At 39.7% G+C, this 1,111,727-nt stretch overlaps 3 protein-coding genes, 7 long non-coding RNA genes, 2 other non-coding genes and 1 pseudogene across 20 annotated transcripts; 10 read left to right on the forward strand and 3 right to left on the reverse strand.

Annotated features, from left to right (window-relative positions):
- Window positions 1–29,489: 29,489 nt before the first annotated feature.
- Window positions 29,490–38,852, reverse strand: LOC122676875. Its single transcript, XR_006335652.1, has 3 exons — window positions 38,742–38,852; window positions 29,864–29,950; window positions 29,490–29,595 (listed from the first exon to the last, which is right to left on the reverse strand). It is a non-coding gene; the product is annotated as an uncharacterized LOC122676875 (long non-coding RNA).
- A 17,609-nt stretch (window positions 38,853–56,461) lies between these two features.
- Window positions 56,462–97,118, reverse strand: CTSC (cathepsin C). Of its 2 annotated transcripts, XM_043876390.1 has the most exons (7): window positions 96,863–97,107; window positions 94,626–94,771; window positions 74,764–74,930; window positions 69,691–69,846; window positions 65,919–66,034; window positions 59,393–59,524; window positions 56,462–57,425 (listed from the first exon to the last, which is right to left on the reverse strand). In XM_043876390.1, exons 1-7 carry the CDS (start codon window positions 97,032–97,034, stop codon window positions 56,923–56,925), a joined length of 1,392 nt encoding a protein of 463 aa, XP_043732325.1. In that variant the 5' UTR covers window positions 97,035–97,107; the 3' UTR covers window positions 56,462–56,922. The 2 variants fall into 2 exon arrangements, with proteins under 2 accessions (XP_043732325.1, XP_043732332.1); XM_043876397.1 differs by lacking the exons at window positions 56,462–57,425; window positions 59,393–59,524; window positions 65,919–66,034; window positions 69,691–69,846; window positions 74,764–74,930 and adding exons at window positions 85,554–88,041; window positions 89,699–89,783 and having other exon boundaries at window positions 96,863–97,118.
- A 102-nt stretch (window positions 97,119–97,220) lies between these two features.
- LOC122676870 lies at window positions 97,221–107,277 on the forward strand. The gene is made up of 3 exons (XR_006335651.1): window positions 97,221–97,350; window positions 97,879–97,975; window positions 107,220–107,277. It is a non-coding gene; the product is annotated as an uncharacterized LOC122676870 (long non-coding RNA).
- Window positions 107,275–111,109, forward strand: LOC122676864. The gene is made up of 3 exons (XR_006335646.1): window positions 107,275–107,337; window positions 109,388–109,499; window positions 110,724–111,109. It is a non-coding gene; the product is annotated as an uncharacterized LOC122676864 (long non-coding RNA).
- Window positions 111,110–140,374: 29,265 nt separating this feature from the next.
- On the forward strand, window positions 140,375–182,908 carry LOC122676880. 5 transcript variants are annotated; one of them, XR_006335656.1, is made up of 4 exons: window positions 140,375–140,434; window positions 140,669–140,774; window positions 181,628–181,720; window positions 182,588–182,908. It is a non-coding gene; the product is annotated as an uncharacterized LOC122676880 (long non-coding RNA). The 5 variants fall into 5 exon arrangements; XR_006335654.1 differs by lacking the exons at window positions 140,375–140,434; window positions 140,669–140,774 and adding an exon at window positions 174,998–175,370; XR_006335657.1 differs by lacking the exons at window positions 140,375–140,434; window positions 140,669–140,774 and adding an exon at window positions 177,220–177,592.
- A 132-nt stretch (window positions 182,909–183,040) lies between these two features.
- On the forward strand, window positions 183,041–185,197 carry LOC122705693. The gene is made up of 2 exons (XR_006344168.1): window positions 183,041–183,099; window positions 184,386–185,197. It is a non-coding gene; the product is annotated as an uncharacterized LOC122705693 (long non-coding RNA).
- A 1,599-nt stretch (window positions 185,198–186,796) lies between these two features.
- Window positions 186,797–186,900, forward strand: LOC122677631. The gene has a single exon (XR_006335868.1). It is a non-coding gene; the product is annotated as a U6 spliceosomal RNA (small nuclear RNA).
- A 91,297-nt stretch (window positions 186,901–278,197) lies between these two features.
- On the reverse strand, window positions 278,198–875,456 carry GRM5 (glutamate metabotropic receptor 5). Of its 2 annotated transcripts, XM_043876463.1 has the most exons (10): window positions 875,323–875,456; window positions 859,140–860,001; window positions 650,906–651,155; window positions 452,353–452,588; window positions 387,804–388,050; window positions 383,342–383,510; window positions 378,736–378,862; window positions 351,701–352,640; window positions 300,909–301,004; window positions 278,198–282,968 (listed from the first exon to the last, which is right to left on the reverse strand). In XM_043876463.1, exons 2-10 carry the CDS (start codon window positions 859,798–859,800, stop codon window positions 282,146–282,148), a joined length of 3,549 nt encoding a protein of 1,182 aa, XP_043732398.1. In that variant the 5' UTR covers window positions 859,801–860,001; window positions 875,323–875,456; the 3' UTR covers window positions 278,198–282,145. The 2 variants fall into 2 exon arrangements, with proteins under 2 accessions (XP_043732398.1, XP_043732406.1); XM_043876471.1 differs by lacking the exon at window positions 300,909–301,004.
- LOC122676914 lies at window positions 282,840–545,466 on the forward strand. 3 transcript variants are annotated; one of them, XR_006335661.1, is made up of 6 exons: window positions 341,355–341,418; window positions 362,222–362,314; window positions 516,807–516,934; window positions 540,688–540,931; window positions 543,771–543,945; window positions 545,250–545,466. It is a non-coding gene; the product is annotated as an uncharacterized LOC122676914 (long non-coding RNA). The 3 variants fall into 3 exon arrangements; XR_006335662.1 differs by lacking the exons at window positions 341,355–341,418; window positions 362,222–362,314 and adding an exon at window positions 510,902–511,661; XR_006335663.1 differs by lacking the exons at window positions 341,355–341,418; window positions 362,222–362,314; window positions 516,807–516,934; window positions 540,688–540,931 and adding exons at window positions 282,840–282,991; window positions 311,757–311,855.
- Window positions 478,776–481,047, forward strand: LOC122676905 (annotated as a pseudogene).
- Window positions 555,033–574,425, forward strand: LOC122676921. Its single transcript, XR_006335665.1, has 3 exons — window positions 555,033–555,111; window positions 563,058–563,207; window positions 574,063–574,425. It is a non-coding gene; the product is annotated as an uncharacterized LOC122676921 (long non-coding RNA).
- A 65,544-nt stretch (window positions 875,457–941,000) lies between the features above and the next one.
- On the forward strand, window positions 941,001–941,107 carry LOC122677592. Its single transcript, XR_006335849.1, has one exon. It is a non-coding gene; the product is annotated as a U6 spliceosomal RNA (small nuclear RNA).
- Window positions 941,108–972,297: 31,190 nt separating this feature from the next.
- Window positions 972,298–1,087,450, forward strand: TYR (tyrosinase). The gene is made up of 5 exons (XM_043876515.1): window positions 972,298–973,183; window positions 980,886–981,102; window positions 1,014,987–1,015,134; window positions 1,061,114–1,061,295; window positions 1,086,824–1,087,450. Exons 1-5 carry the CDS (start codon window positions 972,365–972,367, stop codon window positions 1,087,048–1,087,050), a joined length of 1,593 nt encoding a protein of 530 aa, XP_043732450.1. The 5' UTR covers window positions 972,298–972,364; the 3' UTR covers window positions 1,087,051–1,087,450.
- Window positions 1,087,451–1,111,727: the final 24,277 nt, after the last annotated feature.

A 1,111,727-nucleotide genomic window follows, 5' to 3' on the forward strand; every position in this document is an offset into this window, starting at 1 on the left:
TATTAAATTAAATATTGGCCTTTACATTTAAAAGATGACATCACCTCTCCCATTCAATTAATATTTTAATTTTAATAAAATGTTATATTTATATATGCTCTGTTGCTCAACCTTGCTCCATTCTTTGTGACCCTATGGACTGTCGTTTGACAAGCTCTTCTGTCCATGGGATTCTCCAGGCAAGAGCAGGCTACCATTTCCTCCTCCGGGGGATCTTCCCGACCCAGGGAGCAAACCTATATCTCTTGAGTCTCTTGCATTGCAGGGATTCTTTGCCACTGAGCCACCTGGGAAGCCCATATGTACATAACTAATCTATAAATGTGTTTTGATATTTTAGTTCTAAAAGAGCTAGTGAGTTTATACCTGTTCTTAAGCATATTTTATTAATGCTATAATAAAAATAATTTAAGACAACATTAGAAGTCCATGACAATATTTTCCTTTTAAGGGAGGTTTATAGTTTACTCAACCCACTCCAGTATTCTTGCCTGGAGAATTGCATGGACAGAGGAGCTTGATGGGTTACAGTCCACTGGGTCACAAAGAGTTGGACACAACTGAAGCAACTTAGCATGTACGACACATTTTAGTCAAGTTTGAGAAGCAATCTTACACAGAATTTTTCCTTAAGTAAACACGTTGCTAGAGGGCTTGCTTTACATTTCTGAAATTCTCAAGCCTGCTGGGGAAAGTACCAGAAGAAATGGAATTCAGGAGAAAGAGGTAGAAGAGAGTTATGAAATGGAAATATACCACCCAGAAATTCCTCACCCCTCAGGCAATTAATAAGAAACCCTCTGTTAATGAAGACAACTCAGGAGTCATTATGACTTTCATTCTACCCTAGACTTTAGGTGCTTTAAGGAAGCTTTCATATCTGATTCTTCACTACCTTGCATTCTCTTCTATTTCAAAAATCTGTGCTAATTTAGGTAAATTCCAAAATTAGTCAAAATTAAGGAAGTGGCAGATTAGTTTCTAAACCAAACATATTTCAGTTTAACAAAGTTTCTTAATTGTGTACCGAGAGCAGTTACAATGCTAGGTGTCGTGAAAATGAAATAATAAATCCTCATGAAAAAATAAGCACTAATGGAAATAGACATAAATAAATAGTAAAATAGCATGAAAAATTTAAATACGTATGTATACATGTATATGGGATTCCCTGGTGGCCCAGAGGGTAAGGAATCCACCTGTAATGCAGGAGACCTGGGTTCGATCCCTGGGTCAGGAAGACCCCCTGGAGAAGGGCATGGCAACCCACTCTGGTGCTCTTGCCTGGAGAATCCCATGGACAGAGGAGCCTGGTGGGCTACAGTCCCTGGGGTCAGAGTCGGACACGACTGACTAGCACTTTCACATACATGTATGTGTTTTAGATGTACACACACACACATATGTATCAGGGGACAGAAAGCTTAACTTCAGAATGGTAGCAAGAGTGTGTGAGAACAACAGGACCTAGGTTGGAATTTCAAGGAAAGGAGTGCCCTGGGAAAACGAGCTGATGATCTCCACTCATTTTCCCCGCCAGGGGCATCTGTGCGCTGTGACAGCAAGCTGAGGCCTGGGGTTAGCCCAAACCTATGCCTCTGCCGGGGAAAGAAACCAGAAAGCTTTCAGCAATCACGCAGGGCTGGTGTAAAGCAAACTGGGGATGTGAGGGCCCTCAGAGGCTGCAGGGATCTTGCCCTCCATCTCCAGTGTGCTGGGAGAATTGCACACAGCACCAATCCTCCGACACCAGCTGGGTGCCCTATTGCTTGCTTGCTAAGTCACTTCGGTCCTGTCTGACTCTTTGCGACCCCATGGGCTGCAGCCCGCCAAGCCCCTCTGTCCGTGGGATTCTCCATGCAAGAATACTGCAGTGGATTGCCATGCTCTCCTCCAGGGAGTCCTATAGTTCAACTCAGGCCTGACCTTGTCTACTGGGAGATAGCATCGGATCCCACTCAATCCCCAACCACCTTAATATCAAACAAATGACCTGATTAAAAAAAAGTCAGAGGGCCTGGACAGACATTTCCAGAGAAGACATACAGATAGTCAACAGGAAGATGGAAAAATGCTTAACATCGTTAATCATCAGGGACACGCAAATCAAAATCACAATTCATTATCATCTGACCCCTATCAGAATGGCTATTATCAAAAAGACAAGAAATAACAAGCGTTGATGAGGATGTGGAGAAAAGAAAACACTCATACACTGTTGGTTGGTACATTGGTACAATCGCTATGGAAAAGAGTATGGTGTTTCCTTAATAAAACTAAAAACAGAACTACCTTATGATCCAGGAATTCCACTTCTGGGTATTTACCTGAAGAAAATGAAACATCAATTTAAAAAGATGTATATACCCCTATTCAGCGCAGCACTATTTACAATAACCAAGATGGAACAACCTAAGTGTCTGTCCATAGATAAACGGGTAAAGAAGATGCGCTGTATACACATACAATAGACTATTACTCAACCATAAAAAAGAATGACATCTTGCCATTTGCAGCAACAGGAATGGACCTGGAGGGTACTGTGCTAAGTGAACTAAATCAGAAAGAGGAAACCTAATAGAGTATGATCACACTTACACGTGGAATCTAAAAAACAACACAAACACACAGAACAAATAGGAACAGACGCCTAGAGAACAAGCTAATGGTTGCCAGAGGGAAGGGGGCTGGGGAGCTGGAAGAAATAGGTGAAGGGGATTAAGAGGTACAAACTAATAGCTGTAAAATAAGTAAGCCACAGGGATACATACACACACATATATATTATAATTGACTACATAGGGAATACAGTCAATAATATTGTCAGAATTGTGTATGGTGACAGATGGCAACTGGTCTTACTGAGATGATCATTTCATAAGGTTTAAAAATCTTGAAACACTATTCTGTACACTGGAAACTAATATAATATGGTATGTTAATTATAAATCGATTAAAAATGGGAAACATAGGTTTATTAATAAATAGTGTTGTAAAAAATCTGAAGATGATGCCTAATGCACTAAGGTCTAATTCTTCCTCTTTCTTCCCAGTCAGAATGCAAATGAGTGAGCCATGACTTTCAGACAATCTACTCTGATTCATTTCTTAAAAGCAAATCATTCCTCAGATATTTTGCTTATTATTAAGCCAACAATATGTTAAGCTGATGATTTTCTCAGCAGAGAAACAATGCAATATATGTCAACACTCACTCCCCTAAAATTTCAAAGGAATTCAAACTACGTATGCAGATCTTGCGAACAATGTGACTAAAAGCCACGACCTCCTGAGATGAGGTTGAAGGACGAGAGCAATATTGAAGGAAAACAGTTGAGAATGTTATATTTTTTCCTCACCACTTGCTCTTCTATAAGGGAAAAGATGTGCTTCTCTTTATTACAGGCAGGTTGTGAAAGGTTTCAAGAAACCACTTAAAGGGACTTCCCTGGTGGTCCAGTGGTTAGGAATCCTCCTTGCAATGCAAGGGACGCAGGTTCCATCGCTGGTTGAGGAACTAAGATCCCACACGCCGCAGAGCCACAACTGCTGAGCCCATAACCAGAGAGTCCATATGCCGCGGTCATCCCACATGATGCAAGGAATTGCCCCGACCAAGACCCAACGCAGTCAAAGAAATAATTAAAAAAACAAAAACACTTACACAGCTTGGTCTGCATCCCTTTGGTCTTCCCTTGTGGCTCAGCTGGTAAAGAACCCGCCTGCAACGTGGGAGACCTGGGTTTGATCCCTGGATGAGGAAGATCCCCTAGAGAAGGGATAGGCTACTCACTCCAGGGTTCTTGGCCTTCCCTGGCGGCTCAGCTGGTAAAGAATCCACCTGCAAGGTAGGAGACCTGGGTTCGATCCCTGGGTTGGGAAGATCTGGAGAAAGGAAAGGCTACCCACTCCAGTATTCTGGCCTGGAGAATTCCATGGACTGTATAGTCCATGGGGTCGCAAAGAGTCAGACATGACTGAGTGACTTTCACTTTTATGTTCATGCATCCCTTTGAATAGGAACAAGACCCTATGCTCCCTGTCCTTCATGTTCTCTGCCTGCCTTCATCTGTGGAAAAATATTAATCAAAGAATAAGTTGAATCAGAGAAGTGAGAACATTCAGAAACAAAAGAAAACAGTCAAAGGAGACCAAATAATAGTAGTTTAGTCATCAAGCAAAGTCAAGAACCTCTAGTTCCTTCTCAAAGGCTGAGCCATATTCTCATATTCTGAGCCATATTCTGTGAGCTTTCTTGTAGATACTGGAACATCCATCAGGCAAAAAAACTAACTACATGATGATCAGGCTATAGCCACGACATACGCTGCCACAATTTTGAGAAATGGCCTCAAGAAAAGGAAACAAACTGATCTTGGGCCTGAAGATTAACTGTACCTAATCAAGATAATGTTGATCAGACAACTGCATGACTAATTTCAGGATGACTATCAGAGCTGACTGTGCTGTTTCTGCACGGAGCCCCCTCCCTCAGACTATAAAAGCTCTTGCCCACTGATGGTCAGTGGAGGGGGTCAGACTTTGGACAGGAGTCCACCCTTCCTCAGGCTGCCAGCATCCAAAATAAAGCCTACTTTCCTTTCTACCAGTTTTGCCTCATTCTTGAGCAGCAAGCAGCTGGACCCCACTTTGTGTTACACCTTGGAGTTTGCAAAGAAATGCCTGAGAAATCTAAAATGAACAGGCTGTGGCTATTGTCCTAGTGTCAGAATGAAATGTGTTATCTAGAATGGGAAGAAGCCTAGTGTCCACTGGTGTCAGAAGATTTGTCAGGAACCCAAGGAAGACTGGAAAATAGGGAGCCAGTCTGAAGGGTTCTTTTTTAAAAAAATAAACTGTCCAAGAGTCAGCCTCGTTATGAACATGTTTATTAGAGGCATAAACATAAGAGTAAGGTCAGACCTCCCTGGGGGTCCAGAGTTTAAGACTCTCCTTGCCAGTGCAGGGCACACAGGTTCTATCCCTGGTCCAGGAGGATTCTGTATGCCAGGGAGCAACCAAGTCCGTGCATCACAGCTACTAAGCCCAAGCACCCTAGAGCCTGTGCCCTGCAACCAGAGACGCCGCCACAACGAGAAGCCCACACACTGACCGCTGCAACTAGAGAAGGCCCGTGTGCAGCAAGGGAGGCCCAGCGCAGCCAAAAATGAGTAAATAAAGTTAAAAGCAAAACAAAACAGAGATGGGGATCATTCAGACAGCCAAGATGGAGATGTTACCAACACCAAGGGTGTGGATATCAAATGTCCTTAACTGGGAAATCTCCAAGGAACTCATAAATGTACTACATGAAGGGGGAAAAAAGATTATTAACATCTACCACGCCCAGAGAGCACTAGCTCCAGACTACGAGCATACAGTTAAAACCTGATATTCCCTGAGTGTATCCTCTTGGTTCTCTCTCTGTGCTGATCCTTGTCTCGGGAATCACAGCTAGTGAAGAGAAGTCCATCGTGTTTCCTGCCCCATACCTGGCTCCTCACCATGATGGAGATGCAGGATGGAAAGAGGAATACTTTAGTTTCAAATGGATTTCAGAGTCAGGCTGGACATTTCAACTACTAGACTGAGATTGTTCTTGGAACTAAAGTGATGCTTTATTATCTGGGAGTGACTGAAATAGTCAAGACATGATCTAGTTTTCAGGTGGAGCAGGTAAGAAATAGCTTCATAGAAGTCTTGTGGATTGATACCAGTCAAGGGGAGACTGTTGACGGGTCACAGACAAGCTAGAAGCTGATCAATTCCATTTCCTCTTCCAGGGAACACAAAAAAAGTAATCCCCAGCTTCTGTTGTTGAGTTGAGGTCATGTGACTGGCATCTGGCCAATAAAAATGTGAATGGAGATATACTATTAAGTCATTGTTGTTATTTACTCCCTACGTGTATTTGTCGCTCTGTTGTACCCGATTCCTTTGTGACCCCATGCACTGCAGCTCACCAGGCTCCTCTGTCCATGAGATTTCCCAGGCAAGAATACTGGAGTGGGTAACCGTTCCCTTCTCCACGTCATCTTCCTAACCCAGGGGTCAAACCCGGGTCTCCTGCATGGCAGGAAGACTCTTTACCATCTGAGCCACCAGGTTTAGTTGCTAAGTGGTGTCCGGCTCTTGGCAACTCCATGGACTGCAGTACGCTAGCTTCTTTGTCCTTCACTGTCTCCTGGAGTTTGCTCAAATGCAGATCCATTGAGTCAGTGATGCTATCCACTCACCATCCTTTGTCACCCCCTCTCCTCTTGCCCTCCGTCTTTCCCAGCATCAAGGTCTTTTCAAATGAGTCAGCTCTTCGCATCAGGTGGCCAGAGTATTGGAGCTTCAGCTTCAGCATCAGTCCTTCCAGTGAATATTCAGAATTGATTTCCTTTAGGACTGATTAGTTTGATCACCTTGCAGTCCAAGGAACTCTCAAGAGTCTTCTTCAGTGCCACAGTTCAAAAGCACCAACTTTTCAGTGCTCGTTCAGCCTTCTTATGGTCCACATCCATACATGCTCTCACATCCATACATGACTACATAGCTTTGACTATAGGGGTCTTTGTCTGCAACATGCTGCCTCTGATTTTTACTACACTGTCCAGGTTTGCCATAGCTTTCCTTCCAAGCAGCAAGTGTCTCTCTACTCCAGGGCTGCAGTGACCTTGCATGTTTGCTCAGATGCTTCAGTCATGTCTGTTTCTTTGCGACCTCATGGACTGTAGCCCGCCAGTGTCCTCTGTCCAAGGGATTCTCCAGGCAAGAACACTGGAGTGGGTTGCCATGCCCTCCTGCAGGGGATCTTCCCCACCCAGGGGTTGAGCACATGTCTCCTGCATCTCTTGTATTGCAGGTGGATTCTTTACCCACTGAGCCACCTGGGAAGCCCCTGCAGTCACCGTCCACAGTGACTATTATGTAACCCTGGCTGTAAACCACTCCAGTGATTGATTCGCGGTCTAATGCACCCATGAGCGTGTGCCAGGCGGGGAATCATGCTTCGTGACGGGAAACCAGTTAACCCTGAGTCACTGCTTGGAAGCCAGCACTTCCTCAAGATCTCCAGCAGATCGCCTGACCCTAGGCAGACGGCAACATGAGCAAAAAACAAACCTTATTTTTTTTTAAAACCACTGTGATTTGAGTTTGTTTTCCTCAGCAGCTAGAATTAATTACCCTGATGAATACACAGCACAACTATCTTTCCACAAAATTTTGATAATGTCAGTAATTACATGCAGTGTATTCACAACAGATCGTGATTAATCAGTGAATGGTTAACAGTAAGGAGAAAACGATATTTCCTCGGAGAACCAAGTATCCAAGAGTCTCTTTCCCTAAAGCCAGATGCGACTCACAAAATCTGTGCTTTGCTGGACAAGGCTAGGACTATGGCACCAGGCTGTCCTGTGCAGAGAGGAGTGTGTGTGTGCTAAGTCCATTCTGCCGAGTCTGACTCTTTGTGACCCCCCTGAACTATAGCCCACCGGGCTCCTCTGTCCGGGGGATTCTCCAGGCAAGAACACTGGAGCGGGTAACCGTGCCCTCCTCCGAGGGTCTGCCCGACCCAAGGATCGAGCCCAGGTCTCCTCTGTCTCCTGCACTGGCAGATGGGTTCTTCACCACCGGCCACCTGGGAAGCCCCGGAGAGAGGAGTAGTGTGTACCAATCCGAGGTCCACAGGAGTAGGTAAGACCACCTGAGAAAGTTAAACTCTAATGTCAAAGCTTAGTTATGCTTGGAAAGAACTTAAAGAGCAGCTGGGTGAGCATACTGATTCCAAAGTGAGGGGAACGGCCCTTTTCACAGGAAAGCAGGGTGCTTGCCTGGATAGCCCCGCTGCAGCAGGAACGGAAGCACCGGGAAAGGGCGCGACTCCCGGCGCTCGCAGCTCTCGGTGGCCGCGGAGCAACCAGAGCCGGAAGGATGTCGCAGCTTCCAAGGGCAGCGGGAGGGAAACCGAGGCTGCGGGGGACAGCGGGAGGGAAACCGAGGCTGCAGGGACACGGGAAAGAAGTGGAAGTTTGCAAGGACAGCGATCGGGAGGCAGCAACAAAACTAACAGATTCCAGAACAAAGGCCAGAGGCGGCGTTTCAATTAAGCATTCGCACAGTAATTTGAAGTGGAGGATTTATTTGGCAAAAACAGAACTACGTTCAGCAACATGGAACTGCACATTATTTTTCACCCAAAGTTAAATGCACGTTGTATTTCCTTCCTGACCACTTTCCCAGTCCCCATCTCTTCCAGACAGATAAGCTTCATCTAAATTATTTCCTCAGATTGATGATTGTCCTTTATAACTTTATTGCTACTTCTGTCTCAGGTATTCCTTGGGAAAGGTGTATGGATTCGTGACATATTCTAATGTATTGTCTATAGATTATAAGATAGAGTCAAGCAGGTATCTGCTGATACTTTTTAACTGCTACTGTAATTGTTGACCTGTTTTTATACTTAATAATGTCTCTTAATAGTAGGCTTACCTGGTGGCTCAGATAGTAAAGAATCTGCCTGCAATGCAGGAGAACCGTGTTTGATCCCTGGGTCAGGAAGATCCCCTGGAGGAAGGCATGACAACCCACTCCAGTATTCTTGCATGGAGAATTCCATGGACAGAGGAGCCTGGCGGGCTACAGTCCATGGGGTCGCAGAGTAGGACACAACTGAGGGACTATCACTCACAGGCTATCATAAAACAAGATTAACTCCTGGTTTCCCAGTGGGAAGAAGAAAGTAGTAATTGAGAAAAATTTGGTTAAGCACAAATGTCAGCTGAGCCTGGAGAGGTGAGTAGGATCTGATGACACAAAGAAGAATAGAGAGTGTATTCCTGGAAAGAAGTGCAGCCCAAAAATGACTGCAGACACAGGATGAGTGTGCTGCTAGGATAGAAAATGGACTAGTCATTAAACAAGATAGATTCTTATATTTGGACCATGGATATTAAGATCAAAAAAAGATGAAAAGGTGTACAGGAGAATTTTTAATAATAGATTAATAAGATAGCATAACTATTGGATGATTCCCAGGAAAGTATATTGAGAGCTTACTCTGTGCCAGTTACTGTATTAGGTTTATATTTCATCTAATTCTTATAATCCAGTGAGGTATGGCCTTTTATTAGTCTCATTTGATAGATGAGAAAACTGAGGCAGAGGAAAACAAAGTAATTTGACCTCAAATCATAAGCATAGTAAATATAACATCCAGTAATATTCAGACTCAAGTAGGCTGACTCTTGTAAATGCACTTAACCACTATAGTATATTTTTTAAATGAGATAGAATGTTAGAGGCAGTGAGTAGTAGAAAGAACTAACTTTGAAATCATAAAAATTGTGACTCGAATCTTTTCTCTGTTATATGAAATCTTGGGCACATAAAACGTTCTGAGTCTAAATGTTTTTTAATCAAGATAATATCATCTACCTTTACTTTTTAATTAAAGAGATCTCCTGTATACAGGGTAATATGTACAGTACATAGAGCACAATTAGATGGTTCAATACACAGTAGCTCTCATAATGCAATGTTATATAGGGTGGAAAGAAGACTATGTATTTAAATTCAAGGTACTTTTTATTTTGCAGTTAGAGAACAGAGATAAGCATGCCTAGAAATTGCCCAACAGATACTTGGTATTTAAAGTCAGCTTAATAAATAACAAGGCCCTAGTGTATCACACAGGGAACTATATTCAATATCCTGTGATAAACTATTATGGGAAAGAGTATGAAAAATAATATATTTGTGTGTGAGGGAATCACTGCTGTAAAGCAGAAATTAACACAATATTGTAAATCAACTATGTTTCAGTAAAGCTTTAAAAAATTAAAAAGCCAGTACAATCTGAATCTGATTTGGGATACTAGTAGGGCATTCAAGGGGCACTGCCTGATGACATTTACAGAAAAATGACGGGAGCTTGGGATAAAGGTGGGTGTTGAACCAACAGCCCCTCGTATAACGTGCTAACTGAGTTTCTTAACAGTGGGTGAGCTTTGTGAGAAAGAGGTGTAAAGTGAGAACACTAGTGGCTGTTAGGTTGTGAGAGATGAAATGAATCTAGGAAACAATGATTAGAGAAATAGTAACTGTGTTTTGTTACACACAAATAAATTAAAGTGTTTGAACTTCCTAAAGAGAAATGGGCTCTAACAAGGATTGCCTCTTATGGAATACCAAGTGTCAATATAAAAAGACTACTGAAGATGAAATATTTGTCACACACAATGCACCATGTGAGTTCACATGTGGGTAATATTTTTTAATGGTATTTTTAAATAAAAAGTTGTCTTTCTCTTTCCTTGAAAATAACTGGTAAATTAGAAATGTGGTTATTCATTCCTACTTGTTATCATGCAGACTTTTTAAAGAGCTTCTTGTGTTTCTATTGGACTTTTTTTCAGAATAGCAAAATGAAAAATAATTCTTTTCATGAAGAATTTAGCTTCCCAGTGGTAAAAAATCCACTTGCCAATTCAGGAGACACAGGTTCGAACCCTGCATTGCAAAGATCCTCTGGAGAAGGCAACCGACTCAGAATTCTTGCCTGGAAAATCCCATGGACAGAGAAGACTGGCAGGCTGCAGTCCCTGGGGTCACAGAGTCAAACATGATTTAGTGACTCAACAACAACCCACTCAAAAGGCAGGAAGAGATTCCTTTACTGCAAACCCAATGGCCACAAGAATCTAACTCATTCAAGATGGAAGAACTAATTCAGTTCCTAGCTGTTTATTTATAAGACTTTCCAAATTGTGATTTATGAAATAAATTAAGGTTTTATCCAATGATTAATACAGCATAGGGATAAACTGATCCTTGGCGTTTGGAGCAAATCTTTCTTCTCTTTGAAGAGTATCACAGATTTTTAAGAGTTTGTTACCAAGAGAATACAATAGAGGGAAAGTATGTGTGTGCCTAATAAGTCGCTTTAGTCGTGTCTGATTCTTTGCAGCCCTGTGGACTGTAGCCCACCAGGCTCCTCTGTCCATGGGATTCTCCAGGCAAGAACACTGGAGTGGGTTGTCATGCCCTCCTCCAGGGGATCTTCCTGACGCGGGAATTGAACTCACATCTCATTATGCTTCCTGCATTGGCAGGTAGGTTCTTTACCACTAGCACCACCTGGGAAGTCCAGCCCACAGTACACGTTTTGTTGAATCCTAGCTGTCTTCACTTACTGTCAGTTCTTGAGAGAAAAGCTTAGAGAAATCTTTGTCATGTTTTGTATTATCATTCATATAGTTTTTCACAATGCATACCACCAAGAAGCTATCAATTATTGGATAAGAGATTCAGACTCTAATTCATTTTTTAAAAAAGATTCCTTAGGAGACTCAGTCATATTTTAATAACAATGAAATAAGAATAGAACTTACTGAATTCTAATGATGTATCAGATACTGAACTAAAGGGTTTATCACACACCTCAAGTTTGTAGGCATCATGGTGTAATGAAAAGAGCTCAAGTTGTAGGGTTAGGGTCAGGTAAGTCTGAGTTCAAAACTGACTTTTGACTCAACTATCTGGATGCGTTGAGCAAGTTGCATATACTGTATGATTCTCAGTCCCTTATCTCTAAGAAAAGTACCAAAATATCTGACAGGTATTATATGTGTAAAATCTCTTCTAGAGCACTTGACACATAGTCAATAAATTTACAAGCCTAACCACAGACACACAAAATTTATCCATGCTTTGAATAACACTGTCCTAAGATTCCTCACCGCGAGGGCTTAGTTTCACAGAGGACAGACTATAAATGATTTTTAGTACACTAAAAGTTAGATTTGTGTACACATTAATGTTGAATCAAAAGATGGAAGTTACTGCTAATACCGTGCCTTGGTTATAGTTAAAACCTAAGTCAGGTGACCTGCTGCTCACCTTTGGACCCCCAGGGCAGCTACACATGCATAAATTCATCTGTTCTACCTGCCCTCTCCATTTTCTTCACCCTCTATCAGCTGCACTTTGAAGATCACTATCAACATTATCTTCCTTAGCTCCTCTGATGTTCGAGACACTCATAAGACATATCACAACCTTTCCTGCCAGACACGAACAAAGCCTTGAAATCAATGGCCATTTTTTCACAAAACTTTTTGGAAAACCAGCCTCTGATAAGCAATTAATAGGTTGTCTCCTGATTGGGGCTTGCATGCAACTAGGACTAATATTTCATGAGCATTTTTTAATGTTTTTGCTTTCAATCTGGATCTATCTAGTATATTTAGAATCTCTCAATAATGTTTCAAAGTGTTCTGTGTATAGGCAGGCCTTGTACATCATTCATTAGTTATGTAGTTTTAATTGTTTTTATAATCACTTTTTTGCTGTATTTAAAGTGCAAATTGATATTTGTATGCTGAATTTACTAAATTCACTTGCTAATTCTTATAAATGGTCTGGAGATCCTTTTGGATTTTCCACCTCTATAATCATGTTATCCACAAATAATGACCATATTTCTTCCTTTCCAGTACTCACGCCACTTGTCCAGACTGGAACTCCAGTATATTGTTAAGCAGAAGGGATGACAGTGGGCATCTTGATCTTGCTCCTGATCTCACGGTGCAAACTTCAAAGATTTTACCCTTAATTGTAAAGTATACAGTGAAGGTTTGATAGGTGCTCTTTAGCATATTAAAGAAGTTTCTTTCTAGTTCCAGCAGGCTAAGAGTTTATAATATGAATGAGTGAGGAGAGGTATCAATGCTTTTCTCTGAAACTATTGAGATTATCATATGATTTTCTCCTTTATTTTCTAACTATAGTGAATATTTTTTGAATATTGAAATAATCTAAAACAAACATACCTTAATCTCACTTGATTCAGTTACCAGCTAATATAGTTTAGGATTTTTGAATCTATGTTCATGAGAGATATTAACCTGAAATATTTCTTTATTATAATGTTTGCATCAGATTTTGTTATCAAGATTATACTGGCATTGTAAAATTGGAAGTATTCCCTCTTTTTTTATTCTCATAAAGTTTAGCAGAAGTTGGTGTTATTTTTTCCTTGAATGTTTGGAATAATTTACCACTAAACATATCTGTGCCTGGAGTTTCCTTTGTGGGAACATTTTTATTTTCAGACACATTTCTTTACTAGTATAGGACTATTCAATTTTTATAATACATTTGTGTATGTTACAATAAATTGAATTTTAAAGTAACTTACTCATTTTATCAAAATTTCACTATTTTTTAGCAAACAACTTCCATTATTTTTATCATTTTAATCTCTCATAGCAAATAAAGATGTCAGCAATTTTGTTTCTGATATGTGTGCTCACATTTAATCTTCATAACAATGCTAGGTAACGAGTATTATTATTTCTCACTTTTACAAAGGAGTAGCAGTAAAGGAATCCTGAAGACCTAAAACGCTGTCAGTGTTTAGTTACCTGGAAAGCACAGAGCTAGGACTCAAGGCAAGATCTGCAGCCTCAAAAGCCCATATTCTTTACAAACACATCATACCCCCTTCAAACACACATGGTAGTCATGGTTATACTGACTTCAGTCCTTTTAGAAAAAGAAAAGGCACATAAGGGCAGGGCTTTTGGTGAAGCAAATGAGACAGGAACAAGATAAATTTACTTTCCTCTGTCTGAACACTCAAACATTTGACATCAGTGCTGTGAATCACTTTCCACTTAACATGTGCAGTTACATGCTCTTCCATTTCTCTGAAGAGCTCCTCCCATCCTGTTAGAAAACACTGAATTGTCCTTTAAGCACCAGCCTCTATTCTGTGAAGGATTTTTTCCTACTCTATTCTCCTACAGGATTCTGTAGACATAAAATATATGTCTCTGTTATATTACAACTGTAGTTACTGGGAAAAAAAGCCTTTATTATAAATCTTATATTTATATTATATATATTTATAATATATATAATATCATGAATATGTTTATAAACATCTGCCTCTCCTCCTGACTTACCAGTCTCTTGAGGGTAATAAGAACCGTGTCTCCTGGATCTTTCTATGTCCCTTGGTCAACAAAGGAGATACATGGTGAAAACATCTGCATTATTTTATAGGACTAAGTATTTTGATGTGCTTCTCTTACCTCCCCTGTGAACTTTTCTCTCAAGGATTCTACCACAGCAGAACTCTGCTTGGAATGTGCTAACTGTGGTCTCTATGTATGAAATCTCTCCAAAGGAAGAACAGTTTACTCCAACATTTGAGGCTGCCGTTCTATACTGATGTGCGTGTTGTGTGGTAAGTCACTTCAGCCGTGCCTGACTTTGCCACCCTGTAGGGTGTAGCCTGCCAGGCTCCTCTGTCCATGGGGTTCTCCAGGCGAGAATACGGGAGTGGGTTGTCATACCCTCTCCCAGGGGATCTTCCCGACCCAGGGATCGAACCCTCATCTCTTATGTTTCCTGCATTGCATGTGGGTTCTTTACCACTAGCGCCACCTGGGAAGCATGGGTACAAAAACTGAATCACAGTTTAGGTAAACACATTTTAAGTCTTTACATTTAATTAATTAATGTGTGAACACAGACACTCACAGACTCAATAGATGGCTGACCTGTGTTGTGCTTAGCCGCGTCCAACTCTTTGCCTCCCTATGGACTGTCACCCACTAGGGTCTTCTGTCTGTGGAGTTCTCCAGGCAAGAAGGGGGTTGCCAAGGCCTCGTCCAAGGGATCTTCCCAACCCAGGGATGGAACCCAGGTCTCCTGCATTGCAGGCAGATTCTTTCTCAAATATTTTCCTTCTCCCCTCCTTCCTACCACTCCTGCCCATTCTCCCCTGTTTTACTAATTACGAACCTACTGTGTGATGGGCAACCCAAAGCTATCTGACGCGCCTCACCAAAGGCCTAAGAAAACCGGACAGAACTTAGAACCGCAATATGGGGCAAAGCCACTAGGTGGAGCCCCATAAAACACATGGTCGTCTCGGTTCAGTTCAGTCGCTCAGTCGCATCCAGCTCTTTGCAACCCCATGGACTGCAGCAGGCCAGGCCTCCCTGTCCATCACCAACCCCCGGAGCTGGTCATCTCGGGCCCCCATTAATCACTTTATCGCATGCTCATGCAGGAAAAGACCAAGGAAAGTGACAAGCCAACCCCTTCATTTTCACAGAGGGGCATCTGGGGGCCAATCAGGAAAAGAACTAAACTAGGTCACACATTCACCTTAGCGAAACCAGGCAGAACCCTGTGAGGCCCCGCCAGATATAGAAGCCCTTCCATGTACCCTGGCTCGTCTGTAGAAAATCCATAGCCTCCAGACCTCCCCTGAATCACAAAAGAGGAGGTTCCAGCAGTTAATGATTAGGACAACAGAGTCACAGAATCTCTAGTTCCTACTAAAGGACACAGATAACAGTGTCCGATGCACATGCCTGAGTTGCTTTGCAGATACTAGAGCCACCACCAAAGGGAAAACGCTAACTACACGGTGACTAGACTATAAACGTGACATCAGCTTCTCCATCTTGAGCAGTACTGGATCTATGGCTTGCACAATCCCAGGAACCGGCCTGAAGGAAAAGGGAACAAACAGACCCTAGAGTTGAAGGCTGCGTGTGCAAACTAAGTCGCTTCAGTCGTGTCCGACTCTTTGTGACCCCGTGGACTATAGCCCACCAGGCTCCTCTGCCCAGGGGATTCTCCAGGCAACAGTACTGGAGTGGGTTGCCATGCGCTCCTCCAGGGGATCTTCCCAGCCCAGGGACTAAACCAGCGCCTCCTGAGTCTCCTGCATTGGCAGGCAGGTTCTTTACCACTAGCACCATGTAGGGGATACACAGAGTTGAAGGCTAACTGTGCTTAAAACAGTCAAGATGATGCTGACCAGACCACAGCACAACCCGTTTTGAGATGATTATTGGAGCTGACTGCTGTTCTGCCCATGGCCCCCGCCTGCACAGCCCTGAGACTTCCTGCCTTTTGCCTATGAAACCCTCTTCCCTCTAACTGGTAAGAGGGAGCTATTTTAGAGGACAACAGTCCACCATTATCCCAGGTTGCCAGCTTCCTGAATAATGCATCTTGCTTTTACCATCAACCCTTGTCTCTCAAACGCTGACTTTTGAGCGATGAGCTGGGTTCTGACTCTGGCTGGTAACAGTAGCAGAAACCCCAAATTAGCACCCCGAGTCTGCATCATTGTGGGTCTTTGCATTTGCCACAGTAATCGTCTTATCACGAGAGTTATGGATGGAAAAGATGTTGCTGTTATTCAGTCGCTAAGTCATGTCTGGCTCTTTGTGATCCCATGGACTGCATCATGCCAGGCTTCCCTGTTCTTCACTATCTCCTGGATTTTGATCAAACTCATGTCCATTGAATCAGTGATGCTATCCTACTCGGAGAAGGCAATGGCACCCCACTCCAGTACTCTTGCCTGGAGAATCCCAGGGACAGGGGAGCCTGGTGGGCTGCCATCTATGGGGTCGCACAGAGTCGGACACGACTGAAGCGACTTAGCAGCAGCAGCAGCACCAGCTATCCTACTATCTTATCCTCTGTTGCCCCCTTCTCCTCCTGCCCTCAATCTTTCCCAGCATCAAAATATTTTCCAGTGGGTCAGCTGTTCTCATCAGGTGGCCAAAGTACTGGAGCTTCAGCTTCAGCATCAGTCCTTCCAATGAGTATTCAGGGGTGACTTCCTTTATGATTGACTCAGTCTTCTCCAGCACCACAGTTCAAAAGCATCAGTTTTTCAGTGCTCAGCCTTCTTTACAGTCCAACTGTCACATCCATACATGACTACTGGAAAAACCAAAGCTTTGACTGTATGGATCTTTGTTGGCAAAGTGATGTCTCTGCTTTTTACAGCTTAAATAAAAACATGATGCACACAATCAATCTCCTCAGTGGCAAGGCAAAACAGTATTGGCATAACATTAATTAGCTTGTGTTCTGCAGTCATATTCTTTTAGCCAAAGGAAGAGGGCTTCATGGTCAGTGCCTGCAATAGTGTGCCTTAGAATGAAGGCATCTAGGCGTCTCTCCACTGGATAATCAACGGGACCTGATTTCACCATTCTGCTTCAGCTGTGGAAAGGGGTTTGGGCCGTGTGTGGAAGGGACTGCCTGGAGCCCTTCCACTGACAAACATGTGTGTTCTCAGAGAAAAGTTTCCTGCCCTCTGCTTCCACGCGGGAAGATGGCGCAGACTGCTTTGCCTAATGGGCACAATCCAGACAAGAAGGTATGGGGATTTGGGATAAGAAGATCATCGGGGGTTATCACCAGTAGCTTCTCTGCCCTTCCAGTCCCGTCAGCTCCCTTTCCCCATGGCTGTCCTCATTCTACCATGCCTCTGTCCGAGAAAAGAACGGGACAGACAAGCCACAGTTATGCACAGCGATCTGAGGAATGGAAATAACACGACAGATAGGGTTGATCGTGACATTAGGGGAAAATGTGATTCAAACGTCTAGCAAAATCTCTTGCAGACACAGAAGTGTTAAAAGAATACCAGCTGCTCTTTTATGTTGCCTCATTCCTCTCAGACGTGCTTACATTTAAAGAAAAACTAAAGTGAGACTATCTTTTTATCTCTGTAACAGAAGAGATCTGTCTTCTGACAGAGCTTTTGTGTAAGCTAAATATTTGTACATAGCGTGTAATAACTACTCTAATTAGAGATGTTCCATACCTCCACGCATAAGGATTAATTAGACGCTGGCATCTTCATTTTTAAAATTTGTAAATTGCAAGTAAAAAGTAAATTGGAAACTTCCTGTAACATTCACAGAGGATAATGTGCAAAGCAGGTTGGCGCACCCATATTTTGTGTCATTCCATATTACAAAGAACATCTAAGAAACATTTTTATAATCTAGTAAAATTAAAATGTAAATCTAGTAATCTAGTAAAACTGAAATAACAAAGCACTTAACTTATTCCAGGCCCTGTTTCCATTACGATATATAAGGATTATTTTACCTATCCATTACAACTAAATTTGTTAGTTAGGTAGAATTACCCCAATATTTCAAAAGAAAATGCCAAGACAACAACAAAAATAAATTGTGTCACCGGTAAATGTCAGAGTTGGAATTTGATATTTCGTCTGTTTGGCTCCCAGACCTGTGCTCCTAAGTACTACATATTTAGGCTCATTATTTGTTTCCTTAGACTCAAAGCTAAGAAAATTAACTATGGAAAAAGCTACTTGCATATAAAGGTTTATTTATAACAGTGAAAAGTTAAAAGCAAGAGCATTAACTAGATTGGAGAACAGTTAATGTAGAAGGATCTAAGAATCTTGAAGAAGTCAACAACTTATCTTTCTACTCTAGATAAGAATGAGACCCCTTTATCTTCTCTTCACTTCCATTCTCAGAGTCTAGGGCTCTGACACCACACACACACACACACACACACACACACACAGAAATATTCCCACAGTTCCTACGTTGTAAGATCAGCTCTCCTCCTCTTAGATTCCCTCTTGCTATGATATCTACCCTGGCAGTGAACCATCTCTCCCCGACCCCTCCCCTCCTGACTTCTACACTTCTTTCCTCATACTTTATACTCCAGTAATTTGAAAGCATATGCATTTCTCCAAATACACCAGAACGTTCAGTAACTCTGTGCCTCCCTGCAAGCCTCACCTTTAAAAACCCTTTCTTCTTCCTTATCTCAAACTACATATTCTTCAGGTGACCTCTCCCCCTTCAGGCCTTCCCTACATCACACTCTCTCTCCCTACTAGAGAGAGCCTGCCCCATAGGGCTAAAAAAAAGAAGGGAAAAAACCCAACCTAGTACTGAACACAAATTCTTGAACTTGTCTTAGAGGAGGGCAGAGAAAGAACTTGCTGAAATCCTCTCTGCTTCTAACAATAAAACTGGCTGGAACCAGATGGACTACAGTGCGCTGTGCTGTGGTCAGTCACTCTGCCATGTCCAACTCTTTGCAAGCCCACGGGCTGTAGCCCACCAGGCTCCTATGCCCGTGGGATTCTCTGGGCGAGGATATTAGAGTGGGTTGTCATGCTCTCCTCCAGGTGGAGCCAAGATAACTAACTGGTTAAAATTTGAGCAGAATAAACCTGCTTGTCCAATGGGTGACCTGTTGAAATTGAGACAGGATGGGACCTGGAGCCTGGGATGCTTTCCCGCAGTGCCCGCACCTGGGCAAATGTCTCCTCAAGTAACAAAATACAAACTATAAGGGACTAAAAATAGCCATCTGTATGGGCAGTTGGGGCAAATTACAGACAAGATGCAAAGAGACCAAAAGGCCCAGCTCCCACTCCTGAACATCTAGGAGCAAAAGCGGGGTACTGAGTGTGCCCCTGCACCTCCACCCCCTAAGGGGAGCGCAAATCACCCAGGACGTCCTTCCTGCCCATCCCTGGACACACCCCTCCCCTAACCCCAGGTAAGTCTTGTGGTCCATGCACAGGATGGAAAATCATTTCCAGACACAGAGTATTTCAGAACATAGTGAAATTGATCAGAGGCTGACAGAGCCACTGTTGAATTAATGCCATTTTCAGCAACATGGATGGACCTAGGGATTATCATATTGAGTGCAGTAAGTCAGACAGAGAAAGAAAAATATTCTATGATATCACTTACATGTAGAATCTTTTAAAAAATGATAGAAATGAACTTATGTACAAAATAGAAACAGACTCAGACTTAGAGAACAGAGATGAGGGGGGAAGGGATAGTTAGGGACCCTGGGATGGACGTGTGCACACTTCTATGTTTAAAATGAATGACCAACAAGGACCTACTGCGGAGCTCAGCAAACTCAGTATTGTGTAACAACCTAAGTGAGAAAAGAATTTGAAAAACAATAGATACGTGTGTATTTATAACTGAATCACTTTACCTTTTACTGAAACTAACGCAACATTGTTAATGAACAATACTCCAATACAAAATAAAAAGTTAAACAACAACAACAAAAGAAAAACTTACCACTTCCTTAACCTTTATAACCACCACTCCCTCCCTTTTTCTTCACAGCCCTAGAACTCAGTCCTTAAATACTCACCTCATCTTGCCATCTGGGAGACAGATTTGGGAGTTCTTGCTTCCTGTCTCCTTGCTTGAACCCCCTGTAATAAAATCTTTCTCTCCCTACAAAAGACAGATATCTCCAGTTGTGGGGTGGGGCGGGGCGGGGGGAGCAACCAAACTCTGCTCAGTTGGGTAACACTAGTTGCATGTTCCATCCGTAAGATACTCTCAGAATCCCAGTGTAAAACCCCATTTTATAATGAAGTTATTTGTTTATATACCCATCTCTTCCCTTGGACTGTGAGCTCCTTAAAAGTAGAGACTCTTGTTTGACTTTATAGCTTTATATCCCAGCATGCAAAATAGATGTTCAATATCAGTAGCCGTGATGATATTGACAGCGATGACGCTGGATGGATGCATAGATGGAGAACAGAAAGGGCATGCAGCGACAACAGCTAAGACTTTCGAAATGTCACCAACCAGAAATCTACTCTGGAGCCCGGCATGGCGCATGTGCAAACCCCCGGTCCTGCTTTCCTTGGCTGTGAATCTGTGTGTATCGGGCTGCTCCGATGGGGTCCGCGGCCGGACCACACAGAGGGACCGGAAGACCAGAGGCTGCTCCAGACATAGGAAAGCCACGCAGTGTCAGAAATCAGCGATCTTGGATTCTGCTTCTCCGAAGAACCCTGCCTTAAATTCTTAGGCAAGATTCTGTCTTAAATTAGCCTGTGATCTTGAGCAAGTCTGTAATTTTCCTGAGAAAACTGTGCCTTCATCTACAAGGAGAATAGTTAAGGCCAGCCTGTATTTATTTCCAAGTGATGTGGTTAAGAAGCTGCTGGAGCCCGACGCCGGCCTGGTGCTGCCCTAACTGGAAACACAGTGGGTGGGAGCCGGCGCGGGGGGCGGCCGTGGAGGGACGCAGAGCCCGGCCGGGGATGCGGGGACGGGGGCTCCTCAGGGACAGGCCGTGCCCCCTCCTGCGCCCCTCCTGCAGGCCCTGCGGCCCTGGGCTGCCCCACGAGAGCTGACAGTCGGTCCCACTGCCACCATCAGCAGGCGTCTGTCGAGAAAGAAGGCTGCTTCCAGGAGCGCGGTGAATCCACCAAGACCCGTAGGCGCCGGACATCCTGCCTAAGAGTGAGGGCTCCTCACTGGATGGAAGGAGCGCCTGGGGTCCCGCCGGACCCTGTCTCCTCTCAACAACTTCTCCATCGAAGAACGTCCCTGATGAGGACCGGGAGACGGCGCCCAACTCCTGTGCCACAGCCGCCTGCCGCGGACGGCAGGCACCGCGTGGACCTGCCACGCGAACTCTGCGTGGGAAGGTGAGTCTGGGCCTCCGCCAGGCCGCGCTCTGAGGGCTGCCAGGCGCGGCGTGAGAAGGGGCGCAGACGGACACATTCTGCTTCTGCGGGCTGAGAAGGGCAGCACTCCAGGGCCGCTGGATCCAGCTGTGTGCGCAGACCCGAGGATGCAGGATGCGTGGGAACTCTGGGCGGAGCTCGGCCACAGCGTGGAGGGGCGGGGCCTCTGCTCCACGGGAACTCCGCAGAGAGTCCGCGGTCCTTCCTTGATGGGCATCCTCATTGATCTGGAGGCCCAATCACCAAAGCAGAATCCGGTTTTTTTTTTTTTAAAGATCAATGTAGTAATCATAAGAGATGATACAGAATCACCCAGTTCAAAAACGAAACAGTCCAAGTTGGTGTCTGGCGAAAGCTTCGCTCTCATTCTGCTCCCAGCACATCAGTGCCGTTCTTATGAGATTTCTTCGCGCGTGGACAAGCTCATTCAGAACATTTTGGGCTCTAATCTCCTTGTTTTTCCTTTTTTTACAGAAAAGGTGGCATTGTATGCAAACTGTTCTGAATTTGCTTTTTTCACTTATCTAAGGGAATCTTTCTGCTTCAATATATAGAGAACTGTGCAGCATATTTTTAAATAGCTACACATATATGTCACCAACTTACCGTTTAGCAGTTCTTTATTAATGGTGACGGGTGGGGAGTTGTTTCCGAACAATGCCACAATGTGCCTCTCTCATTTCGCATATGTGCAGTTAAATCTCTAAGATGAATTCTTAGAGGTAGGATTTCTGGGTCACAGAGAACATGCCCTTGTCATTTTGAGAAACGTTTTTATTAGGCCATGTCTAAGAGCATTCTCAGGCTTCCCAGGCAGCTCAGTGGTTAAGAATCCACCTACCAATGTAGGACATGCAGGAAATGCAGGTTTGATCCCTGGGTGGGGAAGATACCCTGGAGGAGGACATGGCAACCCTCTCCTGTATTTGCCTGGAAAATTCCATGGGGTCTGTCTGGCAAGCTACAGCCCACAAGGTCGCAAAGAGTTGGACGCAGCTGAACAAGTAAGCACACGTGCACAAGAGCATTCTTACAGCCTTGTTTTCAAATGCTGGGTTTTTTTTTAATCTGTGGAAAATAGCACCACAGGGAAGTTTCAGCTGACTTTCTCTTTCTTTGGGTGAATTTGAGTGTCCTTTCGTATATTTAAAGGCCGTGTCAGTTTCTGTATTGTCTGGTCACATCCTTTGTCTGTTTTTCTATTGGATGGTTGGTCTTTTTAATTTTTGCATGCACGCTGCATGCTAAGTTGCTTTAATCATCTCTGACTCTTTGCGACCCTATGGACTGTAGCCCTCTGTCCATGGGGTTCTCTAGGCAAGAATACTGGGGTGGGTTACCATTTCCTCCTCCAGGGACAGAACCTGCGTCTCTTACATCTCCTGCACTGGCAAGCAGGTTCTTTACCACTAGCGCCACCCGGGAAGACATTATTTTTGAAAGTTCCTTATATATTAGGGAGTTTAACCCTTAGTAATAAGTGGTGAATAATTTTTCCCCACTTTGTCCTTTTGGACCTGACTTTGAGATATACTCCTTTAGCTTGTCTATGAGATGAGGATTCAGCTCGCCCTCTGGACAACCTGAAAACAATGTCATCCAAGAGAACTTTCTGTCATGATAGTAATGTTTAATACGTGTGGTGTCCAAGAAGGTTGCCACTGGTCACATGTGGCTGTGGAGCATTTGAAATATGACTAGAACAACTGAGAAACGGAATTTTTATTTAATTAACTTATATTTAAATAGCCACTTATAGCTAATGGCTGCCCTTTTGAACAGTGCATTTCTAGAATGTATACAAAGCAATATCCCAAAATGTGTTGCCACAGTCTGTACTGTAATAATTGTTACATACCTTCCCAGAGTTAAAAATATATTCTCCTACCCAAAGAGAACAGAATTACCATCTCAAGTCACCTAGGTGTGACTCAGCTGAAAACTGGGATCAAATCACAGACTGCCAGTGAAAGCAAATTGAGATTGTAGGGCTGCTCAGTGGTCAAAACTCCCCATGCCGACGCAGGAGACACCGATTCAATCCCTGGGTCGGGGAGATACCCGTGGAGGAGGACTCGGCAACCCTCTCCTGTGTTCTTGCCTGGAAAATTCCTTGGACAGGGGAGCCTGGCCGGGTTCAGTCCATGGAGCTGTAAAGAGCTGGACACAACTGAGGGGCTGAGCAGGCTCCCCAGGTACACAGGCCTGAGTCTGGGCTGAGTTTTGAAGGATGGGTAGGAATTGAGCCCAGAGATAGGAAGGAGAGAGTGACTCCAGGAAAAGAGACCCGTATATGAGACAGCTTATTTTCCAGGAACCACAGGGGATTCTGTATCACCAGAAAATCAAAGGGCCAGGGGTCCTAGAAGTGCAAGCCTTGAAGCTGGAGAGCTCAACCAAGGCCTGGACTCCAGATGGAGACCTCCGCAGGGTCTGGCAGGCCGTGAGTCAACCTGAGTTTGTCACAGGATTGCTGAAAGCTTCAAGGGGGTGATAAACAGGAAATCCTTGATGCAGCAATACCTGGCACACAGTTTGCAAGCCCGAAAAAGGAGCAGCAGGGAGCAGGCAAAGCTTTTTAGTAGGCAAGAGAGCTGCCCTGGTTTCCAGTATAGTAAGATACCATGCCCTTCAGCATGGAGAATAGTCCCTTTCCTGAGACCTGGTGGGCTGGAAGAAGGGCTGAAGTCCCTACTTTCTTGTTTTTTTTCTTAGCAACTCTTGCTGCCACTGGAGAGAAATCTGCTGGGTCTGATCTGAGACCAAGCCTCAGATTTCTGACCTTAACTCAAGGGGAGACGTGAATAGAAACCAGCAAGAGGCAGGGGAGCACCGCTCTCTAGAGCTCTGTCCTCCCGACTGTCCTCTCTGCCTTGCTCCAGTGGCCCGAGGCACCAGGCTGCTCCTAGGGGGTGCTGGACAGTGGGGACGGGGCAGAGGACAGACAGGGGTCACACTGCTGGTGAGTCCTGGCCTGAAGACTGCAGCGGCCTCCCACTGGGCTCCCAGTGGCCACTTGTGTCTCCCCCAGAGGGCATTATTATTGATCCCCAAGGGATACATAAGAGTCCCTTGGCTAGCAAAATGAAACTATTCCATCCATCCTAAAGAAAATCAACCTGAAGATTCATTGGAAGGATTGATGCTGAAGCTGAAGCTCCAGTACTTTGACCACCTGATGCAAAAAGCTGACTCACTGGAAAAGACTCTGATGCTGGGAAAGACTCAGGTCAGGAGGAGAAGGAGGCGACAGAGGATGAGATGGTTGGATGGTATCACCGACTCAAGGGACATGAGTTTGATCAAACTCCAGGAGATCAGGAGATGGTGATGGACAGGGGAGCCTGGCGTGCTGCAGTTCATGGGGTTGCAGAGAGTCAGACCCGACTTGGCGACGGAACAACCAAGAGCAAAGGGATGTGACCCCTCAATGGGTCCTTTGCCAGAAGTCGCAAATGCCAATCAAACAAAACAGGACTCCATGTGGCAGAGCAGAAAGGTAATCATTGAACTAGGATTGGAGAAGGGAGAGCTCTGCCCTAAAAACACCTTGTTCCCAAAGGGAGGGGAGAAAGGGAATTTTAAAGGTGTAGGAGGCAGGGCTCAAGCAAAGGGGCAGAGATTTTCAGGGGCAGCCTGGGGCAGCTGGAGCACGCACAGTCTTCCAGGCTTCTTTGCACACAGCACGGATTGTGCCAAAAGAATACAAAATCCCACCTTGGGAGATCCTAGCATGGTAGTCAGCAGAAGTAACTTGCAGACACCTCCAGGCCTTACGTATGCAGACAGTTCTGTGGTCAAGTCAGAGCTGGGTCACGGATCACTGCATGTCTCTTTAAGAACAGCTGCAAAACATATCTGTCAAATAACAGGTGGTTTTGAAACAAACACAGAGGTACATCAAGGCAAAGATCCTCTAGCTCAAAGAGGCTGATACAGGTGACAGCATCTACACTGATATTCTTCTTAAAAGAAAAAAAAAAACCTTTATTTTGTAGGTTAACAATGTTATGATAGTTTCAGATGAACAGCAAAGGGACTGAACTATACATACACATGTATCCATTCTCCCCCAAACTCCCCTCCCATCCAGGCTGCCACATAACATTGAGCAGAGTTCCCTGTGCTATACAGTAGGTCCTAGTTGGTTACCCATTTTAAATGTAGCATACACTGATATTCTTTAAAACAAACAAACCAAAATATTTTATGTTACATAGAAACACACACACACTCAAAAGGGAAAGACACATTATATGGTTAGCTGTAGTCATTTCTAAATAGTAAAAATGGATATTTTTTACTTTCCATATTTTTGTAACTTCAGAAATGTTCTTTGATGATCATCTATTTAGTTTCATAATAGGAAAATAAATGTTTTTTAAAAGAAGGAAAAATGGGAGAGAGGGAGGAAGCAAGGAAGTAGAAAAAGGCAGATATTGCAGCACTGCACAATTTCAGAATGCTAAGTAAGTTATCCATCAGTTTAGAGAGCTTGCCTTTTTTCTTGTGTAATAAAAGTCACCCACATGTCTCCCATTTATAGCCAAACTCAGTTAATTACAGCATTGTTTGTGGTTGCTTCTGGGCAGGGTCAATATGGGTAATTAGATCGTTTACAATCTTTAGAAAGTTATTCTCATTCCTCGTGAAACATGGATGTCAGATGCAAATATGCATTAAGAAGGAAACACGGTGAGTAATGTGGACGAATAACGTGATCCCAAGGTCAGTGGAATGAATAACTTAGGCACTTAGAAAGATAACTCAGTCACAGTTTATCATCCCTGAATAACCAGGAACAATAACTTTTCAAGAATTATTTAGAAAAAAGTCTCAATTCTTAGGTCTAACAAGCTAGGTGCAGTAAAGAATCATACAGTCTTAGAGCTAGACGGACACTTGTTGTTGTTGTTTAATTGCTATGTCATGTCCGAGACTCTTTTGCAATCCCATGGACTCATCAGGCTCCTCTATCCATGGGATTTCCCAGGCAAGATCACTGGGTTGCCATTTCTTTCTCCAGGGGATCTTCCCAACCCAGGGATCAAACCCTCATATTCTGCATTGCAGGCAGATTGTTTATCACTGAGCCACCACGGAAACCCAGATGGACCCTTAGGAGTTGTCAGACTTTGCTCTAGCGCGGAAAGCTTTTCTTAAGTCAACTCTTAAATGAAAGCTCAATACGGTAACCTTTGGGTAGAATGCAGAAAAAGTAGGGGTTAGAAAACAAACTTGGGCTTGAATTCCAGTTCCATCATTGGGACGAGTAACTTGACCTGAACATCTGCTTGCTTATGAATAAAATAAGGATGATTAATACTGACTTCAAAGACTGGTTGTGAGAACAAATGAAATCACAGCCTCGATATGGCAGGTGATATTAGCAAGGGGGGAGGTGGTGTAGTTTGTTAGTCCTCTCAAGACCAAATACTATGGAAATGAATTTGCCCCTTGGAAATTAAAATTGGGGCTGACATATGCAAAATCACTGAACAAGTCTGAATAATTTACAGTCCGGCAGAATTGTTCCTGTCTGATTGAATTTATTAACATTTAAAGGAAGAATGTGAAGCTCAGAAGGAGGTGTTGAGTATCTTAGAGGCATTCCACTTGTAAACATTTTTCAGAGGAGCTTTGCATTTAGCCAATAATCTCCTCTTTGGAAAAGACTGCGATGCTGGGAAAGGTTGAGGGCAAGAGGAAAAGATGGTGGCAGAGGATGAGATGGTTGGATGGCATCATGGACTCAATGGACATGAGCCTGAGCAAACTCTGGGAGATAGTGAAGGACAGGGAAGCCTGGTGTGCTGCGGTTCATGAGATTGCAAAGAGTCAGACACGAGTTAGCGACTGAATAATGCACAACTCCATGTCCTACACATAAGGAGATCCCCAGTGTGGAAAGGTTGGAGGGGTTTTCTGCCAAGGAGTTTGAGATTCTGTTTTCACAGGCACTGTCGCCCTTACTTGCAGATGTGGGTATCAGGGTGTCTGAGACTAATGCCTTTAGACCTTGGGTGCCTCCGGCTCCCTTTGTCCTGATTCCATGCCATTCACGCAACCTCTGCTGCTTATTTGGAATCTCATGTGGGTCAGCCTCTGGCAACAGTATGCAGTGGTCACTTGGAGGTTGAGTATTCCAGTCCCTGTGGCCATTATTTCTAACGGTAAATTCATGAGTTGGTATTTAAGTTTTATCCATCTGTTCTATGAATGTACTAGATATGACCCTGCCCAAGAGATGAATCTGCTCTTTTTGCTGATAAGATCACCAAGGTCTTAGATTGGGAGAAATGCACCAGGGCAGTAAGTGGCCTCTAATGAGAGGGACCTTAGAGCCTAGCTGACAACCTCCTTTGGTGGGACAACTCAACATCACTGTGTGGCTACATTAAATATTCTTCAGTTTTATTAATAGTTTCCGTATTAGTCACTCATGAAGTGTTCATTACCTCCCTTTTCTATCCCAAGGAGTTGTCTGTGGTTGGATACTCCCTGAAGTAGTCTCTGAGACAAATACTTGTGTGCAAATAATATATTTGCTAGGTGGTTCTGGGAAACCCCAGTAGCAAAGTGGGGGCAGGAGACAGGAAATGGAAGGAAGCCAGTGAAGTTTACGATAATAAGCAGACCAATGTTGAGGGCAGCTGGGACTCTCTCAGTCCCAGTGGGAACTCAGAGAGTCAGTGGAGGGCGTGGAACAAGGTTCCTCACGCCCTGGTTCCTGGGGGCACGGGAGAGGTGACTTTATCCTCTCATTCCCCTCTCTCTTTGCCTGACGTTGTTTCCTGATGCATCAGCCCATGGCACTTCTGGTTGTTAGGGGCTGGAACCTAGAGAGTGCTTTCAAGTGGGAATCACAAAGGTTTCCAGTAGAACTGTGTAGGCATGTGCTAGACGGGGGGAGCGCCCAAAGGAGTGAGGGTGATGGATGGGGCAACCACTGGCATCTGCTACCGGAGGTGGGCCATGGAAGAATAAAGCACAACTGCTCACTCGCACACGCTGATGCTGACTAGTAGTAGAAGTTTGCGTGCTCAGTCATATCTCAGACTTTGCCACCCCAAGGGCCGAAGCCTGCCAGGCTTCCCTGTCCCTGGGATTTTTCCAGGCAGTAATACTGGAGTGGGTTGCCATTTCCTTCTCCAGGGGGTCTTCCTGACCCAGGAATGGAACCCACATCTCCTGCATTAGTAGGCGGATGCGGTACCACGAAGCCCCCAGGGAATTACAATAATGACTAGACGTCATTCTAAATGATAATCCAGTTCACTCAGAGCGGTAAAAGTCACGCAAGACTCTTCTCTGTTGATTAGGATATGGCTCCCCAAAAGACACCAGAAGGAAGGAAGGAAGGAAGGAAGGAAGAGCAAATCTGCTACTGATTTCCATTTCTCCGCATTCTCTGTGATTTGTTTCTTTGCACCTAACGATGAAAAGCTATTCTATCTCCTTCAAGGTATCCAGAAAGTGAAGCTGCATTTGGGGCACATTATACATGAGGAATGATCTGTATGCAATGAGTACAAAAATTAGCTGCAGACTTATTCCCCAAGTCCTTACCAGGTACTCCATTAGCAGTTCCTAATTGAGAGTAAAACATGGTTTGCCACACTAAAAGGCTAAAGGTGAAGTACGACAGAATTTAAACCAGCAGATATAAACGCAGCACCTAACTGTAACAAACAAATAAAAGAAAACGAAGACTGGAAAAATCAAATACTGAGGAAGAGCTGCCTCAAGCACATCTCACCTGAAGTGATGAGTGAAATGATGACTATAGCAAGTTACTCCCCCAAGCAATGCTAAATCACCATAGTACAGCCTCGTGTTCCATTAGCACCCCATTTCTGTGTCGGCAGAAATCAAAGCATGGGGGTCTGCCAGCTGACCCCAGTACCACGCAGGCAAGTTGATGGGTTTAGCACACACATCCAAACTTCTCAGTATTCAAAGGGCAAGTAGCATCGCATTTGTTTAAATGTTTCTGTTTTATTTAAGATCCACTAAAGACTTCCCCACCTACCCCAAGTCATAAGAAATCCAATGCCAGTTATTTGTTGACGTGGGTCCCTTTCTCTCTTCTCGTGTGTGATACAGAACACCCGCAGAGCAGGAGGGAGGGAGGCCGGGCTCATGGAGATCTGAAACGGTGTCTACCAGACGTCACAGTCTTGAGCCGGGGAAAGCGAGAGCGTTGTGGACCCGTCTTGGCTGTCCTTGCTCCTTCAGCTGTGTGACGCCTTGAAGGAGTAGAGGAGCCCCTTCCCATTCTGACCCAAACGATAGCGGAGTGTCCTTGTCCAGCTCTGGGCCCAGGAGGGCAGCTCTCTGGGGACTCCAGGACCTCAAAGCTAAACCGAGCCCTGATGCTTCACACAGCGGTCTCAGGTCACAATGCCCAGCCCTGCCCTGCTTTCCCTCCAACCTTTTCTCCCAGATCCTACTGGCTATGGGTTTCCCACCCCCACCCCACTCTCAGACTCAAAGTCAGGACTTCTCTTCACTCACCTGTTTTGGACAAGGCATCATTAAGACTCATTAGCCTCTTCTTTGGTTATTTCCACCTTCTCTCTCTCTCTTTTTTTTTTTTTTGGCCTGTAAATATGCATATATATAAACATAAACTCAGGATGAGAGGAGAAGTAGAGAAAGTGACTTGGTGATTAGGTGGTTGGAAGGGTCACACATTTCCAAAGTTACTCACCACAACTAAAAAGCACAGCAGGTTTCAAAGGCATCTGAATTATTAAAAGCAACAGAAATAAAATTTCCAGCCCAGAATCCCACCAGAAAGCTTCAGGAGTTTTTTCTGTGTATGCACAGGGGCCTCCGAGAAAATCGTCCTTGCCTTGATCTCCTTGGCTGTCAGTCTCATTTCATAGGCCTCTGATTTCAGTCAGTCTTTAAGTCCCAGACTGCCCCCCCAACCCTGATTCTCATCAGCAAAGATTACTTCAGTCAGACTATACCATTCATGTGATACTTAAAGACACAAAGAATTCACAGGGATTTTTCTTTTAGATGTCACGGCTTTGAAGTGTGTATCGTAGTCCCCCAAATCCACTCATTTTGGTTTATATACAGTTGAGCTCATTTTGATTTATCTACAGTGCAGAGAGTGATAATTCTGTTGGTTCTAAGATCATTTGAAGATTCTCATTGGAGGCTTTTCTGGTTCTCTGAGATAATATATATGTATATATATATATGTCAGCAATATTTAACATTTGTCTAGTACAATTATTTTCAAATGTCAGGGAAGAATTGCTAGAAGAGTGTGTTAAAAATCACAACCTAAGATTCTAATTCAGTAGGTCTGGTATGGGCCTCAGGAATCTATATTTGTAAAAGTGACTTTCAGATGCAGAGAGTTATAAAAAGATATACTTCCTGTAAAACACTTATTTGATACCTTCTATGTGTCAGACAATTTGCTAAAAGCTTTACTAGCCTTATTTTGTCAAACCATTACATCAATGCTGTGACAAAATATATTACTAGCCTCATTTTATAGATGAGTAAACAGGGGCTGAAAAAGAGAAATTGAAGCTCAAGGTTATTAAACAAGTATCAGTTAGATCAGAGATTCAAATTAAATTATACATCTACATGGTTACAAAACCCAAACTCTTTCAATTATATTATGTTATAAAGTAAATTCTAGTGTTAAAAGGATATTTCAATTCTAGCAAAAATGGCAGTTCCCTACTAATCTAATACTTTTTTGGGGGGAGAGGGAGCCCGCTGTACAGTTTGGGACCTTTTAGTTCTCCAACCAGGGATCGGACTCGGGCCCATAGCAGTGAAAGTACTGAGTCCTAACCACTAGACCACGAGGGGATTCCTCCTACTAATACTCTTAAGTTAAAAATTAATCTGTTCCTTAGCCATAATTTATGAATTAATCAAGTAAGGTTGCATGTATGCATGCTAAGTCGCTCCAGTCGTGTCTGACTCTTTGCCACCCCATGGACTGTAGCCCGCCAGGCTCCTCTGTCCTTGGGATTCTCCAGGCAAGAATACTGGAGTGGCTTGCCATTCCCTCCTGCAGAGGATCTTTCCAACCCAGGGACAGAACCCTCATCTCTTACGTCTCCTACATTGGCAGGCAGGTTCTTTACCACTGGCGCCATCTGGAAAGCCCCACATAAGGTTAGGCTATGATAACAACCAACCCCTGGAGAGCAATGACCTAATGAGGATTCCTTTTCACTTACAATCCACGCTCATCTTGAGTTGTGCTGGGGGCTCTTTTCCATATTGTCCTTACGCAGGGGCACGAGGTGGCAGAGCCACGAACATCTGGAAGGTCACTGCTCCCCGTGGCAGGAGGGGGCAGGAAGGCAGGAAGGAGCCAGCTCTTCTGAATCCATTCCATTAGCCAAAGCAAGTGACATGGCCATGCTTAACATTCGGTGGGTAGGAAAGTCTGTTCTGCTTTGTGTTCAGAAGGCAGAGAGCTAGAAACACGTGTAAACAGCATAAAGCATCACAGATGGACTGGAAACTACCAGACTTGGAGAAAGAAGAATTGAGTTCAAATTGTGACTTCATGATTTACCAACACTATGACTTTAACCAAGTGAGTAGATTTCAGTTCTTCATTTCTTAAACAGGTAGAATAATACTTACACCCTGTGGTGGTTGTGAGAATCAAACTAAATATGTATATTCAAACAATTTAATGCCTGAACCGTAATAAATAGTGCTTTCACTAAAACAACTGAGCTATCAGAGCTTCCCTTGTGGCTCAGCTGGTAAGAATCTGCCTGTAATGCGGGAGACCTGGGTTTGATCCCTGGGTTGGGAAGATCCTCTGGAGAAAGGAAAGGCTACCCACTCCAGTATTCTGGCCTGGAGAATTCCAGGGACTGTGTAGTCCATGGGGTTGCAAAGAGGCAGACACAACTAAGTGATTTTCACTCACTCACTCACTAAAACTAGTTGAATTAGAAAAGATCACTTTTCTGCCTACAGTTACATATCCACATACCAATGATGTTTGTGATTCAGAGTTGTTACTTTGTTTGCATGTTTAAATTCAGAGATGGTGTCTAATGAAACTTGGGAAATTGTTGCATAGGGCGAATTGAAGGCAGTTAGCTTGCTAGTGGGAGAAGCTATCCTTAGCTGGGTTCCTCAGTACACAGAGTCTGGGGTGAAGACTTGTTTGTAGGAATGGCACCCGAAAAGGGGTGAGAGAAATTGGATTGGGTAAGAGGAAGGCTGACTTGTGATGCAGGAATTACAGAGTGTCTGCCCAGCAGCTGGGGAGTTGAGATGGTCCTTCAGGGGCCTTCTGGATCGTGGCAAGGAAACCAGGCCTGACTTTGGCCCAGGTGGGCCCTTAGAGGGACATTTCTGGAGAGGGCTTAAGTAAGAGCTCTCACAGGGGATGCTCACAGCAGCTGGGGAAACTGGAGAACTCAGGGCTTCAGGCCTGAATCGAGGGCCCTAAGTAACATGCCGTGGGATCGACCTTTAAACGCCAGCCTGGAAATGGAACAGGCAGTAAAACCAGAAGACCCCCGACTATGACTTATTATTTCTCATTAAATTGTGGTTTCATTTGAATAGTGAGTTAGGTGAGGTTTTTAATGTTTAGTATTCTAATATATAAACAATGAACTTTATAGAAAAAATATGTCATTGGCATAGAACCTGAATCATTTTTCTCTGGCTTTTCTGTTGTCCTCATCCAGGAATAACTGGCCTCCCAGGGACCATCCCACCTAACATCAGAATGTTAGGTCTAATGTCAGAAAGGAGCTTATTCTCATGACAATCACCTCAGAAACAGCTCATAGAAGGCAAAAATTCTTACCTGGTCTATTTCTATCTTGGCTGAAATACTTTTCAAACTTGTACTTCCTAGACTGAATATCAGATTTCCCCCAAAACCTCTTAGAGATGTTTCCATGAAGCATAGACATAAGATAAATATGATACACCTTTTGGAGCATGGACATGGCTGGATGACTTGAAAAGGTGATAGGTAGGGGAGTAGACTTAATAATCTAATGCTTTTTCAAATAAAACAGCATGTATACTAAGGGTTACAAAACTGCACATCTTAAAGATAAAATAATATTCTTTAAATAAGATGTAAAGAAATGTTTATACTAGAGAATTCAAACCACATAGATATATAAGTTCATTCTGCCACACCTTTAAGGGGATGTCACTGGAAAAGCTTGAGAAGCTGACTCTAAACCGTTATTTACTGTTTTCCCATTATTGGCTGATCATGCTTTCAAAGTTCACAGTTTTTATCCTGAAGAGACATGTCGCCAGCAATTCTTTCCTTGTAAATAGAACAAATAAAGGAGGCTTGTTATTTCTGTAGAGGACTAAAGGTGAATGACATACTGTATCCTTCAAAGGGGCTTTCTGTTAGTAAACCCAATGACACTCCAAAGAGATAGGAAGAACTCTCCATCTCAAAGTGTCTTCCAAAATAGGATCACTGTGGAATGTAAGTGAGAATAAGATATGAAATAGTATTTGTCAAGCATTTTCCACAAGCTAAAAATTTTTTCACAGAAGTTATCCCCTGTCATCCAATTTTCAAGAAATATTTCTGACCCTGATCTGATGAATGAAACTGATGATCTGATGAAGAAACTGAGGCTTACAGAAGTTAAGAAAATGGGAAAGAGTTTAAACTTAACTTTGCTTGTTTTCAAAGCAACTTTGCTTGTCTTCAGCTCATGAATCCCTGTAAGCAAGCTGTTGGCAAAAACGTTAAATTCTTTTGACTAACACAGAAGAGGTAGGGGAAGTTGTCTGGGCTCTGGGATTTGACAGATGTTTAGATCCTGGGTCTATTGTGTACTAACTCTATGACATTTGGAAAGGACTTAATATTTTTGAACATCAGATTTTTTATCTAGAAAACGCAAAATAGCAGTGTTGAGTTGTTAGGATTAGAGTGATATATATAAGTGCACAGCAGAAATCAAGTAATAGTAATTTTGTTATATATTATATTTGAGATACCTAAAACAATCTTCTAGGAGATTCCACATGTAGTTTTATATAATTCTTTGCATGATGAATTCACTGAATGTGTCTAAATGAATGTGCTACTCCTCCTTGCCACTCAACTTAGAAAGAAACCTACTGGAACCTTGGCAGTCACTCGGGGACCCTGGGCAGGGGAGGGGAACATTCTGACTGAGAGACCCCGTGTCCATGTAATTCAACCTGCCCTGAAATGCCTACGCTTCTCTCAAGCAGTTGGTGAGAAACAGTTCATCAAGTATCCTCCTTTATTTTTCCTAAAGAAGACTCGGTAATAATAGTCCCAGTATGATGTTGCTGTTTCTTCCTCTTTTTTTTTTTTAATCTTCCTTTTTCACCTGACCCATTTTTGCATGGGATATTTTCTCTACCAATTGAGCCAGTTTTAATTAAAGCTGATAATTCTGGGGTGCCTTCCACATGTTCCCTGATGAGTGTGATATAAATGGGCACAATAAACAGACCACCTAATATTGATAGCGTCTACAGCTGCATCTGCTAATTAGGGCCAGTAAAGGCTTTGGGGGCAAGAGTTCCCATGTGACATTGTTTAATTAAAGCCTTTGTATGCCCTACTCGGAAGGGTGAAAAATATTCCACTTAAAATGTACTGAAAACAAACATAGCCTTTAGAGTGCTGAACATTCCATAACAGTCTCTCCTGGGCTCCGAGAAGGAAACTTTTAAGTCAAGGTAATATTTTTTCTTGATAATGCATATCATGCTGTTGTTTTAATTAAACTAGATAATTTATTCCATTTCCCAATGTGCATGTTTACAAAGAAGTAGGTCCAGCCAATAAGCTCTAAGTGGGGAATGGGTTCAGAGACAAGCCAGGAAGGATTGGGGCAGGGGTCCTGGGGCTTGTTGGCACCCTGAATGTCTTGTATTTCAGCCTGTGGATGATGAGCTGGCCTTGACCAACAATATACATGTTTGCTCTCCATAACAGGCTGAGCTGTTTACTGTGGATTTTTCGTCATCTGTTGTAGGTCAAGGAATAAGGTGCACTGTGCCAGGAGGACACAGGAAGTGTGAGATTGGAGATTAGGAGAGACAGGAAATGTGGATTTCGGTCCTGACTTTGCCTTGAATGTAGAAAATTATTCTTGAAATCTTAGTTGCTTTATCTTGAGAAATAGAAGCATGACTATTTGGGGAGGACTTTAATTTACTTGATTGTCAAGGCTTCCTTGCTTCCATTTCTTTGTTACACTTTCTTTGAGGGGATTTTTCCAAATGTGGCTCATACAGATTGTCAATTTTTAAGTAATCAAAGTACAAAAACTTATATTAACAATAAATTGGTAAATCGTGCTGTCACAATAGAGTCTAAGGTTTTTATCAAGCTACTTTCAATTCACTATGAAGAATGTAGATTATCAATGAAATGTAGATATAGGGAATGAACAAATAGAAAGTGTTGCCTATCAGAACCCTATACTAGGGGGAAAATGTTTTTTGCAGCATAGGTAGAAATCTCCCATCTATACAGCTGTCCCTACCTCATGATTCCATTCTATATTTGGCTAAAAACAATAAATACCACAGTGTCTTGATGCTAAGACCTTACTCCTTCTCCACATTTTAATGTTTCTGAAATCAGACACTTCTCAAAATCAAATCCAAAAGGGCTAAGCCTAGATTGTAACCTAGCTGTCATTATCTACAGGCCTTCCCAGGTGACGCTTGTGGTAAAGAATCCACCTGCCAAGGCAGGAGACAAGAGACACAGGTTTGATCGTTGGGTTGGGAAAATCTCCAGGAGCAGGAAATGGCAACTCACTCCAGTATTCTTGCCTGGAAAATCCCACAGACAGAGGAGCCTGGCAGGTCACAGTCCAAGGAGTGGCAAAGAGTCAGACACGAATGAGTGACTGAGCACATTATTTTTAGGTGCACAAATATAGCTCTGTGTGTGTATGTGTGTGACAGGAGATAACTTTTCATCTGACACTTATTTAAGTTTAGTTGCTTGCACTCATGGACTACATTTCAACTTTTAAATTTGGAACCCAATTGTTGCTAATGTATGTGTGTAGTCAGTCATGTCCATCTCTTTGCAGCCCCGTGAACTGTAGTCCACCAGACTCCTCTGTCCGTGGAATCTTCCAGGCAAGAATACTGGAATGGGTTGCCATTTACTCCCCCGGGGACCTTCCTGATGCAAGAATTGAACCCACGTCTCTTGCGTCTCCTGCTTTGGCAGGAAGAGTCTTTATCGCTAGTGTCACCTGGGGGCTCTGATAGTTAGATAAGGAGAACAAACAAATCTCTGCAGAAGAATTCTAAATAATTTATGCACATACTTCACCCTCAAAAAAGTGAAACGTAACTCCCAGCTCTTACGTGTGGGTCATGTGTATTTACCTCTCTCTGAAGAGTGAGGTATGAGAAGTGATGAAAAGAAGACCTTTACTGTGGACAGACCTGACCACCACGACCTCAGCCAGGCGGCCACAGTTACCAGTGATCAGTCATGATGACTGCGGACCCTCTGTATAATATCATGAAAATGGCAATTTACCCTTGGGATCTTCCTCCCCCAAACCCAAAACCCCAGTTTAGCCAGGAAAATATATCAAATAAATCCTGGCTGAGGGACATTCTATGAAATACCTACCTATACTCATCAAAACAGTCAAGGTCATCAAAACTAGGGAAGGCTTAGAAAATGTCAGAGCCAATGAGGGCCTAAGGAGACGTGATCACTTCATGTAACAGGAAAAGACATTGGGTAAAAATGAAGGAACTTTAACTAAGGAATTAAAGTATGAACTTTAGTTTATAGTAATGATCAATATTGATAAATGTACCATACCAACATGATAATAATAGGGGAAACTGGCTGTGGGGGTAGAATGAGAATTCTCTGTATTATCTTCATGATTTTTATGTAAGTCTGTAACTATTCTAAAGGGAAAAAGATTCATTTTAAAAGCGAAGTGCATCAAGGGTATTATTGTATTTTTGAAGTGTTTTTATATCCCAAGAGATATTTCCTAAAATATATTTCTATTTATTACATGTACACTTAATGTTGAGATGTTAGAGTCATATTTTTTAAAGTATTTTTTCAACTTCAGGATCTCTATTAACTGCCATCTGTAATAGGTGAAAAATTAATACAATTGTGTATTATTCCTTCTTCCTTTCTTCAAACCCATTTTTTTTCCAATGTTTATATTATTACACTTAAAGTATTTTGGGAATTCCCTGGTGGTCCACTGGTTCAGACTACAACCTTCACTGCCAAGGGCCAGGTTCACTCCCTGGTTGGGGAGCCAAGATCCCACAAGCTGTCCAGGACAGCCAAATAAATAAATTATATAAAAAAATAAAAGTGAAATATTTTATGTTTATAATATATAAATTCTGTCCTGTAACAATAGCCTCTACAGATGTTTAACTAAACTTCTGTATTTAAATAATTCAGTGCTAGCACTTTTATACTATTTTTTTCATTTTTGATATTTTTATTTTAAATACATCTGTACATACTCTAGATCTCATTTTCAAGGTTTTTTTTTGCTTGTTTTACAATAATAACTCATAGATTTCATATTTCCTGAGACCTGGGATGCTTAAAAATATCTCTGGGTAGTTTTATGTATCAAGAAATTATACCTAGAGATGAAATTGTGTTGCACTTTTTATCAATGCTTTTATCTATATATTTTTAATGCAAACCATATATGTGTGTGTTGCATTAAAAAATAAGCTTACATTATTTTCTTAACTGACTCTGTTAGCTTATTTGTATATATGTAGCTAAATAACCTCACCTTTTGCAGTATCACAGAGTTTAAGGGTAAGACTTTTTACATTCAGAATTCAAAAATCCTATTGAATCAATTTATTTGGAGTTTTATATATATATATGCAAAGATAAGACAGCTAGAATAAGGGAAGAGATAAAACAAAATAGGTGATATGAGGGGAAGTGAAAAACTCAAAAGAACATGACTTTGTTTTAAGTCACCAAGAATTATCAAAGAGACTAGTATTCAGTTTAAAATATGACTTTCCATATGAAAGTCTAGAAATTAAGTCTTCCTGACATAAAATTTGAGAACACTTTGTACGGGACCAAGCAGAACAAAGGTTTCTAATGGGAACTGGTAGATGAATACCGATAGAACATTTACAGTTACGACGGCCATTATCCCTGCCAACCAGGAGAACAGCCTCAGTGCCCCGGGACCCTGGCTTGTTCTAGCATTATTATGATTCTCTCTGAGACCTTATCAATTCTGTATATTCATCCCAGCATTTATCTCATCAGTAGTATGTGGCCCACCTATTAGGCATATGAATTAGTCATGCAGCACAATATTCCAGGGAGATAGAAATAAAAACTCACGTCTAGAATTGGAAGCTGCAAGTCCACTTCGAGTAAGTTTTCAGTATTATGGACAGAAATTTTTTCAGTAGCAGCTGCTCTATGTGTAAATATAAAGTGATCAGACTTCCATCATCCATTGAGGTAAGTGGTGAAAGATGAATAGGATCTCTTGAGGTTCAGAATAGGCTGTCCCTTTAAGTACCCTTTGGTATACAGAGCTGACATCTGTCTCTTGTCCTCTCCATTACAAAGCGAATTCCTTGTTCAAAGACCATCCATCACATCAACTCTGAGACTTTAATCCTCTGAATTCTCCCACACAGTTAAGTTAGGACTTTGTCCTTTATACAAAAAACATCATTTTAGACAAAGTGGGAATGTGCTATGAGGACACAGGGTAAATTAAGAGAAATTTTAGTGCTCCTCTGTCTCTAGAAGATGTTGGAGCCAAGATAGAAAACTAGATAGCCTGTCATCTCAGCTCCTGTTAACAGATATTCTCATTCTTGTTTTCACTCTCTCTCTCTCTCTAGCTTAATGTCCTGTGTTTACATCATCAAGTTCATATGAAGGAATTACTTGCTGAATAGAATTGGGAAAATATATGATGGAGAAGGATGATAATGAAGATGAATTTACTTTTTAATGTCTGAAAATCAGGATAATATCTCTCCAAAGGATTGTTAGGGATACTAGACAAAATTACGTGTGGAGAAATCCAGAAAAGCCCCTGAGACATACTAAATTGTTAATAAAAGTCAGGTAAGATCCAAGCATCTTTGGCAGCCATATTTTTGCAGCCAAGGATTCTTTGCAGCCAAAGATGGAGAAGCTCTATTCAGTCAGCAAAAACAAGACTGGGCTCAGACTATGGCTCAGATCATGAAATCCTTATTTCCAAATTCAGACTTAAATTGAAGAAAGTAGGGAAAATCACTAGACCATTCAGGTATGACCTAAATCAAATCCCTTACAGTTACACAATAGAAATGACAAACAGATTCAGGGGATTAGATGTGATAGACAGAGTGCCTGAAGAACTATGGACAGAGGTTTGTGACATTGTACAGGAGACAGTGATCAAGACCATCCCCAAGGGAAAAAAAAATGCAAAAAGGCAAAATGGTTGTCTGAGGAGGCATTAAAAATAGCTGAGCAAAAGAAGAGAAGCTAAAGGCAAAGGAGAAAAGGAAAGATGTACCTACTTGAATGCAGAGTTCCAAAGAATAGCAAGGAGAGATAAGAAAGCCTTCCTCGGCGATTAATGCAAAGAAATAGAGGAAAACAACAGAATGGGAAAGACTAGAGATCTCTTCAAGAAAATAGCTTCCCTGGTGGCTCAGATGGTAAAGCGTCTGCCCACAATGCAGGAGATGTGGGTTCGATCCCTGGATTGGGAAGATCCCCTGGAGAAGGAAATGGCAATCCACTCCAGTATTCTTGCCTGGAGAATTCCATGGACAGAGGACCCTGGTAGGCTACAGTCCATGGGGTCGCAAAGAGTTGGATACAACTGAGTGACTTCACTTTCACTTTTCACTTTCACTTTCAAGGGAATATTTCATGCAAAGATGGGCACAATAAAGGACAGAAATGGTATGGACCTAACAGAAACAGAAGATATTAAGAAGAGGTGGCAAGTATACACAGAAGAACTGTACAAAAAAGATCTTCATGACCCAGATAATCATGATGGTGTGATCACTCACCTAGAGCCAGACATCCTGGAATGTGAAGTAAAGTGGGCCTTAGGAAGCATCACTATGAACAAAGCTAGGGGAGGTGCTGGAATTCCAGCTGAGCTATTTCAAATCCTAAAAAATGATACTGTTAAAGTGCTGCACTCAATATGCCAGTAAATTTGGGAAACTCAGCAGTGGCCACAGGACTGGAAAAGGTCAGTTTTCATTCCAATCCCAAAGAAGGGCAATGCCAAAGAATGTTCAAACTACAACACAATTGCACTCATCTCACATGCTATCAAAGTAACGCTCAAAATTCTTCAAGCCAGGCTTCAACAGTAGGTGAATCATGAATTTTCAGATGTTGAAGCTGGATTTAGAAAAGACAGAGGAACCAGGGATCAAAATGTCAACATCCACTGGATCATCAAAAAAGCAAGAGAGTTCCAGAAAAACATCTATTTCTGCTTTATTGACTATGCCAAAGCCTTTGACTGTGTGGACCACAACAAACTCTGGAAAATTCTTCAAGAGATGGGAATACCAAACCACCTGACCTGCCTCTTAAGTAATCTGTATGCAGGTCAGGAAGCAACAGTTAGAACTGGACATGGTTCCAGTTCTGGCTCCAAATCGGGAAAGGAGTACATCAAGGCTGTATATTGTCACCCTGCTTATTTAACTCATATGCAGAGTACATCATGTGAAATCCAGGCCGGATGAATCACAAGCTGGAGTCAAGATGGCTGGCTATGTATCAATAACCTTAGATACACAGATGACACCACCCTTATGGCAGAAAGTGAAGAGGAACTAAAGAGTCTCTTGATGAAAGTGAAAGAGGAGAGTGAAAAAGCTGGCTTAAAACTCAACATCAGAAAACGAAGATCATGGCATCCAGTCCCATCACTTCATGGCAAATAGATGGGGAAACAAGTGAAACGATGACAGACTTTATTTTCTTGGGCTCCAAAATCACTGCAGATGGTCACTGCAGCCAAGAAATTAAAAGATGCTTGCTCCTTGAAAGAAAATCTATGACCAACCTAGACAGCATACTAAAAAGCAGAGACATTACTTACTGACAAAGGTCCGTCTAGTCAAAGCTATAGTTTTTCCAGTAGTCATGTATGGATGTGAGAGTTGGACTATAAGGAAAGCTGAATGTCAAAGAATTGATACTTTTGAACTGTGGTGTTGGAGAAGACTCTTGAGAGTCCCTTGGACTGCAAGGAGATCCAAGCAGTCCATCCTAAAGGAAATCAGTCCTTAATATTCATTGGAACCTGAAACTCCAATACTTTGGCCATCTGATGTGAAGAACTGGCTCATTGGAAAAGACTCTGATGCTGGGAAATATTGAAGGCAGGAGGAGAAAGGGATGACAGAGGATGAGATGGTTGGATGGCATTACAGACTCAATGGACATGACTTTGAGTAAGCTCCAGGAGTTAGCGATGTACAAGGAAGCCTGGCGTGCTGCAGTCCATGGGGTCGTAAAGAGTCAGACACGACTGAGCAACTGAACTGAACTGAACTGAAAGATCCAACCACCACCTACCCTGTTTCCTGGTTCAATGTTAAAGTCAGATACCATTCATTAAACATTTATTGTGTGCCAGGCACTTTTTTAACAGATGTAGGTAAATTAGCTTCTTTAATACTCTTGACAAATGTATGAGATGGATGCTATCTTTATACTCATTTTCCAGATGAGGAAATGGAAATACAGACAGGTGAGTAAGCATATAGAGTCTAGAATTGAAGCTAGCCAGTCTGACTTGAGGGTTTGTGGTTTTAACCTCGGTTACAAGGGTTTGTGACTCTTGCTTGAATTTTAACCCAGAGAGTGGTAATCTTGTGAAGGTTCTAACCAATGCAGGTTTAGAAACAATTTGAGACATATTTGGTTTTTATAAGAATCATTCAGATTATGAAACAGAAAAATAGTTCATGACACAAAGGTTAGCTTAGTATTGCTAGTAAAAAATAAACTTTACTGTGCAAAAAAAAAAAAAAAAGAAAGAAAAGAAATAGATGTGGCTCAAAATAACCCAGATGAATATATAACAGCTCTGAAATCATTTGATGATTTTAGAGTTTAGATCAAGGTCAACCTACATGCTGATTTTTCAAAAAGTCTAGTTCTCTCTCTTTTTTCTCTTGTGAGGCAAAATCTAGCTTCATGACAGGACTAAGAACTTTTGAGTTACAGATGGCATGCCAAGCCTTGGGATAAAACAACTTCAGATGCATGAAGAGATCATTCAGGTACCCAGCATTTCCAGGATCAGATTGCAAGAGAGCGCTAGCAGGAAGCATCAGGACTGATTTAAATAATCTGCAAACCACAGGCATGTAAAGGAAATATCCACATGGTGCAAATTCTACACCCGAACAATTGTAACTGGAGGAATGCCTTATCAACTCAAAATGTTTCATCCTCCTCTCAGGCACAGCCCAGTTTCCATTTGTAAGTTAATGATAAAAACTTCAAATTTCTCTTGGCAATTGGCCTTTCCTTCTCAATTTCTCTTCTCTCTGTCACACACACACATGTGCACCCCCACATATACATTAATGTATATATACATTCTTGTTGTTTAGTTGCTAAGTCATGTCCAACTCTTTGCGACCCCATGGACTGTAGCCCACCAGACTCCTCTGTCCATGGGATTTCCCAGGCAAGAATACTAGAGAGAGTTGCCATTTCCTTCTCCAGGGAATCTTCCTGACCCAGGGATTGAATGTGCAGTTCCTACGTTGGCAGGTGGAGTCTTTACCACTGAGCCACCTGGAAACATGTACATGTACACAGGTATATATATATATATATATATATATATATACACACATATATATATGTACACATACATGCATATTTTAGTGGTTAATTTTCCTTTGATACACTATGTAAGTCTGCTCAGAATCTACCTTAATAAATGGTAGATTCAGAGTAAGAAATAATGGCCTTTTTGTTTCTAGTAACCCAGGTATGTTTCATAATATTTAGGCTGCTTTTATAAGACATGAAGACATTGTTGTTCTCATCACAAGAAAAAGAAGTCCATCTTCTCCCTCCTTGGCAATAAGCCTATATTTTATAGGTGGGATGTGATCAGATCACTTCCCCTGACTACTTCCAGATGTTATTATGTTATTAACATAATCTCTAGATGACTTCCAAATATATCCCAAACCTTCACACTTCAGAATGTCTGTGTAGTTATCAGAGCTCAACAGAAGGTTACATGGCAATTATTCCCCACAGAGTCACTACCAAGACCCAGAAATAAAGCATGACTAAGGCACTGTAGTGAGGCAAGGTGAAAAGGTTTATTAGCCACGGCCAAGGAAATATGGAAATACTAGCGTATTTGTGCTTTGTTAGATTTTGCAGTCATATTTGGAACAAGTCATCCCAGAGTATCTCTGATGATCATAAAGACCTGCCTTATAGAAGGTCTTCTCCTTCTTTGCCCTTATTCACTGATGTCCAGCGAGTAGCTCAGCTGGTAAAGAATCCACCTGCAACTCAGGGGACCCTGGTTAGACTCCTGGGTCAGGAAGATCTCCTGGGCTGTCCTGGTGGGTCGGCTGGTAAAAAATTCGCCTGCAATGTGGGAGACCTGGGTCCAATGCCTGGGTTGGAAAGATCCCCATAGAAGTGAAGGCTACCCACTCCAGTATTCTGGCCTGGAGAATTCCATGGACTGTATAGTCCATGGAGTCACTAGGAGTTGGACATGACTGAGCAACTTTCACTTTCAGCAAAACAAAAAAATTCTATTTTCCCTTCATATTCAAGGACATGATATAACAGCGTGATTTTTTAGAATTTATTTCACTCTTTTCTCTCCAAAACAATATTTGGGTTTAAGCACAGATGAACTTAAACAATAATTTGAAGACTTATAATTAGCAGGTAGGACTATTCATATTATAAAACCAGCAAATATTTTGTGAACATCAAGTTTGCACCAACAATTGTGTTAAATATAGAAAATGTATCATCTGAGTCTGACATTTTCTTAGGATGTAGAAAGTTGGGGAGAATGTGTGTGAAGCAAGGTGGAGAGGTTTATTACCCACAACGAAGGAACTTGTGAGCTCTCAGTAAATACATGAAAGGAACAGCAGGGGTGTGAGGGGGTGGATGTGGAGATCTTCGTGCCACAGCATTTAAAGATTAATCAAAATTCCATCTAGTTCCTTCCTTAAAAAAAGAAAAAGAAAAACAAATTTTGACTGCACTGTGTCTTCATTGAGGTGCCCAGGCTCCCTGATGCTGTGCATGGGTTTAGTTGCCAAAATTTAGATCATGTTACGACTTCCACTGGGGCTTCCCTGATGTCTCAGTGGTAAAGAATCTGTCTGCCAATGCAGGAGACATTGGTTTGATCCCTGGGTTGGGAAGTTCCCCTGGAGAAGGAAGTGGTAACCCACTGCGATATTCCCACTTGGGAAATCCCCTGGACAGAGGAGCCCAGCCAACTACGGTCCCTGGTGTCGCAAAGAATTGGACACTACTCAGCAACTAATGAACAATAACAACCCCTAGGGAGAATGGCGTTGGCATGAAAATCAAGGAATACTACCCCCAAACTACTCCTCCCCCAGTGAATATCCCGCCCCTTCATTTCTGTGCCCCTCATAAGTGCTTGCCAAAGCAACCCAGAGCAGTAGATGGTCGCCTGTCTCCCTGCGCTCTCTCTCCGAGAGCATTATCCTTGTTTAAATAAATTTTCACTTTGCTTTCTTAACCTTTCTGCTTCTCTCCAAATTCTTTCACAACAAAGAATGAACCTTAAATTTACTGGCAACACCTAGATCATATCATCATGTTTCATTGAAATTTATATATTGGACTGTTGCTTCCTTTTATTCCACACCAACCCACCTCAGAGGCCCTAGATTATTGGACAAGCATTAGTTTATAAGGCTGCCCTTTTGACTCCTCCCTCATCAACTCCTGATTTCCCTTCTTTAAGAAAAAGGGCCTAGGGTGATAGGAAACAATATGCACAAGATTGAAATAACACAGAATTTCAATTATCTGATTAATTGAAAGACAGTGAATTAAAGCTATTGGGTTTTGACACAGAAGAGACAGGCTGTCTCATAACAAAGACCCCATTTGGAGGTCCCAAAGATTAAATGACATGTGGATATGGGTTAGAGGATGGTGAATTACAGGGAATCCTGGAAAAATAAATTTTCTAGGAAAAAAGAACATAGCTGATGCTAATTTATGGACCAGGACATATTCATTTATGGGCATGTTTGTAGACAACCAAGGCTATACCTGTTTTATAGTAATAGAGCCATCATGGGTAGGATAATTACCTTCAAAACTAGTGTAAAAGTACTAATGGTAAGGAAAGCATACATAATTCTCCAAGTCATTCTTTGGCTAAGAGGGGTGTATAATTTTAGTCAGGTACAGTTAAAGGAAGAATTATTATCTTAGTGCCTGATACATTGCACTTCAGAAAATAAGCATTGACAAGAATGTGGCAAAATAGAGAACAGGCGTATGTCTAAAGTTGTGGGCTCAAGTATTGGTTCTTACAAGTACTATGAGCCAGGCTTTTGATGTCACAGAACCTGTTATTATATCTATAAAATAGACTGCTAAAACCTGTCTTATCTGAGAGATTATTTATTTATTTATTTATTTGCTTTTCCTGGTGGCTCTGGTGGTAAAGAATCCGCCTGCAATGCAGGAGACCTGGGATAGATCCCCGGGTTGAGAAGATCCCCTGGAGGAGGAAAAGGCTACCCACTCCAGTATTCTGGCCTGGAGAATTCCATGAACAGAGGAGCCTGGTGGGCTACAGTCCATAGGGTCACAAAGAGTCGGACACGACTGAAACGACTTAGCACACACGCATATGAACAGTATACTTCCATTCAAAAGGTAGTTATTTCATTATTATAACCACTTGGACAGGTACAGTGACTCATAATCAGGTTAACATAATGATTCATTTTTGACATATAAATGGTCATTAAGCATTTTAAATCCCTTTTTTAACACAGGAGATTTGAAGATCAGCTTTTGAGGCCAGAGTTTTGGGCAGAGACCAAGATAATTCAGCTGCCAGCTGCAAAGTACTATAGTCAAGTGCCAGAAGCACTATTCATTTTTGCATGGGAAAATATTTCTGCCAAACCAAGTCTTCGGGGTTTTTATAGTTCTTTCCCATATGTCCCAATGAAAACGTTGTTTTTCATATCTCATTTTTGAATGGGGCTGTCAGGATAACAAGTGTCAACTGTTTTCCAGGCCTGGCAAGTTGGTCTAGCTAAACTGAAGTTAAGGAGGAAGAGTATTTTAGGGAATCCTGTGAGTTATGTCTCAAGGATAAGGACGACACATTAAAATAAGCTCAGGTGTTTGGTCTCCAGTTTATAGTTGGCTTACCGGGTCTGCTTCTGACAGAGAACTTCACAGACAGCTCTCAGACAGACATTCCAGAACTGGTACCAGCACCTTCTGGGGACAACAATTAGGAAAATATTTAACAGCCCATCATGTTATAACTCCTGGAGAAGGAAATGGCAGCCCACTCCAGTGTTCTTGCCTAGAGAATCCCATGGACAGAGGAGCCTGGTGGGCTGCCGTCCATGGGGTCGCACAGAGTCGGACACGACCGAAGCGACTCAGCAGCGGAAGCAGCAGCCATAACTGATTAGCAAGTGCCAAGTTCACTGCCAGCCATCCAATCCCATGGGGCCAGGGTAGAACAAGAGGGAGATTTAAAAGCAGACAACAACATCGCTGAATGCCAAGCAACTATAATCGAATATGGTCTGGGGAGGAATTAAGAGTTTGATCTGTTATGTGCAGGTCCTCGCCTTTGACCACGCAGGAACATTTTCCTGTCCTTATACTATCACCCTGTGGGCTGGCAGAGACTCTGAAAGATTCAGTCGTTGCAATAGTTAGGGCTGAGTTTCTGAGAACTCTTATGAAAGTTTTAGTAGACAAAAATGCCCAGAAAGTTATATGATTGGACTTTGTCATTTGATAGAAAATACCTTCGAGGAATTCAGGCTTCCAAAAAAAGTAATGTTTTAAAGAAAAATTGATGGCAGTTACCACAGACAGACACAACTGTTTTGACTTTACATCTGCCGTATTTGAGACACCACACTAAACCACTAGAATTCTATTTAATAGTTTCAAATAGAAAGCTATTTTCCTCATAATATTTGTCCCTCAAATGCTGTGTATCCCTACCAGCCAAGAAGATTTTGATGAGTTTAACTTTCTGTAGTCTGCATTATGAAAACTGCAGGTTTACTAAATGTGCATTTTTATACTATGAGCCTGTCTACCTTGAAATATGCCTGAACTGGGAAGCCATTAAAGATTTTAAACAGAGGTGTGACGTTGTCAACACTGCTGTGGGGAGGGCAAGGCTAGAAGCAGAAAGGTATACTAGTTGTGGTAACTAGTATACTAGGTAACTAGTGACATAAGTTACAGATCATGATGGTTTAAGGCAGACGTGTGGAGAGACAGATTTAACAGGTATTTAGAAACTGGAATTGGTGGGAGGTCACAACCAGAGCCTGGTGGGCTACTGTCCATGGGGTTACAAAGAGACACAGCTGATCATGTACAACTAACTGAATGTTGTGGGTGAGGAAGAGGAATAGATCAATGAAACTCCTAGGTTTCTGATTTTGGAAACTGGGTGGATGAGGGTGCCAATAACCAGAAGGATGAATATGAGCTTGCTTTGGGGATGGGAAAAAGATGATATATTCAGATTTTTGCATTTTGCACTGGCTAATGGGGTTTGTACATCTTGGTACAAGTTGGAAGGGAGATATTTGGTTTAAAGCTAAGGTAGGCATCATTATGACAGACCCAGTGATCTGTCTCCTGGTAGTCAGGCTTTCTGAAATACTCTCTCCTGGAGGAATTTGCTTCTGACCAATAGAATATGGGACCACTGAGAAGGTATTTCTTCCATGATTAGATGACAAAGATCGTGACTCCTACCTTGCTAATACACTTTCTCTAGTGCTATCATAACTTGCTATCATAACTTCGATGCGCTCCATCACATTAGAGAAGCTCATACAGCAAGACAGCAAGGATCTAATGCCTTTCATCCAAGAACGTGCAAGGAACTGAATCTGCCTACAGTTGCTGAGTGAGCTTTCCCCAGGTGATCTTTCAGTTGAGGCAGCAGAACATAGGCTGACAGCTTGATTGCAGCCTTGTGAGAGTCCATGAGGCACAGAATCCAGTGAGACTTCACCCACATTCCAGACCCACTGCAAATGCAAGATAATAACCCTGTGTTGGTTTAAACCACTAAGTCTTTCGGTAGTGTGTTAAGCCACAGTAGATAACTAATACATGAGCTCTGGAGATGGAGGCTAAATTGGCGTTATGCCAGCACATAGATAATATATACTAACTGTAAGAAAGCTCAACTTGAGATAAGATACAGTGATGTGGAGAAGAGGATTGTACAGAAGCTGGAGGAATAGTAAAATCAAGGACTGCGTAGAAGACTAGGAGCCTGAAAAGAAAACTGCAAAGAAATAGTTAGAGATCTGAAAGCTGAGAGGTGCAAAGTCAAGGAAGGCATGGCCAAATATCAAATGCTGCTATAAATACTGAAAACCGCTTTTAGTAACGCAAGGTGTTTTTTGCTTACCTTAATGTGAACAATTTCAAAGAAGTGACCTGGTGGAAGGCAGATGCCATTAGATTAAGGAGAAAACACATAACAAGAAGGTAAAAAAAAGTTTCTTTGAGGAAGCTTAGGTGTTGAGAGAAGGAAAAGAATAATGTGATATTTTTTGTAGGATGAAAAATTGGTGGCTTTTTTGTGAGTAAAAAAAGACTTGAGCGTATTTATGTGATGAGGGCTTCATGGCCATGCAAATTTTGATTACATTATCTGCTATTTATAACATAGCTGTTATAATCAACAAAGGAAACAACTTTAGCCATTCATAATCCTTCTGCCCTTTTGAAGGTGCTTATATGCCCCTTGCATTTTATGTAACAAAGCACAGTATCATTTTTTCTACATATTATAACATAGACATTCCTGTTACACTGGTAGCATAGTTATTTTTGATACTGTATAATATATCGTCAAGCATGTGTAGTATAAATGATCTATGTCCTATCTCCTGGACCTCTAGGTTGTTTCCAAATTCTTACAACTGTAAATAATGCTGTGATTAATTTTGCAAAGCTGCTCCAAAACAAAAACAGAGAGGCTTCCCCTAAGAGATGTTTTTCTGGACCCTTGCCAAAGCCAGCACTCTTCATGCAAAAGGGCTCTGAGCTGAATTCAATAAAAATTTATGCAAAAATCGCAGGAACCATTTTTTCTTCTCTTTTTACTATCTCAAACTTCAAAAGCCCAACAGCTAGGCAGCTCAAGCATATAGAAAGAGTCCCAGACTGGCTTTAAACTTGCACAGAACACACAAATGTGTTCTGTGAACCCATCCTGCAGTGATATGTTTTTGACCAACATTCCAAGGTACATGGAATACAGCAGAGAAGGCCTCAGTCATTTTTCGTCTATAATTAATTAATCAATTTTACATTGGAAAGACATTGTTACTGTTAATACCTTCCTTGCCATATGACTCCAAGTAATAGAATCCACTCTCCCTTGGAGGGCCAGATGCACTGCCAGAAAATATCTTCCATTTGAGCTTAGAGCTATTCTTGCAAATCTGCTAAACATGAGGTTTGCCAAATCCTGCCAGAGACTAGCTATCACATTTCTCCTGAGACACGTGTTGAAGAAGATTTCCCTGCCTGTGCAGTGGTCAGCTGAAATGCAATGTGTCTAAGACAGAGCGTGTCATCCCTTTCCCACCGTTACTCTCCTGACTTCATGTCTCTCTCTAAGATCACCCTTCTTTTTTTCATCCTGCTTTAAGATGCTGAAGGCATATATTTTTAATCTCTCAGGGTCTAAAATGACAAAAAAAAAAAAAAAAAGAGAGAATAGAACAGACCAGGGCCTGAAAAATCAACACACCACAAGGAAAAACACAGGAAAGACATCTTGAGGGAGGAAGTATAGAGTAGTTAAGCGCTGTAGTCCTACCGCGTAGAGACCTGGGTTCAAACAGCAACTAAAGGCTCTTTGTAAGCAAAAATACTACAACCTCTCTTGTCCTTATCTTGCTCAAAGGTCTGGTGGGTTGAAATGGTGTGTTCATCTTCTACAACAGAATTTTCTTACACACAAGGACCTCCAATTAGCATTCTATGTTCTCACTTGCTCCTCTCTTCCTTTTTTAGAATAAGGATTCATCCAATTTCTTCTCCATCAGTTAAGTTCCCACTGGAACTTATGGTTTCAGTGGGTTCCTATCAGGTGGGAGGTCCTCCAGAATACTATACCTCTTGATTCTTCAAAGTTTAGCTTGAGTTCTGGAAGCTTCTGGGATAATACTGGCCCTCAGAATTCTCTCCATCCTCCAGAGACTTTAACATTTGTTTTGTGGCAGGGAAGAAAGCATAAAGGAGTTGGCCTGGACTTTCTCAGCCTTGCACTGTGACATCTGGGGCTCGATAATTCTTCACTGGAGACTGCATCTCCTTCCCCAGTGTGACAACCCAAATGTCTACAAACGTTGCCAGATGTCCCCTGAGGAACAAAAGTCACTTCTGGTTGAGAATCAGTGTTGGAGTGGGAACCCCATGTATCAAGTGTGGACTTACATTCACAACCTAGAAATTGAGAGCTCTGTTTTATTCAGTGGGAATTTTTAGGACTTCAAGCCTAAGAGAGCATCACGAGTAACCATGAGAGAGCCGCTCCGGGGAGGTGAGGGGAGGAACCAGCTTCTATAGCAGCTTTGCAACAAAAGGGCAGGTCGTCAGAACATCAAAAGATTATTGTTAGAGAAAAGCCAAACAGCCCAAGTTAAGGAATTTAGCACTTTTCTGTTTATGGGAAGGTTCAAGTGTCTGGGCCCACTGAAATTGTCCCTTTGATATGTACCTCAGCTATCTAGGGCCAGTCTCCTGTGTTTTTGCGCCCTGAGTTTCCTCGGGGCTCACCCTAGAGAGTGGCTGCAGCTTGATGGCTAGTAGAGGGCAGGCGTTCTGTCCTTCCTGAGCTCCCGCAGGGCTGACCAGCTCCCCACTGCTGGTGGCAGCAGTGCTGATGCCTGTGATGTCCTTTGTTTACTGACATGGCAGGAAATATTCCACTTCTCACAGGTAATGTGCTGGACTCGGTACAGACTTTATTCACAGCCACATCCTACTTTTCCACCTTAAACTTCTTGTGGCTTCAGGTTGCTTGCTTATTTTAACTTATTGTATACTGCATCTTTTCCTTTGTAAAACACCCGAAACCTTAACACTTTTTTTTTTTTTTAACACAGGCAGGTAATATGTAAATACTCACAGCTTCTCTGAAACCTTGCCACAACCCTTGAATGTAGATATTGGCATCACCTTTTGTTTATTTTAATTTATTTCTTTGTTTAGGCCATACCTCATGGCTTGTGGGATCTTAGTTCCCCAAGCAGGGATGGAACCTAGGCCACGGCAGTGAAAGTTCTGAGTCCTAACTACTGGACCGCCAGGAAATTCCCTGGCATCACCTTTTAACAAGTGAACACTGAAGACTATAGATCTCTGTTCAGTGACTGGACTAAGGTCTAAGTAATAATCACTGGAGGAGCACAGGTTGTCTGATTCCAGAGTACATGATATTTTCAGGGCACAGTGTTATTTTGCTTTCTCTTCATAGACCTGTCCTTATTGCTCTGCTGAATTTTAGTCTGCAGAACTGGGATTGTGTCTACTATCTCTTGGGAATACTGTGCATTTCTTATGGTGGCATAAGAACAGTTATCTAGAGGGAAAACAAGCTTTTCTCTTAACTGTCCAGAAACCCCTCAAATGAGAGAATGGGGTGTAAAATCTGATACTAAAGGCATTCATTTTCTATCATTTATCTTATACTTCACTTGAAGCTGTTCAATACTTTTGAAGCTGCAAGAAATACCTTACAGGAAAACAAAACAAAACAAAACAAATCATCTCAATGATTACTTTAATGTAAAACCTTAGCTTCCTGGCATTTCCTTCATTTCCTCAGGGGAAGGTTATTTCTCCAACTTATTTCTTTCCAATGATTGCTAGGATTTCAATCTCTTTAGACCTTTTGCATTAGAGGAAGAAACACATCTGCTTTTTTCCCCCCCTCAACTTAGGGAGTTCGGAGTTCATCACAGTCTTTCCTTGTTTAACCACCTAAAGAATTTGAATTTCAAAAAACAAATTGCCTTTTAGGATAGAAAGTTCAAAATAAAAACATATCAGCTTCATATCCTCAAAACTGGAAAAGGAGAAGTTTAATTTTTTACTTCTGCTTTCTCTTCATGTAGGAAAAAGGGATCTTAATAAACGATCTTCTGAAAGGAAAAAGAAGACACCAATAAAGGCATGCATTGCACGTTCTGTCCAAGGAATGTTTTACCGCCTGCAACTTTGGTTTGCTGTCATCAAGAAGACATTGTGCAGAGCAGCCATAACGTAGGCTGAGGATTCAATTATTTCACAGTCTGGGCAATTTTAGGCAAATCCACTTTTAATCAGAACTACAGTTCAATGAGGTCAGTATTTTACAGCTGATGAAACTAAGGCCCAATCGCTAGCTAACCCATGACCAACATACAAATTCAAGTCCATGCACTTGCCATCAAGCTGAAGAATTTATGTCTTAAGCTCGCTTGTCTTGGTCAGGAAGTTTCTACTTAACCGTAGTCCAAAAATAAACCTTTGTTACAGTTAATAAATATAAATATTAACATCACTGTATTTAGAGGAAAACTGTTAAGATTAAACCTCCCAAGCTACCATGCATGGATTAGAGCTTAGAGCACTTGCCACCAAGGGTTCAGAATAGGATTTCTGAGAACTGGAAAGGATCTTAGAAATGATTTTACAGAACAAGGTCAGCTTGTCTCATAACATTTATATCTCTTTCTCCATTTTTCTCAATTGGGAGGCAGCAGGTACAGTAGAAAATCTGTGACACACGGGGGTCTAAATTTATCTTTATTAGCTAGGCACGTCCAGCTCACTAAATCCATTTTTATGTTAATCACAGAGGTGGAATAGATGGCATACCAGCTCTATTGTTACGTGAATCTGTTGCTTATTCTAACAGGAAAATCCTGATTAGAAAAATCAAATTGTTACAACCTTAGCTTAACCTTTAGACTTTCTTGCTTTAAAGTTGCTTGCTCTCAGCTGGGGCCTGATTTTCATCTCTGCTGTAGCCAACTACGCCTGATCACCTGTCACACTTCTTTCCACAAAGGCAGCAGGTGAGGCAGGGACGTGGTGGGAAATGTAAAACCTCGGTACCAGAAAATCAAAATCGTCTCCCTAAGTCACAAAGTTTTTGAAGATTTTTCTCTGTAGGTGTCTCTGTGCCATGTTCCTCTGTTTGTTCTTTACTCCCTTTAAAAAAACATCTCCGAACCCCCTCCTCTACCCTCTCAGTAGAGTTGAGCTTGTTTAACAGAAATACATCTCAGTTGCTTCCCCAAAGCAAAATATTATTTTACAATCTGAATTGGGAAAAAGATGACTTGAACAGTAACTAATAATCACATACTCCTGACTGGGTTCCAAGCACTGTTGTACATACTTTCCGTTCATGAAGGCATTTAACCCTCGGAGCTCTGAGTAGATGCATACATCCTTTACTACCCAAATCTACTCAGTTCCTGAGATCAGGTTAGAAATCAGAGTTCAGTAAGTCTTAAAGGTCAGAGAAACTTCATTATCTGAATTTATCTTCGTTTACCCGTTTGGGACGGGGTAAGGCCTGACCTTAAATAAAGCAAATAATGTCATTCAAAAGTGCAAACCCATCTGGTTCCTTTATTGTAACAGCAAGGGTTTAGGAAGCGTTCACACAGGGATAGATATTTATCCCATCATCCCCGTTTTATAAATGAGGAAACGGATGCACAGGCAGGTTGAGTAAGCTGCCCAAGGTTTCACAGCTTGTGTGGCAGAGCCAGAAATCTTTCCTAGGCACTAAAGCACCAGGGTCAGTATCAAGTTTGTGCTAGACTGCCCAGCTAAAGCTATTTTTTTCTTTGTGGCCAGTGGTATCTTCAAGGCACATTACCACTGGAGCTTTTCCGGGAATGTTTTTGAGGAGGCTTACCAGAATTCCCAAACTTTCTCAACAGACTTTGATGATATGTTCTGTTAGCACCAACATAAAGTTTTAGATAATGCAACTAGATACTCTTTGTAGTTTAATAGTTTAATGACATGGCTTGAGGAACCATGATGTTCCATTTAGTCAACATCTTGAATTAATTCCACCACTGCACATGAAATGGTGATATTTCTCCTGTAGAGTCACAGGAAAAGCAGACGTCCCACAGCAGAAAAATGCAAGTTGGAGGGCAGTGTAATTGGAGCTATCTGCAATCTCTGAAAACTTGGGGCCTCTTCAAACCATTGTTTGTCCTCAACTAACCATGCTTGTGAGACCAGACCATGGCTGTGTTTAGTCCTTTAATATTTCAAGTATTTAATGAATGATATGGGCAACAATTTTCCTTCAGAGCTCAGCCAGGGCCCTCATGAGATTATGCTAAAGCTTGGACATGCTCTCCCATGTGTCAGCTGACTGACGTCCAGATGAAAACCAAAGGATGGGCTCATGTTTACAGGTTAAAGAAAATCTTAGGTGGTAAGCTGATAGTGTCTTTATAAATTTTAGTGAAAAATGAACTCCTGCTTCATTGTGAGGTCTATTTACACATTCATGTAGCAACAAGGCTAGGCATAAAGTAGGATTATAATTACATTCAATCAGTAACAAAGGAAATATACCTCCTTGGAAGTCTTCCAGATAATAAGGACTCTGTTTACACCTGCCATTCCGAGCGTCTGCCTCTTTGTCATCATGTGGTAAAATGGTTAAAGGTATATGGCCATGTGCCAGGAGCCACCCTTTAAACACAAGGCAAACTCCTGGAATACACTTCAGTTTAAGAATAGTAAAAATGTCATTGAAGTGAATTGCAATGCAAAAAGGACATGAGGTTTAAGACAAAGCTCTGAGACTTAACACGTCAATGTGAAATTTCCAAGTACACACCTGGTATCCTTGGTGATTTTGGATCCTCTGGTGGAAAGTGCAGAGATTCAGTGTCTAAAGCACTCAAGGAGAGCCAGACTTCAAAAATCTAGGTTCTAGACAAGACTCATTTGACTTTGGATGAGTCACTTGCCCACTGAATGAGCCTTAGTTTCTTTTTCTGATTAAGAGAAAGGGGGACTGCATGATCTCTAGGGTGCCTGTCAGTTCTAGAAGGCTTGTGGTTCTTATTTATGGTTTAGAGCTTTGACTAATTTGCCTAATTTTGCCTAATCTATCATTTCTACTGGATCCTACCTGTTTACTCAGTGTGGAGGTTTCACATCTCTGAAATATCCCTTGCAGATCCCAAAGACCTGACCAAATCTAAACTGCTAAAATTCCACTTATTAGGCTATTACTGCTCAGCCAATGAAGACTAACCAATACCTTCAAGAGCAAGATACACCATAAAACATTTTAACCAATATCCAGACTCATCAAAACTCGAGTTTCTTTTCTCTATAATCCCTGGCTCCTCAAATATCCAGGAGGTAATTTTTCAGAGTTCATGCATGCATGCTCATTCACTAAGTCATGTACAACTCTTTGTGACCCCATGGACTGTAGCCCGCCAGTCTCCTCTGTCCATGACATTTCCCAGGCAATGATACTGGAATGAGTTGCCATTTCCTCCTCCAGGAGATCTTCCTGATCCAGGCATAGAAACTGCATCTCCTAAGTCTCCTGCATTGCATGTAGATTTCTTACCACTGAGCCACCAGGGAACAGTTCACTAGATTTTAATTGCATATGCCCCCTACTGTAAATTTCATAATTTTGTTGTTTTTAGTTGAAATGCCCTGAAATGAGTTTTCTTTTTCAAGTATTTACATACATGAAACAAATATAACAGAAGGAGTCAAGAGTAAAACTTCTCTTAAGCACATACATAAATTCCATAATACATATCACTTGAGTATTTTTAAAAATTTTTTAAATTTAATAACCATTGTCATATTTCCTCATGATTTATACAATTTAAAAATAAGCCTGTGCATTCAAATGTAGATTTTTTAAAATACAGCATGTGTTTGAATCACAAAATGATTAGCAAAATCCATTACTTCATCATTCACCATCCTCCATAAAAACCTCATTGAACAAGAGTACTGAGGAAAAAGCAGACTGCTGTTCAACGGGAAAGTATATTAAAATTAAAATCAAGGGCACTTTTAATTGTAAAGGCACAGATCTTCACAGGAAGCTATCTATCATCTTTTGAAACTGCAGGAGCAATACTGTAAACGTCTCCAGTCTGTGAACAAGGCATCTTCCCTTCCTGGCTGACGGCGGTCAGCATGAAACCCTGGGCGGTACACCCTACAGTTTCGGAATCGGGGTGGCCGCCAGCGCTATGCTTTCAATTGCACACTCGTCGGTTCCCCGGCGGATGCGGAAGTACCCGTCCTCACCCCAGTTAGTGCCCCAGCTGTTTTTCACAATCCAGTAATCCAGCCCAGAGGCCGCGTCGGTGCCGTAGCCGACGAGCAGCACGGCGTGATTGGTCAGCTCGAAGGGGTTGAAGGGGTCTCGCAGCCCCGTGTGCTGGTAGATGCCCTCGCGGTAGTGGAGGAAGTCGTTGTAGACCTCAAAGGCGACGGCCATGGGCCCGCGATGGACCAGCTCCAGCTTCATCAGGGCTTCGTTGCAGCCCCCGTAGAAGCCGCCCACGTAGTGGTACTCGGAGGAGTAGTACCGGAAGCAGCCCTCTTTCAGTCTGCAGGGCGAATCCGTGCCCGTGTAGGGGAAGCAGTCCTCTTCCACCAGCCCGAAGTCCTGGGCATACTTCCCTGCGATGAGGTAAGGGAAGCCGCCTTCACAGCCTGCGGGGGAGGAACACACGGGGTTACCACCGTCTGAGACAGGGCCACGGGAGAAACTGTCCCATTTCACCTGTTTCCTACCCCATTAATTCTTTTTAAAGATTTATTTGATATGTGGCTGTGATGGGTCTTCATTACGGCAAGCGGGGGCTCCTCCAGCTGCGGTGAGCCGGCTTCTCACTGCAGGGCCGCTCGGGTTGTGGACTCCCCTAGGTGTGGATCCTGGTCTTAGCTGTCCTGTGGCACGTGGGATCTTCCCGGACCAGGGATAGAACCCGTGTCCCCTGCATTGGCAGGTGGCTTTGTTATCACTGAGCCACCAAGGAAGCCCACTGATTATTCTTACGTCACCCCTGAAGTTGCTCTTTGCTTAAAATACTGCTCCATTCGCCCTTCCATCAGCCATCTAGCTAACTATCCTCTCATCCCCATCTATCTGACAGACATTTATTTGGCCCCTGATGTGGAAGGTAGCTTCATGGTTAAGTGGGAGGCTCTGAAGCCTATGTAGATTCGAATCCAATACTGAGTTGAGAATTTAATTTCTCTGTACCTCTGCTTACTTATCTGTAAAATATAGATAGCAATAGCACCTTCCTTGTAGGATTAAGTCATATAATCCATAAAAGCAATAGAACCTTATGATTACTGTCATTATTAAACAGGCAGACACTTCCTCAAGGAAGTCTTCTGTGACCATCTCCTGCAGAAAAGTCTGAATCGGGTGTCCATGTCCTTCCCTCCAGTCCTGGCCCTATTATATCTCACAGACACTGCAGGTTCAGTTCCAGACCACCACAATAAACCAAATATCATAATGAAGAAAGTCACACAAATGCTTTGTTTTCCCAGGCTATCTAAAAGTTATATTTACAGTTTACTGTAGTCTATTAAGTGTTCGTATTTTCCAAAAGAAACAATACACACACCATAATTTTAAAATGCTCTATTGCAAAAAAAACAAAACCCACTAACCATCACCAGGGCATTCAGTGAGTCATAATCGTTTTGCGTGGGGGAGGGTTGGAAGTATTTCAAGAATTACCAAAATGTGACAGAGACACGAAGTGAGCAGACGCTGCCGGGAAAACAGCGCCGACAGCCTGGCCCAGCGCAGGTCACCACAAACCTTCAATTCGTAAAAACACACTGCGTCTGAGAAGAGCAACACAAGCTATGCCCACATACACATCCGTAACCCTGTACTTTCTCTTCATTGTTCTCGTACTTACTGAATTTCCACTTTCCTCACTTCACTGTAAGCTTCATGAGGTTACTGTCTGGATACTTCAGAACCTTCAGGGCCCAGAAGTCACAATGGGGGTGTTTAATAAGTATTTCCGGAAGAATAAAAGGCTCACTGACAAATAACTATATACCAGCAGTTGCACCGGTGAACTGAGAAACTTTCAAGCAGCCAAATCTGGGGATGACAGCAGCAAACTTCAAAATGAGACGATTCCTCCCTGAATCCACCGGCTTTCTACATACCTTAGATATGCCCTGTTCTGAAAGCCTGTGTACAAAACTTTTACCTCCTTCTAGAGAGAAACCAGTGTTCATACGCTTTCAGTAAGAATTAGGTTTCAGAGAGACGCCTTGTTTGGAACTGAAACTCATAGTTAGAAGCTGGGAGGTCTTCGAAATCCTATAGAACAGCTTTGCATCTGTTCCTTGTCTCCATGCGGCGTAACAGCTGCTCCTTCAGGGTTCTGAGCACTGCCGGGTAACGTATCTAAGAGGCTCCAAAGAGCCCGTCCTTACTCACATTATAGCAATTACTGACACTGTGCTGGATGCTACAGTGAATTCCATGAGCAAGCACTAAGTAGTAAGGGGCAGGGCCAGAACTTGCACCCAGGTTTTCTGAGAGCAGACACTACGCTCTCTCGATCCCCCATCCTTATGGTTTTGCCAACAACGGCAAACTACACACAGCTCAACAGCGCCTGAAATGCAACACTTACCTTGAGCATACTGACTGCAAGACACAACCTCCTGAGGACTCAAGATTGGGGTCTGAGTATTGTTGGTTAGTATGCGGATTCTTGCTTCCATCATCCCCATAGAAGCAAACGAGTAGCAGCTTCCACAAGGCCCTGGTGATGGAAAAGGAAGACATATAACCTAAGAGACTTTGACGCCCTCAAGAAAAGCCAAAGGAAAAAAAAAAAAAAGCCAAAGAAAACCTGAGTGGATGACATACATTAATATAGCTTTATTGAGTGTTGCTGCTTTTGTTCATAAGGATTAGCACAATAAAGGAGATTCAGTCAACAAACGCTATTGACCTTACAGGCAAATACTAAGATTTCAGCTTTTTCACCGAAAGGCAAACATTACTACATGGGACTTTCCTTGAGACTGCTTTGGGAGGGAAAAAACCCCCTAGCTTCTGCAAAGTACTCGACAGTATTCTTAATAATGAAGAAATGATGTACTCACACATCTGCAATGTTCTGAGCCATGAAACTGAAAGAACATTAGGGAGGAATACATATGAACTGAGCTTCTAAATATCTCCAGAGAGGTATTTTCTAAAGGAACTTGTTGGGTGGAATTAACTCTAAAAATGGCTCAAGGATAGGTGTATTATTATAGAGAACTGGATACAACCAGTGAAAATATAATAAAAAGAGTAATCATTATATAATGACCAATATGGTATTTAAGGTATTCAATAAGGAAGTAAAGATATTAAAGCAGATGGAGGTACTGAAATTGAAAATAAATTGAAAAGTAGTTGGATGGAAGTAGGGGAGAAGGGAAAAGAAAACAGCTTAATTTAATATCTGAATGCTCTGGCAAAGACAAAATAAATTTATTAAGAAGTATATGCTAGGAATATAGTTGCTACTTCAAGAGAAGAAAAAATACTGTATTATGAGGTAATTTATATAAAGATATTTTTTATCTGCTTCTTCAATATGTGAGTAGAAGAAATATATACACAGAATAAAATATAGCATGTATGTAACAAAACTAGATTTCCACTTATTACAATTCCAGAAAGAAATGAACATAATTTTAATATCTCTAGTATAACATAGCCTCTTTTACCTCTGCCACTGATGTAAATTCTACATGGAGATATACTTATACCAACCCCCCCAAAAGTGAAAGCTAGTCACTCAGTCGACCCAGGGATTGAACCCAAGTATCCTGCATCCAAGGTCTCCTGCACCCAAGACACTGCAAATTAAATGAAGTTGATATATTATTCAATTTACTAATAACTTTAAAAACCCCAAAAAACTAACAAAACTCATTCTACATAAAGAGAATGCTGCCTTTGTTCTCTTTAATAAATCTGAATTTAGTAATTTAGTGACTGCCTAACTCAGAAAAATATTCATAACATTATACTTTAAAAATATGAGGGGCATCGTTTTTCTCTTCTCCAAGTAAATGTTCATTCATGTCCTTCCCTGAGAACAAAGGAAAGCCAGGATATTCTATGCTGTCTCCAGCGTGCTATGAAAGAAAGTCAGAGTGTTAGTCGCTCAGCTGTGTCTGACTCTTTGTGGCCCTGTGGACCGTAGCCTACCAGGCTCCTCTGTCCATGGATTTCCCCAGGCAAGAATACTGGAGGGGGTAACCATTCCATTCTCCGGGGGAGCTTCCCAACCCAGGGATTGAACCCAGGTCTCCCGCATTGCAGGGGGATTGATTACTATCTGAGCCACCAGGGAACATTCTAAACTCTACTTGAATTACTTAATACTGTTTTCCTCAAACTAAACTAGGAATTCTCTTGAGTGTTTACAGGAAATCTGTCTTCTTCACCTTGATGCAATGAAGGAACTCAGTGCATCTCTGTAGAAAGAAGTCAAATTATGAACAAGCAGACACGTATTTATAGCCAGGAAGGAAAGTTATTTCAATGGAAACAGTCAATATTTCCTTTGAGTCTGTTAGTGCCCTATCACCCTTTAACTGCTACCATTTCTGAGGGTTCCCCAAATTCTCCCCATAAACATCTTAGATTTATCCATACTGCTTTTGCTACTGAGGCATCACCTAAATTGTGACAATTAGAAGGGAAACGTTTGGAAGGGGGCCTTGGAATTCATCTAGTGTACAATCTACTCACTTGATAATGCATACACTGAGACTCAGAAAGAGGCAATGACCTGGCCAAAGTCACCAAACTAAAGGATGGCAGATGACAGCACCTAGCTGCCTGCTAACACAGGAATACCGTTTTCTTCCATTTACAGATCCATATCTACTTTAAAGAATTCTCAAATTTCCTTTCCCCATCTTCCAATTACTAGGTAGACCAAAATTAACTTGTCCATTTTGTTTTGGAAGCCATCTAAACAACACTACCCTTAGGATTCCTCTTTCACATGACATAATGTCAGAGAACTAGATGAGTGACAATAAATGGCAAAGCCAATGTTCCTTTCATGAGACATCAGTAAATCACAAGAGAGTCTAGAAACAATGCCAATTTGGCCATTTAGCAGTCTTGGCCCATGGGAGCTGCAGAAATAATTCTTTTGGTTTTAAGTATTTAACCTTCATTATCAGCCCATCCAGCATCGTGGGAGGGACAGGCCACATGTCCATTCCAGGACTCAGAATGTGCTATTACCAGAAAAATTACAAGGAGGAGGGAAGGAAATAACCTTCCTCAAGCCTCTGATGTTCCCAGAAGGCCAGCTGCCGAAGTAATTAACTTGTCTTCAAAAGTCAAGGCCAGAGTCTAGCTTCCAAAAGGACCGTTTTCTCTTAAGAAGATTATAGGGCAACAAAGAATGGGAGGGCTTTCCTGGTGGAGCAGTGGTTAAGAATCAGCTCGCCAATGCAGGAGATAAGAGTTCACTCTTGGGCTGGGAAGACCCCCTGGAGGAGGAAATGGCAACCCACTCCAGTATTCTTGCCTGGGAAATCCCGTGGACAGAGGAGCCTGGCGGGCTACAGTACATGGGGTCATAAGAGTCGGACAGGACTTGGCAACTAAACAACAACAACAAAAAGAAATGAGTGAGGAGGGGAGCTGGCCCAGGCAGAGTTCTGCAGTGATCAAGTTTCCACACTCTCAAATAGCTACTGTGATTGGCACACGGCTCAACGGCACTCAGCCTTCACCCTCTGGCAGCGGCGAGCACACCGAACCGGTAGTAAGGAGTCAGGATTCCTTTTTGCCCTTCCCGCTCACCCCATCACTCAGCTCTGTGGCTGGGCGACTCACGTGACCTTTCTGACACTTCATCTTGGGTGTAAAAGGAATGGGGTGGATCAGTTTAAGGCCCCTGCCTTCCAGCTTTAGTATAAACAGTAGTTAGAACAAGACTAATGAACTTGATTTTTAAAGTCAGGAAACCACTCTGTATTTCCTAATTAATGTGACCTGAAAGACACTCCCCTTCTCTCTTGACGACACAATAATAAAGACAGCGCAACTGGGAGATGAACAAGGAAAGTCGTCTCTTCCAATTTCTGACCTCTCCTCCCTCTCACACGCAAAGTAAACCTGAGCTATGAGGCTGGTGCTTAAACTTACCCTAACAAGTTCAGGGTAAATGTTTATCCCCCCACCCAGGACTTTTTTTTTTTTTTCATTACTCTTAATTTGCTCTCTGAGTAGAGAAAAGTTGTGAATTCCCTGAACTGCGGGTAATTTTGAATTCTATAGGACACTGGTGTATTTAAGTTAGTGGAAACTTCCAAGTAGCCCGGTTAGTAGGAAGAGAAAATATTTTTTTTTTCATAACCTAAAGTACAGAACACCACAAAGAAGTCAAAAGAGGAACCACTGAGTACATTATTTTCTCAGATACCTGACAAGATACCACGGATGAGGGATCAATTTAAAAAGCAATGAATCACTCAAAGCCCTCTGCTTTTAAATTGTCCATGTCTATACAAACCATATTTATAACACTCAAAGAATATGGAATATTACAGACAACAACAGCTTTTACTGAGCTACAAGAGAGATACTGTCAAAGAATCTGGGGTTAGAAAGTCTGATTTCCTTCGCATTATTATCTCATCACTAGTCAATCAAACCTTTTTGGGAAGTGAGCTGAACTAAATTTTTCTTCCAACCTTCTCTTAATGAATTTTTTAAACACCCTACTTAAAGCAGTTATACTGTATCTTAATATTTTGTTTGTAAATCTTGCTAAGCTGTAGTCTCTACAACAAAGGATTGTATCACATCACATCTTCACATCCTCAGCCTCTAAACAAAACTTCCTGACATGTTAGATATTCTATAAATACAACACAGTGGAAACAACTGTATCTGCTAAGCCCTCAACAGTAAACATGTAGTATCTACTTAATCCTCTCCAGTAAGGACAGGAAACCTATTTGATGACAGAATAAATTTTAATCCTCTCTTAACATCAAATCTTTTTAACTTATTTTCCATTCATTTCTCAATTACCTTTAAATTTCTCTCATTTCTAATCCCTGCTTTTCAAAGAAGCTGTCCCCAGGAAAGGTAGGGATGGATTTCAGGAGCCACACTTTCTCTGGAGCCAAAGAGCCCAAGAATAACTGGCACAAAGGAAAGACAAAGAGCTGAGATGTCTCTTTACCTCCAGGGTCAGATAAAGGACAGGAGCCCTGCCGCTGCAAGACTTGCCCAAAGCCCCATACATTCAGAACAGTCTCCAACAATGCAGTGGGGATGAATTGAAGGGGTGGCGGTGAATACTGAGAATGGGGAGAGGCTGATTACTGAATTTTTAGGAAACGGGAAGGAAAATTTATCTTTGGGTGCTATTAATTTTTAATCCTTTCAGGAGACACCAATCAGAATGTTTCCAGACAGCAAATACTACACCCACTTTATAGTAACAAATCAGTCCTGTGTACTACAATTGTCTTCCAAATGAGCTTAGAAGTAATAAACCTGAGCATTGTATAAATGATTCTCCAATCACTGTTGGCTAAAATTTAGGATAAGGTAATTTGCTCTCAAGTGCTATTACAGGCAATGTTATTAAATCTACTCATACTCTATCTAATTTTCAGAAACAACTGACAAAATGCAATTATAGTGATAATGCTGGTAAACATTCCACCAGGAAGCTGAGTTAATACTTACCATTACATGTCATATCCTGATATAAAGTTAATTGAAAGATCCTTACACAATTCAAAAAATCTACTTCATCAGCAAAAAAAAATATTAAGGATTTGTTTTCTGGGCTCCTACAAAATTAGACTGCAAGGAGATCCAACCAGTCCATCCTAAAGGAGATCAGTTCTGGGTGTTCATTGGAAGGACTGACGCTGAAGCTGAAACTCCAATACTTTGGCCACCTCATGCGAAGAGTTGACTCATAGGAAAAGACCCTGATGCTGGGAGGGATTGGGGGCAGGAGGAGAAGGGGATGACAAAGGATGAGATGGTTGGATGGCATCACCGACTCGATGGGCATGAGTTTGAGTAAACTCCGGGAGTTGGTGATGGACAGGGAGGCCTGGCGTGCTGCGATTCATGGGGTCAACAAAGAGTCGGACAGGACTGAGCAACCAAACTGATAATTAGACTAATGGTGGGGGAGGGGTGGGGGAAGAGTGAGTGGACACTTAAAGAAGGATTCCAGAATAAAGAAGATACGGTGTGTGCATACACACACACACACACACACACACTGGAATACTACTCAGCCATAGAAAAGAATGAAATAATGCAATCTGGAGCAACATGGATGAAGCTAGAGATTATCATACTAAGTAAATCAGCCATCCAGGCTCCTCTTTCATGGGGATTCTCCAGGCATGAATACTAGAGTGGGTTGTCACGCCCTCCTCCAGGGAATCTTCCCAAACCAGGGATCAAACCCAGGTTTCCCACATTGCAGGCATTCTTTACAGACTGGGCCACCAGGGAAGCCCAAGAATACTGAGCAGGTAGCCTATCCCTTCTCCAGGGGATCTTCCCAGCCCAGGAATCGAACCAGGGTCTACAAATAACATATGATATCACTTATTCATATCACATATTCAATATCTTAAACTATAATGGAAAAGAATCTGAAAAAATACATATAAACTGAATCACTTTGCTATACACCTGAAACTAATACACATTCTAAGTCAATTATATTTCAGTTAAAAAAATGAAAGATTCCAGCAAACCATCTGCAGAAGGAAGACAAGAAAGGCTAATCTGAGCTACAATTCTTTGTTTCTGTAGAAGTCTCTGTGACTTGGAGGGCAAATGAGTTTGGCTTATATACCACTCTAATGAATTTCACTAGCTATCTAGAACACATACTGAGAAGGACACCGAGGAAATGCTGGGCTCAGCTGGAGAGATTATGTATTACCAGTGTCTGTCAAGGATACAAAAAGAAGAAGTGAGTATTCATTAGCTATAGATTTTCTATTTCTTTACTAAAGTAGATCATACCAGTTTCATCTTTGTATCCCCAGAATGTGACAGCCTGGTACACAGTAAATGTTCAATAAATATTTCAGAATGAATTAATAAAAAAGAAAAAAAAATCAGACATTTTTTACCTTGGTTTCGAACAGGAGTAACAAAATTGATACCATGAACATTTCTCCAATCCCAGGATTTTGGCAAATGCAAAATCTTTTCCTGTATTTCAGCAGTTATTGGTGCAGGTTTGGGCCTAGGATGGAAATAGACACTTGACATCAATAGGTAAGTCTTTCCTTTGAGGATAATTTCCTAACCTTTAATCCCATAATTTCAACCACCTGGCTAGCTAGGATGTAGATTCAGATCCAAAGAACACTTGTCCATCATTGTTTCAATGTGTCTATTATACAAAAATGTGTCTATTATACAATGTGTCAATTATACAACTAAGTTATATAGATTGCCCATTTCTTTTTTTTTAAACTGTTACAATTATTTATTTTTCAATTTATTTATTTGGCTATGACTGGTCTTAGTCCTGGCATGCAGGATCTTTAGTTGCAACACGTAGGGTCTAGTTCCTTGACCAGGGATTGAACCCAGGCCTCCTGCATTGGGATCACAGTGTCTCAGCCACTGGCTACTGGGGAAGTCTCAAAATTACCCATCTATTTTTCAGGATCTAGTAATTTTCCCCTGTGAAACAATATTGGTTTTATATATTGCCATTGCTAGTTTTAGTATGCCTAAATAACAGCATTCTCTGACTTTTCATAGATTTTGACCCAAAAAAGTAGATATGGGAAATTGAAGATGGCCTACAAAGGATTTAGAGAAAACAGAGGAATTACTGATGTTTGACTCTACACAGGGTGGTGATGGTAGTCGCAAAAGAAGTGAAAGGCAAAGAAATACAGGATGTAAGTAGAAGAAGGCAGACCAGGTCAATAAACAGATGACAGTCAGACACAAAGACACCTACAATGGCTTCACCACTTCCTAGCTGTGTGACACTGGTCAAAGAACTTAACATCATAAATGGTATGTTTCTCTACAATTTCAGCAGCTTCGGTTTCAGAGATTCAGGTTAAGAATCTCTAAGACTTTCTATTATGTCATTGGATTCTTTCAACAGATCTAAAGGAGATCCGTCCTGGGTGTTCATTGGAAGGACTGACGCTGAAGCTGAAACTCCAATACTTTGGCCACCTCATGCGAAGAGTTGACTCATTGGAAAAGACCCTGATGCTGGGAGGGATTGGGGGCAGGAGGAGAAGGGGATGACAGAGGATGAGATGGTTGGATGGCATCACCGACTCGATGGGCATGAGTTTGAGTAAACTCCGGGAGCTGGTGATGGACAGGGAGGCCTGGCGTGCTGCAATTCATGGGGTCACAAAGAGTCGGACATGACTAAGCAACTGAACTGAACTGGACATATATACAAAAATGTTACTGAAAACCAGGCAGCTAGACCACAGTGTCTCGCTTCAACATTTCCCACTTCTATCTCCTTATCTTAAGCCTTCTATGGAGACTTATTAGCCTTGAAAACAGGGCTTCATAAATCTCTCCCTTCTCTAAAACCAAGGTGGCTGGGTGGAAAGAGAACAAAATCAAGTACAGGAGTTCTTCAGAAACGTGGCACCTGACCCGTGGCCATGCAGCTGTGTGCAGGAGCCCTGGGCTCCTCCCTAAGGCTCCAACACTGATCGCACCTCCTCCGGATGGCTATGAACAGCCCTCTACTTTCTGGCTCACACACACACAGAATGGCCCTTTCCCTTTAGTGAATCCGAGAAGAGATACAATATATTCCCTTTCTGAATTCTGACTAACCAGAACATCTCTTAGACTAGTCACTCCTTAGAATATGCTATGGGAAACATCATACAAGATTTTTTTTTTTTTTTTTTGAGACAGGGGTAGAATTACGAGAGAATGCAAGAGAATGCTATCAGTCAGACAGGAAAAAAAACTCCATACAGTCTCAGAGTAGAAAAATCTCAGATTATGATTATTAGTCTGCAGAAGAAAAACTTAGCAATGAATCTTATTGCTGTTGTTCATTTGCCAAGTTGTGTCCTACTTTGTGACCCCATGGCCTGCCAGGCTCCTCCGTCCTCCACTATCTCCTGGAGTTTGCTCAAATTCATTTCCACTGAGTAGGTGATGCTATTTAACTATATAATCCTCTGATGCCCCCTTCTCCTCCCGCCCTCAATCTTTCCCAGAATCAGGGTCTTTTCCAATGAGTTGGCTCTTTGCATCACGTGGCCAATGTATTGGAGCTTTAGCTTCAGCGACAGTCTTTCCAATGAATATTCAAGACTGATTTCCTTTAGGAGTGATCTCCTTACAGTCCAAGGGACTCTCAAGAGTCTTCCCTATCACCACGATTCAAAAGCACCAATTCTTTGGCATTCAGACTTCTTTATCATCCAACTCTCACATCTGTACATGACTACTGGAAAAACCATAGCTTTGACTATATGGACCTTTGTTGGCAAACTGATATCTCTGCTTTTCAATACACTGTCTAGATTTGTCGTAACTTTCCTTCCAAGGAACAAGCATCTTTTAATTTCATGGCTGCAGTCACCATCCTCAGTGATTTTGCAGCCCAAGAAAATTAACCCTTCTATTTGTCATGAAATGGTAGGACCATATGACATGATCTTAGTTTTCCAAACGTTGAGTTTTAAGCCAGCCTTTTCACTCTCCTCTTTCACCTTCATCAAGAGGCTCTCTAGTTCCTCTTTACTTTCTGCTATTAGAGTGGTAAATAGTTGATATTTCTCCCAGCGATCTTGATTCCAGCTTATGATTAATCCAGTCTGGCATTCGTCCAGCAATGTATTTTAGTTAACCATTATTCTATCAGTGGTCTGTTTAAACAAGAAAACTTGAACAAAGGACTCTATAGCTATTAAGAAACTAATCATTATAATCTCTGAATATTAGAAAATGCTTTGATATACTAAAAGAAAATAACCTAGCTACATAATTTATTGAGTCCCATCAGCTTTTCCAATTGGTTTTCCTACCCTTCAGTTACATCACTTTCTCCTGCAGCAAGGTACGGCATTACAAGAATGTCGTTGGCCATTTAATAAATGTTAAGGGACTACATATGCTAAATTCAGCTATAGTTTTCAGGAAATTAAAGTCTACGAAACTCCTGACTATGTAAATTCAAAGAATGATATAATTTCCCATCAGATGCATATCATGGGGTATGTAAACTAAGATGGGAAATGCCACTTCTGGCTGAAGGCAGGAGAAGTATATTGATAAATATGTAACCTCAAAACTGAGAAAGGATTTTGAGATTTTTACAGGTGGCAAATTTGATGGTTTTTATAGGCAAGTTCAGGGGTGTGTGAGGCAAAGAGAGTTTCATGAATGGCGGCAGATGAACGTTTTCAGTAATTTTTTGTCGTATTGTTTGAAAGCAGGTCAAGGAGGTAAACAGTTGTGGTCAAATTTAGATGGTTTTGATTACCAGGCTAAATTTACTCCTGAGACAACAGGTAGTAACCTGATCACAGCTGAATATAGTAAGATATACCTGGCAGTATTTCATAGAGTGGCTAAGCATGGGGACAGGGAGGGACAGAGATCAAAAGGACAGAAGGCAGGAAGCTGATCCATCATACAGGCGAGAGATGACAAGGCCCTCCAGCCAAAGTGGAGAAACGGGAAGAGAGCAAAGCCCATAAACAGGACCTGGAGAACATCAGAACACGTGTGAACAGAAGAGGGGCATGGTCAGAGAAAAGATGATATAAACATTGCAGCCGGGATGACCAATAAAGCAGTGAGCAACCCAAGGAGGGCTGGTTAGAAGGGAGGATATCAATCAACACAGATCTTTATTCATGATAGAGAGATGTGCTTTATTACCTTGGAATTCTCCGGCTGTGGCCACCACCTCTCCTGATCATCTCTTTTAGGGTAAGACTCTCATATTCCACATATGGGGCGGCAGTCCAAGACTTCTGAATGGCATTGATAGCTTTCACAAAGTCATGGTTATATCTGTAGAGCCTATTAGAATACCTGCCAACAAAAGTAAGATGGCTTCAGATACACTCTTTACTGATGTAAATAGATCCCATTAAAATAGGCAGTCATACTCCAGGCCTGAGTATAAAGTGATCTAATCTTTCAGGAAGGCAACTGGGAATATCAGTCTCTATATCTCTACATTTATATCCGCAGCCTAGAACTGGAATGTGTCCTATGAAAATAAAATTTAAGCGACCTAAGATAACTGTATAAGGATGTTCAGTGAAACACTTTTATACTAGTAATAGATTATAAACATAAATTCTAAAAGAAAGAATGGATTAAATAAATAATGGCACTTCATTTGCTATACAGTTTATTCAGTAAAAATGTCTGGAAGATTATTTAGTGATATGGGAGAATGTTCACACTATATTAGACAAAAAAGCAGACTATCAAAGAAGTTGACACAGCATGGATCAATTTTTGTGAAAGTGTACATTTATATTGATACTATAAAGTACATACAACCAAGGTTATCTCTGAGTGGTAACACAGAATCACACCTCTATTAATACAATTTCTACAATGTACCTTTTAAACTTGGCAATGATAAAAAAAGGTGGGGAAGACAGCAAAACTGTATTCAATGTGTATATGTGGCACAGTGGAAAAGAATCTGCCTGCTAATGCAGGAGGCAAAAGAAACTCAGGTTTGGTCCCTGAGTCGGGAAAATCCCCTGGTGGGGGAAATGGCAACCCACTCTGGTGTTCTTGCCTGGAAAATTCCATGGACAGAAGAGCCTGGAGGGATACAGTTCATGGGGCTAACAAGAGTTGGACACAACTGAGCACACACACATCATCTTTTAAATTTTGCAATAATAAAAGGGGTGGGGTGAAGTACAGCAAAACCATATTCAATGTATATATAGCAAGGCAAGTATTAGAACCACTTGATGAAAGAAAAAGTTGCTCCATATGGACAAGGTTTATATCCTTGTCACTCAGATTTGGTTCTTGAGCCAGTATCAGCAGAAGCACCTGGAGGCTTGCTAGAAATGCAGAATCTAAATGTCAATCCAGGCCACCTGAATCAGAATCTACATTTTAACAGGATTCCCAGATGATTCACAGCAACATTAAAGACTGAGAGGCACTGGTTTAACTGATGCCAAATGCTTGGACAGAAGTATAAACAAATCTAATACACAAAGAGCATGTTTACCAAGGCAAAAGATTGAGGGAGTTGATTATTCATTTAACTCAAACATGTGTTACACCTATGTGCCAGGTGCCAGGAATTACAGAATTCACCATGTTATTTCTACTAAAAAAAGGTTCTATGACTTAAGTATGACTCACTATCCATATAGTGTATGGATAACTTCATACACTATACATACATATAAGTTATACATATAGTGAATAAGTTATACTTATTATATGTTATATTATGTAAGTTGTTATATATTACATAACTTATTATATAAGTTATATTCACTCTAAGTTATACATATAGTGAATGTATAACTTCCATTAACATTCAGTTATACAAAGCAAGGTATACCTAACCTGAGTAACTTTAGGCATACTGTGAACTTTTCTTTCTCTTTTAATTCAGATGTTCACAGAGAGAGTATTGAGATATAACCAAACAACCTGGAAGCATTGGAAATAATAACAAAAATGTGCAATTACATTGATAATGTTTTAATCAAAGTACTTTCCCACTTTTTTCAAAGTGTGAAACCAGAGAGGTACATTTACTAAACATAAAACTCTCTGCATTCTATTTTTGACAAACTAACAAACAACAAAACCCAGTTACAGTTGTTTTTTCTTAAAACACAGGTTCAGTTCAGTTGATCAGTGGTGTCCGACTCTTTGAGACCCCATGAACTGCAGCACGCCAGGCCTCCCTGTCCATCACCACTCCCGGAGTTTACTCAAACTCATGTCCATCGAGTCAGTGATGCCATCCAACCATCTCATCCTCTGTCGTTCCCTTCTACTCCCACCTTCAATCTTTCCCAGCATCAGGGTCTTTTCAAATGAGTCAGTTCTTCGCATCAGGTGGCCAAAGTATTGGGGTTTCAGCTTCAACATCAGTCCTTCCAATGAATATTCAGGACTGATTTCCTTTAAGATGGGCTGGTTGGATCTCCTTGCAGTCCAAGGGACTCTCAAGAGTCTTCTCCAACACCAAAAGAAACATGTTTTAAGTTGTAAATATCTATCTTGAGATTTGATCATTAAGAGCTGAAAGAGACCTTGATGGTAACTTAGTCCTAAATGTTTATTTTACAAGTGAGGCAACATAGATTCTGAGCACTCTGGTTGTAGCTTCTTCACTAAATGAGGCAATGCTTGAAATATCAGAAAAGTACATAGTACACAGTATATCCTAAATGGTAGAGTGAAAAGTGAGCAGCTTCATAGGAAATGTGTCACTCAAGGGTTAAGCCAAGCAAAGCAACTTAAAATCTATGTTCAAATGGAGGGGCTGAATTGGTCTAAATCTTGGGGGGGTGCCTCCCCATACAAGAGCAATCTGTCCTCTTTGAACTCATATCCCCCTTTTCTGCTGTGGAGTCCTTCACTCCCTGTGTGGCCTGGCTTTGGGTGATCTGCTCATATACACTTTCAGGGGATTTCACAGTCAAATAAAACAGAAAATATCCTACCAATAATATTTTCTTTTCCTTCCAAACGAATAAAGTCTGAAATCTCTTGTGTGGTTCACAGTGGCTTACACTGGACCTGACTTAAGAAAAATATTAACTGTCCGTTATAAGCTAAATTCATGTGTTCACGTCCTAAACTTCAGTATATCAAAATGTGACTATATTGAGAGACATGGCTTTTAAGGGGGACATCAAGGTTAAATGAGGTCACACGGTTGGGCTCTATTCCAGTATGACTGGTGTGTGTGTGTGTGTGTGTGTGTGTGTGTGTGTTTGCTCAGTTGTGTCCGACTCTTTGTGACCCCATGAACTAAAGACTGCCAGGCTCCGCTGTCCCTGGGATTTCCCAGGCAAGAATACTGGAGCAGGTTGTCATTTCCTTCTCCGAGGGGTTTTCCCGACCCAGGATCAAAGCCAAGTCTCCTGCATCTCCTGCACTACCCGGTGGATTCTTTACCACTGAGCCACCCGGGAAGGTCACATGACTGGTATACTAGTAAGAAACGGAGATTAGAACACAGACAGGCTGAGTGTGTAGGGACAACGGTTAGCAGCCATCTGCAAGCCAGGGACAGAACCCTCAGAAGAAACCAAAGCTGCTGACACCGTGACCTTGGACTTACAGCCTCCAGAACTATGAGAAAATAAATCTCTGTTGCTTAAACCAGTCTGTGTGATCTGTTATGTTAGCCTCAGCAAACTAAAACATTACATAAATACTAAGAACTTTAAACTCAGTTATTTATTGCCTTGTTTAAGATTTATGTTCGATTAGTATCGCCTATATTTGATGCAAAATAAACGTATGTATCTGCAAGGATTCTGCAGCATCTCATTGTGCTGTGCTGAGCTAAGTCACTTCAGTCTTGTCCAACTCTTTGCAATCCCAAGGACTGTAGCCTGCAATCTGTCCATAGGATTTTCCAGAAAAGAATACTGGAGTGGGTTGCCATTCCATGCTCCAAGGGATCAAACCCCTGTCCCTTATGTCTCCCTCACTGGCAGGCAGGTTCTTTACCATTAGGGCCATCTGGGAAGCCTGCAACATCTTATTACGTGGCAATAATAAAATGATTTTTCTGTATTAGGATTAGTTCAGTCACTCAGTCGTGTCCAACTCTTTGTGACTCCATGGACTGCAGCACGCCAGGCTTCCCTGTCCATCTCCCGCAGTTTACTCAAACTCATGTCCATCGAGTCAGTGATGCCATCCAACCATCTCATCCTCTGTCGTCCCCTTCTCCTCCTGCCCTCAATCTTTCCCAGCATCAGGGTCTTTTCCAATGAGTCAGCTCTTCACATCAGGTGGCCAAAGTACTGGAGTTTCAGCTTCAGCATCAGTCCTTCCAATGAACACCTAGGACTGATCTCCTTTAGGATGGACTGGTTGGATCTCCTTGCAGTCCAATGGACTCTCAAGAATCTCCTCCAACACCAGAGTTCCAAAGCATCAATTCTTTGGCACTCAGCTTTCTTTATAGTCCAACTCTCACATCCATACATGACTCATGGAAAAACCATAGCTTTGACTAGATGGACCTTTGTTGGCAAAGTAATGTCTCTGCTTTTAATATGCTGTCTAGATTGGTCATAACTTTGCTTCCAAGGAGTAAGTGTCTTTTAATTTCATGGCTACAGTCATTATCTGCAGTGATTTTGAAGCCCCCAAAAATAAAGTCTGTCACTGTTTCCACTGTTTCCCCATCTATTTGCCATGAAGTGATAGGACTGGATGCCATGATCTTAGTTGGTAGTTTTAAGTCACCTTTTCCACTCTCCTCTTTCACTTTCATCAAGAGGCTCTTTAGTTCTTCACTTTCTGCCATAAGGGTGGTGTCATCTGCATATCTGAGGTTACTGATATTTCTCCCAGCAATCTTGATTTTAGGTTGTGCTTCATCTAGCCCAGCATTTTGCATGATGTACTCTGGATATAAGTTAAATAAGCAGGGTGACAATATACCGCCTTGACGTACTCCTTTCCTGATTTGGAACCCATCTGTTGTTCCATTTGCCTGCATAAGTCACTGCAATTCTATGGTCCTTTATATAAATATTCTTTAAAGCCCTCATTGCTCCATTACTTTTGAAGTATTTTGAAAAAATACTTTCTTCTCTCAGTTAAACCACTCAACGTATTTTTCCATTTTACATACATGGCTTGTGTTTCTAAGACAAATAAAGTTAATATAATCAAATTAAATTTTCCAAGTATTAATATAGACACATCCTTATAAACACCATAAAAAACTAAATGGATCTTTCATTGATGACAACTCACGTTTCCTCAAGACCCGCAAGGCGTGCTGTGTTCACGTTCACGTTCTCCGAGGTATTTCCTGTCTTCCTGCCAGTGAAACAGGCCCAGTTCCGGCCCAGCACGTCATGGACCCAGCCAGTCATGGTCTCGTGGCAGTAACTGGTTACCTTGCGGCCCTCTTCTTTATACTGCAATCAAACAAGAGAAGGAAAAGCCCCATGAGCCTGTTCTCTCTCAGGTCCGTTTCCTGGTCTCTCATTCACAGTAACGATGCCTCTTTTTCGTTTCACCTGAGGGGTCAGCCTCTGTCAGCCAAAACAAAAACTGAGAGGTTTCAGTCTGAGAACTATTCTAGAAGAGGAAGAGAAAGAAACACTTCTAGGATTAGCATCACTGACCACTGAGAAAAATTTGCCCAACCAACACTTCAAGAGAATGAAAGGCAGGTAAAGAAAATAATATTTTTAAGGCAGATGCATTCCAAGGCACTTTACCAAAGTTACCTCATTTAATCTTCATGGCAAGCCTCTGAGGAGATCGGCACTAATAACCCCAATTGACCAGTGAGTAAGCGGAGGCTCATCTCAGAGACAGCAAGCAGTTCCCACCTACGGTAACAGAGCTGTGATGGGGCAGAAACAAAAAAAGCCTGCTCACTTTCTCAGACCAGTCCACTCAGAGAAGAGGCACTCCAGCAAAATACAAAAACCTTCCAAAGAATTCAAATTTTTTCTTCTGTCAACCTCCCAACTTCTTAGCAAATTATAATCATGAGGGAGTTAAAATATCCTAATTATTAAATATTCTCTCCACTTTATTTCACTAACACAGCCTGTTGTTTTATACCAGTGTTGATACTGAAAAATAACTACAGCTGCTCCTTGAACAGTGCAAGGGCACCAATACACCATAGGCAAAAATCCACACATAATTTTTCAGTCATCCATCTGTATCCTGGGTGCTGCGTCCAAGGAATCAACCAACCTTGGCTCATGTAGTATACTGTAGTGTGTGTTTATTTTTTAAAAATCTGAATATAAGTGGACCTGTGCAGTTCAAACCTATGTCATTCAAGAATCAACTGTATAAAGTGATAGATCAATAACTCAGATACTTTGGCTCCAGAGCCTTAAAAAACCCCCATGTTTTAATATATCCTTATGGAGGAAGGATATATAATCTTGAATAAAAGTAGAAAGCATGGGAGGAGGAAAAAAATGCATGGTAAATTTTTTTAAGAAGGGACTTGAATACAGACAGTTTCAGGCACTGACTTCATGGAACAGAAGCACAAAAGCAGTCAAAGGCAACATAAACATAAGCACAGGCATCTGTGTTCAATGCTTTTCTTTACAAAGGCACACAGTAGGTTGGTTTCGGCCCACAGGATGTAGCTTGTGGACTCTTAATCTAACATAATGGATACTACTTTACCTGTGCTAGGTGGTTTGAGTAAGGGCCAAACAGTAAATATTTTAACATTTGCAGGTTATAAGGCTTCTTTATCACTCAACCCTGCCCCTGCAGTGTGAGAGGTACACCAGAAATACATAAAGGAATGAACCACAGTCTGTTCCAACTAAACTTCATTTACAAAAACAGACCCATGGTTTGCAAACCCCAAGTTTAAAAGAATGTATAAGCTGAACTACACTCAAAGGTAAAACTACCTAACTGCATCTGAATCTCTGAATTCAAATTATATTTAGGCATAGAGTAAGAAAGGCTTCCCTGGTGGCTCAGTAGTAAGGAGTCTGCCTGCCAATGAAGAAGACGTGGGTTTGATCCCTGCTGTGGGAAGAAGAAAATGGAAACCCACTCCAGTATTCTTGCCTGGAGAACCCCAGGGACAGAGGGGCCTGGTGGGCTACAGTCCGTGGGATTGTGAAGTCAGATATGACTTAGTGACTGTGTAACAACATGGTGTTTAAAATGCATGGTCTTAGAATCCACAAGAGCTAGGTCTGGATGCTGGGATTCACCACCCAGTAGGCTGCACTGGGTGAGTGACTGCGGGGTACTCACATGTACATTTTGCTCTGTCTTGGTGCTTCATGATACTGTGAAGCTCGCATCACTACCCCGAGCTAAGAATATCTCCACAAGCATAGGTTTGACTCACCATTCCTCATGTCCCTGCTAAAGCCCCAACTTAAGACAAAGGAACACTGAAATAAAGGTCTAGGATATGATCGGGCTGCAACTCTGGAGGGTATGTCACATGAAAAAGTTCATAAAGTTCCTATTTTTTATGCTGAAGTACCTGAAACTATTTTCATTGATTAAAGCCATCTAACGTTGGTAACCTCATATGATGCGGACAGGCCAGGCAGGGTTAGGCCACTGCTCCCCCCACCACTGCTGTAGAATTCAAAAAGACATGCACCCCAATCTTCATTGCAACACTATTCACAACAGCCAGGACATGGAAGCAACCTAAATGTCCATCGACAGATGAATAAAGAAGATGTGGTACATATATACAAAGGAATATTACTCAGCCATAAAAAGGAACAGTCAGTTCCAGTGAGGTGGATGAACTCAGAGCTTGTTATAAGGAGTGAAGTTAAGTCAGAAAAAAAAACAAATACCATACATTAATGCATATGTATGGAAACTAGAAAAATAATACTGGTGAACCTATTTGCGGGGAAGGAAATGGAGACACAGACATAGAGAACAGACTTGTGGATACATCAGGGGAAGGAGAGGGTGGAATGAATTGAGAACATAGCATTGACATGTATATACCCATCACTGAACATAAAATAGACAGCTGATGGGAAGCTGCTATATAACACAGGGAGCCCAGCCTGGCATTCTGTGATGACCTACAAGGGTTGGATGGGCGAGAGGAGGGAGGCTCATGTGGGGGGGCTTGTGGGCTAAGTCACTTCAGTTGTGTCTGACTCTGTGCAACCCCATGGACTATAGCCCGCCAGGCTCCTCTGTTCATGGGATTCTCCAGGCAAGAACACTGGAGAGGGTTGCCGTGGTCTTCTCCAGGGGAATCCTCCCCACACAGGGGTTGATCCCATGTCTCTTACAGGTCCTACACTGGCAGGCAGGTTCTTCACCACTAGTGCCACCTGGGAAGTCCCACGTGGGGAGGGGTTTTATGTATAAAATTATGACGATCTGCATTACTGTACAGCAGAAACCAATAACATTGTAAAGCAATTTTCCTCCAATTAAAAAAAAAAAGTAATCTGACCAGGCTTTAAGAGTTTTCCAGATAACCTTGTTGAAAGTATCATATGCACATGAATGAAAAAAAAAAAAAAAAACACTGAACACAGGAGGATGTTCATCACTGTGGAAGAGGCTGGAGAAGGCTGCTTGCTTTTATAAACAGCACTGCTGGAACTCAGCCAGCCTCCTTGTTTATCGTATCTTGACTCTGGCTGCTTCCGTGCAACAGAGCAGGAGTGAGGTGCTGCAACAGAGGCTGTAAGGCTCATAAAAACTATCTACTCTGCAAGAAAATGTGCTGACCTCTCTGTCTAGAACAATTTAAAAAAAAAAAGAGAGAGAACCTGGGAATTCCCTGGCGGTTCAGTGGTTAGGACTCCACACACCCACCACCGAGGGCCCAGTGTTGAGTCCTGCTGCAGTTCATGGGGTAACAAAGAGTCAGACACGACTGGGTGCCTGGACAACAACAACAGGGAAATAAAATCCTACAACTTCGCAGCGTGTCCAAAGAAAAAACAAAACAACCCAAGACCTATTAACAGGAAAAAAATGACAAGATGGTACTTAAGTGGAATGTAAATATCTAAAATTTTTTATTAATATCAAATATGGTTTTTAAAAAATGAAAGGTGAAAACAGCCTTTGGGTGGGATTTTCTTGGTTATTTATTTATTTTTTGTTTTTCTTGGTTATTTATACAAAATAGTTATATTAAAAAGTTATATAAAAACTTTTAACTTTATAAAGTTATATATTTATAAAAAGACAGATTTTGTAAAGCTCATCACTTTAAAAAAAATTCTCCTATTTCCTAAGAATGAGAAACATGCCAACAAAGTCCTAGAAAAAAACATCTATGAGGGATGGCCCAGATGTTGCTAGAATAACTTTGCTCTGGCTGGGATTATGGTTAAGTTTCTTGAAAAAAACAAACAAACATTATTTATATATCCTATTGGACTGCAAGGAGATCAAGCCAATGAATCGTAAAGGAAATCAACCCTGAATATTCATTGGAAGGACTGATGCTGAAGCTGAAGCTCCAACATTTTGGCTACCTGATGCAGAGAGTGGATTCACTGGAAAAGACCCTGATGCTGGGAAAGACTGAAGGCAGGAGGAGAAGAGGGTATCTCCAACTCAACGGACATGAATTTGAACAAACTCCAGGAGATGGTAGAGGACAGGAAAGCCTGGCGTGCTATAGTTCATGGGATCGCAGAGACAAAAGTGACTCAGCAGCTGAACAACAACAAGCCCTTTCACTTATATATCAAATACTTCTTGGTCACATGAGATTTCCCAGGCATCACGCTCAGTGCTAGCCATGCCCACACTGTATACTGATGTAGCTCCAGACCTTAAGACAATGGGAACTCCATGAAATATGCAAACATGTAATTAATGGGGTTATTTGTCTGAAGCAAAACCATGTGGTTCAAAGTTAACCATGCTTCGAAAAGCCTGGGAAATTTCCCCAGCAATTTAGATCATAGATGAAATGACTTTCCCAACATACCAAAAGTTCAAGTCATTCAAGTTAGAAGAAATGCACCCCATGTATTTCATCAGTGTGGCTTTGTTTGCCTAGTTGGCACAGTTAGTCATAGTTATAAACATGATCGCTAATACAAAATGAATTTCCCTTTGAGGGGAAGGCTGAGTTGTTACTTTGACTGGAGAAGAAAAAAAAAAAATCCTTGAAACATGACCAACTGTGCTAAAGATCTTTACCGTTCATATTGATCAATGACTCTATACCCTTCATTATCAATATTATGGAACTACAGGATCTTAACATTTACTTATCACATCATACTTTATATACATTTTACAGATTACTCATAAATCTTAGAGGTTCAACAGAACATAAAGGTATAGACTTGGGGGACAGAAAAGAGACCTAAAAGAGGTGGCTGAACTAGAATTTAGAACCAAGGACCCTAGAACCAAGTGTTCTTCCCAAATACCAGGCACCAACCACTTCCTTATACACTCCGTCTTCTCACAGAGTGCCAGAGAAACAAACATACAAGTCAATGGCCAAAAACACTGAGAGGAGATACCTAGAAACCACACAGGAAAGGCTGAAGTAATCTGCAAAGGGTTTTCGTCTATAGTATGTGTTTCAAAATGATTCTTTGGTATACTGTTCTCATGGGGAGAAAAAAAGAAAAAGGAGACTTTGTAAAGTTAAATAGAGAAGATATAATTAAAGTATGAGTTCAAATGTTGTAAGAATCATTGCTTTATTCATTATTTCCTTTAAAAAAAAAAGTTGGAAATTAACTGGCTCTCATGAGTCAGATTCAAATTGTTGCCCCACACATCTTAAGGGTCACCTAAATTCTCCATCCAAGGAGAGACCCACATGGCTAAAGGTCATCTAATTTCACCTAAATTTTTACCTAATTTTTAAATTTTTGTTTCACCTAAATGTTTGTTTCATCTAATTTCATCTAAGACCCACACATCTAAAGGTCATCTAATTTCACCTGAATTTTTGTCAAAGATTTTTGATTCAGAGCAGAAGTAGAGGACATAGTCTGCAGGCTTGACTCCTAAATGGCATCCAGTTCTGCCTCTCACAGGCTGTGTAACCCTGAGCAAGTTACTTACCCTTTCGCTAATTTCAATGTCCTCATCTGCAAAATCAGGATGGTATAACAGACTCAGCCTCACAGGCTGTATTTTATAAACACTAACCCCTTTAATTTCACAGTAGCCCATGAGAGCTATTCTTTCCACATAAGCACTGTTCTCACAGTGAACAGGATTTCTTGCTTCTTTGGACACTAGCAGTAGAAAGCAATTAGTTACTGGATGAGTGAATAAATAAATGAATAACAGAAAGAACAAGAAATGCCAAATTCTACTTAAACAGTAACACGAGAAACTCAGAAAAGTTTATAATTAAAAGTGTGATACTTTTATAATTACAAAGGGGTCGCAGAGACTCAAGTTCTGACTCCTAGTATGACGACAGGAATGTCAATTTTTCCTCTCCAAACCTGTTTCCTTACCTGTAAACTTAAGCTGACCTGAAAGTTCCAAAATATCCCTTCAAGTTCCCTAACTGCACAGTCTTTACATCTATGGTTTTCTTATTATTCAAAAGTAGGTAAATAAGTTAGACTCCCAGCTTACACAGAGCATCTATACATTCTCTAAATGTGCTTGTGAGTCGCTCACTTGTGTCTGACTCTCTGCAACCCCATGAACTGTATCCCTCCAGGCTCCTCTGTCCATGGGATTCTCCAGGCAAGAAGACTGGAGTAGGTAGCCACTCCCTTCTCCAGGGCATAATCCTGACCCAAGGATCAAACCCGAGTCACCTGCATTGCAGGCAGATTCTTTACCATCTGAGCCACCAGGGAAGCCCCATCTAAACATTCTAAGTGATCCAAAATAATCCTAAAAAACTGTAACTGCTTTCACTCAAGCAAATTACCAAGAGATGCTACATCCATTTATGTACAATTTTTAATACATTAATTTGATGGAATTATTTTCTATTTAAAATTTTTATTTTATATTATTCTGTAGTTTTCCCAACCTAAAATAATATGGTTTTCTTTTAGAACCTGAAATTGCCTTATGAAGGCAATACCACTATGCAGGACAGCTGTATCTTAGTAGAAAAGAGATATTTAACCCACCCCAGAAGCCAAGCACTCAGTACCTTGAGAGGACCATGCACTATGCCCCCATTATTTTCTTGAATATTCTCAGTATTGCTATCATTTTTTTTTTCTGCTCCTGTAAAATACATCTTATGTGATTTCTGAAAATATTACCCAGTAGGAAATTGAAGTTTTGGCCACACTATCCAGCTTGAAATGTAGTCAAAATTTTTTCTAACCATTTTCATTTATTTTGTTTATATCAATACTGACTTGCACAAATGAGATAATTTAAGTTTCTATTCATCGATGCCAGTTTCCATTGCAACACACAGATAATCACACAGAATCTGAAGAAATCACAAATCCTAGCACTTAAGTCTAGAAAACTAGTAGCATTCCGTAACTATCCATTTGCTTCTTCAGAATTATCGTGGAGCTGCCATCCTGAAAGCCGCCCTTCTTCAGTTTCCTGTTCATTTTATCAACTATTCACCTCCATCCAATTACCCAGCAATGCTAACCAACTGAAAAAGGAAAGGCTGGGATATTTTAGAACTTAAGTTCTTTATCCTGGATCTCTTTCTCAACTGCTTTTTGACACTAAGGGTGAGAAAATCACTTATACCTTTTGTTCCACTGTTTTCCTGATTACATTCGCAAATATTTGAAAACTTCCTTTATGTAACGCACTGGCTATAAGAAAAAACACTCTTTAGTAAAAAGGATTTTGCCCTTTAAATTCCCGTTCTTCCACTTATCATTTATGTAACATTGGACAAGTCACAATCAAGGAGCCTCAATTTCGCCAGCTGGTAACAGGTATGATAGCTACTTCATTGGATTCCTATCAAGGATAAAGATGACACTGATGTCAAGAGTTTAAAAACTTATAAAACACTAAACAAGTAACAATATAAACACTACCATCTGTTACATGGGGGATACGAAGCTGTTAAGGCTTTATTCATGTCATCAAAGAACCTATACTCTCAAACCCAACTCTCAATTGAGCAGCTGATAAAAGTTTTACTTTGTCAACCAGTGGTTTTCCAAAATGAGAAGATAATCCACTAAAATATTAGAAAATTTTATAATTTATATTTATATTTGTAATATAGAAATAAAACTGAAAACCAACTTCCACTATGATTTTATATACAAAGCAACACTGATATGCCCACATAGTTCCAGTGTCAGACGTTCACCTGTTAAATGCAGCGTGCTGCCTATAAGATGGCTAGAACATGGCATATTCCCACTCATGTGTGCCAGCTTAAATTCATGCACAGCTGATGTAATTAAACTAACTCACACAAAATGAACAAGTGGCTTCAAATAACACTTACAAGGAAAACAGGATTTGCAAATACTAATGATGTAATTTGGCTTCCCTCATAGCTCAGTTGATAAAGAATCCGCCTGCGATGCAGGAGACCTGGGTTCGATCCCTGAGTTGGGAAGATCCCCTGGAGAAGGGAAAGGCTACCCACTCCAGTATTCTAGCCTGGAGAATTCCAGGGACTGTACAGTCCATGGGGTTGCAAAGAGTCGGACACGACTGAGTGACTTTCACTCACTCAAAGATGTAAATATAAGAAAACATAAGAAAACAATAACAATGCTTACATTTGCCCTGATCCTGGAATGAGTTTTGCCAGCCACATTAAAAATTAAGTTTTTGAAAACAGATGTTTTGAAATGGTTACATCACTCCAATATTAACTTTTTAATCTGTTTTTCAATAAATCAAATATCTCAGTTTTAACATGTCCATTAAATTGCTATCACTTAACACTAAACATCATTTAAACACCACACAGTAATTCTTCTAAACTCTACCTGTGACATTTTCGTACTTTTAACAATGTGTCAAAGCTGAAATTCTTTACTTAAAAGACTCTAATTAGAAAATTGCTTCCAAATGTTGAAAACTGGCAGTAATAAAAATAATTGGTAACAGAAATCCTTACATTGCCTTTGACAACAAACTCATGACAATGAAACATACTTTTACATTGTTTCCAGAGAATAGTATGGTGAAGTATATTTTGGCAGGACAGGTTTTTACAACAATAAATACATCAAGTATTATTTCATCATTTAATATTACTTCATATGTTTGATAGCAAACATATTAGTATGGTAGTGCAGGTGTATGTATTCATACTGTGGGGGCTTCCCCAGTGACTCAGTAATAAAGAATCCCCCTGCCAACGCAGGAGACATGGGTTCAAGCCCTGAGTCGGGAAGATCCCCTGGAGAAGGAAATGGCAACCCACGGCAGTATTCTTGCCTGGAAAATTCCATGGACAGAGGCGCCTGGCAGGCTCTAGTCCGTGGGGTCACAAAAAAGAGTCAGACACATCTTAGTAACTAAACAACAATACATACTGTGGCCTAAACAACAAGACATACTGTGGAATATACAAGAAAAAAAAATCCGGACATGTAGGTCTAATCCATCAAGCACCATTTCAGAAAAGAATACTTTGTATGACGTTAAATGATTTGATGATGCACTGTACACGCAGAGAGATTTCCTTCCAGCAGTACGGAAGAACTGTGTTTACTCCATTTTCTGCCCTTCATGTATGGTGTCTGCCTCCGCGAGTGCAGATTAACTGTCTGCACAGGCCGTTGGTCTGGAGTGCCAATACAGCCTTTAGATGCCAACAGAGAGAGCGAGGCACACCTTCCTAAACAGGTATTTTGCCAACCATCCAGGATGGTCACATCTTTCACCAACAAACTTCCCTATGTCATTTCAAGGATTCCTTCTAGTTTTCTGCCCACCATTCCAGCTTGACCATTTATTTTAAAAGTTGAATTTTAATGAATTGCGAAACTGATAGGAAATTATAGCAGTGGTCGCAACCAAATAATTTCTACCATTTTACTTAAGGAATTGGCAATTAGATTTAATGTGAAAATGGAGGGTCACAGATTTATTTCCAGAGCTGAGAAGATGCCCCTTTAAACCAAAATGTAGGTTCCAGAATAGTTAAGAAAACAGCAATTTGATCCTCAGCAAGGTAACCAAAGTCCCTTGGCTCATTCCTCACTTACTTGCTCATAAACTCTTAAGATGTAAGGTTGAGAGAAATCTCAGAATTCATTGACTCTAGCACTGATGCTGAAGCTGAAGTTCCAATACTCTGGCCACCTGATGCAAAGAGCCAACCCACTGGAAAAGACCCTGATGGTGGGAAAGATTGAGGGCAGGAGAAGAAGCGGGCAACAGAGGATGAGATGGTTGGATGGCATCACCGACTCCATGGACGTGAGTTTGAGCAAGCTCCAGGAGACAGTGAAGGCCAAGGAAGCCTGGCGAGCTGCCGTTCATGAAGTCGCAAAGAGTCAGACACAACTGAGCTACTGGACAATAACAACCTTCAGCTGGTGCTTCTCAAGGGCTGGGGCACAGATAACCCACAGCATCCTAAGCAAATAAGAATCCTTGGTTATCTAGGCTTTGAGGAACCACTGTAGACACTAATAAAGCTCAGTACTTCCCGACAGCTAATTGCCATGCATGCTCAGTCACTCAGCTGTGTCCAACTCTCTGAGATTCCATGTACTAGAGCCCGCCAGGCCCCTCTGTCCATGGGATTCTCCAGGCAGGAACACTGGAGTGGGTTGCTATTTCCTTCTCCAGGCGATCTTCCTGACACAGGGATCAAACCTGCATCTCCTGCATCAGATTCTTTACCACTGAGCCACCTGGGAAGCCCAACAGCTAATTTAGTTTTTAGTAATTCGGAAAGTTATAAGTTTATTATTTTTAACTCTGGGTTTCATCTTAGCCTCTATAGTCTCACACAAAAAATAAAAAATGACAAATAAGCAGAATAAAATTTTAAGAGTCTCATCCCTTTTCTACAAAGTCATTCAACAAATATGGCTTCAGGGTCCACCATAGCTTCTAATGGACACAAAGGCAAAAATACTTTCAGAAACGCAACAATGAAACAGGAGAACAACACAATGATATATTATTCAATTTTCTTTCTTTTACAAATATTTATTGAAGGTCTATTATTTATCACACAGTGTGCTATACATACGGAATAAAAAGGTCAGTAATACAGAGTTGATCACTGCCCTCAAGGAGTTTAAAAATCAGAGAAAAGGACAAACAGGCAATTACAACAGAGAATGCTAACAGTAATCTATTACGGGTACTTCTAACACAGATACCTCCGACTCTGTACCCAGGTCTTCTACAATCAAAATAAACATTAGATGCAAAGTTACTCAAAGAAGCCACTTTGGGAAAAAAACACTTTGGTAGGGGTGATTTTAAATGCCTTACTAAATATATACACATTTGTTCCTTTCTCAGTATTTACATCCAGTCAGTTTGAAAATACACAACTCTTACAGAACACTGGAGGCATGTAACATGATATATTTTTTAGAACGGAGAACCAAAAATATAAACATAGCACCATTCCTGATTTGTGCTTCTAGAACCCTACAGAATTAATGTTTTGAAAGCTGGTATTACTTCTGAAGTCTTTGAAAAGACTAGAAAAATGTGGATAATTTTCCCAAGTTCCCGGATAAAGTTCTACATACATTAGAATCTGAAGACATACAGGCTTTCAGTCTGGAAGCAAATGACATGGTCAAGTCACTCCTTTCACAGCAGAACGAGTACTACCAGGTCAGAGATCCCTGCCAAGTACAACTGGGACCAACATAATGGCATCCATCCCAGTAATGGAGAGCTGGGGAACAGCACAGATGTGGCGCCAAGAACCTGAGTGATAAAGAATTTTCAGGATGGAAGAAAGTATCCAGGTAGCAGTTGGATGTACTGTTCCTTAGGTTTTATAAGACACAACCTTCCCAGAACAGCAGACCAGTGCCTCTCAAATGGCATAATTATCTGAACCAATAAAGTAAAGATGACAACCTACCATCTAGAGAAAGATTTCTCCACCCAAGGAGTAATTCAAGGGATGCAGAAAAGTCCTCCTGGGAAATATGAATTGGGTGGAGCCCCAGGCCTTTGGTTTGCCAAGGCTGATGTTGAATCAGCTCTAAACGGCTGAGGAGGAAGCCAGTCCATTGTCCAGCAGGAAAGAACTACAGGCGGCAAAGGCTCTGGACAACGGCTTAATGACGAAAAGTAAGCTTGGCAAGGGTACTTAATTCGAAGCTTGTAAAACTCTCCTTCAATTTGGAGAACTATAAAAGGGAGGAGAAAGTAAACTTTTGTCTTGCATAAAGGGACCTAGGCTTAGGAAAGACAATGAGTAGCCTCATGTGGTAAGGAAATCTAAGCTTCAGGCTAGTTCTTCTCCTAAAATTTTAACAAGAGCAATGCAGTGCATTGAACTAACATTTGGGATTCACCAGAAAATCTCCCCAAATGTGACTTGAAGTACCAATATTTTTTTCTGAAGCAAACTTGACAAATAGCCCGTATCATTTTACAATTAGAAGCTGTGTGGGACTTCCCTGGTGGTCCGGTGATGAAGACTCCACACTTCAGTACAGGGAGTGTGGGTTCGATTCCTGGTTGAGAAACTAAGATGCCACATGCACGGCCAAAGAAATTTAAAAAAATAACAAAATAAAAAAAAACAAAACAAACAGAAGCTGTGTGTTAAGCACTCTATGAGAGTAATTTTCCTTATCTGAAAACGGAAGCTAATAATATCTACTTCACAGGATATTTGTAAAGCATGTTAAGCTCTTAGCACAAGACTGGCATCTAAGTAAAAAAAAATACAGCCCGCCCCCCGCCCCAAATATATTAATCATACCATCTTTCTGGGCAGGGGCACTGCAGATCTATGATCTGCAAAAAGAGACCCTTCGGCAGTTCGGCTTATCTCAGAAAGCCCCCTCCCCCAGACATGTCTTCCCTGGGACCATCCTATAATGCATCTGTGCATCTCAAGATACTCTGAAGCTTGATTTTCTTCTTATAACATGTGTTGGGGCTCCTGAAGGTCATTAGAGAAAGAGAAGGCACGTGGGAAGACCATTTTAACTGTGAGTAAAATCTGCACAAAATACAACAACAAATTCAAGTCCTAAGCAGTTTGGGGAAAAAAAAAAAAAATCACTCCAACAAAAGGACATTCAAAAGAGAAAAAAATACAAAAGAACCAAAACCCTTGTGTTGCATATCATGGCTTTCATTCAAAGGCTGGAGGATAAAGCCACCTAAGACTTGCAGAACTTTCCTTTTTCCTGCTTGGTCTCTGGTTGCTCACATTCCAAAATGGCTGTGGCTGCTTTCCAAGGAAAGGATCGGAGGGCAGCTGCCTCGGAGGTAGGTACCGGGACTCCTCTGCACATTACGTGCCCTGAGAGACTCCAGAGGGACTGCGGCTGCCAGGGGCCTCCGCTAGCTGTCAGAGGGAGGCAGGTCCACTGTCGGCGCCATTCTGCCTCTTAGCCCCAAAGTCTGTTTTTGGCTGTGGTTTTAAAAGAGCCGCTCAACAGACGCTCTATTTAATAACTAAAAGACAATGAAAACTAGAGTTACAAGCCAACAAGGATCATACTGTCTCTTAAAAAATGCTTAAACATATTCATTTCTTTAAGTGAAAAAAAAAAATACCAGTACTTAGTATTTCAAATGCTGGTATTTTTTTTTTTTAATGTTATTTAAGACATTCACAAAAAAGCCACTGTTCTCAAAAGCTGAATGCTTAAGCAACACAAACTGTGCGTGCAGCCAACATGCTCAAGAAGCGCATGCAGATGAATTTCAAATTAAATGCTACCGAATAAGCCTAATATAGCTTTTGAATATAGATAAGAAACCGCCTAATCTAGCAACCTAGACATAATAACATGTATATCTTACAAATTCTAAATGTAGGCTTAATGCTATTTTGATCAATATTTCTAGGTACAAGGCTACTTATCCCATTTACAAAGTAAATACTAGGATCTATCTTTTCTACCGGTAGAAGCATCTCCCCAGTTAGGAGAAAGAATGAGAGCTTTAAGACAGAATTTTATAAACCGCATTCTGAAAATATCTTTTTTTTTTTTGAGGAAAATGTGGTAAACTTTGAAAAAATTTTCTATTGTATCTCCCTCCTCAGCTACAGCATAATAAAGATTCTGAGAAGTTCTGAAAAGAAGCTATTTAACACAGTCTACACTTACTCAACTACCAGAAATAAATTCAGAAAGAAGAGCTTATTGGTTCCAGCTCTAATTTTCACTTTGATCTGTTATTAGTGGTTGCCTGGAACCTTTAGAGCTTAACAAAACGAAATGACACAACTTAGGAACGATTTTTTCCTGGCAGATGTGTGGCCCACTGCTGGCCCATTAAACAGCCTGAAAAATGCTGACACAGGATAAGGCTATGGTGCTTTCAACACCTGCCCCAGTTCCCTTTTTCATATCTCATTTCCTTACTTAGGAGCTAAGTAAAAGAGGAAGGGAAAGGGGAAAGACTGTTACATAAAATGCTAGGGAGGGCAAGTCCCCATTAGCTTTTCTATCTCTCACCGCCTACTTTTCCATCAAAATTTTAGCCATTGAAATTTATAGATCCAGGGACAGCAGTGATTTAAGCATCTATTCTGAAAGTATGAGGAGAATTTACACAGTAAAAAAAGATCCTCTTCTCCCCAGCCAATAGTCTGTTCTGAGAAGGAACCAGTTTAAAAAGACACAGGTGATGTCTCATAGGGATGAGTGACAGGTATGTTAATTTCTTGGGAAGAGCCACCTTTTCTACCGGGAAGACACATCTAAAATGCCATGGTCTCACACAGGTCCCTCTTGAGTCATTTTAGGAAAAGAATGAGTAATCTCAGGCAGCACAGCTACTTCAAGGACGTGAACTGAATTCGGGCCATCCTCTCCTTCACTGGGTCTTTACCTTTTCAGTTTCATGTCCACTTACGAGCATCATGCTTGAGGACGCTAATTTGATGTGTGTAAACAGAGCATACTAAAGTGAAAACACTGCAGGCAGGTAAGAAGCGGCAAATAAGCAGGCTCAAGCAAGAGATCTGTAAGAAAACCATAATCTCTCTATTCTCCAGCTCCCTCTCCCTGATGAAGAAACAAACATGAACTTGCATAAGCCACCGGGGAGGAGGGAAGCTTGCACTTAATAAGAAAGTTAGAAGTTTTTCAATGGAGCTCACCCAGCTTGTTCCTCAGATGTGGAATATCATACATCCCCACAGTTCCCAGTTGCATGAAAAACTGACTGATAAGATCAGTGACATCCTATGAAAGGTTTACAATGGAAAACTTAGTCATTAAGTTGAGATAAAGCATCATCATGAAAGAAAACAAATGGCTAGGCGTCTTCTGATTCTTTTCCTCAACTGAAACACTTTTAAAAGTAAACATCAAATTATTTAAAAGAAAGACAAACACCTCATTTTGGTGTATTCAATCTATATTAAAGCAGGTAAATCTATCCCAATAATACTCTGAAAGTTGAATTGTTACATCTTAAAAATAAACCCAGAAGGCACAATGGAAAAGACCACACAGACTCCCAAATCCTTTGCTGTAGAAAACACATGATTTCTGGCTGTTGTGACAAGCTTGAAACTTACAAGTCACTAGCACACAAAATGGGCAAATAAATCCTCTGGTATGGATTTCCCAACATACTACCTTTGTTTTGAGTACCAAGCTGCTTTAGAAATATTCACGGTAGAGTATTTAGCTTACAGTTCTACTAAGACTGGTAGGTCCCAGACACAAAACTCAATTAGAAATCAGTGAACTTTGTTTTAACTATCACCAAATAAGCTTTTCAGCCATTCTGAGTCTAGCTTCTCTTCTATGTACTTTCTTCAGCCCTTGAATAGCTTAATCTTCAAAATATAAACTGAGTTCATTCTCTACTGCTCCCTTTTACAGCCTCAGAAAGTAAAAGAAGGAACAGCAAAAGGTTAGAAAGCCTATTCAACTGAAGGGTATTCTTTGGAGCTGGGTCTGTTTCACACCGCTTCCTTCCTTGGCAATCAGGTAGAGGACAGCGGAGAGGAGCGTTACACATGCTCATGGTAAAAAATGAACAAAGTACACAAAAGCATAAAGGAGAAAAACTAATCAATTACCTACCCATCACAAAGTCAGTCATAATTAAACATCCTTTATATTGTTTTGTTACATTGTGTGTTTTCATAAAAGAAGTTGGCTGTTTTTCACCTGCAAGTACTTTTCATTTGCAGATGTGTTGGACTTACAATCAAATGGCAATGCTATTAAAAGATGATAGTCTTAGAAACTGGCCTGTGGCCAGCACATTATTTTAAGGGAAAACTGAATTCAAATGTCTCTAGGAAAGTTTTCATTTCATAGGCCATAAATCAAATTACTCCTTACTGCTTCACATAAGGTTGTTTCAGATGCTTAGGTATCTGCCTAGGTGAGCCCTAAATTCATTTGAGTTTGTAACCCCCACAGAGTGTTCTGATAACTGAATCTACAGTGAAAGTTGAGTAGGAAAAAGTGTCTTTCAAAAATATAAACCTAGTGCTTCCTGCCTGACTCACACAGTGCATAAACTTTCAGCGTCAAGATTTCCTTCCAGACTTTTATCGAGCTTGAGATCATACATTTAAAAAAAAAAATCATCCTACTCCACTGCACATTTCTTAAGCAGTTAAAAACCAAGGGAAAAAGGGCCTAAGAACAAATCATGAAAAATTCTGCTTATTCTCCAGATGAGGCCTGAATAAGGAGAACTTAATACAGCAAGTTCCTGGCAATAAAAGTGGTACCACACGGCTCCAAAGTTGGCATGTAGGGAGAACGATGTAGAAGCTTCTGCTCTGAACTGCAGGCTGATCTGGGGGTTGAGGAGTAGGAACCTAACAGGATACCTTGCCTGCATCACCTGTTCAACAAACTCCAGCAGGAACAATCCTAAGAAACAATCTCATGAAAGCCTATCTGAAACAGGGCAAAAGGAAACAGTGGGAGAGTCTGTTTTGAGTCAGTGGAGAGACCTGAAATCCAACCGATTCGTAGACTAAACATCGGAGGGCATAAACAACAAACGTTTGTCAGATGTTCCTGCAACAGCAGTTACTTGAGTGGATTACAATAGCAGTTAGCTTATATAGGATAGTTGAACTTGAATAGTAAAATACGGCTTATATTTCGATAATTATTCTTTTCAAAAGATAATTTGCATTTAAAAGTTACTTCTAAAATCAGTAGGAAAAAAAAATCTCACATGCCTATTCATAAATAGGTGGCCTTTGTTGAGTCACACACCCAGCATCGTTTCCCCAGCACCACTGTAGGAAATACCCTAAGGCTTCGGGTAAAGTCCAGCAAGACTTTTATGTTAAAGTGTCCCCCCAAAAGTATTTGTCCTATTATGTAAAGTCATCTCCACTTTATGATTTTTTTCCTAAATTTGTTAAGCTTTGCTGCTCTCCCTTACTTTTCCGTTGGATTTGCTAAGAGAACATGGCATTTTATCACTCCAGAAAGCATGTTTCTCTGGAACTACTTGATTATGTTGAGAGAAAATTTAAAACCACATATCTTGTTAATGTTCTGCTCTGCTTACCGAAATTATGATACTTATCACATGACCTAACCACAGACTAGAGTGTCTGATTTTTCAGCAGGAAAAGAAAACACAGTCCTGATAATGGTTCTGGTCAAATGGACACTTTAAAAAATATACTGAAATCAGTAGCAGGAGAACACTCTTGTTATTTTTATTCCTAATGAGAGAATGCCATTCAGAAGCACATGATCAGGTAGGATTCTACCCTACAACACAGCATACAGTCACTTACCATTTATGGTTGAGAACACTTATAATCTTATTTGGCTTTAAAAAGCCTTTATTTGCCTGTAAAAAATGTTTTGAGGCTACAGAAAAGTGCGAAATCTGCTTACACCTTTGATCTAAAAAGAAATAGAGTTGACCCTTGAACAAAGGAACAACACAGGGTTTGGGGCACCAATCCTACAAGTAGCTGAAAATCCACCAATAATTAACAGTCAGCCCTCCACAAACAGGGTTCCACATCTAAGGTATCAACCAACCTTGGATTCCCATCTGCAGATTTAACTAACCTCAGATCGTGTAGTACTGCAGTCTTTACTGTCGAAAAAAGAAAAAATCTCTGTGTAAGTGGACCCATGAAGTTCAAACCTGTTATTGTTCAAGGGTCAAGTGCACAGAAAGTGTTCTGATTCCTCAGCTACCAGCCATACCCTCTGTCCCCACCACCTCTGGACTCCTATTCAAGCAGACAGCAGACAAACCGATAGGAAAATATTAATGGAGGGGAATGGCCCTTGCCTATTTCTGATTATATCTCGGGTAATTGACAGTGTCATCAGAAGTTTCACTACCAATTTCTCCAAGTCTACAGAAGTGAAGAATGAAAAGTCTTCCAAGCTAAATGGGTAAAACTATTTATTCATCTGTTTATATACTACATCCTATCTTACACTTAAATAATTCAGGCAACCTATTTCTCAACTGAATTCTACTTCACTTTCATGTTTTAAACAAATATCGAGTACCTAGTCTGTGTCCACAGAAGAAAAAAGGAAAGGGGGAAAAGGAGTGGCAAGAGGGAACACAGTAACAATTGATTTGAGTCTCTCTTTCATTGTGCATCAATTCCACAGGCAATTGACTCCCAACCTAAAAGCAATGAACTTTTAAAGGACTGTAACAGAGTACCTATAAGAGGTCTACAGAGCCCTAGGCCTATCAAAATGTAGACCAAGAATTATGTTCAGATGGAATCACATTTACACACTACCACTCTTAACAATTTTTAAAAATACACAGTATCTATAGGGTGACAGTATCTAGGGGTGATAATAAAAAATATTTAATAAATGGTCAAGCATGGGCTTCAACTAATAAAGCAGACTGCTGGCCTGCCAGTGGCCAGCACAGCTGGACTGGTTCCCACCAACTGAAAAGCAGATAGCCAATCCAGGGGAGAGGAGACAATTTTTCCTGTCTCTCTTTTCTTTTTTCATATTAAGAAGGGGTCCTCATAGTTAAAAAAAGAAAAAAAAAATTATTGGGCATTAGGATTCTAAGAAATTTGACTCAGATTACATCACAACCCACATGAGGAATCACAATAAATTCAGAAACTTGTCTTTTGCTGGTTCTTTGTCTTTCCTCATCTTTAACAGACTCATTCCCTCATGTTCATACAAAATCTGTAACTAGTTAACTCTTATCATTTGCTTGGTTAACTCTTACCGTATGTTTTAAAGGCTATCGACACTATCCCTTGAAAGAGTCTCTTTTTATTAACCTTTATTTATGATAAGAAACAGCTAGTCTCAGGCTGGTGGATTCAACTTAGTTAAACCATTTAATACTCTGCAAACAGGAAGGATATCTGGGATGGTTTGCAACTTGTGCTTGACTGTTTTACCCTAGAGTGTGTCTGCAATTAGAAGCAGTGTATAAGACTATAGGAATGGACATCCGTTCTTCCCCGGTGAGAGAAGAAAACCAGCTGGGCTGGCCGGGCTACCTTTTACTTTAGCCCAAGGGGTAACTCCGAAGCTCTCCATCTCTTTTTCTGAGCTTAGTCAAATAAGTTATTCACATTAATATATTTAGTCCATGACATTATTTCAATGAGTCATTCAGGTCAATTTCTAGAGCTAACAAACAATGATAAGAGGGACAGTATAATAACCTCAAGAAAAATTGATAAAATTCCTATCTTTCCTACAGATTCAGCATGAAGCCAAGTAACTAAAGCAACAATTAGAAATAAAGGTGTAGTAATAAACAAAATAAATTAAGATTTTAGTCATACTTACCAAAATGTAAATTTAAATACAGATGGATTGCACACATTCAAATATAGATTTGGTGTGTGTTTTTTTTTTAAACCAAAGTCATAATTTTAAATAAAGTGGAGAAATTACATCATCTAATTTCTCTTGGGAAAACTGGTACAATTCTGGTTATCTTCCTAATCTAAAGTTAAAATACTGAGGGTCTCCTCATTAGAAGAGGCTTCATTGATATCTCTCCTCATTAGAAGAGATATCAGATCATTGGAAATAATGAATGCATATTCCAACAAAACTTACCTTAAAAAAGGCGAACCACTTGTAGTCATTCAGCACAATCTCAAAGCCTTGATTGTAAATGATGGTGAAATGGCCCGAATTGCCAAAGTCATCATAAGCTGTATCCAACTTCTTGAGGTGCACCACTACTTTTTTTTCTGGTGGTCCTAAAGAAAAGAAAATACACAACAAAGTAAAGTTATTTGGACTTCAATGGGAGGTAGTCTCATCTATAAATTCAGTTATTTTTAAGCAGCTTTCCTTTCATGCTACTGAATTTGAGTGGATCTGGCCTATGAAGATATCAGAGTCCCTGTGTTGTGGCCTCTTTCTGAATAATCCCAGAGGGGTCTCAGGTAAGCCTGTGAAGTGAAGGCTCAAAAGATATACTAAGTAACCCATCAGGTAGAGACCCCCAAAAGTACAGCCACTACCTTCCCAGAGGATCCAAACACTGAAGAAATTTTTCCCTGAATAAAAGGAGAAATAGGGAATGCTGAAAATAACAGAAAGAGGGAGAAGACAAAATGGTAGTCAAAAAGTGGAAATATAAAAACATAAAAACATCTGGTATCAGGTCATAAGAACAAAGGACAATGATCTCTTCAAAGAAGAAATGGGGTATCTTTCTCCTAAACGGCTACAAAGCTCAGAATCTCAGAATCTAAGTCCTTCCAGTCTTCAGCAAACTCAAGGTTTTTATCCTACATAGTTAATTTATACTGGTAGGAACTAAACTTTTAACCTTCAGAAAATGGGGACTCAGATTTGTCTTTAATGATTAGGTTAAGGTCAAGGTATAGTATATGGGCAGAGGCTGCCTGAAAAGGATTCTGCCTGTCCACTCTGGAAGTTTCCAGACTGTGCACAAACTTTCCATGTTTCCTATTAATGCTCTGAAATAGGAGATTCCAAGGGCTTCTCAGCTGGCACTAGCGGTAAAGGCCAAGGCAGGAGACACAAGAGAACCAGGTTCCATCCCTGGGAGGGGAAGACCCCCTGGAATACGAATGGCAACCCACTCCAGTATTCTTGCCTGGAAAATTCCAAGGACAGAGGAGTCTGGCAGGCTACAGTCCAAGGGGGCGCAAAGAGTCGGACAGGACTGAGTGAGCACACACACAGGAGATTCCACGTGACAGAAGAAGGCAAATCCTCATCTCCACCTTGGGACCTCCAAGCTCAACTTTTCAAAGAGAAAATGACTGCAATGCCCCATTTTAGGAAGTGTCACACAGTCACTGGGAGTTGCACAGCTGAGTAAGCCTGTTTAGTGACAAACGACCTGGCAATCTTTGTTCTGTTAACAAGGAAATTGCGGCCAAGAGCTCCGCTCGTTCTGCAGAAGCCACAGAGAGGTGAGGGTCTGCGTAGAACACGGGTGCCTCTCCTGATCCAAGACTGTGTGTTTCCTCTCCCTTCACTGAACTTTGTCCTGGGGATAGCAGTATCTGAGAGCATATGAAATGTTCCAGTGTCTTCAAATGTTGTTCAGTGGCTCAGTCTGTCCGACTCTTTGTGACCCCGCGGACTGCAGCAAGCCAGACTTCCCGGTCCTTCACTATCTCCCTGAGTTTGCTCAAATACTAGATACTCACTGAGAGCCTTCCGTGAGCTACACACTCTGCTTGGCTCCCGGCATTTCAAATTACTGGATAAAGAGGTATTAAAAAAAAAAAAAAACCTTTTATATGCTACCTGCCCTGCAATACATGAAACTGGAGGGGTACCATCCCAGAAGCCTTCTCAGACCAGCAGCATCAACACAAGTCCAAATCAAAACCGCGGGGCATAAGGGCTCTTTTCCACAATCAAATAAAAGGAGAAAAATTAACAGCTACACTCTCAAGAGTCTTTGAGCTCATTTTCCACCGGCACAATGAAATGCTGAGGATTGGATGGGGAGATAAGATTGCCCAGTTTCACCTCTCTTCCAAACAACAACAAAAAAAAAAAACAAACAAAACCAAGAAACAAAACTCAAGGGAGAAAAAAAAAAAGTTCTTGCAGAAAGTGTTGAGGGCCCAGGAAATAATGAAGACCACGTGAAGTTAGAAGCGCTCAGCCTCTCCACTCTGACATCGCCGCCCTGGAGCGAGAAGGGGCGCCCGGGGAGGGGGGACGCCAAGTCCAGCCAGGACATCCCGGGCTCCCGCCAACGTGGGGGTTCGCTGCGGGGACAAGGGCACAGGGATCGAAGCGCAGGAGCCCCGGGCAGACCCAGGGAGGAAGCGGGTGCCCGGGCGCCAGCGGCTTACCCATCACCGAGCAGTTGACATCGCGCTGGGAGCCGCTGGGGCCCACCTGGAAGACCCAGGTGCCCAGCAGGTCGGGGTAGGTGCAGTTGGCAGGCGTGTCCCCGCGCACGGAGCCAGCGCCGCAGACGAGCAGCAGGAGAGCGGCGAGCCGCGAGCCGGGCCGGGGACCCATGCCGGCAGCCGGGCCGGGAGGAGGCGGGGGAGGGAGGGAGCCGCGGCGCGCCGGGCGGGACTGCAGCCACCGCGGCCGCGCGCGCCTTAAAGTCGGCCGAGGGGCCGGAAACGCGGCCCGGCGGGGGCGGGGTCTCGGGCGGGGCTGGGGGTCGCGCCCCGGAGTCGCTCCGCCCCGCAGGTGGGGCTCGGGGCGCGCGGGTCAGCCGGCGGCCGCCGGCCCTCGGGGTCGGTCGCCCGAGGACAGCTCTTCCAGGGGCGGGAGAGCCACCTCCGGTCCGTGCGCGCCCCGGACGCGCTCCTTCGCTCCTGGAGGGGTAACGGAGGGAGGGAGACTGAGAATAAAGAAGGGGAAAAAAAAAGGCGGTGGGGCGTACAGAGGCAGGCCTGCGGGCGAGGGGAGACTGAAGGTCAGAGCGAGGTGGCAGCCGGGGGCGGCGGCGGCGGTGAGGGGCTGGCGGCGTCCGGGCTGGGAAAGAGGTCCAGAGCGCGCGGTCTAACTGGGGCAGCTTTCCTCACTTGCTCGTCGTCCCCACCTAGTCCTCACTCTGCTAACTTTTTTCCCCTCAGAACTACTTTACATGCGACCACCAGCACAACCCCACCCCCACCCCCCAGCTGTTTGAAAACTGCTCTCCCTTTTCCCAAAACTTTTCACTGCCCTTTTTTTTTTTTTTGCTGGAGTTTGTGGGTTTCCTGTTAATGTTCGTAGCCTGTTGTCTACAGGAGAATTCAGTTTTGTGTATTAGTGTTTTGTTGTCCTCCTGCTAATTTTATAGGATTTAGTTGCGCGCGCGCCCGCAGACGCTTACAGGCACTGAAACCCTTGTTTTACAACTGAAAAGCTGCAAGCCCAGAGAGAGGAAGTAACTTGCCCTGGATGAGGAAGATGGGAGAAAGCCGGTCTTGTGATCAGGTTTCAGAGTGCCAGTCTGATCGCTGGTAATTATTAAGTAGCACGATTTGCAGATGCTTCCTCGTTCAGTTTAATTATCACCCTTTTCTGTGGGAACTGCTGTCTTTCCTGTCTGTTGTTGGAAGTCGGGGCTCCTTTCCTGCAGTGTTCTAGGCGTCAGGCTTCGAGCATCATTAAGGACAAGAGATGAAGAAGACAGACTTTCCTGTGTTCCTGCTAGGGCATGTTCCTTTTGCCCTCATTACACTGGTTTCAAATAAATATTTGTATGTCCACCTTTTTCACCAGATTGAAGGAAGCATGTCCAGATTATTCACCTTTGTCTCCCTAGATAATGGCTTGAAAAAACTAAGTGTCCTGAGGTGTTAAAATAAGTTCACTTAATAACCTTATCTTGGTTTCTAGGCCTGAAAGCCAATTTCCCTTTGGCAGGAGGCGTTGCCCTTGAAAGCTCAGAAATGAAAATGCTCTCTAATGTAGTCACAGACCGCAAAGGCATGGGTGGGGCTAACACCCTTGTAGGTTTTATTACCCTTTACTTAGCGTGAAAAGCTGACAGCATGAATTAAACTGGCCCATTTACTGTTCAGAGATAACTCGATGACAGAGAAACAGCATTCCTAAACTCTGAGAAAATGTGCCATTGGTTGTTAAAATACTAAAACTTTTACTAAATCATCAATTATGAGCTGAATAATCAAGTTGAAAATTTCTTTGATTGTGTAATCAAAGCAGCACAAACAATTGTGAAAATAGTTGAAAACACATCTCTAGCCAATGAATAAATAGGAAAGAATCTTGAAGACTTCTTAACCTAGTGGATTTGTTTTGCTATTTGGAAGTGAAGATCCAGAGATAACTTGATGAATGTCACATTGTCAGTTACTAACAGTTAGGAATAAACCTCAGGTACTTTGACTTTCAATTTAGTTTATTTCCACTATCTAATAATTCTCAAACTAGTTCTCTCTCCATTCACAGGGAGAAAAACTAGTGATTCTCAAATTGATCAGATGCAAAGTTTTATTTTTATAACATATTTTATAGAGCCTTTTGCTAATTTGAAATGAAATTCATATATAAGCTTACTTGAAAAGTACCAATAATACAAAAGACAAAAAGATACTTTAAAAAATTAAAATGAAAACAGAGGGAAAAAATCTGATTGATTTGACCTCAGAAAGTAAGGGGAAAAGGTGTAAATATTGAGGAAAAGATATTTTAGATAAAGTTTAATACAAAGACCAGTATTTCATTACCTAAAATGCTCATGTATGAATGTACTGGAGAATAGAATGAGATATTCAGATACTTGCATTTTATGTCTCTATGTAGAATTGTAAAATCACAGTAAAATTGACAGGTACCTTTTTTCTAAGAATAGAAATTATTTCAGTGAGTTTATGGCTCAAATACCCCTTAGTCTAGTGGATGTATTTTACTATTGGGCAATGATCCAGAGATGATAGTATCTTGAATGAATGTCACAGTTGCCTTATCAGATGTAATGCTAGAAAACTCTTGGTCAAGTTCCCAGCAGAACAAAGTCCTATTGATTTATCTAAAAGTTGCATTCCTGAAAATTTAGTATATTTCAAATGATATGAAGTAAAAGTCAATTTATGTGCAAACCACAGTTTGGTACTAGGCTCAGATCATTTTAACTAGGTTTATAAAGAAGTAGCATTGCTTATCAGACTTCCCTGGTGACTCAGATTGTAAAGAATCCACCTGTAAAGCAGGAGACTTGGGTTGGATCCCTAGGTTGGGAGGATCCCCTGGAGGAAGGCATGGCAATCTACTCCAGTGTTCTGGCCTGGAGAATCCCCATGGACAGAGAAGCCTGGCAGGCTACAGTCCATGGGGTCACAAAGAGTAGGACGCGGCTAAGTGACTCAGCACAGCACAGCATTACTTAGCAGTAATTCTCAAACTGCTGGATGAAAATGATCAGGTGCATATGCATCTCTTTGGAATTTGCTAGAAATGTAAATTCTTGGCCCCCACCCATGCCTACTGTATCAGTTCCCCACTATGTTTTGTTTTAACCCTTTCAAAGAATCCTCAAAGCTTGAGAATCACTTAGACTGTCAGAGATGGCTTAGAGATGACCAAGGACTTGTATCACACTGCCTAAGTTTGAAGCATGGTTCTGCTGCTCACCAACTATTAATATTTAGATCTTGAGGAAGTTATTTGACTTCTTTTTGTGCCTTAGTTTTCTCATCTATAACTTGTGCATAATTGGTAAAGACCTATGACTACCTCATCTAGTTTTGAGAAGACTGAAATGAGTTCATACAGATTCTACAGAGAACTGACTGCATTTATTACTGTATATATTACTACTAGAAAACTATCTTTATTAGACAGTAGACTCCAAATCCTGTCTCTCTGCTATAATCCTAGCACCCTGAATAATTCTGGCACACAGTACTCACATTTTTTGAATGAATGAATAGTATCATGGACATAAATATAGCTATATTTCATGTATTGGGCAAAAAGTACCTTGATTCTCATATTACTGGCCTTGTAAATAAGTTTGAAAGTCACTGTTCAGGAATGCATATCGAAACAAAGAAGGATCAAAGAAATAGAGATAAAATTTGACATATCAATGTAGAATACCATTTGGCATTCTACATATCTGGTATTGGAAGTCAGAGTAACAACCATAATAATTTCATTTATTTAGGACTTCAGTGTGTTAGTCATTCAGTCGTGTCTGACTCATTGCGACCCTGTGGACTGTAGCCCACCAGGCTCCTCTGTATCCATGGGATTTTCCAGGCAAGAAGACTGGAGTGGGTTGCCATTTCCTTCTCCAGGGTATCTTCCCAACCCAGGAATTGAACCGGGTCTCCGCCATTGCAGGCAGGTTCTTTACTCTCTGAGCCACCAGGGAAGCCCATTTAGGACTTTACATTTTATCATGGTAATTCACATATATCATCTCGTTTAATTATTATACAATTGTATGAGCAAGATATTACCTGATTTCTATTTCACTGGAGGCAGCTGAGGTTCAGAGAATCTATTAGGGGGTAATGAAAGAGAACTTAGAGAGGGAAGAGGAATAGGAAGGGAAAGTCTCAGACTCCAGTGTAGTTCTGACCTCTGTGAAAATGAAGCGGATCAATCTGAGAGAAAGAGACTCGGGAATACTACTCTGAGATAGTGTCAGCCGGTCCAGCGGGGACCCTTGTGCAATGATGCCCATCAGGAGCTTGTTGGGGAAAATGCCCAGGCCCAATGATCAGTTCATGGTGCACTTAGCCATTGTCCTGGACTGGAAAACTGAGGTGGTTCCTGAAGTCACTGCAGCTGGAGTCTCAGCAAGCTGCACTCCTGTGACACGCTCTCTCTTGAAGAGAAATAGGAGTAAAGTACCACCTTGGTGGCTACAGTGGGCCACTTCTATTTAAAATAAGTGGTTGAGCCACAAGAGTAAAAAGAGAGCTGAACTATTTATTCAGATCTTGTGATGCCCTAAGTGCAATACTCTGCATTTCTCCTTCTGATCTCCTAAGCAGATGTCAAAACTCTCTCTTCTGTTCCTGTGTTCACAGTTCACTATCATCATTTGATTGACTGCCTTTTCCACTAGAGTTAATGCTCTATAGGGACTCTATGGACTATATTATTTTTGTATCTCAAGAGTTTTGTCAGTTGGCCAACTCATTCATCCTCTCAATAAAATTCATGAAAGAAAGGAAGGGAGGAAGATAAGCAAGAAGAAAGGCAGAAGGTTTTGTACCTTTACAGAAGGTTTTACACCTTTACAGAAGGCAGAAGGATTAGCTTTCTGTGCATGGAAACTTAACTGATGAAAGCTTATTTGGGAAAGATCACAGGGTTGCTTAATAATGCTGCCTAGGCTGGTTGACTGCACTCTGCCAATATTTCACAGACTTTTTGTTCTTGGCATCCCTTTGTATTCTTAAAGATTATGAGAACTCCAGAGAGCTTTATATGGATTATATCTGGCAGTGTTTACTCCATTAGGATGAAAGAAAAAAAAACAAAACAAAATTAACAACTCACTTACTCAATAATAATAAAGTGAAAGCAGCACTTTAAAATATAGCAAGAAAAAATTAGAAGAGTTACATTGTTTTACAGTTTTGCAAACTCTAATGCCTGGCTTAATTGATGAATGCTGCATCATCTGTGCCTGTACTCCATTCTCTATGATACATTGTTTCGGTTGGAGTATGTGAAGAAAATACAGTATTATACAGACTTAATACTTGAAAAAGGAATAACCTGTCAACCCATGAAGGAGTCTCATGAATCCCCTAGCTCCTTGGACCACATTCTGAGAACTTCTTCACCAGAATAATTTTACATTCGGAGATTCTCTCACTGTCAACTATTGAAAAGTGTGTGCCCTTGGTCATGAGGTGAATAGGGACAAGCAGAGATGTGGTTATGTGACCACAAACACAATTCCAACCATGGAAAAAATCCACTCAAGCACATTCCAGTGTCATTTTCCAGGAGTAGGAATATACTAGGTTTATGTAGTTAAGATACAGAAATAGAAGGAGGCTACCTTGAATTTGATGCAATGTGAGCTGGTGAAGATAGAAAAATAACAATTATGCTTTCTCTTTGAATAGTGCATCATTATTTGCACAGTACGTTCACATGTTGTGTCAGTATGATGGTAATCTCCCAGACAGTATTACTCCCATTTTACTGATAAGAAAACTGGGACTTAGAAAGGATAAGTGACTTTTCTGTGGTCAAACTGCCACAGTGAGTATAGATCTGATAACCAACAAAAAGCCTCCATTTTTAAGTAAGAGTGTTAGAATGAAATTAAGCACGTGAAGCTTTGTCTGCTTTGATGAGAGTCAGATACAAAATTAAGAGAAAGAAAAGTTCTACAGCAGGTGCATGCTGATGCAGCTGTGAAACTAGGAATTGCTGAGCTAGTCTCTGCTGTTGATCCTGTTCCCAGTTCACTATTTCCTTCTGTTAAATGAATCATGTTTTTGAAATGAAAAGTTTGAGAAGCTTTACTTTTTACTAATACACCAGGATTATCCTATAGGTCAGGGGTCCACAACCCACAGGCCACAGACCCGTACACACAGCAGGAAGTGAATGGCAGATGAACACGCTGCACTTCATCTGTATTTACAACTGCTCCCCATAGCTCACATAACCACCCGAGCTCAAGAAAACAAGCTCGGGGCTCGCACTAATTCTGCACTATGGTGAGCTGTATAATTATTTACTCATCCATCACAATGTAATGATAATAGAAATAAAGTACACAATGCATGTAATGTGCTTGAATCATCCCGAAACCACCCCTCACACCGGCACATATGTACCCACACCACCCCACCCACATGGAAAGATTGTCTTCCATGAAACCCGCCCCTGGGGATGGCTGCTATAGGTCACTCAGAGGAAGAGCAACCCTAATGACCCAGTCAACTTACTGAATGTCTCCACTTTGCTCCTTTTCCGCCAACACCACTCTGGCCCAATAGGCTATCGTTTCTTCCTGGGCGATCAAATTTACCTTCTAGTTTCATCCACTATTTCTTGAATGTATGAAAGCCAGGAACTTAAGTGTGATCCTTGACTCATCTTTCCCCCCAGGGTCCCCACCCAAGCTGATCTGCCAATTTATCATACTAAGTTTGTTTTACTTGCACAATTAATTTTTATTGAAATGTAAACCATATCAAGGTACTCTCAATATTGACAAGTGGAATACTTCACAATAGGTTACTTTTGTCATCTTCGAATAAAATTCTATAAGACCCTGTACCAAAAAAAAAAAAAAAATTCTATAAGACCCTGTACAATATGCCCAACTTATTCCTTCATCCCCCTAATTGTGTCAGGAAACTCTGCCTTCTGTTAATCCTCAAACCTTCTAGATTTTCTGTCTCCATTACCTTTGTGCTTTATCGTCCTCTCTGCCTGAAATAATTTACTCAGCTTTCCCCATGACCTGTCATTCTTACTGTATGAAATTCTCACTGATAAATACTTTATCCCCGCAGGAAGGTATCCTATAATCATGCTATCTGAAGTGGCCTTCGGGCTCTTCGTTTTATTGCTCTGTTTCTATGTAACAATGATAAATGCCTATAGTTGTTATACTTTTTATTTATTATGTATCTGCCCCACTGGAACAGAAGCTCCATGAGGTTTGGGCCTTGTCTGTCTTGTTCACCACCATGTCACCAGGACATAATAGATGCTCAATAGATATTTATTAAATGTTGATTGAAATCACTTACTCTACAACTTTAACAGTCAGGTTTATGATCTCAGCTTATTTTCAGCTTATTGTGGTTTAAGTCACTCAGTCGTGTCCGACTCTTTGCCGGCCCATGGACTATACATTCCATGGAGTTCTCCAGGCCAGAATACTGGAGTGGTTAGCCTTTCCCTTCTCCAGGGGATCTTCCCAACCCAGGGATTGAACCCAGGTCTCCCATATTACAGGCAGATTGTTTACCAGCTGAGCTATCAGGGAAGCCCTTTCAACTTATTAAAATGAAGTCTTTTAAACATCCCCATATCATTACCAGGGTTAGTAATGTGATTCTTGGGAAATGAATGCAGTTTCTCAGCTTGGAGAAACTGATAGTCTTGACCTTTAGATCAGTCTCAAATTTTCATGGGGCAAATATTATGTCACTTGATAAATTTTTATATTTCTCATCTCATACTGTTCACTTTCAGAGATATTCAGCTTGTAAGGGACCAAATTTGCAGCCCCAGCAGTATCTGAAATTTTAAGTTTATATACCTATGTGGATTAGCTTTGAAGTTGTAGATGCTGACCTAGAACTATTTCATATGCTCTCAGTAAGTCAAGGTGTAAGCACATGTAGGACAAGAGGACCATATCCTGCTGTTGAGTCGCTCAGTCGCGTCCGACCTCTGCGACCCCGTGGCCTGCAGCACGCCAGGCCTCCCTGTCCATCACTGTCTCTCTGAGTTTGCTCACTTATGTCCATTGAGTCAGTGATGCCATCCAACCGTCTCATCCTCTGTCGCCCTCCTCTCCTCTTGGCACTTTATTTCCAAAGTTTTGCAGTTCAGTTTGACTCCCCTTTTTTCTCTAGGTTATTGCTAAAAGGGAAACAGGAAGTCAAGGTAAATTCTAAAATGGCAAACTGTAGAGAGTCTTGGCATGAAGACAGCAAAACCAGCACAGGGTGGCTGATTTAAAGGTCAAGACTATCAGTTTATTCAAGTTGAGAAAGTGTATTCCTTTACCAAGAATCACATTACTTACCCAGGTAATGATACGGGAATGTTTAAAATATTTCATTTTAATAAATTGAAAATAAGCTGATATTACTATTACTTTTTGCTTATTTAATTGACAAGATCAAACTGATTTATGCATTTCTCTCATCTTTTAAAATAATACTTAATACTTCTTTGAATTTAAAAACAGTTAAATATTTAAATAAATAACTTAAGTTCAGATTCAGTTACCATGTAACAACTTGAGCCACAAAGATCTCAAATTTATCATCATTTTCATTTGTTCCTACTCCTTTTTTTTAAAATCCCTTCTTCTTAATCATATTTGTGTTTTTATTATATGAGATAGTAAAACTCAATAAATTACATTAAATATATTTTTCCATTTGCTACAGATTTTTCCCCTACTTCCCCGTTTTCTTTCCATCTATACTCTGCCAAAAAAAGCAGCTTTTCTTCCCTCCCTGGTGTGAATACTTCCAAATTTTCTACTAAAATTACCCAGTCGCTTACAAATATGCATAAGAAGCAGGGCACATATGTTCAAGGATACAGATTCTAGATACAGAATGCCATGATTTGAATCTTAATATCACTGCTTACTATGTTTAGAAAAGCTGTTTATATTCTCTGACTCAGTTTCCTTGTTAGCAAAACTGGGATAATAATAGGCCCTACCTCATAGGGATGTAGTGACGTTTTGACTGAGTTAATATGTGAAATGCTTAGAACAATGGTGTCAACTAGCTTTCATTCTTTCTTTTGTTCTCATCAACCTCATTTCCTTCTTAATGAAATTCTTTCATTCTTAAAAATACATTAGAGAGATCTTTTCACAGCAAGAAATTGAATTCATTTTAAGGAAAATAGCTGCATGGTACTTCCCAGGTGACACAGTGGTAAAGAATCCGCCTGCCAGTGCAGGAGACGCAAGAGATGTGGATTTGATCCCTGGGTCAGTAAGATCCCCTGGAGCAGAAAATGGCAGCCCCCTCCAGTGTTCTTGCCTGGAAAATTTCGTGGACATAGGTGGTTGGCAGGCTGCAGTTCGTGGGGTTGCTAAGAGTCGGACATGACCGAGTGCACACACACACACGCACTGCTAAACATGATCCACAGATCCAAAATGGCATCACATGTGCTCAAAACCCACGGTACCAAACCTAGATTTAATACCTAACTTAATTGCAGTTTTGACCTTACTCCCAAATAAAACCTTAATCTACCAGTTTGGAAATTTCTGGTTAGAACCAATGAGTTATTCTGGGTCTTCTCCAATCTACTCCTCAGAGGAAGAAGAGGCAAACTTTTATTTATTTATATATTATTTATTGCTGATGACTTATTTGGGGGGAGGCTACAAAATCACTGCAGATGGTGACTTCAGCCATGAAATTAAAACACAGACACTTGCTCCTTGGAAGAAAAGCTTTGACCAACCTAGACAGCATATTAAAAAGCAGAGACATTACTTTGCCAACAAAGGTCCATCTAGTCAAAACTTTGGTTTTTCCAGTAGTCATGTATGGGTATGAGAATTGGACTATAAAGAAAGCTGAGCACCAAAGAATTGATGCTTTTGAACTGTGGTGTTGGAGAAGACTCTTGAGAGTCCCTTGGACTGCAAGGAGATCCAACCAGTCCATCCTAAAGGAAATCAGTCCTGGGTGTTCATTGGAAGGACTGATGAAGCTGAAACTCCAATACTTTAGCCACTTAATGTGAAGAACTGAATCATTTGAAAAGACTGTAATGGTGGGAAAGATTGAAGGCAGGAGGACAAGGGAACGACAGAGGGTGAGATGGTTGAATGGTATCACAGAATTGATGGATATGAGTTTGAGCATCTGGGAGTTGGTGATGGACAGGGAAGCCTGGTGTGCCGCAGTCCATGGGGTCACAAAGAGTCAGACATGACTGAGCAACTGATCTGAACTGAACTCCTTACCCCCACCCTCTTTTCTATAAAAGCCTTCCATTTTGTGGCACTTATCAGAGCTCTCTTCTATTTATTAGATTCATGGGCTTCCCTGGTGACTCAGAGGGGAAAGAATCTGCCTACATTGCAGAAAACCTGGGTTCGGTCCCTGGGTTGTGAAGATCCCCTGGAAGAGGGCATGGCAACCCACTCCAGGTAAGAACTACCTGGAGAATTTCACATACAGAGGAGCCTGGCGGGCTACAGTCCCTGGGGTCACAAAGAGTCAGACACGACTGAGTGACTAAGCACACACACACATCCTTGAATAACACCAATCATGTCTTCAAATTTACTCAATTGAATTTTGTTTTTAACCAATACTTCAGTTCAGTCTCTCAGTCGTGTCCGACTCTTTGCAATGCCATGGACTGCAGCACGCCAGGCTTCCCTGCCCATCACCAATTTCCAGAGTTCACTCACACTCATGTGCATCCAGTTGGTGATGCTAGTGGAGGTGATGGAATTCCAGTTGAGCTATTTCAAATCCTAAAAGATGATGCTGTTGAAATGCTACACTCAATATGCCAGCAAATTCAGAAACTCAGCAGTGGCCACAAGACTGGAAAAGGTCACTTTTCATTCCAGTCCCAAAGAAAGGCGATGCCAAATAATGTTCAATGCTTAAGGCATTGAATACTAAGCCATGTAACAAATCTATTTAACTATTGTTAAATGGTCATTTGAGCTGTTTCTAGGTATTAAGCGTTATTTTTTGCCAGTGCAAACAATATCGCAATAAGAAATTTTGAATACACATCCTTTCTATAGCTTCTTTTATTTCCATAGGAAAGTGATAACCATATCCCTTCCTTACCAACAATCTTTCCTGAGTTGTTTTAAGAGTTTTAAGTTGTTGTAAATTTCAATATTTTAAGTTGTTTTAAATTGACATTTTAAAATTATTGCCATTTAATTTTAAATATGTATTTTGGAAGCACCTAAGGTCTGCTTTTGTATACGGTATCATATTTTTATTTAAGGCAATGATGACAGTGCTGTTTATAAAATAAACCTTATTTTCCCTCTAAATTAAACACCAGATATGAATATATCAGTTCTTTAGATACTAGAACATTTCATTTTGTTTCACTGATTGATTTTAAAGCTGGTTTGCTTCCTGTTGTTCTTTTTCATATTTTCTTCAGCTCCCGGTCTGTATAAGTGTTATGATTGCTCTATTTGTTTTAAAATTTTTTATCACTTTCAAAATCGAATGCTTTTGCTACCCCCACTACTATTTTTTTAACTCAATGGAGCATTCAATGAAATTAAATTTGGGATATTACTTTCAAGTAACCAGTTTTGGGTATTTTTTGTTTGTTTATTTTTTAACCAATTTCATCTTTTATTTGGAATAATTTTTTGTTCCTACTTTATTTGGTTTGTTTTCCTTTTATTAAGGTGTTAATATGAGTACTTAGCACATTATTTTTAGTCTTTTAATAATAAAGGTGTATTAGACTCAGAGTTTTTTTTTTTGAAACAAGTTTTAACTGTATCCCACAAGATATAACATGGCATACTTATCTTTCTTTGTAATTTTAAAAGTTTATAACTAAGGTTTAATTCCCAGTTGATTCCATTGGTTATTTAGGATTCCATTTCTTATTTTAACTAGTTATATTTAATTTCTTTTTTTAAAATTAGATTATGTTCTAAGAATATAGCATATATAATATTAGCATTTAAAATTTTAGCAATCATTTCTTTATGGCGTAATTTTTATAAGATTAAACAGTAAAAATTATGTTTTCTCTACTCAAAAGAACTTTGATATATTATGACCATGCTTAATTTTTTGTCTATTTCTTCTTTCAGTTGTAAAAGATTGAAGTATCTCAAAGTAACTTCATTCTAATACATTTCTTAGTTATCTCATCATTTGTTCTTAATATTTTAATTGCTTTCTTATGTAGTACATTTGCATGTAACTGTATTATGTATACTTTGAAAAACATACACTTTTTGCCTATTCATAGATTTCCCACAATAATCCTCTCCTCTAGAATTTCTACCTAAACCTGCAATCTCAAAAGTAGTTCTAAGACTTGCCTCTGCTGGGTGTTGTCTTGTTCCAAGACCTAGTTAAGGTTGGGTTTAGAGGGAAAGAATGACTGAAATGCAAATTCACACTGCTATTAGGTGCTTTAGGCTTTTAATATCTAATATATTTTTTTCTTCCTGATTTTTATGATTTTAACAGGTCTCGTCAACAATGTAGAATACATAATACTGACAAGAGTATTAGTAGTAAACTAAGAAGAACAGAGAAATTGAATTAAAAGTGAGAAAATGGAGAGAGTCAAAATGCACAGGTATAATTGCTTTTCATGATAACAGTTATCATTTATTGAATGTCTTCTATGTGTAGACACTACGTACATGTGCTCACTCTATTCCCTACAGCTACACTATAAGGTTGGTATTACTCACTTTAGTTTAGAAATGAAAAAGTGTTTAGAACAGAGAGATTAAGTATCATGCTAAGTGTCATACAACTTGAGTGATTGAGCTAGAGAATTTGGCTGATTCCCAAAGTATGTCTGAGTTCCAGTGCCCCCATCTTTCCAGTGTACCACACTCCCTTACTTGTATGCAGACTTAAGGAGATATTCTGAATAAATAGTTGTCCATAAATAAAAAGCACAATACTTCTTTAGCCACAAAACTGTATTTATTTAATACATATTTATTCAACATGGTATAGTGTTGTAGCCACTAAGAGGAAGTGATGGTAGAGTAGGTGTTTCTGGAAGAAAGTAAAGACAAATGGAAGCTTCCCTGGTCGCTCAGCAGTAAAGAATCTACCTGCCAATGCAGGAGACGAGGGCTCAGTCCTGGGTCGGGAAGATCCCCTAGAGAAGGAAAAGGCAACCCACTCCAGTATTCTTGCCTGGGAAATTCCAAGGACAGAGGAGCCCAGCGCACTAGAGTCCATGGGGTCGAAAAAGAGTCGGACGCAACCTAGCGACTAAACAACACCAACAACAAAAACAAATGGAGACATCTACTTCAAGTTCCTGTGGGATAGCAGAATGAATATCTAATGATAAACTGGATATATTGCTGAAGGGCTCAAGGAAGGGGCCATTCAGTCATTCAGGTCAATGCAGATATTTGTCGGGCTTCTCTACTCAGGTATAGACAGGCAGTGAGGATACCTGCAGGGTATTCAGACTACTTTAGGTATTGACCGAATGCAGTTTTTATTAATTCTCACCAAATAAGTAAGAGCTGACATAGTGGTAGAGGTCACCCAAAGCAAGCCCATGGAACATAGAGGAAGTGGAGGGAAGAGGCTGAGGACAGCTTGACAATTACCAAAGTGTAAGGGCTAAGCTAAAGAACAGGAGCTCATGAAGGAAAAATTAAGAGAGTCAGAAGGAGGACCAAGAAAGTTAATGATACATTGAAACAAGGAAGAGGAAATATTGAGTCTAAAATTTAATGAATGAGTTTTTGCTTCAGCCGTCACTAAGTCAGAACCAATTCTAGCTTCTGCTTCTAGAACCACATACCAAATTGTTCTATTTCTTTAGCTGAGGGCAGAGATCCCTGTTCTTTGTGAAACTGATTCAGAAAGCTGGAGTTGATAGTCCTGAAGTCCTCTAGAGAACTGACAGCTATCTGAAACTGCAGCAGGGCCATTCCTGATGGACATGACTACAAGCACCGACTCATATTCTGTGACTCAGGATGGTTGAATGACATCACCGACTCAATGGGCATGAGTTTGAGCAAGCTCCAGGAGATGGTGAAGGACAAGGAAGCCTGGCGTGCTGAGGTCCATGGGCATGAATGAGCGACTGAACAACAAGAAGATATAGACTGAATAGTATCTTGAACCTGTCCTGTTCCATTATACCATTTTACTACAATGTGGCCATGCTTAGAGTTGCTTTAAAAAATAAATTTTTCATATCAAGCCATCATTTGTATATCTTTATGAAAGGATGCAGACACATTACCATAATTTGAACTTTCATGATTCTAGTCACTTAGAACCTGAATAAAATAGGAACAAACAGGGATTATTGCACCTTGTTGAATTTCTTTATTAATTTGTCTTTGAAAAACTTTGCCTGTAGACAACAGACTTGTTGCATAATTGCAAGAGCTAATGAAAAAGGCTCATTTGCACATGATTCACATGACATGTCTCAAAGTCAAAAAGAAAGTGTAATTTCATTTCCTGTACAATGTTAAGTTCAACATTCTGGCTCCCTAGAATACTGGGAAAACAATTCTTCACCTGATTTGGTTCAACTGAATCCATTAATTGGGAAATAATTAAATCAGAGACATTATGATATATCTCTACAGAAACGGTAATGTATTTAGAGAATCTCTATGATATCTCTAATTGAGATCTCAATTTGTCTGAGGTGTTTTATTTTTAATGATAAAAATATTCAAATATTTCTTGAAGCATTGATTGAACTTTTTCTAAAATCTCTACCAGAAGTCAGGAAAGCTGGGTTGAGATAATGTCTGGGCCACTAACTCACATGGTGATCTTGAGGAGATCAGTTCAAACTATGCCTGTGATTCTTCCTTGAAACTTCAGTGGATTGTTATAAAAATTGAAAAAGATTACTTGATTCAAGAAATGTGTGTTAAGTAATTACTGTATGTCAAGATCTGTTTTAGCACAAGGGATTCAGTGAAGAACATGCCAAATGAGATTGCTGCTTTCCTGGGCCTAAATTCAAGCCAAGAATAAAATTATTTAACAGTTACATGTGCATAAATAACACAAAGGAAAGTATTAGAGGTAAGGGTAGTGTGTGTTAGTTTGGGAGTTGGGAAAGAATTCTTTGAGAAGATAGCGTGTAAGCTGAGATCTGCAGGGTGAGAATTGTACATGTCAACACCATTCTATGTAGAAGGAAAAACACATAGAAAGGCTGGAAGTATCTGAGGACGTATGAAAAGTTCAGAAGAGCTATCATGATAAGTGATGGGGGAGAAGTGGAAGGTAGTTATGAAAACACATCGTGATGTGGCTAGTGAGAACGTAAATTGGTTTGAACATTTTGGAAAGTACTTTGGTAACATAAAAAATCTCAAAAAGTAGTTCTAGTCTTTGATTCAACAATTTGATATCTGGATGTATATTCTGCTAAAAATCATATGAAATACAGAAAAAAATTTAAGAACAAAGATTTTACTGTGCATTTATAACAGGAAAATCAGGAAAATGAATGACTACACAGAGATGAGCAAAAATATAGCGTGTGAAAATCAAGAAATACATACAGCTAACAAAAGTGTTTATGAAGAGTTTGTAATAATATTAAAAATTATATTATAAATTATTTTATAATACTTAAAGAAAGAAACCGGCACAGTGCAGGCACGGGTCCAGATAAACAATGCTCACACCATGGTCTGGATCACAATTGAGGAATTCTCAGATGAGGATATCCTGATCTCTGTAGGAGTTACTGGCAAATTGGTCTCACCTCTCATCTGCAGCGAGATACTATCTTGGTTGTCTGGACTGTCTCCGGGAAGAAGAGGGAATCATCTCGTGTTTACTGTCCTGGTCACCAAACAAGTCTGTTCTTTGACCTCTGGCATGGTGTGTGCATGCTCAGTCATGTCCAGCTGTTTGCAATCCCATGGACTGTAGCCCACCAGGCTCTTCTGTCCATGGAATTTTCCAGGCAAGAATATGGGAATGGGTTGCCGGATGACAATTTTTCCTCCAGCAGATCTTCCCAACCCAGGGATCGAACCCATGTCTCTTGCATCTCCTGTACTGGCAGGCAGATGCTTTACCACTTTTGCCACCTGGGAAGCCCCCTCTTTGACCTCTAGAGAGACACCATTTCTAGCTTCCAAGGCCTTCTGCTAAGAGAACAATCTTGAAAAGATAATCTCTCACAAGATGTGTAGAAATGCCATGGAAAATTGGTTCCTTAAAGCCCTTATTTTTATTTTTATCATTTTAACTGATGATAATTCTTAATGTTGTTTTAGTCAGGATTATTATAACAAGCATATAATATTCATAGTTCTGTGAAAAATGCAAAGTTGGCTACATATGACTCAGGTTTCCCTCCCCAGAAGTGTTAGCCAATCTAGGAAAGTTTTTGCCACTAACTAGCTGTAACACTTCTCTGGGCCCCAGTTTCTATTAAATGACAGTTCAAGACTTGTTGGCTGTCTAATCTCTGGTCTACTTTAAATTCTGTCCTTTTATTATTCCATATGTGGAGGAGGGGGACACGTATAACTTAGTGAATACAAACAGACTTAAATCACTTTATTTGAAGGAATTTGTCCAGTTGTAATCTCAATAGTATATAGTTAAATTAATCCAATCAAAGATCTAGTACATCTTCTGTGTGCAGAAATATAAATATATAGACTTATATAGATTTAAAATCAAATTCAAGTAGTTTTCAATGCACATATTAATTTCACAGGCTATTTCTATAGCAAAAACAGAGCTGTGATTTTAGAGATAGATATTAACAAGATGTGATAAAGACTATTGTAAACTTAAACATACAAGGAGAAGCAAGGAAACTAGAAAGCTGAAACATATGCCGCTTATTATTTTCTCCATTCACACCCAAGCATGATGTTCTCAATTTGTAAGGTGTTATATAAAGCATTTTGTCTCATTGTTCTGTTGTGGAAAGAACACTAGAATCAGAAGACAATTTTGACATCCACTCACTAGGTATATTATCTTGGGAAATTGCTCTGAGGTTTAGATATTCTTAATATAAAACAGAAACAGGTTTTACCATAAAGAGCTGCTATTAGGATCACGTGTTGATACAGGTGAAAGTGCTTTGTAAACTGTAACATCTACAATAGGAATGTAAAGGTTTATTTCTATTAAATTGGGTGGTGATGGTGATAATACAGAGAATTATCTGGTAAGGGATCTGTGGCGTGGAGAGAGGGTGACTGACCTAAGGAGAGCGCCTTGGGCAGAGGGAAAAAAATAGGCAAAGAGGTATGAAAGTTTCTATTTTGTTTGTAAAAAGTTTCGATGTGACAAGAAAACAGAGCTTAGCTTCTTGGTAGCAATTTCACTACTACTTTATCACTGATGTCTGAAAGTTCACTTTTATTTCACTTGTATGATTGATTCCAAGCCCTTCCTGTTATACCAACTATGCTTAACCATTCCTTCTTCTGTAAAACTGCTTTGTAACATACCTGCTTCCACCAACAGTTTCATTGTGTGCATACTTGCTCAGTCATGTCTGACTTTTTGCAACTCCGTCAACTGTAGCCCACCAGGCTCCTCCGTCCATGGAATTTTCCTGGCAAGAATACTGGAGTGGGTTGCCATTTCCTTCTCCAACTCAGAGGCTGGATCTTCCCAACTCAAAGACTGAACTCACATCCCCTTCATTGGCAGGAGGATTCTTACCTCTGAATCACCTGGGAAGCCCCACAGTACTCATTTAATTCATGTATTTGTCTGTGTTTCTGAGCATGCTCCTAGGGGCGGGCCTGGGGTGGAGGAAGGGCTGCAACTAGTACTATACAGGCTTGGACTCGGCTTTAATGAAGGGTTGTTGGATTGAATTGTCCCCAGTTAACCTGCAAGCCCTTTGGAGCACTACGACAAAATGTGCCTAAATCATGATCTCTCCACTAATAAAACTGAAAAATCGCTTGTAATTTCACTGTTGACTAAGACCCTGTTTCCTACACAACCCTTAGTGATACTAGAGAAAGGGGTAGATTCAGAGTACAGTGAAGCTCAGAGAGCATCACAGCAGGGGAGCCCGCAAGTGTGAGAGGTTTCCTGAGAGCTGGAGGGAGGAAAGGGGAAACACAGCAATAGAAGCGACACTGACCTTCCTCATATTTCTTCCTAGAATTGGCCCTCCCTGCCTTCAGCAAACTCATGTTCTTGAAAAAGAAGAAGTGTACTTCCACAATTTCCAAACATGGATCCTATGAAGTTATTTTGTAGGATATAAGGAGCAAAATGCATCAATATGTATGTAAATAGGTCATATGTCTCATATTCATGTGCATGGCTCTTTTTCATAGATATGTATTAGTAGGTCCTGTTGGATTAAGAAGATACAATTTTTTTTTAACTGAATTTTAATGTTTAAATCAATAAGCTGTAGTGTTTCAATATCATATGTAACACACACGGTATCAGAATTGAAAGGTCTTTACCTGAATATATTTTTGTGGTAGGCCCTCTCCATGACTTTCTTTTTGTTTTTATTTTTTTATTAGTTGGAGGCGGGCAATCCATAGAAATATTTAGTTAAAATGTGTGTCCTTTAGGAACTAACTTTAAAGGGAGAGCCATTAAGAGAGTAGTGAAATGGAGATAGTGATGTTTTAAAAATTATTTAAAGTGAAGATTTTGTATTTGAAAAAGTGGAAGGGACTACCACATACCATCTTTGAGGAGCAGCTTTTGGTATTCTCTGCCCAAGTGTCAGGAAAACTCGATTTCAGACCAAACTTAATCATTGAATACTATCTAGCTGGTGATCTTGGACAAGTCACTCTGCCTCAATGGATCTGCCTTGACTTCTCTGTTCTGTGTCTGTCAGATATGTCTCAAGGATAATCGGGAGAGTTGGAGAAGGAAATGGAAACCCACGCCAGGATTCTTGCCTGGAGAATCCCATGGACAGAGAAGCCTGGGGGGCTACACAGTCTATGGGGTCACAGAGAGTCAGACATGACTGAGCAGCTAAATAACAGCAACAACAATCAGGAGAGTATTTTGTAATCATGAAAGTTCCTGAATTAGATTTAGGAATGATAGTTCCCTGGGTAAAGACTTATCAAAATTCTAGTCATTTGAAATTTGGTTACTTGAATGTCAGCACAAATAGGATAGTGCCTGCTAATTCTGATATTTTGCTTTAATTTTTAACAGATGCAACCCTCATAAAAATATGAAATAAGTGTAACAATGTACAGGTGACCACCTTGCAGACAGCCCCCAGCTTATAAATCATGGTAAACATTCAACCCAGGTCAATGTCTAATCCCCATGCTCTCTCGTTGTACCATATGCCTTATGCACCCAAATTTTTATTGTATAAAAGTAAACTTTCCTATCCTCCAAAACCCAAAAAGTCAAACACTGTCTAACATTATTGTGAGCTTCTGTTTCCCTCTGTGTATTATCCCTTGAGAAACTTTTAACAGTTTAAGAAACATTTCTGTTGTTTAACAAGTATCTCTTTCATAGAGAAAACTTCAAAATCAGTCTGGCAGAGCTCCCCAGACCACAAGATCTCTGACTTTTGGGTGAGTTAGAGTCATTTTTAACTTCCTTTGTTTCGAAATGAGAGCAACTACCACCCTAATGGGGTTTCCCAGGTGGCTTACAGATAAATAATCTGCCTGCCAATGCAGGAGATGAAGGAGACATGAGTTTGTCAGGAAGATCCCCTGGAGGAGGTAATAGCAGCCTACTCTAGTATTCTTGCCTGGGAAATTCCATGGACAGAGGAACCTGGCAGGCTGCAGGCCATGAGGCTGCAAAGAGCTGGACGTGACTTAGCAGCTGAAACCACCACCACCCTAACAGACCCTGTGGCTCGCAGGGGTGTGCTGTGGCCGTGAGAGGCGCTGAGCAGCCCTGGAAGGGGTGTGATTATCCACAGGAGGAGTAAACGGACACTGCAGTGGCTTTAAGAAAAGAGGAAATGGTTTCTGTAGATGCTGGCAAAGCTCTCTCGTGTCCAGCTGGAATACGTATGCCACCCAAACCTGCGATGAATTTCCCTTTATTTTTCTCTTTTGCTTCATCTTTTCTTGTACAAAGGAAGGGTTTGAAAGAAAGAAGTAGGACGTTTTTATGTGGGAAAAGATTTTAAATTTTTTCTCTTACTTTCTTATCGCTAAAAGGAGAAGATTGGACTAAGTTTATTCTTTTAGTTTTGGTATGCTGAAATCACAGTTTTACATTTAGAAGCTTATTTTAGTTAGCAACTTATAAAACATTAAAAATTTTTAGGAATAGGCAGAAATAGGCTTATTTCTTCCAAATATAGAAAGGACCAAGCATTTATTGTGTATTTATGACAAAATGTACCCACATACATCGATAATGTTTTAACAGTAGTCAACTACTTGAATGCAAACCAGCTTCTCTGGACTGGAATGAGGGAAACAGGAAGGCTTAACCCAAAGAAAACATAACCAGAAAAGAGAAAAGCAATGCATGAAGTGTTTTCTATCAACTTTGCCAGATATTAATAAAAAATAACTAGATAAAATAATTATAGTTTAGGGACTATTTTTACCATCCTTAACGTTTGTTAATAATCCAAACGTGTTCACCAGCTTGGCACCTTGTCTCCACATTCTGCCAAGGTTTTCACCCACCTGCCTTATGCCCCTGCCTCTACTGAAGTAAAGGACAAGGGAAAAGAAGAATTATAGTTGTCTCTCTCCCCAGCTTGTGGGAATTAAGTCCCAACTGCTTTATCTTACAGTGTCCCTGTTAACTAGCAATCACCTATGAATAGATGAACTGACACCTCTTCAACCTGAAGAGGTGAAGAAGTATCTGAAACATTGATAGGCGCTTCCCTCCCCAGTAGAAAACTGAGGGCCCAGTCTGACTCCTAACCTTCTGCTTTGGGGGCTTAGATACTTGTTTTCAAGCACAAAGGATTTTCTTTACTTCTAGGGAGGGAATAAGAGCAAAGCTAGCTCTTGCTGTAATTGCCAAATTGAATCTTTTCTGCTTCCTTTCGGACTTTTCTTTACTCCCCAGCTGTAAATGATTTATTTCTCCCGGGTAAAAGACTTACATTTAGCAAGGCTCTTTAGTGATTTCATTTCAATCTTCCTTTTGAACAGATACACATTCTTCATTAATAATGAAAGAAAATTCAATAGAAAAATGAACCAGAAATATGAGTTAGCAGTTTAAGTGAAATAAAAATATTTTAATTTTTTCCAATTAATCCAAAATGTGTATTAAAGTGTGATATTAATTTTTGCCTATTACAGTGATAAAAATGTAATAAATAGACTGATCATATCCACTTTAGCTGAAGATGTGGGAAAATAGGTACCTTGCTACATTATTGATGAGCACAATAATGGAAATAGCCTTTCTGAAGAGCAATTGGCGATATTGATAAAAAGTTTAAGTACATCTAGTGCTTTGACTCTGCAATTCCATGGGTTCATTATAGCATTGCTTACAGTAGTGAAATGATGAGTAATAAAAGAGAGGTAAAGTAAATTAAAGAAAATGCATACTATGACATTTTTGGAGATGTTCAAACAAAGAATAAGGTAGACATTTACATATAGACATGGAAAGGTACATAATGCATGATATGAAAACAAATTGCCTGATAAAAGAATATGTGTAAATTCATGTTTATATATACAAGAAAGAAATTGTCTGAGATAATCAGAACACTCTGAACAATGGCTGCTTTGTGGTGGAGGGGTAAGGGGAGCAGTGGGACACAGGCACTGCAGTCTTCTAAATGAGCACTCAGCCTAATATTCTGTGAGGCAGTGGTGTTTATCACCCCAATTTTTATGTTGTAAACTCAAAGAAAATGTTGAAAGCAAAATTTCAACCTTAATACATTTAAGGTAACATGAAAATTTTCTCTATTTCTTTATTCCCCGCACATATATTATTTGAATATTTTATCTATGCCATGAATTTTGCCAAACAACTATAATATATATGCAAATACACATTGCACACACGCACACACACACACACACACACCTCTGCTCTCGTAGAGCTAACAGACTGTGTGCATACATGCTTTTCTTTACTCTTTCTTAGAACTCATACCTGCTATTATTTTTCCTATTCTATTACCTAATTTAGTAATTATTATTTTGAATATTCCATCAAAGAGGAGTCCCAAAATGAACATAATTATTGCCCTATAGATGAGCATTGAAGGTTACATATATCCTGTCTCAGTGGCCTAACACAGGGGACCCTAGAAGAAAAACAGTTACATTAATGCCTTCACTTCCTCTGTGCCTCTACTATCCAAGCACCTTATATATATATACCTACTTTCATCCTCACCATAGCAATATGGTATTAGTGTCCTGATTTTACCAATGAGAAGTTCAGAGAAATTTTGTAAGGAGTATATGAGTCACTGCCACTCTAAAGAAAAAAAAAAAAAGAAACTCCTTCTAAATTGCCTATTTCAGTTCAGGAGCTTGATTAATGGTTACATAATTATTATGTTTAATCCATGAAAAGCTGCAACTGGATACATATCTCAAATTTATATCTGAGGAAATTCAGAGAAAATAAAGTCTTAGTTCACATCAGGGACTAACCTACCAGGCTGTTAGCAAGGGTGTCAAGCAACAGTAGTGAGTGATCTCTCTCACCGTGGGAACGGACTCATCCCACCCGAGTGCAGGAGTCCGGGGAGGAGGAAGTCTCCGTTTCAAGTCTTGCTTGCTGTTGTTACCACCACACTGGACATCCTCAGCTAGTGCTCCTTGGGTGGAATTAAGTTATTCTTCCTCCTTCACATGTCTTCAAATTCCCCTTGACATTTTGGCGGAAACCAGAAGAATGAAAAGAACACAGGACCGGACTCCGCTGGTGGGGTGGTGGATGAGAACCTGCCCGCCGAAGCAGGTGACCCGGGATTGATCCCTGGTCTGGGAAGATTCACCTGCAGAGGAGCAATTGGGCCTGCAAGCCCCGAGGACTGAGCCCGCACACTGCAGCTACTGAAGCCCATGTGCCTAGAGTCCGCGCTCCACGGCAAGAGGAGCACCGCAGTGAGGAGCCGTGACCATGGTGAAGAGCACGCCCCACTCGCCGCAACTAGAAAGCCATGAGCAACAAGCAAGGCTCAGTGCAACCATAAATAAATACATGGATTTTTTTTTTTTTTTACGTGCAGGACCAGGCACTGCTGAGCTACTTGATGTGAGGGGAGCAAAGGCAAAGAGGAGGCCTGAGTTTAATGGAGAGGCTGCGAATAAGCTTTAACACTAAACGCTGGGAAGATCACCTCTAGACAGAAGCTTCCTTTTCTTACACGAAACACCACACCTTCTGCCTCTGAAGGACTCCTAATTGGAGGAGGTGTCCGCCTCTCCAGAGGTCATAGCCTGGAAGGCATGGTCTTTCCCCTTCTCTTCTGCAGAACCCACGGTGTGTTTTTCAGTCTACCGAAGAGGGTTCAAAGCTGCTTCCCCACATCATCTGGAATCTTGGAGTGAAACTCTGCATGTTTACTTATTAAAGGACAGACTTGTCATGCGTTTCAGTTGTGCCTAAGGATATTAGTATTAAGTTATGCCAACCTACTTTACTCCTCCAGAGGCAGGAGAGTAGTGGTTATGGGCATAGAACTTCAAGTTAAAAGGTTTTCATTACAATCACCAGTCTGCTCTTGATTAAATTTTGGCTAACTCTGAGCCACCCCTACAGTTCATGGGGTTCTCAGCAAGAATACTGGAGTGATTTGCCATTCCCTCCTCCAGTTGGGTGGTTGGATGGCATCACCAGTCAACAGACATGAACTTGGGCAAATTCCCAGAGATGGTGAGGGACAGAGAGGCCTGGCATTCATGGGGTTGCAAAGACTTGAACACAACTTGGCAACTGAACAACAACAATAGCAAGCTAGCTTTTATAAAATGACAAAGCTATTATTATATTTTTCATAAAATTGTGAATATTAAGTGTGGCTGGCCAGCATAGGAAACTCTCACTGTCATCATCATCACTGTCATTAATATTTTATAAGTCTAAAAACCATAATAATTTCCATGTTGGGTTATACTGTCCATTCTTTCTGACCCCAGGCTTGACCTTTTCTTCGACTGTGACTCATTTCTCCTCTCCCCTGTCTTCCCTGGGAGCGCTCTCAGTTCACCTGATGCTTGTCTAGCCTTTGGAACTATTAGGATGGCCAAAAAGTTTGTTCATTTTTTCCCTGCACAATAGCTCTAGTAGCGCTTAGCTGCCTTTAATTCCATTTGAAACATTTTTGTTAGATTGTGTTGTGACAGCTATCATGTTATTTTAGTCACCAGCTGTCACATCAATGTGCATTTAATAAAAAACTTACCAAAATTGGTAAATTTTTGTGTAGCCAATTTAAGATTGAGGGTGGAAGAAAAAAGCAACACTTTCATCACATTATATTATTTCACGAAAGGTAAAAATGAAGCTGAAATGCAAAGAGCCTTGTATGGAGAAAGTGCTATAACTGATGGAATGTGTCAAAAGTGGTTTGTGAAGTTTTGTCTGGAGGTTGGACAATGCCCCACAGTCGGAAGTTAAAGTTGACGGTGATCAAATCAAGACATTAATTGAGAGCAATAAATGTTATACCACATGGGAGATAGCTGAAATACTCAAAATATCCAAATCAAGCTTTGAAAATCATTGCACCAGCTTGGTTATGTTAATCACTTTATGTTTGGGTTCCATAGAAGTTAGGGGAAAAAATCCTTTTGGACCTATTTCCACATGTGATTCTCCACTTAAATATGAAGAAAACATTTCATTTTAAAACAAATTGTGGCAAGCATTGAAAAGTGAATGTTGTACAGTAATGTTGATTGGACTTCGCTGGTGGCTCAGACAGTGAAGAGTCTACCTGTAGTGCAGGAGACCCAGGTTCAGCTCCTGGATTGGGAAGGTCCCCTGGAGGAGTAAAGGGTTACCCACTCCCGTGTTCTTGCCTGGAGAATTCCATGGACAGAGCCTGACAGGCTACAGTCCATGGGAGCACAAAGAGTCAGCCATGACTGAGTGGCTAACACTTTGACTTGGGCTTCCCCAATGGCGCAGTGGGTAAAGAATCCACCTGCAGGGCATCAGACGTTTCACTTTCCCTTTCTTTCAATGGCACAGTGGGTAAAGAATCCACCTACCGTGCAGTAGACATAGGAAATGCAGGTTCAATCCCTGGGTCGGGAAAATCCCCAGGAGTAGGAAATGGCAACCCACTCCAGTATTCCTGCCTGGAAAATCCCATGGACAGAGGAGCCTGACAGGTCTCAAAGAGTCAGACATGAATGAACACATGATACACAATGTGGAATGAAAGAGATTGTGGGGCAAGTGAAATTAACCACAACCAACCACACCAAAGGCAGTCTTCATTCAAAGGTGATGTGTGTATGGTGGAGTTAGGAGGGAATCCTCTATTATGAGCTCCTCCCAGGAAGCCAAAAGATTAATTCCAACAAATACAGTTCCCAGTTGGGCCAACTGAAGATACTGCTTGAGGAAAAGTGTCTGGAATTAGTTAACAGGAAATGCGTCATCTTCCAACAGGATAACGCAAGACCACATGTTTCTTTGATAACCAGGTGAAAGCTATTATAGCTTGGCTGGGACGTTCTGATTCATCTGCTGTGTTCACCAGACATTGCACCTTCGGATGTCCACTTATTTAGGTCTTTGCAAAATTCTCTTCATGAAAAAATTTCATTTCCTTGGAAGTCTTTAAAAAAGCACCTGGAATAGTTCTTTGCTCAAAAAGATGAAAAGTTTTGGGAAGATGGAATTATGAAGTTGCTGAAAAATGGCAGAAGATAGAGGAACAAAATGTTGAAGATGTTCAACAAATTCTTGCAGAAAATGAAAAATGTATCTTTTATTTTTACTTTTAAAACTAAAGGAACTTTTTGTCCCGCCCATAGACAGTCTGTTGCTTCTTGACATCCTGGATGACAGTTCCCCTGTTGAGCACCAGTCAGGACCCATCAGAACAGGCTTCTGTTTCTTGCAGGTTGGCTAAGATAAGATTCCAAGAAAGCCTTTTGTATTTTCTGTGACTCACTGCACTTTCAAGCTTTCCCGAAACTTTAATTGTTGTCCTTAGTCTAATCTGACTTAAGAGTGATTTATGTGAAATTCTTTGAAAGTTATAAAGTGCTGTAGAAATGTTGAAATTGTTTTTGTTTCTGTCTTCCACTTAGCTGTTAGTAACTCTTATCACAAAATTCTGATACTATTGTACCTAAAACCCCGGGACTTCCCTGGCCATCCAGTGTTAAGACTCTGTGCTCCCAATGTAGGGGGTGTGGGTTCAATACCTGGTTGGGGAAGCAAGAGTCCCACATGCTATGCAGCCAAAAGGAAAACTACAACCCCCCCAAAATAAAACTAAAGCATCAAAAATCTTATTCACATTTTGATCTTTTTTGTACTTCTACATCTACAACAAAGTTACACATTTACTTATATTCTGAGGGAGAAGGTTTTACAACATCATTTTTTTGTTTGTAGAATACTTTTCCAGATATTTGAGGACTTATATAGCTTCTCAGTCTTTCAATTCAATAAAGCCTCCGTAGTTATGGAAAACTGGCAATAAAGTTAAGCTTATTTAAGATGTATTTAATTCTTTAAGAAAAATAGTTTAATTAGTTTCTATTCATAATCATAAGTCTATTAATCAAGTCTTGATCTAAGATCTTTAGAAAATTACTCTGATGAATATATATATATATATATGTATTTTACAACTTATGAAGCAAAACCCTTTTATGGGACAAATAATGTCACTATAATATTATTTAAATCACTCTTGCTCTGATATATTGTCATTCAATAACTGTCTTGCATATTAATGATAAAAGACAATCCTATAGAAAAATGGAGAATGACTGTGAATAGCCATTTACTAAGAGAAATACAATCAATAACAATTTTTAAATGATTGCAACTTGAATTAAAACATAAAATTTAAGATGAGGCCTTATTAAGTTTATTTTATTGCCCAAAATATAAAAGGTTTGTAATATCCAGTGTTAGCTGTTTTGAGCGGCATTATCCAGTAGAACTTTCAGGAGGAACAGATATCTTAGTTGTTTTTCTGAATGTGGGAAGATGCAAGAAATTAGGCTCATAAAATTTTCCCCTGAAAACATCCAACTCTCGAGAGCCAAATCTTTCAGTTTCTCAGGGCACAGGAGGCTCATCTTGACTTTGCTCTGGATTCCTTTCAGGTTGTCGCGTCAGTGATGGCAGTGGCTAGTGGCTTGGTCCTTATAGAGCCGGATGGTGTCAGCATTCGTTATTTTATAATTCTCTCCCTTTCGGTCTTAATTTTGACCCAGATTTGGCAGGCATTTCAAGACCAGTTTCTCCCTAAGAACGCTCATTCCTAGATCGAGAGACAATTTCATTAATATGTTACTCAATTTACTATTATTGGATGAGGCCCTGTTAACAGGAACTGAAAGCCTCTGGATCACCTGTCTCACTGGGCTGTTAATAGTCCAGAAAGTGATTCCATCTTATTCTTTTTCCCATCATCTTAGAGTTACACTATTACAGTTATTGATCTTATAGAACTATGTATTTGTTCAATCATTTAAAGTATCCAACCATCATTAATTTTTTCTGAGGTTCTGGCACACATTTGGTAATGCAGGCAACAATAATCTTATAAAATAGGCAGACTAGCATTGAAACATATACAGGACCATATGTAAAGTAGATGCCCAGTGCAAGTTCAATGCATGAAGCCGGGCAGCCAAAGCTGGTGCTCTGGGACAACCTAGAGGGGTAGGATGGGGAGGGATCAGGGAGGGAGTTTCAGGATGGAGGGGACACATGTATACCTATAGCCGATTCATGCCGATGTATGGCAAAAACCATCACAATACTGTAAAGTAATTATCTTCCAATTAAAATAAATTAGTTAATTTAAAAAGTAAAATAAAATAGGCAGAATACAAGTAATGGAGCTAGCAACGAAAGACCACATGTAAGTAAACTAAGAACTTTCATTAGACGCAGCGTGGATCCTCTCGAGTTGTCTGACCAGTCTGTTCAACCCCAATTGTTGTCTTCAGGGGAAATGATCTGTTGGCATTGTACATAAAGTTTACCAGAGATGTCTGCACGTACCAGATGAGTGATGGATCACTGTGACTACTTACAGGGTTGAGAAAGAAATGTTATCTTTTAAGGAGTTGCATGGCTGGTGTCAGAAGAAGAAAAATTGATCTTTATGGTTGAGCAAGTATTTCTGCCATTCAGGAGGCCTGTTAATGCTTCATGCAGATGGACAATGTACACTGGTGGGGAGGGAGGAATTTCAGACAGGCAGAGGAAATTTCATGTTTAATTTTTTCTTATCTTACCTTAGAATACGAATTTTTATTTCATCAAGAAGAAACTCAAAGAAGTATATCCTGTTTTATAGAGCCAAATTGTTCTGTAATGAGCATAACTCCAGTTCTCATTGGTGGTGAAATTCCTGGCCTTTGCTCAGGATACTTGGACCCCAATCCTCCTTTCCAAACATGCCGATGAATATTTTCTTTCAAATATGCCTCAGCCCCTGAGGCATGCTATGACTCATATTCTTCCCTATATTCAGAATGTTCTGCTCTCTCTCTTCAGGTTCAAATCCTACCCATCCTTCAAGAGCCAATTCACATTCTGAGGTTTTTCCTTACCCAGCTCCACTGGCAGCAGTGATCAGATTTCTTTTTCTCCATCATTTTTATGAATTTCTTCCTCTCCATCACTTCTTTTATCTGTACCTGCTATATAAAAATATATTTAATCTCTATATCTCTCTCAAATGAAGTCTAATATAATGCCTTGTACAAGATCCAGATTTCATATATTTTTCTTGAATAAAATAACTTTTAATATGACTTTTACTGAGTCATGCTTGAGACTGATGAAATAATTAGGATGGGGCTCAAAGGTCCATAGAGTCCCAAAGCGAAACTCTTTAGTAAAACATTAGTTTAGTCAGAGGTTCGATGTACTTTCATCATGTATATCATGTTTGCTCGCAATCTCTCCTAGCAAGTAATTGTGAAGAAATCGATAGACCTCCTATAACCACTCTTGGAGATGAAGAGAATAACCTCATAGAGTAGTACTTCAGTCCTTCCCTACCACTACACGTTCATCATGACAAAGATATCTATTTCCATTATTTTTTAAATTAAAATCCTAAAATTAACTTTTTTGCTTTCTCCACCTTGGAGTCTTCAGAAGTCTGTTTTGTTGAAACTGTAACTCTGCTCTCTACCTGTACCAGCTTCACATGATTTTAAATAAAATTTGGCTCTGCGGTCCAAGGAGGCATGGGTTATGAAATCTACCTATTTTTTCTGCATCTCCTTGAAAAAAAGTCTTGAAAGAACTGATTCAATCATGGTCTTCTTAAGAGTGTCAGTACCTTCCTTCTGACACAAAACTTTATTTTTTTAAAACTTAAATTTTCTTTTGACAAATTTGGAGGGCTTATATAATTCCTAATTTCAAAGCTGTGGAGATAAAGTATGTAGTTCAGGGGCCTGGATAGTAAATTATGATCCTGTCCAGTAAAGGCACAATGCTTTCAAGATTTGGTGTCTGCAGAAGTCCTGTTGTGATGCATAGAAAGAAAAACTAGTATGTGGTCACAGAATGAACTGCTACATTTGGCTGGCCACCTTGTGAATGTATTTAATCACAAGACTACAAAATAGGAAAACCATTGATCGTGGCTCAGTAGTTTCACTTTCATGAGGGAGTGATGAAGACTATTTGAAGTTAGGAAGAGCCTTCCTCCCCAACTTTATTTCTCACTGACAGCAAAGTGCCAAGATATTTCCACCTCTCTTTGAGTACAGGGCAGTCAACAAAGAAGAATGAAAAGAGCATGCTTGAATCAAGCACAACTGAAGTATTAATAGCTCCATTGAATTTGTGAAACAGCCACTACTTAGGAAGTCTAGCTGATGCATGTGATTCCTTAGGGATTCAGTCAGCAGAGTTGTGGGAGTGCCTCAGAAGACAAAACAAAGCAATCATCTCATCTACACCAGGGAGGATACCTCATATAATCATGAGAACGGGAACTATGTTGGCCTGAGGTCCACATTATGTCAATTGGTTTAGAGTGCCATCTAACTGATTCTGCACCAGTCAGCTTTTTGCTCTCCTTCCTCCAAGTTCTGTCTCTGTCTCTGCAGGATTAGTCACGTTGACTTTTCCGGTTCTGCAGTTTTTTCTTGAACCAGAACCAGGAATTTCTTACTGCCAGATAAGAGAGAGATAATTTCACTGTAATGTTGTCCTTTTTTTTTTTTTAATTTCTAAGAATTTCATACACATCAAATGTGACTGAAATGTGAGGTTTGCTCATGTTTTACTGGTGGTATTTGTTCAGAGGTGGAAGCATGGAGGAGGAAGGGCCTGGAATCCATAGCACGGTGAAAGAAGATCTATTCATTTGCCTGTTGTTGTCTAGTCACTAAGTCACGTCCAACTCTTGTGCTCCCATGGACTGTAGCCTGCCAGGTTCCTCTCTCCATGGGATTTTCCAGGAGAGAAGACTGGAGTGGGTTGCCACTTCCTTCTCTAGGGAATCATCCCAACCCAGGGATCAAACCCACGTCTCCTGAGCAAGAGGCATCTCCTGCATTGCAGGCAGAGTCTTTACCACTGAGCCACAGGGGAAGGCCAGTTCATTTGTCTGACTTCTCCCCAATCTGTACTCTTCCCCCAGAGCAGGATATATATTCCCACTTGCCGCTGTATTCCCAGTGTCTTTCTTAGTGTCTGGTATACCAGTGAATGTTACTAAAAAAAAATGAAGTGTACAGAAGAGGAAGATAAGTGATAGACTTTGAGATGTTTTGCAGAACATAAAATACCTAAAGGGATCATGAATCCCACCTATTGGTTTCTTAAGAGTGGACATTTGGAGTGGACTTGGGAGTGGTCTTCTCTGTGTTAACCATAACAGCAGAGTCCAGAGTCAGGACCAACAAGAATTTGTTCATGAAGAAAGATTTGTTTCAAGGGTCTAATGCTTTTTAAACTATCATCAAGGCTTAAATAGCAGCTACATCTGCGAATGTGAATGAAGAGGACACCAGCGTGAGAAGGTATTTTTATCCCTCATTTCAAGTAGACAGATTAGGTCATGCTTTTCTAGGACGGCAGGCTCATTTGTTCTGTGTAGCTTTCTCCAACCTTCTTCCCAGGTGGGATGAAATAACTCCTCTGTGTTAGGATAGCACTTCATAGATCTCTTAGCCCTGCTACTGTTATACACATTTCACTTGCAATAAATCAAGATCCTTGATGGAAAGGGAAATGGAAAGGAAACTAAGGGTTAATTGAGTCATTATTCCATCAGATACAATACTAGATTTTGAAAATATTCTGTGCCTCATTTTTTAAATAGTTCTGTTTTATTTATGTATTTATTTTTGGCCATGCTGGGTCAGGGCTGCCACACAGGCTTTTCTCTAGTTGTGGAGAGGGGGCTCCTCTCTAGTGGCAGTGGGTGGGCCTCTCGTTGCGGGGGCTGCTCTTGTGGAGCGTGGGCTCCGGGGTGTGCAGACTTCAGCAGTGGCCTGTGGGCTCAGTAGTTGTGACTCTCAAGCTCTAGAGCAGAGGCTCCCTAGTTCTGGCACATGGCCATGTGTTGCTCTGCAGCATGTGGGGTGGTTCTAGGCAAAGGATAAAACCTGTGTCTTCTGCATTGGCAGGCAGATTCTTTACCACTGAGCCACCAGGGAAGCCCTGTACTTCATTTTAATCTCTTAACTGTATAGGTACTATTTGCCTATTTTTCAGATGAAAAACTAAAGAGAGATGAACAGAACCTGACCAGGAGTCAGTGGTGTTTCCAAGATCCCTAAACCTTACTGTACCTATTTTTCCTTTATAGTTCATGTATCTCAGGAAACTTAATGTGGGGTGCCCTCCTTGTTACTCACTGACACTCAACAACCCTTTTCCACCTGTTTTTCCCCCAAAACACAAGCTCTCAAATGTCAGTTAATAAATGTGAAAGGGATGATGAACTTAGAAAAATTTACAGTAGGAGTAACAATTTCAGACAAGAGTCATCAAATGATGCTGACACTAGTGGACGAGCATTTCCATTTCTGCTTAGGATGTAGGAAGTGGCAAGCAAATGTCAGTGCTGTCTCAACAATGAGAGAAAGTTAGGCAATTTACAAAGTCATATATTTTCCTGAAACTGTTAGGTAGTTAGAATAGGAAAAAGGAGTCCAAAATGGCTGTGGCTAAACCCGTGAAAATAGAACAAAGGAAGGTCCAAGGACCGGAGTGAGAACCTCGGGTAGAACAAACAGCCCTCTTGGCTAGCCCAGTTTACATAGGACAGGCTTGGGAGGAGGAGAAAAAACGTATAAAAAGAGGAGCCAAAATTGAGCTGGAGGCTTCTCTTCTCTTCACATCTTTTGGGTCGACCTTCCCTAACATCTCGAGGATGTATTTTCCTTTGTTTTCTAAATAAAACTGAGCTGTAACATGAGGAAGTTACCCCGGGCTGTAACACTGCTCCAGCCATCCCTTCAAATTTTTGTTGTGATGAGACAGAACCAAGGAAATTACAAACTCCCCTGACAAAAGCATAGGAGAATTGAGACTTTAAGGCAATTTCAAGGAATTTCAATGAATGGCAAACATCTCTGAGAAGAGATGAGACAAAACTATTTTATCTTTGACAGAACAGTAGAGGAAAGTTTTCCTGTCATCAAAGCAGTTAAAGAGGAAATCAGCTCCCAAATGCTGAAAATCAGTGTGTAGGATAGCTTATCAGTTTAGAATGACTGCAAGAACCTGGCCTGTGGAATGGGACCTGTGTGTTAGCATGAACTCCCCTTGTGTCCAGGCCGCCAGAAGTGTTCCCGTGTAAGGCTGGGTGCAGGGCTGAAGATAGCACAGAGACTCCCCCTCAGTGAAACTAGTGTGCAGGTGATTAGTTAGTGATTGGTTGTCGCTGGGACAAAGTTGCAAATTACCTCCCATCTGCCTGGAAACGTATCTCACGTAAAACACAATTCTTAAGCCAACTGGGGGAGGGGTGGTACCCTCTCCAACATGTAAGGCCCAGAGAAAGGTCCTCTGTTTATGTGAAAGTGATGATGTGAAAACTATCCATTCCCAAGGAAGAATAGGAAACTCTCCCAGTCCTGGGACCCAGGGGGAAAAAAATCCTCTTCTCCTGGGAGAAGTGTTGCATTAAAAGCCCTCTGCCTCTGGGAAAGGTAAAAGAAAATCTCCTGGACCCTGGTTGCTGGACTGACACAGCAGAGTTCAGTTACTGCTGGGAGATGGCGAGGAAACTTTCCTGCCCAAGACCTGACACTGATAGGAAAAACAAAACAAAACATCTTGGAAAGGAGCAGGAATGCAGAAAAATTATGACTCCAAGGCCAGACATATAGGGCCTGCCTACGATGGAGGCATGAGTTTTATTTATGATGATTAACTATAGTAATGACATTCCATGTTATGATTCTTTTCTAATCACTTAATTCACATGATGTCCATATTGCCAAGTTGAAAGCCTTGATTGTGATGTTCAGAATCCATTAGACATGCAGAAGTTACATTCAGCATCTGTAATCACACTGACCCACCCTCAATCATCTTGTTTACATTCCACTCTACCCTACATGTGGAGCAGGAAATGACAACCCACTCCAGTATTCTTGCCTGGAGAATCCCATGGACAGAGGGCCACGTGTCCCATGGTCACAAGAGTCGGATATCACTGAGTGACTAACCCACCACCTATTCTATGGGCTTCCTCCTGGTGGCTCAGTGGTAAAGAATCCTCCTGCAAGGCAGGAGACGATACCTGGGTTGGGAAGATCCCCTGGAGGAGGCCATGGCAACCCACTCCAGTATTCTTGCCTGGAGAATCCCATGGCAGAGGAGCCTGATGGTCTACAGTCCATAGAGTTGCAAAGAATTGGACATGACTGAAGTGACTTAGCACGCATGCTTGCCCTACACTATGTAACACAAGTTCTAATAAGCCTTCTAGACATCAAACATCATATCTTCTGTGAAGAAGTCTTTCCTAGCACTCTAGGCTGAGTTAATTTTTCCATCTATTCTAGAAAATAAGACTATTTATCACAGTTCACAAAAATGTCATTAATTTTGCAAAGTTAAGGTGAATCCGAAGCCTATACATTTATAAGCTTTAGTATTCAAATACTACCCCACCACAAAAACACTTCCTGACTCTTGTAGAATTCTCATCCCCATTGAACTCATTTGGAACCACACATAAGCTAAGAAATAAAGGCAAGATATATTTATCTTCCTAGTGTTTTCACTTTGATTTCTTTGGGATCATACAGTAAGCTGGGCATCCTTTTGTGTCTGGTTTTTGCTATTCTAGACAAACTGAAATTACTTTGTCCAAATAAATAATGCTGTTAACTTATAAAATAAGAGTATATATTTTTTATACTGGTTGGACATTGATAGCCCTGGCCAGAAAACTGCCTACTGCAGCATGACAACAAGACATATGGAAACAAAAAGTCTAATAACAGATTGCTTAGAACAAATAGACTTGGAACAAAAGCAAAGTTTTTTGGCTCAGAGTGCTGGGTATTTTACTTAGACCAATGTTTCACAAACTCTGTCTGTGTTTCTCAAGCTGATGATAAGATTCCCCTGAAATGAATAATTTCCTGGTGAAATAGACTGGGGAAATGAGGCACAGTGTGATTTACAACACAAATGGAGAACTTAAAGTTTTTGAGAAGTCCTACAGAAAAGAAATCTATTATACTTAAACACCTATTTAGATATCTCTGATATCACTAACATTTTCAGATCATTTTGGGGGATTTTGACTTTGACTATTATCACAATGCTTTCGAGGCACATCTTCCTTTTGTTATTCACTGTGTCTGTTTGATTGCATAATACTGAATCCACTGTAGCTAATGCAAAGAGAAAGAGATTTACTAATCTGTGTTAAATGACCTAGAAAAATCTGGGGATAACTAATGTAACAGACTTCAGGCTGAACTTTCATCGGTGACCCCCAAAGCTTCAGCATAGAACTGTACTTCAGGACTTCCCTGGTGGTCCAGTTATCAGGACTCTGCGCTTCCACTGAAGGGGGTGACGGTTCAATCCCTGGTCAGGGAGCTAAGATCCCACACACCACCAAGGTGCATCCAAAAAATTAAAAAAAAAAAAAGAACCGTACATCTACAGGTGCTGCTTTTCCCATTGTAGTCAGGAATCTTCCTGTTAAATCAAGAAGATGCCGCTAGAGTCAGACCTATGAACTCTCTATTCTGCTGTAAGTCACATCAGCAGAACACATCCATCACACCGGGCCCTTCTCTCTATTTTATTGCTTGTGTGGGTGTGTTCAGTTGCTCAGTCGGGTCTGACTTTTTGTGACCCTGTGGACTGTAGTCTACCAAGCTCCTCTGTTCATGGGATTCTCTAGGCAAGAATACTGGAGTGGATTGCTACTTCCTTCTCCAGGGGATCTTCCAGGCTCAAAGATTGAACCTGTGTTCCTTGCATCTCCTGCATTGGCAGGCAGATTCTTTACCACTAGGCCGCCAGGGAAGCCTCTCCATTGTGTTGTGTGTTAGTCACTCAGGCGTGTCCGACTCTTTGTGATCCCATGGGTTGTACAGCCTGCCAGGCTCTTCTGTCCGTGGGATTTTCCAGGCAAGGATACTGGAGTGGGTTGCCGTTTCCTTCTCTAGGGGATCTTCCCGACCCAGGGATTGAACCCGGGTCTCCTGCATTACAGTCATATACTTTACCCTCTGAGCTACTAGGGAAGCCCTCCATTATATTAACCCAGTTTAAATTCAGGTTTCAAGCTTGTGCATCTGGTTGGTAAAACATAAACATAAACATGTGCAGAATCTTAGTGTCAAAGGAATATGGAAAAAGTGATTTTTCAGTTTTCCAGCCTCAACAATACTAGAAAGTGATTGAAGTAGATATAGAGATTGTCAATCCACAGGATACTGTCAACCCACAGTATCCTACACACCGTTGCTATTTTCTCCCAGCACACATGACATTGCAAAGTAATGAGATTTCTGATGATGCTATGAGATGAAATAATAATTTAAAAATTTTAAGAGTTAATTTTACAAAAGAAGGAACTACTATTAATACCAGTCTCTAGTTCCTTGATTGTCCGCTGCATTTCTCTGCTGACAATTATACCCTTGCCCTTTGTACGTAATTTACCTTGCAGAAATACTGTGTCTATGTAAATATCATATTTTTCCTCAAACTGTACCTGCTAGCTTTAGGATCTAGTGATACACTTTGCCCAAATCAATTATTATGATGATGCTTGATAAGTTGTAGTTTTTAATTCCATCATTCCTTATATATTCGTTTGGTGGCTTTCTACTGTAAGGAAGAACTTTCCTTATCCCCTTATATAGTTACCTATTTTATTTATATCAGGGAAGACTCATATATTCTTTATTCAAGCATTATAATCCTTTGCTATCATTGTTTTGATGTTTCAGCTTTTCATGATTTGGCCAGGAGGAACCACTTAAAGCTGACCCCTGTGCCCTTTTGACATGACCGATCATTGTTTGGTGGCTCAGCGGTAAAGAATCCATAGTCAGTGCATGAGACACAGGAGATGTGGGTTCAATCCCTGGGTTAGGAAAATCCTTTGGAGGAGAAAATAGCAACCCCCTCCAATATTCTTGCTTGGAAAATCCCATAGAGAAGTCTGGTGGACTAGTCCATGGGGTTGCAAAGAATTGACCTGACTTCATGACAGAGCATGCACACACACACACACACACATCATTCTTTAGTAACCTTACTTTCTGTTACCACTAGATGTTCTAGGAACATCTTTTCTTTTCCCTTGTCTGATTCTACAGCTAGTTATTTCTCTCTTGAGCACTTGTGCCATTTAGTGAAGTATGGTGTTTGGAGACCAAGAGATAGGCTATTGTTTTTAATCTTAAAAATAATACCTATAAACTAGCAGATGACATGAAAACAAATTGATATTACATTGTTCCTGGAGCATCACAGGCCTTCAATAAAAATCTATTGAATGAATAAGAGAAAAATTTTTAAAGTAGATTTTAATAAGTAATTTAACTTTGACAATTTCATCCAGTATTTCTGCTCTCCTTAAGTCATTTTGCAACTGTTGAATTTTATATCTGAATTTTATATCTAGATCTATCACTCATCTGTTCAAATACACAATCTCCTGTATTTATTCTAAACCTCTTGTTCTGATGATAAGGCCTGAGGCCCTAGGTCATGTGTAAGCATCCATGCATCTATTTCCTTTGTTAATCATGTTCCAGTGAAAATTTGCCAACAACCAAAGATGTGTTTCTCTGTCTCTTTTTCTTTCATATACTGTACCAATGCTTGAAAACTTACCTACCCTATCAAAAAAATGTTACTCATTCATGAAGCTTTCCCTGATTTCCCTCGCTTCAGGTGATTTATACTTTTTTCAGATTTGTCGAATTCTGATTGATTTATCTGAATTGTCTCATCCCTCACAATCATTTTATTTCAGAAGCCTACTAAATAGATTTGTCTGGAGAAGGACATGGCAACCCACTCCAGTATTCTTGCCTGGAGAATCCCATGGACACAGGAGCCTGGTGGGCTATGGCCCATAGTGTCACAAAGAGTCAGACAACTCATGTGTGTATATATATATACACACATATATACATACACAGACACACATGTATATATATATATACACACATCAGCATGTATACATCACTGTACTTCACCTGCTTAATGATTTAAAAATAGCCATAGCTATAATGTTTGCCATGATTCAGGTAGCACATAGTTTTCTAAGCATCATTGTTTCCAAAATATTAGATTTGTTTTAGAAAGAATGTGTTTGTAAAAATGTACCCTTTGTATGAAAGGATGAAGCCCATTAAACTATGTACAAAATATTATGAAAAGTTACATATTACTAGATAAAATATTAAATGAGATTAGCAATTCAAGTAATTTTTGTCAGAAAAATGCTTGTATCTCTAAAAGAATCCTTGAGTATTTCCGGAATTTGTCTTGATTATAATAAAGGTGAAATGCAATGATTAAAAGAAGGCAAATATTGTAATACAATGCTTTATCATCATTTTAAAGCCAATAAAAGCCTTTTAAAGGAATACTGGATAAAGACCAAACCCAGAGAATATATTTATAGCTCCATTCTTCCCAGGTTGAATGGAAAGTGCAGAAAGTTTCCTTAAGAGGATCCCCTTCCACCTCCTTTGCATTTACACGCAGACACACACACATTCTCCTGAAGCTCAAGGAAACTGCAGTGCCCCGTGTGAGACAGACTGAAAACATCTCTGCACTAGAAGGAACCATTAACAGGGCTTCAGGGGACCTGGATAAATAACAGTCTTTTTACCAGGACATTCATGATCTTAAGTTTTAAAAGTTCTCCAAGTGATTCCAGCATTTAGCTAGACTTAGGATCACTGGCCTCTAGATGAAACTGAAAGAGGAGAGTGAAAAAGTTGGCTTAAAGCTCAACATTCAGAAAACTAAGATCATGGCATCCCATCACTTCATGGCAAATAGATGGGGAGACAGTGGAAACAGTGGCTGAATTTATTTTTCTGGGCTCCAAAATCACTGCAGATGGTGATTGCAGCCATGAAATTAAAAGATGCTTACTTCTTGGAAGTTAAGTTATGACCAACCTAGATAGCATATTAAAAAGCAGAGACATTACTTTGCCAACAAAGGTCCATCTAGTCAAGGCTATGGTTTTTCCAGTAGTCATGTATGGATGTGAGAGTTGGACTATAAAGAAAGCTGAGCGCCGAAGAATTGATGCTTTTGAACTGTGGTGTTGGAGAAGACTCTTGAGAGTCCCTTGGACTGCAAGGAGATCCAATCAGTCCATCCTAAAGGAAATCAGTACTGAATATTCATTGGAAGGACTGATGTTGAAGCTGAAACTCCAATACTTTGGCCACCTGATGCGAAGAACTGACTCATTTGAAAAAACCCTGATGCTGGGAAAGATTGAGGGCAGGAGGAGAAGGGGACGACAGAGGATGAGATGGTTGGATGGCATCACCGACTCGATGGACATGGGTTTGAGTAAACTCCAGGAGTTGGTGATGGACAGGGAGGCCTGGCATGCTGCAGTCCATGGGGTCACAAAGAGTCAGACATGACTGAGTGACTGAACTGAACTGAACTGAACTGGGGATCACTGGATACATACCCTTAAGATCTCCTTAAATTGTATGGCTCTATTATTTTTTCCCCCAAATCTTTCATTTATCTTTTTTCTTCCTCTTGAGCGTCTTTCTTACTCTTCTCCCCACTTTATTTCTTTTCTCTTTTCTTCTCTTTCCTTTTTCTTCCTTTGCCTTCCTGAATAATTTAGGCCAGAAGCCATGAGATGGAGCCAATAGTAGGAAGAAGGCCTCTGTGGCATAGAGCGGGGATACAGAACTCGGGGTCGGGGTGGGGGTCAGGAGGGCATCTCTATGCGGGCATGCTACAGTGATGATAACAGAACAGAGGAGTTGGGGGACAGGGCCCCGCACAGGGTGCTAAAGCCAGAGCAGGGTGAAGAGGGCATCTGCTTGCTGGGGCCTGGAATCAACAGCTCTCAGGTCAGCCTGGGTACCCCAGCCTCCTGCACACCCTTCCTTGCCAAGTAGGTGCCTAACTCCACACAAGGTATGTGGTCCACATGGTCCACATTTCTCCTTGGAGAAATAGTGGTTCCAGGTCTGAGGACGGGAAAGTACAGAGTGATGCTGGAACAAATATCCTGATCTGATAGAAAGAAAGAAGCGCTGAAGGAGTGATGGAGACATGTCAAAATGATGCAGAAGCTAGCTAAAATGGGCTCCCACAGGCCAAAGGTGGGACAGTGTGAGCATCAGAATAAGAAAAATAATAGTAATGGATGAAAACCCATTGAATGAAATAGGAACCTATGAGTGTAGTGTAAACCCTGATAGTTATGTTTTTTTCTTTCCCTCTTTTTGGTGATCCACTTACCTGACTAAAGCCTTAATTTCTGAGATATCTTTTCCAAGAGGCATTCCCGTCAATGGGTACAGTAAATGTTAATTGATTGTGAAAGATTTCCTTTTAGTGCATATTGTTTTATTTTACTGTTTTGTAAAATATAGAATTGCTAATGCTTTGCCAAGTTCTTTCCATGTATTTTATTTCTTCTTAAAAGCTTCCACTGTATTTAGATATTTCATGATATAAACATTCATTCCTTCAATTTTGGTCAGTTTAATGCTGATCTTCTGTTCTACAATTATTTTTTTTTCCTATGTAAAATCTGAATCATCAGTATGCCTTATCTGTAAACCGTTTGTCTTGGGAAACAGGTATTGTTGAGTTGGAGGCCATTAAGTCAAGTGAGGTCAAAGCAGAGGTATATATGCATCAACACAGCTCTCTTTTCTCAGGTCATCTCCTTCACTGAGGACCTGTGGGTTGGATTACCATCTAGGAACTTAACAAATGACTTAAACCCATAAACAAAGTTTCTGTGTCTCTATTCTACTGGTATTCCCGGTAGTAAACCATTATTTTTATATCTCATGAGGTGCTACTCAAGGACCACTATCACTATGTTCCTTGTCAAAACTGAGTGAATTGTGCTGGGCTAGCAGAGAAAATTGAAGATTCCTAACAAATAACATTGGGGCTTCCCAGGTAACGCTAGTGGTAAAGAATCCACCTGCCAATGCAGGAGAGGCTGGTCCCATCCCTGGGTTGGGACCATCCCCTGGAAATGGAAATGGCAACCCATTCCAGTATTCTTGCCTTTGAAAAGCCCGTGGACAGAGGAGCCTGGTGAGCTACAGTCCATGGGATCGAAAAGAGTTATATATGACTGAGCGACTGAACACACAGCTCAGCACAACAAATAATGTATCCCAGGTCAGACTTGTTACTTATTCTTCTCAAGTGATATCTACTACTCAGGCTGGGCTATAACTCTCCTAGCACCTTCCTGCTTACTCTGTTTCCTTAGTAGATCCTGGTTTTCTAGGACCATCCACTCAGAGCTCAACTGGTAGGAATAGTAATGGCATTTAATAGAATACTGGTGGTAATGTAATTCAATCCCAATAAATTCAATCAAACAAGCTTCTGAATGTCTATTATAAATAAGGCACTCTGGTGGATTATAAAGATGAAAAAGAAATCAGCCCTTTTTCTAAACACAACTGAATGTCTTGTCACTTTTTTTGCATCCCCTATCTTTAGCCTAGTAACTAGCAGGGTGCTCAATAAATGTTTTTTTAAATTAATTAAACAAAAAGCACATTGAAAAATAGGAAGAAGCAGAGCTCTTTTATAAATGTGTTCCTCAAGAAATGAGGCGGTTTTTTTAAATAATTCTTTTAAATAAAATGCAACAAAAATGTCAAAATACAAAAACAAGTCAAAATTTTTTTTTCATTTAAAGGCCTCACTGAGAACATACTTATTAATGTTTAAATATCATGTACATTGCTTGCAGTTCTCTGCTGAAGGTAGGTTTATTTTGCACACTTGAGGCATCTAGACACTTGAACTGGCATATCTCCTTTGGAAAGGGAAGCAGAAATTAAATTTGCCCCAAAGTCAAAGTCCACAGGCAAGACTACAGGATGCTCAAAGTTAAGTACACTTGGTCTTCTGCATCCACGGGTCCCACCTCTACCAGTTCAACCAGCAGAACCGACAGATGTGGTTGGTTGAATCCAGGCGGTCAAACCAACAGATATTGAGGGCCAAGTGTACTATGCAATTATATATAAAGGACTTGAGAATCCAGATTTTTATATCCACAGGGAGGATGGGAGCACGTCCTGAAATTAATTCCCGACGGATATCAATGGACAATGGTAATCAGATCACTTTTAATCACCTCTCCTAAAGGCTGAGCATCAAAGAATTGATGCTGTTGAGCTGTGGTGTTGGAGAAGACTCTTGAGAGTCCCTTGACAGCAAACCAGTCAATCCTAAAGGAGATCAACCCTGAATATTCATTGGAAGGACTGATGCTGAAGCTGAAGTTCTAGTACTTTGGCCATGTGATGCAAAGAGCCGACTCATTGGAAAAGACCCTGATGCTGGGAAAGATTGAAGGCAGGAGAAGGGGACGACAGAGGATAAGATGGCTGGATGGCATCACCGACTCAATGGACATGGGTTTGAGCAAGCTCTGGGAGATGGTGATGGACAGGGAGGCCTGGCTGCTGCAGTCCATGGAGTTGCTAAGAGTCAGACACGACTGAGTGACTGAACAAGAAAGGCAGAAATATTTACATTCAAACTCTGTTTGTTCATTTGGGATGGTGTCTATATTCCCTGAAGGAATCATTCAAAAGCAACTAAAGACAAGTTTTAGACAAGAAGAATTTCCCTCAGAATTTTTTTTTTTTCCCTCAGAATTTTTGAAATGTCTCTATCCCTGTCTATCTATCTTGTTTCATGTAGAGTGTTTAAGATGGGGGTAATCTTCATGCCCATGAAGTGAAAGGTGTTCATCATGTCCACTCTATCATAGACTTCTGGTTGCTTCCTTTTGCCATTTCCTGAGACAGACACAGCTCTCTCAATGATTTTCCAGGACAAGAGAATAATTTAATTCCCTGAATCTCCCTAAATTCCTCTAAACAGATGTTCAAACTTGTAGTACTAGAATAACAACTTTACAACAATCATATGTACCTTCACAAGACTCTTGAATTTCCTGTAAAGCATGAATCAACTTTTACAGTGGTGGGTACAATATTCATTGTTTCTCAAGGAATTGCAGTTACCTGACATTAATCAAATGCACTGGGAAGAGAGATACAGAGAAATGGTTAGCAAGATACATACATATACACACACGTGTGTATGTGTGCTAAGTTGCTTCAGTTGTGTCCGACTCTTTGTGACCCCATGGACTGTAGCCCACCAGGCTCCTCTGTCCCTGGGATTCTCTAGGCAAGAACACTGGAGTGGGTTGCCATGCCCTCCTCCAGGGGATCTTCCTGACCCAGGGATTGAACCTGCCTCTCTTATGTCTCCTGCATTGCAGGTGTGTTCTTTACCACTAGTGCCACCTGGCAAGCCCTATACACACATACCTAAATGTAAACATATATATACAGAAATGGAGTGAGACCAAGAGTGAGAGAAAGAGAAATTCAAGAATCCATATGTTCTACTTACTGAGAGAGCAAGAGGAATGTTGGCTCCTTCATATAGTCTCTTTCCACATGCCCAGGATGATCATCTTATTGAACTGGAATTATTTCAATATTTAAGAATTTTCTTGCTTTGATAGGGCATGGTCACTAATGTAAGCCAGTTACTAGGCTGAATCATATAAACTTTTCATTTTTGCAGGTCAAAACTGTCGAATTTTAGCAATTTTCTATTGTTCCACTGTTTAGATCACCTCTGACTCATTCTGTTGGGAAGGAGAGATTCCCCTACCCTAAGTAATACAAGGTAATCAGACACAGGACACCCAACTCTGGACAAATGAGATCGACAGCTGTTTATTAGTCACATGCACCCACAGCAGGGGGAGGAGGACATTACTGGCCGTGCAGGGCCACAAGGGTCACACTTGGGAGGAGAGTGAATACGTAGGGGTGGTGGGAGGCAGGCTCTAGAGGATGAAGATAGGTACCCTTGGTTCCTGCAGGAGAACGTAACTGACTAGGTTGAATAATTTCCCAGATTACAGGAAGCAGAGCAGCAAGATTGAGGTAGCATGCAGCTGGTCCAGCCACCAGGGAATCCAGCTGAGTGAGGAGAGTTTCCTGCTCGGCAGGAGGCATATCAGGTAAGTGAGGAACTGCTAGACCCTGGGGACCCTCTGAGCCACGTCAAGGCAGTGAATGAAATTGTCAGTATTATAATACTTCAACTGCACTTCAACAGGTGTCCAACTGACAGAGAAAAGGGTTCTCTATTTTACTGGTGTAGAAAAGTTTGTTCTGTTGTATTCATACCTCTGACAAAGAATGTTCTCAGTGATCATTTTCACAATCTGATTTTCTGATTATGTGCTGAGATAGTTGCTTCTAGGTGTGAGCCCAATACTGGTCCTTCCCTTCTTCATTACCAGCACCACCTCAGTTTTATTCAGGATGACCATGTCCTCAGAAAATTTGATGTCACGATCTCCATTTTAATGCTAGTAGCCTGGCCAAGATTTTATTAGGAGGCTTCAGGGAGGATCTTCCCAGAAAGCAGTGTGTCCTTAATATAATGTAGCATGCTTATCTAGTGTACATCTTTGGTTCTTGGCATCTTCTTCTGTTTCCTTCCTTGCACCTAGGCATGAAGGGGCAACACCTGGAAATGAAGAATCATGACCGTGTGGATGATGTAATGTAATTTCACAATTACATGTGAAATTTTTCAGGCGTTAGTGTAGCATAATTTGAATCTTGGTTTCCACTCACAGCTATGTGAAAGTGTTATGTAAACTTTATGAGTCTCAGTTTTCTCACCATGTACTTTTCAAGATCCCTGTGAAAGTTTTATCAATACCATAAAACACTGGTACATTTATTTAAAAATATTTATTGTCAACCCCTTAGATCGTAAAAGTATGAAGAGCAAAATTAACACGGGAATGCCCCCTATAGAGTTTCTAGGGAGGGAAGTCAGAACCTTAAAAGGAGAGCATTGTCCTGGGTTATAAATTATTATGAAGTATAAGGATGGCTGGCAGTATATTATTGGAGACAGAAGAGGCAGTCAAGAAAGTTTTGCTACTTTCCTTCATCATTAAACTTTTCAAAATAGTTATTTATACTTGTCTTCATTCTTTGCCGCCTCCCCCAGTCACTTTCCCGTCTATTCTAATCTGTCTTTCCAGTTTCTACATTGTCACTGCCTGAAAACAGCACTGTTATACTCACCAGTAACTTCCATGTCTCTGTAATGAATGTACATTTTTTGGCACCTGGTTTTAATTATCTTTTTGACATCATCTGACCCAATTAAATTCTCCCTCTTTCTTGAAGGACCTCCTTCTCTTCTGTGACAACCCCCCCCCCCTTCCACTCCTCTATTTTTAATCCTGACCTCCCTGTCAGCCTGCCAGCTCATCCGTGTTTACTTTCTATCATATGTTGAAATTCCTCAGAGCCAGATCTGAAATCTCTTCCTATCTTTCTATATTCTTAATGATATAATTCATCCCTTGGGGTCAATAATAGTTATGTGTCACTAATTCCAAATTTTTATCTCCAGCCAAGATTACTCCTTCAAGTTACAGACTCAAATCCTGACAAATCCCTGCTACCACATGACAAATTATAGTTAAAATCTAACTCGCTTTTAACTTCCCACTATGGGAACCCTCTTTTCTTACTTGAGAAAATTAAGAGAGATAGCCCTTGTCCTGCAATAAGAGTTTAAAGTTCCAAATCCTTGTTTTTCCATATTTCCTGGTAGTGAGAAAATGGGGACATGTCATAGGATCCATCAACCTGATGTATCTGTCACAGACTTTGAATGGAGAACTGGTGACATAAGGAATCAAAATTTGTGAGACATTTCTCTGGCTGTGGTGTCAAGGGGAAAAATGATCTACCAGCTATGGTGGAGTTGGTGACAGGACTTCAGAACGTGTTCAGAGTTCATAAGGTCAAGGGTGCACTCGACAGTGTCCATAACTGGCTTCTCATGGACCAGTTCTATGGCATAGTTTTGGCCATTGTTCCTGAATCTGTATTCATGGACCTGGCTCTGTGCCAGAGTGGTGATTCTGTGAGCTACTAGATAACATTTTCTTTGCTTGTAAACTCTTTACTGAAACATAACACTGATAAAGACAAGTGACCAAATTCTAAGTGTATAGGCTTAATTGTCAGGAAGCATTTAACAGGAGGCTTTCTGTGTGCTGTTTTGGATCTGTCATAAATCCTCTGTTGCTTATTAATTCCTGAATATTCAGGAATTAAGAGGAGGGGCAAGCCTCTCCCAGGGCTGAGGAATCCAGGCATTTCCTTCATTAGTTTTTCAATACGGTGATAAGTACCCTCTTCCTTCTTATGAACCATATGGTAAAAGTGATTGTTTACAACTCTCTGTCTTTAATATGGATCGCCTTATGTTTTGTGAATCTGAAATTTTAATCTTCATCTTTGCTGAGAATAATTACCTGTAAGACAGTATATATGCCCACACCATGTTGATTAAAACACCTTTGCTCCATCAGAGCTTGGGTGTCCGTGTCTATCTTTCTTTCTTTCTCTCTCTCTCTCTATTTCTGGCTGATTCCCTCGAGCGTGAAAGCCAGCTGCATAACCCAGGGAATATCAGCCTCTTTCCTTCTTTCACTATCTCATCGTCGACTCCGGACCCAGGTTCCGGTCCATTAAAGGACCGACAAGTGGCGCCCGAACAGGGACTCTGGTACACGTGGCAGATTCAGACAGAGTGGGCCCAGAGGGCCTATTGAGGCCGATAAGTACTAAGACATAGGTCACTCGGCTGGAAAGCCCCCTCACTTTTCTACTTTACTTCATCACTCATTTAAAGTTCAGGGATTTTCTGTTTCACACCAGTGAATAGAGGCTTGCCTTCAGACAGTGGTTAAATGTAACCCTTGGTCCCCTGATGATGGTAGTTTTGATTTAAAATTTTGGCGTTGGGTACGAGCCATCAGACAGGGAAAAAATATTCCAATAGATTTCTGGTCCCAATGGGCTCTCATTGAAGCTGTGATTCTACCATTCCAAGGTAATTCTAGCCCTCCTGATATTTGGCAACAAGCAGAACACTTATTACATGAATATGAATTAGATGATGAAGCCTTACAAAAGGCCCAGTTAAAACAACATAAGATATTTCAAAATTTTCCTACTAACCCTGCCCCCATTGCTCCAAGCACTCCTCCCCTGCCAGTGGGCACAAATCCCGAAGTCTCTCCCTTGATAGAACCTAATGATTCTGGCAACGACTCCCTTAAGCCCATACTGTAATAAAAAAAAAAAAGAAAGAAAGAAAAAAGCTAAAAGACAACTAAAAAAAGTTACCTGTTTATGAAAATGCAAATCAGAAATGTCAAAGGGCTATAGCCCCAATTCATGAGAGAGGGACTATTTTTTATTGTGTGAAGGCTTGTGGCAATATAGGATCAAAAAGTCAAAAAGATGTAAATGCTAGCTGAAACAATGGTTGCTGCCTTAAAAATGGGAAATGAAGGTTGCCTTAGATGTAGAGATAAAAACCATTTAAAGAGAGGCTGCCCTAAGAAAGCTAAAAAAAAAAAACAAAAAAAAACAAAAACAAAAACAAAAAACCTCCAAAAGTCTGCCCCTGCTGCAATAAAAAAAAATACTTGGGCCAAAGAGAGTAAATCTAAATTTGACATTGAAGGAAAACCTATTCTGGAAAACTCTAAGCAAGAGACCCCCTCAGATCCCCTTCAACAAAAACCAGGGGCAAATTCCATCTTTTCCCTCAAACCCTAAACATCCGGCAGTGCTGCCGTTGATATACCAGCCCTAAATGACTTTCTCCTTTACCCTCGAGCAGTCCCCTCTAGAATACCTACCAGATTTTTTGGGCCCCTGTCCCCACAGACCTTTGATCTTTTACTTGGCCAATCTAGTTTGACTTAACAGGCAAAAAGGCCAGGGGTCTCCAAATGGAGAAAATAGGCTGCAAGTGTCAGACATTTTTATCTCTCTTAAGTGGCAAAAAAAACAAAAACAAAAACAAAAAAATGCAAAAAACAAACAAACAAAAAAACCTAGCGATATATTTTTTTCCTTCTCTATACAACTTTAAAAAGAGCTTTCTCTTAAAATACTGTGTTGCCATAATGACACCTGGTTTCACTTGAAGTTAACTATTCTCAAACCCTGAGTTAACCAATGCATTTTTCTCCTAAAAATATTTGTCTTAAGCTATGTTAATATGCTATACATTTACCCCAGACTCTGTCTTCAAGTCAGTTCCTCCTAAAGGCTCAGAACCTATCTGACAAACTAGTATGTTATACTCAGATATTGTTCCCCTAATCTATGTAAACAAAACTATTTATATGATAATCTGCCTTTCTTCAAGATTCATGTCACTCATTTTATGGCCCGGGACAACTCACCTGGTGCCAAGGTTATCTCAAAATGCATGTTGTGGGTGAGGGGCCTGGTGCTATTCTCTGAGTTTTGAGACATTTCCTTTTTCTAATTAGCAGACTGCTGGTAGTTATATGACATCTGGCTAAAGACTAGCAGGGGGACACTCTTTCCCTTCTTATTGATATCTGTCAGAAGCTTTCTCTATCTCCTTTATACTTTAAGAAAACTTGATTACAAATAAATCTCAAATTAAAAACACATTATAAACTTCTACCGATTTCCAAATAGCTTTTCCAAAATATTTTGTAGAAATTTCATTTCATTATCCTTCTGGTAAGCTGTAAAATTTCTTCAAAAATACTAAATTTATTATTTTCCACATATTATTTAGAAAATAAATTTTCTAAATTTATTATCAGCTCACAGCCTATACCACAAGCTGAAGATTTTTATATAGATGAGACTAAAAATGCCAAAGCTTCATTCTGGTCTCTTAAAAAATATAAAGTCTTTTATACTAAATTTCATTCTGCTCAACAAAATAAATTATATGTTCTTATTCAAGTTATTTGCCTACATCCTTACCCCATTAATATAGTCTCTGATTCTATATATTCAGTTTTTATATTAAAAAATATAAAAACCTCCACCATAAACTCCAATCAACTATTATTCAACAACTCTTTTTGAACCACAATTTGTTATTAAAAACTGCACTTCTCCCATTCATATTACACACATACGAGCACATCACAAACTAAAGTTACAAGTAAAAAAATTTAAAAAGGAGGAATACACAGGAACACTACTGTCTTCCTTATCTAAAGCAGACTTTACTAGATTCCAACATAAGATATTTTTTAAACCTATAACTATTGTTAATACAGCTTTATTTGTTTTAAATTTTTTAAACCTACCACAGGGAAATATTTTAACAAGGGCAGAAGGACATTTTGAAGAAATTGAAGGACACTTCTCTTCCTCTGCCCATTTGGTATCAAGACAGGTTCAATAAACAATGGAAATCTGGGAAATTAATCTTACAGGGAAAGGGATATGCTTGTGTTTCCCCAGATGGATTCAACAAACTTTTTCCTTGGAAAATTCAACCCAAGGGGGCCCCCGGGATTCAAAATGGAGACAAAACAACAAGAACCCCAGGAAGAAGAAATTCCAACACGGGCCATGGCGGCTCTAAAGATCTTCAGAAAGTGCCACCTTCGGTGGCAACAACCCTATGATCTCCCCACTTGGGGACAAATAAAAACCCTTACTAATCGAGCTGAAAATTTGTTCTCTCAGCAGGGAATGCCTCAGAGTCCTGAATACATTTTCCTGGCAATGCTCAGCCTGCTAGCCTGTGCCTCCCAAACTTAACTGGGCTTACTTACCCAACCCCCCTTTATTATAGGTCATAAAATGCATGGAGAAAAGACGGATCATATCAACCAATGACTCCAGCCATATGCCCCCTCTCTGGAACCCTTATACCCTGGGAAGGAGGGAAAACTAATTAACATTTCTTTAGGCTATGAAGTCCTTCCATTGCCTGGGCCCAGGAAAATTGTGCATAAACATTAGCCGACAAACTTGGGCTTTCGTCCTGCCTCCAAAAGAAGACTTTCGGACATTGCTGCCCTTTGTGAACCACGTTTACACTACTGAAAGTTTAGGGAAAGAGTTAGGGAAAGAACAAAAAACATTATGTAAAAGGTTACTAATAAAACATTACCATGACAAAGGGCTTCTTGGCTGGCTTGACAGTGGAATGACACCCCCTCCCCCTCCTCCTCCTCGAATCGTCCTCAGTAAACAAATTGGGCCTGAACAATGGGACATATGGAAACTTGCTGCCAGCACCGAAGAACTTGGGACTTAGACCGGACATTTCACAGAGACCAGTCTTGGTCATAGTATCTGTTTCTTTCACTATAATCAGTCATATTTTATACAGGCCTGTGTCCCATTTCCTTTTGTTATGGCCATAGCAAATTTACAATTTAATAAGACTTTACATTTTGTAACTTGCAAATTTTGTGTTGCTGCTGCTGCTAAATCACTTCAGTCCTGTCCAACTCTGTGCGACCCCATAGACGGCAGCCCACCAGGCTCCCCCGTCCCTGGGATTCTCCAGGCAAGAACACTGGAGTGGGTTGCCATTTCCTTCTCCAATGCATGAAAGTGAAAAGTGAAAGTGAAGACGCTCAATCGTGTCTGACTCTTAGCGACCCCATGAACTTCGGCCAACCAGGCTCCTCCGTCCATGGGATTTCCCAGGCAAGAGTGCTGGAGTGGGTTGCCATTGCCTTCTCCAATTTTGTGTGACTCCTGTTCAATTCAATCATAGTGCCTACAGCTGGGAACAAATCAAATTTCATTTACATGATAATGCCTCTCTGAATGTACAATTACTGCAAAATGAAATCCTTGAAACTTTTTCTAAACATCTGCCCTCTTCCACTAATTTGAAAACTTTAGCTAAACAGCTCGCTGATTGATTGTCTGGGCTAGACCCACAAGGATGGTTTCAAAGTATTACTCACAGCATCGGGTCTGGAACTGTAACTTTGGTGATTGTCTTGATAATTATATTTGTTGTTTATTGTCACCTTTCTATAAGATTGGTTAATACTAACCAAACTCATTTGGTCAATACTTTTTTTTTTACAAATATAATAAGATAAGGGGAATTGTCAGGAAGCATTTAACAGGAGGCTTCCTGTGCACTGTTTTGGATCTGTCATAAATCCTCTGTTCCTTATTAATTCCTGAATATTCAGGAATTAAGAGGAGGGGCAAGCCTCTCCTGGTGCTGAGGAATCCAGGCATTTCCTTCATTAGTTTTTCAATACGGTGCTAAGTACCCTCTTCCTTCTTATGAACCATATGGTAAAAGTGATTGTTTACAACTCTCTGTCTTTAATATGGATCGCCTTATGTTTTGTAAGTCTGGAATTTTAATCTTCATTTTTGCTGAGAATAATTACTTTGTAAAACAGTGTATATGCCCACACCATGTTGATTAAAACACCTTTGCTCCATCAGAGCTTGGGTCCCTTTGTCTGTCTTTCTCTCTCTCTCTATCTCTCTCTCTCTCTATTTCTGGCTGATTCCCTCGAGTGTGAAAGCCAGCTGCATGACCCAGGGAATATTAGCCTCTTTCCTTCTTTCACTATCTCATCGTCGACTCCAGACCACCAGGTTCCAGTCCAATAAAGGACCAACACTTAATGAAATGACTACAAACTAAAAAATAATGAAGATGTAATCGACACTCCTGGAAGCATCCTTTATGCCTACTTCCTTTCACAGCCTCTCTTACAAAGGTAAACGTAACCATGACTTGTGAAATCACAGATTTGAACTCTGTATGAATAGTTCCATACAATATATGTCCTTGGCGTCTGACTTCTTTCACATAACATTATATACTTGGGATTCACCCACATTTTTGCAGGTGGTTGTCGATTCATTACTTATTGGTTTATATTTACCATGAGGTGAGAATACACAGTTTATTAATCCATTTTCCTGTATACATCTGAGTAGTTGCCGGAGAGGAACTAGTTTGGTTCAGTTCGGTTCAGTCGCTCAGTCGTGTCCGACTCTTTGCGACCCCATAAACCACAACATGCCAGTCTTTCCTGTCTATCACCAACTCCTGGAGTCTACCCAAACCCATGTCCATTGTGTCGGTGATGCCTTCCAACCATCTCATCCTCTGTCGTCCCCTTCTCCTCCTGCCCTCAATCTTTCCCAGCATCAGGGTCTTTTCAAATGAGTCAGTTCTTCACATCAGGTGGCCAAAGTATTGGAGTTTCAGCTCCAACATCAGGCCCTCCAATGAACGCCCAGGACTGATCTCCTTTAGAATGGACTGGTTGGATTTCCTTGCAGTCCAAGGGACTCTCAAGAGTCTTCTCCAACACCACAGTTCAAAAGCATCAATTCTTCGGTGCTCAGCTTTCTGTATAGTCCAACTCTCACATCCATACATGACTACTGGAAAAACCATAGCCTTGACTAGATGGACCTTTGTTGGCAAACTGATGTCTTTGCTTTTTAATATGCTGTCTAGGTTTGTCATAACTTTCCTTCCAAGGAGCAAGTGTCTTTTAATTTCATGGCTGCAATCACCATCTGCAGTGATTTTGGAGCCCAGAAAAATAAATTCAGCCACTGTTTCCACTGTTTCCCCATCTATTTGCCATGAAGTGATGGGACTGGATGCCATGATCTTAGTTTTCTGAACGTTGAGCTTTAAGCCAACTTTTTCACTCTCCTCTTTCACTTTCATCAAGAGGGCTCTTTAGTTCTTCTTCACTTTCTACCATAAGGGTGCTGTCATCTGCATATCTGAGGTTATTGATATTTCTCATAGAGAGGGACTATGTCCACCATTATTTCCAACAGTATTGTTTTGAACTTGCCTGTATTTATCTTTTGGTGAAAATACGTATGTGATTCAATTGGATACATATTTATGAGTGGAATTGCTGAGTCATAGGGTTTTTGAATGTTCAGTTAGACATTTCCAAACAGTTCTCTAAAGTGATTATTACAATTCACTCTTTTGTTAAAGTGTATAAGCACCCCAGTTCCTGTGTACTGTCATCAACATTTTAAATCAACATTTACATTTTAGCCACTCTGGTGACTAGGTAGTTTTGTTGAATGAACTTATTTCAGATTTCCTCTATAAGCAATTGTCTTTGTTCCAACTGCTATAACAAAATCACCGTATACCAGGTGGGTGGCTTAAATGAAAATCATTTATTTCTCATAGTTTTGGAGGGTAAGTCTAAGATTATGGTTTTTGCAGATCCAGTGTTTGGGGAAAGACCACTTCCTGGCTTATAGACAGCCACTTTCTCCCTCTATTCTCACATGATTTAGAGAGGGGAAACAAGATCTCTGTCTCTTTATGAGGATGCTAATGCCGTAATGAAGGCTCCACCCTCATGAACCAATCGCCTCCACCTCCCAAAGGCCACATCTCCAAATACCAGCAAGCTGAGGATTAGCGTTTCAATAAACGAATTTGGAGGGGAGATATAAACATTTAATTTTTTAGCAACAGTGAAATTGAGCGTCTCTTCATTTGTATATTTTCCACTTGGATAGCCTGTGATCATGTCTCTCTTGAGAGCTCTCTTTTTCCCATTAATCCGTAGGTTTTCTTGTATATTCTGCACATATTGCTTTCTTAACACATGTATGTAACTATTTGTAGGTTTTTTAATGCTTTCTGGATATGATTCCTTTGAGATATATAATATCTTGTCTCAATCTGGGGATTGCTTTTATCTTTTCATTCTCTTAATGATGTCATTTTATAAAAAAAATTTTTAAAGAAGAGAATTTTCAAGTTATTCTGTATGTTCAGTGCTTTTTTGTCCTAATTAAGAAACAATTGAGTTCATGTAGATGTTTTTCCATATTTTCTTCCAAAGATTTTTTTCCCCAGCAAGTTATTTTCTGCATAAACCAGACAAAGCTTGCTTACTTTGCTTTCAACTAAGAATCCTGATATTTATAATTACTAGATGTCCCAAAGGTACCTCAGATCCATAAAAAATAAAGCAAAATTTGTTCTACCTTCAAAAATAGGTCATTCCCTCTATTATCTATAAAAGCATGTTAAACCAGCTATGCAAGCCAGAAATCTAGGAATTATCCTTGATAGCTCCATCTTTCTCAGTTACAATATTTAATCTGTCACCCTATTAATTATCTATTGCAGTGTAGCAAGTTAGTAGTTTAAAACAACAATAACCATATGTTATCTCACAATTTCTGTCATTCAATAATTCAGATGTAGCTTGGCTGGGCAATTCTGGCTTGGGAATTCTCGTAAGCACATAGTCAGATGTCAGCTGAGACTGCACTGATCTGAAAGCTTGACTGGGGCAGAAAAATCTCCTTTGAAGTTGGTTCATTCACATGGTTTGCAAGTTGGTCCTAGCTGTTGATGTGAAGCCCAATTCTTCTCCACATGGGCTTCTTCAAAGGGCTGCTTGAGTGCACTCATGGCAGAGTTGCTAGCTTTCCCCAGGAAGAGTGATCTGAGACACCAAGGCAGAAGTCACAGTGCCTTTTATGATCTAACCTCAGTAGTCATACATGGTCACTTTTGTAACATTCCATTGGTCATGCTGGCCAATTTGACTCAATGTGGAAGTAGCTTATAGAAGAGCGTGACTATCAGGAGGTGAGGTTCATTGGGAATCATTTTGGAGGTGACTCCGAAATCATTAAACCTTCTGTAGCTTCATTTGTTGTTATTAAAATAAAAATACAGAAAGCCTTATTGAATATTCTGATTATAAATGTTATATATTCTGATGGTAAAAGATTCAAACAATACAAAAACATTTAAAGAAGTAATTACAAATCATTGGAAATTTCATCTTCTATAGGTTATGGCCAATTTTTTAGATATCTCTTTATGCAAACCCTCTTAGTTTGACCTTAATAATACACACAGGCTCATAGTGCATACCTGTCTTGTTTGCACTCAACATGTTATAGACATATGTCCAGTTAATAAATATAGATGTATATTATTATTTGTAATCACTTCCTAGTAATCTACTGTAAGAATTACCAAATTTAACACTATAGATGGTCCTTTAAGTAATTTCCAGATTACTTTCTGTGTTATACAATAGTGTATTAAGCAACATTATACATAGATCAAGTCTTCTCTATTTTCGGTGAGAAATATCTCTCAACTCTGCCACCACTATGGTTCAAGAGACCATCATTATCTCTTGTTTAATATGCAGAGCTTCTCTGGACCCCCTCATCTACTTTCATCTCACCAGCATCCAGAGTGAGTTTTTTCAAAAGATAAACCTGAACTTTAGTCTTCAGTAGTTTTAAGAAAATGTCTAAAACCTCTCTGAAAGATGTATTGAGCCTTTCATGATCCGGCTCTTCCTCTGTTTGCTGAACTATCTCCTCACTAGTCCTCTTTCACTTTCTCAGTGCCTAGACACATTCAACTCGAGAGCTTCCTCCCAGGATACTGTACTCTCTACTCCCATTTCTTATTTGACCAACTCCTAATCATTCTTAAATACCCAATTGAAATGCTATTTTCTTAAAGTTCTTTTTTCCCCCTAAGTTCCCAAACTAAGTTAAACCTCACTGTTAGTCTCTCTCATAGGATATGATACCTTTCTTTTTTTTTTTTTCTAATGTATGCTTTATTATTTTTTTTTAATTTATTTATTTATTTTATTAGTTGGAGGCTAATTACTTCACAACATTTCAGTGGGTTTTGTCATACATTGATATGAATCAGCCATAGAGTTACACGTATTCCCCATCCCGATCCCCCCTCCCACCTCCCTCTCCACCCGATTCCTCTGGGTCTTCCCAGTGCACCAGGCCCGAGCACTTGTCTCATGCATCCCACCTGGGCTGGTGATCTGTTTCACCATAGATAATATACATGCTGTTCTTTCAAAACATCCCACCCTCACCTTCTCCCACAGAGTTCAAAAGTCTGTTCTGTACTTCTGTGTCTCTTTTTCTGTTTTGCATATAGGGTTATCGTTACCATCTTTCTAAATTCCATATATATGTGTTAGTATGCTGTAATGTTCTTTATCTTTCTGGCTTACTTCACTCTGTATAATGGGCTCCAGTTTCATCCATCTCATTAGAACTGGTTCAAATGAATTCTTTTTGACGGCTGAGTAATATTCCATGGTGTATATGTACCACAGCTTCCTTATCCATTCATCTGCTGATGGGCATCTAGGTTGCTTCCATGTCCTGGCTATTATAAACAGTGCTGCGATGAACATTGGGGTGCACGTGTCTCTTTCAGATCTGGTTTCCTCAGTGTATATGCCCAGGAGTGGGATTGCTGGGTCATATGGCAGTTCTATTTCCAGTTTTTTAAGAAATCTCCACACTGTTTTCCATAGTGGCTGTACTAGTTTGCATTCCCACCAACAGTGTAAGAGGGTTCCCTTTTCTCCACACCCTCTCCAGCATTTATTGCTTGTAGACTTTTGGATAGCAGCCATCCTGACTGGCGTGTAATGGTACCTCATTGTGGTTTTGATTTGCATTTCTCTGATAATGAGTGATGTTGAGCATCTTTTCATGTGTTTGTTAGCCATCTGTATGTCTTCTTTGGAGAAATGTCTGTTTAGTTCTTTGGCCCATTTTTTGATTGGGTCATTTATTTTTCTGGAATTGAGCTTCAGGAGTTGCTTGTATATTTTTGAGATTAATCCTTTGTCTGTTTCTTCATTTGCTATTATTTTCTCCCAATCTGAGGGCTGTCTTTTCACCTTGCTTATAGTTTCCTTTGTAGTGCAAAAGCTTTTAAGTTTCATTAGGTCCCATTTGTTTAGTTTTGCTTTTATTTGCAATATTCTGGGAGGTGGGTCATAGAGGATGCTGCTGTGATTTATGTTGGAGAGTGTTTTGCCTATGTTCTCCTCTAGGAGTTTTATAGTTTCTGGTCTTACATTTAGATCTTTAATCCATTTTGAGTTTATTTTTGTGTATGGTGTTAGAAAGTGTTCTAGTTTCATTCTTTTACAAGTGGTTGACCAGTTTTCCCAGCACCACTTGTTAAAGAGGTTGTCTTTTTTCTATTGTATATCCTTGCCTCCTTTGTCAAAGATAAGGTGTCCATAGGTTCGTGGATTTATCTCTGGGCTTTCTATTTTGTTCCATTGATCTATATTTCTGTCTTTGTGCCAGTACCATACTGTCTTGATGACTGTGGCTTTGTATTAGAGCCTGAAGTCAGGCAGGTTGATTCCTCCAGTTCCATTCTTCTTTCTCAAGATTACTTTGGCTATTCAAGGTTCTACCATAGTTCTTATTTCAGTCAACAACTCTTTGGGTATTTAGGCAACTATTTACTTACTATCTCTTCTACTGAAGTATTATGAGAAAAGGAATCATATCTATTTTGCCTCCCTTAAGAAAGAAAGGCCTAACTTAGAGTAAGTCAATACATACTTTGAACAGTTTTGAACAAGTGGATGGATGGGTGAGAGTGACTTAGTATCTAAAAGGCCAGATGAGCCGGTTGGTAGATTTAGCTGGCCATATCATTTCCCAAAACTACTGGTTCCAGAATGTCTGTTATAAAATTGTCTGTGTCTGGTGAGTGGTGGAGGGGCTGGGGGATTGCACTCTGGTCAACAGGCTCAATTTGTAAAGCACCTCTTAGCATTAGGTTTCACTCAGAGTGGGAGCTTAATAAGTCCCTGTTGTTACTGAAGGATTGCCAGTGCATGCATATAAAAGAGGGTGCACTCTGCAGACACATTTTGCCCTAAATGTGTTACTGCCAATTATCATACTCTACTTTAGCTAGATTATATAAACATTTCTGGTACTCTTGCATTTTGTTTAACTACAGAAGTCCCTAGCATTGGCAGGAGATCTCTAAATCTGAAAAGTCTCTGTTTCCTCCAATCTTTACTTAACCAGAAGCAACCTAGATTCCATGTTAGTTTAATGCTCTGTGGAATAAAATGGCAATGAAAGAAGTATTTTCAACTAGGGCCATAACTTGAACTCTTTCAAATAAAATGCTTCAAGGCTTCAAAAAATGAGGGCATGAAATATTTTTAGTTGTTGTCATTCTTTATTTGAGGCCCAGTTTTTAATTCCATGGGCTAACTTGATAACTTTTAGTTTCTTAGAAATACACAAGGAACAGCAATTTCACAGTTATAAATCAACTTCCTGAAAAGCAAATTTGGAAACAAGATCTATACAAAGATGAACATTACATACAATGCAAGGGTTTGCTATATTTATTTTTTTAGCTTCATGTGTGGTGGGAAAAAGCTATGTTGTTGAAATATACAGCATATGTTAAAGGCCACTTAATTTGCTGTGGACCCTCAATTTCTGAATCTTTTGTCAAATTTCTCTTCTGTTTACAGGCATAATCTGTCTCACTTTGAAGTTTTTCTATTTGCTTAAACCAGATATGCATGGGGCTTTCATGCGGTATTTAGGAAAGAAGAGTAGTTGCAGAATTTTATTTGCCTCCATCAAGCAATTTTTTGGTGGAAAATAACCAACAAGTTCAATTTCTCCCAAGAGGGAATCATTCTGCCTCACTTCCTGGGATGGAAAGCAATAAAATAGCAGTTATAAGCCAGACTCTTAATGGCAGCTGGAAAATATAAATTTTTAACTTCAATTTTATTCTACTTTGTAATAGTAATCCTTTGTAATCTGTGTAACATTATAGGGTTTTTATAGTATTTCCATGTTTACTGAAATATATTTTGTGCTTACTTACACTTTCTTGTTAAAGAATTTTTGTGTGTTTCTTATACTTAACATGTTAGCTTAAGTCTTTTCATCATCTCCTTTTAGGATGAGAATCCCAAAACTTTTTTGATTAAAACATATTTATTGGATCTGTGCCATGAATACATGTGCTCAGTACATTTAAGAATTCACACACACATACACACACAAGAAAAAACATGTGTTCATGATCCAAAATCCAATACAAAGCAAGGACAAGTACCTAGACACCAATAACACAAGAGAAATGTGGTAATATGTGAAAGGATTGATAAAAATGCCAAAAAGTTCTGAGCAGAAAAACTATCATTTAGGATATTTGAGTATCTATTATACACTAGCTATTTTGTACTTTTATATACCAGGTTTGAATAGTTAACCATTTTTATGTAAAACAACTCATTTTCTATGAATGAATGAAAAAAGATCCTTAAAGTTCTTGAGTTCACAAACCAAGAATAAAATAAATAAAGGGATGATTTAGAATCAAAAAGCATGTCTCTAGCCCAGGTACTTGTTTACGGAAAAGCTTCCTGGAGGATTGTCCTTTGAACTAAACTGAGCCTTGAAGGAAGAGTGAATAGAATTTTGAAAAGGCAAAGAAAACAGCAGAGGAAACCAACTACCTGAGCACAGGTGTGGAATGGATCTCTGTGGTGGGAGTGAACTCAAGCACAAAAGTGAGTTCTTGGCGCAGAGCTGAGAGTTGATGGAGGAACATGAACGCTAATGTACAACTAAGACTGCGACCAGGAATAAGATAAAAGGGGAGACTGGGCATTAAGTGAGAAGGACGTTAAGAAGGTGGAGGCATGAATCAGCTTTTCGGAGGAGAAATGAGAGATTAAGATGTAAAAATACATCACATCACTATATGAACTGAGCTTGAAAAATTCCTATGTCGCTATTTTTATCTCATACTGAAAAGCATTCTGGTACCTCATTTATGCCTTGTGTGTCAGAGACTTAAAATGGTCACCAGTAGCTTTATTATCCTCATCTCCAGGACGTATGATTTCTTTGTTCATTTCCCCTGGCACTTAGATAAAACCATTGATAAAGTTCTGGCCAGTGAAGTTTCAGTGGAAGAGATAAGTAGTAAGCACATCCAAGCCTAGCTCATCAAAGCCCCCCATGTCTAATCCTAGCATCTTTACTGCCTCACTGGATAAATAAAGAGAACTGAAAGACTTGCATGAGAGACAAGATGAAAGGATCTGGGTGCCCTAGTGATTTTATGGAGCAGAAACCATCCACAGACCTACACTTCCATGCCAAGTGAGAAACAAGTTCTATTTTGAGGTAAATCGCTAGAATTTGGGGACTACTTCTTTCAGCAGTTATTCTACCCTGATACCCCTTCCTGAATAATTTGCAATAATCATTATCCCTGACTTGGACTCTGATTGTCCACTGCTATTCCCAAGAGACTGAACAGTGTGGGAAAAATTGTTTCAACCCTGTTGAATACTGCCTCAACAGGACTCACAGTATTGCCATGGAACCCTGCATTCTACTGGTTACAAACTGCTCTTGTTCCTTTCATGGCCTAATTGGAAGGTTCATCTTTCTCCTTAGGATCTTCCTGCTCCTACTTGCAGCAGGTGAATTGGCTGTTTTGGTTTTAGTTAAGTGCTTATTCAAGAATCATGACCATCTTTGGCTTTTTTCTTATTAAGTAATTCTTTATGTACTAGAGATATAAGATCATTATAGATATAATATATAAAATGGCTACAATTTTAAAAGACTCACTATACCAAAAGTTGAAAAAGATGTGGAAAAACCAAAACTCTCATGTACTGTAGATGGGAATGTAAAATGGTACAATCAGTTTGTAAAATTTTTGGCAATTTTAAAAAAATTTCATCTATCGTATAATCCAGTCATTCTACTCCTGGGTAGTTATTCAAAGATCAGAGAGGAAATCCCCAATAGTATATGGCCAAGAAGAGGTCCTCCACTGAGGATTTTCTGTGGTTTGTGGTTGGAGTGACATGTAAACACTTTTCTCTATTTTTCCCTTGAAACCTTCAGTAAGGTCTATGTAAGTCACTGGTTATTGTATCAGTTGTTTTTTTTATGAAAAGACCGCTGATGATTTGGTTAGAATAGCAACATGTGTTGACCCTTTAACTTTGTTCAGGTACTCTAATACACACAGTCACATGTGTTATCTATTTCAAATCATACAGGCGTTTTGAACAGTAATTATTATTACCCTTTTAGAGATTAAAAAACATATGCTCCATACTAAACCTCAAATGAAACAGATAGCAACAGAAAACTTGCTAAGAATAACATACTGGAAGGTCCCAACATTTGCCCTCTACATTCCGATTAAAGATAAAGCTGGGACTTCCCTGGTGCTCCAGTGGCTAAGACTGCATGCTGTCCACGCATGGGGCCTGACTTCAATCTCTGGTCAGGGAGCTGGACCCCACATGTCCCAGCTAAAGGTCCTGCATGCTGCAAGTGAGACCTGGCGCAGCCAGGTAAATGAATAAAATAAATAAAAGGTAAAATAGATAAGTAAAATAAATGTAAAGATAAAGCTGCTTATAGACTTCCCTGGCAGTCCGGTGGTTAAGACTCCATGCTGTCGATACAGGGGCCATGGATTCAATGCGTGGCTGGGGAACTAAGATCCCGCATGGTGTGGCAAAAAACGACCAACAGAGCAACAACAGTAACAAAGTGGTAAATCTGCTTATTTTACCTCTACTTGGAATTTTTATCATATTTCTATTTTTGACCAGTCTCCAGGTAAGTATTAGTGAGAACCTATTGTGCACTGGGCTTGAGATTAAAAAGAAAAAAAAGGGGGGGGGGAGGGGGGCAGACTAAGAAGTGGTCCCTACATTTAGTGTTTGAAAGAAGATGGAGACTAACGAGATATTCCCTAGATGTCTACAGTGAAAGTCAAGACAGAGGCCAAAGAAACCCAGAGGCAGGGTCTCGAAGGTGTGAGAGATGCCAGTCTTTTCAGAGGAAGTGACCCTTAGCTGAGTCTTAAAGATATACAGAAGCAGAAGAAAGGTAGGGGAAAGGGGCACCAAGCCGCTGCTGGGGGAGGGACTGGATGGTACTAAGGCATTACAGTGAGGAACCCCAGAATCAGCAGAGAGCAGCAGTCCGGAATGGCTACAGCCTGCTGCAGGTCAGTACATGGGGCCCCGGGATGAGCCTGGGGGGCAACAACAGGCGATGCAATCTGCAACGCAAGCTCCTGAGAAACTGCTTCAAGCCTGGCAACCCACTGAACCCCAAATTGGACTCAATCTCCTGGACTCTACCCACAGGGATTTTCCAACCATTTTTCCCCCCTCTTAGATGTATAATATGGAACTCAGGACTTTGATTTTCATTTCTTTTTTAGTATGCTTATACTCATTTTAAGTGAGAGAACAAGTGATTTAATGGGGCAGGACTTCTTATGTGGACAAAGATTGGTAAAATAACCTGATTTCATCCACAATTTTGCAGGTTCTTTAATGTGACCTGATCACCTTCTCCAGGGATGAGCAGGCCTTAGAGGCCCTAGAGGACCATCTCATACTAAAAATACCTAACTACTGAACTGACAAATTAAATGGCGACTTATTCATTTATAACACAGGGATGACTCTCCATTATCCAGAAGTCCAGATCTGGACATGCTGAGTAAGGAGAATATCATTTAGTGAAGAACTACTCTGTGTGATAGTGGGCACTTCCTTGTATTATTTCAATCACTTGTCACCACAACTCTGTGATATAGTTCTTATTTTGTCCCAGTTTTATATATGAGAAACTTAGTGAGAAACATTAAAAGATCTACTTTGATCCCATAGCCTGTAAGTTTTGGAGCTAAGATTCAAGTGCTTTGATTTCTACCCCATGCAATGAGCTGAGTGTACCCACACTGGCTGAAAAAAAAATGATAATGATAATTATTTAATTAATGTAATTATAATTTATTGGATATTTTCTGCATGCATGCATGCTTGCCAAGTCTCTTCAGTCATGTCCAACTCTTTGTGACCCTTTGGACTGTAGCCCGTCAGCCTCCTCTGTCCTTGGGATTCTCCAGGCCAGAATACTGGAGTGGGTTGTCATTACCTTAAATAATTTGACATGCATTATCTTACGTAACCTTAACAACTGTTAAGTGAGAAACTATTTCCACTGAACAATGAGGAAACAGATGCTCAAAAAGTTTAAATAACTTTCTTGCCCTGGTTAAGTGATGGGGCAGATATTCAAACCAGGTCTCTCTGCCCACAAAGTACTTTTTACTGCCAGACAATGTTAAGACTATCTGATGAATAAAAATCAGAATGGAGAGAATTTGTTAATTGACAGAATATTTCATCAAGGGTGTGGTAAAGGATAGAAAACCACTGAAGTTCTCCTAGGAGGGACTGATCATGTTGCTTCATGCCATGATGCAACAGACACTGAATATCTAATACTATTATTTTTCATTCTCATTAATAATTCTTAGTAGTCACAAAAAACTCATCACTATCTTTTTTCATGATAGAGAGCATGCATTATAATTTTCAGTCTATATTATCTCACCTTTTTCTGAGGATAAATTTTAGGAATTGAAAAAGAAATGAAGTGTCCCAAACCTGAGGAAAAAGCGTCATTACTTTTTGATGACATACTTGAGCAATCTTTCTTTACTGAATTGGTGGTATATCTGATTAACTTCCGGGTCAGTGAAATTAGAATTTATCCTGCAAAATGAACGTACATATGATAGTTTTACAAGTTTAAACCCTTTGAGAAATCTTGGGACTAGAGCAATAAATTTTAACAGGTATTTCCTTCTAGCACCTCAACTTACAAACTTATGAAGACAGTGTTTTTGTTTTGCTTTGCTTCTCTTTGTGGAAGTAAGATTTGAATGGGCTTTCCCTGAAGTTGTACCCTTGTGGCAAGTTTGAAGTAAACCTAGACCTTTGCTCAGAACCAATGCATCTGAGAACTTTCCTTTAGCATCCCTTTGTTTCTTGAACCTGGACTCATTGAGAAAGGGTTTGTTTCTCTACACTGCAGCCCAGTCACCTGGTAGGAGGTTGGGTACAAAACAATGTGCTCTCCAAATGTCAGCTGAATAAATGAATATTTGAATAAATTCACCAACTATGGACTTCGTTTCATTTTTACCCTGCTTCCTTTTTTTGGAAAGATACTCAATTGAGTTTTCTCATCCATTCATTTTTATTCCTTTGCAAAGAGTATCTCTTGGGACGTCTTTGCTGGGAGCCCTAGCCTGTCCGGCTTGCTGTCTCCCCGACAGTCTGGGCGGACCCTGCCCCTCCCCCTGCGCCACCCCGCCCCCAAATCAGTTCACATCGTCTTTGAGGATGGAGTTTCCAAGCCACCTTCTACTATGCATGGTTTCCCCCTCCTGAAGTTGAACAGGCTGGTGAAAATCTAGGCAACATAGAGAATATTTAAAGCAAAAGAGAAGTAACGGAAGATTAAGGAAAGGTCACTAGAGTTAGCGAGAAGGGTGTGACTTACTAAAAACCAAAACCACGTTAACTGACAAAAAGCAAACCGGAAGAAAAATCAGGAGAACATTTTGGGTGGCTGACTGAGACAATACCAGAGCTGCAAGTGATGAGAGTGGGAAAGTCAATCAGAAAAGACTATGAGGTGAAGAAATTTTCAGGACTCTTGGAGGGAGGTCTATGCCTGGCTTTCCCCTGGCTGACTCTGTGACTTTTCTGTGCATATGACCCTCATTTTTAAAATAAGGATATTAGACCAAATGATACATAGGATCCTTTCCAATTCTAACATTTTATAGAGGACTAGAATTTTCTAGCAGATTAAATGGATTCTTTTTTGTTGTTGTTGCGCTGGGTCTTTTGTTGCCGTTTGTGGGTTTTCTCTAGCCTTGGAGAGCAGGAGCTCCTCTCTAGTTGTTCTGCGTGGGCTTATTGCGGTGACTTCTCTTGATACAGGGCACAGGCTTAGGCACATCGGCTCCAGTAGCTGCAGCATGTGAGCTCAGTAGCTGTGAAACACTAGCTTAGTTGCTCCCCACTCCCCCCCTCACCATGTGGAATCTTCCCGGACCGGGGATTGAACTTGTGTCCCCTGCATTGGCAGGCGGATTCTTATCCACTGAGCCACAGGGAAGTCCTAAATGGATTCTTGTTCAAGTCCCATATGTATATTTAGTCTGACATAATTTTTGAGTGCTCTTTGTATTTTCTTCCTTATTTAATCCACTTTTATTGAGTGGCCGCCTGGTATTTGACCAGTGTTTTAGGCAGTGGGCATACAAGATGGGGAAGATATTATCACTGCCATCTACCACCTCACAGGCTGGGCGGCCACTGGAGCAGAAGTGAGGGCTGGGGGAGGGAGGAAGGGATGGAGATAAAATGGAAAGGATAAGGGCAAGGGAGAACATTTTACAATTTCCTGAGATACAGATGGGGCCACCACTTTTAAAAAAGACAGTAAAAGATGGTTATGATTTTTACTTGTACTCCTTCATTTTATGAGGATGGTTAGTGCCTACTGTATGACCGTGGCTGCTTAGAAGGTTAGTGAGGGATTCACTGGACTTTCTACACCGCCTCTGAAGGAGATGGTTGGTTTTTGTTTTGTTGATGTGGCCACTACCAAGCCTACATGTTTGTGATAACTGCACAGTTGACTGCTTGGAGATACTGAAGGTTGCTCAGTGATTCCTCGTGGTCCTTGATGCTGACGTAGAAATTCAAATTGCAGATGGCAGTCCTGAGAAGAGAAGAGCCTAGCTCTGATTGGGGCGCTGCAAGTGGGCATCAGTGTGTGAAGCAGGTGGGCACATGTTACTGGCCAGTGGTGTGGTTAGCAATTAACCAGAATGTACCAGCTTAACCCCAAAACTGTGACTTTTGATCTCCAGTGCCTGGCACACTGTCGTATTTAACCAAAGAAGCTATTTTTGTTGTTACTGCTTATTTGCTTTTATCCCCCCTTGTTAGACAAAGGTATTTAAGTTGGTCAAATGTTAAATATTATTAGGATGATTGTTAGAAACAATGCTGGATTTAGAGCCAAATGTAGTATGAAATGGTTGGATGCCATCACTAACTCAGTGGTCATGAGTTTGAGCAAGCTCCAGGAGATAGTGAAGGACAGGGAAGCCTGGTATGCTGCAGTCCATGGGGTCGCAAAGAGTAGGACACAACTTAATGACTCAACAACAATAACAACAATATGGAATTAGTTGAAGGGGATTTTAAACATTTTTGAATTAAAATAGTAGATATAGAATACAGAAGTACATTAAAAATTGATATAGGAAAATACACATAAAAATACAAACTTAACATGCCGACCTTAAGAAACACATCATCAGCATCATAGAATGAGGAGCTGAGAGCTCCTCTCTAAAGATTATTTCTAACACCAGTTGGTAGTACCTGCCCTCTAAAGTCATCTGAAGTATAGATATGAATTATCTTACTTACTTCTCCATCAGATTGTGACAGGCATTAGTCAGGGAGTGGTCTTTTTCTCCTTGCATTTGTGTTACACTATTCCAGTGGCTCATAGGCTTCTGTAGGAGTTTGTTGAGGAGTTTCAGTGAATCAACTGAAAGACCCCAGAGCCCAAACATCTGTCTAATGAGGAGTCCCAGAAAAATCCAGTTTCCAGGTCACATCTCAGTTTCTGAGTTTATTTCTCAGATTGAGCTCTTTAGGTGTACTTAGAGCTCTCAGGAAAGAGGCATATTCTAAATTTAGTCTCTCTGGTTGAACATTAAAATATTGGAGTGGAAGAGTGAGGGTAGCAAAAGGGGTTAATTAGCATTTTGTGTGCATTAGCTAACACAGCTGCTTCCAATTCAACGGCCAACATCAGAGGTTCTCTAGAAATATGTTCCGTGGAAATTCCCATTTATGCTTGCTTAAGTGGGGTGTTGAGAGTTAGGTAAGCCAGTTGCATCACTGGGGATGAAATGGAGACAAGCACCAACAAAGAGTTTAACTCAAGTGCTTGCTAGTTGGCCAAATCATTGTGGGAAAAATCAGGGCAGGATCAGTTTTCTGGCAAGTAGCCCCTTTATTCAGTTCCATCTTTCTTTCACTGGATTATAGCACAGATCTTGGTACATGGCTTTTTCTTTTGCAGACCCTTGGGTTTAGCTTAGATATGCCTCTGATCATTTCAAATGATCCTTCTGCCAGTACTGTGCTGAAATGCTACTGAGCACCAAATGAAAGAGATCAGATTGTTTTATAAGATGGGGGTCCAGCAAACCATGAAGGCAGGGTGCACCAGTCAGTCTGGAAGCATCTGCAGGAGTTAGCAGATGTTTCAATTAGAAGAGAATCACAGGCTGAGTGAACAACAGAAAGAGATAAAGGATTAGATGACTCATCTCTGAGGAGATGAGAACATGAATGCTCATGGATTTTCCCTTGTTTTAAACACTGTGGTTGGATTAGGTATTTGAAATCAACTCCTTCATGCCCTATATATTTTTAAAACCTTTTTTTTTTCTGTAGGGGGAGGGGATTCGTGAGTCCTACTCAAGGATCACTGCCTTGCCTAGCAGGTTTCTAGTACCTGGGTTGGAAGAATGAGAGCAAGGCCATACCTCTATGTAGGCTGATGCCATGGTGGTGTGATTTCAAGGCCACCAGGAAAAACTTCACTGACATTTCTTTCTCCATCAAGTTTGTAATCTGGCCATGAAGGGTTCCTTCTTTCACCAAAATCAATCAGCATCTCAAACTGGGTTCTAAAATGCACATCCTGGTAAAAGGATTTTTATTAAAAGATAAAATTCTGTCTGAATCTCTCAGGGCCTGGGAAAAAGCTGTAATGACATGTGTCATTGATTCCTGAGAATGCAGCCCATCAGAGACTTCCCTGATCCCAGATTTTGAAATTCTAGCAACAAGCAGAAAAAGAAAGGCTTTTGCGGTAGATGTGTGCATGTGTGCTAAGTTGCTTCAGTTGTGTCTGACTCTTTGTGACCCTGTGGAGTCCTCTTTGATTAAGGACTGACTGAAGTTGGCTCAAGTTTATAGTTCATGGACATGATTTGATCAGTAATTTGAAAAGACAAGATTTTATGCTTTTGTTCTTTCCTTGTTCTTTAAGTAATTTGGGGGCAAAGTCTTTTTAGATATTATATTCCAGATTGCTCCCCTAGTAACAGTTGAAAAAACCCAAATTTTTCCTGCAAAGGGAGAGTAGTTTCATGTCAAATGTCCGTCAGTCTTGGCCCTACAAGCCTCTCGAAACAGCTCAGGGTCATGCACGTCACGTCTGTAGGCGGATGAGAAAAATAAGCATTATACTGTATGTACAGTGCCTAGCAGAGAGACAACAATCAGTGTGTGTTCATAACAGCCTACATACTAAACAATTTTAAGAGATGCTTTCCTAGGTTTGGGGAGACCACTGTATTTTATGTTGCAAAATTGGTTGCCGTTCTTTAATCACTGAATAAATAAAAGATGAACTGACAGGAAATTCAAATTTTAGGACACATTATATTTGTTTCTATGGGCACCCAGAACTGTTGTTACTACTGAATTATCAGTACATTGGATATTAATGTATTAATATCCAGCTTACCTGTTTAAAATAAAACAAAAACTGCGTGATTGGCTGACTGGAGACATTAGATATCATGCTTTTTTTTTTTTTTTCGTTACCACTTGGCACAGAGTCAGTTCCATGTATCAGTTTAGACTTTATCTGAAGCCGTTTTTCAGTCTGTCCCACTTGTTGAAGTACTGACTTTCAGAAGCTTGCTTCTTGGTGTGTGGACTAGGTCTTCTCTTCTTTTTCCTCTCCCCCTCTTCTTCCTTTTCTCTTTCTTCCTCCTCCTTTATTTTCTTCTTTTTATAGTAAAATTAACTGTCAAGCTTAAGTTAGCATTTCCTAGAGCTGATAGATTGAAATTCCTGAATTATGTTCACCTATTAATATGATCAGATTTGGGGAGTATTTTTAAGCATTTTGGTTGTCATCATCTACAGGCTGTTCACAAATATCACATTTCTTATCCTTTCTGTTATGTAGAGAAATTTTACTCCCCACCTACTTTAATATTGGGCATGTATGTGTGCTAAGTCGCTTGGGTCATGTCTGACTCTTTGCAATCTGTAGACTGTAGCCTGCCAGGTTCCTCTGTCCATGGGATTCTCCAGACAAGAATACTGGAGTGGGTTGCCACTTACTTCTTCAGGGGATCTTCCCAACCCAGGGATCAAACCAGCATCTCTTATGTCTCCTGATTTGGCAGGCAGGTTCTTTAATGCTAGTGCCACCTGGGAAGCCCAATATTGCGGACAGTCATATGATTTACTCTTCCCGTGAAATCTGAATAAAAGTGGCATATGCCAACTTCTGAGCAGAAATTTTAAGAGCCTGCGCTATTTGCCTCATCTTTTCTCCTATTAAAGTAATTGAAGATTAAGCCCCTATCAGAGTGGGTCCCTGAGTGACTAGTGTGAGCAGTGATGACCTGCAGTGGAAATGTACAATGAAGACAGGAATAAGTCAGCAGTTAAGATATAGAGAGTCAGAAGTTGTTGTTACTGCAGCATAATCTAGCCTACTGCAATAAGATGCAACCACGTTATAGATATTTAGTCTTATCTTCTCAGACTGAAAAGTTAGTTTCTAAAGATACTGTTCAAGTCAATGCAAACACATGCCATAAGTTCATGATAAAATCTTCTCATACTCTTGGCTAGTGAAATCCTGGCTTGAATCCATTTACTTTTTTCATCAGAATCAGTATTACCAATCATGTACTGAACAGTAAATTAGAGACTCTTAAAGGATAAAATAAGCTACCTAACAGTCTTATTTCAGAAAGGAGAAACTTCAGATTTTCGACGATAAGGAATTTATCTGGGAACATCCAGGTGGTTTTCTTTTAAATTTTAACCTGTAATATTTTCCTAGGTCTTTGTACTTTGTAACCTATTCCATTCATTTATTCACTCAATTTTTTAGGTTAAAATTTAACAAGTGACTATTTGCTCGTTAGTCTTAATGATTTTTTACTAAAGATCAGTGCTGTTTCTACATGTGTTTGTTTGCTAGGGCTGCCGTAGCAAAATACCACAGGCTGCATGACTTAAACAGAAATCCACTCTCATAGTTTCGGAGGCTGAAAGTCCTCAAGCTGTCAGCAGTGCTGGTTTCTTCTGAAGCCCCTCTCCCTGGCGTGCAGATGGTCGTGTTCGTGTGTGTTCTCACACGGTCTTTCCCCTGTGCACACGCTTCCCTGGTGTCTCTGTGTGTGTCCAAGTTTTCTCTTCTTATGAGGATGTCAGTTGGATTGGATTATGACGCACCCTCAGAGCCTCTTTTTACCTTTGTGTCTGGATTATGGGTTACATGTTTGCACACACACATATAGGTAAATGTAATATTGAACTATATTATGAGGATTATTTTCATCAGTAACTCCATAAAAATCAATGTTGTGTGTGTGTGAGTGTATGTGCGTGCATAGTTGTGTCTGATTCTTTGTAACCCACCAGGCTCCTCTGTCCATGGGATTCTCCAGGCAAGAATATTGGAGTGGGTTGCCATTCCCTTCTCCAGGGGGTCTTCCCAGACCCAAGGATCGAACCCACATCTCCTACATTGCAGGCAGACTCTTTACCACTGAGCCACCTACCTTAATCAGGTCTTTAAAAGTCCTGTCCCCAAATACAGTCACATTTTGAGGTACTCAGGGTAACAGTTTGAACACATCATTTGGGAGGCAGGACACAGTTCAACCAATAACGCAAAGATATGACAAATTGAAAGCAGTTTACACTAAAACAAAGTAAAAGAAAACATGATTAGATCCCCATCATGGTCTTCAGCAGCAGTGGTGTTCACGGAGTATGAGGTTGGTAGAGTTTGGCATAAAATATCTACTGGACTTTCTTATTATTTGTCCATCTTACCAAATACATTTAATCCCAGCACCTAGACCATACCCAGCTTGGTGCAGCTGACAGCTGAGATCCTTGTGCTAGTTCAGTTCAGTTCAGTTGCTCAGTCATGTCCTACTCTTTGTGACCCCATGGACTGCAGCACGCCGGTCTTCCCTATCCATCACCAACTCCCGGAGTTTACTCAAACTCATGTCCATTGCGTTGGTGATGCCATCGAGCCATCTCATCCTCTGTCGTCCCCTTCTCCTCCTGCCTTGTGCTAAGCCATCCACAAACTATTCATTTGACCACACCTCTGAAGGGAGATTCTCCCAGCTGCCAAAGCAAAGCCATTGTGCAGAATAATCTCACTCCCATGAATTATAGTCATAATAGGTTCTTTTCTCTCTCTTCTTCTCTCTCCTCCCTTTCCTTTTCTTCCATAAAACTCCTGTGAGTACCCTGCCAGTTTCTGTTTCCTATGCTAGGAACTGAATTTTGGTAAACCATAACCCTGCCCTGATCATGTCTAGGACAGCAGACAGACATGTAATTGCATGATTGTAGTATAACATAGTATGTATGATGCTGTAGACTCTGTAAAAGCTTGGGAGAGGATTTTCTAAGTTACATTTGGAGTGGGGGAAGAAACTTAAACCTTAAATTTCTACAATTCTTGCTTTTCCAAGGGTATTCCACTGTTCTATCCTGGGGGGAGATGGAGTATGTAGTACGAGGCACAGCTGCAAAGCCTGGAACTAATGTTCTAACTAATGAACTGGGAAATATGCTGCAAAACAAGACTGCCTCTTTAAAGTCACCCCCTGAGAGGCTTTGCACTAATTCCAAAGATGCTGCCTTTCATTAAAGCATTTTGGAATTTATATTCGGTCAGACTGTGAACTTGCCTAGACCACAACAAAGAACATATGATGTGTGCTTAAGGTTTATAGAACAAGTAAATTAATCCAGAGACACAGGAACATTTGAAATACCTTGACTGGTGGAGAATACTTGTTCCTGGGTGTTTTGGGTGTCTAGAGATTTAAGACAACCACATGCAGCAAAATCATGGTCTATGTTTGGAGTTCATGGTGAAGCATGGCTATATAGTAACAGAACTGGATTTATTGCAAACCAGCTCCAAAGAAAACCAGAATGAAAGTAAGAAGAAAAAAAAGCAGGGTTTGATGAATAGTAACGTCATCCTCAAATGTGAAGAGCACTGGGTGTAATGTAGGAGGAGAGTACTGTATACAACCATGAGGACTATCTCAGAAAAGCAGACTGTATTAGAGGTATAATTTATCTTGGGAACAAAAACACCATCCCAGGGTTACTCAGACCCTGTTCAGTTCAGTTCAGTCACTCAGTCGTGTCCGACTCTTTGCAACCCCATGAACCACAGCACACCAGGCCTCCCTGTCCATCACCAACTCCCAGAGTCCACCAAAACCCATGTCCATCAAGTTGATGATGCCATCCAACCATCTCATCCTCTGTTGTCCCCTTCTCCTCCTACCTTCAATCTTTCCCAGCATCAGGGTCTTTTCAAATGAGTCAGCTCTTTGCATCAGGTGGCCAAAGTACTGGAGCTTCAGTTTCAGCATCAGTCCTTCCAAGGAACATTCAGGGTTAATTTCCTTTAAGATGGACTGGTTTTATCTCCTTGCTGTCAAGGAACTCTCAAGAGTCTTCTCCAGGACCACAGTTCAAAAGCATCAATTCTTCAGTGCTCAGCTTTCTTTATAGTCCAACTCTCACATCCATACATGACCACTGGAAATACCATAGCCTTGACTAGATGGACCTTTGTTGGCAAAGTAATGTCTCTGCTCAGACCCTGTAGGCTCTTGAATAAGCAAAAGTAATTTAGAACTGAATTTGGGGAGTGGAACTTGATATCACTACATTATTCTCCAAAGGTTGTGGAGTTCCTAGGAGCAAGCCAGGAGGCCCGCCTGGAAGGAGAAGTAAGTGGGAAAGAGGAGGGGATGCAACCAAGATGAAGAAAGAGCAAATAACACCACTGTGTCCTGTGGGCAAAGAACAGAGGAGTCCTGGTTCAAATGGGTCATGGTTTCACACAGGGCTTTTGTTCTTTGCTCCTTACACTGTTGTTACAAGCATGAGAATGATACCAGCATGACTTGGTTAGTGATATTTATTCAGTTCAGTCGCTCAGTCATGTCCAACTCTGCAACCCCATGGACTGCAGCACACCAGGCCTCCCTGTTCATCACCAATCCCAGAGCTTGCTCAAACTCATGTCCATTGAGTCAGTTATGCCATCCCACCATCTAATCCTCTGTTACCCCCTTCTCCTCCTGCCCTCAATCTTTCCCAGCATCAGGGTCTTTTCCAATGAATCAGTTTTTCACATGAGGTGGCCAAAGTATTGGAGTTTCAGCCTCAGCATCAGTCCTTCCAATGAACACCCAGGACTGATCTCCTTTAGGATGGACTGATTGGATCTCCTTGCTGTCAAGGGACTCTAAAGAGTCTTCTCCAACACCACAGTTCAAAAGCATCAATTCTTCAGTGCTCAGCCTTCTTTACGGTCCAATTCTCACATCCATACTTGACCACTAGAAAAACCATAGTCTTGACTAGACAGACATTTGTTGGCAAAGTAATGTCTCTGCTTCATAATATGCTGTCTGGGTTGGCCACAGCTTTTCTTCCAAGGAGCAAGCATCTTTTAATTTCACGGCTACAATCACCATCTGCAGTGATTTTGGGGCCTAAAAGGTCAAGGAAAAGATTTTATTAAGGTCAAGGAAAAGATCTGAATTCCTATACCCAAGACAAAGTGTAAATTGGAGGCATTATGCAAGGAAAATGAAATAATCCTTCAACAGAGCTGATTTGTGGGAGTAGGAATTCAGAGCTAGACATGACATCGGACACCTAAGTCCACCAGGGATTCACGGAACTCTTAGAAACAGCTCTGATTGTAGCAGTGGAGTTCTGAGTAATCTTAATTCAAGGCATAGCGTTACCCCAGTTGACTTACGGATATTATGTCAATGGGCTTTTATGTAAATGGGCTTTTTTTTTTTTAAAGAATACTTGATTTGAGCAAACAGAAATATTTACTGTCCTTTTAATCCTTCTGTTTATTTTGTACAATTTGTTTTCCAATATAAATTGATCCTGGTAGAGATGTGATATCATTTGCAGAAAACATGGGACAAGCTCAACCTAAAATCTGAGCACCTCGGTTTTGATTATAGAAAGGTGATCTTAAAGTGTTTTTTCCCCAGAAACTTCCTCTTCTTCTTTCTTCCTTTTGCTTTATTAAGAAAATTTCCCACCCAGCTACTGCCATCATTGCAAAGTGGATCACAGCGTCTGCTGATTGTTCCGATCCCATCGTATTCTCTAGAAATGTCCATTTTAGCATATGCAAAATTTTAGACAGCTTATATCATTACATACACTTTTCTATCCCTTTAGGCTATGAGCTACTTGAGAGCAAGGAATGTATCTTATTTATACCTGTTTACTCTGAATCTATTGTTCATATCAAACATTCAGTGAATGTCTGTTGAATAAAAGGATGAATTAGTGATTAAACATATATATTCATAGTAAGTAAATAAATGACATGAGTATCTATGTTCATAGAATTTATAATCTAAACATAGGAAATTTTAAATAACAAAGTTCAAGTGAGGGGTCAAGTCAAACTGAAATCTTTCAATTGTCTAAAGGAGTTTTGGTGGACTTCTCTTTTAGAGACTTATTTTAAATAGAATTCATTTCCATGTCTTGTTCCTAAAATTTCTGTAAGCCATCACCAACACTATTAACTCCCATCCCCCCAAAAACCCCAAAAGACAAACAAGAAAACTTTTCTCTGAGAAACAAAAGAGGAAATAAGTGAAGTCAATTTGCATGTCTTGATGAATTTTTAGGATGAAAGAGTAACCTGTAAACACTTTCTCTTGCACTCAGCTGAACCATTTTTCCATTTTTCCAAACTTTTCTCTGAGAAACAAAAGAGGAAATAAGTGAAGTCAATTTGCATGTCTTGATGAATTTTTAGAATGAAAGAGTGACCTGTAAGCACTTTCTCTTGCACTCAGCTGAACCATTTTTCCATCTACATGTGAAAGTCACTCAGTCATGTCTGACTCTCTGCAACCCCATGTACTGTACAGTCCATGGAATTCTCCAGGCCAGAATACTAGAGTGGGCAGCCTTTCCCTTCTCCAGGGGATCTTCCCAACCCAGGGATCAAACCCAGGTCTACCCACATTGCAGGTGGGTTGTTTACCAGCTGAGCCACAAGGGAAGCCCAAGAATACTGGAGTGGTTAGCCTATCCCTTCTCCAGCAGATCTTCCCCACCCAGAAATCAAACCAGGGTCTCCTTCATTGCAGGCAGATTCTTTACCAACTGAGCTATGAGGAAATGACCCACTACCTAATTACAAGTTTGAAATATGGTTAGAAATGGAACAAAATCCAAAGAACCAATTACATCCCCAATCAGGGTTACTGGCAACTTGTTTAGCAGCTTGTGAGAATAAAGAGGAAGTTGCTAAACCAGAAGATGTAGTCAGTCTGTTGATCATGTGAGGGGAAGATCATAAGCTTTCTTATTACCAGTCTCACAGAGGCTCCATATCACTCAAACAAAGACAAGGGACCTCTATAAAGAGATCAAAGTTGATAACAGGAGTCCATGTGTTGGGAGAAAACTAGAAGTAACAACTTGTCCTGTTCCCGGCTTCTTCTGAGACCTGTTTTGAAAGCTGGCCAGCAGGGGTCAACTACTGTTGCTTTGCGGTTGACCAGAACACAGTCAATTACTGGAGCAAAAATGGTACCTGTGGGAGGGTACTCTTTTGTGGGCCCTAGATTGTTGCTGCACAACAGAGGACCTTGATGAAAGGAAACTGACTAGATTCAGCTGCTTTTTTTTTTTTTTAAAGGAGAATGCTTGATTTGAACAAGCAGCTCTGTAGCCTCCCTTAAATCCTTCTGCTTATTTTGCACTGTTGGTTTCCAAGGACCTGTGGTAAAAATTTGATCCCAGCGAGGGAAGTGATGTCATGTGAGCTGAAAAAGGCTTATATTAAGACATCATTTTAAGACTGAAAAAGAAATGGAGGGAGGAAGAAGGAGAGGATGTGGCTTAGTGGCGAGGAGAGAAGAGGATGTGTTAGGGGAGGGCCATGTGACATGTGAGATCTAGGAGACAGGAGATATGCTTGGGGAGGGAAGGGAAAGCTGTTTGTGTAGAGAGCAGGGCAGGGAAACCACTGTGGGAAAGGGGGCGATTACAGCTCTGGGCAGGGGACTGCTGCAGCCTACGAAACCTGAGCTTAGAGCCACGGAGACGCCGGTTTCATTGTTTTAATAGCTGGTGCAGGGCTGTGCCCATCTAAGGATGCTGTGAGTAACATCCTGTTTCTGACAAGTTCCCCTCCCTGGTATATATCAGAATTATTATTATTATTATTAATTTTTATTTTTAGTTGGAGGATACTTGCTTTCCAATATCGTGTTAGTTTCTGCCATACAACAACATGATATATGTATATATATCTATATATGTATGTATATACACATATGTATACACATATATATATACATATATCTTCTTCCTCTTGAGTTTCCCTCCCAACACCCCGCACCCTCCAACCCCTCTAGGTTGCCACTGAGCACCGTGCCGGGTTCCCTGTAGAGCAGCTTCCCACTAGCTATCTGTCTTACACATGAGTGCATATATTTCAGGGCTACTGGGTCAATTCGTCCCACCCTCCCCTTCCCCAGTTCTGCCCACAAGTCCATTCTCCATGTCTGCATGCATCTCTATTCCTGCCCTGCAGACTGAGTCATCAACAGCGTTTTTGTAGCTCCCATGTATACGTGTAACACACGGCCAGTGCCCTGACAGTGTATAAAGTCCTCCAGGCGACTTGACTGTGCTGCGCCATCGCGGAAGCACCCACTCCGCCTTGTAAAACCCCCGACGGTATTTCTGCCTCTTCAGCTCTAACGACAAGCTGCGGTGTAGTCACCTGCTGCCACCTCTGCCTCCCCGGACAGTGGCTTTCTATTTTAAGGTGCTTAGGAATTTCAAGGGTACCTTGTAAAAGAATGTCTCAAAGGCAGATTTTGACTTTGTGAATCTGGAGTGTTGACCTCCAATGTCAACATTCTAAGAGGTTCCCCCTTCTGAAGACACAGAGGAGCAAGGGCTCACCCTCCACCTACCCATGGGCCTGGTTCTTGGTTCAATTTTGGTGTCGTTTTTCAGAGTCCAGGCTGTAAGCTCAGACCACACTGGCTTCTATTTTGTATCTGCTGTTGAGTCTGGACATGTTTATTCACCTTATTACCTAGTTTCTTCACCTCTGACAAGAGAAATCAACACTAGGGCAGAGGTCCCCAACACTGTTGGCACCTGGGACCAGTTTTGTGGAGGACAGTTTTTCCACAGACTTGAGGAGGGGATTGTTTTGGAATGATTCAAACTCGTCACATTTATTGTGCACTCCATTTCTATAATTATTACATCAGCTCCACCTCAACTCTCCAGCATTGGATCCCAGAGGCTGGGGACCCCTGCGCTGGGGAATGCCTTAGTGATCCAGGGGTTAGGACTCTGCACTCTTACTGCCAAGAACCAAGGTTCAATCCCTGGTTGGGGAACTAAGATGCCACAAGCTGTGTTATATGGCCAGAAAGAAAAAAAAGAGAAAGAGAGAGAAATAAACAATAAAGCAAGCCAGCAGCTAGCTTTTTTTCTGATTTCTGTGGTATAAATACATCCACTATGGCCAATTTCAAGCTAGCAATATGACATCACTGAATAAGGAGTTAGGAAGAAATGAGCCCATCCATAAACAGAGTTTCCACCATAGAGATACAATCAATGACAGCAACCTCAAGAGAAAAGATAAGAGTGAATAGGTAAACGATAAATAACGAATGGTGAGTCTGATTATTTATTACCTCTTAAAAATAAAATTTATTTGACTATATACTTTCATTTTTAAAATAATATGTATGGTTAGCCTCTGGATGACAAAATGTCTGAGCGTTTAATGATAGCCCTTGTTAGTTGATACAGGCTGGCCCCAGCACACCGCTGACTTATGAAATAGATGCAGTCACTGCCCTCATGAAGCGTATAGTCCAGAAGTGAATGGGCCTGGTCCCCGTGAGGATACTACCCTAACAGAGTGACCAATGAGGTGGGCAGGCAGCAGACCCCCGTAACCTTCACCGTCTGGGTGTTATGCGATGAAAATGGTACATGGTGAAGGGACTTCGTAGACCTCATTGGTTTTATAAAGTAGAAGACCCAGAATTCCCTGGTGGTCAAGTGGTTAGGACTTTACACTTTTACTGTCAGCGACTCAGGTCCAATCCCTGATTGGGGGAATAAGATCCTACAAGTCATGGCGAAGCCAGAAAAATTTTTTTTTACATTTTAATTAGATGACCTTTAGACAGAGAGGTTATCCTTGGTTATCCAAGTGTGTGTAATGTAATCACATGAACCCTTAAAACAGAAGAGGGAGGCAGAAGCCGAAACCACAGAGGTTCAAAGCACAGGAAAGGTTTGATGCCTTGTTGTTTGTTTGAGGAGGAAGAGAATCATGTCACAGGGAAATGGCAACCACTGTCCTCTAACCACCAGAAACTGAATTCTGTCAATAACCAGTAAGTCTGAAAGAGGAACCTCAGCTGCCAGTGAGAACCCAGTCCTGGCCAATACTTTGATTTTAACCCAGTGAGACCTTAAGAAGAGAACCAAGCCACACCATTCCAGACATCTGACCTAGAGAAACAGCGAGGCTTGTGTAAAACTGCTACATGTGTGATAATTTATTACACATCAATGAAAAAGTAATGCAGTCAGTAAAGAAAGGATCAAAGTAATAGTTACTAAAGAAGAGCAGGGCGGGGAAGAATATGCCAACACTTTCAGGGATTTAGAGGTGTGTGGAATGTACAAGGGAGCTTCCCTGCTGGCTCAGCCTGTAACGAATTCACCTGCAGTGCAGGAGACTGGGGCTCCATCCCTGGGTCTGGAAGATCCCCTGGAGAAGGAGATGGAATGTATGAGAAGAAGAGAGAAGAGACGTGAGGATGAGATGAGGTGAGTCTGATCGTGAAGAGCCTCTGAAGCCGGGAGAATATTTTCCAAGAGCAAAGGGAGCCAGTGAGCTGTTTAACGCGCTTGTGTTTATGGAGCATGAGGTACATGGCACGGACTGGGAGCAGAGCATTTAGGAGCCCCTGCTTCGTCAGTCAGGGAAGCCGGTGTGGAGCAGGAAGTGTGGCTTGAGGGCGCCGAACCCCAGACGCTGACCAACATCTGCTGTTGGTTCTTTCTCCTCCACGCTCCTCGGTAACTCGCTGAACACAGCTATTCACAGGGCACCACGCCAGGGGGCAGGGACACCCACCGCTCCGAGCTCCCAGACCTCAGCAGGGCCTTTGTTATTGTGCTTGTTTTTCCAGAAGTCATGTGGAGTAAGATAAATATAGTTCATGGATTCCCACAACTAGTTCTGCCACTTATTGCGCGAACAAGCCAGGGCAAGTCATTTAACCTTTCTGAGTTTCCCTTTCCTGATTTGTAAATAACTATTATAGCTACTTCAGAAGGCTATTGCAGGAATCAAAGATAAAGTATATTATAAAAATTTTAAACATCATGAAAGCCCTGTTCAGATGATCCACTTTCCTCTCTTTGTCTCTCTACCTTCCATGTGCTCTAGTTCTTCTCATATTCTTTTTTTTCTTCCCTCTCTCTCCTTTCATTGTTTTCTTTATTAAATTAGCTCAACAAATATTTCTTGTGAGCCTGTGCTATTCATTCATCTAAATGTCTGTCCATGTTTGCCTTACACACACACTTTCCCGTCATGGAGCTTACTCTATGAACACTTGAGGATATATAACAAAGCTCATAATGTACTTTTAAGTGGAAAATAAAAGTGATTGCAAAATATGTTAGATTGCCAAGCAGGTGTTTTGGTGAATATGTGTGTGCTGTGTGCAAGGGGGCAAGAAACAAAAAGTACAAATATGTGCATAGAGCCAAAGACTGGAAAATATACCTCACATTAGTAGAGTACCTCTAGATGCTTTCATTGGGCTTTGTTTTCCCATTTTCCTGTATTTTCCAAGTTTTCTGCAAGAAATACATTTTATAAATAGTAAAGCAGTCCAACATGTTTTAAGAAAAATATAAGATGTCAAATGCTATGAATAAGTTATACATAGGATGTTATGCGAATGGATGTGTCTGAATTAAATGTTGGCTGGGTAAAATCTCGATGCTTAGCTTTAAAGGATAAAAAGGTCTTTAGGAAAGACCTTAGTGAGTGGTATTCAGGAGAAGGGCCCTGGAGTGGTCAGGAGACAAGTTACATGTGCAGTTCTTGTCACCTGAAGTGTGTCCTGGGTTGCACTAGGAGATGGGAATTAGATGCCTTGCTATGAATCTTAGCTTTCATCCTTTAAGTACAGGATTCGTATAGTCAGACCTTCATTTCTATAGATTACAGTGGGTGGCAGTGTGAAATGCATAGTATAAAGAGGTTAGAAGCAGGCAGGAAACACCAAAATTTGTCAGGACACTAGTGTCCAAGTAAAAGACAACAAAGGTCTGGACCAGAGCAATGTAGTGAGAATGGAGAGAAATATTTTAGGGATAATTAAGAATTGTTTAAGGCTTATTTCCCTTTCTGCCTATGTTAAACTATATTGTTAAATTAGCAACACTACAACTTATATAAGAGAGTATACTTAGGTGTCTATGTAATATGCCTGCATAATTTTCCAACTGGAAGAAAAGTATCGAAGAGCATGGGAAGGCTAAGACCCAAAGACCTTGGAAGATTTCATAATTTGGCTTGGGTCTCACTTCTGCAAGCCCAGAGGAGACAGTCAGAAAATGCTTCCCTCTGGCCCGAAACTAAGCTGTGGGGAGACGGGAAACAGCAGAGGGCCTGAGAGACTCTGGAGGAGGACCCACCACCGTTAACGGCAGACGAGACCAGATGAGCAGCTGTGGTCTCATGGGCAGTTAGAGAGCAGGCTGTGCAGTGATGTGACTTGGAAAGGAGAGAGGAGGGTTTTGTGTGTGTCTATGTGTGTGTGTTTGGCTTCTTCTGAGTCACGTTTAGTTTTTATAACAGACTTTCCAACTGGCATAACGACAGTCAAGAGTTAAGAAAGAAAGCAAAGCGCCTAAGCGTGTCTTGACAGCAGGATGCCAGCACAAGTTTGCTGGCAGTCAGAAGTAGCTCGGCTGTCCATGCTGAGGAGGACGTGGGCACAGGGAGGGATAAGTTCCCCAGCTCTTCTTTGGTCCGTGTTTTTACTTTGTTGACTTAAAAAATAATCAGAACCTAAAGACTGAGAGTTATGTTTTATTTGGTAGGAATTTTTAGGACTTCAATCCCAACAGACAGCATCTCAAGGAATCCTGAGAGAATTGCTCTGAGGAGGGGTGGGCAGGAAGTAAGGGGTCAGGTCCTACAGAAGAAGTGAAGTGAAGTCGCTCAGTCGTGTCTGACTCTTTGCGACCCCATGGACTGTAGCCTAACAGGATCCTCTGTCCATGAGATTTTCCAGGCAAGAGTACTGGAGTGGGTTGCCGTTTCCTTCTCCAGGGGATCTTCCCGACCCAGGGATCAAACCCGGGGCTCCTGCGTTGTAGGCAGACGCTTTACCATCTGAGCCAGAAGTTTGTAACAGAGGGCTGGTAGCCTGAACATCAAGAGATTGTTGTGAATTAAAGAAGACTAGATCTCTCAAGTTAAGGGGTTTAGCACCTTTTTATGTGTGAGAAGATGCAGCAGTCTGCTCACTGAAATCATTGCTTTCATCATCTCAGCTGGGGTGAGTATCCAGCTATTTTTCACATCCTGAGTTCTTCAGGACGCCCCACAGGGAGTGGCTGCAGCCTTACAGCTGCCAGATCTGTGCAGGTATTCTTCTCCTTCCTGAGTGTCCTCGGGGGTGGGAATCCCTCATGACTGTGAGCTCCTTGCTTACTGATCTGGTAAGAAGTACTCCATTTCTCAATCTCATCCAAGTTCTGCTTTATGTTTGCACCAAGTGAGTGAATGCTTTCCTGATGAAAATTTGAGGCTTTTTCTTAAACCCGTCTTTCTAATCACATTCATGGGAAGTGTCTAAAATCCTCCAAGTAAGGGACAAATCTTCTTTCATGAACAAACTGAATATTGTTATTGAAATCCAAGACAAGTTTTAGGTGCCCTCAGCCCTCTGGCTGGATGTAGGAGGGCACAAGAGAAGCCTTAATACAAGGAGTCAGGAACACAAGGAGGCTTCATGGTAGAGCGCAAAGAGCTGGGTTTGGAGATCTGGAGCCCTGACGTCATGCCCAGAGAGGGCCGCAGCATCTTTTCTCTGAGCTCGGCTGCGTGGTCAGGTCAGAAGGGGTTAGACAACCTCAGGGAATCCCTAAGGGTCTTTTCATTTGTATATTTAGAGTCTCTGGACCAGGAGGACTTAAAATAACAATTATTTACAGCTTTGCAGAAAATGAGAGAAACCTGTAAGAGTGAGCTTTCTACAACAGGATAACAGAGGATTTAGACTGAGCCAGCACACAGAGCCAGAGGTAGAACTCAGAGGAATACTCTTTTCCAGTGAGGTCTGTTCTGACTTTCAAAGGGATATGTCCCCCTCCAGCCCTATATTACAGTACACTTGGTGTCTGGGAGGGTGCTGTCTTTGTGTGCTGGTTTCTTTTAATGATAGTGAAAATTCTTTCTTAGGCAAAAAAGGCCCAGAGCACAGGAAATATAGTGAGGTGGCAGTGGGTGGTGGAGCTGGAGTGGCAGCCGTCGTCAGATTGGATACCAGGAAACAACCTGTCACATGACCTCCAAGAACCTGAAGGCTTGAGGAATCAATCACTCTTCTGGGAATACTTGTCTAGCAAACGCCTCACCCACAGCTTCCTCTAGCCAGTAAGTCCTAAAGCTCATGGGTTAGCAATGCAAGAGCATCTACTTGCCCTGGAGTCCCGCCCTCCAAAATGGCTCAGAGAAGCCAGCAGTTTCCTTTTCTGGAATTCTTTTCCCTTTTCCTATTGCATTCTACTTCACAGGCAATAGAATTATTGCCTATGAAATAGAATGACGGTTACTTTATAGTTTTAATTCTGGTTAGACCCACAGGGACATACAATCTAACATTTCTCTTGCTTTTTCTTTTTTTAAAATATTTCTTTGGACTGCACTTCTATGAGCTAGGTCTTGTTCTGGGAGTGGCTGAAATTGCCTGAGGGAGGGTGTGTGGATAGAGTAAGAAAATCTGAGTGGGATTCCTGCATTGATGAGCAGGTAAAATTTCTGGGTGTGTGTGTGTCTGTCTGTCTGTCTAACCTTTAGAAAAAGTTAATTATCATATTTCCAAGTACTCAAAGCAGAATGGATGATACACTGAACAATCTTAACGTTGCATTTTGATCCTCTGTTTGAAATTTCCCTGGAACAATGGCTCTAGGTCTGGTTTCTACATTGCCTCTGAGGGTCCCCTTTTGTGAAATGCTAAGGGCTGGACAGACTTGAAATCCTCAAATTACTTCCACTCCTCCACCTCCCTGCATTATCATTTCCCTATCATATTCTACAGTGAAAGAATGTCATCTAAATTTTTGAGAAAGATGGCTAGCTGGCAAAATATACCTCTTTCCTTCTCTGGGTTAGAGACAGATTCTGAGATCCTTCTCTATGTCAAAATGATACCTATATTTCAAAACACAGACAACGTACATTGTGAAGCCTCCTCTTATTCTTCCAAACCCAAAATTAAATGAAACAAACTATATGTATATATATGGCTTCCATGGTGGCTCAGTGGTGAAGGGTTTGACCCCGGGAGACAGGGTTTGATCCCTGGGTTGGGTTGGGAAAATCCCCTGGAGAAGGAAATGGCAACCGACTCCAGTATTCTTGCCTGGGAAATCCCATGGACAGAAGAGCCTGGCAGGCTACAGTCCAAAGGGCACAAAAGAATTGGACATGACTTAGCAAATAAATAAAAACAGCAACAACTATATATATATAAAAGGTTTCCCTCTCTTATACTTCCAAGTGCATTTAAGGGTGCATAGTCATGTTTTGTTAATCTATGATGAGAATTTAGTCTATATCAGGTGCTAGGTTAAGCATTTTACATGTATTAACGTTGTAGGAAATGTGACTTTTGACTCCATCTCATATCTGAACAAAGAGACCATGTGACTTGCCCATGGCCACTGGGAAACAGTAGAGTCATTTATTTCCTGTATTGATAGAGATAGTACTCCATCTTTTGCTAAGATTTTATTGTGTTTTACCTACCTTTTGCTTGCAAGAATAATTGACATTTGTAAGGGGATTAACATTTTACTATTCATCAGCTCATTAATGTCAGAAAATACTTCTGTGGTGTTGTTATTGCTATTTTCCCTATGTTTCACAGGAGGTATGTGGCAGAAATAGTATTTGGCCAGGTGATATTTCACCCTAACTCAGGCCACTGAGCTCCCCTGCCTGGCCTCCTGCAAGGCCAGCGTGCTGTTTTCATGGCCTTTGTGGGGCTAGAACTTTCCCTTCACCACAGCGACCAAAAGATCTAGTTATGGTACCAGGGCAGGAGCATGGCCCATAGTGGCCCAGGCTTAATCTAAGAGTACGCAAAGGAGACAGCGCTCAGATCTTTCTCAAGTTGTCCAGGTGGTCGTCTGTATCTGCAAGTTTTGCATCCACAGATTTGGAGAGCTGTCTTCATGGTACTATGCTATTTTATACAAGGGCCTTAAGCATCCGTGAATTTTGGTTATCAGTAGAGGTCCTGGAACCAGTCCCTCCCAGGGATAATGAAGGGTGAGCTCCAATAGAACAGTAGAGTTTCCCTTTATATTGGACTATTATAGGAGAATTATAGGATATAAGGGACCAGATCAATATGACCAGTGGCTCTTATCAGCTGAAATCTTCATATTGGTTTATAGAATGGGTACTGCTCTTCTCTGAGAATAGAATGAAGATTCAGGTCCATTTGGCCAGCACATATTAAGAAAAACTAAATTGAGTTAAAGAGTCCCTTAACTGAATCCCTGTATAAAGGGCATGTTACAGTTCATTTATCCTTTTAATGAGAAAATAATGAGCACTTACTATACACCAAAATATATGTGCATATTAGAGCTTTAGAAGTACAACAATTGACCAAGAATTTTTCCACACCTTTGGGATTTTGTCAGTCTAAAGAAAGAAGTAAACTAGAACAAGCTCCAATTACCAGAAATTGAGTTTATTTGGAAATAGCAGATGAACTGCAATTCAGAAAACATGTACTAATTATGATTGGACTTTTCTGCAGAATATATAAGCAGGAGACCTGAATCTGCTCGCAATAAAGAAGAAAAAGTTAAAAAAACAAAAAACAGAAAACATGTGCTGTAGCAAGTTACAGGTGAGTCCATGGGGATCTCGGAAGGCTGAATGTATGGGCGAAAGTGTGAAGACGGAGAAGTCCAGCGAGAGTCCAGGCAGGAAGTTCACCAGTTTTAGGATGGGAGACATTCTTAGCAAATATTCATTGGTCAGGAGGTAAGTCTTAGTTTTTAGTAAAGCAGGCATGTACCGAAATCAACCTCAGTTCTTAAGTTCCATTCTTCTGAGGGCACATGTATAAGATTTTCCATTTCGTATCATCTGGTTTCATTCTGAATTGGAATTCTTTCATGATTTCATAATCATATGAGAGAAACATGCAAAAAGGCAGTTACTGTGCAATGTGATGGTCACTCACAATGACAGAAGCAGGGGTCTGTGCAATCAGAAGAGGATTATTTATACTGTAGGGAGTTGGATAAGAAAGAAGGTGATGATGGAGGGGAGGGATATGATGGAAGGAGTGAGATTCAGGGGAGATACTCCTGGTGAAAGGAAGAGTGTGCACAAAAGAAAGAAAGTAGAACACAGCCAGGCTGGAGAGGCGGTGGTGGGAGTTGGCGTTCTTGAAATGCACTGGTATGCAGCAGGTCTGACTCTGTGTGACCCCAGGGGCTGCAGCCCACCAGGCTCCTCCTTCCATAGGATTCTCCAGGCAAGAATACTGGAGTGGGTTGCCATGCCCTCCTCCAGGGATCTTCCCGACCCAGGGATCGAACCCACACCTCTTGCATCTCCTGCACTGGCAGGCGGGTTTTTTACCACTAGTGCCAGCTCTGGGATGCAGTCTCCTTTCTGAAGACAGAGCAACTGCTGGCCTTTGAGGGTTATACTGCTTCTCAATGCACTCACCTAACAACATGTTAACAATCATTTCTATTCAAAGTGTCTACCTACTGCCTCACTTCAGAAATAAATCAATGGAGAAGAGTGTTCTGGTTACCATGCTGTGTAAGAAACTTCTAAAGGTAGTGGCTTAAAAGGACAATTGTTTTGTTTATGTGGGTCAGGAGCTTATACGAGTGTTGAGGAAGCCTGTCACACATCCATGTCCGAAGGTTATCTCCTCTTGAGAACAGAATTGGAGTGGGGCAACGAGGGAAATCAACCCTGAATATTCATCGGAAGGACTGATGCTGAAGCTGAAGCTCCAGCACTTTGGCCACCTGATGCAAAGAGCTGACTCATTGGAAAGACCTTGATGCTGGGAAAGATTGAAGGCAGGAGGAGAAGGGGGTGACAGGATGAAATGATTGGATGGCATCATCAACTCAGTGGGCACGAGTTTGAGGAAACTCCAGGAGATAGTGAAGGACAGGGAAGCCTGGCATACTGCGGTTCATGGGGTCACCAAGAATTGGACATGATTGAGCAACTGAACAACAACAAAAATCAAAGGTAAGAGCAGAACTATGTCTTATAGGTTTCTTTTTATAATTTTCACTTAAAAATGATTTACTTTTTTTTTGAATATGCAATTCATTCACAAAGATCAGAATTCTAAGATGAAAGCAGATAAATATCAAGAATCTCTTCCACATTGTCATGTTCCTCATAAATCTCTCCAGTTTTACTAGTGTAGGATCTCAGAATTGTCACTGAATTTTGACTGTCAATTCCTAGTCGAGTACACTTATCACAGGAGATGGATTTACTGTGCTGTCAGGAACCCTCCCTTGCTTGGGTCCTGTCTTAGCCTATTCAGGCTGCTGTAACAAACTATCGCAGACTGGGTGACTTACAAACAATAGAAATTTCTCCTAGTTCTGGATGCTAAAAAACTGGGCCTAAGGTGCCAGCAGGTTTGATGTCTGCTAAATCCTGCTTCCTGGTTCATAGTTGTCTTTTCAGCATTCTTAGCTGCGGCAGGGGAAGGAAACTCTCTGGGGTCTCTTTTAAAATGTTACGGATCCCATTCATGCAGGCTCCACCCTGATGACCCAATGACCTTCCAAAGGCGCCACATCCTAACTCCATTATATTGGGAGCTAGAATTTAACATATGAACTTGGGGAGACATAAACCTTCAGTCTATAGCAGGCCACTTCCAGGTCATCTTCTAGGAACATTATTTTTCTTCTTCGGTAATGAATTTTATTTTTAAATTTTTATTTTTTTTATTATTTATTTGACTGCCTCAGGTCCTCGTTGCAGCAGGCAGGATCTTTCATTGTGGTGTGTGGACTCTCTAGTTGTGGCCCTTGGACTCAGTAGTTGCAATACATAGGCTTAGTTTCTCTGAGGTATGTGGGACCTTACTTCCCCCACCTGGGATTGAACCCAAGTCCCCTGCATTGCAACCACTGAACCGCTAGGGGAGTTGTCTAGGCGCACTATTAACATGTTGCTATGCCTTGTAAAACTCACAGTACTAATACATTTTAACCACATGAGTTGCTTATTGCCTTTTTAAGCTCCAGAACCTACAGAACCAGTTATTTGCTATATAAAAGTGCTCTATATAAGGCACCAGTAACTGGACATATGTATGGAGGGAAAAAAACATTATTGTGGTGGAAGAGACAGTCTATTTAATAAGAATATTATGCTATTTTTCTAGGTTTTGTGATGGCTGTAGTATCTGTCATTGCTTTTACATTTGTCATTTTCCCCATTTCTTTTGCCATTTTCTAAACACTTGGTCACACGATTGTAATTTGCTATTTTCTGTCCTGTTTTCTTAGGAACCCCACACTAGGAGAACTTTTGGTCCCACAGAACTTTGGGCTTCTCCTTATAAACAGCCCAGCAGGGGTCTCACTACTTTGATTACTTGCGGTCTGCCTGTCTGTCCAGCGTGAAGGACCCAGACAACAGAAGGACGGGCCTCGCTTCTCACTGTGTGGTCTTACCAGACACAATCTCCATCATGACCATTAACAGCAGCGGGTTAAAATGCAACCATTACAAATCATCTACGCCAGCGCCTGAGTTGCTGAGTTAGAGGAGAAGAGGACAAACAGGAGAAATCTAAGGGCAAGGTGAGGTGGGCGTGGGAGTCAGCGTCTCCTTTTCCGCCCCTTCTCCAAAACCTTCCCTAGTTTTATTTGCCATTTGCTCAGTCGAGTGTTTTCACACTCTCCTTTACCTCGAGGGCTGACTGTTGGACACGCCCAGGAGAAGAACGTGAAGTCCTGCAGATAAAGCAGGCACTGACACATCCCAGAGTCCAGGTCACTGGTTTTCTCTGATGGGCTTCGCCAGGCTGGGTGGGAGAAGAGAAGCCCACCCAGATAGCGCGTGGCTCAGCGGGAGTTATAAGTCAGCTCTGCACTCCTCTGAGGATTTATATTCAACTGAAGACGTGTCCAATGCAGGACCTTATGTTTCTCTGTTTTCTTTCTGCTTACATGGAAAAATAACAGTTAATATAGCCAACTATCCCAAGGCAGAAGAGTATTATTAAAAAAGAATACTTTGCAACATTACTGATTTCTCAAGACACTGTCAGATATTTTAAGATTTGGATTTAATAAACCATAACATGATTTCTTTTATAGGATTTTTATGTTTTCCCAATCTTTATCACCCTGTGTGTTTCTTAGTTCAAAATGAGAGTATCTACTAAGATCAACTGAACAAATCCTGATCCAAGTTACAAAAATCTTTATGGCCACATTGTCGTTTTCCTCCACTTACCTCTTTCTGTAAGCAGATTTGTGGGGTGGGAGTCGTCCCTGGATAAAGAGAACCAGACCTGGCTTTTTTGACATAAGAGAAGCCATTTTTGGCCCAAGCCCTTGGTGATCTCAGCCTGGCCATAATGCTTGATCGTGAACAGGTCTCAGTGATAAATGGTCTTAAGGGAACAAATGAATGCATAAACAACGGACTGTTAACTGGCAAAAGAAATAACAAGAGCAAAAATATTGGATCTGTTGTAAAGACTCTCAGTTCTCTTTTGATGGTAAAGACTAGCCTAAAGCACGGTCTTGAGCCATTTTGCAGAATTTAAATGCCAGCAACTAGATCAACTGGAATCTGAAGGATAGTGGTATTGACCTTTACTGACCCTCTTGACTTCAATCAACTGAAGCTTGGACTCTGCCTGCCGTCCAGGCCCCTTCATGAATATACATGTACCAATAGCTTAAATTTCCCCAATTTTGCTGTTCAGAGAAAACACTGCTTTGGGAAAGATCCCTGGTGTTCTCCTCACTTGCAGTGAGTAATAAGACCGTCTGCAATTTGGCTTTTCTGTCTTTTGGCAATACCACCAAAAGGCAAACCCAATGTTCAGGTAACAATTCTACATGATTGAGCCTTCTTTATACTTATTCATATTTTTCTATATACACAGCACTTATTATACATACCCAGTATAATGTGGTCCAGTGTGTAAGAGGAAAGATTGGAGTAACAAGGATTCCTAAGCTGGTTTGGGGAGTGGGTAAAGCAAACTTGGTCTTCCCTGATAGCACAGATGGTGAAGAATCTGCCTGATTTCAGGAGACCAGGGTTCAGTCCCTGGGTCGGGAAGATCCCCTGGAGAAGGGAATGGCAACCCACTCCAGTATTCTTGCCTGGAGAATTCCATGGGCAGAGGAGCCCCGGTGGGCTACAGTCCATGACATTGCAGAGATGGACACGACTGAGCAATAACATACACACACAAAGAAAACTTAGAGAGTCCTCCAAGCTGGACTGTAATGCGCTTTAAAGAACGACCATGTCTGTCTGCTCTCCACTCTCTGCCTAGCACACGGGAGCTCCTCTGGTATGGAAAAGCATGTGGAAATGGAAAAAAGAAATTGCTCTGGGTAGAAATAATAGACATTGTTGTTATCATGTCTCTAAGTCGTGTCTGATTCTTTTGTGACCCTGTGGACTATAGACTGAGAGGTTCCTCTGTCTGTGAGGGTCTCCAAGCAAGACTACTGGAGTGGGTATCCATTTACTTCTCCAGGACATCTTCTTGACTCAGGGATTGAACCTGCCTCTCCTACATTGGCAGGAGGTTTCTTTACCACTGAGCCCCCAGGGAAGCCCAGAAATTAACAGACATCCTCAAAGGAGGAAGAATGACAGAGATTAACATTTACTTTTTATTAAGGCCCTAAAATGTGCTAAAAATGCAGATTAAAGACAAATCTGAGCGCTCGCTTCGGCAGCACATATACTAAAATTGGAACGATACAGAGATTAGCATGGCCCCTGCGCAAGGATGACACGCAAATTCGTGAAGCTTTCCATATTTTTAACCTATGGACACCTTATCTTCGACAAAGGAGGCAAGGATATACAATGGAAAAAAGACAACCTCTTTAACAAGTGGTGCTGGGAAAACTGGTCAACCACTTGTAAAAAATGAAACTAGAACACTCTCTAACACCATACACAAAAATAAACTCAAAATGGATTAAAGATCTAAATGTAAGACCAGAGACTATAAAACTCCTAGAGGAGAACATAGGCAAAACACTCTCCGACATAAATCACAGCAGGATCCTCTATGACCCACCTCCCAGAATATTGGAAATGAAGCAAAAATAAACAAATGGGACCTAATTAAAAGTTTTTGCACTACAAAGGAAACTATAAGCAAGGTGAAAAGACAGCCCTCAGATTGGGAGAAAATAATAGCAAACAAAGCAACAGACAAAGGACTAATCTCAAAAATATTCAAGCAACTCCTGAAGCTCAATTCCAGAAAAATAAATGACCCAATCAAAAAGGGGGCCAAAGAACTAAACAGACATTTCTCCAAAGAAGACATACAGATGGCTAACAAACAGATGAAAAGATGCTCAACATCACTCATTATCAGAGAAATGCAAATCAAAACAACAATGAGGTACCATTACATGCCAGTCAGGATGGCTGCTATCCAAAAGTCTACAAGCAATAAATGCTGGAGAGGGTGTGGAGAAAAGGGAACCCTCTTACACTGTTGGTGGGAATGCCAACTAGTACAGCCACTATGGAGAACAGTGTGGAGATTTCTTAAAAAACTGGAATTAGAACTGCCATATGACCCAACAGTCCCACTTCTGGGCTTCTGTTCTGAGAGAACAGCATCGAAACGTATATATTATCTAGGGTGAAACAGATCAGCAGCCCAGGTTGGATGCATGAGACAAGTGCTCGGGCCTGGTGCACTGGGAAGACCCAGAGGGATCGGGTAGAGAGGGAGGTGGGAGGGGGGATCAGGATGGGGAATACATGTAAATCCATGGCTGATTCCTGTCAATGTATGACAAAAACCACTACAAGATAAAAAAAAAAGAAAAAGACAAATCTGAGGAGTGGCGATTAGTTGCTAAGTATGCCCACACCTGGCAGCTTTGCAGTTTTCCGTTATATTCAAAAAGAGGTCATTTACTTGGAAAGAAGCAGATAGTTGGCAACATAATTGGGCTACAGCTGAAGCCCTCAAACCTCTAAACTCAATCTGTATGAGGAAATAAATTCCCTTTGTTATTTAAGCCAGTATCTGTTATTTGCAACTGAAAGCAGCTGAGCTTTATATCAGATAAGATAAAGGTTAAAAGCAGAAAAAAGTGACAAGGTCTCCCTGTTCTGCTCTAAGGTGGTCTAAAGAATGGTAGCATCACCTTGGAACTTGTTAGAGAAGCAATTTCTTGGGCCCCATCCCAGACCTACTAAATCCAAACCACTGCAGTCCACAGGGGCGCCTGATTTGCATTTCCAACAAGCCACAGGTGTGGCTGATGCCCTTGGAAGGCAGACCCACCTTTGAGTAGCTCCTCTGAAATACTCACCTGGGTGGACGATGAGGCTAAGGCTTCAGAGCTTTGAGGGATGAATACTAAGTTTTTCTCCTTACCAGAGGTAAGCTCTAACTCACTGTGAACTAATTCAAGCCGATTTCTTTCCAAAAGAGGAGGTGAAGCAACTGGGAGAATATTTCTTCTTTGTATCAGCATTTCAGTGATAAAGAAAAGTATATCCTGTTGTTGCCAAAAGTGGGGTCTGGCTGCTCCCAGCTCTAAAATCAATAAAGGGGCAAAGGCAGTGTTCCTCCTCCCAACAAGCGGTGGGCAAGAGCTTTTACATGGGATTTTAGGGGTGTATAGGTGGAGGGAGGGGGCTACATGCACAAAGAGCACAGTCAGCTCTGATAGTGACTTGAAATTGCTCATGCGGTGGTCTGACCAGCATCATCTTAGTTGTTTTTAGTACAGTTAATCTTCAAGGTCAGGTCTGGTTTGTTTCCATTTCTTTGAGGCCTGTTCTCGGAATTGCTGCAGCTTATAATGGCTACAGTCTGGTCACCATGTAGTTAATTTCTTCCACTTGGTGAGGGTTTCAGTATCTACAAAGCAGCTCAGAAATATGGCCCAGAATTTTATCTATGGTCCTGGAAGGGGTACTGAAAGCCCTTGACTTTTCTTAATGACCAAACTGTTATTAGTTTTTTTCTTGTTTGACTGCTTTCCTTGGCTTCTGCATGTTCTCGCTTCTCTGATGAAACTTATTCTTTGGCTCATGTTTTTCTACAGACAAAAGGCAGACGGAGGACATGGGGGAAGGACATGTGGGGGAAGAACCACAGGGTTGGGCTCCATTTCACCGTAGGTTCCTTGGCTATTTGCAATATAGGTCTCTAAAGATTTTAAATCAGGAGAATAGTGGACAGACTCTGCAGAGTTCACGGAGAGGAATCAGTGGACAGACTCTGCAGAGTTCACGGAGAGGAATCAGTGCAGCTTGTAGCACCAACAACGTGTGACTGTCGAGTGCTGCCGCTGGCTGAAGCCCTTACGTGCTCTTGTGCGTCCTTCCCAATAGAGAAGACAGACTGGCCTGGCTTTGGACCCCCTGGTCACCGTGTGTTCAGGAAAGAAGGGAACTCGTGAATAGCAGATTCACTAAAAATCACATCAATAGGGCAGCTGAGATACTGTTCTTCCAAAGGAGGAGTTGCCAAACCACAGAAACACAAATGTCCACGATAATGTTTCCAATACAGAAAAACAAAGAAAAAGAAGTACGTGTGGAATTAAAGATTCTATCAGAAAGCCAAAAGCTGAGTTAAGAGCATAGTTAAAAAAATGCCGCCTATCACATCAGTAAACAAAGGATGCAATCAGTCCCTGAGGCCAGCCCTGCGCTCTGCAGCCCAGGGGATTCAGGAGGAAGGAATCAGGATCCTGGCCCCAGAAAGTTAGGGTGCAAATCGAAGAAATGATTTCAAGGAGCCCAGACTCTTGCATCTTCCTGTATATAGAAAAGTACTAAATTCATTCATTTGAGATGCCTGGTTTTCTTTAATTAGCAGCAATCTTTGATGTTCAGCTACCCGACTGTTTGTTTGTTTGTTTGACTCCTGTATACCCTGCCTCCTCCCTTACCTCTCTGGAGCAGCCCCTCAAAGCCATCTGAGAGGCTGTCTTCTGGGCTTCCGTCCTCAGTGAGTCCACGGAGTAAAACATAATTAGGTTGTGAATTTTTTTTTTTTTTTCAGTTGATGTAAGAACAAAATTTGAGAAGCTATAATACTGATCTAATGGGTTATATATACTTAATAACAAAAATTTTTAAAGAGCATATGATAGTTATTGTGTATTCACGCAAGTGTGAGGCTTGTTTTATACAATAGACTTTCTCAGTATCAGTACAACTTATATTTATTCTCTGTGCATTGTAAAGTATTTAGCAACATCCTGGCCTCCACATAACAGGTGCTAGTAGTACTCCCAGTTCCGTTCATAACAATTACCAATGTCTCCAGACATTGCCAGTGTACCCTGGGTAAAAATTGCATTTGGTTTGGTACCACTGACTTAGAGATTTCAGATCTTTTGGAAAAGACATGATCCAGTAAGTATGATTTTCAAGCACTGTTGGGAAAAGGAAAGCTTGACATTCATCACAGGAGGCATGGAAAAGTTGGCATGGCTGTTGGTAACTTTCTACTGATTCATTTAGATGCAGATGAGTGTAAATATCCTCATAATTTAGGAGATGTGTTGTTTTCCCAAAGCATGTATCCTATAAGGGAAGAATAACTTTAGCAAGATGGCTAACCATTTCTCACTCTTGCTGACTCATCTCAGGATTAAAGACATTTGAAAATAGGATTCTTTTTGAAATGTTGGGTAGGAAGTCAATGGAAGGAAAGGGGCTAGGGATGCTAAGTGGTATTTTCAACATATTTTTCTATCCATAAGATTTTAGAAGAGAAAAACTGTCTTGAAGTCAAACATTTGGCTACACAGATGGTATTGGCAATCACTGGAATTTCTGGACAATAGCTGAAGATGTTGGAATAATGGGCTCTTGGATAATGTAGCCTGTCTCAGTAAAGAAGGAACATTATTTATTTATTTATTTTGGTCTGGAATACTACTTCTCAAAGGGTAGTCTGCATCAAAATTATTGCCTGGAATACCAATTCGTGGGCCCTACTGTAAACCTATGGATTCCATTGTGAAAGGGGGATTTGATATCATTGAATCTGCAACTCTAAATTCACCCTACAATTGCTTTTTATATACTGTGGGCTTTGAGTATTCATGGTCTATTAGATAGTTAATCTGTCAACTAAACAGCACCAAACCAGGGAGTCAGTGAGTGAAAATACATTGAGATAAAGTGAAGAAAGGAAAAAATATCAAGTATCTGTCAATTCTTAAAAAAAAAAGTAGTAAGCAAGATAAGACCATTTATATGTATATATTAAATTATGAAATTAAGATTATTACCTCAGATAGTAAATACTAATCTTATAAGGATTATTGAGACTTGCTGAGTTAAAGCTCAAGATTGGAATATGGTGATTTAAGTGTGAGTCTGATTTTTTAAAATGCTTCTTTTAACGTGGAATTTGGAGTTCTGTATATCAAGAGTGTATACAATGTGGAAATCTGCACATTAGATTTTAGAGTGTATTTTCGTGAGGATGGAAGGAGAGAAATAAGGGTGGTATCACAGTGGATGCCCACTATACATGAGGAACCAGCTACAGAAAAGAGCAACACGTCCTAACCAAGAAAACACACAGAGCCAACAGGTAACATTTGTCAAAACGCTCCTTTGGCTCAAAGAAGAGTTTCTGACAAATTCTTTACTGTATTTAGATAATTTAATCTGGAGAAGAAGATAAAATGTCTCAGGGAACCGATATTTGGGGCCTCACCATGAAGGGAAAGGAAAGAGATTGGCCTTGGGGTAGAAGCTGTTGTGTTTGCTAGTTGATCTCACAGCCAGAGAAAGAAAGGCCGAGCACAGTCTGAAGTTTGCTTCAAGAAGCAAATTTCGAGAAGTTCAGAGAGAAAAACAGTCATGACACAGCATCTGAAACATCTGGAAGGGAAGTCTACTAGAAAGATTGCAAAGTTTTAAAAAAGAAAAGCAATTTGCTTTGTACAGTTGCAAGTAGCCTCAATGAAAAACAACAGGACATGATTTTAAAAATCAGGGGCATTATATACAGTGTTGAAGTGACCAGATTTTTTTTTTTTAAGGAGCACGTGTGTGGCAGAATAATTTATCAAACTATTAATTTGTTCACTTATTTTTCCACTTCCCATTTCAAAAAAAAAGGTCAGGATGATTCATTTCCTCATGAATTTTTCTAAACTGGGAGACAGAAAACAATTTTTCTAAATTGGTCTCATGGTCCATAGTCTCATGTCCAACTAATTACAACCATCTAGGAAGTTCCCCTGACCACAAAGAGAATAATAAGGAATATATATCTAAATATGAGATATGTTTCATGTCTCTAAGTTATCCAAATATCCCTAACATTTTAGCATGTAATACTTTTTTTGTTTTTTTTTAATTTATTTTTTTATTGAAGGATAATTGCTTTACAGAGTTTTGTTGTCTTCTGTGAAACCTCAACATGAATCAGTCACAGGTATACATATATCCCCTCCCTCGTGAAGCTCCCTCCCACCTCCCTCCCCACCCCACCCCTCTAGGTTGACACAGAGCCCCTGTTTGAGTTTCCTAAGCCACACAGCACATTCCCACTGACTCTCTATTTTACACATGGTAATGTAGGTTTCCATGTTACTCTTTCCATATATCTCACCCTCTTCTCCCCTCTCCCCAACGTAATACTTTTTTTTTTATTTTTCGCCCCAAGAAGATTTGGGATATAATAATAAATTTTTTTAAATGGAATGAAAGAAAAAAAGCAATATGTCTTTTCTTTTATCCTGCCCGCCTATCTTGGCCAAAATAATCCAGATATTTTTCATGTTTTAGGCCTTTGTTAATATGTGCTGATAATAATTCCTCATTTAAATCTAAATTATAATCATAAAGTAATTCACATAGACCACTCTAAAGAAAAACACTATGGGCTTCTTATTTCTAATCATTTTCTAATGAAAATAATTTCATTTCTCAGTAGAATATTAATAATGATGACAAAGATAATAGTAACAATGATAATAACAAATTCTTATGGAATGGTCTAGTCAAAGCTATGGTTTTTCCAGTAGTCATGTATGGATGTGAGAGATGGACTATAAAGAAAGCTGAGCACCAAGGAATTGATGCTTTTGAACTGTGGTGTTGGAGAAGACTCTTGAGAGTCCCTTCGACAGCAAGGAGATCCAACCAGTCCATCCTAAAGGAAATCAGCCCTGAATATTCATTGGAAGGACTGATGCTGAAGCTGAAACTCCAATACTTTGGCCACCTGATGCGAAGAGGAAAAGACCCTGATGCTGGGAAAGATTGAAGGTGTGAGGAGAAGGGGACGACAGAGGATGAGATGGTTGGATGGCATCACTGACTCAATGGACATGGGTTTGGGTAGACTCCGGGGACTGGTGATGGACAGGGAGGCCTGGGGTGCTGCAGGCCATAGGGTCACAGAGAGTTGGACACGACTGAGCAACTAAACTGAAATGAATGGAATGGTCACTGTGTGTCAGACACTATTTTAAGCAATTTGTGTATATAAATTCATTTAATCCTCACAAAAATCCTCTGAATTAGGCACTACTCAACTCCCAAGTGAACAAACTATGGTAGCCAGGTCAAATATTAATCTTGCACAGAAGTCAATGCTAAAAGCATTTAGAAGAAATAAATTTGAATTCAAAAAAGAACCATACTTCTAAGACACATTCAGAAATTCAAGTGACCAAATGACCAAAGCCATAGAGGGACTTTTAACAGGAACTCCAATAGTATTTCATACCTCCCAATATTTTTATATTGCAGAATACAAGTCTAAATTGATCAGTTCTTGCCACTTTTCATAGGCTATTGCCATATGACAACATTAATTACTGTAAAGCTATATCAGAAAACACTAACTTTGGTTACCTTGAAATATGGTACTTAGCCCTGATGATATTTCCTTGGGGCTATTCCAGTGCAAAGGAACTGCAAATGCAGTTTTTGGATTTTTGTTTGTCTTTGATTGTGCTGTGAAGCATGTGATATCTTCTTTCCCAGACCAAGGATGGAATGCCTGCCTCCTACAATAAAAGCATGGAGTCTTAACCACTGGATCACCAAGTAAGTCCTTGGATTTTTTTTTTTTTCCAGTTTGATTCACTGATGCTTAAATTATGTAGATTAAAAAAAATTCTTCAGTTGATGCTAATTTCAAAGACAGTACCCATGCCTGATGACTGAAAGAGTCTTTTCTAATGTGGACTAATCATTTCTTGTTTGGTCAACTAAGTCATGTCCGACTCTGCAACCCCATGGACTGTAGAATGCCAGGCTCTTTCCATGGCATTGCCCAGGCAAGACTACTGGAGAGGGTTGCCATTTCTTTCTCCAAGGGATCTTCCCAACCCAGGGATCAAACCCATGTCTTCTGCACTGGCAGGTGGATTATTTACTACTGAGCTACCTGGGAAGCCAGACTAATAATAGGAACTACTAATTATTGAGTGACTACTCTCCAACACACAACAGTGCCAGATACCTTACAAACTTTGTCTCATTTCTTCCTTAAAACAGCCACGCAAATTGGTCTTTATACTACTCCTTTCACAGATGAGGAAAATTAGGTTTGAAGAAGTTTTATAACTGATCCAAATTTATATGTTTTCTGAGTGACTAAGCTGGGATTCAAAGACTCTGAAATTAGGGCGTCTCCCACACTACCAAACCTCTCTGATAAGAAAACAATTTGCATTTGGTTTTTAAATATTCCATTTTTGAGTTTTGCTGAAAATGTCTTCCTCTGAGGAATATGGACTTTTATATATGTGAGAAAGGAATTTACAGAACTGTATTAGAGGCTGTTTGTGAGAATCTCCAAGGGAATTTGTTTCATTTGATGACAATTTCAACTTTGTCATAAAGCTTTCAAAGAGAAGCTGGTTAGTGAGGGACATATTTTTCTATCTCACGGGATAGATGTTTAGATGTTTTATCAATTGATTTTTCCAATCAGATTGCCTAAGTTCATTTACTAGTTGTGTGACACTGAACAATTTCCTTATGTTCTCTGTCTCAGATTTCTCATCTGTTAAATGGGAACATTAACGGTACTGACTTTGTAGGTGTTTGTTAAAATAAAGTTAGGAAATACATGCAAAATCCATTGTAAAGCCCTAGAACACAGTAGATGGTCAGATAGACCTTTGCTAGCTGTTGTGTTTTTTGGCATGTAGGATCTTAGTTCCCAGACTAGGGATCAAACCCATGTCCCCTGCATTGGAAGGTGATTCTTGACCACTGGACCACCAGGGAAGTCCTGCTAGCTGTTACTTTAACATAAAATTTCATAATGAAGTCTACATAAATACAGAAGGTGTAAAAATCGAATAAAGTTGGGACTGTGGTAGCTGTTTTCACACATCTGATTCTTCTGTTCTATGGCAGATGGCATTGTCTTCCCAAGTCCATCTAGAAACTGTTTTCCTCTCCGTTTTGCTTTGAAAGCAGTGTCTGCCTCTCATGATAGATACTTGACATTCTGGACAGTCATGTTCAGCCACTCATGCATGTAGAGTGTGGGCACATCACCATTCCTAATGAATGGGACCTAAAGTAAATCTTCTTGGAGACCTAAAGCTAAGTTTTCCTCCTGGGAAAGAAAACTTTTTTTTTTTCCTAAAAGAAAATTAGCACTCTAGGAGAAATTTTCCTATTTTGGATGTGGCAGAATATAGTGCCTGAAACTGTAGCAGTTGTTTTGTGATTAGTGGAGGGATTGGCAAAAAGAATAAGGTTGAGGATGGCAGAGCTTCAACAATGTGTATTAATTTCCTAGTTATGAGCTGCTACAACTAAGTATCATAAACCGTGGGACTTAAAACAACAGAAACTCAAAACATAAAAGAATGAATTTGAGTTTCTGTTGTTTTAAGTCCCACAGTTTACAGTACTTAGTTGTGGCTTCTCACGACTAGGAAATTAATATACATCCTAATCTTATTCTCTTCTCCAATCCCTCCACTATGGTGTGTAAGCTGGTGGGAAGTTGCTGGGTAGCACAGGGACCCAGTCTGGCACTCCGTGATGCTCTAGAGAGGTGGAGTGAGGGGATATGTGTATAATTATGGCTGATTCAGGTTGTTGTAAGGGAGAAACCAACACAACATTGTAAAATTAAACAACAAACAGAAATTGATTGCCCCACAATTCTAGAGGTTAGTAGTCTGAAATCAAGGTCTCAGCAGGGCCATGCTGCCTCTGAAAACTGTACAGGAATCTTTCCTTGCCTGCTCCTAACTTCTGGTGTTTTCTTGGCAACCTTTGGCTTTCCTTGCCTTTTAGATACATTACTCTAGTCCTCTGTCTTGATAGGTGTTTGTTTACAACATATGTTTTCTCTATGCTTGTTTATAACATTTTCCCTCTGTGAATATTCACTTCTGTGCCCAAATTTCCATTTTTTTATAAGGACTGTAATCATCTTGTATTGGAGCCCACTTACTTTATCTTGATTCCCTCTGTTAAGACCCTATTCCCAAATGAAGTCACATTCTTAGGCACTGGGGATTACATCTTCAGCATATCATTTTTCGAGGCTACAATTTAACCCACAACAGAGTAGAAAGACATGGTCCTTGTTAATATCAGTGGGTCACAGCACTAATCCTAGTACCACCTCTTTTTGTGACTTTCTCTCTTGTGTGAGACATTTTGTTACCATATGGTTCAAGCCACTTTAGATGGGTAGTCTGTTACTTTCAGCTGGAATTACCTTCCCTGATCCATGTACCTTAGTTTTAAAATTTTTATTATAGCACCAAAATATATTACACAGAATAATGGAAGATTTGAGTTGTGAGCCCAGATCTATCTGGCTCCAAAGCTAAAGCATTTACTCATTCTTCTATATTGCATTATTCATTCATTCAAACGTGACTGCATCCATCCTTTATAATTCAAACTTAAAACAGTAACTTTTATCTCAGTACAAACCTAACGGCAATGCAGAACTGAATTTACTTAAAATGAATCCTTCTTTACAGTGAAATGCTCTCCTCATCCCAGAAAGATAATAAAACAATGAAAAAACTATCAACCTGAGATTTTTGATATTCATGTCTTTCAAGGTGCTTTCTCTTCCCAAACCCATCTTTCTAGATATGTAGCCTCACATCCCAAGGGAAATATTATTGTTATATAAGCAGTACTAGATCCAACTCCAGCTCCCTTTTCTATTTACTCAGCCTCACCCAAAGCAGGCTAAGTCACCGTTCTCTGGAGGCAGCCTAAAACCTTTGCTTCATGTCAATATGGTGCCAGAGACAAGTTGGAATCTACCCCATATCTTTAGAATTTTTATCTGAAGTCTGTTAGCTTCCTCTTCCTTTTCTTCTACGAAGGTCTCCCTCTTATGGGTAGAGGCAAAGAACATTTTTGGCATAGCTTTTAAATCAGAAGAAGACATTCCCTGAGGTTCTGAAGTCAGAAAAATAAAAATATTTAATAGAATTCCATTTTAGTTCTTTGGGTTCAATCAGTGAGAAAGAAAGAAGAGTGTCTTTAATGAGTCCTGGCTCTCTCTCACACATTTAGTGGATTGAATAAGACATATCCTTACTAGAAACTTGCACTCTAGTGTGGACACAGGCACTTTAACAAATATTTATAGCATGTGACAAGTGATATCTCCTAGGTATGTGCAAGTTCCTAACAAAACACAGAGAAGAAACAATGAATAGTCAGAGCCTGTAGGAAGGTGCACTCAGTTTTTGAAATCTCTGCCAGGTCTTGAAGGTTGAGAAATAGTTTGTTAGGCAGAAGAAAGAAAAGAAAGAAAAATCCCAGTGTGCTGTAGAGTGGGGCGAGTGTGAACAGAGGCGTGTAATAGACAGTGTTCTTCATTCTTCAGCATGCTCTGTTACCAGGGAGGAGAGCATGGTTGAAGCCAGCAGGAGTTTGAGGCTGGAAGGGGCCGTGGGGGTATCCCCCACCTCCTCACTCTCTCTCTGTGCCAGGGCAGACAGATGGCAGCCGGTGAACAAAGAGCCCCACCCTCACCTCACCCAGCCTCCTGCAGCTACCGTCCTCTGTACCACTGCCGTCTGTTCTGCTTCAGAGCTTTCTAACTGGGACTCAGGCTTTCCCCCCTCAACCCTTCAAATTCGACTCAAGGCATTTTTGCTAGTTTCTGCACACCTCCGTTTGTAGATGACTCCTGTTGTCTCTCCCAGGAACATTGCCGAGCATCCTTCAGGTAAGCACAATTCACAGTCCCTGCAGGCTTCCTCCTTAGCCCTGCCACTGGTGACCGTTCCTGGAAGCCATATTGTAAACGCTTTGTGCAACGTGCTAAGGAGTCTGGATTTTATTTTGAGGCCAGTGGTGAACATTTTATCATCTGCGAACAAAGGAGTGACAGGAGCAGATTTGTGTTCTGGGAACACTGTCTCCGGTTATGTAATAGGGAAGAACAAGCCTGACGCCATATTGGATCTATTCTTTTAGCTCCAAACCTTGTGCTCTGTCGCGTGTGCTAAGAATGACTAAAAGAATGCTGCCTATGGCCTGAAATGTGTATGCTATCCATTCTCCAGGCTCTGACTTTTAAAGGTGTAACACTGTTCCATTCATACAGAGATGAATAGTTGCAGGACAGAAAGAAGAAAGAAAGAAAGCGAAGTCGCTTCAGTTGTGTCTGACTCTTTGCAACCCCATGGACTGCAGCCTGCCAGGGTTGTCTGTCCATGGGATCCTCCAGGCAAGAGTACTGGAGTGGGTTGCCAACTTTTGTCTTGTTGGAGGTTTACAGTAGCTTTGTGACCAGAGCCCTGGTGGATAGGTATTAGAACAAAGGATTCCTGTATCAAGACGTTTACAACAAGCGGCCACTCTCTCCTCCCCTTTAAACGCTTACAAAAGAAGCCTGAATTCTAACTCACGTAAGACGGTTCTTTGGAACACTAGCCCCCCACCTTCCTGGTCTGCTGGCCTTCCCGATAAAGTCACTATCCCTTGCCCCAGCAACCTCACCTCTCAATTTCTTGGCCTGTCACACTGGGAGTAGTCTGAGCTTGGACTGACATGATAGCAGTTGCAGTGGAGAAACAAATTAGACGATAATAAGAATGGAAGCAGGAAAGTTCATGGACAAGTTTGAGATGGCTGAGACCACGACTAGTGATGGGGAGCTGATCAAAGGGGACAGGGAGGTGATGCTAGAGTCAGTCAATAGGTTCAGTATCATATTACCACCAGTCGCCGTGATGGACTTAGGTCAGTTTTCTCTTTTATTTCTTAAAAGGAACTCCCAATTCCTACACAGCTACTCTTATTTTATCCCTTAAATTCCTCTCCCCAATTAAAATAAGCAAGCAATTATTAATGCCCAGAAATAGACTTTTAGGGCTGACTTTGACATCATCTAAGGCAGTTCTCACATTGATGACCGAACAATTTTGGTCAAAATGAGGTCACATTTTGTAAGGCCACACGAAGAGCTGTTCCCCTGCCCTCTGTCCCCTTTTCATGCCATTACACAGGGGCTTTGGTTGTTCTTTCCACTCCTTATTTTCACTAAAATAAATTCTCAAACAGAAGCATGCACTGCTTCCACAATCCGCACCCTTTCTCCAGGGGTTGGGTAGGGTTGGAGAGATGTTGAGAGAGGGACAGGAAATCCATCCACAAGCAGCAATGGCCCTGCTTACCCGCTGAGCCCCATCCTAAGCCACCGGGCTGCAGAACCCTCTCCTGAGTTGTTCGGTTCTGCACGATAATCCTGCTTCCAGCCCAGTGGGTATGCCTCCCTGTGGAAAGCTCACACGGCTGTCTGTCTGGGGATGGCAGTAAATGGAATGTCACCCCAATGCTGCCTTTGTGGCTTTCCGTCAGCCTCTCCCGTTAAGTACAGCCAAGTGCGCCTGATGGCCTGTGCGAAAGAGGCGATTTCCCAATTATAAGGCATTCTAATGGTTTAACAGCCCCAAACCCTCTCAAACACGTCTACTGAAGGAAGATACTGCTTTTCAGCTTGTTACGGAATGTGATTCCCTGGGTATAATAGCTCTCTGTACTCCAGTATTAATCTTTAAAAGCCTGCCTGCTCCTCTCATATCACTAGCAGCTGTTGTTCAATTAAATTTCTAAGGAAAATAAACAATTCATCTTTGGGGGATTCAGGCCTAAAGAGTTTTGCAAATGTCAAATTACCTTTTCTGGGTTCACTCCAGGAAGGCTTCACTTCTTTTTATCCATTCTCTATAACTAATTCCAGGGTATGAAGATGTTTCAAAGTTTTGGGATGAATCTGTATTGTCTACATTCCATTGTCCTTGATGCACTTCAGCATTCCTGTAATCTCTCCCATAGAGGAAAAAAAATCCCCAGCCTTATTATTTTTCTCTTCCTGTGGGCTTTCTCCTTTGTACAAAATGAAATGGACCTTCAAACGGGTCTCAGTAAATAGTATTTCTCTTTCACAGCTGAATACATTTGCAGCCTTTTTAAAAAGGCAAACATTGTCAGCTATAGTGCATTTCCAGGCTTTATGATCTGGAAGGGACTTTTAAGTTTCCATGTCTGATATTTTGCAAACCAAATCATACTGCAGACTCAGTGGTCATCATCCACCAGATAAAATATAGAATATATGTCAGGAAGAAGGGAAATCTGAAACTTATACTCCCACAGAGATGACTGGTGAAAGAAATAGTCACTAAGGGGTAAACAATTTGCTGTTTTGGTCAGTGGATCAGTAGAATGGAAAACAGACCTAATTTGCAGAGAGTAAAATGAGATAAAGAGAGTAAAGACTTGCTCAAGGCTGCAGAGCTGGCCATTGGCTGTCTGAAGATGCAACCTTGAGGCTATTGGTTATGCTCTTCATATTTTACATCATAGCTGCTACTTGGTCCATTATTTAGATCAAGTGAGACTTTGCCAGTAAAAAAAGACTGAAGTACCTTTTTTTCCTTAAACACCAAAACAAACATCTATGAGAGTCTGAGAGGTCTAAGTTTGAATTCTTTCTTCTCCACTATGTAACTCAGGGTAATATGCTATAATAGCTTTCTAAGCTTCAACGGTAATACTAACAGTACATATGTACCATACCAGATTTACGTAATTATTAAATGATAAGTGCATGCAAATGTTTTCGTTGAAGCCTGACACTGTTGCAGAAAGAGGGACCCCTTGCAGGGCTCTTGAGCGGGTTTTGTCTAACACCCAGAAATGAATTACTTGAGGAGACACACGCGCCGACAAAGCAAGAGGCTTTACTGGGAAGGGGCGGCCGGGTGGAGAGCAGCAGGCTGGGGGAACCCAGGAGAACCGCTCTGCCAGTGCCTGCCGGGGTTTTATGCTGATGGGATGATTTCCCAGATTGTCTCTGGCCAATCACTCTGTCTCAGGGTCCTTCCTGGTGGCGCATGCATCACTCAGCCTTGGATTCCAGGGAGGGTCCTGGGAGGCAGCAGGGCCCCTGGTGCTTCCTTTTGACTTTTCTTGAACTCTTCCGGCTGGTGATGGTTTGTTAGCTCCATGTCCCTTACCAGGCCCTCCTGTCGCAAAGTGACTCAGGCAAACAGTTACTGTGGGGCCTGCCTCGCGGGCTGTCCCAGTCAATGTTTCCTCCAACAACACCATGCTCGACAAAAATTGTCACTGTTATTACGATGTGTAATTTGCCTGTGAAAGTGTGCATCAATTGGGGACTAAACGCCTGTGAGTCCTCTCCTCATTTTATCTGTCTTATAAGGTGGAAGACTTCCCTTAGGATCTTCAACAAATATTTCCCTTTCTACTCTCGCCTTGGGACTACCAAAAAAGCAGTCTTATTCCCTTGAGGGTCTCTGGTAATGAGAAGCCCCCACCATTTCCTATCCATCAGCCGTGACATTTTCCTAGAATGTAATCAGATATCACCACTCTGACAAAATATTGCCAGATGCCTACACCATCTTCTAATAATATGATCAATTGTCTTTATAATCACATTTCTGTCTTAAATATGAACAGAATATTTACAAAGCTTGGCAGGCAAATTTTTACCAATTTATCATCTTGAACTCATCTGTCACCAAGTCTTATTGATTAAGCCTTGAGCTCCGTTCCTCCAGAGCCCTTGTTAGAGTGTTGTTTCAGCCACGTTCCCTTTATCTCCAGGGGTTCTCCCTGGAAATCAGGCCTTCTTCACACTGGTACCAGAGTGGCTTTCATGAAGCACAGTGGTGGTCTCATCATTTCCTACTTCAAACTCTTCAGAAGGCATGGGATGGATCGTCTTATTGTCTACACTGCATGATTCACTGAAGGGTAAAGATCTACCCCTGTACTAAGACAAACCTTTCTGTCTGTAAGCCAGCCCGCAGCCACCTCTGCATACAGCCTTCTTTCCTTTCCCCTTTTCTGACAGCTCCCTTCCCGTCTGTTCCCCCATGCCTCCGCACTGATGCCAATTACATTTTCACTGTTTGAAATGCTCTTTTACGGCTCTGCTTATATCTGTGCTCCCCTCTCTGTCACTTTTGTTGTCTTTCACTTCTTTCCTTCTTCACATTTTAAAATCATCACTGTGGTAGGCAGAAATATTGGCCCTTCAAAGATGTTCAACTATTAATCCTTGAAACTTATCACCATAGGCATACCCTGGAAATATGGTAGATTCTGCTCCAGACCACTGCAATAAACTGAATATCTCAATAACCTGAGTCATACAAATTTTTTGTTTCCTTGTGCGTATAAAAGTTATGCTTATTCTATACAGTAGTCTACTAAATGTGTTATAGCACTATATCTAATAAAGATATATACCTGACTTAAAAATCCTTTATCGCGGAGCTTCCCTGGTGGCTCACTGGTAAAGAATCTGCCTGCCAATGCAGGAGTCACAGTTTCAATCCTTGGTGCAGGAAGATCCCACATGCCAAGGAGTAACTAAGCGCGTACATCACAACCATTGAGCCTGTGCTCTGGAGTCAGGACCCACAACGACCGAAGCCTGTGTGCCCTAGAAGCCGTTCTCTGCAACAGGAGAAGCCATGTCAGTGAGAAGCTTGCACACTGCAACTAGAGAGCAGCCCCTGCTCGCCACAACCAGAGAAATGTCTGCCCAGCAACGAAGACTCAGCATAACCAAAACTAGATAAATAAAGTTAAAGAGCATTACTTATTGCTAAAAAATGCTATCATCTGAGAAATGCACGGTTACCACAGGTACTTTTTCATTTTGTAAAAAACACAGTATCTGCGAAGCACAATAATCTAAAGTACAATAATATGAAGTTTGCCTGTATGTGTGATGGTCAATTTTCTGTGTCAACTAGGCCAGGTATTTGGTCAAGTATTATTTTATATATTATAAAAGTAATTTTTACATGAGATTGACATTTAAATCAGTAGATTTTGATTATCCTCTATAATGTGAGTAGACCTTAATAGAAAAAAAAAAAACCCACGAAAACTAACCTCCACTAATGAAGAAAGAAAAATACTTGTATATATGTATATATATGTATGTACATATATGTCATAGATAATACACAGATTTGTGTATTTATTTACATGTATATATATGTATCTGTGCATATATATATATGTGTATAACTTCCCAGGTGGTGCTCATGGCAAAGGGCTCATCTGACACTGCAGGAGACTTGAGACACGAGTTTGATTCCTGGTTGGGAAGATCCCCTGGAGGAGGGCATGGCAGCCCACTCCAGGGTTCTGACGTGGAGAATCCCATGGACAGAGGAGCCTGGTGGACTATAGTCCACAGGGCTGCAGAGTTGGACACAGCTGAAACAGCTTAGCACAACATACATATAATTGGTTCTTTCCGCCTCTTCAGAGAACCCTGAGTAATAAATACACTATGTTACATGAGCTGACAGAGCAAAAGGAGCTTGGTGATTAAGTTAGGAATCTTGTGATGGAAAGATTACCTTGGATGATCTAGAATATCTAGCATAATCACAAGGGAAGCAGGAGCAACAGAGTTAAAGAGAAGGTGAAGGTGCTACCTGACTGACTTTGGAAATGGAGGGAGGAACTCAAAGAGGCCTCTAGAAGCTGTGATAGAAAAAAACAGATTTTCTCCTAGAGCGTCCAGGGGAATTCAGCCCTGCTGACACCATGATTTTAATCAAATTAAATCTATTTTAGATTTATCACATTCAAAACTATAAGATAATAAATTTGTGTTAAGCCACTGTTTGTGGCATTTTCTTATAGAAGGAATAAGAAGTTAATATATATTTTGGTTCGTGGAAGTGGGGCACTGCTGGGTCAGTCCAGTACAGTCGCTCAGTCCTGTCCAACTCTTTGCAACCCCATGAATCGCAGCACGCCAGACCTCCCTGTCCATCACCAACACCCAGAGTCCACCCAAGCCCACGTCCATCGAGTCGGTGATGCTATCCAACCATCTCATCCTCTGTTGTCCCCTTCTCCTCCTGCCCCCAATCCTTCCCAGCATCAGGGTCTTTTCCAATGAGTCAACTCTTCTCATGAGTTGGCCAAAGTATTGGAGTTTCAGCTTCAACATCAGTCCTTCCAATGAACACCCAGGACTGATCTCTTTTAGGATGGACAGTTAGATCTTCTTGCAGTCTAAGAGACTCTCAAGAGTCTTCTCCAACACCACAGTTCAAAACCATCAATTCTTCAGTGCTCAGCTTTCTTTATAGTCCAACTCTCACATCTATACATGACCAGTGGAAAAACCATAGCCTTGACCAGATGGACATTTGTTGGCAAAGAAATGTCTCTGCTTTTTAATATGCTATCTAGGTTGGTCATAACTTTCCTTCCAAGGAGGATGCATCTTTTAATTTCATGGCTGCAATCACCATCTGCAGTGATTTAGGAGCCCCAAAAAATAAACTCTGCCACTGTTTCCACTGTTTCCCCATCTATTTCCCATGAGGTGATGGGACCAGATGCCATGATCTTAGTTTCCTGAATGTTGAGCTTTAAGCCAACTTTTTCACTCTCCTCTTTCACTTTCATCAAGAGGCTCTTTAGTTCTTCTTCATTTTCTGCCAGAAGGGTGGTGTCATCTGCATATCTGAGGTTATTGATATTTCTCCCAGCAATCTTGATTCCAGCTTGTGCTTCTTCCAGCCCAGCGTTTCTCATGATGTACTCTGCATAGAAGTTAAATAAGCAGGGTGACAATATACAGCCTTGATGTACTCTTTTTCCTATTTGGAACCAGTCTGTTGTTCCATGTCTGGTTCTAACTGTTGCTTCCTGACTTGCAAACAGGTTTCACAAGAGGCGGGTCAGGTGGTCTGGTATACCCATCTCTTTCAGAAATTTCCACAGTTTATTGTGATCCACACAGTCAAAGGCTTTGGCATAGTCAATAAAGCAGAAATAGATAGTTTTTCTGGAACTCTCTTACTCTTTTGATGATCCAGCAGATGCTGGCAATTTGATCTCTGGTTCCTCTGCCTTTTCTAAAACCAGCTTGAATCTCTGGAAGTCCACGGTTCACGTATTGCTGAAGCCTGGCTTGGAGAATTTTGAGCATTACTTTACTAGTGTGTGAGATGAGTGTAAGTGTGCAGTAGTTTGAGCACTCTTTGGCATTGCCTTTCTTTGGGATTGGAATGAAAACTGACCTTTTCCAGTCATGTGGCCACTGCTGAGTTTTCCAGGTTTGCTGACATATTGAGTGCAGCACTTTCACAGCATCATCTTTCAGGATTTGAAATAGCTCAACTGGAATTCCATCATCTCCACTAGCTTTGTTCATAATGTTGCTTTCTAAGGCCCACTTGACTTCACATTCCAGGATGTCTGGCTCTAGCTGAGTGATCACACCATTGTGATTATCTGGGTTGTGAAGATCTTTTTTGTACAGTTCTTCTGTGTATTCTTGCCACCTCTACTTAATATCTTCTGCTTCTGTTAGGTCCATACCATTTCTGTCCTTTATCAAACCCATATCTGCATGAAATGTTCCCTTGGTATCTCTAATTTTCTTAAAGAGATCTCTAGTCCTTCCCATTCTGTTGTTTTCCTCTATTTCTTTGCATTGATCACTGAGGAAGGCTTTCTTATATCTCCTTGCTATTCTTTGGAACTCTGCATTCAAATGGGAATATCTTTCCTTTTCTCCTTTTCTTTTCACTTTTCTTCTTTTCACAGCTATTTGTAAGGCCTCCTCAGACAGCTATTTTGCGTTTTTTTGCATTTCTTTTCCAGGTGGATGGTCTTGATCCCTGTCTCCTGTACAATGTCCCAAACCTCCATCCATAGTTCTTCAGGCACTCTGTCTATCAGATCTAATCCCTTGAATCGATTTCTCACTTCCAGTTTACAATCATAAGGGATTTGATTTAGGTCATACCTGAACAATCTAGTGGTTTTCCCTACTTTCTTCCGTTTAAGTCTGAATTTGACAAGGAGTTCATGATCTGAGCCATAGTCAGCTCCCAGTCTTGTTTTTTCTGACTGTATAGAGCTTCTCCATCTTTGTCTGCACAGAATATAATCAATCAGGTTTCAGTGTTGACCATCTGGTGATGTCCATGTGTAGAGTCTTCTCTGGTGTTGTTGGAAGAGGGTGTTTGCTATGACCAGTGCATTCTCTTGGCAAAACTCTGTTAGCCTTTGCCCTGCTTCATTCTGTACTCCAAGGCCAAATTTGCCTGTTACTCCAGGTGTTTCTTGACGTCCTACTTTTGCATTCCAGTCCCCTATAATGAAAAGGATGTCTTTTTGGGGTGTTAGTTCTAAAAGGTCTTGTAGGTCTTCATAGAACCGTTCAACTTCAGCTTCTTCAGCATTACTGGTTGGGGCATAGGCTTGGATTACCATAATATTGAATGATTTACCTTGGAAACGAACAGAACAAAAATTCTGTCATTTTTGAGATTGCATCCAAGTACTGCTTTTCAGACTCTCTTGTTGACCATGATGGTTACTCCATTTCTTCTAAAGGATTCCTGCCCACAGTAGTATATATAATGGTCATCTGAGTTAAATTCACCCATTCCAGTCCATTTTAGTTCGCTGATTCCTAGAATGTCAACATTCACTCTTGCCATCTCCTGTTTGACCACTTCCAATTTGCCTTGATTCATGGACCTAACATTCCAGGTTCCTATGCAATATTGCTCTTTACAGCATTGGACGTTGCTTCTATCACCAGTCCCATCCACAACTGGGTGTTGTTTGTTCTTTGGCTCCATCCCTTCATTCTTTCTGGAGTTATTTCTCCACTGATCTCCAGTAGCATGCTGGGCACCTACTGACCTGGGGAGTTCCTCTTTCAGTATCCTATCATTTTGCCTTTTCATACTGTTCATGGGGTTCTCAAGGCAAGAGTACTGAAGTGGTTTGCCATTCCCTTCTCCAGTGGACCACATTCTGTCAGACCTCTCCACCATGACCTGTCCGTCTTGGGTGGCTCCACACGGCATGGCTTAGTTTCGTTGAGTTAGACAAGCTGTGGTCCATGTAATCAGACCCCACGTCCAAGGAGTGGCAGCAGCGTGGGCACAGGAGGGCCGAGAGGAGCTACTCCGTGTTCATCAAGGTCAGGAGGGGCTCTGTAAGGAGATACCCCTCGTCCAAGGTAAGGAGCAGCAGCTGTGCTTTGCTGGAGCAGCAGTGAAGAGATACCCCACGTCCAAGGGAAGAGAAACCCAAGTAAGATGGTAGGTGTTGCGAGAGGGCATCAGAGAGCAGACACACCAAAACCATAATCACAGAAAACTAGCCACTCTGATCACATGGACCACAGCCTTGTCTAACTCAGTGAAACTTCTGGGTAAATGCCTAAAATATGGAACAAGTTTTCGAATTGGGCAGTAGGCAGAAGATGAAAGAATTTTTAGGCACAAGATAGAAAAAGACTAGATTGCCTTGAACAGACTGTTAGTTTAAAAGTGGGCATTAACCATTCTTCTAGTAAGGATTCACAAGAAAGTGAAAATCATGGTAAAGAAAACCTGTATTGTCTTAGTGAACATATAAATCACTATAAACAGATTGCTGGTGGAAATATGAGCACTAAAGATATTGCTGATGAGGGATCAAAACAAAATGAGAATCATGTTATTGGAAACTGGAGGAAAGGAGAGCCTTGCTGTATAGTGGCAGAAAACCTAGCCGAACTGTTTCCTACAGCTCTGTGGAAGGCAGAGCCTGTAAACAGTGAAGCTGGGTATGTACCCAGATACCTTTCTAGGCAGATCATTGATGGCGTAACTTCGATCATTCTTGCTGCTTAGTAAAATAGAAAATAGATTGAGGGAAGAACTTGGAAGCAAAAAAGAACTGTGACTTCATGATTTTGCAACGTTCTCAACCTATCCAGTTTGCAAAGGATGCAATGATTGGAAGATTCACTGTTAGGAATCTGTGCCCTGGACAGAAACCTAAGAATGTAGTTCAAGAGCTTTTTGTGAGTGGCTTATAAATATTTTTTTTAGAAAGTCAGTGTATTGAGTCATACAGAAGGCTCTTTGAAGAGACTGGTCCTGTGATTCCCTTCAGCTATCTAAATAGAAGCAAGAAATAGAGACGAGGTTACATGAGAAAGACGTGTGGAAGAACTTCTTGTTTAATTGAGTGAATTCTTGAAACATACATGGTCTCCCCCCAAATTCCTGAAAATGTTATAGCATCAGAAACACAGCATGGACTAAAAAATGAAAGTGTAAAGACAAAATAAAGGAAGACTTATAGATTCACAAAATTCTGTAAGAGAAACAGATAAATTGGAATTTGCGAAGAGTAAAAATTTAAAGGTTTGCACCCAAAAAATGTAGCTAAAGGTGTGAGGTGAAAAAATATACGTAATTTTCAAATTTTAAAAAGTGTCTGAAGAGGAATTAAAAAAGAGAAGATAGACACCTTTGAAACAGTTATTAGTATTTTGGAAGAAAAAGGAGAAATGACCAAACATATAATAAAATATAAGGAAATGATGGCAATGGGAAAAAGGACTTAAAAAGAAAACCCAGAGGATTTAACTTGTTCACAATGGGACTTTTAGAAGGTAAAGTGAAGGTCACTCAGTCGTGTCCAACTCTCTGCGACCCCATGGACTGCCAGTCTCCTTGGTCCATGGAATTCTCAGGTGAGAACACTGGAGTGGGTAGCTATTCCCTTCTCCAGGGAATCTTCCCAATCCAGGGATTGAACCCAGGTCTCCCACACTGCAAGTGAATTCTTTACCATCTGAGGCACCAGGGAAACCCAAGAATACTGGAGTGGACGGCCTATTCCTTCTCAGGGGATCTTCCTGACCCAGGGATCAAACTGGGGTCTCCTGCATTGCAGGCGGATTCTTTACCAGCTGAGCTACCAGGGAAGCCCTTTGAAGGTAAAGGAGCTGAAATAAGAGAGGAAACGGTTAAATGATAGAAGAAAATCTCACTGAATTTAAGAACATTTAATCATCTTATGTAAAGTCCTCATCATATTCCAGGCAAGATTGGGAGGACAAAGTTCAGTTCAATCACTCAGTCGTGTCTGACTCTTTACAACCCCATGAACCGCAGCACGCCAGGCCTCCCTGTCCATTACTAATTCCCAGAGTTCACCCAAACCCATGTCCATTGAGTCAGTAATGCCATCCAATCATCTCATCCTCTGTCATCCCCTTCTCCTCCTGCCCTCAATCTTTCCCAGCATCAGGGTCTTTTCCAATGAGTCAGCTCTTTGCGTCAGGTAGCCAAAGTATAGGAGTTTCAGCTTCAACATCAGTCCTTCCAACGAACACACAGGACTGATCTCCTTGCAGTCCAAGGGACTCTCAAGAGTCTTCTCCAACACCATGGTTCAAAACCATCAATTCTTCAGTGCTCAGCTTTCTTTATAGTCTAACTGTCACATCCATACATGACTACTGGAAAAACCATAGGCTTGACTAGATGGACCTTTGTTGGCAAAGTAATGTCTCTGCTTTTTAATATGCTGTCTAGGTTGGTCATAACTTTCCTTCCAAGGAGGAAGCGTCTTTTAATTTCATGGCTGTGATCACCATCTGCAGTGATTTTGGAGCCCCCCAAAATAAAGTCAGCCACTGTTTCCACTGTTTTCCCATCTATTTGCCATGAAGTGATGGGACCGGATGCCATGATCTTAGTTTTCTGAATGTTGAGTTTTAAACCAACTTTTTTCACTCTCCTCTTTCACTTTCTGCTATAAGGGTGGTGTCATCTGCATATCTGAGGTTGTTGATATTTCTCCCAGCAATCTTGATTCCAGCTTGTGCTTCTTCCAGCCCAGCGTTTCTCATGATGTACTCTGCATAGAATAAATAAGCAGGGTGACAATACACAGCCTTGACGTACTCCTTTTCCTATTTGGAACCCGTCTGTTGGTCCATGTCCGGTTCGAACTATTGCTTCCTGACCTGCATACAGGTTTCTCAAGAAGCAGGTCAGGTGGTCTGGTATTCCCATCTCTTTCAGAAATTTCCACAGTTTATTGTGATCCACACAGTCAAAGGCTTTGGCATAGTCAATAAAGCAGAAATAGATGTTTTTCTGGAACTCTCTTGCTTTTTTGATGATCCAGCTGATGCTGGCAATTTGATCTCTGGTTCCTCTGCCTTTTCTGAAACCAGCTTGAACATCTGGAAGTTCATGGTTCACATATTGCTGAAGCCTGGCTGGAGAATTTTGAGCATTACTTTGCTAGCATGTGAGATGAGTGCAATTGTGCAGTAGTTTGAGCATTCTTTGGGATTGGAATGAAAACTGACCTTTTCCAGTCCTATGGCCACTGCTGAGTTTTCCAGATTTGCTGACATATTGAGTGCAGCACTTTCACAGCATCATCTTTTAGGACAAAGGTATGCATACACAAATATCCTGGTAAAACACCTACATTCTAAAGGTAAAGATTTGTTTAAATATTAAAAGAATGATTAAAGTGTTAATTTTCGGGGGCCTGGGGAAGATTTGTTTTTAATTAAAATTATTTATTTTATTTGGAGGCTAATTACTCTATAATATTGTGGTGGTTTTTGCCATACACTGACATGGATCAGCCATGGGTGTACATGTGTCCCCATCCTGAACCCCCCTCCCACCACCCTCTTTATCCCATCCCTCTGGGTTGTTCCAGTGCACCGACTTTGACTGCCCTGTTTCATGCATCAAACCTGGACTGATGATCTAGTTCACATATGGTAACATGCATGTTTCAAAGCTATTCTCTCAAATCATCCCCCCTCACCTTCTCCCACAGAGTCCAAAAGTCTGTTCTTTATGTCTGTGTCTCTTTTGCTGTCTCGCATATAGGGTCATCATTACCATCTTTCTAAATTCCATATATATGCGTTAATATACTGTATTGGTGGGTTTTTTTTTTTGCTTTTCTGACTTACTTCATTCTGTACAATAGGCCCTAGTTTCATTTACCTTATCAGAACTGGCTCAAATGCATTCTTTTTAATAGCTGAGCAATATTCCATGTGTATATATACCACAGCTTTCTTATCCATTTGTCTGCCAACACACATCTAGGTTGCTTCCATGTCCTGGCTATTGTAAACAGTGCTGCGATGAACACTGGGGTACACGTGTCTCTTTCAGATCTGGTTTTCTCAGTGTGTATGCCCAGCAGTGGGATTGCTGAGTCAAATGGCAGTTCTATTTCCAGTTTTTTAAGGAATCTCCACACTGTTCTCCATAGTGGCTGTATTAGTTTGCATTCCCACCAACGGTGTAAGAAGGTTCCCTTTTCTCCATACCCTCTCCAGCATTTATTGCTTGTAGACTTTTTGATGGCAGCCATTCTGACCAGCATGAGATGGTACCACATTGTGGTTTTGATTTGCATTTCTCTAATAATGAGTGATGTTTAGCATCTTTTCATGTGTTTGTTAGCCATATGTATGTCTTCTTTGGAGAAATGTCTGTTTAGTTTTTTGGCCCATTTTTTGATTGGGTCATTTATTTTTCTGGTATTGAGCTGCATGAGATGTTTGTATATTTTGGAGATTAATTCTTTGTCAGTTTCACTTGCTATTATTTTTCTCCCATTCTGAAGGCTGTCTTTTTACCTTGCTTATAGATTCCTTTGTTGTCCATTTGTTTATTTTTGCCTTTTTTCCCATTACTCTGGGAGGTGGATCATAGAGGATCTTGCTATAATTTATGTCAGAGAGGGTTTTGCCTATGTTTTCCTCTAGGAAACTATAGTTTCCCATAGTTTCTGGTCTTACACAAAATGTTAAATTTTTCTGCAGAAAAACAAGTTACTTATAAAAAAAATTTGAGTATTATCAGATATTTCATCTGAAACAGTAGATCTAGAAGATGAAGAATATTATCTATAGATGACAGAGAAAAGAATTACTACACTAGACTGTTATAACCAATCAGTAGATCATTTATCTGTCAGAAAATGAAAATAATTTTATAGATATTGAAATATTTAGAGAATATATCTATTTGATAAAAATACTCCTTCAAGGTTTCTAACAAACCAAGAAATAAACCAGAGAGTCAATCTTTTTTATTTTAGTTTTTTTTTTTTTTTTTTTGTGGCCACACTCTGTAGCATGTGGGATCTTAGTTTCTCCACCAGGGACGGAACCCATGCCTTCTGTGCTGGGAGCTCCGAGCCTCACCCACTGGACCTCCAGGGATGCCCCAAACCAGAAAATCAAGATGGGAGAAAGTGAGGTGGTTAGAAATGACTCAATCTCTCTCTCATTCTTAACCTCTATGTATATGTCTGTAAATGTATAGTGATTGTCTATAAATGTAGAATAAAAATTCTAAACAGGGACTCTTTATTATAGTTATACTGCAAGCAAGGGAAAACTTGATAATCATCTTTGTTTAAAAATCTCTAATTTATCTGAAGGTGTTCAGGAAGTAGGTGCCAGGAGAGAAATCTTGAAACTCTAAATTTCTTATCCTGGAGTAAACCATGAGCTAGGGAAGCAAAGTACACTAACATATTTATCTTAACACAGTGGAAATAAAGCAAGTAAAGCAGGGAATTATAGATATGGAAAAAAGTTGGTATCATATAATGTTAAATGTATAGACTTATAGATGGATATGTAGATATGAGGTTGAGGAAATGGAGGGTAGACACAGTGGTTTGGAAGAACACCAATCTTTCATAAGAAAAAGGAGAAATATTGAGTAAATATTTAACAAAACCAAAATAAACTTTTTAATGAATAAAAAGGAAAACTTATATACTCAATACAAAGTAAAATGCGGAGAATAAAACCAAGCGTATCACTTGCTACAGCAAATGTGAGCTGCCTCTGCCCTTATTGAAATACAGAGCAATGGGGGAAAGACATCTCTTTCAATAAATGTTTTAGACAATTGAGTATTTGTAGGTAAATAAATAAAAGTGGATGCTTCCCACACATGAAACAAAAGCATTTACTTCAGAGAGTTTGTAGACCTAAATAAAAATGCAAAAAGCTATAATGCTTCCAGAAGATTACATGAGAAAATATCACCACCTAGTATTACGGAAAACTTGCTAAAGTGAAACAAAAAGGAAGAAAAGCTGTATGATGAAAGATTGTCTTCGTAAGCAAAGTGAAATGAGACAAAAGATATGAGTAATATATATATATACCTGGCAAAGGGCTTGTCTGAGAGTACTTTAAAATATCTGTAAAAACAATAAGACAGGAAACTCAACAGATTACTAAGCAGAAGACTTGAACAATTATTTCCTTCTATAAATAGGAAAGGCAAATGGTCACTAAACATGAAAAAAAAAGACAATTGTATCAGTACTCAGAAAAGAAAAATTAAGTGATACCACTATAGCAGAATGGTAAACAAAAATAGAAGAGTTTAAGAATACTAAATGTTATCAAGGGTATCAACCAAAAGATACCCTTAGTCACTGTTGGTGGTATTGCAAATTGACTCAGTCACACAAGAAAATGGGCATGTGTGCACCAGCTTGTTCACAATGGCCAAAACTAGAAAAAACACAAAAAGGCCATCAACAGGAGAATGGATAAGTTGCAGTATATTCATAAAAGAGAATTCTATACAGTTATGAAAATAAATGACCTATGTTCAAGAAAATGAATGAATCTTATAAATATACTGCTGGGTACAAAAAGGAGCAACTTGTGAAATCATGCATATAGCATAATTCAAAACTAGGTTTGCTGTTTGCAACTTGAGTGGTATCCCTGCCTTGGATAGTAGATTATCCCTCACAATTTTAATACACCTTAATTCCACATTTGCAAATAGTCTCCTGTAAACTCTTCTCAAAATTTATAATTTATGTATACCATCTCTGCTATATTCCTCTCTGATTCAACTCTTGAAATTATGGTGTATTTAGTTTGGAAATACTATTGTTGCTGACTGTATTTTCCAAAATCTGCCACAAAGGTCTTCCCATCATACATGCTCTTCCTACAATGACATTATTTCCGTAGGCAGGTGAGGTTTATGTCCTCTCCTTTTAAACTGCCTGGGCTTGAGACAGCTGAGTGATGCTATGTGACCTCTGAAGTTAGGTCAGAAAAGGTGACACATGAGTGCATGCTAAGTCACTTTAGTCGTGTCCAGCTCTTTGTGATCCTATGGACTGTAGCCTGCCAGGCTCTTCTGTCCAAGGGATTCTCCAGGCAAGAATACTGGAGTGGGTTGCCATGCCCTCCTCCAGGGGATCTTCCTGACCCAGGAATCGAACCTGCATCTCTTACTCTCCTGCATTGGCAGGCAGGTTCTTTACCACTAGTGCCACCTGCAAAGGTGATACAGCTTCCTCCTTATTCTCTTGGGACTTTCCCTCCCAGAACCCAGCCACTATGCATGATAAAGCCTGATCATCCATACAGAGCGGTCATTTTAGGTGTTTGTATGCAGGTGTAGGTAAGGCTATGTATGGTCTTCCTAGTGGTCACATATGGTTGTGAGAGCTGGACTGTAAAGAAGGCAGAATGCCAAAGAATTGATGCCTTCAAACTGTGGTGCTGGAGAAGATTCCTGGAAGTCCCTTGGACAGCAAGGAGATCAAATCAGTCAATCTTAAGGGAAATCAATGCTGAATACTCATTGGAGGGACTGATGCTGAAGCTGAAGCTCCAGTGTTTTGGTCATCTGATGTGAACATGTGACTCATTGGAAAAGTCCCTGTTGCTGGGGAAGATTGAGGGCAGAAGGAGAAGAGGGCAATAGAGGATGAGATGGCTGGATGGCATCACCGATGCAATGGACATGAACTTGGACAAACTTCGGGAGATGGTGAGGGACATGGAGGCCTAGCGTGCTGCAGTCCATGGGTCACAAAGAGTCAGACACGACTGGGTGACTGAACACCAACAACAATGTAGGTATGAGGTCCCAGCTGATAACCAGCAAAACCCACCACCCACGTGAGTAAACAGTCATTCAGATGACTTCAGATCTTACTTGTGGAGTCAACCCTAGTCACTTAACCTTGCTATCCTATGTTCCAGACATGTAGAGTAGAAACAACCTGTTCCCACAGTAACATTTCTGAACCCCTGACCCACAGCATTAAGGACTATAATAAGATGATAGCTGTTTTATGTCACTAGGTTTGGGGTTGTTATGCAGCAAAAGAGTAACTAGAAGATATTTGGGTACCAGAAGTTGTGTACTGCTATCACAAAAGCCTAAAATAATGATCTTTAACTTTGGAATTGTGCAGTGAGTGAGGGTCAGAGGACCTCATAAAGGAGTTATTCAGTGAAGCCAACAGTCTTGAGAAGGGCCATCAGTGAAGGCTTATAGGAAAGTGAGTAACATTTATTGGTAATGGGAGGAAAGGGGACCCTTGTTACTTAGTACAGAGAGTTTGGCAACACTGTCACATGCAGCAATGTGGAAAATAAGACATATATCTGATCAACTCTGTGATGTAGTCATGGAGGTTTCCAGGAAGACGAAAGTGTCACCTGACTTTCTCTTGCTGCCATAATAAATATGAAAGGAGACTGATGAGGTAAAGGGGTGAAAAAAAAAGTTACATATGAAGGATCCAGGACTTGCTGGATTCAAAAATGTAACTGCATCTCATTCCCACCTTCTCCAGATGCTGAAAAATTCTGAATTTATGAAATGAGTGCCAAAGATCAGAATTAGGATATGGCTGTGAGATCCTTTGTTAAGACACCAAAAACAGGCAAGACAAAGTTTCATAGAAGGTTGCAGACAGACAAAAGTGTCTGAAAGAAGGTGCTTTGGAGATCATCTCCAAGAGGCTTGTAGACTCACTGTGGCTAAGAATTTTCCCCAAGTGTTTGTTTTTTTCACTGCTTTATTATGTGAAACTGATTTATGTTCTTTAAAAGAAATTCTCCTCACTGATGACTGTACATCTTCCTTCTCTGAAACTGTAAATTTTAAACAGAACATGTGTGCCATCCTGAGAGAAACAGTAAATGCTTAACACTTTCAATTATTTTTTAACTTTAAAAAAAGCCTTGTTTTAAATGAATTTGTATTGAGTATGGTTGCTTTCACAAAGGCGTGTTGATTTCTTGTTGTAGGACAAGGTGAATCAGCTGTATGTATGCACGTACCCACTCTCTGTTTTGGATTTCCTCCCCATTCAGGTCATGACAGAGCTCTGAGGAGAGGTCCTTGTGTGGCACATGAGGTTCTCCTTAGTTAGTTATTCATAGATAGTAGTATATATATGCCAGTCCCAATCCCCCAGTTCATCCCACCCCTCACCCCCTTTGGTAACCTTAAGGATCCAGAGATTGTCACACAGAGTGAATCTAGTCAGGAAGAGAAGAACAAGCATCATTTACCATTTCTAGATACATGTTGACTTTTCACAGAACAAAAAATTATGCTAAGTGAAAGAGGTGAAACTCAAAAGAATAAATACTGTCTGATTGCATTTATATGGAATCTTCTAATTGGAAAAACTAGTGATAGAAAACAGATCAGTGATTGTCTGCACTGGAAGTTGCCTAACACTTTCAGTTATTAATAATGAAATTTTTGAGAGGGCACTTGCATCCAGCCTTTATGTTACTAGTATCAAGAAGTCGCTCATACTCCTGGTTAAAATAATAAATTAGTTTTTCTTACTCAACATACAAATTAATTTGTTTTTACTTTTTTAAACTAACTTTCACATCATCAAAAAATATTATAGGCTTTTCTAAATTTTGCACAGTATCAGAAAAATATCTAGACTGCAGTTCATTGTTAATGTCATTTTCTTCTCCTATACATTCGGAGTATTCATCTAAACACAGAAGTATTAGTCATAGCATAACTGAAGGATAATGATGAATTGGTACTTCATTTAAAGCACAAAGCGTTTCATAAACGATCTTTGGAGGAGCCTTGCAACTAATCATGATTTAGGCCAACTGGAAGGCAGTGTGAGTATTTCACCCACGCCACCATGGTGGGAGTCCTGTCCCCAAGCATCCTAAAACAATCACCATAAACCAATGAAATCATAGCGTTGATCATTAATTAAGCTTTCTGTGTACCACAAGAATTATTACATCAGTTACCAAGTGGTATGAACAAATTTCAATTAAAAAAACAAGAATGGCCATTTCAATACTGAAATGGTAAAATAAATTTTTGAGAACTTAAAAACCAAGATCATATAAAGGTGGAAGCAAGTAGATTTAGGTGGCTATTTTAAGAGTCCGAGCAAATGAGACAGGAAATTTATTCTATATGAGACGACAATACATGTTACAGTGGAAAAAAGGAAGCGGGACTGATGGGAGACATTGAGAGTGGAGTTTCCATTTCATATGGGAAGGGATAGTCAGTAGCAGTCATTCTTTTGTGATAATTCATGTGTGTGTGTGCGCGCATGCCCACACTCGGTCATGTCTGACTCTGCGACACCATGGGCTGTAGCCCACCAGGCTCCTCTGTCCATGGAACTGTGATCATTTAGAGAGCTGTAAACTCACGGTATGCACACTTTCCTGCTTGTGGTCATTATACTTCATCAGCTTCATCTGTTTCACTTGTCTTAGAAATGTACTTAAAACATAAAATTCATAACTTTGAAGTTATTTTTACGGCTTATGTTGATCGTGTGAACTGGAAAGGACATTATCTGAAATGATATGTCTAGCTTTATTATTTGTGACAGAAGAATGGGGTTGTTAAAAACTTTGAAAACCTTTCTGCAGATGGTAGAGTATAATATTAGAGAGAGAGATGGGAGTTTCAGCCAAGATTCTGAAAGTTTCCAGATGTTTTAGTTGGCACTGTCTCCAGATAAAAGTATCTCTTGATCTTGCAATAATTAAGAAAATCATTTCAATCTTCTTTTTTCAATAAATGCTACACTTACTCCTAGTCAACGTACAAACATCAAGGAGGATTAAATAATATGAGGAGCTAGAAACTGGAAATTGGAAGAATATAAGCCAAATTGGCCAGTTCTGTTCTAGCTAGTGAAGTGGTTTGGAAATGTTATCAGCCCTTGGATATTCAATTTGCTGAAAATTGTGAAATGGAAGTCATTAAAAATTTGAAGAATAAATTTTAAGCTAAATTTGGCTTTCCTAAATGCTGTTTTAACAAATATGCTATTTTTTTTTTCTTTTCACCAAGATCATTTGACAAAAAGAGACATATCCGTAATAAGCCTCATAGATTAATTTAATAAACAGTTAAAGTGACTGAATGTAGAAGTCAAAACAAAGAATCCATGAAAGAGAAGTGAAACTCTAGAAATGAAGAAAGATAACATACCATTTGAAACAAAACAAAGTAACAATTCCTAGGGGATTAGATTGCATAACAAGTTATAGGAAAATATGCTTAGAAGATGACAAGTAAGTTTTGTATTTCTTATAATTTATTGAGTTCTGAAAGTTGGCTCAATGATATCTGTAAAGCTCTGAGTAGTAAAATATAATTTAATTAAATTAAGGCAACAGATTAAATATGATATTCTAATAAATAATCTTCATCACTTCAGTTCAGTTCAGTTCAGTCACTCAGTCATGTCCCACTCTTTGTGACCCCATGAACCACAGCACACCAGGCCTCCCTGTCCATTACCAATACCCAGAGCCCACCCAAGCTCACGTCCATCGGGTTGGTGATGCCATCCAACCATCTCATCCTCTGTCGTCCCCTTCTCCTCCTGCCCCCAATCCCTCCCAGCATCAGGGTCTTTTCAAATGAGTCAGCTCTTTGTATCAGGTGGACAAAGTATTAGAGTTTCAGCCTCAACATCAGTCCTTCCAATGAACACCCAGGAACACCATCTCCTTTAGGATGGACTGGTTGGATCTCCTTGCAGTCCAAGGGACTCTCAAGAGTCTTCTCCAACACCACAGTTCAAAACCATCAATTTTTCGGTGCTCAGCTTGCTTTATAGCCCAACTCTCACATCCATACATGACTACTGGAAAAACCATAGCCTTGACTAGATGGACTTTTGTTGGCAAAGTTGTCTCTGCTTTTTAATATGCTGTCTAGGTTGGTCATATCAGTTAGGGATCCTTTTAACTGCACATATTAGAAAACCCCACTACAATGGATAAAAATAAATGCAATGTCAGCCTCAAAACAAGCATGTCCAAGGCAAGGGGGTTGCTGGCTTTAGTTCCATAGGTTAGAAAGTTCAAACCAGCAACTCTCCTGTTCCACAGCTTTTCTTTCAGGATGGTTTCTGCACCTCCAGCCCCCAAGGGTTAAAGTGTGATAACGATTAAAAGGGGCAAGAGTGCATCTCAACTAGCCTTCTGCTTATGTCTCCTGGACCAGTGTGATACCACTGCTCCTCACAAGGAGTGGGGAATTGAGGTAGGTAGTTTTATAGCCTCCAGAGTAGAAATAGGTGGCAAATTAAAATCAGACGAGTCAGTCTCTTGTAACTGCTATTATAAGCATAAATAGAGAAACTGCTCAAGACTTTGCAATGTAGGGCAGAGTGGCTTTTGACAGAAGAGAATTCTGTTTGGGAAAATTGTACATTTTTATTTATTTTAATTTTTTTCCCAATTATTTTTATTAGTTGGAGGCTAATTACTTTACAGTATTGTAGTGGTTTTTGCCATACATTGACATGAATCAGCCATGGATTTACATGTGTCCCCCATCCTGAACCCCCCTCGCACCTCCCTCCCCATCCCTTCCCTCTGGGTCATCCCAGTGCACCAGGCCTGAGCACTTGTCTCATGCATCCAACCTGGCCTGGCGATCTGTTTCACACTTGATAATATACATGTTTCAATGAAAAGGGACAAAGCCAAATTATGTAAAATAACCTAATGTCAAAATTGAGAGATCTTTGGAAAGATTTGGTTCCTGATGGTAATATGTTCATAAAAATCTGCCACAGAGTTCAGTTCAGTTCAGTCACTCAGTCGTGTCTGACTCTTTGCAACCCCATAGACTAGAGCACACCCAGCCTCCCTGTCCATCACCAGCTCCTGGAGTTTACTCAGACCCATGTCCGTCGAGTCAGTGATGCCATCCAACCATCTCATCCTCTGTCGTCCCCTTCTCCTCCTGCCCTCATTCTTTCCCAGCATCAGGGTCTTTTCTAATGAGTCAGCTCTTCACATCAGGTGGTCAAAGCACTGGAGTTTCAGCTTCAGCATCAGTCCTTCCAATGAATATTCAGGACTGATTTCCTTTAGGATGTTCAGATATCTTAATTAAAACTGAGAATTGGGCTGGGAGTTACTGTGGGCTGAACTGCACAGATGTGTGGAGGCTCCCAAGCCTGACACCCCTCCAGAGCTTGCTCTGCCCTGCCGCCAGCTCTTTCAATTCATATGAGGTTCCTGCCAAGTCTCTCTGCTCTAGAATACATCCAGTCTCTTCATTTTGATGATGGCTTCAAACCAGACAGGATGTGAGCAGTTGAAGCCCCCAAGCGCTGCTTCTTCTGTAGCTCTAATTTAGATCCCGATGGAAGAAAAGCTGATGATGAAATTGAAGTAGAGTTTACTGATTATGTACATCGATACCGGATTCAAATGGATATGGATTTGACCCCCTCCTCAGTGAACTGTTAACAGTGTGGTCTTTGCTAAAAAAATTTAACCTCCCTGAATCTTAGATACCACCCCTGCAAAATGTCTCCCACACAGAGCAATACAAGTATTCAGAATATTGGTTGGCACATAGTAACTGGTTAATACATTTTAGCTATAAATATTATGACTAAATGATGCTTATGAGCAACCAAATATCTTGTTAGGGATTTCCTCACAGCACAGTTTAAACCATTCAGTCATTTATTCAGCATCTTCTGTTGTGCTAGAAACTCTGGGACTCACCAAATGTGGACCTAATAATTATCACAAGTATTGATTTAAATAATACACACAGTGACCGTAAGGCAATTTTCTTTCTATATAAAAAGAAGGTGAAAATCAGATAGGCTAAGTTACTCACCCCAAACTAAAAGATCAAAGGTAGGATTGCGCTTCTCTATTCTATGTACACTACTTTTTCTCGAGACCTTTCCAAAAGTGGTCGTACATCAGAATTCCCTGGGAAACTGTTTCTTTAAATATCTTTTTGAAAAAAATCTGTTTACTTGTGGCTGTGCTGGGTCATCACTGCTGTGCTTTGACCTTCTCTCTCTGTGGTTGGGGGGCCGCTCATTGCAGCGGCTCCTTCGTTGCAGAGCACAGGTTCTCGGCCTTCTCTGCTCATTGCAGCAGCCCTTTCGTTGCTGAGCACAGGTTCTCGGGGCAGGGCCCTGGCTGAGTAGCTGTGGTGTCCAGGCTTAGTTGCCTATGGCATATGGGATGTTCCAGGACCAAGGATGGAATCCACATCCCCTGTATTGTTATTCCCAGGCATCTGCCCCCAGGCTGATTCTTCACCAATAAACCACCAGGAAAGTTCCAGGAAGGCTTCGAGACACAAAGCAGAGACGCCTGAAGCCCACTTACAAAGTTTTCCTATTCAGGGGCTTCAGGAGCCACCGCAATACCTTTACTGTCCAGGAGCCTGCTCACTAGTCACCTGCGGCTACTTACATGTGAATTAGAATCAAATCAAATTTAAATTCAGTGCCTCAGTCACACTGTCTGCACTCGAAGTGCTCAATAGCTACATACCACCAGGGCTTCCTGCGTCCTACCACCCAGATTGCAGAATATTCCCATCACCACCAAAGTCCGATTGGACACAGTGTTGCTTTTCTGTCTCATCCTTCTCTCTGGAATAGTCAGCGTAACTGCTTACAAAGGAAGAATTTTTGCTACCAAAAATTTATGCAGGGTGTGGGAGAAGCACTATGAGTTAGTCCTGGAGAACTTGCAGGTAAGATGTTCCTCTGAGAAGAAACCTGTAGAAACAAGATCATTTCACAGAAGTGAAAGGTCTAGCAGCAGCAGCTCCCCAGCCATTGGACTTAACAATAAGATCCTTGATTATAATAGCAGACTAATGGAAAGACCCTGATGGTGGGAAAGATTGAGGGCAGGAGGAGAAGGGGACGACAGAGGATGAGATGGTTGGATGGCATCACCAACTCGATGGACATGGGTTTGGGTGGACTCCGGGAGTTGGTGATGGACAGGGAGGCCTGGCGTGCTGCAGTTCATGGGGTCACAAAAAGTCGGACTCGACTGAGCAACTGAACTGAACTGAATGATGGACTTTTAGAGTAGCATTAGATCACTCACTAAAGATTAGGAAAGGAGAATCACAGAGGTACACTTTGGACCATGACCATCTAAGTACCACCCAAGGTACTTTACCAAGACCCTTTTCATCATGGTACTCCTACAGTAGCTTAGAGTATAATCTCATACAGCTATAGTTTTTTACTTTGCATTCTATGTAATTCCTCAGATTTTAATTCCACATGTTAAAATGATCAATATCTGACATCATTAATATCTGTCTTCTTGTGAAAGTCTGCCAAAAGAGAAAATATGATGGAATTTCTACTTCAAGTATTTAATTCTCATTGATTGTCATGTCTTGTTATAAATTAGAACATTGGAATTCTGTTCTTTTTCCTGTTTTATTCACTTGTGCACGTGAGTCTGACCCTGGGAAATGGATCCGTTTCCCCTCTGCCAGGGATGGGGGAGCCTGGTGGGCTGCAGTCTATGGGGTCGCACAGAGTCAGACACGACTGAAGTGACTTAGCAGCAGCAGCCGCAGCCACCCCTCTGCTGAGCCTGCAAGGCTGAGGTCAGACCTTGAGGCACAGTAAGTGAAACACACAAAGGAACAGTGAAACCGTAAGGAGGTTTCCTGGCACCCAGGCCCACCCTCTTTGCCGAGAAACCAATGACCTACCCAACCCGGTCCCTCGTGTGTTAGCAAGACTGATCGGCAGACTATGAAATAATTTCTTCCTGCAATAGCTCACTGATTTCCATCACAGAATCACAAAGATATTTTAGTGTAATTTGATATAAGGAAATCTAAAGTTCGGAGAAATATAAAGATTTGACCCAAGTCATGAAAATTATTTGGATAATTTCATAAGCATAAGCAAGCACCCAGTTTTTCTAATCCTAGCTAAGTTCTTTTCCCATTATTTCCTTCTCATTCCGTCAGGATTGAACAATAACCTACAACCCTGTCAAACCAGAGTTCTGTAGACTTCAAAATCTGTTCTGAAAATTAACTTTTAACTGATTTATCAAGCTCATTTAATCATCACAGTGCAGTGTAGTTTATTATTTCTCTGACGTCAATGCAGTAGAATTCTCTGATGTGTCTGTGGTTTGAGTGTGTTGGAGTCCATTAAGTAGAGAATTTGTCATTGTCTTATGCCACCCGGTTGGAAAATAATCATTTGGGAATTACACTACAGGCTAGTCAAGTGTCATAAACCCAGTGTCATTCATGTTTTCTTACAATAACAGATTGTTTTAACTTGGGGGTTAAATGGATCCTTGTTTTCCAGGACCAATGTTAAAATTATATTCCTGCCACACACATATTAGATATCTCTAATATACATTTATTGATGGATGCATGCACTCCATCTCCTTATACATAGAATTTTCTACCGATCACATCCCAAGCTGAAAATCATGCCCAATGACATATGAGACTCCTGACTCCAAAATCTACACCCCTCCTTGAATTCCTGAGTCCCATATTCTGTTTCAGGTTCCCAGCTGCCTATTTCATGCGAATATCCTTCCTATATCTTAAAATCCACCTAGCATGAATCAGACATGTTTCATGGTGTCCCTCGACAAACCTGATTCCCTTGCTCCTAGCTCTCATTTTAGTATCTTCTCTGTGACCCGAGTAGAAACGTCGGGGTCATCTTTACTTTCCTATTCTAAAGGCATCAAAGCTGTCCCCTAAACGCCCCACCAACTTTACCTCTGAAATGTCTCTTTCATTCGTCACAGCTTTATACCGCTTTTCCAAACACATGTAGTGCTTACTATACACAGATATTCACACATTTAACCCTCAAGAGACCCCAAGGAAGAGAGTTGATAGTCTTATCCTTCTTTTACAAATGAAGAAATTGAAGCTGAGCTTAAGTAACTCCCTGGGATCATGCAGCTATCAAACACAGGACTGTGTGTGTGTATGTGTGTGTGTGCTCAGTCGTTTCTGACTCTTTGAGACCCAAGAGAAGATTCAAATACACAAAAATAAACTCAAAATGGATTAAAGATCTAAACATGAGACCAGAAACTATTAAACTCCTAGAGGAAAACATAGGCAAAACACTCTCTGACATAAATCACAGCAGGATCCTCTATGGCCCACCTCCCAGAATGTTGGAAATAAAAGCAAAAATAAACAAATGGGACCTAATTAAAATTAAAATCTTCTGCACAACAAAGGAAACTATAAGCAAGGTGAAAAGACAGCCTTCAGAATGGGAGAAAATAATAGCAAATGAAGCAACAGACAAAGGATTAATCTCAAAAATATACAAGCAACTCCTGCAGCTCAATTCCAGAAAAATAAACAACCCAATAAAAAAATGGGCCAAAGAGCTAAACAAATATTTCTCCAAAGAAGATATACAGATGGCTAACAAACACATGAAAAGATGCTAAACATCACTCATTATCAGAGAAATGCAAATCAAAACCACAATGAGGTACCATTTCATGCCAGTCAGAATAACTGCTATCCAAAAGTCTACAAGCAATAAATGCTGGAGAGGGTGTGGAGAAAAGGGAACCCTCTTACACTGTTGGTGGGAATGCAAGCTAGTACAGCCGCTATGGAGAACAGTGTGAAGATTCCTTAAAAAACTTAGAACTGCCATATGACCCAGCAATCCCACTGCTGGGCATACACACTGAGGAAACCAGAATTGAAAGAGAGACGTGTACCCCAATGTTCATCGCAGCACTGTTTATAATAGCCAGAACATGGAAACAACCTAGATGACCACTGGCAGACGAATGGATAAGAAAGCTATGGTATATATATTCAATGGAATATTACTCAGCCATTAAAAAGAGTACATTTGAATCAGATCTAATGAGGTGGATGAAATTGGAGCCCATCATACAGAGTGAAGTAAGCCAGAAAGAAAAACACCAATACAGTATACTAACACATATATACGGAATTTAGAAAGAAGGTAACAATAACCCTGTATGCAAAACAGCAAAAGAGACACAGATGTATTGAACAGTCTTTTGGACTCTGTGGGAGAGGGCGAGGGCAGGATGATATGGGAGAATGGCACTGACACATGTATATTATCATATGTGAAATGAATCTCCAGTCCAGGTTTGATGCATGAGACAGGGTGCTCAGGGCTGGTGCACTGGGATGACCCAGAGGGATGGGATGGGGAGGGAGGTGGGAGGGGCGTTCAGGATGGGGAACACATGCACACTCACGGCGGATTCAAGTCAATGTATAGCAAAACCAATACAATATTGTAAAGTAAATTAATTAATTAAAAAAAAACAAATCCCCTATGGCTGATTTATGTTGATATATTGCAGAAACCAACACAATATTGTGACGCAATTATCCTTCAATTGAAAATAAATAAATTTTTAAAAATCCAAATCCAGGCAGCCTGGTCCTGGAAGCCGTGCCCTTAAAGACTGGCTGCCCCTTGGGCAGCTCTGTTTCCTGCCCGTCTCAGTGCTGCTAATCCCCCGAGGTGTGCCGTCTCCAAACCAGTCTTTCTGCATCTAGCAACTCCCCTCTTCTGAACCACTCCGGAAAGGTGAGAGGATGAGGAAAAGAGAAATTCTTCTGACATTATTTCATCTTCCTCTCTCTTAAAATCTTTAAAAACTTCTGTCACCTATGCCTCTCCACCCACTCTCACAATTCCCCCAATTTACAAATTTCCTCCACAGGATGGTCCCAGCCTCCTTGGTGTCACTTTCTTCTAGGGAGCTTGCCAGTTAGGCCAGCGTGCTCTGTCCTGCCTCAGAGCCTGTATTAGTGCTGGTGCCTGCTGTCTGGATGCCTTGATCCACATCCTGCCAGCATGCTTGATCCTATGAGGTCTCCAAAACCACGGTACCTTTGAAAGCTTTCCTTGGCAATCTCTTGATTCCCAAATGAAGTTACTTCCCGACCTTCTCTCTTTGTCTCTCTGTCTCTGTGTCTCTACTTCATTCTGGGAGGTGAATGAAGATAGGGAACATAAATTTAGAAAGAAAATTTTGAGGCATGATGTCCTGAAGTTTGGAATATCAGCTTTAGGGATGTTACCTACTTCAAACTCCTTATTTTATGGGTACAAACTTTTAAAAGATATGAGAGAAAGGGACTTATTATGAGTGGGTAGAAACTACTGACTCTGATTCCAGCATATTTAGTCACTACTATTAATAAGCCTCATCTATACATATAATGAAATGCTAAACAGGCATTTCATTATTGCAAAATTCAGACTTAAATCAAAGAGTAGGGAAAACCACTAGACCATTCAGGTATGACCTAAATCAAATCCCTTACAATTATACAGTGGAAGTGACAAATAGATTCAAGGGATTAGATCTGATAGACAGAGTGCCTGAACAACTATGGACAGAGGTTCATGACATTGTACAGGAGGCAGTGATCAAAACCATCCTCCAGAAAAATAAATGCAAAAAGGCAAAACGGTTGTCTGAGGAGGCCTTACAAAAAGCTGAGAAAAGAAGAGAAGTGAAAGGCAAAGGAGAAAAGGAAAGATATACTCATTTGAATGCAGAGTTCCAAAGAATAGCAAGGAAAGATCAGAAAGACTTCCTCAGTGATCAATGCAAAGAAATAGAGGAAAACAATAGAATGGGAAAGACGAGATTCCTTCAAGAAAGTTAGAGATATTAAGGGAACATTTCATGCAAAGATGAGCACAATAAAGGACAGAAATGGTATGGACCTAAGAGAAGCAGAAGATATTAAGAAGAGGTGGCAAGAATACACAGAACTGTACAAAAAAGATCTTCATGACCCAGATAACCATGATGGTGTGATCACTCACCTAGAGCTAGACATCCTGGAATGCAAAGTCAAGTGGGCCTTAGGAAGCATCACCATGAACAAAGCTATTGGAGATGATGGAATTCAAGATGAGTTATTTCAAGTCTTAAAAGATGATGCTGTTAAAGTGCTGCATTCAATATGCAAGCAAACTTGGAAAACTCAGCAGTGGCCACAGGACTGGAAAAGGTTAGTTTTCATTCCAATCCCCAAAAAAGGCAAAGCCAAAGAATGTTCAGACTATCACACAATTGTACTCCTCTCATATGTTAGCAAAATAATGCCCCAAATGCTCCAAGCCAGGCTTCAACAGTAAATACGTGAACTGAGAACTTCCAGAGATTCAAGCTGGATTTAGAAATGGCAGAGGAACCAGAGATCCAGTTGCCAACATCTGCTGGATCATCAAAAAAGCAAGAGAATTTCTGAAAAACATCTATGTCTGCTTTATTGATTACACCAAAGCCTTTAACTGTGTAAAACTAGAAAATTCTTCAAGATATGGGAATACCAGACCACCTGACCTGTCTCCTGAGAAATCTGTATGCAGGTCAAGAAACAATAGTTAGAACTGGACATGGAACAACAGACTGGTTCCAAATAGGAAAAGGCTGTATATTGTCACCCTGCTTATTTAACTTATGTGTAGAGTACATCATGAGAAATGCTGGGCTTGATGAAGCACAAGCTGGAATCAAGATTGCTGGGAGAAATATCAATAACCTCAGATATGCAGATGACACCACCCTTATGGCAGAAAGTGAAGAGGAACTAAAAAGCCTCTTGATGAAAGTGAAAGAGGAGAGTGAAAATGTTGGCTTAAAGCTCAACATTCAGAAAACTAAGATCATGGCATCCAGTCCTATCACTTCATGGCAAATAGATGGGGAAACAATGGAAACAGTGAGAGACTTTATTTTTGGGGGGCTCCCAAATCACTGCAGATGGTGATTGCAGCCATGAAATTAAAAGACAATTACTCCTTGGAAGGAAAGTTATGACCAACCTAGATAGCATATTAAAAAGCAGAGACATTACTTTGCCAACAAAGGTCCATCTAGTCAAGGCTATGGTTTTTCCAGTGGTCATGTATGGATGTGACAGTTGGACTATAAAGAAAGCTGAGTGCTGAAGAATTGATGGTTTTGAACTGTGGTGTTGGAGAAGACTCTTGAGAGTCCTTTGGACTGCAAGGAGATCCAACCAGTCAATCGTAAAGGAAATCAGTCATGAATATTCATTGGAAGGACTGATGCTGAAGTTGAAGCTCCAATACTTTGGCCACCTCATGCGAAGAGTTGACTCATTGGAAAAGACCCTGGTGCTGGGAAAGACTGAAGGCAGGAGGAGAAGGGGACAACAGAGGATGAGATGGTTGGATGGCATCACCGACATGATGGACATGAGTTTGAGCAAGCTCTGAGAGTTGGTGATGGACAGGGAGGCCTGGTGTGCTGCAGTTCATGGGCTCACAAAGAGTCAGACATAACAGAGTGACTAAACTGTACTACACTGAAGTTAGACATTTATCATGATAATAAAAATTTGAAATGATATCCATGGAAACTTGCAAAGAAGATTAATAAAATGTACATTACATGTGTATGAAGGATTATGTACATATGTACATATGTGTGTATGTGTGTGTGTGTTCATGTGTGTGAGCACATGCATAAGAGAGAGAAGGTACATGTGTACAGAGGACTGGTTATCAAAATTGCTAACAATGTTTTATGTTTAGATTATTGTTTCTATATAATCTTGATATCCCTTAAAATAATTGTGTCAAGAATGCATTGTTGCTTGTGATCAGTAAAAAACACAAAAAGGCTGAATTGATATTTACAGTGTAAAAGGAAATTACTTCCTGTAAAGTTTGCTTGGAGATACAACAAAGATTTTACTAGAGAGTCCCTATCATTTTATTTCCTTCTTAGTTTCCACTTTATGGTATTTTTAGGAAGAACTGTATAGCCAGGTAGTATAGATAGAACTGAGTAGTTTCTCTGCTCCTTTAAATTTAACTTAAGATGATGAAGTTGCTTTAGTGGCTTTTTTGTTGTTATTGTTTAGTCACTAAGTTGTGCGTGAGACTCTTTTGCAACCCCATGGACTGTAGCCCTCCAGGCTCCTCTGTCCATGGAATTTCCCAGGCAAGGATACAGGAGTGAATTGCCATTCCCTTCTCCAGATGATCTTCCCAATCCAGAGACCGAACCCACTTCTCCTGCATTGGTAGGCGGGTTCTTTACTAAGAGAATCCTGTTAGTAGCTTTATTCACAATTAGAAAAGAAAGAGTGCTATTTCTAATAAAACATCTTTTATTAGCAAAGCTCTGGTTTTTCCAGTACTCGTGTATGGATGTGAGAGTTGAACTATAAAGAAAGCTGAGCACTAAAGAATTGATGCTTTTGAACTGTGGTGTTGGAAAAGACTCTTGAGAGTCCCTTGGACTGCAAGGAGATCCAACCAGTCCATCCTAAAGGAGATCAGTACTGGGTGTTCATTGGAAGGACTGATGTTGAAGCTGAAGCTCCAATATTTTGGTCACCTGATTCAGAGAGCTGACTCATTTCAAAAGACCCTGATTCTAGGAAAGATTGAGGGTAGGAGGAGAAGGGGATGACAGAGGATGAGATGGTTGGATGACATCACCGACTCAATAGGCATGAATTTGAGTAAACTCCGGGAGTTGGTGATGGACAGGGAGGCCTGGCGTGCTGCAGTCCATGGGGTCGCAAAGAGTTGGACACGACTGAGTGACCAAACTGAACTGAACTAATTCTAGGACCATATTAGCCAAGAGAGTTGAAAATCTCCTCCATGTTTCATTTAAATCGCTGTGTGATGTTTCTATAAGTAATTTAAAAATACTCACAAAAGAGATACTAACAGACTGAAGGGTCACATTTGAATGAGGCCCCTTTTAAAGGCCACTCTCTACTGAGGGTGATCCTCCTGAGACCTTCAGTACACTGTAACTTTGAGCAGCATCCTCGATTGCCTCACTACCCATATTTTGCTGAGTCTCTTGACTGCTTATCATTACAGGGAAATGAGGATTCTACCAAAACAAAATGTTTTAACATTTTAAGAGCAACAGATTTTTTTTTTTCTTAACCCCATCCTTTGATGGTTTGTCCTGGTTTCCCCAGAGAGTACACACTTCTGCCTAGCCCCAACATCTCTCCCACCCACTTTGTACAGCTCACACTAGTCGCAGCTCCATGCAATTTTAACTTGGGCAACATCTGTTATTTCACACTGCTGTAGCCGTGCCAGGTGGTGTGGAGAGCATGGGCCTTGGAGCCAAAGAGACCTGGAACTGTGCTTTGGTCCTACTCACTGCCAAGTACCCTTGGCTAAGATGTTTAACTTCTTCTGAACCTCAATGTCTTCATGTGAAAGTGGGAGGAATGCTAAATCCTGCTTGCTGTGAGAATTTGGTGAGTCAGTGAATGTGTTTATAAAGTTCTCAGCAGTGAGTGGCATCCTGTAGATACACTATAATGTGTCTCTATAAAAAATTGAACTAAAATCCCTCTGGAACTTCCCTGATGGTTCAATGGTTGAGAATCTGCCTGCTGATTCTGGGGACATGGGTTCGATGTCTGGTCTGGGAGGATTCTGCATGCTGCGGGATAACTGATAGCTTACGGTGAATGGTGTCGGAATCATGGTCTCCAAAGAAGAAGATTTAGCTTCGGGCCCAGGGACCAGGCTTGATCTCTCAAGAGCTTTTGTGTAGCAGAGTTTGATTAAAGTATGAAAAGAGACAGAGAAAGCTGACACAGACGTCGGAGGAGGACGGAGAGTGCCCCCCCCCCCCCCCCCGCTGGTGTTAGCAAGGGAGTTATACAGTTTTTAAATTAGTCATTACAATACATCACATGAATGTCCCAAGGTTGTAAACATTTTACCAGACCCACTCCCATAATATACATTCTAAGATATCAGGATTAGTCAGAAGGTTTTCAAGAAGGAGAAACTGTCCTCAAGCAGGATACATTGCTGTTATATAATCCTTAGTACATGAGTCTGGAGTGAGGTTGGTCATACAAACACAGTTACTTACTTTTATATTTGAAATATATATAAACTTGAGTCTCTACTGTATGTCAACTCCCTTGCTAACACCAGCGAGGGGGGCACTCTCCGTCCTCCTCTGATGTCTGTGTCAGCTTTCTCTACTCTGCTACACAAAACTACATGGGCATGAGTTTGAGTAAGCTCTGAGAGTTGGTAATGGACAGGGAGGCCTGGCGTGCTGCAGGCCATGGGGTCACAAAGTCAGACACAACTGAGCGACTGAATTGAACCAAACTGAATCCCTAGTGCAGAGTTTAAACAGAGTAGTTTGTTGTGTGATCATCAGTTCCATGCTTAAAGAAAAATAAAACATTTTAGGTGACTGAGACTAAGGAATATAGAGAAAAGAAAGGCATTTGTCCTCCTCCTCCTCCTTGAGAATTTCAGACCCCTATCTCCTCTTCGTGAGCCACAGACCCCCCCTCTCCTTCTCGCGGACCCCGGACTTCCTACCAACCTGCCTAGGAATTGCCTCTCTCACAGCTAAGCCCGTGGGCCACGACCACGGAGCCTGTGCTGCGGAGCCCAAGCTTTGTGACAGGAGAAGTCTCCCAAGGAGAAGCCTGTGCACCGCGCCTAGAGAGCAGACTCCACTCACCGTAACTAGAGAAAGGCCCTGCACAGCAGTGAAGACCCATATAGCCAAAAATAAATAGCAAAAAAAGAAAACCCTCTGGCTTCTCCCCTAAGTGATGCCATAGTGTTTCTCTGTAGTCTTTTCTATAGTAAAATGAATCATTTGGATTTTTAAAGCATTTTATTTTACAAAGAACTTCTGCATGCATAATGTTACTACCAAAAGTCTATGTGGTATATATGTAAAATACCCCCATTTAACAGATAATAGTATTAAGGCTGGAAATGTTAAGCCTTAGGTAGGAAGTTCTGTTGTTTTTCAGTTGCTCAGTCGTGCCTGACTCTTTGCGACCCCATGGACTGCAGCACGTCAGGCTTCCCTGTACTTCACTGTCTCCTGGAGTTTGCTCAAACTCATGTCCATAGAGTCAATGATGCCATTCAACCAACTCATCCTCTGTCACCTCCTTCTCCTCCTACCCTCAATCTTTCCCAGTATCAGGGTAGGAATAGGGGAGATTAGTAATAAACCTCAAGTATTAAGAAATGAAGACAAATTTTCTTTATAGCACATTCATACTACTTCTCTGCTTTAACTGGTAATTTACAGTGATGGTCACAAGTCTGGAGTCAGGTTGGTCATACAAACACAGTTACTTACTTTTATATTTGAAATATATATAAATTTGAGTCTCTACTGTATGTCAAGCATACTACTTGGAATTTGCACAAATATCATGATTTGTAATCTGAGTTGCAACTCTCTGGACTAGGAATCATCTCCACTTTACAGATAAGGTCAGTTGACTTGCCCATGGGCACACCATCACTAAGTGTTCGTTGGATGCAAAAGTGTTTGAAAAATATTGGGCCAAATGGTCCAGACGTCCTATGAAGCTCTAAACTTTAAGCTTCTTTTCCCTTAAGACAATATTCATGTGAGATTCTTGTAAACTTTTTTCAATTTCAATATTTTATTCACATGAAAAAATTAGAAATATAGTAAGTGTACTATAGAAAACTGATCAAAAAATTAATTTGGGTTAATTAATTAGTTAAAAACTGGCTTAAAACAATATTACAAGATTAAGATCATGGCATCTGGTCCTGTCACTTCATGCAAATAGAAGGAGAAAAGTAGAAGCAGTGGCAGATTTAATTTTCTTGGGCTCCAAAATCACTGTGCATGGTGACTGCAACCATGAGATTAAAACATGCTTGCTCCTTGGAAGGAAAGCTTTGACAAACCTAGATAGCATATTAAAAATAGAGACATCACTTTGCTGACAAAGGTCCCTATACTCAAAGTTAAGGTTTTTCCAGTAATCATGTACAGATATGAGAGTTGGACTGTAAAGAAGGCTGAGCACCAAAAAACTGATGCTTTCAAATTATGGTGCTTGAGACTCCTGAGTCCCTTGGACTGCAAGGAGCTCAAACCAGTCAATCCTAAAGGAAATCAACCCTGAATATTCACTGGATAGACTGATGCTGAAGCTGAAGCTCCAATACTTGGGTCATCTACTGCAAAGAGCCAACTCATTGGAAAGGACCCTGATGCTGGGAAAGACTGAAGGCAAAAGGAGAAGGGGGCGGCAGACGATGAAATGGTTAAATAGCATCACTTACTCAGTGGACCTAAGTTTGAGCAAACTCCAGGAGATAGTGAAGGACAAGGAAGCCTGGTGTGCTACAGTCCATGGAGTTACAGTCAGACACGACTCGGTGACTGAACAACAACAAATGGGATTATTAAAGTAATTTCTTATCAAGGATTTACTGGTACTTGCATAATTCTCATTTAAATGTTTGTTCTCATTAATACAGAACCAAAGTGCTCTGAAAGTGAAAGTCACTCAGTTGTGTCTGACTCTTTGCGACCCCATGGACTGTATAGTCCATGAAAATCTCCAGGCCAGAATACCGGAGAGGGTAGCCTTTCCCTTCTCCAGGAGATCTCCCCAACCCAGGAACTGAACCCAGGTCTCCCACATTGCAGGAAATTCTTTACCAGCTGAGCCACAAGGGAAACCTGAGAACACTGGAGCGGGTAGCCTATCCCTTCTCCAGGGGATCTTCCTGACCCAGGAATCGAATGGGGGTCTCCTGCATTGCAGGTGGATTCTGTACTAACTGAGCTATGAGGGAAGCAAAGTGCTCTGAGGATCATAACAGTGAGGGCAAAAAAGAAAGATTATAATAGTGGGATGAAATATGTGCTATTTCTCCAGCACAGAGGAAGCTTCTAATTAATGATCTCTGAACAAGTAAATGAATATTTAAACAGTATGATTTCATTAATTTCTAACTACTGCATAATCCACTAACTGAAAATATGTGTTTGTGTACACAATGAAATAGTATTCAGCCTTCAAAAAGAAAGAAATCGTGCAACAGCATTTGGGGCAACATGGATAAACCTGGAGGACATTATGCTAAGTGAAATAAGTCAGACACAGAAAAATAAATACAGCATGATCTCACCTATATGTGGAATCTAAAAGAGTTGAACTCTTAAAAGTAGAAAGTAGAATGGTGGTTGCCAGGACTTGAGGTAGGGGTGGAGAGAAGTTAGGAGATATTGATCAAAGCGCACAAAGGTTCTTTTTGAATATACATTGTGGAGATCTAATGTCCAGCTTGATGGCTATAGTTAATACTGTATTGTATACCTGAAATTTGTTGAGAGATTTGATCTCAAGTGTTTTCACCGTACACACACACACACACACACTCCCACACACAAAAATCATAACTTTGTGAGGCGGTAGATATGTTAATTAGCTTGACTGTGGTAATCATTTCACAATGTTTTATATACATCAAAATACCACATTTTATACCTTAAATATATGAAATTCTTTTGTGTCAAGTATATCTCAATAAAGCTGGACCAGGAAAAAGTATAATTTAAAAATTTAGAAAATCTAATTATATATTAACTATTGCACATTTGATAGATGGGATTCTTCTAACCTTTGTAAGTGTTTTCATCATTTCTGAGAGCAGAAAGCTAAGCAAAAGAGTGCTAAACTAAACAGCAATAAGAATGACCTGCGTATGTTCCAGCCACATGGATGAATGTCACAGACAGTGTTAACTGACGGAAGGCAGACACAAAGAGTATTCACTGTTATCATCCAGCTTACACAAGTCATAGAAAGAGAGATCTAGAACCTGAGAAGCTGAGTGTCCCTCTTTCTGGGAGGCAGAGGCTAAAAGGAAGCATGAGGGTGGCTTCGAGGTTGTTGGTTACACATCTGTGCGTTCAGCCTGCACTACTGATATGCACTTTCTTATGTATTTACTATAAATACATGAACATATAAATATGTAAAATAAAAAAAAAATTCTAGGGACTCATGTTCTTAAAACCACAAAGCTGACACTCACTAGCTATTTTTTTCAAATATGGTCAGATGAGTTTTAGTCTGGGACCTCCCTTGGGTAGGCCTTGGAAACAGCACAACCCTAGGAATCAAGTAAGGATGGATTCATTTGAGTGTCTGGGGATACTGATGAAAAAAAAGAGAGAGAGAGGAATTCGAGCATAAAGGTGGCTTCTGCAGAGGCTCTGTATTCAAGGAGATGATGGTGGGGAAGGGAATTCGGTGATGAGGAGGAAAGCAAGGATGCAATCAGTGACTTCCAGCAGAGCCAGGACAGGAAGCAGATTCAGCTGCTTCCAGGCACAGGCTAATAAATGTCAGGAAACAGCCTCAAAGAGATTGAGGGTTCAAGCCTTGGACACATTGGTTTTGATTCTTAGCTGCTACATCAGGAAAAGCTACTCTAGCTCAACGAGCCTCATCCTCTTCCTTTCTAAAATGGGGATATTAGCACGGTGGCATTGGTGGGATTACGTGAGATAAATATGTTGCTGGTGAATTTAAGGTTCTTGCTTCACTGTGAAAGAATTCTGAGATGAAGTGATGGGTGAAAAGCAGATTTATTTAGAGAGAAACACACTCCATAGACAGAGTGTGGGCCATCTCAGAAGGTAAGAGAGAGAGAGACCCCTGAAGTATGGAGTGGTTTGTTTTTACAGGCTGGGTAATTTCATAGGTTAATAAGTGGGAGTATTATTCCAATTATTTGGGGAGATGGGGTGGGAATTTCCAAGAATTGGGCCACCACTCACTTTTTGACCATTTACGGTTAGCCTCAGAACTGTCAATGGCAGCCCATTCCAGTACTCTTGCCTGGAAAATCCCACGGACAGAGGAGCCTGGTAGGTTACGGTCCATGGGGTCGCAAAGAGTCGGACACAACTGAGTGACTTCACTGTCCTCTCAGAACTGTCATGGCACTAGTGGTGTGTCATTTAGCATGCTAATGTATCACAATGAGCATATGACAAGGCCCAAGTTCTACTGGAAGTCAAATCTTCCACCATTTTGGACCTAGTTGATTCTAATCAATTTTTATGTCCTACGGTTATATTGGGCTTCCCGGGTAGCACTAGTGGTAAAAAACCCACCTGCCAATGCAGGAGACTTAAAAGGTACTGATTAGACCCCTGGATTGGGAAGATACGCTGGAGGAGGGCATGGAAACCCACTCTAGTATTTTGCCTGGAGAATCCCTTGGACAGAGGAGCCTGGCAGGCTACAGCCCATACTATCGCACAGAGTTGGACACAATAAGTGACTTAGAATGTACACACGCATGGCTATATCATCCTTTAAAGGTTGTGCCCTGCCCTCTTCTCTTCTGTTTTAATTACACAAACTATACAGCATTGTGTCTGGAAGGTGGTAAATGGCAATTCTCCCCCTTTCCCCCATGTTCACACTTCCAATTTTAAAATAAAGATTGCATGTTTATATTTGAAATCAAGAGGTGAGTGTTTTCCAGACAGCAGGAAGAATATGAACAAACATGGAAAGATGGTAAGACACAGCCTGTGTACAGAATACAGATGAGGAATAATGATTGTGGGGTTGGTCTATGGAGAGTCTCAAGTAGTAAAGTTCATGCTTTGCCTTTCAGTGAGCTTGGTAAGGTGTTAACAAAGTTGCAGTTAATGGATACACTCAAGATGGATTAAGGTTGGAAAACCCCTGATGATGGAGAGACCACCTTGAATAGATTACTTACTTCACTCTAAGAATGAGATGGTATAAGAGGGAGGGCTTACTGTAAAGTGAAACATAATCACTCCCTAAACTCCATAAACTTCTTTACAGACTCAAGATCCCACTTGAGATATGTCATCCAAAAATTTGACATCAACAGGATTGAATTTCCCCTCTTTCAACAAGATTTATTTGGTGCCAGTCACAGCCTGTCATGTTTCCTGATTCTGTAAAAATTATTCTGTTCAAAAAGTAAAATTCCACTGACAGTGAGCTCCTGGGGCATGCATACACACAGCCCTGGTTGTCCCCAGACACTGCCTCTGGGATAGATTTTCTGGGTTAGGCTCTCTGGGAAGACACTCAACTCACTTTCCGGTGGAAAGCAGGGTTTTTACAATAGAGATCGGAAGGAACATGACATTACAGTCTTCTCTTTTGGCCAAAGAAAGAGGCTTAAAAATTGGAAACATTTGGGCTCAAGAAAGGTAGCATTTTGGCAGTGAGTAGCTCAGATGGTAAAGAATCTGCCTGGAATGCAGGAGACTTGGGTTTGATCCCTGGGTGGAGACAATCCCCTGGAGGAGGGTATGGCAACCCCGCTCCAGTATTCTTGCCTGGAGAATGCCCACGGACAGAAGAGCCTGGCGGCCTACAGTCACAGGGTCACAATGAATCTGACATGACAGAGCAACTAAGCAGACACACACAGTACACTTTCAATTTTTATTTTTTTCTAGTAAGTAAGACACTTCTGATTTAATTTTTTTCTAGTTAGCAGAAATGAACTTTTCTGCTCTAGTCTGGATATATGTCCTTGATGCTGTACTCTTGAAGCATGCCTTACCCTGTGGGTGAGCGGCAAACAAATGTTTCCTTTCAGTTCAGTTCAGTTCAGTTCAGTCGTTCAGTCGTGTCCAACTCTTTGCGACCCCATGAATCGCAGCACACCAGGCCTCTCTGTCCATCACCAACTCCCAGAGTTAACTCAAACTCACGTCCATTGAGTCGGTGATGCCATCCAACCATCTCATCCTCTGTCGTTCCCTTCTCCTCCTGCCCCCAATCCCTCCCAGCATCAGGGTCTTTTCCAATGAGTCAACTCTTCGCATGAGGTGGCCAAAATACTGGAGTTTCAGCTTCAGCATCAGTCCTTCCAATGAACACCCAGGACTAATCTGCTTTAGGATAGACTGGTTGGATCTCTTTGCAGTCCAAGGGACGCTCAAGAGTCTTCTCCAACACCACAGTTCAAAAGCATCAATTCTTTGGTGCTCAGCTTTCTTCATAGTCCAACTTTCACATCCATACATGACCACTGGAAAAACCATAGCCTTGACTAGATGGACCATTGTTGGCAAAGAAATGTCTCTGCTTTTTAATATGCTATCTAGGTTGGTCATAACTTTCCTTCCAAGGAGTAAGCGTCTTTTAATTTCATGGCTGGGGGTGGAGTAAAATGAGGCTGGCACTCATCCTAGGTAACTGGGCATTGTTCCCCACCCCTCTCACCTGCTCTGCCAGAGCCATTAGCTCAGTGTGATGGCCTCTGCTGAAAGGAGCCTGGGGCAGGAATCAATGTGCCAGAGAAAGGATCGTGTGTTCCAGAGGAAACAGCCAGCTGTCCCACGCAGGGACACTTCAACTCAGGGCAGCCTTCCTCTTAACAAGGACTTATAAGGGCCGTCTTGTCATTCCCCTAAAGATGTGAAGAAGCCTGACATTAGGCCTGTTTCTTTTCTCTGCATCCACTGGAAATCCTGTACCAAAAATGGGTTAGGAAAAAAAGTAGAAAGGAACAAGAAAAGCAATGCCCTGACCCATGTCATTAATGGAGGTGTAACTGGGGCTTTAAGGGCTTACTACTTTCTGTTAGCAACACATCACATTTAGGAGCCTGCCCAAACACACTCTTCCATCCAATTCCTCAGTCTCTGACCAGTCACCACCTCCAGTCATGACAGGAAGCGCTCAGAAGCATCACGGACATACCTTCTCCTGTCTTCTTCCTTTAGAATATCATCCGCGCCGGTCTTTTCCTCTCTGCGCTGTGCCAACACCCTGGACCAGGTCTCAGTAATTCATGCCTAGTCTGTGGCCATATTCCTCTGGCTGGCTTCTCCTGGCCATACGTCTCAGCTCAATTCATGTTCTTTAATCGCCAACTTCATCATTGACATTTCCTGATTTAGGCACCTCTGATAATTGTCTTTTTCCTACAAGTCTGTGGCTTGGCTTTCGAGTTCTCTGTGACACCCGCCCTCATCTCAATTTTGCATCTTCTTTTTTTCTAGCACCTCTCTCCTGTGTGCAGATTCTCCACCCATCCACTGATAAAGAATGGATGGCACACCCCTTCATATCTGCATTTCCCAACACAGGATCTGCCACATAAGAGAAGTCCAATTAATAATAACCTGTTGCATAAATGAATCTACAAATCACAGAAACCACCCCTTTCCCACTCTTTTCCTACGTGGAATGGCCTTGTTGTATCCCATTCCAAACACAGCAATCCTTCCAGGTCTAGAGCCTGGTCAGACTCCGGTGGGGAAACCTCTTATTCTACTCTGGTCATTTGACTTCATTTTCTCCAAGTTTTTATGCTATCTGCTGTTTTCACTGCATCATAAAGTGTTTTGTTAGTCAACCAATTTCTTCTTTAACTGTTTTATGATACTCCGATCATTCAAAACAAAGCTCAAATTTTGTGCAGGAAAATAATTTGCCTTGTGCAACTTTGCCACCTTTACATAAATGCTCAATTATTCATGGTTAGGGAATGGTATTGAATAGTGTATTGTGTCTACCCAGCCACAACCTTTTCTACTAGAATATGTTTGCCCACAGTTTTGGCTGAGCAAACACTTAAATATCCTCTTGGCAAACAGCTGTCTAGGTCAGGGTTTACACCTGTATCAAAGTTTGACCCTTCAATCTGCTGCACAAAGATAAGCTGTAGTTGAAATTTGGTTTATCCTGGACCTAGAGATTGTCATACTGAATGAAGTAAGTCAGACAGAGAAGGAGAAATATCACATGACATCCCTTATATGTGGAACTTAAAAGGAAATGATACAAATGAACTTATTTACAATACAGAAAGAGACTCACAGACTTAGAGAATGAACGTATGGTTGCCAGGCAGAAGGGATAGTTAGGGAGTTTGGGATGGACATGTACACACTGCTATATTTAAAATGGATAAACAAATAGATCCTACTGTATAGCACAGGGAACTCTGCTCAAAATTATGTGGCAGCCTAGATGAGAGGGGAGTTTGGGGAGGATGGATACATGGATATGCATGGCTGGGTCCCTTTTGCTGCTCACCTGAAATTATCACAACGTTTTTAGTTGGCTATGTTTTTGTGAAGTTGCCCGGTCATGTCAGACTCTTTGTGACCCCCTGGACTGCAGCATGCCAGGCCTCCCTATCCCTCACCATCTCCTGAAGTTTATCCAAGTTCATGTCCATTGCATTGGTGATGCCATCCAGCCATCTCATCCTCTGTTGCCCTCTTCTCCTTCTGCCCTTGATCTTTCCCAGCATCATGGACTTTCCCAATGAGTCGTCTGTTTGCATCAGGAGACCAAAATACTGGAGCTTGAGCTTTGTGAGCTTTGGAGCTTGAGCTCAGCATCACTCCTTTCAAGAGTGTTCAGGGTTGATTTCCCTGAAGATTGACTGGTTTGATCTCCTTTTTGTCCAAGGGACTTTCGGGAGAAAGTCCTGATTGACCTGATGACCGCATCCAATTTACCTTGATTCATGGACCTAACATTCCAAGTTCCTATGCAATACTGTTCTTTGCAGCATCACATTTTACTTTCATCACCAGACACATCCACAACTGATCATCATTTCCACTTTGGGCCAGCTACTTCACTCTTTCTGGGGCTGTTAGTAGTTCTCCTCTGTTCTTCCCCGGTAGCATATTGGACACCTTCTGACAATTCTGGGGGATGTGTCATATCTTTTTTTCCTTTTATGCAGTTCATGAGGTTCTCATGGCAAGTATACTGGGGTGGTTTGCAATTCCCTCCTCCAGTGGATTTTGTTTTGTCAGAACTCTCCACTATGTCCCATCCATCATGGGTGGCCCTACACAGCATGGCCGATAGCTTTATTCAGTTACGTGAGCCTCTTCACCATGACAAGGCAGTGATTGTGAAGGGAATTGGCTATACCCCAACCAGTTCAGTTGCTCAGTCATGTCTGACTCTTTGAGACCCCATGGACTGCACCACACCAGGCCTCCCTGTCCATCACCAACTCCCGGAGTTTTCCCAAACTCACGTCCATTGAGTCGGTGATGCCATCCAGCCATCTCATCCTCTGTCGTCCCCTTCTCCTCCCACCTTCAATCCTTGCCAGCATCAGGGTCTTTTCCAATGAATCAGTATTGAAGTTTCAGCTTCAACATGAGTCCTTCCAATGAATATTCAGGACTGATTTCCTTTAGGATGAACTGGTTGGATCTCCTTGCAGTCCAAGGGACTCTCAATACAAAATAAAAAGTTAAAAGCTTTGTTTTAAAAAATTCATTTCATCCTTATTGATGAAGCTTATTGCTTGACTTTCATGCCTCTCCATATCTCCTGGCCTCATCTCAGTTTTGCGTCTTCTACCTTGTCTATCATGTCTCTCCTCCTACGTATGCAGATTCTCCATCCCTCCATTCAGGTCTGCACATCCCATCACAAGATCTGCCATATAAGAGAGGTTCAATTAATACCTGTTGCATAAATGAATCTACAAATCAAAGAAACCTCCCATTTCCCACTCTTTCCTACATGGAATTAGTTAAATGCAGAAAAGAAAGAGGCAGACTGTGCCTACGATCACATTAGTGGTGGGCTTCTGGTCAACACTCTTGCTTTTTTCTCTGAGCTCCAGCCCAGTATCCAGGGGGCCTCTCCACCAGTCTTTGAGCCCCACTGTATCCTGACAACACCCTCACCCTTTTCTCTTCATTTGGCAGCTCTCCTATAAATAAAAGCATCTTGATTACTCTTTTTCGAGAAAGCATGTTCCTTTGGGAAATGATGACGATCCCTTCCCCTCTCTGGCTCCCTGCCACAGTCTTTTGGCTCTCTGCTCCTTGACTCAGTCAGTCTTTCCATTTTTCTCACGCTCTCCTTTCCTTTGGTCATGGGACTTTACTCTGGAACTAGAACTGAGTGAGGCCGAGGTCCCAAAGCAGCAATAAATCACATAAATTTTATGAACCATGATACTGAGCAAAACCAAAATTTCTGAGAGAGGCATCAAAATATTTATCACAAATGCCAAACACAGTGCTTCCCGAAAGATTCCCTTGGAATAATTTGAGCCAAAATTGAAAACATTTCTTTCCTGAGACTACCAAAATAGGACAATAGCAGAGTATGAAAAACTTGTATAAGCAAAGATCCAAATGCTCAATTATATTTCAATTGTTTGATCCTCTGGCCATAGCACTGTTTTTTGGCACTCAGATTCAGTGGTTGAGAGTAATGAGAGTCTCTTATGTCTGAGTCATGCTTTATTGATTTCTAAGTGTTGTCACATCCATGTTAGGACTTGTTGAGAACGTGGCCTCAAAAGCTGTATTACATTGCTCACAGCTGTATACTTGAGCAAGTTTTTCTTCTCTGTTTCTCAATTTCTCCATTTTTGAAATGGGAATAAATCAGCCCCCATCTCATAGGGTTAATGAGAGAGTGACGTCAATAATACGTAAAAGGCTTAAAATAGTGCTTACGTGTGATAAGAACTTAACTCGCCTGACCCTAGGAAGAGGAGAAGTTGTTCTGTTCAGCCCATCACAATCAACCTGTGAGTTGGGCTGGGCAAGGATATTTATGGAGACTTTAATTTTGAGGAAATCAAAACCCAGAGAGAACAAACCACTTGTTTAATGACGTTTGTGTAAAGCAGATCTAAAATCAGGTCTATTACATTTCAAGTCCAGGGATATTTGATGATAGAAAATTTTGGAACATTTTACAAGTTACAGTGATTGTTAAGAGATAAAATGCCTCTTATATACAGAGATGGTCCCTCAAGCCCTCCCAGACCCCAGTGACTAAATCACAATTGGGTTAGTCATTTACTGAATTTGTAGCTCAGTTAGAATTCTCTTTTTTAAAAATTTTATTTTTGTTAAGTTTTTTTCTTTAATGTGGACTATTTTTGAAAGTCTGTATTGAATTTGTTGTTTCTGCTCTGTTTTGCTTTTTTGGCCACGAGGCCTGTGGGATCTTTGCTCTCCCAATCATGGATCAAACTCACACCCCTGCATTGGAAGGCGATGTCTTAACCACAGAACCAACAGGGAAGTCCCCAGTCAGAACTCTTTTGCCAGGCATTTGGCGTCTAGAAAGAGAATAAGAGTAAAAATAAGAATAAAATTAAGAGAGAAAGAGCCAGAGACCCTAGAACTCGGTCATAACCTTGGGAACTGAGTAGACAGGTTCCTGCAGTATCCCCTTACTCCCCCAGGTGGCTATAAAAGATGTTGTTGTTGACAGTCCCTTAGTCATGTCTGCTCTGCAACCCCATGGACTATACAGTCCATGGCATTCTCCAGGCCAGAATACTGGAGTGGGTAGCCTTTCCCTTCCCCAGGGGATCTTCCCCACCCAGGGATCGAACCCATGTCTCCCACATCGCAGGAGGATTCTTAACCAGCTGAGCCACCAGGGAAAATATGAAGACCACTTTTTTTGCCATCCGTTTCCCTTCCCAATTTTCAGCCCTTCCTGAGAGCTGGCTGTATTCCTTCAGCAAAGGGGAGTATTCTGTAAGACAAGAATTAGCTGTGGGAAAGAAATGCTGACTAGAGCAAAGACTTTGGTCTAGGCTGTTTGAATTCAAATCTTACCTCTACCACTTACTGGCCATGTGACTTTGGTTCAAAGCTCTGGTGTCACTTTCCTCTTCTGTAAAATGGGGATGAAAATAGCCCCCAGCTCATCAATACTATTACGGATAGGAAGTGAGAAAACTAGTGCCTGGCCCTATGGATGCTCAATAACCTGTTAGCTGTTACTCTGCTTATAATAAGCTCACCTTGGGAGCTTATGCCAGGTCAAAATGGCCAGCAACTAAAGTGGTTTAGGACATCGCCATTTCTCCAAACAATCTAACTTGAATATTAGAGTCATCTGCCTTCCCTTTTTCTTTAATTTTCCAAATTCAGTCAGTTACTCAGTCCTACCGACTCTAGCATTGTTTAAGTGGTTTAGGACATCATCATTTTCCAAACAATCCAATTTGAAAATCAGAGTCCCCTCCCTTCTCTTTTTCTCTGACTTTCAGTTACTGAGTCCTACTGTTTCTAGTGCTGTGACGCTCGACCACTGCCCTCCACACTCCCTCATTCCGTCACAAGGCTCGTGAGATCGCAGATGTGTCTGTCTTCCACACTGCTTCTGGGGCAGGTAACTGTAGGCCCAGAACAGCACTGTAGAACAGGGCTGACCTGCCGTATCTGAGTAACAAGTGATAGTTATAAGTAGGGAATAAGCTGTCCTGTTCCCCACGCTCTCTACATAGAGAACGGTATCCAAGCTTACTAATCTAGAACCTGAAACCCTTCATGATCTGCTACATACACAGCATTCAGTTCTCATTTTCCAGTGTATGCTTGACATCACGTACACTCTACCTTCCCAAGACTGATTATTCACTTTCCTTAAAGTCATGTGGCTCTTCCTTATCTTGATAACTTCTTCCCTCCGGAATCTTTTCTGCCTGAGATAATCCTGTTTATTCCTTAAGCCGGAATCACAAACTTTATAGTCCAAGAAGCCTTTCAGAATGTCCCAGGCTGACTGGTGATGCTTCTGCTGTGCACCCACCTCTCACACACCCTCACCACGTCCATTCTTAATTCTCTTGGTACAGGGGCTACTTTCATATACCTCCCACAACTAAGCTATCCCGTAAGCTTAATGAGGCAACTAAGCCATCTCTCCTCCAGGAAGCCTTTCCTGACCACCCCCACCCCTGATTTCTAGATTTTCTCCCCTCATTGACTCTCCCACAGAACCCTGTGCATACTTCTAGCACAGACTTTTTTTGTGTGCTGGACAACATCTGTTCACATGTTCACTTTTCTAAACTGTAAGCTCCCTGAGGGCAGGGAATATTGTTTTACCTTTGTAAACCTATGCATGGCATATACTTACCTGTTTGCTGATTTAACTAAACTTGAGGGGAGAGATTGATGCTTTTGAACTATGGTGTTGGAGAAGACTCTTGAGAGTCCCTTGGACTGCAAGGAGATCCAACCAGTCCATCCTAAAGCAGATCAGTCCTGAATATTCATTGGAAGGACCGATGCTGAAGCTGAAGCTCCAATACTTTGGCCACCTGATGTGAAGAGCTGACTCATTTGAAAATGCCCCGATGCTGGGAAAGATTGAAGACAGGAGGAGAAGGGGACGACGGAGGATGAGATGGCTGGATGGCATCACCAACTCAATGGACATGAGTTTGAGTGAACTCCAGGAGTTGGTGATGGACAGGGAAGCCTGGTGGGCTGCAGTCCATGGGGTCGCAAAGAGTCTGACGCGACTGTGATTGAACTGAACTGAGAGGAGAGAGCCTCTTGAGACCAACTTGGCTGCTCCTTATTCAGCTACAGTGAACATCTGTAGGGTCCTTAGAACAACAGTTCCCAAAGTTTCCCAGGAAGCAGGATCAGTGTCACCTGCTACAGGACTCAGTAGAGATGTAAGTTCTCAAGCCTCCCTCCAGACTGACTGAATCAGAACTTCTGGGGATGAGCCACAGCAATTAAAGTTTTAGCAAGCCCTCTGGGTGATTCTGATTCCCACTGGGGTGTAAGACTTACTGCTTTCATGTTTACAACAGCTGCCACAAACATTGATTCCATACCTGACTTTGCCTGAGTCTAGCCCCCATATCAGCTTAAACTAACTTACCCGGGAGGGCGGGGCACAGAAAACCAGTGTCAGGGATGTTTCGATTCAGGTAGTGTTTTCCAGAAGGTAATTTATCTCATCATCAATCCTAAGAAGGGGGAGTCAAAGTAGAATCCCCAAGGACACTTTCGGTCAAAGGCTAGAAAAATTAAATATTGAATTAAAAAAATTAAATGGATGCAAAATCAGAAGACTCAGAAGCAAGCACGGGGGAAAAGGTGGGAGTGAGTAAAGTCAATTGTCTAGAACCTACGTAACTCACAGGAAAAATGCTTTTTAACATGACCCTGGTTAATCGCAATTGGTTGTGGATAGATCCACCGTTAGGTGTGCAATGTTTGTATAATTATGATTTTCCCACTTTATAGATAAGCAAACTGAGGTTCAGGGTGAATGCTAGAGTAAGTACCAAAACGTCTGAGACAGGCACTCAGCAGACCTGCAGGCCAAGCCTCACTATGACACCCAGGCCATTTCCATTCTGTCCTGTAGTTTCATTTGCCAATAAATAAATACAGACTCAAACTGAATGACCTGCAGGAAAAAACAGCATCCTCGTCCTTAGAGAGAGCTGCTATCTCGGAAGACTCCTCTGTGGGCAGTCTGCATTACGTCCCTCAGCATGGGGTTGATTACCTGTTATCCCATTGTTTTCTTTTTTTCTTTTTTAATGCATTTGTGGCCTCATTTTCTTGGCTTGCTACCAGCTAAGAGTAATGGTACCCATCTGAATGTCAAATGTCATAAAAATTCTTTCAGTTAGGAAGTGGCCTTTATTGCAGATAACATCAAAATAATCACTCAACAAATATTTATTGTGTGATAACTCTGGGGCTTCCCAGGTAGTGTTAGTGGTAAAGAACCCCCTGCCAGTGCAGAGACTCGGGTTTGATCCCTAGGTCAGGAAGATCCCCTGGAGGAGTGAATGGCAACCCACTCCTGTATTCTTACCTGGAGAATCCCTTGGACAGAGGAGCCTGGCAGACTACAGTCCATAGGGTCATAGACAGTCAGAAACGACTGAAGTAACTTAGCACAAATTAACACACAGCTCTGTGGTAGAGTCTAAAATCACAGTGATAAGTTGATAGGTAGACACAGCACATAAAAAACAAATTTCGATAGTGTTGAAGAATGAAAGTGAAGAGGATGGTAGCGGTCCTGTGGTTACTTTTTCACTCCATTCTACCCTAAACACTTTGTCTTGAGGCAATAATGGAGATAACCATAATCCCATTTCCATGCCAGTTAAGGTTTGAGGAGCCCATGTGAGAATAATTCAAACCCACCAGCTCTAAGGGAAGTCATCTACAGGCTCTGGGAAAGGGTTATCTGCAGAAAGAGGGCACTCCAGGAAGACACATTCCCTTTCTTCTTCTGGGCACTGGTGTATCTAGATGGCACACTTGGCTAAAGTCATCTTACTATTAATAATTATGCAAGGAGAAAATTCTCAGGGAGGAAGACGGCTCCTCAGAGAAGCTCACAGTCCCCTGGATGTCTTGCTGGGTAGGATCGTGCATTTCCTTCTAGTGTAAGCCATGTGGAGCTGACACCTGCCAGTGTTTGCCTTTGGCAGTATGCTAATGGACCAAGGGATAGACAGCTGTGGCAGGGGTGGTGGTGATGGTGCAGTGGCTCGATCATGTCCGACTCTCGTGACCCAATGGACTATAGTCTGCCAGGCTCCTCTGTCCATGGGATTCTCCAGGCAAGAATACTGGAGTGGGTTGCCATTTCCTTAGTGAGGATATTGCATGGAAAGATGTTTAAGGATCTCATTGGCCTGATTGGTGTCCTACAGCTAGTCCTCAAGCCTTGACTGGTCTGGGAATGGGATCACAGTCATTTTGATTGTTGCCCTGAAACTAAGCACGTAGGGTAAAATGAAGTTGAGCTCAGATCAACAAAAAGGCCAGTTGTGAGAGGTAAAAAGTGAGGAAAGCTGAGACCTACGTTGATATTTCTCATATGCTAAATTTAGTAATACCTAAACTGTGGTGTTAGAGAAGACTCTTGGGAGTCCCTTGGACTGCAAGGAGATCCAACCAGTCCATCCTAAAGGAGATCAGTCCTGGGTGTTCATTAGAAGGACTGATGTTGAAGCTGAAACTCCAATACTTTGGCCACCTCATGCGAAGAGCTGACTCATTTGAAAAGACCCTGACGCTGCGTAAGTTTGGGGGCAGGAGGAGAAGGGAACAACAGAGGATGAGATGGTTGGATGGCATCACTGACTCAATGGACATGAGTTTGGGTGGACTCCAGGAGTTGGTGATGGACAGGGAGGCCTGGCATGCTGCAGTTCATGGGGTCACAAAGATTCGGACACAACTGAGTGACTGAACTGAACTGAAACGGACAATCAGTGCTTGTTTAGGCAACACATATACTAAACTGACAATCATTTGGAGAGAATAAAATGGTGCCTAATGCTTGCCTTTCTTTTGCTGGCTTCTATATGCTCAATGGTAGACTGTAAAACTTTCAGGCATTAGACGGGTAGACTTCATCTCTCAGATAACATGCCTTTTGTTATTTGTTTAGTTAACTGGAATAAAATTGCTTTGCAGTGTTGTGTTAGTTTCTGCAGTATAGTGAAGTGAGCCAGCTATATATGTATGCACATATCCCTTCCCTTGGAGCCCGCCTTCTAGGTGGCCATAGAGCCCCGAGCTGAGCTCCCGGTGCTCTGCTGCACCTTCCAACCTCTGCCTATTTCTCACGTGGTAGTGCGTATATATCAGTCCCAGTCTCCAATTCATCTCCCTACCCGTGTCCATGACATGCTGCTGAAAGGCTCCAAACTGAAAGATTCGATATTGTTTAAACCCCATAACAAATTACAGAAGGAAGCTGCAAAGAGATGAACACCAGACAGTTGAAACCATGTAATTTTCTACTGAATAGAAAGACAAGGCTTTGTGCATCTTGTCATCTCCCGGTCAAATGCTGGTTCTCCAGAAAGAAACTGTAACTCAGACATGTTGAACAAAACAGTGATGTGAAGTGAAAATGCTTCCCACAAGGCATTAAGTATGTCATGATTGAATGATTGTCCCTGTCCATTTTCAAAAGTGTGGGTCTCATTCCATTACTTAAGGTCAACAGACAGTTGCAAACTGTCCTTGTTACATCTTGGAGAGGAACTATTTTCTTTATCCTTTATGTTGTGTCATGTAAATATTGTTCCTGAAATTTCAATTTTCACCCAGTCCTAGGAGGAAGATGGCATTATTATTTCCATTTTGTAGTTGATGAAACTGAGTATTAGGCAGATAAAGTAACTGGCCCAAGATTCCAGTTTCAGTAACCAACACACAATACTATTGAGTTGGCCAAAACATTCTTTGGGTTTTTCTGTCTGTAAAATGTTAGAGAAAAACCCAAACAAATTTTTTGGCCAAGCCCGAACCAAGTGAAGGGCTTCCCTGGTGGCTCAGTGGTAAAGAATCTGCCTGCCAACGCAGGAGATGTGGGTTCAGTCTCCGGCTTGGGAAGAATTCCTAGAGAAGGAAATGACAACCTGCTCAAATATTCTTGCCTGGGAAATCCCAGACAGAGGAGCCTGGTGGGCTACAGTCCATGGTGTCAAAAAAGAGTCGGACATGACTTAGCAACTAAACAACACGTCAACAATACTAAGTGGAAGAGCAGGGATTAGAATGCAGATGTGTCTGACTCCAAAGTATGTCTCACAGAGGTCCATCTTTGACATCTATAGTCTACTTACATCTAATATTCGGGTTCCATACTTAGAGGCCACATAATTAATATCTAAATTGGGATAATTTTGAGGGTGAAAGCGGATGCCGTCAAAGATTATGCTGAGTCAACAGGCATAAATCGGGACTGTTCTGAGGAAAATCAGGCTGTGTCATCCTGGTTATGTGTCTACTGGAGGCAGGAGCATAGACTCAGGAATGAAGCAATCTCAGAATTCAATTCGTTTTTAAAACCTTGATTTCCTCATGTCTAAAGTGATTATAATCAAATTCTTAAATGAGATATTTGTAGATCACCCAGTATCATAAAAGGGCTCCCCTGGTAGCTCAGTGGTAAAGAATCAGTCTGCCAATGCAGAAGATGCATGTTCGATCTTTGGGTCGGGAAGATCCCCTGGAGAAGGAAATGGCAACCTGCTCTAGTATTGTCGCCTGGGAAATCCTATGGACAGAGGAGCCTGGTGGGCTACACTCCATGGGGTCACAGGAAGTTGGACATGAGTTGTTGATTAAACAATAAGAGCAGCATCATAAAAACCCAGCATTATAACTAGTGCTCAAGGAGGCTAAGACCTTTTCTACTTTCCTCCTTTCCCATCATGTATTTTTTCCTCAGTCATACATTTGCATAAGTATCCATATCACTATTTAAATACTCTGAGGATGTGAGGTACAAAATCAGATTTGCCACTCACAGCAGAAGTAGGAAACTTTATTGGCATGCAGTATATATTTTATGATTTGATTATTGGGGAAATAGATGTCATGTAAAGTTTGACAATAACTATCTATTTTTGAAAAATGATTTATGTCTAGCCTTTCTTGTATACAAATAGGTTCCTTTCTATTTCTTTTTCTATACATTTCTGGTCATTCATATGGTCACTCTTCTACCTTGTTACCTCATTAGTGTCAATGGTATCCCATCAATTTCATCACAGTGCCATGGTCAGTAAAATAATAAAATAAAAGAGAGTAATACTCAGCGATCCTTGCTGCTGCCGCTGCTTAGCTGCTTCAGTCATGTCTGACTCTTTGCAACCCAATGGGCTGTAGCCCTCCAGGCTCCTCTGTCCATGGAATTCTCCAGGCAAGAATACTGGAGTGGGTAGCCATTCCCTCCTCCTCGGGGTCTTCCCAACGCAGGGATCAAACCCAGGTCTCCTGCATTGCAGGCGATTCTTTCCCACTGTGCCACCAGGGAAGCCTCCAGTGATCCTTTAACCACCTCAAATGTTCCTTCATATGGACTTCCAATAGACTGCATCAGAATCACCTGGATTCGATAAAAAATATGAGTTTTTTGAGTTCCATCCCTAGAGATTCTGGTTCCATATTTTTTGGAGTTAGCGCATGTGGACTTGGTTTCTTTTTTCTTTCTCTTTCTTTATTTCTCTCTTTCTTAAGCCCAACAGCTAATTCTGACTAACAGAGCTGCAAGTCATTTTTTCAGAACCTTCTTATAGCTCTTCTAAATAAGCCATCCCAGTAACTCATCAACAAAGAATTATGTATAATGCATATGGTGGGTACAAGTTGCAGAGAGAGGATAAAGCTGTGAATAAGACAGATACTGATTTCACGGCAACTAAGGACAGGAGTTTCTTTAAACACCATAATTTCTAGAGAGTTCTAATGCTAAGGATAGAAATACTAGTTGTAGGATAGACCCCTGCTATTCATAAGGGATGAATTCAGAGATTTTCACAAATTTCCAAAGCCTTGAAGAGAGAACAGCAAAGCCACAGGGAGGAAGGCTCATTCATTAGCTAAACTACAGAGACCATCAACTGTGTTGGGGAATAGTTGAAATCAAGAGTCAAATCTGTGGATAAAAGTTTCCATTACACTGACAACAAAATGAAAGGGTTTGTCATTGCCTCATTTCTCTAGTATCTGCTCTCAGGGTATCATGCAACCTCATTCAAGACATGAATATTTCTACAATTGCAATGTCTCCATTATTTTGTGTACTAAATTGATTACTATTTGTATCACTGTACTAGATGATCCTTGATGGTGACAACCGACAAGTTTCCTGTTCACCGTCACATACACAGGGTCTACCTTTATACCTTACACATAGTAGACAATCAAAACCATTTGCTGAATGATGAGTGAATGAAGTCGTGAGACTCTTGCCCTAGCCATCATCCTAAAACATTCACCTTATCGAGGGTTTCAAAGCACTTTCATTAGCTCCCTTGGGAAACTTCATGCTAAATCTAGCATTACCAAATCATGTCTGGAAATCTACAGAGCCTGCTGTGCATTTCATTAGATAAATATCTTCAGTGAAAGCAAATATTTATAATTTAAGAGTGGTTTTTATTTAAAGAAAGAGTCAAAGGTCATGGTTGATAAAATATTTGAAAAAATAAAAATATTTACATAGACAGTTTGGTCTGAGTTCTTGGGTAAATAGTAAGTCATTGCCAAAATTCTTGCTTGAGATGCTATGCATTTTATTTCCCCGCCCTCAGTAGGACTTGTTTAATTATCTTTTGCTTAACATTAAGATTTATCATTTAAATATGTTTGCTTGATGTGTTAGAAATGATTATTTATCATTGTATAATTCTTTCATTTCTCATAAAACTCAAATCTTTCCTATTTGTCATTTGTATTTCTTTTAATTTTTTAAAATAATCAAATATGTTGATTTTTTTCCCTCTTTGTGATATTTTCCTTGCTTCTAAGCTAAGAAAGTCCTGTTTTTAATCTCAAGTTTAAATACCATTTTTTTCTTTTTAAAACTTCAACTACTTAATTAATTACATTGATGTTTAACACTTCAATTGTACTTTAAGTATAACATGGTGTTTGGTGTTTCATAATTGTCTAGTTTCAGTTTTCACTTGCTGTATTTTTATGTGGCATGTATATGTTTGTGTTGTATGGGCATTTCTTCTTTATTTAACCTTGTAATATGAAGCTGCTGCTTGGGAAAAAGAGCCTTTCTCTTCCATTTTTCATTTCTTTCCTGTGGCAGGAGAGCTATTTATTTCTATTATCCTTTATCCTGTTTGCAATGGGTCTTAAGGTTCTAATACTGCTTCCACAGCAGGAGAGTGACTTTGAAAGGAAAGCCAAGGACAAGACCACGTTTGGCTTGTTTGAATCTCATGTCTGAGTGTTCATCAAAAATGAAGAGATCACTTTCTCCTGTGGAGCTGCCTGACTTGGGGAAACGATTGGCTGTAGATTGGCAAGTGCTCCCTGCCAAACTGTAGGAAAGATCTTTGGTTTTGGTTTACAGAGATGACAAAAAATAATAATAATAATTTAATCACCTAATTTTTAGATTCAGAGAAACCCAAGTTTAAAGAAAAAACATAATATATCTGATAATACCTAGCACAACGCCTGGCATATAAAAAGCATCAATGGATAACTAGTTTTCTTCTTCTATACCAAATACAAAAGCAAAATTTTCTTTTTTGGAGAACCTATAACATATATTCAAGAACATTGGCCTTAGAATCATACTGCCAGGTATTTCTGCTCAATACTCCCTAGCTGTGTAATATCAGATAAATTATATAACCTCTGTGTACTTGGGTTCCTAAATCTAAAATGAGAATCCAGTTCTGTGGCACTTCAGATTATGTTTGGCAACATAAAAATAGAATCCAAAATTATAGTGGTTTATTTCTTTCTTTTGTAAAAGAATTACAGAAGGAGACCATCCAGGGGATGTATAGTGTCTTCTAGTGTCAGGAACTCAGATGTTATTTCTATGTTGCCTCCTTGGCAAGTGGCTTCTTTCCTTAAAGTCCTTTTAGAGTCCAAGACAGCTGCTAGAGTTCCAGTCATTTTATATACACTCTAGGTATCAAGAACCTAACTTCAAAGTGGGGCTCTCTTTCTATGGACAAAGGAGAGAACAGTTAAGGTGTAGAAATCTGGCGGTATCTGCTATGTAACAACTCTTTTGCACGGTTAGTGGGATAATTGAACAGGAAAACGTATGTAAGATGCCAAGCACAATACCTGGGACTAGGAGTTGAGCATACAAGTGGTCCTTGTGAGTGACCAGTATTACAGAGCAAGCTGGCCAAATTCAAGACCTGTATCTAAGTTTCCAGATCTTCCCTATTGATCATTTCTCATGTATTAATTATATATGAATGGGTAAAAGGTGTTAGGGTACTTAGCGGTTTCCATTAGTTACTAATACATGGGTTTTGAATGAGGTGAAGCTCTCCCTGCTGCTGCTGCTGCTGCTGCTAAGTCACTTCAGTCGTGTCCAACTCTGCGACCCCATAGACGGCAGCCCACCAGGCTCCCCTGTCCCTGGGATTCTCCAGACAAGAACACTGGAGTGAGCTGCCATTTCCTTCTCCAATGCATGAAAATGAAAAGTGAAAGTGAAGTTGCTCAGTCGTGTCTGACTCTTAGCGGCCCCATGAACTGCAGCCTACCAGGCTCCTCCATCCATGGGGTTTTCCAGGCAAGAGTACTGGAGTGGGGTGCCATTACCTTCTCTAGAAGCTCTCCCAGGTCCTCTCAAAGCCTGGAGATTTTCAGGTTCAGAAACGTAATTTTGTTAACATAATGATAACAGATGTGTCTCTTAAAATAGACTCACAGTAAACAAGCCCACATAGGCTAATGTATAGTTACTGAGTGCTCAGTTGCTCAGTCGTGTCTGACTCTTTGCTACCCCATGGACTGTAGCCTGCTAGGCTTCTCTGTCCATTGAATTTTGCAGGCAAGAATACTGGAGTGGGTTGCCACTTCCTACTCCAGGGGATTTTCCCAACCCAGGGATTGAATCTACATCTCTTGCATCTCCTGCATTGGCAGGTGGATTCTTTACCACTAGCACCACCTGGGAAGCCATATAGTTACTAGGATGTCAATTTATTAATGTTTCCTGAGAAATATAACTTTCAAAGGAAAGAATATTGTAATATTTGGCCCACACATTCATTCCCTTGGTGACCTAAGCCCAAACCAAAACTTTTCCCCACCTCCAAGACATATCTAAATAAATTAATTAATTTAAAAAATGAAATGAGCTTCAATTGGAAAATCTATCATCTACCTAGATCACTTCTCTCTTGTGCCATGCTGGCATTTATAGTCCTCTTTTTTCCTCCTTAAAAATCTATTAAAATTCACCCCTAAGTTAGTTACTGCCAAACTTTGCTGATCATTTGAAGCTGAATCTTATACCTAGGTCCTGGCTCAGGGCCTTAATCTTAATTTGTACTTAATCTGAATTTGTAGGGACTTCTAGAGAAGTAGCTCAGGAGTCCAGGTATTCAAAATTTACCCAGATGATCCTGCTGGATGACTCTCCCTGACCTGCTTTGAGGAACTGCTGGTCTGATCTACAGTTTTCAACACCATAATAGAGTCGATGCCCTGAAATGACACGGGAGGAGGCAGGGCTGGGGTGAGGGCTCGAGGGGGAGGGAGGGACAACAAATCTCTCTCTGAAAAGGTATTTTACCCTACAGGAAAGTGTGGTCTTCTCTCATCACACTTTATTTTTGGGGTGGGGGGCGGCGGGGACGGTGGATGCATGCAGTTAGGTAAGAAGTAGACTTATTGAGAAACACACTCAACACTCTGTGGAGTGTGGGCCATTTCAGAAGTCTCATCAGCCTTGAATCCCCACTATGAAATTCTGAAGGATCTCTCCCCTACTTGCCTTGAGAATTAATGTTACAATGAGCCAATGTTACTAATTTTGTCTTCAAGAAAAGACAATCTATCAGTATTTAGCAGACTTACTCAGTAGTTTTAGAAGAGGAAAACTGAAAAGGAGAAATTTGGTGGGGGTGGGGGTGGGGCAAGGGAAGGAATAACCACTCTTGACTGGATAGGTTAGGTAAGGAGCCAGGAAGGCAGTGTTATACAAGGTCAGCCATGGCTAGTGGGCAGAATTTTGACAAGTGACAAATGAAAAGCAGCAGTACATAGACACAGGGGCCTGACACTGTAGTGTGGTCTCTTTGGAGTTCAGACTAGAGGTCAGCTCTGTTCTTTCCCTTGACTTGACTGTAAGGTAATACCCCTGAGCTTTGGAGGTATTCCATGTGGGTGCATGATGTCACCTGTGTTCAAAGGTTGGTTTCTAGAGCTTTGAGAGCTTGGTCCAAAGTCACGTCTTGTAATCTAACACAGAAATAATAACAGATAGGTCCCCTGGTCTGTAGCCTTTCTCTGTCCATGGAATTCTCCAGGCAAGAATATGGGAGGGGGTGGCCATTCCCTTCTCCAGGGGATCTTCCCTGACCTAGGGATTGAACCTGAGTCTCCTGCATTGCCGACAGATTCTTTACCATCTGAGCCACCAGGGAAGCCCAACAGATAGGAAACTGACTTGAAATTTGTCCAAACTCCATGGGAGGTTAAAGTTGGAAGTGAATGGTTTCATTGCCTCTTAGCTAGTCTTCAGAGACTGCAAATTGTTTTGACATATATGTTGTGATTTATTAGAAGGACAGCCTTAAAGGAATAAAAAGACTATGAAGGCTATTGTAAGTGTTTCAGCTTTTATTTTCAGTAAAATCAGAAGTCCCAGAAGGTTTTGAGTAGAAGAGTGTCATACTTATTTTGAAAGAAATTGGTTTGGCTATCGTGCTGAAAAGATTGGGCGGGGGGGGAGCTGGGAGGGGAAGGAGGTGGGAAAGAGGCAAAGGTGAAAGCAGAGATGTGTTGAAGGCTCTTCCTGAAACTCCAACAAGAGATGGTGAGCTTTTGAATGGGGTGGAAGTAGACTGGTTTCCCTGGTGGCTCAGATGGTAAAGAATCTTCCTGCAATGCCGGAGACCTGGGTTCGATTCCTGGGTCAGGAAAATCCCCTGGAGAAGGGAAAGGCAACCCACTCCAGTATTCTTGCCTGGAGAATCCCATGGACAGAAGAGCCTGGTGGGCCACATTGTATGGGGTCACCAAGAGTCGGGCATGACTGAGCGACTAATATACACACATACAGAAGGGTGTGAAGTGTTCTGATTCTATATGTATTCTGAATGTAGATCAAATGACTGCTATGAAGGTATGAAAGAGGGAGGAGGAAAATAAGAGAAGAGTCAAGGGTGAAGTTTTTTCTGATCAATTAGAAGAATGGAGTAGACAGCAGATGAGGAGAAACATTTTAGCATTTTGGTGCCTGCAATAACAGCTAATGGATAATCATTTTATAATTCTTTATAATGACAAGGGCATTTGTATATATTATTACATTATTTTCTCATCCAAGCAACCTTGAGATAGGCTTGGCATCATCATTATCCCTATTTTACAGAAAATGAAACCATGGCTCAGGGAAAGTAAATTACTTGGCCTAAGATCTCACAGCTAGTTGGTGATGAGACTTGAGTTTTTTTTTTGTCCAGATCTGTTGGACCCAAATCCAGGTCACAGTCTGTCTGTTTGCCTTTCAATTTGCTGTTTATCCAGTGTTTATTCAAACTAAAAGCACTTCTGTTTGCACATTGTTTTCTCATACTCCAAATTATGGGACCAAAGCAACTGACAGCTAATGCCATTCTGGGGAGATGCAGACACAAGGGGAAAGGTGAGAGAGAGGAATGCGTAACTGCATGACCTTGCATCTTGAGGGAATCGACACACTTAGCCATGCACACTTGTGACCTGGAAGTGCAACTTCTTTTGCAAATTGCCAAAATACAACAAGAGTTCAGTTAAAAGCAGGAGGCATTGGGATGTCACAGAGGCAGACCTGACATCAAGCCCTAAAGTTAGAAGACCTAGTTCAAGTTTTAGCATTTTAGCTGTCTGATCATGTTCCTTTCAAAAAGCTGATACAGAGCTTATTTAGAATGGGGTTTTATCTCATTAAAATTAATAATAGTAACTAACAACTCATGACTGACATTGATCACAAATATTATTTTGCTTCAGCCTCCACTAATCCTGCAAAGGAGGATGTCTTACTGATGAGAATTCTGAGGCTGTTAGTAAACAGTGAACAGAACTGAGGACACTAAGTCCATTGCTCTTTGCAGAAAACTTGCCATACATACTTAGTCTTCTGAAAACCTTGGGCCAACCTTCCATTTTATGTCTTTTATCTTCAAGAATTTTGGCTACAATTCATGAACTCTTGATCTATTGAACATTCTAAAATCAAAATGTTAGCGAAAAACTTGCTAAGCTTTGTCCTTTCCCTCTTCTTCGTCTCTTGCCATCCTTTGTCCAGACGCAGTTTGTGACTTCAGTCAGGACCGAGTGTACGGGTAGTGAGCTGCTCGCCTGGTTCAAACAGTCGCCTGTTTCTCAGCACTCTGGATGTCTCTCTGGATGCTTGGCGTGTCCTCCCTGAACAGCAGTGAAGGCAAAACTGGCTTAAAAAATTAATCACTGTGGTCCTGGGAGGCCAAGATGGGGTATAAAGCATAATCTTGAAAGAGGACCATTTCCCCATTCCCAGATGCTATTCCAGGCAGCTTGCCTATCTGTTGGCAGAACAAATTTTTAGCATATTGTCTACAGATGGATGATGTTAGCAGTGGCTACAATCCCTTGGCCAGGAGTTCTGAGCCAGAAGTGTGTGAGCCTCATCTCTGGAGAATGCTAAGGGAAACGCAGCTGTATACCATGTCTCATCTCTTTGATTCTAGTTAGAGATTGCATGAGCATATGATATTCTCTAGTTAAGAAAAGTAAGAAGTCATCTAGGACCATCCTAAATTACTCTCTCTAGGAAAGAACTGGATGGAAGAAAGATTTTCAAGTCTGATCCCAATATCCTCAAATCATTGAATCAGACTGCCTTTATGACCTTGGCCCGCCAGCTGCTCTGTTCAGCTCCTCCAGAATCCCATCCTTTATGACTTTCAAGCCACCTGTCACCATGGTAAACAGGAGCGAGGCTGCAGCAAGGGGGCAAATTAGATGTGAATGTCTCTGTCATTGGAAGGTGATGCAAGTACATGTTGAGTAAGTAGAATATGCAAACCAAAGAGAATCAGCGTGCTGGAGCAGGAAGCCTCTGGAAAGGGAGCTAAGAAGTAGGTTCCAGTTTAATTCACCAGGGCTTTTGTGTGGATTAAATGCTACTACGTATGTTCCATGTCCAGTTACAGTCACAGAGCAGATGCTCAATCTTTCCCTTTCCTGGTCCTTGTTCATGAATTAATTGTGGCGTTGAGCACATCAGCAACTCTGTGTAACCACATCTCCATTTAGACACTATGTTGCAAGCACTAGGATGGGTGTTTTAACACAAATGCTTTCATTTCATCCTCAGAACTTTTATGTTTAGGCATTATCATCATGAAAGACAAAGGAGACATCGAAGGCTCTGAGAATTTTAAATAATTGTCCAAGGTCATGAAAAACTTGAATTGACAGAGTTGGACTCCAATTGATATTGTGGGCTCCAATATCAAGGTCAATGAGAGAAGTGGAAGTAATGTTTCTCAAATTTTTCCTCGAGAAAGAGGAACATGAACACACAAACTCACTTTACATTTTCTGTTTTGTTCTTTAAAATCTATATGGACTTATTTGCATTCTACCCCACAATGTATGTGTGATTGTTTTATTGTAAAATGACTACCTTATTCATTTCAGTTCAGTTCAGTCGCTCAGTCGTGTCTGACTCTTTGCGACCCCATGAATCACAGCACGCCAGGCCTCCCTGTCCATCACCAACTCCCGGAGATTACTCAAACTCATGCCCATCGAGTCAGTGATGCCATCCAGCCATCTCATCCTCTGTCGTCCCCTTCTCCTCCTGCCCCCAAAACCTCCCAGCATCAGGGTCTTTTCCAATGAGTCAACTCTTCGCATGAGGTGACCAAAGTATTGGAGTTTCAGCTTCAGCATCAGTCCTTCCAAAGAACACCCAGGACTGATCTCCTCTAGGATGGACTGGTTGGATCTCCTTGCAGTCCAAGGGACTCTCAAGAGTCTTCTCCAACACCACAGTTCAAAAGCATCAATTTTTCAGCCCTCAGCTTTCTTCACAGTCCAACTCTCACATCCATACATGACCACTGGAAAAACCATAGCCTTGACTAGACGGACCTTTGTTGGCAAAGTAATGTCTCTGCTTTTTTTTTTTTTTTTTTAAACATGTGTTCCCCATCCTGAACACACCTCCCAACTCCCTCCCCATCCCATCCCTCTGGGTCATCCCAGTGCACCAGCCCCAAGCACGTGTCTCATGCATCCAACTGGGACTGGTGATCTGTTTCACACTTGATAATAGACAGGTTTCCATGCTATTCTCTCAGGTCATCCCACCCTCGCCTTCTCCCATAGAGTCCAAAAGTCTGTTCTATACATCTGTGTCTCTTTTTCTGTCTTGCATATGGGGTTATCATTACCATCTTTCTAAATTCCATATATATGCGTTAGTATACTGTATTGGTATTTATCTTTCTGGCTTACTTCAGTCTGTGTAATGGGCTCCAGTTTCATCCATCTCATTAGAACTGATTCAAATGAATTCTTTTAATGGCTGAGTAATATTCCATTGTGTATATGTACCATAGCTTCCTTATCCATTTGTCTGCTGATGGGCATCTAGGTTGCTTCCATGTCCTGGCTATTATAAACTGTGCTGCGATGAACATTGGAGTACACGTGTCTCTTTCAATTCTGGTTTACTCAGTCTGTATGCCCAGGAGTGGGATTGCTGGGTATATGGCAGTTCTATTTCCAGTTTTTTAAGGAATCACCACAATATTCTCCATAGTGGCTGTACTAGTTTGCATTCCCACCAACAGTGTAAGAGGGTTCCCTTTTCTCCACACCCTCTCCAGCATTTATTGCTTGTAGACTTTTGGATAGCAGCCATTCTGACTGGCGTGTAATGGCACCTTATTGTGGTTTTGATTTGCATTTCTCTGATAATGAGTGATGTTGAGCATCTTTTCATGTGTTTGTTAGCCATCTGTATGTCTTCTTTGGAGAAATGTCTGTTTAGATCTTTGGCCCATTTTTTGATTGGGTCATTTATTTTTCTGGAATTGAGCTGCAGGCGTTGCTTGTATATTTTTGAGATTAATCCTTTGTCTGTTGCTTCGTTTGCTATTATTTTCTCCCATTCTGAAGGCTGTCTTTTCACCTTGCTTATAGCTTCCTTTGCTGTGCAAAAGCTTTTAAGTTTAATTAAGTCCCATTTGTTTATTTTTGCTTTTATTTCCAATATTCTGGGAGGTGGGTCATAGAGGATCGTGCTGTGATTTATGTCAGAGAGTGTTTTGCCTATGTTTTTCTCTAGGAGTTTTATAGTTTCTGGTCTTACATTTAGATATTTAATTCATTTTGAGTTTATTTTTGTGTATGGTGTTAGAAAGTATTCTAGTTTCATTTTTTACAAGTGGTTGACCAGTTTTCCCAGCACCACTTGTTAAATTGGTTGTCTTTTTTCCATTGTATATTCTTGCCTCCTTTGTCGACGATAAGGTGTCCACAGGTACGTGGATTTATCTCTGGGCTTTCTATTTTGTTCCATTGATCTATATTTCAAGAGAGTACCATACTGTCTTGATGACTGTGACTTTGTAGTAGAGCCTGAAGTCAGGCAGGTTGATTCCTCCAGTTCCATTCTTCTTTCTCGAGATTGCTTTGTCTATTCGAGTTTTTTTGTATTTCCATACAAATTGTGAAATTATCTGTTCTAGTTCTGTGAAGAGTACCATTGGTAGCCTGATAGGGATTGCATTGAATCTATAGATTGCTTTGGGTAGTATACTCATTTTCACAATATTGATTCTTCCAATCCATGAACACGGTATATTTCTCCATCTGTTTGTGTCCTCTTTGATTTCTTTCATCAGTGTTTTATAGTTTTCTATGTATAGGTCTTTTGTTTCTTTAGGTAGATATACTCCTAAGTATTTTATTCTTTTTGTTGCAGTGGTGAATGGTATTGTTTCCTTAATTTATCTTTCTGTTTTCTCATTGTTAGTGTATAGCAATGCAAAGGATTTCTATGTGTTAATTTTATATCCTGCAACTTTACTATATTCATTGATTAGCTCTAGTAATTTTCTGGTAGAGTCTTTAGGGTTTTCTATGTAGAGGATCATGTCATCTGCAAACAGTGAGAGTTTCACTTCTTCTTTTCCTATCTGGATTCCTTTTATTTCTTTTTCTGCTCTGATTGCTGTGGCCAAAACTTCCAAAACTATGTTGAATAGTAGTGGTGAAAGTGGGCACCCTTGTCTTGTTCCTGACTTTAGGGGAAATGCTTTCAATTTTTCACCACTGAGGATAATGTTTGCTGTGGGTTTGTCATATATAGCTTTTATTATGTTGAGGTATGTTCCTTCTATTCCTGCTTTCTGGAGAGGTTTTAATCATAAATGGATGTTGAATTTTGTCAAAGGCTTTTTCTGCATCTATTGAGATAATCACATGGTTTTTATCTTTCAATTTGTTAATGTGGTGTATTACATTGATTGATTTGCAGATATTAAAGAATCTTTGCATTCCTGGGATAAAGCCCACTAGGTCATGATGTATGATCTTTTTGAAATGTTGTTGAATTCTGTTTGCTAGAATTTTGTTAAGGATTTCTGCATCTATGTTCATCAGTGACACTGGTCTGTAGTTTCCTTTTTTGTGGCATCTTTGTCAGGTTTTGGTATTAGGGTGATGGTGGCCTCATAGAATGAGTTTGGAAGTTTACCTTCTTCTGCAATTTTCTGAAAGAGTTTGAGTAAGATGGGTGTTAGCTCTTCTCTAAATTTTTGGTAGAATTCAGCTGTGAAGCCATCTGGTCCTGGGCTTTTGTTTGCTGGAAGATTTCTGATTACAGTTTCTATTTCCATGCTTGTGATGGGTCTGTTAAGATCTTATATTTCTTCCTGGTTCAGTTTTGGAAAGTTATACCTTTCTAAGAATTTGTCCATTACTTCCAAGTTGTCCATTTTATTGGCATAGAGCTGCTGGTAGTAGTCTCTTATGATCCATTGTATTTCAGTGTTGTCTGTTGTGATCTCTCCATTTTCATTTCTAATTTTGTTTATTTGGTTCTTCTCCCTTTGTTTCTTGATGAGTCTGGCTAACAGTTTGTCAATTTTGTTTATCTTTTCAAAAAACCAGCTTTTAACTTTGTTGACTTTCGCTATGGTCTCTTTTGTTTCTTTTGCATTTATTTCTGCCCTAATTTTTAAGATTTCTTTCCTTCTACTAACCCTGGGGTTCTTCATTTCTTCCTTCTCTAGTTGCTTTAGGTGTAGAGCTAGGTTATTTGTTTGACTTTTTTCTTGTTTCTTGAGGTAAGCCTGTCTTGCTATGAACCTTCCCCTTAGCACTGCTTTTACAGTGTCCCATAGGTTTTGGGTTGTTGTGTTTTCATTCGTTTCTATGCATATTTTGATTTCTTTTTTGATTTCTTCTATGATTTGTTGGTTATTCAGAAGTGTATTTTTTACTCTCCATATGTTTGGATTTTTATTTGTTTTTTTCCTGTAATTGAGATCTAATCTTATTGCATTGTGGTCAGAAAAGATGACTGGAATGATTTCAAATTTTTTGAATTTACCAAGGCTAGATTTATGGCCCATGATGTGATCTATTCTGGAGAAGGTTCCTTGTGCACTTGAGAAAAAGGTGAAATTGATTGTTTTGGGGTGAAATGTCCTATAGATACCAGTTAGGTCTAGCTGGTCCATTGTGTCATTTAAAGTTTGTGTTTCCTTGTTAATTTTCTGTTTAGTTGATCTATCCATAGGCGTGAGTGGGGTATTAATGTCTCCCACTATTATTGTGTTATTGTTAATTTCCCCTTTCATATTCATTAGCATTTGCCTTACATATTGCGGTGCTCCTATGTTGGGTGCATATGTATTTATAACTCTTATATCTTCTTCTTGGATTGATCCTTTGCTCATTATGTAGTGTCCTTCTTTGTCTCTTTTCACAGCCTTTATTTTAAAGTCCATTTTATCTGATATGAGTATTGTGACTCCTGCTTTTTGGTCTCCATTTGCGTGAAATATTTTTTCCAGCCCTTCACTTTCAGTCTGTATGTGTCCCTTGTTTTGAGGTGGATCTCTTGTAAGCAGCATATATATGGGTCTCATTTTTATATCCATTCAGCCAGTCTTTGTCTTTTGGTTGGGGCATTCAACACCTTTACATTTAAGGTAATTATTGATAGGTGTGGTCCCGTTGCCATTTACTTTGTTGTTTGGGCTTCATGTTCATACAACCTTTCTGTGTTTCCTGTCTAGAGAAGATCCTTTAGCATTTGTTGAAGAGCTGATTTGGTGGTGCTGAATTTTCTCAACTTTTGCTTGTCTGTAAAGCTTTTGAATTCCCCTTCATATCTGAATGAGATCCCTGCTGGGTACAGTAATCTGGGTTGTAGGTTATTCTCTTTCATTACTTTAAGTATGTCCTGCCATTCCTTTCTGGCCTGAAGAGTTTCTATTGGTAGATCAACTGTTATCCTTATGGGAATCACCTTGTGTGTTATTTCTTGTTTTTCCCTTGCTGCTTTTAATATTTGGCCTTTGTGTTTGATCTTTGTTATTTTGATTAATATGTGTGTTGGGGTGTTTTGCCTTGGGTTTATCCTGTTTGGGACTCTCTGGGTTTCTTGGACTTGTGTGACTATTTCCTTCCCCATTTTGGGGAACTTTTCAGCTGTTATCTCCTCGAGTATTTTCTCATGGCCTTTCTTTTTGTCTTCTTTTGGGACGCCTATGATTCTAATGTTGGGGGCATTTCACATTGTCCCAGAGGTCCCTGAGGTTGTCCTCATTTCTTTTGATTCTTTTTTCTTTTTTCCTCTCTGCTTCACTTATTTCCACCATTCTATCTTCTACCTCACTTATCCTATCTTCTGCCTCTGTTACTCTACTGTTGGTTCCCTCCAGAGTGTTTTTGATCTCATTTATTGCATTATTCATTTTTAATTGACTCTTTTTTATTTCTTCTAGGTCCTTGTTAAACATTTCTTGCATCTTCTCAATCCTTGTCTCCAGGCTATTTATCTGTAACTCCATTTTGTTTTCAAGATTTTGGATCATTTTTATTATCATTATTCTAAATTCTTTTTCAGGTAGATTCCCTATCTCCTCCTCTTTTGGTTGGCTTGGTGGGCATTTTTCATGTTCCTTTACTTGCCAGGTATTTCTCTGCCTTTTCATCTTGTTTAGATTGCTGTGTTTGGGGTGTTCTTTCTGTATTCTGGTGGTCTGTGGTTCCTTTTTATTGTGGAAGTTTCTCCCAGTGGGTGGGGTCCGACAATTGGCTTGTCAAGGTTTCCTGGTTAGGGAAGCTTGCATCGGTGTTCTGGTGAGTGGAGCTGGATTTCTCCTCTCTGGAGAGCAATGGAGTGTCCAGTAGTGAGTCTTGAGATGGATCTATGTGTTTGCTGTGACTTTGGGAAGCCTGTATGTTAACACTCAGGACTATGTTCCTGTGTTGCTGGAAATTTTGTGTGGTATATCTTGCTCTGGAACTTATTGGCTCTTGGGTGGTGGTTGGTTTCAGTGTAGGTATGGAGGTTTTTGGATGATCTGTTATTAATTAGTGTTCCCTGTAGTCAGGAGTTATCTGGTGTTCTCAGGTTTTGGGCTTAAGTCTCCTGCCTCTAGATTTCAGTCTTATTCTTCCGGTAGCCTCAAGACTTCTCCATCCATACAGCACTGATAATAAAACTTCTAGGTTAATGGTGTAAAAATTCTCCACAATGAAGGACACCCAGAGAGGTTCACAGAGTTACATGAAGAGGAGAAGGAGGAAGGAGATAGAGGTGAGCAGGAGGAGAAAAGGGGGACTCAAGAGGAGAGAGACAGATCTATGCAGTACTCTGTTCCTTAAGTGTTCTCCGCAGCCCAGAACACCCACAGAGATTCACAGAATTGGATTGAGAAGAGAAGGGGGAGGGAGGAAATAGAGGTGACCTGGGGGAGAAAACGGAGAGTCAAAAGTGGGAGAGAATAATTATCACACTCCTGAGTAAAAATGGGTACTGAATATTGGATTCTTAAATGTCCAAAATTGATATCAAATACTGAAAAACAAAGATTAAAAATCTAGAGTAGAGGTTAGACTCTTAAAAATACAATATTAAAAAAAAAACAAAAACACAAAAAATTTAAGAAATAGATATGACGTTTGCTTTAAAAATAGGGTCTTTTTTTTTTTGCAAGGTTAGAGTGGGTTATGAAAATGAAAATTAAGGAGTAATATAGGATTAATAGAGGACTTTAAAAAAATAAAAGAAAGAAAAAATTTAAAAAAAATTTTTTTACTTAAAAAAAATAGTAATAGTAAAAATATATCTAGGAATTTCTCTGGAGCTGTTGCGGGCAGTGTGCATTCAGTTCTGTTTCAGATAGTTCCTTGTTCCAGCTTATACTTCTCAATATCTATAGGCCCCTTTCAGTGTAGTCGGTGTTACCTACAGGGATTTTATCCTGTGGCACCTATTACTTCTGAAGTGGTTTCCTTCGTTTATTTGGCTTCTGTTTGCCAGTCTCTTCAGTGTCTAATTTCCACCCTGACACAAGCGGGCGAAGGTGGTCTCTTGTTTAAGTTCACTTGTTCAGTCGTGCTGTGAGGAGGGAGGGGCGCTGCAGACAAATACCACTGGCCTGTGTGGGGAGGACCCGCAGTGTTCAGGCCACACTGGGTTTGCTCCTGCTCACGGCGTGTGTGCTTTCCCCATCTATACTGCTCAGTCTCCAGGCTGCTCTCCAGGGAGCGGGCCCTGCGTGGCGTGCAGTTCCAGTTTTCAGGTATTTCACAAAAGCGCAGACTCGGTTGGGCCTGGGTTTTGTGCCTTCCCCAGCCCGAGCAGCTCAGGCTGCCAGGAGCTTGATGAGCGCACTCTCCCCTGGTGCAGCGCACTTTTTCCCCTCCGAGGTCCCAGCCTCAGTTTCTGCGCCGGTCAGGTGCATCTTGTGTCTCTTCTGGGGAGCTGATCTCTGGCTGCCACCCTCCCTGCAGATGTCAACCATCCAGAATCTCAAGAAGTCTGTGGTTAGAGACTGGAAGCCTGTTTGCAGTTTGGTAGGGGATGCCATCTCAGGGGCTGAGTTTGCCCCTTTCCCCTCCCCCCTGCCTCCTGTCTCTGGTGGGGGATGGGCGGGTCCACGGCCAGCTAGCTCTTCTCTGGGATTGCTCAGTCCTTCCTTTGTTTTGTAAATGGCCGGCAGGGCCGTCAGTTAGCGCTTTTCACAGGTTAATTCTCTCTCTCTCTCTCTTGCTATCTCACAGTTTAAGTTGCTATCTCACGTTAGCTCCCTCCAATTGCCTTCAGGGCATTCAGGCCCGGTCCTTACCCTAAGCAATGCCACCCACTCCTCTCCATTCAGCCCCCACTTGCTGGTGGTGGATGTGAGCATCTGGGGTACTTTTCTGTTGGGAGTTGCTTTTAAGCATGTATTCTGTGGGTTTTATTTATTTTTTCTACAGGTTAAGTTGCCCTCCGAGATTTGAAAACTTCCCCCAGACCCGCCAGTGAGAGGGTTTCCTGGTGTTTGGAAACTTCCTCTATTAACACTCCCTTCCCGGGGACGGGTCTCCATCCCTAACACTTTTGTCTCTCTTTTTATCTTTTATATTTTGTCCTACCTCCTTTTGAAGACAATGGGCTGCTTTTCTGGGCACCTGATGTCCTCTGCTAGAGATCAGAAGTTGTTTTGTGGAGTCTGCTCAGTGTTCAAATGTTCTTTCGATGAATTTGTGGGGGAGAAAGTGGTCTCCCCATCCTATTCCTCTGCCCTCTTAGCTCCTCCTCCATCTCTGCTTTTTAATATGCTATCTAGGTTGGTCATCACTTTCCTTCCAAGGAGTAAGCGTCTTTTAATTTCATGGCTCCGATCACCATCTGCAGTGATTTTGGAGCCCAAAAAAATAAAGTGTGACACTGCTTCCACTGTCTCCCCATCTATTTCCCATGAGGTGATGGGACCAGATGCCATGATCTTAGTTTTCTCAATGTTGAGCTTTAAGCCAACTTTTTCACTCTCCTCTTTCACTTTTATCAAGAGGCTTTTTAGTTCCTCTTCACTTTCTGCCATAAGGGTGGTGTCATCTGCATATCTGAGGTTATTGATATTTCTCCCAACAATCTTGATTCCAGCTTGTGCTTCTTCCAGCCCAGCATTTCTCATGATGTACTCTGCCTATAAGTTAAATAAGCAGGGTGACAATATACAGCCTTGACATACTCCTTTTCCTATTTGGAACCAGTCTGTTGTTCATGTCCAGTTCTAACTGTTGCTTCCTGACCTGCATATAGGTTTCTCAAGAGGCAGGTCAGGTGGCCTGGTATGGCCTTCTCTTCATCAGCAAAGCTTCATGAGTCTATACACACACACAAATTATGACTGCTTCTCATGACCTCCATTACCACCACCTTGGGCTCAAAGTCACTATTATTTTGTCTGTTTATTGCAATAGTTTCTTACTAGCCTCCCTGCTTCTAACTTTGCTTCCTAACAATTTATTCCAGGGCTTCCAGATTGATTCTCTTAAAATAAACCAGATATTTCTCTTTTACTCAAAATCTTCAGTATAAAAGCCAGCTTCCTTATACTGAATTCCAAGACTTTCATGAGTTGACGCTGGGCTTACTGAGATCAGCTCTGACTGCCCTACTTAAGGCTCAGTCCCTTTCAGCCACACTAGACTTGTTGCAGTTCCTAACTTTTCCAGATTTAGTCCTTCCTCAGGATCTTTGCTTTAATTATTTTTTATGCCTGCCATATTCTTTCCCCAGATATGTTCATGGTTTGTTTCTGTATTTCCTTCAAGTCTTTGCTCAGATATCATCTAAAAGTAAAATCTTTCTTGATAAATGTATTTAAAATTACTCCCCTTTCCAGAATTTATGTCTCCGTTACCCACTTTATTTTTCTCTTATCAGCACTTACCACTTCATAATGTATACTAGACTTTCCTCATGATTTTAGTTTCATTCATTGCTGGACTCCCTCAGATCTAGAAAATTGCCCTGGCACATACATAGCAGACACCCAGGAAGTATTTGTTATTTGAATAAATAATACAAAGGTAAATTTCAATTTTTTTTCTATTTATCAGAAAGCTCCTTGACAATTACTCTAAATTACATTCAGAGGCGAAAATCCTGTTTTGATGACAAAAGAAGGCTTTGGACCATTCCATGTGTGGTTTAAATACTGAATATAATTTAAGGGTGGGCTGATGACATTGGAGCTTTCCAGGTGGCTCAGTGGTAATGTGGGAGACATGGGTTAGACCCCGGGGCTGAGAAGATCCCCTGGAGAAGAAAGTGGCAACCCCCTCCAGTATTCCTGCCTGGAGAACCCCATGGACAGAGGAGCCTGGTGGTCTGTGGTCCATGGGGTCGCAAAGAGTCGACACTGTACAGTATGGCAGAAACACCTTGCTTTCATGATCAAATGTTACAGAATACATCTGGAGTTTAAAAAAAAATCATAAGTGAAAGAGGAGAGTGAAAAAGTTGGCTGAAAGCTCAACATTCAGAAAACTAAGATCATGGCATTCGATCCCATCACTTCATGGCAAATAGATGGGGAGACAGTGGCAACAGTGGCAGACTTTGGTTTTTTGGGCTCCAAAATCACTGCAGATGGTGACTGCAGCCATGAAATTAAAAGACGCTTACTCCTGGAAGAAAAGTTATGACCAACCTAGACAGCATATTAAAAAGCAGAGGCAATACTTTGCCAACAAAGGTCCGTCTAGTCAAGGCTATGGTTTTTCCAGTAGTCATATATGAATGTGAGAGTTGGACTATAAAGAAAGCTGAGCACAGAAGAATTGATGCTTTTGAACTGTGGTGTTGGAGAAGACTCTTGAGAGTCCCTTGGACTGTAAGGAGATCCAACCAGTCCATCCTAAAGGAAATCAGTCCTGAATGTTCATTGGAAGGACTGATGCTGAAGCTGAAACTCTAATACTTTGGCCACCTGATGCGAAGAGCTGACTCACTTGAAAAGACTCTGATGCTGGGAAAGATTGAAGGCGGGAGGAAAAGGGGATGACAGAGGATGAGATGGCTGGATGGCATCACAGACTCAATGGACATGAGTTTGAGTAAACTCCAGGAGTTGATGATGGACAGGGAAACCTGGCGTGCTGTAGTCCATGGGATCGCAAAGAGTTGGACATGACTGAGTGACTGAACTGAACTGAAAATGTTCACTATTTGTTTCTAAATTAAGCCTGACATATTTAAACCAATGTTAAGTTGAAAAATAATCAAAAGCAACCCAGTGCCTAATAGTGTTTAGTAGCCCAAATGAGGTATACTGAAGCCACAGGAGTCTCCTTCTTAGCTGCGAATCCTCCCTAGCCTTTCTCAGTGTGCATGCCATTTTTGTGACCTTCCAACACTAGAGTAAGGTTTTCTCCCAAAATGAGTATGGCTCTTGGCACCCTCTGGACTTGCCCCACATCCCAGCATGGGAGAATTGTGAAACTTCTCACAAGAAAATTGCCTCCCTGTTCCTTCCCACCTTTGTAGGTGTCCCTCTTGGTGACTGTTACTCTGGGTTTGATTCAGATTCATAAGATGTTCTGTAAGGCCCCAGTAGGCGTACTCTGTCTCCTGTCAGCCCGTTTTAGTTAGACTATGTCATGGCGAGGCTGCCAGTGCTTTTGTTTGAATTCTGTGACTCTACCTGGCCTACCTTTGGGTGAAATCCAGATAGTAGTGTCCTCTGCATTGGTTGTTTCCTGTGAAAAAGCTTGAGTTATGCATGATGAATAAATTCTAGAGATCTGCTATACAAAAATGTTGCCTACAATTAACAATACTGTAATGAACACTTAAAATACTTTTAAGAGGGTAGGTTTCATGGAAAGTGTTATCACCACAATAAAAAAAAGAGACAGAGAAATTAAAATGGATGTTTATACTGGCATAAAGGCTGTAGAGTAACTTTGAAAATCTTGGAAATGTTGATCTAAGATGGCTGTTGCAGCTTATAGAAGAAAGATCTATAAAAAGAGGCTTAAGTGACTGGAGGAGGCTTCAGAACTGAAGCAGGTGCTTGACCGAAGTTATACACATGTACTTTGTATATTTCTAGATCCTTTTTTTTTTCTCCCCAGTTTTAAATATGTCATGCCTTTGTTATATTTGCTGCATTTTTGTTATTATTGAGTATTATTTATTTAATTTTTATTAATTACTAACCATAGGTGATTTACTAATTTACTCTTCCACTTCATCAAATTTGATTATAAATATCAATATCAATTTATTTCTTGAATTTATTATAGTTCTGGTACTTGTTACAGCAAACAATTGTATTCACACGTGATCATGGGTGATTAGGATCCTTCTGAGTTCTGAATGGTTGAATTTAGTTGTGTTGTTAGAAAAAGATGCATATATGTTCAGGAATAAAAGTAGAATAACCAGTTTTACAAAGATGCATAATTACTCAACAGACTCAATGAACATGAGTTTGAGTAAACTCTGGGAGTTGGTGATGGACAGGGAGGCCTGGCGTGCTGCAGTCCATGTGGTTGCAAAGATCAGACGCGACTGAGCAACTGAACTGAACTGAATGATTACATGTTTTTCAGATTTTATGTAGTTTTCTGTGAGATCTAAGTATCTAGCACTGCCATTACTACAATGGCTAGTACTACTCCTATAGCATTGAAGGAACATATTCCGTGTGCCCAACACTGCATACTTCATGTGACTTATCTCATTTAATCCTCCCAAGGAGCTCTAGTTATTAAACTAATACTACTTCCCTGAACACTCTGTACACTTTCCTGTGTCCGTGGACAGGCTGTTTCCTGTGCCTGACTGTTTTCCTCGCTTGTATCTATCTGGTCAGCACCTACTGATCCTTTAAAATTCTATTTGGAAATCTCTTAGGGAAGTGTTCCAAGATCCTGCTTTCACCTACATTCTTCCCCTTTGCTTCCTTTTAATCAAGCACACTTTACTGTATTTTTGACAATTAAAAAATCATTAAGTTTTCCTATTACTTTAGCAGATCTTATAATGCTCATGAAAAACCCATGACAAGAAAATGCTTGCTCAAAGTCATGTAGCTCATCTAGTTATTTTTCTTTTTGCCCTTACATATCATTGCGTTGACGATTTTATTTTTATTCTATTTTGTACGATTTCATTTATTTACTTATTTTTGGTTGCTCTGGGTCTTCATTGCTGCACCCTTTTCTCTAGTTGCCGCGAGCAGGAGTAACTCTGCAGGTGCGGTGCACAGTTTTCTCATTGTGATGGCGCCTCTCTTTGCAGAGCATGCGCTCTGGGGCACTCAGGCTTCAGCAGTTGCGGCACGTGGGCTCCGCAGCTGCGGCTCCCAGGCTGTCGGGTACAGGCGCAGTAGTTGTGGCGAACAAGCTTAGTTGCTCCACTGCACGTGGGAACTTCCCAGATCAGGGATTGAACCCAGGTCTCCTGCATTGGCAAGCAGATTCTTTACCACTGGGCCACCAGGGAAGCTCTAATAATTTTCTTAATCTTAATATTTTAGTCTTTTATCTTTTGATTATTTTAGATTCTATAGGTTAATGGATCTGCTGATAGTAGATTTCTTTCTTTCTTTGAAGTATTAATATCTGTTTCTGCTGCTGCATCGCTTCAGTCGTGTCCGACTCTGTGTGACCCCATGGACTGCAGCCCGCCAGGCTCCTCTCTCCTTGGGATTCTCCAGGCACGAGTACTAGAGGGGGTTGCCATTTCCTCCTCCAGGGGATCCTCTCAACCCAGGGATCGAACCCGGGTCTCCTGCATTGCAGGCTGATTCTTTACTGCTGAGCCACCAGGGAAGTCCAGTAATATCTACTTTCTTTTTCTTGACTTAGAGTTTTATCTAGAACATCAAATACCATTTTATATAGTAGTGATTTAGAATGGGTCTGTGTTCTGCTTTGCCAGAACAGTGCAGGTATAAATGGTTGTCCCAAGAAAAGCCACTGTCTCAGTACAACGAATTCTTGCACTTTATTTAATTCTCAGAAAATGTGCTGAGAAAAACTGAAAATGAAAAATTTCATTATCAGTTTAGAATTGTGGATTTATGGAATACATCTTTCATTTCTGATTTAATGGGAATTCTGACATTTTTGTTAGTATGTTTGTCATAGATATATAATAGAAATTTTTCATCTTACAAAATTTTCCTTTTATTTTTGGTTTTTTATTTTAATCAGAAATTGTTTACTTGATCAAATGTTTCTATCTTATCTACTAGATAATTACATTTTAACGTAGCAAGCTATAGTAATTGATTTCCTAACATTGAGCAACATTTAAAATCCTAAACTGTACTTAGTCATGAAGTATTATTAGTTTATTAAATTTCAAAATTTGATGTATGAATAGTTTATATGGGATTTTAAGACTGATGTTTATGGGAATAGTTTATAACTTTCTTTATGTCCTTGCTTGTCTGATTTGTGTACCAAAGTTATAAAAGCTTCATAAAATGAGCTATAGATATTTCCCCATGTATATCCATATTCTATATCACGATGAAACTAAAATGTTTAAGCATATTACACTTAGAGTTAAATATTATTTTTTTTCCCATTTATTTTTATTAGTCGGACGCTAATTACTTTACAATATTGTAGTGGTTTCTGTCATACATTGACATGAATCAGCCACGGATTTACATGTATTCCCCATCCAGATCCCCGCTCCCACCTCCCTCTCCACCCGATTCCTCTGGGTCTTCCCAGTGCACCAGGCCTGAGCACTTGTCTCATGTATCCAGCCTGGGCTGGTGATCTGTTTCACCCTAGATAATATACATGTTTCGATGCTGTTCTCTCAAAACATCCCACCCTTTCCTTCTCCCACAAGAGTTAAATATTTTTAAATTCCTTTTCATGATACTCTATCATTATTGGTTTATCTGCATTTTTACTTGTTTTTGTATCAATTTGATAATTTATATTTTTATAGAATATTATTTCATCTACATTTTCAAATTTATTAATTGAAAACAAAGTTTTACTTAGTGCTTTCTTTTGCGTATCGTCTATATGTTTAGCTGTGTTTCTTTTCTCACAATAGTAATTGTGGTTTCTTTTTTACTTGATTAAGCTTGACAGATGTTTGTCAGTGTTGGTCTTTACAAGTTAAAAGACTGGTTTTAATGATCACTTAAATTTTTTGTTAGATGTTTGTTTTCTTGTATTAATCTCAATTTATTCAATGTTTTTTATATTTTCTTTGTTTTTTATTGTTTATTTTTCAACTTCTTCAACTGAATGTCTAGTTAATTTACTTTTAATTTTTTAATGTTTACATTTAGAGTAAAACATTTTCTTTAGAGTACTGTGTGCAGGGTTTTCAATAACTTCATTTCTATGTAAGATATACTTTTAGTTAAGTTTTCCTCTTCAAACAAAATTACTTTTAGAAGAGAGATCCCAAGTAATTTTTTTGGGTATCACCTTTTTTTTTAATTCAAAATTTTATGACTTTTAGTTGGTGAATATAGTCTATGTGATTTTTGCCTTTTGGAATGTGTTAAGGTCTTTTTTGTGGTCAAATTCAAGGTTAATGTTTATGAATGTTTCATGAAACATTCATGAAAACAATATCTATTCTCTGTTAAGTAGGTATAAAGCGCTACATAAATTTGATTATTCATTGTTTTGTTACTTGATTCCTTTAAATTTTGTTTTATTTTTTTGACTTCTTGATGTGTTTGTGTTTTAAGTATATTAAAGAGGTCCTTTGTGATTGTGGAATTTGTGTGTGTGTGTGTATGTTTCTATTAGTCTTTACTTTGTATGTTTTAAAGCCATATTTTAAAGCACATATTGATTCATGCTTATTTTATACTCTGAGTATATGTTCACCAATTTAAAATTGGCCATTTTAATAAATTTTAGTTTGTATTACTTCTTGCCAGACATCAATATTCCTACACCTACTTTTGTGTATTTTGCACTTGCCTCTCTGTGTTTTGCATATACCAGGGCTAGGTTAACTGATGGTGTTGCTTCAGTAAATAACATTGCTGAGTAACACAATTGCATTATTCTTTTTTAGGGCCTCTCAGGTTCCTTTAATTTATTCAGACTTTTAGTCTATTTATTAGCCTAGTCATTCTTACTAGCATTTTCCTAGGGTTCCTGACCACCACTTTATCAGTTAGAAATGGTTATATCTTAGCCTTCTCTTATTTCTTAAAATTAAATTTGGTGGTTTTTGTTACTATGCAAAGTATAAGAAAGTATTCTTGCTCTCATACTGACTGAATAGAACTAGTCAGGATAGTCTCTTGCTTTTTTTGCTGATTTGTCCTGGATTATTAGAGTGGGTATTTGCAATCCCAGAATAAGACCTTTTCTCTCTGTATACATTTAGAGTGTTCCATGCCTTCTTGAAGAGCGGGGTGAATGTAGTAGGACTAGTGATATGACTTGAGCTCTTTAGAGAGAGAAAGTACATGACAGAGAGTACCCCAGCATACAGGGAAGTAAAAGGTGGAAATCATGAACATGCTGGAGTAGAATCACATTAGTATGGTACATGTGTTAGATGTGGCCATGTACTTTTGACTACTTGGGTAAATTAGAAAACATGTGATAAGAGTTTCCAAAATAAGTTCTGGATAATACTCCCATAGCCGTTTACTGCTCTTGGAACTGCTACTATTTCATGTATGGCTTCATCCGAGGCTGGTAGAGTTAAGGAACCATCCAACATGTTGATTGAAAAAGAAAAAGAAAATCTTCTTCTTGATGGCTGGGAGTAAGTTAAAGTGCTGGTAGAGCTCTGAGAAATCAGAAGACAGGAGGAAAGTGTATAATAAAATGAAGTAAGGCATTCCATGATTCAGTAGAATGGATCTGAAAGTGATGATAGAATCTATGTTTTCTTCTCTGAAATCCTTAAGAGATCATCATGGAAATAGCAATTAATTTTCAAGATTGAAAGAAAAAGTTGTCTACAAATTATAAATTGTATATCATAGCATTTTTGACATTCATTCTATGAAGTTCTATTCTAAGGAGACTACTCATAAAAATAAAAGTAAGAATACTTCCAAGGTTAATGCGTATTAGCATATTTAAAGAAGAGTGGCAAATTCTGAGGTAAAGGCAGCCATTAAACTTGGAGTTATTATGATTTCCAAACATTTAAAACTCTAAAAACTATTACTACTTAGCAGTTCAGAAAAGCCAATTTATATGTTAAATTATAATTTTCATGGACATATAATTCATAAATTTATTATATAACATCTATCCTGTTACAGAAACATGCTAGTTACGTAGGCTTCACTTTATGTCAATGAGACAAAATACAAGTTATATATAAATAAGCCAAATGTGTCTGGTCTATGTACCATATATTTGTATAAATGTTCATACAAAAAGACTGACATGTCATGACAAAAATGAGTGTGTTTTGTCTGGAGTTAAAGCTAATTTAAATTATTTATTCTTGTGGAGGTTCAGCTAAGTTTTCCTGTAATACCTTTTGTTGTCTAAACATGTGTCTAAACATGGTCAGGAAACCTGAGTCTAAAGTTTTCTTCTTAAAACTTATCTATTGAAATTATTCTTAAAAAATAATGTAGTAACTGATTTCATATTTCAAAATACTTTGAGAAAAAAAAATGAAGATACTGTGTTTTTAAGGGGATAATAATGAAATTATATGTTAATGAAACATAATCCTATTTACCTACCTATCTGGGGCTTCCCTAGTGACTCAGCAGTAAAGAATCCACCTCAGTGAAGGAGCCGTGGGAGACACCAGTTCAAACCCTCGATCAGGAAGATCCCCTGGAGGAGGGCATGGCAACTCACTTCAGTATTCTTGCCTGGAGAATCCCATGGACAGAAGAGCCTGGCAGGCTAAGGTTCATAGCACGACAAAGAGCTGGACACAAATGAAGTGACTTAGCATGCACCTATCTATCTGGCTAGCTACCATAAAAAAGTAAATGTTTGAGAACTGTTAATTTTTACAAACTGATCATTTACATACTATACCCCCAAACTGGTTAGCATTCAGCATAGACTATAACAGAAGAAAATGTTCTTTCTGTGGTGCATAAGATCAATTTACTAAGTCATCCTAGATGGACAGTTCCAACCTCCATAGGCTTTCCCATGCAATGATACATGCCTAAAGTTGGACAAGAATTCGTTACTGCTCCACAAGTAATATTGGACTTAACATATCTAAGCTTCCTGCTGGATATTAACTGTATAAAAAACACTATGTTGCCATTGATAGCTATCACCTATTAAGCATTTACCACATACCAGGAATGCTGGAAATGAAATAAATCTCACAGATTATTGTTACTCATGTCTGCATTTAAATAATGAGCTGAGTTATAGAGATGTCAAGATTATTCATCCAAGATCATACGGGACAGGGCAGTAGAGAGTGACTTTTAATCCTATTTAATGCTATTTCTACTGCATCATCTGGTTTTATCTGACCTCCTGTGATTCTATGGAGTCTTACAAAACTCTTTTGATCTTTAGGAGATAATTTTCTGTATGGAGTCCAGGTATTTCATATCAACCTTAAGTTCACATAAACATATGCCCATTTGGATTACTTAGAAGAGACTGAATTAGAGAGTCTGACAAAAAAAAAAAAGGTTTTCTTTTGTTAAGTTCAAACATAGTTTGTATCAACTTATACATGTATAAGAATAAATGTGTATATACATATTAAATGTATACAAATAATACAGGGGAGTAGAAAGAAGATATATTTTAAAAATTTACATTGTCTTTCTTTTCCATACATCATTCATCTAGTCTACATTATGCTTTTGGGTTTTAGCTAATTTGTGTTCAGGGAGTGTAAATTTGCTTAAGAATCTATCAAAGTAAAAAGTGATTTAATAAGTAATTTTTTTCCAGAAAAATTATATAGATATGCCCATACATACACACATAAACATAAACATACACATAGAAAACTATATCGATTCGAAAATAAAATATCTATGTTGATGTGTGTAAGTCTGTGTACATATGCAGACACATATACGTATATATATACACACACATAATCTATATTATTTTTGTGATGCTACTTCTATCAACACAGATAACTGTGGAACTACACCTATAATTTGTATTGGTATTTTCAGACACACACGAGACTTTTATTCCCTACATGCTTCCTTGTTTAAACATAAGTATTTATTTATGTCTTGAAGGTATTTGCAGGTGCCTTTGGGGACAGCGTCTCTGGTGGTTTTGTGCTTAGTCGACATTTACATTTTAATCTACTGTCCGCAGGCTGCTTTGTAAACCCCATAACTCAAATGTGTAGATCATTCAGAATTTAAGGTGAATTAATAGTATGGCTCTTTGGGTCACAGAAAACACTATTACGACAACAATCTAAACATTTAAGGGGAAGAATCTTAAAGTCATATCATAGTTTCTTTTTTAATATTTTTCAAAAAGTAACTGACTTCACAAATACCAGCGCTAACATGATTTAGACAACTGAGAAACAGGCAAGTGTATCTTAAAGTACTAAAATAAAACACATTTATACAAGTACAAAGCAAAACAATGCTGATAGAAATGTTAAACTTTATGAAAAAATCATTTGCAATTCACATCAAAATAATTTAACATTCTCTATCATTTTAATAGCACAAGCTGCAACAACAGAAAAAAAAAGAAAAAGAAAAACATACACGCACACCATCTTAAAACCAAATCAGTTAAAGTGCAGAAAAAAGTAAGTACAAGCACTTGTAGCCCACACAAATCTTTTAGGATTGGCACCATCTCTCTAAAACATCTATATTCTATATAGATTTCTAATTACAACACCACCAGCAGCTGCCATTGAATTCTAGAAATACACACAATATACATAGTATATTTGTTCACATTGGGAAGATCAGTGAATTCAGCCAACTATTTTATACATGCCTCATTCTTCAACAGATAGCAGAGCATCTCTCAGGCTTCAGACCCTCTTTAAAGTGAATTCCAACTTATCTTTACAGTTTTCACTGATCTGTATATTTTTCACAGTATAAAATTGTAAATGGTAACTATTGAGATTCTGACAGCTTGAGGGTTATTAATAAGCTGTGGCTAAATGTGAACTCAGGTAATAACCTTTGAAGTCTCCGAAACACGTACATTTTGCTGGGAGACTAGCACAGGAAATTTTTTTTTTTTAAGAGTTTTATTCCTGGTTTGGAAGTCACAGAATTGCAGCAGAGCCATTATACAATTCATTGACAGTCAGAAATAGTTCCTAGTCTTTCTGATCACATGCTGGTAACAGCAGAAACTTGGGAAAGACTGTTACTGACAAGGATTAGCATATTCAGGGGTCTGCTTTTTTCTCTTTGCTTCAGTCAAATCTCACATGGTTTTTCTTTCCACACACCCTCTCTGTTCCCCACCCCTAACCCAGAGAGGTGGTTCTGCTTCTTCGCAGGGCAGATACGGTCTTCTTAGGCGGTCGCCACTGCTTCCCACAATACAGAATGCGTGGACTGCTCAGATAGTCTGTACAATTTGACCGAACCAGGTCTTCTCTTTTTAATCCTGAGACCAAACTGTCCTTATGGTCGCTTTTCTGAAACTCAGCATTTCACTGTACTTTCCCCTTCCCTTGAGTCATGCTGGTCCCACCTGAATTATCACTGGGCACCAGGAACAGATTGTTTTCTAGGAAATTCAATGAAAATAGGTACTCAAATGAATTGTGAAGTTCATATCCTAGCCCTAGAATGAATATTCAGTTCTCTTTTGTACTGTAGATTTAACTTGGAACCTGGTATTAGAATTGGCAAAGAGACAGAGTTAGTATCATTCCAAAATAAAAGATCCCAAGGATGCATTACCAATAATATTATATATTATACAATGTATTGAATGAAGTGGCAAAGGGTTATATAAATACACAGAAAAATACCTCTTGTTCTCCTCTAATTAGATGAATTATTTTTCTTATGTTGACTATTAATTCATATAGAATTATATGATGGCAATTTATTCACATTAAATTTTAATTTCTAATGAATTTTCTCATATGGTAGTATACTTTTAAAGGAAATATGTTACTAAAAAAATAGAAAAGGAATTTGATCATGGATAAAGTCTTAAAAATGTTTTCCTGTTGGTCAACACAGTGAAACTTGTATTGAGAAAACAGTGGAAAACAATATAAGGGTTCTTTGAAACAAATTTAAAAACTTAGATAGAGCATACTTAGAAGGTTTCAATGCCTAAGAAATCAAGACAGTAACCCCCAGGTGAATGCCACCCTTTTGATGAGAATCCAGGGATATTAATATTTACTTCAAAATATTTACATTTGTTTTTCAAGTAGAGGCAGACATTTGCCTTCAATGAAACCACAAAACTTAGCTAGATTGACTGTTTCAAGAGTCTCATAATATTTGGGAACAAGGGGCTCCAACGATGCTATTTTCAAATTTGCACGGGAGGTTTGATTTTTTAAAAAATTATATTTTAGTAAATTAACGTTAGCTTTTAATGTTTTATATTGGGAGATTTGATTTAATATAATTTAATACGAGAATAGTTATCAGGAAAGGTAAAACAGTGTATTTTAAGGTTTAAAAGTAGAGAATGATAAATTATGCTAATAAATATATTTTCATTTCTCAATTCCTTCTTTTAAGTAGATGTGAAATAAAAAATACCAAATAAGGATATTGAGCAAAAGGAAAAAGGTTTTTATTTATTTTTCTCTCTGCTAAAAATATACTTCTGCCTCATAGCAAATCTTTCTCATAAGGCTATCTTTAGTATAAGGCTGGGTCAACTGGACTTTAAATTTATAGGATACATCCTCCTTTTATTACTATCCTTATTTAAAAATCAGAAACATTTGGCACCTGAGGATAGCTGTAATGGGAGGAAGAAAGAAATGACGGTGGATGCAGGCCTTGAGCTGAATTCTATCTACAGGAGCCTATCAGAGCACAGATATGTCTACTATAACTTTAAACCTCTTTTCTGCAGTTTTTAAAAAGTGACAGTAAGTATGAAGTGCACAAAATTATATTCATAATTATTTTAAAAAGGAAAATATTAATAATTGCTTTGCCTCTTTTTGGAATGGCTAAGAAAGATTGTGTGGTTTGTATCTGTTAAGGTTCCTCTGTTTTAGTTTTCTGTATTGCTTTGAAAAATCTACATGTGTCATAGTTCATAGCTGCCCTGTTTAAGCAGCCAAGAAAAGTTAAAATCACTGCTCACTGGCATAGCTAAATCTCTGCTAAGCCGACTTGACAGTTGAAAGTCTCCAGTGTATTAAGATTGTGTTAATTTTCTGAACAGTCCCTCCAATCACGACAGTGTCTTCATTGGGTCTACGGACCACTCTTCCAGTGGTGGGACTTGAAAAGAACAGAGGAGCTCTTTGTGCATCAGGTTCTCAAAAGAAAGGAATGAAGAAGCCCAAATGCATATTTTAAATATTTTAGCTGGCAATGCATTCATAATGAGTGGCCACATTTCATGAAAGAGATAGCCAAGCTGGAGCTCAATTATTATTATTAGAAAGAGAATTTCCAGCTACACAACGCACCCCAGTGAGGGAATTACAAAACAGTATTCCAGAAAATATTTTTTGCTACTCCAGTATTGATTGGCAACATGGTGAAATAGTCAAGAAATCTTCCACTGGTTTTCTTGGTTAATGGAGGTGAACTGAAATAACTAGGTGGAATCCAGGATGCAGGCTTTTGGAAGAGGAGGTCACAACCAAATTGGAAAGTGTCTGGTAAAAGCCCTACATACATCAGCGTGGCCCTCATCACACAGTTGCATGTTGCCCATGGGACACACTCATATCAACGCCTCAGCAAATACTGGGCCCAAGTCTCCTTTCCAAGGTCTTAAAAGAAAGAAAAAGAAAAAAAAAAAAAAAAAGAAGAAGAGAAAGGTTGATGTTTTGGTCCCAGATTTTGAGTTTGTTAGAAAATGTACATTCATGTTTGGTGAATCAAAGAATCTTCTGGGAAAAGAATTAAAGTAAACAAACAAAAAAAAATTTTTCTTTTTTTTACAGTTGCTTATTAACTATGCGTTTTCAACCCTCCATTTTGCTGTTTCACACTCCTTGCTTCCCTAGAGCAAAGCACTTGGGATGTAACTGGTTCAACAGACTCCTCGTGAGCCCTCAAAAGTAGAATCGGTGTTTCTTAAAAGCCCATGTTTTCTAAGGCCACTAGAAGAAAATCTGCCGAAAGATTTGTGGTTGGTGTCTTCGTCGGTGGATGGTAGATAGCACTCTTGATCTCGTTTCCACTGCGGGTGTACGCGATGTCTTCCACCTCGGGGTCTTAAGCAGGCGCCCAGGCCTGTCCTTGCTGTCTGTGGGGACACCGGAGGGTCTCGGCTCCTGGGGGCGGCGGGGGACCCCAACGTGGTTTCCCAGGACATTCACAAGGACGAGGAGCTCTGGGTGTAATCTCTGATGATAAGCGTGTCGTACTTGGGAGACGACGGGATACACAGGGCCGACTCGGACACCGGCGAGTTGGGGGTGGTGCTCCCAGAGTCCACCGAGTCCCTGAAGGGGGACGGCGGCGTGAGCGCCACCAGCTCCTCCAGGTCCGCCTTGCCGGCCGCAGCCTCGGGCCCGGCCGCCGCCGCCGAGGGGGAAGGCTCCCGGGCGGCGCCCTCCGCCGGCTGGGCCTCGGCGGCGGGCGGCGGCTGGATCTCGGCGAACGTGGTCATCACGGCGGCGGGCAGCTGCATCTCCGTGGGGATCAGGTAGGCCGAGCAGAGCGCGGCGCCCGCGCCGGGCGCCCCCGGGGCGGCCAGCATCATGGAGTTGAGCTCGCTGATGTTGGCCGTGAAGCGGGTCACCACGCTGCTGATCTGCTCCAGCAGCGAGCCCTGCGACGAGCTGCTGCGCGCCGCGGGCTCCGAGCGCAGCGAGCGCGCGTCCTCGTCGTCGGGGCGGCCGCCCGCGCGCCGGCTCAGCGTGCTGATGGGCGACGGCGCGCGCGGCGCGGCGCTGCGCTCCTCGGCCTCGGCCGCGGCGGGGCGCGCCTTGGGGCCGGCGTCCGGGGGCTCGGGCCCGCCGCCGCCGCCCGCGGCCCCCGCGCCGCGGCCCTCCGTGCTCTTGGGGAAGGGCTTGATGACGGCCGTCTGGTTGGGGTTCTCCTTCTTGTTGATGTGCACCGACAGCCTCTGCCACAGGTGCTGCCCGCGGCTGCTCTTCTCGTTCTGCGCCCAAGTGACCGACTTGCCGTTGGAGCTGCGGAGAGAAGGCAGAGAGAGGTGACTGCGCGCTCCCCCGTGGTGGTGGTGGGGCTGGGGGCCTGTGGGACTCGGTCCGGGGACAGGAGGCATCCGAGGACACCAGGGGAAGAGATCTGGGAAGGGGCTTTTGCTGCCTTTGGGTTCAAGGCTGCTTTCTTGTCTCCGGCCTTCCGTTCATCATTACCGCGAAAGGATGTCGAAGGGGATACTAGGAAGGTTAAAGGGGTTGTTCATGGGAACCCTGGAGGAGGAAATGGCAACCCACTCCGTTTTTCTTGCCCGGGAAGTCCCATGGACCGAGGAGCCTGGCGGGCTGCAGACCACCGGCTCGGAAAACCATCCAAGAGGACTTGGCGACTAAACAATATTGTCAGTTCCGCCGTAGTTCTAGCCTAGCCTGGAGTGTAGCAGTTGGTTAAGTTGCAAACCTAGAAGCAAGGGCTTACAGTATTGTGGTTGTATGTAGACGTGCCCACTACACAGCCCGGGCTTCCTAAAGTGGGGAGCCTCTGAAAGGAAACGTTAGAACTAGGAGCACCCCTCAACCTGATCATCAGAGGGGACCGTAGAGGTAGGAGTCAGGGGTCACCAGGAAGGAGATAGTGGTTCCAATTCAGTTTTTATTCTGCAGGCCAGTGGTTGGTGCATTTAACTAGGGTTTACTGTAAGAACTCCTGACTGGGAACACGGTTTTACTTAGTCTGACTTATGGGGTGGAAAATACAAATTCAGTGAACAGGTACACTGATTTATAATTAGAACTTTTTTTTTACCTCCTAGAAACTTTCCTCACACATTTATTTTTAGGCCTAAAAGTTGAATAACAATTCTGCCAGGGAGCATGCAGTATTATTGCCCTTGGCAGCTGGCATACTATGTTCAAATTAGGGTCTTGATGAGTATTGTCTGACTGACATGGTTTCTTAGAGCCTTTCTCCTGCCTCTCTTTCCCAAGTAGTCCTTTCTGGTCTCCCCTCTGGGAACTGAAATCTGCTCTGCTGAAAAAAGCCTCTAATGAGTTGATGCTTCAGCCTTACAGACAGCCAGCCTGTACCCTCCTTCCCTCTAAAAAAAAAAAAAAAAAATGAGACAACTGCCTCTCAGAACACAGACTTTCTATCAAGAAGTTCACCTATGTTCAGAGGATGTGGCCTGACCTTCAGGGAGGTGATAATGGAGAGATCCTGGTGCGATTTACCCCCAGGAAGGAATGTGAGCGCTCTGTAACTTGGGGGTCTGTTATGTCTAGACAGCTCTGTTCTAGGTGCTGTGGACCAAGAGATAGCCCCAGGCAGTCTCTAAACAAAGGCTTTAGCCACCTGATTTGATTATCTCAGCTGGTGGTTATTAAACTTAATAGCATATGGGACTCACCTGTGGTATTTGTCATATACCTGGGCGGGACCCCAGAGATTCTGATTGTCTAGATTGGGTTCCATGGATCCATGCATTTGACAAGCACTCTGCTTCCCTAAAGTGATTCTGCAGCTGGTGTTTCACAGACTAAGAGACTCTAACAAGAAGTTATCCTTTTTCTCTGAGTTCCTGTTGTTCCATTGGCCTCTTGGCTGAAGAGCTGGCTGGCTTTTGCCACTGAACTGTGTTTGGAGCCCACCTGCCTTGGGGCTGCTGACTGCAACTTTGAGAGCCTCTCTTGCTTGAGACGTCCACTCGGTTGATAACAGACCACTGATTTTACAGCCCCTATGACAAGCATACTTCCTGCCTCTTTGCCACACTGCTTCCCATGTCTTCATCTGTCCCTTTCCACTCTGTGGTCTTCCTGTTTTTGCTCTTTCTACTGAAATCCCAGTCCATTTAATCTAGCCTGTATTTTGCCACCTGGTGTCCTTCAAAATTCTGGAATATGAGATTTCCCCCCAACCCTGCCCCAATGGACATTATTTCCAGGTATAGAAGGGACCCTGCTAACCCGTAAACTTTCCAGAGAGTTTCAGGTTTTCTTTTTTTTTTTGCATGAACCTGACCTGCCACCCTGTATGTTTTCAGTGCCTCACTTTTCTTCTTCCCAAGTGTCCACTAACTTCTAGAACATGGCCCAGGAGAAATGGCCAAATGATGTATGGGATTTGGTTGGGAACACGGTGGCCAGCAACGCCGTTTCTCTCCTGCTGGCAGGATATGAAACAGACAAGTCTGGAGGGACAGTTAGTCTTTCGGGGAGCTGAGGCCACTTTTGCTACAAAGCTCAGATTAGCAGCTAGAAGTATAACTGGATTCACTCTACCAAGCTTTACCCTAGGGAAGCTCTTGCCCCCAGACCACAGAGGTTTTGATGGAACGTAACCCTAACAGTCCTGGGTGTTCATTGGAAGGACTGATGCTGAAGCTGAAACTCCAGTACTTTGGCCACCTCATGCGAAGAGTTGACTCATTGGAAAAGACCCTGATGCTGGGAGGGATTGGGGGCAGGAGGAGAAGGGGATGACAGAGGATGAGATGGCTGGATGGCATCACCGACTCGATGGACATGAGTTTGAGTAACTCTGGGAGTTGGTGATGGACAGGGAGGCCTGGCGTGCTGCAATTCATGGGGTCGCAAAGAGTCGGACATGACTGAGCGACTGAACGGAACCCTGACAGTGGCAGTCACTGGAATCCCAGGTAGCCAGGCTCCAAGACCCCAGAGCAGGTGAAAAACCTTTGGGTGAATGTGTGGGAAGGAAACAGTCCCCACCAAGTGTAGGGAAAGAGCAAATTAGCCAAGATGGGATGGTCAGGCTCTCTCGCCCCACCGCACGTTTGGTAAGTAATGGTTATGTAACAGCTGCGCTCGCTTAGGGCACTGTGCATGTGCCTCAGGAGGCAGTCACTTGCCCACAGGCTGCTTTTGTTGTGTAGGTATATAGAAAGTGGAAGTGAAGTCGTGTCCGACTCTTTGCGACCCCATGGGTGGTAGCCCACCAAGCTCCTCCGTCCATGGGATTTTCCAGGCAAGGATACTGGAGTGGGTTGCCATGCCCTTCTCCAGGGGATCGTCCTGACCCAGGGATCGAACCCAGGTCTCCCACATTGTAGGCAGACTCTTTACCCTCTGAGCCACCACGGAAGCCCCAAGGTATAAATAAGCTCCACCTTAAGAAGCCCTTGGGGCCATGTTAGGGCTGTTCTATGGCTCTGTTAGGCTGGTGAGGCTGCGGAAGGGCTGTGTCCGCTGGGTCAACCAGGAGAGAATACAGCGTGTCTGCCACTGCTACAGCCGCGGTGCCCGCACCCAGAGAATAAACGTGTCTGCAGTTCTTCCGGCTCCTCGCATTTTCTTCCAGCCTCTTAGCTCGCGCCTTGCTCACCACGGGTTCAGTGAACAGTGCAAACAGTGTGATCAGCGAGATGGTTGGCATGGCCGGCAGGATCAGCCAGACACCAGGCCGCCTGTGCAGGGGACCGCCGCCTTTCCTGGCCGTGTCTCTGCTCACAGAGTGGGGGCCTGTGGTCACACACGAGAGAGCGCCGCAGGCAATCTGAATAACTGGAAACGGACACAGGAGACGCCGGAGACACGAGTCCCTGACTGGACACTTCATTGCCTTTCTTGGGTCATGGGGTATTTTTTTTTCCTCCAAAGCACATAGGAATTAAGAGAAAGCCGACCCTACGACATTAATCAGTTTACTAGTAGAATGTGGTTTCCATGACCTTATCTGTCTTGTTCTTTGGCGCACAGCAAGATCTTAAGGGTTTGATGGAAGGTTAGGATTTTTAAGCCAACGGGGCCATTGTGTGGTGTCCTGGAAAGTACAGTGGACAAAGGATTCTAAAATCAGTGTTCTAATTCTGGATCTGTCATTCTGGATGCTAACAAAATAATAATCTCCTTAAGTCTCAATAAAAAAGCAGGTGGTGTAGACTTCATTTGGTGAAGACAGTTCTAAGGATTAAAGGAAACAACGAAAGTAAGAAGGTATCTAAGAAGTTATTTTTTGCATTCTATGTGAATGCAAAGTTTCAAGAAACAAAAATAATATCTACAGTTGGCCCTCTGTATCTGCGGTTTCCCGTCCCTGGCTTCAACCCAAAGCAGTCGGGTCTGCTGTTGGTTGAATCTGTGGATGCGAAAGCTGAGGATACTGAGTGCCAACTGCATTCATTTCACGGTGCCGTTTATGTCAGGAGTGTGAGCAGTTGGGCCTTTGGTCTCCATGGGGACTCCTAGAATCCATGACCAGGGGATATGGAGGGCCCACTCTTCCCTGTGCTGTCTTGAGCTCTGCTTGAGGAAGCGAGAATTCAGTGCAAAGTCAGTATTTATGGTGATGCCATAACACATTTCTGGCTGTTCTTCCGTAACCTGACCGACTGTACCCAGCTGTGGAGTTACATAGGGCTTTATCTGTGGCATGCCTTTCCTCATCCTAGCTGTCTCCTTGGGTGACCACCTCTACTCCACTCGATTCAACATCATTCCACTTTCAAAGTTTACTTCTTCCTGCTCTTTCATTTGCACTCCCGCCTCTGCCTTTTTCTTCCTTTTTGCCTAAATAGTTCCTTTTCTTTTTTTTGAACTTTACCTTCATTGCTGCTTCTTGAAGGAAGATTGCCTGACGCCGTCCCTGACCGGGTTAGATTCCTAGAGTCCCTGCCTTAGGCACTGAGTAACTCTGTGGTGTGTCCATCTCATCCTCTGTCCATGAAATTCTCCAGGAAGGAATACTACAGTGGGTTACATTTCCTTCTCCAGTGAATCTTCCTGACCCAGGGAGTAAACCCATGCCTCCTGCTTAGCAGGCAGATTCTTTACCATGGAGCCACCGGCAAAGCTCCATTGCCTGCTCAGTAATATTTTTTGGCTCATAATTGAGTGGATAAATCCTTTCCATTCTTAAAAAGTCATACATTCATAATTATTTTTGTTAGAATTAAGTTTTAAGAATTTAATATTAATGAAATTTTATTTGTTTTGTCATATGGACTCATCTTTTTATATAACTCACTGTAATCATTAGTACTCAGTGTATACAGAGAAAAGATTATTTCATAAATGAAGTAAAAAACACAGATCTTGATATCCATCATGAAATACACAAAGGAAGTGTTGATTTCTTTTTTGTCCTTCTTGTATCTGTTTGAGAGAAACTTCTCAGTGATGAAAGTTTATTGAGGCAGTATGATAGGAGACCCAAAATGTGGCTACAAGAGCTGGCCCCGACTGATGTTGGGCAAATCACTTAATACCTTTGAGCCTCTTTGCTTAGTGGTAAAAAATAGAAGAACCACTCTTCCTCATCTCACGTGATTTCTGGGAGGAACCAAAAGTGTAACTATATATTAGGGTACTTTATGAAGCAGAGCACCTCTGCAAGGGGTTAGCACCATCAAACCTTCCACTCAGTGGAGGTAAAATGTTGTTTATCATTAATAGTATTTAGACTGATATATTTTACATGTGTGTATATATATTGTTGCGGTTCATGGGGTCAGAGAGTCGGACATGACTTGGAGATGGAACAACAACTATATATATGTGTGTGTGTGTACACATATAAAGTATCAGGATTATACGTTTGTCCTAGCACGTGAGGTAAGAGAAAGGACTGAGGTTTCTTTACTTGTCTATGGCACTTCACTTTCTCAGGTAATTATTTTGGGCATTAGCAAAGGAGGAAGAGGAAGGAGGATTGGAGGGAGAGACAGAACCAGTGTTTTGCTGCATCTGGGAAGGAGAACACACTGGCCACAAAAAAGAAGAGAAAGCAAGGACCTTGCTCTTCGCAGGCCCGAGTTAGCCCTATTGCCATATGTGATACTGTCTAGTCTGTAGTCTAATGTTCTCTTTTTTATGATGATTTGGTCTTTATCTCTGGAGAAAGAAAAACAGCAAAATTCAACATTTCAATAATGTTATTAGAGGTTTGGGTTTTTTGTTTGCTTTCTTTTTGTTTACATTCTGGGGCTGCCAAAATAACCCTTTCTACTTTTATTCTCAAAGTTTGTTCTCCCAACTTCATCTCTTCCATGTGGGACCCTTGAATAATTTATTCATTTCAGGCAGGCTCTGAATGTCAGCTCAATGACCTCCCGATTCCTTGATTCATCTGCCAAAACCTGCAGAAATTAGAGCACACTGCCATGGTGCGCCATCATTAGGAAGCAGAAGTTAATAAAGAGAGAGTTTGACTGTCAATAAAGGCCATGAAATTTAGAATTTTTGTGTTCATTTTAAATGGCTGTTGAATAGTCTGATTTTTTTCCCCCTCAGAACTCATTTAGTTTTATTAATGGCATGTAAGCAATTAAAATTCTCGGACTGTTTTACTAAATTAAAAAAACTGGGCCTTTATCCCCTCCTTTGTTATGTGGTTTATTAACACTTTCCCGAGTTGCACAGTTGTAGGGCATAAGAAAAATTAAATATTGAATATATCCTCTGAAAATCCAAACATTCTTGTTATGAAAAACCTATCATTACTAACCTCTCTTGTTTGTGATTTTGAATTCAGGGGTAGCTGAGAGAGAGGTATAGTAAGGTTATACTTACCATATATAAAAAAGAACTTCCTAATATAAAAATGTATTCAAAAAATACAAAAACCTTATAACATCATTAGCAAATATGTCTTTAGAGTTATATTAGACAACATTAGATCAATAAAATAATTTCATTACTATTATAAGCAGGAAATTTGTAATTGCAGTTCCATTTTCTGAACATTTTCTTAAACTTAAAAATCAGTATTTTGCTTTCAATAGTTTTGAATTACAAAGTATGGAAATACAGTTTTTTTTTTTAAAATACTGAGGAATCTGATATTGTTTATATTCAGACATTCTAAATTATATGGAAGAATTTCTTTCTGAGCTTTGCCTAAAACCTGACATCTTGATTTTGACAGTTACACTGAGAAACGCACTATAATATATAAGAAAATGGCAGAATCATCTATATAAATTTACCCAGTTACGGCGTAAATGGATGTAAATAGCCGGCTTGCTGTCAAGAACAATTTAAATGGCCAGGGTGATGTATGCATTAGAGATGCACGTATAGAGAAAAACACTTGAGTAAATGGAAATGAAGTCAAGGACTAAATTACCTGATAGAGACGTAATAATCAAAGCAATAACATCTATTTTCATAGTGCTTTATAAAGCACTTTTAGAAACACTGACTGTCAGAAGTTGATAGGATCAAAGTCTTTATCTTCCTTCCAAAAATAAGAAAATCAGGGCTCAAGGAGATTAGGTGATTTACCCAAGGTTACACAGAAAGTGGCAAAGTGTGGACTAATATGTCATGATTTTTCAAGTCCATTTTCCATGACAGTACATTGCCAGATTTGCTTTCTGAAGTGACCTGTCCTTATTCCATGGAAGAGCGGCCTCAGATGTTATCTGGTGATGATATGTGTTTTTAAGGAGATAAATTATTGATTTATATTCTCTTTTATTTACCCCATATCTCTTTACTTTTCATGTATTTTCCAATTTCAAGAAAACACCCTGCATATCTCTTTGGTGCTAACTCAAATAGCACAGGTTGATTGAGCACCTGTATTGGTCAAGGATAATGATGAAGGCATTTGAAGCTTGCAACCATATAAGTTAATATTATCAGCCTTTTTTTTTCCCATGCTGTAATTCAACAAAAGACATTGTCCTCTATATGCATAGATGCATGCTAAGTCACTTCAGTCGTGTCCAACTCTGTGGCCTGTAGCCTGCCAGGCTCCTCTGCCCACGGGATTCTCCAGGCAAGAATACTGGAGTGGGTAGCCATTCCCTCCTCCAGGTGTACTCTCTATAATATGCTTATTTTCTCTCTGACTTATTTTGAAATACCAGTAAATGAGAGGGGTATAATGTCAAGGATAATCTTAAATCTGCACTGTTTTGAAAATTTTGATATTTCAACTAATATTGGTAGTAAGATCTTTGTGATACATTTGCCAATGATTTTGATTCACCTGAGCTTTTTATATTGTGGTTGGGGGTTCTTGATATGAGACTTCCCTCAAAAAGGGTATAAGTGAATTCAAGAGAGAGCACACTTATGGAAGAAGGCTAGCACTGTGAGTTACAGGATTCTCTGATGGAGGTTGTTTTTCTTTTCCCTAGGACCTTGAGATGAGGAAGCAGATGGACAGAAGGAAGGATGCTAAGCATGAGCTGAGTGAGGGATGGTGGAGTGTGGGGACAAGCGGTCAGTTTACTGAGCTGCTAGAGGGTACAAATCACAAGGGGTTCAAAACCTCACGGGAGGAAGAAACCATTTCCCATGGGAGGGGATTGGCCAGGGAATGCTGTCAGCGTACATGAGACAGAGTGCATCTAGGTTTTGATATATATTTATTTATTTATTTGACTGCATGAGGTCTTAGTTACAGAGACTTAGTTATAGCACATGGGATCTTGTTCCCTGACCAGGGTTTGAACCCGGGCCCCCTGCATTGGAAGCAGAGAGTCTCAGCCACTGAACCACCAGGGAAGTCCCTAGGTTTTGAATAATTTAGGTAGGTTATGGCAAGATCCAAAGAGAGAATGTCAGGAATTGCTCTTCAGAAAGGTTCGCAATGACGGAAGTCCAGGAATCCACAAAGAGCTTTCCAAGAGATAACCAGTAGTCCAGTTGGACTGTGTGGGGTAGAGTTAAGAAGTTAAGGAATCAGAAGGTAGTGTTTAGACTTTTTTGTCTGCTGTAAAAAGTCTTGGCCATCCCAGACCTACAAGAATCTTCTTTCTCCTACTTTCTTTTGCTCTTTTAATAACTCAGTAGTAATCAGCCTTGGGCTTATTACTAATAGTGTCTGGGATAGATGGGTGATCTGCTATATTAGGCCAGAGAGTTGCTCTCATTGCTAGGGTGTGCATGCTCAGTCTCTCCAGCTGTGTCCAGTCTCTGAGAAGATGATATGTTGGGACAGGAGGAAAGTAGAAAAGGTCTTAGCTTCTTTGAGCACTAGTTATAATGATGGGTTTTTATGATGCTGTTGCTCTTGTTCTGTCAACAACTCATATCTGGCTCTCTGTGACCCCCTGGACTGTAGCCCGCCAGGCTCCTCTGTCCATGGGATTCTCCTGGCAAGAATACTGGAGTGGGCTGCCATTTCTTCCTTCAGGGGGTCTTCCTGACCCAGGGGTTGAATCCGAGTCTTCTGCATTGGCAGGTGGATTCTTGACCAGTGAGCCACCTGGGAAGCCCCTCATTCTTAGATGCCCATGTAATCTACAGGATTGATCAATCAGTAAATGATTATATAAAGAAATACACATGGCTTTTCTGTGTTAAACTTCAAGTGTAAGAATTCCCTTCCGTCCTTTAATATTTCATGCATTTGATCTTCTTTCTTGAGCTCAACTAAAACAGTTGAACAAAGGAACCATGCATGCTGTAATCATCTTTAACCTTCACCACAGCTTCATCCATTGACCTTACTCCTCATCTGGTCCCTAGTCCTGGTCCTACTTCAGGAAAATATTCAAGCCTAATTAGTATTTAACTTAATCCTTCAGGCAGTGGGAAGAAGATTGATATAAAAAATAGTGGTAGCCAGGGTAGATTTAAGAGCTTGTTTTAAGAGGGTAGGATACAGTGTGAAGATGCTAACAGGTGTGGCCAAAATGAGGATAGAAAGGAACATGTGGATGTGAAAACTATTGTGGGAAAAAAAAAAAGACATTTGTCCTTATGTGTTGAGTTTTTCTTGTTGGTATTAGAGGAATTCAGAGAAAAGGTTGCTCATGGGGGAAGAAGCTCAAAGAAGGATTTGCAAATAAAGTGGAGCTTACCGAGGCCTGAAAGCCTAGGGAATGTTGAAATAACATGGATAAACAAAATCCAATTGATATGTGTCATGCATATATGGCAAAGAAAATAATTCCATGTGTTTAAGCCTATGCAGCCCTTCCAAGAACCCCGTGGTGGACTTCTGCCTCTCTTTTAAAGTAGTTGGAGCGAGAGCAGTGGCTGCATGCTTCTAGCATGGTTCTCTCCGAGGACATCTCTTAGTAAGCATTTAGTCCCTAATAAAACCCTGGTGGGAGGAGAAGCAGTCAGCCCTATTTTAAAGGTCTTTGGTCGAATAGCAACAGGAGGCCTTTTCAGTACATCCCAGGTCCATTCAGGTGGTTTATTAAAGTGCCTGATGGTCTAGTATTGCTGCTGCTTTTTTTAAAAAAATCTTTTAAATTACTTTTTATTGAAGTATAAATAGTTGATTTGCAATATTTTATGAGTTTCAGGTGAATGCCAAAGTGAGTCAAAATTTTTATAGATTATATTTCATTTAAAGTCACTACAAAATAATGGCTATCTTTTCCTGTACAATATAGCCTTATAGCTTATTTATTTTCCCCCTCCCCCCAGTTTATTTATTTTATACATAGTAGTTTATAGTATTGTGGCTTAACTGCAAGATTTTATAAAGAGGAAGCATCCAATCAAGGGCAGGCGAAAGTGTGTGCCAAGCAGAGGCAGTTTATTGAAAGATCACAGAGTTTTCTTTCTCAAGTTAAGCTGTTTCTTTCGATCCATAATTCAGTAACCTGGACTCTAAACTCCTCCTCATACTGAGATATGTGTTCTAGGCTTAGCTGAGGTGCTTCAGCTGAGAAGTTTTTTCTGAGATAGGAAATGATTTTTTTTTTTTCCTCCGAGCAATCACTGTAGTGCCCAGATTGCAACTGAGCAGAGAACAAAAGAAGATACAGCTGTCTGTGCCTCTGCTGCACCGTGCAGTCAGGAAGACTTAGCGGAAGAATCCAGCTTGATTTAAGCCTTAAATAAAATATGGGATTGGGATTGGTGGCGAAGGAGAGTCCTGTAATGATAACAGCTCCCATTTGAATAGAACTTTCTACTTCACAAGGTGTTTTTCCCTATGTTGTTATATTTGACCTTCTCAACAGCTGTTTGACATGCACTTAGTGACATAGCATTTTTCATGATAGGTCTGTTCCTGCAGTAAACCTGGAGCCCTCCTGGGCAGCAACTGCACGTATCTCCTGTGCTTAGGATGGTGCCTGGTACAGAGCAGGGGGCTGGGAGTCTCAAGACAAAGTGGAAGTGAAAGTGAAGGTGCTCAGTTGTGTCCGACTTTTTGCGACCCCATGGACTGTAACCTACCAGGCTCCTTCTTCCGTGGGATTCTCCAGGCAAGAAGACTGGAGTGGGTTGCCATTTCCTCCTCCCTTTCACTTTAAGAAGATGAAGTCAGTTCTTTCGCCTTGAATGCTTGGTATAGACAGGTTTTACTAACTTGTGTTACAGGTGCAAAAACTGAGGTTTATGGAACTTAACTAAATTGTCTAACTCAAAAGGCAGAACAGGGCCTCAAACATGACCCTAAATGAAGATCACAGCCACCACGCAGTATTGTCCCTGTGAAGGGCCAAGATGCATGCTGAACTGGGGGGCTGACAAGATATACCTTTGTGGAGCAGCAAGGGCAATGGCAGCGCCAAAACCTGCTGATAAATTCCAAAGCTCTGTATCGACATTCACCTGAACATCGCAGAGATGAGCATTGCAGAGATGACTCCTGAGGGACTGTAGGATAAGAGAACTTCCCTGGAATTTTACAGCGGTTGCTGAAAAACTAATTCCTTCATTTTTTTTTTTTTTTTTTGGCCACTCATTGTGGCATGTAAGATCTTAATTCCCTGACCAGGGATCAAACCCATGCTGCCTGCAGTGGAAGCACGGAGTCCTAACTACTGGACTGCCAGGGAAGTCGCCCAAACGGTTTCCATTTAGACAAAAGATTCCTTTTGACCTTAGTTGAAGCGCTTCAAGTAATGCGTGTAGCTTAGATCTGATGTGTGAAGAGTACTTGAAGTTCGCGGCTTGAATCCCTCTTGGACGTCTACCACTGACCTGCTTATTGTTAACATCTATAAAAGAGCTCCTCATTTAAGAAAGCAGTTTTTTGGATTATTTTTTCTTTTCACATAAAATGGACACATGCCACAGGTGGGAGGCACAGTTCCGGTTCCATTCCCTTTGGGATGCTTCACATGCTTCGTGATGTATGTCTGCAACCTTACCTCCCTCCCTCCCTCCCTCCCTCCCTCCCTCCCTCCTTCCTCTCTTCCTTCCTTCCTTGTATTATCGTAAGGACACTTAAAATGAGACCTACCCTCTTAAATTTTTTAGTGGACAACATAGTATTATCACATCATACCTGTTTGGGTAACTATTAAACAACAACAACAAAAACAAGAGATAATCAATGTTTCTAAGGATGTGGAGAAATTGGAATCCTTGCACATTGTTGGTGGGAATGCAAAACATCTGTGGACAACAGTATGGAAGTTCCTTAAAGAACTGAAAACACTGCAACCTGATCCAGCAATCCTACTTCTGGATATACATTAAAAAAAAAAAATTGGAATTAGGATCTCAAAGAGGTATTAGTACCTTTGTGGTCACTGAAGCATTATTCACAGTAGCCTAACAACCTAAATGTCCATTGATGGATAAATGGATAAAGAAAATGTGTCCTTTCTGAGGAGTCATTGTTGCAAAGAAGACATAAAAATGGCCAACAGGTACATGAAAAGGTGCTTATCATTAATTATCAGGGAAATGCAGGTCAAAACCACAATCAGGCCATGCCTGCTAGAATGGCCACTATCAAAAAAGAGAAGAAATGACGAGCCTTGATGAGGATAGGGAGCAAAGGGAACCCTTGTACACTTTGGTGGGAATATGAATGGATGCAGCCACTGTGGGAAACACTTTGGAGGCTGCTCAAAAAATTAAAAAATCACACTATCATATGAATCCAGCAATTCCACTACTGGGTATTAATCCCAAAGAAATGAAATCAGTATCTTGAAAAGATATCTGTACCCCCATGTCTGTTGTAGCAGTATTTACAATGGCCAAAATATGGAAGCAATGTAAGAGTCCATGGGCTTCCCAGGTGGCACTAGTGGCAAAGAACCCACCTGCAAAGGCAGGAGGTGTAAGAGATGTGGGTTCAGTCCCTGGGTCAGGAAGCTCCCCTGGAGGAGGAACTGGCAACCACGCCAGTATTCTTGCCTGGAGAATCCCAAGGACAGAGGAGCCTGGTGGGCTACAATCCATGGAGTCGCAGAGTCGGACACGACTGAAGCGACTTAGCACTAGCACTGAGTCCATTGGTGGACAAATGGATAAAGAAAATGTGGTTAAAAAATAATATTCAACTTATTCTATTTAGAAATAGAAGGAAATCTTGCCATTTATGACAACATGGATGAAATGCGAGGGCATTATATTAAGTGAAATAAGCTAGAGAAAGACAAATACTGTTATGATCTCATATGTCCCATGGAAAGGAAAAATATCTTGCTTATAATGTTTTTGTGAGAACTTGATGTATAACATTTGTGAAGGGACTACCAGTGTCTGATGCACAGTAATTACAATAATGGCAGCAATTGTTATTAGTTTTATTTGTTTTAGAATATCTCTGAATATGTTAGAATGTTAATTTGAAGTTGATGTTGGGGAGGAATGAAGACAAGACTATTGCAGCTATCCTCACCTATTGCTCAGCAACCAGCTGGCCTCTGCTATGCTGCAAAGCCGGACTCTCTCTCTTCTATGGGCCCTGAAGTTTTTCTTTATGGCTTTTGTTGTAACGTCTTTTTTCTGATATGAGTATTCGGACCCCTGTTTTTTTGTCATTTCCGTTTGCATGAAATATTTTTTCTAACCCCTTACTTTCAGTCTGTTTGTGTGCTCTGCCCCAAAGTGGGTCTCTTGTAGGCCACATGTTGTAGGCTTTTCTTTTTTAAACAATCTGCCACTCTATGTCTTTTGATTGGAGCATTTTATGGACTCTGAATTTTGTATAACTGTGTGTCTAGCCATTTCTGAACATTTATTATTATTTAGTTTCTATTACTCTTAATTCTGTTTGCATTGGCATAGGTTACTATTTATACTAAATGAGGAGTTAATCTGATAAATAATTATTTTTGGGGGGAAGAGTTCCACATTGCTTTGCAGTGATCTGTTTTTCTGACTCTGTTCCTCAGTGGACAGTGAATTTTCAAAGGCATTAGTCTTGACTTGGTCATCCATTCACCTTGAGTCTTGTCAGTGCTTGACTCATAGTAGAAGCTCAATAATGAGCATTATATGGAGGAAGAAATAATTGAATGAATGAAAGGCAAAAGAATCCTAGCACAGATATCATGTTTTGGGGTTACTTTCAAATCTGAGCTCCTTATTCATTTAATAATGACTCTTATGATGTCATTGTTACTGGATTCTCCAAGGAATTATTAGATATTTATACCCACTAATATTAGATGCTGCATCTACTAGGTGAAAATCAGTTAATCAACTGATTGGGGATTGATCTTTCTTTCACATAATTGATATCATGACATAACAACAGTAAAAATCACCCCTTACCACCCTCCTTCCCTCAAGCACTGAATGGGCTTTAGATCTATTTCATTTGTTGAAGGAGGGCCCTTTCTCAGAGACTGGGAGACTCAGAGTGGCTGTGCCTCTCCATCACGGAGTCTAACATGAGCACATCAGAATGCAGACTTAAGAAGCACAGAAGTGGAATCCCCCTGCTGAGACGGGCGGTGATGACATTCATTGTTGAGGTTCTAGTCATTCCTGGGGGTGAATCATCTCTGTATGAACTCCCACGTTACAGAGTTTAGAGAATTCCCCTTTCTTAGAGCATCTCCCTGTTTAGGACTCTCTTTCACTCCTCCTGCAATCAGGAAGATTACTCTGAAACACAGACTGTCCACTGTTAAAGTATGAACAAATGACAAATTATGCTACAGTCAGACGGAAAAAGAAAGTTCACCCAAAGGGAAAACAGCGACATAGTGTTTCAGGAAGCTAGACTGTTCTGGGGACATACAGCGTTCCGATTCCTTTCCAAGCGTGGGAGGGGATAGGAGGAGGAGGGAGGGGGAGGCGTTGTCTCCAGGCCCTGCCAGCGCTGCTGACAAGGTCACGCTGTTCTGCTGGGCTGTGACTGCATGCCTTGTACAATTGCTCCTCCTCTCCTGCTAAGCAGTGTGGCTCACAAGGACTGCCCTGGGCGTAAATTCATAGGATCCAGCCCACTCTGTAGTTTGTGAGTTGCAGGTTGACATTCCTGGTTTTCTGTGGTGGTTTGAGCTTCCCTTAGCCCCTCCCTGGGACTGGCTGGGCTTGATGGTGGCCACAGAATCACCCCCAGTGTTTGCAGAGTAAACATGATGCCTGCCTGTGACTCTGGGAAGCAACTGGGGGACGGAGTGGGAGTGGATAAGAAAGAGGGCTTATCAGCGGATACAAAACGTATCTACCAAAGTCTTGTGTAGGTATTCTGTTTCCAGCCCTTCCATTTCTATTTCTGAGCAAGCAACTTGAGATTAACTACTCTAACCCCTTATTTAGAAATAGTTTACACTGCAGTGGTCTTCCCTCTGGTATCTTAATATCTTTCTCTTAATATTCATGTTAAGCTTATTTCTTCTGGGTAAATATATTGGTGTGCATATTGATATGAACAACTATAAGGACTCCTTCCATAGACTCTTTCTCTCTGTCAGTTTTTACTTGATGCTAAAGAAATGAGAAGAAAAAGTAGGAAGGGAAGGTCATTTGTTTCTTCTTAACTGTTCTTAATCTGTGGGGCTAAGGTGTTTGCTCCAACGGAACTGTCTTTGGCGCAACGTACACTGTTCCCCTCTGCCTGCCAGGACATATCAGTGTAATAAGCCTCGCCATTACCTTGGCTTTATACAAACAAATGCTAAATGATGTCTTCCTATTGTAGGGAAACAGACCATTCCAGTGTAGACACCCTGCGTGGCTACCTTTGTAGATCTGGACCTGAACCAAGGAAGCTGGTGTCCCCTTACTCACGCTCTGTCTTCTCACCTGTTTTCAATCAAGGCAGCCTTGAGCAAATTAATCACTAGTCTGATCAGACTTGAGAGTTCGAGGCGCTGACCAAACCCTCTTGAGAATACTGCATGACAGAATTGAAACCTGATGTTTGCCATGAATAGCTCCACGTCATCTCGTACACAAATGGATTATTTCAAAACACAAGTTTATGGACTGACTAAATCAGAATGACCTTGGAAACTTGTTACACTACAGATTCCTAGGTTTTGCTTCAGTGTATATATATATATATATTTTAACTTTTTATTTTGTATTGTGGTAAAGCCGATTAACAATGTGGTGATAGTTTCAGGGAAACAGCAAAGGGACTCAGCCATACGTATACATGTATCCACTCGCCCCCAAACTCCCCTCCCATCCAGGCTGCCACATGACGTGGAGCAGAGTGCCCTGTGCTATATACTCTAGATCCGTGTTATCCATCTTTGCCTCAGTGTATTTGACAGGCAGTCAGGTTTGCTAGGTTTGGGAGGTCCATCCGAGACAGTGCTTCAAATCAGAAGGCACTTTGGACAGAGCCCCTGTGCTCGTCTGGGACAGTGTTTTCACCTTGTCCTGCCAACCCTGACACTGTCTGGATGGTTTTCAAGTACAGGAATTACACCACTTTCTCACATCTGAATGGAAGGACACTAGGAGCCCCAGTACCAGTCTGTTGAGTGACCCCCACAAAATGATCCATTGGTGGTTATCTTCCAGATACACTGGGATCTAAAGACGGCCGTATACAGGGGCATAAGGCCATCAGATACACCCGTGTGCACACGTACGTGCCTACACATACACATGCTCTCACTGTCTTGTGCTGGGAGCAGTGGATGAAGTCAGTCAAGCTCTTGACCAGGCTGCTAGGAACAATGACTCAGGCTATACACCGCACAGGTCAGGACACCATTTTCACAGACTGCAGTGTGAATGGCCTTCCAAAAGTTGTGCCAGTGTCCTTGTAGAAACTTAGGCATTATTTTGGAAACCAAAAGAAACCCACTGCCGCGGAATCGAACAGTGTTGGGGAGTGAAAGTTCAGTGGGATTGGATTCTCTCGTTGCTCTGCTCTCAGCACATGCACACACGTGTGTGCATACTGCACTCTCTGCACATCCCCTTTCCTTTAACCCAGGCCGATTTGCGAGAGCTTCCCTTCCACGCAACAGACAGATGGACTGGGAAATGCTATAACAAATTAGGGGTGGGGAGCTAGTTCGTGGTGATCAGTTTCCCAACTCAGGGCTCCTCCAGCCTCCTGGGACCATTTAATGCCAGCCTTGACAGTCTTTATCTCCAGAGCCCTCTTCTTTGAAACCCAGTCCCATGCAATAAAGCACGATTATTTCATGCAACACAGCTCAGTCGATGCTCATAATTCCAAGTACCCCCGTTTCCTGGGCACAGCTCGATTGGGAAGGCCTCGTGGGAAGGAACATGCAGAGCGCAGCAACACGGGGCGTTCACCACCAAACACAGAGGAGGAAGGGAGCTGCAAAGCTACAGTAGCTAGAGGAGGACTAGCTTTCCTGATGTCCGTTCACAAAGAGCCGCTGGCCTCTGTGGTTCGCTTGTTTGGCCTGGCGTTTGCCCTTGGCTATGAGTTGACTTTTGACTCAGTGCAAGTTAGATTAATTCCCAGGCTTGTGAGATCAGGGCTGAATCTTTCCCTCCATTGCAGTCCTTCCCTCAAAACCAGTCCTAGGTTTTTGCTGTTTAATTTTTGTCAAGCGACTGGATGGTTCTGAGTTTCCTCCCATCTCTTCCACTTTGCAAACTCCACAGAAGCGTTTGACCAGTACGTTAAGATCCACAGGGCCACTGACTGTGAGCTAAGGCTTCAGACATGCAAAGCGCACAGCCCTGGGGAACAGCAGCGTCTGGGACAGGAGGCTCCCGTCACTTCTTGTGAGGACGGTGTGGGTTTTGCAAATCAAACCGGGGCGGAGGCCCAGGTTGGACACACTGCCTGGGAGGCAGGGCTGGGCAAGGACCCGGGCCAGGGAGCCACCTGTTCCTGCAGCTTGCAGACACGTAGTTCACACCACCTCAGGCCACTCACGTTTTGCTTACCTGCTCATGGTTGCTCTCCCACCATTCCCCATACTCCCTTTGGGGGTGAAACACTCTATTTCCGACTTGTGCTGGGCCAGCCTCCTGTCTTTGTACCTGGTGAGCGTGAACAAGGACAGGAGCAAACAGAAAGATGTGATTGTGGGCTTCACTGGCTGGGCTGAGGGAGAGCTGGGCTCTGGAGGGTGGCCCCGCAGCTGAACGGGGCCCCTGCTTTCACCGTGGTGGCTGACTGGTGATGCTGTAGATGGTATGCGGATCACACTACAGGGCCATTTTGTTACTTCTTGGTTGAACCACATGCGGTCTACCCTTTTAAATTGCCTATTGATCATATTTAATAATCTATGGTAAAAGGAACATAATTCATAGCATCTAACGAAAAGATGAATGTCAGTAAATCAGAATTTACTTAATGTTTACCATGTGTCAGTCATGATGCTGGAATTTGACCTAAATGCAGTCCTGGCAACAACTCGTGGCAGAGCCTCTTTTTTTTTTTATTATTATTATATCCATTTTACCAAAGCAGAAACCTAAGATTATAAGGATTGAGCAGACTGATCAAGGATTTGAACACAGGAAGCTAAATTCAGAACCTGCACTTTTAGCTATTATAATGTGTTGCCTCCTAGTTTAAAAAGTCATCTGTGTCATTAATGAACCTTCACTGAGTACTACTATGTCTGTGTGTTATACTGGAAACTGGTGATGCCAAAAGAAAAGAGATGTTCCTTCCATGTAGGAGGTTTATACAACCTTTAAACTGACGTGTGACCGTCAGTACTCTGCTGCCTGCATTGTGGAGGGTGGTTCAAACAGCTTTTACATCAGAGTTGGCAATTCAGCGCACCTGGAAGGTACTAGAAGTTTCAACTAAAATTTGTGATTTCCAACATTTGTCAGCTACATGGTGCATCAAGATGAGCCCTTGTATTTGTATGCCAGTTTTCAGAGCCTACATGCTTTCACAGAAATAATCTCTCTTTTATTCATCAGTTTAAGCCTGTGGGGCTAATTAAAGAGGCACTGTTATCTTCATTTGCCAAATGAGGAAACAGACTTACTTAACTAACCTGACCAGAATCACAAGCCTACCTAGTTGAGAGGAATCGTCTGTAGAGCTTGTAAGGGTCCAAGACTCTTAAGATTTACTGTGTTTATTACATTTTCCCTCCTAAATCAGGAGCCTGACCTGGTGCCATGTCATCCATGTTCCTGGTATTCAGCAGGTAGTGATAGAGTGTCTTACTTTCAGAAGACTTGTTTGCCCTTGATATAGTTACATTTTAGAAAAGTTTCTTTTCCTTCTGTTTCACTATTAATATTAAATAAAACAATAAGCAGTAGAATTATCATCATTATTTGTCCTGGGATAAAGGCCTTCCTCATAACGCTGATTTCTTCTAAGATGTTAAAAGTATTTAGCATCTGAGTGAAAGTGAAATGGCCTATTAAATGAAGCAAAATAGATCACCTTCTTCAGTAGATGTTAGTTGAGCATCTATTAAATTCTAGAAATTGGGCTTTGTTCTGGGGATAGAGAGATAATTAACCCACAGGTGTTGCCTCGTAGAGCTCACCATCTTTTGGGAGAAGGAAGGAGAGAAGGCAGTATGTACTCAGTAACTTTAGGTCTAGGCCATAAAGAAGAGAGGAAAAGAACTTAAAGACTAGATTGAGCAGCCTTTACTGCACCAAAAAAGACACCTTAGAAGAGGATCCCCTGTGAAGTACCGATCATCAAAGGACATTCACACTGCAGTGGGAAGCTTTTTGTATTTATCTGTGAATTGAGTTACACGGCCAGAAAATGGCTTTGGAGATTAATTTAAGAGAATATTAATAGAATAGTAGAATTATTTATGATTCCTTACAAAGGGGTCCTTGAAGTATTTTTTAACATCTTCTGTTAGGCTAATTTCCAGTTAATTTAAATCTTTTAATAGATAACTTAGGACATCTACACTTCCTGTTCAAAACTCTTCTCTCTGTCTCGCTTATGTACACACACACACACACACACACACACACACACACACACACACACACACACACACACACACACACACACACACACACACACACACACACGCAAGTGCCCCTGCTTATGAAACAGATCCTAAACATTCTATTCTCTCCTAACCCATTCCGTTTTGATAAAAAAATTTATAAATAATATAAAAATAGAAGTCCCAACTTAATTCTAGTAAAGCAAGGGATACATTAGACTTATTTGGAACTTCCAAATAGTTCTTGTTTTCAGAGTAAGGTGAATTTACAGACTGTCACTTATAGACTGGGAAGCTCATCTTTGCTATCAGATGGGACCCTCCCTCTTCCTGTCTATAACTATAATTACAGCTTAAGTATGTTTACCAGATGCCTAAATAGACCACATTTTCATTCATTCACTTATGCGTTATTCCACTCAACAATAATGTACAGTTTAAAGTGGCTAATAATGCTTTTATAGTCTCTGCTGCAGCTGCATAATTCTTTCTATTTGGGCTTTTAAAAAATAAAGAAACATCAACTAAAAATAGTTGAAGCTCTTCAGAATGTATAATTAATAAAATGTCAGTGAAATTTATTTCTCTTATGTAATAAGTTCATTTATCTTTTAGGCACCTATTTAAACTTAGGTACACATGCACGTGTCCACATGTGTCCACACACATGCACATGCTTGTGAGGACTGTTTTAAGTACTTTACAAATATTGACTCACTTTTCAAATAAAATGCTTTGTAATTATTTTCAAGGTCACAATAAAAATAATAAGAACTATATATATATGTAAATGCCTTAATCGCTTTGTTATACACAAGAGACTGACACAATGTGAATCAGCTATACTTTCATTTTAAAAAGTTCTAAAAAGAAATAGTGATAACAGAATATTGAGTGTACCAGGTTCTTTTTGCTATATTATCCTCAGTTCTTAAAACTACCCTAAAGAGTAGGTGCTATTATCATCCTAAAGAGGGAGGCATTGAGAATGAACATGAGTAAACCCAGGCCCACATGGTTTATGAGTAGGGAACCCAGGATGAGAGTTTGTGCCTCTGATTCCTAAGCTCATCTTATATCCATTCAACCTCCATATAAGTAACAATGTCAATAATTTTAGAAACAAGACTATGACTTATTAACTTTACATTGTGTTCCCTTGTTTGGGTTTAATTTACAGCTTTCCTATTTACTGAATACTCTATGTGCAAGGGACTGTGATAAGGAGCATGTGGGTAACTCATTGATATGTTCACAATCTGGAGTGGGATGATGAATTGTAAACAGATAATTTTTAAAGAAAGTGAGAAGTTTTATTGTAGAAACATTCAAGAAGGACTCTTAACCCATACTAGGAGGACTGGAAAAACTTCAGCAAGATATGATCCTACAGTAAATCGTCAAAAATGAGAAGGAATACATTATGAAGAGAAAGGTAGGCAGTCAGAAAAAAAAAAATCCAGCACAAACATGTGAGAGGCTTAGCAGCATGGTGTAGATGGGTAAAACAGTGCTTTTTATTTTTTTTTCCCACTGTGATGGTGGTTTAGTTGCCAAGACCTGCCCAACTCATTTGTGACCCTCTGGGCTGCAGTTCGCCAGGCTCCTCTGTCCATGGGATTTCCCAAGCAAGAATCCTGGAGTGGATTGCCATCTCCTTCTCTGGGGATGTTCCCAACCCAGGGATCAAACCTGCAGCTCCATGTAAAATAAGACAAGGTAAAATGCAGGGTGTAGATGGATAGGGATATAAAACATAGTTTATGGATGAATTTATACTGTATGTTGTGAGATTCCACTGTGAGATCTTAAGGCTAAGGAAAAAAAAACCAAACAAACATAGAGTTGACATTTAGATAAAATACCGTGGACTTGAGATAGATTTGAGATAGACTACTTGAGATAGACTCATTCTACTGCAATAGTCGTGTGAGAGATGATGAGATAATTCCTTGCGGTGGTGATGATATGGAGAAAGAGTAGATAACAGTTTCAAGAATATATGGGAAGTAAAATGAGTAGGATCATTGATGAATTTGGGTTTCCCTTGTGGCTTAGCTATAAAAGAATTCACCTGCAATGCAAGAGACTTGTTTTCAATCCTTGGGTTGGGAAGATCCCTTAGAGAAGGGAAAGGCTACCCACCCCAGTATTCTGGCCTGGAGAATTCCATGGACTGTATAGTCCATGGGGTCGCAAAGAGTTGGACATGACTGAGCACCTTTCAGTTTCACTTTTCATTGATAAAGAGAGAAGTGTAGAATGCTACCTGAGTTACTGCCTTGGGTGGTGCACTTAACTAAGTTAAGAAAATATAGGAGAGGGTATATATTTGGAGGAAGAAATAAAAAGCTTCATTGTGGAATATGGGGCTGGTGGAACATACAATTGGACACATTTAGTAGGCACATGGATTTAAGAATCCAGAAGTTAGGGGACTCTTACATAGTTGGGAGTCATCAGCATACAGATGATTGCAGATACCATGAGGATGGTTGAAAGTACCCACAAAAAACAGATAAACTATGGGATGGTCACGGGAAGGGAATTATATACTCACTCAGTCTACCTGTTCAAGAACTTCTATAACACTGTTTATGTAAGCACTCCTGATAAAAACTTTTTGAGTACCTACTATATGTTAGATGCCGAATTCAGGGTTCTTCAATCTGCTATTTTTTTTTCTTCATATTCTTTAGACTTGTAGATCTGTGCTCAGTATAGTTTTGACACTCTGGTTTCTATGCCATAACTCTGGTATGAAAAACTGTCTTACTAGTTTTTAAATATTCAAGAATGAATTGTTTTGAAATTAGCTTTAGTTACCTTCTGTAAAGATTTATTTTTGTTGTTGTTCTTTTTGTATCTCCTTTGTTCAGGAAGCTCTAGTTCCTCTTAGATCTACAAGAGACCATGTTTATCTGGTGATAAAATTAAAAAATAAAAATTAGAGCAAAAGATAAAATTTAAAAATATGGGGGTAGGCCCTCAGGAATGGATAGTAAATGTAATTTGCCCATAATGATTTGAACAAAAATTCCATTTCTTTATTTCCTTTCCCCCATTTCTATCAGTGTCTACTAGACATTGGATTACTGAAATTTCTATACAGGCTGTGTGGTTCAAAATGGGTAAATGAATGCAGAATGAGACGAAAGAATAGAATAAAATGAATATATTCAAACAAAAGTGTGTATATTAGGTGAAATAGCAGATATTGTGGGGATGATTGCCTAAAGCTAGAAGGAAAAGAGAGTTTGATATTAGAAGTGACTATTACTTATGTGAGGGAGATTCAGGTAATAAATTTATCAGAAGTAGAATGACTAAAATGATGATTCTAATTGTATTAGAAGTTAATCATTACAACTGAGAAATGAGCCTATGATGATAGTTTGCCCTTTGTTGTTGTTTTGTCACTGAAAAGTCATGCCTGACTGTTTGTGACCTCATGGACGGTAGCCCTCCAGGCTCCTCTGTCCTTGGAATTCTCCAGGCAGGAATACTGGAGTGGGTTACCACTTCCTTCTCCAGGGGATCTTCCCAACCCAGGGATTGAACCTGTATCTCCTGCATTGGCAGATGGATTCTTTACCACTGAGTCACCTGGGAAGCCCTAGTTTGCCCTTTATATAGCCATTAAAGTAACTCAGAATGGTAGCAGAGCTTGCAGTAGACAGAAACTCTTTACCTAGAAGTTGGTAGTAGATGGTACTTTTAAACAAAGTTGAAGGATAGAGGGATAACTAGATGTCAGGAGCCTCAGAGAAGGAGATTTTTCACTTTTACGTTTCTACAGGGCATGTGGAATGTGTCTGGAGGCAGTATGGAGTTGCTAACTCCCAGTTGTGTGCCCTGAGGAATATGTGATGCTGAAGGATAAGTAACCTTCTATGAAAGGCCTATAGGGGGAGGCATGTCCTTAGACCCACCTTCATCTTCAGCCTCTTCACTAAACACACCATTTATTCTATTTTCTTTAACTCTCAAACCACACTAGGTATCATTCAGTTCAGTGAAATGCACAGGGAGATAGTTTATCCTAGAAACCATTGTATACATATTTTACTTTATTCTATCATCCTTTAAAATATTTAGAGGAAAAGAATCCAATGTAGTCTATCTTAGAAGTCAGTGAAAGGATTCAAGCTATTAATAACTCACTTATTTGATGTATATTTTCAACCCACCCACTGGAGCTCTTTTCCTGGTGATCTTGTGTAGTAGAAATGTTTGTTGAGTCCTCTTCATCAACACTAATGCCTTTTAATTACATTAGCATTTTCTACTGGAAAGCATTTGTTCCATGAAAACATTTGGCATCCCTTAATTAAGTTGTTGTTCAGTTGCTCAGTGGTATCTGATTCTTTGCGACCCCATGGATGCAGCACGCCAGGCATCCCTGTACTTCACCATCTCCCAGAGATTGCTCAAACTCATGTCCGTTGAGTCGGTGATGCCATCCAACCATCTCATCCTCTGTCGCCCCCTTCTCCTCCTGCCCGCAGTCTTCCTCAGCATCAGGGTCTTTTCCAATGAGTCGGCTCTTTGCATCAGATGACCAAAGTATTGGAGTTTCAGCTTCAACATCAGTCCTTCCAATGAATATTCAGGACTGATCTCCTTTAGGATGGACTGGTTTGATCTCCTTCCAGTTCAAGGGACTCTCAAGAGCCTTCTCCAGCACCACAATTCGAAAGCATCAATTCTTTAGTGCTCAGCCTTCTTTATGGTCAACTCTCACATCCATACATGACTACTGGAAAAACCATGACTTTGACTATATGGACAATTGTCAGAAAAGTGATGGCTCTGCTTTTCAATACACTGTCTAGGATTTCTATAGCTTTTCTTCCAAGGAACAAGTGTCTTTTAATTTCATGGCTGCAGTCGCTCTCCGCAGTGATTTTGGAGCCCAAGAAAGTAAAGTCTCTCACTGTTTCCATTGTTTCCACATCTATTTGCCAGGAAGTGATGGGACCAGATGCCATGATCTTAGTTTTCTGAATGTTGAGTTTTAAGCCAGCTTTGTCACTGTCTTCTTTCACTTTCATCAAGAGGCTCTTTAAGATCAATACAGCATACTAACGCATATATATGGAATTTAAAAAGATGGTAACGATAACCCTATATGCAAAACAGAAAAAGAGACTCAGATGTACAGAACAGACTTTTGGACTCTGTGGGAGAAGGCGAGGGTGGGATGTTCTGAGAGAATAGCACTGAAACAAGTATACTATCAAGGGTGAAACAGATCACCAGCCCAGGTTGAATCCATGAGACAAGTGCTCAGGGCTGGTGCACTGGGAAGACCCAGAGGGATGGGATGGGGAGGGAGGCGGGAGGGGGGATCAGGATGGGGAACACATGTAAATCCATGGCTGATTCATGTCAGTGTATGGCAAAAACCACAACAATATTGTAAAGTAACTAGCCTCCAACTAATAAAAATAAATGAAAAAAAGAAAAAAAATAGTAAAGGCAATCAATAAACATTTGTTGAACGAAAAAAAAAAAAGAGGTTCTTTAATTGCTTTTCACTTTCTGCCATCAGGGTGGTTTCATTTGTGTATCTGAGGTTATTGATAGTCCTTCCAGCAGTCTTGATTACAGCTTGTGCTTCATCCAGCCTGGCACTTCTCATGATGTACTTTGCATAGAAGTTACATAAGCAGGGTGACAATATACGGCCTTGATGTACTCCTTTCCCAGTTTTGATGCAGCCCATTGTTTCATGTTCTATTCTAATTGTTGCTTCTTGACCTGCATACAGATTTCTCAGGAGACAGATAAGGTGTTCAGGTATTCCCATCTCCTGAAGAATTTTCTGCAGTTTGTTGTGATCCACACAGTCAAAGGCTTTAGCATAGTCAATGAAGCAGAAGTAGATGTTTTTCTGGAATTCTCTTGCTTTTTTGATGATCCAACAGATGTTGGCAATTGGATCTCTGGTTCCTCTGCCTTTTCTAAATCCAGTTTGTACACCTGGAATTTCCTAGTTCACACACTGTTGATGCCTAGCTTGGAGGATTTTGAGCATGACCTTGCTAGCATGTGAAATGAACCGATTGTATGGTAGTTTGAATATTCTTTGGCATTGCCTTTCTTTGGGAATGGAATGAAAACTGACCTTTTCCAGTCCCGAGGCCACTGCTGAGTTTTCCAAATTTGCTGGCATATTGAGTGCAGCACTTTAGTAGCACCATCTTTTAGGATTTGAAATAACTCACCTGGGGAATTCCATCTCATCCACTAGCTTTGTTAATAATAATGCTTCCTAAGGCCCACTTGACTTTGCATTCCAGGATGTCTGGCTCTAGGTGAGTGATCACACCATCATGATTATCTGGGTCGTGAAAATCTTTTTTGTATAGTTCTTCTGTGTATTCTTGCCACCTCTTCTTAATATCTTCTGCTTTTCTTAGGTCCATACCATTTCTGTCCTTTATTGTGCCCATCTTGCATGACATGTTCCTTTCGTATCTCTGATTTTCTTGAATAGATCTCTAGTCTTTTTCATTCTACTGTTTTTCTCTATTTCTTTGCAATGATCACTTAGGAAGGCTTTCTTATCTCTCCTTGCTATTCTCTGGAACTCTGCATTCAGTTGGGTACATCTGTTCCTTTCTCCTTTGCCTTTAGCGCCTCTTCTTTTCTCAGCTCTTTGTAAGACCTCTTCAGACAACCATTTTGCCTTGTTGCATTTCTTTTTTGGGGGGATGCTTTTGATCACTGCCTCCTGTACAATGTTATGAACTTCCATCTGTAGTTCTTTAGGCACCCTATCATATAGAATCCCTTGAGTCTATTTCCACTGGATAAGCAGATGATATTTGATTTAAGTCATACCCGAATTGCCTAGTGGTTTACTCTACTTTCTTCAACTTAAATCTGAGTTTTGCAATAAATAGATAATTATTTGAGCCACAGTCAGCTCAGCTCTAGGCCTTACTGTTGAGTGGTTTGCTTTGGAAATGAACCAAGATCATTCTGTTGTTTTTGAGATTGCACCCAAGTACTGCATTTCAGACTCATATTGACTATGAGGCTATTCTGTTTCTTCTAAGGGATTCTTGCCCACAGTGGTAGATATAATGGCCATCTGAATTAAATTTCCCCATTCCCATCCATTTTATTTCACTGATTTCTAAAATGTCCATGTTCACTCTTGCCATCTCCTATTCGACCACTTGCATTTAACCACTTCCTTAATAACAATTTCCAAATGTCTTTAATCCAAAGAAAATACTTAAAGCTTATTTCCCTGTCTTATACATACCTGAAAAACAGGATGTGCATGTTTTAGGGATAAACTGCTTAACCATCTCTTGGTCTATTTATGTATAAGATTTGCTTTTTGAAGCACATATCTTATTTTAAATGATGCACAAACTGAAGGCATTAATAAAATTAGTAAGTCAGTGAAAGGATCATGGAAAATGTTGGAAATTTCACATATGCTTTCTGTGTAAATTCAATATGAAATGGACATCAGTGGAGCAGGAGAGGAGCACTGTACAGTTAGTGTGTAGGAGGGTGTTCTTTAAGGAAATCTCTCATTTAAATGATCATAAATGCATCCCATTTACAAAGTAAATTTAAATCTTATTTTTCTTCATCTATTTTCTCTTATTCAGGATAGACATATGTATGAGCTGTGCAAAATGATATGAGAGAAAAGAGTCTTTTTGGCCAATAAAGTACAGAAAAAATAAGAATTATTGGAGTAGTTATAGAACAAATCACTTCGAATGTCAGAAAACCCAATAAATGATTTTCACACCAAAATTGCTGTCAAGAAGGCAGAGTTTTGAGGCTAAGATTAAGTATAAATCTGGAAAACTGGAGAATTGAAAAAAATGATTAGAGTGAATAAAACTTGTGAATGAATATGTGGATGAATAAGTGAATAAAATGCAAAGGTAACTTGAGGGGTTATCAGATCCTCAAAGGGCTTTGTTGTTCGTTTTGCTTGGTTTTGTTTTCAATACATGGAAACTGAAGCAACTTTGTAGACTTATGTCAAGAGACCAAGAAAGAGAGAACAAATGAAAGATGTTTGGGGAAAGAGAACAATATAGTGTTTTGAGATAATTACAGAAAAAAAGGAGGAAAGAACACACTGTTTTCACTTATAATTCATCATTAACCAGTTGGCATATACCGCAGGCTTCATTTCCAAAACATACCCAGAATCTAGCCATTTTTAACCAGCTCCTCTATTTACTACTCTGGTCCAAGCCACCATTACTTTTATTATGAAAATTATAATAGCTTCCCAAACTGGTCCTGCTTCTGTCCTTGCTAACCCCCTTCTCTTATTCAACCCAACCCAACCTAGCCCAGCCCAACCCAATCTCTACACAGCAACCAGCATAATCCTTTCAAAGCAAATATACTTTTATATTACTTCTCCGTTGAAAGCTCTCAACTAGTTACCCATCTCCCTGAGTAAAATCTAAATTTATTATAATGGTTTACAAAGTTCTGTACAGTTCTTCTCCATCCTCTATTACTTCTCTGATCCCATAACTTACTCTTTTTTTCCTTCTTGCTCACTTTGTTCTCCTTGAAGACCCTGGGCATCCTCCCACCAAAGTGCCTTTGCTGTGGCCATTTCCTCTGCCTCTCGGGCTCTTCTCCCAAATATCCTGAGAAAGGATCTCTCTTAAATCTTTTCTCAAATGTTGCTTTTTCAATATAGCCCTGCCATGACTACTCAGTTTAAGAATGCAGCTGTGACATCACTCTTCCTACCATTTCCTGCTTTTCTCTTATCCAACATAATTTATATTTCTACTTCTTTGTTTTATTTACTGTCTATTTTTCCCAGCAGAATCGTCAAAAGAATGTGAACTCTGTGAAGTCATGGATCTCAGACTGTTTTCTTCACTGCCATCCTTCCAGTGCTGTGACATTGCTGAGCTTATTCCAGGTGATTAATTTGTTCAATGAATGCATGCATACATGAATGAATAAAGAAAAGGAGAAGCATGTTAGGGGAAAATGTTCAGGTGGGGAGGAGGAAAGAGTAGCAAGTTCATAAGAAATGACATTAGGTCTCTCAGAGTTGGAGTGACAATAAGAGTAGAGTGGTTGAAATTGGAGGTTTGTGAAAGTATGGGTGGAAAAGTGAAAGAGCCACTTTGGGCAGGAAACTTATGGAGTAGGCAAAAATGGAGGGAGAATGATTGGTAGGTAAAACACAGAAGATTGTGTAAGAGATCCGTATTTTAGAAAATGTTTTAGCCTCTGTTTCACATAATCCCATTCTTCACACCAAGCTGTCCCATTCTTTTTTGTGTGTGTGTGTGTGTCCCATTCTTACATTCGGGTTAGACTGAGATGATAATGGTAACCAATGTTACTCATCATTGTCAGCCAGTGGTCATGAAAGGGGGTATTCTGGAGATTTATGATGATTTTTTTCAGTCTTATCAATAAGACACTGGAAAACATGGCCCCTTTTGCTGTGGACGGTTGTTTGGATGTTATATCTGGCAATGTTACAATATGCTGGAGGATGAAACAAGTGAAGCCGACTTTCTAAAAAATGGTGGCATGGAAGATTAAATGAACGTAGGTCCTAGACAGTGTCTCTGAGCCACTGAATTAGCCTCTTGAACCTCAGAACTTTCTTTATGTGACGTTAGTTTCCTTATGAAGTAAGTCATTGTGAATTATCTTTTAGATACTCTGATGCCAGCACCCTCCTACCACTTACCTTGTTTCATTACTTTCTCTACCAAGGTTCAGTTAAAAATTTCTAAGGTGGTTTATGGCATTTGCTTATGTTTAGGTATTTATTAAGGAGTGTGTTTATATATATATTTATGAAAATCCTAAAGAAGCAAGTTACTACCAAATACTTGAGTCTTACCTAATCATTTGTAGTCTTTTAAATATTGTTCCTTTTTATACATATTGTTGTATATAAAAAGCATGAGAGTCTTCATAGAGTTACATTTGTACAGGAAACAAAAGCGGGAGATAGACTGAGTAAAAAGATGTATTGTGATCTCAGTAATCCAGATTTGGAAAATGCCTAATCAGTTGGTGCTCGTAACCATGGTACAAACACCGCTGTTCACTTATCAGAAGCTATGCTAATTACAGTTATAACCAGTACAATACCGTGATTTATAAGATTTCAGATCACCAAAATATGTGTTTCAAATACATTTGGTCTTCCTCCGCTCACAGCTCTAAAACCTCTTGGAATTTCCTAAGTACTGAGAGTGATAAATGTGTCTTCTGTGATGTTAATGAGGTGACTTTTGAAACTCAGCTAAGGATGGGGCTTGGTTGCCAGTAGACCCAACCCTGTAATTAGAGGGTTAGAACTTCCTGTCCCACCCTTTTGACCTCCAGGGAGGGGAAAGGGGCTGGAGGAGATGGATTTCGATTGCCAGTGGTTAGTGATTTAATCAATCAGGCCTACGTGATGAAGCCTCCATAAAAATCCAGAGGCTGGGTGGGGAAACTTTGGTGTCTTGTAGAGATGATGGGAGAATGCAGAGCCTGGATAGGGAATGGAATCTCTGTGTCTCTGACCACATACCTTGCTCTTTGCATCTCTTCTGTCTGGCTGTTCTGAGTTCTGTCCTTGTACAGTAAATTAGTGGTCTAGTAAGTACAGTGTTTCTCTGAGTCCTGTGAACCACTCTAGCAAATTTATCCAGCCGAGGAGGGGATCATGTGAACCTCTGATTTATAGGCAGTCAGTGAGAAATACAGATAACAGCTTGGACTTGGGACTGGCCCTGACATCCAAGGAAGGGGCCGTGGGAACCTGCAGTCTGTCATTGATTGATGATAGCTGTGGGGGGGAGGGCAGACTTGTGGGACTGAACCCTTAGCCTGTGGGATATGATGTTATCTTCAGGTAGGTAGAGTCAGAGTTGAGATGAATTGTTGGACACCCAGTTGGTGGTCAAAGAATTGCTTGTTTGTGTGGGGGGACCACCCCATAATTGGAACTGAGTCTAGAAACCCAAAATAACCAGCCAGTAACTATGTATTCATTGCTGCATTCTCAAACTGCTTTAACTAGTGGAACTATCACAAGTCCAAGAACTTATAAATACTTAGATAAATTTTTGGTCACGTATGTTTGCAGAATTGGCATTGGCCGGCAGGTCTTTTTCAAATATTTCCCTCAGTTACCTTTCAAGTGACTAGACTAGGAAAGTATCAACAAACACAAAATGAAGAAAACGAAGCTTAACGTGTCTGTGTGCTAATCCCTTACCCAGTCAGTTACACATTCACGTAAAAGAGGGCTTGGCTTTCCTCAGTGATGATTTTGGAATTCTTTGCTAAGTGTGAAAGTTGCTCAGTCATGTCCAGCTCTTTGCGACCCCATGGAACAGTCCATGAGTTCTCCAGGCCAGAATACTAAGAGGGGTAGCCGTCCCCTTCTCCAGGAGATCTTCCCACCCCAGGGACTGAACCCAGGGCTCCTGCATTGCAGGCAGATTCCTTCCCAGCTGAGCCACCAGGGAAGCCCTTTTCCAGGTACCATCTTGTTTGAGCCCAATTATAGTAAGTTTAGGAGCCAGTTTTATTTCTCAGTTCTTTCACTTTGCCTCCCTGCCTTTGGACAGGATGTTTCTGCCTTCAGTTTTCAATTTTAACTTTGGTCCAGTCATCGGCCCCACTTCTCCTGTCTACAGCCTTTATAACAGCTCTGGGCACATTCAACCTTCTTCCTACGTTGCTCCTCAAACACCAGGCTAGACCTCAGCTTTTAGACTCCAGGCAAAGTTTGGATCGATTGTACAGATATATGCTAGGTGATATCTGTAGTGATCACCCAGAAACACAGTTTCTACTTCTATTTTATTTTTTAAAAGTTGATTTATTTATTTTAAAAATTTTATTGGCAGGTAGTTGCTTTACAATGTCATGTTACAGTTTGCTGTAAGCATAGTGAATCAGTTATGCATATATCCCCTCTTTAGACTTTCTCACAGTTTCTAATTTTAAAATGAATGAGGCAGAGTATAAAACTGCATTTTATTTTTCAGATTTATTGCCATGTAACCTTTAGGATCATCCTAATTTTGGATCCTGACAGTGATAAAGTGAGGAGAGAAACTATGATATACGTTTGAATAGCAATTAAAATATTTCAGAAAGCTTCTCCTCTTCCATCTAATTCTCTCAATAAACTAATTAAAGTAATCATTATCCTCCTCCTTTAGATAAGGAATCTGTGGCTCAGAAAGCTTCTCCAGTCTGGCCATGGCCCCATAAGTGGTAAGGCACAGAAATGGGACTAGAAACCAGGTGTCTTACCTCCAAATAGCGTGCTCCGTATTAACACCTCACTTTCTTCATTTTATGCTGGAAAAAATGCCCTTATCTAAATAATTTGATAACCCATTTGAGGGACTGAAAAGGTCACACATGAGAGCAACGGTGTGTACTTAGTAGAGGGAGGTTTTGAGCACAATATAAACTTATTTTTCCAAAGGTCAAATTCGACTCCATGGTGGCCAGGTGGCATAAATCACCCTCCAGGGACCTGGTCATCCCTCTGACAGGAGTCTGCAGACCCAGGGCTACGCAGAAGTCTCAAACCTGTGACAGAGGCTTCCCTGAGAAGAGGACCAGTGTTGCTGCGTGGGACGCTGTGTGACCGCAGAGACAGGCAGGGGGAAGTGAGCCATCCCTTCAAATCGCATTGATCAAAGGAGAATTCTATACGTAAGTGGAAGGAGAGTCCTTATGAGTGAATCTTCAGAGGGGAAGGGTAAGGCCGAATCTGGCCCATTGTCACCGAGTAACACTGCAGAGTAATTCGCTACTTCAGCCTCATCCTTCCGCCCTCTGTGAGCCGCTACAGAAGTAAATACTTTGGAGTGCTTTACTACGCGTTCTGGCAGATCCTGTGGTCTCCATCTGCAGAAAAGCAGCGTTTGCCCAGACTTGAAATGTCAGCTTGGTCCATTCAGAGATTTCGATTAAAAACAAAAATTGAGCATGATTAATAGGCCCAGAAAAGAATGTCAGAATTGAATATGCGTTGCGAAAGTATTTGAGAGGCTGCCAGGGAGCATATGGCTCTATCCTCTATGAAATAAAAGGAAGTAGAAGTTGACAGGCGGGGAAGCAATGCAAATAAGTGCTTAAAATGTAAAGAATCAGCCATCGTGACCCAGTAATTCTATTCAGAGGAATTCATTCTAAAGAAATAACTCAACAGAAGCTCGAAGGCTTCTTGCAAAGACCTCTCTTCAGTGATATAGAAAATGGCAAAAAGCAATACAAAACAAGAACAAACCAACCTCTGGAGAACAGTTTAATAAATTACAGCAACAGTATGGAAATGTGTTAGATTTTGTATTGGGTAAAGCCTTTCATTGAGCTTCCAGAGAGTTCCCAGAGGATGTATTTTAATCCCACTTACGATGAGAACTTGTTTTCAGATATGAATCATCTTAAGTCGTTGCCTTTCCATTGTGTACTTTCCTTCGATGTTGCTGTTTGTTTCACAATCAGTAGAAACTCGGGAAGATACAGATTGTAAAACTAATTCTAATGTGCTTTACAAGCTTATGCAACATCTTCGAGAGGGAGGACTTTGCAAGGAGGGGCAAAATGTTGAGCAGAAGGAGGGTCTCCTTAGGAGAACGGGGTCAGTCAGAAGAAACTCGCAGTAGCATTAATTTAATATTGCTGGCTGCGATCTTCAGGTTGGGCTTCTCAGGTGATGTTAGTGGTAAAGAACCCACCTGCCAATGCAGGAGACATGAGAGACACAGGTTTAATCCCTGGGCCAGAAAGATCCCCTGCAGTAGGAAATGGCATCCCATTCCAGTATTCTTGCCTGGAAAATTCCGTGGACAGAGGAGCCTGGTGGGCTACAGTCCATGGGGTCACAAAGAGTTGGACATGAATTAGTGACTGAGTACATCTTCGGGTTGAGAAATTTTTAGACTGAATTATTTATTCTTTCTAAAGACAGATGAGTAACTTTCAAGGAGGAATTTTTCCTAACATTTTTGTGCATGGAAATTGGAAAGGCTTTGGAGTCAGACCAAGCTGGGTAATAATGACAGTGAGAGCCAATATTTACTGAGCACTTGGAATAGATCAGACACAGTCCATACCCCAATTTTTACTTATTTAATCATTGCAACAGCCCTTTGAACTAGATACTTCTATTATCCTTATTTTACAAATGAGAAAGAACTAGAACACAGGGAGATTAAGTAACTTGTCCCAGGTTACTGGATTGGTTAACCATGATGCATATTATCACTTAAATGCTGGTTATAGACACTAACTGGGCCATTTGTTGGGCTAATCTGTCTTTACATTATAAGTGGCTTAAGGTACACAGGTAACTGTGCTGTGCTTCAAACCCTTTCACCTTTTTCCTGATCTCCTGGCTTGAGTCACAGCCTTGCACTTTTTTGACCATTACTGCCCTAAAAGAGGGGCTTCCCAGGTGGCACTAGTGGTAAAGAATCCGCCTGCCAGTGCAGGAGATATAAGAGTCACAGGTTCGACCCCTGGGTTGGAAAGATACCCTGGAGGAGGGCATGGCAACCCACTCCAGTATTCTGCTTGGAAAATCCCACGGACAGAGGACCCTGGCGGGCTACAGTCCATGGGATGGCAAAGAGTTGGGCGTGACTGAAGCGACTTAGCACACACACGAACCCTGGGTGGTTGGAAGCCTGATCCCTTTTCAGCACTGATCTCAGCTGCAATTTGCCCTCAGCAACTTGGTTTTCTCCATCTGGGGTCTGTAGGAGCCCACACCTCAGGGTGTCTCCATGGAAGCAGATTGCTATGAAGCTGACGAAGGATCAGGGCCCCTCACTTATAGCAGTCCCTTGCAAGGCCCTGTTCCTACTTGCGTATTCATATTTTTCAAACTTCTTCTTAAATAGAGGCCCCCCGCCGCCAACCCCGGGATTGCATGTATTTGTCTCACAAATACAGTGGAAGTGAAAAATATATTCAAGGGATTATATCTGACAGTACAGAGTACTTCATGCAAAATGCCAGGCTGGATGAAGCACAAGCTGGAATCAAGATTGCTGGGAGAAATATCAATAACCTCAGATACACAGATGACACCACCTTTATGGCAGAAAGTGAAGAGAAGCTAAAGGGTTTCTTGATGAAAATGAAAGAGGAGAGTGAAAAAGTTGGCTTAAAACTCAACATTCAGAAAAGTAAGATCATGGCATCCAGTCCCATCACTTCATGGCGAATAGGTGGGGAAACAATAGAAACAGTGAGAGACTTTATTTGGTGGGGGTGGCGGGGGGGCTCCAAAATCACTGCAGATGGTGACTGCAGCCATGAAATTAAAAGATGCTTGCTTCTTGGAAGAAAAGTTCTGAACCATTCTAGACAGCATATTAAAAAGCAGAGACATTACTTTGCTGACAAAGGTCTGTCTAGTCAAAGCTATGGGTTTTCCAGTGGTCATGTATGGATGTGAGAGTTGTACCATAAAGAAAAGCTGAGCGCCATAGAATTGATGCTTTTGAACTGTGGTGTTGGAAAAGACTCTTGAGAGTCCTTTGGACTGCGAGACTCCAGTCCTTTGACTGGAGATCCAGCCAGTCCATCCTAAAGGAAATCAGTGCTGAATATTCATTGGAAGGCTTGATGCTGAAGCTGAAACTCCAGTACTTTGGCCACCTGGTGCAAAGAACTGACTCATTTGAAAAGGCTCTGATGCTGGGAAAGATTGAAGGCAGGAGGAGGAGACAATAAGAGGATGACCTGGTTGGATGGCATCACCGACTTGACAGACATGAGTTTGAGCAAGCTCCAAGAGTTGGTGATGGACAGGGAGGCCTGGTGTGCTGCAGTCCATGGGGTCACAAAGAATCAGACACGACTGAGCGACTGAACTGAACTGATATGTATTCCTATAGCTGATTCACTTTGCTATACAGTAGAAATGAATACAACATTTTAACTAAAAAACAAACAAACTCCTCCCTCCCACCCCTAAAAGACGCTATGTTATGTTAGGAGACTTGCTGATGCTTTCTGAGTTATAATTTCCATATTTGAAAAATGGAAATGTTGGGGATCAGGTGAAGTAATCCATGTAAAATTCTTGATCTTAGATGCATATTAATGTTACTCTATCTGTCATTCTAGTAACTTCTGTGTCCAGGCAGGTTTTCCCGGACAATTCTGATATAGAATACTTTGTCCTGTTTTCTCCACATGTTCCCCTAATGCTTATGAAACCATTGACCCTTCTACAGGGTATGACGTGTATCATCTCCATTAAATCTTGTGGTTTAATAAATCTTTGATTTTTAACACCATCCAGACCTGGTTCACATGCTCCTGCATGCCCTAACGTAGGCAGCTGTGATTGAGGCTGGATTTGAAAACGATCTGGAAACAGATGATGGTCTCTTTATTGTATCTCAGCCTATCACCCCTGTTAATCTGTATTAGAACCCTATTCTCCTCCTTCATACCCTCACTTCAAGTTACAAATAGATATTAGTTTGCTCATAGCCTGTAAACTTCATGGAACCAACGGCACATCTGTTCTTTTCACAGACATATAGTAGCAACTCAACAAATGCTTTTTTCTGTAGTTGGCATCTTCTTGCCATGAAGATGGTAAAGGCAAGAACATTTATCAGAGGTGACCCTGCAATTTATCCAAACGTGGCTCCACCTGCTCGGGCTCCCCCCTTCCGTCGTACACAGACGTTCACCAGTTCTTCTGTCTCAGCAGAGTTGTTCTGTTTGTCACCCTCCTCTCTTCCTCTAGTCCTCTGCCTTCACCTTGATTGTTCCCATCTCACATCCGCACACAAAATGTCCTTCTTTTTTCTCTTCCTCTGTCTTCTATGGAGGAACACACAAAGTATTTCCAAATATTGCAAAAAAAAAAAAAACCAAACCCAAAAGAACTTAGGTCCCATTTCACTCGGGTTTAAGGATTACTTGGTTTTTGACAAGACCAGGATGAAGTAGTGGTGGCCAAGGGAGGCTGGGGAGTTCCCAGCCCCTGTAGCAATGTGGGGTTATGAGGATGGGAGAGGCACCCTTACGTACAGTTACGGCGGCAGCGTGCGGACAGCACCCACAGAGAGGGAGGCGGTCTCTCTGCAAGTCCTCGGTCGGCTGAGCGTGCTCTTACATGAGCCAGAGAACCATCTCTGCTCCATGTTACCGGGCGCAAGATACTAATCACAGGTCTATGGCCAGGGACTGTCTGTCCACTTCCATTCTTCATCCCATTGTTTTAATAGTATCATTTTAATAAAGGGAATTATGTTTCTTCTGGATTTTAGGATAATGTCTTATGGTTTATTATAATCAGATGTAATTACAACAGAAGTATTTACTAATTTTTCCCTTTCTAAGCAGGGTCCTCATTGTTCAGTGCCTAATATCACAAAAACTCTAATTGAGATTGTTTTAATTTCATACTGGTAGATAAAGAAACATTACATAAAAATGATGCAATAAGGCCTTATCTTTAGAGTTTAGTCTCTTGTGTTTCTTAAGGACTTATGTACCAGATACTGAACTAGGAGTCGCATGGTGATCTAGAAATTCAGATAGAATGTAATAAAATAATTTATGCTATTATGCAGCATCATTATACTACATGTATAACGTATATACACACACTGCACATATATGCATACAAATATACAAATCTCTATATAATCATTTACAAATATACATGTATAGATAGATATACAATATTTCTCCAAATTTTTCTAAATGCACTGGGCTTGTTTGCTTGAGATAGGCTATGAATGTATGTATGTACATATGAGCGTGTGTGCTCAGTCATGTCCAATTCTTTGTGACCCCAAGGACTGGCAATTGAATGTATTGACTTTGGAGTGAATCAGCATGGGTTTTGTTCCTAGCAATACCAGTTACTTGCTATATGATTTCGGCTGACTTATATAGCTTTTCTTAAATTTCATCTTTGAATAGTGAGAGCAGTGTTTCTTAACTCACAACATTGATGTTTTACATTGGATTTTAGCATTTATTTTCACAAAGACACTATAAAGTTGGTACTGTTGTCATCCCCATTTTACAGATAAAGAAACTGAGTCACAAAGTAGTTAAATGACTTGCTCAGAGGTCAACAGGGGCAAAGTCAGACACATATCTGGGCCATTGAACTATAATGCTTGTACTCTGGGGCATTAGATTAAAGAAAATAACTGAAATTGCCAAAGGGATGACTACAAGAGAAAATAAACTCAATTAAAAGAATCAAGAAGAAGCCAAAGAATAAGAGGAAACATAAGTGCAAGGCACTGTTAGGAGTTTTTAGACATTGTCTCAAACATCCTTACAACCCTCGGGCGGGGTCGTGATGACCTTTTAAAAAAGAGAACTACAGTTCACAACTACAGCTGATGAAAGCTGATACTGGAATTCAACCTAGGTCCTTCTGATTATAAATGATACACTGAGCTACATCTTGTGCATCTCAATATATAGCGTAGTTCTGTAGTTGGCTTTAGACAAATACGTTTCACAGGCTCTGAGCTCAAGGAGCTTAGAGTCTAATGGGGATGACAGACATGGGTGCCACAAGCAAGGAAGCACAACATTCATGGTGAAGATAACAACACCCATTGTGTGGGTGGCTAGGATGGGGAAGATCCTAGAACACAAATGGAAGATGTCATGGTGGACCATGAACTTCCCCTGGACCGAGAGGCCAAAGCGTGGCACATCGTGCACAGTCCCTGTTTGTTGAATGCCTAAGTGATCAGGAGAGTTAAGAGAGAAGACATAGTTCTTTTCCTGTTGCCTTTCCTCCTCACACAGGACCTGTTAGCCTTCCCCTTCAACTCTAGAGAGAGGGCAGGAGGGGGGATCCCGCACGGGCATGCTCGCTGCCTTGCCAATTAATGCCAGGTCAGAGACCATGTCTGTATCAGTGCCCTCCACAGTGACTGGAGCCTGTAGGGCTCCATGAAGAAATGTGCTGGATGAATGAATAAATGAATGAGACAAAAAAAAAAAAGAAAAAAGATGGATTATTTCAGGGAAGACCTACAGAAATCAGAGGGGGAGGGAAAGAAAAAAATCACAGCCAGGATCCATACTTCTTTGAGGTTTCTCCCTTCCCCTCTCACATAATTATTTCCTTTTCTGTGTTCCTGCAGTCCTCCTACAAAGACTTAAACCTCCTCCAACCCTCTGCTGACATTGTTGGCTTACATCTCTGGCTCTACTGAGAGGAGTTATCTAGAGGGAGGAAGGTATCGTATTCATCTTTATATCTCTAGTGCCTAAAACACCATCTAGCTCAGCAGGCAACATGATGAATAATACATTCTCAGCAAAGAATTCCCCTTTATTATTGCTGTTTGGGTAATAAACAGCGCTGAGTGGAGAATGTTACTTTGCTGTGATTGACTTCTGCCCCAGTCTCCTCCTGCTAACTTATTTTTGTTGCCTGCTACACAGCTTACATTTTTCCACCTCTCAGATGACTGACTCCCTTTAATTCACTACATTTTTATTTTGAATCCATTCTCCATAAAAGTGTGTATTGCCCCCTTGTGTCTCCTTCAGTGGAACTGCCCACAAGCGTCCCCTTTTAGGCGTTTCTGCCCCCTCCTGCAGGACTCTGCTGCCCTCTAGGGGGCCTTGCTCTCCACATCCGTCTCCCGATCCTGTTTGCTCTGAGCTTGACCGTCCAGTCCTTGGTTGGGATTGCTCTGCTCATGGAAGGGCAGCTGGACTCCGAGGCTCCTTACCTGCTCCTGCGGCTCCCAGTTTATAAACCTGTGGCTGTGCAGTGTAATGGGCTTAGGAATATGAGCCTAGGGCATAAGCAAGCAAGGAAGCTGTCAAAAATTGAATCCCATCCCAAGAGGAGCTTGTGAGGTGGCAGCCACTGGGTCCTGCTGCTCTTGGTATCAACAGGATCCTCAGCTGTGAGTATCCCACCTGTATCTTGGAGAAGTGAAGTGAAGTGAAGTCACTTAGTCGTGTCCGACTCTTTGTGACCCCATGAACTGTATGTAGCCTGTCAGGCTCCTCTGTCCATGGGATGTTCCAGGCAAGAATACTGGAGTGGTTTGCCATTTCCTTCTCCAGGGGATCTTCCCAACCCATGGATTGAACCTGGGTCTCCTGCATTGCAGGCAAACTCCTTACTGGCTGAGCCATGAGCAAAGTATCTTGGTAGTCTGCATATTGTGTCAAAGTTTATTCTCTCGAATCCAGTATCCAACTAATGAGAGTGTTCTACCTGGTAAATGAATGATGATTCCCATCTTTGCTTGGGCCTCTGTGATATAAAGAACTTTCTCAAAGAACTGGGGCCTCAGTGGTTTTTTTGGTTAAACCAAACCAACATCTGGTTACCATATCCAATGGTGATGACTCGTAACTCTATCTAATTTGACTTCTCTGTAACACTGGAACCGTTGATCTCTCCGGTCGGATCATTCTTCCTACTTTTGTTTATCAGTTGTGTCTAGGTCTCAGGTGTACTTAATACTAATATTCAGGAATTTTTTGCCTGCTTATCAGACTTTCCTTTATCCAGTCTGGGCTGTTTGTCTAGAGGACCCTACCCTTTGCTTTTCCAAACTGTACTTCAGACACCGAACTCTCTAGTTCTGCAGGCCAGTTTTTCCAGCAGCTTCTTGGATGTGTTCACTTTGATGTCTCTTAGGATTCTCGAATTTAACAGTTCCAAAATGAAGCTCATTTTCCTTCCACCTTTCTCTTACCATCCTTGCTCCCAAATTTCTGCTCATTTAGTCTGATTATCATCCAATGCAAATGATTCCCCCAGCCCTTTTATTTTAATGTCCATCCTGGACTTTTCTGAGCTCACAAGACATTAATATTTCCAAAATTTCACGCTTCATTTTATCCTTCAAGAGTCTCCTCTCCAAGTCTGAATTATATAGGTCCCAATCCCCCGATTTTGATACAGGTCAAAAGCCTAGGACTCATCTTTTTCTCTTTCCTTCACATACACATAACAATGATCAAGTCCTATTGTTGTACTTTCTATTTGAAACCATCATAATCTCTAAGCCTAGACAGTCACAATGGACATGTAGCTGATTTCTCACTTCTCTTCTTTCCACTCTACATTCTGTTCTATCTATAGAAACCAGAAGGATCACTTTAACATACCAATCTCATCATGTAACTTCTCAAACCCGCCAAAGCATCCCATTACACTCAGGACAAAGTACAAAATCTGTATCTCGTGCCATCTGATCTCCAAGTGCTGGTCCACATTTCCCTCTGACCGTCATCGCCCCTTCTGAGTCTGCTCCACCCACAATGGATCTTGCTTGTCCCCCAGAATGATAATCTAGCTCCTGCCTTCTCACTTGCCGTTCCCTCCACCTCCCCAATCTTTATGTATCCTGTTTTCTCACTTCATTTTGCTCTCTGTTCAACTTACTCAGAGAGGCTATTCATGATACCATAATTTAAAATGTCTAAAATCACTCTATCCAGCACACTCTAGTTCTTCACTTTTCTTCATTATTTTTAATAGCAATTATACCTCTATAGGAGAAGGCAATGGCACCCCACTCCAGTACTCTTGCCTGGAAAATCCCATGGAAGGAGGAGCCTGGTGGGCTGCAGTCCATGGGATCGTGAAGAGTCGGACATGACTGAGCGACTTCTCTTTCACTTTTCACTTTCATGCATTGGAGAAGGAAATGGCAACCCACTCCAGTGTTCTTGCCTGGAGAATCCCAGGGATGGGGGAGCCTGGTGGGCTGCCATTTGTGGGGTCACATAGAGTCGGACACGACTGAAGTGACTTAGCAGCAGCAGTAGCAGCATACCTATATAGAATTGTTTTATTTGTTTACTTTTTATTGTTATTCTCTGTGACTGCAATCGAAGCTCTGTGAGGGTTGAGATTTTGTTTTCTTTACCACTTGATCCTCAAAGAGAGGATGATTCCTGGTACATACACAGCAACTTCTCAGTGAGTAATTGCTGGATGTAGTGGTGAGCAAGTCAGGGTATTGAAATGTATGCCAAGTTTTCTGTCACATCACTTTTGCTTTATCTTCAATGGGGACTATACATACATATATATATATACATACATATATATATATAATGTATATCTAATATATTATGTATTAGTATAATACTTTTATTGCAGTAGTTGAATGGTATAGTTTTTATACAAACATCTTTCTAAAAGGAAGAAAATTTTACCTAGACAAACTATAACCAAACTGCATTTTATTCCTTTCAGAAAGATGTTTGTATAAAAACTATAGCATTCAAAACTAAGAATTTTTTCTATGTACTATGAAGAATTCATAAAAATTAAAGGTATGGAAGAAATCTAAAATTTTTACTACAGAGATAAGATATCACACACATTATAATAGCTTAAATGATCTCTACCATATACATATATATATATATATATAATATCTCCATCTAAATGAATGGTGAAGTCATTAATAATGGGGTATATGTGTTTAGAACTTTTGTAGACTAGATGGTGAATAATGGCCTTATAAATGGCATAAGCTGGACCAGTAAATATGAGTGAGGGTGAATTAATTTCATGGTCAGTAAATAATGTATAGAAGCAGCGATGTAAAAGAAGTGTTTGGGGTCCATAGGTGAGGCAACTTGATTTATGCAGAAGACCAAAGCTCAGGCAGAGCAGGAAGGAAGGTTGGAAAGCTGAAAATATAACCTGAAGATGTTCTGAAGAGCCTTGAGTTGTCCCTGGTGTGTTTTTCAACATACAGGAACTTAGGAACTGAGGAAACATGGACAGTTTTTGAGAAGGTCAAATGTATTGGATTTCTCGCCATTGCAGTAGTTCAGATGTACAGAGATAAAGTAATGGGTTTGTGTAGCAGTGATGGAAATACAAATGAAGATAAAAAATGTTTGAAAAAACATTTTAAATAACATGTAATATCTCACCAGTATCTACTCTCTAATTAAATATGTTTCAGTTGAGGACAAAGACAAGTTAAGCATGGCTAACATTTTGATGGTGGGAAGTAGTACTTGTTACATTTAACAGAAACACAGAAAAAAGAAACCATTAAAGAACTTACTTGATATAAAAAAGTGAGTTTTGATATGTGTTGAGATGATGCTGGGTATGAAGATGGAGCTATCCAGCTGCCATCTGGCTACTCACTACTTGACCTTGAGATGTGAAGGCACGATGAAAGCTGAATTTTCTGAAGAAGAGAACACTGGGACAAAGGAGCCAGAGGCCGTGTTTTAACCTTAGTGACACAGAGGGCTGGGATTCAGGAAGTGCCCCAAACAGCCCTGACCTCTGAGCCTCTGTGTCTGCCATTATCTCCTGTGCAAACTTCTCTCCCCACCGAAGCAACTCAGACACTCCTACTTATCTTTCTTTTCAGTGTTACCTCCTTTGTGAGTCTCTTTAGCATGTTACTGAGCATTGAAAGTCTATGACTGATTCTCCCTTTGCAGACCCGCAGGAATCTTTTTCTGGCTTTGAGTAATGGAGGATATAGTAAGGCATTATATATATATATATATATATATATATATATATATATATATATATATAATGGGAGGAATGCTAGACAAATTGGGGCGGGGGGAGGGGGGACCAAACAACTCAGGAAAGGTAGAGAACTTATTTTCGCCGAGAAAAATTTACCAAGGGAATAGATTTGAGGGAGGAGAGGAATTGTTAACTCACAGATGTATGCCTGAGACATACTCTTTTTCTGGTATGTTCTACAAGAGATATGACTTGCATGCCCAGATATATATATTAGCCACACAGGGCTAATGCAGATAAAAGGAACATTTCTGGATACAGAATTTTGACAAAAATGCTTAGTTTACCCCATCGCCTAACAATTTATATCAGTTAATCAAAAACATTTTAATCAAATTCAAGTAGTAACAAATGAGACTACTAACATCACATGCAAATTAAACTTCACTGTAATCACAGCATTCAAAAATATCAATTGATTATACAAAGGGAGTGTTTTAGATGCAATTCATCAAAATCATCCAGACATAGTCTTTTATAGCTCCACAGATATACTTCAATTATTGCAGAGCCAAACCATTTAATTAATCATTTCAAAGCATTTCTCTTCCCCCGAGTTAAACACCTGAAACACGTTATTCATAACACTATAACCCACCAGACCTAAATCTTCTTAGTATTTGCTTTCTACGTGCCCAGTGAAAGACAAGTACATTTAAATGGTATCTCAGACAATGGTAGAGTGAGACTTAAAAAGTTGACTTATTAACTTCCTTGGTGGCTCAGATGCTAAAGTGTCTGTCTGCAATGCAGGAGACCTGGGTTCAATCCCTGGGTCAGGAAGATCCCCTGGAGAAGGAAATGGCACCCCACCCCAGTACTCTTGCCTGGAAAATCCCATGGATGGAGGAGCCTGGTAGGCTACAGTCCATGGGGTCGCAAAGAGTCGGACATGACTGAGCGACTTCACTTTCACTTTTTTATTCTTTTGGAAAATGAACTACCATTGAATGTTTATTCACTATTAGGGAAGGAACTGGGTCTTCACCAGAGACTACAGAAGTGAATTTTTGTTGCCTGTTCCTCACATTTTTACTGGAGGATCTGTTTAAAAGGCATTGTGTTGGTTACTGGTGATGGAGACACAGAAGTCAGTGCCTACAAGAAACTTAGTCTAGTAGGAATAAGGAGACACAAACAGCACTATCAGTCCAGGGGAAACACAGTTTTAAAGGAGGCGTTACATTTGGGTGAGAAACTGGAGGGTGAGAAGGTGTTTTCTAGGTGAAAGGAAGAGAGGTGAATGCAGAACTTAGTAGAGGCAGAAAGAATAGAATATACACAGCAGGAGTATGCCAAACAGAGGAAGGACTAAAGCGTGGAGTACTGGGGACTTATGTGCAGTCTGGCCTTCCTAGGATATGCAGTATGTGTCGGGAGGAGCAATGCTGGGGTGGTGGAAACGTTGGGGGAATTGGTGGAACAGACTGGGGACTGGGCCTCAGGTTGAGAAGGTCAAGTCTTCAAGGGCCAGGTCTTAAAGGGATTTGTGAGCCATGGGCAAGAGTTTTTGATGTTTATACTTTAAGACATGTTACCTGCCAATTTAAAGGCTGGGCGATGTGATCAGATTAGTACTTTAGGAGGGCAGCTGTTGAGACAGTGTGCTGCATGCATGCTTAGTCGCTAATTGTCCAACTCTTTGCAACCTCATGGACTGTAGCCTGCCAGGCTCCTCTGTTTGTGGGATTCTCCAGGCACGAATACCACAGTGGGTTGCCATTTCTTCCTCCAGGGGAATCTTCCCGACCCAGGGATCGAACTTGTGTCTCCTGTGTCCCCTGCATTGGCAGGCTGATTCTTTACCACTGAGCCACCCGGGAAGATTGTTGGGACGGGTATACATCAATCATAGTGATTTAGGACATTTTGTCAGTGGTTCAGACCGTAGTTGATGGTGTCCTGATCTACAGTAGTATCATTAAGAATGCAAAAGATGAAGTAAGACAAGTCAAAAAAAAATGCTTGAGGGAAGAGTCAAAAATGACACTGTGTTGGGCAACTAGGTTGAAGCTTTTATCTAGAGCGGAGGTATAAGAGGAAGAAGAACCTTCAGTGATAACTCCTTTTCCTTTTTGAGAAATGTTCATTTTATTCAATGTCAATTTTTTTTTAATATGCAAGATAATCCCAAACTTCCCTTTGGGGCAAGAAGAGTTAAGTGTTAAACCTAGTAGCTAGAAGTTCTAGTACTGGCCACCTAATGTGAAGAGCTGATTCACTGACAAAGCCCCTGATGCTGGGAAAGATTGAGGGCAGGGAGAGAAGGGGGCGGCAGAGGGTGAGATGGTTGGATGGTATCACCGATCAGTGGACATGAGTTTGAGTAGACTCTAGGAGATAGTGAAGGGCAGGGAAGCTTGGTGTGCTAGAGTCCATGGGGTCGCGAAGAGTTGGACATGACTTAATGACTGAACAGCAAATTGAAACTAGCACCCAGTCTCAAGTTGCAGAAACAACAGTGAAAAGAGCCATTTTTAAGGCAATTACTGCACGTAGTTTCTGACAAGTTCTTTCATTTAGCACTTTCACAACTAACAATGAAATCATTAATTTCTTGGTCAAAATAATACTTTCCTCTGATTACCTGTCTTACATGTTATAATTATCCAGGATGTCAAATACACTTAATTCTAAAAATTTGAAATATTTGCACCAAGTAGGTGCTAAAGAAATCTCTGATGAATTTCAACTGTATCTAGCCATTTGTAAAAGAACCCGTCACCATCTCAAATGTTTTTAAATGGACAACTTTAGAAATAGTCTTCATTTGAAGAATGGGAAGACAAAGTAATCATAAAAATAAATCATTTATATTTATAAATATATTATTTATAATATATTTCTATGTATTTTTATAAATATACATTTTTATATTTAAAAAATGAATCATAACTAAGAAATATGAAACCAAGTACTTAATCTGAATCTGCCTTTAGAAGATATATCCCTGTCCTTGTAGCAATTTAGTTCAAGTCAGCACTGTCTGCCTTTTGCAGACATTTCCACCAAGACACTGAAATGCCCTTCTCTTGTGTGTTTGCTTTAATGACCGAGCCGGATTGGCTCTGGGCCCTAACTGGACTGAAGCTCATAGAGTGATCTAGACCAGGGGTCCCCAGCCCCTGGGCCTCAGACTGGGACCCGTGAGGGGTCTGTCAGGAGCCAGGCCCAGAGCAGGAGGTGAGCGAGGGAGCCTTGCTCGTGTTTGCGGCCCCCCGACCTGTATTTACGGCGTCCCCTCCTGAGCGCCACCTCCTGCCAGAGCCGCGGCAGCTTTAGATTCTCACAGCAGCTCAGACCCCATGCGAGGGGGCTAGGTCGAGTGCTCCTTATGAGAACCATCCCGAAAGCATTTCCCCGCCCCCGTCTGTGGGAAAACTGCCTTCCTCAGAACTGGTCCCTGATGCCAGAAAGCTTGGGGACTGGTGCTCTCCACAGAGGCTGTGAGACTTCCAGAAAGAGGGCGGGTGGGAGAGAGACTCAACAGGGAGAGAATATGTGTGTGTGTGTGTATATATATATAAAACACATATAATATATATATAGGACTGATTTGCATTGTTGTACAGCAGAAACCAATACACTGTAAAGCAATTATCCTCCAGCTAAAAAATAAAAAATAAATTAAAAAAATCAAATTATGGTGACGGTGACGCACTCTCAAATGTCTTTCTTGATCCTGATGTTTTGTCGGTTCCTACTAACCCTTTACTGCTCTTTCAAATACAGCCTTCATGTTTATAATTGCCGCTGGTGAAGGCCACGGGCTGCTTGGATCAGAATTCAAGGTTCAGATCCTTTCCAGATATCTGTCCCTGGGCGGTGGGCTTTCCGGCTCTGTCTCCCAGTTCACTCATTGATGAAATGAGGCTGCTCACGTCGCCTCCTTCACGGGGCTGTCTCAAGGATTCAGTGGATGTTTGTGAGGAACTGATAATAGTGCCTGCCATGTGCTGAGTGTTCATGAAAGTAAGCTGTCGTCATCAGCGTCATCACTGTGATTGTCCTTTTTTCACATCCTACACGGCACCTTCCCTTCTCTAGGTCCTGCCTGTTTAAACCTTGAGCCGGCTTGCCTCCAGCTTGATTTCACATCGAGCAGCAGTGACTGCCTGACCCCGCCCGCAGCGTCCTTTCTCACCCCCTCCCACCCCAGACCCCCTCCCCATCTCACTTGCACTGAGCCCCAGATATGAAGGGCTGCATGCAGAATCTGACTCATTAATTTTCACTGAGGTCGAGGGCTGGGACCTGTCTCTTCACCCTGCCTTGCTCCTCTCCAGAAACAGTGGGACTAAGCATGTGACCCAGCAGACTGGCTTCTCAGGCTTTAGAGGAAGCCTTACATTTTGGGGTGTCTTAGGGCTGAGGTTCTTAACTGTAGCAACTGAGTTCAAACCCTGAGGTAGGCACTCGCCTTGGTGAGCAACTGTCTTTATCTCTCTAAGCCTCATCGGCATAGTGGGCATACTGACCCTCCTGAGCTGTAAGAAACATACTGGAAAGAAAAAAAAAGAAACATACTGGATAAAATAAATCTTACTCATGGGCACTTGGTGTACCCTCAGTAAATGGAAGCTTTTGATGGGAGTCAGTTTGATTCCTGAAGACTCAACACTGGTAACAGGATCTATGGGATTTGAAAGGCATTTCTGGTGGAAAAGTGAGTGGCAGGAGAATATTTAGGCAAGGCTCCTCTGTGATATGTGAGAATAATAGGCATGTTATAAAAATCTGGCATTCGTGTGCTAGGAAGTAATGTTGATTTTTTTCCCCAGGTTTTATATGCTATATTGTTTTTGTGGGTATAGAAATATGATAGCAACAATGACGAGGAAACGAGCGTGTTGGTGTGAGGAATCTCCTTCAGTTGGTACAGCCAGGAGTCAGAACATCTGCTGTTGGCAGTGCTTCCATAGGAGTTAGCGTCTGGCTCTGTGCATCAGGCTCTTTGCATGAGCCCATGGTGGTGGTTGCGTATCCCAGGTGCATAAGGTGAGAACTCCTATGGCAGAAACACGCTGTCCGTTCTTAGATGCCCAGAGTCCCCCCTGGCACCAGTGCAGGCGAGGGACCTGGTCCACTGACTGCGGGGGGTGGGGACGAAAGTTGCAGGGCGAGAAAGAAGGAAAGAAGGCGGGGCGTCTGGAAGCAGCTGACACCCAGAGTCTGGCCCTTCACCATCTCTCAGGATGGGTAGAGATGCCCTGGAGTTTAGAGGCTGTCTGCTCCTTTCAGCCCACAGCTTGCGCTCTGTCTGCACAGTTTTCCCTGGAGAAGCAGTCACAAAGCAGTGTCTGCACAGTGAATACAATTAAACGAAAGCCTCTGGAAATGTCCAAGGGGAAATTAGATAACCTGTGCCTTGATGCTGGGATCTGGAGTTTGAAGGTGAAACAGACAGGCCAGACGCCCGAGGTCTGTGCCCGCCCGGCCCCCGTTCGGCACATTAGCATCCTGCCACGGTGTCTTTGCACGCTCTCCACTGAAGTCGGTGTGCCTGGTTTTCCTCAAGTATCATCAGATATTGCAGACATCCTTTGGATGAAAACAAATCCTGGAGTTAGACTCCAGTTGTGAGGGGAGGTTGGAATTGATTTTTCCTTAGATTTTCATTAGTGAACTATCGAAAGGGAAAGGCGCTTGCTAGTCCGCTTGCGGGCTGGAACACTGGGCTCTGTTTGCTGCCCTGGCGGCCGCCAGCTCTGTGCCCGGAGGAGCAGAGCCTGCTTCGCCCGGGCCCATCCTTCCGGTGAGGGGCTGCACTCCGGGCTGTGCCCGGTGGCCGGAGAGTCCCTGTGAGACGTGTCTGCGGTCACTCTGGACTCGGGTCCCCCCTCATTTCCCTCAGATGCCCCCGCATTGTCACCGTGTGTCTGTCTGGGTCGGAGCACACTGTCCGTGGTGCCAGGCTCGCCCCAGTGAGTCAAGTGGGCCCTGCTTCCCTCGGCTGCTGACCAGGACTCCGCTGGGATCTGGAGTACCATGGACAGGACATAACCTCGGGAGAGGCTGAGATGGAATGGGTAGCACAGTGGGGCCCGTGGATACAGAGCAGCAAAGTCGGGGCTCAGTAGGGCTTTTATTTCCTCTTGGGACCACAATCACAATTTACTGACTTTCTGCTAGGGGTGATGAGAAACCTGGGGACTGAATAATTCAACCTAGGGATGAATAACAAGATGATCTTGTCTGAGTGATCTCTAGTTGCGTGTGTGTGTCTCACACTGAACCAGAATAAAACCTTGGAGAATGTCATGGAACTGCACAGGAGTTCTGTGTAAAGAAGATGAAAATCTCTTCTCTGTCTGCTTGAATCAAGGTATCTTTTCAGGAGTGTTGGTGCTCCAGATATTACAGAAGGTGTGTGTTTTCTACTGCTTCTATAATGAATGACCACAAACTTAATGACTTAAATTTATTATCTTACAGTTCTATAGATCAGGAATCCAATAGGGCTTCCATTAAGTTAAAATCACAGTGTTAAGAGGGCCTCATTCTTCCTGAACCTCCAGAGGATGATCCATTTCCTTACCTTTCCAGCTTCTAGAGGCTGCCTTCTCCTCTAGACCCTTCCTCTATCTTCTAGGTCAGAATCTTCAGTTCTCTCTGACTCTGATATCCCTGCCTTCCTCTTGTAAGCATGTGTACTCGGTCATGTCTGACTCTTTACGGCCCTGTGGACTATAGCCCGCCAGGCTGCTCTGTCCATGGGATTCTCCAGGCAAGAATACTGGAGTGGGTTGCCGTGCCCTCCTCCAGGGGATCTTCCCAACCCAGGGATCAAACCAGTGTCTCTTGTGTCTCCTGCATTGGCAGGCAGATTCTTTACCACCAGTTCCAATAAGGACACTAGTGATTACACTGGGCCCACTGGGATAATCCAGGATAATCTCTTCTCAGGATCCTGAACATAGCCACATCCTCAAAGTCCCTTTGCCATGGAGGCAACATACTCACAGGTTCCAGGGAACGGGGCGTTGCCATGTTTGGGAATCATTATTCTTCCCATCACAGCGGGCATCCATGCTGATACTGTTCCACCCTGTATCTCCTTGTTCTACCCGTGCCATCTAAGCCTGGAGAAACTGTCTTTGCTTGTCGGCTTTTACTCCTGTTGCTCTGGCAGTATTATGTGGTGACCGCATACTGGGATTCTGGCCAGTGTGTGCTCCAAGGCCTTTTCACATTCCCGCTAGCTAGCCATAGCCCCCAGCTGGCACTGAGGCGCTGCGTATCTAGACCTGCGTGTAGAGGAGTGGCTCCTGGTCTTGGACTCGCCATGGGGGGCACATGGGCAGGCCCCACCATCAAAAGTGGACAGAGGAGGAAGAACATGTTAGGGTCATTTCTGAGACTGCTGTGGCCTTTACAGGGTGAGCAGAGAGTATGCTGCAGAGGCCGGCCAACAGCCAGCCTCTTGTAACAGCAGGCAACGCCCTAGAGTTTAACGATTCCGCAGAGCAAAAGCCCTCACGGGGGGCAGACAGGAAGGGGGGACAATTACCCACTTGCTATATCCTCTTCAGGACTTATCAGTGATGCTGTTGTAGAAAAAACATGGTGTTTAGATTCAGAGGACCCTGTTTGAATACCATCCGTTTCTCTTAGCAGCTGTGCCGTCTTGGACAAAACCACCTCTTTACACTTGAGTTCTCTCACTTTTAAAACAAGGCAGAATAATAATAAAATACCATCTACTTCATGTGGTTGCTGTGAACTTGCCATATGGAAGTTGGTGCTTCTCAAAGCATGAGGCCTGTGTCGGCAGCATGTTAATCGGTATCGACCACTATTATCTCTCAATGGTGGTTGGGACTTGCTTAACAGACGTGGATCGTTCCTTCCCTTATCTTCCCTGGGAGCTTCGTTGGTTTTACCACGCTTTGTTTTCAGTTATTGTCTGTTTTTTGGAAGAGGAAGGTCAGTGCCCCATCTGTTTGTTTCCCAACTCGTGGTCTCTCTTTTTCTGTCCAGTTTAAACAGCCACGTGAATAACAGATTGGAGAAAACAGAGTGATTAGTTTGCATTTGGGGCTCCGCCATTTTAACTCAGCAGAGAGAGTTCCCTGGCAGCTCCCACCACCTGGGGTATCCGTTGTGTGCCCATCAGGGACGTGGTAACTCTTTCCTTCTACTGCTTTTTCTTTTTTGGTTAAACATAAGTGAATAATGTGAGCATGTACTTGCCTCACCAAACAGAGCTTCATATTATGTTATGTATAAAATTCACCACAGGGTTCGTCATCTTGTTTCTATACATTAGGTGAAGTGGAACTGCATGTTCTAGGCCAAGTTAAAAGTCCATTTTTTGTTTTTTTCATGAAGAAGTATAAATGCATTACCAAAACCACAAGGAGAATGACAAAAACGGCCAATTTCCTACAAGTCACCTTGAAACTCTGAGGAAGACCTGACTGCTAAAAAAGTAGTTTAATGGAAATTTCTTAATGCACCATTTAAGAATATGATGGAAATGTGGGAGTTGGGGGGGGGCGGGCAGGAGCCCCCAGGATATAGCAGTGATTGTCCAGTAATTCAGGCCAGATTTGGGCCTCCTAGGTGGTACTAGTGGTGAAGAACCAGCCTGCCAGTGCAGGGGACCTAGGAGACTTGGGTTCAGTCTGGGGGTTGGGAAGATCCCCTGGAGAAGGAAATGGCAACCCACTTCAGTATTCTTGCCTGGAGAATCCCATGGACAGAGGAGCCTGGTGGGCTACAGTCCACGGGGTCACAGAGTCGGACACGGCTGAGCGACTGAGCACACACTTACAGGCCAGATTTACATGGTCAAACATTTCTATTTCAGTACTTTCCCAATGAGTGATGTTACGGAGCCTCCTCATATTATGTCCCCAGAGCTGTGTATGGGGTCGACAGGAGCCAAGAAGGCCCCGTGATGAGGGGTCACATCTCATGAACCTGGACACGCTCCGTGTCATGCTCTCAATGACCCTGTGAGCTCAAAGCAGAGAGTGGTGTGTGTTATTGTCCTCACCGGCCAGAGGCTCCGGCTAAGACCCCAGCTCAGACATGGCAGAGCTGCCAGGACTGGAATCCATGTCTTTGCCGACCAGACTCACTTCCCCACACCACACTGCTTCTGCCAAGTCAGAACGTAAGTGGCACCAAAGGCTGCCTCGTTGCATGACGTCACCTCAGCTGATCTGTCTCTGTATCAAAAAAGGTCACCTTTGGGGTCATTTTCCTGGGTGTAAAATCAGGATCAAAATATGAATATTGTATGTGACAGAAATATGTTCACGGTGCCCGTATTTATGAACAACAACAATAACATGGGCTACATGGTTGAGAAAATGAATGTTTAATTCATATTAGAATGAAAAAAAAATCTATGGACTTGGGTTTGAATCCAAAACTTACTACTTATTAAATATGCACTAAATTAAAGTAGCTTCATCTGTACACATCTCTGTTGACTATGTTTTCTTACCCGTGGATGGGGATAATGCTTTCTATTATATAATATTGTGTGAAGACCCAATGAGACAATGTATGTCAAAGTGCCTGGCACAGTGTCTGTAGCAAAGTAGTTACACAGTAAGTGTTTGCTACCTAAAGGATGAAGCAGGAAATCAGTCCTGAGTATTCATTGGAAGGACTGATGCTGAAGCTGAAACTCTAATACTTTGGCCACCTGATGCAAAGAGCTGACTCATTGGAAAAGACCCCGATGCTAGGAAAGACTGAAGGCGGAGGGGAGAAGGGGATGACAGAGGATGAGATGGTTGGATGGCATCACTGACTCAATGGACATGAGTTTGAGCAGGCTCCAGGAGATGGTGAAGGACAGGGAAGCCCGGGGTACTGCAGTCCTTCGGGTCACAAAGAGTCGGCCACGACTGAGCGACTGAACTGAACTGAGATCACTAGTAATCAGTATTGTAGAAGCACAAATGAATCTGTCTGTTGTCTAGCAGGCAGAAAGGGTGGGGAGGTGTCCAGCTGATGTTGGAAGGTGGCTGCGAGTATGAGGAAATCAGACATCTTAGGTGGGTGTTAGGTACTTCCCTGGTTACCAGCGCAGGGGACATGGGTTTGATCCCCGGTCCGGAAAGATCCCACTGCTGTGGGGTAACTAAGCCTGGCACCCCAACTACTGAGCCCACACCCTAGAGCCCACGGCCCACAAGAAGAGAACCCACCACAGTGAGAAGACTGTGTGCCGCAGCTAGAGAGTGGCCCCCACATGCGGCAGCTAGAGAAAGGCCATGCATGGCAACCAAGACCCAGTGCAACCAAAATAAAACAGGTCAGTAAACACAGTGATAAGAAGAAATGAAGTGGGTGTTAAAGAGGTTATTGGAAGGTAATCGAGAGAGCAGGGAGGTGGTTGGTAGAGAGTTCCTCCGGCTACACCTCTTCCCCGCCTGCCTCTCCAGCCCACTCCTGTAAAGTGCTGGCCCACGTTTCACACCCTCTGAGTCCCTGCATGCACCGCTCGGCTCAAACCTCTGGGCTCTCAATCATACTCTTGCTCAGAACAGTGTACCCCTTGGTTTTCACCTGACTTGTGTCATCTTCCATCCATCGGGATTCAACCCAGGTATCACCGTCCTAGGAAGCCTTCCCGAGACCTTCAGATCGGGCAAAGTGCCCTGAGTGACCTCTGCTTCTGTGTGCATTCCTTCCTTTATTCCTTCATGAAAGTGAAAGTGAAGTCGTGTCTGACTCTTTGCGACCCTCTGTCCAAGAGATTTCCCAGGCAAGAATACTGGAGTGGGTAGCCATTTCCTTCTCCAGGGGATCTTTCCAACCCAGAGATCGAACCCCAGTCTCCCACATTGCAGACAGAGGCTTTACCATCTGAGTCAGCAGGGAGGCCCCTTATTCATATACTATAAAAATTAATGATTTGTGTATGGGTTGGTTTTCCCCACTACTCTGTGAGCTGCTCCTAAGGCCAGTTTGTGTCTTATTTATCTTTATACTCCTAGTTAGAACTCAGCAATGTGCCTGATATTAAGGGATTACTTTAAAAACACTGGTTGGAATTAAACTGAACTGGACCAAGCTGGGAAACATCAGGATTCCTTGCCTGTTTCATGAGATTTTATATGAGATTGTGTGTGTGCATGCTCAGTCGTGGCTGATTCTTTGCAACCCCAGGGCCTGTAGCCCTTCAGGCTCCTCTTTCCATGGGATTTTCCAGGCAAGAATTCTGGAGTGGGTTGCTATCCCCTTCTCCAGGGGATCTTCCCGACCCAGGGATTGAACCCACATCTCCTGCGTTTCCTGCATTGGGAGGTGGATGCTTTACACTGAGCCACCCAGGAAGCCCTTATATGAGATTAGACAGAGTAAAAGGAGGGTGGGGGGGGGAGAAAGGAGGAGAGGAAGGAGAACTATTATTACACATCAAAGTAGTATAAATCCTCATAATTCCTAGTTATAATAAAATGATATTATTAATAAGCATAATAAGTAGTAAAAATGGGTCAGCCAGATTTTTTTTCCCTCACAAGCAGAATCTATACAGATATTTCAACATCACCACTCATCGAGAAGATTTCAGGCAGCCCTTAAAGTTCAGATTTTATCTCACAGGCCTCTGTGTACATTATTCATATGCAGCATAAAAGTAAATCATGTCAGGCTCAGCTGAAGGTATGACCATACCCAGAAAATACAGTACAGAAAAGAAACAGGGAGCAGTTCTCAGGGAAGCTCCTTGGAGGAGAGTCCTTCTCCACGCCCATGCGGTCTTGTTTTTCCTAAGTCCAGGCCACAGTGTATAAGAACTGGAATGGAGAATATCTGTTTAGTAGTTAACACGCATAGACTCTGAAACTAGCCTGCTTTTCTCCTAATCCTGCCTTTTCTATTTAGTCTATGTGGATACGAGCAGATAAATTCACCTCTGCTTGCCTCAGTTTCCTCATCTGTAAGGATTAAAAGAGTTACTACTTGTAAGGGGCTTAGAGCAATACCTGGCCCATAGCACGTGCTCAGTAAATGCAATTATCCACTATCGTTAGTCCTTCTTTTTTCATTGTCAAATGCCAGTGTATCTCAGACATCATTTTTTGTTATCTGTCCATCCATCCAGCCATTCATTCGTTGATTTAACAAGTGTGTTTGCACACTGACTATGTGTCTGGTACTGTGTTGGGTGCCAACTACACAGAAAATGAGTAAGACATGGCTCATGTGCTTAGTCAATTCTTGATATTGTGTGTACACGTGCACACATGCATGTGGGTAAGGGTGTCACAGTTAAGCAGGTAATAATAACAAAGATGATAAATTCTGTGTAGGGAGAAGCTCATTTGGATTGTGAAGAGAGAGACCTAATGCCCCTGTAATGTCCCAGATGGTCAGGGCAGAATTTCCAGTAGAAATGAAACCAGATCTGAAAGAGACACATGCACCCCAATGTTCATCGCAGCACTGTTTATAATAGCCAGGACATGGAAGCAACCTAGATGCCCATCAGCAGATGAATGGATAAGGAAGCTGTGGTACATATACATCATGGAATGTTACTCAGCCATTAAAAAGAATTCATTTGAATCAGTTCTAATGAGATGGATGAAACTGGAGCCCCTTATACAGAGTGAAGTAAGCCAGAAAGATAAAGAACATTACAGCATACTAACACATATATATGGAACTTAGAAAGATGGTAATGATAACCCTATATGCAAAACAGAAAAAGAGACACAGATGTACAGAACAGACTTTTGGACTCTGTGGGAGAAGGTGAGGGTGGGATATTTTGAGAGAACAGCATTGAAACATGTATATTATCCAGGGTGAAACAGATCACCAGCCCAGGTGGGATGCATGAGACAAGTGCTCGGGCCTGGTGCACTGGGAAGACCCAGAGGAATCAGGTGGAGAGGGAGGTGGGAGGGGGGATCGGGATGGGAAATACATGTAAATCCATGGCTGATTCATGTCAATGTATGACAAAAACCACTACAATGTTGTAAAGAAATTAGCCTCCAACTAATTAAAAAAAAAAAAAAAAAAAAGGGGTCTGAATTGGCCAAGTGAGAGCTGAAGGTGAGTGGGGCCAGGTATACTTAATATCAATGGGGCCACCTTGATAGAGGCCTGAAAGCTGGAAACTTGTGAGCAGGTCAGTATGGAAAGTCAAGCGGGGAGGGGTGAGATGCAAGGCCGGCCAGGGAAGGGGTTGTGATATTAGCAGGGGCCTTCCCTGCCAGGAAGAGAGAGCCCTTCTCTGTCCTATCTTAGCCAGTAAAGAAGTCCTGAGGACATCTAAGTAGAGATTGAAATGTTTAAATAATTTTTATCATTTGAATTGGTTCCTTTGGAAAGTTTTGCTGATTCTTAACATGTACAATTTACTGCTGCTACCTTTGGGCCCCTCTGTTCCCCTGTAGACTCTTAGTAAGTACCCTGTATCCCTTTACTGAACTTCAGTCTATTCAGTTCAGTCGCTCAGTCATGTCCGACTTTTTGCGACTCTGTGGACTGCAGTACGCCAGGCCTCCCTGTCCATTACCAACTCGCGGAGTTTAATCAAACTCATGTCCATCGAGTTGGTGATGCCATCCAACCATCTCATCCTCTCTCATCCCCTTCTCTGAGCCTTCAATATTTCCCAGCATCAGGGTCTTTTCCAATGAGTCGGCTTTTTGCATGAGGTAGCCAAAGTATTAGGGTTTCAGCTTCAGCATCAGTCCTTCCAATGAATATTCAGGAAGTGTTGATTTCCTTTAGGATTTGACCGGTTTGATCTCCTTGAAGTCAAAGGGATTTCTAGAAGTCTTCTCTAACACTGCAGATTTGAAAGCATCAGTTCTTCAGCACTCAGTTTTCTTTATAGTCCAACTCTCGCATCCACACATGACCACTGGACAAACCAGAGCTTTGACTAGACGGACCTTTGTCAGCAAAGTCATCTCTGGGTTTTAATATGCTGTCTAGGTTTGTCATAGCTTTTCTTTTAATTTCATAGCTGCCAGTCATCATCCACAGTGATTTTGAAGCCAAAGAAAATAAAATCTGCCATTATTACCCTTTTTCCCCCTTCTGTTTTCATGAAGTGATGGGGCAGGATGTCATGGTCTTAGTTTGTTAAATGTTGAGTTTTAAGCCAGATTTTTCACTCTCCTCACCCTCATCAAGAGTCTCTTTTGTTTCTCTTCATTTTTTTGCCATTAGGGTAGTACCATCTGCATTTCTGAGGTTATTGATATTTCTCCCAGCAGTCTTGATTCCAGCTTGGGATTCATCTAACCTTGCATTTTGCATGATGTACTCTGCATAGAAGTTAAATAAGCATGGTGACAATATATAGCCTTGGCATACTCCTTTCCCAATTTTGAACCTGTCTGTTGTTCCAGGTCTGGTTCTAACTGTTGCTTTTGACCTGCAAACAGGTTTCTCAGGAGGCAGTTAAGGTGGTCTGGTATTCCCATCTCTTGAATAATTTTCCACAGTTTGTTGTGATCCACAGAATCAAAGGCTTTAATGTAGTCAATGAAGCAGATGTAGATATTATTCTGGAATTCCCTTGCTTTTTATATGATCCAGGGGATGTTGGTAATTTGATCTCTTGTTTCTCTGCCTTTTCTAAAATCCAGCTCATACATCTGAAAGTTCTTGGTTCACACACAATTGAAGCCTAGCTTGAAGCGTTTTGAGCATTACCTTGCTAGCATGTGAAATGAGTGCAATTTTGTGGTAGTCTGAACATTCTTTGGCATTGCACTTATTTGTAATTGGAATGAAAAACTGACCTTTTCCAGTCTAGTGGCCACTGCTGAGTTTTCCACATTTGAGGGCATATTGAGTGCAACATTTTAACAGCATCTTTTTTTTTTTTTTTTTAGGATTTAAAATAGCTCAGCTGGAATTCCATCACTTCCACTAGCTTTGTTTTTAATAATACTTCCTAAGGCCCACTTGACTTCACACTCCAGGATGTTGACTCTAGGTGAGTGACCACACCATTGTTGTTATCCATGTCATTAAGACTTTTTTTTTTTTAAAAACAGTTCTGTGTATTCTTGCCACCTCTTCTTAATCTCTTCTTCTATTAGGTCCTTACTTTCTGTCCTTCATTGTCCCCATCTTTGCATGAAATATTTCCTTTGTATCTCTAGTCTTTCCCATTTTATTGTTTTCCTCTATTGCATCGTTCCCTTAAGAAGGCTTTCTTATCTCTCCTTGCTATTCTTTGGAACTGTACATTCAGTTGGGTATATCTTTCCCTTTCTTCTTTGCCTTTTGCATCTCTTCTTTTTTCATCTATTTGTAAGGCCTCCTCTGACAACCATTTTGCCTTCTTGCATTTCTTTTTCTTTCAAATGATTCTGGTCACCACCTTCTGTACTATGTTATGAACCTCCACCCATAATTCTTCAGGCAATTTGTCTATCAGATCTAACCCCTTGAAACTATTTGTTACTTCTACTGTACAATCATAGCAGATTTTATTTATATGATACAGGAATGCCTTAGTGGTTTTCCCTATTTTCTTCAATTTAAGTCTGAATTTTGCAATATGGAGCTCATGATCTGAGCAACAGTAAGGTCCTAGTCTTGTTTTTGCTGACTGTATAGAGCTTCTCAATCTTCGGCTGCAAAGAGTATAATCAGTCTGATTTCGGTGTTGACTGTCTCATGATGTCCATGTGTAGAGTTGTCTCTTGTTTTGTTGGAAGAGGGTGTTTGCTAGGACCAGAGTATTCGCTTGGCAAAATTCTGTTAGCCTTTGTCTGCTTCATTTTGTGCTCCAAGGCAAAACTTGCCTGCTACTCCATATATCTCTTGACTTCTACTTTCGCATTCCAGTCCCCTAAGATGGAAAGGATGTCTTTTTTGGTGTTAGTTCTAGAAGGTCTTGTAGGTCTTCAGAGAACTGTTCAACTTCAGCTTCTTCAGTATTAGTAGTTGGACATAGACTTGGATTACTGTGATGTTGAATAATTTGCCTTAGAAATACACCAACTTTATCTGTCATTTTTGAGATTGCCCCCAAGTACTGCATTTCAGACTCTTCTGTTGACTATGAGGGCTACTCCATTTCTTCTAAGGGATTCTTGCCCACAGTAGTAGATATAATGGTCATCTGAATTACATTCACCCAGGGCTCTCAGGTGATGCTAGTGGTAAAGAATCTCCCTGCTAATGCAGGAGACGTAACAGATGCGGGTTTGACCCCTGAGTTGGGAAGATCCCCGGGAGGAGGAAATGGCAACTCACTCTAGTATCTTTGCCTGGGAAATACCATGAACATAGAAACCTGGTGGTCTACAGTCCATGGGGTCACAAAGAGTCCAACTGAGCAACTTAGTACATATGCATGTACCTCTTAAAAATAAATATGTGTATGCATGTGTATGTTCCTTTTCAGATTCTTTTCTGTTGTAGGTTATTACAAAACAGTGAGTAGAGTTCCCTGTGCTATACAGTAGCTACTTATTGCTTATCTGTTTTATATAGTGTGTATATGTTAATCTGGATACTTTTAATATCTCATTAGCTAGGTTATGAAACTATTGTGTACATACACAAAACAACCCTCATATCCCCAGGACCTAGCACAGTGCCTGGCAATCCTCAGTTCTCAGTAATTGCTTGTGAATAAATAATAAATGAAGAAGGAGTGAGGAATGCATGCTAAATGTTCTGAGTCCAGATGAGGGAAAGTCTGTGAGGTAGTTTAATCTCATAGGGTTTCATTGCGGAACCTGGGCCTTGGAAGATAAAAAAGATCTGGAGAGAGAGAAGGAAGGGGCAGACAATTCTAGAGAGGGAGAATCAGCATGCAAATCACTTCATCAAGACGAATCACCACTTAATGAAATCTAAGCAATTGGAAATCTTCAAAGCTCTGATAGTTGGATATATTGGAATTCACACAAGAGAGCCAATTTTCCGGGCAGACTGTAATTCCGGCGATGAATGTGAAAGGGCTTAGCTGGTTGCTTAGAAAATAGCCTAAAGTGGGCCTTCACGACAATGTTAATTAGACCAAAGTTAATTAGTTAATTAAAACAGAAGTGGCAAATGATAGTTTCTAAAATTAAGGTGGAGACAATGCTAATGTCTCTGCCACCTGACCAGAATCCCTGGGGAGGGTTTTACCTTCAGAGAAAATGTATCATTTAGGGCTCTAGGCCTCTGTCATTCACTTAGCCACGAAAGGCCCACTGCTTCTCACAGCCTCAGCTCCATGACCCTGGCATTTCTGACTGTTGAAGGGCCAGAACTTTAGACTCATCAGATTCAATGCTTTATTTAGGTCAGAACTGGCTTTGTGTTCATTTGTCAATTTGCAGCTGAAGTGACGGCCCTAAACAGAAGCATGGCATTATCTTCCTGACAGTGATTTGACGCTCACCATGTCGTGCTGGAAAATTAGGGTCTAGAACCAAAATGTTAATCACAGGGACCTCTATACATTGATGGCACAAATAATACATTTCTATATATAGAAAAAATCTGTAGTGACTCACTCTCTTTTAAATAAAAATCTCCCCTTGCTATTTCAGTGAACTGAATGACTGACTCCAGGCACTTTTGTTTTTTGTGCTCTAGGATGAGCCTATTTAACTTCTCAGGAAACTTCTCGATCTGTTAGAATTAGGCTCTCTTCTTCCCTTCAGTGCTCAGAGAACAAAAGTGATTCTCTCCATGATCAGAGGTGGAATTGGATCTTTCTAGCTCCTTCTCACTGAAGATAGGAACTATTCTTCAGGCCCCCTGAACCATTTCTTCTTCTTTGGTTATGGTGATGGTTTCCAAAGAGGATCCTGCTTGTAGTATCAACTCTCCAGAACGTTAAGAGAGTTACTTGAAAAAGTAGTGTTATGCTCAGTAAGCTTGGGAAGAAATGGAAAAGAATTAACAAATGAATGATTGGTGTAAACACTGCAAGGCTTCTCAGTGTTTATCTCCAGTAATAGAGTTTTTTCAAGCTTGTTTGACCAAAAACTTTTGTTCAGGGAACGGTTTGTTACACTAGCTTACCAAAGAATATATTCTGGGAAATTCTCTGCTCTGAAGCCAAAAAGCTAAGGCCTGAGTTAAAAGCTGCTCCATAACTTACTAGTCATGAGACTATGGGCAAGTGTTCTACCCACTCTAGACCTCAAATCCTTCATTTGAAAAATGGGAATAATTATTGCTTCTACTTTAAATATTTTGTGTTGTTGCTCAATCACTCAGTTGTGTCTGACTCTTCGTGACCCCATAGATTGCATCATGCCAGGCTTCCCCGCCCTTCACTGTCTCCTGGAGTTTGCTCAAACTCATGTCCGTTGAATCAATGATGCCATCCAACCATCTCATCCTCTTTTGCCCCCTTCTCCTCCTGCCCTCAAATCTTTCACAGCATCAGGGTCTTTTCCAGTGAGTCAGCTCTTTACATCAGGTGGCCAAAGTATTATGTGACCACTAGACAGTTCTATTAGTGTTACTCTGTGTGTGTGTGTGTGTGTGTGTGTGTGTGCACGTGCACGCACACGCTCAGTCACGTCTGACTTTTGTGACCCCATGGATGTAGCCCGCCAGGCTCCTCTGTCAATGGGATTTCCCTGGCAAAAATACTGGAGTGGGTTGCCATTTTCTCCTGCAGGGCGAATATTCCTCACCCAGGGATTGAACCTGCATCTCCTGCATTGGCAGGTTGATTCTTTACTTCTGAGCCACCTGGGAAGCCCATGAGTATTACTACTACTGCTAAATTACTAAGTGCTGCCACTATCCATGGTAGACACTACTCTTTGTATCCAACAAGCACCTAACACCTCCTCATTCCCTTTCAGTTTCCATAATAGAAGATGTGAAAACGAAATGAAACACATGCTTTCTTACACTCTCTTGCAGCTGCTGCTGCTGCTGCTGCTAAGTCACTTCAGTCGTGTCTGACTCTGTGCGACCCCCTAGACGGCAGCCCACCAGGCTCCGCCATCCCTGGGATTCTCCAGGCAAGAACATATAGAGTGGGTTGCCATTTCCTTCTCCAATACATGAAAGTGAAAAGTGAAAGTGAAGTCGCTCAGTCGTGTCCCACTCTTAGCGACCCCATGGACTGCAGCCCACCAGGCTCCTCCATCCATGGGATTTTCCAGGCGAGAGTACTGGAGTGGGGTGCCATTGCCTTCTCCACTCTTGCAGCTAGGGGTAGTTATTATATGAGATCGTCTAGGCCAATAAGACCTAAAGGCAATTCTTAGGGGACTCTGAGAAGAATACTGCTTTCCCTCATAAGGGGGTGCCATGCATGGAGCTCTTGCATGTACATCAGTAAGAGGCCTGAAGAGGTTGGCTTCAGCATAGGTGAGTGCTGGAGGAATGCCAGGAGCAGTCTAGCTTCATACTTTTTGTAACACGTGGAAATGAAAAGCAAACAAGCCATATAAGTCTCTGAAAAGCAAGTTTACTTGCAGCTGGACACTCTTCTAAAAGATTTATCTACCATCTATTGAGTGCTTTCCTTGTGTTCCTAGGAAGCATTTAATACATATGAATTTGGACACTCCTCACAACACTGTAATACCATCTCATAGGTGAGGAAGCAGACTCAAGTACCTTGTTCAAATTCACACAGAGGCTGGACTAACCTTTGGAAATGTAGTCACTATAACCTCAGAAGTTATTAATGTTTCTCACTTTAAATTGAGCTTCCCTGGTAGCTCAGACGGTAAAGCGTCTGCTGCAGTGCGGGAGACCCGGGTTCGATCCCTGGGTTGGGAAGATCCCCTAGGGAAGGAAATGGCAACCCACTCCAGTACTCTTGCCTGGAAAATTAAGCAGTTAGTGTCCTCTTTCAAAACGGAACCCATAAAAAATTTTTTTAAAAAAATAAAAAAACGGAGCCCTTACCGTCTGCCATGAGATGTGGAAGAGACATGTATAAGCCTTTTCAGAGACAGGGCCCACACCCAGTGCAGATTTACGGCAGCCTGTGTGGGTTTACGGCAGCCTGTGTGGGTTTACAGCAGCCTGCCTCTCCACACACCGGATGGAGGGGAGCAGAGCCAGGCAGGCCTATCATGGCAGCTTCTCCCCAGAGACTGACATCCACAGACTTAGGTTACACTGTTAAGCTCACTCTAGATCCCAGTAGTGGGCTCATTGGCATATTACAGGATGCAAACCTGAGAAGCGCAACTAATGAAGGTAATTCAGACTAAAATGTGAAAATATTTGGAGCACCCAAGTCCACTTGTTTGCCTATAATTAAGCCCCAGTGTGACAGGTAAGGTGATACACACTGGCCTCTAGAAAACTATAAAACGAGATAGAAATCCATACATAAGCAGTTATGTCTACAGTGTTCTGAACTATTGATTTTGGGCCACAGAGAAGGAATACTTAGTTCGAGGGCTCATGGGAGGTGCAGAGGAATTTTTGTTGATGTTTAGTTGCTAAGTCATGTCCAACTCTTTGTGACCCCATGGACTGTAGCCCACCAGTCTCCTCTGTCCATCGGATTTCCCAGGCAAGAATACTGGAGTGGGTAGCCATTCCCTTCTCCAGGGGATCTTCCCAACCCAGGGATGGAACCTGTGTCCCTGCATTAGTAGGTGGATGCTTTACCACTGAGCCACCAAATTTCAATTTGGATCTAATTTATTTCTTAGAATTATAGCTTCAAAATGGGGAGCTGCTGTGGAATATATGTGATGCAAGGGTATGCTAGCTTTCTCTGACTTTTCGTCTTCTTTATGTCAAAAGCAGATTCCAGCCTGAATATCTTGGTTAGTGACAGAAAAAAGTTTCTGTATAATCAGAGTGTAGCCTATCTCAGCTATAATCACATAGACAGACCAGCATTTGCCAAGACTGCATACAGAAAAGTCAACACTAGCCAAAGTTCCCTCTGTAACTTCTTTGATATACTAATACCCAGATGTACTGACTGCAAAATCTAATCATTAATAACTACATGACTCCATGGGGGAAACAAGTTAAAATACTGCCCCAAATCTTGAGAACTCCTATTTTGTATGGACTTCCCAGGTGGCACTGTGGTAAAGAACCTGCCTGCCAGTGCAGGAGAAGAAAGACGTGGGTTTGATCCTTGGGTGGGGAAGATCCCCTCGAGAAGGGCATGGCAACCCACTCCAGTATTCTTGTGTGCAAAATCCCACGGACAGAGGAGCCTGGCGGGCTACAATCCATGGGGTCGCAAGAGTCAGATATGACTGAAGCAATTTAGCATGCATGCATGCATTAGCATTATCAGTAAATTTTGTTGCTTTTGTTGCCATTAGAAATGAGATAGTTGAAAACAGTAATCTAATGTTACTAGAGGAATGTTAGAATTATAGCAAAACATGATATCTGTGGATGGGATTAATGATCCCAGTCTTGAGCAGAAACTGATGACCCTGGAAGTGAGCACAGAGGTTATCTGTAATACAGATCACTGCAGGCTTGAGCCTGCAGTTAGAAAGTTAGATCCACTAGGGGGCAGTAGTGTGCACACTTGAAGACAAGCCAAAAATAGCTACCACTTTACTACCTTCTCCAATCCATTCATTCAACAGACATACCAAGGAATGATTACTGAGTGTCTTCTATGTGTCAAGCACCCTTCTCAGTACTTCTAGGCACTGGAGGCACAGTGATGAACAAGGTAGACAAGGCCTCCATTCCCAAGCTTACCCTGCAAAGGCTGTGCTCTTTAGTCGGGCATGCAGCCGGACAAGGTGAAAACAGAGATACTGGCTGGAGCAGGCCCAGGCTATATAATCAGTATATCTATAGGTCTGTCCTGCCTTTTATGATGCTCTCTTTGTTATTAAGATTGTCCTTATCGCATACCCGACACAGACACTTCAGGTGTGGAAAAAGTTAAGTTAGTATACGCCATTAAAGTAATGCTCAAAATTCTCCAAGCCAGTCTTCAACAGTATATGAATCAAGAACTTCCAGATGTTCAAGCTAGATTTAGAAAAGGCAGAGGAACCAGAGAACAAATTGCCAACATCCGTTGGATTCATAGAAAAAGCAAGAGAGTTCAAAAAAAACATCTACTTCTGCTTTACTGATTATGCCAAAGCCTTTGACTGTGTGGATCACAACAGACTGTGGAAAATGCTTCAAGAGATGGGAATACCAGACCATGTGACCTGCCTCCTGAGAAATCTGTATGCAGGTCAAGAAGTAACAGTTATAACCAGACATGGATCAACAGACTGGTTCCAAATTGGGAAAGGAGCACGTCAAGGCTGTATTTTGTCATGCTGCTTATTTAACTTATATGCAAAATACATCCTGTGAAATGCTGGGCTGGATGAAGCACAAGCTGGAATAGCGATTGCTGGGAGAAATATCAATAACCTCAGATACATATATGACCGCACCCTTATGGCAGAAAACGAAGAAGAACTCAAGAGCCTCTGGATGAAAGTGAAAGAGGAGAGTGAAAAAGTTGGCTTAAAACTCAACATTCAAAAAACTAAGATCATTGCATCTGGTCCCATCACTTCATGGCAAATAGATGGGGAAAGAATGGAAACAGTGAGGGACTTTATTTTTGGGGCTCCAAAATCACTGCAGATGGTGATTGTACCCATGAAGTTAAAAAACGGTTGCTCTTTGGAAGAAAAGCTATAATCAAACTAGACAGCATTTTAAAAAGTAGAGACATTACTTTGCCAACAAAGGTCTGTCTAGTCAAAGCTATGGTTTTTCTAGTAGTCATGTATGGATGTGAGAGTTGGGCCATAAAGAAAGCTGAGCACCAAAGAGTTGATGCTTTTGAGCTGTGGTGTTGGAGAAGACTCTTGAGAGTCCCTTGGACTGCAAGGAGATCCAACCAGTTCATCCTAAAGGAGATCAGTCCTTTAGGAAATCATTGGAAGGACTGATGCTGAAGCTGAAACTCTAATACTTTGGCTACCTGAGGGGAAGAACTGACTCATTGGAAAAGACCCTGATGCTGGAAAAGATTGAAGGTGGGAGGAGAAGGGGACGACAGAGGATGAGATGGTTGGATGACATCACCAACTTGATGGACATGAGTTTGAGTAAGGTCTGGGAGTTGCTGATGGACAGGGAAGCCTGGTGTGCTGCAGTCCATGGGGTCACAAAGAGTCACACATGACTGAGCGACTGAATTGAATAATAATAGCAAACACTTCAGTAGTACTTGCTATTGTTGTTTAGTCACTAAGTCGTGTCTGACTCTTTGTGACCCCATGGAATGTAGCCCAGCAGGCTCCTCTGTCCCTGGTACTTACTGTGTGGCCAGCACTTAGGTATATTCACTCATTTAGTCTTACAACCGCGATATGTCATATGTGTCTCATTCATCAGAGGCGGAAGTCGAGGCACCACAAGCTCACGTGACTCGCCTGTGGTTGGTCACACGGCTGGTCAGCGATGCCGCTGCCCTTCAGTTCCGCGCTGCCCAGCTCTGCACTCCGCTACTCCCAGTAACGTGTCCACTGCCTGCCTGGCCTTTGCACACGCTATTTCTTTCACTCTTGACAATTCTGTGAGGTCGGTGATAGGATCTCAATATGGCAGAGGAAGAAACTAAGGCTCAGAGAGAAGAAATGGCAGTGCTCGTGTTCAAACTCAGGACAAGCTGGCTTCAAGGTCAGTGCTCTTCACCACTGCTGTACCCTCTCTCTAAGGAGCCTGCCCCAGTGAGTCTGGGGGTCCTTAGGTACAGACTCACAACTGTCCCTGCAGCAACCCGTTTCTTTCATCTATCACGATGCCCTGGGAGATTATATTTGAAGAGAGAGTTTAAAGAAAGGCTGATAAAATGAAACCTTGGCAAAATAAATTTTCTAAGACAAAATAAAAGGCTTATCATGCAGAGTTGCAGAACAAGAATGTTTGAGAGGAGTCAGGAAGGTAGACGGAACGTATGCCTGCAGTTAGATATATGGAAGGTCTTCTGTGTATAGACCATGGCATTTCCAGGATTTATTGAAGTAGAAGAGGTTATTTTTACCAAGGCTTGCAAGTTAGTTGAATTCCTTTCACAGTATACATGGAAAGAGATGAGAGGCATACAGGAATCATAAGAGAATTGAAAGAGGCAAGGAGGCAAGCTAACAATGCAAATGAGTTGGGCCGTGTGGATAAACTCCAAGCATTTTGTGAAATCTGTTTTAGTCCTCAGCAGACACAGTACCTTTACCATCACCCGTCATTCAGGCTTTGATGAATTAGGGCTGACTGGAAAGTAGGACTTTTCATGCTGGCTAAATGATGGGGTAAGAGAATTGTTCAAGGATTCGTGTTTAGCTATTTATCTTCCGTTTGAAAAGTATTTCTCTCCCACTTGTCTATCTAGATTTTCGGAAAATTCTCAAATCTCTGTAAGAGTTAGCGGATGATATTCTGACTGGTTCTTTTGAGATGTATTCTTAAATGTTATTCCCAGTAACAGTCTATGTAGCCTTTTTGACACCTCTAAAATAGTTCTCAAGCCACTAAGATGATCTCATTGCCTTTTGAAGTGCTTTAGTCCCTCATATTGGGGGGGATGGGGTGGGAAGCCTTGGCTGTTGGCTTCAGATTCTTTTCTGATGGCGGTTGGCCAATAACTGTTACCTGGGACACTGACCTTGGCAGGTGGGGTGGGACAGCAGGGAGTGTGGGGAACTGGCTGCTTGTTAAGGCTGATTATATGCAAAGCTACTCTATTCTTCTGCCCCTTTCAGCTCCTTAGACATGTCCCAGGAGTTCAAGTTTCCCCTTAAGAATAAAAAGACCAGTTCTACATTCTGGCATCTTACGGGACAGGCAGTGAAGGGTTCCTCTGGGCTCGAGAAAGAGTGAGACCCATGTAAGTGCAGACGTGTAAGGCTCTTGGTGTTCTGCTCTCTACACACTCTTTTCTGCTCCATTCCAGTGAATCAGAATTTAGTCCACAGTGGATCTCTGTCCGCCTCAGGACCCAGACACCTTACCTTGCCTTACTGACTTAGCTGTGCCCTCCCAGTCCTTCTGACCTCACTTCCCTTTGCCCTAAGTCTTTGCTTTTTTTTTTTCTTTATCTCAACTTTTAAGATTCTAGGCTTAGGCTAAGTCACCAGGTCCCATATCCATTTATAGGTCCGTATCCAATTCCTTCCAGGAAAACCATTCCAGGCGGATGTCCAAAACCCTTAAGCAGCACCCCGCCTCCCCTAGTTTTAGTTGCTCGGCTATTTCCCATGTAAAAGCCCCAGGAAGCAAAGGCCACTGCTTCGGCCACAGGTGCCAGGCCCCCCGCCCCCGCCCCCCGCGGGTTTTACCTTAGGGTTTCCCCAGAGGAGCCCCTCCTCTTCCACAGGTTGACCAGGCTGCTGGACCTGCTGGCGGCCGAGGAGGACTTGCCGTCGCCCACGTGCATGCGCACCACGGTGGACGTGGTGAAGGCGCTGCGCACGTTTCTCTCGGGCTTGGCCAGGATGATGTAGACCTTGGGCACGAACATGCAGCCAAGCGCCACCGTGGCGCTGAGGCTGACGGAGAAGCACATGGTGATGATCTTGTAGTTGCTGCCGAAGTAGATGGGCACAAAGGCCAGCCAAATGATGCAGGTGGTGTACATCGTGAAGGCGATGTACTTGGCCTCGTTGAAGTTCGCCGGGACGTTTCTGGTCTTGAAGGCGTAGAAGGTGCAGCTCAGGATCAGCAGTCCGTTGTATCCGAGAGGGGTGACGACCCCCAGGTTGGTGGTGTTACAGATCAGGTAGACCTCTCGGATGCTCGGGTAGTCGTGCATTATATCCGGAGGCTCCATGATGAACAGGGCGACGATGATGCCCAGCTGAATGCATATGAGGATGAACGCAATCACCAGCTGGGCGCAGGCACTCATGAATCGGGGCTTTTTGGTGCAGATCTTCTTCTTGCTGCCTGCCAGGATCCTCGCAATCCGATTGGTCTTGGTGACCAGAGCCGAGTAGCTCATGGCTGGGGAGAGACCAATGCCTATTCTTTGCAGGTAGCAGTAAATCTGTTTGGGCTTCGCAATGAGGCAGAAGGTACACAAGTAGCCCAGGCAGATGCCAGCGAGGATAATGTAGCAGAGTTCCCTGCTGGAGGACTTGACTACCGGCGTATCTCGGTAGATGATGAAGATCGCGGTGACAAACAGGGTGGCCAGCAGGCCCAGACAGGCAAACACCACGGCTGCGATGGGCTCGGGGTCACCCCAGCGGAGATACTGCACTGGGATCAAGTCACAACCTGCAGAGACACAGACACACATTCAAGACGAGGGAAGAAATGTGGATGTGGGTCACTGTGCCTAAGGTACAAGCAGGTGCTTGTGGCTCTTTCGGTTGGTCTCCAGTCGACCCTTTTAACTTCAGTATCCTATACTGCTCCTTTCCTCAGATATTCAGTCATCAAATATTTATCTTTGGATTATGAAATCCATACTTTGTGACAGGAGCTGTTCTGGGTTCTGACAACAAAATGATAACGTATTCCCTACACTTAAACAAACGTGGTGGGGAAGGGGGGCACTTTTAAAGACTCACAGGTGGGATAAGGGCCATGTTGACAAATAGCAAGGATCTTGACTCCATCTGTGAGTAGTAAAGCCTCCTTTAACAGGAATGAGCGAAGGAAGGCTTTGCGGTTTGGCTTCCTTTGTGGATTTGGTTGGTTTGGCAAACACAAGTCAACTGTACGGAAAGAGCTTGGGATCATGGGAGGAGGTCACACACAGTAATGTGATGAGTGGCCTAATATAAGCCTGGGATGTAGGCAGGAGGGGATCTTGGAGGGCAAAGAGTCTTAGATCGATGGGAAGTCATTGGAGGGATCTATGCAGAATAGAGGAATGAGGTGGTCAGATTTGTATGTGTGTGTTTTAAACATTCTTTGGATTGCTGTGTAGACTTTGGATGAGATAAAGGTGTAGAAAGATTTGAGAATTATTTGAAATGATACAAACTGTTTACGTGGATGAGAGGGTATGTGAAAGGTAAAGGCATCGAGGATGACCAACATTGGAACCATCTATGCTGTCTTTGACTCTGCTGCAAAAAAGTACAACAATTTGGCAACATTTGGGTTATGTGCCTTCTTTTAAAATGTCTTTAGGACAGTGATTCTCAAACTTGACTACACACTGTAATCACTTAGGTATTTTTTAAGAATACTGTGACTTAGGTTTCACTGCCAGAGTTTCTGATTTCACTGGCCTGGGCATCAAGATTTTTAAAAGGCACTCCAAGGGCTTCTAACTGTGCAGCCAGAGTTGAGAACCATTGCTCTAGAAGAATCATTCCTGTCAATTAGATTTTTAAAACAGAATTGAGATATTTTTATTGAGTGAGTAGGAGAGGAGTTGGTTTTCCCTGGTGGCTCAGTGGTAAAGAATCTGTCTTCAGTTCAGGAGACCGGGGTTTGATCCCTGGTTTGGGAAGATCCCCTGGAGGAGAGCATGGCAACCCACTCCAGTATTCTTGCCTGGAGAATCCTGTGGACAGAGGAGTCTGCATGGCTACAGTCCATGGGGTTGCAGAGAGCTGGAGATGATTGAAGTGGCTAAGCAGCCACAAGAGAGGAGTTAAGTAATCTGGAGCGTCAGACAGTTCAGCAGTGTAGCGGAGATTACTGCTGCTGCTAGGTCGCTTCAGTCCTGTCCGACTCTGTGTGACCCCACAGACTGCAGTCCACCAGGCTCCACCGTCCCTGGGATTCTCCAGGCAAGAATACTGGAGTGGGCTGCCTTTTCCTTCTCCAGTAGAGATTACTAACTGCCTGCAAATATCCATTCTCCCCTTCTTCCTCAGCAACTATCTCCAGTTTCATTTGAGGGGATAAAGGATGCAACTAAAATGCCACATTTGCCAGCAGCCTTTGCAGTCAGAGGTGCCATGTGACTAAGTTTTAGCCAGAAAAATATAAGTAGAGAACTCCTTAGAGGAAAGTGATTCATATTGGAAAGTACCTTTTGTGCCCTTCCCTGCTTTCTCCTTCTGTTGACTGGACTATACATGTGATGGCTAGAGCTCCAGCAGTTATCTTAGACTCTGAGGTAACGTTAAAGTCAGAAAACATGTTTTGGGATTTGGAAGAGAAAAATACAGGGAGTCTGAGTCCCTGTTAACCATGGGACCACTGGCTAGCTCTGGATGACGTATGTCATATTTATCTTATGTAAATTACTTTTATTTCCCTGATATATGCAGCCAATGGAGAAGGACATGGCAACCTATTTCAGTACTCTTGCCTGGGAAATCCCATGGCCAGAGGAGCCTGGCGGGCTACAGTCCATGGGGTCATAAAAGAGTCAGACACGACTGAGTGACTAAACAACAGCAACAATGCAGCCAGACCAAATCCTAACTGATATAGGTGTAACTTCCTGTATTTCGTAGTCAAGAATGTTGTATTAAGTGACTCTGAATGTCAATGGTTAATGGGAGCTAAGGGAGGCAGCAATAACAGTATGTAATGATGGTATAGGGGAGCAGAATTTGCTACCCCAAAATATGTCTCTTTGACATATTAATTATTTTAAGCTGGTTATTTTCCAAGAAACAGCAGACAAAGGAAAAACTCTGAAAACCAAATAGGAGGAGATGCCTTTTTGTCAGAAACATTTGCATTCATAAGCGAAAGCTCTCTTTGTAAGGGGATCTCCCTCACTGTATAGAAGAGGAGGATGAACAAATCTCTAGTAATTCTGATTGGTGGAGAAGGCAAAGACTTAAATCTGCATAATGACTTTTGTTCCCCTTATTACTGTGCTTTTTCTCTGCTAGCTGACTGTTGCCACCCATAACATCTTCTTTTGTCTTTAACTGAGGATGGTATTTAAGGTAAGGGCTTTGGCCATTTTGGTGAGTTCCTCATTTTTCCTGAGTCTCTCCCCTGTCTACAGGTTATTAAGCTCTTCGATTTCTCTTCTTAATGTCTCATGTCAATTTAATTCCTAGACCAGCCAGAAGAACATAGAAGGGCAGAGGAAAATTTCTTTCTCCTTGATAGTGACAAAGAAGTGTGTGGTTCTTTCAAAATATGTTAAAGGGCAGCTCTGTTGTAAAAAGGAATGGAAACATTCTTTTTCCTTTCCCTTATTTCTAACTTGCCAGTCTCTTTCTTCAAGATCTTAGGTTTTAAATAGTATTATTAGTTTATAATAAGATTCATTATGGGCTTAATAGAACTTATGAGTTAGCTTAGGATTCCCCAGAACACTTTACAAAATAGTTTCTGTGGGAAAATATATGCTTATTTAAAACACCTGTGCTTTTGACTTTAAAAACTGTGTATGTGGATAGCCCAGAGCAAATATGACAGTTATTTTATATAGTGTATAGAATTATAAATAAATGCATATCTCATTGCTGATGAATATGTGTGTTAGTCACTCAGTCGTGTCTGACTCTTTATGATCCCATGGACACAGCCCACCAAGCTCCTCTGTCCATGGGATTCTCCAGGCAGGAATACTGGAGTGGGTTGCCATTCCCCTCTCCAGAGGATCTTCCGACCCAGAGATCAAACCGGGGTCTCTTGTACTGAAGGCAGATTCTTTACCACCTGAGCCACCAGGGATGCCAGCTAATGAATATGCCTGTATCCATAGTCTAGGCGCCCAGGTTCACATACGCTGCTTATATGTAGGATTTCAGCTTCTGAGACTTTAGTATACCATAGGGTTTAGGTTCATATTTACAAATTTGCTCCTCATAGAAACTATTTTACAACAAGAAAATAGGGACCAATCATTCCTATCATTATTCTTCCCTAACAGTTTATAATAGTGATATGACAGTGAAATTTATGGTGTACTGTAGTTAATTCTCTAGGAGTCTATTTCCCCTGCTAGGTCTTGAGCTACTAAATGACCATAGTAATTTACTTATAGAGGAAAGATACTATGTGGTACATGAAACAGGAATCCCTTCATTAGCTAAAGAGAATCATTGTACATATATATTTCCCTGATGGCTCATTTGAAGACTCCACCTGCCAATGAGGGAGATGCAGGTTCAATCCTTGGGTTGGGGTGATCTCCTGGAGAAGGAAACAGCAACACACTCCAATATTCTTGCCTCAGTAACTCCATGGACAGAGGATCTAGAAGGCTATAGTCCATGGACTCGCAAAGAGCTGGCTGCGACTTAGCGACTAAACAACAACGAGGGCTTTCACTGGACTCCCTTCTTTTTGTTACCCCATGCTGTTTTATGGAATCTTAACTGTTTTTGTATAAATGTAATTAGCACACTAATTACTAAATGCCTTCTATATGATAAGATTCACCACTATTTTTATGTCAAATATATTCTTGAACTCTTCATGTGCAACCTGTTAACATCATGTGTGAACCTAAAGAAAACTCCACTAGATATGTGTTGGAAGAAATATGTGTAAGGCATGCCTCTAATGTGTTGTGACTATTTTCACAAACTTGTCAGAATTTATACATTCAGACGAGTGTTTTTTTTTTTTTTTTCATTTGACATGAACCACTCCAAAGACTTTATGTTGAGTTTAATGATGCTGCCATTGCAGAAAATATTTTTGAAGCTATTCTCTTGGAATAGCAAATTGGATTTTGATTAGAGTGTTATAATCACTGAATCTTATAATTGGATAAGATCTTAGAGTTTCCAAAAATGAATGTGCATCAGAGTCACTTGGAGAGTCTAGAAAAATACAACTCAGGAGTCTAAACTCGGGAGATTTTGAATCAGTACATAGGGGGTGGGACAAAGGAATTTTTCTTGAATAATAAGGCTCAATAACAGATGTGAGAGTTGGATCATAAAGAAGGCTGAGCACTGAAGAATTGATGCTTTCAGACTCTGGTGTTGGAGAAGACTCTTGAGAATCCCTTGGACTGCAAGGAAATCAAACCAGTCAGTCCTAAAGGAAATCAACCCTGAAATTCACTGGAAGGACTGATTCTGAACCTGAAGCTCCAATTCTTTGGCCACCTGATGTGAAGAGCTGTCAATGGAAAAGATCCTCATGCTGGGAAAGATTGGAGGCAGGAGGAGAAGGGGACTGCAGAGAATGAGATGGTTGGATGGCAGCACCGACTCAGTGGACATGAAACTGAGCAAACTCTGGGAGACAGAGAAGGACAGGGCAGCCTGGTGTGCTGCGGTCCATGGGTCACGAAGAGTCAGACACAGCTGAGCAACTGAACAATGGCAAAGTTCAGTGACTATACAACTGGCCCCGGGTTGGCAGCCCAGCCGTGGAGGTCATCAAGCTGACTTCTCATCCAGTATGTGAATGTCTTATATGATAATTCCCTAACCCTGCCTAAGGCTTTCTGTGAACTATAGTGTCTCAAGGCCAGGACTAGTAGGGGGGAAAGATAGATTGGAAATTCAGGAGGTCTGGATGGCGGATAGAGACTAGAGGTGAAATGTTTAGAAAGCTATCACAATAGGACTGTCAAGGGGTGATAGGGCAGTAACTAAAAGCCACTGTCCTGAGAACATTCAGCTGGTAAAGATATTTCAGGGCTAGTACTGAAGGAAATGATGAGGTAGATAGAGTCTGGATAGAGACTTCCAACCAAGTCAATGGCAGTCTATTAACTGAGAAGAGGGCTGTTAGAAGAAAAGGATCACAGTTTATAGGAATGACATCTAGTCTCAGTTTGGACGTGTTGTGTTTGAAATGTTTACGACCAGTGGAGCAGACAGAAGCAGAAGCTTAGGAGAGATATCAGGGTGGAAGTTATACCTTTAGGCATCATCTGTTTGTGAGTAGAAATTAGAGACATGGAAATGAATGTAATCAACAAGGAAATTCATGGATAATAGATTTAGAATTCTAGAGAGCCTACAAGTCTGATGTGACACTGACCTCAAGAAATGGCAGCGGAAGATGACATGCCAGGGAAGACATAAGCTAGATCAGCTAGAAGGAAGAAAGGATGTCAGAGGCCAAAGAAAAGTGGTTTCCTGGATGACCCACCATGCCCCTCCTCTAAAAATACAGTTTAAATTTTTTTTCTTTTTCTTTCTTAAATCCTCACCCAGAGAACTTGCACAGATCTTTGAGCTTCATTTTCCAGATATCTTTCCTAGTGGCATATCACTCTCATATTTACCCCCTTTCCTACACATGCCCCTGCTCAGTCGCTTCAGTTGTGTCCAGCTCTTTGTAACCCATGGACCGCAGCCCACCAGGCTCCTCTGTTCATGGGATTTTCCAGGCAAGGAAACTGGAGTGGGTTGCCTCCAGGGGATCTTCCCGACCCAGGGATCGAACCTTCATCTCTCATGTGTCCTTCATTGGCAGGCGGGTTCTTTACCGTGAGTGCCACCTGGGAAGCACCCTGCTTTTCCTACTGTTACATCTAATTCCTTTGAGCAAGGGGTGGTATCCTTCCACTGCTGTATTCCTGTCACGGGACATGTTCTATCAAATCTCAGAATCTTGAGATACTGTCAACCTTATTATACGTTTAGATTTTCATTGATTACTGTCCCCACTTTGTTTACAAACATCCGAATGCCCTGTTATTCTTCCTAAGTCTCTTCCTTACATTCTTCTGTGAACTACTGGGCCTTTTCTCCATTAATGGTTTTCTTTTCTTTTTTTTAATCCCTGTTTCATTCTTAGTATAATGGTAAATTATTGGCGGTGCTCAGTGTACCGGAAAGTCACGACCAGAAGGGTATGTAGAAGTTAACTAAGAATGTATGGAATATATGCTTTATATTTTATTATAAATTTAATCAACTTAGCATATGCTTTCATATTTTAAAGAATCTTGATCATATCAGTGACGTTCCCTCATAACAAGCATATTAGAGTTTCTCAGAAGATGCACAAGTATTTCCTTTCTGAAAAGCACAGGAGGCATAAATTACAAAATCAAGGCCTGTTTTCTGATGAAATTTATTTAGATAGGTCTCCATTTCTCACCAACCCCCCCACCACCGCCTCCGCTTTCACGCCTGATCTGTATTCTGTGATTCTCTAGCATAATCCATCCTTTCATAGCTTACAGTGACATATATTGGAGGTAACAAGGGTTTTTTCTTTTCCATTACAGTTTACTACAAGATACTGAATATAGGTCCTTGTGCCGCACACAGCACCTTGTTGATCTATTCCATGTGTAGTAGTTTGTGTCTGCTGACCCCTACATCCTAGCCGTACCCCTCCCCTGCCCCCTGCGTCCTAGCGTACCCCTCCCCTGCCCCCTGCGCCCTGGTGTACCCCTCCCCTGCCCCCTTGCCCCTTTGGTGACTATAAGTTTGTTTTCTATGTCAATGAGTCTGTCTCTGTTTTGAAAATAAGTGCATTTGTATCATTTTTTAAGATTCCAAATAAAAGTGATATCATATGATATTTGCTTTCCTCTGACATACTTCACTCAGCATGATAATCTCTAGGTCCATCCATGTTGCAGCAAACGGCATTATTTTATTTTTTATGGCTGAATAATATTCCATTATACATATGTACATATGTATGTATACATCTGTGTTGCATCTTCTTTTATCCACTCATCTGTCAGTGGACATTTAGGTTACTTCCATATCTTGGCTATTGTGAATAGTGCTGCTGAGAACATGGGTTCATGCATCTTTTTGAATTAGAGTTTTCCCCAGATAGACACCGAGGAGTGGGATTATAGGGATCATTTGGTAAGTCTATTTTTGGTTTTATAAGGAACCTCCATACTGTTCTTCATAGTGGCTGTACCAGTTTACATTCCCACCAACAATGTAGGAGAGTTCCCTTTTCTCTATACCTTCTCCAGCAGAAAATACAAGTTTTTTTTTTTTTTAAGGGCTAGTGAGGTGCCAAAACATTATTATGCACATTATCCTGTGATTCCACTTGTGTGCTGCCCATACATCTGATGAGAGATGGATGGCTCACTGATTTCCTGGACCCCTAAAAATGATGACTGCTTAGCAATGACTGGTACTCATGCTTACTGTTTGGGTATTAGTCTTACAGGATAAATATTCCCGTAGTTCATAGTTTCTGGACTGTTGAGTTTTCAAACCCTCCTCCAAGGTTTTGTTCAGGCAGAATGAATGAGGAGTCAGAGATCCTAGGACATGGGCCTGATGGTCTGTATGTTGACTTGGCAGGGAGTCCTTACTGAGCTCCATGCTTCCTGTATGATTTTGGAGGAAAGGAAGATGCTGCTGAGAATATCTGAGAGTCAAATTGTGCGTCCTTTGCTGTCAGGCAGGGCCTTTCAGGTGTACAAAACTCAGGCAGGGCTCTTGTGGGACTCTCCTTTGGCAGCGAGGAGCTGCCTGGGACTAACACCGTCAGGCCTGCTTTCAGCCGGTTCCACCAGCAGGCCACTGGTCTGCCTTTTCCTCTTTCTTTATGTGTCTGTATTTGGATCTCTCAGGGGCTGGCTTGAGATCACAGCATGATGCAGACTCAGAGTTCTTTCTGCATCATTCATAACCCTGATCATTTAATATTTTCTCATCATTTAGCCTAAGCTGGCGTTTTTCTGCTTTGATATTTGAGAAGAATTGGAAGTGGTGTGTGTTATATTTATTGTTGTTTAGTTGCTAAGTTGTGTCCAGGTCTTTGCAACCCATGGACTGTAGCCTGCCAGGCTCCTCTGTCCATGGGAATTCCCAGGCCAGAATACTGGAGAAGGTTGCCATTTCCTTCTCCAGGGTATCTTCTTGACCCAAGGATCAAACCCATGTCTCCTGCATTGGCAGGCAGATTCTGTACCATTGAACCACCTGGGAAGCCCATGTTCTATTTAGATGCCTTATTTTTCTTTCTATTACTATAAATACAATCTGTTTTGTGTGTATATATGTGCATATGTGGGGGGGGGGGTCTATCCGCTGTTCTTTACTATAAGCACCCTGATGTCAGAGACAACTTCGCCTCTTGCACACAAATGGAACCCTGTACTGAGCATAGTGCCTCACTCATATCGTTAGCATGGAAAGTACAAATTAATATGCAATACCTACTGTATAATCAAAGTATGTAATTATCATTGTGGTATATAGATCAAGTCATTCTCAGCAAACCTTTTTGTTGACTTTAGGAAGTCCCAAGTTACAGGACTGTTATGTACTGTTGTAGATAGAAATTTAAATTCAGTGTTTTACACCTGAATCTTAGAGTCAGGATTCTAAACCAGAGTGGGCAAAACTAAGTAAGCACCTAAGAGGCTTCCTTCTGCCTAGTGGCATGACGTGTCACAGTAGAAATGTTCCCGGTACTGACTTGGCAGTGATCAATATTTGTGCTTGACTGATTAATTCTGAGTTAATTCACTGGATCTGGGAATTATGAGTAGAAGTAAGAGGGTGGCAGTCACAGAAGTCATTCTTTAACAAGTATCATTTACTATAAGATTCAGATACACTGTTCCCCAAAAGGCTGTTAATTGCAACATTTTTTACTCTAGGCCAGAAAAAAGGCCCCCAGGTCCTCTTCAGGAAAGGCATATTCTAGAGTTGATTGATTTTCCCTTTCCTTTAGCATGAAACAAAACATACCATGAACACTCCCTCAAATAAAAATTTAGTCTCTATTCAAAGTGTTAGGTAGGTTTTAGGGATACTCACTCAGTGGGAAGCCACTTTATTCTTGTTTCTGTCAGCATTAAAAAAAGGAGAAACTAACATTTATTGAATGCCTACTAAATGTCAGGTGTTATCCTCGATATGTTAGGTAATTTTCATAATAAACAAGTGAGGTAAGCATCATTAACTCTATTTTACAGAGATGAAATGAGGTTTAATCTGACTTGGTGCTGAGATTAAAACCCTGTGAAAGTTTTTATTGATTGATTAACTGATTGACTCAGCTATTCCCTTCTCCAGGGGAATCTTCCAACCCAGGGATGAAACCCAGGTCTCCTGCACTGCGGACAGATTCTTTACCATCAGAGCAATCAAGGGAGCCAGACTGATGAGGTTAGTGGGAGGGAGAATCATGAATCATCAGCAGTGTCTGCCGTGGGCAGGGAGGGGTTGGTGGTGACATAGGTATTTGATGTTTGTTAGTAGTAGTGTTCAACTCTTTGCAACCCCATGGTCTGCAGCCTGTCAGGCTCCTCTGTCCATGGACTTCTTCAGGCAAGGATATTGGAGTGGGTTGCCATTCCCTTCTCCAGGCGATCCTCCTGACCCTGGGATCGAGCCCAGGTCTCCTGCATTGCAGGAGGTTTCTTTACATTGATATTTGTTATCCTGATATAAATCCATGCTCCCATCTGAGAAATCTCATTGGTTCAGAGTCTTCAGCAAGGTTCTCATCCTGGCTTATATGTTGTCCTGAGGGTTGCGAGCTAGACACAGATTAGTAAGTTAGTCCTTTTGTGTCCCTAAAGTTTTCTAGCATGGACATTTTTTTCTGAATGCGCACTCAGTACGCATAGCGCATGGGGACAAGAACTGTTGGTAGGACATGGCTAACATTGCCAGATAGGGGACTCCCAGCCACCCATTTGTCATTGGACCCAGCCTATTTCACGCCCTTCAAGGTTTAGTACATATTTTTTGTTTTAGATTCCCTTAAATAAAATTCCCTCAGAGAAACAGCATCTCAGGGCTATAGTTTTTATTTATTTATTTGCTGGTTTATTTTATAGGGGAAATTGAAATTGTATGCAAAGATTTATTTCACAATTAAGACAATAAAGAATCATTTAATAGTTCTGCAGAGTGCTGAGAGGGGGGATTATCACAGATGCACATTGGTAGGGAACAGCTTTGCAAAATATGACTTCTGGTCATACTGCAGATGAGTAAGAGAGGGAAAACACAGCATATGAATTTAAGTAAGAATAAAATGTGCTGGCTGGGATACTTCGCTCCATCTTTTCCTTTCCTCTCTCCCTCACTAGCTGACCCATCACTCTCTCATTTTCCGGCTCCTCTTTGAGCACGGCTTCTCTGATTCCTGGAGCGACAGGCTCCTCCCGTGTGGTCAGACAGCGCCTCCTGCCTGCCCTGTCTCTTGCACACGTTTTCCGCACATGATAGCACAGCGATGATGCTCATAGTGAGCTCGTCAGTCTTTCACGCAATAGGCGGAGAGACTGATCAGCAGGAGACTGCCTTTTGCTCTGCTGTGCCAGGCACTGTGGCCAGCACACAACAGGCCTAAACAGGTTTGAACAAATGAATGATTCTGCCAATTGCAGGGAGACCAGCTGAAGACGCGAGAGACACACACTTCACTTCTGGCTCGCACGCAAACACTTCCTGTGATTATGGGGGTCTTCCTCTGCTCATCTGCGTCTCCATTTTTCTGTACAAAAAATGGAAATAACGCAAACGTCCCTTCCCTAATGAAGATTTTAATATAGAGAAACCCTTGTAGAAGAATCTGCATATGAGAAATTTAAGACTGATTGCCTGAAAAGCCCAGTGAAGCAATTATTCAGGACTGGGAAAATAAAATACTTAAGACTGTTTTTGTATTTTACTAGAATAAAACATTGAGGTCATCAATGTTAAACCAACAGACGATGAATGGAATTTTACAGACATGATTTGAGCTATATAATTAATTTTATAATTAATTTCTATTTATGTTACTTTTCGGGCTTGCCAGACTTTTCAGGCTCCCTTTCTTCTCCTTTCAGTCAGAGTCTTTTTTTTTTTTTTTAACTTTTTACAAATAATCTGCATAGACAGTAAAAAAGCCTTTTCCTCTTGTGATTGTTCTTCCACCCAAATGTTCAAAGGGTTTCGGATTTTTGTGACTCAGAATTCTTGCTGCCACTCTCTAGGTTTGACGGTACTCCTGTATTTTCATAGACCCCGTTACACAGTCTTGATTTTTTTTCCCCCCTTTGAGATATACCAGACTGCTCTAGGGCTTGGGTTTACATTACCTTTCCTAAGACTGGCTGCACAAATTCAGTGCATACCCTGCCATGGGTTTTTACCTCCTGTTTCTCCTCCTCAGACTACAGTTTCTGAATTTTAAGTATTATCATATTATAAGGATTCCTCAGGTGAGCTACTGGTATATATTTAAGTAACAACAATGCTCACGTTTATTATAAAGTGAAAACATGAGAAACAAAGCCTCCATGTGAAGGTGCACTGAAAATTGTTCGCTGAGCAAATCTAGTGTGTTCCACTCCCCTCTTAGTTCAGTTCCCATTATTGAGGGTCTGAGTCTGCACTGTATCTATACAAAGGCAATTGTTTACTCCTTAAAATAGTCTGCTGGCGCAGTGCTCAGGCTCTGTGCTCTGCTGGGCACCACCCTCAGCACTGTACACTCATTTCTTCTCTACAATCCACAACCTTCTATGAAGTGGGCCCCTTGTTTCATGCATTTTCCATCAAGGAAACCGAGGTAGTAGGATTGGAATTGAGGAGCATTTGAAAAGGAAACATAGGAGGAGAAAAAGAGACAAGGAGGGAGAGAAAAAAAGTAAATGTGAAGGAAACAGCCAAAATTACAAGTCAGATGTACAGAGGAAGTCCTGTCCAGCACAGTGATAGACTGTCATGAGAGAATTATAATATTTCTGGGAAATTACTACTGAGAGTTCAGGTGGGAAACAGTAAAAGCTTTAGGAGGGAAGATAATAATGCCTTCCTGCCTACATCTCAAGGATTAGAGTAAGGACCATATAAAACAACCCATGACTTGAACAGTGGTGTAATAATTATGAAGTGTGAAAAAGGGGGGAAAGAGATGTATATACATAAAACAATACTGAGTCAACATCTGCTAAATTGCCTGTGTGTTTTATTGGATTGTGCTATGTTTTTCTGGGGAAAAGCCAGGCCTGTTTTATCTTTCTATCCTGTTTATAAATGCACAACCCAAGTAAATGGTGTTGTATTGTCTTAAGTTGCTTGTAAGTGCAAGGCAGCACATATGCTCTCTGAATTTTTCACTCAAAGTGATTTTTTAAGAGGTGGCAAGATAGGAGACATTTATCTACTTCATATTACTCATGTAATACACCAGTGCTTTATGAAGCATTTTCCAAGTGGGTTAGATAATGTAGTGGTAGGCACCATGTTATAATGTTTTATGTTCTTGGGGAGGGGGGCATGTGAGAATTTATTTTGCCTAAGCTATATTTATCAAAAGCTGAAATCAATGAAACCACAGTATTTCCTTCAGTCTGGTTCTATCAGAGTGGTTTTTGACCATGATGACATTGTTTTTAGCCAGGCCACAAATTTATCATTGTGAAGAGGAAAGTAATGCACATTTTTCATTGCTTCGTTTCTGGCAAGATGCAAAGTGGTTTAGGACCTCTTTAGGTCCTCTGAGGACCTGTTTCGAGCAGGTCCATTGAGAGAGGGCATTTTAACATTTATCTTTCCTGAAGGAAATGGTGTTTACATTTATAAGGATACCATCTTTTTGGCTGATCTGGTGGGATACATAAATTTATAAGTTACTGAGGAATGAGATTAGTAAGGAGCCATTTTATAATTTATCAATACACGAGCCCTGGCACCTCACTGAAAAAATGTTGTTCTTTTCAGCAGTGACTGAAACAACTTCATCAAATTCACTTATTTGAAAAAGACCACTGCACAAAATTTTTCACAGCATTTTAGTGATTCCTTTAGAGAGAATCCAGCAATTAATGGCCATTCTGTTGTTGCCTGCAGCTTCTGATTATCACGGATAAAAAGCATGAGTTTTCAAGGAACACTTTCACGCTAAGGCTTGAGCCTTACTCCTGCTACTTACTGTGTGATCACAAGGATGGGTTTTACATTTTTAACCTCAGTTTTCTGTAAAATGGAGAGAGTGATTCCAACTTTTCTGGATGAGACCTTTCAGTATAAGGGGGATTGGTGGCAGAACATGAAGTTCCTATTATAGCGGGTGACAGGCACTCAATACCTGGAGATTTCTTTCTTCTATTCTGTAATTTATTTCTTAGCAAATATTTATTGAGTGTCTGCTGTGTTCCAGAAGTCTGTTTTTCTCAAGTGGACAAAACATGCGACCCCCCACCCCCTCTCTTTAGCTTGTATTCTAACTGGGGAGACTGACAATATATGATCAGCAAAAATAAATGAGCACATTAGCAACAGAATAGAATAAAAGGTTATATGTGAAGTAGGGAAATTAAGAGGTGGAAGAGGCTAAAGAGGGACAACTGATAGTCCTAAGCAAGTTGGTCAAGGTAGACATGTGAGCAAGGACTTGAAGGAGGCAAGTGTAATAGCAGGATGGGTGTCTAGGGTGGAGCATTCTAGGCAGAGACCCCGGGATAAAAGCTTCCAGATATTTAACAGAAGAACAAAAGGACCAGTGTATCAGGGGACAGAGAGAGATGAAGTGAAAGGAAAAGTATCCAGATTCATAAGAAAGGGCCAGGTCTTATAGAACATAAATGTGACTTTGAATGAGGGGGAACTATTGTGTATTCTTGGACCATGGACTGACATGATCTGGCTTACTTTTTAAAAAGGTACCTTTGCCAAAAAAAAAAAAAAAAAAAAAGGTACCTTTGCCCAGGTTATTGAGAAAGCGGCTTTAGGTCAGGGCAAGGGTAGAATCAGGATGATTAGTTAGAAGGTTATTTCACTAGTAAAGGTGATTAATCATGATGACTAGGGCCTGGATCTATTTCTCCTGGGGGAGGTAGTGAGACATGGTGGACTTCTATATTTGAAGGAAGAGTCAATAGAACTTCCTGACCAATTGACCAAAGGATAAGAGAAAATTCAAAAGATGATTCCAAAGTTACTGGCCTGAGCTACTGAAAGAATGGATTTGTCATCCCATGAAATACAGAATGCTAAGGATAGAGCAGCCTTGGGGAATCAGAAAGTAAAGACCTGGATTTCAGTTTTGGAAATGTAAAATGAAATATCTATTGCACATTCAAATAAATATGTCAAGTAGGCAGTTGATATTCAAGTCTGGAGGTTTATGAGAAGTCTGGGCTATATATTTAAATTCAAAAATTTACTGCATATAACCAAGAATGAGACTGAGTAAGATCACCAGCGAAGCAAATGTAGGTAGGAGAGGATGAAGACTGAACCCCGGGACACTCCAGAAGTCTATCCTTAGTTCTGTTTCCACCACACAGTTAGATGTAAATGTACAAATACTGAAAGCAGTAGACGCTAGATCTCCCCTGAGAAGGTTAATTTTTTTTGCCATTGAGGAAAACAGAAAAAGCGAATAATGATTCTGTTATTATCCACTGAAACCAGAAAAACTTTTGTTCGGGGAGAGTGATTAAAAAAATAGATAGCAGGGGAAAAACAAAAATCTAGTTTCAAGCATCAGAGGAATCCAAACATCAGTCTTGGGAATAGATTTCAGTCTAGAATGGAAGACAAAAATAGGCACGTGTATGAAAATATGTTAATTTTAGTTTTCACATAATATATTTGTAATGAACTTTGGCAAACTGGAAACAACCAACATTAACAGAAAATAATAAATGTGGTTTATGTGTCCAGTTGTTAATTTACAGACAGTACTGCTTGTCATTCATGCATTGATAATGAAATAGCAGCAAAATATATTAATTAAAAAAAAAAAAAGCAGTAGAGACTGGGCACTGTAGCTGAGTTTATCAGCACTCCAGAATCTAAAAGAAATAAATAGGAAACAACAAGAAATTAAAAATAGAAAGATGGCATATGCTGTTTAGATTTGTGATAGCTCATGACTATGATATCTTTTTGGAGCTTCCAAATGACATTAACCTTGTGTAATCCATTCATTTGGAATCAGAAATCATTTGGAATCTTCTTATATTATCTAAGAAGATAATCTAAGTGCGGTTAAAAGAGAAGTTTATAATAGTTCAACAAATGCCAATTCATTGCCTGTCCTGTGCCATTTGCTGGGCTAGGCAATCACTGACTTAGAGGATATTACTTTAAAATGTGAAAGACATTCAATAGAGGTTGGAACTTTTCCCAGATTTTCTCATTTATTTTTAAATCAGTCTATCTCTATATTCATTTCTTGTCAGTATGTTTTTAAACCTAATTAACACTAGTCAATTAAGTGATGCTAGTGGTAAATAATCCATCTGCCAGTGCAGGAGAGGCAAGAGAAGCAGGTTCAGTCCCTGGGTCAGGAAGATCCCCTGGAGAAGGAAAGGGCAACCCAATCCAGTATTCTTGCCTGGAAAATTCCATGGACAGAGAAGCATGGCAGGCTACAGACCACATGGTCGCAAAGAGTTGGACCCGACTTAGCAACTAAACAACCACCACCACAAAAGAGTGATAATCATTAACATAATTGAGTTGTTAATAGGTACCAAACTGTTGTGTGCTATTCAATCTCTCCAGTAATTCAGCGACTAAACAACAGGAGTGATAATCATTAATATAATGGAATTGTTAATAGGTACCAAACTATTTGTGTGCTATTTAATCTCTCCAGTAATTCTATGAACTAATTACTACTGTTACCTATATTTTTTAGGTAAGAGGAAGCTGAAGCTCAGGGAAGGGAAATTTACATTTTCTTAAAGTCACACAGTGAGTCATTGATAGCGTGTGGATTTCAACAGGTTGTGTCTGATCCAAGCCTTTTGATTTAAACCACTGTTATTGGAAGATAATAAAGATGAATTGTTCCAGACGTGTTTCACAGGCAGTCAGAGATCTCAGCTATATTTTTTTTACACTACATTTGTCATAAATTTTGCCTTTCTTTCTTTTTCTTTTTTTTTAAATACATTTTGCCTTTCTTAGATAGCACTGGTGAGTCTATGTAACAAATGTAAGGGAAATCTATTAATAGAAATTGCTTAGGGATCCAGGAATTCTATTGTTAAAGTATTTTTTTTTTTACAACTAGTCACCATTATGATGTCTGATATTTAGAAAAGGATATTTTCCATAAATAGGCTTTGATAGGAAACTAAATGTGAAATAGTGATTCACTTGCTTCAAAATAGCTTGGTTATATTAGAAAAAATATTTTTGAATACACATTCCTTAGAAATATTCCTTAGAGTTTTGCTTTCTTCTTAAAAATTCTCCCTTTTACCTGGTTAACTTCTCGTTTTGACATGAACTTTGATTTGAACATGAAATTTGATTCCATTCCATGACCTGGTTAATTTTTTTCCCGTCAATGTGATCAGCACTTACTCTCACGCAAGCAGTTTTTGTTTTTTTTCTTCCACCTTCCTTCCTTCCCTTTGTAGTTCTGGTCATTCATTCATTCTTTCCCTTGTTCCTCCTCTCTCTCTCTTATTATTAGACAAACATTAGATTAGTTTGCATATGTGCATGGCATACGTAATGTATTGACATTGCTCTTTATCTGTGTGTGTCTGCCCAGGCCCTGGACCACTTGAGGGCAGGAACTGTGACTCCCTGATCACCGTGTGTCCAGTGTCCCGTGCTTTGTTTGAGCCACACTGGAGCTATTTGCTAGTGAGCATTTCTTTCCTTTGTGCCACCAATGCAAACTTAAGTATTGTATGTATTATATGTTGTCCTCTTAGTGCAGTTACTTAAGTCAGCCTTCTTCTACTGTGGATATCTGGTGCATAGAAATGGAAGGTCAGACACTTTACATGTTTATTTTAATCAAAAGAACCTAGCACAGTGTTGAAAACAGTGTAGAAAGTTGATTAACAAAAATAACTTTTGCTGAATGAATGAGTGATAGGATAGCCAGCTTGTATAGCATGTGTTTCTATTCAAATTATAACCTAACTTAGAAGCCAAGAAATTAGAGGTCGCATTATGAGAAACTATTCCATTTAAAATACTAACAGGAGCTATTTATTACCATTGTAATTATAATGGGAAATAGATGGGGAAACAGTGGCTGACTTTATTTTTTTGGGCTCCAAAATCACTGCAGATGGTGATTGCAGCCATGAAATTAAAAGACGCTTACTCCTTGGAAGGAAAGTTATGACAAACCTACATAGCATGTTAAAAAGCAGAGACATTACTTTGCCAACAAAGGTCCGTCTAGTTAAGGCTGTGGTTTTTCCAGTGGTCATGTATGCATGTGAGAATTGGACTGTGAAGAAAGCTGAGCGCCGAAGAATTGATGCTTTTGAACTGTGTGTTGGAGAAGACTCTTGAGAGTCCCTTGGACTGCAAGGAGATCCAACCAGTCCATCCTAAAGGAGATCAGTCCTGAGTGTTCGTTGGAAGGACTGATGCTGAAGCTGAAACTCCAATACTTTGGCCACCTGATGCGAAGAGCTGACTCATTGGAAAAGACCCTGATGCTGGGAGGGATTGGGGGCAGGAGGAGAAGGGGCCGACAGAGGATGAGATGGCTGGATGGCATCACAGACTTGATGGACATGAGTTTGAGTAAACTCCAGGAGCTGGTGATGGACAGGGAGGCCTGGCGTGCTGTGATTCATGGGGTTGCAAAGAGTAGGACACGACTGAGCGACTGAACTGGACTGAATTCTAAAAAATAAGCATATTTCTTATCTAAACTTGTAACAAATTTCCTCTAAAGAATCGGAAACACCTAATAAATGGAAAGAGGTTTTTTTTACCCTTCCCTCATCCAAAGTGAATTGTAATAATTAAATAGGCAGCACTTTTTACAAACATTTCAAATGAAAAATATCAGAGCAACCTGGAGATAATTAACATGTAACCAGTTTGAAAGCTGATTTTTTTCTCTTTCTATAATTTCCTGAAAAATACAGGGCTCCAAAGTGTAATTGTGAAGAGAGACATGTGGTGTAGCATAAAATGGTGGAATCACAGTGCCTGGGCTTGATTTTCCACTAGCTTTGTGACCTTGAGCAATTTATAGAATCTTCCTGGGTTTTAATTAATTCAGTTGTAAAATAATAGTATCTACCTCATAGGATTCAAAAGGATAATGCTTAAGAGAGTTAAAAATATTGGTGATGAAAAGCAATTCTTCCCATGTTTTTATTTACTCGTTAAAAAGTAAAAAAAAAAAAAAAAAAGTTCCGGGAAAAGCAGGGCACAGTGAGGAATGTAGATGAAGGCCACGTTTGTAAGAGAGCAGCTCAAATGCCAGAGCTTACAGCTTGTCAGCAGTTCTGCCTCCTTGGAGCTCACCCCCTCCACCCTGCCAGGGTTCCCACTAATTCCCTTTTGTTTGACTCTGTTCTCTTTTCTCCCCTTTAGTGCAGATACAAAGGTTCCAAAGCAATTAGGTAACTGAGGGAACCACAGGACTTCCTAGAGAATTTTCCTACTGACTTTAAAATGTAGCTAGGCACTGCGCTCCTTCCCATTTTACAACTTTGCACTTTAAGTTCTATTTCTTCATGAGTGAAAAGCAGGAGAGCATTCTTTCTGTCATAAAGCTTCCCACAACTTACTTCTTCAAAGTCATGTTGTTGTTGTTTTCTATGCTTTTTCCTTTTACTTGGGTTTGTTGGAAGGTTGCCAGAGTTGGCATACCCAACTGAAAGGGTTTCCCTGGATTTGGCTTTGGCCTGGGCAACTCATGATCTGCTACTTGTAACCCATCCTAAATTCTTTGAAGGAAAACAAAGATACTTTCTAGTACAATATTTGCATATATCTGGTGGGGAGTTGTGTTCAGTGAAAAAGTTGTCTTGGCGGAAAACTGAAGGGAATTTTCTGAGTGCCTAGCCCAATTGTTGCCTTCCACTATTTCTTCCTCCTTCCTCTTTCAAACAAGACCTCACTGAAGTTACATTCTTGTCTCAGGGCAACAGTGACCTCCTCGTATTGACTCTAATTTCTGATCTCTTCATTGCCCTTTATTCCCACTGCACCGTCACAGTCCAAACCACCAACAGGTTCACGCTGTGACTTGCAACATCTCATTCCCGTGGTTTTCTCTCCTCCTCCTTTCAAAGTCCCCAAATGGAGTCTTTATTTTAAAATTTTATCTTTTAATATTCAATTGTTTAAATAGCTCAAATAGTATAAAGTATTTTAAACAAATTTTAAACACGCAGGGAAGTGTAGAACAAACATAAACATCTGGATTCAACAGATATTGATATTTTGTCATTTGTTTCAAATGACATATACATACAACTTACAGATATAATTAAAACCTCTCTTGTAAATCCTACCAGACTCCCTCCCATCTGTTTCCAGATGAAACCACTATTCCGAAATCAATATCCTTTCTACTCATGTTTTTAAACAATACTAACGCTTTACATTGACTTATATGAATGATATTTATAAAGTAGTCCATCATGACTGCAGGTTTCTCTGGTGGCTTAGTGGTAAAGAATCTGCCTGCCAATGCAGGAGACTTGGGTTCAATCCCTGGGTCAGAAGAACCTCTGGAGAAGGAAATGACAACCCACTCCAGTATTCGTATGTGGTAAATCCCACAGACAGAGGAGCCTGGTGGGCTACAATCCATAGGGCTGCAAAAGAGTCAGACAAGACTTAGCGACTAAACAACAATAGTAACAACTATCATGATTGCACTTCCTTTTCTTATTCAGTTTTTGGATATTCCTGGAAATAATACTTGCTCTGTTTAAAACTATTCTCTTTGCTCTAATGTAGACATAAGGTCAGAGAATTTTATGTTTTGGTCAGACAAATGTTGACATTTTCAGTACTTAGAACATTGCCTGGGATAAGGAAGTGCTAGTTATGTAATTGTTGAATGAATGACTACATGACTGAATGAATATATATGATGACTCTTAATTTCCTGTAGAATAAACTTTAAAATAGTTACATGCCTTATGAAGCCCTGCAAGAGATGGCCTTTGCTTGGCTTACCTGTCTCATTCCCCTATGTTCTCAGTTCCTCCTCAGTTTTTGTATTCTAGGCCCCAGACACTCTTCTCTTTCATTTGAATTTGGCCAACTTCCATCTTTAATTCTTACATGGATATGCAGTTCATTGAGGAGGCAACTTTAAACCTCATCCCAGTAGCTTCCAATGATACAGGCTCCTACACCATTCTAGTCTTCTGTTGACACTCAGCATCTTTTTACTTGTCAGTATTTAGGAAGATAATCACTATGAAGGCAGCAATCTTGTTTATCCTATTCACTGCCAACATGGATACCTGAAGATTGTTAGACAAGCTACTTGCTGTCCTTAATGAAAGTGACTTGAATTAGAAATATTGTCTATGTTCTGCCCTCATCCTCCATTTAACATCTTTCTTTCTTTCTTTTCTTTCTTGTTTTTCTGCCAGGTTTCCTTTCTTTCTAATTCTTGTTTCCTGGTTACTTTCAGTTTATGATGGCTATTAAAAATACTGGTAGCCTGATACTGGGGCTTCCTCAGTGGCGCTACTGGTAAAGAATCCGCCTGGACCAAGAGATGCGGGTTCGATCCCTGCGTCAGGAGGATCCCCTAGAGTAGTGAATGGCAACCCACTCCAGTATTCTTACCTGGAAAATTCCATGGACAGAAAGGCCTGGTGGGCTACAGTCCATGGGGTTGCAAAGAGTCAGACACGACTGAGGGTGCATGCACACACATACACATTTATTTTAATGGAGTTATTGATGAAAATACATTCTCATAATACATTATTATATGCATCTGTATGTGTATGTGCAAAACAAGTAACCCACAATCCTACCTCTCATTAACATTTTTTCTTAACAATAGGTAACATTCATTTCAAACATCTTTCTGTGAATACATACAAGGAAATGGCTAAATATAATATAGATACTAATGTCTGCCTCGCCTAGTTGTTTTTATAGACAGTTATTTAATTCTAAGATCTCTTAACTGTGCTAACAATCTTACAGAGTTGTACCGGAATTAAATTAACATTTGTATGAGGCTTCAGCCAGTTCCTGGCACACAGGAAACATTATGTGTGTGTTAGTTGCCATTATCACAATGAGGGCACTGATCCAGAGTGATCTGAGTGGTCATGTTACAGGCCAGAGTCGGGCAACGGTAAGCCAAGTGGGTAGAGAAAGACCCAAGCATCTCTGTAACAAGCTCTGGAATAGCTGAAGCCATCAGAGCAGTCTTCTGACTTAGCTGGCAGTGCCAGGTGCCAAGTGACTTTGAATCAGAGTCAGTGAGATAGCTGCAAACAGCTATAAGCTCTTTGGAAAAGTGCTGTAGATCTTAATTAAAAGTTAAACTTCATGTACTGTCCGTGTGGAGCCCTTTCCAGGTCTAGCACTTATTCTCTCTTCTCCCCTCCCACTTTCTCCCCCATATCCCTGCATATACACACACACTCACACATATGCATGTAGCAAGAGGAAGGTCATTTCATGCTTCTGCTTGAGACACTTCCCTGGCCCCACACAGTCTATAGGATAAGGTCCACACTCCTTAGTTAAAGCTGTCTTCAGAGGATGGCCCTAATACTTTCATCTTCTTTTTTTTAACACTCCCCATCATTTATTGCAGATTGACACACACTTAATGGGGGCCTCCTCTGTGTCAGGCATGGTGTTAGATGCTAGGGATGCAAAGATGAGTGAGATACAGTTATGTCCTTGAGAAACTAAATGATTCAGCGGTGGTGGTGGGGGGGGGATAAGGATATAGGACCTTAAAATCCAGTTTGAAAATGATATAAAGAGGGAAGCAGAATTTGCTTTAGAAATACAGAATAGGGGACTTATCAGTGTCTAAGTACAGCAAAGAAAGTATCAGAGAGAAGGTGACATCTAGGCAGAGGTGAGCAGGAATTATTCTAGTAAATAAGGCAGGGAAGGTAACACATGTACGGACAGGGAGGAATAAAATAGTGTTGCGTGTAGATGAGAGTTACAAGCAGCCCTTGATACTAGAATGTAAACTGAGAATCGTGAAGTGGTGGTGAATGAAATTAGAGAGGTCGTAGGAGGGTGAGGGAACTCTGTATGCTCAAATACTTGGGTATATCCCATAGAGCTATGAAAACACTGGTAAGTGTTGAGCAATTAAATACAATGGACAGATCTGTATTCTGGATACATTAGCTAGTAGCAAGGTGAAAAAACAGACTTAGAGGCATGTAGCATAAATTTGGGAGTAGAGAAATAAACTGGGAGGTTACTGCAATAGTCAAATGTGAGATGCTAACTTAGCCAAGGGAGAAGTTTTACAAATGAGAGGAGAGGAGGGATAAAAATATCTATCAGTGCCAATAGGAGAATTTGCTGAGTGACTGGATATGGGTGGCCAGGAAGAGGGAAGTGTTTATGTGACTCACTTCTTTTTGTTTGGAGAAATGAGAATGATGGTGCCATTCCGAGCCTCAGTGCTGCATGCTCTTTCCAATATGATCTCCTTCACTTAAAAAATTTTTAATTTATTTTGTCTTTTTCTTTTGTGGCCACACCATGCAGCAGGTAGGATCTTAGTTCCCTGAATAAAGGGGGAATTGAGCAGGAATTGAACCTGTGCCCCCTGCATTTGAAGCCTGAAGTCTTAACCCCTGGACTACCAGGGAAGTCTTCGTCTTCACTGGTTTAAAAGTGAACTTAAAGACTATGCCTCAAGATTAAACCTTTAAAATTTCTCCAGGGGTAGGTGTGCCCTTCTCCATTTTTCCATAATACTCTGCTCATTCCTCCCCTGTAGCACGTGGTCGTGAATATACAGATGTAATTTTTTTGTCCTATGTTTCATAAAACTATCACAATGAACATGGTCTCCTTTTTCATTCAACAGAAAAGAATTTTATTATTACTATTTGGACTATAATAATGTGCTGGGAAAACTGGAGTTAAAAAACATAGTTCTTATTTAATTTACCATCTTGTTGGGAAAGAGATAAGACGCTTTCGCTTTCCCAGGAGAGGTGGTTATTGTTTACATGTTTTTCTCCCACTAGATTATTAAGTTTCTTGGAAACTTAGACTAATTTTATATTTCCAGTTTTTCTATTACATTTTCTGGTACACACTCAGGCCTTAATTTGTTAAATTAATTCATACTTGAAAATCTCAAAGACATCTCCAGCTGATCTTGTCTAAAACCAAACTTCTGATCTTTATCAAAAAAAGCATTTATTTCTTCAGTCCTCAAGGCAGAAGATTGGGCAGCCTTACTTAATATCCATTGCAACCAATCATCTGTATGTCCTGTTGATTCTACTCCAAAGTATATCTGAAATCTTCCAATGCACTATCAGCCCAAGACATCAAGAACTTTCGGTGTCTGCAGTGGCAACCAGCGTTAACCACCCCATCTATCTCCCTGGTTCCCCTTTCCATTTGTCTCCAAATTATCCTCCCCCACAGCAAACAGAATAATATTTTAGAAGTATGCATCCAATCATGTTTTCTTCTTCTACTATACTCCCTGCAAAGGTTTCTCATTGCACTTAGTATTAACCACGCAAATCCTGAACCTGTTCTATGAGGCTGTATCTGAACTAGGCTCTGCTATCTTTATGACCTCTTATCACATCGTTTTCTCATTGGCTTATCCATAAATAGACCTTTTTCTTAGCCAGAAATGCCCTTCTCATTATTTTTTGATAGCTATGTCTGTATTTATCACTTAGTTTTCTGCTAATTTTCACTTCTTTAGAGAGATCTTTTATGATCACAAATTTAAATTATGTCTCCCCTGCTATATTCATTTTCTAAAAAACTTATTCTTTTGCTTCATGCTCCTTAACACAATTTGTCTGTGCCTGTGTGTGTGGCACAGGGGAGGGAGGGAGAGGGAGAGAGTCCTCTCTCTCTCCCAACAAGATGGTAAGTTACTTAAGAACCATGTCTTATTTTTTAACCCTACTTGTATCCAGCACATTATTCTAGTGCAAATAGTAATACTAAAATACTTTTCTACTGAATCAATGAAAAAGAAGACCATGTTTCATTGTGATAGTTTTACAAAACATAGGACAAAAGTTTACACCGGTATATTCATGTTCAAGGGGTTTAGCCATGTAGATGCTTGAATCTGTGAAACAGTTGTTCAATTTAATGATAATCCATATTGAAATTAGGAATTATGAATAGAAAAGTAAAGAAATAGTATAAAGGAACAGATCACCAGTACTGATTTTTATTTCCCTCACAAGAGAACCAATCATGTTTTTTTTTTTTTCCTTTCTTACATTTTTACTGTATGTGTGTGTGTTTGCATTATTTCATCTGTTTAGCCAAGTTTAATAAACACTCTGTGTCCTGCCCTGATGTGGCTCTGGGCACACCAGGATTTATGAGTATCAGAAAGCTTATCATCTGTGGTGAAAATCGGACTCACATGCTGTCACATGCTACTTGGGTGTTTTATTAAATCAGAATTTTTAATTGTTTTTTTTTTTTAAGAAAAAGGAAGTTTTCTGCATAAATACCACTCACAGAAAACTAAGTCTTAATGTGAGCTGGTCTCAGAGGGCCCAGAATCACAGGATTTTTAGAACCAGGCTTTTGCAATAAGCTAATACAGCTACCATGGATAATCTCTTGTCCTGTGAGAAATCCAGTCAAACACAAATGATGTTATAATCTAGCCTCTAGGAGTTTGTGTTAAATCCACCTTAATTGTAAAATGACTAGATGACCTGACCTACCAAGTGGGCCCTCTTCCTGGAATGTCCTTTTCTCTTATTTTCCTGGAAAACTTAGTTTCACAGGTCCCCTTCTTATATTTTGTGTTCACAAATCTGCATCCTTAGCTTTATTGTAATCACACTTTTACTTTTTGCCTCTCTTATTAACTTCTTGACAATAGAGTGGCATGTCTTTATTTTTATATATTTCAGTGGTAGGCAAATAGGTGCATAATATGCATTTACTAAAGGTTTATTGAATAAATTGGAAGGAAAGATGGAAGGTATCATTCTGTTTTCATATTGTAAAGATTAGAAACAGCTATAAAATATCATTTTGAGAAGACAATGACAATAATTTCCTAACATGTTTGGAGGAAAAAACTCCTAAACCAAAACATCACGAAAACAATAACAAAAAACAACCCTCTCAAAGTACCCCCCAGACCAGGGAGAGATGAGTCTTACCCTGTGTTGACATTATTTGAAAACTCATTAGTTAGAGGTTTCTGGTTTAGGTTAAGGATAAGCACTAAGAGAAACATAGAGTTTTAGACCAAATTCTACCTAATTCTGTGCTATCCTTTGGTCCTTGGACCTGTCATATATTTTAGTCTCTTCCTGGCCAATGTTTCTCTCTCTATGCCTCAACTCACAGTTAACTGGGGTCCTTCCTAGCAAATTCTGGGAATATCCTGAAGATGGGCTGAAAATGCCCAGTAGACAACCTAAGGATTCTGATCCAGTTTAGCGGTGAAGGCAGGAATATAGGCTGATTTCTCTCTGAGATACAGGACTTTCATGATTAGCCCTGGTGTTGGGAAGGCTTCTGTTCCCAAGGGAATTCTTGGTTGCATAAACAGTTCCGCCAAGATGAGGACTGCTGGGAGACGTGCCCCCCTCCCACGTCTGTGTCCTCTGCGAGTTTTGAGGGAGGTGCCTGTGCTGACATTGCGATGCATGTACCTGTGAGGTCGTCGGTGGGCCAGGACCCCAGCTGGCACGCCTTGCAGGTGTACTCATCAAAGACGTACTCGTTCTCCTTGCAGGGCGTGCAGGTCCAACAGCAGCTCACTTCTCCCTTTCGGATCACCTACGGCAATATTGACATTTCTGATTATTTTTTTTCTCACATAGATACAAATACAGCAATTTTTTATTCAAATGTACTGCTTTACAAAGCAGAAAGGGGCTTTCACATAAATTATTTCAAATGTTTTCGGTTAGGCAGTATGAATATGGATATTCTCATTTTATAAAGAAACAGGCTGAATTTAAGCAACCAATCCAACATCATAAAACTGGCTGGAGACAGGGTCAACAATGAAATTAAGTGTAAATCTCTGGATAATTAGCTTTAGCTACCTGTATTAATGAAGTGACTGTATTTGTGCTCATAAGTAAATATGTATACATTTCAATATGTGTATATGTAACTGAATTTCCCCCAGAGTTTGTACCTTTCTTTGCTTCAAATTACGGATTTTTGCTTTCTGGACTTCCCTTGGCTTCCCGCCACTAGCTGAATAATTGTTAGAAAAAAAATGCCCCTCATGGTATGTCTATTAAAGTTTAAAAAAATCTATCTATATTGATAAAGCAATTAAGAATTTGTTTTGAATTCAGAGGCAGAAGATGCTTTTTCTGGAGATCACTTCTTAGACTGTTTCTACTAAAAATCTGGCTCAACAATTCATCCCATACCTTCCTATTCTAGTAGTTTTGATTTGCTTGGGATGAAGAGGGATAAGGTCACTGAGACTATTATATTCCTCTTCATCTGTTTGATTTTTTTTTAAGGCAATGGAAAATAATTGAAATAATTTAACAGCTGAAAGAGTCCCAGATGTTATTCTTTAGAAATGTGTCTCTCTTTTTTTTTTCCTCCCACCAACTGGTACATGAATAGCCTCTGTGGAATAGAGGCAGCATTCATTAAACATTCCTATAAATAATTAAATCTGTGATTAATAACTAGACACAGAAGTGATTACACTTCAGATTCCTTGTCTGAGATGCTGATTCTGTTAACAACCTTTGATAATAATGTCTGGATTTCTGTAGCCAAACACGGTTGTGAACTGGCATGCCTTTCTTCTATTCTGTCCTGTCCCTTGTGCTGACTTTTGGCACTCAGCAATACAAGTAGGAAATGATGACAAAAGGACCTGAAACATCCTTTCCCTAAAATAACCAGATAAATGAGGCAAAATTGCTAATCAGACCTGCTTCATTTATCCAAAGCTTCCTTCATAAGAATATTGACTGTTTACAGGTAATTTAGTGCATACCATATGGTGGCATCTCATTGAAACTTTGGAATAGCTCTGCATAAGGTAGCTAGTTTTATTTTATTCATTTTTTTGGGGGGAGGAGAAAACTAAAGCTTAGAGAGTTCGCACAACATGTGGGTAAATGAGAGATCAAATAATGTCTGTTGGACCTTGAGGTCATGCTCATAAATATTGAGCCTTATTGGTTTATATAAAGATAGGGTTCATGATATTTTGAAATAGGTGGAGGAAAGAGAATCAAGGTACCAAAGTTCCAGTCTTACTTATGGTGTTGTTCAGTCGCTCATTTGTGTCCGACTTTTTGTGACCCCACGGAACGGTAGCTCACCAGGCTCCTCTCTTCCTGTGAGTCTCTAGACAAGAATACAGGGTTGCCATTGCCTCCTGCAGGGGACCTTTCCAACCCAGAGTTTGAACCCAGGTCTCTTGCATTGGCAGGCACATTTTTTACCACTGAGCCACCAGGGAAGCCGTCTTACTTAGAGCCACTAAATAATTGTGTAGCCTGGAGCAATCTCCCAGCTGATTCTCTTTCTTCCAACCAAGACTAATGCTTTTCACTCTAAACTTGTGTTTAGAGTCCCCTGAGGATTAAATCCGTAGAGAAGGGAATGGCATTCTTGCCTGGAAAATTCTGAGGACAGAGAAGCCTGATGGTCTATAGTCCATGGGGTTGCAAAGAGTCAAGCACAGCTGAGCGGATCGAGTATCACGATGATTTGTAAACTGTGTGTGTGTTAGTCACTCAGCTGCATCTGACTCTTGCGACGCCATGGACTGTAGCCCGCCAGGCTCCTCCGTTCCATGGGATTCTCCAGGTAAGAACACTGGAATGGGGAGCCATTCCCTTCTCTAGGGAATCTTCCCAACCCAGGAATGAAACCCAGGTCTCCTGCACTGCAGGCAGATTCTTTACCATCTGAGATACCAGGGAGGCCCTTGTAAACTGTCGAATACTTTTAAATATTAACTATTTTATTAGTAATATACATATAAATACCCACATAGAGATACAGATTTCATTTTCAGGGTATTTTCAACCACACTTAGTAAAAAACTATCATTAAGACAGTTACTAGATTTTGTAATGCAAGGAGGCACATTTCAAATGCTGAAGGATTCTTAGCAGCCTGGCAAACAAAAGCACTTGCATTTTTCCTCTTAGAAATATGCTGACTTTCTGTGATTCAACTTGCATGGCTTTATAAATTTCAGTTTTTTACCAGAATAAGCTCATGACCTTTTCCAAGATTAATTCCAGTTATTGCCATCTTTTTTGAATTAATAGTGACAATGTAATGTCTTCTTCTGATCATTAAGAACTGATTTGTTTTACCTTTTTTCACTTGTTATATATGTTCTGTTTCATACTCATTTTGAATACAAGAGGTGGTGACAATTCTCTTTCAGACCAATTTCCAATCATTTTGAACACCTTGGAAGTAGTGTGCTTTCCTTATGATTAACAATATATAAAATATTTGACCCTTTGCCAGACTAAGTGTCCTTTCATGGACCCTAAATTAACAAATCTGATCAATGCTGTGAGGTGTTGAGATCATTAGGGAAGCTGTTCAATGACCATGTTAAGCCATATCAAGAAAGTGTAGTCAGTTATATATTTAATGGAGTGAAAATGAGATCTGGTTAGGAAAATAGAATTTGGGATTAAAAAAGACTACATAAACATTACAAGAAATTAACTAGTATTGAAAATATGGTAACAGGGAGTTAAGTTCTTCCACTGGGTAAGTTATTCCCATCCCAGGAGAAAGGGGTAGAAAATCATATATAAAGAAATCTCTTGAAACAAGATTCAACATTTTGAAGTTACAGGTTCAAACTGTATTGCTGTGAAGGATCAAAACAGACCACTTCCATGTGGTAATATTTACAAGCTAATCTTTATATGGGAAGGACTGGAAATTATGGACAATTGATATTTTAAGTGAGTCTAAAAAGAGTTTCACATGAAGAGTTTAATTGCAAGATGACTGGTTGGCCAAGATGCAGATGGTCACTGAATATTAGAAGTCGGCAACCTTTTTCTACAAAAGACCAGATAGTAAATATTTTTGGCTTATGGTTGATAGCCAGGGCTGATCAAGGCTACCTCAACAATGTTTCTTTCAAATACCTCCCCACCCACTTTCCATTCTCACTGTTTCTTCCATAATTCAGGGCCCTTGTCACCACGGTTGCAGTGTTCTGTTAACTTCTCTCTTCTTTCTTTATTCATTTCTCATAACTCTTCTCATGCATCTTCACTACTCAGACGGTAAAGGATCTGCCTGCAATTCAGCAGACTTGGGTTTGATCCCTGGGTCAGGAAGATCCCCTAGATCTCCAGTATTCTTGCCTGGAGAATCCCATGGACAGAGGGGCCTGGTGGGTCACAGTCCACAGTTTTGCAAAGAGTTGGACATGACTGACTAACACTTTGGCCTTCATATATCAGCATCTTGGACAAAATTTTTTCAGACTCCTGGTTAAAAGGAAGTTCAACCTGTTTAGTATGGTATCTAGAACTCTCCACAAATGTGGCTTCAATCTATCATTGCAGCTTTCTCTTTCACAGTAACCATTTGGAGCACTGCACCCTAGCTTAATTCACTGTTATTCCAGGACAATCTGACCGCTCCTGTACTTTTCCTGTTGTTCTTCTCTCTATACAATTGATGACTTCCCTGCATCCCTCTCTGATATCATATCCACTTTTCATGGTTCAATGTCTGACATTTTACTGAGAAGACATTTGTTCCTTTCTTCTGTAAGAACTTATTTAAGCTCCCTATTATTTTCTTTCTTTTAATGAAGTCATCAAATTTTATATAACATTACTTCTCTGTGCCCACACTGTTTTTCCTCATTGAGACTATTAATCTTGTGAGAGTAAATGTGTCTTACTTATTTTTGCCCCACGGATGTAAACTATTACATTAGAGGAGTTTGATAAATATTTGTTGTTAATTAGAAATTGATGTCAATTCCAGCTGTGAACTCTTTATTCCCAGGAAGCATGTCTTCTAAAGGCTTACATGAGTAGACAGGGTGTAAGCATGACTCATGAGCTGGTTCAGTCAGTCCAACTCCTAAGACTGTTCTGGGTTTTACTAAGTATTGAAAGGACTTAATAAGAAAAGAATTAAATGTTTTTGACATTAGAAGCTTACTGTGGAAAAGGCAAAACAAAAGTCTCAACTTGTTAAAAACATTCAGTGATAATGAATACTTTTGAACTTACAACAAAAATGAAAGAAACACAGGCTCTATTTTACCTTTATCTGGCCTTTTTCACATGGTTCGCTGCACACAGATCTGATGATGTGGCTTTTCTTGGCCCATACTTCATCATCATCCATTTTTAATTCTCCATTGTCCCAGCTTCCAACATTGATATAATCAAAATAATCTTTTCCCATTTCTTTGAAGTTCATTATTTCATACCTTAGAAACAAGAATATAATAATTATTCAGCTAAAATATAAACATTCAGCTATGAAAAAGCAGTAGATTTCTGTCCTCCAAAATGTACCTATTGTCATATTAGTGACACTGGAATTTTCCATGACAGCACACTTAGAATAACAAAAAGCCTGTCTGTTTCACTTTCTCTTCAGAGACCTTTTTTTTTTTTTTAAACTTTCAAGCTAACACCTGAAATAGAAAATAATCCCATGTGAGAAGGTGACTTGACCTCAGCATGATGAAAGACAGTTTTGGAATAACTTCAAGAAGTTTAAAGAAGTACTTCTTTAGGCTTCTTAAAAAGACAGCAAGGTTTTCATCTCCTCTGAAATAAAATGATAAATTTCCTTTGTTAACTAAGTGAGAAATTTGGTAAATCTTTAATCTTAGCTTCAGGTTTAGAGCATGTGGAGGTAATTTGGATAGGACCTGATCCTTTCATATTTTATCCTTTATCAATGGCTAAACTCATTGTATAAAGACACTTTAAGGAATGATGTTGAAAATAGTTCTGAAAATTGATAGCTTCTAAAGTACCTTATGCAATGTAGAAATGCTGGAAGGTACTAGTACCTTGTGAATTCTCAGCCTTTATCATCTATTGTTCTTAGGCCATGTTGTCTGTTACACATACTCATACTTACAAACCCCTACAATATAATGTTTATATTTTTGCTTTAAATAGTGCATTGTACTTAGTCTGATGTGGATTCTCCATGTCCTCTGCTCAGTTATGGTTATTCCCAGGCATCAACATGTGTGTGTGTATGTGTGTGTGTGTGTGTGTGCATGCATGCATGCGTGTGTGTGACTCTTTGCGACCCCATGGATTGTATCCCTCTAGGCTCCTCTGTCCATGGTATTCTTCAGGCAAGAATACTGGGGCAAGTTGCCATTTCCTCCTCCAGGGGATCTTCCCGACTGAAGGATTGAACCCAAGTCTACTGCCTCCATCTCCTGCATTGGCAGGCAGATTCCTTACCACTTGAGCCACCTGGGAAGCCCCAGGTGCAACAGGGCCTCTTAAACCTTATTTTCCAGTGGACTCCCTATTTACCTATTGGGGTCGGAAAACTTTGGCTATAAAGGGACAGATAGTAAGTATTTTAGGCTTTGTGAGACGGCTTCTGCTGAAACTACGCAACACTGTTAGAGCAGTGTGAAAGAGTCATAGACAGTATCTAAACAAATGAGACTTCTTGCTGTTATGTAGTTGCTAAGTTGTGTCCGATTGTTTGCGACCCCATTAGGCTCTTCTCTCCATGGAATTTTCCAGGCAGGAATACTGGTGTGGGTTGCCCTTTTCCTACTCGAGGGGATCTTCCCAACCCAGGGATCAAACCTGCATCCTCTGCACCAGCAGGCAGATTCTTTACCACTGAGTCACCAGGAAAGTCCAAAATAAATTAAACTGTGTTCCAGGAAAACCTTATTTACAAAAACAGCAGACCTGATTTGGCCTGTGGAGCACAGTTTGCCAAACTGTGATCTATCCCGTTGGTGGTAAATGGTAAAGGTCCATATTTCTTGTCTATAATTTTAAGATCCTTAGAGCTCTTAAAAACCATAAGTTTTTTCATAATGCACATGGCAGCAAATCATGACCCGTTCTGAACTTACCTAGTGACAGAACTTGACCCACAGTGTCATGAGACTATTTATACGTCATTTATCACACTTAACTGTGAATATGCGTATGTTTTGCAGTAGAAATATTAATGCATTGTTTAAGGAGTGCTGCTCCACAGTATGCTGGAGGCATTATGTAACTGTAAACTTGTAAATCAAAAATTCAGAATTCTGTAACACACTTGGCCCAAGGGTTTCATTGAAGAACTGTATACTGATAATAGTCTGGTTATGTGAGACTTAAAAACAATGATTGAATTTGAGTCTCTAACAATCTGTAATTATGTGTGCCAGACTAAGTTGTTACCTCTCCTAGCTTCCCCTGTTTAGGATCTTCCTCTCATGACCCCAGCATTTTAGGGGAACCCCTAATCACCCTAGTCTCCTCTGTTTTATAGCCCAGGTTGAAATGCCTTTGATCCAGCTGCAACTTTTACTCCAGAGAAATAACAATGCAGTGCCTACAATACATTTCCAGGAGAATAGGGGCTTTTTTATTTTGATACTGCAATTGGCAGGCTGTTGTATCAGGTTAGGAGTTGAAGTCCAGAAGATGAGTTAGAATCTTGACTCTATTGTGTATTAGGCTGTATCTTTGGGCAAGTCATTTAACCTCTGTAAGCCTCAGTTTGTGAGCCTTCGGCTAGAAAAGAGTACGATAATATTACCTACCTCATAGGATTAAAATGTAGAGGATTTAGCTAAGTGTTTGCCTCAGAACATACACTCAGTAAATATAAGTTGTAATTATCTTGTAACTATCACTGGATTCATTGGAAAAAACAGAAAATTTGCAAACCACTTTTTTCTGAGTTTGGCTTGTATGCTCAGGGGCCAATTCTGCTCATTTATTAGTAGATTACTGTAATATCCAACCTTAGTAATGAATGAGAAGTCTCTAAAGAACAGTGAGTTCCCAGAAATTGTTTGGAAAATATTATGGATATTGTCCATGAGAGAATACTTATAAATCTCATCTGAGTCTTAAAGAGATTCCTGTTCTGCAAATGATTGTGAATGAGACAGTAATGTTCAGATCTGTTAAGCTTTCCCACTGGAATGGAGCTGAGCCATCTGGGCTAGTTCTTCATTGTCTGGTTTCTGGAACTGACTTAGGTACATGTCATGAAAACTATTTGAATGGATGGAGCTGCAGTCCACAAAGGCTATGAACAAACCCCAAGCTGACGTCAGTGTTCCAGGGAGGTACACATGAATAATAAATCCACGGGGAGATGTCAGAGCCCAGCCTTGACCTGACCCCACAGCCTGAGCTCATTCATTGACCTGCCCTAAGAAGTTCTGGAGAAGGAAATGGCAACCCATTCCAGTATTCTCGCTTGGGAAATCCCATGGACAGAAGAGCCTGGCAGGCTACCGCCCATGGGGTCACAAATGGCATGACTTAACAACTAAACACCAAACACCAAGATGTCTTACAACAAATGCGAAGCTCTCTTTGGCCCCGAGTAAATGCTTACATTTCTGCCAAGTAGAAAACAATATATGAAAAGTCTTATCTTGGCAAACAGCTTGCATGGAGCAGTACTCATCAACTCGCTAGAACAGAGAAAGTATCCAGCTTTCCTCTTGGCTGCGTGACTTGGAACTGCTGTCATGTAGAAGTTCAGCTTGTGAGATAGTAACAGCTGCATCAGGGACAAACTCCAGCTCAGATCAGGCATATGGAACAAGCTAGACCAAGATGGCTGGTACCATGTGTGGGCACATGGCGTGTGAGTCATGGAGGGACTCATGGGACTTTCTCTTGGCAGGATTAGCTGCAAACAGAGTGTGAACACACCCTCTCCAGGCATACCTGGCAAGCAAAACCTGTGGCTAGAAAAATAGCAGGGGTTTTACAGTGGCCAACCCAAGGACCCTGACCGTCCTAATGCAGGGCAGGTTGAAGACTCAGCCCTGCTATAAGTCAGAATGTCACTTCAGTGACATTATCCCTGATGCATTAAAAGTCTCATGTGAAGAGTCACTTAAGAATTTAGAGTCTTAGATGTGAAAGATGGTAAGTTCTAGGTACTTAATGACTTCCCTGGAGGCTGGCCTATAATTATGAGTGAGTTCATATTTCTCAGGCTTCTCTCTATAAGTGAAATGTAAAATTTAAAGAAAAAGGCCATTTAGTCCTCAAGAAGGGAGAAAGTGTTCCAGGTGCAGGATTCTAAAAGAAAGTATGACTTTTAACTTACTGTACCTATAACAAACCATAGAATAACACCTCAATCCTGTTTCTAGATTACCAGAAATGGAATTCTTCCAGTTTCGTAATAGTTCTGTGACCCAAGAAGAGATCAGAATACGTAGAATAACAGGGCAAGTATATACAGAGAAACCATGAACTGGCTTTTAATTATCCATCTATACTGTGAGGCTCCTGCCTTTAAGTTTGGGTCTCTGAAGTGTGGTGATGGTTCCAAGAGCATGTTTTAGACATCAGCGTTCACACTTTTTCCTGGCCACTGGAAATGGGGCTTCCTCTCTCCATCTTTACTCACTCTGTGATGTCAGAACTAAGCAAACATGTCCGGGAAGCATAGATAAACCACAGAGGAGAGAAACAGGCCCCACAGGATCAAGAGACAGATCAATCAGGCTCTATTGTCTAGAGGAGAACTGTAACAGTACCTTCCTGGAGAGTCTCCATTCTCATCAAATAGGATCATGTCTCCAGAAACCCCAGTAAAATTGGTTTTCATCAGAGAGTCCAAAAGTTTCCGTCCATCAATTGGCTTCATGGCGTCACAGAGGCCCGCGTAGCCTGGACAGAGGGACATCTGCATGTTGTGGAGCCCATAGGCCATGGAATAGATTGCATTGATCACAAATCCCATTTTGGAGTCTTGCACATGATGTGTTCTCAGAGTCAGAGAACCTATGGGAAAACAAATTAGGGATTAACTTTGAGATTTAATCCTACTACAGCTCTTTATGGATTCTGAATAATTTGACAATGCATTAGAACAATTTATAAGAATTAGAACCAGAGGAAATGCCAAGAACAAGTGCTAAAATAGTATTCCTAATACTACTAGTATTCCTAATTCTCTTCTGTATTCACATTTTTTCCTAAGACCTTAAGGACCTGAATCCCCTCCAGTACCAAGATTCATTTCCTCTGTTACCAAATTCTGGGGATGGATGGAATATAGCACTCCATCAAATTCCACAAAATTTATCTTAAGGGCACATTAATCTACCAAGTACTTAGCTGTGATAGTATACTTTCTTTGTTTAGATATCCTCAATAAATCTCCAGTTTCCAAATTATTAAGTCTTAGCTGAGCAAAGCAGATACCCTATTATCTTGCCTCAACTTAACCAGTTGGATTTATCACCTACTATTTTCAACCTCAAAGTATATGTGCTCCATAAATTGACCTATTTGGAAATTCTGAAATACAGTATTTAAGCCCCACTAATTCATCCATTAATTAAATATTTACTGGAGCCTGAGTGTACATAAAGCTCTGTGTATAGTAATCTAAGGAAAATATAAAAATGAATGGAGATGGATTCTGCACTTAAGAGGAGACTTGTTCAGTAATAGAGACAAATTATGTAAAACTGAAAGGCAGAAGGTAATAAATCTATAACAGATGTGTAGTTAAAGTCCATTGAGGTCCAAAGTGGGGACAGTCACTTCCAATGGAGGGCCCTTGGGAATATTTCATTAAAGAACTAACATTTGGGATGAATTATTGGTTAAACAAATATGGAATGAGTGCCTGTTAGTTCTGACTACTCAGAACTTGCTGAAAGTGGGGAACATAATGTAGAGTAAAATAAACATGATTATTGTTCTTGTTTACTTAGAGTCTAGAGGGCAGTGAGCATCTAAGCAGCTGAGTGCTAGGGCAGGACTGAATAGGGAGGAGCGCTAGACCAGGAAACTCACTGATGGCTGAGCACTGTGGCTGAGTGTCTGCTGGATCAAGAGTTGGGGAAAGCAAGTTTGAAGGTTCACAGATGAGATCAAACACACTATGTTTGGGAAACTTTAAAAAGGTTGGAATGTTTGGAATGTAGGGTAGGAGGTAGGAGAATGAGGAGAACTAAAAGAGTAGAGGAAGGCAGGATTGCTTAAACCAGATTAAGAGCCCTAGGATCTTTTGTTCTGTTTAAAACAGGAAGAAACGTGATCAGATTTCTAATTTAGAAAGATCAATCTGACTACATTGGAGAAACATTTAAAGGGCTACAGGAGTGGAGTCAGGAAGACCCATTAAGTGGTAATGCAGTGATCCCAGGGACAGGTGAAAATGCCCTTGCTGAGGGCAGAGGTCAGTGATTATGGGCAGAAGTATCTAGGAGATGGAATCTACTACCAGGCCTGGTGATGGAGGAATGGAGAGGAGTGAAACATGTAGGAAGAACATGGGTATAACATAAAAGTAACAGATGAGGTAAAGACAGAACATTTCATATGGGGAAGAGTTTTTATTTAAGAGAGAGATATAGGAACTCTCTAAAGATGACATGATTTTTTATGACTGTCAAATGGTACTCAGGCTCCTGGGGAAGCCAGCATGGTTCATCCTGACATAAGTGTAAGATGGGTAATCTTGTTTCCATCTCAGGGCAAGACATTGGCCCTAGGCTACTTTCCAACCAAATCTTACAATTTCCTTTTCTACACAGACTTGATTCACACTTTGACATCTCACCTCATACCGCTGGAAATGCCATTGTTTTAGGTGCTAAGTCAATACTTGGGAGTCACTTTTAACTTTTTTTCTTTCCTTCATTCACTGTCTACTTTTATTTGATCTATCTTCAAAATATATCCAGAATTAAATTATTTGATGTAAATCTACTTCTGTCAGGTTCAAGATATATATCCTGTCTGGATTACAGCAATAGTCTTTTAACCAGATACTTTCTTTCCACCTTAAACTATTCTGAGGAGAAGGGGACAGCAGAGGATGAGATGGTTGGATGGCATCACCAACTCAATGGACATGGGTTTGGGTGAACTCCAGGAGTTGGTGATGGACAGGGAGGCCTGGTGTGCTGCAGTTCATGGGGTCACAAAGAGTCGGACATGACTGAGCGACTGAACTGAACTGAACTGATACCCACTCCAGTAAGTTTCTAATGCAATAGTTATAAAAATATTCTTAAAATAAGAGTCAGATTATGATACTCCTCTGATCAGACTTTCTAGTGGCTCCACTATTACTGAAAGAAAAAGCCAATGTCCAAGCCATGACTTCCAAAGACAAACAGGATTTTGACTCATGACAGTTCACCCCTTATTCTTCTGACTCCTAATACTCTTTATTTAAATTATTCCTCCCTGAATAGTTAGCAAGAAAGGGCAACTAATTACATACAATTAAGAATGTTAAAAGACAAATATTAAAATAATCTGTACCTATTAATACAATAAGGATTTGAGGGATACACAAAATTTAAAACTGTAAAATATGACATCAGAACCCTAAAATAGTGGGGGCTGGTGGTGGTAAAAGCATAAGCTTGTTAAAATGCATTTGAACTTATGATATCACTAACTTAAAATAGTCATCTATAAATATAGATTGTTATATAGGTACCTCATGGTAACTACAAACCAAAAACCTATATAATAGATACACACCAAAAAGAGAAAGGATTCTGAACATAACATAGCAGTTATAAAATCAGAAGAGAGAAAGGAAAAAGGAACAAAAGAGAACTATGGAACAACCCCAAAACAATTAACCAAAAGGCAATAAGCTAATTGCTGTTGTGGTTTAGTTGCTAAGTTGTGTCAGACTCTTTTGTGACCCTATGAACTGTAGCCCACAAGGCTCATCTGTCCTTGGGATTTCCCAGGCAGGGATACTGGAATGGGTTGCCATTTTCTTCTCCAGGGGATCTTCCTGACCCAGGGATCAAACCCATGTCTCCTCTATTGGCAGGCAGATTCTTTACCATTGAACCACCAGGGAAACCCAATAAGTGAATACTTATCAATAATTCTTTAAATGTAAAGGGACTTTAGTCCATATATGTTCCAATCAAAACACAGAGAATGAGTGGCTAGAAATACAAGACCCATGTATACATTGTCTATAAGAGATTCACTTCAGATCTAAAGACACATGGAGTGAAAGTGAGGGGATGGAAAAAGATATTCCATGCAAATGAAAATGAAAAGAAAGCTGAGGTAGCAATACTTGAATCAGACAAAATGGATTAAAACAAAGACTGTAACACTAGACAAAGAAGGACATTACTTAATGATAAAGGGATCAATCCAAGGTGAAGATATAACAATTATAAATACATATCTACTTAAAATAGAAGCATCTCAACATATAAAACAAATAACTGACACACATAAAAGGAGAAACTGACAGTAATTCAATAGTAGGAAAATGCTTTAAGACTTCACTTAAATCAATGGACAGATTATCCAGACAGAAAGTCAGTAATTATTGGCCTTAGATGATATATTAGACCAGAAGGATTTAATAGCTACATATAGAACATTCCATCCAAAAGCAACATTCTTTTCAAGTGCACAGGGAACATTACTTAGGATAGAACACACACTAGGCCAGAAAACAAGCCTTAATAAATTTAATATTTATTAGATAAATAAATAAAATTCTGACCATAACAGTATGAGACTAGAATTTGACTACAAGAAAAAACTACAAAAAAATACAAACAGCTGGAATCTAAAGAATATGAAAATAAACAACAGTCAATGAATAAGTCAGAGGAAATTATACTTAGAAATAAGTGAAAAATGGAAAATAACGATTCAGCTCTAAGGAACACAGCAAAAGCAGTTCTAAGAGGAAAGTTGATGATGATACAGGCCTACAACAGGAAACAAGAAAAGGCCAAGTTAACAACCTAAATTTACACCTAAAGTAACTAGAGGAAAAGGTCAAACAAAACCCAGAATTAGTAGAAGATACATAAGATCAGGATGAAAATAAATTAGAGACTAAGAAAAATAGAAAAGGTTAATGAAATTAAGAGGTGGTTTTTTAAAAATAAGCAAAATTGAGAAAACTTTATTCAGATTAATCAAGCAAAAAAAAGAGAAGTGGCCTAAATAAATAAAATATGAATAAGTTACATTTAACACCACAGAAATAGAAAGGATCACAAGAGATTACTATGAATAAGAATATGGCAATAAAATGGACAAACTAGAAGCAATGGATAAATTTCTAGAAATGAGCAATCTCCTAAGATTTAATAAAGATGAAATAGAAAATATGAACAGACCGATTACAGGTAATGAAACTGAATCAGTCACTAAATAAAAAACTCTTAAGCAACAAAAGTCTAGGACCAAATGGCTTGCCAGGTGAATTCTATAAAACATTTAAAAGAAGGATTAAAAACCTATCCTTCTCAAACTATTTCAAAAAATTTAAGAGAAAGGAACACTTCTGAACTCATTCTATGAGGCTAGTTTCACCCTGATACCAAAGCTAAAGACATGACATATACACAAAAGAAAATTACAGACCAATATCGCTAATAAACATAGATGCAGAAATCCTCAATAAAATACTAGAATGTAGAATTCAAAAGTACATTAAAGGGATTAAAGGGATATCATGATCAAGTGGGATTTATTCTAGGGATGCAAGGATGTTTCAATATTCATAATTAATGTGACAACACCACATTAACAAAGTAATATGATTGTCTTTATAGATGCAGAAAAAACTTGACAAAATTCAACATCCATTAAACTCCAAAAAGTGGTGTAGAGCGAATGTACCTCAACATAAGGGTCATATTGGACAAACCCATAGCCAACCTCCATTGACCATTTTATCTACTACTGTAGGGCAAGAATCCCTTAGAAGAAATGGAGTAGCCCTCCTAGTCGACAGAAGAGCCCAAAATGTAGTACTTGGATGCAATCTCAAAGACGACAGAAGGATCTCTGTTCATTTCCAAGGAAAACCATTCAGTATCATAGTAATCCAAGTCTATGCCCCGACCAGTAGTGTTGAAGAAGCTGAAGTTGAATGCTTCTATGAAGACCTTTAAGACCTTCTAAATTTAACACCCAAAAAAGATGTCTTTTTCATTATAGGGGACTGGAATGCAAAAGTAGGAAGTCAAGAGATACCTGAAGCAACAGGCAAATTTGGCCTTGGAGTACAAAATGAGGCAGGGCAAAGGCTAATAGAGTTTTGCCAAGAGAATGCACTGGTCATAGCAAACACCCTCTTCCAACAACAGAAGAGAAGACTCTACACATGGACATCAACAGATGGTCAATACCAAAATCAGACTGATGATATCCTTTGCAGCCGAAGATGGAGAAGCTATATACAGTTGCCAAACACAAGACTTGGAGCTGACTGTGGCTCAGATCATGAACTCCTTATTGCCAAATTCAGACTTAAATTGAAGAAACTAGGAAAAACCACTAGACCATTCAGGTATGATCTAAATCAAATCCCTTACAGTTATACAGTGGAAGTGGCAAATAGATTCGGATTAGATCTGATAGACAGAGTGCCTGATGAACTATGGACGGAGGTTCGTGACATTGTACAGGGGGCAGTGATAGAGACCATCCCCAAGAAAAAGAAATGCAGAAAGGCAAAATGATTGTCTGAGGAGGCCTTACAAATAGCTGAGAAAAGAAGAGAAGTGAAAGGCAAAGGAGAAAAGGAAAGATATACCTATTTGAATGCAGCGTTCCAAAGAATAGCAAGGAGAGATAAGAAAGCCTTCCTCAGTGATCAGTGCAAAGAAATAGAGGAAAACAACAGAATGGGAAAGACTAGAGATCTCTTCAAGAAAATCAGAGATACCAAGGGAACATTTCATGTGAAGATGGACACAATAAAGGACATAAATGGTATGGACCTAAGAGAAGCAGAAGATATTAAGAAGAATTGGCAAGAATACACAGAAGAACTATGCAAAAAAGATCTTCATGACCCAGATAATCATGATGGTGTGATCACTCACCTACAGCCAGATATCCTAGAATGTGAAGTCAAGTAGGCCCTAGGAAGCATCACTACAAACAAAGCTCATAGAGGTGATGGAATTCCAGTTGAGCTATTTCAAATTTTAAAAGATGATGCTGTGAAAGTGCTGCACTCTATATGCCAGCAAATTTGGAAACTCAGCAGTGGCCACAGAACTGAAAAAGGTCAGTTTTCATTCCAATCCCAAAGAAAGGCAATCCCAAAGAATGCTCAGAACTACTGCACAATTGCACTCATCTCACATGCTAGTAATGTTCAAAATTCTCCAAGCCAGGCTTCAGCAATACGTGAACCGTGAACTTCCAGATGTTCAAGCTGGTTTTAGAAAAGGCAGATGAACCAGAGATCAAATTGCCGACATCTGCTGGATCATTGAAAAAGCAAGAGTTTTCCAGAAAGACATCTATTTCTGCCTTATTGACTGTGCCAAAGCCTTTGACCATGTGGATCACAAAAAACTGTGGAAAATTCTTCAAGAGATGGGAATACCAGACCACCTTACCTGCCTCCTGAGAAATCTGAATGCAGGTCAAGAAGCAACAGTTAGAACTGGACATTGAACAACAGACTGCTTTCAAATCAGGAAAGGAGTACGTAAAGGCTGTATATTGTCACCCTGCTTATTTAACTTATATGCAAAATACATCATGCGAAATGCTGGGCTGGATGAAGCACAAGCTGGAATCAGCATTGCTTGGAGAAATATCAATAACCTCAGATACACAAATGACACCACCCTTATGGCAGAAAGCGAAGAACTCAAGCGCCTCCTGATGAAAGTGAAAGAGTTGGCTTAAAACTCAACATTCAAAAAACTAAGATCATGGCATCTGGTCCTATCACTTCTTGGCAAATAGATGGGGAAACAATAAGAGGCTTTTTTTGGGGGGGGGCTCCAAAATCACTGCAGATGGTGACTGCAGCCATGAAATTAAAAGACACTTGCTCCTTAGAAGAAAAGCTATGACCAACCTAGACAGCATATTAAAAAGCAGAGACATTACTTTGCCAATAAAGGTCCATCTAGTCAAAGCTATGGTTTTTCCAATAGTCATGTATGGATGTGATAGTTGGACTATAAAGAAAGCTTAGTGCCAAAGAATTGATGCTTTTGAGCTGTGGTGTTGAAGAAGACTCTTTGAGAGTCCCTTGGACTGCAAGGAGATCCAGCCAGTCCATCCTAAAGGAAATCAGTCCTGAATATTCATTGGAAGGACTGATGTTGAAGCTGAAACTCCAATACTTTGGCTACCTGATTAGAAGAACTGACTCATTGGGAAAGACCCTGATGCTAGTAAAGATTGAAAGTGGGAGGAGAAGGGGATGACAGAGGATGAGATGGTTGGATGGCATCACTGGCTCGATGGACATGAGTTTGTGTAAGCTCTGGGTGTTGGTGATGGACAGGGAGGCCTGGTGTGCTGCAGTCCAATGGGTTGCTAAGAGTTGGACATGACTGAGTGACTAAACTGATAGCCAACCTCATGCTCATCAGTGAAAAACAGAAAGTATTTCTTCTAAGATCAGGAAAAAACAAGGATGCCCACTCTTTCCACTTTTATTCAACATCATATTGAAAATCATAGCCAAAGCAGTCAGATAAGAAAAAGAAAAGTAATGCAAAAAGGAAAATGAATGTGAAAGTCACTCAGTTATGTCCTACTCTTTGCAACCCCATGGACTATACAGTCTATGGCATTCTCCAAGTCAGAATACTGAAGTGGGTGGACTTTCCCTTCTCTGGGGGATCTTCCCAACCCAGGGACTGAACCGTCTCCCCCACTGCAGGTGGATTCTTTCCCAACTGAGTCACAAAGTGGGAAAGAAGAAGTAGAATTTTCACTGTTTGCAGATGACATGATACTATATATAGAAAACCCTAAAGACTCCATCAAAGAAACTATTAGAAGTATTAAAAGTATTCATTAAGTTCACAGGATACAATTTTTCTGGAATCTGTTGTGTTTCTATATACTAACAAGATATGATTAGAAATAGAAATTAAGAAAGCAATCCCATTTATAATTACATCAGAAACAATAAAACAGTAGGAGTAAATCTAACCAAAGTAGTAAATATTTGTACTCAGAAAACTGTAAGATATTGATGAATTGAAGATGACACAAAGAAATGGAAAGATCCACCTTCCTCATGAATTGGAAGAGTTACCATTGTTAAAATGACCATATTCCTGAAGGAAATGTACAGCTTCAATGTAATCTCTATCAAAATTCCAATGGTATTTTTCATACAACTGGAAAAAATAATCCTAAAGTTTGTGTGGAACCACAGAAGATCCCAAATAGCTCAGGCAATCTCAAGAACGAACAAAGCTGGAAGAACTCTCTGAGTTCAAATGATAATACAAAGCTACAGTAATCAAAACAGTGGCACTGGCACAAAGACAGACACATGGATCGATGGTACAGAATAGAGAGCTCAGAAATAAACCCTCTCTCATATCGGCAGTTAATAATCTATGACCGCAGAGTCAAGGATATACAAAAACATTTTCTTCAATGAACAGTGTTGGGAAAACTGGACAGCTACTTTGAAAAATTTTAACTGGATCTCTTTTGTACACCATATGCAAACATAAACTGAAAACGTGGATGAAAGACTTACATATTAGACCTAAAAATATAAAACCCCTAAAAAACACAGGCAGTATACTCTTTGATAGTCTTAGCAATACTTTCTGTATCTGTTGCCTCAGGCAAGAGAAGCAAAAGCAAAAATAAACAAACGGTACTATATCAAACTAAAAAGCTCTTGTGTAGAAAAGGAAAACAGTAACAAAATGAAAAGGCAATCTATTGAATGGGGGAAGATATTTGTAAGCAATGTATCTGATGAGAAGTAAATATCCAAAATATATAAAGAATTGATATAACTCAACATCAGGGAAACAATCAAATTGGAAAGTGGTCTGAGAACCTCCATGGACATCCTTCCAAAGAATACACGTAGAGTGCCAACAGACACATGAAAAAATAATCAACACCACTAATCTTCAGGGAAATGCAAATGCAACCCACAATGAGTTACTGCCTTGCACCTGTCAGAATGAGTGTCATCAAGTGATATCAACTGGTGGAAAGGATATGGAGACAAGGGAGCTCTTGAGCCTTGTTGGTGGGGTCGTAAACTGGTGCAGTCACTATGGAAAAAGAGTATGGAGGGCCCTCAAAAAAAATAAAAGTCTCATGCTTTCAGCAGTTTCATGTCTGGGTGTTCAGTCAAAGAAAACAAAAACACTAACATGAAAAGATATATGCACCCCAATGTTCATTACAGCATTGTTTATAATAACCAAGACATGGAAGTAAGCTAAATTCCATAAGTAGATAAATGGATAGAGAAGATGTGGTATACACACACACACACATACACACACACACACACAGAAAATGGAATGTTATCCAGCCATAAAAAAGGAATCTTGCCATTTGTGACAACATAGATGGATATAGAGAGCATCATGCTAAGTGAAACAAGTTAGAAAGACAAATGCCATATGATCTCACTTACATGTGGTATCTAAAAAACAAAGAAGCAAAACAGAACAAAAATAGGCTCATACATATGGAGAACAAGTGGGTGGTTGCCCAAGGTTAGGGTGGTGGTGGGGTGTTGGATGAAATAGGTAGAGGAGATAGGAGGTATAAACCTCCAGTTCTAAAATAAACAGGTCATGAGGATATAATATACAGCATACGAGATGTGGTCAAAAATACTGTATTAACTTTGTATGAGAGTAGATGGTCACTGGACTTATTGTGGTGACCATTTCCTGATAAATGATTTACATGAATGTTGATCACTATGTGGTACACCTGAAACTAACATAATATTGTGTATTAAAATAGTTAAATCACTCAGTCAATCCTCTGCAGCTGCACCATCCTCCTCCATGATCCTCAAGCATTCCAGGCATGCTTCTGCCTCTGGGCCCTTGAATTAGGTTGGCCAAAAAGTTCATTTGGGTTATTACTGTTTTGGGAAAATCTGGACGAACTTTTTGGCCAGCACGACACTTGCTGTTCCTTCTACCTGGGGAATATCTGCCTCACAGATGTGCAGAGCTGTTCCCTCCCCAGTTCAGGTCTTTCCTGAAATATCATCTCCTCTGTGAGATTTCTCTGATATCACATCTAAATCTCATCTCTGTTCCACTCCCCTCCGCCCCCCACCACACACACACACACGCTCCCTATTTCCTTTCTCAACATTATTTTTCTCCTTACCACTTCTTAGAACAGTTCCCAGAACAATTCCTGGCACATAGTAGGCCCTTGATAAATATTTGTTAAATGAATTAAAGAACCAACTTGGACTATGCCTTCTGTTTTCTTTTCCTCCCTAACCCTACTAACCGCTAATCAGTGTTTCAAGACTCCAAGAGCACTTCCTTCCTGAAGCCACCACGGTTTCAGATAATAAAATTAATCCTGCTCTTCTGATCTCCCTATCATTTTCTCTATACAAGCATACCTTGTTTTATGCCTCTTTGTGGATATCATGTTTTTCATAACTTGAAAGACTGTCACAACCCTGTGTTGAGCAAGTCTATGGACACCGTTTTTCCCAACAGTATGCTCACTTCATGTCTCTGTGTCACATTTGGTAATCCTAATTTCACACTTTTTCATCATTATTGTGCTTGTTATGGTGATCACTGCAGATGGTGATTGCAGCCATGAAATTAAAAGACGCTTACTCCTTGGAAGGAAAGTTATGACCAACCTAGACAGCATATTAAAAGGCAGAGACAATACTTTGTCAACAAAGGTCCATCTAGTCAAGGCTATGGTTTTTCCAGTAGTCATGTATGGATGTGAGAGTTGAACTGTGAAGAAAGCTGAGCGCCGAAGAATTGATGCTTTTGAATTGTGGTGTTGGAGAAGACTCTTGAGAGTCCCTTGGATTGCAAGGCGTTCCAACCAGTCCATCCTGGGTGTTCATTATAAGGACTGATGCTAAAACTCCAATATTTTGGCCATGTGATGTGAAGAGCTGACTCATTTGAAAAAACCCTGATGTTGGGAAAGATTGAGGGCAGGAGAAGAAGGGGACAACAGAGGATGAGATGGTTAGATGGCATCACCGACTTGATGGACATGAGTTTGAGTAAGATCCAGGAGTTGGTGATGGACAGGGAGGCCTGGCGTGCTGCGGTTCATGGGGTTGCAAAGAGTTGGACACGACTGAGCGACTGAACTGAACTGAACTGATGGTGATCTGTGATCAGTGTTCTTTGCTGCTACTGCTATGACTTACTGAAAGAACAGATGATGGTTTTTATGTTTTAGCAGCACGGGATTTTTGAATGAAGGTATGTACATCTTTTTTTAGACATAATGCTATTGTACTATGTATGTATGTACTGTAGGCTACCGTTCAGTATCCAAACATAATTGTCATATATACTCGGAAACCTACAAGTTTGTGAGATATGGTTTTCTGTAGCAGTCACTTTATTGTGGTCATCTGGAACTGAATTTGCAGCCTCTGGTAGGTTGGCCTATACCTCTGTCAGGCACCCTTCCCAGCATGTTTTAGAAAAGTGGGCATACTTAGGGGGAGGAGGATTTGAAACATCCAGTTCCCAAGTCAGTCCAGCTCCCTTCCTCCATGTAGCTACCTAAATGGAGGTAGTTCCTCACCGGACTGATTCTCTTTCCAGGTAGCCTTTGAGGCCTTGCTTAAGGGCTTCATATTGAGCCTAAGCCAGGTACTACAACTCAGCCGCCTAACCCACTATCAGGGTTTAGCAGTAGGTGCTTTTGTGGCTAGTAAAAGGTGGTAGGTAGGGACTTTGATTCTCATTCTTTTGTTTTTCCTCTCATGAGCAGAAGAAAGGGATCTAGGTTCAAATTCCTGCTTGATGTCTTCGTAGCTCTGTGACTTGGAGAAGTTACTTGGATTCTCTTAAGATTCAGCTTAACCATCTGTTAAATATGGTGACCTTTATCTTGAAAAGGGGATGTGAGAATGAAATGTTACCTTGCGCACAGCCTGGCACAGGGTCGATACTTCATCAAGATTAGCTGTGCCAAGATGTAAATCATAACAACGTTTAGCCACTGTGTTTTGTGGTTAAGACTCTGGAGAAGAAAAGCAAGCCAAAGGTCTCTCCTGGTGTGATGCCCAGGAGAGCTCTCCAGCAGTCATCTTTCAGCTTCCCTTCCTGATTTTTCTTTGTGCCTCCTGGATAACAGACAGCAATTGGCGCAAAGGCCAGTTGGAGCCTTATTCATTTGTAAATCAAACCATAGTGCTCAGGGCCCGGTTACTGGTTACTGTACTGTTTGTTGAATTGAATGAAGGCAAGTATGAAAATCTGCATTTGTATGATACTTTAAAAAATAATTTTTGCATTCATTAGCCAGGTGCATCAATACTGTTTCCATCCTGTACAGATAAAGAAGCAAAGGTGCAGACAGGTCAAGTAGGTTTCCCAAGGTCACACAGATAATAATAATCAGAAGTAGACAAGGATTTCTAATGCCAAGATCAGTGTCCTTTTTGATATACTCTCTTTCTTTGCATTGGAAAGATGCGCTCCCTGAACAGTATTATTGTATCACCTTTTAAAAATATTCTGATTAAGATATAAAGTTAGGGAAAACAAACTGATAACAGGATCAGGTCTTTCCTGGAAGACCTGCCCATTAGTGCTGCCCAAGACCTGGGCCCGGACTCTGCAGAAGGAGCCGACCGAGAGCAAGTTGAAACGCAAGCAATACAGTCTGCCAAGTCCTTTGGTTTTGTTAGACATCTGGGAACATCTGGCCTCTTTAGGCAACATTAGGGTCTTGTAGATGTCCTGGTGACTATCTTCCCTTGTCACCCAAACATTCCAAATGATTACAAATTCAAAAAAAAGAAAAAAAAAGGAAAAAAATATGCCGGAAGAAAACCAGTAGAAGTGTAACCTTTGTAATTTCTTCTTAAGTCATTTTGATGCATGTGGTTTCCCACCCTCCTTCCCTGATTTTGTCTATTTTTAATGAAGTATAGTTAATTTACAATATTATATTAGTTTCAGATGTGAAGCATAGTGACTCAGTATTTTTGTGTGTGTGTTTTAAAGAAAGATATCTTAATCTGTTTCAGCATTCAGATGCAACAGGGGGTCAATTCAGTGCAATTCAAGTTTGAATTCTGCTTGCACCATTTCATCTCCTTTCTAGTCTTATCCCTCCATTATAAGAAGCAGCCACAGATGGGCTATGAACTTCAGGTTGCTAAGAAAGCTCTGTTGAAATGTGAGCTAACAAATAAGTGCTTTAAAAGCATTTAAATATCATAAGACTCAGGAAGCTAGGAACTATTTCCACTATAGATGAAGAAACTAAGGGAATGAAGATGACTGACAGTAGTCAACAAGCTTGTCTTTCTTTGCATGTAGGGGGGCATCTGGTATCCACATTTAAAAGTAATTTATGCAGTAGACTCAATATTTATATCTATTGGGGAGATATTGGCTTCTCAGGGGATTCTTATGCCTCTTATCTCTTTAGGCTTAGATCTCTGTCTATCTCCACCCCTCCCTAATGCCATTATATCTGAAGGGGGTGAATCTGCATGAAGTTGTCTTTGTGTTAAAGGGTGCAGGTCAGCTACTAAGAGGAGCAGAGTAAACAGGATGAGAGTACAGATTCTGGGACAAGGCAGCAGGTTAGAATTACGGCTCTGCTACTTACTATTCATGGCTGTGTGACTGTGGCGAAAGTCATTAGCCTCTCTGTGCCTGAAAAAAATGAGCTGAATGATAGTTTCTAACTAACAGATTTATACAAGGAATAAATGAATTTATAAAGCATTTGATAAATTGATCAATGTTACTTGGTTCTTGATCGATGTTACCCAAGTTCATCGTTTGTTTCTTCCTGTTCAAAATACAAACATCTGGAAGAAGTATGTTGCCAAGAAGAGACATTAGCTATTGCATTCTTTGAAGAAGAGAAGAAAGGCTGAAACAGTGAGGAAGGGGAAGAGAAGCAGGATTTGAGGTATGGCAGCCAGGCATGGCTGTATGGTATAGGTTTTGGGATTTTTTTTTTTAATCAGAGAGAGATCATGATCTCATTTTCATTTAAACATTTTTTTCATTGAGGATAGAAAATAGAAGGAGAGTAGAAAAAACTAGGGAATAATGAAATAGGATGCTAAGAGGTGATGGTGGCTTAATCCAGGGTAGGATTTTAATTATATATTGAAAGCAAGGAGAATAGGACTGGAGGTGGACTGGTTGTGAGTTGTAAAGGAAAAAGAAGAATGAAGAGTTAGTCCAGGTTTTCCTTTTTAAGCAATGGATTAGAATGACATTGAATGTGAGAAACAGGTTGGTGGGGATGTAGGATCAAAAGTGCTATTTAACCTGTTAAATAGCGAGGTCAGTGTCCAAAGGGACTGAGCAGACAAGGGGTATTGGTGGCTTAGATTAGGGTGATGGCGGTTCAGATGGTGAGAAGTGTTCAGATTAAGGACATATTTGGAAAATAGAACTGACATGAGTGACTGGATCTATCTCAGACACCAGACTTCTTTTTGAGTTCCTGATCACTCCTTTAAAATAAGCAGAAATGCTAGATTAATTTTACTGGCTATATAGTGTTCTCTTGTATGGATATATTTCTACTGGTTTCAGAATGTCTTAAAAACTCCTTGCTTGGGTTACTACAATAGCCTCCTAACTGACATCACTGCCTCTAATCTTGCCCTGCTCAAATCTGTGTGTTTCCAATGTAGATATATAGTGAGCGGTCTTTCTTAAGCACAAACATGATTTTGTTAGTCTTCTCTTGGAACCGTTCAGTTAATAAACAAATTATATCCTAAATACTTTGTCCTGACCTTCAAGACCTTTCTTCTCCTGCCCTGCATTCGCCTCTCTACTCTGATCCATCATACACTGTGCATCAGCTGTTTGGAACTTCTTGCATCTGCATAACAAACTCTTCTCTTCTGAATCTGGGCCTCTGGGCGTCTCACTCCATACATATGGAGCATACTTTATGGTAGATTTTCTACTTATTAATTTGTGTGTGTCTAGGAGTCACCTCCACTTAGAAGTTGTTTTGGGCCTTCCTCCAGTTCAGAATTAAGGTTTTTCTCTGTTCTCCTCTAGCCTTGGTGCTTGGTAAACATCTGATAAACATCCTATAAGGAAATTTCCTGCTTACATATCTGTCTCTAATATAGACTTAAGGTTCTGCTTCGTCCTCTCGTAGCACTGGTGATGACCTGTGGCTGATTTTTAGTACACAGTGGGCTCCCTGAGGACAAGGGTCCTATGCCTTTCACAGAGGTAGCCCTTGTGCTTACCATAGCATCTGACACATAATTGTCACTGTTAAAACATGTTAGGAATATGAATGAGGTCTGATGCTTGACCAGATGTCTCAAAGCAAGTCACCAAATACCAGGTCTGGTTTTCAGATTGTCAAGTTAGTTTATTAGAGTAATCATTGCTTTTCAGAATGGCACCAAACAAAACTAAACATCAATGTCAATTTACAACAGAATCTGCCAGATGATCCATACAATCCCAGTAAGCAATCTTCAGTGCTTTTACCATCTGATAACATTTCATGGGAAAAATTCTGGTCTAACCAAGGTGGAATAGGTCCCCTTCCTCACCACATGTTTCTTCCGTGAAGTCCAGTTGAAAATCCTGAATGGAATGATTGGAGCAGCTTTCTGAGCATTCTGAAGAGTAAATGGTAACAAGTGGATTGGGGAAAAAAAACAGAATTGAGAACACTACTGAGTCATGCATGAGATTTTTGGATCTTTTCCTTCAGAGTCTCCAGAGCTAGAGTCAAAGAAAGAAAGTGAAAGTGTTAGTTGCTCACTCATGTCCAACTCTTTGCGACCCCATGGACTGTAGCCAGCCAGTCTTCTTTGTCCATGGACTTCTCCAGGCAAGAATACTGGAACAGGTTGCCATTTCCTTCTCCAGAGTATCTTCCTGACCCAGGGATTGAACCCAGGTCTCCCGCATTGCAGGCAGATTCTTTACGTCTGAGCCAGCAGACAGCCCCAAACGTGGAACTGTGTACCAGACAAAAAGAGCTCTATGAGAGGTCCTCCTTTGTGGTCTGTGGAAAGGGGCACCCTAGAAGTCAAGGAGAGTGGGAGAAATTCCATTTTTGTTTTTTGTTTGTTTTCCTGTGTAAGTCCTGGAGCAGCCCTGCAGAGATGGTGGTGGTGAAGGCCACGGTGGCGGGCAGGCACCTGTAATTCAGGAAGGAAACTCTTCTCCATGACTTGAAGAACTGTCCCCCAAAGTATGGGGAAACTCCCCGTTGCTTTTTAACTTTCTCGAGCCTCTCCCCACTTGGGTCCCATGGCAGTCCAGCTGGGGAACAGGATGTGTGAGGCAGAGGTAGAAACTAAAGCCTTTGACTTTTGCCCAGAGGCCCAAGAACAGGATGGAAGAGACTGGGAGCTGGGAAGTTTCGGGAGACTATGAACAGGGCGGATCTCAAGAAAACGATCACACGAAATTGAATATGAACTCCTGGGCTCCCTGCTGAGTTGTGCAGGGATGGGTTTGACCCTGGTCAGCACACCAGAGTTCTGAGAAGTGAACTACAGGATAGAACTCTGCCTAAATCCCGGACTCACTCAATGAGGCACACCTTCAGTAGACTCTGATCGAACTACAAAGGCTCTGAAAACTGCACTGACAATGGGGCCACAGCCCACAGAAGGCAGGTATGAACTGACAGCCTAAAGCAAACCAGGCTGATTTCTAGTTTTTTAAAAATCAGTGTTCTCCGTAAGATAACATTATACCTGAAATATCCAGCACCATGAGATGACACTTGGAGCACAGGGACCATCTGTGATCACTGGGGTGCTGTCAGAGTCCCATCACCTTCAGTGACCTTCTGTCTGTATTCCCAAACGCTCTACTTCGGTTGGCCTAGGCTTTCTTTAGCTGTCTTAATAGAAACTTAGAATTATATTCCACTGTTTTTTATCTTGCTGCTTAGGCCCTAAAAAGAAATCCTGGCTTCTTAAGTAATTTATTTGTTGACTCAGAGATTAAGTTATTGATTAAACATTTATTAAGCCCTTACTGTAGGTCAGATATTATGCTGCAGGGGTCCCCAACCCCTGGGCGATGGACTGGTACTGGTCAGTGGCCTGTTAGGAACCAGGCCACACAGCAGAAGGTGAGTGACGGGCAAGTGAGCAAAATTTCACCTGTATTTACAGCTGCTTCCCATCGTTCTCCCTTTACCCGCAGATGGAACCATCTAGTTGCAAGAAGCTCAGGGCTCCCACTGATCCTACGTTATGATGAGTTGTATAATTTTTCATCATATATTGCAATGTAATAATAATAGAAATGAAGTGCACAATAAATGTTAATGCACTTGAACCATCTCGAGACCATTCCCACCACCCCTGTCTGTGAAAAAACTGTCTCCCATGAAGCTGGTCCCTGGTTCCAAAAAGGTTGGGGACCACTGTTTTTCTGGATGCTGGTGATCCCAGCATGAGTGACATAGTATCTCCTCAGAAACACTCAGCCTGTAAGGGGCTGGCCCAGGGATACAAGTGTGTGGTGGGCCCAAGGAGTTTCACCTTATCAGGCAAGGTTTAAAGTCAATTCTAAAGAAGTCAACCCTGAATATTCATTGGAAGGACTGATGCTGAAGCTCCAATACTTTGGCCACCTGATGGGAAGAGCTGACTCAATGAAAAAGACCATGATGCTGGGAAAAACTGTGGGCCGGAGGAGAAGGGGACGACAGAGGGTGAGATGGCTGGATGGCATCACCGACTTAATGGACATGAGTTTGAGTAAACTCCGGGAGATAGTGAAGGACGGGGAAGCCTGGTGTGCTGCAGTCCATGGGGTCACAAAGAGTGGGACACGAGTGAGCGGCTGAACAACAGCAAAAATCCTTGAGTGCTCATTTTTTCCAGGCTTCTTTCCTTATCCACTAGGTGGTAGGGAAGAGAGGCATGTTAATCAGTTGGCATGTTAATGCACAAAACAACTAGACTTCATTCAGCCGTATTTGCTTTGCTCAAGGATGAGGTTTTAGGGTCTCCTGGAGGCCAGGCCCAGGGTCAGCATGAACATTTGTGCAAACCTGGCCTTGCCAGCAGCTCCCCCAGGCGGGGTCTGTCCGTCAGCATCCGGGAGGGGAAGAGGAAGTGGGGCGGCATGCTGTTCCTGCTGTTTCTTCCTTCAGAGCTGGGTTCTCTGATTTAGAACACTTCACATTCCATCCTAATTTTACTATTGTTTAATCAAATCAGAAGGCCCCAAAGGGATAAGCAGAAACTGAAATCCTTCAATCTGTGATCACAATTTAATTTTACAGCACTCAAAGCCTGTTCTTTAATTCATCTGGGGAACTGGAACTTTGAAGTTGCTGTTAAACAAAGGGAAATCAGACTCTTAATGCAGAATCAGAGGAGGTCTGAGATCCAAGGGACATCGACTAGAGAGTGTCTAGTTCCGAAGCTGCAGAAAGCAAGCCCTTGGGCTGAATCTGGTCTTTAGTTATGTTTCGTTGGGCCTACATGCTATTGTGTGGAAATTTCACATAAAAATCGAGCTTTGTACACTCTCTGGGAAAAATCAGAAGTTATTACAATACTGGCATCAGATTCTGAAATGGCAAATGCTGACCTGTTTCTATCTCTTACATCGTCTCTTTGACGCTGTGCTCACTGGAGATTGGCACCTCATAATCTGGTCCAGCAAACTTACTGGAGGAAAATGAGGCCAAGAGATGGGAAAGTACATCCCTAAAGTCATATCTGTGGTTAGTGGCAGCTGGCCCCAGACCTTTTGTGTCCAACCTCTTGGACTGAAGCTGTTTTCATACGGGAGGCAAAGGAGACGGTGATTTAGCACTGTTTTCAGCAAGTGAATTTATGACCAGAGAGTAACGAAACCAGCAACAATTTATTTTTAAAAAATCCCAAAGTTGTTCTTTGTGTTAGCCCTTATACTAGATACTGAAATACTTTGGGATCATCTTCATTATTTCCTTTCTACTCACCCGTAGGGGAAAGATAGTAAAGGGAAGGAGGATATAAGGGAAAGGGTTTTGGGGGTGGGGGGCGGTGGAAAGTGAAAGTGTTAGTTGCTCAGTCGTGTCCAGACTCTTTGTGACCCCATGGACTGTAGCCTGCCAGGCTCCTCTGTCCATGGAATTCTCCAGGCAGGAATGCTGGAGTGGGTTGCCATTTCCTTCTCCAGGGCATCTTCCTGACCCAGGGATCTAACCTGGGTCTCCAGCATTGCAGGCAGATGCTTTACCATCTCAGCCACCAGGGATTCCAGGGAAGGATGTCATAAATCTACAAGAGTCCGTTGGATAGCACTGTAACATTGCAGTGAAACAAATTCTCCCTGCTCTCATTTATTTTCTCCTCATTCCTTACGCATCTGGCGAATGGATTCCATTTATACTCAGTGGATGAGACAATAATTTGTTTCCTGCCGTAACAGAAGGGCAGTGCATCCCCCTGGCCAGAATTAATCTTTTGCCATTACACGCTCCCACAGAAATGTGTTTATACCTCGATTACGACACGAAATGCTTTCTGCCATGCATTAGGGTTATCTATGTGCTTGTCTGTGCCCACCACAGAGTGTGAGCATTGTGGAGACTTAAAACTGTCTTGTTTATGCTGTATCCTCCACGGTTCCTAACACAATGGCATCGAGTGAACAATCCATTCTTTCACTTAACATTTACTAAGCACCTCTTTGGTGCAAAAGCCTCTATAAACATACCATGGGATTCAGGGATTAATTCAGAATAGACTTAGATTAGTTCAGAATAGTTCAGCTTTAAGCATATTGGGCCCACACTGATTGTGCATGTATTGCATTTCTTGTACCCAGATCAATGGTCATAATAATGGTTGGTTATATGAATGATGGACTTTCATCATTCACTGGTGGCGCAGTAGTAAAGAAACTGCCTGCCAGTGCAGCAGACATAAGAGACTTTGGTCCAGTCCCTGAGTCGGGAAGATCCCCTGGAGGAGGACATGGCAACCCACTCCTGCCTGGAGGATCATATGGACAGAGGAGCCTGGCGGGCTACAGTCCGTGGGGGTGCAAAGAGTGGGACACAACTGAAGTGACTTAGCCTGCATATAAATGATGAATGAATATGAACAGACTTACTGTACAGTGATTCAGACAGAGAAATGAATGTTATAATGAAGATGCAGGGAGGTTCTTGGGAGTGTAGGTTAAGATTAGTAAAATGAAGAACTGGTGAGGACCAGTTAGGTGATGTAGGGCTTGAACAGGGATTGGTGATGTCAAGGTGGAAGGCACAACCTACAAAAGGGTTGAGAGAAACTGATGACGTCATATAAATCATTCAGCCTTTATTCTTAACACTATATGTGCCTCTTCTGTGTCAGGAAGCATGGCAACACTGGGAACCCAGAGCTGTAGCCACAAGCCTAGAGAGACACTGGTTTGTAATATCTGTAGCTACTCCAATTTAAACTATGCCTGAAATACAGGCAGTTGACCCCTAAAATGTGCATATTGAAATGCAAATGAAGGCAGCATCTGCAGAGAGAAGACATGTCTTCAGGGAGCTACAGAAACTCAACAGGGATTGTACACTTCTATGTACAAAGCACCAAATTTTAAATTTAAATGATTCACCATGAAATGCAGGTTGGCAGCCCTCTGATGGATATGTTATTTCAGATAGCATATCCCTTTTATTCACATTACAGATTTTTGAGGAACTTCCATATGGTGTGTAAATGAAGGAAGAATTTCACAGGGATATGAAAGCTGGTGGTTATGATATTATTTATAAGACTGTGTTGCAAAAAGTCCTAACATTCCATTCTCCTTACTATACTAAGACCAAATTCCTAGGCCAGACCTTGCCTACTTGGCTGTACATCCTACTTGGTCCATCTTCATCACCACTATTCTTTTTCATTTTAATTGTGTTTCATAATATTTCCTGATGACTTGACTTTCCCATTTCTATTTGATGAGCTTCCTATCATATTTTAAAACATGGTTTAACGATCACTTTAGTGTGCAGCTTTGCTAGAGCTATTCATGTAGAATTCTTTTTCTAGGGCTTCCTCATTTGGAAAATAAAGACAATAATACCTTCTTTTAGAGTTGTGACAATTAAAGACAATATATTTAGAAGTTAAGACCCCGTAACGGGTACTTGCTGTTGTTTTATATCTAGTACAATTTAATACAAGAAGTCACTAGATTAGTGTAAGATATTTGTAAAATTAGCACTCCCACCTTTGAAAATTTCAGAATTACTATATTTTTTATTCACAAAATGTTCCAGAGTTTATGCTTCTGAAAATAAGTGATGCTAAAAATTTAAGTTCCATTAAGACTTTTACTTCTAATTAAAAATAACAAGCATGCTAAATGAAAACCCCATCTCATAGAATAAGCACTAGAAGTGAAGTAGAAAATTAAAAAACTACAGTGTAGTGTATAAACCTGTAAATAGTCCAAACACAAACACAGAGTTCACAAATTGTACACATGGAAGATTAATTATCATGTCTAATATAAGAAACTTGATTAGGGTAGAAGGATTTGTATAAAATGATAGACATTGAATCATTTTTATCAAAATGTTTTCATGAAGCGTCTTCTTATGAACATGCTACTTATGAGTGGCTACTACGCCACTTGCGCTGCTAAATCACTTCAGTCCTGTCCGACTCTGTGCGACCCCATAGACGGCAGCCCACCAGGCTCCCCCGTCCCTGAGATTCTCCCGGCAAGAACACTGGAGTGGGTTGCCATTTCCTTCTCCAATGCATGACAGTGAAAAGTGAAAGTGAAGTCGCTCAGTCGTGTCTGACTCTTAGCAACCCCATGGACTGCAGCCCACCAGGCTCCTCCATCCATGGGATTTTCCAGGCAAGAGTACTGGAGTGGGGTGCTGTTGCCTTCTCCAACGCCACTTGTACCAGCTTCTTTATTATAGAGGTTACTTTAAAATGACGATAATGTCACTTTCAACAATGACAATGATTATTTTCTATAGATGACTTTATTTTGACAAGTTCAAAGGCAGTCATTAAAGGAGAAGAGATGGGAGAAGAAAGTATCCCACACAGGCTAGATGCTGTGTGCTTGACATTCATTACCTTATTTAACCCTCACAGCAAACATAAAAGCTCGATAAACATTGTCCTCTGCCTTGGTTTAGATGAGAAAATTTGGACTCAGAGAGTTAAAATAAAATGCCCAGTAACACAAAACTAAAACTTAAGAGTAGAATTTCACACTCAGTATCTCCCCTTTTGATAAACGTAACAAGCTTACTTTTGTGACTATCATTTTCCTTCACTGGAAAACAAGAATAATCATCCCTACTAACTTCTGAGGACAGCACTTGAGCAAATAAATGAGAGGTTATATGTAAAAGATTCTGATTAATAGTAATGCGTATATTTATTGAGAAATGACTATTATTCTAATTTAGCCATTTCAAAAGCCCTGTAAGTAGTAACTACCATTAGTCTCACTATATTTTTTTTTAACAAGGAAATTGAGTTTTGCAGACATTTATTCACTTTTTCTAAGAACTCACAGATCGAAAGGGCTTCCCTGGTGGCTCAGATGGTAAAGAGTCCGCCTGCAATGCAGGAGACCAGGTTCGCTCCCCTGGGTTAGGAAGATCCCCTGGAGAAAGGAATGGCTAATCACTTCAGTATTCTTGCCTGGAGAATTCCGTGGACAGAGGAGACTGGTGGGCTACAGTCCACGGGGTCGCAGAGTCAGACACGACTGAGCAACTAACACTAGTACTACAGGCTGCTGCTGCTGCTAAGTCGCTTCAGTCGTGTCTGACTCTGTGCGACCCCATAGACGGCAGCCCACCAGGCTCCTCCGTCCCTGGGATTCTCCAGGCAAGAACACTGGAGTGGGTTGCCATTTCCTTCTCCAACGCATGCATGCATGCTAAGTTGCTTCAGTTGTGTCTGACTCTGTGCGACCCTGTGGACAGCAGCCCACCAGGCTCCTCTGTCCACGGGATTCTCTAGGCAAGAATACTGGAGTGGGCTGCCGTTTCCTTTTCTACAGGTTGAAAACACATCAAATTACTTGTATCTTGACTGAGCATTTTTCAAACACTGCAGCACTGTATTAACATAGAGAATCACTGAGGGACTATAAGAAACCATTCTTTGAAATACTAACGTTTTTATCTCCTAGACTCAGTCCCAACTTAACTCCATGCCATCATGTCACCAGACATGCCATCAGAGTGCCAGACAGACACAACACAGCCTGGGTCCTTTCCAGTGGATTGGTATCTAATACAATATATTAAAGTCAACACCCAATAACGTGGGGAGCACTAGACTAAATCTCCTTGAAACTACTCAGTGAGAGACTGATTTTCCTTGCTTTCCGTCATTCTGCGATTCCATGTTGGATTTAGTAGTGTCCTGATATTAGCAACTGGACAACCACTTGCTAATTACTGTACTTGAGTTCCAATTCAACTATGCATTTTTACAATAATTACAATTTTGGTTCTATCCAGTGTCCCATGGGTTTGTTTTGCATTTACTGAAGGCAACACAATATAATTAAAAGAATGTAATTAAAATAACATAGATTCAGATTTTAGCTCTTTATTTGTCCATTATATGCCCTTTCTTGGGCAAGCCAGGAAACCTCTTTGAGTTTGCTCATCTGTAAAATAACAACAATAATATCTGAGGATGAAGAGAGGGCCAGTGAATCAAAGAGCAAGAGGAAACAATGAACCATTTTGCAATTCTAATAAATTAGTGTTATTGTTTTCTAATCTATAGATCTGAAAAGAAGATCTCCAAAGAAATATTTGGCCTGTCTCATTCTGGTCTGATTACTATCTACAATGAAGCAGTTCACTGAGACCTTATTGTACTTTGAAAAGAACTTCTGACTTTTTAAGTCTAATTTTTGCTTAAGTCTTAAGCAAAATTTAAGTCTCTTAAGTCTAATTATTGCTGGAGGTTAAGGTGGAACCTGTCTTTGGGTATATTAACTGTGGCTCATCCATAGATGTCTGTCCAGTGTCTAAAATATTCTTCATTTCTTAGTCTCCAGGATCGATCCATTTTTTAAAAAGTGGAGTGGAAAACCATGGAGTTGAAGCATTAAATATTTACAAAGATATTCCAACTGTATACAATCTTTTATCTAAAAAAGCCATTTTTAAAAATATTATCATGTATAAGAAGTAAGCAAATATTGCTTAAATACACAGTTTATGGTATCATTATGAATATACATTTATTTCATTATAACTTGGACTTCAATCCTTTTGTTTCTTGGGATCACCAACTCAGCACAGGGTTCAGACTGCATTCTGGGGGGAACAATGAAGGGGAGGGGACACCTGTCTCTTGATAGGTGTTTTAGTAAATATGTAATACTGTTGTTGTTCAGTAGCTAAATTGTGTCTGACTCTTTGTGGCCCCATGGACTGCAACATGCCAGGCTTCCCTGTCCTTCACCATCTCCTGGAGTTTGCTCAAACTCATGTCCATCAAGTTGGTGATGCCATCCAATCATCTCATCCTCTGTCGTCCCCTTCTCCTCCTGCCCTCAATCTTTCCTAGCATCAGGGTCTTTTCCAATGAGTCAGCTCTTCACATAAGGTGGTGAAAGTATTGGAGCTTCAGCATCAGTCCTTCCAATGAATATTCAGGGTTTATTTCCTTTAGAATTGACTGGTTTGATCTCCCTGCAGTCCAAAGGACTCTCAAGAGTCTTCTCCAGCACCACAATTCAAAACCATCAATTCTTTGACACTCAGCCTCTTTTATGGTCCAACTTTCACATCCATACCCAACTACTGGAAAAACCATAGCTTTGACTAGACAGACCTTTGTCAGCAAAATGATGTCTCTGCTTTTTAATATGCTGTCTAGGGCTCCAAACTCACTGCAGATGGTGACTGCAGCCATGAAATTAAAATTAAAGCTTTTCTTCTGCTTAGAAGAAAAGCTATCACCAACCTAGACAGCATATTAAAAAGCAGAGATATTACTTTTCTGACAAAGGTCTGTCTAGTCAGAGCTATGGTTTTTCAGTAGTCATGTATGGATGTGACAGTTGGATCATAAAGAAAGCTGAGTGCCAAAGAATTGATGCTTTTGAACTGTGGTGCTGGAGAAGACTCTTGAGAGTCCCTCGGACTGCAAGGAGATCAAACCAGTCAATCCTAAAGGAAATCAGTCCTGAATATTCATCGGAAGGACTGATGCTGAAGCTGAAACTCTGATACTTTGACCACCTGATGTGAAGAATTGACTCATTGGAAAAGACCCTGATGCTGGGAAAGATTGAAGGCAGGAGGAGACAGGGATGACAGGATGAAATGGCTGGATGGCATCACCGACTCAATGGCCATAAACTTGAACAAGCTCCAGGAGTTGGTGATGGACAGGGAGGCCTGGCGTGCTGCAGTCCATGGGGTCACAAAGAGTCAGACATGACTGCACAACTAATTTGAACAGAGTTTTGTCATAGCTTTTCTTTCAAGGAGCAAGTGTCTTTAATTTCATGGCTTCAGTCACTGTCCACAGTGATTTTGAAGCCCAAGAAAATAAAATCCGTCACTGTTTCCACTTCCTTCCCTTCTATTTGCCAAGTAGGGATGAGACTGGATGTTGTGATCTTAGTTTTGTGACTGTTGAGTTTAGGCCAGCTTTTTCACTCTCCTCTTTCACCCTCATCAAGAGGCTCTTTGATTCCTCTTCACTTTCTGCCATTGGAGTGATATCGTCAGCATATCTGAGGTGGTTGATATTTCTTCTGGCATTCTTAATTCCAGCTTGTGAGTCATTCAGCCTGGCATTTTGCATGATGTAATATACATTTCTTTATTCATTCAACAAGTATTGAGCACCAACTGTATACTCCAGCTGTTCAAGCCGAGTTTTCAGCAGGTACTTGTTAAGCACCAGGTGTATTTAATAATCTATAAAATTGCCTAGTGGCAGCCGAGAAGTCAACTTCCTGTGTGTGCACATGCTTTAGCTTATTTGGAGTTACACAGCCTGAAGTTTGAGCTTGCTTTGCTACTTACTAGCTGTGTAATCTTGGGCAAGTCATTTAACCTCACTAAGTATTTTTTCTTCCATTTTTTTTTTCCATAAAAGAATGCTAAAGGTAGCTATCGCATAAGATTGTTGGGAGCTTAAAATGAGACAGAGTCTAGTAAGCAGATAACTGCTTATTAAATGTTAATTATGATAATGATGTTGGTAATGAAGCCACTTATATCATTTCCAATTACTGAATTAAGCAATAGTAAACTTCACTATTTGGTTGCCTAGAATCCAAATCCCTTCCTAATACTGATGAACTCCTCATTGTACTTAGATTCTAGAAGACCACATATTCCTTTCATTAGGGAAGCTGAAGTAGCTGTTTCCTCCTGCATTCTCCATGCCCTGGTTGCCAGGTAACAGGAATATAACCCAGGCTCAAGGAATTGGAAGCTTTTTCCCAGGAATGTGGAGAAAGTGAAGTAAATCAAAGCATGGCTGCTATTTATTAAAAATAAAGTGAGTGGATAGGGTCCAAGTACAGTTATACTCTGGCCAAACTGCTGAAAGCTGAGCTTCCTGTTTCATGGCCTTTGGGAACTGGTCCAAATTTACCAACTTAGTCCTCCAGCTACAGTAGATCCTGGGAGGCCACAATATTCTTCCAAATAATAGCATTTATTTATTTTTATATGTATTTATTTTACTTAAGAGAGCCAAGCTAAAATTGGTTTCCAGTGATTACAGCCCAAATCCTGACATGAGTCAGATTCTTGTTTGGAAAAGCAACCTGTTATCAGCTGGACAACTAATGACTAATTATTTGAATTCTAATTCTACTATTAATTTTTTGTAATTATTACTGGTTTTACTCTATTTAGTATTTCATGGGTATTTATATGGGTGCCTACAGTCCAAGAGAGGCAAATTATTTAATTTTATATTGAAGTAGAACCATGGACCAAAAGATTTCTGGAACTGAATTATTTGACAAAGAGAATGCAGACATCAAATTTAACTCACAATTCCTCATCTGGGATAGCAGATGCCTTGTACCCTGGAAACTGACCTCATGATGGAGAACATTCTCCTGTTACCTGTTACTATTTGAACCAGATAATTCAGTTTAGAAAGAATCAGCAGATGACTTTTCTTCTCTCTCATCACTAATTGAGGTTTAATTAAATATTGCCTGAGAACTTAAAAGGAAACCCTGGTCCATGCCTACTTCTTCACCTCCTCCAAAGAAACTAAGAGACATGGAAGGAAGAAAAAATAACATCAGATAAAGTGGGATCAGAGGCTTAAAATTTCAGGCATCAAGGGAACTCCCACAAAACAAAATTTGCCAGGTGCTTTTGAGGCAGTCAGTTCAAATACCAATTTTGTTGTCCCAAATCTCCCACATGATGTCCAATTACCCTTAGTTATCCAGAATTTTACAGAAACATCCACTTTGAAGGAATTTATTAAATGCCAAATAAAGTGTTTTAGAACCATTAAATACCCTTGAATAAGGTTTTTATATTTTGCTAGAATTTCCCAGATGCAACATACACCAATCCAAGCAGAATCTGGAAAACATTTTGACCTGGAATATTTGTGGAAGCAAGGGTTTGCACATGGTTCACAAATGCACAGACCTCTTGTGTTTCTACTGTACCCAGTAGAGGTCTGTGACTTACACTTGTTTGAGTTGCATTTATCATGCATTGTAAATTTTGGCTGAATTCTTAGAATCACATTCTTTTTTTATTGTTGTTCTTAGAATCACATTCTTGTATTTATTCTGAAATGCTGGGATTCGTAAGAAGCTCTATGAAATTTCTAGAGAAAAACACTGTGCAGAAGAAAAATGCTACTGGTGATATGATATTTTGAATTTTACTAAATGCTAGAGACTACGTGCCATGGACCGACTTGTGTCCCCTCAAAATCTGCATGTTGTGGTCCTAACTGCCAGTGTGTTGACAGGACCTCTGAGGGATATTTGGGATGGGGCCTGTGAGATCCGAGGGTGAGGCCCTCATCATGGGATTAGGGTCCTTATAAGCAGAGACACCAGAGAGCTCGCTCTGTTTCTCTCTGCCAAGTGAGGAGGTGGCTGTCTGCAAGCCAGGCAGAGGTCCTCACCACAGCCCAACCATACTGGCACCGTGATCTTGGCCAGGCTTAAATATCCCAGCCTACAGTATTTTGTTTTGGTAGCCTGAACTGAGGCACTGTTAAATGCTTCATAGGGACTAGTCTATGTTCTTCTCATAAGACCGCTATCAAGTAGGCATTTAATGTCATCCCAAACTTACAAGGGAAGAAAGTGTGGAAAGAGCATTTCAGTCACTTGTCCAGTGTTGTTGGTGTCTCATCATGAAGTCGTGTCTGACCCTTCTGCAGCCCCAGGGACTGTAGCCCCACCAGACTCCTCTGTCCATGGGATTTTCCAGGCAAGAGTACTGGAGCAGGTTGCCAGTGCTTCAGTACTTTCATTCTTCAGGGGATCTTCTCGATCCAGGGGTCAAGTCCAAGTCTCTTGCATCTCCTGCTCAGGCAGGTGAATTCTTTACCAGTACTCTGCCTGGGAAGCCCTTTGTCCAGAGTAGCAAAGCTACGAAGCAGAAAATTCAGGATATAAATGACTTTGGCATTTGACGGGCTAGTCCAATGCCAACAATTGCCTCCCTATGACGATGTCTTAACTTTCCACTTGTGCAAATTGACCACTCAAGAATCAGTCACATTTGTCATACACAATATATTTGTCACAATATATCAATTTACAATATATCAATCTCAGTTCTTTATGAAACATTTTCAGCTCTCTAAGGGTCCCTGATCTTCCTGCAGTTGCTGTCTGAAACGCAGATACTAAGGACAGTACTCATTTGCCTCGAGCTGTGAGTTCTTCCTGCTTCCAGGCTTCCAGTCTTCCGCTGACTGCCAGGCGCTTTGCCCCAGGGGCTCTCCGTTAGCGCTGCACGCCACTGCGGTACCGGCTCCACATCCCTTATTTGCTTCACACGTCTACCTGTGTAGCTTCACACTTGAAACATTTTGCACGAAACTCATCTTCTTTACTGTCGCCCTTTTCCCTGTTAACAAAATTTTCTCGAGAACCTACAGTTGAAATCTTGAAGTCACCTCTGACTCCTCCTCTCCCCTCAGCCCTGCGAACATCACCAAGGTCACACCAGTCTCGTGTCATTCGACAGCACATGCTGTTATACCCTCCGATTCCCAGTAGCTTCATGCAATAAAAGTTCATTTCTTGCTCACATCTAGTACTGACCTCTATTTCATCTGATGAGCTTCAAATGATACTGTCAGATTAAGGTTTTTGAGTGTGATTTTTATCACATAGTTTTCTTGCTCAAATGTTTTTGTCAATTACTTAAGATGTAGAAGAAAATTCCCCCTGTCACGGCCTAGCATACTTGGTCCTTAGGAGATCTTTTCCCACTGTCATGGCCCAGCCTTGTCTGTTGTTCCATGTGACACTTCCACTCTGGTTGAAAAAAGTTTACCCTCCGTTATCTGAACCGGCCTTGTATTTTCTCAGCTCCAGTCTTCCATTTTTGTAGTTTTCCAAGCTTGGAACACTCTGCCTCAAACTCTCCCTCTCGCAGCCCAACCAAACTTCAGGACTCACATGCTAACCATATCATGAAGCCCTAACATCCCCAGACACAAGCGTTTTCTACCTTTGCTAATGCCTAGAGCTCTTAAGGACCATTTCACTTAGTTTCTACTTAACATGTATAGATTTATCATTTTTTAATTAACTAATTGCTGGCCGTACTGCGGGCTTTCTCTGGTTGCTGTGAAGGAGGGTTACCCTCCTGTTGCGGTGTGCAGGCTTCTCATTGTGCTGACTTATCTTGTTGCGGAGTACCGGCTCTAGACGCCAGCTTCAGTAGTTGCGGGGCACGCACTTAGCTGCCCTGTGGCATGTGCGGTCTTCCTGCGTTAGGGATTGAACCCATGTCCCCTGCACGGGCAGGTAGACTCTCCACCAGGACCACCAGGGAAGTCCTGTGTAACCTTATTTTAAAGGTATCTCCAGGTAAATTATAACATACCTGGAAAGAAGAAGGAGATCAATTGCTAGCTAATCTTTGCATCTTCTCTTAACAACTCTTGAACGAAGTCACGAGCATGTTTAATGGAAGTTCAAAAACTGGTAATTGGGTAAAGAAGCTATAGAAGAAGTTTAATAAATGCCCTGAACTTGGATTAATACTTTATTTCTTGGAAAAGAAAGCACATGCCACTTCGGTCATATTTAATATCTGCTCTGATAGTCATGAAGCTTTGAATTAATCAGTAAATATTTTGGAAGCAGCAGCTCGGTGGGAGTTGCCATGGAAACGGATGCATCCTCTAATTTCTGTAGTCACTTTGGAGCGCTGGAGCATTTGTGCATCTCGATGAAAGCCTCGGAGCTGCTGCCCCTCAGCAGTCGTGGGAAGGTATTAATGTATAAAGCCAGAGTAGTAAATATACCGTCTGTGACAACCCTCAGATTTCTGCCAGCTTCATAAAAGTTTATTTCTTGCTCACACAACAGTCTGACGTAGATGGTGAAGCATTCTGTCACAGGACTTGTGGGTTGCGATCCTGTCATGATTGTCCCTAAACAAGTAGAAGCCCCCCTTTGTAAGGGACTCTTCTCCTCCAGCGCTGTTTTCTCTTTGCATGGGCTACTGTGGCCTGAGCCTTCCTCTCCACGCACCCACATCCCATCCAAGCTGTCCCTTCCAAGTCTCCTTGGATACCCTGATCCGTGGATCTGTGCTAATTTCTCCTACCCGTAGACTTCCGTGAGTCTCACTGATGGAGTCACATATCCCTGCAGTGCTTTGAAGCTGAGAGCCCTTGTGGCAGAGTGTGGACTCTGGAGTCAGGCTGAATTCAATGCGTGTGGTGCAGCTTATCTTAGAAAAGCTAGTGAACCTGCCCAAGCTTCAGTTTCCTATTGAACAAGATAGTTATACTACTACTTGTCTCCAGGCAAGAATACTGGAGTGGTTTGCCAGGCGCTCCTCCAGGGCATCTTCCCTGGGTGGGCAGGAGGAGAATCCCATGGACAAAGTCTGATGGGCTGCAGTTCACGGGGTTGCAGAGTCAGACATGACTGAGGCGACTTAGCACGCACTTAGCAGCATGTAGTCCAGGAGAACTACATGGAGAACAAATGATACAACTGTACATGAACCTCGTTTCACAGTGCCTGGTGTAGAGAAGAACTCAGCAAATGGAGGTTCCCTGTGTTTGACTTTCACTAATCAAAAATACCCATTGCTTCCACTGCCACCGTGTGGATCCAAGGCATGATATCTCATCCTGATATTTCAGTAGTCTTCTAATTATCTCTGTGCTTTCTTTTATGCCCACGCCTACTATCTGTTCATTTTTTGTTTAAACTTTTTATTGTGTATTGGGATGTTGCCAGTTAATAATGCTGCGATTGTTTCAGATGAACAAGAAAGGGGCTTAGCCATACATACACATATATTCATTCTCCCCTAAACTCCCCTCCCATCCAGGCTGCCACATAACATTGAGAGGAATTCATGTGCTGTACGTCTACCATCTGTTCTTAACATAAAGTGATCTTTAAAAAAAAAAGTCAGTGCAGGTCGTTCCTTTGCCCAGTCCTCTAAAGGTTTCACGTTTCATTTGAATAAAAGCCAAGGTCAATGCAGTGCCAGGCGACCCTACAAGACCTCCCCTCTGTGACCTCTTTGCCATCATCAGCTAGGTTCCCTGAACTCTGCTCCAGCCGCACCGGCCTTCCAACCGCTTCCTCAAATACGGCAGCCCGTGCCCTTCTCTGGACTTTGTACCTGTGGTTTCCCCCTCCTGGAATCATCTTCCTCCGTGTCCACCTGTTTCCCCCATGTTACTCCCTCATCTCCTCCTGGGATTTACCAAGTCACATCCTCAGTAAGATTGTCCCTGACCACACTATTTAATTGTGTTCTCTCTCACGTTCTAAATCCTGTTTCCCTAGTTTATCTTCCTCTTAGCAATTATCATCATCTAACATAGTATAACTTACTTAACTACTTTATTTTTTCCTGTCTTCCTCTAACAGGAATGTTAAGCTCCATTCAGGAAGATATTGAAATTTTTGTCTGTTTTGTTTCCTGCTATAGCCCCAGAACCTAAAAATAAATGAGGGGCACATAATAGGCATTAAGGAAGTATTTGCTGAAGAGAGAAACAAGTTGCTAGTTTTAATAGTACATCTTTTTATTCATTTATATGGATACCCTGAAGTCAAGTACCAGAGCATGTGTTTTCCCTGGATTCTACCCTGATGTTGTCAGGATGCAACCACAGTTTACTAATTCACATCATCTTTTAATGGTCATGTTCTTTCGCATCATTTTCTCAGTGACTGCATCTTTGATAGAAGCTCTCTTGTCACCTCAATGCCCATCACAGCTGTAGGGGACAGTAGCTTCTTTATTTAGTAGCCATATGGCCTGGGTGCCAGTTCTTGACAATTTTTAAAGGTTGCGACACTGGCAATTACTGAAATGTCAAAACTCCAGGCCAGGCATGTGGGCCGAGGCAACACTTATCCCACACAGTTGCCATGGTGATGAGGATAAACTCATATATAGCATCCGACACTGAGCAATAAGATTACAATTGAGATTTGCTGTCTATAGTGTCTCCAGGGAATGGCACTTGTTATAAGGCAAGTATACTAGACTGAAACACCCACGTTAATATGAACACTAGGGCCACCAGCAGGCAGAGGAACCCATCTGTTTTTTTTTTTATATTATATTCTAATAATATGCGGGCTTCCCAGGTGGCAATAGTGGGAAAGAGGCCACCTTCCAATGCAGGAGATAGAAGAGACGCGGGTTGAATCCCTGGGTTGGAAGGATCCCATGGAGGCGGGCACAGCAACCCACTGCAGTGTTCTTGCCTGCAGAATCCCCATGGACAGAGGAGCCTGGCTGTCTACAGTCCACAGGGTCGCAAAGACTCAGACACGCTGAAGTGACTGAGCACACATGCAAATCATCACCTGTAGCCATGAGATTATTAGAAAACATATTCAACCGTACCACCTGGTACATTTCTTCTTCACAATAATGTAAGCATAAGTGTTTTTAAAAGTACAATCTATTGTGATAATTTATAAGCATAAAGTATAACAGAACATTTCTAGAGATCCTTTTATTAGAATCTTTACCTGTACCATCTTGTTTTACCTTCATAATGACTCTGAAATATAAGTATTATTTACATTGTATCATTAAAGAAGGCAAGGCTAAGTGACTGGTCCAAGATTACAGAGCGAGTGAGTGGTGGAGCTGAATTGAACACAGCTCCTCACTCAGTAGCCTTCTGTCCATCACTCAGCACAGGCTCCTGAGTCAGCTCCACTCACTGGGCAGCCCAAAAGGGATGAGCTTAGGGATGAAAAGCAAGAGGGAAAAAATCCTTCTATAAAATCAACTTCTATTTGGCTCTGGGCATCAAAATCACAAGAGATATAAGAGAGAACTTAGTTATTTGCTAAACTTCTCTAAAGCCTGAGACAAAGTCTTGGAAAAAATGATACATTTTTATATAATATATATTTTATACCTATCCCAATATGGTATATTACTATAATTTGTATAAGACATATTGTTATATAATTTTTATGTAACACTTCCCAGGTGGCTCAGTGGTATCCTTTATTGAAAAGAATAGTGTTGCATGATGGAGAAGGAAAATAAACATATAATTTATGCTGCCACATGCATAATGGCAAATCCTCTATTCTTCCATCACCTAGAAATCATAATTCCAGTATCCTACCCTCTGAACAGGGGCTTCCCAGGTGGTCATTGATAAAGAATCTGCCTGCCAATGCAGGAGACCACAGGTTCGATCCCTGGGTCGGGAAGATCCCCTGGAGAAGGAAATGGCAAGCCACTCCAGTATTCTTGCCTGGGAAATCCTGTGGGTAGAGGATCCATGGGGTTGCAAAAGAGTCGGATACAACTTAGTGACTAAACAACAATATCAATATTATATGTACTTAAACACCTCTAAAGAGCTTTATTAGGATAAAATTGACATACAATGCACTACACATTTGAAATTGAGCAATTTGGTAAACTAAATTTTCATTTATGTTTTCTTTTGTGAAATCATTTCAACAAACAAGATAATGAATATATCCATCACCTCCAAGAGTTTCCTCATGGACTTTCTTAATGCCTCCCATCCCCTGATGGGATCTGATGCAACTACTAATCTGTATTCTGTGCCTGGAGATTACTTTGTATTTTTCTAAAGTTTCATAGAAATTGAATCATGCAGTGTTTATCTTCCTTTTCCTGGTTTCTTTCATTCAGCATAATTATTTTGAGATCTGCTACATAGGTATATCAACAGCTTTCTGTTGATGAGTTTCCAGTGAACTAATAGCTATCCAGATTTTCCAGTGCCATTTGTTAAAAAGCCTATCTTTGCATATGGCGGGTGCATGCTCAATCATGTCCAACTCTTTTCAACCCCATGGACTGTAGCTCACCAGGCACCTCTGTCCATGGAATCTTCCAGAAATAGAAAAAGAAATACTGGAGTGTGTTGGCATTTTCTTTTCCAGGGGATCTTCCCAACCCAGGGATTGAACTATCATCCCTTGCATCTCCTGCATTGCCAGGAGGATTCTTTACCACTTGCACCACCTGGGAAGCCCAATATTTGAATATTGAGTTCTTTTGAGTATTCTAGATCCTTTGCATTTCCATAAAATATATTTAATCAGTTTTTCAATTTATATTTCAAAAAGATTGCTAGGATTTTGATTAGAATTCTTCAAATCCATAGATCAATTTTGGGAGAATTGACATCTTAATGTTATCAAGTCTCATGATATGTGCACAGTGTATCTTAAACAACAAAAAAGTTGTTTAAGTCATCTTTAATTTTCTGAGCAATGATTTGTAGCTTTTATCATGAAGAGTTGCATATCTATTGCTAGATATACCCTGTAGTAATTCAAAGTTTTAATATTATTTTAAACAGTACTAATTTTTAATTTTACTTTCTGTTCACTGTTACTGTAGAGAAATAGAGTAGATTTTTGTAGGTTAATCTTGCAGACTTAATACACTCCCCAGAACTTTTTGTAGATACCACTGGATTTTTTTAGGCAAGAAATCATATAATTTGTTAACAAAGACAGTTTTATTGTTTCAAATCTGGGTGCATTTAATTTCCTTTCTTGATATATATTTCACTGACTAGACCCTCTTGTAGTAAGAGCTAATCTCTTTGCCGAGTCATAGGGGGATATCTTATTAGCTTGAGGAGATTTATATCTAATTCTAATTTACTGAGAATTTTTTTCAGAAATAAATATTAGGTTTCAACACATTTAACAGTTTCATAGGTTTTGTGGCACAGTTGGTAAAGAGTCTGCCTGCAATGTGGGAGATCTGGGTTCTATCCCTGTGTTGGGAAGATCCTCTGGAGAAGGGAAAGGCTACGCTCTCCGGTATTCTGGCCTGGAGAATTCCATAGAGTGTAGAGCCTATGGGGTCACAAAGAGTCGGACACAAGTGAACAACTCTACTCATAAAATTACATTGATGAATCTTTGACTATTTAATCACTCTTACATGTGGGGATAAATCACACTTGTTTATAACATAATATACTTTTTACATTTATTGGATATGATTTGCTAAAATTTTGTTTGGAATATTTATACCAATGCTTATGAAGCATCTTGGTTTGTAGTTTTCTTGTATCATCTTGGTCTGATTTTTGTACAAGGCAATGCCAGCTTCATTGATCAAACTGGGAAGTATTCTTGCCTCTTTAATTTTCTGGTAGAGTTTATATAGAATTTATATCAGTTCTTCCTTAAATATTTGGTGGCATTTCACCAGTTAAAACATAAAGCTTAGAGGGATTTGTGTGTGTGTGTGAGATAAAGTTTTTAACTACTACTACTTTATCATACTACTACTATGATAAAGTTTTAACTAAATTAAATTTAAATTGGATTTCTTTAAGAGATATAGGACTATTTAGGCTGTCTGTTCTTCTGTGAAGTCCTATAGTTTTTGAATTTCAAGGAACTTCTCTGTTTTAAGTTAACATTTATTAGATGTTTTAAAAAACATTTCCTTATTTTCCTTTTCATATCTGTAGGCGCTGTAGTGATGTACCGCTCTCGTTCCTGACAGTGGTAATTTGTGTTTCCTGCCTCTTCTTGATCAGTCTATGTCTTCAGTTTTGTTGATCTTTTCAAACAACCAAGCTTTAGGTTCACTGATTTGCTCTATTGTGTTTCTGTTTCATTTCATTGACTTTTCACTCTGATTTATTACTTCATTTCTTCCATTTACTTTGGGTTTAATTTTCTCTTCTTTTCCAAATATTTTTTTTTTCCTTAAGCTGGATCTGTGGTCACTGAGTTGAGATATTTTTCTTATCTAATATATCCTGTTCATGCTATATGTGCTGTGTATACTTAATCGCTCAGTTGTGTTTGACTCTTTGCAACCCCATGGACTGTAGCCCACCAGGCTCCTCTGTCCATGGGACTTTCCAGGCAAGAATGTTGGAGTGGTTGCCATTTCTTTCTCCAGGGGATCCCCCCAACCCAGGGACTAAACTGTCGTCCCTTGCCTCTCCTGTGTTGGCAGGTGAATTCTTTACCTCTCATGCCACCTGGGAAGCCCTTAGTGCTGTATGGTTTCTCTTAAGTATTGTTTCTGCCCAGTGAATTATAAGTTTTTCCATTCTGACTGCTGGGGACAGACACTGTTCTTGTCCCATATGGGTGCCAGGAGCGCTGATCTCTCTATTCCTTTGGGGTGGTTCTTTCTCGGGTCTCAAGTATTATCTTCACATGCACATAGTGATCAGTACTCAGCAGAATACTCAAAAGGGAGCCTGCACAGATCCGAGTTCTCGTTACATGGCCCTCTTTGTTCTGTGCTCTGTGACCTCTAGCTTTCATGGTCTCTCTGAACTCACAGTTCCATCTTCTCAACTCAGAGGGCTCACCTCATTTATTTCCTGTCTCTTAAGAATAAACTGCCCTCCACCTCTTGATGTCCAATATCTTGAAAACTATTATTTTTAGTGCTTTGTCTTATTTGTTGTTGTTATTTCAAGCAGGAAAGTAAATCCAGTGTCAATTATCTCGTTTTCATTGGAAGCAGGCATTTTCTTCCCACACACCATCCTATTTAATCTTCTCTTGAGTCCTGTGGGTTAGGTGTTGTTTTTAGTAATCATCCCCATCTTGCATATGAGGAACAGACTCGGGGAGATATAGTATCAGCTACTGGTTAAGTTTTCTTTATAGATCTTTGGAATCTAAACCCAGTGCCTCAAGTGACTGAGCAAACTGGTTGGTTTATTTTAAACGTATTTAATACATCTTGGATTTCAGTCCCAGTGTATTAGGAGTTTATAAGATTTTGCAGTTTTCTAATGCAAGGGCTTTCTTCAGAGGGTCTCTTGGAGTACTTTTGATGGTGGGTACTCATCATGGAAAATTACATGCACTAACACTTGGGTGGATAATTACTTTTATTTCTTAAACTCTGGAATTGAAATTAAAAAAAGTCACAGCTAATGTTTCTCAAAACTTTGATGTGTTAGTATCTGAGGTCTTGATCTGGCTCTATGTTCCATTTCCTTAAAGTAGACTCCAAGTTTTATTTACCCTGGCAGTGAGAAGTAGTGTCAAAGTGTAAAAAATCCAAGAACTATATTAAGCCAAAACTGTCATGTCAAATTTTAATTAACTTAAATCTTTGGCTAACAGAAAGACAAACATGGACTTCTGTTCAGCACAGACCCTGATTCTGGGAAAGACAGTACAGGAGGAGAAGGGGGTGACAGATGATGAGATGGTTAGATAGCATCACAGAATCAATGGATGTGAGTTTGAGCAAACTCCAGGAGATGGTGAAGGTCAGGGGAGCCTGGCATATGCAGACCATGGGATCGCAAAGAGTTGCACACAACTTAGCAACTGAACACCAGCAACAACAATAACACTAGTATAACGTGATGGAATTTCTTCATCAATGTATGGCTACTCATACTGTTCTGGGGTAGTCTTTCCTGAAGTATGTGCTAATCAGTATTATATAAGAAGATGAGTTCATACATAGTTAGACAAAGAAAAAGCAAGTGCTGGATTAAAGAAAGATAATTTTTTTTTGTTTCTACAAAATTTGACCTTTTTCAATGTGTTGGTGTATTTTATGACGAGAAATCTCTAATTCAGGGGTAGCTGTGACACTTAGTTTATTTTGTTTGGCCCTCATGATAGTTTTCCTTTAGTCCAGCTACTCTTACCAGACAGTTCTTTCCTCTCAACACACTGTTTTGGCTTCTCCCGTCATGCTTTCAGACTGCGAGATGCTGAAGGGTTTTGAGCAATGGCTAAACCATTAATAAGCTTTTTTTTTTTTTAAAGCAAACAAGGTAGTAGGAAGGAAATTCTGAGGCATGAGGAAGTTTCCCAACTAACCACCTCAAATCCTCGTGAGACATTTTTATCAGAGAAAAGGTGGACAGCTCCAGCTGGAAACATACTGTAACAGAAAGGGAAAAGAAACTCTGCCACACTAGTGGAACCAGCCTTTTTAAATAAAGAAAATTGTTCTAATGCCAAAAAATTTCATGCACTTCATAAATGTTATTTGTACTTTTAGTATTTTTTCTTACAGAAGACACCTAGTAACCAGAAATGACTGATTTCAGTCACTTAACAATTAATTTATAATTTGTTGACTGTAGCAGCTTGTGCATTAAAAATAAGGCACATGTATATATAAACACATACATGTTTATACAAGGAGATGCAAGGTATAATTCAGTATACTGACAGTGCTCAACCATATAAGAATTCTAGACCCAGTCAACAAGTCAGCGGTGACCCCTGGAACCTGCAGCCCACAGACTGGGAAGCACTGTTTTAGGTCTTCTAGCTATTGTAACCCCACCTAGGTCTGAGGGAAATAAAGTAATGTTTATTTAGCAGTATATTTCAAATACTTGCCACATACAAGGCATTGTGCTAGGAATTTGGAAAGCAGAGATAAGTAAGACATTGTTTTCTCCAGAAATCTATAGTCTAATGGAGAAAAAGGAACATGTTCATATACTGGTGTAACAATATGAGATTTCCACTTGTATGTTGGTGTAATTCAGTGGAAAAAATTACATTGCTGCAGTTGCATTATCCCCCATGGGGAGGGCATCATTTTTTTCCTCTGGGGTAAATGGCCGCCTGCGTGACAGAGTGACTTATTTATTTTCGTGTGTAGAAATACTGAGAAGAAAGGAAGTAAGGATTACAGAGAAAGCAAGGGAGAAGAATCAATCATCATGGTGGCAGAAATCTGGTTGGAGGCACAGGAGTGTGCAGGGGAGAGTGCTGTGAAGAAAAAACGTGGACTGGAAGAAATGTTAGACTGGGTATAGTGGTCATAGGACTTTTATCTGGATAGCGGGTTAAGGTGAACTCACAAAAACATTAACACAGGAAAGTGTAAAAATCATAACCATGCATTAGTTTTTCTCAAAACACACACATCCTGGCTCAAGAAATAGAGCATTACTAGAACCCCAGAAATGCCCTAAGGGCCAAAGTACTGTTTTTATTGTTCCCAACCTATGTATCTCATCCTCGTTTTGTTGGTGGTGGTTTGGCACACACAGATGCCTGTGTGAGTGGATGTGCTCGGCTAAGTCGCTTCAGTCAGGTCCGACTCTTTGGGACCCTACGGACCACAGCCCGCCAGGCTCCTCTGCCCATGGGGTTCTCCAGGCGAGAATACTGGACTGGGTTGCCAGGGATTGAACTCGTGTCTCCTGCATCTCCTGCACTGGCAGGGGGTTCTTTACCACTTGGACCACTTGGGAAGCCCGTGTGCGTGGTTACTTGGTGGCATAAAGCTAAGGAAGCGGAGAATCTGCGTTCAGTATCTAGATTGTACGTGACAAAAAGAAGACAAACATGCACAGGAAGTGAAATGTGAGGGAAATAGTTTCTTTGAGACTGGATCACTCGAGTTATTAGAAACCAGGAGAATGTGGGCTCAGTGGAACTGACCGATAACTCGAGGTAGGCTTTTCATGAGCAAGACTTAGCATGTGCGGAAGCTCAGGGACGTAGGTGGGCATGCCACTTTATTTTTTTTTTTCGTTTATTTTTATTAGTTGTAGGCTAATTACTTTATAATATTGTAGTGGTTTTTGTCATACATTGACATGAATCAGCCATGGATGTACATGTGTTCCCCATCCCGATCCCCACCTCCCGTCATCCTCCCCATCCCATCCCTCTGGGTCTTCCCAGTGCACCAGCCCCACACACTTGTCTCATGCATCCAACCTGGGCTGGTGATCTGTTTCACCCTTGATAGTATACTTGTTTCAATGCTGTTCTCTCAGAACATCCCACCCTCACCTTCTCCCACAGAGTCCCAAGTCTGTTCTGTACATCTGTGTCTCTTTTTCTGTTTTGCATATAGGGTTACTATTACCATCTTTTTAAATTCCATATATATGCATTAGTATACTGTATTGGTGTTTATCTTTCTGGCTTACTTCACTCTGTATAATGGGCTCCAGTTTCATCCATCTCATTAGAACTGATTCAAATGAATTCTTTTTAATGGCTGAGTAATATTCCATGGTGTATATGTACCACAGCTTCCTTATCCATTCGTCTGCTGATGGGCATCTAGGTTGCTTCCATGTCCTGGCTATTATAAACAGTGCTGCGATGAACATTGGGGTGCACGTGTCTCTTTCAGATCTGGTTTCCTTGGTGTGTAGGGCATGCCACTTTAAAAGGCAAGAGCACAATCAGTGAAGAGGCTGGAGCATAGATTTCATGTGTCTAAGGAATTAAAGAGGAGACATGAAAAATGTAAATGATGAAGTTGAAGAGTTTTGACTGGAGCAGAGGAGCTGGGATTCCTTTTTGTAGCAACTGCAGAACCAAAGATCTTTAAAAATGGAAGTAACGTGATAAAACCTGTTCTTTACATGGACAGTTTAAGGACTAGTTTTCAGCATAAAAGGCAGGAGGAAAAAGCCAGTATCAATCTAGAGGAGTGGGATGAGGTGGGAGGTGGCAGGGAGGTTCATGATGGAGGGGATATATTATACCTATGGCTGATTCATGTTGATGTATGGCAGAAACCAACACAATATTGTAAAGCAATTATTCTCCAATTAAAAAGACATACATTTAGGTTTTTTTAAAAAAGAGAGACGATTCAATAGGGAGCTTATTCTAATTCCTGAGGTGAAAGATGATGAAAATCTAAGCCACAGCAATAGTATAAAGATTTGAATTCAGGCAGCAATGTAAAGGAGGGAACAGATGTGGAAGGTGTTCAGATAGAAGAATTCTTAGTATTTGGTCACCAGTTGTTGGTGAAGATGACAGAGGGGATACAGGAGGATCCCTTAGTCCCACATCTTGGGAGACAGAGTGGATGAGTGTATCATCTACTTAAATTGGAGAGGCGAACAGAAGGAGCTCAAACTTTGGGGCCATGGTTGGAAAAGTTATAATGAGATTAGTTTTGGACACATAAGTTTGAGATGCTCTCAGGATATGGAGGTGAGAATGTTTGTGTGTTAATGTCATAACACCACTGGAAGTTACCAGAGTTGACAGGGAGAAATCATAGCAAGGAGACGGTAAATGAATGTGAGTGGGTGACAGAGTATAACTGTAAAGGAAATAGTCCTTAAATTGGTCCCAAAATAGAACAGCATACTGTTACTAGAAAACAGTTTTATTTTAATTCTCTAGCTCTTCTTACTGGGTTACTTAAGTGAACAACTAGGAGAATTAAATTATATTCTTAATGCTTTTATTAATATTCATTTAATTTATAATTTAACTGACATAATTATGCATTTCAAGTTTACTGAAATCAGGCTCACTGTTACCAGTAGATAAAGCTGTGTTCTAACAATACCATATAGTTTAAGTTTCTGAATGCTTAAAACAAAGTTGACAAAAGTATAAGCATTATAGACATTATAAGCTACAAGTTTTATTTAGACATCAAAATTGGGATGGGGTGGTCGCAATTAATAAAGAGTAGAGGAGGAACTTGTGGTGTTAGGTAGAATGGAGAAGAAAGCAAATGAACATTCTTTCACTGTTATGCAATACAATACAGTTACTGTGCAGTAATTTAAAAGGTCCAAAATGCAAAAACCAAAAAAATTAAAGGCAATGAGGATGTATAGAAGCAACAAAGTTCAAATGAACTAACAGAGAGGAAACCTGTAAAAGTGGACAGGGGTCACCAGTTGCTTTATTGTCTGAGTGTACTAAGTCGCTTCAGTTGTGTCCTACTCTTTGTGACCCCATGAACTGTAGCCCACAAGGCTTCTCTGTCTGTGGGATTTTTCCAGGCAAAAATGCTGAAACGGGTTGCCATTTCCTCCTCCAGGGGCTCTTCCCAACCCAGGGATCTAACCTCCTACGTCTCCTGCATTGGCAGGTGGGCTCTGTACCACTAGCTTCACCCAGGAAGCCTCTTTACTGTTGGAGAGTATCTGCAGATTCTGAACCCAGGCTGATGATCCAGCTTGGTTTAAATGAAGGGTCATTAGTTTCCTAAGTTTTCCATACAAAGTGCCACAAAATAGGTAGCTTAAAGCAACAGAAATTTATTCTCTCCCAGTTCTAGATGCTAGAAGTCTGACATCACAGGGGGAGCAGGGCCTTACTCCTCTGAGACTCTGCGTAGACTCTCCCTTGCCTCTCCTAGCTTCTGGTGGTGGCTGTTAATCCTTAGCATTCCTGAGCTTTTTGGTTGCATCACTCAAGCTCCCACTGTGTCTTCCCATGCCACTTTCCCTCTGTATCTCTCATCTCTGTGTCCCTTCTCTCTTTCTCTCTCTCTCTAATGATTTATTTATTGGCTGCATGTGGGCTTTCTTTGGTTGTGGCGAGTGGGGGCTACTCTCAAATTTCACTGTGAGAGCTTCTCATTGCAGTGGCTTCTCTTGTTGGGAGCATGGGCCCTAGGATGAGCAACCTTCAGTAGTTGCAGTGTGCTGGCTCAGCAGTTTGTCTCCCAGGCTCTAGAACGCAGGCTCAGAAGTTGTGGCGCATGGGTTTAGTTGCCCCATGGCATGTAAGATCTTAGTTCCCAGACCAGGGATTGAACCACTAACCCCTGCATTGGCAGGCAGATTCCTAACCACTGGACTGCCAGGGACATCCCTGTCCGTTCTCTTCTTTTTGTCATATTGAATTACAAGCCCATCCTCCTTCAGTCTGACCTCATTTTAACTAATTACACCTACAGTAACACTATTTCTAATGAAGTCACATTCTGAGATTCTGGGAAAGGATTTGAATTGGGGTTGAGAGAGGGGGAGGTATAACTGTACCTAGTATATGACACTACTGGAAGAAAGAAACTCAAAAAATGTTTGGATATTGAAATGATGTGATGTGTGAATTTGTAAACTTCAGGAGACCTAAATGCACGATAGTCATTTGACCTCATGCTTCACTTGCTGATTCTGGAAGCTGCATGAGAGGCTCATGACTTTGAAAGAGAAGAATGAAATCTTACACTGTTTTGTAATATTTGGAAGGAAAGCACCACTTGAGGAATGAAAACTGCTCAAACTTCCATTAGGTTTATACTCATGCTCTATTTTGAAACATTATGGTGTAGGAGGTTAGAGGACAAAACTAAAAAATATAAAAATCTAAGTCATCCAGGTTAGGGGATATGTTCACTAGTTGTTGTTGCTCAGTTGCCAAGTTGTGTCTGGTTCTTGTGACCCCTTGGACTGTAGCCCACCAGGCTCCTCTGTCCAAGGGATGCTTCAGGCAAGAATAATCGAGTGGGTTGCCATGCCCTACTCCAGGGGATCTTCCTGACTCAGGGATGGAAACGTTGTCTTCTGCATTGGCAGGCAGATTCTTTACCACTGAGCCACCAGGGAAGCCCTTGTGCTAGCCAGACTCTCAATTAAAATTCCATGCCAGCTGTCCTGTAACGATATTCTTAATAAGATGTTGATTGCTTCTGTCTTCTGCTGCAACCTACTCTATCTCAGTTACTTTGAATCTGGAAAAGGCAAACCATCACTGGGGGAAAAGTAAAATCCAGTCCATATGGTTACTTTATATTCAATATCTGGCATTTAAAAAAAATACTGTGATGGTCAAGAAGCATAAAAGGTAACCAGTAACTGAGAAAAATAAGTCAGTAGAAGTAGACTGACAGAAGATCTTGAATGTCATAGTTTGAAGAAAAGGACCTTAAAGTATAATCAATATGTTCAAGCAAACTGAGTAAAGGACTGAAAAATGAAGGAGGAGAACTTCAACAGAAAATTTGAAATTATAGAAAGAATTAAGTAGGCATTCTTGGATTGTAAAATGCCATATCTGAAATTAAGAAGTTTTTATTATGGTTAACAGCAGACTGGTCATAGGAGAAGACATGATCAGTGAAATCAAAGAAAGAAAAGCAGAAAAATGGCAAACTGAAACACAGAGAGAAAGAAAGAGAGTCCAGAGAAAATGTCACACGTGAGACAGTCAAATGGTCTAATGCAGGTGTAACTGGTACTATAAAGAGCAGAGAGAGAAATGTGGCAGAAGGAAAATGTTCCAGGGAACAATATCTGGTGGATTTTCAAAACAGATGCAAGTCTTTAATTCACAGGTTTAAGAAGTTCTAGAAACCCTAACAGAGAAATACATAATGGAAATCACAACTACTTTCATTACAGTCAACCAAAACATTTTTAAAAAGCCGTCTTAAAACCCTAGAGAAAAAGATATTTGCATCAGTGGAACAACACAAAGAATGGCAGCTAATTTCTCAATGAAATCATGAACTTAAGGGAAAAAAGGAAAGCTATTTTTAAAGGAAAAATAAAATTGAGAAAAACGTAAATGAGAAAACCTACCAATATAGCATACTATACTTAGTAAATATATCCTTCAAAAACAATACATTTTGAAATGTATAGAAATATCAAATATCAAATCAAATAGATCATATTTGTGGCTACCATGGGGGAGGAGAGGGGTTTGGATGATGGCAGTCAAAAGGTACAAACTTAAAGTTACAAAATAAATAAGTATAGGGATGTAACAGGCAAATTTGGCCTTGGAGTACGGAATGAAGCAGGGCAGAGGCCAATAGAGTTTTGCCAAGGGAACACACTGGTCACAGCAAATACCTTCTTCCAACAACACAAGAGAAGACTCTATGCATGGACATCACCAGGTGGCCAAACACTAAAATCAGATTGATTATATTCTTTGCAGCCAAAGATGGAGAAGCTCTATACAGTCAGCAAAAACAAGACCGGGAGCTGACTGTGGCTCAGATCATGAACTCTTTATTGCCAAATTCAGACTTAAATTGAAGAAAGTGGGGTAAACCACTAGACCATTCGGGTATGACCTAAATCAAATCCCTTATGATTATACAGCAGAAGTGAGAAATAGATTTAAGGGACTAGATCTGATAGACAGAGTGCTTGATGAACTATGGACAGAGCTTCGTGACATTGTACAGGAGACAGGGATCAAGACCACCCCCAAGAAAAAGAAATGCAAAAAAGCAAAATGGCTGTCTGAGGAGGCCTTACAAATAGCTGTGAAAAGAAGAGAAGTGAAAGGCAAAGGAGAAAAGGAAAGATATACCCATTTGAATGCAGAGTTCCAAAGAATAGCAAGGAGAGATAAGAAAGCCTTCCTCAGCTATCAATGCAAGAAATAGAGGAAAACAATAGAACAGGAAAGACTAGAGATCTCTTCAAGAAAATTAGAGATACTAAGAGAACATTTCATGCAAAGATGGGCTCAATAAAGGACAGAAATGGTATGGACCTACCAGAAGCAGAAGATATGAAGAAGAGGTGGCAAGAATACACAGAAGAACTACACAAAAAAGATCTTCATGACCCAGATAATCATGATGGTGTAAATCCTAAGAATTCTCATCACAAAGAGAAAACACTTTTTTCTATAAAGTATCTAAATTAGATGATGGATGTTTACTAAACTATTGTGGTAACTATTTCATAAGGCTTCCCTGGGACTCAGATGGTAAAGAATCTGCCTTCAATGTAGGAAACCCGGGTTCAGTCCCTGGGTTGGAAAGATCTCTGAAGAAGGAAATGGCACCCACTCCAGTATTCTTGCCTGGAGAATCCCATGCACAGAGGAGCCTGGCAGGCTACAGTCCATGGGGTTGCAAAGAGTCAGACACGGCTGAGTGACTAAACTTTTCATGATGTATATACATCAAATCATTATGTCATACACCTTAAATTTATGCAGCACTGTATGTGAATTATATCTCCATAATATAATGAAAATATATAGAAAAAATAAAGGGAAAATAAAGATATTCTGAGGAGAAAAAAATGATATAATTTGTTGACAGTAGCCTATGTTATAAAAAACACTAAAGGAAAATCTTCAGCCTGAAAGAATCAGAGATGAAAGCAAAGACATACCAGAAGGAATGAAGAAAAAGCATGAGTAAATCTGACTGTTGACCATTCAGAGCAATAATCATGACAAGTCAAATAAATCATAACAAAGTAGTATATAAAATACATATAAAATAAATTATATGGCAATAGCAAAAAAAAAAACAGTGAAAGCAGATAAATAGGTATAAATATTTGTAAGATTCTTGAATGTAAACAAGAGGCAACTTAACATAGTTTATATTAAGGATTCATTTATATTTATTGAAACTCAAAATGAATTGTATTGAGATGAAATAAAAATGTTCATAGAGTTGACAAAATAGGATAATTAAAAATGCTGATTAATTCAAAAGAAGGTGGCAATAAGGAAAAAAAACTAAAGAAAAATTGGATAAATAGGAAAAAAATAGCAAAGTAAATGGCAAATGAGAGAAATAGGAAACAGTAATAAGCTACACTCCAACTAGGTGATTTTCATGGTATATCTATCTAACAAAAGACTTGTATCCATAAGATATAGGAACTTTTAAAATATATATTAAGAAGTAATCAAGTCAAAGAAATATGCAAAAGTCTGGAAAAGATACTTTACAAAAGAGGATACCTAAGTTTCTAATAAGCATTTGAAATGGAACTTAGCTTCCTAATGCATAATGGAAATGCCAATCAAAATCATAAGATGATAATCCAACAGTAACAGAATGTTCAAAGTGAAAAAAGATAATACCAGCTGTTGTGAAGGGCACACAGAAACTTGACCTCTTACACATTTCAGTGGAAGTTTAAATTAGTTCAGCTAGTCTGGAAAGCTTCTTGATAAAATCTAAGAAAGCTAAGCATATGGTTAGCTTATAACCTAGCAATTTACAGGCATACAGTACATTTAACAGGAATTAGGATATGTGTTTGCCAGATGGTACATATAAGAGTGTTCATAAAAGCTTTACTTATAATACTTAAAACTGTGAATAACCTAGATTTCCATCTATAGGAGAACTGATACATAAATTTTGCTCTATCCATACAAAGGATCACTACACAATAATAACAAAGAATAAACTACTGATACATGTAACACCAAGGATGAACCCTACAACATTATTTTGAGGGGAAAAGGCCAGACACAAAATGTAACATATAATCCCATTTATATGATGTACAAGGGGAGGAGAAACTGATGGGCATGAAAAAATCTTATATTGGAGGAGAACAAGAAGGTGGAGGAGTAGGTGGACGTGGAGTACTTCTCTCTCCACGGTATATCAGGAATACACCTTCGGACGCAGATGTGTATGCAGAACATCAGCTCAGAGTGGACAGGAGGACCTGACCAGTGGAAAAGAATACATAGAACACGCAAAACTCAGTAGGACAAAGGAACTAGGGGGGAAAACGGGAGTGTTAGTAGGACTGGACCTGCCCTTGGTGGGTGGGGAAACTGAAGCCAGGGTCTGATCCCCACGTCAGGGCAATTGAGTCAGAGGAGAAACTTTTAAGGCTGAGAGTGAAACAGCTGATCTGTGGCAGCCTAAATGGAATGAGAATCAGACAGTCCTTGCTGCAGCCATACATACCCTGGGCAGGGACGCAGGTCCCCTAGAGGGCGCAGCGGCTGGGAGCTGGGGTTTAGGGATTGCAGAGCAATTCCAAGGTGAGGGCTGCTGTTGACTGTGGAGAGAAGGACTGAGGCGATCTGAGGGAGGAAATTGTAGTGGGAAATGCCTATGGAGGAAAGCCAGGCAGCCATGGAAGCAAGGCGATAATGTGAGTCACGCGTAGCGGGTGGAGCCATCACCTTAGCCTCTCTCTCCCCACATGCCAGCATTGGCAGCTGAACAATAGGCAGGCTGGCCCATCACGCGCCTGACATGCCAATCTACAGAATAGGACCCCAGCCAAGGGGGCCACTCTATGTGCCTGATGCACCAAACAACAAAGAAGGACCCCAGGCAAGGGAGCCCTCTAAGTGCCTGAGTGGGCAGAGCTACAGAGAAAGACTGGCCTAAGAGGCCTTCTGATCGCCAGCTATAAGAGACTGGAAGAAAGACTCTGATTCGGCCATAACTCCTGAAGTGGAGGCAGTCCGTGTCCCTGCACATTTGGCGCCACCAGGGTCCCCGCAAGCCAAGCAGCTGTGCCCCATTCACGCTAAACCCTCACTGGGGCAGACCTGCCACAGGCAAAAAAAAAAGCTTGCATCTATGCACGAAGGGTCACTTCGGTCATGTCCAACTCTTTGTGACCCTGTGGCCTGCCGGGCTTCTCTGTCAGGGGCTTTCTCCAGTCAGTAATGCTGTAGCGTATTTGTCAATACTGGTTTCCATACCCTTCTAGAGCACTATGTTTCTTACTGCCCTTGCTGCCAACCCCCTGAGTACCTGGTGCTGCCAGAACCCCTGAGACCCAAGCAGCTGCACCACCTCCACACCTGGCCCTCACTGGGGCAGACCCAAGTCCTCCAGGGCAGCCTCAGGAGCAAACCCCAGTGGACGACCCACATGCAGAGGTGGAAATAAAACCATAACTGAAACCCAGGGTCAGTGTGACTAAGGAAGAAGACCCAAAACCTTCCCATCAGTTGTACAAGCTGCCGATTAAATCCACACGATCAACTAGGCAGACTCTGTGTCTATGGAATATATAAAAGGCCTTTGAGAGCTCCTACAAAAGAAAACACACTAGCTCTGATAGCTGTGGACATTGGAGGCAAGAGCAGACAGGAGTAGGACCAGATTAGACTCTGAGCTGACACCACAGCGGGTCCAGAGACCAGTTCAGTGTTGGAGGGCATCCCGGGGAGGTGAGGTGGACTGTGACTCCCAGCGAGGGGAGGAACTCTGACAGCAGTGACCCAAGAGAAACATCTATTATTCTTATGTTTTGACTTGTTCTGTAGATTATTTTGGATGTTTTTTACTTTTTTCTTTTTCCTTTTTTTCCTCCCACCTCCATTGTAGTTGTCAATTTTATTGGCATGATGAACTGTAATTCAGCTTTTCAATTTTTTTTTTTCCACTCAGTCACATTTTTTATTGCTGTTATAAACCTCTGTCTCTACTTTGGGCTTTTTCAGTTCTGTGGAGTTCTCCTTTTTTTTTTTTTTCTTTCTTTCTTTCTTCTTCCCTTTTTTAAAAATTTTAATTTGTAAACCTATTATTATTTTTCTACATTTATTCCTTTGTTAACTTTTCTGCTGTTCTTTTCCCCTTGCAGTTAATCTTTAATGTATCTAAATGTTCCTCTCCCTCTATTTTCTTTGCATATCTATCCTTTCTTTCCATTCCTCTCCACATATTTGTTAGTTTTGTGTTCATTGCTTTATTCCACACTTGGCACCATGCTTTAGTTTTATTTTCTAGTTTGTGCATTAGTTAGTTTTGTCCTTAACTGGTATATGCAATTTTTGGTTTCCTTTGTTTGCTGGGTAAATCTATTGTACTTTATTTTTGTTGAACTATTTTGATTTTATTTATGGGTGTATATGTGTATATTCCATTATTTTAATTATTATTTGCCTGATTTGTAACTGCCGTGTGTCTGGGGTTCATCTTTGGTTTCTCATTTTTGGATATCTGACTTAAACTCACTTAATGCCATAACAAACCACTTGTGGAATCTTCATTCATGACCAGAGATCAAGCTGTGAGCCTTTGGAGTGGGAACACTGACTCCAAGACCCTAGATGATCAGAGAATTAACCCTAGGGAGTATCAAATAGTGAGAACTCACACAAAGGAAACCACTGAATACAAGACCCAGCATCACCCAACCACCATTAGCACCATTCAGGATGCCTCATCTAAACAAGAAACAAAACAAAAATACAAACCCAGATATCAGCAGACAGGACCACTTCACTCAGCCTTACCCATCAACAGAAACCAAGGGGAAGAAAGAACTCAACCTTGAAGCCTGGGAAAAGGAGACCTCAAACACAATAAGTATAAAAACAACAACAACAACAACAACAACAACAAAAACCCCAAAAAACAAAACATGAAAATGCAGAGAAATAACACACAAATGAATAAACAAACTAGAAACACAGAAGTCCAAATAAATTAAGAGGAAAGTACCTGAAAGAGAATTCAGAATAATGATACTAAAGATGATCAAAAACCTTAAAAACAGAATGGAGAAAATGCAAGAATCAATTAACAAAGATCTAGAAGAATTAAAGAATAAACATACAGAGACAAACAAAACAATTACTGAAATTAAAAATACTCTAGAAGGAATCAATAGCAAAATATTTGAAGCAGAAGGGTGAATCAGTGAGCTGGAAGATAAAATTGTGGAAATAACTTCTGAAGAGCAGAATAAAGTAAAAAGAATGAGAAGAACTAAGGATAGTCTCAGAGACCTCTGGGACAATATCAAATGCACCAATATTCAAATTATAGGGATCCCAGAAGAAGAAGAGAAAAAGGGTATGAGAAAATGTTTGAAGAGATTATAGTTGAAAATTTTCCCAACATGGAAAAGGAAATAGTCAATCAAGTTCAAGAGGCACAAAGAGTTCCATAGAGAATAAATCCTAGGAGAAACACAGCAAGACACATACTTATCAAACTAATGAAGACTAAACACAAAGAAAAAACATTAAAAGCAGAAAGGGAAAGGCAACAAGTAATATACAATGGAAACCCCATACGCTTAACAGCTGATCTTTCAGCAGAAACTGCAGGCCAAAAGGGAATGGCAGGATATAAAGTACTGAAGGGAAAAACCTACAACCAAGATTACTGTACCCAGCAGGGATCTCATTCAAAATTGATGGAGAAATCGAAAGCTTTTCAGACAAGCAAAAGTTAAGATAATTCAGTACCACCAAACTAGCTTTACAACAAATGTTAAAGGGACTTATATAGTCAAAAAATACAAGAGAAGATAAAGATCTACAGACTCAAACTCCAAACAATTAAGAAAATGGCAATAGGGACATATATATCAATAATTACTTTAAATATAAATGGATTAAATGCTCTAACCAAATTACACAAACTGGCTGAATGGATACAAAAACAAGACCCATATATATGCTGTCTACAAGAAACCCACTTCAGACCTAAAGACACATATAGACTGAAAGTGAGAAGATGGAAAAATATATTCCATGCAAATGGGAAGCAAAAGAAAGCTGGAGTAGCAATCCTCATATCAGACAAAACAGACCTTATAATAAAGAATATTACAAGGAAGGACACTCCATAATGATCAGGGGATCAATCTAAGAGGAAGACAACACAACTGTAAATATCTCTGCACTCAAAATAGGAACACCTCAATACATAAGACAAATACTAACAGACATAAAAGGAGAAATTGACAGTAACACAATAATAGTAGGAGACTTTAACACCCCACTCACACCAATGAACAGATCATCAAAACAGAAAATTAATATGGAAACACAAGTCTTAAATGATACATTAGATGAGATGGATCTCATTGATATCTTCAGGACATTTCATCTAAATGCAGAAGAATATACCTTCTTCTCAAGTGCACATGGAACATTCTCCAGGATAGACCACATCTTGGGTCACAAATCAAACCTCAGTAAATTTAAGAAAATTGAAATCTTTTTATCAAGCATCTTTTCTGACCACAACACTATGAAACTAGATATCAATTACAAGAAAAGAACTGTAAAAATACACAAAACACATGGAGATTGAACAATAAGTTTCTATGTAACACACACACACACACAATATGTTTCTAAATAACAGGTTATGGAAAATTCTGAAGGAGATGGGAATGCAAGATCACCTGACCTGCCTCTTGAGAAACCTGTATGCAGGTCAGGAAGCAACAGTTAGAACTGGACATGGAACAACAGACTGGTTCCAAATAGGAAAAGGAGTACATCAAGGCTGTATATTGTCACCCTACTTACTTAACTTATATGCAGAGTACATCATGAGAAATGCTGGGCTGGATGAAGCACAAGCTGGAATCAACATTGCAGGGAGAAATATCAATAACCTCAGATGTGCAGATGACACCACCCTTATGGCAGAAAGTGAAGAGGAACTAAAAAGCCTCTTGATGAAAGTGAAAGAGGAGAGTGAAAAAGTTGGCTTAAAGCTTAACATTCAGTAAACTAAGATCATGGCATCTGGTCCCATCACCTCATGGGAAATAGATGGGGAGACAGTGGAAACAGTGTCAGACTTTATTTTTGGGGGCTCCAAAATCACTGCAGATGGTGACTGCAGCCATGAAATTAAAAGCCGCTTAATCCTTGGAAGGAAAGTTATGACCAACCTAGATAACATATTAAAAAGCAGGGACATTACTTTGCCAACAAAGGTCCATCTGGTCAAGGCTGTGGTTTTTCCAGTGGTCATGTATGGATGTAAGAGTTGGACTGTGAAGAAAGCTGAGGGCTGAAAAATTGATGCTATTGAACTGTGGTGTTGGAGAAGACTCTTGAGAGTCCCTTGGACTGCAAGGAGATCCAACCAGTCCATCCTGAAGGAGATAAGTCCTGTGTGTTCATTGGAAGAACTGATGCTGAAGCTGAAACTCCAATACTTTGGCCACCTCATGCGAAGAGTTGACTCATTGGAAAAGACCCTGATGCTGGGAGGGATTGGGGGCAGGAGAAGAAGGGGATGACAGAGGATGAGATGGCTGGATGGCATTACCAACTCGATGGGCATGAGTTTGAGTAAACTCCGGGAGTTTGTGATGGACAGGGAGGCCTGGCATGCTGCGATTCATGGGGTCGAGAGTCGGACACGACTGAGTTACTGAACTTCGAACTGAACTGAAGAAATCAAAAGGGAAATCAAAAAATTTCTAGAAACAAATGACAGTGAAAACACAACAACGCAAAACCTATGGGATGTATCAAAAGCATTTCTAAGAGGGAAGTTGATAGCAATACAATCCTACCTCAAGAAACAAGAAAAACATCGAGTAGATAACCTAACTTTACACCTAAAATAACTGGAAAAAGAAGAAAAAACTCCACAATATTAGCAGAAGGAAAGAAATCATAAAGGTCAGGGCAGAAATAAATGAAAAAGAAAGAAACAATAGTAAAGCTTAATAATACTAAAAGCTGGTTCTTTGAGAAGATAAACAAATTTGAGAAACCTTTAGCCAGACTCATCAAGAGAAAAAGAGAGAAGAATCAAATCAACAAAATTGGAAATGAAAAAGGAGAGGTTACAACAGACAATGCCAAAATACAAAGGATTATAAGAGACTATTTTGAACAAATTTATGTCAATAAAATGGATAACCTGAAAGAAATGGACAGATTCTTAGAAAAGTTCCATCTTCCAAGACTAAACCAGGAAGAAACAGAAAGTAGGGACAACCCAGTTACAAGCACTGAAGTTGAAGTTGTGATAAAAAATCTCCCAAAAAACAAAAGCCCAGGACCAGATGGCTTTACAGTAGAATTCTGTCAGTAACTAGAGAAGAGCTAATGCCTATCCTTCTAAAACTCTTTCAAAAAATTGCAGAGGAAGGAACACTTCCAAACTCATTCTATGAGGCCACCATCACCCTGATGCCAAAATGACACAAAGACAACACACAAAAAGAAAATTACAGACCAGTATCACTGATCAACATAGATGCAAAACTCTTCAACAAAATTTAGCAAAGAGAATTCAGCAACACATCAAAAAGCTCATACACCAAGATCAAGTTGGGTTTATTCCAGGGATGCAAGGATTCTTCTATATACACAAATCAATCAATATGATACACCCTATTAACAAACTGAAACATAAAAAAACATATATTAATCTCAATAGATGCATAAAAAGCCCTTGACAAAATCCAGCACCCATTTATGATTAAAACTCTTCAACAAATGTGTATAGAAAGAACCTACCTCAACTTTTTTTTTAATACACCATAAAAAAAGGCCATATATGATTAAGTCTACAGCAAACATTATTCTCAATGGTGAAAGACTGAGAGCATTCCCCCAACATCAGGAAAAAACAAGGGTGTCCACTTTCACCCCTATTATTCAACATAGTTTTGGTTGAATCTGTAGTTTTTCTGCAATCAGAGTAGAAAAAGAAATAAAAGGAATCCATGTCAGAAGAGAAGAAATAAAGCTCTCACTGTTTTCAGATAATATGATACTGTACATAGAAAACCCTAAAGATAGTATCAGAAAATTACTAGAACTAATCAATGAATTTAGCAAAGTTGCAGGATACAAAGTCAATACACAGTAATCTCTTGCATTTCTATATACGAACAATGAAAAATCAGAAAGAGAAATTAAGGAATCAATCACACTCACCATTGCAACAAAAATAATTAAATATCTAGGAATAAACTTACCTAAGGAGACAAAAGAACTGTACACAGAAAATTATAAGACACTGATGAGAGAAATCAAAGATGACATAAAAAGATGGAGAGATAGTCCATGTTCCTGGGTAGGAAGAATCAATATTGCGAAAATGACTATACTAACAAATGTAATCTACAGATTCAATGTGATCCCTATCAAATTACCAAAGGCATTTTTCACAGAACTAGAACAAAAATTTCACAATTCATATGGAATCCCCAAAGTACCTGAATAGCCAAAGCAGTCTTGAGAAAGAAGAATGGAGCTGGAGGAATCAACCTTCCTGACTTCAGGTTATACTACAAAGCTACAGCCATCAAGACAGTGTGTTTCTGGCACAAAAACATAAATATAGACCAATGGAACAAGATAGAGAGCCCAGAAATAAACCCATGCACCTATGCAAAGGAGGCACGAATATACAATGGGGCAGAGACAGACTCTTCAATAAATGGTGCTGGGAAAACTGGACAGCTATATGTAAAAGAAAGAAATTATAACACTTCCTAACACTGTATGCAAAGATAAACTCAAAATGGATTAAAGACCTAAATGTAAGACCAGAGACTATAAAACTCTTAAAGGAAAACATAGGCAGAACACTCGATGACATAAATCAAAGCAAGATTTTCTATGACCCACCTCCTAGAGTAATGGAAATAAAAACAAAAGTAAACAAGTGGGACGTGATTAAACTTAAAAGCTTTTCCACAGCAAAGGAAACTATAAGCAAGGCGAAAAGACAACCCTCAGAATGGGAGAAAATAATAACAAATCAAACAACTGACAAAGGAGTAATTTCCAAAATATACAAGCAGCTCATATAACTCAATACCAAAAAAACAAACAACCCAATAAAAAAGTGGGAAAAAGACCTAAACAGACATTTCTCCAAAGAAGACATACAGATGGCTAATAAACACATGAAAAGATGCTGAATATTGCTCATTATTAGAGAAATGCAAATCAAAGCTACAATGAGGTATCACCTCGCACCATTAAGAATGGCCATCATCAAAAAGTCTACAAACAATAAATACTGGAGAGGGTGTGGAGAAAAGGGAATGCTCTTGCACTGTTGGTGGGAATGTAAATTGATACAGCCACTATGGATGATGGTATGGAGATCCCTTAAAAATACTAGGAATAAAACCACCATTTGACCCAGCAATCCCACTCTTAGGCATATACCCTGAGGAAACCAAATTTGAAAAAGACACGTGCATTCCATGGTTCATTGCAGCACTGTTTACAATAGCTAGAACATGGAAGCAACCTAGATGTCCATCCACAGTTTAATGGATAAAGAAGTTGTGGTACATATACATAATGGAATGTTATTCAGCCATAAAACGGAACACATTTGAGTCAGTTCTAATGAGGTGGATGAACCTAGAGCCTATTTTACAGAGTGAAGTATGTCAGAAAGAGAAAGATAAATATCATATACTCATGCATATATACAGAATCTAGAAACTTAGTACTGAAGAATTTATTTACAGGGCATCAATGGGAAACAGACATAGAGAATAGACTTATGGACGTGGGGAGAGGGGAGGAGAGGCTGAGATGTATGGAAAGAGTAACATGGAAACTTACATGACCATATGTAAAATAGAGAGCCAACAGGAATTTGCTGTGTGTCTCAGGAAACTCAAACATGGGCTCTGTATCAACCTAGAGGGGTGGGATGGGGAGGGAGATGGGAGGGGGTACATGTATGCCTATGGCTGATTCATGTTGAGGTTTGACAGGAAACAAAAATCTGTAAAGCAATTATCCTTCAATTAAAAAATAATTTAAAAAAATTTTATATTAATGGAGCATGTTATTGATTGGGATTGGGTATGAGAGAACTTTTTGATATTGTTGCTTTGGATGGTATTTACAGAGATATGTATATATAGATATAAAAATTCATAAAACATAAATTCACTTGAGTTGTATATTTTATATAATTACTATTAATATATATACATTATTCTATGACATACACACACCACACACATTAAAATGAAAATGCCTCAAAAATGTGTGTTGGGGGTGAAGTGTCCTTAAATAATAACTTGAAAACATTATTTTTGTCTTCTTTTTTTTGGATAAGAAATAACATATCATTCTGGAATGTTTGGAAAATACAGAAAGATAAAAGAAAGAACATTTGTATTTTTACAATTAATAATGAGAGTGAACTTTTCTCAATAATGAGTGAATTTTTCTAATGTTTATTAATGATTTCTAATTGTTCTGTGAAGCATTTGCTAATATATCCACTGTACATTTGTCTGTTTTTTTATTTTTATGTTTTAAAGTTGGATGGGTTATTCTTGTAAGAAAATAAATATTTAGACTGACAGATTGGCTTTTTTTCTCTTTTAACTTTATTATGTTTTTAACACATGGAATTTAAGAATTTTTATTTAATTAAAACCACCATGGAGAAGGAAAGGGCAACCCACTCCAGTATTCTTGCCTGGGAAATCCTATGGACAGAGGAGCCTGGCAGGTTACAGACCATGGGGTCACAAAAGCGTTGAGCACTAACTTAGTGACTAAACAACAGCAACATGGAAAAAAAAAACATGAAATATTCTCAGTCTCATATACTCTATCATTCTTTTTCTGAGTAAAACCTTCCTAATCTGTATGCAAGTCAAGAAGCAACAGTTAGATCTGGACACAGAATAACAGACTGGTTCCAAATTGGGAAAGGAGTACATCAACCCTATATATTGTCACCCTACTTATTTAACTTATATGCAGAGTACGTCATGTGAAATGCTGGGCTGGGTGAAGCACAAGCTGGAATCAAGATTGCTGGGAGAAATGCCAATAACCTCAGACATGCAGATGACACCACCCTTATGGCAGAAAGCAAAGAAGAACTCAAGAGCCTCTTGATGAGAAAGAGGAGAGTGAAAAAGTTGGCTTAAAACTCAACATTTAGAAAACAAAGATCATGGTATCTGGCCCCATCAGTTCATGGAAAATAGTGAAACAATGGAAACAGTAACAAACTATTTTCATGGGCTCCAAAATCACTGCAGATGGTGACTGCAGCCATGAAATTAAAAAACATTTGCTCCTTAGAAGAAAAGTGATGACCAAGCTAGACAGCATATTAAAAAGCAGAGACATTACTTTGCCAACAAAGGTCCATCTAGTCAAAGCTGTGGTTTTTCCAGTAGTCACATATGGATGTGAAAGTTGGACTATTAAGAAAATCTAAGCACTGAAGAATTGATGCTTTTGAACTGTGGTGTTGGAGAAGACTCTTGAGAGTCCCTTGGACTGCAAGGAGATCCAACCAGTCAATCCTAAAGCAAATCAGTTCTGAATGTTCATTGGAAGGACTGATGCTGAAGCTGAAACTCCAATACTTTGGCCACCTGATATGAAGAACCAACTCATTGGAAATGACCCTGATGCTGGGAAAGATTGAAGGTGGGAGGAGAAGGGGACGATTAAGATGGTTGGATGGTGTCACCGATGTGATGGATGTGAGTCTGAGTTGGCTCTGTGAGTTGGCGATGGACAGGGAATCCTGGCGTGCTGCAGTCCATGGGGTTGCGGGAAGTCGGATATGGCTGAGTGACTTATCTGAATTGAATCCCTCTACAGTGATTTCTTTTGTCTCCATAGTTTTCTTTTTCATACTTAACTATTTTGCTTATCTGGGTGTGTATGTGTATACATATACAAGTATGTGTGTGTATGTACATTGTGGTTTGAGGCTATATCAACTTTTTCCTTCTAGTTGTAGGAGTATCTGATTTCATAGGCATTATGGCTATTTAGTGGAAGTCCTCCAGGCACTGCCATTGTGATGGCTGCCTTTCTCAAAGATTGTTGTTACATGAGTTTTCTATTGTTTTACTTTTGTTATTGATACAGTCATCAATACTTTAGTGGGAAACCGGAAGAGGCTATATGAAAGACTGCTATCCAGGTGTTACTATAAATCATTAGTTTAAAGAAAAATAAACTGTCCTGGGAAAATTATACTAAGGTAATGTTAGTGGTTTTGCCATGATCATTGTGCTGTTAATATTAGTCACAATGGTTTTCCATCCAGATTTCTTTAAAAATCACCTAGCTGTAGTCTATTGGGATTTTTTTTTTAATTGTAGTGGTTTTTGTCATACATTGACATGAATCAGCCATGGATTTACATGTATTCCCCATCCCGATCCCCCCTTCCACCTCCCTCTCCACCCGATCCCTCTGGGTCTTCCCAGTGCACCAGGCCTGAGCACTTGTCTCATGCATCCAACCTGGGCTGGTGATCTGTTTCACCCTAGATAATATACATGTTTCGATGCTGTTCTCTCGAAACATCCCACCCTCGCCTTCTCCCACAGAGTCCAAAAGTCTGTTCTGTACATCTGTGTCTCTTTTTCTGTTTTGCATATAGGGTTATCATTAGGAGTTGGTCTCTAAGATGGCTCTGCTACTTATTCAGTGTTAAGTGTTTTCCTTAAACTTTCTGGTTACTCAGAGCTTTTCTTTAGCTCATTCTGTATAATGCTACTGCTAATTTTAGATTCAGATTCATCTACTTCTAGCACTTATATTTTGCCTTTCAGGAAGTTTCTTTAAAAAAAATGGCAGTTATTCAGCTATGAGTATTTCCACTCTTCCTAAAAAGTCATTTTGCTTTTTGAAGTATCTATTAGATTTGGATACTATAGAGAGTGAATACGGTGAAGATTTCTTGCCTGTCATGAATTGTAAACTGGAACTTACCTCTCCAACTCAAAAGTGGTTGTCTTATGCACACTGCTTGATGAAAGTATATTTTGGAACACGCTACTCATATTCAGTAGGGTTACAGAATAAACTACCTGGGGTCTTTTTGAAAATGTAGATTGGTGTACTGAAAGGACATTTGAGTAAATAAGGAAATATGGTCAAAAGTAGAGGTTACTGAATATTGAGGTATCTATTACTGCATTCCATAGTTATATACAAATAATCTTAATATTTATTTCTCTTTTTTTGTATTTTTGACCTATATGTTAACTATTATAAAATGCAAATTTGACCGTGATTTTTAAAACTGAAGTATTCTCTCTCTCTAGTGTAGCATGAATTTCCCTTGTGGCTCAGCTGGTAAAGAATCCACCTGCAATGTGGGAGACTTGGGTTCAATCCCTGGGTTGGGAAGATCTCCTGAAGAAGGGAAAGACTACCTACTTCAGTATTTTGGCCTGGAGAATTCCATGGACTATATAGTCCATGGGATCGCAAAGAGTTGGACACAACTGAGTGTCTTTCACTTAGTGTAGCATATAGGCTAAATATAAGACAAATATTTAGACAAATCTGAGTTTGATTCTCAGTTCTAGTGTTTTCCTGAGCAAGTTGTTTTATCTAATTCTTGGTTTTATTATCTTTAATGATAATGACAGTTCTTCTCTCATTGAGAAGAATAACAGAGGTATTACATATCCGTGTTCATCTTTATGTACAAAATGACACCTGTTGACAGATAAGATTCCACAGGGGTGGGACTAAAAGAATGCTTTTCCATAACTAGAGTGAGAATCAGCCCCTGAGCAGAGAAATCACATCAGGGTGCTCATGAGAAAGGCAGAGCTGTAGCAACAATTTCAAATGGAGAATTTTATAGAATAATTTCTATAGAAATAGTGTTTCCATGGAAATCAAAGAGTTTTTCAAGACTGTATGTCAAAAGGCCTCCAATAGGGGGGAAAAAATTAAGAGAAACAAAGAATTATTTCCTGAGAGGACATTTCAGACAAAAAGGAGTTGGGGAGGAAGAACATTAGTACAAAAGAGGGCGAAGACCAACGGGAAAAATTTACTTAGCCACACTGCTTGGGGGTTGTCACTAACTCCTCACTAAAGAGGAACTGGAAACAATATTGGATCTGCAGCTGACCCTCCAAAATGCCTCCAATGCAGCTACATAGAGTTATCTGTATACAATCATGGCATCAGTGCATAGAGGCTGTATGCTCCCCAAATCTCAAGGGAAGACAGAAGTTTGTGTCCTTCAGAAACTGGACAGACTTTTTGATGATGGCCATTCTGACTGTTGTGAGATGATACCTTGTTGTAGTTTTGATTTGCATTTCTCTAATAATGAGTGATGTTGAGCATCTTTTCATGTGTTTATTAGCCATCCATATGTCTTCTTTGGAGAAATGTCTGTTTAAATCTTCTGCCTAGTCTTTGATTGGATTATTTTTCTGGTATTGAGCTTCATGAACTGCTTGAATATTTTGGAAATTAGTTCTTTGTCTGTTGATTCATTTGCTGTTATTTTCTCCCAATCTGAGGGTTTTCTTTTTACCTTGCTTTTAGTTTCCTTCATAAGCTTTCCTTGCAAAAGCTTTTAAGTTTAATTAGGTCACAGTTGTTTATTTTTGTTTTTATTTCCATTACTCTAGGAGGTGGGTCATAGAGGATCTCGCTGTGGTTTATGTCAAAGAGGGTTCTGCCTATGTTTTCCTCTAAGAGTTTTACAGTTTTTAGTCTTACATTTAGGTGTTTCTTTAATCCATGTTGAGTTTATTTTTGTGTATGGTGTTAGGAGGTGTTCTAATTTTATTATTTTACATGTAGCTGCCCTCTGTTCCCAGCACCACTTTTTGCATTTAGGTTGGTTTGAATGTGGTAAACAAACCTAGAGCCTATTATACAAAGTGAAGTCAGAAAGAAAAAGACAAATGTTGTATTTTAACCATATATATGGAGTCTAGACATATGGTACTGATGAACCTATCTGTAGGGCAGCAGTGAAGATACAGACAGAGAACACGCTTTTGGACACAGTGGGGGAGAGAAGGTGGGATGATTTGAGAGTAGCATTGACACATATATATTGCCATATGTAAAGTAGCTGGCCAGGGGACATTTGGGCTTCCCTGATGGCTCAGACGGTAAGGAGTCTGCCTGCAATACGGCGGACCTGGGTTTGATCCCTGGGTGGGGAAGAGTCCCTGGAGAAGGGAATGGCAACCCACTCCAGTATTCTCGCCTGGAGAATTCCATGGATAGAGGAGCCTGGCGGACTGCAGTCCATGGGGCCACAAAGAGTTAGATGTGACTGAGCACACAGTGAGAATTTGCTGTATCACACAGAACCCAAAGCCAGTGTTCCGTGACAGCCTAGAGGGAGGGGTGGGATGGGGTGGGGACAGGAGGGAGCTTAAGAGGAAGGGGATGTATGTATACCTATGGCGGATTCCTGTTGATGTATAGTGGAAACCATCACAATATTGTAAAGTAATTATCGTCCAATTAAAAGTAAAATAAAATTTAAAAAAATTAAAAAAGAAACTGGATAGAACTATGAAAATATAAACTTGGGACAACCTAGATGCCCATCAGCAGACGAATGGATAAGGAAGCTGTGGTACCTATACACCATGGAATATTACTCAGCCATTAAAAAGAATTCATTTGAATCAGTTCTAATGAGATGGACGAAACTGGAGCCCATTATACAGAGTGAAGTAAACCAGAAAAATAAAGACCAATACAGTATACTAACACATATATATGGAACTTAGAAAGATGGTAACGATAACCCTATATGCAAAACAGAAAAAGAGACACAGATGTACAGAACAGACTTTTGGACTCTGTGGGAGAAGGCGAGGGTGGGATGTTTCGAGAGAACAGCATCGAAACATGTATATTATCTAGGGTGAAACAGATCACCAGCCCAGGCTGGATGCAAGAGACAAGTGCTCGGGCCTGGTGCACTGGGAAGACCCAGAGGAATCGGGTGGAGAGGGAGGTGGGAGGGGGGAACGGGACGGGGAACACATGTAAATCCATGGCTGATTCATGTCAATGTATGACAGAAACCACTACAATATTGTAAAGTAATTAGCCTCCAACTAATAAAAATAAGTGAAAAAAAATTGTGAAACAGAAATCACAGTCCTGTGTATTCATATTTTTTTCATGAAAATAAAACATAAAAACAAAGGACACGAATAAGCATCTGAAGATTCTGGACAAGAGTTAGCAGTAGTTAAAGCAGGAGAGAAGCAAATGTAGTCTCACACCAGGCTTCTGTGATTTCTGGATTTCACTGGGCAGTACCATCCCACACCCCCGCACTCCTCTCCACCATTGCTAGATTAGGAACTTACTGAGGCTGCCATGTTCTCATTTTTCCAAATACTGACATTTAAAAATAATCACAGATCAGCACTTACTACTTCATTCATTTCACAAAAGAAGGGACTGATAGAAAAAACATAGTATGGACGTGAACTCAGGAGATGCATTATAAAAAGTCCCTACATTGTTCCTATTTTCCTCATTTTGGTGCTGGTGACAGCTTCTCTGTAGACTGGAATTAGTTCGTGGGCTAGAATTTCAACCTTAACCTCATTGCTCCAGTACAGTCTTCTGTTCCAGCATCATGATAAAGGCATTATACCACCAACTACAACATTTCATTTCTTTGCAAATGCATATGAAGTGCTCGTTACACAATGTGGGATAAATCTGTCTTAGCAAACCCTTTATTGGTTTTAACAAATCTTAACCTTTGCACTTTGACTTACAGATCAATATTGACCCTATCTGGTTATTACGAGTCAAAATTCCCGTTGGATTTGCTACAAATAAAACTGACCAAGCGCTTTGTTTAAAATTCCTATTATGTCACTTACAACACCAAATTGCAATTTTTGTTGGCATTGTGATCTCCCTAACTAGACAATAAATCGCTTGAGGGCAGGATCTAGTTTTCCTCATCTTGTTACCCTTACAACTAAAGCAATGTTTGGTACATTGTGAATCCTCATAAAGAATTTGAATGGCTCAGCTTAGTTTATGTCTCCTGGAACATCATCATTATACATAGCAAATCCCTGCTGCTGTTTTATACTTTATTAATGGAAGTAGGAATTGGCTCCATCCTTCAGCATTCACTCATTCATTCTTCAGACATACAGGAAACCCTTGCTATGTGCCTTCCACTGTGCTAATTGTTAAAGATAATAAAAATAACCAGAATGTAGTTCTTGGCTTCAAAGATGTCAAGAAGAGTTCCTTTCTGGAGCTCACATTAGCTTTGTGGCAGACTGCCAATATCCTGAATGATAGAAACAGTTTGAAATCTTAATAGAGTGAACATTTACTCTCTTATGTGTTCTTATGTCTCCAAGAAGCAGCACCCACTGTACGTAACAGCCCTCCTTTCTCAGATGACAGCCGCTATCCTCATAACACAGTTTACTTAAATTGAAGCCTGAGCCTTACCCACTTGAAATGAAAGAATAAATCTGCTTACTATTGCAAGTCTTGTTGTATTTGCTGTTCTCCTGTGCAAACCCTTCCAGCCGGCACTGAAAGCGATGCTGCCAGAATTCTTGAAACCAAGGGTTTCGGAGGTTTGTTTCTGGCCGGAGCTTCAGATAATAATCATCAAACCACTTGACATCGGGAGACTGGAGCTTGATTGTGATTCCACCAACAGCTTCTCGTTGATAGCCATCTGTCACATCGTACCTGTCCGCCCAGCCGTCACTGTGGGGAAACAAAAACCCCTCCGCTCAGAACAGGTCTCGTTTGAGAAAACAATGCTGTTTGCTATCGTTTTGAAAACATTCGTCAGTAAATGGCACTCAGGCCACACTGTGGTCTTACATTATACTACGTGATTATTTTTTTTTTTTTTACGTGATTATTGAGATAGCAGCTTGGTAGGATACAAAGTGCAAAATACAGTGGACACTTTGCATCTAAGAATGCTAGAAGATATCAGTCTCACTTACCTTGAACTGCAGAGAATAACCTTATGGTTTTGGCAGAATTTCACTGGTTGTAAAACGTAGTATAAGCATGAAAGTTGTATATCACCGTTCACACTAATTACTGAATGTTTAATAGCTAGGTTAAATTAATTTTAAGTATATTTCTTTTCCTATACTTTATAATAAATCATGATAAGGATCATAAAGTAAAACTGAAAAATATTTCTAAAATATACCTAATGTTAATTTAACCATCCTATGATATTCATTTTTCCCTACATTTTACATGTAATGATGTGTGAGTGTGTGTGTGATCACTCGTGCATGACTCTCTCTGGCCCCGTGGACTGTAGCCCGCCAGGCTCCTCTGTCCATGGGATTTTCCAGGCAAGAATACTGGGGAGGGTTGCCATTTCCTACTTCAGGGGATTTTCCTGAGTGGTTAAACAAGAGAAACTCTCTGATTATGGTCATTCGATTAAATATTGATTCATCAGAGCCCAAACTGAAGTCCTTATAGTCCATATCCTCTTTCCTATCCCGTGGTACTTCTCTACTAAGGATACATGTAAAATACACATATTAAATCATGTTTTCTATTATCAGTATCAGTTCAGTCGCTCAGTCGTGCCTGACTCTTAGTGACACCATGGACTGCGGCATGCCAGGCCTCCCTGTCCATCACCAACTCCCAGAGCTTGCTCAAACTCACGTCCATCACTTTGGTGGTGCCATCCAACCGTCTCATTCTCTGTCATCCTCTTCTCCTGCCTTCAGTCTTTACCAACATCAGGGTCTTTCCTAGTGAGTCTGTTCTTCACATCAGGTGGCCAACGTATTGGAGTTTCAGCTTCAACATCAGTCCTTCCAATGAATATTCAGGACTGATTTCCTTTAGGATGAACTGGTTGGATCTCCTTGCAGTCCAAGGGACTCTCAAGAGTCTTCTCCAATACCACAGTTCAAAAGCAACAATTCTTTGGCACTCAGCTTTCTTTATAGTCCAACTCTCACATCATACATGACTACTGGAAAAACCATAGCTTTGACTAGACGGACCTTTGTTGGTAAAGTAATGTTTCTGCTTTTTAATATGCTGTCTAGGTTGGTCATAGCTTTTCTTCCAAGGAGCAAGCGTCTTTTTACACTAGAGTCACTGAAAGAACTTCTTAACAATAGGCTATCAATGATGGTGACAGGAATCATACTCCTCAACATTAATATCATTCTATGAACTGATCACTCAAAGTAACCTAGAAATTTCAAAACAAGAGTTTGAAATTGGAGAGTTTCTATTATAGCAGTGTAAGAATAAGGAAGAGTATTCTAAGCTTATTTGGAAAATACATGAGATAAAACTTTGGAAATAAAAAACATGAAAATGTGTTTCTATGAAATCTGGACACACCTTGGGACATTCAGGATAAAAGTGTCTGACTTCTCCCATCCTCCCTCTCGTTTGGAATATGCACAGCTTATGCTGTGTGTCTGCTGGGACCCAGTGGTAGCAGCCGTCCTTTAAAGAGGCACACGTGCCCTTTCAGGAGAAGTAAATAAAGTCAAGGGGAATTTAACAATGACAAAAGGGTAACCACCAAGAAAGAAGAGATGACATGGAGAGAGTTGAGGGGAAGAGCAGAATGGAGCTTCCTGAATGCACGGCAGGAACGGGTTTGGAGATAAGCTGGGTGAGGGGGAGTCGGTACTGGGAAAAGTTGAGTGAAAGGGTTTACATTAACAATCATTATTTATTTCACCAATATTCAGGTATTCCTATTTATTGGAATGTTCATTTCTTTCTATCTTCCTCCCAATGCATTTTTGTTTTTTATACTTTTTTATTTTGGTAAGCAGAGGGCATGCTCCAATATTTTGGATATAAAATCTGTGTATTATGTAAGGTATTATGTAAGTAATATGTAAGTAATAAATTAGAATAAGTTTAAAAAAAAAAAAAAAGCATGTACTTTTTTCACTGTGTTCTGGTATACTAACTCTGACTTAAAAATTGATAATGAGAGTTGTTCCAAAGGTCATAGATTACTCATTAAGATATCATAGGGGCTTCGGATAACTTGAGATTTTTTCCGAAGGCATCAGTGGGTGAAGGAAAAGGAGGAAAAATAAACAAACAGAAAAAATAAGCAATTTCTTCCTCTTAAGTCCTCCTTGACAAGAAAAGATTTTATTAAAAATGATCTGTGTTGAAATTTCAAAAACTTTCGTGGCAGATCAGGGATAAAAAAGTAATGGAATATGTTTTGTCCCCATGTTGAATGTGGTTACTTCACACATTGTCTTCCCTCAAGTTTCTCATTTTCAGCTGCAGAGATTTTATTTAAAGCTGACAAGTTGAAATGAAGTGGGCTTGTTTGCTTCATTTTCTCGCTCTGTTTTGGAGCGTTTATTATATCACTGATAGGAGAGTGTGGGTCTCACTGGCACTCGAGGAGATGCATGGGCGTGCTGCAAATGGGACAGGAAGCCCTGTTTGTCAGCCGGAGCGGCGTTCTCCAAGAAGGGGAAATTTAAATTGCTCCTTTTGTTAGTGCTAGCTTGCTCTTATGTAATACTGTGATTATGAGTATTACATAAGAAATGTTAAGATTATAATGGGTCCAATTTACCTTTCAGAATTCATTCACTGAATTTAATGGGGATTGTAAAAATCCTGTCTTGATAAACTTTTCTGGAGGTAATGTTTCCATTAAAAAGTCAGAACCAGTTTGTTAATTTACTCCTCTCTCATAACATTCTTCAGCTTTTTTCTTTTTTTTTTTCAGAAATTAATTTCTACATTTAATATAGTAAAAGATGATCTTTTTTTCAGTAGTATATAAGTAAGGTGATTTTAAAAACAGGTTTGTTCTAGGGATTTCCATTCAACAGCAAAATAAAAACTGTAACATAGTTTGTGTGTAAACAGAAAATTCTAGTATCTGTGGACAGAAAAGGGTTATTTTGTTTAAGCTTATCGGGGAGTATTTGCTATGTAAGTCTCAAGAAAGTTCAATCCATATTGCCTAAGTTAGATGGTGCTCTATTGACTTTAGATTATTAAATATTAACATTTTCATAAAAATGTGCTTTTAAGGTTTGCTTTAAGATGATAGGGTATCTCTAACTAAGGAATAATAAATACAAAAATGAATAGACAAGAAAAACTTGAGCTTACCTTTCTACTATCTAGTGCTTTCCATTGCATTATTAGAGTGGACTCTTAAGATTCTGGCATTACTGTAATGCTTTAGGGTGACCTGTGTGTGTGTGTGTGTGTGTGTGTGTGTGTGTGTGTGTGTGTGTGCATGCTAAGTCATGACTGCCTCTTTGTGACCCTGTGGACTGTAGCCTGCCAGGCTCCTCTGTCCATGGGATTCTCAAGAATACTGGAGTGGGTTGCCATTTCCTCCTCCAGAGGATGTTCCTGACCCAGGGATGGAACCCTTGTCTCTTGCATCTCCTGCACTGGCAGGCAAATTTTTTTTACCACTGCGCCACTTGGGGGAATAGCAAGGAGAGATAAGAAAGCCTTCCTCAGCGATCAGTGCAAAGAAATAGAGGAAAACAATGGAATGGGAAAGACTAGAGATCTCTTCAAGAAAATGAGAGATAACAAGGGAAAATTTCATGCAAGAATGGGCTCAATAAAGGACAGAAATGATAGGGACCTAATAGATGCAGAAGATATTAAGAAGAGGTGGCAAGACTACACATAAGAACTGTACAAAAAAGATCTTCACGACCCAGATAATCATGATGGTGTGATCACTCACCTAGAGCCAGACATCTTGGAATGTGAAGTCACGTGGGCCTTAGGAAGCATCACTACGAACAAAGCTCGTGGAGGTGGTGGAATTCCAGTTGACCTATTTCAAATCCTGAAAGATGATGCTGTGAAAGTGCTGCACTCAATATGTCAACAAATTTGGAAAACTTAGCAGTGGCCACAGGACTGGAAAAGGTCAGTTTTCATTCCAATCCCAAAGAAAGGCAATCCCAAAGAATGCTCAAACTACTGTACAATTGCACTCATCTCACATGCTAGTAAAGTAATGCTCAAAATTCTCCAAGGCAGGCTTCAGCAATACGTGAACCATGAACTTCCAGATGTTCAAGCTGGTTTTAGAAAAGGCAGAGGAACCAGAGATAAAATTGCCAACATCCGCTGGATCATCGAAAAAGCAAGAGAGTTCCAGAAAAACATCTGTTTCTGCTTATTGACTATGGCAAAGCCTTTGACTGTGTGGATCACAATAAACTGTGGAAAATTCTTACAAAGATGGGAATACCAGATCACCTGACCTGCCTCTTGAGAAACCTGTATGCAGGTCAGGAAGCAACAGTTAGAACTGGACATGGAACAACAGACTGGTTCTGAATCCGGAAAGGAGTATATCAAGACTGTATATTGTCACCCTGCTTATTTAACTTATATGCGGAGTACATCATGAGAAATGCTGGGCTAGATGAAGCACAAGCTGGAATCAAGATTGCAGGGAGAAATATCAATAACCTCAGATATGCAGATGACACCACCCTTATGGCAGAAAGTGAAGAGGAACTAAAAAGCCTCTTGATGAAAGTGAAAGAGGAGAGTGAAAAAGTTGGCTTAAAGCTCAACATTGAGAAAACTAAGATCATGGCATCTGGTCCCATCACCTCATGGGAAATAGATGGGGAGACGGTGGAAACAGTGTCAGACTTTATTTTTGGGGGCTCCAAAATCATTGCAGATGGTGACTGCAGCCATGAAATTAAAAGCCACTTACTCCTTGAAAGGAAAGTTATGACCAACCTAGACCGCATATTAAAAAGTAGAGACATTACTTTGTCAACAAAGGCCCAAGATGTCAAGGCTATGGTTTTCCCAATAGTCATGTATGGATGTGAGAGCTGGACTATAAAGAAAGCTGAGTACCGAAGAATTGATACTTTTGAACTGTGGTGTTGGAGAAGACTCTTGAGAGTCCCTTGGACTGTAAGGAGATCCAACCAGTCCATCCTAAAAGAGGTCAGTCCTGGGTGTTCATTGGTAGGACTGATGTTGAAGCTGAAACTCCAATACTTTGGCCACTTGATGTGAAGTGCTGACTCATTTGAAAAGACCCTGATGCTGGGAAAGATTGAGGGCAGGAGGAGAAGGGGACGACAGAGGATGAGATGTTTGGATGGCATCACTGACTCAATGGACATGGGTCTGAGTGGACTCCAGGGGTTTGTGATGGACAGGGAGGCCTGGGGTGCTGCAGTTCATGGGGTTGCAAAGGGTCGGACACGACTGAGCGACTGAACTGAACTGAACACTTGGGTGACAGAAATTTTACCAAATTAGATAGAAAACGTGGGGGGAGATAAGGAAAGAAACTGAAAGTAGCACATTTAAACAGTTTTATAGATTTAGTATCTATTCTTTCTTCCTTTCTGTCTATCTGTCTATCTCTCCATCCATCTGGACAGTTTCTCTCGCTTCTAATTGGTGGGCATTTTACCCATCTCCTTATAATCCATTTCATTACTTTCTTTCCAATTCTTTGATATACAGTCATTCTTCACTATTTGCAGATTCTGAATTTGCAAATTCATGGGTTTCCTAAAATTTATTTGCAACCCCCATTTCAATACTCCTGCCACCTTTATGGTCACTCTCAGACATACACAGGGTGGCAAAAATTTGAGTCTCTTGTGTGCATCTTCACAGCGGAAGCTGGACCAGGTGAACCTCTGCTTTCTTGCTTCAGTTTTGCTACTATAAAGACGTTTTCTTCATTGTCTATTAAGTGCCAAATTTTTGTATTTTGTGTTTTTAGCATTGAAACATATATTGCTGCTGCTGCATCGCTTCAGTCATGTCTGACTCTGTGTGACCCCATAGACGGCAGCCCACCAGGCTCCCCCATCCCTGGGATTCTCCAGGCAAGGAACATACACATTACCACATATAAAACAGACAGCCAGTGGGACTTTGATGTGTGATACAGGGCACCACAGCCAGTGCTCTGGGACAACCTGGAGAGGTGGAGTGGGCCGGGGGCTGAGAGGGGTGTTCAGGAACTGGGGGACACATGTGTACTAGGGCTGACTCATGCAGATGTCTGGCAAAACCCACCACAATACTGTAAAGCAATTATCCTCCAATTAAACTGAATTTAAAAAATGGTTTTGCTGTTTAAAATACCCCTAAGTATATAATACTGATATGTTATCTAGAGTTCCCAATGGCAAGAAATCTGTGATATGTCTTACGTACAAAGTCAGATGCATTCAGGCATGAGTACAGGGCTGTTTTTCTGTGAATTGAATATGAATTCATCAACTATATGTGTGTGTGTGTGTGTGTGTGTGTGTGTGTGTGTGTAAAGTAAAGTGTTTTTAGATTGGAATATCCATAAAATAAGGTTATCTATTGACTCAGTTCAGTTCAGTCACTCAATTGTGTCTGACTCTTTGCAACCCCATGGACTGCAGCACACCAGGCTTGCCTGTCCATGAGAAACTCCCAGAACTTGCTCAAACTCATGTCCATCGAGTTGGTGATGCCATCCAACCATCTCATCCTCTGTTGTCCCCTTCTCCTCCTGCCCTCAATCTTCCCCAGCAGTAAGGTCTTTTCCAATGAGTTGGTTCTTTGCATCAGGTGGCCAAAGTATTATGGAGCTTCAGCTTCAGCATCAGTCCTTCCATTGAATATTCAGAACTGATTTCCTTTAGGATTGACTGGTTGCATCTCTTTGCAGTCCAAGGGACTCTCAAGAGTCTTCTCCAACACCACAGTTCAAAAGCATCAATTCTTTAGTGCTCAGCTTTCTTTATAGTCCAACTCTCACATCCATACATGACTACTAGCAAAACCATAGCTGTGACTATTCAGACCTTTGTTGGCAAAGTAATGTCTCTGCTTTTTAATATGTTGTCTAGAATGGTCAGAGCTTTTCTTCCAGGGAGCAAGCAACTTTTAAATTCATGGCTGCAGTCACAATCTGCAGTGATTTTGGAGCCCCCCAAAAATAAAGTCTGTCATTGTTTCCATTGTTTCCCCATCTATTTGCCACGAAGTGATGGGATTGGATGCCGTGATCTTCGTTTTTTGAGTGTTGAGTTTTAAATCAGCTTTTTCACTCTCCTGTTTCACTTTCGTCAAGAGGCTCTTTAGTCCTCTTTGCTTTCTGCCAAAAAGCTGGCATCATTTGCATTTCTGAGGTTATTGATATTTCTCCTGCAATCTTGATTCCAGCTTGTGCTTCATCTAGCCCAGCGTTTCTCATGATGTACTCTTGCATATAAATTAAATAAGCAGGGTGACAATATACAGCCTGAAGTACTCCTTTCCCAGTTTGGAACCAGTCCATTGTTTCATGTCTGGTTCTAACTGTTGCTTCCTGACCTGCATACAGGTTTCTCAAGAGGCAGGTCAGGTGGTCTGGTATTCCCATCTCTGTAAGAATTTTCCACAGTTTGTAGTGATCCACACAATCAAAGGTTTTAGCGTAGCCAATGAAGTGGGAGTAGACATTTTTCTGAAATTCTCTTGTTTTTTTCTATGATCCAATGAATGTTGGCAATTTTATCTCTGGTTCCTCTGCCTTTTCTAAATCCAGCTTGAACATCTGGAAGTTCTCGGTTCACATACTATTGAAGCCAAGCTTAGAGAATTTTGAGCATTACTTTGCTAGTGTGTGAGATGAGTGCAATTGTGCAGTACTTTGAACATTCTTTGGGATTGCCTTTCTTTGGGATTGGAATGAAAACTGACCTTTTCTAGTCCTGTGGCCACTGCTGAGTTTTCCAAATTTATTAGCATATTGAGTGCATCAGTTTCAGAGCATTGTTTTATAGGATCTGAAATAGCTCAACTGGAATTCCATCACCACCCCTAGCTTTGTTCGTAGTGATGCTTCCTGAGGCCCACTTCACATTCCAGGATATCTGGCTCTGGGTGAGTGTTCACACCATTGTGTTTATTTGAGTCATTATGATCTTTTTTTTTTTTTGGTAGTTCTTCTGTGTATTCTTGCCACCTCTTCTTAATATCTTCTTCTTCTGCTAGTTCCATAGTGTTTCTGTCCTTTCTTGTGCCCATCTTTGCATGAAATGTTCCCTTGGCATCTCTAATTTTCTTAAAGAGATCTCTAGTCTTTCCCATTCCATTGTCTTCCTCTATTTCTTTCCATTAACCACTTAGGAAGGCATTCCTATCTGTCCTTGCTATTCTTTGGAGCTCAGCATTCAGATGGTATATCTATCTTTCCTTTTCTCTTCCGTAAGCTTCTTATCCTTATCCTTCAGAAGGCAGACAGAATGAAAAGCACAGTCACAGAAAACGAATCAAACTGATCACATGGACCACAGCCTTGTCTAACTCAATGAAACTATGAGCCATGTGATATAGGGCCATCAAAGATGGACCTGTTATGGTGAAGAGTTCTGACAAAACATGGTCCACTGGAGAAGGGAATGGCAAACCACTTCATTATTCTTGCCTTGAGGACCCCATGAACAGTATGAAAAGGCAAAAAAGACAGGACACTGAAAGATAAACTCCCCAGGTCAGTAGGTGCCCAATATGCTACTGGAGAAGAGGAGAGAAATAACTCCACAAAGAATGAAGAGACGGAGCCAAAGCAAAAACAACACCCAGTTGGGGATGTAACTGGTGATGGAAGTAAAGTCTGATGCTGTAAAGAATAATATTGCATAGGAAACTAGAATATTAGGTCCATGAATCAAGGTAAATTGGAAGTGGTCAAACAGGAGATGGCAAGAGTAAACATTGACATTTTAGGAATCAGTGAACCAAAATGAACTGAAATGGGTGAATTTAATTCAGATGACCATCATATCTACTACTGTGTGCAAGAATCCCTTAGAAGAAATGGAGTAGCCATCATAGTCAACAGAAGAGTCCGAAATGCAGTACTTGGATGCAATCTCAAAAACGACAGAATGATCTCTGTTCGTTTCCAAGGCAAACAATTCAATATCACAGTAATCCAAGTTTATGCCCCGGCCAGTAAAGCTGAAGAAGCTGAAGTTGAACAGTTCTATGAAGACCTACAAGACCTTCTAGAACTAACACCCCCAAAAGATGTCCTTTTCATCATAGGGGACTGGAATGCAAAAGTAGGAAGTCTAGAAACACCTGGAGTAGCAGGAAAATTTGGCCTTGGAGTACAAAATGAAGCAGGGCATAAGGCTAACAGAGTTTTGCTAAGAGAATTTAACGGTCATAGCAAACACCCTCTTCCAACAGCACAAGAGACGATAGTCTACACATGGACATCACCAGATGGTCAATACCAAAATCAGATTGATTATATTCTTTGCAGCCCCAGATGAAGAAGCTCTATACAGTCAGCAAAAACAAGACCAGGAGCTGACTATGGCTCAGATCGTGAACTCCTTATTGCCAAATTCAGACTTAAATTGAAGAAAGTAGGGAACACCACTAGACTATTCAGGTATGACCTAAATCAAATCCCTTATGATTATACAGTGGAAGTGATGAATAGATTCAAGGGATTAGATCTGATAGACAGTGCCTGATGAACTATGGATGGAGGTTCGTGACATTGTACAGGAGGCAGTGTTCAAGACCATCTCCAAGAAAAAGAAATGCAAAAAGGAAAATAGTTGTCTGAGGAGGCCTTACAAATAGCTGTGAAAAGAAGAGAAGTGAAAGGCAAAGGAGAAAAAGAAAGATATACCCATCTGAATGCAGAGTTCCAAAGAATAGTAAGGAGAGACAGAAAAGCCTCTCCTGGTAGGAGAGGTTGTAGATGAGTGTTAGAGAATCAAGTTAGAAGGTATGTGACAGTGGTTAAGGAGACTAACGGACGGTTGTACTAAAGGAGTAGCAGTGGGAATGAAGAGGTTATTTGTAAGGAATTCTCAGAAATCCAAGGACTAATTATGTGGAGAATAGTGGGCAGAGGAAGATGTTTATGGTTTATGGGAAACATTAATGATACTGTAAGTGACATTGTCACTCCATATCCTAGGTTAAAATATAGAAAATAGGTTTGAGTTTGAAAAAGGAGGAAAATGAATACAAGTAGGGGGTCTGCAATGATCCAATTTCCTTTTATATGTTCTCTAGCACTTTGTTTCTCCTGGATTTCTGTTCTTTGCATATAAAATTAATGAGTGTAAAAAAGTACAGGTTAAAAATTTTCTTTGCTGTGGTCCAGTACCATCTTAGTCCACTTTCTACTATTGTATTTAGCATTTTGTATGCTGAGAAATAGCTGTTTGCACTCAAAAAAAGATAAAACTAATGAAAATCATAGCACTCTACAGATCTGATGCTCTGTACAATTATATCCTTATAAACATTTTAACTTTAGAATTGTTATTTTAATTATTTTTATATTAACTAATAGATACTTAAAGGAGGCCAATGATCATGGCTGTAATATAATTACTGCAAGGTTTACAATCAGTAGATTTAATTGCAAAATATAATTCTGGAATGTGGAATCCCTTAAGGATCCATGGTAATAAAATATTATTGGAAAATTATGAAGGAGAAAGGTTTACTAATTATTGAATGTTAAACAGAGTTGCTCAATAATTTAAAAATTTGTCTCTCTTATCAAAATATAAATCTGTACATCACAGACAATATATTCTTTCTTTTCTTTCCTCATTTCGTATTAATATTTCTTTTTTTAAAAACTACTGGACCACAAGGGAAGTCCCCCGGCTTGTCTTTGTTTAATCAGTTAATTACTTTATTTCTGATTTTGCTTGTCTGGGTATTTGTTGCTGCGTGCAGGCTTTCTCTAGCTGCACCAGGCAGGGGCTGCCTTCTAGTTGCGGCATGCAGGCTCTGGAATATGTGCTCACTAGCTATGGCCGACGGGCTTAGCTACCCCATGGCATGTGGAATATTCCCAGACCAGGAATCAAACCCATGTGCCCTGCGTTGGCAGGGGGATTCTTAACTACTGGACCACCAGGGAAGATCCTCAATATATATTTTAAGTTATTGCTATGGAAAACAACAAATTGTGTAACACAGAAAGTTGAGCCAAGTGATCCTCCAGTAACAGTCTCCATGTCCTTTTTATTCCAATTAATTAATCTAATAAGCATGTGAATGCATATTATGCACATTCAAATTGCACAGATACTGTGGTAGCTTCCAATACATGCCCTCAAGGAGCCGGTAGTCCATTAGACACGGCCTGCTTGAATGGGCAATGCTGATTTCTAGCCCACTGGAAGTTTCCTCATTTATCCTTCAGACTGAACATCCTCTTCTCTTTTTACTCAATCTTCCTATTAACAGTACAATTCATTAGGTTCCCAGTCACTGAATCATCACTTACTGAAAATTGCATTCCGGTCCTGCCTTCCAGAGATTTATTCTCCCATCACCTCAATTAGTATTCTGGGTGTTCCCAAACTTAGTTCTTACATTTATTGTCTCTTGATTTATTTACATGGAAGGCTAATCACATACAATGGGTAAGGATTTCATTAGCTGAACTCTCAAATGGCAGCATGATTATTTAGTATAACTCTGCAGAGTTCTTGGGGAGACATCTGCCATGGGCAAACAACATAAACAAATCATCTCAAAGTGTCAGAAGGAGCAATACTAGACCAAAAATGTAGGAATCAGAATGACTATTCCTAGAAGTTGTGCTGTGCTTAGTCATTCAGTCGTGTCCGACTCTCTGCGACCCCATGGACGTTAGCCTGCCAGACTCCTCTGTCCTTGGGGATTCTCCAGGCAAGAATACTGCAGTGGATTGCCATGCCCTCCTCCAGGGGATCTCCCAACCCACCTGGTCTTCTGCATTGCAGGTGGATTCTTTAACATCTAAGCCCAAGAATACTGGCGTGGGTAGCCTATCCCTTCTCCAGGGGATCTTCCTGACCCAGGAGTCAAACCAGGGTCTCCTACGTTGCAGGTGGATTCCTTATCAGCTGAGCTATCAGGGAAGCCCACTCTGAGAAGTTAGTAGTCATTAAATTTGTGTCAGGTGTGCGTGTGTGTATTAGGGAGGTGGGGGTAGTGTTGGGTATGCCAGGCACATACAGTTATTCTTGATCACTGAACTCTTTAGTCCTACTTAGCATGATTATATTGGTACTGCTGAAGCTGTCACATGCATACTGTGTATTGGAGACACTGTACTTGATTCTTATTCCTCCAGTACATCAGACTTTCACACCTCCAAGCCTTTGAGTGTGCTGTTCCCTCTTCATGGAGAGTCACCCCTTCAACCTCTCACATTTTTCCTGATTTGATAAAGTCCAATTCATCTATCAAGCAGACAGACTGAACTTGAATGCAGCTTATTAAAACCTTTCTCAAGCTCCCGTTGGTTTAATAGTTCCTCTCTGCTTACAAAATTCTGTGACATTTATTTCTTATTCACTGAACAAGTATTGGGTAACAAATAACTTGTTAGATTTGTGGGAACAGAGAGGTCAACCAGACGACAAGATTTCTGCTCTCATAGAGGTAACATGTTGATGCTTTTCGTTTTGCATTTGTCATCATATTGAAATTCGGTACCTTTATTTATGTTTTCTCTAAATTGACTATAAATTTCATGTTTTGGACATCTTATCCTTATGTTTATTATAATGCCTTGAACATGCTAAATACTTAACATATGATTAACATAACATTAGAAAATTAGACTTTAAAAAACAAATTTCCATTTATAGAGAATTCTTTGCAGATAACTGCCTATATTCATTTGTGACTGAGAAAACAACACTGTTGGATGTGCCTTATAAAATGACTCTGAAGGCCTGAATCCATGCCCCCTCCAAACTCGTCCTCTCCTCTACCTGATGCTATTAAGGTTAATGAGTACCTTCATTAGGCTGCATCTAAGCACTCTTTTTTTTTCAAAATCTGTTCACAGCCCACAAAATTATTATGGAAACTGCTGTTCTACTCACGTGTAATCATCACCTTGCCAAATCTCTTACCAATAGCATTTTAACAGATATTTGGAGACTTTTTTTTCCTAATACTAGGAGTCTACTGACTGGTTATATAATATTCTTTGTATTCCTCTCCTGGGAGAGTAAGAGATTAGGATCCCTAAAAAACAGTGAAAACAAAGAAATATACTGAGCTTTTAAATGAAAGTTCTTATGAATGTACACCAGTTAACACTAATGAACTAATTCCAAAATGAATTGCAATGTAGACTTCTTGAGAAAATGGGTAGGTTATTGACTGAAAATCGCCTTTTCTCCAGGGCTTGTAAATCTTAGTTTTTTTCCCATTTCCCAGGATAAGTAGATGGGAATTGGAGGAGTTGTATCGGAACATGCAAAAGAAGGAAGAAATGTCAGGAATCTAGTTTGTGGACTTGTGTCAGTCAAGTGATTTCCATTACATTTGTGTTAGTCACTCAGATGTGTCCCACTCTTTGCGACCCCATGGACTGTAGCCCACCAGGCTTCTCTGTCCATGGGATTTTCCAGGCAAGAATAATGGAGTGGGTTGCCATTTCTTTCTCCAGAGGATCTTCCTGACCCAGGGATCAAACCTGGGTCTCCTGCACTGCCGGCAGATTTTTTACCACCTGAGCCACTAGGGAAGCCTGAATTTCATTATACTACTTTGCTAATTTTCTGCAGGCCTTAGAGGTAATAATTAGCTCTAGTTTTTACCATTGAGGACATTGAAAGTGAAAGTGAAGTCACTCAGTTGTGTCCGACTCTTTGCGACCCCATGGACTGTAGCCCACCAGGCTCCTCTGTCAATGGGATTTTCCAGGCAAGAGTACTGGAGTGGGTAGCCAGGGGATCTTCCCGACCCACGGATCACACCCGGCTCTCCTGCATTGCAGACAGGTGCTTTACCCTCTGAGCCATATTGAGGCTCCGAGGAATTAAATAACCAACTCAAAATCCTACAAATCTTTCTTACTCCAACACTGTAGCATTTTCCATACTGCCTAGAGCCTCCAAAGTGATGACAAACAGTGACAGTAGCTCTGAGAAATGTTTGTTAAGGGGATCATATTTAAGAGACATGGCAGAGGACAGCAAGCAGAGGGCAGAGCCAGGGATACATGAGTAAGATTCTCACGCTGGTGCAGTCACACCTTCTACTGCTTCAGTCAAAGACTAATCTAGATTGGTGCTGCTGGGAAGAGATCCTTAAAATATAATTAAGATCCCAAGGGGGCTTCCCAGGCGGTGCTCCTGGTAAAGAACCCACTTGCCAATGCAGGAGACGTAAGAGACATGGGTTCAATCCCTGGGTCAGGAAGATCCCCTGGAGTAGGAAATGGCAACCCACTCCAGTATTCTTGCCTGGAGAATCCCATGGACAGAGGAGCCTGGTGGGCTAGGGTCCATGGGGTCACAGAGAGTCAGACATGACTAAAGTGACTTAGCATGCAGACAAGATCCCAAGAAAAGTAGCCTTGAAATAGGGAGGTAAGTCTTAGTAGGTCTCACATAATCAGGAAAGCCCCTGAAAAGTGAATGGCTTTTCCTCACAAAAGAGATTGAAACATGAGTAGGATCTGGCAGGAGAAGGAGTTGGAGAAGGACTTCCCTGGTAGTTCAGCTGGTAAAGAATATACCTGTAATGCAGGAGACCCCAGTTGGATTCCTGGGTTGGGGAGATGTCCTAGAGAAGGAATAGGCTACTCACTCCTGTATTCTTGCTTGGAGAATTCTCTCGGACAGAAGAGATTGATGGGCTACAGTCTATGGGGTTGCAAAGAGTGGAATGGGACTGAGCGACTAAGCACAGCACCTAGCTGCAGGAGACACCCCAGTACTGGCTCTGAAGAGGGAGGGAGCTGCCCAGGAAGGAGTGCAGGTGGCCGCGAGGAGCTCCGCGTGCCCCTGGGTCATGCCAGCAAAGAAATGGAGACGCAAGCTGCATCTCAAAGGAGCTGAATTCCACCAAATTTGAATGAGCTTGGTAGCAGATTCTTCCACAAAGCCTCCAGAAAGGAATGCACCTTGGTTTCAGCCTGTTTTCCCCTGATTGGAGAACCCAAATATGCTCTACATAGACTCCTGATCTCCAGAACGTTCAATAGAATATTGAAAAATTGTTCTAAGTAGCTGAATATGTGGTAATTTGTCACACAGCAATAGAGAGTTATTACTCACTCTCCGCCTCTTGTCTATGTTTCCTCACTTGGAAGGGTTTGTTGTTGTTGTTCAGTCGCTAAGTCCTGCCCAACTCTTTATGACCCCATGGGCTGCAGCACGCCAGGCTCCTCTGTCCTTCATCATCTCCCAGAGCTTTCTCAAATTCATGTCTATTGAGTCGGTGATGCCATCCAACCATCTCATCCTCTGCCGCCCTTCTCCTCCTGCCTTCAGTCTTTCCCAGCATCAGGGTCTTTTCCAATGAGTTGGCTCTTTGGCCAAAGTATTGGAGCTTCAGTTGAGTCATTCCAAAGAACATTCAGGGTTAATTTCCTTTAGGATTGACCGGGTTGATCTCCTTGGAAGGCTAAAGCATGTTAATATCAGAAGTGCTATAATCCGACCTAATTCTGGGTTTGATTAGAGCAGACCGACTTCCGGAGACTTAGGGATCACAGAAAATGATGGAAGGTATTACATACAGAGTCCTTGGAACATCCATCCTGCCTCCATTTAGGATTTAAATTGAGGTAGGCATTTCCCTCTCTGGTTAAAAATTGTATCCCTCCATGGATGCTTCCTTACCATACACATCCTTCACAGAGAAGTTGAGAAAAATCATTGTAAATAGATTGAGAATTACACAATCTATTGTTTCTCTTGTCATATTAGAGCCATTTTGAGAATTGCAGAAATTGCAGCAATTGTGTAAAATGTGCAATATAGTGAGCGAAATGATTCAGTTAAATAGAGAAAGCATGTTGTGAATAAGCTATTGTACCCATCACTTTACATAACCTTCTTTTTTCCTGAAAGCTTCCTTATTTAGGGTAACCTTCCAGTTTTCAGTCTTCAAACCCCTTCCCACTGAATTGAGCTAATTTCTTCTGTTAACTGAGCACAATGTCCAGCTGGGTAGTCAATTATTGGACATCTATTCAATTCCAAGCAGTAAGGCAAACTTTATGTTGGTGATTAGAATTCCCAGCGTCCAATTTGTTTTCTTCTGCTTACTCCCTATAACAGGTCACAGAGGAGTTCATAATTTCAGATCTAAATGTTTTTCTCTTACTTTCTTCAACTTCCCCCAGTATTGGATACTGTTTTTTCATTTAGCTGAATCTTGTGACCAACACCGTACATGCCAATTTTCCTGCAGAGTACTGCATAGGAGGGATAAAGAAAAGAAAAACTGGCATTCCCTACCCACTCTTGAACATTAGATTCAGGCAAACGAATATATACAGAGTGATAACTAGTGTGGCCTTGTGAGGTAAATATTTTTACATCTTCACATTTCACTTGAGGCAACTTCAGCTTGAAAAGTAGGCGGTAACCCTGAGTTAAAGAGGATTCAGTAAGTTCAGCCTACCTAAATCTAGAAAACAAAACTGAACCAGTACAACATATCATTGTGTTCTTTGATCCAAACCAGTATCCAAACTTTTCTGATTTTGTCCATGAAAATGTAGAGGGGGATGTATTTTAATTTGTTACACACACACACATGCACCTTGGAATTCACTTCTTTTTTTCCTTTCTGAGACTATAAATAAAGAATTACCTAAATCACTGCATTCATCTTCTGATAAAATGCCCATCTTTGTAGTGTTAAAATACACTGGCAGAAGTATTAAGAATCTCTCTACTGACAAGCTAAAAGGCTATTAGCAGATGCTCAGGAGACTGATATCTGTACATAAACAGAAAGAACTCTCTTCGGTTCCCATTTTACTTGGAGGCAATATGTTCTTCACTGACCAATTATCCCCATGACAAGCACTGAAACCAAGTCCACTGTTAACTTCTCACACCTATCAGATCTGGTTTACAAATGAACACAAGCTGTAGAAGACCAGTAAAGAATCAAAGATTGTTCAGGGTGTGACATTAGGGTTTAGAAGTAGTCATTATGTAAGAATCCAGGTAAAAGTCACAGCCTGAAAGCCTGGAAAATGTAGATGTCACATGCCCAATAATTAATCCAAATAGACTGAAACGGTAAATCACATATTAGAAACTGAAGTACTTCCATTTCTAGCTACGATAGATTAGACAAACCTTCCTCTGAAGACAACTACAAAGGCTGGGTAAACTTAAATGTAGTTAAACTATCAGAAAGCTATTTAGACAGAACTCAAGTGACCAAAATCCTGGGGAGGAAAAAAAAATGATGTACTGAGGTAAGACATTCTCTTGAGGTATGTGACACATTTACTGAAAGACAAGGATGGCAGGTGAAGAAGTTGGGCCAAAAGCAGTAGGTGAGGCTCAAGAAATTATTCTCTCATACCTGAAACTCGGTACCCATGGAGCAGTAACTGCCCATTTTCCCCTTTCCTCCGCACCTGGCAAGTGCCACCTTACTTTCTACTTCTATGAACTTGACTGTTTAAGGTACTTCATATAAATGAAATTGGGCTTCCCAGGTGGCGCTAGTGGTAAAGAACCTGCCCGCCAATGCAGGAGACATTAGAAATGCAGGTTCAATCCCTCCGTTGGGAAGATCCCCTGGAGGAGGGCATGGCAACCCACTCCAGTATTCTTGCCTGGAGAATCTCATGGACAGTGGAGCTTGGTGGGCTACAGTCCAGAGTGTCCCAAAGATCTGGACATGCCTGAAGCAACCTAACACGTACATAAGTGAAATCATAGGACATTTATCTCTGTGATTGGTTTATTTCACTTAGGATAATGTTTTCAAAGTTCATCCATGTTGTCACATATGGCAATAAGGTGCAACTATCATTGAACAGAGTTTGGCATTTCCTAAAGCAGTTAAAATATATTAACATCTGATTCAGCAATCCCTTTTGTGGGTATTTATCCAAAATAATTAAAAACAGGATCTTAATGAGATATATGCACCTGCCATGTGTTTTAAGCCACAAGATGAAAATATCCATTAATGTCTATCAGTAGATGAATGAATAAAGAAAATGGAGAAAGGAAATTTGAGGTTTAATAGTTTAAAATCAACCAGTTTAACTTACCATGTTAACAAAATAATGAAGGAAAATATCTGACAAATTCAACATCGTTCTGATAAAAAGTCCTCAGCAAACTAGCTAAAAAAGAACTCAATCTGTGCATGAGTTTTTACAGTAAACATCATACACAAAATTGTTTAAAGATTTCTTCCTGATATGTAGAACTGAAGGATATCTTCTCGTACCTTTCTTCAATATTTTATTGAATCTTCTAAGCAATTAAGTAAGGAAATAAAAGGAGTAAATTGTTATTATTTAAGACAAGTCGGTTGTTTACATAGAAAATCTGAAATTGTATGGATAAGTTATTACAATAAGTAGTAAATGAATTAGAAAGTTGGTGAACATTATTGCAGCCTACATAAATCAGCTAATTTCTATATATCTGGAACATACAATTAGAAAACTGTTTTCAAAATACTACTAAAAGCCACCACATATCTAAGGAAGATAAATAACATTTCTCCATGCATGTAAGAGCAATTATGGAAGACTTAAATTAATAAAAGAAATGCTACATTCATAAATTAGAGGAGTCAATAAAGCACATTTTCCTGAAATTGATCTATAGATTCAATGTTATCCTAATCAAAATTCCAGCAGATTTTTTTGAGGGGAGGGAGCATTGGTGGAGACATGTGGAGGATATTTATAAAGAAATTCTAAAATTTTTGTGGAATTTTAAAGGACCAAGTATAGTCAAGATAATACTGATAAAGAACAAAGTTGGGGAAATTAACTATTGGGTAGTAAGACATTATAAAGATACACAATTTGTATATTTTCAATGATATACAATTTGTAGCGATAAATAGACTCATGGAACAGAATTCACAGGTACTTAGAGAATTGATTTTTGACAAAGGCAACACTACAAAGAAGTAGGAAAAACATTCTATTAAATAAATGATTCCAGGTAAATTTATATTTGGGCTTCCCTGATGGCTCAGGAGGTGACAAATCTGTCTGCAATGCAGGAGACCAGGGTTTGATCCCTGGGTTGGGAAGATCCCCTGGAGAAGGGAATGGTTACCCACTCCAGTGTTCTTGCCTTGAGAATCCCATGGACAGAGGAGCCTGGCGGGCCACAGTCCATGGGGTCACAAAGAGTTGGACGTGACTGAGGGAGTAACACTTTCACTTTCAAATTTATATTTGGGGGAAAATACATTGATAATAAAGGTTTCCCTAGCACATCACATAAAAGATTAATCATAAAGTCAAGCTCGTTAGGTGTATTTACAATAAGATTGATAACTTATTTTCATCAAGTGAGTTACACTGTTAACAGTTAAAATATTGGTTCCTTTTGATGAGTATGTTCCAGGTTTCCCACTTTTATGGATTTCTTGTTTCATTTCATTGCTGCATTTCTATTGTCTTGAATTCATTAAGACTTTTTATGGCCTAACATATGACCTATCCTAGAGAATTTCTGTGTACACGAGGAAAATGTATAATGTGCTGGTGTTGGAAGGAATGTTGTGTATGTGGCTGTTAGGACCCTTTGATCCATAGTGTTGTTCAGATTTTCTGTTTCCTTATTGATTTTTCTATCTAGATGATCTAGCCATTGTTAAGAGTCAGGTATTAATGTCCCCAACTACTAATGTTTTGATGTTTACTTTCCTTTGACTTCTGTTAGTATTTGCTTTATGTATTTAGGTGCATATCATAAATATTTAAAATTGTTATTTCTTCTGAGATTGAGCCTTTAATTATTTTATATGGAAATTCTTTGTCCTTTTTGATCATTTTTAACTTAGAATCTATTTTGTCTGATATAAGTACAGCTAGCCCTGCTTTCTTTTGGTTACCATTTACTTGAAATAGCTTTTCTATGACTTCACCCTCAGTTGATACATGCCTTTAAAGCAAAACTGAGTCCTTTGTCAGGAGCATATGTCCTTGGATTTTGTATTTTCTATTCATTCAACCATTCTATGTCTTTTTATTGGATGACAGGTCTCTTCAGTTGTATCCGACTCTCTGTGACCCTACGGGCTGTAGCCCGCCAGGCTCCTGTGTGTCCATGGGATTCTCTCGGCAAGAACACTGGAGTGGGTTGCCATGCCCTCCTTCAGGGAATCTTCCCAACCCAGAGATAAAACCACCATCTCTTATGTCTTGTGCATTGGTAGGAAGCTTCTTTAAGACTAGCACCACCTAGGAAGTCATTTTTATTGGATAATTTAAGCCATTTTTGTTTAAATAGTAATTGATCTGTAGAGATTTAACATTGTAGTTTTGTTGTTTTCTGGCTGTTTTGTAGACTTTGTTCCTTGCTTCCTCTCTTGCTATCTTCTGATATGATTTGGTCAACTTTTCTAGTCATATTCTTTGACCCTTTTACCAGACTTTTTTGTGTATCTACTACTGATTTTTCCTTTGTGGTTACCATGAGGGCTTCCTAGGTGGCTCAGTGGTAAGGAATCTGTCTGCCAATGCAGAAAACACAGGTTTGATCCTTGGGAAGGGAAGATCCCCTGGAGAAGGGCATGGCAACTCACTCGAGTATTCTTGCCTGGAAAACCCCAGGGACAGAGGAGCCTGGCGGGCTACAGTCCATGGGCTTCCAAAGAGTCGGACATAACTGAGCATGAACACATAGTACTATTAAGACTTACATAAAATGTTACATTTGTCACATCTTATTTTAAGCTGATAACAACTTTACTTTCAACATCATACAGTAATTTTAGACTTTTACTTCTCCCCCCTTACATTTTAGGTTACTAATGTTATAATTTCCATATTTTTATATTATGCATCCAATATCAAATCACTGTAGTTATGGTTATTTTACTGTTGGTTTTAAAACTTTTAACCTTGAGTTGTAAGTGAACTATGCACCATCATTACAGTATTAGAGAATCTGACTTTGACTATGCACCTACCATTACCAGGGAATTTTTCACATTCATATGTTTTTACAATGTTAATTAACATCTTTCTACTTAAAGAACACCTGTTAGCATTTCTTATAAGGCAAACCTAGTGGTGATGAACTTTAGATACTATTTTGGAAAGTCTTTATCTCTTCATTTCGGGTGGACAGTTTCCGCCTCTGATTAGAGGTCTCTGGCTGCGTTCCCTGGCAGGGCAGGGCCACTGCTGGATTTCTAGACTGGACGGGGCTGTGGGCTTGACTCGGTAATTTCTCCTGGTCATGTAGAATCTTAGGCTGTGATTCTCAACCATACGGTACCACTGAGTGACCTCTGTATAGGCAGGGCTTCATATTTGTTTCCCTGCGTGAGTGGGGCTTTAGAACAAGCTCCAAGGCCAGCATAACCCACTGTGACTTGAGCCAGGCTGAGCTGCCCACCGGGCTCCCTGAGCAAACATCGCGCCTGGCTCAGCTCTGCAGATGGACAGAGTGTCTGGGTGGACTCTCCACGGGGGCCCAGGTGCAAGGAGCAATGTGTTCTGCAGAGATCTGAGGACTAGTTGCTTCCCCAACCGTCCTTCTCAGTTTCTGTCTGATCCTCGGTGTCAAGTCGCACAGATTTCCCGGTAAGCTATGAGGACAGGACCCAAGTGTCCCTGCTGGGAAGTGTCCCACAACACTTAGGGAGCAGGACACCCCCCTCCCTGGGGCTCCTTCTTTCCCACTGGAGAAGCTATAGGCTCCGAGAGGCCCTCTCACTGCGGTTAGTACTCGCTTGTCTGCGGAAGAGGTGACAAAGTCAGAGTGTAACTGCTCCTCTTAACCTTCCCTCGGGGTCCTTCACAGTCTCTGTGCTCTGGGAAGAGGGGAGGACTTTAGCCTCATTCCTAGGCTCTAAGATTTTCACACTGCTGTCTTACCTATGGATAGTTGCTAATTGGGCTTCTTGGAGCACAACGGAAATAAAGAACTGCCTATGTCTCCATCCTGAGGTGACACTCTGGCCAGCAGTTTCGTTTCTATAGAAATTTTACATGAACATGATACAGTTCAATCTACAGTTTTGATAGATGGTTCTTCTCTAATGTAAAGAAAGGCAGGTAAACTTACTAGGAAGTCTCTGCAATAACTTAGGTGAGGACTGATGAGGGTTTGAAAAAAAGAAGTGATCACAGGGTGAAAAGTAATGGACTATGATTTTCTCCAGTTAGATGCCCAGGAGTGGGATTGCTGGGTCATAGTGTAATTCTATTTTTAGTTTATTAATGAACCCCCATGCTGTTCTCCCTAGTGGCTGTATCAATTTACATTCTCACCAACACTGAAAGAGGGTTCACTTTTCTCCACAAAAGAGCATTTACTGTTTGAAGATTCTTTTGATGATGGCCTTGCTGACTGGTGTGAGGTGATAGTCATTATAGTTTTGATTTGTATTTCTCTAATAATTAATGATGTTGAGTATTTTCTCATGTTCTTGTTGCCCATATGTATGTCTTCTTTGGAGAAATGTCCATTTAGGTCTTCTGCCCATTTTTTGATTGGGTTCTTTTTTTGTTATTGAACTGCATGAACTGTTTATATATTTTTGAGATTAACCCCTTGTCAGTTGCTTCATTTGCAAATATTTTCTCCCATTCTAAGGGTTGTCTTTTCATCTTGTTTGTGGATTCCTTTGCTGTGCAAAAGCTTAGGTCCCATTTTTTGTTTGTTTGTTTTCCATTACTCTAGGAGGTAGGTCAAAAAGGATCTTGCTGTGATTTATGTTCAAGAGGGTTCTGCCTATGTTTTCCTCTAAGAGTTTTATAATATCGGCCTTACATTTAGGTCTCTAATTCATTTTAAGTTTATTTTTGTGCATGATATTAGGGAATGTTATAATTTCATTCTTTCACATGTAGCTGTCCAGTTTTCCCAGCATTACTGATTGAAGAGACTATCTTTTCTCCTTTGTATATTCTTACCCCCTTTGTCATAGATTGGTGACCTTAGGTCCATGGGTTTATCTCTGGGCTTTCAATCCTTCTCCATTGATCTGTATTTCTATTTTTGTGCGAGTCTCATACTGTTTTGAGCATTTCAATTCACCCCAGTAGTTCACTGCAGCACTATTTACAGTTGCCAGGCATGGGAGCAATCTAAATATCCATCAACAGAAGAATGGATAAAGAAGATGTGGTATGTATTAATAATATACAATTATATTACTCAGCCATAGAAAGGAATGAAACGGCAATTTGCAGTGATGTGGATGGACCTAGAGACTATCATACAGAGTGAAGTGAGTCAGAAAGAGAAGAACAAATACTGTATAATATCACTTATATGCGGAATCTAGAGAAATGACACAGATGAACTTATTTGCAAAGCAGGCATAGAATCACAGATGTAGAGAACGGATGTATGGATACCGGAGGGGGTGAGAGGGGTGGGATGAGATGGAAGAACGGGACTGACATGCGTGCACGGCTGTATATAAAATACATGGTGAACAGGAACATACAGTACAGCCCCGGGGACTCTCCTCATTGCGCAGTGTGACCTAAGTGGGAAGGAAACCCAAAGAAGAGTGGACATATGTGCACACACAGCTGGTTCACTTTGCTGTGCAGCAGAAACGAACACAATGTTGTAAAGTAACTCTACTTCAATAACTTTTTTTTTAAGCAGGACATTGAGGTCCCAATGCTCCCTCTTCAGTCATGAGAACAAGGGAATGACACTGAGACAGAAAGAGACCAAGTAGGTTTATATATAACCACAGAAAGAGAACTTCACATAAGTCTTAAGATCAGTTGAAATAAATCTGACAGACGTTGAAGATTACATACTTTTGAATACATTTAGTTAAGTGGTTCAGAAACTCTATGTAAGAACAAAATAATTTAAAAAATCAAACATATTTCTAGCTGCCTGTGCACAATGGAGCCAGCAAGAGCCAGGAACTGGTGTTGTAAATGCTAACAGGTCAGAACAAGTTCAATACATTTTTAAAAACTTTGGCAAGATATAACATATAAACAAAGAAATAAAAGTTGCAATGGAATAAATGGAGGTAAATATATTTTTTAAAAGAAGAAAGTAATGGACTAAAGTAAGAAATACTATTTTAGAGGTTCAAAGAGACAGTGTTATTGATTAATATTCTTTGGAGTGTAAGGCAGGAAAAGGAGTCTAGAATGACCAGATTTTCTTACTTGAGTGATCAGTACCATTTACTATTGAGAAATGTGTGCTAGCGTAGTTCAGTTTTACATATGTTGACTTTGAATAATTTGTGAGACATTCAAGTGGATTATGTCAAGAATACAGTTACACATATAATCTGAAACTTAAAGAGAAATCTGGCCTGAGATATTTCATTTAAATGTTAACAAATCGATACTTTGTAGAACTAATAGAAGAAATGTGATCACCCAGTGAGAGTGTTCTGCATGATACAAGTTTAGTCATAAGTGTAGAAGTCCAGATAATACAAATACTTAAGGAATATGTAGGAAAGAAGATACTGTTTTAGGAACCTGATAAAGGAGAGGTGTAGAGGGGAGAGAATACGTGTGGAGAGTAGTGACGGGGAGCCGAGTGCTACCACAAAGCCAAGAAAGGCAAGAGCTTTACAAGGGCCAAGACCGCTGGCAATGTCAGATCTAGCAGAGGACACAGGGTTTAAAACTGCTTTTAGAATCTGGCAGCACGATTGGGAAGTTTTGGTGGAGAGGTAAAGACAGAAGCCAGATTTTACTGGAGGAGGCACTGGAAGAAGTGAGGAAGAAGACAGAGCTGATGCAGATCATGACAGAATAGAGCTGTATGTTTTTATCTAGTAATACTACACAGTTTAGAAATAGGGCTGCAGAGGTGAATTACAGAACAGATTTTGCTAAATGATCAGGTTTGTGAGAGATTTGATGATCTGGCTGAGAAAGTGGTTTGAATAATTAACTGTGGCATGGGATCCTTAAAGTCTGACTGGCCTGGGAAGAGCTGAGATACTGGAGAAAATGGAGAAATTGTAAAACAAGGGCATTCTCTGAGAGCAAGGGCATATAAAAAGGCAAATAAAATAAGAGATGGTAAAAGCAAAATCAAGAGTTGATAAAAGGGTGCTTATTTAGAGAGTTGTTGTCTAGTTGCTAAGTTGTGTTTGACTTTTTTTGTGACCCCATGGATTGTAGCCTGCCAGGCTCCTCTGTCCATGGTATTTTCCATGCAAGGATACCAGAGTGAAATTTCCTCCAGTAATTTCCTTCTCCAGGGGATCTTCCCAACGCAGGGATCAAACTGATGTCTCCTACATTGGCAGGCAGATTCTTTATCACGGAGTCACCTGGAAGCCCCTATTCAGAGAGCAGGATACTGCAATTATGATTTTTAGGTGATGCAAGAATTGAAGATGTGCCATTCCGCATGGGGCAACATAGATTGGACACTTATTTCCTTACCCATCATGCAACACTATTCTTTTCAATAAAATTTCACTTCAACAAATTCTCTTAAGCACCTATAGATTATGTTAGATTAACAGAAATTTTACTTGAACAGGCATAAGTAAGCAAGATTTTAATAACAAGGAAAAATTTTGTTATTATTCTTACTTGTTCATTTGTTGAGTTGTTTTAACCCAATCTGATGCTCATTTGATGGACAGAATATTTTTGTCTAACCTGGTATATGATCCTCTGGTCTTCTCTGCTAACCAAAAGCACTGATGGTATCTGTTTAGCAGAGCACTTGGGATTTTGCACAAACAAGCACACGCATTGATACACATACTAACACATGCAAACACAGTTATATACTTGCACATGCATACATGGATGTCACATACACTTTCATAAGGAAACAAAACCTGACATTTTCACCTCATTTGAGATATTATTCCTCATAGGATACTTTTTAAATGGGCAAACAGAAAATCATTGTTCCAAAGAGCTGGGACAACATGATGATCTGCAGTTGTGAAATTACTGGCAATGAGGAGTACAAGATTTTAGTCACAATCCAATACAGAAGGGTCAACAACAACAACCATGTAATCAACATTGTGAATTGAGGCAGTTTACTCATTTTGCGCTGGACCTGTGTCTCTTATTAAAGTCGCCCTAGAGAAGCCTGGCAACTTAAAAGTAATTTATTTCTGAGAACTAGACTCATTTCTTCCTCATCTTACCAAATTCATTTATTACAGATGTCTATTAGGTTAATGAAATCATTTTTCTAGCTTGCTATTGCCCCTAAATGGTTTAAATGTACTAGCTGTGCATGCCTGAATATCCAGTTAGAGCAGAAGTCATGTTTCAGAGGTAGAAAGGGAGGGGAAAAAGCATTCAGGGAAATGTTATTTTATGTTTAGTAGAAAATACGAATCAGACAATAAGAACAGAGAAGAGGTGGACAGGGCCAAATGGTTCATAATTTAATATTTGTAATTTCACACCAAGAAATACCACACTATTAAGACAAGGAGTGTAATTGTCAAGCATCTATGTGGGACTGTGTTGCAACGTTTGTAATAAGCAGATGTGAGGCCAGGATCATCTAGAGAGAAGCACTGGAGCGCGGCGGGCGGAGGGCCGGTCCGCGCCGGGTAAGCGGGCTGTGTCCTCCAGCGATGGCTGAGTGGGGCTGGGGCTGCAGGCGGGGCCGGGCCGCGTGCTCCGCGCTCCCGGGCTTCACAGCGCTCTGCCCACCGGAGGCGAGAGTCAGCGAGACTGCAGAGAAATCAGACATTCCTGTTGGCGCCATAAATACCTATGGATTATGGCAGGAAAAGTGAAGTGTGTCACTGACATCGAGGAGTCGGTGCTGATAAATAACTCTGAGAAGAGAGGATGGGTCCGTGACAGAAAACAAGGACTGGAATTTCTACTGGTGTCTGTCGCCGGGCCTCAGGAAGACTTGTACAAGGATGAGCGTGCAGACCATCCACAATGTCTTTAGTGTCGAAACTGGCCACTGGCTCTCAGATGATCAAATAGTCAACCATTTCCCGAACCACTATGAGCTGACACGGCGAGGACCTGATGGTGAAGAACATCAAGAGATACAGGAAGGAGCTGGAGAAGGAAGGGAGCCCGCTGGCGGAGAAGGACCAAAGCGGGACGTACCTCTACCTGGACTGTGTCCCCGTCACCTACATGCTGCCCGCCGACTACAACCTGTTCTTGGAGGAGTCTGGAAAAGCCCCTCGAGTACCTGGATTATGAAACCTTGTGGCAAAGCCCAGGGAAAGGGCATCTTCCTGGTCAACAAGCTCTTGCAGATCAAAAAGTGGTCCCGGGGCAGCAAAACATCTTCGTTCGAGACTCGGCCCACCAAGGAAGCCTACGTGATCTCTGTGCATTAACCACCCGTTACTGATCGGCGGCAGGAAGTCCGACCTGCGCCTGTAAGTCTGGTGTCTGCGTACCGCCCCCTGCGCTGCTCCATGTGTAAGCTTGGACTTGGCCGCTTCTGCGCAGTGAAATGCACCCCGAGCACCAGTGAGCTGGACAGCATGTTTGCCCACCTCACCAGTGTCGCCATTCAGAAACACGGGGAGGACTACAACCACATCCGGGGGGTGAGTGGACCGTGCACAACCCGCGGCTCTACCTGGAGAGCACCCGAGGCAAGGAGGTGACCAGCAAGATGTTTGAGGAGCTCCGCTGCATCATCGTGCAGCCCCCGAAGGCGGTGGCGCCCGTGAGGAACAGCGACGAGCACTGCTTTGAGCGCTACGGATACGACATCATCATCGAGGACAAGCTGGAGCCCTGGCTGATGGAGGTAAACGCGTCCCCGTCCCTCACCTCCAGCACGGCCAACGACCGAATCCTGAAGTACAGCCTGATCAACGACACTCTCAACATCGCGGGCCCTAACGGTGGAATTCCAGACTGTAAATGGAACAAGTCACCCCCAAAGGAAGCCCTCGACGATTATGAAATCCTGTAGGACGAGGAGCTGGCGAGGGCGACGGGGCTGACCGAGAGCTGAGAAGTCGGCTGAGCCAGTCGCTGGGGCCCAGAGGGAGCCGATTGAGAGATGACGGGAGGACCATCCTCACCACCTGGAAGTGACCGCCGGCAAGAGCAAGACTTACAGCCCGGACCGGTCAGAACCTGTCACCACGCTGGACTTAACGAAGACAAGAATTTTGGAATTTCCTTTTTCTAGAGCTTTTTTTTTTCTTTTCCTAAACCCTGTAGATAAATAAAGGCACTTCTTTGAAAGGTTAAAAGAAAGAGAGAGAGAGAGAGAAGCCCTGAGAGGACTCAGAGAAGTATGGGGGAAGCTTGTCATTCATATGGTGGATCTAAGAAATATCAGAGTGCAATGGAGACTCCTTCTGCACCGCATCGGGATGGGGAAGGGGTGCTGAGGGTCACTGACCTCTGCTGCACTGTAGACAGGTGACCACTTTCTCCTGGAACACCTCTTATCCTGTGCTAACATTCTCTTCCTGACCCACTCCTCACTGCCCCCTGCCTTCTTGATCCTCTGAGCAAGGCTTTCTGCTTACACCTCCACCTTACATATTAGTTCTCATTGGGGTTTTATCCTTTTAAATAGAGATATAATTGACATTATATTAGTTTCAGGTATACAACATAATGATCCAATACTTGTATTCACTGTGAAATGATCACAAATTCTAGTTATGTCCATCACCACACATAGTTACAGAGTTTAGTGTGTGTAATGGAAACTTTCAAGATCTATTCTCTTAGCAACTTTCAAATATGCAAAACAGTATTATAACTGTAGTCAAAATGCTATACATTATGCATTATACCCCCATGACTGACTGACTTTATAACTGGAAACTTGTACCATTTGACTCCCTTCACCCATTTCACCCACCCAAGCCGCCCCCACCTCTGGTGACCACCAGTCTGTTCTTTGTATCTATGATTTTCTGTTTAGATTCCACATTTAAGTGAGATCATATAGTGTATGTCTTTCTCTGTTTGAATTATTTCACTTAGCCTAATGCCTCCACGGTTCATCCATGTTGATGAAAACAGCAAATCTCACTCTTTTTTATAGCTTAATAATATTCCATTGTGTGTGTATGTATGTGTGTATATGCATATATATATATATATATATATATATATATATATATATATGTCACAAAAGACACAATGTCTTTTGTCTTTGGTATTTTTTACCTGTGCTTTATTTTCATAATTATTTATTTTTGGTTCTGTTGGGTCTTCGTTGCTGCATGGGCTTTTCTCAAGTTGTGGCCAGTGGGCACCAGTCTCTAGTTGCGGTGCATGGGCTTCTCACTGCAGTGGCTTCTCCTGTTGCAGAGCAACAGGCTCTGGGTTGTGCCAGCTTCAGTAGTTGCAGCACATGGGCTCAGTAGTTGCAGCTCCTGGGGTTTAGAGCAGCAGCTCAGTAGTTGTGGTCCAAGAGCTTAGTTGCTCTGCTGCATGTGGGAACTTCCCGGATCAGGGATTGAACCCGTATCTCCTGCACTGGTGGGTGGCTTATTTACCACTGACCCATCAGGGGAAGCATTATCTCTACTTTCAGATAGCCTCTCATTTACATTTCATGCTGTAACTTCAACTTCTGTTTTTTTTTCTAATTACTTCTAAATCTCTGAGTCCAACTTTATTATTCTTCCCACTCTCAATCAGAGGATTTCACACCTATGAGATAGGTGAACCCAAGCTTCCCCCAGTACAGCTTGACCCAAACTACAGTCCTCATCATTTCCCCCTACAGAAAGTGGTTGCCTTTTCTGCTGTGTGTCTCTAGATGGGTTCTACCATTATTCCTTCAGTTGTTTAAACCAGAGCCTTAGGGTGTGGGTAGTGTCACTGTTCCTTACCAAAGATCTTCTCCTTCCAGAGACAGAGTCATGGTGACTCCATGCCCTCACTATCTTGAGAATCTACTCCTTTTCCTATAATCATCCCAGAGATGAGTTTATTTAGGAATCCATCCTCTCTCATGGAATAGGTGCTGCATGTCTTCCTTTGCTGTTATCAGCGAGATTGATAAAACACACACTTAATAATACTACACCTCTATATGAGCATTTTCTTTGGCTCTCTTTGCCTTTAAATGAAGTGCAGACTCCTTGACAATCACCAGTCACATAAGATCTTTCATTATATTGTCTTTCCTTAGTCTCTCATCATTCTCCTGTTCTTTTTATATGCCTTGATTAAGGTCTCAGAAAACATCATGGTTTCTTGCTAATTCTCCCAACAGCTAGTTTTAATAATCATTCATGGTTGCTTAGTCACATTCTTCTTGCTTCATTTTATTAACTTCTACCTACCTGTTTTTCTAACCTCGTGTCAGAGCCTTCTCTTCTAAGCATTTTGTGACTCATCCAATCTGAAAGAAATATGCATTTTGTACCTTACACTCTCAGTGTCTAATTCCAATTTAACATGCATTGCATTGCATTGCATTTTTATATGCTTTTCTTCGAGAAATGGTGAAATTCTGAAGATGGTGTTTTAGCTCCATAAGTCCAGCACATAAGCCATTGCTTGTCACTAAAACAGGGACCCATAGTAGTGAGTAACAGGAAGGAGAATGGCAGTTGTTGAAGAAGGGCATTGTTGTCAGACGGAAAAGAGAGATACGCTAGCAATTTAAATGGATGATGATTTTGGAAAATAGATTGAGGTTTAAGGCCTTTGGGGGATTAAGAGAGGAAATCATATTTTCTGTCTTCAAGAAAATGAGTCTTCTTGGTTGATAGACTTTTGGTTCACAAACTAATTTAGAACAACCTAAGGCTATCTGTTGTGCTTCCCTGGCGACTCAGATGGTAAAGAATCTGCCCATAGTGCAGGAGACCCGGATTCAATCCCTGGGTCAGGAAGATCCCCTGAAGGGAATGGCGACCACTCCAGTATTCTTGCCAGGAGAATTCCATGGACAGAGGAACCTGATGGGCTACAGTCAATGAGACTGCAAAGAATTGGACACGACTGAGCAATTAACACACACAAGGCTATCTGTAAGCAAATGACAACTGTTATGATACACATTAAAAGAAAAGTTTAGCTTTTATTTCCAATATTCTGGGAGGTGGGTCATAGGAAGCTGTGGTACATATACACCATGGAATATTACTCAGCCATTAAAAAGAATTCATTTGAATCAGTTCTAATGAGATGGATGAAACTGGAGCCCATTATACAGAGTGAAGTAAGCCAGAAAGATAAAGAACATTACAGCATACTAACACATATATATGGAATTTAGAAAGATGGTAACGATAACCCTATATGCAAAACAGAAAAAGAGACACAGAAGTACAGAACAGACTTTTGGACTCTGTGGGAGAAGGTGAGGGTAGGATGTTTCGAAAGAATAACATGTATATTATCTATGGTGAAACAGATCACCAGCCCAGGTGGGATGCATGAGACAAGTGCTCTGACCTGGTGCACTGGGAAGACCCAGAGGAATCGGGTGGAGAGGGAGGTGGGAGGGGGGATCGGGATGGGGAATACGTGTAACTCTATGGCTGATTCATATCAATGTATGACAAAACCCACTGAAATGTTGTGAAGTGATTAGCCTCCAACTAATAAATAAATAAATAAAAGAAAAAAAATAAAAGAGAAGTTTAGCAATAGGGAATATTTACAGGAATAAGGATAGGTGAGGAAGGCTCTAAAGAAAAGAAAGGACTTGAACTGAGTCTTGACACATCCATAGGTTTTGCATAGGATGAGAAAAAAAATTTTTTTTCAGGCAAAGAGGCCATCAGGTACAAGGAAGGAGATTTTTATGGCATGTGTGAGTAGTGCTAAGAATTCCATTTTAACTATTACATTTATGAGGATCCAGATTCTCTCCAAAGATTCTGTCCCACAACTATAACTATTTTCCTGATGGTTCTATCTAGGTGTGTCCCATCCTCATCTGAAACTCTAGACTGAAACTCATCTTCTTTCTTTCCTAGTCAGTTTCTCTGTCTCGACTTTTGAGTCACCCAGACTTCAGAGCTTGGACCCATTCTCACACATCCCTGACAAAGTCAGGTAATGGTTTGGGCACATAACAGGCATTCTATAAATGCTTGTTGAATCAACAAAAGAATTGGGAGTCTAGTGTGGCCATGTGAAGGTTAAACACAGGGATGATGGATTGAGTTTGGAAATGCAGAAGGAATAGCTAGTCATAACTGAGGATCTGGACATCCTCACGTGCAAGAGAATCAAACAGTGTTTGGACAGAGAAACATCAGGTTCTGGGAACTGCAGCTCTGTTTTCAAGAACCCTTGGATAAAAGCCCTGAGGTTAATTATAACGAAGAACTTGGCAACTGGGCTCATTAGGAAAATCAAAGTATTTTATCCTTTAGGGAATTTACCAGCATTCCATAAAACTTAATTTAATGTCTTGAATTTTATCATAACACTCTCATAAAATTCAGTCTATCTAATTCAGTGTTTTATTCCCCTAATTGATTGGTTTTATAACCATGATTGACTGGAGTTCTACTCTAATCCCCTCCAGAAGAATTGAGTGAGCTATAAAATTCTCCAAAGGACATTATTAATTCATTCTTCAATGATTATATGTAAACTTAACAAACCTTTATTAGGCACTTACTATATATCTATGCTATCATTTGAATTACAATGACAAATAACACATTCATTATCCTCCTTCATTCCCACCCCACCCACACTTAAGTTCCTTGGGGACAGGTATTATATCTTTTTTATACTTATATCCCAGTATTTGACAAATAGTAAACAATAAATATATATTGAATTAACGGATGACAAATTAAGCATTATAAATGCTATGATTTATATATGCACAGGATGCAATAGGAAGTATAAGAATAATGACTTTTTTATTACTTATTTTTACTTATTACCTAGAATAGTGTATTTCAGAGAGCAGATTTTCAATTTAATTGGTATTTTTTAGATGAGTAAGTGAATGAAACACAGTGAAATCCTAAACTAAAATACTCCATTACTATCAAGCTGCTAGATAATAAATGTGATTAAAGTGGAAATTCATTAATTTAATCAACACCAATTTATTTTTTTTAGAACCTACTGTGTGCTAGGCAAAGCACTTAATGTGTGTGGTCAAGTGGTGACCAAGACATGGTCACTTTTGTTGAAAGAACTCAGTGGTTATTCATCTGAAATTATATAAAAGCAACATGTATTTGAGAAATGAAAATAATCTCTTCTCATTACCAAATTGCTTTAACACATACTTGAAATCTGTGGAAATGCAGTTATAATAATTGAGATAACAAGTTGCTATATAAGTTAATTAATAACTTAAAATTTTTTTTTGGTGGACAACCCATAGTTACATTTTTATTTACACTAATGTCCAATAAAGTTAATTTTACTATATGCATTTATGTGACTAGAGGCATGTGTGTGTGCACACGCGCACACACACACACACACACACACACACACACTGTCCTCTCTTTTTAGTCGTACGTTTGCAGCATTATTCAAAAGCCCTAACTTATAATGGGCAGTGTTTTCTTGTCACTATCACTCCTGTCCTCCCCTGTAACAAACACAACTCCAAGGTTATGTGCCTGTTGGTTTCCCTTGTTGTCACAGTTATTGATTGAGGTAACCTCAGTTAATATAATTAAACTTTATTTTTCTCCTTTGCTGGGAATTGTGGGATGCACACATTCTCTTTGTCCATGTGGACAATGTCACATGAGATTGTAAAGCTGCTAAATGTTATTCTTCCACCATGAGAAACAAGCCTGAGAGTGGAACTAAACTATGAAGGGTCCCTAAGAAAGAGAGTCAGAGTCCTGGTCACACCATACAAAGTCCTGACCACCTTGGACTTCTTAATTACACAAAATAATCAATCCTCTTTAATGCTGAAGTCAGTCTATGTTGAATTATGTGCTATTTGCATAAAAAACAAAAACATTAAATGCTACAAGTAGGTGTTACATTGAAACGTGGCTGTTAATTCTTCATTGATCATAAGACTGTGTCTTTGTGCTTGATTTGCTATGTTAAATGTTTAATTGGAAGAAAGAGAATTTAATTTTACTGAACACTAAAAATTGGCAAATTTTTAGATTAGTGGTGCATATTATCATGTTAGATGAATGTTATTACTGCTTCCAGATAATCAGCTACTGACAATTATGCTGTATATGTTTCAAACTATTAGAATTAACAAATAGCATTGATAATGAACTTGTGATCTGTACTAAAAGTACAACCCACAGAAGATTGTGGACTTAGAAACATGATGGTTTGTAATCGGTCTAGCAGCCCTTCCTGAACCTCCCCTTGTTTTTCCAGTATCACAGCCACACCATCCAAATGGCTGCTTCTTCAGTCTGCTATCAGCACTCATTTTCCAGCTTTTTTAATACATTTCAGCAATTGGCAAATTCTTTCCTCTCTATAATTTTCTCCTTTATCTATAAATTCCTTCATTCAACACATTTATTTAGCAGCTCCTAAATGCTATGCAATGAACTTACATACAAACACCCAATATAACAGAAAAGATATATTTGAGGCCCTAACAGTGAATACAAATATTAACATCAAGATCACATAATAATTTTTAATTACAAATTGATTGCAAGAAGGAAAAGAAGTACAATGAAGAAATATGAGAAGCTGACTTGACCCTGTCTCGGGAACAGGAAGACTTCCATAAAGCCAGTGTTTAATCTGAGCTCAAAAGATGAGTGATAATTAACCAAGTAATGAAATATGCCAGTAATAATTAGCCAAGTAAAGCCATATCCTAGGAAGAAGTATCCCATTTGAAGTCATTATTTGAAGTGCTTAAGATAGGAAGGAACAGGACTCATTCACAGAAATGAAGGATGGCTGTGGCAGAGGCAGACAATAGCACAAGATGCCAAACACCACATCCTAGGTCCCTCACAGGCCAGTTTAAAGATTTTAGTCTTTGTCCTAAAGACAATGAAAAGTCTTGCAAATAAGCAATGACACTGTCAGACTTGCATGTTAGATTTGCATCACTCTACATACTAGTTAAAATATGAAAAAACATTAGTGATGAGAGTTGAAAGTAGAAGACGCAGTTGCAAATGATGCAGTGAGAGGTCACCAGAGCATGGATGATGGTAGTGGAGATGCAGATAGAGAAGCGTGAAGGAATTTGAGAGACAATGAAGAATGGAATCATGGCATTTTCAGACTCATTGGCTAAAAGAAGAGAAACAGAGGATTCTATGATTTTCAGATCTCCTGCTTAAACAACTGGAGGGCTATTTGTAGCATTCATCGAGAAAAGGTTCACAGAAAATAATCAGTGTGGGAGAGAAGACTATAAATTCTATTTTAAATATGGTGACTTTCTAATATACAAGTGGAGATGTTAGAAATGCTAGTTTGGGATTCCAGAGATTGTGCATTAGAGACATGAATCTGAGAGTGAGGAGTCTTGACTTGAAAGTTATTAAAAAATAAAATACAGATTAACTATGTAAGAGCATGTATGTCTGTTGCCTTATGTTATTGAGAAGTCCACTTACAGAGTTAGCTTCATATTATCACTGTAAACTGGAACTCAAATTACTTTATTAACTCCTTTAATTTAGAAGTTGGGAGGGAAGCTGTATTAAATTGGCTTGAAAGCTATGTGGACGGGGAATAAATGGAAGAACAAGTGACATTATGCTGAGGAACGTCTATTGATGCCACTTAACTTCACCATACTTGATTTGCACTAATTAAATTCAGTAAAACAGAAGCCTGACCACAGATCCATATTAAGTAAGGTAATTTTTTACTTCAGAGTTCTTAAACTTGGAACTCACTCCCTCACCTCTGTATTTCATGACACTCTCCTTACTCTTTACTTTTTCCTTGACCATTTAATAAGAAATAAACCCCCAAAAGACCTGATAACTGCTACAATTTCAATGGTTAATACTTTACTTAAACAGGGCTCCCCTGAATCTGCCTGCAATGCAGGAGACCTGGGTTCGATCCCTGGGTTGAGAAGATCACCTGGAGAAGGCCATGGCAACCCACCCCAGTATTCTTGCCTGGAGAATCCCAGGGACAGAGGAGCCTGGTGGGCTACAGGACAGTCCACGGTGTCACAAAAAGTCAGACACGACTGAGTGACTAACACTTTCGCCTACTTACGCAAACCTCGCCTATTACCTTTCTCCTGGCTTCTCTGTGGATATTCTTTCTATGAACAGTCATTTCAGTGACATTCTTAGCATTAAATAAAAAATTCACACCTTCTTGATCTTTCGTCGTGTTTGCATTTCACTTCTATCATATCACCCTTACCATTTTCCTTCTTGAGCCTTCCTGAAAACCACGAGGAAAGAAGTGTATGAGGAAGTGAAGGTGGAATGATGACATGGGTCCCACTCCATCTAGAGGACTTCATGAGATAAAAGTCCCACTCGGCTCTCAGGAGGTCCTCGAAGAGGCTACTTCTTTACACATAAGGTTTTTTCCTAATCTAGAGTTAGACCAAGAGATCCCTTGAATGAAGAGGCCAATAACACTTAACAAAAAGGAAGAGAGTAAGTTGAAATAAATTTGGAAATCAGAAACCCATCATGGTGTCAAATATTATGTGATAAAGGTAGTTGAAAATTACAGATGCGATTACAACAGGAATTTTGCAAGATTCTGTAGCTTCTGTAAGATGTCATCATGACTAATTCTGAGTCTCATATTCAGTGTCCTTCATTGCATCTACATCTTAGACCACCCACTTCAAGATGCTTGAGTGGACTTGCTCTCAGAATCCTTGTCAGCATTTTAGCTTTTCTCTTCTTTCCTAAGATCTTCAAATTTGCAGAGGTCTCAACATCTTAAAAAGTACAGCTCTTAATTTGTCCCATCCCTGCCAGTTACAACATATTATAACTTTTTATTCACTTTCAAATATCTATTATGGAAACACACTACTTTTTAAAGTCATCTTCAACTCTTCCTCGAAAAATTGTTTTGTAAATAAATGTTGACTTTTTTCTTTGCAGTTTTTGTCCATTTTCCCTTGTACTTCTCTGGAGTCCTTTCTTCTTGAAACTCCCTTCTTCTCTTTAGTTTTGTGACCCAGAGCTATTTAACCTAGAACTACTTTTCCTGACTCCTCATCTTCCTTTTCATTTGTCCCCTGTATTTCCTCTCTTGCTCACAGACTAGAGGTTGACTACCTCTCTCTTTGTTAATCATGTCACATGTTCTTTCTCTTGAGAAATATTACTGTTCTCATGAAAATTGTGCTATTCACTGAATTATCCAAACTGTAGCCACCAAGTGCTTGTCAAATATTTATCTATGAAAAATCTAGTGTTCCAATTTTGTGGGTGCCAATATTGTGGGTTCCAATATGTGGGTTCTAATATTGTGGGTGCAATTTAAAATCGATGGTTACTGTATGATTTATATCCAATAAACTGATTTGAACCAGGAGTCAGGGCCCAAAATAGATAAGTTATATCCTGATATGTCAGTACATGTCTGCAGGGCTACTGGAAAGTTAGCAGAAGAGGCAGAACCTGAAAGATGCAAGCAATATCTTACAACTTTCTTGTGAATATAATATAAAAATTAGCAAAAATCTATTTTTGGAGAATAATTATTTTAATAAAAATCCTGAGCTTACAATTCAAATCAGTAAAAGTAAACATTGATTGTAATCAGGTCTGGTGTTATATACAATCATATGCTACATTAATATACATGACTGTGGACTACCTACTATTTAGCTCCATGGAAGCTGCCCCCATAATATCTATTAGTTATTCAAAATCTAAAAACGATTGTGTGTGTACCATCTCTCTTTTGTATGTAGGGCTTCCCTGGTGTGGCTTAGACGGTGAAGAATCTGCCTGCAATGCAGGAGACCTGGGTTTGATCCCTGGGTTGGGAAGATCCTCTGGAGAAGGGAATGGCTGCCCACTCCAGTATTCCTGTCTGGAGAATTTTATAGACAGAGGAGCCTGACAGGCTACCATCCATGGGGATGCAAAGAGTTATTTGTCCTTTAAGGACACATTCTGGTATTAATTACTTCCTAACACTTTATACAATCCTCCCTTCTGTCTCAATAATGAATTGGCTTTTTCATACACCTGCTTGTGATGTTTTGTTTGTATGCCTATTAATGCACTTATTTCTCATTAGAGTTGGACAGAGGAACAGTCCGATGTTTACTTGTATATACTCAATAATTTGTGATCTTCGTGAGTTCAAGGAGCCTTTCTTCCCCCATCTTTCCTACTCTTCCTCCTTCCTCCCTTTCTCTCTTTCATTCTTTCTTTGTATTTTCCCCACGTCTGCTTCATTCTAGCTGCTCAATAGCTTACCTGTGTTTAAATTGAGCAGTCTTATTCATTCACTGACATGTCAGGCAACCATTTTGTATCAACATTCTCCATGATGTCAATTTCATAACTAACTTAATTTCTCAACTCTGAAACAAAAGCAAAATACTTCCCTCCCAACTCATGTAAACATTAGGTTTTTCATAAAGTTTTGAGCCTGTGTTCAAGGTTCTTTTCCTCCCAGCAGTCTCTGATAGGGAGTCACAGCAGCAGGGCCACCACAGGCGGGTCTCGGGGGTCGTCACACAAGGCGGTGCATTGACATCACACCGTGGTTTATTAATGGTATTGGCAGTACCCCCATGAGGTATGGGTGTTTGTGAATCCCTGAGGTTTCCTGATTACTTGGCTTGCATTCTGTTCCTTTACCAAGAATGTCTTCCCACTAAGTTGTCAACAGGAAAAACAGTGCCTAATGGCATGTCATGTAGCTATGCACACAATCATCTTCTATTACCTTAGCATTTTATACTGTGCCTGTTAATTTTATTTATTTATTTTTCTTCTGCTGGACTAAAACATGTTAATGATTTTCTAGTTATAATGTGGTAAGTCATGCCTGGAATTATCAGAATGAGTCTGTCAGTTGACACTGTGCTCAAACTCATTAATACTTGTTCAAAATATCTTTAATAAGCTTTATTATTTGCAAATTCACTTTCTATATGTTAATTTATAATTGGTAGTGTAAACAGAAGAGTTTGTTCTTTCAGGCAAGATTCAATAACTATGTTGGATAAATGAAAACTGATTACATAGGACAAAATCATTCAACAGCTAAAAATATTTAATGAGACCTCTTACATACAAAGCATAGACTTAAGCACTGGCAAATCAGGGGAGAAAAGAAATAAGAAGGGTGACTTCTCTTATGGAGTGCCTTTCAGAGGGACTGGCAGAAAAAAAATTCAGACACACACAGATATATATATATATATATATATATATATAATAACTTTAGATAGCAATGTTTGCTGTAATAAAAGAGTAGAGTGCAATGGATTAAATAATATGGTGGAAGGAATTGTGGTACTTCCGCTAGAGTGATCAGGAAAGAGTTGATGGTATTTGAACTCAGACCTGAATAATGAGAAGGAAGCAGTCACACAGAAGTCTGGGAAAAGAATATTGTGGGAAGAGAAAATTCAAGGGCTCGAAATAAGCATTTTTGTTCCAAGAATAGAACGAAGAGCAATGTAGCTGAAGCATAATGAAAAAGGGAGACTGGGTTAGAGATTCCTTTGAAGATGCAGAGAGGGATCCAATCACATTGAACTTGGGGGCCATTTTGTTCTAAATGTGATGTGAAACCTTTTGGCTGTTTTAAGCAGAGGAATTACATGACTGATTTATGTTTAAAGATGATTCCAGCTGTTGTGAGGAGAATGCATTACAGGGAATCAAGAGTGGAATTAAGAGAGCTCAGTTGGGAAGTTAATATAGTAATCCAGGTAAGAGATGATGATGGCTTGTGACAGAGAGGTAGAAATGTTAGTAATATCAATAACTGCACACACACACACACATATATTTGAAGCTTAAACACAGTGTAACTTGCTGTTGGACTGGACAGGAGGAGTTATAAATAGGAATGAAGGGTGAGCCCAGAGTTTTTGACTTGAAGAATGCCTGGTAGAAACAGAATTAAAGTGGAGGCAGAGCAAGGTTTAGAGGCACAGATCAAGTTACCTATATTAATATGCTAAATATAAAATGCCTATTAGACATTCATAATGAGAAAACAGCTCAACAGATGAATCTGGAGCTCAAAGGGAGAGTTCCAGCCTGGAGAATTTGAGAGTCAGCAATATTTGGCCTTCAGATCCACAGGAAAAATGCAAATATGATGCAGGGAGCACAGGAGAGCTGCACTCTTCTTTGCACGAAGCCTTCCTCCCTCCCTTCCTTCCTTCCACCGCCCCAGACCCCCACACCCTTCACGATTGCTCAGCTAGAAGTGATCCTCCTCCAGACTCCCTTCAGTTCGTCCCTTTCCCATGTCGTGGCACTCTCACCGCACTGACAAGATTTTGCTTTCAGTTAATGGCAACGCACCCCAGTATTCTCGCCTGGAGAATTCCATGGACGGGGGAGCCTGGCCGACTACAGCCCATGGGGTCGCAAAGAGTCGGCCCTGGCTAAGGACTGACACTTCACGGCTGTGTTTTATCTTTGTCTCCTTTATGAGACCCTCAGTCAGGAGTCCCACATGGACGCTTCTGGTTTTCTGTTCACTTTGCTGGAAATGGTACTTCCTTTCTCCAGCCCTGCTCCTGCCCGAGCATTTTTATCTAGCCTTCACTTATTCTTTGGGCAGGGCCCTTCCTTCCCCAAACTTTCCCTAACCTCCCAATCTAAATGAGCCTCTGGCACAACTCCTGACTCAGAGTTTCCCACAAAAGGAAAGCCAGATCAGATATCCATCACTAAAAAAAATATGCATTTCACACCTGTCTACACATGACGGTGGGAAATGAATTATATCAGAACACACTGTGCATCTAAATGTATTCCTGTATAGTTTCACTAAGAAAAATGGGGATTTTTGATTCAATATGTGTATCTGTATGGTGGTTTATATTTAGAAGAGTCCCTTCACAAACATTATTTAATTAACTTCTTAAACTTCTCATACCAGTTAACTGTTCAGTTCAGTCACTCAGTCATGTCCGACTCTTTGTGACCCCATGGACTGCTGCACGCCAAGCCTCCCTGTCCATCACCAATTCCTGGAGCTTGCTCAAGCTCATGTCCATCGAGTCAGTGATGCCATCCAACCATCTCATCCTCTGTCCATCCCCTTCTCCTCCCAACTTCGATCTTTCCCAGCATCAGGGTCTTTTCCAGTGAGTCAGTTCTCTGCATCAGGTAGTGAAACTATTGGAGTTTCAGCTTCAGCATCAGTCCTTCCAATGAATATTCAGGACTGATTTCCTTTAGGATGGACTGGTTGGATCTCCTTGTAGTCCTAGGGACTTTCAAGAGTCTTTTCCAACACCACAGTTCAAAAGCATCAATTCTTTCACATTCAGCTTTTTTTGTACTCCAACTCTCATATCCATACATGACTACTGGAAAACCATAGCTTTGATTAGATGGACCTTTGTCGGCAAAGTAATGCCTCTGCTTTTTAATATGTGGTCTAGGTTGGTCATAGCTTTTCGTCCAAGGAGCAAGCGTCTTTTAATTTCACAGTTGCATTCACCATCTGCAGTGATTTTGGAGCTCCCCAAAATAAAGTCTATTACTGTTTTCATTGTTTCCCCATTTTATTTGCCATGAAGTGATGGGACCAGATGCCATGATCTTAGTTTTCTGAATGTTGAGTTTTAAGCCAACTCTTTCACTCTCCTCTTTCACTTTCATCAAGAGGCTCTTTAGTTCCTCTTCACTTTCTGCCATAAGGGTGGTGTCATCTGTGTATCTGAGGTTATTGATATTTCTCCCGGCAATCTTGGTTCCAGCTTGAGCTTCATCCAGCCCGGCATTTCACGTGACATACTCTGCATATAAGTTAAATAAGTAGAGTGACAATATACAGCCTTGACGTACTCCTTTCCCGATTTGGAACCAGTCTGTTGTTCCATGTCTGGTTCTAACTGTTGCTTCTTGACCTGCATACAGATTTCTCAGACAGCAGGTAAGATGGTGTGGTAGTCCCATCTCTTGAAGAATTTTCCACAGTTTGGTGATTTACACAGTCAAAGGTTTTGGCATAGTCAATAAAGCAGAAGTAGATGTTTTTCTGGAACTCTTTTGCTTTTTCTATGATCCATTGGATGCTGGCAATTGGATCTCTGGTTCCTCTGACTTTTCTAAATCCAGCTTGAATATCCGGAAGTTCATAGTTCACGTACTGTTGAAGCCTGATTTGGAGAATTTAGAGCATTACATTGTTAGCGTGTGAGATGAGTGAAACTGTGTGATAATTTAAACATTCTTTGGCATTGCCCTTATTTGGGACTGGGATGAAAACTGACCTTTTCCAGTTCTGTGGCCACTGCTGAGTTTTCCAAATTTGCTGGCATATTGAGTTCAGCACTTTCACAGCATCATCATTTAGGATTTGAAATAGCTCAACTGGCATTCCATCGCCTCCACTAGCCTTGTTCATAGTGATGCTTCCTAAGGCCCACTTGAGTTTGCATTCCAGGATGTCTGGCTCTAGGGGAGTGATCACACCATCGTGGTCATCTGGGTCATAAAGATCTTTTTTGTATAGTTCTTCTGTGTATTGTTGCCACCTCTTCTTAATATCTTCTGCTTCTGTTAAGTCCATACCATTTCTGTCCTTTATTGTGCCCATCTTTGCATGAAATGTTCCCTTGGCATCTATAATTTTCCTGAAGAGATCTCTAGTCTTTCCCATTCTATTGTTTTCTTCTATTTCTTTGCATTGATCACTGAGGAAGGCTTTCTTATCTCTCCTTGTTACTCTTTGGAATGCTGCATTCAAATGGGTATATCTTTTCTTTTCTCCTTTGCCTTTAGCTTCTCTTCTTTTCTCAGCAATTTGTAAGGCCTCCTCAGGCAATCATTTTGCCTTTTTGCATTTCTTTTTCTTGGGGATCGTTTTGATCACTGCTTTCTATACAATTAACTGTTAGTATGGTTATACTATGGGGCTTCCCTGGTGGCTCAGAGGTAAGGAATCCACCTGCAATGACACAGGTTCGATCCCTGAGTCTGAAAGATTTCCTGAAGAAGGAAACAGCAACCCTCTCCGGTATTCTTGCCTGAGAAATCCCATGGACAGAGTAGCCTGCTGGGCTGCAGTCCAGGGGGTTGCAAAACAGTTGGATATGACTCAGCAACTAAAACAACGACAACGATTACACTATGTGTGAGAAAAGTAAACGTTAGTAGACTTTAAAATTTTATCTAACTTATAAGATAGTAGCAGTACTGAGAGCCAGATCCAGAACTCTTCTACGATTGCAATTTTCCTTCCACCCTAACAACTTGTTCAGAAGTCTCAAATTTTCACTTTAGCCTTGATTTAATTTTTAATCCTCCTTCCTTTCACCACGTATATTTACATTCACACCTTCACAGGTGTTTGCATATACATACTCAAGACAACACCTACCTATTCCAGTATTCTGGCCTGGAGAATTCCAGGGACTGTATAGTCCAGGGGGTCGCAAAGAGTCAAACACAACCGAGCAACTTTCACTTTCACTCATTACATTAAGTGGTCAAACAGGCTAGACCATTTAGAAAAGTCGTAGATGAGAAGTGAGAAGGGCAGTATGACCTATAAAGTAAAGCTCTGTAAAGATCTACCTGAGGTACTGCACTCGAATATAAAAAGACTTAAATTCTGGGAATAAGATTGTACAAGCTAAGTCACTGCAGTTGTGTCCACCTCTTTGCAACCCCAGGACCTGTAGCCCTCCAGGTTCCTCTGTCCATGGGATTCTCCAGGCAAGAATACTGGAGTGGGTTGCCATGCCCTCCTCCAGGGGATCTTCCCAACCTAGGAACTGAACTCGGATCTTTTGTCTCCTGCTTTGGGAGGCACGTTCTTTACCACTAATGCCACATGGGATTAAGATCACTGGGTATTTAAATAAATGTCCTAAAGGTACTACATAGTGGGCAAAATAAAGTTTACATCTTAACACCTCATTGTTACATAATCTCTTTCAAGTTTCTTTAATTGCATTTAATTTTAAATCATTGTATTCCCAGTAGGTATAATTAAGGTACAGGTAGACAACAAACAAGTTATTTTCTGATGCTCAGGTTATAGGAGACCTAGAAAAGAACTCAGAATTATATTCTCCACATTTAGTACAAATCTTAAGAGCATTCTTAAAATATTGACCAAGAATGGGATGTCTTATATTTTAACAAATTTTGTTTTATTTCAAATTAAATATTGCCTAGTGAAAGTCAGTTTTTAAGGCACATAGAAATACCCAGATAGAAAACTTTTCAGTTATCGTGAGACTATTTTTTGTTTACTGGATAAATTCTAAAGGGAAAAATTTTACCCAGATATTTTATTCACTAGTCCCAAAGTCATCAAAAAGGGACACAATCTCTATAATTTATCTGTTACCAAGTAAGAGAATTATATTAATTATAACAAATATTCATAGATGCCTAGTAGAAAAAGGATTGACTTTGAATTAGACAGAGCTGAGGTTGATTTGATCTGCCCCCTCAACTTATTAGAAGACTAGCTTTTGAGTAGTTAATTTCCATGTAACTCACTTTCATAATTTGCAAAATGAGACAAAAGCACCACTTCTACACAGTATTGCTATAATTAATGTTAACATACAAAACGAACCATACAAAACAAGACACTATAGGAAAGGCTCATTGTGTAGATAAGATTAACATTCACAATATAATGCTCACAATATCTAGTATTTTACCTGGCCCCTAATAAGCCCTTGATAAATATTTGTTGAAGAAGGCAAACTGGTTGTCTAAGGAAGACTTAAAAATGGCTAAGAAAATAAGAGAAGCAAAAGGCAAGGTAGAAAGGGAAAGATAATACCCAAATGCATGCAGAGTTTCAGAGAAGAGCAAGAAGACATAAGAAAGCCTTAAGTGAAAAATGGAAATAGAGGAAAACAATAGAATGGGGAAGACTAGCGATCTCTTCAAGAAAATTAGAGCTATCAAGAGAACACTTCATGCAAAGATGGGCATGATACAGGAGGCATGATAAAGGACAGAAACTGTAAGGACCTAACAAATGTAGAAGAGATTAAGAAGAGGTGGCAAGAATTCACAAAAGAACTATACAAAAAAGAGCTCAGTGAGAGGGATAACCACGATGGTGTGGTCACTCACCTAGAGCCAGACATCCTGGAGTGTGAAGTCAAGTGGGCCTTAGGAAACATTACTGCACACAAAGCTAGTGGAGGTGATGGAATTCCAGCTGAGCTATTTTAATCCTAAAACATGATGCTGTTAAAGTGCTTCATTCAATATGCCAGCAAATTTGCAAAACTCAGCAGTGGCCACAGGATTGGGAAAGGTCAATTTTCATTCCAATCCCAAAGAAGGGCAATGCCAAAGAATGTTCAAACTATCAGACAGTTGTGCTCATTTAGCATGCGAGGAAGGTCATGTTCAAAATCCTTCAAGCTAGGCTTCAGCAGTATTAGAACCAAAAACTTCCAGATGTACAGTTAGTTCAGTCGCTCAGTCATGTCCAACTCTTTGGGACCCCATGAACCACAGCACACCAGGCCTCCCTGTCCATCACCAACTCCCAGGGTTTACCCAAACTCATGTCCGCAGAGGTGGTGATGCCATCCAACCATCTCATCCTCTGTTGTCCCCTTCTCCTTTAACCTTCAATCAATCCCAGTATCTGGGTCTTTTCCAATGAGTCAGTTCTTCACATCAGGTGGCCAAAGTATTGGAGTTTCAATTTTAGCATCAGTCCTTCCAATGAATATTCAGGACTGATTTCCTTTAGGATGGACTGGTTGGAACTCCTTGCAGTCCAAGGGACTCTCAAGAGTCTTCTCCAACACCACAGTTCAAAAGCAGCAATTCTTCCGTGCTCAGCATTCTTTATAGTCCAACTCTCACATCCATACAGGACTACTGGAAAAACCAAAGCTTTGATTAGATGACCTTTATTGGCAAAGTAATGTCTCTGCTTTTTAATATGCTATATAGGTTGGTCATAGCTTTTCTTCCAAGGAGCAAACGTCTTTTTACTTCATGGCTGCAGTCACCATCTCCAGTGATTTTGGAGCCCCCCAAAATAAAGTCCCTTACTGTTTCCATTGTTTCCCCATCTATTTGCCATGAAGTGATGGGACCAAATGTCATGATCTCAGTTTTCTGAATGTTGAGTTTTAAACTAACTTTTTCACTCTCCTCTTTCACTTTCATCAAGAGGCGCTTTAGTTCTTCTTCACTTTCTATAAGTGTTGTGTCATCTGCATATCTGAGATTATTGATATTTCTCCTAGCAATCTTGATTTTAGCTTGTGCTTCATCCAGTCCAGCATTTCTCATGATGTACTCTGCATTTAAATTAAATAAGCAGGGTGAGAACATACAGCCTTGACATATTCCTTCCCTAATTTGGAACCAGTCTGTTTTTCCATGTCCATTTCTAACAGTTTCTTCTTGACCTTCATACAGCTTTTTCAGGAGGCAGGTCAGGTGGTCTGGTATTCCCATCTCTTTCAGAATTTTCCAGTTTGTTGTGATCCACATAGTCAAAGGCTTTGGCGTAGTCAATAAAGAAGAAGGAGATGTTTGTCTGGAACTCTCTTGCTTTTTTGATGATCCAACAGATGTTTGCAATTTGATCTCTGGTCCCATCACTTCATGGCAAATAGAATGGGAAAACGTATAAGCAGTGACAGGTTTTATTTTCTTGAACTCCATAATCACCGTGGACTGTGACTGCAGCCATTAAATTAAAAAACAATTGCTCCTTGGTAGGAAAGCTATGAGAAACCTAGACAGCATATTAAAAAGCAGAGACATCACTTTGCCAACAAAAGTCTGTATAGTCTAAGCTATGGTTCTTCCAGAAGTCATTTGTGGATGTGAGAGTTGGAATGTAAAGAAAGCTGAGCATGAAGAATTGATGCTTTCCAACTGTGGTGTTGGAGAAGGCTCTTGAGAGCCCTGGACTGCAAGGAGATCAATCCAGTCAATGCTAAAGGAAGTCAGCCCTGAATATTCACTGGAAGGACTGATGCTGAAGCTCCAGTACTTTGGCCACCTAATGCCAAGAGCTGACTCATTGGAAAAGACACCGCCTTAGGGACTGAACAATTACAACAGGTATTTGTTGAATGAGTGAGTACTAGAAACTGCTAACTGCCATCCTGAAAAGACAACCCAGTGTTTCAACAGCTCTTCACATGAACAAAACATCCATCCCATTTCATTCAAGAACTGTGTGTATCAAATGCCTGCACTGTCTTAGGCACTGTGTGGGTCCAGTAGATATGTGTAACTTTCAAACAAGTCAGTAAAAGAGATCCCTGAATAGGCAATTTCCATACACTGTGATGAATTCAGTAAGCACAAGAATAATATGAACTTCTAGGAAGCTCCCAGCTCATTTTCAGGAATCTGTTAAGTCTTCTCCGAGAATGACTGAGATGGATGAGCCTGTACAAAAATGGCAGAAGAACTGGGGTGATGAAAGCATATTATAGGTGGAGGGAACATGTAAACACTAGAGAAAACCTGCTCATTATGGGCCTGCAGAGCTACAGTGAGGAAATTATACTCTGTTAAAACACGCTCATTTCCGTCAGTTTGTGTCACTCTCTGGATCCCTCAGCCACTATTGCTCTCACTTGCATCTGGACTGACCGTTAGCAGATCACCAGCTCTATCTGTCTTCTACCTGCTCAGCTTTGAGGTTGTGCCTGTTCCTGCAAGGAGGTCAATCCAGTCCATCCTACAGGAAATCAACCCTGAATATTCATTGGAAAGACTGATGCTGAAGCTCCAATACTTTGGCCACCTGATGTGAAGAGCCGACTCAGTGGAAAAGACCCTGATGCTGGGAAAGACTGAGGGCAGGAGAAAGGGATGACAGAGGATGAGATGGTTGGATGGCATCACCAACTCAACTGATATGAGTTTGCACAAATTCCGGGAGATGGTGCAGGACAGTGAAGCCTGGCGTGCTGCAGTCCATGGGGTCACAAAGAGTCAGACATGACTTAGCGACTGAATAACAAGGACTATTCCTGCTGTTGTCTGACATTAATTCCCTTCCTATGCACTGCTCTTGGCATGAAGACAACGGTTTGCCCGTGCAGGCTGGTGATACACTTGATCTTCAGACACCATCCCAGCCTAAGCTGCGGGGGTAAAAGTGGTCCTGATGCCCTTAACCTTGGAGCCTTTTTGGTTTTTTATTAATTGAGGAGATATGTTTGAAGTTCCTTTTTGATGTCAGACACCATCATAGATACTGGGGCATCAAAACAACCTGTCCTTCAGGAGCTCATTATCCAGCTAGGTAAAGGACATGAGAACAAATGAATAGCACAGCAAGAGAGGCACTGATGGAAATCTGTGCAAAGGTCTAATAACACAGAGACAAGGCTTATCAAACAGTCAGTTTACTAATGCAAACAAATGAGAGTGCAGTTGAGCATCTATACCACAAATGCCTGCATCAGGCATCACAGTGGTGGTGTTTTTTGTTTATTTATAGCTAAATCAACACTTTTATATTGCAGAATCAGTTTTGGCATGTAAGCAGCTTTCTTGACTCTGAATTTCAGGTAAATGATTCAGAATATTTGATTCTAACTTAATAACTCACATTTTATTTTTTGAACAGAACTCAATGTGTTGAGTTTTTCTTTTTTGGGGGGTGGGGGTGGGTGGCAGAGAAGAGAAACTCCATCCTTGTGGGAATGCATATGATAAAACTTGAACAAAAAACTGACATAAATCCATTCATTAAATGGATTCACTTAAAATCTGACATAAATCCATTCCTTAAAATAGGATATTGTATGCAATTTGCCAATGACATTTTCGTTCACATTGATTTATCTTTGTGAAAAAAAAATGACTTCTGGCATGAATTATAATTTATTTAGAAGAAATAGTTCCTGATTCACATGACTTGTCACCATTTGGCATTGGTGGATGAGTAGCTAAGTTCCTGTTTTGTCTTTGATGCCACCTGAGGTGCTGGTGGAGATGAAATGGATGGCAGGGCCCAGTCCTCAAGGGGCTGTCAGTCTGGTCACGGAGACTCAGGTTGTTCTGGTGCGGTGTGGCAAAGGGCTCCTCTAAGTCAGGCCGGGGCCGGCAGGGAGAGGGGCTCTGGAAGGTTTTCTGGGCCAGAGGACTAACCTGAATCGAGCTTCGGAAGCAAATTCTGCCGTTACTGAACCCACCTTCAATGTTGACCTCACATTTTTATTCATCTCCTCGTTCAGTGGTTTGGGGCAGCTTTAGGGGACTGGCATATGTGGAGTTTGGAAGTGAATCAGTTTGAAACCAGGGTATGGACACGTTCACCTACTCTGATGGGTGAAGGTCGTGGAACACAAAGAGGACTCTGCCCCTTTGGTTCTTCTTTAAATAAGGTGCCACTAATTCTTAAAGAGAAGGCTACAAGCGCAGTGCAGTTCTGCAGATGGCAGAGGTGATAGGATGGAACCAGGAGAGGATATTCTATCTCCAGTGAAGCTGAAAAGGGGCCTGGTCAATTCCTTCTCCTCTAAGCACAGTTTTTCTTTTTCCTATTACCAGAGAAAGGATCACATTTAATATTAATGTATCTTAACTACTGTCCTTATTCTTGTAGTCATTTTCCTACATTCCTGAGAATAATGTGTAGATCTGTAATAATTCTAGTGTTTGGTATTTCAAAAGAATAACAGTCTTTGCTCAGCCATACAGAAAGGAAGACCCAAGAGTGACCTGCTTATTATACTTTTAATTATAAGTAAGAAGCAACATCTGTGCAGTCAAAGCAATTAGAAATAGGGCTGCATGTAGAATAGATCCCACCTGCATCCATCTGCTAGTCGCTGCTGTCTATGGACGGGGCTATGTTATAGTTCCTGACCATACTCCTCAAGCTACTCACTACCGTGTCTGCCCACCACAACTTGGACATTTCAGACACAGCAGTCTCAGCATCTGCACGTACAACTCATTGCCCCAAACTTCCTTGTCATCCTATGTTTCATAATATTGTTGATAGATGCTACCACCCACCGAGGTCCTTAAGCCAGAACTTTAGGCGTTCCCACCTTCTCTTCCACTGCCTCTCCCACGACCTTTCCTATTAACTCCTAACAAAATAGGCATTGAATCAGAGCCAAGGCCTGTCTTTCCATCATAAATGTCTCTCAGACAAGTCTCTCCATCCTATTGATTCTGATTAAACAGGAATACTTCAAGCCTATCATCTAGTTCCATGGTTCCACAATTAAACTTTTATGGTGTGATCAGTGGCATCATCCTCCTGCTTAAGGCAGCTTCCTGTGAGCTATAGGACAAAGTCCAAAACTACTTACTTACTGACTATGTTCTGTGCTGCTCTTCCTAACCTGGTCCCAGCTCTTAGTCCTCATCTGCTCCCCCTCTTCCCAGAGGGAAAGTCTGCTCTGGAAACACTGGAAGCTCTGCACCATGTTTTCTTATCTCTGATTACTCCCTTAAAAGCCCTCGATGTTAGCTCAGACCTGATCTCCTTTAGGAAATTTTCCTGGACCCCAGGTTGATTAGAGACCCTCTTTCGTCCTCCTTTAGCACCCTACTCTCTTAGCCAGTGTGTTCCGATATTCCTTTTCTCATCTGCCCTTTCCTATGGGCTCCTTAACGGCACGAGTGATGGTTTGTTTTTATCTGTCTTTAGCACCTCCTGGACTTCCCAGGTGGTGCGAGTGGTAAAGAATCCGCCTGCCAATGCAGGAAATGTAAGAGATGCAGGTTTGATCCCTGGGTTGGGAAGATACCCTGGAGAGGGGAATGGCAACGCACTCCAGTATTCTTAACTGGAGAAACCCATGGAGAGAGGAACCTGGTGTGCTGTAGCCCATGGAGTCGCACAGAGTCGGACACGACTGAAGTGACTTTGCACACGTGCATGTTGGGTTTTGCACAGTACAGGTGCTCAGTAAGGGCTCTTTATGTTAAGGCACAGATGCATGAGTGGGTGGATGAATGAGTAAATGAAAGAACTGGATTATGATTAGCTGTAGGATGAACTCCAAGTAAAAAATAATGCTGAATACACAGAATTCAACCTTCACACAAGCTCCTGATGACATCCTAAAGGCTCCGTTACTGATGTTCCCTGTGATCGCTAATGAGTCACTTAATCTCTCATCTGTAAAGCTTAATTAGTGCTTCAGCAATAAGTGCAAGCCCATAAAATGCTAGGTGTTCAATTCATTGCTTCGGAAACACCATCACGCTCATAGTCATTTGGAATAAAACTATTAGATGGGCAACTATACTCCATTTTCAATTAAAAATGCTAGATTCCCTCTTCCCTGAAAGAGATTTAATGGCAGCTGTCTCCCGACTGTTCCTGAAGATGCCTCAGCTTCAAACATAGGAATATTACTACATCAGAGACACAAAGGCCTTTAATTCCACAGCAAGCTTCCATGATGCCTGCACCTGGGGGCGGGTGCAGGCTAAGTAATCAGAGTGAGTGAAGGGGGTCAAACAGGCAGCTCTCCTAATGGAAATAGTCAAGGGGCTGGTAGTCAGAAAGCCGGCAGTTTTACGGTTTCTCTGCTGGACCTGAATCATTGCACTGATGATTCCTCTCCCATGCAGAGGAAAGAAAATGGAGTGTGTACTTCCTACAGCCTTTAACCAACTAGGGAATTGAGGAAAGTGTACATTTTTTTAAAAAAGCTGAAAGCTACATATAGAAATGACATGGTATTACACTTCAGTTCAAGCCAATCCAACAAGCCTGTTTTCGAGGTCCTACTGTCTACGTTCAGTGCCATGGGAGGACCACTGATGAATGAATGAAAAATAGCTCCAAGCTTCTGCAGTTTCACGGAAGTAGAGGTAGAATGTGTCACTAACATAAATGAACCGGTTTTAATGGCTATATGAAAATACAAACTATTGTAGGAAGAGCAAAGATCAAAGTGATTTCTGACTTGAGATGTAGGGAAAGCTTTGCAGAGAGTGTAGAATCTAGTGGTCTGGGCAGGCTTCCAAGCTGAAGCCTTCATCACTACCTAATTCTGAAAAAAAAAAAAAGAAAAACTGAGAAATGACAATTAACAGTGTACGGCAAAGTGTCGCCGTGACGACTGAAGACCCTGAGCTGGAAGGTGAGTCTAACGAAGAGCTGTCCTGCCTCCACGGGGAACAGGCTGCCAGGTAAGATTTGGGAACTCACGACAGCTCTCACCCTAATGAGACAGATCACTCCCTGCAGACGAAGGTAAAGATGAGCTGATCCTCATTATTCCTCAAAAACTTACCAGTCAGAGAAGTCACTCTACATCCTCAGAGAGAAGCCCAGAACCACACTAATCAAGCTCCCTCTGAGGAAGGAACCTAGAGCCAGACATCCTGGAATGTGAAGTCAAGTGAGCCTTATGAAGGAAGCATCACTACGAACAAAGCTAGTGGAGGTGATGGAATTCCAGTTGAGCTATTTCAAATCCTGAAAGATTATTCTGTGAAACTGCTACACTCAATATGCCAGCACATTTGGAAAACTCAGCAGTGGCCACAGGACTGGAAAAGGTCAGTTTTCATTCCAATCCTAAAGAAAGGCAATCCCAAAGACTGCTCAAACTACTACACAATTGTACTCATCTCACATGCTAGCAAAATAATGCTCAAAATTCTCCAAGCCAGGCCTCAACAGTATGTGAACCGTGAACTTCCAGATGTTCAATCTGGATTTAGAAAAGGCAGAGGAACCAGAGATCAAATTGCCAACATCCAGTGGATCACTGAAAAAGCAAGAAGGTTCCAGAAAAACATCTACTTCAGTTTATTGACTATGCCAAAGCCTTTGACCGTGTAAATCACAACAAACTGTGGCAACTTCTTCAAGAGATGGGAATACCAGACCACCTGATCTGCCTCTTGAGAAACCTGTATGCAGGTCAGGAAGCAACAGTTAGAACTGGACATGGAACAACAGACTGGTTCCAAATAGGAAAAGGAATATGTCAAGGCTGTATACTGTCATCGTGCTTATTTAACTTCTATGTAGAGTACATCATGAGAAATGCTGGGCTGGAGGAAGCACAAGCAGGAATCAATACTGCCAGGATTATCAACAACCTCAGATATGAGATGACACCACTCTAATGGCAGAAAGTGAAGAAGAATTAAAGACACTCTTGATGAAGGTGAAAAAAGGACAGTGAAAAAGCTGGCTTAATACTAAGCATTCCAAAAACTAAGATCATGACATCCAGTCTCATCACTTCATGGCAAATAGAAGGGGAAAAAGTGTAAACAGTGGCAGATTTTATTTTCTTAGCCTCCAAAATCACTGCAGACAGAAACTGCAGCCATGAAATTGAAAGATGCTTACTCCTTGGAAGAAAAGCTATGACAAACCTAGACAGCATATTGGGCCTCCCTGGTGTCTCAGACTATAAAGAATCTGTTCATAATGTGGGAGACCTGGGTTGGGAAGATCCCCTGGAAAGGGAAAGGCTACCCATTCCAGTTTTCTTGCCTGGAGAATTCCATGGACAGAGGAGCCTAGCGGGCTGTAGTCCATGGAGTCACAAAGAGCTGGACACGACTGAGTGACTAACACAGAAAAAGACAGCATGTTAAAAAGTTGAGACATCACTTTGCTAACAAAAGTCCGCATAATCAAAGGTATGGTTTTCTGGTAGTCATGTACAGATGTAAGAGTTGGACCATAAAGAAGGCTGAGCACTGAAGCATTGATGCTTTCAAACGGTGGTGCTGGAGAAGACTCTTGAGAGTCCCTTGGACTGCAAGGAGATGAAACCAGTCAATCCTAAAGGAAATCAACCCTGAATATTCATTGGAAGGACTGATGCTGAAGCTCCTATACTTTGGCCACCTGATACGAAGAGCCAACTCACTGGAAAAGACCCTGATGCTGGGGAAGACTGAAGGCAGGAGAAGGGGGTGACAGAGGATGTGATGGTTGGATGGTGTCAGTGACTAAGTGGACATGAGTTTGAGCAAACTCGGGGGGATAGTGAAGGACAGGGAAGCCTGGTGTGCTGCAGTCCATGGTGTTGCAGAGTTGGACATGATTTAGCACATAAACAGTGGCTGATTCATGTTGATTTATGGCAGAAACCAACATAATATTGTACAGCAATTATCTTCCAATTAAAAATAAATACATTCTAAAAAATAAGAAAGAAGGAAAAAAAAAAAGGCTCTCTGGAGAAGGTGATACTGCATCTCCTTGTATGTGACTTTTCCTTTAAAATATCTTTCCTTCCAAGCCTGCCAGCTGCAATTTAAGTGCTTATTTTTTCCCCATTATTTCCGGATTGGCACAGGAGCTGATTTAGCATATAATTGGTGTCTCATGTGTATACAGTAGGTAGTGTATATCACTGCTATATATAGTATGTTTATAAAATGCTCATCATGGAGTCAGATCCTAAATCAGCAATTCTCTTTCACGTGCAGCTGCATCCAAATGACTCTTTCCCTGGAGAAGGAAATATTTTATTTTCCCTCCAAGGCCACACAAAGACAGGGACATGAAGAGGAGCTGAGAGAAGGCAGTTTTTCTCTCAGGGAGAGCTGCCTTTTCCCTGACAGTAGGCTGGAGCATCCTTTGTGTTTGGTTCTGTTAGGACTGATGTACCTTTGTATGGATTCCCAGAGGGAGGAGCATTTACGCTTTGTGATTCCCTGTGAGAATGAGAATAACACTTTGCAAGAGCCCACTCAATTGTTGTTATTGTTGTTTAGTCGCTAAGTCATGTCTGACTCTTGTGACCCCGTGGGCTATAGCCCGCCCTCCAGGCTCTTCCGTCCAAGAGATTTTCCAGGCAAGAATGCTGGAGAGCGTTGCTGTTTCCTCCCCCAGGGGATCTTCCTGACCCAGAGATCACACCTGGATCTCCTGCAGTGGCAGACAGACTCCGTATCACTGAGCCACCACCGGGGAGGAGCTGAGCCCACACACTCAGCATTCATTTGTTAGTCAAGTTCAGCTCAGTTCAGCTGCTCAGTCATGTCCCACTCTTTGTGACCCCATGAACCACAGCACGCCAGGCCGCCCTGTCCATCACCGACTCCCAGAGTCCACCCAAACCCATGTCCATTGAGTCAGGGATGCCATCCAACCATCTCATCCTCTCTCGTCCCCTTCTCCTCCTGCCCTCAATCTTTCCCAGCATCAGGGTCTTTTCAAATGAGTCAGCTCTCCGCATCAGGTGCCAAAGTATTGGAGTTTCAGCTTCAGCATCCGTCATTCCAGTGAAAACCCACGACTGATCTCCTTTAGAATGGACTGGTGGGATCTCCTTGCAGTCCAAGGGACTCTTGAGAGTCTTCTCCAACACCACAGTTCAAAAGCATCAATTCTTCGGTGCTCAGCTTTCTTTATAGTCCAGCTCTCACATCCATACATGACCACTGGAAAAACCATAGCCTTGTTAATCAAGTAAAAATAAAATAAATGGGTAACTGTTGCAGCCGTGCAAAGCCGTGTTCCCTATCTTTCGACTTTGGATGGTGCAGTGTGTAATTGACACACAGAACACACATAAAGATTTAGTATTTTTGACCTTAGATTCATGGGCTGCATAAATGTCATGTGCATTTAACTCTACATGGATTAAGCTGATCCAGAGACTACATGCAAAATTGTGAGTTGATAGGAAAGTGCTTTTGTCTGAACAGAGGTTTCATAACTTTCATCAATTTCTTATAGAATCCACAATTCAAAAATTAAGGACCATATTCAAAACCAAAGCTCTAAATTCATAGAATTCCACTCATCAAATACTTAATCACATTTTGTCTGGAAATGTTTCTATGTGTATATCTTGGCACTACTTCCATTCAGTTATAATAACCAAAAACCTAGAAGGTCATTGTAGACATTATTTCTCCCAGATGTAATCTAGCATCAAGTGCTGCAAGTTTACTGATTCCATACTTTTCAAATCCATTCACTTTCTCCAGTTCTACTAAGTCCCATCTACGCTCTCATCATCTCTCATCCGAACAGCTACAATAGCCCCATAAACTCTGTCATCATCCAGTCTTGTCCTCTGCCTATCCAGTCTCCACAGGGAAGTTAGGGGACCTTTTAAAGGTGCAAACCTGATTACATCCTTCCTTGATGAAGATGACTTCGTAAGTTCTCTCAAGTTAAAGACCAAAGTCCTGAACATGACCCTGTATGGTCTGACCTTTGCAGTCCCTCTCTGCTAAACACTCCAGCCAGAATAACCTTCTTTAATCCTCAGTATGTGCCAAGTCCTCGTCTGCCGAAGGGTCTCAGCACAAATTTTTCCCTCTGCCTTGAATACTCCTTTCTATTTTCTTTATCCAGTCACCTCTATTAACACTCCACTTCACGCAGTAGACATTTAGCAAAATTTTCTGTGTCCTCCACGGTTAGGTCAGTTCCACTCTATGCACCTTCATGGGACCCACCTTTCTCTATTTCAGAGCACTTATCACAATTAGAGGGTCTTCCCTGGTGACTCAGACAATAAATTATAAGTTTTATTTAATTTTTGGTTATTTAATAAATGTGAATCCTTCCAATTAGATTCTAGACTTCTTGAAAGCAAGTACTATTTTTTTTAAAAAAAATTTATTTGGCTATGCTGGGTCTTAACTGCAGCATGCAGGATCTTTAGTTGTGGCATGCAGAGTCTAGTTCCCTGACCAGGGGTCAAACTCAGGCCCCCGGAATTGGGAGCACAGAGTGTTAGCCACTGGACCACCAGGGAAGTCTCAAGCGAGTACTCTTTATTGTTGAATTTCTATGGCTTGGCATTCTGCCTGGTACAGAGGAGGCCTCAATAAGTTTTTACTGAGTGAATGAATGGATGGTCTCTTCTATTGAACTCTAAGGTTTTTAGAAGTAGAAATTATCACTGTGTAGTGGATTGAACAAATTGAAGGATTTCTAACCATCTGCCCTAAGATCACATGCCCTCTTCCTTTACTTTCTAGCTATGTGGTCTTGGGTCCCTTTGAGCCTCTCTGTTCTACAAGTAGTTACAACCTATGAGTAAGGAACTACTGTTATTTCAAGTTCACAGATGCAGAAAACCGAGGCTTAGTAACAGCAAATCAGCCATTCCTTGTATGTGTTAGTATCTTAATGTTACAAGTAAAAGAGCTGGCTTAGTTACTCTCTAAGGATCATTCTTGATTATGACGTCTAAAAGCTTTGGGGATGAAAGTTTCTGCAGCTTGAGATAGTCTATTATCAACATTCAGTAAGGCACCTTGGAGAGACAGACTTCAACCTGTAGATACAAATAGAAGTTCTGAATCTGACTTTATACTGAAGCTTCTTCAAGCATATAAATAAAAAACTCATTGTGAAATCAGACCCCAGGCAAGATTCAGAGTTACCAAACTTCCCTCATTTCCTTGGCTTTATCTCTGTCAATATTATCTTTTAACATATGGATAGTGGTTGCAGTGAGGTGCCAGGAAGGTCTCTCTCCAGGACCAAGGCATTCATTCTCTCAGCTGCCGGGAGTGTTGACTGCCAATGACTCACAACTGAGCCCTTTCCCCGCAGGTAGGTAGGTGGGTGGGTGGGTGTGGGTGGGTAGTCATTAAGTTGTGTCTGACTCTTTTGTGACCCCATGGACTGTAGCCACCAGCTCCTCTGTCCATGGAATTTTCCAGGCAAGAATACTGTGGGTTGCCATTTCCTACTCCAGGGGATCTTCCTGACTCGGGGATTGAACTCATGTCTCCTGCATTAGCAAGTAGATTCTTTACCACTGGGACCCTAGGGAAGCCCCCTCCCTCCAGGCAGTTGCCTCAGCCTAAGGGGCTCGGGAGCTGCCTCACCCAGGCACCCAGCATCCATGGGTGTTGCCACCTTCCAGTGACTGGTGATGTGGAGGTACAAAGGCAGACCCTGTTATTCCAAATGGAGACAATTCTCGTGGGTGAAGTAGCATTCTAGTGCAAGATGAGCCAGTGGTACATTTTGGATCAGGCACGAGCAAGGCCAGCAAGCACTTGTGTGCCAGATGTGTAGCTAGCCCAGACTCCATGTCATCCACCATAATAATAAATCAGTAATTCTGCTGAAGCTAACACCTACGGCTGCATGGAGAGTCTCTCTTGGCCCAATAACGGAAGAGCTTGTCTAATGGCTGAGCTAGTGAATGGGTCAAAGGCAAAACCGGGCTGTTGCTACACCACAGATCTCTTCAGGGTAGCCCTGAAAAGGAGTGGTGTGAGAAGCTCCTCCTAGCGGGCCAAAGTTTGGTGGATACCCATGTGTGTGCAAAGAAAAGGGGCCTAAAGTAGAATATATCTGGATTATTGGATGGTGTTGAATGGCTGGTTAATCAGCAACAAAGAGCTCTGTGGAAAAGACACATTATGGACCTGTGAGAGTGGCCACAGTGTGAAGAACTGTGTGTTGCACGTTAGAGCTTATCACAGAGCATCCACTACAGAGGAGGCGCCGAACAACCGCATGTTCCCAACCGTTCTCTGCCCCTGGCCACCCGTCTGCCGACACAGAGGCTCACAGAGAGGGCAGCTACTTATCAGGCCTGTGGCTAACATCATGGGCTCTCGTTCTCCAAGAATGGTCCGGTTACTGACAGGGTCTCAGGTTTAACCTGTAAGCAACAGAGACCGTGTCCAAGTTCCCAGTATGGCAGTATCACCCTATGAGACCCACAAGACACTGGGTGGCATGTCATCTGTGTTGTCCTCCCATCTTGAAATGAGCAATTTTCTCTGATATCAGCACATAATCCATTTATGGATTTACCTTTCCTGCCCACAGGGCTGACCTCACTAAATGATGATTTCACGAAACTGTCCGATCCACCAACACGGGGTCCTGCATAATTCTACACCAGAACAAGGGGCTCGCTGAGCAGCAGAGAGGTATGGGCAGCCACACACATCCACTGGATTCACGGGTCCCATCACACACCGCCCCTCCCAGACTCCGCCCACCTCACAGAGTCATGGTTGGGGGGCATCTTGAAGGCACAGCTGAGGTATTAGCTTAGCTACACCGAGTCCCCAGGGAGGCCTGCAATGAGGTCTTGAAGTGAAGTCGCTCAGTCGTGTCCAACTCTCTGCAACCCCGTGGACTGTAGCCCACCAGGCTCCACCATCCATGGGATTCTCCAGGCAAGAGTACTGGAGTGGGTTACCATTTCTTTCTCCAGGAGATCTTCCCGGCCCAGGGTTTGAACCTGGGTCTCCTGCATTGTAGGAGACGCTTTACCATCTGAGCCCCCAGGGAGGCCTGCAATGAGGTCTTAGGGGCTGCTTAATCCGATGGGCTGGTGTCCTTATAAGAAGAAGAGGTTAGGACACAGGGTGACACCTGAGTGTGCGTGCCCAGACGGACAGCCATGTGCAGAGGCAACAGTGGGTAGCCATCCGCCCCCCAGGGAGGGAGGCCTTGGAAGAAACCAACCCTGCAGCGTCCTGCTCTTGGGATTCCAGCCTCCAGAATGACCCTTTCTTTGTTTAAATGGGCCATTGTGTGGTCTTTTGTTATGGCCAGTCTAGCGAACTAACATATACAGGGATGTGTTCAATGAGAGGACTGCAGATCCTATTTGATTTAATCAGCATACATTTTCTCAAGTTGCGTCAACTTAAAATGGAGAATTCAGCCTAAAATCTTGCTGTATATAAACTCTAAAGCATAAGCACATGTCTGTATCCAGGAGAAAGATCTGAGTCCCCCACTGATAACCATTCCCTGCCACATGTTGTAACCTCTCACGGAACAATCAAGATCCCTAAAGCAAATATTTAAAGAAAGAAAGATGCCTCTTTTCAGTCATAATATTTCCTACTTGTCTGATTATACTCTAAGTAAAAATGGCAATCTCTAAGAAATGTATCATTTTGTATACAGGCCTGGACGCCTAATGAATGGGATAGGAAAACCTTGTATTACCTTAATATGACAAACCTAGACAGAGTATTATAAAGCAGAGACATCACTTTGCCGACAAACATTCATCTAGTCAAACCTATGGTTTTTCCAGTAGTTATGTGGATGTAAGAGTTGGACCATAAAGAAGGCTGAGAGTCCAAGAATTGATGCTTGTGAACTGTGGTGTTGAGGACTCTTGAGAGTCCCTTGGACAGCAGGGAGATCAAACCAGTCAATCCTAAAGGAAATCAACCTTAAATATTCATTGGAAAGATTGATGCTGAAGCTGAAATTCCAATACTGTGGCCATCTTATGCCAAGAGTCAACTCGCTGGAAAAGACCCTGATGCTGGGAAAGATTGAGGGCAGGCAGAAAAGGGGGCTACACAGGATGAGATGGTTGGGTGGCATCATTGACTCAATGGACCTGAGTTTGAGCAAACTCCAGGAGATAGTGAAGGACTGGGAAGCCTGGCGTGCTGCAGTCCATGGGGCTGCAAAGAGTTGGGCATGACTCAACAACAACAACATTACCTTAAAATGCCTGATTCCCACCCAGTCTTTGACCACAGTGGGACCACAGGCAGGCCTATAGGGCAGGGTCTGGAGCCCAGGAAGTCCAAGACCAAGGTGCCAGCAGATTCCCTCTGGTGGGGGGCTATTTCCTGGTTTACAGACAACTGTCTTCTCATGTGCTTCCATGGCTTTTCCTTAGCACAGGCACAGAGAGAAAGAGGAGGGCGAGGGAAGGGAGAATGCTTCTGTCTCTTTCTCTTTTTACAAGGGCACTAATCCCATGATGGCTTCCCTCGTGGCTCAGCTGGTAAAGAATCCGCCTTCAATGTGGGAGACCTGGGTTCCATCTCCAGGGAAGATCCCCTGGAGAAGGGAAAGGCTACCCACTGCAGTATTCTGGCCTGGAGAATTCCATGGACTGTATAGTCCATGGAGTCGCAAAGAGTCGGACACAATTGAGTGACTTTCACTAATTCCATGGTGAGGAATCTATTAATACCTTCATGCTATAATCTAATCTGAATTACTTTCCAAAGGCCCCACATCCAAATACTACTGTATTAGGGCCTCAACATGTCAGTAGGGTTTGGAGGGAGTGCGGGACAGGTCACACAAGCATTGAGTCCATAGACATATCCACTGTAAGGAATCTGTTGATAAAAGCAGTTAAGGACTTGGCCTCAGGTCACATGAGATTCATTTCAACAGGGCCTGCTTTTAAATCCAGAACTTATTCTCTAGTAAGGCCCCACTTTTATACATGGAGCATCAGTAAATGTCTTCCCTACACAGAGCATCAGACCTAGGACAGGGACCACCACTGATCCCTCTCCTAAAGAAAGCTGCTTCTGGCAGAAAGAGAAAGGCTGGGATATCAGAGGAACTGAACATTTTGAAAAGTATTTTCTCACCCCTGAGGCTGTTCAGAAAGATGTAATAGGCCTTCGAGAAAAAGTGAATGCGTGACTCTGCCCGACTTTTTTGCTCTCCTTCCATTCATTCCTTTCTTCCTCTTATGTATTCCTTAGCAAAGGCATGAAACTGGTTTATTTCCAAAGCGCTGCTCTCCATGCTGGGGGTGCAAGAGTGAACAAGACAGACACAACCCCTTGCTTTCATAGGACATTCTTTCTTATCTCTAGTCTTTTCTGTTCTCTCCTGACTCCTTTTTCTCTGCCTTCCAGAGGAAGATACCGGTATGCATAGCTTAGTAAACCCTGTCCACCCTGTGTCAGTGGAATGCATATGTGGTCTCATTTCCTTTTGTTTGCATAAATCTCTTCCTCTCTTGGTTTTCTTGTTTTTAAATTTTTCTTTTCATGTCTTATGTATTTTCCCAGTTTCTAGCATCGACATAATTTATTACAAAACATGATTTTATATTCAGTGTCCAAGAAGTTCTAATCTAGTTATAAATTCATGTGTGTGTGTGCACTCATGTGCTTAGTCATGTCCAACTCTGCAATCCCACAGACTGTAGGCCGCCAGGCTCCTCTGTCCATGGGATTCTCCAGGCAAGGATACTGGAGTGGGTTGCCATGCCCTCTTCCAGGGGATCTTCCTGACCCAGGGATCAAATCCACGTCTCCTAGTCTCCTATTCTCTTGCCTTGGGGGTGAATTTGCATTGGCATTATTCTTTACCACTAGCACCACTTGGGAAGCCCTATAAATTCCTTAGAAACAGTATTTACATATTACAGGTAAGACTGGTAATATGAGTGCCACCCACATTCTGAAAGAAGTTGGGGACTCACCTTCCCCACGTGTTCAGAGGAGGAGGCTGGCTGAGATCAGTGGCTGCTCTCTGCCGAGGCTGCCCATTACAGTCACCTGGGGAGCTCTGAAGACACATCAGAGCTCAAGTCCCACTTCCAGAGCCCCTTCCTTAATCGCTCAAGTGTGGGACCGGGGGCTTGGTGTTGTGCAGGATTTTAATAGTAGTCAGTGCAGACAACCACTGGACTGAAGGTTCTTTGCAGTTTTAACATTCAGTCACCCCTCGGTGAAACCTTTATAAAAACAGACGCTAAAGTATTGCTTTGCATCAAAGTATAACTGGCTCAAATTTCATCTCTACACCCCTAATTTAGTTAAGAAGCTTTCGTGGTAAGGATCTGCCTCCATTGTAGTGAAGGTTTTGACATGGAATTAGATGATGCTTCCTAAATGTTTCCTAAATAGAACAGGGGTGTTTTTCTCCTTCTTGTTGCCGCTCGTAATCTGCTGTGATAGAACTTTTCCTTCTGCCTCCTGCTAATCTCAACTCCAATTCATCCTCAACAAAGGAAAGATTGCCAAGAAAGATTCATCTTTAAAAATCCAGTCTGATCATATCACTCTTCTGTATGTCACTCCCTTCAATAATTGCTGTTTTCCTCAGGATCAAATGCAAACTCTTTGGGTATGTCACACAAGAAACGGCTCTCCTCTCCCAACTTATATTCACATGCATACACTCTACATATTTCAGTCTTATTAAACCAGTAAGAACCAATCTTTTATAGAACTTACTATATATCTAGAGGTTTTTATATGCATTAAATTGTTAGAGACTCACAACAACCCTAGACACCACTGATCTCCATTTTATCCATGAAGACACCAAGACTTGGAGAGGTTCAATAACCTAAAATCACACGGCTTGAATTTCACAGACCTGGGATTCAAAATCTGACACTTTGATTCCAAATTCTGTGCTTCTTGACCACTATGTGTTATCTCTCTAAATCTTATCAAACTTCATTTGGTGCTTCTCTATTTTGAGAGTTCATCTTTCAACAGATCCTTAGACGCTGATTAAAATTTTCAAAACTTTAACATGCAGCTAAAGGGTTTTCTCTTGAGAAACAGTCTCTGAGCCCTCACATTCCCTGCGACCTTCAGTACCTCTTCTCTACCCTCTAGGCACCATGTCTCAGCATCTCTATCCTGGCATTTGTTGTACTATATTATAATTTCCATGTGTCTCCCTCAAAGTGAAGTGAGATACACTTTGTGAAATCTTTGCAGGAGGTGGGGGGTGTCTTCCAGTCTGCCGTCTGTGTATTGCTGTCACTCGTCACAGTTGAGAGTAAAGTCCTGGATGGGTGTTTTTGGAGACAGAGTAGCTATGCCATTTATCATCCAACCCAGGACATTTTTGAGGGTGAAAGGGGGCAATGTTAACAGCTGTCCAGGGATTAATGGGTATGAACCTGGATGTATAATTTCCTCATTTTAAAAACTGCTTCCTACAGTGATTTCCCCCATGTCTTAATAGCAAATTCTTAGACAGAATAGATACATTGATCTGCCTTCAAGTAAATCCTTCTATTTTGCAAGAAAGCTTGTACAAATTCTCCAAGGTACAAGTGCTTTTAATTCTACAATGTCTATACTTTTTCTCATAGCTAAATTTAAATCAAAAATTAGTAGCTGTGTGTAGAATTGGTATCTCATTAATGGGCATGGTATTTAGCTCATGGTCACAAATCACTGGTGTTAAAAGTTCCTGAAACTGGTGGTCTTATAGTTGGAGAAATGCTGACTGACCTGGTATACAGATTGCAGTGTTTGAGGATGAATGAAGTGAATGAAGTTGAACCTTCTCTCTCTTTCTTTTATTCCCACTAGATGAGGTCCAAAGAATACTTCTGCATCTCGCTGTGTTACTCCTTTCCCAGTCCCTCAAGGGGAACACCAGTGGATGGTCTGACTGATCCTAGCTCAGTCAGTCACAAGATGATCACTGATGCCTGAAGGTCTGATGGTGACTCCTAGTTCTGCTGTTAGCTGTGTAATATTGGGGAAATTAATGTGCCTGAGTTTCCTCATTTATAAAATTTTAGTAGTACCTACCACATATAGTTATCATGTTACTATCTCAAAATACTCATATCAATGGGGCTTCCCAGGTCGCGCTAGTGGTAAAGAACCTTCCTTTCAATGCAGGGGACTTAAGAGACTCAGATTCAATCCCTGGGTCAGGTAAATCCCCTGGAGAAGGGCAGGCAACCCACTGCAATATTCTTGCCTGAAAAATTCCATGGACAGAGAAGTCTGGCAGGCTATGGCTCATACGGTCACAAAGAGTTGGATGACTGAAGTGACTTAGCATGCACATGTACTCAGATCAGTGCCTGCCATTTGGTACATTATATATAAGTATGTGGTAGATAAAAGAGCATTGTCATTGTGAGTATAAAAGCCATGCACATGAGGGTACTACTTGGCTAACCCAACCAGCCTGTGCATCGCCAACTACTCTACTCCGTGCATATATGACACCCACCCATATATATCCCTCTGCATCTTGCTGAGAATGCTGGCTATTACTTCAAATTTCTGTACTATGCAGCCTCCAGTAAGTGATGCAATCATGAGGCTTTGATTCTAGCTGAGGAATAAGGAGGACATTTAGGTCACAAACTCTAGCTGTACATCAGTGGTGCTATGGATCATGACCTAGTTAATAAATCACGGTATTTTTCTTCATGTGTAAATTCTTCAGGAGTCTTTGGAAAGGAAGAACATTTGTGAGTAGGGGATTCAAACATTCTTTGTGCTTTCAAACAACCTCCATATATCTTTGAAAATGTACTCCTTTACTGAGTTGATAAGAGGAGGCTGAAGAGCATTAAGTTATGGTGTGTGTGTCTGTGTTTACGTTTAGTCACTCAGTCATGTCTGACTCTGCAACTCTTGCAGAGTAGCCTGCAAGGCTCCTCTGTCCATGGAACTTTTCAGGCAAGAATACAGGAGTGGGTTGAAATTTCCTTCTCCAGGGGATCTTCCCAACCCAACGATCCAACCTGCATCTCCTGCGTCTCCTGTGTCTTTTGCATTGCAGGCGGATTCTTTACTCACCAAGTCATTGGGGACATCCATCAACGCAGAGGTGTAGCCTAACTGGACATGATTGCCTGCCCACTAGTGAGCAAAGCGAGAGTATCTATTTTATATGATCTAAAAGGACTGATCAAGAAAATGAAATGCAAAAAGGCAAAATGGCTGTCTGAGGAGGCCTTAGAAATAGCTCGGGGAAGAAGAGAAGCAAAAGGCAAAGGATAAAAGGAAAGATATACCCACCTGAATGGAGAGTTCCAAAGAACAAAAAAGAGAGATAAGAAAGCCTTCCTAAGTGAACATGCAAAGAAATGGAGGAAAAAAATAGAATGGGAGACTAGAGAGCTCTTCAAGAAAATTGAAGATTCTAAGGGAATGTTTCATGCAAAGATGGGCACAATAAAGGCAGAAATGGCATGGACCTAACAGAAGCAGCAGATATTAAGAAGAGGTGGCAAAAAAAAAGAAGAGGTGGCAGGCAAGAATACACAGAACTATACAAAAAAGATCTCAATGACCCAGATAACCATGATGGTGTGATCACTCACCTGGAGCCAGGCATCTCAGAGTGTGATGTCAAGTGGGCCTGAGGAAGCATCATTATGAACAAAGCTAGTGGAGATGATGGAATTCCAGCTGAGCTGTTTCAAATCCTGAAAGATGATGCTGTGAAAGTGCTGCATTCAACATGCCAGCAAATTTGGAAAACTCAGCAGTGGCCACAGGACTGGAAAAGGTCAGTTTTCATTCCAATCCCAAAGAAGGGGAATGCCAAAGAATATTCAAACTACTGCACAATTGCACTCATTTCACATGCTAGAAAACTAATGCTTAAAATTCTCCAAGAGAGGCTTCAATAGCATGTGAACCAAGAACTCCCACATCTTCAAGCTGGATTTAGAAAAGGCAGAGAAACCAGAGACTCAATTGCTAACATCCACTGGATCATAGAAAAAGCAAGAGAATTCCAGAAAAACATCTACTTCTGTTTCATTGACAGTGCGAAAGTTTTTGACTGTTTAGATCACAAAAAACTGTGCAAGATTCTTCAAGAGATGGGAATACCAGAATACATACAGGTTTTGCAGGAATGCCTGCAAAACCTGTATTCAGGTCAAGAAGCAACAGTCAGAACTGGACATGGGACAATGGACTGGTTCCAAATTAGAAAAGGAGTATGTCAAGGCTGTATATTTGTCACTCTACTTATTTAACTTATATGCAGAATACATCATGTGAAATGCTGGGCTGGATGAAGCACAAGCTAGAATCAAGATTGCTGGAAGAAATATCAATAACCTCAGATATGGAGATGACACCACCCTAATGGCAGAAAGCAAAGAAGAACTAAAGAGCCTCTTGATAAAAGTGAAAGGAGAGTGAAAAAGCTGGCTTAAAACTCAACATTCAAAAAAAATAAGATCATGGCATCTGGTCCCATCACTTCATGGCCAATAGATGGGAAAACAATGCAAACAGTGACAGACTTTACTTTCTTAGACTCCAAATCACTGCGGATGGTGACTGCAGCCATGAAATAACAGATGCTTGCTCCTTTGAAGAAAATCTATGAAAACCTAGACCACATATTAAAAAGCAGAGACATTGCCTTGCTGACAAAGGCCCATCTAGTCAAAACTATGGTTTTTCCAGTAGTCATCTATGGATGTGAGATTTAAACCATAAAGAAGGCTGAATATCGAAGAGCTGACACTTTTGAACTGCGGTGTTGGAGAAGACTCTTGAGAGTCCCTTGGACAGGAAGGAGATCCAACCAGTCCATCTTAAAGGAGATCAGTCCTGAATGTTCATTGGAAGGCCTGATGCTGAAGCTGAAACTCCAGTATTTTGGCCACCTGATGTGAAGAGCCAACTCATTAGAGAAGACCCTGATGCTGGGAAAGATTGAGGGCAGGAGGAGAAGGGGGCGACAGAGGATGAGATGGTTGGATGGCATCACCGACTCGATGGACATGAGTTTGAGTAAACTCCGGGAGATAGTGAAGGACAGGGAAGCCTGGTTGCTGCAGTCCATGGGGTTGCAAAGAGTCAGACACGACTGAGCAACTGAACAACAACAGGACTGAACGAGAAATGGAGTAGGATGAGATTCAGACCTATTTAATGGTTTTCCTTTGTATCAGTCTCTTGTAGACAGCTCACATTTTCGGATCCACTAGATGGGGGATGGAGGCTAAAATGATATAAAGGCTAATGACTTTGAATGTGAGTATTGGATTTGAAATGTGTCTCCGCTACTTAACATGGTATCTTTCAAACTGTATTCCTTTTATGAGCTTCCTTTCATCTGTAAATTTTTAAGACCACTTCTCTACCATAAAGATTAGTGACCATCACACTAGACTATGTATGTGAAAGATCCTCCCACACATAGCCTTGAACACTGAGGATGTTCAGGGTTGAGGAAATGACTTATTCTTTCCAGAGTTATATAAAAACTTTCATGGGAAAATTGACTTTAACCCCCAATTTTTAGTAGTGATAAAAACCAACTTTCTTAGCTCTATTGTGTATCACATCTGGACATGTTAGAAATATCACCTGGTTAACTACCCATAAAATCTCACATGCTTATTAAAGAACAGCAAACATTTACCAAGACCCCAGAATGAACCAGATATAATGGTAGGAGCTAATTTATGCCAAGGAATGATAGAATAGTTACCCTCAAAATATCTAATTGGAGAGGCAAGAAAATTGATACCATATTTTAACAATTCTAGTTCTCACAATATTTTTTTAACATTTTTGTGAATTGTGACTTTCAGTTATACCTTGTACACGATAAACATGGTAAGTACTGTTTTGGAAAGAAGTATAGAATACTCTGGGAAGGGTAGGCAAGTTCAGGGATCAGAGAAAGCTTCCCAAAGGAGAAGATACTGAGTTATGTGGAAGGATAAGTGGACTGAGGAAGGAGACTGGTGAGGAAGAGGGTGGCGTGTGCAAAGACACAGTCAGATTATTAATTATGTGCAGGGCCCTGCCAAGTATTGTATATGTCAGCCACATGAGGGGGAATGAAGAACTAAATGAAGAACTAATTGATCATGAGGCAATGGTTAGTTCTAGTTCAGGTCACATACAGCAAGATTAACTGATCTGGATTTTATCCGAGGAGCAATAAGGCATCTTTTAAACAGGGTCTCACAAGCTTGGATTTGCAATATTGATAGATTTTCAGGACTGTTGGCATAAAGAAAGTAGGCAATGACCTAAGGACCAGAATGAGGAAGGGCGTTCTTGGAAATGGAATTTAAATCCAGGTGTCTGTAGTGAGGTAACCAGAGAAGGGCTCTGGAAAAGAAGCTAGCTAAACGCCATCCTGACTGGTCAGCGCAGAAACCCGCATGTGCGGGTTGATTTGCCCAACCAACCCTTCGTCAACAGAGGCTGTACTTCCATGACCATTTCTAGGCAAGTGTGTGCTCCTGGCACCATCACCACGTGCCCTGGGGACACATTTAAATGGTCTTTGAATGTGTGAATGCCCCATTATATCTGAGTGTCTGAAAGTCTCTCTCCACAAACACGAACTGTACAAAAGGCATCTGCTCTCAATAGGAAACAACGGTGCACTGGAGCAGGCAGGACAAAGCTGGAAAGAAAGCAAGTAACAGCTCTGCTGCCTACCAAGCTGCCTCTTCTAGCTTCTTGCTAAAGGCCCCTTCCGTTCTCTCTCCCCCACCAACCAGGGGGAGAGTGCTGTGTACTCGCATTCATCAATCTAAACATTTCAAATTAAACTGCCCCAGGAGTTGAATTACCTCAGCTACTGTTTCCCAGAAATGTGGCACTCTGCAATCAAGAGGTTTCAAACAAGATTCCCTGAAGACAGTCATTGTTCCTTCATCTGTTCAGAAATAAAGCACTTGCAAAGTTACAACTGTGTTCACCACAGAAAGTGTTGTTTGGTTTCATAAAAATGGTGGGTGGGAAGAACATATTGGCAAAAAAAAAAAAAAAAGAAAGAAAAGGTCTGGAAAAGAATAGTTTTCAGCACATCCCTAAGAAAGGTTTATTGAAACCTTTTTATTTTTAGGATCTGAGAGAAACTTTTGCTGAGCAGGTGAGCAGGACGGGCTTGCTCAAGAGCCCAAGGAAGCAGTAATATCAGGACATGAATTCCCAGCAACTTGGGCTTATTATGGCTCTGTCACGTACAACTTGTAGTATTCTAGTCACTTAAGATCCTCAGAACTCATTTTCTTCACCCTTGCAGAATAAGTGTGGATGAAAATATAGCATGTTATTATAAATCACTTTGCAAAATATAATGAGCTATTATTTGACTCTAAAGGATCAAAATTATTTGCTAAATACTTGAAGAAAGCAGTCTTTTTTGATCCCTAGACCATTAATTAATTAAAGAAATATCATTGAAATTTTATGTGCTGGATGGAGACGAGATGGCAGAATAGAAGGTCATAAGCCTCACCCACCTCTTACAAAAACACTAAAACCACAACTAATTCCATAACAGCCATTAACAACAAAAAAAATGCTGGAACCTACCAAAAAAGTCCTACACCCAAAGACAAAGAAGAAGCCACAACAGGCCAGTAGGAGGGGCACAATCACTGTAAAATCAAATCCCACGCAAGCTACAAACTGGAGAATAATTATACCACAGACGTTCTCCCACAACATGGAAAGTTTCAAACCCCACCATCAGGCGCCCAAGCCTGGGAGTCTGGCAATAGGAGGAGGATCCCCCAGAGAGTCTGGCTTTGAAGGGTAGGGGGTCTGACCTCAGGAATCCCACAGGACTGGGGGAAACAGAAACCCCACATTTGGAGATCACACACAAGGTCTTGATACCAGGACCCAGGGTAAAACGCAGTTATCTCGTGAGAGGCCAGGCCTGCTAGTATTAGAGGGTCTTCTGTGGAGGCAGGGCACAGCAGCGGCTCCCTCCTGGGACTGAGATACCAGCATCACTAGTTCTGGGGAGAGCTTATTGGCTGAGCCCTCCTGGACGCTGCCACTTTCTCACCAAGACCTGGCACCACCCAGCAGCCTGTAGACTCCAATGCTGGTGTCAGACCAAACAACCACCAGGGAAGAAACACAGCCCTACCATCAGCAGACAGACCACTTAAAGTTTTCCTGACCACACAGCTCTTGACATGGCCCTGCCCACCTGAGGGACAACACCCAGCTCCACCCACCAGTGGACAGGGACCAGCCACTTGCACTAGGAAGTCTGCACAAGACTCTAGATCAGCCTCATCCACCTGGGGGCAGATAGCAGAAGCAAGAACTATAACCCTGCAGCCTGTAGAACAGAAACCATGATCACAGAAAATCAGACAAAATGAGACTGCAAAGGAGTATGTCCTAGATGAGGGAACAAGATAAAACCCCAAAAGAACAACTAAGTGAAGCTGAGGTATGCAATCTACATGAAAAATACTTCAGAGTAATGATAATAAAGATGATCCGATATCTCAGAAAAAGAATGGAGGCAGAGATCAAGAAGATACAAGAAATGTTTAACAAGGCAGAAATCAAGAAGATACAAGAAATGTTTAACAAAGACCTAAATGAACTAAAAAAACAAACAGATATGAACACTACAATACTGGAAAAGAAAAATACACTGGAAAGAATCAATACTAGAATAACTGAAGCAGAACAGTAAGTGATATGGAAGACAGAATGATGGAAATCACTGCCATGGAACAGAATAAAGAAAAAAGAATGAAAAGACTTGAGGACCCAGAGACCTCTGTGACAATATGAAACACACTGACATTCACATTATAGGTGTTCCACAAGAAGGAGAGAGAAAGAAAGGACCCGAGAAAGTATATTTTAGGAGACAGTAGCTGAAAACTTCTCTAAGGTGGGAAAAGAAAGTCATCTAAGCCCAGAAAGCACAAAGAGTCCCATGCAGGATGAACCCTGCTGAGACAAACAGTAATCAAATTGAAAAAAATTAAATACAAAGTATTGAAAATAACAAGGGAAAAGCAGCAAATTACATAAGGGGAATTCTCATAAGGTTATCCAGTGAAGTCTTTGCAGAAATTCTCCAGACCAGAAGGGAGAGTCACAATGTATTTAAAGTGAGGAAGGAAGCTACAACCAAGAATACTTTACCCAGCAAGGCACTCATTCAGATTCAACAGATCAAAAGCTTTACAAATAAGCAAAAGCTAAGAGAATCCAGCACCACCAGACCAACTTTGCAACAAATGCTAAAGGAACTTTTTCTAGGCGGAAGAGAAGAGGCCACAACTAGGCTTCCCTGGTGGCTCAGACTGTACAGAATCTGCTTGCGATGCAGGAGACTCAGGTTTGATCCCTGGGTCAGGAAGATCCCCTGGAGAAGGAAATGGCAACCCACTCCAGTATTCTTGCCTGGAGAATTCCATGGACAGAGGAGCCTGGCAGCTACAGTCCATGGGGTCGCAAAAGAATTGGACACGACTGAGCGATTATCACTTTCACAGAAACAAGAAAATTAAAAAATGGAAAAGCTCACCAGGAAAGGCAAACATACACTAAAGGTAGAAAATCATCCACACACAAATATGAGATCAAAACCAGCAACTGTGAGAAGAGGAGAGATAAATGCAGGATATTGGAAATGCATTTGAAATTAACTTATTATTGACCAGGGGATTTTTTGCAGAAACAAACTCCTGTGGCCAGCAATTTTTCTTTTGGCAGGCCAAGAATTAATTCTTTTATTTCACAAACACTTCATGAGTTATCACATTCAACAGTTACACCTCACACATGTATAAAGTCTTCTAATTTCCATGAAACGTTGTCTTCAATCCACTCTTCTGCAGAAGAACAGGAACATTCTCCAGCACTGTGAGTTTCATTTTCACTTTTCGTATCAGAACCAATCACTAAGAATTTTTATCTTTTCATTGGTCTAATATTCACATTGTCTGAATCAGAACTATATTCTGAAGAACTGTCATCTTCTGAGACACTAGTATATATGCTACGTGGACCGTCGAAGAAAGTATCATCATAAAATTCACCAAAAAATTCTTCACTTAAAATTTCATAATGTGTCATTTTTGAAAATTTTGCATTTATAATATACACAAGGTTGGAACAAAAGTCTAACAGAGCAAAATGTGAATGATAGTGACAATCACAAGTTGTATAATTAGCCCTTGATCAGTTTTAAGCTGTAACAACTTAGCACAGTGATGGTGATGTTAACAGTGTCACTCTTTAAAAATGTATTGATACATCTTTAGTCAATAATGTTAAGGTAACAAAAGACATGAGCAAGTGGGAAGAGTCCTGAGGAGTTGTGCTTAGAGGAACAAGGCTATTTAGAAGCAGGTGAAGTAAATGTGAAGACTGGCAAAGAGGTTGGAGAAGAAATAGGTCTTGGAGCTTTAAAAGTCAAGGAAGGAGAGAATTTCAAAGACAAGAGAAGAACTGGTCGGAGGGAAGGCAATAGCTTTAGAAACTTTTTTTTTTTTAATGTATTTAAATGCTTCTCTGAGAGGAACCAGGAGACGCAGGTTTGATCCCTGGGTTGGCAAGATCCCCTGGAGGAGGAAATGGCAACCCCCTCTAGTACTCTTGCTTAGGAAATCCTAAGGACAGAGGAGCCTAGCGGACTACAGTCCATGGGGTCACAAAGAGTCAGACATGACTGAAGCGACTGAGCATGAGCAACAAAAGACATATTAATGTGTCTTTTATTAATATGTCTCTGGTCAATAATGTGTTAAAAGATCAGCAACTTAAAACAATCTTGTTTATATATAGACTGTTTTATAAAAATCTCATGGTAATGGTAAAAAAATATCTACAGTAGATACACAAAAAAGAGAAAGAAATCTAAACACAACACTAAAATTAGTCATCAAATAATAAGAGTAGAAAGCAAAAGAGGAAGGGAAGAAAACAGACCTACCAAAACAAATCCAGAGCAAGTAACAATAAGGCAACAAGCACATATATATTGATAATTACCTCAAATGTAAACAGATTAAATGCCCCAAACCAAAGAGACAAAAGACAGACTGCTGAATGGATACAAAAATAAGACGGATATAAATACTGCCTGCAAGAGACCCATTTCAGATCTAGGGACACATACAGAATGAAAGTGAGAGAATGGAAAACGTTATTCCATGCAAATGGAAATCAAAAGAAAGCTAGAATAGCAATACTCATATAAGAATAAAAAGATTTTAAAATAAAGACTGTTATGGGAGACAAAGATACTATATACTAATCAAGGGATCAAACCAAGGAGATATAACAACTGTGAATATATATGCACGTGTGCTTAGCAGTAAAGAATCCACGGAGAACAGGTGCATCTTGGTAGGAGATGCAGGTTCGATCCCTGGGTCAGGAAGATCCCCTGGAGCAGGGAATGGCAACCCACTCCACTATTCTTGCCTGGAGAACCTCATGGACAGAGGAGCCTGGCAGGCTACAGTCCATAGGGTCGCATAGAGTCGGACATGGCTGAAGCAACTTAGCACGCAACTTAGGAGCACCTTAATGTATAAGGCAAAAACGAACAGTCATAAAAGGAGAAATCAACAGTAACACAATAATAGTAGGGTACTTTAACACCCCACTTTCATCAGTGGACAGATCATCCAGATAGAAAATCAACAAGGAACACGGCCATAGATGACATATTAGATGACATGAACTTAAGTGATATTACAGAGCATTCCATTCCAATCAAGATGGTGGAGTAGAAGGATGTGCACTCATCTTCTCCTATGGAAACACCAAAATCACAACTAGCTGCTGAACAAGCATCGACAGGAGAATGTTGGATAAAAAAGATATCCTGCATCCAAGGGCAAAGGAGAAGCCCCAACAAGACAGTAGCAGGGGCACAATGGTGTTTAAAATCAAATCTCAGACCCAAGAGGGATGCTCAGAGGGTGCAAACAAAACCCTGCACACACCAGGACTGAGGAAAGGGAGCAGTGACCCCCACAGGAGACTGAGCTAGACAGGCATTTGAGAGTTTGAGTGTCTCCTGCGGAGGCACGGGCCAGCAGTGACCTCTGTGGGGACAGGGGCTCTGGCTGCAGCAGACCTGGGTGGCCTGGCAGCGGGCGTAAGTCCTCTTGCAGGAGGTCACCATTAGCCCCACCATACAGCCGCCGAGCAGACGACCCATAAACTGGAGAACGATTATACCAAAGAAGTTCTCGCACTGTTGCAAAAGTTCTAGGGCCCACAACAGATTTCCCAACCTGGGGATTCGGCAAAACCATGGAGCCCCACCAGGGAAACAGACTCTTGGAGGCCACAACAAAACCTTTTGTGCAAACCAGGACCCAGGAGGAAGCAGCCGTGACTCTGCAACTGACTGAGCCAGGCTTACCTGTGAGTGTCTGGGCGTCTCCGGCAGAGGCGTGGGTCGACAGAGGCCTGCTGCGGGGTCAGGGGCACTAACTACAGCGGTCCTGGGGGCTGTGGTGTGCTGGCCTAAGTCCTTTGGAAGGAGGTTGCCATTACTCCATTGCACCTACAGGCCAAACTACAGGGAGAGAACACAGCCCCACCCATCAGCAGAAAATTGAATTCCATTCCAAAACAGCAGAATAAACATTTTTCTCACATGCCCATGAAAAATTCTCCAGGATTGGTCACATGCTTGGCCACAATGCAAACCTGAGTAAATTTAAGAAAACTGAAATCATATGAAGCATCTTTTCCAACCACAATGCTTTAGAAATCAACTGCAGAGAAGGAAACTATAAAAGACACAAAAATGTGGAGGCTAAACAATAAGCTACTAAATAATCAATGGATCACTGAAGAAATAAAAGAGGAATCAAAAAATACTTAAAGACAAAGAAAATGAAAGCATAGCAATCCAAAACCTATGTGATACAGCAAAGGCAGTTCTAGGAAGAAAGTTTATACCAGTCAATTTTACCTCAAGAAACAATAAAAATCTCAGACAACCAAGACTTGCACCTCTGCAACTACAGAAAGAACAAACAAAATCCAAAGTTAGTAGAAGGAAAGAAAATACAAAAATCAAAGCAGAAACAAATGAAATAGAGACAAAGAAAAGAGCAAAGATCAATGACACTAAAAGTGGGTTCTTTACAAAACTGATAAGCCTTTAGGGAAACTCATCAAGAAAAAAAGAGAGATGCCTCAAATTAGTAAAATTACAAATGTCAAACTGACGCCACAGAAATATAAAAGATCATAAGAGACTACTACAAGCAACTATATGCCAATAAAATGGATAACCTAGAAGACATGGATAAATGCTTACAAAAATACAACCTTCCAAGATAACCAGGAAGAAATAGAAAATATGAAGACAATCACAAAGTTCTGAAATTGAAACTATGATTAAAAATATTCTAACAACAAAAATCTTCCAAATCAAACAAAAGTCCAGGACCAGATGGCTTCACAGGAATTCCATCAAATATTTGGATAAGAGACAACACCTATCCTTCTGAAACTGTTCCAAAAAATTGCAGAAAAAACACTCCCAATTTCCTTCTATGAGGCCACCATCACCCTGATACCAAAACTGATCAAAGAGTACACACACAGAAACTATAAGCCAGTATCACTGATGAACATGCACACAAAAATTGCCAAAAAATGTTATCAAACTAATTCCAACAATACATTAAAATGATCATATACCATGATCACTGAGCTTCATCCCAGAGATGGAAGGATATTTCAGTATCCACAAATCAATCACTGTGATACACCACGTTAACACATTGGACAATAAAAACCATATGATCATCTCAAAGGCAGAAAAATCTTTTGACACCCATTGATCTTCAGCACCCATTGATGATAAAAAACTCTCCAGAAAGAGGGCATAGAGGGAGCGTACTTCAACATAATAAAGGACATATATGACAGACCTACAGCTAGCATCATTTCACTGGGAAAAGCAGATAGCATTTCCTCTAAGATCAGGAAGGACCTTGGGATGCTCACTCCTACCACTTTAATTCAACAGAGTTCTGGAAGTCCTAGTCATGGCAATCAGAGAAGAAAAAGAAGTGAAAGGAATTCAAACTGGAAAAGAAGAAGTAAAACTATCACTGTTATGGTCTTTATCTTTCTGGCTTACTTCACTCTGTATAATGGGCTCCAGCTTCATCCATCTCATTAGAACTGATTCAAATGAATTCTTTTTAATGGCTGAGTAATATTCCATGGTGTATATGTACCACAGCTTCCTTATCCATTCATCTGCTGATGGGCATCTAGGTTGCTTCCATGTCCTGGCTATTATAAACAGTGCTGCGATGAACATTGGGGTGCACATGTCTCTTTTAGATCTGGTTTCCTCAGTGTGTATGCCCAGCAGTGGGATTGCTGGGTCATATGGCAGTTCTAGTTCCAGTTTTTTAAGAAATCAGTATACTAACACATACATATGGAATTTAGAAAGATGGTAATGATAACCCTATATGCAAAACAGAAAAAGAGACACAGATGTACAGAACAGACTTTTGGACTCTGTGGGAGAAGGCGAGGGTGGGATGTTTCAAGAGAACAGCATCGAAACATGTATATTATCTAGGGTGAAACAGATCACCAGCCCAGGTTGGATGCATGAGACAAGTGCTCGGGCCTGGTGCACTGGGAAGACCCAGAGGGATCGGGTAGAGAGGGAGGTGGGAGCGGGGATCGAGATGGGGAATACATGTAAATCCATGGCTGATTCATGTCAATGTATGACAAGAACCACTACAATATTGTAAAGTAATTAGCCTCCAACTAATAAAAATAAATTAAAAAAAAAAAACTATCACTGTTTACAAATGACATGATGCTATACACAGAAAATCTTAAATATGCTACAAGAAAACTACTAGAGCTCATCAATGAACTCAGTAAAGTTGCAGGATACAAAATTAATACACAGAAATCTGATGCATTTCTACATACCAACAACTAAAGATCAGAAAGAGAAATTAAACAACCCAATTTACCACTGCATAAACAAAGAATACTCCAAAAACTCTAAGATTCTGATGAAAGAAATTGAAGATGACAGAAACGGCTGGAAAGATATACCATGTTCTTGGATTGGAATAATCAGTATTATTAATATGAATCTACTGCCCAAGGCAATCTACAGAATCAGTACACTCCCTATCAAATTACCAATGCCATCTTTCACAGAACCAAAACATTTTTTTTTTTTAATTTGTATGGAGACACAAAAGAATGGAACAGCCAGAGCAAGGTTGAGAATGAAACATGGAGCTGGAGGAATCAGACTCCCAGACTTCAGACTATACTGCAAAGCTACAGTTATATCAAAAGAATATGGTATTGGCACAAAAACAGAAATATAGATCCATAGAACAGGATAGAAAGCCCATAAATAAACCGATGCACCTATGCTCAGTTTATCTATAATAAAGGAGACACAACTCAGCAATGGAGGCAAGATAGCCTCTTTAATATGGTGCTGGAAACTGGACAGCTACATATAAATGTTGTTAGAACATTCTTTGATACCATTCACAAAATAAACTTAAAATGGATTAAAGAAGTAAATGTAAGTTTGGATATTATAAAACTCTTAGAGGAAAACATAGGGAGAACACTCTGACGTAAACTGCAATAGTATATTTTTCAATGTCCCCTAGAATAATGGAAATAAAAACAAAAATAAACAAATAAAACCTAATTAGAATCAAATGTTTTTCACAGTAAAGGAAATCATAAACAAAACAAAAAAATACAGCCCACAGAATGGGAGAAAATATTTGCAAACAATGTGACTAACAAGGAATTAAACTCCAAAATTTACAAACAGCTCATGAAGCTCAATATCAAAAAAACAAACATTCCAATAAAAAAATGGGCAGAAGACCTAAATGGACATTTGTACAAAGAAGATATCCAGGTGGTCAAGAGGCACATAAAATATGCTCAACATCATTAATTATTAGACAAATGCAAATCAAAACTACAGTGAGATATCACCTCACAACAGTCAGAATGGCCATCCTCAAAAATTTTAAAAACAAAAAAATGCTGGAGAGGGTGTGGAGAAGAGAGAACTTTCTTACATTGTTGGTCATAAAGTAAATTGGTACAGCCACTATGGAGAAGAGTATGGAGGTTCCTAAAAAATTAAAAATAGAGCTACCATATGATCTGAAATCCCACTCCTGGGCATATACCCAGAGTAAGAGATACTTCAAAAGGGTACATGCACCCCAATGTTCATTGCAGCGCTGTCTATAATAGCCAAGACATGGGAACAACCTAAATGTCCATCAACAGATGGGTGGATAAAGAGGATGTGGTACATATATACAGTGGAATAGTACTCAGTTATTAAAAAGAATGACATAATGCCATTTGCAGCAATATGGATGGACCTAGAGACCGTCATTGAGTGAAGTAAGTCAGAGAAAGACAAATATCATATGACATTGCTTATATGCAGAATCTAAAAAATGATACAAATGAACTTATCTACAAAACAGAAATAGACTCACAGCTTGAGAGAATGAATTTATGCTTGCCAGGAGAGAAGGGTTGGGGGGGTGGTGAGGGATGGATTGGGAGCTTGCAATTGACAGGTACACAGTGCTACATTTAAAATGGATAACCAACAAGGAACTCGGATCTAACACAGGGAACTCTGCCCAGGATTCTGTAATGCCAATGGGAAAAGAACTTGAAAAATATAGATACACATGTATGTGTAACTGAATCACCTTGCTATACACCTAAAACTAACATGACATTGTTAATCAGCTATGTTCTAATATTGAATGAAATATTTTTAAAGATGTTAACACTTCTTAACTACAATTTGTATGAAGAACATAAATTGTATGTAGCAGGTAGATTTATATAATTAGGTATAAATGTATGATGCAAGGAAAGAGAGGGGGTAGTATTAAAAAGGCAATATTCCAGGTAGGGGGAACAGGGTATGGACTATCCCTGCAAAAAAAACACCCAGGGAAGTTTGAAGATTTGAAAAGGCCCATATTACAGAAGCACTGAAAATTGAGATCGGAAAAAATAACACTATTCAGGGTGAGTTGGGGTCAGAGATGTTGATCATTTTGCACCTTATAAACCCAGTATATTCGTCTGCATCTCAGGAGCGAACAGATGGCACACTTAGATTAGGATAATTAGGAAAATTTGGGGAAGATTAATAAAGGGGCTGTTCATGAAGATGTAGGCAGGGTGTGCTGAAATCATTAGCGACACTGCAGTACCGGATTCTAGTCATAGTGGGGCCCAGTTACTGACCCTAAGCAAAGGAACACAAGGAGAGAGTTGTGACTTTACAGAGACCCGGGGATAAACAGGCCTGAGCCAAGATGGCCAAGGCAGGCGATGCCGGGAAAGGACGTAGCCGGTAAACCCACTGAAACGGCGTCGGCCAGGGGCATAAACAACCTGAAACCTTTCTCCTTCTTTCCATCAGCTTTTGGCTGGTGCCTCTCACGGCTGAATCTTTCTGCAGCCAGAGGCAAAAGAGCCCAGGACGCAGTCATGGGCATCAGCTCTCAGGGCATCAGGTGGTGCTAAGAAGAGGCAGCTGTAAATCCGGACTGATAATAGAAGGGGTGTTCCCTACAGAGGAATGTGTCTTTAACAGCAATGGAAGCTTCTGGGCTTAGAAGTTGAGTTCAGTCGCTCAGCCATGTCCGACTCTTTGTGACCCCATGGACTGCAGCATGCCAGGCCTCCCTGTCCATCACCAACTCCCGGAGCTTGCTCAGGCTCATGTCCATTGAGTCGGTGATGCCACCCACCCATCTCATCCTCTGTCGTCCCCTTCTCCTCCCACCCTCAATCCTTCCCAGCATCAGGGTCTTTTCAAATGAGTCAGTCCTTCACATCAGGGGGCCAAAGTATTGGAGTTTCAGCTTCAGCATCAGTCCTTCCAATGAATATTCAGGACTGATTTCCTTTAAGATGGACAGTTGGATCATACTGCAGTTCAAGGGACTCTCAAGAGTCTTCTCCAATACCACAGTTCAAAAGCATCAATTCTTTGGCACTCAGCCTTCTTTATAGTCCAACTCTCACATCCATACATGACTACTGGAAAAACCATAGCTTTGACTAGATGGCCCTTTGTCAGCAAAGTGATATCTCTGCTTTTTAATATTCTGTTCAGAATGATTATAACTTTTCTTCCAAGGAGCAAGCGTCTTTTAATTTCATGGCTGCAGTCACCATCTGCAGTGATTTTGTGGCCCAAGAAAATAAAGTGCGTCACTGTTTCCATTGTTTCCCCATCTATTTGCCCTGAAGTGATAGCACAGGATGCCATGATCCTAGTTTTTGAATGTTGAGTTTTAAGCCAACTTTTCCACTCTCCTCTTCTGGGCTGAGAAACCTTTGCCTTACAGCTCCCAAGGGTCGTCATTTTGGTGTGCACTCCTCCACTACAGAGGGGGATTATGATTGCCTGTGTCAAAACCTGGACCTCCCACCTGTTAGACCATGGGCAAATCACTTAATTTCTCAGTTTCTTCGTGTGTGTGTGTGTGCGCGTGCGCGCATATGCGCTCAATTATGTTTGACTGTTTGCAATGCCGTGGACTGTAGCCCACCAGGCTCCTCTGACCCTGGAGTCTCCCAAGCAAGAATACTGAAGTGGGTTGCCATTTCCTACTCCAGGGGATCTTTCGAATCCAGGGATCGAACCCCCATCTTTTGCATCTCTTGCATGGGCAGGCAGATTCTTTACTGAATTCTTTACTGAACCACCTGGGAAGCACCCTTCCCCTGGTATTAATAATAGTAATTTTTGATTATAACTATTGAAAGGATTAAATACAATTAATACATGTAAAGCATGTAGAGCAATATCTGGCAAATAGTAGGCATTACAAAATGCTTACTCTCCTGATTTATATTATTGATATTTCAAAGAATAAAGAATTGAAGTTTAGAGACTTTTTCAAAAATTGCACTAGTCAGTGACAGAACCAGGGGGCAGAGATTCCACGACAACACAGCAACTCTAAAAATGATGATCTAGACTTTTGCTTGTCACCGTCCCTCCCCACAAGACTGTAAATTCCTGAGGGCACGGATTATTTTGCATTTAAAAGCCCATCATAGTACATAATTTTTGCTCAATAAATGTTTGATGAATGAGTACATAGAGCACTGTGACAGAAGGTACAGAAGTAATTACTGGAGGAGAGAGGAGAGCCTCCCTTGCAAGCCTAAAGTCCTTTCCTCTTGTCCTATATAAATAATGCTATAAAAAACAAAATGTAACTTGGCTTCTTCAAGAAGGTACTGAGCTTTAGTCATAAATTATAAACAACTGACATATTGTATGCCTGCTCTGAAGTCCACTGCTTTGGTTGAAATATTTGAGTCACCATTTCCGAAGTCCTTCCCCTCCCCCATCCCGTGTATCAACAGGAAGTAGAGATGCTCTGTGATTGTAGGAACCCACTACAGCCAGCATTCTCTGCAGTCCAGGACTTCTGTTATGGTTTGGTGGAGGAATAATGCATTATTTGATGTATCATTCAATGAGACATTTTCTTTTTTAAAATTTATTTAATTGGTGGATAATTACTGTACAATATTGTGATGGTTTTCAATGAGACATTTTCAGTGGTCTCATTGGAGTTTTATTCATTTCATCTGGCTTTGAGGGTGGAGACAACCTGGACCTTCCCTGGGGAAATGAAGGCTTTAAGAGTAGAACCTTAGAGTTGTGATTTAAAGTCTTAGTTGTTTGGGAGTAACATAGGCATCTTAAATGATAACAGAGATCACTTAGTGATCTGAACTCTTAGAAGGAATCCTATTCATAGTTTGATGTCAATAAATACATAAGGAAAGACAGACTAGGAGTCAGAAGACTTATTATATCATTGACTGTTGGACAGGGAAATTTCACTAAATTATAAAATGAAAATACCTTGCTACCATCTCGGTGATGGCATTAGAATCAGATGCAGAATCTGTGAACATGCTGTGAATGACAGAAAAACCAAGGCAAACCTTTTTGTAAAAACTTTACAATTACATGGTGATTTGGGCAAATCTTAGGAGACAGTGGCAAAATCGGGGAACAACCAGAGTTTGCCATTACGTTGCAGAAAGCACAGTGCCACACTGTACCTCTCATTCACTCTGAACATTTACTCAACATAGCAAATATTTACTGAGCATGTATTAAGAGCCACTTGCTGTTAGCCAAGTGGGCTCTAAATAAATATTAACAAATGTCCTCTTTCCCAAGGGAAGTCATGGTTTATTGCAGTCTAGTGCAGCAGTTAAGAGCAAGAGCTTCGGGTAAGTAACTTGATCCTTTCTCTGCAAGCTTCCATTTTTGTCGTGTCATATCCCATGTCATGAGATAATAATTGTATCTATCCCTTCAGGTTGCTGTGAAGATGAAAGAGGTTGATAATTATGAAGCTTGGGTACAGTGTCTGTCACATTAGTGCTCAAGTAATGATGGCTTTTAAAATTTTTATTTGGAAAGGCACATAGAGAAACAAATCTTACCATGACATGTGCTACACAGTGACCAAACAGAGGTGGTGTGGTCATCTAGAGCGGGGGTCCCCAACCCCGGGCCATGGACCGATACCGGTCTGTGTGTTACCTGTTAGGAACCAGGCTGCAGAGCAGGATGTGAGCCACAGGAGAGCAACGTTTCACTGGCATTGATAGCTGCCCCCACTACTTGCATTACCATGCCCCCCACCCCCCAGTCTTTGGAAAAACTATCTTCCATGAAACTGGTCCCCATAAAGGTTGGGGACCACTGACCTAGAGAATCTTTGTATGTACATGCTCAGTTGCATCTGGCTCTTTGTGACCCCATGAACCGTAGCCCGCCAGGCTTCTCTGTCCATGGGATTTTTCAGGCGAGAACATTGGAGCGGGTTGCCATGTCCTCCTCTGGGGGTCTTCCCGATCCAGGGATTGAACCCGTGTTTCCCATGTCTTCTGCACTGCATGTGCATTCTTTACCGCTGAGCCACTGGAGAAGTCCAGTAGAGAATCTTCTGCCCATCTTCTTTTTCTGTCCTAGGGCACACACCCATTTTGCTCTATACTAAGGATTACAGTGTCAGAGCCATGGATGTGAGGTTGTGTATGTCCCATGGAAGGAAGAAGAGTAGTCCTTTCTTCCAGTAGGAAGGATGCAGCTTTGCCTCTGCAGGTTTGTGCAGCTTGGCTCAGGCACTCAGGCCCATCTTGGGAGACTTCGATTGATCCAGGGGACTAAATGTTTAAAATGCTACAGGAGACAAACACTTCCTTTTATTTCTAAAAATCCTCCAAGTTGCTGAGTCTCTATAAAACTTTTAAAAAGTTACCTTTTTTCCTTTCAGTTGAAAGCAGTGCATTTTTTAAGACAATACAGGGACAAGATTGACACTGTGAAATTCTAAGATTTATGAATCTTTAGGGTTATAATTAACTTATCAAAGATTTTTTTTTTTTAGATTTCAAATAGGTAGATATTTTTGTGCAAAGAACATGGATTTTAGTTTTATCTTTCAGTCATGGTTCCTAATTTGATACAGATCTAAGGGTTTTGTTTTATAGCTTCAATTAACTTGTGAAAGAGTAGCACAGAGAATCAACTTTGGAGAAATTTAGCAGGTGGAGGAGCCATCGTGGGTTGCAGGGAACTGTGGGAGGTTTTCTAAAAGATGTAGGTCATGAACTGGGTTTTGAGGGACAATTAGAACAGTGGTGGGTAGCAGGAAAGGCATTGGAAGATTTCTCAAAGAGCAGGAAAGGCATGCCTAATGTTAGGCATGCATGGAGATGCTGAGGTGGGACTGTCAGCTAGCAAGTCAGCTCGCAATGTGACATCAACATCACTGACTTTAGAAGCACTGTATTCATTCAGGGTGAAAATGGAGGGAAATTATACTGACACAGACACTCTGGGAAACAGTGATGAACATCTAGAGCATGTCTTACGGCTCACAGACAAGGCCATATAGCACTGAGGAGCCAGACAGTTTTATAAATCACTGTGGTGCCTTCTTCGAGATGCAGTTGCAGCCTGATCATCACCTAGATGGTCATCAGTTTCCCTCTGCTGCTTGCAAGTGCCACTGCATAAATTTCCGTGTGAACTAGAGTCTGATGAGCAAGGGAATGAGAATGGATGCGTGTTTCCTGTTGCTCTATACTGAATACATCTACATGTAGCTGCCTTGAGAACTCTGTGAAGACATGAATGCTTGCTGGCTCTTCCCCTGGGACCAGTCAAATTGAAAAATTCCAAAGGTGTCTGTAAATTCCAGTAATCCTCCGTGGAAGAAAGAGCCTAAATACAGATCAAGGGACTTTTTTGGGGGGGCAGGGGATGTTAGCATCTGCCTGATTTATCTTCAAAATTCAAAGTTTTTTGGCAAAGGGACAATAGGGAGAATTATTTTCTCAATGACATTTTGGGTTGTCCTATATGATCAGAAGAAAATCAAAGGTGGGGAAGAAAATTAACATTTATGAAATGTTTATGAGTATATGCATCCTTTGTGTACATTTCACCCTCATATTGATCCTCTGCAATAGGCATAATTATGCCTTATAGAATAAAAGCATCATGAGGGTGGTGATTCTTGTCTGTTTTGTTCCCCAAGTGCTTAAAACAGCATCTTACATAATAGATGCTGAAAAAAATACCTGTCAGATAAAAATGAATTAGGTTGAATCTTGTCATTGAAGAAATAGTGTAAAGAATGGTTAAATGCATTTCCCAGGACTTCAGAGCTACCATGGGCTAAGTGTGGGTGCAAAGAGGAAGATTTGAATGTAGGTTTATCTGACTGCATGACACATGATTTTTCAACTATGTCATAATACCTCTCCATGATAACACTTTACATGGAAGAAAAAATACATATGATTCTCAGTAAAATAAATGTTACTAATTTGAGAATTACACTTTATCTAGGAAGCAGTCAGAGCTGCTAATCCTTCTTGGATTATTGTACAATTGAATCCTTTCCGGATTCAGAATGGAGAGAGATTTTACATGAATATTTGTAAGATACCTTAAATCTTTTTTGAAACAAGGATGAGTAAGCACAATACACAAATAAGTAATTCCAAGGATATACTGCGGTTTCAAACTCATTTTAACAGGTATTTATTAAGTGCCAAGTATGGATTTCTGCACTGGATATGTACTATTAGGGATCAAAGACATAATGGAGGAAGGATACAATTCCTGCCTGAATTAGCTCATAGCTTTATTTTAGGTGGGAAGATTAGAGCAAATCAGTGTTTTCTAAACCTGGTTGTATATAAGAATAACTCCTGGAGCATATTAAACATACAGAATGCAGCTCTCTGGGATTGGGCCTGAGAATTTCTGTTTTGATCATAGCCCTAGATCATACTGATTCACAGCCAAATTTAGGAAGTACTGAATTAGATGCACATTAAAATCTCTTGCCAGTTTTATAAGTCTATGATTTTCTATCATTCTAAAAGTTTCTTACAAAAATAGTGATAAAAAATGCATGTTTCTGCCAGCAGAGCATTGCTCTAAGAAGGAACACAGGGGGAGAAAAAGATGTGAGTTGATGGTATAAGGAGCAGAGTTTGGTTTGGAAAGTCATGGGCGGCTTGGGCAAGCGCCAGCTCTGAGGCTGAGTGGCTCAGGCCAGAGGTTGATTCCCTAGACTGCTCAGGACTGGGCTAACTTAGAGTGACTCTGACCTTATGAAGGCTAAGCCAACCAGTTGCTTGTATTTCTGCTTCTTATTTAGAAAAGCAGCAGACCATCATGTAGGTCTGTGTCTTACTAGCCAAACGACACAATGCAACAGCTTCCTGTCTTCAGAGAAAAAGCACGCAGTACAAAAACAAGCTTCTGTTCCATAAACTAAGCCACTTAAATAGGAATCAGTCCTCTTTACCACAGAAAGCCAATATAGCCAATAATGTCTATTGAGTATTTTTACATACTAATGAAAAACACATGTTAATCTTTGTGTATATTAAGATTATTTTATAGATACTGAAACATTAAGAAAGAGATGTTAATGTTTTATTCCATATACTTATCAGATTTGTTGATACTGTTAACGATAGTAGTTAACTTATATTTATTGAACGTTTACTGACTCCAATCACTATGCTTTGAAACCGTTTTCCACAATTTATCTAATCTTCCTAAGAAACCTATGAACTAGATCCCTTTGTGATCTCATTTTAATGATGAGGAAATGGAGGTTTATAGAGACTGAGTTCCCTGAGACAGCCAGCAGGCAGATTCACAGTAAGGACTCAAGTGCACTTGTATTTGACTCCCCAGCCCATGTTTTTAAGCTCCAACCTAAATTATTTCCAAGTAAATAAATCAGATCTTCCCATACAACAGAATATTATTCTCTAGTCATTGTGTTCTTGAACAATATTTAAAGATGTGGGGAAATGTCCATGGTACATTCATATGATGTACACTAAAAACGTATACATCTAGGAAAATGCGTATCTGAGAAATATATCAAAATGTTAGCATTTTTTGTCTGTGCAGGCAAACTACAGATGTATTTGTATTCTGCCCAATACTTTGGTGTTTTTCCATAATTTCTATAATAACTATTTATAGTCAGAAGGATAATGATATGTTACCAATTAAAATAAAACCTATTAATGTATTAGAAAGATTATAAGGAAATTTATCAAAATATTGAGAAGAAGCCTGAGCCTGCTAGTACTTCCCTTGGGCCCAGTTTGCCTATCTTCCTGTTTTCCGCTTAACTTTTTTTTGTCTCTATCTCTACATATTTCACTGCATTGCAATTATTTATTCATGACCATTTCTCCTACTCTTACATGAAGGAGAGCACAAAGTCTAATTCACTTTTTACTCTAAAGACTTAACTTATAGTGTACATTCCATAATGGCTGAGCAGACACAGGACTCCTTTCCCAGATCACTCACACACTCTGGAAAAGACCTCACCCAAAAGGTGACATTGAACTAAATCCTTATCTGCTTCCAGTTGTCACTCCAAGGCAGCAAAGCATGCCTGGCCGTCCTGTTGGGATGGCATCATTCCCTGCCTCCCTTGTCCATCACTGTCTTTCCCTTCCCTGTTATATTTTTTTCTCCTTAGTATTTATTGCCATCTAACATGGTGTTGTTGCTGTGGTTTAGTCACTAAAGTGAGTGAAGTCGCTCAGTCATGTCCGACTCTTTGCAACCCCATGGACTATAGCCAACCAGGCTCCTCTGTCCATGCAACCCCATGGACTATAGCCTACCAGGCTCCTCTGTCCATGGGATTTTCCAGGCAATAGTACTGGAGTGGATTGCCATTTCCTTCTCCAGGGGATCTTCCCGACACAGGGATCAAACCCAGGTCTCCCACAATGTAGACAGACGCTTTACCCCTCTGAGCCACCAGGGAAGTGTTTAGTCACTAAGTCGTAGCAACTCTTTAGCAGCCCCGTGGACTGTAACCCACCAGGATCTGCTGTCCATGGGATTTCCCAGGCAAGAATAGTGGAGTGGGTCACCATTCCTTCTCCAGGGGATCTTCACAACCCAGGGATTGAACCCAAGTCTCCTGCACTGGCAGGCAGGTTCTTTCCACTGGGCCACCTGGGAAGCTCGCTAACATGGTACACACATTACTAACTCATCCCCTTGTTGCTTGTCTCTCCTTACTAGGATATCAGCCATATGAAGACTGGGATATGTGTCTGTTTTGTCCACTGCTTTATCCCCAGAGCCTGAAACAGGCCCTGGTATACAGGAGACATCCAGTTGATATCTGTAGAATAAATGAATGCCATGTACAAAATTATGACGAGACGCACAGGAGAAGGGGAGAGCAGCACGGCTCTGCTATACAAAATTGAAGGCGTTTTCTTGAGTATTGTCTTGACAACTAAGAAGCGGCCGTGAACTCAAGGTAATACTCTGCAAGAGCTATGAGCCGGAGTCTTTTATAGGGGCTGCTGAGTGCAGATCTCATCAGAACCTTACTTCTCCCTCGCAGACAGTTAAGTGAAGAGAAGGGTGAGCACCTTTTCATTAAATGGCTGATACATGTTGATGTTTGGTAGAAACCAACACAACAGTGTAAAGCAATTACCCTTCAAGTAAAAATTAACTAATTAGAAAAATGCAGATGACCTAAGAGACCACACCCAGCCTCTCATAAAAGGTACTTGCAGGAATATCTGCATGATAACCTGCTGTTCACCTTAAAAAAACTGCTTAGACCCTGCCTCTCTCACAATCAGATGGTTGAAGAAGGCTTTAAAGTTGTACCCCACAAATCAAAGCCAAAAGTGTGTTAGCTTGACATATACTTCATGCAGATGTTACCAGATACCCATTCTAGACAGGGCACAATCTCCACGAAGCCCTTTCAGAGCACATGGCTTCCTCCCTGCAGTCCCCCCCTGATAAATGGGATGAGAAACGGACAGACTTCACTAGCTGAGTACCTGGGCAACAGCCTGGGAGCAACAACAAAAGATGCATTTGTTTTAGACCATTTGCTTACCCTCTCTATTCCTTTTGGCAATATGAAGCTAATGGGACCTATTGGCTTGCTCAGACCTTTCCCATTTCTAGTTACTAAAACCAGACTGTCTGCTGTGAAAGGCCACTGGGCACTCTCTTCTCTGTAATGGGGAGACGCGCCAGTTTACTAAAAATGAAGCCAATACATCTTAGAAAAGCTAAAAAGAACGTTGGGAGCATTTCTGTTCAACCTCTCTGAAAATCCTTATGTGCCCTATCTTAAGACCATTCTATGGACTTACTCATGCAGTGTCTGTAGGACAATCATTTCTAGGAGAGAGAGTGTGTGTGTGTTTGTGTGTGTGCACGCCTGCATGCCTGTGTGTGTGGTGGGGTGTTCCATGTTGAGCTTAAAATCATTCTTGGCTCAAAACCAGTCCCTGTGGAGAGCAACAAATGTTCAGTAATGTCTGAAAAACCTCAGGTGTTTTTTTTCCATAAGGTAAAACAAATATATATTGGTTAATATAGGTTAGCAATGATGTAGCATTTTAGTGAAAGTGAAGTCACTCAGTCGTGTCCGACTCTTCGCGACCCCACGGACTGCAGCCTAGCAGGCTCCTCCATCCATGGGATTTTCCAGGCAAGGATACTGGAGTGGCAGTTTAGTCTATGGGTTCAAATCCTGGCATTGTCACTTTACCTCCAGTGTGACCTTAAGTACATAATTTAACCTTTTTGAAACTTTTTCTGCTTAGCTATAAATTCAATAATAAAAGAAATTCAATGTAGGATTGTTGGAAGGTTAAATGAGAATACACGTTAGATGTTTAGCATCATGCCTGTAACACAGAAGCATACTCAGTAATGGTTCACTATAATGGTATTTCTGTCATGGAAAGAACAACTAACTTTCCTTCTTTCTAGACTTTGAGCCTTATTTTGTCGTGAACATGGGGTTGAGAAAGGTCCATAGACCTTTGTAGTCTTTATAGCATCTGTTCATTACAGCCACCTCACCAACATTTGGGAATCTGAACATAAGAATCCTGTGTTTCACAGATCACCAGCCCAGGTGGGATGCATGAGACAAGTGCTCCGGCCTGGTGCACTGGGAAGACCCAGAGGAATCGGGTGGAGAGGGAGATGGGAGGGGGGATCGGGATGGGGAATAAGTGTAAATCTATGGCTGATTCATATCAATGTATGACAAAACCCACTGAAATGTTGTGAAGCAATTAGCCTCCAACTAATAAAAAAATTAAAAAAAAAATAAATAAATAAAAAAAATAAAAAAAAAAAGAATCCTGTGTTTCATATTTTCTTGATCTTATCAACTGAGGAGTAGAAAACTAGGAACTGTTCAAAAGTGGGAGCGGTCTTCCTAATTTAGAAAAATATGTTTAGTGCAAATTAGCAACTACAAGAACATAATTTAACATAGGTGTGGCACTATCTTTCATTGTATTGGCATTGATCATGTATACTTATACTTTTAAGATAAATATCAGCAATTATTCCAAACAAGAATAAACCTCCCCAGAATCATACTGTTACAAATGCACACTCAGTTTTATCATGGTCCATCTCAGTAACTGACAGTTAGTTACTGACACCCAGCCATTGACAGTTTGTTGGAAATGAATGCAGAGCATATATGAAGTCTCTCTTTGTAATGAAAAATGTATGCTTCCGAGGTTAATGTAGATGAGAATGTCCTATTGTACCAAGATTATCAAATATGTGAAAAGAAATTGACAAAGGAAAAGACAGCTCTTGTTCTTCACAATAGCATATGCAAATTTGAGAGACTGCTCACTTTTATGAAGACACACCTCATTGCTTTCTAATTTCTTCCCAGAAAAACAGCCTGGGAATGTAAGGTGTGATGGCATGACTGGTGATATCTAATTATCACAAGCTGAACACATGGCCCGTCACTGAGTATTGGGTCAATTCTCATTTCTAAATCAATTAGCAAAGCAATGAGAAAAAGCATCAAATAACTGAATATTCTCTGGGTCCACATTTAGTGAAGAGTATATGGCATGGTGAGAATCACTAGCAGTTAGCGCCTGTGCATTTAGCTTGTAAACATATTTGACGCTGTGTTTGTACCTTTCTCTGGTTTTGGCCTTTTTTCTGGGGGTGGGGGCAGGGTGTAGAATTGTAGAATGATATTAATAAGCCGCTTCTGTAAAACTGTGTGATAATTTGAGTTGGTGCTACCACCGAGGGCTCTGATGACCTGAAGTAACATCTCCCTCTAACATTTATAGCTTCCTGGGGAATCTGCTGGGCTTTTTGACATTGCTCCATCCTGCCCCAGAGCTCTTGCTGTGACCCTCTCAGACACATCGCTACGCGCTGAGCAGAAAGAAAACCCAGAAGCCTGAGGAATCACTTCATGGCAGCTTTTGTATTTTTCAGAGACTATAACATGCACAACTCCAGGTACGGTTGCTTCTTACTACCTCAATCTCTCACATTTGTCCGGGAGATACCGGCACAGTAAATCTCTCCGCCCTGAGACAAGGGAGAGCCCTGGGCAAAAAGCCAGAAATTTCCCATTGTTTGCCATATGACAGAATTCTCTGTTTAGTTTGGGCTTTCTAGCAATTCGTGGCGATGCCATGATTTATTTATATTTTTAAATTAATAGACTTTATTTTTTACAGCAGTTTCAGATTTATGGAGAAATTTATCAGAAAGGATAGATTTCCCATATATCCTCTCTGTGCACCCCCAGTTTCCCTTACTGTTAATGTACTGCATTAGCGTAGTGTACTTCTTACAGCGCTGATAGATTCTTATTGGCTAAAGTCCACTGAAGTTTACATTAGACTTCACTGTACTGTACATTCTGTGGGTTCTGACAAGTGCGTGATGACATGTGTCCACTATTACAGCATCTTACAGGACGGTTTATTGCCCTAAACATCCTCCAAAGTCTATTCACCTCTCTGCTCCTTCCCTCTATCTTCACCTACTAAAAGCATCTGCGTTCCTCAGGTCTGCACCAAACCCACCTTTTCCCAGGACACCGTCCCTGGCACTCTGCTCACGCTGGGCTCTAAAGCTACCAGCTTCCTAATACTCCATACTTTCTCTTCACGCTATGTCTCGTAATTATTATTTCATGGTAATCTATTTGAATTTATCCCATTCTCTAGACATTATGTCTCATGAGAGTCAGATTTTGTATGTATTTTACTCACTGCTTTATTCTTAGAGCCCATCACAATGATTGGGCATTGCAGAAAATCAGTAAGTAATTGATTGAGTAAGTAATTGAGTAAATGAATAGATAACAAACAAATAAATATTATACTTCCAGATAGTAACCACAAATTAAAAACAAAATCTTTATCAGTGCACTACTCCAAATAGAAACATATATTATCCAGAACGATTGCCCTCTTTTAAATGACTCCAAAAAGTTGGTATCAGTCACACATAGCTGCATATACACACTACTATGTATAAAATAACAATAAAAACCTACTGTGTAGCACAGAGAGCTATATTCAATGTCTTGTAATCAAATATAATTGGAAAGAATATGTAAAGAACACACACACACACATATATATACATATATTATACCTGAAACTAAGACATTGTAAATCAGCTATACTTCAGCATAAATAATGTGTGTATATCTGTGTTTACATGTTTGTGTGTATGAATTTGCTGACTTCCCCAACAGCTGATAGCATGTATATCTTCTAGACTAACAGAGTCCCTTTATGTCCCAGCTTCAGTCTAAACTGACCTCGGATCAAGGCTCCTGTTGCTAGACACCCCACAGAAATGAAACCAAAAGTAAGATCTGTCCAGGTTCTCTCAGACTGCATCCTAATTCTTCCTTCAGTGATGCCACAGTCAATATGCATCCATTTCCATTTTGAAATGTCCCTGTCTACCACCAAATTGGAGCACTCCTTCTGAGCTCCACCACACACTGTGCATGCCGCCGTCACAGCACTTACCAAGTTGTATTAAAATCGTTTGTTGAAATGTATGTCTCTCATGTTTGATTGCAAGCTCATTGAGGGCAGGACCCTGTTCCATTAGCCTCTAAATTCCAAGCGTCTGTTCCATGGACATAGCAATCCATATTTTTCAAATGAATGAACCAGTAATGTACAATGACCATATGTACAATAAGTAGAGTGCAGTGTTATGAATAGGTATTATACATATATAAAAAGCAAGAAATCCACTGGAAAAGGTTGAGGGCAGGGGGAGAAGGAGGTGACAGAGGATGAGATGGTTTGATGGCATTGTCAACTCGATGGGCATGAGTTTGCACAAACTCCGGAAGATAGTGGACAGGAAAGCCTGGCAGGCTGCAGTCCATGGCATCGCAAAGAGTTGGACATGAACTGGTGACTGAAAAACAACAACGAAGAAATCCACACTATTTTTAAAATACCATATCATGTCCAACACTGGCTCTGGGGAAGAACTGACATTTATTTGAATGTCTACTATGTATCATGCTGGGTTCTGTCAATATTACCTTGTTTCATCTTTATAATAGCCTGTCAAAGTAGACACAATCACCTTATTTTTCAGAAGGAGAAACATGAATTCAGAGGATGGGGTTATACATTTAAGAAACATCTAACACTAAAGTTGCCTTTCCTGCACTGAAAGACTATTATTTGTAGAGAAAAATATTCAGAATGGGAGAATCCATGGAGAAAGAAGATGAAGTAGTCTCTGATTAAGAGTCAAAATTAACCCTCCCCATGCAAAACTTTATTGATCTCAGAACACAAAGTCTCATTCCATCCCCTTCCTGGTCCCTGACAAGCCTCCCTGTATCTAAGCAAAGAGAACTCACACCACCCTACCAACCCTGGAAGGCCTGTCCCGGCAGGGTTTTCCCAGGACTGTGTGACATCAGAGATGCCTTAACCTAGGATCCCTGTCAAATAATCCTTCCAAAGTTGTGATTACTTAAGGGCATTTTTTTCCTGAATTTCTTGAACATTTTAATTTTAGTACAATTTATTGATCTTGCCAAATAGATTTCATTGGCCAATAAAACTATTTAGCAATAATATATATAATGCATGCATGCTAAGATGCTCGGTCATGTCTGACTCTTTGCTATTGCAAAGACTGTAGCCTGCCAGGCTCCTCTGTCCATGGGACTTCCCAAACAAGAATACTGGAGTGGGTTGCATTTCCTTCTCCAAGGGATCTTCCCCACCCAAGGATAGAACCCATGTCTTTTATGTCTCGTGCATCGGCAGATGGGTTTTTTTTGTTTGTTTGTTTGTTTGTTTTTACCACTAGCGCCACCAGAGAAGTCCATGGGATTTGCCAGGCAAGAATACTGGAGTGGGTTGCCATTTCCTTTTCCAGGGAATCTTCCCAACCCAGGGATCGAACCCTGGTCTCCCGCATTGCAGGCAGACGCTTTACCCTCTGAGCCACCAGGGATATACCTTGAGAGCCCAGCAAATTCTATGAGATTTTTCTCTTTCAGAGAAGATGAGAAATGCTGCCATCTATATATACATGGTACTCTTAGACACAATAACAAGTGAAAATTAAAAAGCTGGAAATAGCAAAGTTTTTGTGGATAGATATTAAGATTTCTGGGAGTTGACCCCACAGGACTGCAGATGTTTTTTTTTTTTTTTTTTCCTGCTTGTCTGTGTTACATAATAGCAGAGGAGCCTCTCAGGAACCAGAATAAATGTTATTATTGCAAATGTTTATGGTTCTGGGGAAGCTCAGGGGAATTAATACACTTTACAGAAGGCAACTGGCTTCTCTAAGAACAAAATGCAGTAGTGAAAGAAAAGTGCAGAAAATAAGAGTGCCTCTAACCAATCCTACTGACCCTGCCTTAGATGTTTCCCCACATGCTAAATCAGCCTCCTCCTGATGCCCATGCGCTCTGCATTTCTAAGACACTGGGTGAATAACGTTTAGCAAAGTACAGTGTGAAGACCACTGGGAATATACAAGATAATTTTTAGGTACTTACTGATGAATACTTTTATTTCAACAATCATGAATTTTTTTATGGTTAACTTGTAATATTGGATGATATCACTGACTCTATGGACTTGAGTTTGAGTAGGCTCTGGGAGTTGGTGATGGACAGGAGGCCTGGCGTGCTGCAGTCCATGGGGTCGCAAAGAGTCGGACATGACTGAGTGCCTGAACTGAACTGAACTGTGTTTATTAAAATGACTGCATTCTTCCATTTATAGAAGTAAAGCAAATTCTCCTTCTAAAATCCTTATTTCAATATAGAAATGGTTTGATTCAGAAACAGCACAGAAATTATTTCTGATAAGTGAAATCATTGTGACTGACATTTTAAGAAACACTAGGTTACAGAATAAGTTGACCAAAGTAGTCTTATCTTCCAACTTCTTTTTTTTATTTTTTAATTTTTTCATTTATTTTTATTAGTTGGAGGCTAATTACTTTACAATATTGTAGTGGTTTTTGCCATACATTGACATGAATCAGCCATGGATTTACATGTGTTCCCCATCCCGATCCCCCCTCCCGCCTCCCTCCCCATCCCATCCCTCTGGGGTTGGATGCCTGAGACAAGTGCTCAGGGCTGGTGCACTGGGAAGATCCAACTTCTTTTGCAAAATAAAAGGCCCTCTCAGTTGTGTTTCCTCAACCTGCAAACCTGATTTAAATTTGAGACTATTTGAATCCGTTTTAGTGGCACAAATGCTAGAAACCTAAAACAAAAGTTTTGTGAGTTATTTTTCTAAAAATCCCACAATACTTGGTAGAGTAGGTGCTAAATAAAAGCAGCCAATTATGCATTTTTAAAGAGCCTGTGTCTGATGATTTATACAGAAAATTGAAAACAGATTCCAGAGTTGTCATTGATAGGTTGTGGAAACCAGATGGCTGTACTGTGTGACCAGGGAGAGACATCATAGATGGAGTTTAGGTTCACTAAATTAAACATGTAATAAGGTAAGAACATGGGTTCCCCAGGTGGCCAAGTGGTAAAGAATCTGCCTGCCAGTGCAGGAGACGCATGAGACACGGGTTCAATCCCTGGGTCAGGGAGATCCCCTAGAGGAGGGTGTGGCAACCCACTGCAGTGTTCTTGATGGGAAAATCCCATGGATCCTGGCAGGCTACAGTCCCCAGGCTTGCAAAGTGTCAGACATGAGTGAGTGACTGAGCGCGCACACACAGGATAACAATATATGAAAATAAACTGTGTAATCTACTCCTAAACTAGTCTATTATTGAGATTCTGCATTTAATGTGCTCATTCAAAATAAACCGGTTTTAAATTATCACCGCTTTTGTAACACGAGTTATTCGCTCTAATGAAATCATCTCATTATGTAACTCTAAGCAATACATTAAATTTGGTGCTAGTTTTTTAAAACGTTGATATTCACCACATTCTCACCCCTGCCTCATGGGCTTTCCCTCCATTCTCCCAAAGATAACTGTTACTTTAACAGTGAAATGAAATCTCTCAGCTTCCCTGGCACTCTATGGTCAGGAAACTTAGCCTGAAAATGTAGTTTTGCTGGCATTCCATTTTGCTGGAAAATGAAATAAAAACAAGTTCTCAGGACACACATTTTCCATGGCCGTTAACTTGTTTAATTTCACCTGAGTAAAACTGTGTTACATGTCACCTCGCACCTGTTTCTATTCATGCCTGTCAGCTTTGTTTGCACACAGCAGTCTCGTTCCCCAGACCCTGAGCCAAGAAGAATCTGGAAGGAGGTTGGGTTTCCCTTCCCTTTAACAGGTAAGCAGGGTCTAAAATGTGTCTGCTGTCCCCACGCCCAATATTCTGGGTATGAAGACAGCCCGGGGCTATAATGAGCCGCACCTTCCCATGTGCATGCACACACATCTCTGTGTGCTTCTGTCTTTCCCCTACTATACAACTGGAATGCAGTTCATCACTTTTTCACCCTATTCTCAAATCTGCAAAGTCATGGTGTCCAGATGTCAGTCTGGGCAGGTGACACAGCCTGGGGAAATGCCATTCTCCATCCTTCTGACACCCGACACCCACAGACTTGGGCTCTGCCTCCTGATCCAGAAGAGGGTGCACTTGCAAAATCGTTTGATAACCAAATTCAAAGGAGACCATCATTACTTACTTTTATGCCTAAAGGAACCATAAAGGCTAGTTTTCCTGTGGTATTTCCTTTCATGCCTGTTCTCCCAGAGTAATAGTGCATTGGAGGTGCATCCAAAGTTGTACTGATTTAGACATCCATTGTGGTCACTCTATTTATGTCCTTACAAAAAACCTCTTCATCTCTCTTAGTCACAACCAAAGGAACTCAGCACTATGGTTTCTGAAGATCCTTCCAGTTTTAACTTCCGACAAGAAATAAGGCCCACCTTAAGCATGCAGAAAAATAAACAATTTTAGAAACCAAAATCAAAACAAAACTTTCCTAAAATCTACTATTCTGAGTAATAATATGAAATTTGCTTAAATTTTGGACTCATAGACTAACTTCTCCAGGGATTTTGTGTTTTCATGTGCAAATTGATCTTATATCTACCCAAGCTTACAGAGGTGAAGAAAGATAAGTTCTGATGGCCCTGGGAGGCTTATTTTTGGTCTGTCTCTTTCTTGGCATCACTTTGCAAGAAACTAGTTGCATGGTCTGAGTCAGTTCAAAGCCAGAACAGGCTGACTCCTGCAGCTTCACTCTGGAGGTCCCTATCCAACAAGGCTATTTCCTCAACTAAGACACCTGGTACTACATAGTGGAGCTGGGGTTCCCTGTCTTCCTTTCTAGCTTTCTTACAAATATGTGAGTTTGAAGAAAGCAGGGTCCCACTTTGCTAGCATTTTCCATGGTGCCTTCCATTTGACCCACTCAGGCATGTCTCTCTACAGGTTGTTCATGGATGGAGAAACTAAATTGTCTAATTCTCTTTCATTAAATCCCCTTTCATGGCAAGAACCATGACAAGATTAGAATAGTCATTTCATAGTGTCAGTAGCCATCCCATCAGGTGTACAAAATCATTTACCATCAGTATACCAAGAATGAGGTATCCCAGTTTAGCAAGAGTACTGGGCAACTCCTGGCCCCTGGCCCAAGGCTCCCATGTTAAGGCTGTGCAGCCTTGTGTAGCCTCCAAATCTGTCTCTTCATCTGGGAAGTATTAATAGATGCACTGGGTAGATCAAACTAAATTCTGAGTTATTAAGCTACTTAAATAAATAAATTGTGAATTCAAGGATTTTAAGAAGACGCCACTAGAGAAACAGATAATTTGAATCACAGATATTATGTCTAGATAGGATCCTGCATCTTGAAGCTCAAGTTTTGAAAAAAAAATTTAATGTCTACTAAGAGAATAATCAGTGTCCAGAAAGTGTTGCTTCCTATGTTCAGATACAAAGTTCAATGTCGATAGCTTTTTCTAACAGTGCAGTCATTAGCATTCACATCTAGGTCTCAGCCTTTTCGCAGACAGAGTTAAGAGTTGATTAGATCTGCATGACCAACCTCTAGAACTAAGCTGAAGTCAGGAATGGCATCTTTCTCAGGAAGCCCCAGTGTCTTATACCCAGAAGGTATTCAACACTTAAATGTTGATGAAAATTAATGAAATTTAGAGACTCGTAATATATATTAAACCTCCCTTATATGTTAAGTTCTCTCACATCTTTTCTTTTTTCACAAAAAAGCTGAGCCTTGGACATTTCATAATGCCTGTATGTGCTAGAGCAAGCATTACTGTTTGTAAATTGCATGTGTAGTTATCTGCCCTCCAGACCAATATGCCAGTACTGAGGCAGATCATACGAGCATGTCAGCAAGAAGAGAGCTACATCAGAGACCTGTACAGACGCTCTTATGGTATTTTATTCCAGGTCTATGGAAAACAAGGTGTGGATGGGGCATCTTGTCATGATTTTAGTCTCTAACTTTTATCATCAAGCGATTCTACAGTATCATTGTTGTTCAGTTGCTAAGTTGTGTCTGACTCTTGGCGAACCCATGGTCTGTAGCCTGCCAGGCTCCTCTGTCCATGGGATTTTCCAAGCAAGAATACCGGAGTGGGCCACCATTTCTTTTTCCAGGGGATCTTCCCCACCCAGGGATTGAACCCACATCTCCTGTATTAACAAGTGGATTCTTTACCACTGTGCCACCTGGGAAGCCCTTTAGATGGGCCCGATTTTACTTGTATCTCAAAGGACTATTATGGAGATTAAAATCACTCATCAAAAATGTAATACTGAATTGATATTAATAATTATTATCAAATGATACCTGGGTATGTTCTTCTAAAAGAACTTACTACACCAAAAATGAATGTTTTTGCCCATTTTCCCCTATAGGCTATAACCTTCTTGAGGGCAAAGATGGTTTTACTCATCTTAGTACCCAAGAGACAGCAATGATGATTTTGATTCATGGTATGCAATTAAACATGTTTTGAAAGAAAGGTTAAACAAAATGTAGGGACCTTAGGTTACTTTCCTATCTTTTGTATGAATTTGCTGCATATCTTTGGAAGATTTCCTTCTCTGGGTTTCAGAACAAACGTATTCATTATTTTAATAATTTCCATCAAACTGAACAATATTAATTATCAGTAATGAAAATTCAATTACAAAAGTGCCATATATATTTTTTGATCAGTGAAATAAACCAAATTTACTTTTAGGAACTAGAACATACGTCACTTTAGAAGTGTATGTTTCTGCTGCTCCTAGGTCACTTCAGTCGTGTCCGACTCTGTGTGATCCCATAGACGGCAGCCCACCAGGCTCCCCCGTCCCTGGGATTCTCCAGGCAAGAACACTGGAGTGGATTGCCATTTCCTTCTCCAATGTGTGAAAGTGAAAAGTGAAAGTGAAGTCACTCAGTCGTGTCCGACTCTTAGCGACCCCATGGACCACAGCCTACCAGGCTCCTCCATCCATGGGATTTTCCAGGCAAGAGTACTGGAGTGGGGTGCCATTGCCTTCTCTGTGGATGTTTCTAGATACTTACTATTTTTTATTTAGAAAAAAAATCTATTTATATGTAAATGGATATTTGTCCTAGCATTGCTTATAACAGTAAAAATAACCTGTATCTCCAGGAGTAACAGAATGGTTAGGGTAAATATGTTTAGCGACATGATGTAATATTTTGCAGTCATTGAAATCAACGCATAAGAAAATTACATAATACACAAAGTATTAAAAATGTTAAAGTGATAAAAGGTAGAATGTCAAATTCATAATTACAATATTTTTTGAAATATACATATGAAAATGAATAAACTAGAATGAAGTTGGAAAGTGAAAATAGATTTTAAAAATTCAGTTATTCAGAGAGTAGTTTAGAAGCAAAACACTGTTAGCTGTTACTAACATTTGAAATCACAAGGCATTTTTAAAATGTTTAAACTCATGTTTCTGTATTTTTACAGTGTTATTATTTTATTATTTGTATTTTAACATAGTTTTAAAATCTCTTCTGAAGAGAAAACATAAGAATAGATTATAAAAAGATTTATTATATAATGAATAGCTGGTAACCTAAGTATTATGTTCCAACATTTGTGCAATAAATGGGTATTTAGAAAATGTTATAGAAAAATCAATAGTCAAAACCTCAGTAAAATGGTGTCCTCAGGTTCCTGAATTACATTTGACATGCTTCCTTTCCTAAATTTGCATTATAATAAGATACTATTATTTTATTTATTATTTTTTAATTTAATTTTATTTTATTTTCATCTACTTCCAAGCCTTTACTTCAAACTGCCCTATCTATTGTTTGGGATAACTGAGCAGCAAATATGTTAGTGACAGACAACTCTCTTCAGTTCCAGCATCTGCCTCTGTAAATGTGAAGATCTCAAAGTTTACAGTTTTCGATTGGTCAATTTGAACATGAACAACTGTTTCACAGTTAAGACAGCAATGCTCATACTTGCAGACGACCTTTTTTCTCTGAATACTGTACCATCTGATTCTGCAATTCTACTCCTGGGCCTGTATCAGGTAAAACCATAATTTGGGAAGATACATACATAGCAACTTTCACTGCAGCACTACTTACAGTGGACAAGTCATGGACGCAAACTAAGTGACCATCAAAAGATGAATGGATAAGAATGTGATGTGTGTGTGTGTGTGTGTGTGTATGTGTGTGTGTGTGATGGAATACTACTCAGTTATATAAAGAATGAAACAGTGCCATTTGTGGCAATATGAATGGATTTAGAAATTATCATACCAAGTGAAGTAAGCCAGACAGAGAAAAGCAAACATCATATGATTTATATATATATATATATACATATATATATATATCTTCCCTGGTGGCTCAGATGGTAAAGAATCTGCCTGCAGTGTGGGAGACCTGGGTTTGATCCCTGGGTTGGGAAGATCCCCTGGAGGAGGGCATGGCAATCCACTCCAGTATCCTTGCCTGGAGAATCCCCATGGACAGAGGAGCCTGAAGGGCTGCAGTGCATGGGGTCACAAAGAATTGGACATGACTGAGTGCCTAAGTGCACACAGACACACACATGTGTGTGTGTGTGTGTATAACTGAATCACTTTGCTATACACCTGAAACACCACATTGTAAATCAAATGTATTTCAATAAAAATCTCATGCAAAATAACTAATAAGGCGGTCAGTGGTTTACACCATGGTCTTCACTTCCACCTCAGAACACAGTCACCCATGTTCCTTTGTACTTAATGATCATCATTTGTCCAAAATCCTTCCACGGCTCCTCGTCAATAACTGGAAGAAATCACGACATTTTGTCACTGTATTCAAGGCCCTTTTCAGTGAAACTCTAATACCTATGTCCCCTTATCTCCTACAAACAGCCCCCAAACGACAAACGTCAGTAACCGTGGCTATGATTCAGAGATGGGGAGGCAAGTGGGATTACTACCACATTTTTCCCCACCCTTCTCTCCCACAGAGAGAATCATGGATCTAAGGCATCTTCCTGCACAATCAACTTCATTTTTTTCCCAAAATATGTGTCATACTGACCTTAAGAAGCTTTAAAATAGATAACCAACTACAACCTACTATATAGCACAGGGAACTCTGTTCAATATTCTGTAATAACCTAACTGGGAAAATAATTTGAAAAAGAATTAATACATGTATATATAAAATCGAATCACTCTGCTGTACACCTGAAACTAAAACAACATTGTTAATCAATTATGGTCCAATATAAAATAAAAATTAAGAAAAAGAAAAAAGAAAAGAAAAAAAAAAAACAGCCGCATGCCCCACACTGACCCTCCCAGTGAAACTGCCTCCTCTTGGCTCTTTGGTGATGCCATTGCTGCACCCAGACCTCACTCTCCCTCTAAGTTTGCATGTTTTGATTCCAGATGTTACTCAAAGTGCAGCTAAAATGCTGTCTTGTTCATGAAGTATTTTTATTGCCATTAAAAGAAAGTTCTCAATTTCTAACCTTTACATAGAATTAAAATTAAATACTTCATAGTATTTAGCACTTTTTACATTGTTATTTTATATCTCTTACTAGACTATTAGTTCCTGGAGTATAAACCCCTATGTTTGCTTTATGGAACCATCACTGAATTGGAACTAGTACCTTTCTCAGCATATGGTAAGTTCAGATTTATAAAAATCCCACTAGTAGTACAAATGGTTCCCATGCAGCCATCAACCAGATTCCCCAAGTGCTAACAGGTAACATAGCAAGTATAATTTTCAAGACCGGGAACTGACTTCAATTCTAAACTGATAAGTGGTCTACTGAGTGTTTTCAGTGTTTTTAAGTTTCGCCACTAAAGGCCTTTCTGTGGACAAGGATCATATACAGCATTTGAACGTCACCCAACTTCTTTAAGGTGGATCTTCAATCTTTTATTTATTTTTTTCAGTCTTTTATTTTTGATGTCTGTCACTTTTGAAGAATACTGGCCAGTCATTTTGTAGCATATTGCTCAATCTGGGTTGGTCTGCATTTCTTCCTGATTAAATTTAGATTGCGTATTTTTGGTAAAAATGCCACAGAGGTTATTTTGAGCCCTCTGAGGGGACTTTATCAAGAGGCATATGATATTGATATGTCTCATTATTAATGATGTTCATTTTGATCACTTGGTTAAGATGATTTTTGTCTAGTCTCTCCAATATCAAGTTACTCTTTTCTCCTGGGTAATAGCTAAGTATATTGTTGAGAGATACTTTCAGAATATGAAAATATCCTATTTCTCATAACACACAAATTTTAGCATCTACTGATGATACATGCCTGAAACAATATTACTATGATGTTTATCAGATGATGATTTTTTTTTTTCTATTTTCATCACTTTCAACACCACTAATTCAAATTCTGCCATCAGGAATATCTTTCCACCTCATCCCTCATTTACTCATATTTAATCATGTAATTCTACTATTCTCTCATGAATATTGCCCACTTAATATTTTTATAGAATTAAATATATGTTGGAACAGCACATACACACACATACATATATATATATATTTCAGAAAATATAGGGTTAGGATTCAGTTGGGTACTGTTCTTAATGTTCCTATATTTCAACTCAGTAATCTTCAAAGTAATCTCAAGAGGTAGGTAGTGTACCACATTCACTTTAAGGCTGAGGAAATTGAGACACAGAAAACTTATCTGTCTTGCCCAAGTCATTCAGAGTTAGGATTAGAACCTCAGCAGACTGGCTCCAGAGCCTGTGGTTTAAACCAAAATAGATACATTTCCTCTAATAAGGCTTGGTGAGAATCACAGGAGTTTTCTTTTTCTCTCTCTTGTCATTCACATGTCTATAGCCATGATCAGTGAGTACAGAAGTCCTGCTGAGACTCATGGGACCAAGAGACAGAATTTGCTCACAAGGATGAAGGACTTGGAAGTTAGAAGAGAAAATCTAGCTGTCCTAGCAAGGATGATAAAGCAACAGAGACAGAACAGAGAGTGGTCTCATTGTGTCCCAAACACTGTCTATTGGTAGCATCTTCCTGCTGCGCTGCCTTAATCATGCTCGTTGCCGTAACTGGTCAGGAGTGTGTACCTGGGTGCAGGATGGATGAATGGCCACCCCTATAGCAGTTGCTGAGTCAGATCTAGAGGACAGACCAACAGTTTCCCTAGCTGGGAAACTAGGCAACAGCCACTTACACTTAGGAGGAGTTCAATGGTAAACAGCTAAAGGATATTTATGATGAGAAGAATTAAGATCCAAGTCTAGAAATAGGGCTAGTCAAAACCAGGTGAGACCAGTGGTCTGGGATTTCAGGCGAGCAGTCAGGCACACTAGTGAGTAGAGAATGAAAGCAAAAGTTCAGGCCTCACTCGGGCCGGCCCAAAAAGAAAAGGAGCATTGCAACTTGGAAGCCTCACAGCCTTCCAGGCACCTGTTTCTGGGAGGTGTCGCAGCAGTTTCACAGCCAGGGCTCAGCCTGTGGTGACTGGACTTCACACTGAACTTCTTTCGGTGGGGCTAAGACTGCTAAGTGCATCTGCCAGGAAAGTGTCTCAAGAACCGGACATAGTTGGACCTATTGATGGGGCTCTCTCATTTATTCTTACATCCACGCATTCGGTCCACGTCAAGTGCCTACAAAGAGCTGTGAATAAATGCAGGGAATAGACCATGATCAAGACATGATCTACATCCCCAGAACACTGATATTCTAGTGAGGGGGTGCTCCAGGAATAAACACGGAGTGCACCCAGGAGGGAAGAGAGACTCAAACCTGTGCTGGTGTGTCTGGGTGGGAGGGTTAACAGAAGATTTCACAAAGGAGACAGATTCGGCTCTGACGATAATCAAGGCAGAGAAGCTGAGACAGGCACCCACAGAAGCACATACTTGTTATAAATGCACAGACATTAAAACAATATGAAGTGCCCAGGATGACTACCTCAGTAAAGGAACATCAGCAGACCACCCCCACGACCGAGGAGTGTGGGAAATGGAAGGGAGGTTAGGCTGTGATAGAGGTATTTATAGAATAAGGCATGGCACCAAATGACGTTTGTGTAAGCCCTTTCCTAATTACAGGGATCAGAGCTGCAAAAGATCTAGGCAGTCACGGAGTTCCATCTCTGATCATTTCTACTTCTAGACAAGGTAGTATAATAATTATTTACATTTGCATAATACTTTATAAAGCACTTTCATAACCATTTATCTCATTTGATCTTCACAACAATTTGTGAGATAAGCAGAAACACTCTTATTAAAATCCTTCTTTCCCAGAAGAGGAAATTAAAGGAACTAGAAAATTCAGTGGCTGTAGAAGGAAAAGTCAGGAAAGAGAGCCAAGGCGCCATCAAGGTTTCTAATGTCTCATGCAGTATCTTCTCCGTAAAATCAACTCCTCCAATTTGCCAGTTAATCACGGGGCAGCTCATGCTTTGAAATGGAGAGTCTGATGATCCCTTTTAGCAACTCCCCATCTGTCTACCATCTCCGCTCTGTGGAGGGTTATGAGAAGGGGGAGTAATAGCATCATACAGAGAAAGTCTTTCAAAGGGTGAGCCCTCTGGAACACCTATCTGAGCTTCTCTTCAAGAATTTATGGAATAGTATTCTTATCCTGACTTCATCCTGGACTTTGAGACTCTGGGGGTGTGAGGAATGGATTTTCAACAAGCTCATCTGGGAATCTTGATGCACACTGAAATCTGAGAACTGCTTCTACAGAGATTTGGAAGAGCTGTCCTCAGAAATCTCCTCCACCCATCAGATAGATGACAGGAGAAAGGTGGGGAGGCGGCACTCAGCTTCTATCGGAGGGGCCTTGGCTCCTTCACAAATTCTATCGACCCTTTTGTTTGTCTCTTAAAAAAAAAAAATTGAGGGCTTCCCTGGTGGTGCAGTGGTGAAGAATTTCCATTGTTATGCAGGGGACACAGGTTCGATCCCTGGCCCGGGAAGACCCCACGCACCTCAGAGCAGCAACGCCCACAGGCCACAACTACTGAGCCCACGTGTTCTAAAGCCTGTGCTTGGCAACAAGGCTAGCCGCTTCCATGAGAAGCCCGCACGTAGCAACAAAAACCAGCACAGCGAAATAAAAAATACATAAAATTAAAAAAAAAAAATTGTGATGTAACTGGCATGCAACACTGTGTATGTTTAAGGTGTACAACATCTTAATTTGATGCATTTACATATGGCGATAGGATTACCATCACAGCATTAGCTAAGCCTCTATCAAGTCATATAATTATGTTTTGTAATGAGAACCTTTAATGAAGGACATAACTCATTATTGTCACCTATAATCACAATGCTCTGCATTAGGGATCTTATTTTTCTTCTGACTCTTAAGTCTGTACCCTCTGACCATCATCTCCCCAATATCTTCATCCCCTAGCCCCCAGTAACCACCATTCTACTCTATTTCTAAGGGTTCAGCTTTTTTGATTCCACATGTTAAGTGCCATCATATAATATCTGTCTTTCTGGCTGATCTCACTTAGCATAGTGCCCTCAAGGTTCATCCACGTTGTTGCAAATGGCAGGATTTCCTTCTTTCTCGTGGTTGAATAATAGTTCATCATATATATATATATACACATACACACACACACATATATACACATATGTACGTATACATATGTACATATACATGTACATATACACATATATATACATATACACATATATATACATATATACACCACATGTTTTTTATCCATTCACCTGTTAACCAACACTTAGGTTGCTCCCAAAGCTTGGCTATTGTGAGTAAAGCTGCGATAAGCATGGGGATGCAGATATCTTTCTGATCCTCTGTTCTTAACTCCTGAAGGGACATGTGAAAACATGATGCTTGCTCTGCAACACTGTTTAAGAAAGGTCTCCTAGGCTCTCCTTCTAATGAGACTGCCACCCATTAAACCCTACTTTTTACATAAACTCCATATTTGCTCCTGCATGGGCTATGACATCAGACCCAAGCTTTGCAGGGAAGAGGGTGAGGAATCATCTCACCTTCCCCACAGGACTCTGATAGTAAGGAAATATGCAGAGCTCTGAGGAATCCCCCAAAAGAAAACAGTCACCCAAGCCTCCACTGTTTGGCTCAGAATCTGGGTAACACAACGGATTTAGTGGCACACACAAAAGATTCTGGGGGAGAAAAGAGTAATGAGCAGATGATAATTTGATAACCTGAGTTTGTTAGACATTACCCCACTTCAGCTTTCAAGTATCTGGGACATGCGCACTTTATCTCCCATGGAAAACAGTTTGCTTCATGACTGCTGGATACTCTCACTGGAAATGCCAAAGCCTGGGTCATCCCCAGAATTTTGACCCTCAATGGCGACCTCTGCGAGTACATTGTCGTTTTCATTTTGCGGGCTACCCCGGTCTGGGCAGACTCGCAGGTGACGGTGAAAGAGAGATGATTACAAAGCCTTGGTAAGGCTGTGGGCCATTCTGCCTGGATGCAAATTATCAGTGAACACAACAGCCTGTCTGGAAGAGGCACGAGGCAAGGAAAATCACATTGCATCATATCAGAAACCTAATAACAACTTTGCACAACTAATCACTAACCAAAAATGGCAGATTGTAGCCCCAGACACAGCAGAGACTTCTAATTAGTTCTAGATGATTGACCACACACACTGATTTGAGCGTACATGCTGGAAGGAACTGCCATTAATTGCCAGTGGTAATGGAGCTTATATTGACTAGTTGGGCCAATATCAGAAGCAAAATTCAAGGTGCTTCAAGAAAAGATTGAAATGATACTGCAGATTGGTGAACAAGATAGCTGCTTGCAGATCTGTCAAATGAACATTAATATGAGAAACATACTAGTAAATTCTCTTCTGTATCATAATTACAAAAGGATAATAAGCATGCACCCTCCATTTACAAAGGCCTGAATTTATAAATCTAGGACCAGAGTTAGATAAATAAATTTGCACCTCAGTCTAGCAGAAAGCCAAATGAGAGCAATTTGATTTACATTAAATATTCCCAACTGAATAATATTAATGAAAGGCCAGAGGGGGGGAAAAAAGGACATGAAAAAATGATACTGAGACTTAATAGCAATGCATTACAAACAGACAGAGAGACATTAACAGCCAGACATTCTGGGCAGCAAACCATTATTTATGACAAGGTCACCTTGGCTATAAGTAGATATTCAGCAACCATTGAGTTATAGGCCAGTAGAGACCTGAAAAATAACAAAATCCATCCCCTTCATTTTCCAGCTTCTGCAGTTGGAGCCCGGGAATAAGGAATGGAAGAGAAAGGAAGAAACTAACAATTATTAAATATCTATCATGGAAAAGTGCACATTTCTGTGCTTTCTCCAGACCCCACTCATTCGATCCCTATATAAGCCCTGAAAGGCACGTGTCCCCATCCCAGGGCACAAAAGAGGAAACCGAGGCTTCAGAGAAGTGGCGGAGCTCCTCTGGGCACTCCACACTGCCCTTCAGGATGCAGTCACGGCTGGCCCATTTCCTGAACCAGTGCCACTGCTTGGCCTGAGCTCTGGCTTCAGGAGAGTGTTCATTCTTCACCCAGGAATCAGCCCGTAAAAATTCTATCAGAGACACTTCCTAGAATCTCAAAAATAGCGTCTGGGAAAATCTTGAAAGTGTGAGCATCTGACAGCCATTGGGTTTTAAGTCAAGGTTGTTGTTCAGTCGCTAAGTCATGTCTAATTCCCTGAAACCCCACAGACTGCAGCATACCAGGCTTCCTTATCCTTCACCATCTCCCGGAGTTTGCTCAAACTCACATCCACTGGGTTGGGGATACCATCCAACCATCTCATCCTCTGTTGCCCTCTTCTCCTGCCTTCAATCTTTCCCAGCATCAGGGTCTTTTCCAGGGAGTCAGCTCTTCACATCAGGTGGACCCAAGTATTGGAGCTTCAGCATCAAGTCCTTCCAATGAATATTCAGGGTTGATTTCCTTTAGGAGTGACTGGTTGGATCTCCTTGCAGTCAAAGGGACTCTCAAGAGTCTTCTCCAGCACCACAGTTCAAAAGCATCAACTCTGGTACTCAGCCTTCTTTATGGTCCATCTCTCACATCCATACATGACTACTGGAAAAACTATAGTTTTGACTAGATGGACCTTTGTCAGAAAAGCAATATCTCTGCTTTTTAATATGCTGTCTAGGTTTCTCATAGTTTTTCTTCCAAGGAACAAGCGTCTTTTCATTTCATGACTGCATTCACCATCTGTAGGGATTTTGGGAGCCCAAGAAATTAAAATCTGCTACTGTTTCCATTGTCTCCCCATCTATTTGGCATGAAATGGTGGGACCAGAGGCCATGATCTTAGTTGTTAGGACAGGGTAACTTCTTACTACTTCAGAATAGTCTCATGTCTATGGCCAATTTAGAATAAGCAAGCCCACTAGAGTACCTTGATTAACAATGCTGGCTCCCATGGACTGAATACCAACTATAAGCTTGGCTCTATAACAGCAATTTACTTTTACTAATACCTGATAGTATAAGTATTATTAGGTCTTTATGCTGATTAAAAAAAAATCAATGTATCACGAGTATTTAAGTGATTTGCACAAGGTCACATGGTCAAGAAGTGGCAAAGCCAAATTTTATACCCTGCCTAACCCACTCCAGTGTTCTTGCCTGGAGAATCCCAGGGACGGGGGAGCCTGGTGGGCTGCTATCTATGCGGTCGCACAGTCGGACATGACTGAAGCGACTTAGCAGCAGCAGCAGCAGCCATAGGCCCCAAAGCCCTGATTTTGCTTCTCTAACCACTCAGATCTCTTGAAATTCCCTAAATCTCCACTGAATTCCTATAGCATTCTCAGTCTGAATAATTCAATTGGATCTCAGTCTGACCAGTCAATTGGATCCTGTTATATAAACCTTTCCAAGGTTTTTGTCTGTGGCAGCCCTGTGTTCCCAAGAAGATGGCAAACTCAGATACCTCTTTATATTGCCAACACCAAGGATGGCTCATCACATGCTTCTGACACAGCCCATATTAGCAGTGATGTGCTCCGTTGTTCAGTCCAACTCTTGCAACCCCGTGGACTGTAGCCTGCCAGGCTCCTCTGTCAGTGGGACTTCCCAGGCAAGAATACTAGACTGGGTTGCCATTTCCTACTCCAGAGTCTCTTCCTGACCCAGGGATTGAACCTGCATCTCCTGCATTGGCAGTGATACCAGTGGCAAAGGACTTGCTATAGTCAAGCTCTGGGCAGAGTTCCCAGCATCTACCCTCAACCCTGGGTGTTTTATTTAGCTGATTTCCTCCCATGCTGAGAACTGTCTGAAGCATTCAAGAGGAAATCACTCTTAACAAATCTAGAGGAAGTGGCTGATGGGTAAACCATAGGGTCTGATAATATCCAGTTGACCCAGGACCTGCCTTTGCCTATAAACACCTCAACCTTTGTGGGAAAGATGGCAAGAGGAGCCAAGCAGCTTCAGCCAACTGAATCTCCCAAATGATCCTGTTTTAAAAAGACTTGTAACCTTTATTTATTTCCTTTCCTCTCCTTTCTCATAATCATATCACATTTCTCTCAACTTCGTTTTTCCTTTGCAGATACTTCACAACCCAGAATCCAGTCTAGAGGAAAAGTCAGTGACAGTGAGCTCTGGTCCCTGGGGAAGGCAACAGAACTTAAGAAAACACTTCAAAATGGAGAAGCAGCAGAGAGATCTTCCTCTGCTAATGAGACCAAAATGGAAAACTGTAAGTAGATAAGTACCTCATGACACCAAATCAGTGGTCTGAGAGCAAGGAACAATAACATTTAGGAATAGATTTAAATTCAGAATAAAATCAAGTTCATTCTGAGAAACAAGCTTGAAGAGAAACTTCCTTGAATTAAGTGATTTGAAAGATTATATTCTCCTTACTTTGGTTTTCCACTACGATTAGAAGCAGAATATTTGAAGGACATGACACTTTTCAAAAATTTTCCTTTTCCTCTTTAGTCTTGCATACAAAAATTTTGGATAATTTGACCTTGAAATATTCAAATATCATAAAAGTAATTGCATTTTTCTAGCCTTGATCAAAAATGGGTATTCTTAGCTCTAATAGTTGATATGCTTAATGGGTTTTAATATATGTTAAATAAGACTTCAAGTTACCTAGGTGAATTGAAATCTGTTGAACAGACACCTACTGTTTGAGATAAAATTACCCAACTCCATCACCAGTAAGCATAGAATTTGACATGAAACCACTTTTCTTTTTAACTTTTTACTTGTAGAAAGTTTCAGACATATTCCAAGTGACGGGATCACATAATGAATCCCCATTTATCCACCACTGGCTTCATTACTCTTCAGAATTTTGCCAATCATCTTGTCCCGCCTAAACTATCTCTCATGTTCTAGAATTTTAAAGTGAATCCTTGACATCAAGACATTTGACCTGCAAACACATTCGTATTTCTTTCTAAAAGATATTTTTAAAATTTATATTTCACAATATCATAATCACAGCTAATAAAGTATTAATAATCATGTATTAATATTATTTAATACTTATTTGATACTCAAAAGTTGGTAAAAGTGGTTTTCATTGTGAAATGTAGCTGGGACATCTCTGGTGTGGTAAGATGAGGAATTATCTATCATTAATGTGACCAGGGATGGCCAGACCCTGACTGTGAAGCATCTTTAGCTGCTTCTGTCTGGGACAGAAAATAGCTTTCTGACTGTGTTTCCACCTTGCTTTATTCTCTGTTTTCTGCGTTAATGTGTTCCTAAGTTCTAATTAACCACTGACATTTGACTTCCCCGTTTCTGACATACACTCCTGTATTAACACTTGTTCTAGACTGCTTTCTTGGTTCTAGCACTTCAGTTAACCTTGGATCCTGTTTTCTGTGGAGACAAATGATCAAATGCTCAGTCTCTGGCATTAGTTTATGTTAAACAAATTTTGGTTCCTCCCTTTACTACCTGTGTGACTTTGGGAAATTTTTTTAGCCTCTCTGTGTCTTAGTTCCTTCATCTGTAAAATGAATATAATAATACTATTTATCTCAAAGACTTGCTTGAGAATAGGAAATAACCCATTGCTGAGAGCCTGGTATACAGTAATCACTCAATAAGTGTTGACCACTATGGCCTCCTTTGCTTCCAGACTTTGATGTGAATTTGATAATCTTCAGATTCCATCCTCTCCTCTTTGGCCTCTTCAGTATGTCCCAACAGACACCTGCTTTTTCTCTAATTCTCAAAAAACTCTTTGAGATAAGAGTTTTTATTATATGCATTTTAAAATAAGTTTTCAAAATTCCAGATTTCTTGTTATAGCCAAAGAGAGTTTCTATTATGACTAAAATAACCATTTTATATACATTCACATATCAATGCTAATTTCAAGCAGAAAAATATATTTAGTATGTCAGCATTTGAGAATGAAGAATGATTGTTGATTTTGCCATAATAAAAAAATATTTTAACTGATAATTAAGTCAAGAAACCTAGCCAGAAAAATGCAAACTTTGCTAATCATATGTGTTAGCACCTATATTTTCCCTGGAATTTTCAGGTACAGAGATTATCCAACTTATTTTTTTAAATGCTATATATTTTTTTAAATTTAGAAATTAAAGATTTTTTAAGAGTAAATGTACAATCAGTATAACTCTGTGATTCCATAAGCAAAATACCCTCTTTAATATTTTTAATGAGAAAATCCCATTTGTATTCACTTTCTATTTCTCATTGAAACCACAGGCCCCTAAACTGGTTTCCCATTTCTTGACAGTGAAAAGGTAAGACATCAAAACTCTTTCCAAGAGAATAGGTACAATGTAGATTATAGCATCAAATGTCTCCCATACACATGTCCAAGAAGTCTTAGGGAAGTAACTTTTTTAAATAAAAATGAAACAGTAAAATTTGTAGTAGGCAGCAAAAGCAGACCTTAGAGTGGAGTGAATAGCATTGAATGCACATACTAGAAAAGAAGAACTATTTAAAATCAATAATCTAAACTTTTACCTTCAGATACCAAAGAAAGAAGAGAATTTAAATCTAAAGAAAGGAGAAGAAAAGAGGTAATAAAAGTTTTGCACATTTCAGTGAAATTGAAAGCAAGACTCACTAGAGAAAACTAATGAAACCAAAAAGCTGATTCTTAGAAAAGACTATAAAAATTATAAACAAGTACTCAAGCTAACAAATAAAAGATAAAGACACATCTTACTAACATCAGAAATGAAACAGGGATGATAACTGCTGATACCACAGATATTAAAAGGTAATAAAGGAATATTATGAACAGCTGTGTGCCCACAAATCTGATACCAAAGGGAACAGAACCAATTCCTTGAAAAATACAAAGAACCAAAATTCATGGAAGTTTATAGAAGGAGGCATACTTCTGAATAGGTTTATGACTACTTAGGAAATTGAATCAATAATTAATAACATTCCCCCTAGAAAAGAAGTTACCCAGCCAGATGATTTTCATGTATCCAAGGCTGCTATAATTCATCACATCAACTGATGCAGAAGAAAACTTATAATAGCTGTTATAAAGTATAGTTGTTATGTTTTCCTGATTAATTGACCCTTTTGTTATTGCAAATTTGTTATTTACTTGTTTTTATTTATAAATTTATATTTTATTTATAAATTTATTTGTTTTGCCATTTTTTTATTGTTAATTTTGTTATTTAAGAATAAAGAAAAATTTTGTTATTACATACTCTTCTCTGTCTCTTGTGATAGCTTTGCACTTAAAGCCTAATATATCTGATGTAAGTATAGCCAATTCTGCTCACTTTTGCTTACCATATACATGGAATATTTTTGTGTCCCTTTGATTTTAGCCTCTGTATGAAAAATCATGACCCAGATAACTACAGTGGTGTGATCACTCACCTAGAGCCAGACATGCTGGAATGCAAAGTCAAGTGGGCCTTAGGAGGCATCACTATGAACAAACCTAGTGGAGGCAATGGAATTCCAGTTGAGCTATTCCAAATCCTAAAAGATGATGCTGTGAAAGTGTTGCACTCAATATGCCAGCAAACTTCGAAAACTCAGCAGTGGCCACAGGACTGGAAAAGGTCAGTTTTCATTCCAATCCCAAAGAAAGGCAATCCCAAAGAATGTTCAAAGTACTGCACAATTGCACTCACCTCACACACTTGCAAAGTAATGCTCAAAATTCTCCAAGCCAGGCTTCAACAGAACATGAACTATGAACTTACAGATGTTCAAGCTGGATTTAGAAAAGGCAGAGGAACCAGAGATCCAATTGCCAACATCCACTGGATCATTGAAAAACCAAGAGAGTTCCAGAGAAACATCTACTTCTGCTTTATTGACCATCACTTCATGGCAAATATATAGGGAAACAATGGAAACAGTGACAGACTTTATTTGGGGGGCACCACAATCACTGCTGATGGTGACTACAGCCATGAAATAAAAAAGATGCTTGCTCCTTGGAAGAAAAGCTATGACCAATCTAGACAGCATATTAAAAAGCAGAGACATTACTTTGCCAACAAAGGTCCATCTAGTCAAAACTATGGTTTTTCCAGTAGTCATGTATGGATGTGATACTATAAAGAAAGCTGAGCGCTGAAGAATTAATTCTTTTGAACTGCGGTGTTGGAGAAGACTCCTGAGAGTCCCTTGGACTGCAAGGAGAGCCAGCCAGTCCATCCTAAAGGAAGTCAGTCCTGAATATTCATTGGAAGGACTGATGCTGAAGCTGAAACTCCAATACTTCACCTGATGTGAAGAACTGACTCACTGGACCCTGATGCTGGGAAAGATTGAGGGCAGGAGGAGAAAGGGACGACAAAGGATGAGATGGTTGGATGGCATCACCAACTTGATTGACATGAGTCTGAGCAAGCTCCAGGAGTTGGTGATGGACAGGGAAGCTTGGCATGCTGCAGTCCATGGGGTCACAAAGAGTCGGACACGACTGAGCGACTGGACTGAACTGAAGAAGGCTAAAGGAACGACACAGAAGTGCTGTCTGCAATCAGTGAAGCCGTTTACTTGGGGATACAACTAGTGTGATGACACTGATATAGAAGTATTCCTCCACTGAAGAATAAAGTAAATGGATAGCAGATCATGGAAGCCAGATTTCTTACTGTTGGGCTGAGATTATATAGATGAGCAAGGTGATTACCATTCTCCATCAAAAATAACAAGGGCTGCTTGGAAACATGGCTGATTCTAGGTGCAGAAAATATTTAAAGATGAGCCTGGAACATCCTATAGTATCATCATAAAGTAAGGAACTGCTGACAGACACACACATAGACACAAATTGATGGGGATATATCAAAGGGGCAGTTTCAGTTGGCTTCCAACTGAAAGGACTCCCAATGGACAAAGCAAAACAATCTGAATTTTAAAAAAAAGTATTATTAGATTATAATCTAAAGTATAGAATAAACAAGTTCATAATGATACAGTATAATAACTGAATAATAATTACCAACAAATCTCCTCTACAGAATAATTCCAAATAAATTATGTTAAGAATTCCATCATAAAGGTGGGGGAGGAAATCTCTACAATCTTAAAGTAAGAGTATGCATAGTGACTTTTTTCCCCAAAGAGTAAAGTGTGGAAGTCGGGGAAGGGACGGTAACTTTACAGCAGGGAAACCTGATAAACACTCCTTCAGCCAGGTGATCAAGGTCCAGATCAAGAGTCATAAATTGAATCGTGTTGACAGTTTGCATCCTTCATGTGATGTGATTAAAATGGCACTTTGCCTCTATGTTCTACTTTCCAAAAATCTATAACAGCAATTAATCATGAGAAAAACATCAATCAAATCTCAATTTGGGAATATTTTACAAAAGACCTGACCAATACTCATTGAAATTCTCAAAGTCATCAAAAACAAGGAAAGTTTTGAGAAACCATCACAGCCATGAAGAGCCTAAGAAGGCATGATGACTAAATGTAATGTGGTATCCTGGATGGAATCTGAGAACCGCAAAAGGACATCAGGCAAAAACCAAGGAAATCTTAATACATGGGCTTTACTTAATAATGATGTATCTATGTTTTAATTAAACAAATATACCATATTAATTTAAAATTAATGTATTATTTAAAGATGTACAGAGGGGAAATTGTGTATTTAGATGGTAATAAGGAATTTTACCATTAACTCACTTTTTTCTATAAATACAAAAACTCTGAAACATAGGCTATTCATAAGAAAATCTATTGAAAAAAACTCCTTGCTTTTAACTAATGGGTGAAAATTCCAAATAGTTTCTGTGTTAACATGGAAATCAGAGATTGTGTAGGCTTGGTTATGGATTTGTGTTATTACTTGGTGATTGATAGTTTGTGTCACTAAAGCTGAACAGAATTTTATCACATGAAAGAGTAACAAGAATATGCTTCCAGCAAAGAATGTATTCTTGACAGAAATTGATAAGGGTTACAGTTCTGGGGCATCTAATGATTTAAATCATTTACAACATATGTATTAGTAGAATCTGGCAGAGTGTTAATTTAAATATAATCATTTTATAATGTATTCAGTTCTAAAAAGAATAACAGAGGGACGTTTGTCACTTAGCCTCAGAATGGATTCCTGGACAGATATGACCATATTGCCACTCAGCAGTTGTTAAGCAATTTAAATATCCTTTTCTCATTTTTAACTCAGTGAAATCAGAATTTCATCCCTTGCACGGTAAACCCATGTGCTCATGAAAAATAATATTCAGTAATAATAACTTTTTAAAATGTCTACCTATGTAGTTAATACCACGGAATGAGAAATTTTTAGAGATAATCTAGCCCTGAGCTATTCAGAATAGTAGCCACTAGGCATATGACATGTCCCTGGTGGTTTGAATTAAGATGTGTTGGAAGTGTAAAACACACTCATGGTTTTGGAGACAGTACCAAGAAAGAGAAAGCAAAATAACTTGATAATTTTTATACTGATTACATATTGAAATGATAATATTTTAGTTATACTAAATACAATATTAAAATTTTCCTTTTCACTTTTATAATGTTTTCCTTAGAAAGTGTAAAATTATACATGAGGTTCTGCTGGACATCTTGTTTTTTGTATAAGGGAAGAGACTATGACCCACAGAACCTAACTATGATCAAATTCAAGGTCTTAGCTGGATATTTTTAAACAGAGATGTTTCTCTGTTAAAATGGGGAAAGGATTTGTTTCAAATCATGTGTCATTTAGGATATTTTCACTTAGCTTTCATGAAGCTTAAATATATTTTATATAACACATTCACTACTCTCTACTGAGACAAGATCTTGCCTGCTGCTCTTCTGGGTTAAATAAAGTGAGCTACCATTTCCTGAAGGCCTACTCTATCTAGACCAGCTCTGTGTTTTGTATAATAAATAACTTGCAGAATTTATGGAGTTTAATTCTCGCCAGAATCCTTGATGGGTAAAGAATTTAATGCTCAGAGAGCCAGTGAAGGAACCATCCTAGTCAGAAAGTGGTGGACAGGGTATTCAAATGGAGGTGTTCAATTTCAAGTTGTGTCCCATCCACTGTTTTCAACTGCATCCTAGAGACAAGGAGAAGTGTTTATCTAAGATGTTGGAGCTGAAAACGAGCCCTACAAGGATATTTTAGCCTTTCACGGATATTTGGGAGTAGAAGACAAGTTGAGATTCCTTCAACCTCATCTGGCTGAATCTAGCCATGGTGGCATTTGCTCTGAAGAAAATAAGTGTACCGTGTTTTGTTCTCCAGTGTCTTAAATTTGTCAGAGTGTGCTGGGGATAAAGGTTCACACTGCCACAGGGGCTAAGGAAACAGGAGGACAGCTTTGAGTTGGACTGATGTTCAACTCTCCTGCTATTTAGAAAACCCCCAATTTTCTGAAGGTTTCAATAACAGCATTTTGTTCTGTGCTCTTTCAGAAGAAAGAGGAAATGACATCAGAGCTTTCTAATTTCAGAATTAGAGAAATTAATATCCTCACACACCCACCTTCTTGCCCACCCACACATACAGCTCTGGAAAAAGTTCTTCACCCATGAAACTGCTCCTCCTCCTAACTTGTATATTGCAGTTACAAATTTTCTTTATCTGGTGCTTAGTCAATCAAAAGCAAAAGCCACATCTCATTTGCCACAACTCATCTTCCATGGCTTCGCATCAACCTCCTTCACTCTACAGGTCATCGATGTCCAGAAGTACCAACTCCACGATGTCTCTTTTCCTCTCCTCTCTCTTCTTGGGCATCAGGACTGCCCTAGTCATGGCCTTCATCAGCTCTTTCTAGACGTGCTGCAGTGCTTCCGCCTCTTGCTGTCCATTGCTAGTTACCCCGGGGTTTTCATTTCCTAGAAAATGAGCTGCTGCTCTCTATGCCTGGAATGTCCTCCCTACTCCTTCCTTCTCTACCAAAGTCTCACCCTTTCTCCAGGTTTCAATTTTTCTGCAGAATCCTTTCCTGCAGAAATAAGGGAGATTAGGAAAGTCTTATTTGAATAGGCTCTCATGTCATCCTGTGTATTTTCTTCATAGCATTTATAACAATTAATTATGCAGTTATATTTTAGCACTCGTCTTGCTTGCTGGAATATTCTTTTTGTTTTTTTTTTTAATTTTTATTTTTAAATATAAATTTATTTATTTTAATTGGAGGCTAATTACTTTACAATATTGTAGTGGTTTTGCCATACATTGACATGAATCTGTCAAGGGTGTACATGTGTCCCCCATCCTGAACCCCCCTCCCACCTCCCTCCCCATCCCATCCCTCTGGGTCATCCCTCTGCACCAGCCCCGAGCACCCTGTCTCATGCATCCAACCTGGACAGGCGATTCATTTCACGTATGACAACATACATGTTTCAATGCCATTCTCCCAAATCATCCCACCCTCGCCCTCTCCCACAGAGTCCGAAAGACTATTCTATACATCTGGGTCTCTTTTGCTGTCTCACATATAGGGTTATCGTTAAATATCATGCTAGGCTGTTTCTCCATGCTAGTATGCGGCTTTTACTAATAAAGGGCTTCCTGTACTATTTCCATCTTTGAAAACTTCCAAAACACTAGTAAAAGTACTAAGTGTTTTAGAATTCTTAAACTACCACTACAGATGGCTGTTAGCATGGTTTAGACTAATTATGACTTTAGAGTCCTTTTCTTAGTCTATCTAGATAGCATTGACCAAACTACTTCTCAGCCATATCATACTTGGAAGTTGTCTTAACTTCTTTGTGTTTCAGTTTGCTCATCTGGAACATGGGGACACTAATGGCACTGAATCTATTTTAGAGTGAATTCAGCTAATATATTCATGAAATACATAATGTCCATCAGTGCTATCCAATACCCAATATATCTGAATTTTCAGAATATCTATATATTTAGGAGGTATAAATATACCCCCAGATCAGTTCTTAGAGACACAGAAAACCTGGCAAGCTCTCAAAAATAAACTGCCATTACTGCTGGGAGCAAATCTCAAGAGTGAGAAACATTTACATCATTCTTTGAGCTATTCACACATCTCATTTCTGCAGCCATTAAAACCTGGAGTTTTTTGTTTTTCACTAGGAAATCTTAAAACTTCTTGAAAAATCACTTTAGGCTAATCCTGTTATTTCTAAGGAGTTGTGTATGGCATGAAGATCTGAAAAAACAAATTAATGGCATAGTAGAGAAGCAATCAAGCTATTGTGTTCTGATTTCTAAGCCTTTTGTGCAAGGCTTATTTTGAAGAGCATGTAGGGGATAGGGGTGGTTAAGAAAGGAAGCATGAGGGGAAGAAAAGATTCAACATTTTTAAGATCTGTCTCTCTGATTATCAGTACTATTTGCATCTGATGCCAAAGAATCCCCGAACAGTTCTGAACACTGGCAGCAGAAAACTGAAAACATTACGTAAACAGAGATGAACTTCACAAGATACATGTGAGTACTCAGTGTATAGGCAGGGCTTCCCAAGTGGTGCAGGGGTAAATAATCCTCCTGCCAATGGCAAAGACACAAGAGATGCGGCTTTGATCCCTGGGTTGGGAAGATCTGGAGTAGGAAATGGCATTCTGTTCCAGTATTCGTGCCTGGGAAGTCCCATGGACAGAGGAGCCTGAGGGGCTGCAGTCAATGGGGTCACAAAGAATTGGGCACAATGAGCACCCAGCAAGGTACAGGCTCACAGGTCATTTGTTCACAGATACATGCAGAACTCAAACCACTCTGTTCGTCCTTCTACACACACACTAGTATGCTGCTTGGACAGTTAAGTGAAGTAAAGGTATAGATCCCTTGGAATTTCCAAGCAGGTTGGGTTTTCCTGGCTATGATTCCAGCCGTCGTAACTACACTGATTCTCACGGTTGGTCCCCTGGTTGCTTCCATCCAGGCCCATTTGTCAGGCAAATAGTGAGCGTGTTCTGCTGCCCAGTGACTTTCAGAAGGGTCCCTGGATTCCTGCTAAGTGCGAACACAGAAAGGAGCCTTCAAGGTGCTGAGCATACCACAACCCAGGCATGGCATTCTGCACCCCAGGGGAACCAGCATCCTGGGGCTAATCGCCTCTTGGCTCACTGACACCTGTTGAAACTGACAGGTCGACAGAGCTGAGATCCCATGCTGTGTGGAGGAATTAGGGACACTCCCAGCTGCCAGCGACATTGCTCCAGGACAGCAGAAGCCTGAGAATCACATTGACACAGTACTGGATTTACAGACGTCATTTCTAAGTCTTCTTCATATGTTATCTCTCTCGGATAAAAATTTTGCTTTTATGCCCTGACAAAATATCATGATCCACAAAATTATAATTTTATTTGCTTAGATGTCTTACATATTTTCTCCTTATATCACATGATATTTATCAAATGCATTAGTAGGTCTAATTTCCCCCCCCAAACTAAGAAGAAACTGGTATTTTTAATAAGAAAACATCAATAATACTTGCAGTACATGTGTGCTCAGTTGCGTCTGACTTTGCAACATGATGGACTGTAGCCCGGCAGGCTCCTCTATCCACAAGGTTCTCCAGGCAAGAATACTGGAGTGGAGTGCCATTTCCTCCTCCAGGGGATGTTCCCGAGCCAAGGATCGAACCCACATCTACTGCGTCTCTTGCGCTGACAGGGAGACTCTTTCCCACTGAGCCACTTGGGAAACCCAATATTTGCAGGAGTGGTGGAAACAGTGGTAGCAGCAATAACAGCCACGTAATAGTAATGATACACATTCTGTGCCAGACCCTGCCCTGTCAGTTTTAAATGCACTGGCTCATTTAAGATTGTTTTTATGATAAATGCAGCTGTACCTCACTGTGCTCTGGGTACTGGAAAATGTTAGGTTTCACTATGCTATGGGGGAGAAATTGTTCTTGCTACCATAATGCCCAAATAATTACAATGTCAATTCAGATGATTCAAGACTGACCAATTTTGGTGCCAACAGCTTCCAAGGAAACATCAGTAGTGATACCAGCAGCACACACTCATGGACCACTCACTAAGCAGGCCAGGCCAAGTGCTGAGCCTTTGACAGACCTTGTTGGTTTTTATCTTTGAAACAAATTTATTAGTTAAAAATTAATATTGTTTTCATTTTGCAGATGACAACTGAGGTTTGAAGATATTTGCATGGGATCACCATGCTTGACTGTGGCAGAGCAGAGACCGAAATTAAAGTCTTTCTGCCTCCAAAGACTGGCGCTAAATCATGATGCTGACTCGTGCACAAATTATTTTCTAAATATTATGTCTGTTTGCACACTTTCCACATTACAGTGAGGGCATCTTTACATATAGTTAAGATAGAGATGCTGCCTGTTAGATTTAATGAAGTTTAACCATCCTTTTATAATAATTTGGAGCTATCTTCAAATTAAACTCAATGTAATAGACATGTCTATTTATGTATGCAGGTCATACTAATGTATGCAGGTCAGGAAGCAACAGTTAGAACTGGACATGGAACAACAGACTGGTTCCAAATAGGAAAAGGAGTCCGTCAAGGCTGTATATTGTCACCCTGCTCATTTAACTTATATGCAGAGTACATCATGAGAAATGCTGGGCTGGAGGAAGCACAAGCTGGAATCAATATTGCCGGGAGAAATATCAATAACCTCAGATATGCAGATGACACCACCCTTATGGCAGAAAACAAAGAAACACTAAAGAACCTCTTGATGAAAGTGAAAGAGGAGAGTGAAAAAGTTGGCTTAAAGTCCAACATTCAGAAAACTAAGATCATGGCATCTGGTCCCATCACTTCATGGCAAATAGATGGGGAAACAGTGGACACAGTGGCTGACTTTATTTTTCTGGGCTCCAAAATCACTGCAGATGGTGATTGCAGCCATGAAATTAAAAGACGCTTGCTCCTTGAAAGGAAAATTATGACCAACCTAGACAGTATATTAAAAAGCAGAGACATTACCTTGCCAACAAAGGTCCGTCTAGTCAAGGCTATGGTTTTTCCAGTGGTCATGTATGGATGTGAGAGTTGGACTATAAAGAAGACTGAGCACTGAAGAATTGATGCTTTTGAACTGTGGTGTTGGAGAAGACTCTCGAGAGTCCCTTGAACTGCAAGGAGATCCAACTAGTCCATTCTAAAGGAGATCAGTCCTGGATGTTCATGGGAGGGACCGAAGCTGAAGCTGAAACTCCAATACTTTGGCCACCTGATGTGAAGAGATGACTCATTGGAAAAGACCCTGATGTTGAGAAAGATTGAGGGCAGAAGGAGAAGGGGACGACAGAGGATGAGATGTTTGGATGGCATCACCGACTCAGTGGACATGGGTTTGGGTGGACTCTGGGAGTTGGAGATGGACAGGGAGGCCTGGCGTGTTGCAGTCCATAGGGTTGAAAGAGTCAGACACGACTGAGCAACTGAACTGAACCGAAATAAGACTTAGTTCAAATGATTTGCTCATTAGAATCATCCTTGAGTCTTTAGGATCCTGTAAACAGTGGGGCTTCCCAAATGGCACTAGTGGTAAAGAACCCACTTACCACTGCAGGAGATGTAAGAGATTAAGAGATGTTGTTTTGATCCCTGAGTCAGAAAGATCCCCTGGAGGAGGGCATGGCAACCCATTCCAGTATTCTTGCCTGGAGAGTCTCATCGTCAGAGGAGCCTGGTGGGCTACAGTCCGTAAGGTCACAGAGTCGGACATGACTGAAGTGACTTAGTGCACACGTGTGTACACCCACACACAATTCACACACAACCCAGCATTAAATATTGGGGCACTTCCTCATTGTCCATATACATTATGACTGAGCTTCTATTATATAACATTAGTCTGTTACCCCAGATGATGTCTGTATATCAGTAAAAGTTGACTATTTAAAATTCTCCAGGCTCTAGAACACCACAATAAGAAGGAAATAAGAATGCATGTAGGTAGGTGGGTCTCAGCAGAAATCAGAGTAAAAAGCAAAGATGAAGGAAGTGATGAAGCAGGATAGTAGTTTAAGCAGTGTGTCTATCCCAGAATTAGGTCTGAAGTGAAAGTGAAAGTTGCACAGTCATGTCTGACTCTTTGTGACCCCATGAACTGTAGTCCACCAGGCTCCTTTGTCTATGGAATTCTCCAGGCCAGAATACTGGAGTGGGTTGCCATGCCCTCCTCCAGGGGATCTTCCCAACCCAGGGACTGAACCCAGGTCTCCCACATTGCAGGCAGATTCTTTACCAGCTGAGCCACCAGCGAAGCCCACCCAGAATTAGGTCTACTACACAATAACCATGACTTTCCAGAAACCTGACTTCTAATTCTATTTTTTTTTTCCTTTTCCTCACTCTGAGTAAGGAGGACAATTCTACCCATGTTCATCTTGAATACTAGAACACACTTATGACTGAGGCAGCAGCTGATGTATTATGGCAGAATCGAAGGAGCACTTCTAGGTCATATATTTTCATTTGCACTCAGAATATATCTTAACCTTTGTTCTCTTATCTCTAAAATGTATAAAAACGCCCACTTTACAGGGTTTGGGGAACATTAGATGGGCTAGTGCTTGCAAAACACCTTACATGCGGGGCACGTAGGAAACACTATGTGATTCCTTTTACATTCTTTCTTTTCATCCCGTAAATCTGGTAGCAGTGAAGCCTTCCATACACAAAGGAAAAAATAATTCCCCATAATCGGTGAAGTGCTGTGCCAGCCTCATGCCAGTTTACAGGAGCCCATTTTGGTGCACATTTCTTCTCAAGTTCTTACAATGTTACAAACTGACTTGCCTCTGAGGTTTTCTCCCAGAAATCCATTTGTTACACATTCACCAGCACAACACACAATTTACCTTCCATGTTGTTCTATCTAGGAAATCATATAGCAGCAGGCAGGGTAGAAAGCAACTACTAGGAAGCAAGTAAGCAGATATCCTGTTTGGATTCACAACAACCTCATGCTCTGCTTAGGTGTCAAAGATAATATAGTGTCACCGAATCATACACCAATCCATTAGACAGGATGCCCGGGCACTCAGTGTAAAAGTCTGCTCATTCAGAACCCCCCATGGGAGCACATGTCTACTCTCCACTCTCATGACCCCTGGAGGGCTCTTTCCACTAAGCCCACTCTTACTTAGGTGCCAGATTTTGTGAATGTAAATCACCTTTAATTATGACAGTGATTTTTGTGCCATAGAGATTACCCTCCACTAAATGCAGAGGAGGAAAATTGGGTTCAGAGAGACCGAGGGAATAACCCAATGTCACAGAACTTGACTGGCTAGAACACAGGTCATCAGACTCCAGAGCTGGTACTTTTTATCACTTATTATACCCTCTCCCATCCTGCTGAATCACAACTCTGTTGACATGGGTAGACGTTATTCATCATATGAGTGAAGATAACAGAGGCATTAGGAAATGAGAGTTTTTAAAAAAATGATCCCGTAAATGCAGAATGCCATTTGTCCTTTCAGAATTATCCAAAATACAAGTCCATAAACCCGATTAGCAGATAAAGGGCTGTCCATCTTGGGGAATGTTAATCCCTGGTCACATGCTGAAAATATTTAACTGTTATCTCCATCACATAATCCCTTTTGGCAATTTTATCCTCAAACATTTTTACAGCTCCCTCTGTGACACATAATTTACAAGAAAAGACCCAGTCTAAGCTAACACGTTGAAACCGTTCTCAAGAGATCTTCAGATGTAAAATTCTATATTCAATTTATCACACTGTGGTAACTAACACACTGAAAAAGCAGAACATTTTGATTACTGGCATTAAACAGAGCTCTTAAAAGATTCCAAATGCATTCTGCAGAGGGTTGTCAGTGGAGGTGGAGTGTATGGGATTATCATTCTATCTCAACTGAAATGATTCCATGGTTAGCATGTGGTTACTTAGTAACATTAAAATTGCAATTATGTTCCCTTATAATTAACGACCTTCAAATAAATAGTTTTGTGAACAAATTACACACTTCACCAGAATTTTATTCTTTCTGTATTGGGTAGCTATTTCACTCAATTGCTAAATGTAGAGAGCATGATCTTCTCTAAAGGTTTTTCTACATTCTGAAGAAGAAAGGTTAGCTTATGCTAAAGCTCGATGTAGAGATGAACAGAGTGAGGGGAAACAGACTAAATTTTAAAAAATGGATTGAGAAGGATGCAATGAAGATTTACACTGTAGTATTCCCTGTGACTTCAAAACACCTACACTTTAAGAAAAAGAGTTAAGCACTTAAGGCAGCTGGACAATCATGTATAAAAATATCATGTGTAGTTATGTTATGAAAAACACAGTTTGGCAAATGATATATAATCCTCATACACACGACATTATGCAGTCAAGGCATTCAGCTGCTTGACCTAATTAGTCACTTTTACTAATGATATTTGCAAATAATACATGTCTAGGAAGGGCTTGCTATAACTGATGAAGTGAAGCCTCAAGTCGGTTTTTTTTGTTTGGTCTTCATTTATTTATTTGGCTGTACCAGGTCATAGTTGAGGCATGTAGGATCTAGTTCCCTGGGAACCCCCTGCTTTGGAAGTTTGGAGTCTAAGCCACTGAACCACCACAGAAGTCCCGAAGCTTCAATTTTTATTGACAATTTTAGCAGTAAGGAAATTAACAAGAAAAGAGTACCCGTATTTTTGTCTTTTTTTTTTTTTTTGTGACATGGCTAGCAACAGTGATAGTGACTGTGAACCATTTGGCTGAAGGCATGGTGAAAGGTAACTACTGGAAAGAAAAGTGAATATCGTGCTTTTATTGGAAGCACCTGGTGCTCTTCTCAGATTCAATACTAATGCAGTATCATCTAATCCTATATTGATAAGTTAGATGAGATGCCCGATCCCTTAGTTTGAAAATCTGCTAGTTCAGAAGCATCAAGAGCAAGCATTCATTTCCTAATCTGCACTCATGCCTATCTGTCCAAGAGACATCAAATATTTGCCATACACTGCACCAGGTTTTGAATATACAGACATGAATGTCTGATGTCTGATGACCTGTGTTCTAGTCAGTCAAGTTCTATGACATTGGGTTATTCCCTCGGTCTCTCTGAACCCAATTTTCCTCCTCTGCATTTAGTGGAGGGTAATCTCTATGGCACAGACATAAGTCTGTTACTAAGTCTGACTTGGTCTCCAGCACCAAGAAGCTCATGGCCAGAAGGAGATGATAAACATAGGGCATAATGAAGTGAGAATATATATAAGATATAGTGGCAGCATGAGGAGGCCACACTTGGGGTGTGATTGGAAGGATGGGTAGGAGCTTGATAGATAAATGAACATCATCTCAGCCACCATCTCCTCCAAGAACTCTCTGCTGCCTCTGGCCTCCCGGCATCATCCAGAATGAGTTGAGATGATACCCCTGGGCTCTGAGAATGACTAATGTATTGTGCTGCCATGTTTGTTATAATTAGGTACCACCACAAAATTCTCTCGGGGCCTCCCATGTTTTTAAAAGTAAAAGCCAAAGTGCTCACAATTCTTTCATTATTCAGTCCACCAGCTTTAGGTTTCTGTACTTTCCCCTTTCAACTCTTTGGATCATCCATCCCATGTCAGCCATCCGGGGCTTCTCACTGTTACTGACATAGGAGGAGCATCTCTACTTCTGGGCCCCTCTTTTTGTGCCCTCAGCATAGATAGCTCTCTCAGGTACCAGCATGACTCCCCCCACCCATCCTTTAAGTCTCCTCAGATATCACCCTCTCAGGAGTCATTCCTGACTGCCTTGTTAAAAGTACCGCCTTCACACGCAGTCTCCAAAAGTCCTTTTCCTGCTTTGAATTACTCGTCTCACATACTTTGCTTTTTGTGTTTATCATCTATTTCCCCTCCCTCCTGTTAGTTGGAGCAGTGAAAAGGATGTTTATGGATGAGCAAATCAAATTTTTATTCAATAATTCCATTTACCATAAATTAGGATGTGATTTCCATGAAGTCAGGGATTTTTGTTTTGCTCATTGCTGGGTCCCCATGGGCCATGAAGAGTTTTGGACACATGGGACACACTCTACAAATGTTTATAGGATAAATTAAAATGAAAATCATGCACCTATTTATTGAAAATACATATTAAGCCCTTACAATATTTCACATGCCCATTAGACATGACCTTTAGATGGAAAAGACTGACAATATACAGGTGGATGTATAAAAATATACATTGGAATTGATACAATAAAGAAAATAAAGATTTAGTTACATAAAAATAAAGTGCATGTGTGTGTTTTGATTGGGGCAGTAATCATTCTTGGAGGAGATGATATTTTAGCTGAGATCTTCTGTCTAAGATGGAACATAGAGCTGGTGAACAGGAATCAGTAGCAATCAAAATAAGGGATGAGACAAATATCAATGTCCAGGGAGCAAAGAGCTGGAAAAAAATTTTAAATGTCAGGACAACTGAAAAGATGAGGGTGGATGAGTAAGGCTATTGGTGGAGGCTACATCAGGCAGGGCTTTAGGAGACATGATAATGCACTGGGAGGTTTTAAAAGGTGTCAAATGGTTTCAGTTAAGACGGTATGATCTCTAAGTAGTTTTAAAATAAGCCTTCTGGATTCTTTGTGGTGAGTAAATGGGACTGCTGCAAGGATGGAGCTAGAAGGCTCCTACAGTTCAGATGGCTCCAACTGTTTGGGTTCGAAGGAGAACAGAAACAATGGTGAGAAGTTACATATATTTAAGACCTACTTTAATGATAAATTAACAGGTGTTTCTGGTGCATTGAATTTGAGAGTCGAAAAAAAGAGATGACCTTCCATTTTCTGGCCTTGGTCATGAAATAATATTATTTAGTAAAATGGGAACTCTGACCTGATTAGGAGGCGAGGAATGGAAATCTAGTTGTTTTGTTTGTTTGTTGATTTGTTGTTTTGACATTTTAAGTTTGAAAGGCCTGTGTAATGTCCAAGTGGAGATGTCAAGTAGATGGGTGGATATGTAGGTTCCAGCTATGCCTGTCTTCACCATTAAGCTGTGAATTTTTCAAGGGAAGACAGGTTACTTTATTCATCTCTGTGGCAAAGTGGGTGTTTTGTATGTTGCTGCAAAAACTATCCTCTTTCTATCCTGCTCTTAGCAGCTCAGGCTGCTGAATATTAGGTCTGAAAGAACCATTTCATTATAAATACGAATCTACAATCAAAGCTCTCCAGACATGAGAACAAAGATGAAAATAGCACAACGGCACAACTGACCTATGATGAAAAGAAAGTATAAAAAAATCCTTAAAATTATACTCAGTATCTTTGAGAGATTCAAGAAGATATTCATTTATAAATAATAATAATATTAGTAATAATAAATGTATACTCCAATACTGCTAAAGACATCATTAAATAAGGAGACTTTAGAAATTAAAAATGTTACTACCTCAATTGTTTTTTGTGTTTTTAAATTAATTTATTTTTTAATTGAAGGATAATTGCTTTACAGAATTTTGTTTTTGTCAAACCTCAACATGACTCAGCCACAGGTATACATATATTCCCTCCCTGTTGAATCTCCCTCCCATCTCCCTCCCCACCCCACCCCTCTAGGTTGATACAGGGCCCCTGTTTGAGTTTCCTGAGACAAACAGCAGATTCCTGCTGGCTCTCTATTTTACATATGGTGATGTAAGTTTCCATGTTACTCTTTCCATACATCTCAGCCTCTCCTCCCCTCTCCTCATGTCCATAAGTCTAATCTCTATGTCTGTTCCTCCACTGCTGCCCTGTAAATAAATTCTTAGTACCATTTTTCTAGATTCTGTATATATGCATCAGAATACGGTATTTATTTTTCTCTTTCTGACTTACTTCACTCTGTATAGTAGGTTCTAGATTCATCCAACTCATTAGAACTGACTCAAATGCCTTCCTTTTTATGGCTGAAAAACATTCCATTGTGTATATGTACCTCAACTTCTTTATCCATTCATTTGTCGATGGACATCTAGGTTGCTTCCATGTACTAGCCACTGTAAATAGTCCTGCAATGAACAATGGGATACATGTATCTTTTTCAATTTCATTTTCCTCAGGGTATACGCCTAGGAGTGGGGTTGCTGGGTCACAAGGTGGTTTTATTCCTAGCTTTTTTTTAAGGAATCTCCATACCATCTTCCATAGTGGCTGTATCAATTTACATTCCCACCAACAGTGCAAGAGTGTTCCCTTCTCGCCACACCCTCTCCAGTGCTGTTTGTAGACTTTTTGATGATGGCCATTCTGACTGGTGTGAGGTGACATCTCATTGTAGTTTTAATTTCCATTTCTCTAATAATGAGCAACATTGAGCATCTTTTCATGTGTTTGCCATCAGTATGTCTTCTTTGGAGAGATGTCTGTTTAGGTCTTTTTCCCACTTTTTGATTGGGTTACTTGTTTTTCTGGCATTGAGTTGTATGAGCTGCTTGTATATTTTGGAAATTAATCCTTTGTCTGTTGTTTCATTTGCTATTATTTTCTCCCATTCTGAGGGCTGTCTTTTCACCTTGCTTATGGTTTCCTTTGCTGTGCAAAAGCTTTTAAGTTTAATCAGGTCATACTTGCTTTCTTTTGTTCTTATTTCCCTTACTCTAGGAGGTGGGTCATCAATTTAGGTCTTTAATAAAGACCTTAGATTTAGGTCTTTAATCTATTTTGAGTTTATCTTTGTGTATGGTGTTAGGAAGTGTTTCATTCTTTTACATGTAGCTGTCTAGATTTCCCAGCACCATTTATTGCAGAGGCTGTCTTTGCTTTATTATATGTTCTTGCCTCCTTTGTCAAAAAATAAGGTAACAATAGGTGCATGGGTTTAATTCTGGGCTTTCTATCTTGTTCCATTGGTCTATATTTCTGTTTTTGTGCCAGCACCACACTGTCTTGATGACTGTAGCTTTGCAGTATAATCTGAAGTCAGGAAGGTTGATTCCTCCAGCTCCATTCTTCTTTCTCAAGACTGCTTTGGCTATTTGGGGTCTTCTGTGTTTCCATATGAATTGTAAAATATTTTGTTCTAGTTCTGTGAAAAATGCCAATGGTAATTTGATAGGGATTGAACTGAATCTATAGATTGCATTTGGTAGTATAGCCATTTTACAACATCAATTCTTCCTACCCAGGAACATATAATATCTCTCCATCTCTTTATGTCATCTTTGATTTCTTTCATTAGTGTCTTATAATTTTCTGTGTACAATTCTTTTGTCTCCTTAGGTAAGTTTATTCCTAAACATTTAATTCTTTACATTGTCATGGTGAATGGGATTGGTTCCTTAATTTCTCTGATTTTTCATTGGAAGTATATAGAATGCAAGTGATTTCTGTGTGTCGATTTTCTATCCTGCAACTTTGCTAAATTTACTGATTAGCTCTAGTAATTTTCTGACACTATCTTTAGGGTTTTCTATGTACATTGTCATGTCATCTGCAAACAGAGCTTTACTTCTTTTTCGATCTGGATTTTCTTTCTTTTTCTTCTCTGATTGCTGTAGCTAGGACTTCCAGAAGTATGTTGAATAATAGTGATGAAAGTGGACACCCTTGTCTTGTTCCTGATCTTAGGGGGAATGCTTTCAGTTCTTCACCATTGAGAATATTGTTTGCTGTAGGCTTATCATATATGGCCTTTACTATGCTGAGATAGGTTCCTTCTATGCCCATTTGTTGAGGAGTTTTAATCATAAATGGCTGCCAAACTTTGTCAAAGGGTTTTTCTGCATCTATTGAGATGATCATATGGTTTTTATCTTTCAATTTGTTAATATGGTGCATCACACTGATTGATTTGCATATATTGAAGAATCCTTGCATCCCTAGATTAATCCAACTTGATCATGGTGTATGAGCTTTTCGATGTGTTGCTGAATTCTGTTTGCTAAAATTTTGCTGAGGAGTTTTGTATCTATGCTCATCAGTGATATTGGCCTATAGTTTTCTTTTTTTGTGTTGTCTTTGTGTGGTGTTGGTATCAAGGTGATGGTGGCCTCGTAGAATGAGTTTGGAAGTGTTCTTTCCTCTGTAATTTTTTGAAAGTGTTTCAGAAGGATAGGCAGTAGCCCTTCTCTGAATGTTTGATAGAATTCTCCCGTGAAGTCGTCTGGTCCTGGGCTTTTGTTTTTTGGGAGAATTTTGATCACAGCTTCAATTTCAGTGCTTGTAATTTCCTGGTTAAGTCTTGGAAGGTCACACTTTTCTAAGAATCTGTCCATTTCCTCCAGGTTATCCATTTTATTGCCATATAGTTGTTCATAATAGTCTTTTATAATCCTTTGTATTTTGGCATTGTCTGTTGTAACCTCTCCTTTTTTATTTTGAATTTTGTTGATTTGATTCTTCCCTCTTTTTTTCTCCATGAGCCTGGCTAAAGATTTGTCAATTTTGTTTATCTTCTCAAAGAACCAGCATTTATTTTTTATAATCTTTACTACTGCTTCTTTCATTTCTTTTTCATTTATTTCTGCTCAGTTCATTATGATTTCTTTCCTTCTACTAATCTTGGGTTTTTTTTTATTCATCTTTATCCAGTTGTTTTAGGTGTAAAATTAGGTTGTCTATTCAATGTTTTTCTTGTTTCTTGAGGTAGGGTTGTATTGCTATCAATTTCCCTCTTAGAACTGCATTTGCTGCATTCCATAGGTTTTAACTTGCTGTGTTTTGTTGCTTGTTTCTAGAAATTTTTTGAGTTCCCTTTTGATTTCTTCAGTAAGCTGTTTGATATTTAGAAACGTATTGTTTATTCTCCATGTGTTTGTCTTTTTTACAGTTTTTTCTTGTAACTGATATCTAGTCTCATAATGTTGTGGTCACAGAAGATGACTGATATGATTTCAATGTTCTTAAATTTACTGAGGTTTGATTTGTGAGCCAAGGTATGGTCTATCCTGGAGAATGTTCCATTTGCACTTGAAAAGAAGGTGTATTCTTCTGCATTTGGATGGAATGTCCTGAAGATATCAATGAGATCCATCTCATCTAATGTATCATTTAAGACTTGTGTTTCTATATTAATTTTCTGTTTTGATGATCTGTCCATTGGTGTGAGTGGGGTGTTAAAGTCTCCTACTATTATTGTTTTACTGTCAATTTCTCCTTTTATGTCTGTTAGTGTTTGTCTTATGTATTGAGTTGCTCCTATGTTGAGTGCAGAGATATTTACAGTTGTGCTGTCTTCCTCTTGGATTGATCTCTTGATCATTATGCAGTGTCCTTCTTTATCTCTTGTAATAGTCTTTATTACAAGGTCTATTTTGTCTGATATGAGGATTGCTACTCCAGCTTTCTTTTGCTTTCCATTGAAATGGAATTATTTTTTCATCTTCTCACTTTCAGTCTATATGTGTCTCTAAGTCTGAAGTGGGTTTCTTGTAGACAGCATATATATGGGTCTTGTTTTTGTATCCATTCAGTCAGTCTGTGTCCTTTGGTTAGAGCATTTAATCCATTTAAAGTAATTATTCATATATATATTTCCATTGCCATTTTCTTAATTGTTTGGGGTTGATCATTTTTCTTCTCGTGTATTTCTTGACTATATAAGTCCCTTTAACATTTGTTGTAAAGTTGGTTCGGTGGTACTGAATTCTCTTAACTTTTGCTTGTCTGAAAAGCTTTTCATTTCTCCATCAATTTTGAATGAGATCCTTTCCGGGTACAGTGATCTTGGTTGTAGACTTTTCCCTTTTAGTACTTTAAATATATCCTGCCATTCCCTTCTGGCCTGCAGAGTTTCTGCTGAAAGATCAGCTATTAAGCATATGGGGTTTCACTTGTATATAACCTGTTGGTGCTCCCTTGTTGCTTTTAATATTCTTTCTTTGTGTTTAGTCTTTGTTAGTTTGATTAGTATGAGTCTTGCTGTGTTTCTCCTTGGGTTTATTCTGTATGGGACTCTGCACCTCTTGAACTTGATTGACTATTTCCTATTCCATGTTGGGGAAATTTTCAACTATAATCTCTTCAAAAATTTTCTTATACCCTTTCTTTTTCTCTTCATCTTCTGGGGCCCCTATAATTTGAATGTTGGTGCATTTTATATTGCCCCAGAGGTCTCTGAGACTATCCTCAGTTCTTTTCATTCTTTTTACTTTATTCTACTCTTCAGAAGTTATTTCCACCATTTTATCTTCCAGCTCACTGATTCATTCTTCTGCTTCAGATACTCTGCTATTGATTCCTTCTGGCACGATTGTGTTGTTTGTCCCTGTGTGTTTATTCTTTAATTCTTCTAGGTCTTGTTAACTGATCCTTGCATTTTCTCCATTCTATTTTCAACGTTTTTGATCACCTTTACTATCATTACTATGAATTCTTTTTCCGGTAGCTTCCCTATTTCCTCTTCATTTATTTGGACTTCTGTGTTTCTAGTTTTTTCTTTCATTTGTGTAGTATTTCTCTGTCTTTTCTTTTTCTTTTTTTTAACATATTGTGTTTGAGGTCTCCTTTTCCCAGGCCTCAAGATTGAATTCTTTCTTCCTTTTGGTTTCTGCCCTTCTATGGCTGGTCCGGTTGTTTTTGTAAGCTTGTATAGGGTGAGATATTTGTTGGGATTTTGTTCATTTGTTTGTTTTTCCTCTGATAGGCAAGGCTGAGTGAGGTGGTAATCCTGTCTGCTGATGATCGGGTTTGCATTTTTTGTTCCTTTGTTGTCCGGATGAGTCGTCCTGCAGGGTGCTACTGGTGGTTGGTTAGTGGTCTTGCATTTAAGTGGTTTCCTTTGTGTGAGTTCTCACTATTTGATACTCCCCAGGGTTAGTTCTCTGGTAGTCTAGGGTCTTGGAGTCAATGCTCCCACTCCAATAGCTCAGGGCTTAATCTCTGAAAAGTTCCACTCTGTGGTTTAAATTCTGTTCTTGGGCCTTCTCAAGAGTCTTTCCATCTCTTAGCCCTAGCTTCTCTCTGTGTTGTTTCCACTTGTGGTAGGTTCTCCAGCCAATTAGGTGGACAGAAGGCTGCTGACAGCACTAGACTCATGTTCCATCCTCTCAACAAATCCAGCTATTTTATTCGTCTTATCTTGGTTTGAACTTTTTGTATTTAGGAATGTCCAGTAATATTAGAAGTCCCACTTCCCCTAGCTTTACAGAACTCCTTGTACATCCATGCCCTTAGTGTGTTTCTGCAATTGCCGATCTTCCTTCATTTTAACCCTGCAATACCAGTGGTTAGATCACTGAATTCAGGCTCTCTCAGATGTAAAAGGGATTACAGCATGCTGCTCCAGCCATGGCACTGACTCTTTTTCTACCCTGCCACCTTCCCAGGTTTCTGCCTAAAATTTTTTATTTAATGGACAGCCTAGGAAAAATTTTGAGAAAATCTTCCAGAACACCATGAGAGAAAAAGATGCAAAATAAAGTAAAATATTGTGCTAGGAGACATAAAGGTATAATGCATGAGAGTCAAAGTCCATCTAATAAAATATCCCAAAAATGAGTATAAAGTATGCAAATGAGGAAATAAGAAATAAAGAAACTTCATCTTGATACATGCAGGACAAGCGCTCAATAAAATCCAACAATTCTTGATTTTTAAATTAATATATTAATGAAAACTTTTTTAACACAATAAAGGTATAATATCTATCTGAAAATAAAAAAAGAAACATCTCCTTACTCTACTTTACTCCTTAGACCAGAATAAATTTAAAAAATATTTTCTTTGTTTTATAAACTAACCCTGATGGGCCTTTGGTAATGCCAAATAAACCTGATGATAAATTTTTAGAAGCAACAAATCAGATCAAACATAGCAGTATAACTGTATGCATGAGAAAATGAAGCATTTTGAATGAGAGGACCTAAGACTGAACAAAAAAGAGTAAGAATAAAGAGGAGAGAGACCAGAGACAACGTGAGATGGTAAAGTATATTTAAAATGATGGGGTGGTGGAAAGGACAGTTATCAATAAGGAAGTCATATTTATGTAATAATTCTATCACTGAAAATACTGAAATGACAATTTTATATTGTGTTCCATGGGAGCTGTGTTTCGCAGGACATCTTTTCTAACTGTGAACAAGAGAGACATGGTTGAATTTGGCTGTAAAAGCAGTGAGAGTAAATTGTTAAAAATATCTTTACATTATTTGAGATCTCAGAAAATGTGTCTATGATAGGAACAGGTTAAATTTTTTTCTTAATTTCCAGTTCTGTTTAAAGAAACTGTGTAGTTTTCAAATTGTCAGTTGCTAGGGAAACTGGAAAGGGGGCTACTAAATTGTAAATGGAAAGCTATATGATTGCGAAATACAAGTGGAGATGTAAGCAGCTAGATATAACTTTTTAGAATCAATAAAATGCATAATAGCCTAAAGGAATGATGAAAGCTCCTATACAATCAAGATACACTGGCTTATAATGTTATGTAAGTTTCATACACACAATATTTTATGTTGACTTCTGTCTGACTGAGAAGTTTCTCCATCTCCTCCATCGCTTTTCCATGCTTCTTTGATGTTATTGTCAATGTCACTCACACAGCAGCCTTCACATGTTCCTTGATCCTGTCCTTGTTCTTTAGAATCATGCTGATAGTTGAATGATTCATGTTATAAGAATGAGCTCCCCTCTGAATTATTTTCCCTTTTGTTTCCATTGTTATTGTTTGACACTTAGCAGTACCAGCTACATCACCACAGCTTTTATGCTTGCTTCCAGACATCCTGGGCTGGAAATAAAGACACTGTACTACTGTATATCATAATGTACCATAAAGGACACAGAAGCAAACTACTTGTAGAGGGCGCACACTTGTGACGATGTACCCCAGACACATGAACAAACTTCCATGACGGGGCATGTGAATGCACGTTCATGTCTATGAACATTGGCAACCTGCCGGTTTGTATGCAGGGGACTTACTGTATATATACACACACCCCATATCTTTCCTCATTCATCCTTCAGTGGACACTTACGTCATTTCCTTATCTTGCTCATTGTAAATAATGCCATCATGAATGTAGAGGCACGTACATCTTTTTGCCTTAGTGTTTTGTATCCTTCAGATAAATACCTACCTAGTAATGGAGTAGCTGCAGCGTCTGGTTGTTCTATTCTTAAGTTTTTGAGGAACATCCATACTGTTTTCCATAGTGGCTATGCCAATTTACATTCCTACCAACAGTGCAAAGGGTTTACCCTTTTCTCCATATCCGTTGCAATACTTGATATGTGTTGTCTTTCTGATAATAGCCATCTAACAGGTGTGAAGTAACATCTCTTTGTGTTTTTGACTATTTCCCTAATAGTCAGTGGTGTTGAACATTTTTTCATGTGCCTGTTGGCAATCTGCCTTTTTTGAAAAGCATCTATCCTGATACTCTGCCCATTTTTTGATTAGGTTGTTTGCGGAGTTCTTTATGTGTTTGGGGCATTAATGCCTTATGAAACCCATGGTTGAAGATCTCTCCTCCCATTCATTGGGTTGTTTTTTCATACGATTGATGGTTTCCTTTGCTGTGTGGGAACCTTTTAGTTTGCTGTATATCAAAATGGATGTTCTGATGGAGATTCTTTGGCACCTTTACCATAAACTATCAGTATTTTTGTGGGCATCTGTCTTCTTATTGGCCTCTTGGGGAGGGTGATTAACTTAGAAGAAAAGCCAGGATCTTCTTGGATTAACAGTACTACTAGAGGAAAGATAATTGGCCTGAACCATGCTACAGATCAGGCCCAGATGTGAAATTAGTATTTAGTTATCCTCTCTGGTCTTCAATTACAACATCTGGATAATAATGAATACAGGACAAACAACTGCCAAAGTTCCTTCTAGCTATAATAATCTATGATTGACAGATGAACATCAACCTAAAAAGTAAAGAAGGATAGTATCCTTAATAAGAAGGAAATTGTGGGTAGTAAGATAAACTGTCAGAATTTAGAGGCAAAGTTCAATTTAAGTAGCATAGTAGCCAAAAAATATCTGTAAGTAAAAATTTAAGAATGAGTTATTTAGGAAAAGCTTATCTGTCAGTTAAGCTATCTGCCAAATATAATACTTTTCATTTTGTGTCATAAATTGAAACACCAAGTTTACTATATTTAGCCATTTAAAAAGATTTTTTAAATGAACAAGATAATTTATAAATATTTCTAAAATATTGTCATAAGTTCTATCTTTTGGGGTGATAGAAAACTCTTAACTACCTCCTTCTGTACAAAATCAAAAACACAACAGAAATTTTCAAAGTCTTCAAACCACATACCCGTGGTGTTCCCTAGTCTACAGAATAGCTATTAGACAAAATTAAAAGTTCACCAGATCCAGAGATCTTTACTCCATTTCTCCCTGTAGTAAGTTCTATGCTGGAGTGATATCGAAGTACTTACTGCTTCCCAAATAAATAATACTTTTTTTTTTTTTAAATTCCCTCATAGTTTTGCACATACAATTGCTCTGGCCTACAATTTCTTTCCTTGTATTTCCACCCAAACTGTACATATTCTTCAAAGTTTAGTTGTTATCACATACCAAATAAAGTCTTCCTTGATGCTATTAAAAATCACTCACCAATCAACTGAAATCATTAAACCAATTCATCTCACAATTATTTCTGACCATTTAGTATGTGCCAGGTAACTTCTGTGTGTTCTTGTAGACCTGCTATATGCTTTTTTCACTGTATTTTATTTTCCCATCTATATACATATTCAGTTCAGTTCACTTGCTCAGTTGTGTCCAACTCTTTGTGACCCCATGGACTGCAGCACACCAGGCCTCCCTGTCCATCACCAACTCTCAGAGCCTGCTCAAACTCATGTCCATCGAGTCACTGATAAAATCCAACCATCTCATTCTCTGTCATCCCCTTCTCCTCCCAACTTCAATCTTTCCCAGCATCAGAGTCTTTTCCAATGAGTCAGTTTTTCGTATCAGGTGGCCAAAGTATTGGAGCTTCAGCTTCAGCATCAGTCCTTCCAATGAATAGTCAGGACTGATTTCCTTTAGGATTGATTGGTTGAATCTCCTTGCAGTCCAAGGGACTTTCAAGAGTCTTCTCCAATACTACAGTTCAAAAGCATCAATTCTTCAGTGCTCAGCTTTCTTTATCTATAGTCCAAATCTCACATCCATACATGACTACTGGAAAAATCATAATTTGACTAGATGGACCTTTGTTGGCAAAGTAATGTCTCTGCTTTTTAATATACTGTCTAGGTTGGTCATAGTTTTTCTTCCAAGGAGCAAGTGTCTTTTAATTTCATGGCTGGAGTCGCCATCTGCAGTGATTTTGGAGCCCAAGAAAATAAAGTCTCTGTTTCCATTGTTTCCCCATCTATTTGCATGAAGTGATGGGACCAGATGCCATGATCATAGTTTTTTGAATGTTGAGTTTTAAGCCAGGCTTTCCACTCTTCTCTTTCATTTTCATCAAGAGATTCTTTGGTTTTCTCTTCACATTCTGCCATAAGGGTGGTGTCATCTGCATATCTGAGGCTATTGATATTTCTCCCAGCAGTCTTGATTCCAGCTTGTGCTTCATCCAGCACCCATATACCCATTAGTTCACTCATAATATATGATTCATATTATTTGCACACATGGGAAAAACAGCACACTGTACTGTACTTACCAATTTATGTGACCGTTTTCCTCATCAAACTCTAAATTTGTTGACTACCTAGATTCTGCCTTACACATCTTTATTGAATAAACAAATAAACAATAAACCTATACGTGAAATAACTCTTTTTTTACTACATCCTGTGGTATGCAGAACTTCCCTGACCAGAGATCAAATGTGAGGCCTCTGCAGTGGAAGCTCAGAGTCTTAACCACTGGACCACCAAGGAAGTCCACATGAAATAATTTTAAATATTATTATTCTGTAACAGCCACAATGATCAGCAATATTTGCTCCACTAAAAACCTTACCCTATGAGATTTATAACCAGATGAAGCATGAAACTTTCTCTTTTAAAATATTTTTAAAAAATCAATGGGAGATAAGGTGTAATTAGTCATTTTCAAAACTCACTTGTATGTGTGTGTTAGTCACTCAGTCATATCCGACTCTTCACAATCCTATGAACTGTAGCACACCAGGCTCCTGTGTCTATGAGATAAATCATTTTCAAAACATATATATGGGGTTAGATATCTATGACATGGAAATAGACTTTTAGGATAGAATGAGAAGACAGGATACCTAAGACGGAATAGAGAGAAAAATCATCAAGTAAAAATGAAGAATAAAGATAAAGGGAAAGGTCATTTTAGGTAACAGAGGTAACAATCCAGATATAGGGACTAATCTGATATACTCTGAAAAAGTGAAGCTGGAGTATGTGACAGCAAGGGTAAACATAGCAAACAATGGGTTAGAGAGGGTGGCAAGGGCTAGACTGTGCAGACCTCTAAATGCCGTGATAGATAATTTGAACTTTGGCAATGGGGGAGCCTCTGGAAATTGAGCAGCAGAATTAAATTTTAGAAAGATCACTCTGGCAGCAATAAAGAAGATGAATTGCAAGGGTGGTGAATGGAATGCAGGAAGACTAAATTCGAAACAACAACAATGGCCAGAGGTGATGAAGGTCTGAAAGCAGCAGGAGTGTAAAAGCAGAAGAATGAATATACAGGAATGAATTAGACAATAGGGTTAAGGTTTCTTAAAAAAAGTTTCTACAATGACTCTCATTTTTCAAGACTGAAACTTCCAAAGAAGGCAGGTGGAACTTTAGATGTTAATAACTTTGCCCTACTCTAGCTGAATTTGAGGTCCCTGAGAAAAATGAATTGAAAATTGCATGTGGGTGAAGATGTAGAAGAGAATTGTGGGTTGAAAACACAGATGTGGGAAAACATAATAAGATGCTTCATAAGAGCAATTTTGTCTTATTTTCTCTGTATTCTTAATTTAACATCTAAAGCCTAGAACCATCAACAAATGCTAAGCTGCTTTTGTTAATGTTGAGCTAAGACCATCACTGAACTCCAAGTTCTCTTGATTAGCTAGGTAATAGATACAAATCTCCTGTTACAAAGTAGGAGCTCAAGAAATGGCTATAATCATAGATAACTTGGACAGCTGAGTTTTTTCCTATTATCTCAATTTATGAAATATCAATATAATAAATGGCCATCATCACAATATACACTGAAGTATATAGGGGAATAATACTAATAAATAAAGAAGAGTTAAATTATTTTAAATTTAAATTTAAATCTGGACAAGGAAATGGCAACCCATTTCATATTCTTGCCTGGAAAATCCCATGGATAGAGGAACCTAGTGGGTTACAGTTCATGGGGTCTCTAAAGAGTTGGACATGAATTAGTGACTAAACAACAAATTATTTTCAGGCCTTATATCAATTTCAGGCCTTGTATCAGTCCTTACATGTAACTTCCCTGGTAGCTCAGACAGTAAAGCGTCTGCCTACAATGTGGGAGACCCAGGTTCAATCCCTGGGTTGGGATGATCTTCTGGAGAAGGAAATGGCAACCCACTCCAATATTCTTGCCTGGAAAATCCCATGGACGGAGGAGCCTGGTGGGCTACAGTCTGTGGGGTTGCAAAGAGTTGGACTGAGTGACTTTACGTTCTTTTCTTTATATCAATTATTTAAAAGCTTACAATTTAGGGGACTTCACTGGTGGTCCAATGGCTAAGAATCCACCTGCCAATGCAGGAGACACAGGCTCAATCCCTGGTGGAGGAGGATTCCACATACTAGGGGCCAACTAAGCTCATGTGCCGCAATTACTGAGCCTGCAAGCCTTACCACCCGTGCTCTGCAACAAGAGAAGCCGCCACAATGAGAAGTCCGTGTACCACACCTACAGAAAGCCTGCGTGCAGCAATGAAGAACCAGCACAGCCAAAGATAAAATAGTAATAAGAAAAAGAAAACAAACTTTAAAAAGCTGACAATTGTGTGGGATGGTCAGAAATGGAATTGACACTAATTCACGTTTAGTCTAAGGACAGAAATTTGTATTTCTTCAATTAATTCATGTTTACTTCGTGCCCTTGTAAACTCATTTGTTTTTCTCTGGGCTTTTCTGTCAGTTGTTTCCTATTAAATTCTTTGTAACAACCCATTTTAGCTTCGCTGGAAGGACAGTAAAGTGGATTAGAAGGCATCAATCAGGATACTATCTGATCATTTGCAAACCAGGCAGAAGGACATCTGTGGAAATCAAAGGAAGTTGGGAGAATAAGTCGGGTAGAATGGAGAATCCCAGGAGCAAGCTGACATTTAGGCTGCTTCATCTCAGCACCCAATTTCATTACCAAAAACCTGATCTTTTTTCTTATTCTTGTGGAGGCATTAGAGGGTTGATTCCTGCAATCAAACCAATAGCACTATTTACTTAGTGGGAGCCTGATAAATCTCACAGATATTTATGTACTAGAAATAGTCTATCTCATGGTTAGATGAGTGTGCATGTATGAATCTTACCTGGGCACAATCAGTCATGAGAAATTGAGACAATTGTTTCATTATTCTAATTTGAGCTATCTATGGGCCAGAATTACCATAATTGGTGCCACGTCTCAAAGAAAAAAAGAAATAAAGAAATGTGGAGGTCAGGGAAACTATTCTTCTTATGACTTACCATTAACATACTGTATTCAAAAAAAGTAAAACATTCCTATGACAGGACGTCTATAATTTCTGGTACTGAGCAGATGAGAGTGACATTGAAAGAGGAATTTTTAGATATCAGACTGACAAAGCTCCAACTCACATCTCTGTTGTAAGAAGGAAATTTGAAAGCCAAGATTTCTATCAAGAACTCAATCACTACTTAGCTGGTAACTAATATTTAGCCTGTCCTACCTGATATATTCTGATACTTTAGAAAAGGTAAGAAACTTATAAGACGTGGTTTTGATCATAAACTACTGCCATCTAATAATATTTTCTTGAAAAACAGTTTTTTAGTGGGCTCTTAGGGAATCATACCACATTGTATGAGAACTAAAAAAATTTCTCATAAACTTAATATATGTGCTCAGTTGCATCCAACTCTTTGCAACCCCATGGATAGCAGCCCACCAGGCTTTTCTGTCCATCGAATTTTCCAGGCAAGAATACCAGAGTGGGTTGCCACTTCCTACTTCAGGGGATTGTCTTGACCCATGGATTGAACCCCAGTCTCTTGCATCTCCCACTTTGGCAGGCGGATTCTTTATCACTAGCGCCACCTGGGAAACCTCTAAGAATATATGGATGAATTTTTTTTAATCCTTAAAAACTTCAAAGTGTCAATCATGGTATGGAGAAAAAAAATTAGCATATATTTCTGAGTAAGGCCTAGAATCTCTATTTTATCATATAGTCATTGTCTAATGTTTCAGGACCAGAGTTGAGACAAAACAATGAGGAGGGTCAACCGTGTTCACTAACTCTCGCACAGAGATGCATTCAGGCAGTGAGGCCAAAGGGAAGGAACCGAACTCGTTAGGAGCAGGGGGAAAAAGGACAGAGAAGGAAGAATAACTACCCTTGGAATTTTCACTGTGTCTGCAGCATGTCCATTTTTATGTGTTCATATCTGAACTAGCCTCCTTTGGGTAACAAGCATCTTTCACTTAGATTGATGTAACAACCTCCCAAACGGCTTATCTGCCTCTCATATTATTCAGTCTTTCTCTTTTCTATATTCAGTCCATTCTTTGCACTGAAATTAAAACCACCTTTCTAATAAAGCTATTTTATCCCTTTCTGTAAAAGGGGTAAAATATCTCTTCTGTTCATACTTTTTCTTTTCTCTCATTTTAAGTCAAAATTGTTTACCATGGCTTAAAATTCCTGGGCAAATCTGGGATAGTGTGGTGAGTCTGGGGCATCAGGTTGGGGCCAGATCAAAGACTTTTGGATGAATGATATTTTGAGAGGAATATTCTGCTAGAACTTTAGAAGATGAATCAAGGTGAAGACCCTCTGAGCTGAAATTAGCAGTGAAAAATGGATTACAATGAGATGTTAAGAACCTGAAGCAAAGGGAAGCAGTGGGAATGGATGTGAGAAGCATCAGGGAGGTAAGCGCAGTCAGACTTGAAAACAAAACGTATGGATATTCCAGGAGATCCAAGCCCGAACACTGAAGAGGATGCTGGTGCTATGAAGGGAGAGTATTAAGATGAGGAGTCACATCCTGTCACTGTAGTGTCATTGTGCCTTGTCTATTTACACAAATAAATGGGCCCAAAAGTACATTCTTATCCTCATGGGCCTGCTGTCTGCAGGGGCTACATGAAGAGTCCACATTCTCCGTAAGTCCCAAGCCCCGCTGGTAAGACAGCTAGGACCACTGTGGGTGTAAAGCCCAGAGACCTTGGATAGGGCCTGATTGCCACCCCCAATGTGCACGACCCGAGAAATCACTTCGGTTATGTGGCTCTCATGATGAAAACAATGACCAAAGACCAAACTGCCATGAGCAGAATTTATGAAAGTTTCAGGTCAGAATAAGCAAGAGCATTTTAATCCTCAGAGCTAGAGCATGTGGAAAGAGGGTAGGGCCCCTCACCCCCTGTTAGAGGAATATGAGAAGGGAAGGGATGGGGAACCCCAACTGTAGAATGTCACAAGAGAGGCAGCAGCAGGTTGGAGCTGAAGGGGCCTTTACTTCACGAGAGAAAGCAGCATCCCAGAGAAGACGTGACTTGGCCAGGGTTATACGGCTGCTGACTGTAGCAAATCCAGCGAGATGCACACCCCACGCCCTCCATACGACATAACAGCGGGTGCTCAAGTTCAAGCAGCAGTGCTGTGATTCCCACAGAGAATGCAGAGGGGAGGCTTGAGCAGGACAATGCAGCTGGAAAAGAAGGGGAAGTAACCTGACCATGAACACAGATAGTCCGTTAAGATGGAATATGCCATGTGTGTGCTCGGCCACTCAGTCGTGCCCGACTCTTTGCAACCTCATGGACTGTAGTCCACCCCGCTTCTCTGGCCATGGGGCTTCCCAGGCAAGAATACTGCAGTGGGTTGCCATTTTCTACTCCAGGGGATCTTCCTAACCCAGGGATTGAACCTGTGTCTCTTGCATCTCCTGAATTGGCAGGTGAATTCTTTACCGCTGCGCCACCTGGGACTCCCCGGAATATATAATAGAGAAAGGTAAATAAAATTTTTCATGGTATTACTATCAAGAAATCTATGAAGTCATTAGAAATAACTAATCACTGGTAATAATAACAATGATAATAATGATAGTATCTATAGTATTATACATTTATTTTGTTCAAGGCACTCTGATATGTTCTTAGCCTGGATATTATTCTATCTTTACAGCAATCTTATCAGTTATATATTTTATTACTCCTTGTTTTACAAATGAGTAAACAAAGGTTTAAAGAGACTATGTGACTTGCTCAAAATAATTTCTCTAGTAAGTGCAGGAACTGAGACTTGGAACTCAGTCCATGTTTTAGCCATTTTGTGATACTGCCAGTGTGCTTACCGTGGTGGGTCTCTTAGCCTGAGAAAAAATATCTTGTACTCTCGCATGTCCCTACTGCAGGGAAGGGCCCTAGAGAGACATTTCAAAAGCTTTCTTAGTAAAAAACAAAAACAATTAGCCAGTCTTCAGAATTGTTACTTATTTAATGAAATGTATTAGTAATTTGAAATGGACTACAATGAATTACTCAGAGAAAATGGGTTCAACTAATTGGTCCAGAAAATCATCTCAAGGATATAATTAAATTGCCTAGTGTACTATTACTGCTAACATAAACACTGTTACTGATCTTCAGGACTGCATGCATTTCCAGCATAATTAAAAATAAGTGGTGGGAAAGACAAGATCCATGAGCAAAATGTGGTTCAAGGAATCAGTCCTGTGGTTAGCTAATGAAAGCAAAGCAAGGTCATTATTTGAATTGTTTCCAGCAGTTGGGTTTCCTGCTATATATTTTAGTTCTTAGGAATCATCCATTTAAAATAAGCATCAAACTCTAAGGATTTTTTTCTTATGAGGGTTACCATCTTTTTGAAGATGTTGTTGGAATCAAAGTTGTTTAATAAACATATTTAAATAAAGAAATTTGATTTTTTTAAAGAAATATTTTCTTCCAAATTTTATGGAATACACAATTTGAAATACATATATGACACTTGCCATATTCATTAGTGAATTTAAGCTGCTTCATGCTAATGATAAAGAACTGGATCAGAAAATCATATATGGCTTCAATTCAATATTGTCACTTCTACAGAAATGCATGATGATAAAAAAAGAAGTCAGGTAACTAATAGTAAGGAAGGCAACTATTTTTTTAAGCACCCAGATGTTTTCCATGACTGATTTCCATTGTGCATAAGCGTTCACTAAAGAGAGATCAGTTGTGTTGGCCATGGGTCCTCCATCATGCATGCCTGATTCTGTGTCTCTGTGTGCAAGCTCAGTCATGTCTAACGCTGCACAACCTCATGGCCTGTATCTCATCAGGCTCCTCCGTCCACGGGATTCTCCAGGCAAGAATACTGGAGTGGGTTGCCATTTCCTACTCCAGGGGCTCTTCCTGACGCAGGGATTGAAACCAGGTCTCCTGTGTCTCCTGCACTGGCCAGCAGATTCTTTACCACTAGTGCCACCTGGGAACCATCTGCCTGATTCATAGCCTAAAAAAATTGAGCTTGGTAGATAGAAAACAATATCCTTGAGCTTTTAGTTACGGTCATACAAGTTTCTCTTTTATCACACATTATCTCCTGTGAGGGCCCACAAAACATGGAAAAGATGCAGAATATAACAGGTGCCTGCATCTCTTTTCCTGACGACTTAGGTGGAAAGAGAGTATACCTATACATTCAGGAAAGGGGCATAATTTTATTACACTCTTAGAATCTTGATTACTTCTTGGTACAGAGTAGGCAACCAAAAAATGTTTTCTATTGAGTTAATGAATGCCAAATTAATTCCAGTGGCATGAACATCATTTATGCAAAATTTAGGTGTTCAACATGAGAAGAGGGAAGTTTTCATTATCAAGTCAGTTAAAAAAAAAAGAACTAATTCCTGAGAAATGCCAAATATAACAAGTGTGTCTTAAGTGATCTAAGCAATATTCCAGAGGGTCTTATCATTGAATTCAAGAATTTTTTGAGACCATATCCAAAACACTGTGACCCACCAAATCTAAAACTTAATAAATCAAGCAACACTAATTTCACAACACTGATAAGAGACTCTTCCTTCTGGTTTTTAAAGTAGGTTTTACATGTTCTTGATTCTTCTGCTTGCTACAGTGTAGGAGCCTAGTATGGTATAAGACATTTGAGCCACGTATCAGGATACCTATTTTCCTATCGATTTTGAAAGTATAATTTACAGTATATACTTAAATGAATGGCTTCATGGATTGCTGTTGTTAACATAAACATACAGGCATGCTCTCTTCCTTGCCTTGCCCATGGCCCTACTTACCTTTAAATTTAATTGGTGATATGACATAACTATAGAAAATAATAAACCTAAAATATCACGGTGTATGATAAAATACCATGCTGTTCTCTCCTTCTGCACATTTTATAATATGGAGTTGGCCAAAAAGTGCATTAGGGTTTTTTCATAACTTTTTATCCTGTGCTTCTCTCACGCACTGAAATCCCATTTCCTTTCTTGCCTGCTCTTTCCTCTCTCACTTAGCAAATCACAAACTCTTATTCAGGCCTTACATCCCAGGTTCATATCAATTTCTGATGGAATTTTTTTTCTGCCACTTAAATGCTCTCTTTCCACTAAATTAGTGTCAGGTGGCTTTCAACTTTGCTCTCAAGCTTATCATCGACTATGACAACATCATTTAATTAACTTTTTTTCCTTCAGTTCTCATCAACTGTCTGAAAAATCATTTGAGGTAGGTACTATGTCTTACTATTTTCCATCCACTCATTCCAAAGACTTTTACTGAATATTTATTATGTACAGGGTACTGTATATGGAGCTAGAAATTCTTGACCTTAAGTTTAGTATGCTACACAGAACATAGTTCTCTGGAGTGAATGGGCAGGAACTTGTAGTAAATCAAGAACATTTTAAAATGCAGCTCACTTTAAATAAAAACTTAAATGGAAAGTCAGTCATTATGGGGTGACTGTCCAGGTAGGAAGGACAGAAAACAGCACTCTTCATCTCACATCATTGAATCTATTCTCTGTTCAACAGAAGTGAACTTTTTATCTTTAAATGTCACACCTTTCCTGCAGTTTTAACACCACTGGTACAGAAATAAATGAAAAAATATATGTGCAAGTTTTTAAAAAGCATACAGCATTGTAAAGTATTAACATAGTCCCATCATTTCATGGCAAATAGGGAAAAATGAAAACGGTGACAGGCTTGCTTTTCTTGGGTTCCAAAATCACTGCAGATGGTGACTTCAGCCATGAAATTAAAAGATGCTTGCTCCTTAGAAGAGAAGCTATGACAAACCTAGACAGCATATTAAAAAGCATAGACATCATTTTGCCAACAAAGGTGCATATAACCAAAGGTATAATTTTTCCAGTAGTCATATATGGATGTGAGACTTGGACTATAAAGAAAGCTGAGCGCTGAAGAATTAATGCTTTTGAACTGTGGTGTTGGAGAAGACTCTTGAGAGTCCCTTGGACTGCAAGGAGATAAAAACCAGTCAATCCTAAAGGAAATCAGTCCTGAATATTCATTGGAAGGACTGATGCTGAAGCTGCAGCTCCAATACTTTGGCCACCTGATGTGAAGAGCCGACTCACTGGAAAAGACCCTGATGCTGGGAAAGATTGAGGGCAGGAGAAGAAGGGGACAGAGGATGAGATGGTTGAATGCATCATTGACTATTTATGCCATTTGAGCAAAATCCAGGAGATAGTGAAGGACGGGGAAGCCTGGCAGGCTACAGTCCATGGCATCTCAAAGAGTTGGACATGACTGAGCAACAGAACAACAATTGTTTTATAGATAGGGATGTTTACAAAAGAGCTGGGATTTAAAATCCTGGCTTTTCAGTCAAAGTTGTGATTCAGTGCTCTTTCTTAATCTTATAAAACCATGAAAAAATACAATGTAGAACCCATCCTGTATGAAAAACTCAAGAAGACTCAAGAGGAATCAAAGGTGCAATCTTGACACTTGTTCTACGATAGCTCTGCATATATAGTAAATGAGAAAGATATCATATTAAAAAAAAAGGAGACTTTATTTTTCCCTAAAATTAATTGCTGTTCAGTATCCAGTGTAAACAAAGATGTGAAAACAGAGACCTAAATGTCCTTTTTTTAGGGCAAATTGGTAATGTGCATATGAGTTCTAAAAAGTAAGTAGTCTTTAATTCAGTATGCTGTTAGAAACTGGTGTTCAAACTGTCTGCATCTTTTTATATGAGAGTATTCATTACATTTATGTTTATACATTTATGTTTATAATTTGATGCAACCTAAATTTTCATATTGACATTCTAAATTCTTTGTGAAGATTTAAAGTGAACATTTAAAATAACCATTTACCATGGAAACTCTTCAGCAGTAATTAGGAACTACAGAGCAGTGTATTTTAGTGCTATCTCATTTTCATAAAAGTTTATGTGAATTTATATTTCAAGAGAATTACATATATTACATATATGATAAACAATGGTATTCATATGTATGTACACGGGAAATTCTTAAGTATAAGCTCCAAATTATTAGCCCAATTTATTTATTTATTTTTTTTTCTTTTTGGCCATGTAGGATCTTAGTACCCTGCCCAGGGATTCAACCCCCGTCTCTGGCAGTTGAAGCACAGAGTCTTAACCACTGGACTGCCAGGGAAGTCCCTAGCCCTATTTTTTTCTTTTTTTGAAGTTATGTGAGGTTATGGATAATATGGATAAACAGAAAGTGAAATAAATAATTAGAAGTGCATACCATAAAGACATTCCAAACATAAAATACAACACTCAGCACCTTTAATGGAAAACAGATATGATTTCATTCTCAGTTTGCAGATGGGCATATATGGCCACCTGCTCTGGGTTTCTCAGGAGCAATGTTGGCTCTCTTGTTTAACACCTATAATCACAGTAGTTTTAGGATAATAGAAGTCAAAAGATCTCTCAATCCACATTTTCTTATCCTTTACCTAGAGAAAAGAGAATGGCAAAGAATTGTTTAGAAAGTGCCCAGCTCAAACCAAATCCTGGATAATGCAGTGAAGTCCATATCAGTAACCCCAACTGAAACCGCCTGGGCTTTGGTCCCAGACCTCCTGGCAAACAACAGACCCTGTGGGTCGAGAGACAATGGGAATCAGAGCCAACCTCCCAGTGAAGAGACACTGACACCATGAATGAGTTCCTACTTGAAAAAAACCTAACAAGCAATTTCTGAAACAGCCCTTCAGAGAGTTTATGCACATCTGTGAGAAAAGCAAAATAGATAAAATAAAATAAAACCTTGGGGGCAGGAAAGGAACTTACCTATCATTTAGCTTAATTCTTTCATTTCACAGATGAAGAAATTGAGTCCCCAAAGAGGAAAAAGTTGACAAAGTCACTCTGTAAATTAGTTCTTTAAAATCAAATCTCCTAATCCCCAAATTAGTACAGTTCTTATCTGATAGGACTCCTAAACTAAAGGACTACTGGTTCTGTGGGTCATGTAATTATCTGAACAAAAGGAGATTACGTCACATCAAATCCTTTTCAGATCATCCCAGGCAGAGTTATGTAATATTTTGTGGTTATAATGTCCTCTTTTTAAAAACTTTTGTTACATTACTTGCAAAACACAATCACTTATTTATTTAACTGTCATTGAAAAGTAGGTGTTCCATGAGAATAAGGATCATATTTTATTCACCTTGAATCCCCAGTGCTAATAACACTGTCCAGAATATAGCAGGCACTCGGTAAATAGTTCATAAATGAATGAATGCTTTTTCTCTACTATACCTGGTGATGAGAGGAATGTTCAATGGGTTAACCAAGGGATATCATGATATGATGGAGTCAACTCTCATAGTTCAGAGCCCTGGATTTAAGTCTCATCTGTACCACTCCCTGAGTGCAAGATTTTAGGCAAGACTCTTAAGTACCCTGAGCAACATATTCCTCACCTATAAAATTGAAGACATGATATGTGCTGGCCACCTGATGTGAAGAGCCAACTCATTGGAAAAGACCCTGATGCCAGGAAATATTGAGGGCATGAGAAGAAGTCAGCGACAGAGGATGAGATGGTTGGATGGCATCACCATCTCAATGGACTTGAATTTGAGCAAACTCTGGGAGATACTGAAGAACAGGGGGACCTGGTGCACTGCAGTCCACAGGGTCACAGAGATCTGGACATGACTTAGGACTGAACAACAATGCTGCTTCCCCATCTAGCCACGAGGATCCAGTGTGAAACATCTGAAACTAAACATGCTGTGCTGTGCTGTACTCAGTTGCTCAGTCAGGTCCAAGTCTTTGCGACCCCACGGACTGTAGCCCTGCAGGCTCCTCTGTCCATGGGGATTCTCTAGGCAAGAACACTGAAGTGAACTGCCACGCCCTTCTCCAGGGGATCGTCCCAACCCAGGGATCAAACCCAGGTCTCCCATATTGCAGGTGGATTCTTTACCATCTGAATCATCAGGGAAGGCTAGAATTAAAAATACTTTTATTAAGAGCAAATTGTTACATGAATGGAAGGGACGTGGGTATTGGCAGGGGGCTTTTAACCATGGTCTGGCTTTTAAAGGATATGTCATTCAGATATGATATCAACTGTATATAAAATTCAATATTTAAGACTTCTACTGGTATATGACATATGTCTCAAGTATGCTCTGCTGTACAAGGTCCATGACATAGTACAAGAGGCAGTGATCAAGATGATTCCCAAGAAAAAAGAAAAATAAATGAAATCCCCAAGAAAAAGAAATGCAAAAAGGAAAAATGGTTGTCTGAGGAGGCCTTATGAATAGCCAAGAAAAGAAGAGAAGTGAAAGGCAAAGGAGAAAAGGAAATATATACCCATTTTAATGCAGAGTTCTAAAGAATAGCAAGGAAAGATCAGAAAGACTTCCTCAGTGATCAATGCAAAGAAATAGAGGAAAATAACAGAATGGGAAAGACTAGAGATCTCTTCAAGAAAATTAGAGATACCAAGGGAACATTTCATGCAAAGATGGGCTCAATAAAGGACAGAAATGGTAGGGATCTAACCGAAGTAGAAGAGATTAAGAAAGGGTGACAGGAATACACAGAAGAACTGTACAAAAAAAGATCTTCATGATCCAGATAATCATGATGGTGCGATCACTCATCTAGAGCCAGACATCCTGGAGTCTGAAGTCAAGTGGGCCTTAGGAAGCATCACTATAAACAAAGCTAGTGGAGGTAATGGAATTCCAGTTGAGCTCTTTCAAATCCTAAAAGATGATGCTGTGAAAGTGCTACACTCAATATGCCAGCAAATTTGGAAAACTCAGCAGTGGCCACAGGACTGGAAAAGGTCAGTTTTCATTCCAATCCCAAAGGAAGGCAATGCCAAAGAATATCCAAAGTACTGCACAACTGCACTCATCTCACACGCTAGCAAAGTAATGCTCAAAATTCTCCAAGCCAGGCTTCAATAGCAGATGAACTGTGAACTTCCAGATGTTCAAGCTGGATTTAGAAAAGGCAGAGGAACCAGAGATCAAATTACCAACATTCGTTGGATCATCAAAAAAGCAAGAGATAGTTTCTGGTCTTACATTTAGATCTTTAATCCATTTTGAGTTTATTTTTGTGTATGGTGTTAGAGAGTGTTCTAGTTTCAGTCTTTTACAAGTGGTTGACCAGTTTTCCCAGCACCACTTGTTAAAGAGGTTGTCTTTTTTCCATTGTATATTCTTGCCTCCTTTGTTGAAGATAAGGTGTCCATAGGTACGTGGATTTATCTCTGGGCTTTCTATTTTGTTCCATTGATCTATATTTCTGTCTTTGTGCCAGTACTAGAAACTATAAAACTCCTAGAGGAGAACATAGGCAAAACACTCTCCAACATAAATCACAGCAGCATCCTCTATGACCCACCTCCCAGAATAATGGAAATAAAAGCAGAAATAAACAAATGGGACCTAATTAAACTCAAAAGCTTTTGAATAACAAAGGAAACTATAAGCAAGGTGAAAAGACAGCCTTCAGAATGGGAGAAAATAATAGCAAATGAAGAAACAGACAAAGGATTAATCTCAAAAATATACAAGCAACTCCTGCAGCTCAATTCCAGAAAAATAAATGACCCAATCAAAAAATGGGCCAAAGATCTAAACAGACATTTCTCCAAAGAAGACATACAGATGGTTAACAAACACATGAAAAGATGTTCAACATCACTCATTATCAGAGAAATGCAAATCAAAACCTCAGTGAGGTACCATTACATGCCAGTCAGAATGGTTGCTATCCAAAAGTCTACAAGCAATAAATGCTGGAGAGGGTGTGGAGAAAAGGGAACCCTCTTACACTGTTGGTGGTTATGCAAACTAGCATAGCCACTATGGAGAACAGTGTGGAGATTCCTTAAAAAACTGGAAATAGAACTGCTATATGACCCAGCAATCCCACTTCTGGGCATACACACCGAGGAAACCAGATCTGAAAGAGACACATGTACCCCAGTGTTCATTGCAGCACTGTTTATAATAGGCAGGACATGGAAGCAACCTAGATGCCCATCAGCAGATGAATGGATAACAAAGCTGTGGTACATATACACAATGGAATATTACTCAGCCATTAAAAAGAATACATTTGAATCAGTTCAATGATGGATGAACTGATTTCATCCATCAATGAGATGGATGAAACTGGAGTCCATTATACAGAGTGAAGTAAGCCAGAAAGATAAACACCAATACAGTATACTAACGCATATATATGGAATTTAGAAAGATGGTAACGCTAACCCTATATGCAAGACAGAAAAAGAGACACAGATGTACAGAACAGACTTTTGGACTCTATGGGAGAAGGCGAGGGTGGGATGATCTGAGAGGACAGCATCGAAACATGTATATTATCAAGTGTGAAACAGATCGCCAGCCCAGGTTGGATGCATGAGACAAGTGCTCGGGCCTGGTGCACTGGGAAGACCCAGAGGGATCGGGTGGAGAGGGAGGTGGGAGGAGGGGATCGGGATGGGGAACACATGTAAATCCATGGCTGATTCATGTCAATGTATGACAAAAACCACTACAATAAAAAAAAAAAAAGAAAAAGCAAGAGAAAACATCTACTTCTGCTTTATTAACTATGCCAAAGCCTTTGACCGTGTGGATCACAACGAGCTAGGAAATTCTTAAAGAGATAAGAATACCACCACCTGACTTGCCTCCTGAGAAATCTGTATGCAGGTCAAGAAGGAGCAGTTAGAACTGGACATGGAACAACAGACTGGTTCCAAATAGGAAAAGGAGTACATCAAGGCTTTATATTGTCACCCTGATTATTTACCTTATATGCAGAGTACATCATGTGAAATACCAGGCTGGATGAAGTACAAGCTGGAATCAAGATTGCCGGGAGAAATATCAATAACCTCAGATATGCAGATGACACCACCTTTATGACAGAAAGCAAAGAAGAACTAAAGAGCCTCTTGATGAAAGTGAAAGAGGAGAGCCAAAAAGTTGGCTTGAAACTCAACATTCAGAAAACTAAGACCATGGCATCTGGTCCCATCACTTCATGGGAAATAAATGGGGAAACAATGGAAGCAGTCAGAGACTTTCTTTTCTTGGGCTCCAAAATCACTGCAGATGGTGACTGCAGCCATGAAGTTAAAAGATGCTTGCTCCTTGAAAGAAAAACTATGACCAACCTAGACAGCATATTAAAAAGCAGAGACATTACTTTGCCAACAAAGGTCCGTCTAGTCAAAGCTATGGTTTTTTCAGTAGTCATGTATGGATGTGAGAATTGGACTATAAAGAAACCTGTGCGCCAAAAAATTGATACTTTTGAACTGTGGTATTTGAGAAGACTCTTGAGAGTCCCTTGGACTGCAAGGATCCAACCAGTCTATCCTAAAAGAAATTGGTCCTGAATATTCACTGGAAGGACTGATGCTAAAGCTGAAACTCCAGTTCTTTGGCCACCTGATGAGAAGAAATGACTCACTGGAAAAGACCCTGATGCTGGAAAAGATTGAAGTGGGAGGAGAAGGGGATGACAGAGGATTAGATGGTTGGATGGTATCACCAACTCAATGGACATGAGTTTGAATAAACTCCGGGATTTGGTGATGGACTGGGAAGCCTGGCGTGCTACAGTCCATGGGATTGCAAAGAGTTGGACACGACTGAGCGACTGAACTGAACCGATGCCTTGCTGAGTAATCCAAAGGTACTTGTTACACAGTCCTGTGAGAATGGCAGTTCAAGGCCCGTCTGTCAACTCTGACAGTTGAGAATGATACATCCATGGATTTTGGGTTTCCCAGAAACTTGAAAGACTTTACATTCTATTTTTTTCCTAAAACACATAATATTTGCAAGCGGAAGATAAGAAAGGATGTTGTTATGCAGATAGCTGGCAACTGGCAAAAGGACTTTTTCCTCTATAACTTTGGATTGAGGACTCCTACTTGTATCTCGATACAGCAGTAAACTACTCCATACTGCAGACTGCTGGGTCCCCTTTTTCACAGAGGACATTTCACATGTTAAATTCAAGAACTTCAACATCACACGGTAAAGACAGAGACCAATGAAGTTCTTTGGAGCAAAGAAACCCGTTGTAAATAATCATTCATCCAAGTCCTATTGGAAGTAAAATTAGGGCTAAGTATACCAACCAACCTAAATTCTGTGAATTGATCTCTAAAGCCTCATTAGTTTTTTCTTAAATACCAAAGGTGGGTAGCAAGCAGATAATGGGGGGAAGAGTAAGGTGTAGGGCAAAAACCCATATATCAAAAATAGGAAAATTAGATTTCTTTCACACAGAGAGTAAATGTAGTGAAATAAAATGCACACTGGCTATAGAGACAGAGCTTTGTAGCTCTGGACTTAAATTCCAGTCCTGCCACTTACTAGATACATGTGTATGTGTGCTAAGTCACTTCAGTTCAGTCTGACTCTTTGCAACCCTACAAACCATAGTTGCCAGGCTCCTCAGTCCATGGGATTCTCTAGGCAAGAATACTGGAGTGGGTTGCTCTTCTCCAGGGGCTCTTCCCAACCCAGGGATCAAACTCGTATCCCTTACCCCTCCTGCACTGGCAGGCAGGTTCTTCACCACTATTTCCACCTGAGAAGCCCACTAGATATACAGTCCATTCAGGTTATAAAATTCAACTAGATATACAGTCCAGCTGACTTTTATAACCTGCATGAGGAGAAAAGCTCACATAGGCCATGCCAAAAGGAGCCAGGGATTTTGGTATCTGAGCAGAGCTTAAATCCTTCCCTGGTTGCTTCCGTGTGCGTGATACAGTAAGCTCCAGGGACATTCTCAGGCTGCAGAAAACCCCTTCTCTTGGTTGGCCAAGCAGGGACAATTGTGAGGAAAGGAAAAGTGGAGGATGACTGGGGATAATTCTTCTAAGCTTCAGGGAGACAAATTCTCTCCCTTTTCCTTGGTTTCCTTGAATTTTTTTTTTTCAACTTTTGCAATGAGAGTGATGAGATCATGGATCAAGACTTAAGAATACAGAGATAGAAAAAGGACCAAGAATAACATTTCTTCTGCATTTAGTCTAGGCTTTAAGGCTCTATGACATCCAACTCAGCTCATTAAAAAAACAGACACTCCAAACTGAAGCTGATGCTGAAAGCTCAATTGCAATAAATTCAGTATTTATTTTTTTTTGGTCCAGTGTCTTCCCTGTAAATGCATGCAGTGGAAGCCTAATGGGGACCATTGCAACCATTGGTAGGTGGCTTATTAAGAAGCTGGAGCCTGAAGCTCTCTTTTTATTTCACAAGCTTTTGAATGTATCAGCTCATAAGTGCTGGCATTTCTCTCTATACTGATAGGAAATAGAAAATTCTGCTGCTGTTTAATACACTCAGTGTTAGTTTCCAGAAAAATTGGGCAGGTTAACCACCTGCATAGCTTGATTTATGCAAAAGAGCGACTTCAAGGAAAATCAGACATTATTGATCTATCAATCTTTACACTTCCAGTAAAAAAATATTTTTATTAAAAAAAAAGAAAAAAAATAACTCTAAAACCCCAAAGAGGAAAGCCTAGGTAGGCTTCATCACTTGGCATCTCCTTTCTCTTGTTCTCAGGAATCAACACATAATAAATGCTCAGTAATGTTTATTACAGGCTTCTCTTTTGGCTCAGTGGTAAAGAATCTGTCTGCCAATGCAGGAGATGCAAGTTTGATCCCTGGGTCAGGAAGATCTCTTGCAGAAGGAAATGGCAACCCACTCCATATTCTTGCCTGGGAAATCCCATGGACAGAGGAGCCTGATGGGCTACAGTCCACGGGGTCAGAAAAGAGTCAGACATGGCTTAATAACTAAACAATAGTGACAACAAAATGTGTATTGCATGAGGGAATCCATCTCTCTACCTTGTTTTGTTCTAGTTAAGGAATCTTTGAAGTGTTGGGAGTAGTTTCTTCTCTTTGCTTTCCTGCATTATTGCCACTGCCATTTTAAATTTCTGATCAGAGTTTTTATTCTGTTATTAGTTTTGATTTGCTGGTTCTTCCCCCTGTCTCTAGAGGCAGTCCTTCACAGGCAGCTATTAAGTACTGCCAAGAGCACTGGAAAGAAAAATAACAATTTATATCCCAGCTCTGTCATTTACTAGCTGTATGGCCTTGAACAATGTACTTAATCCCTCTGGACCTCAGTTTCTTCATCTGTGCAATATACAGAATGAATTTTGATGGTGGTTCTTAACCAAGAAGGCACAAAGAAATCACCTGTGGGACTCTGTTAACATACACAAGTCCAGGTACTTCCATAGGGATTCTGAATCTGTAGGTTTAAGGAGAGGGCATTTCTAAGATGATTCACAAAGTTCTTTGAAAAGTAAGTTTGAAGTCCTAGAACTTTCACATTTTTCAATTGTGTGTCCAACAAGATTAATATAAATAACTGTATTTCTAAGATGATCCACAAACTTCTTTCCAATGTAAGTTTGAAGTCCCAGGACTTCCAGAATTCTCAATCATGTATTCAACAAGAATTTATGGAACAGGAATAGTGTTCTCTGTATTATTCTAAATATTCTGGAGGGAACACATTGGCTGTTTCAACATTAATCTAACCATTAATTTTAATTATCCTATTAATCATTAATTTTAATGGTCAATTTAATTATTAACAGATAAGTTATAATTTATTTGGTCTCTGCCTCTAGCTAATTAAGTTCTGGAGCCAAGGAGGCAATATGCAAAGTACAGTCTCATTTCAGTTGGCTTCCACTGTGAACACTAACTAGCTCCTGGGAATAGACTGATGGAGAGAATGCAGCTCTGTGGTTAGTACTCAGGTTACTTTAGATGGAGTTGAATATATGCCTACTTATGAGGTGGGTCAAATCCATCCACTCTGGTACCCTCTGTTACCTTCAACACTCTTGTCCTGAGTTTTCCCAAGGAAACAAAGTGTCGCAGGCTACCTGTCTGGTGTCCTATGACACTCAACCTGATTTCTTAGACCTATATTGATTTAATATGTCATGGTCCTAATATATCAACTGTTCTGCAGGGCCATGAATGGCTAGTTCTGTTCCCTGTCCTTTTCCTACTCTAAACTGTATCCTAGGGGGCTTCCCCAATGACTCAGCAGGTAAAGAATCCACCTGCAATGCAGGAGACACAGGAAACATGGGTTTGATCCCTGGGTCGGGAAGATCCCCTGGAGAAGGCAATGGCAACCCACTCCAGTATGCTTGCCTGAAAAATCCCATGGACACAGGAGCCTGATGGGCTATAGTCCCTGAGGTCACAAAGAGTTGGGCGTGACTGAGTGACTAAGCACGCATGCATGTTCCCTGACTGAATCTTAAAGGAACTTCAATACATCAAGATTTTCTTCCAATATTACTTCAGTGAAGTCTTCCCTGACTTGGCTTACCAAACCGAAGTTCTGTTTCCTCTGAGCCACCTCTGCATTTTATATGTTTTACTAATTATCTGTTGACATTGATTTCTCCCTTGACTGTAAGTCTCTCAGTGTTAAAGGCATTGCCTTTTTATCTCTGTATCTGTATGGGCTTCCCTGCTGGCTCAGACAGTAAAGAATCTGCCTGCCAATGCAGGAGACACAGGAGATTTGGGTTCCATCCCTGGGTGGGGAAGATCCCCTGGAGGAGGGCATGGCAATCCACTCCAGTATTCTTGCCTGGAGAATCCCATGGACAGAGGAGCCTGGCGAGCTACAGTCCAGGGGGTCGCAAAGAGCTGGACACAGCTAAGCAAGTAACACTTTCATTTTCACGTCCCTGCATTGCCAATCATAATTTCAGAACAGAGTCAGCATTCAAAAATTTCCAGTTGAACAAATGAATGAATGGATAAAATGAGACTTGCAGACAGCTTTCATGAACTTTCCTAAAACTCCAGGTACCCTTTAAAAGGGAACTTTAAAAATCCCCTCACAGTGGAGCATATTGGTAAATTTGTACTCTACATTTTCTGAAAGAAAGAAATTGTATCATCAAATGACTGGATTGTTAGGTAAAGACACAGCATCCATTCATTCATGCCTTTTTTGTTCAGGCCAACTGCATCTGCAATCCCATTCAAGACAGGCACTCTTAGATGCAGAGACGAGTCTGAAGTAAATTCTCCTTTCAAGTAATTTATGGTCTAGTGGGAAGAATAAAACACATAAATGAATAATGGTAATATAAAGTTGTAATTCAGGTACAGAGCACGTCTTACAATGATTTGGAGAAAGTGATTAACAAAGGGATTGAAGGAAAAATGAACTTGGATCCTGAAATAATGTAGTATTTGAATAAACAGAGAATTGGCAAGGTTATTCCAAGCTGAGAGAATACATATAAAAAAGCAAGGAAGGAAGTAAAACACGTATGGGGTTCACACATATTTCCAGTGGTGGAGAAAGGTTCGAAAAGGTGTAGAATGGAGGCACATCGTGTATAGCTCTGAGGGTGTGCAACTGAGTTTGAATTCTGTCTCCTGCATCAGCGGGAAACCACTGGACTTCTCATCAGGAGAAATGACATTATCAGAAAGAGAAAAACCTATCACATAAGATAAACCTAAATTCAATGATCAGATCTGCCATTTTTTAGAGTCATCTGCACAAGCAAGTTACCTAAACTCTCTGAGAGCCAGCTCGTAACTTGCTTTATTAGTTACCGTAAGGATTGAAGAAGTGTTCCCAGGATGGGGGACACATGTACACCCAAAGATGATTCATGTCAGTATATGGCAAAAAAAACCCAAAAAACACTACAATATTGTGAAGTAATTAGCCTCCAATTAAAATAAATAAATTAATTAAAAAAAAGAAATGATCCCTTTAAAGCACAGAACACTGTGCTTTGCTTCTAATACTCACTCAATAAAATCTTGTTGGTGTATTTTATTTTAGAAAGATTGTCCTGTTTACAGTGAGGATGCGATTGTGAAATATGAAGAGACAGGAAAGGAGACTGTTTAAAGGACTTTTGCTTAAACAGAATCCAATTAAGGCTAGGCTAGTGCTCTTGGGGGGCAAGACAAGGACACAGGTACCCCCGGTACTTAGTACCTGGGAAGACAATTAGGGCACTGTTCTGCTATTTTCATGTGAAACACTTCCCTGCTCTGCCAAGGGCTAATGTGACACTTACCATCAATCACCCACGACCAGAGAATACCACCACTCTGGTGAGCACTCACTGCCAGGCTCCTGAGCCAGGACTGATTGACGCCTGACACCCTTTTGAGAAACCTGCAAATTGCAGGTAATTATTGGCCATCAGGCTGTTAAGCAATTGTGTTGCCAAGAGAGAGATCTGATATGTAAATTCTTTGTAGTGTGTCCCAAAATACAGAGTAAGCAGAAAATTTCTTTTAATTTTTAAGAATTCAAAAGTTAGGAAATGCATGTACTTGAGCTAAGAAGTTAAAAGCCATGTCTCACTTGCCATGCGGAGAAGGCAATGGCAACCCACTCCAGTACTCTTGCCTGGAAAATCCCATGGACGGAGGAGCCTGGTGGGCTACAGTCCATGGGGTCGAGAAGAGGTGGACGTGACTGTGACTGAGTGACTTCACTTTCACTTTTCACTTTCATGCATTGGAGAAGGAAATGGCAACCCACTCCAGTGTTCTTGCCTGGAGAATCCCAGGGACGGGGGAGCCTGGTGGGCTGCCGTCTATGGGGTCGCACAGAGTCGGACATGACTGATGAGACTTAGCAGCAGCAGCAGCACCTGCCATGCAGTTCTTACAACAGGTTAGAACATTTATTCCTCAGTATTTGTTATCATTTGTTGAGTGCTGACATTAGTCCAAAAAAGGCATATTGGACATTTTGTGTCGTATATTTTGGTAAAATATTCAATTATAAATTTCTAGATTTGGGTTATTTATTCTATAATATGCATATCATTGCCATATATAATTTATTTATATTGGTTGTTACAGTATCTACACTATATACTGTCATTTATATTGCATAGATATATTTACAGAATATATATATATATAGGCTCAGTTGGTAAAGAATCTGCCTGTGATGCAGGAGACCCAGGTTTGATCCCTGGGTAGGGAAGATCCACTAGAAAAAGAAATGGCAACCCACTCCAGTATTCTTGCCTGGAGAATTCTATGAACACAGGAGCTGGGCGGGCTACAGTCCATGGGGTTGCAAAGAGCTGGACATGACTGAGTGACTAATTTTCACATTTTTCATATATAAATATGGAATGCACTTGGACATATATATTAAAGCCCTGCTATCTAATATCTGATATTTGAATTTTCTACTGGAAAATAAATTTTGGAATGATATCATTTTCTAATTTCTAATTATAACACTAAAAATTAGCAACATATGAGAAAATCTATACATTAGACACTGTATATGTTCTCTAAGATATATCTATATATCTCAATTCTTTATGGTCATATAATTTTAGATGTGCTACATAAAGTGAGTATTTACTATGGGCAAAGAGCTTTTTGAAAGAACATACAGACACACAAAGAATTGAATGGAAAACATACTAAAATTTTTTGCTGTATTTACAGTATTTTACTTTCTCTAAAAGGGAGAGAAAAACAGAATGGCATGAACTTTTAAAGTCCAGTAGCTGGAATTGTGAAAAATAGTTTTTATAAGAAAAAGTAAGTTTTCCTACACTTTATTAAGAGGTGACTGACTTCTGAAAACATATTTGAACACAATGAATGTGGAAAATGACACTCCTAGGTGTCAGCATGATATGCTGGAATCTAAATATGACTGCAGAAATACTACTAATAGTAACGGAATCAAAATTAAGTATTTTAACATCTCCTTTTCTTAATCTCTGAATCTTCCTGGATGAACCACTGGCTTGGCAGAAATCACTGAATTCTGTTCTAGCCCTGTTCATGAATACTAATGAAGTTCCTTGAAACATGATCCTGAACATGAATTCATTCTACTAGCCAGGACACAGTTTTATTTTTCACATTTCACAAAGATTTATGAGAAACAGTTCTTAGGCATTTATTGGCATCAGTGGTTTACTAAGTAAGGTTCTTGTGTATCCATGGAGGAGAATGGACACAGACTTACAATATACTTCCTTTATCTCTGAATAGCCTGTTTGTTCCTGTGTAAAGACTGTTAATTAGTTTAACCCCAAACTCCCTAAAAACATTGTTTTTAAAATTCTCAAGTCACTGAAAAGAAACTCTCAAATTAAGAACATTATTTCATATATTTCTTATGGGAACTACATGTAAAATAGTCTCACCATGAAGATTAGTGGAATATCCAACAGAAGGAAAGAAGGTGATGAGTATATATATTTTCTTCACGTCGGACTCTCTCACTGTGGGGCAGGTTACAAAAAGTCTTTATAACCAGCTGACTCAAGTTTAAGTTCCCAGTTTCCCCATGCGTTGGCTCTGTGATCTTAAGCAATCTAATGGGGGTGGGTGATGGCAGAGGAGTGCAGAGGCTACAGGTTTCATTTCATCGCTTGTTCACCTTTCTCTGTCAGGGAGTTTGTCTCATGTAGTTCGTCCCATTTAATCTTCGAAACCTCGTCAAACTGCTGTGCTGTTTCTCAGTCATGTCCGACTCTCTGCAAGCCCCTGGACCACAGCCCGCCAGGCTCCTCAGTCCGTGGCATTTGTCAGGCAAGAATACTGGAGAGAGTTGCCATGCCCTCCTCCAGGGGATCCTTCCAACCCAGGGGTCGAACCCTGGTCTCCTGCATTGCAGGCGGATTCTTTACCGTCTGAGCCACCAGGGAAGCCCAAGAATACTAGAGTGGGTAGCCTAGCCCTTCTCCAGGGGATCTTCCCGACCCAGGAATCGAACCGGGGTCTTGTGCACTGCAGACAGATTTTTTACCCGCTGAGCTACCAGGAAAGTCCAGTGTTTCTCTAACCCCTCAGGTTTAGTGCCTCCCATGAATGTTTATTGCTCTAAATATTATAGAAAATATCACTCATGAAAGTAAACAAACGTTATTTTCTGCTTAAAATATTCTTTTTCCCAATCATAAGGGTAAACTGAACAAACAATTTTTAAAAGGAACTTTCTGAGGAAAAAGAATACAGTGATTGAGTGGGAATGGGGAAAATAAATTAAGCTTATGTCAGCAACTGATTTTATAGCACAAACTCCCTAAAACAGAACTGAAACTGCATATTCATCAAAGCAGATGTAATTAACTCTGTTTAAACTAGAAAATTGAAACCAGGAGATAATAAACAAGTTAATAAGTGGTAAAGATAGTAACCATACACCTGGACAGCTCTGAGGAACCAATACGGGAATAAGCGTGATTTGAAAACAATGCAACATTACTGACGTGTAAGGTACTGCATCAGATGAGGTCCCTTATCAAGATTGATTGAGACCAGGTATCATTCCGTTAACATGTCAAATACTTTGGGAGCAATACAACTGCCAGATTTAGCAAATAAAAATATAGGGGTTTAAATCTGAATGGCAGTAGAATGACCATTTTTTTTTAAGCGTATTTCCCAGGAACTATCTGGCATTTTGTTGTTGTTGAGTTGCTAAGTCGTGTCCGACTCTTTGTGACCCCATGGATGGCAGCATGTCAGGCCTCCCTGTCCCTCACTATCTCATAGAGTTCCCCCAAATTCATGTCCATTTAATTGGTGATACCATCCAACCGCCCTCTTCTCCTTTTGCCCTCAGTCTTTCCCAACATCAGGGTCTTTCCCAATGAGTCAGCTCTTTGCATCAGGTGGCCAAAGTATCGGAGCTTCAGCTTCAGTCTTTCCAATGAATATTCAGGGTTGATTTCCATTAGGATTGACTGGTTCCATTTTGCTGTCCAAGGGACTGTCAAAAGTTCTCCAGCAGCACATTGTTGATACTAAACAAATGTTTCTTTTTCTTTTTTTAATTTAATCTGACGTTCAAATTAAAGTGAGTATCATATTTTATCCACCAGCCCTACTCACCTGGCTAACAAGAACTTTGCTAGTGAGGATAGAAACCACTGGAGGAGCTTATATGATTTCTATGTTTGAGTTAGACCTCTGATATGATGACCATCAATCTTAGAAAAGAGGCCCTAAGTATGAAGAAGATTCCAGGGCAAAACAGTTGGATAAAACCATGTGGATAAAACTGCACTTTGGATCAGCGTGTCTGAGTTAACGGACAAGTACTGTGTGTGGTGGTCTCACTGGGATCCAGGAAAGTCAGTAATTATGAGGTGAGGGTAGTTGAGAAAGGCTTTGGGCAGAATCTTGAATGATGAGTAGGATTTAGGAATATGAAGAGATATAAAGCAGGATCAGGCTCTCCCTGAAGTATTAGCAAAAATCAAAATATGAGACTGACTATTAAACATCGATGCCGTACTAATACCTCAGTAGCTCTGTAGGAAGAAACAGCTGAGAGTAAATGCCCATAAATAATAAACAAGCTAGAGCAGGGCTTTTGGAAAACAGGCTTTGAATCAGGAAAGAAGACTCAAAAGATTAATCAGGGGGCTGTTCCCTGGTGGCTCAGCTGGTAAAGAATTCACCTGCAATGAGGGAGACCTGGGTTCAATCCCTGGGTTGGGGAGATCCCCTGGAGAAGGGAAAGGCTACCCACTCCAGTATTCTGGCCTGGAGAATTCCATGGACAAGTCCATGGGGTCGCAAAGAGTCGGACACATCTGAGCGACTTTTGCACTTTCACGAGTAAGCATACTGCAGAAGGCAGCACTGACAAAATGAATCTTCCTCATTTCTCCAACAGAGACTGAACAAGAAGAAAAGAAACAACTTTTGCTGACCGTGGATATGTGTGTCATACTTTTAGATGTCGTCATAATGAAGGTCCTTATAAAGCATAATCAGTGTGACCAGGATTGCTGTGTATGAGTTTTTCCTAATCCATTTGTCACCAAGCAGCCAACCATGTTCAAGAAGGAAGTCTACTGACAGATGCTCTCCTTGTCCTTGAAGAGTTTACAAAATTATCTCAGTATTTAGGAGAATCAGAACAAGAGTCTGAAAACTTGACTCTGCAACTAACATATTAACAGTTATTTTTTCCCTATAAAATGTGAATAAAATTCCTTCAAGAAAGATCATGAAGATTAAGTTAGATGCGGTTTGAGCAAAAAGTACCTGAGCTCTAAAATTCTGGGTTTTCCCCTTTGAAAAAGTCATTGATCTAGAAATGATTTTACTGTTCTTTCCAAACAATGATTCTTTGAGCAATTAGGACAATTTAAAAGGAAGAACACCTAGAAGGATAACAATTCAATTATCCAAATGTGTCTCCAGCAGGACAAAGACCAAGCTGGTGTCTTAAGGACAAATAATGGAACATGTTTTCCAAAAAATATTCCAAATAAGTTTTAGTTGATTTTATGACAGACTAAAGAAAGAGGTTAGATAAAATAAAAGGCTTAAAATGAAATCTAGAATATAAAGAAACAAGGACATTGATAAACTGAATAGGGAATCATAAATTCAATTTTGAATATTTTATAAGAAAACAAGATCTTTTATGGAACCTGCAGTATTTTCTAGTATTCAGTTGTTGTTGTTCAGTCACTAAGTCATGTCCAACTCTTTGTGACCCCAGGAACTGCAGCACGCCAGGCTTCCCTGACCTTCACTATCCCCTAGAGTTTGCTCAAACTCCTGTCCACCGAATCAGTAATGCCATCCAACCATCTCATCCTCTGTTGCCCCCTTCTCCTCCTACCCTCAATCTTTCCCAGGATCAGGGTTTTTTCACCTCTTTGCATCAGATGGCCAGAGTAGTGGAGTTTCAGCTTCAGCATCAGTCCTTTCAATGAATATTCAGAGTTAGTTTCCTTTAGGATTGTCTGGTTTGATCTCCTTGTGGTCCAAGGACTCTCAAGAGTCTTCTCCAGCACCACAGTCCGAAAGCACCAATTCTTCGGCACTCTGCCTTCTTTATGGTCCAACTATCACATTCATACATGACTACTAGAAAAACCATAGCTTTGACTAAACAGACCTTTGTCAGCAAAGTGATATTTCTGCTTTTTAATACACTGACTAGGTTTGTCATAGCTTTTCTTCCAAGAAGCAAGTGCCTTTTAATTTTGTAGCTAAAGTCACTATCCATAGTGATTTTGGAGCTCAAGAAAATGAAATCTGACACTGTTTCCACTTTTCCCCATCTATTTGCCATGAAGTGATGGGACTGGATGCCAAGATCTTCATTTTCTAAATGTTGAGTTTTAAGCCAGTTTTATCCCCTCTCCTCTTTCACCTTCATCAAGAGGCTCTTTAGTTCCTCTTCATTACATGTAGAAAATTCTGATTTCTGGTCCTTCCAAACATAGAGGGAAGACAGGATTCCAGAAGAAAATGGTTTTGTCTGACATCAGCTATGGTGCAGTTCTGAAGATCAAATGGGCCTACTCTGCCTTGAAAAGTGAAAGTGGAATGGATTTTTCAGAGTTAGAGAGATTTACATCTCTAACAAAATACAGGCTTGTTGGGGGAGCAACAGGAGAAGTTGGGGGAGTAACAATACAAAATATGTGTGTGTGTGTGTGTGTGTGTGTGTGTGTATGTATGTTTGTGTTAGTAGATCAGCTGTGTTCGACACTATGCAACTCCATGGACTGTAGCCCACCAGGCTCCTCTGTCCATGGAGTTCTCCAGGCAAGAATACTGGTGTGAGTAGCCATTCCCTTCTGCACTGATCTTCCCAATCCAGGTATTGAACCTGGGTCTCCTGCATTGCAGGCATACTCTACCATCTGAGCCACCAGGAAAGCCCACAAAATATATTTACTTTCATATTATTGAGTGAGTTATCTTAAACAAAGCATACCACAGGCACACAATAAATGGTGATTTCCTTCCTCTTCTAACCAAATCTGTCCTTCAAGGCCCAATGTCTGTGCCCTCCCAGGGGTGCAACATGCAAACAAACAACAACAACAAAAACCCAGTACCCAGTGGTACAAATTTACAACATTTTCAGAGATACTGGTTAGGAATCACATGATTCGTTTCTGAAGAAAGTCTTTTTTCCAGAGTTTAGAGGGAGAATTAGGTTAGTTATATAAGACTCAACATTAAATGTGCACACGCTAAGCCACTTTTAGGAAATATCTAGGTGATACAGCTATGTGGTAATAAGAGGAAAGTTAATTTCCCTTGCTTCAGAAGTTATATGTTTTGTAAGCCTGAAGAGTGCAATATTATAATGTTAACCTACACACAATCTTAACCATTTTCTGCCAAAAGAAACACTATGTTTTAATAGTATTTCCATAAATATCCAAGAGAAATTGTCCCGATATTCATACATACTGCAGTTGGCTGAGCAGGAAGAGCCATTTCAGTGATGAGGCTCTGAAGTGTCCCCACAAACTTGAGATAATTACACGTGATACATCAACCTCCAAAAGCACATTGGTGAGAGCTGCTCAATTATGTATGAATAAGAATCTCAGAATTTTTGAATGCTCTAGTTGAGGAGGATCATTCCTAATGCATTCCTTGGAGAGATAAGACAACTGCTACCTGGAGATTGTTTGCTTAGGGTTGTCCTGCAAGTGGAAGAGCTCTTGACCTGAACCAGCTCTTGACTTATATTCTTGAGTCACTAGGGAAGCCCCATTCTTTCCAGCAATAAACTATTATTGATAATACAAATACATATGATGCTTTGTCTCTACTTTGAAGTTACTTATAAGAAGATGAAACAAAAAACCCTACTAAACCCTTTCAATAATAAAAGCCAAAATTACATTCTCCCTCAAACCTACATTTTAACACAGAAAGCTTTCAATTCTAGGAAGTAAAATATTCCTTTTGAAGTTAGAATAGAAAAATATACATCCACTTTTTCATAGAGAGAAATGGAAACACGAAATTTTAAATGTTTTGGACATATTTTCACATCTAGAGACGACTTGAATTCAGGGTTTCTGAATTTGTCTCTGCATTTTATAGCCATCATTTATATTCTTACTTACCTAGATGCTGGAAAAGTCCTACTTTCCTGTCCTACCTCTTTATTATCCTCATCCCCAACTTAATATAGTTATATTCAACATTTTGTTTTAACCACAGTGTAAGACTTTATGTTTAACTCACATTGATATGTCTTTTTTTTTCCTTGATTCAGTACATTGCATCAGCATTCTCAGTTCAGTTGACTTCAGTTGCTCAGTTGTGTCCGACTTGTTGCGACCCCATGGACTGCAGCATGCCAGGCCTCCCTGTCCATCACCAACTCCCGGAGCTAACTCAAACTCATGTCCATTGAGTCAGTGATACCATTCAATCATCTCATCCTCTGTCGTCCCCTTCTCCTCCTGCCTTCAATCTTTCCCAGCATCAGGGACTTTTCCAATGAGTCAGTTCTTCGCATCAGGCAGCCAAAGTATTGGAGTTTCGGCTTCAACCTTCCAGTGAATATTCAGGACTGATTTCCTTTAGGATGGACTGGTTGGATCTCCTCGCAGTCCAAGGGACTCTCAAAAGCTTTCTCCAACACTACAGTTCAAAAGCATCAATTCTTCGGTGCTCAGCTTTCTTTATAGTCCAACTCTCACATCCATACATGACTACTGGAAAAACCATAGCTTTGACTAGATGGACCTTTGTCAGCAAAGTAATGTCTCTGCTTTTTAATATACTGTCTAGGTTGGTCAGAGCTTTTCTTCCAAGGAGCAAGCATCTTTTAATTTCATGGCTGTAATCACCATCTGCAGTGATTTTGCAGCCCCCCAAAATAAAGTCTCTCACTGTTTCCACTGTTTCCCCATCTATTTGCCATGAAGTGATGGGACTGAATGCCATGATCTTAGTTTTCTGAATGTTGAATTTTAAACCAACATTTTCACTCTCCTCTCTTTCATCAAGAGGCTCTTTAGTTCTTTGCTTTCTGCCATAAGTGTGGTGTCATCTGCATATCTGAGGTTATTGATATTTCTCCCAGCAATCTTGGTTCTAGCTTGTCCTTCTTCCAGCCCGGCATTTTGCATGATGTACTCTGTATATAAGGTAAATAAGCAGAGTGACAATATACAGCCTTGATATACTCCTTTCCCAATTTGGAACCAGTCTGTTGTTCCATGTCCAGTTCTAACTGTTGCTTCCTGACCTGCATACAGATTTCTCAGGAATAGGTCAGGTGGTCTTGTATTCCCATCTCCTTCAGAATTTCCCACAGTTTGTTGTGATCCACACAGTCAAAGGCTTTGGCATAATCAATAATGCAAAAGTAGATGTTTTTCTCGAACTCTCTTGCTTTTTCGATGATCCAACAGATACTGGTAATTTGATTTCTGGTTCCTATGCCTTTTCTAAATCCAGCTTGAACATCTGGAAGTTCACGGTTCACATACTGTTTAAGCCTGGCTTGGAGAATTTTGAGCATTACTTTACTAGTGTGAGATGAGTGCAATTGTGCGGTAGTTTGAACATTCTTTGGCATTGCCTTTCTTTGGGATTGGAATGAAAGCTGACCTTTTCCAGTCCTGTGACCACTGCTGAGTTTTCCAAATTTGCTGGCATATTGAGTGTAGCACTTTCACAGAATCATCTTTTAGGATTTGAAAGAACTCAACTGAAATTCCATTACCTCCACTAGCTTTGTTCATTGTGATGCTTCCTAAGGCCCATTTAACTTCTCATTTAGGATGTCTGGCTCTAGGTGAGTGATCACACCATCATGGTTATCTGGGTCATAAAGATCTTTTTTGTACAGTTCTTCTGTGTATTCTTGCCACCTCTTCTTAGTATCTTCTGCTTCTGTTAAGTCCCTATCATTTCTGTCCTTCATTGTGCCCATCTTTCCATGAAATGTTCCCTTGGTATCTCTAATTTTCTTGAAGAGATCTCTAGTCTTTCCCATTCTAGTGTTTTCCTCTATATTTTTGCATTGATCGCTGAAGAAGCCTTTCTTATCTCTCCTTGCTATTCTTTGGAACTCTGGATTCAGATGGGTATATCTTTCCTTTTCTCCTTTGCCTTTAGCTTCTCTTCTATTCACAGCTACTTATAAGGCCTCCTCAAACAGCCATTTTCGCTTTTCACATTTCTTTTTCTTGGGGATGGTCTTGATCACTGCCTCGTGTACAATGTCACGAACCTCCGCCCATAGTTCTTCAAGCACTCTGTCTATCAAATATAATCCCTTGAATCTATTTTTCACTTCTGGTGTATATCCCTGCCTAACAAATTTACAAACCAAGACCAGTAAGCATCAAGCTTCTTTCAACTAACTGAACTTTATCCCCAAATAATAATGAATATCACACACACACACACACACAAAATACCTATGGAGGACAGATAGAAAAACAGGCAGCCAACACAAAAATAAAATTTACATTACCTATATTCCAATAAAAAGAGTTACCAGATATGCATGATAGTAGGAAAATGCAATCCATATGACAACAAAAAGATTAACCAATAAAATCAGACCCAGAATTGAGAAAGTATCATACTGTATCAAAGTGTCAATTGGACAAGTGGACTAAACATCTAAGCACCAAATAAGAGGACTTCAAAATACATGAAGTGAAAATCGATGGAGCTAAAGAAAAGACACAGAAGAATTTATAACTATAGTCAAGTGAAAATTTCAAAACCCCTTTCTCAATAATTGAAAGAGTAAGTTGGTTGAAAATACTAAAAAAAAAAAAGAAAAGAAAAGAAAATACTAAAGGGAGAGACGACCTAAGCTGAGTTAACCAACAGGAACTAGTTGAAACTTACAGAACATTCTACCCAAAAATAGAATTAATAGAATCAGCACTATTTTAAAGTATGGATGGAACATTTACAAAAACAGACCAAATACTTGGCCATAAAACAAACCTTGAGTGGGGAGGGCAACATAGGGATGGGCAAGTGGGAAGTATAAACTCTTGGGTGTGAGGTGGACTACAAGGATTACACAACATGAGGAATACAGCCAATATTCTGTAATAACTATAAATGCAGTGCAGCCTTTAAAATTGTATGAAAATTTTAAAACTCAACAAATTTATTTTAAATAATTTAAGCCATGCAAAGTATAAGTGAAGTTGCTCAGTCATGTCCAATTCTTTGCAACCCCATGGACTGTAGCCTTCCAGGCTACTCAGTCCATGGAATTTTCCAGTCAAGAGTACTGGAATGGGTTGCCATTTCCTTCTCCAGGGGATCTTCCCAACCCAGGGATTGAGCCCAGGTCTTCCGCATTGCAGGCAGACGCTTTACCATCTGAGCCACCAGGGAAGTATACTTTTGTCCAAAACTGAATTAATTTAGAAATCAATATAGAAGGATATTGGACAATCCTTCTTTATTTGAAAACACACTTAAAATAGTGCATCAAAGAAGAAATAATAGAAATTAGAAAATATTTTGAAATAAATAAAAATAAGAATATAGCATGAGAAATTTATAGATATCAGTAGAGAACTATTACATAAGGGGAAATTTAGGGCATTACATGCCTGTATTAGAAAAGACGTCACAATCTAAGACCTTATCTTCCATCTTAAGAAGTTAGAAAAACAAATGAAACTAAAAGTAAACAGGAAAAAGTAATAAGAGAGCAGAAATCAATAGAAGGCAGAAAAATGCCTGAGAAAATCAGTGAAACAAAACCTTTTTATTAGAGGTCAACAAAATTGATAAATCTTTGGCCAGACTGATCAAGGAAAAACAAGAGCAAGAAAAGACACAAATTACCACTTTGAGTTATGGATTCTACAGACATTAAAAGGTAATAAAGAAGCATTATTAATAATTCTATCCTAATGATGTTGACAAAATAGATGAGATGGAAAAATTCCTTCATATCTCATTCAAGGAGAAATAGATTAACTGAAGCAGATGTAGTGGTTTAAAAATGCATTTGTAATTTAAGACTTTTTCAGTAAACAAACAAAAAACAGCTCATTGCTTCACTGCTGGAGCTTATTACAGTAACTTGAGATTAGTTTAACATACAAAAATCAACACATTTAATAGTATATATTAACACAGTGAAAAAATATGATTATTTAAATAGACACAATAAAGGTATTTGGCAGACTCTAGCATCCATTCCTGATAAATTATCTCAGTAAACTAGGAATAGAAGGGATCTTATTCAACCTGATAAAGGGCATTTGCAAGAAAATTAAAGCCAGTATCATATTTATTAGTGAAAGACTGAATGCTTTCCTCCTAAGATGAGAATGAAGAAAAGGATGTCTTCTCTCCACATACCTATTCAGCATTATAGTAGAGGTTCTAGCCAATAAAATAAGAAAAGAAATTAAGGGCATGTAGATTGGATTAATCTCCGGGAGTTGGTGATGGACAGGGAGGCCTGGCGTGCTGCGATTCATGGAAAGAGTCGGACACGACTGAGAGACTGAACTGAACTGAGATTGGTTTAAAGATATGCTCATTTGTGTATTTTAAAACGTCCAGTTAATTGTATGTCAATTATACTTCAGTAAAGCCATTAACAAATATTACCAGGAAACACATACATGTGTGTATACAAAATAAATTAATGCCTATGAAATAAAAGAACAAACTAAACAACCAAATTATCAAGACAAAATTTATCTCTGTAATGCTCTATAGCTGTGGTTCACATAGATTGGTCCTAAGGATTGGAAGTGTATAGTAGGAAAACAGATTGGAATTTTCCACAAATAATTTTGAATATATTTGCTTAGTTCTGCCACTGAAGTGTAGTCAGTGTACAAAATATCCTCTTGATTTAAGAAAGTTTAATATTATTAAGTATATTAAGAAATTTTTCTCCCTTTTTTACCCATGGTTTTTTCTTGCTAGATGGTCTTAAACTTGTGACCTACCCAGCTTTCAGCTGTACTTAAAAACAATTCCCAAACCCTGAAGAATTAATTGGTGTCATTATATCAACTAGAGAGTATGAATATTTTACCATATTAAAAATTTTACATTGGATTCTAATTACATTATTGATGTTATCATAATAAGCATCCGTGAGCACAATGGAACAAGTGGTTCACTTACATTTCCACTATTTAAACAGATAAAAACCTCAATTCCTCTTTATTTTGCAAAGGGAGATCACTTCTGAAGCACGAACATACAGCCTACAGCAGGGGTCCCCAACCTCTGGGCCACAGACCACTACCTCATGTCAGATCAGCAGCAGCATCTGAGTAGAAATAAAGTGCATAATAAATGTAGTGCACTTAAACCATCCCTAACCACCACCTCCCAACCTGGTTCATGGGAAAAACTGGTCCCTAGTACCAAAAAGATTGGGGACCGCTGGTCTAAAGAATCTGTGATAGTCCTATCTTGATGATGCCTTGGAAGACAGATAGAATCCTGCACATCTAAGTTGGAAGAGCATGTTTCATTAACCTGCCATCATTATCTCTAGCTTTATTCAGCAACAGGTTGTATTTGAGATATTGACAGGGAAACACAAATTGGCCTTTGACATTCTGTAAATGCCTCTACTCTGCAGAAATATGGCGTCCCCATATTTTGAAAGTATGTTCATGAATGATGAATGTGTCTTTCAAATGTGATTAAGTCATGCTCTTTGTGATAACAGGATTAGACATAAATGTATGGCTACTTTGCTATTCATACAATTTTCTCATTGCTGTTAAATATTCATTACGTAGGAATTATTGTTTCCCGAATTGTAACAGAATAAAATATTCAACCTGTATGTAGGCAGTAGGCGTTATTCAACCCTAAATTGTTCTTCATCGAGTTCTCGAATTTCTCTCCTCAAAGTAGCTATAATCAATCAATGCATTTGAAGAACAAAGCTGACTAATAATCATTTCTCTCTAAATCATGGTTTCCTATACAAATATTCAATAAAAGCAGCAAAGTAGATATCAAAAGTATTAAACAAATAAATATTTCAATTCTATAAAGTAGGAAAGGAAATAAAGATAAAGCATTAATTATATTGACAAAAAATTCTTACAGTTGTGCATAGAACTTCAAGGTCACTGAATCCATTAATTGAACCTAATTGCTAGAGTTTATATTTACCTCTACTAAATTTCATCTAAGTTCAACTTCTCAGTCAGGAAGGTTTTTTCCTTCAGATGTGGATTCTGCCATTAGTCACATTAGTTGAAACTTGCCACTCTGTGTGAACAACAAATTTGATAAGCAACACTTCCGTGACTTCATACAAATCACGAATACAAATGTCTTCAGAGAAAGAGAGGCAGTCTATGTAGACAGAAAAGAACATAGATCTTGGAGTCAAAATACCTAGGTTTGAGGCTTGATGCCATCATTTCTGAGCTTGTGACCTTGGATAAAATGTATAACATTGTGAGTCACAGTCTTTCTCTCTGAAATAAAGATAATGTGAAAAAAATATGAAAATACCTCATCAACTGCAAATGACTATATAAATGTGCAGATGGTGTTTGTATCATACGGTAGGTATATTACTGAAGACATCTCTTAAACTGATAATAATCTATAAACATTATTTAAAAAATGAATTCATCTAAATTCATACTTATCAACTCATCCAAATCCATATTTTTATATCATTATTAATAATATTTGTACAGATATTTACCAGATATCTTGCTAATTTCAGTATGTCAATTGCCCTTTTTTGAAAGAATGATTGAAATAATGTATGTTATTAATGGCAAAATCATTAAAAATGTAATTAAAAAAATGATTACTTTTGTTTAAGTCATTCTTAGTGATTATATGTGAATCCTGTGCATCACATAGACCCAAAGTCAAGTTTTTGAAAATAAGCCAAAATAAACATAATCAACAGAATTAAAATTCCTATAATTTCCATTCTTCTCAACCATCTTCCTTTCAAAAATGAGGCATTCACTCATCTCTTGACTCATTTGCAGTTAGTTAGTAGGGAAAGAAGTTTGGAGTCTGAAAAACTATGATTTAAACCTGACTCTGACATTTATTATCCATGCAAGTAGCCTGGCTTTTCTGTGAATTGGCTTCTTCATCTGTAGAAATGCATAGCATTTTAAATTTCATTGTTCTGTATGAAAATTAAATAAATGTGCATTCAGTTGTATTTAATATCTGAGCCACACGAAATGTAACCCACCTTACATTCCCTCCTCCTCCCCCCCTCTCTTCTCTGAAAGAAATGAGATATTTCTGGGTATATCGTTTGGAGGCATGGTTTCCTAAATATATATTCTAACTAGGAAATACAGTGAACACTAAGGGAATGACTTTTCTAAAATTTGCATAAGCCAACAAAAGCACCAAAATTGGTATTGTCAACAGCCTTTTTCCTTGGGGCACCAGACAGTTTAGCCTCATACAGGAAAGGCAAAATTCTCTTTGTTCAGACATGTAGGATCTCATTTGAGAAATATATACAAATAGAGGGCACTGCCTGCAGACATGCATCACTGAAGTCAGGAAGTTTGTCAGCAAAGGTAATGATCCAACGGCCTCAGCTGAGTTCCCAAAAGGTCTCTACATCAGTGCTAAAATGGCCATAAATAACAAGATAATTAAGCATCTGTCCTGAAAATCCATTTGAAAAGGGCTGTTCTAAGCTTCCGAGAGTAAGTCATCAAAAGGAAAGAAGTGAAAGCAGAGTTTGGGCTCCTTAAATTTCCTGGCTTCCTGGTACCTATTTTAAAAGATGCTCGTAAGGCTTTTGAGTTGATTGCATCTTTGGGAATTTTCCTGAGGAGACAGAAAGAAAGGGAAGAATAAAGCAAGGGGCCATCAGGCACAGGGCTGAACTGCTAACCACCTGAGCAGGTAGCCCTCCGTTCCGGGATCAGCCCCAGAGCGGAAGAAGCTGTTTTCACTGCTCCCTCCCTCATGCTGCAGGGCTGTGATCCATAGCTTCTCTGCCCTCCCCTCAGTACCACTCTACCTCAGGCCCTCAGCAGATCCTGAATTACTGCAATGGTATCCCCGCTGATTACCCCCCTCTGTGGAGTCTGGCTCCCCATCTGATTCCCTTCCATTTCACTGCTGGAACGATCCTTAACATACCAAAACTGCTCCTGTATTTCCCCTGCTTAAAATGTTCCACAAGTCCACTGCCTTCAGGATGAAGTTTAACCTGGGGGTGAAATAGAACTCTAATTTCAACTTAGTATATCTTACCAGAATCTTCTGTAGCCACAGAGAAACTTGGACTTGAAAAGGTAGGCCCTTACTATCAAGTGTGAAACAGACCACCAGCCCAGGTGGGATGCATGAGACAAGTGCTCGGGGCTGGTGCACTGGGAAGACCCAGAGGGATGGGATGGGGAGGGAGGCGGGAGGGGGGATCGGGATGGGGAACACATGTAAATCCATGGCTGATTCATGTCAATGTATGGCAAAAAACACTACAATATTGTAAAGTAATTAGCCTCCAACTAATAAAAATAAATGGAAAAAAATAAAAATAAATAAAAAAACAAACCAAAAGAAAAAAAAAACTGGTAGTATTATGGAGTGGGAGTTTCCCAGGTGGCTCAGTGGTAAAGAATCCACCTGCTGATGCAGGAGATGTGGGCTTGATCCCTGTCTGGCAAGATCCCCTGGAGAGGGAAATGGGAGCCCACTCAGCATTCTTGCCTGGAGAACCCAACGGACAGAGAAGCCTGGCGGGCTTTAGTCCATGGGATTGCAAAGAGTCGGATATGACTTAGCAACTGAAGGACAGCAACAAAACAGTGTCCTCAGTAAAAATACAGTAAGGGGAACAACAATGAGCAACAGAAACCCGTCTCAAGAGAAAGAGTGGGCTTGATGCGGTTTAGACTCTAGGGTGACTTTAAAAGATAGAGAAACTATGTTAACTAAGATGAACGGTGAGAAAGTCCCAAGGCATGAAGGACATTCAGGTATGATTCTGAAGGAGGTAGACAGAGGTAGAGTTTGCATGAAATGACCATAGCATTTACCCACATACTTCACTTCTCTCCCACCAGGAAATCACTTGTCCTTCTTGGACATGGTAAGTCTATAAGAAATACTTGGCCATCAAAAGATGAATGGATAAAGCAGATGTGTTATATTTACATACACACAATGGAGTTTTACTCAGCCATAAAAAATAAAATAATGTCATCTGCAGCAACATGGATGGGCCTAGAGATTATCATACTAAGTGAAGTAAACCAGATGGAGGAAAACAAATATCACATGATATTGTTTAATATGTAGAATCTTTCTAAAAAGATATAAATAAACTTATTTACAAATCAGAAGTAGAATCACAGATATAGAAAACAAACTTATGGTTACCAAATGGGAAGGAGGAGGGGAGAGAGATAAATTAGGAGGATGGGATTAACATATACACACTATATAAAATAGATAACCAATAAACACCTATTGTATAGCACAGGGAAATATACTCAACATTTTGTAATACCCTAAAAGGGAAAAGATTCTGAAAAGAGAATATTTATATATATACATTCATTGTGCTGTAACCTGAAACTAACACAGCGTTGCAAATCAACTTTACTTCAGTTTAAAAAAGAAATACTTGGTGAAGAATGAGTTACTGAATAATAGATTTCCCCTTATTTGATACACAAATTTTATTATGAAGCAGCTTGTACCTAATGCTTTACAGAGGAGCTTGCCTTTTTGATGCCTCTTCTCATGGGAAACAATTTCAGAGGAAGTTGTTACTCAAGTATCTTTTGATAATTCCTCTCAGACTGTTTTTGGATCAAGTATTTAAGTGACTTCATATAACATATATTCTTTGATTGACTACTAAATGCCAGGCACTGAAAATGCATGGTAAACCATACAGACCTAATATATGCCCCATGGATTTTATGTCTTGCTTGGAAGGAGGATTACAAAAATAGGTAATTTCAGCAAGGATGATTCATGATTTGATAGGGAACCATAATTTGATAGGTGGTCCTAGCCAGAATACTAGGTTTAGTGGAGATAATCTTGTGAATAAACCTGAAGATAAAAATGCCAATTAATATATAATGACAAATTATACAAATGCAATGATTAAAAACTACAGGATCTTATATTAATAAGATCAAGCAACAAGGATGGAGTTATTTTAGGTAATAAGGTAAAAATTCATTGATGAAGTGGCATCTGTACTGACATGTGATGGATGCGTAGGAGCTAGCTGAGATGAAAACTATGAGAAGAACATTCAGATTGAAAGAATAGCATATGCCAGCATTCCGAGGCTTGTTATATTTTAAGAACTCAAGCAATTATAGCTCAGCTAGTACATGGTTAAAAAGCAAGGTAGCAGACAGAGTTGGAGTAGGATTACCGTCTTAAAAATATTGACTCTTCCAATTCCTGAATGTGGCATATCCTCTCATTTCTTTATTTTTAAATGTTTCTCAGTGATTCCTAATTCCTAATTTTTAGATTTTTCTTTCCTCCCCCACTTTCCTCCACTTTTTCATCTCCCTTTGGAAATGATATCTTTTCTCATTTTCTTTCCCCACTTACAGAAATTTGACAAAAACATACCTCAATATCAGAAGAGAAGGGAGAGATCAGGGATCTCTGTCGTGCTATTTAGAGGGCATTTCAATCCTGAAATTCATGTCCTTTTAGTTCTGGGAAATTTTCTTGAAAGAAAGAAAGAAAGAAAGTGAAGGCGCTCAGTCGTGTTCAACTCGTGTGACCCCATGGACTGTAGCCCACCAGGCTCCTCCATCCATGGAATTTTCTAGGCATCAGTACTAGAGTGGGTTGCCATTTCCTTCTCCAGGGGATCTTCCTGACCCAGGGATCGAACCCAGGTCTCCTGCATTGCAGGCCGACGCTTTACTGGTAATCTCTTTATTTTGTCTATTCTTTCTCAAACTTTTCTTATTTAAATGTTGGGGCATCCAGGATCAGTCATATAGTCTTCTTGTATGTTCTTGCCTATATCATCATTCTTTTTGCCTTTTTGCTTTACATTTTCATATATTTCCTCAATTTGTTTATTCATACATTTTTATTGTTTTATTTCTATTATTGCATATGCTTTTTTGCTTCTGAGTCTCTTATTCTATTCCTTTGTGCAGTATTTTCTTTTATTTTCAAGGATGCAATATTTTACCATGTCTTTGAAGATACTATGGTTCTTTATCTGAATTTGTCATCTCCCTGAAAAGTCCCTATTTCCTTCGAACGACCTTTTATGATGACTGGGTCTGTGCTCTGTCTTCCTTGTTAGAGGCTTTTCTCAGATGTTCAGGAGTGTACGATGGTCTTTTCATATTTAATGGTGGGACATCAAAAAAAAAAAAAAAAGGTTGGAGACTCTGTGTCTGAGTCTGTCTAGAAAGACTGCAGATAATAGTTGGGTTTTTTTAACAACTGAATTCTAATTGACATACAATACTATTTTAGTTTCAGATGTACAACATAGTGATATAATACTTATCAAAAACATCAGGAACTAAAGGGCTAGATTATATGATGCGTCTTTTCATCTCTTTGAACCTCCATATGCCTTGCCCTTCCCTGCACCAATCCATTTGTTATTTAGTCACTAAGTCATGTCCAATCCTTTGCAATCCCATGAACTGCAGCACCTCAGGTTTCCCTGTCCTTCACTATCTCCCAGAATTTGTGAAGGTCAAACTCATGTCCTTTTAGTCAGAGATGGCTTATTTTGTTGTTGTTTAGTCATTAGTCATTTCCAACTCTTTTGCAACCCCATGGACTGTAGCCCACCAGGCTTCTCTGTCCATGGGATTTCCCAGGCGAGAATGCTGGAGTGGGTTGCCATTTCCTTCTCTCCTGGGGATCTTCCTGACCCAGGGATCAAATTCACCTCTCCTGCATTGCAGATGGATTCTTTACCACTAAGTCACCTGGGAAGCCCAATGGTTTATTTAGAAAGCTCTAAATCGTTAACCAGTTTCAGCATGTATGTTTGGTTGGGTATACATGTGCATATGTTAAAATGGATATCCTTAATTACCCTTATTCTTCAGGAGTCATATATTTTTATTGTGTCTCATTTTCAGTTATAGATCTTACATGCATAACCATATGTGTAAACATTATATATGTTTTAATCTTTGATATATAAATACTTGGATTAATAAGTTCATGTGAAAACTACCATTTCTGACTATGAATGCAGTCAGAAATTTTGTACCCTACACAATTCTTACTGCCTTAGTCTGAAGTGTTTGTTTTTCCTTATATTTTCATCTGCAACTTTTTATTTTTATTACCTTTCTGTTAGTTATTCAATTCACCTTCAGGATATTTGCATACTTTCAACTAACAGGATAAAGATAATGAAGCTAGATTTTTAATCCTTTGTTTGAGTTAAGGTATGTTCTTTTCTTAATTATTGCTGAGTTTCTTCTTTCTTTACTTATTGTTTGTACCAGTGATAACAAGGTAAATACCACCCAAATGACGTTGAGAGGTTTTTGTTAAGTATGTTATCAGTTGTCTTTAGTTTTTCCATCCATAGGTATTATATTAGCACTAGCCCAACCAGTTCAAGAACACTAGAAGCAGTCTTATTTGCTTTATTTACCACTCTGTCATCATAATTATATTAATTCAGAAATGAGTTATGTCTTAAATCAGCAAATCAACCTTTCCTGTGACTTCTTTCAAGATGAAGGGCTGGATATCATTTGACATAGAGCCATAGGTATCTCTCACAATACCTCAATGATCCTTATAAAATGAGACTGACAACATAAATCATAAGCAGGGTGCAATGAATGTGAGACATCTGAAAAAGCTGCTTTGTGTTTTAAATAAGAATAAATCACTCAAAATGTGAATGTAGAAAGACAAGCTGGACTGGAATGAAGACAGCTTTTGGAATTAAGATTAATTAGGGCAAATGCTAGCTCTAGCCAATAGAAAGATTATTATGATTTTTATACATCTGAGAGCTGTAGAATTTGATGCTTTTGAACTGTGGTGCTGAAGACTGTTGAGAGTCCCTTGGATAGCAAGGAGATCAAACCAGTCAATCCTAAAGGAAATTAACCCTGAATATTCACTGGAAGGACTGATGCTGAAGCTTCAATACTTTGGCCACCTGATGCGAACAGCTGACTCATTGGAAAAGACCCTGATGCTGGGAAAAACTGAAGGCAAAAGAAGGGGATGACAGAGGATGAGATGGTTGGATGTCATCACCAATTCAATGGACATGAACTTGGGCAAGCTCCAGGAGATGGTGAGGGACAGGGAGGGCTGGCATGCTATGGTTCATGGGGTTGCAAAGAGTTGGACAATTGGCGATTGAACAACAACAACAAATATATATCTGAAGGAACACGGAAAGAAATTAAGGCAGCTTGGGTTTTAGTGTGAATGACACTACGTGCTTTCTTTGGTATTTCCATTCATCCTAAAGTTATTTCACCTTTAACACTGAATGACTGAAACAGTATTATAAATGCTAACCATACCCTGCACTTTAATTTAGAACACAAATATGTTGTATTTTGTAGATAGTTACTGGATTATACTCAATAAGTAACAATTACATTCATGTAAAATAAAAGAAAAAGTCACACAGAAGTTGCCAAGCTGGATCTCAACTCATCACTACTCCCTCTGGAATAATATCTTTAGTGGTATATGCACATCATGTCAGCCTTGAATGGTGGTTCACAAACACCATTGTGGTTACAAATTATTTTAGAGCCAACAGAACACTGGCAATTTAATTTTCTATTTGGAAACCTTTCAGCAAATTACCATTACTTATCATCATCAACTTAATATAAAAATGAATATTCTATTTCCAATAAAAAAAGATTTACTCACTGTACTTATTAAACTTTGTTTCTGCACAGCAAAAAAAAAAAATCAACATATTGAAAAGGCATCATATGAAATGGGAGAAAATATCTGGGCATCATCTCTCTGGTAAGGGGTTAATGTCAAACAGACATTTCACCAAAGAAAACATACAAATGGACAACAGTTATAAGAAAAGGTGCCCAGCATTATTAATCATTAAGAAAATCCACATCAAAATCAAAATTAGATATCACCTCATACCTGTTAGAATGGCTATTATCAAAAAACAAAGGATAATAAATACTGGCGAGGATGTGGAGGAATTGGAACCCTATATATTGTTGATAGGAATGTAAATTGATGCAGCCCCAAGGGAAAACAGTATGGAGGTTTCTCTAAGAGAAAAAATCAGAAGCACCATGTGACTCAGCAACCCCACTTCTGAGTGTATACCCAAGTTTACTGAAATCAGGATCTTGAAGAGGTCTCTGTGCCCTCATGTCCACTGAAGCATTATTCACAATAATTAAGATATGAATGAATGAGTGAAAGTTGCTCAGTCATGTCCAACTCTTTGTGATCCCATGGACTGTACCTGCCAGGCTCCTCTGACCATGGAATTCTCCAGGCCAGAATAGTAGAGTGGGTAGCCGTTCCCTTTCTCCAGGGAATCTTCCCAACCCAGGGATCAAACCTGGGTCTCCTGCATTGCAGGCAGACTCTTTACCATCTGAGCCACCCAGGCAGCCCAATCAAGAGACAGAAAACCTCAAATTTAATTTAACGCAATATTATTCAGTCTTAAAAAAGGAAATTCTGCCATTTATGACAACATGGATGAACCTAGAGAACTTTATGCTGAGTGAAATAAGCCAACCACTGCATAATTCCATTCAAAGTCGTAAAAAGAGAGAATAAAATGCTGGTTGCCAGGGTCTAGGAGATGGAGAAACAGGGTCTGTTTTTTCCAATGGGTATAAAATTTTACTTATACAAGATGAACAGGTCTAGAGATTTGCGGTAGAGCACAGTATATATTGTTAACAATGTAATATTGTGCACTTTGAAACATGTTAAAAGGTAGTTTTCTTACCAAATCACACACATACACATAAGAACACAAGGAAATTTTTGCAGGTGATAGATGTTTAGTACTTTGGTTCTGGTGATAGTATCACAGGTATATGTCCAAACTCATTAAGTTAAACATACTGAATGTGAGCAATTTTTCATAGATCCCTCGATAAAGCTAAAAATCATAGAATTAAATAATTTTTTGCTTACTTAAACCTTAAGCTGCAGAAGCACGGGATTATATTGGTCATTTCTGCTACATTATATTTAGTGTATAGTGGTGGGGAAGATTCCCTGCAGGAGGAAATGGCAACCTGATCCAGTATTCTTGCCTGGAAAACTCCAAGGACAGGGGAGCCTGGAGGGCTACAGCCCATGGGGTTGCAAAGAGTTGGACACAACGCAGCATATGCATTCACACCTATAATGTATTACCAAATAAACAGTTGTTGAAAAAATAAATGAAAATATCTTTTCTAAAAGTAAGGGCAGCCAGTAACTCTGCACATTCGTGGGTATATGTACAGATAATTGTCTGTTTATGTATTTATTTATCCATTTATTTAATTTCATTTTGGACCTTTGAAACTTTCATTAAAGCTTTCTAAGGGCCTATAAGCCTGCATTTGGTAGCCACTATTCTAGTGTTTATTTGGGTGGCTGATGTCCAATTTGGCCATCTGGACATATTTTTACTGATGACTATCATGCATTTACTGAACAAGGAGGATTAAATGGAATAATGTGTATAAAAGCATTTGTAATCTGTACAGCACCACAGAAATATAAAGTATTAGCATTGCTGTGGTATGATATTGCCTCAAAATGCACAGTAGTAAAGTCTAAGCTAAAAAAAAGAAAAGAAACTTCCTGTGTACTTAGAAATTAAGATTATGTAGCATTTTTAGAAATGAAATTTTCCCACAGGAGTTTCCACCACTGTCTTTTTTCAATTGTTTTGCCACATAAACTAGCTTACTATAGAAACTGCAAAAATATAAAAATGGAATTGTCAAGCTATAACCATCTCTTGAGATTACCGCAGTAAACGTAGATACATCTTTAAAAGTTTTGGGGCATATCATGTAAACTAAGATCCTGTTACAGAGAACAAAATGCTTTTCTGTAATGAATTAAAAAAATAATAATAATGCTCTTTTTCTCAGGCTGAGTGATTTGTACAATTGTCAACTGTCTTTTTTTTTAAATTATTTGTTTGGAATATGAAAATTCTTAATACTAAAAACACAGTGTCAGTCGTTCAGTCACATCTGACTCTTTTGTGACCCCATGGACTGACTGTAGCCTGTGTCTGCTATGTCCATGGGATTGTCCCGGCAAGAATGCAGGAATGGGTATCCATTCGCTTCTCCTGGGGATCTTCCTGACCCAGGGATTGAACCCGGGTCTGCTGCATTACAGGCAGATTCTTTGCCATCTGAGCCACCAGGGAAGACCAAAAACACAGAAACAGCAAATTCAGCATTTTATGCAGGTAACTTAATCAGTGACCTATTAGCAACATCACTCATCTCTACCTTAGTTCAGTCACTCTTTCCTAGGGCCACCTCTTGGGCCATGACCTGGACACTGCTCCACACCAGCATTGTTACATTTTCATACCCTAATCTTCAAAGACTCACACGATTCATCTCCACACACATCCTCATATTTCATGGAGATCTCTAGAACTCTTAATTTTTAACTTTCTCTTAAATGTATCAGCCCCCTCTTCCTAGCTAAGGCTTGTTTGGGGACAAAGGAAGAGTCAGATGGTCAAAGAGAGTTTGGGTGAGATGAGGATGGTGAAAACAAGAGAACTAGCTGAACTTTTCTGAGACCATAAAATTACACATTTGTTTGGGGATATGAAACTTGTTTCTTCTCCCAGCTCCACTATCTATGATTTCAGCTCATTCAGGATTTTAGCTTGGAAAACGTTTTTTTAAAAATCTTGCCTGCCAACATAGGGGTTAAAGGTTTTCCAGCTGCTTAAGATAATTTTGTTAAGCGCTTATTATGTACCAAGTATTTTTCCAGGGACAGACGAGAGAGCAACAAACAGATAAAACTTCCTGGAGTTTGTCTTCTAGCACAGACTATAGTGACAATAAATTGAGTGAATAAGAGAATTACATAGTGCATTAGAAGGTAATGTGTATTGCTGACAAATATAAAGTGGGTAGGGAGTAAGAAGTGTGGGTGGGAGTGCATGTTTCACGTTTAAAGGTAGTGTTTCAGGAAGTGTCATTGAGAAGGTGATGTGTGAGTGAAGACTTCATGATAAAGAATCCAGTGAGGAGGTACCTGCAGGAAGATTGTTTCAGGCTATGGAAATAGTAAACGCACCAGCCCTTAGGTGGAAATGGGACTACAATTTTTTGAGAAGACCACTGTGGCTGGACGGTAGTGAGAGAGGAGAGGGGCAATAGGACACGGGTGGGAGGGGGAAGTAATATACTTGGGAGTCCAGCAAAATATTATAAAGATTGCCTTTCATTTTAAATGAAATGGCAGGTCAGGTTAATGGATTTCTGAAGCAGGAGCAGGGGTAAACGTGCATGTTTAGATTGCCACCTTAAGCCAGAATCAAATTAATTTTTAAAAGAATTCCTGGTGATAGAGCAAATTATAAACACACCACTGAAGCTTTTAACTTCATATCCAATTTTATTTATTCTTGTTTGAGTTTGTGTGTGTGTGTGTGTATGTGTGTATTTGGATCTGAAGATGTGAACACCCAGCGTGACTAAAATAACAATGTAAGAAGAAAACAAAATAAGCAAATATGCTAAGGACAAAAATAGAATATTTCATTCTAAGTAGTAAAATAATGAACTAATCTCATTAAAATCAAGTACAGAAGGGATACTTATTATCACTGTAATTACAAAACAATGTCTTAGAGATTTTAGTCAATGTCATAGATTCAGGAAATGGCATAATTAGTATAAGTAAAGGAGAGGAAGTGACTCAGCTAATTTGCCTTGATAAAATTATTGCATATCTACAAAATCCAAAACTTCTGGAAAAAGCTATAAATAATTAAAAAGGAACTTGAATGATAAAAACATTAAGTTGCTGTTCTCTATACTAGCAATAGCTAGCTAGAAATTTAAAAATATGCTAAGAAAAACTACAAAGCAGAGTAATAATTGAAAAAACACACAATCTTTATAAAGCAGTCTATCTTTACGGAAAGATGCAAATATGTGAGTAAAACACATTTCCAATTTTTGGATTGAACATTTAATATCATTAAATTTCAATTTTCTAAAATTAGTACTTAGAAAACTAATTTTATAATTAGAAAATAAAGTTGTCTTTATAGACAAAAATATTTTAATAAAATAATAAAATTATAGAGATAAGAATAATTAGGGTGACATACCTTACCAGTTATTAAAGTATTTTAGAGAGACAGGGTAATTAAAACACTATGCTTCTATCATTAGAAAAACCAAATAAAACAATGGCATCAAAAAAAGACTCTAAAATTACATACTGGTATACAGAATATGTAGTTTTTAAAATGTAAAATTTAATATATGAAATATTGTTATTTCAATGTGAAAGGACTATTTATTTAATAAATTATCCACTCCAGTATTCATGTCAGAAAAAGCCCATGGACAGAAGGGCCCGGTGGGCTAAAGTCCATGGGGTCACAAACAGTTGAACATGACCAACTATGCATGCATGCATGATGGTTGATGCAGGCACATCTTTCTTACAGAAAATAATTTTGGCTTTCCCCTTTATGAATTTAATTTAAAAATTTCTGGTTGGATTAGATGAATAAAGGTAAAAAACAAACAATACTCTCCTGGTTTCAGAGATCAAGGAAAGAATTCCAGAAGCTATAAATAAACCATATTTAATGATGGATACAAAAACAAATTGCAAAGTTTAACATAATCAGAGTCAAAATCCCCCTACATTGGAGGGAAATATGTATGTCAATGATTATAAGACCAAGAAGAAATGTGAGACGAAAACAGCCAAATTATTCATGTTGGTTACAGGCTGGGGCTGGGGTGGAGGAAAAGAAGGGAGTGAGGTAGGGTGAGAAGGAAGATGTAAGGGAAAAAAAAGAAATACTGGAAAAACAGGAAAATAAGTACTAGTGTAATGTCTACTTACAAGTCTACTTACTACTACACGTTAAGATCAATGGCCGCATTTCAAAGCCTCAAATTTGAAAAAGTAAATGAAATAAAAACAGATATTTGGTTTTGAGACTGGATTTCAGAAAATATTCAGAAAGGGTGAATTTTTAATCCGTCATCAGTCCATGACAGCAAATGAAAGGAACAAACATAACTAGACTAGAAAGACTAACATTTATACCCAAACAGTATATTCCTTGTTAAATTTATTTTAGATAAAGTTAAATAATTCAAAACCGAGTGGATATTCAAAGGAGGTATTTCCAATGCACTGTATATTCCAATTGCTTTGGACATTGTGTTTCAAGATAGTCAGGAAAACTCCTTTGTTCTTGGTCTCCTCTCCACTGTTTGTTTTTGTTTGTTTGTTTTTAATTGGAGTTATGATTGCTTTACAACGTTGTGTTAGTTTTTGCTAGACAGTGAAGTGAATAAGCAATATCTTGACTCAACCAACAGTTCTATAATTTTCTGATCCCATGACCCAGCAGCCGCCATTAAACCTCAAGGAGAATTGAAAAGGAAGTGGAATGTATGTAGAAATCATGAGTGCTGCTGAATAAATATCCAAAGCCTAAGTCTTAACAAGCTGTGTAAGTAAGGAAAGCCAGATTCACAAAGAAAAGAAAAGAAAAGAAACCCTGTAGATCAGGGGTCAATGAATTTTTTTGCAAAGGGCCAGACAGTAAATATTTTAAGCTTTATGATACATACAGTCTCTGTTGCAATTACTCAACTGTATTATTGTAGCTCCAAAACAGTCATAGACATTGTATAAATGAGTGTGGCAGTTTTTCAATAAAACTTTATTTACAAAAATAGGAGGAGAGCTGGATTTAGCCTATGGCCCTTAGCTTGCCAGCCACTGGTTTAGAATGATTTATCACAGTGTCCTCCAATTAATAGAAACATGTACACAAGATGGTCACTCTACCAAAACATTTTAATCTTCTGGAAAACACTGGAAGAACAAATGAATTTCTACCTGGTTTCACCACAGAATAACATTTTATGTTTGCCTTCATTTCTGCACAGATGTTTGATCATTCTTATAAACAACTTTAAACTTTTCTCTTTCTTGAAAGCTAAATTTTACTAGAGTGTTTTCCTAATAAGTTGTGCATGGAAAAATAGTCATGCAGATTGAACAGCCCATCTCAGTTCAGTTCAGTTGCTCAGTAGTGTCTGACTCTTTGTGACCCCATGGACCGCAGCACATCAGGCCTCCCTGTCCATCACCAACTCCTGGAACTTGTTCAAGCTCATGTCCATCGAGTCAGTGATGCTATCCAACCATCTCATCCTGTCGTCCCCTTCTCCTCCCGCCCTCAATCTTTCCCAGCATCAGGGTCTTTTCAAATGAGTCAGCTCTTCGCATCAGGTGGCCAAAGTATTGGAGTTTCAGCTTTAACATCAGTCCTTCCAATGAAAACCCAGGACTGATCTCATTTAGGATGGACTGGTTGGATCTCCTGGGAGTCCAAGGGAACAACCCATCTAATCATTGAATTTTTCTCATTTACAGAAGGTTGGATTGCTCCAGGCTTTATTTACCTTACTTAAAAAAAGAAATCTTTCTTTTAGAATCATCTTTAATTGCTATTATTTTTTATTAAAGATGGAGAAAAATATTTTATACCATATGGGTCAAATATATATTGACATTAACGATTAGCAAAGATCTAGATAGTTTAGCACAGTGATTAAGCAAACAGTGCCCTCTCTGCCACTTCATGCCTTGTGATTTTGAGAAAATTCGTTGTCTGTGTTGCAGTTTCTTCAGCAATAAACTGATGTTAATAACAATAACTTTTAAATTGGAATGTTATGAAAAGTCAACAAACACATGAAAACCAACCGCTTAGAACAGTGTTTGCTACACAAAGAACATCCCATAAAGAGCTATTATTACCATCCAATTATTTTAAAAATTCATCTAAACAAAATTTTAGAAGAGCAATCAGCCTTAAAGCTACCAGACCCCTTCAGGATGCAGGTGCTTCCAGAGCACAAGCCCAAGCACTGAAAGCCTTTGAAGACATCGGTTAGTTTCATCTCTCACAGAAGAATTCTTCTCTGTGGAATAATACAAAGACCTTCTGTTCTCCTTCTGGGCATTTCCACTTGTCAGATTGATAGCACCTCACAAAACAATTGGTTTCATTTAAATTTCAGATGGTGACATTGATGAGACAAGGAATGTCTCTGAGCATCATAGTTTTCATTTGAAAGCAAGGTTAATATTATCTATCTGCTTCAGAAGGAGAATAAATCTCATTCTTTACACTTCAAAAAGGACTATTTCAGAGGACCTCCTCACTCGGCAGGGGTTAAAAAAAAAAAACACACATGGAATGAAGACATGCAGATTTTCTCCTCTATTACTCTCTCTTCTGCTCAAGAGAATGTCTGACATCTCTTTGGAGAGACTGGACCAAGTGCTGACCACTCAGTCTCTTTGCTGTGGAAGCAAACCATCCCTCTGAATCTTAGTGTTTTCCTACTGTCATCCTTAAGGCCGCTTCTGAAGGAGGGAAGGTCTGTGTGGTCCAGCCGCGCCAGGCCTCAGGGCGGTGTTTCTTTGTTGTCCCGTCACTCAGTCATGTCTGACTCTGAGACCCCCTGGCCTGCAGCTCACCAAGCTTCCCTGTCCTTCGCTACCTAGGAGGGAGGTCTGGTCCACCACAGACCTAAGACTTGGTCTCTAGTTAGCTAAGAGACACTAATCTCCTCGACTTGCTCCTCTTGGTTTTTAATTTGAGATCAAGGCTGTTGTTCAATCAAGCTTTAAAACCCTAACAGAGAGAACTCAGTACAATACTTGGTGTGACCATACACGTACAAATGTTAAATCTGTGGTTCTTTTCAGAACATGTCTTCATTACAGTATAACCAATCTTCTATCATTTATAACAAATGGAGTAAGAAAATGTAAAGATAATATATAAAACCACTTATCAAAAGTACAGTTTTCCTTTTTCTCCAATCTCTAGTGACAACTCCTCAGATCACTGGCACAAAACCCTCCTAACACACACTCTCTCTCTCCCTCTCCTTGTATCTGAATTTACAAAGGAAAGAGGGGATACTAAACGAGTTTCCTATTTTCAAACTTTTAAACATACCTACCTTTCCCCTGACATAAATTCTTTCCGTTCCAAATCTGGAGCTGACCTTCTCAGCTTCCGCCCTCCACCTACACTGTAAATGTCACTCATTTCCACATTTTTAGGGACTTGATACTATAAACTGTCCCCCCATTTATTATATCATCCTATTCTACCTGGATCCTAAAGTTAAACAACCCATTAAGAAAAATCTCTGTGACAGGCCTCTGTATGCAATATACAAATTGCAAGAGTCATAGAAGAAAAATGTGAAAAAAAATAGCTAAAGTATAAAGTTTGGTATTGTTCCAAATGCTGTAAGTAAAGTCAAATTAATTACAAGAGGGAAAATATCTGTTGCACATGTCAATAATCTACTTTTGTTAATTTATAAAGAACTTTTATATAAACCAATAACAAAAAATAAACCAAAAAAAATGGACTTGGTGCATGATTAGGTAGCTTGTAGAAAATATAAATATATATTACCTATTGAGTAAAATATGAAAGATGTACAATCTCATTCATAATTAAGGAATTAGGAATTAAAACATTATGATGCTAAGTTTCAGGTATAACATTAGTAAACACCAAAACATTTAATAATACCCTGTGTTGCTACAGATGTGAAAATAAGTGCTTTTAATTGTATAGCTTGTTTAAAATACTTTTCAGGATCATAAACTACAGTTTTGGAGAAAAAGTAAAATATTATGTTAAAAACCTCTCTCTTGACCTCATTTTGTCTCAATGTACAGTTCCATCATTCTTCATTCCTTAGTTTCACTTTCCAGAGCAGAGGCTTATATGCTTTGGGTTTGTTTTCTCACCTCCTACTCACTTCTTAGCTACTTCATTCTGATTGTTTTTATTTCTCCATTCACTCAACGCTTGCTAAACCCTCAATTACTTCCACTTCAGAAAAGGTCCTCTCAAAATTATTTGCACTTGTCTCCTAGAATCATTTGGCACTGGTGGCCTCTGCTTTGAACATGCTCTTCCACGGGTCACAGCACTGTCTGGGTTTTCCTCCCCAAAATCTGAATTTGCTTTTTCTCTATCTCCTTTATTGAGTTCATCTTTCTTCCAATCATTCAATGTTGAGATCCCTCAAAGACAATTTCTCATCCTTTCTGTTTTAATTCTACATATCCACATCTTCCATTAATAAAGCTAAATTTTTCAGATGCATTGCTTATTTTTATTTACAGCCTCTGTATCTCTTTTGGGGTTTCCCAGGTGGTGCCAGTGGTAAAGAATCTGCCTGCCAATGTAGGAGATGCAAGATACATGTGGTTTCAAGCCCTGGGTCGGGAAGATCCCCTGGAGTATGAAATAGCACCCCGTTCCAGTATTCTTGTGTGGAGAATTCCATTTGCAGAGGAGCCTAGCTGGCTACAGGCCATGGGGCCACAAACAGTCAGAAATGACTGAGTGACTGAGTACACATATTTCTCTTTTGAGCTCCAGATTTACAAGTTATTTTGCTTTCTTGGCTATTTCTATGTTTGAAATGCACATTAGGTCAACTTATCCAAACTGAACTCATGATCTGCTCTCTACCTCATACCTGGTTCTTATCCAATTGTCTTCATCTCAATAAAGGTAACATCATCTATCTTGTTATACACTTAATAATCTAGAAATCAGCAAGTGAAGAACTAAAGAGCCTCTTGGTGAAAGTTAAAGAGGAGAGTGCAAAAGCTGGCTTAAAACTCAACATTTAGAAAACTAAGATCATGGCATTTGGTCCCATCACTTCATGGCAAATAGATGGGGAAACAATGGAAACAGTGAGAGTTTATTTTCTTGGGCTCCAAAATCATTGCAGATGGTGACTGCAGCCATGAAATTAAAACACACTTGCTCCTTGGAAGAAAAGCTATGACCAACCTAGACAGTATATTAAAAAGCAGAGACATTACTTTGCCAACAAAGGACCATCTAGTCAAGGCTATGGTTTTTCCAGTAGGCACATATGGATGTGAGAGTTGAACCATAAAAAAAGCTGAGTGCCAAAGAATTGATGCTTTTGAACTGTGGTGTTGGAGAAGACTCTTGAGAGTCCTTAGACTGCAAGGAGATCCAACCAGTCCATCCTAAAGGAAATCAGTCCTGAATATTCATTGGAAGCACTGATGCTGAAGGTGAAACTCCAGTACTTTGGCCACCTGATGCGAAACACTGACTCATTGGAAAAAACCCTGATGCTGGGAAAGATTGAAGGCAGGAGGAGAAGGGGACTACAGAGAATGAGATGGTTGGATGGTATCACTGACTCGATGAACATGAGTTTGAGCAAGCTCCGGGAGTTGATGATGGACAGGGAAGCCTGGCGTGCTGCAGTCCATGGGGTCACAAAGAATCAGACATGACTAAGCAACTGAACTGAACATAGAAAACACCCTTGACATCTCCCTACACTCCTTATTATCCAACACTTTAGCAGCTCCTACATATTTTTTCAACTTCATTGAGTTGTGCATGATATACAAAAAGTTGCACATATTGGATGTATACATCTTGGTGAGCTTGGACACAGACATATATTCCTGATGCTATCATCACAAACAAGGTAATATGCACATTTTAATTAGTAAGGAGGGCATGGTCTATTGCTTTTTCATCACCCACACTGCCATAGTCCTTAATAGTGTAATTTTCATTAGAGATACTGTTCATCTATATGCATCTGACTTCATCTAATTCATAAGCCATATCCTGGGATTATCTTTAGAAAACAACACCTATCATATTCTCACACTCCTAAAAAAAAAGCCTTCTCCAATGATGGAATAAATATCAAAATACTACAAGGCTGAAAATACTGTCTCCTAGGTCACTCTCCAAATTTCTTCACACATACTCAGTGCTCAACCCCTATGGTTCAGAGAGTTTTTCATATGATCTGAGGCATGTGCATGTAAACAACAAGCTGTTTATATAGACTGAACATAATGTAATTCGCCTGGTCTTTCCAACTCAAATGAAGATAAGTAGCACCAGGCAAAGCAGGACCTAGTTTGGCTGACTTTACTTGCATTACAATTTCATCACAAAGTTTACAACAAGTTTTAAGGCATTTAAATTTACTAGGTTTATTTAATTTTAAGAGGATAACCTAAAACAACAAAAACAAAGCCAAATCAAATTAGATTGAAGTTATCATGTGCTGTGTTTAGTCACTCAGTCTTGTTTGATTCTTTGCGATCCCATGGACTGTAACCCTCCAGGCTCCTCTGTCCATTGGGATTCTCTAGGCAAGAATACTGAAGTGGGTGGCCATGCCCTTCTCCAGGGGATCTTTCCAACCCAGGGATCAAACCCAGGTCTCCAGCATTGCAGGTGGATTCTTTACTGTCTGAGCCACCCATAACCAGGGAAGTTATCATAAATATATAAACACTTCTGTTGCTAAAAGACTTCTCTCTTTGTGATACTTAGAACAGCCACTAGGATAAACTAGTGTGACCTTGTCCAGTCATTTAACTACACTGAGTAATCAATTGTCCATCAACAGATGAATGTTTAAAGAAGATTTAAACACACACATACACAATGAAATATTATACATAAAAATAATGAAATAATGCCATTGGCAGCAACATAGATGGATCTAGAGATTATTTAAGCAAAGTCTACAAGTAGCAAATACTGGAGAAAGTGTAGAGAAAAGTGAACCCTCCTACACTGTTGGTGGGAATGTAGTTGGTGCAGCAATTATGGAAAGCTGTTTGGAGCTTCCTCAGAAAATTGAAATTAGAGTTGCCATATAATCCAGCAATCCAACTCCTGGGTATATATCTGGATAAAACTGAAATTCATAAAGATACATGCACCCCTATGTCCACAGCAGAGCTATTTACAATGGACAAAACATGGAAACAACTTAACTGTCAGTCAACAGATGAATGGTTTAAGAAGATGTGGTATACACACACACACAATGGAGTACTACTCACACATAAAAAAGAATGTAATAAAAAGTCTAAAGTGAAAAAAAAAAAAAAGCATGTAATGATGCCACTGGCAGCAACATAGATGGACTTAGAGATTATCACCCTAAGTGAGGCAAGTTAGAAAAAGGAAGACAAACACCATATGATATTGCACATATGTTCAATCAAAAATGAGACACAAATAAACTCATCTGTGAAACAGACTCACAGACACAGAGAACAGATACCTGATTTCCAAGAGGCAGGAGAAGAAGGGAAGGATAAAGTGGGAGTCTGGGGTTAGCAGATGCAAACTAGTACACAGAGGATGAATAAATGACTATATTCAAATCCTGAGATAAACCAAAATGGAAAAAAATATGGAAAAAGTATATATATATATAACTGAATAATTTTGCTCTACAGCAGAAATTAACACAACATTGTAAATCAACTATACTTCAATTAAAAATAAATAAAAGCTAAAAACAGTAGCTTGAAATCAATAACCTCTGGGGGAAAAAAACACTGGTAATAATTCCAATGAGTCTTGAAACTTAAGTACATTTCCTCCTGTGTCCTGGTAATAATCAAATTCTTAATTCAAATAGCTAAATAGTTTTAGTTAATCATAGACAAGGTAAAACAATCTTTAAATTATTAATTTGTTGAAAATTGGTCCTTATTTCCAAGTTAACATTTAGGTTTTACAGGTTGTGAATAATACATCTCAAACAATATTTTCCCAAGTCAAGATCTAAAATACTGTATCCATTCTAGAAAAATAAGCCCCTTTGTTTCGGTTCAGATTACTGATCTCATCCTGCTGTCAAGGCTAAGGTGTTTAGTGAGACTATTTCCGGGACCCAGACAGGACATTTTTCTTGGCAATGAGACAACAGATTACCCAGAGCTCAAACGAGAAGACCCAGTGGCCAGGTCCATATCACTCTAACATTCTACAGATGAGCAGCACAGATGGTGAGATATATTGATTGATGAGGTTGTCTTGGAGGCAGAGTTATCTTAGACATGCCTAACATTTTAGTTGAATGACCTATTAAACAGGCCTGTCCCAAGGCAGCTGGATAGATTTTTAAGTAACTATAGTGGGTAAATGTGGAGCCCTGTAGGAAGTTCTGAATATAGTCTTTTCTCTTAATTTTGACTTCTTGTATCTAAGATCCATTTAAGTTTGAGTTGGGAGTAAGGGAAGGAAGGAGCATACAGAGAGACCAGGGAAGTACATACAAACAAAATTACCTTAAAATACCAGGAGTTACAGGGTGAGCTGGATGGGAGTTTTTAGGAGGGAACATTAATATAAAAATGCTAACTTCCATTGGAATCATCTAGAGTAGTTGGTTTTTTTTTTTTTTTTCCCCCCTACACCAAGGATCTATGAAGAACCAGGAATCTGCTATTAATTTATAACTTTTCCCCTTTCCTATTCTATAGGTGACAGGAGAAAAAAGTACAAGATTTTAAGTCAAGGTAATTGGGTTCCTGTGGGACTTTGACCATGTCATTCGAACACTTGGGTTATTCATTTCCGCATTTATAAAATGAGAGTGAATAGGTGATCTAAATTCTCTTTGTTGTTGTTTGTTGTTGGAAGTAGTAGAACACAGTGCTAACTGCTCAGTCTCTAGAGTTACACAGGCATTTGAAATTCTGCCTTATTATTACTATAACTTGGTATTGAGTCTTAAAATCCTTGTCTATAAAATGGAGATGAGAATGGTATTCATCAGGCAAGTTGTTCTTAGATTTTTTTCACAGCAGTTATTAACTTCTATCTTACTCATCATCTTGAAGGTCCACAAGGGTAGTGATTATTGTCTATTTTGTTCACTAATATAGTCCAAGCATCTTAACAGATACTATGTCTTAGTGCTTTCATCATGTCTGACTCCTTGCAAACCCGTGGACTGTGGACTGTAGCCCTCCAGGCTCCTCTGTCCATGGGATTCTCCAGGCAAGAATAGTGGAGTGGGTTGCCATTTCCTTCTCCAGGGGATCTTCTAGACCCAGGGATCAAACCTGGGTCTCCTGTAATGCATGCAGATTCTTTACCATCTGAGCTATAGGGAAGTCCCTAGCAACTTAATATTTGTCAAATTAATAATTAAATGAAACAATGCATTTAAATGGTTAGTGAAGAAACTGGCATACAGCAGTTGATAAATGATCCTATAAATGGTCCTTATAAATGGTCAGGACCCAAAGTGCCTTTTCACTATGAAAAAATAGGGATGGAGGAAGTAGAGATTTCCAAGGGAAGATGAAGGGGCCTAAGGATCAAACTGTGGTTTCCAGATATTTGAAAGAGTATATACAGCATATTACTTTCAAAGAGAAGAACACGATCCAAGATGTAGAAACTATAGAGAGATACTTCTAAAATTCAGAGAAAGGAAGACTTTTCTAACAGAATCGCTCAAAGATGAACTGGTGCTCAGGTAAATGTTGTATTATTATTAGCCAGTCAATGAGAGAACTAAGAAATCTAGTTAAGGCTATGAATTTATTATTTCATGAATGAAATGATTTGAAAAAAACTTATCAACAGCACATACAAATAAATTTTAAAATATACAAAATATTGAATTTTGGCCTTTGATACTATTGGCAAAAAAAAAATATAGATGGAAAAGGGCAAATATAGTACTTACCAACCTATTTTTCTTGGGTACATGTGATCAAAATACATTTGTTTGTTGACATAGCATATGGCTGATAAGCAAGTGCTTCGGATTTGTCTTATTTATGTTGGGAAAGCAGCAGACAGGAGCTGCAGAATCCCTTGTCTGTCTCCCTCCCATAAAGAAAAACAGGACTGTTTAAAGCCAGCTTCTTTCTTGTTCTTTTCATTCCACTGGTAACTCTGTACTTTGGAACATCAGAATATTGGCAGTGAGGACGTTCCTGGATTGTGTGAAACTAACTGATGCATCACTCTTTCCAACAAGGGATGATTTTAAACAAAACGTATGACACCGATGAGAAAGGAATCTCACTCATATCATTTTTATGAAGGATGGTTGGCCTCATATAAAACAGTCCCATCAATCTATTGCCATCAGCTTGGACAGAAAAGAATTAGGTACATAAACTGGCTGTCATAAAATGTAGCCAAGCAGGAGCTAAGTCTCATCACAGAAGGTCAGTTAAGCATTCGGAAAACAAAGGAAGCATGTTTTCTTTAATGAGCCATCAAAAGCTAATAACAAGTTAGCTGGCTTTTAATTTGGACAGTGACACAAAGAAAGATGGAGTGGTCCTGAAGGTTGTCTCTCTTCTTTAAATTGGCTACCTAGCGAGAAAAAGGTATACCTTTTTAAAGGTATGAAATGGTGAACTGTGTTCACCTTTTCAAACTACGGTGTTGACTTGGAATGTGATGGCTAACTTTATGTGACATCTTGATTGGGCCATAGGGTGCTGAAACATTTGGCCAAACATTATTCTGTCTACAAGGAACTTTCTAGATGAGATTAATACTTGTATGGGTAGACTGAGTAATGAAGCTTCTTGTCTAAGTTGGGTGGGCCTCAGCCAATCAATGGAAAATGTGAAAAAGGTTGAGTCAGAGGGAACTCCTCCTTCAAGACTGCTTGAGTTGGGATATTAGTCTTTTCTGGACTTCAGACTGAAACTGAAGCATTTGATTTTCTTGAGAATCACACCTGCCAGGTTTTGGACCAGAGCCGTGACTTTGATTCCCCTGGGTATCTCTTCTCACAGATATACATTGTTGTTTTGGTTTCTTTGCAGAACACTAACTAATATACTGATTCAACAAGATCAGGAGGAAACGAGATGAGTTGTGCCAATCAAGTATATCATCCAGATAATTAAAGTCAGTCTCTGTAGAAGTTCATCTTCTAGAAACTCATCTGGTAACAATGTGAGTGATCAGGCAATGTGTTAACACTTGCAAAATAAAATAATGGGCCAAATTACCAACGCCTTAAAATTAGTTCTAAAAGCAATTCCTCCCATTCCAGCCCCAAATTCTAAAATGCTGCGTTATAAAACAAGCTTACACAGCCATTCTTAGAATCAGTTTCAGAAGAGACTGCAGAAAGTTTGACATGTGTTTACTTACCAAGGGGGATTATGCAAGTTATTTTAAAAGCCTTCTCATTTCCTTACAATTCTTTTTTGAGGACTTAAGGATTCCTCATTTCCATATGTTGATTTCTGCTGTTATCAGTCATCAGTACAGGGCCTATCTACTTATTTTCCGTGATTATTTCCGGGCTCTAGTGTTTAGGATTTTTAAGCTCTACTTGCACTACAACAGATTAAGCTTCCAAAGCAAAAGTTACCCTCTGAAGCTGCCAAGTCCCTGAGGTTTTCACCTGCAGGTGGACTGTCTCCTGGCACTTACCTGCCCAGAAGCAGGAACTCTCCGGCCAGCCCCAGGCGCCGCATGGCCATCAGCAGCCCTCTCACGGTCATGCCCTCGCAGAAACAGGCCACCACCCGCGCCTTGGGCAAGTGGCTCGTGAGCTTCTTGAGCAGTTTATCGAAGCTCTGCTCCCCCGCATTGCTATAGATTTTGTAAGAATGAGCGATGCAAATCCCTTCCTTGGCGGACATATCTTTGAAAGCTTCCATCCCACTTTCTCCATAGTTGCCTGTAGGGAGACAGAAGCAGAGGAGAGAGTGTTGGAGTCACTGGGCAGAGCTGGATTGCGGTGGGGCTGGGAGTGTGCAGGTGGCCTGGGAGGGTTGGATTTGGAACTTGAAGACATGCATGAGATTCTGTTCTTTCACTGATTTGCTTATTTGGACAATATACAGTCAAACTACAGTAGGCATACACCCATTGATCTTTTAAAACTTTTCCGCTGAGAGAATATTACAGACAATACCTGAAATCTGGCTCCTCCTTTGATTCCAAGAAGTTTATATTCTATTGTGAGATGATAGAGAATATTTACTTGCTGTTTTTTCATTCTGTCTCACTTTCTCATCTCTGTTTCTCATTAGATGATCCTCTCACCCCACTGATTCAGATTTTTATGTTTAAAGCCATAATATACAAATGCAAAACATATACTTTAAGTAGAATAGATGTACAAATATCTTACTATTATTATACAGACTATTATCCATATATTTTATTACTAATCATAATAGTTTATGGTTTTATTGCAAGTGAAAATTCCAGATCCTTGATTGAGATTTTAGTCTTGTCACAGATAAAAGTATAAGTGAAGTTTTATACACCACTGGAAAGTTACTGATATGGGGGGAATAATTTCAAAGTATTTAGCAAAGTTCTGGGGTTAAGGACTGATGGTGATCTTTTAAAATTACAGAACATAGGGATCAATATTGATGACCACTTATCAGCCAGGAAGTGTATGAAGATATATGTGACCTCCTATAACTTTCAGAATAACATATTTAGACATATATTAGGACCTCCTTCCACAGATAAGAAAACAGATGAGGCAGTTAGGTTTACAGTTGCCCAGAGTTACTATCCCCAGGAAGTGGAAAGCTGCATTCCATTCACAGATCTAAGACTGAAGATTCTACCCCCTCCACTCTTCTACCATTGACTTTTAGGAGACTCAGAAGCCCAATTATATCTGCATTTCTCTTTCCAATTTAAAGGTCATGATGCTTCAATTTTAGATATTTTTGGAGCCTTTTGAGGCCCCATAAATCATGACAGGTTCATTTTTTGAGTTTTCAAAAGATAAGGTGGGGAAGGGTGATTAATTTGAAAAATACAGGAGACAGTTACAAGACAACCAAGCTGTGGGACCAAGCTGTGGGATGGAAATGGCCTAGCAATCAGGAGATAGAATTTCACCAGGAGGGGTAGATCTCAAAGGAATAAATGAGTACAAGTCATTCAACTGCATACATTTCACTATAAGATGATAAGAAAGATAACTCATAAATAACTATGCCCTGTAACATTTTGATGTATAGAAAGTTAGTTCATACATTTGAGCTCAATGCTCCTTACATGAATTCTGTGATAAAGGTACTAATGTTATAGCCACACGTTCCGGGAAACAAACTCACTCAGAAGGACAATGCCGATAGTGGAGTGTGGTTTATTACACCGGCGGGCCCAAGGCAGAGTCGCCTCTTAGCCAAGGACCCCAACCAGCATTTGTGAAAATCTTTTATACCCCATGTGTACATGTCCAAACCCACCACCCTTGAGAATTTTCCTTGAGACTTACATAAACAAAGGAAGGGTAAATACAACTACAATAACCCCATCATTCATGTGTTATGTGTTCAAACAGTTAATAATCAATAAGCCCACAGTTACATTCCAAACAGTTAATAATCAATAAGCCCGTGGTCACATTCCAACCAGTTAATAATCGATAAACCTGTGATTACATTCCGATAGATATGGAGAAAATTTATGAACTGTCCGGAGGCAGGGGTGATTAGGGTATGTTTCCTCTTAGGCGATGAGTAACCTGGATGTGATCTTCAAGATTCCCCTGCCCAGTGGGGGTCTTATCCTTCCATTGTCGTTCCCATAGGCGCTAAGCACAGAGTTCAGAGTCCACTGGAGAGGTGGCCACGCACGACCAGCATGGACAGGCCTGAGATGGAGTCCAGGCCCTATGAATTCCTTCTTCACTATTATCTGCCTTTTGCAGCTGATGCAACTGAAGTTTGCAATTAGCAGGTAGATGGCCGAGTCTGGGTTTGAACACCTATCATCTCCCACCTAGCCCTATGTGTGCTCTATCATAGCATGGGTGCCTTGCTGCAAATAAGAGCCTCAGACGTTGAGGGTGGGTTTTTGTGTAGCTTCATCCTCATGAACCAATTGTAAAGGAAAAGCAGAACTAGTCCCTTTATAGCAGCTTGAGCCCCAGCCAAGAAACACCAGCAGGCCATCTGCATGTTTCCTTCAGAATTAAAGCAAGAAGGAGCCTCGCTGATGATGGCAGGTAGGCAATTTAGTCATTTTTCAATTAACAACGTTTAAAGGGCTCTTCCTGAAAAATGTGCCCAGGGGGCTACATTATTAGTCTTACTAACCTGAGTAATCTGTTTTCCTCCGATCAATTTTAGCCAACTCTACTTTTCAATTGACTGTCTTGCACTTGATGGTTCTATTAATGCTGGAACATTTGCAAAAATAATTTGATATTAGTGCATAATGATTGTGATGGCAATAATGAAAATTCTCAATATATTTATAGTTAAATAGAAAAAATACCTTTACAAAGTAACAATCTTTAGCACTCCTTCTAACAGCCTTGTTTAAACATTGTGTGTTTATACAGTAAGTTATATAGAAGCAGCTTGTAATAGAGAACTTTGTTATTAGGTCTGGGTTCTAGTTTAGCTTTTATTGTCTCTAAGTCTCAGTTTTATCACCTGAAAATCATAGATAACACTGCCTAATATATGGGTTTTTGTATATCATAATTTATGAATGTGAAATATCTTATGGGCTTCTTTGCTGGCTCTCAGTGGTAAAGAATCCGTCTGCCACACAGGAGACGCTGGTTCTATCCCTGGGTTGGAAATATCCCCTGGAGAAGGAAATGGCAACCCACTTTAGTATTCTTTCCTGGGAAATCCCATGGACAGAGGAGATCAGCAGGCCACAGTCCAGAGGGTTACAAAAGAGCAGGACGTGACTTAACGACTAAACAACAACAAAATATCTTATAGGCAGCCTGAACCTAATAACACTTCATGTGTGCTGAGTCGCTTCAGTCACGTCTGACTCTTTCAGACCCTATGGACTGCATCCTGCCAGGCTCCCCTGTCCATGGGGATTCTCCAGGCAAGGATACCGGAGTGGGTTGCCATCTCTTCCTCCAGGGGATCTTCCCGACTCAGAGATCAAACCCGTGTCTCTTGTGACTCCTACACTGCAGGCAGATTCTTTACCCTGAAGCACCAGGGAAGCTCCAATAATTGCATACACTGGGGTTATAAAGAATATTCTAGTATAGTTAAGAGGCTCTCTCTTGGAGCAATGAAAATAAATCAAGGAGCAAATGGCATTAATCCTGAATATTAAACTAAAAAATAAGCTTAACTTGTGAGGGACATATGATTTTCTCAGAGCAAAGTCCAAGCAGTATTCCTTAAAATTAAAATAGAAAAGAGTTGTAATGTATGTTTAACATAAAAATTTTGCAGAATACTAATTTTAAGTTCAAAAAAGAAACCTACTATAAGCTGGGAATTAAAAAAAAAATGGGAGTATGTGCTCCAATAAAATTGGAAAGCTTGAAGTGTTTAGATTTTTCAGCAGTTGATACAATGACTATATTTTAGAATTGTATATTTAAAAATAAAGGAGAAACTAAAAAATTTCATAGGCTTCTTGAAGAAAATGAAATTGATTTCAAGCAGGCTACACAATGAGAAAAAGGTGAGGAAGAAAAGATTTATTTTTCCAAAAAGGAAACAAAGGTGACGGAGAAAGAAAGATGTGGTGTAAAATAAGACACTAGTCTGTGGCTTCATTTCAAGCCACTGGTTAAAGGAAGAAAGAATTCTTTTGACATTCTTTTTCAAGTAGCAGAGGCCCTATGGCTTGGAATTATGAGAAGAAAATGTAATCGTACGCCAGTTTACTTTCAGTCCACATTAGTTATAGTTGTAATGATGCAAATATCAGTTATTGATTTTCCAACTGTATAAATCTACACATACACAAAGTTAAGTTCAATTCAGTTCAGTTGGTCAGTCGTGTCTGACTCTTTGTGACCCCATGGACCGCAGCACATCAGGCCTCCCTGTCCATCACCAACTCCCGGAGCTTGTTCAAGCTCATGTCCATTGAGTCACTGATAAAATCCAACCATCTCAGCCTCTGTCATCCCCTTCTCCTCCCACCTTCAATCTTTCCCGGCATCAGGGTCTTTTCAAATGAGTCAGTTCTTCACATCAGGTGGCCAAAATATTGGAGTTTCAGCTTCAACACTACACAAGGTAGAAAACTTACTATGTAATAGAAAATACTATGTAAGCAATCTTTCCATTAAAAATTATGGAGAAAGATTATAGGTTGAGCTGTGGAAGCAGGGAGAACTGACCAAAAAGGGAAGGGTATGAAATATTCCACTCATTATTTGGAAGTCAAGATACACAGAAAACAAAAGAGGTGATTAACAGAATTATCTGAATCTTAATAAATGAGATTAATAATACAATTATACTAAGATGAAATAATATATGTGAATTAAGAGATGTCTTATGCTAAAGCTCCAATACTTTGGCCACCTGATGCAAAGAATAGACTCATTGGAAAAGACCCTGATTCTGGGAAAGACTGAGGGCAGAAGAAGGGGGTGACAGAGGATGAGATGGTTGGATGGTATCACCGACACAATGGACATGAGTCTGAGCAACTTCCAGGAGACAGTGAAGGACAGGAAAGCCTGGTGTGCTCCTTTTCATGGGGTCGCAAAGAGTCAGACATGACTTAGCGAATGAACAACAACAACAAGAGATGTGTATTTTCCATAAATTAAAAAGCAGGCTTTGAAAAAGCAAGCATATATTCATACTGCTTAGAAATATGAAGGTGAAAAAACAGAAAATAAAACCTAAAATTTTCTTTCTTACTTTAAGCCTTTCTGCACAATATGATTTTGAAAAATATTAAAGTACAAGTTTGATGAAAAAAGTTAAATAACATACTTAGAAAGTTACTGAAATTGGAGAGTAGATATGGACAATTTTAAATGGAATGCCAAGTGAATATCACTGAATAAAGAAAATCAGCCTGCTGATAGGATAAAATTTTCCTATAATTTCCTTGAATCAAACATAAAATAGTAAAGATTAATTATAACTTTTAGATATCCTGGCTTATTTCTGATAAGAGGCACTCATATGAAATTATTATGAAACAATCTCAGTAATAAAAATAACTTGAGAATCTGGGGGAAGCTAATTTTGTAAACAGTATTATTACAGAGCAAAACTGATCCGAATCAACCATTATCTCAAACAACTGCTTAGATATCATTTTGTTTGGCTTCCATGTTTCTATCACATCAGTTAGATTTTGCTACATTATTTTTCAAAACTTTAATTCGTATGCATTTTTTCCATGTCAACCACAGAATGAGAACCTAATGAATGAAACTGTAAAATAGGATCAAGATTATTCTTTTTCTTATATCAAGAAAGATACCAATCCTGAAGCCATGGCAGAATGCTTAATTCACATTTATTCTAAGAGCAGATGCTCTACTTAAAATCAAATGAGTCATTTCATTTCTAGTATGCTAGAAAAATTTTACAATTGAGATGGTTTCCACAAGATATTATACATCTAAATTAAAATAGAAAAGTCCAGTTAATTTGTCTCCCTCCTGTAAAACGACCTCTACTTACTGTTGATATCTGCTTACTTTAATATTAAGCTCAAGGAATTCTTCTGCAAATTCTTCCCAACCTATGTATCCCTGCATACATTCTTCATTCAGTCTTCCAATAGAGAATTGGTTTTACTTGTCTTTGCTCCAATAAGACTATATACCTTCAGGCCATGAATATTATTCTCTTTTGTATTCTTAAGTCCTTAAAGGGGCCTGAAAGATAGCTAGCACAAGCAGAATAAAAAAAAAAAAAGTGAATGAATGAGCAGGTACAAAGTTATCAACATCAAAAGGAAATCTGCCAGATGAAAATATTTGTAAAATTAATTATCCTACCTAAAATCAGAATTGCAACGGTTGTGTCTAGAATGTATCACGCTATTGAATATATTGAATATATTATTCCACTAAAAGTCTGAAGGACAGAATTGTACCACAGTCAAAACATCTAGATTATTTTCTGATAGCTTCGATATTCAGGTAATAAGAGATTCTAATATTTCACACTTGAATGTCATTTAAAGCTAGATGCTTTCACAAGTACTGTTTGACCCGTGGTGTTTCAGGTAGGATCTGGAAGCATCTGCCTCCATTTGTGCCTATAAAGTACACAGTGAAAACAAGACTTGCTAAAGAATGACTTTAAATCTTTCCTTAAACCTAAGAGAGATTATTTATTTGAAATTTGTGTTTAAAAGCATAGGCATGGAACAATTTTTTAGTATGCAATGCATAACCACAGATAACTACTAGCTCAGGAGGCACTAATTCACTGTTAGTAAAGACGATGGTACTGTGGCTCAAACATACTTCAGAAGAGATAATAAAGTATGGCGACATTGATAAGCTATATCTGGTAAATGAGGTTTTTTTCTGGCAAAACGTCCATTGGAGGTATTCAAATCATAAATCTGTGTATATTACAGAAACTGATTATAAGAATAAAAGTGAAACTAATAGAATCATACTAAAGAGATATAACTAATTTTCTCTGACAGTTGTTTCCTTTTTTCCATTGTAATTTTACTTCTCCCATCATAATCAGACCCTCATTATTACTTACTTGGAAGCATAACTTCTTATCATCTCCTATCTTTCATTTTGGGGATCTTACTTATTATGTTCCTTCATATGGAACATACCCCACATCTTCCCACTTAGTTTTATTCATGATGCTTTTTCTACTTGGAATACCTATTTCCCATTTTGCTATGCTGAAATCTTACCATTTCTCTATGTTGAATTCTTTCTGTTCCAACTCAACTGCCCAGGGTGTAACTTAAGATACAGACCACATCTCCCTAGTGCCATCCAGCAAATGCTTGTGGGACAAAACTGACCTGCTCCATCATGTTTTTCAAGGATCTCCCTAGAGGGACAGTATAGCCTAGATATTCATTTGACAAATATTAATTAATTAATTACATACAGGTATAATACTAGGCCCATGGTAGACTCTAGATATTAACACATTGGAGCCTGTTGATATATTTTATAACACGGAAGTGCATAATTTTTGCTATTTGTGATTGCTAGAAAAGTTTATAATTGTATTTCCTTTACTTTTTTCAGTTGGGGTGGGGGGTAGGGGGGTGGCTGCACCATGCAGCATGTGGGATCTCACTTCCCCATGGAGGATCTTAGTTTCCAACCAGGGATGAAATATATGCCCCCTGCATTAGAAGCACAGAGTATTAATTACCGGACTGCCAGGGAAGTCCCACTCAGGGATATTTTGAACACAAAGATAAAATTTTGGAAGAGTAAATTTATTTGTTCAAATATAACCATCAAGTGGATGCTAAAAAATGTAAAAACTGGACTTAGCTGGTGGTCCAGTGGTTAAGAATCTGACTGCCAATGCAGGGGACGTGGGTTCAATCCCTGGTCAGGTAAGATCCCACATGTGGTAGAATGGCAAGGCCTAGGCACCACAACTATTGAAACCTGCAAGCTCTAGAGTAACTAGTAATTCATTGTAACTAGAGAGTAACCTCTGCTCCCCGCAATTAGAGAAAGCCCACAAAGACCCAGTGCTGCCAAAGATAAATAATTTTATCTTAAAAAAATGTAAATCTATTCTTTCAGAAAGTATTCACTTTAGGAAATGTAATTCACTTAAAAAAAATACTGAGCTTGGCCTTCCACATTAAGAGATTTTTTTCCCCTTTTATTTGACCCAAATTATCTTTTTTCAAAAAGGAAATTAAGATTCTCAATATAAATAATAATTTATAAATACATTCCAAGTGATTTTTACTCCTAATTTCCTGTTGCTATTATAAACAGTATATTTTGTTGGCAACTACTGGTGAAGGAAAATGCTGCCGTTTTTCATGGGAGTTACTGCCTGGCACGATACCATCCCCCAAAATATGTATGGGCAGGATTAATCAGTGAGCGCCTAATCACCACTTCCTGTCCGTTCATGGGGCCATAAGCATTCATCAAGCGATCTTAGACAAAACTGCCCATATTGAGTGGGCTGAGTCTTGGTTAAGCTCGTGGTTAATTAAACAACCAGGCGCTAGAAAGGCCAGAGAGATAAACACCTCTTCTTATTTCATTACCATCTCATTTTGAAGTTGTTCCCCTTTTCAAAAATGTATGTCTTTTCCCATTACAGCCACATACACAAAGAGTAGAGCAATTTCAAACTCTCTATTGCACTCATTTGCTTCTGTTTACTTCCTGGCACAAGACAATAAAGTTCTTCAAGGTAGATGTTTTTCTCCTCAGAACTAAACAATGTAACATATACTCTCATCAAGACTCCACAAATTATGGCAAATGCCTTTGCTATGAAAACCTTTGCTAACAGATTTCCAAGTCTGGGCCACTTATTTCAAATCTTATCATGGAGTCTTTCAATGACATGACCCACAGAGCAGATTATTCACTGTGAGGCAGGACATTATTGACTCTCATCCAAGATGCTTTATTATTGGAAATACTAGAAGGATTTCATTCAGCAAATTCACTGGAGACATTATACTACGCATGGAGTATATAAGCAACATTTGAGCAATACTCCAATAGATAATTCAGAAAAATAAAGCTAGTATAGCATAACAGTAATTTGGATTTTGATATATACACAGAAATAATAATTATGAAATCCTATCCAGGGATATTAGAATTTGTCAGAAAAGTATGTGCCAAATGCATTGCTGAGTGGTATAATGTGTTGCTGAACTTTTTTTTTTTTTTTTGGCTACCAGGGATGGTGCTAGAAAAAGAAATCTGATCTTCAGAACAAAGGTACAAGTTGACCACACATATCCATACATGGCAGATGCCATGAAATCAAATAAATGAAATAAAAATATATGGGAATTGACTTGTATAAAAATCACACAATTCAATTATAGCCAGTGTGAGTGCCATCTTTGGTTCTGTAATGTGGGTTGCTGGGGGTTGGAATAAAAAATTGTGATAACTAGCCCTTCCAGTAACTCTAGTTCATACAACTGGGTTGAACTGAGATGGACAAAATTGAAAGAGAATCAAAGTTAGAAAAAGTATCAAGTTTCAGAATTTATTTTAAATTTATTTTTAAATTTCTGCCAAGTAGAAATGCCAAATTGGAAATTGAATGACATTCTGGCTCAGGAAAGAGAAGTTAAAATTGGAAGTATTTGAGATCATCAGAATATGGACAGCAACAGTAATAGATGAACGTGTAGGATGCAAAAGGAAGAAAGCTCTGATTACACCCTAAAGAATTCAAATATTTATGCATTAACTGAAAAGACAAAGCTATCAAAGACAAAGGAGAAGAAACCAAGAGAAAGCACGGCTTTGGGAATGAAGATAACAGCATGTTTTACTTTCTTCTGGACATTAACAGTGTGACTACTAAAATGAGATGCATATTGGAAAGAATCCACTGATTTTGGCAACACAGTCAAAGCTATAAAGGAGTAGACTGTGAGTAAATGGGAGTCAGAGAGTGAAGACAGTATATTTATACAACTTTTTTGAGAGATGCTTGGCAGTAAAGAAGAGCTAAGAAGTATGATGATAATTGGAAGAGAGTGTGGAAGCCCAAGGAGGGATTCTATTTCTAGATATGGGTACCTTGTATGTGTGTGCTAGGTTGTTCTGTCATGTACGACTTTTTGCAGCTCCATGAATTGCAGACTACCAGGCTTCTCCACCCATGGAATTTTCCAGGCAAGGATACTGGAGTGGGTTGCCATTTCCTACTCCAGGGAATCTTCCTGACCCAGGGATTGAACCCGTGTCCCCCGCATCTCCTGCCTTGGCAGGCTGATTCTTTACCACTAGCATCACCTGGGAAGCCCACAGGGTACCTTAGGGAAAGTTATTAGACCAGAACATGGGGCAAAGTAAGCACTCACAGTACATGACAGTTTTAATCATTATCAACAACATTTACCTAGAGCCTGTGGGATTAGCTGGTAAAAGCTTAATCAGTTCAGTTCAGTCGCTTGGTCGTGTCCAACTCTTTTTGACCCCGTGAATCGCAGCACGCCAGGCCTCCCTGTCCATCACAAACACCCGGAGTTTGTGACTCATGTCCATTGAGTCGGTGATGCCATCCAGCCATCTCATCCTCTGTCGTCCTCTTCTGCTCCTGCCCCCAATCCCTCCCAGCATCAGGGTCTTTTCCAGTGAGTCAACTCTTCGCATGAGGTGGTCAAAGTACTGGAGTTTCAGCTTTAGCATCAGTCCTTCCAATGAACACCCAGGACTGATCTCCTTTAGGATGGACTGGTTGGATCTCCTTGCAGTCCAAGGGACTCTTGGGAGTCTTCTCCGACACCACAGTTCAAAAACATCAATTCTTCAGTGCTCAGCTTTCTTCACAGTTCAACTCTCACATCCATACATGACTACTGGAAAAACCATAGCCTTGACTAGATGGACCACTGTTGGCAAAGTAATGTCTCTGCTTTTTAGTAAGCTATCCAGGTTGGTCATAACTTTCCTTCCAAGGAGTAAACGGCTTTTAATTTCATGGCTGCAGTCACCATCTGCAGTGATTTTGGAGCCACAAAAAATAAAGTCTGACACTGTTTCCACTGCTTCCCCATTTATTTCCCATGAAGTGATGGGACCAGATGCCATGATCTTAGTTTTCTGAATGTTGAGCTTTACGCCAACTTTTTCACTCTCCTCTTTCACTTTCATCAAGAGACTTTTAGTTCCTCTTCACTCTCTGCCATAAGGGTGGTGTCATCTGCATATCTGAGGTTATTGATATTTCTCCCAGCAATCTTGATTCCAGCTTGTGCTTCTTCCAGCCCAGCACTTCTCATTATGTACTCTGCATGTAAGTTAAATAAGCAGGGTGACAATATACAGCCTTGACATACTCCTTTTCGTATTTGGAACCAGTCTCTTTTTCCATGTCCAGTTCTAACTGTTGCTTCCTGACCTGCATATAGATTTCTCAAGAGGCAGGTCAGGTGGTCTGGTATTCCCATCTCTTTCAGAATTCTCCACATACTGAAAGAGGAACTCACCAGGTCCGTAGGTGCCAAATATGCTACTGGAGATGAGTGGAGAAATAACTCCAGAAAGAATGAAGGGATGGAGCCAAAGCGAAAACAATACCCAGTTATGGATGTGACTGGTGATAGAAGCAAGGTCTGATGCAGTAAAGAGCAATATTGCATAGGAACCTAGAATGTTAGGTCCATGAATCAAGGCAAATTGGAAGTGGTCAAACAGGAGGTGGCAAGAGTGAATGTTGACATTCTAGGAACCAGCAAACTAAGATGGACTGGAATGGGTGAATTTAACTCAGATGACCATTATATCTACTACTGTGGGCAGGAATCTCTTAGAAGAAATGGAGTAGCCATCATAGTCAACAAAAGAGTCCGAATGTACTTGGATGCAGTACTTGAATGCAGTCTCAAAAACAACAGAATGATCTCTGTTCGTTGCCAAGGCAAACCATTCAATATCATGGTAATCCAAGCCTGTGCCCCAACCAGTAATGCTGAAGAAGCTGAAGTTGAACGGTTCTATGAAGACCTACAAGACCTTTTAAAATGAACACCCCAAAAAGATGTCCTTTTCATTATAGGGGACTGGAATGCAAAAGTAGGAAGTCAAGAAACACCTGGAGTAACAGGCAAATTTGGCCTTGGAGTACAGAATGAAGCAGGGCAAAGGCTAACAGAGTTTTGCCAAGAGAACACACTGGTCATAGCAAACACCCTCTTCCAACAACACAAAACAAAAAGGTTAATAGTATGTGCCAAATACTGCATTAGTCACGTCAAATTAAACTAGTAATAATAACTCTTACTGCTATTATTTAAACCAACCAATCCTATGAGGTAGCTATTATTTCCCACATGTATATTACAGAGCATTTATGCTGAAATAGTTTCCCAAATAATTGATATCTAGTGAGTAGAAGAGCTCGAATTTCACCATTCATCTGTTAAATTTCAAAGTCATGCTCCTTTCCTTTAGTACATTATTGCCCTTAAAGCACTGAGAATTACTCAATTCAGTTCTGTGGCTCTTCCAAAGGCATTCACTCACCCACCACGAGCTGTTTCATCTGAATCCAATTCCAGATACTACCAAACAGAATTCATCTCAGCAAACATGTTATTTAACAAACAGAGCTCTTCTGCCCAATTTCTAGTAATATTATAGACATGTATTATTTAGTACTAAATGACCCACTCCACATCATTATGGGGAATTGGTGCTTAAATATCAGAGTCTTCCTACAAAATATACAATGCTTAACTATAGCTTTTCTATAGAAAAGACCTGGAAAATAAGAAGAGGTTTCTGGAAATAGACACGCCATCACACTTATTAAATACTTAACTAAATCTTCGTTGCAGAGGAAGGAATGACTTCAGCGGCACAGTGGGAACAGAAAAACCTGGTTCTGACGTTAAAAGGGATACAGTATTTTAATTGTTACCATGCTGCTCCTGCTGTTGTTTTAGTTACTGTCTTGTCTGACTCTCTGCAACCCCAAGGACTGTAGCCCACCGGGCTCCTCTGTCCATGCGGTTCTCCAGGCAAGAATACCAGAGTGGATTGCCATTTCCTTCTGCAGGGATTGAACCCAAGTCTCCTGCATTAGCAGGTGGATCTTTTCCACTAAGCCACTAGGGAAGCCCCAATTATCTTGTTAGTATAACTTCAACTGAGATCTGAAAGTGAAAACACATTAATTTATTAACCTTCTGAAAAAATAACAGTGTTTTTGCCTTTGTTCTTTTTCTGGCTATTCTTCCCAGAGGAAAATGAAAAGTTGAGACAGAAGCTATGACCCAGATTCCCACTGTAACCCTGCAGAACTCAACTGCCTTCTGCTTTCCTTGTAAGCTGTCAACTTCCCAGCTGAAACCTGCAGTGCATGTCTCATTAAGGGTGATTCCATTTCCACAGAAAGGACACATTTCTATACGGAACTGTGGTTCAGTGGGTTGGGTGGATTGGTGAGCTCTTCACTGTGCCTCTGTTTTAGCTCACTAGTCACCTCTGATCCTCGGTTCTAACTGGATCTAATGACAACCCAGAAATTCTCCCATCGCCAGATGAAGACAGAAAATCCTCTGCAGCACAGCCAAAACCGTTCAAGCTTGACAGCCTTTGCTGAAAAGAAGAAACGTCTTTGACAGCAGCTCCCTGGCCTGCTACCATCTTCTCCAGTGCAGATCTGTACTGTGTGGGCTCTGTGGCTGCCAGTTCCCCTCTGGAAGGACTCAGCGACTCCCACGGTGCTGAGAGGAGGAGCTCAGTTTGGAAATGTCTGTCTGTCCCATCATTCATGGCAGGATTCAGAAATGAGTAGAAAGGACTGAAGTGTAATGGCTGCGCTGCTGCAGTTGTTTCTGTGGCTAAATTCTAAGCTCCATTCAGGAGGGGGTCAACCATGCTGGATTCTGGGATTATGGCCCTGGTGACGGTCATCTCAAGTTGACATCTTTGTGTCCAATATCATAGCCACTGGCCACATGTGGCAAATAAGCATTTGACAAGTAGCTAATTCACACTGAGACACTGTCCGCATGAAACAAAATATATTTCACAGACAGTATTAAAAAAAAAAGACAATGTAAAATACAATATTGATTACATGTTGAAACGATAAATTTTTGGATGTATTCAGTTAAATAAAATATGGTTTAGACATTAATTTCACTTCTTTTTACCTTTTCTTAAAACCATACACATGGCTAGCATTATTATCTTTATTAGAGAGTAATGAATTATGTATATAAAGAGATTTATATCCTATATATTTCAGTGTAGAATCTAAATTTCTTAGGATACTCTGTGACATCCAGGAGTTTTTATTATCTAGCATCTAGCCTTTTTCTCCAGTCTTACTGCTTTTTTCTTTATGTATACACACATACTTCAGCCATACCAAAGAATATATAGACCACCAAATACACCATGCTCTCTCCCATATCTAATTTCACAACACTCCTTGTTACTGCAATATTCCTCTGTTTAATTCCTGTTCATACTTCAAAACTCAGCTGAAAGGGACAGAATTCTCGAGCACTTCAATTCAAAATAAATAACCTCCACTAAAGACCCTGATGCTGGGAAGGACTGAAGGTGGGAGGAGAAGAGGACGACAGAGGATGAGATGGTTGGATAGTATCACAGACACGATGGACATGAGTTTGAGTAGGCTCCAGGAGTTGGTGATGGACAGGGAAGCTTGGCGTGCTGCAGCCCATGGGGTTGCAGAGTTGGACACAACTGAGCAACTGAACTGAACTGATGCCTCAGTGGGGTCGCAAAGAGTAGGACACGACTGAGCAACTAGCAATTTCCCTTTCACTTTGTCTTCATTGCTGACCCCCACTGCAATGTCACAAGATTTTTCACGTTTTATTGAAATTATGTTTTTGTTTGGCTTTCCAAGATGCTGTGAGTTATTCAACAAAAAGGATTACATCTTAATTACCCATTTTTCTCCAGAGCCTTGGCAGCCTTAAGTATGTACTGAATAAGTGCATTTTGGAAAATGAGTATTGAGTTTTCCACCAGCTTTATAGAGATATAATTGACATATAACACTGTCTAAATCTTAAAGGTGTGAACATGATGATTCTTTATACGTATTTAATGCAAAATGACTACACAATAAGGTTAGTTAACATATCTGTCACTTCACATATTTACCAGGATTTTTTTTTTTTTTTGGTCAGAATATTTATCTCACCAAAAGATCTAGTCTCTTAGCAACTTTCATGTGTACAATACAGCATTGATAACTACAGTCACTATGTTGTATATTATATTCTGAGAACTTATTCATCTTATAAGATAAAGTTTGTATCTTGACCAACACCTCCCCATTTCCGCTCCTCACCCAGCCATGGGCAACCCCCAGTTTACTCTTTGTGTCTATGTTTTCTTTTGTGTTTTTTTCCCACAAATAAGTGAGATCACACAGTATTTGTGTTTTTCTCTGCTTGATTTATTTCACTCAGTGTAATGCCCTCGAGTTTCATAGACTTTCCATCCATAAATTATTATTGAGCATTGACTAGGAATAGCTGTGCAAAGCATCTCTGGTATTGAAGCTAATATGCATTCGTTGTGATCCAAAAGGGCTAGAGTTGGACTTAGATCTATGAGGAAGGGCAGCACCATTCAGTAACCTGTACCTTGGACAGAGTGAGGAGACAGTGTCTGAAATCTTGTTCTGCAGTGTATCACCCACATGGTCTCTGTATAATATGATATGTATAAGGTCCACAGAGTGGGATTTTACTCCTACATTGTTTTATTAAGTTGCAATGATTATAGAGAATTTCACTTTTTCTTACACTTTCTTCACATTTTTCTTACACTTACTTGCTCAAACTTCAATTTTCCATTTCTCAAGATCTACTCCATTTCAAATTCCATTTCCCATTTTCAATATACATTCCATTCTGCATTTCATTTTCCATTGCTCAATATATATTTTGAGCCCTGTGGGTAATTCCCAAGCTAAGTTTGCTTTGTAAAATTAAATGTTTCCAGAGGTAAAAATTCTACATAAAGCAGAGTCACTAGAAAGGTGTCTAGTAACATTAAGAAAACTACCATTCATTGAAGTGGGAAATTTTGTAACTTATATAACTACTCTTCATTCAATTATTTGTTCTACCTAATTTCTCAGACATTGAATAAAGTATTTGTTCGTCTTTTGAGATATCCTACCCTTTATAAGATCCACTTAGTATGATAAAGATTTTATTTTCCTACTCCATGGACTCATGTCAATTTGTTCAGTGAGTCCAACAATGGCAATAATTTTTCACCAGACACATTACATGTATTTTCCCCATATATATAAAGCCAAAGAAAAGAAAACCCAGTATATATATTTCTAAAAGAATTATAACTTTTGCTGATGATAATTGGAAACTTGTTAGGAAGAAACGTACATTTACTTGTAAATCAGATTCACCAGCTATTGTTTGTTTGCTTTTGCTGCTATTTTTTGTTTTTTCTGTTTGTTTGGTATTTTTTAATACCAATAGCTCAGATAATAAAGAATCTGCCTGCAATGCAGGAGACCTGGATTCAATACCTGGGTCAGGAAGATCCCCTGGAGAATGAAATGGCAACCCACTCCAGTATTCTTGCCTGGAGAAGTTCAAGGACAGAGGAGCCTGGCAGGCTACAGTCCATGGGGTTGCAAAGAGTCGGACAGGGCTGAGCGACTAACACGTTCATCCGTTCTAAAGCAAGGGGAATATCTCCCAGCCTGGGTCCAGAAAGGTTGTGATTTTGGCTCTCTTCTAGAAAGAAGCCAAATTTCAAGCATTTGTATGTTGACGCCAGGGTTTTATATACTTAAAAACACCACTAAAATTCTTGCTTAATCTAGGGAAAAAGTGGAATAGCTGGAGGAAGATTGATCAGTTTACTAGTTTCCTGATCTTAGGTAGTTTCCATTGACCTCAGATTCAACACCTTTAAGAGGAATCTCAGTCAATACCCAAGCACTTATTGAAATGAATAAAACAATAAAAACCATATGAGGCTGGGGGGTGGGTGGGTACATAAGTCTTTGTTCATATAATATTAATAAGTATATAGAGGGGGTTGGTATAAGAATGTCCATATACATTATAATGATAGGCATTTTATATATGTTTGCATACATATGAAAGATATTCATATTTAAATATGATATACACATATGTACATATGTATACATATATACGTATATACTATAATAAAGGTTCAAAATACTGGGTGGATATACGTGTTAGAATTCAAAGGAAGGAAAGATTACTTCTAACTGGACACCTCAGGTGATGAGACCTATACTATATCCCTTTTGCATCTTCTGTTTCCCTCTCCAATGATGTCTGGGTAATTTTAATTTTTATATTTGACATGGCAAATCACTTAGTTACACCCTATTTCAAAGGATTATTTCATTCAGGTGAAGGAGATGTTATCAAGCTTTTCTCCATCTGTCCCACACAATTATGAAGAGTACCACAGCCTTGGTCCTCCATAACACAAGGCTAAGGGAAATCAAGAGACACAGGGAAGCAGAGGAAATCAATACAAGAGTGGATTACTGAGGTTGCTAGATTGTTCATCTCATGGGAACATCTTTCAAGAGGCCATTAAGACTGCAACTGAAGGCTGTGTTGAGGAGGAAGAGAGAAGAGCATGTCCTCAGTCTCTTAACTGCCAATGGTTACAGACTGCCTCCACAGAATATGGATTCCCCTGTTCTTCCTTCTTATCATTAATTGGCTTCCAGCTGTCTTGGCAAGGTATTAAGGTAACTCCTGGACTTCCCTGGTAGCTCAGATGGTAAAGAATCCACCAGCAATGCAAGAGACCCAGGTTCAATCTCTGGGTCAGCAAGATCCCCTGGAGAAGGGAATGGCAACCCACTCCAGTATTTGTCTGAGGAATCCCACGGACAGAGGATCCTGGCAGGTTACAGTCCATGGGGTCGCAAAGAGTCAGACACGACTGAGCAACTAAGCTCACACATCACATGTAGGCAACTCCTAAGTAGAGAATGAGGAAGCAAGACATTACTGAGTTGTACCCATGTACAGTAATATTGAGCCCACGCAAAGCTGGTCACTGCAATATTGCTGTTCAGTCAATCAACTGTGTCCGACTCTTTGCGACCCCATGGACTGCATCACGCCAGGCTTCCCTGTCCTTCACCATCTTCTAGAGCTTGCTCAAGTTCATGTCCATTGAGTTGGTGATGCCATCCAGCATCTCATTCTGGGCCTTCTTCTCCTCCCGCTTTCAATCTTTCCTAGTATCAGGGTCTTTACCAAAGAGTCGGATCTTTGCATCAGGTGGCCAAGGAATTGGAGCTTCACCATCAGTACTTCCAATGAATATTCACAGTTGATTTCCTTTAGGATTGACTGGTTTGATCTCCTTACTGTCCAAGGGACTCTCAAGAGTCTTGAAGGCATGAATTCTTTGACACTCAGCCTTTTCTATTGTCCAGCTCTCACATCCATACATGACTACTGGAAAAACCATAGCTTAGACTATAGGAACATTTGTCAGCAAAGTAATGTCTCTACTTTTTAATATACTGTCTAGGTTTGTCGTAGCTTTTCTTCCAAGGAGCAAGCATCTTTTAATTTCATGGCTGAAGTCACCATCCACAGTGATTTTGGAGCCCAAGAAAATAAAGCCTGTCACTGTTTCCACATCTGTTTGCCATGAAGTGATGGGACTGGATAACATGATTTTTGTTTTTTGAATGTTGAGTTTTAAGCCAGCTTTTTCACTCTCCTCTTTCATCTTCATCAGGAGGCTCTTTAATTCCTCTCTGCTTTCTGCCATAAGTGTGGTGTCATCTGCATGTCTGAGGTTACTAACATTTCTCCTGGCAATCTTGATTCCAGCTTGTGCTTCAACCAGCCTGGCATTTCACATGATGCACTCTGCATATAAGTTAAATAAACAGGGTGACAATATACAACCTTGAAGTACTCCTTTCCCAGTTTGGAACGAGTTCGTTATTTCATGTCTGGTTCTAACTGTTGCTTCTTGACCTGCATACAGGTTTTGCAGGAGGCAGGTAAGGTGTTTTGGTATTCCCGTCTCTTCAAGAATTTTCCATAGTTTGTTGTGATCTACACAGTCAAAGGCTTCAGCGTGTCAATGAAGCAGAAGTAGATGTTTTTCTGGAACTCTCTTGCTTTTTCTATGATCCAACAGAATGTGGCATTTTGATCTTTTGTTCCTTTTCCTTTTCTAAATCCAGCTTGATGATCTGGAAGTATGCTGAAGCCTAGCTTGGAGAATTTTGAGCATAACTTTGCTAGCATATGAAATAAGCACAAAGGTGTGGTAGTTTGAACATTCTTTGGCATTGCCTTTCTTTGGGACTGGAATGAAAACTGACCTTTTCCAGTCCTGTGGCCACTGCTGAGTTTTCCAAATTCGCTGGCATGTTGAGTGCAGCACTTTAACAGCATCATCTTTTAGGATTTGAAATAGCTCAGCTGGAATTTCATTACCTCCACTATCTTTGTTCATAGTGATGCTTCCCTAAGATGCATTTGAAGTCACACTCCAGGATGCCTGCTCTAGGTGAGTGATCACACCATTGTCCTTACCTGGGTCATGAAGATATTTTTTGTATAGTTCTCCTGCGTATTCTCACCACTTCTGATTCTGTTAGGTCCATACTGTTTCTGTCCTTTACTGTGCCTACCTCTGCATGGAATGTTCCCTTAGTATCTACATTGGCTGGGGGTAAAATAAAGAACAAAGGTCTATAAATAAGTAAAGTCAAGATCTGAAGTGGTATATTAAATAATATCTGTGCAGGCGAGGGGAAAACACTGGGGTCATTTATACTATTTGCAAATATCTCTGTTTCATAGCTTTTGATGGAGTTTCCTTGACTACCAGAATATGAGGGACATCTGGTGGTAAATGTTTAACAACAACTTCTCTACAGAGGTGTATGTATGTGATATTAATTTTACTAATTATGAAATAAATGTAGCACATAATTTAGAAATAATAATAAAATACACAATCCTCTTTTTATAAAATGTCTTCACTGAATTTTGAGAAAATCTTGTGTCAGCAATCAATGTATGGTTACAATGGACTGATCAGTGTATTTCTGACATGGATGGTGACTGAAAGTTTTATGCTAAGATGTTTGATGAAATTGAAACCAAATAAGTTGTGTATCAGATCTTTGCTCACCAATCCATGGCACAAGTAACTCCTGTGCTAAATTGGAAAACAGTTTCAAAAAGTATAATATTCTTTTACATTCTTATATTGTGTTATTCCCAATATGATGGTTATAGACATGATACACTTACCATTTAATCTGAATTGTTAACAATTTCTTCATCACTTTCTTAAGTGTAGACAATAAAAATCAAGCCTCAAATTTTTAGCAATATTCTCACTACGACTAATTTCAAGCTACCAATATTATGTGACTGAATATGGTGTTGGAAATGGATGCATAGTAGCATACCAATATATAGTATATTGACCATATAAATACTATGGCTGTAAACAGCTTAAAGAGTATAGAAAACAATAAAATGTTGTCAAATGATTAGCGGTAATTTGTTTTTAATTACAATTTCCTGATATTTTACTTCTCTAAAATAATTTAATAAAATTTAATGTTTAATAATCATGCTTAACAAAAGACTTGAAAATTTAACAGTTCTCTGTGCATATTTCTATGAGCTATTACCAGCACCAACACTGGACTATGGCAATAGAATCTTCTAAGATTCTTCTCACCAATATCTGTCATATTTTCAGTTACTCCAGGACTTTGAAAGAGCAATTTTGCTTACAGTGATTACAATAGAGACTTCCTTTGTAAGAAGATCCAATACAATAAAGGTGAAATCTTGGTGGTGGAGAAAGGAAGATTATATAACTTCTGTTTGAATATGTCAGGAAAATGTCTTCCCATAAACAGAATTTTAGTTGGGTCTTGCAGAAGGAGTGGATTTTGACAATAAGGAGACGGTATTCTAGGGACTTCCCTGGCAGTCCAGTGGTTAGGACTCAGCGTTTTCACTGGTGTGGTCCTGGGTTCAACACCTGGTTGAGGAAATGAGACCTGCAACCTACATGGTACCGCCAAGGAAAAAAAGTCCAGGTTTTTTGGACTTCCTGCTGGTCCAGTGGTAAGACGCTGTGTGGTAAGACGCTGTGCTGGGTGCTGGGGTTTGATCCCTGGTCAGGGACCCAGACCCCACATGCGACAACTCAGAGTTTGCACTCTGCAACTAAAAGTTCCCCAAGCCGCAGCTTAAGATCCCACATGCCACAGCAAGGATCCAAGATCCTGCACGCCACAGTGAGACCCAGCACGGCAAATAAATGAATAAATATTTAAAAATATATTTTAAAAAGAAAAGGAGATGGCATTCCAGAAGAAGCAAACAGAATGGCACAGGCAGGCTGGGGTGGGTAAGTGTGCGGTGAAGATCCGGTTTTCCCCACCGCAGAGGTTACAAGATGGGAGGACCGGAAGTAGGCAGGGATCACTACGCGGAGGCCCTAACTTCTTAGACAAAGAGGTCCAAGAAGGGGTTTGAGAGAGCAGGTGACATGATGTGAAGTGTGCTTAAGAAAGAGAACACTAGCGATGAGACAAGAGAGGAGAGTGATGGTCCAGAGAGAAGCAAAAGGGGTTCATAATTAGAAAACTTCGAAGTCATAAGGGGCTGAACTAGGATGGGGACAATGGTAAGAAAGACACGGCAGTCTGCGGGGCCACTTGGTAACACTGCTCAGAGGGTGCTGACATTCACACGGAATACGGAGTGAAGGATGGTCTTGGGAATTACGCTTGGTGATCGTTTAAGAAAAAACACTGACATGTTATTACATCATGTGAGATTAGACAAGGGAGAAAGCAGGAAGCTTAGTTTGGAGGTTAATTTAGCCGTCAGGTGAGAGATGATGGTACCTCGAAAGTGGCGGCAGTGGACATTACACACCACACGGGCTGTTCAGTTTTGTTCTTGATCCCAGAGCACTGTTTGCCCAAGTTACAGGTTGAATTGTATGTTCTTCAAGCTGATATGTTGCGATTCTAACCTCTAGTACCTCAGAATGTTAATGTATATGGAGATAGGACCTTTAAAGAGGTACTTAAGGTAACATGAGGTCATATGGCTGACCCCCAAATTCACTATGATCAGTATTATTTTAAGAAGAGGTGATCAGGACATAGATATGCACAGAGGAAAAACTACAAGAGGACCCAGGGAGAAGATGACCATCCACAAGTCAAGGAGTAAGGCCCTAAGAAAGAACCAACACTGCTAACACACTGACCTTAGACTTTTGGTCTGCAGAGCTGTGAGGAAATAAATTTCTGTTTTTTCAGCCACCCAGTTTATGGTTCTTTGTTACTGCTGTCCAAGCAAATTAATATGGTCCTCTGCAGTTTACCAAAATCTTCAGTGATCAAAGGTACCCAAATTCTTAGGCAAGATAAAAACGAATACAATTTTGTTGTCATAGGCATCATGATATTTGGAAAGGACACTGGCTTTTGCAATATACAGACAAAGTCTGAATCTTAAATCTGCAAATAGATAGATGAGCCTAAATAACTTATTTAAATGTCTCTGAGCTTCAGTTTTCAAAATCACATCAGATACAGTAGGACGACCACCAGCCCAATACCTGGCACAAAATACATACTCAACGAAGGTTAGTTCCTTAGTTTTTCTATTCCAAAGAGGCAGCCACAAAATTGGCCTAAAAAATGACTCTAAAGTTAGATTAAGTTTAAATTTCATTTGAATTCATCAAACCTGGCTCCATCACTCATTTCAGCATTTGGGCATGTTGGTTAGACTTTCTAAGCCTTTGTTTCCTTATCTAGAAAATTCTCATAAAGTGGTTACAAGGGTTAAATGTGATTTTGTATGTGAAATGCTTAGAACAATGTCTGGTACATAAAAAAGTCTCAACAAGTATATCTATTATTAAGCATACACATATTTTTGTAAGTTCTTTTTGCTCATTCTATTTATCATCACTGTCTATGGCCAACTCTTAGTAGAAACTCTCCCTGTGGTGTTGTTTCTATTCTCAACTCTTCCACTAATACCTACAGCTTTCAATTTATAACTCCAGCCAAATACCTGGAATATGTTCATTCAACTACTGCCAAGCATTCTTCCAAAAAATGGAAAACTGAATCTGCTCATTAGATAGGGTGGTACACTGAGTGTAATGGTGTTAAAAAGTAATAACATTTTACTGTTTCTTAAAAACATGATCACTCCCCTTATTACTTAGGTAGGTACCTCAAAAAGCAAATTAGAACAGACATAACTTCTGTCAACAGGGAACTTAATAGCTAACGCATCTAGATTGGATTCACCCAGTGTTTTCATAATCACTCATGGTCCAATTCTCCTGTCCTCATTTTGCAGCTAATGAAATCCCAGGATAGTACCAAAGTGTTGGCTTTTTTCACTCTGTTGCACTAATGTCTGCTCTTTTCCCCACACTCTAATTCTTTAATCATACCTTTGGGATACTACAGTGGAGTAAACCATTTGGGATTACCTAACACATAGAAATTGCAAAGTCTCCTCTGAAGCATATGGAGGCTGTACATGTGGTTTATTTACTCCCTGTCCCTCAGGATATCTATGATTCTTCCCAGGTCTGCAGGGGGCACTTCTGGCTGAGAAATGTCCCTGATATGGGAGTCCTTTCTACTCCTAATGTTGCACTAAAAAGGCAAGTCAGTTTTAGAAACAATCCTAGGATTCAAGACTATGTTGGGTCATGAACTTGCAGCATTGTAGGCCACCTATGGAGAAAAGGAAATGACTGTGGTCATGCTTTAAGTTTAATAAGAACTCATTCTTGTTGATACCATCATGGTATTGGTCCTGCTTCCAAGAAGGGCCATGTATGGGCATAGTCCCTTTTCCTAGCAATAGACTCCCCCATCTCTCTGTTTGACATGAGTCGAGTCTACGGTCTAATTTACATTCACAGCTCTTTAGCCTCCTGGCCTCAGTGATTAGCCTAAAGAGGTAAAATGTTACTTGAGGTTCTTTTTGATTGTATGTTTTTTTAACTCAAGCTAACATAGCAAATCTCTTTATTCTCTGCAATAATGTAAGCCAAGAGTAGTCAGCAACCATGGTTTTAGACTCATGAAATAAATTAAAAGAAAAACAATGCCCCACTGAATAAAAGAGAAATTAAGAGGTGAAGGGAGAAGATCTGTCAATACGGGGCCCTACTTTTATGTCAGTTTCCTCTACTGCGTTCCTGGCTTTCATAATTATGCAAATAAATAAATAAATTCCCTTTATTGGTTAAGCTAACTTGAATTCAATTTCTCTCCATTTACAATGACAGTTTCCTGACTGGTGTTCCAGTCAAAGTCAGAAACAAGAATAAGATAAAGGAATGAATGATTTCATAGAGGTGTTAGAACTTAAGCCACAGAGAAAGGGCAGTAGAGAAAGTAAATAGTCAGTTTCAGAGAATTCCACATATGAAACAGAACCTTATATGAAGTTGAGGGGAGGGATAACAGACATGAATGATATTTGTAGTTGTCATCAGGCTTTTCTGAATCACAGAGTCTATGTGAGTTAACAATGGCAGAAAGCCCTAAAATGCAGAGGGGTATCAAAGCCAGGTAGAGAGCTTCAACCTAATGTAGTGGATGACAAAACCATTTATACATCAAGCAGGAAAGTTCCAGAATAAACAATGTATTAATTTTGGGGGGAAGATGTTTGTAGCAAAGATTGGAGGAAAGAACAGTGAGAGATCACATGAGAAGTTACTGAAGGAATTAGCTATACGATAACAAGAACCTGAAACAGGACACAGGCCACAGAAATGTAGAAGAATGAGGCACCCGTAAGAAGAAGATGATGTTTGGCATTGTAAAGAGTGGTGGAAAACAGAAAAGACTTCAGAGTACACAGGTAACGTGAGAAATAGGAGGTACAGAGAGTCTTTTTAAAATTTATTAATTTTTCAATTGGTGGAAAATTGCTTTACAACTCTGCGTTGGTTTCTGCCATACAACAATGCGAATCAGTCATCATTCCCTCCCTCGACTTCCTCTCCTCCCCCCATACCACCCCTCTAGGGACTGAAAATTCTAGTACGTACATGGGGTTGAAGGAAAGGAGGTAACCAACCTACATTAGGTAAATCAACACTATCAAGAAAGGTACTAGCGTATTAGGGAAGCTTTCATCCCTGTGATATTTTCATTCTTCAGAGTAATATAAAATGCTATTTACCAAAAAAAGACTTAACAGAGATTAAACCAAGGGCTAAAGTTTTAAACCAAATGACTTCACCTGCATTCTGCTGGTAGGTCAAGATATAGGAAACAATGCACAAACACAGTGTGATAATTCAGTCATTCAAGAATTATAATACCGTGAAATGATAGAAAGCAGGGATAGTTTAAAATCTATACTGCGTGGTGTGGGAGTGACTGTGAGGAGATACCGCATGTCCAAGAGCATAGGAGAAGCCCCAGCAAGATGGTAAGAGGGGCGAAATCGTGTTTAGAACCAAACTCCATTCCCGCCAGAGATGCTCAGAGGGCTCAAACAAATCTTGCATCACGTTTGTTTGCATCAGGACCCAGAGACCCCACAGAGACTGAGACAGAACTGTGCCTGAGTGTCTCCTGTGGAGGTACGGGTCAGCAGTGGACTGGTGCAGCAGCCCTGGGTATGACATAAGCCCTCTTGGAGGAGGTCACCATTAACCCCACCATAGAGTGGCCCAAACTTACACAGGACTGGGAAATAGACTCTTGGGGGGCCCAAACAGAACCTTGGGTGCACCAGGACCCAGGAGAAAGGAGCAGGGCTCCCACAGGACACTGACCCAGACTTGCCTGTGAGTTTCCAGGAGACTCCAGTGGAGGCGTGGGTGGGCGGTGGGCTGCTTCATGGTCAGGGGCACTGAGTGTAGAAGTACATGCATGGGACCTTTGGAAGGAAGTTATCATTATCTTCATTAGCTCCACCATAGTTTTGCCCCAGGTAAATAGCAGGGAGGGAACACAGCCCCACCCATCAACAGAAAATTCCATTAAAGATTTACTGAGCATGGACTGGCCCATCAGAAGAAGACCCAACTTCTGCCTCAGTCAGCCTCTCCCATCAGGAAACTTCTATAAGCCTCTTATCCTTCTCCATCAGAGGGCAGACAGACTGAAAACCACAATCACAGGAAACTAACCAATTTAATCACATGGACTACAGACTTGTCTAACTCAATGAAACTACGAGCTATACCATGAAGGGCCACCCAAGACGGACAGGTCATGGTGGAGAGTTCTGACAAAACGTGGTCCACTGGAGAAGGAAATGGCAAACCACTTCAGTATTCATGTCTTGAGAACCCCATGAGCAGTATGAAAAGGCAAAAAGGTAGGACACTGAAAGATGAACTCCCCAGGTCAATAGATGCCCAACATGCTACTGGAGATTAGTGGAGAAATAACTCCAGAAAGAATGATGAGACAGAGCCAAAGCAAAAACAACACCCAGTGGTGGATCTGACTGGTGATGGAAGTAAAGCATGATGCTGTAACAACAATATTGCATAGGAACCTGGAAGGTTAGGTCCATGAATCAAGGCAAATTGGAAGTGGTCAAAGAGGAGATGGCAATGGTGAACGTCGACATATTAGGATTCAGTGAACTAAAATGGACTGGAATGGGTGAATTTAACTCAGATGACCACTATATCTACTACTGTGGGCAAGAATCCCTTAGAAGAAATGGAGTAGGCATCATAGTCAACAAAAGATTCTGAAATGCAGTACTTGGATGCAATCTCAAAAATGACAGAATGGTTTCTGATTGTTTCCAAGGCAAACCATTCAATATCACAGTAATCCAAGTCTATGAGACTGACCAGTAATTCTGAAGAAGCTGAAGCTGAAGTTGAATGGTTCTATGAAGAACTACAAGACCTTCTAGAACTAACACCCCCCAAAATATGTCCTTTCCATTATAGGGAACTAGAATGCAAAAGTAGGAAGTCAAGAAATACGTGGAGTAACAGGCAAATTTGGCCTACGAGTACAAAATGAAGCAGGTCAAAAGCTAACAGAGTTTTGCTAAGAGAATGCACTGGTCATAGCAAACACCCTCTTGCAACAACACAAGACAAGACCCTACACATGGACATCACCAGATGGTCAATACCAAAATCAGATTGATTATATTCTTTGCAACCAAAGATGAACAAGCTCTATACAGTCAGCAAAAGCAAGACTGGGAGCTGACTGTGGCTCAGATCATGAACTCCTTATTGCCAAATTCAGACTTAAATTGAAGAAAGTAGGGAAAACCACTAGACCATTCAGGTATGATCTAAATCAAATTCCTTATGATTCTACAATGGAAGTGACAAATAGATTCAAGGGATTAGATCAGAGAGACAGAGTGCATGAAGAACTATGGACAGAGGTTCATGACATTGTACAGGAGGCAGGGATCAAGACCATCCGCAAAGAAAAGTAATGCAAAAAGGCCAGATGGTTGTCTGAGGAGGCCTTACAAATAGCTGAGAAAAAAAGAGAAGCGAAAGGCAAAGGAGAAAAGGAAAGATATACCCATTTGAATGCAGATTTCCAAAGAATAGCAAGGAGAGATATGAAAGCTTTCCTCAGTGATCAATGCAAAGAGATGGAGAAAAACAAGAGAATGGGAAAGACTAGAGATCTCTTCAAGAAAATTAGAGATACCAAGGGAACATTTCATGAAAAGATGAGCACACTAAAGGACAGAAATGGTATGGACCTAACAGAAGCAGAAGATGTTAAAAAGAGGTGGTGGCAAAAATACACAGAAGAACTATACATTAAGATCTTCATGAACTAGATAACCACAGTAGTGTGATCACTCACCTAGAGCCATACATGGTGGAATGTGAAGTCAAGTGGGCCTTAGGAAGCATCACTATGAACAAAGCTAGTGGAGGTGATGGGATTTCAGATGAACTATTTCAAGTCCTAAAAGCTGATGCTGTGAAAGTGCTGCACTAAACATGCCAGCAAATTTGGAAAACTCGGCAGTGGCCACAGGACTGGAAAAGGTCAGTTTTTATTCCAATCCAAAAGAAAGGCAATGCCAAGAATTTTCAAACTACCACACAATTGCACCCATCTCACACGCTAGTAAGTAATGCTCAAAATTCTCCAAGCCAGTCTTCAACAGTATTTGAACCATGAAGTTCCAGATGTTGAAGCTGGATTTAGAAAAGGCAGAAGAACCAGAGATCAATTTGCCAACATCCGCTGGATCATCGAAAAAGCAAGAGAAATGCAAACAAACAAACAAACAAAAACATCTACTTCTGCTTTGCTGACTATGCCAAAGTCTTTGTGTGGATCATCACAATCTCTGGAAAATTCTTCAAGAGATGGGACCACCACACCACCTGATCTGCTTCTTGAGAAATCTGTATGCAGGTCAGGAAGCAACAGTTAGAACTGGACATGGAACAACAGACTGGTTCCAAATCTGGAAAGGAGTGTGTCAAGGCAGTATATTGTCACCCTGCTTATTTAACTTATATGCAGAGTATATCATAGGAAATGCTGGACTGGATGAAGCACAAGCTGGAATCAAGTTTGCTGGGAGAAATATCAGTAACCTCCGATACACAGATGGCATGACCCTTATGGCAGAAAGCGAAGAAGAACTAAAGAGTCTCTTGATGAAAATGAAAGAGGAGGGTGAAAAAGTTGGCTTAAAACTTAACATTCAGAAAACTAAGATCATGGCCTCTGTTCCCATCATTTCATGGCAAACAGATGGGGAAACAGTGGAAACAGTGAAAGACTTCATTTTTGGGGGCTCCAAAATCACTGCAGATGGTGAGTGCAGCTATGAAATTAAAAGATACTTGTTCCTTCGAAGAAAAGTTATGACCAACCTAGATAGCATATTAAAAAGCAGAGACGTTACTTTGCCAACTGAGGTCCGTCTAGTCAAAGCTATGGTTTTTCCAGTAGTCATGTTTGGATGTGAGAGTTGGACTATAAAGAAAGCTGAGCACCGAAGAATTGATCTTTTTGACCTGTGGTGTTGGAGAAGACTCTTGAGAGTCCCTTGGACTGCAAAGAGATCCACAGTCCATCCTAAAGGAAATCAGTCCTGAATATTCATGGGAAGGACTGATGCTGAAGCTGAAACTCCACTACTTTGGCCACCTGATGCAAAGAACTGACTCATTGGAAAAGACCCTGATGCTGGAAAAGATTGAAGGTGAGAGGAAAGGGGATGACAGAGGATGAGATGGTTGGATGGCATCACCGACTCAATGGACATGAGTTTGAGAAAGCTCCGGGAGTTGGTGATGGACAGGGAGGCCTGGCGTGCTGTGCTGCAGGGCATGGGGTCGCAAAGAGTCGGACACGACTGAGCAACTGAACTGAACTGATACCTTTTCAAAATAAGAATTCTAAATAGTAAACTATTGATAATCTAATGTAAAGCTGCAAGTCTTTTCTCCTTCAAAATCTCTATATTTTATAAAACCAGAAATCATAAAAGTCCTAGAAAAAAACATAAGCAGTATACTCTTGGACCTTAGTCTTAGCATTTTTTTTTTTTTTTTTGTAAATGTCTCCTCACAAAAGGGAAATAAAAGAAAAAATAAACAAATGAGACCTCATCAAACTAAGGAGCTTGTGCCCAGTGAAGGAAACTATCAACAGAACAGAAAGGCCGCCTGTAGAATAGGAAGACTTATTTGCAAAAGAAACATCCTACAAAGAGTTGATATCTAAATTGTACAAAGAACTCAACTCGCACAAGTCAATCTCAAAAAGTGAATGATCTGATTTAAAAAATGGGCAAAGGACCAGAACAGATGTTTTTCTAAGGAAGATATATAGATAGCCAACAGATACAAGGAAAGATGGTCAACATCACTCATCATCAGGGAAATGCAGATAAAACCACAATGGAATATCATCTCACACCTGTCAGGATGGCTGCTATCAAAAAGAGAAGAAATAATAAGCACTTGCTAGTCCATGGAGACAAGGGTATTCTCATGTGCTATTGGTGGGATTATAAATTAGTACAGCCACTAGGGAAAACAGTATGGGGGTTCCTCAAAAAATTAAAAATAGAATAACCAGATGATCTAGCAATTTTTATTCTGGGTATTTATCTGAAGATAACAACCACTAAAAATAATTCAGAAAGATACATGTGCCTCTATGTTTGCTGCATCATTATTTACAATAGCCAAGACATGGAAGCATTCTAAGTGTCCATCTCTAGATGAATGGATAAAGAAGGCACAAGGCATACGCACGCACTCTTGCTGAAATACTACCCAGCCATAAAGAAGAACAAAAAATTGCCATTTGTGACAACATGGAGAGATCTAGAGGGTATTATGCTAAGTGAAATAAATCAGAGAAAGACAAAACCATATGATGTCACCCACATGTGGAATTTAAGAAGCAAAATAAATGAACAAACAAAACAAAAGAGAAATAGATTCATAGATACAGAGAAAAACTAATGGTTGCCAGAGGGGAGGCAATGGGATGTTGGGCAAAATAGGTGAAGGGGATTAAAAGGTAGAAACTTCTAGTTAAAAACTAAATAAGTCATGTGGATATAATGTATAGTGTAGAGAATAGTCAGTAATATTGTACTAACTTTTTACAGTGACAGATGGTCAGTAGATGTATTGTGGTGATCAGTCTGTAATGTTGTCAACATATTATCCCCAGTGATATTTTATATCAACTATACTTCAATTTAAATGAAATAAAAAACCTCTATATGTTAAATGAGGGAGCTTTTAGAATACATAAAAATAATTTCATATGGTAATTATATTCTGAGAATTAATGAAAGGAAAATAGACCATATAAAACATTCTATGGTAATCAAATCTACCTTTATAGGGCAAGGCATGCAATTAGAGTGCTTTAAAGACATCCATTAAATGACAATAAACCGAAAGATGAAATGATCAAAAACTAAACAGTAAGTATTTATTGAGCATTGACATTGGGAGGCCCTGGGCACTGAAATGGGTACACAGAACACTGAGATAGGCCATGACTTTGAGAAGCCTACATTACAGTAAAAAAAAAAAAAAAATAGTTCACTTAAAAGTAGAAATAACAATTCAATACAATATATGATAAAAGAAGCAGGCTGGAGATTTGGATACTAATTCATAAAACTTGAAGTTCAAGAAAGAAGCCACTGCAAATGAAGGGAGACAGACACAAAGATGAAGGGGCATAAGCTCATTTTGAATCAATAACATATTATCTAGTTTGGCTTAATGTGAAATAATGCCATAACACAAGAGAAGGTCATTAGACTGAAAATACAACTTAAAGGCAAATTACAGAGGATGTTGAGTATGTGTTGAGTAAATTAGCCCCAAACCAACTGGTCTGAGAATCTTTTTCCCTAATGGCCAGTTGTCACTTACATGTACATGGACCATTGAGAAGTAAAGAGATGTGTTCTGTCTACTCTACCTTTACAGGGTTTCTTACCTGGTCTCCATAGCCTCAAAGAGTCTACAGGTAGAATTCATCACATTCATGAATTTGGTTAGGCAAAATTTTATGAAACATACCAAAACTGTAGAATGCAGCATATCAATGCAGAATTATCATATCATTAGAAGGAAACTGATAGCAATAAATCCTTAAACTTGAAATGAAGAAAGTCTTAAATCAATAATTAAACCTTCAATCTTAAAAAAATAAGCTATGCTCCAAACTTAATAAGCTAGAGAAAGAGTGAACAAGTTAATCTCAAAGCAAACAGATGGAAGGAAATAACATGCATAAGAACAGATATTGACAAAATCTAAAACACAAAAACCACTGACAAAATAAATGAAACCGAAAGTTGAACCACCTAGCCATACTGACCATGATTAAAAGGGGGGGTGAGGCAAATCACAAATAACTGGGAATGAAACAAGGAGATCACTAAATACTCCACAGGTATTAAAACTATACTAACAGCTCTGAACAAAAATTTGACAACTTTGATGAAATGGAATAATTCTTTCAAAGTCACACCTATGAAAACTCTCTCAAGAAAAAAGTGGACAATTCCTATAGCTTTATTATTGGTAAAATAGTAAGTCAATATTTAAAATTCCTCCAAAAATAAAGCTCCAGACTCAGATCATTTTACTACTGAATTCTTCCAAACATTTAAGTTGGATATAATACCATTTCCATACAGTCTCTTTCAGAAAATAGGATAAGAGAAAGCAATTCACAATTCATTTTATAAAGCCAGAAATGTCCTAAACCAAAGTGTGAAAAGATATTACAAGAAAACTACAGACCTATACTCCTAATGAGCATAGACAAGAAAAACCCTGAATAAAATGTTAATAAATTCCATCAATATATAAAAAAACTCCACAGAGTATGACTTCTTACTCTAGGAATGCAAGACTAGTTCAATATTCAAAAACCAAGTAATATAAACCACCAAATTAACAGAATAAAGAAGAAATATAACATGGTCCTCACAATATTTGCAGAAAAACTTTAGGTAAGATTCAATATCCACTCATAATAAAACCTCTCAGCATATTAGAAATAGAATGACATTTAATCAACATGATAAAGGACATTTACTAAAAATATACAGATAACACAATGTTTCCTGTGGAAGACTGAAAACACTCCCTCTAAATCAAAGACAATGAAAGTGTGTCCTTTCTTGTCATTATGATTCAACATCATACTAACCAGTGCAATAAGACAGGAAGGTAAATAAAATAAATTTAGATTGGAAATCAAAAATAAAAATATCTCACCTCACCGGCATTGTTTCAACTTAATAGTCTAGGCAAAATATCCTTTGGAGTCTACAAAGATACCCTCTAGATGAAAAGTCTAGCAAGATCACAAAATACAGGATCATTTTACATAAGAAATCATATTAAGTATTAGCAATGAATAACTAGAATGCAGTTGAAAAAACAATGATATTTACAATAGCACCCCACACAAATTAAATACTTAGATACAAATTACACCTGAGCAAAACAGTGTTGGATTTGTATACTGAAAACTATGAAAAATGGATGAAAGAAATCATGGGAGGATGGATCAAGAGTGAGGGTACATCCGTATACGGATGGCTGATTCATGTTGATATATGGCAGAAGCCAACATGATATTTTAAAGCAATCATCCTCCAATTAAAAATAAAAACATAAGTTTTTAAAAAATGAACATGGAAAAATATTTAAACAATTAAAGATATATGTGTAGAAAAATGTTTATGAATTGGAAAACTTCCCTGTGGCTCAGAAGGTAAAGAGTCTGCCTGCAGTGCAAGAGACACACAGTTCAATACCAGGGTTGGAAAGATCCCCTGGAGAAGGAAATTGCAAACCACTCCAGTATTCTTGCCTGGAAAACACCATGGAGGAAGGAGTCTAATGGGCTAGAGTCCATGGGGTTGCAAAGTCGGACACAACTGAGCGACTTTCACTACTATTATGTTTATGAATTTGAAAACTCAATATTATTAATATTCCAGTTTCCCCCAACTTTATCCAGTGATTCAACAAAATCCCCATCAGAATTCCAGATTTGTTTGTAGATGGTGACAAGTTCACTTTAAGATTTATACAGAAAGGCGAATGTGAAAGCGGAAGTGTTAGTGGCTCACTCATGCTCCACTCTTTACACGCCCATGGACTGCACCCCACCAGGCTGCTCTGTCCATGGGATTTTCCAGGCAAGGATACTGGAGGAATTTGCCATTCCCTTCTCCAGGGCATCTTCCTGACCCAGGGACTGAACCCAGGTCTCCTGTACTGCAGGAAGATTCCTTACCAACTGAGTTACCAGGGAATAGTCAAAATGTTTTTCTTTTTTTAAAAATGGAGTACTCATACTGCCTGATATTAAGGCTTACTATAAAGCCACACTGATCAAGCATACTGGTCAAAGTACAGATATACAAATCAATAAATCAGAAAAGAACATACTGGTCATAGCAAACACCCTCTTCCAACACAAGAGAAGACTCTACACATGGACATCACCAGATGGTCAACATCGAAATCAGATTGATTACATTCTTTGCAGCCAAAAATGGAGAAGCTCTATAAGTCATCAAAAACAAGGCAAGGAGTAGACTGTGGCTCAAACCATGAACTCCACATTGCCAAATTCAGACTTAAATTGAAGAAAGTAGGGAAAACTACTAGACCATTCAGGTATGACCTAAATCAAATCCCTTATGATTATACAGTGAAAGTGAAAAATAGATTCAAGGGATCATACCTGATAAACACAGAGCTTGAAGAACTATAGACGGAGGTTCATGACATTGTACAGGAGGCAGTGATCAAGACCATCCCCAAGAAAAAGAAATGCAAATGGAAAAATGGTTGTCAGAGGAGGCCTTACAAATAGCTGAGAAAAAAAGAGAAGCTAAAGGCAAAGGAGAAAAGGAAGATACACACCTCTGCATGCAGAGTTCCAAAGAATAGCAAGGAGAGATAAGAAAACCTACCTCGGTGATCAATGCAAAGAAATAGAGGAAAACAATAGAATGGGAAAGACTATAGATCTCTTCAAGAAAATTATAGATACCAAGGGAATATTTCATGCAAAGATGGGCTCAATAAGGACAGAAAATGGTATGAACCTAACAGAAGCACAAGCTGTTAAGAAGGGGTGGCAAGAATACACAGAAGAGCTGTACAAAAAAGATCTTCATGACCCAGATAACCACAATGGTGTGATCACTCACCTAGAGCCAGACATCCTGGAATGTGAAGTCAAGTGGGCCTTAGGAATCATCTCTACAAACAAAGCTAGTGGAGGTGATGGAATTTCAGTTGAGCTATTTCAAATCCTAAAAGATGATGCTGTGAAAGTGCTGCGTTCAACATGCAAGCAAATTTGGAAAACTCGGCAGTGGCTACAGGACTGGAAAAGGTCAGTTTTCATTCCAATCCCAAAGAAAGGCAATGCCAAAGAATGCTCAAACTACCACACAATTGCACTTATCTCACACGCTAGCAAAGTAATGCTCAAAATTTTCCAAGCCAGGCTTCAACATTATGTGAACTTCCAGATGTTCAACCTGGATTTAGAAAAGACAGAGGAACCAGAAATCAAATTGCCAGCATCTGATGGATCATCGAAAAAGCAAGAGAGTTCCAGAAAAACATCTACTTCTGCTTTATTGACTATGCCAAAGCCTTTGTATGGATCACAACAAATTAGAAAATTCTTAAAGAGATGAGAATACCAGACCACTTGACCTGCCTCCTGAGAAATCTGTATGCAGGTCAGGAAGCAACAGTTAGAACTAGATATGGAACAACAGACTGGTTCCAAATCGGGAAAGGAGTACGTCAAGGCTGTATATTGTCACCCTGCTTATTTAACTTATATGCAGAGTACATCACGTGAAATGCTGGACTGGATGAAGCACAAGCTGAAATCAAGATTGCCAGGAAAAATATCAATAACCTCAGATATGCAGATGACACCACCCTTATGGAAGAAAGCAAAGAAGAGCTAAAGAGCCGCTTGATGAAAGTGAAAGAAGAGAGTGAAAAAGTTGGCTTAAAAATCAACATTCAGAAAACTAAGACCATGGCTTTTTATCCCATCACTTCATGGCAAAAATAGATGGGGAAAAAATGGAAACAATGAGACACTTTATTCTTTGGGGCTCCAAAATCACTGCAGATGATGACTGCAGCCATGAAATTTAAAGACGCTTGCTCCTTGGAAGAAAGGCTATGACCATCCTGGACAATGTGTTGAAAAGCAGAGACATTACTTTACCAACAAAGATCCGTCTAGTCAAGGCTATGGTTTTTCCATTAATCATGAACCGATGTGAGAGCTGGATTATAAACAAAGCTGAGTGCCGAAGAAGAAATGATGCTCTTGAACTGCGGTTTTGGAGAAGACTCTTGAGAGACCCCTGGAAGGCAAGGAGATCCATCCAGTCCATCCTAATGGAAATCAGTCCTGAATATTCACTGGAAGAACTGATGCTGAAGCTGAAAGTCCAATACTTTGGCCACCTGATGTGAAGAACCGACTCACTGGAAAAGACCCTGATGCTGAGAAAGATTAAAGGTTGGAGGAGAAGGAGATGACAGAGGATGAGATGGTTGGATGGCATCACCGACGCCATGGACATGAGTTTGAGTAACCTCCAGGATTTGGTGGTGGACAGAGAGGCCTAGAGTGCTGAAGTCCATGGGGTTGCAAAGAGTTGGACATGACTGAGTGGCTGAACAGACTGAAATCAGAAGAGACTAGAAACAGACCCAAAGATATATGGTAAACTGATGTTTGACTTCATTGCAAATGCAATTTAAAGGAGAAAGGACAGTTTTTAACAAACATTGCTGAAACAATTGGGCATCGATATGTAGGGAAATGCACCTCTAACCAAAACTCATACCTTATTAAAAAAATAACTCAAATGGGTCATTAAACACACAACCTAAATCTGTAAATCTTCTTAGAGAAAGAAGTAAAAAAAAGTGAAAAAAAAAAGAAAGAAGTGAGCATCTTTGTGATTGTGAGTATATAAATAATTCTTATGTGCCTTATCTGAGTGTGTTTGAAAAAAATTAAAGCAACATTGATATACTGAACTTCAGCAAAATGAAATATCTTTGAACTGTAAAAAATATTCTCAGGACTTAAAGAAGAGCCATCGACAGGAATAAAGTATTTGCTAACCAGAAGTCTGACAAAGGATTTGTATTTAAATATGGAGAATACTTTCAAGCCTCAACAACAGGAAAACAAATAACACCATTTTTAAAAATAGACAAAATAATTCAATTTGTAACTTACCAAAGAAGATATGTGAATAGTAAATTAGCACATGAAAAGATGTTCAACATCATTAGTCATTAGAGGAATTAAATTAAAAACAAAGAGAATTTCACACAAATATTAGAAAGGCTGAAATAAAACAAAATAACAATAAGTGCTAGCAAAAATGTGAAGCAAGAAGAATTCTCACACACTGCTGATGGGAATACAAAATGGTATAACCACTGTGAAAAGAGGTCTGTCAGTTCATTATCAAGAAACACATCATGTAACCCAGCAATCCTACTCTCTTTACCCAACATAATTGATAATTCATATTCACACAAAATTTACATAATGTTTGCTCTCACTGAGCATATATACATGCTAAATTTGGAAATAACACAAATATTCTTCAACATGTGAATGGTTCACAAACTAGGCCATGAATCTAAATAGTGGAAGACCAATCATTGATAAAATAGATCCAAGAATGAATACATGCAATGACTTGGATGGACCTCAAATATATTATATTAAGCAAGAAAACAAATTCAAAATGTTTCACAGTATACAATTCACTTAAGACTTCCTGAGAAAGATAAAGCTGTGAGGATGGAAATCAGATCAGTGTTTGTGAGGGACAAGGGAATGGTTGGTCACAAGCCAATGAGGCAAATTTTAGGGAGTGAAGAAACTTTCCTGTTTTGATTTTCATTATGAAAGTCTGGGTATTTTTCAAAACTTATAGGTCGATTTTTATAAAAATGAATATATTTACTGGATATAAATTTAGAAGACAGTATAGGATAAAGAGTATAATGTAAAATAGAAATAAAAATATGAAAAGTGAGGGAATTTTTTCCCTAAATATTTAACCGAGAAGGATGTTCTAGGTATAAGCCTAATAAAAAGGATAGTGAATAAAGTAGCGTAGATGGATGAATGTGTAAACAGTTCCTATGTTAAAAATAACATAGACTTCAATAAAGTATCTGAGAAACTATAAATATGACAAAAGACTTGTATCCAGAATACAGAAAGGACTCTCAAAACCACCAATAAGAAAACAAGTCAATTTTATAATTGGCAAAATTTTTGAATATATACACCAAAAAGTTTAAATCTTTAACTTAAAAATGTGCATCAATTCATAAGAAAAAATGTCCATGACAGTAGAAAAGTAGAAATGAAAAATGACAAATTTGTCATTTAGTCGCTAAGTTGTGTTCGATTCTTTTGAGACCCCATGGACTCTAAACCGTTAGGCTCTTCTGTCCATGGGACTTTCCCAGGCGAGAGTACGGGAGTGGGCTGCCATTTCCTACTCCAGGGGAGCTTCCTGACCCAGGGATCAATCTGCGTCTTCTGCATTGGCAGTCTGGTTCTTTACCACTGAGCCACCAGGGAAGCCCAATAACAAATTACAAAAGATAAATTGAAAGTAATAAATAAATGTAGAAAAAAACACACTACAGTTTTATTGAATGTCTAACAATATAAAAGTAAAGCAACCTTGAGACATATTCTTTTCTTTGTAAATTGGTCAAGACTTTTCTTTAATAAATTTGAAATTATTTTTCAAGATTTTTAATATTTTATATCTTTTTTTTGTTACTAGTAACCCCACTTCAAACATTGCTGTTAGCTTTTTCTGTATTTATAGGCATGTCAAGGACTTCTTTCTCATGGCTGGAAAATATTTTGTGTGTGTGTATCACATCTTTATCCATGTACCCACTGAAGAGCACTTAGCTTGTTTCTGTAACTTGGCTATGGTCAATAACTCCCAGCTGGCTCAATGGTGGGTTCAATCCCTGGGTCAGGAAAAGCCCCTGGAGAAGGGAATGGCAACCCACTTCAGTATTCTTGCCCGGAGAATTCCATGAACAGAGGAGCCTAGAGTGCTACAGTCTATGGGGTTGCAAAGAATCAGACACGACTGAGCACACATGCATGCACATGCAAATATTCTAATTGTCAACAACACTGCACTAAACATAGGGCTGCACACATCTCTTTGATATCCTATTTTCGTTTCCTTTTGGTACATACCCAGATATGAAATTGTTGGGTCATATTTTAATTTTTGAGAAACCTCCATACTGTTTTTCATAGTGGCTACACCCAATACATTCCCAGCAACAGTGCATGAGGGTTCCCTTTTCTCTACTTTTTTGCCAACACTTGTTATACCTTGTTATCTCAAGTAGAAAACACTTTGTTAAGGAATGGATCTAATCTTATATTTTTTCATCCATATATATGCACAGAACTTTGCAAAGTGTCTTGCATATAATGCTACTCAGTAAAATATATATGACTGAACAGGGGCTTAATTATTCAAAAATAAAACTTCGGTATTTTAAAAAAGGACAAATGATCATTAAAGACTTCTGTGTTGTCAGAGAATTTTAAGTTCTTTGAGAACAAATGTTGGGAACACTTAAAACTAAAATATTACAATGAAGTAAACATCTGCATATTAACAAAATTCAAATGACATTCTTCCAAATATTTCTTGGATAAAAAGTAAATTCTTTATATTTAAATTACATTATCACTTTTATGTCAGACAATTATTCTAATATATGGTAAAAATGGGATGCTTAAAATAAACATTTCATATAAATATGGATGCACCAAAATGTTAGAATTTGTGGATGTTGGTAATGGTGAAGAATTAGCTTTTAGTGGAGAAATTTGACATAAACAAATTTGAGATAGTCCCTTGGGATTAAGTATATAAAGAGTCAGTATTTTGATAAAAAATTTATTTTGAAAAAAGATTTCAGATAATTGGCAGATGTAAGTAATCATTAAGGAAAAATTGTTTAGCTTTAGCCATCATTATTGAATTAATGTCGCATCTTAGATTTCAACAGCACTAGCTGGTTCAGTTCAGTTTAGTGACTCAGTCATGTCTGATTCTTTGTGACCCCATGGACTGCAGCACACCAGGCTGCCCTGTCCATCACCAATTCCCAGAGTTTACTCAAGCTCATGTCCATTGAGTCGGTGATGCCATCCAAGCATCTTAACCTCTGTCATCCCCTTCTCCTCCCAACTTCAATCTTTCCCAGCATCAGGGACTTTTCAAATGAGTCAGTCCTTCGCATCGGGTGGCCAAAGTATTGGAGTTTCAGCTTCAGCATCGGTACTTCCAATGAATATTCAGGACTGATTTCCTTTAGGATGGACTGGTTGGATCTCCTTGCAGTCCAAGGGACTCTCAAGCGTCTTCTCCAACACCACAGTTCAAAAGCATCAATTCTTTGGTGCTCAGCTTTCTTTATAGTCCAACTTTCACATCCATACATGACTACTGGAAAAACCATAGCCTTGACTAGACGGACCTTTGTTGGCAAAGTAATGTCTCTGCTTTTTAATATGCTGTCTAGGTTGGTCATAACTTTTCTTCCAAGGAGCAAGCATCTTTTAATTTCATGGCTGCAGTTATTATCGGCAGTGATTTGGGGGCCCAAAAAAATATTCTGTCACCGTTTCCGTTGTTTCCCCATCAATTTGCCATGAAGTGATGGGACCAAATGCCATGATCTTAGTTTTCTGAATGTTGAATTTTAAGCCAAATTTTCACTCTCCTCTTTCACTTTTATCAAGAGGCTCTTTAGCTCTTCTTTGCTTTCTGCCATGAGGGTGGTGTCATCTACCTATCTGAGGTTTTTGATATTTCTCCCAGCAATCTTGATTCCAGCTTGTGTTTCATCCAGTCCAGCATTTAATTTAAATATAATTTAAATTTATACAATTTAAATATATATATACACCCTGTATTTTATTTAAATAAAATACACCCTGCATATAATTAAAATAAGCAGGGTGACAATATACAGCCTTGATGTACTCCTTGCCCAATTTGGAACCAGTCTGTTGTTCCACGTTCTAACTGCTGCTTCCTGACCTGCATACAGATTTCTCAGGAGGCAGGTCAGATGGTCTGGTATTTCCATCTCTTGAAGAATTTTCCACAGTCTGTTGTGGTCCACACAATCAAAGGCTTTGGCATAGTCAATAAAGCAGAAGTACATGTTTTTCTTAAACTCTCTCACTTTTTTGATGATCCAACAGATGTTGGCAATTTGATCTCTGGTTCCTCTGCCTTTTCTAAATCCAGCTTGAACATCTGGAAGTTCACGGTTCACGTATTGTTGAAGCCTGGCTTGGAGAATTTTGAGCATTATTTTGCTAGCGTGTGAGATGAGTGCAATTGTGCGGTAGTTTGAACATTCTTTGGCACTGCCTTTCTTTGGGATTGGAATGAAAACGACCTTTTCCAGTCCTGTGGCCACTGTTGAGTTTTCCAAATTTGCTAGTTCAGTTGATTAGAGCATGGTTTACTGGAGTTCAGATTCTCTGTGATCCGATGCTTTTTCCTTTTAGAATGCTCAGGGAGGTTTAAAACACTTCTTTGAGTATTGCCTTATTTTTTGGATACACCAGTGGTTCAGTGTACACAGTCTGGAGTCAGACAAGCTTAGATTTTAACCTTGGCTCACCATCACTAGCTGTAGTTACTTGCTCAAATTCCTTAAACTCTCTGAATTCGTATTTCTTATCTACCAATTTGGAGTAGTCATTGTCTAAGCAATGCTTTATATGTAAAACTCCCTGTACATTGTAGACACTCTAACAAGCAGTTGGTAAAATATTTTAAGATATCTTTGCTACTTTTTTTTTGCCCAGAGAATTCCAATTCACCCTTGAAGTCAAATTTTAACATTGTCCTAATATTTCTCAATTTTAGTTCTATTTCCTTCACAAGTCTATGGATAGAGGCATGCCATTTTAACCTCTACATCCCCTGAATCTAGCATAGTGCCTGACAGATGCAGTAAATATTTCTGAATTATATTTGATCATGCAGACCTCCTACACATGCTTTCTATAATAGATGTGAGAGATACATTACTTGTAGTACATGCCATTGAGCAGCAAATATTTTCACAGCAGAGACAATTTATAATAGTTCAGAATGTTGACAATGTTATTAATTAAAGGTTAGCACAGATGCCAAGAAAGCAAGTAAAAACCATACATTTTTCCCTCAGACTTGTCTCTGTCTATTGCTGCCCTGGATAATAGGCAGAGTAGCTTGCATAAAAGTAATAATGGTGAATAGTAACATTTTATACTCTTTATAACTCAAAAATGCTTCTAAAATCCAATTATAATAGTCAAAATATACTGTTACCTGTCCAAAATTCTTTAATGTATTATTTTTATTTGATCCTCATGGTAAAACTAAGATGGGTACAATTATCATCCCATTTGCCGACAAAGGTCTGTCTAGTCAAAGCTATGGTCTTTCCATTAGTCATGTATGGATGTGAGAGCTGGACTATAAAGAAAGCTAAGCGCCGAAGAATTGATGCTTTTGAACGGTGATGTTGGAGAAGACTCTTGAGAGTCCTTTGGACTGCAAGGAAATCCAACCAGTCCATCCTAGAGGAGATCAGTCCTGAATATTCATTGGAAGGACTGATGCTGAAGCTGAAACTCCAATACTTTGGCCACCTGATGAGAACTGACTCATTGGAAAAGACCCTGATGCTGGAAAAGATTGAAGGCAGGAGAAGAAAGGGACAGTAGAGGATGAGATGGATGGATGTCATCACCAACTCAATGGATATGAGCTTGAGTAAACTCTGGGAATTGGTGAAGGACAGGGAAGCCTGGCACGCTGCAGTCCATGGGGGTGCAGAGTCAGACACGACTGAGTGACTGAACTGAATTGAACTGATTGTCCCACTTTACAATGAAAGAAACAGCCATACTGAAGTTAAATAATATGCACAAAGTCACAACATTGCAGGTTGTGGTTCAAAATTCCAGTCTGCCTGTTGCCAAAACTCATTCTAAGTTCATCACTCCTACAACTTAACTGAGGAGTAGTTTTCAGGAAACCCGCACTTTATAGAAGATTAAAATACATCACAGAGTTTATCTGATAATTCTGCAGTATAAATCTCCCCAATCTAAAATCACTGGCATCTGCAAAGAATAAATCAGCTCGGTTTTTCTTTTAAATATTTTTGTGAGTTTTTTAAGTGGCTCCTGTAAGGCTTGCAATATACACCTTAACTCATCAAAATCAACTTCAAATTTATATTAACAACTTCCATAAGACATAGAAACTTTCCTTCCAAGGTAACATTATTGTCCACATTTATTTGGCTTTCAAATAAATATTATTTCACTTCAACTTTGGTTTGAAGTTTGACAACTCAAATCTGGAGAAATTAGAAAACACTTCTTTCGAATGAAACTAGAACACTTTCTAACACCATACACAAAAATAAACTCAAAATGGATTAAAGATCTAAATGTAAGACCAGAAACTATAAAACTCCTAGAGGAGAACATAGGCAAAACACTCTCCGACATAAATCACAGCAAGATCCTCTATGACCCACCTCCCAGAATATTGGAAATAAAAGCAGAAATAAACAAATGGGACCTAATTAAACTCAAAAGCTTTTGCACAACAAAGGAAACTATAAGTAAGGTGAAAAGACAACCCTCAGATTGGGAGAAAATAATAGCAAATGAAGAAACAGACAAAGGATTAATCTCAAAAATATACAAGCAACTCTTGAAGCTCAATTCCAGAAAAATAAATGACCCAATTCAAAAATGGGCCAAAGAACTAAACAGACATTTCTCCAAAGAAGACATACAGATGGCTAACAAACACATGAAAAGATGCTCAACATCACTCATTATCAGAGAAATGCAAATCAAAACCACAATGAGGTACCATTACACGCCAGTCAGAATGGCTGCTATCCAAAAGTCTACAAGCAATAAATGCTGGAGAGGGTGTGGAGAAAAGGGAACCCTCTTACACTGTTGGTGGGAATGCAAACTAGTACAGCCACTATGGAGAACAGTGTGGAGATTTCTTAAAAAACTGGAAATAGAACTGCCATATGACCCAGCAATCCCACTTCTGGGCATACACACTGAGGAAACCAGATCTGAAAGAGACACATGCACCCCAATGTTCATCGCAGCACTGTTTATAATTGCCAGGACATGGAAGCAACCTAGATGCCCATCAGCAGATGAATGGATAAGGAAGCTGTGGTACATATACACCATGGAATATTACTCAGCCGTTAAAAAGAATTCATTTGAACCAGTTCTAATGAGATGGATGAAACTGGAGCCCATTATACAGAGTGAAGTAAGCCAGAAAGATAAAGAACATTACAGCATACTAACACATATATATGGAATTTAGAAAGATGGTAACGACAACCCTATATGCAAAACAGAAAAAGAGACACAGAAGTACAGAACAGACTTTTGAACTCTGTGGGAGAAGGTGAGGGTGGGATGTTGCGAAAGAACAGCATGTATATTATCTATGGTGAAACAGGTCACCAGCCCATGTGGGATGCATGAGACAAGTGCTCGGGCCTGGTGCACTGGGAAGACCCAGAGGAACTGGGTGGAGAGGGAGGTGGGAGCGGGGATCGGGATGGGGAATACGTGTAAATCTATTGCTGATTCATGTCAATGTATGACAAAACCCACTGAAAAAATAAATAAATTAAAAAAAAAACAAAACAAAGTGAATCTCAAGTCACCTATAATAGAAAAAAAGAAAAGAAAAGAAAACACTTCTTTCACCTCTGTATTTGAGTTGGCACATAAACTTATATTCTGCCTGTGAAAGGCAGAATAATGGTCCTCAAATATGTTCATGCTATAATCCTTGTATCCAAGAAATGTTACCTTACTTTGGGAAAGAGACTTTGCGGCTGTGATTAAAGCTAAACACCTTGAAAGGGGGGACTTATTCTGGACTATTCAGATGTCTCAGGCAAATCACATGAGTCCTTAAAAGTGGAGAACCTTTCCCATGTTTGCAAACAACCAAACAGATAACCAAAAAAAGAAAGAAATGTATGTTCTAATTGTTCATACTGCAATCACAAGGCCCAGAACAAGCTATATATCTTATCAAATGCTCAAAAATGTAATAAAGATTAATGTTTTAGAAACTGTAATTTTTCCTATAGAATAGAAGGCAAATATAAAAATAAAACTTTATTCTTCAAATATTGATGAAAACTCAATACAATTAAGATGTCTTTTTTCTTCTGTAGCTTCATATATTAAGATATATTTCACATTGTTAAAAGAACAATACCCACTAGGGTAGTAATTAAGAATAGAGTTTGTTCAAAAAAAAAAAAAAAGAATAGAGTTTGTGATAATTTTTTCATCTATAAATTTATTTATATGTTAATTAAGCATTAATATTGCTAAATATTTGTATTTTAAAGAAAGACAAAAAATAAATCAAAATACCAAAACATAAGCATATATATTTTGTTTTTTATGTAAGGCATAGTATTAGTACAATGTTTGGGAATCCTAAAATTGTGCATATGCATTTCTATACATAATTATTATATATTTCTTTTGCCTGGTACCATAGAAGATTTTTTTAAAGTCTCCATATATGATTTTAAAATTTCTTCTGTTTTGGGAAATGAAACTGAGTAGGAGCATTTGGCTTTATCTAATTATCAACAATAATAAAGGGGAAGAAATTCTTCCCTTTCTCAGAACAATAAATCCTATACCTATTTCAGGACATTGAACACAAGCACGCCAATGATAAAAATTTTCTAGACTAGTTACCCCACAATCAACATGGGTTTTAAATTTGACTATGTTAGACTCTGAATAGGAAAATGAAATATATAGGTAGAGTCTGGAAACATTTGAGAAGTGTTCAGTAAAACACAGATAGGAAACCAGATGTCCCCTTACAAGGCAGGATGAAGTTGTCAAAGTTACGGCCTCAGGCAGTAAGTACTTGAGTGCTGCGTCTCAGGGAGCTATGACTGCCTGGAACGACCAGAAAATATCTTGTTTTTAAGCTCTACCATCCTGCATACCAGGCAACTGAGACCCCCCACCTTCATGAATTTAAAAACAAACAAAACGATAACTCCAGGGGCTAACAACCATGTTAGCTACCTGCTCAAATTAAACAGAGATCTTCAAGACAGAGCCGGTTTTATAGTTGGAATCATTTCTCAAAGCCTTTAGATTTAGCCTGAACTCACAGAGTTTTCTAATACAGGAAAGCACCTTCTTTACTTTTCCACCTTGAACTCATCCTTAAAGATATGGGTAAAAATCACTTCCTCTGTGTAGGAGGAAACGTGGGCTTTGGAGCCAGAAAAGGATGATTGTGAGTCACTAACTAGCCTTATGTTTTTGCCCAACTCTATTCGTTTCCTAGGTTGCCATAACAAAGTATCACACGCTGCACTCACAGTAGGCCAGTAGCCCAAAACTTCGGGGCCCTGATCTGCTGAAATCCTCAATTTCAGCATGAAATCCAGGCCTATTTCGAGCTTCCAGTGCTTTGACAGCAAACTTTGGCCTTTCCCTTTCTAATAAATGCATTACTCCAGTCCCCTATTTGGCATGTCTGTCTTCTCATCGTCTTCCTTCTGTGCATACTTGCCTCTGTATTCAAATTTCTTCCATTTATAAGAGTATCAGTCATACTGAAACAGGGTTCACCCTAATAGCCTAGGTTTAACTTGATTGCTTCTGTAAAGACTATTTCCATATGGTCACATTCTGAGACGTTTGGCGTTAGGATGTCAACATACCCTGTGGAAAGGACAAATTTGACCCAAACATCAACTTAGCTATTTTCCTTAGCTTCAGGTTCTTTGTCTGTAAAATGGAAATAATACTGTCTGCAGTATTATTGAGAAGAGTGGAAGAAATAAGCTAGAGGAAACCAACTAGCATAGCAGCTGGTGTATCACAGGTGCTCAAATATATACAATTTTCCCTTTTCATTTGCATTTCTCCCAGATATTTATATCTCCTAAGCATTCACACAAAGCACGATGTAATTTTATTTCCAAGTATTACATTCTATTGAAACTGCATATCTATTTGTCTAACTTGGTACTATTTTTGAGCTTAGAGACTGTCACAGTAATTTTTAGATACTTAATATACAACTTAGTCTACTGATTAAGGATTCATTGATTAAATAGAAGGAGAAATGAACAAATAGATGGATAGATTAAACGTGCCTAGACTTTACCAAAATTATTTCCTTTCAATCTTAATTTCTCTTAGTGGGTCAGAGTTTAGGTAGTTTCAAAGTAATCTAAGGAATATACATATTTTGTGTTGTTACTGCTTTCCTTGTTTTCTCATCTCCTGTTAGTTTCCTAGTTAGCTAACTGACATCTATAGATTTTTTCACTACTCCAGGAGCTTAGATTTTTAAAATCCTAATGATATCCACTGCAGTTTCCTGGGAGTTTCCTTTTAGAATATCTGTCCAAATAATTAATTGTTCTCTCAGGTTATTCCATCTTCAAATACATCAACACCCTGTGCAGGAGTGTATATGGGGAGAAATCTCGTAAGTAATATTCCTGGATATAATTCAGACATCTATCACAGTTAAATGTTATCTCACACACTCGGAGAAGGCGGAGATATGGAACCAATTTACATTTTGTAATAAAAATTATTTCTTTCCCATTTACTATATTTGGAAGAAAAATCTATTAGCTTCACTGATTATTTATGAGTAAAAGGACTGAGAACAGTATTGTAATAGAATTTTAAAACACACCCATATTCTTGAAGTAACGACAGAGGAAATGGACTGATTTATCACTAAAGACAGATTTATAATAAAGACCTGTAGTTCAAAACCCAGGCTCATTTAGGGACATGAACAAATTATTCTTAATACTGGGATAGCCTGAAATAATCTGGCTGCATACAAATCAGAAATTAAGGGGGAAAATCCACCCCTTTCCTATGTAAAAGGGTATAAAACAATCAGAGCCTTATACTTTTCAAAAAAATCCAAAGAAACATCTTAATTCCACATTTTTGGTCCAAATGAACAAGACCAAGAAAAGGTTTCATCAGGCTAATTAAATGCATCTCTACTTTTAGCAATATCAGTATTTTCTAGTTTCACAAAGTTTTTTTTTGCCCAGTTCACTAAACTGATTTACTCACAAAGCTAATCCTCTCAACTACTACTTAATAAACCTAAGCAACTTTAAAAGGTAAATTAGGAAAAGAGCAAGTTAGATATATAGCCTGTTTCCATATTAATTCACTATTTATTTTATGGGTGTCTGTTATAAATGCAAACAACTCTGCTGGGAATTATTTACAGGCATCTAGGTGGTATAAAGAATGAAATGGACTCAGAAAATTAGACACAGCTTTTACTTTAGATAGATAAAACACTAATGCAAAACTGCACAAATGATAGTGGATTTAGAATCCTATATTCAGTGATATCCTGATAAAGGTACAACAACCTGCTCTCTGGAAAATAAAAAGCCCTGATATATAGCATTTGTTGATTTCCATGGCATAAAATATTCCCATCATTGCCAATTTCAAGCTGTCAACATGAAGCTGCTGAACACTGAGCTGGGAAGAGAAGCACAAAGTTGGACCTTGTGAGTTTAGGTGAACAAACTGCAATGCACTGCTGCTTAGACATAAATGTGTACAGCGGATGATTATTTTGCTAGACACAATATTAAAGAATCTACGTGAACTTCAACTAAGACAGTAAACTCTATGCATCCAAAAGAAGGGTGGTCAAAATCATAATTTTGAATATAAACACTTGCATGTGCATGCATGCGTGCTCAGTCATGTCCAACTCTTTGCGACCCCGTGGACTATAGCCCGCCAGGCTCCTCTGTCCATGGGATTTCTCAGGCAAGAATACTGCAGTGGGTTGCCATTTCCTTCTTCAGGCGATCTTCCCAACCCAGGGATTGAACCCACGTCTCCTGCGTCTCCCACACTAGCAGGCAGATCTTTACCACTGAGCCACATGGGAACAGTCATCCTTTTAACTGATGTTATTAAATAAAACACAGTAATGACATCCTCTATGGAACATCTTAGGTTAATTTCAATTATATAGAATACATCCTATGTTTCTGACACCATACTATGAACAGATGATTCAGAGACGAGCTGGGCATTGCATCTGCCCTGACATCCCAGAGAGAGCCACCGGTGAGACAAGTAGTCCCAATAGGTCATGGAACCAGTAGTAACAAGGAGGTGAGCCCCAGTTCTGCGGGGTAGAGACGGATATTTAGCCTGGTCTGGTTCAGGATGGCTTTCTGGGAAAACAGTGCTTCCAGAGCCACATTATGAAACAGATTTTTATTTTAGAATCATTCTAGTATTGCCACCCACACCCGGCCCTCATATTTGAAGTGATCTCCGAAGACTTCCTTGAAGATGAAGCAAGTCCATGATTTTGTGAGGATGATAAACAGAAGCTGAAAACCGAACAGAAATGTAGGTCATTTATAGATCCTTAATGATCCTAAAGCCGTAAGGGGTGATGCTGAGATGGAGAGACCTGGTGGTAGGTTGGTAGACCAGGAAGCTAATGAATTCCGTGTCGGCTTAGTCATTTTTCCCTTACCTGTTTCCTTATCAGTGAAATAAATAGTTTGGGCTGGATAATAACAAAATAACAGCTGTTTTTATTGTGTGATTTCAATGGTGTTAAGTCCATCACATACATTAATTCTCTCCACAGACCCATAAGTGGATATCTTTATTTCCCTTTTTATATTCAAGAAATTTGAGATCATAGTAAGATACATAAAATCCAAATTAAAAATGGATGGAAGTAGAATTCTAATCTAGTTCTTCCTGACTCAAATCTGTCAGACATCTGCTGAGGTAATTCCTAGGGTGAATTTTCTTTTTTTTTTTTTAAATCTCAGAGCCACCCTGAATCACGTTCTCTTAATTGCTATACTGGCAGTACAGCAAAGCCGGGGGTAACCAGGGAGCCAGGCTGTGCTCCGCCAGGTATATGCATCTTTGTGAATAAGCTTGATGGCAGGGAATTTTGCCATCAAGTCTTCACATTAACTTTTCAGCAATATTCCCCAGTTTACTAATTAGGAGGGAGGTCTGTCTTCTCCTTGGCCTTTGAAAAAGTGATCATCCGCTTGATTGCTTTCATCAGAGATCTTCCCATTGCTTCTGATATTTTCTTTTCATCTCTTCTGGGTTGTTTATTTTTAATTACTTAACATTTTTGAAACCTCCTTTTCTGAATGCATCTCAAACCTGGGGCTAAACAAGCCAAATGCTTCAATTTGTTTCCCCATTTTCTATGCAAACAGCCAAAATGAATTCTGCAAATGAGCCGTGTTTTCCCACAACTCTGGAATTATGCAGGCTTTGTCCACTTCTGGGAGTGGTCTTATCCTTTTGCTCATTTTTTTACATAGCTTATTCTCTTTATTCTGTGTGGTTTCGATGATCCTCTGAGAGGCTCCCAGAGGATCCCCATTTTAACTCTGTTTTAATCCTTATCCTATTGTATTACATGCTGCTTTCTCCTTCTCTCATAAAGCTATCGGCTGCCTAAAAGCAGAGAAGCATTTTTATTAAACAAAAACAGTTTGGCTCCCGCACCTGGTAGAAGCTGAATGATGGTGGGGAATATAGGTGGGGAATATTAGGGGGAGAGGGTGGGCATGAGAGTGTGATAGACATTTCAGGCTTGTTGGCCAGGTAAGAACTGTGGATTTCATCCTGAGAGAGATGGAGAGCCATTTCAGAGTTTGGAGAGAGATTATGACATGAACTAACAATGCTTCAATTGAGAATAAAATAAATAACTGGGAAGAAGGGCAGTTTCAGATAGACAACAAAGTGTCTAGTAGCCAGCTAATAAAAAGGATGCATTAAAAGAGATGAAGTTTAGGAAATGGTGATAAATTGATGAATGAGATATTAACAGTAAAAGTAGACTGAACCTGTGTGAAGGAAAATTAAGACAAAGACACTGTGATCAGTGTAAGACTGAGTGTGTATGTTTGCATACCTGGGTTTAGTTATCAAGTCTCAAGAACCTTTGACCATTTATTTTATTTTGCTCTAGGAGCCCATACTTTAAAACATTCTATTCACCAAAAAGAACTTATAATTAATTCATCCTACCATACGTTATTCACCAAAGCCATAAAGTAACCATCAATTTAAACTTCTGACTCTTAGGAGCAAACCAATGTCATCCCCTCCCAGAATCACCATTCTAGCCAGGAGCAAATCCAAGCAAGAGCAAATGAATCTCCTATTTTCATCAACCTGTGTTACTTTATTGCAAGCATCATATGCTATCTCTTAGGTTCTTTTAAATATTGAAAATAACTTTATACACCATTTATTTCTTTGGTGGAATCCTAGGAATCTATGAACCATAGAGAGTAAATACTCATGCAAACCCACATATATATATATATATGTATACATATATTTATATAAACATATATAAATTTCTGTCTTGCATAAGGCATTATATATCTTAATTAATCATATGTATATATATAATACACTGTATTTCTAAAGCATATGTACATATTGTGTATACAATGCTTCCAAAAAAGGTAACATTCACAGGTCCTGGGGGTTAGGATGTGGATATATCTTTTGGGGACCACTTCTCAACTCCTACAGATATATATATAAAACTTCCAGTAGATAGACAGACAGACAGATGTAGATAGACATTGGAAAATGGATTGGAAAGGAGAGCTATCAAGCTGCATTAACTGTTAAGCGTCTAGAACTATTATGTTCACAATGTCACTTTTACTGGTATGTTTATTTGACTTAATCACAGGTTCCACAGGGACCGTGAATGTATCGTACACACATCTGCATCCAATCAGAAGATGCAGGCCTGTTGTGTTTATACACTTTTATCCATTGATCTTACAAAAACTCTCTGGGGGAAGAAGAACATTACCATTGCAGATAAACAATTTTCAGTTGGAGAATGATTAGAAGGTAGAAAACAGTGGGAAAAATATGTCTGGGTATATATTCCCAAAGACAGGACAATATTTTTAATAAGGGGCCTGAAAGCAGACCATGTCAGGAAGCAAAAGACAGGCTACAAGAACCAAGAAGACAATGTATCAGAGAGGTTCAGATCTCATTAGATTAGTTCTCCCGGAAGCCTGTCAGTATTGTCTGTCTTTGAGTGCTGGGCTCCTTTACTATCTCTCAAAAGCTCATTCTAAGAAGCATTTATTAGAAACCTAGTAAATGCCAGATACTGAGATGAGCAAATGAACACAACAAAGTCCCTTGCTCTGCATGCATGCTAAGTTACTTCAGTTGTGTCCAATTCTTTGAGACTCTAGGGACTGTAAACTGCCCGGGTCCTCTGTCTATGGGATTCTCCAGTCAACAATACTAGAGCGGGTTGCCATGCCCTCCTCCAGGGGATCTTCCTGACCCAGGAATCAAACCTGTGTCTCGTACGTCTCCTGCATTTGGTAAGCAGGTTCTTTCCCCCGAGCGCCCCCTGGGAAGCTCTAGGGTAACATAAAGCCTGGAGTAGGCAGGGCTGTAGGGGATGGTGGGGTCTTGGGGAGATGCACATACATTGACTGCATTCAAGAAATACAGTGTATGATATACATACATATGATTTAACAAGATATATAATCTTAGCATACTTTAATGTTTTCAGCATATCAAGAAGAAAAAAAAGGAAAGGTAGAAACAAAGAACATTAAAGACTGCTAAGAAATTTAAAAATACATCCATTTGCTGTTCCTCAATTGGTGTTCACTGGTTACAGTTGTCCACTGTCCCTTGACAATGAAATCATATATAATTTCACCCAGATATATTAAGAGATATATCTTCTTAAAATCATGCAATCATCAAAAGGCTCTCTTAAATATTAAGACTCTCCTCATTTCCCTCTAGTTTGTTTTCCTACTTCAGGGCATTGTCTCATATCCTTATTCAGATAACAGGTTTATAATTATCCAGCATTAGTAACTGCATACTGTATGCATATTTCTATTAAAATTATTAAAAAATAAAAATACATCAAAATTCTGAAGAACCCTTAAATCTACTTAATATACAAAAGAGTAGAAATTGAATTATACTGGCCCTTCATGTTCGCTAAACATGAATTAATTTGAAAGCATCTCTGTAAGGCAGGTAAAATAACTGATATTTATTCACGATAAATCAAAGACATTTAAGATTACTAGCTTGTTAATTTCAGATACTCTTGCCTCTGACATTCAAATTTCCAACATTAATACTGGGCCATTTTGATGAAAAAAATCAGGGCAGTGCAACAAGAGGGTCTCTCAAGTCATTTTTCTAGCAGGTGAGACATATTTCATTACTTTATTTGCTATTCCCAAATTTTGAGGATATTTATACATAAATCCAAGAGTTATCTTCAAGAGATGATCTCACTAGGTATTATGCTGGGGTACAGGCAGCACCATGAAATAATGCTTTTCCTTTGGGAGAACCTTCAGAAAAGCTTTTTCTGTCTGTTTTCATTTTACTTTCTAGGCAGAGGTGAACTTATATTCCTATGAAGAGCAGATGTCAGTAAGTTTTCAAGAAATTAATACATGCCAAAATACTGAAAATTACCTTGGTTAAAAATGACCAAAATCAGGGTATAATGCCTATAGCATCTGACTTAGAGTTGGGAAATGGGGCAGAAATTTTGCACTTTGTCACATGTTAGTGCTGTGACCTTGTGCAAATCATTTAATCCTACTTAAACACCTTCTTCCGCTGCTCAAAACTGAGTGCATCATCAGGGCACAGTTAGATGGGTTACAACACACTGCCACTTTTGCACGTGGATAGGAATCTGCACCAGATCAGGTTAAGGTTTAGGAGATGACCAGTTACTATTCTTCTTGAAAAGAAGCAGTAAGGAATTCCAGGTTCTCACTTCTACTTTGAACACTTATAACTGCCAGGAACTACCTTTATTTTGTCTGTCTGTTCTAGTAATTTAAGAGTTACTTTAAGGAGTTGCTGAACTTTGGCTGATGCGAGGAGAATGCTGGATTGGAAGCAGATGTCGGAGTTCAAGTTCTAGCTGTTCTATTTTTCCAGTTATGAGACTTTGCACAGGTTATTCAGCTCTTCTGCACTATAGTGACCTCAACTGTATAATGGGGATGCTTGTGAGGATTAAGTAACTACACTTACAGTGCCTACAGGCTTGGCTGGCCTATAGTTGTTGTTGCTTAGTCGCTAAGTCATGTCCGACTCTTTAGTGACCCCACTGACTGCTGCCTGCCACGCTCCTCCGTCCATGGGATTTTCCAGGCAAGAATACTGGAGTGGGTTGCCATTTCCTTCTCCAGGGGATCTTCCTGACCCAGGGGTTGAACCTGCATCTCCTCTTGGCAGGCGGATTCTTTTATCACTGAACCACCTGGGAAATCTAGTAGTCATGGGAGAATTAAACTAAAACCGTGCTAACCACGGGGAGGTCACGGGGGTCACGGGGCAGCATTCCACAAAAGCCCCACAGGGGACTCCTCCGCCTTCTGGGCTCCGAGTCCACCCAGGGCCTGCCGCTCCTGCCACGCATGGACACTGAGAGCCGCCGGGCAAGGGAAGACCAGGAGAAGATGGTGGAAAGAGAAGCAACGCCATTTCACTACAATAGAAGGCAGAGCGCTGGGCCACAGCTCCAGACCTGGCCTCTAGTGCTCCATTTTACCGCTAAATACTCGCATGACTTGAAAACGTCACAAGTTCTCTGCAGCAGTTCTCATTCACCTGTATATCTGAAGGTATTCTAGTTACATGGAGTGTTTGTAGGTTTTACCATGTAGGTTTTACTAGAGCCTTGGAATCAAACAGACGGATTAAATCCCAGTTCTGCTGTCTACTCCCTGTATAATCTGGGAGATTCACTTAAGTTCTCTATGCCCCAGTGTCTTCATTTGGAGAGTAGTAATTATGAACTGTTCCTCACGGAATTAGTCAAGATATAAAGAAACCTGTACACATACATATACCTAGTTACAGAGTCTAGTAGTGGAAAATTTGGCAGTGGTGGTCCTCACAGCTTCCAAAGCATTTGACACGCTCTGTCTGTTGTGACCTGTACCATCCTCATGTGATCCTGCTACTACTAGAATCACTATTATCTGAGCTAAAAGCAAAGTAAGATACTATTGATCAAAGTTTATTATGTAACAATACCACACATATACACAAAATAGAATATGTCCTAAAATACTAACCATAGCTATCAACATGAGATTAAAACTTGGGGGCAATGTTTCTCATTTACACTTTTTACATATTTTGTCATCTTTCTATGAATACTCTATTTTCAGTATTTGAGCAAATGGCATGTGCAATACAGATAACTGTGAAGAGAGTCGCACGTGAACACTGCCCATTTTTCAGTGCTGTTCAGAGTCAAGTAAACTTGCTGTTCCCTACCTTCTGCCTGGTAGCTGCAACAGGAGGGGTTTCACCTGAAATGCCTATGATGGCATGATAGGGTTTGAAAATAATAGTCATGATTCATCATCTCTCCTTACATGATGAAATAGAAAGCCAATTATTAGATTCTTTCCCAGTAACATGAATAACAATGATCATTTCGGGTCTGGTCAGTAGTGACTGGGCTTCCCTGATAGCTCAGTTGGTAAAGAATCTGCCTGCAATGCAGGAGACCCTGGTTCGATTCCTGGGTCAGGAAGATCCACTGGGGAAGGGATAGGCTACCTACTCCAGGATTCCCGGACTTCCCTGGTGGCTCAGCTGGTAAAGAATCCACCTGCAATGCAAGAGACTTGGGTTCGATCCCTGGGTTGGGAAGATCCCCGGGAGAAAGGAAAGGCTACCCACCCTGTATTGTGACCTGGAGAATCCCATGGACTGTACAGTCCATGGAGTTGAAAAGAGTCGGATACAACTGAGCAACTTTCACTTTCCGTTTTTTCACGTCAGTAGTGACTGCATCCTTGCTACCCTTCCTGCCATAGTCTTGTTCCTCTTTCATCTTTCACATATAACCCCTAGATCAGGCAATTATTTTCCTCTGAATTTGAAAATGATAGCCCAAAGCATAAAAGCTAAGAAGGCTAATTCTGGGGTCTATTTTTCAAAAGTAACATTACTTAAATTCCATTTTCAGCTTATCTTACTATACTTTCTTCTATGACCATATTCTATTTTCTAGGTATATATACATAAACATATGGTCATCTTCTCCCTCTGACTGGTACACATTATTCTTCTGTTATTTGCCTATGAAAATCGTTTCCATATCTCAGATTAATCTAACATGCCCCCACAGAGTAGATTCTAAACTGATTTAGATGTAGGTCAGATTTCAGGACACCCACTGCAAAGGTTGTATTAGAAAAGAGTAAAGTCACCCCAAAGCATGCAGTTGTCCATGCTCTCCACTCCTCACAGAATCCTATCAGCCTACTTTTCTTTGCCTTTTCTTACTCCCTTGGTGCTCAGGAACTCCCATCATTATAAACTTGGCAGCCAGATTTGGTTTGGTACGACCTGGACTTTGATGTAGGAAGCTTAGCTTGGGAGTATTGAGAGCAATTCACATGCTCCAATCCAGCTTTTTCAACAAGTTTCATTGGCAGTTATAGGCACTAGCTTAAGTAAAATTAAAGTGGAACTTTGATTTCTCATTATTCATTGTTCATTGAGGATATAATTACCTTGGAAGCCTCAAGGGGAATAGATTATTTATAAGACATGGTTCGAGCAATCCTGAGCTCTTCTGGCCAAATACAATTTAATAGAAATCTAAAACTCATCTTACACTTAACATATCACTGCAGCTGGCATCTTGCTCTTCCTCACCTGCCTCCTCTCTCAGTATGGATGGTGTGTGAGTTACACTGAGTCTCAAGGTCCACTCCTATTAGTATTATTCTTTCTTTATTACCTGCCATTACCATATGGCTGAATGGCTAGAGTACCTTGCCATTCTTATTTCCTCTGACTCTGAGTTTTCTATGACATTTGCTTTTACTCTGAACTATACATTTTTTTAGAAAGAGAAACTTGCTCCACCCTCATCCCCCCCCAGTACATGGACAACACAATCACGCCCTATTTCAATCCCCTGCTTTCTTTCCTTCATGGCAATTACTGCAACTTACATTTTTCTCTTTTTGTGTCTGTTTGCTTGTTGTTTCTGAGCCTTCCCCACTGGTGCATAAGCTCCAAGAGGGCAGAAGGCGAATCCTATCTTATCACCTCTACAACCAGAGCCTCCATAGCAATGCCTCACATAGATAAGGAGCACGATAATGATCAATCCATTTTCACCTGGTGTCCGGCATCCAGAGCCCTGCAGTGGGCAGCCACAGTTACCTCACTCACAGTCATCTTGCAGGCAAATAAGATTTTCCCTGGTGTTTCCTTTCTTATTCCTCTAGAGATGCTGGATGTACTTCGTTCTTTTCTAAACTGTGATATTTTTCATGAATTAAAGGTACAGCATTGTATAGTCATCCTCACCATCTCCAACATCTTTTGACCCCAAACAGAAACTCTTAACTATTAAACAACAATTTCCCATTCCCCCTTCCCTGTCCTTGGTAACCACTAATCTACTTTCTGTCTCTATCAATAGGCCTATTCTAGATTTTTCATATAAGTAGAATCACACAACATTTGACTTTTTGTGTATAGGTTATTTCTCTTAATGTTTTCAAGGTTCATCCATGTTGTAGCATGAATCAAAGCTTCATTTTTATGGCTCAGTAACATTACATTGGCTGGATATATAAACATTTGTTTATCTGTTCACTTGTCCATGGACACTTGAGTTGTTTGCACCTTTTGGCTATTGTAAGATAATGATTTTACAAATGTTGGTGTGCAAGTATCTTTGTGAGTTCCTGTATTCGTTACTTCAGGTACATACCTAAAAATGGAATATTTGGGTCATATGGAAACTCTGCATTTAACCTTTTGAGGTTCCACCAAACTGTTTTCCATGGCAGTTGCACTGTTTTACATTCTGGTGGGTGTTGTTTTTTCCTTTAACTGAGATTGTGAGGAGGGGATGGATTAGACAAAAGCTTAATACATTTTCTCATATATATGTCTAAAATTGTCAAGCAGTTAGACAAAGAAATATTGCCACTTATGGCATTTGAATCAGTGGCAGTTACAAGCAAAACTATGAAAAACAGCGGAGGTATTTAAAATCTATTTTAGGCAGGAACTCAGTAGCTGAAATATCCATTCACAGGAGATATATATATATATATGCCTGTGTGCTAGGGTGCTTCAGTCATGTCCAACTCTTTGACCCCATGGACTGTAGCCCATCAGGCTCCTCTGTCCATGGAATTCTCCAGGCAAGAATACTGGGGTAGGTAGACATTCCCTCCTCCAGGGGATCTTCCCGACCCAGGGATCGAACCCACATCTCTTATGTCTCTTGTATTAGTTGGCAGGTGGGTTCTTTACCACTAGTGCTATCTGGGGAAGCATATATATATATGTGTGTATATATATATAAAAACACACACACACGTATGAACATTTTATTTCAGTTTCAAATAAAAGTTCTAAAATTCCATGCCACTTGAAATCTAACAAATGCTTAGGAATTCCTGGTTTCTGTCCTTTTTGATGGCTAGGAAATGAAGAGGGAAAGGAAATTCAAATTTCTTGCACACTTTGAAGTATTACATCTTCTGTTGGTATGAATATACACCCGAAACTAACAAGTAAGCATCTGATGTTATATTGGAAACAAAATGATTTCCTTATAAATAGGAACATTATTTTTTTCCCCTAGCCACTTCATGATTTTTCCATGTGACACCCCTACTTCCAAAGAGATGAAAAAGATTAAAATCCCCAATACAGAGCCTAATAACAATAAAAGGTGACTGGTCGTTTTGTGCACAGCTCAGTTCCGGGTTCAGGGATAACTGGGCTGAACTCTCTGGAGACTCATAAAAACAAACAAAAAAAAGATTCATTTTTAACAAGTCATCTGCCTACTCAGTACTGTAATTGTGTAGCTTGTGTAGGTGTCTGTGTCTTTATTTATTTATCTATCCTGTTTCCTGCTCATTTCCTACTGAAAGAAAAAAAGAATGATGGCATAAGCCAGATAAAATTAACACAAGCAAATTAGAAGACATGTCGAAATGAGTACTCAAAGGTGAAGCGTTTCCTCTCTGTTAAAACACTCCAGACTCTTCCATCTGTATGATTGGCAGTCAGAGTAGTTCTCCATGTACCAACAAAAGTTTAGCCCCGGCAGCGTACTATACTCAAAAAAGCACTGAGGTTCACAGCCTTGGTTTTTATGCTGGTTTTGTTTCTAATGAGCTGTGTGATATTGAGTGAGCCACCAAATCTCTCTGAGCTATGTTCTTTATTTGTAAGCTAAGGAGGTTGAACTAGACTGTTGGTTTAGATGTTGGGTTATCCCAGAAGTTAAAATTAGATGTAAAGTGTTGGTAAACTGGTGAGGCCCTGGGCTCTTTATCTTCACTTCAAACATAGTGGTTTTACTTTTATTTGTCTCATACTTCTAGAGTCTGGGACAATTTTGTTTGAAAAGAAGAAAAAGTTCTCTTATTGGAGGCAGTAATGGGGAACCTACAAATATGAATTAGTCAGAAATAATAAAGTATCTGTTATCTAAATATGAATTTCTTTTAATAAATAAGTTTGTTTCTGTTTATTAAGTTTAAGTCAGTGTTAGTCATTCAGTCGTGTCCGACTCTTTGTGACCCCATGGACTGCAGCCCCCTATGGTCCTCTTTCCATGGAATTCTCCAGGCAGGAATACCGAAGGGGGGTTGCCATTCTCTTCTATAGGGGATCTTCCCAACCTAGGGATCAAACCCCCATCTCTTGTATGGCAGGCAAGTTCTTTCCATTTGAGCCACCAAGGAAGTCCTTATTAAGTTTAATTTAGTTTATTTAATTTAGTAATTAATTTAGTTTAATTAATTTAGTAATTTAATTTAGTTTATTATGTTAATAAAAACTTAATAAATACAAACCAGCTAAAATGACAGCATCAACCATTTGGGGGTGCTGATGAGCAGTAAGTTTTAAGCTATGCTGTAAGTACGCAAAGTTAGGTTCGCAGAAACATGTTTCTACATAACTTCCTAAAAGAGCCAAAATGAGTTGCAGACTGCTCAAAATTTAAGATTTTAGAATATAGGTTACACTTCTAATCTTCAATAGTTTGGGGTCTTTACTATATCAAGGTAACACATTTTAAGTTTACTTTAGTATAACTAAATGATAATGTTATATTGACAATTAACTGTCATCAAACAAATCCATGCTTATTATTTTTAAAAAGGGTCTCCCTTATCTGGAGGAACTTCTTTGTTCCTCATATTTTGTGGGAATAACTGTAGGCTGGGAATCAAGCTGCTATGATTCTGAATTTGGGTCCCTGAACTAAACATACAATCAAATGCTGGCATTAACCCTCCAAGCAATTATTCTGTATACTGTCACTTTTTTGTCACAGTGTAACAATATAAACAATATAAATGAAGAGATGGACCCAAAGCAAAAACAAGACCCAGCTGTGGATGTGACTGATGATGGAAGTAAAGTCTGATGCTCTAAAGAACAATATTGCATAGGAAATTGGAATATTAGGTCCATGAATGAAGGTAAATTGGAAGTGGTCAAAGAGGAGATGGCAAGAGTGAACATTGATATTTTAGGAATCAGTGAACTAAAATGGACTAGAATGGGTGAATTTAACTCAGATGACCATTATACCTACTACTGTGGGCAAGAATCCCTCAGAAGAAATGGAATGGCCATTACAGTCAATAAAAGAGTCCAAGATGCAGTACTTGAGCACAATTTCAAAAACAATAGAATAATCTCTCTTTGTTTCAAAAGCAAACCATTCAATATCACATTAATTCAAGTGTATGCCCCAACCAGTAACACTGAGGAAGCAGAAGTTCAACAGTTCTATGAAGACCTACAAGACCTTGTAGAACCAACAGCCAAAAAATATGTCCTTTTCACTATAGGGGACTGGAATGCAAAAGTAGGAAGTCAAGAGATATCTGGAGTAACAGGCAAATTTGGCCTTGGAGTACAAAATGAAGCAGGGCAAAGGCTAACAGAGTTTTGCCAAGAGAACGCACTGGTCATAGCAAACACTCTCTTCCAACAACCAAGAGAAGACTCTAACATGGACATCACCAGATGGTCAACACTGAAATCAGATTGATTATATTCTTTGCAGCCAAAAATGGAGAAGCTCTATACAGTCAGCAAAAACAAGACCAGGAGCTGACTGTGGCTCGGATCATGAACTCCTTACTGCCAAATTCAGACTTAAATGGAAGAAAGTAAGGAAAACCACTAGACATTCAGGTATGACCTAAATCAAATCCCTTATGATTATACAGTAGAAGTGACAAATAGATTCAAGGGATTAGATCTGAGAGACAGAGTACCTGAAGAATTATGGACGGAGGTTCATGACATTGTACAGGAGGCAGTGATCAAGATCATCCCCAAGAAAAAGAAATGCAAATGGAAAAACGGTTGTCTGAGGAGGCCTTACAAATAGCTGAGAAAAGATGAGAAGTGAAAAGCAAACGAGAAAAGGAAAGGTATTCCCATTTGAATACAGAGTTCCAAAGAATAGCAAGGAGAGATAAGAAAGCCTTCCTCAGCAATCAATGCAAAGAGAGAGAGGAAAACAGCAGAAGGGGAAAGACTAGAGATCTCTTCAAGAAAATTAGAGATACCAAGGGAACATTTCATGCAAAGATGGGCTCAATAAAGGACAGATATGGTATGGACCTAACAGAAACAGGAGATATTAGGAAGAAATGGCAAGAATACACTGAAGAACTATACATTAAAGATCTTAATGACCCAGATAACAATGATGGTGTGATCACTCACCTAGAGCCAGACATCTTGGAATGTGAAGTCAAGTGGGCCTTAGAAAGCATCACTATGAACAAAGCTGGTGGAGGTGATGGAATTTCAGTTGAGCTATTTCAAATCCTGAAAGATGATGCTGTAAAGTGCTGCACTCAACATGCCAGCAAATTTGGAAAACTCGGCAGTGGCCACAGGACTGGAAAAGGTCAGTTTTCATTCCAATCCCAAAGAAGAGCAATGCCAAAGAATATTCAAACTACCGCACAATTGCACTCATCTCACATGCTAGCAAAGTAATGCTCAAAATTCTCCAAGTGAGGCTTCAACAGTACATGAACCAAGAACTTCCATATGTTCAAGCTGGATTTAGAAAAGGCAGAGGAGCCAGAGATCAAACTGCCAATATCTGCTGGATCATCGAAAAATCAAGAGTTCCAGAAAAACACCTACTTCTGCTTTACTGACTATGCCAAAGCCTTTGACTGTATAGATCACAAGAAACTATGAAAAATTCTTAAAGAGATGGGAATACCAGACCCCCTGACCTGCCTCCTGAGAAATCTGTATGCAGGTCAAGAAGCAACAGTAAGAACAAGACACCAAACAACAGACTGGTTCCAAATAGGGACAGGAGTAAGTCAAGGCTGTATATTGTCACCCTGTTTATTTAACTTATACACAGAGTACATCATGTGAAATGCCAGGCTGGGTGAAGCACAAGCTGGAATCAAGACTGCCTGGAGAAATATAAATAACCTCAGATATGCAGATGACACCGCCCTGATTGCAGAAAGCAAAGAAGAACTACAGAGCCTCTTGATGAAAGTGAAAGAGGAGAGTGAAAAAGTTGAAACTCAACATTCAGAAAACTAAGATGATTGCAGCTAGTCCCATCACTTCATGCCAAATAAGATGGGGAAACAATGGAAACGGTGAGAGACTTTATTTTCTTGGGCTCCAAATTCACTACAGACTGTGGCTGCAGCCATGAAATAAAAAGACGCTGGTTTCTTGAAAGAAAAGCTATGACCAACCTAAACAGCACATTAAAAAGCAGAGACATTACTTTGCCAACAAATGTCCGTTTAGTCAAGCTTATGTTTTTTCCAGGAGTCATGTATGGATGTGATTGTTGGACTATAAAGAAAGCTGAGTGCCGAGGAATTCATGCTTTTGAACTATGGTGTTGGAGAAGATTCTTGAGAGTCCTTTGGACTGCAAGGAGATCCAACCAGTCCATCCTAAAGGAAATCAGTCCCAAATACTCATTGGAAGGATTGATGTTGAAGCTGAAACTCTAATACTTTGGCCACCTGATGCGAAGAATGGACTCCTTGGAAAAGACCCTAATGCTGAGAAAGATGGAAGGCAGGAAAATGGGATGAGAGAGGATCAGATGGTTGGATGACTTCACCAAATCGATGGATATGAGTTTGAGCAAGCTTCTGGAGTTGGTGATGGACAGGGAACCCTGGCATGCTGCAGTCCATGGGGTCACAAAGAGTCAGACAGGACTGAGTGATAAAACTGAATGAAACAATATGAATATGATAAATTAGAACAACTATAATAATGTGAAAGCAAATGTCTAAAGTATTGGCATCATGACTATATATAAAAAAGACCTACAAGATCTCTACATACAAAAAGACTGCTAAAAGCATATCTCATTGCTAATATCTATCTAGCTACCTATATCAACCTCAAATTAGTCTTCTCTAAATAGAATAATACATCATTTTCTGATAAAATTTTCACCAAAAAAATGTTAATCTATAATCCTTAGTGTTGGAAACATTCATATTGTTCAACATTTTACTTAATCCTTTCCATAACATCTCTGACAGATTGTAGCTAAACTCAGCACAGGCAATTCCAGCTTATAGGAAGGATCTTCTGGTGTTAAACAGATCAACTTAAAGAAAAACCGAGACCACCAAACAAACAGAGAATATTTGATAAAATGCTCTACCTCCGTTCTGGGTTGTACCGTCTTAAGATACATACTAAGCTTCACCTGTTGACCCCATCATCCACATGCCAGTCCTTCAAATGTTTGATGGAGTTAACATGTTCCCAAGGTTGCCTACATGGAGCATGGCTCAGAATGGCAACAAGCTTGGTTTAATCCTCTGATGTCACTGTCCTGACAGGCTTAATGATTTTTGAACACTGATCCTACAACTTTATTTTCCATTGGGTCTTACAAATTATATAGCCAATTCTGAATGTTTTCTCAAATCATGTATTCTGAAACTCAATAACCCCAGGTCCTATATTCACAATGACTTACATGAAATAGCTTTTTTTAAAATTTATTGGTTGGAGGCTAATTACTTTACAATATTGTAGTGCTTTTTGCCATACATTGACATGAATCAGCCATGGATTTACATGTGTTCCCCATCCCGACACCCCCTCCCACCTCCCTCCCCACCCCATCCCTCTGGGTCTTTCCAGTGCACCAGCCCCAAGCACTTGTCTCATGCATCCAAGCTGGGCTGGTGATCTGTTTCACACTTGATAATATACGTGTTTCGATGCTGTTCTCTCAAAATATCCCACCCTCGCCTTCTCCCACAGAGCCCAAAAGTCTGTTCTGTACATCTGTGTCTCTTTTACTGTTTTGCATATAGGGTTATCATTACCATCTTTTTAAATTCCATATACATGCGTTAGTATACTGTATTGGTCTTTCTCTTTCTGGCTTACTTCACTCTGTATAATGGGCTCCAGTTTCATCCATCTCATTAGAACTGATTCAAATGAATTCTTTTTAATGGCTGAGTAATATTCCATGGTGTATATGTACCACTGCTTCCTTATCCATTCATCTGCTGATGGACATGAAATAGCTTGTGTTTGTCTGTCTATGACCATATAAAGTAGTAGTGCCCAGAAAAAGCACAGGGTCCCAGGTATGGTCTGATCACTGAGAAAATTAGAAGTATAATTCTGTTGTATGGTGAATATCCACTGGGTCTCCCTGTTTCCCTTCACTGGAGTGCAAGGTCCAGTCTCTACATTTCTCTGCCCTGCTCTATGGTCTAGGCCCAAGAAGGCTGACCCCTAAATGGGGCAGTGGTAGGTGTCCCTTTTGCCCAGCTTTTAGTTGGGTTTGGCTAATGGGAGGCAATAGGGGAGGGGGCGTAGAAAAGTTTAGCATGTTTTTCTCTCCTCCCTTCCCATTTCAGAATCACATCTAGACTTCCCATTGGTGGGCCGCCTTCTGCAGCTTCCTATCTCCCTGGACTCATATTCCTAGTTCTCTCTCCTTGATCACAGCTCTAGTGGGTAGTATTGGTCTCCTGTTGCTGCTGGTCCCCAGCCTTAATTACACATCAGTATGGAGCCCTTTCATTAAAGTACCTTCTCTTGAACCTTATGGGGTAAATTCTTCCAAGACCCTAATGACAAGCCTTACAGTGGGAGGAGACCAGGCATCAATTAATGCAACCAGTTCGCATGTGTTTTTTTTTTTATAATTTCTCTGGAAGGCTGAAGTTAACTTTCTTTGATTCACCCAATAACTGATCTGTCTTCTTCCATGTTTTCAATCACTGCCTGCAGGTTGATAATACTCAAACCTCTAGCCTTAGAACAAACTGCTTCCAGAATTCATTCATTTAAACAAATGTGAAGAAACAGTTACCCTATGTCAAGGATTCTCCCAAAGCTGGGGACATAGTAATGATGGACGAAGCACATAAAATACACTCGTCCTAATGGAGCTTATATTCTTCCAAGGAGTGACAGACAGTAAACCAGAGGACCCTGAGAGGCTAAATGATACGACTGACACAATTTAGAACCATTCGGGTGGCTGTATTGAGAAAAGACTGCCAAGGCCAGGGGCAGAAGCAGGACAGACAGTTAGAAAAATCCCGGGTGAAAGATCAGGCAGCTCAGACCAAGGTAAGGGCAGCAGGATCACTAATGCTAATCCTAGACCTCAGCACCCCTCTTCCTGCCTCTATTGCCTTATTCCACTGAATCCTAAGGTAGGCTCCATATCCCATCTGCACGTCACTTATTCACTTCACACAAGGTATGAAAAGTGAAACTGTTAGTCGCTCAGTCGTGTCTGACTCTTTGTGACCCCATGGACTGTAGCCCGCCAGGCTCCTCTGTCCATGGGATTCTCCAGGCAAGAACACTGGACTGGATTGCCATTCCCTTCTCCATTCCTGATCCAGGGATCAAACCTGGGTCTCCTACACGGCAGGCAGATTCTTTACCATCTGAGCCACCACAGAGCAAGGTATGAATAACTGCATAATGGATTAAAGGTCGATAATGCACACTTCAGAAAGACAAGGAAAGTAATTTTCCTTTTTCTTAGCAATATTTATGACTCTGTCACTTCTCAAACATAAGAAAATGAAATTATAACTAGCTGCCTAAGGGCCATGACAAAATTAAAAATAAAAGGCAAATGAAAGACCTTTTATTGAATTAGTTATTGAATGTTGTCTAAAATGAAATAAAAAGAAGCTTATCATCTTTAATTGGTCTCAGTGGTCAGATAAGACAAAGAAAATATTCAGATAAAGTTTCTTCAATAAGATTTATAATAGCTTTTCAAAAACCAACTTTTAAGAAAAAGAGAGTGCCCGTATTTTTCAGGGGATAGAATAACTGATAATCATAATACATAGAACATTGGGTACAAATAGTACCACCAACTCTTTATAAAATAAAAAATTTAATCTTGAATTATGTTGCAAGCAAAAGAAATGTAAAAGAAGAAGAGGGAGGGGAAGGAAGAGTAGGAAAAGAAATATCAATTGATCTTCTTTGAAGCAGTTCTCCAAACTGCCTTGTAAAGCCTTTCTAAAGTAACCTCAGGTTGCGACTTCACACATAAATCACAGAGGAATCCACTCCTTAAGGGACCTCAATCTTGAGTGCACAAAAACAGAAGTTCCATGAGAATAGCTCCATGCTCTGTTCACTGTTGATTCCAACTCAAGAATGGATTTTAACCTCTGCAAATACTATATATACAATGAATAAGGGCATCTAGCCCTTCTGTTTGAAATAACTGTTTAGCACTTATATTTCAACTACTTAATATTTAATTAACAGTTAAGTATAATGAGGTGGCTATCAACATATTGAAACCTTTTACACTAAAATGGTATGAACTACTGCCTTCCTATTTCACACAGCTTTTTTAGCCCTTCTTTTCAGAAGGCTAGAACCTTAAGGCATACCATACTAATTGATTTTCAGGCTCACGATGTCTTGAATAAAGAAAGACCTCTTTATCACTCACTGGTTTGGAAGAGCTTAGCGGAGTCCACCAGGACAGAGGATGTACCAGAAGGAAGGAAGTCAGTATAGTGGTTCAGGAAGCTCTGGCCTCCTCTTGGCCCTCCCCCAGTTCGACCAGCTCTTTGCACAAAGCCAAATACCCCAGGATTGAAAATTCAAGCCCTCAGAATTTTTGGCAGCATGAATGTATTCTAGAAGTAAGACTTCAGTGTTAGCTTGGTTTGACTATCTGGGAGAAAGCATTATTTAGAATTTTCAATGTGAATGTTGACCCAAAAAAAAAAAAAAAAAAACAGATAAAAGGGAAAAAAGCCCTCAATTTGAAAGCTGCCCATATTCGTCATCATTTAGAAAGATAATTAAATTTTAAAAGGCCTAAATGTTTTAAGTAGAATTTTTCTGCCACAAAAGACAGCATTTTATCATATATCTGGCATTTGTCAGACCACTGAACATAATTTAAATGGGCCAAACTTTGTCTCTTGGCAACCAGAATCCACATGAATTGGTAGGCACTGTCTCTGGAGGAAGATCACGCTCCTCAATATTTATGAGCTACAGTAGTAACTCCTCCATCTTTTCTCGAACTAAAGGCTGTCGTTACTATTGAAACACCACAAAGTCAAGCCACCAATATAGTCAGGAAGGATTTTCTCTCTCTATTTTCTCTTGTTGCTTATTTTGTTTGTGTGTGTGCTCAATTAATTTTAGTGAAATAAGGTGTGAGATTTAAATTCCTTAAAGACATTCTCCAGGATACTATTTACAGCTCAAATGAAGCCTCTAATAAATGCATATTATATCAAGTGCTTCCTTTTAAAAATCAAGGGAAAATATACTTTAAAAATATAGTCCTGCAGCCTTCAGAATGGGAGAAAATAATAGCGAATGAAACTGACAAAAAATTAACCTCCAAAATATACAAGCAGCTCAATACCAGAAAAATGAACAGCCCAATCAAAAAGTGGGCAAAAGAACTAATCAGACATTTCTCCAAAGAAGACATACAGATGGCTAATAAACACATGAAAAGATGCTCAACATCACTCATTATTAGAGAAGTACAAATCAAAACCACAATGAGGTATTATCTCATGCCAGTCAGAATCAGTTCAGTTCAATTGATCAGTCATGTCTGACTCTTTGCAACCCCATGGACTGCAGCACACCAGGCCTCCCTATCTATCACCAACTCCCGGAGTTTCCTCAAACTCATGTCCATCGCGTCAGTGATGTCATCCAACCATCTCATCCTCTGTCGTCCCCTTCTCCTCCCACCTTCAATCTTTCCCAGCATCAGGGTCTTTTCCAATGAGCCAGTTCTTCGCATCAGGTGGCCAAAGTATTGGAGTTTCAGCTTCAGCATCAGTCCTTCCAATGAGTATTCAGGACCGATTTCCTTTAGGATGGACTGGTTGGATCTCCTTGCAGTCCAAGGGACTCTCAAGAGTCTTCTCCAACACCACAGTTTAAGCATCAATTATTTGGCCAGTCAGAATTGCTATCATTAAAAAGTCTACAAACAATAAATGCTGGAGAGGGTATGGGGAAAAGGGAACCTTCTTAACACTGTTGGTGGGAATGCAAACTAGTACAGCAACTAAGGAGAACAGTGTGGTGATTAATAACATACAGAAACATTTAAAAGCATCCCTCAATTCATATAGTTTTTGATCAATCAATACCACTGAAAAAAAAATGACAGTTAAGTGTGGGCTATGTCAAAACATACTGAAAGGGCTAGTCCAGATAACCACTTATCAGTAAGCATTTTATGACCTGGTAAAATTGACCTATATTTATCAATGAGACTTCACAGTTCTGTGTGAAAAAATAGGGTCAACTGATAACAAATTAAATGTATTTATCATTTGCTAGTGCTATAAATGTCTTCTAAATACATAATCTGATCAAAAGTATAAAAAAGAATTAAATCGAGAACAGATTTCCCCAGTTCATCTGGGCTGAATCACTATGTATATAAGTGATATATGCACTATTCTTATCCACTTCTGTTGTGCTTAAATACACCCAGGATCTTAGTTTTCTTTATTACCTGAGTTTTCCTAAAAATATCATTTGTATTACAAAGACATAAATTAATATATAAATAGCTGAGTGAAGTTGTGAGATACAAAGAAGAAACTGTGATCTCCAAATTTACTGCTGTCCATGTTTATCAACCCCTCCCCACCTCAAAATAAGACATGCCAAAGAAAGTTTGTCTGTGTTAACTTAGGAAAAGAGAAATGATGATTAAATGATAATCTGGCGCATTACACAAAGGAAAAGAAACACTACTTGGATTATATGACCTTCAAATATGGTTTCATGTCATATTCCTACTCCTTGAAGGCAAAGAACAAAAGGAAGTAGACAGGTAGACATAAGAAGTACTTCAATTATAGATAAAATAGTGGTAGTTTTTGCTAAAAGAAATGGTGAAGGAGTGTGGTTTCTGATTTAATTATTTCTAGCTGTGAAAGTTTAGGTCAAGTACATATTAATAAAAGTACAGAACAATATTCTAATGACAGAATGAAAAAATGCTATTATATATGCTACAGATGTGTAGATGTTCTGTCATAATACAGAGATGCTTTTCTTTGAAAACAGTCAAAGAAAAAATTGAAAACTTTTCCTGAAAACAATTCAGTTAAGAAAAATAAAAAACTTTAGAATATTACAGGCTACAAAAATAAGCATTGTAAATAAATGCTTATTCATTTAATAAGTTTATAAATTTAATTTTCCACAATTTATTTTATTAAATTATTTTATGGTTGATTTACAGTGTTGTGTTAATTTCTGCTGTACAAGAAAGTGATTCAGTTACACATACATGCTTATTCTTTTTCACATTATTTCCCATTATGATTTATAACTGTGCTACATGCTGTTTACCCAATCTACTTACAAAAGTTTGCATTTGCTAATCCCAAACTCCCAATCCATCCCTTCCCCAACACCTCCCCCTTGGCAAGCAGAAATGTTTTCTATGTCTGTGAGTTTATTACTATTTTGTAGATAAGTTCATTATTCGACAAATATTTTTAAGCATGTGCTTTGTCAGGCAAAGTTCTGGATATATTGCAAATGTGAATAATATAGATTCTACCTCCAGTGTCAGTAAGGATGTAGGGAAATATGTGTCATGAACTACTAATGGGGGTGTAAACTGGCATGAGATTACTGGACGATAATTTATCAATCCTATCAAAACCTCACTCTCTCTTTCTGATACAACAATAAAATAATGATGTTTCAATGGAATATGTGTTTTGACTCAGTTCTGCTTCTAACAACTTATCCCAAAGTAATGATTTAAGATGCATGAAAGAGCTGACTACAAAAAGTCATCTTATGTATATGCTGGATATACATCTATAAATGATACATGTATATCACAGTAAGTTTAGAAATAAATGCCTAGAGACAGCTGTGACAGAGTCATCTGTACCATGCTGACATATTCCTACTACAGATATTAATTTACAATGTATATACCTATAATAAATGATATGGAAATTTTCATGATATGTGTAAGTGGTGCTTAGCATTTGCATACAGTGAGCATTTGATCCTGCTTAGCTATTGTTACTTCTCTATTAGCAACAAAATGTAAAATATATAAACAGCAAGAAGCAAGCTTTATGTCTGTATATATAGAATGATCACAGAAAGATAAATAGTCATATAAATAACAACATGTTAGGTGTTGTTATATTTAGGTCATGATATTACAAGGATGTAATAATCGTTCTTTGTTTTACAAATAGGTGGTTCTCTCTATTTTTCTAAGGTTATCAATATATTTAAATCACATTGGCTGACTTCGGACTGAAATCCACTCTAGAAAAAACTGTTTCATGGAAGTTTCAGTGCCTTGTTGATTCCTTTAAAAGCTGATGTTACCAAAATGCCAGGTAGGCTTTTCTTAAACACCTCCTAAACTGTTAACATTTAATTTGCAATTACTTATCTACTTGCCTGACCCATTTATCTCTAAGTCATGTAGATGACCTTTTTATAAATCAATTTTATTTGGAAAAACATACTCTGAAACTCCTTTAAGTTGTCTCAGAGACAAGCCTTCCAAACAGGCAATTCAGAAAGGTCATTCATAGGTAATTAACATTTAAACTTTACATATTACTTCTTATCTTTAAATAAACTAGAAAACTTGGGAGATTTTCAGAAAATATCTCAACTCTTAAACTCAAATGTTTTTGGCTATTCTTTTTGCTAAGCATATGCTTTGGTTTGCCAGTTGAAAAGAAATGTGTCTTCTTTTTCCTCAACTAACATCTAACTAAATGTGGAATCAAGAATAAAAAATTAAATAACAGCACTGAATGCTGAAATAAAAGTCCACAAGCTGGTGTTTTTCTATTTGTGAAATGTCTTTGCTACCTTCTCTGTGACTTTCCCATCTCACTGTTAATTGCCAAACTTCTTTTTCAACTGTTCATACTTTCTCATTTCTCAAAATCCATGAACATGCTATTCTTTGGACATTTTCCTTCACTTTTAAAATTGTAAATACTTCCATTAATATTCTCATTTATCATCCCATGTCATATAGTCAATTCATTCTCACTTGTGGAATCTTGGGTCTTAAAAATCAATCCAACACCACACAGTCGCCTACGTCAAATTTGACATTTTTCCTAATCCCATTCATTACTTACTCTTGCATTAGATTCAAATCATGAGAACCTAGACATCATACATGCTTAAAAATATTATTTAATTCATTCATTTCCTTATACATAGGCTGCCTAAACTGCTCCTGGGAGATAAGAGTGAAGCAGCTTTGAAAATATTCTTCAGAGATTTAAATCACTATCCCTTCAGTAAATGACTTGGAACATCTATTACATATGCTAGGCATTAAAGGGAATATAAAAATGAACCAGACCTGGACCTATTAAAATAAAAATGTACCCTGAGATACAAAAAAAGGAAAGGGTTTTTCAGGTCTAGGGTAATGAGATTGATTTTTATCTTACTGATAATTTTCTTTTTCTTCTTTCAAGAGGGGGCTTAACATAATAAAAGTTTTGTTTCTTTCAGCATGACTGGAAAAAAACAAACCAAAAGAAAACCGCAACCCTTTACACTGCCTTGCAGCTTGCTTCTTGTCTATTTTTTCCTATCTTAATAACATCATCAAAACAACTACGAAAGGCTTTATTTTTTATTCTTGTACTGGTCTTTGAATAAGGAAGGATTTTCAAACAGTGATCTGCTATTCTTTGATAACAGGGCTCATAATGAAGTCAAACTTTGTCAAATTTTGTCAAACGTTGTCAACTGATTTCAAAGATAACCCAAAGAAATCAATAGCTCTTATTTTCTGGATAATTAATAGCCAAATACTATCGTGCATTTCAGTGGTCAAGCCACATCTAATTATTTACTGTGGGTTTTTTTTTTTGAGGGAAAAAGGTGACACAAGTACGTGGATAATGCATTTGCAAAAATTCATGTTGGATCAAACTTTGACCAAATGCACAAACAAAGGGTTTGGATAATTAAAGAACGGTAACAGGAGACTTGAGTTATAATATACAACAAGATAGAATCATGCTAAGTGCAAAATCATATTCAATGTTAAACTCATGTAGCACACTATGATTTAATTTCAGAAAAGTAGCATCATCAACCACAATAAATGAATGACTTTATTTGAATTTTATTGACTGTTAACTCATGTAAGCTTTATTTGGAAGTCTGCTCCGCTTATAATTGGATAGGCATTATAAACATGAGCATTTAATTCATAATGTACTGCTTTTATATTTTAAATATTGCTAATACAATTTTTAAAAATGTAAGTCAGTTTTGATTCCAATCCTAAAGAAAGGCAATGCCAAAGAATGTTCAAACTACTGCGCAATTGCACTCATCTCACATGCGAGTAAAGTAATACTCAAAATTCTCCAAGCCAGGCTTCAACAGTACATGAACTGTGAACTTCCAGATGTTCAACTGGTTTTAGAAAAGGCAGAGGAACCAGAGATCAAATTGCCAACATCTGATGGATCATCGAAAAAGCAAGAGAGTTCCAGAAAAACATCTATTTCTCCTTTATTGACCATGCCAAAGCCTTTGACTGTGTAGATCACCACAAATTGTGGAAAATTCTTAAAGAGATGAGAATACCAGACCACCTGACCAGCCTCTTGAAAAACCTGTATGCAGGTCAGGAAGCAACAGTTAGAACTGGACATGGAACAACAGACTGGTTCCAAATCGGGAAAGGAGTACATTAAGGCTGTATGTTGTCACCCTGCTTATTTAACATATATGCAGAGTACATCATGAGAAACGTTGGGCTGGATGAAGCACAAGCTGGAATCAAGATTGCCTGGAGAAATATCAATAACCTCAGATATGCAGATGACACCATCCTTATGGCAGAAAGTGAAGAAGAACTAAAGAGCCTCCTGATGAAAGTGAAAGAGGAGAGTGAAAAAGTTGGCTTAAAGCTCAACATTCAGAAAACTAAGATCCATGGCATCTGGTCCCATCACTTCTGGCAAATAGATGGGAAACTTTATTTTTTGGGCTCCAAAATCACTGCAGATGGTGACTGCAGCCATGAAATTAAAAGATACTTACTACTTGGAAGGAAAGTTATGATCAACCTAGATAGCATATTAGAAAGCAGAGACATTACTTTGCCAACAAAGGTCTGTCTAGTCAAGGTGATGGTTTTTCCAGCAGTCATGTATAGATGTGACAGTTGGACTATGAAAAAAGCAGAATGCCGAAGAATTGATACTTTTGAACTGTGGTGTTGGAGAAGACTCTTGAGAGTCCCTTGGACTGCAAGGAGATCCAACCAGTCCATCCTAAAGGAAATCAGTCCTGAATATTCATTGGAAGGACTGATGTTGAAGCTGAAACTCCAATACTTTGGCCACCTGATGTGAAGAGCTGACTCCTTGGAAAAGACCCTGATGCTGCGAATGACTGAAGGCAGAAGGAGAAAGGGACGACAGAGGATGAGATGGCTGGATGGCATCACTGACTCAATGGACATGAGTTTGGGTAAACTCTGGGAGTTGGTGATGGACAGGGAAGCCTGGCATGCTGCAGCCCATGGGGTCGCAAAGAGTCAGACACGACTGAGCAACTGAACTGAACTGAAGTCAGTGGCAAGGTTCCACTTTTCTTTTTAATGCTTTCCCTCTTAAAGGAGCTGAAACTTAAGTATGAAAAACACTGGGTTATAATAACAGACATCAATGTGCAAGATACTTTGCCAAACTGTACAATTTAAAGCTCTGAGGAAGGAAAGGGGAGCGGCAAACTAACCTATTCCAATTGTCGATTGTAGGCCTACTCTATGCCCAGCACAGTGCTAATTTCTACTGTAAATATCAACTGCATTTAATGTTCACATCAACAATGTACAACTGCAACTATTAATATCCCCATATGACAAAAGAGAAATTTGGAGTATAGAAAGACTAAGTGACTTCACCAAGGTCCCAACTTAGGAGATGACAGAGCTAAGATTCAGATTTTGATATTATTTTTTACAACCCCATATTTTATTCTTAAAGAACTGTGATGGCTGTCAATTTTCAGATTAGATGATGTCAAAAATAAAATAAATGTATATGATGACAGGTGTGAATAGAAGAGTGGAGAGAGATGATGACATACATGATAAGAAATTATATATACATTTATATATACATAAATTGTCATTCATTCGATCCTTGTAATGACTTCCCATTTTGCAAATAAGGAAACAAGGCTGAAAAAGCTACATGGTTATAAGACTTGGAGTCATAATTACTAATCACATTTATCTAGATCTAAAGTGGCACTCTAGTTATTATGAGCAAGTGAAAGTGATAGTTGCTCAATCCTTGTCCAACTCTGCAACCCCATGGACTATAGCCAGCCAGGCTCCTCTGTCCACGGAATTCTCTAGGCAAGAATACTGGAGTGGGTTGCCATACCCCTCTCCAGGGGATCTTCCTGACCCAGGGATCGAACCTGGGTCTCCTGCATTGCATGCAGATTCTTTACCATCTGAGCTACCAGGGAAGCATATGATTCCAAATAAACAGGAAGGAATTCTGCCAACTGTCAATGGGGTTTAGGCGTTAAGTTCACCCATTACTAAGGTGTGAAGGGCAGATGACCCTCCCCAAGAGCAAAGAGTAGATGGGTCTCAAGCCTCACTCCTTCACTGGATCAATGGCAGGGAAGATGCTCTTTATTCAAAAACATTCAAAGAAATAGAAACTTTATAGAATGAACAACCTTTACAAGTAAACTATAAGTTTCATGTTTTTCATATGCTATTTTCTGTTCATTATACTTCTTCTAAAAAGTCTTTAAATTGTACTTTTCCTAACAAGTTTAAAAAAAAATACATTCTATGATTCCTGCAAAGATATGATTGGCTGATTAGTTTAGTATATTTTGGGATAGAGATAATTAAAAACAAAAATAAACTCCAACTAATCCTGATCTCTTTTGACAATATTTAGCTGACCCAAAGATTACATCTATTTTAAGGTTTTGTTACATCTTCCTCCTTAAAGTGTACCCTACATTTCCTTTTTCTGACTATTGGCAGTTGGGAGGAACTGCTGATTATTAATAGATACAAACAGAAAGAGTGCAGGCAGCTATACAAAGAGTTATAAGAAAGATGGAAGACCAGTGTTCAAGTCCTATCTCAACTACCTAGTAGCTCTGTGACTTGATTACTTTATTTAAACTCCATAGGGTCTAATTTCCTCATCCAAATAGCCGTCCAAGTCATCCTTGCAGGGTGATTGCAGAGATTCAAATGACATATGTAAAGTACTTAACCAAGTGCCTGGAATTGGCAAAAAGTCAACAGATACTGACTACTGTTATTGGTCAGGAGACCATTATTTTAGGGCTTCCCTGGTGGCTCAGAAGTTAAAATATCTGCCTCCAATGCTGGAGACTTGGGTTCAATCCCTGGGTCGGGAAGATCCCTGGAGAAGGAAATGGTAACCCACTTCAGTATTCTTGCCTGGAGAATCCCATGAACGGAGGCGCCTGGGAGGCTACAGTCCACGGGTCGCAAAGAGTCGGCGAAGTCATCCTTGCAGGGTGATTGCAGAGATTCAAATGAATATGTAAAGTACTTCACCAAGTGCCTGTAATTGGCAAAAAGTCAACACATAGTGACTACTTTTATTGGTCAAGAGACCATTATTTTAAGCATAAGTCAAAACTTAATGATGAAAACCCTTGTGGAAGGTAGCGGACGCTTGGCTATCACGGACAGCAGCAATAAGGCACATCTGTCACCCAACGTTTTCTCACTATTGTTGCTCACACTTTCTTCTGTTTACTATCTTGTCAAAGGAAGAAATGAAAGTTGGGAAAATATGAAAAACAATGTGAAATAAAGCGGCATTTAACATACAACCAAGGAAAGCTGACAGATTAACTAGATAAGACATGGTAAGAACAAGTACTTTATACAAAGGATGAAAATGTGGATTTTTGGCCTTTATGGATATTAAAACTAGAATTAAAGATCCCACATGTAATATTTTAATTTGCTAATTTTAAACCATAATTATGAATGTTATAGAAACATCATTAATCCATTTGTTCACAATTAACAAGGCACTTAAACAGCTCAATCACTTCCTTCAATCAGTTTTATTTGAACCAACTAGACTTTTAAAATTTAAATCTACCATTGAGAGAAGGAGGTAGCTCAGATACAATTTATTAAACGTTAGTCAGTTTGATCATTATGGTACACGTAACTCTTGTAGTATTTGAAGTATAGGTGGAGGGAGTTGGAAAAGTTAGAATCCGGAATACTACTAAAGAAAGAGTGAACCACTACAATATTGTAAAGTAATTAGCCTCCAACTAATAAAAATAAATGGAAAAAAAAAAAGAGTGGGTCCAATCTTGGTCATACTATGATTTATAATTTATTACAGAAGATAATATATAAATGACATTGGTGTGAGTGGTTAAACATACTCATACACACACACATGCAGTGCGTCACTCAAAGTCAGTCTAAAGAGAAGAATGGTTATTTGGATCTGGAATCTGTAAGAAAGAAGATAAGTACTCAGCTTAATTTGAGCACAGAGGAACCAAGTTGTCTTGACCTTCATGCATGGAGATGTCATCAGGATTTCTTGTACTAAAGATGTTACTGCTCATACAGACTTGCCTTTAAGGTGCTTAATATCAAAGAGTAAATGACATTATCATAATATTCTCTGAGTAGAACAAATGAAACATGAAAGTAATCTGAGGATCTGATAAAGCAATATTTACATGTGCTGTTCTTTCTTTTAAATTTATTTTTAAATGGAGGATAATTGCTTTACAATGCTGTGCTGGTCTCTGCCATATATCAATGTGAATCACCTATAAGTATACCTATATCCTCTCCCTCATGATTCTTCCTCCCACACCCCCATTCCACTCCTCTAGGTCATACACTTGCTGTTCTTCACAGTTCTCTCCTTTCATCATTTATGATGACTTGGAAATCAGATAGACTGCTCATGTTTGACATGGACAGGGACAACAGGGCCTTCTTTATTTCTGATATCAATTCATATATCACAATTTATCAGTATATAATAAATGAACAGTAGGATAAGAAATTTACCAAATGAAAATAATTATAGTAATGCTTCTTTTATCTAGCATTCCTATGTCTCAAACTCTAAAATAAAGGAAATACACTCAGTAACTAGAAAAAAAAATGATTTCTAAACAAATTCTGTGCCACAAAACCCTTCAACTCTGTACACCTTTTTCAAGAGAATGTCCAGGACTCACTCTAAGTATATGTCCTCATATTTTATAAGCAGATCTTAAAGCAAACCCAGTCTAAGAATACTGTGGAATAGAAGCAAAAAATTAGAAGAGATGGTTGCTAGAGTCATACATTAAACCAATAAGCAAAGTAAATGAATATGTGGGAAAAAAAATGGAAAGTAATGAATAAAACTCTATGACACACAATCAGTGTCATTTACAATAGGGACAAACAGTTGCAATGATTCAAAAAAATTACACATCATGGCTGCAATAAAACAAAAATGTAATTACAAATAATCATAACAATGAGCTTTATGAATAAGATTTTAGCCTTTACTCTTTTTATTCATTTTAGGAAGATAGGCAAGTTTCAAATATGTTCTTTTGTCTTCTAAAAATAGACTGTTATTTAAATGGCGAAAACATATTTTTATACTTTTAATCTTTGAACATCCTTTATTTAGAAAATTTATCTAAAAGAGACTGACCTTCAACAAGAAAAATGATCATCACTAGGCATGTATTATATTACAGGTCTTATACAAATGCTTTTCACAAAATTTCTGATATAATTCATACAATATTATTGTGAGAGAATTTTTATTATTCCTTTTTTTAAAAGAAAAAAATGATGCCTCACTGAAGTCAAGTAATTTGTCTAATTCAGTAAGCTTGTGGTTCAGTCAGTAGGGCATGTCCAACTCTTTTGTGACCCCCATGGATGCAGCCCGCCAGGCTCCTCTATTCACTGGATAGCCCAGGCAAGAATACTGGAGTGGGTTACCATTTCCTTCTCCAGGGATCTTCCCAACCCAAAGAATGAACCTGCATCTCCTTCACTGGTAGGCAGATTCTTTACTGCTGAGTCACCAGGGAAGCCCTTTTTTTTTTTTTTTCAGGGAAGCCCTTAATTCACTAAGTGGTAGAACCAAATCCAGTCTTTCTGACTCTCAAGTACCTCTGTACGAAACTTACACTTACTGTTTCTTATCCCACCCATTCTTAAAGAGATGGGAACACCAGACCACCTGACCTGCCTCCTGAGAAATCTGTATGCAGGTCAGGAAGCAACAGCTACAACCCACATGGACCAACAGAACGGTGCAAAATTGGGAAAGCAGTGCGTCAAGGCTGTATATTGTCACCCTGCTTATTTAACTTCTATGCAGAGTACACATGTGAAATGCCTGGCTGGATGAAGCACAAGCTGGAATCAAGATTGCTGGGAGAAACATCAATAACCTCAGAAATGCAGATGACACCACCCTTGTAGCAGAAAGTGAAGAGGAACTAAAGAGCCTCTTGATGAAAGTGAAAGAGGAGAGTGAAAAAGCTGGCTTAGAATTCAACATTGAAAAAACTAAGATCATGGCAGCTGGTCCCATCACTTCATGGCATATAGATGGGAAAACAATGGAAACAGTGATAGACTATTTCCTTGGGCTCCAAAATCACTGCAGATGGTGACTAAAGCCATGAAATTAAAAGATGCTTGTTCCTTGGAAGAAAAGCTATGACCAACCTAGACAGCATATTAAAAAGCAGAGAGATTACTTTGCCAACAAAGGTCTGTCTAGTCAAAGGTATGGTTTTTCCAGTAGTCATGTATAGATGTGAGAGTTGGACCATAAAGAAGGCCAAGCACCAAAGAATTGATGCTTTCAAACTGTGGTGTTGGAGAAGACTCTTGAGAGTCCCTTGGACTGCATGGAGATCAAACTAGTCAATCCTAAAGGAAATCAACCCTGAATATTCATTTGAGGGACTGATGCTGAAGCTCCAATATTTTGGCCACCTGATGGAAGAGCTGACTCATTAGAAAAGACTGTGATGCTGGGAAAGATTGAAGTTGGGAGGAGAAGGGGATGACAGAAGATGAGATGGTTGGATGGCATCACCAACTCTATGGACATGAGTTTGAGCAAGCTTCAGGAGACGGTGATGGACAGGGAAGCCTGGTATGCTGCAGTCCGTGGGGTTGCAGAGTCAGACATGTCTGAGTGACCGAACAACAACAATCCCACCTGAAGCAAAACAGTGTGGCCATCTGGATATTTATTAGCCAACTTTAAACTTTGGTTGTGTTTTTACATGTGTGTGTTGGTATCAAATATATAGTTTAAATTCATTTTCGATTTCCTAAGTATACTGGCTTTTCATCTTAAAAACAAACCATCCCCATCAACACATTCCAACACAGATTCTAGTCCATATTCTCTTTTATCCTCATAACTTTGAATTTGTGCTGTGTTTGCTACCCTACTGATACTTGCCTAAAAATGCTTGATTGCACTATATTATAAATTCACAATTGCTCTCTTTTTCATCTCCTGCAATAATTTTCCTTGCATATTCTATATTTTTAGTTGATGACTAATTCATCTGTGGATGACTCAAGAATTCCTTTTTATTCTGGAACATCTGACATAATTTCTCTCCTCTTGAGATCACCACAACATGTATCCCAATTCCAACTGAGTGGCACCCAATGCCACTGCTAAGGCCTGAACTGTTTACTCAATTTTATTTTGCTTTGTTTTTAATCACCCAGAACCTTGCCGCCAGGTCTACCTACTTTAAAATCGTCTCTTTAGAATACAAAACAACTAACTTTCACAGCAAAAAGCCAAGGTTACCCATATTAGTTGTATTTTCATGAAGCTCAAACAAGTAAGATGGACCAATATTATGCTATCATGGCTCATGGGGATAGGCCTAGAGAAAAATAGGCCAAAAATGTATCAAAGGACAACTGAAGCTAAGGGTGTTTGAAACTTATAATTTGTGCATTTTATCTCAACATGCAAGCTACAAAGGAAGAAACTATGATAATTTCTCTTTGGTAATTTATACTTGGTTATTTAACAAAAAATTATTGGACACCCCCAAATGTTAGCATAGCTAGACCATTAAGGCCAGTCCTCAAGGAGCTCACAGTTTAGGACAAATAAACAAACACTAGACAAACTTACAACAATTGTGAGTCTGTCTGTCTTTGGCAAAATAAAAAGACCACACCTGGCATTAGTAGGCACGGGTAAGCACATGCTGAGAGCCAGGAAGGAAGCACAACATCTGCTGTCTTGTATTTAAATTAGTAGCTCCCCAGTTGAAAATAGTATACGTATTCTAAGCAATGGACAAAAGCAGAGAAATGAGAAATAAAAGGGTGTATGCAAGGACCAGGACATATGTCGGAGTGGCTTAATGGAAAGAACAAATAAGATAACATGAAGAGTCAAAATGCAGAAATAGAAGGAGCCAGATTGTAGAAGGTCTGGTATATTTTGACAGTCAGATTGACTTGGTCAAATACCATTCAGTGGGGTTTAGTAATTTCTCCCAGATCTGGGTGCCCTAGTTTTAAACTTGGAACTTCTTAACACAAAGTTAAATAAGCCTGTCTGGACACATCAGAACAGGCCCTATTAGTGGCTCAAGCCTTAGCTGATACACTCCAAAATTCTCCAGAATAAACTGATGGTGATTTTCTTTCTCCTTTGTGCTTTAGCTTCAACCTGCAACATTATTTGAGTGACCCTATTTTTCCTGATCTGACATCTCCCCATGCACTGTGACCTCGTCCCAGGTTTCTATCTTTTTGGATGAACTTTAAAAGCATTTCAACCTCCAGGGAGAGTCAGAAATTATTTTTCACTTCACTTGCTTGGGAAAAAGGAGAATTTTTTGATTGGAATAAGGGTAGGAATAAAAAACAGTTCCCTGAGTTAATAAGTTCATGTAGTTGTAACTTTAGAATAATGGAAAGAATCTAACTGTTCAAAAATAAAGTACATATATTAAGGAAACAATGGCTGTAAAACATATGTGAAATGTAACACAAGGATAAAAAGAACTGGAAAACAATCTTAAAGTTTGTTTAGATGATCTAAATTGTAGTGGAGTTGGCGGTCTAATCTGAAACCTTTTTGGGAACATTGTGAGATTAGAAATATGAGTAAACATGGATATTTTAGGAAGCAAGACTATTAGTGTAGGAGAGAAACATAAACATCAAAAGGAGGAAGGGGAGAAAAAACCCTGTGGTATTGAATTTCAGTGTGAACTATCAGTAAAAACACATTAATGCTTGTGCTCATGTGCATACACGTGTGTGCACGTTTGTCCCCAACTGAACCCTTGAAAGGGTTCAAAAGCTATAACACACCAAAGTAAATAAACATACAGAACTTAGATCTTTGTTTCTTTAATCATCATTTTCTAATAATAAAACCAGAGCTTCTTGGAGAAATGGCTGATTCCACTCTGGGGCAGAAAAAGGACAATATGAGCCTGGAACATCTTGTTGTGCCAGGAAATTAGGAGATGCTCATGTCTAATGGAGAAACAACAAAAGGACAAGGACATCAGTTTAAAGGAGATCCCACCATGAAAACTGGGACAAACTGAATGGCAAAAAGAATAATGATGATAATGGAATATACCATATTCTAATTGAAAACAGGAAGAAACCACGTGTACACAGCAGTGAGTGAGAGGCAGAGAGAGAGAGAGAAAAGAAGCAAGAGATGAGAAGGGAAGAGACTGAAGTTCTTATACAGAAAAATGCCAATATTACAAATGTAAAAACAATGTAATAGTAATAACGACTTTAGACAAGATCACTAAACCATAGATTGAACTGCTGCTAGGGAACAAGATATCAATTTTCATTTTATCAATACAAAATGGAAAAACTATCTCTGCAATGAAGGCATCTATCGATCCTCATCTTACCCAAGTAGGGGTACATCTTGTGCCTGCTCCATGCTGTGAGAGACACAACGTCACCAATAGTGTTCTTGCTTGAAATGTTTGCCGTAAGTTTACTCATGAGGAAAAATAATCAGGTGGACCTGGAGTAAGAGGTGTTCGAAGGACAACTGGCCTGGAGTTTTTTAGTAATTCAATGACACGGAGAAATGATGCGACTGAAAGAGACTGTTGCTTGATCAAGAGAGACTGATGAGAGACAGAAGGAACTGTGGTTGCCAAGGGGAAGCAGGGTGGAGGAGGGATGGATGGGGAGTTTAAGGTTTTCAGATGCAAATCAGTATATGCAGGATGGATAACTACAAGCGCCCACTGTATAGCTCAGGGAAGTATATTCAATGTCCTGTAATAAACCATAATGGAAAAGAATATTAAAAGAATATGTATGTATAACTGCATCATTTTGCTGTTTGGCAGAGATTAACAAAACATTGCAAATCAATGATATGTCAATAAAATAAAGAATACCATAGACTGAACAGCAAAGTGATGAGAAATGATGTGAATATATGAAACTCAATGGGATGCTATACATGAAAACAAAAAGAAAAAAAACACACAAGTTTATAAAAGCAAAAATTATAGCCATAAAGAAGAGTTCTTAGATGGGGAAATTTGTATAGACTGTGTATTGGTGATGTTATTGAATTAAGGTTGATTTCCTTAGTTGCTTCAAGGTGCTGTTGGCTGAAGTTGCTCATTCTTGAAATATGCATGCAGAAGTCCTTACGGGTGAAATGTTATATGACATCTGTCGACATTTTCAAGTGGTTTGACAAAAGAGAAGTGCAAGGCAAGATGTTAACAGATGATGAATTTGGTGAGAGATATATGAGCATATACAGTACCAACTTTCAACATTTTTTTAGCTATATTTTTAAGTGAAAAGATAAGTTAAAGACACTATTTGAACATTTAGTTCATCCTAATCCCAGAGTATATACTCATTATCTACTTCCTTCTCAAATGCTACCTGCACTAGATGTGGGCTGCTCCTCTCCCCCACAACCAGCTTCTAACACCCCTCAAAGGTTCTCTCAGGAGTACACATTCACAAATTAAATCTGAACACATCTCAGAACTATTGAAAACACTTGAAGGACTTCCGTTGCCCTACCGGACAACTTTTAAGCTTAGCACAGCATACAAGAGCTTCCATTTGAAGATCTGCTGACCTAGATATCTCATTTTTACTTTAAAAGGACAGTACTGAAATTCAAAAATATAACATGACACTGCTGAACTTTGAAATTACTTTGATGTTTTGAGTTTGACTTTTATAATATCTCAACAAATGGGTTTCAATATCATTGTCATCTCAGGCCTCTCATTTTCTTTGGTCTAATAAATTTCAGGATAGAAAGCAGAAACCTAAGTCAAAAGTTTTATTTTTTTTTTCAAAAGTTTTAGATTAATGCGTGTATCAGGCAAGTAACTCCAACTGCGCTACTCAAATGGCATCATTTCATGAATGCTTACAATCTCCTAGGAAGCAAGGAGCAAGTGGTCTCATATGAGCATGTTACAGCTGTTGTTACTAATAACTGCTACTACCTTGAGGTTTAGAGGGATTAAGTATTCTGATATGTCTTCCCATAGGAGTCATTAGTAAAGAATTCAAACTCTATGGATCAATATTATCCCTCCTCTCATATATTAGGTAATCACATTGATTCTATACAGCTCTAAAATTTATAGTAGTTATTTGATACAACCTAACTTTTGTTTGTGAAAATTACATGATGTGAAAATTTATCTGGACAACTAGATATCATCATAAAATGGATCTGGGTCTCTCTTCTCTATATTGCCTTCAGAATTAGCAGCAATTGGATAATCTCATCCATTTCTTCCAGCACATAAATGCATGATGGTGGTGGAGACAGTTGCACAACTCTGTGAATATATCAGAATGTGCGCATGCATGCTAAGTGATATTAGTCGTGTCCAACTCCATGTGACCCCATGGACTATAGCCTGCCAAGCTCCTCTCTCCATGGAATTCTCCAGGCAAGAATAATGGAGTGGGTTGTCCTTCCCTTCTGCAGGAGATCTTCCCGACCCTGGGATCGAACCCATGTCTCTCATATCTCCTCATTGGCAGCTGGGTTCTTTACCAGTAGCGCCATCAGGGAAGCACTAAATGGATAAATGCTACTAATTCTGAGTTCTGAGTATGGCCAATTTTCTATTGTCTGTATCCATCTCAACAACAGTATGCAATTGCTATTGTTAGGTGCGGGCTCAGTCATGTCCAACTCTTTGCAACCCCGTGGACTGTAGCCCTGTCAGGCTCCTCTGTCCATGGAATTTTCCAGGCAAGAATACTAGAGTGGGTTGCCATTTCCTCCTTCAGGGGATCTTCCCGACCCAGGGATCAAACCTGCCTCTCTTTGTGTCTCCTGCATTGGCAGCCGGATTCTTTGCCACTGTGCCACCTGGGAAGCCAGAATGGTATCCCTCACTGATATGATAATATTTCAAAATAAACATAAAGATTATTTTCTTCCCATGCAAATATCCTATGTTTTGTGATATTTTCATCAATGAATGATGTTTCACCAGCCTTCCAAGTGAGAATTCTTGATGCCCTCTGCCTCTATCTCACCCATTATGAGTGTAGAGGAAATAGCAAAATAATAGATATTGATAGATCTGGAATCACGTCAACAAATATGCACTCAACTTTTGTTGCATCTTGAACTGAGCCCACACCCACACTTGTTTCGGGCCTCAGATTCCTCTTTTCTAAAAAGAGGACATGACAAACTTTATTCAAGAAGTTGTTGTGAATAATAACTCTAAATAATGAGTGTCAAATGCTTGACACTTTGAGAGTGTTGGCCAGAGAACAAATGTTCCTAAAGTTGTGTAACCTAAAGCAAGACACATGTGAAGGTTAAACTGATCATTGCTGTGACCTCTTGAAAAGGCTTTTTTTTTTTTTTTCTTGGAGAGGGGCACTGTTTCATCCTTACAGGTTTATCTTCTGACAGGATGAGCAAGAAGTTTGCTTTGATAGGTGCAAAAGGTGCAGGGACGCAGAGGTGAAGCTGAAGCTGGAAAGACAGGGAGAGGCCAGATTATAAAGGAACTATAACAAACTCAGGATTTTGGATGATCGAGAACGAGTGAAGTTTTATAAGGGGAAGAAACACAATCAAGTTGGGTACATCTGTGTGTGTGCATGTGTGTCTTGGGTCACAGGGGGAGAATAAATTGTGTAATCATTCCTTTATGGTTTAAAAGAAGACAGCTGTGTGTTGCTTGTAGCTACATTTCTATTCTAGCAATTTTATAATTCCTATTAGCTATTTTGACCCAATTTCCAGGCAGAAAATGCTCTGGATAATAAAGAGCTAAAAAGAAAGACTGCAATTCACAAGGATGCTTAGAATTTATAAATTATCAGTTAACTAAATACAAACACCAAGTGGATGTGTGATGGTTTCCTTAAGTCTTCCACATCATCTATTCTGGTTTTGTCCATGCAAACAAAGTAATCAATTATCTGAGGCACCAAACTGTCATGAACTTTTCAAAAAATATCATTATGATTGTTTTAGGTTAGTTATTCAACCTGGCTCCTCTACAGGGTTCTGGGAGCAGATGAGAGCAGGATGGCATTCAAACTGCTGATGGACTGCCAATCAATGAAATATTATCACCTGGAGCATTCTTAATCTAAGTACTTTATTACTTCTTGTGCTTTAATAGAAGTGAGAATGTTTACCAACGGGAAAAGTCTCTACAAAGGTAGACTCACTGAAAAATTTTACAACTCCATCAATAAAATGCTCTTTGGCTTTAAAAACAGGTTGAACATACTGAATTTTTGACACAAAGAAATGGGAAACACATTACTGATAAGACTTTTAATAGGATAACTAAATGAGAGGTTTTAACTAGAATTCTGAAAAGTGATTCCCTGTGATTGCATCACTTGTGAAGCCTCATGTATGACTTCAATATACAACATTTATTATCCCATCTCCTGCATTAATGGCTTCCCTGATGACTCAGTGGTAGAGAATCCACTGGCGAGGCAGGAGACGCAGGTTCGATCCCTGGATCAGCACTTTCCCCTGGAGAAGGAAATGGCAACCCACTCCAGCGTTCTTGCCTGGGAAGTGTCACTGGACAGAGGAGCCTGGTGGGCTACAAGTCCCTGGGGTCACAAAGAGTCACACACGACTGGGCAACTAAACAACAGCCCAACATCCTGCATGAATATTTTTATGTTCTTGCCTATTAAACTTGATAGAAATCTCTATTTTGAGTATGCTTGTTCTTTCTGTTGAAAATGTTTGCTGAGTGAATATTGGTTAAAAAACTTTCTAAAAAAAAATGGTATATACTCACATGCCAGTGTCTCCCATACAGAGATGAATGTAAACTCCTCCTCAGGACAGTGAAGTCACTCACAGGTCTTTCCTCCTAACTGAATTCCTCTACTGATCAATGCACAGCACGCCAAGGAGCCTCAGCCATGTATAACGCGTTATTTTTACCTCTGTGCCCTTGGAACGGTGGTTCCCTTTTCCTAGTACCTCTTCCACACTCTTCCCTGGCTGAACTCACCTTTCAAGTCTCTGCTTTAACTTTAAAACACCATCTCTTGTTTCCAAGTTAGCTACCCATCCTGCTGTTTTGTGTGGTTCTGTTGAACAGATACATTAATATCAACCATCAGTAATGCAGAAAAAGACTTGCTTTTTCCTGGATAGCGAGGATGAGACACCAGGATTCATCACCTACTTTCTGAACAACCTTGTTCAGAGCTGAGGAAAGAGCAGCAAATGAACAGTCTACTATAAACCTCACTCCTATCCAAAAACTACCAATAACAATATCAATAATTTGCATGAGGGTCAAGCTGTCCCTTGGAAATGACTGTAATGTTAAGGGCTAACCTCTGGAGCCAAAACCAAAAAATTAGACTGTGCAGCCCTTGGCTTTCAAATGTGATCAGAAGAAACCTTGATTCCCTGCAAAAGCTCCGATGTGACTGGGAGACTGGGAGGAGGAGGCAGGCCAAAAAAGGGAAGGAGGAAAAAAGGAGGGGGCCTTTGGCAACTCAATTCCATCTCACCCAGAGCTGTTAAGATTCCCTTTCTAAAATGAAAGAAAAGGAGAAAACTGCTGATTTTTCTCTAATTTTGAAAATCACTGGTATTAACATTCCGCCATCCAGTATTAGTGGTTCAAAGCAGGAGGAACTTTATTCCCCAATTAATGAATCAGGTATTGGTATTCAAAGCAGTCTGAGTCAGGGGCCAGTTTCTCTAATTAAGCTCCCAGTGTGGTTCACAAAAGCCAGATGGCTACAGTCTCAGTGCTTTCGTTAAAGATGACACAGTGCTTCCAGTTTACACAACTCTCCAACGACCAGAAACGAAATCTTACCCATGACAGTACAAAAAGGAAACCTTAGTTATTCTTTCCTTCTTTTACACATTAATGAAATTCACCTGTCAAGGCAGAACGCATCAGATTTCTTGGTTAAATTAGCTTTAACCTGGCTGGACACAGAATTCAAGTCTCGAAGATCTCATATAAAGTTCTTAGAAGTTTTGAGTCTCTATTACATGGAGCAGATATTTTTTCAAAACTATGATTCACCCCTATGCCCTTTTGCTGCTCTTGCCTGTTAAAATTGATAGAAATCTTTATTTTGAGTATGTTTGTTGTTCAAATACTAATATGCACACACACTCTTCATTATAATTATTAGGAATAGACTAATTTCCAAAAGACAGGATGAATTCAAGAAATACTTATTGGTCTCCTATTATAATATATGCAAAATAACAGATCTTGAAGAGATAAGAGTTAATCATGTAAACCATCCAAAGAGCAGACTTAAAGGGGAAATAAGATTTGAACTTAATATAATACAAAAGAGAAAAAAGAATAATAAAAGCAAAGTACAAATAAAATGAAAAGTGAGTAAAGAGAACAACTGCTTTCAACTGGGGCAAGTGATGCGAAATGAAACGCGGCCACCTTCCCGTTTGTATACTTGGAATGACATTACTTTTGCTCCCAAACTAAACATCAAGACCAGAATGAGTTTTCTTTGCTCCTTCATTACTGTTTGGATGATGACTGATTTCCTGGCTGTCCCTTGAAGCTATCCCTCCTAGGATGTACAAGCAATCTCAGGCTACTATAATTATGGTTTTATAATAAAAATAACATGGAGCAACCAACAGACCTCAATTTAAATCTGAGTGATGTCCAGAGGGAACTCACCTTCTCTCATGCATGAGCTCACATTCTTCTAATTGTTTTCCCTTCCCGTTGCCCTCTTCTATCTTTGTGCTCCTTCAGCTCTGAATTTCTTCCATCAGTAAATCATCACACTATTGTAACTGGTGGCTTACTATGTCTCTTCCATTACCATAAACACGATGAGGAAAATATTAGGTTCTAGTTAATTTTAATTACATCCCCAGTGTGTACCCCAACTTTTGAACTGTATTAGGTAATATACTAGCTAAATATTTGTTAGATGAGCAAATTTTACCATAGAAAGTATAATCATGAAATATTATCCTAACTGAAGAAAAATTTCAAGCAACTGATGAGATCAATGGTTGACCCTGAGGCATTGTAACATGGACAATTCATAAAGTGCCAGTTAGATATTATAAATAATAAGACACATACTTTTACTTTTAAGAAACTTAAGGCTAACCTTAAGGAAACCTTTGAAACATAGTACTTTAAAAATAACTGTGGATGTGTTATAAAAGATATAAATGTGTTATATCCTTATCTATAAGGATATTCATTGCAACATTTAAAAAATAGCAATGTATATATGTGTGTGTGTATATATATATCTAATACATATACCCATACAACAATAGTATGTACCCATCAGAAGCAATATCTTAGAAACCTAAAATGGTGATTGTATTACTTATGATTAAGTATTTCTTCTGTTTGTTATCAACTGGACTCTGTTAGAATAACTACTCTTTCTCATTTACAACTGTAACTCTTCAGCAAAACTCCTGGTACCCAGTAGTAACTCACTTGAATCTCTGTAGTACTGTCAACTGAAAAAATAAATAACAGAAATTATTTACAAAAAGAACCTATTAAGAGGTATGTGATAAACGATGGGTGTACATAGAGTGCTATGTATATACACTGTGTAAGTCTGCGTGTGTGTGTAAAATGCACAGATACAGGGAGACAGAGGAACAGAGAAGGGGAGACAAAGTAATAACAAAAGAGTCAATAGCATAATTGTCCCTGGAGAAACTTTATTTTATTATTTTAATCAGAAATACCTTCTAAATTTCCTGCAATGAATATATTAATTTTAAGAAAAAAATTAAACACAAACCTTGAAACCAGTATTAGTGTTTATAAGGTGATATGCTTTGACACAGGACAATCTTTTTGCTAGAATGGCAAATAGAAGTACAAGACCAAGAAATCAGAAAAATACTAAGAAAAGGTATTGGGGATTCTACCATATAGTCAAAAATACCATCCTGTCCTATTACAAGAAAATTCTTCTTTTGGCATTATTCTCTTTGATCTTCAGAGTACCTAGCTAAAAAGCTACTTTGTAGCAAACCCCGCTCTATTGTGATCATTGAAGAGAATTTTCACCTCTCAAGTCTAACTCACATTCGATTCACAGGTCTATTGTTAAGATCAAAGGAGATGCTACTTGTGAAAGAAGCTGGAAATATCTAAGTGTACAAATGCACCCATGAATAACATTCCAGCTATTTGCCCATCACTGCTGGCAAAGAGACAGGGCTGAAACCAGAAAATGAATTTCTTTACTACAGAAAATTGGTCTAGGAATGTCTGCTTCACAATTTCTCCTCCTCAAATGGCAGACACGTTTGCGCCCATGTGTGTGAGAATAAGACAGACACAGAACAAGTTTATCTCATTTTTTAAACCAGTGAATAGATTCATATCTCTCTCTTTTCTCCTTTGCAGGTAAACTGGGTTGCATCCAAACCATCAATTCCATTTCCAGAACTGCTTCAGCTTTCAAATATTTTATTGAATAACGATGAGGTAAGAGCTAAGGTTTGAATGTAAGAAAATTATCTCTGGACTAATTGGGGTATTGAAAAATCAGATTTTGAGAAGCATGAGAAGTTAAAGGGAAAGAGCCTTTAACTTGCTCAGAAATTCAGGTTTCCCTGGATTAAACTGCCTGTCTCTGCCTGTTAGCAGGCTGATCCCTCTCTTCCATGTGTTGGGAGATAAAAACTGACTCATGCTGTGTTTGCCTTTCCAATCTAGCAAACCTCAATAGTGGTTCATATTGGTTCTCCTGGGTCAACACTTAATTAGAGAAGGACTGTGGTATATGGCTGACGCAGTATGGGGGGCTTTTAGTGAAGAGAGGCCTGTATCCCTCACTGAATAGAGAGGCCTGGGAAAGATGTGCTGTGAGCTTCACTACTCTCTGGACTACAAACAGGGATATCTACACTGCGGGAATTTAGAGAGGCTAAAGATGTGCAATTGCTAGTATACATATTAAATGCTCAATAACTAAGTGCTGTTATGATTACTGATGACAAATTCTGACCTAGATCTATGTCAGTATGTGTGTATTTACTCATCATTAAACAGACTATGTGTTACCTCATCTTCCAAACGTGGTGGGTTCATTCAATCCATTCAAATGTGATTGCTCTGTACAGACTCTTCCTGTCAGTGTTCAGTCAAGGAATAACAGAAGACACTTCTGGCAAAACGATCTTTCTAAAACGCAATTCTCTTCCTGCCACTCCCCTCATCAGAACTCACGAAACTCTCCCAACTGTCTTTGCATGCCTTTACAATAAGGTGATCTAACTTCATGGAAGGGCCTTTTGGTTACACCTTGCCAGTATCCTCAGTATAAGCTCTCAGCAAAGTCTACTCATCTTCCACCAACACACACACACACACGCACATACACACTCACACACACACTCACACACACATGTGGAATGCACCACATTCTTTGTTTTTCCTTTGAGCTCACTCACACTATCTTCTCTTCCTGGAACACCAATTTCTGCTCCTTCTCTGAAAAAATCTCCTGTTCATTTTTCAAATTTCTTCACTGAAGGCTTTTCTGACCTTCTAGATTCTTTAAGGGCCTAGACAGCTCCTGGACATCTGTTGTCTCTGCAGTATCATTGGGTGTACTGGATTATAACTGCGTGTTTAACTACACATCTCATACACAAGCCTTTAACCTGGACAAGAGCAGAGATTTTTCTCCCTCAGCCACCATTTAACTGCCAGTGAATTATACAGGCTCCTTCAGGGATCACAGCCTTGTCATGGCACAGGGGCTTGAATAACTCAATGAAGATATGAGTCATGCTATACAGGGCCACCCAGAACAAACGGGTTATATTGGTGAGTTCTGAAAAATTGTGGTACATTGGGGAAGGTAATAAATGGCAACCCACTCTGGTATTTTTGCCAGGAGAGCCTCATGGACAAACCCCATGACCAAAACCATCCCAAAGATAAAGAAACGCAGGAAAGCAAAGTGGTTATCTGAGTATACTTTGCAAATAAGCAAAAGGCAAGGGAGAAAGGGAAAGATATACCCAACTGATAGCAGAATTCCGGAGAATAACAAGGAAAGTAAACAATGCAAAGAAATAGAAGAAAACAATAGAAAGGGAAAGACTAGAGATCAAGAAAACTGGAGCTATCAAGGGAATATTTCACATTAGGTGGGCACAATAAAGAACAGAAAGTGATAAAGACCTAACAGAAACAGAAGATATTAAGAACAGGCGGCAAGAATACACAGAAGAACTGTACAAGAAAGGTCTCAATGATCTGGATAACCACGATGGTGTGATCACTCACCTAGAGTCAGATATCCTGGAGTCTGAAGTCAAGTGGGTCTTAGGAAGCATCACTATGAACAAAGCTATTGAAGGTGATGGAGTTCCAGCTGAGCTATTTCAAATCCTAAAAGACGATGCTGTTAAAGTGCTGCACTCAATATGTCAGCAAATTTGGAAATCTCAGCAGTGGCCACAGGACTGGAAAAGGTCAGTTTTCATTCCAATGTCAAAGACGGGCAGTGCCAAAGAATGTTCAAACTACTGTACAATTGTGCTCATTTCACATGTTAGCAAGTTCACGCTCAAAATCCTTCCAGCTAATCTTCAGCAGTATGTGATTCGAGGACTTTCAGATGTACAAGCTGGGTTTCAAAGAGGCAGAGAAGCCAGAGATCAAACTGCCAACATTTGTTGGATCAGAAAGAAAGCAAGGAAGTTCCAGAAAAACATCTACTTCTGCTGAGAAATACTGAAGATAGAAGGGAAGGGGCAGCAGAGGATGAGATAGAGAGCATCACTGACTCAATGGACATGAATTTGAGCAAATTCTAGGAGATAGTGAAGCACAGGAACGCCTGGCATGCTGCAGTCCATGGGGTCGCCAAGAGTCAGAATTGAACAATAATTTAAAACATATATTGATAGGAAATGAGGAAAGGAGGCGAAGAGCATGTTGTCTGCATCGTATAGATTGAGAAGACAGAGGAGCCTGGTTGCTACAGTCTGTGAAGTCGCAAAGAGTTGGACACTACTTAGCGACTGAACAAGGGCAACAGACTGTACATAGAATGGCATTGGGTATGCACTCAATGAATACCGGTTGAATGGGTGAACAAATACTCTAATACACAATTTATATTCCAAAACACGGTAAAAACTTCTACCATCAACTTCTCAGTCAACGACCTCCCCTAAATTTCATGGTAAGTGGGAGAAGGACCCCTGGGGATAGAGAGCTCTTCTGACCAGCAATTCTAGTCTGAGAAGGAACAGGGGCGCAGGTGCCGTCAGAATGTCTACTGGCCTATGGCTGCATGTGGCTAGAGGAGAAACAGACACGAGTATATTTCCAAAAAATAAATCAGAACAATTTCTTTTTTTTCATTGTCTATTTACCTTACTATTTTTTAATTTATTATGTATGTACTATTTTTTACATATGTACTATTTTTTAATTTATTACTATTTTTAAATTTATTTTTCAATTGAAGGATAATGTAATCAGCCATGGGTATACATATGTCGCCTCTCTTTTGAACCTCCCTCCCATCTCCCTCCCCACCCCACCCCTCCAGGCTGGCACAGAGCCCCTGTTTGAGTTTCCGGAGCCATACAGCAAATTCCCATTGGGTATCTATTTTACATATGGTAATGTAAGTTTCCATGTTACTCCTTCCATACATCTCACCAGAACAATTTCTCTCCAGTCTTGGGCATCTGTTTCCACGTCTTACGAGAGTAACAAAACAGAGGAACAGGTATCTACTTCTATCCGTTGCCCCATGACTGTTTTTATCTGTAAAACATCTCTTAATATGAATAGAGAGAAAATGGAAAGAAAATAAAATTGTAGGGGTCACTGAATTTGACTTTTAGGACTATGGATGACCTTTTTTTTTCTTCTGTTTTCTAAAGTTCCTATAATCTTAAACTGTCTTTATGGTTACACTGAAAACTGAAAGTGAAAGTTTCTCAGTCGTGTACGACCGACTCTTTGCGACCCCATGGACCATACAATCCATGGAATTCTCCAGGCCAGAATACTGGAGTGGGTAGCTTTTCCCTTTTCCAGGAGATCTTCCCAATCCAGGGATCGAACCCAGGTCTCCCACATTATGGTTATAGATAAAATGGATAGAAAGCACAGAAAACACCCAGGTTTCCAAATTGCCATTTCCCCTGTTAGAAATAAAATAAAACCCCTGGATGTTATGGATAAAATTCGTTGCAGACCATTAGAGCACTTTACAGTTGGTAGAAGTCTCTGGTTTACTGATTGAACATTATGAGAAAAGAGGAAGGATCAAGACACGAAGAGCAACATACCAGTTTCCAAAACTGATTTTATTCATTCACTGTGATGTACACACACACACACACACACACACACACACACACACACACACATCACTGCAAGTAAATTAAAAGTTACTCGCTTAAACTGGGCAGGGAACAAGTTCTCAAATGACAAGAAGAAACTAACCTGTTTTTTATATGGCAAAAGTCTATTGTATCATGTTTTTCTTCATTAATAGAGTATCTTCAAAGAAGTACAAGAGTGTTAAGCAGAGATATAACCTGGATGTATATATTCTGATGGTTCCTTAAAGTGACATGTTCTGCTCCCTCATAAGCCATTAGACTATATGAGCCTGCCCCTTTCATTTGCTTCCCTGTTCCCTTGTTAGTGGGTATTATTACAGGGCTCCATGGGATGTCCTGGCCCCTGAATAAATGTTGTCAGTCAGTCTCCATCAGGCAAGCACAATACTCAGAATCCTCAGTATCCACAGCGTCAACACTACCTAACGTGGCAACTTGATCCCAAATCTTTGCTGCTTAGTCATGTAAGTTATAGGAAAAAAATACAAAAAAATGTCATTTTATAGAGAAAGAAAAAGGTATGAATTCAGAGTGAGGCAGAAAATTACATAATTGAATGTTTCATCCTACTAAAGATATTTCAGCAGCGATTTGCATATGACCTTTGTAATGTGGCTTCCTGCTTACAAGGTTTCAAGAGTGTTTCACCTAAATGTGTGTGTCACAGAGCAGGGGCTTATGTAAACACCACTGAAAGAAACACACTCTTCCTCATGTTAACTCGGTCTTTAGGGTCACAAATGGTGTAGACAAAGTTAGTATTCAAACAACATAGTTATCAACATGCTGTTTGACTTTGTTAGGGTAGGCTCACATTTCAGCCATTTTTCAGCAGTTTGAATTTCAAAGTATGAATCTGTAGTTTAGCTAAAATGCTTTCCCTTCCCAGTTGAAGCCAAAATAAAACACAATAGCCAACCCGTGTTTTCCCTTTCATATTAACTTTACCAAAAATGTTCCATGTGAGATGTAATGATGTACTAAAAAAAATTCACTAAAAAGAAATGAGTGCTAGACTCAAAAACCTGCCATCAAACCCACGAGTCCCCCCACCATGATACAGTGAAACCTGACACTTTAGAGTGGCGTTTAATACAACATTGAGAGGGGCGTTAGCTAATATTTCTTTGTATTCTCCCACAGGTCATTAAAGCCAGTGTTATCATTTTATCATAATGTTACATAAAGAGAAGTGGTGCTCAGAGAGAAAAGATAATTGATGAGTAATTATTTAACGACTCAGTACCCCAGGCAGGCCTAAGGTTAGAGTCTAACACTGCCCCACACGACTTTCTGCAATGATGGAAATGTTCTGCAAGCCTGAGCGGTCTAGTATCACTGAGCACTCAAAATGTGGCGAGTACCAACTAAAGAATCAGATTTTTTATTTATTCAGTTTTAATTAATTTAAGTTTAAACAGCCACATGTGACTCACAGCAACTGTCCAATCCCTCTTTGATCAGTCCCATTATCAGCCAGTTGGTTCTGTTACCGCTGCTGGGAGCTCTGCTTGCTGGCAATGATGGTTCTTCACCCTCACCACCTCATAGTGTGTTTGGGGGAAAAGGCTCTGGTGGTGGAGGAAGGTTGGGATGGCAAACCCGAGGGATCAAAATTTAACAGGATAAACAGTAAGGATCCTTGAGTCCATTATCCCTTCCAAAACTGTATGCCTTCCAAAACATGTATCCCTATGCCAAAACTTCCAAAACGTATGCCTTTTCCATTCACCAAGCTTCTGAAAAAGGATGTGGACACATTTTATAATGATTTATGACCTTCCGCACTGGGCATCAAACCAGTCAGTGCTAAAGGAAATCCACCTCAAATATTCACTGGAAGGACTGATGCTGAAGTTGAAGCTCCAATATTCTGGCCACCTGATGTGAAAAGACCCTGATGCTGGGAAAGATTGAGGACAGGAGAAGAAGAGGGCGACAGAGGATGAGATGGCTGGATGGCATCACCGACTCAATGGACATGAGTTTGAGCCCTGGTGAAGGACAGGGAAGCCTGGCGTGCTGCAGTCCATGGTGTCAAAAGGTCGGACACGACTTGGTGACTGAACAACAACCACACTTTAACTGCACATTGACAACAACAGTAATAAGTCTACCAGAAAGTAATTTAATATTGCCTTCATACACATGTAAACTAAAGCTAAGCTAAGGGTCCTTGTTCAGGGATGTAACCACGAGGGGTACACTATCATGAGTCTTCAAGAACAAGAAGGATGGTGAAGAGTCTTTAAAAAATAGCTCTACAAAAAGTTTTGGACAATGCAGCATATGTTTTACAGTTGTATTGAGTTGGCCAATACAACCCATTTGGGTTGCTGTAACATCTTACTGGAAAAACCTGAACCAATTTTTTGGCCACCCCAATACATTGATCATTGCTGTGCATAAATGATGATACTGAGAAATTTCACTCCAAGTATTCAAGTTTCATAAGAACAGTATGTATGTTTAATTATTCTATCCTGTAAGCCAGTAAATTTTGTATGCCACATATATTGCCTCTTGATAACTAAAACTATATATATATATAATATGCAATTATAAAATTTTAAAATATCTGCATTTTCTGAGCACATAAGACATTATCTGCCACTCTTCTTCCTCTCCCCACAACTTCATTAGTTTAAAAACCTACCTACTCTCTAATCACACCTTGTTCCTCTCCATGTTCCAAATTTACCCGGAACTTTTCTTGCTTTTCTGCCATTATATATGGAGTTCCCTTCCCACCTGTCATCCACCTACAAAATCTTACATTTTTCAGCACCTACATCAGATGCCTCCCACCAATAGAAAGTCTTTTCCTTCATCAGAATTCATCACTCCCTCCTCAGTGTTTCCTTAGCAATTCTGACCTCAACATCATGTTTTGCACAATAAATAAATGTCTGAATGCATTTGCTACTAGTTAGTAGTTGAAAAGCACCTTGAGGTAAAGACTGTTTGAATGCCTGCCTATAAAATTGATTCTTACATAACAGCAGTTGTAAGGAATCTTTTAAAAATCAAGATGTGAAAACAGCACTTGAGATTCGCTTGTTTTTGTCTTACTGATTCTAGACCATCAGTTTCACAAAACAGCACCAAAGGAGATTCAAAACCTCCACTCAAGCATTCTTGATACTACTCATAATTGAGAATGCGGAAGTGCAAAGCTTAGCGTAGCAAGTTGACACAGGATCCCCTCAGTTTGTTAAATCTGTCAGAATAAATAACCACCTAACACTTTGCCTTAACAAGCCTTGCACATAAAAACCAGAGTATTCAGAATGCAACTCTCTTAACAGAATTCTTAAGTAAAGCAAAGAATAAATAAATCTTAGTGAGAGGTGACATGTATCATAAAACTTATTCTAATTAAGTGAGTTTCTTGGTTGCCCAGTTACTATCCTAAAAAAAATAAAAGAAATATTATTTAGCAGGACTTTCTTCATTTCTTTTATAAACACTTTCTTCATTTATTCCACAAATATTCATTAAGCATGCATTTATATGGTAAGCACTCTGCTAGGCTAGAGATTGGTTATAAATATTACATTGTCCCTATTCTTAAGAACTCAAAGTCTGGTAGGGGAACAAAATCACATAAAAGTTCAAAACATAACCTTAAGTACACTGACTTCCATTTATTTCCTGGCTTGATCAACTAATCATTTAATTTTGGGAAATTCTCTTTGCTCTACCTGAGCCCTCTTTATACTAAAAGAACAATCCTCATTGGGTTGTTATCTGCAGTAAGCCAAAGTATATAAATATATAGAATACTTCCTCCAATGTTTGCAATTTAATAAGTGCAATTAGTAATAATAATTGTAATTCAAGGCAAAAAGTGCTGTGACCAAGGAATACAGAGTCTGCTATGCAAATGTGAAAACACAAGGACCTCATTCTGTCAGAGCTGAGTGGAAGAAGCCTTCTCAGAGGGAGCGATGTTGAAAGTGAAGACTTGAAAGATGAGTAGGAATTTTCCAGGTGACATCACTGGGAAAGAGATGGCTGTTCTCCTTTAAGGAAACATACACAGGAGGCTATTCAGAGATCTGTAAGTAGCACGGGGAGCTGGAACGGAAGCCATGTGGAGAAGGGACCCTGGAGCATGGCAAAGGGAGCCAAGAAACATTCAGAAGCTCAGGGCTGGTAACAAATTTCCGTTTTACAAGGATCGGTATGGCCACACCTCACACACTTTAGGGGGCTGATGCTTTAAATTAGAAAATATGTTGGAAGGTTACTTCAATGATAACCAAGCCACCTATGACAAAGCTTCAAATTTCGTTACAGGCTACATAGTTAGAGGTAAGGGAGAGATGGGGAAGAGTCAAATGATGGTAACAGGAGTTGAGACATCACCACACTGGAGGAAAGTATATTCCTTAAATGAGCTATTTTTCGCCCATTTGCTATAATGAAAAGGCACACACAAATGCCTGAATGGTAATCTCCAACAGTAAGTAGTATAATTCAGTCATCGCTTGGGACCTAACCGCTGTCCGGTCACTCAGTCCTGCCTGATTCTTTGTGATCCCATGGATGGTAGCCGCCCCACTCCTCTGTCCATGGAATTCTCCAGGGAAGAATACTGGAGTGGGTTGCCGTTTCCTTCTTCAGGGGATCTTCCAATCCAGGGATCGAACCCTCATCTCCTGCATCTCCAGCACTGGCAGGCAGACTGTTTACCACTGCACCACCCGGGAAGCCTCTTGGGATCTGTCTGGATCATATTAGAAATGGTGGGGACAATTTAATCCAACAAGATGTGTGCTATTCTGACCAGGTTACTCTGTATGCTGCTGCGTGAGAATTTTCTCAAGTATTATATCCAAAGTAAGACATATTTCTGGGTTACCAGGACTCACATACTAAAAGTAACAAAACATTAACTAAGATTACTCAAAATAAAAATAAAAAGTAATACCATCCCCATGGGGGGAAACCTGTTAAAGCATTATCTAATCCTGTACTGCTCTTCTATTTTCTGATAAGCATTTATTTAAGACTCTATTTACGAACTGACAGAGTTTGGTGTAGTGGAAAGTGCATGATTTGGAGGTTTGAATATGTCAGTGATTACGAGGCCTTTGGGGATGCCACCTACCCTTTTTGTTCATTCATACAGAAATTGAGGATAATAATACTGACATGCTTAGATGGTTAAGAGGCCAAAATAACCTGCAAATTTACAGTAACTGGCATAGTCTGGCTATGTATTAGATGATAAATAAATGAAAGGCCATTTCCTACTACCATCCATTATAGAGATAATATGTATATCAGTAACCCCCAAATTGTCCCATTTTATCCTTGTTATCCCGGCGTCCTTGGTTTAGTTATTCCTCTTGGATTTTTTGCTTTTAAATAAAGTATTATTTTAATGATTGCATTAAAACCTCAAGGAAAATATTGTAGGGGTTTTTGGGCATAGTTATGCATAAAGTAAGATATTTAATTTAATATGGTTCTGAGACCTGGCTGGTGAGAATTCTTCTTTCCTTTGACAATGTAATTCATATCACTAGCACAATCTTGGTTTCAAGTAGTGAGTTTGTGGTATCCTCCCCATTACATTTCCTAGCCTATATTTCTTAATCTTACTTGCAGTTATGGGTATCCATGACTACAGTCTTTCAAACGGAGTACAAGCAGAAAAGAGGTACAGAGCTTCAGTATTACCTCTTTCAGAGGAAATTGCTTGTCCTGCTCAAATGTGAATGGTCATCATCACCTAGCTTCAAGCATGAGATGAAGGCAACACCCTAAGAGACTGGAGGGCACCCAGACAGACACAACCTATGGCCCTCTGTAATCTCACAGGGCAGAGCCCCTTGCTTGCTCTAGACTGCCTATCCACTTCTGAACATCCTTCTCATTTGGGGAAAGAGCCTATATTAAAGGAGTCAAGATTATTTATTAACTTTTTTATTTTATATTGGAGGATAGTTGATTAACAATGTTGTGATATTTTCATATGTACATTTATACTTTTTCAAATTCTTTTCCCATTTAGGTTGACACATAATATTGAGCAGAGTTCCCTCTGCTATACGGTAGGATCTCGCTGGTTATCCATTTTAAATACAGCAGTGTGTACATGTCAGTCCCAAACACCCTAACTATTCCTGCCCCCTACTCTTTCCCCCTGGTCACCAGAAGTTTGTTCTCTAAGCCTGGAAGTCTCTTTCTATTTTGTAAGTAAGTTCATTTGTATCATTTCTTTTTAGCTTCCGCATATAAGTGGTATCAAATGGTATTTCTCTTTTTCTGGGATGGTTTTGACAGATCTCTATTTTGTACTTCTACCTTTGTCCATAATCTCATCTAGTAAAGTGTTTAAAGAAACATGCAATTAACAGTTTCCACTTAAACAGATGGTTAAATAGGAAGGAAATGAGTTATTTTCTCCTCTGATGACTTCTCAGATACCATATAACTAATTTTCTTTCAAGGGTAGCACACAGGCGCCTTGCTGACAACACACAGCATTTTTTGACACGAGTAGCTAGGGACAGGTAACTTTTTCCAGTCTGAGGTGTTTGTAGCGGATATGTTTGATGCTATCTAGTATGTGTTGTGCCATACAGTCAGCCGCATCAAGGAAAGTGGAAAATGAGTAAGTTAAGTGTATGTGATGTGGAATATGTTCAGTAAACAGAGGTCAAGCAGTCAATGAGTATGAGAGAGTAATTTTAACTCTTTTACTTCAGTGGTTTGGTCACCTGAGGATGGGATCAATCTGCAACTATGCACACATTTGATTATACTGTAATGCTTTTTTATTTCATAAATAAACTGTTTCAGTAGCAATGACTTAAAAAAAGAGAGAAGTGCATGTTTAATTAAAAGTTACCATTCCCATTTCTATAGAAATTGATGTATAATATAAACAAACTTTTGTTTGGATGTTTACCATCCAGCATGACAGTCAAATCACTGACCAGATGAAAACTTCATGACAGAAACTTTCTAAGAAGCCAGCATCTGCTTCCCAAGTCAGTCATTCACTTTAGAACACTATGTCCAAACAGTAATGCAGCCCATATATAGAAACAGAAGGTGCGTGAATTTTCATTTAGATCAAATAACTGTGTTTTGTAGTAATTTTGCCCATTTTCATTTCAAGTCATCTTGTGCAGATAAGAAAAATAAAATAGCATGGTAAACAGGTTAACTGCAATAGTTTAATGATGCAGTTGACAATAGAATCATTAGAGGCGTCTTAATTTTTTCTTCCACTTCATGGAATAAACTTTTTGAAGTTCTTTCCACTGAAGGTAAAATATGGCAGTAAGGTGCATGAGATAATAAGTTCAGTTTAAAAGATAAGCATTTGAAGATAAAATAGTTTGTTTCTGTAACACTAATGAAGTTCTAATTTGGATGGAGCACAGTGCCATGGAAAAATAGTACTCTTACTATATAAAAAAAGGACCAGAAATCTACTTGCAAGCTGTTGTGATATAAACATCAATTATGAAAGCATGAAAACAAGCAGCTATATTCTACAAATTCAAGTACATATCTATAGTTGTCATAAGCACAACTACATATCTGAAGGGTGACTGAACTCTGAAATATTTGTAATGTAGCTGAGAGTGAAGAGAACATTTTTAAAGACTCCTATTTTAATTTTGGAAATTTACATTTTATAACTCAAAGGACTGATTGAATTTGACGAGATATAGAATTTTTCAGAATCTAAAATTGTTAAAATAATTTAAAAAATCATAGAAACAATCTGTTTGATGAATTTGTTTTACAAAAATTTTTTTAAAGATCATGCCTATAAGATTATTTCAACCTAAATATGTATGTACCTCAATATAATATAACTGAACATGTCCTTCACTTGGTAGAATTTATTCTTACGTCTACTGGGTATATTATTGAGTAACAAGAATGGCTTTTGTTTATGTGGGTGATATATTGACATTTACAAAATTAGAAATTTAAACAAAATGTTTATTTATTAATTTACTTAAAATAATAATAAAACTATTACATGTTACCATAAATATTTTGACAAAGATTGGCATATTTCTATAGAAAATTCTGTTTCAAAAAGTGGCTTCTTTTTTTACATTTTTCTTTTATAAAGTATCTGATTTACAGAAGACAGCTGGATTCTCATATTTGCTTCTGATTCAGTCTATTGTGATACCATATCAAGAGGCCTATAGAAAACTCTACCATGTATTCATGGGGAAATGAAAACCAAAAAGGTAATGATACATATATATTGATATATATATATGTGTGTGTGGTTTTGATCTCATGGACCCCGTGAAAAGATTTTTGAGACTCCTCTGAAGTTTTTGGACCATATTTTTTGGTAATTTCTGCTCTTCATTGAAAAGTCAATTGAAGGTATCAACAACTTAAATGTTAGTAACCTGAAATGCAGTTTTGAGATGATTGTAGCAATTTTACAGAAAAGTTAAAAACTGACATTGGATTGAAATAAATATACTCAGAAAAATATCAGTGACTCTATTAAAGACAGATATAACTGAGGCTGATAAAATTACATAAAATGCTACCACTAATAATTATTCAATTTATATAATTTTTAACGTTCAAGTACTCAATATAAACAGTTTTTAAAATTAGCTTTAATGTACATCTGCTATTGCTAAGTCACTTCAGTCATGTCTGACTCCTTGAGACCCTATGGTCTGTAACCCTCCAGGCTCCTCTGTCCATGGGATTTTCCAGACAAGAATACTGGAGTGGGTTGCCATCTCCTCCCCCAGGGCATCTTCCTGACCCAGGGATCCAACCTGCGTCTCCTGTGTCTCCTGCATTGCAGGCAGATTCTTTACCAGCTGAGCCATTTTTAGAAATAATTTTACATTGCACATGCATTTGAAATTTTAATTTTAAAATGTTAAGTCCCAGAGAAAACAGAGTTTTACAGCTATGAATTACCATACAGATACTCATTTCAAAACTGTATTTTCTTACAGCAGTTTTGAGAAATTCTTATTTCGGGAATGGATCAAAAGTCTAAACCCCGCCCCCCAACATGCACACACAGAAACACAGAAACACACACAAGGTTTACCTCTTATTTGGGAGAGTGTTGAGGTACTGACCATGGTTGAGTCAGCCAGAGACATAGAGCTCTAGGTTAGCACCATTGTCCAGCCAAGAAGGAGGAAATGTGATAAGAGGTCAGTGTACTGCTATTCATCATAATACTGACCTCTAAGCTTAGACAAGATGTGGTGGAATAAATCATGAAAGCCAGTGAAGTCTTCTTGATAGGAAGAAAATACAGTTGGAATTTGGAAAGACTGTCTTCTCTTATTTTATATAGAGCATGTTCAACTCAAAATAGCAATCAACAAAGGCTTTCCTTAATGATATTTGAGGAAACATATGAAGGAGGAGAGAGGAAACCAAGCAGACTGAGACAAAGTCTGCTGTGGCCGAGGAGACTTCACTTGAGAAGGATTTGAGGCAGGCGTGTGCTTGGAGTTTTTGAGGAAGACCAAGTAGACTAAGTTACCTAAATGGGTGAATGAGCGTAGTAAGGGCATGAGGTCAGAGAAGTACGAAGGGTCAGAATGTGCGAGTGGATTTACACTTACTGTGAATGGGTGTGGGAAATGCTGAGAGACTGTAAACAGAGCAGAGATAGTATCCAATAATTCACATACGACAATCACTACGTGTTAGGTAGGGCTTCCCAGGAGGTGACGGTGGTAAAGAATCTGCCTGCCAATGCAAGAGACGCGTGAGACGTGGGTTCGATCCCTGGGTCAGGAAGATCCCCTGGAGGAGGAAATGAAGACCCTCTCCAGTATTCTTGCCTGGGAAATCCCATGGACAGAGGAGCCTGGCGGGCTACAGCCCATGGGGCCACAAAGAGTCGGACACTCCTAATCACGCATGTGTGCACGCACACACACACATGTTGGGCACTATTCTAAGTACTTTATGTAAGCTTATCTAATTCTCACAACAACCCTAAGAAGGAGGTACAATAACAATGTTGATAAATTACTGCACTTTGTTGTCTAAGAGAGTAGAATTCAGATGCTCCTATCATCATAAAAGAGGTAATTATGTGAGGAGATTTATTAATTATCTGGACTTTAGTTATCATATATATATATATATAAATATAATCATTTTGTACATATGTATTGTACATCTTGTACATATATTATATATATATATATATATATATAAATCATCTTGTACCTCTTAAGTATGTACAACTTTTATTACAAAACAATATTGCTAAATACCAAAAGAGCTTTATAGGGTTCTTAAAAGTGCTTTCTAAACTATCTGTAGACCCAGGAAGTTTTCTAGAAAGGAACGTCCACTGCTAACTAAAGTTGAGTTTTGTTCAGTGCAACAGAACTAATTTTTAATGTAAAAGAACCAGACTGCATGTTGAGTATAAACAATGACAGAAAAAATGTGGAAGCAGGAACAAAATTTGGTAAACAATATTCAAGAATTTGGGGATAATCAGGAAACTGAGAGATAAAAATGTTTTGGTTGATTTATCCTAGATTCTTCATCACTGTTGGAGATCTAACAGAGTTAGCTGCATTTGATGGCACAGGACAAATAGAGCAGTAATGGAATCCGGGAGATCTAGAGATCTAAAGATCTAAATCCAAGTACTCAGATCCAAAACCCAATCTAAAACCAATCTAGAACCCCAGATCTACAACCAATCCTACAGGTTGTAGTTAGTATAAATGGTATGCCCAGAGTGGATGGAGGTAAAGTTACCTTTTATTTATGATTCCATTGGTGTATGGAAAACAAATATTCTAGACCCATCAGAGTAAGTGAGTCAACAGGGACAGGCATTTCTGTGATATTGAAAAGGACAGTGTTAAGGCTGGGAGAGATTAGGCAGTATATACTAAAGGACACATATCAAACAACTTATAAAATTTTGATTTGAATCCCTTTGGGTTAGACTTCAGGGCCTAAAATTACTGTTATATTAGATCACTAACCCCTTTATTTATAGTTGCAGGCACCTCTGAATCTCTGGGTGAGAACTTTTTCAGGAATAACCTAAGTAAATAACCTAAGTAAATAAATGCACTAGAAGCCTTGACCAGAGACAGGAGGTATAAAAGAACACTGAGACTAGGCAACATACCTGAATTTACTGTTTTAGAATATCCTTCATATTCAATATTTAGAATATCACTCTTATTAGAGTATCTGGTCAAGTAAATAAATGAATGAGTACAACGGATAAGCACCTCAGCTGTTCTCAGTGATTAACTTTTTAAAGTCACAACAATTCAGTCAAGTTGTCCTCTGAGAAATGTTACAGCATTAAAAAAATATTTTGCTTATTTTTTAGAAAACTGGCAAGTCCAATGAGATGCAGCAGCCAAGAACTGAGGTTGCCATTTGCAACTGCGCCAGGGTCAAAGTCACTGTTCGTCCTTGGGCTATTCATTCAACTATAGAGACCTCATTTTTTTTTAAAGTTAAATGAAACTCCTGCTACTTACTCATTTTTACTATTAGATTCTTGAGATAAGTGGAAATATAATGAGAAGTATGGGCAAGATGTTATCATCTGCTCTCTGCTAATTTAATCCTCCTTCTCATTACCTCCCAAACTCCAACATGACATTCCAAGACTCGCTTGACTTTTAATGATCTTTCTCTTTTTTCATTTCCTCATTAATTTGTCATCTGGCACTGAGTGTTCCCTTCATGTTAATGGTGGTTACCCTTTAATACATATGTCCTGTCTACTCAGAGGAACTGGGAGATCCTAGAAGGCAGAGCCAAAATTATATATACGTGTCCACATACGTGCAGGCATCAGTCAAAAGCTGCGTGTGAAACAAGTGCTGACTAAGTATTTGATGATGATAATGATGACTGCAATAGCAGCTGCTGCTTATGGAACATATGCTTTGCACCAATCACATGACATAGTGCCTTATTTCCCCTTCACAAAAAAACTTTCAAGGGACCTAATATAATTTGATTTCAGAGAGGAAGAAATTGAGATGCATAAAGTTTAAGTAACAGAAGAATCAGAGAGAAAGTGGCAGAGGTTTGATCAAAATCCAGGCTGACTTTTCTATCTCCCAAAATGATCCAATATGGCAGAAGGGTCAATTTAGATGTGTATTGTGAATTATTGTGCTTAGTCACTCAGTCATGTCCAACTATTTGCGACCCCGTGGACTGTAGTCTGCCAGGCTCTTTTGTTCATGGGGATTCTCCAGGCAAGAATACTGGGGTGGGTTGCCATGCTCTCCTCCAGGAGATCTTCTCAACCCAGGGATGAAACCCAGGTCTCCTAAATTGCATGTGGATTCTTTACCATCTGAGCCACCAGGGAAGCCTTTACGTATGTGTATATGTGCATGTGTGTGTATATCTATATACATATATATATGTATATATACAGAGAAGATGTATATAGATGTATATATATAGCTATATCTATGATTCATTCACCATTCACTCACCAATACATGTATGTATATGTATCCATTTATGCATCAATTTAATGATTCATCCATTCAGCCACTTTCCCGTCTATCCATTCATCCACTCATCTATTCATACATCCATTCACCCTGTCATTCATTCATTCATTCTTGTACCAACCAATCATCTAACCCATCCATTCATCTAACCATTTATGCACACACTAAATAATTAATTCATTAATCTTCTCACCCATCCAATTATTCCCGAACTCACTCATTAATTTCACCACTCATCTTTATATCAAAGCTCTTGAAAATCTGTCCATTTATTCAGTCACCCATTCATGTATTAAGTTACTTATTTCTAATCTATTCATTCATTCACTCACATCTTCATCTACTAATTAAAAATACATTCATGCACTACCATTATTAAACTCATTTACAGCATACCTTTGCTAGACACATAGAATACCAAAATGAGTAAGACACAGTCTCTGCTCTAATTTAAAGAATCTAGGAAAAAGTACTAGGTGGCAGAGGAGAAAACTATGCAAGGAACCTAGATGCCCATCAGCAGATGAATGGATAAGGAAGCTGTGGTACATATACACCATGGAATATTACTCAGCCATTAAAAAGAATTCATTTGAACCAGTCCTAATGAGATGGATGAAGCTGGAGCCCATTATACAGAGTGAAGTAAGCCAGAAAGATAAAGAACATTACAGCATACTAACACATATATATGGAATTTAGAAAGGTGATAACGATAACCCTATATGCAAAACAGAAAAAGAGACACAGAAATACAGAACAGACTTTTGAACTTTGTGGGAGAATGTGAGGGTGGGATATTTCAAAAGAACAGCATGTATACTATCTATGGTGAAACAGATCACCAGCCCAGGTGGGATGCATGAGACAAGTGCTCCGGCCTGGTGCACTGGGAAGACCCAGAGGAATCGGGTGGAGAGGGAGGTGGGAGGGGGGATCGGGATTGGGAATACATGTAAATCCATGGCTGATTCATATCAATGTATGACAAAACCCACTGGAAAAAAAAAAAATAATAATAAAAAAAAAATAAATTAAAAAAAAAAATATTCTCAAACTAGGTGACATACAAATGCAGTTTCAAAAGAAATATGAGTTGACAAGTTGGAAAACAAGGGAAACAATCATTTCAGGCAATGGGAAATATGAAGGCCAGGTAAATAGTTACATGAAATCAAATTTAAATTTTCCAACCTCTTTGGGGCAGTTAAATATTGCCACTTATATAAATTTTGATCATGGAATGTGAGCAGGAGTGATGTGTGCACTATCTATATTATGTTTTAAATGAAAAGAATCATATCTTTCTCTTTGTCTTCCTTTTGGCTGGAATGCCATTGTACTATTGAACCATCTTGAATCAAGCTGATAAAAGCAATCTGCTAGAGATGGCAGAGTAACAGGAGAGGAAAATCCAGGGCCTCTGATGACTTTGTGCTTTTGAACATCCCTTATCTTGGGCCTTTACCTTTTATTTCATACCACATGCAATCTATTAGTTCAGATTTTTTAAAGGTATGTGAAACTGTATTCTAAACAGTTTATATTTTGGTACCATATTATGAAATGTTCTCTAACAGAATATAAAATACATGGTATTGTCTTTGAGGTAGTTGAACAGGCTGTGAGCACACAGGTTAATACATTCTGGAAACTTGATAACTCTCAGTATGTTGTGACAAGTATTTGGTGAAACTTGTCCCAATACCTAGAAGGAAGACCACTTTCTGCAAGTCTATGCTGAAGAGGAAATGACTGGAAGTATTTACTGGTATTTACTGGGCTCTGATTTAATATTTTAGTAAAGGCCCAAGATAGATGGATGACACTAGGCTGGAGCTAAACAGCCCAGACTGATGACTATACAGATATGCTAAGTGAGGCACTCTGTTGTTGCAGCTTACAATCTGATTTGATAGAAAAGCTGGTAACTTGTGGCCTAAGGGGTTGGAAAGGTGAACTGATATTTTTATCTTAAACAGTCACATTAGGAAGGTTTAAAAAAGCACCTTAGTTGAGAAAAGAATGTGGCACCAGATCTTTTTGATTAAAAGTGTGACACACAGTAGTAAAAGTCAAACTAAGGGATTTGTTTTCCATCCAAATCTGTTACTCCAGATGACTCTGGGGTAGCTGCGCCATTGTAAGAGAGAGTACGATAGATAGAACTCATAGAGGGTTTTAAAATGCCAAATTTCCCAGATTTACAACTACAGTAAGTTCCATATTTTGCTCAAGGATGTCGAGGGCCGGAATGTGTGCAACTCCCAAACAACAAGAAAAAGCCAGGCAAACAGCAAGTTCACAAATTCTGTTGAACTCATCAAAGTGCTATAAGGAACCAACTGTCCCAAAGACTACAAACAGAGAGATACCTGCAGGGATAAGTGAAACATGATAATTGTCCAAAATTATTGACAGAAGACAAGTCACGAATCCAGGGAGCTCAGAATAAGCAGGATAACTACCAAAAAGATCATATTTAGGCACATAATATTCAAGCTTCAGAAAATCGTGGACAATTTCTTCGAGATAGGTGAAGAACAAAGTCAAATTATATTCAATGGAATAAGAATAAGAATTATAGGCATATCTTCAGAAACCAGGTATGCTGGAAGATGATGAAGTGACATCTTCAAAGTGCTGAAAGAAAACTGAAAATTCTCTTTAAAAAAAGTTCAGTTAACCCATGAGGAATCAGAAAAATAAGAAAAATCAAGCAAAGAACAGATGGAACAAATAGAAAACACTAGCAGATTTGTAGATTTTAATGCAACCATATTAATAAAGATAATATTAAGTGGGAATAGTCTAAAAATACCAGTTAAAAGAGTGTCAGATTAGATAAAAATTCTAAGGCATATGACTATACTATCTATAAGAAGCTCACGTTAAATATAAAGCTTTCTATATGGCAAAGTATATATGACAGCCCAAAATATAAAAATAAAAATGCTTATTACAGACAGGAGAAATAGAAAAATCTACAACTGTGGTTACAGACTTTCATATTCTTTTCAATAATTAAAGAACAAGTAGGCAAAAAATCAGGACACTCATAAAAGATCTCAAAAACACTGTAACCTACTTGACCTAATTTACACATCATAGAGTGCTCTACCCTCAAACTGGAGAATACACATTGTTCAAATACACACATGGAGCCTTTACCAGTATAGACCACAAACTGAGAAATTCAAGAAACCTTACATTTACAAAAGTAAAAATCATAAAATTGTATTATTGAACCCTAATAGAATCCAAGTAGAAATAAATAGCAGGAAGATATCTGGGAAATGTTCAAATATTTGAAAGTAAACAGCGCACTTCTAAATAACACGCTTTGACAAAGGCCAAAGAGAAAGTCTCTAGGGAAAAAAATTAACTGAATGAATATGTAAATAAGATATATCACAATTTGTAAGATGAAGTTAGACAAACTTTAGAGTGATTGCATTAAATGCATACCTTATAAAATAGTAAAGATCTTAGATCAGTAATCTAATTTGCAACTTGAGAATTTCGAGTATGAAGAGAGAATTAAACTCAGGATAGGCAGAAATAAGGAAATAATAAAGTTATAAGTAGAAATCACTGAAACTGAAAACAGACAAGCAATGAAAAAAAATTTAAACAAAAGCAGCATATTTGAAAAAAAATTTTTTTAATTGATAAAACTCTAGTCAACTGGTAACCAAAAAAGAGAAAAGATGCATATCGGAAATAGAATAAGAAATATCACTACATACCCTCAGACATTATAAGTATAATAAGGAAAACTGAGCAAACCAGCGTCCATAACTTTGAAAAGTGAGACGGCAGTGTGGCTGCAGCGGTCCTGGCCCCGAGTCCAGGGTCGCATTCTGGGTAGTGAGGGGTCCCTGGCTCGCAGAGATCCACGGCCAGAGCTGCTATAGTTGAGTACTCGTAACTTCGAGATCCTGAACTTCTAGTCAGGTGTAATAACTGGGTGAGGTCTTGAAGCTGTCTTTCTCGGCTGTAAGATGGATAATGTAGGAGGCAGTGTGCACAAACACACATGGGTGTCCGAGCTGCACACTGTGGCAAATGACGCTGGCTGTCCTTTAATTTGCAGTGTCCTCTTCTTTCACAGAATAAGATCCATGATTTTTAGTTGTGTGCATGGCTAACCAAGATAATAACTGTATGCCCCACCATCTTTTAAAGCTAACTGTGCCCATGAAGTTAGGCCAACAGAAGTGAAGAAATGATGTGCGGAGTTCAGTATCATGTTCTCTATCAGGCATAGGTCAGCTGTTAAAACAGAGACCAGTCTATCTGTTTTAATCAGAAGTGTCTTGCAGAATAAATTTGTTGCATAATGGTAAAATATCTGGGACGCCAAACACAAGGGATTTCCTTAAAAATCACAAACTATCCAAGCTCACTAAAGGAGATACAAGATGAATAGTCATACTACTGTTAAAGATTAGTGGTAGAAGGACACCACCACAACTCAGGAGGATAAAAGGGTAACAGGAAGATATCAGAAACCAGAGCTTCCTATTGACGGCTGCGTGGGAACCAAGAGAAATGGGAGAAATGGTGGTGAGCCCTGAGTTATGGCGTCCGGGTCATCTAAAACCGGAGCAAGAGGAAGAACAGCTGCTGTGGATGTCACTCACGGCAGACAGGGAGGGGCAGGCTGCCCTGCCTACAAGGTCATCACCCGGGTTACAGGAAGAACAGGAAAAGTAAGACATTAAAGACATCTTACGGCATTAAATGAAAGAAAGAAAAAGAAAAGAAAGTGAAGTTGCTCAGCTGTGTCCGACTCTTTGCAACCCCATGGACTGTAGCATACCAGGCTCCTCCATCCATGGAATTTTCCAGGCAAGAATATGGGTTGCCATTTCCTTCTCCAGGGAGTCTTCCTGACCCGGGGATCGAACCCAGGTCTCCCACATTGCAAGCAGATGCTTTACCATCTGAATCACCAGAGAAGTCCACAGCATTAAATGAATGACCAACAAATATACCTTAAAAGGATAGCTGGTCTAGCCCTTCCTTTGGGTTGGAATCAAGGTTGTGATAGGAAGTTATCTTTTGATGGTGGAACAGGAAGATAGAAAGAGCCTGAGCTAGTGAAAGCTTAATCAAGGCTTTTATGTAAAAATAAAATAAAATAAAATTAAAAAGTCCAGGTTTTTATAAGAAAAGGAAATACATATATGTCTTATTAAGCCATGGTTAATTTTGAATGCCTCATTCAATATTCAATCTATATTAACATGGTATTGTGTTACAATCAGAACTGCATAGATGGAAAGAAGGGTTTGAGAGATGGAGTATGAAAAAAAGGGAGTTTAAAAGCAGACAGGGACTTATTGTCTGGAATCCTATGCAATGACCAGAATTAGTAAATCTCCAGAGAAAGAAAGTAGATCAGTGGCTTCCAGAGACCAGGAGGACTGACTGCTAATAGGTTCAAGGTTTCAGGGATAGAAATGTTCTGGCATTGGTATGTAATGATTGTACAACTTTGTGAATATATCAAAGCTCATTAAATTATACATTAAAAATTTAAAATCAACTGAAAAACAAGTAGGCAAGAGGCATGTAATCAAAGGGCTTTTGTACTATGCCAATAAATATTACATTTCTTCTATAGGGTATGATTAGCCTTTGCAGGGGTTTTTAGAGGTAGTAACAGTCAGATCAGATATTTAAAAAGAAAACTCTAGCATCTATGTGGAAAGCATAAGACAATCTAAGAGGCAAGGTAGTTGGTAAGCCCAAGTGGGAAAAATGAGTACCTAAATTAGGGTAGCCAGTATATCCAATGGGAAGACAATGAACTCAAGACCAAGCTTTCTGCGGTCACAGTGAGGAGTTTGGTAACACAGAGACAAGACTGATGAAATGAGTCAATTCATTAAGGATAATGGAAGACCAATTTCTCACTACTGAAAATCAGATTTCTGAATATGGAAAAGAGATGATGTTGGAAAGCAATTGGAAGCATCAATGTGAAATATGATCTAATATGGCATAGCCCCAGTCAAACTTAAGGTAAGATATAGAAATATATAGATACATGCAAACACAGATATAATTTATAGCTTTTTCTTGTCTCAGTCTGTTGCAAAGGTATAGACTCAATGACGTTCAAGTTACAAATAGAATATAGAGTGTCCAAGTATTTGTTTATAAATACCAAGGATGAAGAGTTTCCTAAAGACATATAATTGACTCCAGGGCTAAAGCAGGAAAAATACAAGATAATCTGAGAACATCGTTTTGTGCCAAAAATACTCAATGGACAAAAATACTCACAGGGACACAGGGAACAGTGACTCCCACTAGCCAAGCCTGGGACAATTTGAACATCAAATAAATACTGATGATGACAGGCTGTAATCTTTTAAGTTAAATAAGAACCCACGAGACTGTATTGATATAATAACATAAATGGGTACACATATAAATGGGAGAGCACAGAATTCTCCCAGGCCAACTAATACATCTAAAATGAATTATGTAATTAGAAGGTTTGAATATCATTTGACAGTCATCATAGTGATAACTGATTTGGGCAAGTATCATCAGAGGATGCTAAATTTGGGGTGTGAGATTTAGACTGATGAGAGAGGATACTGGCCTGCTTTCAAAGTAACTTCTCAGAAGATACATTTTGGTTGTTTATTCATTAATAAATATCACGTGGTTACTAATGAATTTCCTAGTGAGAAAGTTTGACAGATCTCACTAACCCAGTGATAAATGCTAACGTCACTGATAATGACACAAATCAATATTGTGTGCCTTCTGATATGAACCCCTGAGCCCAGCACCACTTCTGTGGTCATCTCACACAGAATATACAAATCCTTTCATCACAACAAATATCAGACAAGCCCAAACGGCAGGACACCCTACACAGTAACTGGACTACATACTTTAAAAACAGTAAGACCATGAAAGGTAAGAAAAGACTAAGGAACTATTTCAAATTGAAGGGCATTAAAGAGATATGATAATGTAGAATACTTGATCCTGGATTTGCTGACAGACTTTAAAAAGGATGTATTTGGCATTACTATAAAAATCTGAACAGGGTCTGTGATCTAAGTAATATTACTGAATCAATGTTTACTTCTTCATTTTGATGGATATATTATGCCTAAGTGACAAAATGCTCTTATAAATAGGAAACATATATTGGAGAATCAAGGGCTATGGTAAACACAGAGAAGTGAAGATGCTCAGTTGTGTCTGACTCTTTGCGACCCCATGAACTGTAGCCCACCAGGCTGCTCTGTCCATGGGATTCTCCAGGCAAGAATACTGGAGTAGGTTGCCATTTCCTTCTCCAGGAGATCTTCCCTCCCTAGAGATCAAACCCAGGTCTCCTGCATTGAAGGCAGACTCCTTACCGGCTAAGCCACGAGGGAAGTTCATGGTAAACAGAATAATGATCTAAAGGAGTCAAGGGCCTGGTACCTACATCACATAAGTATCACCTTATAAAAGAGTTCTTTGCAGATGTGACTAATTATATTGAGATGGGGAGACTATTTTGTATAATACAGGTGGCCCCTGAAATGACATTACAGATGCTCTTATAAGAGAGCAGAAAGGGGAAATCTGACATAGAAAGGACAGTGTCACGATAGAGGCATTTACTGCAGCAATGAAGACACAAGCCAAAGGAAGCTCTTCCACAGCTGCTGGAAGAGGCGAGGAACTGATCTCCCCTAGAGCCTCTGGAGGGGCACTATCCCACCAACATCTTGATGCTGGCACATAGCACTAACTTTGGACTTCTGGCCTCTAAAAATGTGAAAGAATAAACTTCTGTTGTGTTAAGCTACCAAATTTCTGGTGATTAGTTATGGGCCCACAGCCAGCCACCCCACAAGGGATAAGAGGGTATCATATCTAAAACTTGTTCTCAAGTTTTTCAGAGTAAGAGAAATGCTAATGAAAAATCTAGGTTAAGAAATATGTAGGAGCTCTGTATACCTTTCCAATTTTTTAATAAATTTGAAGTTGTTTTAAAATTAAAAAAAAAAAACACTTTAAAAATTAGATGACTAATTTGGTATAGGCTAAGAGCTATGACTCAAGGAACATAAAATTGAGGAAGATAAAAATTCTAGAGACACCCAGACTCCTAAATTTCTACCATTTCATCCTCAGAATCTTGCCCTGTATCCTAAACTCTTTACTTCCTCCTTATAAGGTAGTTGTAATACTCACAAACATCACATTTGCCTTCAAGATCAGCAGTGACATAAAAGAGGAAAAGGGATCATCCCAGTTGAATCTGTTCTTTTTATCAAAAAGCAGAACTTTTCAAGCTATCCATAGAAAATTTCTGTTTCAATCTCAATAGCTAGAACTGTATCCAGCTGAAGAGAGTCTGTGGATATGAGCACTGACTTTCCCAGTTTCCTGAGTGGATATCACAATGGAGGAAAGATTGAAATGGTCAGTTGAGTTGGCTAAATAAACCATGTATCTTACATGGAATTGCTTACCTCCCCTTCTAGACTGTCAGCTCCTTGAAAGATCTGTGATTAAAGATCCTGCCATGATGCTTTAAATATGTGCTCATTAATTGCTTATAGAATTAATGTGCACATGTATGAATGAGTATGTGAATGAACAGATTAATGAATCTAATACTCCAAGAATGTTAACAATGTGAATTAATGTTAACAGTGTTAACATGTTAATGTTAATATGTTAACAATGTGAATAAATATCAGCTTTATTAGAACACAGTCCCCAATGCAGAATCATGTAAAAAGCATCAGTATTGTAAAATACTTGAACACCTATGCTGTCATTTGTCTTTTATTATGTAAGTTTTATATTGCATCATGACAATTTGTCTATAGATTCACCTTTTGTGCCCAGGATAGTTGTATAGACTAAAACTGTACTAAGTTCTTGTCCGAATTGTTGAAATAGTCTCTTAGCTTTTACTTTCTCAATGTCTTGTCTCTTACCCCATTAAATGAGGCCAGTAACGAGGCACATAAAGAAGAGGGGAAAATGGTAAAGGTAAATCTTGGTAAATGTTAAGTATAAGGGGTGGTTAATAAGGGACTCAACAAATACTCTGAAGATCCTGTCCTTGATAACTAAGTGGATGGGAATACTAAACACAAGAAAACAGATTAATTGATAAGAAACACATTATGTAAAATTGATGAATGATGTTGAGGCATAAAGTATGATTTGCTTGTGGGACATCCTTCTACAAATGAATAGTTAAGAACTAGACATTTGAACCTTAAACTAAGAGAAGTTAGAACATGAGATAAAAATTTGGCATTTTTCTGCATGAAAGTGATAGCTGAAGCTTGTGAACAGAGATCAAGAAACCATGTAAAATATATATGTACGGCTCAGTCAATTGCTATCCACCTGAAACTATCACAACACTGTTAATCAGCTATACTCTAATACAAAAAAAAGCTAAAAATATAAAAATTAAAAAAGGAAACCACGTGAAGTGTGAAAAAAAAGAAAACTATGAATAAAACCCTGAAGATTCACAAACCCTAATGGCAGCTAGAGAATAGAAAGAAAAATTATGAGGAATTATTACTATAACAAGAGCCACCATTTACCACCACATGCAAAGCACCATGATGCCAGGTACAGATCCTTTATAGAGGTATAGATCCTTTATATCTTTATATAACATACAAGATTATTGTCATCGTCTCAGTTTTACAAGTAAGGAAACAGAAGCCAGAAAGTGTAAGTCATTTGTCCCTGGTTAGAAATAAAGTTGAGAGTCTGCCAGCCATTGTTACTTGAACAAAGGAAGGAAGGCTAAAACACAGAAAGGCATGAATGTCACAACAAAAAAAGAGCTGAGCAGTTCTTAACCAATCAAATGGTGTGAGGGTGTTTCATAGGTTAAGGATGAAAAAGAGACCTTGGATCTGAAATTTGGAAATCATTGGTGATATTTGCCCATGAAATGTCAGCTGAAAATATGTGAAGAAGGGGTTTTATAAACTCTAAAAGGAATTTAAACGATTTCAGTTTTGAATGGGAAGAGAAGATGTAATGTATGGTCACAGATTTGATTGTGAAATACATTAGTTGGAACAATGATATATGATATGTGAGAAAAATGAAGACAGGGAGATGTTTTGTGGGAGTGGAAATAATGAGTAAGGAGATGCCTTAGGAAGAGAAAAGGCATGTGCCAAAATTCAGTTCAACATGTTTGTTCAAGAAAATCCTATTGCACACTAACTAAAATATCTCCAAATCAAATAAAGCCCATCATTGGAAGTAAGTATGTAGGTTCTGGTGAATGTGAATTTTTCTTTCTGGGTACCTGGCTATATTAAAAATGAGGATACAGCAAAATAATGTCATGGTGAAATTTACAGGGTCAGAATGTAATACAGGAAGAGAATCAGCTTGTAATATCTATGTTGTCCTTACTGTGATCGGTAAGAGAAGCGAGGGTTCTGAAATGATAAGAGATTTATATCCTAGATAAATATTTCAGATAAGAAGAGCTAGCACTTTCTGAAAGTTTACCATGTGCCACACTTTGTTAAACCCTTCCTATGGCTCATTTTCTATGGCCTTCAGAGCATCCTTTGACTGATTACTCTTCTCAAGCCTATGAACAGGTGAAGAAATTGATGCTGACAGGTATATAATAACTTGCCCATGTTACATAGCTTGTAGGTAGCATAACTTTGATTCTAACTCTGGCCTGACTGGCTCTTCTTAACGTATTCTTAACTACTCAGCAATACTACCTGCTGTTTATATTGGGACCTCATCAACATCTCTCAGAAGATAATAATCATAGATCAAAGTATGCACTTTCCTGAAGATGAGGGGAAAGAGCATAAGCAGGAAAAAGAAATTCAGATACTATAAAACAGAACTTAGAATTTCAGGGACATTGGAAATCATCTATTTTAAGCTTTCTTTCAAAGCAAGATCCCCTCAATGATATACATTCTCAGAGCATCTAACCTCAGCTTGAAGAATACCCCACTTAACAGGCAAGCCCATTTAATTTTTGGCCAGTCATCCCTCATTTTTGTTTTAATTACTCCCTGAACCACAGTTTACCTCCCTCCAACTTGGCCCCAGTTTTATATCAGTTTTTAAATATTCATTATCTTTAATCAGCCAGCATCTGCACACACTCAATGTATGTATTTTAAGTTGTAATTACCTAGGAATCAATCTATTTCCCTCTTCTTGAGGTTCAAATCAATAATCATTAGCTGGAATCATTTCACTTACAGCATCATTAAATTTACCAAATTAACTAATCAAATAGGTGGAACCAACATAACAAATAAGCAATTTCACAAGCAGTTCTGCAGTAGCTGCATCTTGAATATTCATGTACAAACGAATGTCAGACTGTTCAAATGGGGAGCTAGGCACGTTACAGTCGTAGCATTACTTCATTTTTAGAATAACCAAAAGAGGATGCTATGAAAAGTCCCCATTTTTCCCACGCAGAAACTATGGCTAGTGGAAGCTCAGTTCACTCCCGCATATTTGACTTCAAATCCTAATTTTTCACCCCACAGTAAGTTGGATTTAAAATAAGATCAATACTGCCATTTCAACAGATGAGAAAACTGAGGTCCTATTGAATTGAGCAATACCGTCTAGATTGCAGTGCTTGTCAAATTTTAACGCCCTTATAAATCACCTGGGGATAATGTGAAACTGTTGTTTCTGACTCAGTAGACCTGGGCTGGAGCCTAAGGTTTCACATTTCTAACTAGCTACCAGGGGAGGAGGTTACTGGCCCTCGGGCCACATTTTGAGGAAGCTAATCCAATTAGAGTCTTGAGATTTAAAGCTGGTTTCAGAAGGTGGATCAGAGTGATCTCTGAGACTTTCTTAGAAATTCAAGCTCTCTGATCCACTGAATTAAAATATCTGGGCATGGGACCTGGAAACCTATGCTCTCCCAGTGCTTCAAGGTAACTCATGTTCACACTAAAACTCGAGAAGCATTAACTTTGCACGTTGAATAGTATCAGAACAAGAAACTTTGTCACCTCACTCTTCTGAGCAGTGCTTTTTACTATCTATCAGACTCTTCCTCCCAAAGCTGGAATTAGCTGCACTAATCAAGCCATATTGGTCCACAAATGTTTCTCCCTAAAGTTGACCATGTGATGGTTTTAGAATTAGGTCAACAAATTCTTTGATGGGCTTCCCAGGTGGCACTAGTGGTAAAAGAACCCACCTGCCAATGCAAGAGACATAAGAGACGTGGGCTCTGTCACTGAGTCAGGAAGATCCCCTGGAGGAGGGCATGGCAACCCACTCCAGTACTCTTGCCTGGAAAATTCCATGGACAGAGGAGCCTGGCAGGCTACAGTCCATGGGGTTGCAGAGGCGGATATGACTGAAGCGACTTAGCATGCACGGGCACACACCCTCTGCCTGAATGCTGACTGGGCGACTGGGATGACTGACTAACAAGTAGAATGCAGCAGAAGCGATGATCTATCATTTCCGTGATTAGGATATAAAAAAGGTTAAAGCTCCCAACTTGGGCACTGTGTCTCTGGAAAACTAGCTGACATGTTCTGAGGGCATTCAGGTAGCCCATGGAGAGGCTCATGGTGTAAGAAACTGGAATCTCCAGGCACCAGTCATTAAAAAACAGGAAAAAAAAAACAAATATCGTATACTGACACATACATATGGAATCTAGAAAATGGTACAGATGAACCTATTTGCAGGGCGGGAGTCTGAGATGCAGACACAGAGGACAGATATGTGGACACGGTGGGGGAAGAGGTATGAGATGAACCGGGACTTGGGTTGACATATATATATATATATACTTGTTGTTTAGCCACTCAGTCAAGTCCAATTGGAGCCCGCCAGACTCCTCTGTCCACGGAATTTCCCAGGAAATAATACTGCAGTGGATTGACATTTACTTCTCCAGGGAATCTTTCCAACCGAGGGATTGACCCCGCGTCTCTTACATCCCCTGCACTAGAGGGCAGGTTCGTTACCGCTGAGCCACGAGGGAGGCCCCCATATATACTGTGCGTGCGTGCTAAGTCGCTTCGGTCATGTCCCCACCATGTGTAAAATAGATATCTAGTCAGAAGCTACTGCACAGAAAAAAAGAAACAGAGCTTTCAAGAAACACGGGTGGGCCTGGGAGAGACCGCTGCCTGTGCCAAGCCTTCATATGAGACTCATGAGAGACCCTTGGGCCTGAATCACGCAGCTGAGCTTCTCTCAGATTCCTGATCTATCTAGAGAAACTCAGAGGAAATATATATTTTTTATTGTAAGTTGCAAAATCAGAGGAAATTCACTACAGAGCAATAGAAAACTAATACAGACAACTCAGCAGTTGGTTTTCTTTGAAGGGATCATGATAACAGGCAACTCTTAAAACTTTCTATATTTTGAGCATTTCTTGAAGAAATAATCCATAGGACTTTTCCCCTCTTGCTGCTTTTAGTCTTCAGTTTTTACATCAGTTGCCTCAAAAAATGACCATATTTTAAGAGTGAATCAAAAAGTTGTATTCTGAATCTGTTAACCCTGAGGAATCAGTCAAATAAGGTTACAAGCCTTTTTGCCTACTACTATTATCAAAGCAAAACATACCATGCAAAACACCCCTGAGAAGTTAACAAGTCTCTGCCACACTAATGAACAGACTTATAGCACTGAATACATTACAGGATTCATCGGCACACTGCCAAGGCAATGGTGAGAGTCACCCACCTTGACTTCCCGTTGTCCAGCAAGGAATAGTCAGAGAGGGATATGGTTGGAGTGAGCCATAAAGGATGCTACCACTGGAAACATCATGCTATTTTGCTCTTACAAAGTTGAAAGTGAATGTTTATGTTGTCTCACTTTCTACTTTATTCTTGTCAGATGATCAGATTCTGTGTAAATACTTCAAGTGCTGTTACCCAAAGGCCTCTCATTCCATGTTTTGTCATTTTAACTGCTCAAAGATCGCAAGAGTTTACATCTAAACACAGCTTCTCTGAAGGTTCCCATCATCAGGTAAAACGCACAAAAGATGCTCAGGTTGGGATAATGATAGTAAAAGGATAGTGTCTAGGACAGGCTTTGCTCTAGGCATCTGGAAGGCTGTGTAGCCGGAGCCAAGAGCACAGGCCAGCTAAGGAATACAGGTCTGGTGAAGATCACAAGTGGACACCTGCCACGGGTCACATCAGAAAAAGTTCTCGAGAACTGGGCGAGCTGGCTCAGTCTACATCTAGTGGACGGACAAGTTTCAGGGTCTCATGAGGAAAGGGAGTTAGTAAACATGCTGGAAGAAGTGTTAAGCAAAGCTGACTGTAACTCAGTAGCTGTCGGCCTTCACTTGCCTCCTCAACTTTTATATTGCTTGAGGGAACTACTGCTGTTCTGGCTTAGTCACTAAGTCGTGTCTGACTCTCTGCGATCCCGTGGACTGTAGCCCGCCAGGCTCCTCTTCCATGGGGTTTCCTAGGCAAGAACACTGGAGTGGGTTTCCATTTCCTTCTTCAGGGAACCTTCCTGACCCAGGGATCGAACTCACGCCTCCCGCATCTCCTACACTGCAGGCGGAGTCTTTACCACTGAGCCACCAGGGAAGCCCCCTGAAGAAACTGAGGACAAAGCTAATATTAGAGAAATGCTCAAAGGTCTGATGGGTGAAGTCTGCCATTCCTTAAGGCAGAGGCCTTAAGGATTACTAATGACCACAAGATTATTAGTATTAATGATCACTGACGATGACAAGATTACTAAGGACGTCTTTGAAGGACAAGTTATTGAGTCAACACTGCTGGACCCAAGGGTATCACACTCATCAAATGTAATCTAGGAAGTTTCCCAAATTTTTTTGTTTTATGAGATTCAGTCACAGCCACTACTTAGAGTATGCATTGGCTTTTTTGTTTCAAGGATAAATATGTTCTGTAATAACCTGTATGTAAAATTTACAATATTAGATTACCCTTATGCCTCAGTTGAGGTTTTGAAATGAGTTTTACCAGGATTTCAAAATGAATCTATTTTAGTTTTAAAATATAAAAGGGACTGCTGTGTAAAATTTGTATTTTAATAATTCACTGCTATCCCCCATAATCTCAAGCTGGTCTACAATCTTATTCTAGACATACCCCTAGTATGTGTATTTGTGTGCACATGTGAGTATATGTGTGTGGCAATGTAAATACTGTATGTAAATGTGTATAAATTTTCAGAGGGAAAGTAATAGGAAGTAAGGCCATCTTGCCAATGCTTATTTACCCTCAAACTTTTCCTGTATTTTTGACAGTCATCTGCTATCTGCCTGATGTTTCCAGTAATGAGAAGCTCAGTACCTCCTGAGACAGTTCATTCCAATTCTCCAGACGTTCTTTCTAATCTTTAACTGAGTTAACTTACTAATGTTTGTGAGTCTCTCTTACAGCTCTGTACGAATCTTATGATACCCATTAATCAAGTCTTCTTTAAGCCAAATATCTCTAATTTCTTCAATTTTACCTAAGTGGCATAGTATTGAAACCTGTCAAGTTGCTCTTTTGTAAGACATTATCAGCTTGTTTGAGTCCTTCTTAAATACGAGTCCCTGAACTCAAAATGAGATACAATTATATTGGCTACTCAGGGCAAAAGACCATCATCATTATCATCATCACTACCATTTATTAATTGTCTCCCATGAACCCAGGTGTAAGGTGGACAGATCCTTTACAGAGTACATCCATTATATTATCACTCCTAGAGCCTTCTGTGGTTATCATGAAATGACCACCATATTATTCATTCATGTTTAATTTCCAATAAATTAAGGTCTTTATGATTGTTTTAATGAGAACTTTAGGAAGTCACAGACACCTTATTCTGTTCTTATTCAAGCATAGTATGTTTTAACCTAAAATTAAAAATAAATTATTTAAACTTGTAAAATTCCATCTCATTAGGGACAGTAAAATGTAACAGAAAGACCTGAGCTTTGGTGTGAAGACGATGAAGCAGATCTGGGCCTTTGTTCCCCAGGACTGCTATGACCTGGCTGTTTGACTGAAGGTCATTTTCTTGACCCTGTGTGTGTACTTGCTAAGTCACTTCAGTCGTGTCCAACTTTTGGTGACCCTATGACCCCACGAGGCTCTTCTGTCCAAGGGATTCTCGAGGCAGGAATATTGAGGTAGGTTGCTATGCCCGCCTCCAGGGGATCTTCCCAATCCAGGGATCAATGGCTCCCGAGTCTCTCACGTCTCCTGAACCTACAGGCGGGCTCTTTACCACTAGAGCCACCTGGGAAAGACTGAAGGAGGAGAAGGGGATGACGGAGGGTGAGATGGCATCACTGATTCAATGAACAGGAGTTTGAGCAAACTCCGGGAGATGGTGAAGAACAGGGAAGCCTGGCGTGCTTCAGTCTATAGTGTCACAAAGAGTCAGACACAATTGAGCAACTAAACAACAATGCCACCCGGGAAGCCACGGACCTCTCGGGGCCTTAAATCCTTCATGAGTAAAAGGAGGAAAATAATGCATACTCTTCGAGGTTACTGTGATGATTACAGAGAATGCATAAGAAGCATCTGGCATATAACTGGGGCTCAGCAAATGATACTATACTTTCATTTTTATTGTTAGTATTGTGTCTAATATGTCAGTGACAATATCTCAAAGGTTGGAATGATTTCAAGTTTCATCAGTCCTCTATCTCTGCCAGTATTCAAACCAATAATGCATATGTCCAGCAGGCCAAGAATGAGATTAGAGTTGATGATATAGAATTTGATAACTTCCAGGTTGTCCTAGATTATTTAATCTATCACAGTAAAATCTAGGACAAATGTGCAACAGCTGTTCAATAAGGGAGGTACCATAATGACTGCACAAAGAAACTGAGGCACAGTAAGGAGGGCAGATGTGAATCTAGAACCCAAACTCTGAACCACCACAGAATCTACACATTCATTAGCATCAGCAAACAAGTCAAAAATCCACCGGAACCCTCCATCTCACATTAGATGTCAGACTACTTTATCTTATTAAATTCCTTGCCAAACTCCAGATATAATGTGCCTATAGATTCTCATAACTTTGTATTTCTAAAATTTCCATTAAAAAAGGATATGAGCTTTATTGAAACTTTATTATTGTTTCATTACTGTTTCCCTTTCAGAGTTCTCAGAATGTCTTGAATAATAAGCTCTAAATCCCTGTTGAAATGTAATTCAGTCTTATGAGTCTTATGAATCTACTATTACCTCTCTTTTCTTAAACTCTATTTAAAAAAAAAAAAAAAAAAATAGGACTTGGCTAACCTGAATCTTATTTTTCGAAGACTTGGTTTCTTTATCTAATAAATGGGGATAATAACATCTAATAAATTAGGTTATTATAAGAAGTACACTTAAAAATCCAAGGGCTGAACACCAGGTTTGACACAAAAGGAATCAATAATAACTGTTATTATATAAATCTTACCCACAATAGATTTGTGAGGAAGTTGAGGATGCTAAGTTTTCAACACTATATTCTTTAAGATTAGTAGCACTCTATTATACATAGAAGCAACCCAACAATTGTTTGCTGACTCTTAATTCAGAGTAAGTTTTTATATTGTACCAGTGCAATTTAGCAGTAAATTGAAAAACATAAATTTCCCTTTATTCACACATAAAAATGGAAGTTCCTTTAGTGAACTGCAAGTGAAGACTTCCTCTCACTGAAGTTTTCCTACAAATACATCTAAAACATTTAGGTATTCTAATTTTTCCTCGAGGCTTAGCATATTTTCCTTGAATCATCCTGCTTAGAAGAGTAAATGTATAATTGCATCTCTAGTAAAGCAGTCACTGTTGGAGTACTCTTAGTTTAATTTTCTCAGAGATTGAATGAAACATTATTTCTGGGGTGCTGTGAAGGAGAGCCCAGCAAAACTGTATTTTCAAACAACAGATCCATCTGAAAATGTTAAAAACTCCCTGGTAGCTCAGATGGTAAAGAATCTGCCTGCAGTTCAGGAGACATGAATTCGATCTCTGGGTCAGGAAGATCCTCTTGAGAAGAGAAAGGCTACCCACTCCAGTATCCTTGCCTGGAGAATCCCATGGACAGAGGAGCCTGGTGGGCTACAGTCCACGGGGTCGCAGAGAGTCAGACACGACTGAGCGATTAACACTTTCACTTTCTTTGCCAAGTGAAGGAACATTTAAAAAAATTAATAAATGGAGAAATTCATCCCAGATGCTTTCAGTGTAAGACACCCTTAAATATCTGATAATTAATGATAGCTTAAGTCTTTTAAAAAAAAACTGGCCTTTTTTAATTTTAATACATTCAACCCAGAATGTACAAGTTTCAATTTCAAGGGTATTATCTCCTTGTTATCAGATATGAAGTAGTGCTGGAGGTTGGTACTAGCTCTAGTAAATGACCATAGCAGGTAAGAAGGGCACTTTCCACAGGTGCAAGATGGAGATATTAATTTAAGCTATCACACTGTGTCACCTTCAGAGTTTAAGGACAGGCCATTTGTTATGGAGAAAAATATTGAACAGGATGACATTTAATATGCACAGAATTCCCTCAACTCTTAGATTCTATATCAGCATATGATAGGAGTGTTATTTGACTTCAAAATACCCGGGTAATGACAGACAGACAGAAGGCTTGCTTTCTCTTGCCCATCGACATATCTCTACTGCCAAGGCATTCAATCTCACAGAAATCTTGCAAAGAATTTTTAACTTCCCCTGACATTTATCATTTCTGCTTATAAATCCTTAGATTTAAAACAATTTAGATCTGCTTTATCTATCACCATACAGAAAATTCTGCACATTTTCATTTGGAGCAGCTCTTTTTATTTGTACATATTTACATAAATTTGTTTGCATATTACAGGGGCTTCCTTGTTGGCTCAGATGGTAAAGAAGCCTCCTGCAGTGTGGAAGACCCAGGTTTGATCTCTGGGTTGGGAAGATCCCCTGGAGAAAGGAATGGCTACCCACTCCAGTACTCTTGCCTAGAGAATCCCACAGACAGAGGAACCTGGGGGGCTATTGTCAATGGGGTCACAAAGAGTCTGACAAGACTGAGTGACTAACAAAAACAGTTGCATATTATTATTAAAGTTGATATGAAAGTTTCAGATAGTTTCTTTTTTGTTTGTTTTAAATTTTTATTGGAGTATAGTTAATTCATAATGCTGTGTTAGTTTTGGGTACACAGCAAAGTGAATCAGTTAAACATGTGCATATATCCACCCTTTTTTAGATTCTTTTCCCATATAGGCCATTAGAGTATTGAGCAGAGTTCCCCATGGAATACAGCAGGCCCTCATTAGCTTCTCTTACACAGAGGAGTGTGCGTGTCAATCCCAAGTTCACAGTTTATCCCTCCCTGTCTCTCTTCCTCCTGCAACCATCAGTGTGTTTTCTACATCTGTGATTCTGTTTTGTAAATAGGTTCATTGCTATCCTTTTATTAGCTCCTACATATAAGCACTATCATGTGATATCTGTCTTTCTCTGTCTTACTTCACTCCATATGACAATCTCTAGATACATCCATGTTACTGCAATGACATTATTTCATTCTTTTAACGGCTGAGTAATAGTTCATTGTATACATGTACCATATATTCTTTAGCCACTCCTCTGGTGTTGGACATTTAGGTTCCCCTACATGTCCTAGCTATTGTAAACAGCACAGCAATGAACATTGCAGTGCATTTATCTTTTTTAAAAATCATTTTTATCTGAGCATGGCTGCTTTACAATGTTGTGTTGGCTTCCACTGTACGGCAAAGTGAATCAGTTAAATGAAACACATCTCCCCTCTTACTCTCCTCAGTTAAGTTCCTCCATTTATAGCAGATCAATCTTCTTCACAGTTCGTCTGCCCTAAAAGACTGATGATGGAGAGAATGAAGAGCTAATATTGTGAGTGTCTCGTATGTGTCAGTCGCCACAGGAGGAACTGCAGAGCTGTTACATCCTGGAATTCTCTCATCCTCTATTAGGAGTATATATCTCCATTTTACTGATGAGAAAACTGAGGCACAGAATGAGTAAAGAACTTGTTGAAAGCTGCCAACCCAGCAAGCGGAAGTTGAGATTCAGTGTGTGATTCCTAACTTCAATTTACAGGCCTTTAAAACTGCAAGACCTTTACTGCTTTAAAGAAGACAGAACCTTAATAGGGTGTCTCAAGGTCCTTCATGCACCTCCTGCTTGCTCTAAAAGAGTCCCAGTTCTAATAAAAATCCATTTTGCAAAGACCCAAAAGAAATTCACTTTCTTGCTCAGCAATGCAATTTCATCCCTGATGCAGCTAGTAACTCTCACATAATCTAAACCTAATGAATGACTTTCCGAAGGTGGCAGGAATCATAGGCGGGTGACAACAGGAAGACCCTGGGGTTCTGTGATGGATGCTCAGCTAACCCTGAGAGCAAACGGACTGCTAAAGCGACAGAAGCCGCCAGTGTCGCGGAGAGTCAAGCATCTCACCGCTGTGCTGGCACGGTACCTGGAGGATCTAACTCTTGATTCCAACAAATAAACTGGATAATTTCTTGAGATACAGGGACCGATCATTTGCTGGAATAAGGAGCTAAACACTTATTCTTTAACTTCATTATGAATATACACATCAAACATAAATGTTCTGTGAGTCTGATATAAATTTCCAAACCATTTCCTTACAGATATTTGAAAAAGTGATAACCCTTGCTAGGATATATTTTTATTGGGTTGACCTTCCTGTTTATACATGTCTGATCATTGCCAGTGATCTCTTGAGGTCCTTGTGCCATTTATACTGTCCGAGGGACTTTTCCACTATTGCAGAAAGGCCTTCCGGTTTGCTAGGAGTTGTCTTCTGGTTCATCTGCTAAACACTCTGGCTCTGCTCATCTTTGTTTTCAGTTCTGATGCTTCTGTGTATTCCTGTCTGTTGCTCTCGTGCATGACAGTATAGAGGAGTCATTTTAAACTCCTTCTGTGGGAAAACACACTTCCTGATAGGAGTCTGGGGTGAAACTGATGGGTAGCCAAGCAGACACATGGAGGTTTATAACAAATATGAATGTATTTTCCAATCCAACATCTTACTATGGAGCCCACATCAGCTCATCCATGGCAAAAAGCTCAAAAATCAAAGGCATTCTATTGTATGAGTTACAGCGTAGAGAGATGCTCCCCCTGTATAGAGGTGAGTCCTCCACACCTGTTATTCTATCCACTGACTAAAGGTTCTGTGCACATTTTGATAATTAACTCCTTCTTTATATCTTTAAAAAAAAAACCTAAAAAACATTGGAAACATTAATGACAAATAAAATATCTCAGTTGCCCACTCAATTGGAATAGTTAAGAGCAAGAATTTAAATTTAGGTAGATATTGTCTGGTTAACTAACTAGATCTTAATTATATTTAGATAAGTGATGTAATTGAGAGGATTCTTACTGAATTTGTTTTCTGAGCATTGAGTGGGGCAGAAAAGTCTTGACTAAACTGAAATGGCTGCTGGATGTGGATGAAAAATGAAAGTCTATAAAACACATCCCCAAAGAGTTATGTTGATAAAAGTAAAGTGTTCTTGCCTTTCCTAGTGGTTCCTACATTATAAAAATGATATGAACAGTAGTAGTTTAGTTAAAAATCCTGTACAATACTCTTTTATTGTTTTGACAAAAGTAAGATGCTAATATTAGGGGAAACTGGGTGAAAAGTATACCAGAATTTTATGTACCATCTTTGCAACTCTTTTTGTAAATATAAAACTATTCCCAAATAAATTAGTTTTATTCTATGAGTAGTAACTATCACTTACCCCCATTCTTTCATCAAAGATTAAGCTTTTTGTTTAGGAATACAAAGTAACCTGGGCTTCCCTGGTGGCTCAGAAGGTAAAGAATCTGACCACAGTGTCGGAGACCTGGGTTCAAGCCCTGGGTTGGGAAGATTCCTTGGAGAAGGGAATGGCTACCCACTCCAGTATTCTTGGCTGGAGAATTCCATGGATAGAGGAGACTGGTGAGCTACAGTCCATGAGGTCACTGAGATGGACACAACTGAGCAACTAACACACACACACACACACACACACACCCCACCCACCTCGGGATCCAGCTTCTACTTTCTTTTCAGCTCCATCTTACGTCAGTGGCTGCATGCTTTTTTTCCTAGTCAATGTGATGCAAGTGTGGATTCTATGCCCTTCACTTCATTAACATTTTAGATACATCATCTCATTAAAAATCTATAAGAACCTCATTACTAGCTGTATTTTACAGATATATTCAGTAAAGCATTAATATGTGTTAATGAGTTAAAATCCTAGATTCGAAACTGTCCATCTTGAAATGGTAATGAACCAGCATATCTTAAAGATGAATTTTAAAAATGGCATATATTTCATATGAAAGATTATTCCAGTTAATAATGATCTTTTACCAGTTACAGACAAAACACTGGAATACATTATCAAAGGATTGCTTTCCAAATGATGAACCAAGATAGTCATTTGTTCTGAATGATTTAGACATTTATTATTCTCAAACGGTAGGTAGAACTAACAACTTTCTCAAGTCACTGTGCCACCACATGCACACCAGGTTATTTTAAGATTACAGAAAGAAGAATTAAGAGAAGTTCTTATTTCCTAAGTGGATATGGACGTTAAATGAGATAAAGCAGGTGAAATGTTTAGAGAGAAACTGGTACCTGAAGGGCTTCCCAGGCAGTGCTAGTGGTAAAGAATCTGGCCTGCCTATGCAGGAGACACAAGAGACGTGAGTTCGATTCCTGGGTCAGAAAGATCCCCTGACAGGGAATGGCAACCGCTCCAGTATTCTTGCCTGGAGAACTCCATGAACAGAGGAGCCTGGTGGGCTACAGTCCATGGGGCTGCAAAGAGTCAGACACGACTGAGCGACTGGCATCTGGAAGGTCAAATTAAGCCTAAAAACAAGCTACATTCTACTACTGATCAGCCATGCTGGTTTCTTCTTCCCCTCAGTACACTTAAAATGCAAGACACATAGCATTTTCTCTCCTAAATTTACCGTGATATATTGCCCCAAGATGTAAAACTTTGGGGAAAGCAAGTAAAATAGCATTTCAAAATTGTGGCATTGCTATTGGGGAACCAGTACTTTGGCAAATCAAATGGATTATAATTCTCTGCTTTTATCAAAACTGAAGGAGGATTTATCAGCTCAGTTGGTTATTAAATACTTCCTTATGTTCATCATGTGGTTTTGGCAAATAATTCAGAAGGAGTTCAAAGAATTTACTGTCATTTGAATATCAGAACTTCTCTGAGCCCATCTCTTTATTTATGTAAACAGTATTTCTTAGTTCATATATTTATAAAATTAAAAAATAAGAAAAAAGTGACACATAAATCTTTTGCTAACCTAAGTCTCAATCCTAACATTAAGTAATATTTAGCCCTGGGTTTGTTAATAATAAGGGGGAAAAGCTTCATCCATCTGATAAAAAGTTAACATTTCCAATAAATAACTTTTGTATGTATAATAATTATATTTCATAATTTATAGCATATTTATAATGTTTCATAACATTTTCATAAATTGAATACTAAAATATTTATGAGAATAACTTAAACTTGGACAATTTTAATCACAGGAAACACATAATTTGTCTGCATTTCCTGTTGTTGTTTTAAGAACATACAATAGATTAGAAATAAAAATATATTAAGATAAAACTAAAAATAATGTTAAGACAAAATTTTGTGAAGGAAATAGAGTGGAAATACAAATTCAAGAGGAACTAAGAGCAATATTAATTTTATGGACATTAATAAAAATACATACTTGTATTTTTAAATGGCTCAATGCTGTATATTAAGTCACTATATGTTTTAGATTCCACTGATTACATTTAAATCAAGGACGTTATGGTATATTTTTTTATCATCATAGAAAAGTTCCTTTCTTTTTTAACTTTTTTATTTTACATTGGGGTATAGCCTATTAGCAATGTAACAGTTTCAGGTGAACAATGAAAGGACTCAGCCATATACATATACATGTATCCATTCTCCCCAAACTCCCCTCCTATTCAGACTGCCACATTGTTATGGTTTATTTAAAAATGTAAATACAATATAGTAGCAATTGCATCCTTTGCAACTCTTAAAGTTTATAATTAAACATTTCAGAGAACATAAACATGTTTAAAAGTTCGTGTATATATATGTATACATATACATATATATTGTGTATGTGTAATTCTTTTAGGGTCTATGTGAGCAAGAGTTTGAAAACAAATGAGATAGCACTCACCTGGTGCAATATGCTGGTTTTAAGCAACTAGTTCTGGGGCAATTTGGAAGAGTAAAGACTCGTGAGCCTACAGGGGAAGGACTCTGAAGATAGAAACTAAATCCATCTTACTTGCTGTTCTAGCCGTTGAAAAATGCCTAGAACACAGTAGGTACTCAATAAATCACTTTAGAATGAATGAATAATTTATTGTAGAGTTCATGTTAATCCACACTGCTTTAGGACATAGTTCTTCAATATCTTTCTCTGCTGATTTTCTTCTTCCAGAGAAGTAAAACTGTAGCTAACCTGCAGTTAGCTACATGGTTATCCTGCTTTTTCAATTCTTCTTTTGCAAGGCATTCATATTTACATTTTTAAGGGTATGCTGTTAACAGTAACTCTGCATTCAAATGGGTATATCTTTCCTTTTCTCCTTTGCCTTTAGCTTCTCTTCTTTTCATAGCTATTTGAAAGGCCTCCTCAGACAGCCATTTTCCCTTTTTGCATTTCTTTTTCTTGGGGATGGTCTTGACCCCTACTTCCTGTACAATGTCATGAACCTCCATCCACAGTTTTTCAGACACTCTGTCTATCAGATCTAATCCCTTGAATCTATTCATCACTTCCACTGTAAGGGATTTGATTTAGGTCATACCTGAATGGTCTAGTGGTTTTCCCTACTTTCTTCAATTTAAGTCTGAATTTGGTAATGAGGAGTTCATGATCTGAGCCACAGTCAGCTCCCAGTGTTGTTTTTGCTGACCATATACAGCTTCTCCATCTTAGGCTACAAATAATATAATCAATTTGTTTTCAGTATTGACATCTGGTAATGTCCATGTGTAGAGTCTTCTCTTGTGTTGTTGGAAGAGGGTGTTTGCTATGACCAAAGCATTCTCTTGGCAAAACTCTGTTAGCCTTTGCCCTGCTTCATTCCGTACTCCAAGGCCAAATTTACCTGTTACTCCAGGTATGTCTTGACTTCCTACTTTGGCATTCCAGTCTCCTATAATGAAAAGGACATCTTTTTTGGGTGTTAGTTCTAAAAGGTCTTGTAGGCCTTCACAGAACCATTCAATCAGCTTCCTCAGCATTACTGGTTGGGGCATAGACTTGGATTACTGTGATATTGAATGGTTTGCCTTGGAAATGAACAGAGATCATTTTATATTTGAAATTGCATCCAAGTACTGCATTTTGGACTCTTTTGTTGACTATGATGACTACTCCATTTCTTCTAATGGATTCCTGCCCACAGTAGTAGATATAATGGTCATCTGAGTTAAATTCACCCATTCCAGTCCATTTTAGTTCGCTGATTCCTAAAATGCCGATGTTCACTCTTGCCATCTCCTGTTTGACCACTTCCAATTTGCCTTGATTCATGAACCTAACATTTCAGGTTCCTATGCAATATTGCTCTTTACTACATCGAACTCTGCTTCCATCACCAGTCATATCCACAACCGGCTGTTGTTTCTGCTTTGGCTCTGTCTCTTCATTCTTTCTGGAGTTATTTCTCCCCTGATCTCCAGTAGCATATTGGGCACCTACTGACCTGGGGAGTTTCTCTTTCAGTGTCCTATCATTTTGCCTTTTCATACTGTTCATGGGGTTCTCAAGGAAAGAACACTGAAGTGGTTTGCCATTCCCTCCTCCAGTGGGCCACATTTTGTTAGAACTCTCCACCATGACCCGTCTGTCTTGAGTGGCCCTATGTGGCACGGCTCATAGTTTCATTGTTAGACAAGGCTGTGGTCCATGTGATTAGATTGGTTAGTTTTCTGAGATTGTGGTTTTCAGTCTGTCTGCCCTCTGATGGAGAAGGATAAGAGACTTATGGATGCTTCCTGATGGGAGAGACTGACTGAGGGGGAAACTGGGTCTTGTTCTGATGGGCAGGGCCATGCTCAGTAAATCTTTAATCCAGTTTTCTGTTGATGGGTGGAGCTGTGTTCTGTCCTGTTGCTTGACCTGAGGCCAAACTATGGTGGAGGTAATGAAGATAATGGTGATCTCCTTCAAAAGGTCCCAATGGCGCACTCACTGCCCTGATCCTGCAGCAGGCCACCACTGACCCACGCCACCACCGGAGACTCCTGGACACTCATGGGCAAGTCTGGGTCAGTCTCTTGTGGGGTCACTGCTCCTTTCTCCGGGGTCCTGGTGCACAAGGTTCTATCTGTGCCCTCCCAGAGTCTATTTCCCAGTCCTGTGTGGGTTCTGGTGGTTCTATGATGGGGTTAATGGCGACCTCCTCCAAGAGGGCTTACACCACACCCAGTCCACTGCTGACCCGCACCTCTGCAGGAGACACTCAGACACAGTTCTGGCTCAGTCCCTGTTGGTTGGGCACATGTTTTGTGTCCTTCCCAGGTTTGAGCATCTCCTGTGACCGGTTGCTTGGCGAGCGCACTGCCCCAGGTGGTCTATGCATCTTAATCACCTCCCTGGTCCCACAGCTCCATGTCCCGGGTGCCCCACGGGAGAACCATCACAAGTGTGCGTGTGTCTCCTCTGGGGGGCTGATCTCAGGCTGTGATCATCAGGATGATCAACCATCCAGGATCTCAGGAAGACCTGGTGAGCAGCTGGGAGTCTGCTCACAGTTTTGTGGAGGATGTCATCTCTGGGGGCGAGATTGCAACAGCCCCTGGCCTGCAGGCTCTGGCTGTCTCAAGCCTGCTTCTCTGTCTCTGGGCAGGGAGGAGCCAGTACACAGCCTGCTAGCTCTCCTTTGGTATTTGCTCAATCCTTTGTTCTGTGAGCCAGCCAAGCTGTGTCTTAGGTTGTCAGGTTAGAGCCTTTCAAGGGAAGGTTCTCTTTTCTGCAGTTGTAGTTAGGCATGGATTCTGGATTTAGAAAAGGCAGAGATCATACTGCCAACATCCACTGGATCATCAAAAAAGCAAGAGAGTTCTGATAGCTTACAGTGAACAATGTTGGATTCGTGATCTCCGAAGAAGATTTAGCTTCGGGTCCAGGGACCAGGCTTCATCACTCAAGAGCTTCTGTGTAGCAGAGTTTTATTAAAATAAGAAAAGGGCCAGAGAAAGCTTCTGACACAGACATCAGAAGGGGGACGGAGAGTGCTCCCCTTACTGGTGTTAGCAAGGGAGTTATATACTGTTTTAATTAGTTATCACAATTAATCAAAAGAATGTATCAAGGTTGTAAAAATTTTACCAGATCCACTCCCACAATTTACATTTTAGGATAACAGGATTAGAATGTAACATTAGAAAGATCCTACCAGACCCACTCTATAAAATATCAGGATTAGTCAGGTTTTCAGGAAGGAGAAACTGTCCTCAAGCAGGATACACTGTTGTTATATAATCCCCAGTACAGAGTTTAAACTGAGTTGTTTGTTGTGTAATTATCAGTTCCAGGCTTCAAGAAAAACAACCTTTTATGTGACTAAGACTAAGGAATGTAGAGGAAAAAATGTTTGTCCTTTCCTCCTCCTCGAAAACCCCAACCCCTCTCTCCTCCTTGGGGACCCAGGACTTCTAATCAGCCTGCCTAGGAGTGGACTATCTCAGTTACAGAAAAACATCTACTTTTGCTTCATTGAGTACGCCAAAGCCTTTGTGTTGATCACAACAAACTGTGAGAAATTCTTAAAGAGATGGGAATACCAGACTACCTGACCTGCCTCCTGAGAAATCTGTACACAACTCAAGAAGCAACAGTTAGAACCAGACATGGAACAGCAGACTGTTCCAAATTGGGAAAGGAGTATGTCAAGGCTGTATATTGTCACCTTGTTTATTTAACTTATGTGCAGGGTACATCATGCAAAATGTTGGGCTGGAGGAAGCACAAGCTGGAATCATGATTGCCAGGAGAAAATCAATAACCTCAGATATGCAGATGACACCACCCTTATTGCAGAAAGGGAAGAACTAGAGTCTCTTGATGAAGGTGAAAGAGGAGAGTGAAAAAGTTGGCTTAAAACTCAACATTCAAAAAACTAAGATCATGGCATCCAATCCCATCACTTCATGGCAAATAGATGGGGAAACAATAGAAACAGTGACAGATTTTATTTTTGGGGGCTCCAAAATCACTGCAGATGGTGATTGAAGCCATGGAATTAAAAGACGCTTACTCCTTGGAAGGAAGGTTATGACCAACCTAGATAGCATATTAAAAAGCAGAGACATTACTTTGCCAACAAAGGTCCATCTGGTCAAGGCTATGGTTTTTCCAGTGGTCATATGTGGATGTGAGAGTTGGACTGTGAAGAAAGCTGAGTGCCGAAGAATTGATGCTTTTGAACTGTGGTGTTGGAGAACACTCTTGAGAGTCCTTTGGACAGCAAGGAGATCCAACCAGTCCATCCTAAAGGAAATCTGTCCTGAATATTCACTGAAAGGACTGATGCTGAAGCTGAAGCTCCAATACTTTGGCCACCTCATGCAAAGAGCAGACTCATTGGAAAAGACTCTGATGCTAGGAATGATTGAAGTCAGGAGGAAAAGGGGGCGACAGAAGATGAGATGGTTGGATGGCATCAGCGACGTGAGGGACATGAGTTTGAGTAAACTCCAGGAGTTGGTGATGGACAGGGAAGCCTGGCATGCTGCAGTCCATGGGGTCACAAAGAGTCGGACACGACTGAGTGACTGAACTGACTGACTGTAACAGGCTAGTCTTTGCAATGTGAGCACAATAACTTTCGGATCAATCCATTAGAAACTTCTCCCTGATAGCAATTCTCTGCCTACTTTAAACGGACACATGAATAAAACTATTTCCTCCTTGGTTGTTTTCCCAATGGATTTTAATTAGCAACTAAAGCTTCCATGTGTAAAGCAACATTATGTATATTATGCAACTAATTAGCAATATCTTTATTCTCTTTAAGAAAGTTACTTCTCTAAACTTAAATAAAGATCATAAAACCCAGCTAAATGAAGTTCACTTCACACTTGTAAGGTATATATTTTTTAATCTAAAGGGTTTAAAATCTATGTAATGCCTAGATGGTTTATTAAAAGCACCAAGAGAAAGGAAGGCTAAGATTTGAATTGCAGTGTTACTGGGAAAACCTAAAGGCAGCCTTGAGGGACTTTTCCTTGCCAGGCATAGCAGCTCAAGGAAATGTCCCATTTCATTTCTTTAAATCTAAGAACTTGCCTGATGGTATCGTGAAAAGAAAATCTTTTATTTTTAAGGTTTTCTGTTAAACTGCCACTTGAACAATTTGAATCATTTTCTTTCTGATTGTATGATTATTTGCAACTTAAAAATTTGGTATTCAATTTGGTTCAATCCAACTTAATTGCTGCATGCTTTTGACATTGCACCCTGAGGATGAAGCACAGAGAGTCACGAACGCTGCTCTCCAGGAAGAAGGTCTGCTATCCCAGCTCTCAGCCTCAGTTCTCTTAGCCGCACATGTTATTTTAAGACGTGGCTACAGTGCTATCATTCTTCCGGGAATTATTTTCTGACTACCCACATGCTCACAGTTTCCAAAAGATAAGTGCCCCATCTCATGCCACCACAGCAAGACAAGACTCATTTACTTGTTCATGTATCCCCAGAGTCTGGCAAATTCTAAGTATGTAATAAACATCTTTTAAATTGTTTCATCTTAATAATGATTATGGGACTAGATAAAATGTTAACAGTAGGTGAATATCCAAGCATAAACTGAGGCAGTTCTTTAAGACAATTAAGAAAATTAAAGCTATAACTCATTTGAACAGGGGAGTTTGTGGATCTTAATAAAACCCCACCCCCAGCAATGCACACTTGGGACAACTTTGTAATAAACAAAGTTTTCTGATACAAAATAAATTCAAATTCTAATCTTAATCAAATTCTAATCATACTAAGAACACCAACAGCATGTTCTCCTATTTTATATCATGCTTTAATTCAACAGTTTTCAAAGAATGGCCATGCACCCTGGGGGTCCTGAAGAATCTTTCAGAGGATTCACAATATTGAAATTATTTTCATAATATTACTAAGGTGTTGTTTGTGTTTTTCCACTGCATGCATACTTGCACTGATGGTACAAAAGCGGTGGTTGGTAAAACTCCTGGGGCATTAATATGAATCAAGACAGTAGTATGAAACTGGAAAGGTTTGTTTTTTCACCATCACACACTTAAGTAAAAAATTAAAAGAAAATTACTCACATCAACTCTTCTTTTCAATACACATCTTTGAAATGTTCTGCATGATGAGTATAACCGAGTTACTTTGCGTACAGCAGAGACTGGCACAACATTGTAAATCAACTACACTTTAATTAAAAAAAGAAAAAATATTCTGTATAATAAAGTGACAGGTATTAATAAGCAGGGTGGTTATCTACAGGAACAGCCCTTGTGAGACTGAATTGGGAAATGAACTAGCCACATTTTTCAAGGAAGCACAACTTTCTTTGAAACAATGACCGACATACAAATGATGGTTTTTAGATTCAGATATTTAGCGGGTATTTTATCCAAGTTTTACAAAGTAACTTTATCATTTCAAAGAAAACAGCTAACTATATTTTATGCCAGTAATAAAATTTGAGGTTAAAAGGAAAAAATAATTTTGGAAAACTTTTACCCACTACTATGAAGTTAATTTCTCAATACTTAAACACTATTCTAATATGATCAATAGTGATATTAACAAATGAGCTATTTGAATGTATATAACAAAATATTTGTAAACATTTGGAAAATGTCCACAACTCAGTGAACAAAAATTTTCCAAATGATGAACGGATGGAGTTACAAAAGTATGCAAGGGTAAAGATTCATTCAAAGTCCAAAACTGGCCAATAGATTTAATGTCAAAGAGCATAAAATTTTCATTGCCAAACCCATCAGATGCTACATTGCAACTAACCTTTTAGAAGCTGCTACTTGCTTGCATCCTTTCATTCCAGAAGCAATAAGGAATATATACAATTATTTGAAAGACTATGAAATATTCCTCTTTTCCATTTATATACCTGCATGATGCTAGAATTTCTTCAAATACTTATATCAAAAGAATATATTAAAAAGACAATTCTGAAGCAGTTATGAGAAATGAGATGTCTTCTCTTAAGTCAGATATTTGAAAAGTTTGCAAATATGTTAACAAGTACCACTCTTTTCAACAATTATTTTGTTTTGGAAATTAAAATTATTTTAAAAATTGTTATTGATATAACATAACTGTTACATCATTGTTCTAAAATTAACTTATGAATACTTAAAACATTTTTCTGTATTAATTTTAATATGGTGAATATCAATAAATAAAAGCCATATAAAAGCTTTTTGGAGGCATATTATTTTTTAAGACTATAAGGAGGCATGGAAATAGAAAAATGTGATAAACTGCTTTATTAATTTATCTTACTTTATTTTAGTCCCCCAGTGATAATATACTGTTAAGGAAAAAGATCTACAGAGCTTAAGTGAAATGATAAAAATCATACAGCCAGAAAGTAAGGAAGCAGAATTCAATCTGGAGTTTGAGAGTTAGTAAAAATCACTTGCCTTTGGTGTGAATTCATAATACAAGGCACAAGAAGAAAATAAAGATGGTTTTTGCTTTATCTCTTTAAAAATCTATGCGTAATGATATTCATATCTACTGTTTAATTACAGTAATCAAGACAAAGTGGTATTGATGGAAGGAGACATGCACACATCTTTAAAATAGAATATTCAGAAATAGAACCACACAAATATGTCCAATAAATTTTTGACAGAAAAGCAAAAGCAATTCAGTATAGAAAGGATGGCCTTTTGACAAATGATGCTGGAGTAAACAGACATTCATAAGTGGAAAAATGGACCTCAACCTAAACCGTTTCCTTAAACAGAAATGAATTCAACAGATAAGAGGCCTACGCAAAGAGTTAGATTAGACTGGATACCAAAAGGATCATCCATAAAATGAAAACTGATAAGCAGTGCAGCGGAAGCAGTGGCTGACTTTATTTTTCTGGGCTCCAAAATCACTGCAGATGGTGACTGCAGCCATGAAATTAAAAAGACACTTACTCCTTGGAAGGAAAGTTATGACCAACCTAGAGAGCATATTAAAAAGTAGAGAACAGCATCGAAACATGTATATTATCTAGGGTGAAACAGATCACCAGCCCAGGTTGGATGCATGAGACAAGTGCTCGGGCCTGGTGCACTGGGAAGACCCAGAGGGATGGGGTAGAGAGGGAGGTGGGGGGCGGGGATCAGGATGGGGAACACATGTAACTCCATGGCTGATTCATGTCAATGTATGACAAAACCCACTACAATGCTGTAAAGTAATTAGCCTCCAACTAATAAAAATAAATGAGAAAAAAAAAAAAAAGTAGAGACACTGCTTTGCCAACAATGGTCCGCCTAGTCAAGGCTATGGTTTTTCCAGTAGTCATATATGGATGTGAGAGTTGGACTATAAAGAAAGCTGAGCACTGAAGAATTGATGCTTTTGAACTGTGGTGTTGGAGAAGACTCTTGAGAGTCCCTGGACTGCAAGGAGATCCAACCAGTCCATCCCAAAAGAGGTCAGTCCTGGGTGTTCATTGGAAGGACTGATGCTGAAGCTGAAACTCCAATAGTTTGGCCACCTGATGCAAAGAGCTGACTCACTTGAAAAGGCCCTGATGCTGGGAAAGATTGAAGGTGGGAGGAGAAGGGGATGACAGAGGATGAGATGGTTGGATGGCATTACCAACTCAATGGACATGAGTTTGAGCAAGCTTCGGGAGTTGGTGATGGACAGGGAAGCCTGGCATGCTGTGGTCCATGGGGTCCCAAAAAGTCAGACACAACTGAATGACTGGACTGAACTGAAATAGTACTTCACCAAAATGAAAAGCTTTTGCTTTCCGAAAGCCCACATGAAGGAAATGAGGGGGTATTCTGCAGACTGAAAGAAAATATTTGCAAACCAAACCTGATGAAGGACTAGTATCTACAATACATATAGAACTTTCAAAACTGTATGTTAAAAACTAACAATCCAATTAGAAAATGGGCAAATATATATGAACAGGTAATTCACTGAAGAGCATATGAGGAAGTCATACGATTCAAAAGTGTGGCAAGGTCACAAAGAACAAATGAATACTGCTGCTGCTGCTTCTGAAGCTAAGTCGCTTCAGTCGTGTCCGACTCTGTGCGACCCCATAGACGGCAGCCCACCAGGCTCCTCTGTCCTGAGAAACTTAAATAATGGTGGTACCAAAATTACTAAACCCTTCTAAAGACAACATAATATCCAGAATTGGATCCTTGAAATGGAAAAAAAGGGGGGATGTGTGGATAAACTGTTGGGATTCAAATAAAGACTGTCATTTCAAAGCTGATTTCTTACTTTTAACAAAAGTATCAGGAGTAAATAAACTGTAAATTAGGGGAGACTGTGCTAAGGGCATGTGGGAACCATCCCTGCAGCTGTTCTACAAATTTAAAATTACCCCCTGCTCCAAAAGATTGTAATAAAAACTATGGCTAAGAGTTGTGCCCTCCCCGATGTTTTAGTAAAAGACTCAGCACTTTCTCTAGGCTCACAAGGTGACTGAGCTCCCGTGACCCTCCCCTGGGGACTCAGACAGTGAGGGATCTGCCTGCAATGTGGGAGACCTGGGCTCAGTCCCTGGGTGGGGAAGATCCCCTGGAGGAGGGCATGGCTACCCACTCCAGTATTCTGGCCTAGAGAATTCCATGGACAGGAGTCTGGTGGGCTACAGTCCCCGGGGTCACACAGAGTCAGACGAGACTGAGCGACTAAGCACAGCACCCTTCCAAACTCTCTCCAACAGTTGGCTTGCTGTCCTTGAATCTTTATTAATAAGGAATGCCTTCAGTTCAGTTGCTCAGTCGTGTCCGACTCTTTGCAAGCCCAAGAACCGCAGCACACCAGGCCTCCCTGTCCATCACCAACTCCCGGAGTTTACTCAAACCTATGTCCATTGAGTCGGTGATGCCATCCAGCCATCTCATCCCCTGTGGTCCCCTTCTCCTCCTGCCCCCAAGCCCTCCCAGCATCAGGGTCTTTTCCAATGAGTCAACTCTTCGCAGTAGGTGGCCAAAGTACTGGAGTTTCAGCTTCAGCATCAGTCTTTCCAATGAACACCCAGGACTGATGTCCTTTAGGATGGACTCTCTAATTTTGGATCTCCCTGCAGTCCAAGGGACTCTCAAGAGTCTTCTCCAACACCACAGTTCAAAAGCATCAATTCTTTGGCACTCAGCTTTCTTCACAGTTCAACCTCACATCCATACATGACCATTGGGAAAACCATAGCCTTGACTAGATGGACCTTTGTTGACAAAGTAATGTCTCTGCTTTTTAATATGCTGCCTAGGTTGGTCATCACTTTCCTTCCAAGGAGTAAGCGTCCTTTAATTTCATGGCTGCAATCACCATCTGCAGTGATTTTGGAGCCCAAAAAAATAAAGTCTGATACTGTTTCCATTGTTTCCCCATCTATTTCTCATGAAGTGATGGGATCAGATGCCATGATCTTAGTTTTCTGAATGTTGAGCTTTAAGCCAACTTTTTCACTCTCCTCCTTCACTTTCATCAAGACACTTTTTAGTTCCTCTTCACTTTCTTCCATAAGAGTGGTGTCATCTGCATATCTGAGGTTATTGATATTTCTCCTGGCAATATTGATTCCAGCTTGTGCTTCTTCCAGCCCAGAGTTTCCCATGATGTACTCTGCATATAAGTTAAATAAGCAGGGTGACAATATACAGCCTTGATGTACTCCTTTTCCTATTTGGAACCAGTCTGTTGTTCCACACCCAGTTCTAACTGTTGTTTCCTGATCTGCATATAGGTTTCTCAAGAGGCAGGTCAGGTGGTCTGGTATTTCCACCTTTTTCAGAATTTTCCACAGTTTATTGTGATCTTCCAACAACACAAGAGAAAACTCTACACACGGACATCACCAGATAGTCAACACCAAAATCAGATTGATTATATTCTTTGCAGCCAAAGATGGAGAAGCTCTATACAGTCAGCAAAAACAAGGCCCAAGACCGGGAGCTGATTGTGACTCAGATCATGAACACCTTATTGCCAAATTCAGACTTAAATTGAAGAAAGTAGGGAAAACCACTAGACCATTCAGGTATGATCTAAATCAAATCCCTTATGGTTATACAGTGGAAGTGAGTAATAGATTTAAGGGACTAGATCTGACAGAGAGCCTGATGACCTATGGACAGAGGTTCGTGACATTGTACAGGAGACAGGGATCAAGACCATCCCCATGGAAAGGAAAGGCAAAAAAGCAAAATGGCTGTCTGAGGAGGCCTTACAAATAGTGGTGAAAAGAAGAGAAGTGAACAGCAAAGGAGAAAAGGAAAGATATTCCCATTTGAATGCAGAGTTCCAAAGAATAGCAAGGAGAGATAAGAAAGCCTTCCTCAGTGATCCATGCAAAGAAACAGAGGAAAACAACAGAATGGGGAAGACGAGAGATCCCTTCAAGAAAATTAGAGCTACCAAGGGAACATTTCACGCAAACAGGGGCTTGATAAAGGACAGAAATAGTATGACCTAACAGAAGCAGAAGATATTAAGAAGAGGTGTCAAGAATACACAGAAGAGCTGTACAAAAAAGATCTTCATGACCCAGATAATCACAATGGTGTGATCACTGACCTAGAGCCAGACATCCTGGAATGTGAAATCAAGTGGGCCTTGGAAAGCATCACTACGAACAAAGCTAGTGGAGGTGATGGAATTCCAGTTGAGCTATTTTAAATCCTGAAAGATGATGCTGTGAAAGTGCTGCACTCAATATGTCAGCAAATTTGGAAAACTCAGCAGTGGCCACAGGACTGGAAAAGGTCTGTTTTCATTCCAATCCCGAAGAAAGGCAATCCCAAAGAATGCTCAAACTACCACACGATTGCACTCATCTCACACGCTAGTAAAGTAATGCTCAAAATTCTTCAAGCCAGACTTCAGCAATACGTGAACCGTGAACTTCCAGATGTTCAAGCTGGTTTTCAGAATAGGCAGAGGAACCAGAAATCAAATTGCCAACATCTGCTAGATCATCGAAAAAACAAGAGAGTTCCAGAAAAACATCTATTCTGCTTTATCGACTATGCCAAGGCCTTTGACTGTGTGGATCACAATAAACTGTTGAAATTTCTGAAAGGAATGCCTTGCAGTTCATCAAATGTGTTTTGCTAGGTCAACACTTTTATGCCATTATAAAGACTAGTCACTCTGTCAATTGTGATTTTGTGTTCTTCCTGTTTTTCACACAGAATAAAACCTAGTCATCTTTTAAATACCCAGCTCAGACAAAATCTTTTTCATAAATTATTCCTTGACCTTGTTGAAGGCAGTGTGAATGGCTCTTTAGCTTCTTCAGCTTACACAGAAACAAATGATATACTCTTCCATGACTAATGATTTGGTACCATGGTTTTCCTCTCCATGAAACTCTGATGAAGCAGTAGAGTAGTGTAGTACTTAGCATAATATATGCACATGCATGCGAAGTCACCACAGTCACGTCAGATTCTTTGCGACCCTAAGGACTGTAGCCCACCAGGCTCTTCTATCCATGGGATTCTCTAAGCAAGAACACTAGAGTGGGTTTCTCTATCCTCCTCCAGGGGATCTTCCCAACCCAGGGATCAAACCTGTGTCTCTCAGGTCTCTTGCATTGGCAGGCGGGTTCTTTACCACTAGCACCACCTGGGAATCCCAGGAGGAAGCATAGGTTTTAGATTAAAATACACCAGGCTTTGAGTTTCTCCTACACATATTTTAACTTTGTAACCAGAGGTATGACACTTAACTCCGAGCCTTGATGTTGTCTTCTATTAGAGAGAGAGAAGAAAAAAAAGGACTATTCTTACTTTAGAGATTTTCTGTGAAATTAAATGAGAGGAAATACCTCAAGCATCTAGTAAGATGCCTGACACAAAAACTCAATTCTGCTATTAATTTTTATTGTTACTTTTAAATTATTGTCACTATTACATATTTTAATAATGTTTAAGTATTGGTCTGAAAGAAAAACTGAAAAAGCTGGCTTAAAACTGTCATTCAAAAAAGTAAGATCATGGCATCTGGTCCCATCACTTTATGGCAAATAGAAGGGGAAAAAGTGGGAGCAGTAAAAGATTTTATTTTCTTGGGCTCCAAAATCACTGGGAATGATGACTACAGCCATGAAATTAAGACTTGCTCCTTGGAAGAAAAGCTATGACAAACATAGCCAGCATATTAAAAAGCAGAGACATCACTTTGTTAACAAAGGTCCATATAGTCAAAGCCATGGTTTTTCCAGCAGTCATTTACAGATGTGAGAGTTGGACCATAAAGAAGGCTAAGTGCCAAAGAACTGATGCTTTTCAACTGTGGTGTTGGAGAAGACTCTTGAGAGTCCCTTGGACTGCAAGGAGATCCAACCAGTCCATCCTAAAGGAAATCAACCCTGAATATTCATTGGAAGGGCTGCTGCTGAAGCTGAAACTCCAGTACTTGGGCCGCATGACATGAAGAGATGACTCAACAGAAAAGACCCCTGGGGCTGGGAAAGATTGAAAGCAACGGGAGAAGTGGGTGGCAGAGGATGAAGTGGTTGCATAGCATCACCAACTCAGGAGACATGAGTCTGAGCATACTCCAGGAGACAGTGGAGGACAGAATCTGGTGTGCTGCAGTCCACGGAGCCCCAAAGATCAGACACAACTTAGCAACTGAAAAACAACATTGCTAAGAAAATAACTTTGACATTATACATCCTCTGAAAGGGTCTTTAGGATCCCTTCAGGTGTCCATGGTCATGAGATCAAAAAGGAATTTATATAAAACAAGGAAACACTCTGTTGATGTTCTTGGTATGATTAGGATTCAATTAACACTAGGATTTGTATTTACTTTGCTGGCAAGGCAGTATTAAGCTGAGAGCCACAAAGCTCCCCACTGCAATGAGCTATGACTTAAGTTACCTTAATTATCCTGGGAAATACTTCACCAATAACTTGCCTCTTAATTATACTTAGAACCTTGACCTACTTTTTCATGTATTCCCATAACCATTGTTAATATTAATATTAAATCATTTAAAGGATTTTATGCACCCATAATTTGCCAGACTATGGAAATATAGAAATGAACAAAACTAATCCTGTCTAGCTATAGGCTAGCTAAACTTTGAGAACTGTGGGTCTGAGGATAAGCAAAATTTCTCAGAAGATGAGAAAACTACAATCAAGATTTTTAAAACTTGGGAGAGATATGGGAGTCAGAGTGGAACAGCAGGTCTTTAAGCAGAGAGAACAGGAAATAATTGGCACTTACACAGGAAAGGACCTAAAATGGGAGAGCTGAGAAATGGCTGGACAGGCAAGGGCTATGTGCAAACATGTGACTTAAACAAGGGCAGGGAAGTACACAGTGCAAAATATGGAAGGGGTGTATACGCTACATGTTGTAGAAGATGTTATAATGCATTAATGCTGTGGGACATAGTTCAGGCAGGAACAATTTAACCTGAAGACTGGTTTGGGCTTCCCTACTGGCTCAGAGAGTAAAGAATCTGCCTGCAATGCAGAAGACCTGGGTTTGATCCCTGGGTTGAGAAGATCCCCTGGAGAAAGAAATGGCAACCAACTCAAGTATTCTTTCCTGGGAAATCCTATGGACATAGGAGCCTGGCAGGCTATAGTGCATGGGGTCACAGGGTCTGACATGACTGGGCAGCTAACTCTTTCATTTTTCTGGCTCGGTTAAAAACTATGATGGCTACTGAAATACCAATATAAACAGGGTGCAAATCATTTGACATATTTCTAAACACAGTTCTCATTTCTAATAATATGACTGAAAAATAATTTATAAGGTGTATCAAACAGGGAAGGGTGCCCATCAAGTTCTAGATCTTGAAATTCCAAGTGATAAAACATGTACAAGTGCATAGTAGTAGTATTTTAGTTCCTGAGTTGTGTCTGACTCTTGCGACCCCATAGACTGTAGCCTGCCAGGTTCCTCTGTCCATGGGATTCTCCAGGCAAGAATACTGGAGGTTGTTGCCATTTCTTTCTCCAGAGGATCTTTCCAATTCAGGAATCAAACCCTGGTCTCTTGCATTGCAGGCAGATTCTTTACTGACTGAGCTACGAGGGAAGCCCACAAGTGGATAAGGAGTCATCATAAACTGAAACCTTGGGCATGGAATAGGGAGGAATCATGTGATTGCTTTCTTCACCTGAATCCTTCATCCAGAGATTTTCCAGAAATTCACAGCTACCTCAGACATGATCTTTAAAACCAGGGACAAAAAAAAAAAAAAAAAGGTAAGAACAAACCTCACAGATCAGAGGGACAATTACACATATTTGTTAGAAAAAAATACACACTTGTGTGAGAACTTACAGCCTCACATTTCTCAGGGAAATTTTAATTATCATTCAATTTATTAACTTCACAGTTCAATTCACCATGAAAAACCCTGTGGGAAAGTTTTACTACAAAATGGCATATTTTCTATGCACAAAATTTGATTACAACTATGTCTGTCTCTGAAGTCCATGAGAAAAGCTATCTCCATTTGGAAAGACATACTCCATCCTCAAAAACAAAAGGAAAAATGCTGATGAACTTCTCAAGGACTCCTTTGAATGCCTCTGAAGAGAAGAAATGATGGTTTTTGGCGCAGCGGGGCTTTATAAACCATGCAGGATAGTTCAAGTTGAAACAACACACACTTAACACACATAAGCACATGCATACATACACGCATACATACAAACACTATTCGTGACTAGAACTAATTTCTGAACACATGTGCATGGTAATAATGGTTCCCAAATGCCATAAATAGATGCTCTCTATTCACCTTTGCAATTAAAGACAAAAATAATAAATGGAAGCTCCTACTTTTTAAAAAAATAGGACTCTTTCCCCCTTACCCCCCCTCAATTGCTCTATTTTGTCTATTTCAAGTTACCTGGGGAGTTTCAGATACATAACAGAAGCTAATTCAGGACAGGGGCTCCATTGAGATATGTGGAATGTCAAAAACCAAGAACATTATCACAGATCACACAAGAAAGTAAAGATCCTAGAAGCCAGGATAGATTCCATATGGTATCAAATCAGCAGGTGCCAGAGACAGATATTAAAGCTGGGGTCTGGGTATATGGCCAGAAGTGAGATGGGGACTAACGTTTATACACGACCATGAGTAAAATGGATAGCTGCTGGGAGGCTGCTGTGTAGCCCAGGGGGTCAGCTCGGTGCTCCGGGATGACCTAGGGGGGTGCGGTTGGGAGGGCAGGAGGGAGGCTCGGGAGGGAGGGGTATATGTATACCTACAGCTGATTCACTCATTGCACAGCAAAAACTACAACTATTAACCACACTACATTGCAACACAATTATACTCCAATAGAAGATTATATCTCCCCCAAATAAACTTAACAAATAATTCACCTAGCATCTATTAAACATTAAAAAAAAAGCCTGGGTCTGAAGCAAGATTCAGGACCAGGCTGAAAGAAACAAAATGCTATTGAGATGGAAGCACCGACAAAGGCAGCAAAGGTTCCTGTGGCATCTAAGAGAACCGTCCAGTAGAGTCGCTGTGGTTCAAACACAGCGTCATGAATGCGTGGTATACAGCTTAAAGCTGAGACTTGCAACTTCACTGACCGTTGGAAAGAAACACATTTTAAAACATATCCATCATGTGTGTATTTACATGTTACATGTTACATGTAACAAAAATTACAAATATATTTATTTTTCCTACATGGAATGTACTCTGATACTTCTATGTTGTTCTGTCCTATGGTTTTACAGTTCATTAAAAAAAATTCTGGTTTTGTTCACAAAATTGTTTCCAAACCCACTAATGGGCCTCACCTAGCATACCTACTGGCTAAAAAAAATAAGAGCAAATTGAATATCCAAATGTAAGAAATAAATGTGGTTTTCTAGAGGAAAAAGAGGAAATAGAGTAGATAAAGGTTATATTATTTGTATTTTTTTAAGAATGTGAAATCTATAACTGGCCTTAGCAATTATCTAATTATAGCCTTAGTTTGAAAGACGAAAAAAAATCACCAAATTAAGTCACTTGTCCAAGTTCTCACAGCTAATGGCAGTGAAAGTGAAAGTCGCTCAGTCTGGGTAGCCTTTCCCTTCTCCAGGGGATCTTCCCAACCCAGGGATTGAACTCACGTCTCCGGCATTTCCAGGGGATTCTTTACCAACTGAGCTGTCAAGGGAGAGCTGTATGTAAAACTCAAATTGACTGTCTTCTGGAACTCTTTCCATTTTAGGTATATATGTACGTTTTTCTAAGAAGCTTTACAGAGAAGCAAGGAAAGATGCATTGGAATTATATTTAAAAGGTCACAGAATTCCAGGTTAAAGCATGCTGAACTCAATCTTGTGGGTAATGGCAAGTCATTAAAGTTATTATCAGGGAAATTATAAGGAAAATGTGTTTATAAGATGCATGTGCAATTTCACATGGGTAGATTGACAGAGCAACAAGACAGAAAGACCAATCAGGCAATTACAGTATTCCAAGAACAAGAGATGAGGGACCTGGGTTACACTGACAAAAGTAGAATAGCAAAGGAAAACAAAGATGACAGAGCATCATGAAGAAAGAACTGGCAAAACTTGCTCCATAATGAGGTACAAAGGGTGAGAGAGAGAGTTGAATTAGGTTTGACTGATATTAAGTCTTGATGGGAGTGGTAAAGTGGTATCTGTGACATTGAAGTTGGAATCAGGAAAAGAAACGCGTGGCTTTTAATAAAGAGATTACTGATTAAGTATTATTATGTGTAGATTTAGGGGTGATGACAGATATCTAATGTATGCCCTTTTAACAGCTTTCTTGAGGTACAATTAACAGAAAAACAACTGCAAGACTTGATGAGTTTGGACACATGCAAAACCTATGATACCACTGCTGCAAAGTATGGGACATTCCCAAAACTTCCCAGAGTTTTCTAATGTCTGTTTTGTTCTGTTTGTTTGGTTATTGCAATAAGAGCACTTAACATGAGACTTAACAAAATTGAAGTACTCAGTATTAACTATAGGACCATGTTGTACGGCAGAACTCTAGAATGTATTCATCTTGGATAACTGAAACCTTAAACCCACTGAACATCAACTCCCCACTTCTCCCAACCCTCAGCCCTGGAAACCACGATTAGATTCTTTGCTTCGGGGAGTCTGACTATTTTAGATATATAAGTAGAATTATGTCATATCTGTCGTTCTGTGACTTAGATCGTGTCCTCCAGGTTCATCCATATTTTCATAATACATGTCTTATAAGTGAAAGCCTAGGAATAGAAGAGAAGCTGGAATGGGTTTGAACACTCAAGAGGCATCAAAATGAATCAGATCTCTTTGAAAACAAATGTTTTAGAAGAAATCCAGCACACCAACTGAACCAGGGCAAATACCTGCAAGCAGAGGTCAAAGGCAGGGCCTAAATAATCAGAAAAGAAGCTCATTATTATTTAATTACTTTTTTTTTTGAGCAGCTAGTATAATCAAGAGATTATATTAGATAACTAGGATCAAAACATAGTGAAAGATAAGAGTAGAGTAGAGCTTCCCTGGAGCCTCAGTTGGTAAAGACTCTGCCTGCAATGGAGGAGACCCAGGTTCCAGCCCCGGGTTGGGAAGATCCCCTGAAGAAGGGAATGGCAACCCACTCCAGTATCTTGCCTGGGGAATTCCATGGACAGAGGAGTTGCAATTCATGGTGTTACAAGAGTTGGACACAAGTTAGCAACTAAACCACCACCACCATCAGATACAACAGGATAATGCTTCATAAAGGAAGTGCTTCCAGAAGAAAATAGGTATGCAAATTTAAAAGTATCCCCCTCAAAAAAAAAAAAAAAACAAACAATAAAATAGTTTCCAAATGGTGTCTTCCCATAGATCATATAAACTATTGCCTTACCAGTTATGAGAACACAACTCTCAATTCTTAATTCACCCACTTTCATCTTCCCATTTAAATGAAATTCTCCACTCTACATACGATGTTAATGTATAAGATTACCCAGATTTATATCTTCCTGAATGATTCAACTGTCAATATTTTCAAAACTGTCAAAATTTTCAAAACCAAGTCCCAACTTTTATTTCTGGAAAGATGGAATAAATGTACTTTTTCTTACTCACCTCACTAGGTAAAACGAAAACCTTATGTATTACATAAAAAACAAGTACTAAAACATCTTAAGAGTAGAGAGAGGGAGAAGGCATGCCTATGAACATCAAGGCTTAAAGAAGAACATGACGCTGAGCTTCCTGAGTTTACTGTTGCCTCATGTATCCCAGATTTGGATCTAAAGAAGGTGGCAATCTAGAAATGCCAGGTTGCACAGGCAAAATAGCCTTAACAAAAGCCTGCTCCCTCTAGCCACTGGATCAGAAAAGGAGTAGCCTGACAAAAAAGAAAACTTTTAGATAATAATCCCTCTACTCAACCTAAAAATCTACAGCAAAACTGCTCCCCTCTCCTCCATTTATGCTAGCAAAGGCTACGTCAGAGACTACGCTTTCAACCTTGCCAAGGAGTAAGGAGGGACCAAATTTCCCTGTCATTCACGCCAATGGACTCCTGGAAAGAAAGAGGGTGCATCAGAGAAAGTACTGAAATAAATAACGGCTTGAAACTTCCCAAATATGGCAAGAAACAGCCTACAGATTCAAGAAGCCCACATATCAATAAGAGAATTGTGATCTCCACTAACAGGGTACCTCCCTCGAGCAGACCCTAAGCATTACAAACCCGGTGAAATCCATTTAAATGAAACCTGTAACACAGAGATAGAAACCCGTAAAACAGTCAGACTGAAAGGCCTCCTTACCTAAGAGGAAAAATAATCTGATTGACAGTAGATTTCTCACTGGAAACTAAGGACACCAGAAAGAATTAACAAAGTGTTTTTCAAGGGCTGAAAGAAAAGAACTCTGAATCCAAAACAAATGAAAAAATTAGTGATAGGGCAGGACATTATGTAACAATAAAGAGGGTAATCTAATCTAAATATGCAACAAACAATAAACCTACTGATTAGCACTGACACTAAGTCACTCAGTCCTGTCTGACTCTTGAGTTCCCAGGAACTGTAGCCCGCCAAGCTCCTCTGTCCATGGGGTCCTCCAGGCAAGGATACTGGAATGGACTGACATTTATGTGAAGCAAAAATTGACAGAATTGAAAGGAGCATTTGACAAATCCACAATTTTAGTAGGAAACTTCAACACTCCGCCCTCAACAATTTTGATAGAATAACCAGACAGAAAAGCAGTAAGGATATAAAACAAATGAACAATACCATAGATGAGCATAACAAGAATCTAATGAACATTTACAGAACATTCCACCCAAAAACAGCAGAAATAAACTTCTTTTTCAGGTGCCCTTGGAACATACATCAGGGTAGACCTTAATCTAGTCCATAAAACAAACCTCAACATAAAGGACTTGAAATCATGCACAGTTTATTGTTTTATTATAAAGAAATCAAGCTATAATCAACAACAGAAAGATAACAGGAAAATCTCCAAATACTTAGAAACTGAGTAACAAATTTTTAAATAATCTAAGGGCCAAAAAGGAGTCTGAAGAAAAATTTTAAAATATACTGAAAATAAAATAGGGAATATAACAAATCAAAATTTATGGGGCATAGTTAATGGAATTCTGAGACATGTACAGCACTTAAAAGCTTACATTAGAAAAGCAGAAGTCTCAAATAAATCATTTAAACCCCCACCTTGAAAAAGAAGTGTAGAGGAAATCCAAAGCAAGCTAAAGGAAGAAAATAATAAAATAATAGCAGAAATCAATGAAACTGAAAATAGAAATCAACAAAATCAATGCAGCAAAGAATTAGCTCTTTTAAAAAAAGATCAATAAAATTGACAGATCTCTAAGAAGGCTGATATGAGATGATGCAAATTATCAATACCATAAGTGAAATATTAGATCTCAACACAAAACCTGAAAATATCCAAAGGGTCATAATGGAATACTATGAACAACTTTATAAACGAAAATTTAACAGCTTAGATGAAATGGAGCAATTCCTCAAAAAACCACAACTCCCCCAATTGTAAATAGATTATTTGAATACTCTATATTTATCAAAGACATTAAAGTCATAATTTAGAATTCAAAATAAAGAAATCTCCAGGTTCTGAGGGTTTCATTGCAGAATTCCACCAAAAATTTAAGGAAGAATTAAAACATGGTCTATATGATTTCTTCCAGAAAAAAGGAGAGGAAGATTCCTTTCCCAATTTAATTTAGGAATCCAGTAATCTATGATACCCAAGCTAGAGAAAGCAGTCCTCTGACACCAAAACCAGTGTCAAAATAAAAAAAAAAAAAAAAAAAGGAAACAAGCCACTGAAGACCAATATCCCTAACGAATATACATGCAAAGTATTTACACAAAACTCTAGCATATGGAATTCAGCAATATATAAAAGGGATCAAGCACCATGACCAAATGGTGTTTATTCATGGATGCAAAGCTAGTAGATTATTTGAAAATCAAAGTAATACAACACATGATACGATCATGCCAATCAGTACAGAAAGATCATCTGGCAAAATTCAACAAAAATTAATTTAAAAAAAAACTCTGGAATACAGGAATATAGGGGAATTTCCTCATCTTGATAAAGAACAGCTATAGAAAAACAACACCTACTCTTATATTAATGGGGAAAGACTGAATGCTTTTCTGTAAGATTGGTCATAAAGCAAATTCCCCAATCTTCCCATTTTTATTCAACACTTAGGTGGTCTAACCAATGCAATAGGTAATAAAAGTAAATAAAAGATATAAAGACTTTAAAGGAATAAATAAAACTATTCCTACTTGAAGATGACATGATTGTCTAAATACAAAATCCCAAAGAATCTACAAACATATGCCTAAACTATTGAGTGAGTTCAGCAAAGCTACAGGATGTTAAGACAAACATAAAAATCAAATGTGTTTTTTACACTAGCAATAAACATGAGGATACAAAAAGGAAAAATACCAAATACCAAAAAAGGAAAAATATCAAATATAACCAATCAAAAAATGAAGTACTTGGATAGAGATCTAACAAAACATGTACAAATTTTTGTAGACACAGGCAAGATAACTGTAAAATTTATATTGAGAAGTAAAGAAACTAGAATAGCTAAAACAATTTTGGAGAGGAAGAATAAATTCAGTCTACCTGGATTCAGGATCAGAGAACTCAGAAATGAACCCACACAAACAGAAATATGCCAACTGATCTGTGAGAAAGGAGTAAAGTAATTCAATGGAGGAAACAGAGCTTTTTCAACAAATGATGATGGATAAGTCATCACCCATAGGCAAAAAAAAAAGGAGGGGGGGTGGAGAAGGAGAAAAGCACCCACCTAAACTCACAACTCATACAAAAAATAATTCAAGATAGACCATGAAGTTAAAGAAAAACCTGAAACTGCAAATTTTTTAAAAACTAGGAAAAAATTTTCATACCTTAGTGTTAGGCAAAAAGAAAGCATTCAAGGAAACATTGATAAATGGGACTTCATCAAACTCAAAACTGTGCTCTGCCGAGACCACATTAAAAGGGTTTGTTAAAAGGACAGCCATAAGAAAGTATTTGTAAAATATTTTTTGGAGAGGAAGAATAAAGTCAGTCTACCTGGAGAAAACATTTGTAAACCACACAGTCAACAAAGGAATACTATCTAGAATATATAAAGAACTATTGAAACTCAACAGTCAAATAAAACATTCCAATTAGAATATGGGTAAAAGTCCTGCTGAGATATTTCACTGAGAGGATATGCTGACAACAAGCATATAAACAGATGTTCAACATCAACAGCCATCAGGGAATGCTTATTAAACATTAAAACATCACTATACACTTCAGAGTGGCTTAAATTGAAAAAACTGAATAATGACATGATCAATTATTTACATGCTACTAGTGGGAATGTAAAATGGGTACAGCCACCTGGGAAATCAGTTTGGAGGTTTCTTGGGGGAAAAACAAAAGACCAAACTTTCCACAATCTTACAACTGAGCAGTTGCATCTCTGGGCATTTATCCTAGAGAAATGAAAACTTATGTTGACACCAAACCTGTACTGGAATATTTGTGGTAGTTTTATTAATCATGGCCAAAATCTGGAATCAGATCAGATGTCCTTCACTGGGTGAATGGTTAAATGAACTTGATGTACCTATACCATGGAATACGGCCATCAGTAAAAAGGAACACTCTGCTGACACATTCAATAATCTATATAAATCTCCAGAGAATTATGCTAAATTAAAAAAATAAAAAGCCAGTCCCAAAGGATCACATACTGTATGGTTCTATTTTTATAATGTTCTTAAAATGACAAAATTACAGAAATAGGGAACAGCTTAGTGGTTGCCAGGGGCCACATGGTGGAAGTGGGGAGGCAGGCAGATGTGGCTAGGAGGAAAAAAAAAAAAGGCATGAGAGATTTTTGTGGTGGTGGAGCTTCACTGTATCTTGACGGCATCACCATCATTATTACTACCGCTATGCCATTCTGCCCAGCATGCAGGAACTTAATTCCCTGACCAGGGATCGAACTTGTGTCCCCTGCAGTGGAAGCATCGAGTCCTAACCCCTGGGCTGCCAGGGAATCCCCTTGACTGCATGAAAATCACTATTCTGGTGATGTCTGCAAAACACCACCAGTGGAGGAAACTGCATAAAGACCATAGGAGATCTCCCTGTATATTTATATTTCTCACAACTGCATGGGAGTCAGTGATTATCCCCAAATTATAACAAAGCCCCTAACATCACCATATGACTTTATTAAAAAAAATCATGCAAAGACTACAAATAACATCACATTAATCATAATCATATCAACTATATATATATACATATATATATATATTTTTTTTTTTAGGCAGATTGTCAGTATTGAAACAAAAACGCCACCTCTATTTGTTCTTCATGTTCTCACTTCAGTGTAACTCTTACTTATACTAAAACAAGAAGCACCTATATTTCCTGGAACTCGAGCTATCTTTGCCCCCAGGAGAGTTCTGGAAATGTGGTGATAACATTTTAAAAGACATGTGACATAAAACAAGTGCATGGTATGCATGTCCTCTTCTAAACTTCTTGGCTTCCATGCATTGACTTCTATTTCAAGTGTATCTATTTTTGGCTTGTTATTTTTTAAAACTGGATTTAGGTTAAGAAAAACGTAAGATGCTAAAGTAGGGACCATTAAGAATTCCAAAAGATTATATTTTATATAAAGTCATAATAAGGAACTGAAGGAGTTTATAAAAATGCGTGTTATTTGCATCAAGGAAAGAGCTGATGGATATATTTAGACAGCCGGATGTGCATTGATCTTGCCATTTAAGAACATTAGGTAAAGCAGGCAGAAAATCCTGTCTTGGAATCCTTACTTCCTAAAAAACACTGAAAAATGAGAAGCTGCAAATGCTAATAACTAGATTTGTTGCCTTTAATTCTTACATATACCCAGAACACTTTTTCAATGAATCCTGGTAGATGGGCTCCTTGGCAACCTCTCATTCGAGTTCATTAGCTCCTTTATTCATCAAGTATATGATGAGTGTATTTGGTGAATGTATTCACCAAATATACTATTTGCAACAAGAGCAACCTTGTTTTGCACATGTCCAGCATCAGTAAAATACATAGAAGCAACAGAAATTGGTATTTAATAAAATAAACTATCGGGCATTTTTACAATCAGTAAATACAATACTGTATTTTCACTTATATAAATGTATATATATATATATATAAATGTACATATTTATATATGTATAAATATGTATTTTAGCATAAATCAGATCATCTCAATCTTCTGTTTGAAATCCTCTAAAGGCTTCCCGTAACTACCAAGGATCCTGCACTTTTCCCCACTTTTCAGAATTCTCCCTAGAGAGCCACAAGCCCACACCTCCTTGAATTCAAGAGTCCAAAGCCCTCTTCCCAGTAAGGCTTGCTCTGGGAACCTCATCTGACATTTGATCTGGCCAATCCCACGCTAACGTCCATCAGCATTCATTTATTACCTTTATTATCCATCTTCACCCACTAACATATAAGCTCCAAAAAGCAGGCATATTTTTTTTTTTGCTTTTGTTCACTGCTCTATTTTCAGTACTTTTTCTCATAACTAGGAACAGATCACATTGTTGAAAAAATGTGTTAAATAAATGGAAGAATTTAGGTTCTCCGGCCTTGCTGTATTTCCACCATTTGCTTAGTATTTATTACATTCCCAGCATCATAGCAGCCCTGGAAGCAACTATGTGCTTGACACAGCCTTTGCCTCAGGGTTCATACTACGGAAGAATAAGCTGGAGCTGGGGAGGAGCAGGTACTGAAAACAGACAGACAACTGCAGCGCTTCAGCTCAGCATGTGCCATAGTGCCAGGCTTCTCCCTCTTCTTAAATCCTGGGATATAAAGACAGGCAGAGCACAACACGGCCCTCAACATCCTTACCCTTCGGGATCAAAGTGTCTGCTGTGTCCTGGTGTAAAGAGAGAGAGAGGGAGGAAGAAAAAACAAAAGAAGAAACACCACCGTGTGCATGAATATGAATGCACACACGGGATTCTTGGAGCTCGGAGGAAGGCCTGTTGAGATGGCATGCGCAACTCTAAGAGTAACTCTTGAACTGTACCTTGAAGGATTAATGATACATTTTTACTGTGTTAGTCACTCAGTCGTGCCCGACTCTTTGCGACCTCATGGACTGTAGCCCACCAGGCTCCTCTGTCCAGGAGATTTTCCAGGCAAGGAAACTAGAGTGGGTTGCCATTTCCTTCTCCAGGGGATCTTCCCAACCCAGGGATCGAACCTGGGTCTCCTGCACTGCAGGCAGATTCTTTACCAACTGAGCTACAAGGGAAGCCCACATTTTTACTCGTATTGCACAAATTGTAAAGCTAGCGAGAGCTGCCAAGCAAAGCTGCTGAGACACTCTCCTTGAACGTTTAAACAACCTGTTATTGGAATGGATCAGTCAGGGCAGCCACGCAGCACGTCTGCGTGGCAACACCACGGTGAACCTAAGTGAATGCCTCTGTCCGTGCCCTCCGCCTGACTAGTGCCACGCACGGTCCACGCAGCCCACCACGGAGCCCCGGATCCGACAGAGCACGCTAATCTTCATGCTTATATGTTTCATAATTTACAAAGCACATTAACATCTGTTATTTCATTAAATCTTACAATCTGGGCAATAGATATTGCTGCCTCCTTTCTTAAAAGATAAGGAAGTGAGGTTTAAAGTATTTACTTTTTTTTTTTTCTTTTTTTTTTAAATTTATTTATTTATTTTTTCAGTGGGTTTTGAAGTATTTACTTTTACCTACTTCCAAAGTTTATAGTGAAAGCTATGGTTTTCCCAGTAGCCATGTACGAATGTGAGAGTTGGACCATAAAGAAGGTTGAGGGTCGAAGAATAGATACTTTTGAACTGTGGTGTTGGAGAAGAGTCTTGAGAGGCTCCAAAGAGATCAAACCAGTCAATCCTAAAGGAAATCAACCCTGAATATTCACTGGAAGGACTGATGCTGAAGTTGAAGCTCCAATACTTCGGCCGCCTGATGTGAAGAGCCAACTCATTGGAACAGACTCTGATGTTGGGAAAGATTGAGAGCAGGAGAAGAAGGGGATGACAGAGGATGAGATGGCTGGATGGCATCAAGACTCAATGGACATGAGTTTGAGCAAACTCCAGGAGATAGTAAAGGATAGGGAAGCCTGGCATGCTGCAGTCCACGGGGTTGCAAAGAATCAGACACGACTGAACAACAACGTCCAAAGTTACATAGCTAGCTGATGACAGATGGAGAACCTGTGCCCAACTTTTCTGACATCAAGTCACACAAAGTCATCTTTTTAATACCTACCATTCTCAATAGCTGATACATTTCATGAGGAGAGGACCCATATGCCTAGACCCATAATCCTTAAGACCCTGTGCTCTGTTCATCCATTAAAACAGAAGGGAAAGCAAAATCCATGGGTAGAAAACCAGAAGGTTTGATGGATGTGTTGCTGAGTGAATTAAGATTTCTCCTGATTTTCTCCACTTTCTCAGTGAAATAAGAATGAAGGACATTATTCAGCATAAAGAGAAAGAGAAACAGTACATGTTCCAGAAGAGAGAAACAGGTGTGAAATAGTAAACCAGGACGGTGGGAGAGTGAATTGACTAACCAAATGTAGCTGCAGGACCGACAGGCAGTAAATGGAAACCACATAAGGTTTATGATCATAAATTAAAGTAAAACCAACCAGTATCACTGTATGTTTACCCCAGCCCTGTTCAGTGGTTCAGGGGCATGTGTTAAATGGGAGAAATTGGGATTAACAAAGCTGGAGTCATGTCGGTGGCAGGAATGATGTACAGGGGAAAATTAAGATCTGCCAATGAGTGATTATAAAGTTGAACTTGAAATATAGGTTAAATAAAATGGAAACGAAGACTTGAGAAGGATAATGGACATTAAAAGGTAGGTAAGGTCATGAACTGTAGGTCCTCACAGAATCAAAGAATAATTAGAACTGGGCATCCTAAAGGGACACAGCTAAAAAACAGAAGATATCAATTGTTGTTTAGTTGCTAAGCTGTGTCCGACTCTTTGCAACCCTACAGACTGGAGCCTGCTAGGCTCCTCTGTCCATGGGATTCTCCAGGCAAGAATACTAGAGTAGATTACCATTTCCTTCTCCAGGGGATCTTCCTAACCCAGCGACTGGACCTGTGTCTCCTGCACTGGCAGCTGGATTCTTGGCCAGTGAGCCTCCAGGGAAGTCCAGGAGGTATCAGAGGTCCTGGCAAATTAGCAGGTGCTAAATGGTATATTTTATGAATGAATTCACCACAATTTTCTCCTAAATGCCAGAGGTTGGACCTAATGATCTATTACCCTTTATGCTAAATTGCAAGAAAGATTTCTAAGGTAGGTTTCTCATTTCCCTCAGGAAGAAAATATGTTTTGTAATATTTTGATATGTGATTTTATCAGGGGTAGATTATTAAATGCAAAGAAGCCTGAAAAAGTCTCTAATATTGACATTTACATTCTGCAATTTAAATAAAATTGAATTTCTCACATTATTTTACATTTCTACTTTTGATTATCTCTCTAAAGAATCTATTGTACTTGGATTGGAGGGCTATAGTTCTGTCCCCCCTTAGTCAACCAAGACTGGGACTACTGGTGAGGATGGTACAAAGACACATCATGTAAAGAAAATTATAGGCGATGGGGATATTTAACCTGAAATCAAATGGGAAAATACAACAGTGCTAAGATACTAAAGTAAAGCTCATATAGGACAAGGGATTAATGTTTAAAAGCTTAGGCTCTGGAATCATTCAGACCTACATTTGAAATCCAGCTTTGCAACTTAGGCAAGTTACCTTTTTAACAATCATCTTCCTTTATAAAGCATGGCCAATGAAGCCATTTATAAGGTTGCTGAGAATTGTTCTTTGATTATGCGAACATTAAGATCTACTTCAAATCCACAATGCTTTGATACATTGGGTACAAAATTTATGTTTTGAGACTAAAGCCTGTTTCCTTTCACAGAGAAATGTTGTCTTTCAAACAGACCTCTGCCCGGTCCCTTGGCCCAATCAGAAAGCTATTGATCCTAGATAGAGAATATATGGGTTACATGCAATTGAGAACTCAATGATTCCACCACCTCCAAAACTGGAACACACTCTGGCAGACTAGACTGCTTCTGGGATTAGGACACTAATCCTTCCAAGACTGCAGGATTTCATGTGCTGACAGCAGGGCCAACATTCAGCAAAACTTTCACATAGGTGAAACCAACCTTTAGATTTATGCTGACAAGTAAGATTCTGACAACTGGCTTTTTAAATACTCTACTAATGTCTTATATTTTTAAATGCATTTATAAAAGGAATAGATTCCTATCAATTGATGCCACAGCTTGTTGAAAGATTTCTCATCATTTCAGCAAAAGTTGACTATGTCATTGTACACCAAAAGCAGGCTCTCCATTCCGTTAGTGGAAGGAGTTAGAAAGAGCAGAAATGGCAGGGGTCAGAAAGAACCACTTGTTTCTATCAGATTTGTTTGGCATGTAGAAGACGTGGTTTGTGAGACTAGGGTCAGAGAAGTCAAGGCGTTATATACCAACTAGCACTGGATAGCCAAAAAAAAGGAATATCAAACAAGTATAACATGAATGGATGCATTGTAATGGAGACCAAGGATCTTTGAATTCAGAACCATTTAAATTTGAATTCTGGTGTTGATGACCTTAGGTAACTTACTCAGTTCCCTTATCTGCAACATGGATATAATCGTAGCAAGTATTTAATAAATACCTTATGATTATTAAATATGATAATGTAGTAAGTGTCTAAGGTATGTGCTTGAGACTTAGAAAGTGGTCAATAAAGTATTTTCAAGGGTAACAGCAGATGTATGCAGTGATCATTTGGCAGAAATGTTGTACAAATAATCTACCAGGTGTTTTGAGTGCTTGATCTAGATGGTTATCATGAACATTCCCTTAATTTAAATGCTTTTGCTCACCCTATACACCTAGCATCTTGCTAGGCCTTGGGGCTTTAAAGTAAAAGCTCTACTGCCTGTCTTTAAAAACTTATAAACTACTAAAGAGAGAAATAAGGAGACAGCAGGGAAGCAAAACATGCTATGAAATCATAAAGCACAGATATTACCAAAGACTAGGAACGTGAAGCAGCAAATGGTTGGAGAAGACTTTCAGGATTTCACTGCATGGAACAGCATTGTAATGTGAGAAAACAGTAAATGAAAAGTTATAGCAATGTGAGAAACCCGGCACGGCAGAATACGGAAAAACAGCAGCGTGACTGACAAAGAATATGATTTAGAATAAAGGGACCTGGTTTCTGTGGCTTGACTATGCCAACATCCCTGTGGGACTAAGTAAATTTACATAACTCTTTGAAGCCTCAATTGACTGACCTGTATAATGGGCTTTATAAGATCAACTTCCTAGTATGGTTGTAAGGCTTAAATGAGGTCATAGGTTTTACTCCAGAAATATATCTCTTTTTATACTCACCATTTGCAAACTAGCATAGGTATAAACTGATGTCATCTTTGTTGGACTCCAGCCATTAACTCTAACTCTCCTGTGCATCCAACTGGACCCTTGCTTCTAACTAATTCCCTATCATGCAGGAAGAAGAATCTTTCAAAATAAATATCAAAGTTACACTTTCATTGTTGTTCAGTCACCCAGTCGTGTCCGACTCTTTGTGACCCCATGGACTGCAGCACGTCAGCCTTCCCTGTGCTTCACCAACTCCTGGAGAGTGCTCAAACTCATGTCCATTGAGTCGGTGGCAGCATCCCACCATCTCATCCTCTGTCGTCCCCTTCTCCTCCTGCCTTCAGTCTTCCCCAGCATCAGGGTCTTTCCTAATGAGTCAGTTCTTCACATTAGGTGGCCAAAGTATTTCATTAAAAAGACCCAAATGACTTCCTAATGAAGTCGCTCAGCTATGTCTGACTCTTTGCGACCCCATGGACTGTAGCCTGCCAAGCTCTTCTGTCCGTGGGATTTTCCAAGCAAGAATACTGGAGTGGGTTGCCATTTCCTTCTGCAGGGGAGCTTCCTAACCCAGGGATCGAACCCAGATCTCCTGCATTACAGGCAGACTCCTTACTGTCTGAGCCACCAGGAATGTAATGACGTCCTGTTTAGTTCAGTTCAGTTCAGTCACTCAGTTGTGTCCGACTCTTTGCATCCCCGTGAATCGCAGCACGCCAGGCCTCCCTCTCCATCACCAACTCCTGGAGTTTACTCAAACTCATGCCCTTTGAGTCGGTGATGCCATCCAGCCATCTCATCCTCTGTCATCCCCTTCTCCTCCTAACCCCAATCCCTCCCAGCATCAGGGTCTTTTCCAATGAGTCAACTCTTCGCATGAGGTGGCCAAAGTATTGGAGTTTCAGCTTCAGCATCAGTCCTTCCAATGAACACCCAGGACGTCCTATTGCCCCTCAAACCAAATTATTAATGATAAGTTCACTGGTTCTGCATGCTTTGTTCCCTGTCATGCTGAAGTCCCTTTCATGAACTCCCTTTCCCCATTCTCTGTGTTCTAGCCACTCCAGCCTTCTTTGAGTTCACACATATCTATTCCCCCACCAACTCTGTACTTTGCATATTACTTCTACATTGCACTCCTATATCTCCCACTCTGCTTACCCAATTTCTAATCATTCTTCAACTCTTGTATTAAATGTACCTTCCCCATCCTCTCTGATTAGTCACATGCCCCATCACAGAGTCTCCTAGGACTTGCACCCAAAAGAAATGAAACTTCTCATTTGCTTGAATGATAAGATTATCTCGCCACCCCACAATTTGCAAGACTGCAACTCTAAGATGGAAGGGAATGTACTTGCTGTTGCTTGACCTGTATGACTAGTATTCTTTGCTTGACAATGGGTACCTCTGCTAAGTATAATGTCAAGTATACAGTAGGCATTCAGGAAGTAATTTCTGATTAGATGAATAACGGAAACTCCAAATCCAGTGATGGATCACACAGCTGGTAATGAATCAATGGGTGGGGTTTTGTTACTATTATTGTTCTGCTGTTATTTCATGTTTAGGCTTTTTATGAAAAACAAAGATGTGAGGCAATGAAGGAGGAAAAATGACGCCTGGGGAAGTAGGACAGGAATAGACAATGGAGAATCTTGTATGCCTTGCTAAGTAACATGGGTTTTATCCAGGCATATAAGAGGAAGCAATTAAGGGGTTAAAGAAGACTGTCGTGAGTAGATCAGTGTTTAAGAACTTTCTAGGCTCAGAGTACAAACTGCTTGGAAGGACAAAGGGAAGGCAGGGGAGTGATTTAGAAGTCTCCTATGTCATCAAAGTGAAAGTAGAAGAAACTGCTGAACAAAGGCTGTGGGTCCTGAGCTTCTCAATTCTCCAATCTGCTTAGATTCTCTGCTGTGTCATTAATAACTGCGCTTGGATGGCTGAAGTGGCAATCTCTAATTAATTACGCCATTACCTACAATAGTAAAGGATCTATAACTTCAAATAAACAAAAGCAGTCCCAGGACCATTCAGAAAACAGAATTCCAAACTTTAGTATGATCAGTACATACTCGGAAAATACTTATCTTTGCTATTAGATATAGAATAAAATTATGTTTTTCTTTATGTTGAGTCTTGATTAAAAAGGAATCTATAGAAAAATAGTACTGTATAGAAGTACTAAGAGAAGAAGAATTCTCTTTGGATCAAAATTTATTCTTTGATATTCTATGTTGCAAAAAAAAGGCTTACGTAGTGCTGATAAGTAAACAAATATTTACTACTTAAGCTGTTGATTTTACTAAAATAAGAGCTAGTGGTCAGCTGGCACAAATGTTCCAAGTAAATTTAAATTTGACTATGCTGAGATTTCTATCTTAAGTTCATAAGTAACACATTTTCTCTTATTTCTCTCCATTATATGTGAATAAACAAGAACTGCTTTCCAGTAAAACTGTTCTACTACACAGTCTATATGCAAACATCTAAATGTTATTCTTCAAGGCTATGGTTGTATAGACATCAAGACTGCAAAAGATTTATTTCTGATAATAGCATATACTTTGAACTAAGGCTAGAGTAGACATGATAATTCATAAATAGCTAGACTTTTCAGTGGTAACTGAACTCAAAAAGCATAATAGTTTTGTTATTATTGTTTTAATTCTAAACTTAAATTTTCTAGTTTCACACAGTAAAAATTTCATTGTAACATCTGATGCTGGAGAACATAGTTTGACCTATTCCATTCTCTTGTATTTCCTAGTTTAAGTTTAAAGATGTCTCATTTTATTTTTGATTCAAACTCAAGACATATTTTGTTTCTCCACATTATACAGTGAGTTATGATTTGCAGCTGCTCACATATGAGGGTTTCAGTAAAAGCAATCAAGAGAAAGTACACTTAGAGGATGGAAGGAATAAATATACACAGGTTAAAACTGCTGCACTTTCATTTGCTTCTGGTATTTCTTTGTTTCCCAATTAAAGACACTGGCATATATTTTTAAGTAAATGACAAAGGATACCTCTGTACATCAGTAATGAACAGTCTAAACTGTCTTTAGCCCTGTCATTTAAAACACCGTATGAAAGAGACTGTCAACGACTAATCTCCCTTATGCATCTTTTCTTCTTTGCAGCCCTCAACCAAAAGCAAATTACAAACAAAAGCCAAAATTTAGAGGATAATCTCAGTATTAATAACTCATTTTATAAACTTGAAATCAAACTAATTCATCAACGGAAAGGTAAACTGACATATTAGCATACAAGATGAAAGACACTAAATTGCAAATCAAATAATTAACAGTCTTTATTCTTAACTCTTTTCCTTCTTTTATGTTTGACTTCTAAAGCTGAATGAACCTAAGTTTCCTTGAATGGGAAAGAGCAGTCCATTAAGAAAACTAAAACTTGGAGAAATTCAAGAATTTGCCCAAATTCATGTAACTTAATAGGTAACAAAACTAGGATTCAAACCGCAGCCATTGTGTGTGAAGTGATGAGTGTGTTAATTAACTAGATCAAAGGAATCCTTTCACAATGTATATGTATATCAAATCATCATGATATACACTTCAACTCTCTTATAATTTTAATTGTCAGTACTTCAACAAAGCTGATAAAAAACATAGCCATTGTATCCATTGGTAACAATAAGACAGATATAAAATCGTAGAGACTACCAAAAGTGCAAAAGACCTAAACAAAAACAATTATCCTCTGTAAGCCGTGCAGGTTTTCCTGGTGGCTTAGTTGACAAAGAATCTGACTGCAATGCAGGACACCCGGGTTCGATCCCTGGGTAGGGAAGATCCCTTGGAGCAGGAAATGGCAACCCACAGTACTCTTGACTGTAGAATTCCATGGACAGAGGAGTCTGGCAGACTATAGACCATGGGATCACAAAGAGTCGGACACGACTGAGAGACTTTTACTTTTAAGCCATAAAATCTGCAAACTAAAACACACACCAAGTAATTAGTTATAACTCTCTATACATACAAACACAAGACATATCACATATATCTGTACACTTATATGCATGCATATATTAAGGCAACAGCAAATTTCTTTTTAAAACTCAAATCTCAGAATCATAAAATACAAAAATGTTTTCACATCTTTAGCAATAGAAAACTTAAAATATGGAATGTAACTGTATTAAATTATGAATGTTATTTATGAAAAGCAGTTCTCTGTGTAAGGATGTCCAGGGCTTACAAATGTCTTAAGATGGCTCTGACATGTATTATTACTCCTGTTTAAAAATTCAGAGCTACTGGGAGCACACCATATCATAGTTCACACCATGATCCAAAACAGAAAGTGAGGACTTGAGGACAACTTGGAATGAGCTGAAAAGAGGACCAAGATTAAAGACGGGAAGAGAGAGAAGGAAAGAAAATGCAAGGCTAACCAAAGTAAGCACATTCTTAGATTTGAGAGGGGATCAGTTGTTAGGGATTGAGGTCAGTACTAGGCAAATAGTTTTAAAATTTTTTACACCTCAAGATCACAAACCATTAGATTTTTTACAGTGAAAATAGGCTCACAGAGTACTTTCCCTTAAACTTGCAAAGTGACTATGTGAAGGAACCAGAATTTGGACAGATATGATTCTGAAGTCCAAGATTTTTCCACAACTACATTACCCTAGGAAGACAACCCAGAGAAACTATGAAACTTGCCCAAATCTCACAGTAAGTCCAAAGCGAGAGGAAGTACAAAATAGACATGCCTGAGTCTCAAAATTCTTTACTAGAGCATTTTTACAAACATTTTTCCACTAGACCCTGAAAAGCTAAGTTATTTGACAGAAAAATTTTAAATTTTAAATGCCCAAGGATTACAGAATTAAGAAGTTATGATGGACAACAGCAATCACCTAGAGTAACAGTTCTTAGCCTAAGGTCAATACAGATGTATGAGCTTTAGGGAAGTATGAAATTATTGAAACTCTACATGGATATATTTCATAAGATTTGTACACCTCTGGCATGAAAATTCATGGGTTCCATGGTATTATCAAAGGGGGTTTTGATTGAAGACATTTAAGAACCAGTCATATAAAACAGCAGCAGCATGTAAAACAAACAAATTTTTATGGACAAACTGGAGGCAGTGAGAGCTAAATTGGCTTCTGGTGACAGAAGAGCTAGACAGTGGAAGGACAGTACTAGGGCACAGGTCTCTTCCTTCTAATTCCAGTGCCCCTTCCCACATTGTAGGGTCACATGTAATAACCCACAACTCGAAGCTGGTATCTGCAGAAGATGGCACATAAATATGAGCAAGTGAGGAGACTCAGTGGTGTTAAGGATTCCTAGACTGATCCTTTCTTTCTTTGCTTATCAAGAGGTTAATAACAAAATTTGTGTTCAGTTTCACATTGTTCAATGTGCAGAGAGAAACAATCTCTTCAGCTTTATAAATCAGGGTGCAAGGCTAACTATGGCCATTCTCTAAGAAAACTCAGTGACTTAGAATCTGCTAACCTCAGTAAACAAAACCTCAGTGTGCTGTAATTAATGTTCATGGTGCCTCTGCTTAATTTTCCTAATCTATTAGCCTTTTTCCTCATTTTAAAGCTCTTGTAATCCTTCATTAGCTTTATTTTCAGTAGTTTACACTCAGGTTTCTTATCTTATTGTAACGTTATAGTGCAATGTTATTCTGGATGTTTGTTTTTGAGGATAGAGGGATGAAAAAAGCAATTTTAAAAGACATATAGTCATGAAGGTCTTCAGGCTAACATGGTCATAGATTTTACAGGAATAACTAATGGGAGAGATGACATCTCCATTATCAATTCAGCGGTGGTGAGTATCGCTGAATTGCAAAGAAATTGGCAGGAGCTGCTCAATTTGTTCACGTGTAAAAATTAATCCTAAGTCATGAGTGAAAACTAAAACTTTACACACCACTTTTCAGTCATGATGGCACCCCAGTGCTGATGACTTGAACTTCGCAACACACTTTCAAAGGGTACTAGAAAGCACTAGAAAGCTCTTGAAAAAGCACGATTTTCCACTGTTGCTCCCACCACCAACACCACCACCAGAGCAGCAATAGCAAGCCCAGCATCTGACTGTCGCCCAGTCTGCTGAATGTATTGCATACATCATTCTGTGTCACATTCATGACCCTGCTATTACATAGACGCTATTACTCCTACTAATATGCATATAACAACACTGCCACTTCATAGATATTTTCGTAGATGAGGAAAGTGTTAGTCACTCTGTCGTGTCTGGCTCTCTGTGACCCCAAGGACTGTAGCCCGCCAGGCTCCTCCGTCAATGGGATTTTCCAGGCAAGAATATTGGACTGGGCTGCCTTTTCCTTCTCCAGATAGATGAGGAAACTTGCATTTAGTGAGATTAAATGATTAGTCCCTTCTCACTTAACTAGTAAGGAACAGAGTCTGGATTTGATTTCAAATTACTTTGATTCCAAAGTTAGCTCTATTAATCACCAAATTATTTTTTTTCTTCCACATTCCATATACGATAGCAATAATGCACAGGTTAATGAATGTAATTTTCATATTGATTAGAAAAGACAAAAGGGAGGGAGGAAGGAAGACAGATTATCATAAATTTTAAGTAAGTAAGGCGGGACATCTACGATCAAAGGAGAAGGAGCTGCAGATGAAACAAAGAGCAGAGTAAGAATAGATTTTTATTGCAATGGAATTTGGGGCAAAAGAAGGCAAATATGCCTGCAAATAATACTTGCAATTGAATATATGTAGCGGTAGCAGGAATCTAATAAACTGGCTCACATTCTTTAGGTCAGAGAATTCAGATCCAACCAAAGAGCTCTGGCATCAAATTACCATGAGCAAAGTCTGGACCATTTAATCTAGCACGCTAAGAGAATTAATTTGGCTATTCTGCTCATTGCAAATTGGGACCTATTTGGTACAATCTATGACAAAGGATACTTTGGCCACCTCATGCGAAGAGCTGACTCATTGGAAAAGACCCTGATGCTGGGAGGGATTGGGGGCAGGAGGAGAAGGGGACGACAGAGGATGAGATGGATGGATGGCATCACCGACTCGATGGGCATGAGTTTGAGTAAACTCCGGGAGTTGGTGATGGGCAGGGAAGCCTGGCGTGCTGCGATTCATGGGGTCACAAAGAGTTGGACATGACTGAGCGACTGAACTGAACTAATGACAAAGGAACCTAGTGGGCTACAGTCCATGGGATCACAAGTCAGACATGACTTAGTGACTAATCCACCACAACCACGGTAACTGGAAAGCTATAAGTGCCTTATAATTCCACCTTGAGTACATACCGAATCCTATCTCCAGGGCTAGGTCTACTAAGAAGCAAAAGTTGCTACTACAAAGCAGCTTCTGACAACCCACAACCTAATATTGAAAACAAAGAAGTGCATAGGAGACAAGCACTCAAAGCCTACACAAAACTGAACAGAAGACCCTACGTAGACAAAACATTAAAATTTTAAAAAGCTTTCAGCACATCAACAAGCCAGCCAGCCCAAGCAGTCAAAGAGCTAGAGAGCGGTGCTCAAGAACAACTTCAAGAAATCATTCCACACTGCTTGAATAATTTCACAAATTCATTTGGTGTTCTATTATTCGCCAAAGCACTGAGAACTTGTTTGCTATTACAGATGGTGGAGAATTTCTAGTTTGCATAAAAATCAACATCCCATGAAGTCTTGGGGAAAAAAAAAAAAAACATATGTTTGCAGATGATTACCCAAAGATAGCATCAGAACATTCATTATTCATTAGCTGCATCATTACAAATGTAATATGATCCATTCTCCATATTCCAGTGAATTTAAGTCCCTATGGACCAAGTTGCTACATGCAGTTTTATTTCCCTTTTCAATTCAGATCAGATCAGTCTTTAGGATGACATGTGTGCTCGCCTTATGTGAGAGTTTTGTAAATGTGGTAAGATAAATGAAAAACATAAAAAGCAAAACAGCCACTTGTTATTTCTCTGTATTTGTCAATAGCTATTATAGGGAAAAATATTTAGGCTCTCCTCATCTATGTTCCTGCTGTGGCCCAAGGGGAACAAACGTCCACAAACACTTCCATCTTCTGGGGATAGTAGAAGGAAATATCTGTGTCTCTAACTTCTTTTATTTTTAAAAAATAGCACCAGAGAGAGAGAGGGTAGAACCCTGCATGTGACACTTGAATAAAGCTGATTTATGGGTCCCTGCATTGACTTTATAGGCATCATATTTTGGTCAAGATACTAGAGAAGAAGAGAGTAAAAGATAAAAATCAGGCAGCAAAACCCTGACTCAGTACCCCAGTAACACAAAATATTCTGAAGTGTTTGTAAATCTTTACCCACAAGGGCAGAGTTACCCACACACTACTTTCAAACAGGACTCCTTCAGCTTCTGGTTGCAGCAATAGCTGTAAACTGTGAGGACTTCTCATCATACCATGTCAGCATCTTTTTCACAATTAAGAGTTGAGCCCAATGTCATTTCTACTGATACATGGTTTTTACACACAACTCTAAATCTAATGTCCTTCTTCTGTAATCCTTCAGCAATTGTAACCCTTTCACAGAACTTATCACAACCTGCCAGAAGATTATTGAAATTATCTGAGTACGTGCTTTGGTCTAGAATGAGTATGTCTAGTGAGTAGAGGTGATATGACAAGCTTGTATAATTGCTCAGTCCTTACAAAGTATATTATATGTGAAAGGAATGGACTGATTTCGATTTTTCAGGCTAAATACATTTTTATCCTAGGTCAGGAAGGACACAGTGGCCAGCTTTTAGTAAATCAGGTCTTCTACAGAACACATTCATTAGCATAGTCACTCATAACATTCCTGACCACAACCACCTACCCACACATGAGTGCATGTATGCCTACACTGTAGAGACACAAGCACTCCAACACACACCCACAGAGAGTGCTACAGACATCTTTCCTTAGCATCTCACAGTATTTGCTAGTAACTCAACCTCTATTTCCTAATCAAAAATTTAGCCTGCTTCAGGAGAGAAAATTGCAAAGGTCATACACCATTTCTGTGATACAGTTTCACAACACATGGTAGAAAAAATGATTTGTATCCCTGGTCAACAATGCTGCCATATGATAAGAGCACCAGGAAAAGTTCCCTAAGCTGATATAAACCTGTCTTAGAAGTGATTGCCTACATTCATTTCTCCTGCAAATGGGGCTGCAGCTGCTTCTTTGCTTTAATTACTCTTGAATACCTGGCCCTGGTTCCGCCAACTTTCTGTGAGCAGAGGACCCACCGCAGGCGCTCACTCAGGAGACCTGTGCCCCTTCACCTTCCACCGAGGCTGACTCATTGTGGCCAGTGCCTTGTGAAGGACTGTTTCCTGTTGCTCATGTCAATCAGGCAAAGCACACAAAACACAGTATAACATGGCTCAGTGAGGACATGGAAAAAAGGGAACCCTTACACTATTGGTGGGAATGTAAATGGTTGAAAACAGTATGGAGGTTTCTCAAAAAACTATTGTATGACCCAGCAATCCCACTCCCAGGTATACACTGAAAAAAAAAAAAAGAAAACACTAATTTGAAAAGATATATGAACCTCAATGTTCACAGCAGCTTTATTTAGAATTGCCAAGATGTAGAATCAACCTAAGTGTCTATAGGCAGATAAATGGATAAAGTTGTATGTGTATGGAACACTATTAAGCCATAAAAAGGAATGAAATTTTGCAACATGGATGGACTTGGAGGGCATTATGCTATGTGAAATAAGTCAGACAGACAAATACTGTGTCATATCACTTACAAGTGGAATCTAAAAAATACAACAAACTAGTCCATATAACAAAAAAGGAGACTCACAGATACAGAGAACAAATTAGTAGTTACAGTGAGGGAAGGAGGGACAATACAGGAGTAGGGGAGGGGGAGAAACTATGGGTGTAGGATAGGCTACAACATGGGGAATATATCAAACAGTCTGTAATAACTGTAAGTAGAGTGTGTCGTTTTTGTTTAGTTACTAAGTCATGCCCAACTCTTTTGCAAACCCATGGACTGTCGTCCACCAGGCTCCTCTGTCCATGGGATTCTCCAAGCAAGCATACTAGAGTGGATTGCCATTTCCTTCTCCAGGGGATCTTCCCAACCCAGGTATCAAACCTGCAGCTCCTGCATTGGCAGGCAGATTCTTTACCACTGAGATAGTATAGCCTTAAAATTGTAAAGAAAAAAATAAAATTACTATAGATTTTTTTAAAAAGTAAAATGAAATAATGGCAAATGAATCACAGAACTAGCTGTCAAAGATCTGGGTTTTTAATAACATTCCATAACTTAATAATTATTTGAACTTGGATGGGCCACTCAGCTTGTCTAAACTTCAGATTCCTTATTGGTTAAATCAGCACCATTCTAAAGTTCCATAAATTTACTTCATGAGATTGTTATACTATATAATTTTGTAAACTTCATTATATAAAAGTCAGTGATATCAGATTACATAATTTAAAATTTATGACAAAAGACAAATTGCCATATACCACTTACATGTGGAATCTAAAATATGATAAAAATCCACATATCTCTGCAACAAAAACAGATTCACAGATATAGAGAACAGACCTGTGGTAGCCAAGAGGAAGAGGCGGTGGGTGAGGGAGAGAATGGGAGTTTGGGGTTAGCAGAGGCAAGCTATTAAAGACAGGATAGATGAACAGCAAGGTCTTACCGTCGAGCACAGGGAACTCTCTTCAACATTCTGTGTTACACCATAACGGAAAAGGATATAAAAACATATATATGTATAGCTGAGGCACTTTGCTGTATGGCGGAAGTTAACACAACGTTGTAAATCAACTATACTTCAGTAAGTTTTTTTTAAAAGAATACATGTACTTCGGAACACCAAGATAATAACCCTGGTGATAAGCCTGGGAGAATCGTTCAGAAATAAAAGTATAAGATAAAACATATAGGCAGCTAGCGCATTACCACTGTCTCCCTTCACTGTGACGTAACTCATGACATCACTTTGGTGCCAGCTCTGAGCGGCTGGGATGTCTGCTTATCTGACCACACTGCTTCCTGCCGCTCAGCGCTCACAACTGAAAAGAAATCAATGGGGGCCCACTGCCAGGATTTAGAAGGTATATTTCGTAGGTAACATTTAGAGGTAGTTACTCGTGGGCAAACAGAAATTGTTTCTGAATATGAGTCTGCCCTCATGTGGATAGTTTAGAGCTTAATTCTGCATAGGCAACTGTCAGTTCATTTTTATCCCTTAAAAATATTAAATAGACGGTAGGCAAATACTTTTTCTGTGTATTTTTTTTTAAGAGCAAAGATAGCACTAACAACCATTTCCTGAGTATGAAATATTAAGTACTTTGGAAGGCATTCATTGAACTTCCCATTAGAATAGCTTCCTGACTGGATAAAAGTTATTTGACTGAAAATAGCGTCATAAGCTCTCATTAAAACTTGGAGTGTGACTCCACAGACTAGCTTGGAAGAACACAGGCAGCATCTGGTCGTTCTCACCTTGAATCTGCCAATACTAACAGTGTGATTTAAGGAGCATGTCATTTAATCTCACTGCCTTCATTTTTCTCTTGAAACAAAAGGCATGACATGTTTGTAACTGAGGTCATCTAAAAGTGATCTAACGAGGCTTATAATAAAAGGAGCAGATTGCTGAAATTGAACAATCAAAACTCAGTTACAAGGAAAAAGAACTAAAGGTATCAATCATCTAAGGGAAAATAACAGTATATCAAAAAATTTATTTTAGCATTGAGTTCCCTGGAAGTTTAGGTAAAAAAAAAAATCTTTATCTCTCTTTTTACCACCATTATTTTTATATTATATACTATATTATATACTTATATACTTACTTATACATAACATAAACCATGTTATATAACATAATGATATATAATATGTTATAGTTATTATACATATTACATATATATTTACATGCTATATGCTTGGAAAGATAATGTTTTTTCCATATATTTTCATAAAAATTTGTTCCAGTCAAAATTTCTTTCCTCCTGATTTTCCTTTATACAAAACTGTGAGCAAGATTTATATTGTCTTTAAAGATACTCTTTAATTTTCCAATACTTTGAGGGTGTGATATTTGCTGGCCAATGTGAAGTTCTTTACATATATTCTATAGTCATTTAAATAGCTCTGAAAAGTAGATACTGTCCTCTCCATTTCTAGAAAGGAAGAAACCAACACTTAGATTATAATCAATGGGCTAGGAGAATACAAAGCCATCATCACGTGGCTGTTTCCATATAACTGGGCATAATCAGTAGACATGCTTCTTTTGAGAGGCCAACTCAATGAGGAACATAAAGAGATGTGAAACACGGATGCCAATTTCTACCTCTACAAAGGCAGAAGGATGAAATACTTGAACATAGTCTTGAACATGCCATCCTAAAGTATTTCTTCCACTCAGTTTTTCACAGGCAAATGGAACTGAATAATAGCCATCTGCAGACAAACTTTCTGACGAGGTTATAAAATGGGGGTATTTTACATAGCTGGTAGAAAGTAAGGCTACCTATTTTTACTACAGATATAAGCAGCAAGACTGTCATATCAGTAAACACAAAGAAGTCATTCATATTTTCATATGGATGACTCCACAGTGGTGGATGTAGGAGAATGAACTTGATGAGCAGTCAGATCCCTTCCCACTGTAAGATTCAGCCACTACAGAATAGACTGAACATAAGAATAACCTGTGTTTGACTATACTGACAGTGAAGAATTCGTCAGTGCTTTCTGGTTCTAGTATGAGCCTCAGACCGTCCATGCCAAACGATTGGACTTCTGAGCATGAACAGGGCTCCCATCTGCAAATAATGCACAATGAATAAAAGATAAGTTGACACATCTGTTAATACTATTTTCTCCCTACAAAATAAACCCTATTGAGAATGTTCTTCATGGGGTAAGCGCATTCAATAAAATTAAAATTCAAATGAGGCCCAGGAAAATATATGAAAATTGAAAGCCGGCTTTCAGCACAATTCCTCCTCCCACCAGCCCCCATGCTTTTATCTTCCCATGGGTAATAAAAATGCTGTTTACCATTAATCAAATAAATACCATACACCCACTGCTTGACATATATCTCTAATCCTCCCGATAACCCTGCAAGAGAAGAATGAGAATTTCCACTTACAAAGAGGAAGCTGGAATCTGACTGGCCAAAGTGAAAATGTTACTAATGGCAGACCCAGGATAGCAGGGTGATGATCTCTCTGAGTCTAGCTTGAGAGCTTTAAAATAACAGAGGATTTTCTCTCCTAAGCATAGTCAGGTGCATAGTTGTTACTTGGTATTTGTTGAGTACTTAGTACTGAATTTCTATTGAAGAAGGAAAAGAAAAGCTTGAGAAGAAAATCTGCAGAAGTTTTGGTTTCTCAATTCCTTCAAAGAAAGGGTATAAGTGCATCATCTCTGCTGCTTGCCACCCCCTCTCCATTTTCTCCCCCGACTCTGCCAGTTGTATATCCAGTGCTCGCAACATGGCAAACTCTTCTTACATACCCTCAGACACAGTTACCTAACTTCTCTGCCTCAATTCCCTCATCTATAAAACAGGACTAAAAGCATTAATATAGGCTTTCCTGGTGGCTCAGATGGTAAAGGATCTGCCTGCAATGCAGGAGATGCAAGTTCAATTCCTGGGTCTGGAAGATCCCCTGGAGAAGGAAACAGCAACACACTCCAGTATTCTTGCCTGGAGAATTCCATGGTCACAGGAGCCTGGCGGGCTACAGTCCATGGAGTCGCAGATTCTGACATGACTAAAGCAACTAAGCATGCATGCAATAGCATTAATATATATCCCAAAGTTGTCGCATGGATAAAATCAGCTAGTACACTACAGCAACGAGCACAATATAAGGCTATATATATTTACATAGTAAGTATCCAATCAACGCAAGTTAGCAGTGTTCTCCTTGTCATGACACATTTGTTGAACAAACGTGTGAATTAATGAACAAACCCATAGGCAGGACACATGGTGTAACTATAGGTGGAACATCTGTGCCTAATACCCACAGGTCCCTGTGCACCATTTTCAATCCCTAGAGTGGAGCCTTGCCCTTCAGAAATGAACCACTTGCTAATGATGATGGTTTCAGTGATGTAACAACACGTGAAATGTACTGTGAGCAGGACGGTCAGTCACTGCCCTTCTCCAACAGCATCTCAGCATCTCACGGCATCTATCGGCCAGCCATCCCTGCCCCTTTAGCTTTTCATTCATTTTAAAAACATCTAATTATTTTAACTTTGATTTGTCTAACGTTTTCGTCTCTTTAAGGTCTCCCATACACTCTGAATGGCACTAGAATATAAAGATAAAAAACCACATTCCTGTCCTTAAGAAGCATTTAGTCTTGTGAAATAATTGTTAACACAATGTAATATGGAATAGACAGAAGTGTCTTATAAAACCATGGTGGTAGGTGAGAGGAAGTTGTGAGATTTTAGGATTACATAAAAGGTAGGTTTCCTAAAGGAGTGACCTGAATTGTGAAGGATAAGTTAGAATAATGATGATTTAAAACTATTTTAGTTTTAGATTTATAGAATTATTGTGAAGATTGTACAGAGATCCCCCATATGTCCCATACCCAGTTTCTCCTATTGCTAACATCTTTAGTGATACATTACTATTAGTTAAAGTCCATACTGTATTCACATTCCCTGTTGGTTTTTTTTTTTTTGGTTTGTTTGTTTTTCTACCTAATTTCCTTTTTGTTTTCTAAGATCCCACCCAGGATACCACATTATATTTAGTTGCCATGTCTTCTTAGGTTCCTCATGACTGGTTGATTCTCAGATTTTTCTTGTTTTCTTTTATTACTTTGGCATCTTTGAGAGGGTACTAATCAGGTATTTTGTACATGCCCTTCAAAATTGGGCTTCCATCATAGCTCAGTTGGTAAAGAATCCTCCTGCAATACAGGAGACCTCAGTTTGATTCCTGGGTTGGGAAGATCCCCTGGAGAAGGGAAAGGCTACCCACTCCAGTATTCTGGCCTGGACTGTATTGCCCATGGGGTCGCAAAGAGTCGGACACAACAGAGCGACCTTCACTTTTACTTTCAAAGTCCAGATTCTTCTACTGCTTCTCTCATGATTAGATGGGGGTTATGTATTTTGGGCTTCCGTGGTAGCTCAGTAGTAAAGAATCTGCCTACCAATGGGCAGGGAAGATTCCCTGGAGAAGGAACTAGAAACCCATTCTAGTATTCTTGCTTGGGAAATCCCACAGACAGAGAAGCTTGGTGGGCTAGAGTCCCTGAGTCAGGGACTCAGATACAACTTAGCATCTGAACAACAAGAGCATGTGTTTTGAGAAGACCACAGAAGAAAGTACAATTCTCATCACATCATATCAAGGGAACATATTATCAGTATGATTTATCACTTTTATGGCAAACTTGGTCGCCTGGCTGCAGTAGCGTTTGTTAGATTCCCCCACTGGAAAGTTACTCTTTTCCACCCACACTATGTGGACTTTTAGAGCAGAGAAAAATGCCATCTGAAAAACATTCCCAAGTACTTCCCAAATTTCTGAGTGGGAGAATTATATCTGATGCAGAAATGTGTCTGCCATAAAATAGGGTGATGAGTTGGTGACCTTTGGTTTAACTGTTCACATGATTTAAGTGGAAGATGGTGCATTGCCTAAAAAAAGTGACGTGACTCTGGAAGGCAGTCTCATTACCGTTTTCTTCACACAGACACAGAGCTCTGTTTTATGGGCTGTGGCTACAGCATCCTTAGGATGTGCCTCCTAATCTTATCATGGCAAAATCTGGGCAGAGAGAGGGGTGGCATGCAGCCACTTGAGGTTTGAGGAAGGAGATAAGCAAGCACATTAACAGTTGTTAATTTCTTCCTTTCAAGGTGACGAATATCCATTATCTTATTTAATTTAACCCACTGAATAACCTTGTGAGGTCGGCATTGCTGGCCTTATTTCATAGCAGAGGAGTGCAACTTAGATCGCACCAGATGGCAAGCAGCAGAACTCAGGTGTTTGGAGTCTCATGTTTATAGTACCAAAACATATTTTAAGCAAATATGTTTGTCAGATTTTAAGGGTTCCTGGAGCTCAAATCTCCCAGAGGGAAGAACTGAACCCCCTACCATTTTTCAGGACTGAAGAGGAAGAGATGAGCCAAGCTCTAGATGAAAACCCTCTGAATTAAAGCACTGACACGTGGCCTGGAATGTGAAATGTGTTTAAACGCTCCGTCGTGGCCAACTCTTTGCGACCCTATGGACTGTAGCCATCCTGGCTCCTCTGTCCATGGGGATTCTCCAGGCAAGAATACTGGAATCGGTTGCCATTCCCTTCTCCAGGGGATCTTCCCAACCCAGGGATCAAACCTAGGTCTCTTGCACCGCAGGCAGATTCTTTACCATCTGAGCCACAGGGAAGACCACTTTTAAGCAAAGACCCAACTTTAATATATATCCCATTCTTTGTATCACCACAGAAAGCATATAGTGTGCTCATCTGTAGAAATCATTCTTAAGCTAAGCCTTCATCTTTCCTGTGAGTGAAGAAAAATAAAAGAGGTTCATTGAGAATGTGAACCAGGGCAGAATTTAGTGATAGTCTCTGGGAATTATGAAAGATTGGTGGGTGTTAACAGAAAAAAATCTAACTATAATACTATTATCAAGAAGAACAAAACCAAGCCAAAGTATGGCCAAGACAACCCTCATTCAATTAGTCTAGCAGGTAGCCTTTTTAAGGACCTCAGGCTAACTTGGCCAGCATGACCTTGACACAGAACTGCCAGCAGCAACAATTTCAGCTCCGGGCCCAGTCTAGGTTTGAAAGATTTCCAATCTGTTATACCTGGGACCTCATTCATTATATACTATCCTATGTTAAATAACTGGAGAAGGAAATGGCAGCCCACTCCAGTACTCTTGCCTGGAGAATCCCTTGGACAGAGGAGCCTGGTGGACCACTCACAGTGGGTGGTCCATTCCACTGATTGAATGGATATTTGAAGTCCTGGTCAAAAAAAAGAAAAGCTTTCTAAAGTTCTTCATAAGCCTGCTTCTCTCAATATTATGAACAGAAAGCAAGCTATTCAGAAAGGGGGAAAATTATTGCTGCCAAGAAGGTCACCCCATTACCTGCACAGGCCTCTTTAAAACCAACCTCATGGCCAAGGCTCCTGCTGTCAGTCTACTGGACTGGCAATGCACTGGCTAGCTGCTTCCTTAATCCCATCTTTCTGCTTCCTTGATTCAGTTCAAAGAAGCTTCCACAACCTAGGCCTGCAGATAACCAAAACTATTGGAAGAATTGACTCTATGCAAGGTCCTGGCAGTCCTAGGTACTTTAATGCATAGAAATGCTTAATTGCAAAGTTCCCTAACATTCTGAGCAGAGAGTTTTCAAGGATAAGCAATCTGTGATGAGGACTGCAGCTCAAATTCCTGTGTGCCCTTGGAAAAAGAGAGATAGAGACACTAATGGGGAAAAAAATCACATGGATTCAGATGGTGCTAGCAAGGAATACAAGCTTTGGAATTAGAAAGATTTTTAACTTGAATTCTAGGCTATCATTTAAATTCTTGAAGCCTCAGTTTCCTTACTTACGAAGGGAGTTAAAATGTGTTCCCCACAATGTTGTTCACCCTGGAAGTCATTCATCCATTCAAAAATATTTAACGAGTGGGTATTATGTACCAAGTCCTCTTTTAAGCACTGGGGATACAGCTGTGAACGTACTGGGCAATGTTCCTACTCTGAAGGAGTTGGGAGAAGGGTAGACAAAAAACCAATGACAATAAAAACCACATGACATTTTGAGATAATGATAAATGTTCTTAAGAAAATAAAACAAGAGTAGGTGGGTAGAGTGTCTTGAGGGTTTGGTTAGATTAGATGTGCCCTGGCAGGGATGGAGTGGTATGGAGAAGGCTTCATGAGAGCTGTAAGTAAACACAGCCTGTATATTTCTTAGGGGCAGATGCCGTTATCATAATTTTCCTCAGTGTATCACATGAAGCCTGGTTTGCAGCAATTATTCAACATAAATTTTAAATGAATTAACACCTGGCCCCCAATAGGAACTCACTTCATGAATGTTCTGTGAAAGTTGGATTCTATGGCCTAAAGCATTCAATGTACACTATACAGGGCAATGAAAATTCAAGCATTCTGGTATCGTGTGTGTGTGTGTGTGCGTGTGTGTGTATGTGCATGCGCACACGCGCGTGCACAGACACGGGTGCCCTCAGTTGCTCAGTCATGTCTGACTCTTTGCGACCCCATGGACCATCACTCACCAGGCTCCTCTGTCTACAGAGTTTTTCAGGCAAGGATACTGGAGTGGGTTGCCATTTCCTACTTGAGGGGACCTTCCCAACTGAGGGATCAAACCCTCGTCTCCTGTGTCTCCAGCATGTATGACAGGACCTTAAATCCATAATCACCAACTATTGAATATGATCCACTGCAAGCTAGGAGTTATGCAAGATTTAAAAAAAACACAGTAAGACAAAGTTGTGTTCCTTATTAGTCTGGCTAGGGACTTGAAATGTGTACCAACAGAAGTGTAACAAAATACAGTGCCTTACAAGGTCCCTTAGTCCTTAATATGGTATGAAATGCTTTCCCTATGTCAAGAGGAAGAAGAGTCCACTTGGGTTCCAGGAAAGTTGAAGGGGGAAGTGGGTTTTGAATTGGGTTTGGAAGGATTTAAAAATGAGAACGTAGGAGCAGATGCTTCTCAAGAATTATGTAACATGAAATCCCCAGGGACTCAATTCAATACTTCTCAAACATTAGCCTTCATCAGAATGCTTAAAACACAGATCGCTGGGCCCCACCCCCAAAGTGATTCACTAAGTCTGGGGGTCTGGGGCAAGAATGTGTAATTCTGACAGGCTGCCAGGTGATCCTCATTAAAGCCTGCATGTATTTCTCCCAGGGATGAATGTTAGTGCAGGGTGATGTCACAGCATCCCCGGCTCTATTATGACGCATGTCAGGGATATGTGGGATCACGTGTGTGTATTTGTGTGTGCTTTCATTAAATGGGTAGATGAAAAATGTTGGAATAAAATTGGAGAATGGTCCATAATATAACACTAGGGACAAATGTTATCCCTTTGGGAACTCACTGTTTTCCATTTTATACAACATGGACCTATCAACTCTTCTTCTGCCTTTCCTGCCACTTCCCAGACTCATCCCACCTACCATAAATAGAATTTGCTCTTAAACTGAGATCAGCAGTCAATGAAGTCATCAGAAATGCTCTAGTCTCAAGGTAACACAGGCTGGTTTGGAGCTCCAGGCCCAGACGCACCAAGGGCTTTCCTTGATCTGCCTTATGTGTCCCATCAGTTCCTTGATGCTCTTTTTCCCTAGAGTGGGTTCCTTAATAAATATTAGAATATTCATCTTACTCTTGAGGTTGCCCCTCTTATAAAAAAAAAAGTCTTTCCTCTTATACCAATGATACTCACTGAAACATTATACACATAAAGACTCAGGGAGCTAGCCCTGCCATGCTTGAGATTCCGACGGAGAGATATGCTGAATGGGTCCCTGCTATATTATCACTGATTTAAAATATCCCCCAGCATGAATCTGATTTCAGAATCCATATGTCACAAATAATTATGATATCCCACCAGTTAAAAGAGGCAGCTTGCTTCAGCATTAAATTAGTATTTGACTTAACTCTTCCAACAATAGAATTTTTTTTCAATTGATATAGACCTTGCTAAACACAAAATACCAGCAGACATGCTCACTCCCGCCACTGTATTACTTTTTTTAGCTCAAAGATCTCAAGATCTCAAAGTCAAAATAACAGAAAATATTTGTACTCCACTCCAATATACTATGAGACTTCCCAGGTGGTGCAGTGGTAAAGAATCCACCTGCCAGTGTGGGAAATGAAGGAGACACTGGTTCAATCCCTGGGTTTGGAAAGATCCCCTGAAGTAAGAAATGGCAACCCACCTCAGTATTCTCACCTGGAAAACTCCACAGACAGAAGAGCCTAGCCGGCTACAGTCCACGGGGTCACAAAGAGTCAGACACGACTGAGCGACTAAATACACACACGCACCAACATACTATAGCCCACAATGCTGGGAAACAACATGTTCTACTTTGTTCAGCTTTCTAATGACACATTTTCAATTGTTGTTTGTATAACTGGAAAGAACACATCAAACAGTCTGGTCTGCAGCTGCTGCTAAGTCACATCAGTCGTGTCCGACTCTGTGCGACCCCAAAGATGGCAGCCCACCAGGCTCCCCCGTCCCTGGGATTCTCCAGGCAAGAACACTGGAGTGGGTTGCCATTTCCTTCTCCAATGCAGGAAAGTGAAAAGGGAAAGTGAAGTCGCTCAGTCATGACCTACTCCTAGAGACCCCATGGACTGCAGCCTACTAGGCTGCTCCATCCATGGGATTTTCCAGGCAAGAGTTCTGGAGTGCAGTGCCATTGCCCTCTCCGACAGCCTGGTCTATAAGCTTGAAATGTATGAATCAAGGCTTGTAACCTGTTATTGGGCTCTAACACTCACTAATTTATCTTCTATACCTTGGCCCAGTCCTGTTTTATAGCAGATTCCCTAAATAACCAGAACTGGCTGTCCTATGGATGACTATCTCAAATGACAAGTAATCAAATCAATTCTACAACATGATTAGGCAAGTCTTCCACCAAGAAAGATTAATTTCTCTCCTCTTGATGTCTTTCTTTAGCCAGGAATCTTTAAGACACTGGCAGGAGACAGTGAATGCTGAAATCGAAGTATAGTGAGACTATATCTAGAAAGTCTTATTTCTGTTACACAGGCTTCCATTTTCCCTCTACATCCTATGATATGAGGATGGGCTATGAGAAAAAAAAAAAGAACACAAACAATGCTTTTCCTTTCTGAGGGTAAACTTGTGTTTGCATTCCTGACTGCCAGGGTAAAAACGTAGTCTATTCAAGTGATAATACTTTGTATCTGTAACTCTGGCTGAAGATAAATTGTGAGCTCAGTACCTGAGAAGGACACAAACTTATGTTTATTTTTTTTCATTTAGTTTTATTAGGTGGAGGCTAAATACTTTACAATATTGTAGTGTACCCCACTGTTCATCACAGCACTGTTTATAATAGCCAGGACATGGAAGCAACCTAGATGCCCATCAGCAGACGAATGGATAAGAAAGCTATGGTACATATACACAATGGAATATTACTCAGCCATTAAAAAGAATACATTTGAATCAGTTCTAATGAGATGGATGAAACTGGAGCCCATTATACAGAGTGAGGTAAGCCAGAAAGATAAACACTAATACAGTACACTAACACATATATATGGAATTTAGAAAGATGGTAATGATAACCCTATATGCAGGACAGAAAAACATGTTTAGAAATGAGCCGAGGATGGCAATAAGAAACACGGTAGAAAGGAAAAGTATAGGTCCAACGCTGATGATATCATCAACAGCAGAAATCTGAAACAGGTAACACAGACATAAAGAACGTGGCCAATAGAATTACACAGACATAAAGAACAAAGCACCTGGACAATGACCTGGAATTGATTTACACTCACAAGATGCAACACACTGATGTGAAAAAGAGTCCATAACATATTGTTTTTGCTTTAAAAATTAAGCTACAAAAGAAGGTAAACATAACTGAATTTTTGTTAAAAGTATTACTTAACAAAGCATGGAGGAAAAAAGGGAAGGAGAAAAAGAAACTGATTTTGAAAAAATACAAAGAAAAGGTGGAAAGTTACACAGAAAACAGGCACTAGTAGGTACCGTCGTGAGTGGAATTGGAGGTTCAGGATTTCACAGGTATCCTTTATACTTCTGCAGCATTTGACTTTGAAACATTAAATATAGCGTGACATAATGAAAAGAATCTTTAGAATCAGAAATTGGCAAAAATAAAATTTGTCTCAGTCATAAGGTAACATTATAAAATTATTTGTTTTCCTTATACTTCAGTTTCCTTGGTGCCTGTTAAATGACAATCATTGAATGTGCATTACCAGTCAAGAGGAAGATCAAATGAGATCATACACATGAAATACTATACAGAATTGTCATTCGGTGTATGAGATCTGCTATTGTTTGTCATATTTTCAGTCCTTGTTGGAAGAAAGGAAGATGAATACCGTAGATTAATCATTCTTTTATTTTCCTCTGTGAATCAAATGCAATGTAAGAAAACAAGACCCATAATGTAGCATGGAAAGTTATCTGGACCAACCAGTTTTTATGACTATGTAAATGCTGTAAACAGTCTTATAATACCTCACATACTATTGAATCCATATGTGGCAGTAACCCACGGGACAAGGTGGAAGTCTTCAGGTAAAGAACAGCCAAGCGATTGTGTATGGGATAAAAGGAGAAGGCTTTCACCATACTGTTTGAAGCAGCAGGGACACTCCTCACCCTCCACTTTCTCTTTCATAATGGATGATTGCTCACTAACCATGCCCAGCAACATGTAATTATTCTATACCATATCTGGCTACTCACTCAACATCTTAAAGTCTAGTAGCAACTGGTAACTAAGTCATAGTGCTCAACACGCTACTGAAACAGGGATTCCAAGAACAGTTGCCTTATTAGATAAAATTAGTTTACGACAGTTTCAGATTTTCATACCGGTGGGAAACCAAATACCCTAAGGCTGCAATACAGAGCAAGCTTACACAAATGAATTGCCAAGACGCCCACAAAATACACTGTGATTTCTAGGACCTAAAAGGAAAAATTTCTATATAATTTAGCATATTTATGTCCTTATTAGAATATATGGTGGTATTTAAATTCAAGTTGGAATAAATGTAACTCAGCATGTATTCATTCATCATGTACTCAAAACTACGGCAAAGAGTCAGTTGAACTGAAGTGGATGAACCCAGAGTTTGTTATACAGAGTGAAGCAAGTCAGAAAGAGAAAAACAAATATTACGTATCAATGCATATACATGGAATCTAGGAAAATGGGACTGATGAGCGTATGGGCAGGGCAGGAATAGAGATGCAGACATAGAGAAGAGATTTGTAGACACAGTGGGTGAAGGAGAGGGCAGGATGAATTGAGAGTGTAGCATTAAAACATACGTGCTACCCTCTGTAAAACAGAGAACTAGCGGGAAGTTACATAACACAGGGAGCTCAAACCAGTGCAGTGAAACAAGCTGGAGGGGTGGGATGGCAGGGGAAGGGGGCAGGCCCAAGGAGGGGGGATGTATGTATGTTTATGGATGATTCACGCTATTGTACGACAGAAACCAACACAACATTCTAAAGCAATTATCTGCCAATTAAAAAAAAAGAACTATGACAAATGTTATGAAAGACATCTAAGGAATTTTTCTTCCTTTACTGAAAGAAGCTTCCATGCTCATGAATTATAATTAACATCTATTTAACACCTTACTCCAAGAGAATTTTTATTACTTAATTTTTAACAATTCAAATACCAAAACTAAACTTGTACTTTCAACTCAACTGGTACTTCTCAGCTTATATGTCAATGACCAAAGTATTTAGTGACATTAAATAAACACACAACATAATGTTAGTTAAAGAGAATAAGTGCCCTGATACAACTCAAATGGAGTTTTTCTGATCAGAACATTACAAAATTTATAATACAAATAAACCTAAGAAGTTAATTAGGAAAAGAAAGCTAAAATTATTTAGTAAGTACACTATTAATACATTTTTGGATTATTCTGTCAGTATAGTATTTTTTGAGGAATAATTCAATACAACAAGAAGCAAACAATGTAGAAAGAATCACTGACATATAAGAAAGTTAGATATTGTATATTAACCCACCTATAAATGGGAACATTAATACAAAACAGGTTTCTTTAATAATCAGTGCTTTTTTCTTAAGATTCTGATACCATTTGATCATAGGTAACATTCATTTTTTCACGCAGTTTTTTTAAAAAGGGATGTTCTGTTTTATATGAGCTAATAATTTGCCTTGTCTTAGCTTTCTTAGAGCAGATGGTTTTTATTTAGAATATTATATGCAAATATGCAAATTGATTTTTCAATAATAAATGTGCCGCATACATGCATGAAGCTCTGGATTCCTTTTTCTGAAGATGAATTCAAGTTCTAACTTTATAAAGATTTTTTTCAGGTGTATAACATAGTAATCCAATATTTTTATAGAGTATACTCCATAAAGAGTAATCATAAACGGCAATTATATTTTCCTTGTGCTGTATAATACATCCATTTTGCATACATATGTGTGTGGGATATATATATATAAAAGCTTGTATCTCTCAATCCCATACCCTTGTCTTGCCTCTTCCCTTTCCCCCTCCCCACTGGTAACCACTAGTTTGTTCCTTATATTTGTGGGTCTCTGTTTTGTTATTTACAATCATTTATCTTTTAGATTCCACATATAAGTGATAGCATACAGTATTTGTTTTCCCCTGTGTGACTGATTTCACTGAGTGTGGTACACTCCAGGTTCATCCATGTTGTTGCAAATGGCAGAACTCCACTCCTTCTGTGGCTAAACAATACTCCTCTGTGAGTGTGTGCATGCACAGACCGCACCTTCTTCAGCCATCCATCTGCTGATGGACACGCACACTGCCTCCATTATCTCGGCTACTGTCAACAATGCTGCCCTGAGCACTGGGGTATATGTATCTTTCCCAGTGAGTGTTTCCCTTCTCTTTGGCTATCTCCCCAGGAGTGGAATTACTAGATCGTATGGTAGGACTGGACTTCCCTGGGGGCTCAGATGGTAAAACGGCTGCCTACAATGCGGGAGACCCAGGTACAAGCCCTGGGTCAGGAAGATCCCCTGGAGAAGGAAATGGCAACCCACTCCAGTATTCTTGCTTGGAAAATCCCATGGACGGAAGATCCTGTTAGGTTACAGTCCATGGGGTCGCAAAGACACGACTGGGTGACTTCACTTCATTTCATGGTAGGACTACATTTACTTTTTTGAAGAACTGCCATATTTTTTCAACAGTGGCTGGACAGTTTATATTTCCACCATCAGTATACAAGGGTTGCCTTTTCCCCATATCCCCACCAACAATTCTTACATATGTTCACTTTAATGATAGCCATTCTGATAGGTGTGAGGAAATATCTAGTCATGGTTTCAATTTGCATTTCTCTGATGATTAGCAACTTTTGAGTCTGCTGGCCAGCTGAATGTCTCCTTTGGAAAAATGTCTATTTAGGTCTTCTGCCCATTTTTCAAAATGAGTTGTTTGTCCATTTGATATTGAATTGTACAAGCAGTTCATACATTTTGAATATTAATCCGTGGCTGACCATATAATTTGCAAATATTTTCTCCAGTTCAGTAAGTTGTCTTTTCATTTTGTCAGTGATTCTTTTAGCTGTGCAAAAGCTTTTAACTTTAACCAGGTCCCTTCTGTTTATTTTTGCTTTTATTTCTTTTGCCATAGGAGACAGAACCAAAACAAACATTGCTACTATTTCTGTCAAAGAGTGTTTTGCCTGAGTTTTCTTCTAGGAATGTTAAGGTTTCAGGTCTTACATCTAAGTCTTTAATTAATTTGGGGTTTATTTTTGCATATGGCATGAGAAAATGTTCTAATATCTTGTTTTACACGTAGCTATCCAGTTTTCCCAGCACCACTTACTGAGCGGACCATCTTCACTCCATTATAAATTTTTGCCCTTTTGTCATAGGTTAATTGACCACAGGTGTGTGGGTTTATTTCTAGGCTCTCTACTCTGTTCTACTGTATTGATCTATGTGTCTGTTTCTGCAGCAGAGGTTATATTCATTTCAACTGGTAAGTGCTTTTTCCTTGGACATACATATTTAAAAGTAAAAACTTCAATAAATTTATAGAGTAAATCCTTAGTCTTCTATCATAAACACTGACACTAAAAGAATACCTGTTAATATTTAAATATTTAGTTCTTTGAGTTTTTAAGTATTGTTACCATGTGCTCTTGGTTATTCTAGATGCAACCCTAATCAGATTTTGCTGAAGTCACAGTGACAATGATGTATGCACAAACTTTTTGTTTCTTAAATGCCTTGCATTTTTACATCACAGTCAAAATTTCCTACAGAATTCCCCACAAAATTTGTTTACTGCAGATGGACAGTAAGGTGGTAAGCTGGGTATAGACGATAATGAATGCTTGCCTATCTGAAGCGTGTAAAAAGGGGGGAAGGAGACAAAAACAAAGGAGACAATAGAAGCCATACATAATATGTTATATAAAAATGTTTATGCCCACTATTTATAGCTTATTGCTCTAATTTATTCTTAAAGAGACACAGCCTCCTTTAAAAATTCTAAAACAGACATGAGTAATGACATGTCATTTATCACAAAACCTAGCAGCCAGAATTCACCCTTTTTCCAAACACTTCTACTACAGTGGGTTCCAGTATGGGACTTCATACCAGTTTTAATCATCTGACCTTAACACATTGAATGGCAAAATTTGGATATTTGGGCTTATTCCTAATTATTCTATTACTTTTTCAATAAAATTATCTTCAGAATAGTTACACTTCATAAGAGTACCCAAATGAACTTTTTAAAAAATAAATTATAATTGTCTCATTAGCTCTATCAGTGACTACAAAGCTTTGTGGCAATTCCAAAGTCTCAACATACATCCATAATGGGGACGTTTTGTCAAGCGGAAGGAGAAAAAGTAAGGCAGCAATAATCACATGACCATGCAGACTATTTCAGGGAGCATTCTGATAAATATATTCTTTTATTTAGTCCCTTTTTGCCTCCATTTCCTCATCTGTTAAATGGTAATGATAATTTTACCTAACTCAGAGCATCATTGTAAGGATTAAACAAAATAGAACCACAATTCCTAGAACATAATAAATACTCGGTTTTAGCTACAGTAATGAGATAACAGCAACTACCATCCCAGGAGTCTTTTTCTTTAGAGTGAAATATGCAGATCTTTATTATATACGGCAGTGAATTTGGACAACCATGTACACCAAAATAACTACTACCCCAAAGTACAGAGCATTTTCATCACCCCAGAAAAGTCCCCTGGGGCCAGTAGTGTGTAGGAAGTAGCTCCCATTTAGATAATTCCAGACACCTCATCAAATTAGGCTCTTTAATTCCTCTTTGCTCTAATAACAAAAAGCAAAGAGGAACGGAAGGGCTTTTTTATGAGGCTAAAAGAGGAGAGTGAAAAAGTTGGCTTAAAACTCACCATTTAGAAAACTAAGATCATGGCATCCAGTCCCATCACTTCATGGCAAATAGATGGGGAAACAGTGGCAGACTTTATTTTCTTGGGCTCCAAAATCACTTCAGATGGTGACTACAGCCACGAAATCAAAAGACACCTGCTCCTTGGAAGAAAAGCTATGACAAACCTAAATAGTGTATTACAAAGCTGAGACATTACTTTGCTGACAAAGGTCCATATAGTCAAAGATCTTTTTCCAGTAATCATGTATGGATGTGAGAGTTGGACCATAAAGAAAGATAAGCACCAAAGAATTGATGCTTTTGAACTGTGGTGTTGCAGAAGACTCTTGAGAGTTCCTTGGACTGCAAGGAAATCAAACCAGTGAATCCTAAAGGAAATTAAACCTGAATGTTCATTGGAGGGACTGATGATGAAGCTGAAGCTCTAATACATTTGGCCACCTGCTGCAAAAGACTGACTCAATGGAAAGACCCTGGTGGTGCTGGGAAAGATTGATGGCAAGAGGAGAAGGGGGCAACAGAGGGTGAGATGGCGGGATGACATCACTGACTCAATGGACATGAGTTTGAGCAAATTCCTGCAGATGGTGAAAGACAGGGAAGCCTGGTGTGCTGCAGTCCATGGATGGCAAAGAGTCAGATATGACTTAGTGACTGAACAACAAATATCCCCCCATCCTGTTGTTAGCTTAAAGTTGGCCATGATGGGAAATCAGCAAATATTACAAACCATATCCCCCTGAGAGCCAGGTTACCAGCAAAAAGCTGCTCATGCCCCTTCTCAGTCAATCTACAGTAATCTTAAAGAACAACTCTTTGAAAATACATAAACAAAGACCTTAAGATGTGCTATATCATGTTTCCAAGATAGTTTAAAAATGAGAATCTCAGATGGAGACATTCTGACTCCAAATTCTATGCTTTCACCCCCTTTTATGTTTCATTAAGACAATAGGACACACACAAAATTGCAAAATGTTATAAAGTATTATAATGATGGGGACAAACACTGCAGAGTTTAAGACAGAAAATGGAAAAGAATGATATACATGGGCTTAAGGAGCCCATGGAGGAAGCAGGACCAAACATGGCTTCAAAGATGGAGGAAACGTGATTGGAAGAAGGTCATTCAGTGCAGGAGGATTTAAAAGATAGTCCCACGGGTGCATGCATGGCTCAGACTCACTGAGCTGTAAATATCAAATGTGTACAGGTTGGTGTATATCAGTTATACCTCACTATGACTATTCTTAATAAAGGAGTATGACAACAGTGGCAATAAAATGTCTGTGTATGGTTAAGAGTAGGACTTATGAAGGAGGATGATTCACCATAGAGATGAGGTCTCTACGGTAGCTTAATAACAACTTTCATAACTGGTGCACACTTTATATATTTAAATCTTCAAAATTTATTTTATAGTACCAAAAGCTTTAATTGAATACAACTTTGATAGAGCCATATATTACATGCATCTTAGTCACTCAGTCATGTCTGACTCTTTTCCATCCTCTGGATTGTAGTCCACCAGGCTCATCTGACCATGGGATTTTTCAGGCAAGAATCCTGGAATAGGTTGTCATTTCCTCCTCCAGGGAATTTTCCCAATCCAGGTATCAAATCTGTGTCTCCTGTGTTTCCTTGCAGTCAGATTCTTTACCCACTGAGTCATCAAGGAAGCCAAGGGTCATATATGGGCAGGGAGAAATGCAATGCTTTGCTTCCTAAGAAAGCTAGTATTTAGTTAAATATACTTACATTACCTGAACTTTTTATGCCAGCAATTATTTAAAAATTCACAATCTTGCTGTATTATAAACAGCCAAATACTGAGTCTTAAAAGTTGTTCATAACCTTTTAAAGTAAATACAGGAATTTAACCTTTTTTCTTACCTATGGCATTTGTAATAGTTGCTGTTATTAATTTATCTAAGAAAAATTTTCTAAATACAAAGATAAACGCCACATAAAATATGTTCATTTACACACTTTTCATAATTGTAAAAAATAAAAATAGTCTAATGGCCCTCAAATCTGTAATGTTGTGGAGAAAAGATAATAGATAACCATGGCTAATAATGTTAGCCATAGGGTATGGAAAATAAGGAAATTGTTCTCTTTACAATGCTAAGTTTAAAAACGTGAACAAAAATTGCAAAATTTAAAATTAGTTATAACTAGTTATCATGCATAAGATAGGTAAAAAGAGAAGATATCAAAATGTTTTATGTTATATTAATGACTTTTAAAATTATTTTTTACTTTATTCTTTTCCAAATGTTAAATAATATCTATATATTACTTTTGTATCTGGAAACAATATATATTTTTAAATATATCATTTGCTTCCCGTCTTGTTTTCACTTAGTATCATTTAAGTTGTTTTCAGCCACTAGAATGATAGGATAGGAATGCTTCAAAGTGCAAACACAGGCCAAGAAGTTATATCTGAATCCATTCTTAGGCCAAGAAAAAAATAATTCTAATAATTAAATTGGTAGTAATGGATGATATTTATTGACTGCTTGTTATGAACTGCACACCATAAATGTTTTATATATTTAAAAGGCTCATTTAATTTGCACAATAAACAGTTGATGTAGGTCAACCAGTATTCTTATTTTCTGTGACTCAGTTTCCACATCTATAAAACTGAGATAATAATAGTACTATCTCATACGATCGATGTATTGGATAAATCCATGTATGTACAAGAACCATGTATGTACAAGAACTCAGCAAAGTGCCTGGACGTCTGGGAAACACCTTGCAATGGCTCTCTATCATCATCATCAACGTCATCAATCACTGAACAACTGAAGCTGAGCTTTACAGAGGTTATGATGTAACTTGTTCAAATTTTGGCCTACTTAACCATAGAGTCTAAGCCCTTAGACTCAATGATAAAAACAGTAAAAAAATAAATCTTTCAATATAACAAAAACACAATTGCTTGTAAAATTGAATGTCCTTAAAATAAATGTTCTCTGAACATTAAATTTCCTTTCCAACTGGTATCCTGGCACCAGGAAGTCTGCTACTTTATAGACAAGTTGTTTAAATTTCTAAACCCTGAGTTCCTCTTTCTTAAAATTGAGGTTGAAAAAAGAACACAAAATAACAGCTAAGATTTTCTGAACTCTTACTGTTACAGTTATCGTTACTATTCTTACAGCAGTGAAAACGTTATTAATGAAGTATTTGACGAGCATCTAATTTTCACAGTACTGTACTTAATATTTTGTAAAAGCAAAATATTTTGTAAAAGTGCAAGCATATAGATCTTGGCACACAGAAAGCGTTCATTTAATATTTAATTAAGATATCAGGCAGCTTTAGATTTACAAAGTGCATTAACTGATTATTCAATTGACCATCACAACAAAACATGAGTACAGAAAGTGCAGATGTAGCCTTCTGTCATCTTGCAAATGAGAATTCATGTATTCAGAAAGGTTCAATGAACTGCCCAAGGTCATCCCAAAATGGGAAATCAAATATGGTCTCCAGAATAATTCCAAGATTAATGCTCTTTCCACTGATCTCAAAACCAAATTCTTTGATGTGGTACCTGGATCAAAAGTCAAGCTTTCCATATTCAAATTCAATCAGCATTTCTGCTTTTCTTCAGGAATGGTTAAGACATTTCAGAAATTGTGTACAATTTCTGAAAGTCCAATAACGACCACTTTAGTGTATTGTATATAATGAGCTTGAGAGCTTATTTTCCTTCTTCATGTTTACAGATGATATTCTTTCTTTCAATTGATGGCACAAGTATTATATTCTCCTCAGTCTCTTTAAACCTTCTCAGTTCAGTTCAGTCGCTCAGTCGTGTCCGATTCTTTGTGACCCCATGGACTGCAGCACGCCAGGCCTCCCTGTCCATCACCAACTCCCAGAACTTGCTCAAACTCATGTCCACCAGGTCAGTGATGCCATCCAACCATCTCATCCTCTGTCATCCCCTACTCCTCCTGCCTTCAATCTTTCCCAGCATCAGGGTCTTTTCAAATGAGTCAGCTCTTCACATCAGGTGGCCAAAGTATTGGAGTTTCAGCTTCAGCATCAGTCTTTCCAAAGAATATTCAGGACTGATTTTCTTTAGGATGGACTGGTTGGATCTCCTTGCAGTCCAAGGGACTCTTAAGAGTCTTCTCCAACACCAGAGTTCAAAAGTATCAATTCTTTGGCACTCAGTTTTCTATATAGTCTAACTCTTACATCTATACATGACTACTGAAAAACCAGTAACCATATACAATAAAGAAACCTTCTAACCATATACAATAATTTGCGATCTTCTGACAAAGTGAAGGTAAAACAAAAGCATATAATAGGCTTTGAGGCTAGGTTCCTGGCAAATCCAAATCACTATTCCCTAAAGTCACAAAGCAGCACAGACTCCTGAAAAAAGGCATTTTTCAAGTAAGTGAAACCAATTCAGTACAACCATTAATTCCAATGATTACTCAAAAGAACTTGATGCTTTTTAGAGAGTTTAAGACTCAGAAAAGACTCAGAGATGAGGGAGAGGTTTGAAAATTTAAAGAAAAATCCAGATACCATATAACATCAAAATTAGAGATAGTTTTGAGATAATGAATAACTCTGCTCAAAGAATGCTAAGTTTGTACCAAGAAAAATGTAGTATGATTAAGAGGGAGAAAAGGTTTCTTTATTTAAGTTTTCTGAGGGTTCCCCATAACTAGATAATTACCAGAAGCCTGAAGTTCAGAAAATAAATTATTTCAATTTTGTTAAGCCAGAGAATATCTTAATTACTAGTGATAATGTATGATAATGTAGTTCACAGCTTACAGTTATCTGCTATATCCATCAGTGAGGGAGATTAAAATCTTTCCTTTTTATTAAATAAAAAAAGTATTTTGCTGGCACCTAGATCAGATCTCCTATCTTGAATGGAACAAAAACTTCATAATAGACCAGGGGCATTAAACAATATTAACAAAACCAAACCCGGATCACCAATATCACATCACACGGCTCCCTTCAATTCCAGAATATTAAGCACAAGGCAAGTATATAACCATATTGTGTTAAACAAAATGATGGGGCACACTGCTTATTTCTTTTTTTTTCTTCCAACAGAGATATCCATCCCTATTCACCTTAGTCATGTAAATATCCTGCTTCTGGGATGACATATCTCACTGGTATTACTTGGTAAGGACTGGTAAGTGGAGATTGCTTTGAGGAAAAAAAATCTTTATATTCTCTATAATTTTCTAAATTATATACACTTAATAAAGACTTCTTTCAATCAGTTTGCTTAATACATTAATCTCTTGCCAGACAGGTGCACTTTATGAGTTCCTGCTTACACATACCCTATTCTTTCTATAGGTATATATTTTACCTTAGTATGAGATCAAGGTTTGGTATATATCTGAGAAAAGTCGCATGCTGACAAGTGTTTCCATCTTACCTTTTCATATTGTGTATGACAGAGTCTAGCACATAGTATATTCCCAATAAATGTTTAATGAGCAAATTCATTCATTCATTATAGCATCACACAGCCCTCAAGCTCTATTAACTATGCTTTTCTATACTATATAGTTGTATTGAAATATATTGCACTTTGTCAAAAATGTATAATACATTTTATGTAAAATTTTCTCTCAAATCAAAAATTTTGCTCCCAGTTTTTAATTATTTTCATAATTTTGTACAATTCAGTAAATGAAAGTACCTACAAATTGCCAAATAGGAAAAGGAGTATGTCAAGGCTGTATATTGTCACCCTGCTTATTTAACTTATATGCAGAGTACATCATGAGAAACGCTGGGCTGGAGGAAGCACAAGCTGGAATCAAGATTGCTGGGAGAAATATCAATAACCTCAGATATGCAGATGACACCACCCTTATGGCAGAAAGTGAAGAAGAACTAAAGAACCTCTTGATGAAAGTGAAAGAGGAGAGTGAAAAAGTTGGCTTAAAGCTCAACATTCAGAAAACTAAGATCATGGCATCTGATCCCATCACTTCATGAGAAATAGATGGGGAAACAGTGGAAACAGTGGCTGACTTTATTTTGGGGGGCTCCAAAATCACTGCAGATGGTGATTGCAGCCATGAAATTAAAAGATGCTTACTCCTTGGAAGGAAAGTTATGACCAACCTAGACAGCATATTAAAAAGTGGAGACATTACTTTGTCCACAGAGATCTGTCTAGTCAAGACTATGGTTTTTCCAGTGGTCATGTATGGATGTGAGAGTTGTACTATAAAGGCTGAGCGCTGAAGAATTGATGCTTTTGAACTGTGATGTTGGAGAAGAATTTTGAGAGTCCCTTGGACTGCAAGAAGATCCAACCAGTCCATCCTAAAGGAGATAAGTCCTGGGTGTTCATTGGAAGGACTGATGCTGAGGCTGAAACTCCAATACTTTGGCCACCTGATGCGAAGAGATGACTCATTTGAAAAGACCCTGATGCTGGGAAAGATTGAGGGCAGGAGGAGAAGGGGACGACAGAGGATGAGATGGTTCGATGGCATCACCAACTCAATGGACGTGGGTTTGGGTGGACTCCGGGAGTTGGTGATAGACAGGGAGGCCTGGCGTGCTGCAGTTCATGGGATCACAAAGAGTCAGACACGACTGAGCGACTGAGCTGAACTGATAAAGGATGAGAGTACTAACATGGGAACTGAAAACAATCAAATTAAATTTGATCATAAATAATATAGCTGGATAGCTTAACTTTTTGTCTTAATAAAGTTTTTCTCTTTTCTCAATTTACTACAATAAAACCTATTATGAGCTTCATTTTTAATTTATTTTTTTCAAATTCCATAAAATTGACATTAAACTAACATAATACTTCTATATGTCTTACTTTTATATTTCTCCAACTTCTTTAAAGGGTATAAAGCCATCGTAGAGCAATGCAAGAATACAGCTTTCCTTAATATTAATGGGTCTCTACTCTCATTAAGGAGGATCAAAGATTGAATTCTGAACCAAAATCTGGTGAAAAGCAGATATAAAACATCTGAAAAAAGTTACACAACCAAAAAAAATATATATGATGAAGGAATTCTCAAAGATACAAATTTTTTTGTTTTTAAGAGTCCTTGAGAAAAGGAACATAGACACAGCCTTTTTGCTCTGCTTATTTGCTCTCTACTTCTGATTGTAGCTATGGGTAAGACTGACTTTCAAACAATATTAGTAATAATGCACTAATAATAGCATAAACATTTGTATTTTGATACCACTTCACAGATTATAAAAAACCAGGTAATTTCTGATTAACACATTAAATACTTGATAAATAAGTTATTACTGTCATTGTTATATCTGAGCTTTAATGATGTGTAAGACAGCATCTGTTTTGTTTATAAACTAGAATAGCTATTAATTATAGTATTTTTATTCTTTATTATTAAATACTATTAATTTAATTATTATATTATAATAAACTATATTATAATTTATATTAATATTTGTATATCCATATTATAGTATGGTATATATTTATATTAATTATAATTAATTTTAACTTATATTAATATGTTATTATTTATTATTAGATATAGTCTGTTTTATTTCCTGAAGTCCATGTTATATCCTTTCAGCTTTAAACTGAAGCCTATGGCATGCCTCAATGTGCCACAGCTTAGCTTTCATTAACAAAGTTGCAGTTACTGACAAGTGAAGGTGATGGAGCAAGTCCAATTTGAAATTTATAAAGAAGTTATGGAACCACTGTGCTTTTTTTTCTTTTTTACTACAAAAGACATTGATGCTTTTAATAAAAGTGACAATTCAGAAGTGCTTACAGCACAGTATCACCTTTGCGCCTTTAATCTCATGTTTATACACCCTGATTCCCTCTTGGCCCCTCCACCCGCACGCCCACACTGGAGATAATGGTATAAGCAGTCCAGCAAGGACTCTTCAGACCTTGTTAATTATACTATACCACAATGCAGCTCAGCTACTGGAGGAGAGGTTGTGGGATCCAGTTACAATTGTTCCAAAGCACGAAGCACCCTAATCATGCCATAATACATGATTACAGACCCAACTTCCAAAAGGAAAGTCAGGAAGAATCTAAAACTCACTATATTTACTTTTCACTTTCCTGGCTAATTTTCCATCTCATCCAATAATCAATTTTAACCAACCAAAGCCAAACTGAAACCTCACTGATGCATTTTTCTTCATGCCCAAGATAAGGCAAGGCAAGACCCTGGCAGGCAAATTTAGAAGGCACTTATTGAGCACTCGCTTTGTGCCAAACATGAACTGCTTTATGTTCACTTTTCAAAACAGTCTTATGGGGCAGGAATTATTATCTCAGTTTAATAATGAGGAAATGAAATAACTTATTTGTCCAAAATCCCTCCACCTAGCAAGAATATTAATCAGGATTTTCATTCAAACCTGCCTGTGTTCATACTACTACTTAGAGTGATCTAAAAGGTCAAGAAATGTAAAGTCTTGAGATGTCTTTGCAACCCACTGGATTTAAGGTTATGACTCCACTGCAGCTTGCCTATTTCATGGAACAACTTTTACTTCTAAAAGTACTCTCATGTTTTATCTAACATTTTTTAGGAATGGTATATGGCCTGATCTTCACATTCTAAAGAGAACTTAAATTTGAACCTGACTATATTATTAAATGAAATTAAACACCTAATCATTGGAAACTTGGAGAAAACTGAAAGAAGACTGTCACTTTATATGTTTAAAGCTGTGTCTTATTGCACACCTTATCTAATGGTGCATCATGATTTCATATAACCAAGGGATCACCTTATAAACAGTATAAATACTTCACATTGTATTTTATGTGTGGTGTGCGGGTGTGTGTGTGTGTGTAAGGGAGTTACACATGTTAATGTGTTTTGTGTAAACTTTTAATACCAAAATTACATAATACCTTTGACATTTATTTTTTATTATATTTGACTGAAATATTCAAAAAATAAAATGTTCATTGGGCTTCCCTGGTGGCTTAGCTGGTAAAGAATCCACCTGCAATGCAGGAGACCTGGGTTCAATCCCTGGGTTGGGAAGATCCCCTGGAGAAGGGAACAGCTTCCCACTCCAGTACTCTGGCCTGGAGAACTCCATGGACTGTATGGTCCATGGGGTCACAAAGAGTTGGACATGACCAAGTGACTGGCACTTCCAAGTGTACTTTGATCTCTGATGAAAACTAGTACTGGAAACTTGCCTCTAATATCCTCAGCTAGTGTCCTTGACATTGCCCCATATGCCATTTATCACTAACCATATATAACTTATTTTTATTTTGCTCAAAGTTTCTACCATTTCCCACCCTGGGTACTTTGGAATTCTTGCTTGTTTCTAATAAGGCTTAAACCCACCTATCCAGGAGAGACAAATCAAATGACATTGTCACAGAAGAATAAACATCTGTATCTGAATTACATTGCTCTAAAAGAGAAAAGTAGAATTAGTTGTTTGTAAGCTTTTTTTTTTTTAGCAGTAAGACACAGTAAGGAAAACACTGTAAATGGTAACCATATACACATAGCTATATGCAACTAAAGATAAAGATTTACAAAGCAGTATCTACTCTATCCTGTAATATATTGATATTTATATTCTGCTGCTGCTGCTAAGTTGCTTCAGTCACGTCCGACTCTGTGCAACCCCATAGACAGCAGCCCACCAGGCTCCCCTGTCCCTGGGATTCTCCAGGCAAGAACACTGGAGTGGGCTGCCATTTCCTTCTCCAATGCATGAAAGTGAAAAGTGAAAGTGAAGTCGCTCAGTCGTGTCCGACTCTTAGTAACCCCATGGACTGCAGCATACCAGGCTCCTCCATCCATGGGATTTTCCAAGCAAGAGTACTGGAGTGGGTTGCCATTGCCTTCTCCATATTTATATTCTACCCAATGCTAACTGCCGGTCTCAAGCAACTAAGTTGGTTTTACAATGAATTCATGCCCATGATATATTTTTGCGAAAAAAAAAAAAAAAAAAAACACTGACTAGGTATTTTTCTCTTTTTAAAAACCCTTTTTGAATATGTAAAAACTGATGCATAAAAAGCATCACTGGGGCATGATCTCTGGTTTCAAAGTCCCCTAAGATGAACACATCTGACTATTACATTTCTTGCCAAGATACATCCTCAATTCAACATTTGGTTAAATTGAGAAGTCTCTCTGGAATATTTGCAACTGTGCCAAGATGAGGTTTTATAACTCCTAGTTCTGATGAGTTCCAAAGAAGTTTTTCATACATAAGGCTACAACATTTAACAATATGTCTTCCTGTGCTGAAAAAATTTGTACCATACGGCTTCCTCCCGTAACTGGCATCTGAAGGACGCGTTGTGGCGTCTGCAGTGGAGATGAGAATAGAAACAACCAGGTACAGTCTGTACTTATCATCAGACTCACACAAAGGTCTTCTCTGAGGTCAACTTGTTGCCACATGCCTCCTTCTTAATTTATTTTCTTTTTACTATAATTAAATCCTTCCATGGGAACAAGGAAAGGTGCTGCTTTCAAAGCCAGATAAAAAGACACAGGAAATATGCTCAAAAGATTTTCTCAAAAGGGGAATGAATAGTGTCTTGTTTCCTGTGAAGGGAAGAGAATCATAGATGTGTATTCTACTTTTCCTTGAAGCCACACCTATCCCAATATACAGGGAGGGAGACTGGGCTTAATTAAAAAGAGTTGTGTGTTAAGTCACTCAGTTGTGTCCAACTCTGCAACACTATGGACTGTAGCTCACTAGACTCCTCCACCCATGGAATCCTCTGGGCAAGAATACTGGAATGGGTAGCCATTCCCTTCTCCAGCGGATCTTCCCGACCCAGGGATCAAACCCAGACCTCCTGCATTGCAGGCAGATTCTTTACCATATGAGACACCAAAGGGTTGGCCTTGGATCCAAATCCTTGCTCTGTCACTAAGTAGCTGGGGTATTATGGGAAAAATCACTTTCTCTTTCCATACCTATTCTCTAACCTAAAAAAACAACAAAAAAGTGGTAACTTTATCATACTATGTGATGGGATACATGAATCAACTAGAAAATTAATGATACAATATAGTATAAATGACCATGCTTTAACTCACAGAATAACAGAATCTCAATTAAACAACATTTGGTTGTCAAGAAAGGTAGCTGTCAAAAAGGACATATAATCCAACTTCCTCATCACCCAACTGAGGTTTAAGTTCATCTTTCCAGAGCCCATCCATGAGGTTATTTATTCCAGCCTTGTACATAGGACTTAACAAGAACTTACCCACTACCTCTTAGAGACATCATTCTTTCATTGAATATGAAAACAAAATTTTGGATAGGAATCTTGAGTTGTGAGACTCAACTTTGTTAATGATCACATAAAACAAGGCCAAATTATTTGTCCTTACTGTTTGTTTCCTCAAATGTAAGATAAAGGGATTATTAAATGCTTGTCTAAGATGCTTCCAATGTTAAACATTGTATAAAGTTAACAGTAGTGTTTCTGTCTGAATTAACATCATGACTATCTGAAGATTAATCTCAACACTATACAACTCCTGAAAGCAGCAAAATGAAACCCCCTTAAAAAGTACTCATTTTCACAATATTGATTCTTCCAATCCATGAACACGGTATATTTATTTCTCCATCTATTTGTGTCCTCTTTGATTTCTTTCATCAGTGTTTTATAGTTTTCTATATAAGCAAGGTGAAAAGACAGCCCTCAGAATGGGAGAAAATAGCAAACGAAGCAACAGACAAAGGATTAACCTCAAAAATACACAAGCAACTCCTGCAGCTCAATTCCAGAAAAATAAATGACCCAATCGAAAAATGGGCCAAAGAACTAAACAGACATTTCTCCAAAGAAGATATACAGATGGCTAACAAACACAAGAAAAGATGCTCAACATCACTCATTATCAGAGAAATGCAAATCAAAACCACAATGAGGTACCATTACATGCCAGTCAGGATGGCTGCTATCCAAAAGTCTACAAGCAATAAATGCTGGAGAGGGTGTGGAGAAAAGGGAACCCTCTTACACTGTTGGTGGGAATGCAAACTAATACAGCCACTATGGATAACAGTGTGGAGATTCCTTAAAAAACTGGAAATAGAACTGCCATATGACCCAGGAATCCCACTCCTGGGCATACACACCAAGGAAACCAGATCTGAAAGAGACACATGTACCCCAATGTTCATCGCAGCACTGTTTACAATAGCCAGGACATGGAAGCAACCTAGATGCCCATCAGCAGACGAATGGATGGTACATATACCATCTATGGTACATATACACAATGTATATATATACATATATATGTATATATATATACATATATACATACATACATATATATACATATATATATATATATGGTACATATACCAGCTATGGTACATATACACAATAGAATATTACTCAGCCATTAAAAAGAATTCATTTGAATCAGTTCTAATGAGATGGATGAAACTGGACCCATTATACAGAGTGAAGTAAGCCAGAAAGATAAAGACCAATACAGTATACTACCGCATATATATGGAATTTAGAAAGATGGTAATGATAACCCTATATGCAAAACAGAAAAAGAGACACAGATGTACAGAACAGACTTTTAGACTCTGTAGGAGAAGGCGAGGGTGGGATGTTCTGAGAGAACAGCATTGAAAGAAGTATACTATCAAGGGTGAAACAGATCACTAGCCCAGGTTGGATGCATGAGACAAGTGCTCAGGGCTGGTGCACTGGGAAGACCCAGAGGGATGAGATGGGGAGGGAGGTGGGAGGGGGGATCGGGATGGGGAACACATGTAAATCCATGGCTGATTCATGTCAGTGTATGGCAAAAACCACTACAATATTGTAAAGTAACTAGCCTCCAACTAATAAAAATAAATGAAAAAAAAAAAAGTACTCAGTAGGGCCTATGCTGATCTTTCTCATCTTTCCAAACTAAATTGGTGTCTTCATAGAATCACAGTTAGCGTCACCAAGTCCAAGCTCACCCTGCTTGCCCAATAAATCTGAGAAACAAGATGTTGCAGCAAGGAGTATGATTTTATTAGGAAAGCTGGCTGATTGAGAAGATGGCAGACTAACTTCTCAAAATAACCACCTTGTTGGGGCGTCAATGCCAGGTTCATTATGGATCAGAAATGGTGAAGGTGAGGAAACAAAGCAAAAAGATCTTTTCTCGTATGTATCTCCTAGAATGGCAAGCCTCAGGCAGAGGGATGTGCTAGTTTCACTTCCTCACCACCATTTCACAGGTGCTATGAAATCGAGTGTCCCCTGCCACGTCAATGAACAGGGAAGCCACAGCAGTCTGTGCTTCTGGCCCCACAAAGTGAAGGTCTGAGCCACGTCTGGGAGCAGCAGATGAGGGCCTCCATTCTCACACAAGGAGCTCAAGAAAGTCACAGTCCTTCACAGGTGGGCAGTGAGCTAAACAAACGTACTTTAGTTTAAGGGTCAGGGAGGGGGGCAGGACTCCCTGAGGCAGGGTATTATGTATGCTGCAAAAAGGAAAGCAGTGAAACAGGAGGATTAAAGTCACGGAAAGATTGAATGTGGAGTCAAAATTAACCCTTCCCAGGTACAGCAGTAGAAAAGATGTGATGGGAAATGATTGTTTCCACTTTTCAGAAGTTGCTAAACACAGAATATCAATCACATTGAAGGTCTTTCAACCAAAGCTTGACTGTTATCAAATTTTTAAATAACTGTTGGAAGAACCATATCATTACCTGAAAGTTAGCCTGAGGACAATGCTTTAATGATGTAACATTACCAGTGCAACTTACTGGTACACTGTTTCCCCTAGAGCATCACTCAAATATTTTGTTTTGTTTGGCTAAAACAAATTAGCATTCCTTTATCATTCAGTGGAAGTAACAAATTCAAGAACCAGCATAAACAAAAAGCGGAGTTGGGTGTGAACAGGATTTTACAATTAATCAAGGGAGGCATTTTGTCACCTCATTTTTATACAGAGGCAAAACTGTGAAAAATTACAAGTGCCTGCTATTTGTCCACATGCTATATGTTCATTAATAGTGTGCTGGATACTATTTTAACACAAATACATTCATTCCCCAAATAGTCTTTGAGCATCTATTATATGCTAGGCACTCTGACAGGGGCTGCTAATGTACAGTAGAGTTTCAACTAAAGTCAGCAAAACTGTGAAGTGTGAAAATGCTGTAAGTCAACCATAAAGTACAATATACATGCTTTGTGCATAAAAACCAATTTATAATTACTTTTCTCAATGAAACTGAGCTATATCAAAGGAAGCATATAATAATGGAATATATGCAAGTGTCTGATTATTTAAAGCATTTGTACTTTAAGGAAACTATCAAGTCTCTAGCTTTGAACCAGAAGTATGGGTGAAGCATTTAAATGTTCTTTCTTGCCCATGGCATTTATTCCATTGAAAGCTCAAGAATGTTAATGCATATTAATATATGTATTTTTGTTTTGATTTTGAGGTTTAAACATTATAGTAGTATCCTATTCGGCAGTAGGGTTCAAGTTTAAAGTCAGTGGAATAAAAATACTTACACTGGAATCCATCTTGAAGGCATCTATTATTGTATATGAATTTAACTTATATACAGAGTACATCATGTGAAATACCAGGCTGGATGACTCACAAATTGGAATTAAGATTGCTGGGAGAAATATCAACAACCTCAGATATGCAGATACCACCACCCTAATGGCAGAAAGTGAAGAGGAACCTAAAGAGCCTCTTGATGAAGGTGAAAAAGGAGAGTGAAATACCCGGCTTAAAACTCAACACTCAAAAAACCAAGGTCATGGCATCTGGTCCCATCACTTCATGGCAAATAGATGGGGGCAGGGAGTGGAAACAGTGACAGACTTTATTTTCTTGGGCTCCAAAAATCACTGTTGATGGTGACTGCAGCTACAAAAATTAAAAGAAGCTTGCTTCTTGAAAGAAAGGTTATGACAAACCTAAACAGCATATTGAAAAGCAGAGACATCACTTTGTTGATAAAGGTTTGTATAGTCAAAGTTATGGTTTTTCCAGCAGTCATTTATAGATGTGAGAGTTGGACTATAAAGAAAGCTGAGTGCTGAAAAATTGATGCTTTCAAACTGTGGTATTGGAGAAGACTCTTGAAATTCCCTTGGACTGCAAGGAGATCCAACCAGTCAATCCTAAAAGAAGTCAAGCCTGAATGTTCATTGGAAGGACTGATGCTAAAGCCTCTATACTGTGGCCACCTGATGCAAAGAGCCAGCTCATTTGAAAAGACCCTGATGTTAGGAAAGACTGAGGGCAAGAGGAGAAGGGGACAACAGAGGATGAGATGGTTAGATAGCATCACCAACTCAATGGACATGAATTTGAGCAAACTCCAGGAGACAGTAAAGGACAGGGAAGCCTGGCATGCTGCAGTTCATAGGGTCTCAAAGAGTTGGATATGATTCAGTGACTGAACAACAAATACAGAATTTATGGTCAGGTAGGTAATGTTTATAGTTTCGGTTAGGATCTACTAGGTGGTTGAAATTGACTGTGGGTCAGGAGAGCAACTGTGTGACTCTTGACTGGGTGCTCTCATAAGGCTAAGGTCAAGTGATCTAAGGTGGCCTCATCTGGAAAACCGAGCAGCTCTCATCCTTTACATGCTGAAAACAGGGTTCCAGGACAGACAGACTAGGAAGAAAGGACTCATTCCCACCATGTTCTATTGACCAAAGCAGTCACATGGCTAGTGTCTAAAGAGAGTGGAAGAGAACTCTCAAATTACACAGCAAAGAAGTCATTAGTGGAAGTCATCAGAGCCAAAACAATTGACCTGCCCCACTTCTACACAGGAAGCCCCATTCACTCTGTCAATGGACACAGAGTTTCCAAATGTATGGCAGCAAAGGGCCCTTTAAACTTTCTTAGAGCAGAGACAGTGGCTACTGAACTGACTCCTTTACAAGCAATACAATTTTTTTCTTCTTAGTCACTGCACATTCCTTTCCTCCACACAGCTGAAGCGCTAGAGTGGTCTGTCTTTAAAAATATTTTTTCCTTTTTTTTTCATACATTTAATCTCTTTGCCTTGAAGGTCTAGGCAGTATTTCTGCATAATATAACAAACCAAGTAAATATACAGTCCTGTAACCTATAAATGGGAAGGAAATGGCAACCCACTCCAGTAGGCTTGCCGGGAGAATCCCACGGACAGAGGAGCCTGACGGGTCATGGTCCATGGGGTCGCAGAGTCGGACACGACTGAAGTGACTTAGCACAACCTACAAAAACTGTAAATCAATGAAATTCAAGTGTAGGAGATTAACCTTGAAGCTGAAATCCAAGTCTCCTGTGCTCTCCTCTGAAATTCAGCGACACCACATGCATTCTCCAAGGAAGATCTTGTGACAGCCGCCTAGAGGACTGAGTGACCAAGTACTGCCCCATTTAAGCATAAAGTGAACAGGCAACATGGGGGGACAAAGGATGTTTCAAAAATAAGACATCTGTTTACAGACCTCAATGTCTTATGTGTAAAAGCATTTGGAAATTTCCATACTCTTCAAGGAGGAGGAGTATCTACTGAGTGAAAGAAGATAATTATTTGGACATGGGAATAAGTTTGAGATACTGGGGTAGGATGACCTACAGCTAGAGAGAACTGCCCTAAAACAGCCAAGAAAAAGGTTCAAGTAAGACCTGGTGTTGTCATTTCATGGAAAATCCCCCAGGGGCTTCCTGAAACGCCAGGCAACAGAAAGCCAGGCATCCCTTTGAGGACTTCCAGGGTACCCAACAGAATTGTATTTTGTTATACTCAAGCACTTTTCTGACCCTGGAGGTAAGTTTTACTTTATAAAACTTCCTACCATACTGCCTCTATGCTAATACATTTTAATACATTTAAGACATGTAACTTCACTAGCCACTTACTTGCTCAGGAGCCAAGCAATATAAATACCTCTTGATTAACCACATAAAACAACAAACCAAAGAGCATTTCTTCCAATCTTTAATGTTTGTGTCCCAGTGGTATCTTCCAAATATTTTGTCCAAATTTGTCAACAAAATTTTTATCGGCCTACTTTTTAAAAAATAATTAAATTTGCCTAAATTTGGCAATCATTTTTATTCCTTTTTTTGCCCTCAAAGAGAATATTTTCTATTATTAAGTCACAATAGGTAGCCTATGCTTGTAACACACAACTTCAAATGTTTGCATATAGATATTACATAAGATAAGAAAGTCTTCCCTTCCACCCTATTCCTTAACTCTTTAGAATCCCTCCCCAGAAGGAACAACTGTTACCAGTTTTGGTCTTCTCTTGAGAAGAATTCTATGAATGTTCAATCATATGGTGTTTATAAACTCCATTTTATACAAATAACCCACCATTTATATACAACTATGCTGTGTTTTTTTCATTTAAAATGATTGTGAAGATCATTATGATCTCATTATCTATAAAGTGCTTCACTTATTTTAATAGCCACGTAATAACATATTATGTGGACATACTATAATTTATTATATCACTCACTACCGGTGTACACTTAGGTTAAAAAAAAAAAAAGTTAAATTAGTAAGAATCCATGATGACTAGTTTCTGTTTGAATACAATCTTGGATTAGTATCTCCCACAGACCAACCAATTCTTCTGAAGCTAGACAGAAGATACTGTCTCATCTTCTTATATTTTTTCATGTCCTTTATTGAAAACCCATGCCTTCTTAATTTTCACCAACTGTCAGTATTCATCCAGTTAAAATTTCACCATCAAATTCATTTTCTTTTCTAAGATCTCCACCCTGGCCTCCATCACCATGGAGCAAGATGTGATTTTTTTTTTCTACTTCAATTTACTTTAGAAACATTTGTAACTCTGGTCATCCTGGATTATGGTTATGTAAGTATTAGTGCAAGCTCCACCTCCTTTGCCAGATTGCATGCCCACTGAGGGTAGTAATGCATGAAACACACTGCCATCCTTCACAGAATATTAGTACTGTATTTGCATATTGGGACTTAATAAATATGTGCTGCGTAAATATATCCTGTGGGTGTATTTCTATTGGATTCTACTAAATTCTAACAGGTTACTGAGTTAGAAATTTGTAGCTATGAGCCCCCCTTCTGCCTCTGAAGTTGCTATCACATATTTGCTGGATGAATTATTTAAATTCTTGAAACATTTGTATTTTAAAATAGAAACAAAATATCTAGATTGTCTGTATCACTGCTTGTGAGAATCAAAGGAAATAATGCTTATGTAGGAAAAATCTCAGTATTATGGGAAAGAAATTTCAAAGGTCTCCTACTCCAATCACCTAGCCATTGTGCAAAACTTCTATACATCAACATCTCTGTAAGTAATCCATAAAATTATGTATGAAAATTTCCAGAGGCATAGAAGTCTTAATCAGTGTAGAAGCTTATTGTTTTATGTTTGTGCAACTCTGAACATTATCGAGTGGCCACACAGTGTGATCCCTATTATGCCACTTGAAAGGTTTGCTAAATCGAACTGGTGACTGGCTCCCAACCTATGAAGGAGTCTTATTCTGGCCATTTCATTAATTTCCTAATAACGTAATCTCACAGTTTACAAGACTAGATTGTTTGGAACATACTGACAGTGTTATTGCAGAATTCTTAAATCTCAGCTAATCCTAACAAAGTATTGTGCATCTTCTTTGGTATACCTCAGAGTTTAGCATAGGCAGCATGCTTTCTTAGAAGGAGTGTTGCATGATGAGCAAACCTCACGATTTGGGTGTCTTAACCTCTGTAGGTCCAATCAAACCTATTGTTCAAACAGTCTTGGTTGAGAATTAATAAATTATACAAAAGAACTTTAAAAGGACTACCAACAATAAATAAGGCTAATATTATCTGGTTAATAAAATTATCTGGCTAATATTACCTCAGTCATATTTTCCTCCCTCATGATGCTTTCAGCATAAAGCAGCAATAAATTTCAAAGCCAACTAACATTAAATTATTAAAACTTGCACTTCCAGAGAATGTCTTGTACAAGGATAGAACTAACTCATACACATCTCCATTTCAGATTTAACCAGACACACTCTTGAACGATAGTTGTTAGAGTAAACTGTTTGGTCATTTTCTCTTACAATATACCTGGGCCAGATCTGGCTGCCTTGAGGCGTGATGTGTACTCAAGTGTACCTCCCTGTAACACAGAGCCTCTCAGAGGGCACTCAGAGTAACTGTTAAAAATGTCAGGAGTTCAGAGCAGATTTAGAACTTAAAAGTCCCTAGCATCATTATAGAAGAAGTACAAATAATGTAATAGTAAGCCAAATATATATATATATTTTGCCAACTAATGGCCACGTATCCAATCGCCTTAGCTTAAATCTATGTTGCTCCAGACATCTGCTATCCTGTCCCTTCTTATATAACTGGTATAACCGAGACACCCAAAGAATCTCAAATGATTAGGACAATTTCAGCCCTCCGAACCTCGAAATGTTAACTGGGAAGCTAGAGGGCAGAGACACATCAGCGTGCCAAAGACTCACCTTCTGTGTGCACCGCCGACACGTAGGTCCAGTTGTACCTCTTCACGATGTCCACCATGGCGCGGGCCTGCTGGGCATCGGAAGGCACGACCCTCATGAAGTACTTGAACAGAGTTTTGTCGCTCAGATCCATGCTTGTGGCCGAGTAGGCGATTTGAGGTATGTTGAAAAGCTGGAGCAGGTTCTGGACCTGAATGGCCACGGAACTGGAGCCGGGCCCGATGACGCCCACGATGGGCTTCTTGGAGCGGAAGGACGAGGAGGAGCCGTCCACGCAGCGCACCAGGCCCTCCTCCTCCTCCGAGGAGATGAGCGAGTCCCTTATGAACTCGATGCTCTGCTCCAGCGCCACGGCCGAGTGCCAGCAGGAGTCGCGGATCTCGCAGCCCAGCGTGATGTTGGGCAGCAGCGTGGGGTCCGAGTTGATGCGCTCCAGGGTGTGCAGCATGGCCTCCACCCGCTGGATGCCGTATTGCTCGCGCACCGCCCCACACTTGCGCTCGTGAACCTTGTCCACCGTGGGCTGGTGGTGCACAGAGAACAGGGCCCCGATGATGATGTCGCCCGGCATGTGCGCCACCACCCTCCGCTCGCTGGACTGTGCGCTCCCACGGACATGTTCTTTCAAAAGCAGGACTGCCAGGATCAACAGAAGGACCATTTTAGGGAAGGGGTTCAAGCTAATAAAGACAGCATGGTGGGGGAAATCTAGGAGGGTTCTGACAGATGGAATCCAACGATGTCGGATGGTGAGTGGCAACCCCAAACGTCGGCCAGGACTTCAGATGCGCTCGCTAAAGGACCATCATGTCTCCAGGGACCACGTGGTTAGACGCATCCAGGTGATCATGATCTTCAACACCTGGAAAAGTAAGCAGAAAGGGGATTTAACAACAGAAGTATAACCAGTTTGGGAAGTTCTGTTTATGGTCGCGGAGAGAGTGCTTATGATGTAACTTGAAAAAAAAGAATCCCAAAATCTTTTTCTTGTCTCCTTTCTGATTTCGTGATTCAATAAAAGCAGCTTGTTTAAGCATCTTGATCCTACTTTGCTTTGTTAATTTGTTAATTTTTACTTTGTTAATTTTTGTTTGTTTGTTTGTATGGAATAAATTGCTCAGTTGTGTTCAACTCTCTGCGACCCCATGGACTGTAGTTCGCCGGGCTCCTGTGTCCATGGAATTCTCCAGGCAAGAATTCTGGAGTGGGTTGCCATTTCCTTCTCCAGGGGATCTGCCCAACCCAGGGATCAAACCTGAGTCACCTGCATTACAAGCAAGTTCTTTACCATCTGAGCCACAAGAAAATCCCTATATGGAGTACACAAAACCAAAAATTATGTGTGGGAGGCCAACCTATATTATGACACAGAGGCAACAGAATGCATCCTAAAAAAAGAAGTATGTCATGAACAAAAATCTTCCCCAAAAAAATCCCAAAATGTTAGACACTGGTGATATTCAATAAAAAATGATGGGTTTTTTTTTGCATTTTAGAAATGTTATTTCCTTCCAAATTTCCAGCATTGAACATGTATTGAGTATGCAAGTTAAAAAAAGTTACTTCAAAAAAAGCCTACATCCTCCCTTTCAAATGCAATATAAAGCAAGTTGAATAATGTTCCCAACAAGAAAGTATTAAGTTTAGTTTCCATATAATACAGAAAATAACAAATGAGGCCAGACTGATATTTGCACATTAAATGAACTGTAGGATAGAAGGAAGAGGTTTGGAAGATTTATAAAGTAAAGCAACCCCAAATACATAGGCATAGTGAAATGGGTACCAACTTTTGCAGAAAATAACATTCAAATTCCAGTTCTGCTACTAAGAACTGTTACTAAATTGTTTTAACCTCTCAGCACAAGAATTTTGTCATCTGAAAAAGGGGGATAATATGTGCTATGCTGCCCTTAAGGGAATTGATATAAGATACCAGCTATGCAAATGTTTTATATATTGAAAAAGGCTATATAAATTCAAGAGATTTTTTTTCTATTATTAAATTTCCAAGGGCATTCAGTGGCTAGGTGGTGAGGACAGAAAATTCTCTGGCAATGCACTCAGTTCTCCAGAGTCTTCAAAGTAATTACAAAGTCTTATAATAAAATTGACAGTAATCAATTCTTTACTCCTGATTCAGGAAAAATTTCCACATCATGAAGAGTCAAAGGGCTGAAAGGAGGAGTACATAGAACTACACTTCCAAGTAGAAACTTAAGACAGCTATGAATATAGTCATCTAATTCAGTTTAAACTCCTGGGAAGAAGGAAAAATTGTCCCAAGTTGCCTACAGCAAATTCTAGCATGGTTTGTAAAAAAAGAACGAACAGATTGGTGATTTGGTTTATTTAAAGGATTGTTTAAGAGACTTATTCTGTAAGATATCCACTCCTCCAGCCAAGGATCTCAAATTGTTTTAAAGTGACTAACTCCCAATCATCACTTTTCAAAGACAGGTGATGTTGCTTCAGGAATTTATGTAATTATGATGCTTCTTCAAGAATACTAATGGTTTTCAAAAGTCGTCAGATCTGCAAAAATTCTAGTCCAGACACAAAATGAATATAACCTGAATCATATTTCTAATCACTCTCACCTTCATTTTCACCATTTCCTTCCACTGCTCCTATGGCAACAGAGAAAGCTTCCTCTATATATTGCCAAACACACACAAACCTCTCATCAAAATAGCTAGATGTTCCAGAACAACTAGATTTTTAGCAATATTTAGGGGAAAAATCAGCTTTGGTATGGAAGTTGGCACTGTAAGCAAGGGGGAAGGAAGCAAAGACATTTTGTCACTGGGAAATTATCTGAATATTCTCAAGCTTTCCCTTCACTTTACTTAGCAAAGACTTGGGGACCAATGCTTATTCTCCTGGTCATGTGAATTCTACTGCAGACAGAAAAAATCTGAAGTAAAAGCAATCACAATCTCTCATTAAATCCAGAATGTTAGTGAGCAAATCTAGTAAGGAAACAGGGCTCATTTTTATTATGTAAGAACATCAAAGTGATGTGAGACTGGAAGAGGCCCATCAAACTGACAAATTTAAAATACCAGTCTCATGTATTCATTAGTTATTTCCAGCCAGCCCCAGGTACTGAGAATATACATGTATATATATAAAATCTTCTTATGATAGGCTGAATTATTTAACTCATTCAATGAATATCATTAACTATGGCGTGGGAGAGACTAATATAACAAAGTACAGTGAAATACACTGATGATTTACCCTTATCATCTTTCTTTGAGCACTCATCCTACACCAGGCATTTATTCATTAACTCAGTGAACATATATTTATGGCCCATGCTATGACTCTGTCCTGGGAATCAAATATTCAAGAGAGATATTCTTAGGTGTACATATTCAAGGTGTGTACATATTCAAGGTGTAGATATTCAAGGGTGTACATGCTTACCACACATGGAGATAACAGATGAGGATACTAAAACTGACTTTAGCTGGAACCTGATGAATGCAAACAATAAAATGAAGAATGAAACTAAGTCAGTCATGTGAAAAGCATGGCTAGAACATAAAGCGTGAGTGCAACTGTGGTACAAGGTGAGATTGGAAAGATAAGAAAGGGCCAGACCACGTAGGGTCTGGTAGGCTCTTAAAAGGAATTTGGAGCATAAGTGCAACAGAAAGCCATTGAGGAGGTGTCAACAAATGGACTGGCACAATGAAGTCTTAGAAAAGACTGTTGGAGCTGCTCATTGTTCTGGATGCTGCTGCTGCTGCTGCTAAGTCGCTTCAACCATCTCCGACTGTGCAACCCCAAAGACGGCAGCCCACCAGGCTCCCCCGTCCCTGGGATTCTCCAGGCAAGAACACTGGAGTGGGCTGCCATTTCCTTCTCCAATGCGTGAAAGTGAAGTAGCTCAGTCGTGTCCAACTCTTAGTGACCCCATGGACTGCAGCGTACCAGGCTCCTCCATCCATGGGATTTTCCAGGCAAGACTACTAGAGTGGGATGCCATTTCGTTCTCCTCATTGTTCTGGATAGAGGACTTGATAAGGAGACATGATACTTTAGGTAAGAGATGATAATGACTTGGCTGTGACTGGTGACAATGGATATGGAGAAAAGTGGACACAATCAGATATCTTTTGCAAGTAGAATCAACTGGATTTGCAGATGGATTGGATCTGGGTAAGGTAGAGGGGAATTAGGGTCTACTCCTGGGTTTTGAGTCAATAAAACTGGCATATTTGGGGTACTATTAAGAGAGATAGGATTGACTGGAACAGAAACAGATGAAAGTCAAGGAAAACAATGATTTTTCTTTTGAACATGTTAAATTTGAGATGCTTTAGAAGCACCCAGGTATAGCTGTCAAAGAAGAAAGTAGATATATAAGGCTGGACCGAGAGAAGCGTCTTGGGTTAGAGATGTAAATTGACGGTGACCAATATATAAATACTTTGGAATGAATAATATTACCTGAAGAGCAAGTGTGAAAGTGAAAGTGAAGTCACTCAGTCTTCTCCGACTTTTTGTGACCCCATGGACTGTAGCCTACCAGGCTCCCCCATCCATGGGATTTCCCAGGTAAGAGTACTGGAGAGGGTTGCCACTTCCTTCTCCAGGGGATCTTCCCAACCCAGGGATCGAACCCGGGTCTCCTGCACTGTAAGCAGACACTTTACCATCTGAGCCACCAGGGAAGACCAAGTATAGATAAAGAAAAAGTGCAGCTGAAAAGTCAGTCCCACAAAGAGGCAAGACTGTGGTAAAACAGGCAGCTCAGCAAGTAAAGAGAGAAAATAAGAACATATGATGCCAGAGAAGACAAAAGACAGTCTCCTGAGCACTTTATAAGGGCAGACACATACAAGGCTCTCTTTTTCTCATTCCCACAGATTATATACTATGTGCACTATATATCTAGATCTGTATGTGGGTATGCCTTTGTATGTGTTGTGTGTATATCAAAAATCCTTAGAACAATCCAGAGACATAGGTATTAGTTTATTATCTCTATTTTCCTAATGACATAATGGGTTTTGGTAACTTAAAAACAAGCCAATCACTTAAACAGTGGTGGAGCAAGAATTCATGTCTACACCTAGTAACTCTATAACACACTCTCTGTATCATCCCTGGTCACATTACTGACCCTTCTTTCAAAACAGGTTATTTCCAAAGTCCATGAAAAATGAGAGGGGCCACCCAACACAGTTTGAACTTCCAAGGGACAGAGAATCTAACACGAGTTTGCTTAAAAACTATAGAGTGATGAATATTCCATATTCCACTCAGCTCATAGAAGGTACAGAAGTGTATGACTATCTAGCACAAATGTATTTTTATTGCCCTGGCATCGACTACTAGATTGTGACTTGCCAGATGATAAATCGATGATTGCTTCATCATCTGCCTTGAATACACACAGGGACTGTATGTTACTGATACTAGCTATGAACCTCAGATACCTGGAAAGTATTGGGTTGGCAAAAAGTTCGTTCAGGTTCTTCTATTACATCTTATGGAAAAATCCAAACAAACTTTTTGGCCCATGCAATATACTTTGAAATAAATTATGACTTAGAAATTTGACAGAACTGTGCTATGACTCAGTATATTACATAGTTAGGCAACAAGTCATCCCATGTGCCTCCAAAATACAGAAATTAATAGAGCATAAATTCCAAATAGATCAGTAGATTATATCCTAACTCTGACAGCATCACTCATTTGTCTAGTAAGTCTTTATTAAATAACTGTTCTGTAATAAGCACTCTTCTAGTTGCGGAGGATTCAATCGTAGACAAAGACACAAATTCACACCCTCACTGGAGCCTGTAACCAGGTAAGGAGGTAAAATATTGCATGCTACACAGTAATGAAGATTACAGAGAAACAGTAGGCAGGAAAGGAAGATAGAAACGGTCAAGAGTTATGAAAAAGAAAATTTTCTAGTGTAGCCAAAGAAGTTTAAACTGTAAAATTTGTGAAAGAGAATGAGTCATGCAAATACCGAAGGAACAAAAATTCCAGGTTAAAAAAAAAAAAGTAAAGGCTAAGCCCCTGAGGAAGGTTTATACTTAGTGTGCTGAGAGACAGCAAGAAGGCCAGGGTGACTGAAGCGAAGTGAAACTTGGGAGAGAGGAAGAAGGGATGTCTAGAGCTAGAGTGATGATCAAAGCCTTCTTGGACTTTAAAAGACGTTGGCTGTAAAACTGTGTGAGAGTGACTTTCTGGAAGAATTTTCAATGGAGGAGGGACAGACCACGACCAACTGTTCAAGGAGTCTTTGACAGAGGAGGGACACAGATGACCAACCCTTCAACAAGAATACGGGCACAGAGGCAGAACCAAGAAAGCACTTGGGAAACCGCTGCAGTGATTCAGGCGGGAAAGACGACAGTGACTCAGGGAGGTGGTAGTATGGATGGCTGAGAACTCACAGGATTCTGACTCTAATTCACCCACAGAGTGGAAGTGTTTGCTCTCGGATCTGCCTGGGGCTACAAAGGAAAGAGAAGAATCAATGAGGACACTAAGGTTTCAGGTTCATGGTGTCATGTTGACAGAAAACTGTCGAAGAACAGACTTGGGTGGAGATAACCAAAATTCAGTTTTTTAATGCATCAATTTTTAATGCATGTGACTCTTTGTGACCCCGTGGACTGTAGCCCACCAGGTTCCTCTGTCCATGAGATTCTCCAGGCAAGAATACTGGAGTGGGTTGCCATCTCCTTCTCCAAAGGATCTTATCTACCTAGGGATCAAGCCCACATCTTTCCATCTACCTGAATCAGCAGGCAGGTTCTTTACCACCAGCGCCACCTTAATACTTGGTAGAAATTCAAAAAGAGATATTTAATAAGCATCTGATATTGAAGTTCTACAGAGAGGTCTTCATAGGAGATATCAACGGAGGGGGCATCGGTATGATTTTTTTTTTTTTTTTTTGGTAGACCACGAAACTGGATGAAATGACCTAGGAATTAGAGAAAGGAAACTAGTTCTGAGACTAAGCCCTCAAGGAATTCCAATGTTTAAACTCTGAAAGAAACAGAGACAAGGAGAAAACAGTAAAAGAGACTGAAAAAGAAATTGAATAGAAAGCTTATCTTGTAAAGTGTATGTGTGGTGGGTGGGGAGGGGAGATGAAATGTGAACTACACATATTATATTGAGAAAAATTAAAAAACAGATATGGCTGTGTTTTCACAAGAAATATTATGAGTGTGGGTGTACACACACATGGTCTGGAAATGTTGCTGTTCAGTCGCTAAGTTGTGTCCAACTCTTTGTGACCCCATGAACTGCAGCACGCCAGGCTTCCCTGACCTTTACTATCTCCCAGAATTTGCCCAAACTCATGTCCATTGAGTCAGTGATACCATCCAATCATCTTACTCTCTATTGGCCCCTTCTCCTCCTGTCTTCAGTCTTTCCCATCTTCAGGGTCTTTTCCAATGAGTCAGCTCCTCACATCAGTTGGTCAAAGTGTTGTAGCTTCAGCATCAGTCCTTCCAATCAATACTCAGGGTTGATTTCCTTTAGAATGGACTGGTTTGATCTCCTTGCAGTTTAAACTGATATAATGAGACGTCCACTGGGTGGTGGGAATATGAATAATTTTTCATTTCTTCTTTGTTTTTTACCTTTGTTTTGTAATTTTCTGAATTTCTGCTATGAAGACTACCCATTATTTGTACTATTTTTTAAGTGCTGGACTGAGCGATCTGCTTTCCAAATTTCTGTCCCGGTCTACCTTGTGCCCTGATCACTCCTAAAACTGCCCCCCAGTTGGGTGTCTGCTGAAAGTGAAAGTTGCTCAGTCGTGTCCAACCCTTTGCAACCACGTGGGCTATCCAGTCCATGGAATTCTCCAGGCCAGAATACTGGAGTGGGTAGCCTTTCCCTTCTCCAGGGGATCTTCTCAACCCAGGAATTGAACCAGGGTCTCCTGCATTGCAGGTGGATTCTTTACCAACTGAGCTGAGGGAAGCCCAGGGTATCTGCTGGTCAAGTTAAATTTTTTTCTCTTCTGGGTGTATATCCTTTTGCCCCAGTGGTTCTGTTCACACTGGTTCTTAGCCCTGATATAATCTTGTTTCATGGCCTTTAAGGCGGAGTTTTTCAAGAGCATCGGCTTGAAGTCAAGCAGACCTGGGTTTGAATCCTGGTACTGCCATGGGCTGGCTGTGGGCCCTTGATCACTTAGTCTCTCTGAGCCTAACTGGAATGAGAACAGTACCTACCTCAAAGAGTTTTAATGAGGACTGAATGAAGTAATATTTGTAAACAGTCTCTTTGTAAAATCTCCCCAGGTCTTTACCTTGCAGGATGTACTTTATTCTCTCCATTCAAGAGGCATTTTCATCCATACTTTTTCATATGATTTATTAAGCAGCTAATAGTATGGCTACTTATGGGCTTCCCTAGTGGCTCAGATGGGAAAGAATCTGCCTGCAATGTAGGAGACCCAGGTTCGATCCCCAGGTTGGGAAGATCTCCTAGAGAATGGAACGGCTACCCACTCCTGCATTCTTGCCTGGAGAATCCCATGGACAGAGAAGCCTGGTGGGCTACAGTCCAGGGGGTCACAAAGAGTTGGACACAATTGAGTGACTAAACCTCAACAACACTATCACTATTTATATACAAGTTTTGTCTTCAAACAGACTTCAGACCCTTTAAAGGTTAAATTTGTGCCATACACAACAGCTGATATAATCCTTACACCAAATGGATATTCAATAAATTCTGCTGAATGAACGAATAAAGGGAACTGCCTCCACCAGGCTTTTTGGTCAGCTACTTGACTGAGATTTAAGGACAGTGGCCCCATCCCACTATGGAAAATTAAAAAATAGATGATGAAAATCCTCCTGTCCAATGGATCCAGGCAACAGAAAACATCAAAAAGAGAAGTGCAGACTAACCGAAGTAGGAGGGAGAAACCTCTGGTGCTCCACGTGGCTTCTCGATACATGAAGAAAAACAGCAACACAGAACTAGGAATAGTCTTATATGATATAGTTTAACTGAGACTCATGAAGAATAATGCTTTTTAGCAGAACTAGGACTCAGTTCAGCTGCTCAGTCCTGTCCAACTCTTTGAAGCCCCATGGACTGCAGCGCGCCAGGCCTCTCTGTCCATCACCAACTCTCAGAGCTTACTCAAACACTAGAACCCAGAAAAATATCATCTCAAAACTGATATTTAATCACGTCCTGAAACTTGGTTCTGCTCCTCTATAATTCTCTAAGCATGTAATCTTTAACACACAGATTTTTTTATTTAAATGTAATATCAGTATGAAATCTACAATGCAATATATTTTATTCTTCTCTATATAATGTATTATAAGTATCTTTTGAGATTAGTTCATTTTGAAGATGGGGATAATGATAAGATTATAATTCACAACAGCTTACTATGTTCTAGGCACTGTGCTTAGCACTTCACATGAAATGTCATTTAACTATCATTAAAAAAAACTGCAAGATAGATCATTTTATGCATATTTTCACTTGACATATCTAGGGCTCAGAGAGAGAGGATGGTTTGGCTAAGATTCTAAGGCAAGTGAAGAGCAGAGTCAAGATCCACACTTAGAACTCCTATTTCTTTCAAACAGCTGCATCATATTCAATTATATGAATGTCCAAAAATTTAATTACTCCCTATTTTTGAATATTTAGATTCCTCATAGATTTTACTACTATACTAAACAGTGTTGCACTTTAATTACTTTTCAATGTATTTCTGTAGGACAAGTGCACGATGTTGCTGGCATAAATCTTTTCACGGTTTACAATCTATGAACTTAGACTGTAAAAGGCGGCATTAACGTCACTCTCAGTCCTTTCTCCTTAAGCTTATTAATCTGTGTACCACACAGTGTTCTTCCCAAAGGAACCTTCTCTCTCTTGCTTCTATACAAGTTCATGAGTGAGGCCCTTTCTCCCTAGCTATTGCATCAGGAGGTCCACTCATTCATTTAGCAAGGGTCTTATAGGGAAAAAAAAAGATAGTAAAATCATATTATTTTATTTTCAACATACAGAGCCTTTTCCCTTTTAATCCCATTTTAAACTAAACAAAATTACCACTAAGAATGTCTGATTATTGCCATTTCATATATCAGAAAACAGAATCCCCAAGAGAACAAATTATTTGCTTTAAATTATAACTCTGATGTGGTAGGGGTAGATATATATATTTTTAAATTCATACATATGTGAATGTATATTCTATATGTATTTTCTTGCTATCGATAATGGGAAGAAATTAATTAACACAGTAATTTTAAAAGCTTTCAAAATATTATAAACCTGTGATCTAAAAATATGGAGTACTTTATAATTCAATCAAAAGTAGTAAATGATAAGAGTTTACATAAATACTATAACTTACATGATATTTTGGTTCAGGGTCCTATTTTCAGAAGTACTAGGCTGCTTTATTCAATATTCTAGGTTCATACCAAAATAAAATCAATCACTATCCCATTATAGAAAATAGACATATATTTAATATGCATAAAAGTACTGTGCCTCAGGGAACCATAAGGTCTCATATTGTATCCTAAGTGAGGATGGAGAAGAAATTATTGGTGGATAGAATTTAGCATAAATGGCAACTTAGATAGTAATCAGATTCACAGTTGCATTGTCTTATTCTCAACAATTTTCTCAAATGCTGACCATCTTTCTGGCACAGATGTCTCTTATATAACTTAATCCCCACACAAGCAAACCACACAGCTCAAGACATCAGCACTAAAATGATTCCTTCTGCCTGAGCAACAGCCTCCTCACAGACAGGGGTGTCAACACTGCATATGCCATGGATGCCTCGGATACATTTTCCTGAAAACAAGTGCATCCCATAGATAAGAGACTCTGGGCTATAACGATACTGAGAGCACCGCAGTCTGGGGAAATCTCCATTGTCGTAGCTATCTCAAGCACACATCTGTGACCTTGTAAATAGGACAGTCCAGCACCCCCTCCATCTAGCCCAGGACGAAAAATATGCCATAGTTAAACTGAAATCCCTTTAAAGCAAAAAGGGGCCATAAAATAACATTGTGCAAAAGTGAAGTCTGTAATTTTACGTGTTAATTAAAAGGTGCTGGCAGTAGAATAAAGCTCACTAAATCATCTTAAATCATTACACAACTGGTTTAGTAGTCCATGAAGACCTAAAACAGCCTTCTACAGCAAAGCAATAAAAATGATGTGATCGACTGTTAACTAGTCTCAATTTAATTATCAAGCAGGGATTCTAAACTTCTTCCCATTTTGCAGCCTTCAGCTGCTTTCTTGTTATTTACAGCATACCTCGAAAGACTGTAAAGCATTATTGTGCATATTATATCACCTAGCATCAGGTGCTTGAAAATGTGGTTTTGCATTTCTAACTCAATCTCTAGTTACTTATTAACAGCTAATATTTATTGAGTGGCTACTTTGTGCTAAATAATATATAAGCATAATTTAATGTAAGCCTCACGACGACCTTGTGGGGTAGGTATGATTACTACCTACATTAAATCTCTCTTGAAATTGAGGTTTAGAGGTGAAAAGTCTTGCCAGAGGTCTCACACATATAATGAACGGCAGAGTCAGGACATGAATCCAATTCTCTCTGGCTCCAAAACCCACACTCAACATAATCAGATGCTACTGCTTCCCTTCCGACCAAATGGGATGGTTAGTTAAACCTTATGCATTGGCTACAAAACATTTTGGAAATTCAACTTTCCACTAAATTCTTATGTAATGTGAATCAGCTACATTCAGAAGCCATACAAACAAACCTAATAAATACAGCTAACTCTGTTGCATAGAATCATTTAGATTACGGTTTCTTGACCTTACACCTGTTGCCATTTTGGACTAGGTAATTTTGGGGGTTTTGGCAGGCTGCCATCCTACACATTGCAGGATGTTTAGAGCATCCCTGATCTAAAGATGCCAACAGCATACACCTCCTCACCCTTGTGAATGAATAAAAATGCCTCTAGACGCTGTCAAATGTTCCTTGCAGGTCAAAGCCACTCCCAATTGAAAACTGCTGATTTACTTGAAACTCATCCTGTCAAGGTCTACATAATCATCAAAAAAAGAAGACAAGAGCCTTCTGGATGTGTCAGTCCCACAAAGCCTTTTTCTGAAATGTTCTAATAACTCTAAGGAGAGTAGTTTGGAATAGACTTGCCTTTCTCCTTCTTCACACTGTAACTTGTTTCTGGCTACATTTCTTGTTTTGAAGCTTGGAATATCAATCTGAGAAATACAGAGTGAACTGTCAAAGATGGCATTGGTGGTGGTGGTTTAGTCGCTCAGTCATGTCCGATTCTTATGACCCCATGGACTGTAGCCCGCCAGACTCCTCTGTCCGTGGGATTCTCCAGGCAAGAATACAGGCGTGGGTTGCCATTTCCTTCTCCAGGAGATCCTCCTGGCCCAGGGATCGATCCCATGTATCCTGCACTGGCAGGTGGATCCTTTACCACTGGGTCACCAGAGAAGCCTATTTGTGTAATTAATTCACCATAATCACTCAATGAGGTTAATAGTGTTACAACCTGTTCCTCATTTCAAAAATGAGGGAGAGAGGCAGAGCTAAGTAACTTGCCCAAGGTCACATAGCTGATAAGCCACATAGCTGGGATTCAAACTCAAGCAATCTTTTGCAAGGGTCTATACTCCCAATTCAGAGAAGGCAATGGCAACCCACCCCAGTACTCTTTCCTGGAGAATTCCAGGGACGGTGGAGCCTCGTGGGCTGCCGTCTAAGGGGTCGCATAGAGTCAGACACGACTGAAATGGCTTAGCAGCAGCAGCCGCAGCAGCACTCCCAATTATATCACAAGTCACTGGAAACCACAATGAAATCATTCCACGGTGTTTAGCCACATCACAGACTAAAGTTACCTAATGGCTCAGCAGTAAGGAATCCACCTGCCAATGCAGGAGGCCCAGGTTCGATCCCTGGGTCAGGAAGATCCCTGGAGAAGGAAATGGCAGTCCACTCCAGTATTCCTGCCTGGAAATCCCATGGACAGAGGAGACTGGTGGGCTACAGTCCAAGGGGTCTCAGAGAGTCGGACACGACTTAGCAACTAAACAACAAAAACAATATAATGGAAAAATGATAAGTCTGAGTTTCAAACAAATCAGATGTATGTATGTAAGTGTGTAAGTGTGTGTGTGGAGAGAGAGTTATGTATGAAGGTATGTGTCTAAAATTATATCCACATATAATTTTATTTTTTCCACTTCTCCACTACATGACAATGGAAGGGAAAAACCCTCAGTTTTAACTACAGAAAAATCACTGCCTTGTAAGATTATTATATGTATTAACTAACATATTTAGTACTTGGCATGGTTCCTATGCTCAATAATTGATAGTTATAAGAGCAGAGATAAGCATGCATCAAGACCTTTGCTTGGTTTTCCTTCTGACTAAAGGTACATACAAGTCAAATGAGATTAAAGCTGGTAAAATCTAAATATTTTTCCTCCTGTTTGAGAATTTAAAGGAAATGAAAGTATGCTTAAGACATAACATTTTTTAGAACTGTGTTATAGAATTGCATTTTAACTTAGAGAAAGAAATATCAAGAAAATATTTTCTTAGTTTCAAATAGTTAAAATGCAAAATCAAATTTAAATTTTCTTACATTATACAATCATATCATATGCTAAAAATATTTCTTTTGATGCTCCTATATTCTTATATTCTCCAAGCTCTACTCAATGAAAATGATAACTAAATGATACTTTGGGACTAGTATCAACATTTCTGTGAATATTAAAAGTGACACATATTTCTAAGTTGTAAGAAGGTTTCTACTTTGTATTAATACATCTTCAATTTACCCAAACTCCAAACTGATCAACTTCAGCATATGTCATCATATATCAAAAAACAGTCTTCACTGTTTTATGAAGTTAGTTTAAACTATCTACTAAAATAACACAGCAAGAAGTATAAGGAGGAATAAGTGTGTCTCTTCATCTCACGAGGACATAAATCCTGGAAAAAAATGGTACACAAATAAGTGCAACATTTTTCACCATTAACTTTATTTCATATTTTTCTACTTTCATTGGCATTTAATTTAGTTTTTATCTATAAAATGCCCTGAAAATCCCATGAGACAATATAATACAACTCATAAAACCATCAACATGTTTTGAAGAAATGTAAAAAAAATTAGAATTACTAAAATCCTTCAGTCATGAAAGTAAACATGTTTAATGAGAAAAATCATTGAGTAGATAATATAACAAGGTCAATGAGCAGAGTAAAAACTGAAAATATTATGTAGTTACTTCAATATTCTCAAAGTTTGCATATTCTGTACTGGTTGGACATATCAAAAATTCACCCATGAGTGAATTTTTCAGTTTTCAACTTGACATTTGTCATCACGTCCATAAAAAACTGTGTACCATGATGTGATGGCAAAGGCTTGTCTCCCTATGAAAAGAAAGTGAAGAACTGGGCAAGTACTTGAATATTCAAATACCATCCCTCTCCTCCAAACAATCTCAATATGCCCTTTAATAAATGAACATTAAAAGACTTAGGTTTCTTTTTGAGCGTAACCTACAGCCAAAACATTACCTTGGGATAGCAACAGTCTCGGGAGTGCAATGAAACTACCTAAATAATATATTTGGAGTTTAAATGATCAGGGAAAGCTTTTCTCTTAAAGAAGCAGTCGAGCAGTTATGTAGGAAATACTACGTTCTATTCACATTCTTCAAAAACAAACCAAAATACCCCCGAACCTTGTAGGATCTGTCCGGAGTGCTGAAAAGGTTTCCGCTGGAGAAGGCTGGAGTCTGGGAGACCAAGTAACCTGATGAGTTCACCAAGCAGGATTTTCAAGTCCCAACCAAAGATCCTTTTAAACAGAAACTGACGTCCATAAAGGACAAAAACAGTCACAACTAAATTTCAAACATGTAACTGCATGGATATGAGAGAAATTGAAGGAGGAGACGCCCTGTGCTCCACGAGAGGAACGAGGCACACGAAGCACATCTAACAAGAGGCGGCATGCCTGAACACTCCGAAACTCAGACTGTCTAGAATGTTGCAGCGCCAAGAGGATTCTGCAGAATACCTAAGCTGAGCCCCTCGGGGTGTGGTGGTGGGCTGCACAGAACCCACACAATCATTTCTGCTGCCTCAAAAGGCCAGCAGTGAGCATCAAGGATACAGATGAGCTCTGGCTCAGCCTCACGGGACTCAGAACAATGAAACATGTAGGGTATCAAGACGGCGGCAAGAAGCCACTACCTTTTGACCAGCCTGTGTCAGCTTCTCCGCGGAGAGTAAACTGTGGGAGAGTCTCACTCGAGAGCTCACTCGAGAGCTTTCCCTTCCGCTTAGGCAGCACCGAGATGGTGCCTGAGTGAGCAGGGGCACTTGTTACCCGCTCCTCAATTTCCCTTCCCCACGGCACCTGCTCCGGAGGGAGACCTAGCACCAGCACCTGAGCCCTGCAGGTGGACTCCTCCCTTCCCTCTGTGAGGTCCCAGGTGCAGCCGAGGCTCTGGGCACCTGGCTGGCTCGTCGGCCTGCCCCGGGTTCTTTCCCAAGTGGCTGTAGCCGGGGCAATGCCTCTTGGGGGTAACTAGCGGGTTCTGTGTCCGAAGGGCAAGCTACATCCAGGGGAGAGCCGGAGGGCCGGGACCGGGAGCGGAGAGAGAGCTTTCAGCACCACCCGCTGTCCTCCGGGCTCCCGCCGCAGGAGCCGCGGTCACCGCCGCCAAGCGATCCACCGGGCAGCGGTTCTTCCCCCTCTTCCCCTCCACCTCCGCATCTCTGAATTCTGAGCCCTCGGGTGGGTCGGCGGAGCCTAGTCCGAATTCTGAACGCCCGCCCCTGGCCTTGGGGCGCGGGACCTCGCCCCCGAAGGCATGCAGAATTCCTCGCCAGCCCCTGCGGCCATTCCCTCCTTTCCCCCGTTGCTCTCGCCCTGTCTCGCCAACAGGTTTAACCGAAGCCATCCGCGAATGGAGCGGGCTTCGACCTGGAGGTTCTGGCCACCCCGCCGCTCCACCCGCGACCCCCTCCCCCAAACCCAACTGGGAGCGCCCCGCAAGCTTACAGCCCCTGCGTCCTCGGCGGGCCCGGGGACCCTCTAGGCACGCAGACACTTAGCAAGCTTACCCCCTGTTGGCGGCGCAGCAGGCAGGAAGTCGCGGTCTAGCCAGCCCCCCGGAAAGTTGGGCCGCGCGGATCAGCGGGGCAGAGTCGGCCTCTCCGGTCCCGGGCTCCCCCCGCCCCAAGATGATCTTAAGCTCATCTCCTGCGCTCGGTGCGCGCAGAACAGCAGAGCTGAGGGCGGCGTGTGCAGCGCTTCTCCCTGCTACTGAGAAAGGGGGGAAGGGGGAAGCGCGGAGGAGGGAGGGGTGGTAGTTTGTGTTTAGAGAGAGAGAGTTCTCAGCGCAACTTTTTGGTGCCACCAAGTGGCACAGTGAGTTCCTTTAGGAACGCAGACTTCGGATCGAATCTGGATGGGTAAGCCAGCTCCACAGCCAGATGCTCCCAGGGTCGGGGGGCTGGGGCACACCCCGAGGACTTGAGTTTCCCCATGTGCACTTTCTCATCTCAATGCCTGGGACTCAGATCCTTAAATTCTAAGGGTGAGCTTGTGTTGAGGGGGAACGGGCACCCGTGCCCTCTGCACACAAGTGGCAGGGGTGTCAAGGACACTAGGCAGGTGCCAGTAGCCTCCTAGGAGTCTAGGGGCCCTTCTCTCTGCCAACCCTTCTGCCCAGATTACTGTATTCTCAAATATCACTCTAACTGTTCTGCCATCACCTGAGTGCCCAACCTTTAAAGTAGGGTGCCATTCATTGTCCTTGTACTAGAATCAATTCCAGAGTATTTCCCAACCCTCATTCAAAGAACATCCCAGCTTGCCACCCAACTTTCTTCTTTAACTGCTACCTTTAAGAAAGCATGTGACTTTAGACTCTGTGGATCTGAACCTCTCCAAATCACATTCAGAACTCCAGATTCTCTTGGCTATAGGCAACGTGTCTGATTGTCCTTCTCAGCCATTTCTACAGACCTCTCTGTATGCATGACACCAATAGCACAGCCAAGAGCTTGCAAATGCCTTTGATCCTTTACCCTGAAGCTCCCTTGATCCAGATTTTCTGGGTGGTCTTCCTTCCTTGTGTCCAGATCCTCAAACCCAGTTGATCCTAGGCAGACACTGCTGTTACATGGGACCTTAGTGACCCAAAACACAGAAAAGCCTCCGCATTTCTACATGTTCAAGGTCACACATTTTCCTAGACACCAGCCCAGAGACTACTAACCCAGGGTGATACCAAAGAAACACAGTGATGGCAAACCTGACTCCCAGGCTCCTGCTCCTTCTGGCACCGTACACAGCCCATTCAGTCATGTTTAGCCCTCCTCTCTTTCCTCTCTCTCCATCACCCTCTTTCTGACCCCATCTTTTGCAAAGTCCCATAAAGGAACTTGGAGTAAGGATGTTTTCCTGGCCCCAGAGGGAGTACATAAACTTGAGCTTAAAGGTCCAGAGTTGCAGGTGTACCCCCTTAAAATGGCCCCTGTTCTAGAAAACCGCTCCTTCTCGGAAATGTAGTCATGGAAGTGTCATTTTAGAAATGGAACACTGGCATTTACACTCAACGAGATTCCTCTTTTGCTATCTCTTTTTCAGGGTGAAGCACCAGCTGAGCTCCCAACACCTAATGGCTTCAAAAATAGAGAATCCCGTCCTTTGCTAAAGGCGCCCCTTTGTGCACATGTATCGGTATGCATGAAGAGACAGAAAGAGAGATGTCCAAACCCTCCCTTTGGCTCAGACCTCTTTTTTTTTTTTCTCTCCTCTGATTTTTTTTTAGTTCATTTTCTATGGAAACGAGCCCACTTAAATTCCTCACTTATGCAAATACAAGCAAAGCGATCTTCATAAAGCTCTCATTGGAGAGACGCCGCGGGAGCCTAGGCTCCGGACTCGAGATTCCTGTCTGATTCACCCAGCACATGTCCTTGGCGGGTGACTTTTCCAAACTTGCAGGACCTCGCAGCGTCCCTTGCTCCCCCGGCTCTCCGCCTGCCCACCGCCCGCCCTCCCGGGTCCATCGCCCCGGCTCCCGCCCCTTGCCGGGCGGCCCTCCATCCCTGCGCTGGGGGAGGGGGCCCGGCGGGCTCCCACCGCCACCGCCACGGCGACCCCCGAGCCCAAAGAAGGAGAAACGCGTTGCGCTTACCGGGTGCGCGCCCGGAGCCCGGCGTCCCCGGCCGGCCGCTTCTGGCCGGCGGCCCGGGCTCGCCGAGCGGCCTGGGCTGCGGCTGGGGCGCTAGCGGCGGCGGTGCGGACGGCGGCGGCGGCAGGCGGCGCGGCGGCCTGGGCGCTCGCGCTCTCGGGCCCGCGCCGGGAGCACGTGCCGCGCTCGGGCAGACGCGGCTGGAAGCACAGCGCCCGCCGGCCCGGCTCCTGCGGCGCGCGGCGGGGCCGGGGGAGCGAGCGGGCGTGCAGACGCCGGGAGACCGGGGTCTTGGAGCCTCGGAGGCTTGGGGTTCGATCCAGGGTCGCCTCGGGCTCCCTCTGCGGCGCCTCGGCTTCCCTCCGGAGCCGCGGGAGGAGCAGAGCGGTGCGGGGAGGCGTGGGTGGCTTGTCATTCAGAGAGAGGCTGGGGGAGCAGGTAGATCATAAGCTTCTCCCTGACGATGGCACTTCAAACCCCGACCGGGATTGGGAGAAGGGGTGTCACTGCGGGAGGGTGCAGGGAATTCAGAGAACCCCAAGAGGATTCAGAGGTGCGAATGATTAGAAAGAATGGGCTCTTTAATAGCGTTACTTAATAATGCCATTTTGCATTTTGTATTTCACTTCTTGCAAAGGATTCTTTCTACGTCCATTAAAATTTCTTCCTCTGTAGCAATTAAGTATTTTTTACTTCCTTAAATGACTTAACTTCCTTTTCCCTTGACGACCCGTAACTGACCAATATTGTAAAGAAATACTGAGGTTATCTTTAAATTCCGAAATCAGACTTCATTTCTGCTTCTGAAAAAAAGAAATTAGTATAAATTTATTGCACGGCTTAAAAGAAAGACATTACAACTGTATGATTATTGTGCCCCCTTATGTTTCCCTAGTCATGTGCTTGCAGCAATTGGGTGAAAGGTTAAAAGATGAGGACCCTGAGGTCAGGCAGTTGGTTATAAGGTAGACACTACTAACGCAGGTTTCACACAAGACTCTTTTTAAAGCACGGCAAGTTGTTCTTTCATAGCTTCCCTTCCGGATTCGACAAGAAAAAAAGATATATATCTCACACCCTGTTGGTCTTTACAATGGCATCTTTCTTCTCCCACTTTTCCTGTGTACTGATGGTGGCATTCTTTGTTTTTGAGATTCTTTGATTAAATCTGCAAAGCAAGCTTTAGTACTTTGTAGAGAGGCCAGCAAAGCTCTGGTGGACCTTCCTGAATAAAAAAGATAAGGTAGTATAGATGAGAGAATACAAAAATAGTGAGGAAAATAAAGCGAAACTAATGACTAGATGATTCTGGAAGTGTGATTAAGTCTGATGAAGAAAATTATTTGCAAGCCCAGTTGACTGAGGCATTGGTGATGAAGACATGGTCATAGATTTGATCCTTGTGTGGGGCACTTAGCTTTGAATGAGCATGGAACACAACTGGTTCCCTGTCTTTTTTCATCGTGGGGAACTAGCTTAAAGCACACAAGTGGCCTGAACCTATGTAAGAAGGGGCTCTCAGTGACTGCTCAGTCACTTAAATTCTTCAATTTCCTGCACATCTTTCTTGCTGTCTCCCAGGGTTATGGAGAGGATGGGACAAAACAGGACATCTCAAAGCATGTCAGAAATGATAAAGCACTCCATAAATGCATCATATAGTTTATCAGGACATAGTGACTTCCATGCTGTAAAAGCTAGAACTAAAGGACATTCCTCATGTTGAGCTACAGTGATACTTTCAGTTGAGAAAGGAAAACAGTATTATATAATCTTAAATTGCTCAGTGACATTTTACAATACAGCTTTAACCTCACAAAGTGATGAATTAGGTAAAAGTTAAAATCAGGAGCGTTCGTTGTTTTAAGTCCCCAAAGCAAATTCACATTGCAAATTGCTCAAGGGTAAGACTTTTACCTTAGGATTAGCAATTAATAGGGCTTCTCAGGTGGCACTACTGGTAAAGAACCCTCCTGCCAGTGCAGGAAACACAGTGAGATTTGGGTTCGGTCCCTGGGTCTGGAAGATCCCCTGGAGGAGGGCATGGCAACCCGCTCCAGTATTCTTTCCTAGAGAATCCCATGGACAGAGGTGCTTGTCCGGCTGCAGTCCATAGGGTCACAAAGAGTCACACACTGAAGTGACGTAGCATCCAGGCATGAGCTATTAATAATCAAAATATTGGAATTCTTACGTAGAATAGTGAAAAAGAGTGAAAAAGCTACTTACTAAGTTTAAAACTTGAAATTTCCCTTGGTTATTTTCTTTCTCTCACACATGACAATGGCAGGAAATCCTTTTGGCTCTATCTTCAAAATCTATCCAGAATCCTACCACTTCTAACCGCCTTCACACATACCACGTTGATTCAAGCCACCATCATCTTTTATCTGGGTGCAGCAGTAGCATCCAAACTGGTCTTTCAGCTTCTTCACTTTTTCACTACAATCTAATATTCAACAAAGCAGCCAGACTTTTCTTTTTAAGAAGCTAGCTTGACTCAAAATTCTCCAGTAATTTTCCATTTGAAACAGAGTCAGATGGAATCTCTAGAGTCTGTTCCCACTTCATTACCTTTCTGACTTGGTTTCCTAGTATTCATCCTCTTTCCTCACTCTACCACAGCCACCAGGACCCCTCTGATGTTTCTTAAAACAAGCCTGGCATGCTCCAACACTGATGGCCTTTGCATTAGCTGTTTCTTCCTCATGAAATGCTCTTTCTCAAGTCATCATTGGGCCCTCTCTTCTCCTTCAAATCTTTGCTAAAATCTTACCTCCGGCCTTGCTGTATCTCACCATTCTCTGAACCCAGAGTAGGCAAGGCATGAGCCAAGAGGCTGGAAGAAAACTCAGGGAGCCGTAGGAGCTGCAGACCTGGTCTCTCCCGGCCGGCACAAGAGCCGCAGCCGCAGACACGACTCCTTCACCAAGGGCGCATCGGGTGGAGCTTGTATGTGTTTGCAGAACGAAACTAGTCCGTGGCCAAGAGCAAACTTCGTGCCGCGCTTCGCAGTACTAGACGTGATCTCGGTTGTTAACATAATCTTTATTCACAGAACGTGGGGGGAAGGCCGAGAGGATGAGGGGCGAGAGAGCCTCACCGCACCATCTTGGCTAATTTGCTCTTTCCCTACGCCTCCTTAATGAAGCCTTCCCAGACTAGCATATTTAATACTGTAACCTCTTCTCCCTTACAGTCTCAGTACTCCTGACCCCCTCTTCCCAAATCTGTTTTCCCCTGTATCTAATACTGTCCCATGTACCATATAATGTACCCATTTGTTTGTTGTGATTATTGTTTATTGTGTGTGTCTTCCCTTCCCTTCCATTAGAATGCGGGCTCCTCAAAGAAGGAATCTATGTTTGTTTGATGTATTCAGATTCTTAGAAAACAATTCTAGAGCCTAAAAGCAACTCAATATGTTTGAATGTTTAAATGAATATTTATGAAAATAGAGGTATACACGGTACATGCCACTCATTTTCTCAGCTAACGTTACTGACAAGTAGGTTTGTAAGAGATTTGCAAGCTTACTGACAGCACCTTTTTCCAACCTGGGCACTCTTACCCACCTTTCGCATTCTGTTTTTACATCTGTGCTTCATAGACTTTACCTGCTCACTTCTAGACTCCAAAGGAGTTATTGCAATTCTAAAGGTTTTGCAACTATATTTCTCTGAGCCCACCAGTTAACAGATTATAAGTGGCTTTACAAAATAATTTATTTCAGGGAATTTTATTTTCATTCATTTAATGAAAACTTATCAAGGCTTTTTCTTTTCTTTTTGTCAGTTACTATGTGAGGGACAGCAAGAAGAATGATAAACAAAATAAGTAAATACTGGCTTAGCTTTAAAGAGCCAATAGCTATTAAGTATGAATATATGAATGTTTATATGTTTATTGATTTCTTCATGCTATTGATTAGGTATTTTTAAACTCCTGTGTGTCAATCGTAGCTAGATATTGGGGTTCAGTGATGAATGAAGTAAAATTAGTCCCTGTCCTCATGGAGCGTACAGTCAACTAAGGAACACATAAACTTAACTAATTTGTCTCTCAACTTGTAGATTGGAGGCAAAGAAGAATTGGACAAGGTAAGTTATAAAGAATAGCATGGCATGAAGAGGGATCTCGGTGTCTTGTTTGTATAGAACATTAAAAAATAAATTATCTCTGAGGCATTACTAACAGGTAAGGATCCATTGCAATCAACTATGCAGAAAAGGTTCTCTGTGTGCTTGTGTTTGTGTGTTGGTGGTGGGGAGGTATGGTTTACCAGAGAGAAGGAAGAAAGGAAGGGTTTTTACAGGCATAGGGAACAACAAATATAACCTCTGAAGTAATAGAATACTTGCTATATTTTGAAAACCAAAAGACATTGGTGTCAGTGAAGTAGAGCTTGGACAATCTTTCGGCATATCTCAGTTTGCTTTATTGCAAAACAGAGATTGTTATTTTATCTGATTTTATTCAATGCATTTAGTCTGCCAAGTTTCTAAATGTGAGTGAGATATAAAAGTCACTAGAAATATAAAATGAAGGAAATGTTGGCCACAGCAATCAAAGCAGAAAAAGAAATAAAAGGAATCCAGATAGGAAAAGAAGAAGTAAAACTCTCACTGTTTGCAGATGACATGATCCTATACATAGAAAACCCTAAAGACTCTACCAGAAAATTACTAGAGCTAATCAATGAATATAGTAAAGTTGCAGGATATAAAATTAACACACAGAAATCCCTTGCATTCCTATACACTAACAATGAGAAAACAGAAAGAGAAATTAAGGAAACAATAACATTCACCATTGCAACAAAAAGAATAAAATACTTAGGAGTATATCTACCTAAAGAAATGAAAGACCTATATATAGAAAACTATAAAACACTGATGAAAGAAATCAAAGAGGACACAAACAGATGGAGAAATATACCGTGTTCATGGATTGGAAGAATCAATATAGTGAAAATGCACATACTACCTAAAGCAATCTATAGATTCAATGCAATCCCTATCAAGCTACCAACAGTATTTTTCACAGAACTAGAACAAATAATTTCACAATTTGTATGGAAACACAAAAAACCTCAAATAGCCAAAGCAATCTTGAGAAAGAAGAATGGAACCAGAGGAATCAACCTGCCTGACTTCAGACTCTACTACAAAGCCACAGTCATCAAGACAGTATGGTACTGGCACAAAGACAGAAATATAGATCAATGGAACAGAATAGAAAGCCCAGAGATAAATCCACATACCTATAGACACCTTATCTCCAACAAAGGAGGGAAGGATATGCAATGGAGAAAAGACAACCTCTTTAACAAGTGGTGAGGGAAAACTCATCAACCACTTGTAAAAGAATGAAACTAGAACACTTTCTAACACCATACACAAAAATAAACTCAAAATGGATTAAGGATCTAAATGTAAGACCAGAAACTATAAAACTCCTAGAGGAGAACATAGGCAAAATGCTCTCCAACATAAATCATAGCAGGATCCTCTATGACCCACCTCCCAGAATATTGGAAATAAAAGCAAAAATAAACAAATGGGACCTAATGAAACTTAAAAGCTTCTGGACAACAAAGGAAACCATAAGCAATGTGAAAAGACAGCCTTCAGAATGGGAGAAAATAATAGCAAACGAAGCAACAGACAAAGGATTAATCTCAAAAATATACAAGCAACTCCTGCAGCTCAATTCCAGAAAAATAAATGACCTAATCAAAAAATGGGCCAAAGAACTAAACAGACATTTCTCCAAAGAAGATATACAGATGGCTAACAAACACAAGAAAAGATGCTCAACATCACTCATTATCAGAGAAATGCAAATCAAAACCATAATGAGGTACCATTACATGCCAGTCAGGATGGCTGCTATCCAAAAGTCTACAGGCAATAAATTCTGGAGAGGGTGTGGAGAAAAGGGAACCCTCTTACACTGTTGGTGGGAATGCAAGCTAGTACAGCCACTATGGAGAACAGTGTGGAGATTCCTTAAAAAACTGGAAATAGAACTGCCATATGACCCAGGAATCCCACTCCTGGGCATACACACAGAGGAAACCAGATCTGAAAGAGACACATGTACCCCAATGTTCATTGCAGCACTGTTTATAATAGCCAGGACATGGAAGCAACCTAGATGCCCACCAGCAGACAAATAGATAAGGAAGCTATGGTATATATACACCACGGAATATTACTCAGCCATTAAAAATAATTCATTTGAATCAGTTCTAATGAGATGGATGAAACTGGACCCATTATACAGAGTGAAGTAAGCCAGAAAGATATACACCAATACAGTATACTAATGCATATATATGGAATTTTTAAAAGATGGTAACGATAACCCTATATGCAAAACAGAAAAAGAGAGACAGATGTATAGAACAGACTTATGGACTCTGTGGGAGAAGGCGAGGGTGGGATGATCTGAGAGAATAGCATTGAAACAAGTATACTAACAAGTGTGAAACAGATCAGCAGCCCAGGTTGGATGCATGAGACAAGTGCTCAGGGCTGGTGCACTGGGAAGACCCAGAGGGATGAGATGGGGAGGGAGGTGGAAGCGGGGATCAGGATGGGGGACAAATGTAAATCCATGGCTGATTCATGTCAATGTATGGCAAAAACCACTACAATATTGTAAAGTAACTAGCCTCCAACTAATAAAAATAGATGAAAAAAAAAAAAAAAAAGAAAGAAATATAAAATGAAAACTGTATAAAGAGGAGGTGACAAACACCCAAGTGGTTTTCTATTAATGTTGTATCAGTGGTTTATGGAAAATGTTTAGTGATGAGTTCACTAGCAAAACAAAGAGAAAAGGGAAAATTTCTTAACTAATAAGTATTTGAGGATATAAATTGCATATTTCTTATAATTAGTACAAGATTTCTTATAAATTTCTTAAAATTTCTTATAATAAATTTCTTATAAACTTCTTATAATTAGCATAAGAAAAGTAATCTGTTCTTAGAAAAAGAATTTTGTTATTCTTGCTATTTCTGAATGCTATTATTATTACATAGACCCTTATTTAAATGACCCTTAAAAATTCAATGCTTTCAATGGGAATTTTTACAGTGAAAATAGTCATCTTTTTCACTTTACATTGCTGTTTCTAAAATTCCAATCTAAGTTCTAGGCACAACTTGGAAATTTAACTCAAAGAAGTTGTTACTTATGAGTCAAGTGTCACTTATGTCTTTATTATTCTCTAAGCAGAACTGGACATGGACCAACAGACTGGTTCCAAATTGGAAAAGGAGTACGTCAAGGCTGTATATTATCACCCTGCTTATTTAACTTATATGCAGAGTACATCATGAGAAATGCTGGGCTAGAAGAAGCACAAGCTGGAATCAAGATTGCCAGGAGAAATATCCATAACCTCAGATATGCAGATGACACCACCCTTATGGCAGAAAGTGAAGAGGAACTAAATAGCCTCTTGATGAAAGTGAAGGAGGAGAGTGAAAAAGTTGGCTTAAAGCTCAACATTCAGAAAACTAAGATCATGGCATCTGGTCCCATCACTTCATGGGAAATAGTGGGGAAACAGTGGAAGCAGTGTCAGACTTTATTTTGGGGGGCTCCAAGATCACTGCAGATGGTGATTGCAGCCATGAAATTAAAAGACACTTTCTCCTTGGAAGGAAAGTTATGACTAACCTAGATAGCATATTAAAAAGCAGATAGGTTACTTTGCCAACAAAGGTCCATCTAGTCAAGGCTATGGTTTTTCTAGTGGTCATGTATGGATGTGATAGTTGGACTGTGAAGAAAGCTGAGTGCTGAAAAATTGATGCTTTTGAACTGTGGTGTTGGAGAAGACTCTTGAGAGTCCCTTGGACTGCAAGGAGATCCAACCGGTCCATCCTAAAGGAAATCAGTCCTGAGTGTTCATTGGAAGGACCGATGCTGAAGCTGAAACTCCAGTACTTTGGCCAACTCATGCAAAGAGTTGACTGATTGGAAAAGACCCTGATGCTGGGAGGGATTGCAGGCAGGAGGAGAAGGGGACGACAGAGGATGAGAAAGCTGGATGGCATCACTGACTCGATGGACACGAGTTTGAGTAAACTCTGGGAGTTGATGATGGACAGGGAGGCCTGGCATACTGTAATTCATGGGGTCGCAAAGAGTCGGACATGACTGAGTGACTGAACCGAGCTGAACTGAAGCAGGACAAATGGAGAATATCACCCTGGGAATTTTTTAATTTGTCTTGATACTGGGTAAAAATACAATAATAAAAGAGCTTTTTTCCCTCAGTACATGGGAAACTAGAAGTTCTTCAGTCAGTGTTCTCCAGTATAAAGCCCGTGTCCAGTCAGTGCTCTTGACACACATGTGGCAAACACAGACCCTTATCTTCACTCTACAATCCTTGGCCAGCCCTACGTAAACTGTCATTACTATAGGCAATGCACTTCTGTGATAGCCCAGAATGAATACCCAAATCCACCTAGATTTTGAGTCCCAATCCAAATGGTTTATCTGGCTCTTACTTGACAAGGGAACTTGGACAAGCTATTGAATTTCAGAACCTCATTTCCTTATCTGGAAATGGGGAAAGTGGAAAATATAATTTAGAAACTAATTCTCTTGGTTACATATAAAGTCATTTTATAAACTAAGAATTATTATAGCGATCTCGGGCACATCATGGTGGTTTTTTCTCACAATCTCTCACAATCTGGCTCTATTGTTCCAGTACAATACTGTGTGGAGGCAAGAATTTTGATAATACTGTTGGATTATTAGGATCATAAATAACAGAAGAAAATTCCTCTCAATTTTGTTTTCAAATTGGTCAGAGATGTCTTATTTTCCTTCTCCAAAACATAAATAATAGTGAGGTTGCTGTAGATATGCAATAACGGGTGTGAAGCAATTGTACAGTCCCTGAATGTGGTAAGTGAATGATATTTGGTGATGATAATGATGGGAATGAGAACTAGTTTATTTTAATTTTCAGTTATTTACATCTATACATAGAATGGACATGGTGCTAGACATGTAGCTTGGAACTTGAGGTCTACTCTTTGAGACACTTGGGAATTTGAAAAACACCTTCCAGTCAACTAGTTCATCTCTTTGTTAATGCATTTAAATTGGGTAAAGTCTTGTGGTATTCTCAGTTAGTACTTTTGGCAAAGACAGTGATTTTTTTCATCTACTATCAGAGATTAAACTTTATGGCAGCAGCATTCTGTTTTGCATTTAAATGACCAAGTAAAGTTATACAGAGGATTTTTTTTTCCTTCAAAACAGAGCCTTGCAATCATTGCTTAATAGAATTCCTGGAAACTTTGGATTGTATGCATAAGAGACAATTATGCTGGCAATGGTATACATACAGCTGTTGCAACTATTATAATGCGTTTAATTATAAAGAGTCTTAACCACCTGAAATTTAACATTGTATCTAATTCATTGCAGTAATTTAGGAGATGTCTGTTGTTTTCAATGTTTCATTTTCTTAGAAGTAGCTTATTGAGCTAAATGATTTAAAGTTATGTAGTAATCAGAACAGTGCCAGAAACTTGAAGACTGATGAACTGATACCTTCTCTTATGGTACTAAACATTTGTTTTTTTCACTTCTTTAAGATTTAGCAGGGATGTCGAGCTGCTGTAGATAAACGCAGACATATGGATCCACCAAGAACTCTGACAGACTGAGAGCCTACGTGCTAGTTGAAGTAATATAAAGCATTTAATTCTGTTCCTTACTCTCTTTATCTATAAAATGGGGGAAATCCAGTTCTGTAAGTTAATTGTGAAGATTAAACAAGTTATACTTGTAAAACACAGAAGCTGGTACATGGTAAGCATTTGAAACCTTGTTAGTTACAGTTACTGTAGATGAGATGCTGTGTACCACCTCAGTAAGAGCACACTCTCTGAAGTCAGTCTGCAGGGATTGACGCCTGACGGTGCTGCTTAGCAGGTGTGCATGCATGTGCGTGCTTAGTCGTGTCTGACTCTGCGACCCCACGGACTGTAGCCCACCAGGCTCCTCTGTCCATGGGATTCTTCAGGCAAAAATACTGGAGTAAGCTGCCATTTTCTACTCCAGGGGATCTTCCCAACCCAGGGATAGAACCTGCATTTCTTATATCTCCTGCATTGGCAGGCAGATTCTTTACCGCAGAGACACCAGAGAAGCCCAAATTAATGAATACATTCTATGAATACATTTTATTGATCAATCCAGATTCTCATAAACTAGATTCCAGAGCAAGCTAAAATGAGGTCAGATCTGTGGACTTTCTAGTTTTGGGGTCCTGAACTTTGGATACACATTAGAATCATCTGTAGCTTAAAAAAAGAAAAAATCACTGACTTAATTTGTATCAGGTGGAGAGCAAGAGCCAGGTAATTCGATTTTTAGAGAGCTTCACAGATGATTCTAACATGCAGTCAATATTCAGAACAACTGCCAGTCCATTAAAACCCTCTGTATTTCTTTTTAACTTACTTGACATAAATTATATCAAATAAGCGTATAGGTACCATGTTACTAGGCAAAGCATAATTTGACCACAAGAAAATAAAATAACTTTTATGAGATCAGTGTCCTTTTAGCATCTTCTGAGTACAGGAATCTTTTAAAATGAACTCCCACATTTCACATTTATAAACACTTTAAGGTGCACTTTAAGGCAGAAGGACACATATCAACTCCAAATATTCTTTATATCAATTGTCAGAAGTAGATGGTAAAACTACTTAAAGTTTGTAGTAGTGAAGTAGTTTGCCCCATCTCACAAGTTTGAAATAGCAACTTCAAAAAGTAAAATAACATCCAGAAACCCAAAACATGTTATTTCCAGTATTTTATGCCACCTCTTTTTCCTGTAAACATCCCTACATTTTGACACATAAATTGTATAAATTTTAAATATTAACATACTATATTCACATAATCAGGAATAAAATATTTTTATTATAAACTTTACTAAATAGTATCATTTTATTTCTAGGAAAGTGAAATAAAATCATATTAGCAATTCATTTTATGAAAATATATTCAGCAATAATGGTTCAAAATATTGCAAGAGCTTTGATTCAATGTCCTAAGTGAAAGCAAAGAAATGAAGAAAAAATATTTCTGTTATCCAGAAACTTTGAAAGAAAGTGACTGGCATTTCATTTTCAATTCCTTAAAATTATATGTGTGTGTGTTTGTGTGCACATATGTGTGTATTCTGATGGATCTGCAGACTTCTTAAGCAAATATTAATTGAGCAGCTGTTACATATCAGCCCTTGAGCTAAGGTTACAAAGTGCAATAACCTCACATTCTCATAGTCTAGTTACCTTTATATTGTACATGAATATGAATTGTATTTTAATTGTTTTACTTGAAATTGTTTTCTAAATGATTTCCTATATTTATAAAGTATTTATATAGTTATATATATTTATATGTTATATATATGTTATATAAGTTATTATATAAATGTATTTATATGTTTATAAGATCTGTTTTTTTAGCCATAGTCTTAATAAGTATTAATTTTAATTAATTAATTATTTAATTAATATATGTTATATATTAATATAACATATTTATATGTTATAAATACATTTTTATATATATGATTGATTACTTTTACTACATATCATTCTACTTAAATCATATATAATTATATAAGGAGATCCTGGGAAAAAAATCATCATTTTTAACAATTACGAGTTAAGTCTGATCTAGCTAGAATATTCCCTCAGTTAGAATATTTAAGTGATATGTTTTCCAAGTATTGCTTTCACTTTAGATTTTAATATGTTGTACTCTTTTCCGCAGTTCTTGGCAATATTCTCTATTAATTCTTGGCTGTGCTGGGTCTGCACTGCTGCACGCAGGTTTCCTCTAGCGGGGGCAGAGGCACTCTTCGTCCTCCCTGTCGCCGGTTTCTCGCTACAGCGTGTCCCGTTTTGCGGAGCACGGGCTCTGGACTCACAGGCTTCGGTAGTTGCGGCACGCGGGCTCCGTAGCTGCGGCTCACGGGCTTCGCTGCCTCGCAGCATGTGGCATCCTACTAGGATCTGAACCTGAGTCCCCTGCACTGGCAGGCGGGTTTTCACCCACTGGACCACCAGGGAAGCCCTCTTAGCAATAGCCCAGGTGTAGAAAAGCCAAGGGAGTCTTCTCCTGTCTTCTTTCTTGTCACACGTGCCATCATCGATTGTTCATCAAAAAATGAAGAAAAGAAGAAACGGGAGGAGGAGGAGGGGAAAGAGCAGAAAAAAGAATGAAAGAAGAAAGAAAGGAAAAAGAAAATTTGAGATAAAGAGAAATAGAAGAAGGGAGGAAGAGAAGGGGGAAGGAGAACTAAAAGAGAAAGAAAATAGCTCAGAGTAGAATTAAAAAAAAAAAAAAAAAGAATCAGATCCCAAGACTGTAATCTAAAATAAATCATCCAATTTATAAAGAAGTTATCCTCAGATGAGGGTTAAAATCTATGTCAGCGTTCCAAAATTAAGACTCAAAGTCTCAGCTCAAGACTTCTCTTCTGATTTCTTGATGTTCCAGAGACTCATGTCTGGTTTCCATGGTGAACACTTTCATGAGTCTTTTAAACAATAAGAAAAATCTATCTTATCATTTATTATCAGAATCTTAGGAGGAACCCTTCCTGCCTTCCTGGCATCCCAAGGAAGGTTGTGTTTGACTTAAATGCCCTTAGCTTAGGTAATTAATTATCATCTCAATAAAAAAGTGTGAGAAAGAGAAGTAAAGAGGTATGGAGCTCGACAAGTTAAAATTTTAGATAAATACATGATAGTTAGATGGAGGAAAATAGCCTTGTAATTAATTCTCTGATGAAATGCATAAGCTTAGATTTCCTTTTTCCATGGAAACATAGGAACTATAACCAGTAAAGAGCCAGTAAGGAAACAGAACTGTTTTGAGGGAATAAGCTGTGCTTTAGGGGGATAAAATTAATAACCTATAACCAATTTTTTAGATTTTTTTTTAATTTAAAACATTCTGAAGATGGCTCTCCTACATCAAATAATACTCAAAACACAATTAAGAAAGTTTCCTAGATACCTTGGCATTCTCTCCTATAAACATGTCCTATCTAAACTTAAGCCCTTAATCTTTTTGGATCCATAATTGTTGGCTCCAATTCTTTTCTATTTGATAATTCTATATATTTTATTATAAAGAATCAATTACCAATTGAAAGCAGGTAAACAATACATTGAATCTAGATATGCGTAACAAAAAACTAAAGACTTTTCTTGTGTAACCTTGATATCTCTACCTCACTCATTACTTGACTACTTTGCTGCTCTGAAGGACTTAGCAGATCTCCTATTTTGTTCCCGAAGTTCCACAAATTTTTGTGATCACAGACTTCCACGATATAGGCACTAACTGCTTATTGTTCGGATCATCCGATGTCATTTCTAAGAACATAGTGCCAATGTTATTTCTATGAATGCTCATTTTCTTCTCACTGTTACGTCACCATCTTTGTTTAGGATCTTGCTTAGGTTAGGACTGGCACATTTTAGCATCTAAACAAATCTGTACTGAATGAATGCATGCACTGATTTTCATTTTCTTTGATAAACCACAAATTCATGAAAAAACTGAAATTAATACTTATTAAGACTATGGCTAAAAAAACAGATCTTATAAAATCTATAGATATATGAAATAAAATTTGGTCACAGTGCTCTTTCAGTGAATGGACTTATACCCAAGGTGTGATACATTTTGGATTGTTTAACAGACCTATTACATTAGGGTTTCTACTGTTTACTTTATGCTGCAATAAGACCAGTGCTACAGTTTACTTTATGCTGCAGTAAGCCCAGATGTGAAAGCCTCCCCATCTACACGTAAAGACTTATTCCCATGTTTTATACATGTGTGTGTGTGTGTCCCTTAATGGGGCTTCCCAGGTGGCTCAGTGGTAAAAAATCTGCCTACCCCTGCAGGAGACACAGGAGACACGGGTTTGATCTCTGGGTTGGCAATATTCCCTAGAGAAGGGGATGGCAACCCACTTTAGTATTTTTGCCTAGAAAATCCCAAGAACTGAGGAGCCTGGCAGGCCACAGTGTCACGGGGCTGCAAAAAAGTCAGACATGACTGAACAACCGAGCATGCACACATAACCCATAATACAGTATTTGATAAAAGGACTGACATAATTTTTAAACTTTCCATTGCTACTGATTATATCATGTCCTTTATCATTAAATAATATTTAAAAACAGAATTACAGGATCTTCAGGTTTTAAGACATTTTTTAGAGTTTCCAGAAAAAAAGCAGAGAAAGCTGAGCTAAATTTCAATTTCAGATTAATGAGTCATTTTTCTAATCTAAGTATGTCCCAAACATGTCATGGTACATACTTAAACTGTATTTTTTTTTCTGAAATTCAAGTTTAACTGGGTGTCCTATATTTTTACTTAATAAATCTGGCAATTTTAATCTGTATATTCAAACTACCTTTTGTTCTGGGAACCTCACAGTCTAGAAGGCAAATAAGGAGAAAACTGTGACAATATGGTGAGATGAGTGCCAGGATAGAGCAACGTTGCCGCCCACGGGCAGGTTACACTTTGAAAGCATCCAGACTAAACAAATTTAAGATCTTGTGATCAAATGTCAGAAAGCTGTGGTTACACATAATTACTTATACTAAAATTTAAATACATAAAAGTGGAAAGCAAAAGCAGTATCACAGGAGAGGGTCATAACAAAATGCTTTCAGGAATTCTGAAACGACCCTTTCTCTTTTATAAGGTGCCTCGCAGACCTGCAGTACATTGTATCAAAGTTGATATCAAAGAGGCATCATCAAAGACCAGCACCCAGACTAATACAACATAGCCATTGATAAGCTTTTTAAAATGCATGAAAGCATCAGTTATGAAGCCTGTGGCACTTTCTATGAAAATTTGGAAATAATTTTGATGAAAGGCCCTTTAATAATATCTGAGTCCTAGAGAACAGCAACCAGGCTTTCCTCCTCTCAGTGTTTCTGACATAGCACACTGCCTTACATTGAACAATCAAAAAAAAATATTTTTAGGATAAATGAATGACTGCGTCCTCTAGTTATTCTGTATATCCTCTCTACTTTGTCTATTTCTTGGTTCCTTTTTCACATTAACTGGGATTCTCAGCCAGGAAGCAAACTCACAGAGACTATGGAAAATGGCTGTGTTGTAAAATTTCCCTCAAGGAATACTTAGGACTAGAATCTCTGTCTACAATGACCAAAGAGGGTGGGAAAGTTGCACTGGGTTTGAGTGTGCTTCACCATTGGGAGGAAGCAGTCTGATATATGCACAGAAGTATATGCACAGAGGTGCTGAAGTGCCTGATGACCCTTGAAGTCAGGTAGACAGAGGCAGCTAGTTCCCGTTGATCTGCTGGGGCTCCAAGAGAAGGAAATATCCTGTATGCCTCCAGTGGAAATGGTCAGGTTAAGGTCATACGGTTTTCATTTTAAGATAGGTGTGCTGGGTTTCATTAGATCCAACCCTAGGAAGATACTTCAATGTGGATACCATATGGCTAATACAACATAAAGGTAGAGGGAAAGAGTGTCATTCAGAGGTATTAGATGCAGATTTATTCCAGGATGAATTAAGAGTCCTCTAAAGAATCAAATCACTGCAGATGGTGATTGCAGCCATGAAATTAAGAGACGCTTTCTCCTTGGAAGGAAAGTTATGACCAACCTAGATAGCATATTAAAAAGCAGAGACATTACTTTGTCAACAAAGGTACATCTGGTCAAGGCTATGGTTTCCCCAGTGGTCATGTATGGATGTGAGAGTTGGACTGTGAAGAAGGCTGAGCACCAAAAAATTGATTCTTTTGAACTGTGGGGTTGAATAAGACTCTTGAGAGTCCTTTGGACTGCAAGGAGATCCAATCAGTCCATCCTAAAGGAGATCAGCCCTGGGTGTTCATTGGTAGGACTGATGCTAAAGTTGAAACTCCAATACTTTGGCCACCTGATGCGAAGAGTTGACTCATTGGAAAAGACCCTGATGCTGGGAGGGATTGGGGGCAGGAGGAGAAGGGGATGACAGAGGATGCGATGGTTGGATGGCATCACCGACTCGATGGACACGAGTCTGAGTAAACTCTGGGAGTTGGTGATGGACAGGGAGGCCTGGCGTGCTGCGATTCATGGGATCACAAAGTCAGACACGACTGAGTGACTGAACTGAACTGAAATGGAAAGAATCAAATTATTAAGGAACACACTCATATAAAACTCAAAACTTGTATCTGCTAAAACAGTTCAAAAAGTCCTACATAGTTCTTATATATCCCCATGATGTCTGCCTCAATATTTATTTTAAATAGCAAGTATAAAATATAAAATCAATTTATAGCACAAGGCTACAGCAATCAAAACAGTGTGGTATTGGTACAAAAACAGACATACAGATCAAAGGAACAGAAGAGAAAGCCCAGAGATAAAAGCACACACCTGCAGTCAAACAGTCTTCAACAAAGGAGGCAAGAATATATAATAGAGATAATCTCTTCAGCAAGTGGTGTTGGAAAAATTGGACAGCTGCATGTAAGTCAAATGAATTTAGAACACTCCCTCACACCATATACAAAACACAAAATGGCTTAAAGGCTTAGATGTAAGATACAACACCATAAAACTGCTAGAAGACAACATAGGCAAAACACTCTCTGACATAAATTGTAGCAATATTTTCTTAAGTCAGTCTCTCAAGATGAAAGAAAGAAAAGAAAAAATAAACAAATGGAACCTAGTCAAACTTATAAGCGTCTGTTCAGCAAAGGAAACCATAAACAAAACAAAAAGACAACCTACGAACTGGGAGAAGATATGCACAATATGACTGATAGGGTTTAATTTCCAAAATACACAAAGAACTCATACAACTCAATATCAACAACAACAACAAAAACATTTAAGAAATGAGCAGAAGACTTAAATAGACATTTCTTGAAAGAAGACATACAGATGGCCAACAGGCACATGAAAAGACGATGAACATCATTAGTTACTAGAGAAATGCAAATCAAACTGCAGGAGGTGCCACCTCACATGGGTCAGAATGGCTATCATCAAAAAGTTTGCAAATAATAAGTTATGGAGAGGGTGTGGAGCTAAGGGAACCCCCCTACACTGTTGGTAGGAATATAAATTGTTGTGTCCACTATGGAAAACAGTATGGAGCTTCCTTAAAAAAACAAAAATAGAGTTACCATATGATCCAGCAATCTTCCTCCTGGGCATACATCTGGAAAAGATGAAAACTGTAAATTGAAAAGACACATGTAACCCAATGTTCATAGCAGCACTGCTTATCATTGAAACAGCCAAAAAGCCCATCAACAGGCAATTATTTTAAGAAGATGTGGAATATATATATACAGTGGAATATTATTCATAAAAGAATGAAATATTGCTGTTTGTAGCAACATGGATGGACCTAAAGAATACCATACTAAGTGAAGTAAGTCAGACAAAGACAAAGATTATATGATATCATTTCTATGTGGATCTAAAAAATAGTACAAATGAATTTATTTATAAAGTAGAAAGAAACTCACAAACACAGAAGGCAAATTTCTGGTTGTCAAATGGAAGGGCAGGGGAGGGATTAATTAGGAGTACGGGACTAACAGATACACACTACCATATGCAAAACAGATTAGAAAACCAAGGACTTCCTATTTACTGTATAGCACAACCTGGAATCAAGGTTGCGGGGGGAAATATCAGTAACCTCAGATATGCAGATGGCACCACCCTTATAGAAAGTGAAGAAGAACTAAAGAACCTCTTGATGAAAGTGAAAGAGGAGAGTGAAATAGTTGGCTTAAAACTCAACATTCAGAAAACTAAGATCATGGCATCTGGTCCCATCACTTCATGGCAAATAGATGGGGAAACAGTGGAAACAGTGACAGACTTTATTTATTTATTTATTTTTGGCTCCAAAATCACTGCAGATGGTGACTGCAGCCTTGAAATTAAAAAAAGATTGCTCCTTGGAAGGAAAGTTATGACCAACCTAGATAGCATATTAAAAAGCAGAGACATTACTTTGCCAACAAAGGTCCGTCTAGTCAAGGTTATGGTTTTTCCAGTAGTCATGTATGGATGTGAAAGTTGGACTATAAAGAAACCTGAGTGCCGAAGAATTGATGCCTTTGAACTGTGGCGTTGGAGAAGACTCTTGAGAGTCCCTTAGACTGAAAGGAGACCCAACCAGTCCAACCTAAAGGAAATCAACACTGAATATTCCTTGGAAGGACTGATGTTGAAGCTGAAACTCCAATACTTTGGCCACCTGATGCAAAGAACTGACTCATTTGAAAAGACCCTGATGCTGGGAAAGATTGAAGGCAGGAGGAGAAGGGGACAACAGAGGATGAGATGGTTGGATGGCATCACTGACTCAATGGACATGAGTTTGAGTAAACTCTGGGAGTTGCCGATGGACAGGGAGACCTGGCGTGCTGCAGTTCATGGGGTCTCAAAGTGTCAGACATGACTGAGCAACTGAACTGAACTGAACTGTTATAGCACAGGGAACTATATTCAATATGTTGTAGTAATCTATAATGGAAACAACTAAAAAAGTATTTATACATAAATACATATGTGTATATATAAATATTTATATATATATATATATTTACTATACACCTGAAACTAGGACAATATTGTAAATCAACTATACTTCAATGAGTAAATAAAATATACAATTTACTTTCTTTTGATTTTTATGTGAAATGGGGATATTTCATTATATTTTCTTTGTGTACTTTGTTTTAAACTAATTGGTTTTGGTAAATTAACTTTCAACTTAATACATTCACTTATCCTTTGTTAGTACCTTTTTAGACAGCATTAGAGTTTAATGTACTCAGTTGTGCCTGCCAGGTTCCTCTGTCTATGGGATTTTCCAGGCAAGAATACTGCAGTGGGTTACCATTTCCTCTTCCAGGGGATATTCCCAACCCAGGGATAGAACCCTTGTGAGTACCTTTATTTGACTTTTAAAATTTCTGGAAAAGTTATTAGTTTTTATAGTAAATAATTACATGAAGTACAAAGAATAAGAATTCTATATACTTCCCAATGTGTATAACTCTTTTTCCATTCTTTGTCCAATTGCATTGTCCAATACTCACAAATATCTTCATTTTGTTCACCAGAATTAAGTCAAATGGACTGAATTAATTATAAGGCAATTTGGAGTTTCCTCCTTTATACCCAGGAGGACAATGAAATGAGTGGTTGAACATCTGGCAGGGAATCTCTATCTAACCCATAAGAAAAGTGAAGGATCTGAGTGGACATGTATGCTCGGTCACTAAGTCATGTCCGACTCTTAGCGACCCCAGGCTCCTCTATCCATGGGATTTCCCAGGGTGTGTTACCATTTCCTTCTCCAGGGGATCTTCCCCACCCAAGGACTGAACATGCATCTCCTGCACTGTCAGGCAAATTCTTTACCACTGAGCCACTAGGAAAGCCCAAAGGTTCTGAGAGGCAATAACAAAACATAGAAACAAGGTATACAGCTTACATTTTTTCCTTTGTCTCTGATTTTTTTTTTTTTTTTAATGCTGTCTTGATCCGATTTTGAAGCCCCCATGAGAGGCCAGTCAGTTTCCTTTCAACGGACCATTAAGTTCACACTCCGAACCAGCTACCACATCAGGTTCTCACACTCTGGGCCACTGTTTGTTGTTACTGTTTAGTCGCTAAGTTGTGTTTGATTCTTTGCGACCCCGTGGACTGCAGCCCAGCAGCCTCCTCTGTCCCAGGCCAGAATCCTGGAGTGGGTTGCATTTCCTTCTCCAGGGGATCCTCCTGACCCAGGGACTGACCCCGCGTCCCCTGCACTGCAGATGGACTCTTTACCGCTGAGCCACCTGGCGAGCCCTGGGTCACTGTGTACCTGCCCTGATTGTCCCAAGGCCAGATAGCAGACAACCAGGGGCAGCGCCTGTGTCTGAAAGTCAGCTGAAATTTTTCAAAGTAGCTAATCCTAAACTTGCTTACCCATGGAAACCACAGCCAAGACAGCAAGCACAGCTCCCCGCTCTCCTGCCTCGTGACTGACCCAGGGGCTTCTCCTGAACGGCACTGTGCTCCTCCCAGGGGACTGTGAGTGACGGAATTATAAACCACGTTCTGGTTTCTCTCTCTTGATTGGTGGCTGACCTCACTATACCTCGCCCACAGTAATGTGGTTAGAACACTGTGAAAAGGGTATATAAATGTTTGATCCATTTTCAACAAAAGCATATTCCGTTTTAGAACCTAATCAGCTGATACCTCTCAGAGCACCGCATTGTCAATATTGAGCTAATAGTCTGGATCCAAACTGACAAAGGAAACAAAAACATCCTCATCTGTGAGCCAAGGGGGAGAGCTGGAAACATTGAACCAGCTGAACGTCTCCATCCAAGCCAGCCCTTAAATGAAAACAAATGCAATGTCATCAGCCTACAGGAGGATTGCACTCAACTCTGGAAAAGACAGAGGAAAATATGTTTTTAACTGATGAGAACATTTATGTTTTGTTTGTTTGAAAAATATACCAAGAAGACTTCCCTGAAATTTGTTGTAAGCTATTGTCTCTAAAATGTGTGAGTATAAGTGTGTCAAAATAAGAAAATCTATGACAGAGAATGAGGTGGTTGGATGGCATCACCGACTCAATGGACATGAGTTTGAGCAAGCTCCAGAAGTTGGTGATAAACAGCGAAGCCTGGCATGCTGCAGTCCATGGGGTTGCAAAGAGTTGGACACGACTGAGCGACTGAATCGAACTGAATACAAACTAAATGAAATAATACTTTTGTAGTTTATAAAACTAGCTGAAAGTTGGGTGCCACTTCATTGAATGGGTTCATTTGTGTCTTATTTCAATGCACTCTTTTCTGAGGTTTATTTTTGAAGTGACTTAAGATGAGGGAATAAAAAGGGACAGGATGTGTGTCTATCCCAGAGTTTGTCATTAACCTATTCTGTAGCAGTTGTGTTTCTGAGGCATCTGTATGAACCCAGGGAGGTTTCAGTTTTGATATAATAACACTGTGAGTTACTATGAAATATACTTATTATTGTGTAATTAACCTAGTTCTAAAGAATTTCTCTGGTGGGAAAGCACTACCAAAATAATCTATAATTTTGATTTGTGTCCTACTCACAGCCTGGAGTATTAGGTAGTGTGTACTGACTGATTACTCTACTAGATGAGGCGTACATGATTTGTCTAGGACCATTTTTGTTAAATATTATTTAGCTAGCTCTAATTTTTGAAAATGCCTTATCAATTTCCCTAGAAAAAGGACAAGAGAAAGGACCTGTAGGTTAGTGTGCAGCTGGACATCAAGGAGCTGACCTAAGGTTGAATTCTAGAAACTAGACTTAAACAGATCTTGCAAGCTTGATCTGATCACTTAAAATCTCTGAGCATCTCTTTCATGCCTTTAAAGTATTAACAATGATATGTTTCTTCTCTAGGAGTGTCAGAGTTTGAAGAGTTAATGCATATAAAATATTTCTTGTAAAGCCTTCTAGATAGGAGGTCTAAATAGTTGGAAGAATTGGGATGAAATTCATCCAGACTCCACATCTTTATATCTTAATGTCAACTTAAGCCAAAAAGGACAGATTTGTCTGTGCCAGCCTATCAATGCCTACACCCAAACATACCACAGCATCTCAGATACAATGCAGGCCGTTTCTGGATACTTTTAATACTTGAGTGCTTGCCTAAGTTTTTGGCTTGGAAACAATTCTTTTTAGTTTAACAAGATAAAAAAATAACAATGTCACCATTTACTGAGCATATAGTAAGCGCCTAGTCCCATGAAGAGCCTTTTGCTTTAATCTTCAGAACAATCCCATAGATATGCATTAGTGAATTCTTCCTCCCTCCCCCACTCCTTGTCCTCCTCTCTCCTTTCTCCTGTTCTTCCTTCTGTCCTTACACTCTGCGCCGTTGGTATCTGCCATGTAATGTTCACACAGAAAAGGACATCCGGCCCTTGTGCGCGAGTTACAACTTGATCAGACTTTAGCTGCCTAACTTAATAATCCATGCCTACTAAAGCATTTGGTTGTCAATTGTTCCTTTAAAAAGTGAACACATTAGAATAGTAAATAGTAAATTTTACCATTTAAGACACTTTTGGAGGAAAACTATGTATTTGCCATGAAAGTGTTGCCTAGGAAACAGTGATTTCATCTTATTTTTGGCACAGAACTGTAGGTGTCTAAAAGCTCTGAATCAGTCTGCACACAGCACGAAACGCTGATATTTATGAAGCCAGCAAGACAATAAGGGCGGTTCTACCTTGCGGTCTCCAAAGAAGAAATTTTGTCTAAGAATTTTTTGAGTGATCAACTGGACAAGAACATCCCTTCAAGTTACCAGGAGAAGGTAAGAAGGACTGAAGTGGCTATTTCTTTAAAGAAGAGATAAAAATGGCCATTAAATATATTAAAGGTACCGAGAGGAGCTGGGGGGAAGGCAGTCACAGAGGCAGCACCAGAGTCAGGATTTAGTCTGTGGTTCCACCTGAGTGCTGGACCCCCAGTAGGCTGAAAGACATTACAAGCATTTTTAAACGCTCAACATCACTAATCATCAGAGAAGTGCAAATCAAAACCATAATGAAATATCACCTAACGCCAATTCGCTTAGCCACTACAAAAAAAAACAAAAACATAAAATAACAAAGGTTGGTAAAGATGTGGAGAAATCAGAACCCTTGTGCACTGTTGATGGGAGTGTAAAACGGTGCAGATGGTCTAGAAACCACTATATAGAGTTCTTTAAAAATTAAAAATAACCATATAATTCAGCAATCCCACTTCCGGGCATTTATCCAGAAGAATAAGAATAAAACAAATTCTCAAACAGATATTTGCATATCCATGTTTGTTGCAGCATTATTTAAAATAGCCAAGACATGGAAACAGCCTAAGTGTCTATCAATGGATGAATGGATAAAGAAAATATGATGTAATAAATATATATATGTATATATACACATACACATATATATACACACACACACATACACAATGGAATCCTATTCAACTTTCAAAAAGGAAATCCTGTCATATAGCACAACACAGATGAACCTTAAGGACATTATGGTGAGTTACATAATCCCATGGCTAAAAGACAAAAATTTCATGATTCCATTATACAAGGTATCTAAATTACTCAAACTCAGAAACAGAAAATAGAAAGGTGGTTGCCAGTGATGGGAGAAGGGGAATAATTGCAAAATGTGCCAGGAATCTTTGGGGTGGTGGTAAGATTCTATATCTTGATTGTAGCCGGGTTTACACAACTACATGTGTGCTTGTGTGCCACGTCGCTTCAACCATGTCCTCCTCTTTGGGACCCTATGGACTGTGTGTAGCCTGCCAGGCTCCTATGTCCATGGGAGTCTCCAGGCGAGGACACTAGAGTGGGTTGCCATGCCCTTCTCCAGGGGATCTTCCTGACCCAGGGATCAAACCTGCATCTCTGACATCGCCTGCATTTATCACTAGTACCACCTGGGAAGCCTACACGACTGTATACAGTTGGCCAAACTATATAAGTGCTACAAGATGATCACTGTGAATACTAGATAAATCTAACTGCAGCAAAAGGACCATAGCTGGTGAATTTAAGAATTCTTTTATCCAAGTCTGAGCTCACCTCTTTCCTATCAATGTGACCACAGGGTCTTACATCATGTGTAGTTCTAATTTTTCTCACCTGTAAAATAATGGTCGTAATATTTTCTGCTGTGTAAAGCTCTTTTGGAACAGTACTTGACATCAGCACATATTTTTTTTTTTTCAAATTTCCCTTCTATTCCTTTCATGCCAGTGTTTTTCAAAGTATGACTTTCGGACTCCTAGCATCAAAATCACTGTTGAATATTAAAATGCAACTCTTGAGAATAAGATCGCAGAAAGTACATTTTAGCAAGTGCTAAAATCAAGCTTGCAGTGATGCTCTGATACACTCAGGCTTCACTGGTCCCCAGTCTCCACCACCATTTTATTCCATAAGCAAAATTCCCACTTGAATGATCTTCCTCAATGTCTACTGCTGCTGCTGCTGCTAAGTCGCTTCAGTCGTGTCTGACTCTGTGCGACCCCATAGACGGCAGCCCACCAGGCTCCTCCGTCCCTGGGATTCTCCAGGCAAGAACACTGAAGTGGGTTGCCATTTCCTTCTCCAAAGCATGAAAGTGAAAAGTGAAAGTGAAGTCGCTCAGTCGTGTCCGACTCCTCGTGACCGGATGGACTGCAGCCTACCAGGATCTTCCGTCCATGGGGTTTTCCAGGCAAGAATACTGGAGTGGGGTGCCATTGCTTTCTCCACCTCAATCTCTAAGAATGATTTTAATCTTGATTTATGAATGACTCGCTTTTATGTTTTTTTTTCCCCCATTTTTATGTCATGAATGGACTTCCTGCATTAGAATATCTTGTGGGTGCCTGTTTAAAATCCAGATGTTTGAACCACAATCCATTCCCTCTGAATTATAATTCCTAGGGTTGGGATTCAGGAATCTGCATTTAAACAAGCCTCCTGGGTAATTCTTATGAACTTTGAAAATGATAGCCAAACCCAGCAATCACACTAACTAAAAGTGAGACCAATCCTGGGCCTAATTTTGATAATTCAATTCATATCTACAGTCATATACCTGGTTCTCACTTCTAAGCAGCGGGAATGAAGGATTTCATTGCATTTGTAATGGAAGATTCTGGTCCCAACCTATAATCTAGTGATCAGATTCTGATTGCTAGTGATTATTTCTTTATTCTGAAAGTGTTTATGGAGCAAATAATAGGTGTTGGGCCCCAATCTAGGTGTTAGAACTGTGACAAAAAAAAAAAAAGGCCATGATCTCCTGCTTTTCTAGCAGCATATACAGACAATTAATAAAATTAAGCAATTAAATATAGTCTGTTAGATCACTAAATGTTATAGAGAAAAATGAAACACGAAAAGAAATAGAAGTAGGAAGATTATCATTTTAAACCAGATGACCAGGAAAGGTATCATGGAAGATGCTGAAATACCTGCTGCCTGACATGATCTAATGGAAAATGATCTTTTTGTTACTCATGTACTATCTACCCTTCTGAGGGGAGCATGCCAATTATTGAATGGGTCACTGCCTGATATGGTTGTCTGAGCCCACCATCTGAAGTCTCTCACCATCGCCTTCAGATGTCAAATTCTTGAATTGGGCTTGTTTTCCTAAATCCTGGAGCTGGATCTGGCTGTGAAGTCCTGCCCTTTGTCATTTTTCCCAATTTGGCCCTTAGCAACCATACCTAGAGATGACAGATTGGCCCGGATTTAAGGGCTGGTTGCAGTGATAGACTCTCACCAGAAGAGGGTAGCAGAGGGTTGCAGAGTAAAAGCCGCTGCTGGCGTAGGTCTTCCCCCAAGGAGATCAGTTCAAATAGAGCATTAAAGGATGTCCAAGAGGTGAGCCCACTGGGGAAAGCGTTGGCCTCGGCAACATCTTTTATAAGAGCTGGGACTCGTATGGAATTGGCATGCGCTGGAAGGAAGGGAGGGTGTAGCATACTGAAGTGACTATTTGAGAGCACTAATAAACTCTCTGGTTGCTTAGTTGATAAGTCATGTCTGACTCTTTTGCGACCCCATGGACTAGAGCCGCCAGGCTCCTCTGTACATGGGATTTCCCAGTCAAGAACACTGTCATCGGTTGCCATTGCTTCTCCAGGGGATCTTCCTTACTCAGGGATTGAACCCTGTCTCCTCCACTGCAAATGGATCCTTCTCCACTGAGCCACCTGAGAAGCCCCAAGAAGCTCCCTTACCTATTAACAAGCATTCCATTTCTTGCTAAATAACATGACAGTAGCCCTACGGTGGCCCCTCTTTACTCTATCCCTGTTAAATTCCACCCCATTAGCAACACGATGGCTTCTGAGTGTTCTGAGAGACCTTAAGACCCAAACCTTTTTTTTTTTTTTTCTTCTCTGGTAAACATTTGTTCATCTTGAGTCCCCAGCTTAAGCTGAGCCTATACAGAATTAAAACTTGAGTCTCAGAACCTCCCCTAATTTGAGAACTACATGAAGGCAGGAACAAGATCGCCATTTGGGATTTTTCTCTGCAATCCCAGCAACTAGCCCAGTGCCTGGTACCTTATAAATACTCATTGCTATTTATTTTAAGACTTCGTATTATTACAAACAGCAATTAACCCAGATGGTAGTTTTTAAAGTTTGTCTTCCTAGAAAGGGGCAGTGGTGTGACAGATTTCATTTCTATCTTATGCTCAGCGGGAACCAGACATAACTCTTCCTTTGTCAGCAGCACCAAGAAGGAAGCCTCTCACCTCCTTATCTCTTAGGGCAGCAAGCTGACAGTGACACTGAATGAATGAAGCTAAACTACATTAAAGGAAAGCAGAATGTCCTTAAAATGATCATCCCCCAACCCGTGGTCCAAACAAGGCCTAAGATCTGTATCCTCTTCTGTGCTTCTCATGGACAGGATCCTGCTGCCTGTCAGCTACAGCACATTTACCATCCTGGCTCCCACAACCAGAGCTAACAGAATTCTGGGCAAGAAGAAAGATAATATTCTTGACTCCCAGAGCCAGATATATGAGAAAGGAATATGAATAGAATTCATTGAGTCTATTCTTTTCATGCTGTAAAAAAAAAAAAAAGAAAGAAAGAAACTAATTCAAAGCATTGTTTCTCTTAATTTTTATAACAGATCTGTAGAAAAGCATTATTATTTTCTTCTTTTTCAGGAAAAATGACAAACCTAGATGTGTATCAAAAAGCAGAGACATCACTTTACAGACAAAGATCTGTCTAGTCAAAGCCATGGTTTTCCAGTAGTCATGTATGGATGTGAGAATTGGACCATAAAGAAGGCTGAGCACCGAAGAGTTGATGCTTTCAAACTGTGCTATTAGAGAAAACTCTTGAGAGTCCCTTGGACATCAAGGAGGTCAAACCAGTCCATCCTAAAGGAAATCAACCCTGGATATTCATTGGAAGGACTGTTGCTGAAGCTGAAGCTCCAGTACTTTGGCCACCTGATATGAAGAGCCAACTCATTGGGAAAGGTCCTGATGCTGGGAAAGATTGAGGGCAGGAGGAGAAGGGAACAACAGAAGAGGAGATGGTTGGATGTCATCACCAACTCAATGGACATGAATCTGAGCAAACTCAGGAAGATAGGGGAGGACAGAGGAGCCTGGCATGCTGTAGTCCATGGGGTCGCAAAGAGTCATACAGGACTTAGCAACTGAACAACAACAGCAATGTTTTTAAGAGTCAGTGAAATAAAGGCAGGTGAAAAGACTCATTTAAGGTCAGTTTACAGGCCTATTAATGTTAGGGTCCATGTTTTGTTTCTTGTGCCATGTTTCAATTCAATTTTGCCAATGTATTATATTTTAAATTTTGCAAAATATGTCAATACTGATTTTCCAATTTACTCATCACAAGCACCATATTGGACAGATAAAATACTAGTTCTCTTTTCAGACAGATGAGGATATTAAGGCCAGAATTTTGAAAATAAATCTTATCTTCCTTAAACAAATGGCCTGTCCTTGTAAAGTAGGTCAGGCTGTTCAGCTTATAACTAAGATCAACCAGGCAGTCAAGATAAGATGTGTCCTGTCAGTCTTAGATGGATTCTTAAAAGCAACTCAACTTGCCCATTCATTAGGTAATTAAAAACAAACAGAGCTACATTTCCTTTACTCAAAATGCTGGAAAGACATAAAAACAAATACAAAGCCGTCCCATGTGTGGAGAGGATGGGGAGGTAAGTGGCAGGGACATACAGGCTCTCAGATGCGAAAGTGGGAATCGGAGACCAAGGGGTGAGGTGGTGCAGCGGTGTGGCAGAGTGCATCAGTGGGTCTTTAATGACATGATCATACAAATCCGAAATGCAGAGCAGAGTGTGGCAGTGGGGTCTTGTAAGAACTACATTTTTACAGAAGAAAGTCAGGAGGATGTGCTTTGCTTTGTTTGAATTGACACGGAACAGCAACAAAGAGAAAAATCCTGAAATTCACACAGAGAACAGCATTGAACAGAAATGAAGGCCTAGATGAAATGTGACTGTGAGAACTGACCTCCCTCAGGATTTCAAAAATACTGGAGAGAAAATATGGTATGCAACAGGGGAGCTCAAGCTGATCCAACCCAGGTGTCAAGAAGAAAGGAGAATCTGATGTCTAGATTATGCCTATAACCCATGGATGACTTTCAGTGTATTATTTCCATACATAGTTTTATCCAATTCTCACAACTATTCAGTGAATATAATAATCATTAGCATTTTACAAATGAACGGTGGGGCTTGGAGATGCTACTTAATTTTTCTCAAAATCCCATGGGAAATAGAATCAGTATAGGATCAGATGGGTCACCTGAAGTTTCTAAGGTTGTCTGTGACCTTAAAAACTGTTCTATTCCATAATTTCAAGAACTTGCAAATATACTTGTAGTTAGAGAAGAAACTTTTTATCTCTAAATTATTCACTAATTTAGATTCAACCCTGTCACATAGCGCTAACATGACTTCCAAGAAATATGCTAATAGAGCCATTAGTTAGGACGCTTCCTTATTATCACCATTTAAAACATAATCAAAATGAGCTATTCTAATGAAACTCTCACACAGTTTGCAAACTTCTCTTCATTATGCCCAGGAAGTAAATGTATATTTCAAGGAAAATCTTAAGTTCCTATTTAACTTTTAGAAATTTTAACCTCCAAGGATAATTAGTATGATATAATCATTTAACAAAAACTCCCAGGAGTCTTGCATTTATATCATCAGAGCAGCTTCAAATATGTAAAGGAATAGCGATGCTTTTATGAAAGAAAAAGCGATAGTCATTTCTCTTTGTGACCCCATGGACTGTAGCCTACCAGGCCACTCCATCCATGAAATTATCCAAGCAAAAAGAGTGGAGCAGGTAGCCATTCCCCTCTACAGGCATCTCCTCAACCTAGGGATTGAACCTGGGTCTCCTGCACTGCAGACAGATTCTTTACCATATACCTAAAAGTACTTTGGAAATGTTCAATTCAATAAACTGGCCTTTAAACTGGGCTCTGACTGGTTGGCAAGTAGGATTGGGGATAAGAGAAACAGATCAAAAATAAGTATACTTGGGTCTTGGACCAGAAGGAATTTATAATGATACTTCAAATTAGAAGCCTAGTTGCTTACATATTACATACTTGGGGAATTTTTCAAGAAAATCCATTAAGAAATGATAATATGATGCTATAAAAACCTAAATAACTACAAATTGATGATGATTTCTATTGCCAGGCACTATAGAAGAAAATTTTCATATTTTATTGTATCTATTCTTCATGACAGCTTTATAAAGTCTTCATTATTTGTTTCCATTCTGCCAATGAGGAAACTCAGATTCTGACATGGGTACGGAGATAATGAGAAGGGGAAGGAAGGGCTTGCAGTCTGAATCCAGGAGGCAGTGGTCCTTGTTACTCCCAAACTGGAATCTAGTGAGACTTTGTATGATAGAACAAAGGGGTCTACGTTAACCTACCAACATCATCATGCCATGTAGTGTCTCCAATATCTTAATCATTCTAGAAGGGCTTTCTTTGCTGGATGGTTAATAGATCAGCCAGCAGTGTTTGGGGATACAAATAAAATTTATTTACTAGTGACTTAAAATACCTAAATTATGACTCTCCTATAACAAGCATCTTACAATAAGATGCTGATGTCAGGGCTTCTCTGCTGGCTCAGTGGTAAAGAATCCATCTGCCAATATAGAAGATACAGTTTCGATCCCTGGGTTGGGAGGATCCCATATGCTGCAGAGGAGCTAAGAAGCCTGTGTGCCACAGCTTCTGAGCCTGTGCTCTGGAGCCCAGGAGCCACGAGGACTGAAGCCTGTGTGCCTGGAGCCCTGCTCCACGACAAGAGAGGCCACCGCAGTGAGAAGCAGATGCCCCGCAGCTAGAGAGCAGCCCAGCTCTCCACAACCAGAGGAAAGCCCGTGCAGCAACCAAGGCCCAGCATGGCCAGAAATAAATAAATAAAATGAAGATGCTGATGGCGTGATCCCAGGCCCAATGAAAACAGTCTCAACATCTCTACCGCTGTATTATGCTCTTGACTTTTTCTCATCATCACATGGAGACTGCTCCAACTTCAGGCATCATATTGGCATCCATCATAGCAGTATGAAGGAGAAAAGGGACAAGTTCACCTTTGTGGCTCTCCAGGTGGCTACAAAACTAATAACATTAATATTAATAGCTATAATAAGAGCAGTAATAATTATTTCAGTGCGACTGTAACTGCACATATGCTAGGTTGTATAATATTTTTTTCTATAGATTGTCTTACATAATCTTTCTGACTCTTCTAGGTACAGTCATTTGTATCCTCATTTTACATACAGTGAAGTTGAGACCCAGAAAGGTAACTTCATATATTCAAGGTCATATAATTAGCAAGAAGGAAAAGCACAATTTCAGATCTGCTCTCTCTGGCTCTCACCGTGATGCTCTCGGTCCTTTGTTGTACTGTTTCTTAGAATCACTGAGTGACTGATCGAATATACTGGTGTATAACTATACTTCAAAACCTCTTTCAGATCCACATTCTCCATCATGCCCTTTAAGATCCACCATTCTTTCAACATTCTTAGCTCCCTCTTTTCAATTTCTGTTTGTTACATCTCTTATGGTGTCTTATCCATCATTCTATGAGTCATTTGCCACATTTCCTTATTTTTTGTAACTGTTGCAAGAAGTGAATGGACAGGGCCCATGCCCACTGTTAAGCTCAAGCATGTGCTAGGTGTTTAGAAACGTGTCCCTAAGTCAACGGAAACTCTCTCACTGACCCTGCGGCCTGATGTTTTATAAAGGGTGATGGAATCTGAGGTTCAGTTTGGCCGAGTCCAGCTGGTTGGCATCTCTTTTACCATTGCTAGATGTACCAGTCTGGAAACATAATTTATGATCTCTGGGAATATAAGTGGGATATAACAGTTTTATATGCTTCCCAGCTGGTGCAGTGGTAAAGAATCTGCCTGCCAATGCAGGAGACACAAGAGACTCGGGTTTGATCCCTGGCTTGGGAAGATCCCCTTGGAGAAGGAAATGGCAACCCATTCCAGTATTTGCACCTGGAAAATTCCATGAACAGAGGAGCTTGATGGGCTATAGTCCATGGGGTTGCAAAGAGTCGGACATGACTAAGCTTGTGTGCACACACATAGAGTTTTATAACTCACATTCAACTAGTCCAGTCATTCATCTCCAGAATAGAAAACACAGCTTTCTTCCCTACAAAAATTAAAATTCACTTCTATATTAAATCAAGGGATCTGTCTTGGTGATATGCTAGCTATTTCTATTTTAAAGTAACAATACATTTAGGAACACTACAATAAAAATTGTCACTTCTTAATTGCATATTACATCTCTTTATTCTAGAACTTAAGTTTATTTTTTGTTTTGTATTCCCTATTCAACAGATCTCCTGAGAGTGCTTTCTCATCTTTTCATTCTTTCCTTAAGCCAGAGAATATTTATTAATAACACCTATTCCATGTATGGCACTCTAGGAAGCACTGGGAATAAAGAGATATTGTAGTATTATAGACATCAGGAAGAATTATATTCAAGGTGCATTAGCAGGCAAAAGAATAAGCCAATTTTCTTGAAAGCATTATGGAAGGCATTACAGAAGAGGAAATATTTGAGGAAGGATGAGAAGGAGTTTGTTAGCTGGACAAGAAGACAATAGGACAAAGAGAAAATCTGATACAAGCATATAAAAAATATGACCCACTGGGGAAATATAAGTAATTCTGTGTGGGTGAAGTATGGGCTGTAACACAAGAGTGATGGAGACAGAGCTGACTTAGCAAGTGGGCAATAAATCACAGTACATCTCACTCACCCTGTTAAGGTTCCTACAATCCTATCAGGAATAACTGAGCACACACCATCAGAAAAGCCACGTTTAGATGCTACTGTTGCTCAGTGGTTATAATGGAACCCACCATCTTCTGCTTTATTTTTTCATCTGGTGAAATAATAAGACAACCTGATGCTCAGACCAGCTGTCCTGCACATCATTGCTTTGCATAAGTGGTGTATTAATTATTTATCTTTGTCTAATAAAGTACTCCCAACTTATCCACCTAAATCAACATTTTTTTTACCCACAGTTTCTGAGGAGCACAGATCCTGGGGCAGGTTAAGTGAATATTTTTGATCCATGGTGTGTCATGAGATTTCAGTCAAGCTATCAGGTAGGACTGCGATCATGTAGAGGCTTGACATGGACTAGAGAATCTCATTCAGATATCGATTCCATAGCTTTGCTTATAACATTGTAGGTGGTTTCCCGTAGTGGAAAAAGAGAAAGAGAGAGAGGAAGGAAGAGAGAGAATATATATTCAATTTTTCTGACCTACAGTGTCCAAAGTTTCACAATGCCTCTTCTGTTGTGTTCTATTGTACACAAGAGTATCTACAACATAAAGTAGGCAGGGAATATACAAGGACATGAATACTAGGAGGTGAGGATCAGTAAAAGCTATGTTATCAATATGTTTCTGTCTGGATCCAGTGATTCATATCACTCCTATATCAAAAACCACAAAACACATTCAAGGCCCCTCAAAGCTTCATTCCATTATAGTGTCTGCTTGAAGTACATAATCTGGTCATCTAACTAAAGTCCAGTTGTCAATAAGGATCTTCGGATATAATTTTGTGTTGAAATCCTGAAGTTTAGTTCCTTTCAATTTGGATTCATAAACTAATGAAACTAGTTATCTGCCCTCATACATCCAACATAAACATACAAGAATGTCTACATATACTTACATCCTTTTTCAAAATGGGAGACGTGAGAGGCACATTGGTGTCACTGTTCCTGGAAGGTCTCAGATCCTGCTGAAAAAAATGTTGAAAGATTTTTTTTTAGTTATTATTATAAATCTGTCAGTCCTACTCCTCTTCAGGAGTTATGTTCCATAGCTCTTGAGTTTGCCTTCTAGGCTCTTGGCTACACGAAGTCACTCTTCCTTTTCCATGAGAAGCAGTGCGTATTTACAGGTAAGCTGTCTTATCAGCCTATTTCCTCCTAGTGGTACAAAGGTCTTTCACTTTGTCCTCTTTCTGTCCCTTTTGCTCCAAGCTGACATTGTTTCTACTGATATAATCCTCTTAAAAACTTTCTGGGTCCCCTGTGAATCTTCTTGGAGTTCATTAGACAAAATCTACAGCAACAAATGCCTTTGTAATAAGCCTTTCTCTTCTGTGGGTCTCTGTCCAATGCTGGGTGATGCTTATGTACAGCACCTTTAATTATCCCAGAACCCCCATCTCTGCGGGGGTTTTCTGCCTCCAGAGGTACATGGAGGCATCACCATCAATCTATCTGGAATCTTATCAAAATATTTTTCAGTTACAGTATTTGTTACATCTTTAGTTTTCCTGAAAGTAGCCTGGATTGCTTAATATTATTTAAAGATTTTTTTTTCATGTGGACCATTTTTAAAGTCTTTATTGAATTTGTTTCTGTTTTATGTTTTGGTTTGTTGGCTGCCAGGCATGTGGGATCTCAGCTCTTTGACCAAAGATGGACCCTGTACCCCCTGCATTGGAAGGTGAAGTCCTAAGCAATGGACCCCAAGGAAAATCCCAAGGAATGTTTAATTTTTTAATTTAGAAATAACTTCTTAATTTTAACATCCTTTGCTATCTTCAGAAGCTTAATGATTTTAAAACAATCAAATCCTAGCCTTTTCACATATAACAGCTTTTGCTTTTGTTTACCACTTTTCTTTTTCATTTACTATAAGCGACAAGGAGAAAAACATCTTGTCTAAGAATCTGCCTACTGGGTCATTTAGTTCAATAAGCATGTTTCCTACTTTTAACATTCATTTCGGTTCAGTTCAGTCACTCAGTCATGTGTGACTCCTTGCGACCCGTGGACTGCAACACGCCAGGCTTCCCTGTCTATCATCAACTCCTGGAGCTTACTCAAACCCATGTCCATTGAGTCGGTGACGCCATCCAACCATCTCATTCTCTGTCGTCCTCTTCTCCTCCTGCCTTCAATCTTTCCCAGCATCAGGGTCTTTTTCAAATGAGTCAGTTCTTCGCATCAGGTGGCCAAAGTATTGGAGTTTCAGCTTCAGCATCAGTCTTTTCAATGAATATTCAGGACATTATTGTAAATGAAAAATTTGCTAAACTTTTAGCTACCACATAACTAGGATCTTCCTTTCTGTTTTCCAGTATTATCTTCATGCCCCTTTATCCCATCACAGGAAGCCTTCTCAGAATCCATGATGTGTGGCAGACACTTTCTTCACTAAAACTCTTCATATCATTCCAGTGTCTAACACTTCCTGGTTCCAAAGCCACTACCAATTTTTTAGATATTTGTTATAGCACTCCCACATCCAAATACCAACATCAATATTAGTTATCCAGTCTGTAGAAAAAATTACTCCAAAACTTGGCAATTTAAAACACTAAACATTAAATATCTAACACAGTTTCTGAAGATCAGGACTCCAGGAGCCAGCTACCTGGGTGCTTCTAGTTTAGGAGCACTTGTGGGGTTTCAATCACGTTTTTGCTGGAGTTGCAGTCATCTGGAAATCTGACTGGGGCAGAAGACTTCACTTCCAAGTCACTGGTACAGCTGTTGGCAGGAGCCCTCAGTTCCCTGTGACAGGGGCCTCTCCACATGACTTCTCAAACAATTGTAGCTGACTTTCCCCCAGAGTGAATAATTTGAGAAAAGGAGAGTGGGCAAGCAAGCGGGAAACCTCAGTGTCTTTTATGATCCATGGTCTTCAGAGTCAGAAGCTGTCATTTCTTTATTTCTGTGGTATTCTGTCGGGCATGCAGACCGCACCTGATACATTGCTGGAGGCGGGTAAGCAAGGTTTTCAGCATCAGGAGGGAGGATCCTTGGGGTCCATCTTAGAGACTGGCTACTACACAGTCAGGGCTTCCCAGGTGGCTCAGTGGTAAAGAACCTGCCTGCCTTGCAGGAGATGCAGTAGACACAGGTTCCATCCCTGGGTTGGGGAGATCCTTTGAGTAGGAAAAGGCAACCCGCTCCAGCATTCATGCCTGGGAAATCCCATGGACAGAGGAGCCTGGCGGGCTACATACAGTCCATGGAGTCCCAAAGAGTCAGACACAACTGGGCACACACACATACTACATAGTCACAGGCTATTTTCAAAGCTTCCTATGTGAAGGGAGCCCACTTACTTGTGATGTATAGAGCATAGATAAGCAATTAGCCACTTTCATTCTGTTTAATCTCTGTACAGTGTGGGGAGAAGGGTGGAAGCTGTGAGTCGAATCCAGCAAAGCACAGTGAAAAGTATGTCTTACTGCTGTACTTTTAAGAAAAAGCTTGTAAGCAGGTGAATTGTCTTCTAGTCCTTCCTTCTGAAAATACTATTACCCCATTGACTAAAGTGCACACTCGAACTAGCCTCATTTATTCTTGAGTAAGGAGAAAGAATAGAGGACAAGAAGTAACATTTGGTAACCCCTTGATGGGTAGGGACATTATACCTTATCTATATCATGGTCAATCTAATTTGATCATCACAAAAACCTAGTCAGGTAATGATAATATCCATCATTTTATACTTGCAGCTGCAATTTTGGAGGCAGCTACCAGAACAAAGAAAGCTGCCCAGAGTGGAAGAAACTACATAGAAAGCCAAAAAAAACCCTTTGCAGAGGCCTTCCTCCAAATCTTCCCCTGAGTACAGAACTGTGCGTGAGTGTGAAATATTACTCAGGGCCATGGCAAGGACCGCCATACGGGGGCACATGGAAGACTCTGGCCAGGAATAGTTTTCCTTCCCACTAGCCAGAGTGGAAAACATTGTGTGTTAAGAAGCATCAGGTTGAGGACTCAGGTAATTAGTGTTACCTGAATATTATGGAAAAACCTGACCTTGCTCTAGACCAACTTCACAAAGCTAAAAAGCAAGCCTCAGAGGGTGAAACTGATCTTAAGAAAATAAACTGCACCACAGATAAAAAGTCAGGAATATTTAAAGAATCTATTATTCAGTACTCAACAAGGTAAAATTCACCATGTCTGCCACTTAATAAAAAATTTAGCAAGTATACAAGAAGCAGGAAAATATAACCTCTAATAAGAAGAAAAATTGAGTAATGGAAATGAAAAAGGCACGGATAACAGCATAAGTAAATAAGGACATAACAGAAAGTATATCTCATATGTTTAAGACAGTAGGGAAAGCCAAGACCTTGTTAAGGAGAGACATTAAAAACAGAAATACACAAAACTGAATTTCTAGAGATAAAAAAATAAGTGTTGTCTGAAGTGAAAACTATGTTACATTATATTTGCTTAAGAGAAGAATACACAGTTGGGGTGGGGCAGAATATTAGTGACTTGAGGCACAGAGAGGAAACAATTCAAAATTTAACCAAAAGGAGAAGCCAAGTGCTTTGGCCTTCTCACTTTACATACTTACAAGACTAAAGCAGTTCAAGGAAGATAAAGATGCATAATATCAACACTAAAAGAACCACTGAATATTCAAATAAATAGGTAAAACCAGTAAGTTAGCAAAGAAGATAAAATGGAATAATGACTAAAAATATTCAGTTAATCCAAAATAAAGAAATTAAGGGAAATTGTGATAACCACAAAGAGGATCAGTTGAGACAAATAACAAGATGGGAGATTTACTCCAAACCATATCAATAATTATGCTGAACGTAAATTATGTAAACAAGCATTCACAAAGTATAAAAGGCATACTGAAATTTATAAAAAGGTCCAGCTATATGCTGACTAAAAGAAATTCACTTTAATTGTAAGAATATACATCAGATGAAAGGATGAAAAAAGACAGGTCAGGTTAACGTTATCAAAAGGAAGGTAGAATGGCAAATTTAATATCAGAACATGTGTATTTCAGAGTAAAGATTATAACCATGAATAAAATAGTCATTTTATAATGATAAAGGGGTTAAATCATCAAGAAGACATAACAGTTTTAAATACTTCTGCACTGAATAATAAAACTTCAAAACACACGAAGCATAGACTTATACAAATAAAGAAGTCCACAAATATAGTTGAGGATGTCTCAATATTTTATAGAACAAGGAGCCAGGAAGTCAGTAGAGACATAGGAGATTTTCACTTCATTATCAACTAATATGACCTGTTTGACATTTACATAACATGCCATCCAAAAATACATATTTTATAAGTGCACATGAAATATTACCAAGATAGACTATCTTCTGGTTCATAATACAAGTCTTATAAATAGTGTTTGATCACAACTAAATTTTAATAAAATCAATAGTGGAAAGATATCTAGAAAATCACCAAATATTTGGAAACTAAATGTCACACTGAAAATGGTTCAAAGAAGACATCAAAATAGAAAACATTTTAAACTGAATGGAAGTGAAAACATGGCATATTAAAATTTCTGGATGCACCTAAAGCAGTAATCAGAGTAAAATTAGAGCATAAAAGCCTATGTTAGATAAGAAGGAAGGTCTCAGATAACGACTTCAACTTTCACTTTAAGACACTTGGAAAGGTTGAGCAAATCAAACCCAAGATAAACAAAGGAAAGGAAATAGACAATAATTTATTGGACCATTTTACATTTCTGTCAGCAGAGTCTTAGAGGTCTGGTTGCACACCTATACCTGGCCTGTTCATCTTTAAAGTTGTAAGCATTGCAGCAGTTCTGTAGTGTTGACTCATTGTGGTCTAAATTTGCATTTTCCTTACGATTGATATTAAGGATCTTGTTTTAGATTTTTTTAATTGGACGGTAATTGCTTTATAATACTGTGTTGCTCTCTGCCATATATCACACGGTTCCGCCCCAAGTTTACACACGCCCCTTCCTTCCGGAACCTCCCTGCTCATCTCCCCCGCCATCCCACCCCTCTAGGGGGTCACAGGGCACTAGGTTGAGCTTCCCGTGTCACACAGCAAATTCCCACTTGCTATCTGTTTTACATGTGGTAATTCACACGTTTCCATGCTATTCTCTCAGCTCGTCCCACCCTCTCCCGCCACTGTGTCTAAAAGTCTGTTCTCTCCATCTGCATCTCCATTGCTGCCCTGCCCGTAGGTTCTTCAGGACCATTTTTCTATTTTCCATCTTTTATGAAGTGTCTAGTCAAATCTTTTGCCTATTTTTAATTTGGTTTGTTTAGTATTGACTTGAAATGTTCTTTACGTATTCTAGATATATATTTCTTTTGTCAAATCCATGTTTTGAAAATATTTTCTCCCAGCCATAGCTTAATCTTTTTCATTATTTGTTAATGAGTCTTCTAAAGAGTAAAACTTCTAAATTTTGATAAAGCTGAATTCATCCTTTGATATCTCATTTCCTTTTGTACTATTAAAGTACCTTTGCTGAATTCAAGACCTTCTATGTTTTCTTTTAGATATTAGTTTTTAGCTCTTAAATTTCAGGCCTGTAATCCATTTTGAGTTAATTTTTTACAAGAGGTAAAAAGATTTATTCTTCTAGTACTAGCTTGGTTTGATGTTTGCTATAACACTGTTTAACTCATTCAGACATTTTTGTGTGTAGGGTAAAGGATTGGTCAAAGCGTATAATTTTTTTCAAATGGTTAACCAATTGCTCCAACACCATTTACTCATTTATTAACAAGCTTATCTGTGACACAGTGATTTGAGATGCCACTTTTATCATTCCATGTTATTCAGGCTCAACTTTTCCTTTTGTTATATTTCACAGTCCTCTCTAATCTTGTTCCAATGCCATACATTCTGTCAGTTCACATTAACACATGATTTTATGCTTCATATATGAACAAATTGACCTTTTTCCCCCTGATCTATGAAAATGTCTTTCCTGAGTTTACTGCTATAAAATTAAATCCCAAATTTAACATTTTACTTGTTCCCTTTCCTTTCTTTTCCAAGTGAGTCCTAAAATACTAAAAAAATAGCAATCCAATAATTTCATTACTTTACAGTAAAACCACTTAACACAGAGGAATTCTTTTCTCAGGTGAGGTGGTCTTACTATTATTTAAGTGTCTCCTGGATACTGTTCTCTTCTCAGCATCATTGCATAGCTCTCAGTGGTTCATCCTTTATCCAGCAAGAATTTCTAACACATGATATTCAGGGCTAGTGGTTTGATGCTGAAATGAAATTTGGAGTGGTGACCTCATCGATTTTCTCTTTTGAGTTATATAAATGTAAAGGGTCTGAAAACCTGGACACATAACTCAAAATGACTTTTTTTCATTTATTCTTTGATAGGTGATGCAACTGCTTCTTCAGTTGTTAGCAAGCAAAAAGGGAGTAGCCAGTTTAGCAAGACATTAAGCAACAGAGAAAATCTAGATATACATTCCCTTCTGCATTCTTGGTTGGCCTCATAAGTGCCATGGAAGACATATAGGTTGTTTAGATAAGGTGTTAAGTATTTGTTATTTTGTTATTCAGTGTCTGAGAACCCACACATTAATTCAATGTCAGGAAAAATATTTGTTCTTTCCAAGACTAGATGCATTATATATAAACAGATTACTTCACAAGATATATCAAAAGTTTTTGGAGGGGTGGGGAGCAAGGAGTATGCCATATAAAACAACAAACCAAATAGATAAATACATATTCATATACTACTTGGAAATAGGAAAGTACTTCCTTATTTAACAATAATCACTGAGGGGAGTAGAATGGTAGCAGATTAAAGACAGATATCTTCCAAGAGAAAATTAAAGAGACCATGAAAGGTAAAATTAAACAAATTGATTATTCAGATAAGACAAAAGTCAAACATATCTAAAAGCCAACATCACTGTGTAAGAAAAGTTTTCTCATTAAACAAACTTGCTCTAGGTTTCGAATACACTGGAAAAGAATTAGTCAAAATATTAAATGATAAGTATATTAAATTTCTTGTCTGTGCTCCCCACATAGCAGAGGACAGATTTTTTGGATTGTTGCATACTGTATGAATATTATTAAAAGCACATGAACTCAAGTGAGTGATTATATAGACTTGCTACTCTAGGACTAGATATGTCACTTGATAATTAAAGTGTCAATGAAATTGAGATTTCAAAGTATTATGTGATGAAATTATTACCTGAGAGTTGATTTTCCATGTAAATGGTGTCTTAAAAATGACATATGTAATTGCCACATATAGCCACATTCATGTTTACATTCTCAGTATGCTAGATGACTTCAGGATTAAAACTTTAAAACAGAGAAGATGATCACTTTAAGAAATGTTACACTACCCTGTCGAAAACAGGGGGGAAAAACTCCAAGATTCTAGCATCACATATCTTTTTCTCTATGCCCTTTACTTGGGAAAGCTCATACACTTAATATTATGTTTATCCTATCTTCCAAATAGATATCTTTAGCCTTCACATTTTTGTGAACTATCAATACCAACTTTTAGTTGTCTGATGGGTAGCTTCACTCGCGTACAAAGCAAAGCCATCAAATTTCACTAAGGCAACTTCCAGTTTCTGGTCCGGCGTATAAGGAGCTTGGAAGTTGTCACTTCATCGTAACAACGTATAAAAAGCTGAGCAAACTGAAAACCTATAACTCCTTTTACATCCATAAGAAAAGTGAGGTCATAGGGAAAACTGCTGTCCCCAAACCTGGAGAGACAGACAGGCAGATACAGACAATCACAACTTACCAGAGCAGAAACCTATGAGCAGGAACCTCTGAGGGAACAAGCCCTGGGGACGGAAAACCTACTGTCATTGGTGAATTATTGGAGTCTCAGTGTGAGTGAACTTGAGGGTTGAAAACTCCAGGAGCCCCAGCCATGGAGAAAGGTGGGCGGGGGGCTACTCTTGTATAAACTCAGGAACTCAACCAGGTTTTCACAGTAAATATGGGAGAAAAATCCCCTCCCCCTTTCTGGAGAGGAAGGGGAACAAGTGCCATTTTAAAAGGTCAAAGAGCACTACTCTTTTTCTTAACATATTCTGCCCTCAGTTCAGTTCAGTTCAGTTGCTCAGTTGTGTCCGACTCTTTGAGACCCCATGGACTGCAGCACGCCAGACCTCCCTGTCCATCACCAACTCCTGGAGTTCACCCGAACTCATGTCCATTGAGTCGGTGATGCCATCCAACCATCTCATCCTCTGTCGTCCCCTTCTCCCCTAAGAGAACCTATTTAACTAAAGACTGACATGCTGGGGTTTTCCCCAGAGCCGAGCCTAAAAGACCTGGAAAAAAGAAATACCCAACTCCAGCCAGTTCTAGCTTCCACAGGAAGGACATTCTAGTCTTCCATGTGGGAGACAGGAAATACCCACTTTGGCAATCTTTTCCCACCTGAGGGCAGGGGGAACTTGGAAGCACTTGTAAAGTCAGCACTCCAGAGGCCCAGACTCATGAAAAGATCAAGATCTGGTCATAGGACCCTAGAATGACTCCCATCCCTGACACCTCATCCCCACGTTGTTGTTCAGGCACTAAGTCATGTCCGATTCTTTGGGACCCCGTGGACTGAAGCATGCCAAGCTCCTCTATCCTTCACTACCTAGCAGAGTTTGCTCAAATTCATGTCCATCCAGTCTATCACCACATCACTACATGGGAGAAGGCAATGGCAACCCACTCCAGTACTCTTGCCTGGAAAATCCCATGGACAGAGGAGCCTGGTAGGCTGCAGTCCATGGGGTCGCTAGGAGTCGGACATGACTGAGCGACTTCACTTTCACTTTTCACTTTCACACATTGGAGAAGGAAATAGCAACCCACTCCAGTGTTCTTGCGTTGAGAATCCCAGGGATGGGGGAGCCTGGTGGGCTGCCGTCTATGGGGTCGCACAGAGTCGGACACGACTGAAGCGACTTAGCAGCAGCAGCAGCAGCAACCCAATACATTGCATCCAGGTACCCAGAAAAAATTATAAAACATACAAAAGAGTGGAAAATACAGTTTTAATTTTAAGAGACCAAGTAACACAGCCAGATTCTGATACAGCTGGTACGTTAGAATTATCAGACTGTGAAAATTCAAAACAACTATGATTAATATAAGAACTCCAATAAAGTAGACAGTATACAAGAAGAGATGGGGTTTGTGAAATAGATAGCTAATGGGAAGTTGCTATATTTCACAGGGAGCTCAACCTGGTCCTCTGTGATAACCTAGAGGGGTGGGATGGGGTGGGAAGTGGGAGGGAGGTTTCGGAGGGAGAGAACATATCCTTATGGCTGATTCATGTTGTTGTAAGGCAGAAACCAACACGACACTGCGAAGCAGTTATCCTCCAATTAAATTTAAAAGAAAAGAATAGATGGGGTAATGTAAGCAGAGAGATGGAAACTCTAAGTAATAATAAAAAAGACATGCTAGAGATGGAAACAGACGGAATAACATCTTTAATGGGCTTACTGACACAGTGGACCCCTGAAGAAAGAATCTCTGAGTCTGAGGACATCTAAACAGAAATTGTCCAAACTGAAAAGCAAAGAGAAAAGAAGACTGAAAAAAGAAACAAACCCAGAACAACCAGAAATGTGGGGCAATTATAAAAGATGCAACAGGGACTTCGCTGGTGGTCCAGGGGCTGAGACTCTGTGCTCCCAATGCAGGGGACCCAGGTTCAACCCCTAACGGAACTAGATCCATGTCCTACAGTTAAGATCCAGCTCAGCCAAATAAATAAAGGTGCAACATACTTGTAATGGGGAATATCAGAAAGAGAAGAAAGCTAAAGAGGAATATTAAAAATATTTGAGGCAATAATGACTGAGAATTTCCCCAGTCTAATGTCAGACATCAAATCACAGATCCAGGAACTCAGAGAATATAAAGTAGGATAAATGCTGAAAAAATTCATCTCTACATGTCATATTTAAATTGCAGAAAAATCACAGATGAAAAGAAATCCCTAAAGAAGCCAGAAAAAAAAGACAATTATATCCAACTTCTCAGAAACTAAGCAAGCAAGAAGAAAATAGAGTGAATAAAGTGTTGAGGGACAAAAATTACTCATTTAGAACTCTTTACTCTGCAAACGATCCTTGAAAAATAGACTCTTCCTTCTTTCAGCATGATAAGTAAGGCAGAGAATGGTGAGAGACAATGCTAATGAGGTGGATAAAATGCAGATTAAAGGCTGTTAGGTGAGTCAGGTGAAAAAATTAATTAAGCCTATAGTCAAGAGTAGTAGCCAGTATTTATTGAAAGTTTACCATTTTCTGAACACTGTGGTATTTTTAACATACTTAATTGACTATGCTAAAGCCTTTCACTGTGTGGATCACAACAAACTGAAAAATTCTTAAAGAGATGGGAATACCACACCACCTTACCTGCCTCCTGAGAAACCTGTTCGCAAGTCAAGAAGCAAGTTTAGAACCAGACATGGAACAATGGACTGTTTCCAAATTGGGAAAGGAGTATGTCAAGGCTGTATATTGTCACCTTGCTTATTTAACTTATATGCAGAGTACATAATGCAAAATACTGGGTTGGATGAAACACAAGTTGGAATCAAGATTTCCAGGAGAAATATCAATAACCTCAGATATGCAGATGACTTAAAACTCAACATTCAAAAAACTATGATCATGGCATCCAGACCCATCCTTCATGGCAAATAGTTGGGGAAACAATGGAAACAGTGACAGATTTTATTTTCATGGGCTCCAAAATCACTGCAGATGGGAACTGCAGCCATGAGATTAAAAGACACTTGCTCCTTGGAAGAAAAGCTATGACAAACTGACATAGCATATTAAAAAGCAGAGACATTACTTTGCCAACAAAGGTCTGTACAGTCAGAGCTATGTTTTTTCCAGTAGTCATACACGGATGTGAGAGTTGGACCATAAAGAAAGCTGAGTGCCAACAAATTGATGCTTTTGAAATGTGGTGTTGGAGAAACCTCTTGAGAGTCCCTCAGACAGCAAGGAGATCAAACCAATCAATCCTAAAGGAGATCAACCCTCAATATTGACTGGAAGGACTGATGCTGAAGCTGAAGCTCCAATACTTTGGCCACCTGATGCAAAGAACTGACCCACTGGAAAAGACTCTGATGCTGGGAAAGATTGAAGGCAGGAGGAGAAGGGGACGACAGAAGATAAGATGGCTGGATGGCATCACCGACTCGATGGATATGAGTTTGAGCAAACTCTGGGGGTTGGTGACAGACAGGGAAGCCTGGCATGCTGCAGTCCATGGGGTTGCAAAGAGTTGGACATGACTGAACTGAACCAAATTGAATCTTAGTTAAATGTTCACAACATCCCAAGTAAGAAAATTGGGATAGAGAGAAATTAAAGAATTTTTAAACTACAATGCTATATTGTAATGGGGAGTCATTGAAAACTTTTAAGCAAGAAAATGATGCTTCTGTGTAAATATTGTTTGTCTTCTATTATTGACTCCTTACTGGGTTCAAGGGATATTAAAGTGAAAATGGGCCTTGGAGACCACCTAGCACAACTATTTTAATTTACACAGAAAGGAACTGAAGCTCAGAGAGGACCATTAAACTCGTCAAGCCACAGAGATTTGGTGGTAGGGTACAATTAGAATCTAGAACTCCAGACTCAGTCTACACTTTCATGTTGTATTCTTCTTGCTAACAGTCTCTTCCTGGGTTTTTAAAAATCATCAGTTCAAGCCAGTAGCAATGAGTTTAGTTCTAATGCTAATGACATCACCTTCCGCCCTCCTTTTTCCACATTTATCATATCTGACATCCAGTGTGAGACAGAAAAGAAGTAGACATTGGTTTTTCATTATGTGGAATTAGAATAGTTGACATTCTTTAATGCTCACTTAGCCATTTCAAACAAAATTGCTTTTATCCTATTAGAGCTTTTAGGCTAAACTCTTGATAATCACCTCATTAAATTTCACTCTTCCAACAAGCCCCTTGCAAATTGTTGAGAAGTCATCTCTGAGATGATATTGGAAAAAGATTGAGGGCTTATGATTTCAATCCACTACTTATAAGTCAAGTGATCTTGGACCAATTACTTACATATTTTAGTGAATTAGTGACAAATTAATACCAACTTTGCCAAACTGTTTTGAGGATTCATCTCTTCTCATGATAAATAGGCATATTTTTTATGTTCAACAAATGTTTTCAAGGAATCTGTTAATTTTTTGTTGTTCATTAACTTGTTGAAAGAGAAGTGATAATATAAGTAGATACTGAGAAAGTTTAAGGCCTTGATTTATTTTATTAATAATAATTAACATATATCTGGGTGACTGGTAATATAAAATTTTTTAAATTATATTTAAGTGAGAGAATTTGCCATTTTAAACATCGATTTCCTTCCAAAAGCTATTATTTATGCAGAATAAAACGTTAGAGTAATTAAGATAAAATTATTCAAAATATGGAACTAGCACAAAAAGATTATTTCATATTTTTAAATGTCACATTGTCTAACAGACAGAGCCAAGAATTCAAAGAGTATTTGAGAAGTAAAGCTGTATAGTCAGTAAGGAAAAGAATGCAGAAATAAGTTTGCTAAATTAGACACAAAACCCATGATTATCTTATTCCTAGGTGAGTGTATATTTGACTTACTATTTACTATTGATTAGGGAACTGTTCTGGAAAATGAAATGGCAATCCACTCCATTTCCTTGGCAAGTATTCTACTTTCCCAGGCTTGCCTGGGAAATCCCATGGACAGAGGAGCCTGGAGGGCTAGAGTACAAAGGATCGCAAAGTACAAAGGACGTGACTGGGTGACTAAGCACCCCGGGATCTGCTCATAGATTCTGTAAAACACTGCAAAATAGAGTTGCAAACTTTTTAACCTTCAGAAATTTCCCAAACTGAAAATATTTTAGTCCGTGTAAATATAAAATAACTGTTGTCCAATAGAAAAGATAACCCTAAACATTATAGTATTATTTACATGTAGGATATCAGCCAGTTTTTTTTAATCTAACTTAGCAAATGCATTCACACATTTATCTTCTAGCTTAATAAATAAATGTGTCCCACAAATTTTCTTTGTTTTTTTTTTGGGGGGGGGAGGGATGTGAAGAATAAGTGTCAGTTCAATTAATTTTCAAAAATTGAACTCACCCAACGTAACCAGCACTCAAATCAGGATGCAGACTGCGGCAATCATTGGAGAAGCCCCTACAAACAGTTACACGTAAAATAATAGCCACCATTTGACTTCTAAGCATGATTAGTTTTGCATTATACATAAAATGAATATATATGTACACATATAAAGTATGTGTTATATGTGCAAAGCTTCTCTATATCACATATATCATATATCATTATTTTATATATATATATAGTCATAAAAGATGTGCTCTTTCCTATCTGACTGCTTCAATTCAACATTAAATCTGTGAAATTCATCCAAGTTATGTTTTTCCTCATTGCTCTATAGGAATCCATTGTATGAATCTTTTTTATTGAGGTATAATTGACATATAACATATAACATAATATTAGCTTTATGTATACCACAGAATGATTCAGTATTTGTATACATTGTGAAATGATCACTCCAATAATATATCCATCACCATACATAGTTACAATTCTTTTCTTGTGATGAGAACTTTTAAGAACTATTCTCTTAGCAACATTCAATTATGCAGTAGAATATTATTAACTATAGTTGCCATGCTACAGGTTATAGTATTATGACTTAGTTTTCTACAACTGGAAGTTTGTTCCTTTTGATCCCCCTCACCCATTTCAACCACCCCGCACCCTTTGTCTCTGGAAACAACCAATCTATTCCGTGTCTATGAGACGCAAAGAACAAATGTACTTTGAACCAGGTTTACCACTCTATTGGCTCCCTCAAAGAATTAAATTTTTGAAATGTGTTTGATATATATTTGTAAAAGAATCACTATTTTTTAACTTAAAAATTTTATTTTGACAGAGTGAACCTTTCTGATGTCATTGTTGCTATAGGAATAATCACTTAAAATTTCTCTTCTAGCTAAGATCACAAAAGGGAAAATCACTCTAGCTAAAAAAAAGTGGACTAAGCCATTACTGGTAAGCTGTGGTTTACCTGATAACATCTACTTCATATCACTGGTAAATGGGTCAAAATATATCTACATAGAGGCAAGGAGCCTCAGAGAGAAAAACGTAAGCTAGAGCTTATACTCAATCCCTCTGCTTCCTTAGGCTCAGTTTTATTAAAATTTCTCTAGTCTCATGGCTTGAAATCAACCAGGTTGGAAATGCTGGCTGAAAGGAAATCAAGGTCATCCAAGGGCTACTCACTCGGAAATTGTCCAGGCAAGTGAATCAGGCTCACTTCCAAGACTGAGAGTTTATGGAGAAAAAGGGGTGTCAGAAAGAAAAAAAATGTGTGGATAAGGCTGAAAACCTTCTACTCCCACCCCTGACATCCCAACTACTTTGATCCAGAGGGTGTACTCTGGGAATAGTCACTCAGCATACCAGGTCAAATAAAAACCAGTAATTCTGGAGGCCACAAGGCAGACTGATTCTGGCTGTTCTCCAACTAAGAGTCACTACAGACTGTGAAGGGATTCACATCCGCCTGGGTTGTTCAAGCACAGTCAGCTTGACAGCCCCAGCTGTCCACACGGCCACGACTGCCAAGCATAATACGTTGTAGAAACCCTTTCTTTCCCATCTTATAACTTTAGAAACTCCTGTCTGACCAGTGGAGGAGCCCCTGGAGCAGTGGGTGACTGAGAACATCCTTACCATCTGGCGTCTTACAACAGTGACATCAGGTGTCAGTGAAAGAACAAAGGCAGCAGGGCAAAAAACGCTGCTACACTGATCGAAACCTGTAAGTTTTCTGCACTGAATATTTTCCAGCAGACTGGCTCCCATGACTGAATAAATTGTGGGATTATTAAACAATGTAACTCAAGGGAGGAAGCTACCCTAAAAGAGATCGTATATTTTCTACTAACATAGGGAAGGTAAAAGCAAGATGAATTACTGAAGAGATGTGATCTTTATGTATCTTTAAGTAAAGTTTTAAATATGGACCTATTCTGGTTATGGATTGAATCATAACTCTCAGAAAGTCTTTTGTTGAAGACCTAACCCCCAATAATTTGGAGATAGGATTTTTTTTTTTTTTTTTTGGAGATAGGATAATAATTTGGAGATAGGATCTTTAAAGAGATGATGAAGTTAGGTCTTTTGGTTGAAGCTTAATCCAATATAACTGGTGTTATAAAAAGGAAATATTGGGACATAAACATGTATATAGAGAGAATTCCATGTGAATATGAAGCCCACCTACAAGCCAAAGCACCTAATACTCTTCCTTCTTCTCTGGTTGTAGAACAGCGACTCTATTGCAAGCACAAAGGTGGACATATGCCAAGGGTTACCAATTATATTATCCCCTGAACCTAGCCATTATGATTCATCTGGTTATGAAATATTTTTAAAGATAAATGCTTCCATTGCTTCCTAAGCAATCTTTCTGCCACCTATTTTATTAATTTATTTTAAAATATGTTTCTTTATTTGCAACAAAAATTACAAAGTTTCCATCAATATGTTCTTTTAAAGATTTTCCCCCAAAATTAATACTCTTAATGGCTAAATTTAGATTATACATCTTAGATTTTTTGAAGTGGATCATTTGGCCTTATGGAATTGGAAATTTGGATGACTTACCTATAATTGCACAGTTAGGAGAGGAATTAGAATTAGAATCTAGGTCTCATAATTGATAAAATAACAATGAGCTTTTGGAGCTGAAAAGAGCAGTAAAATTCACCTATTCTAATTCCCAATGTAATACTTGAATGCTTTTGATAAAATCCCTAACAAATATCAAATTAATATTTCAGATTACAGTTATTGTGGATTGTTTTTCATAATTATTGAGAAAAATAAATCATGTTTAATTCTCAGTATACTAAACAACTCAACATTCAAAAAACTAAGATCATGGCATCCAGTCCCACCACTTCATGGTAAAGAGATGGGGAAACAATGGAAACAGTGACAGACTTTATTTTCTTGGGCTCCAAAATCACTACAGATAGTGACTGCAGCCATGAAATTAAAAGACACTTGCTCTTTGGAAGAAAAGCTAGGATAAACCTAGACAGTGTATTAAAAAGCAGAGACATTACTTTGCCAACAAAGGACTGTCTATTCAAAGCTATGGTTTTTTCAGTAGTCATATATGGATGTGAGAGTTGGACCATAAATAAGGCTGAATGCCAAAAAATTGATGCTTTTGAAATGTGGTTTTGGAGAAGACTCTTGCAAGTCCCGTGGACAGCAAGGAGATCAAACCAGTCCATCCTAAAGGAAATCAACCCTGAACATTCATTGGAAGGACTGATGCTGAAGCTGAAACTCCAATACTTTGGCCACTTGATGTGAAGAGCCAACTCATTAGAAAAGACCATGATACTGGGAAAGACTGAAGGCAGGAGGAGAAGGGGACAACAGAGGATGAGATGGTTGGATGGCATCACTGACTCAATGGAGATGAGTTTGAGCAAGCTCTGAGAAATGTGATGGACAGGGAAGCCTGGCATGCTGCAGTACATGGGGTCACAAGAGCTGAACACGACTGAGCAACTGGACAACAACAACAAATACTAAGTAAGGGAAATAGTAATGTTATTTGATGTCAAACATATGGATTATAGTTTATAAAGTAATGGATCTGATTAGTTATGGGACTTAGAAACAGATTTTATGACATTCAGAATCTCCAAAGATGTGCCATCTTCTTGATTAGATAATCATCAAGCTCCTCATGGAGAAATAATTTTAATATCAATAAAGATGATGGTAATAATAATACATAATTTTCTAAGATAGTTTAGAAATATTGACATATATATGCCATATCTCTTCTTTGAGATATACAAAGTTGTATTTCTTTGGTCTGGAGAAATTTAAAAAAGAATATTAACCCTACCTCTTGCATCAAACAGAACAATGTGGTTGGCATAAAGTCATCCTGTAGAGCCAATATTTCTTTAGTGCAAGTCTAGAATATCTATTCCCATGTAGCAGAAGATAAAGAATATCTAGAGCTGAAGCCTCACACCCGACAGAATGCTTTTTAATCACCACAAACTGAAGTTGGCACTCTGGAATTGAGTCAGCTGGCACGTCCTTTGGTGCATCCCTAGCACTGTGGCAGGAACAGTCTTGGATCCCACTGTAGTAGATTGTTCTCACTAAGGCAGAATTCAATAAATTATATACAAGATGAAAAAGGCAATACTACGTGGAATAATTTAGAAATCATATTATCTTGACTCTTCTGCGTCTACTTTCTTTCCACCCTGGATAAGATAGAGCTCTTTAAAAGAATCCACGGTTAAAAGAGCTATATTTTTTTATTACACATTTGTTATGTACCAAGTATCATTCTAAGCACTAACAGTGTAGGTTTATGTCAGAGACTATTGATTCCACCTAGTATCCACTCCTCTTCCTCCTTTAAGGTAACAGAACATTTGATATTTGCCTAGATACATGCAACCCAAAATGAGGACTTTAAGTTTTAATTAATAAGGTATTTATTGAAAACATGGTACAATTTTCAGGTTTACTTTTAAAGGGAAGAGGTCTCTTTATTGGCTCAAACTCTCATCTATGTATGATCCATCTGGAAATAAATATCATAGAATGGTGGAACAAAGGATGAAAGTATTCTGGGTCTTTGACCATTTCAGAATGTAATGTCACCATATCAGCCTGGAATTTTAAGTGAGGAAGAAATACATTTCTGTCACGTTAAGATTTCAGAACATTCTTTTTTCCTCATATTCAGCCTTACAAACATCCTATTAACCAGTATAATCTAGCATGCTTCTATGGAATTATAGACTGTCTCTACAGAAAAGTGCATATCCATGTGAATTTTGCTCAGATTTTAGGTATTCTTGGATAAGCTGAAGTCTGTCCATCTGCACTTGGATCTCGGGTTATGGATTATTGGGATAATAGATGAATTTCCTATTAACCAAATATTTCCTGAAAAAAATAATCTTGACTACCCTTAGCTTTCAAGGCTTGATAGTTGATACTGCAAGAAGTAGGTCATTAAAACAAACCATTTTCAAATAAATTAATTAAATTGCTTTGTGAGTGATGGTGCCAAAAATATTTTTTGGAGGGCTTTAGTACTCACACCTAAATAATCTCCAGGAACACCCAAATCACAACACCAAAAACTAATTTATAAAGACAATGGATACTTCCTCAACTTTATGTAAAACTGAAAAACATCATTTTTAGAAAGTGTATGTGCTCTTTTTGTTTATTTGTATATATATTTTGGACACCTGATGCGAAGAGCTGACTCATTTGAAAAGACCCTTGATGTTGGGGAAGATTGAAGGCAGGAGGAGAAGGGGATGACAGAGCATGAGATGGTTGGATGGCGTCACCGACTCAGTGGACATGAGTTTGAGTAGACTCTGTGAGTTGGTGATGGACAGGGAGGCCTGGTGTGCTGCAGTTCACGGGGTCGCAAAGAGTCGGACACGACTGAGCGACTGAACTGAACTGAATACAATATTTATACAAATAATATTTGTAAATGAAAACTTTGTGCATTCCATGTACATGGAGATTTAAGACCACCTTGGTCCACCTTTCCCCTGTATTACTGGTCCAAAAACAAAACTGTGTGGGAATTTTGAGCTGCTGCTAGGGATGGCCTGGTAAAATTTATCAAAGCAAAGACAAGTTGGTAGGAGTAATATGAATTCTTGGCATAGTGGAAGTCTGAATTCTACTTCACTTCTTTTTCTATCTGTTTTCTTAATGCAGAGTATAGAAAAAGTAACAGTTCTCTGAGGGCAGTGGGGCAGAAAAGCGAATTAAAACCTTCCCTTTCAGGCCAGACAACTCAGGATGGGTGGACAGAGCCTGTGGCCAAGTCAGAGAATATCTGACTGTTTCAAAGATAAGCTGATCTGGCCCTTTGATGTTCAGCAAGGCTTTCAGCTCTGAAATTCTATAATTCTTTCATAAAACCAAAGGTTAAAGTCAAACCAATCAAAAAGATTCCAATCGAAGACTCAGAGTAAGATGAAAAATAAAAAGTGAAAATACATGAGAATAACAAAGTTTTATTATTTTTTAAATTTAAAAAATTTTTTTTCTTTTCCCATTTATTTTTATTAGTTGGAGGCTAATTACTTTACAATATTGTAGTGGTTTTTGACATACATTGACATGAATCAGCCATGGATTTACATGTATTCCCCATCCCGATCCCCCCTCCCACCTCCCTCCCCATCTCATCCCTCTGGGTCTTCCCAGTGCACCAGCCCTGAGCACTTGTCTCATGCATCCAACCTGGGCTGGTGATCTGTTTCAGCCTAGATAATATACATGTTTCAATGCTGTTCTCTCAAAACATCCCACCCTTGCCTTCTCCCACAGAGTCCAAAAGTCTGTTCTATACATCTGTGTCTCTTTTTCTATTTTGCATATAGGGTTATCACTACCATCTTTCTAAATTCCATATATATGCTTTAGTATACTGTATTGGTCTTTATCTTTCTGGCTTACTTCACTCTGTATAATGGGCTCCAGTTTCATCCATCTCATTAGAACTGATTCAAATGAATTCTTTTTAATGGCTGAGTAATATTCCATGGTGTATATGTACCACAGGTTCCTTATCCATTCATCTGCTGATGGGCATCTAGGTTGCTTCCATGTCCTGGCTATTATAAACAGTGCTGTGATGAACATTGGGGTGCACGTGTCTCTTTCAGATCTGGTTTCCTCGGTGGCAAACTAGTACAGCTGCTATGGAGAACAGTGTGGAGATTTCTTAAAAAACTGGAATTAGAACTGCCGTATGACCCAGCAATCCCACTTCTGGGCATACACACCGAATAAGAAAGTTTTAAAATACTCAGTATTATTTTTTTTAAAGTGCTCTTATGATGAAGGTTGATTTAAAGTATAATTTAGATTACATATGTTTCATAATAAATCATCCTATAATAAGATGAGATGTATATAGTATATATAGTATAATGTATTATCTATATACAATATCTGAAAATAAAAATGTAGAGATATATATATATATGTACACTTAAACACATAGGAACACTCACTGCACATACACATATAGATAAGTACTCTATCAATTATGTTTGAGTTGAAAACTATGCACAAAGACTCTAAATAGCATATGACTTATATTGTGAGCCACTTCCCAAACTATAATCTGATTATATATATATATTTATACACACACATATATATATGCACACACACATTATAAAATCTCGTGAAAGAGATACTGCTGTCAGTAATTACTAGCAATACAAACTCAGCATTTTCTATTTAAGGTCTTTGTACATATTCTCAATTCAAACCTGATTGATTACATGTGCATGTGTGCATTTGTGTTTATATATGTGTATGTAAAGGAAATCTACCCTGAGTATTTATTGAAAATACCCATGCTGAAGCTGAAGCTCCAATACTTTGGCAGCCTGATGTGAAGAGCTAGTTCACTGGGAAAGACCCTGCCGCTGATAAAGACTGAGAGCAGGAGAAGAAGGGAACGAGAGGATGAGATGGTTGGATGGCATCACCGACTCAATGCACATGAGTTTGAGCAAACTCCGGGAGATAGTGGAAGGACAGGAGGCCTGGTGTGTGTGGTCCATGGGGTCACAGAGAGTAGGATACTACTTAGTGACTAAACAACAACAATGTATGTATATGATAATTTCTTTTCAGGTATTACATATTACATAATTATATACCTTTAGTATAAGTTTACTTATACAATGTTTTATAGAGTCAAATGTGCAACAAAAATTCAGGAAAATATCACAACATGGCTATACAAAATTGACTAATTAATCAAAGTTAGAAAGTTAGAACAAAAGAAGAGGCCAAAGCAAGACAAACATGAATTTAGAAAGGATTGTGAGATGAAGGTATTCTGAAAAGGGGACCTTTGAACAGAGAACAGAATGAAAAAATTGAGTAAGTTGAGTAACTATCTAGGACACAAGCATTTCAGAGAGAGGGAACGAGAGCCTGTCTTCAGTCCTCCTTTTATCCAAATTTCAAGTCATAGAGGAATGATAAAAATAATAAACACAGAGGCAGTCTAAATGAAAACCAAAGAACACATTTATTAACAGAGAAGTTCAGTCAATTCAGTTCAGTCACTCAGTGTATCCAACTCTTGTGACCCCATGGACTGCAGCACGCCAGGCTTCCTTGTCTGTCACCAACTCCTAGACCCTGCTCAAACTCATGTCCATTGAGTCAGTGATGCCATCCAACCATCTCATCCTCTGTTGTCCCCTTTTCCTCCTGCCTTCAATCTTTCTTAGCATCAGGGTCTTTTCCAAAGAGTCAGTTCCTCGCATCAGGTAGCCAAAGTGTTGGAGTTTCAGCTTCAGCATCAGTCCTTCCAATGAATATTCAGGACTGATTTCCTTTAGGATAGACTGGTTAGATCTCATTGCAGTCCAAGAGACACTCAAGAATCATCTCCAACACCACAGTTCAAAAGCATCAATTCTTCGGTGCTCAGCTTTCTTTTTGGTACAACTCTCACATCCATACATGACTACTGGAAAAACCATAACTCTGACCATACAGACCTTTGTTTGCAAAGTAGTCTCTGCTTTTTAATATGCTGTCTAGGTTTGTCGTAACTTTTTTCCCAAGGAGCAAGTGTCTTTTAACCTCATGGCTGCAGTCACCATCTGCAGTGATTTTGGAGCTCAAGAAAATAAAGTGTGTCAGTGTTTCCATTGTTTCCTCATCTATTTGCCATGAAGTGATGGGACTGGAGCCCATGGTCTGTTTTTGAATGTTGAGTTTTAAGCCAGCATTTTCACTCTCCTCTTGCACTTTCATCAAGAGGCTCTTTAGTTCTTCTTTACTTTCTGCCATAAAGGTGGTGTCATCTTCATATCTGAGGTTATTGATATTTCTTCCAGCAATCTTGATTCCCAGCAGAGATGTTAATGTCCAATTATTCTCAAATGTAGGATTTCTGGAATACTGGGTCAGAGTGTATGGATTTAAATTGGTATTATAATGGGCCAGCTCACTGCCTCCTGAAAATTAAACCTTGGGGCACATTGAAGGGAATCAGATTTGTAGCGCAAGCTTTATCCACTTTGTGTGGCATTTGCTCTTGTATCAAATTTCCTGCAAAAACAGAAAGTGAAAGAATGGCTGGCCAAATTCTAAGGGACAAATATTAAAATCAGGAGATTGATCTGTCTTTGTCTGATGGTGTGTTTATTGAGTGGAAACTGTGTGTTTGAGAAGAAAAGAGAATACAAGTGCCCACCAAATAACAGACCATTGCTTACACGAGAAGTGAATTTGAATGCAGAGCACCAACTTATAGAGGAGACTATAGCTTATGGAAGGAAAAATTCTCACTAGTCCAATTATTTTTTCTTATCGATACAGGTAAGAATGAGTGTGAAAGAAAGGAGGTGGGGATATAAAACAGAAATTTCCCTACAGCACTTCTCCAGTGAGGCTAAAGTAGAATATCATAGAAAGAAAGAAGGTTTCCCTTCACATTCTTCAGATTTTGTTCTTTTATCCAGATAGTCAATAGTGATATCTATGGTCAACCAGTAGTATGTGTAAGCCATCAAGAATAAAGCCCAGTGATAAATCACGCTTGGTCTGCACTCACCTTCCTCATGTTGCTCCCTAATCTCTGCTCTCCTGGATCAAGTTGCCTGTGATTCAGTGTTTACATATTCAGATGAATCTAAAATGGATGAAAAAATGTATACTAATTACATTTTATTCCAATCTAATTTCCATCTTAAGTTTTCCTTGTCATGTAGTCAAGTGGGTCTCACAGGACATGTAGAACAGTGAGTGCTGTGAGCCAGCATATTTGAAATAATACAGTTGTTGCCATATAAAAAATTCATGTCTAAAGATTATTAATTCTCTCCTCTTAGTAAGAAAACTTAAGTCCAAAAAATAAAACTACCCACGCTTTCTGGCTTAAAGAAATTCAAATTAGAACTTTTCAACAACTTGATATCTTAATACATTCAGTCTCAATTCAAAGAATTTCTCTTAAATAATATCTGGGCTCCTCAGCATAGCTGTAACTCCTCTAGCATCTTCGGAATTATATTAATCTTACTCTAAGTCTCTTGTAAGTTCCACTTTTCTAAAAACTTGAAAAAAGTCAATAGGACTCAATGAATATCACATAGTCAGCTCTACAACTAGACATGTATTTTCTCTCTAAAACATTGCAAAAACAATATAGTACTTGTGCTGAGCAAAATTTTGCTTCTAGCAACTATGACTAAGAACAGTTTAGACTGTCATTCCAAAAAAAAAATAACAAAGATAAATAGATGATATTTGGGGAGCTGCACATTTGAAAGGAAAACCATTTGAGGAATCTTAAATGCTCTTGTACTCTTTCAAAACTTAAAAATGTTGCAATAGTGTCATATTTAGACACCATCTTACTGAATCGACCCTATGGTGTCTTTCTACATCAAGTCCAAATGTCTTCCAGCATCAATATCTTGGTTTTTCTAGTCTTATCTGAGGCAGGTCTTATTTAAATGGAACATGGTTTCCTTTATAATAGTTACCTTCTGAAAAACCCAACTTTCCTTATTTATTATGCAATTTCAAAGAATCAGGATCAATTTAGCCACAATAGAGCAACTGCCACCCTCTTCCCCAGCACTCCCTCTGACCAATACACCAACATGCTGGAGATAAAGTGGGGGTTGGGGGTTCTCCACAAGTTCTATCAGGAAAATTGAAACAAGACTCAAGAAAATCAGACCAAGTGAAAACCTTTTAATCAGTCAAGCAATGTCTCTGATAGCTCCGGAGAACAAGTCTCTCAAAAGTATACTAAAGAAAGTGGCTTAGGTATAAGTCAAATTGGGCCTTTTCTAATCTACCCATATTAATAGCCTGGAACACCCACCTATGTTATGGGCTTCCCAGGTGGCTCAGTGGTAAAGAATCCACCTGCCAATGCAGGAGATGCAAGAGATGCTGATTTGATCTCTGGGTTCGGAAGATCTCCTGGAGAAGGAAATGGCAACCCACTCCAGTGTTCTTGCCTGAAGAATTCCATGGACAGAGGAGCCTGGCCAGCTACAGTCTAGGGGGGTTGCAGAGTCAGACACGACTGCGCAGGTACATACACACACAAGCGCACAGACACACACACACAGCTATGGCAAGGATTTCACTTTACCAGCTTCAAATAATTCAGGGCTTTCACAATTAAGAGTCAGGGAAAAGAGGGAGGAAGACATAGAGACAGAGAATATACAAAAACAGGCAAGGAGAAGGAGGAGGTAATGAGAATCACACACACATACACACACACACACACACACACAGATGAAGAGAGACAGAGACAAAGAGAGACTAAGGCTACTCCTTTAGAAGGCAGTTTTAAGACTCTGACCCTAGATTATTACCACATGGAGGAAACTTCTTCCACTGACCTTCCTTCTCATCTAGAGACAGGCAGTGCAAGGGAAAGCAAAGGGTCTTTCCTAATATTTGGGCAAAGGACTCCTAACAGCTAGTAGAACAGCGTTGCTCATTGCATGCCAGAGTCTCACATGGTAGGTTAACTACTCTTCCTCTTCTGAGCGGGATGAGTAGGTCCATTCACAGATGAGGGAGGCTGCCATCTCAGCGTGATGTCAGAGGACACACAGGAGCGCCCTCCTCTAACAGCCCAGACTGGAATGAGGGGAAGGAAACAAAGATATTTCCTACTTTGGGGGAACCGCTGACCTAAACCACCCGCCCACTTCTGCATGCATGATAATAAGGGCTTGCTTGAGCTGTCTCACAACAGGAAGTTGCGATAAGAAACCTACGCTGCTGTGGAAAACTAACGTGGAGAATTCAGGAGGGGCCACAAGCAAGGAGGGGCCACCTGCCCGTAATGTGCCCTGCCAACCTCTCAGAAATATTCAGGCTGGAATCCGTCTTGGCTGGGAGATGCACACACCACTAGGAAGGACTCTGAGTCAGACCAGAGATGGGCACCAGCAAGTGAAGGGACAGAGACAACCTGGAAAACTAACCTCATTGCCATAAAACCCGGCCGTGAGTCACATGGCAAAGACGTTCTCCGGGGTTCCCTTAGGCAGCTGCATTCTGCTACAGTGCCCCTTCCCAATGAGGTCCTTTGCTTTGTCAGTGCCTGTGTCTCCTCAGGAAATTTCTTTTCTGAGTGTTAGACAAGAGCTCACTCTCGGGCCCTGAAATGGGTCTGCCTTCTGGAAACACTGCAATATCCACCATGTATTATAATTCCATGTGGATCGCTGCCATGAGTGGTATGAGTCTGAAGCCATGAGCAGAAAGAAGTGACTGGCATATATCAATGTCGGAGATTTTTTTTGCTGAGGAGGTGCAATCTGACATTTGACATTTCAAAGATGCTTTGAAAGTTACATAAGATTTTTATTAGACCGTCAAGTTGAAAAAGGCATTCCAAGTCACAGGAGCAAAAACTTAAGAGATGTGGAGTATATGTCATTTGGCAAATAGTAAAAATTTAGTCAGAAAAGGCTCAAGTTACTGGAATTGGCTTAGTGGTAAAGAATCCATCTGCCAGTGCAGGAGCCATGGGAGATACAGGTTCAATACATGGGTCAGGAAGGTCCCTTGTAATAGGAAATGGCAACCCACTCCAGTATTCTTGCCTGGAAAATCCCACAGAGAGAGGGGACTGGGGGGCTACAGTCCTTGGATTTGCAAAGAGTCAGATGTGACTTAGAGAATGAGCATGAGCACACTGGAATTGACAGAGAAGTGGAGAGAGAGAGTGTGTGTGGGTGTACGGGTATGTATGAACATGTGTGAAAAAGGCAACTTAGTCTATATTATGGCTCTTTCTTAAATGTCACACTAAAGATCTAGATTTTAATCTTTAGCAAAGGGAAACCAATAAAGTATCTTTTGGTAGAGGAATGACATAATCTGATTAGTGATTTAGGGGAAAAATATATCTCTGGTAGACATTTGGAAGTTAAGGGTGGATGGCTAAAGATGATGTGATCACAGCATAACTCTGATCAGGCCCAGGTAATCCCACTGATATTGTTGTTGTAATGTTCCCTGTCGGCTATGAAGTTTTGTGATCTTTTCATAGGGCAAAACCTCTCTGAGAAATTTGAGCCTCTATAGCTTTGAGGAATACTCTGAAGGACTTAATAAATCTACATATGGTGCTAGTAGGGATCAGTAGTTTACACAATGGGTCAAAGGAAAGACAGCAAGAAAGATATAGAGCAATGCTAACAAGACTTAGAGATTTGCAGTGAGAATTACTCCCAACTGATAGACTTAATCTCCCCTATTCTTTGGGACTAATGACCAACTAGCTATATGATAGCTCTAAACTAGGGGTAACACCACCTCCCTGAGATTGAGTGGCAATTTATTGGGATATTTTAAATTACCAAAATCACTAGGACATGTTGCTGACTGTTAGTGAACATGTTAATGCAAGCTCATGTGCCCTATGCACAGTGAGGCCAAACAATCTGAAACACAGAAGTTTGGAGCAGAGAAAGGATCATGCAAGTTGATGAGGTGGCACATGTCTCTAAAATCCTCAAGTTCCCTGAAGGGTTTCAGCAAAGCATTTTCAAAATCGAGATATGGGAGAGGGTGTCAGAGGGTATGTGATCAGATCATATTGTTGTTGTCCAGTCTCTAAGTCCCGCTTAACTCTTTGTGACCCCATGAATATAAACACACCAGGCTTCTTTGTCCTTCATTATCTCCTGGAACTTGCTCAAACTCATGTCCATCAAATCAGTGATGCCATCCAACCATCTCATCTTCTGTCATCCGCTTCTCCTCCTGCCCTCAATCTTTCCCTGCATCAGAGTCTTTTCCAGTGAGTCAGTTCTTCACATCAGCCCCCTGATGCAAAGAGCCAACTCTTTAAAAAAGACTTTGAAGCTGGGAAAGATTGAGGGCAGAAGGAAAAGGGGAAGACAGAGGATGAGATGGTTTGAGATGGTTGGATGGCATCACCAACTCAATGGACATGTGTCTGAGCAAACTTTGGGAGACAATGAAGGACAAGGATGCCTGGCCTGCTGCAGCTCATGGGGTCGCAAAGAGTCCTACACAACTTAGCAACTAAACAACAACAACAACAAAGTGTCTTCTTTGTAACCTTTTGGTCTGAGGAAACTCTATGAAAAACAAACCAACAAAGCAAAAAACAAAATAATACTGCTCTGTAATAAGTGAGTTTGTTTAGTTCTAAATAACATACCATTTCTTAAACAGGCGTTTCTTATATTTGCCTATTAAGAGTACTAAACAGTTCTGTTTCAGTTCAGTTCAGTTCAGTCGCTCAGTCGTGTCCGCCTCTTTGCAAACCCATGGATCACAGCACGCCAGGCATCCCTGTCCATCACCAACTCCTGGAGTTTACCCAAACTCATGTCCATTGAGTCGGTGATGCCATCCAGTCATCTCATCCTCTGTCATCCCCTTCTCCTCCTGCCCCAATCCCTCCCAGCATCAGGGTCTTTTCCAATGAGTCAGCTCTTCACATCAGGTGGCCAAAGTATTGGAGTTTCAGCTTCAGCATCAGTCCTTCCAGTGAACACCCAGGACTGATCTCCTTTAGAATGGACTGATTGGATCTCCTTGCAGTCCAGGGGGCTCTAAAGAGTCTTCTCCAACACCACAGTTCAAAAGCATCAATTCTTCTGTTTAACTTTGTATAATTCAATATTCAAATATATTTCTCAGTAACATCCCCTGACTACTTTCAGAAATTGCTTCAATCACAGACCATAGTCCATATTTTGCATGCCTAACTATCTCTGAGGGTAACTGAAACCAAGCAGGACCCTGTGGGGCCCTCCTACAAATTCTATCCACATCCCTATTTCTTATTTGTAGGATAAAGTGACACGGTGGTAAAGACTCTGCCTTTCAATTCAGGAGACTCAGCAGCCACAGGTACAATCTCTGGGTCAGAAAAATCCCCTTGAGTAGGAAATGGCAACCCACTCCATTATTCCTGCCTGGAAAATTCCATGGATAGGGGAGTCTGGGGGGTTAAGTCCTCTGGTGGGTTACAATCCATGGGATTGCAAAGAGTTGGACAGGACTGAGTGACTTAGCATGCACACACAGTCTTGACTCAGCCTCTTAGACCTTCCCTGAGTTCCAAAGTGCAGATTCAAACAGGTGCTAATCAAGGAAGTGAGGGAATGAAGACACAAAAGAGGAGCAGTCAGTAAACAATAGTGCAACAATGGTGCAAAGTCCTGGTTCCTTCTGACAAAATATGCATACAAAACCTTGTGAGTTCCTGTGTAGAACTAAGGCCCCCACCCAGATGGAGGATGGTAACTTCAAGCTGAGCACAAGATTTCTGGAGCAGTCTCCTTACCCCACCACCAATCTATCCAAAGAAAGTTACACACCCTGAAGTCCTTATCCCAAATTTTGCCTCTAAAAACTTCTCTCCCCAACTATTGGGAGTTTGAGCCACCCATTCTCTTTGCTTGACCCTCTAATAAATCTTTCTTTTCTCTAAATTCCAACATTTTGGTTTGCTTGGCCTCACTGGGCATTGGACAAAGGAACTTGCATTTGGTAACATTACTACTGGTGGAAGAATCACTTTAACTAGTAAAGGATACTGTTGATTCTCAACCTTGTCTGTGATTAGAATCAACTGGGAGTCTTAAAATACCTGTGTGTGTGTGTGTGTGTGTGTGTGTGTGAGCACATGCACACTCCCCACCTCCAAAGATTCTGGTGGGGCTTATGTATCAACAGTAAGAAAACAAACAAACTTCCTAGGTGATTTTAATATCCAGCCAGATGGACATCCATTGTTTTAAATGATTACTGCTTCTTATTTAATGAATAACACTCTTATAATATCATGACAAATGCCAGTGGGATTTACTCACTTTTTTGTGTGCATTTAATTATTTAGAAGCTGTCTGAGTTTGAATAAGTATAACTGATCAGCATGTTAGACAAAAAAATTTGAAATCTGTTTTATAATCATGAGGCAGGAAGTACGTGGGCCCCCAGGGTAAAGCAACTGGAGATTCATTCCCTATGAACCAAAATTCTGAGACAAGAATAGCAGGACAATTAAGAGAGAAGCCTGGGCCCTGTGTAGATCACATATTTCTTGTTCTCGGAGTCAGGAGACCTCCCTGACCACACATGTGCTGAAAGGCTCCTTGGAGGTCAAAGAGGAAGCTATGTCAAGGGATTTTCTCTACCCATACGCCTTTTTGGTAAAATCTTTCTTGGCTGAGAGATGTGTGTGCACACATGGGCAGTACTGAGGTACACTAAATATGGACTGTGAACCAGGCAAATCAGAATGACTGGCCAAAGGAAACCTGGAACAAATACCCCACAAAAGTAATTCAAACTGCCATGAGGACGTGACTCAGTGACCCTCCCTCTCCCTGAGTCTGCCCAAGTGTCTATCCACACACACTGTACTTTTTTCCTCTTAAAAAATACCTTGCTTGTGTACTGCCTTCTGTCTTTGTGGGAATTCCTTTCTGCAAAGCCAAAGAGCCAGGGCACTTGTCACTGACCATTGGTCTAGTGTTTAAGATCTGGTGTTCTCACTGCCGAGATCCAATCTCAATCTCCAGCTGGGAACACAATCCCCACTCCAACTGATTTCAGGCTGAGGCCACCCAAGATCAATTATATTTTCTGATCCATTTTAGATCTCAGAGCAACCTCAGGCTTGTATCTGTTGATTTTCATTTTTCCCATTGGAGAAATGACAAAATAAGCAAGCACTGATTTATGACATTATGATAATAATGGAAAGAGAAATAAACCTACGTTTGTTTGCTGGAGCATACTTTGAAGAGCCACTGCCAAAACCCTACAAGTAAAAGAAAGACAGGTTTAGGCATATTTTTAGAGAGAATACTCTAGCAAAGTATCGGTTAGAGAAACAGATGCAGGATCAGAGAGTAAAGATGTGGAGAAGAGTTGGGTGATGGTTTCACGTGTCCAGACAAGAGATGATGACTTTTTAAAGAGGAAGCAGTGCACTCAGGATAAAGGAAATGAGTCAGGGAATAGCATTTTTGAGGTAGCGTCTTGATTAGATGTTGTAAGGGAGGAAAAGTAGCCTTCCCTTCTAGTTCTTGGATAAGAACATTTCTTCCCCCACTCCCCTTGATAAAAACATTAACAAGAAAATAAAAATGAGTAGCAGTTTCATAACATGAATGTCTCCTGTATGCGTGAGAGATACCCAGGAAAATTGAGTATCTGAAATGGCCCAGTTCAGTTCTGTTCAGTTCAGTCACTCAGTTGTGTCCGACTCTGTGACCCCATGGACTGCAGTGCGCCAGGCTTCCCTGTCCATCACCAACTCCTGGAGTTTACTCAAACTCATGTCCAGTGCTCGCTTCGGCAGCACATATACTAAAATTGGAACGATACAGAGAAGATTAGCATGGCCCCTGTGCAAGGATGAAACGCAAATTCGTGAAGCATTCCATATTTTTGGATCGGGTGGAGAGGGAGGTGGGAGGGGGGATCGGGATGGGGAATACATGTAAATCCATGGCTGATTCGTGTCAGTGTATGGCAAAAACCACTACAATTTTGTAATTAGCCTCCAACTAACAAAAATAAATGGAAAAAAAAAAAAACTCATGTCCATTGAGTTGGTGATGCCATCCAGCCATCTCATCTTGTCATCCCCTTCTCCTCCTGCCTTCAATCTTTCCCAGCATCAGGGTCTTTTCCAACGAGTCAGTTCTTTGCATCAGGTGGCCAAATTCTCTCCCATCAGAAAGTTTGCATAAGCCTCTTATCCTTTTCCATCAGAGGGCAGACAGACTGAAAACCACAGTCACAGAAAACTAACCAATCTGATCACATGGACCACAGCCTTGTCTAACTCAATGAAACTATGAGCCATGCCATATAGGGCCACCTAAGACAGATGGGTCATGGTGGAGAGTTCTGATAAAACGTGGTCCACTGCAGAAGGGAATGGCAAACCACTTCAGTATTCTTGCCTTGAGAACCCCATGAACAGTATGAAATGGCCCAAGTCACCACCTCAAACACAATCTCCAGTTAAACACAAAAAAGGATTTTGAGGGGTTGGGAAGAGTGAGTTATGGAGGACTGTCAGGAAAATCCAGTTAACAAGGATATGGTTGCTAATGTAGGTTTAATTCCTCTCTTCCCCATCACCATTGATAAGAGCTTCTAGATAATTTGTCAGCCTCCTCCCTCCAGAGACAGTCATCCTTAAGATGGAGATTTCCCTTATAATATGTGTCTTTTACAAAAGGATAACTTCTACTTGGTTTTCAGAGCTTTTCTGTGTCTGCTATCGCAAAAAAAAAAAAAAATAATAATAATAACCAGCTTAAGACAATCTTTATGCAGAGAGACATATTTTGGGGGTCACAAGTTCTGCTCCCCTTCACGGCTTATTGGTCTAACTGGAAAGATCAAAAGATTCTACAAATAGCTCCTAGATTTTTCTGCTTAGGGAGTTAAAATTCAAGAGAAACAATTTAGGAGTTATAATTTGGAAATACTTTTTAAGGAATATTTAAAACTATTCAAGTTTAGATATCCTCCCAGGGAAAGAAAATAAGTATATTAAAGGAAGAGATTGAGACTAGAACCTTGAGAAATCTATTTGTAAGTGACAATAATAGGAAGAAACACAAGTGAAGGAGAAGGTAGAATGATCAGGGAAGGAAGAAACTATGGATAACCAAAGTGGAGAGATTTTCAGTAGAGAGGAGGAAGATAACAGAATCAGTGTGCAGAGAGACATCAAAGAATAAGAACTAAGGGCAACTCATCACTGCAGCTCTAGGGATCTGCCACTGACCTGGGAAAGAGGTGTTTCGTACCTAGAAGGAAATTATAGTCAGATTAGAAGATGAAGGGAAGTGGGCAGTGAAATGAAGGCAGGGAAAAGCCATCCTGAGAGAGTCAAGAGAAAGTTTTTCTTTGAAACTCATCAAGCTTCTTCTTCTACAACTGAAGGAAGAAATATTTGATGAATTTCAGGGCAGAAGTCAAAGACTGTCACAGCGTACAATATGGGCATGGGGGCAGGACTTGAGAAGAGGTACAAAAGAGCAAAAGCGCATGGTGCAAGAGAAATGAAAGGATGGGATGGGACTTCCTTGGTGGTCCAGTGGTTAAGAATCTGCCTTGCAATGTGGGGGATGCAGGTTTGATTCCGGGTCAGGGAATTAAGATCCTACATGTCCCACATGTTGTGGAGCAACTAAGCTCTCATGCCATAACTACTGAGCCCACAACCAGAGAGTCTGCACCGCAGGAAAGATCCCACATGACACAACAACCGTGTATGCCACAACCAAGACTCAACACAACCAAACAAACATTGAAAAAAGAAAAAAAAGAAGAAATAAAATAAAGGAATAAAGGGTACAGACGCTTCTTCCTCTGAAAAAGGGAGAGATTTTCTAGCTAAGATAAAAGATCAGGTCCTCTGCCAAGGGGTGTGTGTGTGTGTTTAAAGTTTGGAGTATTTGTAGGAAAGGTGAAAAGGTGCACTCAAGGTCCAGTTGAAGTTAAATAAATTTAATTTGTATTTGACTAGAGAGTCACAGAAGTGTGATTTTTTCCCTAGTGATGTCACTCTCGGAATCTAGGAGAAAACATTATTAATGAAACTTACTGGATTTTGAGTAGAAAAAGATAGGGAGGAAATACTCAGGAGATTAATAAGAATGCTTTCTCTATGTATTAAAAGATATGAAAAAAAATCACAACATCAGTGCTTTCAGCATTCCACCTTCTTCATGATCACAAATCAGATGGCAAGAAATAATCATAAGCATTTGATTGGAATTGGATCATTAGTTCAGTAACCATTCTAAAATTGGTGTGAGTGTGAAAGTTCTCATCTCAGGGGAGAAATAATCCCTGTCATCAACTTTCTATAAAAGTAATTTTGACACCTCCTCAAATACAGTAAGTATTCCAGGTGATTTATTATCTGTCATAACAGATTCAGGCTCAAACTCTGGATACACCTTACTCAATGTCAATCTGATCTGTAGAAGATAAGCGGGGCTCTTGATGTTTCATGGTCAGGGAGGGGGAAAATCAGGAAGGGGGGAGTTAACTACAAATATTGCAAAATTTATTTCTCATTGCTCCAGGGCCTACTGCTATAGCATGCTTGAATAGAAGTTCGGAAAGTAGTGTCACTAAGAGCATCACAGTAAATGAGGAAAAGAAACATACACAGGGTCCTCTCTGACAGATTTGGGGCACATCAGTCTTTAAACTCTCAGAGATTTCATTCTGAAATCTTCAGAAGCTTCCATTCCAATGCTTACCTCTTTCACCTGATGAGGCTTTACTAAAAATAAGATGAAGAATTAAAGTTGCTTTCATAAGAATATTGATACCTATAGTGACCTTAGAGTGGTTACAGAAATAATCACCTGTTTTTCCCACTAACTAGGAACCAAGAGTGTTCTGTTACAAGTATCCACTCTATCCGTTCCCTTTTTTAGTAGATATAGCCCTTTTGAGGGGAAGGGGACATTCTAAAATGGGAAAATAATCTAGAAAGAAATGAAAGTCATTTGCCTGGCAGATCTTAGGGATTTTTCCTGATATGTGGCCTTGCTTAATTAGGCTAAGCCTAATTGAGAAAGAGGGGATTTTACAAGGGCTTCCCTGGTGGCTCAGGTGGTAAAGAATCTGTCTGCAATCCAGGAGATTCAGGTACAAAGATTTTGTATGTTAAAATAGCTAAAGAATACCACCAGAATCCCCCTCTCCAATTCTTTCATCGTCTCATTATTATGGAAATCCACATAATGCAAAGGATTAAGAGCAAAGATTTGCAATCTTAACTTTTCCAATGGCCTCCTCTCATCTTTCCAAGACTTACTCCAGCTCAGTTCAATTCAGTCGCTCAGTCATGTTTGACTGTTTGCAACCCCATGGACTGCAGTTCTCCAGGCCTCCCTGTCCATCACCAACGCCTAGAGTTTACTCATGTCCATTGAGTCAGTGATACCATCCAACCATCTCATCCTCTGTCATCCCCTTCTCCTCCCACCTTCAATCTTTCCCAGCATCAGGGTCTTTTCAAATGAGTCAGCTCTTCACATCAGGGGGCCAAAGTTGGAGCTTCAGCTCCAACATCAGTCCTTCCAATGAACACTCAGGACTGATCTCGTGTTTCTTTAATATTCTTTAAAATGTATTTGGAAAACATGGAGAAAACACAAAAAGTGAAAATCTATTATGATTGCAACATTTAAATTTTAGTTCTGTAATGACGTTAAGAACTTCCAATACTTTATAGCCAACGGCAATCACAATTAACAAGCCAAAGTGTTAGTAAGAACATAGGGAAAATGCTAACGTCGATTCAAATTTAGAAATGCTATATTCCAAATACTAGCCATATTAGAGTGCAGTCCCCTAATTACTAATGAAATTAATAAATTGTAAGCAATTGAGTTTATATCACCTTTTCTCAAATTTCAGCTACTTTATCTGAAAAATGAAAAAATAGTCCTCCACAGAGTTATTTTGAAAATCTTATGAAATAATGTTTATGAGAGAAATATTAAAGTGTACACATACGATAAAAGCAAGATATTTGTTGAATATTTATATAGTAGTAATGACTATTTGAAAAAAAGATGAAATTAGATAAATAGTGCCATTTACAATTGTATCAAAATGCATAAAATTCTCATGGATAAATCCAACAGAATATGTGTGACAACGTGCAAAATTTGTATGCCCCAAACTGCAAAATATTGTGGAGCTTAATCTGGCTTCATATTAGCATCTTCTGGGGATGTTAAAACTGTAATCTTAACTTCAAAATTAAAGTTTCCTGACTTTTGCCTGGTTCTCTTAAATGAAAATCTTTAACAATGGAGCCTGGGAATCCTCTTTCTGCCAGAGTTTGCAGGTGATTCTCCTGTAGTCAGGTCTGTATTCAGGTACTGCATTCAGGTACATTTCTGAACTAAAGTGAAGTTATTTTTTCTACTAGTTTGAAAGAGGCTTTTACTTCCTCTTTCTTCCCATGAAGTACCTCTTCAATATGCTTCTTATTCTCCAAAGCATCTAGCAGATACCTTTATCCAATAAATAAATATTGATTTGAATAGACTGTTTTCACAGTAAGAACCAGTGAAAGGGTAGGAACTAAGAAGGTATTTAGGAAGATCTTGGTTTTCAATAGTGCTCTACTTTTTATCATGCTAAAATTATACTCTGGTATCCGAGTCTCACAAACTTGGGAGTGGCAACGTGAAAGCTACTGTGCATGGAATCAGATTGTTACCAGCCCAGCCTCTGGTGATGAGTAGAGAGGTGTCTGGGAAGAGGTAAAAGACTGCATGCATAGCAGTCTCACCGAGTTAATCATCATTAATGGTTTGAGGGAAGAATAAATGGGAGTGGGAGAAAAGTCTCACAATGGAATGGACTCTGAAGGGGCCTCGTAAGAAAACACACATGGGCAATCTGCTTTCGGTTGATAGACAGTTTCCAAAGGCTTCATATCTTGAATTCTTTCAAGTTTCTCACAACAGATAGGGATCAAGGGTTTAAAGGGGATTAATAAAGGGTCAAGAAAACTTGACTCTATTCCTTGTTCTGCTCCTATCTGACTGTAATTTTGACTATTTGATTATATCTCTTTTCCCCTTATTTTCCTGCTCCAGAGAATGAATGGAATTATTAACATATCATCTTTAAGTTCCTTTATTTCCGCCCCCAACACACAAAAAAAACCTATGCTTCAAAAAATTTTGGTATTCATACTGAATGTGTGGTACATGAAACAGATTCAGGTGAATAAGAAATTTGTCACTGAGCTTTAGAAAATGGACACCAAAATCTTAAGGAATTCTTTTAACTTCAATAAGTATAAACGTTTCTGAAAGGGAGGGAGGGAGGGAGGGAGAGAGAGAGAAATAGAGAGAATACACAGCAAGACAAAGAAGGGCACAAAAGGGGTGAAGGGAGAAAGCAAGAGAGAGGACAGAGCCCCGGAGATAAAGAGGCCAAGGGAGACAAAATTCAACTCTGGATCGTGTGCCAAAAATGATCTACCATAACACTGATGGCATCATGGTAGCGATAATCTGTACTGTGGCACCAAGAAAGACATAGTATAAGGTAAACTTTGAGAAGCTTGAAAACTGAGGCAGACAGTTGAACAAGAAGGAGGAATTTGTTGTTGTTCACACTGCACTGACTGATGTATTTATTCCCTTTTCCGTATCTCTTTAATTTATTTATTTATTTATTTTTATTTTTATTTTTTTAATTAGTTGGAGGTTAATTACTTCACAACATTTCAGTGGGTTTTGTCATACATTGACATGAATCAGCCACGGAGTTACATGTATTCCCCATCCCGATCCCCCCTCCCACCTCCCTCTCCACCCGATTCCTCTGGGTCTTCCCAGTGCACCAGCCCCGAGCACTTGTCTCATGCATTCCACCTGGGCTGGTGATCTGTTTCACTATAGATAATACACATGCTGTTCTCTCGAAACATCCCACCCTCGCCTTCTCCCACAGAGTCCAAAAGTCTGTTCTGTACTTCTGTGTCTCTTTTTCTGTTTTGCATATAGGGTATCTCTTTTAGTTTGCATATTGGGACCTGTACCCAGGGGTCAAAGAGATATCAAAGAAAGAGGCAGACCACTCCAGACTGGTAGGAGGCTGATTTAATAAGGAAGGAAACTTACATAGAAGCTTGCCTTGGTGAGTTTGAGATGAGTACATTTTTCTATACTTACCTGACAGATTCTCATATACACACATAAGTCTATATAGAGGACTTAATGTGAATAATTAATCATTTATACCATCCAGAAGGTCTCAAAAACACATTGTTCTCTCAGAGCCTTGAAAATGGCTCCTTTTGTGGGAACGGTGGGCAGATGTGCATTCCAAGGACAGGGGAAGGGTGAGGACCCTCTGATTGCCTGCGGCTGGCTCAAGGGTCAATCAACGGTCTAGTCCTCTCCACGACCTCCTCCAGCGATCCTCATAGTGGCTCTCACAATCTGGGGGGGCAAGTTCAAACAAAGAGACTTCTTCCTTTCCTCTATTACATCAAATGTTGCTGTCTTTTAGAGCTGCTTATTTCTTTCCTTTAACCTTTCTTTTTTTCAGTTTTTCCTCATATCTCTCTTCAATCTGGTAAATTTCTGAATGACAAAATAATCTGACTCAAATGCAGTTGCATAGCCTTCAATTTTCTCAGAAAGCCTATGATCTTAGAGACTTGGATGAAGATTTTAGACAGAGGCTGAGAGAGAATACACCTTGTGGACAATGCAATTCAGGTTAATAGGAATTGGTGATGATTGCAGTTCTAATTTGTTTTAGACCCCTCATCCTTGCTGTCTCAGAACACAGGTTGTAGAAGCATGGATGTGGGTTATTCCTTTTTATGACTGGGTAACATTCCACTATAAATGTGCACTGCATTTTTTTTACCCATTCATTCATTCATTAATAGACACTCGGTATGTTTCCACTTTTCTGGCTGTTTTGGATAATGCTACCATAAACAGTCATATACACATTTCTATGTGAGCATACGTTTTCATTTCTGTAGCATATAAACCTAGGATTAAAATTGCTGGGTCATATGGTAACTCCATGTTTAGTGAAAACATTATGCAAAGTGGAAGCAGCCAGTAACAAAGACTACTTACTATATGGTTTCACTCATTTGAAAGTACAAAATAAAGAAATCTTTAGACAGAAAGTATAGAAATGATGGCATAAGGCTGAAAGTAGAGGGGAGAATATAGGGGATAAAGGCTAAAGAGTGTGGGGTTTCTTGCTGAAGTGATGAAAATGTTCTAAAACTGACTGTGCTGATGGCTACACATGCCTTTGAGTATATTAAAAATCAATACCCATGTAAACTAGATAGCTAGTGGGAACCTGCTGTATAGCATAAGAAGCTCAGCTCAGGGCTCTGTGATGACCTAAAGGGGCTGGATGGGGTTGGGGTGGGAGGGACGCCCAAGAGGGAGGGGAATACATGCGTAGGTATGATTGACTCCCTTCATTGTACAGCGGAAATTAACACAACATTGAAAAGCAATTATGTTCCAATTAAAAAAGGAAACAGCAATGATAAAAGAAACTAAATACAAACAGTAACAACAACAAAAAACCCCAAAACCAACACATTGTATACTTTAAGTGAATTTATGGTATATGAATTATATCTCAATGAAGACATTAAAAATTAATGGGAAAACATGTTTTCATCAAACTAAGAAAAATTATGTGGGAGCCTTTTGTTCTACTCTGAACCCTCTATCGGTTCAGAACCCTCTACCTGGTTATTTCTGCCAAGAATCCTCCCTGATTGCCTAGGTTGGTGTGCATGACGCTCCTCTGTGCTGACCGTTATCATAGCTTTTTCCACTTGCACTGAATTTCATGGTTTCATGGCTGTCTTCACATTAGATTGTTATCCTTTGGGAGGTGAAGTAATACCGCATTAATAATTATTTTTCTAGGATCAAACACAGAGTTCAGTACATAATGATAAAAAATAAACAGTTTCAATGGATGAATACTTCAAATCATTTTTTCTCACTGGAGAGTCAGAGAGTTTTAGTAAAGAAGCTAAATGTTTAACTTAGAATGTTTAATATGGAACTGCCTATTCAATTAAATGACGACTTTGACTTCTTTAAAGTGGTGCTTGACTAGCAAACTCCATATACAGCCTCTTAAACTTACACCAAAGCACTTTTAGGGACGCAGACAAAGACAAATATGCATACCATCATTTAATGGATGCTTTTAGCTTAAAGGTTAAGAATCTCCAGTATTTATAAAACTGATATAACTGGGTAAGATAAACAAATTCACAAACAAATATCAATGGGTCCTATTCCTGAATCATCTCTTGAAGGACAATCCTACACATCTGAAGAAGTTAGGGAAGTAACTTCTGTCTCACTCCTGTCGATTTAAAATTCTCCCATATAGAACCCAGGTTTTTGTCAGAGGACAATGAGCAGCTATCTCTTGCTAAATGCTATGTCTGATATGCAAGATTGTCATTCTTCTCCCCATGCCCCCAGATGTGAAAATACCCGTAAAGATTTAACAATTCTAAGGAAACATTAAAGAAATGGTTGGCACTTACCCTGTTACCCAAATATAACTGGGACAGTTTGTGGACAGTCTTAGAGACATGGTATGCCATTAAAAAGAACTAAACATTGATGTCAAACTGTCAAAAAATCATGTATATTTAGTGAAGTATTTTAAAGAGGCAACAAAAGGAAAATTACATTTCAAGACTTCATAATAATCTTCTTTAACAAAAATTTCCTGAAGACCTTTTAGCAGGTACTCAGAGATATTTCTTCTTTTCCTCTCTATAAAATCTTTACAAAATTTTGATCTTTTCTATGAAGATGAAAAGACTTTTATAAGAAACCAAACAGTTAAAATAAGCTATCTGTAAACAAATAAAAATGAGGTTGGCCTCATACTTCTCTGTAAAAGCTAATGTCTGAAGTTCATGGATATTCATCTTTATATTCTGATGGAGAAATCTGACATTAGGTGCTTCTGGAGGACAAAATAAAATCTTGTATCAGTTAGCTTAGGGTCACAGTTACTGTCACCTCTTTGCTTTTGTCTCTTTCACATTAAAGATTTCTTTGGTTATTGTGTGATCTTTGCTCACACTTCAACTTGAATTAAAAAAAAAAAAAGCTAATTGGAAAACATGAGCCACTGGGAGGAGGGGCTTGTAGCCTGTAAGATTAATCACAGGGAGTCTGAAGCAGCTTTTCAGAAAGCTTTTCAGAAACATGAGTTCTAGGGCTGGTAAGGTTTTTCAAATAATATTTCCAATCTCTTCTCTAGAAGTTTAAAAGAAAAATACCGTTCAAAATCTACAAGCCAAGGAGAGGATGAGGATTGACATCTGGGGGCTCCTTCTCAAAAACTGGATGGGGTTTTCCCCATTTCCTCTGTTTTTAACACAATACTCCACCCTCAACTGGGCACTTCCTGCCCTTCTCAGAGAAGAATCTTCTGACTTCTGCTGGCAAGACAGCAGAGTACAGGAGAGACTGTTTCTCAGAATTGGGGTTAAAGATCTTAGAATTTAACTGCGTCTTCAAAAGACTTTCCAATAATCAAGCTGTTTCCAGGTTACCCTCCAAACCCACTTCCAGGCTGGTAAAGAATCCGCCTGCAGTGCAGGAGACCTGGGTTCCACCCCTGGGTGGGGAAGATCCCCTGGAGAAGGGAAAGGCTACCCACTCCAGTATTCTGGCCTGGTGAATTCCATGGACTGTGTAGTCCGTGGGGTCGCAAAGAGTCAGACAGGGAGTGACTTTGGAATTTCTACAGTCCATATTCCGTAGCTTTGTTGATTTCCTTTCTTCTGGCTCGGGTTCAGTTTCATAGACGTCTGTGTTCATCCTTTACAGCTCTCCCTTCCATGCTGTGTCACTGTCTCTCCTTTGAGTCATGTCCTTGTGAATTTCTTCATTTAAGAATCCCTTTTATCATCTATTTGTGTTTAATGTTAGCAGTAAGTGAAATTAAGTATGCTTTAATGAAACCTAGTAATGAATTTATAGTTTGAAATTATCTTCTAATTACTAAGGTAAGTCCCAGTTTGTCATAACATACTGCTTTTTTGATTACTTTGCTAATTTTCTTTGCTAAAATTGAACTTTTTCCATGATTTCCATAAATGCTAATCCCCTACTGTCTTCCTGTCTCATATTATCTTGGTTTAGTTTTGAAATAAACTGAACTAGACTCATAAAATAAGTTATAGCATCATTTCCCATTTTTATTATTTGTAATATAATATAGGGGATATGTGTTCCTGAATGTTTTAATTAAACAGTTATAAGACCAACTGGAAAAAAAAGTTGCCTTTTTGAAAATACATAGATATATTATTACTGGCTAAATTTATTTAATGGTCTTAGAGTATATTTATATTTTCTATTTCTTATCAAGTCAATTTTGTTTATTGTATTTTCCCCTAGATGTACACACTCCACTTTGATCATAAACATTTAAACTTAAGAATTTTGATCATAAATGCTTATAAAATTCTTATGATTTTGTTTATGCTTTCTTTACAATTTAATAGAGTTAACTTATGATTTCAATGGAGTTTCTTATTGGTCTTAGAAATTTAACTACTTTATTAGTTCTCAAGAAAAACTTTTATTGTTTCCATTGTCTTAAAAATCACTAATTTAATTGTATTTATTTTGTTCTACTTTCTCTGATTTCTTTATTTTTTCCTTTAATTTCTTCAACTGAACACTTAAATTACTAATTCTCAGTGGGATCTATATTGAAATATATGCATTTTGAACTATAAATTTCTTTCTAAGAAACATTTTTTTCCTGCATCCTCCAGGTTTTGTTACATTTAACTTGTGTTAACTCCTAAATATATGTTAACATCTATTTTAATTTCTTCTATAATTTGCACATTTATAAATATATGTTCTGTAGCTTTGCCTTTTTTGTATCTAATTACTTCTATTGTAATATGGTCAGAAAAGTCATCTCTGTGATTTTATTTACTCAGTATTTTTGAGATTTAATTTTTGGCCTGGTTGATGGTCAATTATTGAAATGTTTAATATTTTACTAAAATAATGAACTTTGGTGTAATAGTTTCTGAAAGATCTCTGCTATGATTTTAAACATTTCAATATCAATGTTCAATTTGGTCAGTGTTCACTCTATAAATCTGGGGAAATATAAAACTACAGAGAATTTGTGTATTGCTGATGCAAAACTATAAAATATTTTAAATTATACAACAAAAACAATAGAATTAAATGTTTATTATACACAGTAGATACTATTAAATGTAAATTAATAATTTTGAATCCATATGGTAAGAAATTGTTCCTTTTATTGTCAACAATAGCTTTCTTTATCCTTAATAAATCTTTTATCTATATTGTCTGATAAAGCTACCACAGATTTATTTTGGTTAATAATTTCATAGTTTCTTCTTCTTTTCTCTATATTTCAACCTTCTGGTAACTACACTTTTGGGATTTGGGTTTCAGCAATAAACAGGTATATTCAAATTGAGAAAATTTTTACTTTTCTGGTAAATATATTGACTCTGGCATTTTAAAAAAATGACTATTTATCCTTAATAAAGCTTTTCGCTTAAAGCTTTATTTTTTGTATTTTTTGTATCATTGTATTGTTTGCTATTTAATCTTAGAGTTCTATCTCATTTTTAAATCACTCATATTATTTATTATTGTGATTGATTTCATGGTCAGTGTATTTATAACTTCCCACATATTTCACCCAGGTGTAAACCATTGCATCTTTCTGAAATTTTCCCTTCAAGTGACATCCATTCATTTTTTTACTCATTCTTTCACTGAAAAGCTGTGATGGCAAATATTCTCAGAATTTCCCCCCAAATGGCTTTATTTGATTTTCTTCTTATAGTAAGTTAAACTGAAATTCTATGTTGTGAGACTATTTTCTCTTAGTACTTTGGATATATCTTTTTTATTATTTTCTGTACTTTATAATTGTCTCAGTATTCTTTTGTTAAAAGTAATGTCTTTTATAAAATTTTTTTTCGGAATTTGTTTTGCTTTGATTTTCTTTTACTTTACTATAACATTTATTTAAGACTATTTTATTTATTCAGTTTTCAGTTCAATGTGCTTCTTTAAGTTGAGGACTCACATTCTACAATTCTGTAAAAGTTTCAGTCATTTGTAATTGTTAGTCATCTTTGCAATTTCCATGTGCTGGTAAGTGTGATGTCCTATCCACACTTACCTTTTCCCACTGCCAACTTTGTGCAAGGATTTTCTTTTCATTTCTCCTCTTTTATAGGTCAGAGACCAAATTTCATGTCCTACTTGGATGTTGAAACCCTACCTCCTACCATTAAGTCCATATCTATATTATTAACCAAGTATTTCCCTTTCTGCATTCTCTCCATCCATCCTTCCTTCCTCTTTGCCTTTCTTTCTTTCTGAGGGGGAGCAAAATGCACTACCCCCAAATATGCCACTTTGGCATGTTGACTATTTTGAATTAAAGTTACTTAAGAAATAGCCAATGCAGGAAGGACATTCCAACCTTCCTTTATCCTGTGAAAGCGTGAAATAAATCTCCCATGTGAAGGTATTCTGTCTACAGCTTATCACCAGAGATAGGAAATCCAAGGACAAGAACACTGTACAAAAGAACTTTGTTACTTCATTAATTTGCTACTCCAAGCCTCAATCCTTTTGTCAAATCTTCACGAATAATTGATTCTTTTTCTAAAATGCATGAAAGCTGTCTGCTTTGGTCACTTCTTTGAGGCTCATATTTTTATGACCTTCTGTATTTACAACAGTGAACTTGTTTTTCTCCTGTTAATCTGTCTCACATCAGTTATTAGACCAGCCTAAGAAACTAGACTCCCGGGAAAAGACCCTGATGCTGAGAAAGATTGAGGGCAGGAAGAAAACGGGACAGAAGATGACATGGTTGGATGGCATCACTGACTCGATGGACATGAGCTTGAGCAAACTCTGGAAGTAGGTGATGGACAGGGAGGCCTGGCGTGCTGCAGTCCATGGGGTCACAAATAGTCAGACACAACTGAGCGACTGAACTGAACTGAACTGAAGAAACTAGAAAGAAAGATGGGAAATGTTTTCCTATCCTACATTTCTTTCTTTCCCCCACCTTCCTTCCCTTCCATCCTTCCTTTTTCCTTCCTCCCTCTTTCCATCTTCTTTTGTTCTTTTCGTTTCTTTCTTTTTCTGACTTCAACCTTGTAGGGCTTCCCTGGTGGCTCAGACGGTAAAGAATCTGCCTGCAATGCAGGAGACCCAGGTTCAATCCCCGAGTCAAGAAGATCCCCTAGAGAAGAGAATGGCAACCCACTCCAGTATTCTTGCCTGGGATATATCATGGACAGACAAGCCTGGCAAACAGTCGCAAAGGGATTGCAAAGAGTGGCAATGGGGTTGCGAAGAGTCAGACACGCATGAGTGACTAACACTCATGTAATATATTTTTCTATATTTTTTTTCAAAATTGAAATTTCTTTTTTTTCTTTTTTTTTTTTATTAGTTGGAGGCTAATTACTTCACAACATTTCAGTGGGTTTTGTCACACACTGATATGAATCAGCCATGGATTTACATGTATTCCCCATCCCGATCCCCGCTCCCACCTCCCTCTCCACCTGATTCCTCTGGGTCTTCCCAGTGCACCAGGCCGGAAACTTGTCTCATGCATCCCGCCTGGGCTGGTGATCTGTTTCACCATAGACAGTATACATGCTGTTCTTTTGAAATATCCCACCCTCACATTCTCCCACAGAGTTCAAAAGTCTGTTCTGTATTTCTGTGTCTCTTTTTCTGTTTTGCATATAGGGTTATCGTTACCATCTTTCTAAATTCCATATATATGTGTTAGTATGCTGTAATGTTCTTTATCTTTCTGGCTTACTTCACTCTGTATAAGGGGCTCCAGCTTCATCCATCTCATTAGGACTGGTTCAAATGAATTCTTTTTAACGGCTGAGTAATATTCCATGGTGTATATGTACCACAGCTTCCTTATCCATTCATCTGATGATGGGCATCTAGGTTGCTTCCATGTCCTGGCTATTATAAACAGTGCTGCGATGAACAGTGGGGTGCATGTGTCTCTTTCAGATCTGGTTTCCTTGGTGTGTATGCCCAGAAGTGGGATTGCTGGGTCATATGGCAGTTCTATTTCCAGTTTTTTAAGAAATCTCCACACTGTTTTCCATAGCGGCTGTACTAGTTTGCATTCCCACCAACAGTGTAAGAGGGTTCCCTTTTCTCCACACCCTCTCCAGCATCAGTATTTTACTTCATGTTTCTATAAAATATATATATATAAGCTGGAAAAAAATGAAATTAATAATCACATGTATCTCAAGGAGTTTAATAACAAAAAGCCTATGTCTGACATAGTCTCTTATTTCTTTACCTGATATACTGAAAATCATGTGACTTTTATTAGGGAGATAAGTCTATTAAGCCATCTCTTGGCTGGAAAGATTCTAAGCCACTAAATAGCACTGCGGACAAGGTAACTGAGTCTGAGGTAGGGCCTAGGCTGTCAGATCAAAGGAAAATCGCCTTTTCTTCAGTCATTCTGCACAGTCTGGATGTCTCTCGCTTGGCCTTTGTAGAGTGTGGCCTTTGGGCTCTGCATTTAACCATTATTCCTCAGTGAAGTGAAACTGTGTCATATAGTTGGCCTGAAAGTTGGTCTGAAAGCTGTCAGTGCTCTGTATGTTCCTAATTGATAATAAACTATCATCTCTACAGTGTGAAAGGAAGTAGGCTGGTTTTACAGTCAAGCCAGTGGGAAAACACACTTGAATTGAAGTGTAGGTGAAAGTTCCTGATTTTTATGGAAAGCTTGCAGATTTTCCTGGAGTTTCTCTTTCCTCAGAAATAGTTTATAACATGAACTGAGTGTGAGGTATTTGCCTCATTTCCAGCTTATTCCAGGCTAAGTTAAAGCCAAAAAAGTTGTGGCTGCATCAGAATTGCTTGCCTGTAGCATAAAGAATGCTTTCTATTTCACTCCTTTGATCATATGATGTAAATATGCCTTTGTGTACAGTAGTGATTTTCATATGATGTTATCAAAGGGATTTAAAAATATCAGATCCTTGAGGAGTAAAGTGATCAGAAAGAATGAGGAATTCTATGCCTGGGAATTTAGTTACAACTATGAAATATGCAGAGGATCAGAGAAAAGTTTCTTGATATCTTAGACTGATTCTCTAGCTTATAAAATATGAATGGTGTGATGTACAATCTTAGTAATATAAAGATATATTTATCATTAAGCTCAGTTATTAATAAATTCAGATAATGTGAGATGAAAGAGAAGTTGATAATTTAAAATTCTGCATAATTCTTTCATGTTCATTGCTTAGCAATCTTTTAGAATTGCTTAATTAAAGGAACAAACTGAATGTACATGGTTTCTACATTTTAAAACAGTACCTGTCTTTTTAAAAGTCAAACAATGGCATGTGCTCCAGAAAAGAAATGTATGGAATACAAGAGGAAAAGTTATGGAACGTTTTAGGGCTGAGGGATTGAAGTCTTCTGTTTTAAAAACACTGCCTAACTTAGTTCTCACAGTAATCTTGTGAACTGATTTTATTACCCTTATTTTACCATAAACAAATAAACCAGGGCTCAAAATGAGGCAAATATTGTATGAGACAAAACTTTGGTCTTGTGTGATGGACTCACTTGTTTCAAAGCATATTTTTGTTTACATGTTGGATTCTGATATATATCATGATTGACTCTACGTAGAAGGCTATATCATTAGCCACTGGATAAAAGGGAAATGTTTGACAAAAATAATATAGTTTATATCTAAGTGGTGTGGGCACCAATCTATAACAAATGTGCTATTATAGAACTTTGGAACCAAAAGTTTCATTAATCTCCTCACAGACCTAGCATTATTGATTGATTTTTTCACATATGTAATATTTTAATGGGATTAGGTCTGTCAGTCACATTAATAGCACAAATTTTTTTTTAGCACAAATTATTATACTCTGGGAAGTAGTAAAAATTATAAATTTTATCATGATGAAACTTCTAGAAAATGATGGCCTCATCCTTGAGGGTGATGAATTGAGGAATGGTCAAGGAGTTGGGTTTCAGTAATGAGGAAGCATGTTGTGTCATTGGTTGTGATGATGAACTTTTTATACATCTCCTTCGCTCTTATTTTCATTGAAAATAATCCTACGCATTTGTCGAGATGAACTCCAATATCTATATGCCATGAAGTGATAGTATCCACTTTTCTTCTTTAATTTATTGGGGTATAGTTGCTCCACAATGGTGTGTTAGCTTCCACTGCACAACAAAATGAATGAGCCACACACCTACATATCTCCCCTCCCTCCTGCAGCCCCCTCCCACCCACCCTCATCCTACCCTTCTAGGTCACCAGAGACACCAAGCTGGGCTCCCTGAGCGCTACAGCCGGTTCCCACTGGCTATCTGTTTAAAACATGGTAGTGTACATATGTCAATCCTAACTACCAATTCGCCCCACCCTCAGCCATGTCCATGCATCCATCCATTCTCTCCTTTTGCCTCTCTATTCGTGCTCTGCAAATAGGTTCATCTGTACCATTTTTCCACATATATTAAAGCATCCAGAGTTTAACTCACCTAAGATGCCCTAAATACTACATCCTATCAGTTTTTCACACTGATTGAATAGAAATCATATTTTTGTTTCTGCTTTGCCTGTTTCAACCATAATCAATTAAATACATCTGCGATCTCTGAATTTTGCTGCTCCCTCTACCTACACTGCACTTTCTTCCCTTCATCTGTTCACTTAGACCAGTTTTCTTTCAAAGTTCAGTTCAGGCATCATTGTTCCCCAGGAAGCCGTTCCTGACAATCTTGTCTCTGCAGGCCTTTTCATAGGACAGTATGGGTTATGTGTCTCTTTTGTGGTCTCATGAGTCCCTGCACATAAATCCCAACAGACAGACTTGGGGAAAAGGACACAGACAGTGTATTAAGCCCTGGATTCACCAGTTATTAGTTGCATACTCTCAGATAAGTCATCTATAATTTCTGAACCTCATTTTTTAATCTGCAGAATTAGAATAACCATTTCATTCAGGTTTTTTGGAACGATGCAGTACACTACGTGAAAAGCACAGAACCGGCATTTGTGCTGAGTATCATTCCTTTGGTCTCCCAGGCCCATTTTTTGCCTTCTCCGCCCTGTTCTGGGCCCCAAGTAATACGTAACCAACTTATAAGATCTGGATTAATGGGCTCCTTGCTCCTCTGGCTTAAGCTTGGCTTCATCCATAGAGGTGTCCAGACAGAAAAATCAGAAAGCAGAAAGCAAGTGGAGTGAGGGGTCAGTGTATTTAATCTCCCAATCCTTCTTTGCCATGTAGCAAGGGGTTGCCTACATCTTTCTACAAGGCCACAGCTCCTGCCAGCTGGCTGAGTCAATACAGTAACCTTCTCTGTCTTCCAGTAATTGTTCCCTCCCCTTGCCCTTCATGCCCAGGGTACAGCATTATCCCATGTTCCTTTCCTTTAACCCTGCTGCCAAAATTGTAAATAGTTCCTTTATTAAACTCGCCTCAAAAAGTCAACTTGAGTGTGTCAGCTGTTTCCTGCAAGGGCCCTGACAGATACCACATTCACTATTATGAACAATATGCACTTAACAAACTGTTCCATAATTGTCTCTTGATTTCTCTGAATCCCTTGCCAAACTGTGAACTACTTCAGAGCAGGGACCATGGCTCATTAGTCACTGTTATCTTCCATTGTCACATATATTGCTGGGCAAAATACAAGCCTTAATAAATGTATGTTGGTTGATTAAATGAAAAAATAAGGCACTGCCCTTTATTCTTCTGAGTATAAGCTTCACAGTGAATAATATATATAAATATTTGCTGCAATGAATGTGAATTTGCCCAGAAATAAGAGCATAATATGATTAAAAGGAATGTTTCTGGGCAAATTGATCTTGGGAACAGTCAAAAGGCTATCAGGTTAAGTGTCATAAAAAATTAGCTTAAAAGGATAGTCAGGACTCAGTGAATGCTATAGAGAGGGCAGAAAAGTTGAGATTAGGTGAATATGTTCATAAACCCACACATTAGTAATTTATGCAGCTATTTGGAGAAAAGTGAAGTGGGAAAGAAAAAATTCTATACATTATTTAGGTAACATTTTTTCAACTATCATCTTGCATAGAATATTATTCTGCCACATCCATTTGGAAAGATATCACCTCAAGGATAATCACTAGGTTAATTTTTTTCTATTCACCATAAAAGATATGCTAATGATGTTACCTTGGCTTGGTAAGACCTATGTTGGGAACTACACTTTTTATTTATCGAACGGATCACAGGATACTCAGGAGCAAGAGGAGCCGCTCAGGAAAAGACAATTGATTTAAAATGGCCAATCAGAAATTGTGAGTTGTAATGAGGGCTCAGATTTTGGATGAAACAGTTTAAACTTTAAGAGACAAGAAATTGAGTTTTTGTTATCTAAAGCTATATATAAAAAAAGAAGAAGAAAAGCAGCAGCACATTAGCAACCTTTGGAAGCACATAAGACAGGTCGCCACCACTGCCTTAGCTAGCCAGTCATGTGCAGCTGGGCCAGTGGACTTCCTGCCGAGGCCCCTGGGATGCCCGCATGGCCCGGAGAACCCCCCCCCACCCCGGTCTGTCTGCGGTTCTCCTCGAGGGCCGTCCCAGTCCTCATAGGCAGCAGGCAGGCTTGCATTGGGTGCCCCAGTTTGTGGTGCCAACGGGCAGGCAGGTTTCCTAGTTAGAGGTGTCTACCATTAATGTGAGGCAGTATAAATTGACAAGCATATCTTAAAATACATACAGCAGGGCAAGGGACTCAGAATAGCCAGAAGAATCCTGGAAAAAAAAAGAGTTGAAGCAATCATTCCTCCTGATTTCAAAACTGACTACAAAACTACAATAATCAAGGGGTTTACCCTAAATAGGCACCTCAACAAATATTGGAATCCCCAGGGAATCTGACATTGAAGGACAGAACTTCCACAAGACTGGGGGAAGCAGAGAAACCTGGAAGGCACAAACAAAACCTTGGGTGCACCAGGACCCAGGGGAAAAGAACAGTGACCCCACAAGAGACTGAGCCAGACCTGCATGTGAGTGTTTGGGGCGTCTTCTGCGGAGGTGTGGGTCTACAGTGGCCTGAGGTGGGGTCAGGGGCATTGGTAGCAGCAGTCCTGGGAGGCATTGTGTGTTGGCATAAGTCCTCTTGAAGGAGGACACCGTTTACCTTACCATAGAGCCTATAGCCATACAATAAAGACTGCAGACTCCAGGACTGGATTGCATTAGGCCAAACAACTAACAGAGAGGGGGCACAGCATCACCCATTAGCAGAAAATTGGATTAAAGATTTATTGAGCATGACCCTGCCCACCAGAGCAGGACTCAGTTTTCCCCACAGCGAGTCCCTCCCATCAAGGCACAAGTCTCTTAGCCTCACCCATTAGAGGGCAGACAGAAGAAGAAAGAAAAAACTACAATCCCATGGCCTCCAGAATGAAAACCACAATCACAGAAAATGAACCAAAATTATCACATGGATCACAGCCTTGTGTAACTCAGTGAAGCTATGAGCCATGCCATACAGTGCCACGCGAGACTGATGGGTTATGGTAGAGAATTCTGACAAAATGTGGTCCACTGGAGAAGGGAATGGCAAACCACTTATTCAATATTCTTGGCTTGAGAACCCCATGAAAAGTAGAAAAAGGTAAAAAGGTATGACACTGGAAGATGAGCCCCCCCACACAGGTCAGAAGGTGTCAAATAGACTATTGAGGAAGAGCAAAAATATAGCTCCAGAAAGAATGAAGAGGCAAAGCAGAAACAACACCCCGTTGTGGATGTGTCTGTTGGTGAAAGTAAAGTCCAACGCAGTATTGCATAGGAACCTGGAATGTTAGGTCCATGAATCAAGGTAAATTGGATGTGGTCAAACAGATGACAAGAGTGAATATCGACATTTTAGGAATCAGTAAACGAAAATGGATGGAAATAGGCAAATTTAATTCAGATGACCATTATATCTACTACTGTGGGCAAGAATCCCTTAGAAGAAATGCAGTGGTGCTTATATTCAACAAAAGAATCCAAAATGTAGTACTTGGGTGCAATCTCAAAAATGACAGAATGATGTCAGTTCATTTCCAAAGCAAAACATTCAACATCACAATAATCCAAGTCTATGCTCCAACTACTAATGCTGAAGAAGATGAAGTTGAATGGTTCTTCTATGAAGACCTATAAGATCTTCCAGAACTAATGCCAAACCCCACCCCCCCCCAAAAAAAAACCCAGATGTCCTTTTCATCATAGGGGATTGGAATACAAAAGTAGGAAGTCAAGAGATACCTGGAATAATGGGCAAGCTTGGCCTTGGAGTACAAAATCAAACAGGTCAAAGGCTAACAGAATTTTGCCAAGAGAACACATTGTTAATAGCAAACACCCTCTAGCAACAACACAAGAGATGACTCTACACATAGATATCACCAGATGGTTAACAGTAAAATCAGACTGATTATATTCTTTGCAGTTGAAGATGGAGAAGCTCTGTTCAGTTTAATTGCTCAGTAATGTCTGATTCTTTGCGACTCTATGGACTGCAGCACGCCAGGCTTCCCTGTCCATCACCAACTCCCAGCGCCTGCTCAAACTCAAGTCCATCGAATCGGTGATGCTATCCAACCATCTCATCCTCTGTTGTCCCCTTTTCCTCCTGCCAGAGCTCTATACAGTCAGCAAAAACAAGATCTGGTATTGACTGTAGCTCAGATCATGAACTCCTTATTGTCAAATTCAGACTTAAATTGGACAAAGTAGGGAAACCCACTAGGCCATTCAGGTATGACCTAAATCAAATCCCCTATGATTACACAGTAGAAATGGCAAATAGATTCAAGGGATTAGAACAGATAAACAGAGTGCTGGAAGAACTACGGACAGAGATTCATAACTTTGTACAGGAGGTGGTGACCAAAACCATTTCCAAAGAAAAAGAAAGGCAAGAAGAACAAATGGTTTTCTGAGAAGGCCTAACAAATAGCTGGAAAAAAAGAAACAAAAAGCAAAGGAGAAAGAGAAAAGATATTCCCAACTGGATATAGAGATTCAAAGAATAGCAAGAAGAGAAAAGAAAGCCTTCTTAAGTGAACAGTGCAAAGAAATAGAGGAAAACAATAGAATGAGAAAGACTAGAGATTTCTTCAAGAAAATTGGAGATACCAAGGAATATTTCATGCAAACATGGACACAATAAAGGACAGAAACTGCAAGGACCCAACAGAAGCAGAAGAGATTGAGAAGAGGTGTAAAGAATACACAGAAGAGCTATACAAAAAAAGGTCTTAATGACCTAGATAACCACAATGGTGTGACCACTCACCTAGAGTCAGATATCCTGGAGTATGAAGTCTAGTGGACCATAGGAAGCAATATTATGAACAAAGCTAGTGGAGGTGATGGAATTCCAGTTGAGCTATTTCAAATCCTAAAAGATGATGCTGTGAAAGTACTACACTCAATATACCAGAAAATTTGGAAAATTTAGCAGTGGTCACAGGATTGGAAAAGGTCAGTTTTCATCCTAACCTCAAAGGAGGGCAATGCCAAAGAATGTTCAAACTACTGCACAATTGCACTCATTTCATAATCTAGCATGGTAATGCTCAAAATCCTTCAAGCTATGCTTGAACCTATGCTAGTACTATGCTAGTATGTGAACCAGGAACTTTCAGATGTACAAGCTGGATTTAGAAAAGGTATAGAGAGGAACCAGAGATTAAATTGTCAAATCCGTTGGATCACAGAAAAAGGCAAGGGAATTACAGAACAATATCTACTTCTGCTTCATTGACTATGCTAAAGCCTTTGTCTCTGTGGATCACAACAAACTACGGAAAATTCTTAAAAAGATGGGAATTCTAGACCACCTGACCTGCCTCCTGAGAAATCTGTATGCAGGTCAAGAAGCAACAGTTAAAAACAGACCTGGAAAAACAGACTGGTTCAAAATTCAGAAAGGAGTACATCAAGGCTGTATATTGTCACTCTGCTTATTTAATTTATATGCAGAGTACATCATGCGAAATTCCGGGCTGGATGAAGCTCAAGCTGGAATCAAGATTGCTGGGAGAAATAATCTCAGACATGCAGATGATACCACCCTAATAGCAGAAAGTAAAGAGGAACTAAAGAGCCTCCTGATGAAGGTGAAGAGGAGGGTGAAAAAGCTGGCCTAAAACTCAGCACTGAAAAAAACTAAATCATGGCATCTGGTCCCATCACTTCATGGCAAATAGATGGATAAAAAATGGAAACAGTAGAAGATCTCATTTTCTTGGGCTCCATAATCTCTGCAGATGGTGACTGCAGCCATGAAATTAAAAGACATTTGCTCCTTGGAAGAAAAGCTATGACAAACCTAACGAGCATATTAAAAAGTAAACTTTGTTGGCATCACTTTATCGACAAAGGTCCATATAGTCAAAGCTGTGGCTTTTCCAGTAGTCACACACGGATGTGAGAGTTGGATCATAAAGAAGACTGAGTGCTGAAGAATTGATACTTCTGAACTTTGGTGCTAGAAAAGACTCCTGAGAGTACCTTGGACAGCAAGATCAAACCACTCAATCCTAAAGGAAATCAGCCCTGAAGAACTGATGCTGAAGCCGAAACGTCAATACTTTGGCCACCTGATATGAAGATCTGTCCTCCTGGAAAAGACCCCGATGCTGGGAAAGATTGAAGGCAGAAGGAGAAGGGATCGACAGAGGAGGAGATGGTTGGATGGCATCACTAACTCAAAGGACATGAGTTTAAGCAAACTCTGGGAGATAGTGAAGGACAGGGAAGCCTGGTGTGCTGCAGTCCATGGCACCACAAAGAGTCTTACATGACTAGTGACCAAACAACAACAAAGGCAGGCACTATGACTTTTAATTGAAGAAGTTTAAAATCAGAGAGTTTAGGTGCTTTGCTCAAAGTCACACAGAACATGGCAGCACCAAAGTTAATTTGAACTATTCTGAGTCCCATTGCTTTCTACCTTATCACGATGACTCTTCTAATCCAATGCTGAATGAGTGCAATGACAAAGGTGATCTCATGGTTCAGTGAGAGAATAGAGGAAAGTCCCACAACGCATCCTTGAAGGAGGTTTGTATGTTAGCAAAGTCTTCCTTAATATCTGAGCTGAATATTTCATTGTAATAAGACTGTGGAAGTGAAATAAAAAAGGAAGGATTTTTGTTGGGGAAGGAGCCTGTGCTAAGCTCAGAGTCCTGAGGAAGCATGATTTCTCAGTATAATGATAAAAGTTTAGTATCTTAGAAAATAAGGATTTAATTGGAGGGAAAGGGCAAGTGAGGTTGCTGGAAAGAGGAAAGGGGGCCAATTTATAATAATGGTATTTAATTATATCTAATAAAATGGCTATTTCCTAGCTCTTTACTAATGAGAACCCTGTACCGATGAACACAATCCATACCCAATTTGTGGTCTTTAATAATAACAGTTTCAACATTTATTGAGTACTTAATAGGTGTCAGACCTTGTGTTGAGTGTTTAACATGTATTATACCATTTAAGACTCAAGAGAGCCCTATTTGGTATGGCTGAATACCCTGAAGCTGCAACAAATGATATTACTGAACAAGATGTAAGTATATGCTTATTCCCTCCTCCCTTTTCTCTTGCTATGGGGCCTATGAACTGATAATTGATAGAACTTAGATTAAAAAAAAAGTCTGACTTCAGGGCATCAAATCCAGGGACAGCTGGGGCCTGTGACTTATACAGTTTTGCATTTCTTCAGTATTTAGTACACGGTCTCAGGCATGGTAGATGCTCAATATTTACTGAATAAATGTAAAGAGTGTAGAGGGCTAGTGGTTACAATATTCCCCCTTCAGTTCTACACTAGCATAGACCTAAACACAATCATAATAATCAACGTCTAACATATTATAATGTTGTTTGGCTAATGGCCACTAATAAACTGAATATTGAGCAAAGATGCATCAATTTTGGATCAAATTTGCATCAATACTGGAGTAGGCTGCCATTTCCTTCTCCAGGGGATCTTCCCAACCCAGGAATTGAACCCGGGTCTCCTGCATTGCAGACAGACACTTTACCATCTGAGCCACAAGAAGTAGGCTTTACATCTAAAGGAAACACATCAAATACATAAAACTCCAGAAGTCTTCATGAGAGTTAAAACAAAAATATAGGTTCTGTTTAGAGGTTGTTAGGGCATCAAATCATTATTCTGAAAATCAGAAAATCAGGGGTAAGAATTGAACCCCACCTTTCTTGTACTGAGCATATTTCAGAGTAGCCAAATAGTTGGTGAGGAAAAGTTATATTTTACAAAAGAATCACATTTAATAAATGCAAGTGGAGAAGTAGAATTACAAAATTATCTATCCTTGTAATCTTTAGTTGAAATTCTGGATATAAGAAACAATTAGTGAATGATGAAGCCATGAGGTAAAAGTTTGTTAGTTCAGTTCAGTCCCTCAGCCATGTCTGACTCTTTGCGACCCCATGAACTGCAGCACGCCAGGCTTCCCTGTCCATTACCAACTCCTGGAGCTTACTCAAACTAATGTCCATTGAGTTGGTCATGCCATCCAACCATCTCACCCTCTGTCGTCCCCTTCTCCTCCTGCCCTCAATCTTTCCCAGCATCAGGGTCTTTTCAAATGAGTCAGCTCTTCACATCAAGTGGCCAAAGTATTGGAGTTTCAGCTTCAGAATAAGTCCTTCCAATGAATATTCAGGACTGATTTCCTTTAGGATGGACTGGTTGGATCTCCTTGCACTCCAAGGGACACTCAAGAGTCTTCTCCAACACCACAGTTCAAAAGCATCCATTCTTCGGCACTCAGCTTTCTTTATAGTCCAACTCTCATGCCCATACATGACTACTGGAAAAACCATAGCTTTGACAAGATGGATCTTCATTGGGAAAGTAATGTCTCTGCTTTTAAAAACTATATAATAGAGAAGACCATCTGACATCACCTCAAACCATGGATCAATTTAAAAACTAACAGTGCAAAAATAAGACAACAGTTTCCTCTGATGTCTTTAAATAAACAGCACACAGAAACACATATAAAGTCATTCTAAACAAAATAAAAGCAAAATTGCATTTGAATCTAATAAAATCTGTTTCTAATTCTCTAATTATAGAAAATATATTATCAGTGAATATTCATAAAGTGATAGGAAATATGGGATAAAGAAACATTAAATGAAGCCACAAAGATAAAATTAGTCAACATCAAAATGTGGAGAATTCTATAGAAGAGAATCTAGTTTCTTTCTTAAGTATTTTATTTGGAAGAAAAAAAGAAGAGAAGCATTGATTTAAAAGAAAGCATAAGAAATATATCAACCAAAAGCAATGTATAGGCCTTATTTGGATCTTGGGAAAAAATACTTTTAAGATAATTAAGTTGAGCATAAACTTAAAATCAGATGATACTAAGGAGTTATTATGCTCTCTTTTTGTCTGAGACGTTGTACTGCTTCTCTGTGTTTTCAAGTCCTTAATTGCCAACTATCTTCACTGAGATATTACAGGCAAGATATGATATCTGAGAGTTGTTTTAAAACACTAAAGAATTTTTTGCTTTTTTTGTGGGTAGGACTCAAGAAACAGTACCTAGAGAAAGATGATGGTTGAAGAAGCTTGATGATGGGTACATGCTAATTTGTTATATTATTTTTCCTAACTTGAGTGTATTTAACTATTTGCATCAGTTCAGTTCAGTTCAGTTGCTCAGTCGCAGCCGACTCTGCAACCCCATGGACTGCAGCACGCCAGGCCTCCCTGTCCATCACCAACTCCTGGAGCTTACTCAAACTCATGTCCATTGAGTTAGTGATGCCATTCAGCCATCTCATCCCCTGTCATCCCCTTCTCCTCCTGCCCTCAATCCTTCCCAACATCAGGGCCTTTTCAAATGAGTCGGTTCTTCACATCAGGTGGCCAAAGTATTAGAGTTTCAGGTTTGGCATCAGTCCTTCCAATGAACACCCAGGACTGATCTCCTTTAGGATGGACTGGTTGGATCTCCTTGCAGTCCAAGGGACTCTCAAGAGTCTTCTCCAACACCACAGTTCAAAAGCATCAATTCTTCAGCGCTCAGCTTTCTTTATAGTCCAACTCTCACATCCATACATGATCACTGGAAAAATCGTAGCCTTGACTAGACGGACCTTTGTTGGCAAAGTAATGTCTCTGCTTTTTAATATGCACAGTTACATTTATTTTAAAAATGGTTACTCAAACTGAACTAATTATGCTACTTATATTCAATAAATGGTAGCTATTTTTAAAATTTCAAGGAGGGGTCTAAAAATGCTGGAGAAGAAGGTTCAGGTCATCATCAAATAAAGAAGCAAAGGCAAGTAAGTGGTCAAAGTTGAAGGAAAAGATCAACATTGGCTAGGTCACAACCTATGAGTAGCTGAATTACCAGTGCAAACAGCAGAAAAGAGAGGACAGTTGTTTGTGGCTAGACTAAACTTAAACACTCCAATTCAATGTCTAAAATTGAAACCATCTTCAATTCCCACAAACATTTCACCCTCTACAAACCAGAAACCTAGAACTCCAGAACCTCTTTCTCTTCACCTCTCGAACATCTTGAATTCATCACTTGTGTCTGTCTTAAATTCCTTCACTTCTCTTTATCATAGGGATCACCACTCTGGTCCAAGCCACATAATCTATTGTCTGGGTTACTCCAATAATCTCCTAAGAATTATTTCTACATTTGCTCTTGCTTCCACCCTACATCTGTTGTCATGTCAGCAGTTTGAGTGAAATGTTTTAAACGTACACATGATTACATCAAACCTCTACTTCAGATCCTTCAAGTACTATGACCTCAGCCACACATACCTTCTATACATATATCCCATCTCTTTGGGGGTTATAGCCACTTTAACTGCTTAGGATGCTTGAACATGTCAGGCCATTTCCAAGTCGGAAGTTCTGCATGTTGTGTTTCCTTGGTCTAGAAAGCTTACACTCCTATTATTCTCTTCACCAAACAGACTTCTACTAATCTTTCGGATGTCTCTTGAAATATGCTGTGCTGTGCTGTTCTTGCAGAGTCTGACTCTTTGCAACCTTATGGACTGCAGCCCTCCAGGCTCCTCCGTCCTTGGGATTCTCCAGGCAAGAATGTTGGAGTGGGTTGCCATTCCCTTCTCCAATAAATATTATTAAATTTGCTAAAATTAAGACATTATTTTAATAGGGTATATGTTTCATGAGGGTAGAAACCTCTCATATGAGAAACCAAACCTTTCACTGTGCTTCCCATAGTATCCCTTCCTCTCATAGTATGCTTGGTAATTGATGTTCCATAAGTAATTACAGAATATTTAGAGGCCCTAATTCTGACTAATACAGTCTCACATTAGCTAAGGTGTTAACTCATACAATAATCTCCCAGGATAGGACAGAACACTTTCAAATTCTGTAAACTGGAGACAGTTAGTAAATGTATATCTAGAGTTCAAGGAGGAACCAATCTAGATGGGGTTTGACAAAAAGTTTGTACTTTTTAAAAATTGAAATATAGTTGATTTGCGAGGTTGTGTTAGTTTCAGGCACATAGCAAAGTGATTCAGATATGTATATATACATATATATAATTTTCAGATTCTTTTCCCTTATAAGTTATAACAAAATATTATTTTCTCTGTACTATACAGCAGATCCTTGTTGTCTATCTATTTCATGTATAGTAATGTGTATATGTTAATCCCAAGCTCCTAATTTATCCCTCCACCTCTTTTCCCCTTTGGTAATCACCTCTTTGTTTTCTATGTCTGTGAGTTTATTTTTGTTTTTTTAATGTAAGCTCATTTGTATCATTTTTTAAATTTTAGATTCTACATATAAATGATATCAAATATTTGTCTTTGTCTGACTTAGTATGACTATCTCTAGGTCCATCCACATTGCTGCAAAAGGCATTATTTCATTCTCTTTTGTGACTGAATAATAGTCCATTGTACATATGAAGCACTTCTTCCTTATCCATTTATCTGTTGATAGATTTTTATATTGCTCCCATGTTTGGCTATAGTAAATTGTGCTGCAGTGAACACGGGGATGCATGCATCTTTTCGAATTATGATTTTCTGTTAATATATGCCCAGGAGTGGACTTGCTAAGTCATATGGTAGCTCTATTTTCAGTTTTTTAAGCAACCTACATGCTGTTCTCCATAGTGGCTGTACCAACAGACATTTCTCCAAAGAATTTTGTAATAGCAATAAGACTGTTTTACAGACAGGCCAGAGGAGATAATGTCCTATATTTGAGACTAATAAAGAAGTCTACTGATTTAAGGTTATCAGTTTTGCAAATGAAATTAAGAGGACCAAGTACATCAGGAGTTCCTCTGAGCATGCTCTGAAGAGTATGAAAAAGAGACTTGGGAGAATAGACACAGATGCCTAGTGGTGTGATGGAGGCTTTCTCAGTTACTCACTGGGAAGCCTGATGCAGGGGTGGTGAGGGGTAGGGGATATAAAGCAAAATTTCTAATTAAATTGAACATGAGAAGTTAAGTTCTGTCTGTAAGTAGATTCAACAGAATTACAAAAGGTCACATATGCTTATAAGTAACATAGAACCAAGACTTCCAGGGACAAGAAGGCTTGTGTTAGTCTCTGTGGCTCTGAAAGCAAGAAGAAAAAAGATTAAGCCTCCTTGTGGAGATCATGTGATGACTTCGTGATCCAGCCAGAGGCAGCATTTCCATGGAAACTTCTCTTATCTTCCTCTCATGCACACACTGCTTCCTTCCACCTAGAACGGCTAGCGTCTCAAGTGAGCTGTAGGGCGGCCTCGATAGTTTTTCTAAATAGCGAAACAAACTCAAGTAGAATGGGAAGAGAACAGAAAGGCTGACATTCTGGCATCACATGTAGTGATTGCATTCCTGCTGCTTTTCCAGTTTTCACCTTCTTGCCTTATTCTGCAAGTTCAAGTGGCTACGAGCTTTAAGTATGGAACAGGATAAGGAAAAAAGCCCTCACAGGGACAACTTTGACTTGACTGCTCTTATCTTCTAGCTCTTCTACTCACTTTAGTTCAAACCACTTAGTTTTTAAGCCCCTCCATGGATTCGGTCCCTGGTGCCTCAGATGGTAAAGAATCCACCTGCAATGTAGGAGACCTGGGTTTGATCCCTGGGTTGGGAAGATCCCCTGGAGGAGGGCATGACAACCCACTCCAGTATTCTTGCTTGGAGACTCCCCATGGACAGAGGAGCCTGGGGTCACAAAGAGTCGCGGACAGGACCGAGCAACTAATCACAGCACAGCTCATGGACGGGGCCCAGGTTTAATTCCTTATGGCCTGGGTCCACGCGTGAAGATCATGCTGCAGCTCAGAGATGAAAAACACAGCTCTCATCTCTCTACAGTTTCCTCTGCCTGAAGTATTGTGTCCGTTCTCATTTGTCTTTCCAACTTATGCCCATCCTTTAAAGCTTGACTCAGAGGACACTCCTATTAAAAAAAAACTCATGCATTATTATTTCAAACAATTCAATCTTTTCTATATCCTCAGTTCTCAGAGATGTCTCTCCATTAAAAGTCTGATGCTCTTATTTTCTATATTACTCATTTAAAAACTAGTATAGTGGTAAAATGATATTTCTATCCATGCATTTCAGTTTATCTAGCTCACTATACACACAGAGACAAAAAAAAAATCTTGAAAGAATTTGCATGATCAATAAAAATTTGAATAAATGTATCAGACCTTATTCACTCACTCAGTACAATGAGAACTCCTTTGTAAGACCAAATCACAAACAAAACTTCAAATGAATTACTGATTTCTAGAACTTATGGGTGAAACTAGGTGGTGAAAGCATTAAAATAAGAAAAGTATAAGCTATTATATATGTAATACTATATATAAATAAGCAGAAATACATATTGTGCAGCACAGGTAATATAGCCAATATTTTATAATAACTTTAGTATAACACTAAAATATTGAATCACTATGTTGTATACCTGAAACTAATAAAATATTGACAACCACCTACACTTCAATAAAAAAGTTTCCTTTTGAATGTGTGCTGCATTCTCAATTGCTCAGTCATGTCTGACTCTTTGTGACCCCGTGGACTATAGCCCACCAGCTCCTCTGCCCATAGGATTTTCCAGGCAAGAATAATGGAATGGGTTGCCATTTCCTCCTCCAGAGGATCTTTCCAACCCAAGGATTGAACCTGTGTCTCTTGATTCTCCTGCATTGGCAGATAGATTCTTTACCACTGAGCCACCTGGGAAGATTTCTTTCAAATATTCACCAGAAAACGTTTCCAAAGTAAAGCTGACGACCCAGCTATCAAAGTGACCTATCCTTAGCAATATTCAGAAAATGAGCAATTAGACAGCAAGCAGCAGCTGGCATCAAGATAATCAGGAAGCGTATCAGAAAAAGTTTTAATCTTCTGATACTTTGTATAAAATAAATAAGCTTCAGATATAAGAAATAATCTCCAGGCTCTGAAAAATGTCTCTTCCGGCAAAGCCAAATCCTACCAATGCCTTGGGTTATTATTTATGGTCTTTGAAAAACAAACCATCTTATGTCCAAAATCTCTAACACTACCTGACTTGTCTTAATAAAGAAGCTCTATTCCTGACATGACTTATTTTCAAATTGAAATGTCACTGATTATACAGTCAGTTAACTGGGTTTACATACATCAGATGGTCTTATTAGTATTATTCTAACCATAAGATTTAAACTATTAATGGTGAATAGTGTTTCTCACTTTAACATAGGCTTATCCCACTGATGGGATAAATGCCAACTCCAGAGAAAAGTTAGTCATGTGGTTTTCAGAAGATGAAAGCTTAGATAAAGGCTGAGAGGGTTTAATGCTGGAGGTGGGAGTGGTATTATATAGATCTTAGCCAAAACATGTGATAGTCACTGACTCGGTAGCTGGAAAGGGGAGCGTGGCTCCATTAACCAGCTCAGGCAGACCGTGTGAGGACCGGAGGAAGAATGCTCCTGGCTGCCCTGTCCTGCCTGCTGTGGAGTTTCCGGACCTCCGCCGGCCACTTCCCTCGAGCCTGTGCCTCCTCCAAGAGCCTGACAGAGAAGGAGTGCTGCCCGCCCTGGGCGGGCGACGGGAGCCCCTGCGGCCGGCTCTCGGGCAGGGGCTCCTGCCAGGACGTCGTTCTGTCCGCGGCGCCACTCGGACCTCAGTTCCCCTTCACCGGGGTGGACGACCGCGAGTCTTGGCCCTCCATCTTTTATAACAGAACCTGCCAGTGCTTTGGCAACTTCATGGGATTCAATTGCGGAAGTTGTAAGTTTGGATTTCGGGGACCCGGCTGCACAGAACGGCGACTTCTGGTGAGAAGAAACATCTTTGATTTGAGTGTCCCGGAGAAGAACAAATTTCTTGCCTATCTCACTTTGGCAAAACATACCACCAGCCCAGACTACGTCATCCCCACGGGCACCTCTGGCCAAATGAATCATGGAGCAACACCCCTGTTTAATGACGTCAGTGTTTATGACCTCTTTGTCTGGATGCATTATTATGTGTCAAGGGACACGCTGCTTGGGGACTCTGAAGTCTGGAGAGACATTGATTTTGCTCATGAAGCCCCGGGTTTTCTGCCTTGGCATAGACTCTTTCTGCTGCTGTGGGAACAGGAAATCCAGAAGCTGACCGGGGATGAGAACTTCACCATTCCATACTGGGACTGGAGAGATGCAGAAAACTGTGACGTTTGCACAGATGAGTACATGGGAGGGCGCAACCCTGCAAACCCTAATCTACTCAGCCCAGCATCCTTCTTCTCCTCTTGGCAGGTAAGGTGTGCAGGACATACAATATCCACGCTTAGAAGAACCTTAGCCATCACTTCTTCTGGCAGGTCTTCAGAAACCTCCCTTCCCATCTCTTCTTCTCCTGTCAAGCCTAGAAAATGTCCTCTGTCAAGAGCTCTCAACATACCTCCTAATTTTCCTTTATAGCACACTTCACAATTGCAGTTCCATAGAGATTTGTGTGGTTCTTTGTCCAATATCCTGTACTTGGGTCCTAAAATCTAATGAATAAAAAGTACTTGGTTCATCACTCTACCTCCTAGCACATAATAAGATGCCAGGCAAATTGTAAGAGCTCATGAAGTATTTGTTGAACCAGTGGATGAATGAGTATTTGGATGATTAAGTAAAAAAAATGATTTAGGTCAATATTTCTGAAATTTTTATTCCCAATAAAATTCAGTGCATAAATTGAAAATACAAATCTCTGGCCATATCCCAGGAATCCCATTGATGAGAATATTCAAAGGAGGGTCCTGGGAAGATATCATTTACTAAATGTCTATAGTGATTATTACCATTAGGAATTTAGGGGAATATTACTTAGATTAAATCTTCTTTAAAAAGATATGAATACTCAGGCTTAAACAGGTAAATAATGAAAATAGCTAATATTCATTGATCGATCAGCAAGTGTGAGGCCCTGTTCTGAGTAGTTTTGTGCATTAATTCATTTAATAGTCTTACTAACCTTCCCCATGTTAAAGATTTTTTTTTAGAAAACCTGAGGCATAGAGATACTATGTAACTTGTACAGGATATCAAAGCTAGTAAGCAGCAGAGACAAAATTTGTTCCCAGGTAGCCTGGTTGCACGACCACCCTATAATATTTCCAAGGACATATCTGCGATGATGTCTTTAGCCAAAGGATCTGGCCCATCCTGACTTACTTTTTTCAATAGGATGCAGAAGAAATGAGCACTTTTCCTAAACATGTGTAAACTTTTGAGGTACAGGATAAGAGATCGCTATTTTGAAATTTAATATCTATTTTTCCTATTTTTTCACTTTGGATTAGGGGCAAAATGTAGCCAAAAAAATATGCTTTTAATTATTCATTATTTTAAAACTATAAGGTAGAAGGAATGCTTGTCTGCCTGTGTTCCAACCATTTCTAACACAGCAGTTTTGACTAGCCGTGCTTTATGGAAATAAGCTCAATATTTAAATAAGATGGGAAGAATCTTGCCTTCTCTCCTGGAACTCTGCAATTTTGAAATGTGAACTGCTTCCCAAATACTTCCCCTCCCCCCTCCCCCACACTAAGTTCCTACAACTTCCAAATGGACCTATTGAAACTCGTTGAAAATGGCCACTGTAATATCTGGTGTCACTAATGTCAGCTATTTACCAAGAGTAAGGAGTGTATTTGTGCAGGAAAGGCTCGAAAAATGTGCTTCAAAAAAATCTATTTCAATAAGCCTTCAGACCTCCTACCTTAATCTATATAGTGCAAAACTCATCTAACTCTCACATCCTCTGTTACTGCTTAAAATACTGTTAAGCTTGAACATGGGATTTTTCAGTTAGTTATAATGCTTTCCTTAACTGTACAGCTTTTCTTGACCTAGAAAAATCGGTGGATTATCTAAATTACCAAAGTTAAAACATCCACACTGAAGCTTCATAGACAAATACTAATTGATATTTAATTACATGTGTGTGCATGTGTGTGTGTGTGTGTGTGTGTGCGCTCAGTTGTGTACACCTCTTTGTGACCCCATGGACTGTAGCTTGCCAGTATCCTCTGTCCATGAAATTTTTGAGGCAAAAATACTGGAGTGGGTTGTCATTTCCTCCCTCAGGAGATCTTCCTGACCCAGGGATTGAACCCAGGTCTCCTGCATCTCCTGTGTTGGCTGGCAGATTCTTTACCACTGAGCCACCTGGGAAGCCACTTAATTACATGAGAAGTACCAAATTATGTTAACTTTTTCCATTCATTTATTGATTATTGAGTCAAATTTTTCTCTTTTTTCTTTATGATTGTATCCAATTTTACTTCTAAATAGTTTTTTTGTGTCTAGTATGTAAACACTAGGTTAAAATAGTTGCAGCAGTAGATTTAATATCATCCTATGATTAAACCACTGTGGAATAACTGGTGTTAAAAATAAAATTAGGAAATACAGGGGACAAAGACCACTGAAGAAAAGTGAGCAAACAATAATTTAAGTAAGGAAGGTGAAATGAGTGAACATTTATGTCCACCTTCTGTGAGCAGTGTCACTGTGTGTGCTTACAGTCAAACTCAGTTCTAGCTGGCTAGTTCCATTCCTTTGCACATTTCTGGTTAAAGTCCTTTAAAAATGAAGGTCAGTTATTTATATCGATTTAATGCAATTAAATCAATGCAACTGAGCTAACTCCGAGAGATAGGGAAGCCTGGCATGCTACAGCCCACGGGGTCGCAAAGAGTGGGGCATGACTCTGCAGCTGAACAAGAGCAGTGCAGCGGTTCTCAGTATCTTCTAAATCACCCAACTAAGAACTTAAAGATTTGCATGTGCTGCACCATCTACCTTCTGCCAGAAAAAATCATACTCAGGAGGTCCACTGTGAAGTTCAAGCATCTGTATTTGTAAAACCTTCTACTGTAATTCTAATGCAGAGCCAGCCCCTAAGAATGACTGATTTAATTAACATGGAAATTGTTTTGGTATCTCTTTCACTTTACAAACTTAGGTTCTATAATAAACATATCACTAATTTCAATGCATTTGCCTGAATCAAACACTCAAATAAAAAACTAGACTGTGTGAGATGGTGAGACTAAATAGCTTCCACACTTGGTGAGTTCATTAATATCTTCCTAAGTAGTTATACTCAGCCCCTTTGGTAAAAAAAAAAAAAAAAAAAAAAAGCCTCCTGCTTTTTCTTATTTTCAGACATCTTTTATTTCACACACACAAAAATGGAGTTTTGAGAAATTCATAGAATTTATTAACTCTTAGCTAAGAGACCGCCATTGGTGTGTAGTGTTGTACCTACATTTTGTAAAAGATAGTGAGCCCCCCCAAAAGTACAATAATTTGTCTAAGGTCACACAGCTGAGGACAAAAAAACCCAGTGCCTCTGACTCCAGTGCTATTTCAAGTCAACCGTGCAGTTTCCTATTTATAAAGGGCCATGTAGGCTGAGAAAGGATCAAATGAGCCACTAATTCATGGATGTAAATTCTGACTTGTAGTCACTTTAAGTCCCTTAAAGTTCAGTTGTACAGACAACTGCGGCAGATATTCTGAAGTAGTCCTTTTCATTCACGTTATAGTGAAAATATTCCATTAGGTGTTTATTCACAACCCTTATTCAGGTAGAATTGACCTTCACCCTTGTGTACTATCATTACACTTTGTACAGATTTTATAACATGGTACCTATAATTCTTCAGGTTTTCAGACCTGTCTTTATCTAACAGACTGCCAGCTGCTCCAATGTAGAAACCATTTCTAATTTATCTTTATATCCACAGAACCCAGGAACATAATATACACATAGAATGGGCTTTATCAGTATATGCTATATTGAACAAAATTGAAAATCACAGAAACATTAGCCCCATTGCTAACACACATAAAAAACTAAACTCTGTATACACATAGCTAGATTTCTAGAACCTTAAACCATACTTTATAGCACTGGATAACCAAGGCCAAGAAAACAATGATGCCAAAATAAGCAGCAATTTATAATCTGGAATAAAACATTTTTGGTAGCTTTCTCTAGGTGTGTGTGTGTGTGTGCAAAAAAAGAAAGCACACATAGAGAAGATCAAGCATGTTATAACCCAATCTGAGTTTTAAGTGAGACTAATAATATTTACTGACAAGGTTTATTACTAAATAAAGTAATATGTTAAAAAGCATTACTTAATTACTAAATGTTACTTTTTATAGAAAGCTTATTTTCAGTATTCATATCTCTTTTGTATATTTGTTCATTTATTTTTTGGTTTGTTTAATTCCAAGAGCTTTTAAACTAGAAGCATGTTTAAAGTGCTCCTGAATTAAAGTCGTTCACTGATTTTGGAGGTGGGGGGGCGAACTATGCTCAACACAGTTAGATCCAATGTTACGCAAGCAGCAGATGAGCTAGCTGTAAGAAGAAAAGGTATTTCAAGAATAGCTGTTATGATGGATCAAAATAAAGAGAAAAAAAACATTTCCAAGATGATGGACATGAGTGAAGTATGGCCAGGGAATTCACTCATCAGGTGAAAAGCACATCACATGGAAGCAAACAGTAGGAAGAAAAAAAGTTACATTTCAGCAGAGAGTCATGGGTTTTAGGTAACCATGGCAACAGCTCAGTGAAATAACAGCTTCTCTTTTTTTCTTTATGAAAAAGATTCTGTGGAATGTCATATGTTTTACATTCTTTTAGACAAACCTCTAATGCCATAATAAAATTTTTGCTCCTAAAGCTTTTAATAGCTGGGCTTTTTTTCCTGCTATTTTTTTAAATTTAAGAGAATACTAAGCTCACCTTCTCCATTAATACATCCGTTTCTTCTTCCTCTTTTTCATTTGATTTGGGACACTTGATTTTTCCCCACATGATGTAAGTCACCTTTGTTGAAACAGAAAAAGAACAAATTCCTTATCAGAAGACTTTTGTCACTTACCAGATTCTACCTCTGCCACTTATCAGATGATATTGGACAAGTCATTTGTAATCTTTGACCTTTGGCTTCTTTTCTCAACAGAAAAAAATGGGGTGCAATTAAGATATATGTGTGCTTTCTGTGCTAATGAAAATACTAAGCTGAATGGAAAGCAGATTAATGAAGCGGAAGGGGATAGTCTTTTGAGCCATAAAAACATGACTTTTGTAACTCACTTAGCTACAAGATCCTGGAGAAGTTACTTAATTATCTGAGACCTTTTCCCCCTGAAAAATTAGAATAATATATTTTAAAGCATTATTCTGAAGGGATTCAATGAAAACTGTTAATGTAAAATGACTAGTTTAGTATCTGACATATTTTTTTAATTTTAAGTATGGAATTATTATCACAATATATCCTCATCATGTGATATATTGATGATAGCTATTATAATGATTATTCATCCTGTGTAATAGAGTCAGAGTTAACAATTTGGTGGCCTGCCCAATAGTCTTGTATGCAATAATAATATAATAGCTGTCATTATTAAACACTCTCTACTTGGCATTATATACTAAGTGCTTTTCATAGGTAAAATTATTTGATCCTTCATAAAAAGTTGTTATAGTCCCCCTTTACAGATGAAAAACCTTGACATTAAGAGATTATGTAATTTGCTCAGTTTGGAAACCATGTCTGGTTGCAATCTCCATGATGGTAGCTAGTGCTAATACTTTCTCCTACCCTGCCTCCCCGTCTGTATCAAATATAAGAACAATAATTTGAGATTTATTTCAAATTATTTCTGGAACTGGGGTAGATTTCCTCCTTGTTACTAATACATTTAGCCATCTGGACATTTAGTCACTTGGCAGTTGTAACTTAAGCAAAATAGTTTCATTCAGACCGCTCTAATTTAACTGAGTCTACTGCAGGAGTCTTCTAAGCAGTAGGAATTTTTAGATCTTTTGAAAATATCTGGATATGATTTATTATTCAAACAGGAATGAAAATGCTTCCATCTATATACATGCTGTGATGGGTAGTTAATTAACAGTATAAAGGGATCCAATATATTATATTTAATGCAAAAATTGTTGTTGTTGTTCCATCCCTAAGCTGTGTCTGACTATTTGCTATCCCATGGGCTGTATACACCAGGCTTCCCTGTCCTTCAGTAGTCCCCAAAGCAAAGAAATGTTTCTGCTTTTCAATATGCTGTCTAGGTATGTCATAGCTTTTCTTCCAAGGAGCAAGTGTCTTTTAACTTCATGGCTGCAGTCACTGTCTGCAGTGATTTTAGAGCCCAAGAAAATAAAGTCTGTCACTGTTTCCACTGTTTTGCCAGGAAGTGATGGGACTGGATGCCATGATCTTAGTTTTCTGAATGCTGAGTCTTAAGTAAGCTTTTTCACTCTCTTCTTTCACCTTCATCAAGAAGCTCTTTAGTTCACTTTCTGCCATAATGGTGGTATCATTTGCATATCTGAGGTTATTGATGTTTCGCATGATGTACTCTGATATAAGTTAAATAAGCAAGATGGCAATATACAGCCTTGATGTACTCCTTTCCCAATTTTGAACCAGTCTGTTATATATATTTAATGTATATTTATATATAAATAATGTGTTTAAGCATATTTTAAAAATAAACACATGTAAATATGATATATATTAACATTATATTTATTATTTCTTATTACTGTTGAAGAAATTGAGACTTAGCAAGCCTAAATAATATATTCATTGACACATTGCTAGTAAGTAGCTGAGCCAGAATTAAAGCCCACACCAATGTGAATCTGGAACCTAATTTTTTTCTAACACACAACTGACTTTCGCAGCTGGATCACAGAATTTGTAAACAGAGATTCAAGATGTATTCTGGAGGTAGAATTGACAAGTTTGGCTGATGATTTCAATGTGAAAAGTAAAGGGGAACAAAATACAAACGATAACAGTCTTTGGCTATAAAATGATTTATGGACTTCTGGTTTAAGTTTCAGGACAGTTGATGTGACTGGACGTATAGGGAGAGGAATACAATTTTTTAACCTTATTTTAATTTCAAGTTTTTTCCATTTTTTAACTTCTTTTTAAATAATTTTTATAGTAAAGTGGCTCGGTGGTAAAAACACACTTACCAGTGCAGGAGACACAGGTTTGATCCCTAGGTCAAGAAGATCGCCTGGAAGAAGGAAATGACAACCCACTCCAGTATCCTTTGGTGGAAAATCCCATGGACAGAGGAGCCTGGTGGGCTAAAGTCCATGGGGTCACAAGATTCAAACACAACTTAGCAACTAAACAATAATAACAACATAGTTGATTTACAATGTTGTGCTAGTTTCGGGTGTACCCCAAAGTGATTCAGTTATACATGCATATATATCTTTTTTTCAGATTTTTCCCCTTATTAGCTATTACAAAGGAACAATTTTCTTTTTTATTTTTAAATACTACATTTGAGATGACTGTGAGATAACACTGAAATATGAAGTCAGAGATGGATATACAGGGTTAGAGCTCAGAGGAGAGCTTTTGAACTTGAGATAGGAATTAGAAAGTTCTTATCATGCAGTGGCATGTAAGCCATGAAACTGGTTTTGTAGCCAAGGAGGCAGATAGAGAAAGAATTAAAAAAAAGGGTATAGACCTAAACTCTGGGCCATGGCTAGCTTCACAAGCATATGCCCAATGAAGTCACACAATGGATGTTTAGCAAATGTTTGTCAAATTAATTTTCCTAACAAATATTTGACAACAATTATATGAAGTAATTATTATTATCCTCATTTGCTAGATGAGACCTATGGAATTTCTTTTCCTTTTTTTGGGGGGGGGGCGGAATTTATTTTTTTAAGTGGTAGACACAAGACTAGAACTGTGGTCTGAACTGTAACTTTCATGGGTTACAGTTACTCTGCAACCCTCAGAAAGCTGCTTCCTTCAACAATTTAAGACATGAATCTCCTGATGATTAGACATCCAAATATCCAAAATCCAAATAAAGAATCCCAACCTCTCTACCTTCCCCCTTTTACAACACTCATTTAACACAGAGGCGTTCTGTGCAGATCGTCTGCAGCAGATTGGAGGAGTACAACAGTCGCCAGGCTTTATGCAACGGGACGTCTGAGGGACCATTACTGCGCAATCCTGGAAACCACGACAAAGCCAGGACCCCGAGGCTCCCCTCCTCGGCTGATGTGGAGTTTTGCTTGAGTTTGACCCAGTATGAATCAGGTTCCATGGATAAAGCTGCCAACTTCAGCTTTAGAAATACACTGGAAGGTAAATGCTTTTTCCCCTCACGCATTTAAATTTCCTTTTTTTCTAAATTTATGTTTACAAACTCTTATCCAAAGCCCTGGGCCCAGAAGTGTTTGCGAATATGATAATATAAATATAACCAATCACTCTAGCAGAATGTGGGTGGCACACATATTCCAAAACATGAATAACTCTTCAGGAAAATGTATGACTATACCTACTGTGGCAATAAATAGAAACAATAGGTGACCTAATGGAGAATAAAGTCTGGTTTTACCACTAAAATATATGGGTGCCAAACAAAATAACACATTCTTAGAATTTTTGTATTTTGGAATCACAGATATAGGACTGTGGACCTATCATATTTTTCTAACTTTTAGTATTTTTCTCTAGTTTAAAATATTCTGAACACAAGATTCTTTGAGACAAGGCCATGTTCTTAACTATAATAAGGATAAAATCCACAGGTCAGGTTAAGGTCCCATCCTGTTATCCCTCAAGTTTTCTGTGCTTTATCAGAGATTCCCTCTCACAGCCTCTTCTAAGGCCTACTTATTTCTCCTGCAGAGCTCTCAACCTTGCTTGCACCTTCCCTTAAGTACCTGTTCATCCTTCTCTGCTCAGCACCATCTCAGTCATGAGAACCCAACTCCGCAACCTCAATTTTCATTGTGGAAACAAACCTACAAACAAAGAGAAAACAGGAACATTCACTCAAGTTACAAGTTAATTTGAGTTCCAGGAAGACATAGGCTGCCAATTCGTGGTAAGGCAGATACTCAAAATTTACCACTAGATATTTTATCTCTTTGGCATCTTACCGTGGAGATGAAAGTTTCTCTTTTCCTATTTCCTTCCCCTAACCTCCTTAACTTTTTGCTTGATTCTCGCCATTGTGGTTGCTGCTGTGTCCTCTAACTTCTGTTGCTGAGTATGCAGAATAGTTTCATTGTCTCTTTCATTTTCCTGTATTCTTCTAATCCCGAACACCTTAGAGCCTTGCTTTTTCACAGAAGAATTTAAATAAGGAGAGTATTACCCTAAAGAGGAAACATGGTGCAGTTATTAAAATAAAAATTTTGTTTATTTTCCTTAAATAGTATTAGTAATTAATGTTTTCCAATAGTCACCATATGCAAGGCACCATGCCAAAGATACTGTGTAGCACTGTCTTACAACCATTCTTACAACCATTCTCTGAGGAAGTAGCATTGTTATTTCCAATTTAAAGAGAGGAAACAAGATCAGAGATATTAAGTAATTTGGCTGCCATCCATTTGGTAAGTGGCAGAGCTAAATATGTTCCTAGATTTGGCAAGTGCCAAAATCCAAGAGTCTTTTCTATTGTACTCTGATGACCCTGAGTGAGTTGAACATTTTTTGAAGGTTGAATATCAAGCTGGTCCTGCAATAATATAACAGGAGAAGGCAATGAATGGTGTCCAAGAGTCTGAACCTACAAGCTAAGAGAAAGGCACACAGACAAGTTGGTGGTCACCACATGGGAGGACTGGGCACACGGTTGGATTTTGCAGCGGTTAATAGCTAGATTCCAGATGTCGAATTAAAGATATTATAAAGCAGGGCTTGATTCTTAAGGTAATTATAATCCATTACAGCTTCAGTCAGTTGTGTCCAACTCTCTGTGACCCCATGGACTGCAGCACTCTAGGCCTCCCTGTACATCGCCAACACCCGGAGTTTACCCAAACTCAAGTCCATTGAGTCAGTGATGCCATCCAACCATCTCTTCCTCTGTCGTCCCCTTCTCCTCCTGCCCTCAATCTTTCCCAGCATCAGGGTCTTTTCAAATGAGTCAGCTCTTCACATCAGGTGGCCAAGGTATTGGAGTTTCGCCTTCAGCATCAGTCCTTCCAATGAACACCCAGGACTGAACTCCTTTAGGATGGACTGGTTGGATCTCCTTGCAGTCCAAGGGACTCTCAAGAATCTTCTCCAACACCACAGTTCAAAAGGATCAATTCTTTGGTGCTCAGCTTTCTTTATAGTCCAACTCTCACATCCATACATGACTACTGGAAAAACCATAGCCTTGACTAGATGGACTTTTGTTGGCAAAGTAATGTCTCTGCTTTTTAATATGCTGTCTAGGTTGGTCATAGCTTTCCTTCTAAGGATCTTTTAATTTCATGGCTGCAGTCACCATCTGCAGTGATTCTGGAGCCCCCAAAAATAAAATCAGCCACTGTTTCCACTGTTTCCCCATCTATTTGCCATGAAGTGATGGGACAATATACCATGATCTTAGTTTTCTGAATTTTGAGCTTTAAGCCAACTTTTTCACTCTCCTCTTTCATGTTCTTCAAGAGGCTCTTTAGCTCTTCTTTGCTTTCTGCCATAAGGGTGGTGTCATCTGCATATCTGAGGTTATTGATATTTCTCCCAGCAATCTTGATTCCAGCTTGTGCTTCCTCCAGCCCAGTGTCTCTCATGATGTACTCTGGTATAAGTTATATAAGCAGGGTGACAATATACAGCCTTGATGTACTCCTTTTCCTATTTGGAACCAGTCTGTTGTTCCATGTCCAGTCTGAAATGCAGTACTTGGATGCAATCTCAAAAACAACAGAATGATCTCTGTTCATTTTCAAGGCAAACCATTCAATATCACAGTAATCAAAATCTATGCCCCAACCAGTAATGCTGAAGAAGCTGAACTTGAATGGTTCTATGAAGACCTACAAGACCTTCTAGAACTAACACCCAAAAAAGATGTCCTTTTCACTATACGGGACTGGATTGCAAAAGTAGGAAGTCAAGAAATACCTGGAGTAACAGGCAAATTTGGCCTTTGAGTACAGAGTGAAGCAGGGCAAAGGCTAAGAGAGTTTTGCCAAGAGAACGCACTGGTCATAGCAAACACCCTCTTCCAACAACACAAGAGAAGACTCTACACATGGACATCACCAGGTGGTCAATACCGAAATCAGATTGATTATATTCTTTGCAGCCAAAGATGGAGAAGTTCTATACAGTCAGCAAAAACAAGACTGGGAGCTTACTGTGGCACAGACCATGAACGCCTTATTGCCAAAATCAGACTTAAACTGCAGAAAGTAGGGAAAATCACTAGACCATTCAGGTATGACCTAAGTCAAATCCTTTACAATTATACAGTGGAAGTGACAAATAGATTCAAGGGATTAGATCTGCTAGACAGAGTGCCTGAAAAACTATGGATGGAGGTCCGTGACATTGTACAAGAGGCAGGGATCAAGACCATTACAGGTTATCCAGACATATTTTATAACAGTGAGAAAGCATGAACTTTGTTATCTGGGAAATTAGGCTGATCTTAAAAATAACATAGGGAGCCTCATTTCTCTGGATCTCAAGTCAAAAAAGAAAACTGGCTTGAGTCATGTCAACAGAGCCAGTGGCTTTCAAATAAGTTTCTAATATACAGAATCAGTAGAGGACATCATGCTTATTGTAAATAATTTGTTAATACTAATAAGTTATATTTGTAAATAATTTTTCTCATATAAAGCCATCTTATGTACACACAATCTAGTACTCTTTCTTGAGGAGAGAAAAGACATTATAGAACATAATATTAATAGTATTCAATGTGTGTTTGATGATGAAAACATAAATATTATCTAAAACTCTTCCAATTGCACCTAACCCAACACTTAGTTTATCTATACCCATTGTATGAAGCCTATTTACTGGTAGCAAGATGTCAGAAAACATTGATCTAAGTCACCAGCAAGAGCTTTTCCTTATAAGGGACACATTTCTTTATTTTTATCTTTAAACTTTTACTAAGAAATAATGTTAAGCTTACAGAAAATTTACAGCAATAAAATCTGTAAAAAGCCATACATATGCTTTATATTCAGGTTCACTTACTGTTTACATTAAAATTTTTTTTTCTTTCTCTCATTCACACATATACTTTCTACTCAGATTCGTTTACTGTTTACATTTTATATATTTTTTTCTCCCTTTCTCTCTTATTCTGAACCATCTGAGGATAAATTGCATAGATAAATTGCCAGGGTAAAGAATACTTTACCGTTGGATATTTCAGTGTATCATTCTCTTACATAGAGACAGTTAACAACTTCAGTAAATTCTATATAGGTGTAATGCTTTAATCTAATCTGCTGTTTATATTGCAATATTTTTAATTCACTAATAAAATCCTTTATATCATTTTTTCTTCTCTGTAACAGGGTCTAGTTTAGGGTAAGGTGGCATTTCGTTGTTCTGTCTCTTTGAGTTTCTTTTAATCTGAAATATTTTCACAACCTATTCTTAAATGACATTCACAATTTTTAGAGAATATAGTCTCCCAATTTTAAATAAAATGTTCCTACTTTTAGCGGGTGGGCCTCTCAAGTGACTCAGTGGTAAAAAACCTACCTGCCAATGCAGGAGACCCTGGAGATGCGGGTTCAGTCCCTGGATCGGAAAGATCCCCTGGAGTAGGAAGTGGCAACCACTCCAGTATTCTTGCCTGAAAAACTCCATGGACAGAGGAGCTTGGTGGGTTGTATGTAGTCCATGGAGTTGCAAAGAGTTGGACATGACCGAGCATGCACACAACACATTTTAAATAGAATTTTTAATAGAATGGATCCAGGTAGTGTATTCTTAGCCAGAATTTTACAGAAGTGTTTTGTGTCTTTCTAAGCGAGTATAACATCTGAAGGCACATGGTGAACATGTCTCACTTTGGCGATGTTAATTTCATCACCTGCTCTAGATGTGGCCCAGATTCCCCACTGCACAATAACCATTCCAGATTTCACCACTGAACACACCTTTAAGCTGATTCTTGTGACTCTGTGTCTCTGTTTCATGACCCTATCATTTTTAGCATTTCTTTCTTTTTTTTTTTCTGGTGCAAAAAAGTAGGCTAGATTCTTCTTGTGCCTACACTGCCCAAAGCCTGGAATCAGCCATATCTCCAAGAAACATTGGTTCCTCTCAGTGGGGAAGGACAAAGACAAAGATCAAGATTGAGAGAATAGTTTGCTCACTGGAGAGACACAGTTCATCTCAAAGCCAGGATAGGAGCTAAGGATGCAGGGTGTCTTGGGCTTCAGGGAGTGCTCAAGTGGGTACAGCTGCCGGGAGAACAAGACTGGAGGAGCAGGAACACAGCCAAACACTGCTCTGTGCTCCCTCGTTAATGCCGGTGGAGTTGAACTGTGGGTTTGATTGAGCCTCACAGTTATCGCTGCCTTTTTCTTTTCTTTTGGGTCTTGTTAGAGGTATGTAATGTACTCCCCATAAAAAAGATTCCCACAGTTAATCCTGCGATGGAGGAACTGCAGCTTTCCTCTTAGATTTAAATGCTGAAGTAAAGATTGAAGATGTGCGATTTATGAATTGCATAAAAGATCCCCAGAAAGCAAAGAAAAATTAGCATGCATTATAAAAGGTAGTCTTCTGATTAGGTGGTCCCTGTGGAGTATGGGCTATGGATTCAAAGAAGAATCTTCTCATGTGCAAATCTCTGATACCCATGGTGTGTTGCATTGCACGCTTTATAATAATGTTAATGCAAAATTCATACTGGAGTGGATATTGGAAGATGGGTATGGGTTGGCAGTTTAGCAAAGTAGTTAAAGGCAATCAAGGTGACTGGGATTTGATTTAAATCCTACCACTTCCTACATCTGTTACCTTGAGTAAGCTATTTAACTTCTCAGGGCCTTAATGTCATCATCTGGAAAATGTAGATAAGGATAATAACTTACAGTGTTCATGTAAGGGTTTAACAATATAATACATGTAAGGAACATACAAGATTTCTTCAATAAATGGCAGCTATTATTATGTTAAACTGGAATTAGTTTTTGACAACTTGGTTATCAGTCATTACTTTTTTTGACAATTAGCTTAGAAGCAAAGTATAGACTGAGTCCTGAGAAAACAGATTATGATGTGCTAGGTATAGAGAAAAACATAGGGAGGAGCAAAGATAGAAAAAAAATTTCTTGAGATAGACTCAGGGAAGGACCATTTCTGGAAATAAAAGCTATTGCTTTTCAGGGTGAATTCCCAGAACCAAGGAGAAAAGAGCAAAAGCAGCTTCCATTACCTAAAATAGTAGAAGGTGCAGGAACAAGGAACAACTCTAACTGAATGGTATGTTTCAGCCTCAAGCACATTGCAACATAGAACCATGGGACTTATAGTTGGAAGACTTCCCAATGTATTCATTTCAACATCTCGCATTTTGCTGACATGACATGGTATGTCAGCAAAATGGTATGTCTATGTGGCCATTTAAGGATACAGATCAACCTATCTCATTAGGAAAAAAAAGGAAGTTCTTTAGGTTAAGATGAAATCTAAATTGCATTATCCTGGTACTATGGGAAATTATGAAAGTTCAAAGACATACAAAGATGACTCTTACACACTTTGTGACCTTGAGAAGCTCACCATCTAGTGAGAAAACATCACACAAATCCACAAGGAAGACACAATGTGATGGTCAATATAAAATGAGATAGGAACCCAGAGCTAAACCAGAACTATCTCCCAAGCTGGTGAAACTGGAACTGAAAGTTGAAATATCAGTAACTTCTCACCAAGAAAAGAAGGGAAGGAAAAGCATTTCTAGTAGAGGAAACAACTTATGCATTGGAATAGAAGTATGAAAACATAACTGTAGATAGAACAAAAGGAGAAAATATATATGGCTAGAATATTGTTTATAGTGAAAGTGAAATTCACTCAGTCATGTCCAGTTCTTTGCAACACCATGGACTATACAGTCCCTGGAATTCTCCAGGCCAGAATACTGGAGTGTGGGTAGCCTTTCCCTTCTCCAGGGGATCTTCCCAATCCAGGGACTGAACCCAGATCTCCCACATTGCAGGTGAATTCTTTACCAGATGAGCCATAACGGAAGCCCAAGGATACTGCAGCAGGTGTCTTATCCCTTCTCCAGTGGATCTTCCCGAACCAGGAATCGAACTGGGATCTCCTGCATTGTGGATGGATTCTTCATCAACTGAGCTATGAGGGAAGCCCATGTTTATATTGAGAAATAGCAAAGACATATAGAAGGTGGATCACAGAAAAAGCAAGGGAATTCCAAAAAAAATCTGCTTCATTGACTATGCTAAAGCCCTTGACTGTGTGGATCACAAAAAAACTATGGAATATTCTTAATGAGATGAGAATACCAGACCACATTACCTGCCTCCTGAGAAACCTGTATGCAGGACAAGAAGCAACAGTTACAACTGGACATGGAATACGGGTCTGGTTCAAAATTAGGAAAGGAGTACATCAAGGCTATATATTGTCACCCTGCTTATTTAACTTATATGCAGAGAACATCATGCAAAATGCTGGGCTGAATGAAGCACAAGTTGGAATCAAGGTTGCTGGAAGAAATATCAACAACCTCAGATATGCAGATAACACCATTTTACTGGCAAAAAGTGATGAGAACTAAAAAGCCTCTAGATGAATGTGAAAGAGGAGAGTGAAAAAGCTGGCTTAAAACTCAGCATTCAAAAAACTAAGAATCATGGCATCCAGTCCTATCACTTCATGGCAAATTGACAAGAAAAATATGGAAACAGTGCCAGATTCATTTTCTTGGGCTCCAAAATCACTGCAGATGGTGGCTGCAGCCATGAAATTAAAAGATGCTTGCTCCTTTGAAGAAAAGCTATGACAACCTCGACAGTGTATTAAAAAGTAGAGATATCGCTTTGCTGGCAAAGGCCCATATAGTCAAAGCTATGGTTTTTCCAGTAGTCATGGATAGATGTGAGATTTGGACCATAAAGAAAGCTGAGCACTGAAGAATTGATGCTTTCGAACTGTGGTGTTGGAGAAGACTCTTGAGAGTCCCTTGGACAGCAAGGAGATCAGATCAGTCAATCCTAAAGAAAATCAACTTTGAATATTCATTGGAAGGACTGATGTTGAAGTTGAAGCTCCAGTACTCTGGCCACCTAATGTGAAGAGTTGACTCATTTGAAAAGACCCTGATGCTGGGAAAGACTGAGGGCAAGAGGAGAAAGGGGTGACAGAGGATGAAATGTTTGAATGGCATCACTAACTCAATGGACATGAGTTTGAGCAAACTTAGGGAGATAGTGAAGGACAGAGAAGCCTGATGTGCTGCAGTCCATGGGGTAGCAAAGCGTTGAACACGACTTAGCGACTGAACAAAAACAACAATAGAAGGTGTCGAATATACTAATCAATAAGCTGTGGGAGGATGATGAATGGTGAGGACTTTATCCAAAGTAGGATGAAGGAGATGAAGATGAGTTGGTTGGAGTATAGAAACTCTTGTAGACTCTAAGTACAGAGTATCATAAACACTTGGTGACTATTTTAGGAGGCAGAAAGGTAAACATCAGATTGAGAATTACGAAGCTTCTGCCATTGACTTCTAATAATTGGTCCTTGTTTTGTCCTCTTAAGCTGTATAACACTAAAACATCTAGTTTATGTAGCAGCTCTTCTAAAAAAATTCCTTCTATTATGATTCTCTGGAATCTTTTCTTCATGCAGTCTATCCACTCTATTTTATTGTGACACCCTGGAAAGTATCTTACCTTTTCATTTGCCAGAATTTTTTGAGGAGCAGTCTGGTGGTAGTTTAGTTGCTCAGTCATGTCCAACTCTTGTGACCCCGGGGACTGTAGCCCACCAGGCTCCTCTGTCCACGGGATTTCCCAAGCAAGCATACTAGAGTGGGTTGCCATTTCCTTCTCCAGAGGATCTTCCTGAGCCAGGGATCAAACCTGAGTCTCCTGTGTTGCAAGCGGCCTCCTGCATTACAGGTGGATTCTTTACCACTGAGCCACCAGGGAGGCCAGTCTAGGAAATGGTAAGTCAGTTCTGGGTTTTCAGGAAAGATAATGGGAATTTTGAAATTTTGAATAAAGTCTTAAGGTAACAGTGTTCACACCAGAAGAGAAAGGTCAGTGACAGGTCACAATGATGTCTCAAAGGATGTTCTAGTTTCCAGTCTCCCTGCCTGAGAAATGGACTTTCTTAGTATATCCAGAAATGGTCACACAAACTCAAAATATAAATTAAACTGAGAACTACTGTGTAAACCAGAATGCCAAGGAGACTGTTTACGTGCGATGAGACATTCTAGTGATGGGAAGGCTCAAGCTCTTCCTTACCCATCTTCTTTACCAGTGCTGAGAAAATCAGAAAACTAAGTAGGTTGGTATAGATTGGTGTCCTCTGACTTAGAATAAGGTGGAAGGTTCTGAGAAAGAGTTCATGCAGACCAGAAAAATCTTTCTTTGCCTGGATTACTTAACTCCCCAGAATTATCACCTTGCCAACCTTGTTGATATTCTGAACAGGCAATGATCCTGATCATAAAAATAACAATAAAATCCCCTTTGTGCCAGACTTCTCATTTCCCACATGCTCTATCATTTAATCCTTGCAACACGATTGCAATATTTAATATTCACAAATTAAGCTGAAGCACCATCTTCAGTGAAGTAGTTATTCCAATGAGTTTAGGAGACATCCTGTCTCCTTCTAGTTGAATGAGCTGATTGAACTACTTTGACTCGAAGAATATTCTTTTTTCTCTTTCCTTCAAACTCTCAGTGCACATAGGATCCTTTCTATTATATGTAAGAAATTTAAATAAGTATCCTGGATATTATTGTCTGAGTGAGTTTGCTTTGAACTGGGATTCTTTTATTAGGAGGTAATGTTACCTTTTTAAAAAGCCTGAAATAATATGGAGTGCTATATTATGGAGAAGGTTTTGTGGATATGCAAGCATGTTTTTAAGATTTCTAGGGCAGAAGCTGCTCATGGAAAGAGCTAATACTTATGTATTACATTCACAGAAAAACAAATCAAACATAATTCATATATATGTATATGAATATATATATATATATAATCTTTTAAATTCTTGATCAGTGCTTTGCTCCCCAAGGCTGAAGGGTGGCAAGACCAGGCTATGTTCATTTTATCTGGTCATTAGAAGCTGTCTAGTCAGGGTGCGATGAGAGCCTGCTGAAACTATGATTCTTAGAGCATTAGGGAGCATTTGAATTTTTGCAGAGAGAATTTTTTTTCTAGACCCATGATGCTGTTCAGATATCTAGAAGGTAGAAAAATAACAGTTTTATATTTTTCTCAGAAAAAAAAAAAACTCTTAAAAGCAGAACAAGCAGTTTAAAATCTGGGGATATTATTGCTTGATACTCAGGAAACTTTTAGCAACAAATGTGGTAATGATACAGCCTGGAGCTCTCGTTATAAAAAAGAAAAAAAAAATGGAGTGTCAGTCCCTATGTATTTATGTTTTTAAATGACTTCTGATTCGTTCCTCTTCTACTGGTTGTCCGGGCATGTAAATTATTCTTGCCAAATATTAATGTTGAAAAAGTAATTTATTTAAGACACATGTAATCTGTGCTATGAATTAAGAGGTTCTGGTATCATATACTGGCAAACACCATTTTAGAAAGCTACATTAGAGAAAGTACTAAGTCACTTCAGTTCTGTCCAACTGTTTGCAACCCCATGGACTGCAGCCTGCCAGGCACCTCTGTTCATGGGATTCTCCAGGCAAGAATACTGGAGTGAGTTGCCATGTCTTTCTCCAGGGGATCTCCCTGACCCAGGGATCGAATCCATGTCTCCTGCATTGGTAGGTGAGTTCTTTACCACTAGCGCCACCTGGGAAGTCCAAAGAGAAAAATATCTCATATTGGGACAGGGCCATTTAACCTTCACCTCAACCCTGCTGTCACTGACATCTATAACTGGGCCTATGGCTTTGGGTGGGCGGCCACTATTATCCTGATTGACTGTGCCTTCTTCTTCTGTTGCCTTCCCAACTATGAAGATGACCTGCTGGGCAATGCCAAGCCCAGGTACTTCTACACATCTGCCTAAGGTGGGGAATGAGCAGAAGAACATCACTGCTGCTGAGACAGATTCCAGAGAAAGAAACTGTTTTCCCCAGAATACTTTGAACCTGTTTTGGGGGCAATGTTCATATCATTAAACTATGGTCAAAATGCTAAAATAATCTGGGGAAAGTGTTTCTTAAATGGTGTTATAGTTTCATATTCATCTTTTATATATGTTTTGTAGTGTTAAGTAAGACTTACTTCTTTTAATTACCTAATTATTAAGTTGGCTAAAAAGTTCATTCAGGCTTGTCCATAAGATTGATTGGAAAACTTGAACTCACTTTTTGGCCAACTCAATACTAATATGCCAATGTTTCCTTATATCTAACAATACCATTGATATTGCATTTGTAAAAGAATATGAGTATAAAAGCAACCCCATAATTTATAAGGTAAAAATGAGAAGGCTTCAAAGATTTGAGTAATCTGGTTAGGTTTTTGTATTTCCCAGATGGAATGGGTTGGGTCTATTAAGAACTAAGGAGAAGAAGAAGATACTGGTAAAAATTGTCAGTGAATAAATATTCTAAAAGAAGTGCAAAACGATATTTTTTCAAGCCTTTGGCTATTCAAAGAAGCAAAATTGGTTCCTAAATGCATGTCACTTGTGAGAATTTCTTTTTTTTTTTTTGAGAATTTCTAATGAATATCATGAATAATTGATTTGGGGCTAAGCGTTCCATTAACTTAATATGACATCTAGGAAAGTATTCTTTCATTGCCAAAACCTGTAAGGCCTCCTTAAGCAGTGAAATCTTAAGATGAAATTTTCTCTTTTAAAGTGGTTCATAGGGTGGGGGTGTGGTAGAAAGCTACTAGTAATTCTATGCTCTTTGGTGTCTATATGCTCTAGACCAGAGTAGACTGGATTAAAAAATGGACTGGTCTAATTCATATGACCTTTAAGTAGTATTAGGTTGTTCAGTAAAGCATTAGGAGGGCCATTCCCATCACAAAAGTAACATTAAATAGCCTAGAGAGAAGACATGGCTTGAATTTTTCATCTTTGGCTTGATGGGTCTAATCATGTAGACACAGCTTCTGATAGATTGCAACTGTAAGCAAAAACTTAAATATGGTTAAAACCTGGTTTCCCTTGGTAAACAGATTAAAAATATCTGATGTAAAACGTTTAACAGAAGAAGTCAGGAATGTGGGATTTCTCTGACTTGCAAATATATCACATGGAATATTATTAGTTTTTTACTATTTGTACTTACATAATGAAAACCAATTCATTTTATATATCAAATTATTTTGTAAGTTGTAAAAATAGCAGTTGCAGTTTTATTATGAACTTTTCTCAATAAACCAGGTGATCTTAAAAAATAAAAGGGATTGAAATACTCATTTTGAAGGCATGTAGCAATATACTTGAGCATCAATTCTAACATTATGAGCATCTTCTCCCTCATTTAAAAATGTATTTAATAATTACATATCGAGGCTATTGTGAGTACCTCCGACTGTGTATGCAAGAAATGTTTCCTTTCCCCCCAACACCTGTCTTCTTTACAATCTCATTAGACATCCCAACTTCCCTTATAATTAGGCATAGGTTACTAGTTTAATGATATGTATTCACTAATAATAGTTTTCATTTAGTTTTTTTTTACCTTTTGAAGGTAAAAAATGGCAAACAGCCGTTTTCCACAGGATAATTTTTTTTTCCAATAAATATCTCAACTTAAGGACCTAGAAGATCTTTAAGGAGAAAGTTAACAATGTATCTTTTCTAAATGTAGAGTCAGGCATTTGGTCTGTGGAGATTTCACTTCCTTGGGATAAATTTTGGGGAAAATGCCACCACTCATTAGCAATAAAAACACTGCAAAGAAAAACCAGAATTCTATTTTATGCATTTGTTCACTTAAAAATTATGAGTTGGGAGACTTGAGGAACCAAATACAATTTGGCTATGCCTCATGTATTTGTACGACTGCTTTATAATCTTCTATAGCAATTGATCTAAAATACTGTATTTTGGTTTCAGTACCTACTTACAAATCTTATAATGTATGGAGAACTCCAAAAAGCTTTTTTTTATGTGGGTTATATTGATAGCTACTTGCCAACTAAAACATAAGATTTGAAAATATTTATATAATAATATTAGTTATTCCATGCGAGTATAAATAACATAATTGCAATATATTTTCAAAAAAGTAGTGAGTGGCATGACACTGATTTATATATTTGCCAAAAAAAAGACATCTGGATTCTATGTCTGCTTCCATACTCAACATATTATGACAAGATATTTAATTGAAGACCTTGAAGAAAATCCATCTTCACACATACAAAATTGGAATAGGAACAGTGTTTTAAAAATATTTTTTGATAATTCTGGATCTTCTTTATCTTTCTCTACCAAAAAACTTTAGTGTAATTTCTTAAATGTTCAGTTGTACTGTCAAAGCTGAAAGCAGATCAATAAGCTTTTTGTATTTGTTATATTAAAATTTGTTGATCTATCTTACATTATGAATGATTTTTATCATAATTAGTTTGTAATATCACACATGGATCATTTGCAAAATACAGGTTCACTGCAATATGTAGATCTTTCAGATGCTGACATTTCTCATTGTACAATACTAAATGTCAAATTTATTAATATCACCAACAATCTCATGAGGAATGTCTTTAAATACTGAGAATCTGGCAAAATTATAGTGATGGAATAAAACATTCCAAAATTCTAATTTTTGCTTAAAGCTAAAATTTTCTCATTGGCAAAAAATATCATCAGTTGTAAGTGACATACTTACTTTGAATAAATTGTCTACCAAACTGCCTAATTCTGAATAATCATAGTTAATTTCTCAATTGGGCCTTCAGGTAAAAATGGCATCCCTTGGAAAGTACTGTATATGGTTACTTCAGTTCTCAGCACAAGCACAAGTGCTTTTTCTCTAGATAACCATCATATTTCAAAATGTAGCAGAAATATTACATATATAAAATATTACATGTGTATCCCATTCTGGCTTCCCTAAGTTGCCAGAGCAGAACTTAGAGCTCTGATACACTTCTAACCTGCATCTGTTTTTATGGTCCAGCACTAATCACTCTACTCTATGTGGGAATCTTAGAAGAAATTCTTTTGTGAAAACTGTGGACATTTTAGATGGTCAAAATATAGAAGAATCATAGTCAATACACTAATAAAAGTACACAGATTTCCACTTCTGAGAAAGTAGATTAGATATACTTTTCCCTATTCCTCTTTGTTCTTTGACATGAGTCTCAGCAATATATTTCTGAATGTGTCTCCTCAGTTAAAGGAAACAAAAGCAGAAATAAAAAATGAGACTATCTCAAGCTAAAAATCTTCTTCACAGTTAATAAAAGTAACAAAATGAAACAACAACCTACTGAATGGAAGAAGGTACTTGCAAATCACATATCTGAATAAGGGGTTAATATCCAAATTATACAAAATTCATACAACTCAACAGCAAAAAGAAAACAAAAAACACAAAACCTAATTTAAAAATGGACTGAGGAGTTGGATAGACATTTTTTCAAAGATGGTCAACAGGCAGATGAAAAGATGTTCAACATCAGTAATTATTAGGGAAATGCAAATCAAAACCAAAATGAGATATCACCTCATAGCTGTTAGAATGGCTTTTATCAAAAGAAAATATCAATTTGAAAAAATATATTCCCTGAATCTGCCTTCAGTGTTGGAGACCCAGGTTCAATTGCTGGGTTGGGAAGATCCCCTGGAGAAGGAAATGGCAACCCACTCCAGTATTCTGGCCTGAAGAATTCTATGGACAGATGAGCCTGACAGGCTACAGTCCATGGGGTTGCAGAGTCAGACGTGACTGAGCAACTAACACTACTTCTGTTCATATATATTCATTACAGCATTATTTATAATATATGAAAACAGCCTAAATGACCATCAGTGGATGAGAAGTAAAGATGAGATAAACACACACACACAATGCTATATAACTTACCCTTGAAAAATAGAAAATTTTGCCATTTACAAAAACACGGATGGACCTTGAGGGTATTATGCTACATGAAATAAGTCAGACAAAGAAAGATATCCTATTATTTTACTAAAATAACAAACAAAAACTAAATAAATAAACAAAAGTAAAATAAATAGATACAGTGAACAGAATAGTTGTTACCAGAAGGGAAGGTGTTGAGAGAGAGCAGAAAGGGTAAATGGAGTGAACTGTATGATGACAGATGGAATTAAACTTTTGCTATGGTGTGTACAAAAGTTGAATATAATGTTGAACACATGAAACATATAACATCACAAACCAGTGCTACTTCAAAAAAATTAAAAAAAAAACTTCTGACTTCTAAATCTCAAGAAACTTACTTAGGAAAATCTGGTCCTTTAAAATATCACAGCTACAAATGCCAAGGGTTAACTGTAGTCTCCATCTTTTTAGAGCCAATCAATTTAATGCCAGAGACTATGAATAATTATCCTTGCCATTTAAAAGTGAAATTTAAGAGGATGAAAGTGATTATTTATTTATCTAGGTCAATTTCAGCAGAAATTTATATTACAGCTTTAGCCGGATCCAAGAGAATACATGTGAAATAGCCGCTTATCTTCAATGCTGAGTGTGTGATGGGATACCACTTTCCTCAAGATAAAAGCTATTCAATTGTTTTTTAAAAAATTCATTAAGGTTACTACATTGTACAACTCTAGGGGCAACATCCAAGTTTTATTGTATTGTGCTAGGGAATGAAATTATCATAAAATACAACATAAATGGTACTCCCTAGGGTTGTGTATTTTTATTGTACTATAAATCTATTCTGTCTCAAAAATTAAAACTCAAAAAGTTTTGAGAGGTTACTACTAAATAAGGTATTTTAGTATACAATTTATCTGCCTGGTATCAGCCTTGATTTCTATTTATTATCCCCATTTCATAGATTAAAAAAAAGTATGTTGGCAGCCATCGGCTTGCAGCACATAAATCATAAGAGCTGAAATCCAAACGTAGATCATAAAACCTTGAATACAAATACCGAATTCTGAGCTCATAATCTCACTGGGAAATGTTTAGAAATATTATAAGGATACTATGATCCTTGAAGAATGACTTACTCACCTCAAGTCCCTGTGCCCAATGCACAGTGAGGCCAAATGATACCAAAACAGTTTGGGGCAGACAGAGGTTTATTGCAGAAGAGGGGTGGTTCACGCCTTAAAAAAAAAGAAAAGAAAACACCAAACTCCCAGAAGCCTTGCTGCAAAATCCTTTTAAAGGCAAGGTGACGGATGTGGTTAATTGTTGCATACTTCTTGTTCTTGCAGCTGACCATACGGGTCAGGTCACGGTGTTCCTGTAAACCTCCAAACAACCAATACTATTATCTGTTCCGCAAAATTTTATCTACAAGTATAATACTCTTAAAGTTTAACAACCAGAGAAGGGGCTCACGGAGCCGCCCTCAGATGTCAGAACAGGCTCCTTTCGCAGCTGCGGGGCAGCTGGTAAGAGGCCAGGCAGGAGGTCACCTCCGCCATCGACGCTCCTCACAGTAGCCCACAGGTGGCCACTCCCGCTTGGGGCTGCCTGGCTGTCACTGAGGGCGCCGCTGTTTCGGAGCTTTTACAAGCCAAACAAAGGGCCCCTGCCCTGCCTGGTGTCCACGCCGGCAAGCAAATGGGCCAGGTCCCACAGACTGCCACCCTGGGAGACTGCTGCCGTGGGGACCACCGTGACTCTGACCGTTGGTGGAGGGGACGGCTAACGGCAGCGCGCTAACGGCCAGTCTCGCAATAACAGCCTCACGCTAACCGCTGCTCCTGTTACACGCTCTCTTGAGCTCAAGACTTGAGACCTTGTGTAAGTCACTGAAGTTCACAGAGCACATCTTTTTCGTTTATACAATGGAGATAATATTTCTACATTATCTCTGAATGTCCATATATCAAATAAGATTATTGCTATTTAGTCAGTAAGTTGTCTCCAATTCTTTTGTGACCCCCATGGACTGTTGCTTGATAGGCTCTTCTGTCCATGGGATTTCCCAGGCAAGAATACTGGAGTGGGTTGCCATTTCTTCCTCCAATCAAATAAGATAATGTTTGTTAAATGTTAAATATTACAATGAAGAAAGTACTGTTTAGGATTTATTCAAAGTATTAGAATTCTGTTACCTTTGGTCATTAATTTTAACCCTAACTGTATTTTTCTTTTCCATACTAGAATAAATTCAGAATCATGTGACAGTGACTTCACAGTAGGTAACTTGACAATAAAGGCTTTGAAAGCTTGTGAACTTGAAATTAAAACTTCGGTGTTTAAAAAGATAGAAAAGAATATATTGATAAAAAGGATCAGTTGTAATAAATACTGGAAGTATGGTAATTAATCAGGATAAGAAGCCCCACTTGTATATACACCAAAAGCAACTGTGATTTTAAGTATCCCTTCTGAGATTCCTTCCATATGCCATGAGTTTAATAGGACTTTGCTGAATTAGTCTATTTCTCCTATGTTAAATTATTGTAAGAAAAACACCCAAAATAATGTGACTCTGAAAAAGTGGTTTATTTTGCTCTGATGAAACAATGTGGAGGTAGATGATCCAGAACTGGTAGTACAATTCTGTGGTCCTTGATTCCCAACTTCCACCTCTAGAAGGCATTCTAATGCCTTCACCTTAATCAGTAGGAAGCACACAAAATGGGGAAAGGAGCACATGTCCATTCAAGACCTATGTTGAAGAGTTTCTTATCAATTCTATTTTATCCCTATGGTCACACAGACAGGGCCACACTTAGCTCTAAAGGGAAACTGGAAAATGAAACCTCCAGCCAGTAGCCATGTGCCCCACATTTAGTATAGTCATTATTTGGAGAAGAAAGGAATTAGTATTGGTTAAAAAAAAAAGTAGCAGCTTCTGTCACAGTGCTTTTTCCTAGTGTTCATTGAAGTGCATAAAATTAAAATCATATACCTTTACCACAGTATTATGTCTGGGTTTCATTTAAAACAGCACTAATTCTCTAGTGGTAAATGATGTGTCAAAATATTCTTTTACTCCAGACTTTTCAAGTTATTAAACTTAAGAGCATTTGTTTTACAACAGGAAATTAGAATGTATAAGAGAAACATGCTAGGATATTACAGACTGAATGTTTATGTTCTCTCCAAATTCTTTTGTTTGAAACTCTAACTCCTCCCCAATGTGACGGTATTAGACCTTTGGGATTTAATTGGGATTAGTTGAGGTCATGTGGGTGGAGCCCTCATGAATAGCATTAGTGCCACTGCAAGTGACAACACAGTTTGCTTCCCCTTTCTGCTCTCTACCATGTGAGGGTATACCAGAATGTAGCAGTTTGCAACTTGGAAGAGTGCTCTCATCAAAACTTGATCATGCCAGCACCCTAATCTCAGACTCTCAGCCTCCAGAACTCTGAGAAATAAATTTCTGTTATTTATAACACTCAGTCTATTGTACTTTGTTATGGTAGTCCAAACTGACAAGTCCTAGAAGCTGTAACAAGCAAACCCAGTGACCTAACCTAATAAAAATTGGTTGATTTCTTGCTCATGCCAAGTCCAGTTTGGATGTTAATGGTTGGTGAGCAGTCTTTCACATGACCCTTTTAATGGCTTCTCTAAACCCCATCTCCCTGATGATCTTCTGCATCTTCTGGGAGATAAGGGAAAAGCGTGTTTGGAGGGTCCTAGAGGAGGAATATATGGGCCAACTGGAAGTGATCTACCTACCTACTGCCTACATTTTACTTTCCACAATTCATTGACAAGGCCACAACTGAGTATGAGTTTGGTTGTGCATACAGGAGTTTGAGGAAATGGGTTTAGTGAACATATTAACAGATGTGTGTTAGGTCTTTCTGTTTGAGCCTTTTCAATTTTTTACCCTTTCAGTTCAGTTCAGTCGCTCAGTCGTGTCCGACTCTTTGCGGCCCCATGAATCACAGCACGCCAGGCCTCTGTCCGTCACCAACTCCCGGAGTTTACTCAAACTCATGTCCATCGAGTCGGTGATGCCATCCAGCCATCTCATCCTCTGTCGTCCCCTTCTCCTTCTGCCCCCAATCCCTCCCAGCATCAGGGTCTTTTCCAATGAGTCAACTCTTCACATGAGGTGGCCAAAGTATTGGAGTTTCAGCTTCAGCATCAGTCCTTCCAGTGAACACCCAGGACTGATCTCCTTTAGGATGGACTGTTTATATCTCCTTGCAGTCCAAGGGACTCTCAAGAGTCTTCTCCAACACCACAGTTCAAAAGCATCAATTCTTCAGTGCTCAACTTTCTTCACAGTCCAACTCTCACATCCATATATGACCACTGAGAAAACCACAGCCTTGACTAGACGGACCCTTGTTGGCAAAGTAATGTCTCTGCTTTTTAATATGCTATCTAGGTTGGTCATAACTTTTTACCCTTTAGGATCTAGTAAATGCTTGGAATTTTAGTTTTAGTCTAGGATGCTTCACTTATGTTGAAGCCTCAATTCTTGGCTGAGAAAAAAAAGTAAATGATTTTCTCTCACATGCCATTATTTACTTTTCTCCATTTTCTATAAAATTTTCACACTTAAGCTCATTTTTCAACAAGTATAGAAAGGCCATGAAATTCTGTTTTCCTTAGCCATTCCATGTCCTTTTTTCCAATGGAACCTCCCCAAATATATTTGATTATTTATGGATGAATAATTATTTCTATTAATATGGTTTGTTTGAAAAAAGAATTGCCTATCTTTTCTCTCCTAACATCTATTATCATCTACATGCTGAGCAACACCATACCTATTTTTCATACAAGCTCAGGGTCTTCTCTATATGTAATTAATTATTCCATCAGGAGAATATTGATAGGATCACATATTAAATAAAAGCATAAGAGCCAATTCAGGGCCAAGATCCATTTTACTCAATCATAAACCTTGGAATACTAAGGGCATGTACCAAAACTTGCAGCTTAAGTGATTTTATAACTATGCTATTGTACTTGAAATTTATTCGTAAAAATAAATAAAGAACTTTAAAATAAAATAAGGTCAAATAAAATTATGCCAGCAACTGGAGTTACATGGTTTTGGAAAGAAAAATAAATATTCCATATTTATTTATTCAACAAACTTTTATAGAGTATCCACTCTGTGCAGGCACTTTGCTATACACTAGGAATTATTGTTGTTCAGTTGCTCAGTTGTGTCTGACTCTGCGACCTCATGGACTGCAGCGTGCAAAGCTTCCCTGTCCTTTACCACCTCCTGGAGCTTGCTCAAACTCATGTCCATTGAGTTAATGATGCAATCCAACCAACTCATCCTCTGTTGCCCCTTCTCCTGCCTTCAATCTGTCCCAGCATCGGGGTATTTTCTAATGAGTTGGCTCTTTGCATCAGGCGGCCAAAGTATTGGAGCTTCAGCTTCAGCATCAGTCCTTCCAATGAATGTTCAAGGTTGATTTCTTTTAGGATGGACTGGTTTGATCTCCATCCAGTCCAAGGGACTCTCAAGAGTCCTCTCCAATACCACAGTTCAAAAGCATCAATTCTTCGGCACTCAGCCTTCTTTATGGTCCAACTCTCACATCCATACATGATTACTGGAAAAACCACAGCTTTGACCTCATCCATCAGAGGGCAAACGGAATGAAAACCACAAGCATAGAAAACTAATCAAACTGATCACAGGGATCACAGCCTTGTCTAACTCAATGAAACTATGGCCCGTGTAGGGGCACCCAAAACAGATGGTTTATGGTGGAGAGTTCTGACAAAACATGTTTCACTGGAGAAGGGAATGGCAAACAACTTCAGCAGTCTTGCCTTGAGAACCTCATGAACAGTATGAAAAGGCAAAAGGATATGACACTAGGAATAACTAGCAAATATGATGCAGATGTTTCTGTCTTGGAATTTGCAGTCTAATTAAGAACTAGGCCATGAATAACTGTAATCTAAAGAAAATAAATGACTAAAAGGGTGGAATATAATTAATGCTATGCTATAATTAAGTGCTATTAAATAGAGGGGACCTAAACAAGTGTTTATTGTCAGAGAAACTCTGAGGGTCTGATATCCTCAAAGATGAGCTGGAATATGTCAGGTAAGGTCCATAGAAAAAAAAAGGAAAAAACAAATTTTTTCAGTCTGCTAAAAATTAGTCTTGCAAATTCCCAGAGTCCCTTGTAACTAAAAGCCACTGCTGACATCAATGTAGCCCTACATTTTCAGTTCCTAACAGCCTTTCACATCCGTTATCTTAATTACTCCTTTCAAATGACTAATACCATATTACACTCATAGATGAAGGACTGAGATTCAGAGAATTTAACTTGACAAGGTTACCCAGCTAATAGGTAGTAAAGTTAGACCATCACTAGGGTAGGTCATATCCGTAAGTCTTCCAAATAGAGTTTTATATGAAACATAAAGTTGTGGTTAACAGATTTGTTGTTGTTTAGTCACTAAGGTGTGTCCAACATTTAGAGGACCTGGCTCCTCTGGCCATGGGATATCCCAGGCAAGAATACTGGAGTGGGTTGCCATTTCCTGCGTTGACAGGCAAATTCTTTACCGCTGAACCACTGGGGAAGCCCGGTTAACAGATTACCCGGGTTAGAATCCTGATACTATTACTTACTAATTAGTTGACCTTTGGTCACTGTCTTGACTTGAATTCCTTCATTTACAAAATAAGGAAAATCATAATACCTACCTCATACATCGTTGTAAAATTTACGTGATCTTTACAGATACCTGTAAATGCTTATCTATTAATGGAAAAATTTCATTAAGTGATAAAGTCACTGTCTTGTATGTTGATGCATAGTCTATTTTCTAACTTCATTTAGAAAGTAAATTCTAAACAATGGAATAGACCAGTATTTGAGACCTCCAGTGGACAAAAAATGTTTCAGAAAAACATTATTTCTAAGCTGAGTTGATATCCAAATTGTAGCAAAATGATAGTACTTTCTACTTAGAAAGACTCATAAAAGCGATCTTTGAGATGGAGGTATATCTCTATTCTAGAAACTTCTAAAAAATGAAATATCAAAAACTTAAAGACAGAGTCAGTGTTACTGATTTTTCTTTTCACCTTGTGCTCTGATATGGCTTTGCATGGTATTGGTGCTAGTAAATAGCCCTCTAAAATAGGAACTAGGATCCTGTGTGGCTAAAAAAAAAAAGCAGAATGGAAAAGAGCAAATGCCTAGGAAGCTGATGTATGGGGTGGTGGTGATGGAAGAGGAATTGACAACAGCAGCAAGTGACAATAAATATCAAGGGAAAAGGAAGAAAAATATAGTCTACAAACGTTTGACATTCAGTAAGGGAATTGCATTTGACAGAGACAAACACTGGATAAACATCTGACTTTGTATATTGGTGGCATTACCAAAGAATTCCAAACTTCTTGGTGTTTTGTGAAAAGAATCTGGTTGATTCAACTGACTACATGCCTTTGAAGTCCTATGATAGGAAGGTTTTAAGGTACTCATCTTAAAGAAGAGGATGGGAATGTCCATAATATCAAAGGCCTTCTCTATGCTGAAGAAGTGTATTATAGAAAACTGGGCTGGATACAATGCCTTGTGCTTGTTGTTTGTTTTTTAAGATTTTTTTTTTAAAGTGGACCATTTTTAAAGTCTTTATTGAACTTGTTACAATACTTCTTCTGTTTTATGTTTTGGTTTTTTGGCTGCAAGGCTTGTGGGGTCTTAGCTCCCTGACCAGGGATTGAACACGCAACACCTGCATTGGAAGGTGATATCCAAAGCCATTGGACCACCAGGGAAGCCCTTGATGCTTTAGGTTTGGTTTTGTTTTGTTTTTTTCAATTTTTTTTCACAAAAAGAATTAAGGGAATTCCTTATAAAGAATTAAGGGTATTGTTATAACTAGAAAAGAAAATCTGTTGTCATCTTAATGTATTTATATTTCAGTATAATTAATAGTTCTACACCAAGTAAGGGAGTGTAACAGAATGATTGAGACCGGAAATCTGATAGACAACTAGCCCAAATTCTGGCTCCACCACTTACCAGTTGAATGACCTTGGATAAACCATTGAACCTTTCTAAGCATTCAGAAACCTTTCAGTTTCACCACCTGAAAGTTGCTTCAATTGTATCCTCTTTACAGAGTTACTGTGAGGATTGTTGCATAAGTATATAATCTAACAGCCTAGTACACAGGAGTTGAGAGCATAGTAAAAGCAGTAATCTCTGTTGCCAAGTGGTAATTAAGTCATAACAAAGATATGAATTATATTTCCATTTATAATTAAACTATGGAGATGAGGCTTTGTAATTTGTTAGCATAGGGAAGACTCTATTTTAAATTGAAGGTTAATGAATGCAAGCACACCTATGAAAAAATTCAAACATATTTTCAAGTGATTTTAATCAAAGCATCTTAAAAATAATTACCCTTAATGTAAATATAATCTTTACTAATTATACTTCCCTGTGGCTAACTTTGTGTGCTAAGTTGCTTCAGTCATATCTGACTCTTAGCGACCTCATGGGCTATAGCCCACCAGGCTCTTCTGTCCATGGGATTCTCCAGGCAAGAATCCTGGAGTGGGTTGCCATTTCCTTCTCCAGGGTATTTTCCAACCTAGAAATTGAACCCACGTCCCGCCTGTTATGTCTTCATTGGCAGGTGGGTTCTTTACCACTAGCACCACCTAACTTTATTTGATGTTAATTTTTTTATCCATGCATATGTATGCTCTTACACATTCATAGCAATAACTCTTATATACAAGTTTATAGATATGAAAGAGAAGAAAAACAGAATGATATAAGGGGAAAATATGGGATTTGAAATGAGATGATTGATACAATTTTGGAATTAGCCATTCAGAAGACATGTGACTTTTAATGTGCCATCTAGATTTTCAATCTCACTAAGTTTATTTGTAGCATAAGCATGCTGAGCTTTACTCTATCTGCTTTATGTGAGGACCGTACAAGGGTGTGCTAATTCATATCTGCTTTGAGAGTTGACAATATCTTTTCCCAACCCTTTACTCAATGAGAGCCAGTTGGTACTTTGAAAGAAACAATCATGGGATTATTTACATTATGGAAATTGACAGACAGTACAAGTTGACATATTCTCCACTACCACCCTCATTTTTCTTCTGAGATCTGGTTAATATTTATCTAGTACATTACTGGGAAAGTCAAGTGAAAAAAATATGCTTTATGAACTCTTAACATGTTATGCAAAATATGTTATAATATCCATTACAGAAAATTATAAATATAGAGACAATCTGTGACTTGCATATGAAAGATCATTAAATGATCTTGTCTGATTAAAAAGCAAAGACATAAATGAGCTTGTAGGATACGTTTAAATGATTTAATAGACGTGTATGATAGAAATGCTCTATCAAATCAAGCTGATGAAGGAATATTATATATAGAAATTTTGCAGTGTGACTAACCATCCTTGTTTGCCCAGGACTATGGGGTTTTCCAGAATTAAGATGAACTATATAATTTCCAGAATATATCACAAAATGAAAACATGAAGCAGTTTGTTAAAAAATTATTAAAAATTTCAAGACAGGAATGGCAAAGCATTAAACCAAGTATGGATAGGTTTGGGTGAGGAACACTCAGGTGCGTGCCTATAAAGCTGGCTATACCTAGGACCCAGGACTTTCAGAGCTAAAATCAAAATAGACTGGGGCAAACAGAGACTAAGATGGTTGTGACTCTACCTTTGCTTTAAAAATAGTTAGAATTAATATTAATGTATTATCAAAGACTTATCACACCTAATGAAGTATACCAACTGTAGGTGGTACTATCAATTCAGTCATAAGTAAGAACAAGGAAGAGAAGGCAGCTTGAATAACACTTTACCTATAAGACCTTTGCTTGATGCAATCTGTGCCATTTAGTGAACTAAATGATTCTACTGTGACTCCTGAGTTTTCCTGAATGCACAAGTCTAAGAATATGGAATGCCATTTAAAATTTTACCTTAAAACAACCTTCAGGCAAATTGTAAATGAATAATGGGCCATTATGATTAATGTGTAAGAAAACTTTATAGATATGTTTATAAACTGGAGATAAGATCTAAAAAATGTTGAAAACACTGGATAATGTAAATCACATGTATACTGTGTAAATATGTATATAAAGAAAAGGATTACATGTCATTTTCTTTACACACACACACATAAGTATACATATACACACGTGAACATTGGTGTCACCAAGAGGAGAAATTAGTCTGATGTTTAAAACAATAAACAATTTCAAGTGATAATACAGGAAATAATTCTACTTTCTTTATTGAGTTCATGGAGATGACTATAATTTTGACTGGTTTCACCATTGTCTTTGGGCAAACAATGAAAATTAGAGCAGCGGTTCTCTAATGCAGACATTAGTGTACATTAGAATCACCAGAAAGACCACAAATGGTGAACCCCAGTGACTTTCTGATTCACAGGTTTTGGTAGGGTTTGAGTGTTTGCATTTCTAAGAAATTTACATAATTTGTGGATCATTTGAGACCTTTTGTGCTGTGCGTGCTGTGTTGCTCAGTCGTGTCCAGCTCTCTGAGACCCCATGGACTGTATATAGCCCCCCAGGCTGCTCTGTCCATGGGTATTCTCCAGGCAAGAATACTGGAGTGGGTTGCCATGCCCGCTCCAGATGATCTTCCCAACGCACGGATCGAACCCAGGGCTCCCCACTGCAGGCGGATTCTTTAGTGATTGAGCCACCAAGGAAGCCCAAGAATACTGGAGTGGATAGCCCCTCCTTTCTCCAGGGGAACTTTCTGACCCAGGAATCAAACCAGGCTCTCCTGCATTGCAGGCGGATTCTTCACCATCTGAACTGTGACCTTTTAACTGCCATCCAATAATTAAACGGTAAACAATCGCCCACAACCGTGTTTGCTTGATTGCTTTGTTCCCATAGTTGAAGAGACTTCCTGAATCAAATTAAAAATATTTTCTAATAAACATAAATGCTAATTAATTTTATCTATGATTGTAGAGCTAGCACTTTGTGTAAGAAACCTTGGAGTTGGAATGAAAGTTCATGCTTCATTGTAACTAGGGACTTGCATAGATCCAAGGATCCTTTTTGATCTACAGTATTATATTTCTGCTGCAAGTCATCTAAATTATAAACTTTTAAAAAGTACTCAACCATGAAATACAACCTCATAAAATCACTGTGTGTACCCCTGTGAGGCTATGTACTTCATAGTTCCAGAAGACAGCTGCACCAGGAGAGTGAACTGGAATATAGCTGGGGGAGCGGGGAGGGGGGAGGTGCTGTCAGCTGTCCCTTCCCTTTGATCTTTACATGCATCAATGTACATTTTTCTATCTTCTGTTTTTTTTCCCCTCCAGTTATATCCCTGAAACTCTACGAAATGTTAAAATAGGTTAGAGAAGCACTTAAAATTAAATCAAATAAATTCAATGTACTCTGTTCCAAAAATTTAACCATGTATTTTTTCACATTTTAGACTCCAACAGGCATGATAAAATGTAACATTTATAGCCCAGTTTCCTAGAAAGGAGTATCCTGAATTAGATAATATATGTGAAAGCGCCTACCTAGTGCTTGCTTTGTAGTAGTTGCTCAATTTTTTAAAACATCATTTTCATGGGTGCACATTGGAGCAGTTATCAATATGAAAAAATTTCAAGGTAGAAGTTCATGATGTGGAATTTTAAAGGCAGAAGCATTTTTAGACTGTCACAATATAGGAGGAAAATATTTTAGGTGAAAGAAATAAGACATTCAGAGGTAAAGTCTTTAAAGTGCGAGTTCAGGTTTAGAGGTTAGAGAGCAATTTTGCCTAAATCATTGAATTTCGACCCTGTTTGCACATTAGAACCACCTGGGGTGTTTTTAAAACTCCAAGTGCCTGAGTCCCACTCTGTACCAATTAAATCTGAATCTCCAGGGCTCCGAGATAGGCATCAATATTAAAAAAAACAAGCGAACAAACACAAAAACTCTCCAGAGTGCTATTGGGGAAGAAACGAAAGAGAAAGATAGATGGAGTGACAAGCTGAAATTTCCTATTGTTATCATCAGCCTGAAACTGTGTTTATTAATTTCCCATAGGAATGTAGCACGCAGACTTGAAGGCATAACACAGAGTAATTTGGGCAACTGTCACTGCCCTTCACAAAGAACTTTGAGCCATTTTGGCATTTGTGACTGCTAACAAGGTCCCTGCTGGCTTGTTAGACTTTCCATCCATGGGGAACCCTTGGACAAGAGAGAGGCAATAATGCATTCTGCACCTTGCTGATGATAGTCAACTGGTGAAAATAGCAAGTCACTAAATTTATCTCTTAGTGCATAATAAAAGGTTTTCAAGGTGTGTCAGCAAGTCAGTATGAACACTACCACACTTTAGTGTGCAGAAAAGAGCACGGGATTTGAAGTCAGTCAGAGCCATAGTCAATTCCTTGATTGCCTCGGTTTCTAGCTTGAATTTAAATGTGTTTTTTAACTTCTCAAGTCTTCTCATCTGAAAACTTGGGACAGTGATAATATTCACCCCTGGGATTCACATGAGATCATGTACATGAAAGACATTTGAAAAATTTGATCTATAAATTACTATTATTTGTGCTTAGAATTCCTCTTGGACTCGCTATTCCACAAGGGAATAAAATCTTGGCACGAGAAACTACTGATGTTGGTATTATCTTTTCTATTTTTTCAAGGTGATTCACCAGTCAAAAAATGAATTGTGTGAAGAAGTAAAGTAGAAAATAATTTATTCACATTTTATATTATTTACATCCATGACATTCTATTAATTTGGTGACTTAACAAGTAGGAGAATAGAGCTTTTTAAAGGCCCCTTGTAGATTTTATGGAGAGAAATGTTATTTTTCCTCTCCCAATCTTTACAGGATGGTATCAGTGAAGAATTGAGGAGCATTTTTTAAGGCTTTTTAAAAAATTGATGTATAGTTACTGTATAATATTGTATAAGTTACGGGTGTACAACATACTGATTCACAATTTTCAGAGGTTATCTTTCATTTATAGTTATTATAAAATATGAGCTATATTCCATGTCTTGTACAATATATCCTTTTTTTTAAATTTTTATTAGTTGGAGGCTAATTACTTTACAATATTGTAGTGGTTTTTGTCATACATTGGCATGAATCAGCCATGGATTTACATGTATTCCCCATCCCGATCCCCCCTCCCACCTCCCTCTCTACCCGATCCCTCTGGGTCTTCCCAGTGCACCAGCCCCGAGCACTTGTCTCATGCATCCAACCTGGGCTGGTGATCTGTTTCACCCTTAATAATATACATGTTTCGATGCTGTTCTCTCGAAACATCCCACCCTCGCCTTCAACCACAGAGTCCAAAAGTCTGTTCTGTATTTCTGTGTCTCTTTTTCTGTTTTGCATATAGGGTTATCATTACCATCTTTCTAAATTCCATATATATGTGTTAGTATACTGTAAACAATATATCCTTGTAGCTTATTTTACACCTAATAGTTCACACTTATTGACCTATCCCTATACTGGCCCTGCTCCCTCCTCTCCTCACTGACAGTTTTTAAATTCTTCTCCATATATGTGAGTCTGTTCCTTTTTTGTTATATTCACTAGTTTGGTATATTTTTTAGATTCCACATATAGGTATATTATACAGTATTTGGCTGTCTCTATCTGACTTATTTCACTTAGCGTAATGCTCTCCAAGTCCATGCATGTTGCTGCAAATGGCAAAAGTTCTCTCATTTTTAGGGCTGGAATAGTATTCCATTGTGTGTATGTAAACACACACATACATACATTGTACATATTTGCATATATATATATATATATATATATATATACACATTTGACAAATATTTTATATTTTCTTTTAAATACAAAGATGTGCAAGGTTCTGCTTCCGACTATGGAAAATCAAAGCAAAGTCTTTGGTCTCTGTTTCTGAGGACTCTCCAGTCCTATTTTAAGAGATTAGATACACACAGTCCATTTAAAATTGTTACTATAATCAGATTGTCTGTATTAACAATTTGGTACTTATCACAAAGAGGTTGGGTGTTTGTCCAACCTGTACCTTTGAACTATTTCTGAGCACATAACACAATGTATTCTGACAAACCCCATGTGCTTCTCATTCAAATACCCTTTATAAGAACATTGGAGACTTTCCTAGATGCATCATCTGGCAAGTTAGCAAAAAAAAATGAGTAAAGAAGCTCTAGCCTGGCTGAAAACATGCTTAGAATAGCAATCTAATTTTCAGGATCACCCTGACGCATCTATTGTTGGCTGAGGGCAAGCAGGCAGGCTTTTGTAGAGAAATGGAATTTAGGAGGAGTTTCCTGAGTGGTGCTAGTGGTAAAGAATCTGCGGCCAATGCAGGAGGCAGAAGAGTCATGGGTCTCATCCCTGGGTCAGGAAGATCCTCTGGAGAAGGAAATGGCAACCCACTCCAGTCCTCTTGCCTGGTAAATCCCAGGGACAGAGGAGCGTGGCGGGCTACAGTTCATGGGGTCATGAGTCAAGAAGTGTCTGGTGCTGGGATGGATCCTTAGGGTGGAAGTTTGTGGCAAAAGCAGTTTTTCTGTGGTTGGAGTGGCCCATATACTTGGTTAGCATCTCTCTGGATTTATCAATTTATCAGATGCAAAAAATTTACAGAAATGATAGTACTATTCAGGAAGCATTTGTCTTGTGCTAGATTCTATACTAATTGCATCACACTTGCTGTGAAAGTGAGAGAAATTGTTTGATAAATAGACAAATAGATGAGGAAACAATGGAAACAGTGAGAGACTTTCTTTTGGGGGCTCCAAAATCACTGCAGGTGGTGACTGCAGCCACGAAATTAAAAAACGCTTGATCCTTGGAAGAAAAGCTATGACCAACCCAGACAACATATTCAAAAGCAGAGACATTACTTTGCCGACAAAGTTCCATCTAGTCAAAGCCATGGCTTTTCCAGTAGTCATGTATGACTGTGTGAGTTGGACTATAAAGAAAGCTAAGCACGAAACAACTGATGCTTTTGAACTGTGGTATTGAAGACTCTTGAGAGTCCCTTGGACTGCAAGGAGATCCAACCAGTCTGTCCTAAAAGAAATCAGTCCTGAATATTCATTGGAAGGACTGATGTTGAAGCTGAAACTCCAAAACTTTGGCCACCTGATGCGAAGAACTGAGTCATTGGAAAAGACCCTGATGCTGGGAAAGATTGAAGGCAGGAGGAGAAGGGAACGACAGAGGATGAGATGGCTGGATGGCATCACCAACTCAACGGACATGAGTTCGAGTAAACTCCGGGAGCTGCTGATGGACAGGGAGGCCTGGCGTGCTGCAGTCCATAGGGTCACAAAGAATCAGACATGACTTACTGACTGAACTGACTGACTGAGGATATGAGAGAGGGGTATTAATTATTCCCTCTTTTACCAATGAAGAAAACAAGGCTCACAAAACATTACTTGAGAAAAATAATACTTTTTAAAAAATAAGAAACGTAGAATTTAAACCCAGTTTGCTCTTCTCTACAAACAGTATCTTCAAATTGCTGAAAAAAAAAAACAAAAAAACACCACTACAGGTTCACTAAGACACTAAAAGGTACATGGCACAGAGAGTTTTAAGAAAATTTATTTCCAGATCTTTCTCCCAAATATATTTTACTAAATTCATTCTGAATGAGAAATCTCCTGAGATTCTTCTTTACCACCTACCCTTGCTTAATCTCCCTTCAACTTTTCAGAAGAAAGGTGTACCTCCAGCCTATATCCATACTTATCACAGTACACTCCCAGAAGAGGTAAAATCATACGAGGTACTAAACCAGCAGAGAACTCAGAATATTGGTGCCAGTGTTGCTGGAATGAATGGCTCTAACAAAAAGTAGCGAGTATCTTGAAAGTTAAGTGCTTTGTAAATAAAAGCACTTGTAGCTACTTTCATCAAAGAATTTTTGTTTGAGCTGTCACTGATGGATTAGATTATTTTGATGCTGAATCAGGTATGTCATTTTTGGCATATACTAAAAAAAGACTTAAAGTAATTAAGTGAAACTCCTATAAAAATCTTTTATTACCATCTAGTTTTTTATGAGAATAAAGTTTTCAAGACTAATGATTTTTTTTTAATTTAGAATTGAAAATATGGTGAGCCTTATTCTTTCTAGCAACAACTATTGCAGGGTATTATAGATATCTGCAATAATTTTTAACTAACAGATGTTAGTCACTCAGTCGTGTCTAACTCTTTATGGCCCCATGGACTGCACCCCACCAGGCTCCTCTGTCCATGGGATTGTCCAGGCAAGTATACTGGAGTGGGTCACCATCCCTTCTCCAGAGGATCTTCCCTACCCAGGAGTAGAGCCTGGTCTCCTGCATTGTGGGCAGATTCTTTACTGTCTGAGCCACCAGGAAGCCCTTTTAGATAACAATCTTTCACAAGTATTGTTAAGAAATGAATTTTCAATAAAACTTTACTTTTTATATTTAATAACTTTTTTTGTAAAATATTTAGTGTTACATCATTCTAATGAAATATGTATTACTAAAATTTTTAATGACAATCTAGATTGTATTGTCACATGAAGTTTTTAAAAGGTAATTTTAACTTCTATACCTAGTTTTGTTGCAGAACAGTATGATAGGCTGATGAATTTTTTTTTAAAAATTTCAAGCATAATGTATAACATTTTGGCATACTCCTGTGGGAAAACAGAATAAGAACATGAGATCTAGTGGGAAAAAAAGGAAATCCTATAAAATTTCAGACTATAATAAAAGAGTTTGTTTGGGAACTTTGACATGGATGATGGCAAATATCAAACCATTACACTGGATACATTTTTATAAAATGATTTCAAATTTTTATTTTAAAATTTATACTATTTGCAGTATCTACCCCTGAATTTTTTCCTCTAAAACTACTTGCAATTATAATTAAAGAAATTTAGAAAGTACTTAAAATATGTGACAGCATACCTAAAAGATGGTTTTAAAGCTTTCATTTTGTTCTACTCAAAGATAGAAGCTTAAAGACCATTGCTCTACAGAAATTCCCCCATGATATATGAGTTATTACTAATAGGAAAAGCAATTAACCAATGCATGTAAGAGCTTAAGTCCTGGAATAAAACAGGTTTGTGTTCCAACCTTAGCTTCTCTTATTTGCTTTTTAATCTTACACAATTTGCTTAAACTCTCTAAACTGCTTTATCCAAATTTACATAATAGAGATTATGAAGATATCTAATTTGTAGAACCATTCTGAAGGTTACATGAAAATAATCATGTTAAGCTTTTAGAAAAATCCCTGCACATATTAAGAACCATATATATACAATCTTGGGGTTCTCAGGTGGTGCTCGTGGTAAAGAATCCACCTGCCAATGCAGGAGAAGCAAGAAATGTGGATTTGATCCCTGGGTCAGGAAGATCCGCTGGAGAAGAAACGGCAACCCACTCCAGTATTCTTTCCTGGAAAATCCCATGGACAGAGGAGCCTGGTGGGCTATAGTCCATGGGTTGCAAAGAGTCAGACATGACTGAGCAACTGAGCTCACACACACAGACACAACCATAAAAGTTGTCATACACAAGCAATGTCAGAGGGGAGAGAGAAGTGTGTGGTCTTGGGTTAAGCTTCCGGAGGTAGCTGGGTTTGATATTGTCTCTGAGAATGAGTGTAAAAGCTCAAAAGGAGGAAATGAAAACATCAGCTGAGGGGGCAGAGATACTGTCAGCCACAACAGTAGGAGAAGACAAAGCATTGAACTCAGAAGTCAAGAGCTGCACTTTAAAAATGAAGCTGACAACAAAATAATCCTAACTGTTTGAAAGGAAGCTAGTTTCCCTCTGCCTCCTATTGTCTGCACTGTTTCTATACTACCTTTTAAAATAAAATTATAACCTCACAGTTTCTGTTTTCCTGATAATGCTAAATTTTGAAATTCAATAAGTCCTTGGCATTTTCCTTCAGCTTGGTTCTGATTTCCAGTTTAACTCTGTTCCTCCCACTTTGTCTGATTTTATATCTGAGTTCTACTTTTTTTGTGTGTTTTCCCTGAATGGACACTGAAATGATACCATACTTCACCTATTCCCTGGTAATGTATGGGAGAGAACACAATATCAAGAGCTCAGATGTTGCTGTCTAACTGATATGGGTTAAAATACCGACTTGGCTACTACTTGTGCAAGCTTGGAAAACTCAGGACTTTTCTGAGCTTCATTTTTCTCTTCTTTCTAGTGGGGATAATTTCTAATCAGCAGAGCTGCTGCAAAGACTGAAGGACTTATGTCACAGAAAGCATTTAGCTCAATTAACATACAGAAAAAAATAACTTATCATAATTATTATTCCTGGTGCAATGAATAGAGCCATTTAATGGAGTCCTGATTAACTTTTAAATATTTTGCAAAATGAAACACATTACCCGAAGTCCTCCAGACTGTCAAAGATTGAATTGTAATGTCAGTGATCACAGGTTTTAATTTTCCTCTGGAATCAGAAATAAAAATTAAAAGTATCCACTGGAACTGGAAAGCAAGAGGACACATCACAGCTGGAAAGATGTTTTTAAGGCTGACTGCAGTGAGAGTGACTGTGCTGATTATCCCAAAAAGGTCTTATTACTTTTTAGGATCTAAAGGAGGAATCCTAGGCAGAAGCAACAGGATGGAACACAGACTGGCTTAACCAATTCCATCTGGCTAATCAGTCCATTGTGACCAGATTAGCACCATTCAACTCTACAAAGATTTATTAAATGCTCACTGGGTATCTGGAATATGAACAACCCCAATATAGAATGCATTTTATGATTGACTTTATTGTTTTGAATCAGACAATTATTTTTCAAGTGCAGTTGTAACCCAAATGAGAAACTCACTTAGATTTTCAATCATTAAACTTCTTTTTTTTTTCCAATTTTCTTTTTGCCAACAGGATTTGCTAATCCGCTTACTGGGATAGCAGATGCCTCTCAAAGCAGTATGCACAATGCCTTGCACATCTACATGAACGGAACGATGTCCCAGGTACCAGGATCTGCCAATGATCCCATCTTCCTTCTTCATCATGCGTTTGTTGACAGGTTGGTTGGCACTTCATAAATTATGTGATTATTGGTTTTAAATGTAGTGGATGTCAAGAAGATGTACAAAAAGCCAATAGGTCCATAAAAAGATGCTCAGCATCACTAGTCGTTAGAGAAATGCAAATTAAAACCAAAATGAAATAGTACTTCTTGCTTGTTAGAATGGCCATCATCAAAAAGACGAGAGATAAATGCTGGGCTGGATATGGAGAAAGGGGAATCCTTGTGCAGTGTTGGTGAAATTTGTAAACTGATATAGCCATTATGGAAAATGCTATGGAAGAGCCTCAAAAAATTAAAAATGCAACCGCCATATGATCCAGCAGTCCCAACTCTGGGAATGTATCCAAAGAAAACAAAACACTTAACTTGAAAAGGGCACCCCTACGTTCATAGCAGCATTATTTACAGTAACCAGGACGTGGAAACAATGTAAGGGTCCATCAGTGGATGAGTGGTTGAAGAAGCTGTCACCATCTCCACCTCACTCACGTTCCCAAGAACATGGATATAGTATCAAATGAGTAAGCGAATATTTGCCTGGAAGATTATGAAGCAGATTTTATTGCTTTCTTGGCAACTTTAATATAATAAGAATTAAGTAATAACCCATATCAAGTTTTATTCAGAAATCAGTTTTCAAGAAAGTATGTAAGCACCAAAAGTATGATAGCAGATAACACCAAAACCAGCAAACCTAGACATCAAGGCAGAAGGAAGAATGTTGGGAAAAATACCCTACCAGCACAGATTGGACGCTGTTTGCTGTTGTTATTCAGTTGCTCAGCCTTGTCTGACTCTGCGACCCCATGGACTGCAGCATGCCAGGCTTTCTTCTCCTGCACTGTCTCTGGGAGCTTGCTCAAACTCATGTCCATTGAGTCAGTGATGCCTCCCCCCATCCCATCCTGTTTACTGGGTCATTTTTATGTCATATTATCTTTGTGAATTTTCGGCATTTTTTTGATCTTTGGTGCCATCCCATGAACTTTAAAGAAACCTAAATTTCCTAGATCTCTTGATGCCCCAGGCAAGAAACACGCAAACTATGGCTTTTAGGCCATATCTGTCCCTTATCTTATTTGTAAATAAGATGTAATTGGAACACAACCGCAGTCATTCATCTACATGTTGTCTATGGCTGTTTTCGTGCTAAAATGGCAGAGTTGAAACAAGACCATATGGCCCACAAAATAAAAAAGATCTAGTTTCTGGTCCTTTACAAAAAACATTTCTTAACTCCTGCCAACCACCAAATTCCATATTTATAAGCCAGGTGAGAGAAAATGGTTGATCTTTATCTAGCCCACCTTGATCTATATTTACAGAAAATGTTATAATTTAATTCAATGTTTGGAGCCATTTTTAATGGAGGTAAAGCTATTATGATGATATACAATGTTTAGAAGCCTCTCCCACCTTTGAAAATTAAAATTTTCTTCTTTCTTAGAATTATTTGTTAATCCTATCTTATCAGTTGTGTCCAACTCTTTATGACCCCATGGACTGCAGCATGCCAGGCTTCCCTGTCCTTCCCCATCTCCTACAATTTGCTCAAACTCATGTCCATTGAATCAGTGATGTCATCCAATCATCTCCTCTGAAAAGCATCTTTATGAAGAAAGATAGAGACCTGTGGATTGCTGCAACATCTGAGCTGTCCTCTTAGTTCTCAGTGTACAGACATGGGTTTTCCAATCAGATGGTCTATTTACTACTGTTCAATTATTCACAAGCATACTTGTTTAATACCTACTGTGTGCTGAGTGCATTTGCCTGAGTGTTCCACACTCATTACTGCTGCTATGCATTGCTTTTACCAGTCTTCAAATCAGGAACATATTTTCCATGACTAATCTAATTTCTACACAATCTTCAAGACCATTTTCAATTTTTAGCTCTTCCATGATGAATGACCAGACCATGACTGTCTAAAACCATTTCTCCCATCCAAAGGCATGTTGGAGTCAGCCCCAAATCACTAGCAAGGTTGAATTATGTACATATTTTCACAACTTTGCATTCGGTGATCTCAAGCGTAGCTAGAAACCAGTATTGGTAGGAATATTTACATCAGGAAACTGGCAAATGCTACAAATCAAAGCTTTCATTCTGAGAGAGCTGGTTGTTAAAATAATGGCCAACATAATCCTGCTCCTATCTGTTAACTCACATCACTTTCTCTACTTCTTATTTTAAACACATCATTTATATCATTCTTATTGATTGTGTGCTTTTCTTATTGATCGTGCTTTGTCTCTACCACTAATCTCTGAGCTACTATGGCAGGACCCACATCTTGAATTATATCTGTTTTTTTTTTTTCCCCACAACATTTTGTCTACTTTGTAATTAGAAGATCTGTAATAAATCTGTATCAAATAAATAAATAAATGAAAAAATCTTAGCAAGTTACTTTCATCATAGCTACAAAGGAAACTACAGAGAAGTCAAGTCTGGTAAAGCACAAATCATTCAAAGCTATAAACTTGCTTCAAGATTTAGCATGTTTCTAGACCATTAGACCTTGTTCTTGACATTGGCTAAACAGGATAATGAGACAAGATCACTGGCTTAAAAAAGCTTAGTCTAGTGGGAAATACAAGCAAGTAAACAACTATAGTATTTTATAATTCATGCGATCATTACAGGATGATATATGAATGGCGCTCTAAAGAGCAGGAGGCCTACAAGACAAGAAGGGTATTCAGGATTGGGAGAATAACTCTTACTCATTGAAACCAGGCACAAGTTTGAAATGTGAACTGAAGAAGAAAATGGAAGCTTAAGGTCCAAAAACAAGGAAATGTGCCTCAAGGCACATGTGTAGAGAAAGTGAGAAGATTCCAGTGACCAATTAGCTTACCACCAAAATGTACCATTATTGGGCAAATAAAGACATCAGTTCAGTTCAGTTCACTTCAATCGCTCAGTCCTGTCTGACTCTTTGCGACCCCATGGACTGCAGCCTCTCTATCTATCACCAACTCCCAGAGTTTATTCAGACTCATGTCCATTGAGTCAGTGATGCTATCCAACAATCTCACCCTCCTCCATCATCCCCTTCTGCTCTTGCCTTCAATCTTTCCCAGCATCAGGGTCTTTTCCAATGACTCAGTTCTTTGCATCAGGTGGCCAAAGTATTGGAGTTTCAGCTTCAGCATCAGTCCTTCCAATGAATATTCAGGACTGATTTCCTTTAGGATGAACTGGTTGGATCTCCTTGCAGTCCAGGGGACTCTCAAGAGTCTTCTCCAACACCACAGTTCAAAAGCATCAATTCTTCAGTGCTCAGCTTTCTTTATAGTCCAACTCTCACATCCATATATAAGTACTGGAAAAACCATAGCCTTGACTAGACTTGACTTGACTTGACTACTCTTAGATTGAGGATAAATCATTTTCATTAAAAATTCACTCATTCATCAAGCATTTTAAGTTTTTACTATATTCTAGATACTATGCCAGTAACTGTGCCTTTTTATCTATTGGTACGAATAAAAATGCCTGACTTCCAGATGCTTTGTTGTTGTTTAATAGCCAAGTTGTTCCAACTCCTTGCAACCCCATGGACTGCAGCACACCAGGCTTCCTTGTCCTTCACTGTCTCCTGGAGTTTACTCGAACTCATGTCAGTGATGCTATCCAACTATCTCATCCTCTGCCGCCTCCTTCTCCTCCTTCCCTCAATCATTCCCATCATCAGATCTTTTCCAGTGAATTGGCTCTTTGCATCAGGTGGCCAAAATATTGGAGCTTCAGCTTCAGCGTAAGTCCTTTCAATGAATACTCAGGGTTGATTTTTTAAAGATTGACTGGTTTGATCTCCTTGCAGACCAAGAGACTCTCAAGACTCTTCTTCAGTACCACAGTTTGAAAGCATCAGTTCTTTGGCTCTCAACCTTCTTTACAATCCTTCAAAAAGACAGGAGACAAAAACACATAGCAATATAACACTGTCACCTGCATCTCCTGCATTGCAGGCGAATTCTTTATGGTTGAATTGCCCAGGAAGCCCATGAAAGAAATGTAAGAGGTATGTGAATCCAGAGAAGGAAGAACTTAACTTTGTCCTAAAAATTAAAATGCTTTATAAATAAGACTATGCTTAGATTGATTCTTAAAGATAAGGAGAAATTATAGACATGACAGGTAAGGAAATGTATGTCATACTAAGGAAACAAAATAGATAAATTGTAAGATAGAGGAAAGCAAACAGGTATTTGGCCTGGCTGGCTGGAGAATAGTTTTCCATAAGCAAAAATTGAGAAAGCTAGGGTCAAATTTGGGGAAACTGTCATGTTCTTGATTCCCTTGAAGGACTTCCTTTAAAACTCTATTAAAATATGTTAGTTTTTCTTTAATTTTAAATTAAACCACACTCACAACCTGAGGAATAAGAAAATTGAGGAAAATTGCCTAAAGTCTATACTACCATCTAAGTAGAATAAATAAATTTTAAATGTTTAGAAAATTTTAAAAAGTAGAGAAAGGAACAAATTAGCAAAGTGAGAGAAGTTTCACATCACCATTTTTCTTTGGTATTTCCAGAAAGAAAAATGTTTGTCTTATATGCACAAAGTTGTCTTGATTCTGTACTTTTCCCTCTATTTAATAATCTGTATCAGGTATATTTCTATATCAGTACATACAGATCTATCTCTTTCCTTTTAAAGGCATCATAGAATTTCATTGTAAGCCACAGATTGGGAGAAAATATTTGTAAAACACACATATGGTAAAATACAATTATGTAAAATGCACAAAGAATTCTTAGAACTCAACAATAAGAAAATGATCCCAAGTAAAAAATGGGTCAAAGTCTTAGCAGACAATTCACCAAAGAGGATATACAATGGCACACAAACACATGAAAAAGTGTTCCATGTCATATGTCATTGGAGAAATGCAAATTATAACTCAGAGATACCACTATACGCTGATAAGAACTGGGAGCATCTGACATCAAATGCTGGTTAGGATATGGAGCTATGAGAACTCTCAGTCATTGCTGGTGGAAGTGCAAAATTATGCAAGCCACTTTGGAAGACAGTTTGGCAGCTTCTCATAAATTAAAAATACTCTTACCATAGGATCTAATAAACATGCTTCTTGGTATTTACACGAAGGACTGAAGCACATAAAATCCTGAACATAGATGTGTATAGCAACTTCCAACTTCCAAATTTGGAGGCAAACAAAATGTCTTTCAATAGGTGAATGGATAAATAAATGCAGACAATAATATATTATTCAGTGTTAAAAAGAAATGAGCTATCAAGGTATGAAAAGACATGAAGAAACCTAAATGCACATTGCTAAGCAAAAGAAGCCAACCTGCAAAGGCTATGTATTTTATGATTCCAACTATAGAACATTCTCAAAAAAGCAATACAATGGAGATTATGAAATGATAAGTTGTTGTCAGGGCTGAGAGCAGCTGGAATGAACACAAGTAGAACACAGGATTTTTAGAGCAGTGAAAATGCTGTATGATAGCATAATGATGCTTATGTCATACGTTTATCCAAACCCATAGAACGCCCTAGGCCAAGAGTGAACCCTAAGGACACCTACGGACTTTCCTTGACTGCGGAATGACATTGTAGGTTCATCAGTTGTAACAAATGCACCACTCTGGTGGGGGATGTTGATGAGGGGGAGGTTATATGTCTGTGGTGGAGGGGGGAGCAGTATTGGGAAATCTGTGTCTTCCTTTAATTTTGTTGTAAGCCTAAAACTTCTCTTTCAAAAAAGTCTTTAAAAAGACCTAAGTATGGTTGTAGCCTTCCTAACACTTTAGATAACTGAAATTATGGCTGGTCACAATATACTATTGTTGCCTAATATCAAGCAATACACCATCAAGACTCTGATAATCAGAAATGTGACATGGACAGTGAGGCATTGATGAATCTCTAGGAAACTGTCATAAAGCCCAGAAGTTCGAAAAAGTGAATGGCATTGACTTAGACCAATTTAACCAAGGTAGCCTGAGTCGGAGAAGGAAATGACAACCCACTCCAGTGTTCTTGCCTGGAGAATCCCAGGAACGGAGGAGCCTGCTGGGCTGCCGCCTATGGGGTCACACAGAGTCGGACACGACTGAAGCGCCTTAGCAGCAGCAGCCGCCTACTCAGCTCCTTATTTGAGAATATTTCTCCTGTAACTCATCAAACATAACTAATGAACGAGCCTAAGTATTTCTAGCATCTCTCTTCTTGTAAGGTGAAGCAACAAAACTTTATTTTCTGAGAACCCTCTAAGAAATCACGAAGGTAATTTAAAAGATATTCTATAAGATTTATTTCACATTTTCTATATGGAGGATCTGATTTGAGCAAGGCAGGGCACGAGTAAGTAGGATTATGAATGGCTGAGAAATAACATTTCATTATATTTTTAATCAAAGTGTCAATAAAACATTTAAAATTTTAAAAATAAGGTAGCAGGATTATAAAGAATCTTCATTCTTTTATAAGTGAGGAACAAGAAACCTTTGCTTTTTTTCTCTCTTAAACAATCAAGATTATAGTAAAGGCTACATAAATCTCAGGAAATTCTTCTAGTTAGACACAAAATATCTGCTATCTAGAAAGTTTTTTTAAAAAAAATCCTTTATAAAATAAATAAATAAATAATCCTTTATATTGTAGGCAAAGGTTGTAAGCAATAAGCCAGTGAATAAATAAATAAATAAGTAAATAAGTCTGTCAAAATTGAGACCATTTTAAGGTTTTGAAAAATTTTATAACTTATTTTTCAAACTTAGGCATTATAAATAAAATTCACTTTCCAAATTTTATCCTTCATTAACTCCTTCATATCCTGGAACACAATGGCACTTTAAGACAGATTCTAGGGACTCCACAAGGTCAGCACTAATTTCATTATGATATTAAGAAGTCATGGCTGATTCATGTCAATGTATGGCAAAAACCACTACAATATTGTAAAGTAATTAGCCTCCAATTAAAATAAATAAATAAATTTCTAAAAAGATGTTATTAACATGCAGTGTTAATCTAGTCACTGTTTATCTTTAAGTGATTCAATAAAATATTTTTTAAAAAATAGAATTCCGTTGTATTGGATGCAACATTCTTTAGTAATCAGATTCAATCCCGGGGTCAGGAAGATCCCCTGGAGAAGGAAATGGCAACCCACTCCAGTGTTCTTGCCTGGGAACTCCTGGGAAATCTTCTGGACAGAGAATCCCGGCGGGCTACATACAGCCCATGAGGTTGCAAATGAGTCAGACATGACTTAGTAACTAAACACAACAACAATCACTTATTAACAGGCATTTTGATTGTTTCTTTTTTTCTATCTTTTTCTGGTAAAATAACATACATATATTGTTTAATATAATATATATTTATAAAAATTTAAATCATATATATGTATGATTTTGGACATTTGTGAGTATAGCTAAAGAATAGATTTTTCATATTGGAATTGAAAGGTAAGAGGTTAAATACATTTAAAATTTGTCAGTATTTTCAAATTGCCATCCAGGACTGGTTGTGCAAACTATTTACACATTTTCACAAACAGAGAAAGTGTGTCGGCCAACCTGGACTCTCATCTGCACTGGCTGCTCTCAAACTTATTAATCTTTTGACTCCAAAAAGTGGGAAAATATTTATCTGTATTTTCTGTTTCCTATGCGTGTCTATTTACATTCTTTGCTATGTTATATTAGGTTAACTTGTCATTTTATTATTGAATTGTACAGGCTCCTCATAATTTCTTAGTTGGTCTTTTTGGTCATTAACCTTACGAATATTTTCTGCAGTTGTTAATTGTCATTTAAGTATTAATGGTACGTTTCTTGGTATTCAGAAGTTAATATATGACCTTTTATATAGTTTTTCATATTCATTGTTTACAGCTTCAGAGTCTTGAACTCTTTGTTCTTCAGTTTTCTTCTTTGTCAAAAGAATGGATTGTTCTAAAACTCCTTGGTTCTTTCTGGACTTTACAGTCATCTGGATAATGTGCTTTTGAAGAGATGATAGTAGAATGCATTAGGACAATTACAGGGCTTTAGCGGGTTTCTTAGTGACATTGTAATCATGCTTTTAGTTATGATTAATAGGGTAACTGGCAAATAGATAAGTCCAATTTATAGTATAAATTATTTTTCTCTGCTATAAAGATTAAGGTCTGACAAGGAACTCTACGCTATCTCAGATCTGTAAAAAACTTTCTCAAAAGAAGAAGGATTGAAGAGTGATTCCCTAAAAAAAGTGAATAGTTTGGAATGTTGTTTATTCTTTTTCTCTAAGAAGATCAGATTTTGGGTAGGCTAAAGACAAAGACATTTGAAACTTTAAAGCAACCTGAGACTATAGAACCCATCAAGCCAAGCTGATGTTTTTAGCTATGGAATCTGGAACGTTTATGCTCAAAAATTCCTCCAGAAGGAAGATGAACATTGATGCCTGAGGGTACTCTATGGATAACTGTCGGAGAAACAGAGGGAGAGCTTTAGAAATACTTCCTTTTCCTTAATACCTCATTGCTCAGGAGGTCTCAAGTGGACAAAAGCAAGCATATCTCTGCATGCATGCATTCATTCAGCTGTTAATTCAGCAAACAGTAAATCCTCTCTCTGCTTTGTGTGCTGTATTATATATTAGGCCAGTGGGATGCAGAAGTCACTAATACTATTCCTCCCCACCTAATGCCACAGATCCAGATATGTAAAAACTGAGTAACATGAAAGAAAATGTACGTTCTGCAGGGGTCGTGGTTTAGCAGGCCAGAGTACATGAGAGTGAAGAGAAGAGCATCAAGGAAGTAGGGGCCACAAGATGGTCCTCCTCAACTGCTGGTCTGCAGAGCCTAGCAGCCTACCAGGTGCAGAGCGGAGAGTCAATGAGTGGTTGTTAGATTCTACTGTTTGGAATTCTCTTATGACTGGTGAATTTATGAAGAATGAGTAAGATTTTGACTTGTGAAGTTTGGTAGTGAAACATTTCAATTCATGAGAAACAAAACTACAAAAACTCAGAAACTTCAGGAAATAGGTCATTGTTAAAACCCAAATAAAATACTGAAACCACAGCTGAACTTGAGTCTTCTGCATTGCAGGCTGTCTCTTTACCATTTGAGACACTAGGAAAGCGCAATGTGAGTGCTTCAGTTCAGTTCTCTTCAGTTGCTCAGTCGTGTCCAACTCTGCGACCCCATGGACTGCAGCACGCCAGGCTTTCCTGTTCATCACCAACTCCCGGAGCTTGCTTAAACTTGTGTCCATCGAGTCACTGATGCCATCTAACCATCTCATTCTCTGCCGTCCTCTTCTCCTCCCGCCTTCAATCTTTCCCAGCATCAGCGTCTTTTCCAATGAGTCTCTTCTCACCAGGTGGCCAAAGCATTGGAGTTTCAGCTTCAGCATCAGTCCTTCCAATGAATATTCAGGACTGATTTCCTTTAGGATTGACTGGTTGGATGTCCTTGCAGTCCAAGAGACTCTCAAGAGTCTTCTCCAACACCACAGTTCAAAAGCATCAATTCTTTGGCACTCAGCTTTCTTTATAGTCCAACTCTCACAACCATACATGACTACTGGCAAAGCCATAGCCTTGACTAGATGGACCTTTGTTGGCAAAGTAATGTCTCTGCTTTTTAATATGCTGTCTACGTTGGTCATAGCTTTTCTCCCAAGGAGCAAGTGTCTTTTAATTTCATGGCTGCACTCACCATCTGCAGTGATTTTGGAGCCCAAAAACATAAAGTCTGTCACTGTTTCCACTGTTTCCCCATCTATTTGCCATGAAGTTATGGGACCAGATGCCATGACTTAGTTTTCTGAGTGTTGAGTTTTAAGTCAACTTTTTCACTCTCCTCTTTCACTTTCATCAAGAGGCTCTTTAGCTCTTCTTTGCTTTCTGCCATAAGTGTGGTATCATCTGCATATCTGAAGTTATTGATATTTCTCCCAGCAAACTTGATTCCAGCTTGTCCTTCATCCAGTCCAACATATTGCATGATATACTTTGCATATAAGTTAAATAAGCAGGGTGACAATATACAGCCTTAATGTACTCCTTTTCCTATTTAGAACCAGTCTTTTGTTCCATGTCCAGTTCTAACTGTTGCCTCTAACTGCCATACAGATTTCTCAAGAGGCAGGTCAGGTGGTCTGGTATTCCCATCTCTTTCAGAATTTTCCACAGTTTGTTTTGATCCACACAGTCAAAGGCTTTGGTGTAGTCAATAAAGCAGAAGTAGATGTTTTCTGGCACTCTCTTGCTTTTTCAATGATCCAACAGATTTTGGCAGTTTGATCTCTGGTTCCTCTGCCTTTTTAAAATCCAGCTTGAATATCTGGAAGTTTACGGTTCACATGCTGTTGAAGACTGACATGGAGAATTTTGAGCATTACCTTGCTGGTGTGTGGGATGATCGCAATTGTGTGGTAGTTTAAACAATCTTTGGCATTGCCTTTCTTAGGAATTGGAAAGAAAGCTGAGCTTTTCCAGTTTAATTTGCTGGCATATTGAGTGCAGCACTTTAATAGCATCATCTTTTAAGATTTAAGATGTGAGTGCATACTGTGCACCAAATGCTCAGGGCATCCATGGCCTGACCCATTTAATAGTTACAGCAGTCCTACCAGTTAAGTGCCATTATCATCCCCATCTTAGGGACGATGGGACTGAAGTACAGAAAGGTTAAGTAACCTGTCAGGATATGAACCCATGTTCTCATCCTGTGCTATTTACTGCTTCATAAAGTGTTTGGAGAACAGAAGTATATGTCGATATATAGAAAGTATCTAATCTTACCCCAACATAAGAACAGGAGCTAACAGAATAGGTGGTTATCTTGAGCCCTAGTCAAGCAGCATGGTTATTGCAGCAGGAGGCCAGTCAACTAAGCAGAATTAGACGGTGAAAAATTTAGCAACCTCAAACTGGACAGGGTGTGGGGTAACAGGGGGAGTGTGAGGGTGGGGGAAGGGTGCAGGGCAAGTGGAGGCTAGACAGTGAGGAATGGGAGCTGTGAAGGGTAACAAAAACCAGGCCAAATATTTGGAATAAAGGTTGCAGTTTAGAGTGCCCAGAAGCTTGAGCCTGCAGTTTTAACTGATTCTCTCTTTTTAAAAATTGCACTGAAATATAATTGATTTACGATGTTAAGTTTTTTAGATGCACAGCAAAGTGACTTAGTTTTATACATATATATATAACTGAAAAATAAATGTATATATTATCTTTACATTCTTCTTCATTATAGTTATTACAAAATGTTGAGTGTAGTTCCTTGTGCTATACAATAGGTTCTTATTTATTTTATATATGGTAGTGTGTATATTTTAAATTCAACTCCTAATTTATTCCTCATCTCCTTTGTCCTTAGATAATCATAAGTTCATTTTTTATGTCTGTGAATCTATTTTGTAAATAAATTCATTTGTATCTTTTTTTTTAGATTCCACATGTAAGCTATATCATATATTTATCTGTCTCTTAGTTTATATAGTATGAGAATCTCTTGGTCCATCCATGTTGCTGCAAATGGCATTATCTCATTCTTTTATGGCTGAGTAATATTCCATTGTGTGTATACTACACATTTTGTTCAGTTGCTAAGTTGTATCCAACTCTTTTGTGACTCCATGGACTGTAGCCTGCTAGGCCCCTCTGTCCATGGGATCCAAGGCCAGCACACTGGAGTGGGTGGCATTTCCTTCTCCAGGGGATGTTCCCAACCCAGGGATTGAACCCAGGTCTCCTGCAATGGCAGGTGATTCTTTACCACTGAGCCACCAGGGAAGTCCATACTACACACACACATACACACACACACACACACACACACACACACACACACGTATGTATAGTACAAAAGTCTGCAGCCACATTAGTTTTTGCCCAAAATAGAATAACATCCTTAACTTTGCAAAGGTTTCCAATATAGACTCCAAATTATTCGAACATCCTTTGAACATACCCTGTGGCATATCATGTAATATATTTTGATGATATTCCATGCATCTAAGATGTCATTTTATATGTCATATGTCATATATATATATTCATACAAATATATAAATATTAACGCATCTTCTTTACACATTCATCTTAAACCCTCCTCCATGTGGGTAGGGCTCCTCTTTGCTGAGCAGGCACTTACTCAGGAATTAAGTGTGGCAAAGTTGGAGAAGGCAAAAAGGGACGTCCAACCTCTACAATCTCATAGCACAGACTCTAAGCGTGGATGAGAAGTCCTCTAGTGGAAGAACCACAAGATCTGAGAGCAGAAGGCCTGTGAGCGCGTCCTGGCTCTGCTTTGAGATACATGTGCGACCCTGGGTAGGTTGCTGAACCTCTCCCCACCTCCATTTCCTCGCTCACAGTGTGGTGGTAATACTACTTTTCTCATAGGAAAGTGACTTTACAGTTTATAATGCATTATGCAAGAACTAGGGCTTCCCTGGTGGCTCAGCGGTGAAGAATCTGCCGGCAATGCAAGAGACACAGGAGACTCGGGTTCAATCCCTGGGTCGGGAAGATCCCCTGAAGGGAGGGCATAGCAACTCGCTCCAGTATTCTTGCCTGGAGAATCCCATGGACAGAGGAGCCTGGGGGGCTATAGTCCGTGGGGTCACAGAGAGTCAGACACAGCTGAAGCGACTGAGCACACACATATGACAACTAGTTCTTGTGAAGAGAGTAGAGTATAAGGCACTTTCATGAAGCACATGTAATACTTTTGTTCTTTACTGTATTTTCAAGTGCTCTCTAGGATCAACAACACTTCCTCAGTTCTCCTGTAGTCTGTCTCTGAGGGCATGGGAATCCCAGCTAGGTACTAACCTGAAACAGAACACTCCAGGAATGCCAAGCCTGCCTCACTCCTCAGCTACAGATTAACTATGTCTTTTGGAGTGACTTCTTGGCTGTGATTGCTGATGAGGCTTCTTTTCCATTCTATTCCTCAAGCCTCCCCTGGGTCATTTTGCTAAGAAGGCTGCCCTGACCCACATGCCTGCAAACCAAATGCCTTGCCAACTTGGCAGCTCAGAAATAGTCCAGGCAGAAGGCAGGTCCCTGGAGCTTCAGGAATGAACAGCAGATTGCCTGCCTGCTGGTGATTGCAAGCCTGAAGCTTGCTTAGAAAGACCAAAATCCCAGGGTTCGTGAAGGAAGTGAACTCAGAAACCAGAGGAGTGTCTGAAATTCTGCTCTAGGAATCAGATCAGATGGTAGAGGAGGACCTCCCTGTTTCTTTGTTTCTTTTCATTCTTTTGGATTCTACCAGCTTTAAAGATGCTCCCTGGACTTAAATACCCAGAACAAATAGCAGTTACACCATTCTAGTCATGCTTATCCACATTTCCACAACTGATTTTGTTGTTGCCGGTATCATTGGATTTAACCCTGGTATCAGTTGCTTTGACTGGATGTATCATAGGTTTGTCTGTATCTCCCACTCAATTTTGAACTCCTTTAAGGCCACGTCTGAGCTTCCCCACTGGCTCAGTGGTAAAGAATCCACCTGCAATGCAGGAGATGTGGGTTCAACTCCTGGTTCAGGAAGATCCCCTGGAGGAGGGCGTGGCAACCGACTTCAGTGTTCTTGCCTGGAGAATCTCAAGGACAGAGGAGCCTGGCAGGCTACAGTCCATGGGGTCATAAAGACTTGGACATGACTGAAGTGACTGAGCATGCACACACATGGCCACATCTATGTATTGATCATCTGTAGCATCTCAGCACACACCAAACACCTAACAAAGACCCTAGCACATAGGAGACATTCATGAAATACTTATTAAAGCATTGTTGTACTTGATTAATTGATGAAGAGGCCATGGGCTATAACTAAATCCGTAAAGAATGGCTCTGCTACAATGTGGGGAATCTCCCAACTCTTTGCAAGATTAGTATGTCTTAGTAGTAGGGACATTAAATTATTGAAGTTAAAATCATGATAACTCAAAAATCCCAAATGAAAGGCAATAAAGAAACATGAGTTGTGACTATTATTGCTGAACTTTTAAATCTGAAAGAGAGTTTAAGAAATTGAGGCCCAGAGAGTATAATTTACCCAAGGACACACTTTTTTGCAAAGTAGAGAGAAGATCATTTCAAGATCTTGTGGGGCAGAGTAAGAATGGAATATCTAACATGACAGAGATTAAAGAAGGCAGAAATAGTGACCATAAGAAGGTCCTCACCATAATCATATAGACATCCAAAGCTTAGGCCTGCTAAAATAGCACCAAATATCAGATTTAAGGGATGAACAGGACTGTAAAATTTATCAAAAGGTCAGAAATCAGGAGACTCAGAGGCAGTAAATCATGTGATTAAGGTCACAGATTTTAGCATCAGATATATGTCATTTTGAATCTCAAGGCTGCTACATCTAGCTATGTGATCTCTAACAAGCTATTTATTCTCCTCTAAGTCTTACTTTCCTCAGCCATTAAATGCTGCTAATATTGGTAACAATCTGAAGTTGTAGCTTTAATAGTTAATATTATATTTTTTATAAATGCATATTCAAGTTGCTAGCACACAATTACAAAATAGACAAGGTGTTTGACATTAAAATGCTTAAATTTTAATTTTCTCACAATTCTGGAGGCTAGAAGTTTGAGATCACTTTACTGGCAGATTTAGTTTCTTTCTCCTTGGCTTGCATATGTCTGTTTTCTCTCAATATTTCCACAGGGTCTTCTCTCTGTACATGTCCATGTCCTAATTTCTTCTTACAAGGACATAAGTCAGATTGGGTAGAGGACCACTCTAATGGCCTCATTTTAACTTAATTACTTCTCCAAAGACCCTATCTCTATATAGTTACATTCTATGGTTCTGCCAAAGAATGCTCAAACTACCACACAATTGCACTCATCTCACACGCTAGCAAAGTAATACTCAAAATTCTCTAACCGAGGCTTCAACAGTACCTGAACCATGAATTTCCAGATGTCCAAGCTGGATTTAGAAAAGGCAGAGGAACCAGAGATCAAATTGCCAACATCTGTTGGATCATCGAAAAAGCAAGAGAGTTCAAGAACATCTACTTCTGTTTCATTGACTATTCCAAAGCCTTTGACTGTGTAGATAACAACAAACTGGAAAATTCATAAAGAGATGGGAACACCAGACCGCCTGACCTGCCTCTTGAGAAATCTGTATGCAGATCTAGAAGCAAGAGTTAAAACTGGACATGGAACAACAGACTGGTTCTAAGTAGGAAAGGAGTACGTCAAGGCTGTATATTGTCACCCTGCTTATTTAACTTATATGCAGAGCACATCATGAGAAACACTGGGCTGGATGAAGGACAAGCTGGAATCAAGATTGCTGGGAGAAATATCAATAACCTCAGATATGCAGATGACACCACACTTATGGCAGAAAGTGAAGAAGAACTAAAGAGCCTCTTGATGAAAGTGAAAGAGGAGAGTGAAAAAGTTGGCTTAAGGCTCAACATTCAGAAAACTAAGATTATGGCATCTAGTCCCATCACTTAATGGCAAATAGATGAAGAAACAATGGAAACAATGAAACACTTTATTTTTAGGGCTCCAAAAATCACTGCAGGTGGTGAGTGCAGCCATGAAATAAAAAGACGCTTGCTCCTTGGAAGACAACCTAGACAGCATTTTAAAAAGCAGAGACATTGCTTTACCAACAAAGGTCCATCTAATGAAAGCTATGGTTTCTCCAGTAGTCATGTATGGATGTGAGAGTTGGACTATAAAGAAAGCTGAGGCCAAAGAATTGATGCTTTCAAACAAAAAGTGGTGTTGGAGAAGACTCTTGAGAGTCCCTTGGATTGCAATGCGATCCAACCAGTCCATCCTAAAGGAAATCAGCACTGAATATTCCTTGCAAGGACTGATGCTGAAGCTGAAGTTCCAATACTTCGACCACCTGATGTGAAGAAATGACACATTTGAAAAGACCCTGATACTGGGAAAGACTGAAGGCAGGAGGAGAAGGGGACAACAGAGGATGAGATGCAGGATGGCATCACCGACTTGATGGACATGAGTTTGAGCCAGCTCTGGGAGTTGGTGATGAACAGGGAAGCCTGGCGTGCTGCAGTCCATGGGGTCGCAAAGAGTCGGACACAACTGAGTGACTTGACTGAACTAAACTGAAGGTTCTGTAGATGTGAACTTTCACATATGAGTTTGGGTTAGGGGAGCATAATTTGAATCATAACAAGTGGTGAGGCTGAAAGTCTAACTGTAGTAGAATGAAAACAGAAAAGGAATTGAAAATGTCAAATTGGGTCAAAGTTTTTTATATGTGGTAACAAACTAAAACAGAAAGGGCAACAAATTTTTTGAGGAGAAGAATTAAGAAAAAGGTCTTTTTGAAATGGCTTTTCTTTCCTTTAACAAACAGTAAGAGATACATGCCTGGATTTATAATTTAAGGGAAATATTGCTAAGGAAATAAGGGGAAAAAAACAATGAAATGAAGCACATTGAAATGCTTTAAAAAATAAACAAGGAAGAAAGATAGATGGTTTCAATTCTAAAAGATAATCATCTAGGGGAGATTATCCCATGTTTTTCCCAAAGAAAAAATTAATCAAAGAATGATAACTAATGTGCAAACTATCCATAAGAAATGCTATATTCAGAACCTCATTTGTCAAATTATTCATAAAATGTCTTTTTACCATATGCATTTGTTTTATTAAGGTAATTTAGATGATATGAAGATTTCTGGAAATATCAAAGCAATGTTTTTGCATGTAGGATTGGCAACACAGAGAACAGAAAAAACCAAGGATATATGATACAAATGTTTTTTCCATCCTGAAGTCAACAAGGCCCAAGATAACTATTGTCAAGCACAAAATTTCACAATAGTCTAGAAATAGCAGTGAGGATGAGAATCTGTTGGAATCTCAGGAAAGACATGTTACTAAACTCACAATGTCAAAAATGGCAGCAATGAAAAGAGTAGCTGTATCCTTAAACAGAGGAATTTATCTGGAGAAAGAGAAATATTTACCAAAAGAAAAATCATTTCTTAAAAAAAGGCTCCTTTCCTCAAAAACGGGAGCAGCAGAGCCCCTTTAATTTCAGGGGGAAAGAGAAATCAGAACAAGTTACCAGATTTGTGTTGTGGGAGCATGCTGATGTCAGTTACAGCATGAAGTCTGGTGGCAGAATTCTTAGCCCTCTCCCACAGGCAGCTAATTTTTGTCTGATGACAGGGGTGGAGGTGAAATGCTTCCCCCTGCTGAAGGAGGTCATCAAGGAGATGTGACTATTGTGGCCTTCTTTAGAGCCAAAACTGGGCAATCAGAGGCTCCTAATCTACTTGCCCATATTAGGAATGGACAGTCTGCCTACCATTCATTGACAGTGGGAGCTATGCCGAAGACCTAGGCTTGAGATAGTTAGTTCAGTCCCTCAGTCTTGTCTGACTCTTTGTGACCCCAAGGACTACAGTACACCAGGCCTCCCTGTCCATCGCCAGCTCCCAGAGTTTACTCAAACGCATGCCCATTGAGTCGGTGATGCCATTTAACCATCATCCTCAGTCAGCCCCTTTTCCTGCCTTCAATCTTTCCCAGCATCAGGGTCTTTTCAAATGAGTTAGTTCTTCACATCAGGTGGCCAAAGTATTGCAGTTTCAGCTTCAGCATCAGTCCTTCCAATGTATATTCACGACTGATTTCCTTTAGGATGGACTGGTTGGATCTCCTTGCAGTCCAATGGACTCTCAAGAGTCTTCTCCAACACCACAGTTCAGAAGCATCAATTCTTCATTCCTCAGCTTTCGGTATAACCCAACTCTCACATCCATACATGACTACTGGAAAAACCATAGCTTTGACTAGATGGACCTTTGCTGGTAATGCAATGTCTCTGCTTTTGAAAGTGCTGTCTAGGTTGCTCATAGCTTTTCTTCCAAGGAGCAAGTATCTTTTAATTTCATGGCTGCACTCACCATCTGCAGTGATTTTGGAGCTCCAAAAAATAAAGTCTTTCACTGCTTCCATTGTTTCCTCACCTATTTGCCATGAAATGATGGGACAGGATGCCATGATTGATCTTAGTTTTCTGAAAATTGAATTTTAAGCCAACTTTTTCACTCTCCTCTTTCATAAAGAGGCTCTTTAGTTCTTCTTTGCTTTCTGCCATAAGGGTGGTGTCATCTGCTTATCTGAGATTATTGATATTTCTCGTGGCAATCTTGATTCCAGCTTGTGCTTAATCCAGTCTGGCATTTCTCATGAGGTACTCTGCATATAAGTTAAATAAGCAGGGTGACAATATATAGTCTTGACGTACTCCTTTCCCTATTTGGAACCAGTCTGTTGTTCATGTCCAGTTCTAACTGTTGCTTCCTGACCTGATAACAGGTTTCTTAAGAGGCAGGTCAGGTGGTCAGGTATTCTTATCTCTTTAAGAATTTTCCACAGTTTGTTGTGATCCACACAGTCAAAAGCTTTGGCATGGTCAATAAAGCAGAGGTAGATGTTTTCTTGGAACTCTCTTGCTTTTTCGATGATCCAACGGATGTTGGCAATTTGATCTCTGGTTCCTCTGCCTTTTCTAAATCCAGGTTGAACATCTGGAAGTTCATGGTTCAGGTACTGTTGAAGCCTGGCTTGGAGAATTTTGAGCATTACTTTGCTAGCGTGTGAGATGAGTGCAATTGTGTGATAGTTTGAACATTCTTTGGCCTTGCCTCTCTTTGGGATTGGAATGAAAACTGATCTTTTCCAGTCCTGTGGCCACTGCTGACTTTTCCAGATTTTCTGGCATTTTGAGTGCAGCACTTTCACAGCATCATCTTTTAGGATTTTAAATAGCTCAACTGGAATTCCATCACCTCCAGCAGCTTTGTTCAAAGTGATAATTCCTAAGACTCACTTGACTTCACATTCCAAGATGTCTGGCTTTAGGTAAATGATCACACTATTGTGGTTATCTGGGTCCTAACGATCTTTTTTATAGTTCTTCTGTGTATTCTTGCCACCTATTCTTAATATCTTCTGCTTCTGTTAGGTCCATACCATTTCTGCCCTTTATTGTGCTCATCTTTGCGTGAAATATTCCCTTGTTATTTCTAATTTTCTTGAAAAGATCTCTAGTCTTTCCCGTTCTATTCCTTTCCTTTATTTCCTTGCATTGATCACTAAGGAAGGCTTTCTTATCTCTCCTTGCTATTCTCTGGAACGCTGCTTTCAAATGAGTATATCTTTCCTTTTCTCCTTTGCCTTTTGCTTCTCTTATTTTCTCAGCTATTTGTAATGCTCATTTCAATGCTGAGCAACTTCCACAAAACAACTTCTGAATGCTGGCAGAGGACACCAGGCATCCAGAAAGGCAGCCCATTCTCTTCGAAAGGAGGTAGGACAAAATATAGAAGACAAAAATAAAGACATAAGAGTTAGGGACAGAGACATATCATGGGGAGGGAGTTGTGAGGGAAGAGAAATTTCCACACAGTAGGAAACCCTCTCACAGGGGAGTCTGTGGGGAGTTTTGGAATATCAGAGGGCAACATAACCAGGAGAAAAAAAGAAAAAACCTATAACATACAGGCCTAACTGCAGAAAAGAGAACTTCGAAGTGAAAGACTCTAACCTAACAACCTAATGCACAATCTGGCCTGCTCACAGAACAAAGGATTGAGCAAATACAAAGGAGAGCTAGCAGGCTCTTCATTATCTCCACCAGAGTTTGGCCTCAGGTCAAGCCACAGGGAGGAAACACAGCCCCACCCTTCAACAGAAAATTGGATTAAAGATTTACTGAGCATGGCCCCGCCCATCAGAACAAGACCCATTTTCCCCCTCAGTCTCTCCAATCAGGAAGCTTCCATCAGCCTCTTATCCTTTTCCATCAGAGGGTAGACAGACTGAAAACCACAATCACAGAAAACTAACCAATCTGATCACATGGACCACAGCCTTGTCTAATTCAATGAAACTATGAGCCATGCCTTGTAGGGCCACCAAAGACAGACGGATCATGGCAGAGTTCTGACAAAACATGGTCCACTGGAGAAGGGAATGACAAACCACTTTAGTATTCTTGCCTTGAGAACCCCATGAACAGTATGAAAAGGAAAAAAGGTATGACACTGAATGATGAACTCCCCAGGTCAATAGATGCCCAATGTGCTAGTGCAGAAGAGTGGAGAAATAACTCTAGAAAGAATGAGGAGACGGAGCCAAAGCAGAAACAACACCCAGTTGTGGATGTGACTGGTGATGGAAGTAAAGTCCGATGCTGTAAAGAGCAATATGGCATAGGAACCTGGAATGTTAGCTCCATGAATCAAGGCAAATTGTAAGTGGTCAAACAGGAGATGGCAAGAGTGAACATTGACATTTTAGGAATCAGTGAACTAAAATGGACTGGAATGGATGAATTTAACTCAGATGACCATTATATCTACTACTGTGGGCAAGAATCCCTTAGAAGAAATCAAGTAGCCATTATAGTCAAAAAAGAGTCTGAAATGCAGTAATTGGATGCAATCTCAAAAACAACAGAATGATCTCTGTTAGTTTCCGAAGCAAACCATTCAATATCATAGTAATCCAAGTCTATGCCCCAACCACTAATGCTGAAGAAGCTGAAATTGAATGGTTCTATGAAGACCTCCAAGACCTTCTAGAACTAACACCCAAAAAAGATGTCCTTTTCATCCTAGGAGACTGGAATGCAAAAGTAGGAAGTCAAGAAACACCTGGAGTAACAGGCAAATTTTCCCTTGGAGTACAGAATGAAGCAGGGCAAAGGATAATAGAGTTTTGCCAAGAGAATGCACTGATGATAGCAAATACCATCTTCCAACAACACAAGAGAAGACTCTACACATGGACATCACCAGATGGTCAACACTGAAATCAGATTGATTATATTCTTTGCAGCCAAAGATGGAGAAGTTCTATACAGTCAGCAAAAACAAAACCAGGAGCTGACTGTGGCTCAGATCATGAACTTCTTATTGCCAAAATTCAGACTTAAGTTGAAGAAAGTGGGGAAAACCACTATACCATTCGGTATAGTCTAGTCCCTTACAGTTATACAGTGGAAGTGAGAAACAGATTCAAGGGATTAGATCTGATAGACAGAGTACCTGATGAGCTTTGGATGGAGGTTCATGACATTGTACAGGAGGCAGTGATCAAGACCAACCCCAAGAAAAAGAAATTCAAAAAGGTTGAGATAGTGAGGTGCTATTGAGAACATCTGAACAACAATACGTGACTGAATTCAGTTGTCCAGTTACACTACCATATATAAAATAGATAACTAATAAGGACCTCCTGTATAGCACAGGGAGCTCTGCTGAATACTCTGTAATGACCTATATGGGAAAAGAATCTATAGAAGAGTATTTCACTAGTTTACTATGTTTTTATACATGTATGTATATATATATATATGTATATATATATATACACATATATGGGATTCCCTTGTGTCTCAGCTGATAAAGAATCCGCCTGCAATGCTAGAGACCTGGGTTTGATCCTTGAGTTTGGAAGAAATCCTGGAGAAGGAAAAGGTTACCCACTCCAGTATTCTGGCCTGGAGAATTCCATGGACTATATAGTCCATGGGGTTGCAAAGAGTTGGACACAACTGAGTGACTTTCCCATACAGTATGTATAATGGTTGGAAATATTGTATTTTTTTTATCTTCCCTTGTAGCTCAGTCTGTAAAGAATCTGCCTGCAATGCAGGAGACCCAGGGTTGATTCCTGGGTTGGAAAGATCCCCTGGAGAAGGAAATGGCAACCCACTCCAGTATTCTTGCCTGGAGAATCCCATGGACAGAGGAGCCTGACAGGCTACAGTCTATGGGGTCACAAGAGTTGGACAAGACTTAGAGACTAAACTACTACTATATTTATATAGTATATAACTGATATCACTGATTTACTTTGCTATACACCTGAAACTAACACTACATTGTAAATTAACTATACACCAATAAAAATAATTTTTTAAATGCCTCTCTGTAAACTTTTAAGATTCTGCTGAGCAGGTGCAGAGATGTACTCATCTTGCAGCTACCCAAGAGAAGACTGCATGCATGCGTGCTAATCTGTTTCAGTCTTATCTGACTCTTTGCTACGCTATGGACTGTAGCCTGCCAGGATCCTCTGTCCATGGGATTCTACAGACAAGAATACTGGTGTGGGTTGCTATACCCTCCTCCAGGGGATCTTCCTGACTCAGGGATCAAACCAAGTCTTCTGAGGTATTGCAATGCAGGTGGATTCTTTAATGCTGAACCTCCTGGAAGCCCCCAAGACCAGCCTCCGCAATGTAGATCCCTTGCATATTAAACCTTCCACCCACCAGTCAGAAGTGGTCTGCCTCTTGCTTCTGGCTGTCCCAGCCCTCTGCTAAGGGGGTGAGCTTCAGATTCCAATGGAAAAGTTCCCGAGGTGGTTTGTGCACCAGCACCTTTCGTTTCCCAGTAGCTTTCTTCATAGGAAAGAAAGATCTGGGGTCTGAACAGGGTCAGTTAACACCTTCGCCCCGAGCACAGTGGGCCCTCTAGGTGTACCTCCTGCACCTTCAGAACACAGGCAGGCCTCCCAGTCTTTCCGTAGGTGTCCAGTGGAGTCCTGGGGAAAAGGCCTGGCAAGCGGTCGTGTATTCCTCTGTCTGGGATTCTCAGGACTCCTAAAGTGTTCCATGGCTCACACGTAGCTTAATCAATTTGTTAAAGTTTCAGTGGTTTCCCTCTTGTCCGGTTTAATGACTTTTATCCTTTCCTCTCATATTCTGCCAAAGGTGGAACAGTTCACATGGCCCGTCTCCCCTCAACATGTTTTGTCACCCACCATCATCAGTTTGCTGGTTTCATTGTGACTCTAGCTCTTGGATGAGACAATCATATGTTGTTTTTTTTTAAATTATGATTTTTTTCTTATTGTTAAATTAGGAGCTACAACCTCTTGCAACATTTTACCTCTTAAGCAGAAACAGAACTGACTACTGACAACTATTAATTTTCTCCTGTCTTCTCAGTTGCAAGTAAAGGCAATATTAGTGTCAGTGGCGAGTGTAAATATGGAAGCAATCAAGCAAAGACCTTGGGACAGAGAATAGGGAGTGAAGAATCCTGAGAGATCAATGAATAATAGCTAAGATATAAAAATGTGTTCAGAGGCGGAGACAGAATTGATGTCAGAGGAACTGCTGAAACAGAGTGGTGTAAACTCAGGAAGCAAAGTTCATGAGTAAGTATCAAAGCTCAGACACACACACACACAAAAAGAAAAAAAAAAAAAAGAGTCAAGTGCTGCTGTGGCCCCAATTTCCATCCAAAATATTTCTCCTAGTCCTCTGTTATTATGATGGGATTGACTTGAGAGAGCTGTGTTCTCCAGCTCTGTCAGTCTTGTAGGCACATGTGAAGTTAGAACAAAGATGGAAAATGGAAATATCATTGAATAGTGGTATTTTATTTGCATCTGATCTTTGGCATTGTACGACTGCCACATGTAGCTCAAAATTTATATTTAGATGTTGTTATATCATCACAGTCTAATATAAGTAAGAAGACTAATGATCTAGGTCTGCAAGTGTGACTTTTGAGCACTGGAAATTTCCCTAGTGCAACTCAAGATGTAATTTTTTATTTTAATTCAAAAACGGATGTGTGCATCTATTATTAAAAAACTTGTATGCTTGGAACAATTTGAGTATGTGAATATACTTTTTCACCTTTTGTAAAATATATGAAATCTAAATACATCTCAAATATTTGTGGTACTGTCCTATGCCTTATATCTTCAAAATATACTCTATGATTACTGACTGGGTTTTTCTTAACTTCGTATGAAAAAAAAAATTAACCCATCATCAATTAGCCAATAAGAACTTAATTTTCTGTAGTTTATTATGAAAAATGATAAGGATTTGTGTGCGTCTTTCAGATCAGATTAGAGAATTAAAAAGTGAACAAAGAAATTGAGAGAATATATCCAGGAAGGAAGTAGAGAAAGCAGTATCCCCTCCAAGGCTGATACGGGGGTGGTTAGAGATAAGTGGCATTTGGAGGAAGTGGGCTACAGTCCATGGGGTCGCAAAAGGGTCGGGCACAGCTTAGTGACGAAACAACAGCAAAACACAGACATGGACTCAGGCTTCTGACAGAGGGGATTGTTCAGCTAGGATAGGTACTTCGTGGTGCTTTGACATTGGAAGAGGCGCCTCATAGAGCAGGAATTCAGAAGTTTCATTAGGGGGCTCTAGTCAGCTGGTCTTCAGCATTTTACAGAACTAGATATCAGACTTTGGTGGGGGTTTCTAGCCCAACGATGTCGAAACTTCTTAGAGGGAATGGTGATGATGACTCATAGCTGGAGGCTGGACTCTACTGCCTGTCTCTTTTTTAAATTTTTTATTGGATTATAGTTGTTTTAGAATGTCAGGTTAGTTTCTGCTGTATAGCAAAGTGAATCAGCTATGCCGTGTATATATGCCCCCTCTTTTTTGGATTTCCTTCCCATTTGAATCACTACAGAGCATTGAGTAGAGTTCCCTGTGCTATATAGCAGGTTCTTATTAGTGATCTATTTTGTACGTAGCTATCATTAGTGTATGTGTACGCAATCCCAATGTCTCAATTCATCCTACCCCTCCTCTCCGCCTTGGTATCCACACGTTTGTTCTCCATATTCTGCTGCCCTTCTGAGGGTAACGAGCAGTTGCTGAAATAAACAAGGATGAGCAAGTCCCCTTTCTTCTTCTGTCTACTGGCAGTGTCTGTCAGGGATCCAGTTGGCATAGGAGGTGTGCAGATTACACAGTCCCATTCCCAGTAGAAGTAGAGTAGGTATCTTTGGGACTGAGAAACACTAGCTAATAACAAGCAGAGTCCATCCATTGGCTATTTAATATTGAACTTTTATTCCTAAAGAACCTGAATTTTAAGATGTTTTACCTTTCTCTGGTTACAATAGTCTTCCACTAATTCATTAGTATTTAACATAGAAACACTAAAAACGCCCCAGAGAATTCCCTGAATATCTTACATTGTGCTTCCTGTGTGGGAGAAACTCATATATACCTTAATAATCAGGATCATTCAACATAGAATCATTAACCAATATAGCTGGTTAATTAACCAATCTTTCATATGCATATACTCAGTATCATGAAGCATCTAAAATATTTTTCAATTAAATTTCCAATTCAATGCAATATTTCTTTGTACCCATGTGGAAGCAGTTCTTCTATTTTGGAAAATTAATACCTAAAAACCAGACAATTTCAAAATTATAGTGACAGGAAAAACGTTTGTAAGTGCGTTATGTTATTGTGAAAGGAACCATTCCATTTCCACTCTTATTTCTAGCACCTGTAGAGAATATACACAGGAGAATTTCAAAGCATATACTATCTTTTAACAGTATATAATGTCAAATCTTCTCTTGTAGCTCAGTCGGTAAAGAATCTGCCTGCAATGCAGGACACCCAGGTTTCATCCCTGGGTCAGGAAGATCCCCTGGAGAAGGAAATGGCAACCCACTCCAGTATTCTTGCCTGGAGAATCCCATGGACAGAGGAGCTTGGCAGGTGCGACTTAGTGACTAAACCACCACCACCAATGACAGTTTTAGCAATGAATCATGTTTGGGTGCTTCCTTCATAACTCAGTTGGTAAATCATCTGCCTACAGTGCAGGAGACCCAGGTTCGATTCCCAGGTTGGGAAGATCTCCTGGAGAAGGAAATGGCAACCCGCTCCAGTACTCTTGCCTGGAGAGTCCCATGGACAGAGGAGCCTGGCAGGCACAGTCCAGGGATCGCAAGAGTTGGACATGACTTAGCGACTAAACTACCACCACTGTCTTTCAAAGAATATGCTGTCTTTATAAAACAGAGGACCTCAGCTCTTTAGGATGTGAATCCTCATTGGCACTCTAACCGAATGCTCGGTGGCCAATTCATTATTTTATCAGGCGGGTTGCTTTTAGATAGGAATACATGGTAAAACTAGTGAATTCCATAGGAAATGGCCGTGTTGCATTGGTTTTCCCGTGAGATGGATTCCGTAGTCAGAAGTAATGTTGAGTGGAAGAATGTAACAATAAAGAAACATTCCACGGGTCTATGGGTGGTGGTAGTTGCAGAAGAAGTATAGAGAAAGTACATCTATACACAAATTTTCATCTGTTCTGGTGAAAGCAATTGTGGTATACTTGATGATGATAGGAATCCAATATAATCAACATACCAGGTAGGTAAATTATGCTCTGCTTCAAAGGGTTGTTACTTTATCAGAACCTCATAATAGATCCCTGGTGTTGGCAGATTTGGCACTCAATGATGGTAGCTAGCTCAGCCTTCTGGAGAAGGAAAGCTGTATGAGCTATATGGTTGAACCCATTTCCTGGCCTCCATCTCTGCCACTAGGCTACTCTGTACATGAATGTATTAAGCAAACATTGTTGCAACTTGGCAAAGAGGATGGATGACCTCAACAGACTATATCGATTTGTCCACCTTGTAATTGATAGTGGTAGGGTATATTTGGGTCTGTAAAGCAAGAGTATAATAACTGTCACAAGATCTAAATATAAAATACTTTTCTATAGCATCTAACCCCCTCAATAAAAATTCCTTCAGAGACTCCTCGAGAATTGTTTCTATGGAGAAAGCAAAGTAAAGTATTCTTCAAAGTGTCTTTCAGTCCCTCTTAGACTGACAAACCCCAAAGATTTTGGTATGTCATGATGAATCATGAAGCTTCTTCCTATTTGCCTACAGGCCTCTAAATGCAGAGAAGGGCAGTACACAACCTTTGAGGAGAGGATGAAAAGTAGATACATTAACTCAGGGCACCAAGAGTTGAAGGCAAAGTATACACGCCAACTCCTTAAGGTATCCCCAGGTGGAATCTTCACAAATGTACCCTGCTCCATGGAGCCTTTGTGCAAACTGGAATCTCTTCCTTGAAATTATTCACCAGCTTCTCCGTCTTCATTTATCACCTGGTCTCCTAGCAGCCTTTTGATCTCCAGCTCACACAGTTACTTTCTATTTCCTTTCTTTCAATAGAAGCTGATCACGTCCTCCTTTTTACCATCTGTTACTTGTCTCTATCCTAGTGTACATTAAAACAGCATATTCACATATCTGTCTTCTTCTCCAGACTGTGTGGCTTTCAAGTGCAGGAAATATATTTTTAAGGTTTTTTTATGTGTAAGAATCATAGTAGCCACTCAGCAATACTTGATGAATTTTCAGGAGGTATTTGAATTTGGGGATTAACAAATACTAACTCTTAATTGCAGGAGGAGAATGTACTGAATATAAGGCTTCTATTCTAGGCAGGGGATGGACAAATAACATTGTATTAGCTGCAGTTCAAAGGGACAGTCTGTTTAGGAATGAAAATTGCTTACTCAAGTAGATTCAATTTAGGGCAAGACACCCAATTGTCATGGGAAGTTTTGTTTAGATAGGTAAAGACTCAATTCTAGAAGAACTTCGCAAATAAGTTAATAAGATAGTAGCCAGATCAATGAAACATGGCAGAAAAGAAGCGGAGTTATTGGAATAGATATATCAACAAACAGTCAGGGTTAGTCTATGATAGGAGTTAAGTTCTATTGTAGTGATGCCCCAGGTCTTCCTGGGCTTCCCTGGTGGCCCAGGGTAAAGAATCCAGCTGGCAGTGCAGGAGACACAGGTGTTGGGAAGATCCCCTGGAGAAGGAACTGGCAACCCATACCAATGTTCTAGTCTGGGAAATCCCGTGGACCAGAAGCCCAGTGGGCTACAGTCGATGATGTTGCAAAGAGTTGAATACGACTTAGCAACTAAACCACAACAACAATAACCAGTTCTTCCTACTGAGATCAAGATCAGTCCTCAAAACTGGGACAACTCTGAACTCTGGGCGGAAATTAGCAAGATATGCTTGAAAGGGGCCTTTTGGGACTGGAAAAATAGGTCAGTGTTTATGTACTTTGTCTACAACGAACTTCATAATGATTATTTTGTGGGCAATAAAAATACTCCATTTTTTTCTCAAATCTGTCCAATATCTATCAATTTATGTTTTGGATTTGTTTGTTTATCGATTTATTCACTCTTTCAGTCATAACTTCATGAGATTTTCCCCCAAATACTGTCTATGATGCACATCATCAAAGGTACCAAAAGAGGTGACCCTTAAGTCCTCATTTCTCCAGTTTAATATGTAAATAGAAAATCTTTTCATTTTTCACACTGAATAAGCAGCATCCCCAGGTAATTTTGCTATTTTTCCATTTTGCAGATTTTACTTTGGCCAGATATTGGCAAATAGGTGATGGAAATTTTTCCTTATTTTCTTTAAAACAGGTTACTCTATCCACCAGACTTCTAGCAAAAAAATCAATTTTCTTTTTATTCTTGCTTGATTTGATGCAGACAGCTAATATGAAAATGCAATTTTTCCTCTTCATTGCCTTCAAGATATAAGGTGTCATGATTCTTCAAGTTATAATAGTAAAATAAACAAAGACAAAAAACACAACTTTTTTTCATCTGTGTTCAGGGAGAGAATGTCTGAGATTTTTACCTTTCACCACAGTAATCATATGCATCCCACTGTCACAATGCCACTCACTCAAAATGAATCAAAAGACATAAAAAGACATAAAAATAAATATTGTGGAAGCTATTAGAGCAATCTCTTGGGATTTTGTTTTTACCAAAACACAATTACACATTTTAAGTTTTATGAGAACTGTGAATGGCTTATTTTTTAAAAATCAATTAGTCAGTAGCTTTGCAGCTCCACTCAGCGTGAGATACTTAATGTTCTGTTCAGTGTCTGTCTCATTCATTTTATAAATCAAACCTAACAAAACAGGTTATTTACTGTAAAAATGGTTCTTAATCCTTGCTGCTTAAATCCATGGGATACTTTTTAAAAAATACCCAGATACAGATCCCAGACATAGAACTTCTTAGTAAATATGGAAGCTTGGGCATCAGCATTTTAATGCACTCAGAACCATTATGCTTATGCCCTTGATGAATAGGTTAGAATTATCCCCGTTCACATTACCACAGACTTGGCAAAAGTGGATTTTATGAACACAGATATCCACCAACATCAGCATTCTCTTAACCTCTTCTCTGTACACTGAGACTTCGTTCTTTCAAGCTTGTTGTTTAGTCCCTCAGTCTTGTCTGCTTCTTTTGCAACCCCACCACCAGTGTCTTCTGTCCATGGGATCCTCCAGGCAAGAATTCTGGAGTGGGTAGCCATTCCCTTCTCCAGGGGATCTTCTTGACCCGAGGATCAAACCCAGGTCTCCTGTATTGCAGGTGGATTTTTTACTGTTGAGCCACAGGAGAAACTCTTCATATTGAAAATCAAATTCTTCCTTGTTGTGAAGTATATTTGGTTAGGATGCTAAGATCTTGCCTAACTATTCTTAGCCTCTTTTTCAAGAAGGTTGACGCTATTTAAACCTCTATCACAGATTTAAACTGCTATTTAAATCTGCTTGATTTTAAAAATATCAAGCAGACAGACTACTTACAACTATAACCTTAGTACTCATCTGCCCCTGACCTGTGGGAATTAAATTTGGTCCTTCTGCAAAAAGAAAAAAATTGTAAATATTACCAAATATGACTTTACTTAAGTATCTAATGTAGCTAGGTTTGGGAGGGAAATATCATTCATATGAAGGGTTGGAAGAAATAGGAGGACCCAGGAATGACTTTTCAATACCTGTGAATTTGGGTAAGTTAAAGTCAAACCAGAGTCCATCACATGCCTTTGAATGCTTCTGTTTGGATCCCTGAATTCCCTGTGCAGGGTTTACCTACCAAAAGCCAGGGCAGTGTTGAAACTTCATTTACTTGTGACTACATTCTTTTGTTCCAAGCTGAAATCCAATTTTCCAAATGTATTTGTTGACCTAACATCAGTAAGTAATAACAGAAACATTTGGAACTTCTTAAAAATATGCCACTATTGTTGTACTGAATTTCTTCTAATGCTAATTAAAAACTATTCTCATTATTTAATGCTATTATTCTCTTTTGTTAGGAGTGAGTGAACTCCATTAATTGATTTTGGGATATTAAACCAACCTTGAATTCCTAGGATAAATCCCACTTGGTTACTCTGTATAATTCTTTTTATGTATTTATGGATTTGGTTTGGTAGTATTTTGTTGAGTATTTAAAAATTATATTCATAATGAATGAAAAGACAGTGTATCCCATACACAAGCAAGAAGGAACAATCGATGGAAACTGTGACTAAGGGTATCTAGACGTTAGACTTTCTAGGAATATACTTTAATAAATTATTTTAAATATGCACAGGGAGCTAAAGGATACCATATATAAAGAATTAAAAGAAAATATAAGAACGGCAACTTACCAAGCAGAGAATATTAATAAAGAGATAAATCTTATTAAGAGGAAATTTTAAAGTTGAAAAATGATAGGTACACAATATATACAAATGTAGTTTGGGACATACCAGCGTAAAGGTGAGGAAGTGTTCCATAGGAGCATTCCAGGTTGGGGGACAGATCACTGACCTTTGTAAGAAATGTCTTCATCAGTTTTTCTCAAGTTGAATAGGAGATTAGAGGAGTAGGAAAGGAAAGATTAGGACAAATTTGTAGATGAAGATTTCATCTGCAGAAAAAAAAAGTGACTAGATGGGTATATAACTACTATTTTAAAGAAAATCGCACAGAAAATAATCTCTTCTTCAGTCCTTGACCTGTGTTTTCCTGGGCTCTTTCCTTCCAGCAGTCAGAATCATTAGTTGTGATTAAGATGTCAGGTTGTCAGCTCCAGATGAATTTGCTTTCTAAAGGATGTTTTACATTATCTTCTTTGTTCATTATGCTAGTCTTGAACACATTATATATTTTTTTCATCTAAATGGCTAATGATAGCAGTATTATTACTTTATAAATTATTTATGCATTTGTGTTGCATATGTTTCTATAATTGTACAACATCATAAATACTCTTAGGCGTGCATGGAATATTTGCTGCTCATTGAAATGCAGTACTTGAGCTCAGAATGGTTTTTTTCCCCTCTGCCAGATGGCATCCTTGGTGTTCAAACATTTGTGATCTTCTTTGCTCTCTTATCTCATTTACACACATTATCTTTGATTTTTCTTACATTTTTAGTAGAGGCTCTAAGATACTTAACTACCCAGAAGTATGCGTTGGTCTCTTGCCTCTAATCTCTCCAACCAAAAAATCCTCTAATTCCCTCCAACTAAAAAAATGTGACACTTTCATATAAATCCTTTTATGCATAAGGTTTTTTCATGTCATTCACCCTCTCAAATGGCAACAGAGATTCATTACATATGGAGAGGTGCAAATGCCTTAAGCTGACAACCATAGATTTTTGTCCTGTCGGCTCACTTTCCTCATTACTCCCTTTTAAAATACATATGTACTGAATTAACCTATTCAGTTTTCTCATATATTCTGGAAAAGAGACAGAGACCAGGAAATATGCAGGCCAGGTATGGATATTGATAAATTGACAAATATCCTATTAGTGAGCCTAGATGAAAAATGAGGATCTTAGTAATTTCTATTAACATGGACTCTTAGAGCCAGCAAGGGAAATAAAATTGATTTTATAGTCTTTGTTTAACTGTGCATGCACTCATCTCTAGGTTGTGATGTATGCTATTAGGCAAAGGAATAAATCCATAACTTCTCTGAATTCCCATCAAAGCAATATCAATTCCATGAGAGGCTGAATTTGTACGAGCTGTGTCTGAAGGACACTGTACCAAAATGGTAGTAATATTCTTCTGTCTGGAGGGAGGAGTTATCTTTCCAAATGAAGGGGTTCTCTATCTATACAGGTAATACAGTTTGATGGACTTTCCACTGTGACCGTCAGAATGAGGTGAATCCGACCATAATCAGGGGAAAGCAGTAAAACTGTTAACATCATATTGAAAGAGATGCTATGGTATGTGTTTGTGCTAGGGCACTTCAGTCATGTCTGACTCTTTGCGACCCCATGGACTGTAGCCCGCCAGGCTCCTCTGTCCATGGGATTCTCCAGACAAGAATACTGCAGTGGGTTGCCCTCCCTTCCTCCAGGGAATCTTCCCAACAGAGGAATCGAATCCACAACTCTTACATCTCCTGCATTGGCAGATGGGTTCTTTACCACTAGCGCCACCTGGGAAGCCCCTAAGACATAGAGATAATGGTATTAAAAATATAATTCACAGGGAAAGTTGGAAACTACAGAGTATTGTCTGGTGTTCATGAAAAGAATGTTACGTCGGTGAAACTGTATTTATACTAATTATGCCCACCTTGAGCATATTGTTATTATCGCGAGGGATGATATTTAAATATCAATACCTAAAAAGTCTTTTCACATCATATACAGGTCCTAGAGCCTTGACTAAAGGAGAGATACAAAAAAATATGTGTAAATGGTATAAATCCTTCCTAAACATTGCCTATGGGAAGGACTCTGCCTTTTGTAGCCTTTTATCTTCCACATTACCATGTATACTGCCTGACTTGCCTGCATGGGGAGATGCTCAATAAATCCCCATTTAGTATTCACTAAATATTCACTAAATATCTGGAGAAGGAAATGGCTACCCGCTCCAATATTCTTCTCTGGGAAATCTCATGGACAGAGGAGCCTGGTGGGCTGCAGTTCATGGGTCGCGAGAGTCAGACACGACTTAAGTACAAAACCACCACCACCGTTCACTGAATATATACAATATATTCTTCATATCCCTCTGGGATAGTTATTTATGCAACATTTATTGAGTGCCAACTGTGTACAGATGCTATTCTAAGTTCTGTGAATATAGCAGCGAACAGATTGAGCTTTCATTTCTAATACTCAGTCACAGAAAATCTCTGAGACTCAAAATCTCTTTTCCAACATTCTTTTTCTTTTCCTGACTAAATGGGAAAATGTGCAAGTCACACAGGTCTATTCTGTGTGTGTGTGTGTTTGCAAAACACACAACTGGAAGCATTTATGGGAAGCACTGAGTGCAGCAAACCTGAGTTTGAGTCCTACTGCTACATTTATTAACTAAATAAACTGAGGAAAGTTATTTAAACTCCTGCTTTTTGTCTGCTTGGTTTTTTTTCTGTATTTTAATGTGAATACCACCATGAGGCCATACTTTGCTAAGGCTAAGAGCAGGTACTGAGATTAGACTGCCTAGATTTGAATCCTGCCACTCCTGCGTTTCAATCCTGCCAAATCCTGGATTTGAATCCAAGCTATGTGACCTTGGGACATTGTCATAACCATTCTGTGGTTGAGTTTTCTCATATGCAAAATAGGGATAACAACAGAACATTCCTTATGGAATTATTTTGGGGATTAATTGAGTTCCCATATAGGAGTACCTAGAGTGGTACCTGATATATAATGAGTGTTATATGAGCTAACTCTCACTACAGTTACTGTTACTAATATCTCTCTTGCAGCATTGGTGGAGAAATAATATGATGATATATGTCAAAATCCCAAGCCTAGTACTAGATACATGACTACCTAATAAATGGGAATCAGTACTGAGTTGATTAGTTGTTTACAAGCATCACTCTGATGATGAATAGTAGAAAGTGATGGAAAAGTTTAAGAGAAGAGAAATTGTGTATGAAAGAGAGGCAGCGTAACTACCTGGAGAAAAGTAATAATTGTCTGCATATGTTTCGCTATTGGCCCACTGTTTCACTGTGTTATCTTCAATAGATAGAAGTTATAGATATTGATTTATTGTTATTTAATAATATATTATATATATCCACTATAATTGCATTTAGAAAATTCAAGTTCAGTCATGTTCACTCCTTATCAAATGTACTTAGATGGCAAATTAACTCTGAGGATGGAGTTAAAACTATTTCCCCATCCCTACAAACTCCCATCTCCTTGGTGGACAGATGATCTTTCACAGTCTGACTCTTGTCACCTTTCTTGTCTCACTTCCTGTTGATCCTGCACAACTCTGTATTCTATTCTGACATACCAAGCCACTTTCATTTCTCAGTAGCATGAGTGCCCAGGCTCCCTGTTGGTCTGTGCAATGCTTCCCCATAATCTATCCACCCAGTTTAAATATCATCCCTGCTGTGAAACTTTCCTTGACTCCAGCAGTTAGCTGCTGCTTCTGTAATCCCATAGGTTTTATACACATGCCCCCTCCGAAGTGTCATTTACATTGCTTTGAAATTTTATTTATCTTTTTATTATGGTATGGAGTGAGATCCATGAGAATGGGAACGTTTCTTTTCCATCCTTGGAGCTTAACATGTAGTGGGTTCAAGATACAATGTTTAACGAATTAGAAAATGGGCACCATAGTGAAAGGAACAAGGTAAGCTTTATTAGCATAACTTCCCAGGTAAGAGCACAGAGACTTTGAAGGTCAATCAGTAGCCTCTACTGAGAGCCACATGAATAGCCTTCCTCTCACTTACACTGAGCATCAGCTGAGAGGGCTGGCCCTGTAGGACACCTTTTTCACAAATTCATTCTGACTAGCTCTGGTCTGTGAGTGCAGCTTGGCTCATTTGATTTCAATCCATTTTTGTCTAATGCAGTGTCTCTCAATTCTGGGCGCATCTTTTCACCACATGGAAAGCACTGTGGTTCGCTTTTCTTCATGTTTTTAAAAATATTTATTTATTTTTAATTGAAGGACAGTTGCTTTACAATACTGCTTTGGTTTCTGCCATACATCAACATGAATTAGCCATAGGTATACATGTGTCCCCTCCCTCTTAAAGCTCCCTTGCACTTCCCACCCTTTCCCATCCCTCTAGGTTGTTACAGAGCCTTGGTTTGAGTTCCCTGAGTCACGAGGCAAATTTCCATTGGCTGCCTATTTTACATATGGTAGTGTACATGGTTCTTAGTAGGGTACCTTGCCACTTAATGATACCAGTAAGCATTTATGGGAAAAGAAAAAAACAGTAACTTCTGGAACTGCCTTTTTCTCCCCTTAGACTTCTAGCTTGCTGGTTCTTTTCAGTTTGTTATCACTGATATTTTGGTTTGTACCCTAAGTTCCTTCAAGTTTTATCAGTAGCTTAAATGATTTTAATCTGGTTTTCACTCCCTACCCATTCCCCAAAGACTTCTTTGCCCTTTCCTCAGCTAAGCTAAGAAATCGTGGAGTAGAGTATACACTTGGAATTACAGTCAACTGAGGTTGAATTTCTTAGCTGTATAGCAGGCTTTTCATTTGCAGCTACTGATTCCTAACAATTTATGCTCTTAAAGTGTCCATCTCTTTTAAAATTACTGCTTTTCAGTAAACATTTCCAAATACTCCTTAAATGAGTTCTATAATATCATTAGCCAGCAACATGAAGAAGAGGAATTACTGGGACATTGTTGTTTCAAACCCAAAGAAAGGCTCCAAGTTTTTCCAATGGTCTCAGCAGAAGAGGAAGGAGGCAGGAGGAGAAGGGGCTGACAGAGGATGAGATGGTTGGATGGCATCACTGACTTGATGGACATGAGTTTGAGCAGGCCCTGGGAGTTGGTGATGGACAGGGAGGCCTGCTATGGGGTCGCAAAGTTTTGGACGTGACTGGGCAACTGAAAAACAAAAACAACCATGCTTATTACATGCCAGACACTGTGCTAACTGGTGTGGGTCAGAGAGTCATACCACTTTTGGAGATAACCAAATCAAAATAAATCATCAGCATCTCTTGGATTTCTCCTTCTCTCAGTTCTAATAGTTAACCACTAAGTAAATGCTTCTTTAATATTTAATTCATACTCTTTCAGAATTTGATAAAATGTGGGCTCTCTCCCAAAAAGACTACAAAATTCTCATAAATTTTACATATTTTTGATCTACATGAATCTAGTGCTCTTGTTAACAGGAAGGCACTGTGATGGACATTTGGTCTGCAGTAACCAATAAGACAACATCATTACTCTCCCTGGATCCCCCATATGCTATTGGAGAATGGCACATAATCAAATAATTACAATCTAGCACGACATATGTAATGATCAAAAGAGGGAAACAGTAAATCTGATTGATGTTTTTATGCCCTAAGCCTTGAAGAAGCAAAAGATACAGTGGCAAATAAAAGTTTAAGGAAATTGTAAGAAAAGGGGTTTCCCCGGTGGCTCCATGGTAAAAAATCCACTTGCAATGCAAGAATCGTGGGTTCGATCCCTGGATTGGGAAGATACCCTGGAGGAGGACATGGCAACCCACTCCAGTGTTCTGGCCTGGAGAATCCCAGGGACAGAGGAGCCTGGAGAGCTACAGTCCATAGGATCTCAGAGTCCGACACGACTGAGCGACTTAGCATGCACTCAGGCATGGAAACTTTGCTTATAAATGGCTAAAGCTGGACTTTTGCCCTTTTGTCCGCACATCCTGCAGGCTCCCCTGTGTTCACAGCATGCGCTGCACCTCTTCCCTTAGCTCCTCTTTCTCCCACCTGCCTGCAGTGAGTGTCAGCTTCTAGCTAAGACTCAGCACGCCCAGAGTCATTCATGGGTGCTCACTGGCCTCCCTCAGGAGGAACTCTAAGCTGGTCCTCAAGGGTAGGTCAACACACAGACCCAGAGTCTGTGCCAAGGCCGTTCTCTTTGGCCCCCTTCTCTGTCGCCACTTTGTGACCTAAGCTGGTGCTGGTCTATGGGTTCTCATGGCCTTTGGGAGGAAGTAAAAATGGTCTCAGTTCCACAAAGAAAAATCACAAGTCTTTAGACTATCGATGTTAATATTTCACAACTCTTCTCCACACTGTTGAGAGAGTTTATAATAAAGTGTTCATTTCTTAGGTAAAGTAAAATGACAAAGGATACCTAGTTCTCACTTATGTGCAGGGCTCTAAAATGCTTAGTGTGTGTTAAGTCACATCAGTCGTGTTAGACTCTGTGTGACGCTACGGACTGTAGCCTGCCAGCCTCCTCTGTCCATGGGATTCTCCAGGCAGGAACACTGGCATTGTTGCCATGCTCTTCTCTAGGGCATCTTCCCAATCCAGGGACTGAACCTGTGTCTCAAGTCTCCTGCGTTGGCAGGTGGGTTCTTTACCACTAGTACCACCTGGAGCAAAGCATTAATACTTTGCCCATCTTTCTCCTTTAAATAGCAATCACTAACATTTCACTTGTTAGTGGAAGAGTATTTAACTTGGAATAGAATACCTGGGCTCTGGCCACTGCTCTGCAAGTTGAGTATGATTGTAAAACTAACAGAAATCTGACATGAAACTCTGGATTCTCTACCACAGTCTTGTTGGGTCAGCATTGGCAGAGTTTCAACTCTTTGAGTCAATGTTCTCTTCTGTAAAATGGGATCAATATTAATAGATACCTCCTTGATGTGTTGAGGCTAAAGTCAATAAACAACATATACCGAGAGTTTGTGTTAACAGAAATGGCTTTATTAAGAACTCATTCTCCTGGGTGAGATTATAAACTCAGGAGGGCAGCAGCAATGATCATGTAAATATTGAACACCTACTATGTGTTAGGCACAGAGAAAAGGAAGATTAAAAAGATTAGGTTTCATAGCTGGTAGATAGCACTGATATTTTCCAGCATACTTTTGCTTGCTGTGAAAATAATGTCTCTCTCTCAGTCTCGATTTGTTCCTCCCACAGGGAAAGAAAATAGGATAACTATAGACTACAGTCGATGACTATATACTATTTTCTATTTTCAGAGATAACTTCTGAAGTGGAGTCTTTAACTCATATTCTAGCATCTATTTTTCTGTGCCTTTCCAGTCCTGTTGCCAAACACTGTCCCCGAATGCAAGGCTTAGTCAGTGACAGAAGTAATTCAGGATCCACTCAGGGAGAATAAGGAAGAAAAAATACAATCCCCGGCAGAGGTGACTGAGTGTCAGAGGAAGAAGCAGCCCAGGTATATCAGCCCAAAGACCCAGGTTCTTATCTGCCTCCAGGGCCTTACCGAATTTGTCCAGTTTCCTTTTTTCTGCCTGTTTTGATTGCGAGTTCCCTTTAACCAGAAGATGAGGAGTCTTCTGTGATGCCTCACTCCTGAGTTGTACCACTTGGAAAGCTACACATCATTTTTTTAATGTGGATACATTTTCTTGCTGATTTCCCCATCCCTTGTTCCCTGCACATCAGTTCTGACTATCCTCCAGTTCTTTCCTCACAGTGCAATCTGTATACTCTTCAAAAAATTATCTTTTCATATTATCTCTCACCATCGCAGAGACAAACAGTGACTTCCTATTGCTCTTAGGAGAAATTGCAAATATTTCTTGCATGTCCTCAACTGCCCTTCTTGATTTTGCCCCTGATTTCTCTCTAGCTTCATCTCAAACTGTTCTCTCCATAGATAACATTGGTCACTTTTTACATATTCTGGCTGGAGAGATATTTTTATTCCCAAAGTTACCGATCAGTGGAGAAGGGTAGCATAAGGAAGAGATGTTAATGTCATGATTTTTGAAGATTCTATGTGCTGTGCTTTAAGATGCTTTTGAGATATTTCAATGAGGGTGCCAGTTGGGCAGCTGGAAATTTGGGCTGAGATTTCAGACCAAGATTTACTCTGTAAATATATATTGAGAAGTCATCTGTTGTAGATAATAAGTGAAGCTATGGGAGGAGTGAGACAGATAAGAGAATATAGCATCCCATTGAAGGTTCTTGCAAATTCTATTCTCTTTTTCAGAAACACTCATATACCACTTCTCTAAATAGTCACTTTTTAACACTATCCAAGACTTTCCCAAAGGCAGCAGAATCAATCAGACCTCTTCAGTAAATTGTATTGCCATGTTGCTTTTGTATTTGCCATTCTGTAATTAAAGATACATTTCTGAAATTACTGGTTAGTATCCATCTCCACCACTAGATCTAAGTACTACAAGGACACAGAACTACATCAATACCTACATCAAATACCTACATCAAATACATCAATACTACATCAATATATTGTGTTTATACAATTCTATTGTGTTTATACTACAAGGACACAGAACTACATCAATACCTGACAGAGAACAAGTTTATAGATGCTTAAATATTTACAAAATGGTTGAATAAATCAATGAAAAAGAATTCTATTGTGTTTATACAATTTTGTTGTTCCCATGAATGTACTAAAGCAAATAAGTTCCCTAATATCCAACCACATTATGTTTCTTTGTTGTTCTATTTTTAAAAAGGAAATTTAAGAATAATTTTCTCTTTACATACCAGAGTTTACGTATATCTCACATCATTTCCCCTATTCTTTCTTTTTTTTTTTTTTTTGATTGTGAGCAAATATTCGACTTTTGCAAATCCTCAAAATGACCAACTCAATACATCTTAAGGGCCCATCAACAGTCGTGGAAAGTGAAGGAATTCTTAAGCATGAGCTTTAGCTTCTTGTTAAATCCCACTCTGAGTAGAAGGTAGTATATTAGATCAACAGCCAGACTGTCATCAAGGGTCAGTTTTTGCCACCCAGAGTTGGTTTAACATTGTACCTTCTTAGAGTCCAGGGAGAAATATCCAGAGGACAGAATAGCTGCTGTGGTCCCTGATTTCTTCATAAGATTCATGACGATGGAGCAATTAGAACTAACTGGGTGATGATCAATAGGATAATGCAAGCAGCCAATCGGATGGATGCAGACTGGCTGATATCTGGGGCCATTATTAGTGGTTCTGTCCAGTTTCCCCTATTCTTAATTTACATCAGTATGGAAGTTTTGTCACAATTCATGAAACAATTTTGATACATTATTATTAACTATAGCCTATTAAGATTACTTAGTTGTTATCTAATATCTCTTTATGTTTCAAGATCCCATCCAGGATCTCATATTGCATTTAGTGATCATGTCGAGCTTTGCTTGTTTTTGATGACCTTGAGAGTTTTGAGGAGTACTACTCAGGTGTTTTACAGAATACCCCTCGACTGGAATTTTATAGACTGGAGTTACTTGGGGAGGAAGAGGACCGAGGGGAAAGCACTCTTCTCTTCCCACTGTATCAAGGGTACACGCTATCAATGGCTGACCATGGGCAGTGTTAGCTTTGGTCACTTGGCAGATACCATGTTCATCAGTTTTCTCAAACCTAAGGACTTCCCTGGTGGCTCTGATGGTAAAGAATCTACCTGAAACGCAGGAGACCTGGGTTTGATCCCTGGGTTGGGAAGATCCCCTGGAGAAGTGCACGGCAACCCACTCCAGTATTCTGGCCTGGAGAATTCCATGGACTGAGGAGCCTGGCGGGCTAGAGTCCATAGGGTTGGCAAAGAGTTGGACATGGCTGAGCGATTAACACTTTCACTTTCAAACTCCTAAATGGTTCCACCGCCCTTCCATACTGTACTCTTTGGGGGAAAGTTACTACAGACAGCCCACACGTAAGGAGTGGGGATTGTGCATTGCTCCTTTATGTAGTTGAAGTGTCTACATAATTATTTGGAATTTTTCCATATGGTAGATGTATGTAGGTATGCATATCAGTTTGCATTCATCTACATTTATTTTACACTTTTACTTATAATCATTTTTTCTATGGCTTAAATTGATAACTATTCTTCAGAGGCTATTATTTTACACTTCTGCTTATAATCAAACATTTATTCTGTGACTTAAAGTGATACTATTCCTCAGAAACTATTTGTCTCACAGATCTTTTAGTTATAATCCACTTTTATCATACTAGAACTCTGTTGGTATCATGGTAAAGTACAGGAGAGGGAAAGTGTTCTATAGTATTCTGATTAAATTTCAATCTTTCAGATGGCCAGTGTCTTGGGGCTGTGACTGTCTTGAGTGTTTCTGCAGTGGTATAGCTTCTTGAAGCTATGATCTCTTCTCTTTTTTTAGTTGTCATATTCCCAATCTATTTCCTTGAAGCCCTGACCCATGTGGCCTTAAATGAGACAGGAAGGCTGAAAGAGGCTGGACTGAGAGGAATTCGCTTCCTCCTACTGGAATAACACTCTGGTGGTTATTTTCTGTGGATTGAAGGACTTTGGTGTAGAGAAAACCTCTGGGTGTATTTCACAATGGATACTCTCTCCCTCCCCCAACACAGCCAGGAGAGGATCTTTCTCAGATCTTTATTGTGAAAATCGGACAGCGTTCCTGGAGGTAAATGCCCCACATGCGTGGGAATCCCCTTAAGACTATGGGTCCCAGGAGTGTCTCTCATCACCAGCTTCTCTCATCACCAGTGTCCAGGCATTTATCAAAGTGTTTGGGTGTATGGATCCAGCGTCTCCTCCTGAAAAGCGAACGGCAGTCGAGTTCCTCTGCTTGCACTTACCTCTGCAGTTTGGGGAGAAGCACTCTGCTCTGTGACCTCAGTTCTCTCACGGTCCAAGAAAAGTCATTGATTTTCCACTTATCTAGCTTTGTCTTATTGTAAGGATGGAAGTGACTGGACATCCGTGTTATTTTTATACATAAAACACATTCCTCCTTGTTTTTGTCTGTGATCAGCTTAACCTTATCCTAAACCCTCTCGTGTGCATTTCATTGTTGCTCAGGCTTCCAGAAAACCATCTAGATGCAGGTTAAATAAATCTTTGGTAAGAAGATAATTTGCTTCCCAAAATGTCAGTGTGCTTATCCAAGTTAAACATTAGTATTCTGATGTGAGCCGTTCTAGACATGGTTTGATGAAATTAACTGAAGATGAGAACCACTGATGAAGAATTTAAACAGGATTCATACCTTCATTTTAAAAGGTGGATAAGGTGGGTGAGCACATTAATGGTTTCATCCATTATATCTCTTGGTGCTAAGAATTCATGTCCTTGTCCTATTTAGGTAAAGAATTTTTATTTCTTGGCAGGAATAAGATTATATATAAACTGAACTATAAGAGTAATTTTTCTCAATTGACAAAAGGCACAATGTTTGCCTGAAGCTCTTATCTCATAGCTCATTGTATACTGGACTGTTTCTAAATCAGCCAAAGTTTAATAGCGATGGGGAGAGATTAATTATCAGAGGGCCTCCTTCTCATTAAAAAATAGATTTACCGCTTGAAAACTGCTGAACATTGTTTAAACATGTTTACATATCACTTCAACATTTAGTATTAATAAAATGTCTTATAAAATAGTGTCTATGTTATAATTCTTCTTGTTAAAATATGTATATAATGTTATATTTGCATATTTAAAAAACTAACAGAAATATTAAGCAAGTATGTGTGTTTTTTTAATTTTCTTTTTGCATGGTTCTATTTTCTGAATTTTGTGTAATGAGCAAGTAATGCTTTCATGAAAAGAAGAAAACCATAGACATCAAAATAAGAAGAATAATTCATAAAATACAAAACTTGAAAAGAATTTGGGATTTATTTGTTAAGCCAGTTAAGCCAGTTCCTAATTTCTTCAGTTGAGGAAATGGAGGTACACACCAAAAAAAAAATCCTCTTGAATACTGTCTCCCCATTTCTGCTTAAAGAATAATAACCATTTTTAAAGAGCTAATTCAAATATGTACAGTTTTGGCACTTCTGTGGTAGCATGTCTCACATCTCTCACCAGTTGTAATGTTTTTTGAGTATAACGTGAACCATGAAGAAGAGAGAGAGATGCTGTGGGGATGAGGATGGCTTCTCCTCACCATCTGTCCAGCGCTTAGCCATGTATCTTAGTTGTTGTTGCTCAGTCACCAAGCTGTGTTCGACTCTGAGACCCCATGGACTGCAGCCCACCAGGCTCTCCAGTCCTTCACTGTCTCCCAAAGTTTGTTCACATTCACGTCTACTGAGTCAGCGATGCGATCTAACCATCTCATGCTCTGCTGCCCCCTTCTCCTTAGATTTCAGTCTTTACCAGCATCAGGATCTGTTCCAATATCTTACTTATGCTATTTTAATTAACCCTTTGATCTTTTCAGTTAATTTTTATTGACGTAGAGTTGACTTACAATGTTTCAGGTGTCCAGCGAATTGATTAGTTTGTATTGTACATATATATGTGCATACATTGTTGTTATTTAGTCACTGAGTCATGTCCAACTCTGCTGCAACCCCATGGACTGTAGCCCGCCAGGATCCTCTGTCCGTTAGGGATTTCCCAGGAAAGAATACTGGCGTGGGTTGCCATTTCCTTTTCCTAGTGATCTTCCTGACCCAGGGATTGAACCCACATCTCCTGCATTGGCAGTCAGATTCTTTACCACTGAGCCACTAGGGATGCCCATGTATATATATACTTTTCAGATACTTTTCCATTATGGGTTATTACAAGACATTGAATACAGTTCCCATTAGAGATTATTATAAGACATTGAATACAGTAGGTCCTTGTTTATCTATTTTAGGTATAGTAGTGTATATGTGTTAATCCCAAATTCCTATTTTACTACCCTTCTACTCCCTTCCCCTTTAGCAACCATAAGTTTTTCCTATGTCTGTGAGTCTATTTCTGTTTTATAAATAAGTTCATTTGTATCCTATTTTAGATTCCACATATAAGTCATGTAATATGATATTTGTCTTTATCTACCTAGTTAATTCACTTAGCATGGTAATTTCTAGGTCCACCCACGTTACTGAAAATAGCATTATATCATTCTTTTTTATGGGCTGAGCAATATTCTATTGTGTGTGATATATACATATGCTGCTGCTGCTAAGTTGCTTCAGTCATGTCCGACTCTGTGCGACCCCATAGATGGCAGCCCACCAGGTTCCCCCTTCCCTGGGATTCTCCAGGCAAGAGTGCTGGAGTGGGTTGCCATTTCCTTCTCCAATGCATGAAAGTGAAAAGTGAAAGTGAAGTCGCTCAGTCATGTCTGACTCTTAGCGACCCCATGGACTGCAGCCCACCAGGCTCTTCCGTCCATGAGATTTGCCAGGCAAGAGTACTGGAGTGGGTTGCCATTGCCTTCTCCATATATACATATACATATATGTAAATATATATCACATCTTCTTTATCCATTCATCTGTCAATGGACATTTAGGTTGCTTAATTAATCCTTTCAATACCTTCATGACTTAAATATTACTCTCATTATTCAGATGAATAAAAGGAAAATTAAACAGGTTAAAACATTTTAGAATCTTAAAGTTGTCTTAAAGTTAAGACAATGTTGTCAAAACCCACAGAACTTGAGTTCTACATAGGTTCATATTTCTTCAAAACTTAACATATAGTAAATACTCAGAAAATGTATTTAATAATCGAGGTACTTGGCAGCAGCCAACTGATCCTTCAATTAATTCACAATGAAAACAACTTTGACCACAACTAGCACTTGAAGTCCAGATTTTTTAAACAAATAGAATTCTTTTTCATCACCAAAAAGCGATCATCACTGCTGCCATCTGGCTTCCTTGTTCTCTTCTTTACTGTACTTCAAAATGCTTTTTTTAAATTATCTGTTTGCTTGAAACATCACTTTCTTTTTTAGACACGAGCTTCTTGCACTAACCTTTTGCTTCCGAGCTTAAATTCTAGAGCTAAATAACAATAGCTTATATATTTAGCACTTTCCTAAAAACTACCACGTTGGATAATTTGTTTGGAAACAGATGGGATAGATATTACTTTCATTTTAAGGATGTGAAGGCTAAGCCTCCAAGCGTTTCTGTGATTTGCTTATAAGCTTACACAACTTATACAGCTCTTAAATCACAAATCTAAGACCCAAGGGGAGTTTTCTGACCCCAGATCTAGTGTTCTTCCCTCTATGTTATGTGGTCTGATCATACAGAGGCATTCTCTTTGTCACCCCTTTAATTACCCACTACACGTTCTGTTACACTTAGTTTCACTTCCATCCTTACTGGACAGTTTCAATCTCTTAGTTTTTTGGCTTTTGTTCCTGTCAGGGTTTTTAATTGCTTGCAACAGAAACTCACTCTGGCTGAACTAAACAGGGAACAAATTTGCTGAAAGAATAGCGGATAATTCAGGAGATCGTGGAGATGCAGGATGAGAAACAGGTAAGAACGAGAGAAGAGGGCAGCAGCCAGATCATCTGCCAGAGCTGCGCTCTTGAGCACAGGGTACCTCTGGGCAGCGCTTACCTTTACTGACACCTCTGATCTCATGCTTACAAACAGGATGTTGTTAGCACCACTGCCCTTGCCCACTGCTAGAGTGCTTGTCCATTGTCCTTGCTTCTTTGTGTCAGTATCTCCTGTTTCAAAGTCTTGAATGGGTATGTCTGATTGGCTGAGTGTTGATCTTGTGGTCATGCTCTAGCTTCCTGGGAAGTTGGGAAATGGTATGTGCTAAGTATATTTAACTTCTATCATGGAAGGTGAGCTCTTTCTCTCAACAAGACTCATGAAGTATGTGTGCATGCATGCTAAGTCTCTTCAGTCGTGTCCGACTCTTTGTGACACCATGGACTGTGGCCCACCAGGCTCCTCTGTCCATGGGAGGCAAGAATACTGGAGTGGGTTGCCATGCCCTTCTCCAGGGGACCTTCCCAACCCAGGGACTGATACATTGCAGGCAGATTCTTTACTGCTGAACCAACATGGGCAGCGCTCATTAAGAATATACTTCTCTAAATATAACAAGGAGGTTGAAATAAAGTCCCCTATCATGACCAAAAAATAGCCAACTTCTAATACTGATTCCAATTTAGTTTTGCATGTTCTTTCTTTGAGTGAAATTTCTTTGAGATAAGGGACATATATAATTTATGACTATGTCTCGGTTGTCACTCAGCCAATAATTACACTTGCTCTGTGGCATTCTGAAGGGTTTTAACTTGTCATTTAACTTTCACTTATCATCTAAGAAATTCCTTTTCCAAAATTATCATCTAATATTTCTCTCAAACAAGTGGATTTCATCAGGGCTTGACAGCATGAACTGTGGCTTTACAAAATCTTTTCAAAGCATGAAAACTACGTTTGGTATATTTCCATGGCTTTAGATTTTAAGATATGCCTTGTTATTTTACTTTAAGAACTCCAGATATTTCTTCAACAGCAATATGTTTCTGATTCTGAATAATCCTTTCCTCTGCAGTATTTTTGAACAGTGGCTTCGAAAGTATCGTCCTCTTCAAAATGTTTATCCAGAAGCTAATGCACCCATTGGACACAACCGAGAATCCTACATGGTCCCTTTCATCCCGCTCTACAGAAATGGTGACTTCTTCATTTCATCCAAGGATCTGGGCTACGACTACAGCTACCTACAAGAGTCAGGTAAAGCTCAGTTTCTCCCATATGAATTGCTCAGTCTGATGTGACCAATCTTTTCTGAGATCGTGCAAAACCTTATGATTTTACAGTGTTATCCCCCAATGCTTTAACTTGTAAAGTGCATTATAATCCTTAGTTAATCACTGATTTATTATTGTATGGCCCAAGCTGCAAGAATCTTTAAGCTCTTATTCATTCTTCTTAACATAAGGCATTCTATGTGTGGCAACCTGGGAAGAGCACTAGAATTAAAATCAGAAAACAGTGAGTGTGAGACCTGATGCTTTAAACTGACTTTGGTGTGACGTTGGGAATTCTGACTTCAATTCTCTAAATTTCAGCTTCTTAACCTAACATATTGGGAATATAATACCTCAAAGAGATATTGTGATAATTAAGGGCATTAAGAGCCTAGTGCAGTCTGCACAAGAAAAATAGCTACCAGTTTTAGAATCGTCTTTGGGAACTTCCTGCTAGGGTTATCAAGAAAACTTGTGAACATTTTGTCATTTTTTTTTTTAACATTTTGATATTAAATCCAATTAACAATAATAATAATGCTAATAGATATAATAATTGCTATGACTATGATTAAGGTAGTGTTATAAAAGCCTAGGATTGTAACTATTTCTAGGCTTTAAATAATCTTCCTTAGTTTAAGTATGCATATATTTTCTTGATAAATGAGGAACAGATAGTAATGTTCTGCTACAATCTGAGAGTCTACTCCATACTATACATGCATTATTAGTCACTATATATTCCGTTCAGTTCAGCTCAGTTGCTCAGTCGTGTCCGACTTTTTGCGACCCCATGAATCGCAGCTATATATTAGGTATTATTATCCCTAAATAAGGTGAGGACATTGATGCTAAAACAATTTCAATGACTTTCCCAGTATCAAATACCAGCATATATATGAGCCAGATTTCAAGAGTACAGGGTCCTCTCCACTTAACAGAAGATGGTCAAAAGCAATAAAACAACACAGAGCATGTGGATAAGAGGTGTTCAGCAAGCACTGATGTTTCATTATATTCATGGATAATTCATGAAAAGGTGAATAAATTAGTAAAACTAAATGAACAGATAAATGACATTTTTTTCTTTTTCTTTTTCCATTTTTTTCCTTCATTTTTATTAGTTGGAGGCTAATTACTTTACAATATTGTAGTGGTTTTTGTCATACATTGACATGAATCAACCATGGATTTACATATGTTCCCCATCCTGGACCCCCCTCCCACCTCCCTCCCCATCCCATCCCTCTGGGTCTTCCCAGTGCACCAGGCCTGAGCACTTGTCTCATGCATCCAACCTGGACTGGTGATCTGTTTCACACTTGATAATATACAGGTTTCAATGCTATTCTCTCAGATCATCCCACCCTCGACTTCTCCCATAGAGTCTAAATGTCTGTACGATACATCTGTGTTTCTTTTGCTGTCTTCCATATAGGGTTATCATTACATCTTTCTAAATTCCATATATATGCGTTAGTATGCTGTATTGGTCTTTATCTTTCTGGCTTACTTCACTCTGTATAAGGGGCTCCAGTTTCATCCATCTCATTAGAACTGATTCAAATGTATTCTTTTTAATGGCTGAGTGATATTCCATTGTGTATATGTACCATAGCTCTCTTATCCATTCGTCTGCTGATGGGCATCTAGGTTGCTTCCATGTCCTGACTATTATAAACAGTGCTGCGATGAACACTGGGGTACATGTGTCTCTTTCAGTTCTGGTTTCTTCGGTGTGTATGCCCAGAAGTGGGATTTCTATTTCTATTTCCAGTTTTTTAAGAAATCTCCACACTGTTCTCCATAGTGGCTGTACTAGTTCGCATTCCCACCAACAGTATAAGAGGGTTCCCTTTTCTCCACACCCTCTCCAGCATTTATTGCTTGTAGACTTTTGGATAGCAGCCATCCTGACTGGTGTGTAATGGTACCTCATTGTGGTTTTGATTTGCATTTCTCTGATAATGAATGATGCTGAGAATCTTTTCATGTGTTTGTTAGCCATCTCTACATCTTCTTTGGAGAAATGTCTGTTTACTTCTTTGGCCCATTTTTGATTGGGTCATTTATTTTTCTGGAATTGAGCTGCAGGAGTTGCTTGTATATTTTTGAGATTAATCCTTTGCTGTTGCTTCGATTGCTATTATTTTCTCCCATTCTGAAGGTTGTCTTTTCACCTTGCTTATAGTTTCCTTTGTTGTGCAAAAGCTTTTAAGTTTAATCAGGTCCCATTTGTTTAGTTTTGCTTTTATTTCCAATATTCTGGGAGGTGGGTCATAGAGGATCCTGCTGTGGTTTATGTCGGAGAGTGTTTTGCCTATATTCTCCTCTAGGAGTTTTATAGTTTCTGGTCTTACACTTAGATCTTTAATCCATTTTGAGTTTATTTTTGTGTATGGTGTTAAAAAGTGTTCTAGTTTCATTCTTTTACAAGTGGTTGACCAGTTTTCCCAGCACCACTTGTTAAAGAGGTTGTCTCTTTTCCATTGTATAGTCTTGCCTCCTTTGTCGAAGATAAGGTGTCCATAGGTTCGTGGATTTATCTCTGGGCTTTCTGTTTTGTTCCACTGATCTGTATTTCTGTCTTTGTGCCAGTACCACACTGTCTTGATGACTGTGGCTTTGTAGTATAGCCTGAAGTCAGGCAGGTTGATTCCTCCAGTTCCATTCTTCTTTCTCAAGATTGCTTTGGCTATTTGAGGTTTTTTGTATTTCCATACAAATTGTGAAATTATTTGTTCTAGTTCTGTGAAAAATACCATTGGTAGCTTGATAAGGATTGCATTGATTCTATAGATTGCTTTGGGTAGTATAGCCATTTTGACAATATTGATTCTTCCAATCCATGAACACAGTCTATTTTTCCATCTATTTGTGTCCTCTTTGATTTCTTTCATCAGATAGTTTTCTATATATAGGTCTTCTGTTTCTTTGGGTAGATATACTCCTAAGTATTTTATTCTTTTTGTTGCAATGGTGAATGGTATTGTTTCCTTAATTTCTCTGTTTTCTCATTGTTAGTGTATAGGAATGCAAGGGACTTCTGTATGTTAATTTTATATACCTGCAACAATACTATATTTATATATTGATTAGCTCTAGTAATTTTCTGGTAGAGCCTTTAGGGTTTTCTATGTAAAGGATCATTTCATCTGCAAGCAATGAGAGTTTTACTTCTTCTTTTCTATCTGGATTCCTTTTATTCCTTTTTCTTCTCTGATTGCTGTGGCCAAAGCTTCCAAAACTATGTTGAATAGTAGTGGTGAGAGTGGGCACCCTTGTCTTGTTCTTGACTTTAGGGGGAATGCTTTCAATTTTTCACCATTGAGGATAATGTTTGCTGTGGGTTTATCATATATAGCTTTTATTATGTTGAGGTATCTTCCTTCTATTCCTGCTTTCTGGAGAGTTGTTATCATAAATGGATGTTGAATTTTGTCAAAGGCTTTTTCTGCATCTATTGAGATAATCATATGGTTTTTATCTTTCAATTTGTTAATGTGGTGTATTACACTGATTGATTTGTGGACATGGAAGAATCCCTGCATTCCTGGCATAAAGCCGCTTGGTCATAATGTATGATCTTTTTAATATGTTGTTGGATTCTGTTTGCTATAATTTTGTTAATGATTTTTGCATCTGTGTTCATCAGTGACATAAGCCTGTAGTTTTCTTTTTTTGTGGCATCTTTGTCTGGTTTTGGTATTAGGGTGATGGTGGCCTCAGAATGAGTTTGGAAGATTATCTTCTTCTGCAATTTTCTGGAAGAGTTTGAGTAAGATAGATGTTAGCTCTTCTCTAAATTTTTGGTAGAATTCAGCCGTGAAGCCATCTGATCCTAGGCTTTTGTTTCCTGGAAGAATTCTGATTACAGTTTTGATTTCCTTGCTTGTGATGGGTCTCTTAAGATCTTCCATTTCTTCCTGGTTCAGTTTTGGAAAGTTATACTTTTCTAAGAATTTGTCTATTTCTTCCAAGTTGTCCATTTTATTGGCATAGAACTGCTGGTAGTAGTCTCTTATGATCCTTTGTATTTCAGTGTTGTCTGTTGTGCTGTCTCCATTTTCATTTCTAATTTTGTTGATTTGGTTCTTCTCCCCTTGTTTCTTGATGAGTTTGGCTAACAGTTTGTCAATTTTATTTATCTTTTCAAAAAACCAGTTTTTAGCTTTGTTGATTTTTGCTATGGTCTCTTTTGTTTCTTTTGTGTTTATTTCTGCCCTAATTTTTAAGATTTCTTTCCTTCTACAAACCCTGGGGTCCTTCATTTCTTCCTTCTCTAGTTGCTTTGGGTGTAGAGTTAGGTTATTTATTTGACTTTTTTTCTTGTTTCTTTTTTTTAAATTAAAAATTTTTTTTCAAGTATTTTTATTAGTTGGAGCTTAATTACCTTACAATATTGTAGTGGTTTTTGTCATACATTGACATGAATCAGCCATGGATTTACATGTATTCCCCATCTTGAACCCCCCTCCCACCTCCATCTCCACCCGATTCCTCTGCGTCTTCCCAGTGCACCAGGCCTGAGCACTTGTCTCATGCATCCAGCCTGGGCTGGGGATCTGTTTCACACTTGATAATATACATGTTTCGATGCTGTTCTCTCGAAACATCCCACCCTCGCCTTCTCCCACAGAGTCCAAAAGTCTGTTCTGTACACCTGTGTCTCTTTTTCTGTTTTGCATATAGGGTTATCGTTATCATCTTTCTAAATTCCATATATATGCATTAGTATGCTGTATTGGTCTTTATCTTTCTGGCTTACTTCACTCTGTATATCGGGCTCCAGATTCATCCATCTCATTAGAACTGATTCAAATGAATTCTTTTTAATGGCTGAGTGATATTCCATGGTGTATATGTACCACAGCTTCCTTATCCATTCGTCTGCTGATGGGCATCTAGGTTGCTTCCATGTCCTGGCTATTATAAACAGTGCTGCGATGAACACTGGATTGCACGTGTCTCTTTCAGATCAGGTTTCCTCGGTGTGTATGCCCAGAAGTGGTATTGCTGGGTCATATGGCAGTTCTATTTCCAGTTTTTTAAGAAATCTCCACACTGTTCTCCATAGTGGCTGTACTAGTTTGCATTCCCACCAACAGTGTAAGAGGGTTCCCTTTTCTCCACACCCTCTTCAGCATTTATTGCTTGTAGACTTTTGGATAGCATCCACCCTGACTGGCGTGTAATGGTACCTCATTGTGGTTTTGATTTGCATTTCTCTGATAATAAGTGATGCTGAGCATCTTTTCATGTGTTTGTTAGCCATCTCTACATCTTCTTTGGTGAAATGTCTGTTTAGATTTTGGCCCATTTTTTGATTGGGTCATTTATTTTTCTGGAATTGAGCTGCAGGAGTTGCTTGTATATTTTTGAGATTAATCCTTTGCTGTTGCTTCGATTGCTATTATTTTCTCCCAATCTGAGGGCTGTCTTTTCACCTTGCTTATAGTTTCCTTTGTTGTGCAAAAGCTTTTAAGTTTCATTAGGTCCCATTTGTTTATTTTTGCTTTTATTTCCAATATTCTGAGAGGTGGGTCATAGAGGATCCTGCTGTGATTTATGTCGGAGAGTGTTTTGCCTATGTTCTCCTCTAGGAGTTTTATAGTTTCTGGTCTTACACTTAGATCTTTAATCCATTTTGAGTTTATTTTTGTGTATGGTGTTAGAAAGTGTTCTAGTTTCATTCTTTTACAAGTGGTTGACCAGTTTTCCCAGCACCACTTGTTAAAGAGGTTTAGGTAAGCCTGTGTTGCTGTGAACCTTCCCCTTAACACTGCTTTTACAATGTCCCATAGGTATTGGGTTGCTGTGTTTTCATTTTCATTTGTTTCCATGCATATTTGATTTCTTTTTTGATTTCTTCTATTATTTGTTGGTTATTCATAAACCTGTTATTTAACCTCCATATCTTGAATTTTTAATAGCTTTTTTCCCCTATAATTGAGATCTAATCTTACTGCATTATGGTCAGAAAAGATGACTGGGATGATTTCAATCTTTTTGAATTTGCCAAGGCTAGATTTATGGCCCAGGATGTGATCTATTCTGGAGAAGGTTCCGTGTGCACTTGAGAAAAAGGTGAAAATGATTCTTTTGGGATGAAATGTCCTATAGATATCAATTAGGTCTAGTTGATCCATTGTGTCATTTAAAGTTTGTGATTCCTTTTTCATTTTCTGTCTAGTGATCTATCCATAGATGTGAGTGGGGTATTAAAGTCTCCCTATTATTGTGTTATTGTTAATTTCCCCTTTCATACTTGTTAGCATTTACCTTACATATTGCAGTGCTCCTATGTTGAGTACATATATATTTATAATTGTTATATCTTTTCTTGGATTGATCCTTTGATCATTATGTAGAGTCCTTCTTTGTCTCTTTTCACAGCCTTTGTTTTAAAGTCTATTTTATCTGATATGAGTATTGCGATTACTGCTTTCTTTTGGTCTCCATTTGCGTGAAATATTTTTTTTCCAGTCCTTCACTTTCAGTCTGTATGTGTCCCTTGTTTTGAGGTGGGTCTCTTGTAGACAGCATATATAGGGTTCTTGCTTTTGTATCCATTCAGCCAGACTTTGTCTTTTGGTTGGGGCATTCAATCTATTTACATTTAAGGTAATTATTGATAAGTATGGTCCCATTTCATTTACTTTGTTGTTTTGGGTTTGCGTTTATACAACCTTTCTGTGTTTCTTGCCTAGAGAAGATCCTTTAGCATTTGTTGAAGAGCTGGTTTGGTGGTGCTGAATTCTCTCAGCTTTTGCTTCTCTGTAAAGCTTTTGAATTCTCCTTCATATCTGAATGAGATCCTTGCTGGGTACAGTAATCTGGGTCATTACTTTAAGTATGTCCTGCCATTCCCTTGTGGCCTGAAGAGTTTCTATTGAAAGATCAGCTGTTATCCTTATGGGAATCCCCTTGTGTGTTATTTGTTGTTTCTCCCTTGCTGCTTTTAATATTTGTTCTTTGTATTTGGTCTTTGTTAATTTGATTTATATGTGTCTTGGGGTGTTTCACCTTGGGTTTATCCTCTTTGGGACTCTCTGGGTTTCTTGAACTTGTGTGACTATTTCCTTCCCCATTTTGGGGAAGTTTTCAGCTATTATCTCCTCAAGTATTTTCTCATGGCCTTTCTTTTTGTCTTCTTTTTCTGGGACTCCTATGATTAAAATGTTGGGGCGTTTCACATTGTCCCAGAGTTCCTTGAGATTGTCCTCATTTCTTTTGATTCATTTTTCTTTTTTCCTCTCTGTTTCATTTATTTCCACCATTTTTCTTGTACCTCACTTATCCTATCTTCTGCCTCCATTATTCTACTGTTGGTTCCCTCCAGAGTGTTTTTGATCTCATTTATTGCATTATTCATTTTTAATTGACTCTTTTTTATTTCTTCTAGGTCCTTGTTAAACATTTCTTGCATCTTCTCAATCCTTGTCTCTAGGTTATTTATCTGTAGCTCCATTTTGTTTTCAAGATTTTGGATCATTTTTATTATCATTATTCTAAATTGTTTTTTAGATAGATTCCCTATCGCCTCTTCTTTTGTTTGGCTTGGTGGGCACTTTTCATGTTCCTTTACCTGGTGGGTATTTCTCTGCCTTTTCATCTTATTTAGATTGCTGGGTTTGGGGTGGCCTTTCTGTATTCTGGTAGTCTGTGGTTCCTTTCTATTGTGGAGGTTTCTCCCAGTGGGTGGGGCTGGATGTTTGGCTTGTCGAGGTTTGCTGGATAGAGAAACTTGTGTCGGTGTTCTGGTGGGTGGAGCTGAATTTCTTCTTTCTGGAGTGCAATGGAGTGTCCAGTAGTGAGTTTTGAGATGGGGTCTATGGGTTTGGTGTGACTTTGGGCAGCCTGTATATTTATGCTCAGGGCTATGGTCCTTCATTGCTGGAGAATTTGCGTGGTATGTTTTGCTCTGGAACTTATTGGCTCTTGGCTGGTGGTTGGTTTCAGTGTAGGTATGGAGGCTTTTGGGTGATCTCTTATTAATTAATGTTCCCTGTACTCAGGAGTTCTCTGGTGTTCTCAGGTATTGGGCTTAAGCCTCTTGCCTCTGGAATTCAGTCTTATTCTTTCAGTAGCCTCAAGACTTCTCCCTCCATACAGCACTGATAATAAAACTTCTAGGTTAATGGGGAAAGGATTCTCCACAGTGAGGGACACCCAGAGAGGTTCACAGAATTACATGAAGAAGAGCAGAGGGAGGAAGGAGATAGAGGTGAGCAGGAGGAGAAAAAGGGGGACTCAAGAGTAGAGAGAGAGATTTAGGCAGTACTCTGTTCCCTAATGTTCTCCACAGCCCAGAACACCCACAGAGATTCACAGAATTGGATTGAGAAGAGAAGGGGAAGGGAGGAAATAGGGGTGATCTGGGGGAGAAAAAGGAGAGTCAAAAGGGGGAGAGAGTGATCAAACCAGTAATCACATTCCTGAGTAAAAATGGGTACTGAAGATTGGATTCTTAAATGTCCAAAATTGATATCAAATACTGAAAAACAAAAATTAAAAATCTGGAGTAGAGGTTAAACTCTTAAAAATACAATATTAAAAAAACCAAAATCACAAAAAAATGAAAGAAATATATATGAAGTTTGCTTTAAAAATAAGGTCTTTTTTTTTGCAAGGTTTTGTGGGTTATAAAAATGAAAATTAAGGAGTAATAGAGGACTTAAAAAAAAAGGAAAAAATTTTTTAATTAAAAAAAATAATAGTAGTAAAAATATATCTAGGAATTTCTCTGGAGCTGTTGCGGGCAGTGTGGGTTTGGTTCAGTTTCAGATAACTCCTTGTTCCAGCTTACACTTCTCGATATCTATAGGCCCCTTCCAGTGTAGTCAGTGTTAACTATGGGATTTTAATCTGTTGCACCGGTCACTTCTGAAGCGGTTCCCTTTGTCTATTTGGCTTCTGTTTGCTGGTCTCTTCAGTGTCTAATTTCCGCCCTGACACAGGCCGGCGGAGGTGGTCTCTTGTTTAGGTTCGCTTGTTCAGTCGTGCGGCAGGGAGGGAGGGGCGCTGCAGACAAATGTCACTGGTGTGTGTGGGGAGCACTCACAGTGTTCCGGCCACACTGGGTTTGTCCCCGCTCACGCATGTGCTTTCCCCGTCTACACTGCTCAGGCTCCAGGCTGCTCTACAGGGAGCGGGCCCTGAGTTATGTGCACTTCCCAGGCCCAAGCCGCTCAGGTTCAGGTTCTCGGGTACTCCACAAAGGCGCAGACTCGGTTGGGCCTGCGTTTTGTGCTGTTCAGGGTCCTAGCAGCTCAGGCAACCAGGAGCTTGACGAGCAGGACTTCTCCCCTCCCTGTCCCAGCCTCAGTTTCTAGGCGCGCCGGTCCGGTGTGCCTTGTTTCTCTTCTGGGGAGCTGATCTCTGGCTGCGACCCTCCCAGCGGATGTCAATCATCCAGAATCTCAGGAAGTCTGTGGTTAGAGACTGGAAGCCTGTTTGCAGTTTGGTAGGGGATGCTGTCTCTGGGGCCGAGTTTGCCGCTTTCAGGCTCTGGCTGGTGCCCGCCTCCCCACTGCCTCCAGCGGGTGATGGGCTCGTCCGCAGCCGGCTATCTCGTCTCTGGAATTGCTCAGTCCTCTGTTCTGTGAATGGGCCGGCTGTGCCTTAGGTTAGGGCTTTTCGCAGATTAATTCTCTCTCTCTTGCTATCCCACAGTTTAAGTTGCTATCTCACATTAGCTCCCTCCGACTGCCCTCAGGGCATTCAGGCCCGGTCCTTACCCTAAGCAATGCCGCCCGCTCCTCTCTGTTCAGCCCCCACTTGCTGGTGGCGGATGCGAGCATCTGGGGTACTTTTCTGCTGGGAGTTGCTCTTAGGCATGTAATCTGTGGGTTTTATTTACTTTTCCTCCCCTTTAGGTTACCCTCTGAGATTCAAAAACTTCCCTCAGACCTGCCAGTGAGAGGGTTTCCTGGTGTTTGGAAACTTCCTCTATTAAGACTCCCTTCCCGGGATGGATCTCCATCCCTAACTCTTTTGTCTCTCTTTTTATCTTTTATATTTTGTCCTACCACCTTTTGAAGACAATGGGCTGCTTTTCTGGGTGCCTGATGTCCTCTGCTAGCGATCAGAAGTTGTTTTGTGGAGTTTGCTCAGCGTTCAAATGTTCTTTTGATGAATTTGTGGGGGAGAAAGTGGTCTCCCCATCCTATTCCTCCACCATCTTAGCTCCTCCTCTCAATAAATGACATTTATCAACTTCCTACCTCTTGTTAGACCTTAGTGACACATACATTAATGACATACCTCTAGCCTCAAGGAGCTCTAAATTCAGTGTACAAGTCAGACCATTGTGCAAGAAACTATGAAACATCAGGCTGTGTTAAGTGCAGTAAAGGAGTCATAAACAGAATACTAGGGGAGCACAGAGGAAAAGGCAATGACTTCACAATAGTTCTAACTAGAGAAACAAGATGAGACCTTGAAGGGTGAGCAGGCAGATAGCGGATGGAAAAGAGTAGGGAATATTCAAAACTAAAAGAAGAACAAAATAGAGGTATAAAGTGTACTATGTATTTCTGGAATGCTAAATTCTCCAATTTGAGATGTATGCACAATGGAAAATTACACAGATGAGATAAACTGAATCACTTCATAATAGCCAACACATTATGAATCTTTTTAGGTGTCATGAACTCTTCTAGAAGTGCAGTATGCATTATTTGCTTTAACCTTCATTAATACCCTTATGAAGATACTATTACTTCTTTTTCCAGATCATAGATGAGAAAATAGAAGCTTAAAAGATATGACTAACTTGTCCCAGGCCATCTAGCTAGTATGCGGCATAGCATAACCACATTTTAAGGTCAACAGGAGAATCTGTATTTTATCAATATTCTCTTGCCCTTTGGGGAGCCATTAGTTGGACAGGTATGGGTTTGGTTGACCTGTTCTGTTTTACCTGAAGATCATAGCCAATGGAAGGAGTACTAAAATCGCTGGTGGAGGAGATCACTTCTTTGAAATCCTTGAGATCACTGTGAACAGGGTGAAGGTGTCATAAGGGTGGAGGGTGGAGGAGTGATAAGGGGAGTGAATTCCTGTGAGTTGAAAAAAAAGGTTGCCTCCAGTGACATGTTTTCCCTTCCTTCTGGAAACACCCATAGTGCATAAAGAAAGGAACATGTTGATAACAGTTTTTCAAAGATTCACCATCAGGATTTTATGATTTCCATTTCCAGAACATAACAGACTCTTTCATGGCATCATGCTTTTGATCACACTATTCTCTCTAGCTAAATTCTGATCCCCTTCATCTATTTGTCAAACTCTCAGATATGAAATAATTATATATAAATATTCATGTACATATATACACATAGTCATGTTTAATCACTCCTTTGTTAGAATTGCATGCTAATTTTTCTACATATGATTTGTCTCCCACTCTACCTTGACTGTTATAGAAGGAAATGGCAGCCCACATGTACATGTATGTACATGTAATTACATACAAATAAAGTATACTTAACCCACTGCAGTATTTTTGCCTGGAAAATCCCATGGACAGAAGAGCCTGTTGAGCCACAGTGCATAGACTCGCAAAGAGTCAGACACAATTGAGCAACTTCACTTTCTTTCTTTCTACCTTGGCTGTAAGCCCTGCAAAATCAGAATTGATATCTTGCAAGCTTCTCTAGTCTAAGTACTAAAGAATATCTGGTATGGGGTAAAATCAAAGAATTAAATTGAACACAAGTGATATTTATCATGAAGAATAAATGTGTGTAAGTATGGCTTACATGTAATTATATACAAATAAAGTATACTTAACCCACTGCAGTATTCTTGCCTGGGAAATCCCATGGACACAAGAGCCTGGTGGGCTGAAGTTCATGGGGTCACAGAGATGGACATGACTGAGGGCCTAACACTTTCTTATGTATAGTACAATACATATAAATAAAGCTTGCTAGAAAAAAAATCACACCTCTTAATACTCAGGTCATTTTTAGATATTTTTAATGTATTTCAAGCCTTTTATTGCACTAGGTATTTTTTAGGTGATTTTATTGGTTTATTTATTCCTTTTACATGCATATGTTTAGTAATTACCTCGTACAAGGCATTCTTTTAGACACTACAGATACAGTGGCAAACAACATAGTCTCCTCCTAATGAAAGAGAACAACCTTAAACCACTATTTACCTAATGACTCTTTTATTTAGAGATGTGCCTATCTCTAGGAGTCAATGAAGTGACATTTCAGAGAATATCCATGACAGGAGGAATTCATTAGCTGAAAAGGGAGTCTTGGGCCATATTGCTAAGATAACAAAGTCATTAATGAATTTTAAACAAATCAGGGTCGAATTTGAGTTTTCATAAGATTATGTTTGCTGCAGCTTGTAGGAAGTTTTATGGCAGTTGCAAAGCACATTCAGGGAGGCTGATGAAAATGCTGTTACAAGTATCCAGGGGAGAGCTGAAGGAAATTTGAATTGCAGCCATGGTGATAGGAGGCAAGGTAGAAAGGACAAAAGAATTTGAAGTTATTTTGAAAGCAAAGTTTATGTAACTTGGAAAATGATTTATATAATAGATGAGAAAGAAGGAGATATTGAAGACGACTTTAAGCTTTCTGGCCTATGATAAATGGTGATTGAATTCATTAAGGCAGTAACAATGGGAGCAGGGCCAGACATGGAGAGACTCTAAAGGTGGTGTCTGTTACATAGTGAAATGGGGTGAATGATCTTTACATCATAGTAAAGATGTCTCTGAAGTAGTTAGATGGCCTTGAACCTCAGAAGAGATTGTGGCCTGCAGATACTAATGTGAGATACATCAGCATATAAACTGCCAGTCTTTACAATCCTTTACGATCACAATGTGGTAGTGACTTTCATGTCCCACCTCATTGTGTGCATGCATGTGTGCATGCTCAGTTATGTTCAACTCTTTGCAACCCTGTGGACTGTACCCCCATCAGGCTCCACCTCATTGTTCTTTCCCTTATGTTCAAAAGGCTACTTTTTACTGAAAAGGCAACAAAAACTATTGAAGAAGAAAAGGGAAAGGAGTATCACATTAAGGGATTAATGGTATTTATTATTTGTTTATAGTTAGATTTTAAAAATAAAATTGATTTTAAATGTTTTTAGAGTATTTAATGTATTTAGAGTATTTAAATGTAGAGTATTTTCATATGGCTGTGAATTTGCACAAGTTTTAGAGAAGTTTTGCTTTAAAATAAGCAACAGTTGCCTATTTTCCATTTTATGAATTATTCTGTTGTTCCTATAGTACATTCAAGGAGTTTAAACTTTTATCTCTATACATTGCTAAACTTTAGCCTTACTAAAATTGTCTTTAAATTTTTCAATATAATTTAGTTCAGGCAGTTAATTATTCATCATTTAGGCAGCCATATTTATAATTACTCAAGTGTTTTCCATAAAAGGCAGCTGATGACTTCTTGCTTTAGTCAAATATTTTCTCTTATAATTGAATTTAGCGATGTTTTTAAAAATCGAGTAGCAGGTCATTTTGTCATGCACAACTGATTAAAAGATGAAACCAAAATGGGTTGAATCCTGTTGGCAAATATACTCCTGCTTTCTATACAGTGCTACTTTGCTAAGAGCTTCCTTCGTCTAATATATTCCAAAAGACTTGACATTTGATTTTAAAAATGAGAGAGGGTACACATGTCACTTTCAATTCTGGTTTCCTCAGTGTGTATGCCCAGCAGTGGGATTAGTAGGTTTTATGGCACACCCTTTTCTCCACACCCTCTCCAGGAGTTACTGTTCGTAGACTTTTTTTTTTTTTTTTAATTTTTTTATTAGTTGGAGGCTAATTACTTCACAACATTTCAGTGGGTTTTGTCATACATTGATATGAATCAGCCATAGATTTACACTTATTCCCCATCCCGATCCCCCCTCCCATCTCCCTCTCCACCCGATTCCTCTGGGTCTTCCCAGTGCACCAGGCCCAAGCACTTGTCTCATGCATCCCACCTGGGCTGGTGATCTGTTTCACCATAGATAGTATACATGCTGTTCTTTTGAAACATCCCACCCTCACCTTCTCCCACAGAGTTCAAAAGTCTGTTCTGTATTTCTGTGTCTCTTTTTCTGTTTTGCATATAGGGTTATCGTTACCATCTTTCTAAATTCCATATATATGTGTTAGTATGCTGTAATGTTCTTTATCTTTCTGGCTTACTTCACTCTGTATAAGGGGCTCCAGTTTCATCCATCTCATTAGGACTGGTTCAAATGAATTCTTTTTGACGGCTGAGTAAAATTCCATGGTGTATATGTACCACAGCTTCCTTATCCATTCATCTGCTGATGGGCATCTAGGTTGCTTCCATGTCCTGGCTATTATAAACAGTGCTGCGATGAACATTGGGGTGCATGTGTCTCTTTCAGATCTGGTTTCCTCAGTGTGTATGCCCAGAAGTGGTATTGCTGGGTCATATGGCAGTTCTATTTCCAGTTTTTTAAGGAATCTCCACACTGTTTTCCATAGTGGCTGTACTAGTTTGCATTCCCACCAACAGTGTAAGAGGGTTCCCTTTTCTCCACAGCCTCTCCAGCATTTATTGCTTGTAGACTTTTGGATAGCAGCCATCCTGACTGGTGTGTAATGGTACCTCATTGTGGTTTTGATTTGCATTTCTCTAATAATGAGTGATGTTGAGCACCTTTTCATGTGTTTGTTAGCCATCTGTATGTCTTCTTTGGAGAAATGTCTGTTTAGTTCTCTGGCCCATTTTTTGATTGGGTCATTTATTTTTCTGGAATTGAGCTGCAGGAGTTGCTTGTATATTTTTGAGATTAATCCTTTGTCTGTTTCTTCATTTGCTATTATTTTCTCCCAATCTGACGGCTGTCTTTTCACCTTACTTATAGTTTCTTTTGCAGTGCAAAAGCTTTTGAGTTTCATTAGATCCCATTTGTTTAGTTTTGCTTTTATTTCCAATATTCTGGGAGGTGGGTCATAGAGGATCTTGCTGTGATTTATGTCGGAGAGTGTTTTGCCTATGTTCTCCTCTAGGAGTTTTATAGTTTCTGGTCTTACATTTAGATCTTTAATCCATTTTGAGTTTATTTTTGTGTATGGTGTTAGAAAGTGTTCTAGTTTCATTCTTTTGCAAGTGGTTGACCAGTTTTCCCAGCACCACTTGTTAAAGAGGTTGTCTTTTTTCCATTGTATATCCTTGCCTCCTTTGTCAAAGATAAGGTGTCCATAGGTTCGTGGATTTATCTCTGGGCTTTCTATTCTGTTCCATTGGTCTATATTTCTGTCTTTGTGCCAGTACCACACTGTCTTGATGACTGTGGCTTTGTAGTAGAGTCTGAAGTCAGGCAGGTTGATTCCTCCAGTTCCATTCTTCTTTTTCAAGATTACTTTGGCTATTCAAGGTTTTTTATATTTCCATACAAATTGTGAAATTCTTTGGTCTAGTTCTGTGAAAAATACCGTTGGTAGCTTGATAGGGATTGCGTTGAATCTATAGATTGCTTTGGGTAGAATAGCCATTTTGACAATATTGATTCTTCCAATTCATGAACACGGTATGTTTCTCCATCTGTTTGTGTCCTCTTTAATTTCTTTCATCAGTGTTTTATAGTTTTCTATGTATAGGTCTTTTGTTTCTTTAGGTAGATATACTCCTAAGTATTTTATTCTTTTTGTTGCAATGGTGAATGGTATTGTTTCCTTAATTTCTCTTTCTGTTTTTTCATTGTTAGTATATAGGAATGCAAGGGATTTCTGTGTGTTAATTTTATATCCTGCAACTTTACTATATTCGTTGATTAGCTCTAGTAATTTTCTGGTAGAGTCTTTAGGGTTTTCTATATAGAGAATCATGTCATCTGCAAACAGTGAGAGTTTCACTTCTTCTTTTCCTATCTGGATTCCTTTTACTTCTTTTTCTGCTCTGATTGCTGTGGCCAAAACTTCCAACACTATGTTGAACAGTAGTGGTGAGAGTGGGCACCCTTGTCTTGTTCCTGATTTCAGGGGAAATGCTTATTTTGATAGCAGCCATTCTGACCGGTGTGAGATGGTACCTCACTTTGGTTTTGATTTGCATTTCTCTGATAATGAATGATGTTGAGCGTCTTTTCACATGTTTGTTAGCCATCTGTATGTCTTCTTTGGAGAAATATCTGTTTAGTTCTTTGGCCCGCTTTTTGATTGGGTTTTTTATTTTTCTGGTATTGAGCTGCATGAGCTGCTTGTATATTTTAGAGATTGACTCTTTGTCAGTTGCTTCATTTCCTATTATTTTCCCCCATTCTGAAGACTGTATTTTCACCTTGCTTATAGTTTCCTTCATTGTGCAAAAGTTTTTAAGTTTAATTAGGTTCCAGTTGTTTATTTTGGCTTTTATTTCCATTACTCTGAGAGGTGGGTCATAGAGAATCCTGCTGTGATTTTTGTCAGAGAGTGTTTTGCCTATGTTTTCTAGGAGTTTTATAGTTTCTGGTCTAGGAGTTTTATAGTTTCTGGTCTTTCATTTAGATCTTTAATCCATTTTGAGTTTATATTTGTGTGTGGTGTTAGAAAGTGTTCTAGTTTCATTCTTTTACAGGTGGTTGTCCAGTTTTCCCAGCACCACTTGTTAAAGAGATTGTCTTTTCTCCATTGTATATTTTTGCTTCCTTTGTCAAAGATAAGGTGTCCATAGGTGCGTGGATTTATCTCTGGGCTTTCTATTTTCTTCCATTGATCTATATTTCTGTCTTTGTGCCAGTACCATACTGACTTGATGACTGTGGCTTTGTGGTATAGTCTGAAGTCAGGCAGATTTATTCCTCCAGTTCCGTTCTTCTTTCTCAAGATGCTTTGGCTATTTGAGGTTTTTTGTATTTCCATACAGATTGTGAAATTATTTGTTCTAGTTCTCTGAAAAATACCATTGGTAGCTTGATAGGGATTGCATTGACTCTATAGATTGTTTTGGGCAGTATACTCATTTTCACTATATTGATTCTTTGATTCATGAACATGGTGTATTTCTCCATCCATCTGTGTCATCTTTGATTTCTTTCATCAGTGTTTTATAGTTTTCTATATATAGGTCTTTTGTTTTTTTAGGGAGATTTATTCCTAATGATTTTATTCTTTTCATCACAATGGTGAATGGGATTGTTTCCTTGCACTGTTTACAATAGCCAGGACATGGAAGCAAGCTAATGTCCATCGGCAGATGAATGGATAAGAAAGTTGTGGTACATATACACAATGGAATATTACTCAGCTATTAAAAAGAACACATTTGATTCAGTTCTAATGAGGTGGATGAAACTGGAGCTTATTATACAGAGTGAAACAAGTGAGAAAGACAAACATCAATACAGTATATCAATGCGTATATATGCATTTATATATTTAGACTTTAGAAAGACAGCACTGACAACCCTATACGTGAGACAGCAGTAGAGAGACAGATATAAAGAACAGACTTTTGGACTCTGTGGGAGAAGGCCAGAGTTGGATGATTTGAGAGAATAGCATTGAAACATGTATATTGCCATATGTGAAACAGATGACCAGTCCAGGCTCGATGCGTGAAACAGAGCACTCACAGTCGGTGCACTGGGACAACCCAGAGGGATGGGATAGGGAATGAGGTGGGAGGGGAGTTTTGGGTTGGGGGACACATGTACACCTATGGCTGATTCATGTCAAAGTATGACAAAAACCACCACAATATTGTAAGGTAATTAGCCTCCAATTAAAATGAATAAATTAATTTTAAAAAAGGAGGGGAGGAGGCATGCACAGTAATTGGAATATTTCATTCTGCACATGGGATTTGAAGAAGTTCCAGATGTTCAAGCTCGTTTTAGAAAAGACATAGGAACCAGAGATCAAATTGCCAACATACACTGGATCATCAAAAAACCAACAGAGTTTCAGAAAAACATCTATTTCTGCTTTATTGACTATGCCAAAGCCTTTGACTGTGTGGATCACAATAAACTGTGGAAAATTCTGAAAGAGATGATAATACCAGACCACCTGACCTGCCTCTGTCAGGAAGCAAGTTAGAACTGGACATGGAAAAACAGACTGGTTCCAAATAGGAAAAAGGAGTACGTCAAGGCTGTGTATTGTCACGCTGCTTATTTAACTTCTATGCATAGTATATCATGAGAAACGCTGGGCTGGAAGAAGCACAAGCTGGGATCAAGATTGCCAGGAGAAATATCCATAACCTCAGATATGCAGATGATACCACCCTTATGGCAGAAAGTGAAGAGGAACTAAAAAGCCTCTTGATGACAGTGAAAGAGGAGAGTGAAGAAGTTGGCTTAAAGCTCAACATTCAGAAAACTAAGATCATGGCATCTGGTCCCATCACTTCATGGCAAATAGATGGGGAAACAGAGGAAACAGTGTCAAACTTTATTTTTTGGGGCTCCAAGATCACTGCAGATGGTGATTGCAGCCATGAAATTAAAAGACGCTTACGCCTTGGAAGGAAAGTTATGACCTACCTAGATAGCATATTAAAAAGCAGAGACATTAGTTTGCTAACAAAGGTCTGTCTAGTCAAGGCTATGGTTTTTCCAATGGTCATGTATGGATGTGAGAGTTGGACTGTGAAGAAAGCTGAGAGCCAAAAAACTGATGCTTTTGTGTTATGGTGTTGGAGAAGACTCTTGAGAATCCCTTGGACTGCAAGGAGATCCAACCAGTCCATCCTAAAGGAGATCAGTCCTGGGTGCTCTTGAAGGACTGATGCTGAAGCTGAAACTCCAATACTTTGGCCACCTCATGCGAGGAGTTGACTCATTGGAAAAGACCCTGATGCTGGGAAAGATTGAAGGCAGGAGGAGAAGGGGTCGACAGAGGATGAGATGATTGGATGGCATCACCGACTTGATGGATATGAGTTTGAGTAATCTCCCGGAGTTGGTGATGGACAGGGAGGCCTGGCGTGCTGCGATTCATGGGGTCACAAGGAGTCGGACACGACTGAGCGCTTGAACTGAACTGTCTCAGCTTGGCCACGTGTATGTAAAGGTAAATCCTGTTCCTTCTGCCAGGGATGGCTTGCCATCAGCATCCTACATTCAAGTTCTAATTCATTTTTCTACTCAGTGGGATAGTCTCCTGAGATGCCTTCTCTGACTCAAAAGACAGATAGAAGAGGCCTTTTCCCTATCATCCCATTGTATCTTTTACATACTTTCATTAGAACAGCATTGTTCTTAAACCAATTTTTTTGCTTGTCAGTCTCCTCTTCCAGTTATGGTTTCCTTCAGGCAGGAGCTCTGATCCTTTCACATGTGTAAACCACCACCTGGCATGTATTGTGTCTCAGTAACTGTTGCTGCATGAATGAATAAATAAATGAATAGAAGAATGAAAGATAAATAAAGATACATTGCTTGCTGTCAAGAGTTTGTGATCGAGTTTGGAAAATAAGACACACATATAAATAACTATACACACAGGTAATTGTGCCAGGTGTCACAAAGGAGCATAGAAGGAAAGAATCTGGGAATCCAGAAGAGAAAATTGAACAAAATCAGTGACCAAACCAAGTTTGAAAGAGATAAAATCTTATTGCAAACTGATTCATTTGAACTATTGCCAGAACTATTTTGGAATAAAAATTCAGTTTATTTCAGTTCAGTCACTCAGTCATATCCAACTCTTAGTGATCCCATGAACCACAGCACACCAGGCCTCCCTGTCCATCACCAACTCTGGGAGTCTACCCAAACTTGTGTTCATTGAGCCGGTGATGCCATCCAACCATCTCATCCTCTGTTGTCCCCTTCTCCTCCTGCCCGCAATCCCTCCCAGCATCAGGGTCTTTTCCAATGAGTCAACTCTTTGCATGAGGTGGCCAAAGTATTGGAGTTTCAGCTTCAGCATCAGTCCTTCCAAGAGCACCCAGGACTGATCTCCTTTAGGATGGACTGGTTGGATCTCCTTGCAGTCCAATGGACTCTCAAGAGTCTCCTCCACACCACAGTTCAACAGCATCAGTTTCTTGGTGCTCAGCTTTCTTCACAGTCCAACTCTCACATCCATACATGACTACTGGAAAAACCAGAGCCCTAACTAGATGGATCTTTTTTGACAAAGTAATGTCTCTGTTTTTTAAAATGCTGTCTATATTGGTCATAACTTTTCTTCCAAGGAGTAAGTGTCTTTTAATTTCATGGCTGCAATCTCCATCTACTGTGATTTTGGAGCCCCCCCAAAATAAAGTTTGACACTGTTTCCACTGTTTCCCCATCTATTTGCCATGAAATGATGGGACCGGATGCCATGATCTTAGTTTTCTGAATATTGAGCTTTAAGCCAATATTTTCACTCTCCTCTTTCACTTTTATCAAGAAGCGCTTTAGTTCTTCTAAACTTTCTGCCATAAAGGTGGTGTCCTCTGCATATCTGAGGTTACTGATATTTCTCCTGGCAATATTGATCCCAGCTTGTGCTTCTCCCAGCCCAGCGTTTCTCATGATGTACTCTGCATATAAGTTAAATAAGCAGGGTGACAATACACAGCCTTGATGTACTCCTTTTTCCTATTTGGAACTAGTCTGTTTTTCCATATCCAGTTCTAACTGTTGCTTCTTGACCTGCATACTGGTTTCTCAAGAGGCAGGTCAGGTGGTCTGCTAATCCCATCTCTTTCAGAATTTTCCAGTTTATTTTGATCCACACAGTCAAAGGCTTTGGCATAATCAATAAAGCAGAAATAGATGTTTTTCTCAAACTTTGTTGCTTTTTTGATGATCCAGTGGATGTTGGCAATTTGATCTCTGGTTCCTCTGCCTTTTCTAAAACCAGTTTGAACATCTGGAAGTTCATGGTTCACGTATTGCTGAAGCATGGCTTGGAGAATTTTGAGCATTACTTTACTAGTGTGTGAGATAAGTGCAATTGTGCAGTAGTTTGAGCATTCTTTGGCGTTGCCTTTCTTTGGGATTGGAATGAAAACTGACCTTTTCCAGTCCTGTGTCCACTGCTGAGTTTTCCAGATTTTCTGGCGTATTGAGTACAGCACTTTCACAGCATCATCTTTTAGGGTTTGAAATAGCTCAACTAGAATTCCATCTTCTCCACTCGCTTTGTTCTTAGTGATGCTTCCTAAGGCCCGCTTGACTTCACATTCCAGGATGTCTGGCTCTAGGTGAGTGATGACACCATCGTGATTTTATGTGTCATTAAGATCTTTTTTGTAGAGCTCTTCTGTGTATTCTTGCCACCTCTTATTAATATATTCTGCCTCTCTTAGGTCTATACCATTTCTGTCCTTTATTGAGCCCATCTTTGCATGAAATATTCCCTTGGTATCTCTAATTTTCTTGAAGAGATCTCTAGTCTTTCCCATCCTATTGTTTTCCTCTATTTCTTTGCATCGATCGCTGAGGAACGTTTTTTAATCTCTCCTTGCTATTCTCTGTAACTCCGCATCCAGATGGGTATATCTTTCCTTTTATCCTTTGCTTTTCAGTTCCCTTCTTTTCACAGCTATTTTTAAGGCCTCCTCAGACAGCCATTTTGCTTTTTTGAAGTTTTTTTTTCTTGGGGATGATCTTGATCCCTGTCTCCTGCATAATGTCATGAAACTCCATCCATAGTTCATCAGGCACTTTGTCTATCAGATCTAGTCCCTTAAATCTATTTCTCACTTCCAATGTATAATCATAAGGGATTTGATTTAGGTCATACCTCAATGGTCTAGTGGTTTCCCCTACTTTCTTCAATTTAAGTCTGAATTTGGTAATAAAGAGTTCTTGATCTGAGCCACAGTCAGCTCCCAGTCTTGTTTTTGCTGACTGTATAGAGCTTCTCCATCTTTGGCTGCAAAGAACATAATCAGTCTGATTCTGGTGTTGGCCATCTGGTGATGTCCATGTGTAGAGTCTTCTCTGTGTTGTTGGAAGACGGTATTTGCTATGACCAGTGTGTTCTCTTGGCAGAACTCTATTAGCCTTTGCCCTGATTCATTCTGTACTCCAAGGCCAAACTTGCTTGTCACTCTAGGTGTTTCTTGACTTCCTACTTTTGCTTTCCAGCCAGCTATAATGAAAAGGACATCTTTTTTGGGTGTTAGTTCTAAAAGGTCTTGTAGGTCTTCATAGAACCGTTTAGCTTCAGCTTCTTCAGCATTACTGGTCAGGGCATAGACTTGGATTACCATGATATTGAATGGTTTGCCTTGGAAACGAACAGAGATCATTCTGTCGTTTTGGAGACTGCATCCAAGTACCGCATTTCGGACTCTTTTGTTGACTATGATGGCTACTCCATTACTTCTAAGGGATTCCCGCCCACAGCAGTAGGTATAATGGTCATCTGAATTAAATTCACCCATTCCAGTCCGCGGATTCCTAGAATGTCAGTCTTCACTCTTACTATCTCCTGTTTGACCACTTCCCATTTGCCTTGATTCATGGACCTAACATTCCAGGTTACTATGCAATATTGCTCCTTACAGCAGCAGACCTTGCTTCTATCACCAGTCATATCCACAACTGGGTGTTGTTTTTGCTTTGGCTCCATCCCTTCATTCTTTCTGGAGTTATTTCTCCACTGATCTCCTGGGGCATATTGTGCACCTACCAACCTGGGAAACTCATCTTTCAGTGTCCTATCTTTTTGCCTTTTCATCACCACAATCACAGAAAACTAGCCAGTCTGATCACATGGACCACGGCCTTGTCTAACTCAGTGAAACGAAGCCATTCTGTGTGGGGCCACCCAAGACAGCTGGGTCATGGTGGAGAGGTCTGACAGAATGTGGTCCACTGGAGAAGGGAATGGCAAACCACTTCAGTATCCTTACCTTGAGAACCCCGTGAACAGTATGGAATAAGAATAATAAATGACAGTTATAAATTACTTTTTATGTGAAAGGCATCATACCAAGGGTTACAGATGCATTGAAGAGTCTAAATATTACAGGCAAATTTTCTAAATTGCAGATTAGGAATTCATTAAATTAGAATAATGATTCCTAACTACCTTATGCATTTCTTGTATAGATAAATGGGCATGTGAATATGCTTTGGAAATGACAGAGCATGAAACAAAAAAAAGTCAAAAGTTTAGGTTGAAGCTAGTAAGAAATACAGGTTGTTTCAAAGAAGATAGTCCACTGGTGACAGTAAAATTTAAGACCACTTGAAATGAACCAAAGTAGAGAAACAATAACATAAGCTGGAAAGCAGAAGGACAGGTAAAGAAATAATATTTTAAAATTTTGAAAGCATTTGAGCTGAGCAGCAAGCAATAAAGAAAATCATAATTATTATGTAACCTCTGTGTATCTCCATTTTGTTACAGTTAAAATACACTATATATTGAAGCTATTAATAGCAATGCAAGCTAAGCATTTGTAGTCTCATTTTCAATATGATTTTTAAATGTATTAAAACTAACTTTTATGTCTGATGAAAACACTTTTCACATTTTAAAATTTATTTTAGTTTTGTTAGCTTTTATTTCTTAGATTTAAATTAGTATTAATCCAAAGTTATAATTTTTTTATTATTATTTATTTTATAATGTTAATTCTTTGCAGCTTATTGCCCCTTCATGATGAAGAGAAACATTAACTGGCTATATTTTTCAAATTATGCTTAATGGAGCCTAAGAATGTTAGAAGTATCTTAGTGACAGCTGGCAAAAGGCAGTGCGAAGGACAGAAATGCAGAAAGTAACAGGGGAAACAGACAGCGTCTGAGCTCTGTAGTCACACTTAAGTCTGGGAAATGCCAGTTTTTTCTCCTTTGAATGAAGATTGAAATATAATATAAAATTAATTTTTAACAAAGTCTCTTGCTTTAATTGTTCTGAGTTCTTGAGTTTATGGTGAACATTGAGACTCTCATTTTATATTTCACAACACGTTGCTACCCATTCTTTCCTAGATATTTTATAAAATAATACTCATTTTCTTTTTATTTGGTTGATGTAATTTTTTATGATAACATAGCTTTCATATAACTGTAACTTCAGAGTATCCTAAGGTACTTACTCCATCTTTTATTATTGCAGGAATCTAATTAACCTTTAAAAATAATTAGGGCTTTTTGAAGTGCAAATGTCAGAAACTCCATAGAAACAAGATTACCTAAAAAGATAATTTATTGGTTTACAAAACCCAAGGAAAGAATGAACACTAGAAATGTAAAAAAGACAAAAATGTAGCTGAGACTGAGCAACAGTAGGAACCAGGAAACGAAGCAGTCTAAAGGTTCATCTTCTCTCTCTCTCTTTCCCTTTCTCATTCTCCTCCACCTCCCCCCTTCTCTAGCACTGAGACTGTTACCAGCTCCTAGTCACTGGACTCAATTCTGCACAGTGAATTCTGGATAATGGCCAATTTTGATTGGCCCATCTTGAGTCAGTGGTTCACTTGGAGCTAGTCAATTGTAGCCAACAAAATAGGTTATAAAAAAAGCTGTTACAGTTCCCACATCAGCAACAGTGGGAAGGTAAGGTTGGGGAGCAGATATAGGCTCAAATATCCATGGCCTAGATAAGTTAATTTATTGCTCAAATAGCAGTTTTGGTATATAGTCAAATACATGCTCCATAATTTCAGGGACCAGAGCTGCTGCTTTCTTGTAGTTCTATAAGACCTAGGGTGTACCCTTGATCACATGACCTGTCCTGGCTCATTAACACGCTATTTGCATTAGTTGAAAGGAGAAAAAGGAAAAGGAGAAGGCATACTTTTTCTTTTTAAGGGAACCACCCCAAAGTTACATGTGTTACTTTTGCTTAAGACTTGAGTCACATAGTCATATTTTCTTGCAAGGTAAGCCCAAGATACACTCTCTTCTTTCCTTTGTGTCACAAAATGGATATTTTAGAGTGTCTTGTAAATAGTGATGTGTCCTTTAATATCAAGTAAATATATATATACATATATATATGTGTGTATATATATATATATATGATAAATCATTAACTCTAAGAGGAAAATGATGTGAGAAAGAAAATGTAATCATAATGTAACCATAGAATACTATTAGGTTCAATTGTGAATCAAATTTAAATACTAAAAATAATGAAAGTCCTAGATGTGGATTTGGCCCCAAATCGTGATATCATTATACTGAAAAGATGGAGAAAATGGAAGTTGTGAGAGAGCTAAAATCATTGCTTATGCATGACAAACCCCAGAGATAAACTTGAGAAATTAAGAGATAGTAGTATTTGCCTATTACTTAGAAATATAGAGTCAAATAACAACAAATAGCTAGAAGAGTTAGAGTAGCTGGCAGGGAGCAGGCACTATACAATTTACAGATCAGATACTATCTATGAAGTTTGAAACATCCAAACAAGGTGGCATTGTTTTCCTATTTTCTGTTGAAAACACTGAAGCCTTGGGGTATTAGGTGTAACTTTCTCAAGCTCTTATAGCTAGTAAGTAGCAGAGCTGGGATTCAAACTTAGTCTCTGACTCCAAAGTATGGAGCAAGGATGATGGTGATGGTGATGATAGTAAAAACATTGGGATGTCTTTCTGTTTCAGAACCGGACATTTTTCAAGATTACATTAAGCCCTACTTAGAACAAGCACGTCAAATCTGGCCATGGCTCATTGGGGCAGCTGTGGTTGGGTCGGTCCTTACTGCTGTACTGGGAGGACTTACTAGCCTGTTATGTCGTCGAAAGAGAAACCAGCTTCCTGAAGAAAAGCAGCCCCTGCTCATGGAAAAAGAAGATTACCACAATTTGTTGTATCAGAGCCATTTATGAAAGGCTTAGGCAATAGAATTAGGGCAAAAAACCTGACCTCGCTATAACTTAAATGATGTTAAAGTCCCCAGGGGATGTCCCAGTGGAAATCCTTGGCATGTGTCTACAGAGACCCTTATCAGAACTGTTATCAGTACAAAATGTTTCCCTCCTCCTACTCAGGCAGAAGCCACCTGTGCTTGCTTTGCTGGATTTTGATCATTCCCTGAAGAGTTTTCCTCAAGCTCCTATTTCCAAGGAAAGGATGCCCTTTGGTAATAAGTAACTGCTAGATGTATCTGAATGAAAGCGCTCTTGTAAAATATGGGGACATGTGTGATTCTTTTCCTCTTGATTGTGGAATGACTTGTTCCTTTTATTATCCCCTTTCTCTGATTTTAATAAAATAGCAACAAATTTACACTGATTGACTCCTTTGAGCTTGATAAATACATTCCAATTATCTTAAGAAAGTATAATGTTCCCCTTATATTTTACATCTTGCTCCAAAATATGTTATGGACTTCAAGTAGAAAATAGTCTTCAGACCTTTCCTGCCATAGTTCCTGCCATGACTATACATTTGAAGGTCATTGACAGCAAGGACATTTCTCTTGCAAAGAATCAAGCTAAGTACTTGTCTCAAGATGTCCTCACTAAATGTGTTGACAATAAAGATAATAATCTTATTATAATGCTTTTAAAATATCTTATAAAAAGGACTTAATTTTATTAGAGAATGTTTAAAATGCTGTGAAACGTTTGCTAGTAGAGAACAATTACATGAATATTAGCCTCTCTGTAGTTTTAGTAAAATAGCTTATTTCTGTTTTTCCTGGTGATTAAGACCTTAAATTAAGATGTCCAGATAATCTTGCTACTTGAATGTTTGGTCCAGTTGAATTTCTAAAAATAATCCAATTTATATTCCATTCCTATTGTTGTTATGTACAGCAGAAAAAGCTAGAACAAGTGGGTGGAAGTTATCAGGGACCCATTTGGGTATAATAAAAGGAAAAACTGTCCAATATTCAGAGTTTTCCAAAACCAAAATGGACATTTTTGGAAAATAATAAGTGTTTGCCACTAGAGTTCTTTACATAGAGGTTGGATGACAAATTTGACTTGAATTCTGTAAATAGTCTATAGTCAAATTGAGTCTATAGTCATACTTATTTACATTGGCCCAGGACTTTATAACAAATCCCAATTTAGAAATGAGGCCAAACGTGATCTAGAAAAAGTCCTTCTGACTCTGCCACAGTATTTCAGGGTGTTTCAACCAGATTTCATCTTCTACTGCCTTATCCACACTCAATAGCTCTGTGCTTGAATCCCTAGTCTCTTTTAGTTCCCTTATGTCTAGTTTGCATTTAATTGCTCAGCATTTTTAGTTATGTATCTCCATTTGACTGCTTGACTTATACTTCCAGCCTCATCCCTAAACGCTGTCTTTTCATTCTCTCTCTCTTGAGATGGCCATGCTTTTAAAACAGAATTATCCAATCCAAGCTCCAGAAATCCACCTGAGTCTGACACCTAAACCTCTACATCTCTGGAATGGTATTTAAGAGAGGACCCACTGACCTGTATGGTACCTTTCAGTTAAAATGTCCTACAATTCCTATAAAGCCTGCCATGTAGTGTTCAGATTGTTTATGAATGCACATAGAAATTCAGAGAAAAGTAAAAATCATCTTGCTATATACATTGGTCAGATGATTTTGGCTAATTTTCATCTAGAACAAATAAAAATTTACAATTATTGATGTAATGCCATCAACTCTCAGAGATTACTAATAGTTAATAAACTCAGTTTATATAGCAACATTCATCTTCTAACTCACTTTAGCTGTCAGTCATCATTTGCTGGCTTATCTAATTTCTGATGCCCAGAGGAGAAAATCAGGCCAGGGATGGGTAGCAGCATGTTTATTTATCAACACAGAGGAAGGTCTGTGGGATTAGAGGGCAAATACTACAGTTTATGTCCTCCACTTGGTACAGAACCAGAACTACAAGATTTAAAATAAATTAGCAATAACATTTGAGGAGGAATTTTGCTGTTGTTGCTCAGTTGCTAATCTGTGTCCAACTCTTTGTGACCCCATGGACTGCAGCATGCCAGGCTCCCCTGTCCTTCTCCATCTCCTGGAGGTGCTCAAACTCATGTCCGTTGAGTCGGTGATGCCATCCAACCATCTCATCCTCTGTCATCCCCTTCTCCTCCCACCTTCAATCTTCCCCAGCATCAGAGTCTTTTCTAATGAGTCAGTTCTTCGCATCAGGTGGCCAAAGTATTGGAGTTTCAGCTTCAGTATCAGTCCTTCCAATGAATATTAAGGATTGATTTCCTTTAGGATGGACTGGTTGGATCTCCTTGCAGTCCAAGGGACTCTCAAGAATCTTCTCTAACAACAAAATTTGAAAGAACAGAAACTAGTAAAACAGAGCAAAGAGTGGCAAAATAAATTTTGATGAGGTCTGAAGAAAATTCTTGAGAAACAGGAATAGTGATTTTGGTTGTCTTTAGTCTGATCTCAGAATGCAAAATAATTATTTAGCTAAATTTGATTTGAAAGAAATTTTCAGTCCAGGTGACATTTTAAATCATTTTTACAAAGCATCTTGAATCAAAATCTACCCAAGGAATTTTCATTGCTGCTGAAGGGATCTGTACGAATTCATTCTCTTCCTTATCACAAGGCAATTCCCTCTTTTATCACTGAACTTCAGCATAGAATATCATTTTGTTTCTCTAGAGGCTCAGGTTATCCACTTGTGTAGCAACAACATCTGTGATAAAACCACCACCACACTGACTCCGTGGTTTTCTCAATAAGACACCAAAATTACATAACTGATATTTTAAGATACTTGGCAGTTTCATTAAATGCTAATCAGCATTGTATTCTGTGGCTTTATTTTATAGTGTGGATTTTATAAATTGCTTCGTTTGGGGCTCTGCTGTTTTCCCATCACTACATTAGAAGTCACATTTTGTTACAGAGAAAGAAATAAGCAGCTGCCTCTCCTTTTGTTCCTCTCTCTGTGCCTTAGTTTTTTCAAAGACTATTTTTAGTACCCAACCTTTCCAACAAGTCAAATGTATAATTCTCCATCTGTAGAAATAAATATGTGATGGGTACGAGTCATTTCAACAGTGTCTCTTGCTGGCTGACAACTGGCTTTGATTGTGAATGTTTTAAAATAGCCTTTCCCTTGTTTATATGGGCTTTGATTTGTAGGAACAGTTTTCTTTGTCATCATAAAAAAAGGCCTCATTGGGGCCACCTATTGTGAGCTTGTGTTATTTTGGAGGGCATGTCAGTAGAACAAAGGTCCACTGGCCTTCTGATTAGACTCCTTCTGAAAGCTGCTAAAATGCAAGTAAGAGTTTTTTAACTTTGTGTTGCTTATTTTCAAAAGCATTTGCCAGTTTGTACAATATATTGAATATAAAATTGCCTTTGGCAACCACTGGAGGACTTAAGGGCTTTCAAATCCTTCAGCTATTTAAAATTGTAAGAAATCTTTTAAGTATTTTCTTTTAAATCAAAACCTTATTAAAACTCTAGATAGCCTACGTTTATCTAATTGTTTCATGAGTTCTTTTCTTAATAGCAATATTCTTATAACTTCATGTTAATCTACCAATTCTTGTTATGTTTTTTAATCATTTTTAATGGTGATTTCTTTTTTTTTTTTCCTTTCTTTTTTTTTTTATTAGTTGGAGGCTAATTACTTCACAACATTTCAGTGGGTTTTGTCATACATTGATATGAATCAGCCATAGATTTACATGTATTCCCCATCCCGATCCCCCCTCCCACCTCCCTCTCCACCCGATTCCTCTGGGTCTTCCCAGTGCACCAGGCCCGAGCACTTGTCTCATGCATCCCACCTGGGCTGGTGATCTGTTTCACCATAGATAGCATAAATAATTTCTTCTTTTAAAATGAATAGTAAAGATGTTAATGCAGTGAGTGGTTATGATGTTCCAAGAACTGTGATAAACACAGCATATTAACATATGTTAATTCATCTAATCTTCATATTGTCAGTATGAGAGTATTATTCATATTTTTAAATGAGGAGACTGTGGCTTAAGCAGAAGACTTGAGACTGTGGCTTAAGCAGAAGACTTGCCTTCCCTATTTACATATGCGTTCAGTATTTTAGGTAATTTAGTTGGGATTTGAATCCAGTTCTTCTTCATGATTATAAATTTCATTATTTGTTATCAGTTATGTTGACATGTCATACTTTATCAACTGTCTTTCATGAATATTTAGACTTCCTCTAGCTCTAAATTATTGCTATAATGAATATCCTGATGCATTTTGTATCTTATTTCACTTCATTTGTTTTCCAGGAGTAGAATCTCTGGGTCAAAGCATTTGAATGAATTGTCATATGCTTTTGAAAAGGGTTGCGTTGATCAAAAAATGCAAAGAGATGGAGTCTAAAAATAAGAGATCAAAAGGAATGAAGAAGAAAATGCAAAGGTGAGGAACTTAGAAGAAGAAAGAAGTGTTGCAAGTCTCTCTGAGAGGAACTGAAGACTTAATTGCCACTTCACTTGGTGCTTCTTCTCATGAAACTTTTTCAAATAATAACATTTATGTAATGAGTATTTTCTCTCATTAAAATCAGAAGAAAATACAGACTGAGGCCATTTCAGAAAGGTAGGGAGAAAGGTGCATGTAAATTGGTTCTCAGGTAAGATATTTTTAGAAATGAGTACATCTTGGCTAGGTAGAAACATGTGCATACCTTTCAGAATCATATAGGAATGAAAACAGCAAAACCAGGAATCCATACTTGGAAGAGTAAGCCCAAGGCATCAAAATAGTCTGAATCAAAACAGAGTCAGGGTCAGTGATTATGATAGACAGGAGATCATGTGACAGGGTAGGGAAGGCTGGAAAGGACCTGAAAATCAAGCCCAAGACAAGTTTGAACCCTTGTTTTTACTGCTCTTTGAGAAAGTTCTGCATTCTGCCTGGAATTTGGTCATGCGTGCTTAGTTGCTTCAGCCACGTCCGACTCTTTGTGACTCCCATGGACTGTAGCCTGCCCGACTCCTCTGTCATGGGATTCTCCAGGCAAGAATACTGGAGTGGGTTGCCAGGCCCTCCTCCAGGGGATCTTCCTGACCTGACCAAGGGATCGAACCCCAGTGTCTTATGTCTCCTGCATTGATAGGCAGGTTGTTCACCATTAGCACCACCTGAATTTGGTCAGTCTTCCTTATTAAATCATGTCATTTTAAAATATTCTTACCAGAGGAATTATAAAGATAGATGTGTCTGTGTGAGTGTTCACATATGTGTGGAGAGAAAGAGGGAGAAAGGGAGACAGAGAGAAAATACAGAAGGAATGAAAACATTTCTCCTCTCTCTAATACTGGAGAGAACTTTGTTGCTGATTATATGGTTTCTATTGCTACTGCAGGGGGCTCCCTGTGGCTCAGTGGTAAAGAACCCGCTTGCCAATGAAGGAGATATGGTTTGATCCCTGGGTTGGGAAGATCCCCTGGAGAAAGAAATGGCAACCCACTCCAATATTCTTGCTTCAGAAATCCCATGGACAGAGGAGCCTGGCAGGCTGCCGTCCATAGGTCACAAAAGGCAGATATGACTTAGCAACTGAGCAGCAACATTGCTAGTGCAGTAAACAACCACAAACACAGTGGCTTAAAATGCCGCAGGTTTATTATCCTGTGATTCAGTAGACCAGAACTGCGGGTTCTACTGTTACAGGTTTCAAAGGGCTGAAATCAAAAGGGCAGTGAGGTTACGGTCTTTATGAAGACACCAGGAAATAGCTCATTTCCTTGCCTTTTTCAGCATTCTGAAGCCACCTGCATGCCTCGTCACACGGCCCCCTCCCTCCCTCTCTAAAGACAGATAGCATTGCCTCACTTTGATCCTTATTCTGTAATCACATCTCTCTCTCTCTGACTGACTGCAACAAGGAAAAGTGTTCTGCTTTTAAGCAATCAAAATAGTTTGGGTCAACCTGGTACTCCTAGAGACTCCTTCAAGGTCCTTCACTTTAATCATATCCCCAAAGCCCTTTTTGCTATGTTAGTAACATGTACCTAGGTTCTGGGGATTAGGGCAGGGACATTTGAGGGGAGATGGAAAAAAGCATTATTCTGTCTACAATATTACTTAAAAACTAACAAGAATTGGTCAGATGATAAATTGTTCTTCGCATGTGATTAACATGGCACAGGCTGTGATTTTCAATACATTAAAGATACAGGAAAATCCTTAAAATGCATGGGATCTGAAGTCAGATTCTATGAATTTGAGTCCTGGCTCAGTCTCATTAACTGTATGACCTTGTATGAATCATTTTACCTCTACACTCCTTGGTTTTTGCATTTTTAAAATGTAGATTATAATAGAATGTTCCTTAACATAGTCTGGAGAATAACACAAGCATTTATTAACAGCAGGAAAAGGATGACAAACCTAGACAGTGTGTTGAAAAGCAGAGACATTACTCTGCTGACAAAGGTCCGTATAGTCAAGGCTATGGCCTCCCCAGTGGTCATGTACGGTTGTGAGGGTTGGACCATAAAGAAGGCAGAATGCCAAAGAATTGATGCCTTTGAATTGTGGTGCTGGAGATGACTCCTGGATCAAACCAGTCAATCTTAAGTATATTCACTGAAATATCGCTGAATATTCACTGAAACAAATGATTCTGAAGAGGAAGCTCCAGGATTTTGGTCATCTGATGCAGACGGCTCATTGGAAAAGTCCCTGATGCTGGGAGAGATTGAGGGCAGAAGAAGAAGAGGGCTTCAAGGGATGAGATGGCTGAATGGCATCACCAATGCAATGAACATGAACTTGGGCAAACCCCAGGAGATGGTGAGGGACAGGGAAGTCTGATGTGCTGCAGTCCATGGGGTCACAAAAAGTTGGACATGACTGGGCAACTGAATAACAGCTTAAGTACTCAATAAGTGTTATTTATCAAATTCTCATAGAGCACATTAACTTAGCACAAATTAACTGTCTTTAAAAAAAGAGAGACAATATATAATCATACATTTTGTTTCTGCAAAATCATTTTGCATAATATGAATGTAGTAAATCTATTTAATGAAATGATATCATGATAAATGGTCTTCCCCAGGTGGCACTAGTGGTAAAGAATCTGCCTACTAATGAAGGAGATGCAAGAGATGTGGGTTCAATCCCTGGATTGGGAAGATCCCTTGGAGTAGGAAATGGCAACTGCCTGGAAAATTCCATGAACAGAAGACCCTGGCAGGCTACAGTCCACAGGACCATAAAGAGTTGAACATGACTGAGCACACACATGCATCATGATAAATAGAAGTGTATACCTTAAGACAGAGAAGCATTTGGGATATAGAAATATATATCATGCCAGTAACAAGCTCACAGTTCATAAAACACTTGTGGCTATTAAAACAACCTGTGAGTGTGGTACTGAACTTGAATCTAATAAACATCTCAACTGCCCCAGCAGGAAGGACTTCTATTTGAGTTGGACAGTAACGGTTCATACTTTGCTTATTCATTCATTCAATGAACAATCATTTGTAGGACTTCTACTCTATTTTGTTACTGTGCTAGGGATACAAAGGTTAATAAGATTTGATCTCCATTCTCAGTGAAATCAGAATAAAATACATAAATTATTACATAATAAGTATTTCATAGATATTGTAGGTATTTTAAGAATACTATAATAATACCATTTGCTGCTGTTGTTTCATTGCAAAGTTGTGTCCGACTCTTTTGTGACCTCTTGAACTGAAGCCCACCAGTCTCCTCTGACCATGGGATTTCCCAGGCAAGAATACTAGAGTGGGTTGCCATTTCCTTCTTCAGGGGATCTTCCTGACCCAGGGATGGAACCCGCGTCTCCTGCATTGGCAGGTGGGTTCTTCACCATTGAGCCACCAGGGAGAAGATACAGTTAATATGATCTTGGGAGATATAGAAGACTTCAAAGATAAACTGATCATTGAATTGAACTCATCAAAATCACCCGTGAGATGAGATGGTTGATGGTCTCAACAAAATCATGGCATGGATAAAAGCACATGTGGACAAGTGATGGCCCATGGCCTAAATCCTGCCTGCCATCTGTTTTTGTTTGTTAAATATTATTGGAACACAGCTGTACTCATTCACTTATGTTACATACTGTCTATGGCTGTTTTCATGATACAGTGATAGAATTGGATAGGTGCAGAAGAAACCATATGGCTCACAAACCTACAGTATTTACTATTAGGCCCTTTATTGAAAAAAGTTAGCTGTCCCTGGCCTTAAACCAAATCAAGAAATTCAGAGTAGCTGAAGAGAAGGTAGTTATAAAATCATGAAAGAGTTCCACCTTAACAATTGTGACAATAGTTCATAAGCGCTCTTGCTAATTTCACTTTTTTGCCAGTTTATTAAGATATAAAGATCTTTGGTAGTGATATAAATATAAACATACTTATAGATATAGTTACAGGTATGTATATGATATTAATATCATACTCAATATTAAATTTTGTGAATAAAGTATATGAAACTCTTGTTGTTTTTGTTGTTTGTACATGAAACTGCCAAATAGGAAATCCTCTATTCTTTTGCCAGAAACTCTATAAACGTCCTATATCTCAGTTTTACTCTTTTTTTTTTTAACCCCTGCTGTTTCTATGTACGTGATCTTCCTGTCCCATGTCTCTATAATCTTGAGATCTCAACCCTTCTGAACTTCCCAGGGCCTTTGCTTCATCAGTTTTCCTCATCCTTCCCTGCATCTTCAGCTCTTCCCACTCTGTAGGATCTTTATCCCTTCCGTATTTAGACATGTTCATCTTAAGAAGAAAGTTGCTCTCCACTGGTATCATTTCCACTCAACTTTCCCCCTATTTCTTATGTACAGTCAAGCTTCTTAGCTGTTTTAAATTTGTGTTCTCTTTGTCTCTTATGTACTACTCGACCCACCCCAGCTTATTTTCTGTCCCCATCTCTCCATGAAGCTTCTTACCAAGGTCACTAATGGTCTCAACATTGCCATATCAGAGGGCTTTTCATGATGCATTTGCTTGATATTTGGGCACCATTATAACTTTTTATTGCTCTCCTCTTGAACCATTTTCTTGTGGTTTCTGGGAGACAATCTGCTTGTGATTTTCTTTCTTACTTCCCAGCTTTTCTTTCAAGAAAAGAAGGTTCAACTCTTCTTCCTCTAAATATGGGGGGATTCTTAGTTGGGGTTCTCTGAGAAATGGACTAAGACAAGTTTTCATGCAGGAGTTTTGCTAGGGGGTACTTGTAGGATTACCACCTCTAAGAGAGAAAGGGAAGTAGGATGTGGAAATAAGAGAAAATGTAATACAACAGAGTGCTCAGTCAACCTTGCAGGGAGCTCTGCAGCTAAGATGAATACCTATTATCTCTCCATCTATCTATCTATTTGTTTATTATAAGGGATTGTCTTATACAGCAACACAAGACTGATGAAATAAATCTGAAATCCTTATGGCAAGCAGTTAGAAAGAGAAGATAAGCAAGCTGGAACCCAAACAGCATGAGGTGAAACTTGTTCACAAAGGGGAATCTATTACTCAGCAAAGTCCAAAACCCTATAGAAAAAGGCTTTACAACTGATTGCCAGAATAATCTCCTTCTTGATTAACACAAAATCAACTGATTAGAAAGTTTAATCATATCTGCAAAATCCCTTCACAGCGGTACTCAGATGAACATTTGACTGACTAACTGGAGAGAATGTATGAATGCTACAAAATACTCCCTCCAGTTCTCTGAGAGAACATCCCTTTTGTTCCCTCTCCTAGACAGGGCACTTGGAACTGTGGCTCATCATAGCCAAGTTGACAGGGCAAACGCCATCACACCTGGTAGGACTAAGCCCTTCATGCTCAGGACCATTCTCAGGCCACAGCTACTGGACTTGCTCATTCACCATCAAATTGTCAAGCCAGAGGCTTCTTGATGGCGGACCACTGGATCCCATGGTCATATGCCCCTGTTCCATCCTTTTTTGAATACAGTGTTAGTATCCTATGATTCCCCTCTGGATTCAGTGATACCAGTTCTAAAACTACATCTCCTACAATTAGCCTTGACTTCCAGAGCACAGACACCCCTGAGCATCTCAAAAATATGAGTGTCCTTCTCATCAGCAATTCTTTATCATCTTGGCAAACAGATTTCTGGAAGCCTTGCCATGCAATGAAACCAGAGGTGGTTTTCTCAGCCTCATCTGTGACATCCATTCTGACCTGCTCTATGATCGTCCCTTCACCAACAGCCATCGAAGTTCTGACATTGCTCTTTCATCTAGTGTGGGCCATAAATCTCTGCTTTAGTTCTGGTCTAAGCCATCATCATCTGTTGCTGAAACTACTACAATCACCTCTTGACTGGATTCTGCCTTCTTCATCCACCTTTTCCTAATACACATAGTGACTGAAGTGACTGTTGTCAGCATGCTTATAACCCTTTAGAAGGTTAACAATTTCCTCCAGTTAAATTCCAAATACTCAACAAAGAGCTCCCTGATGTGGCCCATGCCAGTCTTTCCAGTCTATCTCATGCAAGTCTGCACATTACCTGCAGTGCTCTAACCACACAGCATGTTTTTAGCTAATTAAACATGTGATTTGTTCTGCCACTTTAGGACTGCCCTCTCACTTCTCCCCACACTTTTCTCAAATTCCTACTCATATTTTTAGATCTCTTCTTTAATGCCACTTTCTCCAAATTGCCTTCCCAATCTAATTCCAATCTTTCTTTCCTAACCTCTTATCACATATTTTACTTTGCTCTCATAGAATTTATCATACTTTTCATTATATATCTATTTGTGTGCATTAAGTTTAATGTATTTTCTTCCACCAAACTATAAACTCCGTGATGACAGGCCTGCAGTGACTTTCAGACATGATATTTCTAGTGCCTGACCCCTGGTAAGCATGTGATGGAGGGTAAATGGAAGAATAAGAGTGCAACTCACAAAAGGTTGGATTTCAGCAAGTAGAGAAAAATAAAAATAGAAGAAACAGTTTATCCTTAGAAAGTAAGATCAGCTTCACTTCAGCATACTGAGAAGTTCCATAAAGTAAGGGTTGCTGATAGCTCTAGAAAAAGTCATGCCTGACTAAAATGAAGAAATACTCCTAATAAAAGAAGATGGAGAACTGAACTTGGTGAAAAGAGTGACCCTGAGAAGATAGAAATGCTTGCAGAAAAGATTCTCGGCAGGAACTGAAAGCATAACAACGTGATAAATCTGCTAGTGGTTCTAGAAGACCACATTCTAAGATATAGATGGTGAACATTCCTATTGGAGATTCTATTGCATGACAAGTTATGATGAAAAGGCCATTAATGACAGACAATAGTGGAATCATGTATTTAAAAAAAAACACTTTAATTCAGAACAATTTTTGATAGAAAGAAATGGATGAAAGCTTGAGCTGAAATTAGGCATCCCCAAGGTTGGATTTGTGCAGATACAGAAATGAATAGACAGAAGTTCTGCGCTTCAGATGCTTAGAGTCCATGAAGAAATGTAAGAAATATACATACAAGCTATACACATATAGCAGATTTGACTTATGGTCAATGGAAAAGAATTAACAGAAGTTGAAAGATTTTATGGACTTAATATTTAGATAGAGTTTTATCATATGATATGTCAGCATCTGGTGTTTAATGCATTTGATCTCATTCCGCTGTCACTAAAATTCTGAGTTTAGTATTATCTTTACTTTCCTTGAAAGATAAGGAAACTAGAATGCCAAGAGGCTACGCCCAAGATAGTACTGCTAGTATGAAGTTGTGATCCAAGCCCACATCTGACTCCAAAGTTCATGTACTTTCTAATGTTCCATGTTGGCATAGCTTATTGCCATTTGGGTTACTGTGTGTTGTGCATGTGTGTGCGTCTGTGTGTGTGTTAGCATCTGTTAGTATCTGTTGCATCATGTGTAGTATCTGCTGTGTATGTGTTAGCATCAAGAAAAATTCAAGGAATAAAATGTATTTAAGCTAATCTTTCTGGTTATTTAATGACTAGTGTGTCTTGAATCAAGGTTTGAAAACAAAACAGAAAGGAGTGTGTTTGAGAATGTTGAATTTGTTTCCTTTGATAAGAAGAGGTATTTCCAGCACAGCAACAGTAAACAATACTCTCCTGATCCTCAAACAGCCATAGATCACTGCGATGAGCATCCTGGAAAACTCTCATTAAGATGTATCTCGTGAGTGCCCAGTTCCTCTGTTGTGTTCGACTCTGCGACCCTACTGGCTGTAGCCCTCCAGGCTTCTCTGTCCATGGTATTTTTCAGGCAAGAATACTAGCGTGGGATACCATTTACTTCTCCAGGGAATCTTCCTGACCCTGTGATGGAACCCATGTCTCCTGAGTTTCCTACATTGGCAGGCAGCTTCTTTACCACTGAGGCACCTGGGAAGCCCGATACGTCTCAGGTGCTGCCTAAAAGAATTTTGAGTGTAGTTGTTGGTATTAAGTAACAGAGAAGGAAGAGAGATAGTGATATTAATATTTTAATAAAATGCTTTCACATACACATGGAAAAATCATTTCTGTTATGTGAGCAGTCTCAAATTTAATGCTGTTTTATATTTTGACCACTGAGTCAGTGAGCTGGTGTTGAGGTATCTACAATTAAGATGGTGGATATGGAACAAGAAAAGGACAGAGGCAAGAAATTCCAAAGAAGGAAAAAAAACCTAAGAGGACCTGGTGCCATAAGGAAGAGAGAAAACTAATCAAAATTAATATTCAAGTTTTTAAGTCTGATACGATCTTTTTCTTCATTACTCAAAAAATTAATGTGTAAGTGCTAAAAACATAATCTTTTGATCATATAAATTTTTAACTGATTCCTTCTAGCTTTTCTTTATAATAGCTTTCTTTCTTGAGGACATCCAGTTTAGAATTCTTTCTGTGCTTATGAATATGTCCTAACAGTACCCAATATTTCCTATTAGTTATGCTTCTTAGTTGTAATAACACAATGAGAATTAGATTTAATTTAGCAAACAGTTACTGAGAACGTATTGAGGATCAGATATTTTGCTAAGACCTAGAATACAAAGATGATTAAGACCCTAAGATTGTGCACTTCATTGGAGAAATGAACAATTAGTGGAGCTGACAGGGAAGCTGACAAATAACTACAAAATTGCAATGGAAATGTAATCACCTCAGAGCAATATTTTAAAGCACATTTTCATAAATAAGATAATACAGAAAAGGCATGAATTATCAGTGGTCTACTACCTGATTTCTTCATATTATTTATTTTCTCCCGTAATAATTACAATAGTTACCTCTTTATCTATTTTATGCTAGACATAATTCTAAACAATATTATTTTATAATTTCTGGTTCTCACATACCCTAAAGGTGGATTTTCACCTTAATTTTAATAAGGAAAAAGCGTGAACAAAAAACACTGCCCAAAAGTCACAAATCTAGTAAGTGTGTGGAACTGGGAATTTTAATTCATACCTTCTTGCTTCCAGACTTTCATACTTATCTTTCTGTACTTATTAAAATTATTGCTATTATTAATAGCAATGAGTACCTACTCAGTGTCCCTAAATACTTCACCTCTCTTAACTTATCTAACCTTCATTCTACAAATAGGAAAACTAAAGCTGATAAAAGCTTTCTTAAAAAACGGCCCACATTACAGAGCTCACATTAGTGGAGGTAAGATTTTAACTTAAGCAGTAAGAGTCTAAAATTCAGGGGGTTTGTCTCAAAAGGAATTCTAACTCCATATTGCATTATATGGCCAATGCTGGAATTCTGTAGGTCCAGAAAGACACCAATCTATGAAGTCAGCTGAAACGAATCATCAGCCTTCCTCTTGATAGGAACCTAAAGGCTCCTTGGTAAGGTATAATGCCAAAAATACAACATCTGATAAGCAAGCAAAACAGATCACCGTGTTGTGTAATGACTAAAACTACTGTCTCAGGTATAGTGAGTCTTCTGCATTGAAATAAGTCAAATATTGGTGGGAAAACTGGTAAGTAGTGGTTTTCAGAAGTGTAATAAAGAGTGGCTAATGGGGTAGAACCTGTTTTTCTTGGGAATGTAACCTCTTCTGTAAGTCACAGTTGGATTTAAGAGATCTGACTTAATCTTAAATCAAAAAAGAGATTTGACTTAATCACTTAAAGTGATGGGCTGCAGGCTGGATGCATGAGACAAGTGCTCGGGCCTGGTGCACTGGGGAGACCCAGAGGGATTGGGTGGAGAGGGAGGTGGGAGGGGGGTTCGGGATGGGGAATACATGTAAATCCATGGCTGATTCATGTCAATGTATGACAAAAACCACTACAATATTGTAAAGTAATTAGCCTCCAACTAATAAAAATAAATGGGAAGAAAAAAATAAAGTGATGGGCTGGAGAATAAAGGGAAAATAACAAAAAGAAAAAGGAATATCTTAAAGAATAGCTAATTCTACCAACACAGATTACATTCACCACAGTCCACTCAAAGGAAATATGAAAACAAACAGGTTGAAGAAGAGGATGAGAAGAAAAAGGAGGGAAACAGACAAGGAGTATTAGTGCTTTGGGGAGTATTTTAATACTTTTCAAAGAGGATCAATCAAAAAATGGCTGGAATCCCACATTGCCTCTGCTTTGCATCCCTTATTTTTGTATGTCAGTTTTTGTTCAGTTCTGTTCAGTCACTCAGTCATGTCCGACTCTTTGCAACCCCACGGACTGCAGCACGCCAGGCCTCCCTGTCCATCACCAACTCCCGGAGTTTACTCAAACTCATGTCCATTGAGTCGGTGATGCCATCCAATCATCTCATCCTCTGTCGTCCCCTTCTCCTCCCGCCTTCTATCTTTCCCAGCATCAGGGTCTTTTCCAATGAGTCAGCTCTACACATCAGGTGGCCAAAGTATTGGAGTTTCAGCTTCAACATCAGTCCCTCCAATGAACACTCAGGACTGATCTCTTTTAGGATGGATTGGTTGGATGTCCTTGCAGTCCAAGGGACTCTCAAGAGTCTTCTCCAACACCACAGTTCAAAAGCATCAACTCTTTGGCGCTCAGCTTTCTTTATAGTCCAACTCTCACATCCATACATGACTACTGGAAAAACCAGAGATTTGACTAGACAGACCTTTGCTGGCAAAGTAATGTCTCTACTTTTTAATATGCTGTCTAGGTTGGTCATAGCTTTCCTCCCAAGGCATAAGAGGTCCATACAGTACACAATATTAGAAGAGGAGAGAAAGTGGTATTAGTAACTGGGCCAGTGTCTAAGTCCAATTTGGAGTTTACTGGTAAACCTCGTTTGGTACATGAGGCTTAAGAAACAGTCCCAAATGGAGCCTTCAACTGTTAGTAAAGGATGAGTCCAAACCTGGGGCACTTACTGCTCTTAATCTGTCAGATGGAAAAAAAGAAAGTAAACAGAGAAAAGAGATAAAACAAAGAAGACAGCAAGGGGGTCAGCTCTATGAATGGAAGGGAGACCTGAGGGTGGGGGAAAGGTCCTACATCCACTTCCCTCTCAGGCACATAGAACAGTGAGAATACAAGGTATAATGGTCTCAGTGTGCATGGGAGATTGATTCCAAGAGCCCCCATGGATGCCAAAACCTGCAGATGCTCAAGGTCCTTATGTACAATGTGGCACAGGAACAGAGTCGGCCCTCCAAATCCATGGGATTCACACCCACTGTTTCAGCCTAACTTGTATCGAAGTAATCTGTTTAGTTAACGCCTCAGTTACAAAACCAGTGGGCACCCACCGTACCAAGAGTCAGGCAGGTTGTGGCAGAGGAGCCCAGCGTGACTTAGGTTTCATGATCCTTATTTAGAACTCACAAGCCTCGGCACGTAAGTGCACTCACAGGTAAAAATTATTACAGCAAAAGGATGCAGAGCAAAATCAGCCAAGGGAAAAGGTGTGTAGGGTGAAGTCCAGAGGAAACCAGGCACTTGCTTCCAAGAGTCGTCTCCCAGCAAGATCATATAAGACACACATAAGTTCTCCAACAATAAGTTGTGACAAACTTTGTGGAATGTTATGAGCCAGTGAAGGTCATTAGAGAGTGTCCAAGGTTTTATAGAGGGTTGATCACATAAGACCTCTGCCCAGTACTCACCAAAATTCCGGGCCCTCGGAAGGAAAGCAAGTGTTCACTACAAACCTCATTGTTTGCACAGAAGTTTAGTTACACTGAGTTCCTCTTAGCAGTTAGGGTAGTGGGAATGCTCCTGAAATTTAGGTTCCCAGATGGCCAATACTGCAAGAAGGACTTCATATGAAAAACAGCAGCCTCAGGCCGGCCAAGTTAACCTTTGCTGAACATAAGTTATGCACACTTTTTACACATAATAACATATCTATTGGGGTCACGAAGAGTTGGAACATGACCGAGCAATTATGCACAAGAACTAATAATAAATGAGGCTTAATAAAACCTTCGTAATCTATCCATGATGTGCCTTCTGGAGAATATACATGTGTTAGACAACCTTCATTCAGGCAAGAGTTATAGTGCTGCTGGCTGTGAATTCAACACTAATGAATCAATGATATATATCAAAGTGTCTTTAACCAGAAAGACACAAACATACAGGTCATGTATTGACTGGTTGATAAAAATATTGGGATCAGATGCTCACAAGAACTAAATTGGGAGCAAAGGTTTGGTATTCACGAATTCAGCGTGTGTGCTTGTGTGATCTTTATAGAACAGAACTAGCAGGGAAAGAAAAGAAGACTGGATTGTACTTGCAGCATCACTTCCTATGTAAATAAACTACTGAACAGCCTGACATAAAGACACCTGATTCTGTAGTACACTGGTATGTGTACTTAGAACTACTGCAACGACAGACAACAGCTGCAACCCGGGGCGCAGAGGGGCTGTTGCTGAGCAGAGCCAGTGCATGGATGATTTGCCCAAGCACAAGGGAAAGGAAAACTTGGAACCGAGGATAATAGGCTAATTCAGAAGGTGACTGGGAAACATACAGAAGCAGAGCCTGGACCCAGGTAGTGCAGTGGTAGAGAATCTGCCAGCAATGCAGGAGACACAAGAGACGTGGGTTCAATCCCTGGGTCAGGAAGATCCCCTGGAGTAGGAAATGACAATCCTTTCTAGTACTCTTGTCTGGAGAATCCCATGGAGAGAGGAGCCTGGCGGGCTACAGTCCAAGTGGCCACAAAGAGTCAAACACGACTGGGTGACTGAGAACACAGAGCATGTGCTGAGTATAGCATAGAACGCCAAGGTTCTAAAGTCTATAGCTGAGCTGAGGAACCAACAGAAAAAAACGAATGAAGGATTCTTTTTTTAACTTTTTATAAATTTATTTATTAACTGAAGGATAATTGCTTTACAGAATTTTGTTGTTTTCTGTCAAACATCGACATGAATCAGCCATAGGCACATATCCCCTCCCTCTTGAACCTCCATCCCATCTCCCTCCCCACCCCACCCCTCTAGGTTGGTACAGAGCCCGTTTGAGCTCCCTGAGACACACGGCGAATTCCCGGTGGGCATCTATTTTACACATGGTGTAAGTGTCCACGCTACTCTCCATACATCTCACCCTCCCCTCCCCTCTCCCCAGGTCTGTAAGTCTGTTCTCTATGTCTTGTTCTCCATTGCTGCCTTGCAAAAAAAATTCGTCAGTACCATCTTTCTAGATCCCATAAACATGCATTATATACAATATTTATCTTTTTCTTTCTGACTTTTGGCTCAGCTGGTAAAGAATCAGCCTGCAATGTGGGAGACCCGGGTTTGATCCCTGGGTTGGGAAGATCCCCTGGAGAAGGAAATGGCAACTCTCTCCAGTATTGTGGCCTGGAGAACTCCATGGACTCTATAGTCCACGGGGTTGCAGAATTGGACACAGCTGAGCAACTTTCACTTTCACTTTTTCACTCTGTATAATAGGCTCTATTTTCATCCACCTCATTAGAACTGACTCAAATGCTTTCCTTTTTATGGCTAAGTAATATTCCATTGTGCATATGTACCACAACTTCTTTATCTATTCAGTTGTTGATGGACATCTAGGTTGCTTGCATATTCTAACTATTGTAAACAACGCTGCAATGAACATCAGGGTACATGTGTCTCTTTCAATTTTGGTTTCCTCAGGGCATATGCCTAGGAGTGGGATTGCTGGGTCATATGGTGGTTTTATTCCTAGTTTTTTAAGGAATCTCCATACTGTTTTCCATAGTGGCTGTATTAATTTACATTCCCACCAACAGTGCAGGAGTGTTCCCTTTTCTCCATACCCTCTCCAGCATTTATTGTTCATAGACTTTTTGATGATGGTCATTCTGATCAGTGTGAGGTAATATCTTTGTAGTTCTGATTTGCATTTCTCTAATAATGAGTGATGCTGAGCATCTTTTCATATGTTTGTTAGCCATCTGTATGTCTTCTTTAGAGAAATGTCTGTTTAGATATTTTTCCAATTTTTTGATTGGGTTGTTTGTTTTTCTGATATTGAGTTGTATGAGGAGCTTGTATATTTTGGAAATTAATCCTTTGTCAGTTGTTTCATTTGCTATTATTTTCTCCCATTCTGAGGGCTGTCTTTCACCTTGTTAACAGTTTCTTTGCTGTGCAAAAGCTTTTAAGTTTAATGTTTCAGGCTAAAGCTGGATTCAATGAAACAGGCGAGGAACGGACTTTATATTAGACAACTGAGAAGAGAAGTTGTAGTCACAGTTCAACCTCAGAGAATGGTCAGGGCTCCCAGGGCTCGTCTGCCAGCTTATCTAATGTGGGATATGCTTCCTGTCACTAACAGACAAGGGTTAAAGGGTACAAGCAACTACTCCAAAGGCAAAGCTCAACAGAAGCCACACAGTTGTAGAACATTGCTGGAAATGTTATCTCCATCTGCTTTGGGAGATGAAAATGTATTTTTCCCCAAGTATCCTATTACAGATTTAAGTAAATAACTAACCATTTCTCACCACCACCATAAAAGAAACCCCAAAGTGAAAGTGTTAGTCGTTCATTGGTGTCTGACTCTTTGGGACCCCATGGATTATAGCCTGCCAGGCTCCTCTGTCCATGAATTCTCCAGGCAAGAATGCTGGAGTGGATTGCCATCCCTTCTCCAGGGGATTTCCCTGACTCAGGGATTGAACCCAGGTCTCCTGCACTGCAGGCAGATTCTTTACCATCTGAGCCACCAAGGAATCAAAAGAAACCCAAGGCAGAGAGCTATTCTAAAACTTGAAGTCTAAATCTGCCTACTAATCAATACCTCCTATAGAAGTCTTCTGTCAGCACAAACCTGGAATTAAATTTCAGAAATCATCTTGTCAAAATGTATATCAGGTGACTTGGAAATCTGTCACAATTAACAGTCATTCTAAGTAAAAAATATTATTTATACAATACCATGGGGTCTATATCTGAGATGCAAAAACAGATTTGGATATTGGCTTACATCACCCAGTAGATGACATATTTACCACCAAGCTGCAAACAGGGTCTCTGCAACACAAGCCACTTAAAAAGATTTCTTGTATATTTCATTGCCTAATAAAAAGCCTGATGAGAAACTTTTATTGTCACACATTTTCATATTTTTGAGCTCTGGCAAACACATTCCTGACAGCAAGGTAATCAATATGAATAAGGAAAGGCATTTTAAAGGAACTTTTAATCTTCAGAATTGAGGTTTGCATCAAAGTCTCCTTGATTTGCACACCCTCCCAAAGCATTTTTTCCCAATTATCTTTTGTGTTCTTTCTGGCCGCTGCTGATGAGTAATTTTACAACACGAATGCTATTAAAACATGCACTCATGACCCCATTGTGATACAAAGCAAATAATGCGCATGGGGAATGCAAGCACAAAACTGCTAATCTTGCTTTTTAAATGCGTCTGAACTTGACCTATTGGAATGCTCATTATAGAATGCATGACCGCTTGGCAAAACACAGGAGGCAAGACACCATCTCAGGAAGGCAGATACCCTGAAAATAAATCCCTTGAAGGATTGTAATGTGGTAGGAATTGATTGAGAAAAATGCAGTTCCACGTAGTGAAGTAGCCTGCTTAAATCTTACAAACAAGTCGCTACTCTTAAAAGCTCTATAAATGAGGGCACTGTGGCAGCTGATTTGATGCACAAATGACTTTTAGGTGAAAGAAAACAATGAATAACAATGGAACATCAAGAACACACACTTAGAGATGCAGACAGCATAACGTCTTTTGTTGTCGTTGTTGTTTAGTTGCTAAGTCATGTCCCATTCTTTGCGACCTCATGGACTGTAGCCCACCAGGCTCCTCCGTCCATGGGATTTTCCAGGCAAGAATACTGGAGTGAGTTTCCATTTCTTTCTCCAGGACATCTTCCAGACCCAGGGATTGAACTCTCGTCTCCCGCACAGACAGGCGGATTCTTTACCACTGAGCCACCAGAAAGTCCTTTACTCTGAAGCAAATATTTTTTATCCTAATGCAAGAAGGTTTTCCAATTTTGCATGCCTTAGAACCTAAACGTGACCATAATCATGCATGCTGAAGCATTTTTACTCATTCTGTCCACTCTAAAATGACAGGCTCACAGCCAGCACAGAAACACGAGATGGAATAAATCTTAGAGAAAATTCTGGTCTGCATTTTTCTGATGGGGAAATCACACAACTAGTTTTCAAATGTCACTGGAACACAGGTGTCTACAACAAAGCAAACCACTCATATTCCACCTACGTAAACGTCAGACATACCTGTGAGCTTTTATCCTGTTATTCTTTATTTCGTGTAATGAGTAAATTAAAAAAAAAAAAACGGAAATGATGACATATTGGGGAAAATAAACCAAATTCGTTAAGCAGAACTTTCTGTATGGGTGTAAATATTTACAGTACAGTCAGTGTTTAGGCAAATAGAAATTGTCAATAATCAAGTATGAAAACTCATCATTAGAATTCATAATGAACATATATTTTATTAATTTTTCTGAAGAGAAATATGCATAGTTTCAACATCTCAAAATTATATAAATATTTCAGTGTTTAATGAGCATAATTATGAGCTTGGAGAATAATGCCAAAACACAAAGAAACCTAAAATAAAATCCAAACTGCAAACCCAGCATAGTAGGTTTAGAGACTAGAATTCCATAATCCCCAATTATACATCCTGCTGAACTGAAAGTTACAAGAGTGGTGAGAAGCTTGGAATTATCCTACATTCAAAATCTTTCAAAGGAACATTTCTTAAATATCACTCATTTAATATCTTCACAAGTAAGACTAGTGTGATCATTTGGTTTTTCATAGGATGAGAACACACTAACATACTCAAAATCCTGGAAAAAAATTCTTGATTATTACTGCCAAAGGCATGAAATTCGTTTACAATTAAAGGAATTTTAGGAATATTTACCCAACCTTTATTTGTTTAGCAAAACAATGAAGGTTTTCTACAATGTACCAGAATTCTATACCAATAAACTTACATATATAAATAATTGTATTTTTTGCCAATTCTTTCAGTGTTGAATCTGACGTAGTGCTTCCTCTCCAGCACCGCATAAAATCACACTTCCGTTCAGCTCAACAAGAATCAAGCGCTTAGACTTATGAGTATCTCACATTGTCATAAGTGAACTATGTTTTCTTCAATTGTGAACCTGCCACTACTGAATGCTTATTAATGGAAGTTGAAAAGTATCATTACACATTATTGTAGAATGTCATTTCACATAGGCAATTTTTCCTTAAATCCATCATAAAAATATTCTCTCACATACATATGCATATACATAATTTAAATACAAATATCTACAAAGCTTTGATGAAAATATATAATACGATGTCTTTGTTGAGCATAAGGAAAAAGATAATTTTATTTCCATCCAGGAAAAAATAGCTACAATGCAGGTGCTTTGTATAATTATTCCTACAAAGCTTTTTTAGAATTATTTCTAGTTCTAAGATTAAGGCCTTGTTTTAATTCACTAGGATGTCTCAAAAGCACCTGATTTTTCTCCATCAAACCTTAAATAAGCAAGTAACTGGTATCACCCTCCAACAATTCCTAGTTCAACTCTCATAGATAAATACAGCTGTATCCAGCCACACTGGGCCTGATCTAAAATACTCAAGAGGAATTCAGACGACAGTTACACAGGATAAAGAGGTGGCTTTGTTTATAGAAATCTCAGGAGAGACAGTGGTGCCAATCTGCTTGTGGGTACTTCTTTACATGCCCAGAAAATATAAATTCTTTCAGTTAACAATGGCTGTAACTCAGAAAAGCCTGTGTTTTTACATAGAGATGTGTTTTATTTTGACTGTACTATCAAAACACCTATTAAGGAAGATTTGCCCGGAATGTATCCTTCTTCACCACCCTCTCCTCCTCTCCTCCGCATGCTTGCCATAGTGCGTCCTTGTGAGTTTAGCAGAGGCAGATATTATTTCTATTTTTATGCACGTGGTCGAATACTGTTCAGGGCTAAAGGCTACAAGTCTTCTGGTTTCTAACCCAGGATCCTGTTCACTCTTCACACTGGAGGCGGCTGAATAAAATGATAAAATTAGCAGTCTCAGGGAAGAACAGAACTGCTGCCAATTATCCCCACTTTTTAAAGTGATGTTTACTTTTCCCAACTCTGAACTTAAATTTTAATGAAAAGAACAAGACCATAAAGACACTTTTCTCCTAATGTCATCTGGTGAGCAAATATTGGCCACCTTTAAATAAGAATATAATTGTACCTAGTGGGTACCCAGGTATGTGATTCATGATGCCAAGCTGACTCAAGAGCTGGTATTTTCCTGAGCTGGACAGTCTCTGGGGGTTTGCAGCTTAAACTGTGTAGCACATCTAATCACTGAACCTGGCGTGCAACCCAGGTCAGTTCCAGCACGTGTGTCAGAAGGCATTTTGCCTTCCTTAAGGCTCAGCTTCCCAGGTGGTGCTAGTGGTGAAGAACCCACCTGCCAATGCAGGAGACTTAAGAAACACGGGTCAGATCCCTGAGTCAGGAAGATCCTCCAGAAGAGGGCATGGCAATCCACTTTGGTATTCTTGATTGGTGAACCCCCATGGACAGAGGGGCCTGGTGGGCTACTGTCCATGGGGTCACAAAGAGTCAGACACGACTGAAGCAGCTTAGCACGCAAGGTTCAGCTGGAGAGCTGAGTATGTATATAGCAGCCAATCCATTGGCTAAGGAGAAAGTGGTTAAATATTCCAAGGTATCCACTCCAGCTGAACCTTATGTGTATATATATACACACATACACATACATATGGGCTTCCTGGTGGCTTAGATGGTAAAGACTCTGCTGGCAGTGCCAGAGACCTGGGTTTGATCCCTGGGTTGGGGAGATCCCCTGGAGAAGGGCATGGCAACCCACTCCAGTGTTCCTGCCTGGAGAATTCCCATGGACAGAGGAGCCTGGCAGGTTACAGTCCATGGGATCACAAAGAGTCAGACATGACTGAGAGCATTGTGCTTGTGTATATATAAATATATTCTGCGCTGTATATATACAGTAGACAAGCTTGCCTCCCATATCATGCCTTGTGGATATTTCTCACCACTAAGATGAATTTTATAGTTATCATAAAATGATAACTATCTTCAGATGAATGTGTGATGTAGGTGAACAGATACACTGTTGACACAGCAGAATGTCTTTCTCAGCATCTGCCTTTTTAGGAAGATTTCACTCTCTGGGTAGAAGGATAAGCGCTGAGAAATATGACCTTGCAGTGACAGAATGTCAATGCGCAGCATGGGCAGCTGAAGCAGTGCGTGGCAGCCTCCCTTTATTGCCACATATATACTAAAGCATTTATGTGGCGCTGGTCCTCATCAAAATATCGGGGTTGTCTCCAGGTCAACTGGCAGCTCATCAAAGCTCTAATTCTTATAGAAGCCAAACAGAATTCTGATCAAAAGTAAAGCTTCTACAAAAATTCAAGTAACAATGAAAATGAGAGGATTCTTAAAGATGAACCAAACATAACATTCTTTACATTTTTCCAACAGAGTAATAGCTAGTTTCGCCACACATCTGAGCATCTATGCTATGAAAATAAAGCATTAACATGTCCTGATCTGTTAAACAGTTTTTCTTTCTTTGATTCCCTTTTTCCTCCCTTCCAGTTTTGCTCCTATGAGGCATTTCCTGCACTTACCAATTCTTAAATTGCAGTACTAAGACTACTGGGGATTCTGCACCAGTGTAAAATACAATAAAAATCTATTTTTAGATTCTATAAACAAGAACATCAAACTTTTGTATAGGAGAAAATAAAAATTCTGTGTATTAGCCTCAGAAACATTACTGGTGTCTGTTCTAAAACAATGCTGCTTAACTCTGCTAATTTTAAATGATTCACATGACCTTTTTTCCTCTTTTCCCTTATTGGACATTTCTTTGCTAAGTATTGGAAATCTGCTTTTTTTCTTTGGAAAACCTCACCTAGCTAGCTAGCTCTTGCAACTCTGTCCTTTGAGAATACTACAGAATGAAATAAAGAAGTTGGGGGTAATGGAGGGGAGATTTAGACAGAAGGAAAAAGAGTTCTCATTGTTCTGTGGTAGTAGAACTAAATGTCCATCTCATTATGCTTGATTTCATTTATTTCCTG

Source organism: Cervus elaphus, chromosome 2 (assembly GCF_910594005.1).
Source record: "Cervus elaphus chromosome 2, mCerEla1.1, whole genome shotgun sequence".
NCBI lineage: Eukaryota > Metazoa > Chordata > Mammalia > Artiodactyla > Cervidae > Cervus > Cervus elaphus.

Excerpts from the sequence above, each read along its gene's own strand:
- TYR (XM_043876515.1), top strand. The coding sequence starts at position 972,365 with ATGCTCCTGGCTGCCCTGTCCTGCCTGCTGTGGAGTTTCCGGACCTCC. Across the intron at positions 981,103-1,014,986 it reads CTTTAGAAATACACTGGAAG|GATTTGCTAATCCGCTTACT; the intron begins GTAAATGCTTTT and ends TTTTGCCAACAG. Across the intron at positions 1,015,135-1,061,113 it reads CATCATGCGTTTGTTGACAG|TATTTTTGAACAGTGGCTTC; the intron begins GTTGGTTGGCAC and ends TTTCCTCTGCAG.
- CTSC (XM_043876390.1), bottom strand. The coding sequence starts at position 97,034 with ATGGGTCCCCGGCCCGGCTCGCGGCTCGCCGCTCTCCTGCTGCTCGTC. Across the intron at positions 59,525-65,918 it reads TACTCCTGTTCGAAACCAAG|GGCCTTGTGGAAGCTGCTAC; the intron begins GTAAAAAATGTC and ends TTCCATCACCAG. Across the intron at positions 57,426-59,392 it reads TTGCAGTCAGTATGCTCAAG|GCTGTGAAGGCGGCTTCCCT; the intron begins GTAAGTGTTGCA and ends CCTCCCCCGCAG.
- GRM5 (XM_043876463.1), bottom strand. The coding sequence starts at position 859,800 with ATGGTCCTTCTGTTGATCCTGGCAGTCCTGCTTTTGAAAGAACATGTC. Across the intron at positions 383,511-387,803 it reads AATGGAGACTCTCCAGGAAG|GTATGAAATAATGAACTTCA; the intron begins GTACTGTTACAG and ends CTTGTTTCTAAG. Across the intron at positions 282,969-300,908 it reads GGGAGAGCAACCATGAGCAG|CTCCAACGGCAAGTCGGTCA; the intron begins GTAAGCAAAACG and ends TTCTCTCCGCAG.